Source organism: Phyllobates terribilis, unplaced genomic scaffold (assembly GCF_046119375.1).
Source record: "Phyllobates terribilis strain yellow unplaced genomic scaffold, ASM4611937v1 Scaffold_3__8_contigs__length_932513732, whole genome shotgun sequence".
NCBI lineage: Eukaryota > Metazoa > Chordata > Amphibia > Anura > Dendrobatidae > Phyllobates > Phyllobates terribilis.
The window spans coordinates 621033884-621968721 of NW_027362763.1; the positions used below are offsets into that span (position 1 = coordinate 621033884).

The window sequence follows — 934838 nt, forward strand, 5'->3', positions numbered from 1 at the left end:
GCGCTTCACACATGGAGACTGAGCCATTATGTTATTAGAATGCTCTGCATATAGGAGCAGCATCTTCTACAGCGCTTCACACATGGAGACTGTGGCATTATTTTATTAGAATGCTCTGCATATAGGGGCAGCATCTTCTACAGCGCTTCACACATGGAGACTGTGCCATTATGTCATTACAATGCTCTGCATATAGGGGCAGCATCTTCTACAGCGCTTCACACATGGAGACTGTGCCATTATGTCATTAGAATACTCTGCATATAGGGTCCAGCATCTTCTACAGCGCTTCACACATGGAGACTGTGCCATTATGTCATTAGAATGCTCTGCATATAGGGTCAGCATCTTCTACAGCGCTTCACACATGGAGACTGTGGCATTATTTTATTAGAATGCTCTGCATATAGGGGCAGCATCTTCTACAGCGCTTCACACATGGAGACTATGGCATTATGTTATTAGAATACTCTGCATATAGGGGCAGCATCTTCTATAGGGCTTCACACATGGAGACTGTGGCATTATGTTATTAGAATACTCTGCATATAGGGGCCAGCATCTTCTACAGGGCTTCACACATGGAGACTATGGCATTATGTTATTAGAATGCTCTGCATATAGGGGCAGCATCTTCTACAGCGCTTCACACATTGAGACTGTGCCATTATGTCATTACAATGCTCTGCATATAGGGGCAGCATCTTCTACAGGGCTTCACACATGGAGACTATGGCATTATGTTATTAGAATACTCTGCATATAGTGGCAGCATCTTCTACAGGGCTTCACACATGGAGACTGAGCCATTATGTTATTAGAATGCTCTGCATATAGGGGCAGCATCTTCTACAGCGCTTCACACATTGAGACTGTGCCATTATGTCATTAGAATGCTCTGCATATAGGGGCAGCATATTCTACAGCGCTTCACACATGGAGACTGTGGCATTATGTTATTAGGATGCTCTGCATATAGGGGCAGCATGTTCTACAGGGCTTCACACATGGAGACTGTGGCATTATGTTATTAGAATGCTCTGCATATAGGGGCAGCATCTTCTACAGCGCTTCACACATGGAGACTGAGCCATTATGTTATTAGAATGCTCTGCATATAGGGGCAGCATCTTCTACAGCGCTTCACACATGGAGGCTGAGCCATTATGTTATTAGAATGCTCTGCATATAGGGGCAGCATCTTCTACAGTGCTTCACACATGGAGACTGTGGCATTATGTTATTAGAATGCTCTGCATATAGGGGCAGCATCTTCTACAGCGCTTCACACATGGAGACTGTGCCATTATGTCATTAGAATGCTCTGCATATACGGGCAGCATCTTCTACAGCGCTTCACACATGGAGACTGAGCCATTATGTCATTAGAATGCTCTGCATATAGGGGCAGCATCTTCTACAGCGCTTCACACATGGAGACCGTGCCATTATGTCATTAGAATGCTCTGCATATGGGGGCAGCATCTTCTACAGCGCTTCACACATGGAGACTGAGCCATTATGTTATTAGAATGCTCTGCAAATAGGAGCAGTATATTCTACAGCGCTTCACACATGGAGACTGTGCCATTATGTCATTAGAATGCTCTGCATATAGGGGCAGCATCTTCTACAGCGCTTCACACATGGAGACTGTGCCATTATTACAATGCTCTGCATATAGGGGCAGCATCTTCTACAGCGCTTCACACATGGAGACTATGACATTATGTTATTAGAATACTCTACATATAGGGGCCGCATCTTCTACAGCGCTTCACTCATGGACACTATGGCAATATGTCATTAGAATGCTCTGCATATAGGGGCCGCATCTTCTACAGCTCTTCACACATGGAGACTGTGCCATTATGTTATTAGAATGCTCTGCATATAGGGGCAGCATCTTCTACAGTGCTTCACACATGGAGACTGTGGTATTATGTTATTAGAATGCTCTGCATATAGGGGCAGCATCTTCTATAGCGCTTCACACATGGAGACTAAGCCATTATGTTATTAGAATGCTCTGCATATAGGGGCTGCATCTTCTACAGCGCTTCAAACATGGAGACTGTGGCATTATGTTATTAGAATGCTCTGCATATAGGGGCAGCATCTTCTACAGCGCTTCACACATGAAGACTGTGTCATTATGTTATTAGAATACTCTGCATATAGGGGCGGCATCTTCTACAGTGCTTCACACATGGAGACTGTGCCATTATGTCATTAGAATGCTCTGCATATAGGGGCCGCATCTTCTACAGCGCTTCACACATGGAGACTGAGCCATTATGTTATTGGAATGCTCTGCATATAGGGGCAGCATCTTCTACAGCGCTACACACATGAAGACTGTGCCATTATGTTATTAGAATACTCTGCATATAGGGGCCGCATCTTCTACAGCGCTTCACACATGGAGACTGTGGCATTATGTTATTAGAATGCTCTGCATATAGGGGCAGCATCTTCTACAGCGCTTCACACATTGAGACTGTGCCATTATGTCATTAGAATGCTCTGCATATAGGGGCAGCATCTTCTACAGCGCTTCACACATTGAGACTGTGCCATTATGTTATTAGAATGCTCTGCATATAGGGGCAGCATCTTCTACAGCTCTTCACACATTGAGACTGTGCCATTATGTTACTAGAATGCTCTGCATATAGGGGCAGCATCTTCTACAGCGCTTCACACATGGAGACTATGCCATTATGTTATTAGAATGCTCTGCATATAGGGGCAGCATCTTCTACAGCGCTTCACACATGGAGACTGAGCCATTATGTTATTAGAATGCTCTGCATATAGGGGCAGCATCTTTTACAGCGCTTCACACATGGAGACTGTGCCATTTTGTCATTAGAATGCTCTGCATATAGGGGCAGCATCTTCTACAGCGCTTCACACATGGAGACTGAGCCATTATGTCATTAGAATGCTCTGCATATAGGGGCAGCATATTCTACAGCGCTTCACACATGGAGACTGAGCCATTATGTTATTAGAATGCTCTGCATATAGGAGCAGTATATTCTACAGCGCTTCACACATGGAGACTGTGGCATTATGTTATTAGAATGCTCTGCATATAGGGGCAGCATCTTCTACAGCGCTTCACACATGGAGACTGTGCCATTATGTCATTAGAATGCTCTGCCTATAGGGGCAGCATCTTCTACAGCGCTTCACACATGGAGACTGTGCCATTATGTCATTAGAATGCTCTGCATATAGGGGCAGCATCTTCTACAGCGCTTCACACATGGAGACTGTGGCATTATGTTATTAGAATGCTCTGCATATAGGGGCAGCATCTTCTACAGCGCTTCACACATGGAGACTATGGCATTATGTTATTAGAATACTCTGCATATAGGGGCCAGCATCTTCTACAGCGCTTCACACATGGAGACTATGGCATTATGTTATTAGAATACTCTGCATATAGGGGCAGCATCTTCTATAGGGCTTCACACATGGAGACTGTGGCATTATGTTATTAGAATACTCTGCATATAGGGGCCAGCATCTTCTACAGGGCTTCACACATGGAGACTATGGCATTATATTATTAGAATACTCTGAATATAGGGGCAGCATCTTCTGCAGGGCTTCACACATGGAGACTATGGCATTATGTTATTAGAATACTCTGCATATAGGGGCAGCATCTTCAACAGGGCTTCACACATGGAGACTATGGCATTATGTTATTAGAATACTCTGCATATAGGGGCAGCATATTCTACAGCGCTTCACTCATGGAGACTATGCCATTATGTCATTAGAATGCTCTGCATCTGGGGCAGTATCTTCTACAGCTCTTCACACATGGAGACTGTGGCATTATGTTATTAGAATGCTCTGCATATAGGGGCAGCATCTTATACAGCGCTTCACACATGGAGACTGAGCCATTATGTTATTAGAATGCTCTGCATATAGAGGCAGCATCTTCTACAGTGCTTCACATATGGAGACTGTGGCATTATGTTATTAGAATACTCTACATATAGGGGCCGCATCTTCTACAGCGCTTCACTCATGGAGACTATGCCATTATGTCATTAGAATGCTCTGCATATAGGGGCCGCATCTTCTACAGCGCTTCACACATGGAGACTGAGCCATTATGTTATTAGAATGCTCTGCCTATAGGGGCAGCATCTTCTACAGCGCTACACACATGAAGACTGTGCCATTATGTTATTAGAATACTCTGCATATAGGGGCCGCATCTTCTACAGCGCTTCACACATGGAGACTGAGCTATCATGTTATTAGAATGCTCTGCATATAGGGGCAGCATCTTCTACAGCGCTTCACACATTGAGACTGTGCCATTATGTCATTAGAATGCTCTGCATATATGGGCAGCATCTTCTACAGCGCTTCACACATGGAGACTGAGCCATTATGTTATTAGAATGCTCTGCCTATAGGGGCAGCATCTTCTACAGCGCTTCACACATGGAGACTGTGCCATTATGTCATTAGAATGCTCTGCATATAGGGGCAGCATCTTCTACAGCGCTACACACAGGGAGACTGAGCCATTATGTCATTAGAATGCTCTGCATATAGGGGCAGCCTCTTCTACAGCGCTTCACACATGGAGACTGTGCCATTATGTCATTAGAATGCTCTGCATATAGGGGCAGCATCTTCTACAGCGCTTCACACATGGAGACTGAGCCATTATGTTATTAGAATGCTCTGCATATAGGAGCAGTATATTCTACAGCGCTTCACACATGGAGACTGTGGCATTATGTTATTAGAATGCTCTGCATATAGGGGCAGCATCTTCTACAGCGCTTCACACATGGAGACTGTGCCATTATGTCATTAGAATGCTCTGCATATAGGGGCAGCATCTTCTACAGCGCTTCACACATGGAGACTGTGCCATTATGTCATTAGAATGCTCTGCATATAGGGGCAGCATCTTCTACAGCGCTTCACACATGGAGACTGTGGCATTATGTTATTAGAATGCTCTGCATATAGGGGCAGCATCTTCTACAGCGCTTCACACATGGAGACTATGGCATTATGTTATTAGAATACTCTGCATATAGGGGCCAGCATCTTTTACAGGGCTTCACACATGGAGACTATGGCATTATGTTATTAGAATGCTCTGCATATAGGGGCAGCATCTTCTACAGCGCTTCACACATGGAGACTATGGCATTATGTTATTAGAATACTCTGCATATAGGGGCCAGCATCTTTTACAGGGCTTCACACATGGAGACTATGGCATTATGTTATTAGAATACTCTGCATATAGGGGCAGCATCTTCTACAGGGCTTCACACATGGAGACTATGGCATTATGTTATTAGAATACTCTACATATAGGGGCCAGCATCTTCTACAGGGCTTCACACATGGAGACTGTGCCATTATGTCATTAGAATGCTCTGCATATAGGGGCAGCATCTTCTACAGCGCTTCACACATGGAGACTGTGCCATTATGTCATTAGAATGCTCTGCATATAGGGGCAGCATCTTCTACAGCGCTTCACACATGGAGACTGTGGCATTATGTTATTAGAATGCTCTGCATATAGGGGCAGCATCTTCTACAGCGCTTCACACATGGAGACTATGGCATTATGTTATTAGAATACTCTGCATATAGGGGCCAGCATCTTTTACAGGGCTTCACACATGGAGACTATGGCATTATGTTATTAGAATACTCTGCATATAGGGGCAGCATCTTCTACAGGGCTTCACACATGGAGACTATGGCATTATGTTATTAGAATACTCTACATATAGGGGCCAGCATCTTCTACAGGGCTTCACACATGGAGACTATGGCATTATGTCATTAGAATGCTCGGCATATAGGGGCCGCATCTTCTACAGCGCTTCACACATGGAGACTGAGCCATTATGTTATTAGAATGCTCTGCATATAGGGGCCGCATCTTCTACAGCGCTTCACACATGGAGACTGAGCCATTATGTTATTAGAATGCTCTGCATATAGGGGCAGCATCTTCTACAGCGCTACACACATGAAGACTGTGCCATTATGTTATTAGAATACTCTGCATATAGGGGCCGCATCTTCTACAGCGCTTCACACATGGAGACTAAGCCATTATGTTATTAGAATGCTCTGCATATAGGGGCAGCATCTTCTACAGCGCTTCACACATGGAGGCTGAGCCATTATGTTATTAGAATGCTCTGCATATAGGGGCAGCATCTTCTACAGCGCTTCACACATGGAGACTGTGCCATTATGTCATTAGAATGCTCTGCATATAGGGCAGCATCTTCTACAGCGCTTCACACATGGAGACTGAGCCATTATGTCATTAGAATGCTCTGCATATAGGGGCAGCATCTTCTACAGCGCTTCACACATGGAGACTGTGCCATTATGTCATTAGAATGCTCTGCATATAGGGGCAGCATCTTCTACAGCGCTTCACACATGGAGACTGAGCCATTATGTTATTAGAATGCTCTGCATATAGGAGCAGTATATTCTACAGCGCTTCACACATGGAGACTGTGGCATTATGTTATTAGAATGCTCTGCATATAGGGGCAGCATCTTCTACAGCGCTTCACACATGGAGACTGTGCCATTATGTCATTAGAATGCTCTGCATATAGGGGCAGCATCTTCTACAGCGCTTCACACATGGAGACTGTGCCATTATGTCATTAGAATACTCTGCATATAGGGTCCAGCATCTTCTACAGCGCTTCACACATGGAGACTGTGCCATTATGTCATTAGAATGCTCTGCATATAGGGGCAGCATCTTCTACAGCGCTTCACACATGGAGACTGTGGCATTATGTTATTAGAATGCTCTGCATATAGGGGCAGCATCTTCTACAGCGCTTCACACATGGAGACTATGGCATTATGTTATTAGAATACTCTGCATATAGGGGCAGCATCTTCTACAGGGCTTCACACATGGAGACTGTGCCATTATGTCATTAGAATGCTCTGCATATAGGGGCAGCATCTTCTACAGCGCTTCACACATGGAGACTGTGGCATTATGTTATTAGAATGCACTGCATATAGGGGCAGCATCTTCTACAGCGCTTCACACATGGAGACTATGGCATTATGTTATTAGAATGCTCTGCATATAGGGGCAGCATCTTCTACAGCGCTTCACACATGGAGACTGTGGCATTATGTTATTAGAATGCTCTGCATATAGGGGCATCATCTTTTACAGCGCTTCACACATGGAGACTATGGCATTATGTTATTAGAATACACTGCATATAGGGGCAGCATCTTCTATAGGGCTTCACACATGGAGACTGTGGCATTATGTTATTAGAATACTCTGCATATAGGGGCCAGCATCTTCTACAGGGCTTCACACATGGAGACTATGGCATTATGTTATTAGAATACTCTGCATATAGGGGCCAGCATCTTCTACAGGGCTTCACACATGGAGACTATGGCATTATGTTATTAGAATACTCTGCATATAGGGGCAGCATCTTCTACATGGCTTCACACATGGAGACTATGGTATTATGTTATTAGAATGCTCTGCATATAGGGGCAGCATCTTCTACAGCGCTTCACACATTGAGACTGTGCCATTATGTCATTAGAATGCTCTGCATATAGGGGCAGCATCTTCTACAGCGCTTCACACATGGAGACTGAGCCATTATGTTATTAGAATGCTCTGCATATAGGTGCAGCATCTTCTACAGCGCTTCACACATGGAGACTGAGCCATTATGTTATTAGAATGCTCTGCATATAGGGGCAGCATCTTCTACAGCGCTTCACACATTGAGACTATGGCATTATGTCATTAGAATGCTCTGCATATAGGGGCAGCATCTTCTACAGCTCTTCACACATGGAGACTGTGGCATTATGTTATTAGAATGCTCTGCATATAGGGGCAGCATCTTATACAGCGCTTCACACATGGAGACTGAGCCATTATGTTATTAGAATGCTCTGCATATAGGGGCAGCATCTTCTACAGCGCTTCACACATGGAGACTGTGCCATTATGTTATTAGAATACTCTGCATATAGGGGCCACATCTTCTACAGCGCTTCACACATGGAGACTGAGCCATTATGTCATTAGAATGCTCTGCATATAGGGGCAGCATCTTCTACAGCGCTTCACACATGGACACTGAGCCATTATGTTATTAGAATGCTCTGCATATAGGGGCAGCATCTTCTACAGCGCTTCACACATGGAGACTGTGGCATTATGTTATTAGAATGCTCTGCATATAGGGGCAGCATCTTCTACAGCGCTTCACACATGGAGACTATGGCATTATGTTATTAAAATACTCTGCATATAGGGGCAGCATCTTCTACAGGGCTTCACACATGGAGACTGTGCCATTATGTCATTAGAATGCTCTGCATATAGGGGCAGCATCTTCTACAGCGCTTTACACATGGAGACTGTGGCATTATGTTATTAGAATGCTCTGCATATAGGGGCAGCATCTTCTACAGCGCTTCACACATGGAGACTATGGCATTATGTTATTAGAATACTCTGCATATAGGGGCAGCATCTTCTATAGGGCTTCACACATAGAGACTGTGGCATTATGTTATTAGAATACTCTGCATATAGGGGCCAGCATCTTCTACAGGGCTTCACACATGGAGACTATGGCATTATGTTATTAGAATACTCTGCATATAGGGGCAGCATCTTCTTCAGGGCTTCACACATGGAGACAATGGCATTATGTTATTAGAATACTCTACATATAGGGGCCAGCATCTTCTACAGGGCTTCACACATGTAGTCTATGGCATTATGTTATTAGAATACTCTGCATATAGGGGCCAGCATCTTCTACAGGGCTTCACACATGGAGACTATGGCATTATGTTATTAGTATACTCTGCATATAGGGGCAGCATATTCTACAGCGCTTCACTCATGGAGACTATGCCATTATGTCATTAGAATGCTCTGCATATAGGGGCAGCATCTTCTACAGCTCTTCACACATGGAGACTGTGCCATTATGTTATTAGAATACTCTGCATATAGGGGCCGCATCTTCTACAGCGCTTCACACATGGAGACTGAGCCATTATGTTATTAGAATGCTCTGCATATAGGGGCAGCATCTTCTACAGCGCTTCACACATTGAGACTATGGCATTATGTCATTAGAATGCTCTGCATATAGGGGCAGCATCTTCTACAGCTCTTCACACATGGAGACTGTGGCATTATGTTATTAGAATGCTCTGCATATAGGGGCAGCATCTTATACAGCGCTTCACACATGGAGACTGAGCCATTATGTTATTAGAATGCTCTGCATATAGGGGCAGCATCTTCTACAGCGCTTCACACATGGAGACTGTGCCATTATGTTATTAGAATACTCTGCATATAGGGGCCGCATCTTCTACAGCGCTTCACACATGGAGACTGAGCTATTATGTCATTAGAATGCTCTGCATATAGGGGCAGCATCTTCTACAGCGCTTCACACATGGAGACTGTGGCATTATGTTATTAGAATGCTCTTCATATAGGGGCAGCATCTTCTACAGCGCTTCACACATGGAGACTATGGCATTATGTTATTAGAATACTCTGCATATAGGGGCAGCATCTTCTACAGGGCTTCACACATGGAGACTGTGCCATTATGTCATTAGAATGCTCTGCATATAGGGGCAGCATCTTCTACAGCGCTTCACACATGGAGACTGTGGCATTATGTTATTAGAATGCTCTGCATATAGGGGCAGCATCTTCTACAGCGCTTCACACATGGAGACTATGGCATTATGTTATTAGAATACTCTGCATATAGGGGCAGCATCTTCTACAGCGCTTCACACATGGAGACTGGAATTATGTTATTAGAATGCTCTGCATATAGGGGCATCATCTTTTACAGCGCTTCACACATGGAGACTATGGCATTATGTTATTAGAATACTCTGCATATAGGGGCAGCATCTTCTACAGCGCTTCACACATGGAGACTGTGCCATTATGTCATTAGAATGCTCTGCATATAGGGGCAGCATCTTCTACAGGGCTTCACACATGGAGACTATGGCATTATGTTATTAGAATACTCTGCATATAGGGGCCAGCATCTTCTACAGGGCTTCACACATGGAGACTATGGCATTATGTTATTAGAATGCTCTGCATATAGGGGCAGCATCATCTACAGCGCTGCACACATTGAGATTGTGCCATTATGTCATTAGAATGCTCTGCATATAGGGGCAGCATCTTCTACAGCGCTTCACACATGGAGACTGAGCCATTATGTTACTAGAATGCTCTGCATATAGGGGCAGCATCTTCTACAGCGCTTCACACATTGAGACTGTGCCATTATGTCATTAGAATGCTCTGCATATAGGGGCAGTATATTCTACAGCGCTTCACACATGGAGACTATGGTATTATGTTATTAGAATACTCTGCATATGGGGGCCAGCATCTTCTACAGGGCTTCACACATGGAGACTATGGCATTATGTTATTAGAATACTCTGCATATAGGGGCAGCATCTTCTATAGGGCTTCACACATGGAGACTGTGGCATTATGTTATTAGAATACTCTGCATATAGGGGCAGCATCTTCTACAGGGCTTCACACATGGAGACTATGGCATTATGTTATTAGAATACTCTGCATATAGGGGCAGCATCTTCTACAGGGCTTCACACATGGAGACTATGGCATTATGTTATTAGAATACTCTACATATAGGGGCCAGCATCTTCTACAGGGCTTCACACATGTAGTCTATGGCATTATGTTATTAGAATACTCTGCATATAGGGGCCAGCATCTTCTACAGGGCTTCACACATGGAGACTATGGCATTATGTCATTAGAATGCTCTGCATATAGGTGCAGCATCTTCTACAGCGCTTCACACATGGAGACTGTGCCATTATGTCATTAGAATGCTCTACATATAGGGGCAGCATCTTTAACAGCGCTTCACACATGGAGACTGTGCCATTATGTTATTAGAATGCTCTGCATATAGGAGTAGCATCTTCTACAGCGCTTCACACATGGAGACTGTGCCATTATGTTATTAGAATGCTCTGCATATAGCGGCAGCATCTTCTACAGCGCTTCACACATGGAGACTGTGCCATTATGTTATTAGAATGCTCTGCATATAGGGGCAGCATCTTCTACAGCGCTTCACACACGGAGACTGTGCCATTATGTCATTAGAATGCTCTGCATATAGGGGCAGCATCTTCTACAGCGCTTCACACATGGAGACTGTGCCATTATGTCATTAGAATGCTCTGCATATAGGGGCCGCATATTCTACAGCGCTTCACACATGGAGACTGAGCCATTATGTTATTAGAATGCTCTGCATATAGGGGCAGCATCTTCTACAGCGCTTCACACATTGAGACTGTGCCATTATGTCATTAGAATGCTCTGCATATAGGGGCAGCATCTTCTACAGCGCTTCACACATGGACACTGAGCCATTATGTTATTAGAATGCTCTGCATATAGGGGCAGCATCTTCTACAGCGCTTCACACATGGAGACTGTGCCATTATGTCATTAGAATGCTCTGCATATAGGGGCAGCATCTTCTACAGCGCTTCACACATGGAGACTGAGCCATTATGTCATTAGAATGCTCTGCATATAGGGGCAGCATCTTCTACAGCGCTTCACACATGGAGACTGTGCCATTATGTCATTAGAATGCTCTGCATATAGGGGCAGCATCTTCTACAGCGCTTCACACATGGAGACTGAGCCATTATGTTATTAGAATGCTCTGCATATAGGAGCAGTATATTCTACAGCCCTTCACACATGGAGACTGTGGCATTATGTTATTAGAATGCTCTGCATATAGGGGCAGCATCTTCTACAGCGCTTCACACATGGAGACTGTGCCATTATGTCATTAGAATGCTCTGCATATAGGGGCAGCATCTTCTACAGCGCTTCACACATGGAGACTGTGCCATTATGTCATTAGAATGCTCTGCATATAGGGGCAGCATCTTCTACAGCGCTTCACACATGGAGACTGTGGCATTATGTTATTAGAATGCTCTGCATATAGGGGCAGCATCTTCTACAGCGCTTCACACATGGAGACTATGGCATTATGTTATTAGAATACTCTGCATATAGGGGCAGCATAATCTACAGCGCTTCACACATGGAGACTGTGGCATTATGTTATTAGAATGCTCCTCATATAGGGGCAGCATCTTCTACAGGGCTTCACACATGGAGACTATGGCATTATGTTATTAGAATACTTTGCATATAGGGGCCAGCATCTTCTACAGGGCTTCACACATGGAGACTATGGCATTAAGTTATTAGAATACTCTGCATATAGGGACAGCATATTCTACAGCGCTTCACTCATGGAGACTATGCCATTATGTCATTAGAATGCTCTGCATATAGGGGCAGCATCTTCTACAGCTCTTCACACATGGAGACTGTGGCATTATGTTATTAGAATGCTCTGCATATAGGGGCAGCATCTTATACAGAGCTTCACACATGGAGACTGAGCCATTATGTTATTAGAATGCTCTGCATATAGGGGCAGCATCTTCTGCAGCGCTTCACACATGGAGACTGTGGCATTATGTTATTAGAATGCTCTGCATATAGGGGCAGCATCTTCTACAGCGCTTCACACATGGAGACTGCGGCATTATGTTATTAGAATGCTCTGCATATAGGGGCAGCATCTTCTACAGCGCTTCACACATGGAGACTGTGGCATCATGTCATTAGAATGCTCTGCATATAGGGGCAGCATTTTCTAAAGCGCTTCACACATGGAGACTGTGCCATTATGTTATTAGAATGCTCTGGATATAGGAGTAGCATCTTCTACAGCGCTTCACACATGGAGACTGTGCCATTATGTTATTAGAATGCTCTGCATTTAGGGGCAGCATCTTCTACAGCGCTACACACATGGAGACTGTGCCATTATGTTATTAGAATGCTCTGCATATAGGGGCAGCATCTTCTACAGCGCTTCACACATGGAGACTATGGCATTATGTTATTAGAATGCTCTACATATAGGGGCAGCATCTTCTACAGCGCTTCACACATGGAGACTATGGCATTATGTTATTAGAATACTCTGCATATAGGGGTCAGCATCTTCTACAGCGCTTCACTCATGGAGACTATGCCATTATGTCATTAGAATGCTCTGCATATAGGGGCAGCATCTTCTACAGCGCTTCACACATGGAGACTGTGCCATTATGTCATTAGAATGCTCTGCATATAGGGGCAGCATATTCTACAGCGCTTCACACATGGAGACTGTGCCATTATGTCATTAGAATGCTCTGCATATAGGGGCAGCATCTTCTACAGCGCTTCACACATGGAGACTATGGCATTATGTTATTAGAATGCTCTACATATAGTGGCAGCATCTTCTACAGCGCTTCACACATGGAGACTATGGCATTATGTTATTAGAATACTCTGCATATAGGGGTCAGCATCTTCTACAGCGCTTCACTCATGGAGACTATGCCATTATGTCATTAGAATGCTCTGCATATAGGGGCAGCATCTTCTACAGCTCTTCACACATGGAGACTGTGGCATTTTGTTATTAGAATGCTCTTCATATAGGGGCAGCATCTTCTACAGCGCTTCACACATGGAGACTGTGCCATTATGTCATTAGAATGCTCTGCATATAGGGGCAGCATCTTCTACAGCGCTTCACACATGGAGACTGTGCCATTATGTCATTAGAATGCTCTGCATATAGGGGCAGCATCTTCTACAGCGCTTCACACATGGAGACTGTGCCATTATGTCATTAGAATGCTCTGCATATAGGGGCAGCATATTCTACAGCGCTTTACACATGGAGACTGTGCCATTATGTCATTAGAATGCTCTGCATATAGGGGCAGCATCTTCTACAGCGCTTCACACATGGAGACTGTGCCATTATGTTATTAGAATGCTCTGCATATAGGAGTAGCATCTTCTACAACGCTTCACACATGGAGACTGTGCCATTATGTTATTAGAATGCTCTGCATATAGGGGCAGCATCTTCTACAGCGCTTCACACATGGAGACTGTGCCATTATGTTATTAGAATCCTCTGCATATAGGGGCAGCATCTTCTACAACGCTTGACACATGTAGACTGTGCCATTATGTCATTAGAATGCTCTGCATATAGGGGCAGCATCTTCTACAGCGCTTCACACATGGAGACTGTGCCATTATGTCATTAGAATGCTCTGCATATAGGGGCAGCATCTTCTACAGCGCTTCACACATGGAGACTGTGCCATTATGTTATTAGAATGCTCTGCATATAGGAGTAGCATCTTCTACAGCGCTTCACACATGGAGACTGTGCCATTATGTTATTAGAATGCTCTGCATATAGGGGCAGCATCTTCTACAGCGCTTCACACATGGAGACTGTGCCATTATGTTATTAGAATGCTCTGCATATAGGGGCAGCATCTTCTACAGCGCTTCACACATGGAGACTATGGCATTATGTTATTAGAATACTCTGCATATAGGGGCCAGCATCTTCTACAGCGCTTCACTCATGGAGACTATGCCATTATGTCATTAGAATGCTTTGCATATAGGGGCAGCATCTTCTACAGCTCTTCACACATGGAGACTGTGGCATTATGTTATTAGAATGCTCTGCATATAAGGGCAGCATCTTCTATAGCGCTTCACACATGGAGACTGAGCCATTATGTTATTAGAATGCTCTGCATATGGGGCAGCATCTTCTACCGCGCTTCACACATTGAGACTGTGCCATTATGTCATTAGAATGCTCTGCATATAGGGGCAGCATCTTCTACAGCGCTTCACACATGGAGACTGAGCCATTATGTTATTAGAATGCTCTGCATATAGGGGCAGCATCTTCTACAGCGCTTCACACATGGAGACTGTGCCATTATGTCATTAGAATGCTATGCATATAGGGGCAGCATCTTCTACAGCGCTTCACACATGGAGACTGAGCCATTATGTTATTAGAATGCTCTGCATATAGGGGCAGCATCTTCTACAGCGCTTCACACATGGAGACTGTGCCATTATGTCATTAGAATGCTCTGCATATAGGGGCAGCCTCTTCTACAGCGCTTCACACATGGAGACTGTGCCATTATGTCATTAGAATGCTCTGCATATAGGGGCTGCATCTTCTACAGCGCTTCACACATGGAGACTGAGCCATTATGTTATTAGAATGCTCTGCATATAGGAGCAGTATATTCTACAGCGCTTCACACATGGAGACTGTGGCATTATGTTATTAGAATGCTCTGCATATAGGGGCAGCATCTTCTACAGCGCTTCACACATGGAGACTATGCCATTATGTTATTAGAATACTCTGCATATAGGGGCCAGCATCTTCTACAGGGCTTCACACATGGAGACTTTGGCATTATGTTATTAGAATACTCTGCATATAGGGGCAGCATCTTCTATAGGGCTTCACACATGGAGACTATGGCATTATGTTATTACAATACTCTGCATATAGGGGCCAGCATCTTCTACAGGGCTTCACACATGTAGACAATGGCATTATGTTATTAGAATACTCTGCATATAGGGGCCAGCATCTTCTACAGGGCTTCACACATGGAGACTATGGCATTATGTTATTAGAATACTCTGCATATAGGGGCAGCATATTCTACAGCGCTTCACTCATGGAGACTATGCCATTATGTCATTAGAATGCTCTGCATATAGGGGCAGCATCTTCTACAGCTCTTCACACATGGAGACTGTGGCATTATGTTATTAGAATGCTCTGCATATAGGGGCAGCATCTTATACAGCGCTTCACACATGGAGACTGAGCCATTATGTTATTAGAATGCTCTGCATATAGGGGCAGCATCTTCTACAGCTCTTCACACATGGAGACTGTGGTATTATGTTATTAGAATGCTCTGCATATAGGGGCAGCATCTTCTACAGCGCTTCACACATGGAGACTGTGGCATTATGTTATTAGAATGCTCTGCATATAGGGGCAGCATCTTCTACAGCGCTTCACACATGGAGACTGTGCCATTATGTTATTAGAATGCTCTGCATATTGGGGCAGCATCTTCTACAGCGCTTCACACATGGAGACTGCGGCATTATATTATTAGAATGCTCTGCATATAGGGGCAGCATCTTCTACAGCGCTTCACACATGGAGACTGTGCCATTACGTCATTAGAATGCTCTGCATATAGGGGCAGCATCTTCTAAAGCGCTTCACACATGGAGACTGTGCCATTATGTTATTAGAATGCTCTGCATATAGGAGTAGCATCTTCTACAGCGCTTCACACATGGAGACTGTGCCATTATGTTATTAGAATGCTCTGCATATAGGGGCAGCATCTTCTACAGCGCTTCACACATGGAGACTGTGCCATTATGTTATTAGAATGCTCTGCATATAGGGGCAGCATCTTCTACAGCGCTTCACACATGGAGACTATGGCATTATGTTATTAGAATGCTCTACATATAGGGGCAGCATCTTCTACAGCGCTTCACACATGGAGACTATGGCATTATGTTATTACAATACTCTGCATATAGGGGCCAGCATCTTTTACAGCGCTTCACTCATGGAGACTATGCCATTATGTCATTAGAATGCTCTGCATATAGGGGCAGCATCTTCTACAGCGCTTCACACTTGGAGACTGTGCCATTATGTCATTAGAATGCTGTGCATATAGGGGCAGCATCTTCTACAGCGCTTCACACATGGAGACTGTGCCATTATGTCATTAGAATGCTCTGCATATAGGGGCAGCATCTTCTACAGCGCTTCACACATGGAGACTGTGCCATTATGTCATTAGAATGCTCTGCATATAGGGGCATCATCTTCTACAGCGCTTCACACATGGAGACTGTGCCATTATGTCATTAGAATGCTCTACATATAGGGGCAGCATCTTTAACAGCGCTTCACACATGGAGACTGTGCCATTATGTTATTAGAATGCTCTGCATATAGGAGTAGCATCTTCTACAGCGCTTCACACATGGAGACTGTGCCATTATGTTATTAGAATGCTCTGCATATAGCGGCAGCATCTTCTACAGCGCTTCACACATGGAGACTGTGCCATTATGTTATTAGAATGCTCTGCATATAGGGGCAGCATCTTCTACAGCGCTTCACACACGGAGACTGTGCCATTATGTCATTAGAATGCTCTGCATATAGGGGCAGCATCTTCTACAGTGCTTCACACATGGAGACTGTGCCATTATGTCATTAGAATGCTCTGCATATAGGGGCAGCATCTTCTACAGCGCTTCACACATGGAGACTGTGGCATTATGTTACTAGAATGCTCTGCAAATAGGGGCAGCATCTTCTCCAGCGCTTCACACATGGAGACTGTGGCATTATGTTATTAGAATGCTCTGCATATAGGGGCAGCATCTTCTAAAGCGCTTCACACATGGAGACTGTGCCATTATGTTATTAGAATACTCTGCATATAGGGGCAGCATCTTCTACAGCGCTTCACTCATGGAGACTATGCCATTATGTCATTAGAATGCTCTGCATATAGGGGCCAGCATCTTCTACAGCGCTTCACACATGGAGACTGTGCCATTATGTTATTAAAATGCTCTGCATATAGGAGTAGCATCTTATACAGCGCTTCACACATGGAGACTGTGCCATTATGTTATTAGAATGCTCTGCATATAGGGGCAGCATCTTCTACAGCGCTTCACACATGGAGACTGTGCCATTATGTTATTAGAATGCTCTGCATATAGGGGCAGCATCTTCTACAGCGCTTCACACATGGAGACTATGGCATTATGTTATTAGAATGCTCTACATATAGGGGCAGCATCTTCTACAGTGCTTCACACATGGAGACTATGGCATTATGTTATTACAATACTCTGCATATAGGGGCCAGCATCTTCTACAGTGCTTCACTCATGGAGACTATGCCATTATGTCATTAGAATGCTCTGCATATAGGGGCAGCATCTTCTACAGCTCTTCACACATGGAGACTGTGGCATTATGTTATTAGAATGCTCTGCATATAGGGGCAGCATCTTCTTCAGCGCTTCACACATGGAGACTGAGCCATTATGTTGTTAGAATGCTCTGCATATAGGGGCAGCATCTTCTACAGCGCTTCACACATGGAGACTGTGGCATTATGTTATTAGAATGCTCTGCATATAGGGGCAGCATCTTCTACAGCGCTTCACACATGGAGACTGTGCCATTATGTTATTAGAATGCTCTGCATATAGGGGCCGCATCTTCTACAGGGCTTCACACATGGAGACTATAGCATTATGTTATTAGAATACTCTGCATATAGGGGCCAGCATCTTCTACAGCGCTTCACTCATGGAGACTATGCCATTATGTCATTAGAATGCTCTGCATATAGGGGCAGCATCTTCTACAGCTCTTCACACATGGAGACTGTGGCATTATGTTATTAGAATGCTCTGCATATAGGGGCAGAATCTTCTACAGCGCTTCACACATGGAGACTGTGCTATTATGTTATTAGAATGCTCTGCATATAGGGGCAGCATCTTCTACAGCGCTTCACACATGGAGACTGAGCCATTATGTTATTAGAATGCTCTGCATATAGGGGCAGCATCTTCTACAGCGCTTCACACATGGAGACTGTGGCATTATGTTATTAGAATGCTCTGCATATAGGGGCAGCATCTTCTACAGCGCTTCACACATGGAGACTGTGGCATTATGTTACTAGAATGCTCTGCAAATAGGGGCCGCATCTTCTACAGCGCTTCACACATGGAGACTGTGGCATTATGTTATTAGAATGCTCTGCATATAGGGCAGCATCTTCTACAGCGCTTCACACATGGAGACTGAGCCATTATGTTATTAGAATACTCTGCATATAGGGGCAGCATCTTCTACAGGGCTTCACACATGGAGACTGAGCCATTATGGTATTAGAATGCTCTGCATATAGGGGCAGCATATTCTACAGCGCTTCACACATGGAGACTGAGCCATTATGTTATTAGAATACTCTGCATATAGGGGCAGCATCTTCTACAGGGCTTCACACATGGAGACTGTGGCATTATGTTATTAGAATGCTCTGCATATAGGGGCAGCATCTTCTAAAGCGCTTCACACATGGAGACTGTGCCATTATGTTATTAGAATGCTTTGCATATAGGGGCAGCATCTTCTAAAGCGCTTCACACATGGAGACTGTGCCATTATGTTATTAGAATACTCTGCATATAGGGGCAGCATCTTCTACAGCGCTTGACTCATGGAGACTATGCCATTATGTCATTAGAATGCTCTGCATATAGGGGCCAGCATCTTCTACAGCGCTTCACACATGGAGTCTGTGCCATTATGTTATTAGAATGCTCTGCATATAGGAGTAGCATCTTCTACAGCGCTTCACACATGGAGACTGTGGCATTATGTTATTAGAATGCTCTGCATATAGGGGCAGCATCTTCTACAGCGCTTCACACATGGAGACTATGGCATTATGTTATTAAAATACTCTGCATATAGGGGCCAGCATCTTCTACAGCGCTTCACTCATGGAGACTATGCCATTATGTCATTAGAATGCTCTGCATATAGGGGCAGCATCTTCTACAGCTCTTCACACATGGAGACTGTGGCATTATGTTATTAGAATGCTCTGCATATAGAGGCAGCATCTTCTACAGCGCTTCACACATGGAGACTGAGCGATTATGTTATTAGAATGCTCTGCATATAGGGGCAGCATCTTCTACAGCGCTTCACACATGGAGACAGTGGCATTATGTTATTAGAATGCTCTGCATATAGGGGCAGCATCTTCTACAGCGCTTCACACATGGAGACTGGCATTATGTTACTAGAATGCTCTGCAAATAGGGGCAGCATCTTCTACAGCGCTTCACACATGGAGACTGTGGCATTATGTTATTAGAATGCTCTCCATATAGGAGCAATATATTCTACAGCGCTTCACACATGGAGACTGTGCCATTATGAGAATGCTCTGCATATAGGGGCAGCATCTTCTACAGCGCTTCACACATGGAGACTGTGGCATTATATTATTAGAATGCTCTGCATATAGGGGCAGCATCTTCTACAGCGCTTCACACACGGAGACTGTGGCATTTTGAGAATGCTCTGCATATAGGGGCAGCATCTTCTACAGCGCTTCACACATGGAGACTGCGGCACTATGTTATTAGAATGCTCTGCATATAGGGGCAGTATCTTCTACAGCGCTTCACACATGGAGACTATGGCATTATGTTATTAGAATGCTCTGCATATAGGGGCAGCATCTTCTACAGCGCTTCACACATGGAGACTGTGCCATTATGTTATTAGAATGCTCTGCATATAGGAGCAGCATATTCTACAGCGCTTCACACATGGAGACTGTGCCATTATGTTATTATAATGCTCTTCATATAGCGGCATCATCTTCTACAGCGCTTCACACATGGAGACTGTGCCATTATGTCATTAGAATGCTCTCCATATAGGGGCCTCATCTTCTACAGCGCTTCACACATGGAGACTGTGGCATTATGTTATTAGAATGCTCTGCATATAGGGGCCGCATCTTCTACAGGGCTTCACACATGGAGACTATGCCATTATGTCATTAGAATGCTCTGTATATAGGGGCAGCATCTTCTACAGCTCTTCACACATGGAGACTGTGGCATTATGTTATTAGAATGCTCTGCATATAGAGGCAGCATCTTCTACAGCGCTTCACACATGGAGACTGAGCGATTATGTTATTAGAATGCTCTGCATATAGGGGCAGCATCTTCTACAGCGCTTCACACATGGAGACTGTGGCATTATGTTATTAGAATGCTCTGCATATAGGGGCAGCATCTTCTACAGCGCTTCACACATGGAGACTGTGGCATTATGTTACTAGAATGCTCTGCAAATAGGGGCAGCATCTTCTACAGCGCTTCACACATGGAGACTGTGGCATTATGTTATTAGAATGCTCTCCATATAGGAGCAATATATTCTACAGCGCTTCACACATGGAGACTGTGCCATTATGAGAATGCTCTGCATATAGGGGCAGCATCTTCTACAGCGCTTCACACATGGAGACTGTGGCATTATATTATTAGAATGCTCTGCATATAGGGGCAGCATCTTCTACAGCGCTTCACACACGGAGACTGTGGCATTATGAGAATGCTCTGCATATAGGGGCAGCATCTTCTACAGCGCTTCACACATGGAGACTGCGGCATTATGTTATTAGAATGCTCTGCAAATAGGGGCAGTATCTTCTACAGCGCTTCACACATGGAGACTATGGCATTATGTTATTAGAATGCTCTGCATATAGGGGCAGCATCTTCTACAGCGCTTCACACATGGAGACTGTGCCATTATGTTATTAGAATGCTCTGCATATAGGGGCAGCATATTCTACAGCGCTTCACACATGGAGACTGTGCCATTATGTTATTATAATGCTCTTCATATAGCGGCATCATCTTCTACAGCGCTTCACACATGGAGACTGTGCCATTATGTCATTAGAATGCTCTGCATATAGGGGCCGCATCTTCTACAGCGCTTCACACATGGAGACTGAGCCATTATGTTATTAGAATGCTCTGCATATAGGGGCAGCATCTTCTACAGCGCTTCACACATGGAGACTGTGGCATTATGTTATTAGAATGCTCTGCATATAGCGGCAGCATCTTCTACAGCGCTTCACACATGGAGACTGTGCCATTATGTTATTAGAATGCTCTGCATATAGGGGCAGCATCTTCTACAGCGCTTCACACATGGAGACTGTGCCATTATGGTATTAGAATGCTCTGCATATAGGGGCAGCATCTTCTACAGCGCTTCACACATGGAGACTGTGCCATTATGTTATTAGAATACTCTGCATATAGGGGCAGTATCTTCTACAGCGCTTCACTCATGGAGACTATGCCATTATGTCATTAGAATGCTCTGGATATAGGGGCAGCATCTTCTACAGCTCTTCACTCATGGAGACTGTGGCATTATGTTATTAGAATGCTCTGCATATAGGGGCAGCATCTTCTACAGCGCTTCACACATGGAGACTGTGCCATTATGACAATGCTCTGCATATAGGGGCAGCATCTTCTACAGGGCTTCACACATGGAGACTGTGGCATTATGTTATTAGAATGTTCTGCATATAGGGGCAGCATCTTCTACAGCGCTTCACACATAGAGACTGTGCCATTATGAGAATGCTCTGCATATAGGGGCAGCATCTTCTACAGGGCTTCACACATGGAGACTGTGCCATTATGTTATTAGAATGCTCTGCATATAGGGGCAACATCTTCTAAAGCGCTTCACACATGGAGACTGTGCCATTATGTTATTAGAATACTCTGCATATAGGGGCAGCATCTTCTACAGCGCTTCACTCATGGAGACTATGCCATTATGTCATTAGAATGCTCTGCATATAGGGGCCAGCATCTTCTACAGAGCTTCACACATGGAGACTGTGCCATTATGTTATTAGAATGCTCTGCATATAGGAGTAGCATCTTCTACAGCGCTTCACACATGGAGACTGTGCCATTATGTTATTAGAATGCTCTGCATATAGGGTTAGCATCTTCTACAACGCTTCACACATGGAGACTGTGCCATTATGTTATTAGAATGCTCTGCATATAGGGGCAGCATCGTCTACAGCGCTTCAAACATGGAGACTGTGCCATTATGTTATTAGAATGCTCTGCATATAGGGGCAGCATCTTCTACAGCGCTTCACACATGGAGACTGTGGTATTATGTTATTAGAATGATCTACATATAGGGGCAGCATATTCTACAGCGCTTCACTCATGTAGACTGTGCCATTATGTTATTAGAATGCTCTTCATATAGGGGCAGCATCTTCTACAGCGCTTCACACATGGAGACTTTGCCATTATGAGAATGCTCTGCATATAGGGGCAGCATCTTCTACAGCGCTTCACACATGGAGACTGTGCCATTATGAGAATGCTCTGCATATAGGGACAGCATCTTCTACAGCGCTTCACACATGGAGACTGTGCCATTATGAGAATGCTCTGCATATAGGGGCAGCATCTTCTACAGGGCTTCACACATGGAGACTGTGGCATTATGTTATTAGAATGCTCTGCATATAGGGGAAGCATCTTCTACAGCGCTTCACACATGGAGACTGTGCCATTATGACAATGCTCTGCATATAGGGGCAGCATCTTCTACAGGGCTTCACACATGGAGACTGTGGCATTATGTTATTAGAATGCTCTGCATATAGGGGCAGCATCTTCTACAGCGCTTCACACATGGAGACTGTGCCATTATGAGAATGCTCTGCATATAGGGGCAGCATCTTCTACAGGGCTTCACACATGGAGACTGTGCCATTATGTTATTAGAATGCTCTGCATATAGGGGCAGCATCTTCTACAGCGCTTCACACATGGAGACTGTGCCATTATGTTATTAGAATGCTCTGCATATAGGGGCAGCATCTTCTACAGCGCTTCACACATGGAGACTGAGCCATTATGTTATTAGAATGCTCTGCATATAGGGGCAGCATCTTCTACAGCGCTTCACTCATGGAGACTATGCCATTATGTCATTAGAATGCTCTGCATATAGGGGCAGCATCTTCTACAGCTCTTCACACATGGAGACTGTGGCATTATGTTATTAGAATGCTCTGCATATAGGGGCAGCATCTTCTACAGCGCTTCACACATGGAGACTGTGGCATTATGTTATTAGAATGCTCTGCATATAGGGGCAGCATCTTCTACAGCGCTTCACACATGGAGACTGAGCCATTATGTTATTAGAATGCTCTGCATATAGGGGCAGCATCTTCTACAGCGCTTCACACATGGAGACTGTGGCATTATGTTATTAGAATGCTCTGCATATAGGGGCAGCATCTTCTACAGCGCTTCACACATGGAGACTGTGCCATTATGTTATTAGAATGCTCTGCATATAGGGCCCGCATCTTCTACAGGGCTTCACACATGGAGACTATGTCATTATGTTATTAGAATACTCTGCATATAGGGGCCAGCATCTTCTACAGCGCTTCACTCATGGAGACTATGCCATTATGTCATTAGAATGCTCTGCATATAGGGGCAGCATCTTCTACAGCTCTTCACACATGGAGACTGTGGCATTATGTTATTAGAATGCTCTGCATATAGGGGCAGCATCTTCTATAGCGCTTCACACGTGGAGACTGAGCCATTATGTTATTAGAATGCTCTGCATATAGGGGCAGCATCTTCTGCAGCGCTTCACACATGGAGACTGTGGCATTATGACAATGCTCTGCATATAGGGGCAGCATCTTCTACAGGGCTTCACACATGGAGACTGTGGCATTATGTTATTAGAATGCTCTGCATATAGGGGCAGCATCTTCTACAGCGCTTCACACATGGAGACTGTGCCATTATGAGAATGCTCTGCATATAGGGGCAGCATCTTCTACAGGGCTTCACACATGGAGACTGTGCCATTATGTTATTAGAATGCTCTGCATATAGGGGCAGCATCTTCTACAGCGCTTCACACATGGAGACTGTGCCATTATGTTATTAGAATGCTCTGCATATAGGGGCAGCATCTTCTACAGCGCTTCACACATGGAGACTGAGCCATTATGTTATTAGAATGCTCTGCATATAGGGGCAGCATCTTCTACAGCGCTTCACTCATGGAGACTATGCCATTATGTCATTAGAATGCTCTGCATATAGGGGCAGCATCTTCTACAGCTCTTCACACATGGAGACTGTGGCATTATGTTATTAGAATGCTCTGCATATAGGGGCAGCATCTTCTACAGCGCTTCACACATGGAGACTGTGGCATTATGTTATTAGAATGCTCTGCATATAGGGGCAGCATCTTCTACAGCGCTTCACACATGGAGACTGAGCCATTATGTTATTAGAATGCTCTGCATATAGGGGCAGCATCTTCTACAGCGCTTCACACATGGAGACTGTGGCATTATGTTATTAGAATGCTCTGCATATAGGGGCAGCATCTTCTACAGCGCTTCACACATGGAGACTGTGCCATTATGTTATTAGAATGCTCTGCATATAGGGCCCGCATCTTCTACAGGGCTTCACACATGGAGACTATGTCATTATGTTATTAGAATACTCTGCATATAGGGGCCAGCATCTTCTACAGCGCTTCACTCATGGAGACTATGCCATTATGTCATTAGAATGCTCTGCATATAGGGGCAGCATCTTCTACAGCTCTTCACACATGGAGACTGTGGCATTATGTTATTAGAATGCTCTGCATATAGGGGCAGCATCTTCTATAGCGCTTCACACGTGGAGACTGAGCCATTATGTTATTAGAATGCTCTGCATATAGGGGCAGCATCTTCTGCAGCGCTTCACACATGGAGACTGTGGCATTATGTTATTAGAATGCTCTGCATATAGGGGCAGCACCTTCTACAGCGCTTCACACATGGAGACTGTGCCATTATGTTATTAGAATGCTCTGCATATAGGGGCAGCATCTTCTACAGCGCTTCACACATGGAGACTGAGCCATTATGTTTTTAGAATGCTCTGCATATAGGGGCAGCATCTTCTACAGCGCTTCACACATGGAGACTGTGGCATTATGTTATTAGAATGCTCTGCATATAGGGGCAGCATCTTCTACAGCGCTTCACACATGGAGACTGTGGCATTATGTTACTAGAATGCTCTGCAAATAGGGGCAGCATCTTCTACAGCGCTTCACACATGGAGACTGTGGCATTATGTTATTAGAATGCTCTGCGTATAGGGGCAGCATCTTCTACAGCGCTTCACACATGGAGACTGAGCCATTATGTTATTAGAATGCTCTGCATATAGGGGCAGCATCTTCTACAGCGCTTCACACATGGAGACTGTGGCATTATGTTATTAGAATGCTCTGCATATAGGGGCAGCATCTTCTAAAGGGCTTCACACATGGAGACTGAGCCATTATGTTATTAGAATACTCTGCATATAGGGGCAGCATCTTCTACAGGGCTTCACACATGGAGACTGAGCAATTATGGTATTAGAATGCTCTGCATATAGGGGCAGCATATTCTACAGCGCTTCACACATGGAGACTGAGCCATTATGTTATTAGAATACTCTGCATATAGGGGCAGCATCTTCTACAGGCCTTCACACATGGAGACTGTGGCATTATGTTATTAGAATGCTCTGCATATAGGGGCAGCATCTTCTACAGCGCTTCACACATGGAGACTGTGCCATTATGTTATTAGAATGCTCTGCATATAGGGGCAGTATCTTCTACAGCGCTTCACACATGGAGACTGTGGCATTATGTTATTAGAATGCTCTCCATATAGGAGCAGTATATTCTACAGCGCTTCACACATGGAGACTGTGCCATTATGAGAATGCTCTGCATATAGGGGCAGCATCTTCTACAGCGCTTCACACATGGAGACTGTGGCATTATGAGAATGCTCTGCATATAGGGGCAGCATCTTCTAGAGCGCTTCACACATGGAGACTGCGGCATTATGTTATTAGAATGCTCTGCATGTAGGGGCAGCATCTTCTACAGCGCTTCATACATGGAGTCTATGGCATTATGTTATTAGAATGCTCTGCATATAGGGGCAGCATCTTCTACAGCGCTTCACACATGGAGACTGGCATTATGTTATTAGAATGCTCTCCATATAGGAGCAGTATATTCTACAGCGCTTCACACATGGAGACTGTGCCATTATGAGAATGCTCTGTATATAGGGGCAGCATCTTCTACAGCGCTTCACACATGTAGACTGTGCCATTATGTTATTAGAATGCTCTGCATATAGGGGCAGCATCTTCTACAGGGCTTCACACATGGAGGCTGTGTCATTATGTTATTAGAATGCTCCGCATATAGGGGCAGTATATTCTACAGCGCTTCACACATGGAGACTGTGCCATTATGTTATTAGAATGCTCTGCATATAGGGGCAGCATATTCTACAGCGCTTCACACATGGAGACTATGCCATTATGTCATTAGAATGCTCTGCATATAGGGGCAGCATCTTCTACAGCGCTTCACACATGGAGACTATGCCATTATGTCATTAGAAGGCTCTGCATATAGGGGCAGCATTTTCTACAGCGCTTCACACATGGAGACTATGCCGTTATGTCATTAGAATACTCTTCATATAGGGGCAGCATATTCTACAGCGCTTCACACATGGAGACTGTGGCATTATGTTATTAGAATGCTCTGTATATAGGGGCAGCATCTTCTACAGGGCTTCATACATGGAGACTGTGGCATTATGTTATTAGAATGCTCTTCATATAGGGGCAGTATATTCTACAGGGCTTCACACATGGAGACTCTGCGATTATTAGAATGCTCTGCACATGGGCCAGCATCTTTTACAGCACTTCACACAAGGAGACTGTGCCATTATGTTATTATATTGCTCTGCATATAGGGACAGCATCTTCTACAGTGCTTCATACATGGAGACTGTGGCATTATGTTATTAGAATGCTCTGCATATAGGGGCAGTATATTCTACAGGGCTTCACACATGGAGTCTTTGCCATTATTAGAATGCTCTGCACATGGGCCAGCATCTTCTACAGCGCTTCACACATGGAGACTGTGCCATTATGTTATTAGAATGCTCTGCATATAGGGGCAGCATCTTCTACAGCGCTTCACACATGGAGACTGAGCCATTATGTTATTAGAATGCTGTGCATATAGGGGCAGCATCTTCTACAGCGCTTCACACATGGAGACTGCGGCATTATGTTATTAGAATGCTCTGCATATAGGGGCCCCATCTTCTACAGCGCTTCACACATGGAGACTGCGGCATTATGTTATTAGAATGCTCTGCATATAGGGGCAGCATCTTCTACAGCGCTTCACACATGGAGACTGTGGCATTATGTTATTAGAATGCTCTGCATATAGGGGCAGCATATTCTATAGCGCTTCACACATGGAGACTGTGGCATTATGTTATTAGAATGCTCTGCATATAGGGGCAGGATCTTCTACAGCGCTTCACACATGGAGACTGTGCCATTATGTTATTAGAATGCTCTGCATATAGGGGCAGCATCTTCTACAGGGCTTCACACATGGAGGCTGTGGCATTATGTTATTAGAATGCTCTGCATATAGGGGCAGTATATTCTACAGCGCTTCACAAATGGAGACTGTGCCATTATGTTATTAGAATGCTCTGCATATAGGGGCAGCATATTCTACAGCGCTTCACACATGGAGACTATGCCATTATGTCATTAGAATGCTCTGCATATAGGGGCAGCATCTTCTACAGCGCTTCACACATGGAGACTATGCCATTATGTCATTAGAATGCTCTGCATATAGGGGCAGCATATTCTCCAGCGCTTCACACATGGAGAGTATGCCGTTATGTCATTAGAATACTCTTCATATAGGGGCAGCATATTCTACAGCGCTTCACACATGGAGACTGTGGCATTATGTTATTAGAATGCTCTGCATATAGGGGCAGCATCTTCTACAGGGCTTCATACATGGAGACTGTGGCATTATCTTATTAGAATGCTCTGCATATAGGGGCAGTATATTCTACAGGGCTTCACACATGGAGACTGTGCGATTATTAGAATGCTCTGCACATGGGCCAGTATCTTCTACAGCGCTTCACACATGGAGACTATGCCATTATGTCATTAGAATGCTCTGCATATAGGGGCAGCATCTTCTACAGCGCTTCACACATGGAGACTATGCCATTATGTCATTAGAATGCTCTGCATATAGGGGCAGCATATTCTACAGCGCTTCACACATGGAGACTATGCCGTTATGTCACTAGAATACTCTTCATATAGGGGCAGCATATTCTACAGCGCTTCACACATGGAGACTGTGGCATTATGTTATTAGAATGCTCTGCATATAGGGGCAGCATCTTTTACAGCGCTTCACACATGGAGACTGTGGCATTATGTTATTAGAATGCTCTGCATATAGGGACAGCATCTTCTACAGGGCTTCACACATGGAGTCTTTGCCATTATTAGAATGCTCTGCACATGGGCCAGTATCTTCTACAGCGCTTCACACATGGAGACTCTGCCATTATGTTATTAGAATGCTCTGCATATAGGGGCAGCATCTTCTACAGTGCTTCACACATGGAGACTGTGGCATTATGTCATTAGAATGCTCTGCATATAGGGGCAGCATCTTCTACAGTGCTTCACACATGGAGACTGTGGCATTATGTTACTAGAATGCTCTGCATAAAGCGGAGGTATCTTCTACAGCTCTTCACACATGGAGACTGCGGCATTATGTTATTAGAATGCTCTGCATATAGGGGCAGTATCTTCTACAGGGCTTCACACATGGAGACTGTGGCATTATGTTTTTAGAATGCTCTGCATATAGCGGCAGCATCTTCTACAGCGCTTCACACATGGAGACTATGGCATTATGTTATTAGAATGCTCTGCATATAGGGGCGGCATCTTCTACAGCGCTTCACACATGGAGACTGTGCCATTATGAGAATACTCTGCATATAGGGGCAGCATCTTCTACAGCGCTTCACACATGGAGACTGTGGCATTATGTTACTAGAATGCTCTGCAAATAGGGGCAGCATCTTCTACAGCGCTTCACACATGGAGACTGTGGCATTATGTTATTAGAATGCTCTGCATATAGGGGCAGCATATTCTACAGGGCTTCACACATGGAGACTGAGCCATTATGTTATTAGAATGCTCTGCATATAGGGGCAGCATCTTCTACAGCGCTTCACACATGTAGACTGTGCCATTATGTCATTAGAATGCTCTGCATATAGGGGCAGCATCTTCTACAGCGCTTCACACATGGAGACTGCGACATTATTTTATTAGAATGCTCTGCATATAGGGGCAGCATCTTCTACAGCGCTTCACACATGGAGACTGTGGCATTATGTTATTAGAATGCTCTGCATATAGGGGCAGCATATTCTACAGCACTTCACACATGGAGACTGCGGCATTATGTTATTAGAATGCTCTGCATATAGGGGCAGCATCTTCTACAGCGCTTCACACATGGAGACTGAGCCATTATGTTATTAGAATGCTCTGCATATAGGGGCAGCATCTTCTACAGCGCTTCACACATGGAGACTGTGGCATTATGTTATTAGAATGCTCTGCATATAGTGGCAGCATATTCTACAGCACTTCAAACATGGAGACTGCGGCATTATGTTATTAGAATGCTCTGCATATAGGGGCAGCATCTTCTACAGCGCTTCACACATGGAGACTGAGCCATTATGTTATTAGAATGCTCTGCATATAGGGGCAGCATCTTCTACAGCGCTTCTCACATGGAGACTGTGCCATTATGAGAATGCTCTGCATATAGGGGCAGCATCTTCTACAGCGCTTCACACATGTAGACTGCGGCATTATGTTATTAGAATGCTCTGCGTATAGGGGCAGCATCTTCTACAGCGCTTCACACATGGAGACTGCGGCATTATATAATTAGAATGCTCTGCATATAGGGGCAGCATCTTCTACAGCGCTTCACACATGGAGACTGTGGCATTATGTTATTAGAATGCTCTGCATGTAGGGGCAGCATATTCTACAGCGCTTCACACATGGAGACTGTGGCATTATGTTATTAGAATACTCTGCATATAGGGGCAGCATCTTCTACAGGGCTTCACACATGGAGACTGTGGCATTATGTTATTAGAATGCTCTGCATATAGGGGCAGCATCTTCTACAGTTCTTCACACATGGAGGCTGCGGCATTATGTTATTAGAATGCTCTGCTTATAGGGGCAGTATATTCTACAGCGCTTCACACATGGAGACTGTGCCATTATGTTATTAGAATGCTCTGCATATAGGGGCAGCATATTCTACAGCTCTTCACACATGGAGACTATGCCATTATGTCATTAGAATGCTCTGCATATAGGGGCAGCATCTTCTACAGCGCTTCACACATGGAGACTATGCCGTTATGTCATTAGAATACTCTTCATATAGGGGCAGCATATTCTACAGCGCTTCACACATGGAGACTGTGGCATTATGTTATTAGAATGCTCTGCATATAGGGGCAGCATCTTCTACAGGGCTTCATTCATGGAGACTGTGGCATTATGTTATTAGAATACTCTGCCTATAGGGGCAGTATATTCTACAGGGCTTCACACATGGAGACTGTGCGATTATTAGAATGCTCTGCACATGGGCCAGCATCTTTTACAGCGCTTCACACATGGAGACTGTGCCATTATGTTATTATAATGCTCTGCATATAGGGACAGCATCTTCTACAGTGCTTCATACATGGAGACTGTGGCATTATGTTATTAGAATGCTCTGCATATAGGGGCAGTATATTCTACAGGGCTTCACACATGGAGTCTTTGCCATTATTAGAATGCTCTGCACATGGGCCAGCATCTTCTACAGCTCTTCACACATGGAGACTGTGCCATTATGTTATTAGAATGCTCTGCATATAGGTGCAGCATCTTCTATAGTGCTTCACACATGGAGACTGTGGCATTATGTCATTAGAATGCTCTGCATATAGGGGCCGCATCTTCTACAGCGCTTCACACATGGAGACTGTGACATTATGTCATTAGAATGCTCTGCATATAGGGGCCGCATCTTCTACAGCGCTTCACACATGGAGACTGTGGCATTATGTCATTAGAATGCTCTGCATATAGGGGCCGCATCTTCTACAGCTCTTCACACATGGAGACTGTGCCATTATGTTATTAGAATGCTCTGCATATAGGGGCAGCATCTTCTATAGTGCTTCACACATGGAGACTGTGCCATTATGTTATGAGAATGCTCTGCATATAGGGGCAGCATCTTCTACAGCGCTTCACACATGGAGACTATGGCATTATGTTATTAGAATACTCTGCATATAGGGGCAGCATCTTCTACAGCACTTCACACATGGAGACTGTGCCATTATGAGAATGCTCTGCATATAGAGGCAGCATCTTCTACAGCACTTCACACATGGAGTCTGTGGCATTATGAGAATGCTCTGCATATAGGGGCAGCATCTTCTACAGCGCTTCACACATGGTGACTGCGTCATTATGTTATTAGAATGCTCTGCATATAGGGGCAGCATCTTCTACAGCGCTTCATACATGGAGTCTATGGCATTATGTTATTAGAATGCTCTGCATATAGGGGCAGCTTCTTCTACAGCGCTTCACACATGGAGACTGAGCCATTATGTTATTAGAATGCTCTGCATATAGGGGCAGCATCTTCTACAGCGCTTCACACATGGAGACTGTGGTATTATGTTATTAGAATACTCTGCATATAGGGGCAGCATCTTCTACAGCGCTTCACACATGGAGACTGTGGCATTATGAGAATGCTCTGCATATAGGGGCAGCATCTTCTACAGCGCTTCACACATGGAGACTGCGGAATTATGTTATTAGAATGCTCTGCATATAGGGGCAGCATATTCTACAGGGCTTCACACATGGAGACTGAGCCATTATGTTATTAGAATGCTCTGCATATAGGGCCAGCATCTTCTATAGCGCTTCACACATGGAGACTGTGCCATTATGTCATTAGAATGCTCTGCATATAGGGGCAGTATCTTCTACAGCGCTTCACACATGGAGACTGCGACATTATGTTATTAGAATGCTCTGCATATAGGGGGCAGCATCTTCTACAGCGCTTCACACATGGAGACTGTGGCATTATGTTATTAGAATGCTCTGCATATAGGGGCAGCATATTCTACAGCACTTCACACATGGAGACTGCGGCATTATGTTATTAGAATGCTCTGCATATAGGGGCAGCATCTTCTACAGCGCTTCACACATGGAGACTGAGCCATTATGTTATTAGAATGCTCTGCATATAGGGGCAGCATCTTCTACAGCGCTTCACACATGGAGAATGTGCCATTATGAGAATGCTCTGCATATAGGGGCAGCATCTTCTACAGCGCTTCACACATGTAGACTGCGGCATTATGTTATTAGAATGCTCTGCGTATAGGGGCCGCATCTTCTACAGCGCTTCACACATGGAGACTGCGGCATTATGTTATTAGAATGCTCTGCATATAGGGGCAGCATATTCTACAGGGCTTCACACATGGAGACTGAGCCATTATGTTATTAGAATGCTCTGCATATAGGGCCAGCATCTTCTATAGCGCTTCACACATGGAGACTGTGCCATTATGTCATTAGAATGCTCTGCATATAGGGGCAGTATCTTCTACAGCGCTTCACACATGGAGACTGCGACATTATGTTATTAGAATGCTCTGCATATAGGGGGCAGCATCTTCTACAGCGCTTCACACATGGAGACTGTGGCATTATGTTATTAGAATGCTCTGCATATAGGGGCAGCATATTCTACAGCACTTCACACATGGAGACTGCGGCATTATGTTATTAGAATGCTCTGCATATAGGGGCAGCATCTTCTACAGCGCTTCACACATGGAGACTGAGCCATTATGTTATTAGAATAATCTGCATATAGGGGCAGCATCTTCTACAGCGCTTCACACATGGAGAATGTGCCATTATGAGAATGCTCTGCATATAGGGGCAGCATCTTCTACAGCGCTTCACACATGTAGACTGCGGCATTATGTTATTAGAATGCTCTGCGTATAGGGGCCGCATCTTCTACAGCGCTTCACACATGGAGACTGCGGCATTATGTTATTAGAATGCTCTGCATATAGGGGCAGCATATTCTGCAGCGCTTCACACATGGAGACTGTGGCATTATGTTATTAGAATGCTCTGCATATAGGGGCAGCATCTTCTTCAGGGCTTCACACATGGAGGCTGTGGCATTATGTTATTAGAATGCTCTGCATATAGGGGCAGTATATTCTACAGTGCTTCACACATGGAGACTGTGCCATTATGTTATTAGAATGCTCTGCATATAGGGGCAGCATATTCTACAGCGCTTCACACATGGAGACTATGCCATTATGTCATTAGAATGCTCTGCATATAGGGGCAGCATCTTCTACAGCGATTCACACATGGAGACTGCGGCATTATGTTATTAGAATGCTCTGCATATAGGGGCAGCATCTTCTACAGCGCTTCACACATGGAGACTGTGGCATTATGTTATTAGAATGCTCTGCATATAGGGGCAGCATATGCTACAGCGCTTCACACATGGAGACTGTGGCATTATGTTATTAGAATGCTCTGCATATAGGGGCAGCATCTTCTACAGGGCTTCACACATGGAGGCTGTGGCATTATGTTATTAGAATGCTCTGCATATAGGGGCAGTATATTCTACAGCGCTTCACACATGAAGACTGTGCCATTATGTTATTAGAATGCTCTGCATATAGGTGCAGCATATTCTACAGCGCTTCACACATGGAGACTATGCCGTTATGTCATTAGAATACTCTTCATATAGGGGCAGCATATTCTACAGCGCTTCACACATGGAGACTGTGGCATTATGTTATTGGAATGCTCTGCATATAGGGGAAGCATCTTCTACAGGGCTTCATACATGGAGACTGTGGCATTATGTTATTAGAATGCTCTGCATATAGGGGCAGTATATTCTACAGGGCTTCACACATGGAGACTGTGCGATTATTAGAATGCTCTGCACATGGGCCAGCATCTTTTACAGCGCTTCATACATGGAGACTGTGCCATTATGTTATTATAATGCTTTGCATATAGGGACAGCATCTTCTACAGGGTTTCATACATGGAGACTGTGGCATTATGTTATTAGAATGCTCTGCATATAGGGGCAGTATATTCTACAGGGCTTCACACATGGTGTCTTTGCCATTATTAGAATGCTCTGCACATGGGCCAGCATCTTCTACAGCGCTTCACACATGGAGACTGTGCCATTCTGTTATTAGAATGCTCTGCATATAGGGGCAGCATCTTCTACAGTGCTTCACACATGGAGACTGTGGCATTATGTTACTAGAATGCTCTGCATAAAGCGGAGATATCTTCTACAGCGCTTCACACATGGAGACTGCGGCATTATGTTATTAGAATGCTCTGCATATAGGGGCAGTATCTTCTACAGGGCTTCACACATGGAGACTGTGGCATTATGTTTTTAGAATGCTCTGCATATAGGGGCAGCATCTTCTACAGCGCTTCACACATGGAGACTATGGCATTATGTTATTAGAATACTCTGCATATAGGGGCAGCATCTTCTACAGCGCTTCACACATGGAGACTGTGCCAATTTGAGAATGCTCTGCATATAGGGGCAGCATCTTCTACAGCGCTTCACACATGGAGACTGTGGCATTATGAGAATGCTCTGCATATAGGGGCAGCATCTTCTACAGCGCTTCACACATGGTGACTGCGGCATTATGTTATTAGAATGCTCTGCATATAGGGGCAGCATCTTCTACAGCGCTTCATACATGCAGTCTATGGCATTATGTTATTAGAATGCTCTGCATATAGGGGCAGCATCTTCTACAGCGCTTCACACATGGACACTGTGGCATTATGAGAATGCTCTGCATATAGGGGCAGCATCTTCTACAGCGCTTCACACATGGAGACTGCGGCATTATGTTATTAGAATGCTCTGCATATAGGGGCAGCATATTCTACAGGGCTTCACACATGGAGACTGAGCCATTATGTTATTAGAATGCTCTGCATATAGGGCCAGCATCTTCTACAGCGCTTCACACATGGAGACTGTGCCATTATGTCATTAGAATGCTCTGCATATAGGGGCAGCATCTTCTACAGCGCTTCACACATGGAGACTGCGACATTATGTTATTAGAATGCTCTGCATATAGGGGCAGCATCTTCTACAGCGCTTCACACATGGAGACTGTGGCATTATGTTATTAGAATGCTCTGCATATAGTGGCAGCATATTCTACAGCACTTCACACATGTAGACTGCGGCATTATGTTATTAGAATGCTCTGCATATAGGGGCAGCATCTTCTACAGCGCTTCACACATGGAGACTGAGCCATTATGTTATTAGAATGCTCTGCATATAGGGGCAGCATCTTCTACAGCGCTTCTCACATGGAGACTGTGCCATTATGAGAATGCTCTGCATATAGGGGCAGCATCTTCTACAGGGCTTCACACATGGAGGCTGTGGCATTATGTTATTAGAATGCTCTGCATATAGGGGCAGTATATTCTACAGCGCTTCACACATGGAGACTGTGCCATTATGTTATTAGAATGCTCTGCATATAGGGGCAGCATATTCTACAGCGCTTCACACATGGGGACTATGCCATTATGTCATTAGAATGCTCTGCATATAGGGGCAGCATCTTCTACAGCGCTTCACACATGGAGACTATGCCGTTATGTCATTAGAATACTCTTCATATAGGGGCAGCATATTCTACAGCGCTTCACACATGGAGACTGTGGCATTATGTTATTAGAATGCTCTGCATATAGGGGCAGCATCTTCTACAGGGCTTCATACATGGAGACTGTGGCATTATGTTATTAGAATGCTCTGCATATAGGGGCAGTATATTCTACAGGGCTTCACACATGGAGACTGTGCGATTATTAGAATGCTCTGCACATGGGCCAGCATCTTTTACAGCGCTTCACACATGGAGACTGTGCCATTATGTTATTATAATGCTCTGCATATAGGGACAGCATCTTCTACAGGGCTTCATACATGGAGACTGTGGCATTATGTTATTAGAATGCTCTGCATATAGGGGCAGTATATTCTACAGGGCTTCACACATGGAGTCTTTGCCATTATTAGAATGCTCTGCACATGGGCCAGCATCTTCTACAGCGCTTCACACATGGAGACTGTGCCATTATGTTATTAGAATGCTCAGCATATAGGGGCCGCATCTTCTACAGTGCTTCACACATGGAGACTTTGGCATTATGTCATTAGAATGCTCTGCATATAGGGGCCGCATCTTCTACAGCGCTTCACACATGGAGACTGTGGCATTATGTCATTAGAATGCTCAGCATATAGGGGCCGCATCTTCTACAGCGCTTCACACATGGAGACTGTGGCATTATGTTACTAGAATGCTCTGCATAAAGCGGAGGTATTTTCTACAGCGCTTCACAAATGGAGACTGCGGCATTATGTTATTAAAATTCTCTGCATATAGGGGCAGCATCTTCTACAGCGCTTCACACATGGAGACTATGGCATTATGTTATTAGAATCCTCTGCATATAGGAGCAACATCTTCTACAGCGCTTCACACATGAAGACTGTGCCATTATGAGAATGCTCTGCATATAGGGGCAGCATCTTCTACAGCGCTTCACACATGGAGACTATGGCATTATGTTATTAGAATACTCTGCATATAGGGGCAGCATCTTCTACAGCGCTTCACACATGGTGACTGCGGCATTATGTTATTAGAATGCTCTGCATATAGGGGCAGCATCTTCTACAGCGCTTCATACATGGAGTCTATGGCATTATGTTATTAGAATGCTCTGCATATAGGGGCAGCTTCTTCTACAGCGCTTCACACATGGAGACTGAGCCATTATGTTATTAGAATGCTCTGCATATAGGGGCAGCATCTTCTACAGCGCTTCACACATGGAGACTGTGGTATTATGTTATTAGAATACTCTGCATATAGGGGCAGCATCTTCTACAGCGCTTCACACATGGAGACTGTGGCATTATGAGAATGCTCTGCATATAGGGGCCGCATCTTCTACAGCGCTTCACACATGGAGACTGCGGCATTATATTATTAGAATGTTCTGCATATAGGGGCAGCATCTTCTACAGCGCTTCACACATGGAGACTGTGGCATTATGTTATTAGAATGCTCTGCATGTAGGGGCAGCATCTTCTACAGGGCTTCACACATGGAGGCTGTGGCATTATGTTATTAGAATGCTCTGCATATAGGGGCAGTATATTCTACAGCGCTTCACACATGGAGACTGTGCCATTATGTTATTAGAATGCGCTGCATATAGGGGCAGCATATTCTACAGCGCTTCACACATGGAGACTATGCCATTATGTCATTAGAATGCTCTGCATATAGGGGCAGCAACTTCTACAGCGCTTCACACATGGAGACTGCGGCATTATGTTATTAGAATGCTCTGCATATAGGGGCAGCATCTTCTACAGCGCTTCACACATGGAGACTGTGGCATTATGTTATTAGAATGCTCTGCATATAGGGGCAGCATATTCTACAGCGCTTCACACATGGAGACTGTGGCATTATGTTATTAGAATCCTCTGCATATAGGGGCAGCATCTTCTACAGGGCTTCACACATGGAGGCTGTGGCATTATGTTATTAGAATGCTCTGCATATAGGGGCAGTATATTCTGCAGCGCTTCACACATGGAGACTGTGCCATTATGTTATTAGAATGCTCTGCATATAGGGGCAGCATATTCTACAGCGCTTCACACATGGAGACTATGCCATTATGTCATTAGAATGCTCTGCATATAGGGGCAGCATCTTCTACAGCGCTTCACACATGGAGACTATGCCGTTATGTCATTAGAATACTCTTCATATAGGGGCAGCATATTCTACAGCGCTTCACACATGGAGACTGTGGCATTATGTTATTAGAATGCTCTGCATATAGGGGCAGCATCTTCTACAGGGCTTCATACATGGAGACTGTGGCATTATGTTATTAGAATGCTCTGCATATAGGGGCAGTATATTCTACAGGGCTTCACACATGGAGACTGTGCGATTATTAGAATGCTCTGCACATGGGCCAGCATCTTTTACAGCGCTTCACACATGGAGACTGTGCCATTATGTTATTATAATGCTCTGCATATAGGGACAGCATCTTCTACAGGGCTTCATACATGGAGACTGTGGCATTATGTTATTAGAATGCTCTGCATATAGGGGCAGTATATTCTACAGGGCTTCACACATGGAGTCTTTGCCATTATTAGAATGGTCTGCACATGGGCCAGCATCTTCTACAGCGCTTCACACATGGAGACTGTGCCATTATGTTATTATAATGCTCTGCACATGGGCCAGCATCTTTTACAGCGCTTCACACATGGAGACTGTGCCATTATGTTATTATAATGCTCTGCATATAGGGACAGCATCTTCTACAGGGCTTCTTACATGGAGACTGTGGCATTATGTTATTAGAATGCTCTGCATATAGGGGCAGCATCTTCTACAGTGCTTCACACATGGAGACTGTGGCATTATGTCATTAGAATGCTCTGCATATAGGGGCAGCATCTTCTACAGTGCTTCACACATGGAGACTGTGGCATTATGTCATTAGAATGCTCTGCATATAGGGGCCGCATCTTCTACAGCGCTTCACACATGGAGACTGTGGCATTATGTCATTAGAATGCTCTGCATATAGGGGCCGCATCTTCTACAGCGCTTCACACATGGAGACTGTGGCATTATGTTACTAGAATGCTCTGCATAAAGCGGAGGTATCTTCTACAGCGCTTCACACATGGAGACTGCGGCATTATGTTATTAGAATGCTCTGCATATAGGGGCAGCATCTTCTACAGCGCTTCACACATGGAGACTATGGCATTATGTTATTAGAATACTCTGCATATAGGAGCAGCATCTTCTACAGCACTTCACACATGAAGACTGTGCCATTATGAGAATGCTCTGCCTATAGGGGCAGCATCTTCTACAGCGCTTCACACATGGAGACTATGGCATTATGTAATTAGAATACTCTGCATATAGGGGCAGCATCTTCTACAGCGCTTCACACATGGAGACTGTGCCATTATGAGAATGCTCTGCATATAGGGGCAGCATCTTCTACAGCGCTTCACACATGGTGACTGCGGCATTATGTTATTAGAATGCTCTGCATATAGGGGCAGCATCTTCTACAGCGCTTCATACATGGAGTCTATGGCATTATGTTATTAGAATGCTCTGCATATAGGGGCAGCTTCTTCTACAGTGCTTCTCACATGGAGACTGAGCCATTATGTTATTAGAATGCTCTGCATATAGGGGCAGCATCTTCTACAGCGCTTCACACATGGAGACTGTGGTATTATGTTATTAGAATACTCTGCATATAGGGGCAGCATCTTCTACAGCGCTTCACACATGGAGACTGTGGCATTATGAGAATGCTCTGCATATAGGGGCAGCATCTTCTACAGCGCTTAACACATGGAGACTGCGGCATTATGTTATTAGAATGCTCTGCATATAGGGCAGCATATTCTACAGGGCTTCACACATGGAGACTGAGCCATTATGTTATTAGAATGCTCTGCATATAGGGCCAGCATCTTCTACAGCGCTTCACACATGGAGACTGTGCCATTATGTCATTAGAATGCTCTGCATATAGGGGCAGTATCTTCTACAGCGCTTCACACATGGAGACTGCGACATTATGTTATTAGAATGCTCTGCATATAGGGGCAGCATCTTCTACAGCGCTTCACACATGGAGACTGTGGCATTATGTTATTAGAATGCTCTGCATATAGGGGCAGCATATTCTACAGCACTTCACACATGGAGACTGCGGCATTATGTTATTAGAATGCTCTGCATATAGGGGCAGCATCTTCTACAGCGCTTCACACATGGAGACTGAGCCATTACGTTATTAGAATGCTCTGCATATAGGGGCAGCATCTTCTACAGCGCTTCACACATGGAGACTGTGCCATTATGAGAATGCTCTGCATATAGGGGCAGCATCTTCTACAGCGCTTCACACATGTAGACTGCGGCATTATGTTATTAGAATGCTCTGCGTATAGGGGCCGCATCTTCTACAGCGCTTCACACATGGAGACTGCGGCATTATGTTATTAGAATGCTCTGCGTATAGGGGCAGCATCTTCTACAGCGCTTCACACATGGAGACTGTGGAATTATGTTATTAGAATGCTCTGCATGTAGGGGCAGCATATTCTACAGCGCTTCACACATGGAGACTGTGGCATTATGTTATTAGAATGCTCTGCATATAGGGGCAGCATCTTCTTCAGGGCTTCACACATGGAGGCTGTGGCATTATGTTATTAGAATGCTCTGCATATAGGGGCAGTATATTCTACAGCGCTTCACACATGGAGACTGTGCCATTTTGTTATTAGAATGCTCTGCATATAGGGGCAGCATATTCTACAGCGCTTCACACATGGAGACTATGCCATTATGTCATTAGAATGCTCTGCATATAGGGGCAGCATCTTCTACAGCGCTTCATAAATGGAGACTGCGGCATTATGTTATTAGAATGCTCTGCATAAAGGGGCAGCATCCTCTACAGCGCTTCACACATGGAGACTGTGGCATTATGCTATTAGAATGCTCTGCATATAGGGGCAGCATATGCTACAGCGCTTCACACTTGGAGACTGTGGCATTATGTTATTAGAATGCTCTGCATATAGGGGCAGCATCTTCTACAGGGCTTCACACATGGAGGCTGTGGCATTATGTTATTAGAATGCTCTGCATATAGGGGCAGTATATTCTACAGCGCTTCACACATGGAGACTGTGCCATTATGTTATTAGAATGCTCTGCATATAGGGGCAGCATATTCTACAGCGCTTCACACATGGAGACTATGCCATTATGTCATTAGAATGCTCTGCATATAGGGGCAGCATCTTCTACAGCGCTTCACACATGGAGACTATGCCGTTATGTCATTAGAATACTCTTCATATAGGGGCAGCATATTCTACAGCGCTTCACACATGGAGACTGTGGCATTATGTTATTAGAATGCTCTGCATATAGGGGCAGCATCTTCTACAGGGCTTCATACATGGAGACTGTGGCATTATGTTATTAGAATGCTCTGCATATAGGGGCAGCATCTTCTACAGGGCTTCACACATGGAGACTGTGGCATTATGTTATTAGAATGCTCTGCATATAGGGGCAGTATATTCTACAGCGCTTCATACGTGGAGACTGTGGCATTATGTTATTAGAATGCTCTGCATATAGGGGCAGCATATTCTACAACGCTTCACACATGGAGACTGTGGCATTATGTTATTAGAATGCTCTGCATATAGGGGCAGCATATTCTACAGCGCTTCACACATGGAAACTGTGGTATTATGTTATTAGAATGCTCTGCATATAGGGTCAGCATCTTCTACAGCGCTTCACACATGGAGACTGTGGCATTATGTTATTAGAATGCTCTGCATATAGGGGCAGCATCTTCTACAGGGTTTCACACATGGAGACTGTGGTATTATGTTATTAGAATGCTCTGCATATAGGGGCAGCATGTTCTACAGCGCTTCACACATGGAGACTGTGGCATTATGTTATTAGAATGCTCTGCATATAGGGGCAGCATCTTCTACAGCGCTTCACACATGGAGACTGTGGCATTATGTTATTAGATTGCTCTGCATATAGGGGAAGCATCTTCTACAGCGCTTCACACATGGAGACTGCGGCATTATGTTATTAGAATGCTCTACATATAGGGGCAGCATCTTCTACAGGGCTTCATACATGGAGACTGTGGTATTATGTTATTAGAATGCTTTGCATATAGGGGCAGCATCTTCTACAGGGCTTCATACATAGAGACTGTGCCATTATGTCATTAGAATGCTCTGCATATAGGGGCAGCATAATCTACAGCGCTTCACACATGAAGACTATGGCATTATGTTATTACAATGTTCTGCATATAAGGGCAGTTTCTTCTACAGCGCTTCACACATGGAGACTGTGGTATTATGTTATTAGAATGCTCTGCATATAGGTGCAGTATCTTCTACAGCGCTTCACACATGGAGACTGTGGTATTATGTTATTTGAATGCTCTGCATATAGGGGCAGCATATTCTACAGCGCTTCACACATGGAGACTGTGGTATTATGTTATTAGAATGCTCTGCATATAGGGACAGTATCTTCTACAGCGCTTCACACATGGAGACTGTGGCATTATGTTATCATAATGCTCTGCATATAGGGGCAGCATCTTCTACAGGGCTACACACATGGAGACTGTGGCATTATGTTATTAGAATGTTCTGCATATAGGGGCAGCATATTCTACAGCGCTTCACACATGGAGACTGTGGCATTATGTTATTAGAATGCTCTGCATATAGGGGCAGCATCTTCTACAGTGCTTCACACATGGAGATTGTGGCATTATGTTATTAGAATGCTCTGCATATAGGGGCAGCATCTTCTACAGCGCTTCACACATGGAGACTGCGGCATTATGTTATTAGAATGCTCTACATATAGGGGCAGCATCTTCTACAGGGCTTCACACATGGAGACTGTGCGATTATTAGAATGCTCTGCACATGGGCCACCATCTTCTACAGCGCTTCACACATGGAGACTGTGCCATTATGTTATTAGAATGCTCTGCATATAGGGGCAGCATCTTCTACAGTGCTTCACACATGGAGACTGTGGCATTATGTCATTAGAATGCTCAGCATATAGGGGCCGCATCTTCTACAGCGCTTCACACATGGAGACTGTGGCATTATGTCATTAGAATGCTCTGCATATAGGGGCCGCATCTTCTACAGCGCTTCACACATGGAGACTGTGGGATTATGTTACTAGAATGCTCTGCATAAAGCGGAGGTATCTTCTACAGCGCTTCACACATGGAGACTGCGGCATTATGTTATTAGAATGCTCTGCATATAGGGGCAGTATCTTCTACAGGGTTTCACACATGGAGACTGTGGCATTATGTTTTTAGAATGCTCTGCATATAGGGGCAGCATCTTCTACAGCGCTTCACATATGGAGACTATGGCATTATGTTATTACAATACTCTGCATATAGGGGCAGCATCTTCTACAGTGCTTCAGACATGGAGACTGTGCCATTATGAGAACGCTCTGCATATAGGGGCAGCATCTTCTACAGCGCTTCACACATGGAAACTGTGGCATTAGGAGAATGCTCTGCATATAGGGGCAGCATCTTCTACAGCGCTTCACACATGGAGACTGCGGCATTATGTTATTAGAATGCTCTGCATATAGGGGCAGCATCTTCTACAGCGCTTCATACATGGAGTCTATGGCATTATGTTATTAGAATGCTCTGCATATAGGGGCAGCATCTTCTACAGCGCTTCACACATGGAGACTGTAGCATTATGAGAATGCTCTGCATATAGGGGCAGCATCTTCTACAGCGCTTCACACATGGAGACTGCGGCATTATGTTATTAGAATGCTCTGCATATAGGGGCAGCATATTCTACAGGGCTTCACACATGGAGACTGAGCCATTATGTTATTAGAATGCTCTGCATATAGGGCCAGCATCTTCTACAGCGCTTCACACATGGAGACTGCGACATTATGTTATTAGAATGCCCTGCATATAGGGGCAGCATATTCTACAGCACTTCACACATGGAGACTGCGGCATTATGTTATTAGAATGCTCTGCATATAGGGGCCGCATCTTCTACAGCACTTCACACATGGAGACTGCGGCATTATGTTATTAGAATGCTCTGCATATAGGGGCAGCATCTTCTACAGCGCTTCACACATGGAGACTGTGGCATTATGTTATTAGAATGCTCAGCATATAGGGGCAGCATATTCTACAGCGCTTCACACATGGAAACTGTGGCATTATGTTATTAGAATGCTCTACATATAGGGGCAGCATCTTCTACAGCGCTTCACACATGGAGACTGTGCCATTATGTTATTAGAATGCTCTGCATATAGGGGCAGCATCTTCTACAGGGCTTCACACATGGAGGCTGTGGCATTATGTTATTAGAATGCTCTGCATATAGGGGCAGTATATTCTACAGCGCTTCACACATGGAGACTGTGCCATTATGTTATTAGAATGCTCTGCATATAGGGGCAGCATATTCTACAGCACTTCACACATGGAGACTGCGGCATTATGTTATTAGAATGCTCTGCATATAGGGGCCGCATCTTCTACAGCACTTCACACATGGAGACTGCGGCATTATGTTATTAGAATGCTCTGCATATAGGGGCAGCATCTTCTACTGCGCTTCACACATGGAGACTGTGGCATTATGTTATTAGAATGCTCAGCATATAGGGGCAGCATATTCTACAGCGCTTCACACATGGAAACTGTGGCATTATGTTATTAGAATGCTCTACATATAGGGGCAGCATCTTCTACAGCGCTTCACACATGGAGACTGTGCCATTATGTTATTAGAATGCTCTGCATATAGGGGCAGCATATTCTACAGCGCTTCACACATGGAGACTATGCCGTTATGTCATTAGAATACTCTTCATATAGGGGCAGCATATTCTACAGGGCTTCATACATGGAGACTGTGGCATTATGTTATTAGAATGCTCTGCATATAGGGGCAGCATCTTCTACAGCGCTTCACACCTGGAGACTGTGGCATTATGTTATTAGAATGCTCTGCATATAGGGGCAGCATCTTCTACAGGGTTTCACACATGGAGACTGTGTTATTATGTTATTAGAATGCTCTGCATGTAGGAGCAGCATGTTCTACAGCGCTTCACACATGGAGACTGTGGCATTATGTTATTAGAATGCTCTGCATATAGGGGCAGCATCTTCTACAGCGCTTCCCACATGGAGACTGTGGCATTATGTTATTAGAATGCTCTGCATATAGGGGCAGCATCTTCTACAGCGCTTCACACATGGAGACTGCGGCATTATGTTATTAGAATGCTCTACATATAGGGGCAGCATCTTCTACAGGGCTTCATACATGGAGACTGTGGTATTATGTTATTAGAATGCTCTGCATATAGGGGCAGCATCTTCTACAGGGCTTCATACATAGAGACTGTGCCATTATGTCATAAGAATGCTCTGCATATAGGGGCAGCATAATCTACAGCGCTTCACACATGAAGACTATGGCATTATGTTATTACAATGTTCTGCATATAAGGGCAGTTTCTTCTACAGCGCTTCACATATGGAGACTGTGGCATTATGTTATTATAATGCTCTGCATATAGGGGCAGCATCTTCTACAGGGCTTCACACATGGAGACTGTGGCATTATGTTATTAGAATGTTCTGCATATAGGGGCAGCATATTCTACAGCGCTTCACACATGGAGACTGTGGCATTATGTTATTAGAATGCTCTGCATATAGGGGCAGCATCTTCTACAGCGCTTCACACATGGAGATTGTGGCATTATGTTATTAGAATGCTATGCATATAGGGGCAGCATCTTCTACAGCGCTTCACACATGGAGACTGTGGTATTATGTTATTAGAATGCTCTGTATATAGGGGCAGCATCTTCTACAGGGCTTTATATATGGAGACTGTGCCATTATTAGAATGCTCTACACATGGGCCAGCATCTTCTACAGCACTTCACACATGGAGACTGTGCCATTATGTTATTAGAATGCTCTGCATATAGGGACAGCATCTTCTACAGCGCTTCACACATGGAGACTGTGGCATTATGTTATTAGAATGCTCTGCATATAGGGGCAGCTTCTTCTACAGTGCTTCACACATGGAGATTGTGGCATTATGTTATTAGAATGCTCTGCGTATAGGGGCAGCATATTCTACAGAGCTTCACACATGGAGACTGTGCCATTATGTTATTAGAATGCTATGCATATAGGGGCAGCATCTTCTACAGCGCTTCACACATGGAGACTGCGGCATTATGTTATTAGAATGCTCTCCATATAGGGGCCAGCATCTTCTACAGCGCCTCACACATGTAGACTGTGCCATTATGTTATTAGAATGCTCTGCATATAGGGGCAGCATCTTCTACAGCACTTCACACATGGAGACTGAGCCATTATGTTATTAGAATGCTCTGCATATAGGGGCAGCATCTTCTACAGCGCTTCACACATGGAGACTGAGCCATTATGTTATTAGAATGCTCTGCATATAGGGGCAGCATCTTCTACAGCGCTACACACATGGAGACTGTGGCATTATGTTATTAGAATGCTCTGCATATAGGGGCAGCATCTTCTACAGGGCTTCATACATGGAGACTGTGGCATTATATTATTAGAATGCTCTGCATATGGGGGCAGTATATTCTACAGGGCTTCACACATGGAGACTGTGGCATTATGTTATTAGAATGCTCTGCATATAGGGGCAGCATATTCTACAGCGCTTCACACGTGGAGACTGTGGCATTATGTTATTAGAATGCTCTGCATATAGGGGCAGCATATTCTACAGCGCTTCACACATGGAGACTGTGGCATTATGTTATTAGAATGCTCTGCATATAGGGGCAGCATATTCTACAGCGCTTCACACATGGAGACTGCGGTATTATGTTATTAGAATGCTCTGCATATAGGGGCAGCATCTTCTACAGCGCTACACACAAGAAGACTGTGCCATTATGTCATTAGAATACTCTGCATATAGGGGCAGCATATTCTACAGCGCTTCACACATGGAGACTGTGGCATTATGTTATTAGAATGCTCTGCATATAGGGGCAGCATATTCTACAGCGCTTCACACATGGAGACTGCGGTATTATGTTATTAGAATGCTCTGCATATAGGGGCAGCATCTTCTACAGCGCTACACACATGAAGACTGTGCCATTATGTCATTAGAATACTCTGCATATAGGGGCAGCATCTTCTACAGCGCTTCACACGTGGAGACTGTGGCATTATGTTATTAGAATGCTCTGCATATAGGGGCAGCATCTTCTACAGGGTTTCACACATGGAGACTGTGGTATTATGTTATTAGAATGCTCTGCATATAGGGGCAGCATGTTCTACAGCGCTTCACACATGGAGACTGTGGCATTATGTTATTAGAATGCTCTGCATATAGGGGCAGCATCTACTACAGCGCTTCACACATGGAGACTGTGGCATTATGTTATTAGAATGCTCTGCATATAGGGGCAGCATCTTCTACAGCGCTTCACACATGGAGACTGCGGCATTATGTTATTAGAAGGCTCTACATATAGGGGCAGCATCTTCTACAGGGCTTCATACATGGAGACTGTGGTATTATGTTATTAGAATGCTCTACATATAGGGACAGCATCTTCTACAGAGCTTTATATATTTGAGACTGTGCCATTATTAGAATGCTCTACACATGGGCCAGCATCTTCTACAGCACTTCACACATGGAGACTGTGCCATTATGTTATTAGAATGCTCTGCATATAGGGACAGCATCTTCTACAGCGCTTCTCACATGGAGACTGTGGCGTTATGTTATTAGAATGCTCTGCATATAGGGGCAGCTTCTTCTACAGCGCTTCACACATTTAGACTGTGGCATTATGTTATTAGAATGCTCTGCATATAGGGGCAGCATCTTCTACAGCGCTTCACACATGGAGACTGTGCCACTATGTCATTAGAATGCTCTGCATATAGGGGCCAGCATCTTCTACAGCGCTTCATACATGGAGACTGTGGTATTATGTTATTAGAATGCTCTGCATATAGGGGCAGAATATTCCACAGCGCTTCACACATGGAGACTGAGCCATTATGTCATTAGAAGGCTCTGCATATAGGGGCAGCATCTTCTACAGCGCTTCACACATGGAGACTGCGGCATTATGTTATTAGAATGCTCTGCATATAGGTGCAGCATCTTCTACAGCGCTTCACACATGGAGACTGTGCCATTATGTCATTAGAATGCTCTGCATATAGGGGCAGCATAATCTACAGCGCTTCACACATGAAGACTATGGCATTATGTTATTAGAATGTTCTGCATATAAGGGCTGTTTCTTCTACAGCTCTTCACACATGGAGACTGTGGTATTATGTTATTAGAATGCTCTGCATATAGGGGCAGCATCTTCTACAGCGCTTCACACATGGAGACTGTGCCATTATGTCATTAGAATGCTCTGCATATAGGTGCAGTATCTTCTACAGCGCTTCACACATGGAGACTGTGGTATTATGTTATTTGAATGCTCTGCATATAGGGGCAGCATATTCTACAGTGCTTCACACATGGAGACTGTGGTATTATGTTATTAGAATGCTCTGCATATAGGGACAGTATCTTCTACAGCGCTTCACACATGGAGACTGTGGCATTATGTTATTATAATGCTCTGCATATAGGGGCAGCATCTTCTACAGGCTTCACACATGGAGACTGTGGCATTATGTTATTAGAATGCTCTGCATATAGGGGCAGCATATTCTACAGCGCTTCACACATGGAGACTGTGGCATTATGTTATTAGAATGCTCTGCATATAGGGGCAGCATCTTCTACAGCTCTTCACACATGGAGACTGTGGTATTATGTCATTAGAATGCTCTGCATATGGGGCAGTTTCTTCTACAGCGCTTCACACATGGAGACTGTGGTATTATGTTATTAGAATGCTCTGCATATATGGGCAGCATCTTCTACAGCGCTTCACACATGGAGACTGTGGTATTATGTCATTAGAGTGCTCTGCATATAGGGGAAGCATCTTCTACAGCTCTTCACACATGGAAACTGTGGTATTATGTCATTAGAATGCTCTGCATATAGGGGCAGCATATTATACAGCGCTTCACATATGGAGACTGTGCCATTATGTTATTAGAATGCTCTGCATATAGGGGCAGCATATTCTACAGGGCTTCGTACATGGAGACTGTGGCATTATGTTATTACAATACTCTGCATATAGGGTCAGCATATTCTACAGCGCTTCACACATGGAGACTGTGACATTATGTCATTAGAATGCTCTGCATATAGGGGCCGCATCTTCTACAGCGCTTCACACATGGAGACTGTGGCATTATGTTACTAGAATGCTCTGCATAAAGCGGAGGTATCTTCTACAGCGCTTCACACATGGAGACTGCGGCATTATGTTATTAGAATGCTCTGCATATAGGGGCAGCATCTTCTACAGCGCTTCACACATGGAGACTATGGCATTATGTTATTAGAATACTCTGCATATAGGAGCAGCATCTTCTACAGCACTTCACACATGAAGACTGTGCCATTATGAGAATGCTCTGCCTATAGGGGCAGCATCTTCTACAGCGCTTCACACATGGAGACTATGGCATTATGTAATTAGAATACTCTGCATATAGGGGCAGCATCTTCTACAGCGCTTCACACATGGAGACTGTGCCATTATGAGAATGCTCTGCATATAGGGGCAGCATCTTCTACAGCGCTTCACACATGGTGACTGCGGCATTATGTTATTAGAATGCTCTGCATATAGGGGCAGCATCTTCTACAGCGCTTCATACATGGAGTCTATGGCATTATGTTATTAGAATGCTCTGCATATAGGGGCAGCTTCTTCTACAGCGCTTCACACATGGAGACTGAGCCATTATGTTATTAGAATGCCCTGCATATAGGGGCAGCATCTTCTACAGCGCTTCACACATGGAGACTGTGGTATTATGTTATTAGAATACTCTGCATATAGGGGCAGCATCTTTTACAGCGCTTCACACATGGAGACTGTGGCATTATGAGAATGCTCTGCATATAGGGGCAGCATCTTCTACAGCGCTTAACACATGGAGACTGCGGCATTATGTTATTAGAATGCTCTGCATATAGGGCAGCATATTCTACAGGGCTTCACACATGGAGACTGAGCCATTATGTTATTAGAATGCTCTGCATATAGGGCCAGCATCTTCTACAGCGCTTCACACATGGAGACTGTGCCATTATGTCATTAGAATGCTCTGCATATAGGGGCAGTATCTTCTACAGCGCTTCACACATGGAGACTGCGACATTATGTTATTAGAATGCTCTGCATATAGGGGCAGCATCTTCTACAGCGCTTCACACATGGAGACTGTGGCATTATGTTATTAGAATGCTCTGCATATAGTGGCAGCATATTCTACAGCACTTCACACATGGAGACTGCGGCATTATGTTATTAGAATGCTCTGCATATAGGGGCAGCATCTTCTACAGCGCTTCACACATGGAGACTGAGCCATTACGTTATTAGAATGCTCTGCATATAGGGGCAGCATCTTCTACAGCGCTTCACACATGGAGACTGTGCCATTATGAGAATGCTCTGCATATAGGGGCAGCATCTTCTACAGCGCTTCACACATGTAGACTGCGGCATTATGTTATTAGAATGCTCTGCGTATAGGGGCCGCATCTTCTACAGCGCTTCACACATGGAGACTGCGGCATTATGTTATTAGAATGCTCTGCGTATAGGGGCAGCATCTTCTACAGCGCTTCACACATGGAGACTGTGGAATTATGTTATTAGAATGCTCTGCATGTAGGGGCAGCATATTCTACAGCGCTTCACACATGGAGACTGTGGCATTATGTTATTAGAATGCTCTGCATATAGGGGCAGCATCTTCTTCAGGGCTTCACACATGGAGGCTGTGGCATTATGTTATTAGAATGCTCTGCATATAGGGGCAGTATATTCTACAGCGCTTCACACATGGAGACTGTGCCATTTTGTTATTAGAATGCTCTGCATATAGGGGCAGCATATTCTACAGCGCTTCACACATGGAGACTATGCCATTATGTCATTAGAATGCTCTGCATATAGGGGCAGCATCTTCTACAGCGCTTCATACATGGAGACTGCGGCATTATGTTATTAGAATGCTCTGCATATAGGGGCAGCATCTTCTACAGCGCTTCACACATGGAGACTGTGGCATTATGCTATTAGAATGCTCTGCATATAGGGGCAGCATATGCTACAGCGCTTCACACTTGGAGACTGTGGCATTATGTTGTTAGAATGCTCTGCATATAGGGGCAGCATCTTCTACAGGGCTTCACACATGGAGGCTGTGGCATTATGTTATTAGAATGCTCTGCATATAGGGGCAGTATATTCTACAGCGCTTCACACATGGAGACTGTGCCATTATGTTATTAGAATGCTCTGCATATAGGGGCAGCATATTCTACAGCGCTTCACACATGGAGACTATGCCATTATGTCATTAGAATGCTCTGCATATAGGGGCAGCATCTTCTACAGCGCTTCACACATGGAGACTATGCCGTTATGTCATTAGAATACTCTTCATATAGGGGCAGCATATTCTACAGCGCTTCACACATGGAGACTGTGGCATTATGTTATTAGAATGCTCTGCATATAGGGGCAGCATCTTCTACAGGGCTTCATACATGGAGACTGTGGCATTATGTTATTAGAATGCTCTGCATATAGGGGCAGCATCTTCTACAGGGCTTCACACATGGAGACTGTGGCATTATGTTATTAGAATGCTCTGCATATAGGGGCAGTATATTCTACAGCGCTTCATACGTGGAGACTGTGGCATTATGTTATTAGAATGCTCTGCATATAGGGGCAGCATATTCTACAGCGCTTCACACATGGAGACTGTGGCATTATGTTATTAGAATGCTCTGCATATAGGGGCAGCATATTCTACAGCGCTTCACACATGGAAACTGTGGTATTATGTTATTAGAATGCTCTGCATATAGGGTCAGCATCTTCTACAGAGCTTCACACATGGAGACTGTGGCATTATGTTATTAGAATGCTCTGCATATAGGGGCAGCATCTTCTACAGGGTTTCACACATGGAGACTGTGGTATTATGTTATTAGAATGCTCTGCATATAGGGGCAGCATGTTCTACAGCGCTTCACACATGGAGACTGTGGCATTATGTTATTAGAATGCTCTGCATATAGGGGCAGCATCTTCTACAGCGCTTCACACATGGAGACTGTGGCATTATGTTATTAGATTGCTCTGCATATAGGGGCAGCATCTTCTACAGCGCTTCACACATGGAGACTATGGCATTATGTTATTACAATGTTCTGCATATAAGGGCAGTTTCTTCTACAGCGCTTCACACATGGAGACTGTGGTATTATGTTATTTGAATGCTCTGCATATAGGGGCAGCATATTCTACAGCGCTTCACACATGGAGACTGTGGTATTATGTTATTAGAATGCTCTGCATATAGGGACAGTATCTTCTACAGCGCTTCACACATGGAGACTGTGGCATTATGTTATTATAATGCTCTGCATATAGGGGCAGCATCTTCTACAGGGCTTCACACATGGAGACTGTGGCATTATGTTATTAGAATGTTCTGCATATAGGGGCAGCATATTCTACAGCGCTTCACACATGGAGACTGTGGCATTATGTTATTAGAATGCTCTGCATATAGGGGCAGCATCTTCTACAGCGCTTCACACATGGAGATTGTGGCATTATGTTATTAGAATGCTCTGCATATAGGGGCAGCATCTTCTACAGCGCTTCACACATGGAGACTGCGGCATTATGTTATTAGAATGCTCTACATATAGGGGCAGCATCTTCTACAGGGCTTCACACATGGAGACTGTGCGATTATTAGAATGCTCTGCACATGGGCCAGCATCTTCTACAGCGCTTCACACATGGAGACTGTGCCATTATGTTATTAGAATGCTCTGCATATAGGGGCAGCATCTTCTACAGTGCTTCACACATGGAGACTGTGGCATTATGTCATTAGAATGCTCTGCATATAGGGGCCGCATCTTCTACAGCGCTTCACACATGGAGACTGTGGCATTATGTCATTAGAATGCTCTGCATATAGGGGCCGCATCTTCTACAGCGCTTCACACATGGAGACTGTGGGATTATGTTACTAGAATGCTCTGCATAAAGCGGAGGTATTTTCTACAGCGCTTCACACATGGAGACTGCGGCATTATGTTATTAGAATGCTCTGCATATAGGGGCAGTATCTTCTACAGGGTTTCACACATGGAGACTGTGGCATTATGTTTTTAGAATGCTCTGCATATAGGGGCAGCATCTTCTACAGCGCTTCACACATGGAAACTGTGGCATTAGGAGAATGCTCTGCATATAGGGGCAGCATCTTCTACAGCGCTTCACACATGGAGACTGCGGCATTATGTTATTAGAATGCTCTGCATATAGGGGCAGCATCTTCTACAGCGCTTCATACATGGAGTCTATGGCATTATGTTATTAGAATGCTCTGCATATAGGGGCAGCATCTTCTACAGCGCTTCACACATGGAGACTGTAGCATTATGAGAATGCTCTGCATATAGGGGCAGCAACTTCTACAGCGCTTCACACATGGAGACTGCGGCATTATGTTATTAGAATGCTCTGCATATAGGGGCAGCATATTCTACAGGGCTTCACACATGGAGACTGAGCCATTATGTTATTAGAATGCTCTGCATATAGGGCCAGCATCTTCTACAGCGCTTCACACATGGAGACTGCGACATTATGTTATTAGAATGCTCTGCATATAGGGGCAGCATATTCTACAGCACTTCACACATGGAGACTGCGGCATTATGTTATTAGAATGCTCTGCATATAGGGGCCGCATCTTCTACAGCACTTCACACATGGAGACTGCGGCATTATGTTATTAGAATGCTCTGCATATAGGGGCAGCATCTTCTACAGCGCTTCACACATGGAGACTGTGGCATTATGTTATTAGAATGCTCAGCATATAGGGGCAGCATATTCTACAGCGCTTCACACATGGAAACTGTGGCATTATGTTATTAGAATGCTCTACATATAGGGGCAGCATCTTCTACAGCGCTTCACACATGGAGACTGTGCCATTATGTTATTAGAATGCTCTGCATATAGGGGCAGCATCTTCTACAGGGCTTCACACATGGAGGCTGTGGCATTACGTTATTAGAATGCTCTGCATATAGGGGCAGTATATTCTACAGCGCTTCACACATGGAGACTGTGCCATTATGTTATTAGAATGCTCTGCATATAGCGGCAGCATCTTCTACAGCGCTTCACACATGGAGACTATGCCATTATGTTATTAGAATGCTCTGCATATAGGGGCAGCATATTCTACAGCGCTTCACACATGGAGACTATGCCTTTATGTCATTAGAATACTCTTCATATAGGGGCAGCATATTCTACAGGGCTTCATACATGGAGACTGTGGCATTATGTTATTAGAATGCTCTGGATATAGGGGCAGCATCTTCTACAGCGCTTCACACATGGAGACTGTGGCATTATGTTATTAGAATGCTCTGCATATAGGGGCAGCATCTTCTACAGGGTTTCACACATGGAGACTGTGTTATTATGTTATTAGAATGCTCTGCATATAGGAGCAGCATGTTCTACAGCGCTTCACACATGGAGACTGTGGCATTATGTTATTAGAATGCTCTGCATATAGGGGCAGCATCTTCTACAGCGCTTCCCACATGGAGACTGTGGCATTATGTTACTAGAATGCTCTGCATATAGGGGCAGCATCTTCTACAGCGCTTCACACATGGAGACTGCGGCATTATGTTATTAGAATGCTCTACATATAGGGGCAGCATCTTCTACAGGGCTTCATACATGGAGACTGTGGTATTATGTTATTAGAATGCTCTGCATATAGGGGCAGCATCTTCTACAGGGCTTCATACATAGAGACTGTGCCATTATGTCATAAGAATGCTCTGCATATAGGGGCAGCATAATCTACAGCGCTTCACACATGAAGACTATGGCATTATGTTATTACAATGTTCTGCATATAAGGGCAGTTTCTTCTACAGCGCTTCACACATGGAGACTGTGGCATTATGTTATTATAATGCTCTGCATATAGGGGCAGCATCTTCTACAGGGCTTCACACATGGAGACTGTGGCATTATGTTATTAGAATGTTCTGCATATAGGGGCAGCATATTCTACAGCGCTTCACACATGGAGACTGTGGCATTATGTTATTAGAATGCTCTGCATATAGGGGCAGCATCTTCTACAGCGCTTCACACATGGAGATTGTGGCATTATGTTATTAGAATGCTCTGCATATAGGGGCAGCATCTTCTACAGCGCTTCACACATGGAGACTGTGGTATTATGTTATTAGAATGCTCTGTATATAGGGGCAGCATCTTCTACAGGGCTTTATATATGGAGACTGTGCCATTATTAGAATGCTCTACACATGGGCCAGCATCTTCTACAGCACTTCACACATGGAGACTGTGCCATTATGTTATTAGAATGCTCTGCATATAGGGACAGCATCTTCTACAGCGCTTCACACATGGAGACTGTGGCATTATGTTATTAGAATGCTCTGCATATAGGGGCAGCTTCTTCTACAGTGCTTCACACATGGAGATTGTGGCATTATGTTATTAGAATGCTCTGCGTATAGGGGCAGCATATTCTACAGAGCTTCACACATGGAGACTGTGCCATTATGTTATTAGAATGCTATGTATATAGGGGCAGCATCTTCTACAGCGCTTCACACATGGAGACTGCAGCATTATGTTATTAGAATGCTCTGCATATAGGGGCCAGCATCTTCTACAGCGCCTCACACATGTAGACTGTGCCATTATGTTATTAGAATGCTCTGCATATAGGGGCAGCATCTTCTACAGCGCTTCACACATGGAGACTGAGCCATTATGTTATTAGAATGCTCTGCATATAGGGGCAGCATCTTCTACAGCGCTTCACACATGGAGACTGAGCCATTATGTTATTAGAATGCTCTGCATATAGGGGCAGCATCTTCTACAGCGCTACACACATGGAGACTGTGGCATTATGTTATTAGAATGCTCTGCATATAGGGGCAGCATCTTCTACAGGGCTTCATACATGGAGACTGTGGCATTATGTTATTAGAATGCTCTGCATATGGGGGCAGTATATTCTACAGGGCTTCACACATGGAGACTGTGGCATTATGTTATTAGAATGCTCTGCATATAGGGGCAGCATATTCTACAGCGCTTCACACGTGGAGACTGTGGCATTATGTTATTAGAATGCTCTGCATATAGGGGCAGCATATTCTACAGCGCTTCACTCATGGAGACTGTGGCATTATGTTATTAGAATGCTCTGCATATAGGGGCAGCATATTCTACAGCGCTTCACACATGGAGACTGCGGTATTATGTTATTAGAATGCTCTGCATACAGGGGCAGCATCTTCTACAGCGCTACACACAAGAAGACTGTGCCATTATGTCATTAGAATACTCTGCATATAGGGGCAGCATATTCTACAGCGCTTCACACATGGAGACTGTGGCATTATGTTATTAGAATGCTCTGCATATAGGGGCAGCATATTCTACAGCGCTTCACACATGGAGACTGCGGTATTATGTTATTAGAATGCTCTGCATATAGGGGCAGCATCTTCTACAGCGCTACACACATGAAGACTGTGCCATTATGTCATTAGAATACTCTGCATATAGGGGCAGCATCTTCTACAGCGCTTCACACGTGGAGACTGTGGCATTATGTTATTAGAATGCTCTGCATATAGGGGCAGCATCTTCTACAGGGTTTCACACATGGAGACTGTGGTATTATGTTATTAGAATGCTCTGCATATAGGGGCAGCATGTTCTACAGCGCTTCACACATGGAGACTGTGGCATTATGTTATTAGAATGCTCTGCATATAGGGGCAGCATCTACTACAGCGCTTCACACATGGAGACTGTGGCATTATGTTATTAGAATGCTCTGCATATAGGGGCAGCATCTTCTCCAGCGCTTCACACATGGAGACTGCGGCATTATGTTATTAGAATGCTCTACATATAGGGGCAGCATCTTCTACAGGGCTTCATACATGGAGACTGTGGTATTATGTTATTAGAATGCTCTACATATAGGGACAGCATCTTCTACAGAGCTTTATATATTTGAGACTGTGCCATTATTAGAATGCTCTACACATGGGCCAGCATCTTCTACAGCACTTCACACATGGAGACTGTGCCATTATGTTATTAGAATGCTCTGCATATAGGGACAGCATCTTCTACAGCGCTTCACACATGGAGACTGTGGCGTTATGTTATTAGAATGCTCTGCATATAGGGGCAGCTTCTTCTACAGCGCTTCACACATTTAGACTGTGGCATTATGTTATTAGAATGCTCTGCATATAGGGGCAGCATCTTCTACAGCGCTTCACACATGGAGACTGTGCCACTATGTCATTAGAATGCTCTGCATATAGGGGCCAGCATCTTCTACAGCGCTTCATACATGGAGACTGTGGTATTATGTTATTAGAATGCTCTGCATATAGGGGCAGAATATTCCACAGCGCTTCACACATGGAGACTGAGCCATTATGTCATTAGAAGGCTCTGCATATAGGGGCAGCATCTTCTACAGCGCTTCACACATGGAGACTGCGGCATTATGTTATTAGAATGCTCTGCATATAGGTGCAGCATCTTATATAGCGCTTCACACATGGAGACTGTGCCATTATGTCATTAGAATGCTCTGCATATAGGGGCAGCATAATCTACAGCGCTTCACACATGAAGACTATGGCATTATGTTATTAGAATCTTCTGCATATAAGGGCTGTTTCTTCTACAGCTCTTCACACATGGAGACTGTGGTATTATGTTATTAGAATGCTCTGCATATAGGGGCAGCATCTTCTACAGCGCTTCACACATGGAGACTGTGCCATTATGTCATTAGAATGCTCTGCATATAGGTGCAGTATCTTCTACAGCGCTTCACACATGGAGACTGTGGTATTATGTTATTTGAATGCTCTGCATATAGGGGCAGCATATTCTACAGTGCTTCACACATGGAAACTGTGGTATTATGTTATTAGAATGCTCTGCATATAGGGACAGTATCTTCTACAGCGCTTCACACATGGAGACTGTGGCATTATGTTATTATAATGCTCTGCATATAGGGGCAGCATCTTCTACAGGCTTCACACATGGAGACTGTGGCATTATGTTATTAGAATGCTCTGCATATAGGGGCAGCATATTCTACAGCGCTTCACACATGGAGACTGTGGCATTATGTTATTAGAATGCTCTGCATATAGGGGCAGCATCTTCTACAGCTCTTCACACATGGAGACTGTGGTATTATGTCATTAGAATGCTCTGCATATGGGGCAGTTTCTTCTACAGCGCTTCACACATGGAGACTGTGGTATTATGTTATTAGAATGCTCTGCATATATGGGCAGCATCTTCTACAGCGCTTCACACATGGAGACTGTGGTATTATGTCATTAGAGTGCTCTGCATATAGGGGAAGCATCTTCTACAGCTCTTCACACATGGAAACTGTGGTATTATGTCATTAGAATGCTCTGCATATAGGGGCAGCATATTATACAGCGCTTCACATATGGAGACTGTGCCATTATGTTATTAGAATGCTCTGCATATAGGGGCAGCATATTCTACAGGGCTTCGTACATGGAGACTGTGGCATTATGTTATTAGAATACTCTGCATATAGGGTCAGCATATTCTACAGCGCTTCACACATGGAGACTGTGACATTATGTTATTAGAATGCTCTGCATATAGGGTCAGCTTCTTCTACAGTGCTTCACACATGGAGATTGTGGCATTATGTTATTAGAATGCTCTGCGTATAGGGGCAGCATATTCTACAGAGCTTCACACATGGAGTCTGTGCCATTATGTTATTAGAATGCTATGCATATAGGGGCAGCATCTTGTACAGCGCTTCACACATGGAGACTGCGGCATTATGTTATTAGAATGCTCTGCATATAGGGGCCAGCATCTTCTACAGCGCTACACACATGTAGACTGTGCCATTATGTTATTAGAATGCTCTGCATATAGGGGCAGCATCTTCTACAGGGCTTCACACATGGAGGCTGTGGCATTATGTTATTAGAATGCTCTGCATATAGGGGCAGTATATTCTACAGCGCTTCACACATGGAGACTGTGCCATTATGTTATTAGAATGCTCTGCATATAGCGGCAGCATCTTCTACAGCGCTTCACACATGGAGACTATGCCATTATGTTATTAGAATGCTCTGCATATAGGGGCAGCATATTCTACAGCGCTTCACACATGGAGACTATGCCGTTATGTCATTAGAATACTCTTCATATAGGGGCAGCATATTCTGCAGGGCTTCATACATGGAGACTGTGGCATTATGTTATTAGAATGCTCTGCATATAGGGGCAGCATCTTGTACAGCGCTTCACACATGGAGACTGTGGCATTATGTTATTAGAATGCTCTGCATATAGGGGCAGCATCTTCTACAGGGTTTCACACATGGAGACTGTGTTATTATGTTATTAGAATGCTCTGCATATAGGAGCAGCATGTTCTACAGCGCTTCACACATGGAGACTGTGGCATTATGTTATTAGAATGCTCTGCATATAGGGGCAGCATCTTCTACAGCGCTTCACACATGGAGACTGTGGCATTATGTTATTAGAATGCTCTGCATATAGGGGCAGCATCTTCTACAGCGCTTCACACATGGAGACTGCGGCATTATGTTATTAGAATGCTCTACATATAGGGGCAGCATCTTCTACAGGGCTTCATACATGGAGACTGTGGTATTATGTTATTAGAATGCTCTGCATATAGGGGCAGCATCTTCTACAGGGCTTCATACATAGAGACTGTGCCATTATGTCATAAGAATGCTCTGCATATAGGGGCAGCATAATCTACAGCGCTTCACACATGAAGACTATGGCATTATGTTATTACAATGTTCTGCATATAAGGGCAGTTTCTTCTACAGCGCTTCACACATGGAGACTGTGGCATTATGTTATTATAATGCTCTGCATATAGGGGCAGCATCTTCTACAGGGCTTCACACATGGAGACTGTGGCATTATGTTATTAGAATGCTCTGCATATAGGGGCAGCATATTCTACAGGGCTTCGTACATGGAGACTGTGGCATTATGTTATTAGAATACTCTGCATATAGGGTCAGCATATTCTACAGCGCTTCACACATGGAGACTGTGACATTATGTTATTAGAATGCTCTGCATATAGGGTCAGCTTCTTCTACAGTGCTTCACACATGGAGATTGTGGCATTATGTTATTAGAATGCTCTGCGTATAGGGGCAGCATATTCTACAGAGCTTCACACATGGAGTCTGTGCCATTATGTTATTAGAATGCTATGCATATAGGGGCAGCATCTTGTACAGCGCTTCACACATGGAGACTGCGGCATTATGTTATTAGAATGCTCTGCATATAGGGGCCAGCATCTTCTACAGCGCTACACACATGTAGACTGTGCCATTATGTTATTAGAATGCTCTGCATATAGGGGCAGCATCTTCTACAGGGCTTCACACATGGAGGCTGTGGCATTATGTTATTAGAATGCTCTGCATATAGGGGCAGTATATTCTACAGCGCTTCACACATGGAGACTGTGCCATTATGTTATTAGAATGCTCTGCATATAGCGGCAGCATCTTCTACAGCGCTTCACACATGGAGACTATGCCATTATGTTATTAGAATGCTCTGCATATAGGGGCAGCATATTCTACAGCGCTTCACACATGGAGACTATGCCGTTATGTCATTAGAATACTCTTCATATAGGGGCAGCATATTCTGCAGGGCTTCATACATGGAGACTGTGGCATTATGTTATTAGAATGCTCTGCATATAGGGGCAGCATCTTCTACAGCGCTTCACACATGGAGACTGTGGCATTATGTTATTAAAATGCTCTGCATATAGGGGCAGCATCTTCTACAGGGTTTCACACATGGAGACTGTGTTATTATGTTATTAGAATGCTCTGCATATAGGAGCAGCATGTTCTACAGCGCTTCACACATGGAGACTGTGGCATTATGTTATTAGAATGCTCTGCATATAGGGGCAGCATCTTCTACAGCGCTTCACACATGGAGACTGTGGCATTATGTTATTAGAATGCTCTGCATATAGGGGCAGCATCTTCTACAGCGCTTCACACATGGAGACTGCGGCATTATGTTATTAGAATGCTCTACATATAGGGGCAGCATCTTCTACAGGGCTTCATACATGGAGACTGTGGTATTATGTTATTAGAATGCTCTGCATATAGGGGCAGCATCTTCTACAGGGCTTCATACATAGAGACTGTGCCATTATGTCATAAGAATGCTCTGCATATAGGGGCAGCATAATCTACAGCGCTTCACACATGAAGACTATGGCATTATGTTATTACAATGTTCTGCATATAAGGGCAGTTTCTTCTACAGCGCTTCACACATGGAGACTGTGGCATTATGTTATTATAATGCTCTGCATATAGGGGCAGCATCTTCTACAGGGCTTCACACATGGAGACTGTGGCATTATGTTATTAGAATGTTCTGCATATAGGGACAGCATATTCTACAGCGCTTCACACATGGAGACTGTGGCATTATGTTATTAGAATGCTCTGCATATAGGGGCAGCATCTTCTACAGCGCTTCACACATGGAGATTGTGGCATTATGTTATTAGAATGCTCTGCATATAGGGGCAGCATCTTCTACAGCGCTTCACACATGGAGACTGTGGTATTATGTTATTAGAATGCTCTGTATATAGGGGCAGCATCTTCTACAGGGCTTTATATATGGAGACTGTGCCATTATTAGAATGCTCTACACATGGGCCAGCATCTTCTACAGCACTTCACACATGGAGACTGTGCCATTATGTTATTAGAATGCTCTGCATATAGGGACAGCATCTTCTACAGCGCTTCACACATGGAGACTGTGGCATTATGTTATTAGAATGCTCTGCATATAGGGGCAGCTTCTTCTACAGTGCTTCACACATGGAGATTGTGGCATTATGTTATTAGAATGCTCTGCGTATAGGGGCAGCATATTCTACAGAGCTTCACACATGGAGACTGTGCCATTATGTTATTAGAATGCTATGCATATAGGGGCAGCATCTTCTACAGCGCTTCACACATGGAGACTGCGGCATTATGTTATTAGAATGCTCTGCATATAGGGGCCAGCATCTTCTACAGCGCCTCACACATGTAGACTGTGCCATTATGTTATTAGAATGCTCTGCATATAGGGGCAGCATCTTCTACAGCGCTTCACACATGGAGACTGAGCCATTATGTTATTAGAATGCTCTGCATATAGGGGCAGCATCTTCTACAGCGCTTCACACATGGAGACTGAGCCATTATGTTATTAGAATGCTCTGCATATAGGGGCAGCATCTTCTACAGCGCTACACACATGGAGACTGTGGCATTATGTTATTAGAATGCTCTGCATATAGGGGCAGCATCTTCTACAGGGCTTCATACATGGAGACTGTGGCATTATGTTATTAGAATGCTCTGCATATGGGGGCAGTATATTCTACAGGGCTTCACACATGGAGACTGTGGCATTATGTTATTAGAATGCTCTGCATATAGGGGCAGCATATTCTACAGCGCTTCACACGTGGAGACTGTGGCATTATGTTATTAGAATGCTCTGCATATAGGGGCAGCATATTCTACAGCGCTTCACACATGGAGACTGTGGCATTATGTTATTAGAATGCTCTGCATATAGGGGCAGCATATTCTACAGCGCTTCACACATGGAGACTGCGGTATTATGTTATTAGAATGCTCTGCATATAGGGGCAGCATCTTCTACAGCGCTACACACATGAAGACTGTGCCATTATGTCATTAGAATACTCTGCATATAGGGGCAGCATATTCTACAGCGCTTCACACATGGAGACTGTGGCATTATGTTATTAGAATGCTCTGCATATAGGGGCAGCATATTCTACAGCGCTTCACACATGGAGACTGCGGTATTATGTTATTAGAATGCTCTGCATATAGGGGCAGCATCTTCTACAGCGCTACACACATGAAGACTGTGCCATTATGTCATTAGAATACTCTGCATATAGGGGCAGCATCTTCTACAGCGCTTCACATGTGGAGACTGTGGCATTATGTTATTAGAATGCTCTGCATATAGGGGCAGCATCTTCTACAGGGTTTCACACATGGAGACTGTGGTATTATGTTATTAGAATGCTCTGCATATAGGGGCAGCATGTTCTACAGCGCTTCACACATGGAGACTGTGGCATTATGTTATTAGAATGCTCTGCATATAGGGGCAGCATCTACTACAGCGCTTCACACATGGAGACTGTGGCATTATGTTATTAGAATGCTCTGCATATAGGGGCAGCATCTTCTACAGCGCTTCACACATGGAGACTGCGGCATTATGTTATTAGAATGCTCTACATATAGGGGCAGCATCTTCTACAGGGCTTCATACATGGAGACTGTGGTATTATGTTATTAGAATGCTCTACATATAGGGACAGCATCTTCTACAGAGCTTTATATATTTGAGACTGTGCCATTATTAGAATGCTCTACACATGGACCAGCATCTTCTACAGCACTTCACACATGGAGACTGTGCCATTATGTTATTAGAATGCTCTGCATATAGGGACAGCATCTTCTACAGCGCTTCACACATGGAGACTGTGGCGTTATGTTATTAGAATGCTCTGCATATAGGGGCAGCTTCTTCTACAGCGCTTCACACATTTAGACTGTGGCATTATGTTATTAGAATGCTCTGCATATAGGGGCAGCATCTTCTACAGCGCTTCACACATGGAGACTGTGCCACTATGTCATTAGAATGCTCTGCATATAGGGGCCAGCATCTTCTACAGTGCTTCATACATGGAGACTGTGGTATTATGTTATTAGAATGCTCTGCATATAGGGGCAGAATATTCCACAGCGCTTCACACATGGAGACTGAGCCATTATGTCATTAGAAGGCTCTGCATATAGGGGCAGCATCTTCTACAGCGCTTCACACATGGAGACTGCGGCATTATGTTATTAGAATGCTCTGCATATAGGTGCAGCATCTTCTACAGCGCTTCACACATGGAGACTGTGCCATTATGTCATTAGAATGCTCTGCATATAGGGGCAGCATAATCTACAGCGCTTCACACATGAAGACTATGGCATTATGTTATTAGAATGTTCTGCATATAAGGGCTGTTTCTTCTACAGCTCTTCACACATGGAGACTGTGGTATTATGTTATTAGAATGCTCTGCATATAGGGGCAGCATCTTCTACAGCGCTTCACACATGGAGACTGTGGCATTATGTTATTAGAATGCTCTGCATATAGGGGCAGCATATTCTACAGCGCTTCACACATGGAGACTGTGGCATTATGTTATTAGAATGCTCTGCATATAGGGGCAGCATCTTCTACAGCTCTTCACACATGGAGACTGTGGTATTATGTCATTAGAATGCTCTGCATATGGGGCAGTTTCTTCTACAGCGCTTCACATATGGAGACTGTGCCATTATGTTATTAGAATGCTCTGCATATAGGGGCAGCATATTCTACAGGGCTTCGTACATGGAGACTGTGGCATTATGTTATTAGAATACTCTGCATATAGGGTCAGCATATTCTACAGCGCTTCACACATGGAGACTGTGACATTATGTTATTAGAATGCTCTGCATATAGGGTCAGCTTCTTCTACAGTGCTTCACACATGGAGATTGTGGCATTATGTTATTAGAATGCTCTGCGTATAGGGGCAGCATATTCTACAGAGCTTCACACATGGAGTCTGTGCCATTATGTTATTAGAATGCTATGCATATAGGGGCAGCATCTTGTACAGCGCTTCACACATGGAGACTGCGGCATTATGTTATTAGAATGCTCTGCATATAGGGGCCAGCATCTTCTACAGCGCTACACACATGTAGACTGTGCCATTATGTTATTAGAATGCTCTGCATATAGGGGCAGCATCTTCTACAGCGCTTCACACATGGAGACTGAGCCATTATGTTATTAGAATGCTCTGCATATAGGGGCAGCATCTTCTACAGCGCTTCACACATGGAGACTGAGCCATTATGTTATTACAATGCTCTGCATATAGGGGCAGCTTCTTCTACAGCGCTTCACACATGGAGACTGTGACATTATGTTATTAGAATGCTCTGCATATAGGGGCAGCATCTTCTACAGCGCTTCACACATGGAGACTGAGCCATTATGTTATTAGAATGCTCTGCATATAGGTGCAGCATCTTCTATAGCGCTTCACACATGGAGACTGTGAGATTATGTTATTAGAATACTCTGCATATAGGGGCAGCATCTTCTACAGCGCTTCACACATGGAGACTGTGGCATTATGTTATTAGAATACTCTGCATATAGGGGCAGCATCTTCTACAGCGCTTCACACATGGATACTGTGGTATTATGTTATTAGAACGCTCTACATATAGGGGCAGCATCTTCAACAGGGCTTCACACATGAAGACTGTGGCATTATGTTATTAGAATGCTCTGCATATAGGGGCAGCATCTTCTACAGGGCTTCACACATGGAGACTGTGGCATTATGTTATTAGAATGCTCTACATATAGGGGCAGCATCTTCTACAGCGCTTCACACATGGAGACTGTGGCATTATGTTATTAGAATGCTCTGCATATAGGGGCAGTGTCTTCTACATCGCTTCACACATGGAGACTGTGGTATTATGTTATTAAAATGCTCTGCATATAGGGGCAGCATATTCTACAGCGCTTCACACATGGAGACTGTGGCATTATGTTATTAGAATGCTCTGCATATAGGGGCAGCATCTTCTACAGCGCTTCACACATGGAGACTGTGGCATTATGTTATTAGAATGCTCTGCATATAGGGGCAGCATCTTCTACAGCTCTTCACACATGGAGACTGCGGCATTATGTTATTAGAATGCTCTACATATAGGGGCAGCATCTTCTACAGGGCTTCACACATCGAGACTGTGGCATTATGTTATTAGAATGCTCTGCATATAGGGGCAGCATCTTCTACAGGGCTTCATACATGGAGACTGTGCCATTATTAGAATGCTCTACACATGGGCCAGCATCTTCTACAGCACTTCACACATGTAGACTGTGCCATTATGTTATTAGAATGCTCTGCATATAGGGACAGCATCTTCTACAGCGCTTCACACATGTAGACTGTGCCATTATGTTATTAGAATGTTCTGCATATAGGGGCAGCTTCTTCTACAGCGCTTCACACATGGAGACTGTGGTATTATGTTATTAGAATGCTCTGCATATAGGGGCAGCATCTTCTGCATCGCTTCACACATGGAGACTGTGCCACTATGTGATTAGAATGCTCTGCATATAGGGGCCAGCATTTTCTACAGCGCTTCATACATGGAGACTGTGATATTATGTTATTAGAATGCTCTGCATATAGGGGCAGCATATTCTACAGCGCTTCACACATGGAGACTGAGCCATTATGTCATTAGAATGCTCTGCATATAGGGGCAGCATCTTCTACAGCGCTTCATACATGGAGACTGCGGCATTATGTTATTAGAATGCTCTGCATATAGGTGCAGCATCTTCTGCAGCGCTTCACACATGGAGACTGTGCCATTATGTCACTAGAATGCTCTGCATATAGGGGCAGCATCTTCTACAGCGCTTCACACATGGAGACTGAGCCATTATGTTATTAGAATGCTCTGCATATAGGGGCAGCATCTTCTACAGCGCTTCACACATGGAGACTGCGACATTATGTTATTAGAATGCTCTGCATATAGGGGCCAGCATCTTCTACAGCGCTACACACATGGAGACTATGCCATTATGTTATTAGAATGCTCTGCATATTGGGGCAGCATCTTCTACAGCGCTTCACACATGGAGACTGGGGCATTATGTTATTAGAATGCTCTGCATATAGGGGCAGCAATTTCTACAGCGCTTCACACATGGAGACTGTGGCATTATGTCATTAGAATGCTTTTCATATAGGGGCAGCATCTTCTACAGCATTTCACACATGGAGACTGTGGCATTATGTCATTAGAATGCTGTGCATATAGGGGCATCATCTTCTACAGCTCTTCACACATGGAGACTGTGCCATTATGTTATTAGAATACTCTGCATATAGGGGCAGCATCTTCTAAAGCGCTTCACACATGTAGACTGTGGCATTATGTTATTAGAATACTCTGCATATAGGGGCAGCATCTTCTACAGCGCTTCATACATGGAGACTGTGGCATTGTGTTATTAGAATGCTCTGGATATAGGGGCAGCATCTTCTACAGCCCTTCACACATGGAGACTGCGGCATTTTGTCATTAGAATGCTCTGCATATAGGGGCAGCATCTTCTACAGCCCTTCACACATGGAGACTGCGGCATTATGTCATTAGAATGCTCTGCATATAGGGGCAGCATCTTCTACAGCTCTTCACACATGTAGACTGTGGCATTATGTTATTAGAATACTCTGCATATAGGGGCAGCATCTTCTACAGCGCTTCACACTTGGAGACTGTGGCATTATGTTATTAGAATATTCTGCATATAGGGGCCAGCATCTTCTACAGCGCTTCACACATGGAGACTGTGGTATTATGTTATTAGAATGCTCTACATATAGGGGCAGCATCTTCAACAGGGCTTCACACATGAAGACTGTGGCATTATGTTATTAAAATGCTCTGCATATAGGGGCAGCATCTTCAACAGGGCTTCACACATGAAGACTGTGGCATTATGTTATTAGAATGCTCTGCATATAAGGGCAGCTTCTTCTACAGCGCTTCACACATGGAGACTGTGTTATTATTTTATTAGAATGCTCTGCATATAGGAGCAGCATCTTCTACAGCGCTTCATATATGGAGACTGTGCCATTATGTTATTAGAATACTCTGCATATAGGGGCAGCAGCTTCTGCAGCGCTTCACACATGGAGACTGCGGCATTATGTTATTAGAATGCTCTGCATATAGGGGCAGCATCTTCTACAGCGCTTCACACATGGAGACTGTGGCATTACTTTACTTTTTGCTTAATTAATCCACCTGACCTACTTATCTGATTCCCCCGTCCATACTTGATACCTAACTGATCCCCCGCTGATATCTAATTGATACACTTGCACATCCCTAATTGATCCCCGTCCATACACCTATATATAAATAATTGTGTTTTGTACTTGTATATATATACTGACTATATCCCCATATTTAGAATGACGTCGATGTTGGCCGGAGCCGTGCAGTGTACATCTTGCGCAATGCATGCATTCCGTGAGCACCCTCTCGAGGATCCATACTGCTGCGAGAGATGTGAGCATATCGTGCACTTGAAAGCCCAAATTCTGGATCTAAGTGCTCAGATAGCGGTACTGAGGAGCATCGACAACATGGAACGGAGTTTGCTGCTCACCAAGCAGACACTCAATGGGTCAATACTGGGGGTGGAGCATAGAGGGGAAGTGCAGGCTGAACAGGCAGGGAGCTGGATAACAGTTAGGAGGGATAGAGGGAAGAAGTATAGGAAGGCTGGTTCAGAACCGGCATTATTGGAGCACGACAGATCCTCTGACCGCCGGGGGAGTGTATGCTCCAGTAATGAGAGGGAGGGGGGAAGTGTAGGGCAGGCAAGACAGGTTCTGGTAGTGGGTGACTCTATTATTAGGGGGACAGACAGGGCAATCTGTCACAAAGACCGGGATCGCCGAACGGTGTGCTGCCTCCCTGGCGCTCGAGTCCGGCACATCGCGGATCGGGTTGACAGGTTACTGGGTGGGGCTGGCGAAGACCCAGCGGTCATGGTCCACATCGGCACCAATGACAAAGTGAGTGGTAGATGGAGGGTCCTTAAAAATGATTTCAGGGACCTAGGTAGAAAGCTTAGGGCAAGGACCTCCAAGGTAGTTTTCTCAGAAATACTAGCAATCCCGCGAGCCACACAGGAGCGCCAACGGGAAGTTAGGGAGGTGAATAAGTGGCTAAAGAGTTGGTGCAAGGCAGAAGGGTTTGGGTTCATGGAGAACTGGGCCGACTTCGCGGTCAGCTACAGGCTCTACCGTAGGGACGGGCTGCACCTCAATGGGGAGGGTGCAGCGGTGCTGGGGAAGAAGATGGCTAATAGGTTGGAGGAGTTTTTAAACTAGAGACGGGGGTGGGGAAACCAAGGAAATAGGTGGGATGTGAGGCAAGCAAGGGGGAAGGGGAGAAGTGAATATAATGAGGGTGGAGAGGGGGGTGGGGATAGTACAGTTAGATCGTTAGAGGAGAATAGGATGCTAAATAACCCCAAAGTTTTATCTTGCATGCTGACCAACGCAAGAAGCCTGACCAATAAGGAGGATTAGCTGCAGGCGCTTATATCGGAGGAGAGGTATGACATCGTAGGTATAACAGAGACTTGGCTAGATGATAGCTACGACTGGGCGGTAAATTTATTAGATTATAGTTTATTTAGAAGGGACCGGAAACAGGGGAAAGGCGGAGGAGTCTGCTTATATGTAAAGTCATGTCTAAAACCCAGACTAAGGGAAGATATAGGAGAGGGAGAAGAGGGGGTCGAGTCCATGTGGGTAGAGATAGAGGGAACTAAAAATAATAATAAAATATTACTGGGGGTCTGCTATAAGCCACCAAATATAATAGAGGAGAATGAGAATCTGCTATTAGGACAAATAGACAAAGTAGCAAAACATAATGAAGTGATTGTAATGGGGGATTTCAACTACCCGGATATTGACTGGGAAACAGAAACCTGTAGATCTCAGAAAGGAAAAAGGTTCTTGACAAATATTAAGGATAATTATCTCTCCCAACTAGTGCAGGAACCAACGAGAGGGAAGGCCGTGTTGGACTTAATATTGACTAATAGGCCTGATAGAATAACTGAGGTACAGATAGGGGGGCACCTAGGTAATAGCGACCATAATATTATCGACTTCAAAATGCCCTTCAGTAGGGTTATCAATAAGGGAACAACAAAAACATTAAACTTTAGGAGGGCGAAGTTTGATCAGCTGAAAGAAAGCCTTCAACTTATTGACTGGGACAAAGTTCTTAATCAAAGGAATACGAATAGTAAATGGGAAACCTTCAAAAGAATTCTGAATACTCAGTGCGAGAGGTATATACTGTATGGGAATAAAAGGGCCAGAAATAAGAGGAAACCAATATGGTTGAACAAGAACGTAAAAGGGGCGTTAAATAGCAAAAAAGAGGCATTCAAGAGATTAAAACAGGAAAACAGTAAGGAGGCACTAATGTGTTACAAGGAAAAAACGGGAACCTGTAAAAAACAAATAAAAATAGCGAAGGAGGAAACAGAGAAACGTATTGCTAGGGAAAGTAGATCAAATCCCAAACTGTTCTTTACGTATATAAATAGTAAAAGGATTAAATCGGATAATATTGGACCGATAAAAAGTGAGGAAGGCAAAATCATAGAGAAAGATGAGGATAAAGCTAATCTATTAAATAATTTTTTTTCGACAACTTTCACAAAGGAAATCAAACTAACAGGAAAAATGAGAAGTGACAAACTTAATCCTCCACTAAGTATGACAAATCTAACCCAAGCTGGGGTACAGAAACTCCTCAGTAACATTAAAATAAACAAATCACCAGGACCTGATGGCATACACCCACGGGTACTAAGGGAACTAAGTAATGTGATAGACAGACCATTATATCTTATATTTAAGGACTCTGTTGAGACTGGGTCTGTACCACTTGATTGGCGACAGGCGAATGCAGTGCCAATATTCAAAAAGGGAGCAAAAAGTAACACCGGAAACTATCGGCCGGTGAGTCTGACGTCCGTTGTGGGCAAAATTTTTGAAAGCTTCATTAAAGAGGCAATTACGGAGCATCTTGATGCTAATAATCTTTTAATCCCGAACCAACGTGGATTCATGAGGAATCGCTCCTGCCAAACAAACCTGATTGACTTCTACGAGGAGGTTAGCTCTCGAGTAGATCAGGGGGAACCAGTGGATGTCGTGTATCTCGACTTCTCAAAAGCGTTCGATAGCGTGCCACATAATAGGTTGGTATACAAAATGAGAATGATGGGGCTGGGGGAAAATGTCTGCAAGTGGGTAGCTAACTGGCTAAAGGATAGAAGGCAGAGGGTGGTTATAAATGGAATATACTCAGATTGGGTAAGCGTCACTAGTGGGGTACCACAGGGGTCTGTACTAGGCCCAATGTTATTTAATATCTTTATTAACGACATAGTCAACGGGATAAATAGTAAAATATCAATATTTGCAGATGACACAAAGTTATGTAAAACAATTAATACAAAAGAGGACAGTGCAGACCTACAGAGGGATTTGGATAAGCTGGGTAGGTGGAGCATTAAATGGCAAATGAGGTTTAACGAGGAGAAATGTAAGGTCATACATATGGGAAGGAAAAATGGAAGTCACCAGTACTCACTGAATGGGAAATCATTGGGGAATTCAGAGATGGAGAAGGACTTGGGCATCTTGATTGATAGCAAACTAAATTGGAGTGCCCAAAGTCAGGCCGCTGCTGTAAGGGAAAACAGGGTAATGGGATGTATCAGAAGAGGTATAGCTGCAAAGGATGAGAACATTGTTCTTCCACTGTACAAAGCACTGGTCAGACCACACTTGGAATACTGTGCTCAGTTATGTTCCCCAATATATAGAAAGGATATAAATGAGCTTGAAAAGGTACAAAGGAGGGCAACAAAATTAATAAAGGGAATGGAGGGACTGCAATACCCAGAGAGGTTGGCAAAACTAGAACTATTCAGCCTGGAAAAGAGAAGGTTGAGGGGGGACATAATAAATGTGTAGAAATATGTTAGGGGACAGTATAGAGATCTTGCCCGGGATTTGTTCAAAAGGAGGGATATTACGGTAACAAGAGGGCACTCACTAAGACTGGAAGAGAAAAGGTTTCAGCACCAGCATAGGAAGGGGTTCTTTACGGTAAGAGCAGTGAGAATATGGAATTCACTGAGTGAGGAGACGGTAATGTCGGATTCACTACACCAGTTCAAGCGGGGACTGGATGCATTTCTAGATACCAGGCAGATTTCAGCATATACTTAAAGATAAAATAAAATAGTAGGTTGATAAAGGGATTTATTCTGACTGCTGGTTTCAGAGTCGGGAGGGAATTTTTCCTCAGGTGAAGATTGGCCAAATCATTTGGGGTTTTTGCCCTCCTCTGGATCAACTTTAGCAATTACAGAACTAACAGGTCGAACTTTATGGACGCAAGTCTTTATTCGGCTTTACAAACTATGTTATTATGTTATTAGAATGCTCTGCATATAGGGGCAGCATCTTCTACAGCGCTTCACACATGGAGACTGTGGTATTATGTTATTAGAATGCTCTGCATATAGGGGCAGTATATTCTACAGGGCTTCACACATGGTGACTGTGCCATTATGTCATTAGAATGCTCTGTATATAGGGGCAGCATCTTCTACAGCGCTTCACACATGGAGACTGTGCCATTATGTTATTAGAATGCTCTGCATATAGGAGCAGTATATTCTACAGGGCTTCACACATGGAGACTGTGCCATTATGTCATTAGAATGCTCTGTATATAGGGGCAGCATCTTCTACAGCGCTTCACACATGGAGACTGTGGCATTATGTTATTAGAATGCTCTGCATATAGGGGCAGTGTATTCTACAGGGCTTCACACATGGAGATTGTGCCATTATGTCATTAGAATGCTCTGTATATAGGGGCAGCATCTTCTACAGCGCTTCACACATGGAGACTATGCCATTATGTCATTAGAATGCTCTGCATATAGGGGCCGCATCTTCTACAGCGCTTCACACATGGAGACTGTGCCATTATGTCATTAGAATGCTCTGCATATAGGGGCCAGCATCTTCTACAGCGCTTCACACATGGAGACTGTGCCATTATGTCATTAGAATGCTCTGCATATAGGGGCTGCATCTTCTACAGCGCTTCACACATAGAGTCTATGGCATTATGTTATTAGAATGCTCTGCATATAGGGGCAGCATATTCTACAGAGCTTCACACATGGAGACTTTGGCATTATGTTATTAGAATGCTCTACATATAGGGGCAGCATCTTCTACAGCGCTTCACACATGGAGACTGAGCCAATATGTTATTAGAATGCTCTACATTTAGGGGCAGCATCTTCTACAGCGCTTCACACATGGAGACTGAGCCAATATGTCATTAGAATGCTCTGCATATAGGGGCAGCATCTTCTACAGCGCTTCACACATGGAGACTGTGCCATTATGTCATTAGAATGCTCTGCCTATAGGGGCAGCTTATTCTTCAGCTCTTTACACATGGAGACTGTGGCATTGTGTTATTAGAATGCTCTGGATATAGGGGCAGCATCTTCTACAGCTCTTCACACATGGAGACTGTGGCATTATGTTATTAGAATACTCTGCATATAGGGGCAGCATCTTCTACAGCGCTTCACACATGGAGACTGTGGCATTATGTTATTAGAATACTCTGCATATAGGGGCCAGCATCTTCTACAGCGCTTCACACATGGAGACTGTGGTATTATGTTATTAAAATGCTCTACATATAGGGGCAGCATCTTCAACAGGGCTTCACACATGAAGACTGTGGCATTATGTTATTAGAATGCTCTGCATATAGGGGCAGCATCTTCTACAGGGCTTCACACATGGAGACTGTGGCATTATGTTATTAGAATGCTCTACATATAGGGGCAGCATCTTCTACAGCGCTTCACACATGGAGACTGCGGCATTATGTTATTAGAATGCTCTACATATAGGGGCAGCTTCTTCTACAGCGCTTCACACATGGAGACTGTGTCATTATTTTATTAGAATGCTCTGCATATAGGAGCAGCATCTTCTACAGCGCTTCATATATGGAGTCTGTGCCATTTTGTTATTAGAATACTCTGCATATAGGGGCAGCATCTTCTAGAGCGCTTCACACATGTACACTGTGGCATTATGTTATTAGAATGCTCTGCATATAGGGGCAGCATCTTCTACAGCGCTTCACACATGGAGACTGTGGTATTATGTTATTAGAATGCTCTGCATATAGGGGCAGTATATTCTACAGGGCTTCACACATGGAGACTGTGCCATTATGTCATTAGAATGCTCTGTATATAGGGGTAGCATCTTCTACAGCGCTTCACACATGGAGACTGTGCCATTATGTTATTAGAATGCTCGGCATATAGGAGCAGTATATTCTACAGGGCTTCACACATGGAGACTGTGCCATTATGTCATTAGAATGCTCTGTATATAGGGGCAGCATCTTCTACAGCGCTTCACACATGGAGACTGTGGCATTATGTTATTAGAATGCTCTGCATATAGGGGCAGTATATTCTACAGGGCTTCGCACATGGAGACTGTGCCATTATGTCATTAGAATGCTCTGTATATAGGGGCAGCATCTTCTACAGCGCTTCAAACATGGAGACTATGCCATTATGTCATCAGAATGCTCTGCATATAGGGGCCGCATCTTCTACAGCGCTTCACACATGGAGACTGTGCCATTATGTCATTAGAATGCTCTGCATATAGGGGCCAGCATCTTCTACAGCGCTTCACACATGGAGACTGTGCCATTATGTCATTAGAATGCTCTGCATATAGGGGCAGCATCTTCTACAGCGCTTCACACATGGAGACTGTGCCATTATGCCATTAGAATGCTCTGCATATAGGGGCAGCATATTCTACAGCACTTCACACATGGAGACTGCGCCATTAGGTCATTAGAATGCTCTGCATATAGGGGCAGCATCTTCTACAGCGCTTCACACATGGAGACTATGGTATTATTAGAATGCTCTACATATAGGGGCAACATCTTCTACAGGGCTTCACACATGGAGACTGTGCCATTATGTTATTAGAATTCTCTGCATATAGGGGCAGCATATTCTACAGCGCTTCACACATGGAGACTGTGCCATTATGTTATTAGAATGCTCTGCATATAGGGGCAGTATATTCTACAGCGCTTCACACATGGAGACTGTGCCATTATGTCATTAGAATGCTCTGCATAAAGGGGTCAGCATATTCTACAGCGCTTCACACATGGAGACTGTGGCATTATGTTATTAGAATGCTCTGCATATAGGGACAGCATCTTCTACAGCGCTTCACACATGGAGACTGTGGCATTATGTTACTAGAATGCTCTGCATATAGGGGCAGCATCTTCTACAGCGCTTCACACATGGAGACTGTGGCATTATGTTATTAGAATGCTCTGCATATAGGGGCAACATCTTCTACAGCGCTTCACACATGGAGACTATGCCGTTATGTTATTAGAATGCTCTGCATATAGGGGCAGTATATTCTACAGGGCTTCACACATGGAGACTGTGCCATTATGTTATTAGAATGCTCTGCATATAGGGGCAGTATATTCTACAGGGCTTCACACATTGAGACTGTGCCATTATGTCATTAAAATGCTCTGCATATGGGGGCAGCATCTTCTACAGCGCTTCACACATGGAGACTGTGCCATTATGTTATTAGAATGCTCTGCATATAGGGGCAGCATCTTCTACAGCGCTTCACACATGGAGACCGTGCCATTATGTCATTAGAATGCTCTGCATATAGGGGCCAGCATCTTCTACAGCGCTTCACACATGGAGGCTGAGCCAATATGTTATTAGAATGCTCTACATTTAGGGGCAGCATCTTCTACAGCGCTTCACACATGGAGACTGAGCCAATATGTCATTAGAATGCTCTGCATATAGGGGCAGCATCTTCTACAGCGCTTCACACATGGAGACTGTGCCATTATGTCATTAGAATGCTCTGCCTATAGGGGCAGCTTATTCTTCAGCTCTTTACACATGGAGACTGTGGCATTGTGTTATTAGAATGCTCTGGATATAGGGGCAGCATCTTCTACAGCTCTTCACACATGGAGACTGTGGCATTATGTTATTAGAATACTCTGCATATAGGGGCAGCATCTTCTACAGCGCTTCACACATGGAGACTGTGGCATTATGTTATTAGAATACTCTGCATATAGGGGCCAGCATCTTCTACAGCACTTCACACATGGAGACTGTGGTATTATGTTATTAAAATGCTCTACATATAGGGGCAGCATCTTCAACAGGGCTTCACACATGAAGACTGTGGCATTATGTTATTAGAATGCTCTGCATATAGGGGCAGCATCTTCTACAGGGCTTCACACATGGAGACTGTGGCATTATGTTATTAGAATGCTCTACATATAGGGGCAGCATCTTCTACAGCGCTTCACACATGGAGACTGCGGCATTATGTTATTAGAATGCTCTACATATAGGGGCAGCTTCTTCTACAGCGCTTCACACATGGAGACTGTGTCATTATTTTATTAGAATGCTCTGCATATAGGAGCAGCATCTTCTACAGCGCTTCATATATGGAGTCTGTGCCATTTTGTTATTAGAATACTCTGCATATAGGGGCAGCATCTTCTAGAGCGCTTCACACATGTACACTGTGGCATTATGTTATTAGAATGCTCTGCATATAGGGGCAGCATCTTCTACAGCGCTTCACACATGGAGACTGTGGTATTATGTTATTAGAATGCTCTGCATATAGGGGCAGTATATTCTACAGGGCTTCACACATGGAGACTGTGCCATTATGTCATTAGAATGCTCTGTATATAGGGGTAGCATCTTCTACAGCGCTTCACACATGGAGACTGTGCCATTATGTTATTAGAATGCTCGGCATATAGGAGCAGTATATTCTACAGGGCTTCACACATGGAGACTGTGCCATTATGTCATTAGAATGCTCTGTATATAGGGGCAGCATCTTCTACAGCGCTTCACACATGGAGACTGTGGCATTATGTTATTAGAATGCTCTGCATATAGGGGCAGTATATTCTACAGGGCTTCGCACATGGAGACTGTGCCATTATGTCATTAGAATGCTCTGTATATAGGGGCAGCATCTTCTACAGCGCTTCAAACATGGAGACTATGCCATTATGTCATCAGAATGCTCTGCATATAGGGGCCGCATCTTCTACAGCGCTTCACACATGGAGACTGTGCCATTATGTCATTAGAATGCTCTGCATATAGGGGCCAGCATCTTCTACAGCGCTTCACACATGGAGACTGTGCCATTATGTCATTAGAATGCTCTGCATATAGGGGCAGCATCTTCTACAGCGCTTCACACATGGAGACTGTGCCATTATGCCATTAGAATGCTCTGCATATAGGGGCAGCATATTCTACAGCACTTCACACATGGAGACTGCGCCATTAGGTCATTAGAATGCTCTGCATATAGGGGCAGCATCTTCTACAGCGCTTCACACATGGAGACTATGGTATTATTAGAATGCTCTACATATAGGGGCAACATCTTCTACAGGGCTTCACACATGGAGACTGTGCCATTATGTTATTAGAATTCTCTGCATATAGGGGCAGCATATTCTACAGCGCTTCACACATGGAGACTGTGCCATTATGTTATTAGAATGCTCTGCATATAGGGGCAGTATATTCTACAGCGCTTCACACATGGAGACTGTGCCATTATGTCATTAGAATGCTCTGCATAAAGGGGTCAGCATATTCTACAGCGCTTCACACATGGAGACTGTGGCATTATGTTATTAGAATGCTCTGCATATAGGGACAGCATCTTCTACAGCGCTTCACACATGGAGACTGTGGCATTATGTTACTAGAATGCTCTGCATATAGGGGCAGCATCTTCTACAGCGCTTCACACATGGAGACTGTGGCATTATGTTATTAGAATGCTCTGCATATAGGGGCAACATCTTCTACAGCGCTTCACACATGGAGACTATGCCGTTATGTTATTAGAATGCTCTGCATATAGGGGCAGTATATTCTACAGGGCTTCACACATGGAGACTGTGCCATTATGTTATTAGAATGCTCTGCATATAGGGGCAGTATATTCTACAGGGCTTCACACATTGAGACTGTGCCATTATGTCATTAAAATGCTCTGCATATGGGGGCAGCATCTTCTACAGCGCTTCACACATGGAGACTGTGCCATTATGTTATTAGAATGCTCTGCATATAGGGGCAGCATCTTCTACAGCGCTTCACACATGGAGACCGTGCCATTATGTCATTAGAATGCTCTGCATATAGGGGCCAGCATCTTCTACAGCGCTTCACACATGGAGGCTGTACCATTATGTCATTAGAATGCTCTGCATATAGGGGCAGCATCTTCTACAGCGCTTCATATATGGAGTCTGTGCCATTTTGTTATTAGAATACTCTGCATATAGGGGCAGCATCTTCTACAGCGCTTCACACATGTACACTGTGGCATTATGTTATTAGAATGCTCTGCATATAGGGGCAGCATCTTCTACAGCGCTTCACACATGGAGACTGTGGTATTATGTTATTAGAATGCTCTGCATATAGGGGCAGTATATTCTACAGGGCTTCACACATGGAGACTGTGCCATTATGTCATTAGAATGCTCTGTATATAGGGGCAGCATCTTCTACAGCGCTTCACACATGGAGACTGTGCCATTATGTTATTAGAATGCTCGGCATATAGGAGCAGTATATTCTACAGGGCTTCACACATGGAGACTGTGCCATTATGTCATTAGAATGCTCTGTATATAGGGGCAGCATCTTCTACAGCGCTTCACACATGGAGACTGTGGCATTATGTTATTAGAATGCTCTGCATATAGGGGCAGTATATTCTACAGGGCTTCGCACATGGAGACTGTGCCATTATGTCATTAGAATGCTCTGTATATAGGGGCAGCATCTTCTACAGCGCTTCAAACATGGAGACTATGCCATTATGTCATCAGAATGCTCTGCATATAGGGGCCGCATCTTCTACAGCGCTTCACACATGGAGACTGTGCCATTATGTCATTAGAATGCTCTGCATATAGGGGCCAGCATCTTCTACAGCGCTTCACACATGGAGACTGTGCCATTATGTCATTAGAATGCTCTGCATATAGGGGCAGCATCTTCTACAGCGCTTCACACATGGAGACTGTGCCATTATGCCATTAGAATGCTCTGCATATAGGGGCAGCATATTCTACAGCACTTCACACATGGAGACTGCGCCATTAGGTCATTAGAATGCTCTGCATATAGGGGCAGCATCTTCTACAGCGCTTCACACATGGAGACTATGGTATTATTAGAATGCTCTACATATAGGGGCAACATCTTCTACAGGGCTTCACACATGGAGACTGTGCCATTATGTTATTAGAATTCTCTGCATATAGGGGCAGCATATTCTACAGCGCTTCACACATGGAGACTGTGCCATTATGTTATTAGAATGCTCTGCATATAGGGGCAGTATATTCTACAGCGCTTCACACATGGAGACTGTGCCATTATGTCATTAGAATGCTCTGCATAAAGGGGTCAGCATATTCTACAGCGCTTCACACATGGAGACTGTGGCATTATGTTATTAGAATGCTCTGCATATAGGGACAGCATCTTCTACAGCGCTTCACACATGGAGACTGTGGCATTATGTTACTAGAATGCTCTGCATATAGGGGCAGCATCTTCTACAGCGCTTCACACATGGAGACTGTGGCATTATGTTATTAGAATGCTCTGCATATAGGGGCAACATCTTCTACAGCGCTTCACACATGGAGACTATGCCGTTATGTTATTAGAATGCTCTGCATATAGGGGCAGTATATTCTACAGGGCTTCACACATGGAGACTGTGCCATTATGTTATTAGAATGCTCTGCATATAGGGGCAGTATATTCTACAGGGCTTCACACATTGAGACTGTGCCATTATGTCATTAAAATGCTCTGCATATGGGGGCAGCATCTTCTACAGCGCTTCACACATGGAGACTGTGCCATTATGTTATTAGAATGCTCTGCATATAGGGGCAGCATCTTCTACAGCGCTTCACACATGGAGACCGTGCCATTATGTCATTAGAATGCTCTGCATATAGGGGCCAGCATCTTCTACAGCGCTTCACACATGGAGGCTGTACCATTATGTCATTAGAATGCTCTGCATATAGGGGCAGCATCTTCTACAGCGCTTCATATATGGAGTCTGTGCCATTTTGTTATTAGAATACTCTGCATATAGGGGCAGCATCTTCTACAGCGCTTCACACATGTACACTGTGGCATTATGTTATTAGAATGCTCTGCATATAGGGGCAGCATCTTCTACAGCGCTTCACACATGGAGACTGTGGTATTATGTTATTAGAATGCTCTGCATATAGGGGCAGTATATTCTACAGGGCTTCACACATGGAGACTGTGCCATTATGTCATTAGAATGCTCTGTATATAGGGGCAGCATCTTCTACAGCGCTTCACACATGGAGACTGTGCCATTATGTTATTAGAATGCTCGGCATATAGGAGCAGTATATTCTACAGGGCTTCACACATGGAGACTGTGCCATTATGTCATTAGAATGCTCTGTATATAGGGGCAGCTTCTTCTACAGCGCTTCACACATGGAGACTGTGGCATTATGTTATTAGAATGCTCTGCATATAGGGGCAGTATATTCTACAGGGCTTCGCACATGGAGACTGTGCCATTATGTCATTAGAATGCTCTGTATATAGGGGCAGCATCTTCTACAGCGCTTCAAACATGGAGACTATGCCATTATGTCATCAGAATGCTCTGCATATAGGGGCCGCATCTTCTACAGCGCTTCACACATGGAGACTGTGCCATTATGTCATTAGAATGCTCTGCATATAGGGGCCAGCATCTTCTACAGCGCTTCACACATGGAGACTGTGCCATTATGTCATTAGAATGCTCTGCATATAGGGGCAGCATCTTCTACAGCGCTTCACACATGGAGACTGTGCCATTATGCCCTTAGAATGCTCTGCATATAGGGGCAGCATATTCTACAGCACTTCACACATGGAGACTGCGCCATTAGGTCATTAGAATGCTCTGCATATAGGGGCAGCATCTTCTACAGCGCTTCACACATGGAGACTATGGTATTATTAGAATGCTCTACATATAGGGGCAACATCTTCTACAGGGCTTCACACATGGAGACTGTGCCATTATGTTATTAGAATTCTCTGCATATAGGGGCAGCATATTCTACAGCGCTTCACACATGGAGACTGTGCCATTATGTTATTAGAATGCTCTGCATATAGGGGCAGTATATTCTACAGCGCTTCACACATGGAGACTGTGCCATTATGTCATTAGAATGATCTGCATAAAGGGGTCAGCATATTCTACAGCGCTTCACACATGGAGACTGTGGCATTATGTTATTAGAATGCTCTGCATATAGGGACAGCATCTTCTACAGCGCTTCACACATGGAGACTGTGGCATTATGTTACTAGAATGCTCTGCATATAGGGGCAGCATCTTCTACAGCGCTTCACACATGGAGACTGTGGCATTATGTTATTAGAATGCTCTGCATATAGGGGCAACATCTTCTACAGCGCTTCACACATGGAGACTATGCCGTTATGTTATTAGAATGCTCTGCATATAGGGGCAGTATATTCTACAGCGCTTCACACATGGAGACTGTGCCATTATGTCATTAGAATGCTCTGCATAAAGGGGTCAGCATATTCTACAGCGCTTCACACATGGAGACTGTGGCATTATGTTATTAGAATGCTCTGCATATAGGGACAGCATCTTCTACAGCGCTTCACACATGGAGACTGTGGCATTATGTTACTAGAATGCTCTGCATATAGGGGCAGCATCTTCTACAGCGCTTCACACATGGAGACTGTGGCATTATGTTATTAGAATGCTCTGCATATAGGGGCAACATCTTCTACAGCGCTTCACACATGGAGACTATGCCGTTATGTTATTAGAATGCTCTGCATATAGGGGCAGTATATTCTACAGGGCTTCACACATGGAGACTGTGCCATTATGTTATTAGAATGCTCTGCATATAGGGGCAGTATATTCTACAGGGCTTCACACATTGAGACTGTGCCATTATGTCATTAAAATGCTCTGCATATAGGGGCAGCATCTTCTACAGCGCTTCACACATGGAGACTGTGCCATTATGTTATTAGAATGCTCTGCATATAGGGGCAGCATCTTCTACAGCGCTTCACACATGGAGACCGTGCCATTATGTCATTAGAATGCTCTGCATATAGGGGCCAGCATCTTCTACAGCGCTTCACACATGGAGACTGTGCCATTATGTCATTAGAATGCTCTGCATATAGGGGCAGCATCTTCTACAGTGCTTCACACATGGAGACTGTGGTATTATTAGAATGACCTACATATAGGGGCAGCATCTTCTACAGCGCTTCACACATGGAGTCTATGGCATTATGTTATTAGAATGCTCTGCATATAGGGGCAGCATATTCTACAGCACTTCACACATGGAGACTGTGGCATTATGTTACTAGCATGCTCTGCATATAGGGGCAACATCTTCTTCAGTGCTTCACACATGGAGACTGAGCCATTATGTCATTAGAATGTTCTGCATATAGGCGCAGCATCTTCTACAGTGCTTCACACATGAAGACTGTGCCATTATGTCATTAGAATGCTCTGCATATAGGGGCAGCATATTCTACAGCTCTTCACACATGGAGACTGTGCCATTATGTCAGTAGAATGCTCTGCATATAGGGGCAGCATCTTCTACAGGGCTTTACACATGGAGACTGCGGCATTATGTTATTAGAATGCTCTGCATATAGGGGCAGTATATTCTACAGGGCTTCACACATGGAGACAGTGCCATTATGTCATTAGAATGCTCTGCATATAGGGGCAGCATCTTCTACTGCGTTTCACACATGGAGACTGTGCCATTATGTTATTAGAATGCTCTGCATATAGGGGCCGCATCTTCTACAGCGCTTCACACATGGAGACTGTGCCATTATGTCATTAGAATGCTCTGCATATAGGGGCAGCATCTTCTACAGCGCTTCACACATGGAGACTGTGCCATTATGTTATTAGAATGCTCTGCATGTAGTTGCCGCATCTTCTATAGCGCTTCACACATGGAGACTGTGCCATTATGTCATTAGAATGCTCTCCTTATAGGGGCCAGCATCTTCTACAGGGCTTCACACATGGAGACTGTGCCATAATGTTATTAGAATGCTCTGCATATAGGGGCAGTATATTCTACAGGGCTTCACATATGGAGACTGTGCTATTATGTTATTAGAATGCTCTGCATATAGGGGCAGCATCTTCTACAGCGCTTCACACATGGAGACTGGCATTATGTTATTAGAATGCTCTGCATATAGGCGCAGCATCTTCTACAGCCCTTCACACATGGAGACTGGCATTATGTTATTAGAATGCTCTGCATATAGGAGCAGCATCTTCTACAGCGCTTCACACATGGAGACTGTGGCATTATGTTATTAGAATGCTCTGCATATAGTGCAGTATATTCTACAGGGATTCACACATGGAGACTGTGCCATTATGTTATTAGAATGCTCTGCATATAGGGGCAGCATCTTCTACAGCGCTTCACACATGGAGACTGTGCCGTTATGTTATTAGAATGCTCTGCATATAGGGGCAGCATCTTCTAGAGGGCTTCACACATGGAGACTGTGGCATTATGTTATTAGAATGCTCTACATATAGGGGCAGCATCTTCTACAGCGCTTCACACATGGAGACTGGCATTATGTTTTTAGAATGCTCTGTATATAGGGGCAGCATCTTCTACAGCACTTCACACATGGAGACTGTGGCATTATCTTATTAGAATGCTCTGCATATAGGGGCAGCATCTTCTACAGCGCTTCACACATGGAGACTGTCGCATTATGTTATTAGAATGCTCTGCATATAGGGGGAGTATATTCTACAGGGCTTCACACATTGAGACTGTGCCATTATGTCATAAAAATGCTCTGCATATAGGGGCAGCATCTTCTACAGCGCTTCAGACATGGAGACTGTGCCATTATGTTATTAGAATGCTCTGCATATAGGGGCCGCATCTTCTACAGCGCTTCACACATGGAGACTGTGCCATTATGTCATTAGAATGCTCTGCATATAGGGGCCAGCATCTTCTACAGCGCTTCACACATGGAGACTGTGCCATTATGTCATTAGAATGCTCTGCATATACGGGCAGCATCTTCTACAGTGCTTCACACATGGAGACTGTGGTATTATTAGAATGACCTACATATAGGGGCAGCATCTTCTACAGCGCTTCACACATGGAGTCTATGGCATTATGTTATTAGAATGCTCTGCATATAGGGGCAGCATATTCTACAGCGCTTCACACATGGAGACTGTGGTATTATGTTATTAGAATGCTCTGCATATAGGGGCAGCATCTTCTACAGCGCTTCACACATGGAGACCGTGCCATTATGTCATTAGAATGCTCTGCATATAGGGGCCAGCATCTTCTACAGCGCTTCACACATGGAGACTGTGCCATTATGTCATTAGAATGCTCTGCATATAGGGGCAGCATCTTCTACAGTGCTTCACACATGGAGACTGTGGTATTATTAGAATGACCTACATATAGGGGCAGCATCTTCTACAGCGCTTCACACATGGAGTCTATGGCATTATGTTATTAGAATGCTCTGCATATAGGGGCAGCATATTCTACAGCACTTCACACATGGAGACTGTGGCATTATGTTACTAGAATGCTCTGCATATAGGGGCAACATCTTCTTCAGTGCTTCACACATGGAGACTGAGCCATTATGTCATTAGAATGTTCTGCATATAGGCGCAGCAGCTTCTACAGCGCTTCACACATGAAGACTGTGCCATTATGTCATTAGAATGCTCTGCATATAGGGGCAGCATATTCTACAGCTCTTCACACATGGAGACTGTGCCATTATGTCAGTAGAATGCTCTGCATATAGGGGCAGCATCTTCTACAGGGCTTTACACATGGAGACTGCGGCATTATGTTATTAGAATGCTCTGCATATAGGGGCAGTATATTCTACAGGGCTTCACACATGGAGACAGTGCCATTATGTCATTAGAATGCTCTGCATATAGGGGCAGCATCTTCTACTGCGTTTCACACATGGAGACTGTGCCATTATGTTATTAGAATGCTCTGCATATAGGGGCCGCATCTTCTACAGCGCTTCACACATGGAGACTGTGCCATTATGTCATTAGAATGCTCTGCATATAGGGGCAGCATCTTCTACAGCGCTTCACACATGGAGACTGTGCCATTATGTTATTAGAATGCTCTGCATATAGTTGCCGCATCTTCTATAGCGCTTCACACATGGAGACTGTGCCATTATGTCATTAGAATGCTCTCCTTATAGGGGCCAGCATCTTCTACAGGGCTTCACACATGGAGACTGTGCCATAATGTTATTAGAATGCTCTGCATATAGGGGCAGTATATTCTACAGGGCTTCACATATGGAGACTGTGCTATTATGTTATTAGAATGCTCTGCATATAGGGGCAGCATCTTCTACAGCGCTTCACACATGGAGACTGGCATTATGTTATTAGAATGCTCTGCATATAGGCGCAGCATCTTCTACAGCCCTTCACACATGGAGACTGTGGCATTATGTTATTAGAATGCTCTGCATATAGGAGCAGCATCTTCTACAGCGCTTCACACATGGAGACTGTGGCATTATGTTATTAGAATGCTCTGCATATAGTGCAGTATATTCTACAGGGATTCACACATGGAGACTGTGCCATTATGTTATTAGAATGCTCTGCATATAGGGGCAGCATCTTCTACAGCGCTTCACACATGGAGACTGTGCCGTTATGTTATTAGAATGCTCTGCATATAGGGGCAGCATCTTCTAGAGGGCTTCACACATGGAGACTGTGGCATTATGTTATTAGAATGCTCTACATATAGGGGCAGCATCTTCTACAGCGCTTCACACATGGAGACTGGCATTATGTTTTTAGAATGCTCTGTATATAGGGGCAGCATCTTCTACAGCGCTTCACACATGGAGACTGTGGCATTATCTTATTAGAATGCTCTGCATATAGGGGCAGCATCTTCTACACCGCTTCACACATGGAGACTGTCGCATTATGTTATTAGAATGCTCTGCATATAGGGGGAGTATATTCTACAGGGCTTCACACATTGAGACTGTGCCATTATGTCATAAAAATGCTCTGCATATAGGGGCAGCATCTTCTACAGCGCTTCACACATGGAGACTGTGCCATTATGTTATTAGAATGCTCTGCATATAGGGGCCGCATCTTCTACAGCGCTTCACACATGGAGACTGTGCCATTATGTCATTAGAATGCTCTGCATATAGGGGCCAGCATCTTCTACAGCGCTTCACACATGGAGACTGTGCCATTATGTCATTAGAATGCTCTGCATATACGGGCAGCATCTTCTACAGTGCTTCACACATGGAGACTGTGGTATTATTAGAATGACCTACATATAGGGGCAGCATCTTCTACAGCGCTTCACACATGGAGTCTATGGCATTATGTTATTAGAATGCTCTGCATATAGGGGCAGCATATTCTACAGCGCTTCACACATGGAGACTGTGGCATTATGTTACTAGAATGCTCTACATATAGGGGCAACATCTTCTACAGCGCATCACACATGGAGACTGAGCCATTATGTCATTAGAATGTTCTGCATATAGGCGCAGCATCTTCTACAGCGCTTCACACATGAAGACTGTGCCATTATGTCATTAGAATGCTCTGCATATAGGGGCAGCATATTCTACAGCGCTTCACACATGGAGACTGTGCCATTATGTCAGTAGAATGCTCTGCATATAGCGGCAGCATCTTCTACAGCGATTCACACATGGAGACTGTCGCATTATGTTATTAGAATGCTCTGCATATAGGGGGAGTATTTTCTACAGGGCTTCACACATTGAGACTGTGCCATTATGTCATAAAAATGCTCTGCATATAGGGGCAGCATCTTCTACAGCGCTTCACACATGGAGACTGTGCCATTATGTTATTAGAATGCTCTGCATATAGGGGCCAGCATCTTCTACAGCGCTTCACACATGGAGACTGTGCCATTATGTTATTAGAATGCTCTGCATATAGGGGCCGCATCTTCTACAGCGCTTCACACATGGAGACTGTGCCATCATGTCATTAGAATGCTCTCCATATAGGGGCCAGCATCTTCTACAGGGCTTCACACATGGAGACTGTGCCATAATGTTATTAGAATGCTCTGCATATAGGGGCAGTATATTCTACAGGGCTTCACACATGGAGACTGTTCTATTATGTTATTAGAATGCTCTGCATATAGGGGCAGCATCTTCTACAGCGCTTCACACATGGAGACTGTGGCATTATGTTATTAGAATGCTCTACATATAGGGGCAGCATCTTCTACAGCGCTTCACACATGGAGACTGTGCCATTATGTTATTAGAATGTTCTGCATATAGGGGCAGTATATTCTACAGGGCTTCACACATGGAGACAGTGCCATTATGTCATTAGAATGCTCTGCATATAGGGGCAGCATCTTCTACAGCTCTTCACACATGGAGACTGTGCCATTATGTTATTAGAATGTTCTGCATATAGGGGCCGCATCTTCTACAGCGCTTCACACATGGAGACTGTGCCATTATGTCATTAGAATGCTCTGCATATAGGGGCAGCATCTTCTACAGCGCTTCACACATGGAGACTGTGCCATTATGTTATTAGAATGCTCTGCATATAGGGGCCGCATCTTCTACAGCGCTTCACATATGGAGACTGTGCCATTATGTCATTAGAATGCTCTCCATATAGGGGCCAGCATCTTCTACAGGGCTTCACACATGGAGACTGTGCCATAATGTTAGTAGAATGCTCTGCATATAGGGGCAGTATATTCTACAGGGCTTAACACATGGAGACTGTGCTATTATGTTATTAGAATGCTCTGCATATAGGGGCAGCATCTTCTACAGCGCTTCACACATGGAGACTGTGGCATTATGTTATTAGAATGCTCTACATATAGGGGCAGCATCTTCTAGAGCGCTTGACACATGGAGACTGTGGTATTATTATAATGACCTACATATAGGGACAGCATATTCTACAGGGCTTCACACATGGAGACTGTGGCATTATGTTATTAGCATGCTCTACATATAGGGGCAGTATATTCTACAGCGCTTCACACATGGAGACTGTGGCATTATTTTATTAGAATGCTCTGCATATAGGGGCAGTATATTCTACAGGGCTTCACACATTGAGACTGTGCCATTATGTCATTAAAATGCTCTGCATATAGGGGCAGCATCTTCTACAGCGCTTCACACATGGAGACTGTGCCATTATGTTATTAGAATGCTCTGCATATAGGGGCCGCATCTTCTACAGCGCTTCACACATGGAGACTGTGCCATTATGTCATTAGAATGCTCTGCATATAGGGGCAGCATCTTCTACAGTGCTTCACACATGGAGACTGTGGTATTATTAGAATGACCTACATATAGGGGCAGAATCTTCTACAGCGCTTCACACATGGAGTCTATGGCATTATGTTATTAGAATGCTCTGCATATAGGGGCAGCATATTCTACAGCGCTTCACACATGGAGACTGTGGCATTATGTTACTAGAATGCTCTACATATAGGGGCAACATCTTCTACAGCGCATCACACATGGAGACGGAGCCATTATGTCATTAGAATGTTCTGCATATAGGCGCAGCATCTTCTACAGCGCTTCACACATGAAGACTATGCCATTATGTCATTAGAATGCTCTGCATATAGGGGCAGCATATTCTACAGCTCTTCACACATGGAGACTGTGCCATTATGTCAGTAGAATGCTCTGCATATAGGTGCTGCATCTTCTACAGGGCTTCACACATGGAGACTGTGCCATAATGTTATTAGAATGCTCTGCATATAGGGGCAGTATATTCTACAGGGCTTCACACATGGAGACTGTGCTATTATGTTATTAGAATGCTCTGCATATAGGGGCAGCATCTTCTACAGCGCTTCACACATGGAGACTGTGGCATTATGTTATTAGAATGCTCTACATATAGGGGCAGCATCTTCTACAGCGCTTCACACATGGAGACTGTGCCATTATGTTATTAGAATGTTCTGCATATAGGGGCAGTATATTCTACAGGGCTTCACACATGGAGACAGTGCCATTATGTCATTAGAATGCTCTGCATATAGGGGCAGCATCTTCTACAGCGCTTCACACATGGAGACTGTGCCATTATGTTATTAGAATGTTCTGCATATAGGGGCCGCATCTTCTACAGCGCTTCACACATGGAGACTGTGCCATTATGTCATTAGAATGCTCTGCATATAGGGGCAGCATCTTCTACAGCGCTTCACACATCGAGACTGTGCCATTATGTTATTAGAATGCTCTGCATATAGGGGCCGCATCTTCTACAGCGCTTCACATATGGAGACTGTGCCATTATGTCATTAGAATGCTCTCCATATAGGGGCCAGCATCTTCTACAGGGCTTCACACATGGAGACTGTGCCATAATGTTAGTAGAATGCTCTGCATATAGGGGCAGTATATTCTACAGGGCTTAACACATGGAGACTGTGCTATTATGTTATTAGAATGCTCTGCATATAGGGGCAGCATCTTCTACAGCGCTTCACACATGGAGACTGTGGCATTATGTTATTAGAATGCTCTACATATAGGGGCAGCATCTTCTAGAGCGCTTGACACATGGAGACTGTGGTATTATTATAATGACCTACATATAGGGACAGCATATTCTACAGGGCTTCACACATGGAGACTGTGGCATTATGTTATTAGCATGCTCTACATATAGGGGCAGTATATTCTACAGCGCTTCACACATGGAGACTGTGGCATTATTTTATTAGAATGCTCTGCATATAGGGGCAGTATATTCTACAGGGCTTCACACATGGAGACTGTGCCATTATGTCACTAGAATGCTCTGCATATAGGGGCAGCATCTTCTACAGCGCTTCACACATGGAGACTGTGCCATTATGTTATTAGAATGCTCTGCATATAGGGGCCGCATCTTCTACAGCGCTTCACACATGGAGACTGTGCCATTATGTCATTAGAATGCTCTGCATATAGGGGCAGCATCTTCTACAGTGCTTCACACATGGAGACTGTGGTATTATTAGAATGACCTACATATAGGGGCAGAATCTTCTACAGCGCTTCACACATGGAGTCTATGGCATTATGTTATTAGAATGCTCTGCATATAGGGGCAGCATATTCTACAGCGCTTCACACATGGAGACTGTGGCATTATGTTACTAGAATGCTCTACATATAGGGGCAACATCTTCTACAGCGCATCACACATGGAGACGGAGCCATTATGTCATTAGAATGTTCTGCATATAGGCGCAGCATTTTCTACAGCGCTTCACACATGAAGACTGTGCCATTATGTCATTAGAATGCTCTGCATATAGGGGCAGCATATTCTACAGCTCTTCACACATGGAGACTGTGCCATTATGTCAGTAGAATGCTCTGCATATAGGTGCAGCATCTTCTACAGCGCTTCACACATGGAGACTGTGCCATTATGTTATTAGAATGTTCTGCATATAGGGGCAGTATATTCTACAGGGCTTCACACATGGAAACAGTGCCATTATGTCATTAGAATGCTCTGCATATAGGGGCAGCATCTTCTACAGCGCTTCACACATGGAGACTGTGCCATTCTGTTATTAGAATGTTCTGCTTATAGGGGCCGCATCTTCTACAGCGCTTCACACATGGAGACTGTGCCATAATGTTATTAGAATGCTCTGCATATAGGGGCAGTATATTCTACAGCGCTTCACACATGGAGACTGTGGCATTATGTTATTAGAATGCTCTACATATAGTGGCAACATCTTCTACAGCGCTTCACACATGGAGACTGCGGCATTATGTTATTAGAATGCTCTGCATATTGGGGCAGTATATTCTACAGGGCTTCACACATGGAGACTGTGCCATTATGTCATTAGAATGCTCTGCATATAGGGGCAGCATCTTCTTCAGCGCTTCACACATGGAGACTGTGCCATTATGTTATTAGAATGCTCTGCATATAGGGGCTGCATCTTCTACAGCGCTTCACACATGGAGACTGTGCCATTATGTCATTAGAATGCTCTGCATATAGGGGCCAACATCTTCTACAGCGCTTCACACATGGAGACTGTGCCATTATGTCATTAGAATGCTCTGCATATAGGGGCAGCATCTTCTACAGCGCTTCACACATGGAGACTGTGGTATTATTATAATGACCTACATATAGGGGCAGCATCTTCTTCAGTGCTTCACACATGGAGACTTTGGCATTATGTTACTAGAATGCTCTACATATAGGGGCAACATCTTCTACAGCGCTTCACACATGGAGACTGAGCGATTATGTCATTAGAATGTTCTGCATATATGGGCAGCATCTTCTACAGCGCTTCACACATGGAGACTGTGCCATTATGTCATTAGAATGCTCTGCATATAGGGGAAGCAGATTCTACAGCGCTTCACACATGGAGACTGTGCCATTATGTTATTACAATGCTCTGCATATAGGGGCCGCATCTTCTACAGCTCTTCACGCATGGAGACTGTGCCATTATGTTATTAGAAAACTCTGCATATAGGGGCTGCATCTTTTACAGTGCTTCACACATGGAGACTGTACCATTATGTCATTAGAATGCTCTGCATATAGGGGCAGCATCTTCTACAGGGCTTCACACATGGAGACTGCGGCATTATGTTATTAGAATGCTCTGCATATAGGGACAGTGTATTCTACAGGGCTTCACACATGGAGACAGTGCCATTATTTCATTAGAATGCTCTGCATATAGGGGCAGCATCTTCTACAGCGCTTCACACATGGAGACTGTGCCATTATGTTATTAGAATGCTCTGCATATAGGGGCCGCATCTTCTACAGCGCTTCACACATGGAGACTGTGCCATTATGTCATTAGAATGCTCTGCATATAGGGGCCAGCATATTCTACAGCTCTTCACTCATGGAGACTGTGGCATTATGTTATTAGAATGCTCTGCATATAGGGGCAGCATTTTCTACAGAGCTTCACACATGGAGACTGGCATTATGTTATTAGAATGCTCTCCATATAGGCGCAGCATCTTCTACAGCGCTTCACACGTGGAGACTGTGGCATTATGTTATTAGAATGCTCTGCATATAGGGGCAGTATATTCTTCAGCGCTTCACACATGGAGACTGTGCCATTATGTTATTAGAATGCTCTGCATATAGGGGCAGCATCTTCTACAGCGCTTCACACATGGAGACTGTGCCATTATGTTATTAGAAAACTCTGCATATAGGGGCTGCATCTTCTACAGTGCTTCACACATGGAGACTGTGCCATTATGTCATTAGAATGCTCTGCATATAGGGGCAGCATCTTCTACAGCGCTTCACACATGGAGACTGTGCCATTATGTTATTAGAATGCTCTGCATATAGGGGCCGCATCTTCTACAGCGCTTCACACATGGAGACTTTGCCATTATGTCATTAGAATGCTCTCCATATAGGGGCCAGCATCTTCTACAGCGCTTCACACATGGAGACTGTGTCATTATGTCATTAGAATGCTCTGCATATAGGGGCAGCATCTTCTACAGCGCTTCACACATGGAGACTGTGCCATTATGTCATTAGAATGCTCTGCATATAGGGGCAGCATCTTCTACAGCGCTTCACACATGGAGACTGTGGTATTATTAGAATGATCTACATATAGGGGCAGCAACTTGTACAGCGCTTCACACATGGAGTCTATGTCATTATGTTATTAGAATGCTCTGCATATAGTGGCAGCATATTCTACAGCGCTTCACACATGGAGGCTGTGGCATTATGTTACTAGAATGCTCTACATATAGGGGCAACATCTTCTACAGCGCTTCACACAAGGAGACTGAGCCACTATGTCATTAGAATGCTCTGCATATAGGGGCAGCATCTTCTACAGCGCTTCACACATGGAGACTGTGCCATTATGTCATTAGAATGCTCTGCATATAGCGGCAGCATGTTCTACTGCGCTTCACACATGGAGACTGTGCCATTATGTCATTAGAATGCTCTGCATATAGGGGCAGCATCTTCTACAGGGCTTCACACATGGAGACTGCGGCATTATGTTATTAGAATGCTCTGCATATAGGGGCAGTATATTCTACAGGGCTTCACACATGGAGACTGTGCCATTATGTCACTAGAATGCTCTGCATATAGGGGCAGCATCTTCTACAGCGCTTCACACATGGAGACTGTGCCATTATGTCATTAGATTGCTCTGCATATAGGGGCAGCATCTTCTACAGCGCTTCACACATGGAGACTGTGGTATTATTAGAATGATCTACATATAGGGGCAGCAACTTCTACAGCGCTTCACACATGGAGTCTATGGCATTATGTTATTAGAATGCTCTGCATATAGTGGCAGCATATTCTACAGCGCTTCACACATGGAGGCTGTGGCATTATGTTACTAGAATGCTCTACATATAGGGGCAACATCTTCTACAGCGCTTCACACAAGGAGACTGAGCCATTATGTCATTAGAATGCTCTGCATATAGGGGCAGCATCTTCTACAGCGCTTCACACATGGAGACTGTGCCATTATGTCATTAGCTTACTCTGCATATAGGGACAGCATCTTCTACAGGGCTTCACACATGGAGACTGTGCCATTATGTCATTAGAATGCTCTCCATATAGGGGCCAGCATCTTCTACAGCGCTTCACACATGGAGACTGAGCCATTATGTCATTAGAATGCTCTGCATATAGGGGCAGCATCTTCTGCAGCGCTTCACACATGGAGACTGTGCCATTATGTCATTAGAATGCTCTGCATATAGGGGCAGCATATTCTACAGCGCTTCACACATGGAGACTGTGCCATTATGTCAGTAGAATGCTCTGCATATAGGGGCAGCATTTTCTACAGGGCTTCACACATGGAGACTGCGGCATTGTGTTATTAGAATGCTCTGCATATTGGGGCAGTATATTCTACAGGGCTTCACACATGGAGACAGTGCCATTATGTCATTAGAATGCTCTGCATATAGGGGCAGCATCTTCTACAGCGCTTCACACATGGAGACTGTGCCATTATGTTATTAGAATGCTCTGCATATAGGGCCGCATCTTCTACAGCGCTTCACACATGGAGACTGTGCCATTATGTCATTAGAATGCTCTGCATATAGGGGCCAGCATATTCTACAGCGCTTCACACATGGAGACTGTGGCATTATGTTATTAGAATGCTCTGCATATTGGGGCAGCATCTTCTACAGAGCTTCACACATGGAGACTGGCATTATGTTATTAGAATGCTCTCCATATAGGGGCAACATCTTCTACAGCGCTTCACACAAGGAGACTGAGCCATTATGTCATTAGAATGCTCTGCATATAGGGACAGCATCTTCTACAGCGCTTCACACATGGAGACTGTGCCATTATGTCATTAGAATGCTCTGCATATAGCGGCAGCATGTTCTACTGCGCTTCACACATGGAGACTGTGCCATTATGTCATTAGAATGCTCTGCATATAGGGGCAGCATCTTCTACAGGGCTTCACACATGGAGACTGCGGCATTATGTTATTAGAATGCTCTGCATATAGGGGCAGTATATTCTACATTGCTTCACACATGGAGACTGTGCCATTATGTCACTAGAATGCTCTGCATATAGGGGCAGCATCTTCTACAGCGCTTCACACATGGAGACTGTGCCATTATGTCATTAGATTGCTCTGCATATAGGGGCAGCATCTTCTACAGCGCTTCACACATGGAGACTGTGGTATTATTAGAATGATCTACATATAGGAGCAGCAACTTCTACAGCGCTTCACACATGGAGTCTATGGCATTATGTTATTAGAATGCTCTGCATATAGGGGCAGCATATTCTACAGCGCTTCACACATGGAGGCTGTGGCATTATGTTACTAGAATGCTCTACATATAGGGGCAACATCTTCTACAGCGCTTCACACAAGGAGACTGAGCCATTATGTCATTAGAATGCTCTGCATATAGGGGCAGCATCTTCTACAGCGCTTCACACATGGAGACTGTGCCATTATGTCATTAGAATGCTCTGCATATAGCGGCAGCATGTTCTACTGCGCTTCACACATGGAGACTGTGCCATTATGTCATTAGAATGCTCTGCATATAGGGGCAGCATCTTCTACAGCGCTTCACACATGGAGACTGTGCCATTATGTTATTAGAATGCTCTGCATATAGGGGCAGCATCTTCTACAGCGCTTCAAACATGGAGACTGTGCCATTATGTCATTAAAATGCTCTGCATATAGGGGCAGCATCTTCTGCAGCGCTTCACACATGGAGACTGTGCCATTATGTCATTAGAATGCTCTGCATATAGGGGCAGCATATTCTACAGCGCTTCACACATGGAGACTGTGCCATTATGTCAGTAGAATGCTCTGCATATAGGGGCAGCATTTTCTACAGGGCTTCACACATGGAGACTGCGGCATTGTGTTATTAGAATGCTCTGCATATTGGGGCAGTATATTCTACAGGGCTTCACACATGGAGACTGTGGCATTATGTTATTAGAATGCTCTGCATATAGGGGCCAGCATATTCTACAGCGCTTCACACATGGAGACTGTGGCATTATGTTATTAGAATGCTCTGCATATAGGGGCAGCATCTTCTACAGCGCTTCACACATGGAGACTGTGCCATTATGTCATTAGAATGCTCTGCATATAGGGGCAGCATCTTCTACAGCGCTTCACACATGGAGACTGTGGCATTATGTTATTAGAATGCTCTGCGTATAGGTGCAGCATCTTCTACAGCGCTTCACACATGGAGACTGTGCAATTATGTTATTAGAATGCTCTGCATATAGTGGCAGCATCTTCTTCAGCGCTTCACACATGGAGACTGTGCCATTATGTTATTAGAATACTCTGCATATAGTGGCTGCATCTTCTACAGGGCTTCACACATGGAGACTGTGCCATTATGTCATTAGAATGCTCTGCATATAGGGACAGCATCTTCTACAGGGCTTCACACATGGAGACTGTGCCATTATGTTATTAGAATGCTCTGCATATAGGGGCCGCATCTTCTACAGCGCTTCACACATGGAGACTGTGCCATTATGTCATTAGAATGTTCTGCATACAGGGGTATCATCTTCTACAGCGCTTCACACATGGAGACTGTGCCATTATGTCATTAGAATGCTCTGCATATAGGGGAAGCATATTCTACAGCGCTTCACACATGGAGACTGTGCTATTATGTCATTAGAATGCTCTGCATATAGGGGCAGCATCTTCTACAGGGCTTCACACATGGAGACTGCGGCATTATGTTATTAGAATGCTCTGCATATAGGGGCAGTATGTTCTACAGGGCTTCACACATGGAGACAGTGCCATTATGTCATTAGAATGCTCTGCATATAGGGGCAGCATCTTCTTCAGCGCTTCAAACATGGAGACTGTGCCATTATGTTATTAGAATGCTCTGCATATAGGGGCCCCATCTTCTACAGCGCTTCACAAATGGAGACTGTGCCATTATGTCATTAGAATGCTCCTCATATAGGGGCCAGCATATTCTACAGCGCTTCACACATGGAGACTGTGGCATTATGTTATGAGAATGCTCTGCATATAGGGGCAGCATCTTCTACAGCGCTTTACACATGGAGACTGTGCCATTATGTCATTAGAATGCTCTGCATATAGGGGCAGCATCTTCTACAGCGCTTCACACATGGAGACTGTGGTATTATTAGAATGATCTGCATATAGGGGCAGCATCTTCTACAACGCTTCACACATGGAGATTGTGCCATTATGTCATTAGAATGCTCTGCATATAGCGGCAGCATGTTCTACTGCACTTCACACATGGAGACTGTGCCATTATGTCATTAGAATGCTCTGCATTTAGGGGCAGCATCTCCTACAGGGCTTCACACATGGAGACTGCGTCATTATGTTATTAGAATGCTCTGCATATAGGGGCAGTATATTCTTCAGGGCTTCACACATGGAGACTGTGCCATTATGTCATTAGAATGCTCTGCATATAGGGGCAGCATCTTCTACAGCGCTTCACACATGGAGACTGTGCCATTATGTTATTAGAATGCTCTGCATATAGGGGTCTCATCTTCTACAGCGCTTCACACATGGAGACTGTGCCATTATGTCATTAGAATGCTCTCCATATAGGGGACAGCATCTTCTTCAGCGCTTCACACATGGAGACTGTGCCATTATGTCATTAGAATACTCTGCATATAGGGGTCAGCATATTCTACAGCGCTTCACACATGGAGACTGGAGCATTATGTTATTAGAATGCTCTGCATATAGGGGCAGCATCTTCTACAGGTCTTCACACATGGAGACTGTGGCATTATGTTATTAGAATGCTCTACATATAGGGGCAGCATCTTCTACAGCGCTACACACATGGAGACTGAGCCATTATGTCATTAGAATGCTCTGCATATAGGGGCAGCATCTTCTACAGCCCTTCACACATGGAGACTGTGCCATTATGTTATTAGAATGCTCTGCATATAGGGGCAGCATCTTCTACAGCGCTTCACACATGGAGACTGAGCCATTACGTCATTAGAATGCTCTGCATATAGGGGCAGCATCTTCTACAGCGCTTCACACATGGAGACTGTGCCATTATGTCATTAGAATGCTCTGCATATAGGGGCAGCATATTCTACAGCGCTTCACACATGGAGACTGTGCCATTATGTCATTAGAATGCTCTGCATATAGGGTCAGCATCTTCTACAGCGCTTCACACATGGAGACTGTGGTATTATTAGAATGCTCTACATATAGGGGCAGCATCTTCTACAGCGCTTCACACATGGAGTCTATGGCATTATGTTATTAGAATGCTCTGCATATAGGGGCAGCATTTTCTACAGCGCTTCACACATGGAGACTGAGCCATTATGTCATTAGAATGCTCTGCATATAGGTGCAGCATCTTCTACAGCGCTTCACACATGGAGACTGTGCCATTATGTCATTAGAATGCTCTGCATATACGGGCCACATATTGTACAGCGCTTCACACATGGAGACTGTCCCATTATGTCATTAGAATGCTCTGCATATAGGGGCAGCATCTTCTACATTGCTTCACACATGGAGGCTGTGGCATTATGTTATTAGAATGCCCTACATATAGAGGCAGCATCTTCTACACCGCTACACACATGGAGACTGAGCCATTATGTTGTTAGAATGCTCTGCATATAGGTGCAGCATCTTCTACAGCGCTTCACACATGGAGACTGAGCCATTATGTCATTAGAATGCTCTGCATATAGGGGCAGCATATTCTACAGCGCTTTACACATGGAGACTGTGCCATTATGTCATTAGAATGCTCTGCATATAGGGGCAGCATCTTCTACAGCGCTTCACATATGGAATCTATGGCATGATGTTATTAGAATGCTCTGCATATAGTGGCGGCATATTCTACAGCGCTTCACACATGGAGACTGTGGCATTATGTTATTAGTATGCTCTACATATAGGGGCAGCATCTTCTACAGCGCTTCACAAATGGAGACTGTCCCATTATGTCATTAGAATGCTCTGCATATAGGGGCAGCATATTCTACAGCGCTTCACACATGGAGACTGTGCCATTATGTCCTTAGAATGCTCTGCATATAGGGTCAGCATCTTCTTTAGGGCTTCACACATGGAGACTGTGGCATTATGTTATTAGAATCCTCTACATATAGGGGCAGCATCTTCTACAGCGCTTCACACATGGAGACTGAGCCATTATGTCATTAGAATGCTCTGCCTATAGGGACAGCACCTTCTACAGCGTTTTACACATGGAGACTTTGCCATTATGTCATTAGAATGCTCTGCATATAGGGGCTGCATATTCTACTGCACTTCACACAAGGAGACTGTGCCATTATGTCATTAGAATGCTCTACATATAGGGGCAGCATCTTCTACAGGGCTTCACACATGGAGACTGTGGCATTATGTTATTAGAATGATCTACATATAGGGGCAGCAAGTTCTACAGCGCTTCACACATGGAGACTGAGCCATTATGTCATTAGAATGCTCTTCATATAGGGGCAGCATCTTCTACAGCGCTTCACATATGGAGACTGTGCCATTATGTCATTCGAATGCTCTGCATATAGGGACTGCATATTCTACAGCGCTTCACACATGGAGACTGTGCCATTATGTCATTAGAATGCTCTGCATATAGGTGCAGCATCTTCTACAGCGCTTCACACATGGAGACTGAGGCATTATGTCATTAGAATGCTCTGCATATAGGGGCAGCATCTTCTACAGGGCTTCACACATGGAGACTGTTTCATTATGTTATTAGAATGCTCTATATATATGGACAGCATCTTCTACAGCACTTCACACATGGAGACTGAGCCATTATGTCATTAGAATGCTCTGCATATAGGGGCAGCATCTTCTACAGCGCTTCACACATGGAGACTGTGCCATTATGTCATTAAAATGCTCTGCATATAGGGGCAGCATATTCTACAGCGCTTCACACATGGAGACTGTGCCATTATGTCATTAGAATGCTCTGCATATAGGGCAGCATCTTCTACAGGGCTTCACATATGGAGACTGTGGCATTATGTTATTAGAATGCTCTACATATAGGGGCAGCATCTTCTACAGGGCTTCACACATAGAGACTGAGCCATTATGTCATTAGAATGCTCTGCATATAGGGGCAGCATCTTTTACAGCGCTTTACACATGGAGACTGTGTCATTATGTTATTAGAATGCTCTGCATATAGGGGCTGCATCTTCTACAGCGCTTCACACATGGAGACTGTGGTATTGTTAGAATGCCCTACATGTACGGGCAGCATCTTCTACAGCGCTTAACACATGGAGTCTATGGCATTCTGTTATTAGAATGCTCTGCATATAGGGGCAGCATATTCTACAGCGCTTCACACATGGAGACTGTGCCATTATGTCATTATAATGCTCTGCATATAGGGGCAGCATCTTCTACAGCGCTTCACACATGGAGACTGTGGCATTATGTTATTAGAATGCTCTGCATATAGGGGCAGCATCTTCTACAGCTCTTCACACATGGAGACTGTGGCATTATGTCATTAGAATGCTCTGCATATAGGGACAGCATCTTCTACAGCGCTTTACACATGGATACTGTGGCATTATGTTATTAGAATGCTCTGCATATAGGGGCAGCATCTTCTACAGTGCTTCACACATGGAGACTGTGGCATTATGTTATTAGAATGCTCTGCATATAGGGGCAGCATCTTCTACAGCGCTTCACACATGGATACTGGGGCATTATGTTATTAGAATGCTCTGCATATAGGGGCAGCAGCTACTACAGTGTTACACACATGGATACTGTGCCATTATATCATTAGAATGCTCTGCATATAGGGGCAGCATCTTCTACAGGGCTTCTCACAAGGAGACTGTGGCATTATGTTATTAGAATGTTCTGCATATAGGGACAGCATCTTCTACAGCGTTTCACAGATGGAGACTGTGCCATTATGTCATTAGAATGCTCTGCATATAGGGGCAGTATATTCTACAGCGCTTCACACATGGAGACTGTGCCATTATGTCATTAGAATGCTCTGCATATAGGGGCAGCATCTTCTACAGGGCTTCTCACAAGGAGACTGTGGCATTATCTTATTAGAATGCTCAGCATATAGGGACAGCATCTTCTACAGCGTTTCACAGATGGAGACTGTGCTATTATGTCATTAGAATGCTCTGCATATAGGGGCAGCATATTCTACAGCACTTCACACATGTAGCCTGTGCCATTATGTCATTAGAATGCTCTCCATATAGGGGCAGCATCTTCTACAGCGCTTCACACATGGAGACTGTGGTATTATTAGAATGCTCTACATATAGGGGCAGCATCTTCTACAGCGTTCACACATGGAGTCTATGGCATTATGTTATTAGAATGCTCTGCATATAGGGGCAGCATATTCTACAGCGCTTCACACATGGAGACTGTGGCATTATGTTATTGGAATGCTCTGCATATAGGGGCAACATCTTCTACAGTGCTTCACACATGGAGACTGTGCCATTATGTCATTAGAATGCTCTGCATATAGGGGCAGCATATTCTACAGCGCTTCACACATGGCGACTGTGCCATTATATCATTAGAATGCTCTGCATATAGGAGCAGCATCTTCTACAGGGCTTCACACAAGGAGACTGTTTCATTATGTTATTAGAATGCTCTACATATAGGGGCAGCATTTCTACAGCGCTTCACACATGGAGACTGAGCCATTATGCCATTAGAATGCTCTGCATATAGGGGCAGCATCTTCTACAGCGCTTCACACATGGAGACTGTGCCATTATGTCATTAAAATGCTCTGCATATAGGGGCAGCATATTCTACAGGACTTTACACATGGAGACTGTGCCATTATGTCATTAGAATGCTCTCCATATAGGGGCAGCATCTTCTACAGCGCTTCACACATGGAGACTGTGGTATTATTAGAATTCTCTACATATAGGGGCAGCATCTTCTACAGCGCTTCACACATGGAGACTGTGGTATTGTTAGAATGCTCTACATATAGGGGCAGCATCTTCTACAGCGCTTAACACATGGAGTCTATGGCATTTTGTTATTAGAATTCTCTGCATATAGGGGCTGCATCTTCTACAGCTCTTCACACATGGAGACTGTGGTATTGTTAGAATGCTCTACATATAGGGGCAGCATCTTCTACAGCGCTTAACACATGGAGTCTATGGCATTCTGTAATTAGAATGCTCTGCATATAGGGGCAGCATGTTCTACAGCGCTTCACACATGGAGACTGTGCCATTATGTCATTATAATGCTCTGCATATAGGGGCAGCATCTTCTACAGAGCTTCACACATGGAGACTGTGGCATTAAGTTATTAGAATGCTCTGCATATAGGGGCAGCATTTTCTACAGCTCTTCAAACATGGAGACTGTGGCATTATGTCTTTAGAATGCTCTGCATATAGGGGCAGCATCTTCTACAGCACTTTACATATGGAGACTGTGGCATTATGTTATTAGAATACTCTGCATATAGGGGCAGCATCTTCAACAGCGCTTCACACATGGAAACTGTGCCATTATGTCATTAAAATGCTCTGCATATAGGGGCAGCATATTCTACAGCGCTTAACATATGGAGACTGTGCCATTATGTCATTAGAATGCTCTGCATATAGGGGAAGCATCTTCTACAGGGCTTTACACATGGAGACTGTGCCATTATGTCATTAGAATGCTCTCCATATAGGGGCAGCATCTTCTACAGCGCTTCACACATGGAGACTGTGGTATTATTAGAATGCTCTACATATAGGGGCAGCATCTTCTACAGCGCTTCACACATGGAGACTGTGGTATTGTTAGAATGCTCTACATATAGGGGCAGCATCTTCTACAGCGCTTAACACATGGAGTCTATGGCATTCTGTTATTAGAATGCTCTGCATATAGGGGCTGCATCTTCTACAGCTCTTCACACATGGAGACTGTGGTATTGTTAGAATGCTCTACATATAGGGGCAGCATCTTCTACAGCGCTTAACACATGGAATCTATGGTATTCTGTAATTAGAATGCTCTGCATATAGGGGCAGCATATTCTACAGCGCTTCACACATGGAGACTGTGCCATTATGTCATTATAATGCTCTGCATATAGGGGCAGCATCTTCTACAGAGCTTCACACATGGAGACTGTGGCATTATGTTATTAGAATGCTCTGCATATAGGGGCAGCATCTTCTACAGCTCTTCACACATGGAGACTGTGGCATTATGTCATTAGAATGCTCTGCATATAGGGGCAGCATCTTCTACAGCACTTTACATATGGAGACTGTGGCATTATGTTATTAGAATGCTCTGCATATAGGGGCAGCATCTTCAACAGCGCTTCACACATGGAGACTGTGGCATTATGTTATTAGAATGCTCTGCATATAGAGGCAGCATCTTCTACAGCGCTTCACACATGGAGACTGTGGCATTATATTATTAGAATTCTCTGCATATAGGGGCAGCATCTTCTACAGCGCTTCACACATGGAGACTGTGGCATTATATTATTAGAATGCTCTGCATATAGGTGCAGCATCTTCTACAGCGCTTCACACATGGAGACTGTGGCATTATGTTATTAGAATACTCTACATATAGGGGCAGCATCTTCTACAGGGCTTCACAAATGGAGACTGTGGCATTATGTTATTAGAATCCTCTACTTATAGGGGCAGCATCTTCTACAGCGCTTCACACATGGAGACTGAGCCATTATGTCATTAGAATGCTCTTCATATAGGGGCAGCATCTTCTACAGCGCTTCACACATGGAGACTGTGCCATTATGTCATTAGAATGCTCTGCATATAGGGGCTGCATATTCTACAGACCTTCACACATGGAGACTGTGCCATTATGTCATTAGAATGCTCTGCATATAGGGACAGCATCTTCTACAGCGTTTCACAGATGGAGACTGTGCCATTATGTCATTAGAATGCTCTGCATATAGGGGCAGCATCTTCTACAGCACTTCACACATGGAGCCTGTGCCATTATGTCATTAGAATGCTCTGCATATAGGGGCAGCGTCTTCTACAGCGCTTCACACATGGAGACTGTGGTATTATTAGAATGCTCTACATGTAGGGGCAGCATCTTCTACAGCGCTTCACACATAGAGTCTATGGCATTATGTTATTAGAATGCTCCGCATATAGGGGCAGCATCTTCTACAGCGCTTCACACATGGAGACTGTGGCATTATGTTATTAGAATACTCTGCATATAGGGGCAGTATCTTCTACAGCGCTTCACACATGGAGACTGTGGCGTTATATTATTAGAATGCTCTGCATAAAGGGGCAGCATCTTCTGCAGCGCTTCACACATGGAGACTGTGGCATTATATTATTAGAATGCTCAGCATATAGGGGCAGCATCTTCTACAGCGCTTCACACATGGAGACTGTGGCATTATGTTATTAGAATGCTCTGCATATGGGGGCAGCATCTTCTACAGCGCTTCACACATGGAGACTGTGCCATTATGTCATTAGAATGCTCTGCATATAGGGGCAGCATATTCTACTGCACTTCACACATGGAGACTGTGCCATTATTTCATTAGAATGCTCTGCATATAGCGGCAGCATCTTCTACAGGGCTTCACACATGGAGACTGTGGCATTATGTTATTAGAATGATCTACATATAGGGGCAGCATCTTCTACAGCGCTTCACACATGGAGACTGAGCCATTATGTCATTAGAATGCTCTTCATATAGGGGCAGCATCTTCTACAGCGCTTCACACATGGAGACTGTGCCATTATGTCATTAGAATGCTCTGCATATAGGGGCTGCATATTCTACAGCGCTTCACACATGGAGACTGTGCCATTATGTCATTAGAATGCTCTGCATATAGGGACAGCATCTTCTACAGCGTTTCACAGATGGAGACTGTGCCATTATGTCATTAGAATGCTCTGCATATAGGGGCAGCTTATTGTACAGCGCTTCACACATGGAGCCTGTGCCATTATGTCATTAGAATGCTCTCCATATAGGGGCAGCATCTTCTACAGCGCTTCACACATGGAGACTGTGGTATTATTAGAATGCTCTACATATAGGGGCAGCATCTTCTACAGCGCTTCACACATGGCGTCTATAGCATTATGTTATTAGAATGCTCTGCATTTAGGGGCAGCATATTCTGCAGCGCTTCACACATGAAGACTGTGCCATTATGTCATTAGAATGCTCTGCATATAGGGGCAGCATCTTCTACAGCGCTTCACACATGGAGACTATGCCGTTATGTCATTAGAATACTCTTCATATAGGGGCAGCATATTCTACAGCGCTTCACACATGGAGACTGTGGCATTATGTTATTAGAATGCTCTGCATATAGGGGCAGCATCTTCTACAGGGCTTCAAACATGGAGACTGTGGCATTATGTTATTAGAATGCTCTGCATATAGGGGCAGCATCTACTACAGGGCTTCACACATGGAGACTGTTTCATTATGTTATTAGAATGCTCTACATATAGGGGCAGCATCTTCTACAGCGCTTCACACATGGAGACTGAGCCATTATGTCATTAGAATGCTCTTCATTTAGGGGCAGCATATTCTACAGCGCTTCACACATGGAGACTGTGCCATTATGTCATTAGAATGCTCTGCATATAGGAGCAGCATCTTCTACAGGGCTTCACACATGGAGACTGTGGCATTATGTCATTAGAATGCTCTGCATATAGGGGCAGCATCTTCTACAGCGCTTCACACATGGAGACTGTGGCATTATGTTATTAGAATGCTGTGCATATAGGGGCAGCATATTCTACAGCGCTTCACACATGGAGACTGTGGCATTATGTTATTAGAATGCTCTGCATATAGGAGCAGCATCTTCTACAGCGCTTCACACATAAAGACTGTGGCATTATGTTATTAGAATGCTCTGCATATATGGGCAGCATATTCTACAGCACATCACACATGGAGACTGTGGCATTATGTTAATAGAATGCTCTTCATTTAGGGGCAGCATATTCTACAGCGCTTCACACATGGAGACTGTGCCATTATGTTATCAGAATGCTCAACATATAGGGGCAGCATCTTCTACAGCGCTTCACACATGGAGACTGAGCCATTATGTCATTAGAATGCTCTGCATATAGGGGCAGCATCTTGTACAGCGCTTCACACATGGAGACTGTGGCATTATGTTATTAGAATGCTCTACATATAGGGGCAGCATCTTCTACAGCTCTTTACACATGGAGACTGTGGCATTATGTCATTAGAATGCTCTGCATATAGGGGCAGCATCTTCTACAGCGCTTTACACATGGAGACTGTGGCATTATGTTATTAGAATGCTCTGCATATAGGGGCAGCATCTTCTACAGCGCTTCACACATGGAGACTGTGGCATTATGTTATTAGTATACTCTGCATATAGGGGCAGCATCTTCTACAGTGCTTCACACATGGAGACTGTGGCATTATGTTATTAGAATGCTTTGCATATAGGGGCAGCATCTTCTACAGTGCTTCACACTTGGAGACTGTGCCATTATGTTATTAGAATGCTCTGCATATAGGGGCAGTATCTTCTACAGGGCTTCACACATGGAGACTGTGGCATTATGTTATTAGAATGCTCTGCATATAGGGGCAGCATCTTCTACAGGGCTTCACACATGGAGACTGTGGCATTATGTTATTAGAATGCTCTACATATAGGGGCAGCATCTTCTACAGGGCTTCGCGCATGGAGACTGAGCCATTATGTCATTAGAATGCTCTTCATATAGGGGCAGCATCTTCTACAGCGCTTCACACATGGAGACTATGCCATTATGTCATTAGAATGCTCTGCATATAGGGGCAGCATATTCTGCAGCGCTTCACACATGGAGACTGTGGCATTATGTTATTAGAATGCTCTGTATATAGGGGCTGTATCTTCTACAGCGCTTCACACATGGAGACTGTGGTATTGTTAGAATGCTCTACATATAGGGGCAGCATTTTCTACAGCGCATCACACATGGAGTCTATGGCATTATGTTATTAGAATGCTCTGCATATAGGTTCAGCATATTCTACAGCGCTTCACACATGTAGACTGTGGCATTATGTCATTAGAATGCTCTGCATATAGGGGCAGCATCTTCTACAGCGCTACACACATGTAGACTGTGGCATTATGTTATTAGAATGCTCTACATATAGGGGCAGCATCTTCTACAGCTCTTCACTCATGGAGACTGTGGCATTATATTATTAGAATACTCTGCATATAGGGGCAGCATCTTCTACAGCGCTTCACACATGGGGACTGTGGCATTATGTTATTAGAATACTCTACATATAGGGGCAGCATCTTCTACAGGGCTTCACACATGTAGACTGTGGCATTATGTTATTAGAATCCTCTACTTATAGGGGCAGCATCTTCTACAGCGCTTCACACATGGAGACTGAGCCATTATGTCATTAGAATGCTCTGCATATAGGGGCAGCATATTCTACAGCGCTTCACACATGGAGACTGTGCCATTATGTCATTAGAATGCTCTGCATATAGGAGCAGCATCTTCTACAGGGCTTCACACATGGAGACTGTGGCATTATGTTATTAGAATGCTCTACATATAGGGTCAGCATCTTCTACAGGGCTTCACACATGGAGACTGAGCTATTATTTCATTAGAATGCTCTGCATATAGGGGCAGCATCTTCTAAAGCGCTTCACACATGGAGACTGTGCCATTATGTCATTAGAATGCTCTGCATATAGGGGCAGCATATTCTGCAGCGCTTCACACATGGAGACTGTGGCATTATGTTATTAGAATGCTCTACATATAGGGGCAGCATCTTCTACAGCTCTTCACACATGGAGACTGTGGCATTATGTCATTAGAATGCTCTGCATATAGGGGCAGCATCTTCTACAGCGCTTCACACATGGAGACTGTGGCATTATGTTATTAGAATGCTGTGCATATAGGGGCAGCATATTCTACAGCGCTTCACACATGGAGACTGTGGCATTATGTTATTAGAATGCTCTGCATATAGGAGCAGCATCTTCTACAGCGCTTCACACATAAAGACTGTGGCATTATGTTATTAGAATGCTCTGCATATAGGGGCAGCATATTCTACAGCACATCACACATGGAGACTGTGGCATTATGTTAATAGAATGCTCTTCATTTAGGGGCAGCATATTCTACAGCGCTTCACACATGGAGACTGTGCCATTATGTTATCAGAATGCTCAACATATAGGGGCAGCATCTTCTACAGCGCTTCACACATGGAGACTGAGCCATTATGTCATTAGAATGCTCTGCATATAGGGGCAGCATCTTCTACAGTGCTTCACACATGGAGACTGTGGCATTATGTTATTAGAATGCTCTACATATAGGGGCAGCATCTTCTACAGCTCTTTACACATGGAGACTGTGGCATTATGTCATTAGAATGCTCTGCATATAGGGGCAGCATCTTCTACAGCGCTTTACACATGGAGACTGTGGCATTATGTTATTAGAATGCTCTGCATATAGGGGCAGCATCTTCTACAGCGCTTCACACATGGAGACTGTGGCATTATGTTATTAGTATACTCTGCATATAGGGGCAGCATCTTCTACAGTGCTTCACACATGGAGACTGTGGCATTATGTTATTAGAATGCTTTGCATATAGGGGCAGCATCTTCTACAGTGCTTCACACTTGGAGACTGTGCCATTATGTTATTAGAATGCTCTGCATATAGGGGCAGTATCTTCTACAGGGCTTGACACATGGAGACTGTGGCATTATGTTATTAGAATGCTCTGCATATAGGGGCAGCATCTTCTACAGGGCTTCACGCATGGAGACTGTGGCATTATGTTATTAGAATGCTCTACATATAGGGGCAGCATCTTCTACAGGGCTTCGCGCATGGAGACTGAGCCATTATGTCATTAGAATGCTCTGCTTATAGGGGCAGCATCTTCTACAGCGCTTCACACATGGAGACTATGCCATTATGTCATTAGAATGCTCTGCATATAGGGGCAGCATATTCTGCAGCGCTTCACACATGGAGACTGTGGCATTATGTTATTAGAATGCTCTGTATATAGGAGCTGTATCTTCTACAGCGCTTCACACATGGAGACTGTGGTATTATTAGAATGCTCTACATATAGGGGCAGCATTTTCTACAGCGCATCACACATGGAGTCTATGGCATTATGTTATTAGAATGCTCTGCATATAGGTTCAGCATATTCTACAGCGCTTCACACATGGAGACTGTGCCATTATGTCATTAGAATGCTCTGCATATAGGGGCAGCATCTTCTACAGCGCTACACACATGTAGACTGTGGCATTATATTATTAGAATTCTCTGCATATAGGGGCAGCATCTTCTACAGCGCTTCACACATGGAGACTGTGGCATTATATTATTAGAATGCTTTGCATATAGGTGCAGCATGTTCTACAGCGCTTCACACATGGAGACTGTGGCATTATGTTATTAGAATACTCTACATATAGGGGCAGCATCTTCTACAGGGCTTCACACATGGAGACTGTGGCATTATGTTATTAGAATCCTCTACTTATAGGGGCAGCATCTTCTACAGCGCTTCACACATGGAGACTGAGCCATTATGTCATTAGAATGCTCTTCATATAGGGGCAGCATCTTCTACAGCGCTTCACACATGGAGACTGTGCCATTATGTCATTAGAATGCTCTGCATATAGGGGCTGCATATTCTACAGACCTTCACACATGGAGACTGTGCCATTATGTCATTAGAATGCTCTGCATATAGGGACAGCATCTTCTACAGCGTTTCACAGATGGAGACTGTGCCATTATGTCATTAGAATGCTCTGCATATAGGGGCAGCATCTTCTACAGCACTTCACACATGGAGCCTGTGCCATTATGTCATTAGAATGCTCTGCATATAGGGGCAGCGTCTTCTACAGCGCTTCACACATGGAGACTGTGGTATTATTAGAATGCTCTACATGTAGGGCCAGCATCTTCTACAGCGCTTCACACATAGAGTCTATGGCATTATGTTATTAGAATGCTCCGCATATAGGGGCAGCATCTTCTACAGCGCTTCACACATGGAGACTGTGGCATTATGTTATTAGAATACTCTGCATATAGGGGCAGTATCTTCTACAGCGCTTCACACATGGAGACTGTGGCATTATATTATTAGAATGCTCTGCATATAGGAGCAGCATCTTCTGCAGCGCTTCACACATGGAGACTGTGGCATTATATTATTAGAATGCTCAGCATATAGGGGCAGCATCTTCTACAGCGCTTCACACATGGAGACTGTGGCATTATGTTATTATAATGCTCTGCATATGGGGGCAGCATCTTCTGCAGCGCTTCACACATGGAGACTGTGCCATTATGTCATTAGAATGCTCTGCATATAGGGGCAGCATATTCTACTGCACTTCACACATGGAGACTGTGCCATTATTTCATTAGAATGCTCTGCATATAGCGGCAGCATCTTCTACAGGGCTTCACACATGGAGACTGTGGCATTATGTTATTAGAATGATCTACATATAGGGGCAGCATCTTCTACAGCACTTCACACATGGAGACTGAGCCATTATGTCATTAGAATGCTCTTCATATAGGGGCAGCATCTTCTACAGCGCTTCACACATGGAGACTGTGCCATTATGTCATTAGAATGCTATGCATATAGGGGCTGCATATTCTACAGCGCTTCACACATGGAGACTGTGCCATTATGTCATTAGAATGCTCTGCATATAGGGACAGCATCTTCTACAGCGTTTCACAGATGGAGACTGTGCCATTATGTCATTAGAATGCTCTGCATATAGGGGCAGCATATTGTACAGCGCTTCACACATGGAGCCTGTGCCATTATGTCATTAGAATGCTCTCCATATAGGGGCAGCATCTTCTACAGCGCTTCACACATGGAGACTGTGGTATTATTAGAATGCTCTACATATAGGGGCAGCATCTTCTACAGCGCTTCACACATGGCGTCTATGGCATTATGTTATTAGAATGCTCTGCATTTAGGGGCAGCATATTCTGCAGCGCTTCACACATGAAGACTGTGCCATTATGTCATTAGAATGCTCTGCATATAGGGGCAGCATCTATTACAGGGCTTCACACATGGAGACTGTTTCATTATGTTATTAGAATGCTCTACATATAGGGGCAGCATCTTCTACAGCGCTTCACACATGGAGACTGTGCCATTATGTCATTAAAATGCTCTGCATATAGGGGCAGCATATTCTACAGCGCTTCACACATGGAGACTGTGCCATTATGTCATTAGAATGCTCTGCATATAGGAGCAGCATCTTCTACAGGGCTTCACACATGGAGACTGTGGCATTATGTTATTAGAATGCTCTACATATAGGGTCAGCATCTTCTACAGGGCTTCACACATGGAGACTGAGCCATTATTTCATTAGCATGCTCTGCATATAGGGGCAGCATCTTCTAAAGCGCTTCACACATGGAGACTCTGCCATTATGTCATTAGAATGCTCTGCATATAGGGGCAGCATATTCTGCAGCGCTTCACACATGGAGACTGTGGCATTATGTTATTAGAATGCTCTACATATAGGGGCAGCATCTTCTACAGCTCTTCACACATGGAGACTGTGGCATTATGTCATTAGAATGCTCTGCATATAGGGGCAGCATCTTCTACAGCGCTTCACACATGGAGACTGTGGCATTATGTTATTAGAATGCTGTGCATATAGGGGCAGCATATTCTACAGCGCTTCACACATGGAGACTGTGGCATTATGTTATTAGAATGCTCTGCATATAGGAGCAGCATCTTCTACAGCGCTTCACACATAAAGACTGTGGCATTATGTTATTAGAATGCTCTGCATATAGGGGCAGCATATTCTACAGCGCATCACACATGGAGACTGTGGCATTATGTTAATAGAATGCTCTTCATTTAGGGGCAGCATATTCTACAGCGCTTCACACATGGAGACTGTGCCATTATGTTATCAGAATGCTCAACATATAGGGGCAGCATCTTCTACAGCGCTTCACACATGGAGACTGAGCCATTATGTCATTAGAATGCTCTGCATATAGGGGCAGCATCTTCTACAGCGCTTCACACATGGAGACTGTGCCATTATGTCATTAGAATGCTCTGCATATAGGGGCAGCATCTTCTACAGCTCTTTACACATGGAGACTGTGGCATTATGTCATTAGAATGCGCTGCATATAGGGGCAGCATCTTCTACAGCGCTTTACACATGGAGACTGTGGCATTATGTTATTAGAATGCTCTGCATATAGGGGCAGCATCTTCTACAGCGCTTCACACATGGAGACTGTGGCATTATGTTATTAGTATACTCTGCATATAGGGGCAGCATCTTCTACAGTGCTTCACACATGGAGACTGTGGCATTATGTTATTAGAATGCTTTGCATATAGGGGCAGCATCTTCTACAGTGCTTCACACATGGAGACTGTGCCATTATGTTATTAGAATGCTCTGTATATAGGGGCGGTATCTTCTACAGGGCTTCACACATGGAGACTGTGGCATTATGTTATTAGAATGCTCTGCATATAGGGGCAGCATCTTCTACAGGGCTTCACACATGGAGACTGTGGCATTATGTTATTAGAATGCTCTACATATAGGGGCAGCATCTTCTACAGGGCTTCGCGCATGGAGACTGAGCCATTATGTCATTAGAATGCTCTGCATATAGGGGCAGCATCTTCTACAGCGCTTCACACATGGAGACTATGCCATTATGTCATTAGAATGCTCTGCATATAGGGGCAGCATATTCTGCAGCGCTTCACACATGGAGACTGTGGCATTATGTTATTAGAATGCTCTGTATATAGGGGCTGTATCTTCTACAGCGCTTCACACATGGAGACTGTGGTATTGTTAGAATGCTCTACATATAGGGGCAGCATTTTCTACAGCGCATCACACATGGAGTCTATGGCATTATGTTATTAGAATGCTCTGCATATAGGTTCAGCATATTCTACAGCGCTTCACACATGGAGACTGTGCCATTATGTCATTAGAATGCTCTGCATATAGGGGCAGCATCTTCTACAGCGCTACACACATGTAGACTGTGGGATTATGTTATTAGAATGCTCTACATATAGGGGCAGCATCTTCTACAGCTCTTCACTCATGGAGACTGTGGCATTATATTATTAGAATACTCTGCATATAGGGGCAGCATCTTCTACAGCGCTTCACACATGGAGACTGTGGCATTATGTTATTAGAATACTCTACATATAGGGGCATCATCTTCTACAGGGCTTCACACATGGAGACTGTGGCATTATGTTATTAGAATCCTCTACTTATAGGGGCAGCATCTTCTACAGCGCTTCACACATGGAGACTGAGCCATTATGTCATTAGAATGCTCTGCATATAGGGGCAGCATCTTCTACAGCGCTTCACACATGGAGACTGTGCCATTATGTTATTAGAATGCTCTGCATATAGGGGCAGCATCTTCTACAGCGCTTCACACATGGAGACTGTGGCATTATGTTATTAGAATGCTCTGCATATAGGGGCAGCATCTTCTACAGAGCTTCACACATGGAGACTGTGGCATTATGTTATTATAATGCTTTGTATATAGGGGCAGCATCTTCTACAGCGCTTCACACATGGAGACTGTGGCATTATATTATTAGAATACTCTGCATATAGGGGCAGCATCTTCTACAGCGCTTCACACATGGAGACTGTGGCATTATATTATTAGAATTCTCTGCATATAGGGGCAGCATCTTCTACAGCGCTTCACACATGGAGACTGTGGCATTATATTATTAGAATGCTCTGCATATAGGTGCATCATGTTCTACAGCGCTTCACACATGGAGACTGTGGCATTATGTTATTAGAATACTCTACATATAGGGGCAGCATCTTCTACAGGGCTTCACACATGGAGACTGTGGCATTATGTTATTAGAATCCTCTACTTATAGGGGCAGCATCTTCTACAGCGCTTCACACATGGAGACTGAGCCATTATGTCTTTAGAATGCTCTTCATATAAGGGCAGCATCTTCTACAGCGCTTCACACATGGAGACTGTGCCATTATGTCATTAGAATGCTCTGCATATTGGGGCTGCATATTCTACAGACCTTCACACATGGAGACTGTGCCATTATGTCATTAGAATGCTCTGCATATAGGGACAGCATCTTCTTCAGCGTTTCACAGATGGAGACTGTGCCATTATGTCATTAGAATGCTCTGCATATAGGGGCAGCATCTTCTACAGCACTTCACACATGGAGCCTGTGCCATTATGTCATTAGAATGCTCTGCATATAGGGGCAGCGTCTTCTAAAGCGCTTCACACATGGAGACTGTGGTATTATTAGAATGCTCCGCATATAGGGGCAGCATCTTCTACAGCGCTTCACACATGGAGACTGTGGCATTATGTTATTTGAATACTCTGCATATAGGGGCAGTATCTTCTACAGCGCTTCACACATGGAGACTGTGGCATTATATTATTTGAATGCTCTGCATATAGGAGCAGCATCTTCTGCAGCGCTTCACACTTGGAGACTGTGGCATTATATTATTAGAATGCTTAGCATATAGGGGCAGCATCTTCTACAGCGCTTCACACATGGAGACTGTGGCATTATGTTATTATAATGCTCTGCATATGGGGGCAGCATCTTCTGCAGCGCTTCACACATGGAGACTGTGCCATTATGTCATTAGAATGCTCTGCATATAGGGGCCAGCATCTTCTACAGCGCTTCACACATGGAGACTGTGCCATTATTTCATTAGAATGCTCTGCATATAGCGGCAGCATCTTCTACTGCACTTCACACATGGAGACTGTGCCATTATTTCATTAGAATGCTCTGCATATAGCGGCAGCATTTTCTACAGGGCTTCACACATGGAGACTGTGGCATTATGTTATTAGAATGATCTACATATAGGGGCAGCATCTTCTACAGCGCTTCACACATGGAGACTGAGCCATTATGTCATTAGAATGCTCTTCATATAGGGGCAGCATCTTCTACAGCGCTTCACACATGGAGACTGTGCCATTATGTCATTAGAATGCTCTGCATATAGGGGCTGCATATTCTACAGCGCTTCACACATGTAGACTGTGCCATTATGTCATTAGAATGCTCTGCATATAGGGACAGCATCTTCTACAGCGTTTTACAGATGGAGACTGTGCCATTATGTCATTAGAATGCTCTGCATATAGGGGCAGCATATTGTACAGCGCTTCACACATGGAGCCTGTGCCATTATGTCATTAGAATGCTCTCCATATAGGGGCAGCATCTTCTACAGCGCTTCACACATGGAGACTGTGGTATTATTAGAATGCTCTACATATAGGGGCAGCATCTTCTACAGCGCTTCACACATGGCGTCTATGGCATTATGTTATTAGAATGCTCTGCATTTAGGGGCAGCATATTCTGCAGCGCTTCACACATGAAGACTGTGCCATTATGTCATTAGAATGCTCTGCATATAGGGGCAGCATCTACTACAGGGCTTCACACATGGAGACTGTTTCATTATGTTATTAGAATGCTCTATATATAGGGGCAGCATCTTCTACAGCGCTTCACACATGGAGACTGAGAAATTATGTCATTAGAATGCTCTGCATATAGGGGCAGCATCTTCTACAGCGCTTCACACATGGAGACTGTGCCATTATGTCATTAAAATGCTCTGCATATAGGGGCAGCATATTCTACAGCGCTTCACACATGGAGACTGTGCCATTATGTTATTAGAATGCTCTACATATAGGGTCAGCATCTTCTACAGGGCTTCACACATGGAGACTGTGGCATTATGTTATTAGAATGCTCTACATATAGGGGCAGCATCTTCTAAAGCGCTTCACACATGGAGACTGTGCCATTATGTCATTAGAATGCTCTGCATATAGGGGCAGCATATTCTGCAGCGCTTCACACATGGAGACTGTGGCATTATGTTATTAGAATGCTCTACATATAGGGGCAGCATCTTCTACAGCTCTTCACACATGGAGACTGTGGCATTATGTCATTAGAATGCTCTGCATATAGGGGCAGCATCTTCTACAGCGCTTCACACATGGAGACTGTGGCATTATGTTATTAGAATGCTGTGCATATAGGGGCAGCATATTCTACAGCGCTTCACACATGGAGACTGTGGCATTATGTTATTAGAATGCTCTGCATATAGGAGCAGCATCTTCTACAGCGCTTCACACATAAAGACTGTGGCATTATGTTATTAGAATGCTCTGCATATAGGGGCAGCATATTCTACAGCGCATCACACATGGAGACTGTGGCATTATGTTAATAGAATGCTCTTCATTTAGGGGCAGAATATTCTACAGCGCTTCACACATGGAGACTGTGCCATTATGTTATCAGAATGCTCAACATATAGGGGCAGCATCTTCTACAGCGCTTCACACATGGAGACTGAGCCATTATGTCATTAGAATGCTCTGCATATAGGGGCAGCATCTTCTACAGCGCTTCACACATGGAGACTGTGGCATTATGTTATTAGTATACTCTGCATATAGGGGCAGCATCTTCTACAGTGCTTCACACATGGAGACTGTGGCATTATGTTATTAGAATGCTTTGCATATAGGGGCAGCATCTTCTACAGTGCTTCACACATGGAGACTGTGCCATTATGTTATTAGAATGCTCTGTATATAGGGGCGGTATCTTCTACAGGGCTTCACACATGGAGACTGTGGCATTATGTTATTAGAATGCTCTGCATATAGGGGCAGCATCTTCTACAGGGCTTCACACATGGAGACTGTGGCATTATGTTATTAGAATGCTCTACATATAGGGGCAGCATCTTCTACAGGGCTTCGCGCATGGAGACTGAGCCATTATGTCATTAGAATGCTCTGCATATAGGGGCAGCATCTTCTACAGCGCTTCACACATGGAGACTATGCCATTATGTCATTAGAATGCTCTGCATATAGGGGCAGCATATTCTGCAGCGCTTCACACATGGAGACTGTGGCATTATGTTATTAGAATGCTCTGTATATAGGGGCTGTATCTTCTACAGCGCTTCACACATGGAGACTGTGGTATTGTTAGAATGCTCTACATATAGGGGCAGCATTTTCTACAGCGCATCACACATGGAGTCTATGGCATTATGTTATTAGAATGCTCTGCATATAGGTTCAGCATATTCTACAGCGCTTCACACATGGAGACTGTGCCATTATGTCATTAGAATGCTCTGCATATAGGGGCAGCATCTTCTACAGCGCTACACACATGTAGACTGTGGGATTATGTTATTAGAATGCTCTACATATAGGGGCAGCATCTTCTACAGCTCTTCACTCATGGAGACTGTGGCATTATATTATTAGAATACTCTGCATATAGGGGCAGCATCTTCTACAGCGCTTCACACATGGAGACTGTGGCATTATGTTATTAGAATACTCTACATATAGGGGCAGCATCTTCTACAGGGCTTCACACATGGAGACTGTGGCATTATGTTATTAGAATCCTCTACTTATAGGGGCAGCATCTTCTACAGCGCTTCACACATGGAGACTGAGCCATTATGTCATTAGAATGCTCTGCATATAGGGGCAGCATCTTCTACAGCGCTTCACACATGGAGACTGTGCCATTATGTTATTAGAATGCTCTGCATATAGGGGCAGCATCTTCTACAGCGCTTCACACATGGAGACTGTGGCATTATGTTATTAGAATGCTCTGCATATAGGGGCAGCATCTTCTACAGAGCTTCACACATGGAGACTGTGGCATTATGTTATTATAATGCTTTGTATATAGGGGCAGCATCTTCTACAGCGCTTCACACATGGAGACTGTGGCATTATATTATTAGAATACTCTGCATATAGGGGCAGCATCTTCTACAGCGCTTCACACATGGAGACTGTGGCATTATATTATTAGAATTCTCTGCATATAGGGGCAGCATCTTCTACAGCGCTTCACACATGGAGACTGTGGCATTATATTATTAGAATGCTCTGCATATAGGTGCATCATGTTCTACAGCGCTTCACACATGGAGACTGTGGCATTATGTTATTAGAATACTCTACATATAGGGGCAGCATCTTCTACAGGGCTTCACACATGGAGACTGTGGCATTATGTTATTAGAATCCTCTACTTATAGGGGCAGCATCTTCTACAGCGCTTCACACATGGAGACTGAGCCATTATGTCATTAGAATGCTCTTCATATAAGGGCAGCATCTTCTACAGCGCTTCACACATGGAGACTGTGCCATTATGTCATTAGAATGCTCTGCATATTGGGGCTGCATATTCTACAGACCTTCACACATGGAGACTGTGCCATTATGTCATTAGAATGCTCTGCATATAGGGACAGCATCTTCTTCAGCGTTTCACAGATGGAGACTGTGCCATTATGTCATTAGAATGCTCTGCATATAGGGGCAGCATCTTCTACAGCACTTCACACATGGAGCCTGTGCCATTATGTCATTAGAATGCTCTGCATATAGGGGCAGCGTCTTCTAAAGCGCTTCACACATGGAGACTGTGGTATTATTAGAATGCTCCGCATATAGGGGCAGCATCTTCTACAGCGCTTCACACATGGAGACTGTGGCATTATGTTATTTGAATACTCTGCATATAGGGGCAGTATCTTCTACAGCGCTTCACACATGGAGACTGTGGCATTATATTATTTGAATGCTCTGCATATAGGAGCAGCATCTTCTGCAGCGCTTCACACTTGGAGACTGTGGCATTATATTATTAGAATGCTTAGCATATAGGGGCAGCATCTTCTACAGCGCTTCACACATGGAGACTGTGGCATTATGTTATTATAATGCTCTGCATATGGGGGCAGCATCTTCTGCAGCGCTTCACACATGGAGACTGTGCCATTATGTCATTAGAATGCTCTGCATATAGGGGCCAGCATCTTCTACAGCGCTTCACACATGGAGACTGTGCCATTATTTCATTAGAATGCTCTGCATATAGCGGCAGCATCTTCTACTGCACTTCACACATGGAGACTGTGCCATTATTTCATTAGAATGCTCTGCATATAGCGGCAGCATTTTCTACAGGGCTTCACACATGGAGACTGTGGCATTATGTTATTAGAATGATCTACATATAGGGGCAGCATCTTCTACAGCGCTTCACACATGGAGACTGAGCCATTATGTCATTAGAATGCTCTTCATATAGGGGCAGCATCTTCTACAGCGCTTCACACATGGAGACTGTGCCATTATGTCATTAGAATGCTCTGCATATAGGGGCTGCATATTCTACAGCGCTTCACACATGTAGACTGTGCCATTATGTCATTAGAATGCTCTGCATATAGGGACAGCATCTTCTACAGCGTTTTACAGATGGAGACTGTGCCATTATGTCATTAGAATGCTCTGCATATAGGGGCAGCATATTGTACAGCGCTTCACACATGGAGCCTGTGCCATTATGTCATTAGAATGCTCTCCATATAGGGGCAGCATCTTCTACAGCGCTTCACACATGGAGACTGTGGTATTATTAGAATGCTCTACATATAGGGGCAGCATCTTCTACAGCGCTTCACACATGGCGTCTATGGCATTATGTTATTAGAATGCTCTGCATTTAGGGGCAGCATATTCTGCAGCGCTTCACACATGAAGACTGTGCCATTATGTCATTAGAATGCTCTGCATATAGGGGCAGCATCTACTACAGGGCTTCACACATGGAGACTGTTTCATTATGTTATTAGAATGCTCTATATATAGGGGCAGCATCTTCTACAGCGCTTCACACATGGAGACTGAGAAATTATGTCATTAGAATGCTCTGCATATAGGGGCAGCATCTTCTACAGCGCTTCACACATGGAGACTGTGCCATTATGTCATTAAAATGCTCTGCATATAGGGGCAGCATATTCTACAGCGCTTCACACATGGAGACTGTGCCATTATGTTATTAGAATGCTCTACATATAGGGTCAGCATCTTCTACAGGGCTTCACACATGGAGACTGTGGCATTATGTTATTAGAATGCTCTACATATAGGGGCAGCATCTTCTAAAGCGCTTCACACATGGAGACTGTGCCATTATGTCATTAGAATGCTCTGCATATAGGGGCAGCATATTCTGCAGCGCTTCACACATGGAGACTGTGGCATTATGTTATTAGAATGCTCTACATATAGGGGCAGCATCTTCTACAGCTCTTCACACATGGAGACTGTGGCATTATGTCATTAGAATGCTCTGCATATAGGGGCAGCATCTTCTACAGCGCTTCACACATGGAGACTGTGGCATTATGTTATTAGAATGCTGTGCATATAGGGGCAGCATATTCTACAGCACTTCACACATGGAGACTGTGGCATTATGTTATTAGAATGCTCTGCATATAGGAGCAGCATCTTCTACAGCGCTTCACACATAAAGACTGTGGCATTATGTTATTAGAATGCTCTGCATATAGGGGCAGCATATTCTACAGCGCATCACACATGGAGACTGTGGCATTATGTTAATAGAATGCTCTTCATTTAGGGGCAGAATATTCTACAGCGCTTCACACATGGAGACTGTGCCATTATGTTATCAGAATGCTCAACATATAGGGGCAGCATCTTCTACAGCGCTTCACACATGGAGACTGAGCCATTATGTCATTAGAATGCTCTGCATATAGGGGCAGCATCTTCTACAGCGCTTCACACATGGAGACTGTGGCATTATGTTATTAGAATGCTCTACATATAAGGGCAGCATCTTCTACAGCTCTTTACACATGGAGACTGTGGCTTTATGTTATTAGTATACTCTGCATATAGGGGCAGCATCTTCTACAGCGCTTCACACATGGAGACTGTGGCATTATGTTATTAGAATGCTTTGCATATAGGGGCAGCATCTTCTACAGTGCTTCACACATGGAGACTGTGCCATTATGTTATTAGAATGCTCTGCATATAGGGGCAGTATCTTCTACAGGGCTTCACACATGGAGACTGTGGCATTATGTTATTAGAATGCTCTGCATATAGGGGCAGCATCTTCTACAGGGCTTCACACATGGAGACTGTGGCATTATGTTATTAGAATGCTCTACATATAGGGGCAGCATCTTCTACAGGGCTTCGCGCATGGAGACTGAGCCATTATGTCATTAGAATGCTCTGCATATAGGGGCAGCATCTTCTACAGCGCTTCACACATGGAGACTATGCCATTATGTCATTAGAATGCTCTGCATATAGGGGCAGCATATTCTGCAGCGCTTCACACATGGAGACTGTGGCATTATGTTATTAGAATGCTCTGTATATAGGGGCTGTATCTTCTACAGCGCTTCACACATGGAGACTGTGGTATTGTTAGAATGCTCTACATATAGGGGCAGCATTTTCTACAGCGCATCACACATGGAGTCTATGGCATTATGTTATTAGAATGCTCTGCATATAGGTTCAGCATATTCTACAGCGCTTCACACATGGAGACTGTGCCATTATGTCATTAGAATGCTCTGCATATAGGGGCAGCATCTTCTACAGCGCTACACACATGTAGACTGTGGCATTATGTTATTAGAATGCTCTACATATAGGGTCAGCATCTTCTACAGCTCTTCACTCATGGAGACTGTGGCATTATGTCATTAGAATGCTCTGCATATAGGGGCATCATCTTCTACAGCGCTTCACACATGGAGACTGTGGCATTATTTTATTAGAATACACTGCATATAGGGTCAGCATCTTCTACAGCGCTTCACACATGGAGACTGTGGCATTATGTTATTAGAATGCTCTGCATATAGGGACAGCATCTTCTACAGCGCTTCACACATGGAGACTCTGGCATTATGTTATTAGAATGCTCTGCATATAGGGGCAGCATCTTCTACAGCGCTTCACACATAGAGACTGTGTCATTATGTTATTAGAATGCTCTGCATATAGGAGCAGCATCTTCTACAGCTCTTCACACATGGAGACTGTGGCATTATGTTATTAGAATACTCTGCATAAAGGGGCAGCATATTCTACAGCGCTTCAAACATGGAAACTGTCGCATTATGTTATTAGAATGCTCCGCATATAGGGGCTGCATCTTCTACAGCGCGTCACACATGGAGACTTTGCCATTATGTCATTAGAATGCTCTGCATATAGGGGCAGCATGTTCCACTATGCTTCACACATGAAGACTGTGGCATTATGTTATTAGAATTATCTGCATATAGGGGCAGCATATTCTACAGCACTTCACACATGGAGACTGTGGCATTATGTTATTAGAATGCTCTGCATATAGGGGCAGCATATTCTACAGCGCTTCACACATGGAGACTGTGGCATTATGTTATTAGAATGCTCTGCATATAGGGGCAGCATCTTCTACAGCGCTTCACACATGGAGACTGTGGCATTATGTTATTAGAATGCTTTGCATATAGGAGCAGCATCTTCTACAGCGCTTCACACATGGAGACTGTGGCACTATGTTATTAGAATTAGAGATGAGCGTTGTTCTACTCGAACTGTTCGCCAATCTCAAATTCGAGCTGTTTTGGGCGGTGTTCGAGCCGTTCGGCGAACACGAACGATTTGAGAAAAATTCGGCTGTTCGAGGTTATGTTCGATAACTGTTCGTGCACCAAAATCATAACTGGATTTTTTCTCAGTAATGATGAAAATTAATGTTAATACGCCGTTTGAGTGTACAGCGGGGTGGGGGGAGGGGCAGGGGATGGATCTCTGCAGGAATAATGAAGATCTCCATTTTTTTTTCTCTTTCCCGCATTTACAGTGGGGAGGTGCAATCTGTCAGCCTATCAGCAGCGCACACACGGAGCGAAGTGCTTTTTTTCACACAAGCAAGGGCATGTGTCATTGGCAGTGTATGTCACATGTCCTTGCCCTATAAGACCAAGCCATTTTCCCCGTCGCCATCATTTTCTCACTGCTGCAGCTGCGTGTTAGACGGCACCGCTGTTGCTGTGTGCGCTATACCTTGTTAATTTCAAGCCAATTTTCGCACAAATCTACAGATAGCTTGGGAGTAGGGAATAGTTGTGATTGCAGTCCTTTTAAGGACTAGGTTACAGCATTTCCTATGACTTTTATCAGGCAGGTCTGTGCTCTTAAATAGATAGATTGTGGGAGTAAAGACTAATTGTAATTGCAGTCCTTTTCAGGACTAGGTTACATCAGTTCCTATCAGTTTTTGCCAGGCAGGTCTGTGCCAGTGCTGTGCAAGTTTTTTTCACAGCATTTGGCTGAATCTAGCAAAGCTAATCCTTTTTGGCCTATTGCAGAGTGTGTTAGTCAGTGGAGTAGCCTATCTGTGTTGCAAGATATACCACCTGTGTATAGAATACCAATTTTTTTACTGCACCTAGTGAAGTAAAATCTTTTGGGCATAGCATCATTCTATTAGTCCATCTATACTGACCTCCATCAGGTTGCAAACTGAATATAATTTTTTTCTGCATCTAGCTCTGAAAAAATATTTGGCCTTCTAGCAGTGTGTTGGACTTTCTCTATTAGTCCATCTATACTGACCTCCATCAGGTTGCAAATTAAAAATAATTTTTATCTGCATCTACCTCTGAAAAAATATTTGGGCTTCTAGCTGTGTGTGGGACTTGTTCTATTAGTCCATCTATACTGACCTCCATCAGGTTGCAAACTGAATATAATTTTTTTCTGCATCTAGCTCTGAAAAAATATTTGGCCTTCTAGCAGTGTGTGGGACTTTCTCTATTAGTCCATCTATACTGACCTCCATCAGGTTGCAAATTAAAAATAATTTTTATCTGCATCTACCTCTGAAAAAATATTTGGGCTTCTAGCTGTGTGTGGGACTTGTTCTATTAGTCCATCTATACTGACCTCCATCAGGTTGCAAACTGAATATAATCTTTTTCTGCATCTAGCTCTGAAAAAATATTTGGCCTTCTAGCAGTGTGTGGGACTTTCTCTATTAGTCCATCTATACTGACCTCCATCAGGTTGCAAATTAAAAATAATTTTTATCTGCATCTACCTCTGAAAAAATATTTGGGCTTCTAGCTGTGTGTGGGACTTGTTCTATTAGTCCATCTATACTGACCTCCATCAGGTTGCAAACTGAATATAATTTTTTTCTGCATCTAGCTCTGAAAAAATATTTGGCCTTCTAGCAGTGTGTGGGACTTTCTCTATTAGTCCATCTATACTGACCTCCATCAGGTTGCAAATTAAAAATAATTTTTTTCTGCATCTACCTCTGAAAAAATATTGGGCTTCTAGCTGTGTGTGGGACTTGTTCTATTAATCCATCTATACAGACCTCCATCAGGTTGCAAACTGAATATAATTTTTTTCTGCATCTACCTCTGAAAAAATATTTGGGCTTCTAGCTGTGTGTGGGACTTGTTCTATTAGTCCATCTATACTGACCTCCATCAGGTTGCAAGCTGAATATAATTTTTTTCTGCATCTAGCTCTGAAAAAATATTTGGCCTTCTAGCAGTGTGTGGGACTTGTTCTATTACTCCATCTATACTGACCTCCATCAGGTTGCAAATTAAAAATAATTTTTATCTGCATCTAGCTCTGAAAAAATATTTGGCCTTCTAGCAGTGTGTGGGACTTTCTCTATTAGTCCATCTATACTGACCTCCATCAGGTTGCAAATTAAAAATAATTTTTATCTGCATCTACCTCTGAAAAAATATTTGGGCTTCTAGCTGTGTGTGGGACTTGTTCTATTAGTCCATCTATACTGACCTCCATCAGGTTGCAAACTGAATATAATTTTTTTCTGCATCTAGCTCTGAAAAAATATTTGGCCTTCTAGCAGTGTGTGGGACTTGTTCTATTAGTCCACCTATACTGACCTCCATCAGGTTGCAAATTCAAAATAATTTTTTGTCTGCATCTAGCTCTGAAAAAATATTTGGCCTTCTAGCAGTGTGTGGGACTTTCTCTATTAGTCCATCTATACTGACCTCCATCAGGTTGCAAACTGAATATATTTTTTTTCTGCATCTACCTCTGAAAAAATATTTGGGCTTCTAGCTGTGTGTGGGACTTGTTCTATTAGTCCATCTATACTGACCTCCATCAGGTTGCAAATCGAATATAATTTTTTTCTGCATCTAACCCAGCCAATAGTTTTGGCCTAATACCACAGTTTGGCCACTCAGCTCTGCTCGGTTCCCATCCATTGTTTTTTTGTGCAAACAACTCCAGAGTTGTGAATTAGTTAACCACCAAAATGAGTGGAAAAAGGCCTGCTGCTGGTGGAAAGGGGAATAGGCGTGTTGGGAAGGGGAAAAAAGGTTGTGTCCGTGGGGTAGGTGTTAAAGCAACAGTAACATCTGCAGAAGAAAGACCATCTTCCAGCCAAACTAAAATGTCTACTTCTTTTAGCGGACAATGTGATAAGATCCCTTTCTTACGGCCACGCCAATCGCTACAAATTCCAGATGAGGCACAAAAACAGCAGGTGCTTCAACGAATATCAAGTGCTCCTTTAAGTGGGCTCTCCTCCACATCAACTTCAACATCACAAATACTCCAGTCCTCAAAGGTGTCACCCCAATCGCACTTGCTTCCTCACAGCTCCCAAATCTCCAGCTGCCCGTCTGAGTATGAGGTAGAACAGATGGTTGAGTCTGCAGTGCTGTTTACTCATACTATAGCCTGGGAATCAGAGGTCGACTCCAGCGCTTCTGTGAATCCAGACGAGGAAATGATCTGCACTGATGCCCAGAATCTTTATGAGTCGGATCCAGGACCAGACGCAGAAGGTTCTGACCATAATGTAGACCCTCATTCCCAAACTGTAACTCCTGTTGGTGGAGACAATGAGGAAGACGATGATGAGACTCAAATACCTGATTGGAGCGACAACTTTAGTTTTTTGTCAGGGCAGGAACAGGTTGGCTCTGAGGACGACGGGTGTGATAACGCACAGGGTGATGATGATGAGGTTGGAGATCTCACTTACTGTCAACCCACAGTCAGCCAAGAGATGAGGTCAGCAGAGGAGGTGGAGGAAGATGCTAGTGACGACGAGGTCAGGTTGCGCCTTCCTGGACAGAGACATAGTACTGGAAGCACGTCAACAACTGCATCCTCAAACACAACTCTGCCTCTCACCACAAGTCGTGGTGGCTCTTCAGGTCGCATGGGTGCTAAGCCTTGCATAGCCTGGGCATTTTTTCAGATCGATAAAGATGACCCAACTCGTGTTATCTGTAACATTTGTCAGCAAAAGCTAAGTAGAGGCCAAAAAATACATAGTTTGAGTACTTCATGCATGAACCGGCACATGGACATGAAGCATAAGTTGCAGTGGGAAGCTCAGTGTGCTACAATGTGGCCTAGCCGGCCGGGCCAACCACCGTCTGCCATATCTTGTGCATCCGCGGCCTCTTCATCCTCTGTGACTGGGGGGACAGCAGTCACACCTGTTTTGGGGCGCAGACCTGCCACCTCTTTACCCGCAACAGCCAGCGTGATTGGCAGGTCATCATTTTCTTTGGAGGTGGTAACACCAGCTGGTGTTGAGCGCTGTCCGACATCGATAGCACCACCTTTGGATCAAGGCAACCTAACATGTCCGCCTGCATCTTCCTCACAGACCGGCAGTTTTCCGGGGACACCCTTATCAACCCCGTCTAAGCACAATAGCCAGCCCTCGGTCCCTCAGATGTGGACAAGTAAAAGACCATTTCCTCCTAGCCATGAGAAAGCTAAGAGGTTGAATTTCACCATCTGCAAGCTCTTGGCTACAGAAATGCTGCCTTTCCGCCTGGTGGACACAGAGGATTTTCGAGACCTTATGTCCGTCGCAGTGCCCCAGTACCAGATGCCCAGTCGGCACTATTTCTCAAAGAAAGGTGTGCCTGCGCTCCACCAGCATGTCGCACATAACATCACCGCTTCTTTGAGAAACTCTGTGTGTGACAGGGTGCATTTCACCACAGACACTTGGACGAGTAGGCATGGACAGGGGCGTTACATGTCGCTGACTGGGCACTGGGTAACTATGGTGACAGCAGGACAAGGGGCTGCTGTCCAAGTCTTGCCGTCCCCACGAGGTGTGCGTCAATCCTCTTTATGTCAAAGTTCCTCCACTGCTTCTGCCTCCTCAACCTCCTCTCGGTCTTCCACCTGCACCCAAAGCCTGTCTGGTCATGCCACAAGCTTTCTAACTGCGCAGAAGGGATCCTGCACACCTCCTTACTATGCTGGCAGTAGGGCTCAACGTCATCAGGCGGTTTTTACTTTGAAATGTCTGGGAAATGTGAGTCACACAGCTGAGGAGTTGTGGTCAGCTCTGGAGAACCAATTTCATGAATGGTTGTCTCCACTGGACCTGAAACCAGGGAAGGCCATGTGCGACAATGCTGCAAACCTGGGTGCGGCCCTTCGCCGGGGCAATGTCACACACGTGCCTTGTATGGCTCACGTGTTGAACCTGGTTGTCCAGCAATTTTTAGTCCACTATCCCAGACTAGATGGCCTTCTGCAGAGGGCACGGTCGCTGTGTGCTCACTTCCGCCGTTCGCATCCCGCAGCTCAGCGACTTACATCTCTACAGAAGTCGTTGGGCCTGCCACTTCACCAGCTAAAATGCGATGTGCCTACCCGGTGGAATTCAACTCTGCACATGTTGCAGCGACTGTGGCAGCACCGACAAGCCCTGGTGCAATACGTTCTGACGTATAGCCTGGGCCAACGAGATCCAGAGGTGGGGCAAATCACGCTGGAGGAGTGGTCTCAGATCAGGGACCTATGCACCCTTCTGCACAGTTTTGAAATGGCGACGAAGATGTTTAGTGCTGACGATGCCATTATCAGCATGACTATTCCGGTGATTTACATGCTGGAGCACATGTTAAACAGAATTCGGAGTCAGGTGGTGGCACAAGAGGAGGTGGAGGAAGTAGAGGAGGAGGAGTTGTATGCGGAAGGGCTAACATCTGCAAGGTCCAGACGGTCGGCAGCACCAAGGCGGCAGGCATGTGAGGGTGGGGGAGATGGTTTTACCAGGGCGCATGGTAGCAGCCAAACTAGTGAGGAAGGTGCAGGAGCCCAGGAAGAAGTGGAGGACGAACTGATGGAAGACTCATCAGATGAGGGAGACCTTGATCACATTTCTGTTGTGCGAGGTTGGGGGGAGAGGACAGAGGAAGGAAGCATGATTGTTACCTCGCCACAAACACAACATGGACTTGGTGCCCCTGGATGCGCAACACACATGAGTGCCTTCTTGCTGCACTACCTGCAACATGACCCTCGAATTGTGAGAATTAGAAATAATCCTGACTACTGGGTTGCCACACTGTTAGATCCCCTGTACAAAAGTAAATTTGCCGAAATTATTCCTGCCATAGAAAGGGATGCACGCATGCAGGAGTATCAGCAGAGACTGTTGCAGAATCTTACATGTGCTTTTCCACAAAACACCAGTGGTGCACGTAGTGAATCTCACAGTTCCAACTTGCCAACCGTGGGACCGTCAAGTGTTCAGCACTCAAACCGTAACAGAACCACAGTATCTGCTGGTAACATCAATTTTGCGGAATCATTTCACCACTTTTTTAGCCCATCCTTTGCAAGGCCACAGGAGACAAGAAGTCTGACACATAGTCAACGCCTAGAAACGATGGTACAGGAGTATCTCCAAGTAAACATTGAAGCCATGACTGTGTCACTGGACCCTTGCTCTTTTTGGGCTTCCAATCTGGATAAATGGCCGGAGCTAGCCACTTACGCCTTGGAGATCTTGTCATGCCCCGCAGCCAGCGTTCTGTCTGAACGTGTGTTCAGCGCTGCTGGTGGTGTGCTGACAGATAAGCGCACGCGGCTCTCCACTGATAATGTAGACAGACTCACGTTCATAAAGATGAACAAATCATGGATCCGAAACGACTTTTCTACCCCTGTGTCATCCTGGGGAGAGTAAAAGCTTGATGATTGGTTAAAATCACCCTACCAACCGTTTTAAGCTTTCAAATTACTAATCATGTTTATCTGTATCTTGGCTGGAAAATAATTTGGGCTTTGTTGCAGTGTGCAGCACTGATTCTATTAGGCCATCTATAATAAGCTCCACCAGATTTAAAATTACTAATCATGTTTATCTGTATCTTGGCTGGAAAATAATTTGGGCTTTGTAGCAGTGTGCAGCACTGATCCTATTAGGCCATCTATACTAAGCTCCACCAGATTTAAAATTAATAATAATTTTTAGCTGCATCTAGCCCGGAAAATAATTTTGGGGCTCCGAGATGTGCAAGACACATAAGTGCCTTCTTGCTGCACTACCTGCAACATGACCCTCATATTGTCTGAATTCGAAGTAATCATGACTACTGGGTTGCCACACTCTTAGATCCCCCAAACTTTTCGATCAACCTTTTCATTTTAATAAAGACCAAAAAAATTGTCATTTTTGAAATTATAAGCATTAGCAGGTTATTAGAAACTGAAATCAAACAGTTTTCAACTCAAAACTTTATTCTAGGTGATGTTACATTTTCACATAGGACCCCTTGTTCGAAAGGAGCTTCTGAACTCTCTCGTCCATTGAATTTGTCAGGTTTTGGATGGTTTCTGCTTCAATTGTTTTGCATGAGGACAGAATACCCTCCCAGAGCTGTTGCTTAGATGTGAACTGCCTCCCGCCATCATAGACACTCCTTTTGATGATGCTCCAGAGGTTCTGAATGGGGTAGAGGTCAGGGGAGCATGGGGGTCACACCATAAGTTTGTCCCCTTTTATGCCCATATCAGCCAGAGATGCATATGTTTTATGTGCAGCATGAGATGGTGCATTATCATGCAAAAAAATGATCTTGCTGTGAAATACACGGTTCTTCTTCTTGAACCATGGCAGGAAGTGCTGTTTGAGAAAATCCACATACATTATTTAGTTCATCTTTAGCGCCTTCAGGGATCCTAAAGGGGCCGACAATCTCTCTCCCCATGATTCGAACCCAAAACATTACTCCACCTCCTCCTTGTTGGCGCTGTAGCCGTGTTTGCGTGGGGTGTCCATCAACCAGCCATCCTCCACTCCATCCATCTGGACCATCGAGCGCTGCACGGCACTCATCCGTGAACAAAACAGTTTTGAAATCAGTCTTCATGTAATGTTTAGCCCACTGGAGCCGTTTCTGCTTGTGTAAAGTGGATAGAGGAGGTCGACAGGATGGCGTATGCACAGCTGCAAACCTCTGAAGGACCCTGCAGCTTGTTGTTCGGGGGACGTTGGAGGCACCAGCAGCTTCAAAAACTTGTCTGCTGCTATGACAAGGCTTTTTTGCCGCTGCTCTTTTAACCTGACGTAATTGCCTGTAGGAAAGAGTCCTCAATTTGCCCTTATCAGCACGCACACGTGTGTACTGTGAATCAGCTACATACTTCTTGATTGCCAAGACACTTCATCCTGATCATCGCACAATGTTGATTGTAGTCATGCCTTGACCTAAACACTCCACAATTTGTTGCTTCTCAGCAGCCGACACATCCTTTTTCTTTCCCATTTTGGCAGAAAATGTAGGCTGCTTAATAATGTGAGACAGCCTTCTTAAGTAGTCTTGCCTTTCATTGGACACACCTGCCAAACTAATTAGCACAGGTGTCTGCAATTGCTTACAGTGATATAAAGAGCCCTGACACACATCACCATCAATGAGTTTAACTGACAAACAAACAAATTCTTCCCTTATCACTCCTAAACACTTTTTGCATAATAATTTGGAACACAGTGTACATGTGCTTTTCCACAAAACACCAGTGGTTCACGTAGTGAATCTTACAGTTCTAACTTGCCAACCGTGGTCTGTATGGAGTTGTTCAATAAAGGGCCCAAAATTAAGATAACATAGATGGGAGAGGTCTCTATGAATAGGAATTCCTAAGTATTTGATACCCTGTGAGGGCCAGGCAAAGGGAAAGTTGGACTGGATGGAATCCTATATGGATTTGGGGAGGGAGACATCGAGGGCCTCAGACTTCGCTGCATTGATTTTAAAATTTGACCATGTAACAAAGTGATCTATTTCAGCCATAACAGCATGGATGGATATATGTGATTGAGTGATATATACTAGGACATCATCAGCAAATAGAGAGCACTTGTACTCGGTGCCTCCCACCTCAATCCACCTAATATTGGGGTTATGGCGAATTGATGAGAGCAGGTGCTCCGTCACTAGGATGTATAAGAGAGGGGACAGAGGACATCCCTGCCTTGTCCCATTGGTGATTTTGAAAGGTGATGAAAATGTTCTGATGCACCCCCTGGGCCTTGGGACACCCGGAGCCGGACCCTTTTTGGTGGATGCTGGTGGTTGTAGTCTTCGTGGCGGCGACCCGGTTCCGTGGCCCAGGGTGGTCAAACCAGTGGCGGAACTATTTATGTGGTTTTGATGTTTAAATGTCCGACTACGCCACCCGTGGATTGCGGTCAGAGTGAACCGCCGCTGCAGGGCAGACCGCTGAGGCTGGTGTTGTGGGTGCAGCAGAGCGTAGCATAACTCCCCACGGGAGGAGTATAGCCTCAGGGCAGTGTATGCGGAGGATGGGGGTGATGGTGCAGGGCAGCAGCAGTAACGACACGGAGTCAGTGATGCAGTCCAGGGCCTTTACTCACAGTTCTTATTATCCAGACCACGTCTGCAGGTAACGGCTGCCCACGTCGTACTGTGCTCACCAGGTGAGGGGCTCAGACAACTCCCAGATAACTTTGGAGTGCTTCACAGGACCCCCTTTGTGTGTCCTTTGTCTGGCCTTTCTTACCAACCCTTCTGTCCGGCTGCCTCGGGCCTCCTCTTGGTAAACTTGGCGCCAGTTTCCCTGACCCTATGTGGTGCCTTCCTAGCGGGTGTAGCGAGGGGCTGCGCCACATAAAATGTCACAGCCTCCGGTTTCTAGCTGAGGGTCGTTTCCTGCCTCCACTAGTTTCGGGGACCGGTCTCCCCCTTTGGCCTGACCCCTCCACGCAGGTGGATTCGGGCGTGCGGTGGCGACTCGCCCGTCCGCACCCCTGGGATCCCTTCATTCCTCGTTCCTGGAGCCTTCTCCGCTCCTCTTCCTTCCTTCTCCCTCTTCCAGGCCTGGGCCTCTGTTACTAGGCCCGCCTCCGGATCAGAGCTCATGCAGAGCCCCTGCTCCCTGCCACTTCTGCTCAGACTTCTCTGCACTGAACTAAGATGGTGCCCACCTTTTATACTCCCTTCTCAATGCACCCAGGAACTGCTTCCTCCCTGCTCCTGCACTACAGGGTTCCCCTTCCTCAGTGTTCCCTCCCCCCACTCCAGCCAGGGACAGGGACTGTCGTGCCCATCTCAGAGGCATATTGGTCGCCCTGCCCCACGGCAATGTGGTGTAATGCATGCAGGTGTCGGGTCCTGATCCACACTCCATATAAAAGGGTCCCCTAGACCCCTACCCCAAGCTTTTTAAGAGAATCATATATGGCGTGCCAGGAGACTATGGAATGCTTTCTCAGCATCCAACGAGAGTATCTAATTACAAATTTTTAACTGCATCTAGCCCAGGAAATACTTTGTGCCTAGTAGCAGTGTCTGCTAGTCAGCGGATTATCCCGGCTGCTAAGCAAGCTACACCACCTGTAGTTTGGACACTTAATTTTTTCAAAGGAAATGCTTCGGGACCACGGGATACTCAGTGAAGAGCATCAGGAGGCACCCCAAGGCATAGGGGCTGGGACTGGCAGTAGGATGCCTTGCGGTGGACAGCCGAGCTCGATCCTTATAAAAGCTTTTTAACTGCAGCAGCTTTAGTGGACGCTACTGGAGCTGGAATTACGCAGCTGCTGGCATGAGACTTGCCCTCCAATAGATCCTTGTAAATGGATTTAAAGTGTATTCATTCAAATTAGAGAGACAATTTAAATTAAAAAGCTTAGAGCTGCCTCCACCACAGGGGGGCTCTCTCGACCCACCAGCGGACAGGCACCAGTATTGGGAGAGGGGGGCTGGCCGTCAGGGTTCACCGCGGCTCTGGCACAAACCCGGCGACACGGAGGTGGCACGGGCAGGAGCGGACTGAACGTGTCGGCTTCTCACTTTTTGGATTTTAGAAGGGCATGACATGCCTATATCTGTGTCTCCCCCTCCTTTTACTCCTCCACCTCTTTTCTTTTCGCATGACTATATGTACTTGTCACTTTTCCATGTGTTAGTTGTGTCTTCTGAGCAGTTTATCAGCTTTTGGACACCTTTGAAGGTGTTTTCTATGCGTTTCTATGTGTTTTTGTTTGCCTGCCATTGGTTTTAACGGTGTTCGAAGGTGTTCGACGAACAGTTCGACGAACAGTTCGGCGAACACACGGGTGTTCGACGAACCGAACCGAACTCGAACACTACGGAGGTGGCTCAACACTAATTAGAATGCTCTGCATATAGGGGCAGCATATTCTACAGCGCTTCACACATGGAGACTGTGGCATAATGTTATTAGAATGCTCTGCATATAGGAGCAGGATATTCTACAGCACTTCACACATGGAGACTGAGCCACTTTGTTATTAGAATGCTCTGCATATAGGGGCAGCTTCTTCTACAGGGCTTCATACATTGAGACTGAGCTATTATTTTATTAGAATGCTCTGTATATAGGAGCAGCATCTTCTACAGCGCTTCACACATGGAAACTGACCCATTATGTTATTAGAATGCTCTGCATATAGGTGCAGCATCTTCTACAGCGCGTCACACATGGAGACTGTGGCATTATGTTATTAGAATGCTCTGCATATAGGGGCAGCATCTTCTACAGCGCTTCACGCATGGAGTCTGTGGCATTATGTTATTAGAATGCTCTGCATATAGGAGCAGCATATTCTACAGGTCTTCACACATGGAGACTGTGCCATTATGTTATTATAATGCTCTGCATATAGGGGCAGCATATTCTACAGCGCTTCACACATGGAGACTGCGACATTATGTTATGAGAATGCTCTGCATATAGGGGTCAGCATATTCTACAGCATTTCACACATGGAGACTGTGGCATTATGTTATTAGAATGCTCTGCATATAGGGACAGCATCTTCTACAGCGCTTCACACATGGAGACTGCGACATTATGTTATGAGAATGCTCTGCATATAGGGGCAGCATCTTCTACAGCGCTTCACACTTGGAGACTGAGCCATTTTGTTATTAGAATGCTCTGCATATAGGAGCAACATCTTCTACAGCGCTTCACACATGGAGACTGGCATTATGCTATTAGAATGCTCTGCATATAGGAGCAGCATCTCCTACATCGCTTCACACATGGAGACTGTGGCATTATGTTATTATAATGCTCTTCATATAGGGGCATCATCTTCTACAGCGCTTCACACATGGAGACTGTGGTATTATGTTATTAGAATGCTCTGCATATAGGGACAGCATCTTCTACAGCGCTTCACACATGGAAACTGAGCCATTATGTTATTAGAATGCTCTGCATATAGGGGCAGCATCTTCTACAACGCTACACACATGGAGACTGCGGCATTATGTTATTAGAATGCTCTGCATATAGGAGCAGCATCTTCTACAGCGCTTCACACATGGAGACTGTGGCATTATGTTATTAGAATGCTCTGCATATAGGAGCAGCATCTTCTACAGCACTTCACACATGGAGACTGGCATTATGTTATTAGAATGCTCTGCACATAGGGGCATCATTTTCTACAGTGCTTCACACATGGAGACTGTGGAATTATGTTATTGGAATGCTCTACATATAGGGGCAGCATCTTCTACAGCGCTTCACACATGGAGACTGTGCCATTATGTTATTAGAATGCTCTGCATATAGGGGCAGCATCTTCTATAACGCGTCACACATGGAGAATGTGGTATTGTTATTAGAATGCTCTGCATATAGGGGCAGCATATTCTACAGCACTTCATACATGGAGACTGTGGCATTATGTTTTTTGAATGCTTTGCATATAGGAGCAGCATCTACTACAGCGCTTCACACATGGAGACTGAGCCATTGTGTTATTAGAATGCTCTGCATATAGGAGCTTCATCCTCTACAGCGCTTCACACATGGAGACTGAGCCATTATGTTATTAAAATGCTCTGCATATAGGAGCAGCATCTTCTACAGCGCTTCACACATGTAGACTGTGGCATTATGTTATTAGAATGCTCTGCTTAGAGGGGCAGCATATTCTACAGCACTTCACACATGGAGACTGTGGCATTATGTTTTTAGAATGCTCTGCATTTAGGGACAGCATCTTCTACAGCTCTTCACATATGGAGGCTGTGCCATTATTAGAATGCTCTGCATATAGGGGCAGCTTCTTCTACAGCGCTTCAGAGATGTAGACTGTGCCATTATGTTATTAGAATGCTCTGCATATAGGGGCAGCATCTTCTACAGCGCTTCACACATGGAGACTGTGCCATTATGTTATTAGAATTCTCTGCATATAGGGGCAGCATCTTCTACAGCGCTTCACACATGGAGACTGTGGCATTATGTTATTAGAATGCTCTGCATATAGGACCAGCATCTCCTACAGAGATTCACACATGGAGACTGTGCCATTATGTTATTAGAATGCTCTGCTTATAGGGGCTGCATATTCTACAGCGCTTCACACATGGAGACTGAGCCATTATGTTATTAGAATGCTCTGCATCTAGGGCCTGCATCTTCTACAGCGCTTCATACATGGAGACTGTGGCATTATGTTATTAGAATGCTCTGCATATAGGGGCAGCATCTTCTACAGCGCTTCACACATGGAGACTGTGCCATTATGTTAGTAGAATGCTCTGCATATAGGGGCAGCATCTTCTACAGCGCTTCACACATGTAGACTGTGGCATTATGTTATTAGAATGCTCTGCATATAGCAGCAGCATCTTCTTCAGCGCTTCACACATGGAGACTGTGGCATTATGTTATTAGACTGCTCTGCATATAGCGCCAGCATCTTCTACAGTGCTTCACGCATGGAGACTGTGGCATTATGTTATTAGAATGCTATGCATATAGGAGCAGCATATTCTACAGCTCTTCACACATGGAGACTGTGCCAATATGTTAATATAATGCTCTGCATATAGGGGCAGCATATTCTACAGCGCTTCTCACATGGAGACTGTGGCATTATGTTATTAGAATTCTCTACATATAGGGACAGCATCTTCTACAGCGCTTCACACATGGAGATTGTGGCATTATGTTATTATAATGCTCTGCATATAGGGACAGCATCTTCTACAGTGCTTCACACATGGAGACTGCGGCATTATGTTATTAGAATGCTCTGCATATAGGAGCAGCATCTTCTACAGCGCTTCACACATGGAGACTGTGCCATTATGTTATTAGAATGCTCCTCATATAGGAGCAGCATCTTCTACAGCGCTTCACACATGGAGACTGTGGCATTATGTTATTATAATGCTCTTCATATAGGGGCATCATCTTCTACAGCGCTTCAGACATGGAGACTGTGGTATTATGTTATTAGAATGCACTGCATATAGGGGCAGCATCTTCTACAGCGCTTCACACATGGAGACTGAGCCATTATGTTATTAGAATGCTCTGCATATAGGGGCAGCATCTTCTACAGCGCTTCACACATAGAGACTTCGGCGTTATGTTATTATAATGCTCTTCATATAGGGGCAGCATCTTCTACAGTGCTTCACACAGGGAGACTGTGGCATTATGTTATTAGAATGCTCTGCATATAGGGGCAGCATTTTCTACAGCGCTTCACACATAGAGACTGCGGCATTATGTTATTAGAATGCTCTGCATATAGGGACAGCATCTTCTACAGCGCTTCACACATGGAGACTGCAGCATTATGTTATTAGAATGCTCTGCATATAGGGGCAGTATATTCTACAGCTCTTCACACATGGAGGCTGTGCCATTATTAGAATGCTCTGCATATAGGGGCAGCTTCTTCTACAGCGCTTCACACATGGAGACTGTGGCATTATATTATTAGAATGATCTGCATATAGGGGCTGCATCTTCTACAGCGCTTCACACATGGAGACTGAGCCATTATGTTATTAGAATGCTCTGCATATAGTAGCAGCATCTTCTACAGCGCTTCACACATGGAGACTGTGACATTATGTTATTAGAATGCTTTGCATATAGGGGCAGCATCTTCTACAGCTCTTCACACATGGAGAGTATGGCATTATGTTATTAGAATGCTCTGCATATAGGGGCAGCATCTTATACAGCGCTTCACACATGGAGACTATGGCAATATGTTATTAGAATGCTCGCATATAGGGGCAGCTTCTTCTACAGCGCTTCACACATGGAGACTGAGCCATTATGTTATTAGAATACTCTGCATATAGGGGCAGCATATTCTACAGCGCTTCACACATGGAGACTGTGCCATTATGTTATTAGAATGCTCTGCATATAGCAGCAGCATCTTCTTCAGCGCTTCACACATGGAGACTGTGTCATTATGTTATTAGAATGCTCTGCATATAGGGGCAGCATCTTCTACAGTGCTTCACGCATGGAGACTGTGGGATTATGTTATTAGAATGCTCTGCATATAGGAGCAGCATATTCTACAGCGCTTCTCACATGGAGACTGTGGCATTATGTTATTAGAATTCTCTACATATAGGGACAGCATCTTCTACAGCGTTTCACACATGGAGACTGCGTCATTATGTTATTAGAATGCTCTGCATATAGCATCAGCATCTTCTACATCGCTTCACACATGGAGTCTGTGGCATTATGTTATTATAATGCTCTGCATATAGGGACAGCATCTTCTACAGTGCTTCACACATGGAGACTGCGGCATTATGTTATTAGAATGCTCTGCATATAGGAGCAGCATCTTCTACAGCGCTTCACACATGGAGACTGTGCCATTATGTTATTAGAATGCTCTTCATATAGGGGCATCATCTTCTACAGCGCTTCAGACATGGAGACTGTGGTATTATGTTATTAGAATGCTCTGCATATAGGGGCAGCATCTTCTACAGCGCTTCACACATGGAGACTGAGCCATTATGTTATTAGAATGCTCTGCATATAGGAGTAGCATCTTCTACAGCGCTTCACACATGGAGACTGTGGCATTATGTTATTAGAATGCTCAGCATATAGGGGCAGCATCTTCTACAGCGCTTCACACATAGAGACTGCGGCATTATGTTATTAGAATGCTCTGCATATAGGGACAGCATCTTCTACAGCGCTTCACACATGGAGACTGCGGTATTATGTTATTAGAATGCTCTGCATATAGGGGCAGTATATTCTACAGCTCTTCACACATGGAGGCTGTGCCATTATTAGAATGCTCTGCATATAGGGGCAGCTTCTTCTACAGCGCTTCACACATGGAGACTGTGGCATTATGTTATTAGAATGATCTGCATATAGGGGCTGCATCTTCTACAGCGCTTCACACATGGAGACTGAGCCATTATGTTATTAGAATGCTCTGCATATAGTAGCAGCATCTTCTACAGCGCTTCACACATGGAGACTGTGCCATTATGTTATTAGAATGCTCTGCATATAGGAGCAGCATCTTCTACAGCTCTTCACACATGGAGACTGTGGCATTATGTTATTAGAATGCTCTGCATATAGGGACAGCATCTTCTACAGCACTTCACACATGGAGAACGCGGCATTATGTTATTAGAATACTCGGCATATAGGGGCAGCATCTTCTACAACGCGTGACACATGGAGACTGTGGTATTATGTTATTAGAATGCTCTGCATATAGGGGCAGCATCTTCTACAGCGCTTCACACATCGAGACTGCGGCATTATGTTATTAGAATGCTTTGCATATAGGAGCAGCGTCTACTACAGCGGTTCACACATAGAGACTGAGCCATTATGTTATTAGAATGCTCTGCATATAAGAGCATCATCTTCTACAGCGCTTCACACATGGAGACTGAGCCATTATGTTATTAGAATGCTCTGCATATAGGAGCAGCATCTTCTACAGCGCTTCACACATGTAGACTGTGGCATTATGTTAATAGAATGCTCTGCATGTAGGGGCCAGCATCTTCTACAGCGCTTCATACATGGAGACTGTGGCATTATGTTATTAGAATGCTCAGGATATAGGGGCACCATATTCTACAGCGCTTCACACATGGAGACTGTGCCATTATGTTATTAGAATGCTCTGCTTATAGGGGCTGCATATTCTACAGCGCTTCACACATGGAGACTGAGCCATTATGTTAGTAGAATGCTCTGCATCTAGGGGCAGCATATTCTACAGTGCTTCACACATGGAGACTGAGCCATTATGTTATTAGAATGCTCTGCATATAGGGCCAGCATCTTCTACAGCGCTACACACATGGAGACTGTGCCATTATGTTATTAGAATGCTCTGCACTTAGGGCCCGCATCTTCTACAGCGCTTCATACATGGAGACTGTGGCATTATATTATTAGAATGCTCTGCATATAGCGCCAGCATCTTCTACAGTGCTTCACGCATGGAGACTGCGGCATTATGTTATTAGAATGCTCTGCATATAGCATCAGCATCTTCTACAGCCCTTCACACATGGAGACTGTGGCATTATGTTATTATAATGCTCTGCCTATAGGGACAGTATCTTCTACAGTGCTTCACACATGGAGACTGCGGCATTATGTTATTAGAATGCTCTGCATATAGGAGCAGCATCTTCTACAGCGCTTCACACATGGAGACTGTGCCATTATGTTATTAGAATGCTCCTCATATAGGAGCAGCATCTTCTACAGCGCTTCACACATGGAGACTGTGGCATTATGTTATTATAATGCTCTTCATATAGGGGCATCATCTTCTACAGCGCTTCAGACATGGAGACTTTGGTATTATGTTATTAGAATGCTCTGCATATAGGGGCAGCATCTTCTACAGCGCTTCACACATGGAGACTGAGCCATTATGTTATTAGAATGCTCTGCATATAGGAGTAGCATCTTCTACAGCCCTTCACACATGGAGACTGTGGCATTATGTTATTAGAATGCTCAGCATATTGGGGCAGCATCTTCTACAGCGCTTCAAACATAGAGACTGTGGCATTATGTTATTAGAATGCTCTGCATATAGGGACAGCATCTTCTACAGCGCTTCACACATGGAGACTGCGGCATTATGTTATTAGAATGCTCTGCATATAGGGGCAGTATATTCTACAGCTCTTCACACATGGAGGCTGTGCCATTATTAGAATGCTCTGCATATAGGGGCAGCTTCTTCTACAGCGCTTCACACATGGAGACTGTGGCATTATGTTATTAGAATGATCTGCATATAGGGGCTGCATCTTCTACAGCGCTTCACACATGGAGACTTAGCCATTATGTTATTAGAATGCTCTGCATATAGGAGCAGCATCTTCTACAGCTCTACACACATGGAGACTGTGGCATTATGTTATTATAATGATCTGCGTATAGGGGTCAGCATATTCTACAGCACTTCACACATGGAGATGTGGCATTATATTATTAGAATGCTCTGCATATAGGGACAGCATCTTTTACAGCGCTTCACACATGGAGAATGCGGCATTATGTTATTAGAATGCTCTGCATATAGGGGCAGCATCTTCTACAATGCGTGACACATGGAGACTGTGGTATTATGTTATTAGAATGCTCTGCATATAGGGGCAGCATCTTCTACAGCGCTTCACACATCGAGACTGCGGCATTATGTTATTAGAATGCTTTGCATATAGGAGCAGCGTCTACTACAGCGCTTCACACATAGAGACTGAGCCATTATGTTATTAGAATGCTCTGCATATAAGAGCATCATCTTCTACAGCGCTTCACACATGGAGACTGTGCCATTATTTTATTAGAATGCTCTGCATATAGGGGCAGCATATTCTACAGCGCTTCACACATGTAGACTGTGGCATTATGTTATTAGAATGCTCTGCATGTAGGGGCCAGCATCTTCTACTGCTCTTCATACATGGAGACTGTGACATTATGTTATTAGAATGCTCTGGATATAGGGGCAGCATATTCTACAGCGCTTCACACATGGAGACTGTGGCATTATGTTATTAGAATGCTCTGCTTATAGGGGCTGCATATTCTACAGCGCTTCACACATGGAGACTGAGCCATTATGTTATTAGAATGCTCTGCATCTAGGGGCAGCATATTCTACAGTGCTTCACACATGGAGACTGAGCCATTATGTTATTAGAATGCTCTGCATATAGGGCCAGCATCTTCTACAGCGCTTCACACATGGAGACTGTGCCATTATGTTAATATAATGCTCTGCATATAGGGACAGCATCTTCTACAGTGCTTCTCACATGGAGACTGCGGCATTATGTTATTATAATGCTCTGCATATAGGGACAGCATCTTCTACAGTGCTTCTCACATGGAGACTGCGGCATTATGTCATTAGAATGCTCTGCATATAGGGGCAGCATCTTCTACAGTGCTACACACATGGAGACTGCGGCATTATGTTATTAGAATGCTCTGCATATAGGGACAGCATCTTCTACAGTGCTTCTCACATGGAGACTGCGGCATTATGTCATTAGAATGCTCTGCATATAGGGACAGCATCTTCTACAGTGCTTCTCACATGGAGACTGCGGCATTATGTCATTAGAATGCTCTGCATATAGGGGCAGCATCTTTTACAGCGCTTCACACATGGAGACTGTGCCATTATGTTATTAGAATGCTCTGCATGTAGGGGCAGCATCTTCTACAGCGCTTCACATATGGAGACAGTGCCATTATGTTAATAGAATGCTCCTCATATAGGAGCAGCATCTTCTACAGCGCTTCACACATGGAGACTGTGGCATTATGTTATTATAATGCTCTTCATATAGGGGCATCATCTTCTACAGCGCTTCAGACAAGGAGACTGTAGTATTATGTTATTAGAATGCTCTGCATATAGGGGCAGCACCTTCTACAGCGCTTCACACATGGAGACTGAGCCATTATGTTATTAGAATGCTCTGCATATAGGAGTAGCATCTTCTACAGATCTTCACACATGGAGACTGTGGCATTATGTTATTAGAATGCTCTGCATATAGGGGCAGCATCTTCTACAGCGCTTCACTCATAGAGACTGCGGCATTATGTTATTAGAATGCTCTGCATATAGGGACAGCATCTTCTACAGCGCTTCACACATGGAGACTGCGGCATTATGTTATTAGAATGCTCTGCATATAGGGGCAGTATATTCTACAGCTCTTCACACATGGAGGCTGTGCCATTATTAGAATGCTCTGCATATAGGGGCAGCTTCTTCTACAGCGCTTCACACATGGAGACTGTGGCATTATGTTATTAGAATGATCTGCATATAGGGGCAGCATCTTCTACAGCGCTTCACACATGGAGACTGAGCCATCATGTTATTAGAATGCTCTGCATATAGTAGCAGCATCTTCTACAGCGCTTCACACATGGAGACTGTGGCATTATGTTATTAGAATGCTCCTCATATAGGAGCAGCATCTTCTACAGCGCTTCACACATGGAGACTGTGGCATTATGTTATTATAATGCTCTTCATATAGGGGCATCATCTTCTACAGCGCTTCAGACATGGAGACTTTGGTATTATGTTATTAGAATGCTCTGCATATAGGGGCAGCATCTTCTACAGCGCTTCACACATGGAGACTGAGCCATTATGTTATTAGAATGCTCTGCATATAGGAGTAGCATCTTCTACAGCCCTTCACACATGGAGACTGTGGCATTATGTTATTAGCATGCTCAGCATATTGGGGCAGCATCTTCTACAGCGCTTCAAACATAGAGACTGTGGCATTATGTTATTAGAATGCTCTGCATATAGGGACAGCATCTTCTACAGCGCTTCACACATGGAGACTGCGGCATTATGTTATTAGAATGCTCTGCATATAGGGGCAGTATATTCTACAGCTCTTCACACATGGAGGCTGTGCCATTATTAGAATGCTCTGCATATAGGGGCAGCTTCTTCTACAGCGCTTCACACATGGAGACTTAGCCATTATGTTATTAGAATGCTCTGCATATAGGAGCAGCATCTTCTACAGCTCTTCACACATGGAGACTGTGGCATTATGTTATTATAATGATCTGCGTATAGGGGTCAGCATATTCTACAGCACTTCACACATGGAGATGTGGCATTATATTATTAGAATGCTCTGCATATAGGGACAGCATCTTTTACAGCGCTTCACACATGGAGAATGCGGCATTATGTTATTAGAATGCTCTGCATATAGGGGCAGCATCTTCTACAATGCGTGACACATGGAGACTGTGGTATTATGTTATTAGAATGCTCTGCATATAGGGGCAGCATCTTCTACAGCGCTTCACACATCGAGACTGCGGCATTATGTTATTAGAATGCTTTGCATATAGGAGCAGCGTCTACTACAGCGCTTCACACATAGAGACTGAGCCATTATGTTATTAGAATGCTCTGCATATAAGAGCATCATCTTCTACAGCGCTTCACACATGGAGACTGTGCCATTATTTTATTAGAATGCTCTGCATATAGGGGCAGCATATTCTACAGCGCTTCACACATGTAGACTGTGGCATTATGTTATTAGAATGCTCTGCATGTAGGGGCCAGCATCTTCTACTGCTCTTCATACATGGAGACTGTGACATTATGTTATTAGAATGCTCTGGATATAGGGGCAGCATATTCTACAGCGCTTCACACATGGAGACTGTGGCATTATGTTATTAGAATGCTCTGCTTATAGGGGCTGCATATTCTACAGCGCTTCACACATGGAGACTGAGCCATTATGTTATTAGAATGCTCTGCATCTAGGGGCAGCATATTCTACAGTGCTTCACACATGGAGACTGAGCCATTATGTTATTAGAATGCTCTGCATATAGGGCCAGCATCTTCTACAGCGCTTCACACATGGAGACTGTGCCATTATGTTAATATAGTGCTCTGCATATAGGGACAGCATCTTCTACAGTGCTTCTCACATGGAGACTGCGGCATTATGTTATTATAATGCTCTGCATATAGGGACAGCATCTTCTACAGTGCTTCTCACATGGAGACTGCGGCATTATGTCATTAGAATGCTCTGCATATAGGGGCAGCATCTTCTACAGTGCTACACACATGGAGACTGCGGCATTATGTTATTAGAATGCTCTGCATATAGGGACAGCATCTTCTACAGTGCTTCTCACATGGAGACTGCGGCATTATGTCATTAGAATGCTCTGCATATAGGGACAGCATCTTCTACAGTGCTTCTCACATGGAGACTGCGGCATTATGTCATTAGAATGCTCTGCATATAGGGGCAGCATCTTTTACAGCGCTTCACACATGGAGACTGTGCCATTATGTTATTAGAATGCTCTGCATGTAGGGGCAGCATCTTCTACAGCGCTTCACATATGGAGACAGTGCCATTATGTTAATAGAATGCTCCTCATATAGGAGCAGCATCTTCTACAGCGCTTCACACATGGAGACTGTGGCATTATGTTATTATAATGCTCTTCATATAGGGGCATCATCTTCTACAGCGCTTCAGACAAGGAGACTGTAGTATTATGTTATTAGAATGCTCTGCATATAGGGGCAGCACCTTCTACAGCGCTTCACACATGGAGACTGAGCCATTATGTTATTAGAATGCTCTGCATATAGGAGTAGCATCTTCTACAGATCTTCACACATGGAGACTGTGGCATTATGTTATTAGAATGCTCTGCATATAGGGGCAGCATCTTCTACAGCGCTTCACTCATAGAGACTGCGGCATTATGTTATTAGAATGCTCTGCATATAGGGACAGCATCTTCTACAGCGCTTCACACATGGAGACTGCGGCATTATGTTATTAGAATGCTCTGCATATAGGGGCAGTATATTCTACAGCTCTTCACACATGGAGGCTGTGCCATTATTAGAATGCTCTGCATATAGGGGCAGCTTCTTCTACAGCGCTTCACACATGGAGACTGTGGCATTATGTTATTAGAATGATCTGCATATAGGGGCAGCATCTTCTACAGCGCTTCACACATGGAGACTGAGCCATCATGTTATTAGAATGCTCTGCATATAGTAGCAGCATCTTCTACAGCGCTTCACACATGGAGACTGTGGCATTATATTATTATAATGCTCTTCATATAGGGGCATCATCTTCTACAGCGCTTCAGACATGGAGACTGTGGTATTATGTTATTAGAATGCTCTGCATATAGGGGCAGCATCTTCTACAGCGCTTCACACATGGAGACTGAGCCATTATGTTATTAGAATGCTCTGCATATAGGAGTAGCATCTTCTACAGCGCTTCACACATGGAGACTGTGGCATTATGTTATTAGAATGCTCTGCATATAGGGGCAGCATCTTCTACAGCGCTTCACACATAGAGACTGCGGCATTATGTTATTAGAATGCTCTGCATATAGGTACAGCATCTTCTACAGCGCTTCACACATGGAGACTGCGGCATTATGTTATTAGAATGCTCTGCATATAGGGGCAGTATATTCTACAGCTCTTCACACATGGAGGCTGTGCCATTATTAGAATGCTCTGCATATAGGGGCAGCTTCTTCTATAACGCTTCACACATGGAGACTGTGGTATTATGTTATTAGAATGCTTTGCATATAGGGGCAGTATTTTCTACAGGGCTTCACACATGGAGACTGTGCCATTATGTCATTAGAATGCTCTGTATATAGGGGCATCATCTTCTACAGCGCTTCACACATGGAGGCTGTGCCATTATTAGAATGCTCTGCATATAGGGGCAGCTTCTTCTACAGCGCTTCACACATGGAGACTGTGGTATTATGTTATTAGAATGCTCTGCATATAGGGGCAGTATATTCTACAGGGCTTCACACATGGAGACTGTGCCATTATGTCATTAGAATGCTCTGTAAATAGGGGCAGCATCTTCTACAGCGCTTCACACATGGAGACTGAGCCATTATGTTATTAGAATGCTCTGCATATAGTAGCAGCATCTTCTACAGCGCTTCACACATGGAGCCTGTGCCATTATGTTGTTAGAATGCTCTGCATATAGGAGCAGCATCTTCTACAGCTCTTCACACATGGAGACTGTGGCATTATGTTATTATAATGATCTGCGTATAGGGGTCAGCATATTCTACAGCACTTCACACATGGAGATGTGGCATTATATTATTAGAATGCTCTGCATATAGGGAAAGCATCTTCTACAGCGCTTCACACATGGAGAATGCGGCATTATGTTATTAGAATGCTCTGCATATAGGGGCACCATCTTCTACAACGCTTCACTCATGGAGACTGTGGCATTATGTTATTAGAATGCTCTGCATATAGGGGCAGCATCTTTTACAGTGCTTCACACATGGAGACTGGCATTATGTTATTAGAATGCTCTCCATATAGGGGCAGCATCTTCTACAGCGCTTCACACATGGAGACTGTGGCATTATGTTATTAGACTGCCCTGCATATAGGGGCAGCATCTTCTACAGTGCTTCACGCATGGAGACTGTGGCATTATGTTATTAGAATGATCTGCATATAGGAGCAGCATATTCTACAGCGCTACACACATGGAGACTGTGCTATTATGTTAATATAATGCTCTGCATATAGGGGCAGCATATTCTACAGCGCTTTTCACATGGAGACTGTGGCATTATGTTATTATAATGCTCTGCATATAGGGACAGCATCTTCTTCAGTGCTTTACACATGGAGACTGCGGCATTATGTTATTAGAATGCTCTGCATATAGGAGCAGCATCTTCTACAGCGCTTCACACATGGAGACTGTGCCATTATATTATTAGAATGCTCCTCATATAGAAGCAGCATCTTCTACAGCGCTTCACACATGGAGACTGTGCCATTATGTTATTAGAATGCTCTGCATATAGGAGCAGCATCTTCTACAGCTCTTCACACATGGAGACTGTGGCATTATATTATTATAATGATCTGCGTATAGGGGTCAGCATATTCTACAGAACTTCACACATGGAGATGTGGCATTATATTATTAGAATGCTCTGCATATAGGGACAGCATCTTCTACAGCGCTTCACACTTGGAGAATGCGGCATTATGTTATTAGAATGCTCTGCATATAGGGGCAGCATCTTCTACAACGCTTCACTCATGGAGACTGTGGCATTATGTTATTAGAATGTTCTGCATATAGGGGCAGCATATTTTACAGTGCTACACACATGGAGACTGTGCCATTATGTTATTAGAATGCTCTGCATATAGGGGCAGCATCTTCTATAACGCGTCACACATGGAGACTGTGGTATTATGTTATTAGAATGCTCTGCATATAGGGGCAGCATCTTCTACAGCGCTTCACACATCGAGACTGCGGCATTATGTTATTAGAATGCTTTGCATATAGGAGCAGCGTCTACTACAGCGCTTCACACATAGAGACTGAGCTATTATGTTATTAGAACGCTCTGCATATAAGAGCATCATCTTCTACAGCGCTTCACACATGGAGACTGAGCCATTATGTTATTAGAATGCTCTGCATATAGGAGCAGCATCTTCTTCAGCGCTTCACACATGGAGAATGTGGCATTATGTTTTTAGAGTGCTCTGCATTTAGGGACAGCATCTTCTACAGCGCTCCACACATGGAGACTGCGGCATTATGTTATTAGAATGCTGTGCATAAAGGGGCAGTATATTCTACAGCGGTTCACACATTGAGACTGTGGCATTATGTTATTAGAATGCTCTGGATATAGGGGCAGCATCTTCTACAGCGCTTCACACATGTAGACTGTGCCATTATGTTATTAGAATGCTCTGCAAATAGGGGCAGCATCTTCTACAGCGCTTCCCACATGGAGACTGTGCCATTATGTTATTAGAATGCTCTGCATATAGGGGCAGCATCTCCTACAGAGATTCACACATGGAGACTGTGACATTATGTTAATAGAATGCTCTGCATATAGGGGCCAGCATCTTCTACAGCACTTCATACATGGAGACTGTGGCATTATGTTATTAGAGTGCTCAGCATTTAGGGGCAGCATATTCTGCAGCGCTTCACACATGGAGACTGTGCCATTATTTTATTAGAATGCTCTGCATATAGGGGCAGCATATTCTACAGCGCTTCACACATGTATACTGTGCCATTATATTATTAGAATGCTCTGCATATAGGGGCAGCATATTCTACAGCGCTTCACACATGGAGACTGAGCCATTATGTTATTAGAATGCTCTGCATATAGGGCCAGCATCTTCTACAGCACTACACACATGGAGACTGTGCCATTATGTGACTAGAATGCTCTGCACTTAGGGCCTGCATCTTCTACAGCGCTTCACACATGGAGACTGTGGCATTATGTTATTAGAATGCTCTGCATATATTGGCAGCATCTTCTACAGCGCTTCACAAATGTAGACTGTGCCATTATGCTATTAGAATGCTCTGCATATAGGGGCAACATCTTCTACAGCGCTTCACACATGGAGACTGTGGCATTATGTTATTAGAATGCTTTGCATATAGAGGCAGCATCTTCTACAGCTCTTCACACATGGAGACTGTGGCATTATGTTATTAGAATGCTTTGCATATAGGGGCAGCATCTTCTACAGCTCTTCACACATGGAGAGTGTTGCATTATGTTATTAGAATGCTCTGCATATAGGGGCAGCATCTTATACAGAGATTCACACATGGAGACTGTGCCATTATGTTATTAGAATGCTCTGCATATAGGGGCCAGCATCTTCTACAGCAATTCATACATGGAGACTGTGGCATTATGTTATTAGAATGCTCAGCATTTAGGGGCAGCATATTCTACAGCGCTTCACACATGGAGACTGTGCCATTATTTTATTAGAATGCTCTGCATATAGGGGCAGCATATTCTACAGCGCTTCACAAATGGAGACTGAGCCATTATGTTATTAGAATGCTCTGCATATAGGGGCAGCATATTCTACAGCGCTTCACACATGGAGACTGAGCCATTATGTTATTAGAATGCTCTACATATAGGGCCAGCATCTTCTACAGCGCTACACACATGGAGACTGTGCCATTATGTTATTAGAATGCTCTGCACTTAGGGCCTGCATCTTCTACAGCGCTTCACACATGGAGACTGTGGCATTATGTTATTAGAATGCTCTGCATATAGGGGCAGCATCTTCTAAAGCGCTTCACAAATGTAGACTGTGCCATTATGCTATTAGAATGCTCTGCATATAGGGGCAACATCTTCTACAGCACTTCACACATGGAGACTGTGGCATTATGTTATTAGAATGCTCTGCATATAGGGGCAGCTTCTTCTACAGCACTTCTCACATGGAGACTATGGCAATATGTTATTAGAATGCTCTGCATATAGGGGCAGCATATTCTACAGCACTTCACACATGGAGATGTGGCATTATATTATTAGAATGCTCTGCATATAGGGACAGCATCTTCTACAGCGCTTCACACTTGGAGAATGCGGCATTATGTTATTAGAATGCTCTGCATATAGGGGCAGCATCTTCTACAACGCTTCACTCATGGAGACTGTGGCATTATGTTATTAGAATGTTCTGCATATAGGGGCAGCATATTTTACAGTGCTACACACATGGAGACTGTGCCATTATGTTATTAGAATGCTCTGCATATAGGGGCAGCATCTTCTATAACGCGTCACACATGGAGACTGTGGTATTATGTTATTAGAATGCTCTGCATATAGAGGCAGCATCTTCTACAGCGCTTCACACATCGAGACTGCGGCATTATGTTATTAGAATGCTTTGCATATAGGAGCATCATCTTCTACAGCGCTTCACACATGGAGACTGAGCCATTATGTTATTAGAATGCTCTGCATATAGGAGGAGCATCTTTTTCAGCGCTTCACACATGGAGAATGTGGCATTATGTTTTTAGAGTGCTCTGCATTTAGGGACAGCATCTTCTACAGCGCTCCACACATGGAGACTGCGGCATTATGTTATTAGAATGCTGTGCATAAAGGGGCAGTATATTCTACAGCGCTTCACACATTGAGACTGTGGCATTATGTTATTAGAATGCTCTGGATATAGGGGCAGCATCTTCTACAGCGCTTCACACATGTAGACTGTGCCATTATGTTATTAGAATGCTCTGCATATAGGGGCAGCATCTTCTACAGCACTTCCCACATGGAGACTGTGCCATTATGTTATTAGAATGCTCTGCATATAGGGGCAGCATCTCCTACAGAGATTCACACATGGAGACTGTGACATTATGTTAATAGAATGCTCTGCATATAGGGGCCAGCATCTTCTACAGCACTTCATACATGGAGACTGTGGCATTATGTTATTAGAATGCTCAGCATTTAGGGGCAGCATATTCTGCAGCGCTTCACACATGGAGACTGTGCCATTATTTTATTAGAATGCTCTGCATATAGGGGCAGCATATTCTACAGCGCTTCACACATGTATACTGTGCCATTATATTATTAGAATGCTCTGCATATAGGGGCAGCATATTCTACAGCGCTTCACACATGGAGACTGAGCCATTATGTTATTAGAAAGCTCTGCATATAGGGCCAGCATCTTCTACAGCACTACACACATGGAGACTGTGCCATTATGTGAATAGAATGCTCTGCACTTAGGGCCTGCATCTTCTACAGCGCTTCACACATGCAGACTGTGGCATTATGTTATTAGAATGCTCTGCATATAGGGGCAGCATCTTCTACAGCGCTTCACAAATGTAGACTGTGCCATTATGCTATTAGAATGCTCTGCATATAGGGGCAACATCTTCTACAGCGCTTCACACATGGAGACTGTGGCATTATGTTATTAGAATGCTTTGCATATAGGGGCAGCATCTTCTACAGCTCTTCACACATGGAGACTGTGGCATTATGTTATTAGAATGCTTTGCATATAGGGGCAGCATCTTCTACAGCTCTTCACACATGGAGAGTGTGGCATTATGTTATCAGAATGCTCTGCATATAGGGGCAGCATCTTATACAGAGATTCACACATGGAGACTGTGCCATTATGTTATTAGAATGCTCTGCATATAGGGGCCAGCATCTTCAACAGCAATTCATACATGGAGACTGTGGCATTATGTTATTAGAATGCTCAGCATTTAGGGGCAGCATATTCTACAGCGCTTCACACATGGAGACTGTGCCATTATTTTATTAGAATGCTCTGCATATAGGGGCAGCATATTCTACAGCGCTTCACAAATGGAGACTGAGCCATTATGTTATTAGAATGCTCTGCATATAGGGGCAGCATATTCTACAGCGCTTCACACATGGAGACTGAGCCATTATGTTATTAGAATGCTCTGCATATAGGGGCAGCATCTTCTACAGCGCTTCAAACATAGAGACTGTGGCATTATGTTATTAGAATGCTCTACATATAGGGGCCGCATCTTCTACAGCACTTCACACATGGAGACTGTGCCATTATGTTATTAGAATGCTCTGCATACACTGTGTTCCAAATTATTATGCAAATAATATTTTCTCAGATTTTCCCAAATTACCTATATGAATTGCAGTCATTGTAATTTTCCAGTCAATTAACTGTTAGAGTACAATTGAAAGGTTTTTGTACAAACTGCGTATGATAACAGCATATTTTTAAAAAAATAAAAAACTCAAACTGCACTCAAAATGCATGTTCCAAATTATTATGCACAGCAGAGTTTTCAACCTTTTCATTTTAATAAAGAACAAAAAAATGGTCATTTTTGAAATTATAAGCATTAGCAGGTTATTACAAACTGAAATCAAACAGTTTTCAACTCAAAACTTTATTCTAGGTGATGTTACATTTGCACATAGGACCCCTTGTTCGAAAGAAGCTTCTGAACTCTCTCGTCCATTGAATTTCTCAGGTTTTGGATGGTTTCTGCTTTAATTGTTTTACATGAGGACAGAATACCCTCCCAGAGATGTTGCTTAGATGTTAACTGCCTCCCGCCATCATAGACACTGCTTTTGATGATGCTCCAGAGGTTCTCAATGGGGTTGAGGTCTGGGGAGCATTGGTGCCACACCATAAGTTTGTCCCCTTTTATGCCCACAGCACCCAGAGATGCAGATGTGTTATGTGCAGCATGAGACTCGGCATTATCATGCATGAAATGATCTCGGTGGTCCAGATGGATGGAGTGGAGGATGGCTAGTTGATGGACACCACATGCAAACACGGTTACGGTGCTAACAAGGAGGAGGTGGAGTAATGTTTTGGGCTAGAATCATGGGGAGAGAGATTGTTAGCCCTTTTAGGATCCCTGAAGGGGTAAAGATGAACTCCATAATGTATGTTGAGTTTCTCAAACAGCACTTCCTTCCATGGTTCAAGAAGAAGAACCGTGCATTCCGCAGCAAGATCATTTTCATGCATGATAATGCACAGTCTCGTGCTGCACATAACACATCTGCATCTCTGGCTGCTATGGGCATAAAAGGGGACAAACTTATGGTGTGGCCCCCATGCTCCCCTGACCTCAACCCCATTGAGAACCTCTGGAGCATCATCAAAAGTAGTGTCTATGATGGCGGGAGGCAGTTCACATCTAAGCAACAGCTCTGGGAGGGTATTCTGTCCTCATGCAAAACAATTGAAGCAGAACCAATCCAAAACCTGACAAATTCAATGGGCGAGAGAGTTCAGAAGCTCCTTTCGAACAAGCGGTCCTATGTGCAAATGTAACATCACCTAGAATAAAGTTTTGAATTGAAAACTGTTTGATTTCAGTTTGTAATAACCTGCTAATGCTTATAATTTCAAAAATGACCATTTTTTTTGTTCTTTATTAAAATGAAAAGGTTGAAAACTCTTCTGTGCATAATAATTTGGAACATGCATTTTGAGTGCAGTTTGAGTTTTTTATTTTTTAAAAAATATACTGCTATCATAGGCCGTTTGTACAAAAACCTTTCAATTGTACTCAAATAGTTATTTGACTGGAAAATTACAATGACAGCAATTCATATAGGTAATTTGGGAAAATCTGAGAAAATATTATTTGCATCATAATTTGGAACACACTGTATAGGGGCTGCATCTTCTACAGTGCTTCATACATGGAGACTGTGGCATTATGTTATTAGAATGCTCTGCATATAGGGGCAGCATCTTCTACAGCGCTTCACACATGGAGACTGTGGCATTATGTTTTTAGAATACTCTGCATATAGGGGCAGCATCTTCTACAGTGCTTCACACATGGAGACTATGGCATTATGTTATTAGAATGCTCTGCATATAGGGGCAGCATATTCTACAGGGCTTCACACATGCAGACGGTGGCATTTTGTTATTAGAATGCTCTGCATATAGGGGCAGCATCTTCTACAGCGCTTCACACATGGAGACTGTGCCATTATGTTATTAGAGTGCTCTGCATATAGGGGCAGCATCTTCTACAGCTCTTCACACATGGAGACTGTGGCATTATATTATTAGAATGCTCTGCATATAGGGGCTGCATATTCTACAGCTCTTCACACATGGAGATTATGGCAATATGTTATTAGAATGCTCTGCATATAGGGGCAGCATCTTCTGCAGCGGTTCACACATGGAGACTGTGGCATTATGTTATTAGAATGCTCTGCATATAGGGGCAGCATCTTCTACAGCGCTTCAAACATAGAGACTGTGGCATTATGTTATTAGAATGCTCTACATATAGGGGCCGCATCTTCTACAGCACTTCACACATGGAGACTGTGCCATTATGTTATTAGAATGCTCTGCATACACTGTGTTCCAAATTATTATGCAAATAATATTTTCTCAGATTTTCCCAAATTACCTATATGAATTGCAGTCATTGTAATTTTCCAGTCAATTAACTGTTAGAGTACAATTGAAAGGTTTTTGTACAAACTGCGTATGATAACAGCATATTTTTAAAAAAATAAAAAACTCAAACTGCACTCAAAATGCATGTTCCAAATTATTATGCACAGCAGAGTTTTCAACCTTTTCATTTTAATAAAGAACAAAAAAATGGTCATTTTTGAAATTATAAGCATTAGCAGGTTATTACAAACTGAAATCAAACAGTTTTCAACTCAAAACTTTATTCTAGGTGATGTTACATTTGCACATAGGACCCCTTGTTCGAAAGAAGCTTCTGAACTCTCTCGTCCATTGAATTTCTCAGGTTTTGGATGGTTTCTGCTTTAATTGTTTTACATGAGGACAGAATACCCTCCCAGAGATGTTGCTTAGATGTTAACTGCCTCCCGCCATCATAGACACTGCTTTTGATGATGCTCCAGAGGTTCTCAATGGGGTTGAGGTCTGGGGAGCATTGGTGCCACACCATAAGTTTGTCCCCTTTTATGCCCACAGCACCCAGAGATGCAGATGTGTTATGTGCAGCATGAGACTCGGCATTATCATGCATGAAATGATCTCGGTGGTCCAGATGGATGGAGTGGAGGATGGCTAGTTGATGGACACCACATGCAAACACGGTTACGGTGCTAACAAGGAGGAGGTGGAGTAATGTTTTGGGCTAGAATCATGGGGAGAGAGATTGTTAGCCCTTTTAGGATCCCTGAAGGGGTAAAGATGAACTCCATAATGTATGTTGAGTTTCTCAAACAGCACTTCCTTCCATGGTTCAAGAAGAAGAACCGTGCATTCCGCAGCAAGATCATTTTCATGCATGATAATGCACAGTCTCGTGCTGCACATAACACATCTGCATCTCTGGCTGCTATGGGCATAAAAGGGGACAAACTTATGGTGTGGCCCCCATGCTCCCCTGACCTCAACCCCATTGAGAACCTCTGGAGCATCATCAAAAGTAGTGTCTATGATGGCGGGAGGCAGTTCACATCTAAGCAACAGCTCTGGGAGGGTATTCTGTCCTCATGCAAAACAATTGAAGCAGAACCAATCCAAAACCTGACAAATTCAATGGGCGAGAGAGTTCAGAAGCTCCTTTCGAACAAGCGGTCCTATGTGCAAATGTAACATCACCTAGAATAAAGTTTTGAATTGAAAACTGTTTGATTTCAGTTTGTAATAACCTGCTAATGCTTATAATTTCAAAAATGACCATTTTTTTTGTTCTTTATTAAAATGAAAAGGTTGAAAACTCTTCTGTGCATAATAATTTGGAACATGCATTTTGAGTGCAGTTTGAGTTTTTTATTTTTTAAAAAATATACTGCTATCATAGGCCGTTTGTACAAAAACCTTTCAATTGTACTCAAATAGTTATTTGACTGGAAAATTACAATGACAGCAATTCATATAGGTAATTTGGGAAAATCTGAGAAAATATTATTTGCATCATAATTTGGAACACACTGTATAGGGGCTGCATCTTCTACAGTGCTTCATACATGGAGACTGTGGCATTATGTTATTAGAATGCTCTGCATATAGGGGCAGCATCTTCTACAGCGCTTCACACATGGAGACTGTGGCATTATGTTTTTAGAATACTCTGCATATAGGGGCAGCATCTTCTACAGTGCTTCACACATGGAGACTATGGCATTATGTTATTAGAATGCTCTGCATATAGGGGCAGCATATTCTACAGGGCTTCACACATGCAGACGGTGGCATTTTGTTATTAGAATGCTCTGCATATAGGGGCAGCATCTTCTACAGCGCTTCACACATGGAGACTGTGCCATTATGTTATTAGAGTGCTCTGCATATAGGGGCAGCATCTTCTACAGCTCTTCACACATGGAGACTGTGGCATTATATTATTAGAATGCTCTGCATATAGGGGCTGCATATTCTACAGCTCTTCACACATGGAGATTATGGCAATATGTTATTAGAATGCTCTGCATATAGGGGCAGCATCTTCTGCAGCGGTTCACACATGGAGACTGTGGCATTATGTTATTAGAATGCTCTGCATATAGGGGCAGCATCTTTTACAGTGCTACACACATGGAGACTGTGGCATTATGTTATTAGAATGCTCTGCATATAGGGGCAGCATCTTTTACAGTGCTACACACATGGAGACTGTGCCATTATGTTATTAGAATGCTCTGCATATAGGGGCAGCATCTTCTATAATGCGTCACATATGGAGACTGTGGTATTATGCTATTAGAATGCTCTACATATAGAGGCAGCATCTTCTACAGCGCATCACACATGGAGACTGCACCATAATGTTATTAGAATGCTCTGCATATAGGGGCAGCATCTTCTACAGCGCTTCACACATGGAGACTGTGCCATTATGTTATTAGAATGCTCTGCCTATAGGGGCAGCATCTTCTACAGCACTTCACACATGGAGACTGTGGCATTATGTTATTAGAATGCTCTGCATATAGGGCCAGCATCTTCTACAGCGCTTCACACATGGAGACTGTGGCATTATGTTATTAGAATACTTTGCATATAGGGGCAGCATCTTCTACAGCGCTTCACACATGGAGACTGTGGCATTATGTTATTAGAATACTCTGCATAAAGAGGCAGCATCTTCTACAGCGCTTCACACATGGAGACTATGCCATTATGTTATTAGAATGCTCTGCATATAGGGGCAGCATCTTCTACAGCGCTTCACACATGGAGACTTTGGCATTATGTTTTTAGAATACTCTGCATATAGGGGCAGCATATTCTACAGGGCTTCACACATGGAGACTATGGCAATATGTTATTAGAATGCACTGCATATAGGGGCAGCAACTTCTACAGCGCTTCACACATGGAGACTGAGCCATTATGTTATTAAAATACTCTGCATATAGGAGCAGCATATTCTACAGCTCTTCACACATGGAGACTGTGGCATTATTAGAATGCTCTGCATATAGGGGCAGCATCTTCTACAGCGCTTCACACATGGAGACTGTGGCATTATTAGAATGCTCTGCATATAGGGGCAGCATCTTCTACAGCGCTTCACACATGGAGACTGTGGCATTATTAGAATGCTCTGCATATAAGGGCAGCATATTCTACAGCGCTTCACACATGGAGACTATGGCAATATGTTATTAGAATGCTCTGCATATAGGGGCAGCATATTCTACAGCGCTTCACACAGGGAGACTGAGCCATTATGTTATTAGAATGCTCTGCATATAGTGGCAGCATATTCTACAGCGCTTCACACATGGAGACTGAGCCATTATGTTATTAGAATGCTCTGCATATAGGGGCAGCATATTCTACAGCGCTTCGCACATGGAGACTGAGCCATTATGTTATTAGAATGCTCTGCATATAGGGGCAGCATATTCTACAGCGCTTCACACATGGAGACTGTGGTATGTTATAGCAGAAGATGGAGTCCCTCAAGTTTAAAGGCCCCATCTATGCTATATAAGTCTGATGGTTATTTTAGGCGAAAATAACAACAGCTATGAATGTTCCTTCTTGTATCAATAGCGTGTCCTTGCTAAGAAGATAACATGTTCTCCCTGGCCAGATGTTTCTTCTTGTAGCAATAATGTGTTCTTGCAGAAAGATAACGTGACCTTGCTAACCAGATACGTCTAATTAAATATTTTAAAGCATACAGAAACTAGTTTTTCGCTTGTTCAGCTAAACTGTATAATCAAACCATATATGGCAAATCCGTTTCCTGCCTTCAGGGTGTATATTAGCCCTGTGTTTTGTAATAAAGTTTAGAGCATGTTTAGACACAAACATCCTGTCCTGTGTCTCTTTCTCTCCGATATCGTAATCCAAAGGATAGAAGACCCAAAATTCAGTGACGACAGCTGGCGCCTCAAACAGGGACCTTGAGTTAATCTACCCAAGGGTGCTCGAGCGGTCCAAGACGTGGGACGAGTGAAGCTCTCTGTTGGTGATATATACAGCGCTGAGGTAAGAATAACTGTTATATTCTACCTAATTATATCACTGCATAGAAGAGACTCCCACACCCCCGAGCGGTCGGCTCCCCAGGTAATTCAACAGATTGTTGTCTGACTCAGGTCCCTTTGAACCAGTAGAATCTGTCAGACAAATTGACAGTCCTGCCTTCTATCCTTTGGAGAATTTAAGAATGAAAGTATGGATCCGATGATTGTGTTGTGGGTGTGTCTCGGAATTGATGTTTTTGGTCTGTATTTCTGGTTGGCGTATAAGTCCTAGAGAGGCTAGTAGTGGAATGGTTCAGAAACCTTTGTGGCCCATTGTCTAAGTGACCATTGTCTAAGTGACTGAGGAGTCTCTTCTAGGTGAGGAGAACCGAAAAAATGGGGAATCAAAATGCCAAGGAAGGCATTATAGCCAAAGACTTAGTGGTACGCAGAGAAGGGAAACAGGCACTGATTGGAATTGACAAAATATTGTGTAAAGCGGGAATGAATGAGAATGGAGAGATGAATGGAGAGAAATGGAAATCCTTCTTTAACTCCTATCATGGATGGCTGAAAGATAAGGGTCTGTTAGGGACAGTAGATGTATGGATGAATGCATGCGCTTATTTTGAAGGAAAAATTGAAGAATTAGGAGACGGACGTTACAGACTGACAAAAACCGGAATGACAGATTTTCCTCCCTGTCCGCCCCCGACGTCACCCCCACCCCAGTACCAGAATTCCCAGGAACCGAAATGTTGGGTTTGCCCCAGATGTGGACAGCAGAACCCCTTGACAGTAGACATCTGTGTGGCATGTGGAGGACCGAGACCCCACCCAGCTAGTCTATTCCCAATGAGGACGGTAGTTGTGCCAGGAGCACCAGCAGCAGCAGCAGCAGCGGGGGGGAATGCAGTGGTTCCAGGTCAGGAAGCTCGCACAATGTTAATGTATAGACCATGGAGCCCTTCAGAGCAGTTGGCGTTGATCTCCCAGCTGCCAGACCCATCCCAGTCCCCTATGGGTTTCGCTAGAATGATCACCACCATACAGGATACGTACCATGCCACTAGAATAGATCTGCAAGGGGTAATTAAGGGGAAATTGGCAGATGAAGCCCGCTATGATAGGTTGATAGATGAGACAAAAAAACAGTATGCCAATAGGACCGGACCCGTAGATGCAGAATCTAATGATGCAGCAGCTGGAGTCCTATTCGCAGCAGCGTTGGTAAAAGCATGTCAAGATAGGCAAGCAGAAAAGCAAGTTACACTAGAAGATAGAGTGCAGGGGAAGGAGGAAGATCCTAAGGATTATTTCTATGCACTAAAGAAAACCTGGTCAGAAATGGGGTTCAACCCCGGGAATAAGACTAGTGAGAGGGTATTAGCAAGTGCTTTCATGAATTGACTAAAGAAAGAGATTGCAGAGAAGGTAAAAGCAAGTAGACCGGACTGGAGATCAGTGAAGGCAGAAGATTTAGCTAGATTGGATCAGGGGGCACAGCATGACATAGCGCAGGCAAAAAGAGCTGCCAGAATACATATAGTAGAGACGACCCCCAGAAACAACAGAGGCAGAGGACGGACTGAAGGAGGAGGACAGAAACTGTGTTACGGATGTAAAAAGCCAGGACATTTTAGAAAGGACTGTAGGACCAACCCGTATCCAAATGCTCAGAGTACGGGTCCTACAGCCAACCAAACAACGCTCCCATAGGATGAGGGTAGCTTGCACATGAACCCCCTCATCTCCTTACCCCCAACTCCCAGTTGTATAGTGCAGGTGAACCTACCAGGGGGACATGAAATCGATTTCCAAGTAGATACGGGGGCCGACAATTCAGTAATTACGCAAGGTGATTGGCCATACACTGACACTGATTTTTCACATCATGTCATTGCCACCCCTTTCAATTCCCCGTCTGTCCTGCTTCCTGTCACCAAGAGAATTCCCCTGCAAATTCAAGGAGCTACTGTACATAGCCAGCTCATGGTATCGCCCCGAGGCCAATGTAACCTTTTGGGAAATGATGTGTTGTCCCAATTACAAGCACATATTGAGTATCATCCCGATGGCACTGTCACCATGACCCCAGGTTTAAAACCAAGTACCCTTTGCAAAATTATGTCACTAGATATTGCCAGCATAGAAGAGACAAATGAGTTTCCCCCGATATTGGAGCAGGCTGTACCACATGATTTTTGGGCGTCAGACAAAACAGATGTTGGTAGGTTAGGAGTTCAACCAGTAATGGTGAAATTAAAACCAGGAGCCATCTTGCCTCAACAGAAGCAGTATCCCCTTAGCTCGGCTCAGGAGAATGCCATAGCCCAGCAAGTCCAAAAATTACTACAGAGAGGAGTCCTAGTCAAAACCCAGTCCCCTTGCAACACTCCCCTGTTCCCAGTAAAGAAAAAGAGCGTGCCAGGACAACCAGCCGCATATAGAATGGTCCATGCCCTCCGGTTGGTTAACAAAGCCACAGAACTTCTAACACCAGTTGTGCCCAACCCGCATACTCTTCTGTCACAGATACCTTCTAACTCTCTTTGCTTTTCAGTGATCGATTTGGCAAATGCATTTTTCAGTGTACCATTACATCCTGACTGCCAGTACTTGTTTGCTTTCACATTCCAGGGTAGTCAATATACATGGACAGTGTTGCCACAGGGTGCCCAGAATTCACCCACAATGTACACAGCAAGTCTGCAGGAAATACTGGAGGGATGGTCTGAACCACATATCGTTGTTCTGCAATATGTCGATGACCTGCTCATTTGTGCCCCCTCCAGGAAACAATGTCATAATGCAACTATATTGCTTATGTTGTTTCTCTATCACGCTGGCTGCAAGGCGTCGAAAGATAAGCTTCAGTTTTGTAAATCTTCAGTCACCTTTTTGGGACATTGCATTACACCAGGAGCTCGTCATTTAACAAATGCACGCAAACTAGCAGTACAGGCATTCACCGTCCCCATTAATGTTGCAGCCCTCAGAACTTTTCTTGGACTTGTTTCCTATTGCAGACAGTGGATTCATGCCGTCTCTATTTTGATGCAGCCCCTCTATGACTGTCTTACTCCAACACCTTTCATACTAACACCAGAGGCAATAGACTGTTTTTATTCTCTCAAGAACCGTATTTTGGCCGCTCCAGCTTTGGGTACCCCTAATTATGAGCTCCCATTTACTCTGTACCTTCACGAGCAAGCTGGACATGCAGCAGGAGTTTTAACTCAATTACACGATGACAATCAGAGACCTGTTGCCTACTTTAGTGGCAGATTGGATGCGGTAGCCAGAGGTGCACCATCCTGCGTACGTGCTCTGCATGCTGTTGGACTATTACTCCATAAATCCGCAGACATTGTTCTTGACCACCCGCTCACCGTGCTAACACCTCATGATGTCTACACTATATTGAATCAAGTGCAACCTGCTCACCTCTCAGCAGCACGTCATCTCAGGTTACAATGTGCACTGTTAATGCCTCCCAATGTTTCTTTACAGAGGTGTACTACCCTGAATCCAGCAACTTTGTTACCTCTCTCGGATCTAAAGGAGGGGTCAGGTACTGTGCTTTTTAAGGAAGATCCAAGAGAGGAAGTTCCTCATGACTGTGTACAAATGATGGCACAAGAAACGGCAGGTTTACCTACTGTATTTGAACATGAATTAGAAAATGCAGATTTTGAATTTTTTGTAGATGGATCCCGTCATCAGGACGATTCAGGTACTTTCCATACTGGATATGCAGTTGTCTCCCTCAATGCAGTAATCAAGGCAGAACCAATGCTCCCACACCAATCGGCTCAAGAGGCCGAACTTAGGGCCCTAACCGAGGCCTGTAAACTAGCGGAAGGTAGTATTGTTAACATTTACACAGATTCTAGGTACGCATTCGGTATATCGCATGATTTTGGTCCCATATGGAAGTCAAGAGGTTTGCTGACGGCAGCAGGACACCCCATTAAGAATGCTGATGCGGTCCAGCAGTTAATTGATGCACTACAACTACCCAAAAAAGTAGCTGTCATAAAGGTAAGAGCACATACCAGACGCACCGACCAGGTAAGCAGAGGTAATGCGATGGCAGATGCAGCAGCAAAAACAGCAGCCTGTAAGCCGCAACAAGGGTCAACAGTACGTCAGATAAGTGCCCCTAAAAACCTCTTTGTGTCGGAGGACATCTTATCCCAAATGCAGGCTCAAGCTCAAAAGGAGGAGGTTGATAAGTGGTTAAAGGAAGGTGCATGCCTGAATGAAGCAAATGGGGTATGGGGGAAAGGGACACGACGATGCCTTCCAAGGGCACTGTACCCAGCAGCTACTCAGATGCTACATGGGCCGACACACCAATCTAAAACGGGTGTGATGAGTGTGATGCAGAAACATTGGATGGCACCAGGATTCTCCACCTGTATTGAAAACCTGGTACAAGGGTGCATGATATGTGCTACACATAATCCGGGTAGAGTAGTTAAAACACCACCCAAACACACCCCCCGGCCCCTCTATCCATTCCAGAGACTGCAAATTGATTATATTCAGCTGCCAAAGTCAGGATCATGGGAAAATGTGTTGGTCTGTATTGATTTGTTCTCAGGATGGCCAGAGGCTTTCCCGATTGCCAAAGCCACGGCTGAGGCAACCGCAAAGAAACTGCTTGCGGAGGTAGTCTGCAGGTATGGGGTACCAGAGGTAATTGAGAGTGACAGAGGTACACACTTCACAGGTGAAATAATAAATGAAGTCATATCAGCTCTAGGAATTCAACAAGCATTCCATACCCCATATCACCCACAAAGTAGTGGTAAAGTGGAAAGACTGAATGGGACATTGAAATTAAAAATTCAGAAAGCCATGGCTGAGACAGGAAAACCATGGCCGGATTGTTTACCGCTTGCTCTGTTTTCAGTAAGATACACGCCCAATAGAAAGACTGGACTCTCTCCATATGAGATATTGTTTGGCAACGTACCCAGCCTAGGGTGTTTCTATCCACAAGCATTAGAAATGAACAACCATGTGCTAAGTTCCTATGTGAGGGCTTACACAAAAAGATTAAGCAAGTACATGATAATGTCTTCAGTTCTCTTCCAGATCCAGATCAAGACTCTAGCAGCCATACGCTGCAACCTGGAGACTGGGTGGTTATAAAAAGACACGTGAGGAAAAGCCTAGATCCACGGTTTGACGGACCCTTTCAAGTTCTTCTGACCACAAGTACAGCCGTTAAGCTAGAGGGAAAAGAGACCTGGATCCACGCGTCCCATTGCAAAAAGATACTAGGAGAACCAGCGGACAAAGAATGATGACATTGTTTATACTTACCTGCATCCTTGCGACCACAGGTGCATGGACTACGTTAGGCACCATGGATGGAGATGACAATAGATTCATTAGACACCATCTTGCTCTAATCGATGGACCAAAGGAGCAAAACCAGACCATTGCTAATTGTTGGATATGTACACATGCCCCTGTGACATCCACTAGCATACCCTTTCTCGCTGTCCCAGTCTCATGGGAAGAGATAAACTTTTGGGTGAACTGTTCAGATACTTTGGCCAATAATTCCACACAGAGATTTTCCTTTCTAAATCCCGCAAATTATAGTATAGTGCAAGCTATTTTACAGGTTTTGCTAATGTGTCTTGCGGTTTATTTGGTTTTTAAGCTTTTTCTCATGTGTATTCAGCGTTGTACTAAAAGAAAACATAGAGATTCGTATTGATAAATGAAGGAACAAAAGGATGGAATGTTATAGCAGAAGATGGAGTCCCTCAAGTTTAAAGGCCCCATCTATGCTATATAAGTCTGATGGTTATTTTAGGCGAAAATAACAACAGCTATGAATGTTCCTTCTTGTATCAATAGCGTGTCCTTGCTAAGAAGATAACATGTTCTCCCTGGCCAGATGTTTCTTCTTGTAGCAATAATGTGTTCTTGCAGAAAGATAACGTGACCTTGCTAACCAGATACGTCTAATTAAATATTTTAAAGCATACAGAAACTAGTTTTTCGCTTGTTCAGCTAAACTGTATAATTGAACCATATATGGCAAATCCGTTCCCTCCCTTCAGGGTGTATATTAGCCCTGTGTTTTGTAATAAAGTTTAGAGCATGTTTAGACACAAACATCCTGTCCTGTATCTCATTCTCTCCGATATCGTAATCCAAAGGATAGAAGACCCAAAATTCAGTGACGACAGGTATTATGTTATTAGAATGCTCTGCAAATAGGGGCAGCATATTCTACAGTGCTTCACACATGGAAACTGCGGCATTATGTTATTATAATGCTCTGCATATAGGGGCAGTATCTTCTATAGCGCGTCACACATAGAGCCTGAGCCATTGTTATTAGAATGCTCTACATATAGGGGCAGCATATTCTACAGCGCTTCACACATGGAGACTGTGGCATTATGTTATTAGAATGCTCTGCATATAGGAGTAGCATATTCTACAGCGCTTCACACATGGAGACTGTGGCATTATGTTATTAGAATGCTCTGCATAGAGAGGCAGCATATTCTACAGCGCTTCACACATGGAGACTGTGCCATTATGTTATTAGAATGCTCTGCATATAGGGGCAGCATCTTCTACAGCGCTTCACACATGGAGACTGTAATATTATGTTATTGGAATGATTTGCATATAGGGGCAGCATCTTCTACAGCGCTTCACACATGGAGACTGTGACATTTTGTTATTAGAATGCTCTGCATATAGGGGTCAGCATCTTCTACAGCGCTTCACACATGGAGACTGTGACATTATGTCATTAGAATGCTTTGCATATAGGGGCAGCATCTTCTACAGCGCTTCACACATGGAGACTATAGCATTATGTTATTAGAATGCTCTGCATATAGGGGCAGTATATTCTACAGCACTTCACACATGGATACTGAGCCATTATGTTATTAGAATGCTCTCCATATAGGGGCCAGCATATTCTGCAGCACTTCACACATGAAGATAGTGGCATTATGTTATTAGAATGCTCTGCATATAGGGCCAGCATCTTCTACAGCGCTTCACACATCGAGACTGTGCCATTATGTTATTAGAATGCTCTGCATATAGGGGCAGCATCTTCTACAGCGCTTCACACATGGAGACTGTGACATTGTGTTATTAGAATGTTCTGCATATAGGGGCAGCATTTTCTACAGCGCTTCACACATGGAGACTGTGGTATTATTAGAATGCTTTGCATATAGAGGCAGCATATTATACAGCGCTTCACACATGGAGACTGTGGCATTATGTTACTATAATGCTGTGCATATAGGGGCAGCATCTTCTACAGCGCTTCACACATGGAGACTGTGGCATTATGTTATTAGAATGCTCCGCATATAGGGGCAGCATATTCTACAGCGCTTCACACATGGAGACTGTGGCATTATTAGAATGCTCTGCATATAGGGCAGCATCTTCTACAGCGCTTCACACATGGAGACTGTGGCATTATTAGAATGCTCTGCATATAGGGGCAGCATCTTCTACAGCGCTTCACACATGGAGACTGTGGCATTATTAGAATGCTCTGCATATAGGGGCAGCATATTCTACAGCGCTTCACACATGGAGACTATGGCAATATGTTATTAGAATGCTCTGCATATAGGGGCAGCAACTTCTACAGCGCTTCACGCAGGGAGACTGAGCCATTATGTTATTAGAATGCTCTGCATATAGGGGCAGCATATTCTACAGCACTTCACACATGGAGACTGCGGCATTATGTTATTAGAATACTCTGCATAAAGGGGCCAGCATCTTCTACAGCGCTTCACACAGGGAGACTGAGCCATTATGTTATTAGAATGCTCTGCATATAGGAGCAGCATATTCTACATCGCTTCACACATGGAGACTGAGCCATTATGTTATTAGAATGCTCTGCACATAGGGGCAGCATATTGTACAGTACTTCACACATGGAGACTGTGGCATTATGTTATTAGAATGCTCTGCATATAGGGGCAGCATATTCTATAGCGCTTCACACATGGAGACTGAGCCATTATGTTATTAGAATGCTCTGCACATAGGGGCAGCATATTGTACAGTACTTCACACATGGAGACTGTGGTATTATGTTATTAGAATGCTCTGCATATAGGGGCAGCATCTTCCACAGTGCTTCACACATGGAAGCTGCGGCATTATGTTATTATAATGCTCTGCATATAGGGGCAATATCTTCTATAGCGTGTCACACATAGAGACGGAGCCATTATGTTATTAGAATGCTCTGCATATAGGGGCAGCATATTCTACAGCGCTTCACACATGGAGACTGTGCCATTATGTTATTAGAATGCTCTGCATATAGGAGCAGCATATTCTACAGCGCTTCACACATGGAGACTGTGGCATTATGTTATTAGAATGCTCTGCATATAGGGGCAGCATCTTCTACAGCGCTTCACACATGGAGACTGTGCCATTATGTTATTAGAATGCTCTGCATATAGGGGAAGCATCGTCTACAGCGCTTCACACATGGAGACTGTGGCATTATGTTATTAGAATGCTCTGCATATAGGGGCAGCATCTTCTACAGCGCTTCACAGATGGAGACTGTGGTATTATTAGAATGCTTTGCATATAGGGGCAGCATATTCTACAGCGCTTCACACATGGAGACTGTGGCATTATGTTATTATAATGCTCTGCATATAGGGGCAGCATCTTCTACAGCGCTTCACACATGGAGACTGTGGCATTATGTTATTAGAATGCTCCGCATATAGGGGCAGCATCTTCTACAGCGCTTCACACATGGAGACTGTGGAATTATATTATTATAATGCTCTGCATATAAGGGCAGCATATTCTACAGCGCTTCACACATGGAGACTGAGCCATTATGTTATTAGAATGCTTTGCATATAGGGGCAGCATATTCTACAGCGCTTCACACATGGAGACTGTGGCATTATTAGAATGCTTTGCATATAGGGGCAGCATCTTCTACAGCGCTTCACACATGGAGACTGTGGCATTATTAGAATGCTTTGCATATAGGGGCTGCATCTTCTACAGCGCTTAACACATGGAGACTGTGCCATTATGTTATTAGAATGCTTTGCATATAGGGGCAGCATATTCTACAGCGCTTAACACATGGAGACTGTGGCATTATTAGAATGCTTTGCATATAGGGGCTGCATCTTCTACAGCGGTTAACACATGGAGACTGTGGCATTATGTTATTAGAATGCTCTGCATATAGGGGCAGCATATTCTACAGCGCTTCACACATGGAGAATGTGGCATCATGTTATTAGAATGCTCTGCATATAGGGGTAGCATCTTCTACAACGCTTCACACATGGAGACTGTGGCATTATGTTATTAGAATGCTCTGCATATAGGGGCATCATCTTTTACAGCGCTTCACACATGGAGACTGCGGCATTATGTTATTAGAATGCTCTGCATAAAGGGGCAGCATCTTCTACAGCGCCTCACATATGGAGACTGTGCCATTATGCTATTAGAATGCTCTGCATATAGCGGCAGCATCTTCTACAGGGCTTCACACGTGGAGACTGTGGCATTATGTTATTAGAATGCTTTGCATATAGGGGCAGCATCTTCTACAGCGCTTCACACATGGAGACTGCGCCATTATGTTATTAGAGTGCTCTGCATAAAGGGGCAGCATGTTTTACAGCGCTTCATACATGGAGACTGTGGCATTATGTTATTAGAATGCTCTGCATATAGGGGCAGCATCTTCTACAGCGCTTCACACATGGAGACTGAGCCATTATGTTATTAGAATGCTCGGCATATAGGGGCAGCATCTTCTACAGCGCTTCACACATGGAGACTGTGGCATTATGTTATTAGAATGCTCTGCATATAGGGGCAGCATCTTCTACAGCGCTTCACACATGGAGACTGTGGCATTATGTTATTAGAATGCTTTGCATATAGGGGCAGTATCTTCTACAGCGCTTCACACATGTAGACTGTGCCATTATGTCATTAGAATGCTCTGCATATAGGGCCAGCATGTTCTACAGCACTTCACACATGGAGACTGTGACATTATGTTATTAAAATGCTTTGCATATAGGGGCCAGCATCTTCTACAGCGCTTCACACAGAGAGACTGTGCCATTATGTTATTAGAATGCTCTGCATATAGGGGCAGCATCTTCTACAGCGCTTCACACATGGAGACTGAGCCATTATGTTATTAGAATGCTTTTCATATAGGGGCAGTATCTTCTATAGCGCTTCACACATGTAGACTGTGCCATTATGTTATTAGAATGCTCTGCCTATAGGGGCAGTATCTTCTGTAGCGCTTCACACATGTAGACTGTGGCATTATGTTATTACAATGCTGTGCATATAGTGGCCATCATCTTCTACAGCGCTTTACACATGGAGAGTGTGGTATTATGCTATTAGAATGCTTTGCATATAGGGGCAGCATATTCTACAGCTCTTCACACATGGAGACTGTAGCATTATTTATTAGAACGCTCTGTATATAGGGGTAGCATCTTCTACAGCGCTCATACATCGAGACTGTGGCATTATGTTATTAGAACCCTTTGCATATAAGGGCCAGCATATTCTACAGTGCTTCACACATGGAGACTGTTGCATTATCCTATTAGAATGCTCTGCATATAGGGGCCAGCTGTCACACCAGGTGTGGGAAAGACTAGTGCAACACAGAGGGAAAACGGAAAAGGGAAAAGGAGCCCAGACATTAGGGAAAGGGGGAAGTGAAAACTTCCTAGTCTGATCTGGCTTCACCCTGTCTCAACTAGTGTCCCTATATTGCCTCTTCAGCAATCGCCGCATGCGTGCCTTGCCCTCCTCTCCCTTGCGTATTGCTGCGGCTAGGTATGGGAGGAGATGAGCACTAGTCAACCTCTGCTAAACTATATAGACAACAAGGGTAGACAAAACAGGGGAAAAATGGCTTAGCTTTTAGATGAACTCCAAATATGCACACAGCTTTCGTCTCCAAAGAGGATGAAGTACTGCTCCTGCTTAGCTTCACAAGTAAAAATAAGTATAACCGTTGACTCTCTCTCAGACACACCAGGTATATATACATTTAGGCCAGAGAGCTAATTAGCAAGAGAGAGGTAGCCTAAAGACAGCCTCTTATCTTAGGAGCTGTCTGCAATGTCAAACTTAGAGATCTCCTGCAACCCACTGCAGGGCGACTGTCTGTCACCTCTGACACACCCGTGACACACTCCGGACACTCAGGACCGGGTTTCTCATGAAAAGAGGTGTGGAATGAGCAAACCAATCTGGGCGCATTCACCTCTGACGCTGAAGCCCACATCCTCTCCTCTGGACCATAGCCTTTCCAGTGCACCAAGTATTGTAGAGAACGACGTTGAAGACGAGAATCTGCAACCCTCGAAATCTGGAACTGCAGATTACCATCAACCATTACTGGGGGTGGTGGTAGAGGTGAGGGCTCAAGAAGGACCTGTACCTTTTGAGTTAGTACCTGTGGAACACATTGTGGACCTTAGGGGCCTGAGGAAGCTCAAGACGAAACGCAGCTAGGTTAATGACGATGGTAATTTTAAAGGGACCAATAAACCTAGGTCCAGCTTCCAAGAAGGAACTTTAAATCTTATATTCCTGGTAGACAACCACACAAAGTCATTCACATTCAGGTCCGGACCTGGCAAGAGTTTTCTGTCAGCTATATGTTTATACCTGTCTCCTATGGTCTTTAAATTACACAGATCACCCTGCCATACTGAGGAGAGCGATGAAGCAAACCATTCCTCCTCAGGAACTCCTGAAGCTCCTCCCCCACAGAAGGTGCCAAACTGTGGATGATAAGATGATAAGGCAGAGGAAAAGGACAGCTGCACCCCCAGTCGAGAACAGAATGCCTTCCAGAACTTGGAAACAAACTAGGTCCCCCGATCAGACACCACATCGGAGGAAACCCCATGAAGCTTCACCATCTCATTTATTAACACCTGAGCAAGTGTCTTGGCATTGGGAAGTGCAGGTATTCCGACAAAGTGAACCATCTTACTGAATCCATCTACTACGACCAAAACCACCGTTTTGTCTGCAGAAATCGGTAGGTCAGTAATAATATCTGTTACGGGTCCGGGTGGTGGAACCTCTGTGCTGTGGTGCAAGGAGGGACCCAGAGGGGCGTGACTAAGTATCAATCCGGACCGACCCTGGTCGTACGGCGGCTAACGACTCCGTGACCAGGGAGGGACCGAGCAGAGGGACCAGGTGCTACTCTGGGGACCACCTTGTAAGAGAGCAGGTGACTCCCACGGGTCAGATGGCTGGGACTGACCGGTATAGCAGATGACACAGCAGGCAGGCTGACGAGTGGTCCTGGAGGATGGACGGGTAGGCACGGCAGGTGACAGGCGGGAGCCTCAGGGTAGGCTGTCAGGTGGTCACGGCAAGTGACAGGCAGAAGTCTCTAGATGGACGGTCTGGTAACAGGCAGGTAACAGGCGAGCGCTCCCAGGTGAGCGGGCTGACAGACATGGAAGGTAACAGGCTGGTAACAGACTAGCGCTCCCAGGTGAGCGGGCTGACAGACACGGCAGGTAATAGGCGGGTGCTCCCAGGTGAGCGGGCTGACAGACAAGGCAGGTAACAGGCAGGTAACAGGTGAGCGCTGCCAGGTGAGCGGGCTGACAGACACTGCAGGTAACAGGCAGGTAACAGGCGAGCGCTCCAGGTGAGCGGGTTGGCAGACTCGGCAGGTAACGGGCAGATAACAGGCTGGCAGACAGGATGAGGAGTCAGGCTAGCAGCGGAGCCTGAGGGCTGAAGCAGAGATAAGTAACACTGTGCAGCAACTTTGCTCGGGCACCTCCATTTTGGAGGAGGTGCCCTATATATGGGAGGACCCTCGGCTTTTGGCCGGGGACTCCTTAGGACGGCGCGTGTGGCCCCTTTAAGAGGGGGGAGCGCGCGCACGCACGCCCTAAGCACAGTGCCCGGGGGACTGCGTGCGCCGACAGCAGGAAAAGAAGGAGAGCGGGGAGCGAGGAGGTGAGAGGGACGGCGTCTCTGCCTGGCAGGAGGCAGAGACGCCGATGCTACAATATCCATGTATACAGTGGTGTCAAAAGGATTGGCACCCCTGCAATTCTGTCAGATAATACTCAGTTTCTTCCTGAAAATGATTGCAATCACAAATTCTTTGGTATTATTATCTTCATTTAATTTGCTTGCAAGGAAAAAACACAAAAGAGAATGAAGCAAAAATCAAATCATTGATCATTTCACACAAAACTCCAAAAATGGGCCAGACAAAAGTATTGGCACCCTCAGCCTAATACTTGGTTGCACAACCTTTAGCCAAAATAACTGCGAACAACCGCTTCCGGTAACCATCAATAAGTTTCTTACAATGCTCTGCTGGAATTGTAGACCATTCTTCTTTGGCAAACTGCTCCAGGTCCCTGATATTTGAAGGGTGCCTTCTCCAAACTGCCATTTTGAGATCTCTCCACAGGTGTTCTATGGGATTCAGGTCTGGACTCATTGCTGGCCACCTTAGAAGTCTCCAGTGCTTTCTCTCAAACCATTTTATAGTGCTTTTGGAAGTGTGTTTTGGGTCATTGTCCTGCTGGAAGACCCATGACCTCTGAGGGAGACCCAGCTTTCTCACACTGGGCCCTACATTATGCTGCAAAATTTGTTGGTAGTCGTCAGACTTCATAATGCCATGCACACGGTCAAGCAGTCCAGTGCCAGAGGCAGCAAAGCAACCCCAAAACATCAGGGAACCTCCGCCATGTTTGACTGTAGGGACCGTGTTCTTTTCTTTGAATGCCTCTTTTTTTTTTCTGGTCACTCTATGTTGATGCTTTTTCCCAAAAAGCTCTACTTTTGTCTCATCTGACCAGAGAACATTCTTCCAAAACGTTTTAGGCTTTCTCAGGTAAGTTTTGGCAAACTCCAGCCTGGCTTTTTTATGTCTCGGGGTAAGAAGTGGGGTCTTCCTGGGTATCCTACTATACAGTCCCTTTTCATTCAGACGCGGGTTGACACTGTTGTACCCTCGGACTGCAGGGCAGCTTGAACTTGTTTGGATGTTAGTCGAGGTTCTTTATCCACCATCCGCACAATCTTGCGTGGAAATCTCTCGTCAATTTTTCTTTTCCGTCCACATCTAGGGAGGTTAGCCACAGTGCAATGGGCTTTAAACTTCTTGATGACACTGCGCACGGAAGACACAGGAACATTCAGGTCTTTGGAGATGGACTTGTAGCCTTGAGATTGCTTATGCTTCCTCAGAATTTGGTTTCTCAAGTCCTCAGACAGTTCTTTGGTCTTCTTTGTTTTCTCCATGCTCAATGTGGTACACACAAGGACACAGGACAGAGGTTGAGTCAACTTTAATCCATGTTAACTGGCTGCAAGTGTGATTTAGTTATTGCCAACACCTGTTAGGTGCCACAGGTAAGTTACAGGTGCTGTTAATTACACGAATTAGAGAAGCATCTCATGATTTTTCAAAAAGTGCCAATACTTTTGTCCACCCCTTTTTTAGGTTTGGTGTGGAATTATATCCAATTTGGCTTTAGGACAATTCTTTTTGTGTTTTTTCATTGAAGACAAATTAAATGAAGATAATAATACCAAAGAATTTGTGATTGCAATCATTTTCAGGAAGAAACTGAGTATTATCTGGCAGAATTGCAGGGGTGCCAATACTTTTGGCCACCACTGTAAGTGTGTCCATGGCCTACTAGGGACAGGTAACGGAAGAAGACTACCAGACTTACGTGTATGCGAAACCTTAGAAAGCGCGCAAATACTACAAGCAGCTACATGTTTAATTACATCCCGATGCAACTCCGGCCACCAAAAACTACGAGACAGGAGGTCCGCGGTTGCCTTACTGCCTGGATGCCCAGCAAGCACAGAGTTATGATGTTCCTTGATTACTTTGCTGTGCAGATCAGATGGTACAAATAAGTTTCCTCAAGGGCAAGAGGCAGGGGCGCCCCCCTGAGTCTCCAACACCTTACCCTCCAGTTCTGGATAAAGAGCAGTAATGATTACCCATTTCTGTAATATTGGGGCAGGATTCTCATGGTTACCACCACCAGAGAAGCTCTGGGACAAAGCTTCAGCCTTGACATTTTTGACCCCTGAACGAAAAGTGACAACAAAATTTAACCTAGGAAAAAACAGGGACCATCTGGCTTGCCTAGGGTTGAGACGTTTAGCTGACTGGAGATATGACAGGTTCTTATGGTCAGTAATAACAATAATAGGATGGACAGCCCCCTCCAACCAATGTCGCCATTCCTCGAACGCCAATTTAATCGCCAAAAGTTCCCTATTACTCACGTCATAAGTTCTCTCAGCCGAAGACAATTTTTTAGAAAAAAAGGCGCATGGACGCCATTTACCAGGGGATGAACCCTGAGACAACACAGCCCCAACCCCGACATCCGAGGCATCAACCTACACAATAAAGAGTTGAGAAACATCGGGTTGACTGAGTATAGGTGCAGTGGCAAAATGATTATTTAAGGAAGAAAAAGCCTGGAGGGAAGCATCCGACTATTTGAAACAATCACACCCCTTATTAGTCAAGTCAGTAAGGGGTTTCACAATAACAGAGTCATTTTGGATGAATTTCCGATAAAAATTAGTAAAGCCCAGAAAATGTTGTAGAGCCTTCAGGTTCTGTGGACGTTCCCACTCAAGGACTGCACGGATCTTTTCCGGATCCATCCGAAAACCCGAAGATGACAACAAGTACCCCAAAAACTGCACCTCCTGAACAGCGAAAACACATTTTTCTAGTTTGGCATAAAGTTTGTTATCCCTTAATATCTGGAGCACCTGCTTAACATGCCCCCGATGAGTCTCAAAATCAGGTGAATAAACCAAAATATCATCCAGATAGACGACCACAAACCTCCCCACCAAAAGATGAATAATATAATTTATGAAATGCTGGAATACCGCAGGTGCACTGGTCAAGCCAAAAGGCATAACCAGACTCTCGAAATGTCCTTCTGGGGTATTGAACGCTGTTTTCCGTTGGTCCCCTTCTCTGATTCTAACCAGGTTGTAGGCTCCCCTTAAATTCAACTTGGAGAATACCTTAGCTCCCACAACCTGGCTGAACAAATCGGGAATCAGAGGAAGAGGGTATGGATCACGGATGGTAATTTTATTTAATTCCCGGAAATCTAAACAGGGACATAGACCGCCATCTTATTTCTTCACAAAGAAGAACCCTGCCGACACAAACGAAGATGAGGGTCTGATATGTCCCTTCTCCAGACTTTCCGCAATGAAATCCTTCATGAAAGAAAGATTATACAGTCTGGACTTGGGTAGTTTAGCTCCGGGGGTCAGGTTAATAAAACAGTCATAAGCACGATGAGGAGGCAAATCCTGACACCCCTTCTCAGAAAAAACGTCCTCAAAACCAGACAGAAAAGCAGGCAGTATCTCCGCAGAGACAGCAGGAATGTAAACGTTCAGACAGTTCTCATGGCAGTAATCTCCCCGGTTTGGCAATCCACCAATGGATTATGTTTAACAAGCTAGGGGATACCTAAAACAATCGGAGTAGGGAGATTCTCCAAAACATAGCAAGGAATAATTTCACAATGAACTGACCCCACCCTCAGTTTCACATTATGTACAATCTGAGTAAATGCTTTCTGTGCAAGTGGCGCCGAGTCAAGGGCAAAGATGGAAATAGGTTCAGCTAAAGCACAGCGAGACTGTGAGTTTTCACAAATTCAGCATCAAACATGCTGACTCCGGCTCCACTGTCAACAAACACAGAAATTGTTTAGATTTTGCTCTCTAGCACCACCTCTGCAGTCAGGACCAAGCGGGAATTGCAGTTTGGCCACAAATGCACCTCTTGTTTATCCAACTCCAGACTACCGAGAGTTAATCGATTCTCTTTTTGTTTAGGAATTGAAGGACAGGTCCCAACAAAGTCCCAACAAAGTGTCCCTTTTTCTCACAAAAAAAACATACGCCTTTTTTCTTGCGAATCTACGCTGAGATGTATGATGTAGAGACACCCCCTAACTGCATAGGTTCCTCCACCTCCCCCAGTACTGGTTCACCCCCAGACCGCTCCCTTGGCAAAGGTACACAACCCCGACAAGAAGGCCCCGGAGAAGGAGCCGAAGGCGCCTATCCAGACGTATGGCCAAAGACATGGCAGCTTCCAAGGACTGAGGGGTATCATATACAGCCAAGGCATTTTTCAATCTTTCCATTAGCCCCTCACAAAATTGACTTTTAAGGCCTGAGTCATTTGGAATCCGTTGCCCATCTATGGAATTCCGAACTGTATGTTTCTCCCCTGCTGAAGGTGACGTAGCTTAAACTCAGCCAAGGCGACTCGGTCAGGGTCATCATAGATGAGGGCAAGAGCTTCAAAAAACCACTCCACAGATTGGAGACAAACTGAATCCTGCGGTAACGAAAATGCTCACGACTGAGGATCTCCCTGCAGTAGAGAGATCGCAATGCCAATCCGTTGCTCCTCATTACCGGAGGAGTAGGGACGAAGCTTGAAATACAATTTGCATGCCTCCTTAACACAAAAAAAGTCCCTACCTCCTGACAACCTGTCCGGGAGGAACCTTGGGTTCAGGCTGGACAGGCCTACCTGCAGAGACCCCCACATTGTGTAACATCCCTGGCGGCGTGCTTGCATAGTGCACCACCTCCCACCATGCAAGACCGCAATCTTACCCATCAGTCCAGCCTGCAAACCTTGCTCCAGTTCATGCTGTGTGCATGTCTCTTGACTGACTGCTTAGGGCGGCGGCCCGGTTACTTCCTGATTCTTATAGCTGCTGTGGGCGCACCTCTAATGCGTCTCCAGCCTATTGCTGTGAGTCACTGGATATTTAAACCCCCTCCACCCAGAAGGAGGTGCCTGAGCAACACCTTCACTCAGTTTGTCTTTGCAACTGTATTGCCAGGTCCTGTCCTGTATCTAGTCTGTTTCTGCCACCCTGGGGGCCGTATACCCAGGTCTGTTACCTGTATCTCTGACTTCTAGTCTGTTCTGCCACTCTGGGGGCTGTATACCCAGGCCTGTTGCCTGTATCTGTGACTTCTAGTCCATTTCCGCCACCCTGGGGGCGTATACCCAGGCTCGTTCCTGTATCTCGTTGCAGTATCAGTTCCTGTCTGAACTGTCTCTTAGCCTGTTACCTGTGTTGTCTCTATGTCCGTACCCTCCCGTTTCCTGCAGTGTCTGAACCAGCACCTAACTCCTACTCGTTGTCTCTGTACTTCTGTTTGTGAGTTTTGTGTCCACTCCCTACTTCATTGTAAATACCTTGTGTGTATCTGGTTCTGCTTGTCTCTTTTCCCTTCCTCCGTATCTACCTCCTGTGTTCTAGCCATCTTCCTGTAAGTTTCTGTTTGTTCCATGTGACCAGAGCCCTGTCCTCTCTGCCTGCACCATCAGCCCTGTTCTACTCTACTTGCTCACCGCTCCGGTGGCTCCCCTCTGCTCTGCCTAGCCCACCGCTCCGGCGGTTCCTCTCTGATCTGCCTTGTTCACGGCATCTGCGGTTTAGTTCTGCTCTGCTTGCTCACCGCTCCGGCGGTTCCCCTCTGCTCTGCCTAGCTCACCGCTCCAGCGGTTCCCCTCTGCTCTGCCTAGCCCACCGCTCTGGTGGTTCCTCTCTGCTCTGCCTTGTTCACCGCACCTGTGGTTTAGTTCTGCTCTGCTTGCTCACCGTTCCGGCGGTTCCCCTCTGCTCTGCCTAGCCCACCGCTCCAGTGGTTCCTCTCTGCTCTGCCTTGTTCACCGCACCTGCGGTTTAGTTCTGCTCTGCTTGCTCACCACTCCGGCGGCTCCCCTCTGCTCTTCCTAGCCCACCGCTTCGGCGGTTCCTCTCTGCTCTGCCTTGTTCACTGCACCTGCGGTTTAGTTCTGCTCTGCTTGCTCACCGCTCCGGCGGTTCCCCTCTGCTCTGCCTAGCCTACCGCTCCGGCGGTTCCTCTCTGCTCTGCCTTGCCTACCGCTCTGGCGGTTCCTCTCTGCTCTGCCTTGTTCACCACACCTGCGGTTTAGTTCTGCTCTGCTTGCTCACCGCTCTGGCGGCTCCCCTCTGCTCTGCCTAGCCCACCGCTCCAGCAGTTCCACTCTGCTCTGCCGTGTTCACCTCACCTGCGGTTTAGTTCTGCTCTGCCTTGCTCACCACTCCGGCGGTTCCCCTCTGCTCTGCCTAGCCTACTTCTCTGGCGGTTCCTCTCTGCTCTGCCTAGCCTACCGCTCCGGCGGTTCCTCTCTGCTCTGCCTTGTTCACCGCACCTGCGGTTCCGCTCTGCTCTTCCTTGTCCTCCGCTCCGGCGGTTTTGCTTTACTCTGCTTGTCTACCACATCTGCGGCTCTGTTCCTGTCTCTCAGTCTGTACTGGACTCTATCCAACCTGCGCTCCAACCTGCTAGTACCTACCTGTCTGCACTCCAGCCGTGCTTGCCAGTACCCACCTGTCTGCACACCAGCCGTGCTTGCCAGTACCCACCTGTCTGCATTCCAGCCGTGCTTACCAGTACTCACCTGTCTGCATACCAGCCGTGCTTGCCAGTGCCCCCCTGTCTGTGTGCCAGCTTAACCTGCCTGTTCCTGCATTCCCCGGTGTGGGTCAACAGCTGTGACCGGGGCCTAATGGAGTAGCACCTGGTCCCTCTGCTCGGTTCCTCCTTGGTTCACGGAGTCGTTAGCCACCGTGCGACCTTGGTCGGATCGGGGAGATACTTAGTTACGCCCCTCCAGGCACTCCTCGGTTCATGGTACAGTGGGATCACTAATCACGCTCACGCCGGTTGGTCCGGGTGCGAGCGTAACACATTGGCGCCATGTAACCGCTGACACTGCTGCTGAACCTCACAGTGGAAGTCATTCACCTCCAGAGAAAGACAGCAGAACTGCTCTGCGAGCTCTGCAACTGATGCCATACTAAAGAGAGTAAGGAAAAAAAAGGTGCACTCCCAAAAACACACAAAGAAAAAAAAATGTCAATCTTGTGTTTTGGTTTTTTTCCAAAACGTGCTCGGCCGGTTATAATGTCACACCAGGTGTAAGGGCAACACTGAGTCAGGCCAGGTGTGAGTGCAACACAGAGGGGAAAGGGAGCCCAGACACTAGGGAAAGGGGGAAGAGGTGACCTCCTAATCTGGACTAGCGTCACCCTGTCTCCCCCTAACATCCCTATACAGCCTCCGCAGCTGTCGCTGATCACGTGCCTTGCCCTACTATCCCTGGTGTAAGGCTATAGCTGGTGGTGGAAGGAGATGAGCACTAGTCAACTTTCGCTAGCACTCTAAAGACAAAAGGGGAAGACAACACAGGAGAATAACAACTTAGCTTTAGAAGAAAACTCCAACAGGACACACGGCCTCAAGACTCCAGAGAGGAAGTGATGCTGCCTCAGCCAAGTTCCAAGTAGAAATGAGAATAACCGGCGACGCCCCCCTGGAGAGATCAGGCATATATACACCCAGGCCAGAGGGAGGTAGTCTCTGGGTCCTAAAGACAGCCTCCTGTCTAGGCAGCTGTCTGCATTGCCAAACGTGGAGATCTCCTGCAAACCACTGCAGGGCGACTGTCTGTCACCTCTGACACACCAGTGACAGCTGTATCAGGAGTTAAGGAGGTAAGATATATGGGAATAAAGTATATTGTCATCCGTATGTACCTAATTTTTTTTTTTTAATGAGTTGTTGGTATTCTATGATAAAAATTATAATTTAATCTGTGTGCATCTAATATTTATTTTTATTTTTTTACATATATCCTGAAAAATTCCAACAATTTTGTCGTCTTACCATTGCTGCCTTTGATCGGCTGCTGGGCCTTCCTTATCCTGACCTGGAGTACTGCGACACCATAATGAGAAGGGCCATCTCTGCTGAGGAAAGGCTGCTCATCACCTTGCGGTAAGTTGAATATTTCCCCATATATATTTTTTAATAGCTACCTTTTTTATTTTTTTTTGTAATGTAATCAACATATGCTGCCATGGCCCCACTATAAGTATTTTGTCAGTATTCGGACAGTATTTTTTCTGTGGAGTTGGAGACAAAACCACGTGAGGAACAATGAGAGAAAGTTATAAAACAGAAACAAGTCACCACTTCTGCATTTATCATGTTACAGGTAAGAGGAGTTTGTATGGCGCCGGAGATCGCAGTATGCGTAGACACTGAACACATACCGTAATCTTCAGTGCCATACTTGCATACTTACCTGACCGGGAGGAGCATTGCCGCGGCACCTCTCTTCTCCGGAGACCGGGGCAGGAGTGAGGCGTCGGAATAGGCGCAAGAGCATAGCGCTATCTGGCGCCATTTTACTGAAGACACATTTGCAGTGTGTCTTCGGCAAAATGCCGCCGGAGAGCGAGGTATGGGCACGCGCGTACTCCGGCACCGCACTCCTCCTCCAGCCTCTAGCAGAACAGTACACAGCAGCGCTGGAGCACAAGGAAAAAAGGTGAGTATAAGTGTTTATTTTTTTGCATGTGTGCAGCGTGAAAGGGATGAGGGGTGCCATACATACCAGGATTGTGGGGGTGAGGGGGCCACACATACCAGGATTGGCGGATGAAGGGGCCATACATACAAGGATTAGGGGATGAGGGGTGCCATGCATACCAGGATTGGGGGATGAGGGGTACCATACTTACCAGGATTTGGGGATGAGGGGTACTACACATACGAGGATTGGGGGATGAAAGGTGCCATGCATACCAGGATTGGGGGATGAGGGGTACCAAGCATACCAGGATTGGGGGATGAGGGGTACCATGCATACCAGGATTGGGGGATGAGGGGTAGTATGCATACCAGGATTTTGGGGTGAGGGGACCATGCATACCAGGATTGGGGGATGAGGAGGCCATGCATACCAGAATTGGAGGTTGAGGGGACCATGCATACCAGGATTGGGGGATGAGAGGGGGGGCATGCATACCAGGATTTGGGGGTGAGGATTTGGGGGTGAGGGGACCATGCATACCAAGATGAGGGGTACCACACATACCAGGATTGGGGGGTGAGGGGACCATGCATATTAGGATTGGGGGGTGATGGGTGCCATGCATAATAGCAATGGGGATGAGGGGTGCCATGCATACCAGAATTGGGATGAGGGATGCCATGCATACCAGGGTAGGAATGATGGGTACCATGCACACCAGAATAGGGATATGGGGTACCATGCATACCAGGTTTCTGGGATGAGTAGGCCATACATACCAGAATTGGGATGAGGTGTGCCATGTATACCAGGATGAGGGGTACCATACATACCAGAATAGGGATGAGGGGAACCATGTATACCAGGATAGGAATGCGGGGTACCATGCATACCAGGATGAGAAATGGGGTGCCATGCATACCAGGATTGGGGGATGAGGGGTACCATACATACCAGGATTGGGGGTGAGGGGTGCCATACATACCAGGATGGGGGGATGAGGAGTACCAAGCATACCAGGATTGGAGGATGAGAGGTACCAAGCATACCAGGATTGGGGGATGAGGCGTGCCATGCATACCAGGATTGGGAGGGCGAGGGGGTGACCATGCATAACAGCAATGGGGATGAGAGGTGCCATGCATACCAGAATAGGGATGAGGGATGCCATGCATACCAGAATAGGGATGAGGGGTACCATGCATACCAGGGTAGGAATGTGGGGTGCCATGCATACCAGGATGAGGGATGGGGTGCCATGCATACAAGGATGAGGGGTGCCATACATACCAGAATAGGGATGAGGGGTACCATGCATACCAGGATAGGAATGTGGGGTACCATGCATACCAGGATGAGGAATGGGGTGCCATGCATACCAGGATTGTTGGATGAGGAGTACCATACTTACCATGATTAGGGGTGAGGGGTGCCATGTATACCAGGATTGGGGGATGAGAGGTACCAAGCATACCGGGATAGGGGGATGAGGGGTGCCATGCTTACCAGAATAGGGATGAGGGGTACCATGCATACCAGGGTAGGAATGTGGGGTGCCATGCATACCAGGATGAGGAATGGGGTGCCATGAATACCAGGATGAGGGATGGGGTGCCATGCATACCAGGATGAGGGGTACAATGTATACCAGAATAGGGATGAGGGGTTCCATGCATACCAGAATAAGGATGAGGGGTACCATGCATACCTGGATAAGGGATGGGGTGCCATGCATACCAGAATTGGGGGATGAGGAGTGCCATGCACACCAGGATAGGGATGAGGGGGGTATACATACCAGAATTGGGGACAAATGAGCCATGCATACCAGGATGAGGAATTGGGTGCCATGCATACCAGGATGAGAGTTACCATGCATACCATAATAGGAATGCGGGGTACCATGCATACCAGGATGAGGAATGGGGTGCCATGCATACCAGGATTGGGGGATGAGGGGTACCATGCATACCAGAATTGGGATGAAGTGTGCCATGTATACCAGGATGAGGAGTGCCATACATACCAGAATAGGGATGAGGGGTACCATGCATACCAGGATAGGAATGCGGGGTACCATGCATACCAGGATGAGGAATGGGGTACCATACATACCAGGATTGGGGGTGAGGGGTGCCATGCATGCCAGGATTTGGGGATGAGGAGTACCAAGCATACCAGGATTGGGGGATGAGAGGTACCAAGCATACCAGGATTGGGGGATGAGGGGTACCATGCATACCAGGATTGTGGGGTGAGGGGACCATGCATACCAGGATTGGGAGGGTGAGGGGTGACCATGCATACCAGGATGATGAATGGGGTGCCATGCATACCAGGATGAGGGGTACCACACATTTCAAGATTGGGAGGTTGAGGGAACCATGCATACCAGGTTTGGGGGGTGAGGGGACCATGCATACCAGGATTGGGGATGAGGGGTGCCATGCATGCCAGAATAGGGTTGAGGGGTACCATGCATACCAGGAAAGGAATGCGGGGTACCATGCATACCAGGATGAGGGATGGGGTGCCATGCATACCAGGATGAGAGGTACCATGCATACCAGAAGAGGAATGAGGGGTATCATGCACACCAGAATAGGGATGAGGGGTACTATGCATACCAGGATAAGCGATAGGGTGCCATGCATAACAGAATTGGGGAATGAGGAGTGCCATGCATACCAGGATAGGGATGAGGGGGCTATACATACCAGGATTGGGGATGAGGGAGCCATGCATACCAGGATGAGGGATTGGGTGCCATGCATACCAGGTTTCTGGGATGAGGAACCAATACATACCAGGATGAGGTATTGGGTGCCATGCATACCAGGTTTCTGGGATGAGGAGGCCATACATACCAGAATTGGGATGAGGGGTGCCATGTATACCAGGATGAGGGTTACCATACATACCAGAATAGGGATGCGGGGTACCATGCATACCAGGATAGGAATGTAGGGTACTATGCATACCAGGATGAGGGATGGGGTGCCATGCATACCAGGATTGGGAGATGAGGAGGCCATACATACCAGGATTGGGAGATGAAGGGTGCCATACATTCCAGAATAGGGATGAGGGGTACCATGCATACCTGAATAGGGATGAGGGGTACCATGCATACCAGGATAGGAATGCGGGGTACCATGCATACCAGGATGAGGGATGGGGTGCCATGCATACCAGGATGAGAGGTACCATGCACACCAGAATAGGGATGAGGGGTATCATGCACACCAGAATAGGGATGAAGGGTACCATGCATACCAGGATAAGGAATGGGGTGCCATGCATACCAGAATTGAGGGATGAGGAATGCCATGCATACCAGAATAGGGATGAGGGGGCCATGCATAACAGGATGAGGGATTGGGTACCATACATACCAGGATTGGGGGATGAGGGGTGCCATACATACCAGAATAGGGATGAGGGGTACCATGCATACCAAATTTGGGATGAGGGGGCCGTGCATACCAGGATGAGAGATGGTGTGCCATGCATACCGAGATTAGGGATAAGGGGTGCCATGCATACCACGATTAGGGATGAGGGGTGCCATTTATACCAGGATTGGGGATGAGGGATGCAATGCATACCAGGAATGGGAATCAGGAGTGCCATGCATACCAGGATTGGGGATGAGCGGTGCCATGCATACCAGAATTGGGGATGAGGGGTGCCATGCATACCAGGATTGGGGATAAGAGGTGCCATGCATATCAGGATTGGGGATGAGAGGACCATGCATACCAGAATAGGGATGAGGGGTACCATGCATACCAGGATAGGGATGTGGGGGGGCCATGCATACCAGGATTTGGATGAGGGGCCATTCATACCAGGATAGGGATGAGGTGTACCATGTATACTAGGATAAGGATGAGGGGTACCATGCATACTAGGATGAGGGATGGGGTGCCATGCATACCAGGATAGGGATGAGGGGTACCATCCATACCAGGATGAGGGGTACCATACATACCAGGATAGGGATGAGCGATGTGGTACCATGCATACCAAGATAGGGATGAGGGATGGGGTACCATGCATACCAAGATAGGGATGAGGAGTGCCATGCATACCAGGATGGGGGTGAGGGGCCCATGCATACCAGGATAAGGCTGAGGTGGCCATGCATACCAAGAATGGGTATGAGGCAGCCATGCATACCAGGATGAGGGATGAGGGGTGCCATGCATACCAGGATTGGGGGTGAGAGGTGCCATGCATACCAGGATTGGGGGTTAGGGGTGCCATTCATACCGGAATTGGGAGTGAAGGGTGCCATGCATACCAGGATTGGGGGTGAAGGGTGCCATGCATACCAGGATTGGGGATGAGGGGTGCCATGCATACCAGGATGGGGATGAGGGGTGCCATGCATACCAGGATTGAGGGATGAGGGGTGCCATGCATACCAGGATTGGTGGGTGAGGGGTGCCATGCATACCAGGATTGGGGGATGAAGGGTACCATACATACCAGGATTGGGGGATGAGGGGTACCATACATAGCAGGATTGGGGGATGATGGGTACCATACATACCATGATTGGGGGATGAGGGGTACCATACATACCAGGATTGTGGAATGAGGGGTACCATACATACCAGGATTGGGGGATGAGGGGTACCATACATACCAGGATTGGGGGATGATGGGTACCATACATACCAGGATTGGGGATGATGGGTACCATACATACCAGGATTGGGGATGAGGGGTAGCATTCATTCCAGGATTGGGGATGAGGGATGCCATGCATACCTGGATTGGGGATAAGGGGTGCCATGCATACCAGGATTGGGGATAAGATGTGCCATGTATATCAGGATTGGGGATGAGAGGACCATGCATACCAGGATAGGGATGAGGGGTACAATGCATACCAGGATAGTGATGTGGGGGGGCCCATGCATACCAGGATTCGGATGAGGGGCCATGCATACCAGGATGAGGGATGAGGGGTACCTTGCATACCAGGATAGGGATGTGGGGGGGCCATGCATACCAGGATTCGGATGAGGGGCCATGCATACCAGGATAGGGATGAGGGGTACCATGTATACTAGGATAAGGAAGAGGGGTACCATGCATACCAGGATGAGGGATGGGGTGCCATGCATACCAGGATAGGGATGAGGGGTACCATCCATACCAGGATGAGGGGTACCATACATACCAGGATAGGGAAGTGGGATGTGGTACCATGCATACCCAGATAGGGATGAGGGATGGGGTACCATGCATACCAAGATAGGGATGAGGACTGCCATGCATACCAGGATGGGGGTGAGGGGCCCATGCATACCAGGTTAAGGCTGAGGTGGCCATGCATACCAAGAATGGGTATGAGGCAGCCATGCATACCAGGGTGATGGGATGAGGGGTGCCATGCATACAAGGATTGAGGGTGAGGGGTGCCATGCATACCAGGATTGGGGTTTAGGGGTGCCATTCATACCAGGATTGGGTGTGAGTGGTGCCATGCATACCAGGATTGGGGGTGAAGGGTGCCATGCTTACCAGGATTTGGGATGAGGGGTGCCATGCATACCAGGATGGGAATGAGGGGTGCCATGCATACCAGGATTGAGGGTGAAGGGTGCCATGCATACCAGGATTGGGAGATGAGGGGTGCCATGCATACCAGGATTGGTGGGTGAGGGGTGCCATGCATACCAGGACTGGGGGATTAGGGGTACCATACATACCATGATTGGGGGATGAGGGGTACCATACATACCAGGATTGGGGAATGAGGGGTACCATACATACCAGGATTGGGGAATGAGGGGTACCATACACACCAGGATTTGGGGATGAGGGGTACCATACATATCAGGATTAGGGGATGAAGGGTACCATACATACCAGGATTGGGGGATGAGGGGTACCAAGCATACCAGGATTGGGGGATGAGGGGTACCAAGCATACCAGGATTGGGGGATGAGGGGTACCATGCATACTAGGATTGGGGGTGAGGGATAGCATGCATACCAGGATTTTGGGGTGAGGTGACCATGGATACCAGGATTGGGGGATGAGTAGGCCATGCATACCAGGATTGGAGGGTGAGGGGACCATGCATACCAGGATTGGGGGGTTAGGGAGGGACCATGCATGCCAGGATTTGGAGGTGAGGGGACCATGCATACCAGGATGAGGAATGGGGTGCCATGCATACCAGGATGAGGGGTACCATACATATCAGGATTGGGGGGTGAGGGGACGATGCATACCAGGATTGGGGGGGTGAGGGGATCATGCATACCAGGATTGGGGGTGAGGGGACCATGCATACCAGGATTGGGGTGTGAAGGGTGCCATGCATACCTGCAATGGGAATGAGGGGTGTCATGCATACCAGAATAGGGATAAGGGGTACCATGCATACCAGGATAGGAATGCGGGGTACTATGCATACCAGGATGAGGGATGGGGTGCCATGCATACCAGGATGAGGGGTACCATGCATAGCAGAATAGGGATGAGGGGTACCATGCATACCAGAATAGAGATGAGGGGTACCATGCATACTAGAATAGGGATGAGGGGTACCATGCATACCAGGATAAGGGATGGGGTACCATGTATACCAGGAATTGGGGGGTGAGGACTGCCATGCACACCAGGATAGGGATGAGGGGGCCATACATACCAGAATTGGGATGAGGTGTGCTATGTATACCAAGATGTGGGGAACCATACATACCAGAATAGGGATGAGGGGTACCATGCATACCAGGATTGGGGGACGAGAGGTACCATACATACCAGGATTGGGGGGGAGTGAGGGGTGCCATGCATACCAGGATTGGGGGATAAGGGGTGCCATGCATATCAGGATTGGGGGTTGAGGGGTACCAAGCATACCAGGATTGGGGGATGAGGGGTACCATGCATACTAGGATTGTGGGGTGAGGGGACCATGCATACCAGGATGAGGAATGGGGTGCCATGCATACCATGATGAGCGGTACCACACATACCAAGATTGGGAAGGTGAGGGCAGGGCCATGCATACCAGGATTGAGGGGTGAGGGGACCATGCATACCAGGACGAGCAATACCACACAAACCAGGATTGGGGGGTTAAGGGGACCATGCATACCAGGATTGGGGGGTGAGGGGACCATGCATACCAGGATTAGGGGGTGAAAGGTGCCATACATACCAGCAAAAGGGATGAGGGGTGCCATGCATACCAGAATAGGGATGAGGGTTACCATGCATACCAGCATAGGAATGCGGAGAAACCATGCATACCAGGATAGGAATGCTGGGTACCATGCATACCAGGATGAGGGGTACCTTACATATCAGATAGTAATGAGGGGTACCATGCATACCAGGATAGGAATGTGGGGTACTATGCATTCCAGGATGAGGGATGGGGTGCCATGCATACCAGGATTGGGAGATGAGGAGGCCATACATACCAGGATTGGGGGATGAGGGGTGCCATACATTCCAGAATAGGGATGAGGGGTACCATGCATACCTGAATAGGGATGAGGGGTACCATGCATATCAGGATAGGAATGCGGGGTACCATGCATACAAGGATGAAGGATGGGGTGCCATATATACCAGAATTGAGGGATGAGAAGTGCCATGCATACCAGGATAGGGATGAGGGGGCCATGCATACCAGGATAGGGGATGAGCGAGCCATGCATACCAGGATGAAGGATTGGGTGCCATGCATACCAGGTTTCTGGGATAAGAGGCCATACATACCAGAATTGGGATGAGGGGTGCCATGTATACCAGGATGAGGGATTGGGTACCATACATACCAGGATTGGGGGATGAGGGGTGCCATACATACCAGAATAGGGATGAGGGGTACCATGCATACCAAATTTGGGATGAGGGGGCCATGCATACCAGGATTAGAGATGGGGTGCCATGCATACCAAGATTGGGATGAGGGGTGCGATGTATACCAGATTTGGAATGAGGGGTGCCATGCATACCATGACTGGGGATGAGGGGTGCCATTCATACCAGGATTGGGGATGAGGGATGCCATGCATACCCGGATTGGGAATGAGGAGTGCCATGCATACCTGGATTGGGGATGAGGGGTGCCATGCATGCCAGGATTGGGGATAAGAGGTGCCATGCATACCAGGATAGGGATGAGGGGTACCATGCATACCAAGATAGGGATGTGGGGGGGCCATGCATACCAGGATTCGGATGAGGGGCCATTCATACCAGGATAGGGATGAGGGGTACCATGTATACTAGGATAAGGATGAGGGGTACCATGCATACCAGGATGAGGGATGGGGTGCCATGCATACCAGGATAGAGATGTGGGGTACCATCCATACCAGGATGAGGAGTACCATACATACCAGGATAGGGATGAGGGATGTGGTACCATGCATACCAGGATGGGGGTGAGGGGCCCATGCATACCAGGATAAGGCTGAGGTGGCCATGCATACCAAGAATGGGTATGATGAAGCCATGCATACCAGGATTGGGGGTGAGGGGTGCCATGCATACCAGGATTGGGGATGAGGGAGACATGCATACCAGGATGAGGGATTAGGTGCCATGCATACCAGGTTTCTGGGATGAGGCCATACATACCAGGATGAGGGATTGGGTGCCATGCATACCAGGTTTCTGGGATGAGGAGGCCATACATACCAGGATGAGGGATAGGGTGCCATGCGTACGAGGTTTCTGGGATGAGGAGGCGATACATACTAAAATTGGGTTGAGGGGTGCCATACATACCAGGATGAGGGGTACCATGCATACCAGAATAGGGATGAGGGGTACCATGCATACCAGAATAGGGATGAGGGGAACCATGCATATCAGGATAGGAATGCGGGGTACTATGCATACCAGGTTGAGGGATGGGGTGCTATGCATACCAGGATGAGGGGTACCATGCATACAAGAATAGGGATGAGGGGTACCATACATTCCATGATAGGGGGATGAGGGGTACCATACATACCAGGATTGGGGAATGAGGGGTACCATACATACCAGGATTGGGGAATGAGGGGTACCATACATACCAGGATTGTGGGATGAGGGGTACCATACATACCAGGATTAGGGGATGAAGGGTACCATACATACCAGGATTGGGGGTGAGGGGTAGCATGCATACCAGGATTTTGGGGTGAGGTGACCATGCATACCAGGATTGTGGGGTTAGGGAGGGACCATGCATGCCAGGATTTGGAGGTGAGGGGACCATGCATACCAGGATGAGGAATGGGGTGCCATGCATACCAGGATGAGGGGTACCATACATACCAGGATTGGGGGGTGAGGGGACGATGCATACCAGGATTGGGGGGGTGAGGGGATCATGCATACCAGGATTGGGGGTGAGGGGACCATGCATACCAGGATTGGGGTGTGAAGGGTGCCATGCATACCTGCAATGGGGAAGAGGGGTGTCATGCATACCAGAATAGGGATAAGGGGTACCATGCATTCCAGGATAGGAATGCGGGGTACTATGCATACCAGGATGAGGGATGGGGTGCCATGCATACCAGGATGAGGGGTACCATGCATAGCAGAATAGGGATGAGGGGTACCATGCATACCAGAATAGGGATGAGGGGTACCATGCATACCAGAATAGGGATGAGGGGTACCATGCATACCAGGATAAGGTATGGGGTACCATGTATACCAGGAATTGGGGGGTGAGGACTGCCATGCACACCAGGATAGGGATGAGGGGGCCATACATACCAGAATTGGGATGAGGTGTGCTATGTATACCAAGATGTGGGGAACCATACATACCAGAATAGGGATGCGGGGTACCATGCATACCAGGATTGGGGGATGAGAGGTACCATACATACCAGGATTGGGGGTTGAGGGGTACCAAGCATACCAGGATTGGGGGATGAGGGGTACCATGCATACTAGGATTGCGGGGTGAGGGGACCATGCATACCAGGATGAGGAATGGGGTGCCATGCATACCATGACGAGCGGTACCACACATACCAAGATTGGGAAGGTGAGGGGAGGGCCATGCATACCAGGATTGAGGGGTGAGGGGACCATGCATACCAGGATGAGCGGTACCACACAAACCAGGATTGGGGGGTTGAGGGGACCATGCATACCAGGATTGGGGGGTGAAAGGTGCCATACATACCAGCAAAAGGGATGAGTGGTGCCATGCATACCAGAATAGGGATGAGGGTTACCATGCATACCAGCATAGGAATGCGGAGAAACCATGCATACCAGGATAGGAATGCGGGGTACCATGCATACCAGGATGAGGGGTACCTTACATACCAGATAGTAATGAGGGGTACCATGCATACCAGGATAGGAATGTGGGGTACTACGCATACCAGGATGAGGGATGGGGTGCCATGCATACCAGGATTGGGAGATGAGGAGGCCATACATACCAGGATTGGGGGATGAGGGGTGCCATACATTCCAGAATAGGGATGAGGGGTACCATGCATACCTGAATAGGGATGAGGGGTACCATGCATATCAGGATAGGAATGCGGGGTACCATGCATACCAGGATGAGGAATGGGGTGCCATGTATACCAGAATTGAGGGATGAGGAGTGCCATGCATACCAGGATAGGGATGAGGGGGCCATGCATACCAGGATTGGGGATGAGGGAGCCATGCATACCAGGATGAAGGTTTGGGTGCCATGCATACCAGGTTTCTGGGATAAGAGGCCATACATACCAGAATTGGGATGAGGGGTGCCATGTATACCAGGATGAGGGATTGGGTACCATACATACCCGGATTGGGGGATGAGGGGTGCCATACATACCAGAATAGGGATGAGGGGAACCATGCATACTAAATTTGGGATGAGGGGTACCATGTATACCAGGATAGGGATGTGGGGGGGCCATGCATACCAGGATTCGGATGAGGGGCCATTCATACCAGGATAGGGATGAGGGATACCATGTATACTAGGATAAGGATGAGGGGTACCATGCATACCAGGATGAGGGATGGGGTGCCATGCATACCAGGATAGGGATGTGGGGTACCATCCATACCAGGATGAGGAGTACCATACATACCAGGATAGGGATGAGGGATGTGGTACCATGCATACCAGGATGGGGGTGAGGGGCCCATGCATACCAGGATAAGGCTGAGGTGGCCATGCATACCAAGAATGGGTATGATGAAGCCATGCATACCAGGATTGGGGGTGAGGGGTGCCATGCATACCAGGATTGGGGGTTAGGGGTGCTATTCATATCAGGATTGGGGGTGAGGGGTGCCATGCATACCAGGATTGGGGGTGAAGGGTGCCATGCATACCAGGATTGAGGGTGTAGGGTCCCATGCATACCAGAATTGGGGTATGAGGGTTGCCATGCATACCAGGATTGGTGGGTGAGGGGTGCCATGCATACCAGGATTGGGGGATGAGGGGTACCATACATACCATGATTGGGGGATGAGGGGTACCACACATACCAGGATTGGGGGATGATGGGTACCATACATACCATGATTGGGGGATGAGGGGTACCATACATACCAGGATTGGGGAATGAGGGGTACCATACATACCAGGATTGGGGAATGAGGGGTACCATACACACCAGGATTTGGGGATGAGGGGTACCATACATATCAGGATTAGGGGATGAAGGGTACCATACATACCAGGATTGGGGGATGAGGGGTACCAAGCATACCAGGATTGGGGGATGAGGGGTACCAAGCATACCAGGATTGGGGGATGAGGGGTACCATGCATACTAGGATTGGGGGTGAGGGATAGCATGCATACCAGGATTTTGGGGTGAGGTGACCATGGATACCAGGATTGGGGGATGAGTAGGCCATGCATACCAGGATTGGAGGGTGAGGGGACCATGCATACCAGGATTGGGGGGTTAGGGAGGGACCATGCATGCCAGGATTTGGAGGTGAGGGGACCATGCATACCAGGATGAGGAATGGGGTGCCATGCATACCAGGATGAGGGGTACCATACATATCAGGATTGGGGGGTGAGGGGACGATGCATACCAGGATTGGGGGGGTGAGGGGATCATGCATACCAGGATTGGGGGTGAGGGGACCATGCATACCAGGATTGGGGTGTGAAGGGTGCCATGCATACCTGCAATGGGAATGAGGGGTGTCATGCATACCAGAATAGGGATAAGGGGTACCATGCATACCAGGATAGGAATGCGGGGTACTATGCATACCAGGATGAGGGATGGGGTGCCATGCATACCAGGATGAGGGGTACCATGCATAGCAGAATAGGGATGAGGGGTACCATGCATACCAGAATAGAGATGAGGGGTACCATGCATACTAGAATAGGGATGAGGGGTACCATGCATACCAGGATAAGGGATGGGGTACCATGTATACCAGGAATTGGGGGGTGAGGACTGCCATGCACACCAGGATAGGGATGAGGGGGCCATACATACCAGAATTGGGATGAGGTGTGCTATGTATACCAAGATGTGGGGAACCATACATACCAGAATAGGGATGAGGGGTACCATGCATACCAGGATTGGGGGACGAGAGGTACCATACATACCAGGATTGGGGGGGAGTGAGGGGTGCCATGCATACCAGGATTGGGGGATAAGGGGTGCCATGCATATCAGGATTGGGGGTTGAGGGGTACCAAGCATACCAGGATTGGGGGATGAGGGGTACCATGCATACTAGGATTGTGGGGTGAGGGGACCATGCATACCAGGATGAGGAATGGGGTGCCATGCATACCATGATGAGCGGTACCACACATACCAAGATTGGGAAGGTGAGGGCAGGGCCATGCATACCAGGATTGAGGGGTGAGGGGACCATGCATACCAGGACGAGCAATACCACACAAACCAGGATTGGGGGGTTAAGGGGACCATGCATACCAGGATTGGGGGGTGAGGGGACCATGCATACCAGGATTAGGGGGTGAAAGGTGCCATACATACCAGCAAAAGGGATGAGGGGTGCCATGCATACCAGAATAGGGATGAGGGTTACCATGCATACCAGCATAGGAATGCGGAGAAACCATGCATACCAGGATAGGAATGCTGGGTACCATGCATACCAGGATGAGGGGTACCTTACATATCAGATAGTAATGAGGGGTACCATGCATACCAGGATAGGAATGTGGGGTACTATGCATTCCAGGATGAGGGATGGGGTGCCATGCATACCAGGATTGGGAGATGAGGAGGCCATACATACCAGGATTGGGGGATGAGGGGTGCCATACATTCCAGAATAGGGATGAGGGGTACCATGCATACCTGAATAGGGATGAGGGGTACCATGCATATCAGGATAGGAATGCGGGGTACCATGCATACAAGGATGAAGGATGGGGTGCCATATATACCAGAATTGAGGGATGAGAAGTGCCATGCATACCAGGATAGGGATGAGGGGGCCATGCATACCAGGATAGGGGATGAGCGAGCCATGCATACCAGGATGAAGGATTGGGTGCCATGCATACCAGGTTTCTGGGATAAGAGGCCATACATACCAGAATTGGGATGAGGGGTGCCATGTATACCAGGATGAGGGATTGGGTACCATACATACCAGGATTGGGGGATGAGGGGTGCCATACATACCAGAATAGGGATGAGGGGTACCATGCATACCAAATTTGGGATGAGGGGGCCATGCATACCAGGATTAGAGATGGGGTGCCATGCATACCAAGATTGGGATGAGGGGTGCGATGTATACCAGATTTGGAATGAGGGGTGCCATGCATACCATGACTGGGGATGAGGGGTGCCATTCATACCAGGATTGGGGATGAGGGATGCCATGCATACCCGGATTGGGAATGAGGAGTGCCATGCATACCTGGATTGGGGATGAGGGGTGCCATGCATGCCAGGATTGGGGATAAGAGGTGCCATGCATACCAGGATAGGGATGAGGGGTACCATGCATACCAAGATAGGGATGTGGGGGGGCCATGCATACCAGGATTCGGATGAGGGGCCATTCATACCAGGATAGGGATGAGGGGTACCATGTATACTAGGATAAGGATGAGGGGTACCATGCATACCAGGATGAGGGATGGGGTGCCATGCATACCAGGATAGAGATGTGGGGTACCATCCATACCAGGATGAGGAGTACCATACATACCAGGATAGGGATGAGGGATGTGGTACCATGCATACCAGGATGGGGGTGAGGGGCCCATGCATACCAGGATAAGGCTGAGGTGGCCATGCATACCAAGAATGGGTATGATGAAGCCATGCATACCAGGATTGGGGGTGAGGGGTGCCATGCATACCAGGATTGGGGATGAGGGAGACATGCATACCAGGATGAGGGATTAGGTGCCATGCATACCAGGTTTCTGGGATGAGGCCATACATACCAGGATGAGGGATTGGGTGCCATGCATACCAGGTTTCTGGGATGAGGAGGCCATACATACCAGGATGAGGGATAGGGTGCCATGCGTACGAGGTTTCTGGGATGAGGAGGCGATACATACTAAAATTGGGTTGAGGGGTGCCATACATACCAGGATGAGGGGTACCATGCATACCAGAATAGGGATGAGGGGTACCATGCATACCAGAATAGGGATGAGGGGAACCATGCATATCAGGATAGGAATGCGGGGTACTATGCATACCAGGTTGAGGGATGGGGTGCTATGCATACCAGGATGAGGGGTACCATGCATACAAGAATAGGGATGAGGGGTACCATACATTCCATGATAGGGGGATGAGGGGTACCATACATACCAGGATTGGGGAATGAGGGGTACCATACATACCAGGATTGGGGAATGAGGGGTACCATACATACCAGGATTGTGGGATGAGGGGTACCATACATACCAGGATTAGGGGATGAAGGGTACCATACATACCAGGATTGGGGGTGAGGGGTAGCATGCATACCAGGATTTTGGGGTGAGGTGACCATGCATACCAGGATTGTGGGGTTAGGGAGGGACCATGCATGCCAGGATTTGGAGGTGAGGGGACCATGCATACCAGGATGAGGAATGGGGTGCCATGCATACCAGGATGAGGGGTACCATACATACCAGGATTGGGGGGTGAGGGGACGATGCATACCAGGATTGGGGGGGTGAGGGGATCATGCATACCAGGATTGGGGGTGAGGGGACCATGCATACCAGGATTGGGGTGTGAAGGGTGCCATGCATACCTGCAATGGGGAAGAGGGGTGTCATGCATACCAGAATAGGGATAAGGGGTACCATGCATTCCAGGATAGGAATGCGGGGTACTATGCATACCAGGATGAGGGATGGGGTGCCATGCATACCAGGATGAGGGGTACCATGCATAGCAGAATAGGGATGAGGGGTACCATGCATACCAGAATAGGGATGAGGGGTACCATGCATACCAGAATAGGGATGAGGGGTACCATGCATACCAGGATAAGGTATGGGGTACCATGTATACCAGGAATTGGGGGGTGAGGACTGCCATGCACACCAGGATAGGGATGAGGGGGCCATACATACCAGAATTGGGATGAGGTGTGCTATGTATACCAAGATGTGGGGAACCATACATACCAGAATAGGGATGCGGGGTACCATGCATACCAGGATTGGGGGATGAGAGGTACCATACATACCAGGATTGGGGGTTGAGGGGTACCAAGCATACCAGGATTGGGGGATGAGGGGTACCATGCATACTAGGATTGCGGGGTGAGGGGACCATGCATACCAGGATGAGGAATGGGGTGCCATGCATACCATGACGAGCGGTACCACACATACCAAGATTGGGAAGGTGAGGGGAGGGCCATGCATACCAGGATTGAGGGGTGAGGGGACCATGCATACCAGGATGAGCGGTACCACACAAACCAGGATTGGGGGGTTGAGGGGACCATGCATACCAGGATTGGGGGGTGAAAGGTGCCATACATACCAGCAAAAGGGATGAGTGGTGCCATGCATACCAGAATAGGGATGAGGGTTACCATGCATACCAGCATAGGAATGCGGAGAAACCATGCATACCAGGATAGGAATGCGGGGTACCATGCATACCAGGATGAGGGGTACCTTACATACCAGATAGTAATGAGGGGTACCATGCATACCAGGATAGGAATGTGGGGTACTACGCATACCAGGATGAGGGATGGGGTGCCATGCATACCAGGATTGGGAGATGAGGAGGCCATACATACCAGGATTGGGGGATGAGGGGTGCCATACATTCCAGAATAGGGATGAGGGGTACCATGCATACCTGAATAGGGATGAGGGGTACCATGCATATCAGGATAGGAATGCGGGGTACCATGCATACCAGGATGAGGAATGGGGTGCCATGTATACCAGAATTGAGGGATGAGGAGTGCCATGCATACCAGGATAGGGATGAGGGGGCCATGCATACCAGGATTGGGGATGAGGGAGCCATGCATACCAGGATGAAGGTTTGGGTGCCATGCATACCAGGTTTCTGGGATAAGAGGCCATACATACCAGAATTGGGATGAGGGGTGCCATGTATACCAGGATGAGGGATTGGGTACCATACATACCCGGATTGGGGGATGAGGGGTGCCATACATACCAGAATAGGGATGAGGGGAACCATGCATACTAAATTTGGGATGAGGGGTACCATGTATACCAGGATAGGGATGTGGGGGGGCCATGCATACCAGGATTCGGATGAGGGGCCATTCATACCAGGATAGGGATGAGGGATACCATGTATACTAGGATAAGGATGAGGGGTACCATGCATACCAGGATGAGGGATGGGGTGCCATGCATACCAGGATAGGGATGTGGGGTACCATCCATACCAGGATGAGGAGTACCATACATACCAGGATAGGGATGAGGGATGTGGTACCATGCATACCAGGATGGGGGTGAGGGGCCCATGCATACCAGGATAAGGCTGAGGTGGCCATGCATACCAAGAATGGGTATGATGAAGCCATGCATACCAGGATTGGGGGTGAGGGGTGCCATGCATACCAGGATTGGGGGTTAGGGGTGCTATTCATATCAGGATTGGGGGTGAGGGGTGCCATGCATACCAGGATTGGGGGTGAAGGGTGCCATGCATACCAGGATTGAGGGTGTAGGGTCCCATGCATACCAGAATTGGGGTATGAGGGTTGCCATGCATACCAGGATTGGTGGGTGAGGGGTGCCATGCATACCAGGATTGGGGGATGAGGGGTACCATACATACCATGATTGGGGGATGAGGGGTACCACACATACCAGGATTGGGGGATGATGGGTACCATACATACCATGATTGGGGGATGAGGGGTACCATACATACCAGGATTGGGGGATGAGGGGTACCATACATACCAGGATTGGGGGATGAGGGGTACCATACATACCAGGATTGGGGAATGATGAGTACCATACATACCATGATTGGGGGAAGAGGGGTACCATACCTACTAGGATTGGGGATGAGGGGTGCCATTCATACCAGTATGGGGATGAGGGATGGCATGCATACCAGGATTGGGGATGAGGAGTGCCATGCATACCAGGATTGGGGATGAGGGGTGCCCAGCATACCAGGATTGGGGATGAGGGGTGCCATGCATACCAGGATTGGGGATAAGAGGTGCCATGCATACCAAGATTGGGGATGAGAGGACCATGCATACCAGGATAGGGATGAGAGGTACCATACATACCAGGATTGGGGGGGAGTGAGGGGTGCCATGCATACCAGGATTGGGGGATAAGGGGTGCCATGCATACCAGGATTGGGGGTTGAGGGGTACCAAGCATACCAGGATTGGGGGATGAGGGGTACCATGCATACTAGGATTGTGGGGTGAGGGGACCATGCATACCAGGATGAGGAATGGGGTGCTATGCATACCATGATGAGCGGTACCACACATACCAAGATTGGGAAGGTGAGGGGAGGGCCATGCATACCAGGATTTAGGGGTGAGGGGACCATGCATACCAGGATGAGCGGTACCACACAAACCAGGATTGGGGAGTTGAGGGGACCATGCATACCAGGATTGGGGGGTGAGGGGACCATGCATACCAGGATTGGGGGGTGAAAGGTGCCATACATACCAGCAAAAGGGATGAGGGGTGCCATGCATACCAGAATAGGGATGAGGGTTACCATGCATACCAGCATAGGAATGCGGAGAAACCATGCATACCAGGATAGGAATGCGGGGTACCATGCATACCAGGATGAGGGGTACCTTACATACCAGATAGTAATGAGGGGTACCATGCATACCAGGATAGGAATGTGGGGTACTATGCATACCAGGATTGGGAGATGAGGAGGCCATACATACCAGGATTGGGGGATGAGGGGTGCCATACATTCCAGAATAGGGATGAGGGGTACCATGCATACCTGAATAGGGATGAGGGGTACCATGCATATCAGGATAGGAATGCGGGGTACCATGCATACCAGGATGAGGAATGGGGTGCCATGTATACCAGAATTGAGGGATGAGGAGTGCCATGCATACCAGGATAGGGATGAGGGGGCCATGCATACCAGGATTGGGGATGAGGGAGCCATGCATACCAGGATGAAGGTTTGGGTGCCATGCATACCAGGTTTCTGGGATAAGAGGCCATACATACCAGAATTGGGATGAGGGGTGCCATGTATACCAGGATGAGGGATTGGGTACCATACATACCCGGATTGGGGGATGAGGGGTGCCATACATACCAGAATAGGGATGAGGGGTACCATGCATACTAAATTTGGGATGAGGGGGCCATGCATACCAGAATGAGAGATGGGGTGCCATGCATGCCAAGATTGGGATGAGGGGTGCGATGTATACCAGATTTGCAATGAGGGGTGCCATGCATACCATGATTGGGGATGAGGGGTGCCATTCATACCAGGATTGGGGATGAGGGATGCCATGCATACCAGGATTGGGAATGAGGAGTGCCATGCATACCAGGATTTGGGATGAGGGGTGCCATGCATACCTGGATTGGGGATGAGGGGTGCCATGCATGCCAGGATTGGGGATAAGAGGTGCCATGCATACCAGGATAGGGATGAGGGGTACCATGCATACCAAGATAGGGATGTGGGGGGGGCCATGCATACCAGGATTCGGATGAGGGGCCATGCATACCAGGATGAGGGATGAGGGGTACCATGTATACCAGGATAGGGATGTGGGGGGGCCATGCATACCAGGATTCGGATGAGGGGCCATTCATACCAGGATAGGGATGAGGGATACCATGTATACTAGGATAAGGATGAGGGGTACCATGCATACCAGGATGAGGGATGGGGTGCCATGCATACCAGGATAGGGATGTGGGGTACCATCCATACCAGGATGAGGAGTACCATACATACCAGGATAGGGATGAGGGATGTGGTACCATGCATACCAGGATGGGGGTGAGGGGCCCATGCATACCAGGATAAGGCTGAGGTGGCCATGCATACCAAGAATGGGTATGATGAAGCCATGCATACCAGGATTGGGGTGAGGGGTGCCATGCATACCAGGATTGGGGGTTAGGGGTGCTATTCATATCAGGATTGGGGGTGAGGGGTGCCATGCATACCAGGATTGGGGGTGAAGGGTGCCATGCATACCAGGATTGAGGGTGTAGGGTCCCATGCATACCAGAATTGGGGTATGAGGGTTGCCATGCATACCAGGATTGGTGGGTGAGGGGTGCCATGCATACCAGGATTGGGGGATGAGGGGTACCATACATACCAGGATTGGGGGATGAGGGGTACCACACATACCAGGATTGGGGGATGATGGGTACCATACATACCATGATTGGGGGATGAGGGGTACCATACATACCAGGATTGGGGGATGAGGGGTACCATACATACCAGGATTGGGGGATGAGGGGTACCATACATACCAGGATTGGGGGATGATGAGTACCATACATACCATGATTGGGGGAAGAGGGGTACCATACCTACTAGGATTGGGGATGAGGGGTGCCATTCATACCAGTATGGGGATGAGGGATGGCATGCATACCAAGATTGGGGATGAGGAGTGCCATGCATACCAGGATTGGGGATGAGGGGTGCCCAGCATACCAGGATTGGGGATGAGGGGTGCCATGCATACCAGGATTGGGGATAAGAGGTGCCATGCATACCAAGATTGGGGATGAGAGGACCATGCATACCAGGATAGGGATGAGAGGTACCATACATACCAGGATTGGGGGGGAGTGAGGGGTGCCATGCATACCAGGATTGGGGGATAAGGGGTGCCATGCATACCAGGATTGGGGGTTGAGGGGTACCAAGCATACCAGGATTGGGGGATGAGGGGTACCATGCATACTAGGATTGTGGGGTGAGGGGACCATGCATACCAGGATGAGGAATGGGGTGCTATGCATACCATGATGAGCGGTACCACACATACCAAGATTGGGAAGGTGAGGGGAGGGCCATGCATACCAGGATTTAGGGGTGAGGGGACCATGCATACCAGGATGAGCGGTACCACACAAACCAGGATTGGGGGGTTGAGGGGACCATGCATACCAGGATTGGGGGGTGAGGGGACCATGCATACCAGGATTGGGGGGTGAGGGGACCATGCATACCAGGATTGGGGGGTGAAAGGTGCCATACATACCAGCAAAAGGGATGAGGGGTGCCATGCATACCAGAATAGGGATGAGGGTTACCATGCATACCAGCATAGGAATGCGGAGAAACCATGCATACCAGGATAGGAATGCGTGGTACCATGCATACCAGGATGAGGGGTACCTTACATACCAGATAGTAATGAGGGGTACCATGCATACCAGGATAGGAATGTGGGGTACTATGCAAACCAGGATGAGGGATGGGGTGCCATGCATACCAGGATTGGGAGATGAGGAGGCCATACATACCAGGATTGGGGGATGAGGGGTGCCATACATTCCAGAATAGGGATGAGGGGTACCATGCATACTTGAATAGGGATGAGGGGTACCATGCATATCAGGATAGGAATGCGTGGTACCATGCATACCAGGATGAGGAATGGGGTGCCATGTATACCAGAATTGAGGGATGAGGAGTGCCATGCATACCAGGATAGGGATGAGGGGGCCATGCATACCAGGATTGGGGATGAGGGAGCCATGCATACCAGGATGAAGGTTTGTGTGCCATGCATACCAGGTTTCTGGGATAAGAGGCCATACATACCAGAATTGGGATGAGGGGTGCCATGTATACCAGGATGAGGGATTGGGTACCATACATACCAGGATTGGGGGATGAGGGGTGCCATACATACCAGAATAGGGATGAGGGGTACCATGCATACCAAATTTGGGATGAGGGGGCCATGCATACCAGGATGAGAGATGGGGTGCCATGCATACCAAGATTGGGATGAGGGGTGCGATGTATACCAGATTTGGAATGAGGGGTGCCATGCATACCATGATTGGGGATGAGGGGTGCCACTCATACCAGGATTGGGGATGAGGGATGCCATGCATACCAGGATTGGGAATGAGGAGTGCCATGCATACCAGGATTTGGGATGAGGGGTGCCATGCATACCTAGATTGGGGATGAGGGGTGCCATGCATGCCAGGATTGGGGATAAGAGGTGCCATGCATACCAGGATAGGGATGAGGGGTACCATGCATACCAAGATAGGGATGTGGGGGGGCCATGCATACCAGGATTCGGATGAGGGGCCATGCATACCAGGATGAGGGATGAGGGGTACCATGTATACCAGGATAGGGATGTGGGGGGGCCATGCATACCAGGATTCGGATGAGGGTCCATTCATACCAGGATAGGGATGAGGGGTGCCATGTATACTAGGATAAGGATGAGGGGTACCATGCATACCAGGATGAGGGATGGGGTGCCATGCATACCAGGATAGGGATGTGGGGTACCATCCATACCAGGATGAGGAGTACCATACATACCAGGATAGGGATGAGGGATGAGGGATGTGGTACCATGCATACCAGGATGGGGGTGAGGGGCCCATGCATACCAGGATAAGGTTGAGGTGGCCATGCATACCAAGAATGGGTATGATGAAGCCATGCATACCAGGATTGGGGGTGAGGGGTGCCATGCATACCAGGATTGGGGGTTAGGGGGGCTATTCATATCAGAATTGGGGGTGAGGGGTGCCATGCATACCAGGATTGGGGGTGAAGGGTGCCATGCATACCAGGATTAAGGGTGTAGGGTCCCATGCATACCAGAATTGGGGGATGAGGGTTGCCATGCATACCAGGATTGGTGGGTGAGGGGTGCCATGCATACCAGGATTGGGGGATGAGGGGTACCATACATACCAGGATTGGGGGATGAGGGGTACCACACATACCAGGATTGGGGGATGATGGGTACCATACATACCATGATTGGGGGATGAGGGGTACCATACATACCAGGAATGGGGGATGAGGGGTACCATACATACCAGGATTGGGGGATGATGAGTACCATACATACCATGATTGGGGGAAGAGGGGTACCATACATACTAGGATTGGGGATGAGGGTGCCATTCATACCAGTATGGGGATGAGGGATGCCATGCATACCAGGATTGGGGATGAGGAGTGCCATGCATACCAGGATTGGGGATGAGGGGTGCCATGCATACCAGGATTGGGGATGAGGGGTGCCATGCATACCAGGATTGGGGATAAGAGGTGCCATGCATACCAAGATTGGGGATGAGAGGACCATGCATGCCAGGATAGGGATGAGGGGTACCATGCATGCCAGGATAGGGATGTGGGGGGGCCATGCATACCAGGATTCGGATGAGGCGCCATGCATACCAGGATGAGGTATGAGGGGTACCATATATACCAGGATAGGGATGTGGGGGGGCCATGCATACCAGGATAGGGATGAGGGGTACCATGTATACTAGTATAAGGATAATGGGTACCATGCATACCAGGATGAGGGATGGGGTGCCATGCATACCAGGAAAGGGATGAGTGGTACCATCCATACCAGTAAGAGGGGTACCATGTATACTAGGATAAGGATGAGGGGTACCATGCATACCAGGATGAGGGATGTGGTACCATGCATACCAGGATGGGAGTGAGGGGCCCATGCATACCAGGATAAGGCTGAGGTGGCCATGCATACCAAGAATGGGTATGATGAAGCCATGCATACCAGGATTGGGGGTGAGGGGTGCCATGCATACCAGGATTGGGGGTGAGGGGTGCCATGCATACCAGGATTGGGGGTGAGGGGTGCCATGCATACCAGGATTGGGGGTGAAGGGTGCCATGCATACCAGGATTGAGGGTGTAGGGTCCCATGCATACCAGAATTGGGGGATGAGGGGTGCCATGCATACCAGGATTGGTGGGTGAGGGGTGCCATGCATACCAGGATTGGGGGATGAGGGGTACCATACATACCAGGATTGGGGGATGAGGGGTACCACACATACCAGGATTGGGGGATGATGGGTACCATACATACCATGATTGGGGGATGAGGGGTACCATACATACCAGGATTGGGGGATGATGAGTACCATACATACCATGATTGGGGGAAGAGGGGTACCATACATACTAGGATTGGGGATGAGGGGTGCCATTCATACCAGTATGGGGATGAGGGATGCCATGCATACCAGGATTGGGGATGAGGAGTGCCATGCATACCAGGATTGGGGATGAGGGGTGCCATGCATACCAGGATTGGGGATGAGGGGTGCCATGCATACCAGGATTGGGGATAAGAGGTGCCATGCATACCAAGATTGGGGATGAGAGGACCATGCATACCAGGATAGGGATGAGGGGTACCATGCATACCAGGATAGGGATGTGGGGGGGGGCATGCAAACCAGGATTCGGATGAGGCGCCATGCATACCAGGATGAGGTATGAGGGGTACCATATATACCAGGATAGGGATGTGGGGGGGCCATGCATACCAGGATAGGGATGAGGGGTACCATGTATACTAGGATAAGGATGAGGGGTACCATGCATACCAGGATGAGGGATGGGGTGCCATGCATACCAGGAAAGGGATGAGGGGTACCATCCATACCAGTATGAGGGGTACCATGTATACTAGGATAAGGATGAGGGGTACCATGCATACCAGGATGAGGGATGTGGTACCATGCATACCAGGATGGGAGTGAGGGGCCCATGCATACCAGGATAAGGCTGAGGTGACCATGCATACCAAGAATGGGTATGATGAAGCCATGCATACCAGGATTGGGGGTGAGGGGTGCCATGCATACCAGGATTGGGGGTTAGGGGTGCTATTCATATCAGGATTGGGGGTGAGGGGTGCCATGCATACCAGGATTGGGGGTGAAGGGTGCCATGCATACCAGGATTGAGGATGTAGGGTCCCATGCATACCAGAATTGGGGGATGAGGGTTGCCATGCATACCAGGATTGGTGGGTGAGGGGTGCCATGCATACCAGGATTGGGGGATGAGGGGTACCATACATACCAGGATTGGGGGATGAGGGGTACCACACATACCAGGATTGGGGGATGATGGGTACCATACATACCATGATTGGGGGATGAGGGGTACCATACATACCAGGATTGGGGGATGAGGGGTACCATACATACCAGGATTGGGGGATGATGAGTACCATACATACCATGATTGGGGGAAGAGGGGTACCATACATACTAGGATTGGGGATGAGGGGTGCCATTCATACCAGTATGGGGATGAGGGATGCCATGCATACCAGGATTGGGGATGAGGAGTGCCATGCATACCAGGATTGGGGATGAGGGGTGCCATGCATACCAGGATTGGGGATGAGGGGTGCCATGCATACCAGGATTGGGGATAAGAGGAGCCATGCATACCAAGATTGGGGATGAGAGGACCATGCATACCAGGATAGGGATGTGGGGGGGGGGCCATGCATACCAGGATTCGGATAAGGCGCCATGCATACCAGGATGAGGTATGAGGGGTACCATATATACCAGGATAGGGATGTGGGGGGGCCATGCATACCAGGATAGGGATGAGGGGTACCATGTATACTAGGATAAGGATGAGGGGTACCATGCATACCAGGATGAGGGATGGGGTGCCACGCATACCAGGAAAGGGATGAGGGGTACCATCCATACCAGGATGAGGGGTACCATACATACCAGGATAGGGATGAGGGATGGGGTGCCATACATACCAGGATTGGGGATGAGAGAGCCATGCATACCAGGATGAGGGATTGGGTGCCATGCATACCAGGTTTCTGGGATGATGAGGCCATACATACAATCATGAGGTATTGGATGCCATGCATACCAGGTTTCTAGGATTAGGAGGCCATACATACCAAAATTGGGTTGAGGGGTGCCATACATACCAGGATGAGGGGTACCATGCATACCAGAATAGGGATGAGGAGTACCATGCATATCAGGATAGGAATGCGGGGTACTATGCATACCAGGATGAGGGATGGAGTACTATGCATACCAGGATGAGGGGTACCATGCATACAAGAATAGGGATGAGGGGTACCATACATACCAGGATTGGGGAATGAGGGGTACCATACATACCAGGATTGGGGAATGAGGGGTACTATACATACCAGGATTGGGGAATGAGGGGTACCATACATACCAGGATTAGAGGATGAAGGGTACCATACATACCAGGATTGGGGGATGAGGGGTACCAAGCATACCAGGATTGGGGGATGAGGGGTACCGAGCATACCAGGATTGGGGGATGAGGGGTACCATGCATACCAGGATTGGGGGTGAGGGGTAGCATGCATACCAGGGTTTTGGGGTGAGGTGACCATGGATGCCAGGATTGGGGGATGGGTAGGACATGCATACCAGGATTGGAGGGTGAGGGGACGATGCATACCAGGATTGGGGGGTTAGGGAGGGACCATGCATACCAGGATTTGGAGATTGAGGGGGGACCATGCATACCAGGATTGGGGGGTGAAGGGACCATGCACACCAGGATGAGGAATGGGGTACAATGCATAAAAGGATGAGCGGTACCATACATATCAGAAATTAGGGGTTGAGGAGACCATGCATACCAGGATTGAGGGGTGAGGGGTGCCATGCATACCAGCAATGGGGATGAGGGGTGCTATGCATACCAGAATAGGGATGAAGGGTACCATGCATACCAGGATAGGAATGCGAGGTACCATGCATATCAGGATGAGGGATGGGGTGCCATGCATACCAGGATGAGGGGTACCATGCATACCAGAAGAGGGATGAGGGGTATCATGCATACCAGAAAAGGGATGAGGGGTATCATGCATACCAGAATAGGGATGAGGGGTACAACGCATACCAGGATAAGGGATGGGGTGCCATGCATACCAGGATTGGGGGATGAGGAGTGCCATGCATACCAGAATAGGGATGAGGGGGCCATACATACCAGGATTGGAGATGAGAGAGCCATGCATACCAGGATGAGGGATTGGGTGCCATGCATACCAGGTTTCTGGGATGATGAGGCCATACATACCAGGATGAGGGATTGGATGCCATGTGTACCAGGTTTCTGGGATTAGGAGGCCATACATACCAAAATTGGGTTGAGGGGTGCCATACATACCAGGATGAGGGGTACCATGCATAATAGAATAGGGATGAGGGGTACCATGCATATCAGGATAGGAATGCGGGGTACTATGCATACCAGGATGAGGGATGGGGTACTATGCATACCAGGATGAGGGGTACCATGCATACAAGAACAGGGATGAGGGGTACCATGCATACCAGAATAGGGATGAGGGGTACCATGCATACCAGGATGAGGGATTGGGTGCCATGCATATCAGGTTTCTGGGATGAGGCCATACATACCAGGATGAGGGATTGGGTGCCATGCATACCAGGTTTCCGGGATGAGGAGGCCATACATACCAGAATTGGGATGAGGGGTGCCATGTATACCAGGATGAGGGGTACCATACATACCAGAATAGGGATGCGGGGTACCATGCATACCAGGATGAGGGATTGGGTGCCATGCATACCAGGTTTCTGGGATGAGGAGGCCATACATACCAGGATGAGGGATAGGGTGCCATGCGTACCAGTTTTCTGGGATGAGGAGGTGATACATACCAAAATTGGTTTGAGGGGTGCCATACATACCAGGATGAGGAGTGCCATGCAAACCAGAATAGGGATGAGGGATGCCATGCATACCAGAATAGGGATGAGGGGTACCATGCATATCAGGATAGGAATGTGGGGTACTATGCATACCAGGATGAGGGATGGGGTGCTATGCATACCAGGATGAGGGGTACCATGCATACAAGAATGGGGATGAGGGGTACCATACATTCCATGATTGGGGGATGAGGGGTACCATACATACCAGGATTGGGGAATGAGGGGTACCGAGTATACCAGGATTGGGGGATGAGGGGTACCATGCATACCAGGATTGGGGTTGAGGGGTAGAATGCATATCAGGGTTTTGGGGTGAGGTGACCATGGATGCCAGGATTGGGGGATGAGTAGGCCATGCATACCAGGATTGGAGGGTGAGGGAACCATGCATACCAGGATTGGGGGGTTAGGGAGGGACCATGCATACCAGGATTTGGAGAGTGAGGGGGGACCATGCATACCAGGATGAGGAATGGGGTACCATGCATACCAGGATAAGCGGTACCACACATATCAGGATTGGGGGTTGAGGAGACCATGCATACCAGGTTTGGGGGGTGAGGGGTGCCATGCATACCAGCAATGGGGATGAGGGGTGCTATGCATACCAGAATAGGGATGAAGGGTACCATGCATACGAGGATAGGAATGTGGGGTACCATGCATACCAGGATGAGGGATGGGGTGCCATGCATACCAGGATGAGGGGTACCATGCATACCAGAAGAGGGATGAGGGGTATCATGCATACCAGAATAGGGATGAGGGGTACAACGCATACCAGGATAAGGTATGGGGTGCAATGCATACCAGGATTGGGGGATGAGGAGTTCCATACATACCAGGATTGCGGATGAGAGAGCCATGCATACCAGGATGAGGTATTGGGTGCCATGCATACCAGGTTTCTGGGATGATGAGGCCATACATACCAGGATGAGGGATTGGATGCCATGTGTACCAGGTTTCTGGGATTAGGAGGCCATACTACCAGAATTGGGGGATGAGGAGTGCCATGCATACCAGGATAGTGATGAGGGGGCCATACAAACCAGGGTAGGGATGAGGGGGCCATACATACCAGGATTGGGGATGAGGGAGCCATGCATACCAGGATAAGGGATTGGGTGCCATGCATACCAGGATTGGGGGGTGAGGGGTGCCATGCATGCCAGCAATGGGGATGAGGGGTGCCATGCATACCAAAATAGGGATGAGGGGTACCATGCATAGCAGGATGATGGATGGGGTGCCATACATACCAGGATGAGGGGTACCATGCATACCAGAATAGGGATGAGGGGTACCATGCATATCAGGATAGGAATGCGGGGTACTATGCATACCAGGATGAGGGATGGGGTACTATGCATACCAGGATGAGGGGTACCATGCACACAAGAATTGGGATGAGGGGTACCATGCATACCAGAATAGGGATGAGGGGTACCATGCATACCAGGATAAGGGATGTGGTGCCATGCAAACCAGGATTGGGGGATGGGGAGTGCTATGCATACCAGGATAGTGATGAGGGGGCCATACATACCAGGATAGGGATGAGGGGGCCATACATACCAGGATTGGGGATGAGGGAGCCATGCATACCAGGATGAGGGATTGGGTGCCATGCATACCAGGATTGGGGGATGAGGGGTACCAAACATACCAGGATTGTGGGGTGAGGGGTGCCATGCATACCAGCAATGAGGATGAGGGGTGCCATGCATACCAAAATAGGGATGAGGGGTACCATGCATACCAGGATGAGGGATGGGGTGCCATGCAAACCAGGATGTGGGGTACCATGCATACCAGAATAGGGATGAGGGGTATCATGCATACCAGAATAGGGATGAGGGGCACCATGCATACCAGGATGAGGGATGGGGTGCCATGCATACCAGGATTGGGGGATGAGGAGTGCCATGCATACCAGGATAGGAATGAGGGGGCCATAAATACCAGGATTGGGGATGAGGGAGCCATGCATACCAGGATGAGGGATTAGGTGTCATGCATATCAGGTTTCTGGGATGAGGCCATACATACCAGGATGAGGGATTGGGTGCCATGCATACCAGGTTTCTGGGATGAGGAGACCATACTACCAGAATTGGGATGAGGGGTGCCATGTATACCAGGATGAGGGGTACCATACATACCAGAATAGGGATGCGGGGTACCATGCATACCAGGATGAGGGATTGGGTGCCATGCATACCAGGTTTCTGGGATGAGGAGGCCATACATACAAGGATGAGGGATAGGGTGCCATGCGTACCAGTTTTCTGGGATGAGGAGGCGATATATACCAAAATTGGGTTGAGGGGTGCCATACATACCAGGATGAGGAGTGCCATGCATACCAGAATAGGGATGAGGGGTGCCATGCATACCAGAATAGGGATGAGGGGAACCATGCATATCAGGATAGGAATGTGGGGTACTATGCATACCAGGATGAGGGATGGGGTGCTATGCATACCAGGATGAGGGGTACCATGCATACAAGAATAGGGATGAGGGGTACCATACATTCCATGATTGGGGGATGAGGGGTACCATATATACCAGGATTGGGGAATGAGGGGTACCATACATACCAGGATTGGGGAATGAGGGGTACCATACATACCAGGATAGGGGGATGAGGGGTACCATACATACCAGGATTAGGGGATGAAGGGTACCATACATACCAGGATTGGGGGATGAGGGGTACCAAGCATACCAGGATTGGGGGATGAGGGTTACCAAACATACCAGGATTGGGGGATGAGGGGTACCATGCATACCAGGAGTGGGGGGTGAGGGGTAGCATGCATACCAGGATTTTGGGCTGAGGTGACCATGGATTCCAGTATTGGGGGATGAGTATGCCATGCATACCAGGATTGGAGGGTGAGGGGACCATGCATACCAGGATTGGGGTGTTAGGGAGGGACCATGCATACCAGGATTTGGAGAGTGAGGGGGGGGCCATTCCTTCCAGGATTGGGGGGTGAAGGGACAACGCATACCAGGATGAGGAATGGGGTGCCATGCATACCAGGATGAGGGGTACCACATATATCAGGATTGGGGGTTGAGGAGACCAGGCATACCAGGATTGGGGGGTGAGGGATGCCATGCATACCAGCAATGGGGATGAGGGGTGCTATGCATACCAGAATAGGATTGAAGGGTACCATGCATACCAGGATAGGAATGCGGGGTACCATGCATACCAGGATGAGGGATGGGGAGCCATGCATACCAGGATGAGGGGTACCATGCATACCAGAAGAGGGATTAGGGGTATCATGCATACCGGAATAGGGATGAGGGGTACAATGCATACCAGGATAAGGGATGGGGTGCCATGCATACCAGGATTGGGGGATGAGGAGTGCCATGCATACCAGCATAGGGATGAGGGGGCCATACGTACCAGGATTGGGGATGAGAGAGCCATGCATACCAGGATGAGGGATTGGGTGCCATGCTTACCAGGTTTCTGGGATGAGGAGGCCATACATACCATAATTGGGTTGAGTGGTGCCATACATACCAGGATGAGGGGTACCATGCATATCAGAATAGGAATGCGGGGTACTATGCATACCAGGATGAGGGATGGGGTACTATGCATACCAGGATGAGGGGTACCATGCATACAAGAATAGGGATGATTGGTACCATGCATACCAGAATAGGGATGAGGGGTACCATGCATACCAGGATAAGGGATGTGTTGCCATGCATACCAGGATTGGGGGATGAGGAGTGCCATGCATACCAGGATAGTGATGAGGGGGCCATACAAACCAGGATAGGGATGAGGGAGCCATACATACCAGGATTGGGGATGAGGGAGCCATGCATACCAGGATAAGGGATTGGGTGCCATGCATACCAGGATTGGGGGATGAGGGGTGCCATCCATGCCAGCAATGGGGATGAGGGGTGCCATGCATACCAAAATAGGGATGAGGGGTACCATGCATAGCAGGATGATGGATGGGGTGCCATGCATACCAGGATTAGGGATGGGGTGCCATGCATACCAGGATTAGGGGATGAGGAGTGCCATGCATACCAGGATAGGGATGAGGGGGCCATAAATACCAGAATAAGGATAAGGGAGCCATGCATACCCGGATGAGGGATTAGTTGCCATGCATACCAGGCTTCTGTGATGAGGCCATACATACCAGGATGAGGGATTGGGTGCCATGCATACCAGGTTTCTGGGATGAGGAGGCCATACATACCAGAATTGGGATGAGGGGTGCCATGTATACCAGGATGAGGGGTACCATACATACCAGAATAGGGATGCGGGGTACCATGCATACCAGGATGAGGGATCGGGTGCCATGCATACCAGGTTTCTGGGATGAGTAGGCCATACATACCAGGATGAGGTATAGGGTGCCATGCATTCCACGTTTCTGGGATGAGGAGGCCATACATACCAAAATTGGGTTGAGGGGTGCCATACTTACCAGGATGAGGGGTACCATGCATACCAGAATAGGGATGAGGGGTGCCATGCATACCAGAATAGGGATGAGGGGTACCATGCATATCAGGATAGGAATGCGGGGTACTATGCATAGCAGGATGAGAGATGGGGTGCTATGCATACCAGGATGAGGATGAAGGGTACCATGCATACAAGAATAGGGATGAGGGGTACCATACATTCCATGATTGGGGGATGAGGGGTACCATACATACCAGGATTGGGGAATGAGGGGTACCATACATACCAGGATTGTGGAATGAGGGGTACCATACATACCAGGATTGTGGGATGAGGGGTACCATGCATACCAGGATTAGGGGAAGAAGGGTACCATACATACCAGGATTGGGGGATGAGGGGTACCAAGCATACCAGGATTGGGGGATGAGGGGTACCAAGCATACCAGGATTGGGGGATGAGGGGTACCATGCATACCAGGATTGGGGGATGAGGGGTACCATGCATACCAGGAGTGGGGGGTGAGGGGTAGCATGCCTACCAGGATTTTGGGGTGAGGTGACCATGGATACCAGGATTGGGGGGTTAGGGAGGGACCATGCATACCAGGATTTGGAGAGTGAGGGGGGGACCATGCATACCAAGATTGGGGGGTGAAGGGACCATGCATACCAGGATGAGGAATGGGGTGCCATGCATACCAGGATGAGGGGTACCACACATATCAGGATTGGGGGATGAGGTTTACCATGCATACCAGGATTGGAGGGTGAGGGGACCATGCATGCCAGGAGTAGGGGGTTAGGGAGGGACCATGCATACCAGGATTTTGAGGGTGAGGGGTGCCATGCATACCAAAATAGGGATGAGGGGTACCATGCATACCAGGATGATGGATGGGGTGCCATGCATACCAGGATGAGGGGTACCATTCATACCAGAATAGAGATGAGGGGTATCAAGCATACCAGAATAGGGATGAGGGGCACCATGCATACCAGGATAAGGGATGGGGTGCCATGCATACCAGGATTAGGGGATGAGGAGTGCCATGCATACCAGGATAGGGATGAGGGGGCCATAAATACCAGAATTGGGGATAAGGGATCCATGCATACCAGGATGAGGGATTATGTGCGATGCATACCAGGTTTCTGGGATGAGGCCATACATACCAGGATGAGGGATTGGGTGCCATGCATACCAGGTTTCTGGGATGAGGAGGCCATACATACCAGAATTGGGATGAGGGGTGCCATGTATACCAGGATGAGGGGTACCATACATATCAGAATAGGGATGCGGGGTACCATGCATACCAGGATGAGGGATTGGGTGCCATGCATACCAGGTTTCTGGGATGAGGAGGCCATACATACCAGGATGAGGGATAGGGTGCCATGCGTACCAGGTTTCTGGGATGAGGAGGCCATACATACCAGGATGAGGGATAGGGTGCCATGCATACCAGGTTTCTGGGATGAGGAGGCCATACATACCAGGATGAGGGATAGGGTGCCATGCGTACCAGGTTTCTGGGATGAGGAGGCCATACATACCAAAATTGGGTTGAGGGGTGCCATACATACCAGGATGAGGGGTACCATGCATACCAGAATAGGGATGAGGGGTGCCATGCATACCAGAATAGGGATGAGGGGTACCATGCATATCAGGATAGAAATGCGAGGTACTATGCATATCAGGATGAGAGATGGGGTGCTATGCATACCAGGATGAGGGGTACCATGCATACAAGAAGAGGGATGAGGGGTACCATACATTCCATGATTGGGGGATGAGGGGTACCATACATACCAGGATTGGGGAATGAGGGGTACCATACATACCAGGATTGGGGAATGAGGGGTACCATACATACCAGGATTGGGGAATGAGGGGTACCATACATACCAGGATTGGGGAATGAGGGGTACCATACATACCAGGATTGTGGGATGAGGGGTACCATACATGCCAGGATTAGGGGATGAAGGGTACCATACATACCAGGATTGGGGGATGAGGGGTACCAAGCATACCAGGATTGGAGGATGAGGGGTACCAAGCATACCAGGATTGGGGGATGAGGGGTACCATGCATACCAGGATTGGGGGATGAGGGGTACCATGCATACCAGGAGTGGGGGGTGAGCGGTATCATGCATACCAGGATTTTGGGGTGAGGTGACCATGGATACCAGGATTTGGAGAGTGAGGGGGGACCATACATACCAGGATTAGGGGGTGAAGTGACCATGCATGCCAGGATGAGGAATGGAGTACCATGCATACCAGGATGAGGGGTACCACACATATTAGGATTGGGGGTAGAGGAGACCATTCATACCAGGATTGGAGGGTGAGGGGTGCCATGCATACCAGCAATGGGGATGAGGGGTGCCATGCATACCAAAATAGGGATGAGGGGTACCATGCATACCAGGATGATGGATGGGCTGCCATGCATACCAGGATGAGGGGAACCATTCATACCAGAATAGGGATGAGGGGTATCATGCATACCAGAATAAGGATGAGGGGCACCATGCATACCAAGATAAGGGATGGGGTGCCATGCATACCAGGATTAGGGGATGAGGAGTGCCATGCATACCAGGATAGGAATGAGGGGGGCATAAATACCAGGATTGGGGATGAGGGAGCCATGCATACCAGGATGAGGGATTAGGTGCCATGCATACCAGGTTTCTGGGATGAGGCCATACATACCATGATGAGGGATTGGGTGCCATGCATACAAGGTTTCTGGGATGAGGAGGCCATACATACCAGAATTGGGATGAGGGGTGCCATGTATACCAGGATGAGGGGTACCATACATACCAGAATAGGGATGCGGGGTACCATGCATACCAGGATAGGAATGCGAGGTACTATGCATATCAGGATGAGAGATGGGGTGCTATGCATACCAGGATGAGGGGCACCATGCATACAAGAATAGGGATGAGGGGTACCATACATTCCATGATTGGGGGATGAGGGGTACCATACATACCAGGATTGGGGAATGAGGGGTACCATACATACCAGGATTGGGGAATGAGGGGTACCATACATACCAGGATTGTGGGATGAGGGGTACCATACATACCAGGATTAGGGGATGAAGGTTACCATACATACCAGGATTGGGGAATGAGGGGTACCAAGCATACCAGGATTGGGGGATGAGGGGTACCAAGCATACCAGGATTGGGGGATGAGGGGTACCATGCATACCAGGATTGGGGGATGAGAGGTACCATGCATACCAGGAGTGGGGGGTGAGGGGTAGCATGCATACCAGGATTTTGGGGTGAGGTGACCATGGATATCAGGATTGGGGGGTTAGGGAGTGACCATGCATACCAGGATTTGGAGAGTGAGGGGGGGGCCATGCATACCAGGATTGGGGGGAGAAGGGACCATGCATACCATGATGAGGAATTGGGTGCCATGCATACCAGGATGAGGGGTACCACACATATCAGGATTGGGGGTAGAGGAGACCATGCATACCAGGATTGGAGGGTGAGGGGACCATGCATACCAGGATTGGGGGGTTAGGGAGGAACCATGCATACCAGGATTTGGAGGGTGAGGGGTGCCATGCATTCCAGCAGTGGGGATGAGGGGTGCCATGCATACCAAAATAGGGATGAGGGGTACCATGCATACCAGGATGATGGATTTGGTGCCATGCATACCAGGATGAGGGGTACCATTCATACCAGAATAGGGATGAGGGGTATCATGCATACCAGAATAGGGATGAGGGGCACCATGCATACAAGGATAAGGGATGGGGTGCCATGCATACCAGGATTAGGGGTTGAGGAGTGCCATGCATACCAGGATAGGGATAAGGGGGGCATAAATATCAGGATTGGGGATAAGGGAGCCATGCATACCAGGATGAGGGATTAGGTGCCATGCATACCAGGTTTCTGGGATGAGGCCATACATACCAGGATGAGGGATTGGGTGCCATGCATACCAGGTTTCTGGGATGAGATGGCCATACATACCAGAATTGGGATGAGGGGTGCCATGTATACCAGGATGAGGGGTACCATACATACCAGAATAGGGATGCGGGGTACCATGCATACCAGGATGAGGGATTGGGTGCCATGCATACCAGGTTTCTGGGATGAGGAGGCCATACATACCAGGATGAGGGATAGGGTGCCATGCGTACCAGGTTTCTGGGATGATGAGGCCATACATACCAAAATTGGGTTGAGGGGTGCCATACATACCAGGATGAGGGGTACCATGCATACCAGAATAGGGATGAGGGGTGCCATACATACCAGAATAGGTATGAGGGGTACCATGCATATCAGGATAGGAATGCGGGGTACTATGCATACCAGGATGAGAGATGGGGTGCTATGCATACCAGGATGAGGGGTACCATGCATACAAGAATAGTGATGAGGGGTACCATACATTCCATGATTGGGGGATGAGGGGTACCATACATACCAGGATTGGGGAATGAGGGGTACCACACATACCAGGATTGGGGAATGAGGGGTACTATTCATACCAGGATTGTGGGATGAGGGGTACCATACATACCAGGATTAGGGGATGAAGGGTACCATACATACCAGGATTGGGGGATGAGGGGTACCAAGCATACCAGGATTGGGGGATGAGGGGTCCCATGCATACCAGGATTGGGGGATGAGGGGTACCATGCATACCAGGAGTGGGGGGTGAGGGGTAGCATGCATACCAGGATTTTGGGGTGAGGTGACCATGGATACCACGATTGGGGGGTTAGGGAGGGACCATGCATACCAGGATTTGGAGAGTGAGGGGTGCTATGCATACCAGAATAGGGATGAAGGGTACCATGCATACCAGGATAGGAATGCGGGGTACCATGCATACCAGAATAGGGATGAGGGGTATAATGCATACCAGGATAAGGGATGGGGTGCCATGCATACCAGGATTGGGGGATGAGGAGTGCCATGCATACCCGGATAGGGATGAGGGGGCCAGACATACCAGGATTGGGGATGAGAGAGCCATGCATACCAGGATGAGGGATTGGGTGCCATGCATACCAGGTTTCTGGGATGATGAGGCCATACATACCAGGGTGAGGGATGGGGTGCCATGCATACCAGGATGAGGGGTACCATGCATACCAGAATAGGGCTGAGGCGTATCATGCATACCAGAATAGGGATGAGGGGCACCATGCCTACCAGGATGAGGGAAGGGGTGCCATGCCTACCAGGATTGGGGGATGAGGAGTGCCATGCATACCAGGATAGGGATGAGGGGGCCATAAATACCAGGATTATTGATGAGGGGTGCCATGCATACCAGAATAGGGATGAGGGGTACCATGCATACCAGGATTGGGGGATGAGGAGTGCCATGCATACTAGGATAGTGATGAGGGGGCCATTCAAACCAGGATAGGGATGAGGGGGCCATACATACCAGGATTGGGGATGAGGGAGCCATGCATACCAGGATAAGGGATTGGGTGCCATGCATACCAGGATTGGGGGGTGAGGGGTGCCATGCATACCAGGATAGTGATGAGGGGGCCATACAAACCAGGATAGGGATGAGGGGGCCATACATACCAGGATTGGAGATGAGGGGTACCATGCATACCAGGATGAGGAATGGGGTGCCATGCATACCAGGATGAGGGGTACCATGCGTACCAGAATAGGGATGAGGCGTATCATGCATACCAGAATAGGGATGAGGTGCACTATGCATACCAGGATAAGGGATGGGGTGCCATGCCTACCAGGATTGGGGGATGAGGAGTGCCATGCATACCAGGATAGGGATGAGGGGGCCATAAATACCAGGATTGGGGAAGAGGGAGAAATGCATACCAGGATGAGGGATTGGTGCCATGCATACCAGGTTTCTGGGATGAGGAGGCCATACATACAAGAATTGGGATGAGGGGTGCCATGTATAGCAGTATGAGGGGTACCATACATTCTAGAATAGGGATGAGGGGTACCATGCATACCAGGATGAGGGATGGGGTGCCATACATAACAGGATTGGGGGATGAGAAGGCCATACATACCAGGATTGGGGGATGAGATGTGCCATACATATCAGAATAATGATGAGGGCTATCATGCATACTAGGATGAGAGATGGGGTGCCATGCATACCAGAATAGGGAAGAGGGGTACCATGCATATCAGGATAGCAATGCGGGGTACTATGCATACCAGGATGAGAGATGGGGTGCTATGCATACCAGGTTTCTAGGATGAGGAGGCCATACATACCAGGATGAGGGATACTGTGCCATGCGTACCAGGTTTCTGGGAAGAGGAGGCCATACATACCAAAATTTGGTTGAGGGGTGCCATACATACCAGGATGAGGGGTACTATGCATACCAGAATAGAGATGAGGGGTGCCATGCATACCAGAATAGGAATGAGGGGTACCATGCATATCAGGATAGGAATGCGGGGTACAATGCATACCAGGATGAGAGATGGGGTGCTATGCATACCAGGATGAGGGGTACCATGCATACAAGAATAGGGATGAGGTGTACCATACATTCCATGATCGGGGGATGAGGGGTACCATACATACCAGGATTGGGGAGTGAGGGGTACCATACATACCAGGATTGGGGAATGAGGGGTACCATACATACCTGGATTGTGGGATGAGGGGTACCATACATACCAGGATTAGGGGATGAAGGGTACCAAGAATACCAGGATTGGGTGATGAGGGGGACCAAGCATACCAGGATTGGGGGATGAGGGGTACCATGCATACCAGGATTGGGGGATGAGGGGTACCATGCATACCAGGAGTGGGGGTGAGGGGTAGCATGCATACCAGGATTTTGGGGTGAGGTGACCATGGATACCAGGATTGGGGGGTTAGGGAGGGACCATGCATACCAGGATTTGGAGAGTGAGGGGGGGACCATGCATACCAGGATTGGGGGGTGAAGGGACCATGTATACCAGGATGAGGAATGGGGTGCCATGGATACCAGGATGAGGGGTACCACACATATCAGGATTAGGGGTTGAGGAGACCATGCATACCAGGATTGGAGGGTGAGGGGAACATGCATACCAGGATTGGGGGGTTAGGGAGGGACCATGCATACCAGGATTTGGAGAGTGAGGGGTGCTATGCATACCAGAATAGGGATGAAGGGTACCATGCATACCAGGATAGGAATGCGGGGTACCATGCATACCAGGATGAGGGATGGGGTGCCATGCATACCAGGATGAGGGGTACCATGCATACCAGAAGAGGGATGAGGGGTATCATGCATACCAGAATAGGGATGAGGGGTACAATGCATGCCAGGATAGGGGATGGGGTGCCATGCATACCAGGATTTGGGGATGAGGAGTGCCATACATACCCGGATAGGGATGAGGGGGCCAGACATACCAGGATTGGGGATGAGAGAGCCATGCATACCAGGATGAGGGATTGGGTGCCATGCATACCAGGTTTCTGGGATGATGAGGCCATACATACCAGGATGAGGGATTGGATGCCATGCGTACCAGGTTTCTGGGATTAGGAGGCCATACATACCAAAATTGGGTACAGGGGTGCCATACATACCAGAATAGGGATGAGGGGTGCCATGCATACCAGAATAGGGATGAGGGGTACCATGCATATCGGGATATGAATGCGGGGTACTATGCATACCAGGATGAGGGATGGGGTGCTATGCATACCAGGATGAGGGGTACCATGCATACAAGAATAGGGAAGAGGGGTAGCATGCATACCAGGATAGTGATGAGGGGGCCATACATACCAGGATTGGGGATGAGGGAGCCATGCATACCAGGATAAGGGATTGGGTGCCATGCATACCAGGATTGGGGGGTGAAGGGTGCCATGCATACCGGCAATGGGGATGAGGGGTGCTATGCATACCAAAATAGGGATGAGGGGTACCATGTATACCAGGATGAGGGATGGGTGGCCATGCATACCAGGATGAGGGGTACCATGCATACCAGAATAGGGCTGAGGTGTATCATGCATACCAGAATAGGGATGAGGGGCACCATGCATACCAGGATAAGGGATGGGGTGCCATGCATACCAGGATTGGGGAATGAGGAGTGCCATGCAAACCAGGATTGGGATGAGGGGGCCATAAATACCAGGATTGGGGATGAGGGAGCCATGCATACCAGGATGAGGGATTGGGTGCCATGCATACCAGGTTTCTGGGATGAGGAGGCCATACATACAAGAATTGGGATGAGGGGTGCCATGTATAGCATTATGAGGGGTACCATACATACTAAAATAGGGATGCGGGGTACCATTCATACCAGGAAGAGGGATGGGTTGCCATGCATAACAGGATGAGGGGTACCATGCATACCAGGATGAGGGATGGGGTGTCATACATACCAGGATTGGGGGATGAGGAGGCCATACATACCAGGATTGGGGGATGAGATGTGCTATACATATCAGAATAATGATGAGGGCTACCATGCATACAAGGATGAGGGATGGGGTGCCATGCATACCAGGATGAGAAGTACCATACATACCAGGATAGGGAAGAGGGGTACCATACATACCAGGATGAGGGATGGGGTGCCATGCATACCAGGATGAGAAATGGGGTGCCAGCCATGCATACGAGGATTGGGATGAGGGATGCAATGTACACCAGATTTGAAATGAGGGGTGCCATGCATACCAGGATTGGGGATGAGGGGTGCCATGCATACCAGGATTGGAGATAAGGAGTGCCATGCATACCAGTGTAGGGATGAGGGGTACCATGCAAACCAGGATAGGGATGTGGGGCGGGGAATACATACCAGGAATCGGATGAGGGGCCATGCATACCAGGATAGGGATGAGGGGTACTATGTATACTAGGATAGGGATGAGGGGTACTATGCACACCAGGATGAGGAATGGGGTGCCATACATACCAGGATAGGAATGAGGGGTACCATACATTCCAGGATAGGGATGAGGGATGGGGTACCATGCATACCAGGATAGAGATGAGGAGTGCTATGCATACCAGGATAGGGATGAGGGGTACCATACATACCAGGATAGGGATGAGGGATGGGGTACCATGCATACCAGGATACGGCTGAGGGGGCCATGCATACCAGGATTGGGTATGAGGGAGCCATGCATACCAGGATGAGGGATGAGGTGCCAGGATGAGGGGTACCATGCATACCAGAATAGGGATGAGGGGTACCATGCATACCAGGATAAGGGATGTGGTGCCATGCATACCAGGATTGGGGGATGAGGAGTGCCATGCATACCAGGATAGTGATGAGGGGGCCATACATACCAGGTTAGGGATTAGGGGGTCATACATACCAGGATTGGGGTGAGGGAGCCATGCATACCAGAATAAGGGATTGGGTGCCATGCATGCCAGGATTGGGGGGTGAGGTGTGCCATGCATACCAGCAATGGAGATGAGTGGTGCCATGCATACCAAAATAGGGATGAGGGGTACCATGCATACCAGGATGAGGTATGAGGTGCCATGCATACCAGGATGAGGGGTACCATGCATACCAGAATAGGGCTGAGGGGTATCATGCATACCAGAATAGGGATGAGGGGCACCATGCATACCAGGATAAGGGATGTGGTGCCATGCATACCAGGATTGGGGGATGAGGAGTGCCATGCATACCAGGATAGTGATGAGGGGGCCATACATACCAGGATAGGGATGAGGGGGCATACATACCAGGATAGAGATGAGGGGGCCATACATACCAGGATTGGGGATGAGGGAGCCATGCTTACCAGGATAAGGGATTGGGTGCCATACATACCAGGATTGGGGGGTGAGGGGTGCCATACATACCGGCAATGGGGATGAGGGGTGCCATGCATACCAAAATAGGGATGAGGGGTACCATGCATACCAGGATGAGGGATGAGGTGCTAAACATACCAGGATGAGGGGTACCATGCATACAAGTATAGGGATGAGGGGTACCATGCATACCAGAATAGGGATGAGGGGTACCATGCATACCAGGATAAGGGATGTGGTGCCATGCATACCAGGATAAGGAGGATGAGGAGTGCCATGCATACCAGTATAGTGATGAGGGGGCCATATATACCAGGATAGGGATGAGGGGGCCATACATACCAGGATTGGGGATGAGGGAGCCATGCATACCAGGATAAGGGATTGAGTGCCATGTATACCAGGATTGGGGGGTGAGGGGTGCCACACATACCGTCAATGGGAATGAGGGATGCCATGCATACCAAAATAGGAATGATAGGTACCATGCATACCAGGATGAGGGATGGGGTGCCATGTATAGCAGGATGAGGGGTACCATACATACCAGAATAGGGATGCGGGGTACCATGCATACCAGGATGAGGGATGGAGTGCCATGCATACCAGGATGAGGGGTACCATGCATACCAGAAAGGGGATGAGGGGTACCATGCATACCAGGATAGGAATGCGGGGAACCATGCATACCAGGATGAGGGATGGGGTGCCATACATACCAGGATTGGGGGATGAGGAGCCCATACATACCAGGATTGGGGGATGAGGGGTGCCATACATACCAGAATAAGGATGAGGGGTACCATGCATACCAGGATGAGGGATGGGGTGCCATGCATAGCAGGATGAGAAGTACCATACATACCAGAATAGGGATGAGGGGTACCATGCATACCAGGAAAAGGGATGGGGTGCCATGCATACCAGGATTGGGGAATGAGGAGTGCCATGCATACCAGGATAGGGATGAGGGGGCCATAAATACCAGGATTGGGGATGAGGGAGCTATGCATACCAGAATGAGGGATTGGGTGCCTTGCATAGCAGGTTTCTGGGATGAGGCCATACATACCAGGATGAGGGATTGGGTGCCATGCATACCAGGTTTCGGGGATGAGAAGGCCAAACATACCAGAATTGGGATGAGGGGTGCCATGTATAGCAGGATGAGGGGTACCATACATAACAGAATAGGGATGTGGGGTACCATGCATACCAGGATGAGGGGTACCATGCATACCAGAAAGGGGATGAGGGGTAGCATGCATACCAGGATAGGAATGCGGGGTACCATGCATACCAGGATGAGGGATGGGGTGCCATACATACCAGGATTGTGGGATGAGGAGGCCATACATACCAGGATTGGGGGATGAGGGGTGCCATACATACCAGAATAAGGATGAGGGGTATCATGCATACCAGGATGAGGGATGGGGTGCCATGCATACCAGGATAAGGGATGTGGTGCCATGCATACCAGGATTGGGGGATGAGGAGTGCCATGCATACCAGGATTGGGGGATGAGGAGTGCCATGCATACTAGGATAGTGATGAGGGGGCCATACATACCAGGTTAGGGATGAGGGGCCATACATACCAGGATTGGGGTTGAGGGAGCCATGCATACCAGGATAAGGGATTGGGTGCCATGAATACCAGGATTGGGGGGTGAGGGGTGCCATGCGTACAAGCAATGGGGATGAGGGGTGCCATGTATACCAAAATACTGATGAGGGGTACCATTCATACCAGGATGAGGGATGGGGTGCCATGCATACCAGTATGAGAGGTACCATGCATTCAAGAATAGGGATGAGGGGTATCATGCATACCAGAAAAGGGATGAGGGGCACCATGCATACCAGGATAAGGGATGGGGTGCCATGTATTACAGGATAGGGGGATGAGGAGTGCCATGCATACCAGGATAGGGATGAGGGGGCCATAAATACCAGAATTGGGGATGAGGGAGCCATGCATACCAGGATGAGGGATTGGGTGCCATGCATACCAGGTTTCTGGGATGAGACCATACATACCAGGATTTGGGATTGGGTGCCAAGTATACCAGGTCTCTGGGATGAGGAGGCCATACATACCAGAATTGGAATGAGGGGTACCATGCATATCAGGATAGGAATGTGGGGTACTATGCATACCAGGATGAGGAATGGGGTGCTATGCATACCAGGATAAGGGGTACCATGCATACCAGAATAGGGATGAGGGGTACCATGCATACCAGGATAAGGGATGTGGTGCCATGCATACCAGGATTGGGGGATGAGGAGTGTCATGCATACCAGGATAGTGATGATGGGGCCATACATACCAGGATAGGGATGAGGGGGCCATGCATACCAGGATTGGAGGGTGAGGGGACCATGCATACCAGGATTGGGGGGTTAGGGAGGAACCATGCATACCAGGATTTGGAGGGTGAGGGGTGCCATGCATTCCAGCAGTGGGGATGAGGGGTGCCATGCATACCAAAATAGGGATGAGGGGTACCATGCATACCAGGATGATGGATTTGGTGCCATGCATACCAGGATGAGGGGTACCATTCATACCAGAATAGGGATGAGGGGTATCATGCATGCCAGAATAGGGATGAGGGGCACCATGCATACAAGGATAAGGGATGGGGTGCCATGCATACCAGGATTAGGGGTTGAGGAGTGCCATGCATACCAGGATAGGGATGAGGGGGGCATAAATATCAGGATTGGGGATAAGGGAGCCATGCATACCAGGATGAGGGATTAGGTGCCATGCATACCAGGTTTCTGGGATGAGGCCATACATACCAGGATGAGGGATTGGGTGCCATGCATACCAGGTTTCTGGGATGAGATGGCCATACATACCAGAATTGGGATGAGGGGTGCCATGTATACCAGGATGAGGGGTACCATACATACCAGAATAGGGATGCGGGGTACCATGCATACCAGGATGAGGGATTGGGTGCCATGCATACCAGGTTTCTGGGATGAGGAGGCCATACATACCAGGATGAGGGATAGGGTGCCATGCGTACCAGGTTTCTGGGATGATGAGGCCATACATACCAAAATTGGGTTGAGGGGTGCCATACATACCAGGATGAGGGGTACCATGCATACCAGAATAGGGATGAGGGGTGCCATACATACCAGAATAGGTATGAGGGGTACCATGCATATCAAGATAGGAATGCGGGGTACTATGCATACCAGGATGAGAGATGGGGTGCTATGCATACCAGGATGAGGGGTACCATGCATACAAGAATAGTGATGAGGGGTACCATACATTCCATGATTGGGGGATGAGGGGTACCATACATACCAGGATTGGGGAATGAGGGGTACCACACATACCAGGATTGGGGAATGAGGGGTACTATTCATACCAGGATTGTGGGATGAGGGGTACCATACATACCAGGATTAGGGGATGAAGGGTACCATACATACCAGGATTGGGGGATGAGGGGTACCAAGCATACCAGGATTGGGGGATGAGGGGTCCCATGCATACCAGGATTGGGGGATGAGGGGTACCATGCATACCAGGAGTGGGGGGTGAGGGGTAGCATGCATACCAGGATTTTGGGGTGAGGTGACCATGGATACCACGATTGGGGGGTTAGGGAGGGACCATGCATACCAGGATTTGGAGAGTGAGGGGTGCTATGCATACCAGAATAGGGATGAAGGGTACCATGCATACCAGGATAGGAATGCGGGGTACCATGCATACCAGAATAGGGATGAGGGGTATAATGCATACCAGGATAAGGGATGGGGTGCCATGCATACCAGGATTGGGGGATGAGGAGTGCCATGCATACCCGGATAGGGATGAGGGGGCCAGACATACCAGGATTGGGGATGAGAGAGCCATGCATACCAGGATGAGGGATTGGGTGCCATGCATACCAGGTTTCTGGGATGATGAGGCCATACATACCAGGATGAGGGATTGGATGCCATGCCTACCAGGTTTCTGGGATTAGGAGGCCATACATACCAAAATTGGGTTGAGGGGTCCCATACATACCAGGGTGAGGGATGGGGTGCCATGCATACCAGGATGAGGGGTACCATGCATACCAGAATAGGGCTGAGGCGTATCATGCATACCAGAATAGGGATGAGGGGCACCATGCCTACCAGGATGAGGGAAGGGGTGCCATGCCTACCAGGATTGGGGGATGAGGAGTGCCATGCATACCAGGATAGGGATGAGGGGGCCATAAATACCAGGATTATTGATGAGGGGTGCCATGCATACCAGAATAGGGATGAGGGGTACCATGCATACCAGGATTGGGGGATGAGGAGTGCCATGCATACTAGGATAGTGATGAGGGGGCCATTCAAACCAGGATAGGGATGAGGGGGCCATACATACCAGGATTGGGGATGAGGGAGCCATGCATACCAGGATAAGGGATTGGGTGCCATGCATACCAGGATTGGGGGGTGAGGGGTGCCATGCATACCAGGATAGTGATGAGGGGGCCATACAAACCAGGATAGGGATGAGGGGGCCATACATACCAGGATTGGAGATGAGGGGTACCATGCATACCAGGATGAGGAATGGGGTGCCATGCATACCAGGATGAGGGGTACCATGCGTACCAGAATAGGGATGAGGCGTATCATGCATACCAGAATAGGGATGAGGCGTATCATGCATACCAGGATAAGGGATGGGGTGCCATGCCTACCAGGATTGGGGGATGAGGAGTGCCATGCATACCAGGATAGGGATGAGGGGGCCATAAATACCAGGATTGGGGAAGAGGGAGAAATGCATACCAGGATGAGGGATTGGTGCCATGCATACCAGGTTTCTGGGATGAGGAGGCCATACATACAAGAATTGGGATGAGGGGTGCCATGTATAGCAGTATGAGGGGTACCATACATTCTAGAATAGGGATGAGGGGTACCATGCATACCAGGATGAGGGATGGGGTGCCATACATAACAGGATTGGGGGATGAGGAGGCCATACATACCAGGATTGGGGGATGAGATGTGCCATACATATCAGAATAATGATGAGGGCTATCATGCATACTAGGATGAGAGATGGGGTGCCATGCATACCAGAATAGGGAAGAGGGGTACCATGCATATTAGGATAGCAATGCGGGGTACTATGCATACCAGGATGAGAGATGGGGTGCTATGCATACCAGGTTTCTAGGATGAGGAGGCCATACATACCAGGATGAGGGATACTGTGCCATGCGTACCAGGTTTCTGGGAAGAGGAGGCCATACATACCAAAATTTGGTTGAGGGGTGCCATACATACCAGGATGAGGGGTACTATGCATACCAGAATAGAGATGAGGGGTGCCATGCATACCAGAATAGGAATGAGGGGTACCATGCATATCAGGATAGGAATGCGGGGTACAATGCATACCAGGATGAGAGATGGGGTGCTATGCATACCAGGATGAGGGGTACCATGCATACAAGAATAGGGATGAGGTGTACCATACATTCCATGATCGGGGGATGAGGGGTACCATACATACCAGGATTGGGGAGTGAGGGGTACCATACATACCAGGATTGGGGAATGAGGGGTACCATACATACCTGGATTGTGGGATGAGGGGTACCATACATACCAGGATTAGGGGATGAAGGGTACCAAGAATACCAGGATTGGGTGATGAGGGGGACCAAGCATACCAGGATTGGGGGATGAGGGGTACCATGCATACCAGGATTGGGGGATGAGGGGTACCATGCATACCAGGAGTGGGGGTGAGGGGTAGCATGCATACCAGGATTTTGGGGTGAGGTGACCATGGATACCAGGATTGGGGGGTTAGGGAGGGACCATGCATACCAGGATTTGGAGAGTGAGGGGGGGACCATGCATACCAGGATTGGGGGGTGAAGGGACCATGTATACCAGGATGAGGAATGGGGTGCCATGGATACCAGGATGAGGGGTACCACACATATCAGGATTAGGGGTTGAGGAGACCATGCATACCAGGATTGGAGGGTGAGGGGAACATGCATACCAGGATTGGGGGGTTAGGGAGGGACCATGCATACCAGGATTTGGAGAGTGAGGGGTGCTATGCATACCAGAATAGGGATGAAGGGTACCATGCATACCAGGATAGGAATGCGGGGTACCATGCATACCAGGATGAGGGATGGGGTGCCATGCATACCAGGATGAGGGGTACCATGCATACCAGAAGAGGGATGAGGGGTATCATGCATACCAGAATAGGGATGAGGGGTACAATGCATGCCAGGATAGGGGATGGGGTGCCATGCATACCAGGATTTGGGGATGAGGAGTGCCATACATACCCGGATAGGGATGAGGGGGCCAGACATACCAGGATTGGGGATGAGAGAGCCATGCATACCAGGATGAGGGATTGGGTGCCATGCATACCAGGTTTCTGGGATGATGAGGCCATACATACCAGGATGAGGGATTGGATGCCATGCGTACCAGGTTTCTGGGATTAGGAGGCCATACATACCAAAATTGGGTACAGGGGTGCCATACATACCAGAATAGGGATGAGGGGTGCCATGCATACCAGAATAGGGATGAGGGGTACCATGCATATCGGGATATGAATGCGGGGTACTATGCATACCAGGATGAGGGATGGGGTGCTATGCATACCAGGATGAGGGGTACCATGCATACAAGAATAGGGAAGAGGGGTAGCATGCATACCAGGATAGTGATGAGGGGGCCATACATACCAGGATTGGGGATGAGGGAGCCATGCATACCAGGATAAGGGATTGGGTGCCATGCATACCAGGATTGGGGGGTGAAGGGTGCCATGCATACCGGCAATGGGGATGAGGGGTGCTATGCATACCAAAATAGGGATGAGGGGTACCATGTATACCAGGATGAGGGATGGGTGGCCATGCATACCAGGATGAGGGGTACCATGCATACCAGAATAGGGCTGAGGCGTATCATGCATACCAGAATAGGGATGAGGGGCACCATGCATACCAGGATAAGGGATGGGGTGCCATGCATACCAGGATTGGGGAATGAGGAGTGCCATGCAAACCAGGATTGGGATGAGGGGGCCATAAATACCAGGATTGGGGATGAGGGAGCCATGCATACCAGGATGAGGGATTGGGTGCCATGCATACCAGGTTTCTGGGATGAGGAGGCCATACATACAAGAATTGGGATGAGGGGTGCCATGTATAGCATTATGAGGGGTACCATACATACTAAAATAGGGATGCGGGGTACCATTCATACCAGGAAGAGGGATGGGTTGCCATGCATAACAGGATGAGGGGTACCATGCATACCAGGATGAGGGATGGGGTGTCATACATACCAGGATTGGGGGATGAGGAGGCCATACATACCAGGATTGGGGGATGAGATGTGCTATACATATCAGAATAATGATGAGGGCTACCATGCATACAAGGATGAGGGATGGGGTGCCATGCATACCAGGATGAGAAGTACCATACATACCAGGATAGGGAAGAGGGGTACCATACATACCAGGATGAGGGATGGGGTGCCATGCATACCAGGATGAGAAATGGGGTGCCAGCCATGCATACGAGGATTGGGATGAGGGATGCAATGTACACCAGATTTGAAATGAGGGGTGCCATGCATACCAGGATTGGGGATGAGGGGTGCCATGCATACCAGGATTGGAGATAAGGAGTGCCATGCATACCAGTGTAGGGATGAGGGGTACCATGCAAACCAGGATAGGGATGTGGGGCGGGGAATACATACCAGGAATCGGATGAGGGGCCATGCATACCAGGATAGGGATGAGGGGTACTATGTATACTAGGATAGGGATGAGGGGTACTATGCACACCAGGATGAGGAATGGGGTGCCATACATACCAGGATAGGAATGAGGGGTACCATACATTCCAGGATAGGGATGAGGGATGGGGTACCATGCATACCAGGATAGAGATGAGGAGTGCTATGCATACCAGGATAGGGATGAGGGGTACCATACATACCAGGATAGGGATGAGGGATGGGGTACCATGCATACCAGGATACGGCTGAGGGGGCCATGCATACCAGGATTGGGTATGAGGGAGCCATGCATACCAGGATGAGGGATGAGGTGCCAGGATGAGGGGTACCATGCATACCAGAATAGGGATGAGGGGTACCATGCATACCAGGATAAGGGATGTGGTGCCATGCATACCAGGATTGGGGGATGAGGAGTGCCATGCATACCAGGATAGTGATGAGGGGGCCATACATACCAGGTTAGGGATTAGGGGGTCATACATACCAGGATTGGGGTGAGGGAGCCATGCATACCAGAATAAGGGATTGGGTGCCATGCATGCCAGGATTGGGGGGTGAGGTGTGCCATGCATACCAGCAATGGAGATGAGTGGTGCCATGCATACCAAAATAGGGATGAGGGGTACCATGCATACCAGGATGAGGTATGAGGTGCCATGCATACCAGGATGAGGGGTACCATGCATACCAGAATAGGGCTGAGGGGTATCATGCATACCAGAATAGGGATGAGGGGCACCATGCATACCAGGATAAGGGATGTGGTGCCATGCATACCAGGATTGGGGGATGAGGAGTGCCATGCATACCAGGATAGTGATGAGGGGGCCATACATACCAGGATAGGGATGAGGGGGCATACATACCAGGATAGAGATGAGGGGGCCATACATACCAGGATTGGGGATGAGGGAGCCATGCTTACCAGGATAAGGGATTGGGTGCCATACATACCAGGATTGGGGGGTGAGGGGTGCCATACATACCGGCAATGGGGATGAGGGGTGCCATGCATACCAAAATAGGGATGAGGGGTACCATGCATACCAGGATGAGGGATGAGGTGCTATGCATACCAGGATGAGGGGTACCATGCATACAAGTATAGGGATGAGGGGTACCATGCATACCAGAATAGGGATGAGGGGTACCATGCATACCAGGATAAGGGATGTGGTGCCATGCATACCAGGATAAGGAGGATGAGGAGTGCCATGCATACCAGTATAGTGATGAGGGGGCCATATATACCAGGATAGGGATGAGGGGGCCATACATACCAGGATTGGGGATGAGGGAGCCATGCATACCAGGATAAGGGATTGAGTGCCATGTATACCAGGATTGGGGGGTGAGGGGTGCCACACATACCGTCAATGGGAATGAGGGATGCCATGCATACCAAAATAGGAATGATAGGTACCATGCATACCAGGATGAGGGATGGGGTGCCATGTATAGCAGGATGAGGGGTACCATACATACCAGAATAGGGATGCGGGGTACCATGCATACCAGGATGAGGGATGGAGTGCCATGCATACCAGGATGAGGGGTACCATGCATACCAGAAAGGGGATGAGGGGTACCATGCATACCAGGATAGGAATGCGGCGAACCATGCATACCAGGATGAGGGATGGGGTGCCATACATACCAGGATTGGGGGATGAGGAGCCCATACATACCAGGATTGGGGGATGAGGGGTGCCATACATACCAGAATAAGGATGAGGGGTACCATGCATACCAGGATGAGGGATGGGGTGCCATGCATAGCAGGATGAGAAGTACCATACATACCAGAATAGGGATGAGGGGTACCATGCATACCAGGAAAAGGGATGGGGTGCCATGCATACCAGGATTGGGGAATGAGGAGTGCCATGCATAGCAGGATAGGGATGAGGGGGCCATAAATACCAGGATTGGGGATGAGGGAGCTATGCATACCAGAATGAGGGATTGGGTGCCTTGCATAGCAGGTTTCTGGGATGAGGCCATACATACCAGGATGAGGGATTGGGTGCCATGCATACCAGGTTTCAGGGATGAGAAGGCCAAACATACCAGAATTGGGATGAGGGGTGCCATGTATAGCAGGATGAGGGGTACCATACATAACAGAATAGGGATGTGGGGTACCATGCATACCAGGATGAGGGATGGGGTGCCATGCATACCAGGATGAGTGGTACCATGCATACCAGAAAGGGGATGAGGGGTAGCATGCATACCAGGATAGGAATGCGGGGTACCATGCATACCAGGATGAGGGATGGGGTGCCATACATACCAGGATTGTGGGATGAGGAGGCCATACATACCAGGATTGGGGGATGAGGGGTGCCATACATACCAGAATAAGGATGAGGGGTATCATGCATACCAGGATGAGGGATGGGGTGCCATGCATACCAGGATAAGGGATGTGGTGCCATGCATACCAGGATTGGGGGATGAGGAGTGCCATGCATACCAGGATTGGGGGATGAGGAGTGCCATGCATACTAGGATAGTGATGAGGGGGCCATACATACCAGGTTAGGGATGAGGGGCCATACATACCAGGATTGGGGTTGAGGGAGCCATGCATACCAGGATAAGGGATTGGGTGCCATGCATACCAGGATTGGGGGGTGAGGGGTGCCATGCGTACAAGCAATGGGGATGAGGGGTGCCATGTATACCAAAATACTGATGAGGGGTACCATTCATACCAGGATGAGGGATGGGGTGCCATGCATACCAGTATGAGAGGTACCATGCATTCAAGAATAGGGATGAGGGGTATCATGCATACCAGAAAAGGGATGAGGGGCACCATGCATACCAGGATAAGGGATGGGGTGCCATGTATTACAGGATATGGGGATGAGGAGTGCCATGCATACCAGGATAGGGATGAGGGGGCCATAAATACCAGAATTGGGGATGAGGGAGCCATGCATACCAGGATGAGGGATTGGGTGCCATGCATACCAGGTTTCTGGGATGAGACCATACATACCAGGATTTGGGATTGGGTGCCAAGTATACCAGGTCTCTGGGATGAGGAGGCCATACATACCAGAATTGGAATGAGGGGTACCATGCATATCAGGATAGGAATGTGGGGTACTATGCATACCAGGATGAGGAATGGGGTGCTATGCATACCAGGATAAGGGGTACCATGCATACCAGAATAGGGATGAGGGGTACCATGCATACCAGGATAAGGGATGTGGTGCCATGCATACCAGGATTGGGGGATGAGGAGTGTCATGCATACCAGGATAGTGATGATGGGGCCATACATACCAGGATAGGGATGAGGGGGCCATGCATACCAGGATTGGGGATGAGGGAGCCATGCATACCAGGATAAGGGATTGGGTGCCATGCATACCAGGATTGGGGGGTGAGGGGTGCCATACATACCGGCAATGGGGATGAGGGGTGCCATGCATACCAAAATAGGGATGAGGGGTACCATGCATACCAGGATGAGGGATGAGATGCTATGCATACCAGGATGTGGGGTACCATGCATACAAGAATAGGGATGAGGGGTACCATGCATACCAGAATAGGGATGAGGGGTACCATGCATACCAGGATAAGGGATGTGGTGCCATGCATACCAGGATTGGGGGATGAGGAGTGCCATGCATACCAGGATAGTGATGAGGGGGCCATACATACCAGGATAGGGATGAGGGGGCCATACATACCATGATTGGGGATGAGGGAGCCATGCATACCAGGATAAGGGATTGGGTGCCATGCATACCAGGATTGGGGGGTGAGGGGTGCCATACATACCGGCAATGGGGATGAGGGGTGCCATGCATACCAAAATAGGGATGAGGGGTACCATGCATACCAGGATGAGGGATGAGGTGCTATGCATACCAGGATGAGGGGTACCATGCATATAAGAATAGGGATGAGGGGTACCATGCATACTAGTATAGGGATGAGGGGTACCATGCATACCAGGATAAGGGATGTGGTGCCATGCATACCAGGATTGGGGGATGAGGAGTGCCATGCATACCAGGATAGTGATGAGGGGGCCATACATACCAGGATAGGTATGAGGGGGCCATACATTTCAGGATAGGGATGAGGGGGCCATACATACCAGGATTGGGGATGAGGGAGCCATGCATACCAGGATTGGGGATGAGGGAGCCATGCATACCAGGATAAGGGATTGGGTGCCATGCATACCAGGATTGGGGGGTGAGGGGTGCCATACATACCGGCAATGTAGATGAGGGGTGCCATGCATACCAAAATAGGGATGAGGGGTACCATGCATGCCAGGATGAGGGATGAGGTGCTATGCATACCAGGATGAGGGGTACCATGCATACAAGAATAGGGATGAGGGGTACCATGCATACTAGAATAGGGATGAGGGGTACCATGCATACCAGGATAAGGGATGTGGTGCCATGCATACCAGGATTGGGGGATGAGGAGTGCCATGCATACCAGGATAGTGATGAGGGGGCCATGCATACCAGGATAGGGATGAGGGGGCCATACATAACAGGATAGGGATGAGAGGGCCATACATACCAGGATTGGGGATGAGGGAGCCATGCATACCAGGATAAGGGATTGTGTGCCATGCATACCAGGATTGGGGGGTGAGGGGTGCCATACATACCGGCAATGGGGATGAGGGGTGCCATGCATTCCAAAATAGGGATGAGGGATACCATGCATACCAGGATGAGGGATGGGGTGCCATGCATACCAGGATGAGGGGTACCATGCATACCAGAATAGGGATGAGGGGCACCATGCATACTGTAATGGGTCTGGGAGGTGGAACCTCTGAGCTACAATACAAAGGGGCAGTCCTTGTAAGGAAGCGGGTGGCTCCCAGGGAAGGCGGGCAGGTAGTCACGGCAAGTGATAGGGACAGTCTCTGGGTAGAAGGGCAGGAGATCACGGCAAGTGACGGGGGCAGTCTCTTGGTAGAAGGGCAGGAGGTCACGGCAAGTGACGGGGCAGTCTCTTGACAGGCAGGTGGTCACGGCAAGTGACAGCAGAGCCTCCAGGTAGGCTAGCAGGCAGGTAGCAGATAAGCGCTCCCAGGTGAGCGGGCAAAAGTCTCTGGACAGGGAGGAGGTCACGGCACGTGACGGCGGAGCCTCCAGGTAGGCTAGCAGACTGGTAGGAGGTGAGTGCTCCCAGGTGAGCGGGCAAGAATCTCTGGACAAGCAGGTGGTCACGTCACGTGACGGCGGAGCCTCCAGGTAGGCTAGCAGACAGGTAGCAGGCGAGCGCTCCCAGGTGAGCGAGCAAGAGTCTCTGGACAAGCAGGTGGTCACGGCACGTGACGGCAGAGCCTCCAGGTAGGCCAGCAGACATGTAGCAGGTGAGCGCTCCCAGGTGAGCGGACAAGAGTCTCTGGACAGGCAGGTGGTCACGGCACGTGACGGCAGAGCCTCCAGGTAGGCTAGCAGACTGGTAGCAGGTGAGCGCTCCCAGGTGAGCGGGCAGACTGATACATAGACAGACTGGCAGGGCTGGTAGGCAGACTGTCGGACCCCAGATAGATATGTATCAGGCAGGTATCAAGCAGGAATCTGGCAGGTGACTGGCAGGTGACTGGCAGGTAACAGGCAGGTAACTGGTAACGGAACTTGAGGGCTGAAGCAGAGTTGAAAGGCTTTGCCACAACATTGCTCGGGCACCTCCATTTTGGAGGAGGTGCCTTATATATGGTGAGGTCCTCTGGCCATTGGCCGGGGACTCCTTAGGACGGCGCGCGCGGCCCCTTTAAGAGAGGGGGAGCGCGCGTGCCCTAAGCACAGTGGCCGTGAAGCAGCGCGCGCTGCCAGCAGAGCTGGAGGAAGACGCCGGGCACGGAGCGGAGAGGTGAGGGGAACGGCGTCCCTGCCTAGCAGGAGGCAGAGACGCCGACGCTACAGATGCCAGGATAAGGGATGGGGTGCCATGCATACCAGGATTGGGGGATGAGGAGTGCCATGCATACCAGGATAGGGATGAGGGGGCCATAAATACCAGGATTGGGGATGAGGGAGCTATTCATACCAGGATGAGGAATTGGGTGCCATGCATACCAGGTTTCTGGCATGAGGCCATACATACCAGAATGAGGGATTGGGTGCCATGCATACCAGGTTTCGGGGATGAGGAGGCCAAACATACCAGAATTGGGATGAGGGGTGCCATGTATAGCAGGATGAGGGGTACCATACATACCAGAATAGGGATGTGGGGTACCATGCATACCAGGATGAGGGATGGGGTGCCATGCATACCAGGATGAGGGGTACCATGCATACCAGAAAGGGGATGAGGGGTACCATGCATACCAGGATAGGAATGCGGGGTACCATGCATACCAGGATGAGGGATGGGGTGCCATACATACCAGGATTGGGGGATGAGGGGTGCCATACATACCAGGATAGGGATGAGGGGGCCATAAATACCAAGATTGGGGATGAGGGTTACCATGCATACCAGGATGAGGGATGGGGTGCCATGTATACCAGGATGAGAAATACCATACATACCAGAATAGGGATGAGGGGTACGATGCATACCAGGATAAGGGATGGGGTGCCATGCATACCAGGATTGGGGGATGAGGAGTGCCATGAATACCAGGATAGGGATGAGGGGGCCATAAATACCAAGATTGGGGATGAGGGAGCTATGCATACCAGGATGAGGGATTGGGTGCCTTGCATAGAAGGTTTCTGGGATGAGGAGGCCATACATACCAGGATCGGGGGATAAGGGGTGCCATACATACCAGAATAAGGATGAGGGGTACCATGCATACCAGGATGAGGGATGGGGTGCCATGCATACCAGGATAAGGGATGTGGTGCCATGCATACCAGGATTGGGGGTACCATGCATACCAGAAAGGGGATAAGGGGTACCATGCATACCAGGATAGGAATGCGGGGTACCATGCATACCAGGATGAGGGATGGGGTGCCATACATACCAGGATTGGGGGATGAGGAGGCCATATATACCAGGATTGGGGGATGAGGGGTGCCATACATACCAGAATAAGGATGAGGGGTACCATGCATACCAGGATGAGGGATGGGGTGCCATGCATACCAGGATAAGGGATGTGGTGCCATGCATACCAGGATTGGGGGATGAGGAGTGCCATGCATACCAGGATAGTGATGAGGGGGCCATACATACCAGGATAGTGATGAGGGGGCCATACATACCAGGATAGGGATGAGGGGCCATACATACCAGGATTGGGGTTGAGGGAGCCATGCATACCAGGATAAGGGATTGGGTGCCATGCATACTAGGATTGGGGGGTGAGGGGTGCCATGCGTACCAGCAATGGGGATGAGGGGTATCATGCATACCAGAATAGGGATGAGGGGCACCATGCATACCAGGATAAGGGATGGGGTGCCATGCATACCAGGATTGGGGGATGAGGAGTGCCATGCATACCAGGATAGGGATGAGGGGGCCATAAATACCAGAATTGGGGATGAGGGAGCCATGCATACCAGGATGAGGGATTGGGTGCCATGCATACCAGGTTTCTGGGATGAGGCCATACATACCAGAATGAGGGATTGGGTGCCATGTATACCAGGTCTCTGGGATGAGGAGGCCATACATACCAGAATTGGAATGAGGGGTACCATGCATATCAGGATAGGAATGCGCGGTACTATGCATACCAGGATGAGGGATGGGGTGCTATGCATACCAGGATTAGGGGTACCATGCATACCAGAATAGGGATGAGGGGTACCATGCATACCAGGATAAGGGATGTGGTGCCATGCATACCAGGATTGGGGGATGAGGAGTGCCATGCAGACCAGGATAGTGATGAGGGGGCCATACATACCAGGATAGGGATGAGGGGGCCATACATACCAGGATTGGGGATGAGGGTGCCATGCATACCAGGATTGGGGGGTGAGGGGTGTCATACATACCGGCAATGGGGATGAGGGGTGCCATGCATACCAAAATAGGGATGAGGGGTACCATGCATACCAGGATGAGGGATGAGGTGCTATGCATACCAGGATGAGGGGTACCATGCATACAAGAATAGGGATTAGGGGTACCATGCATACTAGAATAGGGATGAGGGGTACCATGCATACCAGGATAGTGATGAGGGGGCCATAAATACCAGAATAGGGATGAGGGGGCCATACATACCAGGATTGGGGATGAGGGAGCCATGCATACCAGGATAAGGGATTGGATGCCATGCATACCAGGATTGGGGGGTGAGGGGTGCCATACATACCGGCAATGGAGATGAGGGGTGCCATTAATACCAAAATAGGGATGAGGGGTACCATGCATACCAGGATGAAGGATGGGGTGCCATGCATACCAGAATGAGGGGTACCATGCATACCAGAATAGGGATGAGGGGCACCATGCATACTAGGATAAGGGATGGGGTGCCATGCATATCAGGATTGGGGGATGAGGAGTGCCATGCATACCAGGATAGGGATGAGGGGGCCATAAATTCCAGGATTGGGGATGAGGGAGCTATTCATACCAGGATGAGGAATTGGGTGCCATGCATACCAGGTTTCTGGCATGAGGCCATACATACCAGGATGAGGGATTGGGTGCCATGGATACCAGGTTTCGGGGATGAGGAGGCCAAACATACCAGAATTGGGATGAGGGGTGCCATATATAGCAGGATGAGGGGTACCATACATACCAGAATAGGGATGTGGTGTACCATGCATACCAGGATGAGGGATGGGGTACCATGCATACCAGGATGAGGGGTACCATGCATACCAGAAAGGGGATGAGGGGCACCATGCATACCAGGATAGGAATGCGGGGTACCATGCATACCAGGATGAGGGATGGGGTGCCATACATACCAGGATTGGCGGATGAGGAGACCATACATACCAGGATTGGGGGATGAGGGGTGCCATACATACCAGAATAAGGATGAGGGGTACCATGCATACCCGGATGAGGGATGGGGTGCCATGCATACCAGGATGAGAAGTAACATACATACCAGAATAGGGATGAGGGGTACCATGCATACCAGGATAAGGGATGGGGTGCCATGCATACCAGGATTGGGGGATGAGGAGTGCCATGCATACCAGGATAGGGATGAGGGGGCCATAAATACCAAGATTGGCGATGAGGGAGCTATGCATACCAGGATGAGGGATTGGGTGCCTTGCATAGAAGGTTTCTGGGATAAGGAGGCCATACATACCAGATTAAGGATGAGGGGTACCATGCATACCAGGATGAGGGATGGGGTGCCATGCATACCAGTATAAGGGATGTGGTGCCATGCATACCAGGATTGGGGGTACCATGCGTACCAGAAAGGGGATAAGGGGTACCATGCATACCAGGATAGGAATGCGGGGTACCATGCATACCAGGATGAGGGATGGGGTGCCATGCATACCAGGATTGGGGGATGAGGAGGCCATACATACCAGGATTGGGGGATGAGGGGTGCCATACATACCAGAATAAGGATGAGGGGTACCATGCATACCAGGATGAGGGATGGGGTGCCATGCATACCAGGATAAGGGATGTGGTGCCATGCATACCAGGATAGTGATGAGGGGGCCATACATACCAGGATAGGGATGAGGGGCCATACATACCAGGATTGGGCTTGAGGGAGCCATGCATACCAGGATAAGGGATTGGGTGCCATGCATACTAGGATTGGGGGGTGAGGGGTGCCATGCGTACCAGCAATGGGGATGAGGGGTATCATGCATACCAGAATAGGGATGAGGGGCACCATGCATACCAGGATAAGGGATGGGAAGTGCCATGCATACCAGGATAGGGATGAGGGGGCCATAAATACCAGAATTGGGGATGAGGGAGCCATGCATACCAGGATGAGGGATTGGGTGCCATGCATACCAGGTTTCTGGGATGAGGCCATAAATACCAGGATGAGGGATTGGGTGCCATGTATACCAGGTCTCTGGGATGAGGAGGCCATACATACCAGAATTGGAATGAGGGGTACCATGCATATCAGGATAGGAATGCGGGGTACTATGCATACCAGGATGAGGGATGGGGTGCTATGCATACCAGGATGAGGGGTACCATGCATACCAGGATAAGGGATGTGGTGCCATGCATACCAGGATTGGGGGATGAGGAGTGCCATGCATACCAGAATAGTGATGAGGGGGCCATACATACCAGGATAGGGATGAGGGGGCCATACATACCAGGATTGGGGATGAGGGAGCCATGCATATCAGGATAAGGGATTGGGTGCCATGCATACCAGGATTGGGGGGTGAGGGGTGCCATACATACCGGCAATGGGGCTGAGGGGTGCCATGCATACCAAAATAGGGATGAGGGGTACTATGCATACCAGGATGAGGGATGAGGTGCTATGCATACCAGGATGAGGGGTACCATGCATACAAGAATAGGGATGAGGGGTACCATGCATACTAGAATAGGGATGAGGGGTACCATGCATACCAGGATAGTGATGAGGGGGCCATACATACCAGAATAGGGATGAGGGGGCCATACATACCAGGATTGGGGATGAGGGAGCCGTGCATACCAGGATAAGGGATTGGATGCCATGCATACCAGGATTGGGGTGTGAGGGGTGCCATACATACCGGCAATGGAGATGAGGGGTGCCATTAATACCAAAATAGGGATGAGGGGTACCATGCATACCAGGATGAGGGATGGGGTGCCATGCATACCAGGATGAGGGGTACCATGCATACCAGAATAGGAATGAGGGGCACCATGCATACCAGAATAAGGGATGGGGTGCCATGCATATCAGGATTGGGGGATGAGGAGTGCCATGCATACCAGGATAGGGATGAGGGGGCCATAAATTCCAGGATTGGGGATGAGGGAGCTATTCATACCAGGATGAGGAATTGGGTGCCATGCATACCAGGTTTCTGGGATGAGGCCATACATACCAGGATGAGGGATTTGGTGCCATGCATACCAGGTTTCGGGGATGAGGAGGCCAAACATACCACAATAGGGATGCGGGGTACCATGCATACCAGGATGAGGGATGGGGTGCCATGCATACCAGGATGAGGGATACCATGCATACTAGAAAGTAGATGAGGGGTACCATGCATACCAGAATAGGAATGCGGGGTACCATGCATACCAGGATGAGGAATGGGGTGCCATACATAACAGGATTGGGGGATGAGGAGGCCATACATACCAGGATTGGGGGATGAAGGGTGCCATACATACCAGAATAAGAATGAGGGGTACCATGCATACAAGGATGAGGGATGGGGTGCCATGCATACCAGGATGAGAAGTACCACACATACCAGGATAGGGATGAGGGGTACCATGCATACCAGTATAAGGGATGGGGTGCCATGCATACCAGGATTGGGGGATGAGGAGTGCCATGCATACCAGGATAGGGATGAGGGGGTCATAAATACCAGGATTGGGGATGAGGGAGCTATGCATACCAGGATGAGGGATTGGGTGCCTTGCATAGCAGGTTTCTGGGATGAGGCCATACATACCACGATGAGGGATTGGGTGCCATGCTTACCAGGTTTCGGGGATGAGGAGGCCAAACATACCAGAATTGGGATGAGGGGTGCCATGTGTAGCAGGATGAGCGGTACCAAACATACCAGAATAGGGATGCGGGGTACCATGCATACCAGGATGAGGGATGGGGTGCCATGCATACCAGGATGAGGGGTACCATGCATACCAGAAAGGGGATGAGGGGGCCATACATACCAGGATAGGGATGAGAGGCCATACATACCAGGATTGGGGTTGAGGGAGCCATGCATACCAGGATAAGGGATTGGGTGCCATGCATACCAGGATTGGGGGGTGAGGGGTGCCATGCGTACCAGCAATGGGGATGAGGGGTGCCATGCATACCAAAATAGGGATGAGGGGTACCATTCATACCAGGATGAGGGATGGGGTGCCATGCATACCAGGATGAGGGGTACCATGCATACAAGAATAGGGATGAGGGGTATCATGCATACCAGAATAGGGATGAGGGGCACCATTCATACCAGGATAAGGGATGGGGTGCCATGCATACCAGGATTGGGGGATGAGGAGTGCCATGCATACCAGGATAGGGATGAGGAGGCCATAAATACCAGGATTGGGGATGAGGGAGCCATGCATACCAGGATGAGGGATTGGGTGCCATGCATGCCAGGTTTCTGGGATGAGGCCATACATACCAGAATGAGGGATTGGGTGCCATGCATACCAGGTTTCTGGGATGAGGAGGCCATACATACAAGAATTGGGATGAGGGGTGCCATGTATAGCAGTATGAGGGGTACCATACATACTAAAATAGGGATGCGGGGTACCATGCATACCAAGAAGAGGGATGGGTTGCCATGCATAAGAGGATGAGGGGTACCATGCATACCAGGATGAGGGATGGGGTGTCATACATACCAGGATTGGGGGATGAGGAGGCCATACATACCAGGATTGGGGGATGAGATGTGCTATACATATCAGAATAATGATGAGGGCTACCATGCATACTAGGATGAGAAGTACCATACATACCAGGATGAGGGATGGGGTGCCATGCATAACAGGATGAGGGGTACCATACATACCAGGATGAGAAATGGGTGCCAGCCATGCATACGAGGATTGGGATGAGGGATGGAATGTACACCAGATTTGAAATGAGGGGTGCCATGCATACCAGGATTGGGGATGAGGGGTGCCATGCATACCAGGATTGGAGATGAGGAGTGCCATGCATACCAGTGTAGGGATGAGGGGTACCATGCAAACCAGGATAGGGATGTGGGGCGGGGCAAACATACCAGGAATCGGATGAGGGGCCATGCATACCAGGATAGGGATGAGGGGTACCATGTATACTAGGATAGGGATGAGGGGTACTATGCACACCAGGATGAGGAATGGGGTGCCATACATACCAGGATAGGAATGAGGGGTACCATACATTCCAGGATAGGGATGAGGGATGGGGTACCATGCATACCAGGAAAGAAATGAGGAGTGCCATGCATACCAGGATAGGGATGAGGGGTACCATACATACCAGGATAGGGATGAGGGATGGGGTACCATGCATACCAGGATACGGCTGAGGGGGCCATGCATACCGGGATTGGGTATGAGGGAGCCATGCCTACCAGGATGAGGGATGAGGTGCCAGGATGAGGGGTACCATGCATACCAGAATAGGGATGAGGGGTACCATGCATACCAGGATAAGGGATGTGGTGCCATGCATACCAGGATTGGGGGATGAGGAGTGCCATGCATACCAGGTTAGTGATGAGGGGACCATACATACCAGGATAGGGATGAGGGGGTCATACATACCAGGATTGGGGTGAGGGAGCCATGCATACCAGGATAAGGGATTGGGTGCCATGCATACCAGGATTGGGGGGTGAGGTGTGCCATGCATACCAGCAATGGGGATGAGTGGTGCCATGCATACCAAAATAGGGATGAGGGGTACCATGCATACCAGGATGAGGGATGAGGTGCCATGCTTACCAGGATGAGGGGTACCATGCATACCAGAATAGGGCTGAGGGGTATCATGCATACCAGAATAGGGATGAGGGGCACCATGCATACCAGGATAAGGGATGTGGTGCCATGCATACCAGGATTGGGGGATGAGGAGTGCCATGCATACCAGGATAGTGATGAGGGGGCCATACATACCAGGATAGGGATGAGGGGGCCATACATACCAGGATTGGGGATGAGGGAGCCATGCATACCAGGATAAGGGATTGGGTGCCATACATACCAGGATTGGGGATGAGGGGTGCCATACATACCGGCAATGGGGATGAGGGGTGCCATGCATACCAGGATGAGGGATGAGGTGCTATGCATACCAGGATGAGGGGTACCATGCATACAAGTATAGGGATGAGGGGTACCATGCATACCAGAATAGGTATGAGGGGTACCATGCATACCAGGATAAGGGATGTGGTGCCATGCATACCAGGATAGGGATGAGGGGGCCATACATACCAGGATTGGGGATGAGGGAGCCATGCATACCAGGATAAGGGATTGAGTGCCATGCATACCAGGATTGGGGGGTGAGGGGTGCCACACATACCGTCAATGGGAATGAGGGGTGCCATGCATACCAAAATAGGAATGAGGGGTACCATGCATACCAGGATGATGGATGGGGTGCCATGCATACCAGGATGAGGGGTACCATGCATACCAGAATAGGGATGAGGGGCACCATGCATACCAGGATAAGGGATGGGGTGCCATGCATACCAGGATTGGGGGATGAGGAGTGCCATGCATACCAGGATAGGGATGAGGGGGCCATAAATACCAGGATTGGGGATGAGGGAGCTATTCATACCAGGATGAGGAATTGGGTGCCATGCATACCAGGTTTCTGGGATGAGGCCATACATACCAGGATAAGGGATGGGGTGCCATGCATTCCAGGTTTCAGGGATGAGGAGGCCAAACATACCAGAATTGGGATGAGGGGTGCCATGTATAGCAGGATGAGGGATGGAGTGCCATGCATGCCAGGATGAGGGGTACCATGCATACCAGAAAGGGGATGAGGGGTACCATGCAAACCAGGATAGGAATGCGGGGTACCATGCATACCAGGATGAGGGATGGGGTGCCATACATACCAGGATTGGGGGATGAGGAGGCCATACATACCAGGATTGGGGGATGACCATACATACCAGAATAAGGATGAGGGTACCATGCATACCAGGATGAGGGATGGGGTTCCATGCATACCAGGATAAGTGATGTGGTGCCATGCATACCAGGATTGGGGGATGAGGAGAGCCATGCATACCAGGATAGTGATGAGGGGGCCATACATACCAGGATAGGGATGAGGGGCCATACATACCAGGATTGGGGTTGAGGGAGCCATGCATACCAGGATTGGGGGGTGAGGGGTGCCATACATACCGGCAATGGGGGTGAGGGGTACCATGCATACCAGGATAAGGGATGTGGTGCCATGCATACCAGGATTGGGGGATGAGGAGTGCCATGCATACCAGGATAGTGATGAGGGGGCCATACATACCAGGATAGGGATGAGGGGGCCATACATACCAGGATTGGGGATGAGGGAGCCATGCATACCAGGATAAGGGATTGGGTGCCATGCATACCATGATTGGGGGGTGAGGGGTGCCATACATACCGGCAATGGGGATGAGGGGTGCCATGCATACCAAAATAGGGATGAGGGGTACCATGCATACCAGGATGAGGGATGGGGTGCCATGCATACCAGGATGAGGGGTACCATGCATACCAGAATAGGGATGAGGGGCACCATGCATACTGTAACGGGTCTGGGAGGTGGAACCTCTGAGCTACAATACAAAGGGGCAGTCCTTGTAAGGAAGCGGGTGGCTCCCAGGGAAGGCGGGCAGGTAGTCACGGCAAGTGACAGGGACAGTCTCTGGGTAGAAGGGCAGGAGATCACGGCAAGTGACGGGGGCAGTCTCTTGGTAGAAGGGTAGGAGGTCACGGCAAGTGACGGGGGCAGTCTCTTGACTGGCGGGTGGTCACGGCAAGTGACAGCAAAGCCTCCAGGTAGGCTAGCAGGCAGGTAGCAGATAAGCGCTCCCAGGTGAGCGGGCAAAAGTCTCTGGACAGGCAGGAGGTCACGGCACGTGACGGCGGAGCCTCCAGGTAGGCTAGCAGACTGGTAGCAGGTGAGCGCTCCCAGGTGAGCGGGCAAGAATCTCTGGACAAGCAGGTGGTCACGGCACGTAACCGCGGAGCCTCCAGGTAGGCTAGCAGACAGGTAGCAGGCGAGCGCTCCCAGGTGAGCAAGCAAGAGTCTCTGGACAAGCAGGTGGTCACGGCACGTGACGGCGGAGCCTCCAGGAAGGCTAGCAGACAGGTAGCAGGTGAGCACTCCCAGCTGAGCGGGCAAGAGTCTCTGGACAGGCAGGTGGTCACGGCACTTGACGGCGGAGCCTCCAGGTAGGCTAGCAGACTGGTAGCAGGTGAGCGCTCCCAGGTGAGCGGGCAGACTGATCCATAGACAGACTGGCAGGGCTGTTAGGCAGACTGTCGGACCGCAGATAGATAAGTATCAGGCAGGTATCAAGCAGGAATCTGGCAGGTGACTGGCAGGTGACTGGCAGGTAACTGGCAGGTAACTGGTAACGGAACCTGAGGGCTGAAGCAGAGTTGAAAGGCTTTGCAACAATATTGCTCGGGCACCTCCATTTTGGAGGAGGTGCCTTATATATGGCGAGGTCCTCCGGCCATTGGCCGGGGACTCCTTAGGACGGTGCGCGCGGCCCCCTTAATAGAGGGGGAGCGCGCGCGCGCGCCCTAAGCACAGTACCGGGAAGCAGCGCGCGCTGCCAGCAGAGCGGGAGGAAGACGCCGGGCACGGAGCGGAGAGGTGAGGGGAACGGCGTCCCTGCCTAGCAGGAGGCAGGGACGCCGTCGCTACAGTACCCCCCCCTTTAGGCCCCCCCTTTTTTAGGCCAGACAGAAATTTATCAAGGATGAGAGGGGCATGGATGTTCTCCCTGGGCTCCCACGTTCTCTCCTCAGGACCAAACCCCTTCCAATCTACTAGAAAAAATGTCTTTCCTCTTACCCTTTTGGTGGCCAGAATGTTCTCTACCTCAAACTCGTTTTCAGCGGAAACCGGAGCAGGAAGCGTACCTGTAGACTTGGAAAAAGAGTTAAGTACCACGGGTTTGAGGAGAGATACATGGAAGGAGTTAGGGATCCGCAAGTTGGCCGGGAGTTTCAATTTATAGGCCACCGGGTTGATTTGTTTGATAACTTCCAGTGGGCCGATGAACCGAGGCCCTAACTTGTAGGAAGGAACCTTGAGCCGGACATACTTGGACGAGAGCCAGACTTTATCTCCAGGACGGAATTGTGGAGGATCCAGGCGTTTTTTGTCAGCGTGTTTTTTCATCCGCTCGGACGACTGAAGGAGTGCGGATCGGGTACTCTCCCAAATGGAGGAAAATTCGCTAAAGAGAGATTCCGCAGCCAGATTGTCCACCGAGGTGGAGACGGGAAATGGGATCCGAGGATGCTGACCGAAGACTACAAAAAACGGGGATTTGGAGGAAGATTCGCTCTCGTGATTCTTGTAAGAGAATTCGGCCCATGGTAGGAGATCCACCCAGTCCAAATTGTGGGCGTTAACGAAGTGCCGGAGGTAACTGGTCAGGATCTGATTGATCCGCTCCACTTGACCATTGGACTGTGGGTGGTAAGCGGAGGAGAAGTCCAGGGTGACGTCAAGCAGCTTACATGTGGCTCTCCAGAAGCGTGAGGTGAACTGAACCCCACGATCCGACACGATGTGGAGGGGCAGGCCATGGAGACGGAAGATGTGGGGGATAAAGTCTTTAGCCAGCTCGAGTGCAGACGGGAGGCCCGGCAGGGGAATGAAGTGAGCCATCTTGGAAAAGCGGTCAGCGGCCACCCAAATGACCGTACAACCGGCAGAGACAGGGAGATCCGTTATAAAGTCCGTAGCTATATGCTGACACGGTGCAGCAGGTACTGGAAGAGGAAGGAGGCGACCGGCTGGCAGGTGTCTCGGAACCTTGTTGCGGGCGCAGGACACACAGGCTGAAACAAAGTCTATTACGTCCTTGTGCAGGGTAGGCCACCAGTAATGCCGGGTAATAAGCTGGAGGGTCTTTTTCTGACCGGCGTGGCCAGCTAGCTTAGACGAGTGACCCCAGTGTAGGACCTTCTCCCGATCAGGTACTGTTACGAACGTCTTACCGGGAGGGAGACGATTTAGATTCATGGGGGCCACCTGCATTACTCTGGCGGGATCAATGATGTGCTTAGGTTCCTCCTCTAGATCAGACACCAGGAAGGATCGGGACAAGGCGTCAGCTTTGATGTTTTTGTCTGCCGGGCGAAAATGAAGAACGAAATCAAAGCGGGCAAAAAACAAGGACCACCGGGCTTGGCGCGGGTTAAGTCTCTGGGCGCTCTGGAGGTAAGCCAAGTTCTTGTGGTCCGTGTAAATTATTACTGGGTGAAGAGCCCCCTCGAGCAGGTAACGCCACTCCTCCAGTGCCAGCTTAATGGCCAATAACACTCGGTCTCCTATAGAATATTTGCGCTCAGAAGGGGAGAAGAGTTTGGAGAAGAAGCCGCAAGTTACTATTCTTCCGGAAGGCGACTTTTGGGTAAGTACCGCTCCTGCTCCAGAGGAGGAGGCGTCAACTTCCAGGAAGAATTGTTTGCTGCCGTCCGGCCGATGCAGCACCGGGGCGGAAGAGAAAGCCTGTTTTAAGGAAAGAAAGGCTTCCTCTGCTTCGGGCGGCCATTCTCTGGGATTAGTGCCCTTACAAGTTAGCGCAGAGATTGGGGCAGTCCGGGAAGAGAAGTGCGGTATGAAAAGGCGGTAGTAGTTGGCGAAGCCCAGGAACCGCTGAATAGCCTTCAACCCCTCTGGTCGCGGCCACTTCTGGATGGCAGACAGTTTCTCAGGATCCATTCGTAGACCGGTCTGAGAGATTATGTAGCCCAAAAACGGAAGCGAGGTCTGCTCAAAGAGGCACTTCTCATATTTAGCGTAGAGGTGGTTCTGCCTGAGCAGGACCTGACGAACATCCCTCCGGTGAGTGAGAAGATCCGGAGAGAAGACCAAGATGTCGTCCAGGTACACCACTACGCAGGAGTAGAGAAGGTCCCGGAAGATGTCATTGACCAACTCTTGAAAGATGGCGGGAGCGTTACAGAGACCGAAGGGCATTACCAGGTATTCATAGTGGCCGTCCCGGGTGTTGAATGCCGTCTTCCATTCATCCCCCTGATACGGACCAGGTTATACGCCCCACGGAGATCCAGCTTGGTGAAGATTCTAGCCCCCCTCAGACGGTCAAATAATTCCGGAATGAGCGGAAGGGGGTATTTATTCTTCACCGTGATCTGGTTAAGGCCTCTATAGTCTATACAGGGACGGAGTGAGCCGTCCTTCTTTTTGACGAAGAAGAAGCCTGCTCCCGCCGGGGAGGTAGATTTCCGGTAAATCCCCGGGCCAGATTCTCCTCAATATATTCAGACATGGACCTGGTCTCAGCAGCGGACAAAGGGTAAATACGCCCACGGGGAGGAGTAGCGCCGGGTATCAGGTCGATTGGGCAGTCGTATGGTCTATGAGGGGGTAATGTCTCTGCCTCCTTTTTATTAAAGACGTCCGCATAAGACCAATAGGGAACCGGAAGACCAGGTAGATTGGCTGGGGTAGGAGAAGGACGGACAGGATGGACGGGAACTTAACAAGTCTTATGGCAGTCTTGTCCCCAGCGAAGGACTTCTCCGGTCTGCCAATCAAGCACGGGTGCATGTTTCTGAAGCCAAGGTAGGCCTAGCAAGAGGGCGTGAGAGAGTCCAGGCAGAACATGAAAGAAGATGCTCTCCGAGTGCAGCATTCCCACCTGCAGAGTTATGGATTCGGTGATGAGTTGGATGGGATGTGGTAAGAGGCCCCCATCCACGGCAGCGACAGATAAGGGTACAGCCAGAGGTTTGGTGGGAATGCGGTATTTCTCTACCAGGGACTGGGAAATGAGATTTCCGGCAGCGCCAGAGTCAAGTTGGGCTAGTTCAAAATAACGGTTCTCCCCGCAGATGATAGAGACCGACAGCAACAGAGATGGAGAGGGTTTACTCTTGTCTAGGACGACCTCTCTGAGCGATCCTAGACACAGGCGTTTCCCGACCTCTCCGGGCAGGAACGGATCCGGTGCTCCTTACTGCCACAGTAGAAGCAGCTCCCCTCACACGGCGTAACTCTTGACGGGTTTTGACCATCTTGGTCTGGTCGACCTGCATAGGCTCGGGTGAGTGCGCCTGGGGAGTAACGGGAGAAGTGACGGGTTTCTGGAAGGTAGGGGCTAGACGTGGAAACCTCCTCTCACAGGTGACCTCTTTGGCGCGCTCCTGGAACCGGATGTCAATCCGGGTGGCAAGTGTGATTAAGTCGTCGAGAGTGGTAGGAATGTCCCGACCAGCGAGTTCATCTTTAATACGGCCGGACAGACCCTCCCAAAAGACAGACACCAGGGCGTCGTTATCCCAGGCCAGCTCCGAAGCAAGGGTACGGAACCGTATGGCATATTGGCCCACGGTGAGATTTCCTTGACGGAGGTGTAGCAGAGATGATGCGGATGAGGTCTTCCGTCCTGGTTCATCGAAGACTTTCCGGAAAGCCGTGAGAAAGGCAGGCAGGTTGGACACCAGGGGGTCTCCTCTCTCCCATAGAGGATTTAGCCAAGCCAGTGCCTCCCCCGTGAGATGGGACATGATGAAGGCTGCCTTGGCTCGGTCGGTGGGAAACTGGTGTGCCAACAGTTCGAAGTGCAGAGTGCACAGGTTAATGAAGCCCCGTGCCTGGCAGGGATCTCCGCCAAAGCGAGGCGGGGCGGAGAGGCGGGGACCGGGAAGAGATGCCATGATATTGATGGGCAGCGGCGGTGCCGGGGTAGTAAGTGTGCGAGTGGAGGCCGCTCCCGATGAGGTAGCCAATGTGTCCAGGCGAGAGTTAACATTACGCAGGTGACCCAGGATGGAGTCCTTTTGAGACCTCTGACGGGAAAGTTCATGGCATAGGTCCGAGAGCGAGGGAGCTTGGGTGCCACCGGGTTCCATGGCCCGAGCAAACTGTAACGGGTCTGGGAGGTGGAACCTCTGAGCTACAATACAAAGGGGCAGTACTTGTAAGGAAGCGGGTGGCTCCCAGGGAAGGCGGGCAGGTAGTCACAGCAAGTGATAGGGACAGTCTGGGTAGAAGGGCAGGAGATCACGGCAAGTGACGGGGGCAGTCTCTTGGTAGAAGGGCAGGAGGTCACGGCAAGTGACGGGGGCAGTCTCTTGACAGGCGGGTGGTCACGGCAAGTGACAGCAGAGCCTCCAGGTAGGCTAGCAGGCAGGTAGCAGATAAGCGCTCCCAGGTGAGCGGGCAAAAGTCTCTGGACAGGCAGGAGGTCACGGCACGTGACGGCGGAGCCTCCAGGTAGACTAGCAGACTGGTAGCAGGTGAGCGCTCCCAGGTGAACGGTCAAGAATCTCTGGACAAGCAGGTGGTCACGGCATGTGACGGCGGAGCATCCAGGTAGGCTAGCAGACAGGTAGCAGGCGAGCGCTCCCAGGTGAGCAAGCAAGAGTCTCTGGACAAGCAGGTGGTCACGGCACGTGACGGCGGAGACTCCAGGTAGGCCAGTAGACATGTAGCAGGTGAGCGGTCCCAGGTGAGCGGACAAGAGTCTCTGGACAGGCAAGTGGTCACGGCACGTGACGGCGGAGCCTCCAGGTAGGCTAGCAGACTGGTAGCAGGTGAGCGCTCCCAGGTGAGCGGGCAGACTGATCCATAGACAGACTGGCAGGGCTGGTAGGCAGACTGTCGGACCGCAGATAGATAAGTATCAGGCAGGTATCAAGCAGGAATCTGGCAGGTGACTGGCAGGTGACTGGCAGGTAACTGGTAACGGAACCTGAGGGCTGAAGCAGAGTTGAAAGGCTTTGCAACAACATTGCTCGGGCACCTCCATTTTGGAGGAGGTGCCTTATATATGGTGAGGTCCTCTGGCCATTGGCCGGGGACTCCTTAGAACGGCGCGCGCGGCCCCTTTAAGAGAGGGGGAGCGCGCACGCCCTAAGCACAGTGGCCGGGAAGCAGCGCGCGCTGCCAGCAGAGCGGGAGGAAGACGCCGGGCACGGAGCGGAGAGGTGAGGGGAACGGCGTCCCTGCCTAGCAGGAGGCAGGGACGCCGACGCTACACATACCAGGATAAGGGAAGGGGTGCCATGCATACCAGGATTGGGGGATGAGGAGTGCCATGCATACCAGGATAGGGATGAGGGGGCCATAAATACCAGGATTGGGGATGAGGGAGCTATTCATACCAGGATGAGGAATTGGGTGCCATGCATACCAGGTTTCTGGCATGAGGCCATACATACCAGGATGAGGGATTGGGTGCCATGCATACCAGGTTTCGGGGATGAGGAGGCCAAACATGCCAGAATTGGGATGAGGGGTGCCATGTATACCAGGATGAGGGGTACCATACATACCAGAATAGGGATGCGGGGTACCATGCATACCAGGATGAGGGATGGGGTGCCATGCATACCAGGATGAGGGGTACCATGCATACCAGAAAGGGGATGAGGGGTACCATGCATACCAGGATAGGAATGCGGGGTACCATGCATACCAGGATGAGGGATGGGGTGCCATGCATACCAGGATGAGTGATGGGGTGCCATGCATACCAGGATGAGAAGTACCATACATACCAGGATAGGGATGAGGGGTACCATGCATACCAAGATTGGGGGATGAGGAGGCCATACATACCAGGATTGGGGGATGAGGGGTGCCATACATACCAGAATAAGGATGAGGGGTACCATGCATACCAGGATGAGGGATGGGGTGCCATGCATACCAGGATAAGGGATGTGGTGCCATGCATACCAGGATTGGGGGATGAGGAGTGCCATGAATACCAGGATAGTGATGAGGGGGCCATACATACCAGGATAGGGATGAGAGGCCATACATACCAGGATTGGGGTTGAGGGAGCCATGCATACCAGGATAAGGGATTGGGTGCCATGCATACCAGGATTGGGGGGTGAGGGGTGCCATGCGTACCAGCAATGGGGATGAGGGGTATCATGCATACCAGAATAGGGATGAGGGGCACCATGCATACCAGGATAAGGGATGGGGTGCCATGCATACCAGGATTGCGGGATGAGGAGTGCCATGCATACCAGGATAGGGATGAGGGGGCCATAAATACCAGAATTGGGGATGAGGGAGCCATGCATACCAGGATGAGGGATTGGGTGCCATGCATACCAGGTTTCTGGGATGAGGCCATACATACCAGGATGAGGGATTGGGTGCCATGTATACCAGGTCTCTGGGATGAGGAGGCCATACATACCAGAATTGGAATGAGGGGTACCATGCATATCAGGATAGGAATGCGGGGTACTATGCATACCAGGATGAGGGATGGGGTGCTATGCATACCAGGATGAGGGGTACCATGCATACCAGGATGAGGGATGAGGTGCTATGCATACCAGGATGAGGGGTACCATGCATACAAGAATAGGGATGAGGGGTACCATGCATACTAGAATAGGGATGAGGGGTACCATGCATACCAGGATAAGGGATGTGGTGCCATGCATACCAGGATTGGGGGATGAGGAGTGCCATGCATACCAGGATAGTGAGGAGGGGGCCATACATACCGGGATAGGGATGAGGGGGCCATACACACCAGGATTCGGGATGAGGGAGCCATGCATACCAGGATAAGGGATTGGGTGCCATGCATACCAGGACTGGGGGGTGAGGGGGGCCATACCTACCGGCAATGGGGATGAGGGGTGCCATTAATACCAAAATAGGGATGAGGGGTACCATGCATACCAGGATGAGGGATGGGGTGCCATGCATACCAGGATGAGGGGTACCATGCATACCAGAATAGGGATGAGGGGCACCATGCATACCAGGATAAGGGATGGGGTGCCATGCATACCAGGATTGGGGGATGAGGAGTGCCATGCATACCAGGATAGGGATGAGGGGGCCATAAATACCAGTATTGAGGATGAGGGAGCTATTCATACCAGGATGAGGAATTGGGTGCCATGCATACCAGGTTTCTGGGATGAGGCCATACATACCAGGATGAGGGATTGGGTGCCATGCATACCAGGTTTCGGGGATGAGGAGGCCAAACATACCAGAATAGGGATGCGGGGTACCATGCATACCAGGATGAGGGGTACCATGCATACCAGAAAGGAGATGAGGGGTACCATGCATACCAGAATAGGAATGCGGGGTAGCATGCATACCAGGATGAGGAATGGGGTGCCATACATACCAGGATTGGGGGATGAGGAGGCCATACATACCAGGATTGGGGGATGAGGGGTGCCATACATACCAGAATAAGGATGAGGGGTACCATGCATACAAGGATGAGGGATGGGGTGCCATGCATACCAGGATGAGAAGTACCATACATACCAGGATAGGGATGAGGGGGTCATAAATACCAGGATTGGGGATGAGGGAGCTATGCATACCAGGATGAGGGATTGGGTGCCTTGCATAGCAGGATTCTGGGATGAGGCCATACATACCAGGATGAGGGATTGGGTGCCATGCATATCAGGTTTCGGGGATGAGGAGGCCAAACATACCAGAATTGGGATGAGGGGTGCCATGTATAGCAGGATGAGGGGTACCAAACATACCAGAATAGGGATGCGGGGTACCATGCATACCAGGATGAGGGATGGGGTGCCATGCATACCAGGATGAGGGATACCATGCATACCAGAAAGGGGATGAGGGGTACCATGCATACCAGGATAGGAATGCGGGGTACCATGCATACAAGGATGAGGGATGGGGTGCCATACATACCAGGATTGGGGGATGAGGAGGCCATACATAGCAGGATTGGGGGATGAGGAGGCCATACATAGCAGGATTGGGGGATGAGGGGTGCCATACATACCAGAATAAGGATGAGGGGTACCATGCATACCAGGATGAGGGATGGGGTGCCATGAACACCAGGATGAGAAGTACCATAGATACCAAGATAGGGATGAGGGATACCATACATACCAGGATGAGGGATGGGGTGCCATACATAGCAGGATTGGGGGATGAGGGGTGCCATACATACCAGGATTGGGATGAGGGGTGTCATGAATACCAAATTTGGGTTGAGGGGGCCATGCATACCAGGATGAGAGATGGCGTGCCAGCCATGCATACAAGGATTGGGATGAGGGGTGCAATGTATACCAGATTTGAAATGAGGGGTGCCATTCATACCAGGATTGGGGATGAGGGGTGCCATGCATACCAGAATTGGGGATGAGGAGTGCCATGCATAACAGTGCAGGGATGAGGGGTACCATGCATACCAGGATAGGGATGTGGAGGGGGGGCATGCATACCAGGATTCGGATGAGGGGCCATGCATACCAGGATAGGGATGAGGGGTACCATGTATACTAGAATAGGGATGAGGGGTACTATGCATGCCAGGATGGGGAATGGGGTGCCATGCATACCAGGATAGGGATGAAGGGTACCATACATTCCAGGATAGGTATGAGGGATGGGGTACCATGCTTACTAGGATAGGGATGAGGAGTGCCATGCATACCAGGATAGGGATGAGGGGTACCATACATACCAGGATAGGGATGAGGGATGGGGTACCATGCATACCAGGATAAGGCTGAGGGTACCATACATACCAGAATAGGAATGTGGGGTACCATGCATACCAGGATGAGGGATGGGGTGCCATGCATACCAGGATGACGGATACCATACATACCAGAATAGGGATGAGGGGTATCATGCATACCAGGATAGGAATGCGGGGTACCATGCATACCAGGATGAGGGATGGGGTGCCATGCATATGTGGCGCCCCTGCTGCTCATTGGTGCCACAGAACCTAGAAGGGTGCATAGATGGATTTCTCCACAAGAGGCCCTCACTACATGCAAACACCTCCACCTTCCACCTCATACCAGCAGAGGGAGCCCTGATAGGGATATATAAAGGGAAGGTGGAGCCAGGCAGCTCGGTCAGTGTTCAGTCTGCAGAGAGACAGGATGTAGCTGCATGCAGGCTGCTGTGTGAGGCAAGCTAGGCCTCCAGCAGCGCTGAAGCCTAGTGAGGGCCCCGAGCGGTCGAAGGCAAGGAGAGTGGAACTAAAGGGGCGGAGGAGCATAGTAAGCTCACCGCACTTTATATACCGGACACCGAGTCCGCGCCTTCAGGGATCTTTATGACCCGTAGGAACAACCGGAATCCCTGGAGAACTACAAGTGCCAGGTTAACCAACCGCTGACCAAAGCAACAGGGTTAGGTACCACTAAGGCTCCAGCGACCAGGAATAGTGGGAACCAGGAGAAAACCCTACCGCCAGGTCAGTAGGTACAAGAAGGAAGCAGTAAGCAAGCCAGGCCTAGCTCCAGGCAGGCCTGAAGCTTTGAGAGTAAAAGACACAGATCAGGAGGCCTTACACCCGCTCACTGGGGAGAGTCCTGAAATGCACCCTTCACCCTACAGTGCCCTGTATCGTACCTGCATCACCACCAGTAAAGGTATTGAAGTTTGCCCTTGTGTGTGCGCCTGTACTTCCTGTGGGGAGCCTTTCCATCATAGCTGCCCCTATAATCAGCCTCAGTGTACTGTCGCAGTGCTGGTAACCTCTTACCAGAATCCACAGGTGGCATCACGAATTATTCTAAAACCCCTATAAATATAATCATTCCCCATTTTGTTGACCGCCCTGGGCCACTGACCGGGCCAGCCACCGTGATTTCCCCCAAGCATCTGAAGGCCCGGCTGCCGAGTACCCCACGGCCCTGGGGGCGCATCACATACCAGGATTGGGGGATGAGGAGGCCATACATACCAGCATTGGGGGATGAGGGGTGCCATACATACCAGAATAGGGATGAGGGGTTCCATGCATACCAGGATAAGGGATGGGGTGCCATGCATACGAGGTTGAGACGTACCATACATACCAGGATAGGGATGAGGGGTACCATACATACCAGGATTGGGGGATGGGGGGTGCCATGCATACTAGGATGAGGAATTGGGTTCCATACATACCAGGATTGGGGGATTAGGGGTGCCATACATACCAGGATTGGGATGAGGGGTGCCATGTATACCAAATTTGGGATGAGGGGGCCATGCATACCAGGATGAGAGATGGGGTGCCATGCATACCAGGATTGGGATGAGGGGTGCAATGTATACCAGATTTGAAATGAAGGGTGCCATGCATACCAGGATTGGGGATGAGGGGTGCCATGCATACCAGAATTGGGGATGAGGATTGCCATGCATACCAGGGTAAGGATGAGAGGTACCATGCATACCAGGATAGGGATGTGGGGGGGGGCATGCATACCAGGATAGGGATGAGGGGTACCTTGTATACTAGGATAGGGATGAGGGGTGCCATGCATACCAGGATAGGGATGAGGAGTGTCATGCATACCAGGATGGCGGTGAGGGGTCCATGCATACGAGTTTTGGGGGTGAGGGGTGCCATGCATACGAGTATTGGGGGTGAGGGGTGCCATGCATACGAGTATTGGGGGTGTGGGTGCCATGCATACCAGGATTGGGGGTGAGGGGTGCCATGCATACCAGGAGTGGGGGTGAGGGGTGCCATGCATACCAGGAGTGGGGGTGAGGGGTGAAGAGTGCCATGCATACCAGGATTGGGGGTGAAGAGTGCCATGCATAGCAGCATGGGGATGAGGGGTGCCAGTCATGCCAGGATAGGATGATGGGGACAGGATGGGGGCAGCACAAATACCAGGAAGGGGCAGCACATACCAGCATGGGAGACCATATACAAATAAAAATGCTCACCACCCGGGCGTAGAACGGGTTCAATAGCTAATATATATATATACATACATACACACACATAAACACACGCACAAAAGCTATGCAGATATGTAAGCATGTGTGTATACATGTGCACACACACAACCCACCCCCCATATCCCATTACAGCTCTTTCACACATCAGAATCTCCGGTACGAGTGGTGATGACTTTTTCCACACATACCGGAGACACTGACACAGACCCATTCCAATGTATGCTCGCACACGCATATCTGCAGTAACGTTGATATGCAGGCGTGAGAAACTGCCCTTGCAGCGTATGCAGGAGCTTTGAGTGAATGAACCTACATACGCTGTACAATAATCTAACATTTCAATATATTAAAACAAAAAATATACGTGGGCTCCCACATAATTTTCAGAACTAGCAAAGGGAAAGCAGACGGTAGAGGGCTGATGTTATAGTCTGGGAAGATGCCAATAATCATGGCCCCTTCCCTTGCTATTATTACCAGGCCGCAGCAGTTAGCTTAGCCTTTACTGGCCTTTCTACAGGGGGACCCCCCAAAAAAATGATGTGGGGTCCCCCTATAAATTGTAGCCAGCAAAGGCTAGGTGGACAGCTGTGACCTGATATTAATAGCCTAGAAAGGGGCCATGGTTATAGGCCCCCTCCCAGGCTATAATATCAGCTCTCAGCCGCCCCAGATTTGGTGCATCAAATTTGTGCGCCAAATCTGGTGCTTAGGCTCGCTCTTCCACGCTGCCCTGGTGCGGTGGCAGGGGGTAATTGTGTTGGGGTTCATGTTAGCCGTAGCTGGCATGAAGCCCAGGTTTGTAATGAGGGGCGTCTATAAGACAAGGAAAAAGAGAGCACCAGGTATCTAGCGGATCTTCATTAAAATATAGCTTTTATTGGAAACATATAAAAGCAGCTATGTCACAAGGACAAAACATGGAATACTAATCCACAGGGCATTGTAGTCCCAACGCGTTTCAGCTATATATTAGCCTTAATCATGGGATAAATTCACTGTGAGACATGGTAGTATATATGGCTAAGCATGCAAGAGTAACTCCACCTAGGCACAGGTTGTAGATAATTAATTGGTAGGTAGAAGTAGATTTAAATGTGACATACTGATATAACATTTAAAAATAACAATATTATACTATCACAGCAAAAAAACAAAGATAAAAAAGTGTATGTATGAATCATGAAACAAAAAAGTAAGAGAGGAGAGAATGAAAGAGAGATATCCTGTGTAAATGAAATTTTCCTAGGAGATCAAGTATTTGGTTTTTATTAAGTTATTATTCATATCAAATAAACATTAGTTCGTCTATAAGACACCCCCATTACTAAGCTACAAAGAGTTAAAAAATAAAAACATAAACACACAAACACCCAGAAAAAAAAATGTAATCGAAATAAAACACACAATTTTATTTAATTATTAGTTTACTAAAAAAAAAAGAATTATCTATCCACGTTCCAGCGAAGATCTCCCATGCACAGCTGTCACATCTCGGAATTTCTCACGGTCAGCAGGGCCGTAAAGCAGATCACCGGAGCAGCACTGCCTGAACTCCGGTGAACTCCGTGATGCAATGACGGGGACGCTTTACGGCACCGTCATTGTATAGGCGGTACTCGTTTAGAGCGGTCACCCGGCTTACCTAATGAGAGCAAGACCTGGTAAGCTGCCTATTGACCTGGATATGGGAGTCCTGACACCTGAGGACACCTCGCCAGAGGCAGACTGGGATACAGAACGGCAGCAGCAGTATCGGAAAGTACAGGAGAGCGTCGAGCGAAGTCTGTCTCAAGCTAGAGAAAGGCAAGAGAAGGCTTATAACCAGTATGCTCCCGCTGTTCCCCTGGTACCTGGAGAGCAGGTCTTGAAGAGGAAGAGGCGGCTCCACAAGTTGGACGACCAGTGGGAGAAGGACCCGTACACCGTACTGCCATCAAGCCATGAGAACCCAAAAATCTGCGTAATCAGTAAGGATGGAGGAGAAACCACAGCCATTGTCTCCAGAAACCACCTGAAGAAGTGTCCCGAGCAGCTGCAAAGCCCTGAAGAAGATCAAGAAAACCCTCAACCCGCAGAGGAAAGGGAAGAAATGATCAGTACCGTACTCGGAGACTTCCCCCGGTCTTGGACACAAGTAAACGGCGCTGTCGTGGTACCTGTCCTCACCTTTCTCCAGCCAGCCCCGCAAGTGCCTACAGAGGAACCGGTAGAGCTGGAAGAGCAGCCGGCCCAAGAGGCAGAAGAGTCCACACCAGCAGTCCAGGAGGATCAACCCTCTGCTAGTAGTGAGCCTGCTGTGCCCCTAGTGAGCCAAAGAGTGCGCAGACAGCTGCCCAGCTTACCTACAACCTCCCCTACACCCTGTAGTGCAGAACCAGTTAGTGAGCTCCGTAGGTCCACTAGGGTCACTAGAGGTCAGATGCCCGCTCGCTGGAGAATATAACTAATGCACTGTGAATGCAGATTTACCCTGCAGATTTATTTGGACTAACAGGTTATGGACGCTGAATAACCGGAACAGTTTTGTAGATAGTTGCACCTTGGTGCCTCTTGCGAAGACGGCCGCGGAAGAGAAAAACTGTCTGGCGTGGCCTCCTTGCGGCCCAAAGTAGTTAGCTCCAGCCTTGCAGCCACGCCCAAGGCCAACGCAAGGGGTTTGCTTTGGACAGGTCCCCTACTTCGCTTAAAGTTTCACCTTGGGTGACATGGACACCCTCCAGTTACACAAACTTCACCTTGGGTGATATGGACACCCGGTCACGGACACACCGTGACCTCTACAGACTAAAGTTTCTTGTAAATATATTGTCTTGTTATTGTTATACCTTGTATTTATGTTTCTTTAAAAAATGTGTTTAGTCCCGGAGTACTAAAGTTTACTAGGGGGGAATGTGGCACCCCAGGGGTCTGGTTACCACAGTAATAGAGATATTATGTCTGAGAGCAAGTGGGAGGTTTCTCTGGTCAGGAGCCCTAAGCATGCAACACGGCCCGCCCAGACCTGGGATGGGAGGAATCTGCCCTTATAAACTGGGTCTGGGGCGGGATTAAGTCAGACAGAGCCTGCAGAACAAGCAGAGCAGTCAGACAGAGACCGAGTCAGAGCTGAAAAGGGAAAGTGAGAACAGGAGCTCTGTAGGAGCAGGAACAGAAGACCAGGGGCTGGAAGCAGAGATATAGCTCGCCCTGGCTGAAGATACTAAAACCAGACACCGGAGTCCGAGGCTGTGGGGACTGATATATACCCAGCAGCAGAAACCAGCCGGCAGGGGATTCCAGGTCCTCTGGCCATAGAAGCCCGGAGGCTCAGTCACAAAGAAGGGACCAGCGCCGCCATCCAGGAGCGGAGGCTAACAGAAGGCCCCAAGTCACCAGCCATACGGGTGAGCACCACACGGTATACTCAGGGACGTGGGCTACTTGTAACCGCTGACAGCAAGGTAGCCAGGAAGAGTGAAAATAAACGGGGAGGCCTACAACTCCACCTGGCCAGGGGAACTCCTGCTTGCTCGCAGACTGACCAGGCCCCTTATACTAGCCAGTACTCCCGGGAGGGTCTGCTTATACCATCAGTAAAGACCCTGAACTGCACCACACGTCTCTGTGATTCCTTGCCGCACCAGCACCATTAGCACTGGGACTCTCACACCATCACTCCCATCATCTCTCACATTAGCTGCCCTGAGGCAATACTTCTCCCGTGGGGAGTTATCCCATACTCGGCTGCGCAAACAACATCAGCCTCAGCGGTCTGCAGCGCAGCGGCGGTCCCCACTGACCGCAATCCACGGGTGGCGTAGTCGGACATTGTTATTACCTAAGACTGCCACTAGTTTGACCACCCTGAGCCACGGACCGGGTCGCCGCCACACTGAGACTACAACCCCCAGCATCCTACAACAGGCCCGGTTCCGGGTTCCCCAGCACAGGCCCAGGGGGCGCGTCATGTGCGTGTCTGCATATTGTGTGTGTGTCTGCGTACTGTGTGTGTGCGTGCATGTCTGCGTACTGTGTGTGTGCGTGCATGTCTGCGTACTGTGTGTGTGCGTGCATGTTTGCATATGTGAAGGATGAGGGGGCAGCCTGGGACCTGTGTTGTATACCTATCTTTCTCCGCCGTATCTATGCATCATGAATCGTGGTATGTGCTAAAGGGGCCCACTGAGACTCTTTTGCCCGGGGCCCACAAAAACCTGGAGCCGGCCCTGCTCATGGGATGAATGGAACGCCCCCACATGAGGTCACTTCCCATTTGCTTCGGTTTTGTGCTACAAAATCGCAGCAAATGTGCTTCAAATCCGCAAGAATTTTGACATGTTTGTGATATAGGGAAAATATATATTCTTGTACAGTAGATAGAAAAATATTTTGATTTGAGAGTCCTCAGTGGTTGATAACTTTTAATGGCTAACTGAAAAGATAATAACAAATTGCAAGCTTTCGAGACTACTCAGGTCTCTTCATCAGGCATAGTAACTATGCAGATTATCATTGGGGAACATTACAAACCTTGCACCAAGCGTTTTTTAAGCATTTCCGAGGCGGTAATAACGCAGCAGAAACGCATAAAAACCGCATCGTGGGCACGCAGCCTTACTTCATTTTAAGGACTGACAATAAAACATTCAAAATTGACGAGAAATTGGAGTTTACAGGAAAAACAGTTAGGAAATATTTTTTTCCCTATATAATGACTTGTAAATAAGGCAAAATTTATAAAGTATTTAAAAAATTGTAATGCAAGTAAACCGAAATTGTATTTTTTACAAACAAATTGTAAATTTCAGTGTAATTTATGAAGAAGTGCCAAAAATTAGGGACTCAGATACACCCTGTATTAGACATAAAGGAGGGCCTCATACAGTTGTGCTCAAAAGTTTACATACCCCGGCAGAATTTTTGCTTTCTTGGCCTTGTTTCAGAAAATATGAATGAAAACAAAAAACTTTTTCTCCACTCATGGTTATTGGTTGGGTGAAGCCATTTATTGTCAAACTACTGTGTTTTCTCTTTTTAAATCTTAATGACAACCAAAAACATCCAAATTACCCTGATCTAAAGTTCACATACCCTAGTGAATTTGGCCTGATAACATGCTCAGAATTTGACACAAATGGTTTTGAATGACTACTAAAGGTATCATGTGACCTGTTTGCTTGTAATCAGTGTGTGTACATAAAAGCTGAGTGAGTTTCTGGGATCCAGACACTTGCATCTTTCATCCAGCCACTGATGTTTCTGGATTGTGAGTCATGGGGAAAGCAAAAGAATTGTCAACAGATCTAAGGGAAAAGCTAGTTGAACTGTATAACACAGGAAAGGGATACCAAAAGATATCCAAGTAATTGATAATGCCAGTCAGCAGCGTTCAAACTGTGATTATCAAATGGAAAATCAGTGGCTCTGTAAAAACTAAACCATGGTCAGGTAGACCAACAAAAATTTCGACCACAACTGCTAGAAAAATTGTTCGGGATGCAAAGAAAAACCCATAAATAACATCAGCTGAAATTCAGGACTCTCTGAAACCTAGAAGTGTGGCTGTTTCAAGATGCACAATAAGGAGGCACTTGAAGAAAAATGGGCTGCATAGTTGAGTCGCCAGAAGAAAGCCATTACTGTGCAAATGCCACAAACTATCTTGCCTACAATACACCAAACAGCACAGAGACAAGTCCCAAAACTTCTGGAATAAGGTAATTTGGAATGATGAGACCAAAATTGAACTTTTTGGCCACAACCATAAACATTACATTTGGAGAGAGGTCAACATGCCTATAATGAAAGGAACACCATTCCTACTGTAAAGCACGGAGGTGGATCGCTGATGTTTTGGGGATGTGTGAGCTACAAAGTCACAGGAAACTTGGTAAAAGTTGAAGGAAAGATGAATGCAGATCATTATCAGCAAATACTGGGGGCAAATTTGCACTCATCAGCCCGGAAGCTGCGCATGGGACGTACTTGAACGTTCCAACATGACAACGATCCAAAACACAAGGCCAAGTCGACCTATCATTGGCTACAGCAGAACAAAGTGAAGTTTCTGGAGTGGCCATCTCAGTCTCCTGACCTCAATATCATTGATCCACTCTGGGGAGATCTCAAGCGAGCAGTTCATCCTAGACAGCCCAGGAATTTACAGGAACGGGAGGCTTTTGCCAAGAAGAATGGGTTGCTTTACCATCTGATAAAATAAAGAACCTCATCCACAACTACCACAAAAGACTTCAATCTGTCATGGATGCTAAAAGGGGAAATACATGGTATTAAGAAATGGGGTATGTGAACGTTTGATCAGGGTCATTTGGATGTTTTTGATTGTCATTAAGATTTAAAAAGAGAAAACACAGTAGTTTGACAATAAATGGCTTCACCCAACCAATAACCATGAGTGGAGAAAAAGTTTTTTTGTTATAATTTATATTCTCTGAAAGAAGGCCAAGAAAGCAAAAATTCTGCCGGGGTATGTAAAATTTCTGTTCAAATTGTCATTTAGTGGTACTCCTAGACTCATAAAGGCTATGCACTAAGTGCAAATCCTGCCCCAAATTACTAGCAGGGTCATCCATATACCCTTGAAGGCACCAACTGTAGTACCACATTCAAATATTATGAACAAAGTATAGTTGTGGTATTCCTACATTCATAAAAGCTCTGCACACAGTGCAAAGCCTGCCAAAAAGTAGAAGCAGGGTAATCCTCCCTTCAAGGCACCAACCATAGTGCCTCATTCAAGTTTAAGAAAGTGTAGTTGTAAGTTGTAGTTCTTCTACACTCTTAAAGGCTCTGCACACAGTACAAAGCCAGAAAAAATGTATAAGGAGAGTTATCCAAACTCTCTTGAAGGCACCAAGTGGAGCGCCTCATAAAAAAAATTAACAAAGTGTAGTTGATGTACTCCTACACTCAAAGTCTTTGAACAAAGTGCAAAGCCAGGAAAAAATTACAAGGAGGGTCATGCAAATGTGGCACCCCAGGAGTCCGGTTGCCACAGTGGCATTGCCTCCCTCACAAGGGGGTGATGCCATGCCTGGAAGCAAGGAAGGGTCCTCTAATCAGGTTTTGCTAGCATGCAACACTTCCTTGCTCTAGACCAGCAAGGGGAGCTCCTCCCCTTAGCAACTGGGATCTGGAGGCGGGGTTAGTTAGTCTGAGGAGAGCAGAGAGGAGTTGAAGTCAGGACGTCGACGAGGAAGGACCTAGGGAGTGGAGCTGCACGGCAGTTCACCCCAGAGGAACGTGCAGAAGAACCGGACACCGGAGTCAGAGGTTGTGGGGCACCGAAGGCCCAGCAGCAGAAACCGGAGGGCAGGAGACTGCAGGTCTCCTGGCCCCATCAGATGCCTGGAGGCTCAGCAGCATGATAGGGCCTAGCACCGCCACGTGGGAGCGACACTCCAGGAAGGCCCGAGCTGCCTGCCATACGGGTGTGCACAAAGACGTTTTACTCAGGGACGAGGGCAGCAGAATAGCTATAAGCAGCAGGGCCAAAGAGGTAGCACAAAAGGGAAGGTCTACAACTCCACCTGGCTAGGTGGATCCCCCAACTTGCTTCCAGGCCGCCCGGACCTCTACTACCAGCTAGTACCTGTGCCCCGATCTGCCTAACCATCGCAAGTAAAGATGAGAGGAAACCGCCATTAAGTTGTGGACTGATTACTAACTGCGCCATCCTCTGCACTACACCATAACAGCAACGTCTACACTGCCCTGGAGCTAAGCTCTACCTGTGGAGAGCTAAACGAACTCTGCTGTATTAACAACAGCTCTAGAGGACTTGCTCCGCAGCGGCGGCTCCCTTTAGCCGCATATCACGGGTGGCGTCACAAACTGTATATAAAACCTATAAATCCCCTCTAAATATCCCTTTTTTTACTGACCGCCCTGGGTCACGGACCAGGTCACCTCCACTGTGACATTACCCCTAGCAACGACCGGCCCGGCACCGAGTACCCCATGGCCCAGGGGGCGCGTCACATACACCCTTGAAGGCACCAAGGAGGGGGGGTCTCATTTGAATATTGAACATATAAAACACTTTATGTGCTGCTGTCATCTGATTGTTTGGAAAAGTGGGAGCTAATCCAAGCTTTGCTCACTTTTATCAGAGTGAGCTTGTCGGCATTCTCTTTTGACAGGCAAAAGCTCCTGTCTGTTATGACCTCCACTGGCGGCACTAAAAACTAGCTCACACAAGACGCTAGCGGCAGGGCAGCACAACACCTCCAAGGCATAGAGAGACTGTTAATGCCAGGTATCCAGATTTTAGACCCAATAGTTGAAGGTCGCAGAGGAATTAGGGAGAATGCTGGTTTGGTCGGCCACATATTGATTGACCATCTCTAAAACCGTTTCCCTTCTTGTCAAAAATACCAGGTCTCCAGGCCCTGGACGCTGGGATGGTGTCATGAAATTGGCCCAGACCTTTGACACCCTGCTTCTGCTGTGTGTCTCCTTCTTCTCTCCTGCTTGCCCCCTGCCACTAGCATTGTCTGATGGAAATTTCTTCAACATATTTTCCACAATGGCCTTCTGGTATAGCACCTTTTAAGAAGACCTCTTCGCCTCAGGAAGGAGAGATGCAAAGTTCTATTTGTAGCGTGGGTCTAGCAGGGTGAACAAGTACTTTGTTTTGGCCAAGATAAATATAATGTGAGCGTCATGGGAAAGGCAGTGGTACATAAAGTCGGCCATATGTGCCAAGCTTCCTACAGCCAACACTTCCCTGTCTCCACCATCTCCCTTTCATCCTCCTCATTCCCCTCCTCAGCCCACCACATAGAAGAGACAGGCCAAAGGTTGTGTGGGTACTAGCCTTTGTTACTAGCAACCCCCTCCTGTTCCTCTTCAGCCTCCACCTCCTCATTGTTACCCAATCTGTGCTGAGTAGATGAGATGAGGCTGTGTAATATCTCCCTGTCTCATATTTTCCTCCATCTCCACCAAGTAGGCACAGAAGCAGTGTCGTTGCTCTGACTATAGCATCATTGCCGCTCACCATCTTTGTGGAGTCTTTAAAGCCGGAGAAATGTCAGACATTCATGTCCACTCTTCAGTTGTTATGTGTGGAGGCTGACCAGAATATCAACTGGCGTGTTGGAGCTGGTATTCCATAACTGGCCTCTGCTGCTCACAAAGCCTTGCAAGCATGTGCAGTGCGGAGTTCCAGTGCATGGTTACGTTGGCACTTGCATGCGCTACTGCAGCACTGTCACCCACTGTTAGCCGACTTGCGGAAATGGGCACTAAATCGGCGTACCTTGACCAGAAGCTATGGCAAATCTGGGTTTGTTTTCAGAAACCAGTGAATTACTAAGTTGAGCACGTGTGTGAAGCATGGTACGTGTGTGACAGCTTGCCAAGATTCACAGCCGCCACCAGGTTACAATCATTTTGTTTTGATCAGATAAATTTTTATTCATTTAAAGATAAAATAATGAAGCACAACTTCATTACAATAATTTTTAATTTTCTTATTATCAAAAAGAATCCCTCCCTCAACCCCCCTCCCCTTTTATGGACGACAGTAAACCTTTATCGCTATATAAAATATGGTTCAATATCACATCTTATAACCATTGCAATGCATTTTATAGTGTAATCACCGGATTCTTCCCTCCAAAAGCATTAATCACACCTTCCATGGTGCCCAAAGGTTGTCACTGAGTTTGGCGTTTTTCCTTTTTAAATAATCCACCTGCCTTATGTATTCTTGTCTAGAGGGAGGCTCCGTTCGCACCCAATACCTAGCTATTACCTTTCTAGCTGCATATAAGAGTCTGGCAATTGCCAGTTTTGCGACATCATTCCCCACAAGTTCCTCCACATATCCCAGCAAGCAAACCACTGGATCTCTAGGAGTTATACAATGATACCGTCCTTCAATTAGGGCAGCTACTTCAGACCAATAGTTTGCAAGCTTTGGACAACTCCACATAACATGTAGTATACCGGCAACTTCTGACCCACATCTCGGGCAATCCGAATTCTCCCGTACCCCTATTCTGAACAAAAAATCGGGTGATCTATATGCTCTATGTACAAGAAGTAGTTGGGACATTCTGGCAGGTTCATTTAGAGACAACTTGGGGATATATTCCAATATGGACTCCCACCTGTCATCTTCAATGGTACCAACATCTGCTTCCCACTTTTCCTTCGCCAAAACAGGATAGTTCAATAGAAAGGTGTGAAGCAGATCAGCATACACCTTAGATATGACACCTGTTGTACATCCCCCCATACAAATGTAATCAATAACTATATCCTTTTGAACAAATAGGTTCCTAATTTTCCTTTGCTTAATAAACGCATGCTTAACCTGTGTATACTGATAGCTGTGTCCGTCTAATAAATGAAATTCCTCTTTCAGCATCTCTAAGGTTTTGATGTTTTGATTATCCATCAGTTGGTAGATGTATTGTATACCCCTTGCCACCCATCCTCTCAGCTCTCCTATTTTATAAAATTCACCTAAGTTTTCGTTATCCCAAATAGGAGTATACATAGACATTCCCACTATGCCTCTAATCTTCTTCACCCTCGTCCACAATTTATGAACTAGGCCACAGGTCGGGTATGACCTGCCTATCTTCCCAAAAAATCCAGACTCTAGGCCAACTACCAATTGCCTTTTTTAAGATGAAATTCCAAAACCGCCTGGATAGTCCCCTTCGCTGCCCTCTGTGCCCACCCTCTAATATGCTGGGACTGTGCTGCCAAAAAATATATCCAAGGGTTTGGTAGGGCGAGACCCCCCTCTTCTTTCGGCCTCTGAAGAGTCTCCAGCTTAATCCTAGGTTGTCCTCCACCCCAGACCAGATCCCTAAATATTGCATTAATGTGCTGGAACACCGGTTGAGGAATCCACACAGGGGAGTTATGTAAAACATATAGCAATTTGGGCATCAGCACCATCTTAAGAAGATTGGTGCGTCCCACCACCGAGAGGCGCATTTTGCTCCATGTAGATGTTTTGTCTTTTAATTTCCCAAGTATCGGGTATACATTCAACTGAAGGTACTCCTTTACTGCTAATGTTATTATAATTCCAAGATATTTAAATTCTCGTACTAATTTAAGTTGTGTACGCTCCACCGGTTCAACATCTAAGCCACCTAGGGTATCTATTTCCATAATATGATATTTATCCCAATTAATTTGTAGCCCAGATAACATGCAAAATCTATTGATGATAGCTATTGCACCATGTAATGACGTCTGAGGGTCCTTTAAGAATAATAAAATATCATCTGCGTACAACGCTATCTTCTCCTCAACCATTCCATACCGAAATCCCTTTACCACGTCTGACTGTATCATTACAGAAGCCAGTGGCTCTATGGCCAGGGCAAATAACAGCGGGGAAAGGGGGCAGCCCTGTCTGGTTCCTCTTGTCATATCAAATTTATCTGACCGTTCCCCATTTACTCTTACTCTGGCTACCGGGCGTGTATACAATAACTTTACCCAGGCCATGAAAACCAGACCAAATCCCATCAATTGGAGAGCTCGCCAGAGATAGCTCCACTCCACACTATCAAAAGCTTTTCGTGTGTCCAATGAGACCACAACTCTATGCCCAGCATTGTCAGTGCCCAATTGCATGTTAAAAAATAGTCATCTCAAATTAATGGCCGTTGATCTATCTGGCATAAAACCTGACTGATCTGAGTGTATAACACTAGAAACTACACGGCTTAGTCGGTTAGACAATATCCGCCGGTAGTAGGGATATGGGTCTATACTAATCTGGCTGTGTCCGGTCTTTATCCGCCTTGGGCAAAACCACTACCGTAGCCTCCCGCATTGACTCCGGTAATTCTCCCACCTCCAGGGCCGCCAAAAACACATCTTTCAATTTTGGCAATAGTACATCTCTAAGATGCTTATAGAATTCTGTTGGTAGGCCATCTGCTCCTGGGGCTTTATTATTTGACATTGAAGCCAGAGCTTCCTCCATCTCCTCCGCCGTCAAGGGGCCTTCCAAGCTATCCCACTAAGCTTAGATATCTGGGTTCCCCTCAAGAATTGGTCTATATCATCTCCCGTATTACTTAATTTAGATTTATATAGATCACTATAGAAGTCCCTAAACACCCTCAAGATATCTCGCGTTTCAGTGACTAGGGTGCCAGTTGGATCCAGGAGACCATATATATATCCCGGTTCTCTCTGCGCTGCCGCTATAACAGACAACAGGTGACCAACTTTTTCACCCTCTTCATAAAAGGCAATTTTTTGAAATTCCCCCTTTTTTTCCTCACTGGCCAAAAATATTTTATCCACCCCATTTTGAGCTTCCTTCATGATCTGTCGCGCCTCTACGGTGGGGATAAGCACCAATTCCTCCTCTGCTCTCTTCAGCGCAGCCAATGCCTCTCTTTCCTCTATTCTGTTCTGATTTTTATATCTGGAGATATCTCGGATCAGTAAACCCCTAACATAGGCCTTCATTGTGTCCCACACAGTTCCTATGGCTGTACTTCCCACGTTATTCTGGAAGAATTCTTCCACTTCTCCTGCTATTTTCTGAATATCCACCATTTCCAGCCATACAGTGTGAACCTTCCACTCTTTCCGTCCACCGTCCCCACACATACCGGACCTCAGCTCTACCAACAAGGGACAATGATCAGAGAGTAGCCTAGGTAGATATTCAATATGCATAATGTTTTGGTCAACCATCCCATTTCCCAAGGCTAAGTCTATTCTAGACATAGAGACATGCGTCGAAGAGTAGCATGAGTATGTCCTCACCCCCACATGTCTCACTCTCTACAAATCTATCAGGCCCACCTCTGACACATACTTAGCAAAGGGTGTCTCCTCCTCTCCGTCATTTCTTCCCGGTTGCCTACTAGTTTTGTCCCAAATTTTATTCATTATGTTGTTAACATCTCCAATCAGCAACACAGGAATCCCTGTCCAATGCCTCGTGAGCTCTATAATCTCTTGCAGTTTCGTCCCAGTATATGGCGGTGGAAAATACACTGCCATCACGCAATATAATTTGCCATAAAGTCTGCAGACTAGAAAAATGTATTGCCCATCATTATCTATTTTAATCTCAACCTCTTCAAACGAAATCCCAGCATGTACCAAGATAGAAACCCCCCTTGCATATGCAGAATAGGTAGAGTCGTATGCTCTTTGAACCCATTTCCTCGCTAAAAAAACAATTTTGTCACTTGTCAGGTGTGTTTCCATAAGGCAGATAATGGAGGGCCCTTGAGCCATAATATTTTGTAGAATAGCAGCCCGTCTCTTACGGTCCGCCAAACCGCGTACGTTCCAGCTTAATACCTTAACCATACCCGCCATTGTTTATCAGACTCAATATCTGTGTATATAACAACATCATAAAGTGCCCCCCATGCCGTCCATCTCCACCCCCCCTATACCCCAAACCAAAACTCTTCTAAATCTTCTAACCATCCCTGTCACCCCGAATCCGCCTCCAACTTTGTCATTCCGTTCTCTCTCTCTATCCGAGAGTGGGTGAATGAAACCGGCCTATTCCGCCAGATGATCCCTCCCGCCTAAACTACAGATAAACAAAGATCCAACAGTCTTCCCCAAGGTCTCTCCCGCCTTATGAAAAACATATTAGATAACAGGTATATAAACTGTATGCATCACCAGCACACCGCTTCAGTCCAAAATCAATCTTGTATCCCGCAACAAGCAGTTATATGCAATTGAAAAAGGACAGCAAATGATAAGTATAAACACATGCACAAAACATATATTCTGCCTCTCTTCAGCTGTCTTTGTGTTCCCGCACTCGTCTAGAATTCTTTTCAATCCAGTCCAATGCTTCTTCTGGAGATTGCAGAAAATGTACTCTACCCAGTACAACCAGTCTCAGCTTAGCCGGATACATCATAGAATACGCAAGTCCCTTGTCTCTCATTTTTTTCTTTACATCTCTATAACTCATACGTAATTTTTGCACCATGGGTGAATAGTCCGAGTAAAACGAGATATCTTCACCATCTATTGTTAACTCCTTAGTCTTTCTCGCCATACGATAGGATAGTGTCTCTGTCTCTGTAATTTAAGATCCTAGCCAGCATGGCTCGGGGGGCGGCTCCTGGAGGCTGGGGTCTCAGTGGGACTCTGTGAGCCCGCTCTACAACAAAGACTTTTGATTGTTTATCCGCTCCAAATTTTTCCAGCAGCCAATTCTCAATAAATTCTGTAGGGTTTGATCCTTCTGCTTTTTCCGGGACCCCCACTATACTGACATTATTACGTCTCGACCTGTTTTCCAAGTCATCATTTTTAGCAATAACATCAGTTAATAGCTTGTCCTGCTTTTTTTGAGCAGCTTGTACAGATATTATGGTGTCTTCAGCCGTGCTCACTCTTTCCTCTACCTCTCCTGTGTGGACATCGGCTTTCTGCATGGCAGCTTTGATATTAGTAATTTCTGCTTGCACACAGTAACCTGCTTTGACAGCTTAGTAAGCGCTTGTTTGCAATACGACACCACAGTGAACACATCTTTCAAAGTGGGTTCCCCCACATCAGGGTCAACTGCAGACTCCACATTTTTGTCTTGCCCATCATCTCCAGAGCCATCAGCCTCACAATCCACTGCACCTATTGTGATCTCCTGATCCTCCATATCATTTTCTGCCCCAGCCTCCCGTTCTGAGAGTCTAGCTTTATTTTCACTTGCTTCCACCCTCGCAAACTTCTCCAGGCGTGCAGCAGCCGACATCCTTCTGGAGCACGCTGCGTTCTCTCTGGCCGCCTCCTCCTGAGCTACGGCGCCATCTTGGCCTCTACCTCCTCTTCCAGGGCCGGGATCCCGCTGCCTGGTGTGGGTCATTGCGGCTATCTTGTTCACCAGGAATACTCCCCGGTGCGACAAGAGACCTTCCCCCAGGATCCGGCGGTATTTAAAAGGCTCAGCAGTGCACTGGCTCAGCGCACACAGCGACGGTCGGGGGGAGAGCTCCGGACCACGTCTTCTTACATCGCTGGCTAGGCCACGTCCCCTCCAGGTTACAATCATTATCACACACGACCATGCCTGGTTGGAGGTTCAGCGGCAAAAGCCACAGATCTGTCTGGTCTGTTATTCCTTTAAGTAACTCTGCTGCGTTGTGCGATTTGTCTCCTACACAAATTAGCTACAACAGAGCCTGTTGCCGCTTAGCTGAGACACTACTGCAGAGCTTCCAGCATCTGGCTAATGTGGACGACATGCTCTGAGATAACAAATCGGAGATGGAGGATTAGCAGTAAGGGGTGCAGGAACTGATGTAGGAGGTGGAGGAAAAGACTGATAGAAGTAGGGCTAGTAAACCTCGGCGTTGCGAGCACATGTGCCATGCCAGGGTAGGACTCGCACCCAGCCTCCACAATGTTCACCCAGTGTGCTGTCAGGGTAATGTAGCATCCCTGTCCACAAGTGCTTGTCCACGTGTCGGTCGTTAAGTGTTCAATCCAAGTAAGTGCGTTGGTAAGGGAACGCGTGATGTTCCTGGAGATTTGCTGGTACAAGGCGGGAATGCCACACCAGGAGAAAAAGTGGCTACTGGGGACCGAATACAGAGGGGCGGCTGCTGCCATGAATCAGCGGAATTCCTCTGTGTCAAAAAGCCTAAATGGCAACATTTCAACAGAAAGCAGCCTGGAAATGTGCCCATTTAGCATTTAGACCTGTGGGTGGAACCTTTCTCTTTTGTTCCAAGGCCTGGGGTAAGGACAGCTGAACTCTGTCCTGGGACAATGATTTGGAAGTGCCTGATTGTGTGTCAGAATGTGCAAGGACAGGTGCAGGGCGGGAGGCATCTGTGCCACTGTCATGGATAGGGGATTAGGAACCACAGGGGAAGAGGTAGTGGTGTCACCCACTGGCACCAATCGTGGACCTAAGCATTTGGCCCACCGAGTTGGGTGCTTAGATGACACGGGCCTGATCATGCTTATGCTGGTTAGGCTCTTAGTGGTCAGGCCCCTGTTGATCTTGGCATGGCACAGGTTGCAAATGACCATTTTTTTTTGTCTCAATTTTCTTCTTCTTTCTTTTTTTTATTTATATATTGCCAACATATTCCGCAGCACTTTACAATTCAGACAATTTACAGTCATTATCTGCACTGTCCCCATTTGGGCTCACAAACTACATTCCCCATCAGTATATCTTTGGCGTGTGGGCGGAAACCAGGGAACCGGAGGAAACCCACACAAATATGGGGCGAACATATAAACTCCTTGCACATGTTGTCCTTGGTGGGGTTTGAACCCAGGACCCCAGCGCTGCAGTGCAAACTACTGAGCCACCATACTGCCTTTCTTTAAAAAAGTCCCAGACTGGGGAACAACTAACTCTTTGACGGAGAAATTCACGAGTGTCGGTGCTCTGCAGAACAGTTGCCCATCTTTTCCCTTTAGTCACCTCACTGTTTCTTCCTGCCTGTTTTGGTGCTGCCGATCCCACCCCCTCAGCGCTGCTGGTCTCCCTCTGCATGCCATCTTCCCAGGTTGGGTCAGTAACATCTTCTACTGCCACACTCTGGTCCTCCTGTCTAAGTGACTTAACAACAACCTGACTTATCGGCAACTGTGTCTCATTATAATCTACCTCCTTAGACAAAATTTTCTGCTCCCACCGTTATCTTCTTGTGACCGTGGCTGCTCTAAGTTTTGTGCATCACTAAACAGCATGTCCTCCTGTCCCCCTTGTAACATGCAGGCTGAGAGGCCACAACCAAGAAATGATGATGTAAAGAGCTCCTCGGAGTGTCCTAGTGTGAGATCACTGGTCTCCTGGGATTCAACATTGTTAGGAGGAAGAAGCATCAGGGTGAGGAGTAAGTGATCCAGACTCTTATCTGATGTGACTGGACCGTGTGGAAGACTGGGTGGTGCTGGCAAGCATGCTGGAAACATTATCTGATATCCAACTAACCAGATGTTCACACTGCTCTGGCTTCAGAAGTGGTGTCCCCTGCCTCTTTGCAAAGTGGAACAGGAAGCTTGTTTCTTGTTCTCCAGCAACAGGAACAGTGCACACAGGCCTGGACAAGCATTCTCTCTCTCCGATAAGAACTGTCCCTGAGCTGTACAATGGTGTCAGTGTGCCGAGTGTGACGGCGCCTGTCCTTTTATAACCTCTCATGAGGTAATACGACCAGCCAATCACAGTAATGCCACTAACAAGATGGATATGGCATTTCAGTGATTGGCAGGCAATACACGCATGTTTATCGGCTTGTTCTCGAGCTTCAAATCTGAGAACAAGCCAATGCTCATCGAGTGCCAAGTCCAAGTATCACCAAGCATGTTCGCTAATCCCTAGTTGTTATATGTTGATTGAAGTGACATATTCTAATGCATATCCATGAACATTATTAGTAACAATTTAAAAAGGCAGCCAATAATAATAGGGTCCATATTACGGGGTTTTTTAACTATCCAGACATTCAGTGGGACATAGAATATTCTGGCTGTGCTAAAAGCTGCAAGTTCTTATCCACAGTTCAAGAAAATTACCTCTCTCAGTTGGTAGATGAACCAACCAGGGGGGCTAATTTGCTGTACCGGATCTTGTCAAATTGACCAGATACAATTTCAGATCTACAGGTTCAGTAGCATTTGGGATGCCGTGGCCATAATATGGTAAGTTTCAAATAAATTATCTATAGAAAGTTTTCTTGGGACCAGAAGGATGGGCACATTTCCATGCCTGGATTTTGCTTCTTGTTCAAACGTGGTAAAATCCAGTAACGTCATCCACCCTCCCACAGGAAGACGTTACCCTATCAATGGTCTAAATAGGGAACTAGATCTACTGGTTCATTAATGTAGTACAATATTATTCTGCCTCTTGGAACGGAGGAAGAAGAAGGGGGAGAGGGGTGGGGGTAAACTCCAGCACAACCATCCGGATGGTAAAAAATATATAAACTTTATTTGAATTTCATATAAAAACAGTTAAAAAAGAAGCCTGACACATTTCTGGCACTGAGTGTGCCCTTAATCATAGGATATCTAGCAAAGTATATGACACTGGTATATATATATGTGAATAACCAATCTTCATGCATACATTCACTGCAGTGGTTAAACAAAAGCTGTATCCTGCCTGAGACAAGCAGGGGATGATAATGAGACAAGCTGTAGTACATCAGAATGACAATTGATAAAATAACGTATCGTGTGTACAATGCCTGACGGAAGAACAAATATTTTTTCTTGTTTGAAGCGAAATTGCACACATTGCAATGGTCGCCAGCACATTTGTAGCAACCCCTACTAGATAGCCTAATCATACTGGGAGATAACATGTTCCCCAAAGACATTACTCTTCTGGCTACATATCAGCACCTATTGTTTAAAAGTTGGCGTAACACATCATCTTGATTGACTATGGGCAAATACTTGAGAATGATTTTCTTTATCTCCTCATATTGTCTACTGTAGGGGGTGGAGAAGGTAACAGGAGAAATGGAATTGGGATTGGAAAGGTTAATGTCTTTATGACTTCTGCGTAAAAAATTGCCACGCTCCATGTGTTGTGCTTTTTTAAACGCTCTGCTGATGTTCTGCTTTTTGCAACCCCTATCAGCTAGTCTTACAAATGACTGGTCCTTCTGTAAGAAAGGTATTATCATTGGAGCAGATACGTCTTGCTCTACTGAACTCACCATGCGGAATTGCATGGATCGTATGGCGGGGATGGGAGCTAGAAGACAGAAAAATTGTGTTACCCGTATTCTCTTTTCAAAATAGCGAGGTGTCTACAGTGTGGGTAGTGACATTGCTAGTTAACATGATATCCAGAAAGGGGATGTGATTGGATGGTGGATTGCAGGTGAACGGAAGATTACAAACATTAGTGTAGCGTCGGCGTCCCTGCCTCCTGCTAGGCAGGGACGCTGTTCCCCTCACCTCTCCGCTCCGTGCCCGGCGTCTTCCTCCTGCTCTGCTGGCAGCGCGTGCTGCTTCCTGGCCATTGTGCTTAGGGCGCGCGCGCTCCCCCTCTCTTGAAGGGGCCGCGCGCGTCGTCCTAAGGAGTCCCCGGACAATGGCCGGAGGACTTCACCATATATAAGGCACCTCCTCCAAAATGGAGGTGCCCGAGCAATGCTGTTGCAAAGCCTTCACTCTGCTTCAGTCCTCAGGTCCCGCTACCAGTTACCTGCCAGTCACCTGCCAGATTCCTGCTTGATACTTGCCTGATATCCGCTTACCTGCTTGCAAGCCTGCGGTCCGACGGTCTGCCTTCCGACACCTGTCAGTCTGTCTATGGACCAGCCTGCCCGCTCACCTGGGAGGGCTCACCTGCTACCTGCCTTCTAGCCTACCTGGAGGCTCTGCCGTCACTTGCCGTGACCACCTGCCTGTCCAGAGACTCTTGCCCGCTCACCTGGGAGCGCTCACCTGCTACCTGCCTGCTAGCCTACCTGGAGGCTCTGCCATCACTTGCCGTGACCACCTGCCTGTCCAGAGACTCTTGCCCGCTCACCTGGGAGCGCTCGCCTGCTACCTGCCTGCTAGCCTACCTGGAGGCTCTGCCGTCACTTGCCGTGACCACCTGCCCGTCCAGAGACTCTTGCCCGCTCACCTGGGAGAGTCCACCTGCTACCTGTCTGCTAGTCTACCTGGAGGTTCTGCCGTCACTTGCTGTGACCACCTGCCTGTCCAGAGACTCTCGCCCGCTCACCTGGGAGCGCTCACCAGCCACCCGCCTGCTGTCCTTCTACCCAGAGACTGTCCCTGTCACTTGCCGTGACTACCTGCCCTTCTACCCAGAGACTGTCCCTGTCACTTGCCGAGACTACCTGCCCTTCTACCCAGAGACTGTCCCTGTCACTTGCCGTGACTACCTGCCCTTCTAACCAGAGACTGTCCCTGTCACTTGCCGTGACTACCTGCCCGTCTTCCCTGGGAGCCACCCGCTTCCTTACAAGGACCGCCCCCTTGTATAGTTGCTCAGAGGTTCCACCTCCCAGACCCGTTACAGTTTGCTCGGGCCATGGAATCCGGTGGCACCCAAGCTCCCTCGCTCTCGGACCTATGTCATGAACTGTCCCGTCAGAGGTCCCAACAGGAGTCCATCCTGAGTCACCTGCGGAATGTCAACTCTCGCCTGGACACTCTGACTGCTCCACCAGCAACCACCGGTAGTGTCATGACTCGCAACCCGGCAGCGCCGCTGCCCACCAATACCATGGTATCCTGCCCCGGACCCCGGCTTTCTGCACCTCCTCGCTTCGGAGGTGACCCCGCTCAAGCTCGGGGCTTCATAAACCAGTGCACCCTGCACTTTGAACTCTTGTCCCACCAGTTTATCTCCGACCGGTCCAAAGTAGCCTTTATCATGTCCCACCTCACGGGGGAGGCTCTGGCTTGGCTAAATCCTCTATGGGAGAGAGGAGACTCCCTGGTGTCCGACCTGCCAGCCTTTCTCTCGGCTTTCCGGAAAGTCTTCGACGAACCCGGACGGAAGACCTCATCCGCATCGTCTCTGCTACGCCTCCATCAAGGAAATCTCACCGTGGGCCAATATGCCATACGGTTCCGTACCCTTGCTTCGGAGCTGGCCTGGGATAACGACGCCCTGGTGTCTCTCTTCTGGGAGGGTCTGTCCGGCCGTATTAAAGATGAACTCGCCGGTTGGGACATTCCTACCACTCTCGACGACTTAATAGCACTTGCCACCCGGATTGACATCCGGTTCCAGGAGCGCGCCAAAGAGGTCACCCGTGAGAGGAGGTTTCCACGTCTAGCCCCTATCTTCCAGAAACCCGTCACTCCCTCCGTTACTACCCAGGCACACTCACCTGAGCCTATGCAGGTCGACCAGACCAAGATGGTCAAAACCCGTCAAGACTTACGCCGTGCCGAGGGGAGCTGCTTCTACTGTGGCAGCAAGGAGCACCGGATCCGTTCCTGCCCAGAGAGGTCGGGAAACGCCTGTGTCTAGGATCGCTCAGAGAGGTCGCCCTAGACAAAAATAAACCCTCTCCATCCCTGATGCTGTCAGTCTCAATCATCTGCGGAGAGAACCGCTATTTTGAACTGGCTCAACTTGACTCCCTGGTAGAAAAATACCGCATTCCCACCAAACCTCTGGCCGTACCTTTATCTGTCGCCGCCGTGGATGGGGGCCTCTTACCTCATCCCATCCAACTCATCACCGAACCTCTAACTCTACAGGTGGGAATGCTGCATTCTGAGTGCATCTCCTTTCATGTTCTGCCTGGACTCTCTCACGCCCTCTTACTAGGCCTACCTTGGCTTCAGAAACGTGCACCCGTGCTTGATTGGCAGACCGGAGAGGTCCTTCGCTGGGGACAGGACTGCCATAAGACTTGTTTAGTTCCCGTCCATCCTGTCCATCCTTCTCCTACTCCAGCCAATCTACCTGGTCTTCCGGCTCCTTATTGGTCGTATGCGGATGTCTTTAATAAAAAGGAGGCAGAAACATTACCCCCTCATAGACCATACGACTGCCCAATCGACCTGATGCCCGGCGCTACTCCTCCTCGTGGGCGCATTTACCCTTTGTCCGCTGCTGAGACCCGATCCATGTCAGAATATATTGAGGAGAATCTGGCCCGGGGATTCATCCGGAAATCTACTTCCCCCGGCGGGAGCAGGCTTCTTCTTTGTCAAAAAGAAGGACGGCTCACTCCGTCCCTGTATAGACTATAGAGGCCTTAACCAGATCACGGTGAAGAATAAATACCCCCTTCCGCTCATTCCGGAATTATTTGACCGTCTGAGGGGGGCTAGAATCTTCACCAAGCTGGACCTCCGTGGGGCGTATAACCTGGTCCGTATCCGTCAGGGGGATGAATGGAAGACGGCATTCAACACTCGGGACGGCCACTATGAATACCTGGTAATGCCCTTCGGTCTCTGTAACGCTCCCGCCGTCTTTCAAGAGTTGGTCAATGACATCTTCCGGGACCTTCTCTACTCCTGCGTAGTGGTGTACCTGGACGACATCTTGGTCTTCTCTCCGGATCTCCCCACACACCGGAGGGATGTTCGTCAGGTTCTGCTCAGGCTCAGGCAGAACCATCTCTACGCTAAATATGAGAAGTGCCTCTTTGAGCAGACCTCGCTTCCGTTTCTGGGCTACATAATCTCTCAGACCGGCCTACAAATGGACCCTGAGAAACTGTCTGCCATCCAGAAGTGGCCCCGACCAGAGGGGTTGAAAGCTATTCAGCGGTTCCTGGGTTTCGCCAACTACTACCGCCTCTTCATACCGCACTTCTCTTCCCGGACAGCCCCAATCTCTGCGCTCACCCGTAAGGGCACTAATCCCAGAGAATGGCCGCCCGAAGTAGAGGAAGCCTTTCTTTCCTTAGAACAGGCTTTCTCTTCCGCCCCGGTGCTGCATCGTCCGGACGGCAACAAACAATTCTTCCTGGAAGTTGACGCCTCCTCCTCGGGAGCCGGAGCGGTACTTACCCAAAAGTCGCCTTCCGGAAGAATGGTAACTTGCGGCTTCTTCTCCAAACTCTTCTCCTCTTCTGAGCGCAATTATTCTATAGGAGATCGAGAGTTATTGGCCATTAAGCTGGCACTGGAGGAGTGGCGTTACCTGCTCGAGGGGGCTCTTCACCAGGTAATTATTTACACTGACCACAAGAACTTGGCTTACCTCCAGAGCGCCCAGAGACTTAACCCGCGCCAAGCCCGGTGGTCCTTGTTTTTTGCCCGCTTTGACTTTGTTCTTCATTTTCGCCCGGCAGACAAAAACATCAAAGCCGACGCCTTGTCCCGATCCTTCCTGGTGTCTGATCTAGGGGAGGAACCGAAGCACATCATTGATCCCGCCAGAGTAATACAGGTGGCTCCCGTGAATCTAAATCGTCTCCCTCCTGGTAAGACGTTCGTAACAGTACCTGATCGGAAGAAGGTCCTACTCTGGGGTCACTCGTCTAAACTAGCTGGCCATGCCGGTCAGAAAAAGACCCTCCAGCTTATTACCCGACATTACTGGTGGCCTACCCTGCACAAGGATGTAATAGACTTTGTTTCAGCCTGTGTGTCCTGCGCCCGCAACAAAGTTCCGAGACACTTGCCAGCCGGTCGCCTTCTTCCTCTTCCAGTACCTGCTGCCCCGTGGCAGCATATAGCTATGGACTTTATAATGGATCTCCCTGTCTCTGCCGGTTGTACGGTCATTTGGGTGGTCGCTGACCGCTTTTCCAAGATGGCTCACTTCATTCCCCTGCCGGGCCTCCCGTCTGCACCCGAACTGGCTAAAGACTTTATCCGCCACATCTTCCGTCTCCATGGCCTGCCCCTCCACATCGTGTCGGATCGTGGGGTTCAGTTCACCTCACGCTTCTGGAGAGCCACATGTAAGCTGCTTGACGTCACCCTGGACTTCTCCTCCGCTTACCACCCACAGTCCAATGGTCAAGTGGAGCGGATCAATCAGATCCTGACCAGTTACCTCCGGCACTTCGTTAATGCCCACCATTCGGACTGGGTGGATCTCCTACCATGGGCCGAATTCTCTTACAATAATCACGAGAGCGAATCTTCCTCCAAATCCCCGTTTTTTGTAGTCTTCGGTCAGCATCCTTGGATCCCATTTCCCGTCTCCACCTCGGTGGACAATCCGGTTGCGGAATCTCTCATTAGCGAATTTTCCTCCATTTGGGAGAGTACCCGATCCGCACTCCTTCAGTCGTCCGAGCGGATGAAAAAACACGCTGACAAAAAACGCCTGGATCTTACACTAATCCGTCCTGGAGATAAAGTCTGGCTCTTGTCCAAGTATGTCCGGCTCAAGATTCCCTCCTACAAGTTAGGGCCTCGGTTCATCGGCCCACTGGAAGTTGTCAAACAAATCAATCCGGTGGCCTATAAATTGAAACTCCCGGCCAACTTACGGATCCCTAACTCCTTCCATGTATCTCTCCTCAAACCAGTGGTACTTAACTCTTTTTCCAAGTCTACAGGTACGCCTCCTGCTCCGGTTTCCGCTGAGAACGAGTTGGAGGTAGAGAACATTCTGGCCACCAAAAGGGTAAGAGGAAAGACCTTTTTTCTGGTAGATTGGAAGGGGTTTGGTCCTGAGGAGAGAACGTGGGAGCCCCGGGAGAACATCCTTGCCCCTCTCATCCTTGATAAATTTCTCTCTGGCCTAAAAAAGGGGGGGCCTAAAGGGGGGGGTACTGTAGCGTCGGCGTCCCTGCCTCCTGCTAGGCAGGGACGCTGTTCCCCTCACCTCTCCATGCCCGGCATCTTCCTCCCGCTCTGCTGGCAGCGCGCGCTGCTTCCCGGCCACTGTGCTTAGGGTGCGCGCGCGCTCCCCCTCTCTTAAAGGGGCCGCGCGCGTCGTCCTAAGGAGTCCCCGGCCAATGGCCGGAGGACTTCACCATATATAAGGCACCTCCTCCAAAATGGAGGTGCCCGAGCAATGCTGTTGCAAAGCCTTCACTCTGCTTCAGTCCTCAGGTCCCGCTACCAGTTACCTGCCAGTCACCTGCCAGATTCCTGCTTGATACTTGCCTGATATCCGCTTACCTGCTTGCAAGCCTGCGGTCCGACGGTCTGCCTTCCGACACCTGTCAGTCTGTCTATGGACCAGCCTGCCCGCTCACCTGGGAGCGCTCACCTGCTACCTGCCTGCTAGCCTACCTGGAGGCTCTGCTGTCACTTGCCGTGACCACCTGCCCGTCCAGAGACTCTTGCCCGCTCACCTGGGAGTGTCCACCTGCTACCTGTCTGCTAGTCTATCTGGAGGTTCTTCCGTCACTTGCTGTGACCACCTGCCTGTCCAGAGACTCTCGCCCGCTCACCTGGGAGCGCTCACCAGCCATCCGCCTGCTGTCCTTCTACCCAGAGACTGTCCCTGTCACTTGCTGAGACTACCTGCCCTTCTACCCAGAGACTGTCCCTGTCACTTGCCGTGACTACCTGCCCTTCTACCCAGAGACTGTCCCTGTCACTTGCCGTGACTACCTGCCCGTCTTCCCTGGGAGCCACCCGCTTCCTTACAAGGACCGCCCCCTTGTATAGTTGCTCAGAGGTTCCACCTCCCAGACCCGTTACAATTAGAATTAATGTACTGATGTAATGTAATGTAATGATGTTAATGTCACCCTTCCATACTAACAATAAATCATCGAATCAGGAAGTAACAGCGCCGCCACCCTAAGCCAGCAGGCAAGAGACATACAGACAGCAGGTACTGGAGCAAAGTGTGCAGCTTGGACTGATAGGTAAGATTGCAGTATTGCATGGTGGGAGGTGGTAAGCCATGCAAGCATGCCGCCAGGGATGTTACACACATGATGTGTGTGTGGAAATTATCTTCTGTAAAAATATATATCTCCTCCCACCATGCCATGAAAAAGAATTGCCAGAGTTGGTGAAAATTTACACCCCATGGGGCACCAAGAGTTTGAATGAAAAAAGGCTTCTCAAACATGAAATCCAATGATGTAAGAATAAACAATTTAAGAAAAAAGGAATATAAACTATATTTATCTAAATGATGTTGTAAGGCGATTCTTGCCAGAACATGGGGTATGGATGAGTACAAATTAACAACTTCAAATGCAACAAATTGATATTGTGATTGCCAACAGAAAGATTCAAATGCTTTCAACTCTGAAGATGTATATCGGAGATATCTTGGAATTTGGGTAACTAACGGCTGGAGATGTTTGTCCAGCCATTTGCTTAAGTTTTCATTTAGAGAACCTGTGCCGGAAATAATTGACCACAAGGGAGGTGGGAATGTATTTTTATGGTTTTTGGGCAACCCATGAAAGATTGGTATAATGGAGTGGTCTGGAAGAAGCCATCTTTTTATTTTGGCGTTTATAACCCCCTAATACCTCTTATGGAGCCTAACATTAAAGTTAAATTTGTGTATTCCTTTTTATCATGAAAGAGATCTTATTTGTATAGTATATATAATATAAGAGCCTATGTAATTGCATACGTTAGCGAGCCTTATGCACTCCAAATGCATTCTTTCTGATTAACATCATACTCACTATATTCGGATTTTATGCATGTGATTTTCTTCCTTTCTAACTATATTTTAACCCTTTCAGACTCACTGACACTCTTACACCTCACCTTGGTAAGTACACCTGTGCTCCTCGTCCCTGATGCCATTTTCTATTTTTATTTTTCTTATTTATAATTATTTTTATTTATTTAATTTATTTTATTTTTTTCTTTTCATTTATTCTTTTTTTCACAGACTATTTCTTCATTTCATTTACTCATTCTGCCCAGTTTTTATAAAAAATGTTTTTCCTCCCTTTATTAATTTTAACATTATTATTTCGATATTTCATTTTTCAATTTGTCCTCTTTACACATTTTGGCATTGTGTCCTTGCTTGTTCCAATTTTCCCCTGATTTTTACCCTCCCTCTCCTTTCTCTCAGCCTCTTTCCCCTTTTATGCTACCATCTCTGCCCTGTATTGCAGTCAACATTATATTCATACTTGCTCAAGACCATGCCTCCTGCTTCCTCACACTGCTATCATGTATTGAATGATCAGTTCCTTGATTCTACGCGCTGCTCCGCAGACCTCACCATCCAAGCCTTGCTTTGGGACAGGTTTACATTTCACTTCCGGCTTGTACTTACTGGAAGTTCCACTCAGAACGGTCCTTTTAATGGCCGCAGCCACCACATGACACCATACCAACGCTGGTAGCACTGTTCATCCTTCCTACTTGGCGGTCTGGACATCCTCTCCTTTATGCTCCCCAGCTACTGAAAGACTCACTTCCCCCCTCTCCCCTCTATCTTTGATAAATATACTCCTGAATTATCATTATCTAGATTACCTTTTCCTAATATTACTGTTTCGCTTTCCTCCTCCGTCCATATTTTTATTTCTGTATCCCCTTTTTACTGTGTCCATTACCACCTAAAGCATAATTAGCTCGCTTGATAATGTCTCTACCTTGTTTAGCATGACTCACATATAATTTTGTTACTTGTTGTCTTTTGTATTTTATTTTAGCCTTTTTCTTTGCACTGGTACTCATGGTGCACATCTCTTGTTTAATTACATGTATATCTGTACAGCACAATAATTTTGTATATTTTTCACTTGATCATTAGCGATGTTTGAAAAAGACCAGAGAGGGGTTGAAACGAAGCCTATCACTTTACCTATCATGTTTTGTTCTGATAACCAGCACTGTGGTGAATTACTATTGTTAGAACCTTGCTGTTAGGTTTTTTTTTCCTTTGCTGGTCACATGACCTTGTTGGCCTATTTAATCCTGCTCCGCCCTTCTGGCTTTGCTGGACTTCATTGTATATCTACTTTCTAGCTAGCCTGTGCTCTGTATCTAACTCTGTTAGTTTGCTTGGTCTACGGACCTCTAGGTTCTATCTATTTTGTTTGTTCGTCTGTCTGCTGCTATTTCTGTTAGGAGGTGTCCCATATTCCTCCCAGTCCTTAGTACTTGTAGGGATTCCCTCCCCAAATCTATAGGTCTCCGTACAGACTAGATTAGGACTTTAGCAGGTCTGATCGCAGGATCAGGTTCCCTGTTACATCGTAGGGATTCAGCTGAGTCTTATAGTAGGGACAGATCTCCTCTCTTTCCTTAGCTTTGGTAGCAGAACATAACAGTAAGTCCAGCCTGTAAATTCTCTAAGGAAAGATTTTTTTTTGTTCCATCATGGTGTCGGTTCAGGATTTGGCTAAACACCTGCAGGGACTCTCTCTGGAAGTGGCCGAGCTCCGTCAGCACGTGAGTAACTGTCCTGGAGCATATTTCTTGGAGCCTAAGGTATGTTTGCCGGATTTATTTTTTGGTGAACATCGAGAATTTTTTTCATTTAAAAATGCTTGCTTATTGTATTTTCGTTTGAGACCCAAGTCCTCTGGGGATGAATCCCAGCGCGTAGGGTTCATAATGTCACTTTTGCGCAAAGAGCCTCAGGAGTGGGCCTTTTCTTTGCAACCTAGTGATACATGCTTCAGATCAGTGGATAGTTTTTTTTCTGCTTTAGGACTATTATATGATGATCCTGACCGTGTGGCATCAGCTGAGACTGAGTTGAGACGTTTAAAACAAGGATCAGGTAATATGGAAAAATATTGTACACATTTTCGTCGTTGGTCCACTCAAACAGGGTGGAACGATTCTGCTCTGAAAAGTCTATTTCTTGCTGGGCTCAGTGAAAAGGTTAAAGACCTGCTAATTGCTTATCCTACACCTGAGGATTTGCAACAGGCTATGCAATTAGCTATACGGGTGGACAGAAGACTGCGTGCTAGGGTTAATGAGAGCAAATCCTCTGCTATGTCAGTTTCTGGTTATGATAATGTGTGTACTAACAGTGGTGAACCGATGGAGATTGGATCGGTGGCACCTCGCTCTCAAGAAAAACACCGTCGTTTTTCAGAAGGCTTGTGTTTCTATTGTGGAAAATCTGGTCATTTGATTAAAGGCTGTGAGCTTCGTATGAAGAAAGAAAAAAAAATGGTCAGTCACGCCCGTATTGCCTGTTTAAATTCCAAGGGTATATTTTTAGCTGCTTCCACGATTGCTCAGGAAAAATTAATGGAATTTCGGGTGTTTGTTGATTGCGGGTCTACACTGAATGTTATTGATGGGGGATTCGTGGAAAAACTCAATTTAAAACCTGAACCTTTATCATCCCCCATTGCTGTGGTTTCTGTGGATGGCTCCCCTTTGAAGAATATTACTCTCAAGGTCAGTGAATTTCCTCTCACTATTAATGGTGTTCACCATGAGAAATTGGATTTGGTAGTGTTGAATAACTTGCCTTCTCCAGTAATATTGGGTTTGCCCTGGTTAAAATTTCACAATCCTGTACTGGATTGGTCTACCAGTGAAATTAAATCCTGGAGCCATAAATGTTATGACAAGTGTTGTAACGGGCGTATTGCAGCTTTGGATAGGGGAGAATTGCCTGTTCCTATTCAGGATTTTTGGAGAGTTTTTTCTGAGAAAGAATCACAGGTTTTGCCTCCCCATAGAGACTATGATTGTTCTATTGAATTTGTCCCTGGAGCGACTCTTCCTAAAAGTCGTTTATTTAACCTTACTATTCCTGAGAGGAAGGCTTTGGAGGAATACATACAGACAAGTTTGGCCGCCGGTCACATTAGGCCCTCTAAGTCTCCTGTGGCGGTTGGATTTTTTTTTGTAAAAAAAAAGGACGGCGGTTTACGTCCTTGTCTGGATTTTCGTGAGATTAACAAAATTACGGTACGCAATCCTTACCCACTGCCATTGATTCCTGATCTGTTTAACCAGTTATTGGGGGCCAAGTGGTTCTCTAAAATTGACCTTAAGGGGGCATACAATCTGTTGCGCATGAAGGAGGGTGATGAATGGAAGACTGCTTTTAACACTCCTGTGGGTCATTTTGAGAATCTGGTTATGCCTTTTGGTCTTACTAATGCTCCTGCATTTTTTCAGAATCTGATTAATGACATCCTTAGACCTTTGATCGGTAAAAATGTGGTTGTGTATTTGGATGACATTTTGATTTATTCGCCAGATCTGGAGTCTCATTGGCGGAGCGTGCGTGAGGTATTACAGTTATTAATGGACAATTCGCTTTTTGCTAAGCTGGAGAAATGTGAGTTCGCTGTACAGAGAATTAGTTTTTTGGGCTACATTATCTCCAGCAAAGGTTTTGAGATGGATCCGGTTAAGGTTCAGGCTGTGCAGGAATGGCCTAGGCCTATTGGTTTGAAATCGATACAGAGGTTTTTGGGTTTCGCCAATTACTATAGAAAATTCATAAAAAATTTTTCTAGTATTGTCAAACCTCTGACTGATCTCACCAGGAAAGGTGCTGATGCGGTTCAGTGGTCTTCTGAGGCCATTGAAGCTTTTGTGTATCTCAAGGAGAGGTTCACCTCTGCTCCCATCCTTATGCAGCCTGATGTTACTAGGCCGTTTTTGGTTGAGGTTGATGCTTCCTCTGTGGGGGTTGGCGCAGTATTGTCTCAGGATAACGGGGATGGATTACATCCCTGTGCCTTTTTTTCAAAAAAATTTTCGGAGACTGAATTGAATTACGATATTGGTAATCGGGAATTATTGGCTATTAAACTCGCATTTGAACACTGGCGCCACTTCTTGGAAGGTGCGGAATTTCCCGTTCAGGTTCTTACGGATCATAAAAATCTGATATATCTTGACGCTGCCAAGCGCCTGAATGCCCGTCAGGCTAGGTGGGCACTGTTTTTCTCGCGGTTTAATTTCTCCGTTACTTACATCCCTGGTACTAAGAATGTTAAGGCGGATGCCTTGTCTCGCAGTTTTTCTCCCATAGTCGGTGCTGAGAAAGAGGAAAACATTTTACAAGAAGGTGTTGTGATAGCTGCTTTAGACTCCGTTTTGGAAGATGAGATTCTTAAAGCTCAGGAGAATGCCCCATCTAACACTCCTCATGGGAGGTTGTTTGTGCCTGGGACCTTTAGGAGAGATTTGTTTGTTGAGTGTCACGAATCTCGGTTGGCAGGTCATCCCGGAATCTCTGAGACCAAGAGACTGGTGGGTCGTAGTTTTTGGTGGCCTGGATGGCAGAAGGAAGTCATTAAGTGGGTGCGCCAATGTACTATATGTGCTAGATCTAAGTCCTCACATACTCCTGCTGCGGGGTTGCTTTGTCCTTTGGAGGTCCCCAGTGCTCCTTGGACACATTTGGCTATGGACTTTATAACTGACCTTCCCCCCTCTGAGGGTTTTACTGTCATCTGGGTGGTCGTGGACCGTTTTAGCAAGATGTGTCACTTGGTTCCCTTCGTCAAACTGCCCTGCGCTAAAACTCTCGCTAAGGCCTTTGTCAAGGAAATTGTCAGACTTCATGGCGTTCCTACTGACATGGTTTCTGATAGGGGTCCTCAGTTCGTGGCTCGTTTTTGGCGTGCCTTTTGTGACAGGTTGGGAATTCATTTGTCGTTTTCGTCCGGATATCATCCTGAATCTAATGGCCAGACAGAAAGGAAAAACCAGGATGTTGAGCAGTTCTTGCGTTGTTTTGTGGCAGACAATCAAGAGGGGTGGTCTGAGTTTCTGCCACTTGCCGAATTTGCTCTGAACAATCATACATCTTCTTCTGCTGGTTGTTCGCCTTTTTTTTGTTGTTCTGGGAGACATCCGTCGTTTGGGTCGTTCTCCAAGTTGGGATCTGCCGTGCCTGAGGAGGAGAATTTTTCCGGTGATTTGGAAAGAGTTTGGACGGATGTGCGTGGTAATCTTCAGGAGGCCAACAGAAAATCTAAAGACTACTTTGATAGGAAACGACAGGAGGTTTTGTTCGCTGTTGGTGACATGGTTTGGTTGTCCTCTAGGAATCTGCGGTTGAGGATTCCTTCTAAGAAATTGGGTCCCAAGTTTGTAGGGCCCTTTAAGGTGCTTCAGGTTGTCAACCAATCTGCTGTTAGGTTGGAGGTTCCTACCTCCTGGAGAATTAATCCGGTCTTTCATGTCTCTCTGTTAAAAAAAGCTGTTGTGTCGGATGGTGACGCCTCTGCCTCTGTTCCTCCGGTGGTGGAGGACGGGGAATATGAAATTTCTCGCATCCTTGACTCTAGACGGTATAGAGGTAGTTTGCAGTATCTTGTGGCCTGGAAAGGTTTCGGACCCGAGGATAACTCTTGGGTGAGGTCAGATGATGTTTCCGCGTCCAGACTTATCAGAGCGTTTCACAGGAGATTTCCTGATAAGCCTGGTCCTAGGGGATCCGGAGGATCCTCTTAGAAGGGGGGGTACTGTTAGAACCTTGCTGTTAGGTTTTTTTTTCCTTTGCTGGTCACATGACCTTGTTGGCCTATTTAATCCTGCTCCGCCCTTCTGGCTTTGCTGGACTTCATTGTATATCTACTTTCTAGCTAGCCTGTGCTCTGTATCTAACTCTGTTAGTTTGCTTGGTCTACGGACCTCTAGGTTCTATCTATTTTGTTTGTTCGTCTGTCTGCTGCTATTTCTGTTAGGAGGTGTCCCATATTCCTCCCAGTCCTTAGTACTTGTAGGGATTCCCTCCCCAAATCTATAGGTCTCCGTACAGACTAGATTAGGACTTTAGCAGGTCTGATCGCAGGATCAGGTTCCCTGTTACATCGTAGGGATTCAGCTGAGTCTTATAGTAGGGACAGATCTCCTCTCTTTCCTTAGCTTTGGTAGCAGAACATAACAACTATGTTCTACTGAAATAAATGCAAACATTTATTTCCCCGGGCCCAGATGGGATACACCCACAAGTACTGCAGGAATTAAGTAACGTCATAGATAGACCATTATTTTTAATCTTTAAAGATTCCATAATAACAGGGTTTGTACCACAGGACTGGCGTATAGCAAATGTGGTGCCATTATTCAAAAAGGGGACAAAAACTGAACTTGGAAATTATAGGCCGGTTAGCTTAACCTCTACTGTGGGTAAAATCCTGGAGGGTTTCCTAAGAGATGCTATAATAGAGTATCTGAAGAAGAATAACCTCATGACCCAATATCAACATGGGTTTACGAGGGACCGTTCCTGTCAAACTAATCTGATCAGCTTTTATGAAGAGGTAAAGAAGGATTTTGGTAAGAACTTACCTGTAAAATCCTTTTCAGCGAAGGAAGGAAGGTAAACACAGATCCATTACTAGTGGGTAGGCGGAGCCCCACAGGATAGTTCACCTCAGATTAGAAAAAGTGACGACCGGCCCCTCCAGCTTAGGCTCCTCCTACTCCCATGTCCTTCAGTCCGTACACAAGCTAAGGAAGAGCAGACAACACCAGCGGAACAACACAACCCCTTCCGAAAATTCAGAAATGCGAGTGAACAGGTTATGCATATAACAGAAAAAACACACAGTCCCAGGCACTACTCACTGGACCTGACAACTGCGATGAGCTGGCAAATGCTGGAACAGAGCCCTAATGCGCCGACCCCCGCCCAGATGACCGCCATCAGAGAGGAGTCGCGCAGCATCTGGAAAGGCAATAATACACTTCTGCCATGGGAGGGTGCTGTGTCTCCCTTCCTTCCTTCGCTGAAAAGGATTTTACAGGTAAGGTCTTACCAAAATCCGTCTTTCAGCAGCAGAAGGGAAGGAAGGGAGACACAGATCCATTACTAGTGGGACGTCCCAAAGCAGTCCAGAACTCAAGGGTGGGAAACAGTGGCAGAATCGCCAACACCCCAACAACTTAGGCAAGTGCGCAACAAGCGCCAAAACTAGATAAAGAGATAACCTAAACCACCGCCGCCTGCAGGACCCTGCGTCCCAAGGCCCCATCGGCGGAAGCACTCACGTCCACTTTATAAAATTTAGTAAAAGTGTAAACGGAGCGCCAGGTAGCTGCCCAGCAGAGCTGCGCTGCCGAGGCCCCCTGACGAAAAGCCCACGACGACCCCACAGCTCTCGTGGAATGAGCTCGAACCTTAACCGGACAAGGCTGGCCCTTGAGCCGGAACGACTCCAGGATAGCCGAACGTATCCACCGAGCTATAGTATCCTTGGAAGCCCGCTGACCACGCCGACGACCAGCAGGAATCACAAAAATAGAGTCCGACTTCCGAAACCCTTGCGTGATAGCAAGATAGAACTTCAATACCCGCACCAAATCCAACGAGTGCAAGGCCCGCTCCTTTGGATTCTTCGGATTCGGACAGAGAGAGGGCAACACGATGTCCTGATTGACGTGGAAACGCGACACCACTTTAGGCAGAAAATCGCCACGGGTACGAAGCACCACTCGATCCGAGAGGAACTCCAGAAAAGGGGGCGAGCAAGACAGTGCCGCCAACTCAGAAACCCTTCTCAAAGAGGTGACCGCCACCTTCCAAGAAAGCAAGTAGAGTGTAGCTGAATCCATAGGCTCAAACGGCCCATGCTGAAGAGCCTCCAAGACTAGATTGAGCCGCCAAGGAGCCACAAACGCCCTCCGAGGCGGAAACTGACGTGCAACCCCGCGAAAAAACGAACGCACATCCCTGCGCGAGGCAATAGCCTTCCGAAAAAGCATGGATAGTGCAGATACTTGACCCCGCAAGGTACCAACCGCCAGACCCTTAGCCAAACCACATTGCAGAAAAGCCAAGAAGTTGGGAATGGAAAAAAACCTTGGGTTCCTTGACGATCCAGAACACCATGAATAGAAGGCCTCCCAAGTTCTGTGATAAATCCTAGTCGTAGCTGGACCTCTGGCCGCCCGCAAGGTGGCAATGACCTCGGCCGAAAACCCACGACGGGTCAAGATCTCGGTCTCAAGTGCCACGCCGTCAAACGAAGTGACTTCAGGTCCGGATGGTGAATGGGCCCTTGGATTAACAGGTCCGGGCGAAGAGGCAGTGGAAACGGAGGCGCCGCCAGAAGAGATACCAGCGTTGAATACCAAGCCCTCCGCGGCCAATCCGGCGCCACCAAAATCACCGGAATTCGTTCGAGTTTGATCCGCCGGATCACCAGAGGAAGTAAGGATACCGGCGGAAACACGTAGATCAGCTCGAACTGGTCCCACGGGGCCAACTAGAGCATCTACCGCCACAGCCTCCGGGTCCCTGTACCTGGACATGAACGTCGGAATCCTGGCGTTTAGCCTGGATGCCATCAAGTCCACCTGGGGAGTCCCCCAACGGGAGCACAGCAGTGTAAAAACTTCCGGATGAAGACTCCATTCTCCGGGATCCACCTGCTCGCGACCGAGGAAGTGCGCCGTGATATTCAGCACTCCTGGGATGTGAATCGCGGAGATGGCTAGAACCCTGGACTCAGCCCATACCAGGATCTGAGACACCTCCATCATGAGTCTGGAACTCCCCGTCCCGCCCTGATGGTTGATATACGCGACCGCTGTCGCATTGTCCGTCTGAATCCGGACCGGCAGACCGCTCAAGGGGACCGACCAATGTCAGAGGCAGAGAAATATCGCTCTCAACTCCAGGATGTTGATCGGCAGAGACGACTCCTCCGACGACCAGACCCCCTGAACCCAGAGATCGTTCTAAACCCCCCCCAGCCAGTAAGGCTGGCATCAGTGGTAATGACCGACCACCGTGGGAGGAGGAAGGATTTCCCCAGGGATAAAGCCTCCGGACGTAACCACCATCCAAGAGACTCTCGCACCCTGCGGGAGATATCCATACACTTCAGAAGGGACATCGCCATCGCCGACCTCATATCCTGGACATGGTGACGAAGGTTCGCTTGTTTGTCCGGAGGCAGGGACACCACTGCTCGTACCGTGTCGAAATGCATCCCCAAGAACAGGATTGACTGCGACGGCTCCAATGACGACTTCTTCCAATTGACCAGCCACCCGAAGTCCTCCAGGAGCTGAAGGGAGAGATCGCGAGCCGTCACAGCCTATTCCGCTGTGGGCGACACAATTAACAGGTCGTCCAGGTAGGGGAGAATCGTAACTTCTTGCCTTCGAAGGAGCGCCATGAGCGGAACCAGAATTTTTGTAAAAACCCTGGGCGCCGAGGCCAACCCGAATGGTAGGGCCACAAACTGGTAATGGGCCTGACCTATGGCGAAACGCAGCAAGGGCTGGTGAGCCCTGTCGATAGGGACATGCAAATAGGCGTCGCGGATGTCGATCGACACTAAGAAATCGTACTGCGACAGGGCCGCCACGACAGAGCGAAGAGACTCCATACGGAATTTCCGGGTCCGGACATGAACATTCAAATCTTTGAGGTCCAGAATGGGGCGAATCTTGTCCTCCTTTTTGGGGACCACAAAGAGGTTGGAGTAAAACCCCCTTCCCCGGTCCTCGGGCGGAACCGGAACCACCACACCCTGCTGCAGAAGAGAGTCGACCTCTCGCAGCAGTGCGGCAGCCAGCTTGGGCTCGGACGGGATGCGTGACTGCCGAAATCTGTCCGGGGGTCGAGAATGAAACTCTATGAAATAGCCTGCCGACATAACCCGCGTCACCCAGGCGTCCGATACGTTGGACGCCCAAATCGACCCGAATTGAAGCAGACGACCTCCCACCCGAGAGCCCTCGAGAGGGTTCCTGGCGTCAGTCCGCCTTAGCGGGCTTTTTATCAACCTCCCGTTTGTCCTGACGGAAATGTTGTTTCCAGGGTGTACGGGATTTCTGGGTGGTCTTCTTTCCGGAAGACGAGGGACGACTCGATCTCCAAGAGGGCTGACCGAACCGTCCCCTGGGCCGAAAGGACCGACGACCACTACCGGCACTTGACTTGCCAGACGTAGAAGCCGCTGCTTTCCGCTGCGGCAAAGCCGAATCCTTGGCCTTGGCCTTAGCAATCAGCCCCGTGAGGTCCGAACCAAAAAGCTGACCGCCCTTGTACGCCAGACTCTGCAAACCTTGTTTGGATACCGCGTCTCCAATCCACTGTTTAAGCCACAGTGCTCTCCTGACTGACGGCCGAGGATTGAGCCCTGGACAGAACCGAAGTAGTATCCAGCACTGCGTCCCTGCCATATCGGGCCGACTCTTCCAACAGCTGGAAAAGCCTTTCCACCTGAGACAGCGGAGTCCCATCTTGCCACGCCGACCGCAGCTGATCCAACCACCGCAGAGAAGCCTCACCAGCCCACATGGCCCCCAAGGCCGCTCGGAATCCATGACCCGCGGCCTCGTAGATGGACTTCGCCGTAGAGAGCGAGGAGCAGGAGGCGCTGCACGTGGTAATGGACGCCGGCCGAAGGACCCGGAAGAAGAAGAAAAAGGGGCCGGACAGCTCCAGCGCGCGCTTTCCGGGCGCTTCCTGCCTGAGGATAAGATGACAGGCAGCAGAGAAGAGCGAAGCCACGCCCCCCCACCACCGCACACCAACGGAGCCCGCGTTCCCCCGTCCCTGCTCCCTGCTAGCAGAGAGATCTCCAAAACGTCGAATGCAGCGGTGATATCCCCTGTAGCGGACAAAACAGCAGTCACCACTTGTACAGTAACAGCGGCTGCCGCAGCAGCCGCTGAGGCACTCAGAACTTGATGAGCACTTACCCAGCTGAGCGCCACAGGGACCCCCAGGGATGTGTGGCGCCGTGGCCCTTTGCTCCCCCCCACGGCGGAGCGCGCAGGGACCCCACAGAAGCGGTGTGCATCTCCGCCAGGGAGCGCCCTGTATCTGCGGGGACCTCCTTAGGGGGTACGCAGATCCGCCAAGGGAGGGTCAGGGGTCCCAGCAGCGCCGAGACCCCCTGAGACCTCTAGACCACGGGGGGTCCAGGTCTCCGGAAATGTAAAATAAAAAATTCTTCTGAGGAGCTGCAAAGGCAGCGACTATCCTCTGCGACCTCAAATTTTAAACTGAAGGACATGGGAGTAGGAGGAGCCTAAGCTGGAGGGGCCGGTCGTCACTTTTTCTAATCTGAGGTGAACTATCCTTTGGGGCTCCGCCTACCCACTAGTAATGGATCTATGTCTCCCTTCCTTCCCTTCTGCTGCTGAAATTCCGGACTGGACCAAGGAAAAGCAGTGGATGTTGTGTATATGGACTTTTCAAAAGCTTTTGATACGGTTCCACACAAAAGGTTGATACATAAAATGAGAACAATGGGGATAGGGGAAAATATATTTAAGTGGGTTAAGAACTGTCTCAGTGATAGGAAACAAAGGGTGGTTATTAATGGAAAACACTCAGACTGGGTCTCAGTTAACAGTGGGGTACCACAGGGGTCAGTATTGGGCCCGCTTCTTTTTAACATATTAATGACCTTGTAGGGGGCATACAGAGTAGTATTTCAATATTTGCAGATGACACTAAACTCGCAGGGTAATCAATACAGAGGAGGACAATTTTATATTACAGAAGGATCTATGTAAACTAGAAGCTTGGGCTGATAAATGGGAGATGAGCTTTAATGGGGATAAATGTAAGGTAATGCACTTGGGCAGAGGAAATAAAATGTAGAATTATATGCTTAATTGTAAAACACTGGGCAAAACTGTAACTGAAAAAGACCTGGGTGTATTGGTGGACGACAAGCTCACGTTTGGTGGTCAGTGTCAGGCAGCTGCTGCAAAGGCAAATAAAATAATGGGATGCATTAAAAGAGGCATAGATGCTCATGAGGAGAACATAATTTTACCTCTATACAAGTCACTAGTGCGACCACACTTAGAATACTGTGTACAGTTCTGGTCTCCAGTGTATAAGAAAGACATAGTTGAACTAGAGCGGGTGCAGAGAAGAACGACCAAGGTTATTAGAGGACTGGGGGTCTGCAATACCAAGACAGGTTATTACACTTGGGGTTATTTAGTTTGGAAAAACAAAGTCTTAGGGGTGATCTTATTACTATGTACAAGTATATGATGGGACAGTACAAAGACCTTTCTACTGATCTTTTTACTCTGAGGCCAGAGACGGGGACAAGGGGGCATCTTCTACGTCTGGAGGAAAGAAGGTTTAATCATAATCACAGACGCGGATTCTTTACTGTAAGAGCAGTGAGACTATGGAACTCTTTGCCGCATGATGGTGTAATGAGTGATTCACTACTAAAATTTAAGAAGGGCATGGATGCCTTTCTTGAAAAGTATAATATTACAGGTTATATACACTAGATTCCTTGATAGGGCGTTGATCCAGGGAACTAGTCTGATTGTCGTATGGAGTCAGGAAGGAATTTTTGTCCCCAATGTGGAGCTTAGTGTTTACCACATGTTTTTTTTTGCCTTCCTCTGGATCAACATGTTAGGCTATGGGTTGAACTAGATGGACTTAGTCTTCCTTCAACCTTAAAAACTATGTTACTATATTATTTGAAATCCTCTGCGAGTGCGGCTGATTATCTCCTATTGACTGTTTGGATTCTCTAGATCAGCCTACACCCCCTCCTAATGCTCACTGCACACATTATTTTCTGCATTTTGCTCTAAGACTAGGTGGTAACAGTATGATATTTAACACATCCCACCCTAAGGACAGCTGTAGGACATCCCATGGTTCTGTGTTCCCCAAGACGAATGAGAAAAATAGATGAATATTTTTTACTTACCATAAATCTGTTTCTTGTACTATTCATTGGGGGATACAGCTCCCTCCCTTGATTAACCATTTGGGCGTACAGGTATATTTCTGCTTGCCTTAATTCTTTTCTTTTCTCCTCCTACTGCTTTCTACAAAACTGAGGAAGCCTGCTACAGCAGGTGAGGTATATTATGCTGGGGAGGAGCAAATTTTATTTAAATGCAATAATAGTGTCAGCTTCCAGATGGCAGAAGACTATCCCATGGTTCTATGTCCCCCAATAAAGACTGTGAGAAACAGATTTTACGGTAAGTAAAAAAATTTATTTTTCTGTGATACATTTTGTTTTAAAACGAATGTATATCTGATTGTCTAATGGGATAAGATATGATTTTTGGGGTGAAAAAGAAACCAAAACATAGATACCTTTCCAGCCAAAGACCCTGAAATACAGATAGCTACCTAATTAAACTACAAAAACAGAGAAACAAATGGAGTAGTCATAAACTACCAAGTAGAATAAGAGCCATAGTTTTATAAGAACTAGTAATAACATTTTACATAACAATTAAAAAAGAGGTCTTCTTTTTTCAGGAGGAACAAGAAAGGGGGGCCTCCATATAAAGTTTCATCCATGAGGATACAAAAGTCATATAGCAGGCAACAGGAAATGAACAGATGCAGAGATGACAGATAACAAAGTTATTGAGAGAGTATGTGTCGTCTTAATATCATAGATATTGCAAGGGTGCAATAGGGTAATCAAAAAGACAGAAACACAGAAGTGTCAAAGACACCAGGCACATTACAACATGTGCCAATAGAAGGTAAATACAAATCTATAGCATAGAGCAAAACTTATCTATGGTATATTGAGATAAGGACACCTCACACTGCCCCGACGTGCGTTTCGCTTTCTCAAATATAAGACTATTTGATGGTTCTGTGAATCTTGATCTCAAACACTTGGTTACAATGCATTAATGTTCTTAATTCATAGGGTCATTTGCACTTGACATGCGGTCTACTGTACTTGACATCTGCACTGCGATTACCTTAGATAAAGACTCACTTTCTACAGGGAACTACAATCCAGAGTCATCAAAATTTCCAAAGAAGAAACAAGTTGATAGAAATGAAGATTGATTTTATTTAGTAATTTAGTCTTACATACTGTAAGCAGTGTCTATAAAAAATGTATCTCTCAATATTGATATCATTAAAACATCAGGCAAACAGTTTTTATCCATGTAAGGTTATGTTTTACAAAAATAGTCATTTCAAATTTTTTCACATAAAATAATATGGAATCCTGCCTTCCTATAACAAGATCCTATTTTTTATTATAGTGTGACAATTGTATTTAGGCGGATGTGGATAAAAATTTTATTAACAGTGAGTGTGTTGTTTTTTTTTTATGAATATCAAATTTCATAACCGACCTCTAGAAATTTTCAATTGTGCTATTTTATTGCAGAAATCACAAATGTAAACATTTTCATAGAAATATTTCTTGAAAGATTAACCAGCCATTATTTTACCAAAATATCTATTCAAGCATGGTGTTTTTCTTAACCAGATCTTCACTTGTGTGAGGCCAGTAAAGGAGTCAAATTTTTAAAAACTTCTTAAGGTGCAGGAAGAATTTCATGCAATGTTTAAATGTCACACATGCAATTTATGCCTACGTGGGATGTCTGTGCATTTAAATACTAAACAATTAATATTTAGTGTGCAAGAATCTTTTGGCAAAAGAAGAGTTCCTAAGCTCCTTGTACTGCAGGACACAGAAATAGGGTGTAAGGCGAACAGTCTTGTAAAGTTATGGCATATTGCTAGGATGTGCCATCACTTTATAATTGATGGGTGTAGGTCACCCACTGTGCAGGGAAATGCAGCACAATCAAATGAATAGGGCCAGATGAGTTTCCAAGCACAATAGGATGACCAAGAGAGGCTTTATTTTCAGGATCCTGGGGAGCACACACCAATCAAAAAGTGCTGGCATATCCTTACTATATACAGTGGGGGAAATAAGTATTTGATCCCTTGCTGTTTTTGTAAGTTTGCCCACTGATAAAGACACGAACAGTCTATAATTTTAAGGGTAGACTTAAAATATCCCCCCCAAAAATCAAGAAAATCACATTGTATAATATAAATTAGATAATTTTTTTGCATTTTGTAGTGAGAAATAAGTATTTGATCCCTCTGGCAAACAACACTTAATATTTGGTGGCAAAACCCTTGTTGGCAAGCACAGCAGTCAGACGTTTTTTGTAGTTGATGATGAGGGTTGCGCACATGTCAGGAGTAATTTTAGTCCACTCCTCTTTGTCGATCATCTCTAAAACATTTAGATTTTGAGGCTGTTGCTTGGCAACTCGGAGCTTCAACTCCCCCCCATAAGTTTTCTATGGGTTTAAGGTCTGGAGACTGGCTAGGCCACTCCATGACCTTACTGTTCTTTTTGAGACACTCTTTCAGCCACTCCTTTGTTGCCTTGGCTGTATGTTTTGTCATTGTCTTGCTGGAAGACCCAGCCACGACCCATCTTCAATGCTCTTACTGAGGGAAGGAGGTTGTTGGCCAAAATCTTGCGATACATGACCCCATCCATATTCCCTTCAGTATGGTGCAGTCGTCTTGTCCCCTTTGCAGAAAAGCACCCCCAAATTATAATGTTTCCCCCACCATGCTTCATAGTTGGGACGATGTTCTTAGGGTTGTACTCATCCTTCTTCCTCCAAACACGGCAAGTTGAGTTAATGCCAAAGAGCTAAATTTTTGCCTCATCTGACCACAGCACCTTCTCCCCATAACTCACAGAGTCATCCACGTGTTCATTGGCAAACTTCAGACGGGCCTGCACATGTGCCTTCTTGAGCATGGGGACCTTGCGGGCACTGCAGGATTTTAAACCTTTAAGGCATAATGTGTTACCAATGGTTTTCTTGGTGACTGTGGTCCCAGCTGTCTTGAGATCATTGACAAGTTCCCCCCGTGTAGTTTTAGGCTGATCTCTCACCTTCCTCATAATCATGGATACCCAATGAGGTGAGATTTTGCATGGTGCCCCAGATCGATTTCAATTGACAGTCATTTAGTATTTCTTCCATTTTATTACTATTGCACCAACAGATGTCTCCTTCTCACCCAGCGTCTTACTTATGGTTTTGTAGCCCATTCCAGCTTTGTGCAGGTCTATGATCTTGTCCCTAACATCCTTAGAAAGCTCTTTGGTCTTGCCCATGTTGTAGAGGTAAGAGTCTGACTGATTAATTGAGTCTGTGGACAGGAGTCTTTTATACAGGTGACTATGTAAGACTGCTGTCTTTAATGCAGGTAACGAGTTGATTAGGAGCGTCTAACTGGTCTGTAGGAGCAAGAACTGATAATGGTTTGTAGGGGATCAAATACATATTTCTCAGTGCAAAATGCAAAAAAATTTATCGAATTTATACAATGTGATTTTCTTGATTTTTTTGGGGAAATTCTATCTCTCAATGTTAAAATTGTTAAACCAGGGGAGGAGTCTGAAGAGATAATTTGCATATTCCCACTGCATTTTGGGGTAAGTGAAGAGTCTCCGCGAGCTCAAAGAACACTGGATTTTGGCTGTTGGAGCTGAAAAGAGGACACCGGTAAACAGCGCGCCTACCGCCACGCGCATTTTGAAGCTTTTTTTTTTAAGCTTTTTTCACTGTTTTCAGAACATTAACAATAAGAACATGGAAGAGTCCAGGAGCCATTTGGTGAGCTGCATATCCTGCTACATGTTCACAGACTTGCCAGTGGAAAAGCCAAACTTCACATGCCTGAAATGCAAGCTTGTGTCCCTGTTGGAGGAAAAGTTGCGAAATCTAGAAGAGAGGTTAACTACCTTGAAAATCATTAAGGAAGGTGAAGAGTTCTTAGACAGAGCAGAATTATCTCTTCATGATTCAGAAAGAGAAGAAATTCGAACTGCACCTGACGAAACAGAGGAATGGAAGCATGTGACCCACAGAAGCAGGAGGATCGAGAGGCAGTCAGCACCCATACTGCTCAGGAACCAGTACCAGGCTCTCACGCAGGAGAACCATGAAGAAATACAGCAAAATAAGACTTTGCCAACAATGAATAACCTTGTAAGCCCTCAGAATCCTCCTGGATGGAGAAAGAAGAATGTTGTGAAGAAAAAACGGAGAGTGGTGGTCATGGGGGATTCCCTGTTAAGAGGAACAGAGGCCACTATCTGCAGACCAGACATAACCTCAAGAGAAATGTGCTGTCTTCAAGGAGCAAAAATTAAAGATGTGTCTGACAGGATATCAAGACTCTTCAGACCTACAGATCACTACCCATTCCTGCTAATACATGTGGGGACAAATGACACCGCAAGAAAGGACCTGGAAACCATCTGCAGTGACTTTGAAGACTTAGGCAAGAAAGTGAAAGAATTGGGAGCGCAGGTGGTCTTCTCATCCATCCTCCCAGTGGATGGCCATGGAACAATGAGATGGAATAAGATTCTACAGGTGAACAACTGGCTACGTCGATGGTGCCGTCAACAAGGATTTGGATTTCTGGATCACGGAATGAATTACCTATACGATGGACTACTTGCTAGAGATGGGGTGCACCTTATGAAGACTGGAAAACATGTATTTGGAAGTCGCCTTGCTACACTCATCAGAAGAGCTTTAAACTAGAACAATGTGGGAAGGGAAGCAAAAGGCCAGAAAAAGCCATACAGCTGACAAATACTATTGAGATCTCTGCTACTGGAAGTGGAAAGGAAGAACAAAGACAAAACAATTTAAATAATAAAAATATGGGAGGAAGAGAAACCAATCACAAACTAAAATGTTTTTATACAAATGCACAAAGCATGGGCAACAAACAAGGAGAATTGGAACTACTAATGCAGGAAAAGGAATATGATGTCATTGGAATCACTGAAACTTGGTGGGACGATACACATGATTGGAATAAAAGGCTAAAAGGATACAACTTATTTGCAAGAAACAGACTTGATAAACGAGGAGGAGGTGTTGCATTGTATGTTAGAAAAGCGTATATCTGCACAGAGATTGAAGCTTCAGAGACTGGGAGTTCTGTGGAAACTGTTTGGGTAAGAATACAAGGAGAGAACAACGGAAAGGATACCATTGTAGGCATTTACTACAGGCCACCTGGGCAAGCTGAAGATATGGATGAACTCTTTATGTATCAAATGACCAAGTTCTCCAAAAAATATGACGCAGTGGTCATGGGAGATTTCAACTATCCAGACATTTGTTGGGAATCTCTCTCAAGTAAAACTAACAGGTCAAGCAAATTCTTATCCTCTCTTGCTGACAACTTTATCTTCCAAAAGGTAGGGGAGAAAACAAGGGGATCTGCTACTTTGGATCTAATCCTTATAAACAGGGAGGAAATGGTTGAGGAGGTAAAGGTGGCTGGGACCCTAGGAGGCAGCGATCATGCTATTATAGAATTTTGGATAACTAGAGGAGGAAGACATGTGAAGACTCAAACTTCAAGGTTAGATTTTAGAAAGGCAGATTTTAAGAGACTCAGAAAGAGAATAGGAGGGATCCAATGGCTGGATGTCCTTAAGGACAAAAATGTCCAGGAAGGATGGGAAATTTTTAAAAATGAGATTCTCAAAGCACAATCGTTAACAATCCCGAAAAGTAGGAAGAATGGGAAGCATTTAAGGAAACCAGGATGGATGAACACAGAACTTAAACACATGCTAAAAAGAAAGAAATAAATGTTTATTAAATGGAAAGAGGGAGGCATATCTAAAGAAGATTATAATGCAGTCTGCAGATCCTGCAGGGCACGTATCAGGTTAGCTAAAGCTGACAATGAATTAAGGCTTGCAAGAGATGTCAAAAGCAATAAAAAAGGATTTTGGGGGTATGTCAAAAGTAAAAGAAAAGTCAAAGATGCTATAGGATTTTTACAGGATGAAAATGGAGAAATGGTAAGAGAGGATGTTGAGAAGGCCGAACTTTTTAATTCCTATTTTGCATCTGTTTTCTCTCAGAAAGAAAATGTAACATCAACTGATCTTCACTGTCCTTTTAAAGGAATAGAGGAATCCAAGTTATCTGTAAACAGAAAGATTGTGAGGGAATATTTAGCTAACATAAATGAGTTCAAGTCTCCAGGTCCAGATGAATTACACCCCAGAGTACTGAAGGAGATTGTAGAAGAAATTTTAGAACCACTCTCCATAATCTTTGAAAATTCTTGGAGAACAGGAGAAGTCCCAGAAGACTGGAGAAGAGCAAATGTTGTTCCTATCTTCATAAAGGGGAAGAAGGTGGACCCAGGGAACTATAGGCCGGTGAGTCTGACTTCTATACCAGGAAAGATCTTTGAACAAATTATTAAACAACATGTATGTAAGTACATGGATAAGAATGAAGTGACTAACCAGAGTCAGCATGGGTTTGTAACTAACAAGTCATGTCAGACTAACTTAATTTCCTTCTATGACAGAATCACTGACTGGGTGGATCAGGGAAATGCTGTAGATATAGTATATCTTGACTTCAGCAAAGCATTTGACAAAGTATCTCACACCATCCTTATTGAAAAAATGACCAAGTATGCAATGGACCAGGCAACTGTTAGGTGGATTCATAACTGGCTTAGTGATCGGACTCAAAGGGTGGTTGTAAATGGCTTCACATCCAGCTGGATGAATGTCTCAAGTGGGGTACCACAGGGCTCCGTCCTGGGACCTGTATTGTTCAACATCTTTATCAATGATTTAGATGAAGGAATTGAGGGTAAACTGATTAAATTTGCTGATGACACAAAGCTAGGAGGGATAGCTAATACTAGAGAAGAGAGAGAGAGGATTCAAAAAGACCTAAATAAACTGGAGCAGTGGGCAGCAACCAACAGAATGGTTTTTAACAGGGAAAAATGCAAAGTACTACATCTGGGCAATAAAAATGAAAAAAGCATATACAGAATGGGAGGAATAGAGCTAAGCAACAGTACATGTGAAAAAGACTTAGGTATACTAATAGATCATAGACTGAACATGAGTCAACAGTGTGATGCAGCAGCAAAAAAGGCAAATACAATTCTGGGATGTATTAACAGAAGCATACAGTCTAGATCACGTGAAGTCATTATCGGTCTTTACTCCTCTTTGGTCAGACCTCATCTGGAATACTGTGTACAGTTTTGGGCACCACATTTTAAAAAAGACATAGACAAACTGGAGCAAGTTCAGAGAAGAGCGACCAGAATGGTGACTGGTCTGCAAACCATGTCCTATGAGGAACGGTTGCAGGATTTGGGAATGTTTAGCTTGCAAAAAAGAAGACTGAGAGGAGACTTAATAGCTGTCTACAAATATGTCAAGGGCTGTCACATTGTAGAAGGATCATCTTTATTCTCATTTGCACAAGGAAAGACTAGAAGCAATGGGATGAAACTAAATGGGAGGAGACACATTAGATATTAGAAAAAACTTTTTGACAGTTAGGGTGATTAATGAGTGGAACAGGCTGCCACGAGAGGTGGTGAGTTCCCCTTCAATGGACGTCTTCAAACAGAGGCTGGACAGACATCTGTCTGAGATGATCTAGTGAATCCTGCTTTGAGCAGGGGGTTGGACCAGATGACCCAGGAGGTCCCTTCCAACTCTACCATTCTATGATTCTATGAAATTAACCTACTCTTAAAATTATAGACTGTTCATGTCTTTGGCAGTGGGCTAACTTACAAAAACAGAAATGTATCAAATATTACAGTGCTGGCCAAAAGTATTAGCACCACCCCAGCAATTCTGTCAGATAATACTCTGTTTCTTTCCTGAAAATGATTGCAATCACAAATTCTTTGGTATTATTCTCTTCATTTAATTTGCTTGCAAGGAAAAAACACAAAAGAGAATGAAACAAAAATCAAATCATTGATCATTTTACACAAAACTCCAAAAAAGGGCCGGACAAAAGTATTGGCACCCTCAGTCTAATACTTGGTTGCACAACCTTTAGCCAAAATAACTGCGAACAACCGCTTCCGGTAACCATCAATGAGTTTCTTACAATGCTCTGTTGGAATTGTAGATCACTCTTCTTTGGCAAACTGCTCCAGGTCCCTGATATTTGAAGAGTGCCTTCTCCAAACTGCCATTTTGAGATCTCTCCACAAGTGTTTTATGGGATTCAGGTCTGGACTCATTGCTGGCCACCTTAGAAGTCTCCAGTGCTTTCTCTCAAACCATTTTATAGTGCTTTTGGAATTGTGTTTTGGGTCATTGTCCTGCTGGAAGACCCAAGACCTCTGAGGGAGACCCAGCTTTCTCACACTGGGCCTTACATTATGCTGCAAAATTTGTTGGTAGTCTTCAGACTTCATAATGCCATGCACACGGTCAAGCAGTCCAGTGCCAGAGGCAGCAAAGCAACCCTAAAACATCAGTGAACCTCCGCCATGTTTGACTGTAGGGACCGTGTTCCTTTCTTTGAATGCCTCTTTTTTTTTCCTGTACACTCTATGTTGATGCTTTTTCCCAAAAAGCTCTACTTTTGTCTCATCTGACCAGAGAACATTCTTCCAAAACATTTTAGGCTTTCTCAGGTAAGTTTTGGCAAACTCCAGCCTGGCTTTTTTATGTCTCGGGGTAAGAAGTGGGGTCTTCCTGGGTATCCTACCATACAGTCCCTTTTCATTCAGACGCTGACGGATAGTACGGGTTGACACTGTTGTACCCTCGGACTGCAGGGCAGCTTGAACTTGTTTGGATGTTAGTCGAGGTTCTTTAACCACCATCCGCACAGTCTTGCGTTGAAATCTCTTGTCAATTTTTCTTTTCTGTCCACATCTAGGGAGGTTAGCCACAGTACCATGGGCTTTAAACTTCTTGATGACACTGCGCACGGAAGACACAGGAACATTCAGGTCTTTGGAGATGGACTTGTAGCCTTGAGATTGCTCATTCTTCCTCACAATTTGGTTTCTCAAGTCCTCAGACAGTTTTTTGGTCTTCTTTCTTTTCTCCATGCTCAATGCGGTACACACAAGGAGACAGGACAGAGGTTGAGTCAACTTTAATCCATGTTAACTGGCTGCAAGTGTGATTTAGTTATTGCCAACACCTGTTAGGTGCCACAGGTAAGTTACAGGTGCTGTTAATTACACGAATTAGAGAAGCATCACAGGATTTTTCAAAGGGTGCCAATACTTTTGTCCAGGCCCTTTTTTAGGTTTGGTGTGGAATTATATCCAATTTGGCTTTAGGACAATTCTTTTTGTGTTTTTTTCATTGAAGACAAATTAAATGAAGATAATAATACCAAAGAATTTGTGATTGCAATCATTTTCAGGAAGAAACTGAGTATTATCTGACAGAATTGCAGGGGTGCCAATACTTTTGGCCACCACTGTATTTCCCCCACTGTACAATCACTTTATAGGGTAAATCCAATAAAAACCTGAGTTTTACATTATAATCATTCAGCAGTAAAACATTGTAGAGTTTTCCCGACAGAAGTTGTTAAAGGACAAGTTTCCCTCCAAAAATACCAGTTATTAATGGAGGAACTCTCCTAAATCTCTAATGAGGTGCGATATTAATTATTACCATCAAACTTGACTATTAATAATTAATATCTACTAAGTTATGCCATAACAGTATCTGTGCCTTATACTATCTGAGACAAAACAGTGTATCAATATGGAATATTTATTACACACACATAAGTCTACAGTCTATTACATACATATATATTTATATCCATCTGGCGACTTTAAATATATATATATATGCACATAGGTATATAGATGTTACAATATTAATACAGTAATATCACAACAATACCACACATTCAACCCACAATTAGTTAATAATATTCCACCCAAGTTTCCTAATCACGCATGCAATATCTGTCCACCCGACTATACTAACTTTCCCTATATATAGAGATATAAGGATAGCAGTATCTAGGGGTTACAGAGGAAGATAGACACTTAGCCAGATCTTCTCATCATGGTGGTAATCTAGAAAGAGAGCAAGACCATGTGGAGCTCTGGGGTTTTAAGTCCAGCCAGTGTCCAGCTTCATGTGACAGGAAATGATGTATTATTCCCCACCCCCCACTGGCTTAGGTCTTTGTTCACGTCCAACCATACTAGCAAAACCTGTTTTTGCACATGGCTGGATATTCTATTGAATCCTTCCCCAGCAGCAAACACACTGTGAAGCTATACATGAGGGGAATTATATCAGTGGGGCATTAATAAGCATGGGGACATTGGACATATGGGGGAAGCATGGGGATTGGGCATAAACACATGGGGAGATGTGGGGCCCAATATATACATACATATGTATCTGCAAGCATGGCTAGCATGCAGATACATATATACATGTACAACCTGGGACACTTCCCTTTACAGAAGTTTTCTTTACAGGTCACCTAAACTTCTCACAAAATAATATAGTAATATTATATGTGGAAGTTGATTTCATACCTTTGCACCTTTCACATTTAAAACAAAATTGACACATGTACTTTTGCCATTTTAGACAGGGTAAGGCTGCTTGCAGTAACCATCAATGGGGTCACTGCATCGGAAGGTTGGTGTGTTTTGGAAAATATCTTCCTATACAATTAAAACTTCAGTGCTAATACACTGAAAAGTTTAGCTCTGCTCTTTTACATTACTCCGTCTTTAAAAGGTGATTTGAAAATGTTTGTAGTCACCATGGAAATTCCATCGGGGATTGTTTTATCGCTTTTTCTTCTTCTTGAAACGTATCATTACCATTGTTAGGAAACTGTTCTGTGGAAGTACCAGGGTATGTGGACTGAAATTTTCCATTTTTATCAAAAATGGTACTTTCAGCAGTCCAGACTCTTTGGGGTTCTAGTAGTTGACCAAAACTGTTATGGAGATCACCGTTGTCCTTTGTGCTTGCAGCTTCAGCCAAAAAATCTAGATTCATTGAAGATCCTTCACCCGAACTGTTGTTATTATTACTATTTGACACTGTATCATCTTGAGACAAACTTTTCATACTTTGTATCACCTGAAGGTGGAATGCAGCTGGAGCAGACTTCTTTCTTCGAGGAGGAACTGTCGGAGGCAACGAATTATTATTTGATGTCTCATCAGATGTAACTTTAGTCTGACTAGTAGGAGTCTCCTCATTACTCTGCTTCATTTCCTTAGATTTTACAATCTGAGTAAGTGGTAATGTTCTTGGTTTGGGCACTGGACGTATTTTTGGAATGTCACAATTATCTGTAGCATTCACTTTGGCCTCATTCTGAGGTAGCACAGAAACTGTTGAGGAAGTGGAATTAGTGGTACTTGGAAAAGGTGTAAGACCATGTCCAATATGCCCATCTGAACTGGCAACTGATTCAGATACTAAGGGGCATTGCTGTGAATATGCTGAACCTCCAGATTTAATGTTTGTGAGGTTACTTACATCATTATCTTCTGGTTCATCCATGAGATCTAATGTTATGAAGTCATTAATCACTACATTAGGTTGAGCTATCAGATTGATGTTTGAATTGACAAAATTTACACAATGTTCAGATTTTGGTTTGGGAGGAACTTTGGGTGGAGATCTCAATGGTAACATGCTATCTGACATTCTTCCATGATATGCTGGTTTAAGAGGCTCTGCATCCCGGTGTTGAAATAGTTCTGTTTGCTGTTCTTCATTAAACTGTTGAAGGAAAAAGAAAAAGCATAGTGTTACAATTAACATAAACTGCATAAGATCGTTAAAGGGCAGATTTACCATTTAACCTTTGCTGAACAGTTCCATAAAGAGTGCCTCCCAATACTGAACATTATCATCTATCCACAACGTAACTGAAAAGTCACTGATCAGTGTAGGACAGCTTAATTCAGCAGTCCCTACACAATATATATTTAGAGGTGGTGCATGCATGGCCTCAGCTGCATTTTAATTGGGCAATTCAGAGATCGATTCAGGGCTGAGTAACTTATTATTAAAGTTGGTGCAAATCGATTTGCTGGACCCAATCCATTTCCATAATGTGTGACACTGGACGGGAGCTCTGAGAACCACCTTCAACTTCCCAGCATCTGCAGATTTCTTTTGATTAGCTGGACATCATCACATGGCCAATGGACGGGGTCTAACTATTCTATGGATACGACAGAACATGCAATGTTGGAAATAACCCATTAAATAAATATTTTGTAATAAAGTGTTGTCATTTCTGCCTCTCTGCAGTAATAAGCTTTTAAACACAAGTCACACTTTGCATTTTTTTAATGTTTTATGTGGACCAAAAAATTTATTAATTTACACATGACTAGTACTGGGTGATGCAGGTATCGAAATAAGACAGAGCCAACTCCAACTAAATCACCTGAGCTCCCATTAAATACGTTAAATTGCAATATTTCCATCTTGTGTATAACACCAAGCTCTCATCACTTCTTGTACTAGATGAGTGTCCCAAATAAGTGAAATATTTATTTTAATAATATAACAAACATTTTAGGTGTGCTGCCATTTCCAGTCATTCTTAATGCCATTGATAAATATCGGTAGGACATTGGAGATAGTGGCTGGCGTAATTGTTAAAGTTCATTACTGAGCTTACCAGGTGATTATTCCCTCTGAGGAAGCGACCCCTGGTGGTCACGAAACGCGCGTCGGGGTACACCAATGCATCTGTCTTTCCACTGATGTCCTACTGATCACCTGGTAAGCTCAGTAATGAACTTTAACAATTATCAAAGATAGCTGCTCGCACTATGTACTTATGATATATGGTTAATGTGTTAGTCCTGGTCTAAGACTACTTATTTTTACCACTGCCACTCTATACATTTATTCCAGGACTGACCTGTTTCACTGCCATATGAGTGCAGACCTGGCTATATTTTACTCTCTTTATCTCTAATTGAGTTTATGAGCTTTACCTGTGTAAGGGCTTTATGACGTCAGTGGTCCGTTGCTGCCATTTTTTATGCACTTCCACTTTTCTATTCATTATATGTACAATTTTATATTTATTAAATGATGTAATAAAATTAATTATATGCCGATAAAACTCTCTTTCCTCATTTGATTGTGCTAAGCATGTTTTCTAACTGGAAGAGAATTGGCTAAGCAGTCAGTTTCTGGAAGTCGATCATTAATTTTTTAAATTAACCCCTTAAGGACAGAGCCAATTATGTACTTAATGACCAAGCCAAATTTTACAATTCTGACCACTGTCACTTTGAGGTAATTACTCTGGAATGCTTCAATGGATCCCCCTGATTCTGAGATTGTTTTTTCGTGACATTTTTTTTCAATGAAGCTAACATTAAATGAATCAGAAATACACTCTATACATTGTTAATGTGGTAAATGAATATTCTAGATGCAAACGTCTTGTTTTTATTGCAATATCTACATAGGTGTATAGAGGCCCATTTCCAACAACCACCACTCCAGTGTTTTAATGGTACATTGTGTTTGCTAACTGTGTAAGAATGCTAATGGATGTTTAGAAAACCCTAGAAAACCCTTGCACAAGTATGTTAGCCCAGCTGAAAACGGGTTGGCTGATTTGAGAAGCTATAAAATTGACCTTCCTTTGAGCTAGTTGAGAATCTGGAGCATTACATTAGTTTGTTCTATGAAACTCTCAAAATGGCCAAAAAAAGAGAACTTTCATGTGAAACTCGACAGTCTATTCTTGTTCTTAGAAATGAAGGCTACTCCATGCGAGAAATTGCCAAGAAACTGAAGATTTCCTACAACGGTGTGTACTACTCCCTTTAGAGGAGAGAACAAACAGGCTCTAACCAGAGTAGAAAGAGAAGTGGGAGGCCCCGCTGCACAACAAGACAAGTACATTAGAGTCTCTAGTTTGAGAAATCGACGCCTCACAGCTCCTCAACTGGCAGCTTCATTAAATAGTACACGGACAACGCCAGTGTCAACGTCTACAATGAAGAGGCAACTCAAGGACGCTGGCCTTCAGGGCAAAGTGGCAAAGAAAAAGCCATATCTGAGACTGGCTAATAAAAGGAAAAGATTAATATGGGCAAAGGAACACAGACATTGGACAGAGGAAGATTGGAAAAAAGTTTTATGGACAGACGAATCAAAGTTTGAGGTGTTTGGATCACACAGAAGAACATTTGTGAGACGCAGAACAACTGAAAAGATGCTGGAAGAGTGCCTGACACCATCTGTCAAGCATGGTGGAAGTAATGAGATGGTCTGGGGTTGCTTTGGTGCTGGTAAAGTGGGAGATTTGTACAAGGTAAATGGAATTTTGAATAAGGAAGGCTATCACTCCATTTTGCAATGCCATGCCATACCTTGTGGACAGCGCTTTATTGGAGCCAATTTCATCCTACAACAGGACAATAACCCAAACCACACCTCCAAATTATACATCAAGTATTTAAGGAAGAAGCAGGCAGCTGGTATTCTATCTGTAATGGAGTGGCCAGCGCAGTCACCAGATTTCAACCCCATTGAGCTGTTGTGGGAGCAGCTTGACCGTATTGTACGTAAAAAGTGCCCATCAAGCCAATCCAACTTGTGGGAGGGACATTTCTCAAGATTACCTCAGTAATTTAACAGCTAGAATGCCAAAGGTCAGCAAAGCTGTAATTGCTGCAAAGGGAGCATTCTTTGACGAACGCAAAGTTTGAAGGAGAAAATTATTCTTTCTAATAAAAATCATTATTTCTAACCTTGTCAATGTCTGGACTATATTTTCTAATCATTTTGCAACTCATTTGATAAATAAAAGTATGAGTTTTCATGGAAAACACAAAATTGTCTGGGTGACCCCAAACTTTTGAACGGAAGTGTAAGTCACACAAAATAGTTAATAAATAACATTTCCCACACGTCTACTTTACATCAGCACAATTTTGGAACCAAATTTTTTTTTTGTTAGGAAGTTATAAGGGTTAAAAGTTGACCAGCGATTTCTCATTTTTCCAACAAAATTTACAAAAGCATTTTTTTAGGAACCACATCACATTTGAAGTCACTTTGAGGGGTCTACATGACATAATATACCCAAAAGTGTCACCATTCTAAAAACTGCTCCCCTCAAGGTGATCAAAACCATATTCAAGAAGTTTATTAACCCTTCAAGTAGTTCACAGGAACTAAAGCAACGTGGAAGGAAAAAATGTACATTTAACTTTTTTTCACACAAATTTTACTTCAGGCCCCAAATTTTTAATTTTCTCAAGGGTAACAAAAGAAAATGGGCCACAAAATTTGTTGTGCAATTTCTCCTGAGTATGTCGACACCCAATATGTGGGGGAAAACCTCTGTTTGGGCGCACGGCAGGGCTCAGAAGGGAAGGAGCGCCATTTCACTTTTTGAATGTAAAATTTGCTGGAATAATTAGAGGATGCCATGTTGCGTTTGAAGAGCCCCTGATGTGCCTAAACAGTGGAAACTCCCACAAGTGACACAATTTTGGAAACTACACCCCTCAAGGATTTTATCAAGGGGTATAGTGAAAATTTTGAACCCAGAAGTACGACATAGAATTTGATAACATTAGGTCATCATATTGAATAAGTTGTCATTAGTCTTGAGAACAAGAGCTCGCTACTTGAGTTTCCATCGGGTGCTCGGATGACAGTATCGCTGATGCTCAAGTGAGATGCTCGAGTCCCCGTCTTGCATGTTTCACGGTTGTTAGACACCCAAAAAAATTATGGGGATCGCTCGTGTATGGCAGGCAAGCCCCGCATGTTTTTGTTGGCTATATAACAACCGCAAAACATGCGGGGCGAGGACTAGACCACCCGCGATACTTGGTGCATACCTCAGCACCCGATGCAAACTCAAGTAGCGAGCACTTGTGCTCAATACTAGTCGCCATATCGTCATCATTTTTTTTTTCTTTACTTCCCAATCCCAACCCCAACAAAACCCTAGCACAACCCCAACCCTAACCCTGGGCTAACTCTACCCCTGGGCTGACCCTAACCCTGGGCTAACCCTAGGCTAACCCTAACCTTGGGCTAACCCTAACCCTGGGCTAACCCTAACAAAAAATATATATTTTTTATTTTATAATTTTTATTTACCTAAGGGGGGGACAAAAGGGGGTTTGATTTATTATTTTTTTCATTTTGATCACTGTGATAAGGTTTATCACAGTGATCAAAATGAACCAGTAGGGAAAATTCTCTGTTATTACCGAGCGCTGGACGGCAGATCTCAGCGGGTGCACTGCGCATGCGCCCGCCATTTTTTTTCTCTAGCAAGATGCCGGAGCACCGGGGGGAAGATCTGGGGGTTGATCAGAGGACAGCGGAGGTACCGGGTGGCTTCATTTCTCTCTCCTCTGACATGTATATCATGTCAGAGTAGAAATTATTGTAAACCGCGGGCCCACTTTTTTTTGTGATCGCAGCTATTCAGTGAATAACGGCGATCACGCGACAGGGGGCCATAAAAACCAGCCCTGATAATATTCTCTGTGGTCTCAGCTATCCCCGGTAGCTGAGACCACGGAGAATTTCTGGGGGACGCTACAGGCTTATTCCTCAGCGACGCATTTTCACGGCGCTGAGGAATAAGTACCCTGAACTGCGCCGTGAAAATTCGTTACGACGTTCGTTAAGGGGTTAAATGACTGGAATTGTTTTGAATCCTATACAAATGCTGCATTCACCGTACCCTAAAACAAAAATAAAAATTGTGAAACATTTATACTCAATTTGTTTTTATAGATTGCAGGTCTTAAACCCTGTTCATATCATTTTTTTTTTCAACTTGGTTTAAATGTATATGCCAAGAAAAGCTCCTGGTGTATATGTTAATTTGCGACAGTCTCAGGTGGCGATCAGTGGCATCCATTACCCATAGACAATAATGGAATCTGTTTAATGCATGGGTGATGAATCCCATTTTTAAATGAATACCATTAGTTTCAAAGTGTAGCCCACTTCTTCTTCAGGAAATAAAAAAACAAATATAATATGGTTATATGTTTTTTTATTTCCTGAAGTGGGTTACACTTTGAAACGAGTAGAAAAATAAAAGAAACAGTTATTTGATAGTACTTCTGGTGTACGATGTTTCTTCACAAGCTGGCAGTGCAGAGATGGACTCCAAACCTTCCATGTTTTATTTAATCCCATTTAATCTGTGATACAACCCAGAGCAGTTTATCTAATCTGATTTTCTGTGATAAAACCCAGAGCTGTGTATCTCATTATCTGTGATACAACCCAAAGCTGTGTATCTAATCCCATCATCTGTGAAAAAACACAGAGCTGCGTATCTAATGGCATCATGTTTTGTACAGCTCACAGAGACGTGTATCCAATCCCAATGAGTGGTACACATTACACCACTGATCAAACAGAAGTAGCCGGAGTGGAGGGGGTCACACATTACACCACTGTTCCCATTGAAGTGGACGAAACGTGGTCTCACATTACACCACCACTCCCCTATTAGTGTACGGAGTGGGGTCACACATTACACCACTGCTCCCATAGAAGTAGACAGAACGGAATAAAACATGACACCACTGCTCCCATAGAAGTATACAGAGCGGGTTCATACATTACACCACAGAGCCCCTAGAAGTGGATGGAGCGAGGTCACACATTACACCACTGCTCCCTGTAAGAAGGTTAACGGTCGCGTAGTTGATGGGAGGTATGTATCATAGAGATGGCTGTCCTCTCTGATGTAACCCAGAGTGTTGCTCTAGTGCACGTAAGCACTAAGAGGACTGATTGGTGAACCTGGGACCAGGTTACGGGTAGTTTGGAGTTGGGCGGGTCCAGCTACCCACATACCTCACCTCTGGGTGTGGTTAACAGCCTATAAAATGGAGGCTGTTTATTTAGCACATGGTCTGTGTGTTTGGACAGAGAAGGACTCCTGTGTGGTGTTGTTTCCAGACCGAGACAGGATACTGGACGCTACCCAGCCTGTGTGCCCACATGACTGGCTAAGCAGATACTTGCTTAACCCCTTTACCCCCGAGGGTAGTTTGCACGTTAATGACCAGGCCAATTTTTACAATTCTGACCACTGTCACATTATGAGGTAATTACTCCGGAAAGCTTCAATGGGTCCCGCTGATTCTGAGATTGTTTTTTCGTGACATATTGCACTTCATGATAGTGGTAAAATTTCTTCGATATCACTTGCGTTTATTTGTGAAAAAAAAAACTGAAATTTTTTGTAAAAATTTTGAAAATTTCACAATTTTCAAAATTTGAATTTTTATGCCCTTAAATCATAGAGATATGTCACACAAAATAGTTAATAAACAACATTTCCCACATGTTTACTTTACATCAGCACAATTTTGGAACCAAAATGTTTTTTTTAGTAGGAAGCGATAAGGGTTTAAAATTGACCAGCGATTTCTCCTTTTTACAACAAAATTTATAAAACCATTTTTTTTTTAGAGACCACATCACATTTCACGTGACTTTGAGGGGCCTTTATGACAGAAAATACCCAAAAGTGACATCATTCTAAAAACTGCACTCCTCAAGGTGCTCAAAACCACATTCAAGGAGTTTATTAACCCTTCAGGTGCTTCACAGGAATTTTTGGAATGTGGAAGAAAAAAATGAACATTTAACTTTTTCACAAAAATGTTACTTTAGACCCAATTTTTTTTTATTTTCGCAGGGGTAACAGGAAAAATTGACCCTAAAATTTGTTGTGCAATTTCCCCTGAGGACGCAGATACCCCATATGTGAGGAAAAAACACTGTTTGGGCGCATGGCAGGGCTCGAAAGGGAAGGAGCGCCATTTGACTTTTTGAATGTAAAATTTGCTTGAATAATAACCGGATGCCATGTTGCGTTTGTGGAGCCCCTGATGTGCCTAAACAGTGGAAACCCCCCACAAGTGACCCCATTTTGGAAACTAGACCCCTTAGGGAACTTATCTAGATGTGTGGTGAGCACCCTGAACCCCCAGGTGCTTCACAGAAGTTTATAACATTGAGCCATAAAAATAAAATTTTCACATTTTTCCAACAAAAATGTTTGTCAGCCCACAATTTTGCATTTTCACAAGGGTAACATTAGAAATTGCACCATGCAATTTGTTGTGCAATTTCTCCTGAGTAAGCCGATACCCCATATGTGGGGGAAAACCACTGTTTGGGAGCACGGCAGGGTTCGGAAGGGGAGGAGTGCCATTTGACTTTTTGAATGTAAAATTTGTTTGAATAATTAGTGGACGCCATTTTGCATTTGGGGGAGTCCCTGATGTGCCTAAATAGTGGAAACCACCCCCTCCCTCCCCCCAGTGACTTCATTTTGGAAACTACACCCCTCCAGGATTTTATCAAGGGGTATAGTGAACATTTTGAAACCAGAGGTACGACATAGAATTTGATAACATTAGGTCATCATATTGAATAAGTTGTCATTAGTCTTGAGTGCAAGTGCTCGCTATTTGAGTTTGCATCGGGTACTCAGGTATGCATCAAGTATCGCGGGTGCTCAAGTGACATGCTCGAGTCCCTGCCCCGCATGTTTCACGGTTATTAGACACCCAAAAAAAACATGTGGGATTGCTCGTGCATGGCAGGCAATCCCCATGAGTTTTTTTGGGCTTTATAAAAGCTGCAAAACATTTGGGGAGGAGACTCGAGCATCCGCTATATTCGGTGCATACCCGAGTACCCGATGCAAACTCAAGTAGCGAGCACTTGCGCTCAACATTAGTCGCCATATCGTCGTCATTTTTTTTTTCTTTACTTCTGAAAAAATCCCAACCCCCACCCTAACCTTAGCCCAACCCTAACACTAGCCCAACCCTAACCCTAACCTTAGCCTAACCCTAGCACAACCCTAACCTTATGTTAGGATTTGAACCTGTGACCCATTGCTTGCTAGTCTGTTCCTTTGCTGTGGAGCTATTCGGAACTTGTTTAACTCCTGCCTGAAACCATATGAACTTCGTCTGGGATAGAGATCATCACCTGCCCTGCTGATTGTTCCCGCCCTGATTGAGATTGATTGGACCTGCTATATATACCTGGCCCTGTGCAGCTTCCTGTTGCTGAGTATTCTGTCACGCTACTGGCGATACTGGACTGGAGGTCAGTGGCCGGAGCAGATGTGTACAGGTGACCTGACCGTGGGAAGACATCTGGGGATGCAGTATATGGCGGTAGTAGTTCACCTTGTCAGAAGATGCAGTATATGGCAGTAGTAGTTCACCTTGTCAGAAGATGCAGTATATGGCGGTAGTAGTTCACCTTGTCAGCAGATGCAGGGGCCCGCCCGAGCAAGGGCCGGCCGGGATCACACACGAGCACCAGGTTCGTTTAGGCAATAGGAGTTCGAGGTAGGAACAGCAGAGTCTTCACAAGAAGCAGGAAAGCGCCAGCAGAACACCTTCCAAGTCAGGAGCTCAGATAATGCTTCACTCAGTTAGACTGAGCACCACAATACTCAGCAACAGGAAGCTGCACAGGGCCAGGTATATATAGCAGGTCCAATCAATCTCAATCAGGGCGGGAACAATCAGCAGGGCAGGTGATGATCTCTATCCCAGACGAAGTTCATATGGTTTCAGGCAGGAGTTAAACAAGTTCCGAATAGCTCCACAGCAAAGGAACAGACTAGCAAGCAATGGGTCACAGGTTCAAATCCTAACACCTTAGCACAACCCTAACACCTTAGCACAACCCTAACACCTTAGCACAACCCTAACCCTAGCTCAACCCTAACCCTAGCTCAACCCTAACCCTAGCCCAACTCTAACCCTAGCACAACTCTAACCCTAAAGTTTATTTTTTATGCCGTTCCTTGTGAGGTATAAGTGATTAGACATCTTTATTCTTCGGGTCGGTGCAATTACAGCGATGCCAGATTCATATCGGGTTTTTATGATTGACAGCTGTCACACACTAAAAGACGCATTTTTTTGCAAAGACTAGTTTTTGCGTCGCCATATTTTGAAAGCTATAATTTTTCCATATTTCGGCCGACAGAGTCATGTAAAGGCTTGTTTGTTGCGGGACACGTTGATGTTTTTATTGGTACCATTTTCGGCCATGTGACATTTATTGATCGCTTTTTATTCTGATTTTTAGAAGGCAGAATAAACAAAAACCAACAATTCAGGAATTGTTTTTTGTTTGTTTGTTATGCCGTTCTGCGTGTGGTAAAATTGATAAGGTAGCTTTATTCTTCAGGTCAGTACGTTTACAGCGGTATTGCATTTATATATATTTTTTTAATGTTTTGGCGCTTTTACACAATAAAAACTATTTTATAGAAAAAATAATTGTTTTTGCATCGCTTTATTCTGAGAGCTATAACTTTTTTATTTTTTGGCCGTTGGAGCTGTATGGCGACTTTTTTGCGGGACAAGATGACGTTTTCAGCGGTACCATTTTTATCTACATTCGTCTTTTTGATCATGTTTTATTCCATTTTTTGTTTGGCGGTATGATGATAAAACATTGTTTTATGCTTCGTTTTTTATTATTTTTTTTTACCGTGTTCACTAAAGGGGTTAACTAGCGGGACATTTTTATAGGGCAGGTCGTTCCGGACGCGGGGATACCAAATATGTGTATTTATTTTTATTTTTTCCATAAGATTATTTATTTATGGGTACAATATATTTTTATTTTTTTTTTATTAGTTTTTTTTTTCATCATTTTTAAAAAAATATTTTTACAATTTTTTTTTTCAATTTCTTTTCCACTTTCTGACATTTTTATGTCTTTTTCGCTTTGTCCCACTATGGGACTTTCACTTTTTGCAGCCTTATCGGCTGCATGGCATAGAGAGCAGCAGCTCCCTATGCCATGCAGCCTGTCAGCGCTGCACAGGGGATTACTTTGGTCATGCACTGCGCATGACCAAAGCAACTTCCTGCCTCCTGGTGACCCGGATGTTGTCATTATGACATCGGGTCACCATGGCAACATCCGGGACCGGACTCAGACGCCGCTGGACGCCAGCAGAGAAGGTAAGTATGGCGCTTACCTCCTCTTGCCACCGGAATGCTGCGATCGATTTCAATTGAGTTTTAATGTAATAAACAGACATGGACTTTTAAAGGAACATGCTTCCTGTTTGTCTCCCGTTGCATCCAAGTGAGTAAAAACCCTATATCCCATGGAAGTGGACAGAATGGGGGGGCACACATTATACCTTGCTCCCATAAAAGTAGACAGAACTGGGTCACACATTCCACCACTGCTCTCAAAGAAGTAGAGAGAGCGGGGTCACACATTATACCACTGCTCCCATAGAAGTAGACAGAGCTGGGTCACACATTACACCACAGCTCCCATAGAAGTAGACAGAATGGGTCACACATTACACCACTGCTCCCATAGAAGTGGGCAGAGCGGTGACACATATTACACCACTGCTCCCATAGAAGTTGACAGAGCAAGGCACACATTATACCACTGCTCCCAAAGAAGTCGACAGAGTGGGGTCACGCATTACACCACTGCTCCCTTAGAAGTGGACGGTGCAGTGACACACATTACACCACTGCTCCCATATAAGTGGATGAAGCAGGGCCACACATTACACCACTGCTCTCTTAGACATCGAGGAAGTGAGGGTCACATATTACACTTCTCCCCTAATGTGGACAAAGCGGGGTCACACATTACACCACAGCTCCCATAGAGGTGGGTGGAGCGGGGTCACACATTACACCACTGCTCCCCCCTAGAAAGTGGAAACCTAAAGAGATGAACGCTAATATAAGTCGGTAGGCATGCAACATGCAGGCACATGTTCACACTGGCCACTTAACAGACAAAACCTAAGATAAAAACAAAGTGAGCAAATACCCTGCAGTAAATTAATAAATAAATGGCAATAGTGCATGAAAATAACATAGGGTACTTAACATAATTGTGATTAAATAAATGTAAACGCCATCCCACCACGTAAAGGTGACCCTATTCCGGATGTTCCTAAACTTATTTTAACCAAGTACCCCATCTTATTTTTATGCACTATTGCTATTTATTTACTATAGGATATTTGCTAACTTTGTTTTTATCTTAGGTTTCCCCTAGAAGTGGGCAGATAGATGTCGCACATTATACCACTGCTCCCCTAGAAATGGACAGAGTGGGGGGAATTGGTGGGTGGGAGGGAGGAGGTCATGTTATGTTCACAATTATGTCTATGTCTTCAAGGGGTTTTCCCACGAATGAAAGTTAATTTTAATCAATAGATCTTGGAATAAAACACAACTTCCACATTTGGATGTGTTTAAATAAAATGTTCCTGTGCTGAGATAATCTTATAAATGTGCCGCTGCTGTGTACTGTGTAATGGCTGTGTCTGACCATACAGGAACATGGTCTGATCATACCACAGCTCCTGGTCAGAGGAGGATGCAAAAGAGTATACAGATAGTATCCGCTGCAATCCATTGCTATGCTTCCTTTGAAGTAAAACATTGTTTAAAAACAGACAGTGAAATGTTTTGCCTCACAAGAAGAATCAGCTGTGATCTCCTGCTGTAATATCTGTATACTCTCCTGTGCTTCCTCCCCTGCCCAGGAGATGTGGTATGATCAGACCATGTTCCTGTACATGGTCAGACACAGCCATTACACAGTACACAGCAGGGGCACATGTATAAGATTATCTCAGCACAGGAAGATTTTATTAAACAAATCCAATTGTGAAAATTATTATCATTCCAAGATCTATTGATTAACATGTACTTTTGTTCATGGGAAAATTCCATTAAGTAAGCACATCACATAATCAGTAACACCTTATTCCTCACTCTTATTGTATACACATAGTTTACACACCATACTTCTCCATGCTGTCAATTCGGCACCACTTTCTCACACTTGGTTTTTCACATCACTTTTTATTTATCTTTTCACTTCTTGCGAACCCCTCTTATGTTGTTGGTTTGTTTTTGTTGTCTTGGTCGGCCATAATTCACTCTCACACTTATTCCCATGTCTTATGTAATTAGTTTACACATAATCACATTGACATTCATAAATATTTATTATTCTCCCACTCTGATATATTTAGTTTTCACTCACAATGTTACTTTAATATCCATTTTAAGTGTATTTGCAGATATCATTCTGCAATGTTTATTTCTCTTTTTTTCTTACTAATTTATCAAAATATTTCAATTATATTTTCATATACGGGCTATATGTTTAGTTACCTCCTATCATTGAATATACAGTGCCTTGTGAAAGTATTTGGCCCCCTTGAACTTTTCTACATTTTGCCACATTTCTGGCTTCAAACATAAAGATATAAAATTCTAATTTTTTGGGGAAGAATCAACAACAAGTGGGACACAATCGTGAAGTGGAACGAAATTTATTGGATGTTTTAAACTTTTTTAACAAATTCAAAACTGAAAAGTGGAGCGTGCATTATTATTCGGCCCCTTTACTTTCACTCCAGAAGTTCAGTGAGGATCTCTGAATGATCCAATGTTCTCCTAAATGACTGGTAATGATAAATATAATCCACCTGTGTGTAATCAAGTCTCCGTATAAATGCACCTGCTCTGTGATAGTCTCAGGGTTCTGTTTCAATGCAGAGAGCATCATAAAGACCAAGGAACACACCAGGCAGGTCCAAGATACTGTTGTGGCGAAGTTTAAAGCCGGATTTGGATACAAAAAGATTTCCCAAGTTTTATACATCTCAAGGAGCACTGTGCAAGCGATCATATTAAAATGGAAGGATTATCAGACCACTGCAAATCTACCTAGACCCGGCCGTCCCTCTAAACTTTCATCTCGAACAAGGAGAAGACTGATCAGAGATGCAGCCAAAAGGCCCATGATCACATGTGCTTCATCGAGAATAGCGAGACAGCGGATATATATCCTTTACCCTATTTAGATCTCTGCATCATGCTCACCCTAGCATGAGTAGCAGTATATTGCTTGTTTGCCTGTTTCTATTTAGATCTCTGCCTCATGTTGATCCTAACATGAGGAGCAGTATGCACTGTAGCTTTGTTGCCCGTTTGGAAGGTTTTTGCTGAGTTGTGTTTTTAACTCTGGAAAGTTGTTAATATAAATCTAATTACCATTGTGCATTTACTCATCATAGCAGCAACTCCACAACCTTCCACAGTTAATAGTTGGCCAGCTGAATGTTTGAACTCCAGCAACATTGCTGGTGTATATAGGTACCACTATACAGTGCTGGCCAAAAGTATTGGCACCCCTGCAATTCTGTCAGATAATACTCAGTTTCTTCCTGAAAATGATTGCAATCACAAATTCTTTGGTATTATTCTCTTCATTTAATTTGTCTTCAATGAAAAAAACACAAAAAAAATTGTCCTAAAGCCAAATTGGATATCATTCCACACCAAACCTAAAAAAGGGGGTGGACAAAAGTATTGGCACCCTTTGAAAAATCATGTGATGCTTCTCTAATTCGTGTAATTAACAGCACCTGTACCTTACCTGTGGCACCTAACAGGTGTTGGCAATAACTAAATCACACTAGCAGCCAGTTAACATGGATTCAAGTTGACTCAACCTCTGTCCTGTGTCCGTGTGTGTACCACATTGAGCATGGAGAAAAGAAAGAAGACCAAAGAACTGTCTGAGGACTTGAGAAACCAAATTGTGAGGAAGCATGAGCAATCTCAAGGCTACAAGTCCATCTCCAAAGACCTGAATGTTCCTGTGTCTTCCGTGCGCAGTGTCATCAAGAAGTTTAAAGCCCATGGCACTGTGGCTAACCTCCCTAGATGTGGACGGAAAAGAAAAATTGCCGAGAGATTTCAACGCAAGATTGTGCGGATGGTGGATAAAGAACCTCGACTAACATCCAAACAAGTTCAAGCTGCCCTGCAGTCTAAGGTTACAACAGTGTCAACCCGTACTATCCGTCGGCATCTGAATGAAAAGGGACTGTATGGTAGGATACCCAGGAAGACCCGACTTCTTACCCCGAGACATAAAAAAGTCAGGCTGGAGTTTGCCAAAACTTACCTGAGAAAGCCTAAAACGTTTTGGAAGAATGTTCTCTGGTCAGATGAGACAAAAGTAGAGCTTTTTGGGAAAAAGCATCAACATAGAGTGTACAGGGGAAAAAAAAGAGGCATTCAAAGAAAAGAACACGGTCCCTACAGTCAAACATGGCGGAGGTTCCCTGATGTTTTGGGTTTGCTTTGCTGCCTCTGGCACTGGACTGCTTGACCGTGTGCATGGCATTATAAAGTCTGAAGACTACCAACAAATTTTGCAGCATAATGTAGGGCAAAGTTTGAGAAAGATGGGTCTCCCTCAGAGGTCATTGGTCTTCCAGCTGGACAATGACCCAAAACACACTTCCAAAAGCACTATAAAATGGTTTGAGAGAAAGCACTGGAGACTTCTAAGGTGGCCAGCAATGAGTCCAGACCTGAATCCCATAGAACACCTGTGGAGAGATCTCAAAATGGCAGTTAGGAGAAGGCACCCTTCAAATATCAGGGACCTGGAGCAGTTTGCCAAAGAAGAATGGTCTACAATTCCAGCAGAGCATTGTAAGAAACTCATTGATGGTTACCGGAAGGGGTTGTTCGCAGTTATTTTGGCTAAAGGTTGTGCAACCAAGTATTAGGCTGAGGGTGCCAATACTTTTGTCTGGCCCATTTTTGGAGTTTTGTGTGAAATGATCAATGATTTGATTTTTGCTTCATTCTCTTTTGTGTTTTTTCCTTGCAAGCAAATTAAATGAAGAGAATAATGCCAAAGAATTTGTGATTGCAATCATTTTCAGGAAGAAACTGAGTATTATCTGACAGAATTGCAGTGGTGCCAATACTTTTGGCCAGCACTGTATATAGGGATATCTCTAGCTTACTCTTTTGATGGTATCTGTTATCTAATATCTCACTAAGTCTCTAGTGTGGAAAACATATTTTTACTTTCAATACCACAACAGTATAACTGTGTTCACATTGCGCCATCTAGTGGACATATATACTCTATGAATTAGATGTTTTTAGTATACAAATATATACGAATCATTATAGTGTCACAGTTTGATACTGTGAATAAAGATACTATTGGTTGTAACGCTCATTCTTTGGTCCTGATACTGATGAATTTTTATCATTAATGAGGTTGTCCACTACTATAGATAATGCCCCAATGTATTTAAATGTTGGAAATAAGTTGTTTTGTAAATATCTTCTGGTCTGAGTCTTGCCTGTGAGTGGCGCTATTGCTGACTGCTCACCAGGCATCACGTGACTGCTGGCAGCAGCCGGCTCTGACATCCGCTGATGTTATGTCAAGTTACAGCTGCAGCCGGGTGTGACCCAGTGATGCGCTCACCCCTGGTTGATAGGCTGAGGGTGAAATTTCACCACGTGTATGATTGACAGTTTATCTACTGTAATAATGTATTGACATATATGATCTGCTAAGTCCAGTATCTGTTCTAGAGGACTAGATATGTGCACTTGTCATTGCACTTTTCGGCTTTCCTCGGCTTCTTTTCGGGTCCAGTGCATGCGCACCTGTACGTACGGTCCCCTCCGCACATACACACCGGAAGTGATGTGGCACAGCATTTCATCCACTATTTAAACCCGGGGAGCATGCTGTCCATGGCACAGCCTCTTTTATAACACCGGATTTCGATAGGACATGTATATGTGTTCTGTACTTAGCATTAGGTCTTCTCTTATGGGCAGTCTATTGGAGTATTGCTGGACTTACCTGTGGGCTTGATTCTCTTACTCGCACCCTTCACCCCCAATCCTGGTATGCATGGCAGCCCTCACCCCCAATCCTGGTATGCATGGTACCCCATCCCTTATCCCTATTGTGGTATGTATGGTACCCCTCATCCTGGTATATATGGTACCCCTCATCCTGATATGGTTGGTACCCATCATCCTGGTATGGATGGTACCCTTCAGCCCTATCCTGGTATGCATGGCACCCCATCCCTCATCCTGATATGCATGATCCCCCTCATCCCTATCCTGGTATACATGGTACCCCTCATCCCTATCCTGGTATGCATGGCCCCTCATCCGAACCCTGGTATGCATGGCCCCCCCACATCCCTATCCTGGTATGCATGGCCCCCTCATCCCCAATCTTGGTATGCAAGGCACCCCTCATCCCTAATTCTGGTATGTATGGCACCCCTCATCCCCAATTCTGGTATGTATGGTACCCCTCATCCCCAGTACTGGTATGCATGGCACCCCTCATCCCCAATCCTGGTATGTATGGCACCTCTCATCCCCAATCCTGGTATGCATGGCACCCCTCATCCTCAATCCTGGTATGCATGGCACCCCTCATCCTCAATCCTGGTATGCATGCCACCCCACATCCCAAATCCTGGTATGCATGGCACACCTCATCCCAAATCCTGGTATGCATGGCACCCCTCATCCCCAATCCTGGTATGCATGGCACACCTCATACCCAATCCTGGTATGCATGGCACACCTCATCTCCAATCCTGGTATGCATGGCACCCCTCATCCCCAATCCTGGTATGCATGCCACCCCTCATCCCCAATCCTGGTATGCATGGCACACCTCATCCCCAATCCTGGTATGCATGGCACCCCTCATCCCCAATCCTGGTATGCATGGCACCCCTCATCCCCAATCCTGGCATGCGTGACAGACTCATCCCCCAATCCTGGTATGTGTGGCCCCCTCACCCCCCAATCCTGATATGTATGGCACCCCTCATCCCTTTAACGCTGGACACATACAAAAAAATAAACACTTATACTCACCTTTCTTCCCTGTGCTCCAGCGCTGCTGTGTCCTGTTCTGCTGGAGGCCGGGGGAGGAGTGCGACGCCGGAGTACGCGCGTGCCCATACCGTGCTGTCCGGCGCCATTTTGCTGAAGACACACTGCAAATGTGTCTTCAGTAAAATGGCGCCGGATAGCGCTATGCGCATGCGCGGATTCCGACGCCTCACTCCTGCCCCAGTGTCTGGCGAAGAGAGGCGCCGCGGCAATGCTCCTCCCAGTCAGGTAAGTATGTAAAGCATGGCGCCGGAGATCGTGGTATGCGTTCAGTGTCTACGCATACCGCGATCTCCAGCGCCATACACTCCTCTTACCTGTAACGGCTCCATGCGTGCTTCTGTCTGGAGCCAGACTGCACAGGCGTGTTGCGCTTGCGCAGTCTATAAAGGCTTCAGACAGAGACACGCATCCCCGGTTATATTATAGATATTACCTTACATTATCCTGTATAATAGAATCAGACATGATTCAGAACCATTCTGATGATACTCATGTCTTGCACAATGCATGCATATTTGCAGAGATACATGTATATGTTTCCAGGGATGTCTTTAGCTCTCATTTTGTTTTGTATTATTATTATTTATTATTATAGCGCCATTTATTCCATGGCGCTTTACATGTGAAAAAGGGGTATACATAGCCAAAACAATTACTATAATCTTGAACAAAACATGACGGCGACTGGTACAGGAGGAGAGAGGACCCTGCCCGCGAGGGCTCACAATCTACAAGATATATGCTAATTAATTTTTTTGTTTTGTAGACTTTATAGTTCTTTAGATATCCTTTGTCTACCTAGTGAATAGGATCTCCTCATACCTCTGAAATGACCTTATATGACATTATGGATATTGTTCGAAACAATGCAATCAAATTGAAATATTTCAGTTTGTGTTTTTTTTTTTACCAGCATTTAGGAGTGTCCCATGTTTATTTAGACTTCACTTTTCCATTTTTTGTCCTATGTTTCTATTTAACTTTATGCTTGTATTGTACAGGTAATCTTGACAAAGGCGTGTTAGCCGAAACATTGGATGAATTTATATCTGTTACTCACCTCTTGGTTTTGAACTTCTGAATAAATATTTGAACTTGGATCTTTTGCAATTTGTTATGTTCTGTGCCGAAGGTTCTCTTTCTATATATGAACTTATTTTTCCAGCTAAGCACGAACTCCCATTTTTTGGTGTTTGGGCCTTTATAATTAAATAGAATAATCATAGCAGTAAATATTATATATGCACTTAGTCTCATGCTTAGCAGCCGCCGTTTTCCTCTTTTATCAGCGCAGCTCTGGTCGGACTCCAGCAGTTTGTGACCTGCCAGATCACTCCAGTGTAAGGGTCCACGATCAGGAAGAGCAGCGTTTTGGACGCAGCGTTAAAACACTGCATTCTACATAACAAGCACAGTGGATGGTGTTTATAGAAATTCCATGCCCACTATGCTTATATCTGCGTAAACTCACCTGCGGAGAGGGTTTACAAACCGCAGCATGTCAATTTCTGTAGCGGAGACACTAGCCTCTGGTACAGAAATTTCTACAATAGAATGTCATTAGATGCCATAAATCCGCATAGTTCCCTGAACACATGCAGATTTAAGTGCGTGATTAGAACGCAGCATTTTGGAAGCAGCAAAAATACGCTGCGTCCAAAACGCTGCCCTTCATGATCGTGGGCACATAGCCTAAGTCTGCGAGAGCCAGAACAAGACTTTCATAGACTTACATTGAGAGCTTGTGACCAGACAGAAGTTGTGGTCACAAGATGGCGGTGCGGGACTGAAGCAGCAAGGGGAAGAGCTGAAGATGGTGGCTGGTAAGTATAAGAATAGGCTCAGGGAACTCAGATTAGTTGCACCACTCCAGTATTGCAATTAAAAAAACGCTGGAGTGGTGCCTTAAATTTAGCATTTGTCTATTGTAGTGGTCAGCAATAGGACACCTATGGACATATTTAGAGCATAAGTCAGGAGATTTATACTACATTTTATCAGATGAACATGACCAGGACATGTTTTTCACCTCTGAATGTAAACAATGATGGACATGAAAAGCACACAATATTTTATGACACAATTATCCTTAAAGTTGGAATAACATACTCTTACTTCATTGTAAACAGTAGTTCTTTGATGGGGATCTGGCTGAGAACTAGGCACCCTTGGAGGAGGTCTATGAGGGACCAGTAGGATCTCTGCTTCTAGTGAGTAACCATATGATCCCTTGAGGGATATCGATTTGAGTCCTGCTTTTGGAAAACTCTGGTTGCGATGCAGTTCAGTTGTTACACATTCATCATCATTTTCTGAAAAATAAACAAAAACTTCCATTATGTCATATTGCAATAACATTATCATATAGAAGCTATTTTTTTTCATAGAAAAGTGTACCACAAACATTTCCTGTCATGCAATATATCAGATCAGCACCCGCCCTCCCTAGGTCCAGCAACAACATCACCATTGCAGCCAATCACTGAGCTTAGCCAGTGTATATGGCATAAGCCGCTGAGCTTAGCGACTGGCTGCAGCGGTGATGAGATCGGTTGATGTGAAATCACTGCTGCAGGCTAAATACTGAGACTGGAGAAGTGGCAGAAAGTCGATGTTGGACTCAGATGTTTTAATTTTACATGACAAGAGACAATTACGGTTCACTTTTACAAAAATGAAAGACCCCTTCAGTCATTGATATACGGCCAGTGTCTCCTTCCATGAATTTATAAAAGTTATTAAGGGAGATATATCAAGCAACAGAAGAATTCTGAAATGGGCTCCAGCATTGTAAATGATAAACTAGGTCTCAATTAATAAAACGGTCAAGTAGCTAGCAGCAGTTTCGCTGTTCCTTTTCATACACTGAGTACTGTGTGTAGAGTGGTTGGGATGGCAAAAAAATAAATGAAAAAATAGGAATTTTGATACCATAAAATCGCATTCTTGGAGTCTTCATTGGGGACACAGAAACCATGAGTAATATGCTGCCACCTAAAGGCTGATACTAAGAATACATCTATTACACCCAGCTATTTATTTAGTACAACAGCAATAGGAGGAGCAAAATCAAGACCACCCAAGCAAGGGAGGGTGCTGTGTTTCCCAGTAAAGGCTACGATAATGATTTTACATTGAATACCAAAAATCCTACTTTCTTTTCTTTCAGTTCACTTGGGAACACAGAAACTAAGGGACGCCGTAAAGCAATCTGTAGGGTGGAAAAAATACTGCAAAAGGAATAAATGCAATCCCTTAGGTTATCATCAGAGCAGCTGCCGCTTGCAGTACCCTTTCATCCATTGACACAAAGATATGAGCTCTGCAAAAATGTGGACTGAAGACTAAATAGTGGCCCTTTGGAATAGAAGAACAGACACATGGAGGCATATGACCCAGGATGCTTCTACCATACGGGAAGAGTGACCCATGCCCTGGCAGGAGTGCCCTAACTTAGCCTGATCTTCCACGATGGTAGATCGAAACCGGCAGGCAATTGTTCCACCAGAAGCGGTCCGACCGCTGCAAGAGCATACAGGAATGATCAACAAGGAATGGAATGTCTGGACAGATAGAACTGTGAAGCTCTGACTACGTCAGATAGTGTAAGAACCGTGGCCAAATGGCAGCCAGGCTGCCGTGTAGTGAGGTCGAACGGCAGCTGGGCAGCGGAGAAGTGAGGCTGGATGGCAGCAGCTATGGCGTAATGAAGCCAGACTGCAGCCAACCTGTGACTTAGTGAGGCCAGCCGGGCTGCGGAGTTGTGAGACCAGATGGCAGCCTGCCTGGTGAGGCAGTATGACACTGACTGTGGTGATGGTAGTCCCGCTATTTCCATCCTCATCCTCGGCGATAGTTTCGATAAATCATTGTTTTAATCAGCAGGAGATTATTTCTAGAGGATTTGTAAACCTGCTGTCATGCAGTCCTCCATATTCATGAGCTCTGTATAACCCCACCCCACCACTGATTGGCAGCTTTCTGCCTATGCACAGGGTACACAGAAAGCTATCAACCAGTGCTGTGGGCGAGGTTATACAGAGCTCCGTATTCAGAGAACTGGTAGATCTGTAACAGATAAAATAGTGACTATAAAAATTCCATCAAGCAGCCCACTTAGTGATGCAATGCTGGAATCAAAATGTCTGTCCTTAAGTCATGTTGATCTCAGATATGGTAGTAATTATCTGGTGACAGATTCCCTTTAACTTACTAACAATTAATAATTTTACTCATGCCTCAAATTTTCAAGGCACTCTGTACAAGATGGGTGCTCAGATTTGGCCTAACACTTCTGTGCTTAAAAATGAAAATTAGTGTACATAGAGACTCATTTACTCATTTTTATAGCCCAAAACTGTTTGGCAAAATAGACACATCAATGTACTGTACATGTGTGTCTCATATGCCACACACTAAATTCACCTTTTTTAGACTCCATGAGCCATTTAATGGCTTCTTCCGCTTCTTTTGCTGTCGTGGTTTTGATCTGTTTCACATTGTAAGGTTTGCTAATCCCGGATTTGTCCTTTGGCTATGAAAAATAAATAAATAACTGTTACAATTATATGAATAAAAGTAACATTTTGTTCACGCTAAAAAAAAAAAAAAAGTTCAATACGCTGAGAATCAAAAACAGGATTCATATGTTTCCCCTGTAGTATGCATTTACTTTATTCGGGTCAACAAAATCTACTGTTACAAAGTCACTGGTAAAGTGCTGGAGGGGAGATATGTTTCCCTGAGGCTGTTGGCGTCAGTGAACTAAAACCATTAAGTTTCCTCCAGCATGTTATTTGTTGAGAGGGGTTAAGTCCATTTGTAAAGGGAGTGGTTTTTGTGAATGACTATTGGGAAGGGTGGGAGGTCATTCATCATATCTCTCCGCCTCAGGGTGAGGTCTGGGGGAGTTTAAATTCTTGGCCAGCTGAGGCATTCTGAGTTCAATGTCTGGAGAAGCAAGCTCCGGAAAAGAGCTTGTGTTTGTTCCTGAACCCTGGGAAGTTGTTTAACTCCCAGCAGGCAAAGCCCTGCTACTGCCAGGACTGCGTTCTTTGTGTTACCATTTTTTGCTTTTGTGTTCCTGTTTTGCCCAGCAGGCTGTGTTTATTTTCACGGACTAAAGGTTGGTTTATGCTGTTATAATAAACCAACCAAAGATTTAAGAGACGGTGTACCTGTGTCTACCTCCGTGTGCAGCCGAGTCAGCGATCTACCACACTACAAAATGGATAATTAAATTACTTTCCTTCATTGTTGTTAATTTTTGCTAAAACACAAAAGCGTAGTCTACTTTTTTATAGCGAAAAACTTACATTTTAAACTTCAAAGTGAATGTCCACCTTTCAACACCATCTTGTTTTTATATCCTAGAGTTTTGTGCATAATGTATGTCAGTTCATGCTGGTCTTGATGAGGAGGTGTTCTAGAGTCAGGCATTACTGATTCATAAAGAGCCAGACACCTCCATGAATCAGGAGCTCTGGACAAGTGGTGTTTACGTATGTGTGCAGCACACCAGAAATATTACTCCATACCCTACAGGAGTAAGATTTGTGGTGCAGCAAACACTGCTGCTCATCTTGAATTTCACAGGCGCTGGTTCCAATGCTCCTGTCCCTCCCCAGCTCCGCTCATTTTGTTGAAGCTGATTGATAATGGTGTGAGAACATCAAAAGCCGCAAAATTTTAAAGCGGCCTTCATTTTCGCCAAAATGATGTCACTTTTCAAAGCTTTTTAGCGAAAACACTGCCGTAAAAGCTTTCATGAATCGACTTTAAATAATAAAGTTATTGATCCCTTACAGCTAAGACTCACAGGGTGATTGGGTGCACCAGGGAGAAGCTTAACTGACTGTTGAACAGATGCTGCAATGCTGTTTTCTGCAAAGAAAAGAATTTCAACATTATTACCATATAAAATATTCCTTTTCTTCTACATAAGTCAGGTCTGACTGTATTTCTCACAACATGTAGGCAGTCTTGTAATATCACTATTGCGCTATAGTGATATCAAAGCTTAGAAAGCAAAATCAAACTATAAATATAGGCCAGGGACACATACTGCTCTGATTTCTCTAACCAGATAATAGCAGAGTGTAAAAATCAAAATACAAATTTAAATCTATTAATAGGCTGTACCAAAAAAAGAGTATGATTTACATGTATTCAGAAATTACAGTATGGTATTACTTGCTTAATCACCATTTCATAACTCATTTTTTTCATTCTACATTCTTACTTGGAGGTGGTGGTCTCTGCGGTGGACGTGAAGGGGGCCTGTTGGGAACAGATAATGATCTGCTAGGAGAACCTGAGCACACCTCTCCAATATCCGGATGTTCCTTTTTTGAAGTGAACAAATCTACATCATCTGTTTAAAATTAAAAAAAAAAACAAGAAAAAAAGGAAAACTATAACAAGTTTATTCTGCAGTAGGATTTAGCATTGTTCTTATTAACTTCTGCCCAAGTGGGAAGCACTGTAAAAAAAATAATTAGATATACACAATTTACATATGGTTGAAGGATAAAGGATGCTGGTACAGCAATAGGCAAGAATCTCTCCAATCACTAGTCATGGATGGCAGCAGAGAAGAGTGTGGCAATGGTGCAGTGAACTACCTTTAGTAAAGATTGTCATTCATAACAGTAGAAACCTCAAACACAAAACATTTCCGCTATTTTTTTCTAAATAATCACTTTAGATATATTAACAGCAAAGAAGTGTATTTACTGGAATGTGAGTCAAAAAGCTAAATATATATTATATATATTGTGACAGGGTCACTGGCAATGTATGTGAGGAGAGATATATGTCACGAAGGTTGCTGTCTTCCGTGATGTGAAAACCCAAAAGCTTTTGTTCAGCATGATAGGTGCTGAAGATGTTAATCAGCCATCTTGGTTTGGGTTTTTTTATGAGCAGGCGTGAGATGGGCGGGACGCCTGCTCACCATATCTCCACCTCTAGGGTGTGGCTGGAGAGGTTAAATCTCCAGCATTCAGGTTTTTTTCTGTTGTGTGTTTGGAGAATGAAGTCTCCAGACTGTGTAAAACTTCAGCTCAGGAGGAGTTGATGTGTGCTGCAACCTAAGCGGGTGAATCCCGCATGCTATGGACTGTGCTATCGTTTAATTTTTGTTTTGCAGTTATGTCAGCAAGGCAGTGTTTTGTTGAACCTGCAGTGCTATATGCCGTTTTATATAAACCTGCAGACGAAAACGTTCCTGTGTCTACTTCTGGAACCAGCCGAGTGAGTCAATCTACCACAATTGGTTTTTCAAATGCGTGCAAGATTCCAGGAACACGTGTAGCTGTCACAGAAAACGTTATACGGCCTGGGTAAAGGTTGTCAGCCAGTGAGAGATGTCCGGCAGCATGGAGGAGCCAATCCGGCATCTGGCCCAAAGCCAACAGCACCAACAGCAGCTACAGAAGCACCGAGAGCAGCAGCAGCAGCAGAACCAGCAGAACTTGCAGCAGTAGCACGTACAGCAGGAGACAAATATGATGCAGCAGATCCAACAGCAGCAACGGCAGACGGAACTCCTAGCAGGGGAGGTCTGCAGCAGAGAAATCGCCCCTCCACCAACTCCGGGTGATGTCTCATACGTCTGGAAAAAGTTAAGGCGAGCTATGTAAAAGATGACCCCAGGTGATGATGTTGAGGCATTTTTGACTGTGTTGGAAAGGGTAGCAGAGCGGGAAAAGCTTCCACTGAAGCAGTGGGCGGAGGTACTGGCCCCCTATTTAACGGATGAACCCCAAAAGGCTTATTATGACCTGGCCCTACAGGATGCACAGGAGTATGCCAAATTAAAGACTGAGATATTGGCATGCTCAGGAGTTATAATGTCTTTTAGAGCTCAAAGGGTCCACCACGGAATGTATGCTTGCGACAAACCCCCTCGCTCGCAGATGTTTTACTTGTTACATTTAGTCCAAGAGTGGTTGCAGCCAGAGTCTTCCACTCCTCTCCACATGGTCGAGCGTATGGTGATGGACAGATTCATCCACTCCTTTACCAGGCCGGTACAGACTTGGGTTGCCCAGGGCGATCCTAAGAATGCGGATGACCTGGTTGGCCTAGTAGAGAGGGACCAGGTTGTCAAGAAATCCCAGAAACTGGACATCACCTTTTCCCTGTACCGGAATACACAAAGGGGGACGGGCTCACCACGGAGAGAGTCTAGAGCCACAAACCAGGAGCGTCCCTATCCTGCTGAGAGTCCGCCAAAGGCTGTTGTTAAGGACGTGATCTGTTGGAGATGTCACAATGCTGGACTCATAGCCGCCCGGTGTCACATGTCTTCTGAACCAATGGACTGCAGCTTAGGCCGACATTGTTCCTATTACGCCTATCCGGCCTGTGGTGTGCACTGTCAGCCCAGTGAGGGGAGGCAGGCATGTGCCGTGTCAATTAATGGGTTAATGGTACTTCGACTGTTGGATTCGGGAAGTCTGGTGACCCTGATCAGTGCTACACTTACCCACCAGTTGAACCCTACCACATCTGTCTGCGTTCGCTGCATACACGGAGATGTCAAGGACTAACCTGTGGCCAGAGTAAATGTGGAAACAGACTGAAGTGCCCAGTTCCATGTGGTCAGGATAGTCAAGGACTTGACACATCCGGTCATATTGGGGCAAAACTTTTCCTTGTTTTGGGATTTGTGGCAAAAGGGGGTTGCACCGAGTATCTAGGGCAAAAGCCAGATCCCTTGGGAAAAAAGTTCATCAGAAACAAAGATGGAGGAGTTTCCCCTGTGTGTCCTAGTCAGTGAGGAGGATGAGAATCTGACCAAAGAGGCCAACCTCCCCGAGTTAGAGGTGTCTGTAGAGAACTTTGGGACTGCACAAATTCGGAACCTGACCTTAAAGGGGCATTTGACAATGTTACTGTGTGTAATGCGGTTGCTCAAAAGCCGGTGGCAGACACCAGATTCCCACACTGCGGTTCAGGGGGAGTTATTGTATCAGGTTATTAAGCTAAGGGGTGGTGAGATAGTGGAGCAGATGTTAGTTCCAGGACCCTACCGGAGGAGGGTGTTAGACATTGCCCTTTCGCATGTGTGGGTCAAGAAAACTCAGGAAAGGATAATGCAGAGGTTCTATTGGCCTGGACGTTAACGGAAGATCCTAGATTATTGTAGGTCCTGCCCCACCTGCCAGATAACTGCTCCCTCTTCTCACTTTCGCAGTCCCCTAGTCCCGTTACCTGTGATGGAGGTCTCATTTGAGAGTACTGCCATGGACCTAGTGGGTCCCTTAGTTAAATTCGTAAGAGGGCATCAATACATTCTGGTGGTCATGGACTACGTGACCCAGTACCCAGTAGCGGTACCACTAAGGAACTTGTCGAGCAAGAGTATAGCCGGGGAACTTGTCCATACATTTGCCAGGACTAGCCTGCCAAAGGAGATATTGATAGACCAGGAAACCCGCTTCATGAGCAAGGTGATGAAGGAGCTGTGTAAGGTCCTCCAGATTTCCCAGCTGCGAACCTCAATTTACCATCTGCAGACTGCCTAGTGGAGCGCTTTAATATATACTTAAAGGTCGTTGAGAAAGACGGTCGAGACTGGGACTACCTGCTTCCATTCCTGCTGTTCTCCGTCAGGGAAGTTAAACAGACCTCCACTGGCTTCTCCCCGTTTGAGCTACGTATGGTCGACATCCGCGAGTGCTCCTGGATATCGCCAAGGAAATCTGGGAAGCCAAAGTTACGCCCCACTGGAGCATCATAGAGCATGTCGCCCAGATGCAAGAGACAATGGCAAAAGTGATGCCTATCGTGAAGGCAATCTACTCCAGGCACAGGAGGCACAGGCAAGGATGTACAACCGATCAGCCAGGCTGAGGCAGTTCCAGCCTGGGGACCGAGTTCTGGTGCTCATCCCCACAGTTGAGAGAAAGTTCATGGCCAAGTGGCAAGGTCCATATGAGGTGGTGGAGAAATTCAGCTAAGTGAATTATAAAATCCACCATCCAGGCCGAAGAAAGCCGCACCACGTATATCATTTGAACTTGCTCAAGCCGTAACAAGATAGGGAAACCGCGGGAGCTCCTTGTCTGGGAGCTAGTCCTGAAGCCAAAGTGGAGGATGTTATGATAGCGGAGACTATCTCCGACCCAGAAGCAACAGTGTCGAGAACTGCTGCAGCAGAACCGTGACCTGTTCCACCATACGCAGGTGGTGGAACACGACGTACTAAGAGAGCCGCTTATAAGGGTGAAACTTAAGCCCTATAGGATTCCTGGAGGACTCCATGAGGTGATCTCAACTGAGGTGAAGATGATGTTAGACCTCGGCATGATACAAAGAGCAGATGGTTGAGTCCCATCGTTCTCGAACCAAAGCCTGACGGGGAGTGGAGATTTTGCAACGACTACTGCAGGCTGAATGAAGTATCCAAGTGTGTGAACCTGTGAGGTACATTACCACCCTCGACCTGACGAAGGGCTACTGGCAGATCCCCATGTCCCAGAGTGCCAAGGAGAAGACTGCCTTCTTGCCACCTGATAGGTGCTTTCAATACACCAGAATGCCGTTCGGACTGCAAGGGGCCCCAGCCACCTTCCAGAGGGCTATGGATCGGATCCTAGCTCTGCATAAGAAGTATACTGCAGCCTACCTTGATGACATTGTGGTCTTCAGCCCAGACTGGGGTAGTCATCTACCAAAGACAAGGGTGATTTTGGATGCTCCGAGAAAGGCGGGATTTACTATAAATCCCCAAAAAATGTGCCACTGGGAAGGAAGAGGCCAAGTACTTAGGCTATATCGTTGGGAGAGGCGAAATCAAGCCTAGGTAAATAATGCTGAGGTAATCCAGAAGTGGCCGCAACCGCTCTCCAAGAAGCTAGTGAGGGCGTTTCTTGGAATTGTGGGATATTACTGGTGGTTTATCCCAAATTTTGCCATGATAGCCGCACCACTTACAGATCTTCTAAAAGGCACCAAATCAACGATGGCCAAACGGCTGAAACGGAGACGGCGTTCCAAGAGCTGAAGCTAGCACTATGTAAGCAACCGGTCCTAGTCGCATCGGACATTAATAAAGAATTTGTGGCCCAGACAGATGCTTTAGAAGTTAGCTTAGGAGCCGTGCTGTCTCAAGAGATAAATGGGGAGGAACATCCCATCTATATCTGAGCAGGAAGCTCTCGTCCTGCGAGAAAAATTACACCATTGTGGAGAAAGAATGCTTAGCCATAAAATGGGCCATAGATATGCTGAAATATCACCTACTAGTTTAAACTAGTATCAGATCATGCCCCTCTGAGGGTCACGCAAGGTGTGGGAAAGACTAAGTGCAACACAAAGGGAAGAGGGGAAGGGAGCCCAGACTCTAGGGAAAGGGGGGAGTGGAGATCTCTAGGCTGATCTGATATCACTCTATCTCCCCTACTGTCCCTATATTGGTTCTTCAACAATCGCGACACAGGAACCTATCCCTGTATCTCCCTAGCACTTGGCCCTGGATAAGGAAGGGGGGGGTGAGCACTAGTCGATCCCCACTAACAACTAAAGACAACAAGGTAGACAGACACGGGGGAAAGATAACTTAGCTTGAGCCGACTTCAGGGAGATTACACACACATCCTCTTAGCACCAGAGAGGAAGTAAACAGTCTGCACTCACTCCAAGTTTTCACAAGGAAACATGTTAATATCACCGGCACCACCCTGTAGCAAAGTAAAACTATTTAAACACCCAGGCAAGGGTGTCAATTAGAGCAGGAGGGAGGTAGCCGCTGGGTCCTAGAGTGAAACAGCTAAAAAGGTGTCTGTAATGCCAAATGGAGAGATCTTCTGCAACCAACTGCAGGGCGACTATCTGTCACATCTGACACACCCATGACATTGAGATGGTTAAGGGAAAAGAATGGTAAGAATTCCCATGTGACTAGGTGGTTCTTAGGTCTCCAGGACTTTAGTTTGCACATGGAATGTAGACCCGGGAAGTTACACGGTAACGCGGATGCCCTCTCTAGAATTCCGTTTGGTGTCTGAAAGTGCCAAAACCCCTGGCTTTGGGCAAAGGGGCAATATGTGACAGGGTCACTGTCAATGTATTTGAGGGGAGATGTGTGTCACGGAGGTTGCGGTCTTCCATGATGTGAAAACCCAGAAGCTTATCTTGAGCATGATAGGTGCTGAAGAGGTTAATCAGCCAATATAGTGACAGTAGTTGAGACAGGGTGACACTAGACCAGACTAGGAGGTCTCCACTCCCCCCTTTCCCTAGTGTCTGGGCTCCCTTTCCTTCTTCCCTCTGTGTTGCACTAAGTATTTCCCACATCTTGTTTGACACAGATGCAGCAAAACAACCCCAAAACATCTTTGAACCTACACCATATTTGACTGAAAGTAGTGTGCTCTTTTCTTTGTAGGCCTGAGTCAACAATGGGGTCTTACTGGGTCTCCTGCCATAGTGTTTCATTTAATTAAAATGTCGACTGATAGTTCGCGCTGACACTGATGCACCCTCAGCCTGCAGGACAGTTTGAATTTCTTTGGAACTTGATTGGGGCTGCTTATCCACCATCCGGACTATCCTGCATTGCAACCTTTCATCAATTTTTCTCTGCTGTCCATGTCCAGGGAGGTTAGCTACAGTGCCATGAGTTGTAAACTTCTTGATTATATTGTGCACCGTGGACAAAGCAACATCAAGATCTCTGAAGATGGACTTGTAACCTTGAGATTATTAATATTGTTCAACAATTTTGGTTCTCAAGTCCTCAGACAGTTCTCGTCTCCTTCTGTTTTCCATGCTTAGTGATAATACAGGCACACAATGTAAAGATTGAGTCAACTTCTCCCCTTTTTATCTGCTTTAATGTGTGAGTTTCATATTGCCACACCTGTTACTTGCCACAGGTGTGTTTGAATGAGTATCTGAAACTAAGTTGTTTACCCACAATTTGGGAAAGGTGCCAACAATTTTGTCTGGCTCATTTTTGGGGTTGTATGTGAAATTATGCCCAATTTGCCTTTTTTTCTCTGTTTTTTTGTGTTGTTCCAATACACACAAAAGGAAATAAACATTTGTATAACAAAATCTATAATTGCTATAATTATTACACCATTTTATTGTATACTAAATAAACTTTTTAGCATAAAGTGAAAACATTAAAAAAAGAAAAAAAATGTGACATTTTCGTTAAATATTTAGAATGCCTATGCTTTGTGTCAATTGTGTAATCCAGAAAAGTTAGTAACGTTGGGAATGAAAAGCACTTGTTCTCCTTATTTTCGTGACATAAAAACAAACCCAGAAATAGGTTGCTACCTTGATTATTGTATGGGTTTATAGTAACATAAATACATTATAGGTAACCTTGATTATGCAAATCATACAAATGTGCATCCATACTAATAGCATTAGATGTTAAACAAACATTAACATTAGATGTTAAACTTCCTACCAAGGGTTACAAGTACAGTAACTCTTTTACTGCCGAAGAACTTAAACTATAGTCTACATACCTTTAAATGAATGTGATTTTTTTGGACTAGGCCTAGAAGCTTTGCTTGATCCGCACAGCTGTTCATTCCCCTGGACCACATCATCAGCTGCTGCTTTGTCAGTCATTAGATGGGGAGGCAGCATGTAATCCGAATCATCGTCCAATAAGTCACCTGCAAAGAAATGTCAGTAATCGTGTAGACCTCAGGAGCATCTTATGTGCTGTAAGAGCTAAAACCACAAAAAAGTATGTAACCAACAGAAGGAAGATTAGATGGATAGAGAAATAAATCAATATCTTTTTTTACATGACTTCAATGACTGTGACCTGATAGTTAAATGGGTTGTCCAGCAAAACAAAATAAAAAAATAACAACCAAACTGTTTATTTGTGAAAAAAAACAGAAATTTACAGAAAATGCTGAAAATGTTGCAATTTTCAAACTTTGAAGTGAAGTCACTTTGAGTGGTCTATTTGACAGAAAATTCCCAAAAGTGACAGCATTCTAAAAACTGCACCCCACAAGGTGCTCAAAACCACATTAATGGAATGTGGAAAGAAAAAATAAACATTAAACTTTTTTTCACAAAAATGTTACTCACCATTTTTGTGCAATTTCTCCTGAGCACCTCCCCATATGTGGGGAAAATCACTGTTTGGACGCACGGCATTGCTCGGAAGGGAAAAAGCGCGATTTGATTTTTTGTATGCAAAATTTGCTGGAATAATAAGCGGATGCCATGTCGCGTTTGAAGAGCCCCTGATGTGCTTAAACAGTGTCACACACTAAAATACGCCTTTCTTTTGCAAAAAAATAGTTTTTGCATAGCCATATTTTGATATCTAGAATTTTCCTATATTTTGGCCGACAGAGTCATGTGAGGGCTTGACGAGTTAACTTTTTTATTGGTGCCATTTTCAGGCACATGATATTTCTTGATTGCTTTCTATTCTGATTTTTGGAAGGGAGAATTAACAAAAACCAGCAATTCAGGAATTGCTTTTTTCTGTTTATTTTTACATCGTTCCGCTTGTGGTAAAATAGATAAAGCAGCTTTAATCTTCAGGTCAGTACGATTACAGCGATATCACATTTATATATATTTTTTAATGTTTTGGCGGTTTTATACAATTAAAACTATTTTATAGAATCACTTTATTCTGAGAGTTATAACTTTTACACTTTTCCGCTGATGGAGCTGTATGGCAGTTTATTTTTTGCAGGACAAGATTCCATTTTCAGTGGTACCATTTTTATTTACAATCGTCTTTTTGATCGCGTTTATTTCCACTTTTTATTCAGCGGTATGTGATAAAGCATAGTTTTTATTTATTTTATTTACACTGTTTACTAAAGGGGTTAACTAGTGGGACAGTTTTAAAGGTCGGGTCATTCCAGACGCGGTGATACCAAATATGTGTACTCTTTTGATAATAAAATAAAAATATTGTTTTGATAATAAAAATATTTATTTAATGGTACAATATATTTTTATTTTATTTTATTTTTAATATTTTTTAATTATTTTTTTCACTTTGTCCCACTATGGGACTTTCGCTTTTTGCAGGCTGATAGCTTGAATGGTATAGTAATGCAGGAGCATTCCTATGCTATACAAACTGTCAGCGCTGCACTGACTGGCAAACTTGTTAGATCATGCACTGAGCATGATCTCACAAGTTTGCTAGCTCTGATGACCCAGATATTGTCATGACGACATCGGGTCACCATAGTAATGATTGCGGGGGCGCCAATCCAAGACAAGAGGGGGCTTCCTCCCACTTCCTGGTCTCTAAATGCTTTTAGAGAACAGCATGTAGGGGGTGGAAGTGCCTGGAGCGGTGCAGCACCGCTCCTGGCAATAAGTGCTGGGTGTCAGCTGTCAAAATCAGCTGACACCCGACAGCGATTGCGCGCGCAAGCACAGTCTCTGTGCGCGCAAAATTACCTGGACGCATCCATACGTTCAAGGATGGTAAGTACCTACCGACCTGGAAGTATGGATACATCCAAAGTCAGGAAAGGGTTAATATATAGCTGCTGCAGGTGACCACATTCTTTTTTTTTTTGGGGGGGGGGGGGGGGCAGGAAAGTTGACTATATTGTCATCCATACAGTTTAATGTGCTTAGTGTTACATTAAGGTGGTATAAATGCCAAAAAAACAAGACCAATTTTTTTTTATTTAATAAAAATAAACTTGGATTCCAGAGACTTAGCAATTATAAAATGCGTAAGGCATGCAGAAATGAACAGGAAAGTGGAAGTGCTGATGATGGTGCACACAACCGATGAGGACGTGGGGCAGGTGCGACTACGCCTGTTGCTCAAGCACAAGAAACACTCTAGTCCACAACACATAGCTTCCTGTTCCATTTTGCAAGGAGGTACGGGACACTGCTTCTAAAGCTACACCAGTGCGAACAAGTGGTCAGTTGGATAGCAGATAATGCTTCAGGATGCTTGTCAGCACCACCCAGCCTTCCACACGGTAAAGTCTCACCAGCCAAGAGTCTGGATCACTTAATCCTCACCAGATCATCCTTCCTGCCACCATGGTGAGTCCCATGAGAGCAGTGATCCCACACTAGGTGACTCCGAGGAGCTCTTTACATCATCATTTCTTGATTGTGGCCTCTCACCCTGCATGTTCCAAGGGGGACAGGAGGACATGTGGTTTATTGATGCACAAAACTTAGAGGAGCCACGGTCACAAGATGATGATGGTGGGGAACGGCACATTTTGTCTGAGGTAGTAGATGATGAGTCATAGTTGCCATTAAGTCAGGTTTTTGTTAAGTCAACAAGTCAGGAGGACCAGGGTGTCGTGGAGGAAGACAAGGTGGTGGATGACTAAGTCACCGGCCCAACCTGGGAAGCTAGCATAAACAGTGAGGCCAGCAGCACTGAGGGGGAGAGATCAGCAGCACAGAAACAGGCAGGAAGAGGCAGTGGGGTGATCAGTGGGAGAAGGTGGGCAACTGTTCCGCGGATCACCGACACTTGTGAATTTCTCCATCAAAGAGTCAGTTGTTTCCCAGTCTGGGACTTTTTTTAAAGAGAGTTCTGAGACAGAAAAAAATTGGTCATTTGCAACCTGTGCCATGCCAAGATCAGCAGGGGCCTGACCACCAGCATGATAAGGCATAGGTCATCTAAGCACCCAAGTCGGTGGGCCGAATGCCTGGGTCCACGATTGAAGCCAGCAGGTGACACCACTACCTCTTTCCCTTGTGCTAGGTGCTTGCTAATCCCCCATCCATGACACTGGCTCAAATGCCTCCCTCCCTGCACCTGTCCTTGCACATTCTCAGGCACCATTCCAAATCATTGTCCCAGCACATAGTTCAGCTGTCCTTACCAGAGGCCTTTAAAATAAAACAAAGTTCTCGACCACCCACGGGCCCAAACGCTAAACAGGCACAGTTCCAGGCTGCTTACTGTGGAAATGTTGCAAGTTAGGCTTGTGGACACTGAGGATTTCCGCTGACACACTGAGGCAGCCTTCCCTCGCTACTCGGTCCCCAGTCGCTACTATTTTTCCCGGTGTGGCGACCCCACCTTGTACTACCATGGGTCCAGTAACATCACCCATGCCCTTACCAACACACTTACTGGGATTGCCCACTTAACAACCAACACGTGGACAAGCGCTTGTGGCCAGGGACGCTACATTTCCATGATGGCACAAAGGGTGAACATTGTGGAGGTTGGGGCTAAGTCCCATCCTGGCACGGCACATGTGCTACCGACGCCAAAGAATGTTGGCCCTACTTCTATCAGGGTTTCCGCCACCTCCTACACCAGTTTCTACACCCCCTGCTGCTCCTCCTCATCCTCCATCTTCAATTTATCTCAGAGCACATCGTCCACATCAGCCAGAAGCTGGAAGCTCTGCCTCAGTGAAGTGGCAACAGGCTCTGCTGAAGCTAATTTGTTTAAAAGACAAAAAGCACACCGCAGCAGAGTTATTGAAAGAAATAACAGACCAGATGTCTGTGCTTTTTGCTGCTGAATAAAGCATGGTTGTGTGTGATAATGTCCTTAACCTGGTGGCGGCTGTGAAGCTTAGTCCACGTGCTTGGCCCACGTGCTTAACTTGGTAGTTCAGCGGTTTCTGAAAACCTACCCAGATTTGCCAGACGTTTTAGTCACGGTACGCCGCGTCAGCGCCCATTTCCGCAAGCCAGCTACAGCTGCCACCGCTCTGCCAGTGCTGCAGCAGCGCATGCAAGTGCCAGCTCAATGAGTGGTGTGTAACATGACCACATGCTGGTACTCCATACTGCACATGCTGAGGAGCAGCAGAGGCCATTTGTCGAATACCAGCCCGCCTGTATTCTGGTCAGCCTCCACACATAACTACTGAAGAGTGGGCATCGATGTCTGACATTTGTGCGGTTCTCCAAAACTGAGGACTCCACAAAGATGGTGCGCGGCGATGACACCATAATCAGCGCACCAATCTCGATTCTGTGAATACTTAAACAGTCACTGCTCACAATTAAACATGAAGCTATACATGTGGACCAGGTGGAGATGGAGGAAGACATGAGACAGGAAGATACTACCCAGCCTCATCTCATCTGCTCAGCGTGGATTAGGTAACAATGAGGAGGCGGAGGAGGAGGAGGAACAGGAGCTGGTTGCTAGCGCATAAGTGGCTAGTACCCACACAAGCTTCATCCTGTCTCTACTATGTGGATGGGCTGAGGAGGGGAATGAGGAGGAAGAGAGGGAGGAGGAGATGAAGAGTTGTCACCATGGTGGCGACAAGGAAATGTTAGCTGTAGGGAGCTTGGCACATATGGCCGACTTTATGTACCGCTGCCTTTCCCATGACCCTCACATTGTAATCTTGGCCAAAAAAAAAAGAGTACTGGTTGTTCACCCTGCTAGATCCGCGCTACAAGGAGAACCTTGCACCTCTCCTTCCTGAGGCAGAGAGGTCTACTAAAATGGTGCTATACCAGAAGGCCATTGTGGAAAATATGGAAAAATTCCCATTAGACAACTTTAGCGGCAGGGACAAACTTCCTAGCTAAACCAAGGAAGAGAGGCGAGGAAGACACACCAGAGGCAACGGTATACTGTCAAAAGCATGGGCCAATTTCATGACACCCTCCCAGCGTCCAGGGCCAGATGACCGGGCATTTTTGACAAGGAAGAAAAGTTTTCAAAAATGGTCAAGCAAAAATGGTCAAGCAATACCTGGCCAACAAAACCAGCATACTTCCTAATTCCTCTGTGACCTTCAACTTGGAGGTGTTGTGGTGCCCTGCCACTAGCATCTTGTCTGAGGGGGTTTTCAGTGATGCTGGGGGAGTCATAACAGACAGTTGCTTTTGCATGTCAACTGAAAATGCTGACAGGCTCACTCTGGTAAAAATGAACAAAGCCTGGATTAGCCCCGACTTTTCTACACCACCAGATGACAGCAGCACATAAAGTGTTTTTAACTTTCAATATTTGAATGAGGCCCTCCAGTTGTTGCTTTCAAGGGTCTGTAGATGACAGGATGACCCTCCTTATATTTTTTTCCTGGCTTTGCACTTTGTGCAGAGCTTTTATAAGTGTAGGAGCACATCAGCTACACTTTCTTAATTTTTTTTATGAGCTACTCCAGTTGCTGTCTTTAACGGAGCATTGATGACCTTCCTTATAATTTTCCTAGCTTTGCACTGTGTGCAGAGCTTTTGTGAGTGTAGAAGTGCCACAACTACACTTCTTCACAATATTTGAATAAGGCACTACAGTTGGTGCCTTCAAAGGTGTATGGATGTCCCTGCTTCTAATTTTGGCAGGCTCTGTACTTAGTGCAGCCTTTATGAGTCTATGAGTAGCACTACATGACAATCTGAACAGAATGGGTATGAGGCATGTCTAATACAGAGTGTATCTGAGTCCCTCTTCCATCAAATTTTTGGCAGTTATTGCTTCCTTCATAAATTACATTGAAATTTAAAAAATTTTAATGAAAATTTAAATTTTGGTTTACTTACATTATTTTTTAAAATCCCTTTTAAATGTTGCCTTATATTCAAATCATTATACAGAAACTAATGTTTCTTAACATTTTTTTTTCCTGTAAACTCCTGTCTCATCGATTTTGAATGTTTGTCAGTCCTTACAGTGGAGTAAAAGTGTGACACTATTGTTCTCAGCAGCGATCTGGGAGTCAGAAATGCTGACAGTGGTCTTTCCTATGCGGTTTCTCCTTCTATTTAGCAATTTTTCCATGTATTTCAATATTTTCCATGCCCCCGAGACCTCCTTGTAGGAAAAAATGCTCATATTCCTCATTGATTCCCATTATACTCGTTACCCGAAACGAGCATTAGGAATTGCTCAGTTCGAACAATGAGCATCCGAGCATTTTAGTGCTCGCTCATCCCTACTGGTTACGCTAATCTAGTGGATTTGACAGGCACAACTCCTATGAAATCATGAACATACTGTACAGCTGGTGCTGCCCTGTGGCTGGTGGATAGATCCTCCAGCCGTTATTGAATTCAAATTAATAGATCCAATTAAACGAGTTTTGCAGATGAATAAACTAAATCTTCATCTATAGGAAATATGTTTTTTATTATTCAGAACGCATTTTGACGCTGAACTGACATCTTTATCAAATGAAAAATTCACATACAAAAGAAAATTTTTTTTTTTTTTACTTTATTCACAATCCATTCCCTTCCTGTCAGTTGTGTTCCCCTCCCCTATTTTAGATTTTAAGCATCTCAGTAGGCATTCCTATTTATTCTTGGTGCCCATCTTATGCTTTTAAACCCCATAATGTATTGTGTCTTGTACATTTGTTGTTTTTTTTAACTTGATAAAGATGTCTGTTTGGTGTTGCATCATGTTGTGAATATAAAAAACAACTTATTTCCTATAGTTGAAGATTCTATTTAAGTGGTCATATTTAAGTCATTTCTTGATGGAGAACTGGTGTGGCAGTAATCAGGCCTGTGTGTGGCTAGGGAAATTGAACTCAGCTTTCCAAAGATGTGATAAACCGCAGTTAATTTATGTTTTAACTTCTTAGTGACTGGACCAGTTTTTTGTCACTTTATGTAGTAACAACTCTGGAATGCTTCAACATGTAACATTGATTTTGAGATTGTTTTTTCATGACACATTATGCTTTATAATAATAATGGTAAATTTAGGTTGCTATGTTTTGCTTTTATTTGCAAAAACATCAAAAATTTGATAAAAATGTAAAAAAAAATAGCAATTTACAAACTTTGAATGACTTTCCCTTTAATCCCAGTAGTCATACCACACAAAAACATTAATAAATAACATTTCCCTCAAGTCTGCTTTACATCAGCACCATTTGTAAAATGCTGTTTTATTTTTTTAGCATTTTAGAAGGTTTCAAAATGTAGCAGTAATTATTCAAGGAAATTTACAAAACTTATTTTTATACCGACCTGATTAGTTTTGAAGTGACTACCTATATATTGGAAACCCCCCAAAAGAGATACAATTTTCAAAACCGCACCCCTCAACATATTCAAAACTGCTTTCCGGTTAGTTCATTAACCCTTCAGGTGCTTTTCAGGAATTAATGCAAAGTAGTATGACAGGAATAAAAATGATAATTTTTTACCACCTAAATTTTGAGAACTTTTGAACAGGCCGCTATAGCCAGCAGACTCTAAGGCCGTTATTTGGCCATGAACTGGTATGGCAAATATCAGGAACACGCAATCAGGATCACAGGGTGGCAATGGGGTCACAGAGAAAGCCCCCCACACTATGTTAACCATTTAGATGCTTTAGTGCCAAAACTGATCATGGCTGATGCAGCACATTGTCAGCTATAGTGCACAGCTGTCACATGTCAGAAGAGGCTAGTCTCTTATATTGCAGGTCAGTAAAAAGACGTATAGTTGGTCACTAAGGAATTAAGGAGGTGGAGGGGGTAATCACTTTTTCTCACAGGGCCCTGTAGGTATGGATTTCTTTTACCTTAATAATAAAGACCTTAATAAACTGCATTTTGTGTTGACTTGTGTTATCTTTGTCTAATATTTAAATTTGTTTTGTAATCTAAAATATTTGAGTGTGAAACATGCAAAAGAATAAGAAATCTGGAAGGGGCAAACACTGTTTCACACCACTGTATGTATGTATTCAGATGCAGTTCTGGTCATGTGGAAACAAAGAAAAGTTCTGCCCTATGGAAAGCACATGACCTGAAGTGCAGCTGTATGAGGACAACTGGCATAGAAAATTCATTTATTTTAAGAAAAACACCGTATAGTTCATTTATAACGCTGCCCTTTAGATGAGCAAATGAGCAACCATAGGTGCAGAGAATTTCAACATAATCATGACACATATAAGACAATTTGATTTAACGTATCAAACCAAGTGCAATAACTTTATGCAAGTCACAATTGACCACCACTGTATTGGGGCTTGATGTGTGCCTAGAAAAATGATTGCAAGGTCCTCTCACTGCTGAGGTAGGAAAATCTCTCACAACCCTCTCTTCTTTCACGGCCATAAATTGACAAAGAAGGGGGCTTACTTAGATATTAAAATGAGCAGTCAGCCTGCCCACTCTACAAACAGCTCTGGTTATGTGGAGACATCAGGATACAGGACTTTATCTTGGGCATCTGGCATAAATTACCGTATTTTTCGGACTATAAGATGCACATGACCATAAGACGCACCTAGGTATTAGAGGAGGAAAATAGAAAAAAAATGTAAGCAAAAAATGTGGTCACGATGCACTGTTAAGAGGGAGCGGGTCTGCTGCTGACACTGGAATAGGGGTAATGTCCCCCAATTCTGATAATATCCCCCATCCTGGTAGATATGCCCCCCTTCCTATTATACGTGGCTCCCATCCCCATCCTGGTATGCATGGCACCCCTCATCCTTATCCTGATATGCATGGCACTCCTCATCCCTATCCTGGTATGCATGGCACTCCTCATCCCTATCCTGGTATGCATGGCACCCCTCATCCCCATCATGGTATGCATGGCACCCCTCATCTCTATCCTGGTATGCATGGCACCCCTCATCCTATCCTGTTTTGCATGGCACACCTCATGCCTATCATGGTATGCATGGCACCCCTCATCTCTATCCTGGTATGCATGACACCCCTCATCCCTATCCTGGTATGCATGGCACCCCTTATCCCTATCCTGGTATGCATGGCACGCCTCATCCCTATCCTGGTATGCATGGCAACCCTCATCCCTATCCTGGTATGCATGGCACTCCTCATCCCTATCCTGGTATGCATGGCACTCCTCATCCCTATCCTGGTATACATGGCACCCCTCATCGCTATCATGGTATGCATGGCACCCCTCATCCCTATCCTGGTATGCATGGCACCCCTCATCCCTATCATGGTATGCATGGCACCCCTCATCCGTATCCTGGTATGCATGGCACCCCTCATCCGTATCCTGGTATGCATGGCACCCCTCATCCCTATCCTGGTATGCATGGCAAGCCTCATCCTTATCCTGGTATGCATGGCACCCCTCATTCTTATACTGGTATGCATGGCACCCATCATCCTTATCCTGGTATGCATGGCACCCATCATCCTTATCCTGGTATGCATGGCACCCCTCATCCCTATCCTGGTATGCATGGCACCCCTCATCCCTATCCTGGTATGCATGGCAAGCCTCATCCTTATCCTGGTATGCATGGCACCCCTCATTCTTATACTGGTATGCATGGCACCCCTCATCCCTATTCTGATATGCATGGCACTCCTCATCCCTATCCTGGTATGCATGGCACCCCTCATCCCTATCCTGGTATGCATGGCACCCCTCATCCCTATCATGGTATGCATGGCACCCCTCATCCCTATCATGGTATGCATGGCACCCCTCATCTCTATCCTAGTATGCATGGCACCCCTCATCCTATCCTGTTTTGCATGGCACCCCTCATCCCTATCCTGGCATGCATGGCACCCCTCATCCCTATCATGGTATGCATGGCACCCCTCATCCCTATCATGGTATGCATGGCACCCCTCATCTCTATCCTAGTATGCATGGCACCCCTCATCCTATCCTGTTTTGCATGGCACCCCTCATCCCTATCATGGTATGCATGGCACCCCTCATCTCTATCCTGGTATGCATGGCACCCCTCATCTCTATCCTGGTATGCATGGCACCCCTCATCCCTATCATGGTATGCATGGCACCCCTCATCTCTATCCTAGTATGCATGGCACCCCTCATCCTATCCTGTTTTGCATGGCACCCCTCATCCCTATCATGGTATGCATGGCACCCCTCATCTCTATCCTGGTATGCATGGCACCCCTCATCTCTATCCTGGTATGCATGGCACCCCTCATCCCTATCCTGGTATGCATGGCAACCCTCATCCTTATCCTGGTATGCATGGCACCCCTCATCTCTATCCTGGTATGCATGGCACCCCTCATCTCTATCCTGGTATGCATGGCACCCCTCATCCCTATCATGGTATGCATGGCACCCCTCATCTCTATCCTGGTATGCATGGCACCCCTCATCCCTATCCTGGTATGCATGGCACCCCTCATTTTTATACTGGTATGCATGGCACCCATCATCCTTATCCTGGTATGCATGGCACCCATCATCCTTATCCTGGTATGCATGGCACCCCTCATCCCTATCCTGGTATGCATGGCACCCCTCATCCCTATCCTGATATGCATGGCACCCCTCATCCCTATCCTGGTATGCATGGCACCCCTCATCCCTATCCTGGCATGCATGGCAAACCTCATTCTTATACTGGTATGCATGGCACCCATCATCCTTATCCTGGTATGCATGGCACCCATCATCCTTATCCTGGTATGCATGGCACCCCTCATCCCTATCCTGATATGCATGGCACCCCTCATCTCTATCCTGGTATGCATGGCACCCCTCATCCCTATCCTGGTATGCATGGCACCCCTCATCCCTATCATGGTATGCATGGCACCCCTCATCTCTATTCTGGTATGCATGGCACCCCTCATCCCTATCATGGTATGCATGGCACCCCTCATCTCTATCCTAGTATGCATGGCACCCCTCATCCTATCCTGTTTTACATGGCACCCCTCATCCCTATCATGGTATGCATGGCACCCCTCATCTCTATCCTGGTATGCATGGCACCCCTCATCTCTATCCTGGTATGCATGGCACCCCTCAGCCTATCCTGGTATGCATGGCACCCCTCATCCATATCATGGTATGCATGGCACTCCTCATCTCTATCCTGGTATGCATGGCACCCCTCATCCCTATCCTGGTATGCATGGCAACCCTCATCCTTATCCTGGTATGCATGGCACCCCTCATCTCTATCCTGGTATGCATGGCACCCCTCATCTCTATCCTGGTATGCATGGCACCCCTCATCACTATCCTGATATGCATGGCACCCCTCATCCCTATCCTGATATGCATGGCACCCCTCATCTCTATCCTGGTATGCATGGCACCCCTCATCCCTATCCTGGTATGCATGGCACCCCTCATCCCTATCATGGTATGCATGGCACCCCTCATCCCTATCATGGTATGCATGGCACCCCTCATCTCTATTCTGGTATGCATGGCACCCCTCATCCCTATCCTGGTATGCATGGCACCCCTCATCCCTATCCTGGTATGCATGGCACCCCTCATCCCTATCCTGGTATGCATGGCACCCCTCATCCCTATCCTGGTATGCATGGCACCCCTCATCCCTATCCTGGTATGCATGGCAAGCCTCATCCTTATCCTGGTATGCATGGCACCCCTCATCCCTATCCTGGTATGCATGGCAGCCCTCATCCTTATCCTGGTATGCATGGCACCCCTCATCCCTATTCTGATATGCATGGCACTCCTCATCCCTATCCTGGTATGCATGGCACCCCTCATCCCTATCCTGGTATGCATGGCACCCCTCATCCCTATCATGGTATGCATGGCACCCCTCATCTCTATCCTGGTATGCATGGCACCCCTCATCCTATCCTGTTTTGCATGGCACCCCTCATCCCTATCATGGTATGCATGGCACCCCTCATCTCTATCCTGGTATGCATGGCACCCCTCATCCCTATCCTGGTATGCAAGGCACCCCTCATCCCTATCCTGGTATGCATGGCAAGCCTCATCCCTATCCTGGTATGCATGGCACGCCTCATCCCTATCCTGGTATGCATGGCAACCCTCATCCCTATCCTGGTATGAATGGCACTCCTCATCCCTATCCTGGTATGTATAGCCCCCTCATCCCTATCCTGGTATGCATGGCACCCCTCATCCCCATCATGGTATGCATGGCACCCCTCATCTTTATCCTGGTATGCATGGCACCCATCATCCTATCCTGGTATGCATGGCACCCCTCATCCCTATCCTGGTATGCATGGCACCCCTCATCTCTATCCTGGTATGCATGGCACCCCTCATCTCTATCCTGGTATGCATGGCACCCCTCATCCCTATCCTGGTATGCATGGCACCCCTCATCCCTATCATGGTATGCATGGCACCCCTCATCTCTATTCTGGTATGCATGGCACCCCTCATCCCTATCATGGTATGCATGGCACCCCTCATCCCTATCATGGTATGCATGGCACCCCTCATCTCTATCCTAGTATGCATGGCACCCCTCATCCTATCCTGTTTTACATGGCACCCCTCATCCCTACCATGGTATGCATGGCACCCCTCATCTCTATCCTGGTATGCATGGCACCCCTCATCTCTATCCTGGTATGCATGGCACCCCTCAGCCTATCCTGGTATGCATGGCACCCCTCATCCCTATCATGGTATGCATGGCACTCCTCATCTCTATCCTGGTATGCATGGCACCCCTCATCCCTATCCTGGTATGCATGGCAACCCTCATCCTTATCCTGGTATGCATGGCACCCCTCATCTCTATCCTGGTATGCATGGCACCCCTCATCTCTATCCTGGTATGCATGGCACCCCTCATCACTATCCTGATATGCATGGCACCCCTCATCCCTATCCTGATATGCATGGCACCCCTCATCTCTATCCTGGTATGCATGGCACCCCTCATCCCTATCCTGGTATGCATGGCACCCCTCATCCCTATCATGGTATGCATGGCACCCCTCATCTCTATTCTGGTATGCATGGCACCCCTCATCCCTATCCTGGTATGCATGGCACCCCTCATCCCTATCCTGGTATGCATGGCACCCCTCATCCCTATCCTGGTATGCATGGCACCCCTCATCCCTATCCTGGTATGCATGGCACCCCTCATCGCTATCCTGGTATGCATGGCACCCCTCATCCCTATCCTGGTATGCATGGCAAGCCTCATCCTTATCCTGGTATGCATGGCACCCCTCATCCCTATCCTGGTATGCATGGCAGCCCTCATCCTTATCCTGGTATGCATGGCACCCCTCATCCCTATTCTGATATGCATGGCACTCCTCATCCCTATTCTGGTATGCATGGCACCCCTCATCCCTATCATGGTATGCATGGCACCCCTCATCTCTATCCTGGTATGCATGGCACCCCTCATCCTATCCTGTTTTGCATGGCACCCCTCATCCCTATCATGGTATGCATGGCACCCCTTATCTCTATCCTGGTATGCATGGCACCCCTCATCCCTATCCTGGTATGCAAGGCACCCCTCATCCCTATCCTGGTATGCATGGCAAGCCTCATCCCTATCCTGGTATGCATGGCACGCCTCATCCCTATCCTGGTATGCATGGCAACCCTCATCCCTATCCTGGTATGAATGGCACTCCTCATCCCTATCCTGGTATGTATAGCCCCTCATCCCTATCCTGGTATGCATGGCACCCCTCATCCCCATCATGGTATGCATGGCACCCCTCATCTTTATCCTGGTATGCATGGCACCCCTCATCTCTATCCTGGTATGCATGGCACCCATCATCCTATCCTGGTATGCATGGCACCCCTCATCCCTATCCTGGTATGCATGGCACCCCTCATCTCTATCCTGGTATGCATGGCACCCCTCATCTCTATCCTGGTATGCATGGCACCCCTCATCCCTATCCTGGTATGCATGGCAAGCCTCATCCTTATCCTGGTATGCATGGCACCCCTCATTCTTATACTGGTATGCATGGCACCCATCATCCTTATCCTGGTATGCATGGCACCCATCATCCTTATCCTGGTATGCATGGCACCCGTCATCCCTATCCTGGTATGCATGGCCCCCTCATCCCTATCCTGGTATGCATGGAACCCCTCATCCTTACCCTGGTATGTATGGCCCCCTCATCTTTACCCTGGTATGTATAGCCCCCTCATCCTTATCCTAGTATGCATGGCTCCCTAATCCCCATCAGGCTGCACATAAAAAATAAACACTCCTACTCACCTTTCTTCTCTTTCCTCCAACGCTGCATCCTGTCTGCCCGCGGCACATGCGATCGCCCGGCAGCAGCAGGAGTCGCGCTGCTGATACACTGTGTGCCGCTATTAAGGAGCATAAATATTCAGTGGGGACCCCTGAATATTCATTTTTTTTAGTAGTGGGGATAGAGTAGGGTGCAGCAGGCGGCTGCTGCCTCCTGTGCCATGCTCCACCGCCGCAAACGCTCCACCCCCAGCACAGTATATATATATATATATATATATATATATATATATATATATATATATATATATATATATATATATATATATATATATATATATATATCTATCCCCCAGCAACGTTCGGACTATAAGACGCACCCCCCATTTCCTCCAAAATTTTGGAGGAAAAAAGTGCGTCTTGTAGTCTGAAAAATACGGTAACAGGTTTAGCTGAAAATCATTCATAAGGCTTCCCTGTTCAATCATAATCATGACAATCAAAAGACGTACATAAGGGATTTATCAGACCTAAAACTTTGCATAGTTCACAATAAACCTGAAAAAAAAATTCAGATACATGTAGTAGTGCAATAAATTAAAAATTTAAAGGGGTTGTCCACTACTAGGCCAATTTTATTGTCTCTGATAAAATAAAAAAGCTTATATTCACCTCCCTTGCAGGCACCATTACAGCTGTGTCTGCACTTGCATTCCTGGAGCACTTGTGCGGTTATGACAGGTGAGCCTGGAGCTCAATCAGCGCTGACGTCACTGTCTCCGACTTCGGACAAATCGAACATGAAGAGGAAGTGAGAGAGCAGCTGCAGACCTGACTTCCTGTTGATGTTTGATTCGTAAGAAGACGAGGACAGTGACACGAGTGTTGATTGGGCACTGCGGGCTCACATCTCATAACCGTACAAGAGCTCTGGGAACGCGAGTGCCAACATCGCCGGAACGATGCCAGCACGGGAGGTGAATATAAGTTTTTTTATTTTTTCGGGGGCCAATCGTGGGGTATAAGAAGGGGTTGTCCAAGTAGTGGACAATTTCTTTAAGGAATACCATTCCTAGATTGATATTTATGTAACAACCTAACCTTCTGACTCATAGTCAAGAGTCGAGAAATCAAAATTTTCTTCTAAAAGAGAGGAATTGGCATTTGGCGATAGGAGAACCATACTGTCCCGACATCTTGCAATTTCTTCCTGTAAACCCTTCAGCCAGTCTTTTGTCTTTGGCTTCACTCTTACTGTTTTTCCTTTAACCTGTCAAAGAAAATTGAAAATAACTTTTACAATCAGTATTTAATATTGATGATATTTTACATACGATTCAGTATGGATCTTTAAACTGAAAAAAAAAAAAACTAAACATTTTTTATATAAAAATAGATGTTTTTACTTCTATAGCTTATAAATGGTATTAAAATTGCTAAGGTCTGAAGAAAATAAAGAAGTTTTTAAATGGATGCACAGTTCTACCCTGAAATATCCAGTGATGAAAATCAGTGTCTGAGCTTCATGGTGACGTAAAGATGCAAAGCTGCACAAGACACATTTGCACAGCGCTGCACTTTTTCCACTGACTTTCATGAAAAGGAAGTTAAGGGGCTCCTGACACCAGATTCATTCCGGCCAGCGTATACTTATCTAGAATATACTGTATGTATATATACACAAGTGACAACATATTCAGTGGTATGTAAATCTAAATGTGGGGAACAGAGCGCACAATAGGGTGATACCCTATGGAGGGAGATTAAGAGAGTGCTGGTTACACTCACCTGATGGAGTTGTGACAGGCACAACTCCTATGAAGGCATGAAGAAAAACAGCTGCTACTGCCCCGTGGCTGGTGGATAAATCCTCCAGGAGATATTGGATATGGGAGTAAATGAATTCTTCAGAGATGAAAACCATTTGGTTTTGTCACTTGAAAAAGACGCCAGTAAGGCGTTGAAACGCGTTGTGAATAAAGATCATGATCATCATCATCATCTCTGAAGAATTCATTTACTCCAGCAGCGCAGCCCACCTACGTGTTCATCCAACTGGATCCAGCATATACAGTGGAACATACATTTTTATGCAGGATAGGCTGAAGACAGTTTGTATAGTTTAATCTAGCACTTAGGCGGCGTCCTCCTGCCCTCCAATAAATCGGTCAGGCTGATTAGTTAAATGAGGAGTCTCAGTCAACTAAAAAGGCTATCTCCTGCTCTAGTCCACAGCACTCGTCCTCCTTGTCCTGTCAGGTTCGGTGAACAGAGGAATATGCGTTCACGATACCTGACAGGACGCTGCTCTCACCCAAAGTTTGTCTCAAGCAGATGTCTTTACGCAGCCTGTCCTAAACCTCACAGCTGGAGGGGGCTAGAAAACTGCTGGGAAACTGCTGGGAGTGGACATATTTAAAATCCTGATAATTTTTAGTTAGTGCACAATCTTTTCTCTAAATAAAGGTATTTAGTAAAATTTGAAATATTTACATGTACTTTACTTATTTTTATTACATTTGTCAGAGTACCCTTTAAGGAAGTTCTGCAGCAATCGGCTATCTACGACTGTCCCACTAAGAATTAATAGAGTGAAAGTGCACAACCACTGCTCTTTCACACAATGTATTTTTGACAGCATCTGCTCTGCTGATAAGCTGAGAGCGCTCCAAACAGCCCAACATGATCTATGGCGTACATATCCATCACAGAGCGTTAAATGGTGAAACCTCTCCAGGGACCATGCAGTTTGGGCGACTAGTCTAAAAGGCCAATCCCTGGAGGCTTCTCCGAGTCCCGCTCCCCTTGGTCTTTCCTATACACACATGTAGGGAGAGATCTGTCACTCAAGGGCAGTGAGGCATGGAGAAAACATATCTGTCTGAAATTAGAGCCATTGTCAGGTTCATGCTGCCTTTGGTTCAAGAAGCATGAATCAGCTGTCAGGTTCCCTTTAAAGTTGGCACGACTGGGCATTATAAAACAGAAAGTGAATATGAAGTGATAGAAAAACTGGAGACTTTGTGATAAAATACGGCAATCAATAATATCAAAAACAACAACCTTGGAGGAGTGGGGTTGGGAACTTGAAATTTTAAAAATAAGCAGTTCAGGTTATATACTAGTTATAAAAAGAGAGGGAAATCAAAGTTTAGTATACACAAGAGAATGTGAAGGCAGTAACTAGGTTGAATTGTTAAAGTGAAGTTTTTTTGCAGTTCTTTGATTAAAATAATAAAACATTTCTTCCCACTGGTCGAAAGACTGAGAACTCTTTTACATTGGGCTCAATGCATGTGATTATCTGTAAGTTTCATTAATAAGAATCCAATGGAAAACAATATGGTAGTCCACTGTGTCTATTTTGTGTCCTAAAGTGTAACTAGATGTTTCTTAAACATAAAGTTTAAAAAACTAAATAAATAATTTTAGATTTCACTTTGAGGTTCCACATGAAGAATAATGTGCAGGATGAAAGCATAGACCTGGCAATCATTTCCCAGAAAATTGCTCCTATAAACCCAAATCACATTTACCGTGTAAGGCTGTGTGCCCACGATGCAGAAATGCTCCGGATTTTTTCCTGAGCGTTTCGGCATTTCCCTGGCAGAAAAAAACGCATGCAGATTTTACATCCGTTTTTCCTTCGGATGTGAAGCGTTCTTCACATGCATTTCCACATGCGGGTTTTCAAGCTCTTTCCTTCCTTTCCACTTGGAAAGTGCTTGACAACTTGGTCACACTATATAAATCCATGCAACTGGCATGGATTTATATAGTGTGACCTTAAAGAATGGTAAAAAATAAATATTATATTTACCTTCCGATGGCCCCCGGTGTCTTTATTCGATTCGGCTCGACTTGCCAGCAGCTCGCAGTACACTGAAGGACCTGCCGACGTCAGCGGTCGCATGACCCGTCACATGACTAAATGACGTCAGCGCAGGTCCTTTAGTCTACCGCGAGCTGCCGGCAAGCACAGACAAGGATACCGGGGGCCATCAGAAGGTAAGTATGATATTTATATTTTTATTTTATTCTTCTTTTTACAGGTTCTATGGTACCCGGGTCCGGAGGAGAGTCTCCTGTCCTCCAGACCCGGGTACCATCCGCACATTGGAACGATTGGATTCCGCATCTACATATACAGTGATGCGTAATCCATGCGTTCTAATGCAAGTCAGTGGCGGCGAAAAAGCAGCACTTCTGCAAAATAATTGGTAGTGCTGCGTTTTTTTCCGCAATGATGATCCGCAGCAGAAATTTCCGCAGCATGTGCACAGCACATGCGGATTATCATTGGGGAACATGGCAGACCTTCTACCAAGCGTTTCTGCAGCGGAATTGCCGCTGCGGAAACTCTTAAAAAATGCATCGTGGGCACACAGCCTTAGACCTAAATCTCCAACCACAGAAAAGGCATAATACATTTGAATTTACTTTGACGTGTTCAGTGCAGATTACAAAACATAAAGACATAATTACATCCTAGCAGCTCCTACCTACTGTAGATACTGTGAAGAGTCTGAATGCCATTAACTACTTTAAGTATCTTGCATGCAATTTACCTTCAAGTCATTAATATCAAGAACTCTTAATGCTGCCCTGCTGTCTGCAAACGTGACCATCATTTGGCCTCCAATTACCCTAGGAATAGAAAAGCAGAATCTTTAATCTTAACACATTAAATACTGGAGATCCTTTTCATTTAAATGGAATCTGTGACCAGGTTTTTACTACCACAACTAAGAGCAGCACAATGTAAGAGACCCCAATTAAAGTGGTATATCGCTCACTGTGCGGATTGCTGCAGTTTTTGAAAAAAAATCACTGTGTTATCTGCTGCAGATCTACAAGTTCTCTGAATGCTGACCTCTGTATAACCTCGCCCACAGCACTGATTGGCAGCTTTCTATGTGTACTGTGTATAGGCAGAAAGCAGCTAATCAGTGGTGTGTGCGGGGTTATACGTAGCTTAGTGGCATAACTCCAGTCCCTAAGGGCCTCTATTCAAAATTTGGACCTGGGCCCCCAATAGCATATTGGTCATATGTACAGACACCTATACTGTTCTTGATCCTATAAAAGACATTTGTACGCTCCCCCCATTAAAAAAAAAAGAGACTACAGATTTAAAAATCTCACACACCAATGAAATAACAAATATCAACATATTGTCAGAGGCGTATCCAGGAGGGGGCAGGCGGGGCAGCTGCCCTGGGTGCAGCCAACAGGGAGGTTGCCATCGGGCAGCCTGATGCGGGTGTCTTCCCGGCGGCTGCACACTGGGATTTGGCTGTTCTCTGAGCCAGATGTCAGACTGACAGTCGGCTCAAAGAAAGTGCAGCGCACTGGCTCCCAGGGATGAAAAGTACTCACATCTGAAAGACAAAAGTACAATTGAAGCTGTGAACCCCGGCACCTCTGGGTCAGGGCAAAGGCAGCAGCGTGATAAGGTCATGTGATCACTCTGCTGATGTCACTCGCGGGCTGTGCATAGGAGAAGACAACAGGAGACAGCATTGGCGGTAAGTGCTCCAGCCTCTAATGAAGCTGAAGACACCAAAGATAATTGTGGAGACTTTAAGGACATACTTTGGGGGGCTAGGAAGGGATGGGTGTACCGTGGGGATGCAATATGAGGTCACAGTGCAAAAAGTCTGAGCACGCAATCAATATGAGGAGCAAAGGGGAAATGTGAGAGAAAACAGCAGGAGTGGGAGATGGGTGCAGACACATGTATGGAGAGCGGGGGGAGAAATTTGAGGACAGTATGAGGAGTAAGGGGGCTGGATGAGTGCAGACACATGTATGGGGAGTGGGGGGGGATTTGAGGACAGTATGTAGAGCGATGGAGCGGGATCGGTGAGTACACAGTAGAGAGCGAGGAGGCAGGATGGGTGTGTATACGATATGGGGAGCGAGGGGGCGATTGGTGTGGATACAGTATGGGGAGTGAAGGGACGGGATGGTTGAAAACTATGGCGGACCTGCGAGGGAACTTTTTTTTAAATGGTGAACTAGGGAAAGTGTGGGGGAGTATTCTTGTGTTTTTTCTTTTTGATTACGGGTTTAACCCCTTTAAAGCCCAGGACGTACTAATACGTATCTGCGCCCTAGGACTTAAGAGCCTGATATCTACACTACCGTTCAAAAGTTTGGGGTCATTTAGAAATTTCATTGTTTTTGAAAGAAAAGCACATTTTTTTTCAATTAAGCTAACATTAAATGAATCAAAAATACACTCTATACATTGTTAATGTGGTAAATGACTATTCTAGCTGCAAACGTCTTGTTTTTATTGCACTATCTACATAGGTGTATAGAGGCCCATTTCCAACAACCACCACTCCAGTGTTTTAATGGTACATTGTGTTTGCTAACTGTGTAAGAAGCTAATGGATGTTTAGAAAACCCTTGGACAAGTATGTTAGCCCAGCTGAAAACGGTTTGGCTGATTTGAGAAGCTATAAATTGACCTTCCTTTGAGCTAGTTGAGAATCTGGAGTATTACATTTGTTTGTTCTATGAAACTCTCAAAATGGCCAGAAAAAGAGAACTTTCATGTGAAACTCGACAGTCTATTCTTGTTCTTGGAAATGAAGGCTATTCCATGCGATAAATTGCCAAGAAACTGAAGATTTCCTACAACGGTGTGTACTACTCCCTTCAGAGGAGAGCACAAACAGGCTCTAACCAGAGTAGAGAGAGAAGTGGGAGGCCCCGCTGCACAACTGAACAACAAGACAAGTATATTAGAGTCTCTAGTTTGAGAAACCGACACCTCACAGCTCCTCAACTGGAAGCTTCATTAAATAGTACACACAAAACGCCAGTGTCAACGTCTACAGTGAAGAGGCGACTCCGGGATGCTGGCCTTCAGGGCAAAGTGGCAAAGAAAAAGCCATATCTGAAACTGGCTAATAAAAGGAAAAGATTAATATGAGCAAAAGAACACAGACATTGGACAGAGGAAGATTGGAAAAAAGTTTTATGGACAGACGAATCAAAGTTTGAGGTGTTTGGATCACACAGAAGAACATTTGTGAGAAGCAGAACAACTAAAAAGATGCTGGAAGAATGCCTGATGCCATCTGTCAAGCATGGTGGAGGTAATGTGATGGTCTGGGGTTGCTTTGGTGCTTGTGAAGTGGGAGATTTGTACAAGGTAAATGGGATTTTGAATAAGGAAGGCTATCACTCCATTTTGCAATGCCATGCCATACCTTGTGGACAGCGCTTGACTGGAGCCAATTTCATCCTACAACAGGACAATGACCCAAAGCACACCTCCAAATTATGCATGAGCTATTTAGGGAAGAAGCAGGCAGCTGGTATTCTATCTGTAATGGAGTGGCCAGCGCAGTCACCAGATCTCAACCCCATTGAGCTGTTGTGGGAGCAGCTTGATGGTATGGTACGCAAAAAGTGCCCATCAAGCCAATCCAACTTATTGGAGGGGCTTCAGGAAGCATGGGGTGAAAGTTCTCAAGATTACCTCACCAAATTAACAGCTAGAATGCTGGAATTGCTGCAAAGCGAGCATTCTGTGACGAAAGAAAAGTTTGAAGGAGAAAATTATTCTTTCAAATAAAAAACATTATTTCTAACATTGTCAATGTCTGGACTATATTTTCTAATCATTTTGCAACTCATTTGATAAATAAAAGTATGAGTTGTCATGGAAAACACAAAATTGTCTGGGTGACCCCAAACTTTTAAACGGTAGTGTATTAGTACGTCATATCTTTAATGCGGCACCGCAACCGAAGTCGCGGTGATCGCATTAAATTTCCGGCGCCATCTTACCTCTGGGTAGATAGCGCCGTCATCCCGGGGGGTGCTGCCGCCCCCCCGCACCAGCGATCACTGTGATTGCCTGTTCAAATCTGAACAGCCAATCACAGCATTTTTCACTGTTTCTGGCAATGTGATTGCCGAAACAGTGATCTGCAGCCTAGGATCGGTGCTCCTGCTCCGGGCTCCCAGTCTCCAGCTCCTGTCTGGGTCTTCTGTTCCGGTCTTGCTGCTGATCCTGGTGATCCTTTGGTAAGTCCATCTCTGATCTCCCCTCATCCAGCCCAATCCCCCTCTCCCCACTACCCTGTCTTTTTACCCCCTTCCCACCCCAATCTCCCTCACCCCTGTGTCCCTGTTAATTCTCTCGGTTCTGGTCTCCAGTTCCAGTACCGGTCTCCTCCTTCGGGCTCCCGGTCTCCTGCTCCTGCTCTTCTGCTCCGGGCTCCCGGTCTCTTACTCTGGGCTCCTAGTCTGTGACTCCGGGCTCCCAGTCTTCTGCGCCGGTCCGGCTGCCGAAAGAAGAACAGAGAAGACTTTAGTAAGTCCATCTCTGATCTCCCCTCATCCACACCAATTCCCCTCTTCCCACTCCACACTAATCCGTGCGCACATTCAGCATCCGCGGAGTGTTGATCGGTGACATAGTTCACCAATCCACACTCGTGCTTGCTATTTGAACCACATACAGTAGTTCCTTCATCCACACACTCTAAATAAAGTACTGACACACACACACCACATACATAACAAAAAATGTCCTGCTCATCCCAAACTCGCTATTCAGCGGAGGAGGCATACGCTTTTCTCGACTCTGACACTGACAGCGAGGGCGAGGATCCTACATTTCTTTATTTTTGCGACTCCTCGTCGTCTTCCTCCTCAGGTGCTACTGGACCAACCCGCAGTCATCGCAGGAGAGAAGATGATCCAGCGCCCCCCAAAACTGATCCCATATGGACCTCGCCCCCCGAAAATTATGAGCCACTGATTTAGTGGCGGAATCAGGAATCAAGTTTGACACCACCGGCCTCAAAGAAATAGACTTTTTCAAAGTCTTTTTCTCTGAGGATTTCATAAACCTCATGGTGGGCCAAACTAATTTATACGCTCATCAATTTTTGGAACAAAACCCCTCTTCATCATTTTCTAACTGGTCTCCTGTAGACGCAGTAGAAATTATGAAATTTTGGGGCCTGGTCTTTCATATGGGGATCCTGAAGAAGCCAGAACTTCGGCAATACTGGAGTGTTGACATTTTGTATAACACTTCAGTGTTCCAAATGGTCATGATCCGGAAACGTTTTTAGGCCATCCACAAGTTCTTGCATTACCAAGATAATGCAAGGTGTCCTGCATGTGATGACCCAAACTTTGATCGTCTTTTCAAAGTTCGGCAGGTCATCGAACACTTCAACAACAAGTTTGCTGAAGTGTATGTGCCCCAAAGGGACATCTGTATGGATGAGTCCTTAATCGCTTTTAAGGGGCAGCTTGGATTCCGGCAGTACCTGACCAGTAAGAGGGCCAGGTAAGGGATCAAGCTGTATAAACTGTGTGAGAGTACCTCAGGTTACACTCACAAGTTTAGAGTTTACGAAGGGAAGGACTCCCAGATTGAATCCCCTGAATGCCCCCCTGTTCTGGGAGTGAGTGGGAAAATTGTGTGGCACTTGGTGCACCCACTGCTGGATAAAGGTTATTACCTGTACGTGGATAACTTTTATACCAGTGTCCCTCTCTTCAAGTCCCTCCCTGCGCGACGTACCACAACCTGCGGGACTGTCTGCAAAAATCAGAGAGGTCTCCTAAAGACGCTAATTGGGCAGCTGCTCAGAAGGGTGAGAGCAGAGCCCAATGTAGCGACCACCTGATGGTGGTCAAATACAAGGACAAGAGGGATGTCCTTTTCTTGACCACCATATATGGTGATGGCAGCACCCTCAGCACTGTAAGAGGTTCCACTACACAGGTCGCCAAACCAGACTGTGTAGTGGGGTACAACAAGTACATGGGGGGAGTTGATCTCTCTGATCAAGTCCTCCAGACGTACAGTGCTTTGAGAAAGGCCAAGGTATGGTATAAGAAGCTAGCCGTGCACATCGTACAGATGGCAAAGCACAACACTTTCCTTCTGTCACAATGTGCAGGCCAGACTTCTACGTCGTACCTTCACTTCCAGTAGACAGTTATCAAGGCCCTAATATTTGGCAGTGGTGACAGAGCAGGCCCCAGTACTTCCGGAAATGAAGGACCTCGAATTGCACCAGGCCAGCATTTCCCAGGGGAGATCCCTCACAGAGAAAAAAAAAGTAAGTCACAAAAGAGGTGCCGAGTGTGTTAGAAAAATGGAATACGCAAGGACACCACTTATCAATGTGACACCTGTCCTGACAAACCCGGCCTGTGCATGAAAGACTGCTTCAAAAGGTACCATACTTCCAAGAACTACTAAATTAATTTCTGACGTATGACAACCTGACGAACACTACACAGCTGACGTAGTGTTCGTCAGGTTGTTATACGTCAGTTGTGTAGTGTTGGTCAGGTTGTCTTACACAACTGACGTATGACACTACATTATACAATTCAAAAATCAGCTATCACTTCCAAAAAGAGGCCCTTGTTGGGAATTTCCACTGTTTAGGCACATCAGGGGCTCTGAGAACGTGACATGACGCCCGCAGACCATTCCATCAAAGTCTGCATTCCAAAGCGTCACTCCTTCCCTTCTGGGCCCTGACATGCGCCCAAACAGTAGTTTTCTCTAACCCATGGGGTATTCATGTACTCAGAAGAAATTGCACAACAACTTATGGGGTGCAATTTCTACTGGTACCCTTGTGAAAAAAGTTTTAAGCATTTTTGTGGAAAAAATGTTTGTTTTTTTATTTTCACAAGTCAACATTATAATTTTCTGTTAAGCACCTGGGGGTTCAATGAGCTCACCACACATCTATATAAATTCATTGGGGGTCTAGTTTCCAAAAAGGGGGCACTTATTGGGCATTATCACTGTTTAAGCACATCAGGGGCTCTGAGAACATGACCTGACGCCCGCAGACGATTCCATCAAAGTCTGCAATCAAAAGCGTCACTCCTTCCCTTCCGAGCACGGATATGCACCCAAACAGTAGTTTTCGCTAACACATGGGGTATCTGCGCACTCAGGACAAATTGCACAACAACTTTTGGTGTCCAATTTCTCCTAGTACCCTCTTGAAAATAAAAATATTGCAGCTAAAAGATAGTTTTTGTGGAAAAAAATGTTTTTTTTTTCACAGCTCTACGTCATAAACTTTTGCGAAACACTTGGGGGTTAAAAGTGCTCACCACACATCTAAATAAGTTCCTTGAGGGGTCTAGCTTCCAAAATGGGGTCACTTGTGGGGGGTTTCCACTGTTTAGGCACATCGGGGGCTCTCCAAATGCGACATGGGGTGCCGCTATCAATTCCAGCGAGTTTTGCATTTAACACGTCTAATGGCGCTCCTTCCCTTCCGAGCCCTGTCGTGCGCCCAAACAATGGCTTTCCCCCACATATGAGGTATCGGCGTACTCAAGAGAAATTGTACAACTTTTTTCACGAGGGTCCAATTTCTCCTAGTACCCTCGTGAAAATAAAAATATTGCGGCTAAAAGATTATTTTTGTGGAAAAAAAAGGATTTTGGCAAAACACTTGGGAGTTCAAAGTGCTTACCACACATATGAGGTATCGGCGTACTCAGTAGAAATTGCATGACAACTTTTGGGGTCCAATTTCTCCTGGTACCCTTCTGAAAATAAAAAAATTGGGGTCTAAAATCAAATTTTAGTGAAAAAAAGTTAAATGTTCCTTTTTACTTTCACGTTCAATTAATTGGTGTGAAGTATGTGAAGGGTTAATAAACTTCTTGAATGTGGTTTTGAGCACCTTGAGGGGTGCAGTTTTTAGAATGGTGTCACTTTTGGGTATTTTCTGTCATAAAGGCCCCTCAAAGTGACTTCAAATGTGATGTGGTCCCTAAAAAAAATGGTTTTGTAAATTTTGTTGTAAAAATGAGAAATCGCTGGTCAACTTTTAACCCTTATAGCTCCCTAACAAAAAAAATTGGGGTTCCAAAATTGTGCTGATGTAAAGTAGACATGTGGGAAATGTTATTTATTAAATATTTTGTGTGATATATCTCTCTGATTTAAGGGCATAAAAATTCCAAGTTTGAAAATTGTGAAATGTGAAAATTGTGTTTTCAAAAATTTCGCCAAATTTCCGTTTTTTTCACAAATAAATGCAAGTGATATCGAAGAAATTTTACCACTATCATGAAGTACATGGAGCTTCTCATGTGATGCGCCAATTCTGGGATGGCTACTTCCTAGTATTTTAAGGCTGGGGAGGGGCAAATAACCATGGACCTTCCCAGTCTGATATTATAAGCCTGCAGTTGTCTTCTTCATCTTTGCTGGTTGCAAAAATTGGGGGGATGCCGTGTCATTTTTTTTCATTTATTTAATCTTAAAAAAGTTTTTCAATAAGCCCCACAGGTGCAATTTTATTATATTATGGGGGGCATTGTACAATTATATGTCTGTATGTATATACACAGCTCAAAAAAATAAAGGGAACATTTAAACAACAGATTATAACTCCAAGTAAATCAAACAGTCCACTTAGGAAGCAACACTGATTGACAATCAATTTCACATGCTGTTGTGCAAATGGAATAGACAATAGATGGAAATTATTGGCAATTATCAAGACAGCCTCAATAAAGGAGTGGTTCTGCAGGTGGGGACCACAGACCACATCTCAGTATGAATGCTTTCTGGCTGATGTTTTGGTCACTTTTGAATGTTGGTTGTGCTTTCACACTCGTGGTAGCATGAGACGGACTCTACAACCCACAAAAGTTGCTCAGGTAGTGCAGCTCATCCAGGATGGAACATCAATGCGAGCTGTGGCAATAAGGTTTGCTGTGTCTGTCAGCATAGTGTCTAGAGGCTGGAGGCGCTACAAGGAGACAGGCCAGTACACCAGGAGACGTGTAGGGGACCGTAGGAGGGCAACAACCCAGCAGCAGGACCGCTACCTCCGCCTGGAGGAACAGGAGGAGCACTGCCAGAGCCCTGCAAAATCAGTGAATGAAGGTGGCTGTGTCCACCGAAACGCGTTGTGTGCGTATTAATAAATCAGTCCTTTTAATATTTTTGCCCTGTTATTGGCGCTCTGGTACCGCTATTCATATTCACTGATTGTCCTTTTCCCCCTGTTGGGGTGCGGTAGAGCTGCCTTTAATCTATTGTTTTTTCACCTGTGGGAGCAATTTAATTAAAATTACTACCCTGGTTTTCCAAGCTGCGCTGCCTTAACCCCTCCGGAACGCTGCCGGGGGTGTTGGTGAAGCTGGGCGTCTATCTCGGCATTACATGCTACTAACCTGACCACGTGATATACCACCAAGAGATCAGGATCTGTGAACGCCGCTGGAAATAGATGACAGCCACCAACAGAGCGGAGCTTGTGGAGCTTTACACTGGGGTTGTGCAGAGGTGCACAACTTCATAAGGTTAGTAGCCATCCCCACACCCCTCTACAAATTGCAATACTGAGTCACCCATTGCGCCTTGTTCTCTCCTCTCTTTACATATAGAGCCCTGCAAAATGACCTCCAGCAGGCCACAAATGAGAATGTGTCTGCACAAATGGTTAGAAACCGACTCCATGAGGGTGGTATGAGGGCCCGACGTCCACAGATGGGGGTTGAGCTCACAGCCCAACACTGTGCAGGACGCTTGGCATTTGCCACAGAACACCAGGATTGGCAAAGTCACCACTGATGCCCTGTGCTCTTCACAGATAAAAGCAGGTTCACACTGAGCACATGTGACAGACGTGACAGAGTCTGGAGATGCCGTGGAGAGCAATCTGCTGCTTGCAACATCCTTCAGCATGATCGTATGGCAGTGGGTCAGTAATGGTGTGGGGTGGCATTTCTGGCTCGCCAGAGGTAGCCTGACTGCCATTAGGTACCGAGATGAGATCCTCAGACCCCTTGTGAGACCATATGCTGGTGCGGTTGGCCCTGGGTTCCTCCTAATGCAGGACAATGCCAGACCTCATGTGGCTGGAGTGTGTCAGCAGTTCCTGCAAGATGAAGGCATTGAAGCTATGGACTGGCTCGCCCGTTCCCCAGACCTGAATCCGATTGAGCACATCTGGGACATCATGTCTCGCTCCATCCACCAACGTCACACACAATACTAAGCCTCATTTTGACTTGTTTTTAGAACATTACAACAAAGTTGGATCAGCCTGTAGTGTGCTTTTCCACTTTAATTTTGGGGGTGACTCCAAATGCAGGCCTCTCTTGGTTAATAAATTTGATTTCCATTGATTATTTTTGTGTGATTTTGTTGTCAGCACATTCAACTTTGTACAGAACAAAGTATTCAATGAGAATATTTCATTCATTCAGATCTAGGATGTGTTATTTGAGTGTTCCCTTTTTTGAGCAGTGTATAAATATATATACAGTGCTGTGCAAATTAATTAGGACAAAGCATTTTTTAAGTATATATATATATATATATATATATATATATATATACACAGTACAGACCAAAAGTTTGGACACACCTCATTTAAAGATTTTTCTGTATTTTCATGACTATGAAAATTGTACATTCACACTGAAGGCATCAAAACTGAATTAACACATGTTAAATTATATACTTAACAAAAAAGTGTGAAACAACTGAAAATATGTCTTATATTCTAGGTTCTTCAAAGTAGCCATCTTTTGTTTTGATGACTGCTTTGCACACTCTTGGCATTCTCTTGATGGTTTTCACTTCACAGGTGTGCCCTGTCAGGTTTAATAAGTGGTATTTCTTGCCTTATAAATGGGGTTGGGACCATCAGTTCTGTTGTGCAGAAGTATGGTGGATACACAGCTGATAGTCCTACTGAATAGACTGTTAGAATTTGTATTATGGCAAGAAAAAAGCAGCTAAGTAGAGAAAAATGAGTGGCCATCATCATTACTTTAAGAAATGAAGGTCAGTCAGTGCGAAAAATTGGGAAAACTTTGAAAGTATCCCCAAGTGCAGTTGCAAAAACCATCAAGCGCTACAAAGAAACTGGCTCACATGAGGACCGCCCCAGGAAAGGAAGACCAAGAGTCACCTCTGCTTCTGAGGATAAGTTTATCCGAGTCACCAGCCTCAGAAATCGCAGGTTAACAGCAGCTCAGATTAGAGACCAGGTCAATGCCACACAGAGTTCTAGCAGCAGACCTTCCTCTTCAACAACTGTTAAGAGGAGACTTTGTGCAGCCGGCCTTCATGGTAAAATAGCTGCAAGGAAACCACTGCTAAGGACAGTCAACAAGCAGAAGAGACTTGTTTGGGCTAAAGAACACAAGGAATGGATATTAGACCAGTGGAAATCTGTGCTTTGGTCTGATGAGTCCAAATTTGAGATCTTTGGTTCCAACCACCGTGTCTTTGTGCGACGCAGAAAAGGTGAACGGATGGACTCTACATGCCTGGTTCCCACCGTGAAGCATGGAGGAGGAGGTGTGATGGTGTGGGGGTGCTTTGCTGGTGACACTGTTGGGGATTTATTCAAAATTGAAGGCATACTTGAACCAGCATGGCTACCACAGCATCTTGCAGCGGCATACTATTACATCTGGTTTGCGTTTAGTTGGACCATCATTTATTTTTCAACAGGACAATGACCCTAAACACACCTCCAGGCTGTGTAAGGGCTATTTGACCAAGAAGGAGAGTGATGGGGTGCTACGCCAGATGACCTGGCCTCCACAGTCACCAGACCTGAACCCAATCGAGATGGTTTGGGGTGAGCTGGACCGCAGAGTGAAGGCAAAAGGGCCAACAAGTGCTAAGCATCTCTGGGAACTCCTTCAAGATTGTTGAAAGACCATTTCCGGTGACTACCTCTTGAAGCTCATCAAGAGAATGCCAAGAGTGTGCAAAGCAGTCATCAAAGCAAAAGGTGGCTACTTTGAAGAACCTAGAATATAAGACATATTTTCAGTTGTTTCACACTTTTTTGTTAAGTATATAATTCCACATGTGTTAATTCATAGTTTTGATGCCTTCAGTGTGAATGTACAATTTTCATAGTCATGAAAATACAGAAAAATCTTTAAATGAGAAGGTGTGTCCAAACTTTTGGTCTGTACTGTACATGTATTAGTGTGTAATGACGTAAAACAAAAGCACTGTAAAAAAACAAAAAGGAATGTACCTTTACTTTGTTAAATAGAGTAGCAATAGAGTTAAGCTTCAAGTGACGGGGGGGAAGGGCGCCAAACTGATTCTTTGCCCCAGGTGCAGGAAAAGCTAAATACACCTCTGCATATGGTTACTGAACAAGTTCACTTTAGCAAAACTAATATACAAACAATAAACCACAAAAAGGGGATTAAATACTGCAACGCAATGGCCATGTATTATAACCACATGGTGTCTGAATGTACTCGCCATCCTCCTGCTGAACAAAATCCAATATACCAAGACCAATATATCTAACACTAATATTACCACCAGTGGTATTATACACAGGAGCTCTGTAGATGGTACTGTATAAGTGGATATAGTACAGTCAGATCCAGTAACGTCTCTTTAGAAAGTAACACACATACATCTATGACTAATGACTTCTATATCACCCTCCAGACATTTCCCCCACTAATACACTGCAGCAGATGAAGAAGAAAAGTGCAATAGCACTACCCTGACGCCCTGTCCAGTAAGAGTAACCCCCCTCCATAGTAACACGAGCCACAAAAATGAAATATATTACAGTAGTGATGTCTACTTTTGTGACCCCTTCACAATAGGAATGTGACCTCCATATAGCATTAATGCTTATATTCCATTTTCCATATCCCAATACAGTAATTGTGTCACCCATCTTGTTATACTGTCCTCATCCTGGAGCCATTCTTTAATAATGCCTCCCATCCTTGCACCATTTTTTAATTATGTCCCCCATCCTGTAATAATGTCCCATGCCCTGGTCGCTTTGTTTAATAATGTCCACTGTTCTGGCCCCTTTATTAAATAATGTCACCGTATTTTTTAACAAATGACATTTTTTAAAAACAGCCTGGATTCATTTTACCTCTCCCATGCTGCGTCCTCTTATCCATAGCCAGCATAAGGAGGCAGAGGATGGCAGTCATGTCATGCATTGCCCTCGAAGGCATTTGCCAACATCAGCTGGCAGTCTCTAATTGGCCGAAAACATGGATAGTGTTTGAGAGGCAGGGAGCTGGTGATTTTCAGCACCACAATACATTTCAGCTGAATGTGCGTCAAGGACATATGATCAGCTGAAAATGAGGCAGCGTTTGAGGGCCCCCTTCCTGCATGGTTAATGTCTCACCTTCTGTGACCACAATCATTACGTTCCTGACAAAGCTCATGAATATGGAGGACTACCTGGCAGCAGGTTTACTAGTCTCCTAGTGATAATCTCCTGCTGATTAACAGTGATTTTATCAAAAGTGCAGTGAGCAGTCCAGTAAGTGATAACCCCTGCAATCTAGGTCTCTGTCTCTACATCTTGGTGGCAAAACCTGGTGACCGATTCCCTTTAAAAATTATAGTAGGTCAGAAACGTATATTAGATACTTCTCTTTATCTGTGGACCATAAAAGGGGTTGTCTACTACCCTGTCAATCCCTTCTTAATGTCTATACTCCCAAGTAAAATAATAACAACTATACTCCCCTCTGGTGCCAGCGCCGCTCATATGATGCCGGCGCCTGGTCTCCCAATGGCAAATCATCAGGAGCTTCACTCTTACCACCTTCAGACAAAACTGACATCCAGAGGAAGTCAGAGAGCAACAGCAGTTCTCACTACTTCTGGGTGTCAGGAAGTGAGAGTGAAGCGGCCGCTGATTGGCTGCAGGGCTTGCACAACATAACAATGTCACTCATGTGAGGCTCAGAAGAGCAGGGGCCGACATCGCTGGAACTGGAGGGGAGTAAAGGCTTTTACTCTACTTTAGCAAAATATAGTGAGAGGGGGTTGTCTGGGTAGTGGACAACTCGTTTACTATCCATTTTGTCTAGTTGAACATTGTTGACAATAGAAACAGAGTTTCATATTTTTAACAACTCATTAGGTTTTAATTATTAGAGCGGTAATTTAATGACTACTTTATAAACAAGGAATCAAAGAAAAAGGTCATCTCTAAAGAAAATGTCCCATATCAGGCACCATATATATGACCGGTTGAAGCACCATACCCCAATTAATCTCATAACTAACTTGAAATCCTTTAGCGGTTATAAAATACAGATCAAAAGGGAAGCAAGGACAGATAGCTGTTAGAGACCAATGTGGCCGCTTCACAGGACTTGTTTTACGTGGGTGTGTTGTTCTTGTCATTCCAGATTATCCAGCTTAGTTACAGAGTAGGTAAATGTTCAGTACTTACCACATAGTTTCAATTTGTTGCTTTCTGACTCCATTAAGTGTTTTTACCCGTCAAGCTCAAATGCCGCCCACTCAGCACATTTACAATATTTGTTATTCAAACTGCGCTCACCGTACAAGAGTAACAGTGCCGTAATTCTGAAATCTTTCCACAAGCGCTGAGCTTAAATCTTCAGGAAACTCGGCTTTGTCCTCAGGTGTCGGACAATCTATGTGGACTTCAACTGTGGCATCCAAAGGACCCTGGGAGGAGGAAATTTCCTGAAATACTTTTTCTCTCTCTACAACATCCACCTCCTGAACTTCCACCTCCACAATGGCTATCACAGGTCTGTAAAGAAGACAGATACACAAGTTACAGTCACGTACAGATTTATTTATTACACTTCATGCTTAAAGAGTAACCATCATGCGGGTATACTGAGTTTTGTGCTGAATTTCCCTATAGACTTTCATTAGATGCGGAAAATCCGCAGGTAAAGAATGCATGCAATCCGCGCCTGTCAAATACCAGGAAGTTAAAACAAAGCAGCTTTATTTAAAGCATGACCCACCAAACAGACTAAAAACGCATCATCAAAAACGCGATAAAAACGCATGTTAAACAAAGCAGATAGAAACGCAAGTGCGGAAATTTTGCAATGTCAAAAACTCACCAAAGCACCAACTGTCATCTTCTATCCCAGTAATGGGAAAATCTGTATTCACTGAAGACAGATTTTACCAGTGAATTGAAAAAGAATGATCAATCCAAGGGAGTAAAATAAGTAGATTTCTTTAATATGATATGTATTTTTTTGACTACAAAATGCACCTTACCATAAAATGTAGCCGAGGTTTAGACAGCAGAAAATAGGAAAAATATTTTTCCTATTAATTCAATTTTTCCTGGTGGTGCAAAGTGGAGGGGTCATTATCACTAATGCATTAGGGTAGAATAGGGATGTAACAAATCTATTGTTAGTGTTTTTTTGCAGTTTATATTATACACACACAACATATGCACATATACAGGTGCTTCTCAAAAAATGAGAATATCATCAAAAAATTTATTTATTTCAGTTCTTCAATACAAAAAGTGAAACTCATATTATATAGGAGTCATTACAAACAAAGAGATCTATTTCAAGTGTTCATTTCTGTTAATGTTGATGCTTATGGCTTACAGCCAATGAAAACACATAAGTCTTTATCTCAGTAAATTAGAATAATTAACAAAAAAAACACCTGCAAAGGCTTCCTAATCATTTAAAAAGGTCCCATAGTCTGTTTCAGTAGGCTCCACAACCATGGGGAAGACTGCTGACCTGACAGATGTCCAGAAGGCAGTCATTGACACACTCCACATGGAGGGTAAGCCACAAAAGGTCATTGCTAAAGAAGCTGGCTGTTCACAGAGTGCTGTATCCAAGCATATTAATGGAAAGTTTAGTGGAAGGAAAAAGTGAGGTAGAAAAAGGGGCACAAGCAACCAAGATAACCGCAGCCTTGAAAGGATTGTTAAGAAAAGACCATTCAAAAATTTGGGGGAGATTCACAAGTAGTGGACTGCTGCTGGAGTCATTGCTTCAAGAGCCACCACACACAGACGTATCCAGGACATGGACTATAAGTGTCGCATTCCTTGTGTCAAGCCACTCATGACCAATAGACATCGCCAGAAGCATCTTACCTGGGCCAAGGAGAAAAAGACCTGGACTGTTGCTCAGTGGTCTAAGGTGTTGTTTTCAGATGAAAGTAAATTTTGCATTTCTTTTGGAAATCAAGATCCCAGAGTCTGGAGGAAGAGTGGAGAGGCCACAATCCAACCTGCTTGAGGTCTAGTGTGAAGTTTCCACAATCAGTGATGGGTTGGGGAGCCATGTCATCTGCTGGTGCAAGTCCACTGTGTTTTATCAAGACCAAAGTCAGTGCAGCCGTCTACCAGGAAATTTTAGAGCACTTCATGCTTCCCTCTGCCGACAAGCTTTTTGGAGATGGAAATTTCATTCTCCAGCAGGACTTAGCACCTGTCCACATTGCCAAAAGTACCAATATCTGGTTTAAAAACAACAGTATCATTGTGCTTGATTGTCCAGCAAACTCGCCTGACCTTAACCCCATAGAGAATCTATTATAGAGAATCTATGGGGTATTGTCAAGAGGAAGATGAGAGACACCAGACCCAACAATGCAGACGAGCTGAAGGCTGCTATCAAAGCAACCTGGGCTTCCATAACACCTCAGCAGTGCCACAGGCTGATCGCCTCCATGCCACGCTGCATTGATGCAGTAATTGATACAAAAGGAGCCCCGACCAAGTACTCAGTGCACTTACTGAACACATATTTCAGTAGGCCAACATTTCAGATTTTAAAAACATTTTTCAAGCTGTTATAAAGTATTCTAATTTACCGAGATAATGACTTTTGTGTTTTCATTGGCTGTAAGCCATAATCATCAACATTAATAGAAATAAACACTTGAAATAGATCTCTCTGTTTGTAATGATTCTATATACTGTAATATATGAGTTTCACTTTTTGTATTGAAGAACTGAAATAAATTGAATTTTTGAGGGTATTGTAATTTTGTGAGAAGCACCTATACCTCATATACATACACACAGGTTTTCTACAAATGCACATATACACCAGTAGTAAAAAAAACACTTTAGAGATAGGCTGTGCGGCTGGATAAACAGTTCTTGCTGGTTAAATATGAAAAATATCCTCACTAATACCAGTTCTATACATATGCTCAGCAGTCTTGAAATCCACAGTGAAAACTTGTCAACTTCAGCAAGTAAATATGAAAATAGAAAGTGTGCTGCTGGATTTAATAAAAAAAATATGAATGATTTATTTAATCTTCATTAAAATTCCATGTGCATATCAGGGAAAAGCAGTAAAACAATTAATAAATAAATTTTTTAACGCTTTTCCCGGACATGCACATGGAATTTTAATGAAGATTAAATAAATGATTCATATATTTTTTAAATAAATCCAGCAGCACACTTTCTTTTTTCAATTCTTGCTGGGGTAGTGTAGAAGACAGTTTTTTTTTATTTAACAATGTGTATCAATGCAAAACCGGTGTCTTTTTCCATTAAAAAAAACTTAACACACAGCTCTGCTACATGCACATATAGACACACGCAGCTGTGCTGCATTGCACATTTATAGACACACATTATACATTACCACATCTTGCAGTTCCTTCCAAGCATGCGACTGAGTTCAGGACCTGAAAAGTCCTTGCACTAATTGGGTAGAAGGTGGCTCAGGATGTGCAGCCTCTGTACAGGTCCCGGTAGCTTCCTCTCCAGTTCTGCACCAATCACATAGATCAGCGTGCGACAAGAGGAGAGAAAGCAGTTCTGTGATCAGGAAGGACACTGAGTCTGCGAGTTTCCTCCATCACAGAAAACTGCCTCAGGACTATAAGACGCAAACACATTTTAGCAAGTTTTTCTGGCTAAAAAGTGCATCTTATAGTCCAAAATATATGGCATTAAAAATTTTCTTATTTTCATGTGTACTATTGATTTATGGGAAAAAAATTAAAACGATGGCTACTCTTTAAGTGCATACAACTGTGTCCACCATATGAGAAATCGTATGTCAAGAAAGATCATAAGGTCCAAGTTGTGGTTTAGCTCTAGCAATGATACAATGTGTACAAACTTCTGCATCCAACCATACTGCACAATCATCATGGATCTAGTTATAACAGAAGCTACATAGCTCATATTCACTATTTGTGCAGTGACCTGATACCCAGATGCCCATAAACTTCTCCACACCCTACCCCCGCCTCCCAACTCAAAAGCTGCAATTCCATCCAATTTTATGGCCACAGATGGAGGAAAAAGATAATAAACTTCTATTCACAACCTTTGACACCAACAGAACAGGGGCTAGCTTCCAGACGTCCTAGAACTTGTGCTCAGTGAATACAAGAACATGCAAATTGGGCTTCATCAGAAGATGAAAGAAAAAAATTATTTCGTCCAGCGTCCCTCTTTTTGCAGCCACTTTACAGATGGAGTGAATTTTTGTGGGGGGGTCGGGGGTGGTGGTAAGATATATGAGCCAGTTAGTGTGGCTTCACTAACGCATGTGTATGATTTTAGTCATAGGTATACCACTATTAATTTATTTAGAAATTACCTTTCACTGGATTTTATTATTTAAACAGAGGACCTTTTCCAATTGTTGCTGCTCCATTGATTTTGGAACAGTTTCTCTTTTGTGGCTCTGCGTTCCAAAGTTATACCCTCTGGTAATAAAGGTACACATTTACTCTTCAACCAATTGGGGGTACACCACAGAACTTCCTTGTGCGCTTGGCTGTGTTTTGATTGGCCAGCATCAGGGGAAAAAATCAAATCCCTATAGTGCTGTGGCATATGCCCAGTCGGTTGAAGAAAAAATTGACACCTTTAATGTCAGGGGCATCATTTTGTAATGGAGGGGCAGGGAAGAAAAATTAAAACTGTTCCAAAATAAGTGGAGCAGGGGCAATTGTAGGAATTGCTGAGTTTAAATTAAAAAAAAATACGGCAAAGGTCCTCTTTAAGTAAGAGGTATTTACATTAGAAACAGTAAACATAAGTAATACACATCTCAGCTCCAGAATGTCTTTAAGAATTGACAATCACTGTCAGTAGCTGAACACAGAAATGTAGCCCCCAGTTATGCAGAATACCAAGACACTTACCCACATGACACTAAACTAGGGCACAAATGACATCAATGAAATTGGCCAACTTTATAAAAGTAGGTAGTTAGAAAATTCACTAGAACAGGGGTCCCCAACCTGTGTCTTGGCAACCACATGTGGCCCGTGGGCTTATTAATGTGTAGCTGTCTGCTAGCTTGGAGCATTAGTACCAGGTCTGTGTTCCTCAACCCTGCCATATCCCCTCTGAGTCCCTTCACAGCCCCCTCCTGCACCCCACATGCCCTCAGTGTCCCCCTGACTGCAGCACCCTCTATACTACCTCCTGCACCATAAGCTTCTCCCTCAAGCAGGATCTTCAGCCACACCAAGTACCACAGCCCAGGATCATCCACTCCATCAAGTGACTAAGTATCACTACTAATATTGTCATAGGGATAGTGTAGTGATAGGCGGGTGGGCTAAAACTATTGTATGTATGATTGTTTAGCTAAGTGGGTGGGAAGTATAAATTGGTTATTGTGGGGTTAATTGTATGTCCATATTATGTGCTATTATTATTATTGTTATATTCGTGTTAGTGTGGTAATTAGTAGTGTATTAACTGTAGACGTGTGTAATAAATACCTTTTATTGATAACGTGGTTTTGTCTCAGTTAGTCGCCATTAGTATAGTTATATTGCAAAGGAATCAGAGTACGTAATAGGTGAGGTATTAGCCGGATATTGGTTATTAATAGTCAAGCCTGACCTTAATAATTAATATATGCAATAGCGCCCTGTAACAGATATAATAATTTATCTACCATCAAATAAGTATTTCTATGATGTTTTATGTAAGTGAACTAATGAATCAACATAAAAGTGTCATTTTTTGTCTTTTTTTCTTAAATAGCAGGAATTCAGTTATCGTTTTATTGTACTGTATGGTAGATGCAACCTGCTGGAATTCACTTACGCTACCATTCACACTGCATTTTCGGTCCAAGTGCTGTCCATGAAAAAACTGACTGCATTCAGATCAATGTTATAAAGGATAGGGTTGTTCAAATTACCTTTTCTTTTTTTTTTACACAGACTACATATTTCGTATGAGACTTGCTTATTTAAGTCTATGGGTTCACAAAAAAAAAAGCATATCATATGAATCAACCGTATAGCATCTGATTTTTACAGGTACACTTATATTACCATAAGAAACAGTTTATAAAATTTTATTTACTTGATGACGTACAAAAATAGATGCCTAACGGATGACAATGACAGAAGAAAACCGGACGATTTTCTGTATCCTTGTGTAAACTTAGCCTTAGAATTATACAATAAGTGCCTACTTACTTCTTTGCAAAACCTCTATCCAGTAATACACGTAATGAATTTGTCATCCCTCTGTAAGCTTTAGGGCTCATGCACACATCAGTTATTTTCTCACATGAGAAAATCAGTCCAAGTTTCATTATTCTTTTTTTTATCGGAGTGTCGAGTGTCGTCAGTTTTTCTCTGATGAGAAAAAAAATGTTTCTCTATCTTATCCTATCTAGCAGTCAATGAAAAACGGACAGCATTCTGATGGCATCCAATTTTTTCACGGACCCACAGACTTTCATTGCCAAGTTTAATCCAACACTTGGATCAACAACCAACATGTCCAGGAGATTTTTCACAGACCACTTAGTCTATGGGGCTGTTCACATAACATGATTTGCGGACCATCCATAAGTATGAGAGATATCCATGAAAAACATGGAGAAAACTCGCACACGAAAAAATGACATCTGAATAAGCCCTTACACTACACTTTAAGCAGTTATGGGGTGAAAAACTGAGGCTGATATTTTCACAAAACAGGTTACACAGTAGAACGATTTTATCACTGCCACACAGCTTTAGGGCTCTATCACACGTCAGTGTCTCTGGTACGGGTGATGACAGTTTCCACACGTACTGTTGACAGAGACACACCCAGACGCATTCAAATGAATGGGTCTGTGCACACCTCAGTGTGTTTTTGCGGACTGTGTGTCCGTGTGCTCCACGGTATGATATGTACCGGCGCCTGGGAATGTCGCTGTTCCCAGGCGCCGGTGCTGAACGCTGCCCTCATCATGGTTACCTGCCGGCGCTGTGATCAGCACCAGCAGGGACCATGATGAGGGTAGTAGTAGTGTACTCTCGGTGTCCCCACCTGTAAAATTAAGAATAAAATAATAAAATATTTATACTCACCTCTACTAGGTGTCCCCCGCTGTCATACATGTGACCGCTGCTGCAGAGAAGCTGGGGATAATACCTGTAGTGCTGATTCCCAGGCGTCGGTACGTGTGATCCAGATGCGGCAAAAGTGCCGCACACTGATGCCACATGTAAAACACACACGGACACACGGGCACAGATATCTCTGGTACCGGAAATATCCGGACTTGTGAAAGCGGTCTTAGGCATAGTTTTATTATTATTTTTAGATTTTAAATGGGTAACTGCATCTAGAGCTACAAACTGATGGTAGTCATCACATGTTGTGTCTGTGTCATGAATCCTTTCAAACAGGATTCAATCCTGCAAGTTTTGCAAAATACACTGCTCAAAAAAATAAAGGGAATATTTAAACAACAGAATATAACTCAAAATAAATTAAACTTCTGTGAAATCAAACTGATTGACAATCAATTTCACATGCTGTTGTGCAAATGGAATAGACAATAGATGGAAATTGGCAATTATCAACACACCCTCAATAAAGGAGTGGTTCTGCAGTACCAATGCTTTCTGGCTGATGTTTTAGTCACTTTTGAATGTTGGTTGTGCTTTCACACTCGTGGTAGCATGAGACGGACTGTACAACCCACAGAAGTTGCTCAGGTAGTGCAGCTCATCCAGGATGGCACATCAATGCAAGCTGTGGCAGGAAGGTTTGCTGCGTCTGCCTGCGTAGTGTCCAGAGGCTGGAGGCGCTACCAGGAGACAGGCCAGTACACCAGGAGACGTGGAGAGGGCCGTAGGAGGGCAACAACCCAGCAGCAGGACCGCTACCTCCGCCTTTGCGCAAGGAGGAACAGGAGGAGCACTTCCAGAGCCCTGCAAAGGACCTCCAGCAGGCCACAAATGTGTATGTGTCTGCACAGACGGTTAGAAACCGACTCCACGAGGGTGGTATGAGGGCCCGACGTCCACAGATGGGGGTTGTGCTCACAGCCAAACACCGTGCAGGATGCTGGGCATTTGCCACAGAACACCAGGATTGGCAAAGTCGCCACTGGCGTGCTGAGCTCTTCACAGATGAAAGCAGGTTCACACTGAGCACGTGATAGACGTGACAGAGTCTGGTGACGCCGTGGAGAGCGATCTGCTGCCTGAAACATCCTTCAGCATGACCGGTTTGGCAGTGGGTCAGTAATGGTGTGGGGTGGCATTTCTTTGGAGGGCCACACAGCCCCCCATGTGCTCGCCAGAGGTAGCCTGACTGCCATTAGGTACCGAGATAAGATCCTCAGACCCCTTGTGAGACCATATGCTGGTGCGGTTGGCCCCGAGTTCCTCCTAATGCAGGACAATGCCAGACCTCATGTGGCTGGAGTGTGTCAGCAGTTCCTGCAAGATGAAGGCATTGAAGCTATGGACTGGCTCGCCTGTTTCCCAGACCTGAATCCGATTGAGCACATCTGGAACATCATGTCTCGTTCCATCCACCAACGTCACGTTGCACCACAGACTGTCCAGGAGTTGATGGATGCTTTAGACCAGGTCTGGGAGGAGATCCCATAGGAGACCATCCGCAACCTCATCAGGAGCATGCCCAGGCATTGTAGGGAGATCACACAGGCACGTGGAGGCCACACACAATACTGAGCCTCATTTTGACTTGTTTTAAGGACATTACATAAAAGTTGGATCAGCCTGTAGTGTGTTTTTCCACTTAAATTTTGGGGTGACTCCAAATCCAGGCCTCCATTGGTTAATACATTTGATTTCCATTGATGATTTTTGTGTGATTTTGTTGTCAGCACATTCAACTTTGTACAGAACAAAGTATTCAATGAGAATATTTCATTCATTCAGATCTAGGATGTATTATTTGAGTGTTCCCTTTATTTTTTTGAGCAGTGTATCTGGTAGAAGAAATGAAAATGGATGTAATTTCTATAAAGCAACTGCTAATAAACAATGCTCCAAATTAGGCACTGTTCAATCAAAAGGCTTAAAAAAATCGTCTGGAAAAAAAACTATTTTAAAACCCTTCAAAAATTATTCAAAACAGCTTCAGGCAACAATTTAGAAACAAAAAGATTCTCCAAAAAAGGGTGTGTTCGCATTGAGTTTTTAGAGCAGAAACTCTCCAAAAACCTCAGAGTTTTAAAACCATGAGTATTGATTTGACAGTTTCTGCTGCAAAACTCATGAAAACAAAAACTCTGTGAACATACCCCCCAAAAAGAGCATATTTTAAAGTAATTTCCACTTGGAAACTTTACATCAGTTAAAAATGGTAAGAAAACTTTCATGAACACATTCCCTTAGGCCTCATTCACATCTCCTTGTCTCTAGTACGTGTGGTGCCAGTTTTGTCATGTACTGGAGACACTTACACACGTAGACCCATTCAAATGAATGAGTTTGTGCACGTCAGTGTGTTTTCATGAACAGCGTGTCTGTGGGCAAAACATGCTGACATGTCCATTTTTTTCCCACAGCACGGGCAGCAAAATGTCCCACACGTGCACACTGATGACATCCGAGTGTCATCAGTGTGACACATACCGGCACCCGTGAATAAGCGGTACAGTTCAGACTGTTCCCAAACGCCGGGTGCTGTAGGAATCTCTCATCATTGTCCCCTGCTTGTGCTTAGATCAGCGTGAGCAGGGGACAATGTTGGGAGTAGTATTCAGCTCCCACTGTCTCCTAGTGTAAAAATAAGAATAAAATAAAAAAATCCTTATACTCACCTGTCCGAAGATTAAATAAGTGTCTCACGCTGTAATCCATCTGACCGACATTTCTGCCTCAGCGTGCACAGTGGTTGAGGTGACTGCACATGCTGAGGAGTAGAGAAGAATGACTCGCTACAGCAAGTGGGCCCCTAACCTGCGCTGAGTTCACTGAGCAGTGTCCTGTCACTCACTGAGCTCAACGCAGTTCAGGGGCCTGCTCAGTGCATAGAGTTATTCACCCCTGCTCCTCAGCGAGTGCGGTCGCCTCAAGCCACCGTGCATAATGAGGAAGAAATGCCAGTCTGATAGTATGAGCGCCCCTTGGACCATCGGTTTCTCGGTGCCGGGCCGGTCGGTGCAAGGGATGTCACAGTGGCAGGGACCCGGTCCGTGACCCAGGGCGGTCAATAAAAGGGGATTATAGGTTTTATAGTTTAATGTTCGTGACGCCACCTGTGGTATGCGGCTATATGGAGCCGCCGCTGCTGTGCAGATCCCCTGGAGCTGATGGTGATGCAGCAGAGTTGGTTCAGCTCTCCACAGGTAGAGCTAAGCTCCAGAGCAGTATAAATGATAATTTGGTAGATGTTGCTGTGCAGTGTAGTACAGGTGATGCGCAGATAATAACTCTAGGACACTGTGGGGTGCAATCTTCAGATTTACTCACAGTTCTCAGACTCCAGGTCACCAGTACCAGGGTGACCGCCCACGCCATCCTGTGTTCACCAAGGAAGGGGTTCAGCAATCCCTCAGGTAATTCAAGAGTACTTAACGGGACCACATTCTGTGTGCCTTCCTCGGTCGTTTTCCTGCGCTGGCTCTCACCCTCCTGCCCAGCGCCTCGCAACCAGTGTCCCAAGCTGGTATCCTCGGATTTTGTCAGGCAACCTGCAGTTCCCTGAATCCTATGCGGCTACCTTTTTAGCGATTTAGTTGCGGTTGTGAGCAACTGCACCCTGAAAGTACAGAAGCCTCCGGTTTCTAGCTGAGCCTTGTAGTTCGGCACTAGTTAGGGGCCGGTCCCCTTTGTGGCCTGATCCCTCCACGTTCCTGCAGATTCGGGCGCACGGGTGGCGTCCGCACTTCCCGTGCCCCTGGGATCCCCTCTGTCTCTCTTGGAGCCTTCCTCTGCTCCCTTCCTCATCCTGCCAGTCTTCCTGGGCCTCTCACTCTAGGCTCGCTCCTCTGAGCAGAGCTCCTGCTCACACTCCTTCTCCTCTGTCTGACTGGTCTCAACTGTCCCCCTTCTAGATGCTGTCCCTGCTTTCTTATACTCCTACTGAAGTGCTCCCCTAACTACTTCCTCCACCCACACCCACTACATGGTTCCACCCTCCAGCCAGGGACCAGGGACTGTGCTCTCCCTTAGGAGCAATCTCGCCCTTCCCTCTGAAGTGGAGTGCAATGGATGCAAGTGTGTGGGTCCTGGGCAGTACTCTATCCTTACCTACCTGAGAGTGGGATACCACACCTCTGGGTGAGATGCAGTATCTCTGTAGCAACTGAACCCGCAGGGGCGCCACAATAGATTACAGCGTGGGACACTATGGATTATTTCAACTTCAGATAGGTGAGTATAAGGATTTTTTAATTTTATTCTTATTTTTACACTTGGAGACAGCGGAAGCAGAATACTACTCTTAACATTGTCCCTCGTGCTGATCTAAGCGCAAGCAGGGGACAACGAGATTCCTGCAGCACCCGGGAACAGCGCGAACTGTACCGCTGATTCCCAAGCGCCGATACTTGTGATTATGATACGGCATACGGTTGCCACACATAAGCCACACCAGGACACACAGACATCTCTAATACTGTTTTTTCCAGTGCTGGAAATATCTGGACTTGTGAAAGAAGCCTTAGGCTGCCTGTTTATATAAGGTTACATTCAGACGTCCGTGATTCTTTTCATATGTAACACAGACCGTTTTTCATCAATGTTTTGGATTCGAGTTTCATCATTGTTTGATCAGTGTGGCAGTTTTAGGCAACATTCACACGTTCAGTATTTGGTCAGTATTTTACATCAGAATTTTTAAGTCAATTCCAGGAGTGGTTGAAAAATGCAGAAGTGGTGCACATGTTTCTATTATAGTTCTCCTCTCATCATCCACTCCTGGTTTTGGCTTACATATATATCGTGGTAAATTACTGACCAAATACTGAAAGTGGGAACCTGGCCTTACTATCAGTGTTTCATCAGTGATTTTAATGTATTTTAAAGGCTTCTCTTATCTATTACAATTTTAATTACGAACAGAACCCAGACTGCATACTGATGCCAGCTGCAGGACTGTGATTGTCACAGACTAATAGACTTGCATGGGTAATTTTGATTTGTGACACAGGTTAAAAACGGAAACGTCTCTGTGATTTTTTTGAGGATACACGGTTCACAAAAAAAAAACAACATGTGCATATGAACAGCCCCATAGACTATAATGGGTACATATTTTATCTGTGAAAATCACAGATAGAACAGGTACGTTAAAAACAGAGGCCTGAGCTTAAGGCCACGTTCACACATTCAGTGTTTGGTCAGTATTTTACATAAGTATTTGTAAGCAAAAATCAGGAAAGGAACAATCAGAGGAAAAGTATAAGGACAAGGCCCCATTATCAGTATTTGGTCAGTATTTTTTCTCAGAAATGGGTGCACTTGTTTCTATTATACCTTTTCTCTGATTGTTCCTCACCTGGTTTTAGCTCCCACTCCTGAGAAAAAATACTGATCGAATACTGACCAAATTCTGATAGTGGGACCGAGGCCTAATGGAAACACTCCTGGATTTGGCTTACAGATACTGATGTAATATACTGCCCAAATACTGAATGTGTGAACATGGCCTAATGTTGACAAACTCATATAACCTAAGCAGTACAAAGGATCGAATGTTCACGTCCACATATACATATTTATATATATACATACAGCACAGACCAAAAGTTTGGACACACCTTCTCATTTAAAGATTTTTCTGTATTTTCATGACTATGAAAATTGTACATTCACACTGAAGGCATCAAAACGATGAATTAACACATGTGGAATTATATACTTAACAAAAAAGTGTGAAACAACTGAAAATATGTTTTATATTCTAGGTTCTTCAAAGTAGCCACCTTTTGCTTTGATGACTGCTTTGCACACTCTTGGCATTCTCTTGATGAGCTTCAAGAGGTAGTCACCGGAAATGGTTTTCACTTCACAGGTGTGCCCTGTCAGGTTTAATAAGTGGGATTTCTTGCCTTATAAATGGGGTTGGGACCATCAGTTGTGTTGTGCAGAAGTCTGGTGGATACATAGCTGATAGTCCTACTGAATAGACTGTTAGAATTTGTATTATGGCAAGAAAAAAGCAGCTAAGTAAAGAAAAACGAGTGGCCATCATTACTTTAAGAAATGAAGGTCAGTCAGTGCGAAAAATTGGGAAAACTTTGAAAGTGTCCCCAAGTGCAGTAGCAAAAACCATCAAGCGCTACAAAGAAACTGGCTCACATGAGGACGGCCTCAGGAGAGGAAGACCAAGAGTCACCTCTGCTTCTGAGGATAAGTTTATCCGAGTCACCAGCCTCAGAAATGGCAGGTTAACAGCAGCTCAGATTAGAGACCAGGTCAATGCCACACACAGTTCTAGCAGCAGACACATCTCTTCAACTACTGTTAAGAGGAGACTTTGGTCTGATGAGTCCAAATTTGGACTTTGGTTCCAACCACCGTGTCCTTGTGCGATGCAGAAAAGGTGAGCGGATGGGCTCTACATGCCTGGTTCCCACCGTGAAGCATGGAGGAGGAGGTGTGATGGTGTGGGGGTGCTTTGCTGGTGACACTGTTGGGGATTTATTCAAAATTGAAGGCATACTGAACCAGCATGGCTACCACAGCATCTTGCAGCAGCATGCTATTCCATCCGATTTGCATTTAGTTGGACCATCATTTATTTTTCAACAGGACAATGACCCCAAATACACCTCCAGGCTGTGTAAGGGCTATTTGACCAAGAGGTAGACTGATGGGGTGAGATGGTTTGGGGTGAGCTGGACCGCAGAGTGAAGGCAAAAGGGCCAACAAGTGCTATGCATCTCTGGGAACTCCTTCAAGATTGTTGGAAGACCATTTATGGTGACTACCTCTTGAAGCTCATCAAGAGAATGCCAAGAGTGTGCAAAGCAGTCATCAAAGCAAAAGGTGGCTACTTTGAAGAACCTAGAATATAAGACATATTTTCATTTGTTTCAAACTTTTTTGTTAACTATATAATTCCACATGTGTTAATTCATAGTTTTGATGCCTTCAGTGTGAATGTACAATTTTCATAGTCATGAAAATAGAGAAAAATCTTTAAATGAGAAGGTGTGTCCAAACTTTTGGTCTGTACTGTATATATATATATATATATTTATTTATTTTTTTAAACACTTATATATGTGTTTTATATATATATATATATATATATATATATATATATATATATATATGTTTTTTGTTTAAATGTTTAAAAAAATGTAAATCACAGTTCTTAATTTAAAAAATAGTTTAACTTGGAAAAAATAAACGCCCGAAGAAACATACATTTGGTATCGCTGCATCTTATATCAATCTATATTCTAAAAATGTTTTGTTAGTGCAACTCCGTAAAAGGAATAAAAAAAATATGAAAACAATGCTAGAATTGCTGTTTAGTTTATTCTTCCTGAGGAGAATGGAAAACAAGTGATCAAAAAGGCATATGTATCCCAAAATGGTACCAAAAAACAGCTCATTACGCAAAAATATTATCCCTGTTATAACTCTGTAAACAGAAAAATGAAAGAGTTCTGGCTCTGAGAATATGTTGATCAAAAAATAGAAATTGGATAATGTCATAATCATATTGAACCTTAATACAAAACTACATCATTACTTGTTCCGCACAGTGAATGCTGTAAACTAAAAAAAAAATATGAAAAACAATGACAGAATTGCTGTTTTTTCTTCAGCCTTGCTACCATAAAAATTGAATAAAATGTAATCCAAAATTCATAAGTACTGTAGGAAAGCCAGGTAGGCTAGGGTTAAATCAAATCACTATGGGTCTTGATTATATGTACCTGGATAGCTATGACTAGAACCAGGCCATGTGTTCACTAGTCAGTCGGCTGGGGAAGCTGAGGCGAGTGGGATTGTGTTGAGCTGGAGAGAGACAAGCTTGAATCTCTCTGAGAAGAGACTGCATAGGCCGTGTGCACCAAACTGCAAGCATCACTGGTTGCTCTGGACGATAGCAGTTTTGAGTGACCAAACTGAGACTAGCACAGCCATGTCTGAATAGCCAGGGTCTATATTGTTCAGTTAGTGCCAGGACAAGGCTAGGGATTTTATGTTTATGGTTAGGTTTTTAGTACTATACAACCAGTGGAAATTAACACTATTCTGTGTGTGATAAAAAAAGCCCTGTGGTTTTGTGTTCCAAGCGGCTACCCGAGAGAATAAAACCCTACAGTACCCAAAAATGTTAACAATGAAAACTACAGCTTGACAAACAGGCTCTCAAGCAGTGAAAAAAAACGCTGGATCAGGTAGGATGTGTACCATCTGGCTTTTTTAACCCCTTTACCCCCGAGGATGGCTTGCACTTTAATGACCGGGCCAATTTTTACAATTCTGACCACTGTCACTTTATGGAGTAATAACTGTGGAACTCTTCAACGGATCCCACTGATTCTGAGATTGTTTTTTCGTGACATATTGTATACTTCATGACAGTTATAAAATTTCTTTGATATGACTTGCGTTACTTTGTGAAAAAATTGGAAATTTGGCAAAAATTTTGCAATTTTCAAACTTTGAACTTTCATGCCCTTAAATCATAGAGATATGTCACACAAAATTGTTACTAAATAACATTTCCCACATGTCTACTTTACATCAGCATAATTTTGGAACCAACATTTTTTTTTGTTAGGAAGTTATAAGGGTTAAAAGTTGACCAGCGATTTCTCATTTTTACAACATTTACAAAACCATTTTTTTAGGGACCACATCACATTTGAAGTGACTTTGAGGGGCCTTTATGACAGAAAATACCCAAATGAACATTTAACTTTTTTCACAAAAATGTTACTTTAGACCCAATTTTTTTATTTTCTCAAGGGTAACAGGAAAAAGTGGACCACAAAACTTGTTGTCCAATTTCTTCTGCTCACGCCAATACCCCATATGAGGGGGCAAACCACTGTTTGGGTGCATGACAGGGTTTGGAAGAGAACTGCTTCAACAATTAGCTGGTGACATGTCGCGTTTGGGGAGCCTCTGATGGTGCCTAAACAGTGGAAACCCCCCACAAGTGACACCATTTTGGAAACTAGACCCCTCAGGGAACTTAACTAGATGTGTGGTGAACACCTTGAACCCCCAGGTGCTTCACAGAAGTTTATAATATTGAGCCGTGAAAATAAAGAAATCAAATTTTCCCTCGAGGATTTTATCAAGGGGTATAGTAAACATTTTGAACCCAGAGGTACGACACAGAATTTGATAACATTAGGTCATCATATTGAATAAGTATAGTAGGGAATAACCTCGGCACTCGAAATCAAGAAATTGAATTAATGAATTTTATTGCAGTCCCAAAAGTAGTAACAAAACGTTTCGGTCAATTTGACCTTCATCAGTTTAAACGAGTTGCTGGAGCACTGGGCTGCAGGGCATAAACGCCTAGGTGCAAAAATAGGTGAGACTGCCTTAAACGCTGCTTGTGCGAGATCTTAATGACACTCTTACACTTTGTCCCACTATGGGACTTTTACTTTTTGCAGGCTGATCGCTTGTATAGCATAGGCATGCAGCAGCATCCTTATGCTATGCAGGCTGTCAGCTCTGCACTACCACAAGTTAGATACATCGTGCACTGCACATGATCTAACTAACTTCCTGATGCCTGGTGACCCGGATGTCATCATGATGACATCAGGTCACCATGGCAACGTTCAGGACCCCGCGCCAATAGTGCGGAGTCTCTAATCCAAGTTAAGAGGGGCTCTCTTACCTCTGCCTGCTCTGGAAATTCTGCGATCGACTTAGAACGCAGAATTTGGGGGGGTTTAAGTGCAGGAAGCGGTGCGGGACAGTTCCTAGCACAGAGTACAGGGTGTCAGCAATCAGAATCAGCGGATACCTGGCGGCAAACTCGCCCGCACAGCCTCTGTGCGGGCACGATCGTCGAGGCGTAGCCCAGGTCACAGAGACGTATTATTATGCCTCATGTCAAAATAGAGTTAATTTAAATGCCTCCAAGCAATTGGGGTCCCCTTTCAGTGGTTGAAAAGGCAACAAGACTACATGTAAATCAAGTTAGCAAAAGTAAAGTGAAGAAACCACAAAAGTTTACTAGAAACTTAAGTATCATAATAAAAGAAAATAAGTCTGCCTATAGGTTCACAAGAGAATGTAACAAATCATGCAGTTTCATCCAGAAAAGTGGGATGATTTTTTTCTGACTTGTAATCTGTGTGCAATCTGTTTTTTTTTTTACAGCAGCTATACAGTTTCCAGTGTTACTGAATTGCAATGTATACATAAGAAACAGATGCTATACTGTGTCTCCATATGGCATCTGATTTTTTTTCATGCACCCATAGAGTTGATTGGGCAAGTCTCATCCAATTTATGGAAGAAACTATTGCATGCTGCAATTTTTTCAGACATAGATTCGGTTAGTGAAGAAAATAATTTATCTGCACTGTCCCATTGAATAACATTGCAGTTTTTTTTTTCATGGATAGAGCTCGGACGAAAAATGTGGTCATGTGAACGAGCCCCTAGGAGGTATAAATAAACTTACAGTGTAGCTAGCAAAAGGTTGTAGAAAATTAGGCAGAACAATAAAAAACAACAACAAGCATTTGTATTGTGCTTTTCTCACAATGGACTCGAAGCTTATAGGTAACATGGAGGTGAATCACATTAATAAAGAAAGAAGTAATGGACAAGTTTGTTAAAGATTATGTCAGGAGATTACACAATATAAGCTGCATAAATTAATACATGTTGAGACTGATGTATTTACTTTAAAAATTAATGTCAAAATGGTTGTATAATCCTGAATTTAACAGAAGCACTTCAGCTGTCATTGAACTTCATTTTAATTTAGGCAAGGAAACTTTCATAAGGAATTATAGAGCCATTCTGAGATCTATTTTTCAAAGTAATTACACAAGCCTCATCGGGTGTAACATGTATATATGCAGTTTGAAATTTGAAACCTTGGTAGATTACAAGAAAGTTTGGCGCTCTGTAGAGCACCAATGAACATGCAGGGATTGCCTGCCATGCACTGTAATGCCGTAGCCATGTTGGTTGTGGGCATTACAGTGATTGGCTGGCCGCACAGCGTCATCAGGTCTATATAAGACCTGGTGCCGCTATGCTCGTCACAGTCTACCCCGGAAACAGGCAGAGTAGGGAGAGCTGGAAGGAAGGAAGTCAGGAAGAGATTTGCTTGTTTATAGTTAGTATAGGTAATCCACAACATATATACGGTATATATATCCAACTGAACTAACAGTCTTTCTGAGGACTAATCCAGCTGCATATATTCAGTGGTGATAGCAGGAGTTAGGCAGGCAGGCAGTGTATGTGGCAAACTGCAGTGCGTGATACATCACAAGAGGGTCCATTGAACGTCCTGTTAGGATAGGTATTCCACAACATATTATATATATATATATATATATATATATATATATATATATACATACACAGTACAGACCAAAAGTTTGGACACACCTTCTCATTTAAAGATTTTTCTGTATTTTCATGACTATGAAAATTGTACATTCACACTGAAGGCATCAAAACTATGAATTAACACATGTGGAATTATATACTTAAAAAAGTGTGAAACAACTGAAAATATGTCTTATATTCTAGGTTCTTCAAAGAAGCCACCTTTTGCTTTGATGACTGCTTTGCACACTCTTGGCATTCTCTTGATGAGCTTCAAGAGGTAGTCACCGGAAATGGTCTTCCAACAATCTTGAAGGAGTTCCCAGAGATGCTTAGCACTTGTTGACCCTTTTGCCTTCACTCTGCGGTCCAGCTCACCCCAAACCATCTCGATTGGGTTCAGGTCTGGTGACTGTGAAAGCTAGGTCATCTGGCGTAGCACCCCATCACTCTCCTTCTTGGTCAAATAGCCCTTACACAGCCTGGAGGTGTGTTTGGGGTCATTGTCCTGTTGAAAAATAAATGATGGTCCAACTAAACGCAAACCTGATGGAATAGCATGCCGCTGCAAGATGCTGTGGTAGCCATGCTGGTTCAGTATGCCTTCAATTTTGAATAAATCCCCAACAGTGTCACCAGCAAAGCACCCCTACACCATCACACCTCCTCCTCCATGCTTCACGGTGGGAACCAGGCATGTAGAGTCCATCTGTTCACCTTTTCTGCATCGCACAAAGACACGGTGGTTGGAACCTAAGATCTCAAATTTGGACTCATCAGACCAAAGCACAGATTTCCACTGGTCTAATGTCCATTCCTTGTGTTCTTTAGCCCAAACAAGTCTCTTCTGCTTGTTGCCTGTCCTTAGCAGTGGTTTCCTAGCAGCTATTTTACCATGAAGGCCTGCTGCACAAAGTCTCCTCTTAACAGTTGTTGTAGAGATGTGTCTGCTGCTAGAACTCTGTGTGGCATTGACCTGGTCTCTAATCTGAGCTGCTGTTAACCTGCGATTTCTGAGGCTGGTGACTCAGATAAACTTATCCTCAGAAGCAGAGGTGACTCTTGGTCTTCCTTTCCTGGGGCGGTCCTCATGTGAGCCAGTTTCTTTGTAGCGCTTGATGGCTTTTGCAACTGCACTTGGGGACAATTTCAAAGTTTGCCCAATTTTTCAGACTGACTGACCTTCATTTCTTAAAGTAATGATGGCCACTCGTTTTTCTTTACGGAGCTGCTTTTTTCTTGCCATAATACGAATTCTAACAGTCTATTCAGTAGGACTATCAGCTGTGTATCCACCTGACTTCTGCACAACACAACTGATGGTCCCAACCCCATTTATAAGGCAAGAAATCCCACTTATTAAACCTGACAGGGCACACCTGTGAAGCGAAAACCATTTCCGGTGACTACCTCTTGAAGCTTCATTAAGAGAATGCCAAGAGTGTGTAAAGCAGTCATCAAAGCAAAAGGTGGCTACTTTAAAGAACCTAGAATATAAGACATATTTTCAGTTTTTTCACATTTTTTTGTTAAGTATATAATTCCACATGTGTTAATTCATAGTTTTGATGCCTTCAGTGTGAATGTACAACTTTCAAAGTAATGAAAATACAGAAAAATCTTTAAATGAGTAGGTGTGCCCAAACTTTTGGTCTGTACTGTATATATATATATGTGGCACCCCAGGGGTCTGGTTTCCACAGTAATGTAATGTTATGTCTGAGAGCAGGTGGGAGGTCCTTTGGTCAGGGATCCTGTGCATGCCACACCTCCTGCCCAGTCTTGGGAGGGGAAGAACTTCCCCTATATAAACCCGGGGCTGAGGCAGGGTTAGGCAGTCAAGGAGAGTAGAGACAGAGAAGCAGCATAGAAAGAAACAACAGGAGCTCTGTGGGAGCAGCGTTACAAAGAGTCAGGGGCTGGCAGCTGCAGAGCTCGCCCTGACTGAGAAGTATCACCGGACCCGGAGTCCGAGGCTGTGGGGACCAATCTCTACCCAGCAGCAGAAACCCACCGGCAGGGGATTGCAGGTCCTCTGGCCCAGAAACCCGAAGGCACGGTCACAAGAGTGGGACCAGCACCGCCATCGTGGAGCGGAAGCCATTAGAAGGCCCCGAGTCACCGGCCATACGGGTGAGCACCACACGGTACACTCAGGGACGTGGGCTACTTATACCCGCTTCTAGCAAGGTAGCCAGAAGAGTACAGTCAGTTTGGGAGGCCTACAACTCAGCCTGGCCAGGGGAGATCCCATCTGCTCAAGGACTGACCAGGCCCCAATCGCTAGCCAGTACTCCGGGAGGGTCTATCGTTGTCACCAGTAAAGACCCTGAACTACACCGTACCGTCTCCGAGTGGTTCCTGCTACCCCCATCATCCGCATCTGCTGCCCTGAGGCCATACCCCTCCCGTTGGGGGTTATACCATCTACGCTGCACCATCCATCCACCGGCCTCAGCGGACTGTCCTGCAGCGGCAGCTCCATAGCTGCATTCAACGGGTGGCGTAGTCGTACAACATCTACCGCTGATACATCGCCGCTCAGTTTGACTCCCTGGGCACGGACCGGGTCACCGCCACGAGACTACAACCCTCAAGAGATCTGGCTCCGGGTAAGCTCCCGCGTGCGCAACGCAGCGCGATACAGGCCCAGGGGCGCATCAACTTTGGCGTAGTCGGCAGGATTTCGTGCCCGCAACCACCGGGTACTGCGTGCCTGAAAAAGAGACTTTTCAAACTTACATGTGGTGAAGATTCCCGCCATCCGGCGCCATCTTCAGCCTTCTTCCCGCCATCGGTGAAGTTTCCCGCCATCCGGCGCCATCTTCTGCCTTCTTCCCGCCATCCGTGGAGTTTTCCCGCCATTGGACGCCATCTTGACGCCGCGCGGGAAGAAGAGGGGCGTGGACTCCGAAAGCGCGCGAGAACTGAAGCCCCGCCTCACGTCCGGACGTTGCGTAAGGTCCTGGAAGGAGCCCAGCAGACGCCGACGTCACAGGAGCGCGACAGAAGGTCCTCAACCCTGACGATCCACTGCGGAGCCGCGGCTTACGGAAGAGGATCATCGCAAGGTAGGCCACGGTCCACTAGGGGGGAGGAAGATGTCGGATACGGAGGAGAGCTTCACTGCCTCAACCCCCGCCAGCGCTACCGCTGCTGCAGTTATGCCCTTCACCATGCCCTATATCCCGGGAGCAGCTTGGCTACCCCAGTACTCAGGGGAGTCACATACCCTGCATGACTTTAGAGAAAAGCTGGATAGCCTCTTCCAGGTGTACCCCCTCACAGAAGAGCAAAAAGTGAGCATCCTGGTGGCCCAACTAACCGGGGCAGCCAAAAGGGAAGTAAAATCCTGGCCACCTGGGAGGAAGACTGTCGCAGGGATACTAACCCGGCTGAAGGACACCTTTGATACCCGCAGACCAGGAGGATCAATCCTCTGCTTGCAGTGAGCCTGCCATATCCCTAGTGAGCCAGGGAACTCGTAGACAGCTGCCCAGTTTACCCTTGACAGCTCCTACACCCTGTAGTTCGGGGCCAGACAGTCAGCTCCGTAGGTCCACTAGAGCCACTAGAGGCCAGTTACCCGCACGCTGGAGGATTTAAAGTGTATAAATTGTTTTAATTATGTTTACCTGTGTATTGTTGCTTGTGTATAATTTTGTGTTTCTAGTTATTTTTAGGAATCCTTGGTGGATCTACCGGGAATCCTTGTACAATTAGTTGGAGCGTAACCCAGGATGGACTAGAGACTGTTAAGGACTCGGGGTAGGACAGACCCCTACCTGGTTACGTCTCCCTGTTTTGGTGAAATGGACACCTTGCTTCCCCTCAAAGACTGCACCCGGTTGCGGACACGCCGTGACCATTGTTATGTGTCTCTTTATTATAATGTTTTGGTTGTGCTCTGTTATGTTTACAAAAATGTGTTTAGTCCCGGAGTACTAAATTTTACTAGGGGGGAATGTGGCACCCCAGGGGTCTGGTTTCCACAGTAATGTAATGTTATGTCTGAGAGCAGGTGGGAGGTCCTTTGGTCAGGGATCCTGTGCATGCCACACCTCCTGCCCAGTCTTGGGAGGGGAAGAACTTCCCCTATATAAACCCGGGGCTGAGGCAGGGTTAGGCAGTCAAGGAGAGTAGAGACAGAGAAGCAGCATAGAAAGAAACAACAGGAGCTCTGTGGGAGCAGGGTTACAAAGAGTCAGGGGCTGGCAGCTGCAGAGCTCGCCCTGACTGAGAAGTATCACCGGACCCGGAGTCCGAGGCTGTGGGGACCAATCTCTACCCAGCAGCAGAAACCCACCGGCAGGGGATTGCAGGTCCTCTGGCCCAGAAACCCGAAGGTACGGTCACAAGAGTGGGACCAGCACCGCCATCGTGGAGCGGAAGCCATTAGAAGGCCCCGAGTCACCGGCCATACGGGTGAGCACCACACGGTACACTCAGGGACGTGGGCTACTTATACCCGCTTCTAGCAAGGTAGCCAGAAGAGTACAGTCAGTTTGGGAGGCCTACAACTCCGCCTGGCCAGGGGAGATCCCATCTGCTCAAGGACTGACCAGGCCCCAATCGCTAGCCAGTACTCCGGGAGGGTCTATCGTTGTCACCAGTAAAGACCCTGAACTACACCGTACCGTCTCCGAGTGGTTCCTGCTACCCCCATCATCCGCATCTGCTGCCCTGAGGCCATACCCCTCCCGTTGGGGGTTATACCATCTACGCTGCACCATCCATCCACCGGCCTCAGCGGACTGTCCTGCAGCGGCAGCTCCATAGCTGCATTCAACGGGTGGCGTAGTCGTACAACATCTACCGCTGATACATCGCCGCTCAGTTTGACTCCCTGGGCACGGACCGGGTCACCGCCACGAGACTACAACCCTCAAGAGATCCGGCTCCGGGTAAGCTCCCGCGTGCGCAACGCAGCGCGATACAGGCCCAGGGGCGCGTCATATATATATATATATATATATATATATATATATATATATATATATATATATATATACATATATACATGGTAGCAAAGCACCCGACTAAGTGGGCTGAACCCCAGGGTCCAGCAACAGTGTCTACGGGTGACACCACTGCTTGTTCCACTGTTGTGCATGCACGCCAATCCCCTGTCCATGGCGCATGGAAAGATGCCTCCTGCCCTGCACCTGTCATTAAACACTCTCAACTAGCACAATCAGCAAGCACGTCCTTGTCCCAAGGCAGCGTTCATTTGTCCCTACCCCTGTCCTTGGAACGCAAGCGCAAATACGCAGCCAACGCTCCACAGGCCATACTACTAATTTCCCACATTTCGCTAATGCTTGCGCTCGAAATGTTGTCTTTTAGGCTCGTGGAGATTGAAGCTTTCCACAACCTGATGGCGGCGGCCGACCCTCGGTACCTGGTCCCCAGCTGCCACTATTTCTCCCGGTGTGCCATCCCCGCATTACACGAGCATGTGTCCCACATTAGCCGTACCCTCAACAACGCAGTTACTGGGAAAGTCCACCTAACCACGGACACGTGGAAAATTACTTGTGGGCAGGGACGGTACATCTCGCTGAAGGCACACTGGGTTAATATAGTGGAAGCCAGGACCTAGTCGGACCTTGGGACGGAACACGTCCTCTCGACGCCGAGGATTGGGGATCCTGGGTCAATCAGGGTTGCCCCTACATTCTACAGCTCCTGCACCTCCTCCTCTTCAGCCTCCATCTCCAAAATGACCACATCAGTCGCAAACTGGAAGCACTGCAGCACTGTCTCGGCCAAGCGGCAACAGGCTGTGCTGAAGTTAATATGCTTAGGTGACAAACCGCACAACGCTGAAGAGTTGTGGACAGCTCTGAAAGAGCAGGCAGATCTGTGGCTGACACAGCTGACCCTACAGCCAGGCATGGTCGTGTGTGACAATGGCCGGAACCTGTTGGCGGCTCTGAGGCAAGGCGAGCTCACACACGTTCCATGCCTGACCCATGTGCTTAACCTCGTGGTTCAGTGGTTTCTCAAAACCTACCCGGATCTGTAGTTTCAGCTTGTCAAATTACGCCACCCGTGTGTCCATTTTAGAAAGTCAGCTACAGCTTCCGCCGCCCTGGCAGTGCTTCAGCAGCGCTTGCAGCTTCCAGCTCACCGACTGGTGTGCGATGTCCCCACTCATTGGAACTCTACATTGCAGATGTTGTGAGCAGAAGAGGGCAGTTGTTGACTACCAGCATCAACAAGGCCATCGGTATTCAGTTCAGACTCCACACATAAGACCTCAGGAGTGGACATGGATGTCAGACTTATGCACCATCCTCCAAAACTTTGAGGACTCCACCAAGATAGTGAGCGGCGATGACGCCATACTTAGCGGCAACATCCCGCTTCTCTGTCTTCTGAAACGTTTTCTGCTCACAATTAAACAGGATGCATTTCAGGCAGAGCACAATGAGATGGAGTAAGGAACCATACTGGGTGATTCCACACAGCCTCATCTCATCCCAAAGTGGATTGGGTGACAATGACGAAGAGGAGGAGGAGGAGGAAGAACAGGAGCTAGTTTCCTGCGCTATAGATGGTACTAACTGCACAACTGTCATGCCGTCTGTTCAGCGTGGATGGCCTGAGGACAGGGAGGAGGAGGAGGATGAGGAGGAGAGCATGGTCAGTTGTTCTCTTGGTGAGGATACGGAAGTCTCGCCTCTTTGCAGTCTGGCACACATGGCTTAGTCTATGTTACGCTGCCTTTCCCGTGACCCTCGCGTTGTCCAAATTTTGGGTGACAGTCATTACTGGTTGGTGACACTTCTAGACCCACACAACAAGGAGAACTTTCTGTCTCGTATTTCCGCGCAGGACAGGCCTAATAAAATGGGGCAGTGCGAGAAGCCCCTTGTACGCTGGCGGCAGATGTAAAAGTTCGCTGGACAACCAAGAGGTACAGGCGAGAGAGACACAAATGCAATCTAGCAGAGGCAGGGGAACACTGTCAAAGTGCTGGGACAGTTTTCTAAGACCCTCCCATCGCACAGGCCCTGATGCATGGGGTACTCTCCCAAGGAGGGAAAAGTTTCAGAAGATGGTGAGGGAGTACCTTGCCGACCATACCATCGTCCTCCATGCCTTATAATTATTGGGTATCCAATCTGGGCACGTGGCATGAACTGGCTCTTTATGCCTTGGAGGTCTTGGCCTGCCCTGCCGCTAGCTTTTTGTCAGAGTGGGTTTTTACTGCCGCTGGTGGAATTATAACTGATAGGTGCTGACAGGCATACTCTTATAAAAATGAACAAGGGCTGGATTGGGCCAGACTTCTCAACATCACTGAATGATAGCAGAGTAAAATAAATTCAAATACAGTGTTTTTTTTTGGGGGAGGTCTAACTCTATTCCCATGCACCTCTGTCTTCACACCCAGACATGGGTATACACTTCCTGTTTTTGTCTATTTGCTCTTGTCCTCCTCCTTCTTCGCATCCTCATTCTCCACCACCATATCACCACCATATGTACCATATCAACATATCTACGTCTCTTGCAAGGGGCATTGGAGTTCCTCCAAAATTTTTGTCAACTGTTGCTTCACTGCATAGGCAAACAGTATGGGATACCCACTTCCTAATAATGGGAACATTGTTTTCAAGAGGCCCTCCAACCTCTACGTCCCTTGCAAGAGGCATTGGAGTTCCTCCAAAATTTTTGGCAGCCGTTGCTTCACTGCATAGGCAAACAGAATAGGAGACCCACTTCCTAATGGGGACATTGTTTTCAAGAGGCCCTCCAACCTCTACGTCTCTAGCAAGGGGCATTGGAGTGCCTCCAAATTTTTGACAGCCATTGCAGTCACTGCATAGGCAAACAGTATGGGAGACCCTCTCCTTTCTAATGGGAATATGTCGTTACTGAGGCCCTCCTCTATGTGTCTTTAAATTGTTAGTAGGGTTTTTCCTACATTTTGGCAGCCGTTGCACTCACTACATACCCTATAACTGAATAGCAGACCCTCTCCTTTCTAATGGGAACATGTCATTACTGTGGCCCAGTTCTGTGTGTCTTTAAATTGTTAGTAGGGTTTTTCCTACATTTTGGCAGCCGTTGGACTCACTGCATACCCTATAACTAGATAGCAGACCCTCTCCTTTATAATGGGAACATGTTGTTATTGTAGTCAAGCTCTATGTGTCTTTAAATTTTTAGTGGGGTTTTTCCTAAATTTTAGCAGCCCTTGCAGTCACAGCATGGGCATTACCACTATAGGAGACCTGCTACTTTATAATGGGAACATTTTTTTTTACTGAGACCCTCCTCTATGTCTCTTCAAAGGGGTATTGGATTGCGTCCAAATTTTAGGCAGCCCTTGCAGTCACTGCATATGCAATAACAGTATAGGAGACGCACTCGTTAATAATGGGAACAACAAAGCATAGCCGGCTGATGGCTCTCTAACAATAGCGAGGGCTGACTGCTGGCCCTTTATGAATAGTAAGGGCCGCCTGATGGCACTATAAAGATAGGCTTTGTGACTTTCAGAGTCCCTCCATCATAAATGAAACAGGATGTGTCTGATGATGTGTCACACACCACAGGGCCAGATAAGGTTATAAAATGTTAAAATTACATTTCCTGGTGAATGCATTTGTCTTGGTTGAAAGCAATGTAAAAGTGCAAAAACGCATCAAAAACACTACGTGTGAACATAACCCAAGGTGTGGAGGAGCATTTTTGTTTTTTTATATTTATTTTGCCTTATATACAAACTCATTACCCTGGAAAGAATGTTCCTTAACATATTTCCCAGGAAAATCCATTTTGGTTTAGTTTTTGTAGGTTTTATTGTGAGTCCATAAAAGTGGTGTAAAACCTCTGACAACATTGTTGACAGCATTGACCTGGGAGTCAGAAATGCTTCCAGGGGTCTTCCCAATGCTGTTACCATGTCATTTGAGCACAGTTCCCATTGATTTGGCCAATTTTTAGGCCCTCTGCAGACTGCCGGGGGGAGCCACCGGAAAAATGCTCGAGTTTCCCATAGACTTACATTGGGCTCGAGCACTCGAGCATTCCAATTTGCTCGACTCGAACAACGAGTACCCGAGCATTTTAGTGCTCGCTCATCACTACTCTTAGCCTTTATTGACGGACACAGGAACCATGGGTTTTATGCTGCCACCTGCAGACTGACGCTAAGAATATATCTTACAAAAAAAGTCAGCACCTCTCCAACAGCCTATACTACGCCAGCCAAGACACAGCTATTCAGATAGCGCAAAAGCAGTAGGATAAGAAAAACAAAGACTCCCAAACAAGTTAGGGGGCTGTGTCTCCCAATGAAGGCCATGAGAATGAAATGTTACAGTGAGTACCTAAAATCCTAATTTCTTGGACCCTTCATTGGGGCACACAGGAAACATGGGATGTCCTAATGCAGTCCTTGGGGTGGGAAAAATAACACCAGTATTGCAGAAGGAAGAATAGCAATCCCTCAAGTTACCACCAGAGCAACTGCCACTTGCAGTACCCTTCTGCTAAGACTTGCATCCATTGACGTAAATATAAGAGCTCCGCACACATATGGACTGAAGACTAAATAGTGGTCCAGTGGAACAGAAGAACAGATGTCTGGAGGCGAATAACCCAGAAGGCATCTACCACACGGGGAAAGTGAGCCGTTTCCTAGCAGAGGCGCCCTAGCAGAGGCACCCTATCTTAGCCCAATCTTCCACATTGAGAGATTGAAACCAGTGAACAATGGTAGCCCCAGAGGTGGTCAGACCACTTCAAGACTATATAAAGAATATACCACAGAAACGCCCGCATAATCATATCAATCAATCATGGAATACTAATATGCAGACATAGGGATATAATAATGTAGGTATAAGGGGCATCGCAAAGAAACATGAAAAAATGAGAGAAAAAGAAAAGCGACAACAAGGCCCCAAATGAGAATAGAAAAAATATATAATTTTATTAAATACACAAGTCAAAAAAGTAATACATGAAAGAGCTTAAAGGCACAAAGTGCCACATATGTGATTAAAAAACCAAGGACACCAAGAGACACCCCCTCCCTCTCCCCCCCCCCCCCCGGGGGGGACACAATAACCCAATATTAACAGCAATCAGAGGTATATATTAGTAGCACCACAAAGGCATATATAGATAATAGCATCAATAAGGGACAATTCCCAGATACCTAAGAGTATGCAAAAAGAAGGAGAGAGCAAGTAGAGCATATGGGAAGTAAAAGGCAAAGTATCAAAAATGAATAGCCAATAATTACCCAAATTTGCAAATACCAGTGGTGCAACAGATGGAGGAAAAAAGAAGGGGGAAGGGGGGCCTAGTGGTGTCACCCCTACGCGCGTTTCGGCAGGCCTTCGTCAGGGGGCATGGGGGTAAAGAGCACTGGGGCCTCATAAATAGCGAATCACCTAATTAGTTAATGGTGCACAGCTGCTAAGAACATGTAGACGTATGCCCAAGGACCTAAAGTGACGCTTTTCGCGTCATAGTGGGCGGGGCGAACCGCGGCGTCCGCATCATGTGACACCCACGTGCCGGTCAGCTGACCGGCCCGCAGGTCCTGACATAAAGATGCAGAGAGCCGCGGCGCGCGCCGCCGAAGTGACACGAAAGCGTTCACGGTCACTGGGCAACCCAGATAGGTGTGTAGGATGGCGAGGCCTGCCCATAATAGGTAGCAAATAAGACCAAGCCAGCAAACACAGAGGTGGAGTGGGAAATAAGGCAATACACCAGAAGCAAACAAAGCAAAAATATGCATAGTATCAGGTTCGCACCCACCAAATAGGTATGGCAAAAAAATTTTTTTCATATATATTTAACAATCAGGTGAAATAACAATAGCATATAATTATTATATCAAGGAACAATATAAATACCATTATAAAGACCAAATTGTCATAGTAGGGACGAAATGGCCAAGAATATTGTCAAGGATAAATTTTCATAACAGCCATACATTAGATAAAAAGCTGATATCAGCAATATCTATAATGTACAAAAATACAAAAGAATTATATAACAAATAACTTAGTTGACCGGACGATGGATCCGCCTAGGGAACATGAAATAAAGAAGCAGCAGATGAATTTTGCACCGAATAAGGAGGCTAGAATGGAGACCACAGTGTGTTGACCACGTAAATAGATGAAATAAAAAAATCTAAAAATAAATAAAAATGTGAAACAAATTAGTAGCACATAATACATAAATGGCAACATAGGTGAAGTGATGAGAGGATGAACACAACCAGGAGGCAATCACAAAAAGGGAACAAAGCTAAGGGACTCGTTCAAGCCCTTAGGGTGTACAGTATCTAATTGCCATATCCAGCGGGCCTCCAATTGGGCCAGCCGTTGGCTCATTTTACCACCACGAATGGTAGAAAGGAGAGAGTCTATACCTCGAACTCTCAACCCAGAACTGTCACAATCGTGATAAAGCTTAAAGTGACGGGGAATGGTCCTGAGCGTGGAAGCATCCGCGTGGCCTGCCGCAGACTGAATGCCCAGAACATGCTCACGTACTCGAATTTTAAGTTGGCGGGAGGTAAGTCCCACATATATGAGGCCACAAGGACAGGTGGCAAAGTAGATCACGTATCTAGACATACAATTGATCGACTTGCGTATATCATATGTCCTTGTATGAGTAGAATTGAAGAATTGGGTAGCATGTTCAATATTAGGGCAGGCAATGCAGCGGCCACACGGCCTGCATCCAGGCGCAGGACCAGACCCGTCAATAAAAACCCTTCCCCGAGTGGGTTGATAGTGGCTGTGAACCAAAAGGTCTCGAAGATTTCTAGACCTCCTAATAGTGATGTTGGGAGCAGAGGGTATAAACTTGGAAATAATAGGATCCGTTTGCAAAATAGGCCAAGCCTTGGAAAGGCAAGAACGCATACGGGCAAATTGGGAGTGATATTGTGTGATAAATCTCACATAGTTCTTCTGTTTGGCCTTAGCTGTATTTTTATACAGTAGATCATGTCGTTTAGACCATAGTGCCCGGTTGAACGCCTTTTTAACAGAACGTCTGCTATAGCCTCTCTCAAAAAATCATATCTTGAGATCATTAGCTTGCTTAATAAATTCCCGATCGTCGGAACAAATTCGACGTAATCTAAGAAATTGGCCAATAGGCACTGAATGAATCATGTACCTTGGGTGTGCTGAAGAGGCATGTAGTAGGCAGTTGGTAGCCGTAGTTTTCCTGAAAATACTAGTCTGCAGGAATTCACGCTCATCTTTTTGAATAGTAACATCTAAGAACGTAATTTTATTTTTATCGCAATGAAATGTAATAAAAATATTAAGATCATTTAGGTTGAGAGACTGCATAAAAAATTGTAATTGTTCTTCAGTTCCCTGCCAGACGAACAGTATGTCATCAATGTACCGCATCCAAAAGGGGATGCGGTCCATTGATGACAGCCGATCGTGCAGGGCAAGGTCCCTCTCCCACAGCCCCAGGAATAAGTTGGCATAAGCTGGTGCAAAAGAGGCCCCCATGGCCGTTCCCTGGAGCTGGAGGTAGAAGGAACCTTTAAAAATAAAAAAATTGTGTGTGAGCGAGAATTCGAGAAGCTCAAGAATAAGCAGTACAATATCAGCCGGCAAATTAGAACTAGTGAGGAAGAAATGAGTGGCCTTAATGCCATCTGTGTGTTTAATACTCGTATATAGTGACTCGACGTCACCTGTCACCAACAGCATATCCTCACTGAGGCTAAGACCGTCCACCTTTTTGAGCAGATCCCCAGTATCCAACAGGAACGAGGGCAAAGTCTCCACTAACGGTTGGAGTTTGGATTCAATCCATGAATTGACATTTTCGAGAAAACCACCCGTGCCAGATATGATAGGGCGTCCAGGTGGTGTCTCTAAATTCTTATGTATCTTAGGGAGAAGGTAAAAGGTTGCTATCGAGGGCTCCACGACCTGTAACGCCGAAGCCAGCTCTTTGGTTATAACTCCATTCTCCATCGCCGTGTTAATAATTTTAGATAATTTAGCAACGAATGACTGTAATGGATTAAATGTCAAACGTTTATAGCACAGTTCATTAGAAAGTTGACGGTAGGCCTCATTCTCATAAAGAGTAGTAGGCCATATAACAACATTACCGCCTTTATCGGCTGGCTTGAGCACCACGCCGGGGAGCCCACGAAGCAACCTTAACCTCTCCCTTTCAAAACTAGATAGATTATCATGTTCCACAAAGTGAGGAATCTTATTAAATTCCTTAGACACCACCTGGACGAACATATCAACACTGGCACAGGTGGAGAGTGGAGGGAATTTTTTGGAGCGAGGCCTGATGGAACTGGGGATCTTACCTCCTTCGGTGTCCGTATTCTCACGGGCCAAATCCTCCAAAGTATCTAACGCTTCTTGTTCCTCCTCTGTAGGGAAAAGAGAGTGAAGATGTGCATCAAAAAAATGTTTTTTATAAATCAACTTGCGTGCAAAAAGATGGAGATCTTTAATGGCCATGAAACAATCAAATTTGGCCTTCGGAACATAAGTAAGGCCTTTATTCAAAATATCAAGATCAGTAGAACTAAGTTGATAATCACTAAGGTTGATTACCTTGTTATCCATCTTTGTTCCCTCGGGGGAGTTGAAATTACGTCTTTTATAAGGATGGAATTCAAAGTTGCGTGACTTATGGGGCTCACGCCCAGATCGTGTTCTCATGGAGGAAATGGAGGTGGCAGAGGATATACTAGTGGAGGAGAGCGAAACATCGGAAGGAAGACGCATCTCCCTGGAAATATGGCCACTGTTTCTTTTCCATAAATAAACTGAATTATTACTGAAATCATTTTGATCTCTTACTAGTTTTTTAGTTTGTGTATCCTTAATTTTTTGTACACACTCGTCTATATTTTTCTCAATGCGAACATTCAATGCTTCGAGGCGTTCAACCGGGCAGGACGTCTTAAAGATGAGTTGTAGTTCATCTATAGATTTATCAAGATCTACAATTAGTTTGGTGTTATGATCAATCAGGAGTTGCATAAGTGTGGTGGAACACTTACTGCAGGCCGCCTCCCATCCTGCTATAAAGTCACAATCATCAACTATGAAGGTGGGGATGGTACGGACACGAAGTCCTCGAGGTATCAGGTTGCACAAAAGGTATTTTTGGAGAAATGCCCTATTCCACCATAATTTAGTGCGCTTAATCAAAAATTGATGAAGTGTATTGGATTGCTTGTCCCAGTTGTGGTCATCCTCCCTCAAGTCACCAGTGCCTTCAGCTCTAAATGTTTGGTCGAAATGAGAGAGCCAACCCTGTTCTTTGGCTCTGTAATCCATGTCTGTAGATAGAAAAAAATCTGTGAAAACCACAGTAAAATTTATATAAAGAATATACCACAGAAACGCCCGCATAATCATATCAATCAATCATGGAATACTAATATGCAGACATAGGGATATAATAATATAGGTATAAGGGGCATCGCAAAGAAACATGAAAAAATGAGAGAAAAAGAAAAGCGACAACAAGGCCCCAAATGAGAATAGAAAAAATATATAATTTTATTAAATACACAAGTCAAAAAAGTAATACATGAAAGAGCTTAAAGGCACAAAGTGCCACATATGTGATTAAAAAACCAAGGACACCAAGAGACACCCCCTCCCTCTCTCCCCCTCTCTCCCCCCCCCCCCGGGGGGGACACAATAACCCAATATTAACAGCAATCAGAGGTATATATTAGTAGCACCACAAAGGCATATATAGATAATAGCATCAATAAGGGACAATTCCCAGATACCTAAGAGTATGCAAAAAGAAGGAGAGAGCAAGTAGAGCATATGGGAAGTAAAAGGCAAAGTATCAAAAATGAATAGCCAATAATTACCCAAATTTGCAAATACCAGTGGTGCAACAGATGGAGGAAAAAAGAAGGGGGAAGGGGGGCCTAGTGGTGTCACCCCTACGCGCGTCACTTTAGGTCCTTGGGCATACGTCTACATGTTCTTAGCAGCTGTGCACCATTAACTAATTAGGTGATTCGCTATTTATGAGGCCCCAGTGCTCTTTACCCCCATGCCCCCTGACGAAGGCCTGCCGAAACGCGCGTAGGGGTGACACCACTAGGCCCCCCTTCCCCCTTCTTTTTTCCTCCATCTGTTGCACCACTGGTATTTGCAAATTTGGGTAATTATTGGCTATTCATTTTTGATACTTTGCCTTTTACTTCCCATATGCTCTACTTGCTCTCTCCTTCTTTTTGCATACTCTAGGTATCTGGGAATTGTCCCTTATTGATGCTATTATCTATATATGCCTTTGTGGTGCTACTAATATATACCTCTGATTGCTGTTAATATTGGGTTATTGTGTCCCCCCCGGGGGGGGAGGGAGGGGGAGAGAGGGAGGGGGTGTCTCTTGGTGTCCTTGGTTTTTTAATCACATATGTGGCACTTTGTGCCTTTAAGCTCTTTCATGTATTACTTTTTTGACTTGTGTATTTAATAAAATTATATATTTTTTCTATTCTCATTTGGGGCCTTGTTGTCGCTTTTCTTTTTCTCTCATTTTTTCACTTCAAGACTATACTGGGTTGATCAACAAGGCATCCAAAGGGAGTTGTGAGAGACAGATAGAGCTGAACAACTTTGTAAATGTCAAATTTTGAGTAAGAACCTAACAGGGAGATAAGAAGTGACTAGAGGAAGGAGAGCAATCTCCTCATTGAGAGAAGGTCAAAGGAGGTTCCCAAACACAAGACCATTCTGCCCCAAAGAAGAGCAGAGACAGCTAAGAGCCACCATTTGAAGCCTCACCTGATGGAAGAGATTTTTAACAGGAAAAAATCAACCTTCCAGAAAGCCAGAATAGGAAGATCTCTCTAATTGGCACAAAAGGGCATCCAAGACCAGATTGAGGTCCTCCAGATTCAAGGCGGCTAATACAGTGACCCCAAGTTCTCCCTGCCCAGGCTTTCCCAGTGGTCTGACTCATACAGGGAAGAGATCAGAGAGGAGTGCTACCTGCGAGGTATCTCGCTTGCATGAACCGGCTCACTAAGGGAAGTGGAAACAGCACTGCCTGGTTTGCTTCCATGATGCACCCTGCTGAGATGTCTCCATTTGCTGTTCTTACTCAATCTGTTCACTTGGGTAATATCCCTGCCTGGAAAGTCTCTGCTTGCTGACTTAAAATAACCAAATACCCTGGGAAGAGGTCCAAATACCATGTGTCTCGCTTGTGTGATATGACCTAAAAATGACAGAATACACTGGTCAAAATGTCAGACTTACTCAGAGTCTGAGTACAGTCAGATTAGCTTGTGCAGTTACATCCTACTGAGCAAACACTGCCTGATAATCTGACCCCTCTAGGAAAGAGCAGATAAGAGTATCATGAGCAATGTGTCAGGCAGAGACGGGAACTTAATGGTACAACCCCATGGGAAGTGCTCAGAATTTTGTTTGGTCTGCTACCAAGACCTACCCCTAAGAGAGGGCACAGCTATAGTTGCCCTCACAATACATACTGCTGAGAAGAATCCTGTAGCTATTCTGACTCATTCCAGAGCATGGTCAGGATATACACATGTCCGGGGAGACCCTTGTGCGCTAAATCGGTTTACTGGTCTGACTCACTGTGGAAAGTGGTCAGAGCACCGTAAGTTACAACTCACACTGTCTGGATTGCCTGCGTGACATGTCCCTTCTTTAAAGACAACTCTGCTAAGAGTTCTGACTCACTGAGGGGCATGGTCAGAGCGCTTGTAGATCACCAAATGTGTGGTGCACCATATAGGGAACCTTTAGTGAATCTGACTCCCCTTGGGAAGAAGTCAGAGTACTATATGGATCACTTATGCGATGAACCATCTTACTTGTTGTGGGAGGTGGTCCAAATAGCATCCGCGTTGAGGTTTACTTGTGAGGTCCGATTCATTCTAAAAGGTGGTCAGAGTAACATGTGTTGCAGGATCAGCTGTGGGACTCGCCTCACTGTGAGGTCTCAGATGATGGGTCTGATTCACTCTGGGAGATGGTCAGAGTAGCATCTGGGCTGCAGGATTCATCCAGTCGTGAGGTCTCAGTTGGTGGGTATTACTCGCTCTGTGAGATGGTCAAAGTAGCATCTGGGTTGATTGGTTCTCTGTGGGCTTTGTCTGGCGGTTAGGCCTCTTTTGGAGGGTCTGATCAAGAAACCCATCTCTGCTTCCCACATAGTCATGGCTCACACGCATGTACAAGCACTAGGGCTACAAAAAGCAGCTGACAACAGCAGTGACTACAGTACACATGACATGATGGACCAGTTTTTTTTTATCTGCTACTGCACCAACTTGATGCACCACAGCAAACATTGATGCACCCCCTGAACTGTCAAGTTCAATCATACCTGGACTTTGTCTTTTCTCCAGCAGATACCCTGGGACCCAACCCCATTCACTTCTGGATCAGAATATTGGACTATAACCATAAATAGCACAATTTTCCATGGGCATTCCTTCTTGTTCAGTCTCCAGTATACTGTGAGAGAGGTCACTTTGTCACAGCCAAGTGGGAAAGACTGTTCTCCGCATGTGTGGAAAACCTTATATATGTCAAAATTAAATAGGCATGGATCACTTATTCACCTTTTTCTTCACAGATAGACATGAGGGGGTAGAAGCTGAGGATCCGTTGGAAATTGGTGACGACAATAACGACACTGGTTGTAATGACCAATTATTGCAACAGGATGCGGAAAGTGAACCAAAAACATCTCCTTCCTGTCCAATATGTTCTAATAGCTATACTGTACTGTTGCTACTGGAGCTGTCAGTAGTGGTCCTATACTGCCAAATGTCTGCTTGCCAGTTCAATCATATTTTATGGGTGAAGGAATAGATATACACTGGTAAAATTAAAATAGTCCTGAATGTAAAGACATTAAAGATGCATAAATACTTTTAGTTCAAAATGCAATTGGTAGTTGAAACATACAGTGGATCTGGAAAGTATTCAGACCCCTTTACATTTTCACTCTTTGTTTCATTGCAGCCATTCGGTAAATTCTAAAAAGTTATTTTTTTTTCTCATTAATGTACACTCTGCACCCCATCTTGACTGAAAAAAAACAGAAATTTAGAAATTTTTGCAAATTTATTAAAAAAGAAAAACTGAAATATCACATGGTCATAAGTATTCAGACCCTTTGCTCTGACACTCATATTTAAGTCACATGCTGTCCATTTCCTTGTGATCCTCCTTGAGATGGTTCTACTCCTTCATTGGAGTCCAGCAGTGTTTAATTAAACTGATAGGACTTGATTTGGAAAGGCACACACCGGTCTATATAAGATCTCACAGCTCACAGCACATGTCAGACCAAATGAGAATCATGAACTCAAATGAACTGTCCAAGGAGCTCAGAGACAGAATTGCGGCAAGGCACAGATCTGGCCAAGGTTACAAAAAAATTTCTGCAGTACTCAAGGTTCCTAAGAGCACAGTGGCCTCCATAATCCTTAAATGGAATTAGTCTGGGACCACCAGAAGTCTTCCTAGACCTGGCCGTCCAGCAAAACTGAGCAATTGTGGGAGAAGAGCCTTGGTGAGAGAAGTAAAGAAGAACCCCAAGATCACTGTGGCTGTGCTCCAGAGAAGCATCACTGCAGCCCTCCACCGGTCGGGCCTTTATAGCAGAGTGGCCCGACGGAAGCCTCTTCTCAGTGCAAGACATATGAAAGCCCACATAGAGTTTGCTCAAAAACACATGAAGGTCTCCCAGACTATAAGAAATAAGATTCTTTGGTCTTATGCTAAGCGGTATGTGTGGAGAAAACCAGGCACTGCTCATCACCTGCCCAATACAATCCCAACAGTGAAACATGGTGGTGGCAGCATCATGCTATGGGGTGTTTTACAGCTGCAAGGACAGGACGACTGGTTGCAATTGAAGGAAACATGAATGCGGCCAAGTACAGAGATATCCTGGATGAAAACCTCTTCCAGAGTGCTCTGGACCTCAGACTTGGCTGAAGGCTCACCTTCCAACAAGACAATGACCCTAAGCACACAGCTAAAATTACAAAGGAGTGGCTTCAGAACAACTCTGTGACCATTCTTGACTGTCCAGCCAGAGCCCTGACCTAAACCCAATTGAGCATCTCTGGAGAGACCTGAAAATGGCTGTCCACCAACGTTCACCATCCAACCTGAAGTAACTGGAGAGGATCTGCAAGGAAGAATGGCAGAGGATCCCCAAATCCAGGTGTGAAAAACTTGTTGCATCATTCCCAAGAAGACTCATGGCTGTACTAGCTCAAAAAGGTGCTTCTACTCAATACTGAGCAAAGGTTCTGAATACTTATGACCATGTGATATTTCAGTTTTTCTTTTTTAATAAATTTGCAAAAATTTCTACATTTCTGTTTTTTTCAGTCAAGATGGGGTGCAGAGTGTACTTTAATGAGAAAAAAAATGAACTTTTTAGAATTTACCAAATGGCTGCAATGAAATAAAGAGTGAGAAATTTAAAGGGGTCTGAATACTTTCCGTACCCACTGTACGTGAGAGTAATGGTGCTTTTTCTTCAAATTGCTGCTGGCTGAAATGAATGAAGTGCTGATTCCACGCAAATCCTCTGCTTGCTGTCTGCCATGAAACGTCAATGCTTGGCGCGAGGGAGCAGGCTGGTAATGAGTGCTGTGACTGTAGAGCCAGAGACGATCCGGCCAGTAGCGTCTCTGGATACCATTGTTGGGGCTGGAGAGGCGTGTGACGTCACAAGATACGGAGTCCCGTGGAGACCAACAGACCAAACCAACTTATTGCAGGGAAACAGAAACTCTCACATATGTTTCACCTACCAATCGCATTTTGAACTATAAAGTATTTATGCATCTTTAATGACTTTACATTCAAGACTATTTTAATTGGACCAGTCATAATTTTTTCCTATATACACCTTGCTTCCATGTGATATTTAAATATATTTACATTTATCCTTATTCCCAAATGTTTTAACCTGTCTACCTTTGGATTCTACAGTTTGGTTCATCTGTTAACAGATTCAGGTGATTATCCACAATCTATGGTTTTACACATTTTTTAACCCCTTAGGTCAAGTCAGTAGCACAACAGTGCTTTATTTATTTTAGCAATCATATTTTATACTGTGATGTTGCTTACTTACACTGCTAATAGCCAGACATACCTCCTACTTGTCCAGTTTATTCTATAGTTATACTGCACGAATGCTGACAACACTACCCTGTACAGGGTAATTGAAACTTCTAAAAAATCTTGATTCTTAAAAAGCCATGCAAAAATTAACTACTTCTTCAGTTTAACCCCTTTCTGACGCTGGGCATATAAGTACGCCCCACATCATAACCCCCTATTTAGCACGGGCTCCGGCGCTGAGCCTGCGCTAAACCGGGCACATGTCAGCTGATCTATACAGCTGACATGTGCCCGCAACAGCCGCGGGTGGAATCGCGATCCACCCGTGGCTGTTAACCAGTTAAATACCGCTGTCAATCTCTGACAGCGGCATTTAACATCGCCGCGCCAGAAGCGCGTCACTGGCTCCGCCCATTGGTGACCCCGTCACATGATCGCGGGTCACCGATGAGTTGGCATGACAACCCGGGGTCTGCAGCAGACCCCTGTGGTTGTCATGTCCTGTTTGCATGAGCGTCGCCCAGTGGTGAAGCAAGTGAACAAATGTGCTCCATACAGGCAATCTGCTCGTCACCTGTATGTAGCAGGGCCGATCAGGTAATTGCTGCTCCTAGTCTCCTATGGAGACTATTGAAGCAAGCAAAAATGTAAAAAAAATGTTTTTAAAAATATTAAAAAAATTAAAAATATATAAAAGTTTAAATCACCCCCCTTTCGCCCCATTCAAAATAAAACAATAAAAAAACACCACACATACACATATTTGGTATTTCAGAATCATCCAATCTAATAATATAAAAAAATAATTAATCCTATCGGTAAACGGCGCAACGTGAAAAAAAATTCTAAACACCAGAATTAAGTTTTTTTGGTCGCCGCAACATTGCAATAAAATGCAATAACAGGTGATCAAAACATTGGATCTACTCCAAAATGGTATCAATAAAACCGTCAGCTTGGGCGCAAAAAATAAGCCATTAGCCGGCTCCAGATCCCGAAAAATGGAGACGCTACAAGTCTCGGAAAAAGGCACCATTTTTTTTTTTTAAGCAAACTTTGGATTTTTTTTTCTTCACTTTTTAACTAAAAAAGAACCTATACATGTTGATGTCTACAAACTCATAATGATCTGGAGAATAATAATGGCAGGTCAGTTTTAGCATTCAGTTAACGTGGTAAAAAAAAAAAAAGAACCGTGGAATTGCACTTTTTTTTCAATTTCACCACACTTGGAATTTTTTTCCCATTTTCCAGTACACAATATGGTAAAACTAGTGATGTTTTTCAAAAGTTCAACTTGTCCCGCAAAAAATAAGCCCTCACACGGCCACATTGATGAAAAAATAAAAAAGTTATGGCTCTGGGAACAAGGGGAGCAAAAAAACGAAAACGCAAAATGGCCTGGGGGTAACAGTTACTGATTACACAAAAAGGGATAATTTTTGGATGGCTTGTTAAAAAGTAAAGGCTTTTTCATTTCCCAAACTGCAAACCTGTTGCCGATCCCAAAATAGGGATAATTTTTGTACAGCTGGTTAAAACATGCTTTTCACTGGGTATCAATTAACTGTGAATCTAATTTTGGAGAAAAATTCAGGTGGAGAATTGAAAATGTTTTTCTCATCTTTAGTGGTAGACAAACCTAACATAATACATATTTTATGCTTTTGATCATATTAACATACTTAAAAGTAACAAGGTAGAGGACACCACCTGTTTATTAATGGAGTGCTAACCAAAATATGTGTAAAAATATATTGACATACCTGTCACAAAATTAGACGCTGTTATTTTCCCTTTTCTGTGTCTTTAAACCATATAAACCATATTGGCTGTCTTTTACAAGCTTTGTGTCCTCTTATCACTTGGAATTGTTCTAGTGGGTCGATGCCATGTCTTCTGTGTCTTCAGAGTTTTGTGTGGTTTTGCATTTAACCATCAATAATTTTTACTGCATTGCTGTAACATTATTCAGTTGCCTGATACAGAGAATGTAACGTGATTTCTGTCCTTTCATTTAGCCAAAAAGTGTAAAAAAAAAAATTGTTTACCTCACTACTAGGTAATCCTCTGCGGAGGATCAAATTCTAATCGAATTTCTGAGAGCAGAGAACACACAACATGGGAAAAGAAAAAGACCTAACATAGTTGTGATATACTACTTCAGTGCTTATGTCGCATATTGAAAATGGGAGTAATAGTCTCAATCTGTGAATATAAAGGAGTTTCAAGGAAAAAGAAGTAGACTTTACAGTATCAAAACATTCCATCTGCAATACGCCCAGTACCACAAACAGAAGAACTGCTGGTTCCAAAAGCACCAGAAACATTTTCGAGTCAAGTGAGGAAGAAGAGGGCGCTTGGTGTCATGAAGAATTTTCCTCTCACGACCCAGACTTTCTGTCAGCAACCTCAACTGAACTACACCTTATAACAAAGTGAACTGAACGATCTTGTTAGAGATTTGGATCTGTCCAAGAGTAAGGCTGAGCTCTTAGGTTTCAGAGTACAGCAGTGAAGTGGGCGATGCTCAGATTTCCTTGTTCCGCAATTGTGATAAAGATCTTGTCCAATCCTTCTTTATGGAGGGCGATCCTGTGGCATGCAACAACATCAACAGTTTAATGGAAGATCTGAAGATAAATCATAATCCAGGGGAATGGAGGCTCTTCATTGATTCGTCCAAAACAAGCCTAAAAGCCAACTTCCTGCATAATGGCAATGAGCTGCCTTCAATTCCAGCTGGTCATGCATTATACATGAAAGAAGCCTAGGACGACATGAAACAGCTGTTCAGGTGCCTGAACCATCTTATCTATAACCAACATTTGTGGCCCCTCTGAGGTGACTTAATGGTGGTTGCCCACTTACTTGGTCTCCAGGGTGGACACATAGAGTACTGCTGCTTTCTGTGTGAGCGGGATAGTCAAGCAAGAGAATATCATTACACGGCATTCACTTCAGCAAGGGAGTAAAAATGTCCTCCATCCAGCACTTGTTGACCCAGGTAAGATTTTGTTACCACCATTACATATCGAGATGGTCCTAATTTAGAACTTTGCAAAGGCAGTGGATAAAAATGCAAAAGCATTCAAGTATCTCATTTATAAATTTCCAAGGTTGAGTGAAGCAAAGATAAAAGGAAGGAGTCTTTATTGGACCACAGATTCATAAGCTTCTTGGAGTTTATCCATTTGTTGCAGGGCAAGAGAAGGCTGCATGGGTAACATTCGCATTAGTGGTAACTAATTTTTTGGGAAACTTAAGAACAGATAACTATGAAGAGTTGGCGGAAAATCTCCTCAAAACATACAAGGATCTTGGCTGTAACTTGTTCTTAAAGATTAATTTCTTACATTTGGATCTAGACTTTTTCCACCAAACAGCAGAGAAGTGAGTGACGAACAAAGTGAGAGATTTCACCAATATATTGCTGCCATGGAGAAAAGATATCAAGTAAAATGGAATCCATCAATGCTTGCAGATTACTGTTGGACAATTGTAAGAGATGATCCAATGCAGGAGTACAAGAGACCAGCAAAAAACTATGGTCACTGAATGAGGACCAAATTTTGTAGTGCAATTTCTGTAACTGTTTATAATTCGCAATAGTGTTTAGACAGATTTTAGTTATTTGAATTGTTGTTAAGTTTCATCTAAATAAATATCAGAAAATTGGCATAACAAAATATTCTGCATCTTTATATCTGCAATAATAATAATATTTTACAGTACTGAAACTTTTATGCATTAATTATATGTAGCAGTAAAAGGAAAACTCTTCGATATCATAGAAACAAGAGCCAACTACATTTTCATGGTCATATTTTAATTCAGGAGGTCAAAATAATTGAGAAATGGCTCATTTCATAACTGAACCCCACAACTTTTTAAAATGTGTTTTAACAGTGTGGTCAGAAGATATTGTTAGATGCTTCATGACCTTCATCTTGGCAACCATGGTCCCAGACTGAGACAGATCTGTGGCACAATCAGGATGGGGGTACGCTGTCGACTTGCGCTGCTACTGATAGGGCATCGATAGCGGGACAGGCAGGTGCAAGCAGTTTAAATCGCCATGAATTAAAACGATGGAAACTTGCGCTTACAGGAGGGTAACCAGGCCAGACTGGCGAATGTCATCTTTACTAGGTTCAGACATGATGGGAGCAATAAAGACATAAGATATAGAGCTGCTAGGGCATCACTAGTATCGGCCGACCTGCAGAAAAAAGCCTATCTGGCCATGAAGGGTCACTTTGCATAGCTGCAGTTGGCTAGTGTGGGGTAGTGGTGTGAGTTGAAGAAAGAAGCTGAGGCCGGACAGTGGGCTGGATAGGCTGTCTGCTGAGTGAGGTCAGGAGGCTGCCTGCTTGGTGGAGCCTGGTGGCGGCCTGCCTGGTGGGGCTTGCAGTGTACAAGGATATGCAGTGCAATGGTGCCCCTGGACAGGTTACATTATGTCCACAGAAAGGCTGTGATGGTGCCCAAGGATAGGTCTTGATGATGACTATGGAGATGCCGGCAATGGGGCGCCCCCGAAAGACAGCAGGCGTCCATGGAAATGTGTGCGATAGTTGCATGGTGCGACTGGCAATGGAGGCATAAAAGGGGCAGTGCCTACCCGGAGGGTAGAAGACCAGTCAGAGTGAACCTAATTTAACAGTGGGAAAGGGGGGTGTGCCCAGCCAGCCAGCCCACAAGGACCCCCAGCTGGCGGGAGGGAATGCCAAGGAGACGCAATGTAGGGAGAGACCCAGGGGCACAAGACCTGCTCCTGGACGGCTGAGAAAATGGCACAAGGCCACGATAAATATGGCACCAGGAAAAGCCAGTGCAATGTAGGACAAAAGCAAAGAACATACTTAACTATCCTAAAGAGATTTGATGCAGTGGTCCTGGGAGTATGAAGTCCAAATTCTGCTTTATGAAATGCACCCCGCTATGGAGGGCAGGTGAGCAGGAGTCAAAAGGCAAAAGGACCATCCACCCTGGGTACCTGATCGCAGACTGACATCCCATTGAGAGCGGATACAACCTGACCACCACAGACCATACTCTCAGTGACTTAGCGGGAGAAACAGAGTGGCACCATTCTGCTCTGTTGCCCAACCGAATGAATAAAAGAGAGAGGTTAGTTTCTGCAGAAAAATAATCATAGGCAAAAACAGGCATGAAACTCAGAATTGTGTCTGCCTCCAACGTGCCGATGAGCTAAACTGAATAGTTGGGTGTCAGCTGGCCAGGTGTAGGCTGTTGGGGAGGAGACAACTCTTTTTCTAAGATGTATTCTTAGTGTCAGCCTCCAAGCGGCAGTATGTAATCAAGAATTCCTGTATCTGCTAATGAAGCGTCTGATAAATTATGTCGATGTCTATAAGGATGAAAATGTGACCATGCTATAGGGATACTTGACAACATAACTAGAGGTATAACTAAGAAAAAGAGGGAGATTCTATTGTACAACAGCTTCTGGAATATTGTGTTCACTTCTGGAGACATCACCTAATATAAATAACTTAGAAGAATGAAGAGAATGTGGGGAGAAGATGAAAAGGGAACCCTTTAACAACACAATGTAACTCCAAGTGAATCACATTTCTGTGTGGTCAATCTGTCCAGTTATGGAGTAACACTGATTGTTAATCAATTTCTCCTGCTGTTGTACAAATGGAAAAGACAACAGGTAGAAATGATAGGTAATTAGCAAGACAACCCCTATAAAGGAGTGGTTCTGCAGGTGGTGACCACAAACCGTTTCTATGTTCCCATCCTTTTTGGCTGTTGTTTTGGTCACTTTTGCATTTTGTAATTGCACTCACCCCTAGAGGTACAGTTGCATGAGGCGGTGTCTAAAACCCACATAAGTTGCTCAGGTAGTGCAGCTCACCCAGGATGGCACCTCAGTGAAAGCTGTGGCAAGAAGAGCAGCTGTGTCTGTCAGCACAGTGCCCAGAGAATGGAGCAAATACTGTACCAGGAGCAGGCCAGTACACTAGGAGACTTGGAGGGGGTTGTAGGAGGGCAACAACCCAGCACCAGGGCCACTACTTTCTCGTATGTTCAAGAAGGAACAGGATTTGCAGTGCCAGAGCCCTGCAAAATGACCTCCAGTACGCCACTAATATCCATCTGACTGTTCAAACTATCAGAAACAGACTCCATGAGGGTGGTATGAGGGCCCAACATCCACAAGTAGGTGTAGTGCTTACAGCCCAAGACCTTGTAGGGCAATTGGCATTTGCCAGCGAACACCAAGATTGGCAGATTCAACACTGGAGCCCTGTGCTCTTCATGGATGAGAGCAGGTTCACACTGAGAACATGTGACAGAGTCTGGAGACGCCGTGGGAAAGTTCTGCTGCCTGCAACATCCCCCAGCATGACCATTTTGGCAGTGAGTCAGTAATAGTGTGGGGAGGCATTTCTTTGGAGAGCCGCACATCCCTCCATGTCTTAGCCAGAGCTACCCGCACTGCCATTAGGTAAGGGATGAGATCCTCAGACCCATCGTGAGACCATATACAGGTGCAGTGGGCCCTGGGTTCCTTCTGATGCATGACCATGCTAGGCCTCATGTGGCTGAAGTGTGTCAGCAGTTCCTGCAAGATGAAGGCATTGAAGCTATGGACTGGCCCGCCCGTTCCCTAGACCTGAATCCAATCGAGCACATCTGGGACATCATGTCTCGTTCCATGTACCAATGCCACGTTGCACCTCAGACTATCCAGGAGTTGACTGATGCTTTAATCCAGGTCTGGGAGAAGATCCCTCATGAGAACATCCGCTGCCTCATCAGGAGCATGTCCAGGCATTGTAGGTTCACACAGGCATGTGGAAGCTACACACACTACTGAGCATCAGTTCCTTGTCTTGAGGCATTTCCACTGAAGCTGGATCAGCCTGTAATTTAATTTTACACTTTGATTTTGAGTATCATTCCAAATCCAGACCTCCATGAGATATTCATTTTGATTTACACTGATTGCTATAGAGCCATGGCCGGCGCACCTACATGGTGTCCCCTTCTCCCTCCATGCAGGGACGCCGTCTTTCTCACCGCCCCTGCCCTGGGCGCAGCCCCCGATGCATTTCCTGCTCCTTGGCGTGCTTTCAGTCCTCTGCTGAGCACACCATACTGTGTGTCGGCGGCGTGCCTAGTGCGCGCTCTCGCCTGTTCTTAAAGGGGCAGCGCGCATATGGCAAAATGCCCTCAGCTGACAGCTGGGCAGGATTTTGATAATGTGTTCACCTGCAAGGTGTCTCCCAGCCAATCGCTGTTAGACATCTTGTATGAAAAGCACCCTCCCCAGTAGGGAGGTACCTGAGCAACCCCTATAATTCTGTGTTCGGTGGTTGGTGTGTATGCAACTGTATGTTGCCAGGTCCTCCATCCCTAGTATGTATAGTATCCCGTTAGTCTGCCATAATTAGTCCTTGTTTCCTGTGATTGCTTCAGCGGTGTCCTAACCCTGAAACCGAATCTGCGGCACCTTACCAAGTGGCTGCATCGGCGGTACCTGTCTTCCACCCTGGAGGCTGAATACCCATCCCAGAACTCTGAACTTGTCCCTGTGGCCATCCTGTCAGCATAGCCTGAACCTGTTCAAGTTGCCGTCCTATCTGCACAATGTGAACCTGTCACAGTGGCCGTCCTGTCTGCACAGAGTCTGAACCTGACCCAGTGGCCGTCCTATCTGCACAGTCTGAACTTGAGCAAATGGCTGTCCTGCTCTGTTGAGTCTGTAGTAACGTCTCTGCCCTTTGGGGTCAGCAGCCACTGCCGGACATTGCCCTGGAGTGGCACTTGGCAGTTACATTCCACACAAGCCTGAAATCACCAATAGAGGCTCCACTGAACACCAAGGTAGCTGCTTAGTCATGCCCCTCCAGGGCAAGTCCGGTCTGTAGTACAGTGGGTCCAGAAAACACGTGCGCCACCTAGTAGCTTAATAATCATTTTTATATTTTATTGTTCTCAACGCATTCCACAATGTAATGAATAAAGATTTGCAACTGAAATATTTCATTCAGTGATATCTAAGATGTGGTATTTTAGTGCTCCCTTTTTTTTTGAGCAGTGTATAGTACTGGATTAAAGGGGTATTCTCAAGTTGTCTACTGAGAAACTCACAGCTCTACAGTCGCCTCACTTTCTGGTTGCTAGGGGACAGGCACTCCTCGAGTGACAGTTTTGGCTAGTTTCTTTCTGCTACTATGACTGTTGTCACTATATTTGTATAAATAAATAACACAGCATTTGAACAAGAACACCGCTCAGAAGAATAAGAGTAATGATTAGGAGAACTGCTTTCGAAACTGCCGAAGCTAGAGGACAGGGGTAGGGGTTGGTAGGGTTTTTAATTATGCAGAGGACTGATAAGAGCAACTTAGTCAGGAGCTGAGAGGGAGGGGGATGGAGGTGTGCAACAAACTGCTGTATGGATATCACTGGGCTTGGGAGACTTGACTGGGATCTATGGAGATAACTCCACTACTGGAATGGAACTACTGCGCATACTTTGCCAAGCTCTGATGGCCGATCTCCTTGGAAATAAGCTGTACACTATGCAAGATAAAAGCTTTCACAGCAGGAGAATGACAACAGATAAATAAATTTGCAACTGGTTTGCTTTTTGTACAGTTATATGAAAAAGTTTGGGCACCCCTATTAATCTTAAGCTTAATGTTTTATAAAAATTGGTGTTTTTGCAACAGCTATTTCAGTTTGATATATGTAATAACTGTTGGACACAGTAATGTTTCTGCCTTGAAATGAGGTTTATTGTACTAATAGAAAATGTGCAATCTGCATGTGCGTAAGTATGGGCACCTCACCAGAAAAGTGACATTAATATTTAGTAGATCCTCCTTTTGCAAAAATAACAGCCTCTAGTCGCTTCCTGTAGCTTTTAGTGAGTTCCTGGATCCTGGATGAAGGTATTTTTGAGGAACCTCTTTACAAAACATTTCCAGTTCAGTTAAGTTTGATGGTCGCCGAGCATGGACAGCCCTCTTCAAATGATCCCACAGATGTTCAATGATATTCAGGTCTGGGGACTGGGATGGCCATTCCAGAACATTGTAATTGTTCCTCTGCATGAATGCCTGAGTACATTTGGAGCGGTGTTTTGTATCATTGTCTTGCTGAAAGATCCATCCCCTGCCTAACTTCAACTTTATCACTGATTCTTGAACATTATTGTCAAGAATCTGCTGATACTGAGTGGAATCCATGCGTCCCTCAACTTTAACAAGATTCCCGGTGCCGGCATTGGCCACACAGCCCCAAAGCATGATGGAACCTCCACCAAATTTTACTGTGGGTAGCAAGTGTTTTTCTTGGAATGCTGTGTTTTTTTGCCGCCATGCATAACGCCTTTTTGTATGACCAAACAACTCAATCTTGGTTTCATCAGTCCACAGGACCTTCTTCCAAAAAGAAATTGGCTTCTCCAAATGTGCTTTTGCATACCTCAGCCGACTCTGTTTGTGGCGTGCTTGCAGAAACGGCTTCTTTCGCATCACTCTCCCATACAGCTTCTCCTTGTGCAAAGTGCGTTGTATAGTTGACCGATGCACAGTGACACCATCTGCAGCAAGTTGATGCTGCAGCTCTCTGGAGGTGGTCTGAGGATTGTCCTTGACTGATCTCACCATTCTTCTTCTCTGCCTTTCTGATGTTTTTCTTGGCCTGCCACTTCTGGTCTTAACAAGAACTGTCCCTGTGTTCTTCCATTTCCTTACTATGTTCCTCACAGTGGAAACTGACAGGTTAAATCTCTGAGACAGCTTTTTGTATCCTTCCCCTGAACAACTATGTTGAATAATCTTTGTTTTCAGATCATTTGACAGTTGTTTTGAGGAGCCCATGATGCCACTCTTCAGAGGAGATTCAAACAGGAGAACAACTTGCAAGTGGCCACTTTAAGTAGCTTTTCTCATGATTGCATACACCTGGCTATGAAGTTCAAAGCTCAATGAGGTTACAAAACCAAAAAAAGTGCTTTAGTAAGTCAGTAAAAAGTAGGTAGGAGTATTTAAAACAAGAAAATGATAAGGGTGCCCATACTTATGCACCTGTCAAATTGTGTTTGAATGCAGATTGCACATTTTCTGTTAGTATAATAAACCTCATTTCAAGGCAGAAACATTACTGTGTCCAACAGTTATTACATATATCAAACTGAAATAGCTGTTGCAAAAACACCAATTTTAAGAAAACATTAAGCTTAAGATTAATAGGGGTGCCCAAACTTTTTCATATAACTGTATGTTCATGTTGTCTAACTAAAGCAACTTAACAACAAGACAACAACCCTTTATATCAGGTTTAGTAGGGAAGTGTTTTAATAGCAAACTAAACACAAGAACAGTGGGGCACAATGTAAAATATTAAAATGAAGAAAAAAAATCTTCGACCTTCCGGCATATGTGGTTGGAAAATCACTTGTGATTTAGGGTATCCTAAAATCGTAAAGTTATAGTAAGACATAAATAAATTAAGTAGTCTAATGGTGGACTGGATAGATCATAGAGTCTATCTGTCTTCTATGGATCAATTTTAGTTTCAAAATTAGAATGAAATACAATGCAGGGAAAATCTTCATCCAATACAGTAGATGCAATCATGACATTATACAAACAGCCCTTAAAGAGAAATAAGTAATGTACCACCTATAGTGTACAAACAAAACATAGGATTCTAACATTCTGAAAAATACTTTTAAAGTTGATGACACATAGCGCGTGAAGTTACCATGAAGGTATGAGGAAGGGGAGTACCTGTGATCAGATGATGGAATCTCTGCTCTTCCATAATACATCAGGGCACCGGGACTCCATGTGTGTTTTACTTTGGAGCTGCAATCCAAATCATTGTCTAGAAGATTAATGTCTCCAGCTACAAGTAGAGGTTAAATAGAAATAATGCTTAAGAATGTTTAGGATACAATAATATACAGACATATTATATTTATATAAGTGTAATCAAAGTTATATTAATAACGTGATTTTTTTTATTTAGTTTATACTCCCATTTCATTATCAGATAAATAAGCTACTAATCCCTAGTTATGGTGTATGTAGCTGTGAAAATGATTTCACTCAGTAGAAATTATTTCACAGTGGCCATCATTATAACCCTAAAATTCTCACCTTTTCATCAGATTAAAGAGCATCTCTCTCTCAAGTACCTGTCCAAGTGAGTACTAATAAGGGTACACTTATTATTGTCAGGGAAAAACTCTTAACGCGTAGTGATTGTGGAAACCCCTTTAATGCCCGCCCATACTTATTTTATTGATACCATTACAGCTTCTACATATAAGTGTCCATTTAGATTGCAGCTAATACACGTGCCATAATTAACTCTATAGACATAAAACACGCATACCTGATTTGTCAAATGGTAACTTCTTTTTCCACCATAATACTCTGTCAGTCCAAGCTGGAGTCCTGCACTTTTCACTTGTGTCATAAGCTTCTGATCCAATGTCATACTTGTAAGTTGGTCCAAAGTGGATTGTACCTTCATAGAAGTCTTTGAATATCTAACAAACAATTATGTTCCCAACTTAATCACAAAGTAATATCAAAACTTTCAAGACAAGAGAGTGGTATGAATAGATGACGCCAAACTGAAAATATTTATAATCGGGTCATTTAATATATATTAACAATATGAAAACATTATATTGTAGCTACCGGTCCACATGTCTGCATCCTACAAAGCTGGAGTACTTATTTGTGAACATTAATGAATTTGGTTCCGTAAAACACAGAGGTGGGAGTCAAATTTCACAACAGGTTCCCTATTTGCATGCAAAATACAAGCAGCGTAAAATGATGCAAAATACCATTTCATACTTTATCAACACTTACAACATTGTAAATACACATTTGGATCAGCCAAAATGAAGCTGCAGCAGCTACAAACCAATAAGATAGTGCAGGGGTCCATTTCCATTTAGGCTCAGTATGCTACGCCAATAAGGAAAGCAACATCTCATGCTTCACTATTATGATAGGCCAGCACATTTCCAGCGGCTAAATCTGCACATCTAAATATTTATATGCATATAGTAACCACACACACTTCAAATTTATGTGACCCTCCAGCACAGAAATTATAAACTAATTACCATAGTATGAATAAAATTATACATAATGGATTAGTTTATAGTAGCGTGGGCAGATTATCAGACTCGGATGACAATACTGTGTACTTATCAATATATTAAAGGGAATCTGTCTCCCGGTTTTTGTCACCTAATCTGAGAACAGCATAAAGTAGAGACAGAGACCCAGACTCCAGCAATGTTCAACTTATAGGGCTGCTTGCTGCAGCTTTGATAAAATCACTGTTTTGTCAGCAAAAGATTATCGCTACTGGATTAGTAAACCTGTTACCATTTAGTCGCCCATATCCCTGAGCTCCGTATAACCCAAGAACCCACCAAAGATTGGCAGCTCTCTATGTACATTGTGTATTGACAGAAAGCTGTCAATCAGTGGTGTAGGTGAGGTTATAAACAACTCAGCATTTACAGATCTGGTAGATCTAGAGCAGATAAAAGTGATTTTATCACAATGACAGAAAGCAGACAGTAAGTGATATCGCTGGAATCGGGGTCTCTGACCCTACATCATGTTGTGCTCAGATGGGATAGCAAAAACCTGGTGACAGATTCTCTTTAAGCAAAAGGCTCCAAAGCTGGTCTTATCTTTTAAATTTAACTTGACAGCTGATAAATGCGGCCTAAGCCAGTGGCAGAATGTATCAGGCCTTGGCTGTATGCTCTATGCCAGGTATGTTTGACTCAAACACAGAGGCATGGGGACCGAGCTGCAATGGAGACTAGTCAGAATGGTGGGTCCCCAGCAGCTTTTCCCTGCCTGCTCCCCTGGAGTGATGGGTCTCTGCTTACCAAGGCTTTTAAAGTATGTTCTTCCCTGAAACACTGTGTCAAACATATCTGTCTGAGATTATACCGCCTGTGCCTGATCAAGCTGCCCATGGATTGGCCAGCATGTATCAGATGTCAGGTTCACTTTAAATGCCTATATTTTTAACTTTAAAGAATTTCTGCAATGGGGTACCCCGTTTCTTGTGATATCGGTGTGAGATGCACAGTGCACACCAGCACAACAAACCTTCAAAAACCATTGATATTGGGAGGTTTTGACAGCAATCGCGAGTTTGTCATCTCTTCTGGGAATCTACTCTTTTTTTGGCAAGCCTTCTGGATGTTGTGGGAGATTTGGAAAGTATGCGTATATAAAGAAAATTGTAGCAGATATCTGAATGACTGATATACAAGGAGGATGGAGCTCAGCAGGGATAGGAGGGTCAGAGATATTAGGAGTGATTTCATCAGGGATGTTGATGTCATCCTATAGTTTATAAAAAGTCAGAGAATAACATCCTGTGAACAACCTAGATCACATATGTCAAACTAGGGCCCTCGGGCCAGATCTGGCCCACAGGGTGAGTGTGTTTGGCCCGGGATGCCAGATGGACCCCCTGCCCGGCATTGCACTTTCAACTATATCTGCATCCTTGTGGGGCCATTATACTGTATGGAGGACTATATTCAGCCTATTATACTGTATGGAAGGCAATGTAGGGCCCATTATACTATATGAAAGGCTATATGGGGCCCATCATTCTACACTCCCTGACAGAAGTTATGTTTCTTATCCATGGTATGTAAATAAAAGCTTATAACCGGACGTTAAATTCATCCATTGGTTTTATAAATTACTCTTTTGAAAGCTGAAACCCTCCCAAATTTGGTCTAGGTTAAGAAAATAAAATAAATTGGCATTAATGCTGAAATATTGTTCATTTAATGAACAGAGAATGGTCAGATTTTGGCAAGACAAAAGTTTTGTCGCCCACAGAAAGTAATGTGATATTCAAACAAATAATTATCTTAAAATACAAATATATGTTGCATAACATTGGTGAATGACGTTGTGGTGCTATTAGAGTCATATTTAATATTTTGTGTGACTTCCATGAGCTTGAAGGACTGCATCCATACGGTTCAACAATGATTCATACAATTTATTAATGAAGTCACCAGGAATAGCAGAGAATGCAGTCTTACATGCCTCCCAGAGTTCATCTAGATTCTTTGGTTTAGTCTTCCAAGCTTCCTCTTTCATCCTACCCCAAACATGCTCAATGATGTTCATGTCTGGAGACTGGGCTGGCCAGTCCTAGAGCACCTTGATCTTTTTTGCCTGGAGGAACTTTGTTCTAATGATGGATGTATGAGATGGAGCACCATCCTGCTGCAGAATGTGACCCCTTTTATGATTTGGAATGTAAGAGGTAGCTAATACTTCTTGATATTTTAGGCTATTGATATTGCCTTCCACCTTGCAAATGTTTCGCACACCCCATACTGAATGTAACCCCAGACCATGATCTTTCCACCACCAAATGTAACTGTTTTCTGGGTGTATTTTGGATCCATACGGGCTTCAGTAGGTCTCCTGCAGTATTTGCCGCGGCTGTGGTGTAATTCTACTGAAGAGTCATCAGAGAAATCCACCTTCTGCCACTTTTCCAGCGTCCATCTGTTTAGAAGGCTGTGGGACTTTGCAAATGCCACACGGTTTTTTTATTTGCCTTTTGTTTAGTGCTGGCTTCTCGGCACTGATTCGACCATGGAGGCCATTTCGAGACAGAATCCTACAAACTGTTCTAGTTGACACAGGGATTTGAGGTGACCAGGCCTGTTGGAGCTCTGCTGTAGTGGCCATCTCTGCAGTGGATCTGGTCCTCAGCCTCTTGATAATCAAGGCTTTGGTCGCAGGGTGGATTTTTGGCATGTTGTCAGAGCTCAGGATGCAGTTCAAGTGAAGGTCTGGGGTGCTGGGTTTCTTTTTATACACACCCACTAATTAACCGATCATTTACTGAGCACTGGTGAGGATGTAAACTAGGATTGGGTGCATTATATGATGATGCGATAAAACTTTTGTCTTGCCAAAATCTGACCATTCTGTGTTCATTAAATGATCAATATTTCAGCATTGATGCCAATTTATTTTCTTAACCTAAACCAAATTTGGGAGGGTTTCAGCTTTCAAAAGAGTAATTTATAAAACCAATGGATGAATTTAACGTCAGGTTATAAGCTTTTATTTATATAACATGGATAAGCGACATAACTTCTGTCAGGGAGTGTATATGAAAGGCTATGTGGGGCCCATCATTCTATATGAAAGGCTATGTGGGGCCCATCATTCTATATGAAAGGCTATGTGGAGTCCATTATACTGTATGGAGGACTATTTGGGGCTATTGTACTGTATGGAAGGCAATGCAGGGCTCATTATATTGTATGGAAGACTATGTGGGGCCATTATACTTTCTGAAAGGACTATATGGGGCCATTATACTGTTTGGAGGACTGTGTAGGGAACATTATACTGCATGGAGGACTATGCAGGGTCCATTATACTGTGTGGAGAGCTGTGTGGGGATCCTACTGTGATGAGGTCACCATACTTTGACGGGGAAGCTGAGAGTGGGGTATAGTAGGGTCATCATACCGTGCGTATGGCGGGTACTGTGGAAGAGTTCACTGTGGGGATATCTTTCTGTGTTTGGCGGGCCTTTTTGTTGATATCATACTTTATTATTTGTAATTTTTTTAAAAATATAAAGGTTGGCCCACAACTTTGTCCAAGCTTTTAATTTTGGCCCTCTGTGTATTTGAGTTTGAAATCCCTGCCTTAGAAAATGTATTGTAGTAATCACATGGCAACTGACCATAATGAAAAGGGTTCAAAATGCATGGATACAAGAGGAGATTAAAAAATACAATGCTATAATAATCTTGGCATTGTTAGGGGTTAGCTCTGTAATAGGCGCGGGTTCACACAGGGATGCATTCCAATGGTTCAAAACAAACTGATAGTTTATTATGTGTCCATAAACCAGGCAGGAAACAAAAATAACACTGCCTCTTTCAGGTTCCAAATAAGGTATAACAAAAGACAAATTAACAAGTCCATGTACAGCGCGGCCTCAGCCGTTTAAATGCAGTTGCCTTTCTCTGCCTTCGGCAACGTCTGGGCAGCATAAGCAAGCCTGCTCAGCTTGCACAACACACAGACAGACTAAGACATGCGCAGCTGTCTTAAATCAGTCTTCTAAGACCTGGACTGGAGGTAAGTGAGCAGCTGTCCCCCCCCAGCTCTTTCAGCTGCTCGTAAAACCGGGCCCTTTAATCCGGGCCCATTAACTCCCTCTCAGCACTGTGTGTGCTGGAGCCTGCTTCTCCGGGTCCTACATCACCGAAGCTTGGTACTACGGGGACACATACCTCCCGTCCACGACCTGTCCGGCAGCAACCTTACATACTCTCCCCCCCCCCCCCACTGCCCAAAGCCGGTAGGCTTGGCACCTTTTGCCACCATACAATAGACCCTTGACAGGGCATCAGCATTCCCATTTTGTTTCCCAGGCCTATGCTCTACCTGGAAACTAAAATCTTGAAGGGCTAGGAACCACTTAGTTACTCTGGCATTGTTCCCCTTCTTTTCTCGCATCCACCTCAGTGGGGCATGGTCCGACACTAACCTCAATCTTCTACCTAACAGGTAATATTTCAGAGTGTCCAACACCCACTTGATGGCTAAACATTCTTTTTCCACTATGTAGTAGTTCTTCTCGCACGTGGACAGTTTCCGACTGAGGTACATTATAGGGTGCTCCTCCCCGTTAATATCCTGGGACAAGACTGCTCCCAGACCGACATCTGATGCATCCGTCTGGACCACAAACTCTTTTGAGAAGTTGGGCGCCCCCAAGACTGGCTGTTTACAGAGGGCCAGTTTTATTTCCTGCATGGCCGCTTCAGCTTGTGGGGACCACTTGGCCAAAGCCGACTTCGTCCCTTTCAGAAGATCAGTCAGCGGGGCTGCTATCAGGGCAAAGTTAGGGACAAATCTTCGATAGTAGTCCACCATACCTAGAAATGCCCTGACCTGTTTCTTCGAGAGGGGCTGTGGCCAGTTCAGGATCGCCTCGACCTTATTTATTTGTGGTTTTATTTCCCCTCTACCAAGCACGTAGCCCAGATACTTGGCTTCTTCCATCCCCATGGCACATTTCTTCGGGTTGATGGTAAAGCCCGCCTTCCTTAGGGTGTCAAGTATAGCTTGAACTTTGCCAAGATGACTTTCCCAGTCCTGGCTGAATATGACAATGTCATCTATGTAGGCCGCTGCATACGTTTTGTGGGGTGCTAAATTCCGGTCCATGGCTCTCTGGAAGGTGGCCGGAGCTCCATGCAACCCAAACGGCATCCCGACGTATTGATAACATCCGTCCGGCATCGAGAAGGCCGTCTTCTCCTTGGCCTCTATGGACAGGAGAATTTGCAAATATCCTTTGGTGAGGTCCAGGGTGGTGATGTACCGAGAGGGTCCTAGCCTTTCCATAAGCTCATTTACCCTAGGCATTGGGTAGGCGTCGAACTTGGAGAACTCGTTCAGCTTCCTATAGTCATTGCAAAAGCGCCATTCCCCATCTGGTTTCGGCACTAAGACTATAGGACTGGACCAACCTCTCTTGGACTCCTCAATGACTCCCAAGTTAAGCATCCGCTTCACCTCTTTGCAGGCCTCTGGGATCCGATATGGTTTTAGGTTGACACGAACATGAGGCTCTGTGAGTACTTCATGCTCTATGACCTGAGTGAGTCCGGGCAACTCTGTAAAGAGGTCTTTATTTTGCTGCAACAGCTCTCGACATTGTTGATTCTGTGAGCAGGACAAATTGTCTGCCACCTTAACATCTTCCGCGTTGACTTCAGACTTGGCCACCAGACAAGTAGCTTCTACGGGTTCCCTGTCCTGCCATGATTTAAGCAGATTAATGTGGTAAATTTGGTAGGGCTTCCTTTTCTCCGGTTGGTGGATTTTATAGTTGACTTCCCCAACTTAATCTACCACCTCATAGGGGCCCTCTCCACTGTGGGCACTAGCACAAGTACTCGATCCCCTGGGTTGAACTGTCTCACCCTGGCTGATCTATTATACACCCGGGACTGTGCCTCTTGTGCCTTGAGGAGGTGCTCCTTCACAATGTGCATCACGTTGGCAATCCTCTCTTGCATCTGGGCAACGTGCTCAACCATGCTCCTATAGGGAGTAGTGTCAGCTTCGCAGGACTCTTTCGCCACATCCAGGAGTCCTCGAGAGTGGTGGCCATAGAGTAGCTCAAATGGGGAGAAGCCTGTGGAAGCTTGGTGAACTTCCCTGATGGAGAACAACAGATAGGGAAGCAGACCGTCCCAGTCTCGGCCATCCTTCTCCACTGCTTTCCTCAACATTGCCTTCAAGGTTTTGTTAAACAGCTCCACCAGTCCGTCCGTCTGGGATGGTACACTGAGGTTCTCTGTTGTGTAATATGCAGTGTCTTGCACAATTCCCTCATGACGTTCGACATAAATGGAGTCCCTTGGTCGGTTAGAATTTCCTTAGGCAACCCCGTTCTAGAAAACATATGGTCCAGCTCCCGAGCTATACACCTGGCGGAGGAGTTTCGTAGTGGTACAGCCTCCGGATACCGTGTAGCATAATCTAATACTACCAGGATGTACTGATGCCGTCGGGCAGAATTTACCAGGGCCCCTCTAAATCCATAGCTATGCGTTCAAAGGGGACTTCGATCACAGGTAGCGGTACTAGGGGACTGCGGAAGTGGGCCAACGGGGAGGTTAGATGGCAAGTGGGACAGGAATGACAATACCTCAATATTTCTCTGTAGCACCCTGGCCAGTAGAATCTCTGGAGGATCTGATCCGGTGTCTTATCTCCCTCCAGGTGACCACCCAACACATGGGCATGAGCCATGTCTAACACCCTGCGTCTATAGGATCCTGGCACCAGTAACTGCTCTATTACCTCACCCCATGGCTGGGTTACTCTGTACAGCAAATCCCCATTCACAGAAAAATGAGGGAACCAACTGTTGGCCTCCGGCTCCTGAGGCACCCCATTTAACACAGTAACATTCTCGAACACCCCTTTGAATGTTAAGTCCCTGAGTTGGGCAGTTCCAAAGTTTCCCTCGGACATCTCCAGCTCAGCGATGTTGGTCTCAGGGGATGCTAACTCATCCTCCTCGCCCACAAACACACACATGAGAAACTCATTTACTACGGACTGCGGCGAGGTATCTTTAGGGGTGATCTGGCTGTCGTCCGAGTAACCCGGCATCCTCCCTTTCCTCCACATGTCCCAAAACAACACAAAGTCCCGTCCAATTATTATGGGGTGCAATAAGTCTTTGACGAACCCCACTTCATGAGACGCGGTGCCACAGTCGTGCTTACACTTACCTGGGCCACAGAATAGTTTTTAGCATCCCCATTGATACACCGGACACCCACCACCTTCCCAGGAACCAGCCGATGAGGGAGTTTGGCGCTTATCAGGGTCACCAGACTTCCCGAGTTCAACAGTCCAGACACTTGCCCCCATTTCCGGACACTGAGCACGCCTGAGGGCCCTCGCCATGTTGAGGAACCGCGCTGCAGGTGGGGTAGGCAAATTAGGAGCAACACCGGCCTACATTGCAGTCCATTGGCTCAAAGTTCATTGGACACCGGGCGGCTATATGGCCAGGGGCATGACACCTCCAACAAAGAATGGATTGGGGCTGATTCCCCAGCTGTGAATCAGCGGCCTCCAGGGACTTTGGACGCCCACCCAGAGAGGATTTAGTCCCTTTCATTTGGGAGCCATCCCCCCTTTGGGGCCCCCCGAAAGGTGACCTAACCCCTGCTTGACCACCCAGGGAACCCTCTACCACTCGGTATCTCTCCACTAGGCCCACTAGATCGTCCTCATTTTGGGGATCTCCCTGGGCAACCCAGGACTGAATCGACTTCAGCAGAGAGTGGATAAACCGATCCGTGACCACTCTCTCGACCATCTGGGCTGGGGAACAAGTTTCTGGTTGCAGCCACTTCTGGACTAGGTGCAGAAGGTCAAACATTTGCGACCAGGGCAATTTGACCCTGTAGAAGTCCCGGAGGTGGATTCGCTGTGCACTGCCAGGGTTACGCCCAGCCGCGCCAGGATCTCATCCTTAAGTTTGCTATACTCTTTAGAGTCTTGGAGGGCCAACTCAAATATGCCTTCTGTGGATCCCAGGTCAGATATGGCGCTAGAACCTCCACCCACTGCTCCGAAGGTAGTCTCTCACGGTCTGCCAAACACGGCCAGGAACGCCTCAACGTCATTCCCGGAGTCATGTTTTGCAAAGCCCCTCTCACGGTTTTCCTCACCTGGGTCTCGTTGCTTTGGCCTGGAGGTGGTGCGGCTTCTCTGACATAGACGGCCTCCGCCAGGAGTGTCATCTGTTCCTGCTGCTGTCGCTGCTGCATCGGTTGTTGTTGAAGCTGGAACTGTTGTATTAACAGCTTATGCATCTCCTGTTGTGCTTGCTGCTGATGCATATTCGCCTGCACCAGTTGCTTAATCAGCTCCTCCATGCTGCCGGACTAACCTTGCTGGCTGGCAGCCTTCACCCAGAACATGTACAGTTTCCTGTAACAGTCACACTGCCGCTTTGGGATTCGTGCCCGCACTTCTAGCACAAATTTGTGAGGGGTCAGCTCTGTGATAGGCGCGGGTTCACACAGGGAAGTAAATTTATGCTTTTTTTCTACACTGTGACTACAGAAAATCACTTGCTCTAAACCTCACATCCATTACTTGTTCATCCACCTGAAAAACAAGTGCACAGTTCTTACTGAAACCACAGAACTGCATTTTGACACTGTACAGATGTAACAACAACTGTACATGGTTTATTTTGCAAACTTTTGTATTATTACTTGGATATGTCAGATTTGACTATTAATGGTACACGGAGATCCTACGCCAAGCTTTTCTACAGCCACAATTTAGCTAAAGATCTATAGTTAGGTCCATATATATTTGGACAGAGACAACATTTTTCTAATTTTGGTTCTAGACATTACCACAATGAATTTTAAACAAAACAATTCAGATGCAGTTGAAGCTCAGACTTTCAGCTTTCATTTGTGGGTATCCACATTAAAATTGGATGAAGGGTTTAGGAGTTTCAGCTCCTTAACATGTGCCACCCTGTTTTTAAAGGGACCAAAAGTAATTGGACAATTGACTCCAAGGCTATTTCATGGACAGGTGTGGGCAATCCCTTCGTTATGTCATTCTCAATTATGCAGATAAAAGGCCTGGAGTTGATTTGAGGTGTGGTGCTTGCATTTGGAAGGTTTTGCTGTGAAGTAAACATGCGGTCAAAGGAGCTCTCCATGCAGGTGAAACAAGCCATTCTTAAGCTGCAAAAACAGAAAAAACCCATCCGAGAAATTGCTACAATATTAGGAGTGGCAAAATCTACAGTTTAGTACATCCTGAGAAAGAAAGAAAGCACTGGTGAACTCATCAATGCAAAAAGACCTGGGTGCCCACGGAAGACAACAGTGGTGGACGATCGCAGAATAATCTCCATGGTGAAGAGAAACCCCTTCACAACAGCCAACCAAGTGAACAACACTCTCCAGGAGGTAGGCGTATCAATATCCAAATCTACCATAAAGAGAAGACTGCATGAAAGTAAATACAGAGGGTTCACTGCACGGTGCAAGCCACTCATAAGCATCAATAATAAGAAGGCTAGACTGGACTTTGCTAAAAAACATCTAAAAAAGCCAGCACAGTTCTGGAAGAACATTCTTTGGAAAGATGAAACCAAGATCAACCTCTACCAGAATGATGGAAAGAGAAAAGTATGGCGAAGGCCTGGTACAGCTCATGATCCAAAGCATACCACATCATCTGTAAAACACGGCGGAGGCAGTGTGATGGCTTGGGCATGCATGGCTGCCAGTGGCACTGGGTCCCTAGTGTTTATTGATGATGTGACATAGGACAGAAGCAGCCGAATGAATTCTGATGTATTCAGAGCCATACTGTGTGCTCAGATCCAGCCAAATGCAGCCAAACTGATTGGCCATTGTTTCATACTACAGATGGACAATGGCCCAAAACATAAAGCCAAAGCAACTCAGGAGTTTATTAAAGCAAAGAAGTGGAATATTCTTGAATGGCCAAGTCAGTCACCTGATCTCAACCCAATTGAGCATGCATTTCACTTGTTAAAGACTAAACTTCAGACAGAAAGGCCCACAAACAAACAGCAACTGAAAACCACCGCAGTGAAGGCCTGGCAGAGCATCAAAATGGAGGAAACACAGCGTCTGGTGATGTCCATGAGTTCAAGACTTCAGGCAGTCTTTGCCAACAAAGGGTTTTCAACCAAGTACTAGAAATGAACATTTTATTTACAGTTATTTAATCTGTCCAATTACTTTTGGTCCCTTTAAAAACAGGGTGGCACATGTTAAGGGGCTGAAACTCCTAAACCCTTCATCCAATTTTAATGTGGATACCCTCAAATGAAAGCTGAAAGTCTGAACTTCAACTGCATCTGAATTGTTTTGTTCAAAATTCATTGTGGTAATGTCTAGAACCAAAATTAGAAAAATGTTGTCTCTGTCCAAATATATATGGACCTAACTGTATAATCCAGTGGTGAGATTAGTTTTTGCTGCACAGTACCTGGTCAAAAGTCTAGTCTTCATGCAGTGTAAGGATAGGTTCACGTCATGTTTTAGCTATGACAGTAGCTCTGTTGTGTCCTCCATCACGCATACAATTCAGGCGTATAGGCTAATTAGTGTTGAGCGATACCTTCCGATAAAAGGAAATATCGTATCGGATTGGATCGGACCGATACCCAAAAAGTATCGCCGATTCCGATACCGGAAACCAATGCAAGTCAATGGGACACAAATATCGGAATGAAAATAAACCCTTTCTTTCCTTGTAGGTTAATTCTACATGAAGTAGAACAACTAAGAATAATGTAGAATGTATTACGCGAAAAGCCGGCAATTCATCAGCGGCATACACCAGTACCCGACAATTTACAACAGAAAGAATAGAGCATCACACATAGATTAGATAGATAGAAACATGTCAGTCACATATATATGAAGTACAGTGACAGTGTTGCTTACTGTACTTGTCATTTAGTGTAAAGGATTTATTTTAAAAAATAATAGTGTTTTAATGCACTGTCTCTTTAAAAAAGCCGGCCGGCAATTCAGCAGCGGTACCCGACAATTTAGAATAGAAAGAATAGAGCTTCACACATAGATTAGATAGATAGAAACATGTCAGTCACATATATATGAAGTACAGTGACAGTGTTAATTACTGTACTTGTCATTTAGTGTTAAAATAAAGGATTTATTTTAAAAAAAATTGGCGTGGGGTTCCCCTTAATTTTAGGCTCTAGCGGAGGTTAAGCTCACCTCATGCACGTCACTGACAGCGTGGGAAAATTCTCATGCTGAAGCGCTGAGTGCAGGAGAATTTTCCCACGCTGTCAGTGACGTGCATGAGGTGAGCCGAGTTCATTGGACATGACCTCGGCTCATCTTTATGCCGTCACAGAGAGACACTGAGGAGCGCAAGCATGCCTGCGCTTCTCAGTGTCTGCGGGATGACAGGCTGGATGGCAGCGTTCTGCTGCGGTTCAGCCTGTCATCTCGATGTAGCAGAGCTGAAGCTGTCCTGGGAACCATGGAAAGGTAAGGATGAGGTTGCTTTATTATTTTTCTTTTATTGCAGGAGATCGTTGGCTTCAGCTGGAATGGGCGTGATGGTAAGTATGGTTTAATTTAGAACAATAAAGAATTGTGTGTTTATTTCAATTAAAGGACTTTATTCTGGGTGTTGTGTTTTTTTTAAATACTTTACTAGAAATTCATGGCGGTCATGTCTAATATTGGCGTGACCCCATGAATTTCGGGCTTAGGGCCAGCTGATAATGCCAAGCTGGCCCTAACCCCTTTATTACCCAGTGAGCCACAGCATCAGGGCCCTGGATGAGTTGGGTACAGCGCCAGAAGATGGCGCTTCTATGAACGCGCCATTTTCCGGGGCGGCTGCGGACTGCAATTTGCAGCGGGGGGGGGGGGGGGGGGGGCAGAAAGCTTGGGCCTCCCTGCGCTGCGGATTCCAGCCCCCAGCTGCCTAGTTGTACCTGGCTGGACACAAAAATAGGGCGAAGCTCCAAGTATTTTTTTTTTAATTATTTCATGAAATTCATGAAATAATTAAGAAAAAAGGGCTTCCCTATATTGTTGTGTCCAACCAGGTACAAATAGGCAGCTGGTGGTTGGGGGCAGCCCGTTCCTGCCTGCTGTACCTGGCTGGACACAAATATAGTGCGAAGCCCCACGTCAATTTTTTTTTAAATTATTTCATGAAATAATTTTTTTAAAAAAGGGCTTCCCTATATTGTTGTGCCCGGCTAGGTACAAATAGGCAGCTGGTGGTTGGGGGCAGCCCGTTCCTGCCTGCTGTACCTGGCTGGACACAAATATAGGGCGAAGCCCCACATCAATTTTTTTTTAATTATTTCATGAATTTCCTGTTTTTTTGTCTTGTTTGCATTCTGTGCAATTTAAGGGTGTGGCATCCCCTTTGTTGAGCTGATTAGTATATATGTAGCTTACCACGGGCCTAGGTGGTCTGGAGTTGGGACCTGGTCCTATTTGTCTACCCTTTTATATGCATTACTTCAACTTTGATATACAGTAAGGTTTTTAATATAGACAGTATAGGTACCGTCCCAATTTAGGGTCACCTTGCCGCTGGTGGGACGGCTTGTATACTTTTTTTGATCAAAAATAGTTCACTAAGTACCCTATATTTATTATGCAACTTTGCTTTACATTTATATATAATGATGGTAGGGTATGAGAGATATATTTTTTGTCTTTTGTAGGTTATATTTGTGTCCAGCCAGGTACAGCAGGCAGGAACGGTCTGCCCCCAACCACCAGCTGCCTATTTGTACCTAGCCGGGCACAACAATATAGGGAAGCCCTTTTTTAAAAAAATTATTTCATGAAATAATTTAAAAAAAAATTGACGTGGGGCTTCGCACTATATTTGTGTCCAGCCAGGTACAGCAGGCAGGAACGGGCTGCCCCCAACCACCAGCTGCCTATTTGTACCTGGTTGGACACAACAATATAGGGAAGCCCTTTTTTCTTAATTATTTCATGAATTTCATGAAATAATTTAAAAAAAAAATACGTGGGGCTTCTCCCTATTTGTGTGTCCAGCCAGGTACAACTAGGCAGCTGGGGGCTGGAATCTGCAGCTCAGGGAGGCCCAAGCTTTCTGCCCACCCCCCCCCGGTGCAAATTGCAGTCCGCAGCCACCCCGGAAAATGGCGCGTTCATAGAAGCTGGATGCTGTACCTGGCTGGCATACAAAAATATGGCAAAGCCCACGTCAAAATTTTTGGGAAAAATTAATTAAAAAATAAATAATAATTTAGGGACTGCATCTTTATTAACTCCTCAAATGTCATTTAGTGTTAAAATAAAGGATTTATTTAAAAAAAAATTGGCGTGGGATCCCCCATAATTTTAGTCTCTAGCGGAGGTTAAGCAGGCGGCTGGGGCAGATGTTTGAAGCCTGGGAATGGGGTAATACCCACGGAGCTTCCCAGGCTACTAATATCAGCCCCCAGCTGAATACCCAGCCTTTACTAGCTATTAAAATGGGGGACCCCCCCAAAAAAATGATGTGGGGTCCCCCCTATTTTAATAGCTAGCAAAGGCTAGGCAGACAGCTAGGGGCTGATATTAATAGCCCAGGAAGGGTGCCATGAATATTGGCCCCCTCCCAGGCTAGAAACATCAGCCGTCAGCCGCCCCAGAAATGGCGCATCCATAGGATGCGCCAATTCTGGCACTTAGCCTCGCTCTTCCACGCTGCCCTGGTGCGGTGGCAGGGGGTAATAGTGCTGGGGTTCATGTCAGCGCCAGCTGCCATGAAGCCCTGGTTAGTAATGATGGGCGTCTATAAGACACCCCCATTACTAACCTACAAAGTGTTAAAAAGAAAAAACACACTACACCCAGAAAAAAATAATTTATTTGAAATAAAACACACCATTTTATTTAATTCTTAGTTTACTAAAAGAAAATAGTTACCTGTCCACGTTCCTGCGCTGATCTCCCATGCACAGCTGTCACATCTGGAGATGGTGACAGCTGTGCATGGCTGCTGTAAGCTCACGCTGCCGGGAACACGTCCACTCCCGGCAGCGGGAGCCACTGACTGAGGTCACCGGAGTGCATTCAGTCAGCGCAGCTCCGGAGACCTACTTTACGGCACTGCTGTACCGTGGGAATTTCTCACGATACAGCAGGGCCGTAAACGAGCTAACCGGAGCAGCGCTGCCTGAACTCCGGCGAACCGCTTATGCAATGACGGGGACGCTTTACGGCCCCGTCATTCTAGCGGCGGCAGCGGTTCAGAGCGGTCACATTCTATGTGGCTGCTCTGAACTGGAGATCTTCGTGGGACACTCGTGGACCACTACGGAGGGGTAAGGATAAGGTTGTGGTTTATTATTTTAGATTTTATTACAGGAGATCGATGGCTTCGGGGAATTAGGTGTCTAGGTGAGTATAGGTGTATTTTTTTATTTTTTACTTTATTTTAGGTGGCGATCGGCGGGGACAGGTAATGTATAAACTAATTTATTGTAGGTAACCACTGGCCACCAATGACATGTATTTAAAATTTATTGGGGACACAGTAGGGCAATTTAAATAGCAGGATCAGGCTGATGGGAACTACTGCTCCCATCGAGCTGATCCTGCTGGCACGAGTGGACGGGGGACAGACATAGGCCGATGGGAGTAGTAGTGTCACATTGGCCTATGTCTGCCTGCACGCACAGACACCGCGCACACCCGCACACACCCACAAACATCGCACAGACATCGCACACACCGGCAGACATCGCACAGACACGCACAGACACCCGCACACACACCAATCATGACGGGCTGATGGTCTGGGAGGTGAGGCTGACCTGTGCGGCCGTGGGAAAGTTCATGTGAGTTCATGCAATGCAGTCAAGCATGAACTCACATGAACCCTCTGAGTGCACCGCGGTGACTTCAAATGAACAGCTGATTGGCATCACCTGATACCTCAGCTGTTCATTTGAAATAACCGGCGGGAAAGCGCAGCACAGAACGGGAAAGCCGGCGGTGAAGTCTTTTCACTACCGGCTTCACCGCCCGGGTCCTTCGCTCCCCGCTCCTCGGTGCTGTGCTCCCCGCCCGGTCCTAACTTACGATCAGGATGGGGGGAGCGGAGGATCGGGGTGGGAGGCTGCGGGGAAGCAGTATGGGACTGTGTGATTGTTTAAAAACCGGCGGCTTTTTACAGCCCGCCGGCTTTTAAACAATCAGGAGAATTCTCCCACGCTGGGATGGCATTCTGATGACAGGCTGGATCGCAGCTGAGCGCTGCCATCCAGCTTGTCATCCTTCAGAGACACTGCAGAGTGCAGGCATTATGGGAACTTCCGATTCCGGTATTCGATATTGTAAAAGTATCGGAATTAAGTATCGGAATTCCGATACCGCGAATATCGGCCGATACCCGATATTTCAGTATCGGAATGCTCAACACTATTGCTAATTAAGTTGCTGGTTTTAATTACGCAGTCACTTGTGCTCTGCCTGACCTCATTTTCAGCGTTCACCTTTTTGAGGATGGCACAAAAGCACAGTTGACCACGTTTTTGTGCCAACCTCCAAAAGAAGAATGGTTTCAGAGGGTGCAAACTTATTTCATCTGCGTCATTAAAAAGTCAATCGAGTTTTAGCTAACACGCCTTAACTGAGCAAACTTTGTATGAGCAACGACTTATCTTAAATTTCAGCTCTCAATTGTCAATATAACTAGTGTTTAGAAGTGGGCGTAATCTTTACACTGTATTATCAGTGAAATAACTGCTTGGATTTAGTGTGAGACAGCCGACAGTCCTGACCATTTTCTAGAAAAATCTGACTGCAATGTGATATCTGACATTTCTCATAACTCCTAGAATCCAACTTCGCCAACTTTCTTTTTCCATATTCTAATAAATGTTCAAAAGTGTGTCAGCGACTGGATCTGATGTTATGAGTGTGAAAAGCATGAACGCAGAAGATGAGAAGAAACTATAATTTGGGCGACATGTAGACACCCTCAGGTCATTAACCACCCTCATAGCATAGAACAAAAGAAAGGGCTTTTGCCCCTAATCTGAGAACACCATGATGTAGTGAAATAGATCCTTATTCTAGCTATGTCACTTATTGGGCCACTTACTATAGTTTTGATAAAATCACTGAGTTATCAGCAGCATATTATTACTAGAGGACTAGTAAACCTGCTGCCATGTAGTTCTCCTTATTTATGAGCGCTATATAACTCTGCTCTAACCACTGATTGGCAGCTTTCTGCCTATGCACAGAAAGTGGTGACATACCATTAAGTGCACTAGTAGATCTGCAGTATATAAAACAGCAAGCAGCCCGGTAAGCGATACATCCCTGGAATCCGTGTGTCTGCCCCTACATCATGCTGTTCTAATATGGGGTAGCAAAAACCTGGTAACAGATTCCATTTAAAAGAAACAGAGAATTAAAGGACCTACACCAGAAAGACTAAAAAGGTCGTAATCGGGTATTTTAACTGCATTATGTATTTATTTTTAACTTTTTATTGTTAGCCAGAGAGCTGCTTTGACGAGGGTGTCAATGTTGTTCATATGTTATATAAGTGCCATTGCTGGCATATTTGACCCCTTTAATGAAGATTTTTATGACATACTTGGTGGTCAGTTTTCTTAACAGTTGCTTTCTTTGTTAATTAAGTCTCTTTTACTATTACCTAAATGTGAGGCATACAAAAGTGTCCCACAAGAGCACTATATGAGCAGTACTGTGAACTAAGACATTTAGGGTTAACATACTTTTCCCATAGACTTTTGTAGTTGAAGTTGATCAGACTCAAGTAGTTTTTTCCAGTCCTGACGCTTTATAGAGTGGAAAACGTCTTCGTATGAGAGGTCCAACCGATAGTTAAAGTCGCCACACCAGAACACATAATCATGGGAAAACACATTTCTACCCTGAGTGAATGAGAATACAATGAAAGATTAAAAAAAACCTATTGTAAATGTAAAAGAAAAGTATTTAATGAAAATGAAACGAGTGACACTTACCAAGGGGAAGCTTAATTTCTGTGTGATTTCTTTGTAATCCACATTCCTTTCTTTTACTTGGGTTTGTCCGGCAGTAAAGTGACTACATATAAAGCAGAAACTTGTGCTGTAACACTGGAAGCGTACAGCCACGGCTCCTTTGTTTCCGGTTTTGCCTCCCATACCAGTTTTTACAGTGTCAACTGCCAATTCTCTATTTCAAGAAATAAATCAGGTTTTATCATGAAATGATAAACTGTAAACGGCAAATAAGATAAGGTTACAATGCAATAACCAGTGCCCAGTATTTATTTTTGTAGTGTTCAATGTATGGCCCAGGAGCCACATGCCACTCTTGGAGCCCTTCCTCTGAATTCCCAGATGGTGGCAAATCCTATCGTAAATCTTGGGGATTTCTTAGCAATAGTAAAATCTGGCTGTAGAGTTTAACACTGTATTTCTGGTAACTCATATTGGGGTACAAGCCACATGCCTTGGTTATATCTTAGATAAGCAATTAACTTTTTAATATACAGACTGGAACAATATCCAATGTCAGATTCCAAAAAGGTCACAAGCAAGAAAATGCTGCAGTCATTTGTGGCTGACTGTCACTGTTTCTCTTAGTAAGCCATCTGTGTGGGTTGCTCCTAGATGGATGCTATTAAAGGTGGCTAATTACATTAGTTGTCCGATTCATCTCAAGCCATCTCTCCTGCTTTCCCCTATACACATGCACACTTGATCTGGCTGGGCAGAGTGGAGAGTCACCGTGAAACACCTCTGTTGTCCGCTAATATTCTGTACAAACTCTTATCTCATCATCTGTCATGGAGAATTGAGAGGCCATCATACACAATACATGGTTGTTCAGTCCCACTGAAAATCGCAGGTTTGGACAACTTAAACATGTACGGGGGGCCTTAAAAAGTTGTCCCGTTTCAGAAAACTTTCTGCTATAAGCTACAGTAGTTTTTAAGAAAAAACAAAAAAAACAAACAAACTTTACTTACCCTTCCCAAGACCTGTGCTGGCTCTCCAGCAATGCCCTGGTATCTGTGATTTGTCTGCAGTGCTATTATCATGTTAACATCAGAGAGCTAAGTGTCTCTGCCCATGTACAGTACAGACCAAAAGTTTGGACACACCTTCTCATTTAAAGATTTTTCTGTATTTTCATGACTATGAAAATTGTACATTCACACTAAAGGCATCAAAACTAACTATGAATTAACACATGTGGAATTATATACTTAACAAAAAAGTGTGAAACTACTGAAAATATGTCTTATATTCTAGGTTCTCCAAAGTAGCCACCTTTTGCTTTGATGACGGCTTTGCACATTCTTGGCATTCTCTTGATGAGCTTCAAGAGGTAGTCACCGGAAATGGTCTTCACTTCACAGGTATGCCCTGTCAGGTTTAATAAGTGGGATTTCTTGCCTTATAAATGGGGTTGGGACCATCAGTTGTGTTGTGCGGAAGTCTGGTGGATACACAGCTGATAGTCCTACTGAATAGACTGTTAGCTGCTTTTTTCTTGAGATAATGCAAATTCTAAGTAAAAAAAAACGAGTGGCCATCATTACTTTAAGAAATGAAGGTCAGTCAGTGCGAAAAATTGGGAAAACTTTGAAAGTGTCCCCAAGTGCAGTTGCAAAAACCATCAAGCACTACAAAGAAACTGGCTCACATGAGTACCGCCCCAGGAAAGGAAGACCAAGAGTCACCTCTGCTTCTGAGGATAAGTGTATCCGAGTCACCAGCCTCAGAAATCGCAGGTTAACAGCAGCTCAGATTAGAGACCAGGTCAATGCTACACAGAGTTCTAGCAGCAGACATATCTCTTCAACAACTGTTAAGAGGAGACTTTGTGCAGCAGGCCTTCATGGTAAAATAGCTGCTAGGAAACCACTGCTAAGGAAAGGCAACAAGCAGAAGAGACTTGTTTGGGCTAAAGAACACAAGGAATGGACATTAGACCAGTGGAAATCTGTGGTTTGGTCTGAGGAGTCCAAATTTGAGATCTTTGGTTCCAACCACCGTGTCTTTGTGCAACGCAGAAAAGGTGAACGGATGAACTCTACATGCCTGGTTCCCACCGTGAAGCATGGAGGAGGAAGTTTGATGGTGTGGGGGTGCTTTGCTGGTGACACTGTTGGGGATTTATTCAAAATTGAAGGCATACTGAACCAGCATGGCTACCACAGCATCTTGCAGCGGCATGCTATTCCATCGGGTTTGCGTTTAGTTGGACCATCATTTATTTTTCAACAGGACAATGACCCCAAACACACCTCCAGGCTGTGTAAGGGCTATTTGACGAAGAAGGAGAGTGATGGGGTGCTACGCCAGATGACCTGGCCACCACAGTCACCAGACCTGAACCCAATCGAGATGGTTTGGGGTGAGCTGGCCCGCAGAGTGAAGGCAAAAGGGCCAACATGTGCTAAGCATCTCTGGGAACTCCTTCAAGATTGTTGGAAGACCATTTCCGGTGACTACCTCTTGAAGCTCATCAAGAGAATGCCAAGAGTGTGCAAAGCAGTCATCAAAGCAAAAGGTGGCTACTTTGAAGAACCTAGAATATAAGACATATTTTCAGTTGTTTCACACTTTTTTGTTAAGTATATAATTCCACATGTGTTAATTCATAGTTTTGATGCCTTCAGTGTGAATGTACAATTTTCAAAGTCATGAAAATACAGAAAAATCTTTAAATGAGAAGGTGTTTCCAAATTTTTGGTCTGTACTGTAGACCAGGGCAGCGGTGGAGAGCCAATAAATAATGCTGGATTATTGTTTTTTTTTTTAGTAACTACAGCAGCTTTAAAGCAGAAAATTTTCTGAAAGTGGATAAGCCTTCTAAACATAATTTTCTGTTTTTGAAAAGGAGTGGAGTCTTTAATATTTCAGATTTGCTTTTCCTATTCTAATTTGAATAGTTTTAAGACAATTTATGATGGTGTTTGGCAACTGCTTTGGTTTGTAAATCCTGTGAAGAACTACTGTGCTGTGATTGTCTGGTCTAAAACGACAAGACTTGTGAGTCCTCACATGGCACGCACTGCGCGTTGTGAGGACTCTCCGGTATCCGCACCGGCGGTCACGTGACCACAAGCATACAATAGGCATACTCCCTGCCAGAATCTGACTAGACTGTTTCCGTCGTGCTCAATGCAAGTGTATCATTTAAGGATGGGGATGGGATGTAATTTAAATAGGGTAGTCTAAAACATTAGAGTTAGAGATGAGCAAATATATTTGAATAGATTGAATTCTACTGCTTTTTAAAAATATCCACATTTGCCAAAACATAGATTTTTTTTTCTAATTTGCTTCTGTATGCATTCAGCAAAATGGTGTCCACTTACCGCTCACCCCTCCAGCATACCTGCTCCTCAGCATCACCCTTCTTACCATTAATGGCATCTTCTGATCGCCACTGTGAGAGCCGAGTCCTCCCCCAAGCCTCTTTACGCTAGACCAGGAGTTTCAACTCTGCCGAGACCGTTACATCATGATTCTGTGAGCTTCCTGCACTTGCGCAGAACAGTCCAAGTTCTCATCAGAACCAGAAGTCGGGGTTTACCTTAAAAAGGCCCATGGATCAAGGGCTTATGTTGGCAAAAGGCAACAAGGACCGAAAGGGTGATGGAGAGAAACAGAGGGCCCAGAGAGGTGAGCGGTAAGGCACGCAAAAGTATTTTTTTATCTTTTATCTCTTATGTTTATTATGCTCTGGTGTCTGAAGCAATCCCAGAGAATAATAAGGGACATTTAATTTGCAGCGAATAACTTCTCCGCAAATCAAATATCCCGGGGAAATCCAATTTCGAATTTTGCCTCATGTGATCATCTCGAATCAGCATCGTTAACCCTTACAATCACCAGCACAGCCTCTGCTACAATAGAGAGGAAGGAAGGACATTAAAAAGATGACTTCACCAGGTCATGTTATGTACTATTTGAAACTAAAGTACAAGGCAAATCAAAAGTAAGTTTGTTATGGTTGGCAGTGTGGTACACAAAAGTATACCACACTTTCCATAAAGTATAACTGAACTTTTAGGTAACTTTTCGGTATAAGTTATGATGAGTGTGAACGTGAGGATTATTTATTATTTAGCAGATGTCCTCCTCTTCATAGTCTGATCACTTAGGTCCTCATCAGTTTCTTTCTATGTGCCCCCCCCCCTTCCCTTTCCATAGGCTTTTGGTTGCTGTTGGTGAAATTTGATCTCTCATTAAAGACAGATCTCTAAACAGAATTCAGCACTTAAAGGTGTTATCCGGGACTAATTTCATTTTTTTTTTACTATGAACCTAAGAACTTACAGGCAGGTAGATGCTAACTATCTGCTTGTGCTGCCAACCGCTGATCTCTGGTGACTCAGACAGCTCTTGCCGGTTATTCTGCGACTTCCTACTGGCGTCATGTCGACAGAATTAGACGCTTCTCTTCCGCTCTTCTTTGTTGACGGGACGTGACTGCCGATGTCCTGCTGATTGACTGCTGGCTCCCTGCTGCCTAACTGCGGAATTTGGCTGTGAATCTGATTGATGCGGCAGTAACACCCAGGCCGTAAGAGCGGCTCAGTTGATGTGCAACAGCAGTACACCCGGCAGAAGCAGCCCGCGACTAGTCGGCACTGGGTAGAACAAGCAAGTAATTAGCAGCTAACTGCTTGTTAGTTCTTAGGCACATAGTAATAAAAATAAAGTCCCAGAAAATCCTTTTAAGAGTGAATGATCAGGTCAGGAGAGAAGTCATTATTAAGTGGGGAAAGAAATATATCTTATTAGAGAAGATATATTGTAAAGTTTCTTATCTTCAATTGTAATGTTGACTTATTAAAAAAAAGAGCAGTTGGTATTTAATGTAGAAAACATTTTTTTTGTAAATAATTACAATATATATTTATCACTTGAAGATACAGCCATCTGACACCAACTAACCGCATCTAACTTCAGATTACTCTCACGATCAATGTCTGGGAAGGCTAAAACCTTAGTAGAAAAATCTTCCATGTATGGTATAACATACTCCCTTGCTTTGTGATGAGTAAATTTTATACGAGGCCTAGGCAAACTTCAAGAAGGCAACACAACACAGACTTTGGCCATCAGAAGAAGACTTTAAAAGTAAACCATTATGAAATGGATCTTTCTGAACATGGAATGTGTCTATCAAAGAGGATATCTAAGGGGTATCATTTCTCCTTGCGGAGAGCGACATGTTAAGCTTGTCACAGTGAGGAGACTTTTAAACCCGCAATGCTCCTCTGGGAAATATGCAAATTGTTTCTTCAGAGAGGAAGAGGACCAGAACTCTAGTGCCACCTACAGGAAGCAGCAATCCTATCACATGACTTAGGATATAAGCCAGAACCAGAAACTCAATTTGCAGAAACTGTGATAAGGCTCGTTAAAGGGTCACTATTGACTTTTAGGATTGCTACTTCCGGTAGGTGGCAAAAGAGTTCTGGTCCTCTTCCTCTCTTAAAAGACAATTTTCATATCAAAGAGGAAACATGAAAAAAAATCACAGGAGGGTTAGATGCCTTCAGTCTTGCAAAGCAGAGGAAATGTTATGCAACAAGGTTGTTCTGAGAAAGTGGGAACTGTATGCATAGACCAAGGAATAATAAACAGTATAGTAATATCCTTCATTTACATAATCTTAAATAACACAGAATACATAAATATAATAAGAATATATTACCTGATAAAAGGCATGTGGTATGGCCGAACAAAAATAAAGAGGCACACTCCAACAAGTTGCCCAGAGGTCAACATTATGTACCGGTGAGATCTGGAGATTGCCTTCTGTATCTGCTCAGACCACACTTTCCGATTTTTTGTGCTGTTGAGAAATTGATAAATGTTTAGATTTTATGTGGATTAGTTTAGAGCAGGGGTGGAGAACCTCAGGACCACAGGCCATTTATGGCCCTCAATGACCTTTTAACCGGCCCCCGGGCAGATTCGTGGGGACCACAGTGCTTGTGCAGACAGTTGTATTTTGACGGCTGTTGGCTCTTTACTTTCTTCTATATTCTATGAGAATGCGCACACACTGTTAACTGCTTGAAATCTGAGGAGTGTACAATGAAAGATTATGTCCTGACACCAGTGCCAGTGTCAGGATGTACTTTGTTGGTGGAGTTAGTGCGCAACTTGTACAGCCCCCAAAGGATGGTATAAATATCCAAATGGCCCCTGGCAGAAAAAGGTTCCCACCCCTGGTTTGGAAGGAACTGGTCAAGGTGATTTACCCCTACAATGTATTAAGAGCTATGTATGAGGCTCATTATAATGTTTTCAATGATGCCTTATTACAACTGTTAATGCAGTTTTTGTAAACATAATGTTAAATCCCGATGCTCATCAAGGAAAGCTGTGGAAATCCCTACCTAATAGGACTCACTATAAGGGATGCTAAAACATAACTTTTATTCAAAATGCTAAATAACCTTCATATCGTACAACATGGTGGACCCATGTATTTCAGTTCCTAGAATGACATACAGAATCGACTAGACAAAACAAAAACAATTACTAAAACTATCCCCAAGTGAACTATATACAAGCACTGACCTTTTGTGGCTTACCCTCCTTGTGGAGTGTGTCAGTGACTGCCTTCTGGACATATGTCAAGTCAGTAGTCTTCCCCATGATTGTGGAGCCTACTGAAACAGACTAAGGGACCTTTTGAAAAATTCTGGAAGCCTTTGCAGGTGTTTTGTTAATTATTCTAATTTACTGAGATAATGACTTTTGTGTTTTCATTGGCTGTAATCCATAATCATCAACATTAACAGAAATAAACACTTGAAATAGATCACTCTGTTTGTAATGACTCAATATAATATATGAGTTTCACTTTTTGTATTGAAGAACTGAAATAAATTAACTTTTTGATGATATTCTAATTTAGTGAGAAGCACTTGTACAACAAAATGTCTCAGTCTCTCATTCTCGATGCTTTCCGTCGCTCTGTTTGAGCGACTCATCAAGAGACACACTAACAAGGATTGGATGTGCTTGTACCTAGACTAGTCAGGGGGTTCAGGCTCTCATTTCAGCAGTATGGTATAATGCCCATGGAGACAAAACAGCATGAGCATAGGGAGGAGAACAATAATTTCTTCTTCTTTCTGCTCATGTTGTTTTGTCACTCACACTGCCGTGGGTATGAAACCAGCAAACTGCTGGAATGGGAAACTGTACTACCAGGCTTAAACATTTTTTACAAAAAACTGCAGTAATAGCTGTAATAAAGACATCATTACAACGTTATTAGGAGCCTGGTAAAGTGTTCGTAGTTAATTATTGGGGTTAATTCCCTTGATAAATGCCTTTTAAGCATTATGCTAACATAATAGATTCAATACAAATTTATAAAACAAGACCATTTGAGAATTATGAGCTGAATAAATGGTTAAGTACACAAAAAAATTGCTACCCGAAAAAAAAACAAACAAGAACCTAAAAGGAGTTTTCCACCCTTTTTTTCAAAAAAGAGGCAAGAGGAGATTACTTACCTTTCTGAGCCTCAGCATTTCAAAAGGAGCAAAAGTGATGGCGCCTTGTCCATCAGTCACCTGACCCAGCACCCAATCAGTGGTGTCATCCGTCAGGTGACTATCAGAAGGGTATCATAACTTCTGCTCCCGACTCAGACCACCCGAGTTGTGAGGATTTAGAAGAATACTCTAAGTAACTCTTCTATGTTTACAATGATCTTCTGAAACAAGTGTGAAAAACCCCTTTAGGGTATGTGCACATGTTAGTTACACACTGCAGACATTTCTGCATCAAAAACATGTCTTGGCAGAAAAACCGCTGCATAAAAAACAGCTTTAATGAGTTTTTTCCTTTAATTAGAATGGGTGAAACACAGTGCAAAAACACTGAAAGAATTGGCATGCTGCAGATTTGAAACAGCATTTTTTTGAGGGAAAAACGTGACGTGTGAACATACTCCAACACTGGAATTAGATCAATGCCTCAAATCAGCTGCATGTCCCTAAAAGTAGAAACAGGAGGGAGGGTTAGGGAGCTGCAACGCTGAATCCAAACAGGGTGAAGATAGTCCACTGAAGGGTGTCGGTCCCACTGGTGGGCACAGCCATATGAATAAAATGAAAAGGAGAAAATCGGCACTCCAAAGGGTAAAATATGAAAAAACTTTATTGGATCATTTTTAAAAAAGGGGAAAAATGTAAAATTCTTACACGTTTCTGGCGCTAGGGTTTCGCCCTTAGTCATAGCAGATGAGAAAATGACCATGAAGTCTTGACATACAGAATGGAGTCACATAAAATCAAATGAGAAATCAATTACACATGCAAAAGGTGTGCAAGAAAAATCACAGCCATAGTTCACATTGAAGGCAATTATCTCAAATACAAACAAGGTGATCATTGCAAGCATCCTACAACAAGCCAGAAATGCAAAACAGCATTGTGGTGGAAAATAAAATAGAATTAAACCTCATACCCTTGTTCTTGCATATTTGTATATGATCCCCCGTGGAGAGGGATATGATCCCCCGTGGAGAGGGATATGATCCAAAGTGGATTAAGCATAAAAAAACAACCTACATATATTTTCTCTGAGGACTTTTCAACCAAGTAGAACAATACTCTGTCCACATGCTCACTGAAGCTCATGGAGCTAATGGTTTACTATGAGGAATCCAGATTTCAAACTCTCCAAAAGGACATAGATTTTTCTTAATGTTAACTTGACCAAATACAAGGGCACTTCTGAACTGGATTCACTCTCTACTAAAAAGCAAAATCATTTGAAACTCCTTGAGGACTATTGTCAAAGTTTATACTGTACATGGAACATTAAAAACAATAAAAGTCCAGGTAGCAGGTCCATTCTCAGATTCAGAGATGAACCTAAATATCATTCTGATGTGTCCAAAAACTGTCTCATTTTCCTTATCTGACTACAACACTTCTGATCCTGATACTGATAATTCCTATTCTGGATCTAATGTCAGACATGACCCTCCATATGGATCAAAAAACGCAAACGGAGTAGGAGGGGTAGGAAAAGGAGGAAACGTGAATTGGAGATGTTACCCCACAAGAAACAGGAGGAAGAGACATTACTATTAAATTCTAGCACTTCCAGCGTTTTGCTTCTTACTCCTACATTTTGCCTCAGACTCAAATACATATCCTAGAGAAAGGAATGAATTTTGTCCCCACGAGAGACTGATTTATTTCAAAAGATCAAGGATGTCAATAGGTTTACCCGTCTTCTCAGAGTTAAAAGACATTTTTTCTCCAAAGATTCAGCAGATACTAACATTTCTTACCGTGTCTTTTCACCACAGGATACATCTGCTTTCTCCTTAATGCGGTTTTGACATTTGCATCTCTCCAGAGCGAGGGGGCAAATGTTTCCTTCATTGTAGATAAGGATGTAAAAATTGTTCCTAAAAATTCTTCATATTACCCCTTGCAATCTAGGGTCTCCTCACTTGATTTGTTTCAAACCCTTGTTGAGAGAGATCTTAAGCTCTTTCATGAACAGAAAGCAGTATTGTGTCATTGCAGAAATACTACTCCTAGTGAATTTAAAGCCCTACAGCAGGGGTCCTCAAACTACGGCTTTTATCCGGCCCGCCGGGCTATGGGCGGAGGAGAGGAGAGCGGTGCCATTGCCCGCCCTTCCCCCCGCTTGCTCAGGGCCCCGGCAGCCAGATACTTACCTCTCCCCGTGCCTTCGCAGATCCGCTGTCTTCCTGCTCTGCGCTCCCTGTGACGTCTCAGGTCAGAGGGTGCGGTGACGTCTTTACACCACGCCCTCCCGAGTGCCGTCACAGGGAGCGCAGAGCGGGACGACGCTGCCGCGACGCTGGAGTCCGGACCCGAGCAGCGGGTGAGGAGGAGGGAGGTGAGTATTGGATTTTTTTTTTTTTAATGTATGAAGGCATGGGACATAATATTAGTGGTGACATCCTGCATGGGGCATGATAGGGGGGGGGGGTGACATCCTGAATGGGGCATTATATGGGGGGGCAACATCCTGAATGGGGCATTATATGGGGGGGGTGACATCCTGAATGGGGCATTATATGGGGTGTGACATCCTGAATGGGGCATTATATGGGGGGTGACATCCTGAATGGGGCATTATATGGGGGGGTGACATCCTGAATGGGGCATTATATGGGAGGGGTGACATGCTGCATGGGGCATTTTATGGGGGGTGACATCCAGCATGGGGCATTATATGGGGGGGTGACATCCTGAATGGGGCATTATATGGGAGGGGTGACATGCTGCATGGGGCATTATATGGGGGGTGACATGCTGCATGGGGCATTATATGGGGGGGTGACATCCTGAATGGGGCATTATATGGGAGGGGTGACATGCTGCATGGGGCATTATATGGGGGGGGGGTGACATGCTGCATGGGGCATGATATGGGGGGGTGACATCCTGAATGGGGCATTATATGGGAGGGGTGACATGCTGCATGGGGCATTATATGGGGGGGTGACATCCAGCATGGGGCATTATATGGGGGGGTGACATCCTGAATGGGGCATTATATGGGAGGGGTGACATCCTGAATGGGGCATTATATGGGAGGGGTGACATGCTGCATGGGGCATTATATGGGGGGTGACATCCAGCATGGGGCATTATATGGGGGGTGACATCCTGAATGGGGCATTATAAAGACAGGGGAGTGATATCTTGCATGGGGCATTATATGGTGAGAGAAAGGGAAATCCTGCATGGGGCATAATAAGGGGGGGAACAGCCTGCCTATTGAGGACCTATGCTGCCTATTGGGGACATTTACTTGCCTATTGGGGACATTTACTTGCCTATTGGGGACCTATGCTGCCTATTTGGGACATTTACCTGCCTATTGGGGACCTATGCTGCCTATTGGGTACAGTTACCTGCCTATTGGGGACCTATGCTGCCTATTGGGGATATTTGCCTGCCTATTGGGTACATTTACCTGCCTATTGGGGACCTATGCTGCCTATTGGGTACAGTTACCTGCCTATTGGGGACCTATGCTGCCTATTGGGGATATTTACCTGCCTTTTGGGGATATTTACCTGCCTATTGAGGACCTATGCTGCCTATTGGGGACATTTACCTGCCTATTGAGGACCTATGCTGCCTATTGGGTACAGTTAACTACCTATTGAAATACCGGTTGATTTAACTTTACTTGTTCTTCATTTTAAATATTGTATTTGTTCCTGTATTGTTTTTTTACTACAAAATAAGATATGTGCAGTGTGCATAGGAATTTGTTCATAGTTTTTTTTAAAAACTATATTCCGGCCCTCCAATGGTCTGAGGGACCGTGAACTGGCCCCCTGTTTAAAAAGTTTGAGGACCCCTGGTATACGCCGTATGCATGATACACACACACACTGTATACGCCGTACATACCACACACACTGTATACGCCGTGCGCACCACACACACACTGTATACGCCGTACGCACCACACACGCACTGTATATGCAGTAAGCACCACACACACACACACTGTATACGCCGTACGCACCACACACACACACACTGTATACGCCGTACGCAGCACACACACACACACTGTATACGCCGTACGCACCACACACGCACTGTATACGCCGTACGCACCACACACACACTGTATACACCGTACGCACCACACACACACACACTGTATACGCCGTACGCACCACACACACACACTCTGTATACGCCGTACGCACCACACACGCACTGTATACGCCGTACGCACCACACACACACTGTATACACCGTACGCACCACACACACACTATTTAACAAGAGGAAAACAGAGTCATCATGGTTTAAAAAGAGACACATATTTTATTGACACAATTAATTAAAACAAGTATATAATCAGAACAGAAAAAAATGAGAAGCAAGTAAAAAGAGAAAGCGGCCCTAGCTGCCGCGAAACGCGCATCGGGGACGCACGTGGTTTTTCTGGATTGCCCACTGACCGCCCACCACCACCCCTGGTAAGACATACATCTCCCTCATGCCCATTTAAGTGATACATCTCCTTTGGCACTCTGCTCAAGCATGTTTAAGAGGTCACTTACCTCGCCTTTTTCTTGGTAGGAGTGGGGGGTAGGGGGAGGGAAGGGAATGTGTGGAGATGCTCTCCTATCTGCCTAACTCTGTACTAATACAAATATGCATGCTGCACTTTAATTGATAAGCTTGGCTTTGCTGCTTTTCTTCTTTTTTTCTTCTTTTTTTGCAGTGCACTGTAGTAGTACGCCACCATGTGTTTGGTCTAATAATAGCTTATCAATCTTGACATGATGTTGTGCCCTATTTAAACAAATTTTAGGCCTATTACTTATATAATCTTTACTCTACTGGTCAAGAATCCTAGGTGCAGCGTTTTTCTACTTTGTTGGAAAAACCCTTCTTTCCAGCTATAGAGTTGTGTTTATTCGATTGAGCATCTAGTATTGAGGCAGGTCCGTTTTGGCTAATTCGGATATTTCATTGTCCACCTTGCTTTTTACTTGCTTCTCATTTTTTTCTGTTCTGATTATATACTTGTTTTAATTAATTGTGTCAATAAAATATGTGTCTCTTTTTAAACCATGATGACTCTGTTTTCCTCTTGTTAAATAATGTTACTTTTGAGTCGGTATTTGAGCGTGTTGGGGGGGACTCTGTTCCCTCGCCCACACTCAATTTCTAATATTTGGACTATTTTGCTAATTGCACCACACACACACTGTATACACCGTAAGCACCACCACACACACACTGTATACGCCGTACGCACCACCACACACACTGTATACGCCGTACGCACCACACACACACTGTATACGCCGTACGCACCACCACACACACTGTATACGCCGTACGCACCACACACACACTGTATACGCCGTACGCACCACACACACACTGTATACGCCGTACGCACCACACACACACTGTATATGCCGTACCCACCACACACACACTGTATATGCCGTACGCACCACACACACACTGTATATGCCGTACGCACCACACACACACACTGTATACGCCGTACGCACCACACACACACACTGTATACGCCGTACACACCACACACACTGTATACGCCGTACACACCACACACACTGTATACGCCGTACGCACCACACACACATACTGTATACGGCGTACACACCACACACACTGTATACGCCGTACGCACCACACACACACTGTATATGCCGTACGCACCACACACACACTGCATACGCCGTACGCACCACACACACACACACACTGTATACGCCGTACGCACCAAACACACACATTGTATACGCCGTACGCACCACACAGACACACACTGTATACGCCGTACGCACCACACAGACACACACTGTATACGCCGTACGCAACACCACACACACTCTCTATACGCCGTACGCACCACACTCACTGTGTGCGCCGTGCGCAACACCACATACGCACTCTGTATACGCCGTACGCACCACACACACTGTATACGCCCTATGCAAATAACAAAGGAGTGGCTTCAGAACAACTCTGTGACCATTCTTGACTGGCCCATCCAGAGCCCTGACCTAAACCCAATTGAGCATCTCTGGAGAGACCTGAAAATGGCTGTCCACCAACGTTCACCATCCAACCTGATGGAACTGGAGAGGATCTGCAAGGAAGAATGGCAGAGGATCCCCAAATCCAGGTGTGAAAAACAACTTGTTGCATCATTCCCAAGAAGACTCGTGGCTGTACTAGCTCAAAAGGGAGCTTCTACTCAATACTGAGCAAAGGGTCTGAATGCTTATGACCATGTGATATTTTAGTTTTTCTTTTTTAATAAATTTGCAAAAATTTCTACATTTCTGTTTTTTCCAGTCAAGAGTGTACATTAATGAGAAAAAAAATGAACTTTTTAGAATTTACCAAATGGCTGCAGTGAAACAAAGAGTGAAAAAACTTAAAGGGGTCTGAATACTTTTCGTACCCACTATATTTGGTATCACCGCGTCCGGAATTAACCCCTTCTGTGCACACAGTAAAAAAAAACGGAGCAAAAAACTATACTTTTTCATCATATCGCCAAACAAAAAGTGGAATAAAATATGATCAAAAAGCCAAATGGAAATAAAAATGAAAACGTCATCTTATCCTGCAAACAAAAAGCCACCATACAGCTCCATCAGCTGAAAAATAAAAATGTTATAGCTCTCAGAATACAGCGATGCAAAAAAAAATATTTTTTCTATAAAATAGTTTTATTGTGTAAAAGCGCCAAAACATAAAAAAACTATTTAAGAATAGTATCGCTGTAAACATACTGACCCGAAAAATATAGCTGCCTTATCACTTTTACCACACCCAGAACGGCATAAAAAAAACCCTCATAAAACAAATACTGAATTGCTGGTTTTTGATCATTTTACCTCCCAAAAAAAGGAATAGAAAGCGATCAAAAAATGGAACGTACCCAAAAATGGTACCAATAAAAACGTCAACTCGTCCCGCAAAAAACAAGCCCTTACATAACTCTGTCGGCCGAAATATGGAAAAATTATAGCTCTCAAAATTTGGCGATGCAAAAACTAGATTTTGCAAAAAAAATTGTCTTTTAGTGTGTGACAGCGGTCAGTCATAAAAACCTGATATAAATCTGGTATCTCTGTAATCGCACCGACCTGAAGAATAAAGTCGTCTTATCACTTATACCACACGAGGAACGGTGTAAAAAATAAATAAAAACAATTCTTCACCTGCTGCTGATTTGTTTATTATGTCTCCCAAAGATCGTAGTAAAGCTCTGCTCACATTTATCCAGCGCTCTGCATTGAGCGCTTACACCGGGGTTTCCATGTAAATCTCTGAAATACGTGATTCAGACAGAACCCCTGGAGGAAGATTCCCTATACTGAGGCAGATGAAGGCACTGTGGATGCCGTCTGGCCTGTAATCCCATGGTGTCAATTTTTTTAGGCGTGCATAAAAGTGCGGTTTGCCACAGTTTTGTGCACTTCTGAAAAAAAGGACACCGCTAAACAGATGCCAGACGGAGTCAAGAGTAACTCTGCTGCCTCATTATAGTGAATGGATCACGCAGGGGTTTCATCTGAATTACATCACTTGGAGATTTAGATGGAAACCCCGATCTAAGTGCTCAGCCTAGAGCGCCGGATAAACGTTATGTAAAATGTTCCCAATAAAAGCTTCAACTCAGTCCTCAAAAAAAAGAAAGTCCCCACTCAGGTCCGTCATCTGTTAAAAATATAAGGGACTTCCAAGTTACTGGTAGCAGAAAGGCTCTGGAAAAGCTAAGTGGCCCTTGCCCCCAAAAGAAATTCAGAAAATGTTGTGTTCCCAAATCCAAATGCCTCCTTCCCTTCTGAGCCTCACAATGTGCCTAAACTACATTTAGGGTCCACATGTTTGGCATTCCTGTAGCGATGAGAGCCTGCCTAATTTACAGATGCATGTCTCCAGAAGAATGAGCTGGGCACAACGTACTGGTCACTTCAACGGCAGTTTGAAATTTTCACTCAGCAACATCCACTGCTGCTGGTTTCTGGAAAAGACCCATGTTGTCAAATTCATCACTACACCTGTAGGTAAATTCCCAAAGGGGTATAACTTCTTCTAGCACTTCAAACTATTCTACAATAATTTGTTCTCCTAGAGTCAAATAGCGCTCCGTCCCTCCCGGTACTGTACAGCCACATATGAGGTATTGCCACATTTAGAAGAAATTGTGTGACACATTTCGGCACCATTTTTACCCATTGCCCTGTGTGAAAATGTAAAATCTGAGACTAAAACAATTTTTTTGTGGTAAAAATATAATTGTTTTCTTCACTGCCCAATGGTATAAATTTAAAAAATTAAAAAATACTACTACTTCCCTAGATGAATTCCTTGAGAGGTGTAGTTTACAAAATGGGGTCACTTGTGAGGGTTTCTGCTGTTTCGGCATGTCAGCGACTCTTCAAATGTGACATGGTGTCTGCAACCTATCCCAGCCAACATAGCTCTCCTTTCTCTTCCAAGCCCTGCCGTGTGCCAAAGCAGTAGTTTTCCACCACATATGGGGTATCGGCGTACTCAGGAGAAATTGTACAACAAACTTCATGGTGCAATTTCTCCTGTTACCCTTAAGATAATGCAAAATTGGGGGATGAAAAACATTTTTGTGGGAAAAATTTGAAAATTTTATTTTTACGGCTCAATATTATAAACTTCTGTGAAGCACCTGTAGGTACAATGTTGTGCTCACCACATATCTAGATAAGTTCCCTAAGGGGTCTAGTTTCCAAAATGGTGTAACTTGTGGGGGTTTCCACTGTTTAGGCACATCAGGGGCTCCCCAAATGCGACATGGCGTCCGCTAATCATTCAAACAAATTTTACATTCAAAAAGTCAAATGGCGCTCTTTCTCTTCCGAACCTTGCCTTGCGTGCAAACAGTGGTTTTCCCCCACATATAAGGTATCGGCATACTCAGGAGAAACTGCACAACAAATTTCATGGTGCAATTTCTCCTGTTACCCTTATGGTAATGCAAAATTAGGGGATGAAAAACATTTTTGTGGGAAAAATGTGAAAATTTTATTTTTACGGCTCAATAGTATAAACTTCTGTGAAGCACCTGAGGGTTCAAGGTGCTCACCACACATCTAGATAAGTTCCCTAAGGGTTCTAGTTTACAAAATGGTGTCACTTGTGGGGGGTTTCCACTGTTTAGGCACATCAGGTCTCCCCAAATGCAACATAATTATTCAAACAAATTTTACATTCAAAAAGTCAAATGGCCCTCCTTCCCTTCCGAACCCGGCTGTGCACCCAAACTGTAGTTTTCCTTCAGATATGGGGTATCAGCGTGCTCAAGAGAAATTGCACTAGAAATTGTGGGGTCCATTTTTTTCCTGTTACCCTTGTGAAAATAAAAAAATTGGGGTCTAAAGTAAATTTTTTGTGAAAAAAGTTAAATGTTCATTGTTTTCTTCCACATTCCAAAAATTCCCATGAAGCACCAAAAGGGTTAATAAACTTCTTGAATATAGTTTTGAGCACCTTGAGGGGTGAAGTTATTAGAATGGTGCCACTTTGGGTATTTTCTGTCATAAAGACCCCTCAAAGTCACTTCAAATAAGATGTGGTCCCTAAAAAAATGGTTTTGCAAATTTTGTTGGAAAAATGAGAAATTGCTGGTCAACTTTTAACCCATATAACTTCCTAACAAAAAAAAAAGTATGTTCCAAAATTGTGCTGATATAAAGAAGACATGTGGGAAATGTTATTTATTAACTATTTTGTGTGACATATCTCTCTGATTTAAGGGCATGAAAATTCAAAGTTTGAAAATTGCAAAATTTTCAAAATTTTCGCCAAATTTCCTATTTGTTTCACAAATAAACGCGAGAGATATCGAATAAATTTTACCACCATCATGAAGTACAAGATGTCAAGAAAAAAACAATCTCAGAATCGGTGGGATCCGTTGAAGCGTTCCAGAGCTATTACCTCATAAAGTGACAGTGGTCAGAATTGAAAAAATTGGCCCGGTCACGAAGGCGAAAACAGGCTCTGGCGCGAAAGGGTTAAAGAAAAGAATAACAGAACATATTTCAAATATCAATAACTCTAACAGCACATACTCTGGGGCATCAAAACATTTAAACATTTAGTGTCCATACATAAAAATGATCTCACACATTTTTCTTTCTTTGGTCTTGAGAAAGTGAATTATCTGGTACGGGGTAGAAACACACAGAAACCCTTCTGGATCTTGAGCTTAAATACTAAAATACCCTATGGGTATGAATTTTCGCAATGACCTGTTTTACATCTATTGATGAAATTCATACTGGTTTATTCCCAGCAGACCATCTATATGGTGATAATCCATGTTTTCTGAACTTATTTTGTGCTTTTTCCAGTTATTATTTGTTGGTGTACTTATTTGCCTTTCTGTATATTGCGCCATCATTGCTGATTCATCTTTGCAGAAAGCACATGAATGATGAAAACAACTTAAAGATTTTTCAGCAATGACTGCTTGATTATTTTCATTGCAATGTTCTACAGCTTTTTTACTTTATTTCTTATATATTTGGTTTTTGCCAGTTTTTTTCGCAATATAATTAAATTATTTTTTTTGTTGATACAGATAGAAATGCTTGCTACATCTATAGCCTCATGATCAAGTTTTGCATCAGACTCTATGCAGACGTATCCCAATTGATTTGTTAAACATTCAACTCTTGAATGGATTTGTACGTTCCATCAAATTTGAGTCACCATTGCAATGTTCCACAGTAATTTCACCAGTGTTTTGTGTACACTTGTTCTGGTCTGTTTAACAATGATGCATCTATTTGCCTCCCATTGATATGTTTGATAATGCTTGGTATATTTGTGGCTCTATGATCCTTTTCGCCAGGATATTATGCTTTGCACTGGATCAGATGCGGATGTATTTCCTTGCAAATCATCTACTATGTATTCAATTTTGATTTGCATGAAATTTTTTTCGCTTTATATGTTCATAATTATAGGTTTATAGTTTTTCCACATTGGATATTGTGTATATCATTTTATATTATTATGTGTGTAAGACGATAATATTTCTATTAACAATTTAGATATTGATATGCAATTTTTCTGTTTATTTGACATTCTTATTGCAATGCTCTATATTGAATCTACTATTCATTTCATGAATATATGTTTCTCTAACTCTACAAATTGTCTCTTCAGAGAGGAAGAGGACTAGAACTCTAGTGCCTCCTACTGGAAGAAGCAATCCTAAAAGTCAAAATTGACCCTTTAATGAGCCTTATCACATGACTTAGGATAAAAGCCAAGAACAAAAACTTAATTTTATCCTAAGTCATGTGATGAGGCTCGTTAAAGGGTCAACATTGACTTGTAGGATTGCTAATTCCAATAGGTGGCACTAGAGTTCTAGTTCTCTTGTCTCTGAAGAGACAATTTGCATATTTCCCAGAGTAGCATTGCGGCTTGAAAAGTCTCCTCACTGTGACGTGCTTAGCATGTAGCTCTCTAAATCTTCCGTTGCTACAGTTGATGGCATTTGTGATGTCTTAACTCTGTGATCTCACACCTGCATAAGTAACCCCAGTATTATGTTCCTATATGGGCTAATCTCCTGGTAACTAACATCGGTGGTTTTTACACAAAATTCCTGCAATAAACAGTTTATATACAAAGTGGGATACAAATATGCAAGAACAAGAGTATGAGGTTTAATTCTATTTTATTTTCCACCATAGTGCTATTTTGCATTTCTGGCTTGTTGTAGGATGCTTGTGTGGCACCCCTGCGGGGGTTTACCACAGGATCCATAGGTGCAGGGGGAGATGTACGCTTGGGCACACACTACACCTTTCACCCCAGGTCTGAGGGGAGGAGTCAGCTTCCAGAGAGACAGAAAAAGCGGCAGTTAGTCTAGAGAGGGATGAAGGAGGAGAGAGACACAGAGAGCTGTTGGCTGAGGACCAGTTAAGCCCTGAACTAGGAAACAGGTCTGTGTTGTGAAGCGCCCTAGAGAGAGGGACGGAGGCTAGAAGGAGAAAGAAAGAGATAAAACTATTATCCCTTTAGCTCACCCGGACACCGGAGTCCGAGATTGCTATTAATTCAGGAATAGCATAGAAAACCCGGACAGATCAGGAGGATCTGCTCCCCCTGAAGAAGGGGAAAGAGTCGCCAAACTTGACCAAGTATAGGACCAGGGGCCCAGAAAGAGAATTGGTAGCCCCAAGGAAAGGTCCTCATTGTCAGTTGTGGAGAAGGACCCCAAAGAAAGTAAAAGGTGGCAGGCTCAGCTTAAGGCAGGACTGATCCCAAACAACGCACACAGTGTTAGAGGAGGCCTCACAAATCCTCAAGGTGAATAACTCTACCTGCACCGAAAACCTGGTTACCCTCCTGAACTGTACCTGTTACCGGACATCAGTAAAAGAAAGGTACTGAAACAAAGACTTAATGTGTGTGTGTGCCTACTTTGACATTACTGCCTATAGCGTTCGTACAAGCCGTATGCCGATCACCTCAGCAACCATACACAGCGCTGGTAACAGATTTTACCAGTTACCACAGGAGGCGTCAGGACACAATACTCCCATCATCCTCACCCCCATCCCTTTACTGAGGGTCCAGGGTACGGAACCGGGAACCGACCAACCGTGATCCCCACAGAAGTAGCCCATCCATCCCGGGATCCAAGTACCCCTACCCCTGTCGATTGACTCACTTGCAATGATCACCTTGTCTGTATTTGAGCTAATTGCCTTCAATGTGAACTATGGCTGTGATTTTTCTTGCACACCTTTTGCATGTGTAATTGATTTCTCATTTCATGTCATGTGACTCCATTGTGCATGTCATGACTTCATTGTCATTTTCTCATCTGCTATGACTGAGGGCGCAACCCTAGCGCCAGAAACGTGAAAGAATTTTACATTTTCCCCTTTTTTTAAAATTATCCATTAAAGTTTTTTCATATTTTACCTGTTGGAGTGCCGATTTTCTCCTTTTCATTTTCTTCATATGGCTGTCCGTAAAGGTACTATCTGTAGAAAACTATTAAACAACAATGGATCTCTTTCTGCCCTCTGAGTTTTGCCAGCTTGTCACAAATTGGGGCCTCATTCACACATCCCATTTTTGTGCACGAGTGTTATCCGAGGTTTTTACGAATAGAACTCAAATCCATGATATTCTATGGGACTATTCAGAATCAAATTTTTCCTCGGACCAAGTGTTCCGTGGAAAATATTAGAGACATTTCCGATTTTGATCACAGGGTCGGATCTAAAGGGGCAATGCAAGTCAATGGGTCCGTGAATAAAAAAAAAAATCAGACCACACTCGAAGGACATTCAAATGGGGTCCAATTTTCACTGACTCTCAGAATGGAGAAATTGTTTTTTTTTAAGTTTCTCCATGTACAAGAAAATTGGATGACCACACTTATCAGTCCTATTTTCTCGTACGTGAAAAAAATCGGACGTGTGAATGAGGCTTAAAGATATCCAGGGTTAGAAAAAAAAAGTTGTTTTTTCACAGAAGCTATGCTATTCTCATTCATGAGATTTGAGAGTCTGCATTGAACAATATATAAGGAAGGGTTTAAAAAAAAAAGTGAGTACAAATTTTGGAAAGTGTAAGTGGATAGGCTTAGGAGAGGTTTATAGGGATGGTGGGATATGACAGTTGAGATTACTCTTATATGATTATATGAGGAGGCAATTTGCTAAACTTTAGCTGTGATTTGTGAGTCAGGATTGGAACACCCTTCATGTACTTAGTGGAGCTGGTTTACTGGCCACTGCAAGCATATGACAGGCTAAAATGGAGCCTCGTTCGATGTGGGACAGTTTCTCATTAGACTGACCAGGGTAATTTCAAGAGATGGAGGAAGCATACAACACAAACTTCACAGTGCAGGTAGGAACAGGCAGCTCTAACAGTGGGCTACAAGTCCTGGCTGCTGAGACACAGTGTAGCAAAGAAGGTGTGCCCCATCTCGGAAGTCACATGTTGCTATCATTAATCCCCAACTGTATGTGATCTTTTTGATGGTACAAATTTCTGTCATACTGTATTGTTTCCACGTTTATTGGATGGTCGGATTTAATATGTTCATCACTTATGATTACAAGAAGTAGAATAGGCTTTCTGAGATTACTAAAACGTTACCCCATTACCTGTTAACAAGCACAGATTAAGTTGATACAATGAAATTAATCAATTCACAGATCACTTCCACAGCTCTAAACTTTTTTTTTTTTTGCTTTCATATTTATGGCTGACCTTGCACTAACAATGTTTCCAGCATTCAGTTCAACCATTTCCTCAAAGCCTACAGCAAATATATCTGGAGGGCCATTTTCATCTGTAATACAAAATAATAATACATTTTCAAATACACAAACAAGTAAACAGAAAGCATAAACCCTCCTCCATCAATACATATATATTTTTCTTAAGGCTTTGGCAGTATAGAACCTGAACAAGAAGCTACAAATCAGCATGGCTCAGAAAGTGCCAGATTTGAGAGCATGTTGTGGATTTCACCCACTACAATGAAAAGTGATGAAATACTTAAAAAAATAAACATGACCGCACTGGAAATTTTCAGTACATGTTATTGCGGTCAAAGATTTGGCTGTATAAATTGGCTTTTTTTATATAACTTAGACTTGGGGTGGGCAATTAATTTTTCCCCAAGGGGCCACATGAGAGACAGTGATTGTTGTGGAGGGCCAAAACAATTAAATAAAATATGCTAAATACTAATATATTAATTATTATTATTTTAATATAAATTGTATCACTTAATTGTGAGCAGAATTAAGCATGTTGACTAGCTGCTACTGCTAATACATGTTAGGGCTTATTGGAACTTGTACTATTGTCAGTAGCAGCTAATCAAAGCCATATAATTCACTGCTTTTCAGAAGTTTAGAAATGATACTGCTCCTGTTATTCAGCCCTTGTACCTCAACAACTCCTACCCACAAAATATGTTATCCTCACAACCCTCCCATACATACAATATGATGCCACCACAGCCCCCAACACAGCATGACGGCCTCACAACTCCCCTCACAGTATGATGGCCCCACAACTCCCCACACAGTATGATGGCCCCACAATTCCCCTCACAGTATGATGGCCCCACAACTCCCCACACAGTATGATGGCCCCACAGACAGTATAAAGCACCACACAGCCACACAACACAGTATGGTGGCCCTCACAGCACCCATACATTGTATGACTGTTTTCACAGCCCTTCACACGCATGGCATGATGGTCCTCACATCTTTTCACACATTGTATAATCACGCCCCCGCCCCCCCCCACACACACACACAGCCCCCAAATGGTATGATGCTCCCACAAATATACCCAACAAGTGACTGACGACGGCCCTCTGCTCTGGTCTTTGCTGTGTGCCCACTGTGGCTCTGAAAAGCAGACACAATATAATGATTCATGAGTCTGCTCTCTGAGTCTCAGTTGCACAGGCTGAATGGTGGAAGGAGCAGCTGGTGGCTCCCTCTTAAACCTTTATGTTCACTTGTCTGCAGGTGAGACAGGAACAGTCAAAGGACTGGATGTGGCCCGCCAGCTACATCTTGCCTTGGTTTGACTTAGACCAGGTCACATTCATACTGTATCCAAGATCAGAGATTAGTAGGTTCATGAGGCTCATAACTTTCCATTAGAAGTGATGGAAAAAAAAGAGAAATGTAAAGAAAGGTAGAACAATCAAAATTGGATATTCCATTGTGCTATTTTGTGAATGACCTCAATGATGTAATAATAAGGCAGTTCCACTTACCCTGAAAATCAGTAAGACCAGATAGTTTGGGAGCATCCAGGAGCCAGTCTGTGAGCTCACTCGTGCTGAGGACATTGCTTCGGAACTGCTTTCCTCCATTTACATTCCAGGTTCCCACGGCAACACGAGTCTTTTTGAAATTTGTAAACTCAAACTGACGTTCTGACATAGACCTTAAAACGCTTGGATTCACTGTGGCACAAATATTTTCAAGTTAGTATGCTTTTAGGTAAAGCAAAGTGAGGAAAAAACTAAAATAACATATAGAACTAAAATGTAATATAAAAGTTAGAAAATGGAAAAACAAGTGACTTTTTTTTCCATTTTTGGATTTCACTAGGTCTTCACCAATAATGCACATTGTGTGCAAGCAAATCTAGTCAAGTATAGTAAAGCCTGTATGTTCTGCATTGCTTATCACTAGTATTTTATCGTTCGTACAGATTCAAATATGTGTATTACTTTCACAGTTTCACATTTTGTGATGGGAAGGATTAGGATTTTTTCTTTGTATCTCACATATAAAATGCAAGGGAAACTTTAGGTAAGCAAGTCCCAACAGTCTTCTAACACTGGCTTTCAAAGTATTGCTGAATGACACGTGACACAGTCTGCATAGGATTTACATTACAGGAACTCATTGTGTGTGGCATCTAGCACTCTGAAAGGACCAATTAAACCAAAAGAAACCCCTTAAAAATTCTCTCTCAATAGATAGATTTAAAAGTGTCAATATTAGTATATATAGCCTAAATCCTATTAAAAAGCAGAGGGGAAGTTCAAAGGGAATGATGAAGTATATAATAATACGACAGGTAGGCTGACCCTACACAGTCCCTGAAAATCTGATGCCGATATTGTCTGTGAAGCACTGTGGATTAATGGTGCTATATAAGTGAGTAAAATAAATACCCTGCCTGGCATGTCCCTAAGGACATTGTTCTACTACAACTATCAGATAAGTTGTTTTTTGAATGTTATGTCAAATACTGTGGGTGTCTTAAAAACTGGAGGTTACATTATGCATTAATAAATTGTCCATATATGAGAACTGTAGGTGCACTTCAAGGTGTGCAAGCACAAATGCACTTTACCAGACTACATAGGATATATCATAGAACCATAAGCATATATCACTTTATCTATTGTTTATTGATATTGCTACATGAGTGCTGTGTTAGTATTTGAAGCATAGTTATATCTTAGGCAATATGCACACGGTGCTTTTTCACAGTGTTTTTTTCCGTGCGGAAATGGGACAAGAACGCTAGGTAATCCGTGTGGCAGCTAATGCAATGACAATCCTTAAATGCTGTGCACATGATCAGGAATTTTCCTGTCAGGATAGTCATTGCATTTAAATCTGCAGCATGTCAGTTCCTTGTGTGCTTCTGCAGCGTTTTTCACCCATTGATTTCAACTGAGTCAGTCAAAGCAAAAATGCAGGTAGAAAAATATTTACAGATTTGCTGCAGATTATTGCTGTGTGTTTGACTGACTCAATTCAAGTCAATGAGTTAAAAACGCAGCAAAAACACACAAAGAATTGCCCGCGGGAGACTACTCCTCCCATCATTCTACGGCTGCTTCCATTGACCATAGCAAGAGCAGGAGCAGCTGAGGGGAGAAGTAGTCTCCTCTGCCGGCATCTGTGCGCAGTGTAAAAAAAAAGTTACAATAAATCGATATTAAAATAAAAAAAGAAAGACTAAGTGACACGAAGGGAAGGAGGGAAGGGGGCCCAGACTCTAGGGAAAGGGGGGAGTGGAGACCTCCTAGGCTGACCTGATATCTCCCTAACTCCCCTACATTGGTTCCGCATCAATCGCCGCACAGGAACTTAGCCCTGTCTTTCCCTGGCATATGGACCTGGTTAGGGAAGGGGGGTGATGAGTGCTAGTTGATCCCCGCTAGCAACTAAAGACAACGAGGGGGAACAAACAAGGGAAAATAGCTTAGCTTTCTTCAGAGAGATGCATACACATCATCTTAGCTCCACAGAAAGAAGTACTGCTCTTGCTCAAGCCTTCACAAGGGGTCATGTGAATATCACCTGCGCCTCCCTATTGCAAAGTGAATGTATTTATACACCCAGGCCATGGTGTTAATTAGCAAGAGGAAGGTAGCCGCTGGGTCCTAGAGTGAGACAGATCTAAGAAGGTGTTTGTAATGCCAAACAAAGAGATGTTCTGCAACCAACTGCAGGGTAACTGTCTGTCACATCTGACACACCCATGACAACTGTCCACTTTACCGCGAGTGTCCCACGGCGATCCGATCATCCGGCGATACACTGACAGGAGACCGATCGCTCCCGGCAGTGTATAGAGCTGAGTTGCCGGGACAGAGGTCACTTGAATTCATCAGCTGAAGATCAGCTGAGAGCTTCGGTGACCTCACTTACGGCATCGGTGATGAGTGAGAATTTTCTACAGCAACACTAATGCAGTAAATGAGGTCACCGGAGCTCATCAGATGATCTTCAGCTGATGAATGCAAGTGACCTCAGCCCCAGCTTCTTAGTGCTATACACTGATAAGAGTGATTACACTCCTGTTAGTGTATAGTGCTGTCCTCTACAACAGTCACACTACTGATTGCTGATGTACTGTAACTGCTGTAGAAGTGATCCAGATCTTCGTGGGACACTAGATTATGCCATCACGGCGGACAGGTGTGAGATAAGGTTATAGGTGTTAATGGCTTCAAATGGAATGGGCGTTAGATGAGTATACAGTGTTTTTTGTGTTTAAATATATGATTAAAACCGTGTGTAATTTTATTTTAAATATAAGATTTATTCTGGCCGTGTCTTTATTTCAAATACTTTACTACAGGGTTAGTAATGGGGGCGTCTTATAGCCGCCTTCCATTACTAACCTGGGCTTCATGTCAATACAAGGCTGACATGAACCCTAACCCACTTACCCCACTTGCCACCGCACCAGGGCAAATGGAAAGAGCGGAGGCTAAGAGCCAGATTTGGAACATCTTATGGATGCGCCATTTCTGGGACGGCTGAGAGCTGATATTAGCAGCCTTGGTGGAGGCCAGGATCCATGGCCCCTTCCCTGTCTAATATTATCAGCCGACAGCTGTCTGCCTAGCCTGTACTGGTTAGATTTTATAGGGGACTATGCCAATTTTTACTGGGTTCCCCCTGTAATTTAGCCAGTAAAGGCTAAGCTGTGGGCTGTTATTAATAGCCAGGGAACATTTCTGACTAATTGCCCCTTCCCTGGCTAGTAATATCAGCCCCCAATGGTTGGCTTTCCCTCTGATGGTTATGAAAATGGCAGGGCAGCCCAAGCCATTTTTTTTACATTTTAGGCTATGTTCCCACAATCCGAACGTAGCAGTGCTTTGGATGCAGCATATTTTTGCTGCGTCCAAAATGCTGCACTCTATTAAACGTAGGTAAATCTGCATGTGTTCACTGAACCATGCAGATTTACGCATTCAATACATTCTAGAGGTCAAATTTCTGTTGCGGAGACTGGCGACCCTGCAAGTGAATTTGACATGCTGCAGTCCTGATAGACGCGAAGCATGTTAGTGTGATCCCCAGCCTCAGATGCACGTATGGATGCACGGATTTTCTAGAAATCCCATTCACTATGCTGTAACATCTGGCCGCTGCGGGTTTGCCGCTGCATAAATATGTAGAGTCAAACTCAGCATGTACTAACAAAACAAGTGTGGCATTAGAACACAGAATTTTGGATGCAGTGAAAAAACGCTGCTGGTTGTTGATTGTGGGGACATAACGGCTAACCAAACAGCTGCAAGCTGTTATTAATAGCCAGGGAACATGTTGGCCTACTGGCCCCTTTCTAAGCTAAAAATAGCAGTTCTCAGGTGCCCCAGAAATTACGTGAATGAGAATTAGGGCTAATGGGATTAGGGTTTAAGGGATTAGGTTTCGCTGACACCATGTCACGGGTGTGACAGTCATTCTGGATCCGTCTGTAGAAGGTCGCTGCACTTGGCCTTGCAGACAACTTCTTGATCCTTTCACCATCCCAACCTCTCTTGGACCCAGCGGTGAGCTCCACTTTCTGCTGATAATTAACGCATTCTTGCTGGAACTTTAAATAACACCCAGTCTCTCCAGAGAATCGCTGGCGCTAGTAGTATATTCCTCTGTTCAGGCCAGGAGTTCTAGCAGTCGGCTAGTTTCTTCTTGGGAGTTCCTTTATGATTGTTATGATCCATCTGGTGTCTTCTCAAAGCTAACTGTACCCCCTTGTCTGTTTACCTTGTTTGTCTTTAGTTTAGCAGTGGGGCTGACTAGTGCTCATCCCTCCCCCTCTCTACCTAGGGTCTAGCTCTAGGGTCAGTCAGGGATTAGGTATCCGGCTAGGTCATAGGTGAGGAACCTATTTAGGGATGATAGGGGAGCCAGGGTGTTGTAAGACATACATAGGGATCTCCACTCTCCTTTTCTCTAGTTGCTGGGCTCCCCCCCCCTCTATTCCCCTCGCTGGGTCCTTCCCATACCTAGCATGACACACCAAGCCCTATGTTTAGTGATGAAGAGGTATCAACCAGACACTCACTCTCATTACTAAACATGTAAGTAAAGAATTAAATAAGCACACAGTGAATAAAACACTTTATCGGAAATACAACAGACACATACTTTAATCATTTAAATTAACCAATATACTTAGCCCAGATCCGACAGTAATCAAAGGGTTAAAGTGATGTTCCACATTTCTTTTTTAAAATATCTTTATTTAGCTCCAAAAAGCATTCATTGCTGTACAAAAATGCATCAAAAAATTGCGGCAAAATGCGAGTTTTTGCTGACAAGAGATGCAGAAACCTTTCAGAAATTTCTGCAATCAAATCCTGACTGTGCACACATACCCTTATGGTGTTGTCTGATGATCAACTTGGATTCGTTATGCTTCATTTGTAATTAGTAGCACACATTACTTTATCTATTGGTCAATGACCTTGCTACATGAATGTTGTAAAAGTATCTGCAGCACAACTACACCTTATTGTTCTGATTGAATCATTACCTTGGATGTGCCTAAGTAACATTGGGTATTCAACTGGTCACCTCCTTTGATACTGAATGATTCGTATATTACCTTTTTTTTACGCTCAATGTCTGCAGCAACATGACAGTCTGATTCCATCAATATTAGATGGTGACTTTTTTCTATATATGTTTGTATGTTGATTTCGGGGCGAATAGGGATACTGAGGGAATGCCAAGTTGGGCGGGGGCGCCATGTCGAATTCTTAGAGTTCCAACCTACGCAGCCAGGCAAGGTATCAGATTTTCAGGGACTGTGTAGGATCATCCTGCCTGTTGTATTTATATATACCGTATATACTCAAGTATAAGCTGACTTTTTCAGCACATTTTTTATGCTGGAAAAGCCCCCGGCGGCTTATACTCGAGTATATACTTACATTCAGGCTGTGGATAGTGGGGTGGGCGGGGCAGCGACAGTGGAGAGGTGCACACAGGCAGTAGCCGGTTGCTGCCGCTACCACGTGTGCCCGCTTCTAAAGAGAATGAATATTCACTCTTCTCCACGCCCATGGGAGTGGAGAGGAGTGAATATTCATTTTCTTTAATAGCGCACGCAGTATCAGTCACAGCTGCCGGCTTCCTGCTGCGGCTCAGCGATTCTGTGTGCCCGCTATTAGAGAGTATGAATATTCACTCTTCCCCACTCCTATGGGCGTGGGGAGGAGTGAATATTCATTCTCTTTAGTAGAAGGCACATAGGATCGCTCAGCAGCAGCTGGAGCGGTTGCCGCTGTTGACAGTGTGCGCTATTAAAGAAAATGAATATTCACTCCTCTCCACACCCATAGTCCCAGCATGGAGAGGAGTGAATATCCCCATAGTAACATCATGAGCTGATCAGATGCTGAGACCAGCTGCTGCTGGCAGAAGAACAGGATGTAGGGCTGTAGCAGAGGGGAGGAAGGTTAGTAGAAGTGTTTATTTTTTTCATGTGTGCAGTGCCATGTATACCAGGAGAGGGGGGCCATGCATACCAGGATTGGGGATGAGGGGGCCATGCATACCAGGACTGGGGACGAGGGGGCCATGCATACCAGGATGAAGGAGGCCATGCATACCAGGATTGGGGATGTGGGGGCCATGCTATCAGGATGGGGAAATTTACCAGTAGCTGCTGCATTTCCCACCCTAGGCTTGTATTCGAGTCAATACGTTTTCCCAGTTTTTTGTGGTAAAATTAGGTGCCTCAGCTTCTATTCAGGTCGGTTTACACGCGAGTATATACGGTACTTCATCATTCCCTTAGATTTTCCCCTATGCTTTTTAATAGGGTTTTGACTATATATACTAATATTGACACTTTTAATATGTTTATTAAAAGTTTAATTTTTAAAGGGTTTCTTTTGGTCTAGTTGGTTTTTTTTGATAAGTGGACCCCACGGTCTTTATATACCTTTACGTTTTTTTCATCTAACACCCATCGAGAAGGGCACACCTTAAAAAATACTTAGGTTAATTTTTTATTTTCTAAACTTGTGCAAATATATGTGCTGTGTACCGTTAGGGCAATCAAATACTAACTGATCGCTGTGTACCTTGGTTTCCAGTGCAGCTTTGGTCCTCTACTCACTCATGTGACTGCAATTCTGACTAGCTGACTCACACGGAGCTTTATGTGTGAGCCGGGAGTTGCTATTACTATATAAGTCTAAGGAGAGTCAGATGTGCCACAAAAGGCTTACAATGTAAGGGCTCATAATCGGATTGCACTCTGACCAATGTCATTCAATGGGATACAGCTCATCTGCAATTTTTTTCTGATTAACCCCTTAAATACCACTATTAATTGCGACAGTGACATCTAAGTGCTTACAAGGTGTCAGATGTCTTGTACAGCCATCACTCATTTGAATTTCACCCACAAGGGGGCGCTATCCACTTAACCTGATCGCAGTTTTCAAACAGCAAGCAGGATTACATCCTATTAACGGTCGCCGTTTTAATATATTTCGGTGGTCGTTAAGGGTTTAAATAGGACCTTTCATTGAGTTTGAGCATGTTTAAATGGTCACATCTAAAGATGAGCAAACATGTTCAGAAAACGTTCACCAATTTCAAATTTGGCATGAACGTTACACATTCGGATTCGTGATCAGACACCTGAGCGTTTTTACTTAAAATCGGCAAAACTCGTAAAAGTGCGGGAAATTATTGCGTTTTCCACTACAGTATTTTTTATCACTTTGGCTAGGATAGTGGTGCTGCATGACGAGCAGGGGGAACATGTTTGATGAGTTTTTTTTCGTAACTTAATGTGTGCAGATTGCGGAAAGCCAATCAGGGTTCAGGAACCATCTACAATGTCTAGAGACAAGCGCTAGTACCATTGGCTGCTGAAATCACATGTCCCTCTCCATATAACGAGCGAACATGTTGTTTTAGTGCCATTTTGTTAGTATAACAGCGCAGAGAGGATGCTCGAGATGCTGCTCCTGGATACCGAGAGATAATAGATAGCTAGACAGTTGCTTCTATGTCAGATAGTTTAGATAGATAGGGTCCTGTGAGGCTGTGAAATCGACCTTCCAGCAGATCAATCATTTTTCCTATTAGTGATGTCCAGACAGAGACAACAGAACACATTTCAGCATTGAACTCTGTTGTGCCCTGATGATATTGTGCTCCATGCACGAGTACACCTTTGAAACTCTAATTTTTTCTGTTACTACCGTGATACATACAGCAGGCCACATCTCAGCTTGTAATTTTTTGGTACATATATTCTATTGTATATAGGCCTTATCCACAGTAAAAAAAATAATATTTTGTTGCTAATAGCGTGCTCCAACTACACTATCTGAGCAATATGAGTGAGAAAAAGTGAGGTTGTGGTGGAAGGGGTGATAGGCTTGGTGTTCAAGGTGTACGTGGGGTAGGTGGTAATGTTAGTGAAAGCTCTAGTGAACCAACACCGTCATATTCTATGCAAAGATAACTGACAACTTCTGTTACTGGACGGGCTACTCCACTCTCTTTCTTTGGCAGCCGCGCAGCGGCACGCCTTGTACATGAGGGCCAGAAAGAGGATGTGCTTCAGTGGATGGCAAGCGCTGCATCAAGTGGCCTCTCCTCCTCTTCCTCCACCTCAACATCACACACAGTACAGTCCTCAGATGTGGCAACCCAATTACCCTAGTTTTCACCCACGACACAACTCTCCAACCGCCCATCTGACTGCCCACAGATGGGCGAGTCTGCAGAGCTGTTCGCAGATTCTATGTGTTTCACACACGCTGCCTAAGTTCAGATAGGGGCGAGAAGGGTTTCATGAATTCGTTGTAATCCTGGGGGAAACGTTACTCAGGGCGACCATAGGCTGCAGCTTCTCTCAGGCACATGATAGATTCAGTTGCTGACCAGACACATCTAACAAACAGTAGAACAGTAACATTTAATAAAGCACGGCCAGTGCCATGCAAATGTCTCTTTGAGCAACAGGCTCCAGTAATAACAGTACAGTTTCCTTTGCAGCACACCAATACACAGTATATTATCTGGTAGCACAGTACAGCACAGTTTTAATGCATACACAACCAAAGGCTTTTCCTTCACAAGGACTCAATTGTACACAGCATTCTTTATCCTGCATGGAGAGGGAGGGGGGAGGGTTTGATGAGGGAGATGATCTCTGTGACACAATTACTTCCAGTCCTTATCTTCGTGCCCGATAATACTCTTCCTGAACTAACAGTGCAGGATATCTGACCTATTTTGAGCTTCAACCTGGACTTGAATCCTGTTCTCTTTCCTGCATTTCTGTGAGATACAGATCACACACATCATTTCTACCTTTGGCTGCAGCCAGACAGTAAACAACTTCCCCACAATCCCCCTGGGGCTCTGCTAAAACACTCCCCTTCTCCTGTGACTGTGTTAACCGCTCTAGTTGATGGAGCACAACACTTCCTGTCTCATGTGCTAGTGTTACTTCTAATAGTTGCTGAATGCTTTTAAAGCAACAGCACTACTTTCTGCATGCTACAATGTTCCCTCCTTTTCGAATGTCGTCCTCGACATTCATCTTAATTGGTCAATCTGACCAATTCTGAGACAGTGGTGAAAGTTGGATAACTTTATATACAAATTGGCATTATGAAATTGGTATAACGTTCATAAACATTGATAACAACCTAATCTTATGACTTTTTTCTTGTAGGATGCCTGTAAGAAATAAACAGTTAACACAATTAAAAAATCAGCATCTCTTCAGCTGGAGTTTTTCGTATATCTTCAACCAGCTCTCTCTCTCTCTATACTTTTATACTTTGTTTCTACAAAGTCTTTTAAGGAAAATCAAAGCATGAAAACAAGTCTTTCCACCAGGAAACATCTTTCATACTGCCTCTCAATGATGAATACCACTCAAGTAAGTTTACCTGGTCCACAGGCAGAGATACCTATTTCCAGTCGATAGTCCTTGACATTTGACTCGGTTCACCAAGTGTCTCATATGTCAGCATCACGGACCTCCTCACTTCTCGAGTTGACATCCTCCTGGTGGGTTGTTCTTCAGTGACCACGGGTTCTTCGGTCACAGAAGTTTCTTCTGTCACACTCATTTCCCGTGCTTCCTCAGATGCTCTTAGAGATGCCTCTGTAAGTTCCTGTACTTCTCCTGAGTCGCTTGTTTCCGCACGGTCTGGTAATTCCGCTTCTCCTGAGTGTTGATAGGTCTCTTCAGGGGCCGACGTTCGATCATCAGATCTGAATTGGACTTCACCTGTACTCCTTGGTGTGAACTCTGGAGCCTCCGGACTTAGTTCACTCTCCTGAGGATGGTACATCCCTCTCCTTGCAGGTCCGAGAAATACAACGGTGTGTTCTTCTCCATCGGAACTTTCAAGGTCACTATCCACCTCCAGAGCTTCAGTCTTTGGTGGTCCCTTAGTCGATCTCGGACGATGTTAATCTACTTCTGGGAAGTCTTGCTGTGGTGGGAGATAATCACAGGGTAGTAGTAAATTCAGATGGACTATTCTGGTTTTCTTGTCTCCCGTTTCCAACCGGATTTCATACACTGGGCTGTCATCAGCTTTCCTCCTTACGACCACATACACCTTGTCTTCCCAGTACGAACAAAGTTTTCCTGTACAGCCTTTCTCACGTATGTTCTTGACTAGCACCCGGCTTCCCGGTGCCAATTCTACTCCATAACATTTTTGATCATAGTACTCCTTATTCTTGCTCTGTCCTTGCATAACCACTTTGGATGCTATGTTGTATGCCTCTGCCATCCGTTCCTTCCATTTCCGAACATACTCCGGATACATTCTGTAAGTCTCTGACACCGGAGTATCGAACATGATGTCGATTGGCAGTCTTGGCGATCGTACCTACAATAGGAAGAAGGGTGAGTAACCCATTGCATCATTCTTTGTACAGTTATAGGCATGTATCACTTTTGACAGAATTCTTCCAGTATTTCTTCTCATCAGCTGTTAAAGTGCGCAACATCGACAATAATGTCCGGTTAAAACGTTTCACTTATCCATTACCCTCTGGGTGATAGGGCGTTGTGTGGGATCTCTGAATTCTACAGTACTTTCCTAGCTTGGCAAAGAGCTGGTTCTCAAATTCTCTTCCTTGGTCGTGGTGTAACCTCGTAGGGAACCAAAACCTCAAAGCAAAATCATCGAAGATCTTCTCTGCCGCAGTTTGATCCGCTTTATTGGTGGTGGCATATGCTTGAGCAAATCGAGTAAAATGGTCCATCACCACCAAGATGTATTCAAAGCCACCCTTGCACGTCTCGAGATGCAGAAAGTCTATTGAGACCATCTCGAACGGATACGTAGTTTGGATGTTGCCCACAGGTGCCCGGGTTGATGTGTTGGTACGTTTATCTTTCAGACACCCACACTCCCTGGTCACGTACCTCTCAATATCTCTCTGCATGTGCGGCCAGAAGAAACGTTCATGGATCAAATTTGTTGTCCTTTCCACTCCCAGGTGTCCCATGTTTTCATGGAGTTCTTTGAAGACCAACCTACGGAATACTCTGGGTAGTACCAACTGCCAGTTTTGTCCTCCTTTACGATACAGGATACCGTCTTCATTGAGGTAGAGCTTTGTCCATTCTTTAATTAAAACAGATGCTGCTGGTGACTCATTGTCTTTCTCCCGTTTACTTGGGAAACGATTTTGGTCCACATAAAGTAGTATTTTACCAATTATCTGATCTTCCCGTTGTGCTCTACGGATTTTTCCTTTTGGTAGTTGTTGAATAGACCGGGGGTGATCTTGTTCTCTCGTTTTATGGTGGTTTCCACCGTCAAAGGACACCACAATGGTGTGTCTTCCTCCTGATAAGCTTGTATTGCTTGGGTAGTGCTCTCAATTGCTTCCAGACTGACTTCCTCCGAGCATTCTTGCATGAACTCCTCAGGCTCTAGTGGCATTCTCGACAATCCATCAGCATCGGCATTGCATTTTCCTGGCCTGTACTAGATGCTGAAATTGTAGTCAGCTAGTTCAGCGACCTATCTCTGACCCACTGCATTCAGTTTGGCTGTAGTAAGGACATAAGTCAAAGGGTTGTTGTCAGTGTATACCTCAAACTGTTTTCTGTACTAGAGATAATTTCTAAATCATTTACAGACAGCCCATTTCAGTGCCAGGAACTCCAATTTTAAGGAATGTAGATGGTAATTCTTCTCAGCGTCTGTCAACGTTCTAGAACCGTAACTGATGACTAATTTTTCCATCTTGATGCTGATACAGAGCAGCTCCCAGTCCAACTTGAGAAGCATCACAATGAAGAACAAATGGTAAATTGAAATCAGGATATCCCAAGATGGGTGGTTTTACCAGGTAGTCTACTAGTTCTTCCAATACCTCCTGGTGGTCTGATGTCCAGAGAAAGGGCTGGGACGAAACGGCGTTGTTTCTTTTAAGCCCGGTCCTACCCGCGTTCTTCTTTTTCTCCATGGGTAGTGTTGTCTCTGCTGCCCCCCCCAAGAGGAGGTATAGTGGGGCGGCAATCCAGGAGAAGTTCCGAACGTAAGTACGATAGTAGGAGAGGAATCCTAATATCTGCCTCAACTCCCCGACAGCAGAGGGCCGCTTGTCTTTTAAGGCAAGTACCGGAGCGATTTCTGCTGGGTCCATGGTATATCTTTCTCCGGACACAATTTTCCCTAGAAATCGGTCTTGCCTTTTGAACAGTTCACACATCTTTGGGGTCAATTTAACTCTGTGTTGTTGATACTGCTGTAATACAGTCGTCACATCTTCAACATGCTCCTGGAAGGTTTTACTGTGTACCACATTGTCATCTAAGTATGGCTGGCAGATATTGTTCCTCAATCCTTCTAAACATATCTCCATGCTTTTCTGGAATTCTGCTGGAGCTGAATTGAGCCCAACCGGTATGCGGATCCACTCATATAACCCCCACGGTGTGATGAATGATGTCAAAGGTCTACTGGACTCTTCAACAAACCCTTGATGGTATGCTTTACCCTGATATAAGACAGAGAACCAGGTACTTCCTGATAGGCTATCCAGCATATCTTGAATCTTTGGTATCGGGTGCCGATCAGGTACTGACTTTTGGTTTAGTTCCCGTTAATCACAGCAGAGTCTCAACGTACCGTCCTTCTTCCTAACACAAACAATAGGAGAGGAATAAGACAACTTCGACTTTTGGACCCAACCTCTGTTGATTAGGTCTAGTAAATACTCTCATTTCAAGGTGTAATGGTTTCAGCACAGACATGTAACTTCTGGTTGCTCAGGTCGTTTCTTTCAAATTGATTTTCAACTGTAAAGACGGGATACAGGCTATATCAGAGTCATTTTTAGAGAATGCATGACACTCTTCTCTCAGCATCTGTTTGCTACCGCTCGATCTTCAGCACACAAGTGTTCCAGGGGTACTGGGGGCCCCTAGGACCCCAAGGTGAGTTGTGCAATTTCCTCCCCTGGGCAACTCCTGTTCCTTGGTGGGGAGACTGAATTCACGGCAGACCCCTGGGCGGGTCTCAAACTGGTTGGATATACCGTTTTAACGGTTTCGATGTCACCTAACACATTCTTCGGATCCAGTCTAATTTCATGTTTCGTAGTATTCATCATTGGTACGGTAACTCGAGGAAACCCACCAGTAGGAATCGTAAGCACAGTCTCACCTTAAACTAGGCCATCCGGAAATTCTGTGGAGTCTTTTGGCACAAACAGTCTTTTCTGGACTTTTCTTCTCGGTTCTACCCGGACTCCACACCTCACCCCCACCATTTGGTTTGCAGGGATGATGGTTGGGCGCCAGCCTACCTTGACTTCTTTTAGGTCCATTGTATTCTGTGCTTTCTTTACTCTATTAACCATATTTTCAGCCACAGCGTTGCGTATGGTGAGCGATGTGGCGATTGCATCCACCACCAGCGCCCCTGCCTTGTGTTTCGTGATGACCTCACTGATTACATTATAATCCAGGATCGGATCCTATGCCACATTTTAATCACTGATCACGAGAAAAGGTACCAAAAGCTCAATGGTGTTGCTGTTCCCCATGGCCCTGAGTTGGAAGTCACTTCCACCCAGCCTATGAAAGGGATTTCTGTCTGGTTGACTGCTTTGCCGTGGAGTTCCACTGGTCCCAAGAGTTCTTTTAGTGACTGAAAGCAAGTGTGTGGCAGGTAGCGCTGTCTCCATTCTACATTTCAAAGGCTCACTTGGGCTCCTGTGTCCCACAGTGCTTTTACTAGGAGTCCATCTAGCTGGCACTGTATAAAGCACCTTTCACTGATTAGGATGATAAGGCTATCTTTACTGACCGAGGAATCCTCCTCCCAGGAGTACATTTGTTTGACCTCCGCACTAGGCATTAAGTAACTGATGCCCCTGTCTCCCTTGCAGCTGTTGTAGATGAGAACACACTTGGGGATAGTACCGACGTAGCCGTTTTACCTCATGCGCCATTCTGGGGTTTGGTGAGATTTGGATTTGCTTCTGGGGCCTCCTCCGTGTCGCGGTAACCAGTTGCCCCGCACTGGCAACCTCCTGTCTTTTCACCCAAACAACTGTGACCATTGGGATTCCATGGCATAATGTCCTTCATCAAATCAGAGTACGGTGTGTGTCCACTGTCTAAGATGTGGTGAGGAACGGCACGCTTCACAAGCCGTGTATCTTCTGTTTTGGGACCCACTCCTGGGTCTGAGGGATACCGGTTCTAGCCTGGAATGAATCAACTTTTTCACCTCAATCAACTCGGCTTGCAGTTCTCCCATTACTTACTCCCAGTCAGCGTTGGTGGCCCTCTCTTTTGTTGGTGATTTGAGGTGGCACTGGAGGGTCTCTATGATGATCCTTGGACTTACCACTGGGGGTCTCCAACTTCAGCTGACTCATTTTGTTGATGTTAGGAGCAGAGCCTTTCTTTAACTTCTGTTTGCTCTCTGACTCCAAACTAGAGGCCTCATTCATTTTTTCAAAAAGGACTTCGTCCAAAATGCCAGGATCTTCTAGGTAATGTTTCAGCTGCAACTTGATATCTTTGCTGATTAATCCCGTTCCTAAATCTCAAGAACTTCTTCTGGACTAGTCCAGCATCAAACTTCTCTTCCGCTTCTACATCTCTAGACGCAAACAACAGTCTACAGTTTATCCTTCAGTTCAATTGCTCTGAACAAGAAATTTTGAGGTGATTCATTATTTTTCTGCGAGAGGTTAATGAGTTGGTGGAACAATTCTGAAGTACTCTCTTCTTTATAGTGCCCTTTTAAAATCATCTTCAGCTGTTGCAAGGTCAATTGACTCTTCATTTCTAGCATACTACGGAGGTTCAGTCCTGGGCTGATCGCTTTCACCACCCCCTCAACCATCTCATCTGGCTGGTAGCCTTTCTATAATCCTGTATTGATCTGGTGCAACAAGTTCCTATAAGACAGTCTCTATTTCTGTTCACACTCTCCAATCTGTCCCAGGATCTTGAATTCTTTCCTTATGATGATTTGTGGTGTTAAGAGAGTACTGTCTTCCTGATTTATCTAAGCCGAGCAGGTTAAAGGTCCTGTCTGAGTCTATCGCCCGTTCAGAGGTTTTGGTCAATTCCTGTAGGGCTGTTGTTAGGGCTTTGAATTGTTCTTTCAATTCCTGTAGTTCAGTCTATGGATGGAGATTCCCGCTTTTGGTAATTGGTGCCGCCCCTCCATCCTCCAACTTCAACCTAGTTAAAAACTGTGTTAGTTCCTCGAGGAATGTCCCTATGACATCTTCAGCTTCTTTCTTCCCCAGCTCATCCATTTTTACATTAATGGCAGCTAACAGTTGCCTGTGGTTGTGTGCTTTGGAAATCTGTTCTACTGGCATCTTTATATGTTCTGCTACTTTTCTCAATTCTTCACAGGTTAACTGAAGAAGCAGCTCACTAATTTTGTCCATTTGTATTTCCACATCCATTGCTGCTAGTGAGTTTTTCTTTAGGCTGGTCCTGGTCCCCTTTTACTGGTGTAGCAGAGTTGAGTTGAGTTACTGTACTGCTGAGTTTTTCCAGACACTTTTCCTCTTCTCCCTCTACATGCTAATTCCCGCTCAGGATTCCCCGTATGGGCCACCAATGTTAAACGCAAGCTGCCCAAGTGCAGATAAGGGGCAGATGGGTTTCATGAATTCGTTGGAATCCTGGGGGAACCGTTACTCAGGGCAACCATAGGCTGCAGCTTCTCTCAGGCACACGATAGATTCAGTTGCTGACCAGACACATCTAACAAGAGTCTTCATAAACGGTAGAACAGTAACATTTAATGAGGCACAGCCAGTGCAATGCATACGTCTCTGAGCAACAGGCTCCAGTAATAACAGTACAGTCTCCTTTGCAGCACAGCAGTACACAGTCTATTATCCGGTAGTACAGTACAGCACAGTTTTAATGCATACACAACCACAGGCTTTTCCTTAACAAGGATTTAATTGTACACCGCATTCTTTATCCTGCATGGAGACGGGGAGGGTTTGATGAGGAAGATGATCTCTGTGACACAATTACTTCCAGTCCTTATCTTCCTGCCCGATAATACTCTTCCTGAACTAACAGTGCAGAGTATCTGACCTGTGTTGAGAATCCTGTTCTCTTTCCTGCACTTCTGTGAGATATAGATCACACACACACCACTTCTCCCTTTGGCTGCAGCCAGATAGTAATCAACTTCCCCTTAATCCCCCTGGGGCTCTACTAAAACACTCCCCTTCTCCTGTGACTGTAGTTGCTGGACGCTTCTGGAGCATAACACTTCCTGTCTCCTATGCTTGTGTTACTTCCAATAGCTGCTGAATGCTTTGAAAGCAACAGCACTAGTTCTGCATGTCACATATTCCATGGACATCAGAGATCCACTCCAAAGATTCACAGACTCAAGATGAGGAAAAAATCTGCACCGATGCCCAAAATTACTTTAGGTTGGATCTGGGGCAAGACTAAGTAGGGTCTGACCAGAATCCTGACCCACGTCACCAGACATTAACTACCATGGGGGGGGGGTGATCCTGATGAGACTCAGATACCTGAGGTGCACACAGACTGTACTGTGCTGTCAGGGCAGGAAGAGGAGGAGGGTGACTTTAAGGGCAAGAAATGGAAGAACAGAGAGGGTGATGATAAGGCTGTAGACCCCACTTGGTGTGAATCCAGAGGCAGGGTCGGACTGGTGGGGTACAGGTGAAAGGCCAGTGGGCTTCAGAGAGGATCAGAAAGAGGGAGAAGAAAAAAGGTTTTCAGGAGCCCTTTAAAAGCAGAAGATGCAGGAGTGCGCACACGCAGACCTGACCCAACGTGATGACATTGGCAGGCGTCACCACCCTGTGCACGCCGGCAAGTGTTGTGGCCCAGGGAGGGGGGGAACAACGGCATGCTATGGGGCCCACAGTGCCACAATGGGCCCTCCCACCCCATATCAAATACTTACCTCTCCTCGTTACCCGCAGCACCAGTGTGTTCAGCATCTCCTGACCCTGACATGTCAGGGCAGAGGGAGCCATGGCATCACTACTGTGCGCCCTCTGACCTGAGCTCTGCAGAGGTAGAGGACGTGCTGAGTACACTGGACGCGCTGAGTACACTGGATTTTTTTGTTTTTATGTATGCAGCATTATATATGCCCATTATACTGCATGGTGTTATGCACACGCCCGGGCTGACTGGCGTGGGCGTGATTTAGTGATTCCACTGTGCCATGAACCGGAGAGTGCCTGGACGGGCGTAACTAAGTATCAACCCGGTCCGACCAAGGTCGCATGACGGCTAACGACGCCGTGCACCAGGGAGGAACCGAGCAGAGGGACCAGGTGCTACTCCAGGCCAGACCCCGGACACGGCTGTTGACCTATATCGGGGAATACAGGAACAGGCAGGTTAGGCTGGCACACAGATAGGTGGGTATTGGCAGGCACGGCTGGCATGCAAACAGGTGGGCACTGGCAGGCACGGCTGGAGTGCAGACAGGAGGATACTGGCAGGCACGGCTGGTATGCAGACAGGAGGGTACTGACAAGTACGGCTGGCGTGCAGAAGGGGAGGTACTAGCAGGTTGGAGCACAGGCTGGATAGGGTCCAGTACAGACTGGGATTCAGGAACAGAACCGCAGATGCAGTAGACAAGCAGAGCAGAGAGGAACCGCCGGAGCGGTGGGCAAGGCGGAGCAGAGAGGTACCGCCGGAGCGGTGAGCAAGCAGAGCAGGGAGAAACCACCAGAGCGGTGAGCAAGGCAGAGCAGGCAGGAACCGCCAGAGCGGTGAGCAAAGCAGAGCAGGCAGGAACTGCCGGAGCGGCGAGCAAGGCAGAGCAGGCGGGAACCGCCAGAGCGGTGAGCAAGGCAGAGCAGGCAGGAACCGCCGGAGCGGTAAGCAAGGCAGAGCAGGCGGGAACCGCTGGAATGGTGAGCAAGGCAAAGCAGGCGGGAACCGCCGGAGCGGTGAGCAAGGCAGAGCAGGCGGGAACCACAGGAGCGGTGAGCAAGGAAGAGCAGGCGGGAACCACCGGAGCGGTGAGCAAGGCAGAGCAGGCGGGAACCGCCGGAGCGATGAGCAAGGCAGAGCAGGCGGGAACCGCCGGAGCGGTGAGCAAGGCAGAGCAGGCGGGAAACGCCGGAGCAGTGAGCAAGGCAGAGCAGGCAGGAACCGCCGGAGCAGTGAGCAAGGCAGAGCAGAGAGAAACCGCCGGAGCGGTGAGCAAGGCACAGTGGGCAGAAACCGCCGGAGCGGTGAACAAGGCAGAGCGGGCAGGAACCGCCGGAGCAGTGAGTAAGGCAAAGCAGAGACAAACCGCCGGAGCGGTGAGCAAAGGCAGAGCAGAGGGGACAGGGCTCTGTTCACACGGAACAGACGGGAAGGGAAAGACAGAACCAGATACACACAAGATACTTGCAATGAAGTAGCGAGTGGACTCTAAACTCACAAACGGAAGTACAGCGACAACGAGTAGGAGTTAGGTGCAGGTAAAGACTCCGCATAAAAAGGGAAGGTACGGACATAGAGAAAAACAGGTAACAGGCTAGGAGAGTGTTCAGACAGGAACTGAGTGTTCAGACAGGAACTGACACTGCAGCGAGATACAGGAGTGAGTCTGGGTATGCGGCCCCCAGAACGGCGGACAAACAGGCTAGAAGACACAGATAACAGGTCTGGGTATGCGGCGCCCAGAAGGTGGGACGAACAGGCTAGGAGCGTGTTCAGACAGGACTGGGAATACAGCCTCCAGGAAGGCGGACAGGCAGGAAGAACAGAACAGGACCTGGCACATCAGAGGCAAGAAGCCCTCTGAGGATAAGCATTGCTCAGGCACCAGCTTCAAGGTGGAGCTGGTTTAAATATCCAGTGACAGACAGCAATAGGCTGAGGACGCATTAGGGATGTGCCCACAGCAGCTACAAAAAACAGGAAGTAACCGGGCCGCCGCCCTAAGCAGTCAGAACAGAGACAAACAGACAGCATGAATAGAAGCCAGGCTAGCAGACTGGACTGAAGATCAAGTTTGCGATCTTGCATAGTGAGAGATTGTGCACCATGCAAGCCCACCACCAGGTATGTTACACATGGAACAATTTATGGGGCCCATTATACTATATGGGGCAATATATGGGGCCCATTATATACTGTATTGAGCAATATATGGGCCCATTATACAGTATAGAGCAATATATGGGGCTATTATACGGTATGGAGCAATATAGGAGGCCCATTATACTGTATGGAGCATTATATGGGGCCATTATATACTGTATGGAGCAATATATGGGGCCATTATACTGTATGGTGTAAGTTATGGGGCCCATTATACTGTATGGTGCATTATATGGGGTCCATTATACTGTATGGAGTAATATGTGAGCCCATTATTCTGTATGGAGCAATACATAGGGCCACTATACTGTATGAAGCACCGTGTTGGGCCCATTATACTGTATGGATTATATGGGGCCCATTATACTGTATGGAGTAATATATGACAGGAGCTGACGTCACACAGCAGTTATGTTAAATGGCCTCCGGCCTATCGGAGGCCACACGCTAACACCTGCATCTGTATATTCTGTAATGTCACCAGCGATCACTGCATTACCTGTACATTGATACTATATACAGAGTTACTGAGTATAATGTCACCAGTGATCACTGTATTATCTGTTCCCTGACAGTATATACAGCGCTCCTTTGTATAATGTCACTGGTGATCACTGCATTACCTGTATACTGAAACTATATACAGAGTTCCTATGTAAAATGTCACCGGTGATCATTGTATTATTTGTCCACTGACACTATAAACAGAGCTACTGTGTATAATGTCACTGGTGACCACTGCATTACCTGTGCATTGACGCTATATACTTTATACTATATAAAGAGCTCCTGTGTATAATGTCACTGGTGATCACTGCATTACGTGTACACTGAAACTATATACAGAGCCCCTGTGTATAAAGTCACCAGTGGTAATATTAGTGTTATTAGTATTAGGATTTTTATTTATGATCAGTATTGTAGTATTCGGTCATGATGTGGTGGTATTTCTCCTTTGTATGTGGTATTATTCGGTCACTTTGTGGTGGTATTTATCCCTTGTATGTGGTATTACAAGTCTTGGTATAGTGAATTATGTTGTGCATGGTGCTCACTTGTTCTCTCTGATATCAATAAGGGGAAGATTCCTGATTTCCAATAGAGATTAAATACTTGCATGTATAACTCCTCCCTGTCCTGTGACTACTACATAGTAGCAAATATGCACTTACAGGGGTTCTACAGCGAAAATAAGTAATCACCTATCCTAAGGCCATGTTCACACATTCAGTATTTGCTAAGTATTTTACATCAGTATTTGTAAGCCAAAACCAGGAGTGGGTGGAAAATGCAGAAGTGTTGACGTGTATCTATTAAATTTGATTCTGATTGTTCCATTCCTGGTTTTGGCTTACAAATACTGATGTAAAATACTGAACGTGTGAACATGGCCAAAGGATAAGTGATAAGTTATTGATTGGTGGGTGTCCCACTGCTGGGACCTGCACTGATCTGCATAATGTGCAACTTTTATGCCCATTAGTATAGTGCGGCATGTACGACTTGACCACTGATCCATTTATTCCCTAATGGGCTGCACTTGGCTTTTTCTGGAAACCCCCAAAGAGAATGAATGGAGCTTCGGTCAGACATCCCACCTGCTGCTCTATTTTTAAAATGGGGATAAAAGTGCCCTGTCAAGAATAAAAGTTCCCCATTCTTCCGATCGGTGTGGTTTCCAATGGTCGGATTCCATGGATCAATAAGTTATCAACTACCTAACCTGTGGATCGGTGATAACTTATTTTCATCTAAGAACCCTTTAATGCAAACTACCATAATTGTACATTCCAGTTTTGGTGGCGCACAATAGATGTGCAGGAGCTGCCTGTGTTAGCCATTATCCCTGTCATAATGGAGCTAACAGGTATTTGCATATAGCTTTAGGGTGGGCCCCTAGAGTCAATTCCCTGCGAGCCCCAGACACCCAAGTCCGACCCTGCCCAGAGGCATGTGTGGCACCCCAGGGGTCTGGTTACCACAGTAATAGAAATATTACATCTGAGAGCAAGTGGGAGGTTTCTCTGGTCAGGAGCCCTAAGCATGCAACACTGCCCGCCCAGACCTGGGAGGGCAGGAATCTGCCCTTATAAACTGGGTCTGGGGCGGGATTAGGAGAGTCAGAGCCTGGAGACAGTTCCAGACACAGGGAAAGTGTCAGCAAGGAGCTCTGTAGGAGCAGGAGCGAGTGCCAGGGGCAGGAAGCTAGATAGCTCACCCTGGCTGAAGACATTAAGACCGGACACAGAGTCCGAGGCTGTGGGGACATCCAGGTCCAGCAGCAGAATCCAACCGGCAGGGGATTCCATGTCCTCTGGCCAGAGAAGCCCGGAGGCATGGTCACAAGCAAGGGACCAGCACCGCCATCGTGAAGCGGAGGCTAACAGAAGGCCCCAAGTCACCGGCCGTACGGGTGAGCACCACACGGTATACTCAGGGACGTGGGCTACTTCTACCCGCACACAGCAAGGTAGCCAGGAAAGAGTACAGATAGACGGGGAGGCCTACAACTCCACCTGGCCAGGGGAGATCCTGCTAGCTCTCAGACTAACCAGGCCTCTACTGCTAGCCAGTACTCCCGGGAGGGTCTGCTTTATAACATCAGTAAAGACCCTGAACTGCACTGCACGGACTCTGAGTTATTCCTGCTGCGCTCGTGCACCATCACTTCCATCATCCACACTAACTGCCCTGAGGCCATACTCCTCCCGTGGGGAGTCATCCCGTTCTTAGCTGCACACACAACACCGGCTTCAGCGGTCTGCCTTGCAGCGGCGGTCCCCACTGACCGCAATCCACGGGTGGCGTAGTCGGCCTATTATCTCACTAATAAGACTGCCACTGAATTGACCTCCCTGGGCACGGACCGGGTCAGCGCCATGGAGACTACAACCCCCAGCGATCCGGCTCCGGGTATTCCCTGCACAACACAGGCCCAGGGGGCGCGTCACATGCAGCCGAGTAGCTCATCTGAGGAGGTGGAGAAGGAAGATGAGGATGTTACATTGCGCCCTACGGCACAGACACGGAGTTATGCAACCACGACGAGCACTACATCCTTACAACTGTGGCTGTGGCCAGCAGCGGTCGCGGGTCTGCAGTTCGCAGGGGTGGCAGTGGTTGACTAGCCTGGGCCTTTTTTGACACGCCAACTCACGTTATCTGCCAACTTTGCAAAAAACATCTCAGTAGAGGGAAAAATTGCAATAATTTGACTACTAAATGCATGAACAGTCACACAATGGGAACCAGGAGTGTCGAGTCCATCCGTTCACCTTTTCTGCGTCGCACAAAGACACAGTGGTTGGAACTAAAGATCTCAAATTTGGACTCCTCAGACCAAAGCACAGATTTCCACTGGTCTAATGTCCATTCCTTGTGTTCTTTAGCCCAAACAAGTCTCTTCTGCTTGTTGCCTGTCCTTAGCAGTGGTTTCCTAGCAGCTATTTTACCATAAAGGCCTGCTGCACAAAGTCTCCTCTTAACAGTTGTTGTAGAGATGTGTCTGCTGCTAGAGCTCTGTGGGGCATTGACCTGGTCTCTAATCTGACCTGCTGTTAACCTGCGATTTCTGAGGCTGGTGACTCGGATAAACTTATCCTCAGAAGCAGAGGTGACTCTTGGTCTTCCTTTTCTGGGGCGGTCCTCATGTGAGCCAGTTTCTTTGTAGCGCTTGATGGTTTTTGCAACTGCACTTGGGGACACATTCAAAGTTTGCCCAATTCTTCAGACTGACTGACCTTCATTTCTTAAAGTAATGATGGCTACTCGTTTTTCTTTACTTAGAATTTGTATTATGGCAAGAAAAAAGCAGCTAACAGTCTATTCAGTAGGACTATCAGCTGTGTTTCCACCAGACTTCTGCACAACACAACTGATGGTCCCAACCCCATTTATAAGGCAAGAAATCCCACTTCTTAAACCTGACAGGGCACACCTGTGAAGTGAAAACCATTTCCGGTGACTACCTCTTGAAGCTCATCAAGAGAATGCCAAGAGTGTGCAAAGCAGTCATCAAAGCAAAAGGTGGCTACTTTTAAGAACCTAGAATATAAGACATATTTTTAGTTGTTTCACACTTTTTTGTTAAATATATAATTCCACATGTGTTAATTCATAGTTTTGATGCCTTCAGTGTGAATATACAATTTTCAAAGTCATGAAAATACAGAAAAATCTTTAAATGAGAAGGTGTGTCCAAAGTTTTGGTCTGTACTGTATATATATATGTCTTTTAACTACAGCAATGTAACCTATGATTAAGAACCCCTATTTGATTTGAAAGCGGAAGGTCTGCCTTACATATGGCGCTTTTTTAATGGAACTAATAAAATGGACATTTTAACTTTACATCTCTAGTGATGGATATGGAGAAGGTGCTCAAGTTTTTCTAATCTACTTCTTACTGCTTCTCATCCCTGGATTTGCTACCAAGGATGTCCGTGCACCAGTGGACCCTTATGGCATATGTATGGTAGGCTGACATTTTCCTTTTTTTTTCTTTATACACCAATCTTTTACGTGACCACAAATGCGGGACCGAGGTCTGGCTGCAGTGCTGAGAGAGGGAGGAGTAGGGTGAACACGAGAAACTGCTGGACTATGAGTGAGGTGCAGATGGAGATGTTACGGTGGATTGAGAAACATGTGGTGTGCTCATTGAGGCAAAAACAGCAGGCATGTCCACTTCCATTACAGCTGACGGGCTCTCACTGAGCCTGACTGGTGCGGGTGAACAAGTGGTGGTTCTACGGTCTGAGACCTGCGTGAGAACACTTCCCATGGTGATGGAGGAGGAAGAAGCAGCAGATGCGGTTGATGGGGCAGCCAATGATTGGTGAGGCCCGCTGGTCCGTATTTTATTGCTGTGAGATTGCCAGAGTAACGCATGTTGATCTCTTCATGAAGCATGGAGGAGGAGGTGTGATGGTGTGGGGTGCTTTGCTGGTGACACTGTTGGGGATTTATTCAAAATTGAAGGCATACTGAACCAGCATGGCTACCACAGCATCTTGCAGCGGCATGCTATTCCATCAGGTTTGCGTTTAGTTGGACCATCATTTATTTTTCAACAGGACAATGACCCCAAACACACCTCCAGGCTGTGTAAGGGCTATTTGACCAAGAAGGAGAGTGATGGGGTGCTACGCCAGATGACCTGGCATCCACAGTCACCAGACCTGAACCCAATCGAGATGGTTTGGGGTGAGCTGGACCGCAGAGTGAAGGCAAAAGGGCTAACAAGTGCTAAGCATCTCTAGGAACTCCTTCAAGATTGTTGGAAGACCATTTCCGGTGACTACCTCTTGAAGCTCATCAAGAGAATGCCAAGAGTGTGCAAAGCAGTCATCAAAGCAAAAGGTGGCTACTTTGAAGAACCTAGAATATAAGACATATTTTCAGTTGTTTCACACTTTTTTGTTATGTGTTAATTCATAGTTTTGATGCCTTCAGTGTGAATGTACAATTTTCAAAGTCATGAAAATACAGAAAAATCTTTAAATGAGAAGGTGTGTGCAAACTTTTGGTCTGTACTGTATATGGACTGAAAACAAACCAGAAAAAAGGGTGGAGACCAACAAAAACAGGAAGTTCATTAGTGAATGAAAAACCTCCTGAGGATAATTGCTCAGTAATATGCATAAATTAAGGTCTGCCTTACATATGGCACTTAATTAAATGGACTTTTAAACTTTACATTTCTTGTGATGGATATGGAGAAGGTGCTGGAGTTTTTCTAATCTACTTCTTACCACGTAAAGATTGTTTCATCCTACACATGACAAAGCTAAGAGGTTGAACTCCACCATCTCCAATCTGTTGGCCATGGAAATGATGCCTTACCGCATGGTTGATGCAGACCGATTCCGAAAGCTGATGGCCGTCGCAGTCCACCAGTACCAGTTGCCCAGTCGCCATTACTTCTGTAAAAAAGCAGTGCCTGCGCTACACCAGCATGTCACAGACAACATCACCCGTTCCTTGACAAAATCTATGATTGCCAGGGTGCATTTCACCACAGACACCTGGACGAGTAATCATGGCCAGGGGCGTTACATCTCACTGACTGCGCACTGGGTGACTGGTGGCTGTGGGGGCAAATGGGGAAGGAGTTGCTCCACAAGTCTTGGAATCTTCAAGGTTTGCGGGACAACCCTCTGTATGCAACACTTACTACACTGCTTCTGCCTCTTCTACCTCCTCTAGGGTCTCAACCAGCGCCCTCAACCGCTGCCTTAATGAGACACGCGTTTCAACAGTGCAGAGCGAATACCCAGCAGCTCCATACTGCACAGCCAGGGCTCACCGCAATCAGGCAGCGTTAAAATTAATATGCCTTGAAGATTGCACTCATACAGCTGAAGAGTTGTGGACAGCTATACATGCCGAGTTTGAGAAATGGCTGTTTCCGCTGATCCTGAAGCCAAGGAAGGCCGTGAGCGATAACGATGCAATCCTGGTGGCGGCTAAATGCCGGGGCAAGCTCACACTTGGCCTTGCATGGCTCATGTCCTCAAACTGGTGGTACAGCAATTAATCCGCCACTATCCCGCCATGGATATGCAGCTGTAGAAAGCAGCTCACTTCTGTCGTTCGTATTCCTCAAGTCAACTTGCATCGATACAGAGGTCTTTGTCCATGCCAGATAATCGGTTGATATGCGATGTGAAGACAGGGTGGAATTCCACTCTGCACATGTTGCAGCGACTGTGGCAGCAGCGACGAGCCCTGATGCAGTATCTCATGTCGTATAGCCTGGGCCAATGCAATACGGATGTAGTGCAAATCACACTTGCGGAGTGGGTACATATTAAGGACCTCTGCACCCTTCTGCACAGTTTTGAAATGGCTACTAAGATGGTTAGTGCTAACGATGCCATCATCAGCATCACTATTCAAGTCATCTACATGCTGGAGCAGACTTTGAATAGCCTGCGTGAGGAGATGGTGGCCCCAAAGGAAGAAGAGGAATCATAGGAGAAACCGGAAGGGATAACAATGTCTCTAAGTTCCAGACAGTCATCACACAGGTGGGTGCCAAGAGAGAGTGGATTACAGCGATTGAAGGGGGTTGGTGATACCAGACAAACTGTTAGTGAATGTGTAGGAGCTGAGGAACAAATGGAGGAGGAAGAGATGATGGACACGCAACAGTCAGGAGATGAAGAGAATAATCACCCTCTCTGTTGTTCGTGGTTGGCGGGAGGTGACGGAGAAAACGAGCATCGGTGTTACCCAGCCACCAACACGCCATGGGTTTGGACACCATGGAAGAGCCCGACATATGAGCACCTTGTTGCTGCACTATCTACAACATCATCCCTGTATAGTTAGGATTTAAAATATTGTTGACTACTGGGTTGCCACTATGTTAGATCCATGCTATGAGAGTAAATTTTGCAGATGCTTCCTGCCCTGGAAAGAGACCCGTGCATGCTCGAGTATCGAAACACGATTTTACACAACCTTAAGAGAGGTTTTCCTCAAGATAGCAGTGAGGCACACAGTGTGCAAGCGCAGCACCTTCAGATGCAACAGCAACAGCAGATGACGCAACAGGAGACCACTAAGTTGCTCAACAGGACCAGTGCCGACGATAGCAGCAGCAGATCGATTTGCTCGCAGAGGAAACCGATCGGCGTATCACCGCAGAAACCATTGTGCTTCCAAATGTTTGACCTGTTGCACCTGGTGCAAAAATAGCTTCAACCGGAATCTTCTACCACGACGCAGATTATAGAGCGAGTAGTGATGGATCGATTTGTGCATTCCTTACCGAGGCCGGTTCAGACTTGGATTGCCCAGGGCGATCCCTGGAACGCTGATGAACTGGTCGGACTGGTTGAGAGGTACCAGGGGGTCGAGAGTTCCATGGGAAAACAGCCCACTCCATACTGGGGGTCCCAGTCAGGGGCGGAGGTCCAAAAGGGGGTGGCGCATCCAAGGTCCAAAGGGCGGGGGAGGTGGTGCCCAAGGTCCCTGTGGGAGAGATTATTTGTTGGCGGTGTCACGGCCCAGGACATGCTGCTGCCCGCTGTTCTCTGAACAAATGGACTGTAGCCTGGGACGTCGCCGTTCCTATATGCCTACCCCGCCTGCAGTGTGTACTATCAGCCCGGTGTGGGGCCACAGTCGTGTCCTGTGACCGTTAATGGGGTACTGGTGGCAGGACTCCTGGACTCAGGGAGTTTGGTGACTCTCATAAGGGCCACGCTCCCACACCAGTTGATTCCCGGGAAAAATGTGGATGTGCGGTGCATACACAGGGATACAAAGGATTACCCTATTGCCAGAGTGACAATACACACTGACTGAGGAGGGACTAAAGTCTGTTCTGGGACTTGTGGCGTAAAGTGGGGGTGCCAAATGTCTCAACCGGGAGCTGTTTACACCTTGATGCATCACCGTTGTAGTCAGAGGCAGATGACTTCCTCCTGTGTGTCCTTGAGGGGAAAGAAGATGACGTGGTTACCCTGGAGGACGAGATTCCGGATTTGGGGGTGTCTGGGGGGGACTTTGGTACTGCACAGATGCAGACTCTTACTTTTAAGTATGCCTTTGACAATGTATCTGTGATCAATGGGGTTACTCAAGAGCTTGGGGCTGACACCAGGTTCCCATATTTTTCACTTAATGGGGAACTTCTTTATCGGGTAACTAACCCAAAAGGGGAAGTAATAGAGCAGTTTGTAGTGCCGGGACCCTGTAGGCTTAGAGTGTTAGGGCTGGCCCATTCTCACATCTTGGGTGGGCATCTAGGGGTAGACAAAACTCGGGAGCAGGTCCTACTGGCCTGGATGTCATCGATTGTGAACTGCTGCCGGTCCTATCCCCCCTGTCAGCTAACGGCTCCCATGTCCCATTTCCGCAGCTCTCTAGTGCCGTTACCTATCATAGAGGTCCCATTTGACCAGATTCCCATGGACCTTGTCGGGCCCCTGGTGAAATCCGCCTGGGGGCACCAATACATTCTAGTTGTACTGGACTATGCAACTCGGTATCCGGAAGCAGTACCATTAAGAAATTCCTCCACCAGAATTATCGCCAGAGAACTGGTGCATATTTTCTCCTGGACGGGTCTGCCAAAGGAGTTCCTGATGGACCAGGGAACTCAGTTTATGTCAAAGGTGATGAGGGAGTTGTGTAAGGCCCTCCAAATTACACAACTCCGAATGTCTGTATACTACCTGCAGATGAATGGACTGGTAGAGTGTTTCAACAAGACCTTGAAGTCGATGTGAAGAAAGTTGTGGAGAAGGATGGGTGAGACTGGGATTGCCTGTTGCCATACCTGCTGTTCTCCATTAGGGAAGTTCCCCAGAGCTCTAGAGGGTTCTCACTGTTTCAACTGCTATACGGACGACACCCTCGGGGACTTCTGGACTTAGCAAAGGAGACCTGGGAAACAGAGGTTACACCCCCCACTGGAGTGTCATCGAGCATGTGGACCAAATGAAGGATCGGATCGAAAGAGTGATAGCAATCGTGAAGGAGAGCCTTCTACAGGTACAAGAAGCCCAAGAAAGGGTCTACAATCGGGCAGCAAGGCTGAGACAACTCAGCCCAGGAGAAAGGGTGTTAGTGTTGGTGTCCACGGTCGACAGTAAGTTCCTGGCTAAATGGCAAGGGATGTACGAAGTGGTTGAGAAGCTGAGTGAAATTTATTACAAAGTCCACCAGCCAGGTAGAAGGAAGCAGTACCAGATCTACCACAACAACTTACTTAACAGGTGGCGTGACAGGGAACCGATGGAAGCTACATGTCTTGGGCCCAATACCGAAGCCAGGATCGAGGACATCACAGTGGCAGAGACACTGTCACCGGCCCAAAAACAACAGTGCAGAGGAACCGAGAACTGTTCTCAGAATTGCCCGGATGTACGCACGTTTTGGAGCACGAGGTCCTGACGGAACCGCACGTACGGGTGAACCAGAGGCCGAATTGAATTCCCGAAATCTGCTGCGAGGTGATCTCCAAGGAGGTGAGGAGAATGATGAGCTTGGGTGTTATCGAGGAGTCTAAGAGTGGCTGGTCCAGCCCGATTATTCTTGTACCCAAGCCGGACGGAGAATGGCGTTTCTGTAACGATTACAGGAAGCTAAATGATGCGTCCAAGTTTGAAGCCTACCCTATGCCCTGGGTCTATGAGCAGTAAGGGGTTTGGTACTCACTCAGACACGGTTCAGGTAGGAACAGGAAACGTTTTCATAAAAATGTTCAGGCAGGTTTGTTTGGACTTCATAAACTGCTTAGCATAGGCAAACAAAAAGACAGCCTTTTCCTGGCACAAAGGGAAAACAGAAAGCAAAATGTCCATGCAATGGTGTGCGTTCGCCCGCTACAGGTCAGTGTCCAGTTCTAAACGCCTTAGCAGAGGCCAACACACTGGAGATCCACACGTCTCCAGACACAGATACCAAATGAGACACTTGGCCTCCATTTTATTTACAACAAACCATGCCCCGGGGTGAGGAAATGTGAGCAGTCACTCCCACCCATCTCTTATGACTGCTCGTAAAAACCGACCATGATGTGCCCTATTAACGCTCTCAGCACTATACGTGCTGGAGCAAACTTTTCCGGTTTTACATCACCGAAGCTACCAACCTTAGTGATACATATCTCCCGTTAAGGACCTGTCCAGCAGCCATCTTACAGCTTATTTAAAGGCTGGGGCCTGCCAGGTACATCACTACCCTGGACCTAACAAAAGAGTAGTGGCAAATTCGCCTGGCCACAGGTGCCAAGGAGAAAACGGCCTTCTCTACACCAGACGGGTGTTTCAAGGATCACAGGTATCCATCTCAAAAATCAATGTGGCGTTTTCCCAAAAAAATCTTTCATATGTTCTCATCAGGTATCCACAGGTACAGACAGCTGTACCTGTGCTCTTCAACATGTGGGCCGCACTGTTCAGACTGTGCGGTCCTGCATGAATGGCCACAGGCATAATAATAATAATCTTTATTTATATAGTGCCAACATATTTCGCAGCACTTTACAATTCAGAAGTTCATATTTAACAGTCATAAGTAACATAGCTAAAGATAATACAATAATTAAAGCACAAATAATGACGACCCTGCTCGTAAGAGCTTACAATCTACAATGAGGTGGGGGTGACACAAAGTACAGTGGCTTATTTACAATGATAGTCCAGCCATCTTGAGGAGTTGAGGGATAGATAAAGGCAGCATGAGCTCATCACCTGTAGTGCTTTTGGGTTCGGTGGAGACTTATGCTTGGAGAAATAAGGGATGGGCTATGAGAATATAAAAGGACTTGATTAGGGAACGTGATAGGCTGCCCTAAACAGGTGTGTTTTTAGGGAGCGCCTAAAACTGAGTTGGTTGTGGTTCGTCCTAATTTCTTGGGGTAGAGCATTCCAAAGAATAGGTGCAGCTCGGGAGAAGTCTTGATGCCGGGAGTGGGAGGTACGGATTAGTGCGGATGTTAGTCGAAAGTCGCTTGTGGAGCGTAGAGAACGGGTAACATAGAAACATATTTTTTAAGGTTGAAGGAAGACTAAGTCCATCTAGTTCAACCCATAGCCTAACATGTTGATCCAGAGGAAGGCAAAAAAAAAACCTTATGGCAAACACGAAGCTCCACATTGGGGAAAAAAATTCCTTCCTGACTCCACATACGGCAATCAGACTAGTTCCCTGGATCAACTCCCTATCAAGGAATCTAGTATATATAACCTGTAATATTATACTTTTCAAGAAAGACATCCATGCCCTTCTTAAATTTTAGTAGTGAATCACTCATTACAACATCATGCGGCAGAGAGTTCCATAGTCTCACTGCTCTTACAGTAAAGAATCCGCGTCTGTGATTATGATTAAACCTTCTTTCCTCCAGACGTAGAAGATGCCCCCTTGTCCCCGTCTCAGGCCTCAGAGTAAAAAGATCAGTAGAAAGGTCTTTGCACTGTCCCCTCATATACTTGTACATAGTAATAAGATCACCACAAAGCCTTTGTTTTTCAAAACTAAATAACCCCAAGTGTAATAACCTGTCTTGGTATTGCAAGCCCACCTCAGTCCTCTAATAACCTTGGTCGCTCTTCTCTGCACCCGCTCTAGTTCAGCTATGTCTTTCTTATACACCAGAGACCAGTACTGTACACAGTATTCTAAGTGTGGTCGAACTAGTGACTTGTATAGAGGTTAAATTATGTTCTCCTCATGAGCATCTATGCCTCTATTAATGCATCCCATTATTTTATTTGCCTTTGCAGCAGCTGCCTGACACTAGCCACCAAACGTGAGCTTGTCGCCCACCAATACACCCAGGTCTTTTTCAGTGACAGTTTTGCCCAGTGTTTTACAATTAAGCATATAATTATACATTTTATTCCCTCTGCCCAAGTGCATTACCTTACATTTATCCCCATTAAAGCTCATTTGCCATTTATCAGCCCAAGCTTCTAGTTTACATAGATCCTCCTGTAATATAAAATGGTCATCCTCTGTATTGATTACCCTGCAGAGTTTAGTGTCATCTGCAAATATTGAAATACTACTCTGTATGCCCCCTACAAGGTCATTAATAAATATGTTAAAAAGAAGGGGGCCCAATACTGACCCCTGTGGTACCCGACTGTTAACTGAGACCCAGTCTGAGTGTTTTCCATTAATAACCACCCTTTGTTTCCTATCACTGAGCCAATTCTTAACCCACATACATATATTTTCCCCTATACCCATTGTTCTCAATTTATGTATCAACCTTTTGTGTGGAACCGTATCAAAAGCTTTTGAAAAGTCCATATACACAACATCCATTGCATTTCCTTGGTCCAGTCCGGAACTTGCCTCCTCATAAAAGCTGATCAGATTAGTTTGACAGTAACGGTCCCTCGTAAACCCATGTTGATATTGGGTCATGAGGTTATTCTTCTTCAGATACTCTAGTATAGCATCTCTTAGGAAACCCTCCAGGATTTTACCTACAGCAGAGGTTAAGCTTACTGGCCTATAATTTCCAAGTTCGGTTTTTGTCCCTTTTTTTAATATTGGCACCACATTTGCTATATGCCAGTCCTGTGGTACAGACCCTGTTATTATGGAATCTTTAAAGATTAAAAACAATGGTCTATCTATGACATTACTTACCGTATTTTTCGGACTATAAGACGCACTTTTTTCCTCCAAAATTTTGGAGGAAAATGGGGGGTGCGTCTTATAGTCCGAATGTTGGGGGTGGGGTGTATATATATGTAGGGTGTGGGGGGAGCGGTAGCGGTGGAGGAGCGGGGTACAGGAGGCAGCAGCCGCCTACTGCAGCCTATATTGTCCCCGCTGCTAAAGAAAATGAATATTCACTGGGCGTGGGGAGCACTGAATATTCATGCTCCTTAATAGAGGTATACAGTGTAGCCGCGCTGCGGCTCCTGCTGCTGACGGCTATCTCCTGTGCCCGCTGTTAAAGGGCATGAATATTCAACCTCTCTCCACGGGCGTGGGGAGGGGGTGAATATTCATGCCCTTTAATGAGCGGGCACAGGAGATAGCCGGCAGCAGCCGCAGCGCGGCTCCGCTGTGTGCCGGCTATGAAGGAGAGTGAAGTCCCTGCTCCCCGCGCACACAGTCCCGGCGTGGGGAGCAGTGACTTCTGGCAGCTGAACTCTCCATGTGAGCCGCGCATGGTAGATTGCCCCACTAGCAGCCTGGGACATCGGATAATAAATCAGAGGCTAATAAAGTTGATCTAAGAAAATGTTACCCTTCTAAACAAAATACGACATCTAAGATGTTTGACAGAGTGAGGGAGAAAACAAGAATTCCAATAATTAAAGAAAAAATAAAACTTTTTTTTTCAAATTTTCAATAGTTAACTTTATAAAAATAATATACAACGGGTGAAATAAGTATTGACCACGTCAATAATTTTCTAAGTAAATATATTTCTAAAGGTGCTATTGACATGAAATGATCACCAGATGACAGTAACAACCAATCCACACAGGCAAAGAAATCAAACCATAAATGTCCAGAAATTAAGTTATGTGTAATAATGAGAAAAGACACAGGGAAAAAGTATTGATCATGCTTACTGAAATTTATTTAATTCTTCATACAAAACTCTTTGTTGGTGATGACAGCTTCAAGACGCTTCTTGTATGGAGAAACTAGATGCATGCATTGCTCAGGTGTGATTTTGGCCCATTCTTCCACACAAACACTCTTCAAATCCTGGAGGTTACGTGGGTTCCTTTTATGAACTCTGAGATTTAGTTCCTTCCATAAATTTTCTATTGGATTCAGGTCAGGTGATTGGTAGACCCATTCTAGCAGCTTTATTTTCTTTCTCTGAAACCAATTGAGAGTTTCCTTGGCTGTGTTTTCGTGATCATTATCTTGCTGAAATTTCCACCCTTGTTTCATCTTAATCATCCTGGTAGACAGCAGCAGATTTTTGTCAAGAATGTCTCAGTACATTTGTCCATTCATCCTTCTTTCAATTATATGAATTTTGCCAGTGCCGTACACTGAAAAACAGACACACACCATGATGTTCTTACCTGCATACTTCAGTGTTGATATAGTGTTATTGGGGTGATATGCAGAACCTTTTGGCTTCCAAACATGGTGTGTATTATGGTATACAAAGAGTTCAAAAAGAGTTCAATTTTGGTCCCATCTGACCAGACTATATTCTCCCAGTATTTCACAGACTTGTCTAAATGTTGTTGAGCAAACTTTTAATGAGCATGAACATGCTTTTATGTTCATTAATAGAGTCTTGCACAGTGAGCGTGGATACAGGCCATACAGGTTGAGCGCATTACTTTTTTCTTTGAAATAATTGTACCTGCTGATACTAGGTTTTTCTGTAGCTCTCCACAGGTGGTCATTGGCTCTTGCTCAACTTTTGATAATGCTTTCCACTCATCTGTATGAAATCTTCCTGGGAGCAATTGGTCGTGACAGTGCTCAATGGAACCTTCAGTTGTTTAGAAATTTTAATGTAACCAATGCCATCAGTATGTTTTGCTACAATAAGGTTGTGAAAGTCGTGAGATAGCTCACCGATTTTACCCATCATTAGTTGTTCCTTGTGTGACTCCTTGATAATGAGACACCTTTTTATAGGCCACCAGTTGAACCAGCTGATATTTTTTGCCAAGTGGCAGGATTACTTTTTAATTACTGATAGATTTCAGCTAGTGACTTTCCATGGCTTTTTGAACCTCTCTTTCTTCATGTGTGCAATAATTTTTCGCTGTCTCATTTCTCATTATTACACATAACTTAATTTCTAAACATACAGTACAGACCAAAAGTTTGGACACACCTTCTCATTTAAAGATTTTTCTGTATTTTCATGACTATGAAAATTGTACATTCACACTAAAGGCATCAAAACTATGAATTAACACATGTGGAATTATATACTTAACAAAAAAGTGTGAAACAACTGAAAATATGTCTTATATTCTAGGTTCTTCAAAGTAGCCACCTTTTGCTTTGATGACTGCTTTGCACACTCTTGGCATTCTCTTGATGAGCTTCAAGAGGTAGTCACCGGAAATGGTCTTCCAACAATCTTGAAGGAGTTGCCAGAGATACTTAGCACTTGTTAGCCCTTTTGCCTTCACTCTACGGTCCAGCTCACCCCAAACCATCTCGATTGGGTGCAGGTCTGGTGACTGTGGAGGCCAGGTCATCTGGCGTAGCACCCCATCACTCTCCCTCTTGGTCAAATAGCCCTTACACAGCCTGGAGGTGTGTTTGGGGTCATTGTCCTGTTGAAAAATAAATGATGGTCCAACTAAATGCAAACCGGATGGAATAGCATGCCGCTGCAAAATGCTGTGGTAGCCATGCTGGTTCAGTATGCCTTCAATTTTGAATAAGTCCCCAACAGTGTCACCAGCAAAGCACCCCTACACCATCACACCTCCTCCTCCATGCTTCACGGTGGGAACCAGGCATGTAGAGTCCATCCGTTCACCTTTTCTGCGTTGCACAAAGACACGGTGGTTGGAACCAAAGATCTCAAATTTGGACTCCTCAGACCAAAGCACAGATTTCCACTGGTCTAATGTCCATTCCTTGTGTTCTTTAGCCCAAACAAGTCTCTTCTGCTTGTTGCTTGTCCTTAGCAGTGGTTTCCTAGCAGCTATTTTACCATGAAGGCCTGCTGCACAAAGTCTCCTCTTAACAGTTGTTGAAGAGATGTGTCCTCTGCTAGAACTCTGTGTGGCATTGACCTGCTCTCTATTCTGAGCTGCTGTTAACCTGCGATTTCTGAGGCTGGTGACTCAGAGAAGCTTATCCTCAGAAGCAGAGGTGACTCTTGGTCTTCCTTTCCTGGGGCGGTCCTCATGTGAGCCAGTTTTTTTGGAGCGCTTGATGGTTTTTGCAACTGCACTTGGGGACACTTTCAAAGTTTTCCCAATTTTTCGCACTGACTGACCTTCATTTCTTAAAGTAATGATGGCCACTCGTTTTTCTTTACTTAGCTGCTTTTTTCTTGCCATAATGCAAATTCTAACAGTCTATTCAGTAGGACTATCAGTTGTCTATCCACCACACTTCTGCACAACACAGCTGACGGTCCCAACCCCATTTATAAGGCAAGAAATCCCTCTTATTAAACCTGACAGGGCACACCTGTGAAGTGAAAACCATTTCCGGTGACTACCTCTTGAAGCTCATCAAGAGAATGCCAAGAGTGTGCAAAGCAGTCATCAAAGCAAAAGGTGGCTACTTTGAAGAACCTAGAATATAAGACATATTTTCGGCTGTTTCACACTTTTTTGTTAAGTATATAATTCCACATGTGTTAATTCATAGTTTTGATGCCTTCAGTGTGAATGTACAATTTTCATAGTCATGAAAATACAGAAAAATCTTTAAATGAGAAAGTGTGTCCAAACTTTTGGTCTGTATTGTATATGGTTTGATTTCTTTGCCTTTGTAGATTGGATGGGTTGTTACTGACTTCTGGTGACAATTTCATGTCAATAGCACCTCTAGAAATATATTCATTTATAAAATTAGCGACGTGTTCAAAATTGATTTCACCTGCTGTGAATATATTCTGGACCTTAAAGGGAACCTGTCATGTCCTGTCTACTATGTAAACTGCCCCCATTGCGTTGCTAGTGATGTAATGTGCATCACTAACACGCTATTTTCATTAAAACTGGCGCTAATATCATGAGTATATAGCACTTCATATACTTATATCTTACCTGCTCGTTTAGTCATAGGGGTGTGATCCTCGCATTCAGTCAGGGCTGGCGCCGCCCACGTATTTGAATTCTGCTCCCGCCTCGCGCTGAATTAAGTATGGGGCTCTTGCACAGTATGACATGGCCAGCTAGCAAAGCTTGCAGCACTGGGAGCCGCGTATGCGCTGTGACGAGCGGCTCCCCGTGCGTGTGCAGTGGCAGACCTGACTGAATGCAAGGATCACACCCCTATGACTAAACGAGTAGGTATGATATAAGTATATAAAGTGCTATATACTTGTGATATTAGTGCCAGTTTTAATGAAAAAAGCATGTTAGTGATGCACATTGCATCACTAGCAACGCAATGGGGGCAGTTTACATAGTAGACAGGACATGACAGGTTCCCTTTAACAAGTCTATTAACCCCTTTATGATGTGGTATGTAATAGTACGCACCACGTCATCACCCCCTGTTCAGCGCGGACTCCGGTGCTGAGCCTGCGGTAAACCTGGCACATGTCAGCTTATCTATACAGCTGAAAATTAAAAAAAAAAAACATACACATATTTGGTATCGCCGCATTCAGAATCGCCTGATCTATCAATATAAAAAAAGAATTAATCCGATTGGTAAACGGTGTAACGAGAAAAAAATACTAAACGCCAGAATTACGCTAATTTGGTAGCCGCAACATTGAAATAAAATGCAATAATGGGCTATCAAAACATTGTATCTACCTCAAAAAGGTATTCATGAAAAACGTCAGCTTGGTGCGCAAAAAATAAGCCCTCACCCAGCCCCAGATCCCAAAAAATGGAGATGCTACGGGTCTCGGAAAATGGCGCCATTTTTTTTTTTCTGTAGCAAACTTTGGATTTTTTTTCCACCACTTAAATAAAAAAGAACCTATACATGTGTGGTGTCTACGAACTCGTAATGACCTGGAGAATCATAATGGTAGGTCAGTTTTACCATATAGTGAACTTCGTAAAAAAAGCAACAAGAAACAACTGTGGAATTGCACTTTTTTTGCAATTTCACTTTGAATTTTTTTCCCGTTTTCCAGTACAGGATATGGTAAAACCAGTAATGTCGTTCAATAGTAAAACTTGTCTCACAAAAAATAAGCCCTCACACGGCCATATTGACCGAAAAATAAAAAAGTTATGGCTCTGGGAACAAGGGGAGCAAAAACGAAAAAACAAACTGAAAATGCTCCGGTCATGAAGGGGTTAAGCAATAGACTAAAGTTGTTTTTTTTACAGCAAAAAAATTAAATTAATCCGCTAGCATATTTTTGGGACCACAGGATGAATCTTACTATAAGATGCATCCTAGTCTTTGATAGCAGAAATTAAAACTTCCCTAGTCATATAAAGAAGTGAGAAGTGTGTGTGTGGGGTGGGCGTGGATGTAGTTGGGGGGAAATACCACTAACTTTAATGCACTAGTGTAGAATAGGGAGGCAATAGATTTATTGCGTTGCTCTGCAGCATGTGTAATATACACATATACACTGACGAGCAAAAGGGTAACAATGTTTTGAACGTTTGACTTTAAAGTTACATATCTCACCATCCTCTACTGCTTCGAACGTGAAACCACCATCATTTTATAGGTAATCATCTTGGCTATCTCATACATAAATTTGACTTGCAACTATTTCGTATATGATTAGTTAAGCAGATCCTTGTCATGTCACTGCATTGTTACTGCTTTGCGCCTGGTGGTGGAAAAATCTTTTTCTTCCTGTATACTACAAAATACAACCTGTTCTCACATTCCCTAATAACTCAATGAATCATTAGGTTGATTCCCAAGAGAAAGGTCACTGGTTTGAATAGAGGAACAACCATGAAGAAAATTTCCCAAAAAATGAAAACATTATCATCCAGCCCATCGATATTGGTCTCTCGGCCAAGAAAATTAACAAACTGCATCATGTGAGCGCCATGACAGTTGGAAGAAAACAAAATGAAGTCAATCCATCCTTTCAAAAGCCAAGAGGTGGACTTCCAAGCAAAATATCGGGAGTCTACAAGTCGGCTCACCACAATATCTATCAGTGCTGATACGACAAACACGGCACTGGAGATGGCTAGTATAATTCGTAATAGTGAGATCAAAGACGATCATGCAAACACAGTGCGACGCACATTGCACAGGCCTAGAATGGTGAAAAAAAGGTGAAGAAGCCTCGACTTCAATATTGTCATAAGTGTCGGCTCAAGTTTGCAAAAAACTACGAAAAGTGGACAGTAGAACATTGGAAACAGGTGATTTGGAGCGATGAGACAAAAGTCAATAGACTAGGCTCTGATAAGTACAAATGGGTCTGGAACAAACAAGGGAAAAAGGAGCTAACTGATTGAGAAATTGAAGGAACTATGAAATTCGATGGAGGAAGCCTGATGATATGGGGTAGATTCAGAGCCAAAGGCATTGGATACTCGACCATGATCGATGGTGGTCTCAATGCTGAGCTATATGTGAGTATCGTACACTTGAGTACTATGGGTATGAAAAGGATGATGTACTGTTCCAGCAGGATAACGACCCAAAGCAAAAGTCGAGGCAAAGGAATTACTAGAGTTCGACCTTTTCTTACCTTTGACTCTGCAAAAACTCTTACTGTCGCTCTGATTCATTCTCGTCTGGACTACTGCAACTCTCTACTAATCGGTCTCCCTCTAACTAAACTCTCCCCTCGCCAATCTATCCAGAATGCAGCAGCCAGGATCATACTCCTTGCCAACTTCTACACTGATGCCTCTACCCATCTGCTACAGAGTTCAATATAAACTCATCACCCTCACCCACAAAGCGCTCCATGCTTCAGCACCCCCCTACATCTCCTCCCTCGTTTCATTCTACCAACCTAACCCGTGCCCTCCGTTCTGCTAAGGACCTAAGATTAACATCCTCAATTGTCCGCACCTCCCACTCCAGTCTCCAAGACTTCTTGCATTCTGCGCCAATTCTTTGTAACGCACTACCCAGGACACTTCAATTATGTTCAATCTATTTTTATTGAAACAGATATTTTAGTTATACAAAATACAATTAGAATAAGTAAAATTACAGAGAAAAATTCATAACAGTAAAAAGCAGAAAGTCATTCAGCATTTATATGTATCATCAGCCATTAACTATGATTTTGACATTTTGGAAGATAATTCCACAATATAGAACAACAAATCCCAAATATATATTCATATCATAACAAAATTAAAAAAATTTGGCAAAAGTAGTAACTGTATAGAAAAAAGAATATAGAAGAAGTAACAGACAAGAAGATAAGAAGTAGAAAAGATAAGAGGAGGGGTCTATAAGGTCCCAATATAATAATCAAAACTACAGTTGTGCTCAAAAGTTTACATACCCAGGCAGAATTTTTGCTTTCTTGGCCTTGTTTCAGAGAATATGAATGCTAACAAAAAAACTTTTTCTCCACTCATGGTTATTGGTTGGGTGATGCCATTTATTGTCAAACTACTGTGTTTTCTCTTTTTAAATCTTAATGACAACCAAAAACATTCAAATGACCCTGATGAAAAGTTCACATACCCTGGTGATTTTGGCCTGATAACATGCACAGAATTTGACACAAATGGGTTTGAATGGCTACTAAAGGTAACATCCTAACCTATGACATGTTTGCTTGTAATCAGTGTGTGTGCATAAAAGCTGAGTGAGTTTCTGGGATTCAGACAGACTCTTGCATCTTTCATCCTGCCACTGATGTTCCTGGATTGTGAGTCATGGGGAAAGCAAAAGAATTGTCAATGGATCTACGGGAAAAGGTAGTTGAACTGTATAACACAGGAAAGGGATACAAAAAGATATCCAAGGAATTGATAATGCCAGTCAGCAGCGTTCAAACTGTGATTAACAAATGGAAAATCAGGGGCTCTGTAAAAACCAAACCACGGTCAGGTAGACCAACAAAAATGACGGCTACAACTGCCATGAAAATCATTCGGGATGCAAAGAAAAAGCCACAAATAACATCAGCTGAAATTCAGGACTCTCTGAAAACTAGTGGTGTGGCTGTTTCAAGATGTACAATAAGGAGGCACTTTTAAGAAAAATGGGCTCCATGGTCAAGTCGCCAAAAGAAAGCCATTGCTGCGCAAATGCCACAAAGTATCTCACCTACAATACGCCAAACAGCACAGAGACGAGCCTCAAAACTTCTGGAACAAGGTAATTTGGAATGATGAGACCAAAATTGAACTTTTTGGCCACAACCATAAACGTTACATTCGGAAAGAGGTCAACGAGGCCTATGATGAAAGGAACACCATTAATACAGTAAAGCACAGAGGTGGATCGCTGATGTTTTGGGAATGTGTGAGCTACAAAAGCACAGAAAACTTGGTAAAAGTTGAAGGAAAGATGAATGCAGCATTTTATTAGCAAATACTGGAGGCAAATTTACACTCATTGGCCAAAATCTCTGATCAGATTACTACAAAGAACTCCAGGACACTTCAATTTATTCCGAATACCCACAGTTTTAAGCGTGCCCTAAAAACACATATCTTTAGACTGGCCTATAGCCTCACCTCACTTATCTAACTATCCCTGTTTTACCCATACAAAATCAAATCAGGACCCTCGTATCATCTGTTCACACCTCCCATGTACTTAATAGACCTCTGTGTCTGTACTTGTTCACAAACTGGTTGGTGACTGGTTCATTTAGCATATGTGATTACCCGATTTATTAGATTGATGGGTGACCGTATCATACAAGCAATTGTTACCATCCCCCTTTCATATCTCCCCCATTCCTCATAGATTGTAAGCTGGTGAGCAGGGCCCTCACTCCTCTTGGTATCTGTTAATTTATGTGACTATTGTTATTCTGTAATGTCTTATTGTGTGTACAATTCCCCTGTAAAATGTAAAGTGTAGCAGAATATGTTGGCACTACAGAAATAAAAATTATTATTATCATTAAAGAAATGGTTCAATGACAATGAAATAGAGGTGCTGAATTGGACCCAGTCTCCAGTCCTCAACTCAATTGAACACTTGTGGGTAGAGTTGAAGAAAAAAACTGTATACATACCCAAGTGAGTCAACCAGGATGCACCAACTTTGGGAATGTGCACTAGAAACCTGGGGACAGATTTCGGTTGAGACATGCTTGATTCTGATTGAGGGCATGCCCAAAAGGATTCTGGCAGTGTTGAAAGCCAAAGGTAGATTTACAAAAATATTAACAAAATAATAAAAATTAAAATTTAGATTTTTAGGACCAAAACAGTAACAATGCAGTGGCATGACAAGAATTTGCATAACTAATCATATGCTAAATAGTAGCAAGTCAAATTTATATATGAGATAGACAAGATGATTCTCTATAAAATGATGGTAGTCTCACGTTCAAAGCAGTAGTGGATGGTGAGATATGGAGCCGAAAGTCAAAAGTTCCAAAGATGGTTACTCTTTTTCTTGCCAGTGCAGCTTTACAGAATAGCATGCATTATATACATTCTCTGCAGCGCATACATATACACAACATATATGCTACACGACTGGTATATACACATTCAGCTCTACTACAACTATACACACAGCTCAGCTATATAACATACAGCTCAGCTACATCAGCACACAGTGTATAAACTACCACAATTTGATGTCCCGTTAAGATATGTGACTGGTCACAGGAGCTAAAAGGTCTTTCAGCTAGTCAGGACTTACAGCATTGGTTCAGTTTTAGTGAGGGCTTATTAGTTTTCTCTCTTGCCCTGCACCAATCAGATAGATTGGCATCATGTTCAGGGAGGAGGAGAGAGAAGTGTGCCACTGCACCATATTCTGAGTGATTGCGAAGGACGCTGTTTCAATATTCTACTCGATCACAGGAAACGGCCTCCAGACTTTAAAGCTATGTGCCCACGATGCAGAAATGCTCCGGATTTTTCCTGAGTGTTTCTGCATCTCCCTGGCAGAAAAAATGCATGCAGATTTTACATGCGTTTTTCCTGCCAGGGACAAACATTTATCAAGCGTTTTTAGCATGCGATTTCGCATGCTATTGTCAAGCGCTTTTCCAAGCGATTTTAGCATCACTTGGAAAAATGCTTGAAAGTTGGTCACACAATATAAATCCATGCAACGGCATGGATTTATATTGTGTGACCAACATAATGTTAAAAAAAAAGAATTAGAACATAAAAAAAAAAAATATCCTTATACTCACTTTTCCGGCGGCCTCGGTCTGCTCCCGGCATCACTGCTGGCTCCGTGGCGGATACCGGTAATGTAAAAGAACCTTCCATGATGTCAGCGGTCAGGTGATGGTCGCGTGACCATCATCAGACTAAATGACATCACCGAAGGTCCTTGCAGATCACCGCTGGGAGCCGAGGAGAGCGCATCGTCGCCGGGAGGACACCGGAAGGAGACAAGGGTGCTAGAGAGGTGAGTATGATTATTTTTTTTTATTTTTAACTTTATAATTCTTTTTTAACTTGTAGGTACAATGGTACCTGGGTCGGATGAGAGTCTCCTCATGTAGTCATGTGGATCTTATGTGGTCCAATGCAAGTCAATGGCGGCGATTTTGCAGCAGAATCGCAATAGAATTGGTCTTGCTGCGGTTTTTACCGCAATGCAAATCCACAGCCGAAATTTCAGCATGCTGTGCACAACACATGCGGATTTGCATTGCAGTACATGGCAGACCTATTACAAGTGATTTTAATGCATTTTCGCGGCGAAAATCCACCGCACAAACGCATTAAATCCGCATCATGTGCACATAGCCTAAGGCTGGCTTCACACGAGTATGTGTCACAGTCCGTACATGGACTGCAATGTCTTGATTGACCGTTGGTCTCCTGACCCGAACTTTAAGTCTCAGACACATATGAGGCTGTAAGTTTCAATCGGGAGACCTTGGTCAGTTAAGCCACTGTGATCTATATATGGACAGTGAAATACGCTTGTGTGAACTGGCTTAAGACGAACACACTTTTTAGCAAGATTTTTCCTGGCTAAAAAGTGTCTCTTATAGTCCACAAATATGGTATATTGACCCTAAAATCATGGCATTCAAAAATACACCTCATCCTACAAAAGAGCAAGCCATCATACAGCTCTATACAAAAATATAAAAAATATTTTAATTTTTGGTATGCGTTGATAAATTAAAAAAATAATAATATAGTTTGGCCCTTAAACAAAATCTGTTAATAGCATGCATCAATCCTTCTAAGCCTTCTACCTGGGCACACAGGTCATAGAAAGGTTAATAAAATGATACCTTGATAACTGAAATCAGATTTCTCATTTCAGAGAAATGAGCTGTTAAGTTCTATGGGCCAGAAACAGATTTGCATGAGAATCTGTCTCCAGCGCTTGGTTTAAATGAAAACGGGAGTTACCAGTGTGAGACATATAATGAGGCGCCATCCTGCACTTTAAACATCCACTTTCTCCTCCCTAACCTGGCCGTATTCGACTATTAAGTGGTGGTAAGGAAGCCTTACTTATACAATATATATGTATTACTGCTACGCTTAACATTGCACTAAATGACCATGTATTTAGGGCTTGCCTGCCAAACCACCTGTATTCACATATGTGTGGGCACCTCGTTATCTGCACTTTTTTAGGGAGGTCTGCAACATGTTATTGCCACTCATTATTCGTTTGTCCAATGATAAATACCCTCCCCCCCCTCTTATTTTGTATTTGTATGAGCTAATAAAAATCAACCTGTTTTATACCTTTAAAAAGACTCCGCATTTCTCCTTGTTTTTTGATGCCTTGTTAGGAGTTGTTGTTTATTAGCAATCTGCACTTCCATTTCCCCTTCAGGGCAGAGCTGCTAATTTGATTATGCTGTCGGCCTTTTGTTTGTCATATAATGAAAGCCCCCCCCCCGTATGCCACAGTATAAGGGGGGTCTCATGATAATACGGACCCTCTCTTTTAATGGTGGTATTCTATCCCTCATCCCCCTTTTTTCGTCAGGTTATTTAAGGGTTAACTGTTTGTTTGAATTTGTCAGCTGTGGGAGCCATGAGCAGGTTATTCTGGTTTGATCTGTTTTTTTGGCGGTCAATGTTCCTCTATTCTGATTGGATATTGGAAAAAGTGCGGGAAAAATATTGGATATAAAAGACAGCTGTTCTCCAGCTGTGCGGCATTCCAGCTGTGAGAAGATAAGATTGAAGATGGAATCCCGGCTTCAGCAACTGATCGACAGAGCGGAGCAGGAGGGTGGCATGGACTGGCTGAGGAGCTGCCTGGCTATGAAACCTGCTATGGAACCTACCCCAGCTTCTGGGGAGCAGGCGGCTCCGATGCCAGGATAGTCATCCTCTCTCCATGCCGTCCCTGAATCACCGCCGCAGCCCAGGAGAAGCCTGAGTACTAAGAGGAGCCGCAGAGCCAGAGTGATATACTCACCGCCATCGTCGCACCGGAACACCAGCAGCGCACAGGAAGTGATCGGTGAGAAGAAACCGCGGGAGTCCAGGAATTCTCGCAGCCTGGCGCAAGATTTGAATCAGGTGAGAGGAGCGGATACACCGGCATCATCCGGACCACAGCAGCTGAGAGGATCTGAGGTGCCAGCGGCGCGTGGACCTGCTGGGGACGCATCTAGCCGCTGCAAGCAAAAAAGCATTGCGGCGGCCAAGGGATATTCGATGCAGGAGATTCCCCCTTTGGCTGCATCACTGAGGCTGCGGGCTGACAAAGCTGTATTTATGTCATGGAGGTCCCCAGCAACCGACTCGGAGGAAGAGGAAGAAGATGATGACAGCGCAGCTCCTCACATGCCGCACTTGCCCCAGTCGCAGGGCTCGAGTGCTGGCATCCATCAGGACATCTTCCAGGGTCCAGCCGATAAAGGAAGGGGTGAGAACATCCATGTCCCCCTGTCTGTTCCCCACACTGATGTTAGGAACATTTTAATTGAGGTATTAGGGGAAATATTAGGCACGTCAGTTAGTACTGTTCCCCCTAGTACTTCACAAAACATTACTAACATGAGAGTAAATTTTAATATAAAGCCAGGTTTACCTGAGATACATCTTAAAGAAGAGCTTACATGTGAGCCTCCCCTTTCGGCTTTCATTTAAGTGCTTCTTTGAAAGAAAAGATTTGGAGTAGGGATTACATTGATACTTTCTCCTTACTGCCCTCAGCAAAAGAACAGCTGATTAAATATGATAAGAAAGATGAGAAGCCTGAGGCAGAAGAGAAAAAGCGTAATACGCACAGATCTTTTAATAATTGGCTTCAGGCTTTTGCTATTTATTCAGCTGTTCTGGGTGAAAGATATCCAAAACTTTGTTCAGGTTTATTTCAACATATTGATATTATCTTGGAAGCATATCGTAATTTTGGCGGCATGGCCTGGCTATCTTATGATGAAGCTTTAAGGCAAAAGCTGGCAGTTTATCCAAATTTGTGCTGGGGAGCAAAGATATTGGCCTATGGATCAATCTCATGCTCCCCCAGAGGACTCCATCACTTAGGACTAGTTTGAACAGCACTAGTAAAAAAGGTGTTTGTTTCGCTTTTAATGAGGCATCTGGTAAATGGCTCAATAACTGCCGCTTTCGCCACGAATGCTCATTTTGTGGAGGATCCCATCCAATGTCAAAGTGCTTTAAGAAGCAAAATCAGAGCCAACAGATTAATTTCAGAGACAGTAATGCAAAGAGCATTGACTCCAGTGATATTGCAAAAAATGCTACCGTGGTTAGACATTTACCCAGATCGGTTGAGCAGTAACTTAATTTTTTGCGGTTTTTCAAGAGGTTTTTTTGTTCCACCATTTCAGGGTTCTGGTTGTAATATAGTTAGTAATTTACCTTCTTTAATAAAATTGTATGATGTAGCTAAAGAAAAAATATATAAAGAAGTTCAATTTAGTAGAGTAGCCGGTCCTTTTGATTCTCCCCCGTTTGCTAATTTTAGGATTTCTCCACTCGGTGTAGTTCCAAAAAAAGATTCGAGATCTTATAGGTTAATCCACCATCTTTCTTATCCTCAAGTGTCATCTTTAAATGATTCAGTGAATAAGAAATTATGCTCAGTAAAGTATGCTTCTTTTGATGAGGCTATTGACATGCTCAGGTCATTGGGAAAAGGTGCTCTTATGGTTAAGTCAGATATTAAATCTGCATTCAGAATACTCCCAGTAGACCCTAACGGTTTTAATTCTCTCGGTTTTTGTTTAGATAATCAATATTTTTTTGATAAGTGCCTGCCCATGGGTTTTTTTCTTTCTTGTTTTTATTTTGAGAGTTTTTCGTCATTTTTACATTGGGTCGTTCAATACGGTATGTTAGAGGGTGGGATTTTACACTACTTAGACGACTTTTTGTTTCTAGGAACACATAATACAAATGGTTGTTTAAAGTTACTGGAGAGATTTTTTGCTATCTGCCATGATTTTGGTATCCCATTAGCCAATGGAAAGACGGTATATCCATGTACGTCTTTGGAGTTTTTGGGTATTTTAATAGACTCTGCAGCGCTATAGCAACCTGCATTGATAAAGAAAAAGTTACTTTAAAAGAATTACAGTCCCTATTGGGAATGTTGAACTTTGCTCTGAGAATTATTCCAATGGGTATGTTTTTTTCAAAACGCTTATATGAAGCCACAGCGGGACTTACTTCTCCGGGCTCTCATATTAGGCTCTCCTCCGATGCCAAAAAGGACCTGAGGATTTGGCTGAGCTTCCTCGCTAACTTTAATTGCTGGACTTGTTGGCAGAATGCCTTTTTATCTGCTGATAGTATACCTTTATCATTTTTTTGCAGATAAGAAAAAAGGTTTCGGTATATTATTCATCTCTCATTGGGCAGCCAAATTCTGGCCTCAGATATGGTGTTCCAAACGAGTCACCCTAAACCAGAAGGTCCTGGATTTATTTTCAATCTATGTACCATCTCTATTTGGGGCTCATTAATTCAAAATTCAAGGATTTTAATTTCCTCTGTTAATCAGGGTTTAGTTTTCTCATTGAATACGCTATCGTCAAAAAATAAATGTGCTTCTAGGATTTTGAGATCGTTGGTTTTATTATGCTTAAAGCTCAATTTATGGATAAAAGCGTCTTATTCTTCTAGCAAGGATCCAATAATTTCCCAATTTATTTGTCATCGCCAGTGGTCGGAATTTTTCCAAAAGGTGCCGGAAGCAGACGTGACAGGAACGTATTGCCCACCTCAGCTATGGGATTTGATTTGGGAGTGATACCGCATTTTATCGAAAAGTCCTTAGCCAACAGAACATGGACCGATTATTCAGTAGCTGGCATAAATGGATAATTTTTTGCACTAGAAATAATTTTAATTACGGTGAATCTCGTCCTGATTCAACCTTAAAATTCGCTGAACATTTGATTAAAAGGGTCTATGCTATTCAGCACTTTCAAAAACAATGGCAGGGGTGTCATTTTTTTTTAAATTAGCTGGAAAGACTCCTTTGTCAGGTTTATTTCCAGTTAGTCAATTTTTAAAGGGCTTTAAAATGAATAATTTAACTCCGGACAATAGGCGTCCTATTTCCTTTTCCTTGCTTAAAGAGTTGTGCTTAGCTCTTTATTCGGTATGTTCAGATATAATTGAAGCGTGTTTATTTAACACAGCATTTTCTCTAGCATTTTTTGCTGCATTACGGGTAGGAGAAGTAGTTTCTTACAAGAACACCGTGCCTTCAGGTCTGTTTTTTGAAGATGTCGAGTTAATTGACAATAGCATTAATTTGTTTATTAGACATTCAAAAACAGACCAATTAGGCAGAGGTTCGTCAATTAGACTCAACGCTATAATAGATTCTTCCATTTGCCCCGTAAATAACATTAAAAAATGTCTGACACTAAGGATTCGAGGCCCTGGCCCTTTATTCACCCATACTAATGGCTTCCCTGCCACGGTTTTTCAATTTAATCCAGTACTTAAAAGATGCTTGAATAAGATTGGGAAATCTAATTTGAAGATTTCTTCCCACTCCTTTCGTATAGGAGCTGCAACTGAGGCGTCCCAATTGGGCTTACGCGACGAGCGGATTATGAAACTGGGCAGATGGGAATCGAACAGATTTAAATTGTATGTTCGTCCAAATCTTTACAGTCATTAATGTTTGAATTCATCTTTTAGATCCTAATCGTTATATGGATTGTGGGACACTCATTCGTATTTTGGGCTGAAAAGAGAGCAGCACTCAGGTCTTATTCAAAGAACTTGTCGTTTCACCCTTCTTCAGCTGAAATCTGGTGGCATGGCGTCAGAGGGATAAAGTGGAAAAACTTGCTAGATGAAATGAGGATTTTAGCGCTAAAGTGGCCATACCCTGATTTACCGTATATTCCGGCGTATAAGACGACCTGGTGTATAAGACGACCCCCCTACTTTCCTGTTAAAATATAGAGTTTAGGATATATTCACCGTATAAGACTACCCCTTTTCCAACGCATACCAAACACCGGTAAAAATTTAAAAAAAACAGATTTGAATTTAACATGGTCCTTTTTTAATTTAAATTCTTATGACATGCAGGTATATAGCAGGAAAACTGTCACTCATAAACATATTAAAATAGGGGGGACCCCACGTCATTTTTTGGGGGGGTCCCCCATTCTAATAGCTAGTAAAGGCTAGGTATTCAGCTGGGGGCTGATATTAGTAGCCTGGGAAGCTCCGTGGGTATTACCCTCTTCCCAGACTTCAAACATCTGCCCCAGCCGTCTGCTTAACCTCCGCTAGAGACTATAATGATGGTGGATCCCACGCCAATTTTCTTTTTAAAAAATCCTTTATTTTAACACTAAATGACAATTGAGGGGTTAATAAAGATGCAGTCCCTAAATTATTAATTTTGTAATTAATTTTTCCCAAAAATGTTGACGTGGGGCTTCGCCATATTTTTGTGTCCAGCCAGGTACAGCAGGCAGGAACGGGCTGCCCCCAACCACCAGCTGCCTATTTGTACCTGGCCGGACACAACAATATAGGGAAGCCCTTTTTTTTTAAATTATTTCATGAAATAATTTAAAAAAAAAATACGTGGGGCTTCGCCCTATTTTTGTGTCCAGCCAGGTACAACTAGGCAGCTGGGGACTGGAATCTGCAGCGCAGGGAGGCCCAAGCTTTCTGGGCCCCACCCGCTGCAAATTGCAGTCCGCAGCCACCCCGGAAAATGGCGCGTTCATAGAAGCGCCATCTTCTGGCGCTGTACCCAACTCATCCAGGGCCCTGGTGCGGTGGCTCACTGGGTAATAAAGGGGTTAAGGCCAGCTTGGCATTATCAGCTGGCCCTAAGCCCGAAATTCATGGGGTCACGCCAATATTAGACATGAACACCATGAATTTCTAGTAAAGTAATTAAAAAAAACACAACACCCAGAATAAAGTCCTTTAATTGAAATAAAGACACAATTTTTTAATGTTCTAAATTAAACCATACTTACCATCACGCCCATTCCAGCTGAAGCCAACGATCTCCTGCAATAAAAGTAAAATAATAAAGCAACCTCATCCTTACCTCTCCATGGTTCCCAGGACGGGTCCAGCTCTGCTACATTCACATGACAGGCTGCACCGCAGCAGAACGCTGCCGTTCAGCTTGCCATGCGGCAGACACTGAGAAGCGCAGGCTTGCTTGTGCTCCTCAGTGTCTGACTGTGACGGCATCCAGATGAGCCGAGATCATGTCCAATGAACTCGGCTCACCTCATGCACGTCACTGACAGCGTGGGAAAATTCTCCTGCTCCCCGCATGCGCAGTAGAAGTTTCCCACGCTGTCAGTGACGGACGTCCAGGAGGTGAGCTGAGTTCATTGTCGGCTCATGTGGATGCCGTCACAGCCAGACACTGCAGAGCGCAAGCAAGCCTGCGCTTCTCAGTGTCTGCGGGATGACAGGCTGGATGGCAGTGTTCTGCTGCGGTCCAGCCTGTCATCTCGATGTAGCAGAGCTGAAGCTGTCGTGGGAACCATGGAGAGGTAAGGATGAGGTTGCTTTATTATTTTACTTTTATTGCAGGAGATCGTTGGCTTCAGCTGGAATGGGCGTGATGGTAAGTATGGTTTAATTTAGAACAATAAAGGATTGTGTCTTTATTTCAATTAAAGGACTTTATTCTGGGTGTTTGTGGTTTTTTTAACTTTGACTATGGGGTTAGTAATGGGGGTGTCTTATAGACGCCTCTCCATTACTAACCTGGGCTTGATGTCAGCTGGCATTATAAGCTGACATCAACCCCAGCCCTATTACCCCACTGCCACCGCTACAGGGCAGTGGGAAGAGCGAGGCTAAGTGCCAGATTTGGCGCATCCTATGGATGCGCCATTTCTGGGGCGGCTGACGGCTGGTGTTTCTAGCCTGGGAGGGGGCCAATATTCATGGCACCCTTCCTGGGCTATTAATATCAGCCTCCAGCTGTCTGCCTAGCCTTTGCTAGCTATTAAAATAGGGGGGACCCCACGTTATTTTTTTGGGGGGGGTTCCCCCATTTTAATAGCTAGTAAAGGCTAGGTATTCAGCTGGGGGCTGATATTAGTAGCCTGGGAAGCTCCGTGGGTATTACCCCCTTCCCAGGCTTCAAACATTTGCCCCAGCTGTCTGCTTAACCTCCGCTAGAGACTAAAATTAAGGGGAACCCCACGCCAATTTTTTTTTTTATAAATCCGTTATTTTAACACTAGATGACAAGTACAGTAACCAGCACTGTCACTGTACTTCATATATATGTGACTGACATGTTTCTATCTATCTAATCTATGTGTGATGCTCTATTCTGTCTGTTATAAATTGTCGGGTACCGCTGCTGAATTGCCGGCCGGCTTTTTTAAAGAGACGGTGCATGAAAACACTATTATTTGTTTTAATAAATCCTTTACACTAAATGACAAGTACAGTAAGCAATACTGTCACTGTACTTCATATATATGTGACTGACATGTTTCTATCTATCTAATCTATGTGTGAAGCTCTATTCTTTCTATTCTAAATTGTCGGGTGCCGGCTTATGCCGCTGCTGAATTGCCGGCTTTTCATATATTGTCACAGAAGCGATGCGAACTTCCCAGCTCCGGACACAGCGCAGCGCTTCTGTGACAAGTGAAAGCTGTCGGCACAGAAGCCCTGCGCTGTGTCCGGAGCTGGGAATACGCAGCGATGTGTCCGTTTCAGCACAGAAGCGCTGACCGTCTGGACCTACCGCCACCATATTTTAACTCCCTCCACCTTATATTAACTCCGACATGGCAGGGATACGGCCACGGCAGCTTATTAACACCCCCAGAGTATCCCCGCATGTCAATTTCTGAAAGTTCAAAAGCATTACCGGCGTATAAGACGACCCCAGACTAGACAGAAGATTTTTCAGTCTTCAAAAGTCGTCTTATACGCCGGAATACACGGTAATTGTTTTTCACCTTGGGGGGAATGATCTCGGAAAGATCAACACATTGGATCTTTTATCATTTATGCGGAGGGATCTTTCATTATTTAAGACCGAATTTTATCATTCTTGCTTTGTTTTTTCTGAGATTATTCCCAGATTAATTTGGTCATCTAACAACCTTCGTTTTATGGAAAGAATCAGGAAGAGGGTTAACAGGAGCATGGAAAAATTCATGCTTTTGTTAAACGGTTTTTCATTCAGACATATAGACCTGGAAGGCTTTACCCCAGGTTTATACCGTAGGGATCTAGTTCATCTGTCAGATATTGGTCTGGACATTTTTAACCCCTTAAGGACCAGAGCTTTTTCTGTTTTTGTTTTTTCGTTTTTTGCTCCCCTTGTTCCCAGAGCCATAGCGTTTTTATTTTTTGATCAATATGGCCGTGTGAGGGCTTATTTTTTGCGGAACGAGTTGTACTTTTCAACGCCATTACTAGTTTTACCATATCGTGTACGGGAAAACGGGAAAAAAATTGCAAGTGCGGTAAAATTGCAAAAAAAGTGCAATACCACAGTTGTTTTTTATTTATTTTTTTTTACCAGGTTCACTGAATGCTAAAACTGACCTGCCATTCTTATTCTCCAGGTCATTACGAGTTCGTAGACACCAAACATGTATAGGTTCTTTTATATTTAAGTGGTGAAAAAAAATTCCAAAATTAGCGCCATTTTCCGAGACCTGTAGCGTCTCAATTTTTCGGGATCTGGGGCTGGGTGAGGGCTTATTTTTTGCGCGCCGGGCTGACGTTTTTATTGATACCATTTTGGGGTAGATCCGATGTTTTGATCGCCCGTTACTGCATTTTATTGCAATTTTGCGGTGACCAAAAAACGTAATTCTGGCGTTTAGAATTTTTTTCTCGTTACGCCGTTTACTGATCGGATTAATTCTTTTTTTATATTGATAGATCGGGCGATTCTGAACGCGGCGATACCAAATATGTCTATGTAGGTTTTTTTTTTATATATTTTATTTTGAATGGGGCGAAAGGGGGGTGATTTTAACTTTTATATTTTTTTAATTCTTTTAATATTTTTAAAAACGTTTTTTTTTTCACTTGTTGCTTGCTTCAATAGTCTCTATAGGAGACTAGAAGCAGCAAGTATCCGATCGGCTCTGCTACATACAGGGGACGAGCAGATCCCCAGCATGCAGCAGAAATGGTCCTGTGCTATGAGCGCTGACCACTAGGTGGCGCTCATAGCGACCAGATCATGACAACCACAGGCGTCTGCTGCAGACCCTGGGTTGTCATGCCCACCCATCGGTGACCCGCGATCACGTGACGGGGTCGCCGATGGGCGGGGCTTATGACGCACTACCCGGAAGCGCGCGTTAAATGCCGCTGTCGGAGATTGACAGCGGCATTTAACATGTTAACAGCCGCGGGTGGATTGCGATTCCACCCGCGGCTGTTGCGGGCACATGTCAGCTGTAAGAATCAGCTGACATGTGCTTGGTTCAGTGAGGGCTCAGCGCAGCAGCCCTCACTGAACGGGGGGATCGCAAATGTGCGTACAAATACAGCATGGGTTGCAAAGAGGTTAATTTAGACTTACAGTCTATTATCGAAAAATGGCTGTGTTGTTTTTTGGGGGGGCCATTCCTCTTCAAAGTCAGGCTAGTTGGAAAATCGCCCAGTGAATGCTGGGTGGATTGGAATTATTTATTGGTATGTTAATTATTTGTTGGTTATTAATATTATATTTATTAATAAAGTTACTCAAAATAAACTTCAAGGCCATTTTTTATCCACACCTGTGTTATTGTGTTTTTTATTACAAGAAATGGGTTTTGTATTATCATGAGATGACAGTCTGCTCTACACAAAGTTCTGCAGTGCGATGAGGACTAACACAGTACAGTAGAGCAAAAGTAAAACTTGTCTCATTACAAACATTTGCAGTAGGACTTGTCCTCTTATAATGCTGGCAGTTCTGCTGCAGAACCTTGTCTAATTGCAAAAACATTGGCAGTGATAACAGCTTTGCCCTCACCCCCAACACTGACTGTCTGTTTGATGGAAGCTGAAGCACTAGGAGATGAGATAAATTTGCAGGTTAATAGTGTTCTAAAACATTGCAGGAAATTAACTTTATTCCCCCCGACACCCAACAGTTTTCAGTCATAGACGTGCGGTTTCAGTCACCACTCAGTACACAGTGAACGGCGGCTGTAACCGCGCCCCGGCACTAACTGATAGCCGGCTCTCCACTAATACATTGCTGACAGCACTGCTTTACAACACTATTAACCTGCAGATTAATCCCATATCTGCAGGTTAATAGCATTTGGGGACATGAGGTTCTCTTTAATAGCTCAATTTGCATTTAAGAAAATGTGGATTTCTCTGGACATCGGATTGACCTACATGCCCATATAGACGGCTTAGGAGGGTTGATCCTACTAACAGATTCCCTTTAACTCTTTCACAAAATGCACCGTACATGTACGGCACAAGGCGTGTCTCCCCCTTTGATGCGGGCTCTGGCGATGAGCCTGCATCTTTACGGGGACATGACAGCTGAACTGATCATCTGTCATGTGCACCTAACAGCCGAGGGAGAAATCGCGATCCACTTGCGGCTGTTAACATGTTAAATGCCGCTGGCAATCTTCGACGGGGGCATTTAACATCGCCATGCCAGAAGTGCGTCACTAATCCCGCCCATGTCACATGATCACAGGTCGCCGATAAGTTGGCATGACAATCCAGGGTCTGCAGGAGACCCCTGCAGTTGTCATTGCCGGGATGCTATGAGAGCTGCCCAGCGGTCGCCGCTGATAGTAAGTGAGCATTTTAGCTATGCACAGCAGGGCCGAAGCCCCGCATTGCGTAACACAGGCGATCTGATGATCGCATCTTCTAGTCTCCCATGGAGACTACTGAAGCATATGAAAAGTAAAAAAAAATGTTTTTAAAAATATTAAAAAATAAAAATTATAGAAAAAGTTCAAATCACCCCCCTTTTGCCCAATTCAAAATAAATCAATTAAAACAAATCAAATATACACATATGTGGTATCACCACGTTCAGAATCGAATGATATATTAATATATAAAAAGAATTAATCTGATTGGTAAACGGCGTAACAGGGGAGAAAAACAAAATTACGTCTTTTTAGTCGCTGCAACACTGCAATAGAGGATGATCAAAACATACCCCACAATGTTATCAATAAAAACGTCAGCTCAACGTGGAGAAAAAAATAAGCCCTCACACAGCTTCAGATCCTGAAATATGGAGACGCTACGGGTCTTGGAAAATGACAACTTTTTTTTTTTTTAAAAACAAACTTTGGATTTTTTTTCACCACTTAACTAAAAAAGAACCTATTCACGTTTAGTGTCTACGAACTCATAATGACCTGGAGAATAATAATGGCAGGTCAGTTTTAGCATTCAGTGAACGTGGTAAAAAAAAACAACAATTGTGGAATTGCACTTTTTTTTGCAATTTCACCACTCTTGGAATCTTCTAGTAAACGATGTGGTAAAACCAATGGTGTTGATCAAAAGTGCAACGCGTTCTGCAAAAAACAAGCACTTAAACGGCCATATTGACTGAAAAATAAAAGAGTTATGGCTCTGGGAAGAAGAGGAGCAAAAAAACTAAAGCGCAAAAAACAGAAAAGGGCAGCGGTGTGAAGGGGTTAAAGTGTAGTTTTAAGATGTTAAGATGGTAGGAACAGCCAAACTATTCTCTTAAAAATTGAAACGACAATGACCAATGTTTCAAACAAAAGGTGTCGTTTTTCTTCTACACAATTGCCTCTATTTCATTTAAAAAATGTCACTACAGTAGCATTACTTACACCAAGTTCATCAGATTTATTACAACTATTGGAAGGATCATAGATGAATGATTAGAAATCATTAGATTTACCAAGCAGAGCAGAGCTGTCCATTATCATCCGCCCTTTGTCTGCATATTCATCGCTGTAATAATCTCCCACGAGAAGTAGGTCAATAGCCTCCTGCTTTGCACCATCAAAAAAGTTTGTCTGAATTGTCCTAGAAACCGTACGAGCTCCATCTTTGATTTTGCCAACCTTTAAGACACAATAAAAATTGTCAAATATATTAGAATACTTTGAAAGCGCCTCTCTCTTCATGTTTTACAAGCAGTCCCCCGTGTAATATAAAAATAACACACTTACCTTCTGCTCCCATGCCATTCCAGTGATGTTGCATATCCCATCATCTACATCTAATATTGTAAAAAGAAGGGCGTAACAATCGCAGTTGCAGAGAAAGCGACTGCGACTAGGCCTGAGCAGGAGAGAGGCAGGCTACCGCCATCTGTAGCTATTCGAATACCCAAAAGGAAAAATGGAAGCAAATGCGCCCTTATAGGGACATATATAAAATGTTACATTTTATTGAGAAAAATATCTTTCACAAAAGGATCATTAAAAAAAATATACTCTTATAAGGAGAAAGTGACAATAAGTACCACACCATACAAGGAACGTTAAGTTGCATAAAAACAAATACTAGTTCCTTTTTACTTATTAGCAGTCCAATTGCTCAATAACATTCCACACTTCATGTACCCACTATAACACAGATCATCATAGTAATAATAATAATCATAATAATAATATTAATAAAGTATAATGGGAAATGCAAACCCGTTGTACAATATAACGTGATACAGGCAGACTTACAATGTACAGAGCAAATAACTGGAAAAAAGTTCCCACCGGGAACAAGAGATGTAACTACCAAGAGAATACTGACAGGCCAAAGAGGTGAGTGACATACAGAGCGATATATGACAATATATACAGTACAGACCAAAAGTTTGGACACACGTTCTCATTTAAAGATTTTTCTGTATTTTCATGACTATGAAAATTGTACATTCACACTGAAGGCATCAAAACTATGAATTAACACATGTGGAATTATATACTTAACAAAAAAGTGTGAAACAACTGAAAATATGTCTTATACTCTAGGCTCTTCAAAGTAGCCACCTTTTGCTTTGATGACTGCTTTGTACACTCTTGGCATTCTCTTGATGACTGTTAGAATTTGTATTATGGCAAGAAAAAAGCAGCTAAGTAAAGAAAAACGAGTGGCCATTATTACTTTAAGAAATGAAGGTCAGTCAGTCTGAAATATTGGGAAAACTTTGAAAGTGTCCCCAAGTGCAGTTGCAAAAACCATTAAGTGCTAAAAAGAAACTGGCTCACATGAGGACCGCCCCAGGAAAGGAAGACCAAGAGTCACCTCTGCTTCTGAGGATAAGTTTATCCGCGTCACCAGCCTCAGAAATCGCAGGTTAACAGCAGCTCAGATTAGAGACCAGGTCAATGCAACACAGAGTTCTAGAGGCATACACATCTCTACAACTGTTAAGAGGAGACTTTGTGCAGCAGGCCTTCATGGTAAAATAGCTGCTAGGAAACCACTGCTAAGGACAGGCAACAAGCAGAAGAGACTTGTTTGGGATAAAGAACAGAAGGAATGGACATTAGACCAGTGGAAATCTGTGCTTTGGTCTCAGGAGTGCTTTTTGATAGTATTAATTAGAGTATACAGATAATGTTACACAAGATTTCAATGGACCAGATGCTCCAGCTGGAGAGTTTAGAGAGAGTCTCCCCCAAGCGATATATAATCATATACCATGATTCAACAGATCAAAAATAAATATACAAAGTGAAACTGATACTCATTGGGGTGTCATAGTGATCCAGTATAGCGCCTCTACGCGTTTCACCCTGCCAGCTCTTCAGGAGGCCGAATGACAGGTAGATATGATTGATGTTGGATGCATATCTGACAGGTTCCATACACTCTTTTTTATAGAGCACATCATATAGAGTATCCTCCCCTTAGTTGCCAACCACTTCCAGTGGGTCAGTTTTAATGCCACTGACCTTCAAATAAACAATGAATATGCATTCCCATAATTCATAGATGGTTTAATAATGGGACATGCCCGTAAAATCATGGTGTGCAAGTCAAATACAAAAACATTTATCTCCAGACTCTCTCTAAACTCTCCAGCTATGACACTATGACACCCCGATGACTATCAGTTTCACTTTGTATATTTATTTTTGATCTGTTGAATCATGGTATGTGATTATATATCACTCTCTCTAAACTCACCAGCTGGAGCATCTGGTCCACTGAAATCTTATGTATAATCTAATTAATACTATCAAAAAGCACTAAGCACTTTTGATCACTTTTCTATAAATATTTCTGGATATAGTAAGTGATTTTAGGCCAACAGGGGTGTGCAATCAAATTGATCCATGAATTAATCTATGATGTGTTATCAAAGTTTGTCTATCTACTTACCCTTAATATCTTAGGAGTGATCTCTGTCTAAGTTAGGGCTTCCCCAATTAAATAGATAGCGTTACCAGACTAGGGGCATCCAAGGCATCTTGGGGTGAGCTGTCGTGGAGTGGGGGCGCCAAAACGTTATTCCCATAGGGTGCCACCTCCGCTGCTAGGCAGGGTAAGGGTCAGTGTTTCCCTAAGGGATATCTAGAGATTTAGATAAACCGTAATATTGTTTTTTTTAATGGTGTTATGTGTATCACTTTTTGGTGTATGTGTATGTCTGAAGTCTAGTTGGATCTTCCTATTTTAACTTTGGAAATAAAAGTTATAATAGGATTTATAAACTAGTGTGGGACCTTTTGCAAAGAGATTTTTCAATTTATATTGCACACCAAACGACCTAACATAACTATAGGGATTGCTCAGTCACCTCCCTATTGGGGATGGTGCCTTTTATACAAGATGTCTCCAAGCTATTGACTGGGAAACACCTTGCAGGTGAGGACTTTAACTAAATGCCCCCCAGCTGTCAGCTGGGAGTATTTAGCAAATGTGCGCGCTGTTCCTTTAAGAGCAGGGGAGCGGGCATGTGTGTGCACTAGGTGCCCCGCTGGAGCAGAGTTTGGCATGCATACCAGGAAGCACAGGACCAGGGTGGTGAGTAAAGCCCCGTCTCACATAGCGATATCGCTAGCGAGATCACTGCTGTGTCACGGTTTTGGTGACGCAACAGCGACCTCACCAGCGATGTCGCTGTGTGTGACACTTTGCAACGATCAGGCCCCTGCTGTGATGTCACTGATCGCTGCAAAGTGTCCTGGACCATTTTTTGGTCGTTGCTCTCCCGCTGGACAGCACACATCGCTGTGTGTGACCAGCGGGACCAACGATCAGGCTGGTATCCATGGTAAACATCGGGTTACTAGGGGCACGCGCGCACTTAGTAACCCGCTGTTTACCATGGATACCACTCTGCTACGGTGCGCGGGAGGTTACCGTTCACCTTAGCAGAGTCGTATCCATGATAAACATGCAAGTGTGCACAAACATTTAAAAATATGAAAATCTCGAACATCACATAGATTGTGGAGTAATCCATCTATCTATTAAGTCCTTTTGTAGCACTGATGCCCGGCGCCCCTGCATGGTGTTCCCTTCCCCCTCCATGCAAAGATGCTGGCTTAAGGCCCCGTCACACTAAGCGATGCAGCAGCGATCCCGACAATGATATGACCGGTCAGGGATCGTTGCTGCATCGCTAATACATCGCTGGTGAGCTGTCAAACAGGCATGCTCACCAAGGATCAGGAGAGCAGCGATATCGTGGAAAGAATCTTTCCACAATGTCCTGCTCCCGGTTACCAGCCTGCTGAAGCAGGAGCAGGCTGGTAACTATGGTAAACATCGGGTTATTAAGTGCGCGTGTGCCCCTAGTAACCCGATGTTTATCATGGATACGACTCTACTAAGGTGAACGGTAACCTCCCGCGCACCGTAGAGTGGTATCCATGGTAAACATCGGGTTACTAGGGGCACACGCGCACTTAGTAACCCGATGTTTACCATAGTTACCAGCCTGCTCCTGCTTCAGCAGGCTGGTAACCGGGAGCAGGACATTGTGGAAAGATTCTTTCCACGATATCGCTGCTCCCCTGATCCTTGGTGAGCATGCCTGTTTGACAGCTCACCAGCGATGTATTAGCGATGCAGCAACGATCCCTGACCGGTCATATCATTGTCGGGATCGCTGCTGCATCGCTTAGTGTGACGGGGCCTTAAGCCAGCATCTTTGCATGGAGGGGGAAGGGAACACCATGCAGGGGCGCCGGGCATCAGTGCTACAAAAGGACTTAATAGATAGATGGATTACTCCACAATCTATGTGATGTTCGAGATTTTCATATTTTTAAATGTTTGTGCACACTTGCTTTTAACATTTTGAAATATGTAATTAGAAATGTGTGTCTGTGGGTCAGAACCAGGTCCGAACTGCTAATTTCCCTTATTGGGCAGATGCCCAGTGGGCTGGTCTGCTAGGTCATAAAATGGGCCGCTTGGCTGCTGTTGTCAGTGTACCATTGTGTAGCAGTGAGTCCTGCATTCCATGTTGTTCAATTCACTGACAACAGGACTAAATATAACACCTGGGCTTATGATTCACTTCATGGACACAATTCACACCTCCAGATAATTAAACATTCCCAAGGCCTCTCGTTTTGCAACAAAAAAACTCATTTGATCTCCCTACCTTATCAGTAGGAGGCATCACAACTTATACCTCATGAACAAATGTCTTGCTGTAACATCTCTTAAATGTTGTGCCTTTTGTCTTATGAATTCATTTGTAATCTTGCCTGATGAAGGAGCCCCTGTGCTCTGAAAGCTTGCATATATATATTTTTTTCTGGTTAGCCAATAAAGGTATCATTCCGAGAATACTTTTGTCATTTTTTGCATAAGTATTTACATCGATTTTTCTGGCTAACACGGTACCACAATATAACTTTGTATTGTACATCATAATTAGTAGCTTCTAATTCTCCTGACTGCTGAGTTTGCTCTGAAGAGTTTATCATTGTCACAACAGTCATTCACACAGGTACATAGGTGCCAGCCCCATCCAGTATTTACTGAGAAAATACTAATGTGGCTACAAAATGACAGTGTTCATGAAGCAGAGCGGAGCTATGTTCAGGCGGGCAGGAGTACCAGAACTGACAAGGTGTCGGGCTGAGACGCTCCTATTGATAATTACTCATGGCATCTGCCATTTGAGATGGCCTGTTAATTTTGTGGATGATGGGCTCAGAAATTAGGTGACGTTCACATTAAGCTAGTGGTCTTCACTTAGCAGTTATTTTTTTGGCATACAAGCTATCAACAAGACTAAATGTATCCAGAGGGCCAGTGGTATAACTTGAAGTTCAAGGGCCCCAATGCAAAATCTCCAACAGGGCCCCTATAGTATTGGTCCTCTCATATGGGCTTAAAGGACCATTTGGGCCCCTTAGTCTCCAAAGCCTGTATGAGACTGCAAACCATGAAGAAATTGGAGCTACCCCCCTGCATAGGGCTCCATTCAACAAACAGAAGCCAAAAAGGATGTACTTTTGTCTTGCTTTTTCTGGTTTACTTTATTCTATCTTTTTTTCTTGTGTTTTGTAATAGCTTAGTATAGTACTTTATTTCATACAAAGATAAAAGTCCCAATTCATTAGGACTGCAGTTTTGCAAGCCAGTCTTAATGAGGGGAGTGAAGGAATAAAGACGTGCCGAATTCCTTAAGAGACACAAGCCACTTATTGAATTCAGCTCATTTACTGAGGCACCTCTGTGCACCTTGCCAGAAATGTTACTGCAGTCTAAGACTGGAGTAACATTTCTGGTGTAAGAAATGCTGCCAGTTTAGATGATTTTTTATGTGGTTTCTACAGGGTGGGCCATTTATATGGATATACATAAATTAAATGGTAATGGTTGGTGATATCAACTTCCTGTTTGTTGCACATTAGTATATGGGAGGGGGAAAACTTTTCCAGATGGTGGTGACCATGGCAGCCATTTTGAAGTCAGCCATTTTGGATCCAACTTTATTTTTTTTCAATGGGAAGAGGGTCATGTGACACATCAAACTTATTGAGAATTTCATAAGAAAAACAATGGTGTGCTTGGTCTTAACGTAACTTTATTCTTTCATGAGTTTTTTTACAAGTTTATGACCACTTATAAAATGTGTTCAAAGTGCTGCCCATTGTGTTGGATTGTCAATGCAACCTTCTTCTCCCACTTTTGACACACTGATAGCAACACCGCAGAAGAAATGCTAGCACAGGCTTCCAGTATCAGTTGTTTCAGATGCTGCACATCTTGTATCTTGATGGTATGGTGTGGTATATGGGGTACAAAGATAATGGGGCCATTCTTCATTAATGGAAACCTCAAAGGCACTGGATATCTGAAATTGCTACATGATGATGTGTTGCCCTCTTCATGCACTGAAGATGGCACGTTCCCTGAAGATGGTGCACCACCACATTATGGGTGTCATGTCTGAGCATTCCTACATGAACATTTTCCTGGAAAGTGGATTGGTTGTCGTGGGCCAGTTGAATGGCCACCAAGGTCTCCCGTTCTGACCCCGGTAGACTTTTATCTTTGGAGTCATGTGAAGGCAATTGTCTATGCTGTGAAGATACGCGATGTGCAGCATCTGAAACAACGAATACTGGAAGCCTGTGCTAGCATTTCATCTGCTGTGTTGCTATCAGTGTGTCAAGAGTGGGAGAAGAGGATTGCATTGACAATCCAACACAATGGGCAGCACATTGAACACATTTTATAAGTGGTCATAAACTTGTAAAAAACTCATGAAAGAATAAAGTTACGTTAAAACCAAGCACACCATTGTTTTTCTTATGAAATTCTCAATAAGTTTGATGTGTCACATGACCCTCTTCCCATTGCAAAAAAAATAAAGTTGGATCCAAAATGGCCGACTTCAAAATGGCCGTCATGGTCACCACCCATCTGGAAGAGTTTTCCCCCTCCCATATACTTATATGCCACAAACAGGAAGTTGATATCACCAACCATTCCCATTTTATTTAGGTGTATCCATATAAATGGCCCACCCTGTATAGTCATCTTTAAAAAACAAACAAAAAAACCTGGAATCCGAATGAGAGCTTGGTCACAAGCTTTTTGCTGCTTTTTTCCATGCGTTATTTTGTTGTTTAAAATATGCAGCATTTTAAAGTAGTAGCAAAATAAATGTGATTTCTAAAATCTCATTTGAAGTTTTTTTCTTTGCGTTTTTCAGCTACTATGCGTTCATTTTACAACCGCAGCGTTTAAACTCTTTCATCGTTTGTATTTGGTACCCACTGAACTGAATGCATCAAAAACGCACATAATGTATGCAGGGTTCTTCCTGCCAACACACTTTTCTGTGCAGAAAAAAATGCTGCAAAACAAAACACTGTGTAAATATCTCCCAAAAGCACACATATGATTCAATAGCTCTGCATACACATTCTTAGGCCAAATTCACACGGTCAGTATTTGGTCACTATTATACATCAGTATTTCTAAGCCAAAACCAGGGGTGGAACAATCAGAGGAAAAGTGTAATAGAAACACATCACCACTTATGATCATCGGCTCCTGGTTTTGGCTTAGAAATACTGATGTAAATTACTGACCTATTACTGAACGTGTGAACGTGGCCTCATAGTCATTTTAGCGATGGACCTAATAGTCCATGCAGTCGTTACCGCGTTCAATTAACTAGATAAAAGTTCTGTGATGAGTCTGCGTTTAGGGTCCGGCTGATTGAGTAAGGTCACTTCTATGTGGGCGGCTGATGCCTTTTTTATTTTAGTAGACTATTACAGGTATAACAAGTAGGTTGATATTGGGTTTTTTTCTTTTGATAATGATATTTATTGCTAACAAGTATTTCTTCTTTGATTGTCTTTTCATGCATATCATGTACAGAATTATGAAGTTCAGATACTTAATATTTATTCATGTCTTTGGACTGAGGGTTGTGCAGTTCCTCTGTTGTTACTCCTGGAAATGTGTGCATAGCACCTGGTGTAAGCAGAGACAAGTAACTGATCTTACCTATATGATTACAGCCTCTGTACAATGTTATCTACTAGAGTGCAGGGAATTCTCAGAGCTGCAGCTGTCCTTGATAGTTACAATCAATTAGTAGCGAGGTAAAATGTGCATCCCAGGCCTCACTGACAACTAAGGGTTACCAATCTCCTTCTCCCCTACACAGTCTTAAAGCATTATCTTAATTGTACTTATAGCAAAAGCAGCCATATAAAAAGGTATACCGTAATTAGTAATATGACAGAAAAGAGTTAATAGGCATACATGATTATAAGGTGCATATGTGCATTTAGACTTGATAGTCACCTTTAGCATAGCAGCCTTGTGTAGCCCAAAGTTTGAAGTCAAAATGATCTTCTAATTAGTATAGAAATGCTAAAAGTGATTGTCTTTTCTATCAGATTAGTACTTACCTTTCTTATGATAATTAATATATTTATTTCCAGTTTATTTTTTGTATTAAACTTATGCCAAATACATTGCTATTGTTGGACATTTACTAAGCTGATATAGTCTTTATGATCAGGATGCGCATAGGCACCTAATAGCTTCTTTTCTCTCCTAGGTTCCAGAAATACCTTATTGTGAATTACGCTATACCTTTATATATGGCTGCTTTTGCCATAAGTACAATTATGATAATGCTTTAAGAGAATAGGATAATTTTTCCTTTTTAGTATCCATTTATTAATGGTAATCGATTACACAAAAATATGGCTGTTTCATGATCAACTAATATACCTTGGCATGCTAAATATATTTTGCTGTAGACTCCCATAAGTCTTCTATTAATCAGCTTCAGTATTGTGTTTTAATATGATTTTAATTTGTGTCAAATAAAATTAATATTTTATCTTTACTCTAGCATTACTTCTAATTTTTATCAGGCGTAACTACGTCACCTGACAAATTTTTGTAAAATTATATTGCATTATAGAAGTACAACTTTTGAAAATATATGAAAGGACTGTCTGGTGCTGCTAGTAATGATTAGGCATGGTTAGACTGGGTAGGGACATGCAAATGATGGCCGCTATTTGTCAGTGTATTCATATATTCCCAGGAGGAATAACAGAGGAATGCTGTAGTGCAAAGAAAAGTAATGCTCCATAATTGTTTTATAGGCAATACAAGTGTATAATAAGAAAGACAAGTGAGGAGACCAGAAAGGTCCTTGTCCCAGGAACTGTGTAATCAGTGCGGCACTCTCCAGTATAGACTGGAGCCTTAGGCCAGGTGCGCACTTTCAGGATTTGAATACAGAAAATTCCTTAAGGTTTCTGTATCTCTTGGCAGGAAAACAGCTGCAGAAAAAAACGAGCGTTTTGCCGTGATTTTGATGTGTTTTCTGATGCATTTTTGTACAGCAATGAATGCTTTTTGCAGCCAAATAAAGATATTTGAAAAAAAAAAAAAGTGGGACATCACTTTAACCCTTGGATTACCATCAGACCTGGGGTAAGTATATTGGCTAATTTAAATGATTAATGAATGTGTCTGTTGTATTTCAAATAAAGTGTTTTACTCTCAGTGTGTGTGTTTATTTAACTCTTTACTTTACTTAGGTTTAGTAATGAGAGGGTCTGATTGACACGTTTTCATCACTAAACAAAGGGCTAGGTGTCAGCTAATCCCATAAACCTTAATCCCATTAGCATTCCCATTCATTTAATTTCTGGGGCTGCTGAGAGCTGCTGTTTTTAGCCTAGGAAGGTGCCATTAGGCAAACGTGTTCGCTAGCTATTAATAACAGCTCACAGCTGTTTGTTTCACCGCTATGTCCCCATGATCAGCAACCAGCAGCGCTGTTATTCCATAAGCATTATTGTGTTTCATCTACTTGCATACAGACATTGAATTAGCAAGGGCTATCTAATATCTAGTGGATAACATTATGTGTCCCATGTAGTTATATCATGTTTTAGACCTGTTGGAGTCTTTGGTTTTTTGATTTGCTTATCGGTATATGTGTCTCTTGATTTTTCACTGTTGTGTACACTTCTGTTAGAGGCATTTCCATGTACTAGCTACATTAGACTCACAACAGCAGCAACATAATAAGTGTTACTTCACAACTTGGATTTTATTGTTTCTCTTAGAATCGATTTACTGAAAATCCGGTAAATTGGAGGAGGATAGTTGGTCCTTACATGGATCACTTTTGAAGACTTATGATGCCAATGTGGGCTTTTTAATTGTTTTTAATTGTATAGTCTTTCAATGTTCAATAAAAGTATATATTACTGTGTATTTGTATTTTTGGTGATCCTGATTATATACACACTTCTTTCCTCCCTTTTTGTGCTAATCATATTTCAAATCTCAGTATGTTATCAATGATCTCATTTATTTATTGGTAGTGCCCTCAGACATTAGTATAAGGCATTGTGCGCATGTTCAGGATTTGATTGCAGAAATTTCTGCAGTGTTTCTGCATCTCTTGGCAGGAAAAAAGCTGCAGAAAAAAAAAGGGCGTTTTGACGCGTTTTTTATGAGGTTTTTAATGCTTTTTTCTAAATAAATTAATGCTTTTTGGAGCTAAAAAAAACATATTTGAAAAAAGTAATGTGAGACATTGCTTTAACCCATTGATTACCGCCAGACCTGGGGTGAGTATACTTGTTAATTTAAATGATTAAAGAATGTATCTGTTGTATTTCAAATAAAGTGTTTACTCTGTGTCTGTGTTTATTTAACTCTTTACTTTAGTTTACTTAGGTGTAGTAGTGAAAGGGTCTGACTGACACCTTTTCATCACCACAGAAAAGGGCTAAGTGTCAGCTAATCCCATATACCCAATCTCATTAGCATTCCCATTCATATAATTTATGGGGCAGTTGAGAGCTGCTATTTTTAGCCTAGGAAGGTACCATTAGGCAAACATTGCATCACTAACAACGCTATGGAGGCAGTGTAGAGGGTAGCTAGGACGTGACAGGTTCCCTTTAATAGCCAGGGAAGGGGCCATGGATCCTGGCCCCCTCCCCGTGGCGAATAATATCACCCCTCAGCAGTCCCAGAAATGGTGCATCCATAAGATGCACCAAATCTGGCGCTTAGCCTCCGCTCTTCCCACTGCCCTGTAGTGGTGGCAAGTGGGGTAATGGGGTTGGGGTTAATGTCAGACTTGTATTGGTGGCTGACATGAAGCCCAGGTTAGTAATGGAGAGGCGTCTATAAGAAAGCTAACGTTCAACGTTTTTTCAATAAAAACATGGCCAGAATAAAGTCTTTTATTGAAATAAAAATACACATAGTTTTAATATTTTTTTTTTATTGTTCTCTCAAACCCCGACGTCCTCGTCTCATAAAAAAAAAACAACAAACATATCCCTCACCTGTTCGCCGTCATGACGTAATCCAGATTGTCCCTCCGAGTCACTTCTACAGCAGTCACATCAATCCCTGATGTGACTGCTGTAGAAGACAGTACTGTACACTAACAGGAGTGTAATCACTCCTGTCAGTGTACATTGCTCTGCTGCAGGCTGAGTTCACGTGAGGTCGTCAGCTGAAGATCAGTTGATCAGCCCCAGTGACCTCATACCGCATCAGTGGTACATGGGAACATTGGTGAGAATATTCCCACGCAGCACCGATGCCGTAAAGTGAGGTCCCGGAGTTCTCAGCTGATCTCCAGCTGTGAACTCACATGACCAAAGCCGGCAGCAGTGATGTACACTGCAGAGAGCGAGTGCACTCACTGTCACTGTACTGCTGGCAGCCGGGTGATCAGGAAGATGAATGAAAGGTGTCTTTATTTTGATTTTTACTTTTTTTTCCCACAGCAAGCACAGGTGCGGGCACAGGCGCCGGCATGGCTGAGGAACTACTTCTCCTTTTCTCTGATTGTTCACCACCTGGTTTTGGCTCCCACTCCTGAGAAAAAATACTGACTGAATACTGACCAAACACTGATAGAGGGGCCATGGCCTAAGTGTTGTTATTTTAAAAGGAGAAAACATGCTGATTGAGAAGGGGTTGTCCGAGTTGTGGACAAGCCCTTAAAAGGGAATGGTGTTAACATTTTTAGTGATGTAGGAGTGGGGGGGGGGGTATGTGTGCCAGGGCTGATTTTGAGTACCAGTCCAGCCCTGGTAAGAACATACTTTCATTCTCCCCAATTACTTGTTCACTGAATAAAAAGTGCTTCCCATAAAGTGGCAGATCTATTGGATCTGCTAACCACATGACTAGATGATGTGGCCCCTGCACGGTGGTAGTAACTGGCAAATTGAGCTGCGCAGATCGAAGTGTGTGTAGGTTAAAGGCTCGTTGTTCACACACATGAATAATGAGAAAATACAAATACAGACACGTAATCTCCATAGAGAATATATGTAATGCTACTAATAAAATTAGCAATACCAATCAGAAATGCAAATTCGTATAAAGGCAGAACTGTGTGTTAGAGCATCCAAAACACCGTTAAAATAAGTATACACACCCTAACCAGCCAGAATATTGGAGAAAAGTGGGGAGAAATCCAATGTATATTTAATAAATTTTTCTGTTAACATGTGAGAACCAAATATTATTAATGCTAGAATAAATCTAGGTTATTATGTAATGCTTTTAGATTACCATCATATCTGATTATACATACACTAGCTTTACCCTCCAGAGCTCTACTTCCAGTAAATATCATGCTGAGGTTGTGGCCATTGACAGACCACATAGCTTTATATGACTCCTCAAAGCGCTCAACCACAGACTTCATATCAGCCAATCCAAGACTCTCGAGTTGAGTCTGCAGAACCTAAATATGAAGGAAAAATAAGGATATGTAATCCACTAAAATATAAACTAAAGACATCAACGTATTTAGTATGCCCTACTAAACAGGCATTCATTAGGAAAACAATTGGATGATGTAAAAAAGACTGCAGGGTCTCTCAATATAGCATCAACTTAAAATTACTATATATTTTTTCCATATCAAAAACATTATTAAAAGGGGTTATCCAGGAATTTGATTATTTTTTTCCTATTGTGCTAAGGACTTTCAGCTTTCAGACCTGTAGACAAAACAAAGCTGGAAGAGAAAAAGCTGCTCCGTCGATCTAAGCAGAAGAATGGATGGCATTAGTGCTCCGCGAACATTTGAAGCTGGCAGAGATCATAGCAATTACCTGCCTGTAAGTTCTTAGCCCCAAAGCAAAAAAAAAAAAAAGTCCCAGATAAGAGTTTTAATAGTGTCAGTCAGAAAATCCCTAGTTATAAGAAACTATTTTCTGAGGAGGACCTACCTCAAGCGCGATGTAAGCTTGGACACTATTTGTGCGGTGTAAACAGTCCAGACAGTCGATACGAAAGGTCCCTTTCTGTAAACTTTTCCCAATGAGAAAAAAAATAGTTTTCAATAACAGTTTGGTAAATTGTTAAAAAAAATCTATTACTATAAATATTGTAGAATGCATAAGGATACCACATTTTTGGTCTACAATTCTTATGTTCTTTGTGCGTTTTTTTTTTTTTAAGGTATTACAAGTAAAGATAAACGCCTTTTATTTAAATATTTCAGGATTAGATCAACATGGCAGTTTTTTCCCACAAACAGCGCCACATCCATCTGCAGGTGTTGTGTGGTAATGCAGCTCAGCCCCATGTACAGCCATACGCAGGAGTGGTGTGGTTTCTGGGAAAAGAAATAGCAAAGTCTTTATAATTTTGCGCAATGCCGTTAGTGAGTCTAATGTATTTCTGTGCTATGTCTGTAAGAGTGAAAGGGTGGTCAGATTTTTGACTTATTCAGAAAATATGTTTTTTACTACTTTTATAACACTGCTACATGTTAGGGTTGGACTGGAAGGGAACTTTGTGTTCTTCAGCCTGGCTTTCTACTATGATGCAGCCCTTAAAACCTAGAAACTAAAGTTCTTCCATGTAGTGTATAGTGATCCTGTTCTGTGATCTGGGGGTCCGTCTCGTTATGTAAGCAAGCCTTGCGCTACCTCTTACTGAACAGCAATGCTGCAGTTTTATCTCAGAGAACATTAAGTAAAAAACTACTTTCTGCATTGTGGTTAGGCTGCAAGGTGCTGCAGTTCATGCTCCTTTAGTCCCTGCCAACAAAAAATGATGCTGAGCAGCCACAGTTCAGATTTAAATTAGATTTCTCTCAGCTTCTTAGGCTGTGCCCACGATGCGGATTTCATGCGCTTCCACGACGCCATTTCCGCCGCAAAAACGCATTAAAAACGCATGTTACGCTGTCTGCCATGTTCCCCAATGATAATCCACATGTGCTGTGCACATGCTGCGGAAATATCCACTGCGGATTATCATTGTAGAAAAATCTGCAGCACAACCAATTCTTGTGCGAAATCACAGCCACTGACTTGCATTGAACCACATAACATTCGCATGCATACATGTATGCATGCATATGTTATGCGGTTCAATGCGCGTATGGTACCCGGGTCTGGAGAAGAGGAGACTCTCCTCCAACCCAAGTACCATTAGTAAAAAAAGAATTAAAAAGTAAAAAATAAAAGAAAACATTATTATATTTACCTCTCCGGTGGCATCCTTTGTTATCAGCGTCCTGCGGTGTTCTGAAAGGACCTGTGGTGACGTCATTTAGTCATGTGATGGTCACGCGACTACTGTCGTCGGCGGTCGCGTGACCTGTTAGCTGAGTAAATGACGTCAACACAGGTCCTTTCAGAACACCGCGGGACGCCAATGATAGAGGACGCCACTGGAGAAGGAGACCAGGGGGCACCGGAAAGGTAGGTATAATGTTTTTCTTTTATTTTTTACCGTTTTCTTTTTTTTTTTTTTTACTATTGATGCTGCATTTAAAGCAGCATAAGTTGGTCACACACTATAAATCCATGCCGGTTGCATGGATTTATATTGTGTGACCAACTTGTCGAGCACTTTTCCAAGTGATGCACAAAATCGCTTGGAAAAGCGCTTGACAACCCGCATGCGGAAATGCATGCAAAAATGTTTGAATAACGCTTCTCCCTAGCAGAAAAAACATATGTAAAATCCGCATGTGTTTTTTCTGCCAAGGAGATGAAGAAATGCGCAAGAAAATTTCTGCTTCATTTCTGCATCGTGGGCACACTCCTTACACTCCTGTGAAAAAATAAAGCATCAATATTTCCAAATTTATTTTGAAATGGAAACAATGGTCGGTTTGAAACAAAATTTTGATAAATGAACACTACAGTAAATTGTTTATTCACATTCAAATGGTCATGTGAATGCACGAGGACAACCTGACAGAACTCTAGTCTTGCCATATTGGCCAAACAAGAGAACTCCCCAAGAAAGCAGGTATTGCTTCTAAGGGGTTTTCAACCGTCTCCCACCCCTTGTAAAGGCTAACAACTCTTTTTAAGGTGTATCTCTGTAAGGCATATCTGTAAGGAAAAACTAAGACCCAACAGACACCTAAAACAATGGTTAAAATCACAAGTTCAGCCGAAACACAAGTGCAGACGTGAAAAAGAGTAGAAAGGGGTGGTTTCTTCTTTCATCCTGTAATGAGGTTTTTGGAGGATAAAGAGAAGGCTTACACCACCTTTTGACCCAAGTTTTGAAATTTTCCCTCCATTACGAAAAGTCATTTAATGGGGTTGAAATTTGGAGTCCTTTTTGTGTTTCCCCCCCAAAAATGAGGATTGGGGTGGCAGTAGTGTCACAAAAATGTGGGGCACGCCTTACTACAGCATTACACACCACAATCCATGCTGACTGTGTCCAAAATGCCCCAACCTCCCCACTTTTACGAGGGGGGGGAGGGGGAGTTAAGGGTGTTTTTACCCCTTGGTGGCTTTTAACAGGTAATCTGATGATGCAAATTGGTTAGAATGATCAGTAGATGTGAGGAGATGAACATAATGTTTGCCTCTTTGCATAACATGACGTTTTAGGGGGTAAATTATAAGAGGTACACCTGCAAAACCTCAGAAAATGGGAATAAACATTCAGATTTCTTGACAAGCTTCCAGACGTTTTGGGGTGTCTTTGAAAGCATACTGATTCAACCAAGGTTATCACTATCGACCCATTTTCAATCCTTTGGGGAGGGTTTGAGTTTAGGGGTGCACCAGAGGGGTAGTTTTTTTATGGTAGGTGGTTGAACTTGACAGGATCACAAATGATAGGCAATCGACCATCACTAACGAGATTTTCAAACCAATCCATTCGAGAGTTTCAGAGAAAAGTCGACTTACTTTTAATTGTTCTTGCCACTTTCCAATTTGAGGTGTTTAGAGGGTTGCAGCCCCTAGATGTGATTTTTAAAACAGCAAAACAATTTCCACATGAAATTCAGGGTCTGGCCCTACAGCCATGCAAAATTTTGTTTCAATCCGACCATTGTTTCCATTTCAAAATGAATTTTGGAAATACTGATGCTTTTTTGTTTCAGAGGAGTGTTTTTAGCCTATGCCTCAGTTAGAAAGGGCAGTTCTCTCTAAATCTGTTATAGCAATGCAGTCCTCACTGTGCACACAGGGAAACTACCAATTTGGATCATACATTCTTTATTCATATAAGTTTTAACCCTCAGATGCCAAGTGTAGGTTCTGCTAGCTTTTCCAATAGACAGCATAGCTAAACACTGAGGTTGTATACTTTGGGTTTATATAGTCTGGAACTGCTGTAATTCTCAGGTCAGCAAATCATAAAAATCTGTAATATTTATAGAATAATATAGTTTGGTTATCTGATCATTGGAAACCCCATGTTACGGGTCCGGGTGGTGGAACCTCTGTCCTGTGAAGCAAGGAGGGGCAGAGGGGCGTGACTAAGTGCCTACCCGGACCGACCCTGGCCACACGGCGGCTTAGTCGACTCCGTGAACCAAGGAGGGAGCGGGAAGGTGAACCAGGTGCCACTCTGGGACCGACCTTGTGTGAGAGCAGCCGACTCCCACGGGACAGATGGTAGAAGCTGACGGGTACAGCAGATGAGCATGGCCGGTAGACAGACAGGTGATACAGGTAGGCAGGCCGGCGGGCACGGCAGGCAGGCGGGTAAGGCTGATAGACAGGCTGGCGGGCACGGCAGATAGACAGACTTGTGGGCACAGGGACCTGAGGACTGAGGAGAGTGTTGGCACACAAACAACAATCTTGCACAGGCACCTCCATTTTGGAGGAGGTGCTTTAAATAGGAGTAGTCCTCCGGCCATTGGCCGTGGACTCTTTAGGACAGAGTGCGGCCCCTTTAAGAGGGAGGGTGCCCGCGCGCCCTAAGCACAGTGCCCGGGAAACTGCGCGAGGTGCGCACACGCAGGGCAGCAGCAGGGGAGCTGGAGGACGCCGGACCGGGACCATGGCGGTGAGAGGATCGGCGTCGCAGGAGGCAGAGACGCAGATGCTACAGTACCCCCCCTTTACGCCGCCTCTTCTTTAGGCCCGCAAGAAATTTTTCAAGAAGACGAGGGGAATGAATGTTCTCCCTGGGCTCCCAAGACCTCTCTTCAGGACCAAACCCCTTCCAATCCACAAGAAAGAAAGTCTTTCCTCTTACCCTCTTGATGGCCAAAATGTTCTGTACCTCAAAGACGTCCTCAGCGGAGACTAGAGCTGGAGTGGTACCTGGATCGTCAGAGAAAGGATTAAGGACAACCGGCTTGAGGAGAGACACATGAAAAGAATTGGGAATCCGTAAGGAGGCGAGGAGTTTCAGCTTGTAAGCCACTGGGTTTATTTGATTCAGAATCTCGAACGGACCGATGAACCGCGGACCCAACTTGTATGATGGCATCTTGAGACGGACATATTTGGAGGAAAGCCAGACCTGGTCTCCCCGACAGAATAGAGGCGGATCCAGATGTCTCTTATTAGCATGCTTCTTCATCCGCTCGGAGGATTGAAGAAGCGCAGACCTAGTGTCCTCCCAGATCGCTGAAAATTCACTGACTAGAGAATCCGCGGCAGGATTGTCCACTGAAGAGACGGGAAACGGAATCCGGGGTTGTCGACCGTCAACCACAAAAAACGGAGACTTAGCTGAGAACTCACTCACATGGTTGTTATAGGAAAACTCGGCCGAAGGAAGGAGGTCTACCCAATCGCTATGATGAGCGTTGACAAAGTGCCGAAGAAAACTGGTAAGGATCTGATTGATACATTCTACTTGACCATTGGACTGATGATAGGCCGAAGAAAAATCCAAAAAGATATCCAGTAGCTTGCACGTGTCTCTCCAGAAGCGACAAGTGAACTGAACTCCCCGGTCTGAAACAATGTGGAGGGGTAAGCCGTGGAGACGGAAGATGTGACAGATGAAGTCCTTAGCCAGCACAGGTGCGGACGGAAGACCAGGTAAAGGAATGAAGTGAGCCATCTTGGAGAAGCGGTCGGCGACCACCCAAATGACAGTACAACTGGCCGATACAGGAAGATCCGTGACGAAATCCATTGCAATATGTTGCCATGGAGCGGAAGGCATGGGAAGAGGAAGAAGACGACCGGCTGGAAGGTGCCTAGGTATCTTGCTACGGGCACAAGAGGAAAAAGCCGCGTCAAAATCCGCAACATCCTTGCACAGGGCGGGCCACCAATAATGTTGGGAAATGAGCAGAAGCGTCTTCCTCTGGCCGGCATGACCAGCCAGTTTGGACAAATGACCCCAGAGTAAGACCTTCTTCCGATCCTGAGCCACTACAAAGGTCTTACCAGGAGGCAGATGAGACAGGTCAAATGGAGCAACAGTCATTATTCTGGAGGGGTCAATGATGTGAAGAGGCCACTCCTCTTGGTCGGTAGACAGAAATGAGCGGGATAGAGCGTCGGCTTTAATGTTCTTGTCTGAAGGGCGGTAATGAAGAATGAAGCAGAATCAAGCAAAGAATAAAGACCAGCGGGCCTGACGCGGATTTAGTCTTTGGGCAGTCTGCAAATATGTGAGGTTTTTATGGTCAGTGTAGATGACCACCGAGAGCAGAGCTCCCTCGAGCAAGTAGCGCCACTCCTCCAGCGTTAATTTGATAGCCAGTAATTCACTATCTCCTATGGCATAATTGCGCTCGGACGGAGAGAAGAGTTTGGAGATGAAGCCGCAAGACACCATTCGCCCGGACGAGGATTTCTGGGTGAGCACTGCTTCGGCCCCGGAGGAAGAGGCATCAACCTCCAGGAATAACTGTTTATTGCAATCCGGACAATGTAGCACTGGAGCGGAGGAGAAGGTTTGTTTAAGAGAGATGAAGGCATTCTCCACCTCGCAAGACCATTCCCTGGGGTTTGCTCCTTTACGGGTGAGAGCAGAGATGGAAGCAGTCAGGGAGGAGAAATGAGGAATGAAGAGACTGTAATAGTTGGCGAATCCCAGAAACCGCTGAATGGCCTTCAACCCTTCAGGTCGGGGCCACTTTAAGACGGCAGACACCTTCTCGGGATCCATCCGCAGTCCGGTTTCAGAGATGATATACCGCAGAAAAGGTAGGGAGGTCTGCTCAAAGAGGCATTTCTCGTACTTTGCATACAGGCGATTCTTTCGGAGCCTCAGCAGGACCTGACGAACATCCCACCGGTGAGAGGACAGATCAGGGGAGAACACCAAGATATCGTCCAGGTACACCACCACGCAGGAATACAGGAGAAAGATATCGTTTACTAACTCCTGGAAGATGGCTGGAGCATTACAGAGACCGAAGGGCATCACGCGGTACTCGTAGTGACCATCCCGAGTGTTGAATGCCGTCTTCCACTCGTCTCCCTGGCGAATCCGGACCAGATTGTATGCCCCACGAAGATCGAGCTTAGAGAAGATCTTCGCGCCTTTTAGGCGGTCAAACAGCTCCGAGATGAGAGGCAGGCGGGACTTATTTTTGATGGTAAACTGGTTTAGGCCCCTATAGTCGATACAAGGACGAAGAAAGCCGTCTTTCTTTTTGACAAAGAAGAATCCTGCTCCAGCCGGAGAGGTGGACTTCTGGATAAATCCCCTAGCAAGATTCTCTTCTATGTATACAGACATAGCACGGGTCTCGGCCAGCGGCAAGGGGTAGATTCGCCCGCAAGGAGGTGAAGCACCAGGTGTTGGGTCGATGAGGCAATCATACGGACTATGAGGTGGTAGTGTCTCTGCCTCCTTTTTATCAAAAACGTCCGCATATGAGCAGTAGGGTGCCGGCAGGCCAGGTAGGTTGGCTGGAGTAGACGGGGGTCGAGCAGGACAAACCGGAGCCAGACAGGACTTATGGCATTCCTGACCCCAACGGAGCACCTTACCCGAGCTCCAATTCAGGACGGGCTCATGTCTCTGTAACGAAGGCAGACCAAGCAAGAGGGGGATGAGAGAGACCGGACATCACGTAAAAAAAAATCTTCTCCGAGTGCAGTATTCCCACCTGAAGAGTTACAGGCTCAGTGACAAACAAGATGGTTTCAGAGAGAAGCTTTCCATCCACAGAGGAAACCGCTAAAGGATCAGCCAGACGTATGGTAGGAATCTGAAGACGCTCCACTACGGCCTGTTTAATGAGATTCCCAGCAGCTCCAGAATCCAGACGAAGCGGGTCTCACCACTGGAAACAGAAACAGACAGAAACAAGGGCGGAGAGGAAGAACTCTTGCCTAGAACGACCTCTCTGAGAGGTCCTAGACATTGGAGTTTCCCGGTCTCACCGGGCAGTAGCGGATCTGATGCTCTATACAGCCACAGTAGAAGCAGCTCCTCTCGGTGCAGCGGGTTTCCTGGCGAGACTTGACCATCTTAACTTGGTCAATTTGCATTGACTCCGGAGAAGACTCCCGGGGGAATGCTGGTTGAGAGACTGGACTTTGGAAGGTTGGAGCGCGACGCAGAGGTCTCCTCTCACGGGTCGTCTCCTTAGCACGCTCCAGAAAACGGATGTCAATCCGGGTAGCTAATGACATCAGGTCGTCCAGGGAGAAAGGTATGTCACGACCGGCTAGCTCATCCTTGATCCGTCCGGAAAAGCCCTTCCAAAAGGTGGACACCAGAGCCTCATTGTTCCAGGCAAGTTCAGATGCGAGGGTTCGGAAACGCACGGCATACTGTCCCACAGAGAGACTCCCTTGGCGGAGTCGGAGAAGAGCAGATGCCGCAGAAGATTTTCGTCCAGGCTCATCGAACACCTTCCGGAAAGCCGCGAGGAAGGCCTGGAGTTCGGACACCAGAGGATCCCCCCTCTCCCACAGAGGGTTAAGCCATGCCAACGCCTCTCCGGTGAGGTGAGACATGATGAATGCCACCTTGGCCCGGTCGGAGGTGAACTGGTGTGCCAGGAGTTCAAAGTGCACTGATTTATGAAGCCCCTACATAGGGCACGGTCACCAGCAAAACATGGAGGAGCAAATAGCCGGGGTCCAAAGCCGGATGCCACAGTGCCACAGGGATGAGGAGCCGCCGGAGCAGGTGCCGCTTGGTTAGAGGCGGACACAGTTGGGGTGGACAGCACGTCCAGGCGGGAGTTGACTGTCCGCAGGTAAGACAGGATAGTATCCTGTTGGGATCTCTGGCGAGAGACCTCTTGGTACAGGTCTGAGAGCAAAGAAGCCTGGGAGCCACCGGATTCCATGGCCTGTGCAAACTGTTACGGGTCCGGGTGGTGGAACGTCTGTGCTGTGAATCAAGGAGGGACCAGAGGGGCGTGACTAAGTGCCTACCCAGACCGACCCTGGCCACACGGCGGCTTAGTCCATGAACCAAGGAGGGACCGGGAAGGTGTGAACCAGATGCCACTCTGGGACCGACCTTGTATGAGAGCAGGCGACTCCCACGGGTCAGATCGCTTAAGCTGATGGGTACAGCAGATGAGCATGGCGGGTAGACAGGTGATACAGGTAGGCAGGCTGGCGGGAACGGCAGGTAGGCAGGCGGGCACGGCAGATAGACAGGTTGGCGGGCAAGGCTGATAGGTCCCTGGGCCCGCCAGTCTGTCTGAGGACTGAGGAGAGTGTTAGCACACAAACAATCATGCACAGGCACCTCCATTTTGGAGGAGGTGCTTTAAATAGGAGTAGTCCTCCGGCCATTGGCCGGGGACTCTTTAGGACGGCACGCGTGGCCCCTCTAAGAGGGAGGGAGCACACGCGCACCCTAAGCACAGTGCCCGGGAAACTGCACGAGGTGCGTGCACGCAGGGCAGCAGCAGGGGAGCTGGAGGACACCGGACCGCGGCGGTGAGGGGATCGGCGTCTCTGACTGGCAGGAGGCAGAGACGCCGATGCTACAGTCCACGATCACAAGGGTCCTATTAGCGCCATATCTGCCACTCTTCAGGTTGTGGGGGATGGAACTCATTGGAGAGAATTTTTTTAAACCCCTCTACACAATCTCCTACCAGAATTCATAGCAAAACAGTCATAACAGAAGAAGAGAGGATCCAAAGCCCACATTTACTATGCACGTTACATGCATTCACACATTTGCCAGATGGGAAATAGCAGTGCACATAATGTGTGGATAGAATAGCTCTATGAGTGTGTATAATTTATTATTTAGATTACTGAATGAGGACCTATACACTAAAGATATTACAGTCCACTGAATAAATATCAACATACTGAGGAGGACTAGCTATATTAAAATATAACCTTTATTAGGATATTAAAATCATGTTTAATCATCCACCGTACTGTCCACGTGCAGCCTATCCCCTCCAATCCTTAAATAAGGTCAGATCCGGATACTAACAATAAACAAAATATTAAAAAACCATGTACGTTTTTGTTCTATTCTTAATCATTTATATAACCGCAACACTATGCTCGGACTACTGGATATTATAGTCTTATGGTATGTGATCACTTCTTACTGTGCACAAAATCCACTTGTGCCTCTATATATCCAGACTCTTGTTCTCACACTTGTCTTTATGTACAGACACTTATCATCGCACTTAAAGGGGTTGTCCGGTCAAAAGTGATAAGTCTGCAGTCACTATGTGACGGCAGACTTAGGATTCACCGGCATGAGACCCGGTAACGGAGGATATGTATGTGTTATACATACTCCCGGCCATTCAGCGCCGCATCTCTCCATACACTTGTATGGAGCGAGGCCACACCCCGTCTAGTGACGTGGACGGCCAGTGGGCGTGTCTGACTAGAAGGTGCAGCCTCGCTCTCAATACAAGTGTATGGAGAGCGAAGCCGCACCCACTGGCCGGGGGTATGTACAATGCATACATAGCCTCCGGTCATAGGTCTAATACCGGTGAATCCCCGCAGCACACAGTGCCTGCGCTGGGGGGATTCATAACTCTGTAGTCACACAGTCACTGCAGAATTATCACTTTTGACAGGACAATCCTTTTAACCGTAGGCCAAATCGGCACCAAGAAACCTCTGGGCTGTTGGTGTTGTCAGTTGAATATATACAGTATTCTCACTACTCTTGTGAGAAAACAAAGCCACTCTCTTCATTTATTTAGATCTGGGTTTAGCATAGACAATAGGATCTTTTTATTACAAGGAGCTAATTTGAATCATCCTTCATCATCCTGACGCGAAGGCACAAGCTGCCTAAGTGGCTGCGCACGACTGATCTGAAGAGAGACTATCGGCTGGAACATGGGCGCATCAGAGATGAGGAGCGGGGTATTTTCTATATAAGTTTGGCGTCTGGTGGAATGAAAGAGGAGTGACATAATATCCACTGATTCATGAACAGTATCTCCTCACATAAGGAACTAAATACGTCTCAGTTGGTCACATGTTGAAGTAATAAGATTGCCTAAGTAATGAGCTATGATGCAAGCAGTGAATTGCATTAAAGCGCACCTTTCAGCAGGATTGTGCTCAGTAAACTACATACACTGTCAGGTGGGCGACATTAAACTGATTAATACACTGCTCAAAAAAATACACTTAAACAGAATATAATTCCAAGTAAATCAAACTTCTGTGAAATCAAACTGTCCACTTAGGAAGCAACACTGATTGACAATCAATTTCACATGCTGTTGTGCAAATGGAATAGACAATAGATGGAAATTATTGGGAATTATCAAGACACACTAAATAAAGTAGTGTTTCTGCAGGTGGGACCACAGACCACATCTCAGTACCAATGCTTTCTGGCTGATGTTTTGGTCACTTTTGAATGTTGGTTGTGCTTTCACACTCATGGTAGCATGAGACGGACTCTACAACCCACAGAAGTTGTTCAGGTAGTGCAGCTCATCCAGGATGGCACATCAATGAGAGCTGTGGCAATAAGGTTTGCTGTGTCTGTCAGCGTAGTGTCCAGAGGCTGGAGGAGCAACCAGGAGACAGGCCAGTACACAAGGAGACGTGGAGGGGGCCGTAGGAGGGCAACAACCCAGCAGCAGGACCGCTACCTCCGCCTTTGTGCAAGTAGGAACAGGAGGAGCACTGCCAGAGCCCTGCAAAATGACCTCCAGCAGGCCACAAATTTGCATGTGTCTGCACAAACGGTTAGAAACCGACTCCATGAGGGTGGTATGAGGGCCCGACGTCCACAGATGGGGGTTGTGCTCACAGCCCAACACCGTGCAGGATGCTTGCCATTTGCCACAGAACACCAGGATTGGCAAAGTCGCCACTGGCGCCCTGTGTTCTTCACAGATGAAAGCAGGTTCACACTGAGCACATGTGACAGACGTGACAAGAGTCTGGAGACGCCGTGGAGAAAGATCTGCTGCCTGCAACATCCTTCAGCATGACTGGTTTGGCAGTGGGTTAGCAATGGTGTGGGGTGGCATTTCTTTGGAGGGCCGCACAACCCTCCATGTGCTCGCCAGAGGTAGCCTGACTGCCATTAGGTACCGAGATGAGATCTTCAGACCCCTTGTGAGACCATATACTGGTGCGGTTGGCCCTGGGTTCCTCCTAATGCAGGACAATGCCAGACCTCATGTGGCTGGAGTGTGTCAGCAGTTCCTGCAAGATGAAGGCATTGAAGCTATGAACTGGCCCGCCCGTTCCCCAGACATGAATCCGATTGAGCACATCTGGGACATCATGTCTCGCTCTATCCACCAAGTTCACGTTGCACCACAGACTGTCCAGAAGTTGGCGGATGCTTTAGTCCAGGTCTGGGAGCAGATCCCACAGGAGACCATCTGCAACCTCATTACGAGCATGCCCAGGCATTGTAGGGAGGTCATACAGGCACGTGGAGGCCACACACAATACTCAGCCTCATCAGGAGCATGCCCAGGCGTTGTAGGGAGGTCATACAGGCACGTGGAGGCCACACACAATACTGAGCCTCACTTTGTTTTAAGGACATTACATCAAAGTTGGATCAACCTGTAGTGTGTTTTTACACTTTAATTTTGGGGGTGACTCCAAATCCAGGCCTCCATTGGTTAATAAATTTGATTTCCATTGATGATTTTTGTGTGATTTTGTTGTCAGCACATTCAACTTTGTACAGAACAAAGTATTCAATGAGAATATTTCATTCATTCAGATCTAGGATGTGTTTTTTGAGTGTTCCCTTTATTTTTTTGAGCAGTGTATGATACCTGGTTTGATTAAATCCGTCCTGTGGTTCTTGTGTAATCTTTACTTTCAGTTTGGGGATAATGATATGCTAATAATCTGGGGCGGCCTGTGGGGGGCGCTCTATCTGGTGCTCTGCTTACATATTCATCTGTATGCTCTTATGACCGCTCACTGTGCCTTCACTGACCTGCCTCCTATTTTATATAATGCATCTAGTAGTGCGGGGCTAGGTAAAATAGGAGGCAGGTCAGTGAAGGCACAGAGAGCTGTCATAAGAGCATACAGATGAATATGTAAGCAGAGCACCAGATAGAGCGCCCCCCACAGGCCGCCCCGCAGCACTAGCATATCATTATCCCCAAACTGAAAGTAAAGATTACACAACAACCACAGGACAGATTTAATCAACTAAGGTATAATTTTAATTAGTGTAATGTCGCCCACTTGACAGTGTTTGTAGTTTAATGAGCACAATCCTGCTGACAGATGCACTTTAACCATGTGCCAGAATGAAGGATGATACACATTAGCTCCCTGTAATAAAAAGATCCTATTGTCTATGCTAAACCTAGATCTCCTAAATAAATTGAGAGTGGATTTGTTTTCTCACAAGAATAGTGAGAATACTGTATATATTCAACTGACAACACCAACAGCCCAGAGGTTACTTGGGGCCCATTTGGCCTAGGGTTAAGTGGAATAAGTGTCTGTACATAAAGACAAGTGTGAGAACAAGAGTCTGGATATATAGATTTAGGCACAAGTGGATTTTGTGCACAGTAAGAAGTGATCACATACCATAAGACTATAATATCCAGTAGTCCGAGCATAGTGTTGCGGTTAAAAAAAAATATTAGGAATAGGACAAAAACACACTTGATTTTTTAATATTTTGTTCATTGTTTTTATCCGGCTCCGACCTTATTTAAGGATCGGAGGTGATAGACTGCACATAAGTAAGGTGGATGATTAATTTATTATTAATATTATTTTACTTGCTTAAGCACCATTAAATCCACAGCTCTTTTCTGACATCATTATCACTGTCCCCATTGGGGCTCCCAATCTAAATTCCGTATCAGTATGTCTTTGAAGTGTGGGAGTAAGTCTACACACCCCATGTTTCGGTCACATAAAAAAATACCAAGAAGAATCATTTCAGAACTTTTTACAAAATGTAATTAAAAAATAAGCTGAAATCTGAAATAAAACACAAAAATAATGTAGCTAAATAAATGTGCACACATTTAAAACCATACTTTGTTGAAATACCCTGAATTTCTGACAGCATTCCGTCTCTTTTTGTATGAATCTATCAGCATGGTACATCTAAAATTGCCAATTTTTGCCCACTCTTCCACCAAATCGGACATCTCCTGTGTCTTCAGGTCAACATACAGATTTTCAATTGCATTCAGATCTGGGCTCTGGTTGGACCATTCTAAAACTTTGATCTTCTTTAGCTAAGCCACTGTTTTATTGAATTAGAGGTATGCTTAGGGTCATTATTGTGCTTTAAGGTGAAATTCTTCTATATCTTTCTAGCAGAAACTTTAAAGTTTTGATGCAAAACTGACTGATATTTGGAACTGTTCATAATTCCCTCTACCTTGACTTAAGCCCCAGTTACATCTGAATAAAAACAGCCCCAAAGCATAATGCTGCCTCCACCATGCTTCACTGTGGGTAAGGTGTTCTTTTTGTGATTCGCAGTGTTGATTTTGCACCTACTTTTTGGAATTATGGCCAAAAAAAAAGTCAACCTTGGTCTTATCAGACAATAACACATTTCCACACGTGCCTTTGGCAGAGTTGATGGATGTTTTGGCAAAACATTACCGGGCTTGAATGTTTTTCTTTGTAACAAGAGGCATGAATCTTACCACACTATCCCACAAACATATGAAAAATACAGGAGAATGTTGTCACATGCAGTACACAATCAGTACTCACTAGACATTTTAATGTTGCTGCAGCCTCTTGGCAGCCTCCTGGACCAATTTTCCTCTTGTGTTTTCATCAATTTTAGAGGGATGTTCAGGTCTTGTTAATGTCACCGTTGTGCCAAATTAAAGCCACTTTTTGTGTTTAAAGGTACACTACCGTTCAAAAGTTTGGGGTCATTTAGAAATTATATTATTTTTGAAAGAAAAGCACATTTTTTTCAATGAAGCTAACATTAAATGAATCAGAAATACACTCTATACATTGTTAATGTGGTAAATGTCTATTCTAGCTGCAAACATCTTGTTTTTATTGCAATATCTATATAGGTGTATAGAGGCCCATTTCCAACAACCACCACTCCAGTGTTTTAATGGTACATTGTGTTTGCTAACTGTGTAAGAAGGCTAATGGATGTTTAGAAAACCCTAGAAAACCCTTGCACAAGTATGTTAGCCCAGCTGAAAACGGTTTGGCTGATTTGAGAAGCTATAAAATTGACCTTTCTTTGAGCTAGTTGAGAATCTGGAGCATTACATTTGTTTGTTCTATGAAACTCTCAAAATGGCCAGAAAAAGAGAACTTTCATGTGAAACTGAACAGTCTATGCTTGTTCTTAGAAATGAAGGCTATTCCATGTGAGAAATTGCCAAGAAACTGAAGATTTCCTACAACGGTGTGTACTACTCTCTTCAGAGGAGAGAACAAACAGGCTCTAACCAGAGTAGAAAGAGAAGTGGGAGGCCCCGCTGCACAACTGAGCAACAAAACAAGTACATTAGAGTCTCTAGTTTGAGAAATTGACGCCTCACAGCTCCTCAACTGGCAGCTTCATTAAATAGTACACGCAAAACGCCAGTGTCAACGTCTACAGTGAAGAGGCAACTCAAGGATGCTGGCCTTCAGGGCAAAGTGGCAAAGAAAAAGTCATATCTGAGACTGGCTAATAAAAGGAAAAGATTAATATGGGCAAAAGAACACAGACATTGGACAGAGGAAGATTGGAAAAAAGTTTTATGGACAGATGAATCAAAGTTTGAGGTGTTTGGATCACACAGAAGAACATTTGTAAGACGCAGAACAACTGAAAAGATGCTGGAAGAGTGCCTGACACCATCTGTCAAGCATGGTGGAAGTAATGAGATGGTCTGGGGTTGCTTTGGTGCTGGTAAAGTGGGAGATTTGTACAAGGTAAATGGGATTTTGAATAAGGAAGGCTATCACTCTATTTTGCAACGCTATGCCATACCGTGTGGACAGCGCTTTATTGGAGCCAACTTCATCCTACAACAGGACAATAACCCAAAGCACACCTCCAAATTATGCATGAACTATTTAGGGAAGAAGCAGGCAGCTGGTATTCTATCTATAATGGAGTGGCCAGCGCAGTCACCACATCTCAACCCCATTGAGCTGTTGTGGGAGCAGCTTGACCGTATTGTACAGAAAAAGTGCCCATCAATCCAACTTGTGGGAGGGGCTTCAGGAAGCATGGGGGGAATTTTCTCAAGATTACCTCAGCAAATTAACAGCTAGAAGCCAAAAGTCTGCAATGCTGTAATTGCTGAAAAGGGAGCATTCTTTGACGAAAGCAAAGTTTGAAGGAGTAAATTATTCTTTCTAATAAAAATTATTATTTCTAACCTTGTCAATGTCTGGACTATATTTTATATTAATTTTGCAACTCATTTGATAAATAAAAGTATGAGTTTTCATGGAGAACATAAAATTGTCTGGGTGACCCCAAACTTTTGAACAGTAGTGTATATCTAATGGCTTGGAAAAAATTTTGTACGCTTCTCTGGACTGATCAATTTCCACAATAAGATCCCTTTGCTGTGTTGTAAGCAGATTACAGACTATGGTTTTTACTGTATAACGCAGCTAAGAAAATATCAGGAAAATACTACTAGAGTTGCTAAAGTTTATATGGGGTTAATTAGAATCACTTTCATTGGTGACAGCTGGCAACTGACTACTATTTAACATGAGTTTAAATGTGATTGGCTAATACTGAACCCAACTACATCGCCAAATATAGGATGTTCACACTTATGTAAACACATTATTTTAATTTTGTTATATTTAGATTTTCCCTCTAAAAATGATTTCAGTTTGTTTCTCAATGGATTTGTACAGATTATGGGTGACATTAAAGGTGGAAAAAGTTCTGAAATGGTATGATTTTTTTTACAAGACAAAAATAACAGGGGTGTTTAGACTCTATGTCCACTGTAGTATGTCGATACACACACTTCTGCTCATACTCAGAACACAGACACCATTTATTTATGATTAGACAGTCTGATTGTGTCACTAATTTCGTTGCTTGAAAATGGAAATTTGCCAAATGTGAAAATTTTTAAAAAAGATATACACCGCATGGTATACGTTTCTTTGCAATGGCAGGCATCTTGCATAAAAAAGCGCAATCTGCTGCCCTTTCCTATACATTTAAACAAATGGTATGCAGGAACATACGGGCCCGGATATGGGCTGTCTGATGAATGACCACCTATTGCAACGTTACAGTATAAGTTGGGAGAAGCTCCTAAAATGTTAAGTTAGTCTAGGTTAAGAGCACAGAAGCAGTGTGGATAAAGCCTTATAGACTCAGCCAAAATGCCAAACCAACTGGCACGGCATGGTAAAATTACAGAAACCTAGCAGATCACAAAACAAGAGAATTAGAGACCAACAGCCAACAGAGGTGGATGGACGGAGACTTCACTCTCTTACCTGTAGACACTCAGCATCAGGAATATCTCACAGATTGTTTCCCCCCCTATTTCCTCACATATTGTAAATTTATGAGCAGCGCCTTCACTCCTTTTGGTATCAGAGTTATGTGTTATTCTGTAATGGCTTTGTCTGTTCATTTCCCCTCCAAAATGTAAACTGCTGCAGAATCTGTCAGCGCTATAGAAATATAAATGATTATTATTCTTTTATTTATCTTTTCATCCTCTAGTTATCTCCAAGGAAATGTAACATTTCTATAGTAGAATTAACATAAAGTAATCAAAGACTTTAATCCATGAGATCAGAGTCTCTTATCAGAGACATGCAGCAGCCTGTACTCATATGACTTCAACTTCGGCACAAAACAGTCAGCGACTGCTGAGAACACCAACCTGGTCTCCGATGTCACTGACAGTGAACCAGCAGAATGACAGGCAAATTACCATTTTGGGGAAGCACACTGTTTCTAAAGCCCTGTTTATCAGTGACTGCAACAGCGGTAAAGAATCTGACAATAGTCCGCACAGAAGAAGAAATTATAAGAATACAGGATACCGCAAGTCTATGAAAAGAGTCTCAGATCTTGTGGACTAAGATATATGATTGCTTCATTATGATTGTGCTTTATAAGTGTTTTATCTTCATATAATATTTTTTTATTTATATGGCGCCAACATATTCCACAGCACTTTACAATTAAGCGGTGTAGGACTTCACTCTCAAGTAGGCATTTAGGTAGCATTCACACAGGCAATGCGGTCTGGTCCAAACATGTGCAGTTTTGTTGCTTTTATAAAACTCCAGGGATTCAAAGTAAAAAATAGCCTCTTTTGGAAATAAAGGTATAACTGCAAATAAACAGTTTATTTAGCAGGGCCCATATATCTCACCGAAGGCTCGCATAAACAGATTAACCCAGTCCTACTTGGCTACATATCCCCTCACCCCCGCCCAAAACCGATGGCTGGGAACCATTTCCAACTCCCCAGTGCCTACAGGGCTTAAATTGACCCAAGTGGGAGGCCCATGCCTGGCCAATTGTGGCAAATGATTATTGGCTCCTGGGGAACATCACTTACATATTTCACACTGAGCTCTGGTATCTGCACATCACACACACAGGTTCTGCAGCCTGCACATCACGCACACAGGCTCCGCTAATATATATTACAAAGACACTCAAGCAGTCAGTCTAGTACTACAAGCAAACAAAGAGCACACACAACTCTTGCACAAGTACTATACTGCCCTACAGACACACAGCCTCATGCACAACTCTGCTACACATGCACTGGCGCTGGTCTGTGCTCCATACACTACATCCTCCTTTCTAGCAAGTACAGTGGAAGGAAATTCACTATTTTGTGACCTTGCTATCACAGCCGACTTCTAGCGGCATGCCGGACTACTGGGTGCTACAACTTTAGCCCATAAATCCCAGAATAACAGAAAATCTCGACCAATTACAATAGAATGCAACCAGCTCTCTACTACACCCACTTCGTGGGGCAGGGAACCACAGTATGAGCGTATAACCGCCTGGACCATGGAATAGTTCTTGGCATCTTTAGGGATACACCTTACCCCCATCCACTTGGCAGGGATTAGCACATGCAGAAGTGTGGCACTTTCCAGGATCACCACACTCCCTGAGTCCAGAAATCCCATCACTTGGATGCTGTTCACAGTCACCTGGCATGCCTGAGGCCCCATGCCAGGATCAGGAACAGCAATGCAGGCAGGGTAGGCGAAACAAGAGTTTCGTTGGACAATGCTGCAGTCCATTGGTTCTGGGATTTGGTCAGTTCCACCATCTTTGTAACAAGGTGCCATGTGAACCTTGTTTCCCCCAGTATTTTGGACCCCGGTTCTCCTCCACACAACTCCACTACAGAAATGGGTGCCAGCTCTCAACGCTCCTCCGAGCCTCACCAGCGACGCCTTGACACTGCAACAATGTCACCTTCCGACAGGACAGTCCTTTCTCCCAGAGAAAGCTAGATGCACAGAAGAGTCACAATCCTACCAGTCTCAATATCCCATTCAGCCAGAACTCCAGCAGCTTCCAGCGCCAAACAGAAGTGTTCAACTTCAGGCACAGTACACACTGTACAGGCTGCAGAGTCCACACTTTTCTCTGCATCTCCAACAATCAGACTGCCCAGCTATCCTAGATGACCCATGCAGTCTCCATTCAGAAAGAGAATCTGGAAAGTCTCTTTCCCAACTACAGCTCACATTTTAGCTGGTCACTTGCCAGCAGCACACTCAACATCCAGCACAAAGACACACCTAGTGAACACTGACTGGTTCTTGATGAAAGCTAGCCAGGTGCATCTAATTAAGACATGCAGTGCTAGGATTAACCAAATCCTACCTGATTTGCTACAGCGGGTACAAGTACAGACAATAAACACATAATTCAACAGATATGGTAAGAGTCCTGCTTACATGCTTACAATATATCCTTTGTTGGGTGAAGAGAATGGGGCATCAGACTGCGCTGCTCGCCTGTCAGAATTATGTACCAGAGGAATCCAAGTCGATGTAATGATAAAATAGACTTTATTTCTACGCTTTCGTGGTGATCACACCACTTCCTCAGGACAGTCTATACACATACAGGGTCTGTTATTTATAGCAAAAGAACGCACATGGAGACGCCTCCCTTCAAAAACATCACCACACCCAGTGGGCGGGGAATCAGACTAAATGCATGTATACACCGTAAAGCACACACAAAACAATCATAAAGCATAATGGAGTACAGTATATCGCTTAAACATTTAAAAATAGAAATGCTTACAATATAGAAGTTCATGAGCCATAATTTTTCTTTTATTATTTTTCTGTCAACATAGCAATATGAGGCTTGTTTTAAGTGGGATGCGGTGAGGGACACAGCCTGCACTTTGTCTTTTAAGCATTTAGGTAATTTTTGACCATATATATGGCGATTTAGTAGACAATATATGTATCTTGGTTATGGCCTATTAACTTTGTTCTGGTTTGTGATCTTGTACTCAGCACTTTAGTTTGTGTACTATATTTCAGATTTAACATACCTCTACCTCATACATATGGTGGTTAGAGGTTACTGTGATATGTGACCTGTACACTTTGTAACTAATAATTACTACTGTGGGATTATAAACTGAGCTTTCATTGCAAGCTCAACTTCCTTTGCACCAATTGTCACATGTACCAATAGTTACATATCCAATTCTATGTTATCATCCATATTAATAATGTTATCTATTGATCTTCATAATAGCCAAGCCTTCATTACTAGAATTGTGACTTTGTCTCTTCATGTCACGAGGCACCTTATTTTATATTAATTTTATTTATTGACATTACTAAAAAAACTGTTTTTATTGCTACAATTTTCTGCCTACACTTCTTGACTCTGGATTTGCTTCTGGTGTCAATGTTTAACCATGTAAGGACTCTTTCACCAGTGCCAGAGATATCCGTGTCCGTGTGTATGCGTGCCGTGTCACTATCACACGTAGCGGTGCCTGGAAATCAGCGGTACAGTCAACGCCGGCAGGGGGTAATGTTGAGAGTAGTATTCTGATGTTTACAAGTGTAAAAATAAGAATAAAATAAAAAAATCCTTATACTCACCTGTCTGAGGAGGATATCAGTGTCCCTCGCCACAATCCAACTAACCGCACGCGTTGAGGAGCAGAGGAGAATGACTCCCTGCAGCAAGCGGGCCCCTGCACTGCGCTGACCTCAGTGAGCGGCGTCCTGTCATTTTGTGAGCTAAGCGCAGTTCAGGGGCCAGCTGCCTGGGGCGAATCATTCTTCCTTGCGCTTCAGCGTGTGTGGTCACCTCAAGCCACCACAGACGCTGATGCAGAATTGTCGGACAGATGAATTACATCATGGGACAGTATGTCGGACAGGTGCGCATTATGGTTGTTTTTTATTTTATTTTTATTTACAGGGGACAATGGCTTCAGGGAATTAGGTGGAAAGGTGAGGATAATGTTTTTGATTTTATTATTATTATTAAACTTGCTGGGGCAGAATAAACTCTCAACACTGTCTCTTGATCACAGCGCCAGCAGGGGACAATGATGAGAGATTCCTGCAGCACCCGTTGCTTGGAAACAGCGCTAACTGTACTGCTGAGTCCCAAGCGCTGGTACCTGTCACACTGATACACGGATGTCATCAGTTTGTCATCAGTGTGCACGTGTGCGGGATGTTTTGCGGCCTGTGTTGCGGGTAAAAAATGGACATGTCAGCGAATTTTGCCCACGGTCACACGATCCGTGAAAACTCACTGACATGTGCACAGACCCATTCACTTGAATGGGTCTACGTGTGAAAACGGACACCACACGTACTGGAAACACTGACACGTGAAAAAGTCCTAAGGTGTTACCTTGATAAAAGGTTTTGGACTAATATGTATACCAAAAGTACAACAATGTATTATATTAGCAATCAAACAATTGAATGATCATGTCCCTTAATATGACTGAATTTTTTAAAAAAAGCTAAATAAGTGGTAAAAAACCTAAACAATTACTTTATTAAGTTAACTATACATTGAAGAAAAACAACAAACAAATTACACATAAATATATACAAGTAATTATTCCCAGATAGTGGCCGCTATTTAAAGAACGGAAACAAACAATGTCAACATTATTTTTTGTTTATTCTGCCTCCAAAAAAAACTTTTTAAAAAATTATCTAAAATTTGTACGTTCCAGTACCAATGAAAAAAACAATCCCGCATAGAGCTAGAAAAAAAAGTTTGGAAAAAAATGTGGATACACAAAAAACAGTTAACACTATGTAAGCTGCTGACAAAAAAAAAAAACAGCAAACCCATGCACACTTGGCCAATTGGGAATTGGTGTATGAAAATTGGAAGGGATAGTTGTGGACAAATGAGCATTTGGCTGACAGCTATCTAAAGTGCATTGGCATCTTCCTCACTCTGCAATAGGAAAAATGAGCACTAAAATTGCCAAGGGCAGCATAAACTCGCAATACAACCCTGAATGGAGTAAGCATTAATGTTGAAGAACAAGGTCCTTGTGTTGTGTAAAGGTCACAGCAAGCCCCCAGTCTTCACAATTCACACTCCCTCTCTGGCAGAGTACTGCAATGCAGAAGCTAATTAGTTGCAAAGGTCACATGACAATGTCACATGACTGACCGAAGACACAACACTGACATTGGGGGAATGGTGCTGGTCAGGGAGGTAAATGTATTTTTTTCCCCAGTTTCCCATGGTTAATTTAGCCATTAATATGTGTTTAAAGGTTTTTCATATTTTGTTTTGTCTTCTACTGTAACATTATTTAGTGTTACCATGTCGTTAGGTTTTCTCCCTTGGTGAAGACCCCAAACTCTTCCATGTTCAACTTTAACTGAGGCTTTAGTAAGTGCTCAAGCTTTTCTATTTTTCCTCCTTTCACAAGCTGGTGGTAATCAAAGTTTATCATAGGCACATCCTCAGCATGTAAAGATGCCCACAGTAGTTTCTGCAACAAAACATGAATGACATTCATACTTTTAGGAAAGAATGGTTTATCATTAAAAAAACAAAAAAAAATTACTGGCCAAAAAAAACCTGACCAGATATTAGTTGACAATCCATAGTGAAATATAAAACAATGTTTATTTATGAGGTTTTTTTACACTTCGTGTTTTTTTTGTTTGCTAAAAATACATGAATTTAAAAATTCATAAAAATAAAAAAATATGTAAAAAATGTAGATTTACACAGGACAATATGCTGATGATTATTTTTTGCTGGCATTGTTCATCTGACAAATGGGTATTTTGAAAGTTAGCTAGTTGATCACCAGCATGTTTAAACAGGGCAATATTTGGGAATGTGCTCCACTACAATTGCTTGATCAAAGATTCTCAGTCTGTCTAAATAACACAAAGGGCGTTCCAGAAACTATTTTACAATCTAATATTACTCACATACCTTAAAGGCACGACTTAAAACCTCTTCACCTCCTTTACTTCTCAGAAGATTAACAATTACTTGCTTTCCATATTGTTCTTTCAATAACATAAAATGTCTAGAAAGAGAGGAAATAATTAGTATTAAAATGTCCAGTTCAGTCTATGAATATATAAATGTAATGCAACCCAAAGTATGCAAGAACCTGTGTGTTCAGACAAAAGCTCAGATTCTCCTGAGCAAAACCTGAAAGAGAATCTGTCACCAGATTTTTGACACCTACTCTAAGAGTAGCATAAAGTAGGGGCAGAGACCCTGATTTTAGCAATGTTACTTACTCGGCTCTGAATCACTTCTGCCCACCCATTTTGGCATAGCTGACAGGTTTCTTCCCATATACAAATAGAGAAGCAGGGAGCCGCCCGGCAAACACTCCTCTCCTTGAGCAGTTAATTTTTATAAGAATGTGTTTTGAAAATGTCACAGCGTTTCAGAGACCTAGCTCTTTGTAATGCGAAGCCCTCACGTTATTTCACTGCCCATATTTTAAGTAGTATGAAACTCTGAAGGGTTCTCTTTGATATTAATCTTGGGGTCACAGACATGTTTCAGTCATTAAAGCTGTCAATTATTTAATCCCCTGATAGGGAATTCTGAATTTTGAGACATGGATTCACCTTCAGAAATGTAATGCATTGGTGCAAGGAGCCGCTCCAAAGAGCATCTGTTACTCTGAAGGGGCAAACATGTCCATGATTACAGGAACAATTCATAGATTTCAATGGGAGCTGCTTCACTTTTAATGTGATACATTGAACAATGATACAATGAACACTTGCTACAAAGATTTCAGTTGATCACTTGGGATTCTAGCAGTGCCCCTCAATTAACTTTATCTATATTTAAATTGCTTATTTGAGATAGATATTCCTATCTTCAGGTATGATTAAAACATAACCTTTATTGGTGATCTCTTACAAAAACATTCCACTATCTTTAAGTCACATAACACCTATATCCATCATCACACCTCTCCATTATTGGGTCCATTTATACAGACCAATCGGTGGCACAATATGACCACCGATCAGTAAACTTTTACTGATTGGCGGTTGTTTGAATGCCTGTTTACATAGGTATAAGTAGAAAAATTTGACACTCAAATAAATTATGGATATCTTGAACACTTTAATAGCAGTGAAGTAGTACTATGAGACAGACGTTTCGGTCTGGAAAGACCTTCATCACTGTACACATTGCTTTAAGAAAATTGAATCAAGAGGAACGGCACACCACAGAACCAGTGGTTGATACCATGTCACAGGAGTGTCACATGGAACAGACAGTTGCCCTGTAGTTGGTTGCAGAAGATCACTTTGTTCAGCATTACAGACACCTTCTTAGATCTGACTCACTCTAGGACCCAGCGGCTACCTTCCTCTTGCCAATTAACACCCTGGCCTGGGCGTACAAATACTTTCACTTTGCAATAGGGAGATGCCGGTGACATTCACATGACCTCTTGTGAAGGCTTGGAGCAAGTGCAGTTCTTACTTCCGCTTTTGTGCTAAGGGGACGTGTGTGCCATCTCTCTGAAGTCGACTGAAGCTAAGCTACTTCCCCTGTGTCTGTCTCCTCTTGCTGCCATTGGGGATCAAATAGTGCTCATCCCCCCTTCCCTATCTAGGGCCAAGCGCTAAGGAAATAAAGGGATAGGTTGCTGTGCAGCGATTGGTGTGGAACTAATATAGAGACGGTAGGGGTAGACAGGGTGATTGCAGATCAGCCTAGGAGGTCTCCACTTCCCCCTTTCCCTAGTGTCTGGGCTCCCTTCCCCTCATCCCTTGGTGTCGCACTTTTTCTTTCCTACACTGTACGTGACATTATCACCGGCTGTGCACATTTAGAGAAAAAACAAACAAACAAAAAAAACTGAAACATGGGTTTAATTGTGTATTTTTTTTCCTTTCTCCCTTGGTATGGGTTTAGTTACAGAGCTAACAGAGTGGCTGCGTAGTCTGTATCTGGAGGTGAATGGCCTACACTTTGAGGTTTAGTAACAACATCAGCAGCTACAGGTCGCTAATGTGGGGGTCTCTGCAGGTAGGCCTGTTCAGCCTGAACCCAAGGTTGCCCTCCCGGACAGGTTTTCAGGAGGTAGGGACAAGTTTTTTGTATTCAAAGAGGCCTGCAAACTGTATTTTAAACTTTGTCCTTACTCCTCTGGAAATAAGGAGCAACGGGTTGGAAATGTGATCTCTTTAATGCAGGGAGATCCTCAATCGTAGGGTTTTCTTTACCGCAGGATTCAGTCTATAGAGGTTTTTTTTTGGGTTCTGGCCCTCATCTATGATGACCCTGACCGAGTCACCTTAGCTGAGTCTAGGCTACTTCGCCTTCAGCAGGGAAAAAGGTCAGTGGAGACATACAGTTCAGAATTTCGTAGATGGGCAACAGATTCTAAATGGAATGACTCAGCCCTTAAAAGTCAATTTTGTGAGGATCTTACTGAAAGGTTGAAAGATGCCTTGGCAATATATGAAACCCCTCAGTCCTTGGAGGCTTCAATGTCGTTGGCCATACGTGTTGATAGACGCCTTCGGGATAGACGGGTGAGACCACCTTCTCTGGGGCCTTCTTGTCGGGATTGTGTACCTCTGCCGGGGGAGCAGTCTGGCGGTGAACCAGTACTGGGGGAGTTGGAGTAGCCCATGCAGTTAGGCGATTCTTTTACATCATACATTTCCACAGAGATTCGTAGGAAAAAAGGCATATTTTTTTTGTGGGAAAAAGGGACATCTTATTGGGACCTGTCCTTCAATTCCTAAACAAAAGAAGAATCAATTAACTCTTGCTAGTCTGGAGTTGGATAAGCAAGGGGTGCATTTGTTGTCAACCTGCAGTTATCGGTTTGTCCTGACAGCAGAGGTGGTGCTAGAGAGCAAAACCGAAAACATTTCTGTGTTTGTTGACAGTGGAGCTGGAGTCAGAATGGTTGATGCTGGGTTTGTGAAAACTCACGGTCTTGCTTGCTGTACCTTAGCTAAACCTATTTCCATCTTCGCCATCGACTCAGCGCCACTTGCACAGAAAGCATTTACTCACATTGTTTATGATGTAAAACTGAGGGTGGGGTCGGTTCATTGTGAAATAATCCCTTGCTATGTCCTGGACAGTCTCCCCACCCCAATTGTTTTGGGTCTTCCCTGGCTGGTGAAACATAATCCGTTGCAGGAATGGCAAGCCGGGGAGATTATAGAATGGGGAAATTACTGACATGAGAACTGTTTAGAAATTTCCCTTCCTACTGTCGCTACGGAAATATTACCTGCTTTTCTGTTTCTCTGCTTGTTTCTGGGGATGTTTTTTCTGAGATGGGGTGTCAGGATTTGCCTCCTCATCATGCATATGACAGTCCTATTACCTGACCCCCAGAGCTAAACTACCGAAGTCCAGACTGTATAATATTTCTGGCCCTGAGAGACAAACCATGAAGAATTTCATTGCGGAGAGTCTGGAGAAGGGACACATTAGGCCCTCATCTTCACCTGTGGAGGCAGGGTTATTCTTTGTGAAGAAAAAAGATGGCGGTCTACGTCCCAGTTTCGGTTTCCGGGAAGTAAATCAAATTACCATCCGAGATCCATACCCTGTTCCTCTGATTCCTGATTTGTTCAGCCAGGTTGTAGGAGCTAAGGTATTCTCCAAGTTGGATTTAAGGGAAGCCTACAATTTGGTTAGAATCAGAGAAGGGGAATTGTGGAAAACATATAATACCAATGAAGGGCATTTCGAGAGTCTAGTTATGCCTTTCGGTTTGACCAATGCACCTGCGGTATTCCAGCATTTCCTAAAATATATTTTCCATCTTTTAGTGGGGAGGTTTGTAGTGGTCTATCTGGATGAAATTTTGGTTTACTCACCTGATTTTGAGACATATCGGGGGCATGTTAAACAGGTGCTCCAGATATTAAGGGATAATAAACTTTATGCCAAACTAGAAAAATGTGTTTTCGCCATTCAGGAGGTGCAGTTTTTGGGCTACTTGTTATCATCTTCCGGTTTTCGGATGGATCCGGGGAAGAGCCATGCAGTCCTTCATTGGGACCGTCCCGAGAATCTGAAGGCTCTACAATGTTTTCTGGGCTTTATTAATTTTTAACAGAAATTAATCCAAAATTACTCAGTAATTGTGAAATCCCTTACTGACATGACTAAGAAGGGGTCTGATTTTTCCAAATGGTCGGATGCCTCACTCCAGGATTTTTCTTCCTTACAGAATTATTTTGCCACTGCACCTATACACAGTCAACCTGATATTTCCCAACCATTTATTGTGGGGGTTGGGGCTGTGTTATCTCAGTGTCCATCCCCGGGTAAATGTCCATGCGCCTTCTTTTATAAAAAAAATTGTCTTCGGCTGAGAGAAATTATGACGTGGGTAATAGGGAACTTGTGGCGATCAAATTGGCATTCGAAGAATGGCAACATTGGTTGGAGGGGGCTGTCCATCCTATTACTGTTATTACTGACCATAAGAACCTGTCAAATCTCCAGTCAGCTAAATGTCTCAACCCTAGGTAAGCCAGATGGTCCCTGTTTTTTACTAGGCTCAATTTTGTTGTCACTTTTCGTCCAGGGGTCAAAAATGTCAAGGCTGATGCTTTGTCACAGAGCTTCCCTGGTGGTGGTGACCCCATGAGAACCCTGCCCTGATACTACAGAAGGGGGCGAGTCATTTGGGCATTATATCCTGAACTGGAGGGTGAGGTGTTGGAGGCTCAGAGGGGACGCCTCAGTCTCCTGCCCTCCAGGAAGGTTATTTATACCATCTAATCTGCGCCGCAGAGTAATTATGGAGCATCAAAACTGTGCTTGCTGGTCATCCAGGGGATAAGGCAACCGCGGGCCTCCCCTCTCGTAGTTTTTGGTGGCCGAGCTTGCATCAGGATGTAATTGAACACGTATCTGCTTGTAATATTTGCGCACATTCTAAGGTTTCGCATACCAGTTCGTCTGGTACTCTTCTTCTGCTACCTATTCCTAGTAGGCCATGGACAAACTTTCCATGGGTTGTATTACTGACCTACCGGTTTCTGCAGGCAAAACGGTGGTTTTGGTGGTTGTAGATAGGTTCAGTGTTATGGTGTCGGGTGGTGGAACCACTATGCCGTGGTACAAGGAGGGGTGCAACTAGGGGCCTCATCCGGACCAACCCTGGCTCTACAGTGGCTTTATGACACTGTGAACCAAGAAGGTACCAAGAAGGTGCACCAGGTGCTACCCCAGGCCCAACCTTGTGTGAGAGCAAGTGACTCCCATGAGACTGATGGGAGGCGCCGACTAGCACGGCAGAAGGGCAGACAGATATGCACGGCTGGTAGGCAGGCAGACGGGCACAGCTGGCAAGTAGGCATGGCTGGTAGGCAGGCAGGCGGGCACGGCTGACAGACAAGCTGGCGGGCAGCACTGGGACCTGAGAACTAATGAGAGTTAAGCAACAAACCTACAACGTTGCTCGGGACCTCCATGTTGGGGGAAGTGCCTTATATAATAGATTGTGTCCTCCCAGATCTCCGAAAAGTTCTTAATGAGAGATTTCACAGCGGGATTGTCAACAGAAGCAGAGACAGGAAACAGAACTTTGGGATGCTGACCATATACTACAAAAAATAGAGATCTGGCAGAGGATTCGCTCACATGGTTATTGTAGGAAAATTTGGCCCAAGGCAGGCGTTCCACCCAGTTGCTATGGTGGACATTGACGAAGTGCCAGAGGAAGCTAGTGAGCATCTGATTAATAAGCTCAACCTGGCCATTGGACTGTGGATGATAAGCCGAAGAGAAATCCAAAGCGACATTCAGAAGCTTGCATGTGGACCTCCAGAAGCATGAAGAAAGCTGGACCCCTCTACCCGAGACAATATGAAGAGGTAGGCCGAGCAGACGGAAGATGTGAGGAATGAACTTCTCAGCCAGTACTGGCGTGGACGGAAGGCCAGGCAAAGGAACGAAGTGAGTCGTCTTGGAGAAGCGGTCAGCAACCACCCAAATGACAGTACTACCGGCTGATACAGGAAGGTCCGTGATGAAATCCATCACAATATGCTGCCACTGAGCGGAAGGCACAGGTAGAGGAAGCAGTCAGAAGTTGCCTAGGAGTCTTGTTAGGGGCACAGGAACAGCAGGCAGAGACAAAATCCGCAACATCGTTGTGCAGGGTCGGCTACCAATAATGTCGAGAAATGTGCAAAATCGTCTTCCTCTGTCTGGCATGGCCTGCCAGTTTAGACAAATGACCCCAGAGTAGGACCCTCTTCCCATCCTGAGCCGCCACGAAAGTCTTTCCAAAGTCTTTCCAAAAGTCTTTTCAAATGGGGTAACAGAAATTATTGGTCGGTCAATAGAAATGATCTAGAGGGCGCATCTGCCTTGATATTTTTATCTTCCGGCCGGAAGTGGAGTGAGAAACTGTAACTGGCAAAAACAGAGGCCATCTGGCCTGACGAGGATTAAGTTGTTGAGCAGACTGCAAATAGGTGAGATTCTTATGGTTCGTGTAGATGACCACAAGATGCAGAGCCCTCTCGAGTAAGAATCGCCATTCTTTCAGCACCAATTTCATAGCAAGAAGTTCCCGATCACCAATGGAATAATTGTACTCAGAAGGAGAGAAGAGCTTGGAAAAGAAGCCGCAAGTCACCATTTGCTCGGACGAGGATTTCTGGGTGAGGACTGCCCCGGCCCCTGAGGAAGAAGCATCTATCTCCAGGAAGAACTGCTTGTTGCAGTCAGGATGATGCAGCACAGGAGCAAAAGAGAAGGCTTGTTTCAAGGACACGAAGGCATTCTTCGCCTCGGGAGTCCATTCCTTGGGGTTAACCCCTTTGCGAGTCAGGGCAGAGATGGGAGCAGTCCGGGAAGACAAATGAGTGATGAGCAGGCAGTAATAATTTGCAAATCCTAGAAACAACTGAATAGCCTTCTGGTCGGGGACACTTTAGAACGGCAGACATCTTTTCAGGGTCCATCTTAAGACCCATCTTCAAGATTATGTACCCCAAGAATGGAGAGAAGTCTGCTCAAAAATGAATTTCTCAAATTTGGCATACAGATTATTCTTCCTGAGCCTCTGCAATATCTGACGAATGTCTCTCCGATGTGAGGGCAGATCTGGAGAGAACACCAGGATGTCATCCAGGTACACTATGTTGCATCGGCGTCTCTGCCTCCTGCTAGGCAGAGACGCCGTCCCTCTCACCTTCCTGTTCAGCACACGGTGTCCTCCAGCGCTCCTTACCTCGCTGCTGCCGGCGCACGCTCCATCCCGGGCACTGTGCTTAGGGCGCGCGCGCGCTCCCCCTCTCTTAAAAGGGACCGCGCGTGCCGTCCTAAGGAGTCCCCGGACAATAGCCGGAGGACTTCCCATATATAAGGCACCTCCTCCAAAATGGAGGTGCCCGAGCAAAGTTGTTGCAAAGCATACTCAACTCTGATTCAGCCCTCAGGTCCCGTTGCCAGCCTGACTACCAGTCCTGTTTGCCTGCTTGTCTTCTCTTTAGCCCGACAGTCTGTCTCCTGCATCCGCCAGTCTGTCTATGGGCAAGTCCACCTGCGGACCAGGAAGCACCTGCCAGTTACCTGCCTGCTACCTGCCGTACCTGTAGCCCGCTCACCTGGGAGCGCTCACCTGCTACCCGCCTGCTAGCCTACCTGGAGGCTCCGCAGTCACTTGCCGTGACCGCCTGCCTGCCAGCCAAGAGACTCTTACCCGCTCAGCCGTCACTTGCCGTGACCGCCTGCCTGCCAGCCAAGAGACTCTTACCCGCTCAGCCGTCACTTGCCGTGAGCGCCTGCCTGCCAGCCAAGAGACTCTTACCCGCTCAGCCGTCACTTGCCGTGACCGCCTGCCTGCCAGCCTTGAGACTCTTACCCGCTCAGCCGTCACTTCCCGTGACCACCCGCCTACTCACCCAGAGACTGCTACCTACCTGTTGTGTCCACCCGCTACTCCGGTCAGTCCCAGCTACCTGACCCGTGGGAGCCACCTGCTCTATTACAAGGGCGTCCCCAGTATAACACCTGCCCCTCGGGGTCCCTCCTTATTCCAAGGCACAGAGGTTCCACCACCCGGCCCCGTTACAGTTTGCTCGGGCCATGGAACTCGGTGGCACCCCAGCTCCCTCGCTCTCTGACCTGTTCCACGAAGTCTCCCGTCAGAGATCCCAACAGAAATCCATCCTGAACCACCTGCGTAATGTCAACTCCCGCCTGGACACACTGACTGCTCCACCAGGACCTGCCTCCAGTCGTACGACTCACGCCCTGGCAGCGCCGCTGCCCATCAATGCCATTGTACCCGGTCCGGGTCCCCGGTTCTCTGCACCGCCTCGTTTTGGTGGAGATCCCGCCTTGGCTCGAGGCTTCATTAACCAGTGCACCCTGCACTTTGAACTCTTGGCACATCACTTTACCACCGACTGGGCCAAAGTGGCCTTCATCATGTCTCATCTCACTGGGGAAGCACTGGCTTGGCTAAATCCCCTGTGGGAGAGAGGGGATCCCCTGGTATCCAACTTGTCAGCTTTCCTCACTGCTTTCCGGAAAGTCTTCGATGAACCGGGACGAAAAACCTCTTCAGCCTCCTCTCTGCTACGTCTCCGCCAAGGGAGTCTCACCGTTGGCCAATATGCCATACGGTTCCGTACCCTCGCTTCTGAGATTGCCTGGGATAACGAGGCCCTGCTGTCCATCTTCTGGGAGGGTCTTTCCGGTCGGATTAAAGATGAACTTGCCGGTCGGGACATCCCTACCACCCTGGACGACCTGGTGTCACTTGCTACCCGGATTGACATCCGGTTCCAGGAACGTACCAAGGAAACGGTTTCCCCACCTTGCTCCTAACTTCCAGAGACCTGTCTCTTCAGTCACTCCCCGGGCGCACTCACCCGAGCCCATGCAGGTCGACCAGACCAAGTTGGTCAAATCCCGCCAGGAGTCACGCCGGGCCGAGGGGAGCTGTTTCTATTGTGGCAAGGAGCACCTGATCCGTTCCTGCCCGGAGAGGCCGGGAAACGCCGGTGTCTGGGATCGCTCGGAGAGGTCGTCCTAGACAAAAGTAAGTCCTCTCCCTCTCTGACTTTGTCTGTCTCTTTCTCCTGGGGAGAGGATCGGCACTTTGAAATCACCCACCTGGACTCTGGAGCTGCTGGGAACCTCATCTCCCAGTCTTTGGTAGAGAGATACCGTATTCCCACCAAGCCTCTCACTGAACCTTTGTCAGTTGCCTCCGTGGATGGTAGACTCCTTCCAGTGCCCATCCTGCTCGTCACTGAACCCTTAACTCTGCAGGTGGGAATGCTGCACTCTGAGAAGATCTCCTTCCATGTGCTATCCGGACTCTCTCACTCCCTGTTGCTAGGTCTACCTTGGCTCCAGACACATGAACCCGTATTGAACTGGCGATCCGGTGAAGTACTCCGGTGGGGTCCAGACTGCCATAAGACCTGCCTGGTTCCGGTCCGCCCAGCTCGCCCTCCGCCTACGCCAGCTAATCTACCCGGTCTCCCGGCTCCATACTGGCCCTATGCGGACGTCTTCGGTAAAAAGGAAGCAGAGACATTGCCACCCCATAGGCCATATGACTGCCCGATCGACCTGGTACCTGGCGCCACTCCTCCCCGTGGGCGTATCTACCCGTTGTCTGCGGCCGAAACCCGGGCCATGTCTGAATACATTGAAGAAAATCTGGCTAGGGGATTTATCCGAAAATCTACCTCCCCGGCTGGAGCCGGATTCTTCTTTGTCAAAAAGAAAGACGGCTCGCTACGTTCCTGTATTGACTACAGAGGACTCAATCTAATCACTGTAAAAAACAAATACCCCCTGCCGCTCATCTCCGAATTGTTTGACCGTCTCAAGGGCGTCAGGATCTTCTCCAAGCTGGATCTACGAGGAGCATATAACCTGGTCCGTATCCGTCAAGGAGACGAGTGGAAGACAGCATTCAATACCCGGGACGGTCACTATGAGTACCTTGTGATGCCCTTTGGTCTCTGTAACGCCCCCACTGTCTTTCAAGAGCTGGTCAACGACATCTTCCGTGACCTCCTGTACTCCTGCGTAGTGGTATACCAGGAAGATATCTTGGTCTTCTCTCCGGATCTCCCCACACACCGGAGGGATGTTCGTCAGGTCCTGCTTAGGCTTCAGCAGAACCACCTCTATGCCAAATACGATAAGTGCCTCTTCGACCAGACCTCCCTTCCATTCTTGGGCTATGTTATCTCCCAGACAGGTCTGCAAATGGATCCCGAGAAGCTCTCTTCCGTTCTAAAATGGCCCCGTCCAGAGGGATTGAAGGCGATACAGCGATTCCTGGGCTTCGCCAATTACTATAGTCTTTTCATCCCACACTTCTCCTCCCAGACTGCTCCCATATCAGCGCTTACCCGTAAGGGGGCAAATCCCAAGGTATGGTCGCCTGAAGCCGAGGAGGCCTTCCTTTCCTTAAAGAGAGCCTTCGCCTCTGCCCCCGTCCTGCACCGTCCGGACTGCAATAAACAATTCTACCTGGAGGTTGATGCCTCCTCCTCCGGAGCCGGAGCGGTACTCACCCCAAAATCTTCTAGCGGGAGAATGGTAACCTGCGGTTTCTTCTTCAAAATCTTCTCCTCGTCTGAGCGCAACTACTCCATAGGAGACCGTGAATTGCTAGCCGTCAAATTGGCACTGGGGGAGTGGCGCTATCTGCTTGAAGGGGCTCTTTACCCGGTGATCATCTACACGGATCACAAAAACCTGGCATATCTCCAAAATGCCCAGAGACTTAATCCTCGCCAGGCCCGGTGGTCGTTGTTTTTTGCCCGCTTCGACTTCATACTTCATTTCCGCCGGCAGACAAGAACGTCAAAGCTGATGCCTTGTCCCGGTCCTTCCTGTCCTCCGATCAAGAGGAGGAGCCTACACACATCATTGACTCCTCCAAGGTGATGAATGTGGCCCCCTTGGATCTGACTCGTCTTCCACCCGGTAAGATGTTTGTAGCAGTACCAGATCGGGAGAGGGTTCTTCGCTGGGGACATTCTTCTAAACTAGCTGGCCACGCTGGCCAAAAGAAGAACTTCCAGCTCGATACCCGGCATTACTGGTGGCCTACCCTGCGTAAGGACGTTGTAGACTTCGTCACGGCCTGTTCATCCTGTGCCCGTAACAAAGTTCCCAGACATCTACCAGCTGGACATCTCCTGCCCCTTCCCGTACCTGCTGCTCCATGGCAGCACATTGCTATGGACTTTATCACCGATCTTCCTGTTTCTGCCGGTTGTACAGTCATTTGGGTGGTTGCTGACTGCTTTTATAAAATAGCCCACTTCATTCCCCTGCCTGGTCTCCCATCTGCACCCGAGCTGGCTAAAGACTTTATCCGCCACATCTTCTGTCTCCAAGGCCTACCCCTCCACATCGTGTCGGATCGTGGGGTTCAGTCCACCTCACGCTTCTGGAGAGCCACATGTAAGTTGCTAGACGTCACCCTGGATTTCTCCTCCGCTTACCACCCACAGTCCAATGGTCAAGTGGAGCGGATCAATCAGATCCTGACCAGCTACCTCCGGCACTTCGTTAATGCCCACCATTCGGATTGGGTGTATCTCCTACCATGGGCCGAATTCTCTTATAATAACCATGAGAGCGAATCCTCTTCCAAATCCCCGTTCTTTATAGTCGGTGGCCAACATCCCCGGATTCCAGTTCCTGTCTCCGCTTCTGTGGACAACCCTGCCGCGGAGTCTCTTGTCAGCGAATTTTCTACTATTTGGGAGAGTACCAGGTCCGCTCTTCTTCTGTCCTCCGAGAGGATGAAGAGATATGCTGATAAAAGACGTCTGGATCCGCCTCAATTCCGTCCGGGAGACAAGGTTTGGCTCTCTTCCAAACATGTGCGGCTCAAAGTACCCTCCTACAAGTTGGGCCCTCGATTCATCGGACCCTTCGAAGTCCTCAGGCAAATTAACCCAGTGTGAGAAACACAAGAGAAAGCTGAGTGTGCAGCATATAGAAAAGAGCTTTATTAGTAGAAGTATAAATATAGATACATCATATTACATCTATAAAAGATAGATACAAATAGGGAGACCATACAAGACCATAAAAATGCAACACGGTTACCCATAGTTAACCATAATAGCAGGACCATGTGAGGAAGGGAGGGGAAGAAGGGAAAGAGCGACCCATGAAAGTGTGTACTAAAACATATCAAATGGCAAAATGGGAGAGGTATATGCACAAGGATACCAATGCTAAGGATAATGATAGAAACATGTCCCTTATAATCCCCCTAGCGGGGTCAGAGTAGATGTAGTCCCTAATGTCAAATACACTCACCCGTAGAGTAGCCAAGGGACGCTCAGAGAAAGGGGAGGGAAGAGAAGGGGGGGCCGGGGGACAAGGCAGGAGCAGACCAAGATGGAACCTGCAAACCTCGACGCACGTTTCGCGACTCCGCTTTATCAAGAGGCATAATGGTGAGGACGCCGGCATCTTTTTAAATATCCCCCAAACAGAGTCACATGTGGGTGTGTGTGACCGGAAGAAAATGGCCGCTGACCGGAAGGCATGAACGGCGCATGCTCGGGGATCGTCAGACCGTCCCGCCCCCAGAGCGCCCGTCATGACGTCGGCGCCAACCCGGAAATTAAAACAGGAGGGCCCCCAGAAGGAGGCGAGATGGATCATCACCCTTAACACCTTGGCGCCGCGGGGTCTGAATGAAAATCTGGGCTTCTCACCTTTTTTATGATACATTTTTCGTGCTTTTTAGTCCTGCGCCTCCTTCTTTTTGAATGACAGCCACCATGGCTCACCTTTTTGGTGCCATGGAGGAGTCATTTTTGTCCATATGCGTTTATTATTATCCCCTTTGGGATGCTATGTAGCTTATGCTCCTTGTTCGCATGCTCTCCTGTGGCCCCTCCTGTTTTAATTATCTTACGGCAGTGAGCTTTTCTGGCCTAGTTATTTTATCTGTTTTGTGTTATTATTTTTTCATATTTTATTGTTTTTCTTTATTTTTTATTTATTTTTCTGTGTGTTTGTTCATTTGTTATTTTTTACTTTTTTTGTTTTTGTGTATTTATAGCACTTCCTTTTCTGGACCCTGTACCTATCGTTACGCTGGCTCCTTGTGTAAAAATCCTCCCCCCCCCCCCACTGCTGATTCGACCGGGTACACGAAAATGGACTGACCACTGACATCTCTGGATACTGCCCTGAGATTGCCGTCATATTATGGACTCAGCTACCTTTCACTCTTTATACTTTGCAATTTTTGCTTTGATGTATTTTTATCTATGTAGCTGTTTGCACCTATATATGTGGAATGCGACACTTATGCGTTTCTATTCAGGGGGTTCTTATACACTGGTATATATGAATAATATGGTATTTTCATTTGGTCTCCCACTGTGGCAGTGCGCATGCTCGGGGCTACTCGCCCTCCCTGCCTACCCAGGCGCCTGTCTCCGTGACGTCGGAGCTACCCCGGACTCTGCTTCCTGGCATTTCCGGGTTGGCGCCGACGTCATGACGGGCGCTCTGGGGGCGGGACGGTCTGACGATCCCCGAGCATGCGCCGTTCATGCCTTCCGGTCAGCGGCCATTTTCTTCCGGTCACACACACCCACATGTGACTCTGTTTGGGGCATATTTAAAAAGATGCCGGCGTCCTCACCATTATGCCTCTTGATAAAGCGGAGTCGCGAAACGTGCGTCGAGGTTTGCAGGTTCCATCTTGGTCTGCTCCTGCCTTGTCCCCCGGCCCCCCCTTCTCTTCCCTCCCCTTTCTCTGAGCGTCCCTTGGCTACTCTACGGGTGAGTGTATTTGACATTAGGGACTACATCTACTCTGACCCCGCTAGGGGGATTATAAGGGACATGTTTCTATCATTATCCTTAGCATTGGTATCCTTGTGCATATACCTCTCCCATTTTGCCATTTGATATGTTTTAGTACACACTTTCATGGGTCGCTCTTTCCCTTCTTCCCCTCCCTTCCTCACATGGTCCTGCTATTATGGTTAACTATGGGTAACCGTGTTGCATTTTTATGGTCTTGTATGGTCTCCCTATTTGTATCTATCTTTTATAGATGTAATATGATGTATCTATATTTATACTTCTACTAATAAAGCTCTTTTCTATATGCTGCACACTCAGCTTTCTCTTGTGTTTCTCATATTGATCGTGAGTTAGCAATTTTTTATGTGATTATGGGGTGCGAGCTGTGAGTCTTCCACACTCCATATTCGTTATTCGTATTATGTTGGCCGAAGTGTTTATCAAATTAACCCAGTGGCCTACAAATTAAAACTCCCGGCCACCCTACGCATTCCCAACTCCTTCCACGTATCCCTCCTCAAACCCGTTGTCCTTAACTCTTTTTCCGGCAATCCAGGTACTCCTACTCCGGTTTCTGCTGAGGATGTCTTTGAAGTGGAGAGTATCCTGACCACCAAGAGGGTAAGAGGGAGAACCTTTTTTTCTGGTGGATTGGAAGGGGTTTGGTCCTGAGGAAAGAACTTGGGAACCCAGGGAGAACATCAACGCGCCGCTTCTCCTTGAGAAATTTCTCTCTGGCCTAAAAAAGTGGGGGCCTAAAGGTGGGGTACTGTTGCATCGGCGTCTCTGCCTCCTGCTAGGCAGAGACGCCGTCCCTCTCACCTTCCTGTTCAGCGCACGGCGTCCTCCAGCGCTCCTTACCTCGCTGCTGCCGGCAAGCGCTCCTTCCCGGGCACTGTGTTTAGGGCGCACGCGCTCCCCCTCTCTTTAAAGGGACCGCGCGCGCCGTCCTAAGGAGTCCCCGGACAATAGCCGGAGGACTTCCCATATATAAGGCACCTCCTCCAAAATGGAGGTGCCCGAGCAAAGTTGTTGCAAAGCATACTCACCTCTGCTTCAGCCCTCAGGTCCCGTTGCCAGCTTTACTACCAGTCCTGTTTGCCTGCTTGTCTTCTCTTCAGCACGACAGTCTGTCTCCTGCATCCGCCAGTCTGTCTATGGGCAAGTCCACCTGCGGACCAGGAAGCACCTGCCAGTTACCTGCCCGTTACCTGCCGTACCTGCTAGCCCGCTCACCTGGGAGCGCTTTCCTGCTACCCGCCTGCTAGCCTACCTGGAGGCTCCGCCGTCACTTGACGTGACCGCCTGCCTGCCAGCCAAGAGACTCTTACCCGCTCAGCCGTCACTTGCCGTGACCGCCTGCCTGCCAGCCAAGAGACTCTTACCCGCTCAGCCGTCACTTGCCGTGACCGCCTGCCTGCCAGCCAAGAGACTCTTACCCGCTCTGCCGTCACTTGCCGTGACCGCCTTCCTGCCAGCCAAGAGACTCTTACCCGCTCAGCTGTCACTTGCCGTGACCGCCTTCCTGCCAGCCAAGAGACTCTTACCCGCTCAGCTGTCACTTGCCGTGACCGCCTTCCTGCCAGCCAAGAGACTCTTACCCGCTCAGCCGTCACTTGCCGTGACCGCCTGCCTGCCAGCCAAGAGACTCTTACCCGCTCAGCCGTCACTTGCCGTGACCGCCTGCCTGCCAGCCAAGAGACTCTTACCCGCTCAGCCGTCACTTGCCGTGACCGCCTGCCTGCCAGCCAAGAGACTCTTACCCGCTCAGCCGTCACTTGCCGTGACCGCCTGCCTGCCAGCCAAGAGACTCTTACCCGCTCAGCCGTCACTTGCCGTGACCGCCTGCCTGCCAGCCAAGAGACTCTTACCCGCTCTGCCGTCACTTGCCGTGACCGCCTTCCTACCATCCAGCCAAGAGACTCTTACCCGCTCAGCCGTCACTTGCCGTGACTGCCTGCCAGCCAAGAGACTCTTACCCGCTCAGCCGTCACTTGCCGTGACCGCCTGCCTGCCAGCCAAGAGACTCTTACCCGCTCAGCCGTCACTTGCCGTGACCGCCTGCCTGCCAGCCAAGAGACTCTTACCCGCTCAGCCGTCATTTGCCGTGACCGCCTGCCTGCCAGCCAAGAGACTCTTACCCGCTCAGCCGTCACTTCCCGTGACCACCCGCCTACTCACCCAGAGACTGCTACCTACCTGTTGTGTCCACCCGCTACTCCGGTCAGTCCCAGCTACCTGACCCGTGGGAGCCACCTGCTCTATTACAAGGGCGTCCCCAGTATAACACCTGCCCCTCGGGGTCCCTCCTTGTTCCAAGGCACAGAGGTTCCACCACCCGGCCCCGTTACACACTACCACGCATGAGTATAGAAGATCTCGGAAGATGTAATTCACCAGCTCTTGAAAGACTGCTGGTGTGTTGCCGAGTCCGAAGGGCATCATGCGGTATTCATAGTGACCAGCCCAAGTGTTAAATGCAGTCTTCCACTCGTCACCCAGGCGAATCCGGATCAGATTGTATGCGCCACGGAGATCGAGCTTAGTGAAGATTTTTGCGCCTTTCAGGCGATCAAATTACTTGAGATGAGAGGCAGAACATACTTGTTTTTTTATGGTTATTTGATTTAGACCTCTATAGTCGATACAAGGGCGAAGAGAGCCGTCCACTTTTTGACAAAGAAGATTCCTGCTCCAGCCGGAGAGGTGGATTTCTGGATAAATTCCCCAGCAAGATTCTCCTCAATGTATTCAGACATGGCATTAGTCTCGGCCAACGACAGGAGGTAGATTCAACGACGGCGAGGTGAGGCACCAGGAATGAGGTCGACTGGACAATCATACGGTCTATAAGGAGGTAGTGTCTCAACCTCTTTCTTGTCAAAGACGTCAGCATATGACCAATCGGGTGCCAGCAAGCCGGGTAGATTAGCTGGAGGTGCCAGAGGTCGAGCACGACGAACAGAGACCAGGCAGGTTTTGTGACACTCCTGACCCCAGCGGAGCACCTCTCCCGAACTCCAATTCAAGACCGGCTCGTGTCTCTGTAGCCAAGGTAGTCCAAGCAGCAAGGGATGAGAGAGTCCGAACAGCACATAGAAGGAGATCAGCTCCGAGTGAAGCATTCCTATCTGGAGAACTACGGGCTCGGTGACGAACAAGTTGGACTTCCCCCTATATTACCCCTGACAGCAACCCCTCTCCCATATCACCCCTAACAGCAACCCCTCTCCCATATCACCCCTGACAGCAGCCCCTAATTGATCCCCATCCCTGTATCCCCCTGACTGCACCCCCTTCCCCTGTATCACCCCTGACTGAGCCCCCTCTCCCTCTATCACCCCTGACTGTGCCCCATCTCCCTCTATCACCCCTGGCTGCGCCCCCTCTCCCTCTATCACCCCTGGCTGTGCCCCCTCTCCTCTATCACCGCTGACTGTCCCCTCTCTCCCTCTTTCACCCCTGACTGTGTCCCCTCTCCCTCTATCACCCTTGACTGACTTAGCCCCCTCTCTTTCTATCACCCCTGACTGACTTAGCCCCCTCTCCCTCTATCACCCTTGACTGACTTAGCCCCCTCTCTTTCTATCACCCCTGACTGACTTAGCCCCCTCTCCCTCTATCACCCTTGACTGACTTAGCCCCCTCTCCCTCTATCACCCCTGACTGAGCCCCCTCTCCCTCTATCACCCCTGACTGCGCCCCCTCTCCCTCTATCACCCCTGACTGCGCCCCCTCTCCCTCTATCACCCCTGACTGCGCCCCCTCTCCCTGTATCACCGCTGACTGACCCCTCTATCACCCCTGACTGTGCCCCCTCTCCCTCTATCACCCTTGACTGACTTAGCCCCCTCTCTTTCTATCACCCCTGACTGACTGCACCCCCTCTCCCTATATCACCCCTGACTGACTGCACCCCCTCTCCCTATATCACCCCTGACTGACTTATCCCCCTCTCCCTCTATCACCCCTGACTCACTAGACGTTTTTTTTCACCACTACTAACAAAATGAGGCCCTTCATAAGAAATTATGACCTTAAATGTGGCTGAGAGATTTAAGTAAGGAAAAGCTCTTTTTTGATATCACTAATAACACCATACATAAGTGATTTAGGGCCCCCACCACTATTAGTGGATACATTCACATCATGCTTTTGCTGCAGAATTTCTGCAATGGAAATCGCACAGCAAATTAACAGCGGTAATATCCACACAGATATTGTGTAGATATTGCTGTGTTTACTGCCGGAGCACCTTTACCATTGAGGCTATGTTCCCACGTTCAGATTCTCTGCGGTTTTGACAATGCGTGTTATGCAGCGCCAAAACTGCAGCGGCCAGATGTTACAGCATAGTGGATGGGATTTCTAAAAATCCCATGTCCACTATGTGTGCTTCTCAGGCTGCAGCTCACCCGCGGATACTGACATGCGGAGCATCTTTCAGACCCGCAGCATGTCCATTTCTCTTCCGATTCTATATGTGGACTTTCCCCATAGACTAACATCTATGAGGAAAATCCGCAGGAGAAAAAAAAAATGGCGCCGCTCATTAGCATAATGAGGGCGGAAGTGCTGCGGCTCTACTTTAGCGTCGGGGCCGCAGCGGCTTCATTTTGTGGGAACATAGCCTGACTTGATCCTTTTGTATTGCAAAGGATGAAGTCAGTGGTGAATATCCGCAGCATATATTGACGTTAATTCATGCTCTGGATTTTCTCAGCATATGGATGAAATATCATAAAATCCCATCCACTACGCTAGTGCTATAAAACATCGGTTTAGTTGTTATTACATATCAGGGAACATTTATCATTGAGTTTGCACCAAAATAACAATTAGAAGGGTACTATCTTATATTATACCCTGATATTAGCGTGTTACCACACAATTGGTGGTCTTGTATTTATTTCTATGTAGCTATGTAGTGGGCCCCAAGAATGATTTTCTCTGGTGGGCCCAATGTACTCCAGTCCGACGCTGGTTACCAAGAATCCTGAATGGTACGATCCCTCAGGTATGTCCCCCAACCTGAACTGCTCTAATGGGTTGTGACCATGCTTACCGGCTTCAACCATTGGACCCCGATGTTAGGTTTGCCCTGTCACCACAAAACGGAGTTTCTGGTCTCTAATGAAAGTTACACTTTCCCTTCTAAATATCCTTTTAGCAACCTCTGTGAAGACAGAATTTCCAACTGCAGCTGCCTTGTGTGGAGCTGGGCCTATCTCACCGCTGGGATGCAGGATGTTTGAGTTCCTAAGTTCTACTGCTGCTGAGACAAGGTTTTCCACCTGGTCTACTTTGTCCTCAGGTAAGACACAAGTCGGTAGTTCGGAATTTAGAACGAGGCCCATGAATGACTGTACTCTTACTGGTTCTAGCCTTGACTTGTGAGTGTTTAGCCAAGATTTTCTAAGATGTCTCTCACATCTCTCAGTTGAGTTGCGCAGTGGTCCTTCTATTTCCCCAATATGAGGAATTTGTCTAAGTAAGGAAGGATAATAGTGTTCCGGAAGGTAAGCAGTCATTTTGGCTATTATCTTGACCAAGTTCTTTGGAGTCACTGACAATTCGAATGGAAGGTCTCTGAATTGGTAATGGTTGATTTCCTCCTGTACATACAGGACCACTCTCCGGTACCTTTGAAGGCCTGGATGAATCGAGATGTAATAATAAGCATCTTTTAAAGAAGTTGTACAGTTCTTTATATTACCCCCCCCCCCCCCAATGTATCCCCCGGGGCCCCTAAGACTTTTTCTAATTACCTTACGCTATCAAAAAGAGGGGGGAATAAAATCCCCTTCCCTTTTCTTTCTTCAAAAACCTCGCACAGAACCTGTTTCCCTATGAAGCCCAAGATCTCTGTCTCTAGGCCTAGCTGTTCTTCCGATGACTTCCTGGGGGGTGTCAGTATGAAGATCTGACGAAGCAGCTGATAAAACTATTTTTAGACCTTTCCTTATTATGTCCAGAATTCAGCCACTGGAGATGTTCTACCAGGCCTGGATGAAGAGGGAAAGTGTTCCACCTACTTGAATCCCGATGTCATTGGGAGGTTTTTTTGGATGTTGAAGAGGGACCTTTGAACATAAAACCGGACTCTTTTCTACTTTTGAACTCCCACTACCTTCTCTTCCCTGGAAGACGTCCCCTGTTATATTTTTTCCTCCTAAAGGAAGTCTTCCTTGTGTCACCTTTGAACCCAGGAAAGCCCTTCTTCTTGTCACCGGACTTTTCTAAGTTTTTCCCAAACAAAAATTGTCCGTCACCTGGGATACAGCATAGTTTATTTTTAGACTGAAGGTCTCCTGGATAGCCTTTGAGCCACGGAGCCATCTTGCTGCGTTTAACAAACCAGCCGACCTAGCCACTAGCTTTACAAAATCTGCAGATGTGTCTGCCAGAAATTCTGCGGCTCCTTGAAATAAAGACAGATTGGCCAAAATCTTATCTCTTGGGGTTTTATCTCTGAGCAGTTCCTCCACTTTCTGCAGCCAAGTCATAGGGGAGCTGATGATACAGGTTCAGGCAATCACCTGCTTCAGACCCCATGCTGCCGCTTCCCACGTGTGCTTCAAATATCCATCCACTTTTTGTATCTTCAAAAGTTAGGGCCGACCTCTCCGAGAATTTACAGCCCCATCAATCCTAGGGACCTTGTTCCATATCTCTGAATTATTCTCCTCAAAAGGATATTTCCTTTTTGAAGACAAGGGCAAGTCACCGGTTTTCTCAGTTTTTTCCACTCTTTGTCAATGAGTGCCTGGATCTTACTATTAACCGGAAAGGTGCGTTTTTTTTCTCTGCTCTAACCCTCCGAACAGCACGTCTTCTATGGATTTAGCCATCTTCTCCTTTTTTAAGCGCACTGATGACCTACCGGCTTTAACTAGCCTTTCTGCATCCTCTACTTGAAAACATGGTCTGCCCCCAATGTCAATGTCCGAGGAGGATGAGAATGAAGATTCACTGTGGTATTCCCGTTCTTATAATGGAGAAACGTCAGATTCAGAAGAGACTTCCCCAGACTTTTTCTTACCTTTTTTTAAATAAGGATTTTAGAGGGCCTTCCTCCTCAGCCCCGATGATGGATCTAAGGCTTGAGGCAAAGTCTGGGGTATCCTCACTAATTGTCTTGTGAATGCAGTCTGAACAGAGATTTTTCTGCCCGTCCACTGATAGCGGGGTTTTACATAGCACACATTCCCTGTTCTTCTTCTTAGCCTTAGCTTTTTTAGGTCTCTCCTAGTGATTAATCAGAAACACAAGGCGCTGTCACTTTAAGGGTACTGGATTTGGAGGCTGTTCTGGTATACATAGATTATCCCCTCTGGACACCGAGGAGTCACGTGACTCTGCTCTCCAGTCTGCTCCTCTGACTGGAATGTCTACCGCTCCTGCCATGCTGCTGCCAATGAGTCGGCTGCTGCTGCATCTGAACCTCCATGGCACTCAGGGAGGAGAGCTGGAGCATGAGCTCTAACTTTGTGGTCTGTCCACCTTTTATGTGGGACCCACAGTGCTTTTTTCAGGGTCCGCCTCCTCCAGTCCCTCCAGATTCTGCCCTCCCCCTGCGAAATCTAACCAGGAAGCGCTATCTCTGTGTGCCCGATCAGGAATGCTCGCATAGGGCGCTGCCATATTCCCCTGGCGCCCGTTAAGTCAGTGTAGCGCGCAGACATTACCTGTGTCTCCCGGCTGCTTCAGCATGCCACAAAGAGAAAAGGTAGAGGCAGGGCGGCGGTCCGAGACATGTAGCACATCTCTGTCTCTGCCGCTCGCGCCCACATGTGCAATAGAGCCCACTTTGGACCCATGAACGACACCTTCCATGACCCTGAAGGCCAGCGCCACAGGCATGTAGCCTACTCTCCCACAAGCCAGGACAGGTCTGTTTAAGATATTGTTCCACTTTCACTGCGCGATTTCAGCACAAGGTTACCATCAAGGATAGGAAACCAACTGATGCGGGGGAGAGGTGCCGCCCTTATATTTCAGTAGGTTTCCTGTCTTTGGTGGGCTGTCATGGGTGAAGGGGAAAAATATGATCCAATTTTTATGTTACCGTATTTATTTTTCAGACTATAAGACGCACCCCAAATTTTGGGTTGAAAATAGGAAAATTTTTTTTTTGATAATATGGGAGTCTGCCTTATAGTCTGAATAGGTATCTTACCTGGAGGGGAGGTGGAGCGGGGGTCACAGGAGGCAGGGTCCTTCATGAAGCCGGGCCTGGCGCTGGTGGCTTGCTCTGGGCACCTGGTGGCCTGGGTGCCTGGTGCTGGTGGCCTGAGGGGGCCGATGGGGGCTTGGAGACTGGATGCCTGGGTGAGTGGTGGCTGGCGCTGGGGGCTTGGGAGATGGGTGCCTGGGTTCCTGGTGGCTGGCACTGGGGGCTTGGGGCCTGGGTGAGAGGTGGCTGGTGCTGGGGGCTTGGTGCCTGGTGGTTGGCACTGGGGGCTTGGGGCCTGGGTTCCTGGTGGCTGGCGCTGGGGGCTTGGTGAGTGGTGGCTGGCGCTGAGGGCTTGGGGCCTGGCTGAGTGGTGGCTGGTGCATGGGGCTTGGGGCCTGGGTGAGTGGTGGCTGGCGCTGGGGTTTTGGGGCCTGGGTGAATGGTGGCTGGCACTGAGGGCTTGGATGAGTGGTGGCTGGGACCCTGGGGCCTTTTGTGTGAGTAGCATGGCAAAGCGGCTTCTGGTGCGCGCGGCCATCTTTCTGAAGCTGTGATCTACAGGAAAATGGCTGCCAGCGTGGCAGAGCGCATCCCATTTTACTGTAGATCACCTTCAGAAAGATGGCCGTGTGCACCGGAAGCCACTCACAGCAAGACACCGGCCCCGGTACCCGGCAAGGCTCTGGCTCCCAGGCAGATACCTCTTCTCCTGCCACCGCCGCCACTGATCCCACTCCACCACAAATGGTAAGTTACTTTCGGACCATAAGACGCACCCCCCATTTTTCTCCCAAATTTGAGGGGAAAAAAGTGCGTCTTATGGTCCGAAAAATACGGTACTTACTGTTCAAATTTAGTATACAAGGTTGAATTCTATGTTCGTTTTTGCTTTCTTTTATATAATCTAACTACATGCCATCGTTGCCCTACGATTGTCTTTCCAGTTATGTTTATCTACTTCAGTTCTGAATATGGCTATTGTGACTTGGAATGTTAAAGGACTGAGATCTCCCCCAAAACGCATGAAAATCATTAGGCATTTAAAAAGCCTAAAACCTGACATCGCCGCCCTACAGGAGACACGCCTTTCGGAAGTTGATTTTCCCAGGATGAAGAAACTATGGGTGGGTAGCGTTTACGGTTCCCCTTCAGTGGACAGAAGGGTTGGGGTCCTAATCCTCATTAGTAAACACTACACACGCCAAATCATTAGCCAATAAACGGACAGTGAGGGTAGACTGGCCAATCTAATAATATATACCCCAGAGGGGGTTCTCTTTATCTATAACATATATGCCCCCAATGCAGGGAACAAATCTTTTTTTTAAACAACTGGAGACTAGACTCCTACTGGACTCTAACCCTAATAAAATAGTGGGAGGCGACATCAACTCAGTGGCCTCAGTTCCTGAGGATAGGAAAAATATCACAGGTGCCCCTCAAACAATAACTATGCATGACAAAGCGCTTTTGCCCCTTATGTCTGCCTGTCAGCTGACGGATTCCTGGAGACTTCTCAACCCTAGTAATAGAGAATATAACATATTTTCCAGACTATAAGATGCACCGGACCATAAGACGCACCTAGGTTTTAAAGGAGGAAAATAGGAAAAAAGAATTTAAGCAAAAAATGTGGTCATAATGCCCTGTTATGGGGGAGGGGGTCTCCTGCTGACACTGGTATTGGGGTAATGTCCCCCAATTCTGTTAATATCCTCCATCCTGGTATGTATGGCCCCTCCTTCCTGGTATAAGTGGCCCCCATCCCATCCTGGTATGCATGGTACCCCTTGATCTCCCATCCTGGTATGCATGGCGCCCCTTTATCCCCCATCCTGTTCTGCATGGCACCCCTTTATTCCCCATCCTGGTATGCATGGCACCCCTTGAGCCCCCATCCTCGTATGCATGGCACCCTCTTAGCCCCCATCCTGTTATTCATGGCACCCCTTGAGCCCCTATCCTGGTATGCATGGCACCCCTTGAGCCCCCATCCTGGTATGCATGGCACCCCTTGAGCCCCCATCCTGGTATGTATGGCACCCCTTGAGCCTCATCTTTGTATGCATGGCACCCCTTGATCCCTCATCCTGGTATGCATGGCACCCCTTGAGCCCCCATCCTGGTATGCAAGGCATCCCTTGAGCCCCCATCCTGGTATGCATGGCACCCCTTGAGCCCCCATCCTAGTACGTATGGCATCACTTGATACCCCACCCTGGCATGTATGGCACCCCTTGAGCCCCCATCCTGGTATGCATGGCACCCTCTGAGCCCCCATCACGCTGCCTACAAAAAAAAATAAACAATCATACTCACCTCATCTCTCCTCCAGCGCTGTCCCGCTCTGCTGCCGACACGTTCACTGTGTGAGCTGCACATGGCAGGGCACGCATGGCTCTGTGCGTGGTGAGCAGTGACCATTCAGTCTGTTCAATAGCCGGCACACTGTACCGCAGCGCGGCTCCTCCTGCCACTCTGCAGTCAGTGTGCCTGCTATTAAAGACCATGGATATTCACTACAACCCATGGGAGTGGGTTGTAGGGAATATTCATGAGCTTTAATAGCGGGCACACAGACCGCAGAGCGGCAGTAGGAGCCGCATGGCGGCTCCAATGTGCTGGCTATTAAGAAATATGAATATTCATTGCTCTCCATGCCCATGGGCGTGGGGAGCAGGGAATATTCATTTTCTTTAGTAGCAGGCACAGGGTAGGCTGCAGCAGGCGGCTGCTGCCTCCTGTGCCACGCTGATCCCCCGCTCCCGCTCCACCACACCCACCACCTCGCACAGCCATGTATATATTATTCTGACTATAAGATGCACCCCCCACCTTCCTCCAAAATTTTGGAGGAAAAAAGTGCGTCTTATAGTCCGAAAAATACGGTACTCACTTTTCACATGCAAATGATTCATGGTCCCGGATCGATTATATACTTGTCTCTCCCTCTATGGTATCCAAATTAATTACGGTACATATTAATGGCAGTCATATCAGATCATACCCCAATATCTATAGAGTTATCCAAGACCTTCCTCCGGGGCTCTGACTTTCTTTGGAGATTTCCTAACTACTTTTGCAAAGACGAATCGTTCATCTTCTCTCTCAAACTATGGTGGCAGGACATCATCTCGGATAACTCGGTGCACCAGGATGACCCTATACTTTTATGGGAGACGGCCAAGGTGGTACTTCGGGGAAAATTCTGCCATATACATTTTCTCATAATAAAAAAAAAGTTCTTAAAAAATATAATGAACTCTCCACTGAACTAAAACAAGCCTACACCAAATTCTTACTTAACCAGTCCCACATGAATAAGGAGCATTGGTCACAAAAACAAACAGAATTTAATCTCTATGCAGATTTAAGGGAAAAATGTTATCTTTCTAAATCAGAAACCTACTTCTATAGATTTGGAAATAAGCCAGGGCGGATGCTGGCTAATTTAGCTAAAGGAATGAGGAAACCACAAGGAATATTCCAGCTAAGAAACTCAAAAGGAGAGATTCACACCAACCCTAAAACAATAAATGACATCTTAAGGCCCCGTCACACTAAGCGATGCAGCAGCGATCCCGACAACGATACGACCTGTCAGGGATCGTTGCTGCATCGCTAATACATCGCTGGTGAGCTGTCAAACAGGCAGGCTCACCAGCGATCAGGGGAGCAGCGATATCGTGGAAAGAATCTTTCCACGATGTCCTGCTCTCGTTACCAGCCTGCTGCTTAAGCAGGAGCAGGCTGGTAACTATGGTAAACATCGGGTTACTAAGTGCGGGTGTGCCCCTAGTAACCCGCTGTTTACCATGGATACCACTCTGCTACGGTGCGCGGGAGCCTCCGCGCACCGTAGCAGAGTGGTATCCATGGTAAACAGCGGGTTACTAAGTGCGCGCGTGCCCCTAGTAACCCGATGTTTACCATGGTTACCAGCCAGATCGTTGGTCCCGCTGGTCACACACAGCGATGTGTGCTGGCCAGCGGGAGGCCAACGACCAAAAAATGGTCCAGGACACTTTGCAGCGATCAGCGACCTCACAGCAGGGGCCTGATCGTTGCAAAGTGTCACACATAGCGACATCGCTGGTGAGGTCGCTGGTGAGTCACCAAAAAAAAGTGCGAGATCGCTATGTGAGACGGGGGCTTTAGGCTCTTTTTATAAAGACCTATACAAAAACCCAAAACAAACCCCCTCTTCCATGGTTACACTCCTGGACAAGGTTAAGCTGCCCTCCTTCTCAGAGGAACAAATGTGCATGTTAAATAAACTTACCGTATATCCGCAGAGGAGGTCGCCAATACAATTAAAGGAAATCTGTCACCACTTTGGAGTTATAAGACCTCTACTATGGCCATACAGGGAATAGAAAAGCAAATCTATACATACCTGTATGTCCCATAATAGAGGTTTATTTGCACAGAAAAGCGCTTTAATCAATTCTATTTTGTACAGGCTTGGCATCCAGGGGACGCCAAGCAATCCCGCCTATGAGCTTATTATTCCTCCAAATCCCAGCCTATATGCCTAATTATCATATTCCCCCCCTCCCCTGCACGTCACAGGGCTCTGTGACATGCACTGTGCTCCATTACTTTCCGGGCATGCGCAAAGCGCCACTGACAGAGCGTGCTTTGCTTTATCCCGGCCCCGACTGCCTGTGCACTACGCTGCTTGTTTCTATTGTGCAGGCGCCGAAAGTCAGGTTGCGTGCCCACTATGCGTTTTTCAAGCGTTTTTGTCGCGGAAGTTCCGCAGCGAAAACGCTTAAAAAACGCTTGGTAATACGTGCCCCAAGGTCCCCAATGATAATCCGCATGTGCTATACACATGCTGCGGAAATTTCCGCTGCGGATTATCATTGCGGAAAAATACGCAGCATGCCCATTAATTTTGTGGACACGCAGCGTAATCGCCGCCATTGACTTGCATTGGACCGCGTGACATCCGCATCACTGCATCTGCACATGCGGATATCACGCGGTTCAATGTGCGGATGGTACCCAGGTCCGGAGGACAGGAGACTCTCATCCAGACCTGGGCACCATACAACCTGTTAAAAAAAGAATTTAAAATAAAAAAGAAAGATTATACTTACCTTCCAATGTCCTCCTGGTGTTTTCTCCCCTCCGTCTGGTCTGCTGTATGGGTTTGGTGTTGTGAAGGACCTGCCATGACGTCATTGAGTCATGTGACCTGTCACATGACTCCATGACATCACCGCAGGTCCTTCACACCACCGTGAGCCGCCCAAGACACTGGATGCAGCGGAGAAAACACCGGGAGGACCTCGGAAGGTAAGTATAATCTTTTTTTTTATTTTTTACCATTCTTATTCTTTTTTTTTTTTTTTTTAACTAACTTGGTCACACTACTATAAATCCATGCCGGTTGCATGGATTTATATAGTGTGAACAAGTTGTCAAGCACTTTTCCAAGTGATGCTAAAATCGCTTGGAAAAGCGCTTTATAACCCACATGCAGAAATGCATGCAAAAACGCTTGACAAATGCTTCTACCTGGCGGGAAAAACGCATGTAAAAACAGCATGCGTTTTTCCTGCCAGGGAGAAGCGGAAAAAATATGCAGTATTTCGGCATCGTGGGCACATAGCCTCACTGTCACTTCCCATCGCCCTGCACAGAAAAAAAATAAATAAACAATCCTACTCACCTCCTTTCTCTTCCAGCGCTGTGTCCCGCTCTGTGCCGGAATAGTCACTGCTCACCAGAGGGGAGGTGATTATAATTGTTTATTTTTTTTCTGTGCAGCACGACGGGGATCAGCGGGTGCCAAACATACCAGGATGAGGGGGGCCATAATACCAGGAAGAGGGATGAGGGGGGGCATACATAGAGGGATGAGGGGGGCCATACATACAGGGATGAGGCATGAGGGGGGCCATATATACATGGATGAGGCATGAGGGGAGCCATACATACAGGGATGAGGCATGAGGGGGGCCATGCATACAGGGATGAGGCATGAGGGGGGCCATGCATACAAGGATGAAGGGTGCCATACATACCAGGATGAGGGGGGCCATAGATACAGGGATGAAGAGTGCCATACATACCAGGAAGAGGAATGAAGGTGCCATACATACCAGGATGGGTGTGAAGGGGGTGCCATACATACCAGGATGAAGGGTGCCATACATACTAGGAAGAGGGATGAGTGGGGCCATGCATACCAGGATGGTGGATTGGGGTGCCATGCATATCAGGATGGGGATGAGGGCCACGTATAACAGGAAGGAGGGGGCCATATATACCAGGATGGGGGATATTAACAGAATTGGGGGACATTACCCCTATAACAGTGTTTGCAGCAGACCCCCTCCCCCTTAACAGGGCATCATGACCACATTTTTTGTTTACATTTTTTTTTCTATTTTCCTCCTCTAAAACCTAGGTGCGTCTTATGGTCCAGTGCATCTTATAGTCCAAAAAATACGGTAATAGATTGGCTTCATAAAAGACATACATATTCGGACTACTCGCTAGATTCTGACTATGCATCCCCCTATAACTTAACAGCTCTCCTACACTCCCGATTTACCTGGCTGTCCCTAAGTAATCAAGAAATCAGTGATCTTTAGGGATACTATCTCTACATGAAAAGCAGTCAGGAAAAAATATGGCCTTTCATTCAGAATCTCAAAACACTTTCCATTATGGCATAACCCAGAATTCCCCCAAGGTAGTGAGAATAAATTCTTTATAAAATGGCAACAAGCAGGTGTTGTAAACATATCTCAACCCAATTGAACAGAGATGGCTAACGTGCAGAAACGTTGGGAAAATATGAGCTACCCCCACAGCACTATTTCCAATATGAACAGATCAAACTCTCCGTCATGGCTAACTTAAGGGATGTTACCTTTGAAACTTCCCGAAATGAGCTGGATACCATCCTGTCAACTCCAATGGGTACCCCCTCAATATCTACACTATACTCATCAATGAAACCTAACCTTGTGGAAACACAACCAGATACTGGGAAGTACTGGAAACAACAATTTGATGACTTAGATATCCCTGAGAAGATTAGAACAGGTTGGAGGTTATTCAGGAAACATATCATTAATGAGTCGTGGAGAGAAACTCAGTTCAAAGTCATGCATGGTGCGATATACGCCTTTAATCTACCAAAAAAAGACCCACTTTCAAATTGACTAATTGCGTGTCCCAAATGCCAACATCCACACTCTGACCTCCTACATGGCTTTTGGTCCTGTCCTGCATCAGTTTCCTATTGGGACCAGGTAGCTGACATGATTATCACCACATGGGGACCAGGATATGTTCTTTCCCCTTGTCTAGCCCTTCTGCATTTTTGGACTAACATAAACAACCCTAACAAATTAATGGGGAGTGCCCCAAAGTAACTACATACCTGGCTTATATTGGCAAAAAAATAGCTCCTAAAACACTGTCTAGATCCCAATATCCCTTCCCCCCTATTAAGGAACTAATAGCACAAATGAAGAATTACCTTGAGGTAGAACAAGATGCCCTATGTAATAAAGAGAAGCAAGCAGGCAAATTCTTTCTAAAATGGAAACAGTTTATTATAAATTGCTGTTAAATAGAGGACAAAACTAAAATGGTAGAACCCTTTACAGCTAAAGCATGGTATATACTAGAAGATCTCAAAAATAACTTCGGTCCACTTCATTTAACTTAAAAGGGAGAAGAGAAAGGTGAGAAGAACAGTCAATGGGCCAGGACTTCTGGCATAGATATAAATGCAATAATTATCCATGATGGCTTCAATGAGATATAAGACATACTGTCAACTAATTCATTTTGTTGTTTGTTGTTTTATCTGTTATACCAATTAAATATGTGAATAGAGTTGTTATAGACCCAGTCTGCGTACGGGCACTCTTACCTCTCTATGTACCAGATTAGATGTATGTTATGTATTTGTGTCATGGAAAATCAAATAAAAATTATGTTGAAAAAAAAATATATATGATCCAAAATGTTATGTAAAATGTTCCCAATAATAGCTTCAACTCAATCCACAAAAAAGCAAGTCCCCACTCAGGTCTGTCATTTGTAATTGGAAATACAGGGGGCTTCCACATTACTGGTAGCACAAAGGCTCTGGAAAAGCAAAATGGCTCCTCGCCCCCCAAAAGAAAATTCAGCACATACTGTGCTCCCAAATCCAAATGCCCCCTCCCTTCTGAGCCCCATGAAGTCAAAATAGTCACTACACCTGTAAAATCCCAAAGGGGTATAATTTCCAAAATGGGGAAACTCAACAGGAGATTTTGCTTCTCTAGCACTTAGAGTCTGCTAACTATTTTAGAAAAAATTGTGCTCCAGGAGGTAAAAAAACGCTCTGTCCTCCCGAGTCTTGCCGTGTGGCTAAGCAATACTGTACAGTTACATACGGGGTGTTTCTACATTCAACAGAAATTGTGGGACAAATTTTGGTGCCATCTTTAGCCATTTCCCAGTGTGAAAATGTAAAATCTGGGGTTTAAACAAAATTTTGGTGGTAAAATGTTTTTACTTTTTTCTTCACTGTGACACACCTGTGGTGTCAATATGATCACTGCACCCCTAGATGAATTCATTTTGAGGTGTAGTTTGTAAAATGGGGTCTCTTATGGGGGGTACCGCACATCAGGGGTTCTGCCAGTGTAACATGGCACCCTCAAACCAGTCCAGAAAAATCTGAACTCCAATAAGGTGCTTCTTCCCTTCTGAGCTTTGCACTGTGCCTCAAAAATAGTTTTCGACCACTTATGGGGTATCGACATACTCAGGAGAAATTGCACAACAAATTTTGGGTACCATTATCTCCTGATATCCTTGTGAAAATGAAAAAAATTGGGGCCAAAACAAAATTTTTGTAGGAAAAATATACATATTTTTTCATTTTCACAAATCAACGTTGTAAAACTCTGTGAAGCACCTGTGGGTTCAAGGTACTCACTACACGTCTAAATAAATTCCTTGAGGGGTCTAGTTTCCAAAATGGTGTCACTTGTGGGGGGTTTCCACTGTTTAGGCACATCAGGGATTCTGCAAACGTGACATGGATTTCGCTAATTATTCCTGCAAATTTTACATACCGAAAGTCAAATGGCGCTTGTGAAGATACAGGGGTCAAAGGATGATCTTGTGCGTTGGCCCAACTGTCTTTAGAAAGACCGCATGGACCAGGGCTCATACCACTGAAAGCCCGCTCTCTTTTACCGCGGGCAGAACATTACTCAGACAACACAGAATGATGGTAAACAGTGTGGCAATAATTTATTATTTATTGAACCACCAACAATCAATAACATATAGAACATTCCCAGCAAAACACAAGACGGTGTAAATTACAGAGTCTCACCCTTTCGCTCGCCCGCCGGGATTAGGACAGTGAGATATGTGGCCAGGTGACCTGATTGTCCCAACCTGGATTCTTCAAATGGTCTGAGAGTTCAGCAACGGTCAGTGGAGCAGTTCTGTATTTTTTCAGCCAGGGCTGTTGTCCCTTAGGCTGTCATCCTGTAGTGTCCCTCTGAACAGATGCAGAGACCCCCTTTTTATAATTCACATTTGTCCTTTCAAGCCATCATTCACAGGTCAAAAGGTCAGGGATCATGATATTAATTCACAATGCTCGAGTATCCACAGCTCATCCCCTAATGTTGACTGGCAACTACCCTACAATGGTATTTAACTTATTTAGCAACATCTGTTGTTCAACGACCCTGAGTCGCTGTATTGCAAAACTGGCAGACAATACGTTGTAGGAGCGAATATAAGATATAGATAACAGCCATTCATCAATTACCAAATATCAACTCAAGTAATCAACATTCAGGATTATTCAAACAATAGCCTGTGTTGACCAACCAACGAAGAACACAAGTTCAAAAGTCAAAATAAAAATTTACACGGCTCTACGTTATAAACTTCTGTGAAGCAGCTGTGGGTTCAAGGTGCTCACAACAGATCTAGGTAAGTTCCCTGAGGGGTCTAGTTTCCAAACTGGTGTGGGGGGTTTCCACTGTTTAGGCACATCAGGGGCTCTCCAAACTCGACATGGCATCTGCTAATTATTCCAGCAAATTTTGCATTCAAAAAGTTAAATGGCGCTCCTTCCCTTCCAAACCCGACCGTGTACCCAAACAATAGCTTGCCTCCACATATTGGGTATCGGTGTAGTCAGGAGAAATTGCACAACAAATTTTGCAGAAATTTTTTCCTCTAACCTTTGCGAAAATCAAAAATTTGGGTTCTGAAGTAAAAAAAAAAAAAAAAAAAAAAAGCTACATGTGCATTTTTTTCCCACATTCCAAAAATTCCTGTGAAGCACCTGAAGGGTGAATAAACTTCTTGAATGTAGTTTTGAGCACCTTGAGGGGTGCAGTTTTTAGAATGGTATTACTTTTGGGTATTTCTGTCATATAGACCCCTCAAAGTCACTTCAAATGTAATGTGGTCCCTAAAAAAAATGGTTTTGTACATTTTGTTGGAAAAATGAGAAATTGCTGGTCAACTTTTAACCCTACCTTCTTAAGAAAAAAAAAATGTTTCGGAAATTGTCCTAATGTAAAGTAGACATGTGGGAAATGTTATTTATTAACTATTTTGTGTGACTGATTTAAGGGCATAAAAATTGAAAGCTTTAAAAATGCAAAATTTTCAAAATTTGCCAAATATCCGTTTTTTTTCCCACAAATAAACGCAAGTCATATCGAAGAAATTTTACCACTATTATGAAGAACAAAAGGTCACTAAAAAAAAAATCTTAGAATCAGTGGAATCCGTTGAAGCGTTCTAGACTTATTACCTCATAAAGTGACAGTGGTCAGAATTGTAAAGCTACAATTGTAAATCGTAAAGAATTGTAATATGAGCTGTTCATGAGGCAGAGTAGCACCTTCAGTAAGTGTCTAATCCTGCTAAGGTGTAACAAGGAAAGGTAAAGGAAATCGTTCATGCAGACTACTATGGGAATGTACAACAACTACCTAAGTGTTAAATTCTCCAAGTGACTGGTGTATTATTATATCGTACAGACCGGTCATGAACAGGAATGTATGAGATTATACCTGCAAAATTCTACTGTTATGTTGTACCGTATATACTCGAGTATAAGCCGACTTTTTCAGCCCATTTTTAAGGCAGAAAAAGCTCCCCTCGGCTTATACTCCGATATATACTCGAGTATATACATAGTCCGTTGGTGGATAGTGTGGGGTTGCGGCGGCAGAGGAGCGGGGCACACGCAGTAGCAGGCTGCTGCAGCTACCACGTGTGCCCGCTGTTAAAGGGGAATGAATATTCACCCTTCTCCACGCCCATGGGAGCTGAGAGAGGTGAATATTCATTTCTTTAATAGCGTGCGAACAGTGTCAGCAGTGCTGCAGCTACTGCTGCGGCTCGGTGATCCTCTGTGCCCACTACTAAAGAGAATGCATATTCGCCCTTCTCCACGCCCACACGACTGCTACAGCTACCACGTGTGCCCGCGGTTAAAGGTGTGGAGAAGGATGAATACGCATTCTCTTTAGTAGTGGGCACACAAGACAGCTGAGCCGCAGCGGGAGCTGCGGTGCGGCTGACACTGTGCGCACGCCATTAAAGAACAGGGATATTCACTCTTCTTAATGTACATAGTCCCGGCGTGGAGAGGAGTGAATAACCCAGCAGCTCACCTCGGCGTGTGAGAGCGCATGCCAGTGACGTCATGCGCTGCTCAGATGCGGAGGCGAGCAGCTGCTGAAGGAACAGGAGCAGTGCAGGAGTAGAGGGGAGGAAAGGGAGTATGAGTGTTTATTTTTTTTAATGTGTGCAGTAATGGGGGGCCATGTAAACCAGGATAGGGAGGCCATAAATGCCAGGATTGGGATGAGGGGGCCATGCATACCAGGACTGGGTCTGAGTGGGCCATACACATCAGGATTGGGGATGAGGGGTGCCATACATACCAGGATTTGGAATGAGGGTTGCCATACATTCCAGGATTGAGGATGAGGGGAGCCATGAATACCAGGATTGGGGATGAGGGGTGCCATGCTTACCAGGATTGGGGATGAGGGGTGCCATGCATACCAGGATTGGGGATGAGGGGGACATGCATACCAGGATTGGAGATGAGGGGGCAATGCTTACCAGGATGGGGAAATTTACCAGTAGCTGCTGCATTTCCCACCCTAGGCTTATACTCTAGTCAATACGTTTTCCCAGATTTTGTGGTAAAATTAGGTGCCCCGGCTTATATTTAGGTCGGCTTGTACTCGAGTATATATGGTAATTCATGTCTATGTTCTGCTGCTGAGATACTGTAATTTCCCTCGGGATCAATAAAGTGTATTGTATTATATTGTATCGTAAAATTTGGCCTGGTCATGAAGGTGAAAACAGGCTTGGGGGGTAAAGGGGTTAAATGTTTATTGGATGAAGTAGATCAGGTGATGTGTATTTGTGCAATGACTGTATGTGGCCAACGGATATCAACACACCTTATTCATGTGTGCAGAATTATTAGGCAGCTTGTTTTCCTTAGGCAACATGGGCAAAAAATTTAACTGACTCATCTGATACAAAACTCTTGAAATTGCTAAGATATTGGGGCGTGAGCACAGAACCATTAACAGTTTTATTGTGAACAGTCAACAGGGTGACAAAAAATGTGTTGAGAATTTTTTTTTAAAAAAGGGAATCTGTTATCCCCTGGCACTTATCTGACCTCTAATATTGGCATACTAGTGATAGAAATGTAAATCTATTTCTACCTGTATGTGTCACGCCAGGTGTGAGTGCAACACAGAGGGGAAAGGGAAATGGAGCCCAGACACTAGGGAAAGGGGGAAGAGATGACCTCCTAATCTGGACTAGCTTCACCCTGTCTCCCCCTAACGTCCCTATACAGCCTCCGCAGCTGTCGCCGATCACGTGCCTCGCCCTACTATCCCGGGCGTAAGGCTATAGCTGGGGGTGGAAGGAGATGAGCACTAGTAAACCTCCGCTAGCACTCTAAAGACAAAAGAGGAACACAACACAGGTGAACAACAACTCAGCTTTAGAAGAACTCCAACAGGGCACACGGCCTCAAGACTCCAGAGAGCATGTGATGCTGCTTCAGCCAAGTTCCAAGTAGAAATGAGTATAACCGGCAACGCCCACCTAGACACACCAGGTATATATTCACCCAGACTAAAGGAGGTAGTCGCTGGGTCCTAAACACAGCCTCCTATCTAGGCAGCTGTCTACATTGCCAAACGTGGAGATCTCCTGCAAACCACTGCAGGGCGACTGTCTGTCACCTCTGACACACCCGTGACAGTATGCATCATATTAGAGGTCTTGTTGTGAAATGTCTTTTTATTCAATCAAGATTCTGATTCTTGGAGGCCCAGGGCCCTGAAGAAATCCCCGCTTCCTGTGGAAATTATAATGATTCCCCCCTCCCCTGCATGTCACAGTGCCTGGATTTGGATGTGGCAACTGCACATCACAGGGCACTGTGACATGCAGGGAAGGGGGGAATCATTATAATTACCACACGAGGTGGGGATTTCTTCAGGGCCCCAGGCCTGCAAGCATCATAAACTTGATTGAATGAATAGACATTTCACAGCAACAAGATCTGTAATATGAGGCATACAGGTAGGAATAGATTCACATTTCTATTACCTGTATGCCCATATTAGAGGTCAGATAAGTACCAGGAGGTAACAGATTCCCTTTAAGTTTTTTTGGGTTGTTTTTTATCTTTTTGCAAGAACTATAGGGAAGGGAAGGAGTGCTTTAAAATAGTGTAGATTTTACGGTTTTGGTTTGCGGGTGCAATGACCCACTGGGAGAGCCACTAATGTGACAGAACAGCAGATCCCCTCATAAGTGACCCTATTTTACAAACTACACCTCTCAATTAATTCATCTAGGGGTGCAGTCGTCATATTTTCACCAAAGGTGGGTCACAGAATTTTATATCATTGGGCAGTAAAGAAAAAATAATTACAATGTTACCACCAGAATTTTGTTTTAGCCCCAGATCTTGCATTTTCACTTGGATATATGGTTAAAAATGGCATCAAAAGTTGTCCCACAATATTTTCTGAATATAGAAATACCCCATAAGTGGCTGTACAGAACTGCTTAGCCATATGGCGATACTCGGGAGGGACGAAGCACTATTTGCCTCCTAGAGCGCAAATTTTCCTAGAATAATTTTCACACTCCAAATATAGAGCCCCTAAATGCTAGAAGAGCAGAATCTCCTCTCAAGTGACTCCGTTTTGGAAATGATACCCCTTTGGGAATTTATCTACAGGTGTAGTGATGATTTTGACTCCTTGGGTGTTTTCCAGAGACAAACAGCAGTCGATGTTGCTGAGTGAAAATTGCTAACTGCAGTTGTAGTGACCAGTACGTTGTAGTGACCAGCACGTTGTAGTGCCCAGCTCATGCTTCTTGAGATATTTGCAATGACCCAAAAGGGGCCATTACAAACATTTCTGCATTCATATGAGCCTGTGGAATAAGTCATACATTGATGTATTGCCTTGTGTCATTTTGATAAATTAAATGTAAATTGTTGCTCTGTAATAGCACTGGAGACCAGCAGGTGGCGGTATAAGGGTCGGCAACGGACTGTATTGTAGGATGTCTGATCAACAACGTCTATAGGCTGGTAACTATGGTGACCAAGGGGGAGTTGGCAGTTGACAGTTGGCGGTTAGAGAGAGTCAAGCACAATTAGAGGTGAGGCGTAGCGTACAAGGGATGCCAGACAGTCTTTTTAGAGCCCATCATAGCAAGGCCAAATATTTTTCTCATATCAGAGTATCAGTCCCGTTGCCATCCAGCCGGCACCTGTATGGAAAACCAGTATTGCAACTAAATGCTGGAGAAGCTGTGATTCCTTGATCTGTGATGCAGTAAACAATTTGAACTGTTCATATCAAGGTCTGGTCTGCCTTCTTCTTATCTACCTCTAAATCCTCTAGATGTACCCTGTGAACGGGTCTGGAGTGCCAGGAACCAGGTAGAAGCAACGTGACACCCCAAACTGCACAGCACCGCAGAAGAGTCATACCACCGCAAGGCACCTACGTCTGGGCCTAATAGTGCCTCCTGTCCCTACTACTCTGGTACATTACATCTGAAATTTATGGCGTCACGAACAGGATCCTTACTTCTGTGCTTTATGTTCACCTTGTACTGAATTGACTCGGTCCTGTTTTAAAAGAACTTTATTTGCCTGAGATTAGGGTAAGATCCTGCTGCCACGAGTGCTTCAGCAGGCACCAGGGTTCTCGGCCTACTTGCACATTCACCCGTAAATTAGGTGGGCTCTCATCGCTACAGAAATGCCAAACATGTGGACGCTAAATGTGGTTTAGGCACACTGGGGCTCAGAAAGGAGGGGGCATTTGGATTTGGGAGTGCAGAATTTGCAGAATTTCTTTTGGGGCACGAGGAGCCATTTAGCTATTCCAAAGCCTCTGTACTACCCGTAAAGTGAAAGCCCCTATATTTCCATTGACAGATAACGTACCTGAGTCGGGGCTTTTTTTGTGGATTGATTTGAAGCTTTTGTTAGGTACATTTTACATACCATTTTGGATCCCATTTATCCAACGCTCTACGCTGAGCACTTATTTTGGGGTTTCCATCTAAATCTCCGAGTGATGTGATTCAGTTGAAACCCCTGAGGGATCCATTCACTATAATGAAGCACCAGAGTTACTCTGGACTCCGTCTGGACTCTGTTCAGCGTTGTCCTTTTTTTTTTCCCAGAGGTGCATAAAATTGTGGCTGACCGCAATTTTATGCCTAAAAACACGGACACCGCCGGATCAGAGGTCAGATGACATCCACAGTGACTCCACCTGCAACACTATAAGGAACCTTCCGCCGGGGGATCAGTCTGAATCACTTACTTCAGAGATTTACACGGAAACTCCAGTGTAAGCGCTCAGCGTAGATAAATGTGAGCGGAGCTTTACTGCGATCTTTGTGAGGCAAAATTAAGAAATCAACAGCAGGTGAAGAAATGGTTTTATTTATTTTTTACGTCGTTCCCCGCGCAGTATAAGTGATTAGATGCCTTTATTCTTTGAGTCAGTACAATTACAGCGATATCAGATTTATATCGTGTTTTTATGTTTGGTTGCTAGCACACACTAAAAGACGCTTTTTTTTTTTTTTTTTTGGAAAAATTAGTTTAATCAATTTTTTTTCGGTGTTCACTGAAACAGTTAACTAATGTGATGTTTTATAGGGCAGATCGTTACAGACACAGCAATACCAAATATATGCACTTTGGTTTTTTTTCTTTTTTTCATAAAAATGTTTTTTTATGGGTACAATATATTTTTATTTTTTTTATTTTGTGATATTTAAAAAACTATTTTTACTATTTCTTTTACTTTTTTACCTAATACATGTATGGGACTTTCACTTTCACAGCTCTGATCGCAATTATAAAGCATAGCAATGCAGGAGAACTGCAATACTTTATACAGTGGGGGAAATAAGCATTTGATCCCTTGCTGTTTTTGTAAGTTTGGCCAATGACAAAGACATGAACAGTCTATAATTTGAAGGGTAGGTTAATTTTAACATTGAGAGATAGAATATCCCCCCCAAAAAAACAAGAAAATCACATTGTATAAATTCGATACATTTTTTGCATTTTGCAGTGAGAAATAAGTATTTGATCCCCTACAAACCATTATGAATTCTGGCTCCTAGAGACCATTTAGACGCTCCTAATCAACTCGTTACCTGCATTAAAGACCGCAGTCTTACATAGTCACCTGTATAAAAGACTCCTGTCCACAGACTCAATTAATCAGTCAGACTTTAACCTCTACAACATGGGCAAGACCAAAGAGCTTTCTAAGGATGTCAGGGACAAGATCATAGACCTGCACAAAGCTGGAATGGGCTATAAAACCAAAAGTAAGACGCTGGGTGAGAAGGAGACAACTGTTGATGCAATAGTAAGAAAATGGAAGAAGTACAAAATGACTGTCAATCAGGCACCATGCAAAATCTCACCTCGTAGGATCATGAGGAAGGTGAGAGATCAGCCTAAAACTACACAGGGGGATCTCGTTAATGATCTCAAGGCAGCTGGGACCACAGTCACCAAGAAAACCAATGGTAACACATTATGCCTTAAAGGTTTAAAATCCAGCAGTGCCCACAAGGTCCCCCTGCTCAAGAAGGCACATGTGTAGGCCCGTCTGAAGTTTGCCAGTGAACACCTGGATGATTCTGTGAGTTATTTGGAGAAGGTCCCGTGGTCAGATGAGACAAAAATTGAGCTCTTTGACATTAACTCAACTAGCTGTGTTTGGAGGAAGAAAAATGCTGCCTATGACCCAAAGAACACCATCCCCACTGACAAGCATGGAGGTAGAAACATTATGTTTTGAGGGTGTTTCTCTGCTAACGGCACAGGACTACTTCACCGCATCAATGGGAAAATGGATGGAGCCATGTACCGCAAAATCCTGAGTGACAACCTACCTCCCTCCAGTAGGACATTAAAAATCGATCGTGGCTGGGTCTTCCAGCAAAAAAATGACCCAAAACATACAGGCAAGACAACAAAGGAGTGGCTCAAAAAGAAGCACACTAAGGTCATGGAGTGGCCTAGCCAGTCTCCAAACCTTAATCCCATAGAAAACTTATGGAGGGAGTTGAAGCTTCAAGTTGCCAAGCAACAGCCTCAAAATCTTAATGATTTAAAGATAATCTGCAAAGAGGAGTGGACCAAAATTCCTCCTGACATGTGGGCAACCCTCATCATCAACTACAAAAAAAGTCTGACTGCTGTGCTTGCCAACAAGGGTTTTGCCACCAGGTTGTTTGCCAGAAGAATCAAATACTTATGTCTCACTGTAAAATGAAAAAAAAAAATTATCTAATTTATACAATTCATTTTCTTTATTTTTTTGGGGATATTCTATCTCTCAATGTTAAAATTAACCTACCCTTCAAATTAAAGACTGTTCATGTCTTTGTCAGTGGGCAAACTTACAAAAACAGCAAAGGATCAAATAATTATTCCCCCCCTTGTAACTGTCAGTGCTACACTGACACAAGTTAGTTAGATTATGCACTGCGCATGATGTATTCATGACGACATTGGGTCACCATGGAAACGATTGGGCCCCTGTGATGATGTCGCGGGGGCACCGATCAGAGGGAGCCTCCTGTCTTTGCCTTCCAAATGCTTCGATCGATATTGATTGCAGCATTCAGGGGTTTAAACTGCCAGGAGTGGTGATTTCGGGCGTATCTGCACCCTGGTCCTATTGGACCATATACATATTATTTACTCCTTGCCGATCGCCAGAGGCTGAGAAGCTGTACGCCAGAGGCTGTGCGAGCGCTATTGCTGCCGGGTGCAGCTGATTTTAACAGCTGACATCTGGAACTATGTGCCAGGAGCGGTGCCGCACCGCTCCCGGCACATTAACCCTGGAAATGCTGCGATCGAAGTCGATTGCAGCATTTCCGGGGCAAGCAGCGGTAAGAGCTGCCCTCTTACCTTCTATCCATGGTCCCACGCTGTGTGTGCTGGGTCTGGATAGTTGCCATGGTGACCCGATGTCGTCATGATGACATCCAGGCATCAGCAAGATAGGTAGATAATGCGCAGTGCACAATCTACCTAACTTGTGTGTGCAGGGCTGACGGCATCCACTATGCTGTATAAGCGATCAGACTGCAAAAAATGAAAGTCCCATAGTGGGACAAGGTATAAAAGTAAAACAAAGGTGTCAAAAAGTGAATTAAAAAAATAAATAAATAAATAAATAAAATAAAATGAAAAAATAATCCAAAAAAATAAACATATACTGTACCCATAAATAAATATTATGAAGAAAAAAAAACAAAACAAACCAATAAAAGTACCCATATTTAGTATAGCTGTGTTCAGAACAACCCGACCTATAAAACTGTCCCACTAGTTAACCCCTTTAGTGAACACGGTAAAAAATAAAAATAAAAAACAAAGCAAAAAACGATGCTTTATCATACCGCCAAACAAAAAAGGTAATAAAACGCGATCAAACACACAAATCTAAATAAAAATGGTACCGCTCAAAACGTCATCTTGTCCTGCAAAAAACAAGCTGCCATACAGCTCCATCAGCCGAAAAATAAAAAGTTATAGCTCTCAGAATCAAGTAATGCAAAAAAACTCTTTTCTATAAAATAGTTTTTATTGTGTAAAAGTGCCAAAACATAAAAAAACGATATAAATGTGGTACCGCTGTAAACGTAGTAGTTCCACATGCGGAACGGTATAAAAAAAAAAAATCAATTACTGAATTGCTGGTTTTTGTTTATATCCTCCCAAAAACTGGAATACAGTTATGTGAAAAAGTTTGGGCACCCCTATTAATCTTAAGCTTAATGTTTTATAAAAATTGGTGTTTTTGCAACAGCTATTTCAGTTTGATATATGTAATAACTGTTGGACACAGTAATGTTTCTGCCTTGAAATGAGGTTTATTGTACTAACAGAAAATGTGCAATCTGCATTCAAACAAAATTTGACAGGTGCATAAGTATGGGCACCTCACCAGAAAAGTGACATTAATATTTAGTAGATCCTCCTTTTGCAAAAATAACAGCCTCTAGTCGCTTCCTGTAGCTTTTAATGATTTCCTGGATCCTGGATGAAGGTATTTTTGACCATTCCTCTTTACAAAACAATTCCACTTCAGTTAAGTTTGATGGTCGCCGAGCATGGACAGCCCTCTTCAAATGATCCCACAGATGTTCAATGATATTCAGGTCTGGGGACTGGGATGGCCATTCCAGAACATTGTAATTGTTCCTCTGCATGAATGCCTGAGTAGATTTGGAGCGGTGTTTTGGATCATTGTCTTGCTGAAAGATCCATCCCCTGCGTAACTTCAACTTTGTCACTGATTCTTGAACATTATTGTCAAGAATCTGCTGATACTGAGTGGAATCCATGCGTCCCTCAACTTTAACAAGATTCCCGGTGCCGGCATTGGCCACACAGCCCCAAAGCATGATGGAACCTCCACCAAATTTTACTGTGGGTAGCAAGTGTTTTTCTTGGAATGCTGTGTTTTTTTGCCACCATGCATAACGCCTTTTTGTATAACCAAACAACTCAATCTTGGTTTCATCAGTCCACAGGACCTTCTTCCAAAAAGAAATTGGCTTCTCCAAATGTGCTTTTGCATACCTCAGCCGACTCTGTGGCGTGCTTGCAGAAACGGCTTCTTTCGCATCACTCTCCCATACAGCTTCTCCTTGTGCAAAGTGCGTTGTATAGTTGACCGATGCACAGTGACACTATCTGCAGCAAGTTGATGCTGCAGCTCTCTGGAGGTGGTCTGAGGATTGTCCTTGACTGATCTCACCATTCTTCTTCTCTGCCTTTCTGATGTTTTTCTTGGCCTGCCACTTCTGGCCTTAACAAGAACTGTCCCTGTGTTCTTCCATTTCCTTACTATGTTCCTCACAGTGGAAACTGACAGGTTAAATCTCTGAGACAGCTTTTTGTATCCTTCCCCTGAACAACTATGTTGAATAATCTTTGTTTTCAGATCTTTTGACAGTTGTTTTGAGGAGCCCATGATGCCACTCTTCAGAGGAGATTCAAACAGGAGAACAACTTGCAAGTGGCCACTTTAAGTAGCTTTTCTCATGATTGCATACACCTGGCTATGAAGTTCAAAGCTCAATGAGGTTACAAAACCAAAAATAGTGCTTTAGTAAGTCAGTAAAAAGTAGGTAGGAGTATTTAAAACAAGAAAATGATAAGGGTGCCCATACTTATGCACCTGTCAAATTTTGTTTGAATGCAGATTGCACATTTTCTGTTAGTACGATAAACCTCATTTCAAGGCAGAAACATTACTGTGTCCAACAGTTATTACATATATCAAACTGAAATAGCTGTTGCAAAAACACCAATTTTTATAAAACATTAAGCTTAAGATTAATAGGGGTGCCCAAACTTTTTCATATAACTGTATCAAGTGATAAAAAATATCACGTGCTCGAAAATAGTACCAAGAAAAACGTCAACTTGTCCTGCAAAAAACAAGCCCTTACTTGACTCTGTCGGCCCAAATATAGAAAAATTATAGCTCTCAAAATATGGCGATGCAAAATCTAGTCTTTGCAAAAAATAAGTGGGTTTTTTAGTGTGTGACAGCTGTCAATCATAAAAACCCGATATAAATCTGGTATCGCTGTAATCGCACCAAATCGAAGAATAATGTAGTCTAATCACTTATACAGCATGAGGAACAGCGTAAAAAATAAATGCTAGGGTTAAGATTGTGCTACGGCTAGGGTTGTCATACGGTTAGGGTTACAGTTACAGTTGTATAAGGTGTAAGGTGGCTGCCCGACAGATCGTGGACGGGAGGTATGTGTCCCCGAAGTGCCAAGCTTCGGTGATGTAGGACCCGCAGAAGCAGGCTCCAGCACACATAGTGCTGAGAGGAATTTAATGGGCCCGGATTACAGGGCCGTGTTTTACGAGCAGCTGAAAGAGCTGGGGGGGGGGGGGGGGACAGCTGCTCACTTACCTCCAGTCCAGGTCTTGGAAGGCTAATTTAAGACAGTTGCGCCTGTCTCTGTGTGTCTGTGTTTGTTGGGCAAGGTGAGCAGACCTTGCAGGTGTTTCTTAGACTCTGCAGGAGGCAGAGAAAAGCACCTTGTTTAAACGGCTGAGGCCGTGCTGCATGGACTTGTTTAGAGCTTTGTTCTGTTATTCCTTTTTGTGCCAGGAAAAGGCTGTTACTTTTGTTTCTTAACTGGTGTATGGACACTAAATAAACCACCAGTTTGCTAGAACCCGTGGACTGCATCACTGTGTGAACCCGTGCCTACCTCCAACGCGGCTCAGTGAGTACAAATTCCTACAATTGGTGCTAGAAGCACAGGCACAGATCCCAAGGGGCAGTGTGACTGCTACAAAGAAGACATATGTACTGAAGTCGGCCATAAGCCAGCAAGCGTCGCTGGGAAAAATGGAGGACCTGCTTAAACATCTGTTGCAGGCACAGCAGGCGCAACAAGCGCAGCACCAGCAGCTACTTCAGCAACAGCAGACTCAGCAGGAGCAGTTCCAGCAGCAGTACCTGCAGAGCCAGCAAAGCATGCAGCAGAGCCAGCAGAGCATGCAGCAGAGCCAGCAGAGCAGCTGCAGCAGCAAAGGGAGCAGCAGCAGGAAACAAATAAACTTCTGATGCAGCAGATCCAACAGCAGCAAAGACAAATGGAAATCTTGGCAGAGCACATACGTGACAGGACGACCGCCACATCCTCAGGTCCAGGTGATGACTCGTACGTCAGGAAGACGGTAAGAAGAGATTTTTACAAAAGATGACCCCAGGTGATGACGTTGAGGCGTTTCTGACGGTCTTTGAGAGGGTGGCAGAGCGGGAGAAATTGCCTTCAGAGCAGTGGGCGGAGGTACTGGCGCCATATTTGACAGGCGAGCTGCAGAAGGCCTATTATGAATTGGCCTTGCAGGACGCGAAAGAGTACGCTAAGTTGAAAACTGAGATTTTGGCACCCTTGGGAGTGACTCTGACTGTCAGGGCGCAACAGGTGCACCACTGGGCCTATTGCAGTGACAAACCTCCCCGGTCCCAGATGGTCGACCTCCTACACCTGGTCCAAAAGTGGTTGCAAACTGAATCTTCCTCCCCAGCACAGATGGTGGAGAAGGTCGTTATAGATAGGTTTATACACTCTCTCCCGAAGTCGGTGAAATCCTTTGTAGCCCAGGGAGATCCCCATAATGCCGATGACTTGGTGGGGTTGGTGGAAAGATACCAGGCTGTTGAGAGTCCATTGGGAAAACAAGGGGTCGTAGCCTCTCAATACTGGGGTTCCCAAATGGAGGCAGGCACCCAAAACAAGGGAGCTAGCGCCACACCTGGGGGGGGGGGTGTCCTATAGTTCAGGAGGGGTCTGAGTTGCTGCCCAAGGTCCCACCCCATAATATAGTGTGTTGGAGATGTCATACAACTGGCCATATTGCCGCCTGGTGTCCCATGAACTCTGAGCCAATGGACTGCAACATGGGCCGGCGTTGCTCTTATTTTGCCTACCCCGCCTGCAGCGTGGTTCCTCAACATGGCGAGGGCCCTCAGGCATGCTCAGTGTCAGTAAATGGGGCACAAGTCTCTGGACTATTGGACTCAGGAAGTTTGGTGACCCAGATAAGGGCCACACTCCCTCATCGGCTGGTTCCTGGGAAGGTGGTGGGTGTCTGGTGTATCCATGGGGACGCTAAGAACTATCCTGTGGCCCAGGTGGATGTAAACACGGACTGTGGCACCACATCTCATGAAGTGGCGGTCGTTAAGGACCTATTGCATCCCATAATAATTGGACGTGACTTTGCATTATTCTGGGGAATGTGGGGGAAAGCGGCGACACCTAGTTGCTCGGACAACAGCCAGATCGCCCCTAAGGAAACTTACCCTCAGAACATGGTAGATGAGTTTCCCATGTGTGTGCTGGTGGGCGATGAGGATGAAGTGGCATCCCCTGAGGCCAATATCCCTGACCTGGAGGTGTCCGAGGGAAACTTTGGAACTGCCCAACTCAGGGATTTAACTCTGAAAGGGGCCTTTGAAAATGTTACTGTGTTAAATGAGGTGCCTCAGGAACCGGGGGCTGACACTCCGTTCCCTCATTTTGCTGTGAATGGGGATTTGCTGTACAGAGTAACCAAGCCAAGGGGTGAGATAATAGAACAGTTGCTAGTGCCCAGGGCCCTATAGACGCAGGGTGTTAGACATGGCTCATTCTCATGTGTTGGGTGGTCACCTGGGTGCAGACAAGACTCAGGAATGGATCCTCCAAAGATTCTACTCGCCAGGTTGCTATAGAGAAATAAAGAGTTATTGTCATTCCTGCCCCACATGCCAGATAGATAACCTCCCCAGTGGCACACTTCTGCAGTCCCTTAGTGCCCCTACCGGTCATCGAGGTTCCATTCGAACGCATAGCAAAGGATCTAGTGGGGCCTCTGGTCAAGTCTTCCCGAGGGCATCAGTATATCCTGGTGGTATTAGATTATGCTACACGGTATCCGGAGGCCGTACCACTACGAAACTCCTCCACCAGGTGTATAGCCCGGGAGTTAGTCCACATGTTTTCAAGAACGGGGTTGCCTAAGGAGATCCTAACAGACCAAGGTACTCCATTTATGTCGAAGGTCATGAGGGAATTGTGCAAGACACTGCTGCAGATTGCACAACTGAGAACCTCCATGTACCATCCCCAGACAGACGGACTGGTCGAGAGGTTTAACAAAACCTTGAAAGCAATGTTGAAGAAAGCAGTGGAAAAGGATGGCCGAGACTGGGATTATCTGCTTCCCTATCTGTTGTTCGCCATCAGGGAAGTTACCCAAGCTTCCACAGGTTTCTCCCCGTTTGAACCACTCTATGGACGACACCCTCGAGGACTCCTGGATGTGGCGAAAGAGTCCTGGGAAGCTGAGACCACTCCCTACAGGAGCGTGGAGGAGCATGTTGCCCAGATGCAAGAGAGGATTGCCCACGTGATGCCCACTGTGAGGGAGCACCTCCTCAAGGCACAAGAGGCACAGTCCAGGGTGTATAATAGGTCAGTCAGGGTGAGATCTTTCAACCCAGGAGATCGAGTGCTTGTGCTAGTGCCCACAGTGGAGAGCAAGTTCATGGCCAAGTGGCAGGGCCCCTATGAGGTGGTAGAGAAAGTGGGGGAAGTCAACTATAAAATCCACCAACCAGAGAAGAGGCAGCCCTACCAAATTTACCATGTTAACTTGATTAAGCCATGGCAAGTTAGAGAGCCCGCGGAAGCTGCCTGTTTAGTGGCTGAGGCTGAGGCCGATGTGAAAGAGGTCAAGGTGGCAGAGTCACTGTCACGTGCCCAAAAGCAACAGTGCAAAGAGTTGTTACAGCGAAATAAAGACCTGTTTTCGGAGTTGCCAGGACTCACTCAGGTCATAGAGCATGAGGTTCTCACAGAGCCTCATGTTCGTGTCAATCTAAAACCATATCGGATCCCCGAAACCTGCAGAGAGGTGATCTCAAAAGAAGTAAAGCGGATGCTTAACCTGGGAGTCATTGAAGAATCCAAAAGTGGATGGTCCAGTCCTATAGTCTTAGTGCCGAAACCAGATGGGGAATGGCGGTTTTGCAACGACTATAGGAAGCAGAACGAGGTCTCGAAGTTCGACGCCTACCCAATGCCTAGGGTAGATGAGCTTATCGAAAGGCTAGGACCCGCTCGGTACATCACCACGCTGGACCTCACCAAAGGATATTGGCAAATTCCCCTGTCCAAAGAGGCCAAGGAGAAGACAGCCTTCTCGACGCCAGATGGATGTTATCAATACGTCAGGGAGAAGTTTGGGTTGCAGGGAGCTCCGGCCACCTTCCATAGAGCCATGGACCGGATCTTAGCACCCCACAAAAAGTATGCAGTGGCTTACCTAGATGACATCGTCATATTTAGCCAGGACTGGGAAAGTCATCTGGACAAAGTTCAAGCCATAATTGATGCCCTAAGGAAGGTGGGCTTTACTATCAACCCAAAGAAATCTGCCATGGGGATGGAGGAAGCCAAGTACCTAGGGTACGTGTTTGGTAGACGGGAAATAAAACCACAAATAAATAAGATCGAGGCGATCTTGAACTGGCCACAGCCCCTCTCGAAGAAACAGGTCAGGGCGTTTCTAGGCATTGTGGGATACTATCGAAGATTTGTCCCTAACTTTGCCCTGATAGCAGCCCCACTGACGGATCTTCTGAAAGGGACGAAGTCAGCTATGGCCAAGTGGTCCCCGGAAGCAGAAGCGGCCTTCCAGGAATTGAAACTGGTCCTCTGTAAACAACCAGTCTTGGTGGCGCCCAACTTCTCCAAGGAGTTTGTGGTCCAGACGGATGCATCGGATGTCGGGCTGGGAGCAGTCTTGTCTTAAGAGATTAACGGAGAAGAACACCCTATAATATACCTCAGTCGGAAGCTCTCCGCTTGTGAGAAGAACTACTCCATTGTAGAAAAAGAATGTTTGGCCATTAAGTGGGCATTAGACACTCTGAGGTATTACCTGTTAGGTAGAAGGTTCAGGTTAGTGTCAGACCATGCCCCACTGAGGTGGATGCGAGAAAAGAAGGGGAACAATGCCAGAGTGACTTGGTGGTTCCTGGCTCTACAAGATTTTAGTTTCCGCGTAGAGCATAGGCCTGGGAAACAACATGGTAATGCTGATGCCTTGTCAAGGGTTTATTGTATGGTGACAGAAAGTGCCAAGACCCCCGGCTTTGTGCAGGGGGGGGGGGGGGGTATATAAAGTGGCTGCCAGACAGGTCATGGACGGGAGGTATGTGTCCCCGAAGTGCCAAGCTTCGGTGATGTAGGACCCGGAGAAGCAGGCTCCAGCACACATAGTGCTGAGAGGAATTTAATGGGCCCGGATTACAGGGCCGGGTTTTACGAGCAGCTGAAAGAGCTGGGGGGGAACAGCTGCTCACTTACCTCCAGTCCAGGTCTTGGAAGGCTAATTTAAGACAGTTGCGCCTGTCTCTGTTTGTTGGGCAAGGTGAGCAGACCTTGCAGGTGTTTCTTAGACTCTGCAGGAGGCAGAGAAAAGCACCTTGTTTAAAAGGCTGAAGCCGTGCTGCATGGACTTGTTTTGAGCTTTGTTCTATTATTCCTTTTTGTGCCAGGAAAAGGCTGTTACTTTTGTTTCTTAACTGGTGTATGGACACTAAATAAACCACCAGTTTGTTTGAACCCGTGGACTACATCACTGTTTGAACCCATGCATACCTCCAACGCGGCTCAGTGAGTACAAATCCCTACAAAGGGTTAGGATTTTTTCAAAAGAAAAGAATAAAAAAATGATGACGATATGGCGACTAGTGTTGAGTGCAAGTGCTCGCTACTTGAGTTTGCATCAGGTGCTGGGGTATGCGCCGAGTATCGCGGGTGCTCGAGTGACATGTTCTAGTCTCCGCCCCATATGTTTCGTGGCTGTTATACAGCCCAAAAAAAAAACCACGCACGGATTGCCTGCCATGCACACCCCTTGATAAAATCCTTGAGGGGTCTAGTTTCCAAAATGGTGTCACTTGTGGGGGGGTTTCCACTATTTAGGGACATCAGGGGCTCCCCAAACGCAACATGATATCCGCTAATTATTCAAGCAAATTTTACATTCAAAAAGTCAAATGGCGCTCCTTCCCTTCCGAACCCTGCCGTGTGCCCAAACAGTGGTTTGCCCCCACATATGAGGTATTGGCGTGCTCAGAAGAAATTGCACATCAAATTTTGTGGATTATTTCTTCCTGTTACCATTGTAAAGTTAAAAAAAATTTGGGTCCAAAATAACATTTTTGTGAAAAAAGTTAAATGTTCATTTTTTTCTTCCACATTCCAAAAATTCCTGTGAAGCACCTGAAAGGTTAATAAACTTCTTGAATTTGGTTTTGAACACTTTGAGGGGTGCAGTTTTTAGAATGGTGTCACTTTTCGGTATTTTAAAGTCACTTCAAATGTGATGTGGTCCCTAAAAAATAGTTTTGTAAATTTTGTTGGAAAAATGAGAAATCGTTGATCAACTTTTAACCCTTATAGCTCCCTAATCAAAAAGAATTTTGGTTCCAAAATTGTGCTGATGTAAAGTAGACATGTGGGAAATGTTATTTATTAACTATTTTATGTGACACATCTCTCTGATTTAAGGGCATGAAAATAAAATTTTTGAAAATTGCAAAAACTTTCTAAATTTTTACCAAATTTCTGTTGTTTTTTTCACAAATAAACGCAAGTCATATCGAAGAAATTTTACCACTATCATGAAGTACAATATGTCATGAAAAAACATTCTCAGAATCAGAGGGATTCGTTGAAGCGTTCCAGAGTAATTACCTCATAAAATGACAGTGGTCAGAATTGTAAAAATTGGCCTGGTCCTTTACATGCAAACCACCTTCGGGGCTTAAGGGGTTAAAGAGTAACCGTCATTTTTACTTTTTATTGCATAAATCAATAGTACACATGAAATTATACAAGTCTGTATCATATCTTATCTAAGAAATCTGCTTTTTTCTCATCTAGGACTAGTCATTCATTCTTAATTCATAGGTAAAATCTGCATTTAGTGAAGACAGATATTTACGGTACATTACTGAGGTAGGAGATGGCAGTTGTTAGTGATAAAATTGTTTGCAGATGGAAGGAGGAGGAGAATTTTTACCTCTAGTTCCTCCTTCCTCCCCCTTCCTAGAATCTGATCAGTAGCAATTGTCATCCCCTATCTCATTAAAGGATTCTCAGAGAAATGCAATTAAATAAATAAAATACCCTTACATATAACAAATCTTACTAAATAACTTCATTTAGCAAAAAGGTAAGCTTTATATAGTGCACTGTCAGCATTTTAAATATGTCAGTTGCCATCTATAGCAGTGTCCCAGCTGACACACAGCAGGACGGGTTGCATTAAAGAAGTTGGCCACAACTTTTTATTTTGCCCCCAATGTATCCCCTCGGGGCCCATAAGTATCTTTGTAATTACCTTCTGTTGCGGGCTCTGCCTGTGAGCGTCGCTATCGCAGGCCGCTCACAGGCATCACGTTAACCCCGCGCTGACGTCACGACAAGTGAGGCATGACTCAGTGCTGGGGTCCCCGCGGTGGCTCCTGGGTTGTGGGTGGGGTTATTCACCGCAACACACCCAGCATCTGCTGCGCGCTTTCCCAATGAACGGGGAGAGGGAGAGCGCGCGGTGGATGCTGGGTGTGACGTGCGAGGTAACTCTGCCCACAACCCAGCATCCACCGGTGGAACGCAGAAGAGAGACCCTCGGCTGCAGCATGGCCTTGTCGTGATGTCAGCGAATGTCAGAGCCGGCTGCAGCTGGGGGTCACATGATGCCTGTGAGCGGCCAGCGATAGCGCCACTCACAGGCAGAAACCGCAACGGGAGGTAATTACAAAGACACTTATGGGCCTCGGGGGGATACATTGGGGAGGGGATAATAAGTAGTGAACAACCCCTTTAAGACATCTGTTTGAGACAGACTTTGGGTGAGAACAACTTCCTGTCAGGTATCCTGAATGTGCATTCCTCTGTTCACTCAACCTGACAGGACAGGAGCTGCTGGAATAAACAATACAAACAGTCTTCATCTGGCCGGGCATTTCCGCCCAGTAAATCTGGTAGAATTTTGTCAGTATTGTGAGTATCCTGAGTAAAACTGTATGTATTGTTTATTTCAGCAGCTCTGTGCCGTCCTGCCCTTTACTAAACCTGTCAGGCTGACAAAGGTAAATGTTCAATTTCAGTCAGCTAAGGAAAGGTTATCTTCTGCTTCAGTCCCCTCTGTTCCTCAGTGGTGTCCTGTCAGGTTCGGTGAACAGAGGAATGCACGTTCATGATACCTGACAGGACGCTGCTCTCATCCATCTGTCTCGAGCAGATGTCTTTATGCAGCGCGTACTACTACGTGTCAGCTGGGACTGCTGGGAGCTGACATATTTAAAATCCTGACAGCGCACTATATAAAGCTTACCTTTTTGCTAAATTTTTGCTACATAAAGGTATTGAGCAACATCTGAAATATTTAAATGCAATTTATTTATTTTATTAAATTTCTTGGATAAGCCCTTACACTGTGTTCCAAATTATTATGCAAATAATATTTTCTCAGATTTTCCCAAATTACCTATATGAATTGCAGTCATTGTAATTTTCCAGTCAAATAACTATTAGAGTACAATTGAAAGGTTTTTGTACAAACTGCCTATGATAACAGTATATTTAAAAAAAAAATAAAAAACTCAAACTGCACTCAAAATGCATGTTCCAAATTATTATGCACAGCAGAGTTTTCAACCTTTTCATTTTAATAAAGAGCAAAAAAATGGTCATTTTTGAAATTATAAGCATTAGCAGGTTATTACAAACTGAAATCAAACAGTTTCAACTCAAAACTTTATTCTAGGTGATGTTACATTTGCACATAGGACCCCTTGTTCGAAAGGAGCTTCTGAACTCTCTCGTCCATTGAATTTGTCAGGTTTTGGATGGTTTCTGCTTTAATTGTTTTGCATGAGGACAGAATACCCTCCCAGAGCTGTTGCTTAGATGTGAACTGCCTCCCGCCATCATAGACACTGCTTTTGATGATGCTCCAGAGGTTCTCAATGGGGTTGAGGTCAGGGGAGCATGGGAGCCACACCATAAGTTTGTCCCCTTTTATGCCCATAGCAGCCAGAGATGCAGATGTGATCTAAAACACTGATGAAACTCAAACCACTTTTTTGCAGATTTTGTCAAAGTGCAATTTTTCTAAGTGCCAGAGCAGTTAAACATGTCAGTTGGACACGGCAGGAGGCAGGTCATCTGCTTGCAAAGAGCATTCACCATATGTAATTGTGCCATTTATGTTCTGGCTGCTGCTAACACTCACATCTACTGTCCTTTCACAAACTTGGCACACTTCATTCATATCAACCCCTCTCTCCTCTCTTCTCCTATGTACAGCTCTCATCACAACTTTAAACCACACAAATCCATATAACACAAGAGACGTTTTCACAAATCATTCAACCATCTGCTCACTCTCACTATTTTCCGTCTCCTAGTCGTAGGAGATATCTCTTCTAATCCTGGCCCTTCCTGTAATAATAGGAATAACTCTTTCCCTGCTACACTCAGAAACCCTGCTGATCTCATTAATATTCCTTGCATGCCTTCTGTCTCTTTTAATTGTGCCCTTTGGAAAAACATGGTCAGCGTGTAACAAACTCTACTATATCCATGACTTTATTCCTTTCAAATTCCCTTAACATTCTTGCCCTTACTGAAACCTGAATCCAGCAGTCGGACACCACCGCCACTGCTGCTCTCTCATATGGTGGCCTACACTTTTTTCATATCCCGAGACCTGACAACAGATCAGATGGAGCTGCTTGTCTACTCCTTTCAACAAAATGTACTTTTTAGGTCCTCCCCCTTTACCCTCCGTTTTCTTCCCTTCTTTTGAGGTCCAGATTGTCAGACTCTAGCAGCCCCTCTCCCTGCGATTGGCGGTTGTGTATCACCCTCTGAGCTCCACACGTCAGTTCCTGGATCACTTTGCCACCTGGCTTCCAAACTTTCTATCCTGTGGCATCCCCACTCTCTTCATGGGGGACTTTAACATCCCCATTGGTGATCCCCTCTCCTCATCTGCTTACCACCTTTTAATTGCTAACTTCCTCCTTCAGCCTTTCACAGCATACCAACTCTCCTACACATGAAGACGGAAATACGCTGGACCTGGTCTTCTCCCAGCTTTGCTCAGTGTATGCCTTTACTAACTCCCCTCTTTCTCTCACTGACCACAGCCTTCTTTCATTCTCTGTCACCCCGCTCAGGACACCTCCACTTTCCATACATATAGAAATATACGTACCATTAACACCCAGAAACGTATTAAGAATTTGCAGTCATCATTGGCCCCAATCTCCCCCTTCTCATGTCCTGACTCTGCACTGAAACATTATAATGAAACACTGCAATGTGCCCTGGATCAAGCTGCACCTCCTACATTTAGAATAACTCAACACAGATGGCGACAACCCTGGCACACACTTCAAACACATTTTCTCCAGTGGTGCTCCAGGTGCGCTGAACATCTGTGGAGAAAATCCAATCTGTCTCATGACTTCAACCATTATAAGTTTATGCTTAAAACATACAAGTCTGCCCTTCACCTCTCCAAACAAAGCTACTGCAACACCCTCATCACTTCACTATCCAGTAATTTTAAACGACTCTTTGACACTTTTCACTTATCTCCTCAATCCAAGAGTGCAGGCCCCCACCATCAGTGATATGGCCAATTATTTCAAAGAAAAAGTAACCATATCCGACAGGAAATTTTCTCCCAATCCCCTAATTTAATGCATTCTCCTCCCTCCTGTACTACATCTTGCTCATTTTCTGTCTTTGAACCAGTCACGCAATAATAAGTGACCAGGCTCCTTGCATCTTCTCACCCTACTACCTGCACCAGTGACCTTATTCCCTCACATCTCCTCCAGTTCCTTAACCCTGCTGTCACCACTCACCTAACTGAAATATTTAAATGGAACCTGTTACATCATTTTTAGCAATTAAACTGTCCCAAGTGTGTTAGTGATGCGTTGTGAAGCCGCTCTTCACTGCGCATGCGCGGGGATAAGCTGGACACTGCACAAGCGCGAGGAGAAGCTCTACACTGTGCAGGCGTCGGATTTTGAAGCGGATTCCCATGACGTCCGCGCTCCCGGAACATCAATCACAGTGCATGGGCGTTGACAATGTGACGAGCCCGTGACTGAAAGAAAATGAAGCCCACCCCTGTGATTGAATGAGAAGGTACTATATAACTATAGAAAGTTATTTTTTGTGATGATTATGGTGCCGTTTTGATTAAAAACAAGGTGTTAGTGATGCACATTGCATCACTAACAACACACTTGGGACAGTTTAGTTGCTAAAAATGTGACAAGTTCCCTTTACTTTCTCCCTCTCATCTGGTATTTTTTCTCCTCAGTTAAACATGTCAGCATACATCCACTACTTAAAAAAGCATCCCTCAACCAGAACTGCGCTGCTAACTATAGACCTGTCTCCAATCTTCCCTTCATCTCTAAACTCCTGGAACGCTTGCTCCACTCCAGTCTAATCAGCCATCTCTCACCTAACTCTCTTCTCGACCCTTTAAAATCTGGTTTGCGCGTTTTACATTCTACTGAAACTGCCCTCACTAAAGTCTCTAATGATCTACTAACCGCTAAATCTAATGGTCACTACTCCCTGCAGCATTTGATACTATGAATCACCAGCTACTCCTCACTATGTTCTGCTCCATCGGGCTCAATGACACTGTTCTCTCCTGGAATGCACTACCCAGGACATTTTGATTAATTCCCAATACCCATAGTTTTAAGAGTGGCCTAAAAATGAATTTCTTTAGACTGGTCTATCGCCTCACCTTATTTAACCATCCCCGTTTGGCCCATACAAAATTATCTACAAAATTATGACCCTCGTAGCAGTTGTTCACACACCATCCTTGCACTTTATATCCCTCTGTGTCTATACTGTACACATACTGTCTGGTGACTGGTTTATCCAGCGTTATGTGCATACGCTAGTTAGTATATTACATCTGTACCGTACAATATAAGCACATTTTTACTATTTACCTTTCTTGTCTCCCCTATTTTCTCAAAGATTGTAAGCTTGTAAGCAGGGCCCTCACTCCTTTTGGTATCTGAGTTATGTTTATTCTGTAATATCTTTATTGCCTGCACAAGTCCCCACTAAAATTGTAAAGTGCTGCGGAATATGATGGCACTATAAAAAAAAATAAACAATTAATTAAAAGGAATCTGTCACCCCCTGGAACTTATCAGACCTCTAATATGGGCATACAGGTGATAGAAATGTAAATCTACACATACCTGTATGCCCCATATTAGAGGTTAAGTTGCTTTGAAAAGTCTTTTTATTAAATCAGTTTTTTTACTCTTGCCTTCCGGGGTACACGAAGAAATCCCCACCTACTTCATTTCAATATTCCCCACCTCCCCTGCACGTCACAGTGGCCTGTGACATGCAGTTTAGTTTTGTAGATCCCTGCAGTGTTCTAGTACGCAGGCGCCAGGGAGTCCCTGTGAGTTCCGCTCCAGTGACCTCCGGCGTGCGCAACAATAAGGTTTGCTCCCGGCATCCTGATGGTTAGGAACCATATGTGACATGCAAAAGCAGTGCTGTTGCTTCAAAAGCATCCAGCAACTATAAGAGTTAACACATGCACAAGAGACAGGAAATGTTGTGCTTCAGAAGCATCCAGCAACTAGAGGGGTTAACACAGTCACAGGAGACAGGAGCCCCAGGGGGATTGTGGGGAAGTTGTTTAGTGTCTGGCTGGAGCCGAAGAGAAAGGTGGTGTGTATGTTCTGTATCTCACAAAAGTTAAGTAAACAGAATTCAGGTCAGGAGGGAAGATAAACACGGGTCAGAGTGAAGCAACAGGCTTCACCACAGTCTAAGAGTTAAACGGTACTGGCCGTACTTGATTAGACTCCACTGTTGAACTGTTTATGCAGACCCTTGTCAGATGTGTTTAGTCAGAAATCGAATCTGTTGTGTGCTTCAGAGAAGCAGCAGCCTATGGTCGCCCTGGGTAACGATTCCCCCAGGATTCCAACGAATTTATGAAACCAGTCACGCTCTATCTGAACCTAGCGGCGTGCGTGTAACATTGGTGGATGTGGAAATACAAATGGACGAATTAGTGAGCTGCTTCTTCAGTTAACCTGTAAAGAATTGAGAGCAGTAGCAGAACATATAAAGATGTCAGAAGTACAGATTTCTAAAGCACACAACCGCAGGAAACTATTAGCTGGCATTAATGCAAAAATGGATAAGCTGGGGGAGAAAGAAGTTGAGGACGTCATGGGGACGTTCCTCCAGGAGCTAACACAGTTTCTAACCGGGTTGAAGTTGGAGGATGGAGGGGCGGCACCAATTACCAAAAACGTGAATCTCTGTCTGCAGACATAACTACAGGAATTGAAAGAACAACTCAAAGCTCTATCAACAGCCCTGCTGGAATCGACCAAAACCTCTGAACGGATGACAGACTCAGACAGAACCGTTAACCTGCTCGGGTTAGATAAAACAGGAAGACAGTCCTCTCTAACACCATAAATCACCATAAAGAAAGAATTCAAGATCCTGGGACAGTTTGGAGAGTGTGAACAGAAAGAGAAACTGTCTTATATGAACTTGTTGCACTAGATCGAAGCAGGATTACAGAAAGGCTACCAGCCAGATGAGATCGTTGAGAGGGTGGTGAAAGCGATCAGCCCAGGACTGAACCCCCATAGTATGCTAGAAATGAAGAGTCAATTGACCTTGCAACAGCTGAAGATGATTTTAAAAGGGCACTGTAAAGAAGAGAGTACTTCAGAATTGTTTCACCAACTCATTAACATCTCACAGGAAAATAATGAATCACCCCAAAGTTTCTAGTTCAGAGCAATTGAACTGAAGGATAAACTGTAGACGATTGTTTGCGTCTAGAGATGTAGAAGCGGAAGAGAAGTTTGATGCTGGACTAGTCCAGAAGAAGTTCTTGAGATCATTGGGAACGGGGTTAATCAGCAAAGACATCAAGTTGCAGCTGAAACAGTACCTAGAAGATCCTGGCATTCTGGACGAAATCCTAATTGAAAAAAATGAATGAAGAAGCTAGTTTGGAGTCAGAGCGCGAACAGAAGTTAAAGAAAGGCTCTGCTCCTAAAATCACCAAAATGAGTCAGCTGAAGTTGGAGACCCCCGGTGGCCAGTCTGAAGATCATCATGGAGACCCTCAAGTGCCACCTCCGAGAGGGAACATTAAATCACCAACAAAACAGGACCACCAGCGCTGACTGGGAGTAAGTAATAGGAGAACTGGGAACTGAGTTGATTGAGGTGAAAAAGTTGATTTGTTCCAGGCCAGAACCTGTATCCCTCAGACCCAGGAGTGGGTTCCAAAACAGAAGATACCCGGCTTGTGAAGAGTGCCGTTCAACAAATCAGAGTGCGGTATGTGTCCACTGTCTAAGATGTGGTGAGGAAGGATATTATGCCAGGGAGTGCTAATGGTCACGGTCATTTGTATTAAAAAACAAGAGGTTGACAGTGTGGGGCGACTGGTAACCGCGACACGAAGGAGGCCCCAGATTCAAATCTCACCAAACCCCAGAACGGTGCATGAGGTAAAAAGGCAGCATTAGTACTATCCCCAAATGTGTTCCTGTCTACAACAGCTGCAAGATAGACAGGGACATCAGTTCCTTAATGCCCAGTGCAGAGGTCAAACGATGTACTCCTGGGAGGAGTTTTCTTTGGTCAGTAAAGAAAGCTCACCAGCCTAATCGGTGAAAGGTGCTTTATACATTGCCAGCTAGATGGACTCCTGGTAAAAGCACTGTGGGACACAGGAGCCCATGCGAGCCTTTTAAATAAAGAATGAAGAAGGCGCTACCTGCCACATACCTGCCTTCAGTCGCTAAAAGAACTCTTAGGACCAGTGGAACTCCACAGCAAAGCTGCCAACCAGACCAAAATCCCTTTCATAGGCTGGGTGAAAGTGACTTTCCAACTGAGGGCCATGAAGAATAGCAACACCATTGAGCTTTTGGTACCTTTTCTCGTGACCAGTAATCACAATGTGGAGGATCCTATCCTGGGTTATAATATAATCAGTAAGGTCATCACGAAACACAAGTCAAGGACGCTGGTGGTGGATGCAATTGCCACATCGCTTGCCATACCCAACGCTGTGGCGGAAAATGTGATTCATAGAGTAAAGAAAATTCGAGAAACGACTGTTCAAGCCAAAAGATATTTCAGAACTTCCAGAAGGCCTAGTTCAAGGTGAGACTGTGCTTACAGGCACTACTGGTGGGTTTGCTCGAGTGACAGTACCGGTGATGAATACTACGAAAAATGAAATTAGACTGGATCCAAAGACTGTGTTAGGTCACATCGAAACCTATCAGCAAGTACCTGGTTCTCTGTCCTCCATCAGGGTAAAGCATACTATGAAGGGTCTGTTAAAGAGTCCACTAAACCTTTGACAGCATTCATCACACCGTGGGGGTTATATGAGTGGATCCGCATATCGTTTGGGTTCAGTTCAGCTCCAGCAGAATTTCAGAGGAGCATGGAGACCTGTTTAGAAGGATTGAGGGATGAAATCTGCCAGCCGTACTTGAATGTAAAAGTGGTACACAGCAAAACCTTCCGGGAGCATGTTGAACACGTGAGGACCATACTACAACGGTATCAACAACACAAAGTTAAATTGACCCCAAAGAAGTGTGAACTGTTCAAAAGGCAAGACCGATTTCTAGGGAAAATTGTGTCCGGAGAAGGATATACAGTTATATGAAAAAATTTGGGCACCCCTATTAATCTTAAGCTTAATGTTTTATAAAAATTGGTGTTTTTGCAACAGCTATTTCAGTTTGATATATGTAATAACTGTTGGACACAGTAATGTTTCTGCCTTGAAATGAGGTTTATTGTACTAACAGAAAATGTTTCAAACAAAATTTGACAGGTGCATAAGTATGGGCACCCTTATTTTCTTGTTTTAAATACTCCTACCTACTTTTTACTGACTTACTAAAGCACTTTTTTTGGTTTTGTAACCTCATTGAGCTTTGAACTTCATAGCCAGGTGTATGCAATCATGAGAAAAGCTACTTAAAGTGGCCACTTGCAAGTTGTTCTCCTGTTTGAATCTCCTCTGAAGAGTGGCATCATGGGCTCCTCAAAACAACTGTCAAAAGATCTGAAAACAAAGATAATTCAACATAGTTGTTCAGGGGAAGGATACAAAAAGCTGTCTCAGCGATTTAACCTGTCAGTTTCCACTGTGAGGAACATAGTAAGGAAATGGAAGAACACAGGGACAGTTCTTGTTAAGGCCAGAAGTGGCAGGCCAAGAAAAACATCAGAAAGGCAGAAAAGAAGAATGGTGAGATCAGTCAAGGACAATCCTCAGACCACCTCCAGAGAGCTGCAGCATCAACTTGCTGCAGATGGTGTCACTGTGCATCGGTCAACTATACAACGCACTTTGCACAAGGAGAAGCTGTATGGGAGAGTGATGCGAAAGAAGCCGTTTCTGCAAGCACGCCACAAACAGAGTCGGCTGAGGTATGCAAAAGCACATTTGGAGAAGCCAATTTCTTTTTGGAAGAAGGTCCTGTGGACTGATGAAGCCAAGATTGAGTTGTTTGGTCATACAAAAAGGCGTTCTGCATGGCGGCAAAAAAACACAGCATTCCAAAAAAAACACTTGCTACCCACAGTAAAATTTGGTGGAGGTTCCATCATGCTTTGGGGCTGTGTGGCCAATGCCGGCACCGGGAATCTTGTTAAAGTTGAGGGACGCATGGATTCCACTCAGTATCAGCAGATTCTTGACAATAATGATCAAGAATCAGTGACAAAGTTGAAGTTACGCAGGGGATGGATCTTTCAGCAAGACAATGATCCAAAACACCGCTCCAAATCTACTCAGGCATTCATGCAGAGGAACAATTACAATGTTCTGGAATGGCCATCCCAGTCCCCAGACCTGAATATCATTGAACATCTGTGCGATCATTTGAAGAGGGCTGTCCATGCTCGGCGACCATCAAACTTAACTGAAGTGGAATTGTTTTGTAAAGAGGAATGGTCAAAAATACCTTCATCCAGGATCCAGGAAATCATTAAAAGCTACAGGAAGCGACTAGAGGCTGTTATTTTTGCAAAAGGAGGATCTACTAAATATTAATGTCACTTTTCTGGTGAGGTGCCCATACTTATGCACCTGTCAAATTTTGTTTGAATGCAGATTGCACATTTTCTGTTAGTACAATAAACCTCATTTCAAGGCAGAAACATTACTGTGTCCAACAGTTATTACATATATCAAACTGAAATAGCTGTTGAAAAAACACCAATTTTTATAAAACATTAAGCTTAAGATTAATAGGGGTGCCCAAACTTATTCATATAACTGTACCATGGACCCAGCAGATATCGCTCCGGTACTGGCCTTAAAAGACAAGCGGCCCTCTACTGTCGGAGAGTTGAGGGAGATATTAGGATTCCTCTCCTACCATCGTACGTACGTTCGGAACTTCTCCACGATTGCGGCCCAACTATACCCCCCTCTTGGGGGGGTCAGAGTCCACAACACCCACAGAGAAAAAGAAGAACGCAGGTAGGACCGGGTTTAAAAGAAACAATGCCGTTTCGTCCCAACAGCCCATTCCCTGGACAGACCACCAGGAGGTATTGGAAGAACTAGAAGACTACCTGGTAAAACCACCCATCTTGGGATATCCTGATTGCAACTTACCATTTGTTCTTCATTGTGACGCTTCTCAGGTTGGACTTGGAGCTGCCCTGTATCAGCATCAAGATGGAAAATTGAGAGCTATCGGTTACGGTTCTAGGATGTTGACAGACGCCGAGAGGAATTACGATCTACATTCTGGAAAATTGGAGTTCCTGGCATTGAAATGGGCTATCTGTGAACGATTTAGAGATTATGTCTACTACAGCAAAGAGTTCGAAGAATACACTGACAACAACCCTTTGACCTATATCCTCACTACAGCCAAACTAAATGCAACGGGTCAGAGATGGGTCGCTGATCTAGCTGACTTCAATTTCAGCATCAAGTACAGGCCAGGAAAATGCAATGTGGATGCTGACGGACTGTCGAGAATTCCACTAGAGCCTGAGGAGTCCATGCAAGAATGCTTGGAGGAAGTCAGTCTGGAAGCAATTGAGAGCACTACCCAAGCAGTACAAGCTTATCAAGAGGAAGACATACCATTGGTGTCCATTGACGGTGGAAACCACCATAAAAGCGAGAGAACAAGATCACCCCCTATCCAATCAACAACTACCAAAAGGAAAAATCCGCAGAGCACAACGGGAAGATCAAATAATTGGTAGAATACTACTTTATGTGGACCAAAATCGGTTTCCAAGTAAACGGGAGAGAGACAGTCACCAGCAGTATCTGTTTTAATTAAAGAGTGGAGGAAGCTCTACCTCAGTGAAGACGGTATCCTGTATCGTAAAGGAGGACAAAACCGGCAGTTGGTACTACCCAGAGTATTCCGTAGGTTGGTCTTCAAAGAACTCCATGAAAATATGGGACACCTGGGAGTGGAAAGGACAACAAATTTGATCCGTAAACATACATGCAGAGAGATATTGAGAGGTACATGACCAGGGAGTGTGGGTCTCTGAAAGATAAACATCCCAACATATGAACCCGGGCACCTATGGGCAACATCCAAACTATGTATCCGTTTGAGATGGTCTCAATAAACTTTCTACATCTAGACACGTGTATGGGTGGTCACGAATACATCTAGGTGGTGATGGACCATTTTACTTGATTTGCTCAAGCATATGCCTTATCCAATAAAGCGGGTCGAACAGCGGCAGAGAAGATCTTCAATGATTTTGCTTTGAGGTTTGGGCTCCCTAAGAGGTTACACCATGACCAAGGAAGAGAATTTGAGAACAAGCTCTTTGCCAAACTAGGAAAGTACCGTAAAATTCTTGCGATCCCACACAACGCCCTATCACCCAGAGGGTAATGGACAAGTGGAACGTTTTAACCGGACATTATGGTCGATGTTGCGCACTTTAACAGCTGACAAGAAGGAAGACTGGAAGAGTTCTCTGTCAAAAGTGGTACATGCCCATAACTGTACAAAGAGCGATGCAATGGGTTACTCACCCTTCTTCCTATTGTATGGACGATCGCCAAGACGGCCACTCAACATCATGTTAGATACTCCGGTGTACATTCGAAACTGGAAGGAATGGATGGCAGAGGCATACAACATAGTGTCTAAAGTGGTTATGCAAAGACAGAGCAAGAGTAAGGAGTACTATGATCGAAAATGTTATGGAGCAGAATTGGCACGGGGAAGCCGGGTGCTAGTCAAGAATGTGTGTGAGAAAGGCGGTCCAGGAAAACTTTGTTCGTACTGGGAAGACGAGGTGTATGTGGTTGTAAGGAGGAAAACTGATGACAGTCGAGTGTATGAAATCCGACTGGAAATGGGAGACAAGAAAACCAGACTAGTCCATCGGAATTTACTACAACCCTGTGATTATCTGCCACCACAACAAGACTTCCCAGAAGTAGACCCACATAGTCCGAGATCGACTAAGGGACGACCACAGACTGAAGCTCCAGAAGTGGATAGTGACCTTGATAGTTCCGATCAAAAAGAGCACAAAGTTGTATTTCTTGGACCAGCAAGGAGAGGGATGTACCATCCTCAGGAGAGTGAACTAAGTCCTGAGGCTCCAGAGTTTGTACCAAGGAGAACAGATGAAGTCCAATTTAGATCTGATGATCGAACACCAGCCCCTGAAGAGAGCGATCGACACTCAGGAGGAGCGGAATTACCAGACCGTGCGGAAACAGACGATTCAGGAGAAGTACAGGAACTTACAAAGGCAGCTCCAAGAGCATCTGAGGAAGCACGGGAAATGAGTGTGACAGAAGAAACTTCTGTGACAGAAGAACCCATGGTATCTGAGGAACAACCAACCAGGAGGATGCAGACTAGACAAGTGAGGAGGCCCGTGATGCTGACGTGCGAGACACTTGGTGAACCGAGTCAAGTGATAAGGACTGTTGACTGGAAACAGGCATCTCTGCTTGCCGACCAGTTAAGCCGATCTGAGTGGTATTCACCACCGAGAGGCAGTATGAAAGATGTTGCCTGGTGGAAAGACTTGTTTTCATCCTTTGCTTTTCCTTAACAGACTTTGAAGAAACAAAGAACTGTTAAGGCTTAGAGAGAGAGAGAGCTGGTTGAAGATGTACGAAAAGCTCCAGCTGAAGAGACGCTGATTGTTTTATTTGTGTTAATTGTTTATTTCTTACAGGAATCCTATAAGAAAAAGGTCATAAGAATAGGTTATCAATTTTACAATGCCAATTTGTATATAAAGTTACTCAACTTTCACCACTGTCTCAGAATTGGTCAGATTGACCAATTAAGGAAAATGTCAAGGACGACATTCAAAAAGGAGTGAAAAGTGTGACATGCAGAAGTAGTACTGTTGCTTCAAAAGCATCCAGTAACTATAAGAGTTATCACAGTCACAAGAGACAGGAAGTGTTGTGCTTCAGAAGCATCCAGCAACTAGAGGGGTTAACACAATCACAGGAGACAGGGAGTGTTTAACAGAGCCCCAGGTGGATAGTAGGGAACTTGCTTATTAGTCTGGCTGGAGCCAAAGAGAAAGGTGGTCTGTGATCTGTATCTCACAGAAGGCAAGTGAACATGCACTGTGAGCTGTGAGGTCTTATATAGACAGGTGTGTGCCTTTCCAAACCAAGTCCTATCAGTTTAATTAAAAACAGCTGGACTTCAATGAAGGAGTAGAACCATCTCAAGGAGGATCACAAGGAAATGGACTGCATGTGACTTAAATATGAGTGTCTGAGAAAAGGTTCTGAATACTTATGACCATATGATATTTCAGTTTTACTTTTTTAATAAATTTGCAAAAATTTCTACATTTTTGTTTTTTTTCCAGTCAAGATGGGGTGCAGAGTTTCCTTTTAATGAGAAAAAAATGAACTTTTTAGAATTTACAAAATGGCTGCAATGAAACAAAGAGTGAAAAATGTAAAGGGGTGTATACTTTCCGTGCCCACTGTATATACATACATATATATCTATACACTCATATATACTGTATGTATGTATGTATGTATGTATATGTATATATATATATATATATATATATATACACACACATACACACACACACACTGCTCAAAACAATAAAGGGAACACTTAAACAACAGAATATAACTCCAAGTAAATCAAATTTGTGTGAAATCAAACTGTCCACTTAGGAAGCAACACTAATTGACAATCAATTTCACATGCTGTTGTGCAAATGGAATAGACAAAGGATGGAGATTATTGGCAATTATCAAGACACCCTCAATAGAGGCGTGGTTATGCAGGTGGGGACCACAGACCACATCTCAGTACCAATGCTTTCTGGCTGATGTTTTGGTCACTTTTGAATGTTGGTTGTGCTTTCACACTCGTGGTAGCATGAGACGGACTCTACAACCCACAGAAGTTGCTCAGGTAGTGCAGCTCATCCAGGATGGCACATCAATGCGAGCTGTGGCAAGAAGGTTTGCTGTGTCTGTCAGCGTAGTGTCCAGATCATGGAGCAGATACCAGGAGACAGGCCAGTACACCAGGAGACGTGGAGGGGGCCGTAGGAGGGCAACAACCCAGCAGCAGGACTGCTACCTCCACCTTTGTGTAAGGAGGAACAAGAGGAGCACTGTCAGTGCCCTGCAAAATGAACTCCAGCAGGCCACAAATGTGCATGTGTCTGCACAAACTGTTAAAAACCGACTCCATGAGGGTGATATGAGGGCCCGATGTCCACAGATGGGGGTTGTGCTCACAGCCCAACTCCGTGCAGGACGCTTGGCATTTGCCACAGAACACCAGGATTGGCAAAGTCGCCACTGGGGCCCTGTGCTCTTCACAGATGAAAGCAGGTTCACACTGAGCCCATGTGACAGACATGACAGAGTCTGGAGACGCCATGGAGAGCGATCTGCTGCCTGCAACAGACTTCAGCATGACCGGTTTGGCAGTGGGTCAGTAATGGTGTGGGGTGGCATTTCTTTGGAGGGCCGCACAGTCCTCCATGTGCTCATAGAGGTAGCCTGGCTGCCATTAGGTACCGAGATGAGATCCTCAGACCCCTTGTGAGACCATATGCTGGTGCGGTTGGTCCTGGGTTCCTCCTAATGCAGGACAATGCCAGACCTCATGTGGCTGGAGTGTGTCAGCAGTTCCTGCAAGATGAAGGCATTGAAGCTATGGACTGGCCCACCCGTTCCCCAGACCTGAATCCGATTGAGCACATCTGGGACATCATGTCTCGCTCCATCCACCAATGTCACGTTGCACCACAGACTGTCCAGGAGTTGGTGGATGCTTTAGTCCAGGTCTGGGAGGAGATCCCACAGGAGACCATCCGCAACCTCATCAGGAGCATGCCCAGGCGTTGTAGGGAGGTCATACAGGCACGTGGAGGCCACACACAATACTCAGCCTCATCAGGAGCATGCCCAGGCGTTGTAGGGAGGTCATACAGGCACGTGGAGGCCACACACAATACTCAGCCTCATCAGGAGCGTGCCCAGGCGTTGTAGGGAGGTCATACAGGCACGTGGAGGCCACACACAATACTGAGCCTCATCAGGAGCATGCCCAGGCGTTGTAGGGAGGTCATACAGGCACGTGGAGGCCACACACAATACTCAGCCTCATCAGGAGCATGCCCAGGCGTTGTAGGGAGGTCATACAGGCACGTGGAGTCCACACACAATACTCAGCCTCATCAGGAGCATGCCCAGGCGTTGTAGGGAGGTCATACAGGCACGTGGAGGCCACACACAATACTCAGCCTCATCAGCAGCATGCCCAGGCGTTGTAGGGAGGTTATACAGGCACGTGGAGGCCACACACAATACTCAGCCTCATCAGGAGCATGCCCAGGCGTTGTAGGGAGGTCATACAGGCACGTGGAGGCCACACACAATACTGAGCCTCATCAGGAGCATGCCCAGGCGTTGTAGGGAGGTCATACAGGCACGTGGAGGCCACACACAATACTGAGCCTCATCAGGAGCATGCCCAGGCATTGTAGGAAGGTCATACAGGCACGTGGAGGCCACACACAATACTCAGCCTCATCAGGAGCATGCTCAGGCATTGTAGGGAGGTCATACAGGCACGTGGAGGCCACACACAATACTCAGCCTCATTTTGACTTGTTTTAAGGACATTACATCAAAGTTGGATCAGCCTGTAGTGTGTTATTCCACTTTAATTTTGGGGGTGACTCCAAATCCAGGCCTCCATTGGTTAATAAATTTGATTTCCATTGATGATTTTTGTGTGATTTTGTTGTCAGCACATTCAACTTTCTACAGAACAAAGTATTCAATGAGAATATTTCATTCATTCAGATCTAGGATGTGTTATTTCAGTGTTCCCTTCATTTTTTTGAGCAGTGTATACATAGACACGTGTAACAAATTGATGTAGCACATTTTCTGCACCATTTATGCACATATTAAGTAAATTAGGGTACTTGTGTTTCTTCATTCCGTTTTTGAGTGCGTTTTTTGACATGTGTTTTTATCGCGTTTTTGACACTTCAGTTTTTCATACTTCATGGTATTTGGCTTTGATAAAACTTTATTGATACATGTGGATTTCATGCGTTTTTGATGCGTTTCTGCTTAGGAAACAATAAAAATGCATGTGTGTTTTTACCTGCATATTTTCCACATCTAAGACTAGCAAGAGAAACTGACATGCTGAGGATTTGAAACACGAACTGCAGGTCAGTTTACAGGTCAGTTTACGCTGAGTGAAAAAAAAAAAAGCACAAAGGGCATGAGATTTACTTTGCAGAACTGTAAGAAGCTGCATTTTTGACGCAGCAAAAATACAGTGCCAAAAACTCATCGCGGACACACAGCATTAGGCTGGAAACAGACAAGTGTATAGCATTTGATACAAGAGCAGAAAGCAATTTCTTTATCTCCTCCATTACCTGACTCGGCGTATATTGGACTGCACTAGGATGACATCCAACTGCAGTTTGATGTTTCACTCGCACCCATAGACTTGTATGAGTGCATGTGAGCCTAGTCTGGCTGCCAATCGCAACATGCTGCATGAGAAAATAATAGCAGATCTGAGCTTTCCCATAGTAAGCGATGTCCTTTCGACCCGTGTCCTGCAGCAGCTGTTTCATACGTTAAAAATGTTGCAAATTAGCAACTCCATCAGGTGAGAGTAATACTCCCCTTCTCACATCCAATTCTGTTACCAGTTAAGACCCTATTTTGCGCTCTTTTGCTCCCCAGCTTTTTTTTTCCATGCAATGTTTTATGACACAGCACTCGGCCGTCTTATGACTCTGGCCTTACTGACAAAATTGTAAAAGTTTATTTGGCAGCAGGGTCCAACTACATTTGTAGAAAAAACAAAATGAATGAACTAGTTAAGTGCCACCTCCTCCTTTCTGATGCCCTAGACATAAGTTTTCGTGTTCCTTACCCTTAAAATTGCTCTGATTCTAAGTTATATTGTTTTTATACAAGCGTGTTAAAGGGAAACTACTACAAGGTTTTTGCCACCTAATCTGGGAGCAGCATGATGTGGAGACAGAGACCCTGATTCTAGTGTTACTTACTGGGCTGCTTTCAGTAGTATTGATAAAAATCACTGTTTTATCAGCAGAAGTTTATCACAGGAGGACTGGTAAAGTTGTTGTCATGTAGTCCTCCATATTCATGAGCTCTATATAACCCTGCCTCCACGACTAACCAGCAGCTTTTTGCCTATGAACGGTGTACACAGAAAGCTGTCAATCAGTGGTGTGGGCGGGATAGTATTCAGAGAACAAATGGATCTGCAGCAGATAAAACTTATTTGATCAAAACTGCAGCAGGCATCACAGTAAGTGATACATCGCTGGAATCAGGGTTTATACCATACATCATGCTGTTCTCAAATGGTTAAGCAAAAACCTTGTGACAGATTCCCTTTAAAGGGAATGTGTCACTCCCTGGGAGATATCAGACCTCTATGGGCATAAAGGTTATAGAAAAGTAAATCTACACATTTCTGTATGGTCCATAGCAGAGGTCTGACTGCAGAGAAATGTGTTTTTATAAACTCAGTTTTCCACAGACTTGGCGTCTGAGGGACGTGAAGAAATCCCCGGCTACCTGTTTATTATTCTCAGAAATCCCTGCCTATATGCTTAGTTACCATATTCCCCCCTCCCCTGCACATCACTGGGCCTGTGACGTGCATTGTGCTCCCTGACTTCCCGGGCATTTACAAAGTGCCATTCACATACAGCGCGCTTTGCTTCATCCCGGCCAGTCTCTCTGTGCTCTGCACCGCAGGGTTCTATTGCGCAGGCGCCAGGAAGTGACAATGGCTCCCCGGCGCCTGGTGCTGGAAGGAAGCAAAGCGCGGTGTATGTGAGCGGCACTTTGTAAATGCCCAGGAAGTCAGGGAGCACAGTGCACGTCACAGTGCCCAGTGATGTGCAGGGGAGGGGGGGGGATATGGTAACTAAGCATAAAGGCAGGGATTTCGGGGAATATTAAACAGATAGGCGGGGATTTCTTGGCGTCCGGGTGACGCCAAGCCTGTGGAAAACAGACTTTATAAAAACACTTTACTCTGAAATCAGACCTCTACTATGGGCCATACAGGTATGTATAGATTTACTTTTCTATAACCTCTATGCCTATATTAGAGGTCTGATATCGCCCAGGGGGTGACAGATTCCATTTAAAATTGAAGCATCATCTGTTATGAAAATGTTCTACCTGTCAAAAGCAGGTGCATTGGCCTCAAGACCTCTGGTAATCTTAAGATGATGTGAGCCGACCTGAAAAAAAAGCAGAAAAAAAACATTAGTTAAGGTTGTGGTACATGTTAAAAAAGATAAATTACAACAAATGGGTATTCTCAAGTTATCCCCTTCTCTACGTTTGGCTGATCACTGGGAGTATGACTGCTGGGAACCCCACCGATCCTGAGAACTGGGGCTGCCAAAGCAACCCATGTGAAAATAAAAGTGCAGCTAGAAATGTACTGGAAGTGAACAGAAAGTAAGAACAACCTCCTTTTTATTAATCCACAATTAAGACTAGTTCAGCATGCTCGCATATGCCTTCACAGTGATTCCTCCTTAGTCATTACTCCTTTTCTAATGACAAACACCCAACACTCTGCAAATATTTATTTCTCAAACATTTTTAGAAACCATGCAATGGGCAGCACAGTGGCTCAGTGGTTAGTACTGCAGCCTTGCAGCACTGGGGTCCTGGGTTCAAATCCCACCTAGTACAACATCTTCAAGGAGTTTGTACAGTGGGTAAGGAAAGTATTCAGACCCCTTTAAATTTTTCACTCTTTGTTTCATTGCAGCCATTTGGTAAATTCTATAAAGTTCATTTTTTTTCTCATTAAAGTACACTCTGCACCCCATCTTGACTGAAAAAAAACAAAAATGTAGAAATTTTTGCAAATTTATTAAAAAAGAAAAACTGAAATATAACATGGTCATAAGTGTTCAGACCCTTTGCTCAGTATTGAGTAGAAGCCCCCTTTTGAGCTAGTACAGCTATGAGTCTTCTTGGGAATGATGCAACAAGTTTTTCACACCTGGATTTGGGGATCCTCTGCCATTCTTCCTTGCAGATCCTCTCCAGTTCCGTCAGGTTGGATGGTGAACGTTGGTGGACAGCCATTTTCAGGTCTCTCCAGAGATGCTCAATTGGGTTTAGGTCAAGGCTCTGGCTGGGCCAGTCAAGAATGGTCACAGAGTTGTTCTGAAGCCACTCCTTTGTTATTTTATCTGTGTGCTTAGGGTCATTGTCTTGTTGGAAGGTGAACCTTTTGGCCAAGTATGAGGTCCAGAGCACTCTGGAAGAGGTTTTCATCCAGGATCTCTCTGTACTTGGCCGCATTCATGTTTCTTTCAACCAGTCGTCCGGTCCCTGCAGCTGAAAAAAACCCCCATAGCATGATGCTGCCACCACGTTTCATTGTTTTGGATTGTATTGGGCAGGTGTTGAGCAGTGCCTGGTTTTCTCCACACATACCGCTTAGAATTATCACCAAAAAGTTCTATCTTCATCTCATCAGACCAGAGAATCTTATTTCTCATAGTCTGGGAGTCCTTCATGTGTTTTTGAGCAAACTATGTGGGCTTTCATATGTCTTGCACTGAGGAGAGGCTTCAGTCGGGCCACTCTGCCATAAAGACCCAACTGGTGGAGGGGTGCAGTGATAGTTGACTTTGTGGAACTTTCTCACATCTCCCTACTGCATTTCTGGAGCTCAGCCACAGTGATTTTGGGGTTCTTCATTACCTCTCTCACCAAGGCTCTTCTCACACAATTGCTCAATTTGGCTGGACGACCAGGTCTAGGAATTCTTCTGGTGGTCCCAAACTTCTTCCATTTAAGGATTATGGAGGCCATTGTGCTCTTAGGAACCTTGAGTAATGCAGAAATTCTTTTGTAACCTTGGCCAGATCTGTTCCTTGCCACAATTCTGTCTCTGAGCTCCTTGGGCAGTTCCTTTGAGCTCATGATTCTCATTTGGTCTGACAAGCACTGTGAGCTGTGAGGTCTTATATACACAGGTGTGTGCCTTTCCAAATCAAGTCCTATCAGTTTAGTTAAACACAGCTGGACTCCAATGAAGAAGTAGAACCATCTCAAGGAGGATCACAAGGAAATGGACAGCATGTGACTTAAATATGAGTGTCTGAGCCAAGGGTCTGAAAACTTATGACCATGTGATATTTCAGTTGTTTTTTTCTTTTTTTAATTTGCAAAGATTTCTACACTTCTGTTTTTTTCAGTTAAGATGGGGTGCAGAGTGTACTTTATTGAGAAAAAAAGTGAACTTTTTAGAATTTTACCAAATGGCTGCAATGAAACAAAGAGTGAAAAATTTAAAGGGATCTGAATACTTTCCATATCCACTGTATGTTCTCCCCGTTTTTGCGTGGGTTTTTCTCTGGGTTCTCCAGTTTCCTCCCACACTCCAAAGACATACTGATAGCGAATTTAGATTATGAGCCCCAATGGGGTCATTGCCAATAATTTGTCTGAATTGTAAAGCTCTGCGTAATATGTTGACGCTATATAAATAAAAAGATTACCTCCTTACCTGTCTGTAGCAAACTCAAGGTTATTCATGAACTTCTATCCTTCCTCACCTCTGCTACATAGGACTACTTTACCAATCTCATTACGTCACTATTCCATAATCTCAAACAGTTATTCAACACTTTTAATTCCCTACTCCATTCACAATTGCCAACTCTGTTCTCCCTTATTTCTACAGAAGAATGTGCCTCATACTTCAAAAACAAGATTGACCAAATCATACCTTCAATGTTCAACTACCACAGCCCCTCTGAATAACACACCAATACCCTTCCCCATAACTTTCTTTCCCACCATCACTGAAAAAAAGCTGCCGATTTTCTCTTTACGTCACACTTCACCACTAACACGCTTGACTCTATCCCACCTCAGATCCACCTTAATTCACCACCCTTTTTAATCCCAGCCGTAACCCATCTTTTCAGCTTATCTTTAACCTTTGATGTCTTTGCTTCTGCTTTCAGACAAGCAACAATTATGACAATTCTTAAGAAACCATCCCTTGACCCAACCTCTACATCCAGCAATTGTCTCATATCATTACTTCTTAATCCAAACTCCTCGAACAGCACATCCATATTGAACTTTCCTCAAACCTTCACATCTAACACACTACAGAGGGGCTGAAGCGCCATTACATTATATACAGTATATATATATGGGCAGAGGGAGCATTATACTACAGTGGCTTGCAAAAGTATTCATCCTCCTTGACTAGAATTTCAATGTTGTTTTTTTTTGAGGGTTTACATCAGTTTATGTTAAGAACATGCTTATAACTGTGATCATTTTGTTTTCTTATTATTTCGAAGCAAACAACAAATAAGACAAAATTACTGAAAACTTCAGTGTGCATAAGTATTGACCCCTCTAGAGTCAGTACTTTGTAGAGCCTCCTTTTGCGGCAAATACAGCTGCAAGTGCATTTTCTCATGAGTACCGATACCCTATATGTGGAGGAAAACTACTGTTTGGGGCCATGACAAGGCTCGGAAGGGAATCAGGACAGTTTTACTTTTTGAACGCAAAGTTGTCTGGAATCGAGAGCGAACGTCATGTCGCGTTTGGAGAGCCCCTTATGTGCCTAAATAGTGGAAACCCCCCACAAGTGACACCATTTTGGAAATTGGATCGCTCAAGGAATTTATCTAGATGTGTGGTGAGCACCTTGAACCCCCAGGTGCTTGACAGAATTTTACAATGTAAACGTAAATAAATAAAAAAATATTATTATCTGTGAAAATAAAAAAATATATATTTTTCCCACAAAAATGTTGTTTTAGCCCCACATTTTTCCCTTTCAATTAAAGATTTTTATTGATTTTAATCGATTACAGAAAAATGAGAGAACCTAAATGCAACAATTGGCTACCTTAAATGGCAGGCGGCTTATGTAAACCTTGTGTGAGACAAACCCTTGTCATGAACGCGAAGAAATTCCGGTGATCATAGAGAATATATGAATAGATAGGCAACTTCCAATATTGTGAATGGGCCTGTTGGGGACAATCTCAGCATGTTTTGGTAGATTGAAGAGGATAGGATCCATTTTGTGGCAGTTTTATTAATTTCATCTTTTGTTTGTGCTATCAGAGTTTTCATCTGATGGACTCTAGCTATCTCTAAAAACCATTCTACCAGTGACGGGGAATTACTACCTTAGCCACTTGGAGAAAGTGTTTTACTACAATTTTTTAAGACATTCTTAGGCATAGGGAACATATATAGTAAAATAAAATAGCTTCTGGCCTCTTAGGGATTGATACTCCCATCATCTCCTGGATTGCCTTAAGAACACCCTCCCAGAAGGCTCCAATGGTCGGGCAGGACTACCAGATGTGCACCATTTGTGCCTGGATGAGCTCCAAAGCACCAAAATAAATCGGAAACCCTGGGAAACCATTTGTCTAGGACAGACGGTACACGATACCATCTGGATATTACTTTGTAGTTCGTTTCCAGTGCTTTCGTGGCTATAGATGATTTATGAGAAAGATGAAAACATTTAAATCATTGTTCTCTAGTAACATAGTAACGTAGGTTGACTAAAGACCTAGGTCCGTCCAGTTCAACCTTTCTCCCCCAACTGTACTCCCTACACTCACATACTCCCTTACTGAGACTTGGCCTCACAAATGTATTATTACCATTTTTATTATTGCTGCACTATTACAATTAAAAATTAACCTGTTTTGATTTTTTAATTAGTTTTAGATTTTGTATTTTTCTTGTGATTTTAATAATGGTATTAATAAAATCCCTATGCCTAAATTTGTTGATCCAGAAGAAGGCAAAAACCACAGAACACATTCAGCCAATTTGTATCATGGGGAAAAATTTATTCTTGACCTGGAGAAAAGGCGATCAGTTCTAGAACCCGGGATCAAACCTAATTATGGTACTAGTTATGCAATTACTATTATCTGTCACGCAAGGTGTGGGAAAGACTTAGTGCACCACAAAGGGAAAAGGGGAAGGCAGCCCAGACTCTAGGGAAAGGGGGAAAGTGGAGAACTCATTGGTTGATCTAGCGTCACCCTGTCTCCCCTAACGTCCCTGTATTGGCTCTTCACCAATTGCCGCACGCGTGTCTCGCCCTGTCTTTCCCTGGCATATGGCTAAGGCTGGGGAAGGAGGGAGATGAGCACTAGTCGATCTCCACTAACACTATAGACAACAAGTTTGAACAAATAGGGGAAATTGCTTAGTTTAGCTTTAGACGACTCCAGACAAATGCGCACACGGTCTCAAGCACCAGAGAGGAAGAAGTACTGCTCTTGCTAAAGCTTTCAGAAGTAGTAATGAATATCACCGACACCTCCCTCTGAAACACAGCAGGTATTTATACACTCAGGCCAGGGTGTTAATTAGCCAGAGGAAGGTTGCCGCTGAGACCTAGAGACAGCCTCTAAGAAGATGTCTGTAATGCCAAACGTAGAGATCTCCTGCAACCAACTGCAGTCTGTCTGTCACTTCTGACACACCCGTGACATTATCGTATTAAATGTACTGCTATAGGTGTAATATTTTGTCTAATTTAAGTGTATCCCACAATGTTATGTGTATCAAGGAAATCATCCAGCCCTTTTTTGAAAGATGTTATAGTGTCGGACATTACTACCTCTTGTGGTAAGGAATTCCACAGTCCAACTGCTCTGACTGTAAAGAACCCTTTCCTGTTAAGTTGCCGGAATTGCCTTTCTTCCACATGTTACGAGTGCCCCCTGGTCCTTAGTATGGTCTTTGGAAGGAATAAGTCATGTGCTAGTCCTTTGTACTGACCACAATGAATGTCTTATAGTAATAGTGAATGTCTGATGTAATTCATTCTCCCTTGCAAAAAGGGGGTAGTGTATCCAGATCAATATTCATCAATAGCTTATAAATTACTGATATAGCTGTTTTTATAGATACTGTTTAGACCCAGATTTTACATTTTCACACAGGCAAATGGATAAGAACGGCACCAAAAGTTGTCCCACAATTTATGCTGAATGTAGAAATACCCCATATCTGGCTGTTTAGTACTACTTAGCCACACGGCGAGACTCAGGAGGGACGGAACACTATTTGCCTCCTGGAGCGCTATTAGCCTCCTGGAGTACAGGCTTTCCTAGAATAGTTTGCAGACTCCATATACAGAGCCCCTAAGTGCTAGAAGAGCAGAATCCCCGTTCAAGTGACGACAATTTTGGAAATTATACCCCTTTGGAAATTTATCTATAAGTGTAATGATGATTTTGACTCTATGTGTGTTTTTCATAAACAAGCAGCAGTGAATGCTGCTGAATGAAAATTCTAAATCTGCTATTTTAGTGCCCGTACATTGTAGTGCCCAGGAAATTATGCCCAGCTCATTCTTCTGGAGACATGCACCCGTAAATTAGGCGAGCTCTCATCGCTACAGAAATGCCAAACATGTCAACGCTAAATGTAGTTTAGGCACACTGTGGGGCTCAGAAGAGAGAGCGCATTTGGACTTGGGAGCGCAGAATTTGCTGCATTTCATTTGAGGGGTGAGGAGCCATTTCGCTTTACCAGAGGCATTGTATTACCAGTAACATGGAAGCTCCCTATATTTCCAGTAACAGAAGACGGACCTGAGTGGGGACTTGCTTTTTTTGTGGATTGATTTGGATGTGTATTGAGAATATTTTAAAGAACATTTTGGATCACATTTATCCTGAACTCTTACATCAGGGTTTCCATCTGAATCTCCAAGTGACGTGACTAAGATGAAATCCCTGAGGGATCCATTCACTATAATGAGGCAGCAGTGTTAAACTGGAATAACTCTGGCCTCTGTTCAGCATTGTCCTTCTTTTCAGAAATGCACAAAACTGTGGTCGATTGAGCTTTTATAGACGTCTAAAAAGAGACATCATCAGTTTTGTTGTCAGGTATCCGGGGACCAGGGGCTCCTTCCCTGTCCATAATGCTAGGGGCGCCCTAGCTGGCCCTGTTCCCTGGATTACTTCTGAAGGTGAAGATGCCGGGGTCACGTACCTTGTCTAAGCTCCTGAATCTGCCGTCAGTCTGTTCCCTCCCCACACCCAGGGAAGAAGGGAGTAGTTTTGTATGGCAGTACACAAACCAGACTGAGAAGTTAATACAAACAGGGATAAAGGAAAATACCAATCATACAAACAACATAGGTTAACAAAGGGGAGTGGAGGATGGGGAAAAACCAAAGTAGGAGAAGAAGAGGATTAACACACAACCAAAACCATGTCGCTAGTAAACCCATCACAGTCCCCATCTGCCTCATTATGGGGAATCTTCTGTACAGTGTCCATTTTAGGACATGATCAGAAATAAAATTCAAACATCAGAATGATGTCAGTTTGAGGCAAAATACCTTGTCTGAGAACTGATTTTGGTAAGTGATTCTGACAAGTAACTTTTACAACTGTAATAATAATAATAAAAAATAAAAAAAAAGTAACTGTTCGCTGATGGGACTTGAACCCAAAATTCTGCATCCCTAAGCCAATGCACTAACCACTGAACTATAAACTCAGTTGTAAAAACCTAGGAGTTCTATTTGTTTATATGATTTTCAGTGCAAACTAGTCTAAAACTCATTGGGACTTATGCACAGACTGGAAGCAAGCCAAATTCAAATGATGTTTGATTTTGATGTGTGACTTTCTTCAAACATTAGAATCAGAATCACAATGACTTAGTCAACCTGAGTATTTTCATGGTTGATCTCATAAGACAAGAAAAGCTAGTTAGTTATTCAGTAGCACTTGACTGGATAGTGCAAAGGTAAGGCATCAGCCTCTGAAACTACAGTGTTTAAGAGTTCAAATCCTGATAGGAATAAAAAAATGTTTTGTTTTTTTAATTATGGCTGTTTAGCACACAAACTACAGGGGTGTTTTACTTTTAATATCTGACACTCTGATTGTCATCCTGATGTGTTAAGAGTTTCAGACACGCTGTCTATTTGCATGGTAAATTACATAGCCAAAGTAAATTGAGAGGCAATAATTTACTACATATCTATTTCCAATTGACTTTATATTTGTATAATTTCTTAAAGGGGTCTAATGATAAAATGTCTTTATTGTAAATTTTTAATTCCATCCACCCAAGTACTGGCTGCAAACTCCCAATTTACTTTAGCCTAACTTTATCATGGTGGGCTGTAGCTCAGTGGTTAGCGCACACAGCCTGTGAGCAATTAGGAAGTGTCACTGTGTGCTGTGTCACTCTGATTGTGAGTTCAAGTCCGGGGGGAGACAGAAATGAGAGGAGGTGAATATTTAATTTATGCACTAAAAATAGATGACTGGCCCTGCCCCCCAACGAGGAAAAGCTATGAGAACATGTGAGAGAGGTAAGTATAGAAGTCGGGAGGACAGCGGAGCCGTGAAGGGACAGTCACGTGGAAATCGGGACGGTTGGGAGTTATGTTATTACTTCTCCTTTTTAATGCGACTTCAGTCGCAGTAATGGCATTAAAATTCCGGCGCCATCTTACCTCAGGGTAGATGGTGGAGAGTCCTGGCGGGAGTTGCCCCCACCACCCCCTTCCCCCCGGCAAATACGATCGCTGTGATCTCAGAATTTCTTAGTGTTTCAGTGTGCAAATTGCCTCTTCAGAGAAAAACAGAACTTGAACTCTATAGCGCCACCTATTGGAAGCAATAATCCTACAAGTCACAATCAACCCTTTAATGAGACGTGGGTTAAAGGGTTGATTGTGACTTGTAGCATAGCTGCTTCCAATAGGTGGTGCTATAGAGTACAAGTCCTCTTTTTCTCTCAAGAGGCAATTTGCATATTAAATTTCCCAGAGGAGCATTGCACGGCGAATAAGCCTCCTTACCTTGAAGTGTCAGAGCTGGTATGTCACTCTCCACAACGAGAAACGTTATCCCTTAGACCTTAGTGTTTCAGGCAATCAGATTGCCTGAAACACTGATATTCAGCTTAGGATTGGTGCTGTAAGAGCACCAATCATAGGATGGTGCCAGGCCTCACCTGAGCCTGCTTGGATTGGAGCGATCAACGATGACATCGATCGCACCAATTACAGCGCACAGACGTTCTGGGATCGCTCTGCACTTCCTCATAGTAGCTGTGCTGAGTCTTGTGGTGCCAAAGAAGCCTGTGACACCACAATCCCTGCTCATGGTGAAGAAAGAAGACAGAAGAAATAAGAGAGAAGACATCTGTAAGAAGATCCTTGATCCCTGCCTGATCTCTTCTCATCCACCTCAATCCACCTCTTTCCCCTTCGCTCCTCTTTTTACCCCACTCCCCTTTATGCCACCGAGAGCTCATTAGTATTTGATCACTGATTAGTACTTGATCACTCGATTTTTGGCAGTTTTTTTTTTTATTCGTGCGTCCTGCAGTGGTAGAGCGCTGATCAGTGACGCAGATCACTGATCCGCACTCATGCTTGCTGTTTTACACTCCCCCCTTTGCACCACCTCCGTGCGCACATTCAACACCTGACAAGCGTTGATCAGTGACGCAAATCACCAATGAGCACTCATGTTCGCTGTTTTACACTTTTTTTTTTTCACTGAATTTTATTTGTACAGAGCAGCTACGCTGTCTGATCGTGCGCCGTGCTGGGCCTTGTTGTGCCACAGAAACCTGTGACACCACAATCGCTGGACAGAAGAAAGAAGACAGAAGACAACTTAATTGTTTTTTTTTGATCCCTGCAGGATCTCTCCTCATCCACTCCAATTACCCTCTTCTCCTCCAAACACCACATACATAAAAAAAAAAATGTCCCGCTCATCCCAATCCTACTATTCAGTGGAGGAGACATGCTTTCCTTGCCTCCGACACTGAAAGTGAGGGAGAGGATCCCACCTTTCTTTATTTTTCCGATTCTGACTCCTCATTCTCCTTCTCTTCCTCCTCAGGTGATGCTGAACCGCCACGAAGACGCCTCAGGACAGAAGCTGAACCAGCACCCCTTAATGCTGACCCCGTATGGACCTCGCCCCTCGAAAATTATGAGCCATTATTTCCTGATTTGTAGCGGAATCAAGTTTGACACCACCATTCTCACAGAAACACACCTTTTCAAAGTCTTTTTCTATGAGGATTTTTTAAACCTCATGGTGGGCCAAACTAATTTGTACGCTCATCAATTTTTGGCACAAAATCGTTCATCATTTTCTAACTGGTCTCCTGTAGATGCAGTAGAAATGATGACGTCTTGGGGCCTGGTCCTCAACAAGAAGCCAGAAGTTCGGCAATATTGGAGTGTTGATGTTTTGTATTACACTCCACTGTTCCGAATGGTCATGGACTGGACACGTTTTGAGGCCATCCACAAATTCTTGCATTATAATGATAATGCACGGTGTCCTCACCGAGATGACCCCAACTTTGATAGTCTTTTCAAAGTTCGGCCGGTCATCAAGCATTTCAACAAGTTTGCTTAAGTGTACATGCCCTAAAGGGACATCTGCGTGACTGAGTCCCTAATTCATTTTAACGGGAGGCTTAGATTCCAGCAGTACCTGCCCAGTAAGAGGGCCAGGTACGGAATTAAGCTGTACAAACTACGTGAGAGTACGCCTCAGGGTACACTCACAAATTTAGGGTTCTTGAAGGGAAGGACTCCCGAATTGAAACCCCTGAATGCCCCCCTGTCCTGGGAGTGAGTGTGAAAATTGGGTGGGATTTGGTGCACCCGTTGTTGGATCAAGGTTATCACCTTTTACGTGGATTACTTTTATACCAGCATCCCACTGTTCAAGTCCCTCTATGCGCGAGCTACTACGGCCTCTGGTACTGTCTGAAAAAATCAAAGAGACCTTCTGAAGACGCTAATTGGGCAGAAGCTCAGAAGGGGTTACAGCAGAGACCAATGTAGCAACCACCTACTGGTGGTCAAGTACAGGGACAAGAGCGATGTCCTTTTCTTGACCACCATACATGATGATGGTAGCACCCCCAGCACTGTATTAAGTAGCTCTACACAGGTCATCAAACCAGACTGTGTACTGGGGTACAACAAGTACATGGGGGGGAGTTGATCGCTCTGATCAAGTTCTCCAGCCATACAGTGCTTTGAGAAACGCCAAGGTGTGGTACAAGAAGCTGTCCGTGCACATCGTACAGGTGGCAATGCACAACACTTTCCTGCTATCACGATGTGCAGGCCAGACTACTAGATCGAACTTTCAGTTCCAGGAGGAAGTGATCAAGGCCCTGATATTTGGCAGTGGTGAAGGAACTCTCCCGGAACTGAGGTGCTCATATCGTACCAGGCCAACATTTCCCGGAGAAGGTCCCTCAAAGCGGAAAATAGTCACAAAAGAGGTGCAGTGTGTGTTACAGAAGGGGAATATGCAAGGACACTATTTATCAATGTGACACCTGCCCCGACAAACCTGGCCGGTGTATAAAAGAATACTTTAGACTCTACCACACATCCATGGACTACTAAATTAATTTCTGACTTACACAACTGACGTATGACAACCTGATGAACACTACACAACTGACGTATGACAACCTGACGAACACAAATGATGTATGACACTCTACAGTAGATCAGTGCCAAAAAGGAGGATCTTGTTAGTCATTTCCACTGTTTAGGCACATCAGGGGCTCTGCAAATGCGACATGGTGCCTACAGACCACTCCATCAAAGTCTGCATTCCAAAACGTCACTCCTTCATTTCCAAGCACTGCCGTGCGCCCAAACAATGGTTTTCCCCCACATATGGGCAGGAGTGTACATAGTAATCATTGGGCCCCATAGCAGAAGTTCTAATTGGGTCCCCCCGCCAAAAAAAACTGAAATAGTTGTCGGGGTCACAGAAGAGCAGATCTCACAATTTTCCAGCATTTACATAGCAATTTTCTTCCTGCTTAAGTCCTAGATTCCTCTTTCATTGCCCCATAAAATGTGATGACAACAAGAGTCCCCCCCCTTAACACATTATACCACCACCATTGTGCATTCCTCCTTATTAGCCTCCACATGCACAATATAATGACCCCACTGTCAGGGCTGTGGAGTTGGTGTCCATTTTGGTGGAGTTGAAGTCGGAGTCGGTATAAAATGGACCGGCTCCGACTCCTAATATATACAGTGGGTATGGAAAGTATTCAGACCCCTTTAAATTTTTCACTCTTTGTTTCATTGCAGCCATTTGGTTTATTCTAAAAAGTTTATTTTTTTCTCATTAAAGTACACTCTGCACCCCATCTTGACTGAAAAAAAACACAAATGTAGAAATTTTTGCAAATTTTTTAAAAAAAGAAAAACTGAAATATCACATGGTCATAAGTATTCAGACCCTTTGCTCAGACACTCATATTTAAGTTACATACTGTACATTTCCTTGTGATCCTCCTTGAGATGGTTCTACTTCTTCATTGGAGTCCAGCAGGGTTTAATTAAACTGATAGGACTTGATTTGAAAAGGCACACACCTGTCTATATAAGACCTCACAGCTCACAGTGCATGTCAGACCAAATGAGAATCATGAGATCAAAGGAACTGCCCAAGGAGTTCAGAGACAAAACTGGGCAAGGCAGAGATCTGGCCAAGGTTATAAAAGAATTTCTGCATTACTCAAGGTTCCTAAGAGCACAGTGGCCTCCCAAATCCATAAATGGAAGAAGTTTGGGACCACCAGAAGTCTTCCAAGACCTGGCCGACCAGCTAAACTGAGCAATCGTGGGAGAAGATCCTTGGTGAGAGACGTAAAGAAGAACCACAAGATCATTGTGGCCGAGCTCCAGAGATGCAGTAGGGAGATGGGAGAAAGTTCCACAAAGTCAACTATCACTGCAGCCCTCCACCAGTCGGGCCTATATGGCAGAGTGGCAAGATGGAAGCCTCTCCTCAGTGCAAGACGTATGAAAGCCTGCATAGAGTTTGCTCAAAAACACATGAAGGACTCCCAGACTATGAGAAATAAGATTCTCTGGTCTGATGAGATGAAGATAGAACTGTTTGGTGATAATTCTAAGTGGTATGTGTGGAGAAAACCAGGCACTGCTCATCACCTGCCCAATACAATCCCAACAGTGAAACATGGTGGTGGCAGCATCATTCTATGGGTGTGTTTTTCAGCTACAGGTACAGGACATCTGGTTGCAATTGAAGGAAACATGAATGTGGCCAAGTACAGTGATATCCTGGATGAAAACCTCTTACAGAGTGCTCTGGACCTCAGACTTGGCCGAAGGTTCACCTTCTAACAAGACAATGACCCTAAGCACACAGCTAAAATAACAAAGGAGTGGCTTCAGAACAACTCCGTGACCATTCTTGACTGGCCCAGCCAGAGCCCTGACCTAAACCCAATTGAGTAGCTCTGGAGAGACTTGAAAATGGCTGTCCACCAACGTTCACCATCCAACCTGATGGAACTGGAGAGGATCTGCAAGGAAGAATGGCAGAGGATCCCCAAATCCTGGTGTGAAAAACTTGTTGCATCATTCCCAAGAAGATTCATGGCTGTACTAGCTCAAAAAGGTGCTTCTACTCAATACTGAGCAAAGGTTCTGAATACTTATGACCATCTGATATTTCAGTTTTTTTTTTTTAATAAATTTGCAAAAATTTCTACATTTCTGTTTTTTTCAGTCAAGATGGGGTGCAGAGTGTACATTAATGAGAAAAAAAATGAACTTTTTAGAATTTACCAAATGGCTGCAATGAAATAAAGAGTGAAAAATTTAAAGGGGTCTGACTACTTTCCGTACCCACTGTATAATAAATTGGGTACAATAGTTCAATGCAGTTTGTGGGGAATATTTTTTTCAGAAGAATTTGGGAAAGTTATAAAATGTCATATAAATGTCTGTCCTATTCCTGATCTAAGGGTCTAGACTTTTAGCTGAGATGAACCTCTGCTACAGTAAATTTATCACTTAAACATGAGCCACGTATGAGGGAGTTGGAGTCGGTGTCATGGAAATTGAGGAGTCGGAGGTTTACCTTACTGACTCCACAGCCCTGCTTACTGTACCCCACCTCAATTCCAAGGGCAAAGTAGAATGACCCCAACTGCAACCCCCACACAGCCCTCCATGCAGTATAATGGGCCTACATACAGTATAATGGCCTCCACACTCCAGAGAGTATAATGCATTCGCCATTGTCCTCCACACAGTATAATGCATTCACCATGGTCCTCCACACAGTATAATGCACTCGTCATGGTCCTCCACACAGTATAATGCACTCGCCATGGTCCTAAACACAGTATGATGCACTCGCCATGGTCTGCCACACAGTATAATGTGCTCCCCCTAGTCCTCCACACAGTATAATGAACTCCCCATAGTCTTACACACAGTATAATGCATTCCCCATGGTCCTACATACAGTATAATGCACTCCCCATGGTCCTCCACGCAGTATAATGCACTCCCCATGGTCCTCCATGCAGTATAATGCACTCCCCATGGTCCTCCACGCAGTATAATGCACTCCACATGGTCCTTCACACAGTATAATGCATTCCCCAAGGTCCTGAACGCAGTGTAATGCACTCTCCATGGTCCTCCACACAGTATAATGCACTCGCCATGGTCCTCCACGCAGTATAATGCACTCGCCATGGTCTTCCAAGCAGTATAATGTACTCGCCATGGTCCTCCACGCAGTATAATGCACTTGACATGGTCCTCCACGCAGTATAATGCACTCGCCATAGGGTAAAATGCGACCCCCCACCATAGGGCAAAATGCAGCCCCAGTCCTCAAGTATTATCAGTACTCACTGATTTACAAAAAATAAATAAAGAAATAGTTACCGCTCCTCGTTCCCCGCTGCTTCAATCTCTGCAGCGCGTCTCTGTCATCACCTCAGCAGCTGCCAGCTCCACTGTCTGACACAGCGTGGCTCATCATTGTAGCATCTGTGTCTCTGCCCTCTGCCAGGCAGAGAGGCCATCCCCCTTACCACCGCGCTCCTGCGTCTTCCGGCCTCCCTGCTGCTGCTGCTGGTGCACACAGCTTCCCGGGCGCTGTCCTAAAAAGTCCCCGGCCAATGGCCGGAGGACTCTCCCTATTTGTAGAACCTCCTCCAATATGGAGGTGCCCGTGCAAGGTTGTTGCTCTGTGATACTTACTTTGCTTCAGCCCTCAGGTCCTCTGCAAGTCAGTCCTGTCCGCCAGTCTGATCTTCAGTCCAGCCCGCCAGTCTGACTACTTTCCAGTCCGCCAGTCTGTCTATAGGCTCTGCCCGCCTGCTTACCTGGAAGCACCTGCTTGTTACCTGCCGTGCTCCGCCCGCCTGCTTACCTGGAAGCACCTGCTTGTTACCTGCCGTGCCCAGCAGCCTGCTTACCGGAAGCACCAGTCTAGCTATCAGCTGAATCAGCCTGTCTGTCTACCCGAACCACCCGTCAGCCTGCCTGACGTGCTCATCGGCTGTATCGGTCTGTTCCTGCCTTCTGACCATGGGAGTCACCTGCTCTCATACAAGGTCGGTCCGAGAGTGGCACCTGGTCCCTCTGCTCGGTCCCTCCCTGGTTCACGGAGTCGACTGAGCCGCCGTGCAACCTTGGTCAGGCCGAGTAGATACTTAGTCACGCTCCTCTGGTCCCTCCTTGCACAGCAGCACAGAGGTTCCACCACCCGGATCCATACAAGTCATCATGCCGCTGCGTCAGACGCAGAGGAGGAATGATGGGAGAGGGAGTGTCACATGACACTCCCTCCTCCATTATTGCTTTCAACCAGGGTCGGCTTCAGGTTTTCGTGGGCCCTGGGCGAAAGTCTCAGTGGCCCCTTTAATACATACACCATTCATGATGCACAGATACAGCGGAGAAATATTGGTATACAATACAGGGCCCAGGCTGTCATCCCATCCTTCACAAATGCATACATGCACACACACAGTACGCAGACATGCTCGCACACACACAGTACGCAGACATGCGCGCGCACACACAGTACGCAGAGACATGCATGCATAGTATGAAGACATGCACGCACAACACGCAGACATGCACGCAAACGAACAGTACGCAGACATGCACAGTACACACACACAGTACGCACACACACAAACAGAAATACGTACATATTTGAACACATTCTTAAAAACACATAAAACAGACAACTATATATATACATACATATACAGTTACGTCCATATATATTTGGACAGAGACAACATTTTTCTAATTTTGGTTCTAGACATTACCACAATGAATTTTAAACAAAACAATTCAGATGCAGTTGAAGTTCAGACTTTCAACTTTCATTTGAGGGTATCCACATTAAAATTGGATGAAGGGTTTAGGAGTTTCAGCTCCTTAACATGTGCCACCCTGTTTTTAAAGGGACCAAAAGTAATTGGACAATTGACTCCAAGGCTATTTCATGGACAGGTGTGGGCAATCCCTTCGTTATGTCATTCTCAATTAAGCAGATAAAAGGCCTGGAGTTGATTTGAGGTGTGGTGCTTGCATTTGGAAGGTTTTGCTGTGAAGTAAACATGCGGTCAAAGGAGCTCTCCATGCAGGTGAAACAAGCCATGCTGCAAAAACAGAAAAAACCCATCCGAGAAATTGCTACAATATTAGGAGTGGCAAAATCTACAGTTTGGTACATCCTGAGAAAGAAAGCACTGGTGAACTCATCAATGCAAAAAGACTGGGCGCCCACGGAAGACAACAGTGGTGGATGATCGCAGAATAATCTCCATGGTGAAGAGAAACCCCTTCACAACAGCCAACCAAGTGAACAACACTCTCCAGGAGGTAGGCGTATCAATATCCAAATCTACCATAAAGAGAAGACTGCATGAAAGTAAATACAGAGGGTTCACTGCACGGGGCAAGCCACTCATAAGCATCAAGAATAAAAAGGCTAGACTGGACTTTGCTAAAAAACATCTAAAAAAGCCAGCACAGTTCTGGAAGAACATTCTTTGGACAGATGAAACCAAGATCAACCTCTACCAGAATGATGGAAAGAGAAAAGTATGGCGAAGGCGTGGTACAGCTCATGATCCAAAGCATACCACATCATCTGTAAAACACGGCGGAGGCAGTGTGATGGCTTGGGCATGCATGGCTGCCAATGGCACTGGGTCACTAGTGTTTATTGATGATGTGACACAGGACAGAAGCAGCCAAATGAATTCTGATGTATTCAGAGCCATACCGTGTGCTCAGATCCAGCCAAATGCAGCCAAACTGATTGGTCGTCGTTTCATACTACAGATGGACAATGACCCAAAACATAAAGCCAAAGCAACCCAGGAGTTTATTAAAGCAAAGAAGTGGAATATGTTTGAATGGCAAAGTCAGTCACCTGATCTCAACCCAATTGAGCATGCATTTCACTTGTTAAAGACTAAACTCCAGATAGAAAGGCACACAAACAAACAGCAACTGAAAACCACCGCAGTGAAGGCCTGGCAGAGCATCAAAAAGGAGGAAACACAGCGTCTGGTGATGTCCATGAGTTCAAGACTTCAGGCAGTCATTGCCAACAAAGGGTTTTCAACCAAGTACTAGAAATGAACATTTTATTTACAATTATTTAATCTGTCCAATTACTTTTGGTCCCTTTAAAAACAGGGTGGCACATGTTAAGGGGCTGAAACTCCTAAACCCTTCATCCAATTTTAATGTGGATACCCTCAAATGAAAGCTCAAAGTCTGAACTTCAACTGCATCTGAATTGTTCTGCTTAAAATTCATTGTGGTAATGTCTAGAACCAAAATTAGAAAAATGTTGTCTCTGTCCAAATATATATGGACCTAACTGTATATACACACACACAGTCATGCACACTGACATACACACAACATACATTAGAAATATATTTAATATGGGGATTGGGGAGTCTAGCGACAAGCCTCACTTACCTGCCCCTTGGCCTGTGTCCGGTCCAACTGTGCAGGGCCGTCAGCATGTCTGATGGCCATCACAGGATCTGCACCAACAGTACGCACACATGCACACACATACACAGTACGCAGACATGCACGCACCTGGTTTGCAGACATGCACGCACGTGGTACGCAGACATGCACGCACACAAACAGATAAGTACACATACAGACATACGTACATATTTGAACACATTCTTAAAAACACATAAAACAGACATAAATATCTATATCTATCTATCTATCTATCTATCTGTGACGCCCTCCCTGAGCGGTGGGGTTACTCGGAGCCGGGTCAGTGTAGATGTTGCGGGGATGCAGTCGTGGCCTCGACCCGTTCCGTGCCCAGGGCTGTCACATTAAAATAATGGGCTTTTGGATGAGTGGTTGTTAGACTACGCCACCTGCGGTTTCTGGTGAAGGCCACCAGCGCTGCAACAGTCCTTTGAGGCTGTTGTTCTGGCAGCACAGTTGGTACTACTCCCCACAGGCGGAGTACTCCTCAGGGCAGTGTTTGATGAACTGTATGGAGGTATGGTGGGTGCAGGGCCGCGCGGGAATAAACAAGCGGAGGTGGTGAATGAAGTCATCCGGGTCTTTACTCACTTTAGATGAACTTTCAACCGCAAAGCTTCTCTCTGCTACACATGGCGTACTGTGGCCACCGGGAAGGGGGTTCAGCACTTCCCAGGTAGATCAGGAGCACCTGTCGAGACCCCGCTGGTGTGTGTTCCTCTCCTTGGTAAGTTCTCCCACTGAGTCTTCCCCTGACTGTGTGTGGAATGAACGTGGTGTAAGGCTGGGTCCCACTGGGTAAACGCAGTTTGAGAGGTACAGGTGGCAACTCCGCTCTGTCCGTATCCCCCTGGGATCCACTAAGCCTCCGGGCTTTTCTGACTGAGATGTGAAGTGACAAAGTCAGATATCGGGGGGCGGTTACCCCTTTTGCAGCAGGAATCCCTCTGGCTAGGCCAGAGTGAAAAATACAGCTTGCGACTCTGCTCCGTCCGTATCCCCCCGAGGATCCTTTTGCTTGTGGAGCCTATCTCCTCTGCTCCCCTCCAAGGCCTTCTTAGAACAGGACCCTGACCGGGTAGAGACAGTGGGTAACTCTGACCCGCTCCTCGTCTCAAGGCCAGAGTACGAGGACCGCGAGTCTTCAGCCAGCTACAGACTCTTGCTGGACCCTGACATTAGACCCTCAATCAAAGACCTTGAACTTAAGATGGCCGTAGATTATATATCAATCAATAAGTGCTTCCTGTAAGTGTGTCCTCCACCCTCACCCACTACTAGGTTCCCCCTATCTTTGGTTCCCCCCCATCTCCTCTATCCCGGGCCGGGGCAGCACCCTGGTGCATTTAGGCCCCCTACAGGACAGGAGTGGTGTAGTGTTGAGTGTGAAGTGGGGTCCTAAGTGATGCTCCATCCTTACCTGGAAGCCACATATATATACAGTCCTGGCCAAAAGTATTGGCACCCCTGCAATTCTGTCAGATAATACTCAGTTTCTTCCTGAAAATGATTGCAATCACAAATTCTTTGGTATTATTCTCTTCATTTAATTTGTCTTCAATGAAAAAAACACAAAAAGAATTGTCCTAAAGCCAAATTGGATATAATTCCACACCAAACCTAAAAAAGGGGTGGACAAAAGTATTGGCACTGTTTGAAAAATCCTGTGATGCTTCTCTAATTCGTGTAATTAACAGCACCTGTAACTTACCTGTGGCACCTAACAGGCGTTGGCAATAACTAAATCACACTTGCAGCCAGTTAACATGGATTAAAGTTGACTCAACCTCAGTCCTGTGTTTAAATTGTAAAAATGCTCTTATTAAAATTATAACATTTGTGTTGTTGGGGTCAATTTCGACCCAGGTCTAATATAAGAGTAAAAAAACAATAATAAGTCCCAAAACTGAACTCAAACACAATTTCTAAAACTCAACATGGATAAAACAGAGTTCATCATCTTTCCACCCTCTCATTCACATCCCCCATCCGACCTATCCATCAACGTCAATGGCTGTTCACTCTCCCCAGTCCCACAAGCTCGCTGCCTTGGGGTAACCCTGGACTCTGATCTCTCCTTCAAGCCACATATTCAAGCCCTTTCCACCTCCTGCCGACTCCAACTCAAAAACATCTCCCGGATCCGTGCATTCCTCAGCAAAGACTCTGCAAAAACACTAGTGCATGCCCTCATCATATCCCGCCTCGACTACTGCAACCTCCTGCTCCGTGGCATCCCTTCCAACACTCTTGCACCTCTCCAATCTATCCTAAACTCTGCTGCTCGACTAATCCACCTGTCCCCCCGCTATTCCCCGGCCTCTCCTCTCTGTCAATCCCTTCACTGGCTCCCTATTGCCCAGAGAATTCAGTTCAAAACTCTAACCATGGCATACAAAGCCATCCACAACCTGTCTCCCCCATACATCTGTAACCTAGTCTCCCGGTACTTACCTGCACGCAACCTCCGATCCTCACAAGATCTCCTGCTCTACTCCCCTCTTATCTCCTCCTCCCACAATCGTATACAAGATTTCTCCCGTGCTTCCCCCCTACTCTGGAACTCTCTACCCCAACATATCAGACTCTCGCCGACCGTGGAAACCTTCAAAAGGAACCTGAAGACCCACCTCTTCCGACAAGCCTACAACCTGCAGTAAACACCACTGCACGACCAGCTCTACCCTCACCTACTGTATCCTCACCCATCCCTCGTAGACTGTGAGCCCTCGCGGGCAGGGTCCTCGCTCCTCCTGTACCAGTCGCTGACTCGTTTTGTTAAGATTATGTAAATGCTTTTGTTATGTATATCCCTATCACATGTAAAGCGCCATGGAATAAATGGCGCTATAATAATAAATAATAATAATAATAATAATATAAACCAACAGCCCACAGTCAGCTCTACCTCCAACAACTTGAGTTAGGGACATGTCCAGGCATGTATGGCCAAATCAGCTTAGAGTTGGTACTTTGCAGAATATACATCTCCAGTTTACACATGCAACAATGAGGAGAAGATTTGATGTACAGTCATGGCCAAAAGTTTTGAGAATGACACCAAAATTATATTTTCACATGATCTGCTGGCCTCTGGTTTTTATTAGTGTTTGTCTGATGTTTATATCACATACAGAAATATAATTGCAATCATATTATGAGTACCAATAGGTTATATTGACAGTTAGAATGAGTTAATGCAGCAAGTCAATATTTGCAGTGTTGCCCCTTCTTCTTCAAGACCTCTGTAATTCTCCCTGGCATGCTCTCAATCAACTTTTGGACCAAATCCTGACTGATAGCAGTCCATTCTTGCATAATCAATGCTTGCATTTTGCCAGAATTTGTTGGTTTTTGTTTGTCCACCCGTCTCTTGATGATTGACCACAAGTTCTCAATGGGATTAAGATCTGGGAAGTTTCCAGGCCATGGACCCAAAATCTCTCTGTTTTGTTCCATGAGCCATTTAGTTATCACCTTTGCTTTATGGCAAGGTGCTCCATCATGCTGGAAAAGGCATTGTTGGGTGCCAAACTGCTCTTGGACAGTTGGGAGAAGTTGCTCTTGGAGGACATTTTGGTACCATTCTTTATTCATGGCTGTGTTTTTAGGCAAGACTGTGAGTGAGCCGATTCCCTTGGCTGAGAAGCAACCCCACACATGAATGGTTTCAGGATGCTTTACAGTTCGCATGAGACAAGACTGGTGGTAGCGCTCACCTCTTCTTCTCCGAATAAGCTGTTTTCCAGATGTCCCAAACAATCGAAAAGGGGATTCATCAGAGAAAATGACTTTGCCCCAGTCCTCAGCAGTCCACTCCTTGTACCTTTTGCAGAATATCAGTCGGTCCCTGATGTTTTTTCTGGAGAGAAGTGGCTTCTTTGCTGCCCTCCTTGAAACCAGCCCTTGCTCAAAGAGTCTCCGCCTCACAGTGCATGCAGAAGCACTCACACCAGCCTGCTGCCATTCCTGAGCAAGCTCGGCACTGCTGGTAGTCCGATCCCGCAGCTGAAACAGTTTTAAGATACGGTTCTGGCGCTTGCTGGTCTTTCTTGGGCGCCCTGGAGCCTTTTTGACAACAATGGAAGCTCTCTCCTTGAAGTTCTTGATGATACGATAGATTGTTGACTGAGGTGCAATCTTTGTAGCTGCGATACTCTTCCCTGTTAGGCCATTTTTGTGCAGTGCAATGATGGCTGCACGTGTTTCTTTACAGATAACCATGGTTAACTGAAGAGAAACAATGATACCAAGAACCAGCCTCCTTTTAAAGTGTCCAGTGATGTCATTCTTACTTAATCATGACTGATTGATCGCCAGCCCTGTCCAGATTTACACAGGCAAGTCTGCAAGCGGCATCCCTGAAAAAAAACAAGGAAAACGTGTAGTCCTCGATATGACTACTGGACTGCAGGGTCACAACATTACTTGTGACAATTTTTTTACCAGCTATGTATGACCTTGGACAAGAACTTCTCAGGAGGAAAATCACCATGGTGGGCACAGTGAAAAAAAAACAAACCTGAGCTGCCGCTGAATTGTTGCAGATGAAGGACAGGGCTCCACTTTCCTCAAAGTTTGTTTTTACAGACACCACCACTGCTGTTTCATACTGCCCCAAAAAAGGACGGAATGTGGTACTGATGTCCACACTTCACAAAGATGCAACTGTGTCATCAGGAAGTGACAAAAAGCCCAGAATCATCCTGGACTATAACAAAAACAAAGGAGGAGTGGACAACCTGGACAAGCTGACTGCCACCTACACTTGCCAGCGAATGACTAGGAGATGGCCAATGGTTGTATTTTACAACATCCTTGATGTGTCAGCATGCAATTTATTTGTGTTGTGGACCCACATTCACCAAGGATGGAATTCAAAGAAAAAACACAAGCGGAGGATGTTTCTTGAGGAACTAGGAAGATCCCTTGTCAAGGCGCACATTGACCAAAGGGAACGAGTGCCCCGAGACCCAGCCGCTGCAGCCTTGGTCCGACAACTCCAGAGCTCAACAAGTGCTTCGTCCTCACCCACAGCAACACAAAGAGCATCATCACCAGCATCCTCCTCAACCAGGCCTACCTCAACATCAACCACAACAGCCACAACCCCAGTGAGACCACCTGATTCTAAAAGAAAGAGGTGTCAGGTCTGCCCTAGCAATAAGGACAGAAAGACAAACACATCGTGCTTCGGCTGCAAAAAATACCTCTGCAAAGAACACACAAAAAGTGTCACTTTTTGCCACACATGCATCTAAATACTAATGCATCTAAAAACTAGTACTTGATTTCTGTTGATTTGCTTCATTGATTGTTGCTTGTTTGACCTAGAAAAGCTACTTTTTATTATTATTGCTATTAATGTTAATATAATTTTCATCTTTTATTTGTATTAAAGTTCTATAAAAAAAAAAAATCTTTTTTTTGCCTTTCTCATAAAGTAGTTAGATATGGGTCAAAACTGACCCGGAACACCATAGATGTTAATAGAGTTAATAATATAAAATATATATATATATGTATACTATTTTTACATTTAAGAAATGTGTTCTAAAACCCTTCAGTAATAGTCAGGTAATATAACAAACTTTTTTAAGTTTATATTATTCTCTTGAGGTTCATTTGACAATATTTTTATATTGAAAATGAAGGGTATGCTCTCAAATGAAAGGCCCAGGGGGCCACAACAAAAATATTAAAATCAATTCTTCCATGGATGAGAAACCCTAACAAGGTAACTAAGAGGTAAGAAACAAATTGGATCATAAATAACTGTTTTTAGGGTATCCTAGGGATGATTTAAGACAATGGTCAAAACCGACCCGTTAACATAAGAAAGAATAACAGAAAGCTAACACAAGAGGAAGGTTAAGAAACACTAAAAGAAATCAAGATAAAAAATGTGGTACTCAGTAAGGGTATTTTTTTTCAGACCAAGCAGAAGGAAAAAATTATGGAATCATGAAAAACAAACACACAAAAGAACACTCCAATACATCACTAGTATTTTGTTGCACCACCTCTGGCTTTAATAACAGCTTGCAGTCTCTAAGGCATGGACATAATGAGTGACAAGCAGTACTCTTCATCAATCTGGCTCCAACTTTCTCTGATTGCTGTTGCCAGATCAGCTTTGCAGGTTGGAGCCTTGTCATGAACCATTTTCTTCAACTTCCACCAAAGATTTTCAATTGGATTGAGATCCGGACTATTTGCAGGCCATGACATTGACCTTATGTGTCTTCTTTCAATGAATGTTTTCACAGTTTTTGCTCTATGGCAGGATGCATTATCATCTTGAAAAATGATGTCATCATCCCCAAACATCCTTTCAATTGATGGGATAAGAAAACTGTCCAAAATATCAATGGAAACTTCGGCATTTATTGAAGATGTAATGACAGCCATCTCCCCAGTGCCTTTACCTGACATGCAGCCCCATATCATCAATGACTGTGGAAATTTGCATGTTCACTTCATGCAGTCATCTTTATAAATCTCATTGGAACGGCACCAAACAAAAGTTCCAGCATCATCACCTTGCCCAATGCAGATTCACGATTCATCACTGAATATGACTTTCATCCAGTCATCCACAGTCCACAATTGCTTTTCCTTAGCTCATTGTAACCTTGTTTTTTCTGTTTAGGTGTTAATGATGGCTTATATTTAGCTTTTCTGTATGTAAATCCCATTTCCTTTAGGCGGTTTCTTACAGTTTGGTCACAGACATTGACTCCAGTTCCTCCCATTCGTTCCTCATTTGTTTTGTTGTGCATTTCCTGTTTTGGAGACATATTGCTTACAATTTCTGGTCTTGACGCTTTGATGTCTTCCTTGGTCTACCAGTATGTTTGCCTTTAACAACCTTTACATGTTGTTTGTATTTGGTTCAGATTTTAGACACAGCTGACTGTGAACAACCAACATCTTTTGCAACATTGCGTGATGATTTACCTTCTTTAAAGCATTTGATAATCCTCTGCTTTGTTTCAATTGACAACTCTCGTGTTGGAGCCACGATTCATGTCAGTCCACTTGGTGCAACAGCTCTCCAAGGTGTGATAACTCCTTTCTAGATGCAGACTAACGAGCAGATCTAATTTGATGCAGGTGTTAGTTTTGGAAATGAAAATTTACAGGGTGATTCCAGAATTTTTTCCTCAGAATTGAGTGATTCCAGAATTTTTTCCATCTGCTTGGTCTGAAAAAAATTACCCTTACTGAGTACCACATTTTTAATCTTGATTTGTTTTAGTGTTTCTTTTGTGCCATGTCTGTGATCTGCTTTTTTTCAAAAACATTAAACAAATGAATGAACATCCTCCGAGCTCAGTGATTCCATAATTTTTGTCATGGGTTGCATAACACCACTTTTTCAAGCTCTCAAGTGAGAGCAAAAATAGGATAGACCCTCTTTGCAGTCTCCTGCCAACTAAAATCCCCTGTGCCAAATTAGAGGAAGACTGGTCCAAGAAAGGGGAAAGAATATGCAATGCAAAAAAACAGAATGAACCGCACCTCCAAAAAAATCATACAATTGATATAATGCCTCTTGGCAAAAATACACTGCTCAAAAAAATAAAGGGAACACTTAAATGACAGAATATAACTCCAAGTAAATCAAACTTCTGTGAAATCAAACTGTTCACTTAGGAAGCAACACTGATTGACATCCAATTTCACATGCTGTTGTGCAAATGGAATAGACAATAGATGGAAATTATTGGCAATTATCAAGACACACTCAATAAAGGAGTGATTCTGCAGGTGGGGACCACAGACCACATCTCAGTACCAATGCTTTCTGGCTGATGTTTTGGTCACTTTTGAATGTTGGTTGTGCTTTCACACTCGTGGTAGCATGAGACAGACTCTACAACACACAGAAGTTGCTCAGGTAGTGCAGCTCATCCAGGATGGTACATCAATGCGAGCTGTGGCAAGAAGGTTTGCTGTGTCTGTCAGCGTAGTGTCCAGAGGCTGGAGGCGCTACCAGGATACAGGCCAGTACACCAGGAGACGTGGAGGGGGCCGTAGGAGGGCAACAACCCAGCAGCAGGACCGCTACTTCCGCCGTTGTGCAAGGAGGAACAGGAGGAGCACTGCCAGAGCCCTGCAAAATGACCTCCAGCAGGCCACAAATGTGTATGTGTCTGCACAAACAGTTAGAAACCAACTCCATGAGGGTGGTATGAGGGCCCGACGTCCACAGATGAGGGTTGAGCTCACAGCCCAACATCGTACAGGACGCTTGGCATTTGCCAGAGAACACCAGGATTGGCAAAGTCGCCACTGGCGCCCTGTGCTCTTCACAGATGAAAGCAGGTTCACACTGAGTACATGTGACAGACATGACAGAGTCTGGAGATGCCGTGGAGAGCGATCTGCTGCCTGCAACATCCTTCAGCATGACCGGTTTGGCAGTGGGTCAGTAATAGTGTGGGGTGGCATTTCTTTGGAGGGCCACACAGCCCTTCATGTGCTCGCCAGAGGTAGCCTGACTGCCATTAGGTACCGAGATGAGATCCTCAGACCCCTTGGTGAGACCATATACTGGTGCGGTTGGCCCTGTGTTCCTCCTAATGCAGGACAATGCCAGACCTCATGTGGCTGGAGTGTGTCAGCAGTTCCTGCAAGATGAAGGCATTGAAGCTATGGACTGGCCCGCCCGTACCCCAGACCAGAATCCGATTGAGCACATCTGGGACATCACGTCTCGCTCCATCCTGTTAGAACCTTGCTCTTAGGTTTTTTCCTTTGCTGGTCACATGACCTCGTTGGCCTATTTAATCCTGCTCCGCCCTTCTGGCTTTGCTGGACTTCATTGTATAACTACTTTCTAGCTAGCCTGTGCTCTGTATCTAACTCTGTTAGTTTGCTTGGTCTACGGACCTCAGTGTTCTATATATTTTGTTTGTTTGTCTGACTGCTACTATTTCTGTTAGGAGGTGTCCCATTTTCCTCCCAGTCCTTAGTACTTGTAGGGATTCCTTCCCCACATCTATAGGTCTCCGTACAGACTAGCTTAGGACTTTAGCAGGTCTGATCGCAGGATCAGGTTCCCTGTTACATCGTAGGGATTCAGCTGAGTTCTATCGTATGGACAGATTTCCTCTCTTTCCTTAGCTCTGGTAGCAGAACATAACAGTAAGTCCAGCCAGCAAATTCTCTAAGGAAAGATTTTTCTGTTCCATCATGGTGTCAGTTCAGGATTTGGTTCATCGCCTGCAGGGACTCTCTCTGGAGGTGGCCGAGCTCCGTCAGCACGTGAGTAACTGTCCTGGAGCACATTTCTTGGAGCCTAAGGTATGTTTGCTGGATTTATTTTTTGGTGAACACCGAGAATTTTTTTCATTTAAAAATGCTTGCTTATTGTATTTTCGTTTGAGACCCAAGTCCTCTGGGGATGAATCCCAGCGCATAGGGTTCATAATGTCACTTTTGCGCAAAGAGCCTCAGGAGTGGGCCTTTTCTTTGCAACCTAGTGATACATGCTTCAGATCAGTGGATAGTTTTTTTTCTGCTTTGGGACTATTATATGATGATCCTGACCGTGTCGCATCAGCTGAGACTGAGTTAAGACGTTTGAGACAGGGATCAGGTAATGTGGAAAAATATTGTACTCATTTCCGTCGTTGGTCTACTCAAACAGGGTGGAACGATTCTGCTCTGAAAAGTCTATTTCTTGCTGGGCTCAATGAAAGGGTTAAAGACCTGCTAATTGCTTATCCTACACCTGAAGATTTGCAACAGGCTATGCAATTAGCTATACGGGTGGATAGGAGACTGCGTGCAAGGGTTAATGAGAGCAAATCCTCTGCTATGTCAGTTTCTGGTTATGAGAATGTGTGTACTAACAGTGGTGAATCGATGGAGATTGGATCGGTGGCACCTCGCTCACAAGAAAAAGACCGTCGATTTTCTGAAGGCTTGTGTTTCTATTGCGGAAAATCTGGTCATTTGATTAAAGGCTGTGAGCTTCGTATGAAGAAAGAAAAAAAAATGGTCAGTCATGCCCGTATTGCCTGTTTAAATTCCAAGGGTGTCTTTTTAGCTGCTTCCACGATTGCTCAGGATAAATTATTGGAATTTCGGGTGTTTGTTGATTGTGGATCTACTCTGAATGTAATTGATGGGGGATTCTTGGAAAGACTCAATTTAAAACCCGAACCTTTATCATCCCCCATTGCTGTGGTTTCTGTGGATGGTTCCCCTTTAAAGAATATTACTCTCAAGGTCTGTGAATTTCCTCTCACTATTAATGGTGTTCACCATGAGAAATTGGATTTGGTAGTTTTGAATAACTTGCCTTCTCCAGTAATATTGGGATTGCCCTGGTTAAAATTTCACAATCCTGTACTGGATTGGTCTACCAATGAAATTAAATCCTGGAGCCATAAATGTTATGACAAGTGTTGTAACGGGCGTATTGCAGCTTTGGATAGGGGAGAATTGCCTGTTCCTATTCAGGATTTTTGGAGAGTTTTTTCTGAGAAGGAATCGCAGGTTTTGCCTCCCCATAGAGACTATGATTGTTCTATTGAATTTGTCCCTGGAGCGACTCTTCCTAAAAGTCGTTTATTTAACCTCACTATTCCTGAGAGGAAGGCTTTGGATGAATATATACAGACAAGTTTGGCCGCCGGTCACATTAGGCCCTCTAAGTCTCCTGTGGCGGTTGGATTTTTTTTTGTAAAAAAAAAGGACGGCGGTTTACGTCCTTGTCTGGATTTTCGTGAGATTAACAAAATTACTGTACGCAATCCTTACCCACTGCCATTGATTCCTGATCTGTTTAATCAGTTAATGGGGGCCAAGTGGTTCTCTAAAATTGACCTTAAGGGGGCATACAATCTGTTGCGCATGAAGGAGGGTGACGAATGGAAGACTGCTTTTAACACTCCTGTGGGTCATTTTGAGAATCTGGTTATGCCTTTTGGTCTTACTAATGCTCCTGCATTTTTTCAGAATCTTATTAATGACATCCTTAGACCTTTGATCGGCAAAAATGTGGTTGTGTATTTGGATGACATTTTGATTTATTCGCCGGATCTGGAGTCTCATTGGCGGAGCGTACGTGAGGTATTACAATTGTTAATGGACAATTCGCTTTTTGCTAAGCTGGAGAAATGTGAGTTCGCTGTAAAGAGAATTAGTTTTTTGGGTTACATTATCTCCAGCGAAGGTTTTGAGATGGACCCGGTTAAAGTTCAAGCTGTACAGGAATGGCCTAGGCCTATTGGTTTGAAATCGATACAGAGGTTTTTAGGTTTCGCCAATTATTACAGAAAATTCATAAAAATTTTTTCTAGTATTGTCAAACCTCTGACCGATCTCACCAGGAAAGGTGCTGATGCGGTTCAGTGGTCTTCTGAGGCCATTGAAGCTTTTGTGTATCTCAAGGAGAGGTTCACCTCTGCTCCCATCCTTATGCAGCCTGATGTGACTAAGCCGTTTTTGGTTGAGGTTGATGCTTCTTCGGTGGGGGTTGGCGCAGTATTGTCTCAGGATAACGGGGATGGATTACATCCCTGTGCCTTTTTTTCAAAAAAATTTTCGGAGACTGAACTGAATTACGATATTGGCAATCGGGAATTATTGGCTATTAAACTCGCATTTGAACACTGGCGCCACTTCTTGGAAGGTGCGGAATTTCCCGTTCAGGTTCTTACGGATCATAAAAATCTGATATATCTTGATGCTGCCAAGCGCCTGAATGCCCGTCAGGCTAGGTGGGCACTGTTTTTCTCACGGTTTAATTTCTCCGTTACTTACATCCCTGGTGCTAAGAATGTTAAGGCGGATGCCTTGTCTCGCAGTTTTTCTCCCATAGTTGGTGCTGAGAAAGAGGAGAACATTTTACAATAAGGTGTTGTGATAGCTGCTTTGGACTCCGTTTTGGAAGACGAGATTCTTAAAGCACAGGAGAATGCCCCATCTAACACTCCTCATGGGAGGTTGTTTGTGCCTGGGACCTTTAGGAGAGATTTGTTTATTGAGTGTCACGAATCTCGGTTGGCAGGTCATCCCGGAATCTCTGAGACCAAGAGACTGGTGGGTCGCAGTTTTTGGTGGCCTGGATGGCAGAAGGAAGTCATTAAGTGGGTGTGTCAATGTACTATATGTGCTAGATCTAAGTCCTCACATACTCCTGCTGCGGGGTTGCTTTGTCCTTTGGAGGTTCCTAGTGCTCCTTGGACACATTTGGCTATGGACTTTATAACTGACCTTCCCCCCTCTGAGGGTTTTACTGTCATCTGGGTGGTCGTGGACCGTTTTAGCAAGATGTGTCACTTGGTTCCCTTCGTCAAACTGCCCTGCGCTAAAACTCTTGCTAAAGCCTTTGTCAAGGAAATTGTCAGACTTCATGGCATTCCTACTGACATTGTTTCTGATAGGGGTCCTCAGTTCGTGGCTCGTTTTTGGCGTGCCTTTTGTGACAGGTTGGGAGTTCATCTGTCGTTCTCGTCCGGATATCATCCTGAATCTAATGGCCAGACAGAAAGGAAAAACCAGGATGTTGAGCAGTTCTTGCGTTGTTTTGTGGCAGACAATCAAGAGGGGTGGTCTGAGTTTCTGCCACTTGCTGAATTTGCTCTGAACAATCATACATCTTCTTCTGCTGGTTGTTCGCCTTTTTTTTGTTGTTCTGGGAGACATCCGTCGTTTGGGTCGTTCTCCAAGTTGGGATCTGCCGTGCCTGAGGAGGAGAATTTTTCCGGTGATTTGGAGAGAGTTTGGACGGATGTGCGTGGTAATCTTCAGGAGGCCAACAGAAAATCTAAAGACTACTTTGATAGGAAACAACAGGAAGTTTTGTTCGCTGTTGGTGACATGGTTTGGTTGTCCTCTAGGAATCTGCGGTTGAGGATTCCTTCTAAGAAATTGGGTCCCAAGTTTGTAGGGCCTTTTAAGGTGCTTCAGGTTGTCAACCAATCTGCTGTTAGGTTGGAGGTTCCTACCTCCTGGAGAATTAATCCGGTATTTCATGTCTCTCTGTTAAAAAAAGCTGTTGTGTCGGATGGTGACGCCTCTGCCTCTGTTCCTCCGGTGGTGGAGGACGGGGAATATGAAATTTCTCGCATCCTTAACTCTAGACGGTATAGAGGTAGTTTGCAGTATCTGGTGGCCTGGAAAGGTTTCGGACCCGAGGATAACTCTTGGGTGAGGTCAGATGATGTTTCCGCGTCCAGACTTATCAGAGCGTTTCACAGGAGATTTCCTGATAAGCCTGGTCCTAGGGGATCCGGAGGATCCTCTTAGAAGGGGGGGTACTGTTAGAACCTTGCTCTTAGTTTTTTTCCTTTGCTGGTCACATGACCTCGTTGGCCTATTTAATCCGGCTCCGCCCTTCTGGCTTTGCTGGACTTCATTGTATAACTACTTTCTAGCTAGCCTGTGCTCTGTATCTAACTCTGTTAGTTTGCTTGGTCTACGGACCTCAGTGTTCTATATATTTTGTTTGTTTGTCTGACTGCTACCATTTCTGTTAGGAGGTGTCCCATTTTCCTCCCAGTCCTTAGTACTTGTAGGGATTCCTTCCCCACATCTATAGGTCTCCGTACAGACTAGCTTAGGACTTTAGCAGGTCTGATCGCAGGATCAGGTTCCCTGTTACATCGTAGGGATCAAGCTGAGTTCTATCGTAGGGACAGATTTCCTCTCTTTCCTTAGCTCTGGTAGCAGAACATAACACATCCACCAACGTCACATTGCACCACAGACCGTCCAGAAGTTGGCGGATGCTTCAGTCCAGATCTGGGAGGAGATCCCACAGGAGACCATCCGCAACCTCATCAGGAGCATGCCCAGGCGATGTAGGAAGGTCATACAGGCACGTGGAGGCCACACACAATACTCAGCCTCATCAGGAGCATGCCCTGGCATTGTAGGGAGGTTATACAGTCACGTGGAGGCCACACACAATACTGAGCTTCATTTTGACTTGTTTTAAGGACATTACATCAAAGTTGGATCAACCTGTAGTGTGTTTATCCACTTTAATTTTGGGGGTGACTCCAAATCCAGGCCTCCATTGGTTAATAAATTTGATTTGCATTGATGATTTTTGTGTGATTTTGTTGTCAGCACATTCAACTTTGTACAGAACAAAGTATTCAATGAGAATATTTCATTCATTCAGATCTAGGATGTGTTATTTGAGTGTTCCCTTTATTTTTTTGAACAGTGTATATATAAACGCAAGTCATATCGAATAAATTTTACCACCATCATGAAGTACAATATGTCACAAAAAACAATCTCAGAATCAGTGGGATGCATTGAAGCGTTCCAGAGTTATTACCTCATAAAGTGACAGTGGTCAAACGTGCAAACACCCTTCGAGGGTAAAGGGGTTAAACTGCCGTTTTGGTGTGGGCACGGCTCCTGGCAGTAAGAGCCAGGGGTCAGCATATCACCCGGAAGCGATCACACGAACCCAAAAGAGCTAAAAAATTGTTAAATTGCAAGGACATATCCCATACGCCCTAGGTCGGAAAGTCAGTCTTTCTTGACGTATGGGATACGTCCAACGTCGTGAAGTGGTTAAACCACTCGAGTGTTGCTTTAGCAGTATGCTTTGGGTCATTGTCTTGTTCAAATCAAATTACTGGCTGATTCAATTTCAGCGGAACTGTCTCAAGACAAGGAAAAGAGCTCAGTAGTGTTTGTGTGGCCTCTACATGCCTATGTTACCTCCCTACAATGCCTGGGCATGGTCCTAATGAGGCGGCAAATGTTCTTTTGAGGGAACTCCTCACAGACCTGGATTAAAGCATCAGTCAACTCCTGGACAGTCTGTTTTGCAACTCGGGCGTTGGTGGATGGAACGAGACATGTTGTCCCAGATGCGCTCGATTGGATTCAGGTCTGGGGAAAAGGGCAGGCCAGTCCTGGCATCAATGCCTTCATCATGCAGGAACTGCTGATACACTTTAGCCACATGAGGCCAAGCATCGTTATGTATCAGAAGGAACCCAGGGCCCACTGCAACTGTATATGGTCTCACAATGGGTCAGAGGATCTCATCCAGGTACCTAATGACAGTCAGGGTACCTCTGGTTAGCACATGGAGGGATGTGTGGCCATCCAAAAAAATGCATCCTCACACCATTACTGACCCACTGTCAAATTGGTCATGCTGGGAGATGTTGCAGGCAGAACCTTCTCCACGGCGTCTCCAGACTCTGTCACGTCCGTCACATGTGCTCAGTGTGAACCTGCTCTCATCTGTGAAGAGCACACGGTGCCAATGTCAGTCGAATCTGCCAATCTTGGTGTTCTCTGGCAAATGCCAATCGCCCTGCAAAGTGTTGGGCTGTAAGCACAACATCCACTTGTGGACGTCGGGCCCTCATTCCACCCTCATGGAGTCTGTTTCAGACAGTTTGAGCAGACACATGGATGTTAGTAGCCGGCTGAAGGTCATTTTGCAGTGCTCCTCCTGTTCCTCCTTGCACAAAGGAGGAGGTAGCGGTCTTGATGCTGGGTTGTTGCCCTCCTACGGCCCTCTCCACATCTCCTGTTGTACTGGCCTGTTGCCTGGTATCTCCTCCATGCTCTGGACACTGTGCTGACAGACACAGCTACCCTTTTTGCTACAGCTTGCATTGATGTACAATCCTGGATTAGCTGCACTACCTGAGCAACTTCTGTGGTTGTAGACTCATGCTACTGTACTATACCTCTAGGGGTCAGAGCAATGACAAAGTGCAAAAGTGACCAAAACAACAGCCAAAAAGGATGAGAACAGAGAAATGGTTTGTGGTCACCACCTGCAGAACAACTCCTTTATAGAGGTTGTCTTGATGATTGCCTATCATTTCTACCTGATGTCTGCTCCATTTTCACAACAACAGGAGAAATTGATTCACAATCAGTGTTACTCCATAACTGGACAGGTTGATTTCACAAAAGTGTGATTGACTTTGAGTTTCATTGTGTTGTTTAAGTGTTCCCTTTATTTTATTGAGTAGTGTATATAGAGGGGTTGATGGGATCACACTATATATAAAGGGGATATAATACTATATGCAGAGGGGTTGTGGGGCATGATATTATATATAGAAGGGCCAACCTATTATATATTGAGGAGCTGAGGGGTCACCATATTATATATATATAGAGGAGATGAGGAGCCATCATACTATATGTAGAGGGGTCATGGGGACATCATACTATATGCACAGGAGCGATGGGAACATCATAGTATATATAGGAGTCTGTGGGTAACATAAAGCAGTAGATTGGAAGCTGTGGGGGCCATAATACTATACATAGGGAATTGTGGGGGGCATAATACAGTGTATACAGGGCTGTGGTGACACATCTATAACATAACGGGGAATGCGTGTCTCTGTCTGAAGCCTTTATAGACTGCGCATGCGTGAAGCGCAGTCTGGCTCCAGACAGAAGACAGCATCCAGCCGTTACAGGTAAGAGGAGTGTATGGTGCCGGAGATCGCAGTATGTGTAGACACTGAACACATACCGCTATCTTCGGGGCCATACTTACATACTTACCTGAACGGGAGGAGCGTTGCTGCGGCGCCTCTCTTCGCCAGAGACGGGGGCAGGAGTGAGGCGTCGGATCGGCGCATGTGCATAGCGCTATTTTACTTTAGACACATTTGCAATGTGTCTTCAGCAAAATGGCGCCGGACAGCGCAGTGCCGCACTCCTCCCCTGCCTCCGGCAGAACAGGACACAGCAGCGCTGGAGCACAGAGAAGAAAGGTGAGTATAAGTGTTTTTTTTTGTATGTGTGTACAGCGTGAAAAGGGTGAGAGGGCCACACATACCAGGATTGGGGGGTGAGGGGGACCATACATACTAGGATTGGGGGGTGAGGGGACCATGCATACCAGGATTGGGGGGTGAGGGGACCATGCATACCAGGATTGGGGGGTGAGGGGACCATGCATACCAGGATTGGGGGGTGAGGGGACCATGCATACCAGGATTGGGGGGTGAGGGGACCATGCATACCAGGATTGGGGGGTGAGGGGACCATGCATACCAGGATTGGGGGGTGAGGGGACCACGCATACCAGGATTGGGGGGTGAGGGGACCATGCATACCAGGATTGGGGGGTGAGGGGACCACACATACCAGGATTGGGGGGTGAGGGGACCACACATACCAGGATTGGGGGGTGAGGGGACCACGCATACCAGGATTGGGGGGTGAGGGGACCACGCATACTAGGATTGGGGGGGTGAGGGGACCACGCATACCAGGATTGGGGGGTGAGGGATACCACACATACCAGGATTGAGGGGTGAGGGATACCACACATACCAGGATTGGGGGGTGAGGGGACCACACATACCAGGATTGGGGGGTGAGGGGACCACACATACCAGGATTTGGGGGTGAGGGGACCACACATGCCAGGATTTGGGGGTGAGGGGACCACACATACTAGGATTGGGGGGTGAGGGGACCACGCATACCAGGATTGGGGGGTGAGGGGACCACGCATACCAGGATTGGGGGGTGAGGGGACCACGCATACTAGGATTGGGGGGGTGAGGGGACCATGCATACCAGGATTGGGGGTTGAGGGGTGCCAGAATAGGGATGAGGGGTACCATACATACCAGGGTAGGAATGCGGGGCACCATGCATACCAGGATAAGGAGTGCCATGCATACCGGGATTGGGGGTGAGGGGTGCCAGGCATACTGGGATGGGGGGTGAGGGGTGCCACGCATACCGGGATTGGGGGTGAAGGGTGCCACGCATACCGAGATTGGGGGTGAGGGGCGCCACGCATACTAGGATAGGATGGTGGAGACAGGATGGGGGCAGCGCAAATACCAGGAGGGGGGCAGCACATACCAGCATGGGAGACCATATACCAATAAAAATGTAAAAATGCTCGCCACCCGGGCGTAGAACGGATTCAATAGCTAGTACAATATATTGGAAGCTGTGGGGGGTCATCACACAGTGTTTAAGGGAATATGGGGGCCATAATATAGTATTTAAGGGGCTGTGTAGGCCATAATACAGTATATAACGTGCTGTGTGGGCCATCATACAATGTATAAGGCGCTGGGAGGCCATCATACAGTGTATAATGGGCTGTGGGGGCCATCATATAGTGTATAAGGGGCCATCATACAGTGTATAAGGGACTGTGGGGGCCATCATACAGTGTATAAGGGGCTGTGGGGCAATCATACACTATTTAATTGGCTGTGGGGGCCATCATACAGTTTATAAGGGGCTGTGGGGGCCATCATACAGTGTATAAGGGGCTGTGGGGGCCATCATACAGTGTATAAGGGGCTGTGGGGGCCATCATAAAGTGCATAAGCTGCTGTGAAGGCTATCATACAGTGCTTAAGCGACTATGGGGGCCATCATACAATGTATAAGCGGTTGTGGGAGCCAGCATACAGTGTATAAAGGGCTCTGGTGGCTATCACACAGTGTATATGGGGCTCTGGGGGCCATAATACAATGTATAACGGGCTTTGGGACCATAATACTGTATATATGGACCTGTGGGGGCACTCAGGACATTAGCTGTTTAAATGGGGGCATTGTTAGCTTTGCTTGGGGCTCTCAGGGGGCATTACTTCTTAAAGGTAACACTTGATTGAAGGGGCACTTGGGATATCCTTCATATGAGCATACGGGGCATTTCTACCTTCTGGATTGCACAGTGGGGCCATTAATACTTTCTATGGGACACTATTATATTTAGAGTCCCCCTCTATCTGGCACACGGACTCTGCAGCATTTTTGGAGGAAAGGGTAATCATAGTAACTAATGACACAATAACTTAATTATTGGGGTCACGGTTCATGCCCTAAGAGTAGGCAGGATGAGGAGTTTTTGTAGATTGGGAAAAAATGGAACGGTGCTGGAAATGTGAGAAGTGAAAGGTGTCCTTGTTGTAATCTCTGCAGTCATGGCTGGAAGAAGATTTCATGTCGGTCTGTGCCAGATGGAAAAGACAGGAAAAATGAAAGATGCCACCAGAAAGAAGGTCACCTGCAAGTTAGCATATTGTACATACCTGAAACATAATCACTGATATGTTCTGCAGGACTGGTATCTACCATTATATGGTCAATGCACAGTGGTAATATTGATCTTTTTAATAGCTTCTTTTTCCTTTTTTTATTTAGTGGCAGCTGAGGCATATCTAGGGGGAGTATTTGCCCCACTCGCAGCCACAAGGGGTGCAATCATTTGCTCCAGCCGCAGCCACCAAGGGTGAAGTCGGTCCACCAGGACTGCAGCGTTTTGCAGTCCTCTCGGCATAGGATTCAGATATTCTCTGTGCCAGCTGTTAAAATGACAGCTGGGACAAAGAACATGTAATATCCTGCCTTCCTGCACTCTACTGTACTCACATCATGAATGTCTGACCGCCGGTATTTCTGGGGTCAGGGCAAAGTCAGCAGTGTGATCGGGTGATCTGATCATGCTGCCAACAGCACACTTGCTCAGCATAGGAGTAAGTGTGGGGGGAGGGACTTGTGAGGGGACAGCATGGGGAATGTGTAAGGGGCCAATATAGAGACTGGGTACGCGGTCAGCATAGCAAGGGGAGTCAGCATGAAAGGGACTGTATGCAGAGAGTGTTTGAGGGGGTTGCACAGTATAGAGACTTGGCAGAATGTGGAGGACACAGTGTGGGGGAATAGTGTGAAAAGGGGTCCTACTATAAAAAGGGGGAAGTATGGAGAGGGGACACTTAAAGGGAATCTATCATGTCCCCAAATGCTATTAACCGACAGATACAGGGTCAATCTGCAGGTTAATAGCGTTCCAAAGTTGCCTGGCCACCGCACTGAAAGCACAGCTACCGGGAGTAAATTAAGCATTCCTCCAGGCAGCATCCGGCTTTGTCATGGAGGCGTTCCAGCGCCGGCTGTCAATCGGTGCCGGGGCATGCTTACAGCCACCCCTCACTGTGAATTAAGTGGCGACTGCAAACGTGCTGAAATGGGTTAATGACTGAAAGCCAAAGGCTGCCAGGAGGAATAAAATTAATTTACTCCTGGTAGCTGTGATTTCAGTGCAGTAGCAGGACAACTTTGGAATGGCATTAGCCTGCAGGTTAAGCCTATAGGGTAAACTGAATTTTTGCGCCGGGTGCTGGAAAACCTAGATCTGCCTCTTAACAGTCTGATGTATTTCAGTCATTATATACTGTAAGGTATAAGGTGTAGTGCTGAGCGAGTATGTTCTATTAACACTTTCGGCGAGTATGCTCGGGCCGAGCACCGAGTATTTACAGCTGCTCAGTTTTAAGGTTAAATAGCTCCCGTGTGCAAGATTTGCAACTGTTTGACAGCTTTATTACATGTGAGGAATGTCTATTTCTTACACATTCCTCACATGTAATAAAACTGTCAAACAGTTGCAAATCATGCACACGGGAGCGATTTAACCTTATCAAAGAGCAACTATAAATACTCGGAGCTCAGCGCGAGCATACTCGGACAGAACATACTCGCTCAACCCTAATAAGGTGATCTTAGCGGTGACAGGTATCTACTACGATATGGTCACAGTATTGGGGTAATATTGGTCTTTTTGATAGTGTTTTTTTTTTTTATTTAGTAATGCAGTCACACTCTGCATAGGGAGGATTTACTTGTGTCTGTGCTGGGAACGTTGGTCAAGTTTGCATTATGCTTACTTCCGGATTGAACCCGTCTAGCGGGCATGGCCTTGCTCAATACACTTGTACAGTGCGTGTGCTGGGAGGATTCACAAGTCTGCAGGCACACAGAGTGACTGCAGACTTGTCATTCTAGAGCGGACAACCTCTATAAGGCTGTGTGCCCACTATGTGCTTTTTAAACGTTTCCGCAGCGGCAATTCCACCGCAGAAAAGCTTAAGAAACGCTTGGTAGAAGGTCTCCCATGTTCCCCAATGATAATCCGCATGTGTTGTGCACATGCTGCGGAAATTTCCATTGTGGATTATTATGGCGGAAAAATCCACAGCACTACCAATTATTTTGCGTAATCGCCACCATTGACTTGCATTGAATTGCTTAATATCCGCATGACTACATGTGCACATGCGGATATTAAGCGATTCAATGAGCGGATGGTACCCGGGTCTACTCACCCTCTAATAGCCCCCAGTCTTGTTAGTGATGCGTCCTGGCTCCCCGGCGGCTCGCGATGGTCTAAAAGGACATTCCATGACATCATTTAGTCATGTGACAGGTCCCGCGACTAAATGACGTCATGGAAGGTCTTTTTAGACCATCGCGAGACACCGGGGAGACCGGATGCATCGGATAAGGAGACCAGGGGCCTTTGGAAGGTGAGTATATGTTTTTGTTTTTTTACCATTTTTATTCTTTTTTTTAAATTAACTTGGTCACACTATGAAAAATCCATGCCGGTTGCATGGATTTATATAGTGTGACCAAGTTGTCACAAGCACTTTCCAAGTGATGCTAAAATCGCCTGGAAAGCACTTGTCAATCCGCATGCGGAAATGCACGTGAAGAACGCTTCACATCCGCATGTCCCTGGCAGGAAAAACACATGTACAATCCGCATGTACAATAAGCATGTACAATCCGCATGTACAATCCGCATGTACAATCCGCATGTACAATCCGCATGTACAATCCGCATGCGTTTTTTCTGCCAGGGAGATGCAGAAACGCTCAGGAAAAATCCGGGGCATTTCTGCATCGTGGGCACATAGCCTAAAGAGAGAAAGGAGACAGAAATTGCAGCCTTTCAGTTTGTGACTGTGAAATACTGCTCTTTAGCTTCTAAAATGGCTAATAATAAATTGTAACTCCAGTTTCAAACATTCGGAAACAGATCAAATTTTGAAGGAAATACACCTGCTACAACAAGTGAAATGCATGCAATCTTGATGACTATTGAATTATATCCTGCTGGCATTGTGGTATTGTACTGACATGCAAAGATGTGAGTGGTTTGGCAAGGTAACATTCAATACTCAATAAAGGGAAAATGTTCTAGGTTAACAGGGAGAAGCCTAAGGGATATTTTTTCAGCTAGAAAAGCAATTTCATTTCTAAAGTTCTTAATCTGGGTGGAGATCAGACCACTCCCTGCTATTAATCAAACACTCGCACCTTCTGTATGCGTTTCTTAAATATGATTTGATCAAACTGTGAATGTGTTATATAAATTTTAGGATACTATCATAGAACATAAGGTGGAGTTAGGAAGCAGCCAGAGTGGTAAAAAAGGTTTTATAGTGACATTTAGAATATTCATCACAATTTTTGCCTTCCATACCAGTCACACTCTACTAATGAGACTGTTGAGCAGGTATTTTACCATCACTAACTGTCCTTTGGGACTATGGATGCCTTATGTTAAAAAAAGAAAAATAGATTTATCATCAATGTGAGAATCAAATGAAATCACAATGCAAAACAGATTCTATACATTGTCAACAGAGATTACTAGAACAGATGACATAATGTGGAGTGTTGGATCATTTGGTTTCGAGGTAGTGGTCTCCACAGTTAGCTGCCTTAGTGATCGAGCAACGAGCTCAAGAGGTGTCCTTCGTGATCACTGAGAAACCTGTGCAGCTGTCTGATTAGTGTGGGGCAGGAGAGGAAGCTGATGGTAACCTGTACATCACTGGAAGGCTATCCTGTTTCTTTTGGTTAAAACCCATGATGGTGAAATGCACAAGGCTATAATTGCAGCTGATATGATATAATGAGTGTGCACCCCTGTGTTCTTTAATGGCAATGTGTTTTTCATTTTATAAGCATATTTGAATTTTAATTTCTATACGATTAATAAAGATTTATGGTTAAATATACTCTGATTGTTGGCCTTGTTTTCAGTGCCCTTAGTTATACTTTGAGAACTGTATGTATAAAGTTAAGCCCAGTGACACAAGTTTTGACATTTTAGCTGATTACCAAAACATGTTCAAGGTACAGTTATTTAATCATTATGGTCTTAATCTCAGCTTTAAAGGGGTTGTCTGGTCCAAAATGATAAGTCTGCAGTCACTCTGTGTGACTGCAGACTTACGAATCCCTTCCAGCACACGCACTGTGCACTGCAGGATTTGCCAGTCTATGAGCCGGTAGGGTATGTATGCGTTATACATACTCCCGGCGAGTGAGGTCGCACCCTGTCTAGTAAAGTGACCCTACTCTATACAAGTGTATGGAGCGAGGCCACACTCACTAGTGGAGTTCTGGCCAGGAGAATGCATAATGCATAGAATCCCTCCAGTCCCGGCCTACAAACCGGTGAATCCCAGCAGTGCATGCGCTGGGGGGATTCATAAGTCTGGAGTCACAGAGTCACTGCAGACTTATCATTTTGGACCGGACAACCTCTTTAATTTGAGGATTTTCACATCCTACTTGAAGTAAAGATTTAGGAATTAAGGCTCCTTAATATGTAGCTGCCTTTCTTTAAATGGAACAAAAGTAATTGGGCAATTATCTCAAAAGCTTTTTAAAGTGCACTGGTGAGTTTGGGAACTCAAAAAAGGCCTGGACATCAAAGAAAGACAATAGCGGTGGATAACTGCAGAATCCTTTCCATAGTGAAGAAAAAACCCTTCACAACATCCACCCAAGTGAAGAACACTCTCAGGAAGTCAGTGTTTCAGTATCTAAATCTACCACAAAGAGAAGACCTCATGAGAGCAAACCCAGAGGGCTCACTACAAGGTGCAAAACATTAATTAGCCTTAAAAAAAGAAAGGTCAAATTAGATTTTGCCCCAAAAAAAACATCTAAAGAAGCCAACCCAGTACTGGTAAAGCATTCTTTGGACAGATGAAAATAAGATCAACCTGTACTAGAATAATGGGAAGAGAGTATGGAGAAGGCTTGGAACAGCTCATCATCCAAAACACACCGCATCCTCTATATAAACATGATGGAGGCAGTGTGATTGCTTGGGCATGCATAGCTTCCAATGGCACTGGGTCACTAGTGTTTATTGAGGATGTGATTGAAGACAGAAGCAGCTGGATGAATTCTGAGGTGTACAGGGCGATACTTTCCGCTCAGATTCAAATAAAGGCAGCAAGGTTGATTGGGCGACACTTCACAATACAGATGGACAATGACCCAAAACATACTGTGAAAGCAACTCAGGAGTTTCAGGCCAGATTTGCATTACCGTATGCATCGGATGTGATATGCTAATGACACTCGGCTCCAGCTCTGCTGCAAGTAAGAGCTCTGTCAGTGCTCTGATCCTCTCACATGAGAGGAACCCAGCATAGCGGCGGAGGAGACAAAGAAATGAATTTCTCCATCTCCTCCATTGCTGGTGCCTGAGGGAATCACACTGCACTCGCACATTCTTAAGACAAAACTTAAAGGTGTATTCCCATCTCCAAGATCCTATCCCAATATGTAGTAGGTGTAGTAATTATAACAATATTAGCAAATACCTCCAATTAGAAATGTAGTATAGTTTTTCTGATTGTCTCTTTCCTCATGTGCAGGCATTGCAGGACCTTAGATGCCCATTGTGATGACCACTAGCAACTAGCTAACTGTCACTATATCAGTGGTCATAACCATGGATATCTAAGGTCCTGCAATGCCTGCACATGAAGAAAGAAGCATAGCGAATCAGAAAAACTATACTACATTTCTAACTGGAGGTATTTGCTAATATTGTTATTATTGCACCTACTACATATTGTGATGGGACCTTAGATATTGGAATACCCCTTCAAGGCAGAAAGACAAACAAACAAGCAATGTTTGGTGACATCCATGTCTTCCAGACTTCAGGCAGTCATTTCCTGCAAAGGATTCTCTACAAAATATAAAAAAATCAACATTTTATTTGCTGTTAAGTTAATTTTTCCAATTACTTTTGAGCCCTTGAAATGAGGAGGCTTTATAGAAAAATGGATGCAATTCTTAAATGTTTCACAGTGTTTTTGTTCAACACCTTTAATTAAACCTGAAAGTCTACAGTTCATTTGCATCTCAGTTGTTTCCTTTTAAATCAAAAAGAGTGGCATGCAGAGGCCAAATTACGAAAATATGGTCAGTGTCCAAATATTTCTGGACCTAAGTGAATATCACTGTTCGTACAGCAGGTGTGTTTTTGCGTGTATTTACTGTGCATACAGCCATGAGTCTGCGTGTAATGTTTGAGTACATAATGTGTGCATGCTGTAGAGCTGTGCGTGTTATGATCTGCTACAGAGACTAAGGAAAGACAGGAGATCTGTCCCTACAATAGAACTAAACTAGATCCCTACGATGTAACGGGGAACCTGATCCTGCGATCAGACCCGCTAAAGTCCTCGGCTAGTCTGTACGAAGACCTATAGATGTGAGGGAGGAATCCCTACAAGAACTAGGGACTGGGAAAAGTTGGACACCTCCTAGCAGAAATCGTAGCAGTCAAAGACAAACACACAACAAAAAGTAAAGAGGTCAGAAGACCTAGCAAAACTAACAGAGAACGGCACAGAGCACCAAGCTAGCTCAACAGTAGTAAATACAAATGAAGTCCAGCAATGCCAGGAGGGCGGAGCCGGATTAAATAGGCAAAACTGGTCATGTGACCAGCAAACTAAAAAAAACCTAACAGGAGAGTTGTAACAGTGCGAATGTGTAATATGCATGATGTAGAGCAGTGCAGATGCTAAAGAGCTGTTATGCGTATAATGTGGATGCTGCAGATACATGTGTGTTCTGACAAGGTCACTGTCAAAGTACTGGAGAGAAGATGTGTAACACTAAGATTGTTAGTTTCAGTGATATAAACATAGAAAAAGTGTTCCAGCACACCAAGTATAGAAAGGGGTTAATCAGCCATCTTAGTGCTAGCGTGATTAAACACCTGTAGAAAGGGAGGAGGTCAGAGGATAAAATCACAGCCTTTCAGAGCATTTGGTGTAGGGAGGCCCTGGAGGCGCAAGTTCTGGAGCTGTGGTGTGCATGTTAAGGAAAGCTAAACCTGGGATTGTTGTGTTTCTGAAGCGGGCGGTTACCCGTAGCAACAAGGACTGTGCCATTTGTTATGGTTATGTGTTGTTTTTCCTGTTAGGCCCGGAAGGCCGTGTTTGGTTTTGTTAACATTGCTGTAGTTTATGCAGTGCTCTTAATAAACTCAGCAGAAGATTTAAAGAGACAGTGTTCCTGTGTGCCTCTCTGTGCAACCAAGTGAGCCGATATACCACAGTGTATATTGTGAATGCTGCAGAAAAGCACAAGCAGGAACTGGCTGTAATTAATAATATTGACACCTTCACTTATTTACACCACCAGGGAAGTTTAAATTATCAGTCTGCCAATGTGAATTCAAGTGTTAATAATACAAGTGTGACATATTGAATTAGACCTGAATTTAATACTATGTATACAGTCTGCAACTTGTCATCTATGATCATCACACTCTAATCAGCATGTCCATTTGTCTATTCTTCTTGCAGGTACGGCACCCAACTTTCCATGTGTGTGAAATACCTTACCTCTCTGTGCTCACTAACAACTCAGTATGTTTTTAAGCTGACCACCGCACGACCCCTATTCAACACTTTTCTTTTCTTTATGACCAGCCTGTTTTATTATGCTTGTGTTATATCCTACATCAGGCCCAACTTGTAATTATCTGATAAAGATGGATCCGAGGCCTCTCTCCTCTGCTTAACACCTAAATGCATCTGCTAGCATATACACTGTGAGCACTCAGTCTTCTGATGTAGTCTGCCAGTGTGAATTCACCAAGTGTGAATAATACAAGTGTGACATATTGAATTAGACATGAATGGGAACTGACGGAAACCGAAGGAAATGGAGTACCCACGAAAAGTAAACAATGTTTCTGTTAGCTTTCACTCTCTCCACTATAGTAAACCACTTTCTACTAATCCCCCTAATCCCTACACCAAGTAATGAACTCTTCATCTCTCCCTCCATCCTCCCCATTCATCTCACCTCCTCCTCAGAACTATTCCTCAACATACACTCCTGTATCTCCAAACACAGACAGCCACCTCATGCCCTCTCCTCCTCCCACCTGATAACACTTTCCCTGCTCCTTCTAACTGCAGGCGCTATCTCTTCAAATCCTGGCCCTCCTCAGCACATTCCCACAGTCACTTCCACCTCCTATCCACGATCTGTCACAAACGCTCGCAACCTTTCGAACCTTATATCCATTCGCCTATGGAACGCTCGCTCCGTCTGCAACAAACTTGCCTATATCCATGATCTTTTCATTACTAACAAACTTTCCTTTCTCAGCATCACAGAAACCTGGCTCATCCCCTCTGACACAGCCTCTCCAGCTGTACTTTCATACGGTGGATTCCACCTTTCTCACACCCCGCTCCTGCAGCAAGCATGGTGGAGTAGTAGGCTTTCTCCAGTCAGATAATTGCTCATTCACCCAAATGCCACTGCCGTCCTCCGTTGCTCTCACCTCTTTTGAGGTGCATTCTTTGCGCATCTACTTTCCCTTCAATTAGCTGTCATTTGCTGCCCCCCCAGGGCCAGTCACCACTTTCTTCGACCACTTCACCACCTGGCTACTTAACTTCCTTTCAGCTGACATCCCCAGTATCATAATGGCTAACTTCAACATCCCCATTGACACTTCCCACTCATCTGTCTCTAGGCTTCTATCCCTCACTTCCTACTTCGGCCTTGCTCAATGGTCTTCCGCCCCCACTCACAAAGATGGCCACATACTGGACCTCATCTTCACTTGCCTCTGTTCCATATCTAACCTCTCTAACGCTCCTCTACCTCTGTCTGACCAAAACCTACTTACATTCTATTCCTCTCCAGGAGCACAATCCCCACTCCATAAACTTGCACACCCTCTCAAAAATCTCAAACACCTTGACATACACTCACTCTCTGAATATCTTCTCCCTCTTACAGGCATAAATTCATTACACGATGCAGATGCTGCCGCCGCTTTATACAACATCACAACAGCTGCAGCTCTCGATTCCGTAGCCCCCTCACAAATACCATAGCTCGCACAAACAGGCAACCCTGGCACATCAACCTGACTAAAGAACTGCGAAGGGCCTCCAGGGTTGCTGAGCGGACATGGAAAAAGGTCCCACTCCAACGAGCATTTCATCACATTCAAACAGTCCCTCACTTCTTTCAAGTCCACATTTACTGCAGCAAAACAAACCTACTTCTCATCTCTCATATCCTCCCTGTCTCACAATGCTAAACAGCTATGAAACACTTTCAATTCTCTCCTCCGTCCCCAGGGCCTCCTCACTCTTCTCTCATCTCAGCCGAAGACTTTGCCTCATTCTTCAAGCAGAAAATTGACACCATCAGACAAAGCTTTTGCCTAAAGTCCCCACAGCCCCTCCTCATATCTACTCAACCTTCCTCCTCCAAAGCTTCTCCACCATTAAGGACTGTCAAACAGGCAATCTCTGCATGTATCACAGCTGGCTAACAGCCATGACACTTGCAGGCGCGGCAACATTAAAAGAAATGAAGAGCATGCCAAAATACTCGGAGAGCACCCGAGCTTGCTCACCAAAGCAGTTAATGAAACCTACCCGCTCATCACTACTTCCCACCTCATCCCTAACCTTACCACAATCCTCATCCCAACCCTAGCCCACCTTTTCAATCTGTCACTAAAAACTGGTGTCTTACCCCCAAATGCTTCAAACATGCCTCGATCACACCCATCCTCAAAAAGCCTTCCATCGACCCATCCTCTCTGACTAGCTATCGCCCCATATCACTTCTCCCCTTTGCCTCAAAACTACTGGAACAACACGTTGATTCTGAGCTGTCCTTCCACCTCTCCTCCTGCTCCCTCTTTGACCGCTTACAATCTGGCTTCCAACCGCATCACTCCACTGAAACTGCCCTGACTAAAGTCACCAATGACCTACTAAGCGCCAAATCCAAGCTAGACCTCTCTGTCCTTCTCCTCCTCCTGGAACTGTCAGCTGCCTTTGACAAAGTGAACCATTTCATCTTACTACAAACTCAGCTCCTGGCATCACAGACTTGGCTTTATCTTGGATCTCCTCATACCTAACAGACCGGACATTCAGGGTCTTCCACTCACATACTACCTCCTCATCTCACCCCCTATTTGTCGGTGTCCCCCAACTTTCAGTTCTAGAACCCCTGCTCTTTTCCATCTACACCTTTGGTCTGGGACAGCTCATAAAGTCCCACGGCTTTCAGTATCATTTCTATGCTGATGACACACAAATCTACCTCTCTGGACCGGATATCACCTCCTTATTAACCAGAATCCCACAATGTGTGTCTGCTATTTCATCCTTCTTCTCTGATAGATTTCTAAAACTTAACATGGATAAAACTGAATTCATCATCTTTCTACCATCTCACTCAACCCCCCATCTGACCTATCCATCATAGTCAATGGCTGCTCACTCTCCCTAGTCCCGCAAGCTTGCTGGCTTGGGGTAACAGTGGACTCTGAACTCTCCTTCAAACCACATATCCAAGCCCTTTCCACTTCCTGCCGACTCCAACTCAAAAATATCTCCCAGATTCGCACATTCCTCAACCACGAATATGCAAAAACACTAGTGCATGCCCTCATCATCTTCCGTCTCGACTACTGCAACCTCCTGCTCTGTATCCTCCCTTCCAACACTCTTGCACCCCTCCAATCTATCCTAAACTCTGCTGCCTGACTAATCCACCTGTCCCCCCGCTATTCTCCGGCCTCTCCTTTCAGTCAATCCCTTCACTGGCTCCCCATTACCCAGACACTCCAGTTCAAAACCCTAACCATGGCATACAAAGCCATCCACAACTTGTCTCCTCAATACATCTGTGACATAGTCTCCCGGTACCTGCACACAACCTCCGATCTTCACAAGATCTCCTTCTCTACTACCCTCTTATCTCCTCTTCCCACAATCGCATACAAGATTTCTCCCGTGCATCCCCCCTACTCTGGAACTCCCTACCCCAACATATCAGACTCTCGCCTACCGTGGAAACTTTCAAAAGGAACCTGAAGACCCACCTCTTCCGACAAGCCTACAACCTGCAGTAACCACCGCTCCACGACCTATTGTATCCTCACACATCCCTTGTAGATTGTGAGCCCTCGCGGGCAGGGTCCTCTCTCCTCCTGTACCAGTCGCTGACTTTTATTGTTCAAGATTATTGTAATTGTTTTTGCTATGTATACCCCTTTCACATGTAAAGCGCCATGGGATAAATAGAGCTATAACAACAAAAATAATAATTAGCAAATATTCTTTTCTATTTTGTGTTTAAATTTTAGGTACGTGCTAAAGTTCCAAAAGTATGATAAATATCCACTTAAAGGGAATCTGACAGTTGATCCACCCCCCTAAGCCATGTATCTGGGCATGTAGGCCATAGGAAGCTGAATAAAATAATACCTTGATATCTGCGATCCGATGTCTTTTTTCAGAGAAATCCACGTTTTTACTTATATGTAAATGTTCTCTTCCAGGCTATGGGGAGGATGTTGTCTGGAAGATAATTCCACCTCGAGAGCTTATTTTAAATAGAAAGGGGGGCGCTACCAGTGTGATACAAGTAACTAACACAGAACAGGAGAAATTAACTTTGTCTTCTTGCAAACACATTTGCAGCTTTCTGAGCTCTACTGTATAGCAAATTGCACCGTCTTCCTGTGAGCTGGAAGCTGAGAGGAACCTGCAGATGTGTCAGTTATAATCACACACAGCTCTGCAGTGAGATCAGGAGAGCAGAGAGCGGCCATTACACATCACACTGGTAACTAAGGTCTGGAGGCAGAGTTCTCTTCCAGGCAGCGTCCTCCCCATAGCCTGGAAGAGGTCATTTATATAGTGATAAAAGATAATTTCTCAACCAATAGGCATCTAATATGAGACATACAGGGAGGACTTTTTTCAGCTGTCTATAATCTGTATGCCCATAATAATAGTTTAGATAGGTCATTGGTGACAGATTCCTTTTAAGAAATCTGTATACGGTACAGACCAAAAGTTTGGACACACCTTCTCATTTAAAGATTTTTCTGTATTTTCTTGACTATGAAAATTGTACATTCACACTGAAGGCATCAAAACTATGAATTAACACATGTGGAATTATATACTTAACAAAAAAGTGTGAAACAGCTGAAAATATGTCTTATATTCTAGGGTTCTTCAAAGTAGCCACCTTTTGCTTTGATGACTGCTTTGCACACTCTTGGCATTGTCTTGATGAGCTTCAAGAGGTAGTCACCGGAAATGGTTTTCACTTCACAGGTGTGCCCTGTCAGGTTTAATAAGCACTATTTCTTGCCTTATAAATGGGGTTGGGACCATCAGTTGTGTTGTGCAGAAGTCTGGTGAATACACAGCTGATAGTCCTACTGAATAGACTGTTAGAATTTGCATTATGGCAAGAAAAAAGCAGCTAAGTAAAGAAAAACGAGTGGCCATCATTACTTTAAGAAATGAAGGTCAGTCAGTCCGAAAAATTGGGCAAACTTTGAAAGTGTCCCCAAGTGCAGTTGCAAAAAGCATCAAGCGCTACAAAGAAACTGGCTCACATGAGTACCGCCCCAGGAAAGGAAGACCAAGAGTCACCTCTGCTTCTGAGGATAAATTTATCCGAGTCACCAGCCTCAGAAATCGCAGGTTAACAGCAGCTCAGATTAGAAACCAGGTCAATGCCACACAGAGTTCTAGCAGCAGACACATCTCTCCAACAACTGTTAAGAGGAGACTTTGTGCAGCAGGCCTTCATGGTAAAATAGCTGCTAGGAAACCACTGCTAAGGACAGGCAACAAGCAGAAGAGACTTGTTTGGGCTAAAGAACACAAGGAATGGACATTAGACCAGTGGAAATCTGTGCTTTGGTCTGATGAGTCCAAATTTGAGATCTTTGGTTCCAACCAGCGTGTCTTTGTGCGACGCAGAAAAGGTGAACGGATGGACTCTACATGCCTGGTTCCCACCGTGAAGCATGAAGGAGGAGGTGTGATGGTGTGGGGGTGCTTTGCTGGTGACACTGATTGGGATTTATTCAAAATTGAAGGCATACTTAACCAGCATGGCTACCACAGCATCTTGCAGCGGCATGCTATTCCATCAGGTTGGCGTTTAGTTGGACCATCATTTATTTTTCAACAGGACAATGACCCCTAACACACCTCCAGGCTGTGTAAGGGCTATTTGACCAAGAAGGAGAGTGATGGGGTGCTACGCCAGATGACCTGGCCTCCACAGTCACCAGACCTGAACCCAATCGAGATGGTTTGGGGTGAGCTGAACCGCAGAGTGAAGGCAAATGGGCCAACAAGTGCTAAGCATCTCAGGGAACTCCTTCAAGATTGTTGGAAGACCATTTCCGGTGACTACCTCTTGAAGCTCATCAAGAGAATGCCAAGAGTGTGCAAAGAAGTCATCAAAGCAAAAGGTGGCTACTTTGAAGAACCTAGAATATAAGACATATTTTCAGTTGTTTCACACTTTTTTGTTAAGTATATAATTCCACATGTGTTAATTCATAGTTTTGATGCCTTCAGTGTGAATGTACAATTTTCATAGTCACGAAAATACAGAAAAATCTTTAAATGAGAAGGTGTGTCCAAACTTTTGGCCTGTACTGTAAATACCAAGTTATTTTGGCAAGCCCAATGGTGTATACTGTGAAACGGTATGTTCAGCATTGTCCTTATTTATCATTATTATTGGGATCCCTCCAATCAGGAGTAGAAGCAATTTCATCAAGCTGAGAGGCAGAGGGGAGAACTTTAAAAGGGTTTTTCCCAGGAACAAAAGTTCATTTTAATCAACATCTGTGTCTGACCATGTAAGGAACATACCACAGCTCCCGGGCAGGGGAGGAAGCAGAAGACAATACAGACATTACAGCAGGGGATCACAGAGGAGTCATTTTGGGAGGTAAAATAATTAAAAAAAAAAAGGCAGTGAAATATTTAACCTCCCAAAATAAATCTGCTGTGATCTCCTGCTGTAATGTCTGTATACTCTTTTGCTTCTTCCCCTGCCCGGGAGCTGTGGTATGTTCCGTACACGGTCAGACACAGACAATGATTAAAATGAACTTTTGTTCGTGGGAAAAACCCTTTAAATCCCTATGTCTTCCATGTTTAAGTGGCACAATAACAAAACACTAAGTCCCTATAAATGTTATTAAAAGTGGGTAATGACATGTGCCTTCCTTTAAGTTCAGCATTCATCATATTTGGTATATGTTATTTGTGTGGTAAATTTATTGCTAAGGCCAGAGTCACAATAGTGTATGGCATCCGATATGATATGTTAATGACACTCCTGCTCTGCTGCGAGTGTGAGCGGAGTGTCAGTGCTCTGATCCTCTCGCATGAGAATTCATTTCTCCATCGCCTTCATTGCCAATGTCTGAGGGAATCGTGCTGCACTCGGGTGATATCTGAGTGGAACGCAATGTTTCACACGCACCAAGAAACTTGTATGGGTAGGTGCAATCAGATTCATTGATGCAATCGCAGCGTGCCAAATCAGCATGAGAAAATAATCGCAGATGTGAGCTACTTTAACATTCGTTTGATTACATCGCAAGTGGGAGCGAGCTCTAAAATCTAAATAGCATCAAATATTTTGCCATATACATACATGATGTGTCAGCACACTGACATTTAGGGTATGTGCGCACGATAAGTATTTTGTGCAGAAATTTCTGCACCTCTTGGCAGCAAAAACTCAGCGGAAATTCTGCACGTTTTTGGTTCGTTTTGATGCGTTTTTGCCAATGCATTACATAGGAAAAACACAGGCAAAAACGCACAAATAATTGACATGCTGCAGATTGTACTTGAAATCCTGTCAGGAAAATTCCTGATCATGTGCACTGATCTTCAAAATTCTCACAGGCCATGCTGGCATAAGGATTAACATGCATTTTTCAGGCCAATTCTGCACGGAAAAAAAAACGCATAAAAAAAAATGCACAGTGTGTACATAGCCTTAGTGGCTAAGAACTATCCATGTTAAAAGGTACAGGTTTTGCGCTCTTTGATGAAAAAACGCTAACTAAGTACCTTTTACGTTTTTAACGTTTGCAGTAACATTGAAGTTCATGTATTCATTAGTCGCAGTGTGCGGAAGCATCATATATGTTAGTATATTGGCCACATAGCATATTATACGCTAACAGTGTGCGGCCTTATTTTATTTTTTTGTGTAGGATATTCAGAGCAGTCATAAAGAAGCGTATTCTGAGAAAAAAAGCCAGCAAACTGCTGTATATACAATGAATATCACAAGCGGTGAATCCTCAATCTAAGAGGACAAACTACTAGGTGGACGGATATCTTTCTTTCAAACTGGCTGCAGTAGGGCTTATAATTGTACTCAATTAAAAAAGTGCTTTCTGCTCTGTGAAATTATTTACTACTTTGCAAGCACTAAACTAATACATTTTTCACCAAAATTTACAGATAAGGATGACAAGGTAATATATGAGAAATATTTCATACTGGATATGTGGTAAATGTTTGATCATTGGTGATTGAACCACAAGGCCTACCAACACTCAGACAACTAATGAACACAGTAATCAGGTATTTGTGAAGAAGAGCACAGGGAAACAGAGGACGGGCATGTGCAGAATCTGCTCTGGCGGTCTGCGGGAGTTATGGTAGAAACCGGACTAACATCGTCGACAGTTAAGCGGAGAAAACATCAATACAGTGTAATGCAGAAATAACTAAACTGTCTGGTCTTGAAGGTCCAAAATACTCAGGAGCACAATTGGTTAAAAGGAATCTGTCACCAGATTTTTGCTTCCCTCTCAGAGCAGAATAATGAAGGGGCAGACAACCTAATTCCAGTGATGAGCCACTTGATTGTCTGCATGCTATCAGTTCTCTGAAAGTCCATTGTACATGGGCAAAAAGTTGCCAATCAGTGGTGGCGGCGGGGTTATGAAAAGCAAAAAAATATGCTTGAGTACTTGGCAGCAGGTTTACTAGTCCTCTAGTGATAATATCACCGTTTTGAACAGCTGGAGATTATCAAAAATATACTAAGCAGTCCAGTAAGTGATATCACTGAAATCAGAGTCTCTGTCCCTACATTATGCTGCTCTCAGATTAGGTGGCAAAAATCTGATGACAGATTCCCTTTAAGAAGCTTCAATCTCTAAAAAATTCCCCTTGAATGTGTCACGGCATTGTTGTAAGATATCCTCGGGCCAGGGGCTCCTTCCCTATCCCTAGAGCTAGGGTTGTCCTAACTATCTCTGCTCCCCAGATTACTTCTGATGGTGAAGATGCAAGGGCCATGTGCCTTGCTGAGCTCTTAAATCAGCCCTTTTCTGTCCCCTCCCCCACCAAGGGAAGTGGGAAGTTGTAGTGTATAATAATACATAAACAAGACTAAAAAGGGAAAGACAGAGATGAATGAAAATACCAATCATGAAAATATACACTCACAAACAACAGAGTGGAACATCAGGGAGTTAAGGAAGGGAAAGCCAAATAGGAGAGGATGAGGATGTGCACACAGACAAATCACCAAGTAACAGCCTTTAGAACAACACTCGCCTCCTCAAAGAACCACCTCCAACTCCAGAACCAGGCAATATGAAACTAACACTTGCAATCCCTGTTTGCCAGAGGCCAGTATATATAGCAGAGGGGAGTGGCCAACACTGAACAGCTGAGACTATTAAAGCAGTTAAGCTCCAGAAGCGCTCAACTGAACAGATTAACCCCTGGACTGCTAACAGAAAATTCACGGTTTAATATGATGGTGAAGTGCTTCTGATCAGTGGAAGAGAATGTGAAAGCAGACATCGCGGTTTTCTGGCCCCTCTATGTCGTGGTAAACCCGTGACAGAATGACACTTTACCTGTAGTCCTGGTTGTTCCCAAAATAACGGGACAGATCCTCTGATTTGAACAAAGGAAGAAACATCATCATCCATGTAGATTGTCTGTAAAACAATGGCACATGCAATCACATATATTGAGAGAGATGTATAATGCATCATATAACTACATTTTAATAAAATTATCTGATTACAGATCAGTCTGCTCTAACTTTATTAACCCTACTTCTGTAATCTGTCAGTAAGATCTATCTCCTCCCTCTCCCCGAAACTGCATGTAGCATGCGGGTATTTGATATTTCAATCAATTGACACCTTTACATCTTCTATCTCCATTGCAGATTGTCAGTAAAAAACACCCAGAATAAAGTCCTCCATCTTGGATGCTTCCATTCCCTCCTGCTGCTGCTCCTCCGGCCATGATCGCTCCTCCTATGCACACCAGTAAGTACTAGGACATGTATAGAAGGGGTAACCCGCTTTTTATGAAGTTAGGGGCCCAGTGGATCCTCCGGCAAGCTAGTTATCCCAGGAGCTCTTCTAGCACACTTCCACTCACATGTCCGGCCAGGCCACGCCCCCGACTGTGCAGTTTCTTAATAGCAGATAGGTCAGGAATGCAAGCGGGATACGAGTGTAGTGTCAGAGTCACTGCCAGGGGACGGAGGAAGAGTGCAAGGATGCCTGCCTGTATATCAGCCATGTCAGTCAGAATACCTGCCAGTATACCTGCCTGCACCTGCCGTGCCTGTCCGTATACCTGCCTGCACCTGCCGTGCCTGTCTGTATTCCTGCCTGCACCTGTCGTGCCTGTCCGTATACCTGCCAGCACCTGCCGTGCCTGTCTGCATACCGGCCTGCACCTGCCGTGCCTGTCTGCATACCTGCCTGCACCTGCCGTGCCTGTCTGTATACCTGCCTGCACCTGCCTGTCTTTATACCTGCCTGCACCTGCCGTGCCTGTCTGTATACCTGCCTGCACCTGCCGTGCCTGTCTGTATACCTGCCTGCAGCTGCCGTGCCTGTCTGTATACCTGCCTGCAGCTGCCGTGCCTGTCTGTATACCTGCCTGCACCTGCCGTGCCTGTCTGCATACCAGCCGTACCTGCCTGCACCTGCCTGTCTGCATACCTGCCTGCACCTGCCGTGCCTGTCTGCATACCTGCCTGCACCTGCCGTGCCTATCTGTATACCAGCCTGCACCTGCTGTTACAACTTACTTTACCTTTGGGGGTCAACTGCTGTGTGTCCATGGTCTGCCCTGGAGTAGTATCTGGCATCCATCCAAATCCAAGTCTAACCCCACCATCAGGGGCTCTAATAAAGAGTCGGGTGTTCGCTTAGTCAACCCCCTCCAGGCTCTCCTCGGTCCACCACTGAACCTGTTACAACAGGCTAAACAAAGCAAGTGTAAACTAACTTTGCACAAATGTTGCTCAGGCACTTCCCAACAGTTAAGTTGTAAGTGTCTCCCAGCTATTGGCTAAGGACACTTTAGGAGAGTGTACACTGTCTCTTTAAGAGACAGGAAGCATGCATGCACCTAAAGCATGCTGCCAGGAGAAGTGGCAGACATGCACAGACCCTAGAGAGCGGGAAAGGAGGCAGGAGACGCGGCCAGTGTGGTAAGTCGGCGTCCTTGTTAAGGGAAGGGAGAAGAGGCATGCAAGAACACCGGCGCTACATAAAGACCTGTGATTTTTGGGGGCCCTGTTAAGAGATTTTGCATCTGGGCCCACAAGCCTTGCGAATGGTTATAATGTATTTATTTTTCCATCGACATTGTCATTTGAGGACTTGCTTGCTACAAGATGAGTTGTGGTTTTTAATGTCACATTCATTTTACCATTCAGTGTTCTGAGAAACATGGTAAAAACAAATGAGTTTTGTTTTTAGATCAGTCATTGAATGGTAAAAATGACCTGGCAAAGTGATTCTCCAGTGCAGCATACAGTAATTACAGCAATACACAATTTACAGTAAAAAAAAAAAGATTCTGAAGTTTGTTTTTAAAAAGAAATAAGTACCCCTTTGGTTTGTGTCGCTATTTTCTGAAACCTGTAATTTTAAATTTTTCTGTTGATGGAGGAGTTGCGAGATGGCTTGTTTTTTGCATGCTGAGCTACTATTTTCATTGATACTGTATTGGGGTACATTACTTTTTTTTTTATGGCCTTTACTTTTTTCGTACAACCAACATTTATGGATGAGGCCTCAACAAATATGTTTCTTTTTAGCTCTTTTTTAATAGAGAGAAAGACTTGTATTTTATAATAGTTTTTTTTAAATTTTTTAACTTTATTTTTTTAGTCCATTTCAAGGGAACCAGCAGTGGCATTTCAGAGAAAAACATAGTTTAATAGCCACCGGGGACTGAGTTGCACGGGAGACTAGTCAGGTAGGCGGGTCTCCGGAGGCTTCTCCCCGCCTGCTTCCCTTGAGCGACAGGTCTCTCTTTATACATGTACACAGGGAAAGATCTGTCACTCCAGGGGAGCGGGCATGAAAACCCTGCCGGGTATCTGCCTGTCCGACTAGTCTCCCGTGTGAATTGGTTCCTGGTGGTTATTAAAGTTTGCTTTTTTCTGAAACACCACAACATTTCAGAGTTAAAAATATATGGCTAAAATTGTGCAACTACTGTGTGATACATGCTGTCTGTGGATCTGGCAATATGCATTAGCAGTCAGGGTCCCTTTTAAGGGGTTCGAACCTTCGATCGTTTAAATGAGGTGCAAAATCCACAGAGCCTATTCAGTCCCCTCCCATGTCAGGGGAAGGTCGTCTATGTAACGACCATACCATGATATGTCGTCATGACAACATTTGGGTCACCAGGAGGCAGGACAATACTTGGGTCTTGCGCAGTGCATGACCAAAGTAATGTCTCCCCTGTGTGCAGCGTTACAGGCTGCATTGCATAGGGAGCTGCTGCTCTCTATGCTATACAGCCAATCAGGCTGCAAGAAGTGAAAGTCCCACAGTGGGACAATGGGTAAAAGTAAAAAAAAAAAAGTAGGAAAGTGAAAAAAAACTAGTTAACCCCTTTAGTGAACATGGTAAAAAATAAAAATAAAAAACAATGCTTTATCATCATACCGCCAAACAAAAAATGGAATAACACGCGATCAAAAAGACGACTGTAAATAAAAATGGAACCGCTGAAAACGTCATCTTGTCCCACAAAAAGCAAGCCGTCCTACAGCTCCATCATCTGAAAAAAAAAAAAGTTATAGATCTCAGAATAAAGCGATGCAAAAAAATAACTTTTTCTAGAAAATAGTTTTTATTGTGTAAAAGCGCCAAAACATAAAAAAAGATATAAATGCGGTACCGCTGTAAACGTACTGACCCGAAAAATAAAGCTGCCTTATCAATTTTACCACGCGCGGAGTGGCATAAAAAAAAAAACAGAAAAACAATTCCAGAATTGCTGGTTATTGTTTATTCTGCCTCCCAAAAATCGGAATAGAAAGCGATCAAAAAAATGTCACATGCCTGAAAATGGTACCAATAAAAATGTCAACTTGTCACGCAAAAAACAAGCCGTCACAAGCTCTCAAAATATGGCGATGCAAAAAATAGTCTTTGCAAAAAAAGTGTCTTTTAGTGTGTGACAGCTGTCAAACATAAAAACCTGATATGAATCTGGTATCGCTATAATCGTACCGGCCCGAACAATAAAGTCGTCTAATCACTTATACCACACGAGGAACGGTGTAAAAAAAATAAACTCTAGGGTTAGGGTTGTGCTAGGGTTAGGGTTGTATTAGGGTTGGTGTTAGGGATGTGCTGGGGTTAGGGTTGTGCTAGGGTTATGGTTGGGCTAGGGTCAGGGTTGAGCTAGGGTTAGGGTTGGGCTAGGTTTAGGGTTGGGCTAGGGTTAGGGTTGGGATGGGGCTAGGGTTGAGCGATGGTGAGAGTTGGGATTTTTTCAAAAGTAAAGAAAAAAAAAAATGATGACGATATGGCGACCAGTGTTGAGCGCAAGTGCTCGCTACTTGAGATTGCATCGGGTGCTCAGGTATGCCCTGAGTATCGTGGGTGTTCGAGTCACATGCTCGAGTCTTTGCCCCATATGCTTCGCGGCAAAAAAAAACGTTGTTGGGATTGCCTGCCATGCACGAGTGATCCCTGCGTGTTTTTTTTGGGTGTCTAACAACCATGAAACATGCGGGGCAGGGACTCGAGCAGGTCACTCAAGAACCTGTGATACAGGTTGCACCCAATGCAAACTCAAGTAGCGAGAACTGGCACTCAAGACTAATGACAACTTATTCAATATGATGACCTAATGTTATCAAATTCTGTCGTACCTCTGGGTTCAAAATGTACACTATACCCCTTGGTAAAATCCTTGAGGGGTCTAGTTTCCAAAATTGAGTCAATTGTGGGGTTTTTCACTATTTAGGCACATCAGGGGCTCCTGAAATGCGACATGACGTCCGCTCTTGATTCCATCCAATTTGGCGTTCAAAAAGTCACACAGTGCTCCTTCCCTTCTGAACCCTGACGTGCGCCCAAACAGCGTATTTTCCCCACATATGGGGTATTGGCGTACTCAGGAGAAATTGCACAACAGTTTTTAGTCTCCATTTTCTCCTCTTATCCTTGTGAAAATAAAACATTTGGGGCTAAAAGATCATTTTTGATGAAAAGGATTTTTTAATTTTCACGGCTCCATGCTATAAACTTCTGTGAAGCACTTGGGGGTTAAGGGTGCTCACCACACATCTAGATAAGTTCCCTGAGGGGTCTAGTTTCCAAAATGGTGTCAATTGTGGGGGTTTTCCACTGTTTAGGCACATCAGGGGCAGATCCGCTAATTATTCAAGCAAATTTTACATTCAAAAAGTCAAATGGCGCTCCTTCCCTTCTGAACCTTGCCATGCGCCCAAACAGTGTTTTTTCCCCAAATATGGGGTATCTGCGTGCTTAGGGGAAATTGTACAACAAATTTTGGGGTCCATTTTTTCCCGTTACCCCTGCAAAAATAAAAAAATTGGGGTCTAAAGTAACATTTTTGTGAAAAAAGTTAAATGTTCCTTTTTTTTCATCCCCATTCAAAAAATTCCTGTGAAGCACCTAAAGGGTTAATACATTTTTTGAATGTGGTTTTGAGCACCTTGAGGGGTGCACTTTTTAGAATGATGTCACTTTTGGGTATTTTCGGTCATAAAGGCCCCTCAAAGTCAATTCAAATGTGATGTGGTCCCTAAAAAAATGGTTTTGCAAATTTTGTTGTAAAAATGAGAAATCGCTGGTCAACTTTTAACCCTAATAGCTCTTTAATAAAAAAAAAAATTTGGTTCCAAAATTGTGCTGATGTAAAGTAGATATGTGGGAAATGTTATTTATTAACTATTTTGTGTGATATCTCTCTCGGATTTAAGAGCATAAAAATAAAAATTTTGAAAATTGTGAAATTTTCCAAATTTTCGCCAAATTTTTGATTTTTTCACAAATAAACCCAAGTGATATCGAAGAAATTTTACCACCATCAAGAAGAACAATATGTCAAGAAAAAACAATCTCAGAATCAGCGGGATCCGTTGAAGCGTTCCAGAGGTATTACCTCATAAAGTGACAGTGGTCAGATTTCTAAAAATTGGCCCGGTCATTAAAGTGCAAACCACGCTCGGGGGTAAAGGGGTTAACCACCGGTAAAGTCAAATTTTCTTGGGCCATTGTGGTAGAGTTGTTGCCTCTTTTATGTTTCCTACCCCTACTCCTCCTCTTCCGTTTTTTTGACTCAGAAACGGATCTATGCCCACTATAGTTTCCTTTATTAGAAATTGTATTGTGTCTGGTAGCACTAGGAAGAGGTATTCTGCTGAGGAGTCGGAAATATCTCTAGAAGCATTAAAATCAGAGCTTTATATACATGACTCTGTGTCCATAAAACTCACTTTCTCGGAAAAACACTTTTTAGATTGAGTGTGTCTATTGTTCCCATGGTGTTTAATAGATTTTGAGAGATGTCTGTTCTGTTTATTGCGTTTCCACAAATGAACTTAAATTCTTGAATAATCATCTCTATCTCTTTCCACTTTATTTTTCTTTATAGAACTGATTTTATCTTCTAACAGAGCTATTTTTTTCATACATTTGTTTAAAATCTCATATTAATTTATAAGTAGAGTATTCCTTCCCAGACATTTTAAGCTGCTGGATGTCCTTTTTAATTTCCATTAGTGATTCCACCCAAATTTGACTTTACCGGTAGTTAATTTATTTAGGTATATACTCATTGAATCACAACTTCAGCTACTGGCTAAAGACCTCTCTTTTTCTCCTACAAACAAGTTTGATATCTACAAGACACTATTAGATGTGAATAAGTTTGCAAGAACCCTCACCTAGCGCTGTCATTTTATAAATGATGCAGAGTCCTCTGAGCAAGAGAACGCTCTGGATGAGCCAACCATTTTCTATGGGACAGAAATTTCAAACAAACAATTTTGAGGAACAATGCTCTATATTGGAACTACAACATCTAGCAAGTGAGTCATTGGACAGTACAGTGAACTTAAATCAATTCTAAAAAAAACAATCCTTACTTTTACCCAATACAGTCGTGCCCTCCTATTCTGGATAATTTTCAAGAGATCAGAGGAGGGGAATTGCATCAACTAAAAGGCAGGATTAAACACCAACGTTGTCTATCATTTCTCGACAGGAGAAACTAGCCTTGAAGGAATTGCCTGCAAATGATGATCTGCTTATTCGATAGGTGGGTAAAGGCGGTGCAGTTGTCCTACTCAATGCGGAACATTATGAAACACTGGATCTAACATTTTTTACATCAATGCAGTAATTACATTCCACCCATTAAAAAATTCATTATTATGGTTCCAGAATTCTTGTTATGACATAACTATTTTTCATTTAATGGCACCTTTTATTTGCAGAAATGAGGAGTGTCAATGAGGGCAGGATTTTCCCCAGCCATTGCAAATGTTTGTATGGGAGGAGACATTTATTTTTTAGGCCACCTTCGACCTCTGCTCCCAAATCAGCTGGTATGGTTGCTACATAGACGACCTCCTCCTGATATGGGAGGGGACTGAAGAGTAGGCTGTGGATTTTGTACGTCATTTAAATATGAACCTATGGTTTACATTTAATGTACAAAAAATTCAAATAGATGTTTTTTAGACATTTCACTTATACTTTCCCCGTCAGGAGTGCAAATTATTCCGTATAGAAAGAGCACAGCTACAAATTGTACATTACTAGCTATCTCTTGACATCCCAGACGAATAAAAGCATCCCTTTGGGGATACTTATTCACACTACAAGGAACAATACTTCCAATATACAATATATATGGGAAGCTTCCTCAGTTAATCAAAGATTATGTCAACGTAAATACTCAGACTGGATGCTTAAGAGAAGTTTGGATGCCGTAGAGAGAAGAGGTACTCAAGATATTGTAAAAGAAAAAATCCATACTACTTTGACTAATTCTAACTGTATAACATTTGTTACACAACAGGTGATCCAGACAGGAAGCAATATATAATGTTTGACTGCATGGTCACTACAGATTGCAATGAATAAAGACCCTATGGTCTGAAACGCATCTGCCCTAATATTATCTTCCCCCTCCTGGAGTTGTGACTAATATGCTGTGATTTATACATTTTTTAACATATATGAAATAAATACTGCTGATTTTAATGGATTTCTGAGGCTGGATCTCTTCTGCTATCGATTGGTTTTCCTACTGCACGGCTGGTGTTCCATGCCTTGGACTTCAGAACGTGTGAGCTGACCTGACCTTTGTCCATTAAAAAGCCAAAGGGGATGAATACTTTTGCAAGTTACTGTATATACTACTATAGGACAATATGACGAAGACCTACTCTGTCCTGAAAGTAGTTTGTTATTAATGGAAATAAAGGGATACTTAAAGACTAATATTGTCTTGTACTGGAATGTTTGTTAAATTTTGTATGTATATTAAACATTGATACAATACCTGCTCTGTTTCCACAAAGTTAGAAACATGTCCATCATCATCTACTCCACGGATGTGGAACCTGGTACCGGCCCGCTCACAGCTGATACGAGAGATAAGGCAAGCCTTAGCTTTCCGGTGTGAGGCATAGACAGTACGGATTTCAACCCCTCCACAGATAACCTTCAACAGCCAATCTGAGCAGCTAACTTGATAGTGCTTCAAAGGCACGTGCAACAGCCTGTTCCTGTACATTCAAGTCAAAAACAAAGAAAAAAATGCATCAGTAATTGAAAGGAAAATTTGTAAAGTTTTCACATTTACTTTTTTTTTTTTTTTTTTACTTAATAGTCACATAGGGGAAGATTTTGCAATTGCATCTGACCTTGTGACTTGCCTATAGCAGTCATTAGAAATCAGCTTATATTTGTCCAACTGCTCAGAAAAAATCTCCAAAATTCTCTTAAACCTTATGGTATCTTGTGCGCTATGTCCTCTCCCATGATAATCTACAGTATGTGCACACCATGTCTTTTTCAAGCGGATTGTGCTGCAAAAACTGCCAGAAAAGAACTAACTAAATGCTCAAAATAACAATCAAATGCATTGCTATATAAAAATAACTTGTCTAAAGACGCTCTATACACTACAGGGTGGGCCATTTATATGGATACACCTAAATTAAATGGGAATGGTTGGTGATATCAACTTCCTGTTTGTGGCGCATTAGTATATGGGAGGGGGAAAACTTTTCCAGATGGGCGGTGACCATGGCGGCCATTTTGAAGTCAGCCATTTTGGATCCAACTTTATTTTTTTCAATGGGAAGAGGGTCAGGTGACACATCAAACTTATTGAGAATTTCATAAGAAAAACAATGGTGTGCTTGGTTTTAACGTAACTTTATTCTTTCATGAGTTTTTTTTACAAGTTTATGACCACTTATAAAATGTGTTGAAAGTGCTGCCCATTGTGTTGGATTGTCAATGCCGCCCTCTTCTCCCACTTTTGACACACTGATAGCAACACCGCAGAAGAAATGCTAGCAGAGGCTTCCAGTATCCGTTGTTTCAGATCCTACATATCTCGTATCTTGATGGTATGGTGTGGTATATGGGGTACAAAGATAGTGGGGCCATTCTTCATCAATGGAAACCTCAATGCCACTGGATATCTGAAATTGCTACATGATGATGTGTTGCCCTCTTTATGCACTGAAGATGGCACTTTACCTGAGTTTTTCACATTATGGGTGTCAAGTCTGAGCATTCCTACATGAACAGTTTCCTGGAAAGTGGATTGGTTGTCGTGGGCCACTTGAATGGCCACCAAGGTCTCCCGTTCTGACCCCGGTAGACATTTATCTTTGGGGTCATCTGAAGGCAATTGTTTATGCTGTGAAGATACGAGATGTGCAGAATCTGAAACAGATACTGGAAGCCTGTGCTAGCATTTGTTGTGCGGTGTTGCTATCAGTGTGTCAAGAGTGGGAGGAGAGGATTGCATTGACAATCCAACACAATGGGCAGCACTTTGAACACATTTTATAAGTGGTCATAAACTTGTAAAAAACTCTTGAAAGAATAAAAGTTACGTTACAACCAAGCACACCATTGTTTTTCTTATGAAATTCTCAATAAGTTTGATGTCACATGACCCTCTTCCCATGTTGATTGTCTTTTTCAGCGTTTTGCTTCCAAAACCACAAGCAGTTTCTTTATTTAGAATTAAGTAAAAAAAAAAAAGGCACCTGAAAAACAAAACAAAAAGTTGCAGACAGTCAAATACATGTAAAAAGTGCACAGGAAACAAGAAAATGCTAAAAAAGATGCCTTCCGAAAAAACAAGATGCATTTTTTGAAGTGTCCTGCTTTTGAAAAACTTAGATTACAATCTTGGGGTATGTGCACATGATGTTTTGTTTTTGTTTGTTTTTTTCATAATCATCTTTAGTATACAAAATCACCTTCACATCGTGCATCTTCCCATGTGAACTGCACTCTTTGTATATATATTACCAGTAAATAATTACTAGTGATGAGTGAGCACTAAAATGCTTGGGTACTCATTTTTCGGGTCGAGCAAATTGGAATGCTCGAGTGCTCAGTCCGAGTAACGAGCCCAATGTAAGTCTTTGGGAAACTCGATCATTTTTCCGGCGGCACACCCCGGCGGTCTGCAGAGGGCCTAAAAATCAGGGCTGTGGAGTCGGAGTCGGTGTCCATTTTGGTGGAGTCGGAATCGGAGTTGGTATAAAATGGACTGACCCCAACTCCTAAAATATATAATAAATTGGGTACAGTAGTTCAATGCAGTTTGTGGGGAATATATTTTTCATAGGAATTTGGAAAAATTATGAAACGTCCTATAAGGCTATGTGCCCACGATGCAGAATTGAAGCGGAAAATTTCCGCTTCATTTCTGCTTGTCCTTGCCAGTAAAAACGCATGCGGATTTTAAAATGCGTTTTTGAAGCGTTTTTACATGCGGATTTGTCATGCTTTTTTCTAATGCATTGAGTAGGCAAATCCGCATGCGTAAACGCACAAATAATGGACATGCTGTGGATTTTTCCGCACATAAAATCCGATGCGGAAAATTCCATAGCATGGGCACAGAACATGCGGATTGTCATTGGGGACCATTGGGCACGGATTACCAAGCGTTTTTCAAGCGTTTCCGCAGCAGAAATTCCGCAGCAAAAACGCTTGGGCAGGCAGCCTCAATGTCTGCCCTATTCTTGATCTAAGGGTCTAGACTTTTAGCTGAGATGAATCGGTGCTACAGTAAATTTATCACTTAAACATGAGACATGTATTGAGGAGTCGGAGTTTGACTTGAACTCGGAGGTTTGGCTTACCGACTCCACAGCCTTGCTAAAAATTGCCCAAATCAATGGGAACAGTGCTCAAATGACATGGGAACAGCATGGGGAAGACCCCTGGAAGCATTTCTGACTCCCAGGTCACTGCTGTCAACGTTATCAGAGGTATTGCGCCACTTTTACAGACTCACAATAAAACATGTAAAAACGAAACCAAAATGGATTTTCCTGGGAAATATGTTAAGGAACATCCTTTCCAGGGTAATGACTTGTATATAAGGCAAAATAAATTGCACGTTGCAGCATTGCGGAGGTAAGCACAGATACTCACCTCCTCCCTGCTGTCCCGCGCTGTCTGAGGCCAGGTCCCGTGGTTGTCATGGTGACCCCGATGTCGTCATGACAACATCCGGGTCACCAGACAGCAGGAAGACACTTTGATCATGCACAGTGCATGACCAAAGTATCTTCTGCATCTGCAGCGCTGACAGCTTGTATAGCACAGAGATGGTGCTCCATTCATATGCTAAACAGGGGATCAGAGTAAAAAAAAAGTGAAATCCCATAGTGGGACAAAGTAGAAAACAAAAAAAAGTGTTAAAAAATGAAAAAAAAAAAAAAAAAATTGTAAAAAAAATAAAATAAATAATCCACCAAAAATTAAAATAAAATGTACCCATCAATAAATATTATGAAGAAAAAAAAAAAACAACAACAATATAAGTACACATATTTGGTATTGCCGCGTCCGGAACGACCTGACCTATAAAACTGTCCCACTAGTTAACCCCTTTAGTGAACACGGTAAAAAAATAAAAGTAAAAATCCCCCAAAAAATATATTGAACCCATAATATTTATTTATTATGGAAAAAAAAAAATCAATAAAAGTAAACATATTTAGTATCGCCGCGTCCGGAACGACCTGATCTATAAAAATGTCCCACTAGTTAACCCCTTTATTGAACATGGTAAAAAAAAAAATAGAAAACAAAGTAAAAAACAATCCTTTATCATCATACCGCCAAACAAAAAATGGAATAAAACGCGATCAAAAAGACGAATATAAATAAAAATGGTACCGCTGAAAACGTCATCTTGTCCCGCAAAAAAACAAGCTGCCATACAGCTCCATCAGCCGAAAAATAAAGTTATAGCTCTCAGAATAAAGCGATGCAAAAAAATATTTTTTTCTATAAAATAGCTTTTATTGTGTAAAAGTGCCAAAACATAGAAAAACAATATAAATGTGGCACTGCTGTAAACATACTGACCCATAGAATAAAGCTACCTTATCAATTTTACCACACGCGGAACAGCATTAAAAAAATAATAATTCCTGAATTGTTGGTTTTTGTTTATTCTGCCTTCCAAAAATCAGAAAAGAAAGTGATCAAAAAATGTCACGTGCCTGAAAATGGCACCAATAAAAACATCAACTTGTCCCGCAAAAAACAAGCAGTCACATGACTCTGTCGGCCAAAATACATAAAAATTATAGCTCTCAAAATATGGCGATGCAAAAACTAGATTTTGCAAAAAAAAGCGTCCTTTAGTGTGTGACAGCTGTCAATCATAAAAAACAGATATGATTCTGGTATCGCTGTAGTCGCACCAAAGAATAAAGTCGTCTAATCACGTATACCGCATGAGGAAAGGCGTAAAAAATAAACTGTAGGGTTAAGGTTGTGCTAGGGTTAGGGTTGGGATTCATTTCAAAAGTAAAAAAAAACAAAAAACAAAAAAAAAACGACGATATGGCGACTAGTGTTGAGCGCTCGCTACTTGAGTTTGCATTGGGTGCTCGAGTATGCCCTGAGTATTGCGGGTGCTCGAGTATGCCCTGAGTATTGCGGGTGCTCGAGTCTCCGCCCCATAAGCTTCGAAGCCAAAAAAAACTTGCAGGGATTGCCTGCCATGCACGAGCGATCCCCGCATAGTTTTTTTGGGTGTCTAATAACTGTGAAACATGCGGGGGGGACTCGAGCATGTCACTCGATCACGCGCGATACTTGCTGCATACCTGAGTACCCGATGCAAATTCAAGTAGCGAGCACTTGAGCTCAAGACTAATGACAACTTACTCAATATGATGACCTAATGTTATCAAGTTCTGTGTCTTACCTCTGGGTTCAAAATGTTCACTATACCCCCCCTTGATAAAATCCTTGAGGGGTGTAGTATCCAAAATGGAGTCACTTGTGGGGGATTTCCACTATTTAGGCACATCAGGGGCTCTCCAAACGAGACATGGCGTCCGCTCTCAATTCCAGCCAATTTGGCGTTCAAAAAGTCACACAGTGCGCCTTCCCTTCTGAACTCTGCCGTGCGCCCAAACACTGTATTTTCCCCACATATGGGGTATTGGTGTACTCAGGAGAAATGACACAAAAGTTTTTGGGGTCCATTTTCTCCTCTTACCCTTGTGAAAATAAAAAAATTGGGGCTAAAACATCATTTTTGGGGGAAAAGTTTGATTTTTTTTATTTTCACGGCTCCATGTTATAAACTTCTGTAAGGCACTTTGGGGTTCAGGGTTCTCACCACACATCTAGATGAGTTCCCTGATTGGTCTAGTTTCCAAAATGATGTCATTTGTGGGGGTTTTCCACTGTTTAGGCACATCAGGGGCACATCCGCTAATTATTCAAGCAAATTTGATGAATCCAGTTGATTGGGTTGTCATATGCAGAGATGTGAAAAGGAGCCTAGATCCATGGTTTGATAGCCCATTCCAAGTCTAGATGACCACATCCACCTGAGTGAAGCTTGAGGGAAAGCCCACCTGGATCCACGCCAGTCACTGCAAAAAGGTCACTTCCCTGACAAAATGACTGTCCTACTAATCACCTTGCTGGAAGTAGCAGGATTACAGCATGCTATAGAGACACTGGATACACTTTTAAATATGGACTGGAACAACAAACTTATTCGACATCATGCTTTTCTTATATAGGACGTGGAAGGAGAAGAGCCAAGGGACTGTTGAATCTGCACACAGTCCAGTATCTGCAAGGAATATGCGTACTTAGTCTTACTACTGGAGCCACAGGAGGTATTAAAGGGAATCAGTCCGGTTTTGGCCTGGACACTGAGCTGTCAAGACGTGCTTCACTTCGGCTCCCACATTTTACCCTCATTTGGGGCCTCCAAACCTACTAAAACTTGGAGAAAAAGGAGTTTCTACAGACCTCGGCTCTCCTACAATATTCAGGAGGTGATGGCAGAAGACTCAGCCACTCTCAGACCGAGGAAAAGATCAGATCCACAGACGGGGCCTTGAATCACTGGTGAAGGTGTCGTACTTGGACTTTTTTTTTCTCTTCTTACCCTACTCCACCACCCCCTCCCTCACCCCCCTTCATCACCAAGTCCGATAATCAACTCACTACCCGCGGAGTGGCTGGGGAGCGGGACCTGGCTGGCGTCCAGAGCCTGTGGAGTGTGGCGGCGGTGGAGTCGGAAGGTCCCATTGTGAGTGGCGCAGGTGTCGGCCGCAGCTTGGCGGAGGGACCCGACCGCGACGGCCGTTGCTGTGTTCACCCCTCCTCCCCTGGACTCACCGGGTGGCCTGGGACTGGGGGTGTCGCGGAGGAGAGATGTGCCCCGAGAGGCTGGGACCAGAGGATCTACAGCTACAGACGAGCCTGGAAGGGCTGGTGAGCACCAGGGAACTTGCGGTGGTTGGGCGGAGGAATACGGCCAACCCCCGAAAGAATCAGGCTCAGTCTCTGAGCGCCATCTAGTGGATATCTCAAAAACCACACTCCAAAAGAGGGGAAACATAAGCGCTATTACTTTCTGAGACTTACTAACCACCTTCCCAATTCTCTATATGTAAAAAAATAAATAAGATGTGAAACGATTATTATGTGGTGAACTGTTGCAAGTTGGAGGACTTCTGGGAGCGGGACATCCAGCATGATCGCCTTTTAAAATAGCTCCTGCTTATACAGCTAAATCTGCTGAAAACCACCATCATCAACAAGAAATCTGACAGACTGTGTAAAGGATCTTCTCTTTTGACACGTCTGATTTGCAGGCGCTACACTCTTTTTTCCCCTTGAAGCCCTGTGTGCAGATCACACGACACATATATGCAGCAATTAGACACCACATCTTATCCATCTGGCCCCCACCAAACAAGACTATGATATGGCAGTCAGACCATGACAGTCTTCCTGCTCCCTGCCCCACTGTGACAAACAACCTGGCAATATGCTAACCCCATCTGCTCTATGCTGATTTGCTATTTCCCCCTACTACCGGGGAGTTGTAATGGACAAATACCTAATAAAAACTCAAGCAGAGAAATCCGCCGCCTTACAAGTACTTTTGCTGCTCAACACTCAACCGCCATTTACAATGCACAAAGGTAAACCTGCTCCGAAACCACCTAAACAACCAGCTAAGAACCTGCGTTACCAGTCCACTTACCCAAAACTAGGTTCTCCACTTGAACTACAGATGGATGATAGTTTATACCCACAGCAGCTCTCTCCGCTACAGAGCTGCACTGGACCCTCTGTGCAAGACTCTACACAAGCAGAGTTTGTGGCTCTAGAGGTCTCCAAGATATTGATGCCCCAATTTGACCAGCGATTTGACGCCCTCCATGCCTCTCTTGCCACAGCCATGGCCCTAATCACCACCAACTCCCAAAAGGTCAGAGCTGGAAAGCAGAATCCAATCCAATGAAACAGAGATCACAGAATTGAGGGCCTCTCTCCAACAGAGCCAGACTGCAGAGCGAGAAATGCGTAATAAGCTGGAAGACTTGGAGAACAGGGATCGCAGCAACAATCTGCGCTTTTTAGGCATCCCGCAGTCGGTGGGTGGTGAACATTTGTATGGAATACCTTACTAAAGACCTCTCTGCTGCCCTTCAGATTGATCTTAACAAAGACCCAATGATCATAGAACAAGCGCACAGACTAGGTCCCCCAAGGCCTAACCGAGGTAGTGGAAATGGTAGACCTCGCCCGGTCATAGCAAAATACCTCAACTGTCCTGTGAAAGAAAAGGTTATGAGATCCAACAGACGACAACGTGAACTGATTATTCATGACTCAAAAATTCTAATTTTCCAGGACTTCTCTGCTGCTGCAGCTCAAAAACGCAAAGCATTTGGACCCACCTGTCGTTTATGGTTTGAAAAAAACAGATTCCAATTGCTCTACCCAGCTAAACTCAAAATCCAAGATGGCGAGCGTGTAACTATCTACGAAGACCCTGAGGAGGCGGAGAGAAGATTTCGACATGCTGGAGATACCGCAGTGGGATGACTTATAGATCTACTATCCATGCTATTTTTTATTGCAGGAAGACTGTTGTTTCTGTAATGGAATGTTTTCTCAGTGATGGCATGGCTCGTATGGTGTGTTTCCGGCGAGCTGCTATCACTGACTTGCAATGGTAAGCATATTGTTGATTTTGTAGTTTTTTACTGTTTCTACCCTTCTGTGTTTTCCCTTTTCCTAACCAAGGTACTAATATTTGAGGAATCCACTATTGATGACACTCTTACTACCTGTTCGTTCCTGCGGCTTTGGTGGGACCAAGGGGGGTGAACGTACCCTACTGCTGTATACTGCTCAGGCCCTGCCCTGGGACCCAGGATGAGTACTTCTCAAACACCAGACCCTGACAACACTTACACCTCACCACACTTGCGATTCTTATCACGGAATGTGGCGGGCCTCAACACCCTTCTAAAGCGCAAAAAGGTCCTGAATCACTTAAAACGATTCTCACAAGATGTGGAATTCTTACAAGATTACAAGAGGCACACTAGAAGGCTGACAAGCATGGTAAATTGCCAGCTCCCTGGATAGGAGATTGCTTCACTGCTTCACCAACTTCATCATCATGCGGAGTAGCCATTCTTATCAAGAAGGGCCTGCCATGCTCCATTCAGGAATCTATTAATGATAGCCAGGACAGATCCTTGATTCTGAAAGTGGAAATAGGTGGGAAAATATATTTTTTGGTCAATCTCTATGCTCCTAATGATGACCAACATATTTTCTACACATTAATTCTCCAAATCCTTTTAGGACTTGGACCAGGTCGCCTGATAGTGGGAGGAGACTTTAATGCAGTTCAATGTCCCACCCTAGACCGCTACTCACTCTCCCCACAGACCTCAGCAGTCACCACATCCCTCCTACATTCATGGAACAGCTTTCACTCTGTGACCCATGGAGAGTGACAGACTCCACAGCTAGAGAGTACACGTGCCACTCCCTCACTCACCACTCCTTCTCCCAGATGGATTTCTTCCTCATTTCCTCACAATTATTTGTCCAACATCATGTCTAACGTATCCACCCAATACTGATTTCAGACCATGCTCCTAACTCTAACAGAGCCAAGCCCACGGACAAGATATTGGAGGTTCCCATCCTATATGGCAGAATCAGATGATTTCAAAACCTTTCTTAAATCACTCTGGAATAATTACCTAGATGATAACATCATTCATACTGACAATATTCCTCTGCTCTGGGCTACTTCTAAGGCTGTTATAAGAGGCCATATCATCAGCTGTCAAGTAGGAAGAAAACGCACAGGAAAAAATTTCAAGATCTACATACCTCCCTACTTCAGGCTCAAACGGCGTACGCCTTGACCCCATCCCCTGACACACAGCAAGCTTACTCTATGGCAAAACATTTATTAGATTCCCTCGTACATTCCCAATCACATTGGCAAATCCAACTGACTCAAAATAAATTTTATCGTTGGGGAAATAAGATGGGTAAATTATTAGCCACTTTAACCAAATGCAAACAACTAGTGATGAGCGAGTATGTTCTGTTAACCCTTTCGGCGAGTATGCTCGGGCCGAGCACCGAGTAGTTACAGCTGCTCGGTGTTATATTTGAATCACTCCCATGTGCATGATTTGCGACTGTTAGACAGATTTAGTACATGTAAGGAATGTCTATTTCTTACACATTCCTCACATGTATTAAAGTTCTCAAACAGTCGCAAATCATGCACATGGGAGTGATTTAAACATAACACCAAGCAGCTGTAACTACTCTGTGCTCGGCCCGAGCATACTCGCCGAAAGGGTTAACAGAACACACTCGCTCAACACTACAAACAACCCTTCAAACCAATTCTCAAATTGAAAAATCCTTTAACAGGTTTGCAGACGACTGACCGGGAAGAGATCACGCAAATTTTTAGTGATTATTATGAAGACCTCTACAGGGCCTCCCCCGCTGCTAACCTCCCAATGATTAATTCTTTCTTAAACCTAATCAATAGTGATGAGCGAGCACTAAAATGCTCGGGTGCTCGAAGCTCGGGTCGAGCACATTGGAATACTCGGGTGCTCGACCCGAGCAACGAGCCCAATGTAAGTCTATGGGAAACTCAAGCATTTTTCTGTTGTTCCCGCCCGGCGGTCTGCAGAAGGTCAAAAATTGCCCAAATCGATGGGAACGGTGCTCAATTAAACGTCAGGCAGGCAGAATATATAGGCAGACAGGCAGGGTATATAGGAGGGTGCATGAAAAACATAGCAGGGCACTAGGAACACACTACTGCCCTCCGATTTTCATGCACCCGTCTCTTTAAAAAAGCCGGCCGGCAATTCATAAGCGGCAGACACCGGTACCCGACAATTTAGAACAGAAAGAATATAGCATCACACATAGATTAGATAGATAGAAACATGTCAATCACATATATAATAAGTACAGTGACAGTGTTGGTTACTGTACTTGTTATTTAGTGTTAAACTAAAGGATTTATTAAAAAAAAATAATAGTGTTTTTGTCTCTTTAAAAAAAGCCGGCCGGCAATTCATCAACAGCATACACCGGTACCAGACAATTTAGAACAGAAAGATTAGAGCATCACACATAGATTAGATAGATAGAAACATGTCAGTCACATATATAATAAGTACAGTGATAGTGTTGATTACTGTAATTGTCATTTAGTGTTAAAATAAAGGATTCATTTAAAAAAAAAATTGGCGTGGGGTTCCCCGTAATTTTAGTCTCTAGCGGAGGTTAAGCAGACGGCTGGGGCAGATGTTTGAAGCCTGGGAAGGGGGTAATACCCACGGAGCTTCCCAGGCTACTAATATCAGCCCCCAGCTGAATACCTAGCCTTTACCAGCTATTAAAATGGGGGACCCCCCAAAAAAATGACGTAGGGTCCTCCCTATTTTAATAGCTAGCAAAGGCTAGGCAGACAGCTGGGGGCTGATATTAATAGCCCAGGAAGGGTGCCATGAATATTGGCCCCCTCCCAGGCTAGAAACACCAGCTGTCAGCCGCCCCAGAAAAGGCGCATCCATAGGATGTGCCAATTCTGGCACTTAGCCTCGCTCTTCCCACTGCCTTGTAGCGGTGGCAGTGGGGTAATAGGGCTGGGGTTGATGTCAGCTTATAATGCCAGCTGACATCAAGCCCAGGTTAGTAATGGAGAGGCATCTATAAGACACCCCCATTACTAACCCCATAGTCAAAGTTAAAAAAACACAAACACCCAGAATAAAATCCTTTAATTGAAATAAACACACAATTCTTTAATGTTCTAAATTAAACCATACTTACCATCACGCCCATTCCAGCTGAAGCCAATGTCTTCTGCAATAAAAGTAAAATAGCAACCTCATCCTTACCTTTCCATGGTTCCCAGGACAGCTTCAGCTCTGCTACATTCACATGACAGGCTGGATCGCAGCAGAAAGCTGCCATCCAGCTTGCCATGCCGCAGACACTGTCTGGCCATGCTTGCGCTCCTCAGTGTCTGGCTGTGACGGCATCCAGATGAGCCGAGTTCATGTCCAGTGAACTCAGCTCACCTCATGAACGTCACTGACAGCGTGGGAGAATTCTCCCGCGCTTGCAGTGAGCGTGAGAGAATTCTCCTGGAATTGGAAAATTATTTCAGGAGACTGCGCCTGAGGGAATACTTCAATGCTACAGAAGATTCAGAACCCACCCCAACTGAAGGAAAAGGGATCTTGACAACCAAGAAGAGGTCAGATTGGACACCTCCACCTGGATGAAACCCTCATTTGGATACATATATAGACTCCTTCAGACATGTGATAAAATGCACCATCTTAGACACAAACAGGAGACAAGCATCCAACATCAGTGCCCAGGAGAGAAAGGCCATACAATCTTTGAAAACCAACAAAGAAATCATCATTGAACCTGCTGACAAGGGTGGTGCAATAGTCATGATGAACACATCAGACTACATGAAGGAAGCAAACAGACAACTGGCGGACACGCGCTACTACAAAAAACTGGAGTCTGATCCTACACAGGACTATTACAAGGAACTAAACAAGTTGGTATCGTGTCTGCCTGATGAATCCGTAAGAGCCTGATACCAGAGAGTCTAAGAATAGGGACATTCTATATGCTCCCCAAAATCCACAAATCTGGAAATCCAGGAAGACCAATTATTTCATGTGTGGGCACCCTAACTGAGCAAGTTTCTGGATGGGTAGAGTGTGTTCTTAAACCCCTGGTAAAAAGTACACCCAGCTACATTCAGGACACGACAGACCTACTGAATAAACTAGCAGCAGTAGGTCCTCTACCAGAAGGAAGCATTCTGGCCACCATGGATGTGGAATCTTTGTATTCTAATATCCCACACAAGGATGGATTAAATGCCTGCAAAATCTTCATAGAAAATACAGGAATTGTTGCGGATTCTGTGGTCAAACTTACAGAATTCATCCTCACCCACAATTACTTTGAATTTGATAGCAACATATATCTACAGGAAACTGGTACAGCGATGGGAAGTAAAATGGCTCCACAGTAAGCAAATCTTTTCATGTCCAAGCTTGAAAGTGACTTTTTGTCCTCATGTCCCATCAGACCTCTGGCCTACTATCGTTTCATTGACGATATTTTAATCATCTGGACGGGGTCGGAGCAACAGCTGAAGACGTTCCATGAACACTTTAATCAATTTCATCCCACCATCAACCTAACACTCAACTACTCCTGTACTGAAATTAACTTTTTGGACACCATCATCAAGCTACAGAACAATGAAATAGAGACATCCTTGTACCGGAAACCAATCGACCATCCTACATACCTTAAATGGGACCGTTTCCATCCAAAACACATAAAAAACTCTATTGTTTACAGCCAAGCCATCAGATACAATCGGATATGTTCCAACCAGATGTATAGAGACAAACACCTTGATGGCCTCAGAAAGACCTTTTTGAATCAGGGATACCATCCAAGAACAATTGAGAACCAGATTACAAGAGCCACCAGAATATCAAGGAATCATCTCCTACATTACAAAACCAAACAAGAAAGCAGCCGGGTGCCTCTAGTAGTCACCCACAATCCAAAGCTGGAGGCGCTAAGAAGAGCTGCAAGGAAACTACAACCCTTACTACAAAAAGATGCCCGATTACAATCCATATTTCCAGACCCCCCACTTCTGTGTTTCAGGCAGCCCCCAAATCTAAGAAGCATCATTGTCAGAAGCTCCCCGTCATCTCCACCAGCTACAGGTACCTTTCCTTGCAACCAGAAAAAATGTAAAACCTGTCCGTTTATAACAACCACAGACAAGATAAAGATTCCCAATTCACATCAGGACTATAAGATCCCAGGTACGTTCAGCTGTATCACATCTAATGTAGTGTACTTAATTATATGTACCAAATGTCCAGCTGGGGGTCTTTATGTAGGGGAGACGGCAAAAACTTAGAACAAGGATGAATCATCATCGCCACACAATAAAAGAAAAAAGAATAGATCTGCCTGTAGCCAAGTATTTTTGTTCCCCTGATCACAGCATAAAAGATATGAAATTACTAGTATTAAAAGGTAACTTCAAATCTCAAAGAGAAAGAAGAGTCTCAGAATATAAACTGATGATGACCTTTAACACTTTCAGAGCAGGAATGAATGTGTCGCATGGATTTATGTCATTCTACATCAACTAAGGAATGTGCTCCTCAGAATTGTGAGGCCATCACAACACTGGACCTGGTCACAGGACAATAAAACCTTCACACTCCTTATCTATTAACTGCTAAAATATTTATAGCCAGAACTGTTTCTCTCTTCCATAATAACTCTGCTTTTCATCACCTGTCTTACCTATAACATTTTTTTTTCTTTTCTTGTGTGTCTTATTGTGTATAAATATGTGACTCTTCAGATTTTGTGGTATGCTATGCCTGATGAAGAGACCTGAGTAGTCTCGAAAGCTTGCAATTTGTTACCATCTTTTCAGTTAGCCATTAAAAGGTATCAACCACTGAGGACTCTCAAATCTAAATATTTTTCTATCTACTGGCTAACACGGTACAAGAATATATATATTTTCCCTATATTTCAATTAGAGGACTTTATATTCTGAGTGTTTGTGTTTTTTTTACTTTGACTATGGGGTTAGTAATGGGGGTGTCTTATAGATGCCTCTCCATTACTAACCTGGGCTTGATGCCAGCTGGCATTATAAGCTGACATCAACCCCAGCCCTATTACCCCACTGCCACCGCTAGGGAGGACCCCACATCATTTTTTTGGGGGGTCCCCCATTTTAATAGCTGGTAAAGGCTAGGTATTCAGCTGGGGACTGATATTAGTAGCCTGGGAAGCTCCGTGGGTATAACCTCCTTCCCAGGCTTCAAACATCTGCCCCAACCGTCTGCTTAACCTCCGCTAGAGACTAAAATTACGGGGAACCCTACGCCAATTTTTTTTTTAATAAATCCTTTATTTTAACACTAAATGACAAGTACAGTAACCAACACTGTCACTCTACTTATTATATATGTGACTGACATGTTTCTATCTATCTATCTATCTATCTATCTAATCTATATGTGATGCTCTATTCTTTCTGTTCTAAATTGTCGGTTACCGATGTATGCCGCTGATGAATTGCCGGCCGGCTTTTTTAAAGAGACGGGTGCATGAAAACACTATTATTTTTTTTTAATAAATCCTTTATTTTAACACTAAACAACAAGTACAGTAACCAACACTGTCACTGTACTTATTATATATGTGACTGACATGTTTCTATCTGTCTAATCTATGTCTGATGCTCTATTCTTTCTGTTCTAAATTGTCGGGTACCGGTGTATGCCGCTGATGAATTGCCGGCTTTTCATGTTTCACTGTGAGAACTGTTCCCATCGATTTGGGCAATCACTGTAATGCCACAACCACCATGGCTGTGACATTACAGTGAGTGGCAGACAATCCCTGCATGATTGGTGCTCTAAATAGCGCCAAACATGCAGGACGGAGACCCGAGCTCCCACCCGAGCATCTCGAAAGTACTCGGCGAGCTCCGAGTATTTCGAGTATTGAGATGCTCAAGCGAGTACCGAGCAGTGGCGAGCATGCTCGCTCATCACTACTAATTAACCTTCTATCTCTGACCACTGAACAACAAGTGACGCTGGACTCAGAGATAACAGAAGATGAAGTGAGACAAGCTATAGCAGGCGCATCTAGTAGTAAGACCCTGGGTCCTGATGGTTTCTCTGCTGAATATTATAAGATTCTATCCCCTGACTTAATACCTATTTTGACCAATCTTTTCAACACAGCTTTCCTTCAAGGGGTGCCCATCGATCGGTTTACTGACTCAAGCACCAAAGTTATCCCTAAACCTAATAGAGACCCATTACTACCACAATCATACCGCCCAATCTCACTCCTCAATCATGAGTACAAACTCTTGGCAAAGATCTTAGCAAACCGCTTACAACTGCTACTGCCTGGTCTTCTGTGTGAGGCTCAAACGTTCTTTCTCAGGGGAGGAGTAGTGTGGCAATCATACGCCTGGCGGTCACTGCTACAGTCTTGGCCCAAGACACATCGAGATAAAGTGACATGGTCTTTTTTATATGAAGTTTTGGGCAGGGGGAATTTCGGCCCAAGATTTTTGCAATATACCAAATACCTCCATATGAACGCAAATACCTGTGTGGCGATCAATGGATGCAGTGCACCAGACATAGATCTCTTCTGAGGAGTCAAAACAGGGATGCCCTCTATCACCCCTTCTATTTAATCTTTCTATTGATCCCTTACTGCGTCATTTATTGCAGACCCCTACCTTCTAGATAACTTAAGGTCGCCACATTCACAGATGATATCCTCCTGGTAATAACTAACCCCAAACAAGTCCTACATTCTCTTATACGAGAGCTAGAGGACGTGGGAGGCCTATTGGGCTATAATATTAATTGGGACAAAACAGAAGTGATGATGCTACGCGGTCCCTCCAAGCTGTCGTGGACATTGGGGTTCCCTTGTCAATGGATTACTAGCTCACTAAAATACCTGGGAGTGCAAGTGACGACACATCCAGCTAAACTATATAAAACTAACATCAATCTATTGCTCAATAACTTAGAATCCACTTTAGCTAAATGGAAAAACTTTAATTATGGCTGCGTGCCCACTATGTGTTTTTCAAGCGTTTTTGCCACGGAATTTCCGCAGCGAAAACGCTTAAAAAACGCTTGGTAACACGTGCCCCATGGTCCCCAATGATAATCCGCATGTGCTGTGCACATGCTGCGGAAATTTGCATTGAAACGCTTAATATCCGTGTCAGCACAGTTGCACACACGGATATTAAACGATGCTATGTGAGGATGGTACTCGGGTCTGGAGAAGAGGAGACTCATCTAGACCCAGGTACCATAGAACCTGTAAAAAAAGAATTTAAAATGAAAAATAAACATTATACTCACCTTCCGATGGCCCCCGGTCTCCTCAGCGATGTGTCCAATGTGTTGTATGGGTCACGGTGGTGTGAGGACCTGCCATGACGTCATTTAGTCATGTGACAGGTCACGCGACCGCTGACGTTGGTGGTCGCATGACCTGTCACATGACTCAATGATGTCATCGCAGGTCCTTCACACCACCGCGACCCATACAACACACCGGACGCAGTGGAGAAAATACCAGGGGACATCAGAAAGTAAGTATAATCATTATTTTTTATTTACCATTCTTATTCTTTTTTTTTTTTTTTTTTTACCATTCTTTCGGTCACAGTATACAAATCCATGCCGTTGCATGGATTTATATTGTGTGACCAAGTTGTCAAGCACTTTGCAAGTGATGCTAAAATCGCTTGGAAAAGCGCTTGGTAACCCGCATGCAGAAATGCATGTAAAGAAAGCTTCACATCCGCATGTCCCTGGCAGGAAAAACGCATGTGAAGTGGAAAAAATATGCAGCATTTATGCATCGTGGGCACATAGCCTTATCATACCTAGGTCGAGCCAACTTAATTAAAATGACAGAATTCCCACGTCTTCTCTATCTTTTTCACACTCTACCAATTTACACGGTGTTCCAAATTATTATGCAAATAATATTTTCTCAGATTTTCCCAAATTACCTATATGAATTGCAGTCATTGTAATTTTCCAGTCAAATAACTATTAGAGTACAATTAAAAGGTTTTTGTACAAACTGCCTATGATAACAGTATATTTTTAAAAAAATAAAAAACTCAAACTGCACTCAAAATGCATGTTCCAAATTATTATGCACAGCAGAGTTTTCAACCTTTTCATTTTAATAAAGAGCAAAAAAATTATCATTTTTTAAATTATAAGCATTAGCAGGTTATTACAAACCGAAATCAAACAGTTTTCAACTCAAAACTTTATTCTGGGTGATGTTACATTTGCACATAGGACCCCTTGTTCGAAAGGAGCTGCAGAAACGCTTAAAAAAAACTTGGTAGAAGGCTTGTCATGTTCCCCAAGGATAATTTCCACTGCGGATTATCATTGCGGAATAATCCGCAGCACTACGAATTATTTTGCGGAATCGCGGCGTTTTCGCCGCCATTGACTTGCATTGGAACGCATGACATCCGGATCACTGCATCTGTACATGCGGATAACATGTGGTTCATTGTGCAGATGGTACCCGGGTTTGGAGAAGAGGAGACTCTCCTCCGATCCGGGTACCAAATGTACCTGTAAAAAAAAAAGAATAAGATAAAAAAAATATACATTACACTTACCTTCTGATGACTCCCCGGTCTCCTTATCCGATCCGTCCTGGCTTGCCAGCAGCTCGCGGTAGACTAAAAGGACCTGCAGCGACGTCATTTAGTCATGTGACAGGTCGTGCGACCTGTCACATAACTAAATGACGTCATGGCAGGTCCTTTTAGTCTACCGCGAGTTGCCGGCAAGCCAGGACAAGTACTCCGGGGGCCATCAGAAGGTAAGTGTAATATTTATTTTTTATTTTTTACCATTCTTTCGGTCACACTATATAAATCCATGCCGTTTCCAAGTTGTCAAGCACTTTCCAAGTGATGCTAAAATCGCTTGGAAAGCGCTTGACAACCCGCATGCGGAAATGCATGTGAAGAACGCTTCACATCCGCTTGTCCCTGGCAGGAAAAACACATGTACAATCCGCATGTACAATCCGCATGCGTTTTTTTTCTGCCAGGGAGATGCAGAAACGCTCAGGAAAAATCCGGAGCATTTCTGCATCGTGGGCACATAGCCTTATGTGACAAACATAACTTATTTTCCTGAACGGGAGTGGGAGCCATACCAACTTAGATGGTTCGCTAAACCTAACACCTCATCTGGCCAAATAGCCTCAATTATAAATTCATCCATGTCGCCCTAGACTATGAGAAATCCCAACTTTCACTAACAAAATGGTAGATCGATGATCCCGCCTTATCATATAACACTATTTTGAAAGCCCTGGACCAAGCCCACAAATTTCTCCCTTCAGCTCGCTTCTTTTAAATGAGATTGAAAATATGTCATAGATCCTATTTAACCTTCCAGAGGGGACACAGAATGGGGCTGTACACAACCTCTGAGTGTTTTAAATGCCGCTCCCCTGAGGCTAATCTATTCCATTGCCTGTGGACATGCCCGATTATTCAACCCTTCTGGACCAGAATACAACAATTTACCACCACACACCTGACAAGCTTTGCTCCTAATGAGCCTCTTTGAATACCTAGAGCCAGATAAATAGACATGCTCCCCGGGGGCCCGTAAATTGCTACACATGGTGGCGACAGCAAATGTTGAGGCCATCTTACAGATGTGGATCCATGACCAAGCTCCTCCTTGTGAGATCTTTTCAGACAAACTGTCGTTCCTGCTTCAGAAGGATTGGGCTGAGGCCTCTTTACACATGAAAGAAAAAGTACAGTTCTAATTTGAAACTTGGGAAAGTTTTATCTCCTTACTTCCACAACGCATTCGGGATGATATTAGAACTTGCTTTCAACCTACAGTATGGTATCAAGAGCAACTACTATTGGGGGAAACGCCCGTGTTAGGCTATGTGCCCACGTTGCAGAAATGAAGCAGAAAATTTCTGCTTCATTTCTGCAAGTCCTCTCCCGGAAAAACGCATGTGGAATTCCGCACGCGTTTATCGTGCGATTTCCACATGCGGAATTGCCTTGCGTTTTTTAATGCATTGCACAAAGGCAATTCCACTTGCGGAAAAGCAAAATTAATGGACATGCTGTGGATTTTTGTGCACATCAAAAACGCTGCGGAAAAATCCGCAGCATGTGCATAGAACTTGCGGAATCCCCTTGGGGACCATGGAGGGCGGATTACCTAGCATTTAACAAGCGTTTACGCTGCAGAAATTCTGCAGCATATACGCATGAAAAACGCTACGTGGGCACGCAGCCTAAAAATGTGTTAGATGGTGCCGCAGTGTGGAGATACATCAAGGTGTCAAGGGTCTGCTTCAGTGTCGATGGGTCCCGCACAACTTTTGAGAAGAGTATAAGGTTATACACCCCTGTTGGGTGGTCTACAGTACAGACCAAAAGTTTGGACACACCTTCTCATTTAAAGATTTTTCTGTATTTTCATGACTATGAAAATTGTACATTCACACTGAAGGCATCAAAACTATGAATTAACACATGTGGAATTATATACTTAACAAAAAAGTGTGAAACAACTGAAAATATGTCTTATATTCTAGACTCTTCAAAGTAGCCACCTTTTGCTTTGATGACTACTTTGCACACTCTTGGCATTCTCTTGATGAGCTTCAAGAGGTAGTCACCGGAAATGGTTTTCACTTCACAGGTGTGCCCTGTCAGGTTTAGTAAGTGGGATTTCTTGCCTTATAAATGGGGTTGGGACCATCAGTTGTGTTGTGCAGAAGTCTGGTGGATACACAGCTGATAGTGCTACTGAATAGACTGTTAGAATTTGTATCATGGCAAGAAAAAAGCAGCTAAGTAAAGAAAAACGAGTGGCCATCATTACTTTAAGAAATGAAGGTCAGTCAGTCCAAAAAATTGGGAAAACTTTGAAAGTGTCCCCAAGTGCAGTTGCAAAAACCATCAAGTGCTACAAAGAAACTGGCTCACATGAGGACCACCCCAGGAAAGGAAGACCAAGAGTCACTTCTGCTTCTGAGGATAAGTTTATCTGAGTCACCAGCCTCAAAAATCACAGGTTAACAGCAGCTCAGATTAGAGACCAGGTCAATGCCACACAGAGTTCTAGCAGCAGACACATCTCTACAACAACAGTTAAGAGGAGACTTTGTGCAGCAGGCCTTCATGGTAAAATAGCTGCTAGGACAGACAACAAGCAGAAGAGATTTGTTTAGGCTAAAGAACCCAAGGAATGGACATTACACCAGTGGAAATCTGTGCTTTGGTCTGATGAGTACAAATTTGAGATCTTTGGTTCCAACCACCGTGTCTTTGTGCGACGCAGAAAAGGTGAATGGATGGACTCTACATGCCTGATTCCCACCGTGAAGCATGGAGGAGGAGGTGTGATGGTGTGGGGGTGCTTTGCTGGTGACACTGTTGGGGATTTATTCAAAATTGAAGGCATACTGAACCAGCATGGCTACCACAGCATCTTGCAGCGGCATGCTATTCCATCCGGTTTTCGTTTAGTTGGACCATCATTTATTTTTCAACAGGAAAATGACCCCAAACACACCTCCAGGCTGTGTAAGGGCTATTTGACCAAGCAAGAGAGTGATGGGGTGCTACACCAGATGACCTGGCCTCCACAGTCACCAGACCTGAACCCAATCAAGATGGTTTGGGGTGAGCTGGACCGCAGAGTGAAGGCAAAAGGGCAAACAAGTGCTAAGCATCTCTGGGAACTCCTTCAAGATTGTTGGAAGACCATTTCCGGAGACTACCTCTTGAAGCTCATATAGAGAATGCCAAGAGTGTGCAAAGCAGTCATCAAAGTAAAAGGTGGCTACTTTGAAGAACCTAGAATAAAAGACATATTTTCAGTTATTTCACACTTTTTTGTTAAGTATATAATTCCACATGTGTTAATTCATAGTTTTGATGCCTTCAGTGTGAATGTACAATTTACAAAGTCATGAAAATACAGAAAAATCTTTAAATGAGAAGGTGTGTCCAAACTTTTGGTCTGTACTGTATATGTAAGGAGAGTACCTGTTTTGGGTGTCCTCTTTTCTCCCCTCCAACCCCCCCCCCGTTACTTTTTGGTTTGTCTTTTGACCTGATGTAATTATACTTGGAATGTACATTCTGCTGTTTACCATCTTATAACAACCTTGTTATGCATATTCCAAATTATATTTGTATTAAAGTATTTCAATAAAAACAAATTAAAAAAAAAAGGGAATCTGTCACCCCCTGGGCGATATCAGACCTCTACTATGCCATACAGGGTATAGAAAAGTAAATTTATACATACAGAGAAAAGCGCATTACTCAATTCTATTTTGTACAGGCTCGGCGTCCGAGGAACGCCAAGCAATTCCCGCCTATGTGCTTATTATTTACCCACATCCCCGCCTATATGCTTAATTATTGTAACGGGTCTGGGAGGTGGAACCTCTGAGCTACTATACAAAGGGGCAGTCCTTGTAAGGAAGCAGGTGGCTCCCAGGAAAGGCGGGCAGGTAGTCACGGCAAGGGACAGGGACAGTCTCTGGGTAGAAGGGCAGGAGGACACGGCAAGTGACGGGGACAGTCTCTTGACAGGCGGGTGGTCACGGCAAGTGACAGCAGGGTAAGAGTCTCTAGACAGGCAGGTGGTCACGGCAAGTGACAGCAGGGTAAGAGTCTCTAGACGGGCAGGTAGTCACGGCAAGTGACGGCGGAGCCTCCAGGTAGGCTAGCAGGCAGGTAGCAGATGTGCGCTCCCAGGTGAGCGGGCAAGAGTCTCTGGACAGGCAGGTGGTCACGGCAAGTTACGGCAGAGCCTCCAGGTAGGCTAGCAGGCAGGTAGCAGGTGAGCGCTCCCAGGAGAGTGGGCAAGAGTCTCTGGATAGGCAGGTGGTCACGGCAAGTGACGGCAGAGCCTCCAGGTAGGCTAGCAAGCAGGTAGCAGGTGAGCGCTCCCAGGTGAGCGGGCAAGAGTCTCTGGACAGGCAGGTGGTCACGGCAAGTGACGGCTGAGCCTCCAGGTAGGCTAGCAGGTAGGTAGCAGGTGAGCGCTCCCAGGTGAGCGGGCAAGAGTCTCTGGACAGGCAGGTGGTCACAGCACGTGACGGCAGAGCCTCCAGGTAGGCTAGCAGGCAGGTAACAGGTGAGCGCTCCCAGGTGAGCGGGCAAGAGTCACTGGACAGGCAGGTGGTCACAGCACGTGACGGCAGAGCCTCCAGGTAGGCTAGCAGGCAGGTAACAGGTGAGCGCTCCCAGGTGAGCGGGCAGACTGATCCATAGACAGACTGGCAGGTGATGGTAGGCAGACTGTCGGACCGCAGGAATGCACACAGATAGTCAGGTATCAGGCAGGAATCTGGCAGGTAACTGGCAGGTATCTGGTAACGGGACCTGAGGGCTGAAGCACAGTTGAGAGGCTTTGCAACAACATTGCTCGGGCACCTCCATTTTGGAGGAGGTGCCTTAAATATGGTGAGGTCCTCCGGCCATTGGCCGGGGACTCCTTAGGACAGCGCGCGCGGCCCCTTTAAGAGAGGGGGAGCGCGCGCGCGCGCCCTAAGCACAGGGACCGGGAAGCAGCGCGCGCTGCCAGCAGAGCAGGAGGAAGCCGCCGGGCACGGAGCGGAGAGGTGAGGGGAACGGCGCCCCTGCCTAGCAGGAGGCAGGGACACCGACGCTACAATTATCATATTCCCCCCCCTCCCCTGCACGTCACAGGGCCCTGTGCTGCCTGACTTTCCGGGCATGCGCAAAGCGCCGCTCACATAGAGCTCACATAGAGCGCGCTTTTCTTCATCCCAACCCTGTCTGCCTGTGCTCTGCAGGGTTCTATTGCACAGGCACCGGAAAGTGACAGTGACCCCCCGGAGCCTGCGCAATAGAACCCTGCGGTGCAGAGCACAGAGAGATGGGGCCGGGATGAAGCTCTATGTTTTTAGGAGTTTTTGCAATATCTTTCTATCATACTATAGACCTTTATATTGTTGGCCATACATATCTGAATTATACTCCTTACATCCTTCATATGGCCAAATACATGGTCTTCATATTACCTGAGGCACACATACTTACCGAAGGCACTTTTTGCACCTTATACCCTATTTAACCAAATATATATGGTTATACTGAGGTGCTTTTTGCATCATGTTTGCCTAAGGTATTCTCTGCACTCTATACATTGTGCCCACCAAACATATATGGATTCACTGCTATACTGACAATCTTAACTATACTCTAGTTTTATTTGGTTGTGGTGTTTGTCCTGCAGCAACATTTATTCTGTTTAAATCCCTTTTTAGGTATCATGCTATTTTTTTTTTTTAAATAAAAGTATTTTATTAGCAATCTATGTTCAGACCCCTCATTCGGGCTTTCTATCTATATTGGATTGATAGTTTGTAAGTGGTATAAGGAGTAGTATTCTCAGTAGAATAAAACTGAATAGTTATGCTCAGAACAAGTGTGCATGCTTTTCTCCAAGCGCTCGTTATTTTGGAGGGTCTAATCTCTTAATTCGGCCTCACTAGTGATCCGGCATATCTGACTTTGGGTCAGAACAAAAACAGCTACAACACTTGCAATGACAGAGCAAGGAAAACCTGCACTGGTAATAGGAAGGTGAAGCAGTTTTAATCAGTGCAGAGGTACGAGTAACCTGAAGCAGCGATCTTCTGGCCCCTCTCAGTCTCAGTATTCCAGTGACTGACGTAGTGCTGGTCAGAATGCTGGGAGCTGGCAGCAGCTTTCTACAGCTAGTGTTATACACATACGATGAGCATGCCCTTCGCATGGAATGCAAAATCATTCAATCATTTTTTAGAAAAATAATTTAATTTTGTATGTGTAATAAAGTAAAATAATGAAGAGGAGGGGCAAATTTTTGGTGATAGGTACTGTTGAAAAATCTTAGAGGTGATACAAAATACTACATGTTGTAGTTTTTGATGTGGGGTGTATTCATTTTTTCATCAACCAATTTGAGTAAAACTGAAGATTTTGTAATGAAAGTTGTATAATTAATAGTGGTGAGCGAACCTGCTCGCCACCACTCGTTACTCGCCCGAGCATCACTGTGCTCAACAAGCTCGGCGAGTATTTCCGGGTTGTTCGGGCAGGAGCTCGGTCCCCGCCCTGCATGTTTGACGCTCTTTAAATAAACATTTGAAAAATAAATAAATATGTAAATAAAAAAACAGTAGGATCTTTCTTTAACTCCTTAAGGACCGAGCCACTTTGTAGGTTAATGATCGGGACAATTTTTACAATTCTGACCACTGTCACTTTATGAGGTAATACCTCTGGAACACTTCAACGGATCCCGGTGATTCTGAGATTGTTTTTTTCGTGACATATTGTACTTCATGATAGTGGTAAATTTTCTTCGATGACTCTTGCGTTTATTTGTGAAAAAAAAAGGAAAAATTTTGCAGTTTTCAAAATTGTAATTTTTTTGCCCTGAAATCAGAGAGATATATCACACAAAATAGTTGATAAATAACATTTCCCACATGTCTACTTTACATCAGCACAATTTTGGAACCCAATTTTTTTTTTTGTTAGGGAGCTATAAGGGTTAAAAGTTGACCAGCGATTTCTCATTTTTCCAACAAAATATACAAAACCATTTTTTTTTAGGGACCACATCACATTTGAAGTGACTTTGAGGGGTCTTTATGACAGAAAATACCCAAAAGTGACACCATTCTAAAAACTACACCCCTCAAGGTGCTCAAAACCACATTCAAGAACTTTATTAACCCTTCAGGTGCTTCACAGGAACTGAAGCAATGAGGAAGAAAAAAATTAACATTTAACTTTTTTTCACAAAATATTAAATTTAGGCCAAATTTTTTTTATTTTCACAGGGGTAGCTGATAAAAATGGACCACAAAATGTATTGTGCAATTGCTCCTGAGCATGCTGATACCAAATATGTGGCGGAAAACCACTGTTTGGCCGCACGGCAGGGTTCGGAAATGAATAATCAGCGAACGCCATGTCGCGTTTGGAGAGCCCCCGATGTGCCTAAACAGTGGAAACCCCCCACAAGAGACCCCATTTTGGAAACTAGACCCCTCAATGAACTTATCTAGATGTGTGATGTGCACTTTGAACTCCCAGGTGCTTCACAGAAGTTTATAAAATAAAGACGTGAAAAAAAAAAAGAAAAACACAAATTTTATTTTAGCCCCCAATTTTTTATTTTCACAAGGTTAACAGGAGAAAATTGACCTCTCATTTTGTTGTGCAATTTCTCCTGAGCACGCCAATACCCTACATGTAATTGGCAGCTACTTTTGAGGCACAGTGCAAAGGTCAGAAAGGATAGAGCACCATATTATAGTACAGATTTTACTGTTATGGTTTGAGGGTGCCATGACCCACTGGGAGATCACCTGAGGTGCCGTAAAAACAGATTCCCCCATAAATGACCCCATTTTACAAACTACACCTCTCAATAAATTCATTTAGGGGTGCAGCGATCATACTGACACCAAGCGTATGTCACAGAATTTTATTCCATTTGGCAGTGAGGAAAAAATAATTACATTTTTAAACGCAAAAATTTTGTTTTAGCCCCAGATTTTACATTTTCACACTGGGATAATGGATAAAAATGGCACCAAAATTTGTCCCATAATTTCTGCTGAATGTGGCAATACCTCATATGTGGCTGTACTGTACTGCTTAGCCACAAAGCGACACTCGGGAGGGAAGGAGCGCTATTGGCCTGCTGGAGCGCAGATTTTCCTAGAATAGTTTGCGGACGCCATATACAGAGCCCCTAAATGCTAGAAGAACAGAATCCCCCCTCAAGTGACCTAATTTTGGAAATAATACCCCTGCCAAACATGTGGACACTAAATGTGGTTTAGATACACTGCGGTGCTCAGAAGTGAGGGGGGATTTGGATTTGGAAGCACAGAATTTGCTGAATTTCTTTTGGGGGGCGAGGAGCCATTTAGCTTTTCCAGAGCCTTTGTACTACCCATAACATGGAAGCCCCCTATATTTCCATTAACACATGACAGACCTGAGTGGGGGCTTTTATGTGAAGCTTTTATTGGGAACATTTTACATAAGATCCGGCGCTCTACGCTGAGCACTTACTTTGGGGTTACCATCTAAATCTCCGAATGACGTGATTCAGATGAAACCCCTGAGGGATCTATTCACTATAATGAGATGAGGCCGTGACTCGCCCAGGGGAATGGGGATAACTCGGTACCCGGGCCTTTAGCCTGGCCTTTAGGGATGTCGCGGTGGTCGGCTCCCAGGCCCGTACCCTGGGTCACTCCTTTAAAAGGGTGGATATTGGTTTGTTTAGTTTTATAACAGTTTGTGACGCCACCTGTGGCTTCTGGTGAGAATCACCAGCGCTGCGCAGTCCACTGAGGCCGATGATAAGGTAGCTCGATGGTATAGCTCCCCACAGGTGGAGCTGGGCCTCAGGGCAGTGTAAGAAGGGATATGCAGGACAGGCGCGACCGAGCCGGATCAGGGCAAGAACAGGGACCGCAACGATAGTCACTTCAGTACCTTTTACTGATGGAAATTCAGGCACGTCCCGGAGCACTGTAGGGTGAAGGGTGCATGTCAGGATCCTCCCCAGTGAGCGGGTGTAGGGCCTCCTGTTTCTTGCCTCTGCGTAGTAAGTTTCTGACCTGCCTGGAGCTAGGCCTAACTTTGTCTCTGTCCTGCGCGGGCTGACCTTGTGGTAGGGCCTTCTCTTGGAGTACACGTACCTTAGCTGCGGGCCTATGTGTCTCCTGGCTCTGTTACGTATCAGCACTTTAGCGATCCTGGGACTTGTAGTTCCACAGGGATTCCGGTTATATCTTACTGGGTCATAGAGATCCCGGTAAACTTCGGACCCGGTGTCCGGTAAATGCTTCTTCGGGGTGAGCTAGTTATGCTCCTCTGTCCCCCTATGTACTAACTCTCCACTCGCCTTCGGCCTACTCGGGGCCCTCACTAGGCTACACACACTAACGCCAGTTTGCCACGCTTCACCGATCTTATGGCGCCGGCACACCTAAAGCTCACTACTCTGAGCTACGACTGAGTACAGAACGCGCTCCACTGCAGACTGACCTCTCTCAGGCTTTTTAACTGCAGGAACTCTCTCAACAGGTTTGCTTTCTGTCAACTCCAGTCTAGACTAACTGAGCTCGACTCTGCATTCAGGTTTGTACTTGCTGAACTCTCCAGAGGAACTGAACTGCCTGGCTCCACCATCCCTATTTATATCCCTTACGGGCTCCCTCTGGTGGTCTGAGGTGGAAGGTGGAGATGTGTGAATGGTTATGGGGGCCTCTTGTGGAGGAATCCGTCAATACACCCTTCTAGGATTTGTGATACCAAGAGCAGCTGGGTGTCACAGCAGCAGAGTTACTCTGGACTCTGTCTGGCCTCTGTTCTGCGTTATGCTTCTTTTCAGAGGTGCACAAAACTGTGGCTGACCGCGCTTTTATTTACGCCTAAAAAGATGGACACCGCCAAATCATAAGTCAGACGGCGTCCACAGTGCCTCCATCTGTCTCATTACAGGGAATCTTCCGTCAGGGGTTTCCGTCTGAATCACTTATTTCAGAGATTTACACGGAAACCCCGGTAAGCGCTCAGTGCAGAGTGCAGGATAAATGTGCGCCGAGCCATACTGCGATCTTTGGGAGGCAGAATAAACAAATTTGCAGCAGGTGAAGAATTGGTTTTATTTATCTTTTACGCCGTTCCTCATGCAGTATAAAAGTGATTAGGCGACTTTATTCTTCGGGTCGGTGCGATTACAGCGATGCCAGATTCATATCGGGTTTTTATGATTGACAGCTGTCAATCACTAAAAGACGCTTTTTTTTTTTTTATCAAAAACTAATGTTTGCATCGCCATTAGTGTTGAGCATTCCGATACTGTAATATCGGGTATCAGCCGATATTCGCGGTATCGGAATTCCGATACTTAATTCCGATACTTTTACAATATCGAATACCGGAATCGGAAGTTCCCATAATGCCTGCGCTCTGCAGTGTCTGTGAAGGATGACAAGCTGGGTGGCAGCGCTCAGCTGAGATCCAGCCTGTCATCAGAATGCCATCCCAGCGTGGGAGAATTCTCCTGATTGTTTAAAAGCCGGCGCGCGGTAAAAAGCCGCCGGCTTTTAAACAATCACACAGCCCCATACTGCTTCCCCGCAGCCTCCCACCCCGATCCTCCGCTCCCCTCGCCACCTCCAATCCCAATCGTAAATTAGGACCGGGCGGGGAGTGCAGCACAAAGGAGCGGGGAGCGAAGGACCCGGGCGGAAAAGCCGGCAGTGAAAAGACTTCACCGCCGGCTTTCCCGTTCTGTGCTGCGCTTTCCCTCCGGTTATTTCAAATGAACAGCTGAGGTATCAGGTGATGCTGATCAGCTGTTCATTTGAAGTAGCCGCGGTGCCCTCAGAGGGTTCATGTGAGTTCATGCTTGACTGCATGAACTCACATGAACTTTCCCACGGCCGCACAGGTCAGCCTCCCCTCCCAGACCCGTCATGATTGGTGTGTGTGGGTGTCTGTGCGATGTGTGCGGGTGTGCGCGGTGTCTGTGCGATGTGTGCGGGTGTGTGCGTGCAGGCAGACATAGGCCGATGTGACACTACTACTCCCATCGGCCTATGTCTGTCCCCCGTCCACTCGTGCCAGCAGGATCAGCTCGATGGGAGCAGTAGTTCCCATCAGCCTGATCCTGCTATTTAAATTGCCCTACTGTGCCCCAATAAATTTTAAATACATGTCATTGGTGGCCAGTGGTTACCTACAATAAATTAGTTCATACATTACCTGTCCCCGCCGATCGCCACCTAAAATAAAGTAAAAAATAAAAAACTACACCTATACTCACCTAGACACCTAATTCCCCGAAGCCATCGATCTCCTGTAATAAAATAATAAACCACAACCTTATCCTTACCCCTCCGTAGTAGTCCACGAGTGTCCCACGAAGATCTCCAGTTCAGAGCAGCCACATAGAATGTGACCGCTCTGAACCGCTGCCGCCGCTAGAATGACGGGGCCGTAAGGGTTCACCGGAGTTCAGGCAGCGCTGCTCCGGTTAGCTCCTTTACGGCCCTGCTGTATCGTGAGAAATTCCCACGGTACAGCAGTGCCGTAAAGGAGGTCTCCGGAGCTGCGCTGACTGAATGCACTCCGGTGACCTCAGTCAGTGGCTCCCGCTGCCGGGAGCGGACGTGTTCCCGGCAGTGTGAGCTTACAGCAGCCATGCACAGCTGTCACCATCTCCAGATGTGACAGCTGTGCATGGGAGATCAGCGCAGGAACGTGGACAGGTAACTATTATTTTTAGTAAACTAAGAATTAAATAAAATGGTGTGTTTTATTTCAAATAAATTAATTTTTTCTGGGTGTAGTGTGTTTTTTCTTTTTAACACTTTGTAGGTTAGTAATGGGGGTGTCTTATAGACGCCCATCATTACTAACCTGGGCTTCATGGCAGCTGGCGCTGACATGAACCCCACCACTATTACCCCCTGCCACCGCACCAGGGCAGCGTGGAAGAGCGAGGCTAAGTGCCAGAATTGGCGCATCCTATGGATGCGCCATTTCTGGGGCGGCTGACGGCTGGTGTTTCTAGCCTGGGAGGGGGCCATTATTCATGGCACCCTTCCTGGGCTATTAATATCAGCCCCCAGCTGTCTGCCTAGCCTTTGCTAGCTATTAAAATAGGGGGCACCCCACGTCATTTTTTTTGGGGGGGTCCCCCATTTTAATAGCTAGTAAAGGCTAGGTATTCAGCTGGGGGCTGATATTAGTAGCCTGGGAAGCTCCGTGGGTTTTACCCCCTTCCCAGGCTTCAAACATCTGCCCCAGCCGTCTGCTTAACCTCCGCTAGAGACTAAAATTATGGGGGATCCCACGCCATTTTTTTTTTAAATAAATCCTTTATTTTAACACTAAATGACATTTGAGGAGTTAATAAAGATGCAGTCCCTAAATTATTATTTATTTTTTAAATTAATTTTTCCCAAAACTTTTGACGTGGGCTTCGCCATATTTTTGTATGCCAGCCAGGTACAGCATCCAGCTTCTATGAACGCGCCATTTTCCGGGGCGGCTGCGGACTGCAATTTTCAGCGGGGGGAGGGGGCAGAAAGCTTGGGCCTCCCTGCGCTGCAGATTCCATCCCCCAGCTGCCTAGTTGTACCGGGCTGGACACAAAAATAGGGAGAAGCTCCACGTTTTGTTTTTTTTTAATTATTTCATGAAATTCATGGAATAATTAAGAAAAAAAGGGCTTCCCTATATTGTTGTGTCCAACCAGGTACAAATAGGCAGCTGGTGGTTGGGGGCAGCCCGTTCCTGCCTGCTGTACCTGGCTGGACACAAATATAGTGCAAAGCCCCCACGTCAATTTTTTTTTAATTATTTCAGGAAATTCATGAAATAATTAAAAAAAAATTATGTGGGGCTTCGCCCTATATTTGTGTCCAGTCAGGTACAACTAGGCAGCTGGGGGATGGAATCTGCAGCGCAGGGAGGCCCAAGCTTTCTGCCCCCCCCCCGCTGAAAATTGCAGTCCGCAGCCACCCCGGAAAATGACGCGTTCATAGAAGCTGGATGCTGTACCTGGCTGGCATACAAAAATATGGCGAAGCCCACGTCAAAAGTTTTGGGAAAAATTACCGTATATTCCGGCGTATAAGACGACTTTTGAAGACTGAAAAATCTTCTGTCTAGTCTGGGGTCGTCTTATACGCCGGTAATGCTTTTAAACTTTCAGAAATTGACATGCGGGGATACTCTGGGGGTGTTAATAAGCTGCCGTGGCCGTATCCCTGCCATGTCGGAGTTAATATAAGGTGGAGGGAGTTAAAATACGGCGGCGGTAGGTCCAGACAGTCAGCGCTTCTGTGCTGAAACTGACACATCGCTGCGTATTCCCAGCTCCGGACACAGCGCAGGGCTTCTGTGCCGACAGCTTTCACTTGTCACAGAAGCGCTGCGCTGTGTCCGGAGCAGGGAAGTTCGCATCGCTTCTGTGACAATATATAAAAAGCCGGCAATTCAGCAGCGGCATAAGCCGGCACCCGACAATTTAGAATAGAAAGAATAGAGCTTCACACATAGATTAGATAGATAGAAACATGTCAGTCACATATATATGAAGTACAGTGACAGTGTTGCTTACTGTACTTGTCATTTAGTGTAAAGGATTTATTAAAACAAATAATAGTGTTTTCATGCACCGTCTCTTTAAAAAAGCCGGCCGGCAATTCAGCATCTGTACCCGACAATTTATAACAGACAGAATAGAGCTTCACACATAGATTAGATAGATAGAAACATGTCAGTCACATATATATGAAGTACAGTGATAGTGTTGGTTACTGTACTTGTCATTTAGTATTAAAATAACGGATTTATTATTAAAAAAATTGGCGTGGGGTTCCCCTTAATTTTAGGCTCTAGCGGAGGTTAAGCAGACGGCTGGGGCAGATGTTTGAAGCCTGGGAAGGGGGTAATACCCACGGAGCTTCCCAGGCTACTAATATCAGCCCCCAGCTGAATACATAGCCTTTACTAGCTATTAAAATGGGGGACCCCCCAAAAAAAATGACGTGGGGTCCCCCCTAATTTAATAGCTAGCAAAGGCTAGGCAGACAGCTGGGGGCTGATATTAATAGCCCAGGAAGGGAGCCATGAATATTGGCCCCCTCCCAGGCTAGAAACACCAGCCGTCAGCCGCCCCAGAAATGGCGCATTCATAGGATGCGCCAATTCTGGCACTTAGCCTCGCTCTTCCACGCTGCCCTGGTGCGGTGGCAGGGGGTAATAGGGTTGGGGTTGATGTCAGCTTATAATGCCAGCTGACATCAAGCCCAGGTTAGTAATGGAGAGGCGTCTATAAGACACCCCCATTACTAACCCCATAGTCAAAGTTAAAAAAAACACAAACACCCAGAATAAAGTCCTTTAATTGAAATAAAGACACAATTCTTTATTGTTCTAAATTAAACCATACTTACCATCACGCCCATTCCAGCTGAAGCCAACGATCTCCTGCAATAAAAGAAAAATAATAAAGCAACCTCATCCTTACCTTTCCATGGTTCCCAGGACAGCTCCAGCTCTGCTACATCGAGATGACAGGCTGGACCGCAGCAGAACGCTGCCATCCAGCCTGTCATCCCGCAGACACTGAGAAGCGCAGGCATGCTTGCGCTCCTCAGTGTCTGACTGTGACGGCATCCAGATGAGCCGACAATGAACTCAGCTCACCTCCTGGACGTCCGTCACTGACAGCGTGGGAAACTTCTACTGCGCATGCGGGGAGCAGGAGAATTTTCCCACGCTGTCAGTGACGTGCATGAGGTGAGCCGAGTTCATTGGACATGATCTCGGCTCATCTGGATGCCGTCACAGTCAGACACTGAGGAGCACAAGCATGCCTGCGCTTCTCAGTGTCTGCCGCATGGCAAGCTGAACGGCAGCGTTCTGCTGCGGTGCAGCCTGTCATGTGAATGTAGCAGAGCTGGACCGGTCCTGGGAACCATGGAAAGGTAAGGATGAGGTTGCTTTATTATTTTTCTTTTATTGCAGGAGATCGTTGGCTTCAGCTGGAATGGGCGTGATGGTAAGTATGGTTTAATTTAGAACATTAAAAAATTGTGTCTTTATTTCAATTAAAGGACTTTTTTCTGGGTGTTTGTGTTTTTTTTAATTACTTTACTAGAAATTCATGGCGGTCATGTCTAATATTGGCGTGACCCCATGAATTTCGGGCTTAGGGCCAGCTGATAATGCCAAGCTGGCCCTAACCCCTTTATTACCCAGTGAGCCACCGCACCAGGGCCCTGGATGAGTTGGGTACAGCGCCAGAAGATGGCGCTTCTATGAACGCGCCATTTTCCGGGGTGGCTGCGGACTGCAATTTGCAGCGGGGGGGCCCAGAAAGCTTGGGTCTCCCTGCGCTGCAGATTCCAGCCCCCAGCTGCCTAGTTGTACCTGGCTGGACACAAAAATAGGGCGAAGCCCCACGTCTTTTTTTTTTAATTATTTCATGAAATAATTAAAAAAAAAAGGGCTTCCCTATATTGTTGTGTCCGGCCAGGTACAAATAGGCAGCTGGTGGTTGGGGGCAGCCCGTTCCTGCCTGCTGTACCTGGCTGGACACAAAAATATGGCGAAGCCCACGTCAACAATTTTGGGAAAAATTAATTACAAAATTAATAATAATTTAGGGACTGCATCTTTATTAACCCCTCAATTGTCATTTAGTGTTAAAATAAAGGATTTTTTAAAAAGAAAATTGGCGTGGGATCCACCATCATTATAGTCTCTAGCGGAGGTTAAGCAGACGGCTGGGGCAGATGTTTGAAGCCTGGGAAGGGGGTAATACCCACGGAGCTTCCCAGGCTACTAATATCAGCCCCCAGCTGAATACCTAGCCTTTACTAGCTATTAGAATGGGGGACCCCCCCAAAAAATGACGTGGGGTCCCCCCTATTTTAATATGTTTATGAGTGACAGTTTTCCTGCTATATACCTGCATGTCATAAGAATTTAAATTAAAAAAGGACCATGTTAAATTCAAATCTGTTTTTTTTAAATTTTTACCGGTGTTTGGTATGCGTTGGAAAAGGGGTAGTCTTATACGGTGAATATATCCTAAACTCTATATTTTAACAGGAAAGTAGGGGGGTCGTCTTATACACCAGGTCGTCTTATACGCCGGAATATACGGTAATTAAAAAATAAATAATAATTTAGGGACTGCATCTTTATTAACTCCTCAAATGTCATTTAGTGTTAAAATAAAGGATTTATTTAAAAAAAAATTGATGTGGGGCTTCGCCCTATATTTGTGTCCAGCCAGGTACAGCAGGCAGGAACAGGCTGCCCCCAACCACCAGCTGCCTATTTGTACCTGGCCGGACACAACAATATAGGGAAGCCCTTTTTTAAAAAAATTATTTCATGAAATAATTAAAAAAAAATTGACGTGGGGCTTCGCACTATATTTGTGCCCAGCCAGGTACAACTAGGCAGCTGGGGGCTGGAATCCGCAGCGCAGGGAGACCCAAGCTTTCTGGGCCACCCCCGCTGCAAATTGCAGTCCGCAGCCGCCCCAGAAAATGGCGCGTTCATAGAAGCGCCATCTTCTGGCGCTGTACCCAACTCATCCAGGGCCCTGGTGCGGTGGCTCACTGGGTAATAAAGGGGTTAAGGACAGCTTGGCATTATCAGCTGGCCCTAAGCCCGAAATTCATGGGGTCACACCAATATTAGACATGACCACCATGAATTTCTAGTAAAGTATTTAAAAAAACACAACACCCAGAATAAAGTCCTTTAATTGAAATAAACACACAATTCTTTATTGTTCTAAATTAAACCATACTTACCGTCACGCCCATTCCAGCTGAAGCCAACGATCTCCTGCAATAAAAGTAAAATAATAAAGCAACCTCATCCTTACCTTTCCATGGCTCCCACGACAGCTTCAGCTCTGCTACATCGAGATGACAGGCTGGACCGCAGCAGAACGCTGCCATTCAGCCTGTCATCCCGCAGACACTGAGAAGCGCAGGCATACTTCCACTCCTCAGTGTCTGGCTGTGACGGCATCCAGATGAGCCGAGGTCATGTCCAATGAACTCAGCTCACCTCATGCACGTCACTGACAGCGTGGGAAAATTCTCCTGCACTCAGCGCTTCAGCGTGAGAATTTTCCCACGCTGTCAGTGACGTGCATGAGGTGAGCTGAGTTCATTGGACATGAACTCGGCTCATCTGGATGACGTCACAGAGAGACACTGAGGAGCGCAAGCATGCCTGCGCTTCTCAGTGTCTGCGGGATGACAGGCTGGATGGCAGCGTTCTGCTGCGGTCCAGCCTGTCATCTCGATGTAGCAGAGCTGAAGCCGTCGTGGGAACCATGGAAAGGTAAGGATGAGGTTGCTTTATTATTTTTCTTTTATTGCAGGAGATCGTTGGCTTCAGCTGGAATGGGCGTGATGGTAAGTATGGTTTAATTTAGAACAATAAAGAATTGTGTGTTTATTTCAATTAAAGGACTTTATTCTGGGTGTTTGTGTTTTTCTTTAACTTTGACTATGGGGTTAGTAATGGGGGTGTCTTATAGACGCCTCTCCATTACTAACCTGGGCTTGATGTCAGCTGGCATTATAAGCTGACATCAACCCCAGCCCTATTACCCCACTGCCACCACTACAGGGCAGTGGGAAGAGCGAGGCTAAGTGCCAGAATTGGCGCATCCTATGGATGCGCCATTTCTGGGGCGGCTGACGGCTGGTGTTTCTAGCCTGGGAGGGGGCCAATATTCATGGCACCCTTCCTGGGCTATTAAAATCAGCCCCCAGCTGTCTGCCTAGCCTTTGCTAGCTATTAAATTAGGGGGGACCCCACGTTATTTTTTTTGGGGGGGTTCCCCCATTTTAATAGCTAGTAAAGGCTAGGTATTCAGCTGGGGGCTGATATTAGTAGCCTGGGAAGCTCCGTGGGTATTACCCCCTTCCCAGGCTTCAAACATTTGCCCCAGCTGTCTGCTTAACCTCCGCTAGAGCCTAAAATTAAGGGGAACCCCACGCCAATTTTTTTTTAAATAAATCCTTTATTTTAACACTAAATGACAAGTACAGTAATCAACACTGTCACTGTACTTCATATATATGTGACTGACATGTTTCTATCTATCTAATCTATGTGTGATTCTCTATTCTTTCTATTCTAAATTGTCGGGTACAGATGCTGAATTGCCGGCCGGCTTTCTTAAAGAGACGGTGCACGAAAACACTAATATTTTTTTAAATAAATCCTTTGCACTAAATGACAAGTACAGTAAGCAACACTGTCACTGTACTTCATATATATGTGACTGACATGGTTCTATCTACCTAATCTATGTGTGAAGCTCTATTCTTTCTGTTGTAAATTGTCGGGTACCGGTGAATGCCGCTGATGAATTGCCGGCTTTTCATGTCATTCTACATTATTCTTAGTTGTTTTACTTCATGTAGAATTAACCTACAAGGAAAGAAAGGGTTTATTTTCATTCCGATATTTGTGTCCCATTGACTTGCATTGGTTTCCGGTATCGGAATCGGCGATATCCGATACTTTTTGGGTATCGGCCCGATCCAATCCGATACGATATTTCCTGATATCGGAAGGTATCGCTCAACACTAATCGCCATATTTAGAGAGCTATAATTTTTCCATATTTCGGCCGACAGAGTCATGTGAGACCTTGTTTTTTGAGAGACGAGTTGACGTTTTAATTGGTACCATTTTCTGGCAAATTACATTTTTTGATCGCTTTCTATTCTTATTTTTGGGAGGCAGAATGAACAAAAAACAACAATTCAGGATTTTTTGTTGTTGTTATTGTTACTTGTGTGGTAAAATTGATAAGGCAGCTTTATTCTTCGGGTCAGTGCGTTTACAGCAGTACCACATATATGTAATTTTTTTAGGTTTTTGCGCTTTTACATAATAAAACTTTTATAGAAAAAAATAATTATCTTTGCATCGCTTTATTCTGAGAGCTGTAACTTTTACATTTTTCGGCTGATGGAGCTGTATGGCGGCTTGATTTTTGCGGGACAAGATGACGTTTTCAGTGGTACCATTTTTATTTACATCCATCTTTTTGATTGCGTTTTATTCCACTTTTTTGCAGCGGTATGATGAAAAGTCATAGTTTCTCGTGTTTTGTTTTTTTTTACACTGTTCACTGAAATGGTTAACTAGTGTGACACGTTTATAGATCGGGTCGCTCCGGATGCGTCAATACCAAATATGTGTACTTTTTTGTTTTAACTAAAAATCTGTATTTATTAGTGTAATATATTTATATTGTTTTTACATTTTTTTTTTTAGATTATTTACATTTTTTTTTTTTTTTTTTTTTTAACTTTTTTACATAGTCCCACTATGGGACTTCCACTTTTTTCATATGTATAATGTATTGAAATGTACTAGTATTGCAAAACATTATACCTCTATTGAAAGCTCCTGAGACTATGCTGTGCATTGGTCTCAGGAGATTTTCGTAGCTTGGTGACCTGGGGGTCGTCATGACGACCCCTGGTCACTATGGCAACGGTCAAGCCCCCGCGATGACGTCACGGGGGCGCCGACCTGAAGGCAGAGGGAGCTCCCTGCCCTCTGCCTGTCTCCTGAATGCTGCGATCGCGCTCGATCGCAGTATTCAGGGGGTTAACAGCCAGGGGCGGTGATGACACCACTCCTGGCTTTTTAGTGCCGCAGCTCAGCCACTGGCAGCGCTGAGCTCCGGCACTGATAGAGCAGCAGACGCTGAAATTTTAGCGTCTCCTGCTCCATCATGCTGTGATCGGTCAGTCAGATTGACTGACCGATCGCAGCGATCTGGGTGCAGGGACCGACGGCATGGGTCCCTGCACCCCTTCTCGTGCCGCTCAGCTGTCAGACAGCTGTTGGCACTGAACTGGCACAGCGTGTTTACACGCTGCGCCAGTTCAAAGCTATGACGGACATGGCACGGCAAGGAGCAGTAATTTACACCCGCTCATGCCGTGCAGTGTCCATCATTGAGCGCTATGGGGTTAATATAAAAACCAGACTCGCCAATGTAACCTCAATGAAATCACATTGTTCAGCTCCTGCACCTCCTCCTCCTGTTCGGCCGCCATCTCCGAAATGACCGCATCAGTCACAAGCTGGAAGTACTGCAGGACTGCCTTCGCCAAGCGGCAACAGGCTGTGCTGAAGATAATATGCTTAATACTTAGGTGACAAACCGCCCACCGCTGCAGAGTTGTTGAAAGCTGTAACACAGGCAGATCTGTGGCTCTCACCGCTGAACGTACAGCCAGGCATGGTCGTGTGTGACAATAGCCGGAACCTGGTGGCGGAGGAATGACAGATGGAGTAGATACGGTTTCCCTCTATGCCAGTCCTTTCACTGAGCTAAAGAATATGGCTGTGGTGAAATACAACTCTCACTGAAAAGGAGTGTCAAACTGAAGAACATTGGGCCCACCAGAGGATTTGATTCTGAGGGTCCATCTTTCTCCCCTGCTCAAGAGCCCCATAGCAGCTGAAAAGTTTGCATTATCATGAACTCTCCTGATGGAGAAGCCATCCAACCCTGCAGAGAAACAGTCCTGGCTAAGAAAAGTCTGTGTGAAGGTTCCTGGACACTGTATGGCTGCTTTTTTACTGAGGGGGAAACACACGCAAACACGGGGAGAACATACAAAATCCTTGCAGATGTTGTCCTTGGTGGGATCTGAACCCATGACCCCAGTGCTGCAAGGCTTCAGTGCTAACCACTGAGCCACTGTGCTGTCCTCTCTGTTCTCCCTCTGATAACTAACATGCTAGAGAAACTTACTGCCACTCAGTATCTTCAGCTCCTTTGTGAGAAACTAATGTATTTGGGCAGCCACTCAGTCTACCAAATGAAATTCCTGAGAAGAATATTGTGGATAGCTTCGCTTCTGGTACTGGGTGCCAATACCAAACCACTAGAAATATTCCAGGCTGGTTGGAGCCAAGCTAATTCCCACAGAAAAGTACCAGCCGCAAGCTAAGGAAATAGTGGCCTCTATCATCATCACGACCTGCAAAGTTTGCGCTATGAACTCTCCTGAAGGAGAAACCAGGGCCCACCGGAGGAGTGTCCGGTTCTCTGGTGTACCCGTCCAACCCTGATGAGCAACAGCCCTGGCTAAAAAAAAGTCTGTGGTAAGGTTCCCGGACACTCTATGGCTGCTTTTTTTTTTTTTTACTGTGGACTGGCTCCAGCAATCTTTAAGATGGCAATCTATAAAATCCCTTCACTGGCTCCCCATTGGCCAGTGACTCCAGTTCAAAACCCTAACCATGACATGCAAAGCCATCCACAACCTGTCTCCTCCATATATCTACCTAATTCACCGGTACATATCTGGACGCAACCTCCGATCCTCACAAGATCTCCTTCTCTACTCACATCTTCTCTCCTCTTCCCACAATCGCATACATGATTTCTCCTGTGCAATCGCATACATGATTTCTCTTGTGCATCCCTTCTACTCTTGAACTCTGTACCCCAACATATCAGACTCTCGCCTACTATTGAAACCTTTAAAAGGAAGCTGAAGACCCTTCCGACAAGCCTACAACCTGCAGTAACCCTTGCGCCACCATACCGCTGCACAACCAGCTGTACCCTCACCTACTGTATCCTCACGTATTCCTTATAGACTGCTTGTGAGCCATCATGGGCAGGGTCCTCTCTGCTCTTGTACCAGTCAGTGACTTCTTTTCACATGTAAAGCATAATGGAATAAATGGCGCTATAATAATATTTATACTACTTGTATTCTGGATCAATTGATGTCACTTTCCTGGTGACTGCCCTTAAATTGATGTGTTTTGGCAACTTTTGGTCCCGTTTGAAGGTGTTGTGTATGCGTTTGGTTTTGGCACCCGTTGAATCCAATGGCGTTCGGCAATGTTTGGCGAATATTCGACAATTACATTGGCAAATATTGCAAAAAATGGCGATTGTAATCCGAAAAGAATATTGAAATATTTGCTCGTCTCTAATCAGAAACACCCTTAAAAAATTATGTGTGCATGGTTAATTGTTAAGGAGTTGGTCTCCTATACTGGTAATGCCCATGCACTAAGTGCATGGGCTGAAAAACATTTACCCATGGGGGGTATACATGAACATACTGTATAACATGCAGAATGTTAGAGGTAGGCCTCTAAAAAAAATTCATATGGGCATTATAAACACCCTTACAAAAAAATTATATGGGTGTTACATTACGGTCACCCTGGTTTATATGGTGGTAGAGGATGAGGAAAAGGAGGATGGTGACATAAAATAGAACAATTCCTAAAGGGTATACCCATGTCTGGGTATGAAGGGTTGCATGGGAATAGACCCCCCAAAAAATAACCACTGGATTTGAGTTTATGTTTGATGAAATCATCTGGGGGTGTTCAGAAGTCTGGCCCAATCCAGCCCTTGTTCATTTTAATAAGAGTCAGCCTGTCAGCATTTTCAGGGAGATGCGCCTATCAGTTTTATCAGTTATAATGCCTCCGGCGGCACTAACAACCATCTCTGACAAAACGCTAGCAGCCAGGACCTCCAAGGCATAGAGAGACAGTTCATACCACGTGTCCAGCTTGGATACTCAACAGTTGTAAGGCACAGAGAGAGAGAGGAATCCTGGAGGACACTGGTATGGTCGCCAAGTGAGTCCTTCAGCATCTTCCAAAACTTTTCCCTCCTTATCAGAGTATCCCGTGTAACAGGGCATGGGCGCTGGGAGGTTCTGAGAAAACTGTCCCAGACCTTTGACAGAGTACTCCTGCCTCTGCAGCATCTGGTTTGTGTCTCCCTCGCTTGTACTCCTTGGCTGTCCAATGAACTGTCTGTGACCTCTGAAAAAAAGGAATACGTGGCACTCCTATTTAATAGGGTGCTCAGATAGGATTCCACTCCAATTATAAGTAATTATAGGAATCTGGCACTCCAAAATAGTGAGAAAAAATGATTTTATTTAATTACATAATTCTTCAGAATTAATTTGACGTTTCGGCCTCATATGGCCTTCATCAGAACTGTAAATCAAAATAAAACAATCATATATGAGTAACAACTCCATAAATCAGAAAGTAACAGTCAATTCATACGAGAATCGAATCGTGGATAATAGGTGCAGGAAAAGTCCATATGAGCAAATACAGAATATCAATGCAAACAGTTTAATGGCATGGCTGCATAAATTATGTGTGATTCACAGACAATAAATAACTCAATGTATTTACTCAAAATTAGTAAGTTTACCAGGAAACTGTCCAATAGATAGATGGGAGGTCAATCACATAGCTGCAAAACAAAGGGACAGTGGGAGTCACTATATATGCCAGGGGAACCACATTATTAGTATATAAAGAGTACACAACTCACCAGGGTCACAGGAGAGAGGGACCTCGCATATCGGCGCTGCATGAGAAAAGCACGACCGTGCTATAGGGAATGCGCTGGGTGACTGAGTGCTATAGTGCACTTATATATCGTTCCCATACTTCCGGGATGCGGCGCTAATACGGCACCCGGAAGTCACATGATGAACCCCTAAGAGCGTCACCGGAAGTGACGCGACGGCAGAAATATGTCGCCGCTATGTGTTTGCATTGGTGGGATTACACCTCAAGCACGGACCAGGGGGCAGCAAGGTAGGGCAGACTCATAATGAGAGTAGGGAAGTTCCCATAAGCTAGTAACAAGAGGAACTGCATAGGGACACTGCAGACAAACGTAAATGTCTCTACACCTCCATAAAGCACCACAAGGGTTTAGAGGCCATGGTAGATTTACTGTCCTCCACATTTGACAATAAGAACAAGGTTGACTTCTGTGTTGAACTCTTGGATCTTGTCTTGACAGAGAATTTTTTCATGTTTGGTGATGATTTTTTTCTCCAGGTGCAAGGTACAGCAATGGGGTCCAATGTAGCCCATGTGACTTCCGGGTGCCGTATTAGCGCCGCATCCCGGAAGTATGGGAACGATATATAAGTGCACTATAGCACTCAGTCACCCAGCGCATTCCCTATACCACGGTCGTGCTTTTCTCATGCAGCGCCGATATGCGAGGTCCCTCTCTCCTGTGACCCTGGTGAGTTGTATACTCTTTGTATACTAATAATGTGGTTCCCCTGGCATATATAGTGACTCCCACTGTCCCTTTGTTTTGCAGCTATGTGATTGACCTCCCATCTATCTATTGGGCAGTTTCCTGGTAAACTTACTAATTTTGAGTAAATACATTGAGTTATTTATGGTCTGTGAATCACACATAATTTATGCAGCCATGGAATTAAACTGTTTGCATTGATATTCTGTATTTGCTCATATGGACTTTTCCTGCACCTATTATCCACGATTCGATTCTCGTATGAATTGACTGTTGTTACTTTCTGATTTATGGAGTTGTTACTCATATGTGATTGTTTTATTTTGATTTACAGTTCTGATGAAGGCCATATGAGGCCGAAACGTCAAATTAATTCTGAAGAATTTTGTCTGTGACCTCTGCCACCAGCGTTGTCAGATGAGAATTTTTTTTTTGTTACAATTCTTCAACAAAAGCCTGAACTTAATATCTCCAAAAATGAAGTCCTTCCCTCTACTAATCTCCCTATACCTGATTTTGCAATTTGCTTTAGGTGGTGCCCCCATAACTCCCACTCAGCACACCTGCTGTCTTGGAGCTATATTTGACACACAACTTTCCTTAAGGCTGCGTGCCCACGTTGCGTATTACAAGCGTATATGCTGCGGAATTTCCGCAGCGTAAACGCTTGTAAAACGCATGTATATCCGCACCCCATGGTCCCCAATGGCATTCCGCAATGTCAATGCCCATGCTGCGGATTTTTCCGCAGCGTATATGCTGCGGTCAAAAATCCGCAGCATGTTCATTAATTTTGCGGAAGCGCAGCGGAATCAATGTGCGGATGGTACCCAAGTCTGGATGAGAGGAGACTCTCATCCAGACCTGGGTACCAAAGAACCTGTAAAAAAAAGAAAAAATAAAGTTTATACATATCTTCTGATGTCTTCCCGGTGTTTTCCCGCCGTCGCGCTGTTGTGTGAAGGACCTGCCACGTCATTGAGTCATGTGACCCATCACATGACTCAATGACATCACCGAAGGTCCTGCACACAACAGCGTGAGCCGCTCAAGACTCCGGACGGGGCAGAGAATGCATCGGAAGGTGAGTATAAACTTTATTTTTTTATTTTTTACCATTCTGATTCTTTTTTTTTAACTATTACTTGGTCACACTATATATGCCGGTTGCATGGATTTATATAGTGTGAACAAGTTGTCAAGCACTTTTCCAAGTGATGCTAAAATCACTTGGAGAAGTGCTTGATAACCCGCATGCGGAAATGCATGCAAAGACGCTGCAAAGACGCCTCACAAACGCTTCTAGCTGGCGGGAAAACCGCATGTAAAATCCGCATGCGATTTTCCCGCCAGGGAGAAGCGTAAAAAATATGCTTCAGTTCCGCAACGTGGGCACATAGCCTTATTCAACATGGAAAATCATTCACTCGCTCATGTCACATGCACCTTAAAAACATCTCCAGAATTCAACCTTTTCTCACCTTTGATACTGCAAAAACTCTTAATGTCGCTTTTGTTCACTACTGAAACTCTCCAATCCCTTCTGAATGCAGCAGCCAGGGTCGTATTTCTATCAAGCTGCTTCACTGACGCCTCAACGCTGTGCCAGTCATTGCACTGGTTAGGTTAAACAATCACTACAGAATACAATACAAACTTATCTCTCTCTCCCACCAAGCTGTCCACAGTTCTGCACTGCCCTATATCTCATCCCTCATTTCTGTGTATCACCCCTCCTGTGCCCTCAGTTCTGCAACTGATCCAAGGCTGACATCCTCCTTAATCAGAACCTCACACCTCCGTCTTCAAGAATTTTCTTTCGCCGTGTCAGTTTTCTGTAATGCTCAAAATGCGTACAACGCGAGGGTCACGGTAAAGGCAGCGGAACAAAGTCTGCCATGTGTACCAGACTGCCAACAGCTAAGACTTCCCGGTTCTCACCAAGAGGATGACTGTCCATGTTCTCTTCCTCCTCAATATCACCCAATCCACGTTGAGATGAAGCTGGGCTGAGTAGCATAACCCTGTATAGTTTCTTGCTCCGCCTACAATGCCTCCTCTTTGTGAGCAGTGAGCATTTCAGTAGACAGGGAAGCAGGATGGTGATGTTAATTATGGCGTCATCGCCGCTCACTATTGGCGGAGTGCTCAAAGTTTTGGAGGATGGCACAGATGTCAGATATCCATGCCCACTCATCAGCTCTTATCTGCGGAGGCTGACCTGAATGCCAACAGATGTGTTGAAGCTGGTACTCAACAACTGCTCTCTGTTGCTCAAAATGATTCCAAACATCTGAAACATTGATCTCTAACGCGTGGTCACATCGCACACCAGTCGGTGAGCTGGAAGCTGCAAAAGCTGAAGCGCTGCCAGGAAGCTGTAGCTGACTTTCTGAAATGGTTACACACGGGGCATACTTTCACAAGCCGCTCTGGCAGAGGCAGATCCGGGTAGGTTTTGAGAAACCGCAGAACCACTAAGTTGAGCACATGGGACAGGCATGATAAGTGTGTGAGCTTGCCTATTTTCAGAGCCGCCACTAGGTTCTCTGATACAGCTTTCAACAACTCTGCAACAGGTGTGCTGTTTGTCACCTAAGCATAAAGTCCTGCTTATTGTTATTGCCACCCATGAAGTTCAAGTACATAATCTGGAATATCACCTGAAAAAATTAATCAAGTGATGGAGATGGAAGCTGAAGAGGAGAAAGTGGTGTAGGAGCTGAAGAATGTAGGGACAAACATGATTGACCCAGGACCTGCAATCGTCTGTGTCGGGAGGAGGTGTTCCGTCCCCGGTCCCGGCTTCCAAAATATTAATCTAGTGGAATGCGTCAGTGAGATGTACCATCCCTGGCCACATTCACTTGTCCACGTGTTTGTGGTCAGGCGGCCCTTCCCACTAAGTGAACTGGGGAGGGCACGGGTAATGTTCTGGGAGCCGTGCTTGTGGAAGGCGGAGATGACACCGAGAGAAATAGTGGTGCTGGAGTCCAAGTATGGACTCCCGGCCGCCGTCGCCATGAGGTTGTGTAAAGCTGCGGCCTCCACGAGCCTAAAAGGCAACATTTTAACTGCAAGCAAGCAGTCCAGAAATATGGCAGCTTACTATTGAGGCCTGTGGGTGGGCGGGTGGCTGCACACTTGCGGTTGCATTCCAAGGACTGGGGTAGGAACAATTGAAAGCAGCAAAGGGACAAAGACATGGACTGTGATGGTTGCATGTTTGCAATGACAGGTGCAGGGTGGGAGGCATCTTCGCATGCGCCTTGGACAGAGGATTGGCATGCACGCCCAACAGCAGAAGAGGCAGTGGTGTCACCCGTAGAACCTGATTCTGGACCTTGGTGTTCGGCACAGCTAGTTGGGTGTTTTGCTGTCATGTGCCTGAGCATGCTGGTGGTCAGGCTGGTAGTTTTTGCGCTCTTGATGATGCTGGCCTGGTAGATGTTGCAAATGGCCTTTTTGGGGTTATCTAAACAACAGTCTTTAAAAAAGAACCACCCTGGTCCTCCTCCAGACTTTCTGTCCAATGTGTCCCATTATTATCCACCTCTTGCGACAGTAATTGCACTTTCCCACCGTCACCTTCGGGTGACCATGACTGCTCAAATCGCTACATGCGATCTTCTGTTGCCCTGCTTGAAGCTGGAAGGGTGAGAGGCCCGAATCTATCAATGGAAAGATGAACAAAAACAGCTCTTTGGAGTGTCCTTTGTGTGGGATCAGTTGCCTCAGGGCACTCGGAATGGTGGGAGGACGGAGGATCAGAGTGAGGAAGATGCCAACTCCAAGTAAAAAAAATCTCATGGATCTGCACATTTCTCAACCACGAATCTACAAAAACACTAGTGCACGCCCTCATCATCTCCCGTCTCAACGACTGCAACCTCCTGCTCTGTGGCCTCCCTTTTAACAATCCTCCAATCTATCCTAAACTCTTTTGCCCAACTAATCGACCTGTCCCCTTGCTATTCCCTGGCCTCTCCTCTCTGTCAATCCCTTCACTGGCTCCCTATTACCCAGAGACTGCAGTTAAAAACCCTAACCTTGGCATGCAAAGCCATCCACAACCTGTCTCCTCCTTACATCTGTGACCTAGTCTCCCAGAACTTACCTGCAGAACTCCGATCCTCACAAGATCTCTTTCTCTACTCCCCTCTTATCTCCTCTTCCCATAATCGCATACATGATTTCTCTTGTGCATCCCCCCTTCTCTGGAACTCTCTACCCCAACATTTCTGACTCTCGTCTACTGTTGAAACCTCCAAAAAAGTACCTGAAGACCCACCTCTTCCGACAAGCGTACAACCTACTGTAACCATCGCTCCACCACATCGCTGCACGACCAGCTCTATCCTCACCTACTCTATCCTCATCCATCCCTTGTAGACTGTAAGCCCTCACGGGCAGGGTCCTCTCTTCTCCTGTAGCAGTCGCTGTGACATTTTTGTTCAAAATTATTGTAATTGTATTTGCAATGTATTTGTATACCCCTTTTTCACACGTAAAGCGCCATGGAAAAAATGGAGCTAAAGTAATAATAATAATGTGTTCCAGACTTACGGCTACGAAGACTGGACCAGGTGGAAGACAGGGAGGTGGTGGTGGTGGTGGCAAACTGACAGGAAGCATTATCTGCTATCCAACCAACAACCTTTTCACACTGCGCTGTCTTCAATAGCGGTGTTCCGCGGCCCCCTAGAAATTGGGACAGGAAGGTAGTTCGACATGATGTGGGTGTTTGTTGTGCTCCCTCAGCAGGCATAGTTTCATCTTGCCCACGGCCTCGGCCTCTGCGTGCATCATCACCATCACCATTACATCCACTTCCCCGCCCCTTGCACATTTTAAATGGAGTTTAATATTTGTCACGTTGCCAAAAATGTCTGCGTTATTACCGCTGTAATATAGGATCACGTCTGATGAACACGGTTTTAGGCAGTGACCTGGGAGTCAGATGTTTCCAGGGGTCTTCCCCATGCTGTTCCCATGTCTTTTCAGCACTGTATGGATGTGTTAGATCATGTCTCACACACCACATGGCCAGATAAGGCTGTAAAATGTTAAAATGACATTTCCCAGTGAATGCATTTGTCACTGTTGAAAGCAATGCAAAAGTGCAAAAAAGCATCAAAAATGTTAGATGTGAACATAGCCCAAGGTGCGGAGCAGCATTTTTGTTTATGGTTATTTATTTTGCCTTATATACAAGTCATTACCCTGGAAAGGATGTTCCTTAACATATTTCCCAGGAAAATCCATTTGATTTAGTTTTTGTATGCTTTATTGTGAGTCCGTAAAAGTGGTGTAATACTCGACAATGTTATTGACAGCAGTGACCTGGGAGTCAGAAATGCTTCCAGGGTTCCTTCAAATGCTGCTCCCATGTCATTTGAGCACTGTTCCCATCGATTTGGGCAATTTTTAGGCCCTCTGCAGACTGCCGGGGGAAGGGGCGCCACCGGAAAAATGCTCGAGTTTCCCATAGACTTACTTTGGACTCGTTACTCGGACCGAGCACTTGAGCATTCCAATTTGCTTGACTCGAACAACGAGTACCCGCGCATTTTAGTGCTTGCTCATCATTAATAATTAACCTAATTCATGTTCTGGGTTTAAAAAAATGTTCTATAAAACGTAATCCTGTCAAAATTTTGGCTCATGTTCAGTGAGAAATAGATTAAAATCTTACTTTTCAAAGGTGCCATACTCATTTATGCTGTGCACGGATTATATACATACAGCTTTCAGCACTATGTAACACGGTGTGGATAATACACAATAAGTAACTACAGGTTTTGCTGCGTTTTTGTGCGTTTTTTCAGAGTTTTGTTCATTGTCCTTCTGTCAATGTACATAAAGGTCTGTAAAAACAAAGAACACCATTCTGTTTTGCCATCAAAAACGCTGAAAAAAAGCTGGAAAAAAATTACCTGCATTTTTTGGTGTGTTTTTTCAGCATTTTTTTCACCACCCATTACTTCCTATGAGTGAAAAAATGCAGAAAGAAGTGACATGCTCTATTTTCCAAAAACCCAACCAAGGCACAAAATACGCAGCAAAAAAAATAAGATGTGTGGACATAGAATTCTGGTTTCTCATAGACTTTGCTGGTACTGCAAAACACAGCTGAAAATTTGCATAAAAAACTGCAGCAAAACATGCTGAAAAACCCAACGTGTGTGAACAGAACCTTACAGTGTGTGTTGAACAGGAATTGAATACAGCGACTGTACAAATGTACTAACCAGAAGAACCAGTTTCCAGGTTCATAACTTCTTTTGTCAGATTCATTTTGGGCTCGAACGATGAGGTCAAAATGTGATCCTGCATTTGGCCAAGAGAAATAAAACATCCCTGAATTCAGAATCTTCCTGAGAGCTGTGACTCGTTCCTCCTCTTTGGTCTCTTCTTGTAGTGGACAGAATTCGGTTGATGTGATTTTGTAAACTTCAGCATCTAAAATTCTTCCAACGGACGTGCATCCGCTTACCAAGACAAGAAAGTGCAATCGAATATTTCCTAGGAAAGAAAGAAGTATGAAAACAAAATCAGAATCCCATAAGACATTTATAAGCATTTACACCAGTACCAGTATTTGCACTGAATATTAAAGGGGTTCAGTGCCCATTCAAACCAAGTACAGGTGCTCGGTGCTTCACGGCGAGGCCAATCATTTATATACTCTTTCTCACCTGCTTGTTTTCATAAATCTCTGCCCTTCTCTGGCCCAATGAAGCCAGAGCTATCAAAAAAAGAGGGTTGTGGAGATATAGAGAAACCAAGAGGGTGGGAAGGTATATTTCAATGATTGGCCATACCATAATGCACCAAGAGGCAGAACTTAGTTTAAACAGTCATTTTGTGCTGACAGTCATTTTAATACATCAACTAGCCAGAATCAGTCATGATATGCGCAAAGTTTTTAGCGTTGTCTAAGGGGAATATGTTCCCCATTCATGTGACTTAATTTGGGAAAAAAAAGTCAGGGTTTGCACAGAAGACAGTTTAGATATAGACATAAAATCTGGAATCTAATCTGATAAAACAGAAAGCAGGAGACCGGAATCTTTCATGTTTAAGTTGCTAAATCAAAAAACGGTAGCAAGATCACAACAACACGGTAGAGAACAGCATTGTATTATCAAGTTAAATCCATTTCTTTCTTTTCAGTTAGCCATTAAAAGGTATCAACCACTGAGGACTCTCAAATCTAAATATTTTTCTATGTACTGGCTAACACGGTACAAGAATAAATATTTTCCCTACATTTCTTTCTGTAAATTGTAACATTTACAATTACTTAAAAAGTCTGAAAAATCCACTATGCCTAAAGTAATTTTTTTTTTTAAGTTGTAATAAAAAATAATGACTTTCTTAAAACCTTGTTAACTTTCCTACCTCTCCCATTTCCCTTTTTCTCTCCCCCCATCCTTTAGGCTAATATTTCTCCCTTTAAAATGTTTTAAAATACCAATAAAAACAATTGAACAAAGAAAATAAAATAATGACTTTCATTTGTTGAGTGGACTGGAAATCATGAGATTGGTCTAGACCAGGGGTCTCAAACAAGTGGCCCAAGGGCCGCATCAGAGGCCAGCAGCTGACATCAGCTGACTCTGATAGGCCGGTGGCTGGCACTGGTATTGCTGTGCAGAGAGCCGGTCTCTGCGCGGCAATACACTGCACTACAGCGCTGATGTCGGCGGCTGCTGGAGAGAGTCGCGATCATTACGGGGTCTATGTGCCTGCGGGCCAAAGACGCCGAGGGAACGGAGGACAGGTGAGAAGAATACATATTTTTTTCTCTGTCATTTCTATGTGAAATACAGCACAGGGGACCTGTGCGCAGTATGGGGGACGACGACCCTGTGCGCAGTATGGGGCGGGGGGACACTATGCGCAGTATGGGGCAGGGGGACACTATGCGCAGTATGGAGGGAGGGACCCTGTGCGCAGTATGGAGGGACCCTGTGCACAGTATGAGGAGGGGGACCCTGTGCACGGTATGGGGAGGGGGACCCTGTGCACAGTATGGGGGGGGGGACCCTGTGCACAGTATGGGGGGTGGGGGACCTGGATGGGGGACATATCTGCAACATGGGGACCATGTCTGCAATATGGGGGACCTGGATGGGGGACATGTCTGCAATATGGGGACCCTGTCTGCAATATGGGGGACGTGGATGGGGGACATGTCTGCAATATGGGGGACCTGGATGGGGGGGGACATGTCTGCAATATGGGGACCATGTCTGCAATATGGGGACCTGGATGGGAGATATGTCTGCAATATGGGGACCTGGATGGGGGACATGTCTGCAATATGGGGTACCTGGAAGGGAGACATGTCTGCAATATGGGGACATGTCGTCTGCAATATGGGGACCATGTCTGCAATATGGGGGACCTGGATGGGAGACATGTCTGCAATATGGGGACCATGTCTGCAATATGGGGGACCTGGATGGGGACATGTCTGCACTATGGGGACCATGTCTGCAATATGGGGGACCTGGATGGGAGACATGTCTGCAATATGGGGGACCTGGATGAGGGACATGCCTGCAATATGGGGACCTGGATGGGGACCAGTTCAAAAGGTGTATAGAAAATAAAATGGTATCTCTAAAAATGTCACTTTGTCATGCAAATAATGCGGCCCCCCCAAATTAAATGTTTTTTCGTGTGCGACCCATATACCCAGCTGAGTTTGAGACCCCTGGTCTAGACAACAGGTAGCCAAACTCATTAAAAAGAAGTAGGCTATATGCACACGATGTGGATTTGAAGCAGAAATTTCCTGAGCGTTTTTGCCTCTCCCTGGCAGGAAAAATGCATGCGGATTTTACATGCTTTCTTTGAACATCAGTGAATGCTTTTTGGAGCTAAATAAAGTTATTTGGTGGGATATTGCTTAAACCAAGCCCGAACCCCATAGTGTACCGCAGGACACCATCACCAGGGACCAGGAGTACAACAGGGGCCGCTGGACAGGTGAGTATAAAGGTTTTATTTTTTTCTTTTTACTACCGCGGTCACGGCAGAGCAGACTGCTGCTCCTCCCATCCACGCAGCTCTTGCTGCTATCAGCCAGAACAGCAGTCGGAGGAGAGGAGTAATAGCATCCTCTCCCAACCCGGGTACCACACGCACCGCGTTTCCAGCGCAATTTCGCACCTATCGATTTTAATTGAAACCCAGCAATTAAGCAGGTATATATATTGTACCTGCGGGTTTGCTGAGATTCAATGCAAGTCAATGGGCGCAAATTTGCAGCGGAATCGTGCAATAAATGGTAATGCTGCGGTTTTTACTACAATGGTAATCCGGAGCAGAAATTTCCGCATCATGGGCACAGAACATCCGGATTACCATTGCTATACATGGCAGACCTGTTAACAAGCGGTTTTAATGCGTTTCCGTGGAGGAAAAACAGCCGCGGAAACGCATTAAAACCACATCGTGTGCACATAGCCGTAGACTGGCAATTGAACAACCATTAAATGTTCATTCTTTGGTTGAAACATTGTTTCAACAACAGAGATATACATATTTTTGTCTATTACAGCAGATCAATGAATCACACATACACACACACACACACACACATTCAATTACACTGGGCGAAGGACAAACCACCCTTCTTAGAGCTTTAACAATGAAAAAAATCAATTGTCAGACTATCAGAAAAAACATATCAAACAGAGCTAACGTTCCAGAAGAAGATAATTAGCTAACAATCATTCATTGTTAAATTTCACCTGGCGAGGGAGTGTTTATGGTTGAAATTATTAATTTTCATCAACTTCAGTATAATGTGCATTGGCACTTTTGACCCCTTAGTGACAGAGCCAATTATGTCCTTAATGACCAGGGGTGAAGTGGCTTTGAGGGGTCTATATGACAGAAAATCCCCAAAAGTGGCATTCTAAAAACTGAACCCCTCAAGGTGCTCAAAACCACATTCAAGTAGTTTATTCATGTGCTTCACAGGAACTGAAGCGACGTAGAAGGAAAAAATGAACATTTAAATTTTTTCACACAAATTTTACTTCAGACCCCAATTTTTTTTTATTTTCGTAAGGGTAACAAGAGAAAGTGGACCACAAAATTTGTTGTGCAATTTCTTCTGAGTATGCCGATTCCCCACATGTGGGGGAAAACCACTGTTTGGGCGCACGGCAGGGCTTTGAAGGAAAGGAGCACCATTTGACTTTTTGAACGCAAAATTGGCTGGAATCTAGAGTGGACACCATGTCACGTTTGAAGAGCGGCTGATCAGCCTAAACAGTGGAAACCATTTTGGAAACTAGACCTCTCAAGGAAGTTAGATGTGTGGTGAACACCTTGAACCTCAAAATGCATCACAGAAGTTTGTAAAGCTGTGAAAATAAAAAAATCAAACTTTTTCCACAAAAATGATGTTTTAGCCCCAAATTTTTTATTTTCACAATGGTAAGAGGAGAAAATGGACCCCAAAAATTGTTGTGCAATTTCTCCTGAATACGCAGATAACCCATATATGGGGGGGAAAAAAAATCACCGTTTGGGCGCACGGCAGTGCTCGGAAGGGAAGGAGCACGGTTTGACTTTTTGAATGTAAAATCTGCTGGCCTAATTAGCGGACGTTTGGGGAGCCCCTGATGCGCATAAGCAGTGGAAACCCCCTACAAGTGACCCCATTTTGGAAACTAAACCCCTCAAGGATTTTAGAACAGCACAGAATTTCATAACATTAGGTTGTTATGTTGAATATCTTGTCATTAGTGCTGAGCGCACGTGGTCGCTACTTGAGTTTGCATCGGGTGCTCGGGTAAGCACCGAGAATCGCGGGTGCTCGAGTGAGATGGTCAAGTCCACGCCCCATATGTTTCGCGGCTGTTAGACACCCCAAAAAAAAAACATGCGGGGATTGCCTGTGTATGGCAGGCAATCCATGCACGCATCTTTTTTTTTGCTGTATAACAGCAGAGAAACATGACTGGCAGGGACTACAGCATTTCACATGAGCACCCGCGATACTCGGTGCATACCTGAGCACCCGATGCAAACTCAAGTAGCGACCAGACCACTTGCGACCAACACTAGTCATCATATAGTCTTTTTTTTTTCCTTTACTTTTGAAAAAATTCCAATCCCAACACAACCCTAACTCCAACCCGAACACAACCCTAACCTTAACCCAAATCCTACCCCTAATCTTCCCCCTATTAGCAAAAGAATGGAAAAATAAATATTTTAAATATTTAATAATTTTTATCTAGCTAAGAGGGTGACAAAGGGGGATTTGATTAATTATTTATTTTCTTTTGATCACTGTGAAGGGTTTATCACAGTGATCAAAATGAACCAATAGGGAAAATTCCCTATTGTTGCTAGGTACCTGCTGGTAGATCTCGGCGGGCGCACTGCGCATACGCCCACCTTTTTTTTTTTACCGGAACATGACGGAGGGCCAGGGGACGGATCAGGAGATCCGGGGGACGGCAGAGGTACCGGGTGGGCTCGGGGGGATTAATTTCTCACTCCTCTGGCATTGTAACCACGGGCACACTTTTTTTTCGTGATCACGAAGAAAAAAGTGTGCTCATGGTTACAATGATTTCTCTCTCCTCTAACATGATGTACATCAGAGGAGGTGCGGCCATCACGTGACTGGGGACCAGAAACACCGGCCTTGATCATGTTCTCCAGGCTCTCAGCTACCCCCTGGTGGGACAGAAGTGTGGCAAGAAGAAAACCATTTTTGAAAGCAAGCCATTGAAAGAAGTTCCATTTGGAATTTGCTAAAGAGCAATGTAGGGGACACGGCTAGTATGTGGAAGAAGGTCAGAGGAGTCCAAAGTAGAGCTTTGTGGGATGAATGCAAAATGCTATGTGTGGTGGAAAACTAACACTGCACCCTAAAACCACCATCCCCACCATCAAACATGGTGGTGGCAGTATCATGCTGAGGAGATGCTTTTTTTCGGCAGGGACAGGTGGATGGAGCTAAATACAGGGCAATCCTGGAGGAAAACTTGTTAGTGTCTGCAAAAGACTTGAGACTGGGGTATAGGTTCACTTTTCAGTAGGACAACTACCTAAACATACTGTCAGATCTACAGGTGAATGGTTTAGATCAAAGCATTTTCATGTGTCGAGTGGTCCAGTCAAAGTGCAGAACTAAATGCTGTAGACAATCTGTGGAAAGACTTGAAAATTACTGTTCAAAGACACTCTCCATCCAATCTCACTGAGCTAGAGTTAGTTTGTGTTTCAATATTTTTTACTGAATTGAATTTTTAACTATTTACAAATATAGATAGAGGGGAAGGAAAGATAGTATGGAGATTTTTATTATTATTATTTAAGTAGATTAGATGGAAAAAGTTGTGGTAAGAGTAAAGAAGAAAAGGAGAACTTAAAGTGTAGCTTTTACATATAGTTACATCAAAATTTACATATATCATAAGATTTATTACAATCATGGTATATATAATGCAAAAAGAACACACAACAGCAACATTTTCAGGAATTTTCAAGATCAAGCAAGTGCTAAACTTACAATACTTGCTAATGCAGGTATATTTTCCAATACAGTCTTTAAGGGAAGTTGTTAGTCCACACTTCCCATTTTTTGTGATGTCTTTCGAGCATATTGTTTGCTATAGCATGTGTATTTTCATAGGTTTTGTGTAGCATAACTTTTTGAATAATGTCTGAAACCCTAGGGACATTGTTTTTTTCCCAAAAACAGCGATGGAATTTTTGACCACCAAGAAAAGGGGAGTTAAAATATGTTTATGAGTGGGGTTTACAATCTCCATATCAAGTGAAAAAAATGCCACTTCAGGAGTAATAGTTATATATATATTTAGTAATTGGTTAACCAAAGAGGACACCTCCTTCCATAAATTCCTCATCTTAGGGCATTTCCAGAAAATGGGTAATATGTCGCTGTTCTGGCCACAGTTCTTCCAGCATTGTGGGGAAAAATTTGGAATGGCTTTAGCTAGTCTTACTGGAGAAAAGTACCATTTAGAAAGCGATTTATAATATGATTCATGAAGAGACATACAAATATTGGAATAGGTTAACTCCATGCTTTTCTGACATTGTTCTGGAGTAAATGTCTTCTTTAAATCTTTTTCCCATCTCAACATGTAGATGTTTTTTTTTTCAAAAGATGTATCATTGTTGAACACATCATAAATATTGCTAGTTTTCCAAAGAAAATAGCTACCTAGCAGCTGGCCAATTACCTCTGATAAGGTGTGCTTGTTTAGTAACAATTCTTAGATTGTTTCCCTAATAAGGAGGAGATGTAGGAAATCTTTACTTAGCAATTTATATTTTTGTTTAAGTTCCGCAAAGGGGATAAACCTATTCCCATTGTGCAGATCTTTAACCTTGTTTAGCCCCAAAAGAGACCAATTTGCTGGTACATCGGTTTTATTGAAAATTTAAAGAATTTCAAGGGGGAAATTTTTAACCTGTTCAAATTTCACGGTTTTAATGGGTCTTGCCAGTTTTTCCCAAGCTAGGATAGTGGCTGAAAAAATGGGATGAGATTGAGCCGGAATGGATGGATTAATAATATGTTTTACTATTAACTCGTAAAGACTGGGATAATCGTTGCGTGCTAGCTCCAAATCTAACCATGCTGAGTTAAAGTCGGTTTTTAGCCATGTTAGGCTGTGTGCCCATGATGCGTTTTTTAAGCGTTTAAGCAGCGGCAAAAACGCTGCAGAAACGCTTAAAAAAATGCATGGTAGAAGGCCTGTCATGTTCCCCAATGATAATCCGCATGTGCTGTGCACATGCTGTGGAAATTTCCGCTGCGGATTATCATTGCGGGAAAAAAAGCAGCACTACCAATTATTTTGCGGAAGCGCTGCGTTTTCGCCGCCATTGACTTGCATTGGAACGCATGGAATCCGCATCACTGTATATGTAGATGCGCATTCCATGCGTTCCAATGTGCGGATGGTACCCGGGTGTGGAGGAGAGGAGACTCTCCTCCGGACCCGGGTACCATAGAAACTGTGAAAAAAAGAATAAAAAATAAATACTATACTTACCTTCTGACGGCTCGCGGTGCGCTGGTCTTTGCTTGCCGGCAGCTTGCGATGGATTGGAGTACCTGCGCTGACGTCATAGTCATGTGACGGGTCACGCGATGCTGACGTCGGCAGGTCATTCAGTGTACCGCGAGCTGCCGGCAGGGGAGAACGGAGGGAAGCAAGACACCGGGGGCCATCAGAAGGTAAGTATAGATTTATTTTTTTATTTTTAACCATTCTTTAAAAGGTCACACTATATATATCCATGCCGGTTGCATAGATTTATATAGTGTGATCAAGTTGTCAAGCACTTTCCAAGTGATGCTAAAATCGCTTGGAAAGCGCTTGACACCCGCATGCGGAAATGCATGTGAAGAACACTTCACATCCGCATGTCCCTGGCAGGAAAAACGCATGTACAATCCGCATGTACAATAAGCATGCACAATCCGCATGTACAATCCGCATGCGGAAATGCAAGTGAAGAACGCTACACATCCGCATGCCCCTGGCAGGAAAAACGCATGTGCAATCCGCATGTACAATCCCCAGGGCCCTGTGACATGGAGGAGGGGAATATGGTAATTTAGCACAGAGACGGCGATTTAGGGGAATAGTAAGCAGATAGGAGGGGTTTGCCTGGCGTCCGCCGGATGCCAAGCCTCTGGAAAACAGACTTTATAAAACCAGATTTCTCTGCAATCAGACCTCTGCTATGGGCCATACAGGTAAGTATAGATTTACTTTTCTATCACCTGTATGCCCATAGTAGAGGTCTGATATCACCCAAGGGGTGCCACATTCCCTTTAATTTTGTTCATCCTATTTTTTGTTCTATAATGTTTAAGTCTATTGGCCATAAATTTTGAGGGTTTATTTGTCTTCATTGTTTCAATGAATGTATCATATTCTGAAAACAATTTTTGATGTCTTCTCTGATTTTCAAAAGTCCTAAATGAATATCCGATGATGGTGAAGATAAATTTTGTTGAGATTCTTCCTTAATTTTTAATTCTTTATGTAAATTATTATTTTTTTCCCTTTTTTCCTCTTGTGCATATTAGAAAATTTCATAAGAATTCCTCTTAAAACCGCCTTATGCGCATTCCAAGTTGTTAAAGGACACATTATTTGATATGTGCTTACCCTAAAATAGTTCTTTATCTCTGTTTCAATTTCGATTTTATAGGTAGTGGATTGAATTAAAAAAAGAATTGAATTTCCAAAGTAAGCTGGTTTGAGTAGGAGGGCCCAGGGAGATGACTCAGAGAAGGTCTTTGGGTTTATCATGATCCTTTTAAATTTAGAAATTGTAAATACAGTACAGACCAAAAGTTTGGACACACCTTGTACATTCACACTGAAGGCATCAAAACTATGAATTAACACATGTGGAATTATATACTTAACAAAAAAGTGTGAAACAACTGAAAATATGTCTTATATTCTAGGTTCTTCAAAGTAGCCACCTTTTGCTTTGATGACTGCTTTGCACACTCTTGGCATTCTCTTGATGAGCTTCAAGATGTAGTCACCGGAAATGGTTTTCACTTCACAGGTGTGCCCTGTCAGGTTTAATAAGTGGGATTTCTTGCCTTATAAATGGGGTTGGGACCATCAGTTGTGTTGTGCAGAAGTCTGGTGGATACACAGCTGATAGTCCTACTGAATAGACTGTTAGAATTTGTATTATGGCAAGAAAAAAGCAGCTAAGTAAAGAAAAACGAGTGGCCATCATTACTTTAAGAAATGAAGGTCAGTCAGTGCGAAATTGGGAAAACTTTGAAAGTGTCCCCAAGTGCAGTTGCAAAAACCATCAAGCGCTACAAAGAAACAGGCTCACATGAGGACCGCCCCAAGAAAGGAAGACCAAGAGTCACCTCTGCTTCTGAGGATAAGTTTATCTGAGTCACCAGCCTCAGAAATCGCAGGTTAACAGCAGCTCAGATTAGAGACCAGGTCAACGCCACACAGAGTTCTTAGCAGCAGACACATCTCTTCAACAACTGTTAAGAGGAGACTTTGTGCAGCAGGCCTTCATGGTAAAATAGCTGCTAGGAAACCACTGCTAAGGACAGGCAACAAGCAGAAGAGACTTGTTTGGGCTAAAGAACACAAGGAACACAAGGAATAGACATTAGACCAGTGGAAATCTGTGCTTTGGTCTGATGAGTCCAAATTTGAGATCTTTGGTTCCAACCACCGTGTCTTTGTGCGACGCAGAAAAGGTGAACGGATGGACTCTACATGCCTGGCACCTACCGTGAAGCATGGAGGAGGAGGTGTGATGGTGCTTTGCTGGTGACACTGTTGGGTATTTATTCAAAATTGAAGGCATACTGAACCAGCATGGCTACCACAGCATCTTGCAGCGGCATGCTATTCCATCCGGTTTGCGTTTAGTTGGACCATCAATTATTTTTCAACAGGACAATGACCCCAAACACACCTCCAGGCTGTGTAAGAGCTATTTGACCAAGGAGGAGAGCGATGGGGTGCTACGCAAGATGACCTGGCCTCCACAGTCGCCAGACCTGAACCCAATCGAGATGGTTTGGGATGAGCTGGACCGCAGAGTGAAGGCAAAAGGGCCAACAAGTGCTAAGCATCTCTGGGAACTCCTTCAAGATTGTTGGAAGACCATTTCCGGTGACTACCTCTTGAAGCTCATCAAGAGAATGCCAAGAGTGTGCAAAGCAGTCATCAAAGCAAAAGGTGGCTACTTTGAAGAACCTAGAATATAAATCATATTTTCAGTTGTTTCACACTTTTTTGTTAAGTATATAATTCCACATGTGTTAATTCATAGTTTTGATGCCTTCAGTGTGAATGTACAATTTTCATAGTCATGAAAATACAGAAAAATCTTTAAATGAGAAGGTGTGTCCAAACTTTTGGTCTGTACTGTATATCCGTCAGAATTAAGTCAATCAGGAAAGATGTTTTGTGAACCTCAGAATAGTATGTGAGTCCTATAGATTACTTATTTATACATCTAAAGGTGTCTAGAAGTTCATTTTCCGTAGCCACTTCTTTAAAGATGTGTAGGGGGCAGGAGAGAGAAGTTGAATCTAAAATTGCATCGGGCACTAGATTAAAATCGCCTAACAATAGGATATCTCCTTTTTTTTATTTCTTGTATTCTTTTTATAAGATTATCCAAAAACTGAATGTGTTTTTTATTTGGAGCTTAAGTGTTTACTACTGTGTATAGGTGGTTATTGATATTACATACCAAAATATGATATCTGCCTTCAGTATCAAAATATTCTGATTCTAGCTTAAATGATACTGAGTCGTTTATGACTGTAATCACCCCGGCTTTTTTCTTCTCATTTAAGGAGTTGAAGATGTGAGGGTAATTTTTATGAATGAATTTGGGATGCTTTTCTCTTGCTAGTTTTGTATCCTGTGGAGCTAGAGTTAGTTTGTAAGGAAGAATGGACAAAAATTTTAGCTTCTAGATGTGCAAAGCTGGTAAAGGCATACCCCCAAAAAAGTTGCAGCAGTAATTGCATCAAGGTGGTCCTACAATGTACTGTCTCAGGGGGGCTGAATGCAATTGCACATCACAATTTTCAGATTTAGATTTAAAGTATTAAAACTATGTGGGGGATTTACTAAGGATGGTGTTTAACGGTATGTGCACATGACAACTATTTCAGGAAACCAGCGTGAAAAAAAAAAATGAAAAAAAAAAATTAACATATGCTGCATACGCTCCATCTTTTATAACTTCTATTAACCGCTTTGGTCTTCGAAAGCCGTGAAGCAGCTAAAAAAAAGGATGAGAGATACAGAATAATATATATTTATTTATATACATTGTGACAAAGTCAATGGTGTGATATATGAGGGGAGGTATGTGTCACTCAGGTTGCTCTCCTGTGTGAGGTAAGACCTAATGAATTTCTGCCAGCATGTTATATGCTGGGGGTTAACTCTTTCAAAGGGTGTGGTTTTATGTGAATGACATAGAGATGGGAGGGACGTCATTCACCATACATACCATACATACAGGGTGTGGCTGAGCATGGTTTAAAAGTTCAGTCCTGTTTTTTTTTTCCTGTGTTGTGGTCCGGAGAGGCAAGGTCTCCAGATGGTGAAAGCTTCAGCTCAGGATGGAGCTGAAGTCTGGGACTACACCCTGTGTGGGCATGTTCCACATAGATATGGACTGTGCTATAATTTATCTTTTGTGTTGTCGTTTTGCCAGTAAGGCCGTGTTTATTTTTGCTGGAGTTGCAGAGCTTTATGCCATACAATAAAGCCTGCAGATAAAACCCGGTTCCTGAGTCTACTTCTGGAAGCGGCCGAGCAAGTCGTCTTACCACAACATACAGCTCTGGCAAAAATTAAGAGACCACGGCACAGTTTTCTAAAAATCACCATCTCTACATGTCTGACAGCCATTCCATTCTAGTGTCAGTTGAATTCCAACCAAAGTACACCTCATTCTACTTAATGTGCTTCTGATTAGGTGATCACCTGAACCAAATCTTATGTAACGAGGGAAAATATAAACAACAGTGATGTGGTCTTCACAATCCTCTGGCAATAGGAGAAGCTGGTTGGCAAAACAAGTGCTAGGAATAGCCCAAAAGTAATTTGAATTAAAAAATAACTTTTAACCATGCCAAAGGAGTTGAAAAGAAAAGTATTGAGTGAGTAAAAGAAGGGCTCAATTCTGGCTTTACTAGCAGAGGGATACAGTGAGCATCATGTTGCTTCCATCCTTAAAATTTTGAAGACGGCAGTCCATTACAACAGGGTCAAGCAGCATACATTGGGGACAACAAAGCTACAGATCGGCAGAGGGCGAAAGCGACTCTCCACTGACTGGGATGACCATCATCTTATTCGAATGTCACTCAGCAACCGCAGGATGACATCAAGTGACCTACAAAAGGAGTGGCAAATGGCAGCTGAGGAGAAGTGCACGGCAAGAACAGTTCGTAAAAGGCTCCTAGAGGCAGGTCTCAAGTCATGTAAAGCTAGATAAAAGCCTTTCATCAATGAGAGGCAAAGGAGAGTCAGGCTGAAGTTTGCCAAAGATCATAAGGATTGGACAATAGAGGACTGGAGTAAGGTAATCTTCCCTGACGATTCTAATTTTCAGCTTTGCCCAATACCTGGTCATCTAATGGTTAGATGGAAACCTGGAGAGGCATACAATCCACAGTGTCTTGCACCCACTGTGAAATTTGGTGGAGGATCGGCGACGATCTGGGGATGCTTCAGCATGGCTGGAATTGGGCAGGATAATCTTTGCTAAGGACGTATGAATCAAGCCGCATACAAGGTTATCCTTGAAAAACACTTGCTTCCTTCTGCTCAGGCAATGTTCCCCAACTCTGAGGACTGATTTTTCCAGCAGAACAATGCACTATGCCACACAGCTAGGTCAATCAATGTGTGGATGAAGGAGTACCACATCAATACCCTGTCATGGCCAGCCCAATCTCCAGACATGCAAAATGAAGGAATCCCGGCACTCACGTGTGTTCGATCAGTTCATTTATTCCACATGTAGGAAAACTACAACAAGACGTTTCAGCCCCTTACAGGCTTTTTTCAATTGAAGACCGATCAGCTGATTACCGACTTTAGCAATCAGCTGATGGTCACGTGACCATCAGCTGATTGTTGCGGCACTGACCACCTGATGGTCACGCGATCTGATCCCCTGTGCTTTTTCTTATCAGAAAGCTACTGTATCAGAGTGAGTTTGATTTAAGCCTGCAAATAATCACTACACTACAATCATCAGTGTATTTGACCTTAATATATAAAGTTACAGACTACCTCAGGGCATTACATAAGTCTCACACATAAGAATTGTATTAAAATCATTGCTGAATCACTACTCTATCACTTGTTGACAACCTTTGCAACAGTGATCTCTTTTTTCTCTGGGCATATATAAACAGTGTCTGTTAATCATATAATAAATAGTATCTATAGAACCTGTTGAACTTGTACTAGAATATTGACCCAAAATGGATTAAAGTAACTCAACGAATGAAAAAGATTACTCAAACTAGCAATTTAACTGCTACTGTAAACAAGGTCCATTCTCAGAGAGTAAAACAGTCTCAAAAATCCTCATCCCTACAGGATTTAACCAACATTACTGACACCCCCATATATCTAAGCTCTCCTAGAGCTTCTTCTGAAGTAGGATCTGCTACATCCAATTCTATTTGTAAATCAGAAAGCACATCAAATAATCCAGGTAATTGGCATAATCAACAGGGAGAGGATGCTACCACTATAATGATAAAAGAATTGGACAAAATAATCACCAATCAACCATCTAAAATGGAGGTCTCTACCACTACAAATACTAATAAAAAAAACTAAATGGAAGGATGATGAACCAGAAAACAAAACCACAAAAACATAGCATCCGGATCTGAGGACAAATTCTATGACACTTCCCCAACACAAGCTCTGAAAAAATAGGCCCGGATTAGACAAAGATACCAGTATTAAAGATCCGCCTGTAGTTAGACAAAAAAAAGTATACAAAAATCGACAACTTCCAAGCAACAGAGAAAAATGCCTCTGAACGGTATGTAAAAGATAGAGCATAAACAACCTTGAAACAGCCTTTGAAAGACAAGATAAACTCTTACAAGCTAACTTAGATCTAATCAATCATAGACTTGACAAAAGAATAGATGTTACGGAAAAAAAAGAGCGATGGTTTAAGTAAACAACAAGATACCCCCCAAAAAAGTCCAATGCTTCCGAACTAAATTAGCAGACCTAGAAGAACGAAACCGACATAATAACATTAAAATAAGTTGTATATCAGAGAAAATTACTTAAAATAAGCTCCCAAACTACGTTAAAAATATTCTGCAAAAAGTACTCCCATTGGTTCCAGAGCTAGAACGAATGATAGACAGAATACATTGTTTGCCACGTCCCAATTCAATCCCCACTGAAATACCTAGAGATACAATTCTCTACTTCCATTTTTAATCTACTAAAAAAACATTATTAGATTATATGAAAGAGAAAAAAAATATTTCCTGAATTATTATTATTATTATTATTTCCACCGATTTATCCAAAGAAACTATTCAAGTAAGACTTTTAACAAATTCACATCCATCCTTTGAAAAAAAGGAATATTATACAGATGGGGAGGATTCTCCACAAAAATCCTAATCAACTATAGAGGAAGAATCATATCGATCCTATCGCCACAAGAAGAAATGGACTTCCTTTCACATTTGGATAAAGGGGAAGAAGCACAGGGATACTCAAGACCAAAAGACTGAACATTCAATTGGGAAAGTCTACTTCTTTGTTCAGTAACACTATGCCATATCTGACATATAAATTTCCTTTTGGACATAAGATGTTACCTGAAGTAAGGTAATATGCTTACACATATAATAAGGAACCTTCTAAAAATTAGTAGATGGGCTTCTGAAGTCAGTTCACAAACTTCTTCCTGTGAGGAAGAATACCCACTGAAGACGCTGGGTTTTTCAAAAATTGTAGTTTATTTGATTACTTATTCTAACCAATCTTTTCTTTCAGAATAACGAAAGTATTACTCTGTTTTAAAATTAATTGTTTATTGTGTGTAAATTTTAAGAGTGTGTTTAATTAATATTCAATATACATACATAAGTGGTTGATAATTTAATTACCTCATGGATACCAAAATTCTATCATTAAATGTAAAAGGACTAAATAGTCCTAAAAAGAGATTCATTACATGGAGAGAAATAAATAACAGTAAGGTGGATATAATTTGTCTTCAAGAAACCAAACTAGATAGAGAAGGACACCCCAAGATAGAACACAAAGACTACCCATTCATATTTAACTCATTAAACACTAAGAAAAAAGCAGGAGTTGTTAGCATTATAAGAAATACCATCACGTTTGGACTTATTTCCGAACACTTTGATTCCGAGGGAAGATATCTCATAATTGTATGTTTGATTAATTACCATTTAACAACAATAGTTAAAGTTTACGCACCAAATAAGGCTCAGATGCGTTTCCTATAATTTAGCAAACAAGATTCAAGAGGAAAGAAAGAGAACGTTGATCCTATTGGGAGACTTTAACCTTGTCCCAGACTGTTTACTTGATCCTACTGCTCCCACAAGAAGTTCATTTCCTACTCTAAAAAATTAGCTACATAAACTGGAATATTTGGATGTTTTTAGGGGTTTAAATACCTCATCAATGGAATACTCTTTATATTCTAAAGTTTATAAAACATTCTCAAGAATAGATTTAATTCTAACGGACTCAACATCAATATCAAATTTAAAAAAGTAATCATCAATCCCAAAACATTCTCAGACCATTCACCAGTTATATGCAAATTTTCGCTAGGTAGGCCGGTCCATTCAAATTTTTTATGGAAAAATAAATTCCTTTCTCATGCAATCACCAAAATATAAACAAGAAATTGAACTAGCCATACGTAACTACTTCAAAGAGAACAAAACCGATAATATGTGTCCATTTGTTATCTGGAACGCACATAAGGCGGTGGTTAGGGGGGTACTGACACATATTTCATTCAAAAATAATCAGCAAAATAAGGAAAAAATAGATAAATTAAAAGCTGAATTAAAGGCTAAAGAAGATATACAACAAAAATTAACCAATCCCTCACCAAATATACATTTAGAAATCCTCAAAGTTAGAACCGAGCTAAGGTCAGCCCTATTCACTGAATACGACAAATTTGACAGAATTGTGAAAACTAATTATTACTCATCATATAATAAACCAACTAAATTAATGGCCCAAAAAAAATCAAGAAAATAAGAGTTAAACATAGAATCAATAGGATTAAACACAATGGATTCATGGCAATTCATCCTAAAGATATAGCCAATGCCTTTGTGTATTACTACCCCAACTTATATAACTTAAAATATGATATAGACACACTACAACCAACCAAGCAAAAAAATAATAATTTTCTTTCCCAAATAAACAATTTCTGAACAACTATCACATCTCAACTCCCCAATTACTGAAATAGAAATTACTGAGGTCATTAAAAAATTGAAACTTAAAAAATCCCCAGGACCTGATGGATATTCTAATGAATATTATCAATTGTTTGCCCCGTTATTAACTCCACACCTGGTGGAAGTTTTAAATAAAGCTTCTAAAAATTGAGAATTCCCACCAGAAATGTTGCAGGCCACCATCAAATTAATCCCTAAACCCAAAGGGGATTTAGAATCAGTAAAAAGTAATAGGCCCATATCCCTCATAAACACTGATGTTAAAATCTATTCAAAAATTATCGCTAACAGACTAAAAAAAAATCTTACCAGAGATCATTCATGAAGACCTAGTTGGATTCATTGAAGGTCGACAAACGACAGATGGAACTAGAAAAATCCTCAATTTAGTTAAACAAACTAAGATTCCATCTGTTTAACTAACATTCAACACCGAAAAGACCTTCGATAGAATGAATTGGGACTTTTTGACTGCAACATTACTTAAATTTGGGTTCAACCCTCAGTTTATAAGAACAATCATGGCATTATACGCATACCCCTCAGCAAAAATTTTTTGTAAATAACCAACTTTCCAATTCTGTACCAATTCCTAATGGTACAAGACAAGGCTGCCAACTTTCCCCCCTACTATTTGTTATAGCCATAACAGAGCATATAAGAAATAACAAAAAAATTAGCGGTATAAAAACAGGTAAAAACCATTATAAGATAGGATTATTCGAGGATGATATTATACTTAGTCTTTCCAATCCTTTATTATGCATTAGAGAAACTCTTAATTATTGAAGAGTTTTTAAAGCCATCTTACTATAAAATCAACACATCCAAGTCGAAAATTTTTGATTTCAATATTAACGACTTTACGGCCAACAATAGTAAATGTTTTTATTCTTTTGAATGGGAAAAAGATACCATTCAATATCTAGGTATATATCTAACCAGGAGCCATCATAAGACTATTGAATTAAACTTAACTAATATTACTAAATCTATACAAACCGAACAATTTTTCTGGGTATGAATTATCATGGATGGGCAGAATTATTACCTTTTAATTATTTTCCTTACCAAAAAGGTTATACTTTAAGGCCATCCCACTGAAAATTCCACTGAAATTTCTGAGAAGACTTCACACTCTTCTAAATAATTTCATATGGAATAAGAAGAGAGCCAGAAGTAGCAAATGAAACTCTGATCAAAAGCAGACTTAATGGAGGATTTGTACTTCCCAACTTAACTATTATAATGCACATTTAGTTAATCAATCACTTAATTGGATTAAGACTGATAAACACCCCCCTTCCCCGAACTGGGTTGAAATTGAGCAATATTTAAATAACAGCACTCCACTAGTGAATTTAATTTTGAACTACTTCATGTCTCCCTATCTATCTACTCCTACTCAACCTATTTTTCAGCTACCATACAGGCATGAAGATATTTAGCAGGACAACAAAGCAAATAGAAAGGCAGATAGGACCAAATTAAAAACTTATCATTAAAATTCCTTAAATTAATTTCAGAACAGAAAATACCTGACCCCTGGAAACTCAAAAATATTACAAAAGTCAAGGACCTTCACGATGGTAGTGGCGTTATCCCGCACTAGTAACCCAAAATAACTTTTCCAACGAGGACTTTAATTCCCATGCCTCAATAAAGAATTCATTATCATTTCTTCTAAAAAATAGATCATTAATTACAGAGACTATTAGCCTAATTGTTATGTAATCACAGTAACAAATTTACTGGAAATCAAAGAATATCTACGTTTTTTTTTAAACCAAGATCTAGAATTCGAAAAATCCTCTCATGACGAATTGGGAAACACCCAATACCTCCTTAACCCAAGAACAATGGCAAATAAACTTAAAAGCGACATATTCATCCAATATCTGTGCGTCATTGCATGAATCCTTTTTCAAGATAATGTCAAAGTAGTACTTTACTCCTGCAAAGATAGCCAGAGCCTTTCCAGGTCAATCTTTGGATTGCAGGAGATGATGTGGCCTTAAGGGTAATATAATACATTTGTTCTGGGTTTGCTCTAAATTGCGGCCTCTCTGGAAGGATATACCTATTATGATTAATAATCTAACACAGCTAAATATAAATCTAACACCTCAAATGGCTTTGCTTTACTTAGATCTAAAATCCATTGATCCAATATATAAACCAATATATAAACCAATCATTATGCACAAATTTTTAGTAACCAAGAATGCCATAGCAGCACTTTAGAAAGAAAAATCAATACCTGTTGTTAATGACATTAATGACCAATGGACATAGTCCATTGGTCCCTCTGCCTATTGTAGAGGTACCTTTTCAGCGGATTGATGTAGTTCTGGTTGGGCCAATAGTAAAATCAGCTTGAGGCCAAAAAATACTTTCAGTGCATTGTGAAAGTATTTGGCCCCCTTGAACTTTTCTACCTTTTGCTACATTTCTGGCTTCAAACATAAACATATAAAATTCTAATTTTTTGGGGAAGAATCAACAAGTGGGATACAATCGTGAAGTGGAACGATATTTTAAACTTTTTAACAAATTAAAAACTGAAAAGTGGGGCATGCAATATTATTCGGCCCCCTTGAGTTAATACTTTGTAGTGCCACCTTTTGCTGCGATTACAGCTGCAAGTCGCTTGGGGTTTGTCTCTATCAGTTTTGCACATCGAGAGGCTGAAATTCTTGCCCATTCTTCCTTGCAAAACAGCTCGAGCTCAGTGAGGTTGGATGGAGGGCGTTTGTGAACAGCAGTTTTCAGCTTTTTCCACAGATTCTCAATTGGATTCAGGTCTGGACTTTGACTTGGCCATTCTAACACCTGGATACGTTTATTTTTGAACGATTCCATTGTAGATTTTGCGTTATGTTTGGGATCATTGTCTTGTTGGAAGATAAATCTCTGTCCCAGTCTCAGATCTTTTGCAGACTCCAACAGGTTATCTTCCAGAATGGTTCTGTATTTGGCTCCGTCCATCTTCCCATGAATTTTAACCATCTTCCCTGTCCCTGCTTTAGAAAAGAAGGCCCAAACCATGATGCTGCCACCACCATGTTTGACAGTGGGGATGGTGTTTTGAGGGTGATGAGATGTGTTGCTTTTACGCCAAAAATATCGTTTTGCATTGTGGCCAAAAAGTTTGATTTTGGTTTCATCTGACCAGTACGCCTTATTCCACATGTTTGGTGTGTCTCCCAGGTGGCTTGTGGCAAACGTCAAACGAGACTTTTTATGGATATCTTTGAGAAATGGCTTTCTTCTTGCCACTCTTCCATAAAGGTCAGATTTCTGCAGTGTACGACTGATTGTTGTCCTATGTACAGACTCTCCCACCTCAGCTGTAGATCTCTGCAGTTCATCCAGAGTGATCACGGGCCTTTTGACTGCATCTCTGATCAGTCTTCTCCTTGTTTGAGATGAAAGTTTAGAGGGACGGCCGGGTCTTGGTAGATTTGCAGTGGTCTGATACTCCTTCCATTTTAATATGATCGCTAGCACAGTGCTCCTTGAGATGTATAAAACTTGGGAAATCTTTTTGTATCCAAATCCAGCTTTAAACTTCGCCACAACAGTCTCTTGGACCTGCCTGGTGTGTTCCTTGGTCTTTATAATGCTCTCTGCATTGAAACAGAACCCTGAGACTATCACAGAGCAGGTGCATTTATACGGAGACTTGATTACACACAGGTGGATTCTATTTATCATTACCAGTCATTTAGGAGAACATTGGATCATTCAGAGATCCTCACTGAACTTCTGCACTGAAAGTAAAGGGGCCGAATAATAGTGCACGCCCCACTTTTCAGTTTTTAACTTGTTAAAAAAGTTTAAAATATCCAATAAATTTTGTTCCACTTCACGATTGTGTCCCACTTGTTGATTCTTCCCAAAAAAATTAGAATCTTTATGTTTGAAGCCAGAAATGTGGCAAAAGGTAGGAAAGGTCAAGGGGGCCAAATACTTTCACAATGTACTCTATTAGTGGTAGTAAACTATGCTATTCACTACCCAGAGGCAATTCCGCTTCGTCACACCTCGGTTAAACTTATTGCCAGGGAGCTGTTTGCCATGTTCTGTTGCCTTGGGCTACCTAAGGAGATCCTTACGAATCAGGTAACTCCATTTATGTCCAAGGTAACAAAGGAATGGTGTAAACTGCTCCAAAACAAGCAGTTGCACACGTCGGTGTACCACAGAGAGATACTCTAGTCGAGAGATTTAATAGAACACTTAAATCTAGATTAAAAAGAGTAGTAGCCAAAAAATGGAAAGAATTGGGATATGATTCAGCTATATTTGATGTTTGCCGTCCTGGAAGTACCACAGTCCTCAATGAAGTCCTCTTTATTCAAACTATTAAATGGCAGACATCCAAGGGGTCCGCTGGACGTAGCCAAAAATACATGGGAACAGGAGCCTAATCCCCCATAAAACCGTAATGGAACACGTTGCAAGTATGCAGGACAAGATTGCGGCTCTGATGCCTATTGTTAAGTATCATCGAGTGGGATACCCAATAAGCGCAGATCCAAGTGTATAATAAAAAGGCCACAGACAGATCCTTTAAGAAGGGGATCAGTTACTACTTTCTGTGGTGCGCACTAAAATTAAGTTTATGGCCAAGTGGCAAGGGCCATATGAAGTCCGAGAAATGGTTGGAAAGGTGAATTACAGGGTATATCAGCCCAGGAAAAGATAACCCGATTAACAGAATTACAAGATATAGTTGAAAACATGGGAAGACCGGGAATGTATGGATACAGACGCGACTCCGGTCGTATCGACTATGGACCCTCTGACATCAGCCCGGGAGGATACCGGGTAGGAGGTAAACATCAGCAATGCTATCTAAATAACTGCAGCGGGAGGCTAGGAAAATAGTGCAGCAGAATACGGATGTATTCTCAGAAAGGCCATACTTCTATTATCAACCATAACATTGTCCCTGACCCTCAGGTAAGGGTACAAATTAAACCGTACCGTGTGCCGGAGGAAAGCCATTGCGGTTGAGGTTAAACAAATGCTCCAGCTAGGAGTTATTGAGGAGTCCAGGAGTTGTGGGCTAGTTCCACTGTACTGATTCTAAAGCCTGACAGATTTTTACAATTTTGTAACGATTTCCAAAAATGTAATGAAATATAAAAATTTGACCTTTATCCAATACCCTGGGTAGATGAGCTGATTGAGAGACTGGGACAGGCCCAATACTTCAATATGACCAAGGGTTACTGGCAGGTGCCCCTAACAGAGTTGGCGAAAGAAAAGACCGCCTTCATTACACCGAAGGGTCTCTATCACTATGTTGTCTTTCCTTTTGGGTTACATGGTGCCCCATCCACGTTTGAGAGGCTGATGGACATAGTTTTAGAACCCCATCAGAAGTGTGCGTCGGTGTACTAGGATGATATTATCATCTACCCTCTGTAGTGCGTTGTAATTACAGCCACAGCTGTGGTTACAACGCAAAATAAAAGTGAGCGTGGACCTGGTCAAGCTATTTAACAAAATCAGATTTAAGAAAACCTGACATGGGTTTTTACTTTTGGCGAGATCTGTAGGAAGGTAGTGGGATGCATCTCTCCGTCCAGTCCAGGTCTTAGAAGTGGCCCAGGTCCACGATTCCCATTTAAACTTTAGGTAAGGGTTGAGTGTGTCGGTCTTGGTTTGCAAGCAGCAGAGCAGGAGGCTCAATATATGCCTCTCTGTATGAAATTGAACACAGACCAAAGAACAGAGAGAGCAAAGCCATTAACGCTTCCACGAGTTACACGCTGGTACAGTTGCCCATGGAAACTGACTGATACGGACAATCTGGCTGCGAACCGGATGATAACACATTGAATTTATTTTCATAAGTTGGCAAAATAAAGACATATAAATTGAACTATCTTGGCTTACTACCTCATTACCGCACTGCTGTGAAAGCCACTGCCTTACATTATTACATATATTGTGGTAGATCGGCTCACTTGGCTACGCATTGAGGTATAAAGGGAACATTGTCTCTTTAAATTTTTCAGTTGGGTTATTGTGAAGTATTAACAAATATAAAAAGTTAAATGGAAAATAAAGATAGTCCATCTGGCCTAACTGCAAACAAAAATAGGAAGACAGTCCAGCAAAGCCCTTGCACCGGCCGGGGTCCGGCCACTCCGGGTTAGCACAACCACACGGTTCAGGTTCAGCAGGAATAAACAGACGCTTCTCTCTCTGGAGCTGGCCTCCAGATACTGACCACGTCCTGAATCAAAAGTCTGGCTTTATATAGCCCCTATACCACGCCCTGGAGTGGAGATAGAGTGGAAAACTTTCCTCCCAGCACTTAGCTATCCACCTGTAAAACATGCCCTTGTAACTCTTGGTATTAACCCTCTCTGCACCTAATATGCAGGAGAAACCTCCATGTTTTACATCACTGAAGCAAAAAGTCTCAGAGACACGCATCTCCCTTCCAGTATTCTGCCAGTAACTTTGTTACTATATATTAATATTATTATTATATACAGTACAGACCAAAAGTTTGGACACACCTTCTCATTTAAAGATTTCTCTGTATTTTCATGACTTTGAAAATTGTACATTCACACTGAAGGCATCAAAACTATGAATTAACACATGTGGAATTATATACTTAACAAAAAAGTGTGAAACAACTGAAAATATGTCTTATATTGTAGGTTCTTCAAAGTAGCCACCTTTTGCTTTGATGACTGCTTTGCACACTCTTGGCATTCTCTTGATGAGCTTCAAGAGGTAGTCACCGGAAATGGTCTTCCAACAATCTTGAAGAAGTTCCCAGAGATGCTTAGCACTTGTTGGCCCTTTTGCCTTCACTCTGCGGTCCAGCTCATCTCAAACCATCTCGATTGGGTTCAGGCCTGGTGACTGTGGAGGCCAGGTCATCTGGCATAGCACCCCATCACTCTCCTTCTTGGTCAAATAGCCCTTACACATCCTGGAGGTGTGTTTGGGGTCATTGTCCTGTTAAAAACTAAATGATGGTCCAACTAAACGCAAACCGGATGGAATAGCATGCCGCTGCAAGATGCTGTGGTAGCCATGCTGATTCAGTATGCCTTCAATTTTGAATAAAGCCCCAACAGTGTCACCCGCAAAGCACCCCCACACCATCATACCTTCTCCTCCATGCTTCACAGTGGGAACCAGGCATGTAGAGTCCATCCGTTCACCTTTATGCGTCTCACAAAGACACGGTGGTTGGAACCAAAGATCTCAAATTTGGACTCATCAGACCAAAGCACAGATTTCCACTGGTCTAATGTCCATTCCTTGTGTTCTTTAGCCCAAACAAGTCTCTTCTGCTTGTTGCGTGTCCTTAGCAGTGGTTTCCTAGCAGCTATTTTACCATGAAGGCCGGCTGCACAAAGTCTCCTCTTAACAGTTGTTGAAGAGATGTGTCTGCTGCTAGAACTCTTTGTGGCATTGACCTGGTCACTAATCTGAGCTGCTGTTAACCTGCGATTTCTGAGGCTGGTGACTCGAATAAACTTATTCTCAGAAGCAGAGGTGACTCTTGGTCTTCCTTTCCTGGGGCGGTCCTCATGTGAGCCAGTTTCTTTGTAGCGCTTGATGGTTTTTGCAACTGCACTTGGGGACACTTTCAAAGTTTTCCCAATTTTTCGCACTGACTGACCTTCATTTCTTAAAGTAATGATGGCCACTCATTTTTCTTTACTTTAGCTGCTTTTTTCTTGCCATAATACAAATTCTAATTGTCTATTCAGTAGGACTATCAGCTGAGTATCCACCAGACTTCTGCACAACACAACAGATGGTCCCAACCCCATTTATAAGGCAAGAAATCCCACTTATTAAACCTGACAGGGCACACCTGTGAAGTGAAGACCATTTCCGGTGACTACCTCTTGAAGCTCATCAAGAGAATGCCAAGAGTGTGCAAAGCAGTCATCAAAGCAAAAGGTGGCTACTTTGAAGAACCAAGAATATAAGACATATTTTCAGTTGTTAAACACTTTTTTGTTAAGTATATAATTCCACATGTGTTAATTCATAGTTTTGATGCCTTCAGTGTGAAAGTACAATTTTCATAGTCATGAAAATACAGAAAAATCTTTAAATGAGAAGGTGTGTCCAAACTTTTGGTCTGTACTGTATATATATACATACATACATACATACATACATACACACACACACACATATACTAGTAAGCAAACTACTTCAGTACTAACTTCCCTACCAAACTTTTTCTTCTGCTGCACCCATTGAAAAAGTGGGAAGAGTAAAGGAAACCCAAAACCTATAGAAAGGAGGGAATAAGGAAGGATACTGTCGATAAGTAATTATTAGTGATGGGCGAGCACTAAAATGCTCGGGTCAAGCAAATTGGATTGCTCGGGTACTCAACCTGAGCAACGAGCCCAATGTGAATCTATGGGAAACTCGAGCATTTTTCAGGCGGCTCCACCCGGCGGTATGTGGAGGGCCTAAAAATTGCCCAAATCAATGTGAACAGTGCTCAAATGACATGGGAACAGCATGGGGAAGACCCTTGGAAGCATTTCTGACTCCCAGGTCAATGCTGTCAACAATGTTGTCAGAGGTTTTACACCACTTTTATGGACTCACAATAAAACATACAAAAACTAAACCAAAATGGATTTTCCTGGGAAATATGTTAAGGAACATTCTTTCCAGGGTAATGACTTATATAAGGCAAAATAAATATACAAAAACAAAAATGCTCCTCCACACCTTGGGCTATGTTCCCATGTAGCGTTTTTGATGCGTTTTTGCACTTTTGCATTGCTTTCAACCAAGACAAATGCATTCACTGGGAAATGTCATTGTAACATTTTACAACCTTATCTGGCCATGTGGTGTGTGACACATCATCAGACACGTGCATACAGTGCTGAAAAGACATGCGAACAGCATGGGGAAAACCCCTGGAAGCAACTCTGACTCCCAGGTCACTGCCTAAAAGTGTGCCCATCATAAGTGATCCTTGGCGCATGCGAAGATGCCTCCGTTGCAGACTTGCAAGAATCACCGTCCACGTCCTTGTTCCAGTGCAGCGTTCAGTTGTCTCTACCCCATTCCTTGGAATGCAAGCGCAAGTATGCAGTCAGCCACCCACCTACCCAACGGCTGCAATACTAAACTGCCAAATTTTTGACAGCTGCTTGCACTTGAAATGTGGCCTTTTAGGCTCGTGGAGGCGTAAATTGTCCACAACCTCATGCCGGCGGTGGTCGGGTGTCCATACTCAGTCCCCAGCCGCCACTATTTCTCCCGGTATCGTCTCCGCCTTCCACAAGCAAGAGTGCTTGAACATTACTGCTGGTACTATTCTGTGGGAATCTGCTTGCCTCCTACCAGCCTGTAATATTTCCAGTGAACTATGGTACGACACCATGGTATTAGCACTGCCGCCATTACCAGTAGCGAAGCCATCCCCAATTTCCTTCTCAGGAATTCTATTTGGTAGACTGAGTAGCTGCCCAAATACATTAGTTTCTCACAAAGGAGCTGAAGATACTGAGTGGCAATAGGTGCAAGTTTCTCCAGCCTGTTAGATATCAGAAGGTGAATGGCAGCACATTGGCTCAGTGGATAGCACAGAAGTCTTGCAGCGCTGGGATCCTGGGTTCAAAACCCAGCAAGGACAACATCGGCAAGGATTTTGTATGTTCTCCCTGTGTTTGCGTAGGTTTCTACCTCAGTAAAAAAGGAGCCATAGAGTGTCCGGGAACCTTCCCACACACTTTTCTCAGCCAGGACTGCTTCTCGGCAGGGTTGGACGGTCCCACCAGAGAATCCTCGAGTTCATGATAGCCCAAACTTTGCAGCAGCTATGGGGCTCTTGAGCACGGGAGAAAGGTGAGCCCTTAGAATCAAATCCTCTGGTAGGCCCAATGTTTTTCAGTTTGAAACTGCTTCTCAGTGGGAGTTGTATTTCACCATAGCCATATTCTTTATGTCAGTTTTTTTCACCGAGCTAGAGGGAAACCGTATCTACTCTGGCTGGCATTTCTCCATCACCAGGTTCCGCCCATTGTCACACACAACCATGCCTGGCTGTATGCGGTGGGCGGTTTGTCACCTAAGCATTAAGCATATTATCTTTAGCACAGCCTGTTGCCACTTTGCCAAGGCAGTGCTTTCAGCTTGTGAATGATATGGTCATTTCGGAGTTGGAGGCCGAAGTGGAGGAGGAGGTGCAGGAGCTGAACAATGTGATTACATTAAGGTTACATTGGCGACTCTGGTTATTATACTAAAGAAAGATCCTACTGTATTTTTTTTTTTAACGTTATTTTTTTAAGACAAATGCATTCACCGGGAAATGTAATTTTAACATTTTACAACCATATCTGGCCATGTGGTGTGGGACACATCATCAGACACATCCTGTTTCATTTATGATGGAGGGACTCTGAAAGTCACAAAGCCTATCTTTATAGTGCCATCAGGTGGCCCTTACTATTCTTAAAGGGCCAGCAGTCAGCCCTCGCTGTTGTTAGAGAGCCATCAGCCGGCTATGCTTTGTTGTTCCCATTAAGAGTGGGTCTCCTATACTGTTATGGGCTATGCAGTGACTGCAAGGGCTGCCAAAAATTTGGACGCAATACAATACCCCTTTGAAGAGACACAGAGGAGGGACTCCGTAAAAAAAAATGTTCCCATTATAAAGGAGCGGGTCTCCTATAGTGGAAATACCCATGCTGTGACTGCAAGGGTTGACAAAATTTGGGAAAAACTCCACTAACAACATAAAGACACAGAGCAGGGCCACAGTAACAACATATTCCCATTAGAAAGGAGAGGGTCAACCATACTATTTGCCTATGCAGTGAAGCAATGGCTGCCAAAAATTTGGAGGAACTCCAATGCTCCTTGCAAGAGACGTACAGGTTAGAGAGCCTCCTAAAAACAATGTTCCCATTATTAGGAAGTGGGTCTCCCATAGTGTTGGCCTATTCAGTGAATGCAAGGGCTGCCAAAAATTTGGAGGTACTCCAATGCCCCTTGGAAGAGACGTGGAGGAGGGCCTCATAAAAAAATGTTCCCATTAGAAAGAAGCGGGTCTCCTATACTTGTAATGCCCATGCACTAAGTATATGGGCTTACAAACATTTACCCCTGGGGGGTATACATGAACATACTGTATAAAAAATAAAAAATTTCCTAGCATCATAAACACCCTTTATAAAAATTATGTGGGTGTTGCATCATGGACCACGGTCAACCTGGTGATATGGTGGTTGAGCATGAGGGGAAGGAGGAGGACGAAAAGAGCAAATAGCCAAAATCAGAAAGCATATACCCATGTGTGGGTATGAAAAGGTGCATGGGAATACACCTCCCAAAAAAAGACACTGGATTTGAGTTTATGTTACGCTATCATACGGTGGTGTTGAGAAGTCTGGCCCAATCCAGCCCTTGTTCATTTTTATAAGAGTCAGCCTGTCAGCATTTTCAGTTGACAGGCAGATGCGCTTATCAGTTATAATTACACCAGCGGCTCTAAAAACCAGCTCTGATAAAACGCTAGTGGCAGGGCAGGCCAGGACCTCCAAGGCATAGAGAGCCAGTTCCTTCCACTTATCCAGCTTGGATACCCAATAATTATAAGGCACAGAGGAATCACGAAGGACGTTTGTACGGTCGGCAAGGTACTCCCTCAGCATCTTCCCAAACTTTGCCCTCCTTGTGAGAGTACCCTGCGCCTCAGGGCCTGTGCGATGGGAGGGGGTGAGAAAATTCTCCCAGAACTTTGACAGTGTTCCCCTGCCTGTGCTGGATTGGAGTGGTGTCTCTCTCGCCTATAGTCCTTGGTTATCCAACAAACTATGACCTCTGCCGCCAGCGATTTCAGATGGGAATTTTTTTAATAGTTCTGCAACAAGAGCCTTCTGGTACTGCCCCATTTTTGTAGACTTGTCCGCCTCAGGAATAAGAGATATAAAGTTCCCCTTATAGCGTGGGTCTAGAAGCGTCACCAACCAATAATGACTGTCACCCAAAATTTTGAGAACGCGAGGGTCATGGGAAAGGCAGCGTAACAAACTAAGCCATGCATGCCAGACTGCTAAGAGGCAAGACTTCCGTGTCCTCACCAAGAGGACGACTGACCATGCTCTACTCCTCCTCTCTGTCCTCAGGCCATCCACGCTGAACAGATGGCATGACAGTTGTGCAGGTAGTACCGTCATAGAGCATGAAACTAGCTCCTTTTCTTCCTCCTCCTCTTCCTTATTGTTACACAATCCACATTTGGATGAGATGAGGCTGAGCTGTGTGTAATCACCCTGTATGGCTCCTTGCTTCATTTCATCGTGCTCTGCCTGCAATGCATCCTCTTTGATTGTGAGCAGAGTGCATTTCAGAATACAGAGAAGCAGGATGGTGACGCTAATTATGGCGTCATCGTCGTTCACCATCTTGGTGGAGTGCTCAAAGTTTTGGAGGATGGTACATATGTCTGACATCCATGTCCACTCCTGAGGTCTTATGTGTGGAGTCTGAACTGAATACCGACGGCCTTATGGATGCAGGTACTCAACAACTACCCTCTTCTGCTCACAAATCTTTCCCAGCATCTGCAGTGTAGAGTTCTAACGCGTGGGAACATCACACACCAGTCTGTGAGCCGGAAGATGCAAATGCTGGTGAAACACGGCAAGGGCGGCGGAAGCTGTAGGTGTCTTTCTAAAATGGGCACACAGGCGGTGTACTTTAACAAGCAGATCCGGCAGCTCCGGGTAGGATTTGAGAATCTGCTGAAACACGAGGTTAAGCACATGGGCCAGGCATGGTACATGTGTGAACTCGCCTCACCTTCCAGCCGCCACCAGGTTCCAGCCATGGTCACACACAACCATGCCTGGCTGTAGTTTCAGCGGTGTGAGCCACAGATCTGCCTGCTCTTTCACAGCTGTCCACAACTTTTCAGCATTGTGCGGTTTATCATCTAAGCATATTAGCTTCAGCACAGCCTGTTGCCGCTTGGCCGAGGCAGTGTTGCAGTGCTTCCAGCTTGTGACTGATGTGGTCATTTCAGAGATGGAGGCTGAAGAGGAGGAGGATGAAATGCAGGAGCTGTAAACTGTGGGGGCAACCCTGATTGACCTAGGGCCCGCAATCCTTGGAGTCGGGAGGGCGTATTCTGTCTTAAGGTCCGACTAGGTCCCGGCTTCCACTATGTTAACCCAGTGTGCCGTCAGCGAGATGTACCGTCCCTGCCCACAAGCACTTGTCCATTTGTCCGTGGTTAGGTGGACTTTCCCGGTAACTGTGTTGTTGAGGGCATGGCTAATGTTTTGGGACACGTGCTTGTGTAATGCGGGGATGGCACACCAGGAGAAATAGTGGTGGCTGGGGACCGAGTACCGAGGAGTGGCCTCCGCCATCAGGTTGCGGAATGCTTCCATCTCCACGAGCCTAAAAGGCAACATTTTGAGCGCAAGAAGTCGCGAAATGTGGGAGTTTAGTAGTGTGGCCTGTGAGTCTGTGGGTCGTTGGCTGCATATTTGCACTTGCATTCCAAGGACTGGGGTATGGACAGCTGAAAGCTGCGCTGGACAAAAACGTGGATGTGCTTCCTGATGCAGCTACTTGAGAGTGTACAACTACAGGTGCAGGGCAGGAGGCATCTTCGCATGCACAATGGATAGGGGATTCGCTTGCATGCACAACAGCAGAAGAAGCAGTGGTGCCACCCGCAAACACTGTTCTTGGACCATGGGATTAGGCCCACAAAGTCGGGTGCTTTGTTGCCATGTGCCTGATCATACTGGTGGTGATCAGGCTTGTAGTTTTGCTATCCCTGCTGATGCTGGCCTGGCAGGTGGTGCAAATGGCCTTTTTCGGGTTATCGTTAAAGTCTTTAAAAAACAACCAGACTCAGGAAGACCTAACCGTTGTACTGGCAACTTCCGTCGTGTTGGTGTTACGGGGAATGGTTGCCCGCCTTTTGTTTGCGGCCACCACACTGCTTCTTCCTGCCTGTTGGGGTGCTCTGCCTCCCTCCCCCTGTGTGCTGCTGTCCTCGCTTAGCATGTCCTCCAGCCAGGTTGGGTCAGTTACTATATCATCCACCACCTCGTCTTCCACTTCCGCACCCTGGTCCTCCTCCTGACTTTCTGGCAATTGTGTTTCATCATCGTTCACCTCTTGTGACACTTTCCCACCGTCGACTTCGTGTGACCGTGGCTGCTCAAATATTTGGCATCGCTACATGCGATCTCCTCTTGCCCCGCTTCAAATTGACCGGACGAGAGGCCCGAATCTATAAATGGAAAAGTGAACAGCTCTTCGGAGTGTTCAAGTGTGGGATCAGTTGTCTCTGGGCACTCGGCAAGGTGGGAGGAAGAAGGATCAGGGTGAGGAATATGCGGTCCAGACTCACGGTTACTGAGACTTGACCGAGTGGAAGACAGGGTGGTGGTGGTGGCTAAGTGACTGGAAGCATTATCAGCTATCCAACCAATAACCTTTTCACACTGCTCTGTTCAAAAGTGGTGTTCTGCGGTCCCCTATTAATTGGGATAGGAAGGTCGAGCGAGAAGATGTTGGTGTTTGTTGTGGCACTATTTCAGCTTGCCCATGGCCTCGACCTCCGCATGCACCATCACCATCACGTCCAGTTCCCTGTCCCTTGCCACGTGCCTTGCCCATTTTAAATGGAGGACAATATCTTCCACGCTCACTACAAATGGCTGAATTTGGAGCAAACTTATATGTGATCGGTGTGATGGACAAACCAGTTTTAAATAGCTGGATTTTTTGCGCTGTAATATGGAAAGGACCTGGCTGTATTCTGCAGTGCCAACAAGCAATTGGCGCAGAAAAACGGTGTTCTCTGGATTGCTTTTTAAGCAAATAATGAGGATTAAGATCCAAAAAATTATTACTGGCCCCTGAGACCAGGGCCTTTGTCTAGAAATATCTAACAGCAGCAGAAGTCAGAACTGGAATGGAGCCTCTTGTGCTATGTGCACTGCTGTCTGCTATATACATTGCCTGCCGGCCTATATACACTGCCTGCCTGATATCTCTGCAGATGGATTAGTCCTCAGAAGGACTGTTTGTTGAGATGGATATGTGTAATATACTTCTGTTCTAACTACACTACCTAATAAACAAGAGAATCTCTCACAGCCCAGCAGCACTTCTCCCTACACTGCCTGATTCCAGAGTGACTGTGAGAAGCATGGCGGCGCAAGGTCTGATATAGACCTGATGACGCTGTGCAGGCAGCCAATCACTGTAATGCCACAACTAACATGGCTGCGGCATTACAGTGAGTGGCAGGCAATCCCTGCATGTTCAGTTCATTGGCTCTGTAAAGAGCGCCAAAACATGCAGGGAGGGGACCAGAGCTCTCACCGAGCAACCCCGGAAACACTCGGTGAGCGCCGAGCATCTCGAGCAGTGAGAAGCTCGGGCAAGCACCAAGCAGTAGCGAGCGTGCTCGCTCATCACTAGTAATTATCATTTTTTCTTTATCAGGGAGAACACATTTTTATGCACTGGAAAGCATTTCTGCTTTCTCACCTCCAAACCCCCAAACATCACATCCTATATGGTATTTGGCTTCTTAACGTTCTCAATTTTCATTATGGCCCTAACTGCCTTTACTAATTTATCTTTATCTTCTGCTGGAAAGCAAGGATGGCCTTCATTATCATGATCTGAGGAGGATAAAGATCAAACATCTGAGAAGAATCTGTCTAACTCTCCATCTTGAAATTCCTCATCGGAACTTTTGTCCCTAAAACCATCCTGCTTCTCAGTGGGAACATAAGGGGTCCTATTCCTAAGTCCCTTAAGTGAATTCCTGACCTCTGTTTTAATTATTGCTTTCAGGTTCTTAATAAGGGATGAGGATTATTCTGCCAATGTTTTTTCAATTCAATGTTGGCACAACCTTTTATCATATGATGATAATTATTTGGTTCTACAAAGTGCACATTGCTTGTTTTATTCTGTGCTTTCCTAGGTCTGACCTATAACAAAACACATTCAAGAGGAGACACCATTAGCCCTGAAGTCGGAAGGTTATTTGACTTGCGCACCCCAGTAGGCAAAAACTACCATACATTCAGAGCTGCTTCCTAAACAGGATCCCTGGCTTGGCTTTCTTCTTCCATTCTGCAGGCGAGGAACGGTATAGGGCATGCACCACTAATAACACCACAGGCGCTTTCCTTCTGATCTCCTTCTAGAATTGGATCCTCCATATTGATTTGGATGGACTTTGGAATACTGATGCTGCGCATTCCATATGTTGAGTTGTATTCAGTATGCAATCTATCTTTACTGGCTATATTTATCATATGTATACTTAGTTCCAACATTTAATTTATTCTGACTTATTTGTACACTCAAATATTGAGTGATAGATATGTATCTAAATCAGTTTTTTTTTTCATTTTTACTTTTTATCATATTGTGCTGTTTATGATATATAAACAACATACTGATTGCACTGGTTCACTTTACACTATCTGATGTATTTTTTGCCACTTATATATTGCTGTTTTTCACTATCTTATTTACTTTACTATTCGTCTATGTTAGGATTGCAATGTAGGATCACATTGTCATCACTTATTTTCCCTTTCATCAACTTATACTTTTAATGTAGTTTGGCATTGCTGCATTATTCACATACTTTTCTTAAATTGCTTTTATTGACCATATAAATCAATCATATTTCTTTTTGAAGCACTTGTTTTATTCACATATACACTGTGTTCCAAATTATTATGCAAATAATATTTTCTCAGATTTTCCCAAATTACCTATATGAATTGCAGTCATTGTAATTTTCCAGTCAAATTAGAGTACAATTGAAAGGTTTTTGTACGAACTGCCTATGATAACAGTATAATTTTAAAAAAATAAGAAACTCAAACTGCACTCAAAATGCATGTTCCAAATTATTATGCACAGCAGAGTTTTCAACCTTTTCATTTTAATAAAGAACAAAAAAATGGTCATTTCTGAAATTATAAGCGTTAGCAGGTTATTACAAACTGAAATCAAACAGTTTTCAACTCAAAACTTTATTTTAGGTGATGTTACATTTGCACATAGGACCCCTTCTTCGAAAGGAGCTTCTGAACTCTCTCGTCCATTGAATTTGTCAGGTTTTGGATGGTTTCTCCTTTAATTGTTTTGCATGAGGACAGAATACCCTCCCAGAGCTGTTGCTTAGATGTGAACTGCCTCCCGCCATCATAGACACTCCTTTTGATGATGCTCCAGAGGTTCTCAATGGGGTTGAGGTCAGGGGAGCATGGGTGCCACACCATAAGTTTGTCCCATTTTATGCCCATATCAGCCAGAGATGCAGATGTGTTATGTGCAGCATGAGACGGGGCATTATCATGCATGAAAATGATCTTGCTGTGGAATGCACGGTTCTTCTTCTTGAACCATGGCAGGAAGTGCTGTTTGAGAAACTCAACATACATTATGGAGTTCATCTTTACCCCTTCAGGGATCCTAAAAGGGCCGACAATCTCTCTCCCCATGATTCCAGCCCAAAACATTACTCCACCTCCTCCTTGTTGGCGCCATAGCCGTGTTTACATGGGGTGTCCAACAAACAGCCATCCTCCACTCCATCCATCTGGACCATCGAGATCATTTCATGCATGATAATGCCCCGTCTCATGCTGCACATAACACATCTGCATCTCTGCCTGCTGTGGGCATAAAAGGGGACAAACTTATGGTGTGGCCCCCATGATCCCCTGACCTTAACCCCATTGAGAACCTCTGGAGCATCATCAAAAGGAGTGTCTATGATGGTGGGAGACAGTTCACATGTAAGCAACAGCTCTGGGAGGGTATTCTGTCCTCATGCAAAACAATTGAAGCAGAAACCATCCAAAACCTGACAAATTCAATGGACGAGAGAGTTCAGAAGCTCCTTTCGAACAAGGGGTCCCTATGTGCAAATGTTACATCACCTAGAATAAAGTTTTGAGTTGAAAACTGTTTGATTTCAGTTTGTAATAACCTGCTAATGCTTATAATTTCAAAAATGACCATTTTTTTGTTCTTTATTAAAATGAAAAGGTTGAAAACTCTGCTGTGCATAACAATTTGGAACATGCATTTTGAGTGCAGTTTGAGTGTTTTATTTTTTTTTAAATATACTGTTATCATAGGCAGTTTGTACAAAAACCTTTCAATTGTACTCTAATAGTTATTTGACTGGAAAATTACAATGACTGCAATTCATATAGGTAATTTGGGAAAATCTGAGAAAATATTATTTGCATAATAATTTGGAACACAGTGTACAGTGGTAGATATACACTGCTCAAAAAAATAAAGGGAACACTTAAACAACAGAATATAACTCCAAGTAAATCAAACTTCTGTGAAATCAAACTGTCCACTTAGGAAGCAACACTGATTGACAATCAATTTCACATGCTGTTGTGCAAATGGAATAGACAATAGATGGAAATTATTGGCAATTATAAAGACACACTCAATAAAGGAGTGGTTCTACAGGTGAGGACCACAGACCACATCTCAGTACCAATGCTTTCTGGCTGATGTTTTCGTCACTTTTGAATGTTGGTTGTGCTTTCACACTTGTGGTAGCATGAGACGGATTCTACAACCCACAGAAGTTGCTCAGGTAGTTCAGCTCATCCAGGATGGCACATCAATGCGAGATGTGGCAAGAAGGTTTGCCGAGTCTGTCAGCGTAGTGCCCAGAGGCTGGAGGCGCTACCAGGAGGCAGGCCAGTACACCAGGAGACGTGGAGGGGCCCTAAGAGGGCAACAACCCAGCAGTAGGACCGCTACCTCTAGGTTTGTGCAAGGAGGAACAGGAGGAGCACTGCCAGAGCCCTGCAAAATGACCTCCAGCAAGCCACAAATGTGCATGTGTCTGCACAAACGGTTAGAAACCGACTCCATGAGGGTGGTATGAGGGCCCGACGTCCACAGATGGGGGTTGTTCTCACAGCCCAACACCATGCAGAACGCTTGGCATTTGCCACAGAACACCAGGATTGGCAAAGTCGCCACTGGCGCCCTGTGCTCTTTACAGATGAAAGCAGGTTCACACTGAGCACATGTGACAGAAATGACAGAGTCTAGAGACACCGTGGAGAGCGATCTGCTGCCTGCAACATCCTTCAGCATGACCGGATGGGCAGTGGGTCAGTAATGGTGTGGGGTGGCATTTCTTTGGAGGGCCGCACAGCCCTCCATGTGCTCGCTAGAGGTAGCCTGACTGCCATTAGGTACCGAGATGAGATCCTCAGACCCCTTGTGAGACCATATGCTGGTGCGGTTGTCCCTGGGTTCCTCCTAATGCAGGACAATGCCAGACCTCATGTGGCTGGAGTATGTCAGCAGTTCCTGCAAGATGAAGGCAATGAAGCTATGGACTGGCCCGCCCGTTCCCCAGACCTGAATCCGATTGAGCACATCTGGGACATCATGTCTTGCTCCATCCACCAACGTCACGTTGCACCATAGACTGTCCAGGAGTTGGCGGATTCTTTAGTCCAGGTCTGGGAGGAGATCCCACAGGAGACCATCCGCAACCTCATCAGGAGCATGCCCAGGCGTTGTAGGGAGGTCATACAGGCACGTGGAGGCCACACACAATACTCAGCCTCATCAGGAGCATGCCCAGGCGTTGTATGGAGGTCATACAGGCACATGGAGGCCACACACAATACTCGGCCTCATCAGGAGCATGCCCAGGCGTTGTATGGAGGTCATACAGGCACATGGAGGCCACACACAATACTGAGCCTCATTTTTACTTCTTTTAAGGACATTACATCAAAGTTGGATCAGACTGTAGTGTGTTTTTCCACTTTAATTTTGGGGGTGAATCCAAATCCAGGCCTCCATTGGTTAATAAATTTGATTTCCATTGATGATTTTTGTGTGATTTTGCTGTCAGCACATTCAACTTTGTACAGAACAAAGTATTCAATGAGAATATTTCATTCATTCAGATCTAGGATGTGTTATTTGAGTGTTCCCTTTATTTTTTTAAGCAGTGTACATGTAAACATGCACAATGCACTGCCACTTTTTGAGTGCTATAAAGGAACAGTGCTCTTATTATCATGCTTACTGTGAGCGAAATACACTCTCTTCTACGCCTTCCAAACTCCAAATTAATAAGATTTATTTTACGAGCGCTCGGGAAATCAATACAGCACAGCCTTGTATGGTGTACTAGAAAAGACTTCTGCTTTATTAACACATGTGGCAGTCTAAATAGGGTCAAAGACAAAGGAATAGTTCCCTCTGACCTATGAACCAATAGTAACCTTAGGGGAGTGAATAAAAATGTGAAACCTCCCTGTCCATCAGTGTTACTTGATCACCATTACACAGAAGTTACAAGACAAGATGGATACCACATACTCAAAATTCTGTTCTCTCACATTACCATCTAATAATATATAATCAGATTTGAAATGCAATATCACACAGCAACGATGTATCCCCCCCTTCCTTTCAGTTACTATCTTTAAGAGAGTGTCTGGTTAGTGTGCATGCCTGTGACGTGATGCACTTCGGAAAATTGCTAATGGCGCTGTTATAGCAGAAGATGAGGTCCCTCAAGTCAAAGACCCCATCTATGCTATATAAGTCTGACGGTTACCTTAGGTAAACAACTGAATGTGCCTTCCTTATCAATAGAAACTAACGTGTCTTTGCAAGTCATCAGAATGTGTCTGATGAAATGTTTCAAATAAAATGTATCTGAATAAATGTTTCAACTGCAAACCTAGGCGTCATGAGAACAGAAACCAGCTTTTGTTTGCACAGCTAAATTGTATGATCGGACCATATATTGTAAATCCGTTTCTGCCTCCAGGGTGTGTATATAAACCCTGTGCTTTGTAATAAAGTTAGAGTCTGATGACACATACTACCTGCCTTGTGTCTTCTTCTCTCCGGGCCTGTATACTAAAGGGTAGAAGAACCAGAAAGCAGTGACCACAGCTGGCGCCTAGAACAGGGACCTGAGTTAATCGGCCCAGGGGTGCTCGACCGGTCCGAGACGTGGGACGAGCGAAGCTCTCTGTTGGTGATATATACAGCGCTGAGGTAAGAATAACTGTTATATTCTACCTAAATTATATCACTACATAGAAAAGACTCCCTCACCCCAGAGCGGTCGGCTCCCAGGTAATTCACAGATTGTGGTCTGGCTCAGGTCCTTTTGAACCAGTAGAATCCCTCAGATAAGTTGTCAGTCCTGCCTTCTATCCTTTGGAAAAACTTAAGAATGAAAGTATGGATCCGATGATTGTGTTGTGGGTGTGTCTTGGGATCTGTGTTTTTGGTCTGTTTTTCTGGTTGGCGTATAAGTCCTGGAGGGCAAGTAGTAGTGTGGTTCAGAAACCTTTGTGGCCCATTGTCTAAGTGACTGAGGAGTCTACTCTAAGTGAGGAGAACTGAAAGAATGGGGAACCAAAATGCCAAGGAAGGCATTACAGCCAAAGACTTAGTAGTACGCAGAGAAGGGAAACAGGCACTGATTGGAATTGACAAAATATTGTGTAAGGCGGGAATGAATGAAAATGGAGAGATGAACGGAGAGAAATGCAAATCCTTCTTTAACTGCTATCATGGATGGCTGAAAGATAAGGGTCTGTTAGGGACAGTGGATGTATGGATGAATGCATGTGCTCATTTTGAAGGAAGAATTGAAGAATTAGGAGACGGATGTTACAGACTGACAAAAACCGGAATGACAGATTTTCCTCCCTATCTGCCCCCGACGTCACCCACACCCCAGTACCAGAATTCCCAGGAACCCAATTGCTGGGTTTGCCCCAGATGTGGACAGCAGAATCCCTTGACTGTAGATATCTCTGTGGCATGCGGAGGACCAAGACCCCACCCAGCTAGACTATTCCCAATGAGGACGGTAGTTGTGCCAGGAGCACCAGGCGCAGCAGCAGCAGCAGTAGGGGCGCAGTTGTTCCAGGTCAAGAAGCCAGTACAATGTTAATGTATAGACCATGGAGTCCCTCAGAACAATTGGCGTTGATTTCCCAGTTGCCAGATCTGTCCCAGTCCCCGATGGGTTTTGCCAGAATGATAAGAACCATACAGGATACGTATAATGCAACAAGGTTGGATTTACAAGGGGTAATTAAGGGAAAATTGGCAGATGAAGCGCGCTATGATAGGCTGACAAATGAAACGTACAAGCAGTATGACAATAGGACCGGACCCGTAGACGCAGAACCCAATAATGCAGTAGCCGGAGTCCTGTTCACAACAGCATTGGTAAAAGCATGTAAAGACAGGCAGGGAGAAAGGCAGGTTACACTAGAAGACCGAGTTAAGGGTAAGGAAGAGGACCCCAAAGACTACTTTTGGGCTCTAAGGAAGCCTTGGTCGGAAATGGGGTTGTTTCCTGAAAACAAGACTAGTGAGAGGGTATTAGCAAGTGCTTTCATGAACGGACTAAAGAAAGAGATTGCAGAAAAGGTAAAAGCAAGTAGACCAGAGTGGAGATCAGTGAAGGCAGAGGATTTGGCCAGGATAGCTCAGGGGGCACAGCATGACATAATACAGGCAAAGAGAGCTGCCAGAATACATATAGTAGAGACAACCCCCAGAAACAACAGAGGCAAAGGACGGACTGCAGGAGGGGGACAGAGACTATGTTACGGATGTAAAAAGCCAGGACATTTTAGAAAGGACTGTAGGACCAACCCGTATCCAGATGCTCAGAGTACAGGTCCTCCAGCCAACCAAACAACGCCCCCATAGGATGAGGGTAGCTTGCACATGAACCCCCTCATCTCCTTACCCCCAACTCCCAGTTGTATAGTGCAGGTGAACCTACCAGGGGGAACATGAAGTTGATTTCCAAGTAGATAAGGGGGCCGACAATTCAGTAATTACGCAAGGTGATTGGCCATACACTGACACTGATTTTTCACATCATGTCATTGCCACCCCTTTCAATTCCCTGTCTGTCCTGCTCCCTGTCACTAAAAAAATTCCCATACAAATTCAAGGAGCTACTGTACATAGCCAGCTCATGGTATCGCCCCGAGGCCAATGTAACCTTTTGGGAAACGATGTATTGTCTCAATTACAAGCACATATCGAATAGCATTCTGATGGCACTGTCACCATGACCCCAGGTTTAAAACCAAGCACCCTTTGCAAAATTATGTCACTAGATATTGCCAGCATAGAGGAGACAAATGATTTTCCCCTGATATTGGGGCAGGCTGTACCATACGACTTTTGGGCCTCAGATAACACAGATGTTGGTAGGTTGAGTGTTCAACCAGTAATGGTGAATCTAAAACCAGGAGCCATCTTGCCTCAACAGAAGCAGTATCCCCTTAGCTCGGCTCAGGAGAATGCCATAGCCCAGCAAGTCCAAAAATTACTACACAAGGGAGTCCTAGTCAAAACCCAGTCCCCTTGCAACACTCCCCTGTTCCCAGTAAAGAAAAAGAGCGTGCCAGGAAAACCAGCCGCATATAGAATGGTCCATGACCTCCGGTTGTTTAACAAAGCCACAGAACTTCTAACACCAGTTGTGCCCAACCCGCATACTCTTCTGTCACAGATACCTTCTAACTCTCTTTGTTTTTCAGTGGTTGATTTGGCAAATGCATTTTTCAGTGTACCATTACATCCTGACTGCCAGTACCTGTTTGCTTTCACGTTCCAGGGCAGTCAATATACATGGACAGTGTTGCCACAAGGTGCCCAGAATTCACCCACAATGTACACTGCCAGTCTGCAGGAAATACTGGAGGAATGGTCTGAACCACATATCGTTGTTCTGCAATATGTCGATGACCTGCTCATTTGTGCCCCCTCCAGGAAACAATGTCATAATGCAACTATATTGCTTATGTTGTTTCTCTATCACGCTGGCTGCAAGGCGTCGAAAGATAAGCTTCAGTTTTGCAAATCTTCAGTCAACTTTTTGGGACATTGCATTACACCAGGAGCCCGCCATTTGACAAATGCATGTAAACTAGCAGTACAGGCATTCACCGTCCCCATTAATGTTGCAGCCCTCAGAACTTTTCTTGGACTTGTTTCCTATTGCAGACAGTGGATTCATGCCGTCTCTGTTTTAATGCAGCCCCTCTATGACTGTCTTACCCCAACACCTTTTGTACTAACACCAGAGACAATAGACTGTTTTTATTCTCTCAAAAAACTTATTTTGGCCGCTCCAGCTTTGGGTACACCTAATTATGAGCTCCCATTTACTCTGTACCTTCACGAGCAAGCTGGACATGCAGCAGGAGTTTTAACTCAATTACATGGTGACAATCAGAGACCTGTTGCCTATTTTAGTGGCAGATTGGATGCGGTAGCCAGAGGTGCACCATCCTGTGTACGTGCTCTACATGCTGTTGGACTGCTACTCCACAAATCTGCAGACATTGTTCTAGATCATCCGCTCACCATGCTAACACCTCATGATGTCTATGCTATATTAAATCAAGTGCAACCCGCTCACCTCTCAGCAGCACGTCATCTCAGGTTACAATGTGCACTGTTCATGCCTCCCAATGTTTCTTTACAGAGGTGTACTACCCTGAATCCAGCAACTTTGTTACCTCTCTCGGATCTAAAGGAGGGGTCAGGTACTGTGCTTTTTAAGGAAGATCCAAAAGAGGAAGTTCCTCATGACTGTGTACAAATGATGGCACAAGAAACGGCAGGTTTACCTACGGTATTTGAACATGAATTACAAAATGCAGATTTTGAATTTTTTGTAGATGGATCCCGTCATCAGGATGATTCAGGTACTTTCCATACTGGATATGCAGTTGTCTCCCTCAATGCAGTAATCAAGGCAGAACCAATGCTCCCACACCAATCGGCTCAAGAGGCCGAACTTAGGGCCCTAACCGAGGCCTGTAAACTAACAGAAGGTAGTGTTGTGAACATTTACACAGATTCTAGGTACGCATTCGGTATAGCGTATGATTTTGGTCCCATATGGAAGTCAAGAGATTTCCTGACGGCAGCAGGACACCCCATAAAGAATGCTGATGCAGTCCAGCAGTTAATTGATGCACTACAATTACCCAAACAAGTAGCTGTCATAAAGGTAAGAGCACATACCAGACGCACCGACCAGGTAAGCAGAGGTAATGCGATGGCAGATGCAGCGGCAAAAACAGCAGCCTGCAAGCTGCAACAAGGGTCAACAGTACGTCAGTTAAGTGCCCCTAAAAACCCTTTTGTGTCGGAGGACATCTTATCCCAAATGCAGGCTCAGGCTCTGAAGGAGGAGGTTGATAAGTGGTTAAAGGAAGGTGCATGCCTGAATGAAGCAAATGGGGTATGGGGGAAAGGGACACGACGTTGCCTTCCAAGGGCACTGTACCCAGCGGCTGCCCAGATGCTACATGGGCCGGTACACCAATCTAAAACGGCTGTGATGAATGTGATGCAGAAATATTGGGTGGCACCAGGATTCTCCACCTGTATTGAACAACTGATAAAAGGGTGCATGATATGTGCTACACATAATCAGGGTAGAGTAGTTAAAACACCACCCAAACACACCCCCCGGCCCCTCTATCCATTCCAGAGACTGCAAATTGATTATATTCAGCTGCCGAAGTCAGGATCATGGGAATATGTGTTGGTCTGTATTGATTTGTTCTCAGGATGGCCAGAGGCTTTCCCGATTGCAAAAGCCACGGCTGTGGCAACCGCAAAGAAACTTCTTGCGGAGGTGGTCTGCAGGTATGGGGTACCAGGGGTAATTGAGAGTGACAGAGGTACACACTTCACGGGTGAAATAATGAATGAAGTCATGTCAGCTCTAGGAATTCAACAAGCAGTCCATACCCCATATCACCCACAAAGCAGTGGCAAAGTGGAAAGACTGAATGGGACATTGAAATTAAAAATTCAGAAAGCCATGGCTGAGACAGGAAAACCATGGCCGGATTGTTTACCGCTTGCTCTGTTTTCAGTAAGATACACGCCCAATAGAAAGACTGGACTCTCTCCATATGAGATATTGTTTGGCAACGTACCCAGCCTAGGGTGTTTCTATCCGCAAGCATTAGAAATGAACAACCATGTGCTAAGTTCCTACGTGAGGGCTTTACACAAAAAGATCAAGCAAATACATGATAATGTTTTCAGCTCTCTTCCAGATCCAGATCAAGACTCTGGAGACTGGGTGGTTATAAAAAGACACGTGAGGAAAAGCCTAGATCCACGGTTTGACGAACCCTTTCAAGTTCTGCTGACCACAAGCACAGCCGTTAAGCTAGAGGGAAAAGAGGCCTGGATCCACGCGTCTCATAGCAAAAAGATACTAGGAGAACCAGCGGACAAAGAATGAAGAGATTGTTTATACTTCTTTGCATCCTTGCGACCACAGGTGCATGGACTACGTTAGGCACCACAGATGGAGATGACAATAGATTCATTAAACACCATCTTGCTCTAATCAATGGACTAAAGGAGCAAAACCAGACTATTGCTAATTGTTGGATATGTACACATGCCCCTGTGACGTCCACGAGCATACCCTTTCTCGCTGTCCCAGTCTCATGGGAAGAGATACAACTTTTGGGTGAACTGCTCAGATACTTTGGCCAATAATGCCACCCAGAGACTATGGAATACCACCGTTGGGATTCCTGTGGTAGGATGGACAGAATTTCCTTGGTGGCAAGGGAACCTGACAGGTCAAGTAATCCCCAGGTTATATCTAGTTTTTAAAGGAGGGGAGTGGGTACCCCGAAACAAAACAAAAATTACTGATTTTGGTAAGATACCTCAACAATGGTTAAAAGTAAGTTTCAAGCCCACCTCAGGCAGTAGTGATGCATTTAAACCTTCCCTGTTGGAAAGATATCTACACACCCCTGATTGGGTGAACAATGTTTATTTTAAAAACGGGACAAGTGATACCTGTGCCGACGTACCTGGCAATCTACAATGTAATGACAGTTTAAGTTACAAGCGGGGTGCAACAACTTGTGGTGCGCCTGATGCAGGGTATTGTTCTCCCTTAGGCCAGCAGCCTGGGTGGTGTATGATGTCTAATATTTCCAAGTTTGTTGATTTAGTTCACCGTTTAATACTGCAACATTCAGCATTGTAGGATCTTCCCTCATCCATGTATTGGGTATGTGGAGACAAGGCATTCAAGTGGCTCCCAGTAGGAGTGACAGGAACTTGTACTTTAGCCAGATTGACACCTGCAACTTATATTGTTACTCCAGACCAGCTAGATCCCCTGTCTATCCCGAAACATACATTACATAAAAGAGCAGCAGATAACAATCCCAGGCCAAATGGGAGACCCCACATAGTTCAAATGGGGGGGGTAAATAAGTTTTTCAGTGCATTGTTTATATATCCTATGCTGACGCAAATGTGGGATAAATTAGTTGAGGCTACAGATTATTTAGATGATCAGATCTGGGAGATTTTAGAAGTAGTTAATGGGTCTCTTGCAGTACAAAATCAATTGATTATTGTCACAAACCAACATACCCTTGTACTAGATTATTTGACGGCGGCACAAGGAGTAATGTCCCAGGTAATAGGGCCTGCATGTTGCCACTATATAGATAATTATAGTGTGTTGACACTCAAACATAAATTAGAAGATGTTGTAAAATTAAGGAAGCTTTATGATGAGGCCAACCTCAAGAACCAGGATTCCTGGTGGGCAAACACCTTTTCTTTTCTGAATCCTGCTAATTGGTTTAAAGGTATCAGTGGGTGGTTGGCTGGTATAGTGCAAGCTATTTTTCAGGTTTTGCTAATGTGTCTTGTGGTTTATTTGGTTTTTAAGCTTTTTCTAATGTGTATTCAGCGTTGTACTAAAAGAAAACATAGAGATTCGTATTGATAAATGAAGGAACAAAAGGATGGAATGTTATAGCAGAAGATGAGGTCCCTCAAGTCAAAGACCCCATCTATGCTATATAAGTCTGACGGTTACCTTAGGTCAACAACAACTGAATTATCCTTCCTTATCAATAGAAACTAACGTGTCCTTGCTAGTCATCAGAATGTGTCTGATGAAATGTTTCAAATAAAATGTATCTGAATAAATGTTTCAACTACAAACCTAGGCGTCACGAGAACAGAAACCAGCTTTTGTTTGCACAGCTAAATTGTATGATTGGACCATATATGGTAAATCCGTTTCTGCCTCCAGGGTGTGTATATAAACCCTGTGCTTTGTAATAAAGTTAGAGTCTGATGACACATACTACCTGTCTTGTGTCTTATTCTCTCCGGGCCTGTATACTAAAGGATAGAAGAACCAGAAAGCAGTGACCACAGCGCCTTTTTACTGACGCGCGTGGTTTAGTGATTTCATTGTGGAATTCCCCATGACCCATCGCATCATGTTGGCTGACGGAAGTAGTGTAACCACCGGCTCACGCAAGATCACGCATGCACTACAAGTCATGCTGTAAGAATTTTTACCTGCAGTGGTACCTATATAGGGTCAGTTCTAACACACAGGTGGTCATGGCCCCCAGAAAAAGCCCACGCGAAACGCGCGTCGGGGCTGCTGGCGTGGCACTTACATATGGAAAAACATGGGTAAGAGCTCTATATGAGCTCAACGTCTTTGCAGCTGGATGCATTTTCTTTTATTTATGCACATGCAATCCTATACTTGGCATTTCTACTTATTGTCGACGCTGACTTTCAAATTATGATTACTATTCATTGACTGGTTGTGTGCTAAACTTGGTTATTTGCATCTAGCAATACCATAGGACATATGTATATCTTTTATAAGGTAAATAAACAAAAAAGGCAGCCTCACCGTGTCCTATTTGTATAGCTCAGTCCGTTTTGTAATACTGTGGGTCTCCAACCAATAGCCGTGACTTAAGGCTTCACATAAGAAAAATACATTTGGTGAGTCCCAAGAATAATTAAAATCCTCAATTTATTAGAAAATAATTAAAATATCATACAGGTTGGGGATACATCTCAACGCGTTTCTGGCAAAAGCCCTTATTCACTGAGATACAGATTCCTTATGATACATGGTATAAAAACAAATAGTGACCATTATTGTAAACAGATATGTCCCTATATTATTTCAGGATCGAGATTTAAACAAAATCCTGGAAAATGGATTAGTATGTGTGCCGAGAAAAGGGAGATCATTAGGTGCTACTCTTTCCCCAAGTCTATACATGCCACAAAAAAGTGATAAAAAAATCTGGCTCAGTTGTAAAGGTTTTTTTAAATGTGCATGTTCCAAATGTACGATATGCCAGTATACATTGCTAACTCAGAAAATTGATGCAGCCAATGATATAAAAAGATTTATTAATTGCAATACTAACTATGTTGTGTATTGCATATTTTGCAAAGAATATAAAATTAAATACATTGGCTGCACAATACGCAAATTAAAGAAAAGGATGGCAGAACATGTCACCAACATCAAAAATAAAAATGCATCCTATTCAGGAGCTTGCGAACATTTTGTAGAGAGACATAAAGGGGAATTAAATAATTTTTCTTTCTATGGGTTAGAAAAAGTGGATATTCCTATTAGAGGAGGGGATTGGAGGAAAAAACTCCTCCTAAGAGAGTTATTTTGGATTATCAAGCTGGATACAAAATACCCCAATGGCATGAATTATAGGAATGATACCTTTTATTTATATTAGATCTCAGAGAATTTAATGTTGGTTTTTTTGTTTGGTGTTTTTTTTTTTTTTTTTTTTTCTCTTTTTCTCTGGCTTTCTTGGATTTAGCCTTGTGATTATGCTGATTATTCTCAAATGTTATTGATTGCTAACATATGTGTTTATTGATCAACGGTTGGTCACTATTTGTTTTTATACCATGTATCATAAGGAATCTGTATCTCAGTGAATAAGGGCTTTTGCCAGAAATGCATTGAGATGTATCCCCAACCTGTATGATCTTTTAATTATTTTCTAATAAATTGAGGATTTTAATTATTCTTGGGACTCACCAAATGTATTTTTCGTATATCTTTTATACTATCACTTAGCACTAGCACTTAGAGTTTTCCATCTTAGTATATAGTCTCCCAGCCCCAATGCTTACTTGGGGTCCACATGTCTTTAAAACCAGAGTCCCCTTGCTATTGATCATGTCTGTACATATATTAGTATTTGTTAATGCTTTTATGTTACTATAGTTTAATAAAAATTATTATATTTTAATCCTGGACTATTGACTCCATGTTTGTAGTATTGAAGTCAGTCAGAAGTTGTGGTCACAAGATTGGGGGGAAGCAGAAGCCAACGTCAGGCACCTAGATTATTAAAATTAAAAGCAAAGCCACAAGGAGTTAAAATTTCCTCTCTACCAAAAAATAAAAAATAATAGCAGAAAAGCTAAAAGTATTTACCTTGCCAGAAAACAGAAACTGAAGCACTAACAGGATGCAGCAGCCCCACTTAGTAAAGATGGAGCCAACACAGGTGCAAAATACTGACGAAACAACCAATCACACACCTACGTGTATGTGCCCACAATAAGGAGCTGCTGCGGCCCCGACGCTCCTGAACAGCTGTGCGGCTTTCGCCCTCATTATGAAAATGAGCGGCCGCAATTTGTTTTTTTCCTCATTGGTATTAACAAGTCCACATGCGGACCCGCAACAGAAATTGACATGCTGCGGTCCTGAAAGACATGTCAGTTCGCGCGGGTGATCGGATGCACGCATAGTTGACATGGGATTTCTAGAAATGCCATCCGCTATGCTGTAACATATGCACGCTGCAAATTTGATGCTGCATAAACACGTTGCTTCAAACCCGCAGCGGCTCCTGATCGTGGGCACATACCCTACCAATTCATGGAGGGAGTGATTGCTTAGTTTTAAAATTGCACATAAATAAGGCTTGTATAGGGCGCTGGTCACACATATGTAGTGGACTGTGCCTGGCTTAGAGCCTATTGTTCTGATAGTGTAAATCAGGGAAAATAGGTAGCACGCTAAAAACTGCAACTGACCCTGTCGGTTCCCGTATAGCCTAAAGACACTGACCATGCAGTGCCTAGTGGTTACTACGTGAGCCTAGATAGCACTAACCAAACACTACACAATGGCAATTTGGACCTGAAAGGCCGTTGAACACTTCATGTTCCTCCTAAAGAACCTGACGGCAGAGCAGAGTGCAAATTACCTACACAAGGGAAAGTGTGCTGAAATAGAAAGAGATCCCAAAGTGAGTAAAACAAACCACAAAATACAAAAACGATTAAGTACGTACTATTAGAGAATATGCTGCCTACTTCCTAAAAAGAAACAGAAGATAATTGCAGGGTAAAGAACATAAACAGCAGAGAGATAAACCCTAGCTGGTCTTTCACTAAGTGGCTTAAACTACAGTAGTATGGCTGGACATCCAAATGAGACCATTACCGGCAGGAAATACCAGCAGGGGGAAAGTATATAAAGCCGCATCCGAAAGGTGATACAGCACATAAATGAGTGGAAGGAAACACCTGTTCCCCTAAAAAGACTGAAGCAAGGATAACAGAAACTAAACATCCAGAGAAAAGGTGTATCTGCTGTGGTTCGGCGGACAGAGAAGCCGACCACAAAGCACCGGCTCAAGGGTTCAGCACCCAGACGCGTAACACCTATTAGTCACACCCATACAAGGTGGGCTGCCCAGCACTCTACAAGTGCACACCACCAGGACAAACACCCTAGTTTACAAGACCAACATAGATGGGCCTAGCCGCACCTTGCAAAAAAACAATATAAAAGTGCAGAAAAATATAAATAAGAAGTATTAGTCGATATTGCACAATATGCAAGCTCACAATCCACGTCAAGGGTCCTCATACTAGCTAGTGTCATGGAGCTTACATTAGTGGCACCACTGCAGTGCTGAAAGAAAAAAAAAATTGCTGGAGCAGTGTTTCAAAAAGGGAATCTCTAATGAAGCTCATATCCTTCCAATAGACACAGCTCTTAGAAAAGTTTCACCTTTAGGGCAGGTGCAAAGTAGCGTATTTTTGGTCCAAGTGTGATCTGACAAGACATTGGATCGCAACTGGACCAATGCTATGCTATGGGGCCGTGGACATTTCAGATATTTTCCTCAGAGTTGGTCCAGGAGGAAAAAAAATCACAACATTCCAGAGTTTGATGCGATATTCAGATGCACTCAGCCATGCAAGTCAATGAATGCGTGGGAAAGATCGGACTGCACTCAGATGACGCCAGTGGTGCACTGAGCACTGTACTTAGCATATATGATAAAACGCCAGTGTCCGCAAAATGGACGCAACAATGAGAACACTGAGGCTACGTACACATTACAAATTTGCAGCGTTTTTTTTTCAGCAACTAAAATCTGCTCTCTTGGCAGTAAAAAATGCTGCATTCATAACACCTGTTTATTCAGTGTTTTCGCAGTGTATTTTTTGCAGCGTATTTTTGGGTGTGGATGACAAGCTTGATTTGTCTAAAGTAATAAAGTTAGTTTTATTCACCAAAAATGCTTAGTTGCGTTTTTGCTCTGTCATTACTTTCTATGGGTTCTAAAATACTGCAAAACCTTTCAAAGAATTGACATGGTGCAGAATAGAAAAATGCTGCAGTTTCCCAATTCAGTGAGGAATAAAAAAAGAAAAGTGTGCATGATATTTCTGAAATCACACAGCCTTTGCTGGTATTGTAAAAAGTAGCTTTTAATCTGCATAAAAAAAAAAATCAACAAACAAAGGAAAATCTAAAAAGTGAATATAGCCCAAGGGTGTGATTATTCTAGGAGCTATATCCACAAGGCTATGAGATTAGTTTGTACTGTCACTTTGGACGAAGACTCCCTTTATTACCTGTGACAGAATTCAAGCTACAATACATAGAAATCACAAATGTGAAGTCTGAGGATTGGGAAGCCTCATACAAAGGCAACGTGATTTCACAAGTAACATCCTCCACAGGCCAATAACCAGGGTCCATGCTCATTCCCATTTAGAATGCCAAACCTTTCCTAAATTATAATTTTAAGGACTTGATCCACCTTGCGATGCAGTCGGACGAGTGCAATGCAATAAAAAAATCGGATTATGGTGATTATGAACATTATGGTGCAGCTCAGATCTGCGATTATTTTCTCATGCCGATTAAGCATGCGAAAACAATCGCAGCACACTACGAGTGCATCCATTAATCTGATCACATGCACACATATAAGTCTATCGCACTGCACTCAGATATCACCCGAGTGCAGTGCGATTGCCACCGACGCTGGCAAAAGATTAGATGGAGAAATTACTTTCTCCGTCTCCTCCACAGCTGTGCTGTGATCCTTTCTGTGCGAGAGAATAGGAGCACAGAGCGTTGACACTCCGCTCACACTCGCAGCAGAGCAGGAGCCGAGTGTCATTAGCATATCATATCGGATGTGATTCGCTGGTGGGACTCCGGCCTTACTCAAATTTCTGCTAGATTTTTATAACACAGTCCCTTTCTTTTCTTTTTACTCACAAGTTATAGACATTACTTCGATACAGTTGGTTATCATATGAATATGCAATACAAACACTAATCATACTGTTGGAGACATCTCTTGGAAAACTACTACGATCATATACTGGCATCTTCACATTTGTTAAAAGGGAATCTGTCACTTTGAGAAATGCCATTTACCTGCAGATATTAGATTCATCTACAGGTAAATAGTGTTTAAACCATTTTAGCAAACTTGCAGGATCAGCAGCTACAGGGATAAAATGAAGTTTAAATTCTCCCTTCAGCTGCTAGCTTCCAGTCATAAGGGCGGTACAGAGAGCAGATACAGTCACCGTGCTGTAATAACTCCTTGCCACTTTGCAAATCAGCCCCTCAGAGTGGTGTGCAGCATATGTGTGCAAGCTGTCAATCAAAGTGCCAGGTAGTGATTACAGCGCGCTCATAGTAAAGTGAGTGGTGACTGTAACAGCTCATTGCACCACCCCATGACTGAAAGTGAGCAGCTACATGGAGAATATAACTTCATTCTCTCATTGTAGCCACTGATCCAGAAAGCCGGCTACACAGGGTGTAAAAGCTTTTCACCTGCAGATTACCCCTATGCATGCAGGTAATTAGGGTTTCGCAAGGTTCCCTTAAGGCTGTGTGCCCACGATGCGTTTTTTAAGTGTTTCCGCAGCGGCAAAAACACTGCAGAAACGCTTAAAAAACGCTTGGTAGAAGGTCTGGCATGTTCCCCAATGATAATCCGCATGTGCTGTGCACATACTGCGGAAATTTCCACTGCGGATTATCATTGCGGAAAAATCCACAGCACTACCAATTATTTTGCGAAAGTGCTGCATTTTCGCCGCCATTGACTTGCATTGGAACGCATGGATTACGCATCACAGGATATGTACATGAGGATTCCATGCGTTTCAATGTGCGGATGGTACCCGGGTGTGGAGGACAGGAGACTCTCCTCCGGACCCAGATACCATAGTACCTGTGAAAAAAAAAGAATAAAATAAAAAATAAATATTATATTTACCTTCTGATGGTCTCCGCTGCGCTTGTCCTCCCTAATCGGCAGATCGCGGTGGACTGAAGGACCTGCGCTGACGTCATAGTCATGTGACGGCAGGTCCTTCAGTGAACCGCGAGCTGCTGGCAAAGGAAAACGGAGCGAAGCAAGACTGCGGGGGCCATCAGAAGGTAAGTATGATATTTATTTATTTTTTACCATTCTTTACGGTCACACTATATATATATATATATATATCTATCCCAGTTGCATGGATTAATATAATGTGACCAAGTTGTCAAGCACTTTCCAAGTGATGCTAAAATCGCTTGACAACCCGCATGCGGAAATGCATGTGAAGAACGCTTGACAAATGCTTCTACCTGGCAGGAAAACGCATGTACAATCCGCATGTACAATCCGCATGCGGAAATGCAAGTGAAGAACGCTTCACATCCGCTTGTCCCTGGCAGGAAAACGCATGTACAATCCGCATGTACAATCTGCATGCGTTTTTTTCTGCCAGGGAGATGCAGAACCACGCAGGAAAAATCCGGAGCATTTCTGCATCGTGGGCACACAGCCTTAGGAAGTTTAGTTCCACTGCAGTCAAGCTGTAAAGCACATTTCATGATTATAGTTTGCACATGTTTAAATTCATCATCTTTAATCAATAGGGGTATTAATATTAGAAAATCATAAAGGGCCCCGTACAGGACATTTTCCATACATTTAATATCTAAATTCAACATAACAAAAATTGTTTCTCAGTAATGGGTAAATCCAGTTTGTTTTTTCATCAGGCAGACTCCTCTGAATATGTAGACGCAAACATTACATCTTCAGAATATGTACATTTTATAAACTGAATATGAATTCATCACATCCTCATCACTCAAACACACATTAAACAAAACAATTACCATAAAAGTCGGAATTTTTTTTTGTTTTTTCATTTTCTTTAATCATTATCTTTACTTAGTTCTCAGGTTGCTTAATGATGTAACAGATACATAAAGAAAAAGTGGATAAAGTCTCCAGTAAAAATTCATTCTCACTTTATATATTTTAATATTTTGCACAAATAAAGGTCCATGATAGCGTAGATGCAATCTCGACACATTTCTGGCTTACGCCCTTAGTCAGTGATCTAAGGGCGTAAGTCAGAAAAGTGTCAAGATTGCATCTACGCTATCATGGACCTTTATATATTTTAATATTTTGCACAAATAAAGTGAGAATTAATTTTTACTGGAGACTTTTCCCACTTTTTCTTTATGTATACTGGCAGAGAGTCACGGCATTGTGGGTCTGAGCCCAGAAGATATGATGGATGGACAGCAGGATGGATTAAATACATGGTGAGGCATATATTGTGTTGTTTTGATGTAACACATAGAATTTACCTAAAAATGCTTGCAGATATCATATATCTGCTGCTAACAAACACCTCTGTTAGAAAAAAAACAGAATTACCTGATTTCAACTGAAGCACGCCTAGGCATCCATATGCTTCCTGGAGTCTCTCATACTGCCCTTTAATTGTTTCCTTTTCGTCAGGTGCTTAAAAGAAATAAAAACACTTTTACAATGAATAGAAAATATTAGAAGTTATAGTAGGAAAGGATTTTATGGTGGCTGTGCTTTCAGTACTGTAAAAAGTTGTTTTTGTTAGTTAACCTTTTATGAATTATGCAGGAGTGGGCTCAATGACCAATGACAGTGCCAGGGAAGCATGCATAGGTTAATGAATTGGAATATACAGCATAAAATGGTTAGATGAGTAAATGTGCTAGCCTTCTCAATTATTTCCATCACTCAGGTGTAACACAAGTTAGATCTTATTGCATGGTGCAATGTTCACTTAACTGCGATATATTTCTGCTGTAACAGGGTCCTGATGCACAATAACGTGGAAACAGGATATGAAGTCATTGCAAAACATTCATTGCTTAATATTTATCACACTGGAAATGAAGTATTACCATGAATACACAAAAGGCTTGTACGAGCAATAAACATTTAAAGGGAATCTGGGACGTAACTAACCTATTAATATGGGCACTGACGCGCCTGCACAGAAGATCACGGAATACACTAGGCTGTGATCGTCTGCACAGAAGCCGGAGAGTCACGGAGACTCCTAGAAAAGAGGATTGTGGAAGGATTTAAACGCGCAAGCGCGAGATTACAGCGCTGCAACAGGACACTGACGTGCGGGTGAGGGGGTACTATGATAATAAAGATAGGAGGAGGGAATTAATTATGGGCCCCACGCCTGGTGCAATCATTACCATAAAGTCATAATATATGATTTCAAAACATAAACTACGGTATTAACATGAGGCATACAGGTATGAATAGATTTACATTTCTATCACCCAGGGGGTGACAGATTCCCTTAAATAAAACAAGTTATATTAGAAATAGGTTTCCTCTAATAATACTTGACCAAGTTTACAGTTCATAAAGTAATACAATGCGGATAATTACCACATGTAAGAAATAAATAAAATTGTATATAATTGGCTTTAAGTTTTTTATGAATACATACACACAGTGAGCATGTTTCAGAGCGGATTCACGCATAAATCGGAGACCAGCTCCTGCAGTCTAAACATTTAACTGTGAAGTATTGCAGTATTGGAATATTGTTTAATATTAATCCTTTTTAGGAAAGGACATTTTTTGTGCTTTCATTTTTCCTCTCCATCTTTCAAGAGCCATAACTTTTTTTTATTTTTTTAACAGACAGGTGAGGATTTATTTTTGCAAGAAGATTTGTACAATGGCACCATTCAGCTCACCTAATAATGTACTGAAAAATGGGGAAAAATTCAAAGTGTGATGAAATAGTGACAAAATTTCATTCCGCCATTTTTTTTAGGTTTAGTTTTTACAGCATTCACTATGCTGTAAAAATGACCCGGAAACATGATTGTCTACATCAGTCTGATAACGGTAATAGAAAACATGCAGCAATTTTGTTTCCTATTTAACGCCATAGTGACAGAGCCAATTTTGACCTTAATGACCAGGCCAATTTTTTTAATTCTGACCCGTGTCACTTCATGTGGTAATACCTCTGGAACGCTTCAACGGATCCCCCTGATTCCGAGAATGTTTTTTTGTGACATATTGTACTTCACGATAGTAGTAAAATTTGTTTGATACGACTTGCGTTTATTTGTGAAAATATCAGAGATTTGGCAAAAATTTTACAATTTTCATATTTTGAATTCTAATGCCTTTTAAACCACAGAGTTATGTCACACAAAATGTTTAATAAATAACATTTGCCACATGTCTACTTTACATCAACACAATTTGTGACAGATGATTCTTTTTTGTTAGGAAGTTATAAGGGTTAAAAGTTGACCAGGGATTTCTAATTTTTCCAACAAAATTTACAAAACCATTTTTTTTTAGGGACCTCATCACATTTGAAGTCACATTGGGGGCCAATATGACAGAAAATACCCAAAAGTGTCACAATTCTAAAAACTGCACCCCTCAAAACCACATTCAAGAAGTTTATTAACCCTTCAGGTGCTTCACGGGAAGGAAACAATGAATATTTTACTTTTTTTTCACAAAAATTATACTTTAGCCCCAATTTTTTTTTATTTTCACAATGGTAATGACAATACACCATATGTGGGGTAAAACTACTGTTTGGGTGCATGGCAGGGCCTGGAAGGGAAGAAGCACAGTTTGACTTTTTGAATGCAAACATGGCTGGAATTAAGCACGGATGCCATCTCACGGAGAGCCCCTAATATGCCTAAACAGTAGAACCCCCCCACAAGTGACCCCAACTTTGGAAACCCCTCAACAAAAAGTATCTAGATGTGTGGTGAGCACCTTGAACCCCTAGGTGCTTTACAGAAGTTCATAATATAGAGCCGTGAAAATAAAATAATCACATTGTTCGCACAAAAATGTACTTTTAGCCCCAATTTTTTTATTTTCACAAGGGTAACAAGAGAAAATGGACCCCAAAATTTGATGTGCAATTGCTCCAGAGTATGGTGATACACCGTATGTAGGGGAAAACTATTGTTTGGGCGCACAGCAGGGCTCGGAAAGGAAGGAATGACGTTTTGGAACGCAATCTTTGATGTAATGGCCTGCGAGCGTCATGTCATGGAGAGCCCCTGTTGCCCCTCAACAATGGAAACCCCCCACAAGTGATCCCATTTTGGAAACTAAACCCCTCAAGGATTTTATCCAGGGGTATAGTGAGCATTTTGAACCCACAGGTACTGCACAGAATTTGATAACATTAAGTCGTCATATGGAAATTTTTCATTTTTTTCATGAAAAAAAGTTGTTTTAGCCCCAAATTTGTAATGTTCGCAATGGATAATAGGAGAAAAGGAACCCCATAATTTGTTACACAACTTCTTCCGAATGCGATGATACCCCATATGTGGTCAAAAACTTCTGTTGGGCTAAGAAAGCAGAAAGCTAAGAAAGCAGGGCTAAGAAAGGAAAGAGTGGTATTTGTCTGGAATAAATTGTGAACGCCATGTCACAAATGGAGAGCCCCTGAAATGCGAAAACAGCAGAACCCCCCCCCCCCACAAGTGACCACATTTTGGAAACTAGACCCCTAAAGGAATCCGTCTAGGGTTGTACTGAGCATTTTTAACCTACAGGTGATTCACAAAACTTTATAATATTTAGATATGAGAACAAAAAAATATATTTTTCCCACTAAAATACTGTTTTTGAGGGGCTATATATGACCCACAGCAAAAGAGGAGAGAAGGAGTCAGTAGACCGGAAGGAGGCCGCATCCAAAATGTCACCGGAGCTGAACAACACCACCCTCAGCAGGGCAACTGAGGCAGCGGCAAAGCTGGGAAAATACGCCCGCATTCCACCTGAGCAGGTATCCTCGGATGATTGCAGTGATGGAAATTGCCTTGGCCCAGATCTGGACGTGAGGTTAGAGCCTGGGATCAAGCACATCACAAGCAAGATGACTGCTGATGGCCACTCACAGCAGCCTGGAGGCGTCGTGCAGGCTATTCCCGAAAGGAGAATGGAGGAAGGTGATGCGGATGCAGAGACACTGCTACCTGAACCCACAATAGATGTTCTATCTGCAGTAAAAACAGGCAACTCTACTGCGATAACATTAGGCACGCAGATGAAAGTCATGAAAACCGACATATCCTGTATAAAGCAAGATCTACGTGGGATTAATGAGAGAGTGGGTGAGCTGGAGGGAAGAGTGAGTTACACAGAGGATAAACCTTCTCCCCTGTCCCATTACCCGGGTAAGGCAGTGCATAATATCTCATTACTGATAAATAAGGTAGATAATTTGGAGAACAGATCACGTAGGAATAATTTGTGCCTGGTGGGAGTTCCAGTAAAGGCAGAAGGAAGAAATCGTGAGCCATATTTTGAAACATGGCTGCAAAAATTCTGGGGGAGAATGTGCTCTTCGCGTTCTTCACAATAGAGAGCACAGGGTTCCAACTCGGTTACCCAACCAGGGGCACCCCCACATCCGGTACTTATCCGATTCCTGCATTTTAAAGACAGAGATTCTGTCCTTCGGAGGGCCAGGGCCCTTAAAGATGTCGCTATAGATGGCAGCAGGATCTCTATTTTCCCTGACTTCTCAATGGAGGTGCAAAAAAAAGGAAGGACAATTTCAAGACATCAAAAAAATGGCTGAGAAATCTGCAGATACCATACTCCATGATGTTTCCTGCCAGATTACGTGTTGTTGCCAATGGAAATATACACCTGTTTGATTCTCCTGATGCTGCACTTATCCGGCTTGACACAAATGAGAAGATTGTGTACAGGGGAGACACTTGATCCTTATATTTTTCACATTGAAATAAGGAACATATTACTAATGCTAGTAGCGGAGTGCATCTCAGAGCATTCCTGTTAGGCTATGTGCGCACGTTCAGGATTTGAAGCAGAAATTTCCTGAGCATTTCTGCATCTCCTTGGCAGGAAAAATGCTGTGGAAAAACTGGGCGGTTTTGTCGCATTTTTTTTATGCGTTTTTTAAGCATTTTTGTACATCAATGAATGCTTATTGGAGCTAAATAAAGTTTAGCCATTGGATTACCCTCAGAACTGAGGTAAGTACAGTGGGCACGTAAAGCATTCAGACCCCTTTAATTTTTTCACTCTTTGTTTCATTGCAGCCATTTGGTAAACTCTAAAAACTTCATTTTTTTCTCATTAATGTACACTCTGCACCCCATCTTGACTGAAAAAAACAGAAATGTAGAATTTTGCAAATTTATTAAAAAAGAAAAACTGAAATATCAGATGGTCATAAGTATTCAGACCCTTTGCTTAGTATTGAGTAGAAGCACCTTTTTGAGCTAGTACAGCCATGAGTCTTCTTGGGAATGATGCACCAAGTTTTTCACACCTGGATTTGGGGATCCTCTGCCATTCTCCCTTTCAGATCCTCTCCAGTTCCATCAGGTTAGATGGTGAACGTTGGTGGACAGCCATTTTCAGGTCTCTCCAGAGATGCCCAATTGGGTTTAGGTCAGGGCTCTGGCTGGGCCAGTCAAGAGTAGTCACAGAGTTGTTCTGAAGCCACTCCTTTGTTATTTTAGCTGTGTGCTTAGGGTCATTGCCCTGTTGGAAGGTGAACCTTTGGCCAAGTCTGAGGTCCAGAGCACTCTGGAAGAGATTTTCATCCAGGATATCACTGTACTTGGCCGCATTCATGTTTCCTTCAATTGCAACCAGTCGTCCTATCCCTGCAGCTGAAAAACACCCCCGTAACATGATGCTGCCACCACCATGTTTCACTGTTGGGATTGTACTGGACAGGTGATGAGAAGTGCCTGGTTTTCTCCACACATACCACTTAGAATTATCACCAAAAAGTTCTATCTTCAACTCATCAGACCAGAGAATCTTATTTCTCATAGTCTGGGAGTCCTTCATGTGTTTTTGAGCAAACTCTATGCGGGTTTTCATATGTCTTGCACTGAGGAGAGGCTTCCGTCAGGCCACTCTGCCATAATGGCCCGTCTGGCGGAGGGCTGCATTGATAGTTGACTTTGTGGAACTTTCTCCCATCTCCCTACTGCATCTCTGGAGCTCAGCCACAGTGATCTTGGGTTTCTTCTTTACCTCTCTAACCAAGGCTCTTCTCCCAAGATTGCGCAGTTTGACTGGACGGCCAGGTCTAGGAATTCTTCTGGTGGTCCCAAACTTCTTCCATTTAAGGATTATGGAGGCCACTGTGCTCTTAGGAACCTTAAGAATGCAGAAATTCTTTTGTAACCTTGGCCAGATCTGTGCCTTGCCACAATTCTGTCTCTGTGCTCCTTGGGCAGTTCCTTTGAGCTCATGATTCTCATTTGGCCTGACATGCATTGTGAGCTGTGAGGTCTTATATAGACAGGTGTGTGCCTTTCCAAATCAAGTCCTATCAGTTTATTTAAACACAGCTGGACTCCAATGAAGCAGTAGAACCATCTCAAGGAGGATCACAAGGAAATGGACAGCATGTGACTTAAATATGAGTATCTGAGCAAAGGGTCTGAATACTTATGACCATGTGATTTTTCAGTTTTTTTTTTTTAATAAATTTGCAAAAATTTCTACATTCCTGTTTTTTTTCCAGTCAAGATGGGGTGTACTTTAATGAGAAAAAAATGAACTTTTTAGAATTTACCAAATGGCTGCAATGAAACAAAAAATGTAAAGGGGTCTGAATACTTTCCGCATCCACTGTATATTGGTTAATTTAAATGATTAACCCCTTTACAGCCTGTGCCGTATTAGTAAACACCGGCAGTAACCCCACGGTTCAGTGAGGGCTCCGGCGCTGAGCACGCACTGAACCGGGCACATGTCAGCTGATTCTTACAGCTGACATGTGCCCGCAACAGCAGCGGGTGGAATCGCGATCCACCCGCGGCTGTTAACATGTTAAATGCCGCTGTCAATCTCTGACAGCGGCATTTAACATCGCCGCGCCGGAAGTGCGTCACTTACCCCGCCCATCGGTGACCCCGTCACGTGATCGCGGGTCACTGATGGGTGGGCATGACAACCCTGGGTCTGCAGCAGACTCCAGTGGTTGCCATGAGCTGGTCGCTATGAGCGCCACCTAGTGGTCGGCGCTCATAGCACAGGACCATTTCTGCTACATACAGGTGATTGCTACATACAGGTGATTAGCCAGAGGTGATCAGACAAGTGCTGCTTCTAGTCTCCTATGGAGACTATAGAAGCAAGTAAAAGGTGAAATTTTTTTAAAAAAAAAATTAAAAAAATATAAAAGTTTAAGTCACCCCCCTTTCACCCCATTCAAAATAAAATAATAATAATAAAAAAAACAAACACATACACATTTGGTATCGCCGCGTTCAGAATTGCCCGATCGATCAATATAAAAAAAGAATTAATCTGATCGGTAAACTGCGTAACGAGAAAAAAATTCTTGATACCGTGTATCTTCAACAGGCTGCAGGTTCTTAGCAGAAAGCCACATTCAGCGATGAAGACCACAATCAAAAGACCATGAACCTAAGATGGCCGTTAGTTAAATATGAATTTAGTAAGTGTAACCTAAAGGTGCGTCCTTCACCCTCTCCCACTACATGGTTCCACCTTACTTTTGGTTCCCCCCCCCCCCCCATCTCCTCTATCCCGGCTGGGGCAGCACTATGGTGCCTTAAAGCCCCCCCTCAGGACAGGATTGGTGTAGTGTTGAATGGATGGCTGAGTCGTGAGAGGTGCTCCATCCTTACCTCGGAGAGGAGATTCCACACCTCGGTCTGAGGTGCAGTACCCCTGTGGCGACTGAACCCTCAGGGGCGCCACATGAAGCCCAGGTTAGTAATGGAGGGCGTTTACAAGACGCCCCCATTACTAGCGGCGTAGTAAAGTGATCGCCAGAATACACGGCCAGAATAAATTATTTAAATGAAATAAAAAACACACAGTTTTAAAAAAATATATATTATTCTCTCAGTCTCGATCTTATGAAAAAAGTAAAATAACAACCAACCATATCCCTCACTTGTCCGCCGTCACTACGCAGTCCGCCATTACCGACAACGATTGTCCCTCGGCGATCCGAGTCACTTCTACAGCGTGGGAATTGCCGCCTCCGGGTGGCATTATCCCCTTATTCCAGATTGCCGTTTTAAAACACGGAGGGTGAATAAAGCCTTTTAACAACAGCCAATTTAATGCATATAGGGTGTCGTTAAGGGGTTAAGTGATGGAAAAAAATTCTGAATATTGTAAATAAAGAATTTGGGGGGGGGCTTTGTGTAGACATTTTCCAAGACCCATAACATTTTAGTTTTTCTATTGATAGGACTGAGTGTACATAAGATTCTTTGATTGCTTATTACTACATTTTTTGGAGGGGAATTAGGTGACCAAAAAAACATTTCTAACGTTTTGATTTTTTTTCCTCTTTATGGTTGTGAAGGAAATATATAAAATTGTAGACACATGATATTAATAGCAGTAGAGATACATTTAGTTGACAAAAGGACAAACTGGATTTACCAGTACTCCAAGAACAAAGGGGCTTTCGCTGGATGTGTAAACAGTGCACCTTAGCTCCAAGACTCTAAGGTTCAAACAGCTTGGAAACCCAAACCCAGGGTCAAACATATAAAAGCTGGGTTGCACAAAAGAAAAATTGCTCACATGTGGAAATCAGTGTCTGCTGATTGTGATTCATACTTAATTTCTCCTTCCCTCAAACAAACAGAAGATAACTGTAGATGGAAACGTTTAGGTATTTCTGTTTCTCCCTTTTTATTTTATAACTGTTTTGCATATGTGTGTCATTTTATTTTTACCTTTATGTATCTTTTCTTGTAAGCACTGTATTTTTATACTAAAGTTCAAAATCTTTATTAAGTTTGATCTTTGAAAGGCTATGGGTACTTTAGAGCATACAGAGAGTGTGTGACCTTTTTTTGATTGTCAGACAGTAGCATATTTCGGGGATTCATCACCCCACGTGTTTGATGAGTGGTGGCAGCATGTTGTGTATCGTATCCATATTGTATATAGTCTATGTTGGGGATGAGATTTATGCTCACTTTTTAGCATGTAACAGTGGATTAGTGCTGGACTGAGTGAGAAGAGATAAATTAACCCTTGCAGGCGCACTCGTCACGTGCTGAGAATTGTGCATGTAGGGCCGCCATTATTGCCCTTACTGGCGTATGGGACCCAATGAGGAGGGGGGCCCCCCTCACCGGGCCCCAGGGGCAAGAGTCGGTCGCTCGCTTACTAACTGAACTAGCATCCTCGGACGCACGTTCAGTTGAACTCTATTGCAGTGCAGAACCCATTTCCTGCACAACAATAGGAGCCGCCAGCCAATCAGAGGCCAGCAGCTGACATCAGCGTGCATGTCGCTGGCATATGACGTCACTGTCATGCGCTGGCGAGACCACGCCTCAAATGGTTTAGGAAGAGGACAACACTGGACAGCGGCCAGGTAAGGAGAAACATTTTTATTTTTGGTACTGAATCCGCAATATTGGGAGACATATGGGGGGCCAGGATGAGAGGACATATGGGGGGGGCATGATGGAAACATGTGGGGCCAGGATGAGTGGACATATAGGGGGGCATGATGGAGACATGTGGGGCAGGATGAGAGGACATATGGGGGCTGTGAGGGCAGGAGTTATTTCTCTGTCCTGACCCAATATTGTCCTGTGATCAGATAAGAGGGTCTTAGGAATGTTTGTCTCTATGGCATGATGAGAGGACATACAGGTGCATCTCACTAAATTAGAATATCATCAAAAAGTTAATTTATTTCAATTCTTCAATACAAAAAGTGAAACTTATATTATATAGAGTTACTACAAACAGAGTGATCTATTTCAAGTGTTTATTTCTGTTAATGTTGATGATTATGGCTTACAGCCAATGAAAACACAAAAGTGATCGCCTCCATGCCACGCCGCATTGATGCAGTAACTGATGCAAAAGGAGCCCCGACCAAGTATTGAGTGCATTTACTGAACATACATTTCAGTAGGCCAACATTTCTGATTTTAAAAACATTTTTCAAGCTGGTGTTATAAAGTATTCTAATTTACTGAGATAATGACTTTTGTGTCTTCATTGGCTGTAAGCCATAATCATCAACATTAATAGAAATAAACACTTGAAATAGATCTCTCTGTTTGTAATGACTCTATATAATATATGAGTTTCACTTTTTGTATTGAAAAACTGAAATACATTTTTTGATGATATTCTAACTTAGTGAGATGCACCTGGGGCTGGATGGAGACACGTGGGGCCAGGATGAGAGGACATGTGGGGAGGCAGAATAGGAGGACGTATGGGAGCAGAATGGAAGGACATATGGGAGCAGGATGGAGATACATGGGGCCAGGAATGAGACATATGGGGGACGTCATTACAGGAAGGTGTCAGGATGTAGGACATTATTACTGTAGCTGTTAATTAAGGGATATTATTACTGCTGTGATGTATTTTATTTTTGAGGATACTATTTTCAGTGGCGGGGGAGGGATCCTGTTACTGTGCAGGGCGGCACTGTAGCTTTTTTCCTTCATCTGGCGTCTTGTATTAGTTGGGGAAAAATTGGGGAATGTGCTCTAGATAACTGTTATTTTCTGCAGAGATGAGTCCTGGCTGGAAGAAGCGAAGCAAAAATGAATACCTTCAACTAGAGATGTCACTGGTAAGTCAGTGTGTTACTTGTACACTTACACTATATAGCATATACAGAGCTCCTGTGTATAATGTTACTGGTGATCACTGTATTACCTGTACACTATACACAGAGCTCCTGTGTATAATGTCACTGGGGATCACTGTATTACCTGTACACTATACACAGAGCTCCTGTGTATAATGTCACTGGGGATCACTGTATTACCTGTACACTTACACTATACACTGTATACTATTTACAGATCTCCTGTGTAGTGATGCGTGAACGTGCTTGGATAAGGGGTTATCCGAGCATGCTCGGGTGCTAACAGAGTATCTTTGGTGTGCACCAAAAATAGGTTTGCGTCGCCGCAGATGCATGTCTCGCGGCTGTTCGACAGCCGCAACACATGCATGGATTGTCTTTTTGGGTTCTGATGAAATATTCACTATTAAAACTCACATAACATGTCACACCAAAGGAATAATATATTGCATACAATGCCCCTGTCAGAAAATCTGTGTAGGGAGAACAAAGCGTGCATTGAGTGTAAGAATGAAAGAAAATCTTTACAATGTCAAACGACAGCTTATTGGACATCCATTGTCTTACAACTACAAAACAGCACATAGTGATCAATTGACAGGGAGTCAATTTTGGGGTATAGAATATGTTAGAGAACACTGGAGAGGGGGAAGTTTCATTCATAATATGTCAAGAAAAGAAAGTAAATGGATTTTTCATTAAATACATTGAGACCATACGGTTTCAACAGCGAAATTGAACTATTTGCCTTATACTGCATTTTTCGGACTATAGGATGCACTTTTGTTCCCCCAAATTTGGGGGTAAAAGGAGGATGCGTCTTATAGTTCGAATGTGGCTGTTATAGTGCTTAATGTGCTGTGGGAGGCGGTGGCAGTGATGGAGCAGGGTCGCACGGCACACACAGAGCTGTGGAGTCGGTAAGCCAAACCTCCGACTCCTCAATTTCCATGACACCGACTCCACGACTCCGACTCCCTCATACATGGCTCATGTTTAAGTGATAAATTTACTGCAGCACAGATTCATCTCAGCTAAAAGACTAGACCCTTAGATCAGGAATAGGACAGACATTTATAGGACATTTCATAACTTTCCCAAATTCTTATAAAATATTCCCCACAAACTGCAATGAACTACAGTATCCAATTTATTATATACAGTATTTTAGGAGTTTGAGTCGGTCCATTTTATACCGACTCCACCAAAATGGACACAGACTCCTACTCCACGACCACAGCAGACCTGCCATGAATTCACTACGGCCGCGCTAGACAGGAGGAAGTGGGCGGTCTCCTGTCCAGATCACGTGCTGCAGTGACGTTACAAAGAGGCAGGGCCTGGGGGAAACTGCGCGTTGTGCTGTTCTGTGTTGCTCCGGCCCTGCCTCTTTGTAATGTCACCGTAGCACGTGATCTGAACGGGAGACCGCCCACTTCCTCCTGTCTAACACGGCTTTAGTGAAGTCATGGTGGCGCCGTTGTTGCCTGCTGTGTGATCCCTCTCCCTGCCGCTCCATCGCCGCCGCTGCCTCCCCACACCACAGTAAGCATTGTAACAGCTGCATTCCCTGTAGTTTAAGTTAAAAAAGCACATATGGTAAAACACTGTATGACTGTGGTAAACTAACTCCCAGCATGCAATAGGAGCTGCAGGACATGCTAGGAGTTATAGTTCTCCTCAAAGGCAACCACTTGACATAAATGGTACCTATGGGATTTTAAAGAAGACATACCGTACGTGGCTGAAGTCATACAGCCAGTATCTGACACACGTTGCCTATGGATTGGGCAGCATGTATCAGATGCTGGCTGTATGACTTCAAACACATATGTTTTTTGGAGGTTCAAAGAAAAACATACGCTACGATACTTTAAAAGCCACACGGACTGAGCCGCACTGGAGACCATTTGGACAGGTGGGTCCCCAGTGGCTTCTCCCCATCTGCTCCCATTGAGTGCCAATTTTCTTCCTGCGTGCATGTACAGGAAGAGACTTGCCAGTCATTGACAGCAGGAGAGGAGAAGACAAAGTACGGTGCGTTTTCCTCTGCCGCAGGATTTCAGAGTGAAACATACCATATCTGCCTTAGGTGGTACATCCAGTGTCTGATACATGCTGCTTGTGGATCAGGCAGAATGTATCAGCTGTCACAGTCCCTATAAAGTGTTTGTTCAGCGCTGCTTATGGTACTTCCGCATTGGGAGGTGAGCAGTGTTGAGAACATCACGTCTACAAATACCTGACAGCACAGATGCATGATTGGTTGCTATCATGAAGGTGTCTTGGTAGGCTTGGTGGCAGGATACCAGCACCACTCACTTCCCAAACCGGAAGCAACCAGTGCCAGAAAAAAAACTTTTCACTCATCAAAAATATTTTAACACATTTTTTGCTTCAAAAGTTTTTTTCCCCATTTTCCACCTCCAAAACCAGGGTGCGTCATATGGTTCGGTGCGTCTTATAGTCCGAAAAATACGTAATTGCTGTATTTATATTCCACCAATCACTGAATATATGGACAATAAAACATCTGCCTGCCCCTGTGCATGTAATCCCTAATGAAGGAGGTTGTAACCTCTGAAACGCTTCGGATGATTAGTCACACTTCTGCCTTCCTCACGTGAAGGAAGCTTGCGTTTTGAGTGACGTCACCCAGGCACAGGACGGCTGACCTCCGCATACTAGTGTAAGAACAGATGTGACCGAACGGCACGCTGTCTGCACAAGTGGTAAAAGATTAAGCACAAACCCAGGACAGCTGATTTACTACCTTGGGTGGTGTCACGGGTGTGTCAGAAGTGACAGTCGCCCTGCAGTTGGTTGCAGGAGGCTGTCTCTCTAGGACCCAGCGGCTACCTTCCTCTGGCTAATTAACATCCTGGCCAGGGTGTATAAATACCTGATGTCTGCCAGAGGGAGGTGCCGGCGATACTCAAGTTACCCCTTGTGAAAGCTCGAAGCAAGTGCATTACTTCTTCCTCTCTGGAGCTATGAGGACGGGTGTTCATCTCTCTGAAGTCGACTAAAGCTAAGGTACCTTCCCTTGTTTGTTCCCCCTTGTTGTCTTTAGTGGCCAGTGGGAATCGACTAGCACTGATCCCCCTCCCTTCCCTAGCCAGGGCCTAACGCCAGGGAAAGACAGGGCGAGGTTTGCGTGCGGCGATTGGTGAAGAACCAATATTGGAATGCTAGTGGAGACAGGGTGATATTAGATCAGCCTAGGAGGTCTGCACTTCCCCCTGTCCCTAGTGTCTGGGCTCCCTTTCCCTCTTCCCTTTGTGTTGCACTAAGTCTTTCCCACACATTGCGTGACAGGTGGATGCAGGACAAGTCGAACTGTCTCCTCTCCCTACACCTAGGATTTTTCAAGGAAAACGCATCAGATCTTGGATACACAGACATAAAAGGTAGGCATCCAACAACATTACTTAATTGTAGTGCATACATAACCTCTTATATTCTTATTTCAGTATATGTATGCATAGTGGCAAACAGTGCGACTGTATGCAGCTCTCTTAAGACAAAAAGAGAGCGTTTGAACACATCGATTTTGTAAAATAATACTATTGTGGTTTTTTTTTTTATTAATGATCAGGATTATAGTATTTCAGTCACTATGTGGTGGTGATATGTGATCTAGTCATGGTGTGACAGTATTTGTCCCTTGTATGTGGTATTATTCAGTCACTATGTGGTGGTAATATGTGGTCTGGTTATGGTGTGGCAGTATTTCTCCCTTGTATGTGGTGGTATTCGATCACTATGTGGTCAGTATTGTAGAATGCAGTCACTATGTGGGGGGGTAATATGCAGGGCTGTGGAGTCGGCAAGACAAACCTCCAACACCTCAATTTCCATGACACCGACTCCAACTCTTACTCCGACTCCCTCATACATGGCTCATGTTTAAGTGATAAATTTACTGTAGCACAGATTCATCTCAGCTAAAAGTCTAGACCCTTAGATCTGGAATAGGACAGACATTTATAGGACATTTCCTAACTTTCCCAAATTCATATGAAAAAATATTCCCCACAAACTGCATTGAACTACTGTACCCAATTTATTATATATTTTAGGAGTCAGAGTTGGTCCATTTTATACAGACTCCACCAAAATGAGCTCAGACTCAGACTCCGACTCCACAGCCCTGGTAATATGTGATGTGGAAAAACCACAGAGAACATAAAGTATACACCTTAAGATATAACTTTTAATAGATATTTTAAAAGATAATAGCAATAATTCAGGACAAAAAATTCAGATAAAAGTATGGGGAAGGAAAGGCAATGGGGCAGCACAAAATAGCACGCAGACTTACCCTATAGGCCCTAAGGGAGGAATGCCCTACCTAACAGCGGAGTAATCACTCTAATGTGTCGGCGTGGTTTCCCCGCTCCATGGAGACTGTCCCTTGCCTGTCCCTAGCAGGCAAGGAGACAAAAATTTAGCTTTTTCGACACAACCATAAACGTTACATTTGGAGAGAGAGGTCAACAAGGCTTATGATGAAAGGAACACCATTCCTACAGTAAAGCATGGGGGTGGATCACTGATGTTATGGGGAAGTGTGAGCCACAAAGGCACAGGAAACTTGGTAAAAGTTGAAGGAAAGATGAATGGAGCACGTTATCAACAAATACTGGAGGCAAATTTGCACTCATCAGCCCGGAAGCTGCGCATGGGACATACTTGGACGTTCCAACGTGACAACGATCCAAAACACAAGGCCAAGTTGACCTGTCATTGGCTACAGCAGAACAAAATGAAGGTTCTGGAGTGGCCATCTCAGTCTCCTGACCTCAATATCATTGAGCCACGCTGGAGAGATCTCAAGCGCTCAGTTCATGCTACACAGCCCAGGAATTTACAGGAACTGGAGGCTTTTTGCCAAGTAGAATGGGCAGTTTTACTATCTGAGAAAATAAAGAACCTCATCCACAACTACCACAAAAGACTTCAAGCTGTCACTGATGTTAGAGAGGGCAATACACGGTATTAAGAACTGGGGTATGTGAACTTTTGATCAGGGTCATTTGGATGTTTTTGGTTATCATTAAGATTTAAAAAGAGAAAATACAGTAGTTTGACAATAAATGGCTTCACCCAACCAATAACCATGAGTGGAGAAAAAGTTTTTTGTCATCATTAATATTCTCTGAAACAAGGCCAAAAAAGGAAAAATTCTGCCGAGGTACGTAAACTTTTGAGCAGAACTGTACATGTACACACATACACATAAACAATATATATATATATATATATATATATATATATATATATATATATATATATATATATATATATATATATATATATATATATATACACACACACACACACACACACACACATACATACAGTGCCTACAAGTAGTATTCAACCCCCTGCAGATTTAGCTGGTTGACACATGCGGAATTAACTTGGCATTGTGACATTTGTACTGTAGAACAGCCTGGAAGTGGGAAATGCACTGCAGCAAATTTTTTTTTTTTTAAAAAAAACGTTAAAAGTGAATTCAGAGTGTCATTTATTATTCAACCCCTCAAACCACAAGAATTCTGTTTGGTCCCCCAAAAGTATTAAGAAGTAGTTCAGGCACCAAGAATAATGAGCTTCACATGTGTGGATTAAAGATCTCTTTTGCCAGCCTTTTCTGACTATTTAAGACCCTCCCCAAACTTGTGAACAGCACTCAGACATGGTCAACATGGGAAAGACAAAAGGAGCATTCCAAGGACATCAGAGACAAGATCGTGGAGGGTCACAAGGCTGGCAAGGGGTACAAAACCCTTTCCAAGGAGTTGGGCCTACCTGTCTCCACTGTTGGGAGCATCATCCGTAAGTGGAAGGCTTATGGAACTATTGTTAGCCTTCCACAGCCTGGACAGCCTTTGAAAGTGTCCTCCCGTGCCGAGGCCAGGCTTGTCCGAAGAGTCAAGGCTAACCCAAGGACAACAAGGAAGGAGCTCCGGGAAGATCTCATGGCAGTGGGGACATTGGTTTCAGTCAATACCGTAAGTAACGTACTCCACCGCAATGGTCTCCGTTCCAGACGAGCCCGTAAGGTACCTTTACTTTCAAAGCGTCATGTCAAGGCTCGTCTACAGTTTGCTCATGATCACTTGGAGGACTCTGAGACAGACTGGTTCAAGGTTCTATGGTCTGATGAGACCAAGATCGAGATCTTTGGTGCCAACCACACACGTGACGTTTGGAGACTGGATGGCACTGCATACGACCCCAAGAATACCATCCCTACAGTCAAGCATGGTGGTGGCAGCATCATGCTGTGGGGCTGTTTCTCTGCCAAGGGGCCTGGCCATCTGGTCCGCATCCATGGGAAGATGGATAGCACGGCCTACCTGGAGATTTTGGCCAAGAACCTCCGCTCCTCCATCAAGGATCTTAAGATGGGTCGTAATTTCATCTTCCAACAAGACAACGACCCAAAGCACACAGCCAAGAAAACCAAGGCCTGGTTCAAGAGGGAAAAAGTCAAGGTGTTGGAGTGGCCTAGTCAGTCTCCTGACCTTAACCCAATTGAAAACTTGTGGAAGGAGCTCAAGAATAAAGTCCACATGAGACACCCAAAGAACCTAGATAACTTGGAGAAGATCTGCATGGAGGAGTGGGCCAAGATAACTCCACAGACCTGTGCCGGCCTGATCAGGTCTTATAAAAGACGATTATTAGCTGTAATTGCAAACAAGGGTTATTCCACAAAATATTAAACATAGGGGTTGTATAATAATTGACCCACACTTTTATGTTTAAAATTTAATAAAATTCAACTGAGCAACATAACTTTTTGGTTTGTAAGATTTATGCTTCTGTTCATAAAACCTACTCTCGTTTGCAGTTTGAAGGCTCTAACTTATTTGCATCTTATCAAACCAGCTAAATCTGCAGGGGGTTGAATACTACTTGTAGGCACTGTATATATATTATATATATATATATATATTGTAAGGTGGCTGCCGGACAGGTCGTGGACGGGAGGTATGTGTCCCCAAAGTGCCAAGCTTCGGTGATGTAGGACCCGGAGAAGCAGGCTCCAGCACACCTAGTGCTGAGAGGAATTTAATGGGCCCGGATTACAGAGCCGGGTTTTACGAGCAGCCGAAAGAGCTGGGGGGGGGGTGGAACAACTACTCACTTACCTCCAGTCAGGCTGCGTGCCCACGTTGCGGATTACAAGCGTTTTTGATGCGGAATTTCCGCAGCGGAAACGCTTGTAAAACGCTTGGTAAACCGCAGCCCATGGTCCCCAATGAGAATACGCAAGTTCTATGCCCATGCTGCGGATTTTTCCGCAGCGTTTATGCTGCGTTCAAAAATCCGCAGCATGTTCATTAATTTTGCGTTTCCACAAGCGGAATTGCCTTTTGCAATGCATTAAAAAATGCAAGGCAATTCCGCATGTGGAAAACGCGCGAAAAACGCGCGCGGAATTCCGCATGCGTTTTTTACTTGCAGAAATTAAGCAGAAATTTTCTGCTTCATTTCTGCAACGTGGGCACATAGCTTCAAGGTCTTGGAAGGCTAATTTAAGACAGCTGCGCCTGTCTCTGTCTGTCTGTGTTTGTTGGGCAAGGTGAGCAGACCTTGCAGGTGTTTCTTAGGGTATGTGCACACGATGCAGAAATGAAGCAGAAAATTTCTGCATCATTTCTGCATCTCCCTGGCAGAAAAAACGCATGCAGATTGTGCATGCGTTTTTCCTGCAGAATACATGCGGATCCACATGTGGATTCACATGCGTTTCCGCATGCAGATTGACATGCGCTTTCCAGGCGATAGCATCACTTGGAAAGTGCTTGACAACTAGGTCACACTATATAAATCCATGCAAACAGCATGGATTTATATAGTGTGACCCGAGAGAGTGTATATACTTACCTCCGATGGCCCGCGCTGTCCTTACACTCCGTTCTCCCGTCACATGACTCTGACGTCAGCTCAGGTCCTTCAACTCACTGCAAGTGCCGGGAACCAAGCAGGAGCGCTGCGCGGGCCGACAGATGGTAAGTATATACCGTATATTCCGGCGTATAAGACGACTTTTGAAGACTGAAAAATCTTCTGTCTAGTCTGGGGTCGTCTTATACGCCGGTAATGCTTTTGAACTTTCAGAAATTGACATGCGGGGATACTCTGGGGGTGTTAATAAGCTGCCGTGGCCGTATCCCTGCCATGTCGGAGTTAATATAAGGTGGAGGGAGTTAAAATACGGCGGCGGTAGGTCCAGACAGTCAGCGCTTCTGTGCTGAAACTGACACATCGCTGCGTATTCCCAGCTCCGGACACAGCGCAGGACTTCTGTGCCGACAGTTTTCACTTGTCACAGAAGCGGTGCGCTGTGTCCGGAGCAGGGAAGTTCGCATCGCTTCTGTGACAATATATGAAAAGCCGGCAATTCAGCAGCGGCATAAGCCGGCACCCGACAATTTAGAATAGAAAGAATAGAGCATCACACATAGATTAGATAGATAGAAACATGTCAGTCACATATATATGAAGTACAGTGACAGTATTGCTTACTGTACTTGTCATTTAGTGTAAAGGATTTATTAAAACAAATATTAGTGTTTTCATGCACCGTCTCTTTAAAAAAGCTGGCCGGCAATTCAGCATCTGTACCCGACAATTTATAACAGAAAGATAGAGCATCACACATAGATTAGATAGATAGAAACATGTCAGTCACATATATAAGAAGTACAGTGACAGTGCTGGTTACTGTACTTGTCATCTAGTGTTAAAATAACGGATTTATTTAAAAAAAAATTGGCGTGGGGTTCCCCTTAATTTTAGGCTCTAGCGGAGGTTAAGCAGACAGCTGGGGCAGATGTTTGAAGCCTGGGAAGGGGGTAATACCCACGGAGCTTCCCAGGCTACTAATATCAGCCCCCAGCTGAATACTTAGCCTTTACTAGCTATTAAAATGGGGGACCCCCCAAAAAAAATGACGTGGGGTCCCCCCTAATTTAATAGCTAGCAAAGGCTAGGCAGACAGCTGGGGGCTGATATTAATAGCCCAGGAAGGGAGCCATGAATATTGGCCCCCTCCCAGGCTAGAAACACCAGCCGTCAGCCGCCCCAGAAATGGCGCATCCATAGGATGCGCCAATTCTGGCACTTAGCCTCGCTCTTCCACGCTGCCCTGGTGCGGTGGCAGGGGGTAATAGGGCTGGGGTTGATGTCAGCTTATAATGCCAGCTGACATCAAGCCCAGGTTAGTAATGGAGAGGCGTCTATAAGACACCCCCATTACTAACCCCATAGTCAAAGTTAAAAAAAACACAAACACCCAGAATAAAGTCCTTTAATTGAAATAAACACACAATTCTTTATTGTTCTAAATTAAACCATACTTACCATCACGCCCATTCCAGCTGAAGCCAACGATCTCCTGCAATAAAAGTAAAATAATAAAGCAACCTCATCCTTACCTCTCCATGGTTCCCAGGACCGGTCCAGCTCTGCTACATTCACATGACAGGCTGGACCGCAGCAGAACGCTGCCATCCAGCCTGTCATCCCGCAGACACTGAGAAGCGCAGGCATGCTTGCGCTCTGCAGTGTCTGGCTGTGACGGCATCCAGATGAGCCGACAATGAACTCAGCTCACCTCCTGGACGTCCGTCACTGACAGCGTGGGAAACTTCTACTGCGCATGCGGGGAGCAGGAGAATTTTCCCACGCTGTCAGTGACGTGCATGAGGTGAGCCGAGTTCATTGGACATGATCTCGGCTCATCTGGATGCCGTCACAGTCAGACACTGAGGAGCACAAGCATGCCTGCGCTTCTCAGTGTCTGCCGCATGGCAAGCTGAACGGCAGCGTTCTGCTGCGGTCCAGCCTGTCATGTGAATGTAGCAGAGCTGGACCGGTCCTGGGAACCATGGAGAGGTAAGGATGAGGTTGCTTTATTATTTTACTTTTATTGCAGGAGATCGTTGGCTTCAGCTGGAATGGGCGTGATGGTAAGTATGGTTTAATTTAGAACATTAAAAAATTGTGTCTTTATTTCAATTAAAGGACTTTATTCTGGGTGTTTGTGTTTTTTTTAATTACTTTACTAGAAATTCATGGCGGTCATGTCTAATATTGGCGTGACCCCATGAATTTCGGGCTTAGGGCCAGCTGATAATGCCAAGCTGGCCTTAACCCCTTTATTACCCAGTGAGCCACCGCACCAGGGCCCTGGATGAGTTGGGTACAGCACCAGAAGATGGCGCTTCTATGAACGCGCGCGCCATTTTCCGGGGTGGCTGCGGACTGCAATTTGCAGCGGGGGGGGGGCCAGAAAGCTTGGGCCTCCCTGCGCTGCAGATTCCAGCCCCCAGCTGCCTAGTTGTACCTGGCAGGACACAAAAATAGGGCGAAGCCCCACGTCTTTTTTTTTTTAAATTATTTCATGAAATAATTAAAAAAAAAGGGCTTCCCTATATTGTTGTGTCCGGCCAGGTACAAATAGGCAGCTGGTGGTTGGGGGCAGCCCGTTCCTGCCTGCTGTACCTGGCTGGACACAAAAATATGGCGAAGCCCACGTCAACATTTTTGGGAAAAATTAATTACAAAATTAATAATAATTTAGGGACTGCATCTTTATTAACCCCTCAATTGTCATTTAGTGTTAAAATAAAGGATTTTTTAAAAAGAAAATTGGCGTGGGATCCACCATCATTATAGTCTCTAGCGGAGGTTGAGCAGACGGCTGGGGCAGATGTTTGAAGTCTGGGAAGGGGGTAATACCCACGGAGCTTCCCAGGCTACTAATATCAGCCCCCAGCTGAATACCTAGCCTTTACTAGCTATTAGAATGGGGGACCCCCCCAAAAAATGACGTGGGGTCCCCCCTATTTTAATATGTTTATGAGTGACAGTTTTCCTGCTATATACCTGCATGTCATAAGAATTTAAATTAAAAAAAGGACCATGTTAAATTCAAATCTGTTTTTTTTAAATTTTTACCGGTGTTTGGTATGCGTTGGAGAAGGGGTAGTCTTATACGGTGAATATATCCTAAACTCTATATTTTAACAGGAAAGTAGGGGGGTCGTCTTATACACCAGGTCGTCTTATACGCCGGAATATACGGTATATATTTTTTATTTTATTCTTGTTTTACAGCTTTGGTACCTGGGTGTGGAGGAGACTCTCCTCTCATCTACACCCGGGTACCATCCGCACATTAGAACGCGCCAATAACGCAAGTACAGATGCAGTCTTGCGGAATTGGCGCGTTCTAATGCAAGTAAATGGCGGCGAAAACGCCGTGTTTACGCAAAATTAATTGACATGCTGCGGATTTTTGAGCGCAGCGTTTACGCTGCGGAAAAATCTGCATCATGGCCACAGCACATGCGGATTTCAATTGGGGAACATTGCTGCCCTTCTACCATGCGTTTTTAATGCGTTTCCGCAACTGCAAAAACGCCGCGGAAACGCATTAAATACGCATCGTGTGAACTCAGCCTTAGACTCTGCAGGAGGCAGAGAAAAGCATCTTGTTTAAACGGCTGGAGCCGTGCTGCATGGACTTGTTTTGAGCTTTGTTCTGTTATTCCTTTTTGTGCCAGGAAAAGGCTGTTACTTTTGTTTTTTTTGGTGTATGGACACTAAATAAACCACCAGTTTATTTGAACCCGTGGACTGCATCACTGTGTGAATCCGTGCATACCTCCAACGCGGCTCAGTGAGTACAAATCCCTACAATATTTTATATATATATATATATATATTTGGTTAACCATATATTCATCAGGTGCATAGTAATAAACCACTCTACCCAAGTTTAGGTCCCAAAATATGAGAAAGTGGAAATATATGCCACTCCATACGATAAATATGCATGCTACCACAAACCACAGGAGTTTTGTTGGCAATGATAAAAAGACAAATATTTTATTAAACATATACAGACATAGGACATACAAAAAGGAACAACCCGGCATAAAAAGTGGGGCTGCATAAATACATATATGTAGGTAAACCAATCATAAAGAGTGAAAATAACAATGGATAAAAACAAGTGCCACAATATTAAACCCTTCGTGGGATAGTGGTCTGAGTGCTGTATACGGAAAAAGTCTGAAGAAAGTCTAAAGTCTAAAGAACATTTTGTATATTTAGTATAACAAATCGTATAAGCACATAGACTCCTAAAATGAAGATTCAGATCATGATATTGCACGCTTACCCATTGTTAAATAGCAGCCACACAAGAAAAAAATCCCCAACGCACGTTTCGCTTTGTGTATTGATCGCTTCCTCGGGGGGAATGCAAAAAAGGACCTTCCATGCTGATTTAAGTATGTTCGGGACCTGCGATCACATGGTCACAGTGGACCAATCACATAATGGTATGTCGGCGCATGCGCACTGAGCCGCGTGCGTCAGCCGCACCGCCCACGGCTATCAAGGCAGGCTGCACGTGTCCGGAAGAGCAGGGTAAGTAACCATAGCTCCCAGACAACAAACAGGCTCCATAAAGATGCCGGGGGCGGAGCGGGGACACCAGACAGCGCAGCATACACGCGCACACCATTAAGCACAGATTAATGGTAACAGCTAATACATGTATTATTAAACTGACCTTCCAATATAGTGCTAAAAAAATTGATTTTTTAGATATTTCTCTTGAGGTAGACGAACAAGGATATATCCAGACTGATGTTTATCGCAAATCTACATCAGTGAATGCATTATTACATGCCGATTCAGCACATAATGGTTCTACAGTCAGGGCTGTCCCAGTTGGTCAATTTCTCAGGATGAAGCGGATTTGCACTTCTGAGGCTAAATTTGAGGAACAGGCTATGGACCTTTCCCAACGGTTTGCGGAGAGAGGCTATAGCAAACGTTGTGTTAAACAAGGGTATAGGAGAGCGAGGGCTACCCCACGTAGTAAACTGTTACACCCCACTATTAAATCAAAGGAAAATTTTGGACCACCTAGATTTATCTCCACATATAATCAAGACTGGTCACTTATGAGAACAATTATGCAACGACATTGGTCGATCTTATTGACTGAACCTTCACTGGCTCCGCATATTTCAGCATCTCCTCTTATGACTTCCAGGAGATGCAGAAATATTAAAGATATTCTGGTTAAAAGTCATTATGTTGCGCCTAAATCGAATCCTTTTGGGTCAAGGGGACCTAGAAAGGGATGTGTGCCATGTGGTCACTGTCTGGCGTGCACCAATGTCTCTCGCAGCACTGAATTCTCTAATTCCTCAGGAAACCGCAACTATAAAATTAATGAATTCATCTCATGTGGGACCTCTAATGTTGTATACCATGCAACCTGCGGGTGTGGTAAAATATACATCGGACTCACATCTAGAGAAATGCGGGTGAGGATCAGGGAGCATGTGAGAGACATTGGTGCAGCAAGGACGGTGACAGACATCCCTTCTTTAAAAACTATCCCACGTCATTTTAGGCAACATCATGACAGTAACCCCAAAACTTTCATGGTACGGGGAATTGAGGCCATCCATGGTGGCATCCGAGGAGGCAATATAAAAAAACTTCTAGCTCAAAGAGAGGCCAAATGGATAATAGAACTGGGAACTATGTTTCCCAATGGCCTCAACGAAACGTTAAGCTTCGCCCCGTTTTTGTGAACAACAGTAACCCTTTGGTACATCTATTTTTATTATTTTATGTTTTCACATTTTTAATGTTTTATTATGTTTCTTGTCCTGTGTATACTTATATTTTTCTTTCTCTTCCATAGCTTGATTTATTATCCTGCATCATGAATTGGCATCATTCTTCAATTTATGAATTCATACCACTCTGACTGGATTTATAGTTGTCATCTGGTGCCTTCTCTTATAAATACATGTATTAGCTGTTACCATTAATCTGTGCTTAATGGTGTGCGCGTGTATGCTGCGCTGTCTGGTGTCCCCGCTCCGCCCCCGGCATCTTTATGGAGCCTGTTTGTTGTCTGGGAGCTATGGTTACTTACCCTGCTCTTCCGGACACGTGCAGCCTGCCTTGATAGCCGTGGGCGGTGCGGCTGACGCACGCGGCTCAGTGCGCATGCGCCGACATACCATTATGTGATTGGTCCACTGTGACCATGTGATCGCAGGTCCCGAACATACTTAAATCAGCATGGAAGGTCCTTTTTTGCATTCCCCCCGAGGAAGCGATCAATACACAAAGCGAAACGTGCGTTGGGGATTTTTTTCTTGTGTGGCTGCTATTTAACAATGGGTAAGCGTGCAATATCATGATCTGAATCTTCATTTTAGGAGTCTATGTGCTTATACGATTTGTTATACTAAATATACAAAATGTTCTTTAGACTTTAGACTTTCTTCAGACTTTTTCCGTATACAGCACTCAGACCACTATCCCACGAAGGGTTTAATATTGTGGCACTTGTTTTTATCCATTGTTATTTTCACTCTTTATGATTGGTTTACCTACATATATGTATTTATGCAGCCCCACTTTTTATGCCGGGTTGTTCCTTTTTGTATGTCCTATGTCTGTATATGTTTAATAAAATATTTGTCTTTTTATCATTGCCAACAAAACTCCTGTGGTTTGTGGTAGCATGTATATATATATATATATATATATATATATATATATATATATATATATATATATATATATATATATATATATATATACAGTACAGACCAAAAGTTTGGACACACCTTCTCATTTAAAGATTTTTCTGTATTTTCTTGACTATGAAAATTGTTCATTCACACTGAAGGCATCAAAACTATGAATTAACACATGTGGAATTATATACTTAACAAAGAAGTGTGAAACAACTGAAAATATGTCTTATATTCTAGGTTCTTTAAAGTAGCCACCTTTTGCTTTGATGACTGCTTTGCACACTCTTGGCATTCTCTTGATCAGCTTCAAGAGGCAGTCACCGGAAATGGTTTTCACTTCACAGGTGAGCCCTGTCAGGTTTAGTAAGTGGGATTTCTTGCCTTATAAATGGGGTTGGGACCATCAGTTGTGTTGTGCAGAAGTCAGGTGGATACACAGCTGATAGTCCTACTGAATAGACTGTTAGAATTTGTATTATGGCAAGAAAAAAGCAGCTAAGTAAAGAAAAACGAGTGGCCATCATTACTTTAAGAAATGAAGGTCAGTCAGTCTGAAAAATTGGGAAAACTTTGAAAGTGTCCCCAAGTGCAGTTGCAAAAACCATCAAGTGCTACAAAGAAACTGGCTCACATGAGGACCGCGCCAGGAAAGGAAGACCAACCTCTGCTTCTGGGGATAAGTTTATCCGAGTAACTAGCCTCTGAAATCTCAGGTTAACAGCAGCTCAGATTAGAGACCAGGTCAATGCCACACAGAGTTCTAGCAGCAAACACATCTCTACAACAACTGTTAAGAGGAGACTTTGTGCAGCTGGCCTTCATGGTAAAATAGCTGCTAGGAAACCACTGCTAAGGACAGGCAACAAACAGAAGAGACTTGTTTAGGCTAAAGCACACAAGGAATGGACATTAGACCAGTGGAAATCTGTACTTTGGTCTGATGAGTCCAAATTTGAGATCTTTGGTTCCAGCCACCGTGTCTTTGTGCGACGCAGAAAAGGTGAACGGATGGACTCTACATGCCTGGTTCCCACCGTGAAGCATGGAGGAGGAGGTGTGATGGTGTGGGGGGGCTTTGCTGGTGACACTGTTGGGGATTTATTCAAAATTGAAGGCATACTGAACCAGCATGGCTACCACAGCATCTTGCAGCGGCATGCTATTCCATCCGGTTTGCGTTTAGTTGGACCATCATTTATTTTTCAACAGGACAATGACCCCAAACACACCTCCAGGCTGTGTAAGGGCTATTTGACCAAGAGGGAGAGTGATGGGGTGCTACGCCATATGACCTGGCCTCCACAGTCACCAGACCGGAACCCAATCGAGATGGTTTGGGGTGAGCTGGACCGCAGAGTGAAGGCAAAAGGGCCAACAAGTGCTAAGCATCTCTGGGAACTCCTTCAAGATAGTTAGAAGACTATTTCCGGTGACTACCTCTTGAAGCTCATCAAGAGAATGCCAAGAGTGTGCAAAGCAGCCATCAAACCAAAAGGTGGCTACTTTGAAGAACCTAGAATATAAGACATATTTTCAGTTGTTTCACACTTTTTTGTTAAGTATATAATTCAACATGTGGTAATTCATAGTTTTGATGCCTTCAGTGTGAATGTACAATTTTCATAGTCATGAAAATACAGAAAAATCTTTAAATGAGAAGGTGTGTCCAAACTTTTGGTCTGTACTGTATATATATATATATATATATATATATATATATATATATATATATATATATATATATATATATATATATATATATATATATACATACACACACACACACACACACACACACAGTACAGACCAAAAGTTTGGACGCACCTTCTCATTTTAAGATTTTTCTGTATTTTCATGACTATGACAATTGTACATTCACACTGAAGGCATCAAAACTATGAATTAACACATGTGGAATTATATACTTAACAAAAAAGTGTGAAACAACTGAAAATATGTCTTATATTCTAGGTTCTTCAAAGTAGCCACCTTTTGCTTTGATGACTGCTTTGCACACTCTTGGCACTCTCTTCATGAGCTTCAAGAGGTAGTCACCGAAAATGGTTTTCACTTCACAGGTGTGCCCTGTCAGGTTTAATAAGTGACCAGTTAGACGCTCCTAATCAACTTGTTACCTGCATTAAAGACAGCTGTCTTACATAGTCACCTGTATAAAAGACTCCTGTCCACAGACTCCATTAATCAGTCAGACTCTATCCTCTACAACATGGGCAAGACCAAAGAGCTTTCTAAGAATGTTACAGCAAGGAAAGTGAAAAACCTGCACCACCCGCAAGCAGCTGCAATAGTCAGTGCAAAGCTGAACATATACAATGCTGACACCTAAATAGGACTTGGTAACATTTCAGGTGCAAAAGCTCATAAAAAAGTTTAAACAGTCAAAAATAATCATAAGAAAGAAAAATGAGCTGAACTCACCAGTCCTTAAAAGCAGTTACACAGACCTCTAGAAGCGTCTTCACGCGAAACAGCTGTTGTCTGCTTTTTTCTTCCCCGCTCTCCCTTCTTGCCGGACTTTTTATTCTTATGGAATAAAGATACTGCTTTTAAGGACTGGTGAGTGCAGCTCATTTTTCTTTCTTATGATTATTTTGGACTTTCTAAGGATGTCGGGGACAAGATCATAGACCTGTACAAAGCTGGAATTGGCTACAAAACCTTAAGTAAGACACTGGTGAGAAGGAGACAACCGTTGATGCAATAGTAAGAAAATGGAAGAAATACAAAATGAATGTCAATCGACATCGATCTGGGGCACCAAGCAAAATTTCACCTTGTGGGGTATCCTTGATCATGAGGAAGGTGAGAGGTCAGCCTAAAACAACACGGGGGGGACGACTTGTTAATGATCTCAAGGCAGCTTGGACCAAAGTCACCAAGAAAACCATTGATAATACATTATGCCTTACAGGTTTAAAATCCAGCAGTGCCCGCAAGGACCCCCTGCTCAAGAAGGCACATGTGTAGGCCCTTCTGAACACCTGGATGATTCTGTGAGTTATTGGGAGAAGGTGCTGTGGTCAGTTGAGACAAAAATTGAACGCTTTGGCATTGTGTGGGGTGCACGCACGTGTCCTCTTCAGCAAAGTGTCCTGTTCGACAAGTGTCTGACAGTCATTTCAATGGCAACTGACTAACGTCCATCCATCTCTTCTATCTTCACACAGGTATAACATCTCAGCTTGCTGTATCCATGTCATCTGCTGAACTCTCATCTTGAAACAATTTCTATGGTATAATGTGTCTGCTTGCTGTATCTGTGCTCTGTCATTTTATGCATTGTATTCAATATTCACTATCTGTCCTTCCATCATTGTAGACTATCTGATGGTGAAAGGTGTTATACTGTGTCAGGCATAGTGTTAGGCCTGTGTCTTTGATCAGCTATCCACTCCCTGGTGAGCTGAGCAGCTGCCAATTTAGTCACAAGTTGCTCCCACAATCCCTCTCACCTGATGCTATAGTCCTTCCTATAAATCTAGATGCATCATAAGGGGTGTACGCATTGTGGGGTCCACGCACGTGTCCTCTTCAGCAAAGTGTCCTGTTCGACAAGTGTCTGACTGTCATTTCAATGGCAATCATTCAGGGCAGGAGTAAGGTAACCCACACTTTATACACACTTCTAACTATGTACTTTATTCCTGCATCCATATTCCTGTGTGCTTTTTTCATCCACATTCACCGCCCTATCCCCCCTCCATCACCATTCATCCATATCTGCCCCTCTCTCCTTCCCTCTCCTATGTACAGCTCCCATGCTCTTTTGAGCTTCCTGAAAAATCTCTATCTTATCCAAAGGTATTACACAAGAAACCATGTCACAAATCCAAAAACTATCTGCTCTCTCTCTTTTTAGGCTATGTGCCCACGTTGCATTTTTGAAGCAGAAAATTTCTGCTTCATTTCTGCAAGTCCTCTCCCGGAAAAACGCATGCGGAATTCCGCACGCGTTTATCGCGCATTTTTCGCGCGTTTATCACGCGTTTTCCACAAGCGGAATTGCCTTGCGTTTTTTATGCATTGGACAAAGGCAATTCTGCTTGCGGAAACGCAAAATTAAATGACATGCTGCGGATTTTTGAACGCAGCATAAACGCTGCGGAAAAATCCGCAGGATGTGCATAGAACTTGCGGAATCCCATTGGGGACAATGGGGTGCGGGTTACCAAGCATTTTACAAGCGTTTCCGCTGCGGAAATTCCGCATCAAAAACGCTTGAAAAACGCTACGTGGGCACACAGCCTTACTGCTACTACTCATTTCAGGGGAAATCTCTCCTAACCCCGGACCACACTCCCCAGGCTCACCCACCCAGTTCCTTGACCATTTTTCTACCTGGCTGCCGCACTTCATGTCTTCAGATTTAACAACCCTTATCCTGGGAGACTTCCACATCCCCATAAACAGCCCCACCTCCTCATCCGCATCCCAGCTTCTATCTTTAACTACTTCTCTTGGCCTCGCACAGCTTTCAACCTCTGAGACACACAAAGATGGAAACACCCTTGATATGGTCTTTGCCCGGCTTAGTTCAATCCCCCACCTAAATAACTCCCCTCTTCCCCTCTCTGATCATAACATTCTCTCCTTCACGCTCACAAATCCTCGCCCGCCCCTGCACACATTCAGAAATCTACAAGCCTAACCCTCATACACTTACAGACTCCCTTCACTCATCACTGTCCCCAATCTCCTCTTTTTCCTGTCCTGATCTGGCTGTAAACCACTACAATGACACTCTCAGAAGTACGCTGGACCAAGTAGCGCCCCTCACCCTCAGAACCTCTAAAAACAGAGGAAAACAGCCCTGGTGCACACCGCAAACCCGATTTCTCCAGCGTTGCTCTAGAACTGCCCAACGCCTATGGAGAAAAATACGCACACTAGAAGAGTTTATCCACTACAAATTTATGTTAAAACCATATAAATCTGCCCTTCACCTCGCCAAACAGACCTACTTCACCACCCTGATCTCCTCACCAACAACCCCCAAAAAAACTCTTCAATACCTTTCACTCCCTCCTCAGTCCTCAAGCGCAGGCCCCCATCACGGATATTTGTGCTGAGTACTTGGCTTCCTACTTCACAGAGAAAATAGTCACCATCCGTCAGGAAATCAGCTACCAGCCACCAAGTGCCGTGACTCCCATCCCTCCCCACATCCCCTCTGGATCACTCACCACATTTGAACCAGTCACAGAAGACAGTCTCCAGGCTCGTCTCTTTCTCCCATCCCACTACATCCATTGACCCCATCCCCTCACACCTACTCCAATCTCTTTCTTCAGTAGTCACTACTCACCTAACTAAAATCTTCAACCTCTCCCTCTCTTCTGGTATCTTCCCCTCCTCCTTCAAACACTCCATCATTACTCCATTATTAAAAAAGCCCTCTCTTGACCCATACTGCACAAAAAACTACAGACCAGTCTCCAATCTTCCCTTCATCTCTAAACTCTTGGAGCACATGGTCTACTCCTGCCTTACCAGTTACTTCTCCACTAACTCTCTTCTAGACCCATCACAGTCCGGCTTCCACCCCCTACATTCTAAAGAAACTGCACTCAAAGTAACCAATGACCTTCTGACAGCAAAACGTAATGGTGACCACTCTCTGCTCCTTCTTTTTGACCTCTCTGCAGCCTTTGACACAGTTGACCACCACCTCCTACTCTCTATGCTCCACTCAATTGGCATAAAGGACACTGCTCTCTCCTGGTTCTCCTCCTACCTATCTGACCACTCTTTCATTGTATCGTTCGCTGGCTCCACTTCTTCCCCTCTTCCTCTCACTATTGTGGTTCCTCAGGGTTCAGTCCTTGGCCCTCTTTTCTTCTCTCTCTACACAGCCCCAATTGGACAGACAATCAGCAAATTTGGTTTGCAGTATCATCTTTATGTTCATGACACACAACTATACACCTCATCCCCTGACCTTACCCCCGCTGTACTACAGAACACCAGTGACTGTCTGGCCGCAGTTTCTAACATCATGTCCACTCTCTACCTGATACTCAACCTTGCCAAAACTGAACTTCTGCTCCCGCCGTCTAGTCACCTCTCGAAATCTGACATCTCTCTCTCCGTGTGTGGCACCACAATAATGCCGAGCCAGCAGGCGCGTTGTCTAGGTGTTGTGTTTGACACCAATCTCTCCTTTACCTTCCACATACAATCTCTTGCGCGCTCTTGTCGCTTGCACCTGAAGAACAATCTCTAGAATCCGCCCCTTTCTCACCTTGGAAACAACAAAAACCCTTACTGTTGCCCTGATCCACTTCCGCCTTGACTACTGTAACTCTCTATTAATTGGCCTCCCCCTCACTCAACTTTCCCCCCTCCAGTCCATCCTTAATGCTGCAGCCAGGGTCATCTATTTGGCTAACCATTACTCAGACTCCTTCGCTTTGTGCCAGTCATTGCACTGGCTGCCCATGAATTATAGGATCCAATTTAAATTGCTTGTTCTCAACCACAAAGCTCTCCACAGTGTGGCACCACCCTACATCTCTTCCCTCATCTCTGATTATTGGCCTACCCGTTCTCTACACGCTCCGCAAGTGACTTTCGACTAACACCCACACTAATCCGTACCTCCCACTCCAGGCTTCAAGACTTCTCCCAAGCTGCACCTATTCTTTAGAATGCTCTACCCCAAGAAATTAGGATGAATCACAATTTACACAGTTTCAAGCACTCCCTAAAAACACACCTGTTTAGGGCAGCCTATCATATTCCATAATCAAAGTCCTTTTATCTTCTTATAGCCCATCCCTTATTTCTCCACACATAACTCTCCACCGAACCAAAAAGCACCACAAATACTGGCTGGTGATGAGCTCATGCAGCCTTTATCTATCCCTCATCCCCTCAAGATGGCTGGACCATCCTTGTAAATAAGCCATTGTACTTTGTGTCACCCCCACCTCATTGTAGATTGTAAGCTCTTACGAGCAGGGTCGCCATTATTTTTGCTGTAATTATTGTATTATCTTTAGCTATGTTACTTATGACTGTTGTATATGAACCTGTGAATTGTTAAGCGCTGCGGGATATGTTGGCGCTATATAAATAAAGATTATTATTATTATTATTATTATCTCAACTCGCCGTGTTTGGAGGAAGAAGAAGGATGAGTACATCCCTAAGAACATCGTCCCAACCGTGAAGCATGGTGGGGGAAACATTATACTTTGGGGTGCCTTTCTGCTAAGGGGACAAGACGACTGCACCGTACTGAAAGGAAGATGGATGGGGTCATGTATAGCGAGATTTTGGCCAACAACCTCCTTCCCTCAGTAAGAGCATTGAAGATGGGTCAGGGCTGGGTCTTTCAGCAAGACAATGACCCAAAACATACAGCCAAGGCAACAAAGGAGTGGCTCAAAAAGAAGCACATTAAAGGTACACACAGTTCAGTTTTAGCTCAACATATGCAAGCTCCTCTCTGGAGCAAGCCTCTACAGACACTGAGTCACAAGGCTGGCTATTTACAACCAAGACCACACCCTAAGGTGGAGATATGGTGAATGACCTCCCACTCACTATGGTCATTCAAAAAAAAAACAAGCCCTTCCAAAATAGCTGATTAACCCTGTCAGCACATAACAGGCTGGAGAAGACTTCCAGGTTTCAATTCACTGAAGCCAACAGCCGCAGCGAAACATATCTCCCCTCCACGATTCTGCCAGTGACTTTGTCTCTCTCTCTATATTATATATATATATATATATATATATATATATATATATATATATATATATATATATATATATACACACACACACATACATACATACATAGTACAGACCAAAAGTTCGGACACACCTTCTCATTTAACCCCTTAACCCCCGAGGGTGGTTTGCACGTTAATGACCAGGCCAATTTTTACAATTCTGACCACTGTCACTTTATGAGGTAATTACTCTGGAACGCTTCAATGGATCCCCCTGATTCTGAGACTGTTTTTTCGTGACATATTGTACTTCATGATTGTGGCAAAATTTCTTCGATATCACTTGCGTTTATTTGTGACAAAAAAGGAAATTTGTCGAAAATTTTGAAAATTTTGCAATTTTCAAAATTTGAATTTTTATGCCCTTAAATCAGAGAGATTTGTCACACAAAAGAGTTAATAAATAACATTTTCCACATGTCTACTTTACATCAGCACAATTTTGGAACCAAAATTTAATTTTGTTAGGGAGCTATAAGGGTTAAAAGTTGACCAGCGATTTCTAATTTTTCCAACAAAATTAACAAAACCATTTTTTTAGGGACCACATCACATTTGAAGTCACTTTGAGAGGTCTTTATGACAGAAAATATCCAAAAGTGACACCATTATAAAAACTGCATCCCTCAAGGTGCTCAAAACCACATTCAAGAACTTTATTAACCCTTCAGGTGCGTCACAGGAATTTTTGGATGTGGAAGAAAAAAATGAACATTTAACTTTTTTCACAAAAATGTTACTTTAGACCCAATTTTTTTTATTTTCACAGGGGTAACAAGAAAAAATGGACCACAAAATTTGTTGTGCAATTTCCCCTGGGCACGCCGATACCCCATATGTGGGGAAAAAACACTGTTTGGGTGCACGGCAGGGCTCGGAAGGGAAGGAGCGCCATTTGACTTTTTGATTGTAAAATTTGCTTGAATAATTAGCGGACGCCATGTTGCGTTTGGAGAGCCCGTGTGCCCAAACATTGGAGTTCCCCCACAAGTGACCCTATTTTGGAAACTAGACCCCCCAAGGCACCTATCTAGATTCATAGTGAGCACTTGGAACCCCCAGGTGCTTCACAAATTGATTCGTAAAAATGAAAAAGTGTTTTTTTTTTTATTTTTTTTATTTTTACGAATCAATTTGTGAAGCACCTGGGGGTTCCAAGTGCTCACTATGAATCTAGATAGGTGCCTTGGGGGGTCTAGTTTCCAAAATGGGGTGACTTGTGGGGGAGCTCCAATGTTTAGGCACGCAGGGGCTCTCCAAACGCAACAAAGCGTCCGCTAACAATTTGAGCCGATTTTCCATTCAATTTGTTAGCGGACACCATGTCGCGTTTGGAGAGCCCCTGATGTGCCTAAACAGTGGAGCTCCCCCACAAGTGACCCCATTTTGGGAACTATACCCCTCAAGGATTTTAAGGTGTATAGTGAACATTTTGAACCCAGAGGAACGACACAGAATTTGATAACATTAGGTCATCATATTGAATAAGTTGTCATTAGTGCTCGCTACTTGAGTTTGTATCGGGTACTCAGGTATGCACCATGTACAGCGTGTGCTCGAGTGACATGCTCGAGTCCCGGCTCCGCATGTTTCACGGTTATTAGACACCCAAAAAAACCATGCGGGGATCGCTCGTGCATGGCAGGCAATCCCCGCAAAGTTTTTTTGGCCGCGAAGCATATGGGGCGGAGACTCGAGCATGTCACTCAAATACCCACGATACTCAATGCATACCAGAGCACCCGATGCAAACTCAAGTAGCGAGCACTTGCGCTCAACACTAGTCACCATATCGTCATCTTTTTTTCTTACTTTTGAAAAAAATCCCAACTCCAACACAACCCTAACACCAAACCCAGGCCTAACCCTAGCCCAACCCTAACCCAAGAATTTATTTTTTACGCCGTTTCTCGTGTGGTATAAGTGATTAGACGACTATATTCTTCGGGTCGGGGTGATTACAGCAATACCAGAATCATATGGGGTTTTTATGATTGACAGCTGTCACACACTAAAAGACGCATTTTTTGTAAAATCTAGTTTTTGCATCGCCATATTTTGAGAGCTATAATTTTTCCAGATTTTGGCAGACAGTCATGTGACGGCTCGTCTTTTGCGGGATGAGTTGACGTTGTTATTGGTGCCATTTTCAGGCACGTGACATTTTTTGATCGCTTTCTATTCCGATTTTTGGGAGGCAGAATAAACAAAAACCAACAATTCAGGAATTGTTTTTTTTGTTTTTTTTTTTATTCTGTTCCGCGTGTGGTAAAATTAATAAGGCAGCTTTATTCTTCGGGTCCGTACGTTTACAGCGGTACCACATTTATATCGTTTTTCTATGTTTTGCACTTTTACATAATAAAAGCAATTTTATAGAAAAAATTATTTTTTAACATACCTTTATTCTGAGAGCTATAACTTTTTTATTTTTCAGCTGATGGAGCTGTATGGCGGCTTGTTTTTTTGCGGGACGAGATGACATTTTCAGCGGTACCACTTTTATTTATATTTGTCTTTTTGGCGGTATGGTGATAAAGCATTGCTTTTTGCTTCGTTTTTTTTTTTTTTTTTTTTACCGTGTTCACTGAAGGGGTTAACTAGTGGGACAGTTTTATAGGTCAGGTTGTTCCGGACGCGGCGATACCAAATAAGTGTACTTTTATTGTTTTTTTTTATAATAATATTTATTGATGGGTACATTATATTTTTATTTTTGGTGGATTATTTTTTTTATTTTTTTAAAATATTTTTGCAATTTTTTTTTATTTTTTTCTTCACTTTCTGGGAGTTTTTATACTTTATTATTTTGTCCCACTTTGCCATGCAGGCTGTCAGCGCTGGACAGGGAGAAAATTGTTTGGAGATGCACTGCGCATGTCCAAAAAATCTTCCTGCTGTCTGGTGACCCGGATGTTGTCATGACGACATCGGGTCATCATGGCAACACCCGGGAAGCCGCGGCAGACAGCGCTGGAAGCCGGAAGAGGAGGTGAGTATCTGCGATCACCTCCCCTTGCCACCGCAATGCTGCGATCGACTTTGATCGCAGCATCGCGGGGGTTAATGTGCTGGGAGCGGTGCGTGACACCGGGTGTCAGCTGTGACAATCAGCTGACACCCGGCGGCGATCGCGCCCGCACAGCCTGTGTGCGCGCGCGATCGCCATGACGTACTAATACGGGTCTGGCTCTCAAGTCCCAGGGCACAGACGCGTATTAGTACGTCAAATGTTGTTAACGGGTTAAAGATTTTTCTGTATTTTCATGACTATGAAAATTGTACATTCACACTGCACTGAAGGCATCAAAACTATGAATTAACACATGTGGAATTATATACTTAACAAAAAAGTGTGAAACAACTGAAAATATGTCTTATATTCTAGGTTCTTCAAAGTAGCCACCTTTTGCTTTGATGACTGCTTTGCACACTCTTGGCATTCTCTTGATGAGCTTCAAGAGGTAGTCACCAGAAATGGTCTTCCAACAATCTTGAAGGAGTTCCCAGAGATGCTTAGCACTTGTTGGCCCTTTTGCCTTCACTCTGCGGTCCAGCTCACCCCAAACCATCTCGATTGGGTTCAGGTCTGGTGACTGTGGAGGCCAGGTCATCTGGCGTAGCACCCCATCACTCACCCTCTTCGTCAAATAGCCCTTATACAGCCTGGAGGTGTGTTTGGGGTCATTGTCCTGTTGAAAAATAAATGATGGTCCAACTAAACGCAAACCGGATGGAATAGCATGCCGCTGCAAGATGCTGTGGTAGCCATGCTGGTTCAGTATGCCTTCAATTTTGAAGAAATCCCCAACAGTGTCACCAGCCAAGCACCCCCACACCATCACACCTCCTCCTTCATGCTTCACGGTGGGAACCATGCATGAAGAGTCCATCCGTTCACCTTTTCTGCGTCGCACAAAGACATGGTGGTTGGAACGAAAGATCTCAAATTTGGACTCATCAGACCAAAGCACAGATTTCCACTGGTCTAATGTCCATTCCTTGTGTTCTTTAGCCCAAACAAGTCTCTTCTGCTTGTTGCCTGTCCTTAGCAGTGGTTTCCTAGCAGCTATTTTACCATGAAGGCCTGTTGCACAAAGTCTCCTTTTAACAGTTGTTGAAGAGATGTGTCTGCTGCTAGAACTCTGTGTGGCATTGACCTGGTCTCTAATCTGAGCTGCTGTAAACCTGTGATTCCTAAGGCTGGTGACTCAGATAAACTTATCCTCAGAAGCAGAGGTGACTCTTGGTCTTCCTTTTCTGGGGCGGTCCTCATGTGAGCCAGTTTCTTTGTAGCGCTTGATGGCTTTTGCAACTGCACTTGGGGACACTTTCAAAGTTTGCCCACATTTTCGGACTGACTGACCTGCAATTCTTAAAGTAATGATGGCCACTCGTTTTTCTTTACTTAGCTGCTTTTTTCTTGCCATAATACAAATTCTAACAGTCTATTCAGTAGGACTATCAGCTGTGTATCCAACAGACTTCTGCACAACACAACTGATGGCCCCAACACCATTTATAAGGCTAGATATCCCACTTATTAAACCTGACAGGGCATACCTGTGAAGTGAAAACCATTTCCGGTGACTACCTCTTGAAGCTCATCAAGAGAATGCCAAGAGTGTGCAAAGCAGTCATCAAAGCAAAAGGTGGCTACTTTGAAGAACCTAGAATATAAGACATATTTTCAGTTGCTTCACACTTTTTTGTTAAGTATATAATTCCACATGTGTTAATTCATAGTTTTGATGCCTTCAGTGTGAATGTACAATTTTCATGAAAATACAGAAAAATCTTTAAATGAGAATGTGTGTCCAAACTTTTGGTCTGTACTGTATATATATACACACACACACACACACACACACACACACACACACATATATACATACACACACACAGTTATATGAAAAAGTTTGGGCACCCCTATTAATCTTAAGCTTAATGTTTTATAAAAATTGGTGTTTTTGCAACAGCTATTTCAGTTTGATATATGTAATAACTGTTGGACACAGTAATGTTTCTGCCTTGAAATGAGCTTTAGTGTACTAACAGAAAATATGCAATCTGCATTCAAACAAAATTTGTCCCTCCAAAGAAATGCCACCCCACACCATTACTGACCCACTGCCAAGCCGGTCGTGCTGAAGGATGTTGCAGGCAGCAGATCGCTCTCCACAGCGTCTCCACGGTGGATGGGGCACATCAAGAGCGGGGCTATGGAACTCCGTGGCATATCATAATTCTCTTTCTCTCAGCCTATGGCATGCGCTCACATACTGTGCTGCTATCTCCACAGCGCTCTCTTCTTCCCCAAGCAGGATAAATGTTTTCTCTTCCATCTTCACGGATCTGACATTACTTTAGGAGACTCTCTGACCTCTTTCCGGAGTGTCCCTCACGGCTGAGTATTTGGTGCAGTGTAGCAGGAAGTGGATCTTAACCTCCAAGTCACCGTGTGGGCACAGTCTGTCTACCCTGGGCTTGTGGCTCTGCCTTTGCAGGCTGACCTCGATGGCCAGATTGTGGGCAAGGAGTTTATACAGGCTTAGGATTTGGCGGTTTCTGGGGTCCGGGAGTTTCTCCAGATATGGAGCCAGTCTGTAGTCTCTCTGTAGATTCCTGTACACGGACAGTTTCTGTGAGATGCTGATATCGTTGCTCCAGTCACTGACATACCTTTCCTGGCCCTCATCCACCATCTAACAGATTCTGGCTTTTGTCAGGCTGCTGTGCTTGTTGTTTCGATTAGGTTGGGTTTGGGTGAGCTGCTTCGGGGGTCCAGGTTTGTTTGACCCTCTTAAATGTAGCAGGGCTTTATGATGGGAGCTCGGGCTGATAATATGTAGGTGAGCCTGGAACGACAACGCCCTCTTCAGAACGGCTAGCTGCAGCGGGAATCTGCCCAACTCAGCCCGGGAGGCACTGTTGGTGGTGCTCCGAGTGACCTGGAGAAGGTGCTTACAGAATTCCAGGTGGAATATTTCTGTTGGGCTGGAATCCCACCTTAACAAGTCAGGGTATGTGTGAGGACCCCAGACTAAGCTGCCGTACCCGAGGATTGGGGTGATGATTGCATTGAAGATTTTTAGCCTGACCCTCACTGGCGGCTTCAGATGGCAGAGTTTCCTAAGGATAGCATAGAAGGTTTTTGCATGCCTTGTCCTTCAGGGTCTATATGGCGTGTTTGAAGCTCCCTGACCAGTGAAATTCCAAGCCCAGGTAGGTGTATTTGTCGGTTCCTTTAAGAGCGCAGTTGTTAAGCACAAATGAAGGGTGCTGGTTCAATCTGGTCTTTCCCATCTGAAACACCATGATGTTGCATTTGTTTGGGTTGATAGGTAGTGCCCATGTGGAGCTGAATTTCTCCAAGATTTTCAGGTTGTCTTGGAGACCTTTCTTGGTTAGTGATAGGTCATCTGCATACAACAATAATGTCACCTGGGCATCATGGAGTGTGAGACCTAGTGTCCCAGAAATTCCAGAGCAGTGGCCAGCTCATTGATGCAGCTATTGATGAGCGTTAGACTTAGGCTGCAGCCCTGTCTAACTCTTCGGCTCTGATGGAAATCAGCCGTTGTTTTCCCGTTCACACTCACTCTGCAGTGGTTCTCGGTGTAAAAGCTTTTGATTATATCATAGGTCTTTCCTCCTATTTCGCTCTCCAGCAGTTTCAGGGACAGGCCCGGGTGCCATACTGAGTCAAAGGCCATTTAAAGTCTACAAAACAAGCGTACAGTGGGTACGGAAAGTATTCAGACCACTTTAAATTTTTCACTCTTTGTTTCATTGCAGCCATTTGGTAAATTCTAAAAAGTTCATTTTTTCTCAATAAAGTACACTCTGCACCCCATCTTGACTGGAAAATTTTTTTTGAAGATTTTGCAAATTTATTATAAAAGAAAAACAGAAATGTGACAAGGTCATAAGTATTCAGACCCTTTGCTCAGACACTCATATTTAAGTCACATGCCGTCCATTTCCTTGTGATACTCCTTGAGATGGTTCTACTCCTTCATAGGAGTCCAACTGTGTTTAATTAAACTGATAGGACTTGATTTGGAAAGGCACACACCTGTCTATATAAGACCTCACAGCTCACAGTGAATGTCAGACCAAATGAGAATCATGAGCTCAAAGGAACTGCCCAAGGAGCTCAGAGAAGATATTGGGCAAGGAACAGATCTGGCCAAGGTTACAAAAGAATTTCTGCATTACTCAAGGTTCCTAAGAGCACAGTGGCCTCCATAATCCTTAAATGGAAGACGTTTGGGACCAACAGAAGTCTTCCTAGACCTGGCTGTCCAGCCAAACTGAGCAATTGTGAGAGAAGGGCCTTGGTGAGAGAGGTAAAGAAGAAACCCAAGATCACTATGGCTGAGCTCCAGAGATGCAGTAGGGAGATGGGAGAAAGTTCCACAAAGTCAACTATCAATGCAGACCTTCACTAGTCAGGCCTTTATGGCAGAGTGGCCCTACGGAAGCCTCTCCTCAGTGCAAGAAATATGAAAGCCCGCATAGAGTTTGCTCAAAAACACATGAAGGACTCCCAGACCATGAGAAATAAGATTCTCTGGTCTGATGAGACAAAGATAGAACTTTTTGGTGATCATGCTAAGCGGTATGTGTGGAGAAAACCAGGCACTGCTCATCACCTGCCCAATATAAGACTTGGCAGAAGGTTCACCTTCCAACAAGAAAATGACCCTAAGCACACAGATAAAATAACAAAGGAGTGGCTTCAGAACAACTCTGTGACCATTATTGACTGGCCCAGCCAGAGCCCTGACCTAAACCCAATTGAGCATCTCTGGAGAGACCTGAAAATGGCTGTCCACCAATGTTCACCATCTAACCTGATGGAACTGGAGAGGATCTGCAAGGAAGAATGGCAGAGGATCCTCAATTCCAGGTGTGAAAAACTTGTTGCATCATTCCCAAGAAGACTCATGGCTGTACTAGCTCAAAAGGGAGCTTCTACTCAATACTGAGCAAAGGGTATGAATACTTATGACCATGTGATATCAGTTTTTCTTTAATAAATTTGCAAAAATTTCTACATTTCTGGGGGTTTTTTTCAGTGAAGATGGGGTGCAGAGTGTACTGTAATGAGAAAAAAAATGAACTTTTTAGAATTTACCAAATGGAAACAAAAAGTGAAAAATTGAAAGGGGTCTGAATACTTTCCGTACCCACTGTATATCTTCCCGTGCTTTGTGTTGTGGACGTGACTCAATCAGACTGTGCAGGGTATAGATGTGGTCAGTGGTGCGGTGGTTTGGCATGAAGCCTGCTTGGCTTTTGCTGAAGACATTGTGTTTGGTGAGGAAACTGAGGATACTCTTGTTTAGGATACTGTTGAGGTTTTCCCAGGTTGCTGCTGACACATAAGCCTCTGTAGTTGGCAGGGTCATACCTGTTCCCCACTCTTGTCAATGGGTGAGATGAGGCCTTGGTTCAAGGTGCAAGAGACATAGCCAGTGCTCAGCACAATATTGTAGAGTTTAGCCATTGCAGCCTCTATTTGTGGTGGGCTGTATTTCAGCATTTCTGGTAGGATTCCATCCAGGCCACTGGCTTTTCTACACCTTCTGGAAGACATTGTCTCTGAAACTTCTTGTAATGTGATGGGTGTCTCCGGAGGGTTTTGGCCATTTTTTACTTTTTCCTCCATTGCCTTTAGTTTTCCCATTATGTTTTCCTGTTCTTGGCTTAGTCCTCCCTTCAGATTGTCTTTGTAGAGGTCACTGAAGTCCTGGAGTCAGATGTTGCCATTTTGGATATGGATGTTGCTTTTGTTGCCCCTTGTGCCCATGTGGTTCCATAGTTCCCAGAAAGAGTCTTGGAGTTGGTTAAGCTTAGTGGAGATGTAACTCTGCTTTTTCCTCCTGAGGATGGTTTTGTATTGCCTGTGTATGGTGTCGTAGGCATCTCTGAGACCCGGGTGGTTGGGGTGTCTGTTTATTCTTTGAGGCTGTTCTCAGGCTCTTTTGAATGGCTTTACATTCTCTGTCAAACCAACAGTTGATCTGTTTTTCTTTTGGCCTCTTGTAACTGACTTTTTTAAGGTCGGACAATTCAGCCATGATGTAGAATATATCATTGAGGTCTTTTGCAGCTTGACTCACTCCTTCTGGGTTTGACTTAAACTCGTAGTTGTAAAAGTGGTGGAGAATCTCCTGTATTTCGGGTCTGCCTGAAGCCTCTTTATATTTTACTGTCGACGCCTTGGACCATTTATAGGATGGAGGCAAGTTTAAGAGGCCCTTCAGCTGGGGCTTTTCTGTTGATGATTTCTTTGAAGATTTCATGTATAGAATTAGTTGGCTGTGATCTGTCAGCTGTGTTTGTGGGGTGACTATGAAGGAGCCAATATTTGCCGGGTCCATGTCTGTAATGGCATAGTCAACTACACTTCTTTCTCCATGGGAGCTTAATGTATATCTTGCTAGAGAGTCTCCCTTGGTACGGCCATTGAGTATATGAAGTCCTAAACTTCTGCATAAGTTCAGGAGCTTTTTGCTACTTTTGTTCACTGTACTGTCATAGCCGTTTCTCTCCGTGTATACTGAGCTGCGGCCATCAGTCTCTGCTTCAAATATGTAGATGTTTCCATCTGTGGTCAGAAAATCTTTTTCGCTCCCTGTTATGGCATTGAGGTCTCCAAAGATGAGAACTTTGCCCAGGGCCTGATAATGGACAGCTTCTCCTTGTAAGGTCTCAAAGCTGTCTGGATTGAAGTCGGTTTATTGCTCCATAAACCATCCACAAGCAAAAGGGAAAATTAACTGCCTTTAGTGCAGGCAAAACAAAAAAAAAAAGTTCTTTAGACAAAGTCTCTGGTCAGCCAGTTCTGTGGGCACACAGGCTGGGTAGCATCCAGTACACTGGCTCAGGCTGGATATCACACAGGAGGCCTTTTCCCTCCACACACACAGACCATGTGTCAAACAAAAGACTCCATTTTAACCTCTAAGGCTATGTGCCCACGATGCAGAAATGTTGCATAATTTTTCCGCTTCTCCCTGGCAGGAAAAAAGGATGCGGATATTACATGCGTTTTTCCTGCCAGGTAGAAGCGTTGGTGAAGCGTTTTTGCATGCATTTCTGCATGCGGGTTATCAAGCGCTTTTCCAAGCGATTTTAGCATCACTTGGAAAGTGCTTGACAACTTGGTTACACTATACAAATCCATGCAACTGACATGGATTTATATAGTGTGACTAAGTAATAGTTAAAAAAAAAAAGAATAAGAATGGTAAAAAATAAAAAATAAAGATTATACTTATCTTCCGATGGCCCGCGGTCTCCTTCTCCAATGCGTCCGGTCTCCCCGGTGTCTCGCGGTTGTGTAAAAGGAAGTTATTGAGTCATGTCAGGTCCTCACACCACCGCAAGCTGTACAAGAGACCGGACGCATCGCTGAGGAGGCCGGGGGACATCGGAAGGTAAGTATAATCTTTATTTTTTATTTTAAATTCTTTTTTTTTTTTTTTTTTTTTTTTTTTTTTTTTTTTTACAGGTACCATGGTACCCGGGTCTGGATCATTGTCTCCTCTTTTCCAGACCTGGGTACCATCCGTACATTGAATCGCTTCATATCCGCATGTGCACATGCAGTCATGCAGATATTAAGCATTTCAATGCAAGTCAATGGCGGCAATTACGCGGCGTCTCCGCAAAATTAATGGACATGCTGCGGATTTTTCCGCAATGATAATCCGCAGCGGAAATTTCCGCAGCATGTGCACAGCACATGCGGATTATCATTGGGTACCATGGGGCACGTATTACCAAGCGTTTAAGCGTTTTCGCTGCGGAATGTGGTATGTGGGCAATTAGACCTGTTTATCTCTCAGGCTGCCCATAAAACCTGGGCCTGAGCTATCTTACAAACATAAATTAATTATATATCTATAATATAACCGGCTAAGCGTATCTCTGTCCGAAGCCTCGATAGACTGCGCATGCGTGAAACGCAGTCCGGCTCCAGACAGAAGCAGGCATCCAGCCGTTACAGGTAAGAGGAGGTATGGAAACGGAGATGGCGGTATGCGTAGACACTGAACGCATACTGCCATCTCCGGCGCCATACTTACATACTTACCTGACCGGGAGGAGCGTTGCCGCGGCGCCTCTCTTCGCTGGAGACCGGGGGCGGAGTGAAGGCGTCGGACCGGCGCGTGCGCACAGCGCTATCCAGCGCCATTTTACTGAAGACACATTTACAGTTTGTCTTCAGCAAAATGGCGCCGGACAGCGCGGTGCTCCGACGCCACACTCCTCCCCGGCCTCCGGCAGAACAGGACGCTGCAGCGCTGGAGCACAGGGAAGAAAGGAGAGTATAACTGGTATGTGTGTATGTATATGGTATGTGTGTACAGTGTGAAAGTGGTGAGGGGTACCACACATACCACGATTGGGGGGATGAGGGGTACCACACATACCAGGATTGGGGGGATGAGGGGTACCACACATACCAAGATTGGGGGGATGAGGGGTACCACGCATACCAGGATTGGGGGGATGAGGAGTACCACGCATACCAGGATTGGGGGGTGATGAGGAGTACCACGCATACCAGGATTGGGGGGGGATGAGGGGAGCCGCGCATACCGGGATCGGGGATGAGGGGAGCCGCGCATACCGGGATCGGGGATGAGGGGAGCCGCGCATACCAGGATCGGGGATGAGGGGAGCCGCGCATACCGGGATAGGATGGTGGGGACAGGATGGGGGCAGCACAAATATCAGGAGGGGGGCAGCACATAACAGCATGGGAGACCATATACCAAGAAAAATGCTTCAATAGCTGGTTCAATAGCTAGTATAGTTTGAGCTAGTGCTCAAAAGTTTACATACAGAATTTTTCCTTTCTTGGTCTTGTTTCAGAGAATATGAATGTTGACAAAAAAAACTTTTTCTCCACTCATGGTTATTGGTTGGGTGAAGCCATTTATTGTCAAACTACAGTGTTTTCTCTTTTTAAATCTTAATGACAACCAAAAACATCCAAATGACCATGATCAAAAGTTCACATACCCCAGTTCTTAATACAGTGTATTGCCTCCTCTAACATTAATGACAGCTTGAAATCTTTTGTGGTAGTTGTGGATGGGGTTCTTTATTTTCTCAGATGGTAAAACTGCCCATTCTTCTTGGCAAAAGCCTCCAGTTCCTGTAAATTCCTGGGCTGTGTAGCATGAACTGAGCGCTTGAGATCTCTCCACAGTGGCTCAATGATACGGAGGTCAGGAGACTGAGATGGCGACTGTACTGTTTGGCGTATTGTAGGTGAGATACTTTGTGGCATTTGGGCAGTAATGGCTTTCTTCTGGCGACTCGACCACGCAGCCCATTTGTCTTCAAGTGCCTCCTTATTGTGCATCTTGAAACAGCCACAGCGCTAGTGTGTGCATGAGTGTATAATTTTATTATATATATATATATATATATATATATATATATATATATATATATATATATATATATATATATATATATATATATATATATATATATATATATATATATATATATATATATATATATAGCACACATACATATACACACACAGTACAGACCAAAAGTTTGGACACACCTTCTCATTTAAAGATTTTTCTGTATTTTCATGACTATGAAAATTGTACATTCACACTGAAGGCATCAAAACTATGAATTAACACATGTGGAATTATATACTTAACAAAAAAAGTGTGAAACAACTCAAGAGAATGCCAAGAGAGTGCAAAGCAGTTATCAAAGCAAAAGGTGGCTACTTTGAAGAACCTAGAATATAAGGCATATTTTCAGTTGTTTCACACTTTTTTGTTATGTATATAATTCCACTTGTGTTAATTCATAATTTTGATGCCTTCAGTGTGAATTTTCAGTCTTGAAAATACAGAAAAATCTTTAAATGAGGTGTGTCCAAACGTTTGGTCTGTACTGTATATGTATGTATGTATGTATGTATGTATGTATGTATATACATACATACACACAGTTATATGAAAAAGTTTGGGCACCCCTATTAATCTTAAGCTTAATGTTTTATAAAAATTGGTGTTTTGCAACAGCTATTTCAGTTTGATATATGTAATAACTGTTGGACACAGTAATGTTTCTGCCTTGAAATGAGGTTTATTGTACTAACAGAAAATATGCAATCTGCATTCAAACAAAATTTGACAGGTGCATAAGTATGGGCACCTCACCAGAAAAGCGACATTAATATTTAGTAGATCCTCCTTTTGCAAAAATAACAGCCTCTAGTCGCTTCCTGTAGCTTTTAATGATTTCCTGGATCCTGGATGAAGGTATTTTTGACCATTCCTCTTTACAAAACAATTCCAGTTCAGTTAAGTTTGATGGTCGCCGAGCATGGACAGCCCTCTTCAAATGATTCCACAGATGTTCAATGATATTCAGGTCTGGGGACTGGGATGGCCATTCCAGAACATTGTAATTGTTCCTCTACATGAATGCCTGAGTAGATTTGGAGCGGTGTTTTGGATCATTGTCTTGCTGAAAGATCCATCCCCTGCGTAACTTCAACTTTATCACTGATTCTTGAACATTATTGTCAAGAATCTGCTGATACTGAGTGGAATCCATGCTTCCCTCAACTTTAACAAGATTCACGATGCCGGCATTGGCCACACAGCCCCAAAGCATGATGGAACCTCCACCAAATTTTACTGTGGGTAGCAAGTGTTTTTCTTGGAATGCTGTGTTTTTTTGAGACCATGCAGAACGCCTTTTTGTATGACCAAACAACTCAATCTTGGTTTCATCAGTCCACAGGACCTTCTTCCAAAAATAAATTGGCTTCTCCAAATGTGCTTTTGCATACCTCAGCCGACTCTGTTTGTGGCGTGCTTGCAGAAATGGCAGCTTTCGCATCACTCTCCCATACAGCTTCTCCTTGTGCAAAGTGAGTTGTATAGTTGACCGATGCACAGTGACACCATCTGCAGCAAGTTGATGCTGCAGCTTTCTGGAGGTGGTCTGAGGATTGTCCTTGACTGATCTCACCATTCTTCTTCTCTGCCTTTCTGATGTTTTTCTTGGCGTGCCACTTCTGGCCTTAACAAGAACTGTCCCTGTGTTCTTCCATTTCATTACTATGTTCCTCACAGTGGAAACTTACAGGTTAAATCTCCGAGACAGCTTTTTGTATCCTTCCCCTGAACAACTATGTTGAATAATCTTTGTTTTCAGATCATTTGACAGTTGTTTTGAGGAGCCCATGATGCCACTCTTCAGAGGAGATTCAAACAGGAGAACAACTTGCAAGTGGCCACTTTAAGTAGCTTTTCTCATGATTGCATACACCTGGCTATGAAGTTCAAAGCTCAATGAGGTTATAAAACCAAAAAAAGTGCTTTAGTAAGTCAGTAAAAAGTAGGTAGGAGTATTTAAAACAAGAAAATGATAAGGGTGCCCATACTTATGCACCTGTCAAATTTTGTTTGAATGCAGATTGCACATTTTCTGTTAATACAATAAACCTCATTTCAAGGCAGAAACATTACTGTGTCCAACAGTTATTACATATATCAAACTGAAATAGCTGTTGCAAAAACACCAATTTTTATAAAACATTAAGCTTAAGATTAATTGGGGTGCCCAAACTTTTTCATATAACTGTATGTATGTATGTATATATATATATATATATATATATATATATATATATATATATATATATATATATATATATACACACACACACACACACACACACACACACACACACACACACACACACACACACACACACACACACACGCACACACACTGCTCAAAAAAATAAAGGCAACACTCACATAGCACATCGTAGATCTGAATGAATGAATGAAATATTCTCATTTAACACTTTGTTCTGTACAAAGTTGAATGTGCTGACAACAAAATCACACTAAAATCATCAATGGAGATCAAATTTATTAACCAATGGAGGCCTGGATTTGGAGTCACTACGAAAATTAAAGTGGAAAAACACACTACAGGCTGATCCAACTTTGATGTAATGTCCTTAAAACAAGACAAAATGAGGCTCAGTATGGTGTGTGGCCTCCACGTGCCTGTAAGACCTCTCTACAACACCTGGGCATGCTCCTGATGAGGTTGCGGATGGTCTCCTGTAGGATCTCCTCCTAGACCAGGACTAAAGCATCTGCCAACTCCTGGACAGTATGTGGTGCAACGTGATGTTGGTGGATGGAGAGAGACATGATGTTCCAGATGTGCTCAATCGGATTCAGGTCTGGGGAACGGGCGGGCCAGTCCATGGCTTCAACGCCTTCATCTTGCAGGAACTGCTGACACACTACAGCCACATGAGGTCGGGCATTGTCTTGCATTAGGAGAAACCCAGGGCCAACTGCACCAGGGGTCTAAGGATCTCATCTCGGTACCTAATGGCAGTCAGGCTACCTCTGGGGAGCACATGGAGGGCTGTGCAGCCCTCCAAAGAAATGCCACCCCACACCATTACTGACCCACTGCCAAGCCGGTCGTGCTGAAGGATGTTGCAGGCAGCAGATCGCTCTCCACAGCGTCTCCAGACTTTGTCACGTCTGTCACATGTGCTCAGTGTGAACCTGCTTTCATCTGTGAAGAGCACAGGGCTCCAGTGTCGACTTTGGCAATCCTGAAATTCTGTGGCAAATGCCAAGCATCCTGCACGGTGTTGGGCTGGGAGCACAATCCCCATCTGTGGACGTTGGGCTCTCATACCACCCTCATGGAGTCGGTTTCTAACCATTTGTGCAGACACTTGCACATTTGTGGCCTGCTGGAGGTCACTTTGCAGGGCTCTGGCAGTGCTCCTCCTGTTCCTCCTTGCACAAACGCGGAGGTAGCGGTCATGCTGCTGGGTTGTTGCCCTCCTACGGCCCCCTCCACGTCTCCTGGTGTACTGGCTGTCTCCTGGTAGCGCCTCCAGCCTCTGGACACTACGCTGACAGACACAGCAAACCTTCTTGCCACAGCTCGCATTGATGTGCCATCCTGGATGTGCTGCACTACCTGAGCAACTTCTGTGGGTTGTAGAGTCCGTCTCATGCTACCACGAGTGTGAAAGCACAACCAACATTCAAAAGTGACCAAAACATCAGCCAGAAAGCATTGGCACTGAGATGTGGTCTGTGGTCCCCACCTGCAGAACCACTCCTTTATTTAGTGTGTCTTGATAATTCCCAATAATTTCCATCTATTTTCTATTCCATTAGCACAACAGCATGTGAAATTGATTGTCAATCAGTGTTGCTTCCTAAGTGGACAGTTTGATTTCGCAGAAGTGTGATTTACTTGGAGTTATATTCTGTTGTTTAAGTGTTTCCTTTATTTTTTTGAGCAGTGTATAAACACACACATATATACATACACACACACACACACTGAAGGAAATAATTATTTGATCCCTTGCTGTTTTTGTAAATTTGCCCACTGATAAAGACATGAACAGTCTATAATGTTAAAGGGTAGGTTAATTTTAACATTGAGAGATAGAATATCCCCAAAAAAAAAAAATCAAGAAAATCACATTGTATAAAATAAATTCATTAGCATTTTGCAGTGAGAAATAAGTATTTGATCCCTCTGGCAAACAACACTTAATATTTGGTGGCAAAACCCTTGTTGGCAAGCACAGCAGTCAGACGTTTTTTGTAGTTGATGATGAGGGTTGCGCACATGTCAGGAAAAATTTTGATCCACTCCTCTTTGCAGATCATCTCTAAATCATTCAGATTTTGAGGCGGTTTCTTGGCAACTCGGACCTTCAACTCCCTCCACAAGTTTTCTATGGGATTAAGGTCTGAAGTCTGGCTAGGCCACTCCATGACCTTAATGTGCTTCTTTTTGAGACACTCCTTTGTTGCCTTGGCTGTATGTTTTGGGTCTTTGTCTTGCTGAAAGACTGTCACGCTGTCTCGGCGTACAGGAGGTCTGGAGCCTATGCTGACCCTAAACTGAGGCCCTGCCTAATCCCTCTACCTGGAGGTACTGTTGATGGTACAGAGGTCCAGGCCGCCAGCGTAAACCTACCTCCTGGAAATCCCTGAACCTCAGTAATCTAGTCCTGAGAAGGACCCCGATCACAACAATTGGGGACAGGACAGTATATGCCAAACACAGTACAAGACGAACGAGACAGTACAAGGGGCAAACCAAAAACCACCTCGCATACAAAAACTTACTCCACTACAACAGAGGGAACACCAACGGGTAAGGAGATAAAGGATAAAGAGAGGAAGGGAAAAAACCACACCGAGTACACTTCACTCCTAACTCCACAATACCACGCATCGCTCTAATAGTCTGCATGAAAAGCTTTCACCGACAACTACCCTATCAGACCGGCAGGTATTTGAAGGAGTCCCAATACTGCAGAATTAACTGCAGCTGGGCGAGGCTGGCCTCGTCTAGCACAGAGAGAATTAACTCCCTCCCTGCCGAAAAACACCAAGCACCAAAAACTCAGCTGCGAGAAGTCAGGCTGTGTAATCGCGACGATCGTTGTGGCGACACACCCGTGACAGTACCCCCCCTTCTACGAGGGGCCTCCGGACCCTCAGGGCCAGGTTTATCCGGGTGAGTCGTGTGGAAGGCCCGAATTAATCGGTCTGCGTTAATATCCGACGCAGGAACCCACATCCTCTCCTCAGGACCATACCCCTTCCAATGAACCAGGTACTGAAGGGACCGGCGATTAAAACGTGAATCGATGACTTTCGATACCTGAAACTCCAAGTTACCATTGACCACCACAGGAGGAAGAGGTAAAGGTGATGGTATCACCGGCGCCACATACCTCTTAAGCAAAGATCTGTGGAACACGTTGTGAATTTTAAAAGTAGGGGGGAGGTCAAGACGAAATGCCACCGGATTAATTATAGAGCAGATCCTATACGGCCCGATGAACCTGGGACCCAGTTTCCAAGAGGGAACCTTAAGTTTTATATTCTTGGTAGACAACCATACCCGATCGTTCACACTTAGGTCCGGACCAGACACTCTCCTCCTATCAGCCATACGTTTGTATCGGTTCCCCATAGTACTCAGATTATTCAGCACCCCTTTCCATATCGAAGCGAGTGATGACAAAAATCGTTCCTCCTCAGGAACCCCCCCTACTGAAAGTACAAAACTGGGGGTGAAAACCATATGCCCCAAAAAACGGGGACTTACCAGTGGACTCGCTCCGCCTATTATTAAGAGCAAACTCCGCCAGAGGTAAGAAAGAAGCCCAGTCCTCCTGGTTCTCGGACACAAAACACCGGAGATATGTCTCCAAACTCTGGTTCAGACGTTCCGTCTGACCATTGGTCTGAGGATGAAAAGCCGAAGAAAACGATAAATGTATCACCCGCCGTGTACAAAATGCCTTCCAGAATTTGGACACAAACTGAGACCCCCGATCTGACACCACATCAGAGGGTACCCCGTGAAGCCTTACAATCTCCCCAATGAACACCTGCGCAAGAGTTTTAGCATTTGGAAGAGCAGGAAGAGCGATAAAATGTGCCATCTTGCTGAACCTGTCCACTACAACGAGTATGACCGTTTTACCCGAAGACGGCGGGAGGTCCGTAATAAAGTCCATAGACAGATGAGTCCAAGGACGCTCCGGGATCTTCAAAGGTAAGAGAGCCCCAGACGGACGGGTACGTGGGGTCTTAGAGCGCGCACAAACCCCACAGGACGCAACAAAAGTTCCCACCTCCCTATGTAAATTAGGCCACCAAAACCGATGCGAAAGGAGATCCACAGTTGCTTTACTCCCTGGGTGTCCTGCCAAAGCTGAGTTATGGTGTGCCTCGATCACCTTTTGTCGCAACTGATCTGGAACAAACAGTCTCCCAGGAGGTCCAACAGGGGAGTCCCCCTGAACCTCCAATACTTCCTCCTCAAGCTCAGAGCATACTGCCGACACTACCACCCCCTCCTGAAGGATAGGAACCGGGTCATCCGTATTCCCGGCCCCAGGGAAACTACGAGATAAGGCATCCGCCTTTACATTTTTTGATCCAGGACGATATGCGACGACAAAATTAAACCTGGTAAAAAACAATGACCACCTAGCTTGTCTGGGATTCAGACGTTTTGCGGACTCCAGATATAGCAGGTTCTGGTGATCGGTGATGACGGTGACCGGATGGATTGCCCCCTCCAAAAAATGGCGCCACTCCTCAAAAGCTAACTTAATGGCCAAGAGTTCCCTATTGCCGATATCGTAATTCCTCTCAGCGGACGACAATTTTTTAGAGAAAAAAGCGCACGGACGCCATTTACCAGGAGACGAACCTTGTGATAAAACTGCTCCCACCCCTACCTCAGAAGCGTCTACCTCTACAATGAATGGCTGTGACGCATCAGGTTGAATGAGTATGGGTGCCGAGGCAAAACATTTTTTCAAGGAGGAGAAAGCTTGACAAGCCTTGTCAGACCACCTAGAAAAATCCGTCCCTTTTTTTGTCATGTCTGAGAGGTTTAACCATGGACGAGAAATTACGAATGAATTTCCGGTAATAATTAGCAAACCCCAGGAAACGTTGTAGTGCCTTAAGATTCTCTGGCAGATCCCACTCAAGAACTGCCCGCACTTTCCCAGGGTCCATACGAAAACCAGACGCTGACACCAGGAAGCCTAGAAACTGGAGTTCCTGTACGGCGAACACATACTTTTCCCACTTGGCGTACAGTTTATTATCCCGCAAGATCTGTAACACCTGCCTAACATGCTCCTGATGAGACACAAGATCAGGCAAGTAAATTAAGATGTCATCCAGATATATAACAACAAACTGTCCCACCAGGCGGTGAAAAATGTCATTAACAAAGTGTTGGAACACCGCCGGGGCATTAGTCAGACCAAATGGCATGACAAGGTTCTCATAATGTCCCTCCGGAGTGTTAAATGCCGTCTTCCACTCATCCCCCTCCTTCATCCTAATCAGATTGTACGCCCCCCTGAGATCCAATTTAGAGAACCATTTGGCGCCCACGATCTGATTGAAGAGATCGGGGATAAGTGGGAGCGGATACGGATCTCGGACCGTAATCCGATTAAGTTCACGGAAATCCAGGCAAGGGCGTAGGCCTCCATCTTTCTTCTTCACAAAGAAGAACCCCGCGGCCACCGGGGAAGATGAAGGTCTAATATGCCCCTTAGCCAGACTCTCTGAAATATAATCCTTCATGGCCTGCCTCTCAGGACCAGAAAGGTTATACAACCTAGCTTTAGGTAACTTGGCCCCAGGAAGCAGTTTTACCGAACAGTCATACACGCGATGAGGAGGTAGTTCCTGACACCCTTTCTCCGAGAACACATCCTCAAAGTCCGCCAGAAATGGGGGTAAGACCCTAGGAGCGACGGCACCGATGACCGTATTCATGCAGTTTTTTTTACAGAATTCACTCCATTGGCTTATCTCTCTGGATTGCCAATTAATAACCGGGTTATGCTTAGTTAACCAAGGAAGGCCCAACACAATAGGAGTGGGAAGACCCTCCAACACGTAACAAGACAACTGTTCTTTACGTATCGCCCCCACTTGAAGATTTAGGTTATGCACCGCTTATGAAAAACTTTCCTGACCGAGAGGCCTGGCGTCGATCGAGAATATGGGGATGGGTTTAGCCAACACACTCAATCGCATACCTTGAACCCGGGCAAACCGAGCGTCCACCAGATTAGCCCCGGCCCCACTATCCAGAAGAACAGATAACCTCTCAGTTCTCGTACCCACCACCACATCCGCCGGTACAAGAAACTGAGACGAACCTAGGGACGAAATACCTACTCCCAGATTGCCGTCCACCACACAACCTGGGATCAATAGTTTTCCGACGACTCTTCGCTCTGCAAAGGACGGGATGGACACCCCCCAATAAAATGTCCCTTTCTCCCGCAGAAGAAACACCTTCCTGTCTTGTGGCGCACCGCCGGTCCCCTCCCCCGAAAAGATGTCCCTCCTAACTGCATAGGCTCCTCTGGACTGACCAGGGGAAACTCCATATAAGGGGCCCTTGTAGAAGGTGGAGTCATCACAGGGGGCGGAGTTATCCCACACTTTTCCCGAAGCCGTCTGTCAATGCGAATAGCAAGGGCCATAGCGGCTTCCAGCGACGCGGGAGAGTCATACTGTGCCAACACATCCTTTAATTTGTCAGATAAACCTTGACAAAACTGGCTCCGAAGAGCCGGGTCATTCCACTGGGTGTCCGTGGCCCACCTACGGAACTCCGAACAGAATTCCTCCGCTGGACGATCTCCCTGCTGGATCCTACGTAACTTAGATTCAGCAAGGGAGATCAGATCCGGGTCATCATATACGAGACCCAGAGCAGAGAAAAACCCATCCACTGACCGGAGAGCCCGGGGAAAGAGAGAACGCCCAAGATTGGGGGTCCCCTTGTAGGAGCGAGATGACTATTCCCACCCTTTGTTCTTCACTCCCCGATGACCGAGGCCGCAGCCGAAAGTACAACTTACATGCCCCCCGGAAAACAAAAAAACTTGTCCCGCCTCCCCGTGAACCTGTCAGGGAGAGCTACTTTGGGTTCTGGTCCGGCTTGCTCCAGGGGATACAAAACCTTGGACTTAACGTCCGCCAGCTCCAAGGACAAACTCTGCAACTGCCGAGCTCGATTGGCTACTGGATCCATGGTGGCTGAAGAGAATCTTTTGTGGGTCGGTGAAAATGTCACACTGTCTCGGCGTACAGGAGGTCTGGAGCCTATGCTGACCCTAAACTGAGGCCCTGCCTAATCCCTCTACCTGGAGGTACTGTTGATGGTACAGAGGTCCAGGCCACCAGCGTAAACCTACCTCCTGGAAATCCCTGAACCTCAGTAATCTAGTCCTGAGAAGGACCCCGATCACAACAAGTGGGGACAGGACAGTATATGCCAAACACAGTACAAGACGAACGAGACAGTACAAGGGGCAAACCAAAAACCACCTCGCATACAAAAACTTACTCCACTACAACAGAGGGAACACCAACGGGTAAGGAGATAAAGGATAAAGAGAGGAAGGGAAAAAAACCACACCGAGTACACTTCACTCCTAACTCCACAATACCACGCATCGCTCTAATAGTCTGCATGAAAAGCTTTCACCGACAACTACCCTATCAGACCGGCAGGTATTTGAAGGAGTCCCAATACTGCAGAATTAACTGCAGCTGGGTGAGGCTGGCCTCGTCTAGCACAGAGAGAGAGAATTAACTCCCTCCCTGCCGAAAAACACCAAGCACCAAAACTCAGCTGCGAGAAGTCAGGCTGTGTAATCGCGACGATCTTCGTGGCGACACACCCGTGACAAAGTCCCAGCCATAACCCATTTTTAAATGTCCTGGCGGAGGGAAGAAGGTTGTCACTCAGGATTTTACGGTAAATGGCTCCATCCATTCTCCCATTGATGCGGTGAAGTAGTCATTTACCCTTAGCAGAGAAATACCCCCAAAACATAATGTTTCCACCTCCATGCTTGACAGTCAGTACGGTGTTCTTTGGGTCATAGGCAGCATTTCCCTCCCTCCAAACACGTCGAGTTGAGTTAATGCCAAAGAGCTACATTTTTGTCTCATCTGACCACAGCACCTTCTCCCAATAACTCACAGAATCATCCAGGTGTTCAATGGCAAACTTCAGACGGGCCTGCACATGTGCCTTCTTGAGCAGAGGGACCTTGTGGGCACTGCTGGATTTTAAACCTTTAAGGCATAATGTGTAACCAATGGTTTTCTTGGTGACTGTGGTCCCAGCTGCCTTGAGATCATTAACATGTTCCCCCAGTGTTGTTTTAGGCTGACCTCTCACCTTCCTCATGATCAAGGATACCCCCACGAGGTGAGATTTTGCAGGAGGCCCCAGATCGATGTCGATTGACAGTCATTTTGTATTTCTTCCATTTTCTTACTATTGCACCAACAGTTGTCTCCTTCTTACTTATGGTTTTGTAGCCCATTCCAGCTTTGTGCAGGTCCATGATCTTGTCCCTGACATCCTTAGAAAGCTCTTTGGTCTTCCCCATGTTGTAGAGGTTAGAGTCTGACTGATTAATTGAGTCTGTGGACAGGACTCTTTTATACAGGTGACTATGTAAGACAGCTGTCTTTAATGCAGGTAACGAGTTGATTAGGAGCATCAAACTGGTCTGTAGGAGCCAGAACTCATAATGGTTAGTAGGGAATCAAATACTTATTTCTCACTGCAAAATGCAAATAAAGTTATCTAATTGATACAATGTCATTTTCTTTTTGGATATTCTCTCAGTGTTAAAATTCTAGACTGTTCATGTCTGTCAGTGGGCACACTTAGAAAAACAGCAAGGGATCAAATAATTATTTCCTTCACGGTATGTATATTATGCATAATGCATTAAATAAATAATATATACATATACATACATATTTTTAAATATATAATTCCACGTGTGTTAATTCATAGTTTTGATGCCTTCAGTGTGAATGTACAATTTTCATAGTCATGAAAATACAGAAAAATCTTTAAATGAGAAGGTGTGTCCAAACTTTTGGTCTGTACTGTGTGTCTGTGTATATATATATATATATATATATACACACATACGTACGTACATACACACATATATATATATATATGTGTGTATGTACGTACATATATATATATATATATATATATATATATATATATATATATATATATATATATATATATATATATATATATATATATATATATATATATATATATATATATATATATACAGACACACAGTACAGACCAAAAGTTTGGACACACCTTCTCATTTAAAGATTTTTCTGTATTTTCATGACTATGAAAATTGTACATTCACACTGAAGGCATCAAAACTATGAATTACCACATGTGGAATTATATACTTAACAAAAAAGTGTGAAACAACTGAAAATATGTCTTATATTCTAGGTTCTTCAAAGTAGCCACCTTTTGCTTTGATGACTGCTTTGATATAGGGAAAATATATATTCTTGTACTGTGTTAGCCAGTAGATAGAAAAATATTTAGATTTGAGAGTCCTCAGTGGTTGATACCTTTTAATGACTAACTGAAAAGATGGTAACAAATTGCAAGCTTTCGAGACTACTCAGGTCTCTTCATCAGGCATAGTATAACACAAAATCTGAAGAGTCACATATTTATGCACAATAAGACACACAAGAGAAAAAAAAATGCAAAAGGTAAGACAGGTGATGAAAAGCAGAGTTATTATGGAAGAGATAAACAGTTTTAGCTATAAATATTTTAGCAGTTAATAGATAAGGAGTGTGAAGGTTTAATTGTCCTGTGTCCAGTGTTGTGATGACCTCACAGGTCTGAGGGGCACATTCCTTAGTTGATGTAGAATGACATAAATCCATGTGACACATTCATTCCTGCTCTGAAAGTGTTAAAGGTCATCATCATTTTATATTCTGAGACTCTTCTTTCTCTTTGAGATTTGAAGTTACCTTTTAATACTAGTAATTTCATATCTTTTATGCTGTGATCAGGGGAACAAAAATGCTTGGCTACAGGCAGATCTATTCTTTTTTCTTTTATTGTGTGGCGATGATGATTCATCCTTGTTCTAAGTTTTTGCCCTGTCTCCCCTACGTAACACCCCCAGCTGGACATTTGGTACATATAATTAAGTACACTAGATTAGATGTGATACAGCTGAACGTACGTGGGATCTTATAGTCCTGATGTGAATTGGGGATCTTTATCTGGTCTGTGGTCCTTATACATGGACAGGTTTTACATTTTTTTCTGGTTGCAAGGAAAGGTTCCTGTAGCTGGTGGAGATGACCGGGAGCTTCTGACAATGATGCTTCTTAGATTTGGGGGCTGCCTGAAACACAGAAGTGGGGGGTCTGGAAATATGGATTGTAATCGGGCATCTTTTTGTAGTAAGGGTTATAGTTTCCGTGCAGCTCTTCTTAGCGCCTCCAGATTTTGATTGTAGGTGACTACTAGAGGCACCCGGCTGCTTTCTTGTTTAGTTTTGTAATGTAGGAGATGATTCCTCGATATTCTGGTGGCTCTTGTAATCTGGTTCTCAATTGTTCTCGGATGGTAGCCATGTTTCAAAAAGGTCTTTCTGAGGCCATCAAGGTGTTTGTCTCTATCCATAGGGTTGGAACATATCCGATTGTATCTGATGGCTTGGCTGTAAACAAAAGAGTTTTTTGTGTGTTTTGGATGGAAACGGTCCCATTTAAGGTATGTAGGACAGTCAATTGGTTTCCGATACAAGGATGTCTCTATTTCATTGTTCTGTAGCTTGATGATGGTGTCCAAAAAGTTAATTTCAGTACAGGAGTAGTTGAGTGTTAGGTTGAGGGTGGGATGAAATTGATTAAAGTGTTCATGGAACGTCTTTAGCTGTTCCTCCGACCCCGTCCAGATGATTAAAATATCGTCAATGAAACGATAGTAGGCCAGAGGCCTGATGGGACATGAGGACAAAAAGTCACTTTCAAGCTTGGCCATGACAAGATTTGCGTACTGTGGAGCCATTTTACTTCCCATCGCTGTACCAGTTTCCTGTAGATATATGTTGTTATCAAATTCAAAGTAATTGTGGGTGAGGAAGAATTCAGTAAGTTTGACCACAGAATCCGCAACAATTCCTGTATTTTCTATGAAGATTTTGCAGGCATTTAATCCATCCTTGTGTGGGATATTAGAATACAAAGATTCCACATCCATGGTGGCCAGGATGGTTCCTTCTGGTAGAGGACTTACTGCTGCTAGTTTATTCAGTAGGTCTGTCGTGTCCTGAATGTAGCTGGGTGTACTCTTTACCAGGGGTTTAAGAACACACTCTACCCATCCAGAAACTTGCTCAGTTAGGGTGCCCACTCATGAAATAATTGGTCTTCCTGGATTTCCAGATTTGTGGATTTTGGGGAGCATATAGAATGTCCCTATTCTCGGACTCTCTGGTATCACGTCATTGGCTCTTATGGATTCATCAGGCAGACACAATACCAACTTGTTTAGTTCCTTGTAATCGTCCTGTGTAGGATCAGACTCCAGTTTTTTGTAGTAGCGCGTGTCCACCAGTTGTATGTTTGCTTCCTTCATGTAGTCTGATGTGTTCATCATGACTATTGCACCACCCTTGTCAGCAGGTTTAATGATGATTTCTTTGTTGGTTTTCAAAGATTGTAAGGCCGTTCTCTCCTGGGCACTGATGTTGGATGCTTGTCTCCTGTTTGTTTTTTGTTTTTCTCTTGTGTGTCTTATTGTGTATAAATATGTGACTCTTCAGATTTTGTGTTATACTAGCCTGATGAAGAGACCTGAGTAGTCTCGAAAGTTTGCAATTTGTTACCATCTTTTGAGTTAGCCATTAAAAGGTATCAACCACTGAGGACTCTCAAATCGAAATATTTTTCATGACTGCTTTGCACACTCCTGGCATTCTCTTGATGAGCTTCAAGAGGTAGTCACCGGAAATGGTTTTCACTTCACAGGTGTGCCCTGTCAGGTTTAATAAGTGGGATTTCTTGCCTTATAAATGGGGTTGGGACCATCAGTTGTGTTGTGCAGAACTCTGGTGGATACACAGCTGATAGTCCTACTGAATAGACTGTTAGAATTTGTATTAGGTCAAGAAAATAGAAGCTAAGTAAAGAAAAAACGAGTGGCCATCATTACTTTAAGAAATGAAGGTCAGTCAGTGCGAAAAATTGGGAAAACTTTGAAAGTGTCCCCAAGTGCAGTTGCAAAAACAAACAAGCGCTACAAAGAAACTGGCTCACATGAGGACCGCCCCAGGAAAGGAAGACCAAGAGTCACCTCTGCTTCTGAGGATAAGTTTATCCGAGTCACCAGCCTCAGAAATCGCAGGTTAACAGCAGCTCAGATTGTGCAGCAGGCCTTCATGGTAAAATAGCTGCTAGGAGACCACTGCTAAGGACAGGCAACCAGCAGAAGAGACTTGTTTGGGCTAAAGAACACAAGGAATGGACATTAGACCAGTGGAAATCTATGCTTTGGTCTGATGAGTCCAAATTTGAGATCTTTGGTTCCAACCACCGTGTCTTTGAGCGACACAGAAAAGGTGAACGGATGGACTCTACATGCCTGGTTCCCACCGTGAAGCATGGAGGAGGAGGTGTGATGGTGTGGGGGTGCTTTGCTGGTGACACTGTTGGGGATTTATTCAAAATTGAAGGCATACTGAACCAGCATGGCTACCACAGCATCTTTCAGCGGCATGCTATTCCATCCGGTTTGCGTTTAGTTGGACCATCATTTATTTTTCAACAGGACAATGACCCCAAACACACCTCTAGGCTGTGTAAGGGCTATTTGACCAAGAAGGAGAGTGATGGGGTGCTACACCAGATGACCTGGCCTCCACAGTCACCAGAGCTGAACCCAATCGAGATGGTTTGGGGTGAGCTGGACCGCAGAGCGAAGGCAAAAGTGCCAACAAGTGCTAAGCATCTCTGGGAACTCTTTCAAGAGTGTTGGAAGATCATTTCTGGTGACTACCTCTTGAAGCTCATCAAGAGAATGCCAAGTGTCCAAAGCAGTCATCAAAGCAAAAGGTGGCTACTTTGAAGAACCTAGAATAGAAGACATATTTTCAGTTGTTTAACACTTTTTTGTTAAGTATATAATTCCACATGTGTTAATTCATAGTTTTGATGCCTTCAGTGTGAATGTACAATTTTCATAGTCATGAAAATACAGAAAAATATTTAAATGAGGTGTGTCCAAACTTTTGGTCTGTACTAATATATATATATATATATTATATTATATTATAATATATATATATATATATATATATATATATATATTTATTTCTCTTTCTCGGTCTTTTGCAGCATATCCCACACAGTGCCCTTAAAAATAAAAGTATGAAAAATGCTCTATACATAAAAATCTGTTCATATTATAACCTAAATAAGCCTCCACACTCTCTACCATTATCATCTATACCAGTCACACCATCCGCCCTTATGAACCATGGCTGTCTCCACTACAGTTTGCCCTTACACTCTCTATATCTCCACACTGTCCCCTTGCCATGCCAACCTCTCTCCATAGAGTGCCTCCATTTCACACTGCCCCCTCTCCATAATAATTATGTGCCCCTTTTCACACTATGCCCTTTTTAAACTGTAACCACTCCTCACACTGTCAGTGTCACCCTACACAGGATGATGGTTAACACAGTTGCCCATAAGGTAGGATATCGACAACAAGCTGCTAATATAAAGTATGGTCACACCACAGCCCCCCACATATAGTATGCTGCCCACCACAGACTCCCATAAATAGTATGCTGCCCAAAACAGCCCCCATGTATACTATGATGGTCCCCCACAGCACCCCATACAGTATTATGGCCTACAAACAACATCTCAAACAGTATGATCTTCACTAGAGCCCCCCCTATCTAGTATGGTCACCACAGCCCCCAGTATAATTACCTCCACAGCTCCATATACAGCATGCGCACCACAGCTTCTTATATATTTTGCTCTCCCCACCGTCACAGCCCCTCTTTTTATTCCCCCAATCTGCACAGCCCCTCATTTTATTCCTACAATCTGCACAACCCCTCATTTTATTCCCCATCTACACAGCCCCTCAGTTCCCCCGATCTACACAGCCCCTCATTTTATGCCCTCCTGCACAGTAATATAAGAATTTAAATACACTTGCTTAGTCCCGGCTTTCCGTCCAAAGTCTCTTCTTCTGTTAAGTGCAGTAGTCTATGCTGGACGGCGCGATGACATCACTCCATCGGGCTGCCCGACGTCCCCTGCGTGCGCCTTCTCCAACAAGGAACAGGCCGGAAGTGGCCTGTGTCTTGCTGGAGCTCCCAGCGGAGTAGGGGAGATTACTGCTCCTATCCTGGGTGGCGCACACAGCAATTGTATTTGCGTCTGATATTGAGTGCAGAAAAGGAGTGCGGACTGGGTGCGCAGAACAGAGTGGGGTTGCTCCCCTGTTTGTCCGAGCCCCGCCATCACTGTGCTGATTGTCTGAAGCCGCAGGAAGTTGGTGTCGGGAAGCTGCAGACATTCAGCAATTTTTTCTTTTTAAAGTGTGCCCCACTAGGGCAGGCAGGAGGTTGCGCCCTAGGAAGGTGCATACCCTGCCTACCCCTTTTCCTGGCCCTGACTATAGCTAAAGGATTGCCAGCTCCTAATTTTTTGATATAAAAAAAAGTTGCAAGCGGCAAATTAGAATTCAGGGTTACATTTGAACATAGCATAAGAGACTCGGGATAAACTTCATAGGAAAACAGACAACCTATAAACGTACCTGATCTGAAGAAGAAACGCAACAGCTGCTTGAATAAAATGTCTTAGCCCTCTTTTAGAAAGCTAAATACAGAGCAGGTGCTACCAGAATACAACTCTCGCCTAGCAGGTTTTGCTGATCTCATGCTCCTGGAATGCAAAGAAGTCAGAAAGAACAGCAACAAAATAAGCAGGGCGTCCATTAAATATTAAATTATCAGCTATAAAGTCCTATACCAAAACACAATGATGGTACAGTGCCAACTCCATGTGCCCTGACCATGCAAGAATATTTTACCATGATGACATTATGTTAGGAAAATTGCCAGGCAAAGCAGGATTACATTACCAAGATAATTGCAAATAAGTCTTAATGCACAGATTTGGTACAATCTTTAAATACAGTCATGGCCAAAAGTATTGAGAATGAGACAAATAGTAATTTTTCCAAAGTTTACTGCTTCATTTTTTGTAATGGCAATTTGCATATACTCCTGAATGTCAAAGAGTGATCAGCTTAACAGCAATTACTGTACTTGCAAAGTCAATATTTGCCCAGAAAATGAACTTTAACCCCCAAAACACATTTCAACATCATTGCAGTCCTGCCTTAAAAGGAGCAGCTAACATCGTTTTAGTGATTGATCCATTAACACAGGTGTGGGTGTTGATGAGGACAGGGGAGGCGATCAATCAGTCATGATTAAGTAAGAATGACATCAGTGGACACTTTAAAAGGAAGCTGGTTCTTGGTATCATTGTTTCTCTTCAGTTAACCATGGTTATCTGTAAAGAAACACGTGCAGCCATCATTGCACTGCACAAAAATGGCCTAACAGGGAAGAGTATCGCAGCTACAAAGATTGCACCTCAGTCAACAATCTATCGCATCATCAAGAACTTCAAGGAGAGAGCTTCCATTGTTGTCAAAAAGGCTCCAGGGCGCCCAAGAAAGACCAGCAAGCGCCAGAACCGTATCTTAAAACTGTTTCAGCTGCAGGATCGGACTACCAGCAGTGCCGAGCTTGCTCAGGAATGGCAGCAGGCTGGTGTGAGTGCTTCTGCATGCACTGTGAGGCGGAGACTCTTTGAGCAAGGGCTGGTTTCAAGGAGGGCAGCAAAGAAGCCACTTCTCTCCAGAAAAAACATCAGGGACCGACTGATATTCTGCAAAAGGTACAAGGAGTGGACTGCTGAGGACTGGGGCAAAGTCATTTTCTCTGATGAATCCCCTTTTCGATTGTTTGGGACATCTGGAAAACAGCTTATTCGGAGAAGAAGAGGTGAGCGCTACCACCAGTCTTGTCTCATGCGAACTGTAAAGCATCCTGAAACCATTCATGTGTGGGGTTGCTTCTCAGCCAAGGGAATCGGCTCACTCACAGTCTTGCCTAAAAACACAGCCATGAATAAAGAATGGTACCAAAATGTCCTCCAAGAGCAACTTCTCCCAACTGTCCAAGAGCAGTTTGGCACCCAACAATGCCTTTTCCAGCATGATGGAGCACCTTGCCATAAAGCAAAGGTGATAACTAAATGGCTCATGGAACAAAACAGAGATTTTGGGTCCATGGCCTGGAAACTCCCCAGATCTTAATCCCATTGAGAACTTGTGGTCAATCATCAAGAGACGGGTGGACAAACAAAAACCAACAAATTCTGGCAAAATGCAAGCATTGATTATGCAAGAATGGACTGCTGTCAGTCAGGATTTGGTCCAAAAGTTGATTGAGAGCATGCCAGGGAGAATTACAGAGGTCTTGAAGAAGAAGGGGCAACACTGCAAATATTGACTTGCTGCATTAACTCATTCTGTCAATATAACCTATTGGTCCTCATAATATGATTGCAATTATATTTCTGTATGTGATATAAACATCAGACAAACACTAATAAAAACCAGACGCCAGCAGATCATGTGAAAATATAATTTTGGTGTCATTCTCAAAACTTTTGGCCATGACTGTACAGGGGTCTCAAACACGCGGCCCGCGGGCCGCATGCGGCCCCTGAGGCTGCTTTATGCGGCCCGCAGGCACAGACCCCTTGACGATTCCGACCTGGTCCAGGAGGAGCCGCCGACAGCAGCGCTGAATTGCCACACAGAGACTGTTTCCCAGCACTGCATTTCCAATGCCAGCCGCCGGCCAATCAGAGGCCAGCAGCTGATATCTGCGTGTCGGCGCAGCGAGTATGACGTCATTGCCATATGCAGATGTCAGCTGCTGGCCTCTGATTGGCCGGTGGCTGACATTGAAAATGCTGTGCTGGGAGACTGTCTCTGTGCGGCAATGCAGCGCTGCTGTCGGCGGCTCCTCCTGGACCAGGTCGGGATCGTCAAGGGATCGGACTCTGTGGTGCCTGCGGGCCACATCTGCAGGAAGGCCGCCGAGGGAACGGAGGACAGGTGAGAATCATCTTTTTTTTTTTTCTATTTTATGTGTGTGAAGAACAGCACAGGGGGCACATAGCCACAAGAGGGGACCTGGATGGGGCACATAGCCACAAGAGGGGACCTGGATGGGGCACATAGCCACAAGAGGGGACCTGGATGGGGCACATAGCCACAAGAGGGGACCTGGATGGGGCACATAGCCACAAGAGGGGACCTGGATGGGGAACATAGCCTCAAGATGGGGACCTGGATGGGGCACATAGCCACAAGAGGAGACCTGGATGGGGCACATAGCCACAAGAGGGGACCTGGATGGGGCACATAGCCACAAGAGGGGACCTGGATGGGGCACATAGCCACAAGAGGGGACCTGGATGGGGCACATAGCCACAGGATGTGGACCTGGATGGGGCACATAGCCTCAAGATGTGGACCTGGATGGGGCACATAGCCACAAGATGGGGACCTGGATGGGGCACAGAGCCACAAGATGGGGGCCAGAGCCACAAGATGGGGACCTGGATGGGGCACATAGCCACAAGATGGGGACCTGGATGGGGCACATAGCCACAAGATGGGGACCTGGATGGGGCACATAGCCACAAGATGGGGACCTGGATGGGGCACATAGCCACAAGATGGGGACCTGGATGGGGCACATAGCCACAAGATGGGGACCTGGATGGGGCACATAGCCCCAAGATGGGGACCTGGATGAGGCACATAGCCCCAAGATGGGGACCTGGATGAGGCACATAGCCACAAGATGGGTGCCAGGATGGGGAACGTTGCCACAGGATGGGGACCTGGATGGGGCACATAGCCACAGGATGGGGACCTGGATGGGGCACATTAGTATAAGATGGGGACTTGAAAGGAACATTACTACAAGATGTTTTCCATTATTACTATATGATGCTAATTGTAAGACAATATTACTGTATGTGGCCAATTGGGGGAAATAAAATTGTAAAAAAAATAAAAAATAAAATAAAGCATGAAAAAATATTGGGCACTAAAAATGCTGTTTTATATGTAAACTAAAGTAAACACAAAAAAGTGCACGTTTATTATCGCCACATCCATAACGACCCAAGCCATAAAAAATAAACACGGCAAAAATGTTCAAAAGGTGTATACAAAAAAAATGGTATCACTAAAAAGGTCACATTGAACAAAGAATGCGGCCCCCCAAATTCAAATTTTTTCCATGTGCGGCCCATATACCCAGCCGAGTTTGAGACCCCTGCTGTAGACGCTGACAAATGTGATTAGCTTGGTTTATATCGGCTCTAGCTTTTTGTTTACTGATATTTTGACAGAAGGTTATGCTCTCATTTGGCATCTGTTTAACTCATTTTCTAAAGGATACAGATTATTTTTTATTAAAGGGAATCAGTCAGCAGATTTTTGATGCCTCATCTGAGAAGAGACCCTGAGTCCAACTATGTATCATTTAGTTTACTGGATGCAGAAGTTCTGACACAGTTTTTAAATTTAGCATTAAGCACGCTCTGAATGTACAGAAGTTAGTACAAAACTTAGGCTATATAGACCCATTTTAATTTAAATCAGAATATTTCTAAATTATGGGGGTTCCAAATAATGTGTCTGGCTGTGTGCCCACGATTCGTTTTTCAAGCGTTTTTGCAGCGGCAGTTCCGCTGCAGAAACGCTTAAAAAACGCTTGGTAGATGGTCCGCCATGTTCCCCAATGATAATCCGCATGTGCTGTGCACATGCTGCGGAAATCTCCACTGCGGATTTTCATTGTGGAAAAAGCAGCAGTAAGTCCATTAATTTTGCGAAAACGCGGCGCAATTGCCGCCATTGACTTGCATTGAATCGCATAATATCTGCATGAGTACATGTACTCATGCGGATATTAAGCGATTCAATGCGCGGATGGTATCCGGGTCTGGAGAAGAGTAGACTCTCATCCAGACCCGGGTACCATAGTATCTGTAGTTAAAAAAGAATTTAAATTAAAAAAAAAAAAACATTATACTCACCTTCCGATGGCCCCCAGTCTCCTGTACAGTGCGTCTAGTGTCTTCAGAAGCTCACGGTGGTGTAAAAGTACCTTCCATGACGTCATTTAGTCATGTGACAGGTCACGCGACCGCTGACGTCGGCGGTCGCGTGACCTGTCACATGACTAAATGACGTCATGGAAGGTCCTTTTACACCACCACAAGCCATAGAAGAGACCGGACACACCGTACAGGAGATCGGGGGCCATCGGAAGGCGAGTATAATGTTTTTTTTTTTTTTTCACCATTTTATTCTTTTTTTTATTATTATTGATGCTGCATTTGCAGCATCGTAACTTGGTCACACTATATAAATCCATGCCAGTAGAATGGCGTAAATTATAACAGCAGTGTTCTCTAGTGACCAGTGCTTAACGGTCTACATCGGAGGTGATTTTTTGAGGCCCTCACTCCAGCAACTCCGATCTAGACTCCTCAACAGTGAAGCGCCTAGATCGGAGGCTAAAGTGAGGAGCACAAAACATCACCTCCAATCTAGACGCAACCTTGTCAGGAGCAATATTGACATACATGGGCGGTGCCAGGAGTGACTGAATGAGAGCATCACACCCCTATGACTGAATACCAGCAGGTAGGACAAAGTACACTACTGTTCAAAAGTTTGGGGTCACCCAGACAATTTTTTGTTTTCCATGAAAACTCATACTTTTATTTATCAAATGAGTTGCAAAATGAATATAAAATATAGTCCAGACATTGACAAGGTTAGAAATAATGATTTTTATTAGAAAGAATAATTTTCTCCTTCAAACTTTGCTTTCGTCAAAGAATGCTCCCTTTGCAGCAATTACAGCATTGCACACCTTTGGCATTTTAGCTGTTAATTTGTGGAGGTAATCTTGAGAAATTTCACCCCATGCTTCCTGAAGCCCCTCCCACAAGTTGGATTGGCTTGATGGGCACTTTTTGCGTACCATACGGTCAAGCTGCTCCCACAACAGCTCAATAGGGTAGAGATCTGGTGACTGCGCTGGCCACTCCATTACAGATAGAATACCAGCTGCCTGCTTCTTCCTTAAATAGTGTAACATACCTGGCGGCGTCCTTGCATAGTGGTCCATCTCCCACTGTGCAAGAGCGCGCACTTGATCTCCTGTCCAGAATGTCTCTCTGGCTTCCCTCCATGCTGTCTGTTTGTGTCTGTTTCTGCTGCTTAAGGGCGGCGCCCGATCACTTCCTGCTTTTTGTACCTGCTGTGGGTCACACCCCTTGTGCGTCCTCAGCCTATTGCTGTCTGTCACCTGGTATATAGCTCAGCTGCTCCCATCTATTCCTGCCTGAGCATAGTGTTTCATTCAGTGTGTGCTTGCACTCTGAAGGTGCCAGGTCCCGTTCTGTGTTCTCTTGTCTGCCTTTCCTGGAGGCTGTATTTCCAGGCCTGTCTGAACACGCTCCTAGCCTGTTCCTCCCGCCTTCTAGGGGCCGATTACCTAGACCCGCTCCTGTATCTTGTCTGTCCTGTCTGAACACGCTCCTTGCCTGTTCCTCCCGCCTTCTAGGGGCCGATTACCTAGACCCGCTCCTGTATCTTGTCTGTCCTGTCTGAACACGCTCCTTGCCTGTTCGTCCCGCATCTCTGGGGGCCGTATTCCCAGACCCGCTCCTGTATCCCTCTGCAGTGTCGGTCTCCTCCGTACACTCAGTTCCAGTCTGAACTCTCTCCTATCCTTTACCTGTTTTGCCTCTATGTCCGATGTCCGTTCCCTTCCTTTTTCTGCAGAGTCTGAACTCGTACCTAACTCCTGCTTGTTGTCTCTGTACTCCCGTTTGTGAGTTTGTGGTCCACTCGCTACTTCACTGCAAGTACCCTGTTGGTATCTGGCTCTGCCTTTCTCTTCCTGTCTGTTCCGTGTGAACAGAGCCTTGTCCCCCCTGCTCTGCCTTGCTCACCGCTCCGGCGGTTCTAGCCTGCTCTGACTCCTTTGCCCACTGCTCCGGCGGTTCTAGCCTGCCCTGCTTCTGCCCGCTGCTCCGGCAGTCCTGTCCTGCCCTGCTTCTGCCCGCTGCTCCGGCAGTCCTGTCCTGCCCTGCTTCTGCCCGCTGCTCCGGCAGTCCTGTCCTGCCCTGCTTCTGCCCGCTGCTCCGGCAGTCCTGTCCTGCCCTGCTTCTGCCCGCTGCTCCGGCAGTCCTGTCCTGCCCTGCTTCTGCCCGCTGCTCCGGCAGTCCTGTCCTGCCCTGCTTCTGCCCGCTGCTCCGGCAGTCCTGTCCTGCCCTGCTTGTGCCCGCTGCTCCTGCAGCCCCGTCCTGCTCTGTTCTTGCCCACCGCTTCGGGCGTTCCCTCTCTGCTGTGGTTGTCTACCGCATCTGCGGTTCTGTGACCCAGTCTGTACTGGGTCTTAACCTTTCTGTGCTCCAGCCCGTCCTTTCGGCCAGTACCTCCGTGCCTGCATACTCGCCTGTATCCACCCATCTGCATACCTGCCGTGTTTGCTTATATCCACCAGTCTGTGCCAGCCTAACCTGCCTGTTCCTGAGTCCCAGTGTGTACTGGGTCCTATCCCGCCTGTGTTCCTACCTGCTAGTGCCTCCCTGTCTGCACTCTAGCTGTGCTTGCCTGTACCCCTCTACCTGTATTGTTCCTGAGTCCCAGTGTGTACTGGGTCCTATCCCGCCTGTGTTCCTACCTGCTAGTGCCTCCCTGTCTGCACTCTAGCTGCGCTTGCCTTTACCCGCCTGCCTGCATACCAGTCGTGCCTGCCTATACCCTCCAGTCTGTGCGCCAGCCTAACCAGCCTGATCCAGTAATCCCTGTGTGGGTCAACCCCCGTGTCCGGAGTTTGACCTGGAGTAGCACCTGGTTCCTCTGCCCGGTTTCTCCCTGGTGCACTGGCGTCGTATGCCGTCGTGCCATCTTGGTCGGATCGGCCAGATACTTAGTCACGCCCCTCCAGGCACTCTCCGGTTCATGGTCCAGTGGAATCACTACAATCACACGCACACGCCGCTCAGCCCGGGCGTGTGCATAACAAATAGTTCATGCATAATTTGGAGGTGTGCTTTGGGTCATTGTCCTGTTGTAGGATAAAATTGGCTCCAATCAAAATTCCATTTACCTTGTACAAATCTCCCACTTTACCAGCACCAAAGCAACCCCAGACCATCACATTACCTCCACCATGCTTGACAGATGGCGTCAGGCACTCTTCCAGCATCTTTTCAGTTGTTCTGCATCTCACAAATGTTCTTGTATGTGATCCAAACACCTCAAACTTTGATTCGTTTGTCCGTAAAACTTTTTTCCAATCTTCCTCTGTCCAATGTCTGTGTTCTTTTGCCCATATTAATCTTTTCCTTTTATTAGCTAGTCTCAGATATGGCTTTTTCTTTGCCACTTTGCCCTGAAGGCCATCATCCCTGAGTCGCCTCTTCACTGTAGACGTTGACACTGGCGTTTTGCGTGTACTATTTAATGAAGCTGCCAGTTGAGGAGCTGTGAGGTGTCGATTTCTCAATCTAGAGACTCTAATGTACTTGTCTTGTTGCTCGGTTGTGCAGCGGGGCCTCCCACTTCTCTTTCTACTCTGGTTAGAGCCTGTTTGTTCTCTCCTCTGAAGAGAGTAGTACAAACCGTTGTAGGAAATCTTCAGTTTCTTGGCAATTTCTCGCATGGAATAGCCTTCTTTTCTAAGAACAAGCATAGACTGTCGAGTTTCACATGAAAGTTCTCTTTTTCTGGCCATTTTGAGAGTTTCATAGAACAAACAAATGTAATGCTCCAGATTCTCAACTAGCTCAAAAGGAAGGTCAATTTGATAGCTTCTCAAATCAGCCAAACCATTTTCAGCTGGGCTAACATACTTGTGCAAGGGTTTTCTAAACATCCATTAGCCTTCTTACACAGTTAGCAAACACAATGTACCATTAAAACACTGCAGTGGTGGTTGTTAGAAATGGACCTCGATACACCTATGTAGATATTGCAATAAAAACAAGACGTTTGCAGCTAAAATAGTCATTTACCACATTAACAATATATAGAGTGTATTTCTGATTCATTTAATGTTAGCTTCATTGGAAAAAAATGTGCTTTTCTTTCAAAAATATTGAAATTTCTAAATGACCCAAACTTTTGAACGGTAGTGTATATATAGTGTTATCAAACAACGCTATGGGGGCAAATAGAACCACAAGTCTCAGAAACATATTCAGTGGACAGACCTCTACAAAAAATTGCAGATGGGCTTCACTGAAACAACCACTTCAAACGCATAGAATAGAAAAAAGGGAAATGAAGTCTTAACAGTTGGTACAAAAATATAACAACTTTATTGATACAAAAAATACACATCTAAAAGTCTGCAAGTGCAAGGGATGTGTGTACAAAAGAATGGCAATACCGAAAAGCAGCAGGGACACAGAGGTAGAGAATCGATCAATCAATCCTGCATTTATCAGAATGCATGGGACTCGATAGGGATAGATGGAGAGGAACAGTAGTATATCACAAGAGATAAATATATAAACAATATTGTAAAGCTTAGTGCTCTATCTCCTGCATGATATAGTGCAATCATATAGGCAGTAATGCTCGTCTCCTAGAGCCCACAGCTCAATTATATAGCTGTGCCTTATCATAATCGATCCCCCCAAGTACCCCCTGAACATCCATGTGCCTCTCCCTCCCTGGGAGTCCTTCTTACCATCTGGTGGGGCACATTTTTATATTTTGAGGTAATGATTTTGTAGATAAACATTTTGTTTATAAACTCCATTTTCCACAGGCTTGGCGTCTTGGGGACACTAAGAAATCCCCGCCTAACTGTTTATTATTCCCTGAAATCCCCACCTGTGTGTGTATTTATCATAATAACCCCCTCCCTTGCACGACACAGGGCCTTGTGACGTGCACCGTGCTCCCTGACTTCCGGGCATGCGCAAAGCGCCGCTCACATACAGAGCGCTTTGCTTCATCCCGACCCGTCTCTCTGTGCACTGCGCCGCAGGGTTCTAATGTGCTAATAGTATTAAATGTTTGCTGGCAAATGCAAGAAGTCTCGCAAACAAAAAAAAAGCTGGAGACTCTTATGTCGGTCACAGAATACGGAAACCTGGCTGGATGATAGCCATGACTGGGTGGCAAACAGAGGGATATACTACATTTAGAAAAGGACAGGAAAGGAAAAAAAAAAAGGTGGAGGGGTGTGTATTTACGCAAGATAAAATTTAAAACCTGTGCTCAATTGGATGGAGCTGCGACAATGTAGGCAGGTTGGGTAAATGTACATGGGGATGGCAATAATGGAAAGCTGCTAATTGCACACCGTGTGCAGAATTATTAGGCAAGTTGTATTTTAGAGGATTATTTTTATTATTGATCAACAGTTATGTTCTCAATCAACCCAAAAGACTCAAATATCCAAACTTAATATTTTTGGAAGTTGGAGTGGGATTTTTTTTAGATTTGGCTATCTTAGAAGGATATCTGTTTGTGCAGGTAACTATTCCTGTGCAAAATTATTAGGCAACTTAATAAAAACCAAATATAATCCCATCTCACTTGTTTATTTTCACCAGGTAAACCAATATCAGTGCACAAAATTTAGAAATAAACATTTATGACATGCAAAGACAAAAAAAATTAGTGATCACTACTATAACCACCTTTCTTTATGATGACACTCAACAGCCTTCCATCCATAGATTCTGTCAGTTGCTTGATCTGTTTTCGATCAACATTGCGTGCAGCAGCCACCACAGCCTCCCAGACACTGTTCCGAGAGGTGTACTGCTTTCCTTCCCTGTAGATCTCACATTTTATGATGGACCACAGGTTCTCTATGGGGTTCAGATCAGGTGAACAAGGGGGCCATGTCGTTATTTTTTCTTCTTTTAGACCTTTACTGGCCAGCCACGCTGTGGAGTAGTTGGATGCATGTGATGGAGCATTGTCCTGCATGAAAATTATGTTTTTCTTGAACGTTACCGACTTCTTCCTGTACCACTGCTTGAAAAAAGTGGTCTTCCAAAAACTGGCAGTAGGTCTGGGAGTTGAGCTTCACTCCATCCTCAACCCGAAAAGGTCCCACAAGTTCATCTTTGATGATACCAGCCCATACCAGTACCCCATCTCAACCTTGCTGGTGTCTTAGTCGGAGTGGAGCTCTCTGCCCTTTATTGATCCAGCCTCTGGCCCATCAAGAGTCACTCTCATTTCATCAGTCCATAAAACCTTTGAAAAATCAGTCTTAAGATGTTTCTTGATCCATTCTTGATGTTTTATCTTATATGTTTCTTGTTCAAAGGTGGCCGTTTTTCAGCCTTCCTTACCTTGGCCATGTCCCCGAGTATCGCACACCTTGTGCTTTTTGATACTCCAGTAACGTTGCAGCTCTGAAATATGGCAAAACTGGTGGCGAATGGCATCTTGGCAGCTTCATGCTTGATTTTCCTCAATTCATGGGCAGTTATTTTGCGCCTTTTTTGGCCAACACGCTTCTTGCGACCCTGTTGGCTATTTGCAATGAAACGCTTGATTGTTCGGTGATCACGCTTCAAAAGTTTGGAAATTTCAAGACTGCTGCATCCCTCTGCAAGACATCTCACAATTTTGGACTTTTCAGAGCCCGTCAAATCTCTCTTCTGACCCATTTTGCCAAAGGAAAGGAAGTTGCCTAATAATTAAGCACACCTTATATATGGTGTTAATGTCATTAGTCAACACCCCTCCTCATTACAGAGATGCACATCACCAGATTTACTTAATTGGTAGTTGGCTCTCAAGCCTATGCAGCTTGGAGTAGGACAACATGTATAAAAAGCATCGAAGTGATCAAAATACTCATTTGCCTAATAATTCTGCACGCGGTGTAGTTTGTTACAAGCCTCTTAAAGCTGAACAGGTAGAGGACGAAATGCTAGAACAAATTAAAAATGCAGCAAATAATAATAGGGTCCTTATTTTGGGGGATTTTAACTATTCAGACATTCAATGGGACATAGAATCTTCCAGTTGTGCTAAAAGCTGCAAGTTCTTATCCACAGTTCAGGACAATTACCTCTCTCAGCTGGTAGATGAACCAACCAGGGGAGGTAATCTGCTGGATTTGGTGCTGTCAAACAGAACAGATACAATTTCAGATCTACAGGTCCGGGAGCAATTGAGAAATAGTGACCATAATATGGTAAGTTTTAATGTAATATTCAATAAAACATTTCAAAAAGGAAATGGAAAAACCTGGAACTTTAGGAAAGCTGATTTCAACAAATTAAGAGAAGAACTTAATCGCGTAGACTGGGACCACGTCATGGTAACTAGGGATACCGAGCAATTACCTGCTTGTTAGTGCTTAGGCACTTTTTTTTTTTCATAAAGTCCCAGATATCCCCATTAATGAAGGGTGAGAGGGAGAAAGCTCGGCAACTTTGTGAATTTTTTTTTTAATTAATAAAGTGAGCACTGTAGAAAATGTATACCTCTGGTAATAAAATGTCCAGGAATAAATGTCTAGTAATAAAAAGAAACCATTATGGATGAATAACACAAAAACAAAGGGCATTCAAAATCTTGAAGGCCGAGAATACATTAATAGCATTTCAGGAGTATAAAGACCTAAATCAGAAATGTAAATAACAAACCAAGCTAGCAAAGTTATCTACAGAGAAACAAATCACCAGGGACATTAAAATAAAAATTGGAAACAAATTTATATATACATCAATGTCAAAAAGAAAAAAAAAAAAAAAAAAAAAAAGATCATATCAGCTCTTTAAAAGACAATAATAACAAGATAATTACAGAGGATAAACGAAAGGCTGAGATATTAAACAGGCACTTTTCATCCATGTTCACCAACAAACCGTCCGTTCCAGGGATCTTTCAACAACGCAAAAATCAAAATTCACCACTTGATATAACTAGTTTAACACAAAAAGAACTACACCTGCGTGTGAGCATATTAAACATTAACAAATCTCCCGGCCCAGATGGTGTTCATCCACGGATACTGAGGGAATTGAGCTCAGTAATTGACAAACCGCTGAATCTCCTATTCTTAAGGGTTGGTGCCACATGATTGGAGGATAGTGGATGTGGTACAGATATTTAAGAAAGGTAAGAAGGTGGATCCAGGTAGCTTCTGTCCAGTAAGCCTGACATACGTAGTGTGCAAAGTTTTTGTGGGCATCATAAGAGATGACCTGCAGAGTTATATCGCAGAGAATATTATAATAAATGATAATAAATGATATTCATCATGGATTCATGAAGAATAGGTCGTGTCTAACCAACATGTTGGGGTTCTATGAGGAGGTAAGTGCAAGTCTGGATGTTGGTAATGCGTTTGACGTGATTTATCTGGACTTTGCAAAGGCATTTGATACTGAAGGCGTCCACTGCCAGGGGTCCCTCTCTGGGGTCTAAGGAACAAAAATTTACCACTTTCCGATTGGCCCTTGTTGCGAATAAGTCCATAGTCGGAAGGCCCCGCATTTCTATGATTCTGGAGAATATTTGCGTATTTAGGGACCACTCTCCCTCTTTTACATTAGTACGGCTGAGGAAATCCGCTGTGATGTTTTCCTTCCCTTTTAGAGGAGTAGCCGAAAGAGAGGAACAATGGTCTTCGGCTTTCTGCATTAGTGTGTTCGCTACCCTCATCAAGTTTCTTGAGCGGGTTCCCCCTTGGTGGTTTATGTAAGCTACCGTGACTTGATTGTCCGAGAGTATACGGACATGCTGGCCCTGTAAATATATAAGGAACTCGTTGAACGCATACTGCACCGCCAGAAGCTCCTTAGCATTTGATGACAACTGTCGCTCACTGCTTGACCAGGTTCCCTGCACTAATTTCCCTTCAAAGTGAGCTCCCCAACCTGCAGCACTTGCATCAGTGGACAAGACTGCAGTTGGACTACATTCCCAGGGAACCCCTCTAGCAAGATTGTCTTGTCGTAACCACCAACGAAGGGACTGTATGGCTCGAGGACCTAGAGTAAACTCACGGTCTAGATGCCCCTCTAAAGCTGCGTTATTGTACAACACATCCCACTGAAAAGCTCTTGAATGTAATTGTGACCAACGAACCGCAGGAAAAGTGGAGGTGAAGGTTCCCAATAGTGACATGGCCTTACGGAGTGACATAGAAGGTTTACGTATACACTGTGCTACCAACCCCCGGATTCTATCAATTTTTTCTTCTGGAAGATAACATAGCTGTTTCCTAGAATCTAATATGACCCCCATGTTATGTTCTGCTACCAGAGCTAAGGAAAGAGAGGAGATCTGTCCCTACGATAGAACTCAGCTTAATCCCTACGATGTAACAGGGGACCTGATCCTGCGATCAGACCTGCTATAGTCCTAAGCTAGTCTGTACGGAGACCTATAGATGTGGGGAAGGAATCCCTACAAGTACTAAGGACTGGGAGGAAAATGGGACACCTCCTAACAGAAATAGTAGCAGACAGACGAACAAACAAAATATATAGAACATAGAGGTCCGTAGACCAAGCAAACTAACAGAGTTAGATACAGAGCACAGGCTAGCTAGAAAGTAGCTATACAATGAAGTCCAGCAAAGCCAGAAGGGCGGAGCAGGATTAAATAGGCCAACAAGGTCATGTGACCAGCAAAGGAAAAAAACTAAGAACAAGGTTCTAACACCCCAGATATTGTTGTACCTTGAGTGGAGATAATCTAGACTTTTCTAAATTTAGAAACCACCCCAAGCTCTCATGGTCTCCCGCAGGTGGGTCTCGCACTGAACCAACGAGTTCCCCACTATCAGGAGATCATCCAGGTAAGGGATAATTAGAATCTCCCTTTCTCTTACATGGGCCATAACTTCCGCCATTACTTTAGTAAAAACTCGCGGGGCTATAGCTAAACCAAACGGGAGTGCAGTGTATTAAAAGTGTTTAACCACCCTGTCAATTTCAATGGCCAGCCTCAAGTATTTCTGATAGTCACTATGAATTGAGATATGGTAATACACATCTTTGAGATCGAGCACTACCATATAACAGTGGGGAAAAAGTAACTTTATTACGGATTTTAAAGACTCCATTTTAAAGGTATGTATTTTAAGGAAATTATTCAGGGATTTCAGATTTATGATTGTCCTGAGACTTCCATCCCGTTTCGGAACCAAGAAGAGAGGGGAGTAGAAACAGAGACCCTTTTCAGCCTCCGAAACCTCAATCAGGACGTGTTTTCTTATTAGGGCTTGTATTTCCGAAACGAGGGCAGCCTGGCGTTCTGGGGAAGAACTGGAGGGAACAACCATGAATCTTTTGTGAGGCAATGCTTTAAATTGAAATTTAAGACCATACTTAATCAGGCTCAAAATCCAATTACTATGAGAAATCTGTTCCCAAGATGGGACAAAAAAATGATAATCTCCCTCTCCTTTTTGGAGACGGACCAAAGAGTAGACCTCTACCTTTTCGACCCCTTTCGTCAGACTTGTCTTGCTCCCTGAAATATCTTTTCCGGAAAAATTTCCTCTTCCGGAACGATCTCTTAAAGGAGGGCAGAGGTACTGATGGAAACCCCCTCTTAGGGTCCCCAGCTTTCTCCAATAAGTCATCCATGGTCTGACCAAAGAGGTATTCTCCTTCGTACGGGATTGTGCACAGTCTGGATTTAGTCTGTAAATCCTCTGGCCAGCATTAATCTACAAGGCCCGCCGAGCCGCATTTGACAGTGCTGCTGATTTTGCTGCCAACCTTACTGAGTCCGCAGATGCATCAGCAAGAAAGGCTGCCGCCCCCTGAACCAGTGGAAGGGAAGAAATAATGTCTTTCCTAGAAGCCCCATCCTTCAACTGACTGTTTAGCAGTTCAAGCCAAACCATCAGGGCTCTGGACGTGCAGGTAGCTGCTACTGTTGGCCTCAGTGCTCCCGCAGCTGTCTCCCATGCCCCTTTCAAGAAAGTATCAGCCCGTCTGTCCAGGGGGTCTCTCAATGCACCCATATCATCGAACGGGAGCGAAGTTCTTCTCGCTGCTTTGGTAACAGCAACATCCAGCTTGGGTGCTTTTAACCAGGAGGAACACATAGCATCCTCAAATGGATATTTCCTTTTAAAGGATGGAGGAACACTACCCTTCTTGTCAGGCTTTCTCCACTCCTTATCAATGAGGTCTTTCACCTTTGAATTTACCGGAAAGCCCATTCTTTTCTTTAGTCCCAGACCACCAAACATAACATCCTCAACTGACTTCTCTGCCCTCGTGTCCACTATCCCCATTGTAGATCGGACAGCTTTTACTAGGGCATCAACCTTCTTCAGGGAAAAGCACTGTCTATCTGGCTCACTGTCAGAAGAAGAGAAGGCGGAGGAGGAGGAGGCCGATAGTTCAGAGTCTGAACCCGGCTGGGTTTCTTGAGGAATATGCCCAGACTCTGAACTCTGCAAGGCTTTGCCTATTTCTTCCCTTATTAAAGTTCTTAGGCCTAGGGAAAAATCTGGGGTTTCCTCCGACATCACCTTGCTAATACAAAGCTGGCATAACTTCTTGGTATATGAATCAGGGAGTGGACAGCTACATAAGGCACATTCTCTGTGTTTGTATTTTGAGGAACATTTCTTGCTCTAAAAGAAAGTTATAGATAGAAAGAAGGAGGAAACATTAGTAGAACTTTCAAGAAGATTCCACTCAGCCCACAGAACCTTCGGTACAGTAGAAGCAGAAGAATCCAACATGCTTGGCGAGGAATCACGCCGCACCGGACCGTCCTTCCTGCTCTTAGTGGCAGCTTTTCTAGCTGAATGACCAGACCCTAGCCGGGAATGACGCTGCGCCACTAGTTGTGAGGGCTCCCCAGAGGGCTGCTCCTGCAGCAGATGTTGTTGCCTAGGTGACAGCTCTTGTGAATCTTCCATAGCTTACAGTGTAAGAATGGGCTGGGAAGCACCTCTGTATGTTACCAGACCCTTTATATACTGGCCATACCGGTACCATGTGTGGGTGCGTGTTTCCTTTTTTTTTTTTTTTAACCCAGGAGGGCGTTAGCTGCTCCTTGGTCTTCCTCCCCAGGTGGCCTCAACCCGCCAGGTGGGTTCATCGCCCCAGGTGGGCTCCTCGCCGCCAGGTCCTTTACTCACCCAGCGTTCTGCTGCTCGCGCGCACTTCCTGGATGTGCGCGAGCTCCGGCCCCGCTCAGGCCCCTTCCGGTGACGTCACAGGGACTTCCTGCCCGGCGCACCGGAAGTCACGTCACTAGGCCGCGCCTGTCACGTGCCCCGCCGGCGCGACCTGGATCTCCTGCGATTGTAGCGGGGGAAGGAAGCCCGCTAGCGGCCCCACACCTGGCGGATATCTACTTCCCCGTGAGGCGATGTCACGCCCGCTGCAACACTCACGGAGGCGCCCCACTGAGCCCTACCGTGGCGTCTCCAGAGGACCGGGACGGACCGGCTCCAACCACATGCTGTGGCCCTCTCTGGGACAGGAGTCCAACTTCTGCAGGTAAACCTGCGAGGTCTCCCATCATGGACAGGAAACCTAAAACTGAGGCGGGAAGAGAAGGCCGCCCTTTTTAACCTGTAGGTTTCCTGTCCTTGATAGGCGGATCCTCTCTCTCGTGGTGCTGTCATGGGAGACCGAATAAAAAATAATTCCATTTTTACCACCAAAATTTTGTTTTAGCCCCACATTTTACATTTTCGCACTGGGAAATGGGTAAAAATGGAAACAAAATTTGTCCCACAACTTCTGCTGAATGTAGAAATACCCCATATGTGGCTGTACAGTACTGCCTAGCACCACAGTGAGGCTTGGAAGGGATGTAGCGTTATTTGCCCCATGAAGCACAGATTTTCCTAGAATCATATGCGGACTCCATGTGCAGAGCCCCAAGGGCTAGAAGAGCAGAATCCCCCCTCAAGTGACCCCATTTTGGAAATTATACCCCTTTGGGAATTTATCTACAGATTTAGTGACGATTTTGACTCCATGGGTGTTTACCAGAAATAAGCAGCAGTGGATGTTGCAGTGTGAAAATAGCAAACTGCCATTGCAGTGACCAGTACGTTGTGCCCAGCTTTTGCTTCTGGAGACATGCACTAGTAATTTAGGAGAGCTCTCATCGCTACATAAATGGCAAACATGTGGACGCTAACTGCGGTTTAGGCCCACTGGGGCTCATAAGGGAGGGGGGCATTTGTATTTGGGAGCAAAGAATTCACTGGATTTATTTTGGGGGGCAAGCAGCCTTAGAGCTTTTCCAGAGCCTTTGTGCTACCAGTAACGTGGAAGCCCCTATATTTCCATTAACAGATGATGGACCTGAGTGGGGACTTCCTTTTTTTGTGAATGGAGTTGAAGCTTTTATTGGGAACATTTTACATAACGTCTGGGATCACATTTATCAGGCATGCTAAGCTGAACCCTTATATCGGGGTTTCCATCTAAATCTCCGAGTGACATGATTCAGATGAAACCCCCAAGGTATCCATTCACTATAATGAGGCAGCAGATTTACTCTTGACTCAGTCTGGCCTCTGTTCAGCGGTGTCCTTTTCCGAAGTGCACAGAACAGTCAGATGTGACTTTTATGCGCGCCTAAAAAAAATGGAAACCGGTGGAACACAGGTCAGAAGGTGTACACAGTGCCTCCATCTGCTTCATTATAGATAACCTTCCGCCGGGGTTTCCGTCTGAATCACGCATTTCAGATATTTAAAAGGAAAACCTGTTTTTTTTTCCCCTCGTTTTTTATTTTATTTTTTTTACAGTGTTCACTTAAGGGGTTAAATAGTGGGACAGTTTTATAGGTCGCATCGTTCCGGATGCAGCAATACCAAATGTGCACTTTTTTTTTCTCATAAAAATATATAATTTATGGGTACAATATATATTTAATTTTTTTTTAATTTTGTGAATTTTTTAAAATATATTTTTTAAAAAAAAAGTTTGTCACTTTGTCCCACTCTTTGCAGGCTGATCGCTTATAAAGCATAGCAATGCTATGTACTGACAGACAAACTCGCTACACCATGCTCTAAGCCCTCGCGATGATGTAGCAGGGGCGCTGATCGGAGGGCTTGCTCTCTAAATGCTACAATCAATATCGATCGCAGTATTTAGGGGGTTACGTGCCAGGAGCAATCGAGCTCGCATAGCCCTGTGCTCGCAAAATCACCATGACGTATCCATACACCAAAGGTCGTTAAGTACCAGGCGACCTAGACGTATGGATACGATCAAGATCGTGAAGGGGTTAAAATCTGTAAAATATAAAAATATATCACATTAAAATTGGTAAAAAGGTTAATAAAATACAAGAATACAAAATAAAAAAAACAGTTGTGGCAGTAAAACAAATCCCCACAAAAGTATTTACAGTATAAGGCTGCGTGCCCACGTAGCGTTTTTCATGCATATATGCTACAGAATTTCCGCAGCGTAAACGCTTGTGAAACGCTAGGTAATCTGCCCTCCATGGTCCCCAAGGGAATTCCGCAAGTTCTATGCACATGCTGCGGATTTTTCCGCAGCGTTTATGCGGCGCTCAAAAATCCGCAGCATGTCCATTAATTTTGCTTTTCCGCAAGCGGAATTGACTTTGTGCAATGCATTAAAAAACGCAAGGCAATTCCGCATGTGGAAAATGCGCGATAAAAGCGTGCGGAATTCTGCATGCGTTTTTCCGGGAGAGGACTTGCAGAAATGAAGCAGAAATTTTCTGCTTCATTTCTGCAACGTGGGCACATAGCTTAAGAGTATGTTCACACAGTATAAGAATATGTTCACACATTATAATTTTTTTGACATCACAAATCTGCAGCAAAACTTGGTCTCTGGCAGGGAAGAAGCTGCGTTTGATGAGTTTTTGGTGCGTTTTCAGCATTTTTTTCACTGTCCTTTTGTCTCTTTATGCATGTACATGAAGTTCAGTGAAAAAAAAAATCTCATTCTGGTTTTGGTAAAGTGGGTTAGGTGAATTGTTCAGGAAAAGTTTAGACACTGGCAATGCATTGAGTTTGTATGACATTATTTACTTTCACACTATGGGGTCTGCCATTCAGTTGCACAGGCATTGTTCAATTTCACACATCTATGGGCCACAGGTATTGTTCAATCTGGCATGTAGCTCAGCTAATGTTTACATTGTACAAAACACTAATTTAATTGAACTGTCCTAGTAGAAAACAACCATCTGAGTGACCAAGACAAGATGGTAAAAAAATCACAAAAATAAACGAGTTTCACATACTGCTGTACTCCCTTATTTTCACAAAAAAAGGCAGCAAAACCTGATAGCTATGTTCACACATCATGGTTTTAACAACAGCACACAACCAAACATATGACACATCACTGAATTCTGGAAGGATTACCAAAACAGTCTAAGGCCTGGGTCCCAATAGCATATAGCATTTGGTGGGCATAGGGCGGAGATGGGCGTTACCTCAGTGATGTCAGGTGATCCATGAGAGGGATATTTAAATCTGCCATATCCTCTACTTCACCACTGATTTTTCAGTTTCACTTCAGTAGTATGGTTGTTAACTCTTTAGTGAGTGTTTCTTTGGTTTGTCTCTGGCTCTGGTGTTTGATGGTTCCTGCATTCCTGTTTATGCTCCCTTACCTCCTAGTTTGTCAAGTTTTTGTCTGCCTTCAAAGTATAGTTTATTGGTGTTTTGACCCAACTGTGGCCATTGTGTCCAAACCTCCCACTCCAACTCCTTAATTTCCATGACACCGACTCTGACATGCATGGCTCATGTTTAAGTGATAAATTTACTGTAGGACAGATTCATCGCAGCTAAAAGTCTAGACCCTTAGATCAGGAATAGGACAGACATTTATAGGACATTTCAAAACTTTCCCAACTTCTTATGAAAAAAATATTTCCCACAAACTGCATTGAACTACTCTACCCAATTTATTATATATTTTAGGAGTTGGTCCATTTTATACCGACTCCACCAAAATGGGCTCCGACTCCACAGCCCTGTGTCCAGCCACCAGCCACCCAGCTATTGACATGTGGGAAGGGCTCAGCAAAAACCCCCTCCCTTTACTGGAAGCGGGGGAAGAGTACCCCAGACCTAGAGTGTGTGTAAGGCTAAGTGCCCACGATGCAGAAATGCTCCGGATTTTTCCTGAGCGTTTCTGCATCTCCCTGGCAGAAAAACCGCATGCGGATTTTGCATGCTGGTTATCAAGCGCTTTCCAAGCGATTTTAGAATCACTTGGAGAAGTGCTTGACACCTTGGTCACATTATATAAATCCATGCAACCGGCATGGATTTTATATAGTGTGAGCAAGTTAGTTAAAAAAAACACAAAACATTATACTCACCTTCTGATGGCCCCCGGTCTCCTTATCCGATGCGTCCGGTCTTCCCGTTGTCTCGCGGTTGTGTAAAAGGACCTACCATGACGCCATTTAGTCATGTGACGGGTCACGCGACTGCCGATGTCAGCAGTCGCGTGACCTGTCACATGACTAAATGACATCATGGCAGGTCCTTTTAGACCATCGCGAGCTGCTGGGAAGCCAGGAAGCATTGCTATGGAGACCGGGGGCCATCAGAAGGTAAGTATAATGTATATTTTGTATTTTATTCTTTTTTTTACAGGTTCTATGGTACCCGGGTCTGGAGGAGAGCCTCCTCTTCTCCAAACCCGGGTACCATCTGCACATTGAATCGCTTAATATCCGCATGTGCACATGTAGTCATGTGGATATTAAGCAATTCAATGCAAGTCAATGGCGGCGAGAACGCCGCGATTACGCACAATAATTGGTAGTGCTGCGGATTTTTCCGCCATGATAATCCGCAGTGGAAATTTCTGCAGCATGTGCACAGCACAATGGGATTATCATTGGGGAACATGGCAGGCCTTCTACCAAGTGTTTTTTAAGCGTTTCTGCAGCGGAATTGCCGCTGTGGAAATGCTTAAAAAACGCATAGTGGGCACACAGCCTTAGTGTGACGGCACCAAGTGTGTCTGGCATACTGCTATTGCTGGCTTTTAGTTCGGTCATCTCACCACTACTTGAATGTTGCAAATTTATGCAGAAATATGGAAAATTTGAAGGCATCACAAACTTTCCAGCACCACTGAACACAGCGACATTTATTAAGACCTGTGTACTTTATGTGAGTCTTGATAAAAGGCAAGCTGGTTTAAGATGCGCCTGATTTATTAATAGGCACACACCATATAGTTTACATTTGCACTACAGTTTACGCAGCTTTGTTGAAAAAAGGCACAACTTATGACGTTCAAATGGATTCCATCGTAATTTACAATTTTTTTCCTCCAGATTTTGACAAAATAGTAGTAATAAATGTCCTCCACAGTGTCGAAGACCATGTGCAAAGCGAGTATTTGGTCAGTATTTTACCTCAGTATGTGTAAGCCAGAACCAGGAGTTGGTGATAAATACAGGAGTGGTGACGAGTTTCTATTATACTTCTCCTCTCACTGTTCCATTATTGATTTTGGCTTACATATACCGAGGTAAAATACTGAATGTGTGTACATGGCCTAAAACACATAAAAAAAAAACCATGGCACTAGTAATGTATGACAGGGGAGAGTGAGTAAAAGAAATGGTCAACCCAGGCCCAGAAGATTTACCAGAACCTATGCAGAAAATTAAACTGTTTCCAGTGTCCAGCTAGTGTGTGTTATATGGACAGTCCAGGCATGCACTTTTTCATAAATTTGGCACATCTTGCTCCAGCAAACTTTTGTCCTTTTTCTTTGTTATTCCCCACCTAAACTATGACCAGCAGAGAAAGATGTTATACACATGAGAACTAATATGGCTGACAGGCAGAGCTTATGTCACAATCTGACAGCAGGAAATGCCTGGAGAACACATGATTTAGATTGTTAAAAAGACTTCACATAAAAATGCTGGAGCAAGGGCAAAATGTTATGAGTAGAACGGTTATATTCCAGGAGCCGCATCCCATAGGTCACAGCCCCACTATCAGTATTTGGTCAGTATTTTTTATCAGGAGTGGGAGCCAGAACCAAGAGTGGGTGATAAATGCAGAATTGGTGACTTGTTTCTATTATACCTTTTCTCTGATTGTTCCTCACCTGGTTTTGGTTCCCACTCCTGAGAAAAAATACTGACCGAATACTGGCCAAATACTGATAGTGGGGTCTTGGCCTATACTGTATATCCACACTGCCTGCCATACCAATCACCATGAAAGTTTCCAATGTTTCAAATAAAATCCAGAGATTCTGCCACTTATGTATAAGATAGGACAAAGACAGATTTTTTTCTGGATTTATGAATAAGATTTTCCTGTTTAGAAAAAATTAACAGCTGCAGTGTACTTCCATCCGTGTACAGGGGGTAGCGTTATGTCACCATGGTGCTTCATGAAGTAACACAAGCACAGGCATAAAGTTATAGCCAAAGGGCGCTCCGATGATTGCCAGCATTATGTGACCTGAGCAAACTGTAGCCTGCAGGCCACATCCGACCCTTTAGCTGGCCCTGTCCAGCACCACGCGGCCCTCGTTTCTCTCTTTTCAATAGTATCTGTATCCTCAAAATGTAGATATAGTTGACTAGAATGGTGGAACATGAAGCTGTCAGTTCCCTGTTGCACCATTCAATTAGTGTGTCTGAGTCTCAGTGCAGCGGGCACGATAACGTCACTAGCATGCACTTGCTGCACAGACCCTCAATGCACATACTGCACAGAGCAGAGCTGCCCCCTGTGGTGCACGGTAATACTGCAGTCTATTGCACAGGGTGATTCACTCGCTACTTGACCTGGAAAAATTCCTGTAACCTCTAAAAGACGATCTATCGTACTGAAATTTGTACTGTACATAGTTTGGGTCATGAGAAACTGATGTTCTAAAGCAGGTGTTGAAAATGTCCACTGTTCGCATCCAAGCACGTCTGCATGCGCTGTTCCATATTGTTGAATTTATTCCGCAGGAGGTCTTGGGTCATAGCCTGAATTTCTTGCTGTATGTTCTCTTGTAGTGCCTGTAATGTTCGGGGCTTGTTACAGTACTCTTCAAATGGCAACAAAGGAAAAAAAAAAATCTGGTGGCGTTAAATGACTACAGAGACTCTGTATGGGCGAACATCACCTTTTTGGCCGCTCGCTGACATGTGAAATACGACATGCCTGTCTCCTGGGAAAGCCTGTGCAAAGATTCACATGGAGATACCAGAAATTGCTGTTTCACATCTATGTTTCTGCAAACATTTTTAGACGTCCCCCATCATGCCTGTACAATAATGTGCCTGTACATTCCATCTTATTCACAAAGGACAGACTACACGGTTTGGACAGCAGCTTTTGACCTTCAAACTTCATAAGAAACTCACTTTGGCACCTCTAAGTTTTCCAATAAGTTTTCCCAATGAAAACACGCTCCTCCAAAATGTATCTGTACATTGTTAACAAATGAAGGAATTTGGCAGGCATGAAATGCAAGCACCACACAAACTACCAACGCACATAAAGGTATGCAGAAAATCTCTCTCGTAGTGGAGGCGTCAAGTCGCTGAGACCATTCCGTGTGAGGATGTTTCTCGTCGCTGAGGTTCATCGCACTCTCACTTCTCATGAATCAATGTATGTACAGTCCAAGTTTCAGTACGGTCGACCAACTCTTTTAGGTTAAGTGCACATGTAGCGGTTTTGATGCGTTTTCGCAGTTCTTTGTCGCAAAAATCGCTTGGTAATTGGTCTGCCAGCTATTGCAATGGCAATCCTGATGTGCTGTGCACATGATGGGGAAATTTCCGCTCAGGATTGCCATTGCAGAAAAAAACCCAGCATGTCCTTTCTATGCAGCGTTTCCCGCCCAATGACTTTAATTGAAACGCAGCAAATCCGCAGGTATAATATAACAACAAGAGCAGCGCGGCTGAGGGGAGCAGCAGTGTCCTCAGCTGAGCCGGGGCTGTGCGGTGTAAGAAAGAAAAAAAAAAAAAAAGTAAAGAAAAAAAACATATTCTTCACCTGTTCAGCACCCCCCGATGTCCTCCTCTCCTGGCCCTCGGCGACGAGGACCTGCAGTTACGTGAGCTCTCAGCTGAAGATCACTTTACGGCACCGATGCAGCGTGGGAACATTCTCAAGAATGTTCCCACCAGTACTGCCAATACAAGGCTGATGTGAACCCCAACCCCACCGCTACAGGGCAGTGGGAATAGCAGAGGCCAAGCGCCAGATTTGGCGCATCTTATGGATGCGCCATTTCTGGGACTGCTGAGAGGTGATATTAGCAGCGGAGGGGGCTAGTATCCATGACCCCCTTCCCTGGCTATTAATATCAGCCCACAGCTGTCTGTTTAGCCTTTTCTGGTTAGATTTTATAGGGGGACCCTACGTCAATTTGTTTTCTGGGGTTCCCCTGTAATCTAGCCAGTAAAGGCTAAGCAAACAGCTGTGGGCTGATATTAACAGCCAAGGAACATTTTTGGCTAATGGCCCCTTCCCCGGCTACTAGTATCAGCCCCCAGCAGTTGGCTTTCCCTCTGCTGGTTATGAAAATGATGCGGGAGCCCACGTCATTTTTTATTTTTATTTATTTTTTTTAATTTTAGGCTCTGTGCCCACGATCCAGACATAGCAGCGCTTTGGACGCATATTTTTGCGGCGTCCAAAACGTTTTATTCTATTGAATGCAGGTAAATCCACATTTTAGTGGTCAAATTTCTGTTGCAGAGACTAGCGACTCTGCAAGAGGATTTGACGTGCTGCAGTCCTGAAAGATGCGCTACATGTCAGTGTCCGTGGGTGATTCGCAGCCTCTGATGCACGCATAGTAGACATGGGATTTCTAGAGATCCCATCCACTATGCTGTAACATCTGGATACTGAGGGTTTGATGCTGTATAAACATGCAGTGTCAAACCTGCAGCAGCTCCTGATCGTTGCCACGTACCCAAACTCACCCGCAGCATGTCAATTTCTGTAGCGGACACGCTAGTCTCATCTGCAGATTTTGACTGATTGAAGTGTTATTATATACAGTGGATTCACATGTACCGACAACAAAAGTACAGCATTAGAACACCGCGTTTTGGACGCAGCATAGATACGCTGCGTCCATAGCGCTGCTTGTTGCTCGTTCGTGGGGACATAGCGGCTAACGAAAGAGCTGCCCCAGGAATTACATGAATGGGAATGCTAATGAAGATTGGGTAAATAGGATTAGCTGACACCTAGCCCTTTTGTTTGGTGATGACAATGTGTCAATGAGACCCTTTCATTACTAAACATAATTTTCTAAGTAAAGTAGCAAGTGAATTACCCTGTATGATTACTATTCTCCTAGTAAGCTAAGCTTAATCACACACACAAAATATGGCAGATATTCAGTAGGCTGCTGGTCACCATAACAATACCATCTGCAACTATGCAATTGTGTTAGAATGAAACCCCGCCACCTTCCATATTCAAGCTCCTAAATGTTGCTAATGGTTTAAACTGTGCAATCAGAGCTGCTGGATAGCATTAGTGACAGTACTAGTGGTAATAGTATTAGAGGTAGTAGCAGAAGCGCATCTTGGGTGAGGGGGGCAGCCAGGGCATGCGCAGGGGAACGCAGGTGGGCCGTCTAACACGGCGGTCAGAAGTGTCTTCCCCGGCGGCTGCATTTTGTCGTCCCTGGACTGGGAGTTGGCCATTCTCTGAACCACCTGTCAAGCTGACAGCCGGCTCACAGAATGCGCAGTGCGCCGGCTCCCAGTGTTAAACTGTACTCGTGTCTTTTAGACGCGAGTACAACTGAAGCTCTGACCGCTGGATCAGAGTGACATTAGCAGCGTGGGGGTGGGGGGTGCACCTAACTGAATTTTTCACCCCGGTGCCAGAAAACCTATATACACCTCTGAGTAGTAGTAGTACTAGTAATACTAGTGGTAATAGCAGCGGTACTAATAATGGTAGTAGTACTAGTGGTGGTGGTAGTGCTACAGGTACTAGTGGCAGTACTCGTGATGGTCGTAGTACTATTGGCGGTAGTAACAGTGATGGTAATTTTACTAGAGGTACAAGTGGTAGTACTAAAGGCGGTAGTACTAATAGTGGTGACACTATTGATAGTGGTGGTAATAGTACTGTTGGTGGTACTAGTATAGCCACCACTAGTACCTATAATACTGCAACTTGCACTATTACTGACACCAGTACCTTTAGTACTACTAAAGGTACTGGTGGCAGTAGTAGTGCAAGTTGCAGTACTATAGGTACTAGTGGTGGCAGTAGCAGCACTAGTGATAGCATTACTAGTATTAGTGGTGGTACTTGAATTAGTAGTAGATGTACTAATCTTACTAGCGGTAGTAGTAGCAGCACTAGTATTATTAGTGGTAGCGGTAGTAGTAGCACTAGTATTATTAGTGGTAACAGTACTAGTAGCACTAGTATTATTAGTGGTAGCAGTACTAGTAGCACTAGTATTATTAGTGGTAGCAGTACTAGTAGCACTAGTATTATTAGTGGTAGCAGTACTAGTAGCACTAGTATTAGTGGTAGCAGTACTAGTAGCACTAGTATTAGTGGTAGCAGTACTAGTAGCACTAGTATTATTAGTGGTAGCAGTACTAGTAGCACTAGTAGCGGTACTAGTAGTATTATTAGTGGTAGCAGTACTAGTAGTATTATTAGTGGTAGCAGTACTAGTAGTATTATTAGTGGTAGCAGTACTAGTAGTATTATTAGTGGTAGCAGTACTAGTAGCACTAGTATTATTAGTGGTAGCAGTACTAGTAGCACTAGTATTATTAGTGGTAGCAGTACTAGTAGCACTAGTATTATTAGTGGTAGCAGTACTAGTAGCACTAGTATTATTAGTGGTAGCAGTACTAGTAGTAGTAGCACTAGTATTATTAGTGGTAGCAGTACTAGTAGTAGTAGCACTAGTATTATTAGTGGTAGCAGTACTAGTAGTAGTAGCACTAGTATTATTAGTGGTAGCAGTACTAGTAGTAGTAGCACTAGTATTATTAGTGGTAGCAGTACTAGTAGCACTAGTATTAGTGGTAGCAGTACTAGTAGCACTAGTATTAGTGGTAGCAGTACTAGTAGTAGTATTCGTGGTAGCAGTACTAGTAGTAGTAGCACTAGTATTATTAGTGGTAGCAGTACTAGTAGCACTAGTATTAGTGGTAGCAGTACTAGTAGCACTAGTATTAGTGGTAGCAGTACTAGTAGCACTAGTATTAGTGGTAGCAGTACTAGTAGCACTAGTATTAGTGGAAGCAGTACTAGTAGTATTATTAGTGGTAGCAGTACTAGTAGCACTAGTATTATTAGTGGTAGCAGTAGTAGTAGTAGTATTAGTGGTAGCAGTAGTAGTATTAGTGGTAGCAGTACTAGTAGCACTAGTATTATTAGTGGTAGCAGTAGTAGTAGTATTAGTGGTAGCAGTAGTATTATTAGTGGTAGCAGTACTAGTAGTGGTAGTATTATTAGTGGTAGCAGTACTAGTAGTGGTAGTATTATTAGTGGTAGCAGTACTAGTAGTGGTAGTATTATTAGTGGTAGCAGTACTAGTAGTGGTAGTATTATTAGTGGTAGCAGTACTAGTAGTAGTAGTAGCAGCATTAGTGGTAGCAGTACTAGTAGTAGTAGTAGTATTAGTGGTAGCAGTACTAGTAGTAGTAGTAGTATTAGTGGTAGCAGTACTAGTAGTAGTAGCACTAGTATTATTAGTGGTAGCAGTACTAGTAGTGGTAGTATTATTAGTGGTAGCAGTACTAGTAGTAGTAGTAGCATTAGTGGTAGCAGTACTAGTAGTAGTATTAGTGGTAGCAGTACTAGTAGTAGTAGTAGTATTAGTGGTAGCAGTACTAGTAGTAGTAGCACTAGTATTATTAGTGGTAGCAGTACTAGTAGCACTAGTATTAGTGGTAGCAGTACTAGTAGCACTAGTATTAGTGGTAGCAGTACTAGTAGCAGTATTCGTGGTAGCAGTACTAGTAGCACTAGTATTATTAGTGGTAGCAGTACTAGTAGTAGTAGTAGTATTAGTGGTAGCAGTACTAGTAGTAGTAGTATTATTAGTGGTAGCAGTACTAGTAGTAGTAGTATTATTAGTGGTAGCAGTACTAGTAGCACTAGTATTATTAGTGGTAGCAGTACTAGTAGCACTAGTATTATTAGTGGTAGCAGTACTAGTAGCACTAGTATTAGTGGTAGCAGTACTAGTAGTAGTAGCACTAGTATTATTAGTGGTAGCAGTACTAGTAGTAGTAGCACTAGTATTATTAGTGGTAGCAGTACTAGTAGCACTAGTATTATTAGTGGTAGCAGTACTAGTAGCACTAGTATTATTAGTGGTAGCAGTACTACTAGTAGTAGTAGTATTAGTGGTAGCAGTACTAGTAGTAGTAGCACTAGTATTATTAGTGGTAGCAGTACTAGTAGTAGTAGCACTAGTATTAGTGGTAGCAGTACTAGTAGCACTAGTATTAGTGGTAGCAGTACTAGTAGCACTAGTATTAGTGGTAGCAGTACTAGTAGCACTAGTATTAGTGGTAGCAGTACTAGTAGCACTAGTATTAGTGGTAGCAGTACTAGTAGCACTAGTATTAGTGGTAGCAGTACTAGTAGCACTAGTATTAGTGGTAGCAGTACTAGTAGCACTAGTATTAGTGGTAGCAGTACTAGTAGCACTAGTATTAGTGGTAGCAGTACTAGTAGCACTAGTATTATTAGTGGTAGCAGTAGTAGTAGTAGTATTAGTGGTAGCAGTAGTAGTAGTATTATTAGTGGTAGCAGTAGTAGTAGTAGTATTAGTGGTAGCAGTACTAGTAGTATTATTAGTGGTAGCAGTACTAGTAGTGGTAGTATTATTAGTGGTAGCAGTACTAGTAGTAGTAGATTAGTGGTAGCAGTACTAGTAGTAGTAGTAGTATTAGTGGTAGCAGTACTAGTAGTAGTAGTAGTATTATTAGTGGTAGCAGTACTAGTAGTAGTAGTAGTATTATTAGTGGTAGCAGTACTAGTAGCACTAGTATTAGTGGTAGCAGTACTAGTAGCACTAGTATTATTAGTGGTAGCAGTACTAGTAGTAGTAGTAGTATTATTAGTGGTAGCAGTACTAGTAGCACTAGTATTAGTGGTAGCAGTACTAGTAGCACTAGTATTATTAGTGGTAGCAGTACTAGTAGTAGTAGTAGTATTATTAGTGGTAGCAGTACTAGTAGTAGTAGTAGTATTATTAGTGGTAGCAGTACTAGTAGCACTAGTATTATTAGTGGTAGCAGTACTAGTAGTAGTAGTAGTATTAGTGGTAGCAGTACTAGTAGTATTATTAGTGGTAGCAGTACTAGTAGTAGTAGCACTAGTATTATTAGTGGTAGCAGTACTAGTAGTACTAGCAGTAGCACTAGTGGTATAAGACCTAGAATTATTAGTGGTGGTAGCAGTAGTCCTAGCGGTGTGAATCCCAGGGTGATGCAGCCCCACCATCCCACCCCTGCCAGCCCCCTCCAGCACTTACTGAGAGTAGCGATGGTCCCGGACACGAAGAGCAGACAGTCCTCCTTGTGGCGGGACTCCAGCAGGACACTGTAAGAAGCCGGATCCGGCTTCACATGGATCTTCAGCCCCTTACTCAGAGCCATAGCAGGGAGTGGAGAGCTCGGGCGTCAGAAGATCACTCCAGAAAAGACCGGCCCCAGTTCAGAGCGGTCTCTGCTCAACATCTCTTAGTGGGCGATATCCAAGACCCCCGACCAGAGCTCCCACGTCACAGATCGCCTCCAATACATCCCATAGATCCTGGATAAGTCCCCGCACACTGCAGTCCTGCAATCTGGATTGTCTATGACCCTGTTCAATGTGCCGGCTCCAGATCACACAGCTGGGACACCGCCGCCTGTAGAGATCAGAAAGTAAGAAATACGTCGTCCTCCTGCGCCATCTACTTTATCGCGTCTCTTCCTCTGTCTGCGACATCTCAGCAGGAGACACTTATCCTGAGACCGGAGGAAGTTACAGTAACTTTCTTATTCCTTTCTGTCCAGACTCCTCCTTGCATGGTCGGCAGCAGCGCATTGCCTCCCTCTAGTGGATAATCAGGAGAATGGAAGGTGATAACAAGATCAATGCTTACACCCTTCAAGACAAAGTTTACACCCTATAAGGTAAGAGCATTGCCTACACCCTACAAGACAAGAGCAAGAACAATGCCTATGCCCTACAAGGCATGCTTGCACCCTACAAAGTAAGAGCAATGCTTACACCCTACAAGACAAAAAACCAAGCAATGTGAACGGAGGTCTAAGATGGTACACATGCAAGAAATAGGAGCATGTTCACACTAGCAAAAAGAAGCAAAACCTACAAAAGACAAAAAATATATCTCATACCCTACCATCATTATATATAAATGTAAAGCAAAGTTGCATATGAAATATAGTGAACTATTTTTGATCAAAAAAAGTATACAAGCCGTCCCACCAGCGACAAGGTGACCCTAAATTGGGACGGTCCTACACTGTCTATATTAAAAACCTTACTGTATATCAAAGTTGAAGTAATGCATATAAAAGGGTAGACAAATAGAACCGGGTCCCAATATCAGACCACCTAAGCCCGTGGTAAGCTACATATATACTGACCAGCTCAACAAGGGGGATGCCACGCCCCTAATTTGCACAGAATGCAAACAAGACCAAAAACCAAGCAATGTGAACTGAGGTCTAAGATGGTACACATGCAAGAAATAGAAGCATGTTCACACTAGCAAAAAGATGCAAAACCTACAAAAGACAAAAAATATCTCATACCCTACCATCATTATATATAAATGTAAAGCAAAGTTAGCACCCTACAAGACAAGGCAATTCTGCACCCTATAAGGCAAGAACAAGAACAATGCCTATGCCCTACTAGACAAGCCTACACCATAAAAGACGAGGGCAATGCCTACAAGACAAGGCAAGCCTACACCCTAAAAGACAAGGGCAATGCCTACGAAACAAGGCAAGCCTACACCATAAAAGACAAGGGCAATGCCTCCGAGACAAGGCAAGCCTACACCATAAAAGACAAGGGCAATGCCTCCGAGACAAGGCAAGCCTACACCATAAAAGACAAGGGCAATGCCTACGAGACAAGGCAAGCCTACACCATAAAAGACAAGGGCAATGCCTACGAGACAAGGCAAGCCTACACCCTAAAAGACAAGGGCAATGCCTACGAGACAAGGCAAGCCTACACCCTAAAAGACAAGGGCAATGCCTACAAAACAAAGAAAGGCTGCACCCTAAAAGACAAGGGCAAAGCCTACGAGACAAGGCAAGCCTACACCATAAAAGACAAGGGCAATGCCTACGAGACAAGGCAAGCCTACACCCTAAAAGACAAGGGCAAAGCCTACGAAACAAAGAAAGCCTGCACCATACAAGGCAAAAGTAATGCCTGCACCCTACAAGGGAAGAGAAAGAACAATGCCTACGCCCTTCAAGGCAAGTGTACACCTTAAAATACAAGGCAAGCCTGCACCCTACAAGGGAAGAGCAATTATATAAAAAATTCCCAAAAACATGCTACGCTTGGGCACATCAACACACATAAGCGAGAGTGTGCCCATACAACTCCAAGAGGCATATAAAAGACTGGAGAAACCAGGAGTTTTTATGCAAAAATATAACAAAATCTTTATTCATACATATATAGACAAAAGCAGCAGAAGTATAAAAGCAATATGCAAGAATAAGTGCCGGAAAAAAAAACCCTATAAACAGGCAAACCAGAGGTAATTGGATAACCTGTGCGTCATGTGGACTGGAAAGTCAGAGTACATTCAGCTGGTAACAGGTGGTTGAGCTGGAAATTTTATATGAGCCCTGTAGTTATAGTATAAGTAAAATCATGGGCCCTTAGGGACCATTGTGTCAAGAGTCACTATCCAGCGTGTATCACGCTGTGCAAGGATTTTTTTTAATATTACCACCCCTTGTCCCAAGATGTACTAAATCAATGCCCCTGACCATTAAAGAGAATGGATCACAATTGTGAAATTCCCTAAAATAGCGGGGGATTGTCTTAAGTTCTGACGTGTCAGTCACTTGCCTAGCCACGCGAATGTCCCTAACATGTTCGCGGACTCTGACTCTAAGATCTCTGGAGGTGAGCCCAACATAGATAAGTGGGCATCCGCATGTGGCGTAATAGATGACATTGGTGCTGCCGCACGAAATCCAATGTTGAATTTTAAATTGGCGCTCACCTCCAGCAGAGTTAAAGGTCTTACAGCGAAGGATGTTCGCGCATGCCAGGCAGAGACCGCATGGGAAACATCCCAGTGTGGGTGTAGAAAAGGCCAAGAATGTATTGTTGGCTGGGACGTAGTGACTCCTGACCAGAAGATCTCTAAGGTTGCGCAATCTCCTTGGTGTCATAGATGGTTTAGCACCCAAGAGTGGAGACGACGGTTCCGTACTTAGGATAGACCAATGTTTAGTTAAAATTGATCTCATTGCATTCCATTCTCTATTATACGTAGAGATAAATCTTATCTCGTTATCACCCATGTCCTCTCTCTTATGAAAATAAAGCAAGTGTGATCTCGGAGTACCTCTGGCCCTGGCATATCCCCTTTGGATGGACCACCAGCTATAACCCCGTTGTTCAAATCGGGTCCTTAGGTCCGTTGCCTGTGCTTCAAACCTTTGAATGGAGGAGCAGATCCGCCTAACCCAGAGAAACAGTCTGACCGGGATGGCCCTAATGGTAACACAGTCATGGGCATACGAAGCATGAATGAGTGCATTGACTGCAGTTGTTTTTCTGAAGATGTCAGTCTGGATAGCCGACGATGAGTCAACCTCCAGACTGAAGTCCAGAAAGTTAATCTTGGTGGCATCATATCTATACGTTAAAAGGATATTCTTGTTGTTACAATTTAGTATGAACATCCCGAGTTGCTGTGCTGTGCCCTTCCACATCAAAAAAATAGAATCTATATACCAATACCAGCACAGCACATGGTCAGAAAACAGCCCTAGTCACTGTTCTGCGGGGGGTGCGGGACACCTATTTGAGGGTAAGTGGATTTGGATTCTCAGTCTGCTATTATGGCACGGATTGACTTTTTGGTTGCTGGCCCTATTATCTTGCACTATGTTTGCACTTTGTGCTTATACTATAACTACGGGGCTCATATAAAATTTCCAGCTCAACCACCTGTTATTAGCTGAATGTACTCTGACTTTCCAGTCCACATGACGCACAGGTTATCCAATTACCTCTGGTTCGTCTGTTTATAGGGTTTTGTTTTTTTCTGACACTTATTCTTGGTTATTGGTTTTATATTTCGGCTGGTTTTGTCTATATATGTATATGTATCAATAAAGATTTGTTATATTTTTGCATAAAAACTCCAGGTTTCTCCAGTCTTTTAAACGCAAGAGCAATGCCTACAAGACAAGTCTGCACCATTCAAGGCAAGAGCAATGTCTACAAGGCAAGTCTGCACCATTCAAGGCAAGAGAGCAATGCCTATGTCCTACAAGACAAGGCACACCTTCACCCTACAAGTCAAGAGCAATGCCTACAACCTACAAAACAAGTCAAGCCTGCACCTTACAAGGCAAGAGCAATGCCTACGCCCTACAAGGCAAGCCTACACCCTACAAAGCAAGAGCAATGTCTACATCCTAAAAGACAAGGTAAGCCTGTACCCTACACAGCAAGAGCAATGCAGAAGCTCTGGAGATGTCAGATCAGAGATTCGCGGTTGGGCCAGCGACCGGGAAGGATGTGCAAAAAGGGCCGTTACCCCTGACAGGGACATATGGTACCAGGCACGAATAGAGGGAAAGACAGTAGTTAGACGGGGACCAGCAGAAGCCAGAGTGGCATTGCAAAAGTGGATAATAAGTTACGGGGGAAACGGGCAGCGAGTTGTGGTAGGAACAGAGTATTGCCAAGGATTTAAAATACAGCCGCTTGCCCGGTATAGTTAAAGGGGTTGTCCAGTCATTCAGTATAATCTGTGTGTGTATCTAGGCTGCAGAATGCTGACAGTTTGTAATTTACTCTCTGTCAACATTCTGCTCCATTGCCTAGATACAAACATGCCATGTGACCAGCCTCACTCCTGATTCTGGAGGAGCTGGCGAAAAGCCAACTAGAGTTTTCCTGTCTGGCAGAGTTTAGTCGGTGATGTCACAACAGACACTGCCCTCAGTCTCTGCCAGACCCTCCCCCCCCCCCCTTCCTGCTCCAGCCACAGACACCAATCCCAGTCTCTGCCAGACCCTCCTCCTGCTCCAGCCACAGACACCACCCCCACTTTCTGCCAGACTCTTCCCCTGCCTCCTGCTCCAGCCACAGACACCACCCCTAGTCTCTGCCAGACCCTCTCCCCCCCTCCTGCTCCAGCCACAGACACCACCCCCAGTCTCTGCCAGACCCTCCCCTTGCCTCCAGCCACAGACACCACCCCCAGTCTCTGCCAGACCCTCCCCTTGCTTCCAGCCACAGACACCACCCCCAGTCTCTGCCAGACCCTCCCCTGCCTCCTGCTCCAGCCTCCAATGTTGTACACAGTGTATGTGAGACAGCAGGTGAATGACTCAGCTGATTGGATGAACCAGTCCAGTCAGCTGTTAAGATAGACAGACTGCTGAATTGAATGGTAGAGAATAACCTGAAAGCTTTCTCCACTGTTCAATATCAGTAAAGTTTGAAGTTCCTGCCAGAACCTTTAGGTCACATGACAGCATCATGTGACTAGGTGCCAAACACCCAGTGCTGTCCTGAAACCCCAGGAAAGAAAAGGCTTCATAGGTGGGTATAATATGCTGTGTGTGTGTCTGTGTATCCATCCATCTATTATCTGTCATCCATCTATTATCTATCTCTCTAGTGTAGAGTTGCCTTCTGTCGCGCAGCGGAGCGTGACCCTGAAGTGGTTGTTGGCAAAGTCTGTGGAGTGTCAGAACAAATCTCCGTAGACTTGTTGTCGGATCCGCTAAACAATGTCAGATTAGGTGAACTATATCTGACCTGCGTGGGATTTTTTCTTTTTTTTAAATAAAGTAGTAAACGAGGGAAAGTGTGGGGGGGTGTTTATTTCCATAAAATATTTTTGTGTGTGTTTTTCCTTTTCATTACGGGGTTGTCTGATAGACGCCTCTCCATTACTAACTCCAGGGCTTGAAGCCAGCTGACATCAACCCCCAAAAATATTACCCCGATTGCCAAAGCACCAGGGCAATCAAGAAGAGTGGAGTAAAATGCCAGAGTTGGCGTATCTTATATGATGTGCCAATTCTGGGGCGGCTGTGCGCTTCTATATTTAGGCTGGGAAGGGTCCAATAACCAGGGACCTTCCCAGCCAGATAATATCAGCTCACAGCTGTCTGCTTTACCTTGGCTGTTTATCAGAAATAGAGGGGACCAAACACCATTTTTTGCTACTTATTTATTTATTTGGTTAATACAAAGCTGGACAATAAGCTCCACATGTGAGTCACTAAAGGGTGAAATTTTATAATAACTTGTGTAGGTGTGAAGTTATATATCTGCCGGATATCTATTATCTATCTATTTATTATTATCTTTGCACATCTTTTAAAAGGAACCTATTGCCAGAAATAACGATATTAACCTGGAGATATGCGGTTAATCTGCAGGTTAACATCGTTATTATACTGTCCAGCGCCTGCACATAGCCGAACGCTGCAGGGAGAAAATTAACTTTATTCCCCCTGCAGCATTCCGGCTTCAGTCACGGGGGCGGCGCCGGCGCGGATTCAGTCACCTCTCTGAGTATACGGAATGGTGCTGTAACCGTGCCTCTGACCCTGACTGACAGCTGGCCAGAACGAGTGTCAGTCGGTGCGGGGGCGTGGTTACAGCTGCCATTCTGTATACTCATAGCCATAACTAAACAGACACCATGACTGAAACCGGGACTCTGCGGGGGGGAATAAAGTTAATTTTCTCCTCGCAGCGTTTGGTTAAGTGGGGCCACCGAGCAGGAGTAACCCCATATCTGCAGGTTACTAGCTTTTTTTATGGTGACAGGTTCCCTTTAATTTCTTGAATGTATTTTATTCCGGTATGTGTCACAAGGAAGGCACACATGTACAGACAGATGGTAGAAGTGGACCAGGCCACACTTTCACACGTACATGTGAAGGAGGCCTAAGATGTATTGTGAGGTTCAGCAGCAGCTGAGGTCTGTATTATGAGGTTCTGAAGCAGCTGCTGTGTATATTACAAGGTTCTGCAGCAGCTGAACTGTATTATGAGGTATATATGAAAATTTACACACATAATTACATTCTTGCACACACACATCACTATAGACTTTTCACTTCACAGTACTCATATGCCAGAGGTGATGTGGAGACGTGAAGCTCTATCACCACTGAGGCCTGATTGTGCTGCTTTCTCTAGATGAGGACACTGCTCTGTTATTTCCAATTCTGGAGTGATGATGCTGGGGCAGATACTGACAGCTAATGGGTGTGCAGAGGACAGGGCTGGACATTGGTGCCAGCTCTGGCTGTTAGGTTAGATAATATAGCACAGGGAGCGGTCAAGTTTGGCAGAGCCGCAGGTAAACAAAGTGGGTGCAGGGAATGAAGTGAAATTCAGGAGGAATGAAAGGCAGAAACAAAAAACAAAATTTATAGGGGTGTTGTATATTACAATACAGAACAGATTTGGTAAAAAAAAAAATTGGATTTTTTGGACGGACAACTTTAATGACAATCTAGTTCCCCTTCTCCAGTAGATGATTTTAACCCCTTAAAAGCCCAGGGCGTACTAATACGTACCTGCGCCCTGGGCTTTAAGAGCCAGGTACATATTAGTACACCCTGTTGATTTCGCCCGCACACAGGTTGTGCGGGCGCAATCACCGCTGGGTGTTCGCTGATTGTCACAGCTGACACCCAGTGCTATGTGCTGGGAGCAGTCCCCCACTGCTCCTGGCACATTAACCCCCGCAGTGCTGCAATCGAAGTCTATCGCAGCATTGCGGAGGTAAGCGCCAATACTCGCCTCTTCCCCGGCGTCCCACGCTGTCTGAGGCCGGGTCCCGTGGTTGTCATGGTGACCCGGATGTAGTCATGACAACATCTGGGTCACCAGACAGCTGGAAGATACTTTGATCATGCGCAGTGCATGACCAGAGTATCTTCTGCATCTGCAGCGCTGACCGCCTGTATAGCACAGGGATGGTGCTCCATCTCTATGCTATACAGGCAATCAGATTAAAAAAAAAGTGAAATCCCATAGTGGGACAAAGTTTATAACTAATAAAGAGTGAAATAAAAATTTTTTTTGTAAAAATATAAAAAAAAAAAAAAAAAATAAAAAAAAAGAATCCACCAAAAATAAAAATATAATGTACCCATAAATAAATATTATGAAAAAAAACAAAAACAATAAAAGTTCACATATTAGAGCGACCTGACCTATAAAACTGTCCCACTAGTTAATCCCTTTAGTGAGCATGATAAAAACTAAAAATAAGAAACGAAGCAAAAAACGATGCCTTATCATACCGCCAAACAAAAAATGGAATAAAACAAGATCAAAAAGACAAATATAAATAAAAATGGTACCGCTGAAAACGTCATATTGTCCCGCAAAAGAACAAGCCGCCATACAGCTCCATCAGCCGAAAAATAAAAAAGTTACAGCTCTCAGAATAAACCAATGCAAAAAAATATTTTTTTCTACGAAATAGCTTTTATTGTGTAAAAGCGCCAAAAGATAGAAAAACGATATAAATGTGGTACCACTGTAAACGTACTGACCCGTAGAATAAAGCTACCTTATCAATTTTACCACACGTGGAACAGCATAAAAAAAGGAAAAAATAAATAAAAAAATCCTGAATTGTTTTTTATTTATTCTGCCTCCCAAAAATCGGAATAGAAAGCGATCAAAAAATGTTACGTGCCTGAAAATGGCACCAATAAAAACGTCAACTCATCCCGCAAAAAACAAGCCATCATATGACTGTCGGCCAAAATATGGAAAAATTATAGCTCTCAAAATATGGCGATGCAAAAACTAGATTTTGCAAAAAAATCCGTCTTTTAGTGTGTGACAGCTGTCAATCATGAAAACCCGATATGATTTTAGTCTCGCTGTAATCGCACCGACCCAAAGAATAAAGTCATCTAATCACTTATACTGCACGAAGAACAGCATAAAAAATAAACTCTAGGGTTAGGGTTGGGGTTGGGGTTAGGGTTGGGATTTTTTTCAAAAGTAAAAAAAAAAGATGACGATATGGCGACTAGTGTTGAGCGCAAGTGCTCGCTACTTGAGTTTTCAAAAATTTTGCCAAATTTCCATTTTTTTTCACAAATAAACGCAAGTGATATCGAATAAATTTTACCACAATCATGAAGTACAATATGTCACGAAAAACAATCTCAGAATCAGGGGAATCCATTGAAACGTTCCAGAGTAATTACCTCATAAAGTGACAGTGGTCAGAATTGTAAAAATTGGCCTGGTCATTAACGTGAAAACCAATTTGGGGGGTAAAGGGGTTAAACTACCAGCCCCTGAATTCTAGTGTATTCTGATAATTTATTCTATTATGTGATTTCCTGCTTATTTTACTGTCAAACATTGTAAAGAAATTGTCACCATATAATACGTTTTTAGAATTAATATTAGTTGTTAAATAAAATAAATATACTGTTGTTCCACCTGTGTCTCTGCTGTTGCATTCTGGTACCTTCTTATATTTTAACCAGTTATTATTGCATTTTTTGCCATTTTGCTGCAGCAAAAAAAGCTATCCCGGCCTATCATTTTTTTCTTTTTGCAGCATTTGCCAATTGGGTTAAATAATTTAATATTTTGATAGATTTCATTTTTACGCACCCTGCATTAATTTGAATTTTTATGATTTTTTTTTTTTTTTTTTACATTTCTTTACTTTTTTACTTATCTTTTTCGTTTCATTATGACATCTGCAATAACTTTGATCACTTGTACTATATACAGCAATACTACAGTATGCTGTAAATACCGAAGTAAAAATCAATGTCTCCTATGGCTGGAAGTCATAGGAGAAATAACATGACAGTCACAGTAGCCCTCAGCAGGCCTTTAGCTGTCATAGCAACACATCAGCTCTATACAATCGTTTTGCGGGGTCCAACGGTAGCCCAAACAAACACAGGTGGCAGGTTTTGGCTCTTAAACGCCACTGTTGGTGATTGACAGGGGCATTTTAGAGGTTAACAGCAGTGATCGGCGATGATACCAGTTGTTGTTCCAGACATATGACAGCTATGTAATATAGCCAGCTTCTGTCATGTTTGGAATGGGTTCAAAAGCTCATGCCGCATTAAGGGTTTAAAGGGTTTTTCCCATCTTAAAGATGGGTATAATTGGAAAATAATTGTTTAAACAAGCAGGGACAGACATAACCGGTGCAGGCAGTGCAGCTACATCGGGGCCCGGAGGTGGAGAAGGGACCATGAAGGGCGATTAATAATGAGAGCAATTGGGCCTGATGCTCCGAGGGGCCCATAGCCAGATTTCTCTCATCATAAGGGATGTGCCGGGCAGGGATCGTTCCTGTAGCTCCGCTGCCTAAAGTAGAAAATGGTAGCGGTGCCACAGTAACCCATCCTCAACTTCCTGTTTCTCTGTGACACAGGTGCATGCGTCATTACTCTGCATGTGCCTGTGTCATTTAGAAAGTTCCTGGCAGAAGAAGGAAGCGATGCTGTGGCAGGGGAACGTACAGAGAAGTGAGTGAGTGTGTGTTCTTTGGGGTTTTTTTGCAATACAGTGGGGAGCAGTACAGTCGGGAGACAATACACTGGGGGAGGCAATACACTAGGGGGAGCAATACACTGGGGGGTGCAATACACTACGGAAAGAATGATGAGAGGGTGTTGGTGGAGGGTTGTGATGGGATGGGAGTAAGGGGTGGAAGAGGGACTTCAGGGACTTATAATAAACAAGTTGTGGGGGGGGGACGTTTGATATGGATTTAAAATGATTGTCTCCTCTCCTGGTGCACAATCCCCACTCCACAAACTTGCACACCCTCACAGAAATCTCAAACATCTTAACTTACACTCACTTTCTGAATCCCATCTCCTTCTTGCAGACATAAGTTCTTAGCACGACTCAGATGCTGCCGCAGCTTTATATGACACCGCAACAGCTGCAGCTCTCGAATCGATCGCCCCCCCCTCACACATACCAAATTCGCACAATCAGCAGGCAACCCTGGCGCACTACAGAACTGAGATGGGCTTCCAGGGTTGCTGAGCGGAGATGGAAAAGATCCCACTCTAACGAACACTTCATCACATTCAAACAGTCCCTTACAACTTTAAAGTCCACACGTCACTCACTGCAGCAAAACAAACCTACTTCTCATCTCTCATATCCTCCCCGTCTCCCAACCCTAAACAGCTATTCAACACTTTTAATTCTCTCCTCTGCCCCCCCAGAACCTCCTCCCTCTCCTCTCATCTGAGCTGAAGACTTTGCCTCATTCTTCAAGTAGAAGATTGATAATATCAAACATAGCTTTGACCTACAGTCCCCACAACGCCATCTCATAAATACTCAGCCCTCTTCCTCCAAAACCAACTTCTCCGCCATTACATAAGATCAACTTTCCTCTCTACTCTCCAGATCACATCTCACCTCCTGTGCATTTGACATGATCCCGCGTCCCACCTCATCCTAAACCTCACCACAGTCTTCATCCCAACCCTAACCCATCTCTTCAACCTGTCACTAGCAACTGGTGTCTTCCCCTCATGCTTCAAACATGCTTGGATCATACCCATCCTCAAAAAGCTCTCCCTTGACCCATCCCCTGTGTCTAGCTATCACCCTATATCACTTCTCCCCTATGCCTCAAAACTACTTGAACAACACGTCTATCTTGAACTGTAGTTCCACCTCTCCTCCTGCTCCCTCTTTGACTGCTTACAATCTTGCTTCTGACTGTATCATTCCACTGAAACTGCCCTGACTAAAGTCACCAATGACCTTCTAACTGCCAAATCCAAGCGACACTACTCTGTTCTGCTCCTTCTGGACCTGTCCTCTGCCTTCGACACAGTTTACCATTCACTCTTACTATAGATTCTTTCACTTCTTGGCATTACAGACTTGACCCTAACTTGGATCTCTTCATGCCTAACAGACCGGACATTCAATGACTCCCACTAACACACCACTCTCTCATCTTGCCCCCGTTCTGTCGGTGTTCCCCAAGGTTCAGTTCTGGGACCCTTGCGCTTCTCCATTTACACCTTTGGCCTGGGACAGCTCATAGAGTCCCACGGCTTTCAGTATCATCTCTTTGCTGATGACACACAGATCTACCTGTCTGGACCCGATATCCCTTCCCTACTAACCAGAATCCCACGATGTCTGTCCACTATTTCATCTTTCTTCTCTGCTAGATTTGTAAAACTTAACATGGATAAAACAGGATTCATCATCTTTCCGCCATCTCATTCACCCCCTCCAACTATCCATCAAAGTCAATGGCTGCTCACTCTCCCCAGTACCACAAGCTTGCAGCCATGGGGTAATCTTTGACTCTGATTTCTCCTTCACACCACATATCCAAGCCCTTTCAACCTCCTGCTGACTCCAACTTAAAAATATTTCCTGGTTCTGCACATTTCGTAATCAAGAATCTGCAAAAACACTAGTGCATGCACTCATTATCTCCCACCTCGACTACTGCAACCTCCTGCTTTGTGGTCTCCCCTCTAACACTCTCGCACCCCTCCAATCTATCCTAAACTCTGTTACCAAACTAATCCACCTGTCCCCCCGCTATTCCCCAGCCTCTCCCCTTTGTCAATCCCTTCCCTGGCTCCCCATTGCCCAGAGACTCCAGTTCAAAGCCCTAACCATGGCATATAAAGCCATCCACAACCTGTCTCATCCGTACATCTGTGACCTAGTCTCCTGGTACTTACCTGCACCAACCTCTGATCCTCACAAGATCTTCTTCTCTACTCCCCTCTTATCTTCTCTTGCATACAAGATTTCTCCCATGCATCCCCTCTACTCTGGAACTCTCTACCCCAACATATCAGACTCTCGCCTACCGTGGAAACCTTCAAAAGGGACCTGAAGACTGTCCCCTTCCTGCAAGTCGGCAACCTACAAGACCTTCCGGGCTTATGAAGGAAGGAGATGATTATTACAAGCAGCAGGACATTGTGGCCCTGCTGCTGGAAGTGCCAAAATGCCGTGTATGATCACCCTAGTGCCAAGGTTTTTAAGGGCTTCCTGCACACCCCATATACAAACGCCCCCTGAAGAAGCTAAACGTGAAACGCGCATTGTGGTCATCTTCCACACGATTACCAGTTTGTATACATAATCTATAAAGATATGTTATATTTTAGTAAAGACGCTCCTGCTCCCATTCTCTTTTTGGATAATATATTTGGAAGAGCGTTCATTGATAGACCGTTTTTTTCTATTGGGTACGCGATTTTTTCTTCTCAGACAGCCCACAGACCCACTGAGTAAGTCCTATTCTGATCTTCAATATCAGATCAGAACAAGACATGCTCTGAGTCTCACAGTTCTCATTATCGGAGCTGTGATTTTCTGAGATATGTAACTGAATCTATGAAACAATGAGTCAGTGTAAAAATAAAATAAATAATAAATAACAACAATAAAAAAATCTGGCAGCACACGGACATTTCACACGAATGTGAGAATGCAGCCTAAGGGATTTTACAAATAACAGTATCACTCCAAGTCATACAGTGCAGATATAGAATAACATCCAGTGACAGCTGACCTCTCGTCTGATCAGAGCTGTTTTCTGTTGTTTCTTCTATATCTAGTCAGACCTTCGAGTCGACATCTCCCAGCTATGACTTGTCTTGTCACGATGATCATCGCAGCCCTGAAAATAACAAGGTCACATATATTGTATACGCATGCGGTCAAAATTGTTGGTACCCCTGGTTTAACGAAAGAAAAACCCACAATGGTCACAGAAATAACTTGAATCTGACAAAAGTAATAATAAATTAAAAATCTATGAAAATGAACAAATGAAAGTCAGACGTTGCTTTTCAACCCTGCTTCCACAGAATAAAAAAAAAAATTAAACTCATGAAATAGGCCTGGACAGAAATGATATTATTCCTAACTTAATATTTTGTTGAACAACCTTTTGAGGCAATCACTGCAATCAAACGATTCCTGTAACTGTCAATAAGACTTCTGCACCTCTCGACAGGTATTTTGGCCCACTCCTCATGAGCAAACTGCTCCAGTTGTCTCGTGTTTGGAGGTTGCCTTTTCCATATGGCAAGCCACAGGTTCGGCGTCCGATGTCACAGTTCCCGCCCCCTGCTGACGCATGCCCATGGCAACCAATGCGGGCTGGCCGTCAGAAATGCACAACGCTTGAGCAATGTAAAGACATGCAGCAGAGCGAGGAGGGATGGTCAACAGAGACAAGAGAGAGAGAGAAAAAAACAGGAAAGCAGGGAAAGAAAAGGGAGGAGAGAAGAGAGAGGAAGGGGAAAAGAAGAACGGAACACAATGGAAGTGAATGTAATGATAAAGGCCAATAAAACACCGGTGTGACAATAGTCGCATACATATGTATAGGCATGAATGAAAGTAAACATAGGTGTATGAAAAAAAGAGTAGGGAGTGATGTAAAAAAAAGTAAGTATCAAAGTATAAAGCAGAAAAACGGTATTAATTCCTGGAATAAAACCAGCAGTTAAAAGTGCATCGTGATTAAGGACTCAAAAAAGCACAGGGCGATAACTCCCAGTGTAAAAAACGTGAAAAAAAAGAAGTATGAAGTGTAATGCGCCCATATGATTTTCCCTCTTCATTCAAACATGCCATCATAATGGAAAAAGCCATCCCTGGACCAGAACTGCACTGCTAACTACAGACCGGTCTCTAATCTTCCCTTCATCTCTAAACTCCTGGAACGCCTGGTGCACTCCCGTCTAATCCGCTATCTCTCAGATAACTCTCTTCTTGACCCTTTACAATCTGGTTTCCGCTCCTCACACTCTACTGAATCTGCCCTCACTAAAGTCTCTCATGATCTACTAACAGCTAAAATCTAATGGTCACTACTCCCTGCTGGATCTCTCTGCCGCTTTTGACACTGTGGATCACCAGCTCCTCCTCACTATGCTTTGCTCTATAGGCCTCCAGGACACCGCTCTCTCCTTGTTCTCCTCCACAGTATCTTTTGCCGGCTCTTCTTCCTCTAATCTTCCCCTTACTATCAGGGTTCCACAAGGATCAGTCCTAGGTCCCCTCCTTTTCTCCTTATATACTGCCCTTATTGGACAAACCATCAGCAGATTTGGTTTCCAATATCATTTCTATGCTGATGACATACAACTATACACCTCTTCACCTGACATCACCCCCACTCTAATACAAAATACCAGTGATTGTCTGTCCACTGTCTCTAACATCAGGGCCTCCCTCTATCGAAACTGAATCTCTCCAAAACTGAACTCCTTGTTTTTGCTCCCCCTATTAACCTACTTATTCCTGACTTTTCAATTTCCTTTGGTGGCGCCACCATAACCCTCAAGCAGCAAGCTTGCTGTCTTGGAGTCATATTTGACACACAACTTTCCTTTATGCCCCATATACAATTACTCACTCGCTCATGTCACCTGCACCTTAAAAACATCTTCAGAATCCGACCTTTTCTCACCTTTGATACTGCAAAAACTCTTACTGTCGCTCTTATTCACTCTTGTCTGTACAACTGCAACTCTCTTCTAATCAGTCTCCCTCTAAACAAAATCTCTCCTCTCCAATCTATTCTGAATGCAGCAGGCAGGGTCGTATTTCTATCAGGCCGCTTCACTGACGCCTCTTCCCCGTGCCAGTCATTGCACTGGTTACCCATTCACCACAGAATACAATACAAACTCATCTCTGTCACTCAATCTCTCCACACTTCTGCACCGCCCAATATACCATCCCTCATTTATGTCTATGACCCCTCCCGTGCCCTACGTTCTGCAACTGATCTAAGACTAAAATCCTCCTTAATCCGAACCTCACACCTCCGTCTCCAAGACTTCTCTCGTGCCTCGCCAGTTTTCTGGAATGCACTGCCCCAAACGATCAGACCAATATCTAGCCCCCATGTCTTCAAACGTGCTTTAAAAACACATATGTTTAGAGAAGCCTATCACCTCAACTCACCAACCTAACTCTCCACTGTCCCCTCCTAAATGTTAATCTTAATCTGCCCCTGCCTATTCATCTGTCTCCACATCCTCTATGCACCAAATATCACACGGTAACTGCTCTTAGATACTGGCTGATGACCATGTTCTACCTATTGTGTTTCCCCATTTCCATATAGATTGGAAGCTTGCGAGCAGGGCCCTCACTCCTCCTGTAACTGTTGAAATGTGATACATTGTATTGTTTATATTGTCTGTATATGTCCCTACTCAATTGTAAAGTGATGCGGAATATGTTGGCGCTCTATAAATAAAAATTATTATTATTATAATATAAGTATATGAGTAAGATATAGACACAGATAAAGTGCCAGTGCAGAAAAAAACAAATATGATTGATATTATGTATATAGTGGGCGCAGGGCCGGCGTCACCACCCGGCACACCCGGACAAGTGCTGGGGCCCTGAGCAAGCGGGAAGGCCCACTTGCCATCGAGGCCCGTGAGTCGGAAGCTCCCAGTGCCAGCGCAGGAGCTGGCACCGTGGCCCCCCGTGCTTTAAACTACTTGCAATACTTATTTGTTCTCGTTCCCCATTGCTCCGATATCTTCTGACATCTCAGGGCAGAGGGCGCGATGATGTCATTACAGCGCGCCCTCTGCTCTGAGTAGCAAGCTGTTTGATGTCTAGTGTAAAGTTTCCACAATCAGTGATGGTTTGGGGAGCCATGTCATCTGCTGGTGTAAGTCCACTGTGTTTTATCAAGACCAAAGTCAGCGCAGCCATCTACCAGGAAATTTTAGAGCACTCCATGCTTCCCTCTGCCGACAAGCTTTTTGGAGATGGAAATTTCATTCACCAGCAGGACTTGGCACCTGTTCACACTGCCAAAAGTACTAATACCTGGTTTAAAAACAACAGTATAACTGTGCTTGATTGGCCAGCAAACTCGCCTAACCTTAACCCCATAGAGAATCTATGGGGTATTGTCTAGAGGAAGATGAGAGACACCAGACCCAACAATGCAGACAAGCTGAAGGCTGCTATCAAAGCCACCATAACACCTCAGCAGTGCCACAGGCTGATCGCCTCCATGCCATGCCACATTGATGCAATAATTGATGCAAAAGGAGCCCCGACCAAGTATTGAGTACATTTACTGAACATACATTTCAGTAGGCCAATATTTCGGATTTTAAAATAATTTTTCAAGATGATGTTCTAAAGTATTCTAATTTACTGAGATAATCATCAACATTAACCAAAATAAACACTTGAATAGATCACTCTGCTTGTAATGACTCTATATAATATATGAGTTTCACTTTTTGTATTGAAGAACTGAAATAAATTAATGTTTTCATGATATTCTAATTTTGTGAGATGCACCTGTATATGGAGCACATAGTGTATGTTGCATTATATGGGGCCCATACTGTATGGAGCAATATATAGTACCCATTATTTTGTATGGAGCATTATATGGGGCCCATTATTCTGTATGGAGCATTATATGGGGCACATACTGTATGAAGCATTATATGGGGTCCATTATTCTGTATGGAGAATTATATGGGGTCCATTATTTTGTATGGAGCATTATATGGGGCCCATTATTCTGTATGGAGCATTACATGAGGCCCATTATTCTGTATAGCGCATTATATGGGGCTCATTATTCTGTATGGAGCATTATATGCAGCCAGTTATTCTGTATGGTGCATTATATGGGGTCCATTATTCTGTATGGAGCCTTATATGGGGCCCATTATTCTGTATAGCGCATTATATGGGGCTCATTATTCTGTATGGAGCATTATATGTGGCTTATTATTCTGTATTGAGCATTATATGGGGCCCATTATTCTGTATGGAGCATTATATGCAGCCTATTATTCTGTATGGAGCATTAAATGACGCCCATTATTGTGTATTGAGCATTATATGGGGTCCATTATTCTGTATGGAGCACTATATGGGGTCCATTATTCTGTATGGAACATTATATGAGGCCCATTATTCTGTATGGAGCATTATATGGGGCCCATTATTCGGTATGGAGCATGATATGGGGTCCATTATTCTATATGGAGCATTATATGGGGTCCATTATTCCGTATGGAGCATTATATGAGGCCCATTATTCTGTATGGTGCATTATATGGGTTCTATTATTCTGTATGGAACATTATATGAGGCCCATTATTCTGTATGGAGCATTATATGGGGCCCATTATTCTGTATGGAGCATTATATGCAGCCGATTATTCTGTATGGAGCATTAAATGACGCCCATTATTGTGTATTGAGCATTATATGGGGTCCATTATTCTGTGTGGAGCACTATGTGGGGTCCATTATTCTGTATGGAACATTATATGAGGCCCATTATTCTGTATGGAGCATTATATGGGGCCCATAATTCGGTATGGAGCATGATATGGGGTCCATTATTCTATATTGAGCATTATATGGGGTCCATTATTCCGTATGGAGCATTATATGAGGCCCATTATTCTGTATGGTGCATTATATGGGTTCTATTATTCTGTATGGAACATTATATGAGGCCCATTATTCTGTATGGAGCATTATATGGGGCCCATTATTCTGTATGGAGCATGATATGGGGTCCATTATTCTGTATGGAGCATTATATGAGGCCAGTTATTCTGTATGGTGCATTATATGGGTTCCATTATTCTGTATGGAACATTATATGAGGCCTATTATTCTGTATAGTGCATTATGTGAGGCCCATTATTCTGTATAGAGAATTAAATGAGGCCCATTATTTATTGTGTATTGAGCATTATATGGGGTCCATTATTCTGTATGGAGCATGGAACACTATATGGGGTCCATTATTCTGTATGGAACATTATACGAGGTCCATTATTCTATGTGGAGCATTATATGTGGCCCATTATTCTGCATGGAACATTATATGAGGCCAGTTATTCTGTATGGCGCATTATATGGGTTCCATTATTCTGTATGAAACATTATATGAGGCCCATTATTTTGTATAGCGCATTATATGGGGCCCATTATTCTGTATGGAGCATTAAATGAGGCCCATTATTGTGTATTGAGCATTATATGGGGTCCATTATTCTGTATGAAGCATAATATGGGTCCATTATTCTATTTGGAGCATTATCTGGGGCCGATTATTCTGTATGGAGCATTATATGAGGCCCATTATTCTGTATGGTGCATTATATGAGTTCCATTATTCTTTATAGAACATTATATGAGGCCCATTATTCTGTATGGTGCATTATATGAGTTCCATTATTCTTTATAGAACATTATATGAGGCCCATTATTCTGTATGGAGCATTACACAGTGTTCCAAATTATTATGCAAATGTGTTTAGGAGTGATAAGGGAAGAATTTTTTTGTTTATCAGTTAAACTCATTGATGGTGATGTGTGTCAGGGCTCTTTATATCACTGTAAGCAATTGCATACACCTGTGCTCATTAGTTTGGCAGGTGTGTCCAATGAAAGGCAAGACTACTTAAGAAGGCTGTCCCACATTATTAAGCAGCCTACATTTTCTGCCAAAATGGGAAAGAAAAAGGATGTGTCGGCTGCTGAGAAGCAACAAATTGTGGAGTGTTTAGGTCAAGGCATGACTACAATCAACATTGCCAAGACACTTCATCGTGATCATCGCACAATCAAGAAGTATGTAGCTGATTCACAGTACACACGTGTGCGTGCTGATAAGGGAAAATTGAGAACTCTTTCCTACAGGCAATTACATCAGGTTAAAAGAGCAGCGGCAAAACAGCCTTGTCATAGCAGCAGACAAGTTTTTGAAGTTGCTGGTGCCTCCAACGTCCCCTGAACAACAAGATGCAGGGTCCTTCAGAGGTTTGCAGCTGTGCGTAAGCCATCCTGTCGACCTCCTCTATCCATTGCACACAAGCAGAAACGGCTCCAGTGGGCAAAACAATACATGAAGACTGACTTCAAAACTGTTTTGTTCACCGATGAGTGCCATGCAACGCTCAATGGTCCAGATGGATGGAGTGGAGGATGGCTGGTTGATGGACACCCCATGCAAACACGGCTATGGCGCCAACAAGGAGGAGGTGGAGTAATGTTTTGGGCTGGAATCATGGGGAGAGAGATTGTCGGCCCTTTAGGATCCCTGAAGGGGTAAAGATGAACTCCATAATGTATGTTGAGTTTCTCAAACCGCACTTCCTGCCATGGTTTACTTTTAAAAACTTTTTTTCACTTTTTGCTTGCTTCTATAGTCTCCATAGGAGACTAGAAGCAGCACTTGTCTGATCGCCTATGCTACATAGAGGTGATCAGCAGATCACCTCTATGTAGAGAAATGCTCCTGTGCTATGAGCGCCGACCACTAGGTGGCGCTCATAGCGATCAGCTCTTGACAACCACTGGAGTCTGCTGCAGACCCAGGGTTGTCATGCCCACGCATCGGTGACCCGCGATCATGTAATGGGGTCACCAATGGGCGGGGCTAAGGCCGCACTTCCGGTGCGGCACTGTTAACTGCCGCTGTCAGAGATTGACAGTGGCATTTAACATGTTTACAGCCGCGGGTGGATCGTGATTCCACCCGTGGCTGTTGTGGGCACATGTCAGCTGTAAGAACCAGCTGACATGTGCCCGGTTCAGTGCGGGCTCAGCGCCGGAGCCCTCACTGAACCGGGGGTTACAGCCAGGTGCGTACTAATACGTCCCAGGCTGTAAAGTGGATAATCAGTGTAATGTCACCCACCTGACAGTGTATGTAGTTTATTGAGCTGCTATTATCCTGCTGACAGGTGCTCTTTAAATGCTCAGAAATGCATTTCTTAAGACATCTTGTTGTGCAGCCAACATATATTTTGTCACATGATGTGCATTTTATAATGTACACTACATTATCACTGCTACAGTTAATATAATGTTTAATATCGTAATCTTGAGAATGGTCAGTATTTCAACATTTACAGTTAGGTCCATATATATTTGGACAGAGACAACATTTTTCTAATTTTGGTTCTAGACATTACCACAATGAATTTTAAACAAAACAATTCAGATGCAGTTGAAGTTCAGACTTTCAGCTTTCATTTGAGGGTATCCACATTAAAATTGGATGAAGGGTTTAGGAGTTTCAGCCCCTTAACATGTGCCACCCTGTTTTTAAAGGGACCAAAAGTAATTGAACAGATTAAATAATTGTAAATAAAATGTTCATTTCTAGTACTTGGTTGAAAACCCTTTGTTGGCAATGACTGCCTGAAGTCTTGAACTCATGGACATCACCAGACGCTGTGTTTCCTACTTTTTGATGCTCTGTCAGGCCTTCACTGCGGTGGTTTTCAGTTGCTGTTTGTTTGTGGGCCTTTCTGTCTGAAGTTTAGTCTTTAACAAGTGAAATGCATGCTCAATTGGGTTGAGATCAGGTGACTGACTTGGCCATTCAAAAATATTCCACTTCTTTGCTTTAATAAACTCCTGGGTTGCTTTGGCTTTATGTTTTGGGTCATTGTCCATCTGTAGTTTGAAACGACGACCAATCAATTTGGCTGCATTTGGCTGGATCTGAGCACACAGTATGGCTCTGAATACATCAGAATTAATTCGGCTGCTTCTGTCCTGTGTCACATCATCAATAAACACTAGTGACCCAGTGCCACTGGCAGCCATGCATGCCCAAGCCATCACACTGCCTCCGCCATGTTTTACAGATGATGTGGTATGCTTTGGATCATGAGCTGTACCACGCCTTCACCATACTTTTCGCTTTCCATCATTCTGGTAGAGGTTGATCTTGGTTTCATCTGTCCAAAGAATGTTCTTCCAGAACTGTGCTGGCTTTTTTAGATGTTTTTTAGCAAAGTCCAGTCTAGCCTTTTTATTCTTGATGCTTATGAGTGGCTTGCACCGTGCAGTGAACCCTCTGTATTTACTTTCATGCAATCTTCTCTTTATGGTAGATTTGGATATTGATACGCCTACCTCCTGGAGAGTGTTGTTCACTTGGTTGGCTGTTGTGAAGGGGTTTCTCTTCACCATGGAGATTATTCTGCGATCATCCACCACTGTTGTCTTCCGTGGGCGCCCAGGTCTTTTTGCATTGATGAGTTCACCAGTGCGTTCTTTCTTTCTCAGGATGTACCAAACTGTAGATTTTGCCACTCTTAATATTGTAGCAATTTCTCGGATGGGTTTTTTCTGTTTTTGCAGCTTAAGGATGGCTTGTTTCACCTGCATGGAGAGCTCCTTTGACCGCATGTTTAACAGCAAAACCTTCCAAATGCAAGCACCACACCTCAAATCAACTCCAGGCTTTTTATCTGCTTAATTGAGAATGACATAACGAAGGGATCGCCCACACCTGTCCATGAAATAGCCTTGGAGTCAATTGTCCAATTACTTTTGGTCCCTCAAAAAGCAGGGTGACACATGTTAAGGAGCTGAAACTCCTAAACCCTTCCAATTTTAACCCCTTTAAAGCCCATGACGTACTAATACGTGTCTGTGCCCTGGGACTTAAGAGCCTGACCCGTATTAATACGTCATCGCGATCGCGCGCACACACAGGCTGTGCGGGCGCGATCTCCGCCGGGTTTCAGCTGATAGTACCGGTGTCAGCTGAGACAATGTGCAGGGAGCGGTCCCGCACCGCTCCCGGCACATTAACCCCCTGCAATGCGGCGATCGAAGTCGATCGCAGCATGCTGTGGCTAAGGGGAGGTGATCGGTATACTCACCTCCTCTTCCGGCCTCCAGCGGTGTCTGCCGCGGCTTCCCGGGTGTTGCCATGATAACCCGATGTCGTCATGACAACATCCTGGTCACCAGAGAAGCAGGAAGATTTTTTGGTCATGCGCAGTGCATGACCAAACAATCTTCTCACTGTGCAGCGCTGACTGCCTGCATAGCACAGAGATGGTGCTCCATCCCTATGCTATGCAGGCGATCAGAATAAAAAAAGTGAAAGTCCCATAGTGGGACAAAGTAAAAAAGTAAAAAAAACTGTCAGAAAATGAAAAAAATAAATAAAAAAAAAATTGTAAAAATATTTTAAAAAAATAATCCACCAAAAATAATCCACCAAAAATAAAAATATAAATAAATAAATATTAATCTCCAAATGCAACATGCAAATTTTACATTCAAAAAGTCAAATGGCGCTCCTTCCCTTCCGAACCCTGCCTTGCGCCCAAACAGTGGTTTTCCCCCACATATGGGGTATCTGCTTACTTAGGAGACATTGCATAACAAATTTTGGGGTCCATTTTTTCCTGTTACCCCTGCGAAAATAAAAAAAATTGGGTCTAAAGTAACATTTTTGTGAAAAAAGTTAAATGTTAATTTTTTTCTTCCACATTCCAAAAATTCCTGTGAAGCACCTGAAGGGTTAATAAAGTTTTTGAATGTGGTTTTGAGCACCTTGAGGGGTGCAGTTTTTAGAATGGTGTCACTTTTGGGTATTTTCTGTCATAAAGGCCCCTCAAAGTCAATTCAAATGTGATGTGGTCCCTAAAAAAATGTTTTTGTAAATTTTGTTGGAAAAATGAGAAATCGCTGGTCAACTTTTAACCCTTATAGCTCCCCAATAAAAAAAATGTTGGTTCCAAAATTGTGTTGATGTAAAGTAGACATCTGGGAAATGTTATTTATTAACTATTTTGTGTGACATATCTCTGATTTAAGGGCATAAAAATTCAAATTTTGAAAATTGCTAAATTTTCAAAATTTTCGCCAAATTTTCATTTTTTTCACAAGTAAACGCAAGTGATATCGAAGAAATTTTACCACAATCATGAAGTACAATATGTCATGAAAAAACAAACTCAGAATCAGGGGGATCCATTGAAGCGTTCCAGAGTAATTACTTCATAAAGTGACAGTGGTCAGAATTGTAAAAATTGGCCTGGTCATTAACGTGCAAACCACCTTGGGTGTTAAAGGGGTTAATGTGGATACCCTCAAATGAAAGCTGAAAGTCTGAACTTCAACTGCATCTGAATTGTTTTGTTTAAAATTCATTGTGGTAATGTCTAGAACCAAAATTAGAAAAATGTTGTCTCTGTCCAAATATATATGGACCTAACTGTATTTGTGACCATAGCATATCAACACATCTTGCAGCGATTTAAACCACATTTATAAAACCCTTACAATCCAACCATGTATGACGGTGGACAGTTGTTTTCAAAGAATTGGAAGATAAAATATTCCCAAGTGTACTTGCTTTTTTAGCCACCACTTAACAACCTGAGCCCAAGATCTTTGATAGAACAGCATCCTCCTGTATCAAAGGTAGATATTTTAGTACTATTTTTGTAATTTCATTGAGCTGAGGACTGAAATGAAGAGACAAAACTGGTTTAGAAATTACTGTATTACTGCTTTTTTATTGCTTTTTATAGAACCAGTGATTAAATGAGGCCGATCCTTTCTGAACAATGCTCTTCGCTCTGTCCAGAGTCTACTTTGAATATACCCTTTTTTAATTTAGAACTACATTACTGCATTACCCCTTCTAGTTTATTAATGTTACTGCAATTGGGTTTTATACAGATCAACTCACCAACCAGTATAGCCTTTACTGTGTGCCTGAGATGGCTACTGGATGCATGTAGGATTGTATTCCCAGATATTGCAAAATGTAGACGTAACAATATTACTCCCACTCCTCTCAAATTTGAGATCTAGGAAAGAGATGCAAGACTGATGAAAAACAAAAGAAAAAACAAACCAAAAGGATTATCATTGAGAAACAAAATTCATTATGGCAGACACATCGCCACTCCAGATAAGGAGGAGGTCATCAATGTATCTGCCATACCAAAAAACGCTCTCACAAAATGGGTTAGAGGAAACGTCACACGAATCTTTTAAAAACCCTGGCATTCTCTGTACTAAAGGTTGTAGTAGGGAATCGAGACACTCCCCCAGATGCTCAGTAAGTGAGCAGATGCCCGACACAATAGGTCTCATGGGGAGAGGGTCAATGGCCTTACGTACATTGGGAAGACCATATAAGGAATGCGATAGAGGATGGTCCACAATTAAATAATTCCTCTGCTTCTCTGTAATTACCACCAGAGCAAAACCTTCCTGATTAATCACATGAGTTTCCCTAGTCAGTGTAGACAAAGGATTAGAAGAAATTTTTTGGTAAGTCATTTCATCAGATAACATATTGGTGATTTTTGTCCGATAAATGTCTGAGTCCATTACAACCACCAGACCACCTTTATCGGACATCTTTATAATAATATCATCCATGTTATTCAATTCTTTTAATGCGGTTTATTCATGGGAAGAAAAATTACGTTTTGTCCGTGTACAGTTGACTGAAGCACGCAAGTCCTTTAGTTCTCTTTGTATTACCTCTTGGAAACGATCCATTGATTCTGTCCTAGATTGGACAGGATAAAAATAGGGATTACTGGTTTTTAAGGCAAGGGCTTGATTCGTATTTTGCAAGTTAAGAGACTACTGTGCTTGCAGTTCTTGTAAATTTAAAAGTGCAGACTGCTCAGGAAAATTAAATTAAATGTGTGGAATTCATTCACTTGTTGAGGATTGACTCCTTCTTTGTTATCCTCACAATCCTCATGGTTCTCTGAAAAAAAAATGCCTTTTAACAGTCAAATTTCTAATAAATGTATTAATGTCCATCAATGTTCCAAACAAGTCAGAATTTATTTCTGGCACAAAATTAAGACCATATTAGAGAATATAAGCTTGTTCAAGAGTCAAACAATATTTAGAAAGATTGAGAACATTCGATGGATGTAGTTCCCTTAAAATTATTTTCTGTGATGGGTGACCATCCCTGGTATTTTTGCCACCGCACCTTTTGCGTTTTTTGAGTGATTTCTTGCCTTCAGATAATAAGAAAAATCCTGGCAGAAGTTGTTAGAGTCCGTTTCGCTTGTGTTACTATCCGAAGTCTCCGGATCTGAAGAGCTAAAACTAACTTGCGGTTTAGGTAAGTTTTTCTCACGTGAATGCGTTCTTTTCAGGATGGATTTGGGTGTTCTTGGGATTCTTTTCTATCTCCTCCATTCATAAACCTGTTTTAGTTTATAATCATTGCGGTCTCATAAAAATTTGATTTTCTTTCTGGTAGTAATATCTTCCATTTTAGATACTGAAGCATGTACAGTACAGACCAAAAGTTTGGACACACTTTCTCATTTAAAGATTTTTCTGTATTTTCATGACTATGAAAATTGTACATTCACACTGAAGGCATCAAAACTATGAATTAACACATGTGGAATTATGTACTTAACAAAAAAGTGTGAAACAACTGAAAATATGTCTTATATTCTAGGTTCTTCAAAGTAGCCACCTTTTGCTTTGATGACTGCTTTGCACACTCTTGGCATTCTCTTGATGAGTTTCAAGAGGTAGTCACCGGAAATGGTCTTCCAACAATCTTGAAGGAGTTCTCAGAGATGCTTAGCACTTGTTGGCCCTTTTGCCTTCACTCTGCGGTCCAGCTCACCCCAAACCATCTCGATTGGGTTCAGGTCTGGTGACTGTGGAGGCCAGGTCATCTGGCGTAGCACCCCATCACTCTCCTTCTTCGTCAAATAGCCCTTACACAGCCTGGAGATGTGTTTGGGGTCATTATCCTGTTTGAAAAATAAATTATGGTCCAACTAAACGCATGGCTACCGCTGCAAGATGCTGTGGTAGCCATGCTGGTTCAGTATGCCTTCAATTTTGAATAAATCCCCAACAGTGTCACCACTGAGCATTCCACCCCCATGCCGCAGGTGGTTTTAATTGCATCAGGATCTTACTTTCCCACACATAAGCAGACGGATGTCCCTTAGAGAGGTATTCACATTGTTAGGTCCTGACATCGAGAAACGCATTATCACGGCTGTCAGGTACACATGAATTGGCCAATTTATGCGCTAAGATTTCTCATTTATTTCTATAGTCTACAGCAGTAATGCTATTCATATTTCATACTTCATATTTACATGCGCTAAAGTTTCTCATTTATTTCTATATTCTACAGCAGTAATGCTATTCATATTTCATACTTCATATTTATATACTCAGCGTTACAGAGTGCTACTTTGTTTGTTCATTGTACATCGAGGTAGCTCCTCTTAGTAAGCACCTGTTCACACCTATTTCTTGTAGTGTAAGTGCAGTCATTTTCTTTGTTACTAGATTTAAGCTTTGACTGAGCACTCCACCCCCATGCCGCAGGTGGTTTTAATTGCATCAGGATCTTACTTTCCACACATAAGCAGATGGATGTCCCTTAGAGAGGTATTCATATTGTTAGGTCCTGACATCGAGAAACGCCTTATCGCGGCTGTCAGGTACACATGAATTGGCCAATTTATGCGCTAAGATTTCTCATTTATTTCTATATTCTACAGCAGTAATGCTATTCATATTTCATACTTCATATTTACATGCGCTAAAATTTCTCATTTATTTCTATATTCTACAGCAGTAATGCTATTCATATTTCATACTTCATATTTACATACTCAGCGTTACAGAGTGCTACTTTGTTCATTTACATGGAGGTAGCTCCTCTTAGTAAGCACCTGTTCACACCTATTTCTTGTAGTGGAAGTGCCGTCATTTTCTTTGTTGTTAAATGAGAAGGTGTGTCCAAACTTTTGGTCTGTACTGTACATGCTGCAGAGATGTTTTATATTTTACTGTCTCTATTTGTGTCATTAATGATGTTTTAATATAGTCTATTTCAGTGTGTATTTGTGATCATTTGAACTCCTCTTCCTCAAAAATTAACTTCATTAAGTCTGTGGAACATTTCCAGATTAATATACTGTTGTAGAGATTTTTTTCACTCGAAGCCCTCTCGGTATCATGCTCTTAATAATGTAATTCATTTGATCCTGCTAGTGCATTGGTAATCTGACATTGTGTTGATAAGTGTTTTCTTTTCTGTGTTTTTGAGTTTATGTCCTTTTCTGTGAGCTGATTTTCTCTTATGTCAAAAAGCTATTTTGTGTTACAATTTTATTCTCTGATTTATGAAGTAATAAACCTGCCACAGACTTTAACTCAAAGTGTTCCTGTGTCTACTTCAGTAGCATACAAGTGAGTCGCCTTACCACAGTTGGTGGAGAATGCGGGCAACATTCCAGGAACACATGTAGCTGCTACAGAAAATGTCATATGTCCTGGGAAAAGGCCATCAGCCAGCGAGAGACGTCCGGCAGCATTGGACGACGTAATCAAGCACCTGGTCCAGATGCAGTAGCAGCAGGAGAAAAACAAGCTACTGCTACTGCAGATTCAACAGCAGGAGCAGCGGCAACATATGCAATGTCTAGCGATCGCTATCCAGGGCAGGCCAACCCCCCCACCCCCATGCAGAAGATGACCCCGGGGGATGACGTGGAAGTCTTTCTCACGGTTTTCAAGAGGGTGGCTGATCGGTAGAGACTTCCGCCAGAGCAGTGGGCAGAGGTGTTGCGCCATACTGGGACAAGCGAACCCCAAAAGGCGTATTATGACTTTGAACTGCAGAATGCCAAGGCATATGCCAAGCTAAAGGCCAAAATCTTGGCACGCCTAGGAGTAACTATGTTGGTTAGAGCCCAGCGAGTCCACCATTGGGCATATGCTGCGACAAGCTCCCTCTCTTGCAGATGTTTGACTTGCTACATCTAGTCTAGAAGTGGTTGCAGCCAGAGTCTTCCTCTCCTGCCCAGATCGTTGAGCGTGTGGTGATGGACAGATTCATCCTCTTCCTTCCTAGGCCAGTGCAGACCTGGGTTGTCCAGGGCAATCCTAGGAATGCGGACGATCTGTTTGACCTAGTGAAGAGGTACCAGGTTTCGTGAAATCCCTAGGGAAACAGGACATTGTCACTTCTCCATACTGGAATACCCAAAGGGGGATGGGCTCACCAAGAAGGCATTCTAGAGCCACAAATGGTGTCCAAATTCCACTGAGGGTCCTCCAAAGTCTATTGTTAAGGACGTGGTCTCTTGGCTATTATTTATTTAGTTTACTCACTTATGTAGTGCCATTAATTCCACAGCGATTTACAGACATGAGCACTGTCCCCATTGGGGCTCACAATCTAAATTCTCTATCAGTATGTCTTTGGAATGTTGGAGGAAAATGGAGTACCTGGAGGAAACCCACGCAAATATGGGGAGAACATACAAACTATTGTCCTTGGTGGGATTTGAACCCAGGACCCCAACGCTGCAAGGCTGCAGTGCTAACCACTGTGCTGCTGTGCCTATGTCAGAATCCTGGACACGTAGCAGCCTGGTATCATTTGTCCCCTGAACCTATGGACTGCAACCTAGGGAGGCGTTGTTCCTATTAGCCTACCTGGCCTGTAGTGTGGACTTTCAATACGGAGAGGAGCCACAGGTGTGTACTGTGTCAGTTAATGGGGTACTGGTGCTTGGACTTTTGGACTCAGGAAGTCTGTTGACCCTGCTCAGTGCTACACTTCCCCACCAGTGGATCCCTGACAATGTTTGTGTGCATTTGCTGTATACACGGAGACGCCAAGGACTACCCTGTGACCATGGGAACAGACTGCGATACCAAGTCCCATGAGGTTGGGGTAGTGAAAAACTTGATACATCCAGTCATATTGGGGCAGGATTTTTCCTTATTTTAGACTTGTGGCAAAAGGGGGCTGTACCGAGTGTATTGGCCAAAATCTGATCCCTTGGGAAGAAACCCCGTTGAAATCAAAGTTGGATGAGATTCCCCTGTGTGTCCTTGCTGGGCATGAAAACGAGACGGTGACCAAGGAGGCCAACCTCCTTGAATTGTAAATGTCCGGAGAGAACTTTGGGACTGCTCAAATTAGGGACCTACCTTTAAAGGGGGCGTTTGACAATGTTACCGTCAGTAACGGGGTTGCCCAAGAGCCGGGGACAGACACCAGGTTCCCACACTTTGCAATTAATGGGAAGTTATAGTTTTGGGTGACTAAACTGAGGGGCGGTGAAATAGTGGAGTAGATGTTGATTCCAGGACCCTATTGGTGGAGAGATTTAGACATGGCCAATTCGCATGTTTTGGGGGAACATCTGGGTCCTGAAAAAACTCAGGAAAGGATAATGTGTTTGTTCTTGTGGCCTGGGTGTTACAGGGAGATCCTAAATTATCATAGGTCCTGACCCACCTGCCAGATAACCGCTGCCTAATCTCACTTCTGAAGTCCCCTAGTCTTACCTCGTTACCTGTTATAGAGGTCGCATTTGAGAGACTTGCCATGAACCTAGCAGGTCCCCTGATTAAATCTGTAAGGGAATATCAATACATCCTTGTGGTCATGGATTATGCAACCTGTTACCCAGAGGCTGTACCATTAAAGAACTCATCTGACAAGAGTATAGCCTGTGAGCTTGTCAATATTTTTGCTAGGATGGACCTGCCAAAGGAGATCTTGACGGACCAAAGGACACCCTTCATGAACAAGGTGATGAAGGAGATGTGTAAGGTCCTCCAGATTGCCCAGCTGCGAACCTCAGTCTAACTTTCCGCAGATGGACGACCTAGTGGATCGCTTCAATAAGACCTTAAAGGCTATGCTCAAGAAGGTCATTAAGAAGGATGGTCAAGATTGGGACTGTCTGATCCCGTTCCTGCTTTTCTCTGTCTGGAAAGTTCCTCAAGCCTCTATTGGCTTCTCTTTATTCTAACTCATGTATGGTCGACATCTGCGTGGGCTCCTGGATATTGCCAAGGAAACCTGGGAAGCTGAGGTTACTCCCCACCAGAGCATCATAGAGCACATCGCCCAGATGCAGGAGAGAATAACAAAAGTGATGCCTATCATGAAGGCGCATCTTCTCCAAGCACAAGAGGCACAGGCAAGGATTTATAACTGGTCAGCGAGACTGAGGCAGTTCCAGCCTAGGGTCCGCGTACTGTTGCTTATAGTCGAGAGCAAGTTCCTGGCCAAGTGGCAAGGTGCATGCGAGGTGGTGGAAAAACTGGGCGAGGTTAATTACAAGGTCCACCAGCCAGGACGGAAGAAGCCTCACCAAGTATGCCATGTAAACTTGCTCAAGCCATGGCGAGATCAGGAATTGCTGGAAGCTCCTTGCCTGGGATTCCATCCCGAGGCCAAAGTGGAATATGTCACAATTGCAGAAACGCTATCGCCAGCCCAGAAAACACAGTGTTGAGAACTGTTACAGTCGAACCGTGACCTGTCCTCGGAGTTGCCAGTGCATACACAGATGGTTGAACATGATGTAAGGGTGAACCTGAAGCCATATAGAATTCCCAAAGCACGCTGTGTGAGATTTTTAATTCCTTACATCCATCGCTTGATGGAAAGGGGAAGCACCATTCCAGATTAGCCACAGGCAGCACAGTCTCTACAGAGAAAAGAAACTCACTAGGGTTTACAACATATTTATTGTAGCATGGAAGGGGTGATTTATCATGCCACATGGTCCTGTGGTCTTACCTATGTTGGACTCAATTCCCGGAAACTCAGAATTAGTGTTAGAAAGCATGTGCGTTACATCTGTAACACCTCTGAATCGCATGATGACACACAATTAAAACCTATTCCGAGACATTTTAACCCCTTAACGACCGCCGTAACGTATTTTCACAGTGGCAGTTAAGTGTACTTATTCCTCAGCACTGCTCTTTCACGGCGCTGAGAAATAACAGTGTAGCGCCGACCAACATTAGAAAATATCCCGGGTCTCAGCTACCGGGTGTATTTGAGACCCTGGAGAACATGATCAGGGTCAGCATCTCCGCTACAGAAATTGAAATGCTGCGGGTGAGTTTGGGTACGTGTTCATGATCAGGAAAGGCTGCAGGTTTGACGCTGCATATTTATGCATCGTCAAACCTGCAGAGGCCAGATGTTACAGCATAGTAGATGGGATTTCTAGAAATCCCATGTCCACTATGCGTGTATCTGAGGCTGCGGATCACCCGCGGAAACTGACATGCGGTCCTGGAAGATGCGCCACATGTCAAATTCTCTTGCGGAGTCGCTAGTCTCCGCAACAGAAATTTGACCACTAGAATGTATTGAATGCGGTAAATATGCATGGTTCAGTGAACACATTCAATAGACGTGTTCAGTAGAACACAGCGTTTTGGAAGCTGCAAAAATATGCTGCGTTCAAAGTGCTGCTACTTCAGGATCATGGGCACACAACTTAAAATGAAAAAAATGAAGTGGGCTCTCGCATCATTTTCATAACCAGCAGAGGGAAAGCCAACCACTGGGAGCTGATATTACTAGCCGGGGAGGGGCCATTAGCCAACAATGTTTCATGGCTATTAATAACAGACCACAGCTGTTTTCTTAGCCTTTACTGGTTAGATTACAGGGGGACCCCAGAAAAAAATTGACGGAGGGTCCCCCTATAAAATTTGGCCAGAAAAGGCTAGGCAGACAGCTGCAGGCTGATATTAATAGCCAGGTAAGGGGCCATGGATTCTGGCCCCCTCCGAGGCAAATATCAGCTCTCAGCTGCCCCAGAAATGGCGCATCCATAATATGCACCAAATCTGCCGCTTAGCTTCCACTCTTCCCACTTGCCCTGATGCGGTAGCAAGTGGGGTAATAGGGTTGGGGTTCATGTCAGCATTGTATTGGCAACTGACATGAAGCCCAGGTTAGTAATGGAGGGTGTCTATAAGACGCCCCCTGTTACTAACCCCATAGTAAAGTTTTTTAAATAAAGACACGGACAGAATAAAGTCTTTTATTTTAAATAAATTGCACACGGTTTTAACCGAATGCCTAATACGCTGAAGCCATAGTCTCCTGTAAAAAAAAACAAAAATAAAAAACAACCATATCCCTCACCTGTCCGCCATGATGACATAATCCAGTGTCCCACGACGATCTGGGTCACTTCTACAGCAGTCACACCAGCAATCACTGGTGTGACTGTTCTAGAGGACAGCACTGTATACACTGACAGGAGTGTAATCACTCCTGTCAGTGTATAGTGCTGAGCTGCGGGGAGCGAGGTCACTGGAGTTCAATCAGCAGATAATAAGCTTTGGTGACCTCACTTACTGCACCAGTGTTGCGTGAGAAAATTCTCATGCAGCGGTGCAGTAAGTGAGGTCACTGGAGCTCGTCAGCTGATCATCAGCTGATTGAACTCCAGTGACCTTGCTACCAGCAGCTCAGCACTATACACTGACAGGAGTGATTACACTCCCGCCAGCTCAGCACTGTTACAGGTTCGGATGGTGGAACCACTGTGCCGTGGTACAAGGAGAGACCAGAGGGGCGTAACTAAGTGCCTACCCGGACCGACCCTGGCTACACGGCGGATTAGTCGACTCCGTGAACCAAGGAGGGACCGGGAAGGTGTACCAGGTGCAACTCTGGGACCGACCTCGTGTGAGAGCTGGCGACTTCCACGGGGCTGATAGCCTAGGTGGACTGGCACGACAGATGGGCTGACAGATGTGCACGGCTGGTAGGCAGGCGGACAGAGCTGACTGATGGACAGGCTCGGCTGACAGGCGGGCACGGCTGATAGACAGGCTGACGAGCACGGCTGAAAGACAGGCTGACGGGCATGGCTGACTGGGACCTGAGGGCTGGAGAGAGTGTTAGCACACAGACTACAACATTGCACAGGTACCTCCATTTTGGGGGAGGTGCCTTTAAATAACAGGTGTCCTCCTGCCATTGGCAGGGTACATTTTAGGACGGCACGCGTGGCCCCTTTAAAAAGCAAGGAGCGCGCACCCTAAGCACAGTGCCCGGGGATCTGTGCTTGGTGCGCACACCCTGGGCCGGCAAGGGGAAAGGAGTCTCTGCCGGGCAGGAAGCAGAGACACCGATGCTACAGTACCCCCCCCCCTCCCTTATGCCCCTCTTCTTCAAGCCCGCAAGAAATTTTTCCAGAAGAAGAGGAGCATGAATGTGCTCTCTGGGCTCCCATGACCTCTCCTCAGGACCAAATCCCCTCCAATCCACAAGAAATAAAGTCTTCCCTCTTACCCTCTTGGTAGCCAGAATGTTCTCTACCTCAAAGACATCTGTTTTGGCTGTACAATTTTTTTCTGATTCTTTAAAATTGGTTGAAAGGTATATTTCTGAGCCATTTTATATAATGCCCACTACTGTAATGGATATATCCATTCGCATCTACCTTTTTGAAGAAAGTTTTAGTGCAAATGGTGTTCTCTTTAATGAAAAGTGTAAGATCTAAGAAGTTAATACTATTTTCATTTATATCTGAATTTAAAGAGATGCCCCATCGGTTGTCATTAATATACAGCCAAAATGGACTTCATTGAACAATCTAAAATCCTCAAAGAGAAGTTCTCCATGCGGGGCTACCCCAATAAACTAATTAAAGAGTCATATAAAAAAGTAAGTGATACTTACAGTCAGAATACTATCTGCTATAAAACGAAATCAGATATTATCCTGTTTGAGCACACGCTAAAGTTCATTACCACATACAATTCCCAACATATAATCCCACCCATAAGGTTACACAAATAGGGAAAATTTATAAATGTGGCAAGCGCAGTTGTCTGTGCTGCAATACTATTAAACATGGAGTTAAACATTCACTTCTGTCTCCAATAAAGAACAATTCAAAATAAATAAAGCAATGTCTTGCAGCACAGAGTTCGTAATATACTTAATTGAATGTACATGTCCTAAACAGTACATTGGGAGGACCACACAACCCCTTCTTAAGCGACAACTCACACAGGCATAATACAAACACCGTTTTTTAAAGCATGGTCTTTCACGACATGTGATTAATCACAACAGAGATTTCAGCTGTCCTAAAATTATGCCAATTGAACATATTTCCAGTAATACACCCAATAAGATCCAAGTGTTAAATAGAAAAGACGTATATTGGATCTATAAATTAGATACACTAAAACCCCGTGGGCTGAATGAAATATCAGAGGTTTTGATCTAAGTCATTTTTAGCATCCTCTTCTAGTTACTAGGTCACCTTTCTGCATGTGGTGAGCCTTGTTTGAGCCTTTTCCCCATGTACCATAATCCCCATTTTAGGCACATTATGTATGAGCATTTTATACACTTCAAGGTTAATTATGTTTGCGAGATAGTGGAGTGATTAGGGTCCATATACAAAGACATTGGGTTACCCGCGTTTTGTTCACAAGACATTCTGATACTAGTGCCCTCCTATTTCCTAGGCGCAACACAGCTGTAGTATTCCCTTGATGTGATGCACCTTGCGCAGAATCCGCACTGCTGGATTTCTTCTTTAGGTCACCTACCTTTGTAATGTCTTTCCCGATCGACAAGGTACTTAATTTTTCTGTGGTGCAGCTCTATTGATGTGACGTGGGTACCGATCCTTTGGTTCTCGTCCGCCCCGGTGTTGCTAGTATTTATCTTAGCAGAGAATGCGCGCATATTGGGGCATTTGCTCTCTCTACATATATGTTAAACAGTAATTCAAATGAGTCTCTTTTCCTTAACTAACCAGAAAACATTCTCCTGTGACTCTTAATTCTATGATTAGATCTAATAGAGTAGGGGTTTCTTCCTACCAGTAACCTCTGGTGTGTAACAACACTATGTCGGGTCAGGAACCACGGGTTCAAATCCATGTGGAGTTTATATAATTTATTGGTATATTTATTATCCAGGGATGACCAGCCTACAGTGCACACATATAAAAAAGTAATTTTTACTTTTTTTATATATTTTATACATTTTTATTTTTACATTTTAATTGATCAATACACATAATATTTTAATATATCTGTGATTATATGTTTTTATGATTACTTACCTCTATGCTAATAATATGCAACGTACTAGCCGTTTGGCACCAAATTTTTCATGCATGTTTGTATACAAGTTGCACCAGGGAAGTCTGTACATCAGCTACTCACTGAGGAAGCGGACAGGATGTCCGCAAAACGCGTTTGAATGTAGCTTTCATTAAATAATTTTTTTTTCATCCATACATCGGACACTGGATTATCATTGTACATAGAGGAGCGCGGACATTCAGATACCTTTCTTCTTCCACATCGTCTCGCTGATACATTTTGGAATCCTGCTAGGGTTGATGTTATCTGCAGCTCTCCACATTAGCTCTTATATATGTTGTGCATCATCACAACACTACAAGTTGAGCGTCCTTCCATTATTTAGCTATTGTTTACTGGGTAACGGCACCATTTGCGCCCGTATCCTATTTTATTTTATAGTACAGGAGGAAGGGGAGACAGATCAAACAGAGCGACCGTCATTATTCTGGAGGGCTCAATGATGTGTTGAGGTTCCTCCTCTTGATCAGTAGACAGGAATGATCGGGAGAGCGCATCTGCCTTGATATTCTTGTCAGCCGGACGGAAGTGAAGAGAGAAGTTGAAGCGAGCGAAGAACAACGGTCATCTGGCCTGATGAGGATTAAGTCGTTGAGCAGACGGTAAGTAGGTGAGAATTTTGTGGTCCGTGTAGACAAACACCGGATGTAAGGCCCCCTCCAGTAAAAACCACCAATCCTCCAGCGCCAATTTGATGGCAAGCAGTTCCCGATCTCCGATGGAACAATTGTGCTCCGAAGGAGAAAAGAGTTAGAGAAGAAGCCGCAGGTCACCATTCGACCAGACAAAGATTTCTGAGTGAGAACTATTCTGGCCCCAGTGGACGAGGTGTCAACCTCCAGGAAGAACTGCTTGTTACAGTCAGGACGATGAAGTACAGGAGCCGAAGTGAAAGCTTGCTTCAAAGACTCGAATGCACTTTCCGCTTCGAGAGTCCATACCTTGGGATTAACCCTTTTGTGGGTCAAGGCAGAGATGGGAGCAGTCCGGGAGGAAAAGTGAGGGATGAACAGGCGGTAATAATTAGCAAATCCCAGAAACCGCTGAATAGTCTTCAACCCCTCAGATCGGGGCCAGTTTAGAATGACAGACACTTTTTCGGGGTCCATCTTAAGCCCGGTCTCAGAGATTATGTATCCCAGGAAGGGGAGTGAAGTCTGTTCAAAAACGCATTTCTCGAATTTGGCATACAGACGATTCTTCCTGAGCCTCTGCAATATCTGTTGAACGTCTCTTTGATGTGAAGGCAGATCAGAAGAGAATACCAAGATATCGTCCAGGTACACTACCACACAGGAATATAGAAGATCTCGGAAGATGTCATTTACCAGTTCTTGGAAGACTGCTGGAGCATTGCAGAGTCTGAAGGGCATGATGCGGTACTTGTAGTGGCCATCCCGAGTGTTAAATGCAGTCTTCCACTTGTCACCCTGGTAAATCCGGATGAGATTCTATGCGCCACGGAGATCGAGCTTGGTGAAGATCTTTGCGCCTTTGAGGCGATCAAACAACTCGGAGATGAGAGGCAGATGATACTTGTTCTTGATGGTGATTAGATTTAGACCCCTATAGTAGATACAAGGGCGAAGAGAGCTGTCCTTTTTCTTGATGAAGAAGAATCCTGCACATGCATGAGGTGGATTTCTGGATAAAATCCCTCGCCAGATTACCTTCTATGTATTCCAAGATGGCACGGGTCTCGGCCAACGACAGGGGGTAGATTCAACCTCGGGGTGGAGAGTCACCAGGAACGAGATCGATAGACAGTCATATGGCCTATGAGGAGGTAGAGTCTCAGCCTCCTTTTTGTCGAAGACGCCCGCGTATGACCAATAAGGTGCCGGCAAGCTGGTGAGATTAGCAGGAGTGGATGGAGGTCGAGTAGCACGGACGGGAACCAAGCAAGTTTTGTGACATTCCTGGCCCCAGCGGAGCACCTCTCCCGTACTCCAGTTCAAGACCGGCTAATGTGTCCGTAGCCAAGGTAGTCTAAGCAGTAAAGAGTGAGAGAGGCCGGACAGCACATAGAAGGAGATTTTCTCCGAATGTAGCATTCCTATCTGGAGAACTACGGGCTCGGTGACTAATAATATGGACTCTGAAAAAAAGCCTCCCATCCACCGAGGAAACTGCTAATGGATCCGGAAGACGTCGAATAGGGATCTGATATTGCTCCACAATGACCTGTTGGATAAGATTCCCAGCGGTACCGCAATCCAGATAGGCAGTCTCGAAAAAACGTGTCTTACCACAGGTTACCGAAGCAGACAGAGTCAGGGGTGGAGAGGAAGAATTTTTATCTAGAACGACCTCTCCAAGCGATCCTAGGCACTGGAGTTCCCGGTCTCACTGGCCAAGAACGGATTAGATGCTCAGTACTGCCACAGTAAAAGCAACTTCCCTTGGCGTGGCGGACCTCCTGGCGAGACTTGACCATCTTTACTTGGTCTATCTGCATAGACTCTGGGGAGGAGGCTGAGGCAGATGCTGCTTGAGAGACTGGTCTTTGGAGATACATACATATCTCATCCCAAACATATAAATCAATAAATATATATATATACAGTACAGACCAAAAGTTTGGACACACCTTCTCATTTAAAGATTTTTCTATATTTTCATGACTATGAAAATTGTACATTCACACTGAAGGCATCAAAACTGAATTAACACATGTGGAATTATATACTTAACAAAAAAGTGTGAAACAACTGAAAATATGTCTGAAATTCTATGTTCTTCAAAGTAGCCACCTTTTGCTTTGATGACTGCTTTGCACACTCTTGGCATTCTCTTGATGAGCTTCAAGAGGTAGTCACCGGAAATTGTCTTCCAACAATCTTGAAGGAGTTCCCAGAGATGCTTAGCACTTGTTGGCCCTTTTGCCTTCACTCTGCGGTCCAGCTCACCCCAAAGCATCTCGATTGGGTTCAGGTCTGGTGACTGTGGAGGCCAGGTCAACTGGCGTAGCACCCCATCACTCTCCTTCTTGGTCAAATAGCCCTTACACAGCCTGGAGGTGTGTTTGGGGTCATTGTCCTGTTGAAATATAAATGATGGTCCAACTAAACGCAAACCGGATGGAATAGCATGCCGCTGCAAGATGCTGTGGTAGCCATGCTGGTTAGTATTCAATCGGCCATCTCTCAAAGTCAGTTCCAAGTCGAGGAAACTGATAGAGGTGGACGAGATACATGATGTGAGATGAATATTAAGCGTGTTGGAGTTTAATAGAGAAATAAACTCCAAACACTGCTCATGTGTACCTGTCCAGAGAATAAGCACATCATCGATGTATCTTTACCATCTAAATACATATCTGTGAAACAGGTCCTGTGGGAACACGTGCGCCCCCTCCCACCAACCCAAAAAAAGGTTGGCGTAGGAGGGGGTGCATCCATTGCTGTACTGGAGACCTGCTTGTAATATCTGCGATCAAACGTGAAGTACAGTAGTTACTTCTGAGGACAAAGGAAAAAAGTTCCAAGATGAAGGAAGAGTGCACAGGATCAAATGTCTCCGAAGAGCTAAGAAAGGACGTGACCGCGACAATCCTAAATCATGAGAGATACTGGTATTCAGGGACTCCACATCCAGGGAAACCAATAAGGCATTCCTCGGAATGTTGAGTCCCTCCAGATTATTCAAAATATGCATGGTGTCTCTAACATAGGACTCCAAATTATTCACAAAAGGTTGCAAATGAAAATCAAGGTATTCACATGGTTTTTCAAACAAACCACCGATACCCGCCACAATTGGTCTGCCTGGTGGTGTAGACCTATTCTTGTGAACTTTGGGGAGTAAATATAACGTTGGTATCACTGGCTTGCTGGTAGTCATAAAGTCCCTCTCTCCCTTATCAATAATGCCCTGTTCATATGCATTCTGCAGAAGCGAATCAAGTTTTTTCTTTAAGATTGTGGTGGGTAAGAGTACATATACAAAGGAGTCACTCAATTGTCTCCTTGCCTCGGATAGATACAAATCCGTAGACCATAAAACGTTGCCCCCCTTATCCGCCTCTTTGATAATAAAGGCGTCATTGTTTTTAAGGGAGGCGATCTCTTGTTTTTGTGAAATAGATTTTGAAATTTGTTTTTGTCCAATTGTAGAGCCCCTATGTCATGCTCCATTACTTTGAAGAAAGTTGGAATGACTGTTGATAGGCCTAAAGAAGGTGTAGTCTGAGATGGAATGCGTGAATTAAAGAGTCGCCTACCTTCAGATGTTTCTTTCTCAATAGTTCTAATAGATCACGGTAGGGCTGACATTCATTGGATGGCAGATCATCAACCATTGATGGTTGAAAATACAGGAATTTAAACGTCAAATTTCTGCAAAAAAGATAGATATTCTTTATAAGTGTAAATTTATCTAAGCAACATGATCACTGCAAGTCAGTGGGCCCGACTGTGGTGGGCTTGGAGCTCATTTCAAGTAATATGCGTGGTGGGGATATTGCCCCGGCCTTACTCAGATCCGAATATTGCTGGATATTGAATCTAAACTGTGTATCACCATTTTGCATTAACGGAAATCTTTTGTTCACAGGATTTTATAAAAAATAAAACACAATGTGAAAATATATAGATTTTTTTGTATGTGGAATCAGTACTGATTGCCATTGGTGAGGGTGTCTTTTGACACTTTATCCAATTATCATCAATGATTATTTTAACATTTGTTACAGTTTAATATGATTAACTTTCTCTCATGATATATTACAATCTGTAATATCGTTTATTTCAAAAAGACTACACCCCACCCCATACTTCTTGTGGGGTGCAGTCTGCCTTGGCATATATAGGAGACCAGGGTATGCGTTTTCTTCGGCTACAGATTCAAACAAACCGCACCTGGGCTATGGCATTCTACTGCCAGTTGTCGCCGGTTGTGCACGCCACTGTGGAACGCATGCTGACTCCGCCCATATTTTGCACGTCACTTCCGGTTGCGCTTCACCTTTGGTGGACACTGGTGGGGATCTTGCGCCCCAGGCTCCACTGTGGAACGCATGCTGACTCCGCCTATATTTTGTGCATCACTTCTGACTGCGCGTCACCCCTGGCGGACACTGGTGGGGATATTGCGTTCCAGGCTGAACCGCACTCAGGTGTGCGTCCTTGCTTTCTACATCCCTCTACAGCGGAGCTATCACAGACTTCATTAAGGTTATATTGGACTTACCTATTGTCTTTTGTATGGTAGGTAGGAGTATTGTGGGCTCTATGGAATTAACCTATTATGGCTCCATTTAACACACCTGTCCCATACACATTTATAAGGATCCTTGCATGTTTTTAGCACACTACCCCTGAAGAAGTCACAATGGTGGCATAACGCGTAGGGTTTGGTATCCCTGACCTCTGAGTCCATTGGTGTCGCATACGTAAGGTGTGTATTCTATAGTGAATTTGATATGTACCATTCTTTGGGCAATATTGCCTTGATTAGTTTTTCAGCGCTTAATATTTCATCTCTTAATCAATGTATACCTCTTATTTGAGTGTGTTGTCTGTGGCACTTTATAAACTTGTTTTAGTGAAGGTTTTGATTTATATGAATTAACTACAGTCTGTGGGATACCTTTCTAATAATATAAATATATAATATAAAAATATTATTGCAAAAATGTATAATCCATGCATATCAATCTTCATAAGGTGGCATTTTTTTCTTTGTTTTTAATAGCTTTTTAATTGTATGTCTATGGGTTTTTTGAATAAAGACTTTTTTGTACTATACTTATATACATCGAATTTGTTATTTATTTATTTGTAGCATTACTGGTGCTAGACCACCATATGTTCTCTTTCTGCAAGACTCACATATTGTAATCTATGGGTGCAATAAGAAATCTGATCCCAGACGGAATATCGAAGTGGCATCCAATTTTTCCGGATAGATTTTTATTATAAACCTAGGAAACTGTATATGATCATTGTGAAGAACTACACCTTACAACCCCGCCTGATTTCACTATTACGTCAGAGGGATCACGCGGTGATGTCTCCCCACTTTCACCAACATGATGTTCCAGTTTTACAGGGGCATAGGGAAACACGAAAAGTGAGAGAGGGCGGTCCACGCAGCCGCTGGCGTGGCACAACACTTGCTCTAAACCCTGACAGGCTGAGAGGCCCCTTTCACTAGCACCAGTGAAACAGAGCCTTTCAAGCACGGTAGGACTGCCACCAATTCCTCGTTAGATATAAGCCCGGTCAGTTAACGGGATTATATTGGGCCAGAAACCAGCCCTTGGTAGCGAGTGACGTTAAACTGAGAACATGGATGTGTGGATTCGTGGATCAAGATGAAAGAGCAGCCCAAGGTTAAATTAGATATCTAATCGCCTTAAGGGCACACTAGACAAAATAATGTATACACACTGGTTATACATATACGATGGTCAGATATGCATAAGGTATAAGCAAATGAAACATGTCAGTTACCGGCTTGATGTTTGACCTTGGAGTTGGACCACATGGGGGGTGTTTGGTGGAAGCTGATTCCGGTTCTAACATGATGCACATTGTGAACCCCTCAGAAGTGAATAGCAAGAAAGAAAGGAAAACCCCACGGCCTCACACGAACATTTAACCCCTTGGTCGACCACTCCCTTTTTCTGCCTCCGAGATGGCTCTAGTCCCCCCTCTCATTGGGCTCTGATAACCTATGATGGATCATAACTTCTCCATGGAAGGTCATAGGCTGGCGGTTTTGGCACCATCGAATCAGGCTGTTATGCTTGGAGACCAAACACAGCTTCGCTACCTGGTGTCTGCTAACTTTTCTACCTAAAGTAGTGTTCAAAATAATAGCAGTCCAATATGACTAACCAGATTAATCACGGTTTTTGGTATAAATTATATTACCACATCAAACAATTTACCAGTTGGTGCAGTAGATTCTAAGAAAACCAATAGACTCAGCATTCATGATCTGCATGTTTTTGAGTCTGTATATTTGAATAATTAATTGAAAGGGGGTGTGTTCAAAATAATAGTGTGGAGTTCAATTAGTGAGGTCAATCATTGTGTGAAGAAACAGGTGTGAATCAGGTGGCTTTTATGTAATGGTGAAGCCAGCACATGTTGTGCATGCATTTCTCCTTGAAAGCCTGAGAAATATGGGTCATTCAAGACATTGTTCAGAAGAACAGCGTACTTTGATTAAAAAGTTGATTAAACAGTTTAAAACGTATAAATAAGTGCAGACCATGATAGGCTGTTCAGCTAAAATGATCTTCAATGCTTTAAAATGGAAAGCAAAACCAGACAGACTTGGAAGAAAGCGGAAGAGTCTCCTCTTCTCCAGACCCGGGTACCATCCGCGCATTGAATCGCATAATATCCGGATGTGTAGTCATGCGGATATTATGCGGTCCAATGCAAGTCAATGGTGGCGATTTTTCCGCGATTCAACATAATTAATGGTTGTGCTGCGGATTTTTCCGCAATGATAATCTGCAGCGGAAATTCCCGCAGCATGTGCACAGCACATGCAGATTATCATTGGGAAACATGGGAGACCTATTAACAAGTGATTTTAATGCATTTAAATAAACATTGTGGGCACACAGCCTAAAGATACCTTATCAATTTTACCACACGCGGAACGGCATAAAAAAACCAAACAAACAAAAAAACAATTCCTGAATTGTTAGTTTTTGTTTATTCTCCCTCCCAAAAATCGGAATAGAAAGCGATCAAAAAATATCACATGCCCGAAAATGGTACCAATAAAAACTTGTCCCACAAAAAACAAGCCCTTACATGACTGTTGGCCGAAATATGGAAATATTATAGCTCTCAAAATATAGGGATGCAAAAACTAGTCTTTGCAAAAAAAGTTTTTTTTAGTGTGTGACAGCTGTCAATCATAAAAACCTGATATGAATCTGGTATCACTGTAACTGCACCGACCCGAGGAATAAAGTAGTCTAATCGCTTATACCGCAAGAGGAGTGGCGTAAAAAATAAACTCTAGAGTTAGTGTTGTGTTAGGGTTGTGCTAGGATTAGGGTTGTGCTAGGGTTAGGGTTGTGGTAAGATTAAGGTTTTGGTAGGGTTGTGTTAGGTTTTTTTTTTAAAAGTAAAGAAAAAAAATGATGACGATATGGCGACTAGTGTTGAGCACAAGTGCTTGCTACTTGAGTTTACATCAGGTGCTCGGGTATGCACTGAGTATCACAGGTGCTCGAGTGGCATGCTCAAGTCTCCGCCCCATATGTTTTGTGGCTGTTATACAGCCAAAAAAAACTCACGGGGATTGCCTGCCATGCACGAGCGATCCCCAAATGTTTTTTTTGGGGTGTCTAATAACCGTGAAACATGCGGGGCGGGAACTCGAGCATCTGCGATACATGGTGCATACCCGAGTACCCGATGCAAACTCAAGTAGCGAGCACTTGCGCTCAATTCTAATGACAACTTATTCAACATGAAGACCTAATGTTATCAAATTCTGTCGTACCTCTGGGTTCAAAATGTTCACTATACTCCTTGATAAAATCCTTGAGGGGTGTAGTTTCCAAAATGGGGTAACTTGTGGGGGTTTTCCACTGTGTGGGCGCATCAGGGGCTCTCCAAATGCAACCTGGCGTCCGCTCTCGATTCCAGCCATTTTTGCATTCAAAAAGTCACACCGTTCTCCTTCCCTTCTGAACCCTGCCGAGTGCCTAAACAGTGCATTTTCCCCACATATGGGGTATCGGCATACTCAGGAGAAATTGCACAACAGTTTTTGGGGTCCATTTTCTCCACTTATCCTTGTGAAAATAAAAAAATTCGGGCTAAAAGATAATTTTTATGGAAAAAGTTTGATTTTTTTATTTTCACGGTTCTATGTTATAAACTTCTGTGAAGCACCTGGGGGTTCAAGGTGCTCACCACACATCTAGATAAGTTCCCTGAGGGGTCTAGTTTCCAAAATGGTATCACTTGTGGGGGGTTTCCACTGTTTAGGCACATCAGGGGCTCACCAAACGCAACATGATGTCCGCTAATTATTCAAGCAAATTTTACATTCAATAAGTCAAATAGTGCTCCTTCCCTTCCGAACCCTGTCGTGTGCCCAAACAGTGGTTTTCCCCCCACATATGGTGAATTGGCATGCTTAGGAGAAATTGCACAACAAATTTTGGGGTTAATTTTTTCATGTTACCCTTGTGAAAATCATAAAATTTGGGTCTAAAGTAACATTTTTGTGAAAAAAGTTAGATGTTAATTGTTTTCTTCCACATTCCAAAAATTCCAAAGCACCTCAAGGGTTAATAAACTTCTTGAATGTGGTGTTAAGCATCTTGAGGGGTGCAGTTTTTAGAATGGTGTCACTTTTGGGTATTTTCTGTCATAAAGGCCCCTCAAAGTCTCTTCAAATGTGATGTGGTCCCTAAAAAATGGTTTTGTAAATTTTGTTGGAAAAATTAGAAATTGCTGGTCAACTTTTAACCCTTATAACTTGCTACCCCCCAAAAAATTGGTTAAAAAATTGTGCTGATGGGAAATGTTATTTATTAACTATTTTGTGTAACAAATCTCTCTGATTTAAGGGCATGAAAATTTAAAGTTTGAAAATTGCGAAATTTCCAAAATTTTCACCAAATTTCTGATTTTTTTCACAAATAAACGCAAGTGATATCGAAGAAATTTTACCACTATCATGATGTACAATATGTCACAAAAAACATTCTCAGAATCAGGGGGATCCGTTGAAGCGTTCCAGTGTTATCACCTCAAGTGACAGTGGTCAGAATTGTAAAAATTGGCCTGGTCATTAACGTGCAAACAGCCTTCGGGGGTAAAGAGGTTAAGAAACATCTGGAGGGAAAGAGGCAAGAAGAAAAGAGACCATTAACTAGGGAATCTGTCACCAGGTTTTTGCCACCTATTTTGAGAGCAGCATAATATAGAGCCAGAGACCATGATTCCAGCCATGTGTCACTTACTGAGCTGCTTGCTGTAGCTTTGATAAAATCACTGTTTTATCAGCAGGAGATTATCACTAGGGGACTAGTAAACTTGCTGCTAGGTAGTCCTCCATATTCATGATCTCAATATAACCCCTCCCCCACCACTGACTGGCAGCTTTCTGTGTACACTGTACAGGAGCAGAAAGCTGCTAACCATTGGTGGGGGCAGTGTTATACAGAGTTCAGCATTCAGAGAACTGCTAAATCTGCAGAAGAGAAAACGATGATTTTAATAAAAATGACATCAAGCAGCACAGTAAGTGGCACAAAAATTATCAACTAAATACCGTTTTTTTACGTGTTACTATTTATTTATTTACTGCAGTCTTTCAACGCTTTGTTTTTATTCTAATTTATTTACATCGGTCATTTAGGTTTACAATTTTAAATAGCTAGCATGTTATAGAGAGGTACCCATTTTTAAGAATATGGTAGCTCAAAAAACTTTAACACACTTAAGGCTATGTGCACACGATGCGGTTTTAATGCGTTTCCGTGGCTGTTTTTCCGCAGCTGAAATGCATTAAAACCGCTTGTTAATAGGTCTGCCATGTATAGCAATGGTAATCCGGATGTGCTGTGCACATGATGTGTAAATTTCCGCTCCGGATTACTATTGCGGCAAAAACTGCAGCATTACCATTGTTTGGGCGTTTCCAACACAAATTCGCGCCCATTGACTTGCATTGAATTGCAGCAAACCCGCAGGTATAATAACATACAAAAAAAAAAAAAAAAAAAGATATCTACGTCTTTTTCAGTCTAGTATCTACAGTTTTTTCAGGAGATCGAGGGCTTCGCGGAGGCGTACAATAAAAAAATAAATAACGTGTTTTTTATTTCATTAAAATTTATTCTGGCCGTGTTTTTATTGAAAAGGCGGTGACTATTTTAAGACACCCTACATTACTAACCTGGGCTTCACGTCAGCCGCCAATACAAGGTTGATATGAATCCCCAACCCCATTACCCCACTCGCCACCGCTACAGGGCAGTGGGAAGAGCGAGGCTAAGTGCCAGATTTGGCCCATCTTACGGATGCGCCATTTCTGGGACTGCTGAGGGGTGATATTAATAGCCGTGGAGGGGGCTAGTATCCATGGCCCCTTCCATGGCTATTAATATCAGCCCACAGCTGTCTAGTTTAGCCTTTGCTGGTTAGATTTTATAGGGGGACCCCACGTCAATTTTTTTCGGGGTCCCCTGTAATCTAGCCAGTAAAGGCTAAACAAACAGCTGTGGGCTGATATTAATAGCCAGGGAACATTGTTGGCTAATGGCCCCTTCCCAGGCTACTAATATCAGCCCCCAGCGGTCGGCTTTCTCTCTGCTGGTTATAAAAATGATGTGGGAGCCCACGCCATTTTTTTTTTACATTTTAGGCTCTGTGCCCAGAATTCAGATGTAGCAGCGCTTTGGACGCAAATCTTTTCTTCATCCGAAACATTGCATTCTATTGAACGCAGGTAAATCCACATGTGTTCACTGAACCATGCGGATTTACCGCATTCAATACTTTCTAGTGGTCAAATTTCTGCTGCGGAGAACATCCATATATTCACCAGTAGGATTACCCTTCAGGACCCTATAGCAATCTTTATCACGCAAGATATTCAGGCACATCTGATGGTAATTTTTGGAATCCATAACCACAACATTGCCCCTTTTATCTGAGGGCTTAATAGTAATTGACTGACCCCCTTCCAGATTACATAAAGCCTGCATCTCGAGTTTTGTCAGATTATATTTGTATTCTAGTTTTTTTCTTTTCCAACGCGGTCAGGTCTTCTGTGAAAAGGTCCAGAAACACATCAATGGGGCCAACATCAACCTGTGGTGGCAGCATATTGGTACTTTTCAAATGCAGATCAGTGAAGGGACCCCTGCCCTCCAAATTAGGGTCTGGTAAACCCAAATCAAAGAGTCCTAATGTCAACCAGTAAATCATCTGATACCCCCAGATCGGAACAAGTGAGTTTGTTCATCCAAACAAAATGTTTCCTCCATTTAACCTTATGAACTAATAGGTTCACATCTTTCACCGCATCAAATGATTTATAGTTAGTTGTTGGTACAAAAGTAAGCTCCTTACTCAGAACCCCCATCTCAGGTACATTGAGGGTCCTGGAGGAGAGATTAATAACCTGGAAATTCTTTACAGACCCTGTGGGCTGGACAAATTGAAACGACTCCTGAGTGGATACCCCTCTTCTAAAAAATGCCCTCTAACTGGGGACCTCCTGTTATTATTCCTATTGCCTCTGCCCCTTTGTCTTCCCCTCTGTGATTTATACCTAGTCTCTTGATATCTAGAACCCCTATACGTCGGAAAGTTATATGCCTTGTTCTCTGGTGTGCCATTCTGTATCCTTTCGGCCTCATATAGGGTTTCCATTTCGCCAGGGTTTCCTTTATTTTTTAGAAATATACCATTCATTTGCCTGCCCCATTGTGTGTGTTTTTTCCCCTAATTTGGAGGGCAGGGGTCCCTTCACTGATCTACATTTGAAAAGTACCAATATGCCGCCACCACAGGTTGATGTTGGCCCCATTGATGTGTTTCTGGACCTTGTCACAGAAGACCTGACCGCCTTGGAAAAGAAAAAAACTAGATACAAATATAATCTGACAAAACTCGAGATGCAGGCTTTATGTAATCTGGAAGGGGATCAGTCAATTACTATTAAGCCCTCAGATAAAGGGGGCAATGTTGTGGTTAGGGATTTCAAAAATTACCATCAGATGTGCCTGAATATTTTGCGTGATAAAGATTGCTATAGGGTCCTGAAGGGTAATGATCTGAAATTGTTGGCATCTGAGGGCCTGACAAGTGGGGTTATCAGCAAGAAAGATTTTTGATTTTATCTGCCCTAAATTCCCTATAATGGCCACTTTTTATAGCCTCCCCAAGGTGCATAAGGGGACCATTTGTTATTGGCCTTAATTCACACATTAGAGATACCAGTGACCTATTGAGAAAATTGGATGGCATATCTGAGGATCCTGATGTAATGCTGGTTAGTATTGACATGGAATCCCTATATTCATCAATTCCCCATGAAAAGGGCCTGGAGGCTGTGGAATACTTCTTGCGTAGCAGAGGATGTCAATTCGCCGACCACAATGAGTTTATTAAAAAGTCTATCGAGTTTTGCCTGAACAGAAACGTTTTTCTATTTGACAACCAGTACTTCCACCAGCTCAGGGGGACGGCGATGGGGAGTCCCTGTGCCCCATCATACGCCAATCTTTACCTGGGCTGGTGGGAGGAAACAATTGTGTTTGGGGAATATCCTGTGGAAGGTAGTGAGAGGATATCCCTATGGATACAGTATATCGATGATATCCTAATTTTTTGGAAGGGGGACTCTGTACAATTTGATGCTTTTGTGAGGGCGCTCAACAAAAATAGTCTTAATTTGCGGTTTACATGTGAAATAGGCATCAATACCTTACCTTTTCTGGACATTTTGCTGTGTAAGAAGGAGGACGGTAGTATCTCTACCTCTACATACCGTAAAAAAAGCAGCTACAAATTCACTATTGAAATGGGAGAGCAATCACCCCTTGCCCTTGAAGAAAGGGATCCCAAAGGGCCAGTATCTGAGGGTCCGTAGAAATTGTTCAGATAATGCTTTTTTTGATCAGCAGGCCTCTGAATTACGGGATAGATTCATTGAAAGAGGATACCCCAAAAAAGTTCTAGCTAAAGCCTATGAGGTAACTCTGATGAAGGATCGTACGACTCTTCTTTATCCATCCTTACAGGATCAGGAAGTAAATGACACATGTAGAGTGATTACTACCTATTCAAATAAGGCACATGAGGTCAGAAAAATTCTCCAGATACACTGGAAGATCCTTCAGATGGATGAAGATATAGGGAGCTATGTCAAGTCCACCCCACAGACTACATATCGTAGGGGTAGATCCCTTCGAGATAGGCTTGTACACAGCCACTACGTTGGTAGAGCGGGTACCGAATGGCTTAGATCAACTGGCAAGGGGTGTTTTAAATGTAGTGGATGTGTGGCATGTAAGGTGATCACACAGAGTAAAACCTTTGAGAGTAAGGTGACTGGAGAAATACACTATATTAATTCCTTCATACATTGCAGATCTAAAGGGATTATTTACAAAGCCACATGTCAGTGTAATATCGAATATGTGGGTAAAACGAAAAGAGAACTCAGGAGGCGTATAGGTGAACATCTGCGTGATATTGTTAATAAAAAGGACGCACCCTTAGCTAAACATGTTAACACCACGCATGAGGGCAAAGTTGATTCGGGCTGGTTCATAGGTATTGATAAGGTCAAGTTTCCACAGAGAGGTGGGGATTGGGATAAAGCTCTATTTCAAAGAGAGGCCAAATGGATACATTATCTACGTACGCTGGCACCTAGTGGACTTAATGAGCAAATCTCGTATAAATGTTTCCTATAGGTTGAGGGACAATCTAGGGAAAGGAGTGTAGGGACAGCAGCAGTTGAGTGGGGGCACCACTGCCCCGGTCTAGGGTGCCAACCTCCGCTGTTAGGTAGGGATGAGGACCTAGGGTCAGTGTAGAAAAGATCTGGTGTGCCATTCTGTATGCTTTCGGCCTCTTATATAGGGTTTCCATTCCGCCAGGGTTTCCTTTATTTTTTAGAAATATACCATTCATTTGCCTGCCCCATTGTGTGTGTTTTTTTCTCTACCCCGTACTTCAGATGCTGACCTTTGGTTTAACCTTTTGGGGAATGTTCCAAATGGTTCGTTGTGGACAAATATATGTGGGTTTTAGCCTTCTATTTATGCCTGCTTAGCTGTCTGGTGAAGATAGCCCTATGGTGGGAGGCCATGCTTAACCCTTAAGGAGTGGGACGACGGATGCTTCCTTTTTCTTAAAAGTCAATTTGCTATAAATAAGTTGGTCCCATTATTTGATATTTTGGTGCGTGATTAGAGTGGCAAATATATCTGAATGGAGGTGAGGAGGTGTACTATATCCCCCAGTTTTTTGACTTTGGTAGTGGATTGCTTTTTTCCTCCTCCCTCCCCAACCACCGCTCTGTAAAATCCAGATTAGGATCGGCGGTTTTGGTTTCTATGAAGCGCCAGTGTAGTGTTCAGGATGCGCTTCATTAATGCATACATGCGTTCCAGTAACCGGAAATGGAGAGGACGTCACCGGATGTGATGTCAGCGAGATGCTGTATGCGTTCCACCTGGATGGTGGATGCGTTCCAAATACCGGATATACCAGCCCACGTGACCGGATGTGACGTAGCGGCGTGTTGTTATCGTGGCCGTTTAAAGGAGACATCGTGTAGGAAGTGAGAGGTGGAACCCTGGGTCTTCTGAGAGGAGGATAAGGGCTGATTGTAATGGTGGAGACCCTCAGCCCTGTTTTCAGTCTCCCCTGATGAATCTATTTGGGAGGAAACGCGTTGGGAGCAGGATACCTCCAATACTCCTTGGTCTTGAATAATAGGATGACATTATACCAGGATGAATCAAGCCATGATGCACTATAGGATTGGGTGAGATTGTTTCATTATGCTTTGTACAACAATAACCCGAAGGATTTTTTTAGTGAGGCTTTGTTGATTTTCCCTGACATGGTCCACGGTACCTTTTTTGAATAAAGGGCATGTGGGATTTCACTGTATAGTCCATGGTACATTTTTGTTAAAGGGCATGTGGGATTTCATTGTATACCTAAGGTTATTGATAATGTATTGCACACTCCTGTGAGATGAGTCGCAGGATTTATATATGTGCTAGGTTGGTGAATATTATCTTGACCTATTATACACCTTTTTGAGCACATACATGGTATCTCTATATGATTGTTACTAAAAATGTCAACCAACACTAGTAAGGGTAATATTTAATTATATGATCCTCTATGTTCTGGATGAACTGAGGCTGACTCTTCTAAACCCTATATACTTGGTACTTGGCATTTTGAGGTGTGGTTTGCATGTATATACAGCTATAAGCTGTTGATGGTAATTCAGAAGACCCAGGGTTCATTATATGGCTCTTTTTTTTTTATATAAAGAAATTTTAATATATATCTAATAAACGTTATATTTTAATTACCTTGCTTATGATTTGATTGATCTGGTGGTTACCCCGATAGCTTGTCACTAGTTAGGCACTTTAAACCCTAAGGGGAATTTCCACTGTGGGCATTGTAATTGATGCATTTAGTTTGTAAATTGAGGATGCTTGTTAATATACACAATGTACATAAATTTATTAACTGTAGGACATCTTACATTGTGTAATTGTATGATTTATGTCATCTTTTGCACTTGTGGTCATTTTTACATTGGCAAGATGGTATAGCTGATTATTGCCAGATTTAGGGAGCACCCAAAGTCCATCCTGTCAGGTTTGCCAAGATTAACCCCTTCACCCCCGAGCCAGTTTTCACCTTCATGACAGGCCAAATATGACAATTCTGATCAGTGTTACTTTATGAGGTAATAACTCTGGAACCATCAAACAGATCCTAATGATTCTAAGACTGTTTTCTACTGACATATTGCACTTCATGATAGTGGTACAATTTGTTCGATATGACTTACGTTTATTTGGGGAAAAAATTGGAAATTTAGCAAAAATTTTGCAATTTTCAAACCTTTAATTTTTATGACCTTAAATCAGAGTTATGTCACACAAAATAGTTAATAAATAACATTTCTCACACGTCTACTTTACATCAGCACAATTTTTGAAACATTTTTTTGGTTGGGAAGTTAGAAGAGTTAAAAGTTGACCAGCAATTTCTCATTTTTCCAACAAAATTTACAAAACCATTTTTTTAGGGACCACATCACATTTTAGGTGACTGTGAGGGGTCTTTATGACAGAAATATGCAAAAGTGACAATTCTAAAAAAAATGCACCCCTCAAGGTGCTCAAAACCACATTCAAGAAGTTTATTAACCCTTCAGGTGCTTCACAAGAATTGAAGCAATGTGGAAGGAAAAAATTAACATTTAACTATTTTCACAAAATGTTTACTTTAGTTTACTTTATTTTTTTTATTTTCGCAAGGGTAGCAGGAGAAAATGAACCCCCAATTGTGCCTAGACAGAGAAAATGGATCCGAAAATTTGTTATGCAATTTCTCCTAAATACGCAGACACCCCATATGTGGGGGAAAATCACTGTTTGGGCACATGTCAGGGAAAAGAAAGTAAGGAATGACTTTGATAGAATGGTCTGTGGGTGTCATGTTGCATTTGGAGAGCCCCTGATGTGACTACACAGTGGAAAACCCCCACAAGTGACCCCATTTTGGAAACTAGACCCCTCAAGGAACTTCTCTAGATCTGTGGTGAGCACCTTGAACCCCCAGGTGCTTCACAGAAGTTTATAACGCAGAACCATGAAAATAAAAAATCATTTTTTTTCAACAAAAATGCTCTTTAGCCTCAAGTTTTTTATTTTCACAAGGTTAACAGGAGAAAATAGACCCCAAAATTTGTTGTGCAGTTTATCCTGAGTATGCTTATTAATCGGCCATGACAAGTTGATTATAAGAAGCTGAAAGGCTCTCACTATACCTTCACCCCAGGGTGTGATTCACTGGGGGTAAATTGAGAGCTGCTTGTCTCACACAGTGCTGGACATATGGAGGTAGCAGGTCTCCTGGAGTGAATACCTTTGCTAAAGGACATGGAAGCTGGACTCTAAGCCAGGTGGGCTATCCAGCACTATTGTATGGACTTGTTACTTTATGCTTTACCTTGTGCCAGACAAAGGCAGGATTTAATTTTTCTGTTGACGTGGTTTATGAGGATTGCAATAAACCAGCCGGACTTTAAATAGAAATGGTTCCTGTGTCTACTTCTTTAAGAAGCCGAGCGAGTTGACCTTACCACAGGGCCTTGATCACTACCTCCTGGAACCGAAGGAAGGTCCCGGTCTGGCCTGCACATCATGATCGTACGAAAGAGTTATACATTTCCATCTGTACGATGTGCAATACCAGTTTCTTGTACTACACCTTGGCTTTTATCATGGCACAGCACGGCTGGAGGTCTTGATCAGAGAGATCAACTTTCCCCATGTTCTTGTTGTACCCCAGGACACAGTCTGGTTTGGTGATCTGTGTAGAGGAACCTCATACATTGGTGGGGATGCTGCCATCACCATGTATGGTGGTCAAGAAAAGAACATCCCTTTTTGTCCATGTTCTTGACCACCAGCATGTTGTTGCTACATTGGGCTCTGCTCTCCCCCTTTCTGAGCAGATGCCCAATTAATGTCCTAGGGATGTCTCTTTGATTTCTGCGCACAGTACCGCATGCCGCAGTAGCTCACGCAGAGAGGGACTTGAAGAGTGGGATGCTGTAAAAGAAATCTTTGTAGAGGTGATAACCTTGACCCAGCAGTCGGTGCACTAATTCCCACACAATTTTCCCACTCACTCCCAGGACAGGGGGGCATTCAGGGGGTTGAATCCCGGGTGTCCTTCCCTTTATAAACCCTAAACCTGTGGGTGTGCCCTGAGGTACTCTCACAGAGTTTGTAGAGCTTAATTCCGTACCTGGCCCTCTTACTGTGAAGGTATTGCCGGAATTTGAGCCTACTCTTGAAATTATCAGGGACTCATCCATGCAGATGTCCCTTTGGGGTACATACACCTCAGCAAACTTGTTGCTGAAGTGATCAATGACCGACCAAACTTTGAAAAGTCAGTCAAAGTTGGGGTCATCTCGGGGAGGACATTGCACATTATAAATTGTAATGCAAAAATTTGATAATAGCCTCCAAGTGTATCCGGGGCATAACCATGCGCAAGGCTGTGTGCCCACGATGTGTTTTTTAAGCGTTTCCGCAGCAGCAATTCAGCTGCAGAAACGCTTAAAACGCTTGGTAGAAGGCCTGCCATGTTCCCCAATGATAATCCGCATGTGCTGTGCACATGCTGCTTAAATTTCCACTGCGGGAAAAAACGTAGCACTACCAATTATTTTGCAGAAATTCTGTGTTTTCTCCGCCATTGACTTGTATTGAAACTCATGGAATCCGCATCACTGGATCTGTACATGCGCATTCCATGCGTTTCAATGTGTGGATGGTACCCGGGTTTGGAGAAGAGGAGACTCTCCTCCGGCCCTGGGTACTATAGAACCTGTAAAAAAAATAAAAAAATATTATGCTTACCTTCTGATGGCCCACGGTGTGGTTGTCTTGGCTTGCCGGCAGATCGCGGTGGACTCACGGACCTGCGCTGACGTAATTTAGTCATGTGACGGCAGGTCCTTTAGTGTACCGCGAGCTGCCGGCAATCCGAGATGCATCGAATCAAGACTCCGGGGGGCCATCAGAAAGTAAGTATGATATTTATTTTTTAACATTGTTTCGGACACACTATATAAATCCATGCCGTTTGCATGGATTTATATAGTGTTACAAAGTTGTCAAGCACTTTCCAAGTGATGCTAAAATCGCTTGGAAAGTGCTTGACAACCCACATGTAGAAATGCATGTGAAGAACGCTTCACTTCCGCTTGTCCCTGGCAGGAAAAACGCATGTACAATCCGCATGTACAATCCGCATGCGTTTTTTCTGCCAGGGATAGGCAGAAATGCTCAGGAAAAATCCGGAGCATTTCTGCATCGTGGGCGCATAGCCTAACAGTGGAGTGTTATACAAAAGGTGAACACTTCAATATAGCTGAATTTCTGGTTCTTCACTATCCCCATGTGAAGAACAAGGCCCCAAAACCTCATAATTTCTATGGCGTCTACAGGGGTCCAGTTGATAAAAGTGCACCATGAGATTTACAAAATCCACAGAGAAAAATACTTTGAAAAAGTCAATTTCTGTGAGGCCCGTAGTGTCAAATTGGATTCCGGATTGCTCCACAAAATCAGCAATCTGTGGCTCATAATTTTTGGGAGGTGAGGTTCATAGGGGTTCACTAATAGTGGCACTGGTTCTTTTTCTGTCCTGGGGCATCTGTGTGGTGGTTCGGTATAACTTCAGGAAATGGAGGAGTAGGAAAAAAAAATAAATGAAGGTGGGATCCTGTCCCTCACTATCCGTGTCGGAGGCAAGGAAGCCATATGCCTTCTTCGCTGAATACAGTGATTGGGACAAGCGGGACATTTTTTCACGTATGCAGTGTTTGTGTGTTTACTAATGATGAGCCAGCATGCTCGGAAAAGAAGTTAACTGAGCACACTCGGGTGCTAACATAGTATCTTCGGCGTGCTCGAAAAATAGGTTTGAGTTGCTGCAGTAGCATGTCATTTGTCTGTTCTACAGCCGCACCACATGCAGGGATTGCCTGTTTTAATTTAGTCCTTCCCTTCCATGACGTAAATATACTTCAAATGTCGGGAAGGGGTTAATTGAGCATGTCAGAAAATATCATGGTGACCCCAAAGCACTATAGCTTGCTAGTATTGAATAACAATAAAAATAGGCAGAAATTGTCATAAGAAATGAATGCTGTCAGAAGTAAAATATTTCAGACCAGGGCAATCTGGGTTTAAAAGATCATAATGATCTGAGTGTGTTCTTATAATCGAGTCTCTGTTTATTGGCTACCTGTATTACTCATTAATTTATGTTTTTGAATTTTTTATATACTTTGTATACTATGGGACTATGTAGTGTGTTTGTACACTCACTACAGGATGCACAGTATTTTCATGTAAATAAATGTGATGACACTCCATAAAGGTCAAAGGCCAGACTAAGCTACTTCACGCAAATTGTCAGGTGCTTTCCTGCACTGCCCACGCTGCGTGGTGTCTCATGTTGTTAAACCACTGTGTGAATAATGTCACAGAAGTTTGGTAAGTGTCATGTTTCTTGCCTAAGGCTATGTGCCCACCATGCAGAAATGAAGCAGAAAATTTCTGCAGCATTTCTGCATCTCCCTTGCCAGAAAAAACGCATGCAGATTGTTCATGCAGATTGTACATGCAGATTGTACATGAAGATTGTACATTCGTTTTTCCTGCAGAATACATGCGGATTCACATGCGTTTCCGCATGCAGATTGACAAGCGCTTCCAGGCGATAGCATCACTTGGAAAGTGCTTGACAACTAGGTCACACCATATAAATCCATGCAAACAGCAAGGATTTATACAGTGTGACCGTAAAACAATAAAGCTATACTCACCCCCGAGGCCCCGGCGTGGCTGCAGCGCTCGTTCCTGTCTGGTTCCCGGCTGCCGGCATATCGCGAGACACAGCGGTGAATGGCCTGCGGTCACATGACTGTGATGTCACCGAAGGTCCTTCAGCGCTGCTGGCATTCAGAGAGAAGACGTCGGAAGGTGAATATAAACTTTATTTATTATTTTATTCTTTTTTTACAGGTACAATGGTACCCAGGTCTGGATGAGAGTCTCCTCTCCTCCAGAACTGGGTACCATCTGCACATAAAGACGCATAGAAGCCGCTTGTAGAAATGTACAGACACGGATTCTATGCGTCTCAATGCAAGTCAATGGCGGCGCTTCTGCAAAATTAATGGACATGCTGCGGATTTATGAGCGCTGCGGAAAAATCCGCAGCATGTGCATTGACATTGTGGAATGCCATTGGGGACCATGGGGTGCGCATTACCATGCGTTTTTGATGCGTTTCCGCTGCGGAAATTCGGCAGCATAAACGC

General features: G+C 44.8%; 1 protein-coding gene across 3 annotated transcripts; it reads right to left on the bottom strand.

The window, feature by feature from the left end:
* Window positions 1–304475: 304475 nt before the first annotated feature.
* On the bottom strand, window positions 304476–878226 carry SYNJ2 (synaptojanin 2). Of its 3 annotated transcripts, XM_073671522.1 has the most exons (27): window positions 877693–878226; window positions 785920–786006; window positions 733122–733395; window positions 684939–685164; window positions 676976–677059; window positions 623397–623458; window positions 554293–554389; window positions 553665–553837; window positions 531474–531555; window positions 530831–530983; window positions 518180–518345; window positions 462537–462728; window positions 461000–461081; window positions 444871–445011; window positions 439167–439359; window positions 438915–439073; window positions 421377–421533; window positions 420767–420884; window positions 371633–371851; window positions 357833–357911; window positions 354366–354534; window positions 338893–339045; window positions 331638–331769; window positions 331215–331279; window positions 329822–329930; window positions 327512–327708; window positions 304476–308333 (listed from the first exon to the last, which is right to left on the bottom strand). In XM_073671522.1, the coding sequence occupies exons 1-27, from the start codon at window positions 877814–877816 to the stop codon at window positions 307353–307355; spliced, it is 4674 nt and encodes a 1557-aa protein (XP_073527623.1). In that variant the 5' UTR covers window positions 877817–878226; the 3' UTR covers window positions 304476–307352. The 3 variants fall into 3 exon arrangements, with proteins under 3 accessions (XP_073527623.1, XP_073527625.1, XP_073527626.1); XM_073671524.1 differs by lacking the exons at window positions 623397–623458; window positions 676976–677059; window positions 684939–685164; ... (1 more) ...; window positions 785920–786006; window positions 877693–878226 and adding an exon at window positions 554610–554628; XM_073671525.1 differs by lacking the exons at window positions 623397–623458; window positions 676976–677059; window positions 684939–685164; ... (1 more) ...; window positions 785920–786006; window positions 877693–878226 and adding an exon at window positions 554477–554496.
* Between the last annotated feature and the right edge of the window lie 56612 nt (window positions 878227–934838).

What these genes read in the sequence shown, in the direction of transcription:
- SYNJ2 (XM_073671522.1), bottom strand. Translation starts at nt 877,816, where the DNA reads ATGGCTCTGAGTAAGGGGCTGAAGATCCATGTGAAGCCGGATCCGGCT. An exon ending in AAGCTTACATCGCGCTTGAG is followed by an intron (nt 530,984 to 531,473) that starts GTAGGTCCTCCT and finishes CTTCATATTTAG; the next exon opens with GTTCTGCAGACTCAACTCGA. An exon ending in GTTACCATTTGACAAATCAG is followed by an intron (nt 420,885 to 421,376) that starts GTATGCGTGTTT and finishes CTCTACTTGTAG; the next exon opens with CTGGAGACATTAATCTTCTA.